Source organism: Schistocerca gregaria, chromosome 5, assembly GCF_023897955.1.
Source record: "Schistocerca gregaria isolate iqSchGreg1 chromosome 5, iqSchGreg1.2, whole genome shotgun sequence".
Classification (NCBI taxonomy): Eukaryota; Metazoa; Arthropoda; class Insecta; order Orthoptera; family Acrididae; genus Schistocerca; species Schistocerca gregaria.
In genome coordinates this window covers 658,175,342-659,050,341 of record NC_064924.1, presented here as the reverse complement: position 1 = coordinate 659,050,341, position 875,000 = coordinate 658,175,342, and the positions used below count along the sequence as shown (strand labels likewise).

General features: G+C 44.2%; 1 protein-coding gene and 1 non-coding gene across 2 annotated transcripts; one reads left to right on the top strand and one right to left on the bottom strand.

Annotated features, from left to right (window-relative positions):
- Positions 1-74,074: 74,074 nt before the first annotated feature.
- LOC126273435 (protein prickle-like) lies at positions 74,075-641,017 on the bottom strand. The gene is made up of 8 exons (XM_049976988.1): positions 640,065-641,017; positions 415,086-415,329; positions 229,450-229,692; positions 108,222-108,425; positions 99,343-99,541; positions 94,539-94,846; positions 85,306-85,615; positions 74,075-75,418 (listed from the first exon to the last, which is right to left on the bottom strand). Exons 1-8 carry the CDS (start codon positions 640,292-640,294, stop codon positions 74,412-74,414), a joined length of 2,745 nt encoding a protein of 914 aa, XP_049832945.1. The 5' UTR covers positions 640,295-641,017; the 3' UTR covers positions 74,075-74,411.
- Trnaa-cgc (transfer RNA alanine (anticodon CGC)) lies at positions 591,127-591,199 on the top strand. The gene has a single exon. It is a non-coding gene; the product is annotated as a tRNA-Ala (tRNA).
- Positions 641,018-875,000: the final 233,983 nt, after the last annotated feature.

The following is an 875,000-nucleotide window of genomic DNA, read 5'->3' as shown; positions in this document are numbered from 1 at the left end:
GTGGGAGGTTCTGAGTCTGAGGGGATGAGGATGTGGCTCTGGTTATTTGCTGCTGTACCAGGTCGGGAGGCTTGTTGCGGGATGCGAAAGCTATTTTCAGGTTCACAGAAGAGCTTCTGTAAAGTTTGGAAGGTAGGAGACGAGATAATGGTGGAAGTAAAGCTGTGAGTACCGGGCGTGAGTCGTGCTTCGGTAGCTCAGATGGTAGAGCACTTGCCCGCGAAAAGCAAAGGTCCCGAGTTCGAGTCTCGGTCGGGCACACAGTTTTAATCTGCCAGGAAGTTTCATATCAGCGCACACTCCGCTGCAGAGTGAAAATCTCATTCTGGATATTTTCAGGTTGTTGGTGTAATGGTTCAAGGATTCCGGACTGGAGCAGATTCGTTTACCACGAAGACCTAGGCTGTAGGGAAGGGACCGTTTGATGTGGAATGGGTGGCAGCTGTCATAATGGAGGTACTGTTGCTTGTTGGTGGGTTTGATGTGGACGGACGTGTGTAGCTGGCCATTGGACAGATGGAGGTAGATGTCAAGGAAAGTGGCATGGGTTTTGGAGTAGGACCAGGTGAATCTGATGGAACCAAAGGAGATGAGGTTGGAGAGGAAATTCTGGAGTTGTTCTTCACTGTGAGTCCAGATCATGAAGATGTCATCAATAAATCTGTACCAAACTTTGGGTTGGCAGGCTTGGGTAACCAAGAAGGCTTCCTCTAAGCGACCCATGAATAGGTTGGCGTACGAGGGGGCCATCCTGGTACCCATGACTGTTCCTTTAATTGTTGGTATGTCTGGCCTTCAAAAGTGAAGTAGTTGTGGGTCAGGATGAAGCTGGCTAAGGTAATGAGGAAAGAGGTTTTAGGTAGGGTGGCAGGTGATCGGCGTGAAAGGAAGTGCTCCATTGCAGCGAGGCCCTGGACGTGCGGGATATTCGTGTATAGGGAAGTGGCATCAATGGTTACAAGGATGGTTTCCGGGGGTAACAGACTGGGTACGGATTCCAGGCGTTCGAGAAAGTGGTTGGTGTCTTTGATGAAGGATGGGAGACTGCATGTAATGGGTTGAAGGTGTTGATCTACGTAGGCAGAGATACGTTCTGTGGGGCTTGGTAACCAGCTACAATGGGGCGGCCAGGATGTTTGGGTTTGTGAATTTTAGGAAGTAGGTAGAAGGTAGGAGTGCAAGGTGTCGGTGGGGTGAGGAGTTTGATGGAGTCAGGTGAAAGGTTTTGTAGGGGGCCTAAGGTTCTGAGGATTCCTTGAAGCTCTGCCTGGACATTGGGAATGGGATTACCTTGGCAAACTTTGTATGTGGTGTTGTCTGAAAGCTGACGCAGTCCCTCAGCCACATACTCCCAAAGATCAAGTACCACGGTCGTGGAACCCTTGTCCGCCGGAAGAATGACGATGGATCGGTCAGTCTTCAGATCGCGGATAGCTTGGGCTTCAGCAGTGGTGATGTTGGGAGTAGGAATAAGGTTTTTTAAGAAAGATTGAGAGGCAAGGCTGGAAGTCAGAAACTCGTGGAAGGTTTGGAGAGGGTGATTTTGAGGAAGAGGAGGTGGGTCCCGCTGTGATGGAGGACGGAACTGTTCCAGCCAGGGTTCAATCTGGGTAGTGTCTTGGGGAGTTGGATCATTAGGAGTAGGATTAGGATCATTTCTCTTCGTGGCAAAGTGATATTTCCAGCAGAGAGTACGAGTGTAGGACAGTAAATCTTTGACGAGGGCTGTTTGGTTGAATCTGGGAGTGGGGCTGAAGGTGAGGTCTTTGGATAAGACAGAGGTTTCGGAGTGCGCATACAGAGCAGATGTGACACAAGGAAATAGCTGCTTCTTATGAACAACGTCACTATGAAATGATGTTGTTTTACTCAGCAAGAACACAGTGGAAATTGTGATGATACAAACTTCTTGCAAAGATCATGCTCTTAGTAAAAACTCAAGTGTACAAATGGTTTTCTTGGTTTAAAAAGGGACAAATGGCCACCAAAGATCAACCTCAGCTAGTCACCCCTTAATTGCTCGAAGAGAGAGCATCGGCAAAAATCTGTGATCTAGTCAATGCAGGACAGTCAACCAAATTGAGTACTTATCAAGGGTGTCCTGAGCTCAATTCAGTGCATTTTGACCGTTGGTTTTGGGATGCGAAGAGGGGCACCAAAGTCTGTGCTGAGACTTCTCACTGGAGATCAGACAGATCATCGTGCTCGAGACTGTCATGAAATGAAGGACCATTCAAAGACAACAAAATTATCACAGACGATGATTCATGATACTGTGGGTATGATCCAGAAAGTAAACAACAGTCATTCCCATGGAAGTCAACTGGACCGTCTTGTCCAGAAAAAAGTCGGTATGTGAAATTGAATGTGAAAATATTGATCAGGTTTTTTTACATCAAAGGTATCATGTGCTCGGAATTTGGCACGAAAACGTTCGACTTGGTGGAATTCAGGTGAGCAGTTCCTGCATCATGACAACACACATGAGCACACAGCTCTCAGTATTTGTCAGTTTCAGGCATCAGCAATGATGACCCACAGACCCTATTAGGCAGATTTGGCACCCTTTGACTTATTCCTGTTCCCAAGAATAAAAAGACTTGAATGAAAAGGGTTTGCCTATGTTGAAGACGTAAATCCAGTGTCACGAAGATGCTAGCAGGTATCAAAGTGGACAAATTTAAAAGATGCTTCTGACACTGGAATGAACATTTTGACAAGTGAAGTAATGCTAATGGAGAGTACTTTGAAGTATATTAAAGCTGTATTTGAAAAACAACAAAGTAATTGATTTCTACAAAGAAATTCCAGTTACTTTTAGGTTCCACTTTGAACAGTAGTTTACAGTTGTTTTGCAACACTACTTATAAGTCAATGTGCTCAGCTGGAAGTGACATATAATCATTTTAGAAAATGTTCATTGATAGTGAAATAGCCAAAAGAATGGAACAGCAGTGAACTAAAATTGTGTACTCAATTCTCTATGGGATTGCTCCCATATAAAGATAGACTGGTGGCATCTATTACTTCTCATAATTGTTTTGTTATAGAATTTGATATGTCATTCGTTGAAGTTTGTCAAGAAACTCAGATGGATATAAGTTCAAAATTCTGGAACAATTTTGGGGGGAAGGGTGAAATGAAGTTTGTAAATGATGATTAACATTTACTTTTCTTCATTGTTCATTGTTGATATGCTTCTGTCGTTCAAGGGAATGCTTCTACCTCTTACTACCTTAATAAAATTTTACAAATCTCAATGGATAGATCAAATATTATCATAAATTTTCAGAGATCTGACATCTGAGCTGCAGTCTACTAAAGAAATCAATGCTCCAATGTTACTTGATTTGTGCAGTTGTGCTTTCCTTATTATGCATGGTACATTTAAATGTGGATCTGAAGCCACTATTTGAATATTGTCAATTGTTAAGGTCAACTTATCATCTGTTTAAGGATGTACTAGCTTGTTGCACTCAGTTAACAGAGTATTCAGGATCAAATATTTATCTTCAAAAGTTTTGTGCAGTCAGTTGGGTAGAAAATGAAAGTGTTGCTGCTCGGGCTATTGAAGTTATTTGGAATATTAAAAAATGGAGGCAGGTTTACAGCATACTAATAAACTGAGTAGCACGAGCTTCAAGATTGTAACTGGGGCTCTTTCAGATCCTTTTAAGTAGAATTCTGACTGTCATTAGCAGCTGAGTCACAACTATTCCTAAAAGAATATCAAATGAATGTTCCTGTGGCATCATATCTGCATAGCTCTTTAGTAACACTTATTCAAAATATAATGTGAAGATGTGTCAAAACAGATGTACTGAAGTGTGTTGACTCCTTATTAAGTATAGACTTAAGTGATAAAAACAATCAAATTGACTTAGGATCTGGTATTTTTTTACAGTTTCGAAAAGTTGCTGCAACTGCTTTCACGTTTTTATCCTAAAGTCAGATGCTTAGTTGAGAATATGAAAAATGAGACTTTAATTGCTCAAAGATTAATATGTGAATCTGTCATAAATGAAACAAATTAAGATGTTGCAAATCCTGATGTTCCAAAATCATTAATTCAGTCTTACCGGAACTCTCGTTCAGAATTATCAGAAGAAGTTGAATGTAAAAAAAAAAAAATAAAAAAAATAAAAAAAAAGTGCAATAACTGAATCAGAAGATTTGAAAAGAAAACATGGAAAGGGGGGGGGGGCTAGCTCATACTAAGCTTATTTTTGTGGTATTCATTTTAAATTATATGCATCTTATAAGATTTTTAAATTACTTATATATTATCAACTGTAGCAATGTACTAAAAATTAATAAGATAAAAAAATAAGTTATTTAAATAAACATAGTTAAAAGTTTTTCTTAAATTTTTGTGCCAGATTTAATTATTGGCAGAAAACAGTTAAAACTTCAATTTCTTTGATAATGTGAATAAAATCTGAGAATTAGGGAAAAATATAACAAACTGTACTGGAAAACCTGGAAATATTAGGGAATTTCTGAATCTTTTCTTTGAGGCCACCATGGCAGTAAAACTTGATGGTGACTTGTGACGTGACTTGGGAGGTGGTGATAGGGCAGAGGAGGAGGAAACTGTTGGGTGGAGGGTGTGGAGATAATGGGTTAATGGAGATTGGAGTTAGAAGGGGCTAATGATGACTTGCAAGGACAACTCCCATCTGTCTAGCCAGAAAATCTGTTGGTAGAGGGAATAATCCATATGGTCCAGGTTGAGAAACATACATTGAAATCGAACGTGTTGTGCTTGGTATCATGTTGTACCACTGGGTGGTCAACATCAGTTTTGGTCATAGTTTGGTGATGGCTATTTATTTTGGTGAACAACTGGTTGGTTGTCATATCAACATAAAATTCTGAGCAGTGGTTGCAGCAAAGTTGGTATATGACATGACTGCTTTCACATGTGGCCCTGTCTCTGATGGGATAGGACAAAGCTTGACCGAACTGGGGTAGGAAGTGTGCGGTGGGTTGATTTATGCAGGTTCTGCACCTGGCCCTTCCCTGTGAGAAGGGCTTGGGGGTGGAAGTGACATAGCGATGGACTAGAATGTTGTGGAGGTTGGATGGATGATGGAATACCACTTTAGGAGGGGTGGGAAGGATCTTAGATAGGATATCCCTCATTTCAGGACCTGATGATAGATAATAAAAGCCCAGGATTTGGTTCAGTTGTTGCAGTCCAGGGTGATGAGAGGGGTTGGTCCTTTGCAGCTGATTCCTAGGGGTTATGAGAGGTTTAGGGATGAATGAGAATATGCCATGGGAAATCTGTTTGTGGACTAGTTCTAGGGATTAGCGCTGTCGTGAAGGCTCTTATAAGGCCTCCAGTATACTGGACAAGGAGTTCTTACACTGCAGATACGCTGTCCACGAGTGACTGGGTTGTATGGGAATGATTTTTCGTTGTAGAAGGGTCAAAAGCTATCAAAACGTAGATTCCATAGATGGATAGTGGGCTGATATGGATAGATACATGAATGGAATCATCAGAAGGATGATCTACATCCAGAATGGTGGTAAACTGGACTGAGGAGGACCAGGTGAAGTGGATGCGAGAGAAGATGTTAAGAATGTGGAGGATTGGGGTATGGCGCCTCATCCAAATGATGAAGATATCATCAGTGAACCTGAGCCAGACAAAACGTTTAGGATTCTGGGAGACAAGGGAGGTTTCCTCTACATGACCCATAAACAGCTTGGCATAGACATCCTCCTATACCAAGTTGTTTATGAAACATCCAGAGGATGCTTACCTAGCCACCTAAAACCCTGAATCCCTAATCTAATTCAGGTTTGTTGATGACATCTTAATGACATGGATGCACGGTCAAGACACTATCCTCATTCCTCCAAAACATCAAGACCTTCTCTCATATCTCACCTCATCCTCCTCAAACCAAGACACCACTTTGTTGGATGTTGACTCCTACCTCTCTGATTGACTTGTCCATATCAAGTGTACTAACCATCAACAGTACTTACATTTTAACAGCTATCATCCATTCCACACCAAGAAAATACCATATAGCCTGGCCACTTATTGATGTCATATCTGCAGTGATGAGAATTCCCTTGCCCAATGTGCGGAAGGTCTCATGAGAGCTTGTACAGACAGACACTACCTCACAAACCTGTCCTGCAAACAGATTTACTGGAACTAACACTCACATGCCTCATCACCCTGTTTCACTCCCTGCTCCAATGGCATCTTCTCTTTCATGTCCTTCAGCTCTTATGACTACAGTCTGGTTTCTGTAAAAGTTGTAAATAACCTTTTGTTCCCTATATTTTATCCCTGATACCTACAAAATTTCAAGTAGTGTAGTTGTCATTGTCAAAATCTTTCTCTAAATCTGCAAATGCTATTAACATAGGATTTCCTTTCCTTGACATATCTCCTAGGATAAATTATAGGGTCACTATTGCTTTGCATGTTCCCACATTTCTCCAGAACCCTAACTGATCTTCCCCAAGGACAGCTTCTACCTGTTTTCTCTTTCTTCTGTGTATGATTCATGTCAATATTTTGCCACTTGACTTATTGATGTGATGGTTCAATAGTATTCACACCTCTCAGCACTTACCTTCTTTGGAACTGGAATGATTATATTTATCATGAAGTCTGAGGGTATTTCACTTGTCTCATATATCTTGCACACGAGGTAGTATAGTTTTGTCGTGCCTGACTCTTGAAATCATCTCAATGATTCTTAAGAGAATGTTGTCTACTCCAGGGGCCCTGTTTTCAGCATAATGTCTTACAGTGCTATGTCAAATTCTTCTTGAAGGGTGACATTTCCAATCTCATCTTCACCTACTTCTCTTTTCTTTCTATAGTATTGTTCTCAAGTTTGTTTCCCAATTATAGACCCTCTATATATTACTTCCACCTTTTCTTTCCTGCTTAGTACTTGCTTGCCATCTGAGTTATTGATATTTATACAGCTAATTCTGTATTCTCCAAAGGTCTCTCTAATTTTCCTACGCTTGACATTTGTCTTTCCCCTAGGTATGCATGCTTTTACAGCCTAGTATTTGGCCTGTAGCCATCCTTGTGTAACCATTTTCGATTTTCCTTCAGTCTCATTTTTTAGATGTCTGTATTTCCTTTCACCTTCTTTGTTTCCTGCATTTTATATTTACTCCTTTCATCAAATTCCACATTTCCTGTGTTATGCAAGGATATGATCCTCTGTTGTCCTCCATATTTAATCTATCAAACCCACCCATTTGTCTTTTATTGTATTCCTTTCTCCTGTTTCAGTCCACTGTTGCTAAATCTTCCTCAGAAACTCTCAAAGGCACTTCAGTCCTTCAATATATTCAGGTCTCATCATCTTAACTTCTTACCTTTTTGTATTTTTTTTAAATCTCATAGCCAATTAATTATAGACTCCACATCAGTTCCTGGATGTGTATTACAGTTTAAAATCTGGTTTCAACATCTCTAACGTACCTTTAATAAGCAATCACAAACCTCCCAGTGTCCCTAGGTTCCTTCCACTAATAAAACGTTATTTCTGAAATCTTAAACCAAATGTTAGCGATTATTAAATTATGCTCTGTGCAAAATTCTACCGTGTGCCGGCCGGGGTGGCCGAGCAGTTGTAGGTGCTACAGTCTGGAACCGTGCTACCGCTATGGTCGCAGGTTGGAATCCTGCCTCGGGCATGGATGTGTGTGATGTCCTTAGGTTAGTTAGGTTTAAGTAGTTCTAAGTTCTAGGGGACTGATCACCTCGCGCCATTTTTTTTCTACCATGTAACTATCTCTTTCATTCCTGTCCCCCAGTACATATTACCCTCGTGTTTTTCCTCCTCTTCCTTTTCATACTACAGAGTTCCAATCATCCATTACAAATTTCCATCTCCATTAACTAATTTCCTTTATCTCATCATACATTCTTTCAATCTCATCATCATCATCATCATCATCATCATCATCATCTGTGGAGCTAGTTGGGATATGAATTTGTGCTACTGTGATGGGTGTAGGGCTTCCATGTCGCTCTTGGTTATGATAATGATTCACTATGTTGCATATAAGGGTGAAACGAGTGGTGTTTAGCCAAGATGTGTTCCACTCCACACATGGCCTTTATGGTATTTAATCTCCTGATAAGTATGCCAACTTTTACCATATAAATATCTTGGGGTCGCCACTCGTGATGTTATTCACTATAGTGGACCTGCTATACAGTGCCGCTAGACTATGACATGTCTGATGCTGAAAGAGACCTCCAACCTGGTCAGGCTACTAAAATAATGTAGTCAGTTTTGTGATAACTCTTCTGCATTGTAAACCTAATTCTTCCACCATACAATTTCATTTACAATTGCGGATGAAGAGATATCTCAACCTGTAACTCCAAATAGATCACAACATGTATACTTATACTACACAACATTCTCTTAAGAATCATTGAGATCGTTTCAAGAGTCAGGCATGACAAAATTATAACACCTCGTGTGCAAGATATATGAGACAAGTGAAATACCCTCATATATAATCTTCATTTGTCCTGGTGTTGACATTATTGCCCATGCTTTTGGCTTCGTAACTTCCAAGGCACCACCAAGCTGTGATATCAAAGCATAAGTGGCCCTTTACAGCAGGTGGAGGAGCTCACTTGCCCCATGTTGAAGTTCTGAGCTAACGTCATGTACAGCCCATCTGCACATGCACCAAACCAGAGTGCACTCAGTGGGATGTTCCACATTTAAACACTACCTAAACAATGTTTCTAGTTTCCATGAACACCTTTTGTCAGCTTGAGTGGTCAGCAGTGGATCATGATATTCCCCAGAATTGACATCGTACACCGCAGCATCTTAGCTTACCCACATTTCATTTTCTTACTAATTATTAGGCCATATTTTATTTTATGTTGATAACCATGTACTGATGTGATGGGGAGTCCTGTTCTTCCTTCCACCCCCCTTCACTAAGTCCCACTATATCTAATTTCAACGTTTCTACCCAATTAAAGGATCTAATGTTCTATGCACTGACCTGTAGATCACCAGTTTGCTTCTTCTGATGATGACATCCTCACGAGGAGTCCCCTTTCTGGAGATCAAAAATGGGGCTATTTTATCTCCAGAATAATTTACCCAAGAGGATCCCATCATCATTTAGGCATACAGTACAGCTGCATGCTGTTGGGGGAAAAACATATGCTTTAGTTTCTGTTTGCTTTCAGGTGTTTGCAGTGCCAGCACTGCAAAGCCATATTGGGTAATATTAAAAGACCAAAACAGTCATCCACCCTGTGCCCCTCCAACTACTGAAAATGTTACTGCCCCTCTTCAGGAACAATGGGTTAGCCCACTCAAGCTCTATACAGCCCTCATTCCACCATTGCACACAGTCTTTTTGCTTCTTTCCTTTTCCGCTACCCCCACCCCCTCCCCATCTCACCCCTGCCGTCCGCCCAACCTCCCAGCTGCACATAGCTTAGTTGAATCCTGGCTAACTCAGTTCACCCCTCCATCCAACCATGATCCACCCCCACTGCCCCCATATCACCCTCTGTAAGCTTTCCGTAATTTCTTATCCTCGAACCTTGCCTCACCATCATTCCCCAAAGCCCTCAACATGCAAACTAACCTTACATCCGCAGTCCACTATCCAAAAACTGATCCCGACCTTGTGAAGCTACCTGCGGACAAAGGCTCCTCTACTGTTGTTTTGAACTGCAAGGATTGCCTGGTAGAATTACCCTGCAAGCTGTCAAGCACATACACCTAAAAACCTTGCCACAGTGACAACATTCCAGAAATACAGCAGGATTAGATTAGATTAGATTAATACTTGTTCCATAGATCATGAATACGATCTCCAGTCACTCCTCAAATCCTTAGGCCCATCCTAGGAACCTCTCCGTGGAGTCCGCCTCTCTGCTCATTCTTACCACTCCCTGCACTCCTACCTTCTAAATGCTTCCTAAAGTCTATAAACTGAACCACCCAGGATAATCCATTGTGGCCAGTTACTGTGCTCCCACTGAGAGAATCTCTGCTCTCGTAGACCAACACCTACAACCTATTACCCGGAACCTACTCTCTTAAATAAAAGATACCAACCATTTCCTCCACTGACTCTCCACAGTTCCTGTCCCTTTACCACACAGTACCCTGCATGTCACTGTTGATACGACCTCCCTTTACACTAACAGGGTGTATACGACCCGGGAGATCCGGGAAAAACGCGGGAATTTTTTCATGCGGGAGAAAACCGGGAAAAACCCGGGATATTTTTAGAATTCTGGGAATTTTTCATTGTTTCAGTTTCCAGTTAAATTTTTGTAATTTTGACTGGTAAGAACCGATACTCTAACAAAGGATATTACTGTACCCCGCTACTGCAGAATAATACTTCAACAACAAAACACAAATGAGAGAAAAAAACGAAAATAACTTAAATTGCAAAGGAAATGCGCCATATACAACAACGACACACAGTGTTCATGCAAGCGTCTGCCAATTGAGAATGTGTCAAAGGCTTTAGGAAGACTATGCAGTGCTTCATAACAACAAATTGCCTCCAATGAGCGTGAAGTCGCAACTGTTTACATTCGATTTGTTTTTAGCAGTTACGCACGGGCTCGTGCGCATGCGCAGTTAGGTCACGTTTGAGTAATAGATCCTCCGGCTTCTGGCTATAGGAATGTGGCTGTTGGCTGTGCAAGCCGCTATAGATGCTACCGGGAAAAGAGGGCGCAAAATTCATATTCTTGAGGAAAACAAACTTGTTTCACAAAGCGCCTAGCATCCGGCGCACGCTTTTCTATCGATTATTCATATGATCTTGAAACGCTTCCCTGTTGGTTTTTGAACACGTTTTAAGTTGATTTCTGAATGAATCATAAGTTGACTTTTGAATGCATGCATAGTGTAAGTGATGTCTCTGTCAGGAGAATCCTCGTCGCATCTAGAAATAAACTTTCCGTAGACAAAAGGGGGCTGGGCAATACAAGCTGAGGGAGTAAAGCCGAACGGATGATGCCAACACTGGTAAGGACCAGTTTTACAGTTCCCGGCTAGCAGACGCATAAGTTCTATTCTGGAAGTAACGTGGAAAACGTGTTGTTCGAACACGTAATAACACCTAACCGGAAAATAATCGAAATAGACGTAATCAGATCGAAAAACCACACCAGTCTTGGGTATTATTTGTATTAACAGCTTTTTTCAGTATTAGATAACGACATTTCGATTTTTCATGTAGCAAAACGTTTGACGAACTTTGATGAGGTAATAGAGTCTTTCGCAAAAAGGAAAGCACGCCATGTAAAGCTGTAGCAAGATCGGAGAGAAAAAAATGCTAGGAGCTAAGGTTTGAAGAAATGCGTAATTTCTTGCTTATCTCTTATCAGTACTGATTTTATACATCCCATATTTAATTTTATGTCACACAAAACAGCAAGTTATTAACTAATAGGCAATAAAGAGTTCAGATTTTCTGAAGAGTTCTTGTTCTCTCGATTACAAATAATTCCATCCGCTATTAATTGCGAGATTTTTTAAGAGGGGCAGACTGTCAAACCGGTGGACTGGGAGCAGGAGACGCATCACAGGACATTTCAGTTTCCACTCTCCTGAATATAGTTTGGACGTGCGGTAGAGAAATGCTTTATGAAGAGGCGTGGCACTGCACTTTGGCATACTTAAGACCAAATAATATGTCTTACAGTTCCTCGAATCCGTATGTTTTATGTTTCAGACTTTTCAGAAAGATGAGCACTACAAGCTTAACATATTTTGAAAATTCAATTTTTTTTTTTTTGGTATTGACTCGGTTCGCAAATGTCGTATATCCGGAGCTGATGCGCAGAGCAGTCTGAGTTATAGTGGGTAGTCTCCACGTGACCCTTGTTTACATTTAGTGATTTTGCAGTTTCCCCTTCGTTTACTCTCATGTCAAATGAAAACAAAACATATATCTGTGGCCGGGAGCTATCAAGTGAATTAAAACACATTCACATAATTACGGAAGGCTAAAATATGTCATTAGTTTCAGATTTTATTTTATTTCCACCTTTCTGACAGCCAAGCATTAATCGACTTGTGCAGCAATGAAGTTATTTTTGTCTGTTTGCTAAAGAAATTTAACTTCTGTTAACCTTTTCCGCAGAGGCAGTCAATGTATTTGAAACGAAATGTTTAATTCCACAGTACTGGCTAGTTTCAACTGTTCGCTGCATTTCAAGTGCACGCTTTCATTTTCTAGCACGTATGGCATTATGTCATAATAAAGAACCAAACATGATATAATACAGTACTGGTACTCCAAGAAAATTTACATCCCGAAAACTACACTGAAAAGCTCATTTTTAGGTCGAGGTCTACTTCATTGGGAATCCGAACATACAAATGTGCACTTTAAGTGTCACATTTTAATATTGTTCACGAAATTCCGATGCTCTTGCCGTATCCTTTGATGTCTTGCTTCTTTTATGACATAATGTATGATCTTTCAATGTTTTACACGTACGTGCATATGGGCTTCGTACGTCATGATAGCTACCCAAGTGCGGTGTCGCCTGTTATCTGCGCTTTCTGGCAACTGTTGAAACGAACCTATTTCTAACAGGTCGCGGGAAAATATTGCGAATATTGCTTTGAAAAGCGTCACTTTCACAGTAAATATCATTTTACATAAGTTGAACTATGTGCAAGAATGTACTATGAATTTATTAAATCACAGAGAGTTTGACTCTCATTCAAAAATCAACTCTTTGATGACGCACCATGTAGAAGAATTTCGAACCCTGGAGATCAGACATTTATGTCATTATTAAAAATTTTACTGGCACAACTGTGTGATATATCTTAAAGTATAACACGCGCAAAAAGATCAACAGTATATGCGAAAGCTGAGCTTCTCTCGCAGGTTGAGAACAATGTTATATGTGAAAACTTTGCTTTTCTTGTAGCAACACTATGTATATTAATTTAAACTATTAACTTTCCCTGTTTGTGTGTTCGTGTTACTTAACAGTGATGATGCTGTTGGCTGACTACATGACGTGTCCTATGCTCTGAATATCCGCTGTCATCGGCTAGCGAGATCACGTGACATGAGCTACGAACGGCCTACAAAAGTGCATCGAAATCTCGATTTCAATGATTCGGAAAGTAACATGCGGTGTTTGGTGGAATTCCAGTGTATACTTTCGTAATACGAAAATACCCAGCGTACATGTTGCTGCACATCAAAGATTTTTCGAAAACGTGTCTTTTCCCCTGAGTTTCGTTTTCTAAAGTGCAGGGGAATTGAACGCCGGCGTATAAAACCATAACCATTCAAAGGATTGATAAAGGAAAATATACTGTCACCCGGGAGGAAGTGTATTTGCAACCGGGAAATCCGGGGAAAATCCGGGATTTTTTTTTTCCTTGTCCACGTATACACCCCGACTAACATCCCTCATGCCCATTGCCTTACTGCTGTTGAACAGTACCTTTTCCAACGCCCGACGGATTCCAAACCAACAACCTCCTTCCTAGGCGCTATATCCTCACCCACAAATACTTCTCCTTTGAAGGTATTACCTACAAACAAATCTGAGGTACAGCTATGGGCACCCGCATGACACCATCCTATGTCAATCTATTCGTGGGCCATCAAGAGGAATCCTTCCTATACACCTTGAATCCTAAGCCCCTCACCTGGTTCAGATTCACTGAAGACATCTTGCGATCTGGATCGAGGGTGAAGACACCCTATCCACATTCTTCCAGAACCTCAACAGCTTCTCCCATATTTGCTTCACGTGGTCCTACTCAACCCAACAAACCACCTCCTATAATCTGTTCATCGTAAGAATAAACATGATTTAAACATTGCACTGTGTATTCATCCGCATTTGCTGGACCCTCGCTTGGATTTCAGTACCATGTGGAACTGCAGCCAAGCTACCTCGAGTAATGTCAAGTGCGATAATAAGTAATAAGGGTATTGTTTTGCTGTACGTTTTCAGCGCACATCGACTTAGCAATAATACGGAACAACAGCCTTACTGGCGCATTTAACTTGGACACCACTGGCTGGGCAGCTGGTACAGCTAGCCTGCTGGACATGGCCAGCCGCAGTTCACGCGTAAAAAGAGATGAGCAGAGTAGCAATACAGCTTCAAATTCATTTAATTTTTAAACAGAATGAAATAATATACTGCAGATCTCCCACAATATACTCCTTAGACGAAAACCGCAACATGTTAATCGTTTTTAGCTAACGTACTATTGTAAATAAAAACAAGACTGATGAAAATTCCTGACTCACCACAGGGTATTTTTCTGCATAAGCTGTCTGCAACAAAGAGAGTATTGACGGATTTCAACGTATAGTTAAATACTGAAGCCACTCATGGTATTACTTACAGCCACTCATCTGGTAATTCTTAGCTCCTTCCTTAACCGAGTCCGATAAATACATTTCAGTTCTGGAATTGTCACCTGCTACATTGATAATGAGCATATCAACAACAGAATCCACAAAGCCAACCAGACGCAGCATTTTCTCTTCTCCTTTTTTGACGAGCTGTTCTATATCCCAGAGGCATTCGCCAGTGGCTTATGAAAAAGCAGCGTGCGTTAGTTCCAGTTCGTCTTGTTACTTCTCGGGTCATATACCGCAGCTTGTCTCTAAATCAGCTCTGTTGGGTTCATATTGTAATGGTACAGTAGCAAACGTAAAAATACAACATTTGTTTGATATGCTCGATGCTGCGAAAATAGTGTTTCTCATGTTTTCTACGATACTTATCTACCTCTGTGGTATAAAATGATGGACATTTTTGTCTTAAAAAATTAAATTGTTATGATTTCTTAATTTAAACAACCTGTATGAACAGTCTTTCATAAAAATCGATAATTAAGAATTTGTGTTTGAAATGGAAACTGGAATTTCGCATCCAGTATGTAATTAGAAACAAGAAGACGTGCATTATTCATGAAAAATGATGATGAGTTTTATAATTACGAGATGTAGGTATTTTAAATAGAACAACAAAAAAACTAATTCTGCGGAGATTTGAACCAACGCACGAATTACCGCATTGTATTCACTATGCAGGGTTAAATCTGACTTTGGCACAGAAGGGGGTAAATTATGCTGCCACAAAAGTCTTTGGTCACCTACCAAACAGCATCAAAAGCCTGACAGATAGTCAACCAACATTTAAAAATAAATTAGAAGAATTTCTAGATGACAACTCCTTCTACTCATTGGCTGAATTTTTAGATATAAATTAAGGGAGGGAAAAAAACTAACTTAAGCATTAGTGTCATGCAATATTTTATGTAATGTAATATCTTGTAGAGACATCTTTCATTAACCTGACACGTTCCACATCATTACGAAGTGTCGTATTCATGATCTATGGAACAAGTATTAATCTAATCTAATCTCTAATCATTATGCTACCGACTGCTCTACATATTCAACTTCATGTAGTTACTCAACTGCATTGTATACAATAGAGAAAACTTTAAAGCCAATTGCCTCTGTAAATTTATCAAAAACATTAAGAACAGTCTATTTCTCGGCACTTTTTAACCGTGTTCCACGTGTGTATTTCACTACGGAACAGAAAGCAGCCTCAGCCCTTTTCATACTGCGCATTAACAGTGCGACAGTCAAGAGCACAACACTGCAGAGGCTGTGACTGCTTACGATTTTTGAAATAAAAAATTACGTAGCTAAAGCGTGATTAAGGAAAACATTGTTATGGCTGTTAATACATTTTAATATATTTAAGTTTCATTTAACGTAACTTAGTAATCAGATATCTAATGCATAAGTAGGACCTACTTCCAAGAGTGTAACAACACCAGTGTACGTGTGCTGCAGCTTCTGACCAATCATCACGTTTGTGTTTGTTTACATCTGGTTTATTCTTATGATGAACGGGTTGTAGATGTCCATATCAAAACTACTAACCACCGGCAATACCTCCACTTCGACAACTGCCACCCATTACGTACCACGAAGTCCCTTCTATACAGCCTAACCACCCGTGGTCGTTGCCTCTGCATTGACGAGCTGCCCCTGGCAGTGGTAGAGCACTTGCCCGCAAAAGGACAAGATTCCGAGTTCGAGTCTTGGTCCGGCACACAGTTTTAATCTTCCAGTAAGTTTTATAAATTTCTTGACCATCCCATGTTGAAATATCGTTCAAGTGTGTGGGTCCCATACCAGGTATGACTAAGAAGGGTAATTGAACATACACCAAGAAAGGCAGCATGAATGTTCACAGTCAAGTGAGAGCGTCATGGAAATATGGAGAAACCTCAACTGGCAGACGCTAATCATCCAACTGGCAGATGTTAATCATCCCACGAAAGGCTGTTTACAAAGTTTCAGAAACTAAGTTTAACTGAAGAATCTAGGAATAGACTACAACTCGCTTTGCACCATTCCTGTATGGATTGCATGCACATTAGGCTAATTGTAGTGTGCACTTTAAGCATATAAGTAGATCACTTGTGATGAAGCAAGCTGGGATAGTTTTACTTCCCATCCTGTCTTGCCATCTGCCTCGTTAAAATTAATTTTTTCACTTTTAAGATCCACGTGTATAATCTGCATTTCCATAAGAGAGAAAGGTTGGCCATCAGTTTTAAAGAATATAACAGCAGATCTCATTTTGTGCTTAGTTTTATGTATCTAATTGATTTTATAATTTATTTTGACTATTACTTGTTAGTATCTTTCATTATAGAGCGAAATCAGCAATTGTTTTGTAACTTAAATGCTATTCTTAATGTATAAACAAACATAAATTCTATTTTAATTATAAACATTTGTAAGATAAAATAATAGTAATCTTAAAGTATCTATTTAGCTCTATTCGAAAACATGTTAGAAAGTTCTTTTCAGTTTTGTCAAAAGTATTGTTTGTGTAACTATATTTGTTTGTTTCATGATTTAAACAAATAATTCGGCTGAAACTTCATAGTAAAAGAAACTTAAAAAGACGGAATTGTTCGATGTATTCAGTTAATTTTATGAGTTAAGTTTTAATTGTAATTTCTATAAGTTTAACTTCGAAAAATGTGTAGTTTAGGCCCCTATTGTTTTGAGGATATATATAAGGGCCCAATTTTTTGTCACGAGACAGTCGGTCCACAGCCGAATTTCAGATGAGAATCCTGTGTCGTTGAGAATGACGACAATGCAACTTAACATTGAAATAAGTGTTACATTAATATGCCGTGTGTTAAAGCAATGACAGTGTCTGTTCCATAAGTACCTGATTATTCCGAAAGAACTGTGAATTATGTGTTTATGTTTTTAGTGCTCATAGATGTTCAACAATAAACTATTGAAGCAGATTAGATTAGATTAGATTAATACTTGTTCCATAGATCATGAATACGACACTTCATAATGATGTGGAACGTGTCAGGTTAATGAAAGATGTCTCTACAAGATATTACATTACACAAAATATTGCATGACACTAATGCTTAAGTTGGTTTTTTTTCCCTCCCTTAATTTATATCTAAAAATTCAGCCAATGAGTAGAAGGAGTTGTCATCTAGAAATTCTTTTAATTTATCTTTAAATGTTGGTTGACTATCTGTCAGGCTTTTGATGCTGTTTGGTAGGTGACCAAAGACTTTTGTGGCAGCATAATTTACCCCCTTCTGGGCCAAAGTCAGATTTACCCTGCATAGTGAAGATCATCCTTTCTCCCGGTGTTATAGCTATGCACACTGCTATTACTTTTGAACTGGGCTGGATTATTAACAACAAATTTCATAAGTGAATATATATACTGTGAGGTTACTGTGAGGATCCCTAGATCCTTAAATAGATGTCTGCAAGATGACCGTGGGTGGGCTCCAGCAATTATTCTGATTACACGTTTTTGAGCAATGAATACTTTTCCACTCAACGATGAATTGCCCCAGAATATGAAACCATACGAAAGCAGTGAATGAAAGTAGGCATAGTAAGCTAATTTACTGAGATTCTTATCACCAAAATTTGCAATACCCCTAATAGCGTACGTAGCCGAACTCAGACGTTTCAGCAGACCATCAATGTGTTGCTTCCAGTTTAACCTCTCATCAATGGACACACCTAAAAATTTTGAAAATTCTACCTTAGCTACAGACTTCTGTTCAAAGTCTATATTTATTACTGGAGTTGTGCCATTTACTGTACGGAACTGTATATACTGTGTTTTATCAAAATTTAAAGAGAGTCCGTTTGCTGAGAACCACTTAATAATTTTGTGAAAAACATCATTTACAATTACATCACTTAGTACTTGGTTTTTGGATGTTATTACTATACTTGTATCATTAGCGAAAAGAACTAACTTTGCATCTTCATCAATATGGAATGGTAAGTCATTAATGTATATCAAGAACAGTAAAGGACCTAAGACCGAACCCTGTGGGACCCCGTGCTTGATAGCCCCCCCCCCCCCCCCCGTTTGAGGAATCAGCTGTTGTATTAACATTACATGAACCACTTATTTCAACTTTCTGCATTCTTCCAGTTAAGTATGAATTAAACCATTTGTGCACTGCCACCCTCAAACCATAATGATTTAGCTTATCTAAAAGATTTCCATGATTTACACAGTCAAAGGCCTTTGAGAGATCACAAAAAATACCAATGGGTGATGTCCGGTTATTCAGAACATTTAATATTTGATCAGTGAAAGCGTATATAGCATTTTCTGTTGAAAAGCCTTTCTGAAAACGAAACTGACAGTTTGTTAGTACTTTATTTTTACATATATGGGAGGCTACTCTTGAATACATTACTTTCTCAAAAATGTTTGATAGAGCTGTCAGAAGAGAGACTGGGTGATAGTTGTTGACATCCGACGTATCCCCCTTTTTATGCAATGGTTTTACAATGGCATATTTCAGTCTACCGGGGAAAACACCCTGCTCCAAAGAGGTATTACATACATCGCTGAGAATCCTACTTATCTGTGGGGAACAAGCTTTAAGTATCTTGCTGGAAATGCCATCAATTCCGTAAGAGCTTTTACTTTTCAGTGAGTTTATTATTTTATTGATTTCAGAGGGAGAGGTTAGTGGAAATACAGTTGTTTCAAACTGCACAGGTATGGCCTCTTCTATTAGAAGCCTTGCCTCTTCTAGTGAAGATCTAGATCCTACTTTCTCCACAACATTTAAAAAATGATTATTGAAAATATTTCCAATTTCAGATTGTTTGTTAGTACACTTGTCATTCAGTTTTATGGCACTAAAGTCTTCCTGTGCTCTTGGTTGCCCTGTTTCCCTTTCAATAATATTCCAAATTGTTTTAATTTTATTATCAGAGTTACTGATCTCAGACATGATACACTTGCTTCTGGACTTTTTAATAACTTTTCTTAGTACCGCACAATAGTTTTTATAATATTGAACAATTTCGGGGTCAGTACTCCCTCTTGCTGTTAGATACAGTTCTCTTTTACAGTTGCAAGATATTCTTATTCCTTTAGTTAGCCAACGTTTTTTATATGTTTTCTTGGAATTATGTTTCACTGTTTCCATGGGAAAACAATTTTCAAATACCCTTAAAAATGTATTGTGAAATAAGTTATATTTCAAGTTTGCATCGGGTTCCATATACACTTCATCCCAGTCAGTATGTGGATGTTCGCCTGGAAACTATTAATGAGGCTTATGGAAAGTTAAACAATAGTGCACTGGCCATATTAAATGTGTATTTGGGTGGGGGGTTGTGCAAAGTGAAAGTAAACATCTGTGAAACGCAACTGTGCACCTGTTGGCTACATTATTTACCGTAGTCAGTGCCCAAATTACAAAACCCATTTTTCAGCCAGTGTAGCAATGTAGTTTTGTCAACACTGAGGACAACAAATGTAGAAAATGAAAAAGGCGAACTGCTACATGTGGTTCCCCGATCTCATGAATATTGTACATAGCCACAATAAACAATGACTCGCCAATTTTGAGCAGTGAACTCAACAGTGGTATATAGTGTAGTGGTGCAAGAGCTAATCAACGCATAGGTTTCATGGCCACAGTATGACAGCAGCCAATCAGCAAGCGGGTTCTATGGAAGCAGCCATTCAGTACAGGAGCAGCCAATCAGAAGATAGCTGACTGGAGATAAACAAGACTCATTGCCGAGAGAATTACAACTTGCAGCAGACAGTTAATCGAGATAACAACTCCAGCAGCTGTGCAGACGAGTGACAATGAACTGAGATGGCAACTGCAACAACAGCAGCAGCAACAGAGAATAAGGTAATTTCATAGCAAAAGCTGTTTTGCATTAAGTGATGCATAATGAGTGGCCTTAACGAACACGACAGTGTGACAGGACAAACGTGTAGAGGTTAAGTTGTTAAGTGAACAGGACGTAAGTGCGACTTGTTCTGTAGACATGAATGTAACTTCGAAGGAGGGGGACGAAAGTCCTGTTGTAAAGAGCGAAATGGACAAAACCAGTACTGAAGTGGGTAATAATAATAATAATAATAATAATAATAATAATAATAATAATAATAGCTTTATTCAACATCGAATGGTACACTGCACATGTACAAAGAAACAGTAATGATTAAAATTATTTCTACAATATGCAAGACACATTCTTCTGAATACATCATTAATTTACAACAAAATTACAATAAGATGTTTACTGATTTCTATTCACATTATTTCACAAAGCATTTTTTGTTCTTCATATAAATATGGTACTCTTCTAATGAGTAGAAAGGGTGTTTTAGTAAAACTTTCTTAAGTTGATGTTTCAGTTTAATTGTAGGAAGAGCCATGACTGCACAAGGCAGTGCATTAGCTAATTTTATACCTGCGTAGTGAGGCCCCTTTAGGTAAAGTGCTATTCTGTGGCTGCCAATGTAAAATCTTTCTTTATTTCTAGAATTGTACTGGTGAAAATCTGAATAAGTGTTTGGGTGCAGTCTTTTCACAAGCAATATGGCTTTTAGAATGTATGTGTTTATAACAGTTAACACCTCTGTTTTTGGACACAAGTTGCGACAAGATTCGCTATATTTTGCTCCACAGATTATTCTCACACCCCTTTTTTGAAGAATGAGTAGCTTATCTACATTAGCTTTGGTTGTTGCCCCCCAAATTTCAATACCGTAGTTCAAGTGGGAGGAAAAAAGAGCACGGTGTGCAGTCTTTAGGACTACGGTGTCTCTACAGAACTTGCTAATAGTACTGATTGCAAATATATTTTTTGACAACTTAGTTGCTAGGGAGTCAATATGTGTGTCCCATTTCAGGTTGCTTTGGATTGTTATGCCAAGGAATTTTACGCTATACTCTTTCTTTACCAATTTGTTGCCCATGTATAATTTAATTTCAGTATTCAAACTACTTTTGTTAAATTCCATCAAACATGTTTTACTGGTGCTTACATTTAAATGGCTTTCATTAAAAACCTTAAGATTCTTAAGGTTAGTGAGGTGGAATCTAGTAGCGAAAATCAGCAAGAGCAAAAGTTTATGGCAAACGGAAAAGTGGAAGCGATGTTAAGGCAAATTACAAGTAGTTTGAGTGTTTTGAGTAATATGAGTACGAAAGAAGACATTAGTAGGGTGGAAAATAAAATCAGTAGAATGAAAAAAGACACGAGCATGGTGAAAAAGAAAACTGATAGCATTAGAACTGACATGGTTAGCTTAAAGGATGAACTGAAGAAATAAATTAAAAAGGAAATTAAGCTAGTTAGCACTAATATTTCAGAATTAAATAAGACGTTTGAGGCAGTAATTAAAGACAGTGATAATACTAATGAGAAATTAACATAGAGTAGTAAATGTGTAGAAGAGAGAGAGAAACTTTGTGATGACAATAGTAGGAAGGTGGAGGCTTTTGAGAAATAATGTGCTGAAAATAGAGTTAAACTTGAGAACCAAATCGATCACAGTAGAAATGATCTAGAAAAAGAGGTAGAAACCAAGAGTGCAGTAGTGGTAGAGAAAATAACTGACAAAATTAAATGAATCAAAATGGACGGAAAGGCAGATAAACATGGAAGAGGTTCAAAATCCAAAGAATACAGAAAATAACAAGCAATTACAGTAGTGTCAAATTCCACCCATCTGCTTTGACCAATGACATCATCAATATGGTAGAAACGACCATTCACGACGACTCCAGTAGGGCGCATATGACGTCATCATGAAAACGTGACAACAGCACCGCGAAAATAAATTAAAAAAACAACACACAGCATCTACCTCCAAAAATATAATTAATCTAAAAGGTCCAGTATGGGACATTGGGGGTTTTTGGTGGGGACAAACTTAACATAAAAACACACCACCATCGCAAACCACACAAAATGACGACGCAACACGACAACGCAAAATTCCACTACACTCGCAATATCTTCCCTTAGCTCAAAAACAACTGTTGTTGTGGTCTTCAGTCTTGAGACTGGTTTGACGCTGCTCTCCATGCTACTCTATCCTGTGGAAGCTTCTTCATCTCCCAGTACGTACTGCAGCCTACATCCTTCTGAATATGCTTAGTGTATTCATTTCTTGGCCTCCCTCTACGATTTTTACCCTCCACACTGCCCTCCAATACTAAATTGGTGATCCCTTGATGCTTCAGAAAGTGTCCTACCAACCGTCCCTTCTTCTGGTCAAGTTGTCCCACAAACTCCTCTTCTCCCCAATCCTATGCAATATCTCCTCATTAGTTGTGTGATCAACCCATATAATCTTCAGCATTCTTCTGTAGCACCACATTTCGAAAGCTTCTATTCTCTTCTTGCCCAAACTATTTATCGTCCACGTTTCACTTCCATGCATAGCTACACTCCATACAAATACTTTCAGAAACGACTTCCTGACACTTAAATCTATACTTGATGTTAACAAAGTTCTCTTCTTCAGAAACGCTTTCCTTGCCATTGCCAATCTACATTTTATATCCTCTCTACTTCGACCGTCATCAGTTATTTTGCTCCCCAAATAGCAAAACTCCTTTACTACTTTAAGTGTCTCAATTCCTAATCTAATTCCCTCAGCGTCACCCGACAGAATTTGACTACTTTCCATTATCCTCGTTTTATATCCTCCCTTCAAGACATGGTCCATTCCGTTCAACTGCTCTTCCAAGTCCTTTGCTGCCTCTGACAGAATTACAATGTCATCGGCGAACCTCAAAGTTTTTATTTCTTCTCCATGGATTTTAATACCTACTCCGAATTTTTCTTTTGTTTCCTTTACTGCTTGCTCAATATACAGATTGGATAACATCGGGGAGAGGCTACAAAGCTGTCTCACTCCCTTCCCAACCACTGCTTCCCTTTCATGTCCCTCGACTCTTATAACTGCCATCTGATTTCTGTACAAATTGTAAATAGCCTTTCGCTCCCTGTATTTTACCCCTGCCACCTTCAGAATTTGAAAGAGAGTATTCCAGTCAACAGTGTCAAAAGCTTTCTCCAAGTTTACAGTGCTACAAATGTAGGTTTGCCTTTCTAAGATAAGTCGTATTGCCTCACGTGTTCCATCATTTCTACAGAATCCAAACTGATCTTCCCTAAGGTCGGCTTCTACCAGTTTTTCCATTCGTCTGTAAAGAAATCGCGTTAGTATTTTGCAGCTGTGACTTACTAAACTGATAGTTCGGTTATTTTCACATCTGTCAACACCTGCTTTCTTTGAGATTGGAATTATTATATTCTTCTTGAAGTCCGACGGTATTTCGCCTGTCTCATACATTTTGCTCACAATATGGTAGAGTTTTGTCAGGACTGGCTCTCCCAATGTTGTCAGTAGTTCTAATGGAATGTTGTCTACTCCCGGGGCCCTTTTTCGACTCGGGTCTTTCAGTGCTCTGTCAAACTCTTCACGCAGTATCGTACCTCCCATTTCATCTTCATCTACATTCTCTTCCATTTCCATAATATTGTCCTCAAGTACATCGCCCTTGTATAGACCCTCTATATACTCCTTCCATCTTTCTGCTTTCCCTTCTGTGGTAGGAACTTTGTTTCCATGTGAGCTCTTGGTATTCATACAAGTGGTTCTCTTTTCTCCTAAGGTCCCTTTAATTTTCCTGTAGGCAGTATCTATCTTACCCCTAGTGAGGTATGCCTCTACATCCTTACATTTGTTCTCTAGCCATGCCTGTTTAGCCATTTTGCACTTCCTGTCGATCTCATTTTTGAGACGTTTGTATTCCTTTCTGCCTGCTTCATGTACTGCATTTTTATATTTTCTCCTTTCATCAATTAAATTCAGTATTTCTTCTGTCACCCAAGGATTTCTACGAGACCTCGTTTTTTTACCTACTTGATCCTCTGCTGCCTTCACTACTTCATCCCTCAAAGCTACCCATTCTTCTTCTACTGTATTTCTTTCCCCCATTCTTGCCAGTTGTTCCCTTATGCTCTCCATGAAACTCTATACAACCTCTGGTTCTTTTAGTTTATCCAGGTCCCACCTCCTTAAATTCCCACCTTTTTAAGTTTTTTAAGTTTTAATCTACAGTTCATAACCAATAGATTGTGTTCAGAGTCCACGTCTGCCACTGGAATGTCTTACAATTTAAAACCTGGTTCCTAAATCTCTGTCTTACCATTATGTAATCTATCTGAAACCTATCAGTATCTCCAGGCTTTTTCCATGTATACAGCCTTCTTTTATGATTCTTGAACCAAGTGTTAGCTATGATTAAGTTGTGCTCTGTGCAAAATTCTACCAGGCAGCTTCCTCGTTCATTTCTTATCCCCAATTCATATTCACCTACTACGTTTCCTTCTCTTCCTTTTCCTACTATCGATTTCCAGTCACCCATGACTATTACATTTTTGTCTCCCTTCACTATCTGAATAATTTCTTTTATCTCCTCATACATTTCTTCAATTTCTTTGTCATCTGCAGAGCTAGTTGGCATATAAACTTGCACTAATGTAGTAGGCATGGGTTTCGTGTCTCTCTTGGCCACAATAATGCATTCAGTATGCTGTTTGTAGTAGCTTACCCGAACTCCTATTTTTTAAATTCATTATTAAACCTACCACTGCATTACCCTATTTGATTTTGTATTTATAACCTTGTATTTACCTGACGAAAAGTCGTGTTCCTCCTGCTACTGAACGTCACTAATTCCCACTATATCTAACTTTAAGCTGTCCATTTCCCTTTTTAAATTTTCTAATCTACCTTCCCGATTAAGGGATCTGACATTCCACACTCTGCTCCGTAGAATGCCAGTTTTCTTTCTCCTGATAACGACGTCCTCTTGAGTAGTCCCCGCCCAGAGATCCGAAGGGGGCTATTTTACCTCCGGAATATTTTATCCAAGAGGACGCCATCATCATTAACCATACAGTAAAGCTGTAGTTTCCCCTTGCTTTCAGCCGTTCACAGTACCAGCATAACGAGGCTGTTTTGGTTAGTGCTACAAGGCCAGATCAGTCAATCATCCAGACTGTTGCCCCTGCAACTACTGAAAAGGCTGCTGCCCCTCTTCAGGAACCATACTTTTTTCTGGCTTCTCAACAGATACCCCTCCGTCGTGATTGCACCTACGGTACGGCTATCTGTATTGCTGAGGTATGCAAGCCTCCCCACCAACGGCAAGGGCTATGGTTCATGGGGGGAGGCGAAAACAATTAACAATATATATATATATATATATATATATATATATATATATATATATATATATATATATGTGTGTGTGTGTGTGTGTGTGTGTGTGTGTGTGTGTATAAAACGCAACCAAAACAATCTCCCAACCCCCAAAATCAAACATCCATCAACAAATAAATACCAAAAAATTATCAAATCTCAATCACACACTGCAGCTCAAAAACAACTGCAACAAGGCAGATCCTCCACAACATAATTATAAAACCAGCACCACCACCCACCCACCCACATCCACAAACAACTCCCCCCCCCCACACTTGAGCTGCAGCCCCCCACTCTTTAATCAGCCACCTTTGGTCTATACATTTTACTACCAGCCCCTAAAAAAAATCGAAAAACGCAATAGTACACAGGGACACTCTTCCGCCAACAATACTCATCTAAATAAGACTGAAGGTTAGAAAAGCGCCTCTTCCCCCTCCCAATAATTGACTTAACCGCCCCCCCCCCCCAAAATCCCCTCTATCGTATTTGTGCATGCCCCAATTTCATAATTCTTGATTTCTGAACTATGGTTAACAACTAAATGGTCACACGCCATCTGGCCCAAAACCCCAATAAGATGAAAAGAATTGAAAACTATTGTACTACCCTCCTCTATATACTCCCCACCATATTATTATATTAATCCCACCAATTCCCTCTTTGTTCATCCCTCCAAAATCCTAAACACACACACTAAATAACCACCCCCAGCAACAACAGCTCCCTTCCCCCCCCCCCCCCCCCACACACCCATAAACCAACCAGAGACTTACCCCTCCCATACTACATCTTCCCAAACTGCAACTTGTCAACCTCCATCACGACCCCAGGCCAACCCAACTTACCCTGTAGTTAATATATTCAGAACAAACTTCCCTACAATTCGAAAACAAGTCAAAAACAGTCCTCTCACTTACACCAGTCTCATGTGCACAAAAACTATGAGATGATCTATAACAAAAATAACACGTCATCAAAACTACCTCTCTCGTGCCCAACCTAGACCTCTCGAACCAGGTACCACGCCTTATGTAGCGCCAATGGTAGTCCCTTTGGCATCACCACATGTAGCAGTCCCTCATCCGAGACGCCCGAACTTTAGCCAACCTCATGTTCTGCCGATACACACCGCATTTCACGATCTCAGCCAGCAGCCTGAATAATGGCAAGAATTTAATGAGGGAGAGATTATCATCCCCCATTTCAGCCTGCAAATGAGCACTATTGTATTTATCAGTCATATCCATACCTAACAAAAGCAGCCACATATTCAATTAAACGACTTACCACACGACATACAGCAAACATCTCTACAATAACTTAAACATAATTCTTAACTCACTGGAAGCAATTTCTGTAGAAAAATTTCTATTGAAGAACAGTCGCAACCGACAACTGAACAGTTGGCAAGCAGCGATACAAAAATTAACCAAATACACAACACAACCTACACCACCTACAGCAACAAAACGACGTCTACAAACACAACACACTCATAAGCTAAACTCTGCACTCTCGTGACGTCACGGGTCAAAGGTGAGTGGGATCGGACGCCCCCATTGACCCAGTGACAATATGTATGATGATCATTTTGGTAAGCAGGATGATATTTTTTCCAGGAAATAGATTGAGTATTTGTTGTATGAAGAGGATCACATGGTAAGTAAAAAGGAAGTGTGTCAACCTGTAATAGCACCAAGTGTACAAGGTGTATGTGTTGTTTGCTGGGCAGTGGTAGTCATTTGAATGGCATTTCAAAGGCATTTTTTGAGTCTATTAAGAACACAGAGGGTATAGTGATGATGCGTGTTTCTGGAATAAAATTATTGTAATTACAATTAATTCAATACCATTAGCTGCTGATGTGCGTTGATATACATCAATGGGGACAGTTGAAAATGTGTGACTCGACCGGGACTCCAACCTGGGATCTCCTACTTACATGGCAGACACTCTATCCATCTGAGCCACCGAGGGCCACTTTTGGACATGTCCGAAAGAACAGATGCCATCTTCACATCGTTTAAGGCTAACCAGCTGATGACTGCTTTCAGTGCGGATGCACATTATTTGCCTGAACTCTTAGGGGAATCGGTGGATTGTCTGCTGTGAGTAATGGGTATAATGGCAGGGGCACTACGAAAGTAGGGTGTGGACTATAAGTTGAGAATGTGGGTCTCACGGGGAGCGTGCCGGTGATAAATCCCTGCAGTCGCGCACTATCCTCTGTAACCTCTGTGGATGTAAGCAGGAGGTCCTGGGTTCGAGTCCTGGTCAGGGCACACATTTTCAACTGTCCCCGTTGATGTTCACGGTGCATGAAAAGAATGTATACACACTTTGAAGTGTCATAGAAAATTTATTTCCTGTTCTACAATGTTAAATTTCTGGAAATGGAAAGCTTAAAGTGCAATTGGAAAAAATAATGTACTTTGCAAATGTGACTAATGTTCAAATTGGTGGCCTTCAGCATCAATACATTTCTGACTACGAGTCACCACTGATTCTGTACACATTACCAAAGTGTCCAATGAGATTTTTGCGCACACCACCTGAATCTCATTCGAAAGTGTGTCCAGGTTTCGTGGTTTATGTATGTACACCTCATCTTTTACTGTGCCGTATAAGAAGAAATCCAGCTGCGTGAGGTCTGAGAGTGTGCAGGAAACTCGATTTGTCCCCTGCGTCCTATCCACTGGCCTGGCACATTGTGATCCAGGTATGCTCGTACGTCCCTATGATAGTGCGGCAGGGCTCCATCTTATTGGAAATAAAACTCATCACTACTGTATAATGCACGAATGGCAGGGAATATGGAGTCAGCAAGCATTGTTAGGTACGTTTCTCCAGTAACAGTACCTTCAAAGGGGAAAGGCCCAATGAGTCCCCTTGCAGACAAACCACACCACACATTTACATCAGGCAAATACACAGCCTTTTCAACTGTAATGTGAGGATTATCTTCAGCCCAGTACACACAATTGTGCCTATTGACAGTTCCATTGAGTTTGAATTGGGCTTCATCTGACCAAAGTATGCTACCCATAAATCCCAGTTCATGTCACACTATCTCCTGAACCCATTCACAATTCTAACCTTTGATCTGGATTGTCATCACTTATCTGTTGCACCAGCCTTGGAATGTACACACGAAACTTGCCTTTCTTCATAATGCGTAGCACACTATTAGCACTTACATTACTCTCACTTGCTGCTTGCCTTGAAGATTTTTGAGGCGAACGCTGAAACAGTTCCAAGACCGCAGTTGTGGAATCATCAGTTGTAGCTGTACGAGGTCGCCCTAATCGACCTTTATGCACATCACACACTGTTCCAAGAATTTCGAATTTGTCTCGTAGACGTGTAATTGTTACTCACTTCTCCACTGTCTTCGAATCGCAGCTACATTCTCAAACTTCCAGTACCACTTAATTGACTGCTTCCACGCTTAAAAGCTCAAACGCATGTCCGCCATGTTCCTTTCTACTGCTGCCACCTGTTGAAGAAACATAACATTACTTTCTCACAGATATTTAACCTTATAGAACTGGAAATAAATTGTCTATGACAGTTTATGACAGTTCAAAGTGTCTATACATTTTTTTGACGCACCCTGTATATCAACGCCCATCAGCAGCTAATGGTATTGATTTAATTGTAATTTCATTCTTGAGAGCTGCACGGTCACCAATGGCATCTGTTCTTTCGGACATGTCCAAAAGAACAGATGCCATCCTTATGAAATTGTTGGTGCTACTGGTAAGCTATTGTGAGGTAACGGGCGAGTTGTGGGGCCCTGAAAATATTCTGAGATCGGAGTTGGCGTAGCAAGGTGGGGATCTCTCCGCGGGCCGGGCGTGGCTAGTCGGCGGCCATGTCGTGCCGAACGTTAGCCAGGGTCCACCGGCTGCGTGTCTGGGAATTCCATGGTGAGGCTGCGCCGATGAAGGAGACATGCAGTGGGTGCCAAAGATATCGGAATTTGTGAAACCTTAATGACAGGCATTTCACAGTTCACATAGAAATTATTAGTAGCCAGAGGAATCATGATACCTAAAAAAGAAACATGTACATTACGATTATTTGCACGACAATTCTGATGGTGTACACAGACTTTCAATATCTTTACTGGTTTAAAGTTTAGTATGGGCGATAAATTTATACAAGTAACACCCAGCAACGAATTTACAAAATGTAAACGGTTCATCTAATTTTGTCGATCGATGTATCTTCAGAAAGCTACTAGTGTAAACCTAAATTGGTATACATTACAGGCATGTATTTATTTATTTATTTATTTATTTATTTATTTATTTATTTAACCTGGCAAGATTAGGGCCATCAGGCCCTCTCTTACATCTAACCAGGCATTCTACTTATTTTACAGTCATATGTTTCAGTAGGCATGTTAAACTACATCTAATACAAAAAGTGAGATAAACAATTAGAAAGGTACACCTCGAAAAATACATTATTGAAGAGAAAGATTTAAGATAGGAGTGCTGGCAGCAGGGAGTATGAGGGACACTCATGGTGAAGCGAGGAGAAGAATAGAGAGACATGATGAAACATAATTAAGGAAAATATAAAGGAAAAGGAGACTGCGTGTCTAATAGAGATAGATGAAGAGGAAGGCATCTCAGGAGCAAGATAGGAGACACTAGCTTTGCTATTTGACAGATGAGAGGATTTGCCTTGCACATTAATTTTGTGGAGAATTTTATGCGGATGATAGTAGGAAATGCTTCAACTTCTTCTTAAAAGCAACAGGAGATTGAATTTTCCTCAAGGTAAGGGGCAGTTTGTTCCAGAGGCGGACAGCGGCAACTGAGAAGGAGTTTGCAAAAGTTTTTGTTTTGTGAGTGGGCACAGTTAGGATACCAGATAAGAGTGACCTCGTGTTTCGATTATGATGGCATGACAGGATTTTAATCTCTGAAGCTAGGTACTGGGGTGCTTGCGCGATGAGGAGTCGGTGAAGTAGACATAGAGTGTGGTAGTCACGCAGTTTGTCCGGCCGCAGCCACCCTAGCTCGGAGTATGAAGAACTAACATGATCATATCGGCGAATGTTGCAGGTGTAACGCACACAGACATTCATGGTTAGCTCTAGCCGTCTTTTGTTTTCACTACTCATGCCTTGTTGAATCACATCACAATAGTGGAGGTTCGGTAGAACGAGTGCTTGCACGAGATGGCGTTTCAAGTCCTGTGGGAATATGTTCCGAAACTTTTTGAGAGCATAAAGACAAGCAGACGTTTTTCGGCACACTGCGACTGTATTCTCCGCCCAGTTGAGGTGCTCGTCCAAAGTTACACCCAAGTTCTTCACTGTTTTCTGATATGGTATTGGAGTACCTTCGAGCAGAATAGGAGGTAGCCGTTCGCGGAAATCTGAACTTATTAATTTCTGATGGGCTATTAAGATTACTTGCGTCTTTTTTGCATTTAATTTAAGCCCCAGGTTTTTCGCCCATGTCACTACTGAAGACAGATCATCATTCATCAGAGCGATTGCAGTGTTTACGTCTTCAGGTCTGACGCTGAGGTAGAGCTGGAGGTCGTCGGCATAGAAATGATGTTTACAGGAGGACAAAACCGACGAAATATCGTTGACATATAAAGAAAACAAGAGTGGTCCTAAGACTGATCCTTGTGGCACTCCCGAAGAAACATGTTTCCAGGAAGATTTTTCATTTGCGCAGACAACACATTGCTGTCTGTCTTTTAAGTAGCTTTCAAACCATCTCATTGCACTATCAGAGAAATTAAGCTGTTGCATTTTTCTGAGTAATATGTCAAAGTTAACAGTGTCAAAAGCTTTGCTGAAGTCCAGTAGCGTCAATATTGTTGCCTTTCGATTGTCGATGGCATATTTCAGGTCATCAGTTACTTTAATTAGAGCAGTGTTTGTGCTGTGATGTTTACGGAAACCGGATTGAAATTTGTCATATAGACTGAATTCATGCAAGTGTTCAGTGATTTGGTCATGAACAATATATTCCAGTGCTTTGGAAACAGCAGGCAGTATGCTAATTGGTCGGTAATCACTAGGCAGTTGCGGGTTTTCGACCTTAGGGATGGGTCGAATTATGCTTCTTTTCCATGCAGTGGGGTATATTCCGTTCACGAGGGAAAAATTAAATATGTCAGTTAAGACAGGTACTAAGATATCGGCAACATTCTTAATCATGGTTATACCGATACTGTCGTTGCCTATTGCATCAGAAGAGATTCTCATTATTGCTTTTCTTGCCGTATTTGTTGTTACATGTTTTAGATGAAAGGTATCGTTGTTAGTTATCCTGTTTGGGGATTCTTGTGGACGGAAATCATCAGCCGTGCTGGTATTCAGAGGTGCAGAGAAGAATTCATTTAATTCGTTAGCTGACACATGAAAAGTAGTTTCCGATTTTGCCTTTCCGACCCCCAAGCTACGGAGATTCTTCCATAGAGTCGTGGGTGTCAGATCGCTGCATACGAGGGAGCGAGCGTGCCTGATTTTGGCATTGCGAATGCATTGTTTCACTCTGTTCCGTAGCTTTCTATCTTCTTCAAAACGTTCGGGTTTCGGATCTGCCTTGAAACGCCTATGGGCAGCATCCCAATTAGTCATCATTTGACGTAATTCAGCTGTCAGCCATGGAACAAGAGATTTTCTTACACGGACTGTGCGCACAGGTGCATGTTTGTCATAGAGGGCAGTGAGTTTATCACCAAGTTCATTAATTTTGCCGCCGATTGTAGGTTCTCTGATTATTTGATGCCATGAGATTTCTGAGCATTCGGCTGTTAGAGTGTCAAGGTCAATACGTTTCATGTTCCTACAAGTTATGTAACGCGATTTGATCCTTGGGGGCTGCACAGAGTAGGCCAGGAATATTACATCATGTGCTGAGAGGCCAGGGGCCGATGATTGACCAACATCTCTTACTTTGTCAGTCTGTTTCGTTGCGATCACGTCTATAAGAGTATGACTGTGCGCCGTATGGTGTGTAGGTTGTAATGGAAGAATGTTCATGCTATTGCAACTAAACAATCTTCTTAGGTTTATTGCGGAGGGAGTGTCTCTTAGCAGGTCTATGTTCAAGTCACCCATTACGATGACATGTTCGTATTGACACTGAAGTGAATGTAATTCCGACTGGAAGGAACTCATTGAGCTTATTTTTGGCGGCTTGTACACGACGCCGGTCAAGAATTTCCGACTTTGTATATTTATTTCAATGAACATGAATTCAGCCTCTTTTTCTTCAGCAGGATTTGACGTACATAAGACTTTCGCTTTGAGATCTGTTCGTATATATGCGCCGACCCCGCCACCTCGCTTTTTTGATCTGTCTGCCCTAAGAAATGTGTACCCTGGGAGATGAATAGATGCAGAGGATATGTGTGGTTTCAACCACGTTTCGGATAAGAGGATTACGTGGTAGTTTAGTTGGTGGAAGAGGAGGCTAAGTTCCTCGTAATGCGCAGGTAAAGACTGAATGTTGCAGTGAGCTGCTAAAAGCTCGGACGCGTTCCGCTGAGCAGCCTGGAGTAGGGTGGCAGACTGGTTTGTCCCTTTGTTAGGCACTACCTGCCGCGAGGGGCACTGACCGGTGTTTCCGCCAAGTGACATATTCCAGGGGTGTCCGAGATTTTGCGCGGCCTGCTTGTGACTCCGCGAGAGCCGAAAGAAAAGCGACTGCAAGAGATTTCCTGAGGTTGCGGGAGTATAGAAAATGGATTAGTGGTATTCGGTGCAGGGAGAATATGACCCAAATGGTGACAGCTGTGTGTCACTGAGTGTCCTATGTCGTAAGAGGAAAAGTGTAATTAGAGTATTTGAAACAGCTTAGGGTGGAAATAAGGGAAAGAGGAGTGATTTAAGAGGCCGATGCTGCCAGCAGAGAGAAGAAAGCTTAATATTTAATAGAGTATCGTAGGAAGCTAGAATTAAATTGAAATTTGCTAAAGTGATACTGATAGTAATTTTTGTTATGAACAATTTAAACCGAAGAGATGGTTGACTAATGAACTAAAGGAGAGACAAATAATTGCAATAGAACTATTACAGAATGGAAGAGAATAAACTGAGAAAATGAAAAAAGTATTAGCAGTAACTAAAACTAAGCAATGGCTACAGCTAAAGACACAAAAATAGTAAAAAGTTAATACAGTTACAAAAACAATTAGTTGAAGGTACAAATAATTGAAAAGTTAATAAGTTACAAAAACAATTAGTTGAAGGTACAAATAATTAAAAAGTTAATACAATTACAAGACTATATCTGAGTATAGGACTGTTAAAATTTGAAAATGGTGTTAAGTTTGACTTTTGGCTCGAGTAGGTTCACTTAATACTATTTAGTTCTGTCATGTTTGTGACTGTCTTCTTTCCAGCTGCAGTCTTAATGATTACTCTGCCATCCTGAGTCCACACATTCTGAAGACCGAAATGGGATATGGCACTGTTTAAAATCTTTAGCCGCTCGTGTGTCAGATCTTCCCTTATTGTAATCCCTGTCCTTGCTAACTTCTTCTTCTGGGTAAAGATCTCAGCCCTTTTTCGGTACGACACAAATTTAATAATTATTGGACGAGGTTTGGTAGCACCTGGTAGTTTTCGTCCCACCCGGTGGCTCCTGTCAATGTCTGCCTTGGTCACTTCGACGCCTAATTTTTCACGCGCAACCTGTATAAGCAGGTTGTCCGTGTCTTCTTCTTTATTTTCTGCTACTCCAAACAGTCGTAGACTATTTCGCCTTTGGTACTGTTCTAGCTCGTCTGTGGCGGCAGATAGTTTCACTTCCAACTCTCGTGCCTTTTTCTCGTATTCAGACACAGACTTTTTTAGTGCTGTAATTTCGGCAGTATTGGCCTCAACAGTTTCACGCATTTTGGCCAATACTGCTGCCGTTACAGTATCTGATATGGTGCCTGCTATCAGATCGAGATTGTTTTTATCGCGAAGCGCAGCGTTTACCTCAGAGCGAACCAACTCCGCTATACCGGGAGCCGCGGCCGCACCTTCCGCCAGGAGCAGGCCCGCCGCACCTGCTGCTTCCCCGCTGCTGGACGCGCTGCTGTTGATTCTTCTGTTTACCATTTTCTCGCAGATATTGGCGGAGCACAGAAAAAAATAGCACTACTGCACAGAACACTGTTGTTTACACGATTTCCACTTGTACTAGACAACACCACCTGCGAGAACACCTTCGAATTCGACTAAATTTCGCGAGCCGAACTTAACACGTGTTACACTGCAGCCGCCATATTACATGAGTTATTGGAGGTCAAAGTGGCCGATTACTATGAATTGCGTCGGGGCCGTAAGAAATTGGTCAATGATTTACTGTGTTTCACAAAGCACAGTGACATTAGGCTACTGGCTTACTTCTGTTCTATTCTTTTGATATATATTTATTTAAATGCTTATGTATTTAATAATGTGTGTTAGAGGGTGTTTATGGACCAGCGGTAGCAATATTTATTTAATTTTAAGTTATTTAATTGTAAATCCATTATTTCGAATGTGTTTCAAAATGTTTGTGGGTGTGCATTGGCTTGGAGACATGACGGAAGCACTATCGCCAATTACAGCGCTCGTTACTAACTAACGGAGGCGGCTACCAAAGGGAATAGAGGAGGAGGTCACACAGGACAGGAGCGCTGGATGTGACGGCGCGACGGACGCGGCAGAGACTTGGGAGAGTGTGAAGCGGCAGATAGAAATACTTTGGAGTGCCGACTTGTGCACTTGTGAGATTTCCGTGGTTTCTACAGTGAAGACGTAGTGTGCGTTTGGAAGTGAATATCCCGCGTGCTATGTTGTTGTTCATAACTAATTACGTGAATAAGTGTTTTACAGAAATATACCACATTCTCAAAAGTGCTTTTACTATCGTACTCATCATTTAAAATCATTAAGATAGTACCTGCAGATTTTATCTAATTGCAATCTTTCATTTATAAATTTCGCAATTGCCGAGTGATAGGAACCTTCGACCATCTGATTCATGTGTATATTTATAGTTTATACTGTAAACTCAGCAGTATTTGGCTGTAATGTGGCAACTACGTATTCCAGACCCTAGACAACGACATCAGCCAAAACTTTTAATACTTCAACTCTGAGTCTGTGGGTACATACACTCCTGGAAATGGAAAAAAGAACACATTGACACCGGTGTGTCAGACCCACCATACTTGCTCCGGACACTGCGAGAGGGCTGTACAAGCAATGATCACACGCACGGCACAGCGGACACACCAGGAACCGCGGTGTTGGCTGTCGAATGGCGCTAGCTGCGCAGCATTTGTGCACCGCCGCCGTCAGTGTCAGCCAGTTTGCCGTGGCATACGGAGCTCCATCGCAGTCTTTAACACTGGTAGCATGCCGCGACAGCGTGGACGTGATCCGTATGTGCAGTTGACGGACTTTGAGCGAGGGCGTATAGTGGGCATGCGGGAGGCCGGGTGGACGTACCGCCGAATTGCTCAACACGTGGGGCGTGAGGTCTCCACAGTACATCGATGTTGTCGCCAGTGGTCGGCGGAAGGTGCACGTGCCCGTCGACCTGGGACCGGACCGCAGCGACGCACGGATGCACGCCAAGACCGTAGGGTCCTACGCAGTGCCGTAGGGGACCGCACCGCCACGTCCCAGCAAATTAGGGACACTGTTGCTCCTGGGGTATCGGCGAGGACCATTCGCAACCGTCTCCATGAAGCTGGGCTACGGTCCCGCACACCGTTAGGCCGTCTTCCGCTCACGCCCCAACATCGTGCAGCCCGCCTCCAGTGGTGTCGCGACAGGCGTGAATGGAGGGACGAATGGAGACGTGTCGTCTTCACCGATGAGAGTCGCTTCTGCCTTGGTGCCAATGATGGTCGTATGCGTGTTTGGCGCCGTGCAGGTGAGCGCCACAATCAGGACTGCATACGACCGAGGCACACAGGGCCAACACCCGGCATCATGGTGTGGGGAGCGATCTCCTACACTGGCCGTACACCTCTGGTGATCGTCGAGGGGACACTGAATAGTGCACGGTACATCCAAACCGTCATCGAACCCATCGTTCTACCATTCCTAGACCGGCAAGGGAACTTGCTGTTCCAACAGGACAATGCACGTCCGCATGTATCCCGTGCCACCCAACGTGCTCTAGAAGGTGTAAGTCAACTACCCTGGCCAGCAAGATCTCCGGATCTGTCCCCCATTGAGCATGTTTGGGACTGGATGAAGCGTCGTCTCACGCGGTCTGCACGTCCAGAACGAACGCTGGTCCAACTGAGGCGCCAGGTGGAAATGGCATGGCAAGCCGTTCCACAGGACTACATCCAGCATCTCTACGATCGTCTCCATGGGAGAATAGCAGCCTGCATTGCTGCGAAAGGTGGATATACACTGTACTAGTGCCGACATTGTGCATGCTCTGTTGCCTGTGTCTATGTGCCTGTGGTTCTGTCAGTGTGATCATGTGATGTATCTGACCCCAGGAATGTGTCAATAAAGTTTCCTCTTCCTGGGACAATGAATTCACGGTGTTCTTATTTCAATTTCCAGGAGTGTAGTTGAGGGCCACAACACCTAATTTATTAATTGAAATCCCGCATTTGGGGGCTCGTCCAAGATTTGTGTCCTGCAAAGTGGTAATTCCTTCGCTCACTGTTATTCAACGTACTGTGCGAAGTGTAAAAACCTTTGCAAAACCAGTAGAGATTTCTGTAGAGTTAACCTCTCACAAAACACAGTGTGAGATGGGTTTTTACCGCAAGTAGGTTTCTGAAAATAGTGAAATTACGCAGTAATTTTCACAACTAACACATGTTATCAATAGAGGTCCTAATCTATTACATTAGAGGCTATTTGGGTGGGGGCGCAGAGTCTAAATAAGTTGAGTGCAGGGATCAGTAGCGGTTAGCGCATTTAATGGACAGCGGCATCGGATACGGTTGCATCATGCGGTAACCGGCAGCAGCTACATTTACATCAGGTGACTTCTCCAGTGGTGAACGCAGATCCAACAGCAGTACAACGGTAGCACATCCGACTACGCCATGGCAGTCTTCAATGACGACTGAGGCAACCATCTCAGATCAGTGTCTGTGCAAATAGTGAGATAGTGTTTGACTGTGAAGTTCAAGCCCCACTTTAGATCTCGCAGATATAAAACAGTCACCTAGTATGAGTAATTCTGAAAACAGAAGTGAACCGGTTAGTCCGAAATCAGAGCGCGAAAGAGTAACTATTAGGAATTCAGACCAGGGGAATGAATGTGGGAGAGATGTGATGTCTGAGCTGATGCAGATGATTCAGGGAATGGCAATTAATATCAGTACGATTCGAACAGAAGAAGCTGCAAAAAGGTGGGAATTCAAGGAGATGGGACCTGGATAAACTGACTAAACCAGAGGTTGTACTGAGTTTCAGGGAGAGCATAAGGGAAAAATTGACAGGAATGGGGGAAAGAAATACAGTAGGAGAAGAATGGGTAGCTTTGAGGAATGTAGTAGTGAAGGCAGCAGAGGATCAAGTAGGTAAAAAGACGAGAGCTAGTAGAAACCCTTGGGTAACAGAAGAAATATTAAATTTAATTGATGAAAGGAGAAAATATAAAAATGCAGTAAATGAAGCAGGCAAAAAGGAATACAAACTTCTCAAAAATGATATCGACAGGAAGTGCAAAATGGCTAAGCAGGCATGGCTAGAGGACAAATGTAAGGATGTAGAGGCTTATCTCACTAGGGGTAAGATCGATACTGCCTACAGGAAAATTAAAGAGACCTTTGGAGAAAGGAGAACCACTTGCATGAATATCAAGAGCTTTGATGGAGTCCCAGTTCTAAGCAAAGAAGGGAAAGCAGAAAGGTGGAAGGAGTATATAGAGGGTCTATACAAGGGCGATGTACTTGAGGACAATATTATGGAAATGGAAGAGGATGTAGATGAAGAGTTTGACAGAGCACTGAAAGACCTGAGTCGAAACGAGCCCCCCTGTGTAGACAACATCCCATTAGAACTACTGACAACCTTGGGAGAGCCAGTTCTGACAAAACCCTACCATCTGGTGAGCAAGATGTATGACACAGGCGAAACACTCTCAGACTTCAAGAAGAATATAATAATCCCAATCCCAAAGAAAGTAGGTGTTGACAGATGTAAAAATTACCGAATATCAGTTTTTTAAGTCACAGCTGCAAAATACTAACGCGAATTCTTTACAGACGAATGGAAAAGCTGATAGAAGTCGACTTCGGGGAAGATCAGTTTGGATTCCGTAGAAATGTTGGAACACGTGAGGCAATACTGACCCTACGACTTATCTTAAAAGAAAGATTAAGGAAACGCAAACCTACGTTTCTAGCATTTGTAGACTTAGAGAAAGCTTTTGACAATGTTGATTGGAATACTCTCTTTCCAATTCTGAAGGTGGCAGGGGTAAAATACAGAGAGCGAAAGGCTATTTACAATTTGTATAGAAACCAGATGGCAGTTATAATAGTCAAGGGGCATGAAAGGGAAGCCGTGGTTGGGAACGGAGTGAGACAGGGTTGTAGCCTATCCCCGATGTTTTTCAATTTGTATATTGAGCAAGCAATAAAGGAAACAAAAGAAAAGTTCGGAGTAGGTATTAAAATCCATGGAGAAGAAATAAAAACTTTAAGGTTCGCCGATGACATTGTAATTCTATCAGAGACAGCAAAGGACTTCCAAGAGCAGTTGAACGGAATGGACAGTGACTTGAAGGGTGGGGGGGGTTAAGATGAACATCAACAAAAGCAAAACGAGGATAATGGAATGTAGTCGAATTAAATCGGGTGATGCTGAGGGAATTAGATTAGGAAATGAGACGCTTAAAGTAGTAAAGGGTTTTGCTATTTGGGGAGCAAAATAACTGATGACGGTCGAAGTAGAGAGGATATAAAATGTAGATTGGCAATGGCAAGGAAAGCGTTTCTGAAGAAGAAAAAATTGTTAGCATAGGGTATAGATTTAAATGTCAGGAAGTCGTTTCTGAAAGTATTTGTATGGAGTGTAGCCATGTATGGAAGTGAAACGTGGACGATAAATAGCTTAGACAAGAAGAGAATAGAAGCTTTCGAAATGTGGTGCTACAGAAGAATACTGAAGATTAGATGGGTTGATCACATAACTAATGAGGAGCTATTGAATAGAATTGGGGAGAAGAGGAGTTTGTGGCACAATTTGGCTAGAAGAAGGGATCTGTTGGTAGGACATGTTCTGAGAAATCGAGGGATCACAAATTTAGTGTTGGACGGCAGCGTGGGGGGTAAAAATCGTAGACGGAGACCAACAGATGAATACACTAAGCAGATTCAGAAGGATGTAGGCTCCAGTAGGTACTGGGAGATGAAGAAGCTTGCACAGGGTAGAGTAGCATGGAGAGCTGCATCAAACCAGTCTCAGGACTGAAGACCACAACAACAACAACAACAACAACAACAAGGGTACAATGCGAACTGAAATAGGTTCCGCTGTGAAAGAGGAAGTTGACAAAATTATGGATAACCTTGGAAAAGTAATTGATGATAAATTTAAATGAGTCCGATTGAATATGGGGAAAATTACAGACGAACTTGTACTAATAAAATCTAAAATCGAATCAGAGGAAAAAAATGCATAAGATACAGACGGAGCTTAGGGGTAGGGTAAGCGACTGTATAAAAGCGCAAGATGCTCATAAAAGCGATATGTATTTAGTAATTACTGACATTGCCAATCGTGTAGGTGAGGGGGAGAAAGAAACTGGCAATATTATAGTTAAAGTAGAGTCCAATATCACTAGAGAAAATGAATTTAAAAAACAAATGCAATAGATAAACAGTGATTTAAATTCGGTAGCCTCTCAACAGGCCACGGCAGCTATAAATATCCCTTGGGCAAATACTAGATCTGTGAAGTTTTACACAGATGAACAGAAGATATCACACAGTAAATTTCTTGGCTGCGTGTAGGGACGCTTTTTGTTCACTGCATGTCGGACGGAGCGAAATAAAATACGTTAAACGGCATTTGGAGGGAGAACCACAGTCTTGGACAAATGTTAAATGTAGTTCGTGCGAGTCGTATGAAGTGTTCGAAAAGCTTTTTTTAATAAATTTTGGAGCGATGCAAAACAAATGCAGATCCAAAATGAATTCTTAAACGGGCCGAGATACAGGTATGGTAATGGGACGATGAGAGATTTTTCTAAGCTCGAACTTGGCTAGCTTATGCATGTGAAAGGTGCGTTGGCAGTTTTAACGGAAATCACTACGTTAAACAGGCGATTACCCGAAAATTTGCTGTGGGATCTAGTCCATAGTCTATGTGATTCCGTGGACGACTTTCTAGAATTTGTAGTAAAATTAGAGAGGGCTTTGAAGTTCAAACCTCAGAGCAAACCGGGTGGTAGTTATCAAAACGGGAATCCAAATAATGGTCATCAAAATAATAATTGTGAGAGAAATCAGAGGAATTCTCAGGGAGATAGTAGCTGGAAAGAGCAGAGTGGTCGGAAAACGTACAGGAGTGATAACTTCTGTGATCGGGACCCAAGTAAAGAAGGCAGATTTGACGGGAAAAATTCGTGCAAAGTGCAGTCGTGTAACATCTGGTTGGGAAACTGATGTTCGCCACATCTTGGGTCCAGGGATGGCGATCCGAACACGGGATGAAAAGGACTGGAATAATGGTAATGGTAGAAATGTTGATAGGTTTGGAGAAAGGCAACAAATATGTAATATGGAGTATGTTAAAGACAAAGGCTTTATAGGTGGCTCTTTGAATAAAGCAAGCGCTAACGGCGGAAGCATAGATTTGTGAGAGATTTGAGTAAAAGTAATGGGAATAACTTTGAGGGGAATGATGTAAGTTATGAATGTGTAACGAATGAGCGTGTGAATGGTGATGAATGGAAAGATTCAGTGGTTCAAAAGCAGCACAGATGAGTTTTGTGAAAGCGAATTGTGTGGAGAGTTCTGAAGAGGTATTAGCAAATAGTAGCAATTGCACTAAGGAAGGTGTTGTAGTAGCAAGTGTTTGTGAGTCGGCAAAAAGCGTCGATGTTAGCGAAGGTTGTGTAGCATTGGTCTCGCCAGCTGCAAGTGAGTGTGACTGTGTTTCGGCAGAAAGAGTCAGTGTTACTAAGGGAGGCTTCGCCAGCAGTTGAATGGCTCCTGTAGCCACCTTTCATTAGTCCGGTAGCCCACTTTCACTAGAGCTTCTCGTTCTTATCCTTGTTTCTCTTTTATCATAACTGATTGAATGAATGTGGTTGTGTGTCACGTTGCTAGACGGTGGCGTAGTCTGCTGCAGAAAGTCTGCGATAATCATACAGATTCAGCAGCAATTGTACAGAATAGCCAACTCTCGTAGTGGTCAAGTAGGCAAAGAGAATTGCGCTACTTGTGAGAAATCTACCTGCGTTAGGTTGGTGGCGGAAATGGCATCTGTGGGTCTTCCGGGCCACGTGGAGCGTGGAAGAGGCTGGAGAAGAAAAGGGGAGGCAGTCTGCCGCCGGCACGGGAAACGTCCACAGCTGTGCTCCAGTCGAAGAAGGGTGAGTTAAACTGACCGCGTGGCGCGATGTTACTTGGCGAGAGGAGAGCTGTGAGCTTTTGGGTCTCGCTTTTCAACTCCGAAAGATTGCTTTACCTTGTCGCAGTAAGGAATGCATAACTTTGGCAGATTATTCTTTTTTCTCAATATTAATAGCTTTGCCTTCTCGTAAATTTTCCTTGCTTTATGTACCTTTCATCCGTGGGGAGCCAACCACGTGGTTGAACATTAGAGTTTGTTGGGCTACCGTCATCACTAACTGTCGGATCTCGTGTGTGTTTTAAAGAATGTTAACTGTTCATGATTGCTTGTTGTGATATTGTTGCAAACTTGGCCACGATACCTAGAAATTGCGTCTCTCCATTAATAACGTAATAACCGGTAGAAACAGGTTAGTTACACAGTTGAAGTTAAAAATGTATCGGCAGAGGTAGATGATTTCTGTTTAAAGGAACTGAGTAATAGTAATTTATGTAATGATGTAAAAGCTACTGGTATTGATACTTTGGAGGAAGGAATTTACGCGTTTCTAGTCTCAAATGAAGGCTAAACGAAACTTATTGATGAATGTGTGGATCTAAAATGTTTGTCGTAGGTTGAATGTGAGAATGTATGCAAAGTAGCATCGGGGTTTAATCTGGATGAAAAGTGTATAGAAATGCCAGTGTGTTTTGATTTTGGTCTGATCACAGCTGAATGTAGCAAGTCTGGAAATCCCAAAATTGTATGACAAAATATCAGCAATCTGCGTAATGTAGTTGCAGAGCATAAAGCTATGCACGACTTACGTAAAGTTAATTTGTCGGCTGAGGAAAGAAAGGTTTCTGAGGGGAATTTTTGTAGTGATTTAAATGGTGTATAAGCAGATAAGGTTGCTGGGATGAATTTTTATGGTGGTGATGGCTTAGCCATCGATGAATTATTGCAGGAAGATAAAGGGTTTAACGGTGAATTGATGTGTAATTTTGTTGAAACTGCAAGTGTCGATATTTTGGAGGGGAAATACAGAAAAGTTGTGCATGCTATATGTATTGGAAAAAAGTTCATTCTGGCACACCCTGCATTGTTCCCAGATGTATCCAAGATCGCGGTGAAGACGTCATCCAAGATGGTGGTGTGTAGACTTGCAACAGTGCATGATGTCATCTAAGATTGCGGCTGTGACGTCATTGAAGATGGCGGATTTTGACGGGAAGTTTGAATTTTGGCGGGAGCAAGCTCAATTGTGCTACCTCCACTAACCTAACCCTCTTCCCCCAGAAAAATGGCGGGAAGTTCAATTCCAACACAATAATGCATCACATCACAGTTATCTCTACTAAGCTAAGAAAATTGAGGGAAGATAGGTCATTTGGGCTATCCACAGTAACCTAAGTCACCCGACCGCCACTTCTTCCTATGAACTGGCGCCAATTTTGAATTTTGGCAGTAAACAAAGGAAATTTGCATATCTCTACTAAGCTAAGAGAATGGCGCGAAATAAAAGACTAACTTCAGTCACCCGACCGCCACCTCTTCCTAAGGAGTGGTAGGAAAAAGATGGCTACTGTGACATCAGGTGATGACGCAAGTACCATTATTCAAGATGGTGGCAAACAGTGTGTTCACCACAAGGCCTAGTACATATTGACACCGCCAGAGAGCCTTACTGTGGACTCATCATCTGTGCCATGACCGCCTGGACTTTGAAGGAGATAGTTAACAACTCCACCACGATCCTCAGCCGACCGCCACGTCCCCTTACCACCCCATGTTGTTGGGCTACTGTGCACTAACGTGTACAGAGCACGACGTCATCCAAAATAGCTGCTGTGACGTCAGTTGATGATGCAAGTGCCACACACCCGTGGCGGGAAGATTGAATTTTGGCGGTAAGATAGGTCAATTGGGCTACCTCTGCTAGCCTAAGAACATGACTTGAAAGAAAGGACACATGGACTACCTCCACTAACCTAAGCCACCCGACCACCACCTCCTCCTAGGGATTCGTTGGAGGAGGACTCAGCCTGCACTGGTCTTGTGGAGAAAGGAAGGAGTGTACTTTATTTATTTTGGAACAATTTATTTAGGGATGGAATGTATTTATTACGCTGATACAAAATACACACTCTGACATGCTTGGGCTCACGTCACACAGCCCACATACATGTGAAACACTAAAAGACTGCAAACATGCTTGCTAATCGTCAACTATGAAAATCATGCACCAGTCTTTATTTAAACAACTTGAGCCACTACTGCAATCAAGTGTGTTCGCCATGAGGTCCAGAGCCCAACTGACCTAGAGCATAACACCACCACCAGAGTGCTTTAACATCCCTCTCATCTGTTTGACTGTTTTCTCTCTGTCGTCACTCTAACAGGACATCTCTGACATGCGGATACTGACATCACAGATCGTGCTGGTCCACTGCTCGTGACGTGTGTGTTTGTGTGTGACGCGCATATGGATGTCACAGATTGTGCTATACAAAAACTGTTCCACTGCTCCTAAATAATTCAGTACACTGATGTGCAGACACGAAATCGTAAACTGTCCACATAATGCATAGCACAGACTACATACCTGCTCGCAAAATAATCCAACAGACTCGTGCAAGCACCCTCCTCCAACCCCTGTCCCCTAGACCACACAGGAGGTTAACGGCAGCCCCCATGAAGTGATGTGGCCATCAGCTGTCAAACCACACATGCCCGTTAAGGTCCCGCAAGCATGAGGTGGAGGCGCCCCTTTCATACTTGACACCTGAGTAATTCCTCGAGAAACACATGATCACCTATTCGCAGGACGCCGGTGAAAGTTGCTTCTATTTTCGAGTATACAGTCACTGTTATACTGATGTCACAGAACTCCAAGGCGTGCTCACACAGCCCCCATATGCGAGACACCTGCGAGCAGCACGTGTCTTTACCATTGATGACAGAGTAGCTACAAACCTTTGCAAATGCATCTAACAAGGTTCTCAATCTTATACTCACGTCACGTGACTATGTAAAAAATAGGAACCAAGTCAACACCACGGAAATTGTATAGTGTCCCAGAAATAATTAACTCCCGCTTTCTTGATGTCTCAGCTTGTATGCACAAAAATTCTTGACCTAACAGAACCTGTTTATAAACATAACGCAGAATAACGTGGAATGCAGTCTTCCTCACGGACCTAACATGGTACCCACTTCATCATGTCTTACCCTTCCTTCTTTCAACACACAGAAACATTCCCTCCGCTGTGTAGAGGCTCCTATATCCCAGCACAAAGAATGTGAATGAATCGAGCATTATGATTGGCTCTTATCGAATTTACCTGCCAAATTACTGATGCTGCCATTATCGAAGAACCATCCAACTTTTCTTTCTTTCTGCAGATAGGACTTCAGTGGTAAAATTATTTTGCACAGATCGCTAAATTGCATTCACAGTTAAATCTGCAAAGTTGTCTACAGGTCATCTAATACATACAAGAATCACAAGAATATTGGAAGCCAGGAACATATTTACCAGTTTAACTACAATTAAATATTATTGCCAAAACAGTCTGACACCGATCGATGTACACGTAATTTCTGCTCTTGACGGTTGTGTTTCTGGAACCCATCTGAGTGTCTATAACACACATGATTTTCCACTTTAAAAATCTATTGCGGTTATCGATGTGCTGAATGCATACATCTCTCACGATAGGACACGCATTCATCCTCTCTAGGCATGCCACAACATAAAGCATACTAACTTTACAATGTATTATATACACACATTTTACACAATGTAAGCCACAGTAACATTACAATACAATATATACTTTTACAAAAACAGCGCAGTTATCTTGTATATCTGTAGGGCACCCGAAAAAATTATGGTATGCCTACACTCACACCGGCTATATGTCACGATGCTCCTCTATCCTACGAAACCACCGTCAGCCTTTCTTTCTTTCTTTTTGCAAACATGACATTCAGCGGCAATAAAGTATTTTACACGGATCACCATCTTGCACTGACAACTAAACCTCGCAAAGTGCGTTACATATCGTCAAATATGGAAAGACACTTACTCAATTACACTGTTTTCCCACTGAGGACAGTAGCTTGAATATTACAGCTGAAACCGATATCCAGCCCAGCAACATATCACCACGTACCGTGTCGATGTAGTAAACATACAATTCATATCCACCATCATACAAAATCATCCCTTTTACATCAGAGCACCCTCAGCAATCTGAAGTTGCTCTCAGAACTGTTCTGCAAATTATTGATTGTTTCCCCTCGGCACAAACGCATTACTGTTTCTGCACCGAACCTTCTTCCTTGCTCGCTTGCTTTTCTATGCCCATCTTCAGACTCGGGGATTACAAGAACACACGTATTTTCACATGTTTCGCAATAATATTAGATCACTTTCGCAGTACTTCTCGATATCAAGCACTAGGCAGCATCCTACTGATCGCTAGCGCTACATAATTCCCAAGATATAGACTGGAAATTATTTTTCTACAAACACCAAACTTTTGCGAGCGTGCAGCGTGTTGTAAACCGCAAAGTAACTAGAAACAAATAGAGAAAACTGTTATTTCCACTCTCGAACACCAATGTCAGTGATGCAACAGGTTCAAAATCATCCCTGTAATTTAAAAGCTAACTAAGTTTGGTTCAAATGGCTTTGAGCACTATGCGACTTAGCTTCTTAGGTCATCAGTCGCCTAGAACTTAGAACTAATTAGACCTAACTAACCTACGGAGATCACACACATCCATGCTCGAGGCAGTATTCGAACCTGCGGCCGTAGTTGTCGCTCGGTTCCAGACTGTAGCGCCTGGAACCACACGGCCACTCTGGCCGGCAGTTAACTAAGAACTTTGCCATGTCTAGAGAACAGGCAAACGTGTCTTCCACCTGCTAGATGCACATATCACAATCCATCTTTTCTCAACTAAATAAAGGCGCCAAATGTGCAGAAGCAGTCAACTGAACAATTTACATGGGAGGGAATAACAGTCTAGCAGAAACGCACCTTCATACACAATTTCTCATATTTCCACTTGATCAAGAAAGCCGTCCAAAACATACTAAGTGTTAGTTCGCTATTCGGTTGTCTAGATAACGGCAAAGTTAACTCAGATACATTCCAACACTCCACCAGGCCTCTGCTTTCAGACGGCTGTTACCATGAACAGGAATCATTCCCACCACAGGCCATGCATACATGGAATCAATCTAGAAAACCGGTCACATATGTGTTATATCATTATACTTACAATTAAACGTCATCGACATTGAGTGAATTATCGTAAATACACCCTGCTGAAGGCTGTGGCTCTGAAAATGGAAATATCTGTACCTTCCTTACGGCTGGACATAGTCAACTCCTTTACACATATCTGGACACTATAACGTCCCAGCTTCCTCAACCAAATTATAACGTCCCAGGACTTTCAGCACCAAATTATAACATTTCAGCTCCTCAACACCAAATTAAAACGTTGCATTAGGAGGTGTCTGCTTCGTGCAAAAGGTCTTGAGTTCATATTGACGACAACAAGTAATTCTTCATTACAGACGTTTATTTACAAACAGAACTGACAGACCTCACAGACTCAACAACTGACTCTCCGAGCTAACCGCACTGCATATCCGAACTGCCCACTGACAACTCCTAGGTGTATTAATATCTTTCCAAACAATGAGAGTCTCTGCCAATGTTTTGTTTATAATACGATAGCAATTCACGACTTAAAACTAAATTAGACATTACAGAATTTTAGTACAGATTAAAGTAAGTAAAAGGATCAGTACATATAAATTCTTACAAGCATAATTTCCAAATAGATTTTATAACATTTTTCTACCAGCTTCTGGATAACCTTCACCAGATTTGTACCGATGTTTCCAGAAATATCTTGACATTTGATTCTGGATATTTCTTGAGTGATTTAGAACAACTATTTATATGTAAAATGATTTAAATCGTGTTTCAAAACGTAAATAAATCTTTTTAGCAATATTTCTTGATACAAATCGTCTTTCGAAATTAGGTTATGAAACAGTTTTCACAAGTTTTCGTATTTTTGCGATCATAATATAGAATTTCTCCATAGAAAGTTCCAGAAGTGTGCATTAAACGTTCATTTACAGACTTTCTCTTTAGCTGGTGAGTTTTTAAAAGTATCTTGTCCATATTATACGAAATAATCTAGCTCAAAACTGATAATTTATACAATTAATCAGAGCTACAGCAAACAGTGAGTCTTTCTTTTACAAAATGAAATATAATTACAAAATTGAATGAAAATAGGTTAGTAACACTAATATATATTTACATTAATTCTATTTTTGTTCTTTCTGTGCAAAATGTCCTAATATTGACACAGTACGATATTTAAAAATCACCAAAGTTTCCCTTTACATTTTGCAAATCTGTATCGACATCCCCTAAAAGTCTACAGTATCGAATACTTCAATATGTCCCAATATGTCCTGTAATGTTACAACACAAACACTTATATTATAAGCTTGATGCTCAAATGCGAACACATCATGAACCCCCACTACTACTAAGTATAATAATACTAGACCAATAAATGATTCCACACGATGCAAAATAATACTGACTGAAAATCAACGATGGGTTGGCATGTCTATTAGATTTTTCTTGCGAGTGCTACCACTGTGTCTTAGAAAGAGAGATGTAATCGGCGAGATGTTAAAAAAACCGCTCGCAACAACTACTGTCTGTTACCGTCAAGCATTGTTGGTTCTACAGCTGCACGCAAGTATCCATGTTAAAAGCTAACCCGCTTTACAAATCGAAGTACGACATTACCTCTGAATGAGGTGGTTTTTTGCAGAGTAATACGGAACGATGATCATAGGAATGTGTATTATCAGACCAACACATAGGCCACGATGCAAGCTCATGATAAAATTAACGCATTTTGAAATTCATTCGGCTAAGAAACGTGGAATGTAAGTGGTATTTGCTACACCCCCACACCACCCCAGCTAGTTAATTCTACACTATTTGTAGCACATTCTGTCTTGATATCATATCACAGGTTCTGCGATATATCCACTGAGTTATACGCGATGACTGAGAAGGAACACAAACAATAGTAGTAGATGACGTGCTGACTGAGTTCATTAGAAACTGTACACTAGCTTCTCAGGTCTCTAGCGTTACGCTATCTGCTAGAAATGATGTCCATGATTTCGAGTCAGGTCTTTCCATTCAAGCACATACCAGCATCGGATCACATCCACAAGTGAATCATATTTCTGGCACACTCATATCTGGCAACAAGTCACCTTCCTCGAACCTGCCTGATACAGTAAAATTACAAGTTGGTTTTAGACATTCCGTACGCGTCTTGTAGCTGAACCCCATTTCCACAGCTTTGCGCATGTGATCATTCCATTTTAAGTCGGAACTGAGCAGAAGTTGGAGATAACCATATCTACCACCATCTGCAGCCCGTGTAGAAACAGAGCGACCTGAATTAGTGCGACAGGATCTTGTTTCGTCCATTCGTTGGAAATGTGCGCATTGTGTTGCATCCCCAAACTACATACATCCATTCAAATGTATCACCCCAACATGCTATCATCTTTATTCTCTACCCCCTAACAGAGAAAACTTAAGAACTATAGAAATTCCACTAACTTCATATGATATAGAACTCATCTAGGAACCATTGCTCACTTAATGACGCAGAGCTGCGATGCGGCTCCAGCGCAGAGAGGGAGATTTCGCAATGCTTCCTCAGAATATCACAGCGTGCAGCCCTCCAATCATTCCTAACGGTATACCCGTCCCTCACCAAATTTACACCTCAAACTGCTGCTACTACTACCGCCTGTGTGGCATGATCCTATTAAATATACAGGCACTGCAGATGCCAGTTTACAGTTTAATCATCTATACTGGTGAATGGTCATAACCCACAGAACATACTAAATTGCATGAGATGCTCCCTTCTGGTCCTGTTTAGTTGTTTGAAACACAGTTTCCTAACACACTTTTGTACAATACCAAACATTTAATTTTTCTTCCACAACCTGGTTCTAAACTGACATTAAGAAGTTCTGATTCACAGCATTTCACAGGAAACTATACGTTGCACGGTGTAAATCATGTTCTTACAGTGGATGGCATAACATGCCACTCATCATCTGATGGGGTAGGTTTCCAAACTACAGATGAAAGGTGATTCACAAGCTCTACATTTTGACTCGTCTCTCACACAGACGGAATAGCTTGTGACCCTTCGTTCCCTTTTGGCTGATTCCTCATGTACGCGATCAGTGTTTTGGTGCTATCCATCCCAGACAGTGCTGACCAACCAGCAAAACTCTTTCCTCATCTAAAACAAGCGATAACAGTCAATCGTTATGTGGTAACCAAAAGCATGCCAGTGCACGGATGGGATGGAAAAGACACCATTGATGTACACTAATGATAACCATCATAGTTGATAGCACGGACAGTTTTGGCGATTTTACAGCAACGTCACCACAGGCCAATGATGAGACAGCATGTTTCCCCAATTTCAATATCACAGCTAAACCACCCCTGCTCCACTCTGCGAGTATCATTGCGAACATGGAAAGGTGACTGCACAGTACATCCATTCCAAGTCCTCACCCATCTCGAGATGTGGCCATGTCGAGGAGCCTAACACTCCTTATCGATGTATAGTAACAGATTTCAAAGTGCTATGATGTTATAGCAGACAGTTAAGAAGAACAAGAAACGAATGGTTTGTATGCGCGATGGAATCCAGATGGATGGAATTCGACTTATTTTTACATAAATCAACCAAGCTATTAACTCTAAAGTATTGTTCTAGAGTCTAGGATCGGTACCTGGAAGGTAGTGGCAAGAGAGAACATAAACACACGCACTACTAAGGCTACAACATTTTGCACTTAAAACTAGCTATAATGTTGATCACCTGCATTTCCGACCTATCAGTCGAATGGAATGTAGCGATCTTAATATTTCATTGTGAGAAATATATTTCAAGCGCATGACGTACATCCTTCTTCCCAGTTTCTCTATGATAAACTATGTTATCGAACCGTAATACAAAAAAAAAAAACCTTGCTCAGCGAGATACGAGCACAATATAGCTTTCCAGAGACTTATAGTGTCCACTGTTCACATCTGATCAGGGTTCAGTAATTATACGATGTCTGTATCAGGACTACATGAAATGATCATTCGTAGTGGCGGATACCTCCTACAAGGAAACAGATAAACGCATAGCAGCAGGGTCCGACATGTGAAAATTACAAGTCATTCCTTTCACTAACTCTGTAAACAGCACATCTGTCGGGCAAACGTCGTGCGGTAGCGTTCTCGCTTCCCACGCGCGGGTTCCCGGCTTCGATTCCCGGCGGGGTCAGGGATTTTCTCTGCCTCGTGATGGCTGGGTGTTGTGTGCTGTCCTTAGGTTTAAGTAGTTCTAAGTTCTAGGGGACTGATGACCATAGATGTTAAGTCCCATAGTTCTCAGAGCCATTTGAACCATTTTTGTCGGGCAAATGTGTACACGGGCAATACAGCACCTCACAAGCACCTATCGCTAACTTAGTTATGACGCTGAAATCTCGATTGTACACATGAGATGTGACGGGGGATGGAGTACATAAATCAAAGTTCATTTCGAGAAATGTGTCAAGTTTCATCACACATGAGATGGAAGTCCTCTGATGATCGTTAATAATCACAAGTAGACAGTGCTTTAAACCACACCATGACTAGAATGCAAGCTATGTCTGGTGACTGATGCGTCCACACAGAACACTGGAAAAATTGACCTGCAGCAACTTCTCCTTCTCTAGAACGCACCAGTCAACCATTAAATCGTACCTCATTACATCTCCATCTCAATCGATCACCATGTCCACTCTCTGTTATCCATAAAGGCAGATGCAAGTAAGTTTAGAGGTACATGGTTCTCTGTCCTCCTGAAAATCATCAAATACAGTTGTCAATTCACGTGTATCACTGGTACCTCAATAGACATACAGTATAATGCTGCCTCGGCGGAAAAAAACAACCCTGCCTTCCTGATTCCCTTCATTTTGATGTTGACGTTTTCTTGGCTTCCTCTTGTTGCCATATACTTGTTCCCATGTACAAGTTGTTCAGCACGAACAAGAAGATACGCAAGTGCTTACTCAATTTCCCCTTATTTTGGTGTATAGTTGGTCAATTTATGCCTATTCACTCATCATTTTTCACAATTCTAACGATTTCATGAAAGATCTATCCATGCGATAATGACATAACCTTTCATTCTGTGTTCTAAAATTGCCTGTAAGTGTAGCACAGCTGCCAACACCTAGCCCAAATGCACTGATGTGGAGGCGTAATGTAGCACTGTATTTGACTGTATCCAGTCATCCCCACATTCGAAGAGCATTTGCTCTGTTTTCTGTATGCCTGTGTATATGCATGCCATGCGTAGGCTCCCAGGACATGCAGTAGACCCGAGTTAGCACTCGAATGTGGATCCACCGCACATTATGTCCGGACAGATGTTGAGATGTGGATACACAATATGCCGCGCACGGGATAGGGTTTCAAGGTGGATCCGCCACGCGCAATGTACGAAGCGGTGTTGGGATGCACATCCACAATATACCAAATCCAAGTTAGCGTTCGAGTGTGATTCTGCCGCGGACTATATATCCGGATCTATGTTCGGAGGCGGATCCACCACACGTCATATCTGCGATACTGCTTGCGGGTGGACCAACGATGCATTACGGCTGGATACGTATTCTCTGTTCGAAGTTTGGTCCACCAGCTGAGAGGACGGGGTCCTGGGAGCCTTCCGCAAGGCATGCATATACACAGACATGCAAAAAACAGAGCAAATGCTCTCCGAATGTGGGGCTGACTGTATACAGTCAAATACAGTGCTATATTGCACTTCCCGATCAGTGCATTTGGGCTAGGTGTTGGCAGCTGTGATACATTTACAGTCAGTTGTAGAACACAGAATGAGAGGGTATGTCATGGTCACATGGATAGATCTGACATGAAATCAATAGAGCTGCGAAAAATGACGAGTGAATAGGTATAAATTGGCCAACTATACACCAAAATAAGGGGAAATTGAGTAAGTACTTGCGTATCTTCTTGATCAAGCAGTACAGTTTGTACATGGGAACAAATATGCGGCAACAAGAAGAATCCAAGAAAATGACGACATCAGGAAGGTAGTTATTTTATTCCATCGAGGCAACATTATACTATATATCTATTGAGGTACCATTGATACACATGAGTTGACAACTGTATTTGATGCTTTTCAGGAGGACAGAGAACCATTTCCCTCTAAACTTACTTGCATCCGCGTTGAAGGATAACAGAGAGTGATCGGGATGATCGATTGACATCATTCACCTAGAGTAGGAAATGAGACACTTAAAGTAGTAAAGGAGTTTTGCTATTTGGGGAGAAAAGTAACTGATGATGGTAGAAGTAGAGAGGATATAAAAATGTAGACTGGCAAAAGCAAGAAAAGCTTTTCTGAAGAAGAGAAATGTGTTAACATCGAGTATAGATTTAAGTATCAGGAAGTCGTTTCTGAAAGTATTTGTATGGAGTGTAGCCATGTATGGAAGTGAAACTTGGACAATAAATAGTTTGGACAAGAAGAGAATAGAAGTTTTCGAAATGTGGTGCTACAGAAGAAAGCTGAAGATAAGATGGGTAAATCACATAACTAATGATGAAGTATTGAATAGAATTGGGGAGAAGAGGAGTTAGTGGCACAACTTGACAAAAAGAAGGGACCGGTTGGTAGGACATGTTCTGAGGCATCAAGGGAGCACAAATTTAGCGTTGGAAGGCAGCATGGAGGGTAAAATCGTAGAGGGAAACCAAGAGATGAATACACTAAACAGATTCAGGAGGATGTAGGCTGCAGTAGGTACGGGGAGATGAAGAAGCTTGCACAGGATAGAGTAGCATTGAGAGGTGCATCAAACCAGTCTCAGGACTGAATACCACAACAACAACATAGGTGATCAAACATTGAAGTGGCCTGTGCAGTGCCTGTATATTTAATACGATCATGCCACACAGGCAGTAGTACTAGCTGCAGTTTGAGGTGTAAATTTGGTGAGGGATGCTTGGAGGGCTGCACGTTGTGATATTCTGGGGAAGCATTGCGAAATCTCCCTCTCTGCGCTGGAGCCTCACCGAAGCAATGCGTCATTGCGTGAGCAATGGTGCCTAGGAGTGTTCTATATCAGATGAAGTTAGTGGAATTTCTATAGTTCTTAAGTTTTCTCTGTTAGGGGGTAGAGAATAAAGATGATAGCATGTTGGAGTGATAGATTTGAATGGATGCGGATCTATAGTACTTGTATAGTTTGGGGATGCACCATAATGTGCGCATTTCCATCGAATGGTCGAAACATCATCCTTTCGAACTAATTCAGGTAGCTCTGTTTCTACGCGGGCTGCAGAAGGTGGTGGATATGGTTTTCTCCAACTTCTGATCAGCTCCGACTTAAAATGGGATGATCACATGCGTAAAGCTGTAGAAATGGGTGCAGCTGCAAGATCCGTATGGACTGGCTAAAACCAGGTTGTAATTTTACTGTATCAGGCAGGTTCGAGGAAGGTGACCCATTGCGAGATATGAGAGTGCCAGAAATATGATTTACTTGTGGATGTGATCCGATGCTGGTATGTGCTTGAATGGAAAGACCTGACTCGAAATCATGAACATCATTTCTAGCAGATAGCTTAACGCTAGAGACCTGAGAAGCTAGTGTACAGTTTCTAATGAACTCAATCAACACATCATTTACTACTATTGTTTGTGTTCCTTCTCAGTCATCGCGTATAACTCAGTGGATATATCGCAGAACCTGTGATATGATATCAAGACAGAATGTGCTACAAATAGTGTAGAATTAACTAGCTGGGGTGGTGTGGGGGTGTAGCAATTACCACTTACATTCCACGTTTCTTAGCCGAATGAATTTCAAAATGCGTTAATTTTATCATGAGGTTGCATCATGGGCTATGTGTTGGTTTGATAATACACATTCCTATGATCACCGTTCGGTATTAGTCTCCAAAAAACCACCTCATTCAGAGGTAATGTCGTACTTCGATTTGTAAAGCGGGTATAGCTTTTAACATGGATGCTTGCGTGCAGCTGTAGAACCAACAATGCTTGACGGTAACAGACAGTAGTTGTTGCGATCGGTTTTTTTAGCATCTCGCCGATTACATCTCTCTTTCTAAGACACAGTGGTAGCACTCCCAAGAAAAACCTAATAGACATGCCCACCCATCGATGATATTCAGTCAGTATTATTTTACATCGTGTGGAATCATTTATTGGTCAAGTATTATTATACTTAGTAAGAGTGAGGGTACATGATGTGTTCGCATTTGAGCATCAAGCTTATAATATAAGTGTTTGTGTCCAGATATGTGTAAAGGAGATGACTGTGTCCTGTCGTAAGGAAGGTACAGATATTTCCATTTCCGGAGCCACAGCCTGCAGCAGGGTGTATTTACGATAATTCACTCAATTGAGACTGCGATCGTAACATATAATTGTAACTGTAATGGTAAAACATATATGTGACCAGTTTTCTAGAATGATTCCGTGTATGCTTGGCCTGTGGTAGGAATGATTCTCGTTTCCCGCTAACGGTAACAGCCATACGAATGCAGAGGCCTGGTGGAGTGTTGGAATGTATCTGAGTTAACTTTGCCATCGTCTAGACGACCGAGTAGCGAACTAATACTTAGTATGTGTTGGGCGACTTTTGGGATCAAGTGGAAGTTTGAGAAGTTGTGTATGAAGGGTGCTTTCCGCTGGACTGTTATTCCCTCCCATGTAAATTGTTCGGTTGACTGCTTCTGCACATTTCGCGCCTTTATTTAGTTGAGAGAAGATCGATTGTGGTATGTGCATCTAGCATGTGGAAGACACGGTTGCCTGTTCTCTAGACCTGGGAAAGACCTTAGTTTGCTTGTAAATTATATGGATGATTTGGAACCTATTATATCACTGGCATCGGTATTCGAGAGTGTAAATAACAGTTTCTTCTATTTGTTTCTAGTTACTTTGTGGTTTACAGCATGTTGCACGCTCGCAAAAGTTTGGTGTTTGTAGAAAAATAATTTCCAATCTATATCTTGGGAATTATGTTGCGCTAGCGATTGCTAGGATGCTGCCTAGTGCCTGATATCGAGAAGTACGGCAAAAATGCTCTCATATTATTGTTATCCATGTGAAAATACGTGTGTTCTTGTAATCCCCGTGTCTGGAGATGTGCATAGAAAAGCGAGCAAGCAAGGAAGCAGGTTCAGTGCAGAAACAATAACTCGTTTGTGCGACTTCGGGTCGCTGAGGGTGTTCTGACGTAAAAGGGATGATTTTGTGAGATGGAGGATATGAATTGTTTGTTTACTACATCGATAACCGTGAGAGATTTCTTACGTCGAAAATTATGTGTGTTATAGACACTCAGATGGGTTCCAGAAACACAACCGTCAAGAGCAGAAATTACGTGTACGTCGATCGGTGTCAGACTGTTTTGGCAATTGTAATAATATTTAATTGTAGTTAAACTGGTAAATATGTTCTTGGCTTCCAATATTCTTGTGAGTCTGGTATGTATTAGACGATCTGTAGACAACTTCGCAGATTTAACTGTGAGTGCAGTTTAGCGATCTGTGCAAAATAATTTTACCACTGAAGTCCCATCTGCAGAAAGAAAGAAAGAAAAGGTGGATGGTTTCTCGATACTGGCGCATCAGTAATTTGGCAGGTAAATTCGATAAGAGCCAATCATAATGCTCGATTCATTCACATCCTTTGTGCTGGGATATAGGAGCCTCTACACAGCGGAGGGAATGTTTCTGTGTGTTGAAAGCAGGAACGGTAACACGTGATGGAGTGGGTACCACGTTAGGTCCACGAGGAAGACTGCATTCGACGTTATTCTGCGTTATTTACATAAACTGGTTCTGTTTGGTCAAATTTTTTTGTGCATACAAGCTGAGACATCAAGAAAGCGGGATTTAATTACAGGGTGATTCAAAAAGAATACCACAACTTTAGGAATTTAAAACTCTGCAACGACAAAAGGCAAAGCTAAGCACTATCTGTCGGCGAATTAAGGGAGCTATAAAGTTTCAGTTAGTTGTACATTTGTTCGCTTGAGGCGCTGTTGACTAGGCGTCAGCGTCAGTTGATGCTAAGATGGCGACCGCCCAACAGAAAGCTTTTTGTGTTATTGAATACGGCAGAAGTTAATCGACGACAGTTGTTCAGCGTGCATTTCGAACGAAGTATGGTGTTAAACCTCCTGATAGGTGGTGTATTAAACGTTGGTATAAACAGTTTACAGAGAATGGGTGTTTGTGCAAAGGGAAAAGTTCTGGACAGCCAAGAACGAGTGATGAAAATGTAGCACGCATCCAGCAAGCATTTGTTCGCAGCCCAGGAAAATCGACTCGCAGAGCTAGCAGAGAGCTGCAAATTCCACAATCAACTGTATGGAGAGTCCTACGAAAAAGGTTTGTTATGAAACCTTACCGTCTGAAATTGGTTCAAGCACTGTCTGCAGCTGATAAGATTAAAAGAATCGATTTCTGTGATTTTATCCTTGCTCAAATGGAAACAGATGAATCTTTCGTTTCAAAAATTGTGTTTAGTGATGAAGCAACTTTCCACACTAACGGGAAAGTCAACCGTCACAATGTCTGTATATGGGGCACTGAGAACCCGCGGGAAACAACTCAGTATGAACGTGACTCGCCTAAGGTGAACGTTTTCTGTGCCATTTCAGCCAATAAAGTTTTCTTCGAAGGTGCTACTGTAACTGGACTACAGTATCTGGAGATGTTAGAGAATTGGCTGTTCCCTCAGCTCGAACAAGAAGCACAACAATTCATATTTCAGCAGGATGGAGCGCCACCACGTTGGCACTTATCTGTCCGTAACTACCTGAACATCAACTACCCGAGGCGATGGATCGGCCGCCAGGCAGCCCGTGACAGAGCACTTCATCACTGGCCTCCAAGAAGCCCTGATCTTACCCCCTGCGATTTTTTTCTTATGGGGGTAAGGATATGGTGTTTTGGCCACCTCTCCCAGCCACCATTGATGATTTGAAACGAGAAATAACAACAGCTATCCAAACTGTTACGCTTGATATGCTACAGAAAGTGTGGAACGAGGTGGAGTATTGGGTTGATATTGCTCGAGTGTCTGGAGGGGGCCATATTGAACATCTCTGAACTTGTTTGTGAGTGAAAAAAAAACTTTTTAAATACTCTTTGTAATGATGTATAACAGAAGGTTCTATTATGTTTCTTTCATTAAATACACATTTTTAAAGTTGTGGTATTCTTTTTGAATCACCCTGTATTTCTGGGACACTATATTATTTCCGCAATGTCGACTTGATTCCTATTTTTTACAGCGTCACGTGACATGAGTATAAGATTGAGTACCTTGTTAGATGCATTTGCAAAGGTTTGTAGCTACTCTGTCATCAACGGCAAAGACACATGCTGCTGAGAGCTGCCTCGCATATGGGGGCTGTGTGAGTGCACCTTGGAGTTCTGTGACATCAGTATAACAGTGACTGTATACTCTGGAATAGAAGCATCTTTCACCTGTGTCCTGCATGTACGTGATCGTGTATTTCTCGAGGAATTTCTCCCGTGTCAAGTATAAGAGGGGCGCCTCCACCTCATGCATGCGGGACCTTAACGGGCATGTGTGTGTGGTTTGACAGCTGAGGGCCACATCACTTCATGGGGGCTGCCGTTAACCTCCTGTGTGGTCTAGTGGACAGGTGTTGGCGGAGGGTGCTTGCACGAGTCTGTTGGATTATTTTGCGAGCAGATCTGTACTTTGTGCTATGCATTATTTGGACAGTTTACGATTTCGTGTCTGCACATCAGTGTACTGAATTATTTAGGAGTGCATATCACGAGCAGTGGACCAGCACGATCTGTGATGTCAGTATCCGCATGTTAGAGGTGTCCTGTCACAGTGACGATAGAGAGAAACAGGTCAACATGATGAGAGGGCTGATGAAGCGCTCTGGCGGTGGTGTTGTGCACTAGGTCAGTTGGGCTCTGGACCTCGTGGAGAACACACTTGATGGTGGTAGTGGCTCAAATTCTTTAAGTTAAGACTGGCGCATGGTTTCGACACTTAACTATTAGCAAGCATGTTCGCAGAGTCCTTTCTTTCGCGCTATTTTCTTTGGCTAGCAGAGGTAGTCCAATTGACCTATCTTCCCGCCAAAATGCAATCTTCTGACCAGGGGGAGGGGGGGCATTTGCACCATTAACTGATGTCACTGCCGCCATCTTCAATGACGTCATGCTCTGTGTACTTTAGTACGTGTTAGTGCATGTTAGCGCATGTTAGTACACGGGAGCCCAACAACATGGGTTGGTAAGGGGATGTGATGGTTGGTTGAGGATTGTGGTGGAGTTTTTAACTATCTCCATCAAAGTCCAGATGGGCGTGGCACTCATTAAATATCAAACCAATTCCACGGTAGGGCTCTCTGGCGGTGTCAATATGTACTATGCCTTGTGGTGAGCACACTGTTTGCCGCCATCTTGGATAACGGTACTTGCGTCATCACCTGATAGTAATTATGTTATGTGATGGTGACTCTATTCTTTTTTCATAATGTAATGATTAGCTAATCTGTGCTACTGCTCATCTTGAGTTTTTACTGGAGGTAACGCACATCTTGAGTGTTTACTATTTTGCAAATGGAAAAGAAACCAAAATCTTTCAGGTTTAACCATTTTCAGACAGTTATGACTTAGAGTAATGTTTTGTAGTGCAATGTACATTTGATTTTAAAAATTTTTCTGGTCCACACCTTTTGTAGTATAGTCAAATTTAGTGCTAGTTATTGTAATGTTATGAAAACTATGTTTTTATTTATGATGTAATTTTCCATTAGTGTTAAATGTATCTTTTCTTAGTTAGAAGTAAAAGTAAGTGTACTAAAGTAGGGTATTTTGTCTCTCTCTCTCTTTTTTCTTCTTGTACTGTGGCAGAGGAGAACCATCTCCAAGGAAACAGATAGCAGTGCATTTCCTTATTAACTGCCTCTTGGATCTGTTGAAGGCAGGGACAACTTGGTGATAAAATGTGTAAAAGCTCATTGAGAAAGTGAAAGTGCTTGTGAAAATTACTAAACATTGAGCAAGTAAAATTTTTTGTCCAAACCTGAAATGCAATGTACAGTTTCTACTTATGAGGATTAATTTTTTGTTAAGCAAGACAGGAATTGTCTAAAATTATATGTATCTTTAAAGTAATCTTCACTTAACCAAAAAATGACATCACTACTTATGACAATGCATGATGATGATGTATGATTAAAAGTATAAATTATGTACTTTTGTGCAAATGTACAATATGCTGTTTGTAAATATTCTGTATGGAGATTTTTGTATGGCCAGTTCATGTAAGTATAGATATGAAAAGTATATGTACTATGCTTTCTGATAGGATTTCTTATGTAATATTTTTTTGTAGATTTTAAACCCAATTTCTGGTGTCACTTGTGGGCATTGAATTGCCCAGTTAGCCATTTTCATTATCTATCTGGTCAATCCAATGGGAGGAGGATGTGACAATGCATGCTGGGATATTTTTACCTCCCCTCTTGTTTTGCCATCTGCTTCCTTAAAATTCATTTTTTATCTTTTAAGATCCATGTGTATAATCTGCATTTCCATAAAAGGTTGGCCCTCAGTTTTAAATAATATAACAGCAGATCTGATTTTGTGCTTAGTTTTATGTATGTAATTGATTTTATAATTTATTTTGACTTTACTTGTTAGTATCTTTCATTATAGGGTGAAATCAATAATTGTTTCGTAACTCAATTCTATTGTTGATGTATAAACAAATATAAACTCTATACTAATTATAAACATTTGGAACACGAAATAATAGTAATCTTAAATTATCTATTTAGCTCTATTCGAAAACATGTTAGCAAGTTCTTTTCAGTTTTGTCAAAAGTATTATTTGTATAACTGTATTTGCTTATTTCATGATTTAAACAAATAATTCGGCTTAACCCTCACAGTAGAAGAAACTGTTAAAAAGATGGAATTGTTCAATGTATTCAGTTAATTTTAAGAGTTAAGTTTTAATTGTAATTTCTGTAAATTTAACTTCGAACAGTGTGTAGTTTAGGCCCCTATTATCTTGAGGATATATAAGGGCCCAATTTTTGGTCATGAGACAGTCATTCCACAGCCAAGTTTCAGACGAGAAACCTATGTTGTTTAGAAAGACGACAATGCATCAACGTAACAGTGAAATAAGTGTTACTCCAATAGGCTGTGTATTAAAGCAATGGCAGTGTCTGTTCCATAAGTACCTGATTATTCTGAAAGAACTGTGAATCATGTGGTTATGTTTTTTCTGCTTGTAGATGTTCAACAGCAAACTATTGAAGCAGTATGTGTTTGTTTGGCTGGAGACTATTGATGAGGCCTATGGAAAGTTAAACAATAGTGTGTTGGCCATATTAACTGTGTATTTGGGGAGGGGGGAGGTGAAAGTAAACCTGTGAAACGCAACTGTGCAAGTGTAGGCTTCACTATTTACCATAGTCAGTGCACAAAATACAAACCCCATTTTTCAGCCACTGTAGCAATGCAGTACGTCAATCTGAGGACAATAAATGAAGAAAATAAAGCAGGCGAACTGCTACACACTCCATATGTGATTGAAGTGGGAGAAATATCACTTGCCATGTGTATCACAGCTGTTTCTAGAGTGTGACCGTCAATGTCGATTTAGATCAGATGCCCCCAGGGGCTCACTATTCATTTGCTGGGTACGGGCTTGGCGACCCCAGGGTTCCTGAGCTGGGGACTGGAAAGCGCCGTTAGTCCTCTGTCACCATAAGCTCTGGGCATACTTCAACGACCACCGTGCGGCGCGGCAGTGGATCGCGAGGATGGAATAAACCTCTATAAACAACCCCTCAATCTCAAGGTGTGCTGCGCGCCGATGAGATGCATGGCTGTTGAGGTGGAACAGTCGTTAGCGGGCAACCTCTGGGGAACCTGCCGCACCTCAGTTGTATAAGGCTTACCTAGGCACGCGGGGCTCTGTCTAGGTGGACTCTTAGTTCCCTAGCTGCTCGTGGGACCGAGATGGAAGCCTCGAACTTTTCTTCTTCTCCCAGCAGAAAGGGTGGGCCTCTGGTAGGTTCTAACACCCAATCTAACAAGAGGGCTCGTGTAGCCAGTCCTCCTGATTCAGGTAGTCGTAACAGAACGCATGCTGCTTCGGAGAATATGTTTCTTGTAATTAAAAGAAAATATGGGAGTTTCGCAAAAGTTTCACCATTTTATATCCAGAAGGGCTTATAACGTATTGCTGGCACACTAAAATCTATAAAGCGCTTGTGAAATGGCACCTTGTTGGTTGAAATATCTAGCTTCCAGTAAGACCAGAACCTTCAGAAGGCACAATTTCTTGGGGAGTTTGTGATAGAGACTGAGTTTCACAACACCTTGAACTACAGCAAGGGTGTTGTGACTTGGACAGATCTCGTTGACATTCCCCAAGACGAACTGAAGGCTGAATGGTCCCGAGAAGAAATTGTCAACGTGCAACACGTTATGAAACGGGTGGATGGTGCTCTCATAAAGACTAACACTCTTATCCTTACATTTAACAGCACCAAATTGCCAGAGCATGTGAAGGCAGGTTTCCTCCGTCTCAGTGTACGGCCTTATTACCCCAACCCCATGCGGTGTTTTAAATGCCAACACTTTGGACACACTACTCTCGGCTGTAGAGGGGAAGCCACTTGCGGGAATTGTGGAAAAACCGCCCATGAGGGAGTTGGTTGCTCTTCTCCTCCCAAGTGTGTCAACTGCTCTGGGGATCACCCTGTGTGGAGTAGGGAATGCAGAGTTTTCCTTGAGGAACGGAAGATCCAGGAACTTAAAACTACAAAACGCATCCCGTATGGTGAGGCGAAGAAAATTTACAAGTCCATGCAGCCGCCCACGTTCGCTGCTTCCTTTTCTTCCGTTCTCAAACAGCCAGTGTTGAAAACCGATGCCGCTACACAAACGGAGGTTGCTACTGTCAGCACTAGCACCTGCGTTTGTCAATGTACGTGTGCTGCTGCCGTTCCTGTGAAGCCTGCTGCTCCCCTCCCCCCCCCCCCCCCCCCCCCCGGCCTTCTGACCAGGCCGTGGTAGCTGACGTCATGGAACTTCCTGCCCCTTCCCAGGTCCAGTCTTGTGCACTGCCCAGCGCTGCTACACCCCCTACTGCTTCTGAGGTTTTGGCTCCAATGCCACCTCAGGCCAGAAAATCGAAGCCAAAGACAAAGGTGAAGACTCACCTGCTAAAGGAGACCGAAGTTATACAGTCTGCTGATTGGATGTCATTCTATCTGACGTCTCTCTCGACTCCTCTTCTGAGGCGATGGAGGTTGATGTCAGACTGGGGCAATCGTCTCGCCCCAAAACTGAGCCTCCATCTGTTGTGGGCTCTCCTCCCGACAGAAAGTGAGAATGAAGGTACTGCCACCCTGATAAATGTCTCCCATTATACAGTGCAACATGAATGGATTCTGGGCACGTGTGGAGGAACTGAACCTCCTAGCACGAGAATGCCCCCTGTGCTTGTGTTTACAGGAAATGTATTTAAAACCGTCTGATGCTCCTGTACTAAGGGGCTATACAAATATCGCAAAGATGACCTGACTGGAGAAAGGGCCAAAGGTGGAGTCGCCGTGTTTGTCAATAACGGGCACTACTCCTCTGCTCTTCCCCTGGATACTGACCTGCAAGCAGTTGCAGTTGAAATTCATTCACATCGGAGGCTTACTGTTTGCTCCCTTTATTTACCCCCTCTGGATGCATTGACCTTAGATGCTCTCACAGATCTTATCGACCAACTCCCCCGCCCATTTCTCCTCCTGGGAGACTTCAATGCCCATTATGTCCTGTGGGGCTCCACTTCTTTTTGCGCTCGAGGTCGAATTTTGGAGAGCCTCCTAACATCTCAAGTGTTGTGCATCCTCAACACTGATACTCCGACTCATTTCTCTGATGCTACTGTGTCATTCTCAGCCATTGACCTATCTTTCTGCTCTCCAACCCTCACCGACTCTGTTCACTGGAACTGTCATTGACGACCTTCATTCCAGTGATAACTTCCCTATCCGCATTCATCTCCTGGATGGTGTACTGCTGGAGCAACGGCCACCATTGTAGATGATTGGCGGGGCTGTCCATACCACAGTCTTCTGGCACTCTTAAGCAGCGCCTTGTGCCTTGGTGGACAGAAGAGTGCCGTTCAGCCATCCCGGACAGGCGTGCGGCTCTTCGCCAATTTAAATGCCGTCCAACAGTGGACAGTCTTACTGCCTTTCGAATCGCGAGAGCCAGGGCACGCCGTGTCATTAAAGAGAGCAAGAAAAGGTCATGGCATGGGTTCCTGGACTCCATCAACCGTTCCACTTCTTCCACAAAAGTATGGGAAGCCATCCAGAGGATTTCTGGTAAACATAGCCGTTTACCAATAGCTGCAGTCCTGAACCAGGGATGCCTCCAAACGACACCCAGAGCCATTGCCCAGACGCTGGCAGAGCATTTTGCACAAAGTACTGCCACTGCAAACCAGAATCCAGCGTTTCGTCGCTACCGTGCGACTGTCGAAAGAACGAACCTGGACTTTCGGTCGAACAGTTCTGAGGCCTACAACTCCCCCTTCTCCATGTGGGAACTTGAATAGGCACTTACTGAGTGAGACTACTGACACTGCACCAGGTCACGACCGCATCCGGTACTCCATGCTTCGCCATCTGCCAGCGGCGTCAAAGGAAATCCTCCTCGAAAGTTTTAATCTCATATGGCAGACAGGAGTGTTCCCCACCTCGTGGAGGGAGGCAATCCTCATCCCTCTCCTCAAACCAGGAAAGGACCGCGCATGTCCCGGTAGTTATCGTAGTATCGCCTTGACAAGCTGTGTCGGGAAGACCCTGGAATGGATGGTTAATCGCCGTCTGGTGTGGCTGGTAGAGACCAGACAGCTCCTTAGCCGCTTTCAGTGTGGATTCCGAAAATTTCGGTCCACGGTCGGCAACCTGACCCTCCTAGAGGCGGCTATTCAGCAGGCTTTCCTCTGTCAGCATCACTGTATTGTTATCTTCTTTGATATCAGTAAGGCATATGATACTACTTGGAGACACTGTATTCTTGCACAACTGCATCAAAGGGGCTTTCGTGGCCGCCTCCCCGTTTTCATTCGGTCTTTTCTATCTCAGAGGTTTTTTCGGACCCGCGTTGGCAACACACTGTCTGATCACTTTGAGCAAGAGAACGGTGTCCCCTAGGGCAGTGTTTTAAGCGTTACCCTCTTTGCCATAGCCATTAACAGTATAACGTCTACAGTGAGGAATCCAGTACAGTACAGTGGACGACTTTGCTGTTTTCTGTTCCTCCTCCAATGTTGCAACCGCGAGCCGTCAGTTGCAGCTAACAGTGCGGCGGTTAGAGGAGTGGGCTGCAAAGACGGGTTTTCGGTTTTCTGCCGATAAATGTGTTTGTGTTCATTTTAATCGTTCTCGTCGTCTTTTTACTTTGCCTGCCTTGCATATGGGGGATACTGTCCTACATTTTAGAGACACAGTGCGGTTTCTGGGACTATTTTTGACTCCAGGTTGTCATGGCTGCCACACCTACGTGACTTGAACGCCAGAACCCTGAAGGCACTCAACATGCTCAAGTGCCTCAGCCACAGGTCTTGGGGAGCGGACAGGGCGCGTCTCCTTCAGTTTTACCGAGCTTTCGTGCGTTCACGGTTGGACTATGGGTGCACAGTATATGGGTCAGCGAGACCGTCTTATTTGCGGATCGTTGACGCTGTTCACCATGCTGGGATTCGACTGGCCACGGGTGCTTATCGGACCAGTCCCGTACCCAGCCTCTGTGCTGAGGCTGGGGAACCGCCACTTACCATCCGGCGGCAGCTCCTGCTGGTGCGCCAGGCTTGTAAGTTTCTTGCAGCTCCAAGCTCGCCTGCTCACCATCTTGTTGCCCATCCACCTCTGGACCGCCTTTTTTCCCGCCGCCCACGGGCTACGTTGCTGTTTGGGATCCGTGTGCAACGTGTGCTGGAGTCACTTGGTGTTGAGTCTGTACAACCCCAAATCCAGGGTTTTAACCGCCTGGCCCCCTGATTACTGATGCGGCCCGAAGTGATTTTAGATTTATTGCAGTACAAGAGAGATTGCACTCCTGACACCGTTTTTAATGCAGCGTGTTCTGCCATCTTATCTGAGCACCATGACTATGTAGCTGTTTTTACAGATGGGTCAAAACAAGGGGATTCCGTTGGTTGCTCAGTTGTTTTTCCTGTCGTGTCCTCAAGGTCCCACTGCCTCCTACTTTTACTGTCTTTGATGCAGAATTGTCTGCGGTCTTGCAGGCTGTGGAGCAGATGAGACATTCTTCCACTCCTAAATTTCTTGTCTGTTCCGATTCACTCAGTGCCCTTCACTCATTGCACCGTTTGTGTCCGGCAGATAAAATCGTCCAGACCATCCAGGATGCCCTCCTCCGACTACAGCGACTGGGGAAGGTTGTAACATTCTGCTGGGTTCCGGGGCATGTCGGCATTGCTGGGAATGAAAGGGCAGATCTCGCAGCCAAGGAGGCGTGTCTCGCCCCACAAATATCTCAGTGTGCTATCTTCCTGCACGCACTCACCTCACTGTTGAGCTCACGGGTCATGCATCGGTGGGAGGATGAGTGGCTGGAAGTGACTGACAATAAGCTCCGTATAGTCAAGCCCACAAAGCGTGTGTGGTGTACTTCCTTTGAGCCCCATCGACGGGACGAGGTTCTCCTGACTCGGTTTCGAATAGGCCACAGCCCTATGACGCATGGCTTCCTGCTCCGGCGGGAGGACCCTCCAATTTGTGGTGCTTGTGGCGTCCAGGTCACTGTGCGCCACGTTTTATTGGATTGTGTTTTATTTTCTGACCAGCGGGCCGCGGCTGAATTGCCAGCGGACCTGCCATCTCTTTTAGGCAACACTCGGACAAATGTGGTTAAAGTTTTAAAGTTCTGTGCCATGTCAAATGTTTTTACAAAGATTTTAGGGAGAGGATCTTAATTTTCTCACTGTGTGACGAGCTCGCCCAAATTTTATGTAAGTGGATAGCCAATGACAACTTTGTGTGACATTCTTGTTGCTATGTTTTCACTTTCCTTCGGTTTTACTTTCGTATGTAGTATTTTCCTTCTTTACCTGCTTTCTTTAAGTGTGTTTGTCAGTTTTCTTCAGTCTGTCCACACTCGTTCCTTTTAATGTGTGTCAGGGCACTGATGACCTCGATGTTGAGCGCCCATAAGCCCCAACACACTCTCTCTCTCTCTCACACACACACACAGATCAGATTGTGCTTCAGAGAAATTTACTTGCATGCAAGACAGTCTTTGAAGGTAGACCAAAGAAAGACATTCACATTTTTAATATTTGTAAATTTAGCAAAATCTCTCGACTCTGTAGGATGGGATACTCTGGAAGTAGAAGGGATAAAATGTAGGAAGTGAAAGCTTATCCACAACTTCTGCAGAAACCATACTGCAGTCATAGGAACTGAGAGAGATGTGAAATGGACTGTAATAGTATTGTAGTCGATCCCCCATGTTATTCAATCTGTACTCTGAGCAAGCAGTGAATGAATCCATAAGAAAAATTCAGTATGGAAATTATAGAGAAGAGATAAACACTTTAACTATTACCAATGACATTATCTATTTTGGCTCCAAAATAAATGAGTGTAGCAGATATTAAATTAAGTCTTACAGCACCAAAGAAAATATTTTGAGTATAATTTTAAATGTTAGGAAGTTCTTTCTGGAAGTATTTATCTGGGGCATATATTTCTGAAAAAAAGTGTGGACTACAAATTGTAAACTGTACAGACAAGCAGAGAATAAATGCATTTGTAATGTACTGCTACAGAAGAATAGATAAGATAACAAATGAACAGGTACTGAATTGAACTGCAGGGAAAAGAACTTTATGAAATTACTTGATGCTAAGAATGGAACATTTGGTGTAGCAAGAGAGAGATATGTACCAGTCAGATTAACTTGAAAAACAGCATTAAACCAGTCTTCAGCCTTAGCGTAACAACAACAACAACAATTATTAAAGTACCACCTTCTATTTGTGCTTTCACATGCCATAAATTATCGTAAGGAAATTAGCAGAAAACACACTACTTTGAAATAAGCAGCTGCTCAATCGAATTATACTATGTAGTTGCTGTTTCTCTATTACAGTTGCTTAGTCTTAAATTATTTGATGAAACTGATAATTGACAGAGAGTAATAGTTACTTGCATGCTGTAAAAACAGATGCCTCATATTGGTCACAAAAATCTGTAGCCTTTAATGTAGATAATCAGGTAATTTGTAGGTGGTGTAGATTTTCTGTTGAATTTGCATCATTCTCAATGTCTTATTTTATCCTCTAGTAGTTTAAACAGAACACCCACTCAGAACTCTGGGCTGAGAGTCAAATATTTAATATTAGACTATTTTTGTTGTTATTTTCTCTCTATATTTCTCAGAAACGTGTAGCAGTCCTTAACTCTGAAATCTGGTTTGAGCCTAGACCTTCCATTATAAGGGTTTTATATAACGGCGATGATTGTTGTACGAACAAATACTAATAGTAATATGGTGAGTTTATAAGCAGATATTTTATAGTGTTGTAGCTACATGTTTTCTTTGTAAACCACTATAAATAAATCCTCAGCATAGGTGGAACAGTGTGCTTTAATTAAATTGCTCTACTTATTACAGTTTTCAAGTACAGAAATCCATGTTGTCCCTCCAGGTTCTCTAATGCTACCTATATTTCTTTCATTTCTTCATCATCTTAATCTTTTCTGGCCTTTGGCAATCTGATTCACATCTATAGCACGAAGAGAGGACAAAAAGTAAATCTGTTAAAATAGTAGATGCTGTAGTTTCAGATGCAAAATAAGGTGTTATGCCAAAAATAAATAAAATGTACTCATACTTTACAACTTTATTTTGATTACAAATCCCAAATCCAAATTATGGTTACTATACAGATTGTACACAAGCATCAACGAAGCTAGTAAATAACTATATTATAAAATGGTTCACATTCAAGAAAAAAATTCTTAAAAAAATATCTTTGGGACAGAACACTTTCCTGGGCTAAAATCTGAAAAATAAAGTGATATATTATTCTATTTTGTATTGCTCCTCTTCTTGTACTGGATTTGTCGAAGCACTACAAATGGAATTGTGTAATATATTAAAATATATTCCAAACATGCATAACACATTTGTTGCATTTTAACTTTGGCAGCTACACCAATAAGGTACAGAGGAGATCTTCTCACAACTAATTTCTTAAGCACCTCTTATAGTATTATGCCTATTAAAATTCTTCATATATGTATATATACTTTTTCAGGAGACTAACCTAATATGTTGAGTCAACATACAAAGACTGGATTGTAATGAAAAATCAACAGATATTTATCAGAGCATAAAAAATAATTCTGTTAATACTTGACAGGAAGAACAGCAACTTTATAAGAATGCCCATACTTTACAATCTAGGATGAAATTTACGAATTAGTTAACATTTAGGAAATTTCTGGTAGACAGATGGCCTACGTAAACAATATTAATCAAATGCATATAGGCCTACTTTTCAATAACTTACATGCATAATGACTGTAGTGCCACAAGTTTTTCATGTACAGTTTTATAGCCTACCTCGAGAAGCGTGAGTTGTGTAACTGGATGTCACTTTTTAGTACTGTGTGTTGTATATATGTGAACTGGGCACAATGATAGTGTTACAATAAAAGGTTATTGTCAGTTTCCTGATAGATCAGTAGTACCAGTAATGGAAGACAGCCTATCTTTTGTTACTGTATTATGCTATGAACAGCAAGAATTTATTGTATGCGAGGTGATGAGCAGAGTTGATAGGAAGGAAATTTAATAACACAAGACCAGCAGGATGTAACACTAATCATAAAGGTTTGAGTATTACACATAATTTGCCAGTTCATATATGTACACTGGGTACCGTAGAAGAATTCTAAACTGCAAACACTTATAATATTTTCTGTTGTGGGATGTTTTGTGACTTTCACATTTTAAAGTGTAGGTATGCTACAGATTTCCAGGAACTATCATTTGAACAAAAGTAAATTCACGAAAATCATTAGATGCTCTTTCTTTTCTTTGTTCAGTCTCTTTTTTGCATACAAAAAAGTACATCACATAAAAATAGCTATATGACATTCAATGTTTGCTGGATACCTATAAATTGCATAAAATATTGTCTGAAAGCCACCACTTTTATTCATAGTCACTTCAGACACACAGAACAGGGATAGTTTGTAAGAGAGAGACATATTTCAGTCTTAATTTAATCTGTTACTGGTAAATTTCTTTATAATTACAATCAGATGATATTAAAACATGAAGCACTATTATAATAGTCTTGTCTTTCACACAACCAAAATGGATTTAAAAATTTAAACTGGTGACATGTGTAACTTGTTTTCAGTCACAGAAGAATTAAATTTTTGAAAGGTTACATAGGCAGCACATATTACCATTGCCAAAATTTGTTTAAGCACAGTGAAATGGTATGTAAAGACTTTCTGCTCACTTGCAAGCATGAAGGTAATACTCTGTTTCTGTCTTGTATTATCCTGGAGAAACTCCTCGCTATGAATCAATTGGAATGAAAGTAAATCTAATCTAAACAGTTTACTAAGAAAGAAGCCTCCATCCTCTGGTGTGGGAGAGGATGTGGGTATTAAAATGAATAATAAAAAACAACTTATTACATTCTCTGACAGAAATATCTGTCATAGGTTTTCAGTGTTTACATATAAAGAATGTATTTCAGTGGTTGAAGATAGAATATTAAACTTACCATTATAAAAAGCAGCACCTTGTGACAACAGAAATTTGCTTTCAGTGAAGAACAGAACAACATGGGCATTCTAATATGTACTTCCAAAGACACCTGCACAAATGGAGTCTTTCATGTGATGCTGTCAGTGCTGAGTGTCTATTAAAAATAATTATGCATAAATAGCTAAATTATGTATAATATCATTACTGTATTGTTGAACATTCTGATTGTTTGTTGGGAGTAGATTAATACTTATCGTGTCACGTTCAGGTGCATCTAAGGAAATGTAAAGAGAGAAACAGCAAGAGCCATAACAGCGTAATGAAATGTCATACTGTCTTTGTCAGACACCTTTGGTGAAGTTATTATAGTTTTGTGGGACTTACTTCATAATAATAAAAATAATAATAATAATAAGAGACAGTACCAACAGCTGTTCAATTTATTCCATGTTTCAGTCTTAGTTGGAGACAATCTGCAGACTTTTTATAAAAAACTTGAGTATGGACTTTGTCTGCAACACAGATTTTCTTTCCTCATTTTCACATTCAAAAGCAGATCTGTAACTGGCATAGTTAAATAGAATTTATACCTACAGAAGTGTATGTTACTGCTTGATAATTTTATTAACGTTTCAGACAGTATTGTTCATTGCTTGCTGTGTGTATTGGGACTAATGGCCAGTTTGGGACACAATTGTCTGTTTATAAAATCTGAAAAAAAGTGCCACAAAGTGCTTTGATCATTTTTGTAACATTAACATTCATGATTTTTACATGCTGAATAATGATACTTCTGAGGCGTGATAAATTATTTACAAGTTAGTAACATATTTATATCATAGCTCTTAATTGTGAAATGTTCATCTGTCTTGTTGCTATACATTTTATTAACCAGAGAATTCAGAATACAATATGATCTGGAAGCATACAGTCACAAATGAGCGATACCAAAGGGGGCAGGGAGGGGGGAAGGGGTGGGGGGGGGGGGGGTGAAGTGCCAACCCAATAAAATCTTGTACTTTCAGAGTTTGCTAATTAATATTAGTTAAAGCCAATTATTGCTATTAATTTATTGTAGCTGAGATTTGTTAGAGTGGCTATTTTCTGCCCACTATAAAACATTTGTTCGTCCTTAGAAAGCAAAAAACTTTTCATGCCGCAGTGTGTAGAAACCTTATTGACAAGAGGCATTTCTGAGAGCAGACTGATAGTTTGAATGTTTTTCCAAAACAAGGTCCCAAAAATTATAACGTTGCAGTAGAAACTAACAAAAATTGAGGGCTATATTATTAATAGAAATGTTATTTGTTACAGTGTACAGAAAATAATATCTAGTGAGCCAGAAAACTGACACATGCAGTATGAATGTTGGCAAAATGTTCAAAAACTGCAGTGCAACTGTAATTTTTTAATAAATGCAAAAACAGTGACAGGAATGGAAAATGAAAATTTATATAGGAACCAAGAGAGACACAAATAAAGATCCATAAATCAAAGTTTCTCTAATAATTCATAATTGCCTTAACACATTGACTGCCATAAGGCTTCTGGTGGCGCAGCAGAACTGCCTGCTGTGGCCACTGGCAGCAACACATCTTATGATGCTTTTTAAATTAAAGCAAAATGTATCTGGGTTAACAAACATCTACAACATTCCAATCCTAAAAAAGCTTGTCTGTTGCATATACAGGAACATACAACATAACATTCATATTTTAAAGAAAATTGTAATGTCTTTGAGTTGCATGAAAAAGAAACAGAGGACATAAGGACAAGCCCTGTCTAACGTGGAATTACGAACATATGTATCCCCAGCAAGCAGAAGCGTGATAAGAATGTCAGGAAAAATAACCAATTGGAAAAATGTAATTAGAATAGATTATGTTGTCAACTGCACATAGTGCACTGTGGTTATTTTCCGGAGAAAATTTGTAGATATCTTATGTGAAAAGGCAGATTGTGGATAAACACCTGAACATTTTTTTGGGATACTACCTGTAGATGGTGCTGATCGACCTCACGTAGGTTTCTAATCAAGACTAAATCTTTCATTGTGCTTCGGTGTATAAGTGGCATTGAAATGTTCTGAACTATTAAAAAGTATATTAGACTAGAACTTGGATGTGGAGTTATACCTTTCACAAATAATACTCTTATCAACTTTACTGCCACAAAAGCCTCATTGTTTAGTCAAAGCTTCAACCGACAAAACAGGCCTGGAAACACCCTCCACCCCACCCCCAACCCATCTGCTCTTTCGTTTCACAAAAAGTGCAATCTAAAGGCCTAGTCTGGCATGCATTTTTAAACTGTCAGAAAGCTTCATTTCCACCAATTTTTGTCACTGTATTTTTATTTACATGTGGTGCTCTAACTATCACTCCAGCTCCTTCTACAGTATGGATGACAGCCAGGTCACTATGACATAATGAGACAGGGGATTCACAGGAAGAATATTTTATTTGCCATACAAAACTAGATGGGTGAAGCTTATGAAAATGTACCGTAATCTCAAACCTTTATGACAATAAAACTGCATATTTCATCAAGTTTTGACATAAACCTGGCCATAATTAATTTTTCTTCCAATCTCAGTTAGAACTTTGCAGTAAGTAATTGATTTCTGAGTGTAAATTTTTGCTTGTTTATTGTGATTCTATTTTTTCCTTCTACTTTTTTTTGTAGTTGTATCATCTGAATTTCATGTCTCATGGATCACATCACAGCCTATTTTTTTTTTTTTTTTTTGAGGCTCAATCAGCAGTGTGACACAAATTTTTTACTCATTAAGCTTCACTTCAGTGGTTCACCCAAAGCCAAGTGAGAGATTCATTCTATAGTAAATATCAGCATCACAAATCATATTTCTAGCTGCCTTGTCACTGAATTTGAATTACTTCTTTGCTCGGAGATCATGTGGGTGAGAGTAAAACAATGAGCGCAAACCGTAGAATTATTGGACCATAAGAAAGAGGAGCTACTATAGTTTGCGTAGTTCTTATTCTGTCTGCGAGTACATGTCACACTTCAAAACATTTCACACAGTCTTCACAGTTCTCTAATAGAAGAGCCACCATCCATATAGTGTCAGAGGAGCAGCCATAGAACCAGGAACTGTACTCGCTGCCAGGTACGATCAGCGCCGCTGGGATTCCACAGGCGGTGGAGGACACCGGGATCAGGAGATGGTGCAGTTCTTGTCCTTGTCATCGGTGGCACCACTCTTCTTTGTAGGTGACTTGGGGGCTGCAGATGCAGCTTGCTGCTGACGGCGGGCGCATGCTAGTGCATCGTTGGGCACGTACGAGATGCGGACACCACCGTAGGCGCGCCTCGGCGGCAGCTCATAGGCGTATTCGTCGCTGCTGGAGCTAGAGGAGCAGGTGGAGCAGTAACTGTCTGCATCATCGCGGTCCGCTGCCGACGACGGCGGAAGTGGGAAGCGCGCAGCGCTGCCACTGGGCACGTGGCTCTCAGAGTTGGTCTTGCGCGGCCCGCGCGCCCTCCGTGAGTCTTCGTAGCCGTAGCTGTAGTCACGATCCCGGTCACGGTCACGGTAGCGCGACCTGCCCGAGTAGCTCCTGCTGCGTGGGAATGTTGTCCGGTGCCGGCTCGGAGACGATGACAGTGTTGCCGACGCCGACACGCTGCAACCTGCAGCAGCGCCCTCTTCTGCATCGTCAATGTCGCGATCGATATCATCGTGCCTGTCACCCTGGAAACGCACGCTCAGCTGCCCCTTGCTTGCCTTGCCCTGCCGCCGTGAGGGTGAAGCCGGTTGATGTGGCAGTGGTGATTGCTGCTGCTGGGGTACTGGGAAGTGGTGATGGTGAGGTGGGGGCGGTGTGGGCCTACGTGGCAGAATGTCAGGCGTAGCCTCGGGGAGTGGGGTGGTCGGCACGGGTGAGCTCTGCTGCGGTGCAGATGCGGGCGGGGGTGGAGGAGGCGGTGCTGGGGGCGGTGGTGGCTTCCATGCGTCCAGGCTCAGACTGAGTTCGGCCAAGTGCAGTGGCTCGCGGCTACGGTCACGTGCGTGCAACAGCCTCTCCAGATCGGGGTTGCAGCCAGCGGGCTGTGCATCCATTGGACCTGCTGTCATGCTGCCAGGCCCCGAGGATCCGCCACCGTGCTCCGAAAGCAGTCGCTCGAGGTTACGCTCCAGTAACACACGGTCCAGCCCCTTCCCTGCACAAAAGGCGATGTGTTTCTTCATTCAGCTTTCGATATGGAATAGAGGCGGCACAGTTAAACATTACAATACACTTACCAAACATAATGTTGGTCACACACTGGGCCCTTTGGAGCATCGTATATGGCTAAATTCATGGACTCATCGAAACAATTCACGTGAAAAACTGCTTGCTTTATTCATTTGTGACATCTTAGAAATAATAGATGGGGGTGAACAGGTAAATTCTGCCAGCCAGGATTTAAAAAATACATTTAAAGCTGCACTGCGTCATCAATTGCTAATCAATACATGATTATACTGAGTAGCTTTATAAATACGACTGACTGTGGACTGTTTGACTAATAGAACCCAATATACGATACCAGGCAATGAATGTCCCACACAAATGAAAATAACTTGTGGTGCCCCAAAGACATGTAATAGGACATCTAATGTTTTTAGAGTATGCAAACAATTTATCAGACAGGATCAGCAGCACCGTGAGATTATTCGCTGACGCTGCTGCTATCTACAAGCAAATACAAGGGCAATCCCAAAAGTAAAGTCTCCTATTTTTTTATAAGTGCGTAGACCTATTTATTTCTACAATGGTTTACATCAGCTTGCAGCTTGAACATTTAGCTATTTCTCAACACAATTGCCATTTCTGTCTATGCGTTTTTGTAGACGCTGTGGCAGATTTTGTATGCCCATGTCATACCAGCTCGCTGCAATGTTCACCTCGTCGTTGGAGCTGAATTGCTTTCCCGCCAAACGTTCTTTTCACTTATGGAACAGATTATAGTCACTGGCCACCAAGTCAGGACTATAGGGTGGGTGGGTTATTATGTTCCACTGAAGCTGTTCCAGGAGAGCAAAGGTTTGCTGAGTGACGTGTGGGCGAGTGTTGTCATGGAAATGTGTACACCCTTGCTCAACATTCCTCTTGTCCAGTTCTGAATTGCCCGTTTGAGTTTTTTCAGAGTCTCACAGTACTTCTCAGCGTTAATTGTGGTCCCAGTGGGCATAAAATCGACCAACATACCCCTTTCTGATCCCAAAAAACCGTTGTCATGACTTTACCAGCAGACTGTGTTTGTTTGAATTTCCACGGCTTTGGCGAAGAATGATGCCGCCACTGGTGTGACTGTTTCTTAGCCCAGAAAGTTGTCCTGTTCGGCTGGTAGGTGGTGAAGTGGCACGCGCATGTTTACATACAGCGTGTGAAGCATTCTTCATTACAGTATGACTAACTGCCACACAAACAGCGCCAGCCGTTGTGGCCGTTGTACCACGCTGAGTCGTTCAGTCTTGGCTTGGCAGCCGTTGAGAATGGAGCTCCTGTTGGATGTTACCGCCAAGTGCGACTGTGCGCAGTTATTCGGTTTTTGAATGCAAAGGGCACTGCACCACTTGAAATCCATTGACAATTGACCAGAGAGTATGGTGACTCATGCATGGATGTCAGAAATGTTCCTAAGTGGTGTAGAGAGTTTGCAGATGGTAGCAGCGGGAGACCATCAATTTCTGAGGAGATAGTGTTGAAGGTTGAGCAAAGCATGCATCAAGATCTCTGCATGTTGGTTCCTAAGGTTTCCCAAAACACCGCTCACAGAATTATAAAGGAAACATTGAACTATCGAAAGGTGTGCGCAAGATGGGTGCCACACATGCTGACTGAGGACCACATGCGGCAATAAGTTTATGTTGTTGTGGTCTTTAGTCCTGAGACTGGTTTGATGCAGCTCTCCATGCTACTCTATCCTGTGCAAGCTTCTTCATCTCCCAATACCTACTGCAACCTACATCCTTTTGAAACTGCTTAGTGTATTCATCTCTTGGTCTCCCTATACGATTTTTACTCTCCACGCTGCCCACCAATACTAAACTGGTGATCCCTCGATGCCTCAGAACATGTCCTACCAACCGATCCCTTCTTCTAGCCAAGTTGTGCCACAAGCCCCTCTTCTCCCCAGTTCTATTCAACACTTCCTTGTTAGTTATGAGATCTAACCATCTAATCTTCAGCATTCTTCTGTACCACCACATTTCGAAAGTTTCTATTCTCTTCTTGTCTAAACTATTTATCGTTCACGTTTCACTTCCATACATGGCTACACACTACACAAATACTTTCAGAAACGACTTCCTGACATTTAAATCTATACTCGATGTTAACAAATTTCTCTTCTTCAGAAACGCTTTCCTTATCATTGCCAGTCTACATTTTATATCCTCTCTACTTCGACCATCATCAGTTATTTTGCTCCCCAAATAGCAAAACTCCTTTACTACTTTAAGTGTCTCATTTCCTAATCTAATTCCCTCAGCACCACCCGATTTAATTCGACTACATTCCATTATCCTCGGTTTGCTTTTGTTGATGTTCATCTTATATCCTCCTTTCAAGACACTATCCATTCCATTCAACTGCTCTTCCAAGTCCTTTGCTGTCTCTGACACAATTACAATGTCATCGGCGAACCTCAAAGTTTTTATTTCTTCTCCATGGATTTTAATACCTACTCCAAATTTTTCTTTTGTTTCCTTTACTGCTTGCTCAATATACAGATTGAATAACTTCGGGGAGAGGCTACAACCCTGTCTCACTCCCTTCCAACCACTGCTTCCCTTTCATGTCCCTCGACTCTTATAACTGCCATCTGGTTTCTGTACAAATTGTAAATAGCCTTTCGCTCCCTGTATTTTACCCCTGCCACCCTTAGAATTTGAAATAGAGTACTCCAGTCAACATTGTCAAAAGCTTTCTCTAAGTCTACAAATGCTAGAAACGTAGGTTTGCCTTTCCTTAATCTTTCTTCTAAGATAAGTCGTAGTGTCAGTATTGCCTCATGAATTCCAACATTTCTACGGAATCCAAACTGATCTTCCCCGAGTTCGGCTTCTACCAGTTTTTCCATAGGACAACAAAATGTGTAAGCACTAGCGCGTACTTCTCAAGTGTCACTGAGAAAATCGCAAGATAATTTCGGTCGTCAAATAAATACCTGTGCGTGGCCATTTTTACAATGAAGCATCGGCAGCCGAGTGGTTCTGCTCTCTGTAATAAAAAAACTGAGTTCATGGATCAACGACGAACTGAAACTGGTGTCTTGCGACGTCCGCCCCGAGCAGATACAACGAACGAAAACGAACAAAATGAGATTTAAGAGAGCAAAAAAAGAAGTGGTTAACGTTCAAGCCCAGTAATCGTTGGGTCGCTGGATCGAGTCCTGCTCGTCAGTTTTGTTATTTTTTTATTTCTAGCTTAGTCAATTTCTTTACTATTTATATTACAATTGATGTAATGGTAAAAATACGTGTAATCAGATGAACTTTTGTTAAATTTACAACGTTATTTGGCAGTCTACCAATTTTTAATACCACATAATATAATATTCATAAGTACCGACTAGTAAACTACCAAACGCACAAAGTGATACTGAAAATGTATGCTTGTCCAAACATGTCTTCAAATTTGTTCGTATTTAATCGAAGGAGAACGAGAAATTGCTTCTCGTGAAGACGCTATTAAAATACACTCGATACTGCATGACCAATGATCAGCGCCGATATTTAAGGAAATGCTGCGTTATGCATCGTTTGTTTCCATATTATCGGCTGAAAGAGAGGTTTTTGAAAATGTTAACGAGATTTGTTTTTCCCCGGAAAACCTCAAAAGACCTTGCGTGTGCGGAAACATATAATTTATTCAATGCAGCTGGTGCCGTTTAACTTTGTTTTTCCATGTTTTTACGGAAAATACCATCCTGCAACTTGTACTCGCCCGTTTCGGGCTCCTTCCAGGTACAAGGGATTTCTCAAATCACGACAAGCATACATTTACGTATTTTCCCCATTACATCAGTTGTAATATAAATAGTAAAAAAATGAATGTGTTAGAAATAAAAAAAAAACTGACTAGCAGGACTCGATCCAGCGACCCACAGATTACAGATCACTGACGTACAGATATCACTGTGAAAAAACCTGCTAAAAAGTTGCTGCCAGGAACAATATTTTAAGAAAACTGACGAATAGTAAATGGGGAGCGACTGTATTACGAACAACTGCTCAAGCACTTTGCTTCTCCACGGCAGAATATGCATGCCCTGTATGGTCTCGATCCACACATGCCAAAAAAGTCATTACAGTCGTTAATGTAACATGTAGGCTAACAACAGGATGCATGAAACCCACTCCACTTGGGAAAATATACAAAGCAGCTGGATTCTCATCTCCTGAATCCCGAAGAACTGCGCACGAACATACAGAAAAATTTAAACAGATTTTCGACGAGCGCCACCCGCTGCATGGTTCTTCATGTGGACGTAGCAGACTGAAATCCCGCAAGAGATTTCTCACTAGTGAATTGAACGATACTCTGAAGGACTACCCTGCCTCACGAGAAATACCCAGCGGCAGTACATCGAGCTGGGAGATTTGGAGAACACTGAACCGCATCAGAACAGGCGTAGCACCACTTAAAGAAAACCTAGTCAAATGGGGCTTCAAGGACGAAGGAGACAACAAATGCGACTGTGGTGAAGTTCAGGATATGGAACACCTCCTACAGTGTTCCATCTGCCCCACAAGGTGTACCCTTGACGAACTATGGCTTGAGAAGAGAGAAACATTGGACTTGGCCCGACATTGGGCTGAGAGGCTTTGAAACAAAGTTCCGGACACGAAAAAGTAAAGAAAGTACAGGGCTTGAACGGTAACCACTTCTTTTTTTTTCGGTGTAGTTCGTTGCGTTTGGTCTGGGAGGACGTCACATGACATGCGTTCAAGTTGATCGTTCATTCCTTGAATCAGCTTTTTATCACAGAGAGCACGCAGCCCTCTGACCGAACACGCTGAGCTACCGTGGCGGCATAACCACTCGGCTGCCGGTGTTCATGGTAACAATAGCCACGCACAGGTATAAATGTGACGACCGAAAATATCTTGCGATTTTTCTCAGTAACGCTTGAGAAGTACGCGCTGCTGCTTACACATTTTGTTGTCCTCGTGGAGTACTACGAGTGTACGAAGTTTTCAGTAAATCGGCGTTCCAAACGCCGTGGCCTCCCCTTGATAGTTGTCAATTCCCCGAAAGGATCGTCCCGCCTCTCGGAAAGCCACAGTTTGACCCCTTTTAAATTCGCTCAGTCAGCTGTAGGAAGCAGGAGTGTGTCTTTGTGGTACGGTTGCCTGCTCGCTTCAAATGTTTGCGCCACACTGACCCTCTGGCTACGAGTATTTCGTATTAAAGGGTAGACACACATTGTTGTAGCTATGCCGCTATGCTATATGTTGGTGGGCGAAACCCAAACCATTATCTGAAGGCTGTAAATTCAGTTAAATACTTAGAGACCACAATTACAAATAACCTAAACTGGAACGATCACATAGATAATATTGTGAGTAGAGCAAACTAAAGATTGCGATTCATTTGCAGAACACTTAGAAGGTGCATCAGGTCTACCAAAGAGACTGCTTACACTACGCTTGTCCGCCCTGTTCTGGAGTACTGCTGTGCGGTGTGGGATCTGCATCAGGTGGGACTGACGGATGACATCGAAAAAGTACAAAGACGGGCAGCTCGTTTTGTATTATCGCGAAATAGGGGAGATAGTGTGACAGACATGATACGTGAATTGGAGTGGCGATCATTTAAACTAAGGCGTTTTTCGTTTGCGACGGGATATTCTCATGAAATTTCAATCACCAGTTTTCTACCCCGATTGCGAAAACATTCTGTTGACACCTACCTACACAGGGAGATATTATCATCACGATAAAATAAGAGAAATCACGGGTCTCACAGAAAAACTTAAGTGCTCGTTTTTATCTCGTGCCGTTAGAGAGTGTAACGGTAGAGAGAGACGGCTTGAAGGTGGTTCCTTTAACTCTCTGCCAAGCACTTTATTGTGAACAGCAGAGTATTCACGTAGATGTAGATGTACAGTAGTGGACAAAACGAACGAGACCCCTCGCCTTTTCGTTACGCTGATCCGCACAGCTTTAAAGTCTGCTACACAGCGTAACAAGCAAGGCGACGAAGTGCTACCAACGTACTATGCACAGGCGTGAAATTGACGAACTATACAAACTTTGTCAGACTGTTTTCAATCATGTGTAAGACTATATTAATGCTGATTAGTGTGTTAAACACAGCACTTAAATACAAGATGTAAATGAAAGAAGAGACGCTAGTTAATATGAACTGTACTAATAAAAATGAATTTCAGTTTATCGAGACAACGTAACTGTTTTAGTAAGACAAAATACCTCAGATCGTCACGAATTAACAAAACTGGTTTTAAGGGTTGGGTAGACAGACAGACGGTCAAGAATGTGAGACTAGTAGGGTTCCATTATTACCGATTTATGTGACTAAATCCTAACAACGAAAATAGCTACCACAGTTACTGAAGATGAGGACCGCATAATAATTTCCCCAACTCTTTATTCGAAATGTACGATTTTCAGACGATAGAGCAGCATATTACTCGTAGCTATGCTTTCGATCCAAATCACGTTTAGAGGAATGCAAGCCGGCCGCGGTGGTCTCGCGGTTCTAGACGCGCAGTCCGGAACCGTGCGACTGCTACGGTCGCAGGTTCGAATCCTGCCTCGGGCATGGGTGTGTGTGATGTCCTTAGGTTAGTTAGGTTTAAGTAGTTCTAAGTTCTAGGGGACTGATGACCACAGCAGTTGAGTCCCATAGTGCTCAGAGCCATTTGCACCATTTTTAAGGAATGCAAATAAAATCCATTTGCCTAAACACGTGGTAATTCAGATCCCAGTATTAATGCCACCGCGTTTTACAAGTGCGGGCATTCCCATTGCCAGGCAGCTTAAGAAACACTTCGGCTAATGAACGTTTTCTAGCTGTGGCTTAATAGAGAATTCGAAACATTGTACACTCCTGGAAATTGAAATAAGAACACCGTGAATTCATTGTCCCAGGAAGGGGAAACTTTATTTACACATTCCTGGGGTCAGATACATCACATGATCACACTGACAGAACCACAGGCACATAGACACAGGCAACAGAGCATGCACAATGTCGGCACTAGTACAGTGTATATCCACCTTTCGCAGCAATGCAGGCTGCTATTCTCCCATGGAGACGATCGTAGAGATGCTGGATGTAGTCCTGTGAAACGGCTTGCCATGCCATTTCCACCTGGCGCCTCAGTTGGACCAGCGTTCGTGCTGGACGTGCAGACCGCGTGAGACGACGCTTCTTCCAGTCACAAACATGCTCAATGGGGGGCAGAATCGGAGATCTTGCTGGCCAGGGTAGTTGACTTACACCTTCTAGAGCACGTTGGGTGGCACGGGATACATGCGGACGTGTATTGTCCTGTTGGAACAGCAAGTTCTCTTGCCGGTCTAGGAATGGTAGAACGATGGACTCGATGACGGTTTGGATGTACCGTGCACTATTCAGTGTCCCCTCGACGATCACCAGAGGTGTACGGCCAGTGTAGGAGATCGCTCCCCATACCATGATGCCGGGTGTTGGCCCTGTGTGCCTCGGTCGTATGCAGTCCTGATTGTGGCGCTCACCTGCACGGGGCCAAACACGCATACGACCATCATTGGCACCAAGGCAGAAGCGACTCTCATCGCTGAAGACGACACGTCTCCATTCGTCCCTCCATTCACGCCTGTCGCCACACCACTGGAGGCGGGCTGCACGATGTTGCGGCGTGCGCGGAAGACGGCCTAACGGTGTGCAGGACCGTAGTCCAGCTTCATGGAGACGGTTGCGAATGGTCTTCGCCGATACACCAGGAGCAACAGTGTCCCTAATTTGCTGGGAAGTGGCGGTGCGATCCCCTACGGCACTGCGTAGGATCCTACGGTCTTGGCGTGCATCCGTCCGTCGCTGCGGTCCGGTCCCTGGTCGACGGGCACGTGCACCTTCCGCCGTCCACTGGCGACAACATCGATGTACTGTGGAGACCTCACGCCCCACGTGTTGAGCAATTCGGCGGTACGTCCACCCGGCCTCCCGCATGCCCACTATACGCCCTCGCTCAAAGTCCGTCAACTGCACATACGGTTCACGTCCACGCTGTCGCGGCATGCTACCAGTGTTAAAGACTGCGATGGAGCTCCGTATGCCACGGCAAACTGGCTGACACTGACGGCGGCGGTGCACAAATGCTGCGCAGCTAGCGCCATTCGACGGCCAACACCGCGGTTCCTGGTGTGTCCGCTGTGCCGTGCGTGTGATCATTGCTTGTACAGCACTCTCGCAGTGTCCGGAGCAAGTATGGTGGGTCTGACACACCGGTGTCAATGTGTTCTTTTTTCCATTTCCAGGAGTGTAGAATACGTTTGGCAGCTATGTAGCCGTTTATTTCCTGGGGTGGTGCAGAATCGCCCTACTAAATTTACTCGCTAATAACCTTTTTTTGTTATTTCGATAAACATCCCGAATGGTTGTCACATAAGCGGTGACAAAAAGGTAGAAAATTCTTGTTTTTGAGTCCAGAAAGCTCTGTGCAACGGAAACTGCAGATCATTTTGCCATTTTCATTGCGAAATTGCCGGTTTATTCAATTCTGGGGTAATAACAGAGGGCTGTTTGCCTGGGTTATCTGCTAGCGTAGTGAAAAGTGTTTGCTACTGCAAGGGAGGTCTGGTTTGTTTTCGGTTCTAATCTCGATGGAGGCAGATAGACTGGCAGTAACGCAATTTTAAGAAATTATCGCGCCCCCATACGTTTTATTGCTTTGTTTATTCTGTACCGGCGTCCTGTGGATGTAAATATGAAGATCTTGTAGAATTTCATACTCCTTACTGATTACTTTTTCCGCTTCTGTCAATAACTGAATTGACTTACGCGTGGCACTGAATGATTTTTCACTGAAGGGATCTTGACGCATTGCTAAATTTGCACATTTTCATGGTAGGTCAGCAACGGTAATCCAGTACGACTGGTCTGAACGTTGACACACACCGTTTCGCAGCCGAATACGCGTAACATTTTGCTAATTTGTAACGATCTGGGGTACTTTGTCTTACTAAAACAGTTATGTTGTCTCGATAAACTGAAATTCATTTTTATTAGCACAGTTCATACGAACTAGCGTTTCTTCTTTCATTTACATCTTGTATTTAGGTGTTGTGTTTAACACACTAATCAGCACAGTCATACATATGACTGAAAACGGTCTGCCAAAGTTCTGTCAATTTCACTCCTGCACATAGTATGTTGGTATGTTCCCAAGAGTTAGCAGCTTTCACTCAGTTAATACTAGGCAGAAATTCAATCTGCATGTGGAATGCACTTCCTTGATTCTTTCGCAGAAAGGAGTGCAGTATTCTGCTGCATCCATTTTCAATAAGCTACCACAAGAACTCAAAAATCTTAGCAGTAACCCAAACTCCTTTAAGTCTAAACTGAAGAGTTTCCTCATAGCTGACTCCTTCTATTCTGTCGAGGAGCCCCTAGAAGAGCTAAAAAATTAAGCAAATTCCAGTGTTACATAGTTGATTTTCTTTATTTAAACTTACGACCTGTTACCTGAATGTTTTTTTATATTTCATTTGATCTGTTTCTAATATCGTGTTATACTTTCATGTATTGACTTGTTGCATGACCATGGAGATTTGTCCTTAATTTGGTCCCACGCAACAATAAATAAATAAAAAAAAAAATAAATAAATAGCACTCACCTTGCCTGTTATGCTCTGTAGCTGACTCTAGAGCTGTGCAGATTAGCATAACGAAAAGGCGAGGGGTCTCGCTCGTTTTGTCCACGACTGTACATCTACTATCACCCAGGTGGCATATGCCATAACAGGATCAAAATCGATGTCGTCTTTCCAGGTGTACTAATGTTTTTATTACGACAGTGTATCGGGACAAGCTCCGGGCCGTTATACGTACCAGCTGGCGACGGCGAGGGCTGTATGTTGTACTGCGGCGGCTCGCTGGCTGGCGGCGGAGGCGGCGGGTCGGGCGCGGGTGGTGGGGCCGGAGGCGGCGTCGGGGGCGGCGCCTTGCAGGCGGAGGCGGCGCCCGCGCGGTCCCGCTGCAGAGCGCGCCGCCCCATCTTGGGCGAGCGGGAGGGCGGCGGGCTGCGCAGTGGCGACGCCTGCAGGCTGGGCGTCGGCGACTGAGACTGCGAGGAGTGGTGGCTGGCCGTGGGCGACTGGCACGGCGCCGCCCGCGGCGGGGACAGCCGCCGCGGCGACAGCTGCGGGGGCGGCGTCAGCTGCGGCGGCGGCGGCGGCGGCTGCGCCGAGCTGCGCGGAGCGTTACACGACGCCCTGGTTTACTGTCTCTTGTTACGTTCACCCTTTCGTGGAGGATATAAACTACTGGCCACTGAAATTGCTACTCCACAAAGATGACGTGCTACGGACGCGAAATTTAACCGACAGGAAGAAGATGCTGCGATATGCACATGATTAGCTTTTCAGAGCAAGGTTGGCGCCGGTGGCGACACCTACAACGTGCTGACATGAGGAAAGTTTCCAACCAATTTCTCATACACAAACAGCAGTTCACTGGCGTTGCCTCGTGAAACGTTGTTGTGATGCCTCGTGTAAGGAGGAGAAATGCGTACCATCACGTTTCCGACTTTGATAAAGGTCGGATTGTAGCCTGTCGCGATTGCGGTTTATCCTATCGCGACGTTGCTGCTCGCGTTGGTCGAGATCCAATGAGTGTTAGCACAATATGGAATCGGTGGGTTCAGGAGGGTAATACGGAACGCCGTGCTGGATCCCAACGGCCTCGTACCACTAGCAGTCGAGATGACAGGCACATTATCCGCATGGCTGTAACGGGTCGTACAGCCACATCTCGATCCCTGAGTCAACAGCTGGGGACGTTTGCAAGACAACAACCATGTGCACGAACAGTTCGACGACGTTTTTAGCAGCATGGACTATCAGCTCGGAGACTATGGCTGCGGTTACCCCTGACGCTGAATCACAGACAGGAGCGCGTGCGATGGTGTACTCGACGACGAACCTGGATGCACGAATGGCAAAACGTCATTTTTAACGTCATTTTTTCGGATGAATGCAGGTTCTGTTTACAACATCATGATGGTCGCATCCGTGTTTGGCGACATCGCGGTGAACGCACATTGGAAGCGAGTATTCGTCAATCGTGCGCTGAAGACTACACTGTTGAGCGCCCATAACACCATATCCATCCATCCATCAAATTCTGTATCCGTCATCACCATACTGGCGTATCACCGAGCGTGATGGTATGGAGTGCCATTGGTCACACGTCTCGGTCACCTCTTGTTCGCATTGACGGCACTTTGGACAGTGGACGTTACATTTCAGATGTGTTACGACCCGTGGCTCTACCCTTCATTCGATCCCTGCGAAACCCTACATTTCAGCAGGATAATGCACGACCGCATGTTGCACGTCCTGCACGGGCCTTTCTGCATACAGAAAATGTTCGACTGCTGCCCTGGCCAACACATTCTCCAGCTCTCTCACCAATTGAAAACGTCTGGTCAATGGTGGCCGAGCAATTGGCTCATCACAATAAGCTAGTCACTACTTTTGATGAACTGTGGTATCGTGCTGAAGCTGCATGGGCAGCTGTACCTGTACACGCCATTCAAGCTCTGTTTGACTCAATGCCCAGGAGTATCAAGGCCATTATTACGGCCAGAGGTGGTTGATCTGGGTACTGATTTCTCAGGATGTATTGCGTGAAAATGTAATCACATGTCAGTTCTAGTATATTATATTTGTCCAATGAATACCCGTTTATCATCTGCATTTCTTCTTGGTGTAGCAATTTCAATGGCCAGTAGTGTATGTGACCGAAATTAACTGAGGATCGACATACCTGGACCTGTCCCCACGTTTGTGTTAACCAACCACGGTTGCGAACCACCCCATATTCGAGTGTAAAATCCCTTATTTAATATTTTTCTGCCAATTTATTTTATTCTTGTATGTCTTTTTATCGAAATTACATGCCTTCTATTGCTGATCAATATATCAAAGTGAGCATTTAGCAGGGTTAACTACTGGGTGCGAAGGGCTATTTAATAGAAGACATAAAAGCTTTGAGGTTCGCCGATGACATTGTAAGTCTGTTAGAGACAGCAACGGACCTTGAAGAGCAGTTGAACGGACTGTACAATGTCTTGACAGGAGGATGTAAGATGAAGATCAACAGAAGCAAAACGAGGCTAATGGAATGTAGTCGAATTAAGTCGGGTAATGCTGAGGGAATTAGAATAGGAAATGAGAAACTTAAAGTAGTAAAGGAGTTTTGCTATTTGGAAAGCAAAATAACTGATGATGGTCGAAGTAGAGAGGATATAAAATGTAGACTGGCAATGGCAAGTCAAGCGTTTCTGAAGAAGAGAAGTTTGTTAACATCGAGTTTATCTTTAAGTGTCAGGACGTCGTTTCTGAAAGTATTTATGTGGAGTGTAGAAATGTATGGATGTGAAACATGGACGATAAATAGTTTAGACACGAAGAGAATAGAAGCTTTCGAAATGTGGTGCTACAGAAGAATGCTGAAGATTAGATGGGTACATCACATAACTAATGAGGAGGTATTGAATACAATTGGAGATTGGAGAAATTTGTGGCACCACTTAAGTAGAAGAAGGGATCGGTTGGTAGGGCATATTCGGAGGCATCAAGAGATCACAAATTTAGTATTGGAAGGCAGCGTGGAGCGTAAAAATCGTAGAGGGAGACCAAGAGATGAGTCACTAAGCAGATTCAGAAGGATGTAGGTTGAAGTAGGTACTGGGAGATGAAGAAGCTTGCACAGCATAGAGCAGCGCGGAGAGCAGCAACAAACTTGTCTCTGGACTGAAGACAACAACAACAACAACAGGAACCAGAGGGCAGTTATAAGAGTCGAGGGGCGTGAAAGGGAAGCAGTGGTTGGGAAGGGAGTGAGACAGGGTTTTAGACTATCCCCGAAGTATATTCAATCTGTATATTGAAGGAAACAAAAGAAAAAATTAGAGTAGGAATTAAAGCCCAGGGTGAAGAAATAAAAACTTTGAGGTTTGCCAATGACACTGTAATTCTGTCAGTGACGGAGAAGGGTTTGGAAGAGCAGTTGCACGGAATGGACAGTTTATTGAAAGGAAGATATGAGATGAACATCAACAAAAGCAAGACAAGGATAACTGAATGTAGTCGAATTGAATCAGGCAATGCTCAGGGAATTAGCTAAGGAAACAAGATATTACAAATAATAGATGAGTTTTGCCATTTGTGCAGAAAATAACTGATTGTCGCCGAACTGGAGACGATATTAAATGTAGACTGGCAATGGAAAGAAAAGCGTTTCTGAAGAAGAGAAGTGTGTTAACATCGAATACAGATTTAAATGTTAGGAAGTCTTTTGTAAAAGTATTTGTATGGAGTGTAGCCATGTATGGAAGTGAAACATGCAAGATAAACAGTTCACGCAAAAAGAGAATAGATCAGATGCGTATATTATGTAACTAATGAGGAGGTACTGAACAGAATTGAGGTGACAAGTTTAAGGAGCTACAATTTCACTATACGTAGGGACCGATCGTTTGATAGGACACATTCTGAGACATCATGTGATCAAAGTTATCACCAGTTTAGTACTGGAGGGAAGTGCGGGGGATGGAGGTAAAATCGTAGAGGGAGACCAAGAGATTAATATAGTAGCAGATTCAGAAAGTTGCATTAGTTATTGGGAGATGGGGAGACTTGCACAGGATGAAGTGCCGTGGAGAGCTGAATGAAACCAGTTTTCGGACGGAAGACCACCACAACAACAACATATGCTATTCAAGAGTTGGCAATTTACGTAGTTAACTGTAGCCTTCAGTGTCCAGATCAGAGCACGTATGTTTAAATTACGAGCGACTCTCTGAACCTTTTCAGTCGACATGTTACTATAAAACGTATCCAGATAACTGCACCCCATCAGTCCTAAATATTTTCGAGACTGGATTAATAAAGACTAGAGAAGCGCTAAGATGGTTGTTTTAGTGGTTCATGTGTTGTGCATAGTCCTTTTATTAACCTGACACGTTCCACATCATTACGAAGTGTCGTATTCATGATCTATGGAACAAGTATTAAAAAAAAAGTTAAGGACACCACACAAGACGTTCATACAGCCACGTGAAACTGTCAGAAAATTCATTGTGTTGGATGTTGTACGACTCGTGCGTCACACTGGCTTGAATGTTGGTCACGTCGTCAAAGCTCTTATCCTTAACGCGAATTTCTGCACTTTGTGTTTTTCTGTTAGGTTCGCATTGATAACACGAAGTCTCCTACTCGTGATGATTGTTCCGAAAAAGAATTGTCCACATTTTGCATTTCAGCCAAGACGGAGCAGGCGTTCATATGTCGCCATTTTTGTTCTGGAGTCAATATGTCCAGGATAAACTTGGCATACATTCCTCTCTTCTTCAAATTACCGAGTTTTCCAGTAATCTTTCCCCAATTAGAAATTTTCATAAGGCATGAAATATGACACATAGGTGAATAATTTTTACCTACAATTGCATGTGACATATCAAAACTTTTATGGACATACACACACAGATTGTTTGTTAAAGGCCCAGTGATACAACAACAGCGGAAACGGACACCATTTGCGAACAATATGTACCCAAATCAGGAGAAAGCCCAAAGTGTCCTCTGGTATAGCGAGACACAGTCACCAAAAATAGTCCAGAGAGAATTCCAGATGGCACACCATAGGCAGCCACCAGCTGTTAAAGACATTAAGGCGTGGTATGCAAAGTTTAAGGAAACTGGGAGCGTCTGTGATCTCTCTAGATCTCCCTGGCCTGGACCTAGTGTGCAGACAGTTCAAACAGTTAGAGACGTTTTCGTGAGAAGTCCCAAGAAGTCAGTCTGCAGGGCCGCACGTGAGTTGCAGATTCCTAAGACATCAGTGCACCATATCGTACAAATTCACCTTCTTTTCCATGCGTGCAAAATCTAGATCTTGCAGTCCTTCCAAAGAGTGGATTAAGTGCTCGTTGTGACTTTGCTGTTGCCGTGCTGGCTGAGACTGAGAAAGGTAATGACTATCTGAAACGCGTCCTTTTCTCAGATGAGGGCACATTTCAGTTGAACGGTGTTGTCAAATGAAACAATTGGGGGTCTGAGAATCCCAAAGCTGTGTCTGAGAACTACTATACCCATTTTCCTTTTTACATATTTTTGGAAAGATGGATCAGGCATGGTGGTCCCACAAACTGGTCTCTGGTCGCTGGATTTCTTCCTTTAAAGTTTTGTGATGGACCAGGTTTATCAAACACTAGTGAACCACATTGCGACATTACGGCGCAGAATTACTGACGTCATAACATCTATCCCTCACGAAATGCTGGCTAATACATGGGTGGAAATGCAATGTCGTGTGCATATCCTTTGGGCAACGAAATGAGGACACGTCGAAATTTATTAATTGTGTGTGAGAGTGTACACAAAAAATTAGTATGTTACCTGCACTTCAAAATAAAAGACTTGTGTGTGTGTCTCATGTTTTCTGCCTTATGCATGTTGGTAATCAGGGAAAGACTCCTGGGGCACCCTGTATTGTATTGACACCCTACGGCCAGATGTCCACTACTTAACATGACTTGCTTACAACTGACTGGTTCAACGCACGTCTGTTGTTTATTGGTTCAACGCACGTCTGTTGTTTTTAGTTATTAGTTCAAGCGACCATCGTAATAACCGCGCTGATGATGTCGTTACACGTTACGAATAAAATCAGTCTTGGGACATTTTGGACGGGTGGTGTACTTGAGTAAAGAAGCTAGATTGGTAAATTATGCTACTATACCCATTTTCCTTTTTTTCATTAACATGATGCTGGACTACTCAGTTAGTGTAATTTTCAAGATGATTGCAGTGTTTCCCCCAGGTAGTATGCCTCGTCTCTGTGAGATGGGGTACAAATTATGGACGAACACATTTTTTTTAAATATCGGTATATATTGTATTAATTTTTATAAAAAGGGCATTGATATTAGCGAGACAAACGAATGGATGTTTTGAAATATAGATATTTTTGCCTCATCCCTACACGGGAGAAGTCTGTGTAGTGAAACACTACTGACGTAAGTTCTGCACATTAGATGTTGTACTTACCATAAATGTTTGCGACAGCGACAATCCATTTTCCATTAAATACCAGTGCAGTAAAGTGTATGACTTTTGCCCTGAGTCTACGTCACTTTTACAGTGCGTCTGTCTTTTCTTGACCCAGGCAACCAGGGTGTGAGGAGGCGTACATTCTGCCTCATAGTTCAGACCAGGGAGAGGTAATTTCCATCATTCTCAAGAAATGCTGTCACCGAACTTGTTCGTTTTGCACGTCGTACCTGTCATTTTCATTTGCGGAAATGACACACGGAAGTAACGAACTTTCACAAATATGCAGGGCAAATCCATTCGTGTTCAAATCTGGTGCTCAATTGTAGTACTGAATATGAAATTAAATTAAGCCAATTGTAAGACATATACGTTTAGATAGCAAAGATTGGTAATATCTGGAATGGACAAGAAATCTGCCGTCGAGAACTTATAGTGCCTATGAGTCAAGAAAAGATACTCAATGTGTAGTATGGATTAGATCGTACATCGAGCGTTAAATTCTCAGAGTCGTGTATCGACGTGCTTAAGCGAAAGTATGAACATTCCGATGTATATCGATACTTCTTGCGTTACCCTCCGGGGTTTTTTAATAATCTATGTATTTCCATACCGAATTGGCAACATCGAGTGCCGATATTATTATTGTTATATTTTATATATTTTTATATTTTATAACATATTTTTTCGCAATTTTCGATAAATATTTGAAGCTGTTCTTTTAAAATTGTAGTAGAACATAATTTTGCTTTCACTGTGTGAAGGAGTCTTACTACTTTTTGAGCTTTCGTCTCGTTCAGGCTTCCTCTTTGACTGTGTGAAGTAAGTATAGATGGCACAAAGAAGTAGTCCGATTGCGCTGGATCTGGCGGCGTGAATGGGATAAGACATCCGATGTGAAGAAAAACAATTTTTAACGTGGCTAGTGAGCTATTTCATCACATCGGTATTCTTAAAAAAATAGCCGCTGAAAGTCATGAACAAAAATTCTAAATGTTAAGATTGGTCTTTGCGAGTAGGTGGACTCGTGAGAGAGGAAATGCTGACGTAACCGGCGCTCGACGCTACCAGCAGAAACTACAACCTTTAACTTCACCACGCAGTTTTGACACTACAACTGCTAGGTAGCTGGCGTTTACAGGAAAACGCACACACAGGGAAGTCGAGACCAAGGGTTCGAGACATCCGATATGTAAAGAAACCGAACGACGGACCAGTCGGACGCCTTTTATTGTGCCACTTACCTCCAGTTACCATTGTTAGCAAAGTGGTTATTGCCAATCCTGAACGTGCAGCGTTTTCCTTTCAGTTCTTGCTCTGAGGGGGGACAGTTCGGATTTCTGAAAGGTTCTGATATCGAAAAGGCTATTTACACCTGCAGTGAAAATGTACTTAATTCATTAAATAACAAGTTACAAGCAGCAGGTATTTTCTGTGATTTGTCAAAGGCATTCGATTGTGTGAACCACAACATCCTTTTAAATAAATTAGAATTCTATAGTGTCACGGGAAGTGCTGCAAATTGGTTCAAGTCTTACCTAGCTAACAGGAAACAAAGGGTGTCAGTGCAAGGGACTAGTGAATTAAGTCATCAGTCATCATCAGAATGGAAAGAAATTTCATGTGGTGTCCCACAAGGATCCATCTTAGGGCCATTGCTTTTTCTTGTGTACATTAATGATCTCTCATCACATAGACTGCCAGAAGCAGAATTCGTTTTGTTTGCAGATGAAAGAAGTCTTGCAATAAATAGTATGTCGAGTGTAGTTCTAGAAAGAACTGCCAATGATATTTTCATGGATATTAATAAATGGTTCAAAACTAACTCACTGACATTAAACTTCGAAAAGACTCACTATATACAATTCAGAACCTGTAAGAGGTTTCCTGCCAGAATATGCATGAAGTATGAAGAAGAGCAGATGGTAAGGTCGACAGTCTTAAATTCCTGGCATTACAACTTGATAATAAATTAAGTTGGGAGGAGCACAGCACAGAACTGGAGAAACGCCTTAACAAATCTGTATTTGCAATTCGAGTGTTAGCAGACACAGGCGACATAAAAGTGAAAAAGCTTGCATACTTTGTCTACTTTCATTCCATACTGTCATATGGTATAATATTTTGGGGTAACTCTTCAAGTCAAACAAAAGTTTTGAGCGTCCAAAAGCGTGTAATACGTATTATTTGTGGAGTAAATTCACGGACGTGTTGTAGAAACCTCTTCAAAGAACTGGGTATACTAAATAGTGCCTCTCAGTATATTTACTCCTTAATGAAATTAGTCCTAAATAATATATCTCTTTTTCTAACAAACAGCTCAGTTCATACATACAGTACCAGGAACAAAAATGATCTGCACAAGCACTCAAAAGCACTTACTTTAGTTCAAAAAGGGGTCCACTACTCAGGAACTCTCATCTTCAATAATTTGCCAGCTGATATAAAAAATTTAGTTACAAATAAAGATCAGTTTAAAATGAGCCTGAAAGACTTACTAGTGGCCAACTCCTTCTATTCCATTGGCGAATTTTTTAATGGAAACAAATGATGTTTTGTATATATTCTTACTATTAGTATTGTTATTTCAGGTTTAAAAAAATTGACGTGTTCCACAACCTCGAGAATCTCCTCAGCACGGATCTGTGGAACGAAAAACTAATCTAATCTAATTTAATCTAATCTAATCATAAGCAGGCTACTAGCTTTTTGATGTGTAAAATATCTAATAAAAATCAGTACTGAAATATACAGCTCTAAAAGTGGGAGTTTAATTACAATGCGCGGCCGATATTCTTTTGGCTTTTACGTCGATTTTTTTACCGTCGATATACCGATTATTCCTGTTCGATATAGGTATGTCGATATCGCCAGACTTTAAGTATCGATACACCGGACACTCGATATCAACAGTCCGGCAGCGTACCTGTTGGCGTGTCGCGGCTGGTGGCGCCGCAGGCCGGGCGGCGAGGCGGCGGCGGCGGCGGCGGCGGCGGGGGCGGCGACGGGCGGCGGCGGCTGCGGCCGGTGTTGGGGGCGGCGCAGCCTGGAGGCGGCGTCGGGCGACCCCGGAGGCGTGAGGCTGGCGCTGGCGCTGGACTCGGAGGGCGCGCGCCGCCGCGGGCCGCCGCCGCCCGCCGGGCCCGCCGAGCTGTCGGAGGGCGTGGGCGGCTCGCCCTTGCTGCACGCGATGCTGCAGTAGATGGCGCCGCGACGCGGCAGGAAGGGCCGGCCCAAAAGCGAGGCGCGGCACGTGTGGCAGCAGAAGCACTGCTCCGTGGCGTGCCAGTGCTGGCCCTCGTGGCTCATCTGGCCTGCAACAGCGCGCCGCCGCCTCCGTCACTCTGCGCTCCCGGGAGGCACGGCAGACTCAACAGCATACGTCGTGTTTACGAGGGAACCTCCCCATCGCACCCCCCTCAGATTTAGTTATAAGTTGGCACAGTGGATAGGCCTCGAAAAACCGAACACAGATCACTCGAGAAAACAGGAAGAAGTTGTGTGGAACTATGAAAAAAATAAGCAAAATATACAAACTGAGTAGTCCATGTTCAAGATGGCAACATCAAGGAGAGTGTGGGCTCAGAAGTGCCGTGGTCCCGTGGTTAGCGTGAGCAGCTGCGGAACGAAAGGTCCTTGGTCAGGTCTACCCGCGAGTGAAAAGTTTACTTTTTTTATTTTTCGCCAAGTTATGATATGTCCGTTCGTTCATTAACATCTCTGTTCACCGTAAGTGTGGAACTATGAAAAAAATAAGCAAAATATACAAACTGAGTAGTCCATGCGCAAGATAGGCAAAGCAAGGATAGTGTGAGCTCAGGAGTGCCGTGGTCCCGTGGTTAGCGTGAGCACCTCCGGAACGAAATGTCCTTGGTTCAGGTCTTCCCTCGGGTGAAAAGTTTACTTTTTTTATTTTCGCAAAGTTATGATCTGTCCGTTCGTTCATTGACGTCTCTGTTCACTGCAATAAGTTTAGTGTCTGTGTTTTGCGACCGCACCGCAAAACCGTGCGATTAGTAGACGAAAGGACGTGCCTCTCCAATGGGAACCGAAAACATTTGATCGCAAGGTCATAGGTCAACCGATTCCTCCACAGGAAAACACGTCTGATATATTCTATATGACACTGGTGACGGCATGTGCGTCACATGACAGGAATATGTTGTAAACCCACGTAACTTGTACACTTGCCGAACGGGTAAAAAGATTCTTCTATCTTGTCCGATTTAGATTTTCTTGTAGATGTGATAATCACTCCCAAAAAAGTGATGAAAACATAAGAGTTTGTCAGATAATAATTGTCTAAAAATAAAAACTTGAACTTTTCATTTGAGGGAAGACTTGAACTAAGGACTTCTCGTTCCGCAGCTTCTCACGCTAACCACGGGACCACGGCGCTCCTGAGCATACACTATCCGTACCTGATTGGGTTGACGGTGGAGATAGAGAAGATCCAAAGAAGAGCGGCGCGTTTCGTCACATGGTTATTTGGTAACCGTGATAGCGTTACGGAGATGTTTAGCAAACTATAGTGGCAGACTGTAAGAGAGGCCATACCGGACGCCCAGCAGAAGTTAAGCAGCCTTGCGTTTCTTTTAAAGAAAAGGAGCAAATGCATAAGACCTTTTGTAACCAATTTTGGTAGCCTCTTAAGTGTGGCCTTAGCGTTTAACTGACTTTGGCGAGAGCTAATTCTTTTAAATTTAAATATTTGGGGTTCCCTGTCCTTTATAATCTTTTGGGGATTTTATTTGAATTTTCTCTTTGGGGTTTGTTCCTTGTGCTTGGTTAAATGTTTACTTGTATAGCGGGAAGTGACTCCTGGTTAAAACTCGGAGAAGGTGTTTGATGTTACTGCCGCCTCCAGCATTCGTCTTGTCAATTAAGTGTTTTCATCGCTTCGAGCGACCTGGTGTCACTCCTCGTTAATTAATGCTGGTTTATGTGTACTTAATTTTGAATTGGCCATTTGAATTAATATTCAGCCTCATTGTATACCACCTTGTGCCCCGGTCTGTTGTTGTGGTCATCAGTCCTGAGACTGGTTTGATGCAGCTCTCCAAGCTACTCTATCCTGTGCAAGCTTCTTCATCTCCCAGTAGCTACTGCAATCTACATCCTTCTGAATCTGTTTAATGTATTCATCTCTTGGTCTCCCTCTACGATTTTTACCTTCCACGCTGCTCTGCAGTACTAAATTGGTGATCCCTTGATGCCTCAGAATATGCCCTACCAACTGATCCCTTCTTCTACTCAAGTTGTGCCACAAACTTCTTTTCTCCCCAATTCTATTCAATACCTCCTCATTAGTTATATGATCTACCCATCTAATCTTCAGCATACTTCTGTAGCACCACATTTCGAAAGCTTCTATTCGCTTCTTGTCCAACTGGTTATCGTCCATGTTTCACGTCCGTACATGGCTACGCTCCATACAAATACTTTCAGAAACGATTTCCTTACACTTAAACCTACACTAGATGTTAACAAATTTCTCTTCTTGAGAAACGCTTTCCTTCCCATTGCCAGTCTACGTTTGATATCCTCTCTACTTCGACCGTCATAAGTTATTTTGCTCCCCAAATAACAAAACTCCTTTACTACTTTAAGTATCTCATTTCCTAAACTAATTCCCTCAGTATCAATCGACTTAATTCGACGACATTTAAAGACTGTTTTATTAACTCCCCTAGTTGCTGGGTGTTGCTAATTCGTTCCAAATGGGCTACTACTTATTCAATGGCAAGGCTGTTGATTAGTTGGTTACTGTGAGTACAAATTCACGCTATCTACACTCCTGGAAATTGAAATAAGAACACCGTGAATTCATTGTCCCAGGAAGGGGAAACTTTATTGACACATTCCTGGGGTCAGATACATCACATGATCACACTGACAGAACCACAGGCACATAGACACAGCCAACAGATCATGCACAATGTCGGCACTAGTACAGTTTATATCCACCTTTCGCAGCAATGCAGGCTGCTATTCTCCCATGGAGACGATCGTAGAGATGCTGGATGTAGTCCTGTGGAACGGCTTGTCATGCCATTTCCACCTGGCACCTCAGCTGGACCAGCGTTCGTGCTGCACGTGCAGACCGCGTGAGACGACGCTTCATCCAGTCCCAAACATGCTCAATGGGGGACAGATCCGGAGATCTTGCTGGCCAGGGTAGTTGACTTACACCTTCTAGAGCACGTTGGGTGGCACGGGATACATGCGGACGTGCATTGTCCTGTTGGAACAGCAAGCTCCCTTGCCGGTCTAGGAATGGTAGAACGATGGGTTCGATGACGGTTTGGATGTACGGTGCACTATTCAGTGTCCCCTCGACGATCACCAGAGGTGAACGGCCAGTGTAGGAGATCGCTCCCCACACCATGATGCCGGGTGTTGGCCCTGTGTGCCTCGGTCGTATGCAGTCCTGATTGTGGCGCTCACCTGCACGGCGCCACACACGCATACGACCATCATTGGCACCAAGGCAGAAGCGACTCTCATCGCTGAAGACGACACGTCTCCATTCGTCCCTCCATTCACGCCTGTCGCGACACCACTGGAGGCGGGCTGCACGATGTTGGGGCGTGAGCGGAAGACGGCCTAACGGTGTGCGGGACCGTAGCCCAGCTTCATGGAGACGGTTGCGAATGGTCCTCGCCGATACTCCAGGAGCAACAGTGTCCCTAATTTGCTGGGAAGTTGCGGTGCGGTCCCGTACGGCACTGCGTAGGACCCTACGGTCTTGGCGTGCATCCGTGCGTCGCTGCGGTCCGGTCCCAGGTCGACGGGCATGTGCACCTTCCGCCGATCACTGGCGACAACATCGATGTATTGTGGAGAGCTCACGTCCCACGTGTTGAGCAATTCGGCGGTACGTCCACCCGGCCTTCCGCATGCCCACTATACGCCCTCGCTCAAAGTCCGTCAACTGCACATACGGTTCACGTCCACGCTGTCGCGGCATGCTACCAGTGTTCAAGACTGCGATGGAGCTCCGTATGCCACGGCGAACTGGCTGACACTGACGGCGGCGGTGCACAAATGCTGCGCAGCTAGCGCCATTCGACGGCCAACACCGCGGTTCCTGGTGTGTCCGCTGTGCCGTGCGTGTGATCATTGCTTGTACAGCCCTCTCGCAGTGTCCGGAGCAAGTATGGTGGGTCTGACACACCGGTGTCAATGTGTTCTTTTTTCCATTTCCAGGAGTGTATTTGTTGCCGAAATTGTTAAAGTGTCTGTGTCGTGATTCAATCACTAGCTACGTGTTTGAGCTAAATTGATATAAACCTTACATTGCCTCCTTAAAATTTGTTGCTAGCAGAAACTCTAAAGAGAACTAGGTTTTGTCACTGCTGATGTTGTTAACCTTTACTGGCAGCAATATTTCATGTAGTTAAATTTTGTCTTAAAATGTGTATTTCTGTGGTGTAATAAACGAGCGATACAAGAATAAAGCTTAGGGGCCGGTCCTTCCTATTGTGTCCGGTTTGCAACACGTATCAGGGATCACACCTAATACTGATACTGACAGTGGACTCCAGTTCCGAATGGAATGAAAATTTAATAATGTAATACCCTCCATGTGATGAACATGTACATAAAGTTTGATAAATATTGGATCACTGCCTTCGTGTCCTATCACTTTCCATTTTTGTCAGTGAACGAAACTCAAGACAACATTAGTGCGTTAGACACAAGTCGAAAGTTAGCTGCAGGTGTGAAATCTCGGCACATATTTTGTCCCTGTTTTTTCTCGGTGTGACGATGCGCTGCTGTTTGCCACTGAGGGGCAGAGAGCACTCACCTTGGTCGACGCCGATCGGCTCCCCGCACGAGTCGCAGTACTCAGCGAACATGGCGTCGAAGCAGTGCAGGCAGTAGGGGCGGCCGTCGCGCATGATGTACCGCTGCCCGCCCAGCTGCCGGTCGCACTCGAAGCACGCGAAGTGGTTCATGTGCCACGCGCGGCCCTCCGCCTCCGTGCATTCGTCCGCCAGGATGATCTGCGGGCACACGCTCACTTCTGGTCCAACCTGCGCTACTGGCCACTACAACTGCTGCGCCGAGAAGGAATGCAGGTCACAAACGGGGATTCACTGGACAAATGTATCATACTAGCACTGACATCTGACTACATTTTCACGCAGTTTGGGTGCATAGATCCTGAGAAATCAGTACGCGGAACAGCCACCTCTGGCCGTAATAACGGCCTTGCTACGCCTGGGCATTGAGTCAAACAGAGCTTGGATGGCTTGTGCAGGTACAGCTGCCCGTGCAGCTTCAACACGATACCACAGTTCATCAAGAGTAGTGACTGGCGTATTGTGACGAGCCAGTTGCTCGGCCACCATTCACCAGACGTTTTCAATTGGAGAGAGATCTGGAGAATGTGCTGGCCAGGGCAGCAGTCGAACATTTTCTGTATCCAGAGAGGCCCGTACAGGACCTGCAACATGCGGTCGTGCGTTATCCTGCTGAAACGTAGGGTTTCGCAGGGATCGAATGAAGGGTAGAGCCACGGGTCGTAACACATCTGAAATGTAACGTCCACTGTTCAAAGTGCCGTCAACGCGAACAAGAGCTGATCGAGGCTTGTAACAATGGCACTATATACCATCACGCCGGGTGATACGCCAGTATGGCGATGACGAATACCCGCTTCCAATGTGCGTTCACCGCGATGTCGCCAAACACGGATGCGACCATCATGATGCTGTAAACAGAACCTGGATTCATCCTAAAAAATTACGTTTTGCCATTCGTGCACTCAGGTTCGTCGTTGAGTACATCATCGCAGGCGCTTTTGTCTGTGATGCAGCGTCAGGGGTAACCGCAGCCACGGTCTCCGAGGTGATAGTCCATGCTGCTGCAAACGTTTTCGAATTGTTCCTGCACATGGTTGTTGTCTTGCAAACGTCCCCAGCTGTTGACTCACGGATCGAGAAGTGGTTGCACGATCCGCTTCAGCCATGCCGATAAGATGGCTGTCATCTCGGCTGCTAATGATACGTGGCCGTTGGGATCCAGAACGGCGTACCGTATTACCCTCCTGAACCCACCGATTCCATATTTTGCTAACAGTTATAGGATCTCGACCAATGCGAGCAGCAATGTCGCGATACGATAAACCGCAATCGCGATAGGCTACAATCCGAAGTTTATCAAAGTCGGAAACGTGATGCTACGCATTTCTCCTCCTTACACGAGGCGTCACAACAACGTTTCACGAGGCAACGCCGGTCAAATGGTGGTTATCTATGAGAAATCGGTTGGCAGCTTTCCTCATGTCAGCACCTTGTAGGTGTCTCCACCGGCGCCAACCTTGTGTGAATGCTCTGAAAAGCTAATCCTTTGCATACCAGAGCATCTTCTTCCTGTCGGTTAAATTTCGCGTCGCGACGCTGCTGCAAACCAAACAAGCAAATGGCCTTGCCTTCGTCTCTTGAAGGTTTTAAGCCAAGTTCATTGCAGATATCGAACGCAAATTACTCACATGCCCATGAAAAGGATATATAAATAAGGCACGGAACTTTTGAATTGGATCTGCAAGTACTCGGGGAGTATCGGGGTTCAGAATCTGCAGAACACTTGCCGGCGAACCGTAGATCGTTCTACAGCCCCATGACTTCGGGGGAACCGTATGTTGTCAGTTGTGTTGTGCGCACATCAGAGCTCGCTCCAGAGGTGCTCCTACTACACTAGGCTCGCCGCCTGTACGCTGGAGCCCACTTTCGATGCGGCGTCCGACCCGACGCCGCGGCGACCTGGCAGTCTTCCAGCGGGGAATGCCAGCGTCTCCGGGCCGCGCCTGCTGCTCGCCGCCTCTCAGAATACGTAATGCCAGGGGCGGCGGGGTCCCCAGCCCGAGTGCAGGGCCGTCTGGCGTCCAGGTGCGATTCGCCGCAGCCGACGAGTTTAACAGCCCTGCTCTCTGGTCTATTAACTCTAGGACGCCCAAGCCTTTTTTTCTAACTTGGATGCCTAAGGGTGGGAGAGAGAGAGGGGAGTTCGGCGAGCCCACAGGTATTAAATAAGTTTACTGACGACAAATTACAACTTTCAAAATGGTTTATGTATTTTAACTAAGGCATCGGTTTATAAATGTTGTTAATTGTTATAAATATTGGATTGAGTGAATAAAAAATTGACACATTGCAATACAAAATTCTGATGTGTTCATATACAATAGACTACTCTGAGTCCTCAACTTCAAGGCAAGAGACACACTTCACAATTTTTTCTGAATGTGTGTTACACACATGTTTATGACACTGTCCACAATACTGTCTTGGTTTACTTAGATTGTTGTACTTCTGCTTCTTTGTTTTAGCTTTTCTTACACAAATATGGCACCGACCTTTCCCTGCAGGAGGCTGACGTGCTTCTGTTGTCACTTCTTTCATTTTATTTTGTAGAATAGTCTCCATTGATTGAACAAGTTGGTTAGATAACCCTCTTGCATTGGCACTTCTTTCAGGAGAAAGAACCTACAATTTAACTAGTTCCATCACAGCTTGCACAAGATAAAGGTTCCATTTGTTGTGTTTCTTTTCATTCCATCTTGGATGTTGCTGGATGAATATGGTGGTTGCATTGATAGCAGAAATGTCGATGAGAGAGTAAAATACAGATAGACGTAACCTCTTTGTTCCCCTCTTGCAGGTGTACATACGCGCCATTTGATCAATGGTAGCAATTCCACCTTTAGTGGAATTATAATATGCATTTATCTCGGTTTTATTCTTCTCTCCTCCAACAGTGCCTTTATCTTGGTGCATTGTTGACAACATCAGTAAGTTTTTACTTGGTTTCGTTTTTGCTGTGTAGGACACCAAAGTTACTGGAGGCCTACGTGTTGGGAACTGCACTGACTCACTGCAAGTTTACAAGATAAATAACAGCTGACTTACATCAACAATCACTTCCTCTGAAAGTAAACCGATTGTTGTGAATATCAAGAATATCAACCAACAAGAAACTAACTTGCATTGTTGTAGAGATGAGAAATACGAAATCCTACTAAGCTAAATTTTCTATAGCATGGAAGCCTAAGGGAGAGGGGGCTGTTGGACCCATAATAAGTTTATTTATTTTTTCTTTCAAAGCAGGAATTTTCTATAAAATATATTGACACTAACGTCTCATAAAATAGCCAACAAACAATAACTCAAAGGGAATATGTAGTATGAAAGTTACTTGGGCAAAGGCAGGGGACATACAAAAATTGAGGGTTCAACGAACCCCCCCCCCCCCCTTAGGCGTCCTAGGGTTAATAGCGGTATGAGGCGCATGGGACTTCTTGCTACTACAGGGTGGTCGAAAAGTTTCACACATCTAAAAGTGTGAGTATGTATAGTATGTAATTTCGCCTCATAGCGTCGCACACATTGCTTGTCACGTATGTTGAAAATGGGTGCTCTCTTTAATAACGCATTCACGAACTCGTTTTACTACGTCTGAGCCCACTTTGCGGAGCACGTTGAGACATGTCAGTCTCCGTTGTTATGGTAATATTTCATTCCAACAGCGTGTGAGGCCTATTTTCATAGGCTCGTAGGTAGGGTGATTCACAGGAACAAGCCTGGAGACGTTCAGTAGGGAAGACGTAGGGGCGCTGTCAGAAAGGTCACAGTTCGTAGTAACAGACGGAAAGTCATTGAGTAAAACAGAAGTAATATCCGGCGTTCTCCAAGGACGTTATACGCCCTCTATTGTTCCTGATCTATATTAACGAGATAGGAGACAATCTGAGTACCCGTCTTAGATGATGCTGTCATTTACCGTCTTGTAAAGTCATCAGATGATCAAAACGACTTGCAAAATGATTTAGATAAGATATCTGTATGGTGCGAAAAGTGACAATTGACCCTGAATGAAGAAAAGTGTGGAGTTATTCACATGAGTACTAAAAGAAATCAGCTGAATTTCGATTACACGATAAGTCACACAAATCTGAATGCTGTAAATTCAACTAAATATTTAGGGATTACAATTACAAATAACCTAAACTCTAACGATCACATAGATAATATTGTCGGTAGAGCAAACCAAAGACTGCGATTCATTGGCAGAACACTGAGAAGGTGCAACAGGTCTACCAAAGAGACTGCTTACACTACGCTTGTCCGCCCTATTCTGGAGTAATGCTGTGCGGTGTGGGATCCGCATCAGGTGGGACTGACTGACAGACGACATCGCAAAAGTACATAGAAGGGCAGCTCGTTTTGTATTATGGCGAAATAGGGGAGATAGTGTCACAGACATGATACGTGAATTGGAGTGGCAATCATTAAAACAAAGGCGTTTTTCGTTGTGACGGGATGTTCTCAGGAAATTTCAATCACCAGTTTTCTCCTCCAATTGCGAAAACATCCTGTTGGCACCCACCTGAATAGGGAGAAATGATCACGATAAAATAAGAGAAATCAGGGCTCGGACGGAAAAATTTAAGCGCTCGTTTTTCCCGCGTGCCGTTCGATAATGGAACGGTAGAGAGACAGCCTGAAGGTGGTTCATTGAACCCTCTGACAGGCACTTTATTGTGAATAGCAGAGTAATCATGTAGATGTAGATCCTTTATAGATGACTAGCTGAGTACCACGCGTTGCCTGGGTATTTATTTATTCTACTCTCCTACCAGTCAATCTCCTCCATCCTCCTCTCACCGTCCATCTCCTCCTGCACCCCCTCTATGTCCATCTCCTATACCCTCTTCCTCCTTCCACGACCTCCATTCCCAACGCGCACGGTCTCTCCACCTCCTCCTGCCTCCCCCCTCCCTCCGCTATCAGTCTCTTCTGTCCACTCTCTCCGTTCATTTGCTCCTCCCTCTCTGTCCATGCGGTCGTCCCTCCTCCTCTCTTCTCGTTATCACGCTCACTCGAGAAGGAGGCTGGTGTTCCTGAAATTAATCTAATATGAAGCCACCCCAAAACTTACGAGATTGAAGTAAAGCACAATTTCCGTTTATTTTGTTATTGATCTGGTGAATCTAATAAAACTTGTCCCAAACGTGTATCTGCATTAGCTTTCCAGAAAATCCAGAAAAGCAAAGATTATTTTAGAAGTAAATTTGTTTACATTCCCTTATGAATGTAGACACGTTTACATCATTGGTCGCAACTGTTAGTGAGTTGTTTCAATCGTTTCGTAACCTTGAAACGAGTTAGTTTTGTGTTTTGTTCAGTGAAAAAACATAACAACAAAATTGTATTTAATTGAAACCACACAGTAACTGTTGTAGTTTGTAGATAATTTATGAAAAAGTCATGTCTTTCGAATTTACAACAGAAGAATATGCCGAAATCTTGTTTCTTTATGGCAAATTTGATGGTAATACTACGGCTGCAGTTAAAACGAATACTGCGTACGTTATCCGGCTCGGAGGATTCCGAATTCACGAACCATTAGCGGAGTCTTTCGAATGTTACGGGAGTCAGGTTCTATAGCTAGCGTTCATAATCAGTACGAGCGCTCGATATGTGAAAACGATGATGAGGATATTATGGATGCTGTTCAGTGTAGCCTGGGCACCAGTACAAAGTAAATTCTCTATAACTACTGTTAAAAACTTCGTGCAATTGTCTAGAATTGAGTCAAGTAGTTAATAAAATTTTTATGAAATTACGTCTTTGCTTCGCTGGATGTTCTGGAAAACTACTGCAGATACACGTCTGAGACCTGGTTTAACGGATTCAACAGATCAATAACAACAAAATATGAGGAAATCGTGCTTTAATTTAATCTCGTACAGTTTTTCGTTGGCTTCATATTTGCAAAGTTGCTAAATTTCAGGCAAAATCATCTATTGGCCGTAACTCCGTAACTAAACATTTGCCCACATATGTTTATATGAACTTTTTTCTCTAGTTTTATTTGTAGAATAACATATTAAGATATTTGCATATCTTCGCGAATCACCCTGTATGTCATACGTGAACATTATGTATTATGCTATGAGACCAAGACGCTGCTGTGTTCGAATACATATTTTGGTTAAAATAAGCCTAATTCGACGTGATTGCCATCTTCAGGTTATTTTAGTTTTACTTGTAGAATAACAACATATTGAAATATTTGCATGAGAACCGTGTATAAAATGAGCTGTAGTGAGAGAGGGAGTCAGATCACCCTTAGCCTGGCTTGTTAACACCTGCTGGAATTTACGACCTTTATGCAGGGTGATATTGCAACCCATCTTGCTTCGCGCGTGAAAGATGTCAGCAGACCTCGTTTGGTGAGGTTCGCCTGCTGAGCCTCCATGCTTGGCCTCCCACGTCCCCAGACCTCAGGCTGTGTGATAATTGGTTGTGGGGTTGCCTGAAGTCGCAAGTCTAGCGCAAATGCCGGAACATTTGCCACGCCGGACATTCGCCACACTTGCCCCTTCGCCAAGTAGGTTGAGTAGCGATCCCTCAGGTAAGGGACGCCCTTCCTCGTACTACTTCTGTCCGCTTTCAAACCGCCGTCTCCACATCTTACTCGATACAACCAGTACCTAAGGGACCTTCTTCTTCGACATCTTGGCAAAATAAAGAGCTTCTTTTCCGAAATCGAAATATTTAAAATTTCTGGGAAACGAAAGCAATACCGACGGATATATCAGTATATAATTAGTTCTTCCAAGTATAAATATAGATCCCTCTGTCTGTACGGTAGCTTCCTTTCACGCCTACTGATTACGATAGAAACAGTCCATCGGCAGGGGAGCAACGAGAAATGAACGATGTAAAGAGAATGCGAATGTACGCTAATAATTTATTTTTGATCACTGCATTTGCTCCTACTTTAATTGCTACAACTGCATGCCCAAAAGACAATAAGGAAAGAATAAATGGGAATGGGAATGTTTGAAAAGAAGAACGACATACTCCATATTAATTTACTCTCTAAAATCTGATATCCCTTACAGAGAAACATTAGTTAATAAAGTGTAGCGGGACACCGTCCAAAACATGACTGAAAATAAGTTCACTGAATAGAGATAAGAACATCTATGATTTAAATGTCATCTAAAGTCAACGTATAATTCTAAAAAGGTTAGAAATAAGGAAATCTTGTAACGTACTTTGTTGTTCTACGTTGTTTAGCTCTGGTTACATAGGAAGCATCCTAGGTTTTGGAGGGATAAGCCGTAACTGTAATGATCTGCACTACAACAGAAACAAGAAGCACAACGTAAGGAAAAATAATGTAATGTGTGTATCAGCACACAATCGACATTGAAGCAGATAGTTCCTGTGACTTAGTATGGGCAGAGGCTATATTCGACAACGGGAATAAATTAACAATTGGCTCCTTTCACCGACCCTCGGTCTCAGATGAAACAGTTGCTGAACAGTTCAAAGAAAACTCGAGTCTCATCACAAATAGGTACCCCACTCATACAATTATAGTTGGCAGTGACTTCAATCTACCTTCCATATGTCGACAAAAATACGTTTTCAGTCCCTATTGTAGATAGAAAACAACTTCCGTAATTGTTCTAAACGCTTTTTTTAAAAAATGATTTTGAACAATTAGTTCACAAGGCCATTCAAATTGTAGATGGTTACGAAAATACACTTGACCTCTTAGCCACAAATAATCTTGAGCATCACGACGGGTACAGGGATTAGTGAACACACAGTCGAGCGAGGCTCAATTCCGTAACAAAGAAATTCACCAAAACTAAATGCGAAATATATCAGTTTATAAAAGCAGCTAAAAATTTGGTTGACGTCTTTCTAAGAGACAGTCTCCAATCCTTCCAAAGTATGTAAGTGAGGCTTGGAATTTGTAGCGGATTTCAATGCGAGATGCATTTAATAGTTTCCACAACGAAAGTCTCTCTAGAAATGTGGCGGAAAATCCAAAGAGATTCTGGTCCTGTCTTAAGTAAATCAGTGGAAAGGCTCAGTAAGTGATGAGAGGAGGAGGGGGAGACAAGGGACCCAACACTTCGAAGCAGGTAAAATCGTGGAAAATGTCCGGCGTGGCGAATGTCGGCTCAGCGTCTAGCGCGATCGTCCGACCTCATTACGGATGCTAAAAGACAAAATCCGACGGCAGTGTCTCACTATACCGACTGACATGCTGTGAAGTGCACTTCATTACATTGTCCCCTGGCTGTAGATACTGCTGCTGAATGACGGCCGACATGAAGAGCACTCTCCATGTTCGTGCCATACCGCCTTCGAGAACCGCCTTGCAGAGGGGTCTCACGAGAGATACAAGCCCCGCAATGAAATCTGTGATGTCACCCTGGTCGGCTTGCCCGCCGTACTTCGTGAACGCTCGGTTCCGTACAGGGCCCGCCGGAAATCAGTATGCCAACGGAAAGGTACCCGCTATAGGTCTTAACTTTGTCGTATGCTATTGACTGCTCGCATGCATTTAAACGCGAAATTGAGAATTATTAAACTCGTCTGAAATACTCGCTACGCACCGGAGACGGCTGCACTCACTCGTAAGACGTGTAGTGTCACGTGATGTGTCATAAACGCCGCGGCCTACCTCTCTCGGAGTCCTCGCCTTAAGGCTGTGACGTCAAACGGCGACAGGACTCCTCAATGGACCGTGAAAGTAACGTTCACAGGAATGTAGCACTGGAGGTTTTACTGCAAAGAAAGCCTAGAAGTCAACGGCGCCTGGTAGGGAGGCGTCGCGCTAGCCGCCAGCTGAGCTCTGTTGGTGTCCACTCACCTCGTCGCAGGCGGAGCAGCGCGGCTTGAGCGTCTCTGCGTGGTGTCGGCCGCAGTAGAGGCGGCCGTCCTTCCAGAAGTAGATGAGATCTACCAGCAGCTCGCGGCAGACGCAGCAGGTGAAGCAGGCGGGGTGCCAGCAGGCGGCGGGGCCAGCCCGCGACGCAAACACCGCCATGTCGCCGCCCGACAGCGGCTCCTCGCACTGCAACACGCCACGGCGCGGCCTCACTCCACTGTCACGCTGCCACTGTACTGCTCCAGGCGGCGCGCCGCAGCAGCAGAGACGTCATTTTGGCTGTCATCACCCGACAGTTGATAGATGTCACACTACCGTCTCGAGCTGCTGGTAAACAGCTTTATTTATACTCGTACAACAGGTTTCAGTTGTTTGACCATCATCAGGTTCCTAAACTGAAGCGCCAAAGAAACTGGTACAGCCATGCGTTTTCAAATATAGAGACATGTAAACAGGCAGAATATGACGCTGTGGTCGACAACGCCTACATAAGACGATAAGTGTCTGGCGCAATTGTTAGATCGGTTACCGCCGCTACAACGGCAGGTTATCAAGATTTAACCCTACGACGCCTAAGCCTTTTTTTCTCACTTGAATGCCTAAGGGGGGAGGGGGGTGGGGTTCGGCGAACCCACAGGTATTAAATAAGTTTACTGACGACAAATTACAACTTTCAAAATGGTTTATGTATTTTAACTAAGGCATCGGTTTATAAATGTTGTTAATTGTTATAAATGTTGGATTGAGAGACTAAAAAATTGACATATTACAATATAAAATACAATTGTGTTCATATACAATAGACTGCTCTGAGTCCACAACTTAAAGGCAAGAGACACACTTCACAATTTTTCTGAATGTGTGTTACACACATGTTTATGACACTGTCCACAATGCTGTTTTGGTTTACTTAGAATGTCGAACTTCTGCTTCTTTGTTTTAGCTTTTCTTACACAAATATGGCACCGACCTTTCCCTGCAGGAGGCTGACGTGCTTCTGTTGTCACTTCTTTCATTTTATTTTGTAGAATAGTCTCCACTGATTGAACAATTTGGTTAGATAACCCTCTTGCATTGGCACTTCTTTCAGGAGAAAGAACCTACAATTTCACTAGTTCCATCACAGCTTGCACAAGATAAAGTTTCCATTTGTTGTGTTTCTTTTCATTCCATCTTGGATGTTGCTGGATGAATATGGTGGTTGCATTGATAGCAGAAATGTCGATGAGAGAGTAAAATACAAATAGACACAATCTCTTTGTTCCCCTCTTGCAGGTGTACATACGCGCCATTTGATCAATGATAGCAATTCCACCTTTAGTGGAATTATAATATGCATTTATCTCGGTTTTATTCTTCTCTCCTCCAACAGTGCCTTTATCTTGGTGCATTGTTGACAACAACAGTAAGTTTTTACTTGGTTTCGTTTTTGCTGTGTAGGACACCAAAGTTACTGGAGGCCTACGTGTTGGGAACTGCACTGACTCACTGCAAGTTTACAAGATAAATAACAGCTGAAAGTAAACCGATTGTTGTGAATATCAAGAATACCAACCAACAAGAAACTAACTTGCATTGTTGTAGAGATGATAAATACGAAATCCTACTAAGGAAAATTTTCTATAGCATAGAAGCCTAAGAAGGAGGGGGGGGGGGGGGGGGTTGTTGGACCCATAATAAGTTTGTTTACTTTTTCTTTCAAACAGGAATTTTCTATAAAATGTATTGACACTAACGTTTCATAAAATAGCCAACAAACAATAACTCAAAGGGAATATGTAGTATGAAAGTTACTTGGGCAAAGGCAGGGGACATAAAAAAATTGTGGGTTCAGCGAACCCCCTCCTTCGGCGTCCTAGGGTTAAGTGAGTTTGAACGTGCTGTTACAGCAACACCGACTCAAAGGAAGCCCTCGGCGCTTTTTGGTGACGTCACGTCAGCTAGGCATGGCGAACGCCAGGTCTGTTGCAGACAGAAACGCCTGGGTGTGCTTATCACTATAAATCTCTTATTTTTGGAGAAAATGTTTGATATTGTTTTGGATTCTGCAGTTTTACTTAGACGAAAAATTTTCTTACTATCGTAAAGCTACAAATGAAGATCATAGTTATGTATTACAGAATCCTGTCGAAACAAACTTAGATCAGTATGAGAAGATGCTTTGCCCCATTGCAAGCTTCGGAAATTTTACATTCAAATAACTGCATTTACTTGATCCATTTTGGTATCCAAACTTACCCCAACCACCTTACAATGAACTCGTTTCTTTCATTTATTTATTTATTTATTTTCGTTCGACATCGTCACTGGAAATGTGAATTAAATTACATGTGTAAATGACCACCTGTTGCCAGTCATTAGATTACAGTCGTTTTCAACGAAAGGAATTCTAAACAGGAAACAAAATAGCTTCATACATCGAAAATACTGCTAAGCTTAAACTGTTTTTAAACATGCGCATTAGAAAAGATAAATATTTCCCTCTTGCAACTCAAAGGTGAAACTTTATAAGATAAAAAAAAATTATTTGATAAAAGAAGTATCTCTCTTTTGCCTCTTCTTCTGTTCCCCACGCCCTCCCCCAACGTGTACAATCGCAAGATATTTCCTTAACATTCAGTGCTCCTCAGTCCATAGTCAACCAAGATACCTAAAGAAGAGCACCAATATGTTCACATTTTCTTGTAAAAGCAACCCAGTACAAACGTAACTTCCTGAGATTTACAAATAAGGTAAAGAAGCACGAATTCTGTTGCTGCTGGACCATAAAGTTGTTTTTGTATGTCAATCCTTAAAACAGGTGGAAATTTAAGTTTAGGAGTACACTATTTGTTAAGAAGTGTAATGAATTGCACAATTAATTGATTGCAGAAAGCTCTCAGAACAATGTGTGTTGGTCAACTACCGCCAATAGTTTCACATTTTCCTGTGTCAGAAAGAGAGACACCCCCATTATGAATATGCCTGCAACAGACCTGGCGTTCGCCGTGCCTAGCTGACGCGGCGTCACGAACAAGCGCCGAGGCCTTCCTTTGAGTCCCTGTTGGTTACAGTCGGCGCACGAGCAGTGGCACACAGCCTCTCCGAGGTACCGGTGAGTGGGGATCTTCCTGTTCGGCCATTTCACGAGTCTACCGTCAATATCAGGAGTCCGGTAATACATCAGATCTCCGACATCGCTGCTGCCGGAAAAAGATCCTGCAAGAACGAGACCAACGACGACTGAAGAGAATCGTTCAGCGTGACAGAAGTGCAACCGTTCCGCATACTGCTGCAGATTTCAATGCTTGGCTACCAACAAGAATCAGCGTGCGAACCATTCAACGAAACATCATCGATATGGGCTTTCGGAGCCTAAGGCCCACTCGTGTACCCTTGATGACTGCACGACACGAAGGCGTACGCCACGCCTGGGCCGTCAACACCGGCATTGGGCTGCTGATGACTGGAAACATGTTGCCTGGTCGGAAGAGTTTCGTTTTAAATTGTATCGAGCGGATGGACGTGTACGGGTAAGGAGACGACCTCATGAATCCATTGACCATGCATTCCACTGTTCAAGCTGGTAGACGCTCTGTAATGGTGTGAGACGTGTGCAGTTGGAGTGATATGGAAACCCAGATGCATCTAGATACGACTCTGACAGGTGACACGTTCGTAAGCATCCTGTCTGATCACCTGCACAAGCCATGTCCATTGTGCATTCCTACGGACTTGGGCAACTCCAGCAGGACGATGCGACACTCCAGACATCGAGAATTGCTACAGAGTGCCTCCAGGAACTCTCTTCTGTGTTTAAAACCTTCTGATTGCCACCAAACTCCCCAGATATGAACATTACGGAGCATGGCTGGGATGCCTTGCAACGTGCTGTTCAGACGACAGCTCCACCCCCTCGTACTCTTACAGATTCATGGTGTCAATTGTCTCCAGCACTACTTCAGACATTAGTCGAGTCCTTGTGGCGCACTTCTAAGTGCAGGAGGAGGCCCTACACGATATTAGGAGATGTACTAGTCTCTCTGGCTCTTCAGTGTGTAGTGCACCAAATAAAATAGTGGTTCTCAATTGAACAGAGTTACCTGTCATTATATAGTAACATGAATTACGTCGTCAATCTATGAATTACGTCGTCAATCTATGAAAACTGTGCTACATTATTGTACACATTCGTGTTAAAACTGTAATAGGCGTTAACGCTGTGAACAGACTCATACCGCGCAGAAGCGACTGAATAGCTGATCACTGTCTACTGGTAGAACCCATGCTCTACGTACGTCGATAGTGGCTAGAATCTTAGGACTACTAAGCTGTTATACTGTATATATTTCCACAGTTCGGCTATGCGTACATTGTTTGTATCTGTACGGCGTGTTCCATTAAATGAAAGCGTAGCCCTTACCTGTATGAAATACAAGACGCTATTATAAATATATGTTAACATGAAAATACATGCACAACTACCTAATAGTTAATCCAATCGCCGCCATATCGATTATAGCCTGGCACTTTTTTGGCATGCTTTTCACGAGATTTTCTGCATATTCTCCTGGTAACGATCTCCATATCGTCCTGATTTTATATGACAGATGCTTCAAAGTATATATTGGCTTTCCTTTAAGCTTCATCTTAATATACGACAAAACATTTGCGATCGGATTTGCACTCGGAGACATTGCAGGCCAATCCGTAGTGGACAGCCCACTGTCTTGACCCACTTCGCAATTAATGTCTTTGACTTCCTAAGAATTTTACCAGCAGCTACATACGAAAGCTATGTTCCCTTTGTATGATTTACAAGGAACACGGCCTCGTGACGCATCGCACTCATTTTAAACTGCAACTGACGAAACAAGAAATACAACTTTCACACTGTTTATCTACATACTGTGCAAAAGCGCAATGAGTACAGGTTCGAGACCAATATCAGAGATTTCGCTGCGGAAATTACATTTAAATTTATGGCGCACACTTTCTTGTGGAACAGACAGTGTCAATGTGACCATAACTCTTTTCTCAGTAGTGAGTACTTGTAAGCCATGACTTCTATGCCTTTTGTTTTCAGTCACCGCAACTGTGATTGTAACTCCCGCAAATTGCCATTACATGCAACGTGCAGAAGAACTGTTATGACTGTCACATGCATTTATCCTAGCAGACGACAGGAACCTTAGTAATAGTAAGATTCTAGTCACTACCGATGTATGTAAAGCTCTTCAATCACACCAGTAGACAGCCGGCCGAAGTGGCCTAGTGGTTTTAGGCGCTTAAGTCTGGAACCGCGCGACCGCTACGGTCGCAGCTTCGAATCCTGCCTCGGGCATGGGTGTGTGTGACGTCCTTGCGTTGGTTAGATTTAAGTAGTTCTTAGTTCTAGGCGACTGATGACGTCAGAAGTTAAGTCCCATAGTGGTCAGAGCCATTTGAACCATTTCCTTCGTTTTTTATACACTACTTAGTACGAGGGTGAGTCAAATGAAAACCTTAATTTTTTAAAAATATTGTTTATTGTGCAGAAGTGGTACAAAGCTGTATCCCTTTTCAACATCATCTCCCCCACGCTCAATGCAAGTCCTCCAGCGCTTACAAAGTGCATTAAATCCTTTAGAAAAAAATTGTTTTGGTAGTCCGTGCAACCACTCATGCACCGCGTGGCGTAGCTCTCCGTCAGAACGGAACGTCTTTCCTCCCATTGCGTCTCTGAACGGTCCAAACATTTAGAAGTCACTTGGGGCAAGATTTGGTGAGTATGGTGGATGAGGAAGACACTCAAAATGCAGGTCTGTGATTGTACGGGTAGTGTGGGAGCTTGCACTGTCATGTTCGAAAAGGACACCTGCTGACAGCAATCCACATCACTTTGATTTGGTTGCAGGCCGCAGATGATTTTTTAGGAGATCTGTGTGTGATGCACTGGTGACAGTGGTCCCTCTAGGCATGTAATGCGCCAAAATGACGCCTTTTTCGTCTCAGAAGAGAGTCAGCATAACCTTCCCTGCTGATGGTTCTGTTCGAAATTTCTTTGGTTTTGGTGATGAGGAATGGCGCCATTCTTTGCTCGCTCTCTTCGTTTCCGGTTGGCGGAAGTGAACCCAGGTTTCGTCCCCAGTAACGATTCTTGCAAGGAAGCCATCACCTTCTCGTTCAAGGCGCCGAAGAAGTTCTTCACAAGCATCAACACGTCGTTCTCTCATTTCAGGACTCAGCTGCCGTGGCACCCATCTTTCAGATACTCTGTGAAACTGGAGAACATCATGCACAATGTGGTGTGCTGACCCATGACTAATCTATAAACATGCTGCAACGTCATTCAGTGTGATTCAGCAGTTTCCCTTCACTGTGGCTTCAACTGCTGCACTGTTCTGTGGAGTCACAACTCGTTGTGCCTGACCTGGACGAGGAGCATCTTCCACTGAATTCACTCCATTTTCGAACTGCCTACCCAATTTTGTAGACTTCCTCCTGTGACAAACATGCATCACCGTACTGAACCTTCATTCGTCGATGAGTTTCACTAGGTTTCACACCTTCACTACGCAAAAACCGAATAACTGTTGTTCCCTGGTGCAAGTCGCAAGTGGGGCGGCCATCTTTATACTGATACTGCGACGATATGTGTGCATGTGCACTGTGCTGCCACCTACAGGCCATTCTGCACTCTGTTTGTAGCACGCTTACCAACTTACAGGATAACGGCGCGAAATTTCGATTTCTTACTACAAATTTAAGGTTTTCATTTGACTCGCCCTCGTATTTCCATATACCTCAACGATGGCGTGTGGAGAGTGTTTTGGTAGAATATCAATTGCGTCGGGCCTTTCCCCTGGGAGTCGACGTTGTGAGAAGCGCCTTCCGTGAGCGTTTAAGCTCAAAAGGGATAAATCTGTTTTCGGCAAACACTATAAAACAACATGATTACCATTAATTTTGCTTTTGCGTGGCTAGTGTTTCGCCTTCCCGTTGAAGGTCGGCGATGGTGAATTACAGGCTTTGGCACCCCGCACTGTATCATTTGCGACTGGGGAAAAAGGGCGCTAACGTAGTTAGGATGACGTGACGTGCACCTCAGGGCACGGCCGGTAACATTAATGTTGCTCCTTTGAAACTATTTTACCCGAACTGCTACAAGGCAGTCTTAATACTCTCATCTGCCGACGGTTGCTTGTGGCTGGCAAAGAGCTGCGCAATTTCATATCGTTGGGGAGTATAAGTGGCGTGATCACTAGTTCGCATAGAAGTGATTTCCGACCGAATTCCCAAAGTGGCTCCCTTGAACCACTTTCGAGACAGGTATTAATAACTTCAGTACGGCGGGCAGCCGCTGGAGATAGTATCGGCAGCTCGCCGTCGGAGCGGTAAGCTCTCCGGATACGGTCTGGCCACGAGTGCTTGGGGCGGGAAGGCGTCGCTAGGCAACAGGTACGCTGTTGCTACGACTACGCTCTCCAGATGACTCGCTCTTCTACCACTGGTTAGCTGCTAGCGTATACTAACCCGTGTACAGGCGTCACCATTAGAATGAAGAAACCGGCAGCCGTCTCATTAATCGATGAGTATTATAAAGGAGGCTTGCAGCTATTAAATGAGTCATGTGTAATTTGATGCGTGAAATGGTGCATGGGTAGAAGTAGAAATTCAGCGGTGAAAAGAAAAAAAAGGATCGGTAATGTTTTTCTTTTATTACAAGGCCATTTCCTCGCCCTGTTTCGGGTTGTTCGAGCCGCGTTTGCGAGTTGTGTAAGACTGACATTACGTGTACGAGCAAGCAGTGTGGTGGTTAACTCTTCAAGGAATCTATGATCTCGGAATTTCAACAGTAAACGAAACCGTAATGTACAACGCCTCTGTTCCAAAGTTTTCCACTGCCGCAATCCGTGCTCTGAGTTGCAACCTACAGGGTGGTCCATTCATCGTGACCGGGCCAAATATCTCACGAAATAAGCGTCAAACCAAAAAACTACAAAGAACGAAACCTGTCTAGCTTGAAGGGGGAAACCAGATAGCGCTATGGTTGGCTCGCTACATGGCGCTGCCATAGGTCAAACGGATATCAACTGCGTTTTTTTTTTTTTTTTTTTTAAATGGGAACCCCCATTTCTTATTACATATTCGTGTAGTCCGTAAAGAAATATGAATGTTTTAGTTGGACCACTTTTTTTCGCTTTGTGATAGATGGCGCTCTAATAGTCACAAACATATGGCTGAAAACTTTAGACGAACAGCTGGTAACAGGTAGGTTTTTTAAATTAAAATACAAAACGTAGCTACGTTCGAACATTTTATTTCGGTTGTTCTAATGTGATACATGTACCTTTGTGAACTTATCATTTCTGAGAACGCATGCTGTTACAGCGTCATTATTTGTGAATACTACATTAATGCAATAAATGCTCAAAGTGATGTCCATCAACCTCAATGCATTTGGCAATACGTGTAACGATATTCCCGTCAACAGCGAAGAGTTCGCCTTCCGTAACGTTCGCACATGCATTGGCAATGCGCTGACGCATGTTGTGAGGCGTTCTCGGTGGATCACGATAGCAAATATCCTTCAACTTTCCCCACAGAAAGAAATCCGGGGACATCAGACCCGGTGAACGTGCGGGCCATGGTATGGTGCTTCGATGACCAATCCACCTGTCATGAAATATGCTATTCAGTACCGCTTCAACCGCACGCGAGTTATGTGCCGGACATCCATCATGTTGGAAGTACATCGCCATTCTGTCATGCAGTGAAACATCTTGTAGTAACATCGGTAGAACATTATGTACTAAATCAGCATACATTGCACCATTTAGATTGCCATCGATAAAATGGGGGCCAATTATCCTTCCTCCCATGATGCCGCACCATACATTAACCCGCCAAGGACACTGACGTTCCACTTGTCGCACCCGTCGTGGATTTTCCGTTGCCCAATAGTGTATATTATGCCGGGTTAAGTTACCGCTGTTGGTCAATGACGCTTCGTCGCTAAATAGAACGCGTGCAAAAAATCTGTCATCGTCCCGTAATTCTCTTGGCCCAGTGGCAGAACTATACACGACGTTCAAAGTCGTCGCCATGCAATTCCTGGTGCATAGAAATATGGTACAGGTGCAACCGATGTTGATGTAGCATTCTCAACACCGACCATTTTGAGATTCCCGATTCTCGCGCAATTTGTCTGCTACTGGTGTGTTCATTAGCCGCGACTGCAGCTAAACCACCTACTTGGGCATCATCATTTGTTGCAGGTCGTGGTTGACGTTTCACACTTGACTGACACTTCCTGTTTCCTTAAATAACGTAACTATCCGGCGAACGGTCCGGATGGCTGGTTCAAATGGCTCTGAGCACTATGGGACTTAACTGCTGAGGCCATCAGTCCCCTAGAACTTAGAACTACTTAAACCTAACTAACCTAAGGACATCACACACATCCGTGCCCGCGGCAGGATTCGAACCTGCGACCGTAGCAGTCGCGCGGTTCCGGACTGAGCGCCTAGAACCGCGAGACCACCGCGGCCGGCTGAAGGGTCCGGACACTTGGATGATGTCGTCCAGGATACCGAGCAAGATACATAGCACACGCCCGTTGGGCATTTTGATCACAATGACCATATATCAACACGATATCGACCTGTTCCGCAATCGGTAAACGGTCCATTTTAACACGGGTAACGTATCACGAAGCACATACCGTCCACACTGGCGGAATGTTACGTGATACCACGTACTAATAAGTTTGTGACTATTACAGCCCCATCTATCACAAAGCGAGTAAAGTGGTCCAACTAAAACATTCACATTTCTTTATGTTCTACACGAATATGTAAAAAAAATGGGGGTTCCTATTTAAAAAAAACGCAGTTGATGTCCGTTTGACCTATGGCAGCGACATCTAGCGGGCCAACCATAGCGCCATCTGGTTTCCCCCTTCGAGCTAGACGAGTTTTGTTCTTTATAGTTTTTTCGTTTCATACTTATTTCGTGAGATATTTGGCGCGGTCACTATTAATGAACCACCCTGTATATTCTAAGCAGAAAAACACAGACGCTCGACAAAGGCATCACCCGAATGGAATGGAAGTCGGTAAATGTGAGGTACATCTACAGGCAAATAAGTGATTACAGTTTCAGAAAAGCTGGATGATTTATCCAAGAGAGAGAGCTCCACAAATTGAGCCAGCCAATAAAGCTCTCGTCGTCCTACGACCGTTATGAAACCAGTTTCTTGGCTTGTCATTGATTGATAGAGTTGCTGGATGGCCTCGTAAGGGATGTTGTGCCAAATTCTGTCCAATTGGCGCGCTTACAGTGTTAAAATCCCAATCTTGTTGGAGGGCCCTACCCAAAATGCTGCAAACGTTCTCAACTGGGAAGCGATCCCGCGGTATTGCTGGCCGAGACAGGCTTTGGCAAGCACTCAGAAAAGCAGTAGAAACTCTCGCCGTGTGCGGGCGAGCGTTATCTTGCCGAAATTTAAGCCCAGGATGGCTTCCCATGAAGGGCAACAAAACGGGGTGCAGAATATCGACGCAGTACTGCTGTGTTGTAAGGGTGTCGCGGATGACAAAGAAAGGTTCCTGCTATCAATAAAATGGTAGGCTAGACCATCCCTCCCGGTTGTCAGGTGGCGGGCGACAGTCAGGTTCGTGTCCCACCAGGTCCGGCACCTCTCCAGACACGTCTTCGCCTGGAATCTCATTGGCTGGAGTAGAACTGTCTTCAGTGATAAGTTCCGCTTCGAACTGGGCTCCGATTCGAGAGGCGGCAGTGCGGAACTGTATAGAGCGCCTTGTGTTAAGGAATACGGCATCAACTTGGGCCTCGGAACGTACAGTGTGTAAACTTTTCGATGGCAGACCTCTCCCTAGTCCTGAATCGGTAGAAGTCGGTAAACGTCGGGAGGCTTCGGTAAGCACGCAGTTTCGACTGCTGCTAACATTACGTAGCTGACTGTGTTGTAAAAGGTAGCCATTGTTGTCTGCTTCGTTATTGTTTTGCGCTGTACTGTTCTGCGTGTTTTTATTGTGCAGTTGAGTGAAGAGGCAGTTGCTGGACCATCTGCAGTACGCCCGTGCTTCGTAACGCAAGAAATCTCGGAAATTTAAAATTTAAAATTTTGCACAACGTTTTGTAGGAATACGCACGTGGTTTTATGCACTTTTTTTAACACGTTTGCGAAACGTGTTGCGAATAGTGATAGTAGTGAAGAAATAGTAGAACCAAAGGTCATGCCTGACGCGGCACTTTTTCACGCAACTCGATGTTTACCACGTCATTTTTCCTGAATTATATCTCGTAAAAGAGACATGTTTACCGGCGCATTTACTGATATATGTGGATACTGTATGCGAAATATTTTGCGATTACATTTAATAGTAACGAAATAATACATTAAAACGTCATCCTACTGCGGCAGATTTGCGGTATGTACTGAGGAAATGTACTAAGCGACAACCTTTTATCCTTTCATTATTTAGTGGGGGGTGTCAGAGAGAAAAATTTTCGTCAGGTTTGAAATTGTATGTAACGGCTGTTGCTAGTCGCTAAGTGCTCTCACTCTCAAACAGTGGATGCATAATCTGGGTATTTTCCGGCGGTGGCATCTCATTGTTTATGACGTCATATCTGCTCAAGAATGTGTCTTATTTCTTTTTTTCCGGCTAGGAACCTTCGTGGGCGTTCGGAGAACAAATCGCCAAAATTTCATCGCAATCGGATGAATGGTTTGGGAACGCACAGAGAGCATATATACATACATTCATTTATATATAGAGAGATTGACAGTTATGTAATACTATATGACCTGTTTAAGTATATTTAAATTTTATAATAACTAGTTTAACATTGAGAGGAATGAAGTAAAAAATTGCGAGCAGTGTGAATCGAACCCGGGCCCGCTGCATGATAAGCCCATACCTAATAATTTTTTTTAATTATTTTTTTTTTTAAGTCTCATTTCGTTCGTTGCATCTGTTGGGGGCGGACGTCGTAATACATCCGTTTAAGTTCGTTTTTGATCGATTAACTCAGTTTTTTTTTATTAGAGAGGGCTGCTAACCCTCTGACCGAACACGCTGAGCTACCGTGCCGGCATCAATTGAGCTACGTATGTTAAGAGTGACCATACTCTCGAAACATTGTCCATTACTCTTTTCGGGCGTTCGGAGAGCAAACTCACTAAAGTTTCATTGCAATCGGATGAATGGTTTGTGAGCGCATAGTAGACAAACATACATACAATCATTTATATATATATGGATTTTAATGTACATGACAATTTCAGTTTCGTTTACGAACAACATTTAAAGCGAGTTTTGCTTGCAAGCCTTTCGTCTGCTTTCGTGTAAGCATGACGCGCAATTTGTAGTGCCAGCACTTCAACTGGTAGGCGTGCCTTGCCTCCCCCCCCCCCCCCCCCCCCCTCGGGCTCCACTCCCCTCGCCGGCCAATGCTTGCTTCCTCCTCACCCCACACTCCCCTCCCAACACTGCCGTCTTACAGTTAACACACTGTACTGCTTCCTCGGTGACGTAGAGGGCTGTGTTTCAGGCGGTGAAGCCTCAGCGCAGACAGGAAGTGCGCGTCGCGACAGAGGCGGCATCGGTGAGCGTCGCGGCGCAGCTGCGGCCGTGTCTCTGGTAGAGTGTAGGCGGGCGCCTTAGCGCGGAGCGTCGCCTGCAAGGACGCGTCCTCGACGGACCGTCCGTGCCCGGAAAGCGCGATGGCCGGGCCTCCCGGACTCTGGTCAGCCTCCCGTCTCTTTCGCTGTCGTCCTCTCTTCTGCGCCGCCAGCTGTAGCCCCTCCCGAGTAACTCGCGACCGGACTGTCGAGCGGTAACAAAGTGGTTCTCTCGTCACAACAGAGATATCGCTAAAAACGGACAATTTTCGCTACTTGTTCGTAATCCCACCATAATGACTCGAGTGCAATCCTCATTAAAATACCAGGAGCACGCTAGTAACTGTCATCATCTTATACTCTACGTCTACGTCTATACTCCGCAAGCCACTCAACGGTGTGTGGCAGAGGGCACTTTACGTGCCACTGTCATTATCTCCCTTTCCCGTTCCAGTCGCGTATGGTTCGCGGGAAGAACGACTCACGGAAAGCCTCCGTGCGCGCTCGAATCTCTTTAATTTTACATTCGTGATCTCCTTGGGGGGTATAAGAAGGGGGAAGGAATATATTCAATACCTCATCCAGAAACGCACCCTCTCCAAACCTGGACAGCAAGCTACACCGCGATGCAGAGCGCCTCTCTTGCAGAGTCTGCCACTTGAGTATGCTAAACATCTCCGTAGCGCTATCACGCTTACCAAATAACCCTGTGACGAAACGCGCCGCTCTTCTTTGGATCTTCTCTATCTCCTCTGTCAACCAGATCTGGTACGGATCCCACACTGATGAGCAATACTCGGGTATAGGTTGAACGAGTGTTTTGTAAGCCACCTCCTTTGTTGATGAACTACATTTTCTAAGGATTCTCTCAATGAATCTCAAGCTGGCACCCGCCTTACCAACAACTAATTTTATATCATCATTCCACTTCAAGTCGTTCCGTGCGCATAGTCCCAGACATTTTACAGAAGTAACTGCTACCAGTGTTTGTACCCCCATTATATAATCGTACAGTAAAGGATCCTTCTTTCTATGTATTCGCAATACATTACATTTGTTTATGTTAAGGGTCAGTTGCCACTCCCTGCACCAAGTGCCTATCCGCTGCAGATCTTCCTGCATTTCGCTGCAATTTTCTAATGCTGCAACTTCTCTGTATACTACAGCATCATCCCCGAAAAGCCGCATGGAACTTCCAACACTATCTACTAGGTCATTTATATATATTGTGAAAAGCAATGGTCTCATAACACTCCCCTGCGGCACGCCAGAGGTTACTTAAACGTCTGTAGACGTCTCTCCATTGAGAACAACATGCTATGTTCTGTTTGCTAAAAATTCTTCAATCCTGCCACACAGCTGGTCTGATATTCCGTAGGCTCTTACTTTGTTTATCAGGCGACAGTGCGGAACTGTATCGAACGCCTTCCGGAAGACAAGGAAAACAGCATCTACCTGGGACCCTGTATCTAATATTTTCTGGGTCTCATGAACAAATAAAGCGAGTTGGGTCTCACACGATCATTGTTTCCGGAATCAATGTTGATTCCTACAGAGTAGTTTCTTGGTTGCCAGAAACGCCATGACACGCGACCAAAAAACATGTTCTACAATTCTACAACAGATCGATGTCAGAGATATAGGCCTATAGTTTTCTGCATCTGCTCGACGACCCTTCTTGAAGACTGGGACTACCTGTGCTCTTTTCCAATCATTTGGAACCTTCCGATCCTCTAGAGACTTGCGGTACACGGCTGTTAGAAGGGGAGCAAGTTCTTTCGCGTACTCTGTGTAGAATGATTCCAGTTGCTTTTCTATTCCTTGGACACTTATTTCGATGTCAGCCATTTTTTTCGTTTGTGCGAGGATTTAGAGAAGGAACCGCAGTGCGGTCTTCTTCTGTGAAACAGTTATGCGGCCATCCACGTTACGTCGTATGCGACTGTACTTGAGCGAAGTACGACTTGAAGTTGCCAGGAAGGCGCGGTGGCAGAAGTGGTCCTGGAAGAACGGTTCGCCAAGCGCCGCGCTGTAAAGCAATAGCGAGCTGCCGCACGGCTATCTGAGCAAACAATCTGAGTTCGTGCCGGCGATATTGAATACGGGCGAGCGCTTAGCGGGCCACGCCGCTCAGCAAGTGGAACGTCATTTGGGCCGAGATGCGCGATAAAGGCGCGCCACCCCGCCAACGACTCCGAATCAACAGGTGAGGCGGCGGTCGCTCGGTGCCAAGTGGCGATAAAGCCGTGCCCAGCTGCGGGCCCGCTCCCTCCTGCCGTCAATTCGGACTGTGTCAGAGCGGTGAGAGCGCGCGCTGTTTTACGGTGTCTTTCCGAACATGCAGACTGTTTCAAGCGTGTCAATTATTCTGAACGCGCTCTCTAAAGTGGACCACTATAATGGGACAACGTTACCCACCTATTTTTCCGTATTGTAATTTCGCCCTCCTCGCCCCATATGGGCGCAGAATGGACTTCCAGAAACTCCTCTTCACCCAAATCCTTAAAATGTACAAGAAGACGAAAGAAAGTGATTAAAAGGTGAAATATTTTACAAATGTTTTAAAAATCTATAAAACGATTTTTAACAATATTTACATACAACTGTTAATTACATTCTTTTTTTCTTTTTTTATAATCAAATCGAAATACTAAACCACCAAGATTAAAGGGAAAAATATTCGAAACAAGTGGCAGAAACGGTGAACTGTAGGGCGCAGTTTTTCTTCGAAAAATTGTCTACAAAATTCAGGTACGTCTTGTAATGGTACTTGAATTACGTCACCATTACGGCACCTCACCTGAACCTCTCGATACCAGCCATATTCTAGTGTGTTTCTTCAAAATAGTTGACATATTTCTGGGACAACATTCACATTTGATTTCGTTAATGTACAGGTACTTTGATACACCGATGATATTATTCTTATGTGTATTCTTTCTTTTGTCACTATGATCTTTGACGTACTTGTAACTCTGATTTTTGGGCGCGTAAGCGATTATTAGTTAGTTAGAGAGTCCGACCTTGAGAAATTCAAGTCTTGGACGTCATGTTGGAAAGACGCATAACGTAGTCATCTTATGAAATGTGAACTTTAACAGTGAGGAAGATGTTTTCAAGTATGTTTTGCATTGTGAAGTGATGTTTTGTGTGTTACGTGATATTGCAGCAAAAGCAATAAAAAAAGTGTAACTTAAATTCGGAGTGCTGATTACTTTTTTTACATCTTGTGCTAACATTCAAAGGTTTAATCTTCAAGAATGGTTTGTGAAAAACATCTATAAGACTTTTGAATATCGCAGAATAACACCTAGGCCTCTTTGCATCCGAGCTTGGAATCATCACCACCTAGATTTTCGACGATTGAGCCATGATATTACAACGCGACCAGCGTGGTAAACACGAAAAGATGAGTGCCTAGTTTATTCATTATTACATGAAATGACTTTATTAACTGTGCTCTAATGACACCTGCCACATAATTTAACTTTGTTGTTGCTCGAAAATGCAGTATTTAAGAGCGTGTGCAACACCACAATCATTATTAAATTTTGACCTTTGTTGTGGCACGGTTGTTAGAGTCTTACACTCGAAATCAATATAAAAATGTCGAGTGTTTGATACAAATTCCCGCCAGTCTTAAAAATCGCCATATATTCGATGCCGCGGAAAACTATCTGGCACCGAGCGAGGTGGCGTAGTGGTTAGCACACTGGACTCGCATTCGGGAGGACGACGGTTCAATCCCGCGTCCAGCCATTATGATTTAGGTTTTCCGTGATTTCCCTAAATCACTTCAGGCAAATGCTCGGATGGTTCCTTTGAAAGGCACGGCCGATTTCCTTCCCTAATCTAATGAGACCGAGGACCCCGCTGTTTGGTCTCTTTCACCAAATCAACCCAACCCAACTGTCTGGCAACTTTGGATTCAACTAGCAGCAGCAGTGCACCGAAGCGACGAACATGAGTTGCGGGGATTCGCAAGCTTGCCAACACTGTCTCCCTCCCTCTCCACAAGCACAAACCCAGGGCACTGTCTAGCCTATGATGCATCTTTGCAGTCTACTGGGCCACTGAACTTAAACTGGAAGTTGTTTTTTGTGTTATGGATAACAGTGCAATATTTTTGTTAGTAGCTAGTTTCATACTGGAAAAAGTAAAAGGTATTCACATGAAGGGGACTATAAATTGAAAGTAACAGCACTTGCAGAAGAACATGGAAACAGGGCAGCTGAGCGGCATTTCGGGCCCCCACCAACATAAACAAACCATTCGCGATTGGCGGCTACTAAAGAAGAACCTAAAAAAAAAAATGGCCGCGCGGTTAGAGGCTCCATGTCACTAATCGTGAAGCCCCTCCCAACGAAAGTTCTTAGCATAAGTTAGTTTAAGTAGTGTCTAAGTCTACGGACCGATGACCTCAGCAGTTTGGTCCCTTAGGAATTCACACACATTTTGAAAAATATAAGGAAGACAAAATGTGGAAATAGAGGACTGAGTGCAAAATAACCAAAATTAGAAGATGACTTATTGAAAAGGATTCAAGGACACTGTCAAAATGGCATTGGAATTAATACAACAATGATTCGTATACACGGTCATAAGCTAGAGCTACAGTGGAACTTAACAGTCTTTAAGGGTGCAGTTGTTTAGTGTTAAAGGTTTATGAACCGTCATGGCCTCAGCGTGCGAGCCAAACTCAAAATATCTCAGAAAATGCCACAAGAGTATGAAGGGAAAATATTATCTGCCCGTCACTTTATTATTCAACATCAAAAGAAAACCAGTGTGGGTTGCATGTGAACCAAACGCAAAATATCTCAGAAAATGCCACAGGAGTATGAAGGAAAATATTATCTGTCCATCACTTTATTATTCAACATCAAAAGAAAACCAGTGTGGAATTAAGCCAAATAGAGAATATGGACGAAACTCCTCTGACATTTGATGTGCCGAGTAAAAGAACTGTTGCCATGAAAGATGCCAAAACTGTAATTATAAAAGCAAGTGTGCATGAAACTATGCACTATACTGTTGTCCTTTAATGTTGTGCTGACAGTGAACTTCCCGAACGAGATTTTCACTCTGCAGTGGAGTGTGCGCTGATATGAAACTACTGGCAGACCAAAACTGTGTGCCGGGTAGGGACTCGAACTCTGGACCCTTGCCTCTCGCGGGCAAGTGCTCTACCGTCTGAGCTACGCAAGCACGACTAGGCACCCCGTTCTCACAGCTTCACTTCTGCCAGTACCTCGTCTCCTGCCTTCCAGACTTCACAGAAGCTCTCCTGCGAACCTTGCAGAACTAGCACTCCTGAAAGAAAGGATATTGCGGAGACATGGCTTAGCCACTGCCTGGGGGATGTTTCCAGAATGCTTAATAAGCCACTGTTTCAGAATTATCTTGAAATGGCGTCTGCACAGTATGTTAGTGAGAAGACATTGTCTAAACTCTGCTGTGTTTTGGGAAAATAAGCAAATTCTTACATAGCAACAACAAAAATCTAAGTTTTACTCTCTAACAAATGGTTAACCAGGCGAAAATAAATTGCAACTTTCACTGAACTTCAGTGGAATTCTTTCTAGATCATAACCAAAGCAGAGACGACAATAGATCTTTCTGGATGGTCACCACGCCAGTGTGGGCATGGAGGAGCTCCACTTAATATTTACAGAAAAAAACGAGTGTAGGCATCAGTTTGGAACAGCGCTTCCCCTCCGGCACTCAGTATTTCCCCTACAGCGCACTTACCACCTGCCTGCAACCCCCAATCTGTCCGACCTTTACCGCCTTCTACCGATTCAGGACCAGGGAGCGGTCTGCCAACTTAAAGTTAACACACTGCACTCACTACTTCAGAAATACACGACAAAAACACCACCTCCACTCCAGAGGGCACCTGACTTCTAATCCCTACAAGTGCTTCAGACCGAGTCCTCGATTTCGCCAAACCCCACACTACTTGCAACCACTCAAAATTAGGATCGGGACGTAAGCATTATCACTGGCCATTTCCTGCTCCTACTTACAGAGTTTCTGTAAGGTGCTGCCTGCTGGCTGAAACTTTAAGAACTTCTGCTGCTACAGCCCTCGAGGTGAAATTAAGAGGCTCCATGACACGCTTACAGCGCACGACGTTATACGACCCGAACAATTCGGTTTCAAGGAGAAGTTATCTGCCGAACTTCAACTTATACGGACCACCGAACGGATACAAGAAGCAGCACTTCACGATTGGTGTATTCCTTGACGTCGAAAAGGCTTAAGATAAAGTGTGGCGGCCCAACCTTATCGTCAAACTGCATCGCACTACCCCTGTTGCGGATCGTTACATTGGACTCATAGACAGCATTCTGCAGGGCAGGAAATTGTATGTCCGAGTCGACAATAAAAACTCCGAAGTGACACTGATTTCCGTAGGAATTCCGCAGGGCTCTGTCATTTCGCCTCTGTTTTTCACCTTATGTATAAATGACATCCCGACAGTCCCCCTTGTTACGGCGAGATTTTGTGCGGACGATACGGGCTTTCTGACAACTGGACGACACTTGGACCAGCTAATCGCTAGGATGCAACGGCAACTTGCTGTAATGGAACGCTGGACGCTGCAAAATAAGATAACGATCAACCCGACGAAGACGACAGCCATTCAGTTCACACGAAGGAAACCAGCTCTCAACGACAGACTCCAAATAGCTGATCAATTTATCCCATGGTCGCTGGGAGTGAAGGACCTCGGTGTCTACCTTGACAAAACATTACTCTTTACGCAGCATATTGACGACAAGAAGACGGCAGCCCAGAAGATGGCCAGATCAATTGATTCCGTTCCTAAAGAATAAGGATCTCAACCCTAAGACTAAACTCCAGTTGTATAAGGCAACGGTGGAACCCACAATATTATATGGCTCCACATCGTGGGGAACCAAGTGCGTCTCCAGCTACAACAAACTCCAAGCGCTGCAAAACATTTGCTATCGATGGATCACAGGAGCTCCGTGGTGGACAAGAAACGGCGACATCCGCACAGCACTCCACGAGACCACTATACAAGAGAAGGTCCATGACAAGGCGCTAAGAGTTTTTGACAAAATCGATGCCCCCCCCCCCCCTTGGAAATCCGTCATAACACGAGGAAGCAGTCACACATAACAGCCTAGACACATTTCACCCTCCACAGCAGACAGACGTCACCAAAGACAGCAGGCTAAAGGTCCCGTTGAGTGGCCAAGCCTAACTGAAAGTGCAATAAATAAAGTGTTTTCCTTTTATCCTTACATCCCATTCTAGAAGAATAAGTCATCAAGGATGATTTATTCAGCCCGCACTACAAACACACACACACACACACACACACACACACACACACACACACACACACACACACACACACAAAGGTGAAATTACTGTCCCTGTAAGCCAGTCATGCAGGCTCCAGCCACAACCCATTTAGGAGAATTAGTCGAAAACTCGGACCATCAGCTCCTTAAAGCCGACCCTATCGTTGGCAATAGCTGAAGGTAAGACACACAGGCAACAGCCAGGGAATAAGATGCTACAGAGTAGGAGAACGTAGGAGTGTGTCGCTCTAGTATGCAGATGTCAATAGAGAGCCTGTATACAGAGAAAGTGGCCATAGGAGAAGTTGCCCGTGATTGGTTGATTAGCTCTGGCAGAAAAATGGCGCCAAACGTCTCTCGCGCTTGCTATGTTCGCCGTGCTTTTGAGTTGAATTGAAGTTCAGAGGACTTTTAGAAAGGATTAAACGGTATTTGAATTATTGAGAGACTTGTTATGCGTTGTGCATGTATGTTAGATTTAGTTGTATATCGTTTTTAGTACGTAATTAGCGTTTGCGATCTTAAATACGAGTCGAAATAATGAAGCGTTTTGTGATGATGTCGGTAGGCCTACATGTTTGAAGTAAACACGTTAGTAATTGTACGGTATTGTTTTGGACATCTTTAATTCGTTGTGCAGACGTTCGTAAACGATGTCAGGTTGTGCTGCATTTGGTTGTTCCAATAGAGGCGGAGGTGGATTTCGCATGTTAGCATTTCCACGCAGTGAAGAAAGACGAAAGCAGTGGGCAGTCGCAGTCAACAGGGCTCACATAAACCAAACAGGAGCCTTGTGGAAACCAACCAAGTGCCCTTATCTATGCGAAGTAAGTCGTTTTTGCTTTTTACTACATATAAAACAACTTCTAATATACATAGTTAAATTTGAAAACAGACCTGTGAATTGGCTGTGTGAAAATTATTATAACACATTATTCTTATAAACAAAGGCATTTTGCGAATGATTTCGCCATATTTTGATTCGGTGAGTGTGCACTCCACTACTCCACTACTGGCCATTCAAAAGTCCCGCCCGCAGTTTGGCAGAAAAATGGCCGACGTATCGTCCGTTTGGCCACTCTCTCCCTATACAGGCTCTCTAGATGTCAAGCAGGCACCCACAACCGCACAAGTGGTCGACTGCGAAGAGCGGACAAATTGAATAGCTGGCCGGTGGCCATTAGAGTGGTAAACTGACGCCTGAGGTTCGAATGTCTATACATCGCTTTTGGTTATAAAATGCCTTCCCTTGAGTTAGGTCACAAACATAATGCGTCATTGAAATACGTTACTACAATATACTTTTTAATTTATGAACAAACAGGAACTAGTCCACTGTTTATGTATTTATCTTACGTACTACATGGAATCTGGCGTAGCTAAAAGTTATGTACTGGACCCCTAGCATTTTTCGTAGTTCATTTACGATAGATGTAAGCAAAATACATCAAAATACTCTAAGATTTGCCCACAATATTAATAGATATTTTCTGACTCTACCTTGCTTTAGATTGTAGAGGAGTGCGTTATTTTTGGCATAGTGCTTTGGCAACTCACGACCAAATTATCAAGTTTCAACCTAACCTAGACCATGAAAACAGTACCGATCAGCCAACTTTCTTCAAAATGATCAGAAAATATAAAATGGTATTCTGTCGGTCGGAAATCTTGCATCCTGACAGCGTGTAACCATTTTTGTAACAGCTGTGGTTTTGAGAAGGGAAACCTGCAAATAGATGCACAGACATTATGCTAATACCTTGTTACAAAAAGATTTATTAAGCAAGTGCACTGACATACAAAACAACTTAAAATATCCACATATCTGTGAAATGTAATATTCGTTCATTTCTCGAATTTATTTGTACAATTAATCGCTGCGCAACTCTTCACCATTGTACTTCTTTTGATTGGAACGTACAGACAGTAGAGTTACGAGCAACAAATACTGTATGTACGTCCCAAGAAATATACAATGTTGAATCAGGGTCTTCATAAACAACAATACTACACAACGCATCAGACTACAACCACTATAATGGCGTCCAGCGGAAGGTTCAAATTATCCCGCGACTGCAGCGCCATCAGTGAGTCTAGTTATTTTTTACAAGTTCTTTGATGTGAAGAGACGGCAGCGCCGCGCGCGGCGGCCGCTGGCAGTGTGTGAGTAGCAGTAGGAGGAGTTCGTGCGTTGGCCGTTGCCGTTGCCGCTGCCGCTGCGGGCCGTTGCGGGCTCCGCCGCTCGTTAGTGGCGCCTTCTTCACATCCACACATGAGGCGCTGCACGCAAATAAATCCCTCCCGCGAGAGGCCCGCCGCGTTTTCTGGAGGCTTATCCCAGCAATCTGGCGCGTAAGCAGCTGCGAGCCAATAAAGGCGTGCGGGGCACGCGCCGACACGGCTTGCCGTGGCCGGCAGCCTGCAGATACCATCTGCGCAGTCCGTCCGTACGTCCATCCGTCCGTCTGCAGCCGCTGACTAGCCGCAGCTGTGGGACCAGCACTGCGAGATAACGCTGTTACTGGGCGCACACTCGGAAAACTGTCAACATGGTACAACAGTGGGGACGCAGTTTCCCAATTATCAGGTTGATATCGTGTTTCTTGACTTACGGGAGGCATTCGATGAAGTCCCGCACTGCCCTTTACTAGGCGAAATACCAGCTTGCCAATCCTCGGATCAGATTTCTGACTACACTAGTGGCCATTAAAATTGCTGCACCAAGAAGAAATGCAGATGATAAACGGGTACTATTTGGACAAGTATAATATACTAGAACTGACATTTGATTACATTTTCACGCAATTTGGTTGCTTACATCATGAGAAATCAGTACCCAGAACAACCACCTCTGGCTGTGATAACGGCCTTGACACGCCTGGGCATTGAGTCAAACAGAGCTTGGATGGCGTGTACAGGTACAGCTGCCCATGCAGCTTCAACACAATACCACAGTTCATCGGGAGTAGTGACTGGCATATTGTATCGAGCCAGTTGCTCGGCCACCGTTGACCAGACGTTTTCAATTGGTGAGAGATCTGGAGAATGTGCTGGCCAGGGCAGCAGTCGAACGTTTTCTGTATCCAGAAAGGCCCGTAGAGGACCTCTAACATGCGGTCGTGCATTATCCTGCTGAAACGTAGGGTTTCGCAGAGATCTAATGAAGGTAGAGCCACGGGTCGTAACACATCTGAAATGTAACGTCCAGTGTTCAAAGTGCCGTCAATGCGAACAGGAGGTGACCGAGACATGTAACCAATGGCACCCCATGCCATCACGCTGGGTGATACGCCAGTATGGCGATGACGAATACACGCTTCCAATGTGCGTTCAATGCGATGTCGCCAAACACGGATGCGACCATCATGCTGCTGTAAACAGAACCTGGATTCATCCGAAAAAATGACGTTTTGCCATTCTTACACCCAGGTTCGTCGTTGAGTACACCATCGCAGGCGCTCCTGTCTGTGATGCAGCGTCAACGGTAACCGCAGCCATGGTCTCCGAGCTGATAGTCCATGCTGCTGCAAACGTCGTCGAACTGTTCGTGCAGATGGTTGTTGTCTTGCAAACGTCCCCATCTGTTGACTCAGGGATCAAGACGTGGCTGCACGATCCGTTACAGCCATGCGGATAAGATGCCTGTCATCTCGACTGCTAGTGGTACGAGGCCGTTGGGATCAAGCACGGCGAGCAGCAGTGTCGCGATACGATAAACTGCAATCGCGGTAGGCTACAATCCGACCTTTATCAAAGTCGGAAACGTGATTCTACGCATTTCTCCTGCTTACACGAGGCATCACAACAACGTTTGACCAGGCAAGGCCGGTCAACTGCTGTTTGTGTATGAGAAATCAGTTGGAAACTTTCCTCATGTCAGCACGTTGTAGGTGTCGCCACCGGCGCCAACCTTGTGTGAATGCTCTGAAAAGCTAATCATTTTCATGTCACAGCATCTTCTTCCTGTCGGTTATATTTCACGTCTATAGCACGCCATCTTTGTGGTGTAGCAATTTTAATGGCCAGTAGTGTATTACCAGGTGCAGCCAACAAGATGCTTTTTCTCTTCAGCGACTGTATTTTGTCATTCACTGTGAACGTCCCTTTAACATTTGCCTCTTCTCTGTTACTTGTGGCGAAACCTGCATGGCAATATTAATGTCTTCTGTTACTTAGTAGACATGTTAAAAGCAACCTCTCATTTCTGTTCCTATAGTGCTTTCTACTATTACCGAAGTTAAAACAACACGTAGAGGGGTCTGTCGGAAAGTGTCATGCAAATGCGAAGGAGACAAAGACGAGAGGTCGATGTGAGTAACCCTCGACTGTTCGTCATTCTGGTCAGGTCGAGCTGAAGGAAAAGGTTTAGGGGCAAATGAGTAACTAGTTCTGCAGACGTCCGTTTCAGTTCATCCAAGAGTGTTACTCAAATGATGATCATTATAAGAAGAATGAAGTTTATGGATTGGGTATTTTGGGCAGGGAAAAGACCTACTGACTGAGACGAAAAGAAATTCGACTGTGAGACTGAAACGTACTGAGTGCAATTGTTCGTCTGTGAGGAGGAGTGAAACATGAAAATCTGTGGCGGACCTTTGGATTTGCTCCCTAATTTCTCCGAATGAGACTAGCCTCTGATTGGAAGGTCTATTCCAGCATTCGGACCAAATTAACTGGAACAATTACACGAGAGACTTCACATTGGATCGTGACAGATGAGAGAATTCTGCACGATTGTGCTAGACCTCCATTAAGAAAATGATCGACAGAGTTTCTGGTCTTTCGTCTAGCGTCTGCAAAGATTTTGCAAGTTTCTTTCCTCTCGTCTGGCCAGCTCAACAGCTTATTATCCGGAACAGAGTCGAAAGACAAAGCCCAGTGCCAATGCTGTAATAATGTGACTCGCTACCGACAGGCATTTTGTGTACTGGGATAGGATATTTAATCATGATTACTAATAGTTCGTGATTGACGTTGTAGCTCTTGGTCATACAATAGTCTATTAAAACAACGAGGGAGCGACTCTTTCCTTTCCTCCTCGAAATTCTAGTGTGTCTATGTCAAGTGGATGCCCGTGATATATATATATCTCCCTCCCTTCCCTTCCTCTCCGTCTCCCCCCCCCCCTCCCCAAATGACTACAGGTAAGTGTGTATGCATACTTACGATAACTCCGAGGAGCAGAACACTGTGTCTGCAGTGCACATTTCAGCTTACGTTGAATTAAAGTTTAGACGTGATTTAGGCCTGAACCTTATTTATCATTGCCCTCAGAGAAGATGCGGGAAAGCGTATACGGTACAAAATAACTTAATGTGTTTTAGTTATATGTGAATGTGTGTTATGTCCAGTGTTTACCGGTATACAGAAGGATTTGCCTAATGGAATACATCGCTAAGGCAAAAACATTAGCTAGCGAACTTTACACACTTCGTCTGCATCAACCGAAAAATAAAAACTATTATAAATGACCAAACTTGAAAGAAAAAAGGAAACACCTCTCATGAGAACATGCACACATTGGTTAAAAGTAAGAAACAGAAAAGAGGACCATTTTGCTCAGCTCATTTGGTGTACGTCATTCATGAGATGATTCTCTGATCTATTTCTCACTTTTAGACAAATCATTTCATAAAGTACTTGATCATTTTTAAATTTTTTTTATTTGCCTGTTTTGTTCGGAGAGCACGCTCTTACTGACACCTCATTCGATTTCCAAGTGTCCTCTGTTCTCAAAATGTCCTGAATTTAGTACGTGAGTCGAAGGAAACCTTTCTTATAGTTGAATATTACCCGAAAGCAACTCTTTTATGCAAGATAACTACGCCGTGAAGAGATGAACGTCTTGACACTTCATTTAATCCCTAGCAGTTCGTGAAATACACTCCTGGAAATGGAAAAAAGAACACATTGACACCGCTGTGTCAGACCCACCATACTTGCTCCGGACACTGCGAGAGGGCTGTGCAAGCCATGATCACACGCACGGCACAGCGGACACACCAGGAACCGCGGTGTTGGCCGTCGAATGGCGCTAGCTGCGCAGCATTTGTGCACCGCCGTCGTCAGTGTCAGCCAGTTTGCCGTGGCATACGGAGCTCCATCGCAGTCTTTAACACTGGTAGCATGCCGCGACAGCGTGGACGTGAACCGTATGTGCAGTTGACGGACTTTGAGCGAGGGCGTATAGTGGGCATGCGGGAGGCCGGGTGGACGTAGCGCCGAATTGCTCAACACGTGGGGCGTGAGGTCTCCACAGTACATCGATGTTGTCGCCAGTGGTCGGCGGAAGGTGCACGTGCCTGTCGACCTGGGACCGGACCGCAGCGACGCACAGATGCACGCCAAGACCGTAGGATCCTACGCAGTGCCGTAGGGGACCGCACCGCCACTTCCCAGCAAATTAGGGACACTGTCGCTTCTGGGGTATCGGCGAGGACCATTCACAACCGTCTCCATGAAGCTGGGCTACGGTCCCGCACACCGTTAGGCCGTCTTCCGCTCACGCCCCAACATCGTGCAGCCCGCCTCCAGTGGTGTCGCGACAGGCGTGAATGGAGGGACGAATGGACACGTGTCGTCTTCAGCGATGAGAGTCGCTTCTGCCTTTGGTGCCAATGATGGTCGTTTGCGTGTTTGGCGCCGTGCAGGTGACCGCCACAATCAGGACTGCATACGACCGTGGCACACAGGGCCAACACCCGGCATCATGGTGTTTAGAGCGATATCCTACACTGGCCGTACACCTCTGGTGATCGTCGAGGGGACACTGAATAGTGCACGGTACATCCAAACCGTCATCGAACCCATCGTGCTACCATTCCTAGACCGGCAAGGGAACTTGCTGTTCCAACAGGACAATGCACGTCCGCATGTATCCCGTGCCACCCAACGTGCTCTAGAAGGTGTAAGTCAACTACCCTGGCCAGCAAGATCTCCGGATCTGTCCCCCATTGAGCATGTTTGGGACTGGATGAAGCGTCGTCTCACGCGGTCTGCACGTCCAGCACGAACGCTGGTCCAGCTGAGGCGCCAGGTGGAAATGGCATGGCAAACCGTTCCACAGGACTACATCCAGCCTCTCTACGATCGTCTCCATGGGAGAATAGCAGCCTGCATTGCTGCGAAAGGTGGATATAAACTGTACTAGTGCCGACATTGTGCATGCTCTGTTGCCTGTGTCTATGTGCCTGTGGTTCTGTCAGTGTGATCATGTGATGTATCTGACCCCAGGAATGTGTCAATAAAGTTTCCCCTTCCTGGGACAATGAATTCACGGTGTTCTTATTTCAATTTCCAGGAGTGTATTTCTAGTTCCCTCACAGAAAAATTAAGTTTTCTTGATTACCATCACTGCATTCGACCAATTTTTTTTTTCAAAACTAGACCTCACGATGGCCAATTTGATACCCCGTTTGTCCATTTTCCTCTCCTAGTTTGGCTATGAAAATTCGGAGAAGAACCCATTGTGTAATTTATAGCGAGACCTGTTTGCGTTCCGCTCAAACATTTGACAGAAAAATAAGTACGTGACTCAAGCTTCAACTGAGAAAGAATATGCACACATTAGTAAAGGGAAAAATGAAAGAGCCAGCCCTTGTGTCCGAGCGGTTCTAGGCGCTTCAGTCTGGAACCGCGCTGCTGCTACGGTCGCAAGTTCGAATCCTGCTTCGGGAATGGGTGTGTGTGATGCCCTTAGGTTAGTTAGGTTTAAGCAGTTCTAAGTCTAGGGGATGATGTCCTCAGGTATTAAGTCCCATAGTCCTTAGAGCCATTTAAACCATTTTTGAGAAATGAAAGATTGGAAGTTAAAATTGCAGACCCAGCCACCGTGACTCCTCCATCTCTTACTAAAATGTAGACTTTCACGGCCGGAAATGTCATGTCCATTATAATTATACGGGCTGTTATGCCGTGGTCGGTTAATGAATTCTGTGTCAATTCCCAACTATTCGTCCCTGTCTGCAGAGGACATCTTCAAGGGAGTCTGTAGCTCGATGGAAGATCCAACACACCCACTGGCTCGCTACTGACTGCCGCTAAATTCCGTGTCCGCGCGCTCCCGCGCCGAGACGTGACGTCACGTGTTTTGAAAACGTCAGTGCAATTGGCCGCTGTCCGCTGCCGTCGATCGCCGTTGCCATCACCCACTGGCGGGCGGGTGATACACATCTTCGTCAACACCGGCATCCATATACCGTTTAATTTTACGCCCTTCTCCTTTCGATTGAAATTATTAGGGTGTTTGGCGATTTCTATTACCTCCCTGTAGAGCCTTTCGTAATATCCGCTTGTGGCCGCTAGTACTTGCGTCTCCTCGAAAAGAATGTGGTGGTTACCTGGGTGGAAAGCATGCTCCGCAACAGCTGATCGTTCCGTTTCTCCTCTTCTACCATTGCCCTTGTGCTCTTCTAAACGTTTTGAAACAGTTTTTTTAGTGGTACCCACATATACATCTCCAGAGCTGCATGGGATCCTATACACTCCAGCTTTTTCCAATGGTTAGCGAGCGCCCATGGCATAACACCCCGGATAATTATGATGGACATCCTCCATCTCTGGTATCAAAAGTGGCTCCAAAACGTTTTGAGACCAATAACGAAGCTAGCTATAATTGGATTTTTTGTAGACTTGCTACACGGTATTCACGGATGGAATCTGTTCATTATAAAAACGTTAGATCGAAACAAAATATCTAATACTTCGTGGACTTTGGACGTCCATGTCACACCTGTTGTGTGTGAGTGTGCGGTGCTGCCTCGGTTTGGAGCAGACTAAAGAGCGCTGACGTCATTAATGCCATCGACAATCCGGTGGCCGGCAGAAGGCGCGGGCGGTCAGACAGCGGACAATGTGCGGTTAACGAGGCGGCCACAAGGGGCGCTAACGACCGCCCCAGCTGGCAGCTGGGCAGCCCGCAGGCCCCGCCTCCTGGCGCTACACGGAAACCGCACAATAGCGCCATTCACACCGACTGCACCAGTGCCAACACCACGGCAGAATCTGATGCGGCGGAAAAGTGGCGCTGCCCACTGCTCTTCTTCCTTCCGCGTCCGGTGAAGCGAATGACGGCACTATCTGGGACGACGAGCGGGAACGTGAACGCAGTACTGGTCGGCAACTAAGTTGGTGGTGTGTATTAGTAGTACCAATACCTCGGGTTTCGTGACTTCACGTCAAATAGGTATTTTTCGACGCTAAAATCTAGGTCTCCAGTTGGCTAGAGGGACCGGTTTTCATGTCGGAGAAGACGAAGGGTATACCGAATGCAAAATTATCGGTGTGGTATTCACGCCATTATCTAAGCTGACAGCTGCTGTTCTTGACCTCAGCGAGGCCAGCGCTACATCATTACACAGGAGTTGTCCCGTGTGGTTCAAATGGCTCTGAGCACTATGGGACTTAACTTCTGAGGTCATCAGTCCCCTAGAACTTAGAACTACTTAAACCTAACTAACCTCAGTACATCACACACATCCATGCCCGAGGCAGGATTCGAACCTGCGACCGCAGCGGTCGCGCGGTTCCAGATTGTAGCGCCTAGAACCGCTCGACCACCCCGGCTGGCGTTCCCGTGAGGTCCGGCTTTATGAGAGAGCTACGGCGGATTTCCTTCGCCTGTGTTTTATTCCCAAGACTGCCTTCCAACACTACTTACCCTACAGCTGTCGACCCGTAGCACGAGGGGGACCTCTTTTTTCGTCAACAGACTATCCTAGTCGTTTTTATAAGGAAAGTAGAGAGTTCATTCATTTCTTCAGGTACGCCACTTCCAACTGAAACCTCACATTGATGGACGCTAAAGAACTTGCCCCCCTTTTAACAGACATGTACCGCAAGTCTCTAGAGGAACGGAAGGTTCCAAATGATTGGAAAAGAGCACAGGTAGTCCCAGTCTTCATGAAGGGTCGTCGAGCAGATGCAGAAAACTATAGGCCTATATCTCTGACATCGAATTTTAGAACACGTTTTTTGCTCTCGTATCATTTCATTTCTGGAAACCCAGAATCTACTCTGTGGGAATCAACATGGATTCCGGGAGCAGCGATCGTGTGAGACCCAACTCGCTTTATTTGTTCATGAGACCCAGAAAATATTAGATACAGGCTCCTCGGTAGATGCCATTTTCCTAGACTTCCGGAAGGTGATCGATACAGTTCCGCACCGTCGCCTGATAAACAAAGTAACAGCCTACGGAATATCATACCAGCTGTGTGGCTGGATTGAAGAGTTTTTAGCAAACAGAACATAGCATGTTGTTATCAATGGAGAGACGTCTACAGACGTTGAAGTAACCTCTGGCGTGCCACAGGGGAGTGTTATGGGACCATTGCTTTTCACAATGTATATAAATGACCTGGTAGATAGTATCGGAAGTTCCATGCGGCTTTTCGCGGATGATGCTGTAGTATACCGAGAAGTTGCAGATTAGACAATTGCAGCGAAATGCAGGAAGATCTGCAGCGGATAGGCACTTGGTGCAGGGAGTGGCAACTGACCCTTAACATAGACAAATGTAATGTATTGCGAATACATAGGAAGAAGGATCCTTTATTATATGATTATATGATAACGGAACAAACACTAGTGGCAGTTACTTCTGTAAAATGTCTGGGAGTATGCACACGGAACGATTTGAAGTGGAATGATCATATAAAATTAGTTGTTGGTAAGGCGGGTGCCAGGTTGAGATTCATTGGGAGAGTCCTTAGAAAATGTAATCGATCAACAAAGGAGGTGGCTTACAAAACACTCGTTCGACCTATACCCGAGTATTGCTCATCAGTGTGGGATCCGTACCAGATCTGGTTGACAGAGGAGATAGAGAAGATCCAAAGAAGAGCGGCGCATCTCGTCACAGGGTTATTTGGTAAGCGTGATAGCGTTACGGACATGTTTAGCAAACTCAAGTGGCTGACTCTGCAAGAGAGGCGCTCTGCATCGCGCTGTAGCTTGCTGTCCAGGTTTCGAGAGGGTGCGTTTCTGGATGAGGTGTCGAATATATTGCTTCCTCCTACTTATACCTCCCGAGGAGATCACGAATGTAAAATCAGAGAGATTCGAGCGCGCACGGAGGCTTTCCGGCAATCGTTCTTTCCGTGAACGATACGCGACTGAAACAGGGGAGGGAGGTAATGACAGTGGCACGCAAAGTGCCCTCCGCCACACACCGTTGGGTGGCTTGCGGAGTATAAATGTAGATGTAGATGCAGATGATTAGGTGACGAAGGGCTACCAAATTATGGGGATGTTGATTGCTACTTTTTACTCGCGCTTCCAAATAGTCTCATCCGTGTACATTTATACTTCGTAACCCACCTTATAGTATAGGGCGGAGGTTACTTTGCGTGCCGGCCTTGGTGGCCGAGCGGTTCTAGGCGCTTCAGTCTGGAACCACGCGGATGCTGCGGTCGTAGGTTCGAATCCTGCCTCGGGCATGGATGTGTGTAATGTCCTTAGGTTAGTTAGGTTTAAGTAGTTCTAAGTCTAGGGAACTGATGACCTCAGATGGTAAGTTCCATAGTGCTTAGAGCCATTTGAACCGTTTGGTACTTTGTGTACCAAAGTCAGTGCCCCCTCCCCCATTTTCCTGTTCCAGTCGCGAGTGGTTCGCTCAAAGAGCGATTGCCGGTAAGCCTTCGTGAACACTCGAATCTCTATAATTTTACGTTCGTGTGCTTTTCGCTAGATGTATGTAGGAGGAAGAAATATATTGGTTGATTCTTCTTGGTACATAACGCTCTCGCAAATATAGCAGTAAACCAGCCGTGATTCAGAACGCCTCTTTTGCAGCTTCTGCCAATGGAGCTGGGTGAGCATGTCCGTGACGCTTTCGCACCATCTAACAAAAAGCGCTCCTCTTCTTTGGATCTCATCTATTTCTTGTACCAACCTATCTTGAATAGATCCCATACTGATGAAGAATATTAAGTATTGGTAGAACGAGGATGTTGTAAGCTACCTTCTTTCTGAGAGGACTAAACTCCCTGAACATTTTTTTTTTTTATTGTAATGGACCTCAAAGTGTATTCAAATAGGATTACTGTTGGGTGATTTAAATGGTTAGGGGACCTCAGTGATACTCAAACCAGGAACGAATGCGTGCAGTTCTGTGAACCGGGCTGCTGTTACCTTGGAAAACTTGAGTGTTCACTGCTTACTCATCGTCCTGATGTAAAAGAAAGGGGAATATTTCGGCACCGAGAACGTTAAAATAAGAACCGTGATTCACGTTCACCGTAACATGAACGGTTGTGCCCAAGCCATGCCACAATAAACGCCCTCAAAACATCACAGAACCACCTCCGGCCTGTAGTAGACCCTTCATATACTGGCCTCACAGGGCCATCGGTACACTCGACACTTAGCATCATCTGAAGAGCCAAAATTGCAGCTCGTCAGACGAGATGGAATGTACGCCCGAAAGCTGGTTGAAATGGACCGCTATTTACTGGCATCAGGAATTTCTGTCGGGCTCGAATCCGATTGCCAAGGACAAAGCATCCAGCCGCGGTAGCCCCATCCTGTCGTTCTGTAACGTCTCCATGTTGACTCACTTTAGTGAGCTCATACCGTGCAACCCACTGGCTCACACAGACCACTTCACTGCTCTAACTTGTAAGATGGCAAGAACTACGCCCCTTACATGAAGTCATTAAAGATCACCGAACTCACGTTGGGCGAACAGTAGGGCTGAACAAAAATGACTGACAAGGCACAATGCATCTTGTAGAGGGTATAGTATGGACATATTGGAATAATTAATGTTGGGTGATGGTTTTAAAGTAATTTACGCGACATGAAAACTTTGTGGAAATGCGTCGATTTACTAGAGGCTAGTTTATCCCAGGGAAGTATTCAAAGTTGACCGCGGCCGGGTGAGAAGGGAAGCGACAATAGGCAGCTTAGGGCAGCTCAAACTCTGAGAAAGCGGTAATGGGGCACGGCCTTCAGCTGCCTCAAGATGAGTGACAGTGATGGGGTGGTTGACCCCATGCTTGTGTACTGGGTAGCAGACGGAGAACTTGTATGCCTGTTCATAAATGTCCGTCGTCCTGTTTTCAGTGAAACGTGCGAGAAAGCCACACAAAGCTACAGTGGAGCGGTCAACAGAGGCCGAAATATGCATGTTAGTGAATATAGCAACTTCACACTGAATTCACGGTCTGCAGAGTCTGAAGTAAATCAGGTGAAGAGCGACAGAATGAAATACGTCAGTCTCCAATGGCAACGTAGGACCAAGGAATTTGAAGTACTGGGAGGAACTAAAGAGCAGAAGTTGCGGCAGTTTTGCACTCTCTGTTGATCTGTTAGTCAATTAGCTGTGGTGAACACACGCCAGAACCAGATAAGTGACGGGTGGGGTGTTGCAAACTTGCTTCAGCGCTGCACAGTCACATACCCATCTGGTACCAGCTCTACACCACCTAAAGCGCTCCAAAGCGCTCAGTATTGCTCTTTAAGGGAGTAGCTGATACTTTTTCCGATGACCTTACTCGGCTGTAGAGGTTTGGCCACCTGTCGGCGGGCAGCTGCGCAGAGTCTGGGCGAGCAGCTGGCAGCTCCGGGCAGGCGTTCCCTGGCGAGCGTAGCTGCAGCCACACCTCGGCTCACCTCGCCTCACACGAACCGGCGAGCGCCCATTCGTCTGCAGGCACAGGCAGCGGTGCACCGCGCCGCCGCCCACGCAGCCGCGTCGCCACCAGAGGGGCATATCTCGGCACGCCATCAATAACGAATAACTCATCCTAATGTCCGGCCGGCTGTCGGCGCGTTTTACAGCCACCCCGCCGGCCCTAACTCATGCGGCGAGACAGCGGCGGCGCTGGAAGACCCTCGCTTCCTTCCCAGGGTCCGACTAAAGGCCTGCCGAGAGGCAGAATGTGCTTGGCAGGTTTACACTTGCACGAGAATAACGTCGCCTCTTAACATCCACTGCTCCGCAGTAGATGCGTCCTTTAGTGTCAACCCGAGGGTTGCTTGGCAGTTGTCTGGTTGGTAGTACTTCATGACTCCAGGCTACGGCCACTGGTAGGAAAGTCAGAATGTGTCTGACAGGTTTACAGTTCCACGAGAATAACTTCGACTCTTAATATCCATTACTATGCAATTGGTCCATCCTATAGTGTGAGTCCGAGGACTGTCTGGGAGCTGTCTGGTTAGTAGCACCTCCTGACTGAAGGCTACGGCTGCTGGCAGAAGAGAGAGAATTACTTGGCATGTTTATGTATGCACGATAATAACGTCTCCTGTTAACATTCTTTACTCAGCATTTCTTTTCTTTTCTTTCTTTTGCTACCGCCTTTATCCCGCATTGTGCGCAGGGACGGCAGGGTTAAGGACGGAGTTGGCACGGATGCCCTTCCTGCCGCCACCCCGTACCCCCCAGGACGGAATTAGTGTACCCCAGCTACCTGCGTCCAGTGTAAATCGTGAAATAGTGTGAATGTGTTTCAAATGTCTGCGAGTCGTCTAACTGAGGCGGGATGTGGGGACCAGCCCGGTATTCACCTAGTAGGATGTGGAAAACCGCCTAAAAACCACATCTAGGCTGGCCGGCACACCGGCTGTCGTCGTTAATCCGCCGGGGGCATTCGATACGGGGCCGGCGCGCCTACCCGAGTCCAGGAAGCAGCGCGTTAGCGCTCTCGGCTACCATGGCGGGTAACATTCTTTACTCAGCTGTAGATCTGTCTTTTATTAGTGTCACCTAGGATTGGTTGCCAGTAGTCTGGTAGACGGCAGGGAGTTAGCAATCTTCACTTTCTTGTACCTTATCATTCCTTTCTTTTCAGATCTTAAGCCAGATACTTTTCCTAGGTTCACCCAGGTACATCAATGCTCGTCTTCCTGTAGTTTTTTTTCAGTTGCATACCTTTCCATTTATGGCAAATTTAGCGTTGGAAATATTTTATGAAAGTATTTGTTCTGAGCGTGTGAATGTAGAGGTTCAGCCAGAAAGAACCACCCTTTTCAACTGTTTACAAAAAAAAAAAAAAAAAAAAAATTATTAACACAGGTCTTCATGATTTACAGATGCAGACGTGTTAGCGAGACTTTGGAGTTTAAAGAGGTATATATCACTGCCTTCTTAAAGATCACATCACTCAGGAAAGCTCCGTCTTTATCGGAGCACTCATGTAGGCGAGCTATGAAGCTGCTACGCAAAGTGTTCTCCAGTATGGCAACAGGAATACAGGCGACTTCTCCACGGATGTTGGCCTCCAGCGCTTGAAAAATTGGAGGGCGTGTTTCGAATGCTCTGGTCTTAAGATACTCCCAGAGAAAGAAATCGGGACCCATGAGGTCGGGTGAAACCGCCAGCCAAGTCACATCACCACACCGGGAGATGAGACTTCCAAAACCGTTCACGCGTTGGCAAACGAGCGGTGAGGGCAGTTGCGCCGCCCTGTTGATACCACTTCACCAATACCAACAGTGAAGAAGTAAATACAGTGCATTACGAAAGGAAATTCAAACGACGATGCACGAGCATAACAACGACAACATCTAATTGTTTTCGCATTCGGGAGGGCGACGGTTCAATCCCGTCTCCAGCCATCCTGATTTAGGTTTTCCTTAATTTCCCTAAATCGTTTCAGGCAAATGCCGGGATGGTTCCTTTGAAAGGGCACGGCCGATTTCCTTCCCAATCCTTCCCTAACCCGAGCTTGCGCTCCGTCTCTAATGAACTCGTTGTCGACGGGACGTTAAACACTAATTGTTTCCGGAGAAAAAAAAAATTGGATACGCCCTTCAAGGAAGGATGATCAGGGGTTAAACATTCCATCAACGACGAGAAACTGAGCACAAAATCTGAGTCAGGAAGGTTTTGGGATTGAAACAGGCGACGTTCTTCTCAAATGAAGCATAGTAACTGCCTTAATCGAATTACGAGAACCACTTAAAACCTACATAATTATGGCCGGAGAGGGATTTCAACACTATACATTATTTGGTTACATGCCCTCGAGATGATCCAAGACGTTTCTAAGCAAGGGAGAAAGCATGACAGCCTGTAGCGTTCTCAGGAATAAGGGTAACACGCAATATGGACAAGAATCAGCATGGAACAATAAGAATGGCAGAACAAGAGAGAAGAGCTCGCATTAATCCTTTATATGGCAATGTTGCTCTCAAGAAACATGAAAATTGCTTGCTGTTTTCTGCAACATGTTTCAAGCTGAACGGGCAATACTGCTTTGCAAGCAACGTTTAAGATATCACATACGGCGCTATTTCGTCGTCTCTGATGAAAAGTTTCTCAATAGTACGCATCTTAGCAGACATCATGCGAGGTTTCGTGAGCATCAGTTATCGGTGAAACAGTTTCTTTCGATTTTTTTACTGCGTTTTCTTTTCCTTATGCAGTGAAAACTGCTTATAAACGATAAGATGAAATCTCGAAACTGAGGTATTATACAAACGTGTTAGCGATTGATTACCTGGAGCAATGCAAATATACCGATGTTTTCTAGGAGATGGAACCTGGCTTTGGTTATAGGATGGACAAGTCCAGAAGAATAAGAAAACTTCAGCTCCAGTGCCAGTGAATTGTGTTTTGCACACTGGCCAGACTATCTTGTGGAAAAGGAAGAGGTAAACTTGGCCTCCGGGGGTAATCAACTACAAACAGTGGAAAACGTGGAATTGTTCTGTGGTTTGTACCAAAATGAATTGTTCTAAGACATTTCAAATGAAACAGTGCAGAATCCGACCAGTTTTTTAGCCACAGCAACAACGTTGTAGTATTTATAATGTAGCATCCGTGCACCTTTAGTAGACAACGATACTTAGCCGGCCGCGGTGGTCTCGCGGTTCTAGGCGCGCAGTCCGGAACCGTGCGACTGCTACGGTCTCAGGTTCGAATCCTGCCTCGGGCATGGATGTGTGTAATGTCGTTAGGTTTAAGTAGTTCTAAGTTCTAGGGGACTAATGACCACAGCAGTTGAGTCCCATAGTGCTCAGAACCATTTGAACCATTTGAACAACGATACTTAAAGCCAACGTACTGCATTTTTTTAAAAATGGATGTAAAAGTGTTCATATGACCATATACATCTAATTTAAGTAACTTCGTATTTTTTATTCACAATATTTCTGTGTGTGACAAACAAAGGGTTAATAAGGGCGTAAGGCAGGGAAACAGTCTTTGTCCCCTACTGCCCAACCTGTACATCTAAAAAAGTCACGACTAAAATAAAAGAATGGATCAGAAGTGCGATGTCAATGATAAGATTCGATGATGACATTGCTATCCTCAGTGCAAGTGAAGAAGAATCACAAGAACTATTGATGGAATGAACAATCTAATGAGTACAATGTATGGGCTGAGTGTTAACCAAAGAAAGACGAACTTGATGAGAAGTAGCAGGAATGAGATTAGCGATAAAATCAACATCAGAACTGGATACCACATCTCAGGCTAAGGAATTCTGCCAACTGCAAAGCAAAATAACGCTTGACAGACGAACCAAGAAGATACAAAAAGCAGTCTAGCACATGTAAAAAGGTCATTTCTCGCTATAAAGAACTCTATTCCCGAAGTATCAAACGCAAGCCTTCATCTCATGCAGAAATTTCTGAGATTGTGCGTCTGGAGCACAGCTGCGTATGAAAGAGAATCGTGGACTGTGAGGAAGCTGGCAAAGAAGAGAATCGAAGCGTTTGAGATGTGGTGCTATAGAAGGATGTTGAAAATTAGGTGTACTGAAAAGGTAAGAAGTGAGGTAGTTTTCGGCAGAGCTGGCATGCAAAGAAACACGTGGGGAACGTTAACTGAAAGAAAGGTTATGATAAGACGTGTGTTATTACAGGGGCAAAAGCTGTAGGTGGTGGATACAGAGACGCGTACGTCCAATAGATAATGGAACATGTTTGGTGTACGTGGTGCTCTGAGATGAAGAGGTTGGCGCAAGAGGAAGTCGTGGTGGGGTCCGTTATACCAGTCACAAGACTGGTGGCACAAAAAAGCGGATTACAAAGACTGAAAACCAGCTCTGCTGATGGAGGATGGAATCTGCTGAGGCCTTTTGAAAGAAAGATCCGTACATTCACAAGGAAAGATGTATGGTAAGTGTGAAGAATCTAAGTCTAAAAAGCCGGACAGGTATTTGAACAATAATCCTCCCAATACGACTCGAGCGTTTGAGCCCGTGAGGATTCCCATTCGGTCACAGGATTGGGATCAGCGCCCATTCAGTAAATTCTATAGAAGCGTCTCAGTGCTGTCCGCATTTCTCAAGATGTATCGAGGTTGCTATAAAAGAAGCTACTACTAGCAGGTAGCTCCGCAACTTGGAGACTATTATTCAACGTTTGCGGACAAGACGATCGTGCGTCAGCTAAATCTTCAACTAGAAGCGTGTCATTACATACAAGTTTCCGAAGGGGAAAGAATGTAGCTCATCACTGACATGGGTATGCAACAAGCACACGCGAACGCCCCATAAAAATCTGATTGAGTAGATTTTGTAGTTTCAAGAAGTCAAACGCGGACCATCTGCAATTGTAGCATACCTATAAAATGCAGTGGTACCCAAAGCAATATTCAGATTGCCGACCGCTTTATTTATTTGTTTATTTATCGCCCCAGGCACTTGCTACTCATTTGTAACTGTTCCTGTGCCATGTAGAGGTGCAAAATTCGATTACGTTACGCATGCCGGGTTTAGAATTTGTTTGCGTATGGCAGACTTATCAGTAATGTGGATATCAGGCAGCTGTCAGTCAGAGTGCAATTCGGTGTCACGTAGTGTTAATCTCAATATCGGGGACTGGCGTCATGTAACATCTCATTAACTTAATTATTTAAATCCTCCCACGTATAATTTAGCATTATTACAGATATGTTGTTATTTTAAATTCGGTTTTACGTGTTCCTCTTCTCGTCAGCGAGACCACCAAAAACAGAAAATATGATCAATGTTGCCAATCGCAGTGTTCCTCCGTCACTTCAGGCCCTTGGGCAACGCCACCGTCACGTCTACTCGTTTATCGCATGAATTATCTGCAGAAAGACTGTTTCATACTTCGTAGTGTCAGATTTATACGTTCAGGCCACTAAATCTGCAGTCCGATCAAATTCGATAGAGAAAGTATAGTTAGTAACAAATATATCCATTTAGTACACTTGGCGTGGCGTTGAGGAAGTTATTACAGTCTTTTCGAAATTTTGGGATGCGAAAATCGATGGCCGAATTTCTGCGACAGTCGGTCATTGTCTGAGTAGATCTGACTCATCTTCTTTTTGGATTCAATATTTTACTGGCAATCTGGAGTTAACTTTGTTGTCAATGTCAATTCTTCATGTATTTCTGTTTCCATGGAGTGTACATGGTGTAATGGTATCGTTTTCATCTATATTGACATACGAGGTGCGACAATAAAGTAATGAAACTGATTTTCTTTGCAAGATGTGGCAAGCCTGCAGGCTTGCGTAGGCACAATATCTTTGACCTTGGTCTATAAGCTGCTTCTAGTCCAAGCAGCACATCGATGCAACAGCTCAGTCGTGAGTTGTGCTGTAATAAGTTAACACGTGTTTGTGTCTCTCGTCACGGAAATGGAACCACATAATATTGCGCAACTGTATGCCATTTCTTTTTGCGTTAAATTGGGTGAAAACGAGACGATAACTTACGGTAAGCTTCATAAGGCTTTTGGAGAGGAGGTTATGTCAAGAGCTCAAGTTTTACGTTGGCGTAAAATGTTAGTGAAGGCAGAAGATAAAGACCGCAGTGGACGACCATCAACCTCACGGACGGATGTCAACTTGGCCAGGGTGCGTGCACTCGTACGATCTGATCGAAGATTATCCGTGAAAATGATTGCAGAAGAACTGAACATCAATCGAGAAACGGTTCGTCTAATAATAACAGAAGATCTTGGTACGAGAAAGATTTGTGCAAAAATGGTCCTCAAAAATCTCACACCACAACAGCGAGAAACACGGAAAAACCTGGCAGCCGATCTGTTAGAGCAAACGGAAATCAATCCAGAATTGTTGAGTCGTGTTATCACTGGTGATGAAAGTTGTTTTTTATTCCAGTAAAATCTAGAGTCAAAACGCCAAAGTTCGCAATGGTGCTCAAAGGGATCGCCCAGACCAAAAAAAGCTCGCATGTCAAAGTCAAAAGTGAAATTCCTGCTTGTGTGCTTCTTTCATTCCAAGGGAATTGTTCATAAAGAGTGGGTGCCTCCTGGGCAAACAGTTAACCAATATTACTACAAAAAGTTTTTTAGAAAGACTTCGTAAAATAGCTCTACTAGTCTGTGCCAACATTGCTCATAACTGGATTCTACATCACGATAGTGCGCCATCCCATACTGCTCTGTCATTACAGCAATTTGTAACCTCAAAACAAATTCAGTACTACCACAGCCATCTTATTCACCAGATATAGCTCTGTGCGACATTTTTCTATTTCCAAGAGTCAAAACGGCGGTCAAGGGACACCACTTTGCACGCCAAGACCGTAGGATCCTACGCAGTGCCGTAGGGGACCGCACCGCCACTTCCCAGCAAATTAGGGACACTGTTGCTCCTGGGGTATCGGCGAGGACCATTCGCAACCGTCTCCATGAAGCTGGGCTACGGTCCCGCACACCGTTAGGCCGTCTTCCGCTCACGGCCCAACATCGTGCAGCCCGCCTCCAGTGGTGTCGCGACAGGCGTGAATGGAGGGACGAATGGACACGTGTCGTCTTCAGCGATGAGAGTCGCTTCTGCCTTGGTGCCAATGATGGTCGTATGCGTGTTTGGCGCCGTGCTGGTGAGCGCCACAATCAGGACTGCATACGACCGAGGCACACAGGGCCAACACCCGGCATCATGGTGTGGGGAGCGATCTCCTACACTGGCCGTACACCTCTGGTGATCGTCGAGGGGACACTGAATAGTGCACGGTACATCCAAACCGTCATCGAAGCCATCGTTCTACCATTCCTAGACCGGCAAGGGAACTTGCTGTTCCAACAGGACAATTCACGTCCGCATGTATCCCGTGCCACCCAACGTGCTCTAGAAGGTGTAAGTCAACTACCCTGGCCAGCAAGATCTCCGGATCTGTCCCCCATTGAGCATGTTTGGGACTGGATGAAGCGTCGTCTCACGCGGTCTGCACGTCCAGCACGAACGCTGGTCCAACTGAGGCGCCAGGTGGAAATGGCATGGCAAGCCGTTCCACAGGACTACATCCAGCATCTCTACGATCGTCTCCATGGGAGAATAGCAGCCTACATTGCTGCGAAAGGTGGATATACACTGTACTAGTGCCGACATTGTGCATGCTCTGTTGCCTGTGTCTATGTGCCTGTGGTTCTGTCAGTGTGATCATGTGATGTATCTGACCCCAGGAATGTGTCAATAAAGTTTCCCCTTCCTGGGACAATGAATTCACGGTGTTCTTATTTCAATTTCCAGGAGTGTATTTCTAGTTCCCCCACAGAAAAATTAAGTTTTCTTGATTACCATCACTGCTTTCGACCAATTTTTTTTTCAAAACTAGACCTCACGATGGCCAATTTGATACCCCGTTTGTCCATTTTCCTCTCCTAGTTTGGCTATGAAAATTCGGAGAAGAACCCATTGTGTAATTTATAGCGAGACCTGTTTGCGTTCCGCTCAAACATTTGACAGAAAAATAAGTACGTGACTCAAGCTTCAACAGAGAAAGAATATGCACACATTAGTAAAGGGAAAAATGAAAGAGCCAGCCCCTGTGTTCGAGCGGTTCTAGGCGCTTCAGTCTGGAACTGCGCTGCTGCTACGGTCGCAAGTTCGAATCCTGCTTCGGGAATGGGTGTGTGTGATGCCCTTAGGTTAGTTAGGTTTAAGCAGTTCTAAGTCTAGGGGACTGGTGTCCTCAGGTATTAAGTCCCATAGTCCTTAGAGCCATTTAAACCATTTTTGAGAAATGAAAGATTGGAAGTTAAAATTGCAGACCCAGCCACCGTGACTCCTCCATCTCTTACTAAAATGTAGACTTTCACGGCCGGAAATGTCATGTCCATTATAATTATACGGGCTGTTATGCCGTGGTCGGTTAATGAATTCTGTGTCAATTCCCAACTATTCGTCCCTGTCTGCAGAGGACATCTTCAAGGGAGTCTGTAGCTCGATGGAAGATCTAACACACCCACTGGCTCGCTACTGACTGCCGCTACATTCCGTGTCCGCGCGCTCCCGCGCCGAGACGTGACGTCACGTGTTTTGAAAACGTCAGTGCAATTGGCCGCTGTCCGCTGCCGTCGATCGCCGTTGCCATCACCCACTGGCGGGCGGGTGATACACAGCTTCGTCAACACCGGCATCCATATACCGTTTAATTTTACGCCCTTCTCCTTTCGATTGAAATTATTAGGGTGTTTGGCGATTTCGATTACCTCCCTGTAGAGCATTTCGTAATATCCGCTTGTGGCCGCTAGTACTTGCGTCTCCTCGAAAAGAATGTGGTGGTTACCTGGCTGGAAAGCATGCTCCGCAACAGCTGATCGTTCCGTTTCTCCTCTTCTACCATTGCCCTTGTGCTCTTCCAAACGTTTTGAAACAGTTTTTTTAGTGGTACCCACATATACATCTCCAGAGCTTCATGGGATCCTATACACATTTTTCTATTTCCAAGAGTCAAAACGGCCGTCAAGGGACACCACTTTCAAACAACACAAGATGTCCAAAAAGCTGTGACGAGGGTCTTGGAAGATACTACAGAAGATGAGGTCCAGATATGTTACCATCAATGGCAGAAGCGCTGGAAAAAGAGTGTGCAATCAGAAGGGAACTACTTTGAAGGAGACAACACTAAACTTGACTAAAACAGTAAGCAACATTTTTTTTCACATCGGTCTCATTACTATATTGTCGCGCCTCGTACTCCGGGGATCACAAATTTAGCTTTGGAGGGCAGCGTGGAGGGTAAAAATCGTAGAGGGAGACCAAGAGATGAATACACTAAGCAGATTCAGAAGGATGTAGGTTGCAGTAGGTACTGGGAGATGATGAGGCTTGCACAGGATAGAGTAGCATGGAGAGCTGCATCAAACCACTCTCAGGAATGAAGATCACAACAACAACAACAACAACAACCACAACGTACTCCGCAAGCCACCATACGGTGCATGGTGGAGAGGACCTTGTACCACCGCTAGCCATTCGCAAATGGAGAGGGGGAAACGCCTCCGTACAAGTCCTGATTTTTCTTATTTTGTCTTCGTGGCCCTCACGCAAAACATACAGTGATTGCAGTAGAATCATCCTGCAGTCAGCTTCAATCGCCGGGTCTCTAAATTTTCTCGACAGCGTTTCGTGAAAACAACGTCCTCTTCCTTCTAGGGATTCCGATTTGAGTTCACGAAGCATCTCTGTAATATTAGCGTGCCGATCGAACCTACCTGTGATAAATCTTTCAGCACGCCACTGAGTTACTTCGACTTCTTCCTTTAATCCGACCTGGTTCTGGTGGGGATCCCAGACAATCGAGTGGTACACAAAAATGAGTCGTACCAGTGCTCCATACGCGGTCTCCTTTCCAGATGAGTTACACTTTTCACCAACCTTACGTGTTCCTTCCATTTCATATCGTTTTGCAACGTTAAGCGTAGATATTTAATCGATGTGAATGTGTCGAGCCACACACTACTAATGGTATATTCGAACGTGACAGGATTGTTTTTCCTACTCAATCGCATTAACGCACATTTTTCTACATTTATAGTAAGCTCCAATTCACCATACCAAATAAGATGTTTTGTCTAACTCATCCCGTGTCCTTGTAAGTCACTCGACGAGAACAGTTTCCCATACGCTACAGCGTTATCAGCAAATAGTTGAAGATTGATACTCAACCTCTGATTCAGGTCGATCATGAATATAGAGACCAAGAGTAGTCCTGTCATACTTCCCTGAAACGCTCCTCACGATAATCATGTCTCTGATGAACATTCACCGTCCAGGACAACGTACTGCATTCTATTACTTACAGAGTCTTCGAGCTACTCACCTACCTAGGAACCTAACACGTATGCTCGTGACAGTGTACAGTTGGGCACCGTTTCGGATGCTTACTTTCCGTTCCTTCTTCTCCGATCGTCGAATGATGGACAGGGAGAAGGATCTTCGTCAAGCCTAGGAGGAAACTCTTAACGCCTCTCATTTTTAAGGTTGCGTACGGGAGGGACCAATATGTTTCTTAAATCGTGTTGAAACCAGCAAGCACTAATGTGCCACATAAAATCTTTTCTTCAGCGACTCCCACTGGAGAATTAAGCTCTCTCAATGAATGAAGAAACACGTCAAGAATGGCAGTGTTGATGATATCCTCTAATATTTTTTTCTGCTCATCTGTAATGTCAAGTTTCTCTCGTGAAGTTGTGATCTTATCTTACTACATCAGTCTTTTAGATTAGAGCCGTGTAGCCAGCAGGTGGGGTGTTGTGATGCATAATGGTTTTCTGCAGTGAGAGGAGAATGGATCATAAATTGTCTTCCTCTTTGACAGCTGCCTCTGCCGCCCGGGGCACAGCAATGGTTTGCTGTCTAATACATGTAGGCGTGGGAAAGGTATTGAGATGATATCTACTTCCTTGAGACAGCGGCTGTTAGTACCCAGGCGGGACCGAATACTCTGTCAAGGAATACACGGTGAACATTAATAAAACCAACAAACTGAAGGGACGAGTTCCTGATGGAAACTGAGGGAAAAAGGTGCTATGAACATATGTCCGGAAATGGATGGTGTGTGTGCAACGACAACAAATTGTTCCAGAACACAATGCATGCACGTTACGACAGATGTTCAGAGTGGCATCTGTGAGATTGCACTTAACAGGGACAGTAGCGGTTGTCATGCAGGAGAGACAAACTCGTACTTTGGCTTACACCGTGTTGGCGGGTCACTTGTCTGGAGCTGGTACTATAGTGCGCTTCATTTACGATGGCGGCCGAGTTTAGGTTCGTTCTGCGCATCTGACGCCACAAAACACAGTCAACCAATGAACAGAGAACGACGTTGCGAGATCTCGACTGCAGTGCAGAGGACGGACGAGTGTCTTCAGTTATAGAAATGTTCAGTCATAAATAAAGTAATTGAACAAAAGCAAAGTCTTAATAGCAGACTTCCTTTTATAGAAAGTTTGGAAAAAGCATTCTTTATGCCAGTAGCTTCATATTCTATTAATTAATAAAACCAAACAAGCGATGAACCTCCTAATTCAGGCGATAGCAAGAAAAGGCCTTTCTATCATTCTCACGAACTGCTTTTTCGCAATAAAGAACAGCGGTAATTGTTTATTTCCTAATGTACTTCGATGAAACGTGAGCATTTCGTAGACATACCAACAGTGTTTGTCGGTATTTTGCGTGATATTTTAGAGTACTCCAGGACTTTCGTTACATGACGAGCTGCATTAGCGTAATGGTTAAGGTGCTCGCCGGCACGGTAGCTCAGCGTGTTCGGTCAGAGGGTTAGCTGCCCTCTGTAATAAAAAACTGAGTTAATCGATCAACAACGAACTTAAAAAGGATGTCTTACAACGTCCGCCCCGAGCAGATTCAACGAATAAAAGCGAACAAAATGAGATAAAAAAAAAAAAAAAAAGGTGTTTGGCTGCTAAGCAAGAGGCTCAGGATTTACCCCTTGTTCGGTGCGTAATATTTTCTTATATTTAGAAACAATATCGAAGTGTCTTACTTCACGAATTTTATTCGTTTGAATGTATTTTTTTGAAATTTCTAGTGCTTTGTCTCTTCATTATAATCATAATAAGTTTTCGGTTTTTCTAATTTTGTCCTCCTATATTTCTTTTCACAGCAATGTTTTTGCAAGTCCACAGTTTTGTGTAATGTATTTTGTTTACTTCCTTTTGATTGACTGAAGTGCCTTAAAATGAAGCCAAACGCGCCCTGTGTAAATAAAACTTTTATTACAGACGCGAAAGACAGAATATTTCTCAACATTACGTACGGCACCTATCTCGTACTTCAATTAAATGAGATATTGTTATACAGCAAATTTTATATGAAATTTAGGTATCTTGTCCACATTTCATTCTCAACATTGTGGCAACTAAAATCGACTTTTACCTCTTCAAAATGTCGTGCAATTTAATGCTACACAATAACTGCGTTGAACATCGAAACAAAATAAGTCATTTATAGGGGGAAGGTATCAGTCAAGAAGATGTGTAAAAATCAATTTTTTCGGCCACATAGTTTTTGTGAAATAGAATGATACGTGTGTCAAAGCAGTCGGAACACCATGTGTCTGTTCAGGCGAGCAGTGCAGTGATGACAAAATCGCGCACAGCGCGGAACACGTCTCTTAGCAGCGAAAGGGTTAATGCGACCGTGGGTGCTTTACTTCATAAACTGCGCGCTCCACCCTAAACGTAAGTTTGCGAACTATAGTATACTATGGCGCTACTACTCTTGGCGCGTGCGTCGTTTGCAACTGGCAACGCAGCAATCTCCCTCGTCTGGGCGGGCATGCGCGAACCGCCAAGATAAAAGAATTGAACTGTATATAGGATTCGTCTCAATATCCTGTAGACTCCGGTCCTCCAAATCTGGTGCACGCACACTCAGCCGCCTCCCAGGGTCTTCGTCTGTCTGAAAGGACCCGTGATGATACACACACGCCCAGAAAGGGCTTGAAGTGTTGTGTGATGTGGTTGGTGTCTGTGATGGTTCATGTTTTGGTACAGCCGTGCTGCCTCTTGGCCGTACTCAAGACACCATCTCGGCTTGTTCGCGACGCGAATACCGGGCCATTCTGCTGCTTGCAGTACGCTGCGTCACTCCCACAGCCTGCAAAACACAAGGAACAGACGGCACGTGGTCAGAGGAACTGTCATTCGTCAGCGCCCTCTATCGTGGCAACGACGCATTTCTGGACATACCTTCATAGGACATTTTCTCCTCCTTTTCCAGTCTGGAATCCGTCCCTCCAGTTTGTTGTTTTTATTATTGTTCACCCTGTACACAAGTGGCTGAAAGAGATGCTCAGAAGATACATCTTATGGTTATGACACATTCATCATTTCACTTTAATTTTTTAGCCCACTGCTCTAATGCGTTCTCACAGCTTAAAGAAACCGTTGTTAACAAACTTCATGTGAAGAACGATATTAATCACGCCACGACTGTTACTCTGGAAGTGCACGCGGATCCACCTGAATACGAGTCCAATTTCTTCCCCTCACCGCCGCAATAGATGGGAGAGACATGTTTGCCGTTATGTATACGTCGCATGTTCCTCACCTCTACAAACCGATTTTCCCGTGTTAATTTTGTCTTAAATATGTATACAGGGTTGTCCGTTGATCGTGACCGGGCCAAATATCTCACGAAATAATCATCAAACGAAAAAACTACAAAGAGCGAAACTTGTCTAGCTTGAAGGGGGCAACCAGATGGCGTCATGGTCGGACCACTAGATGGCGCTGCCATAGGTCAAACGGAAATCAACTGCGTTTTTTAAAATAGGAACCCCAATTTTTTTATTACATATTCGTGTAGTACGTAAAGAAATATGAATGTTTTAGTTGGACCACTTTTTTCGATTTGTGGTACATGGCACAGTAATAGTCACAAACGTATAAGTACGTGGTATCACGTAACATTCCGCCAATGCGGACGGTATTTGCTTCGTGATACATTACTCGTGTTAAAATGGACCGTTACCAATTGCGGAAAACGTCGATATCGTGTTGATGTATGGCTATTGTGATCAACATGCCCAACGGGCGTGTGCTATGTATCTTGCTCGGTATCCTGGACGACATCATCCAAGTGTCCGAACCGTTCGCCGGATAGTTACGTTATTTAAGAAAACAGGAAGTGTCAGCCAAGTGTGAAACGTCAACCACGACCTGCAACAAATGATGATGCCCAAGTAGGTGTTTTAGCTGCTGCCGAGGCTAATCCGCACATCAGTAGCAGACAAATTGCGCGAGAATCGAGAATCTCAAAAACGTCGGTGTTGAGAATGCTCCAACAACATCGATTGCACTCGTACCATATTTCTATGCACCAGGAATTGCATGGTGACGACTGTGAACGTCGTGTACAGTGCTGCCACTGGGCCAAGAGAATTACGGGACGATGAGAGATTTTTTGCACGCGTTCTATTTAGCGACGAAGCGTCATTCACCAACAGCGGTAACGTAAACCGGCACAACATGCACTATTGGGCAACGGAAAATCCACGATGGCTGCGAAAAGTGGAACATCAGCCACCTTGGCGGGTTAATCTATGGTGCGGCAATGTGGGAGGAAGGATAATTGCCCCCAATTATATCGATGGCAATCTAAATGATGCAATGTATGCTGATTTCCTACGTAACGTTCTACCGATGTTACTACAAGATGTTTCACTGCATGACAGAATGGCGATGTACTTCCAACATGATGGATGTTGGGCACATAGCTCGCGTGCGGTTGAAGCGGTATTGAATAGCATATTTCACGACAGATGGATTCGTCGTCGAAGCAACATACCATGGCCCGCACGTTCACCGTATCTGACGTCCCAGAATTTCTTTCTGTGGGGAATGTAGAAGGATATTTGCTATCGTGATCCACCTGCAACGCCTGGCAACTTGCATCAGCGCAATGTTCAATGCATCTGCGAACATTACGGAAGGCGAACTGTTCGGTATCGAGAGGAATGTCGTTACACGTATTGCCAAATGCAGTGAGGTTGACGGACATCATTTTGAGCATTTGTTGCATTAATGTGGTATTTACTGGTAAACACGGTGTAAGAGCATGAGTTCTTAGAAATGATAAGTTCACAAGCGTACATGTATCACATTGGAACAACCGAAATAAAATGTTCAAACGTACCTACGTTCTGTGGGCTAGTTCAAATGACTCTGAGCACTATGGGACTCAACTGCTGAGGTCGTAAGTTCCCTACAACTTACAACTACTTAAACCTAAGTAACCTAAGGACATCACACACATCCATGCCCGAAGCAGGATTCGACCCTGCGACCGTAGCGGTCGCGCTGTTCCAGACTGTAGCGCCTAGAACTGTTCTGCCACTCTGACGGGCCTACGTTCTGTATTTTAATTTAAAAAAAACCTACCTCTTACCAACTGTTGGTCTAAAATTGTGAGCCATATGTTTGTGACTATTAAAGCGCCATCTATCACAAAGCGAGAAAAGTGGTCCAGCTAAAACTTTCATATTTTTTTACGTAATACGCGAATATGTAATAAAAAATGGAGGTTCATATTTAAAAAAACGCATTTGATATCCGTTTGAGCTATGGCAGCGCCATCTAGCGGACTAACCATAGCGCTATCTGGTTTGCCCCTTCAATCTAGACGAGTTTCGTTCCCTGTAGTTGTTTCGTTTGACGCTTATTTCGTGAGATATTTGGCCCGGGCGCTATCGATGGACCACCCAGTATACGTTTTTTAATTGTGAGTACGGAGAATAAGGAGCAGGCTGAAGCTTGCAGGTCGGCAGGCGCCCACCCTTTCGAAGCACGGGGACGGAATCGCCGAGCGCTCCCGAGGAGAGTGCGTGTCTCGGCCGGTGCCACGTTATTTTGCGCGAGCTCCAGGCGCTTGTTGACGGGGTGGTCGGGTGACGCACGCGGCGATAGCGCGTCATGTCTTCGCGCCCGCGCCTTCCCGACCACTTTGCGACTGCGTGACGCGCTGGAGGCGGCGTTTATCCTCCGGCGGCGTGTCCGCCAGCCGTGCTCTTAAAACCGACGCCGCTGCACCGGTCGTAAAGGCGTCGCTGCGGGCTTCTCTGAAAGGGATTCCTGGCCGCGCTCCATAAACAAGGCCGGCGGTAATTACCGTAATAAAGGCGCCACCGCCGGCGCCACGCCCAATGCTCTGCGTGAGCATGCGTGCGGGCGGGTGCGTGCTGCGCGATATTAGCCGCCGGCGTCGCCTGCGGGGGCGGAGGGCCCTCCACCCTGAAACAAAGCCCGGCCGGGCCGCGCCGGGTCGATGCGGCGCTCTTATCGGGCGTTCTTCACGGACAATTGGTGCCCGCCTCCAGGCTGGAGATTACCCACCCCTCCAGAGGGCGACGTCTCGCCGAGATTCCGCTACCTGTCCTGCGCGTCTCGCCTGGACACAAACCCCGCGTACGGCTTCTCTACAGAAGGCTCCAGCTTTTTAGTTATCATCCGTCAACTTGTTCCATTTTTGCCTTTCATACACGGTGACAATTACTGAACTGTATGAAATACAATCGTCATAACTTCTAAACCAGGTATCCCCGAACTATTTTGGACAAGTGACCCCTTTTCCAAAATGAACTGTTACCTCAGACCCCCATGGCCAAATTACCTACTTTTAAGATCAAGCCCCTTATTCATAATGGTCCGCTAACTTAAAACAGCTGCTACAGAGTGTTATTTTTCATTCTAACATATGAGTTATTATTGTTCACGCTCCAACTAATTTCAATACGCAAATGAACTTTCAACCCAAGTCCAATCTCGTTAAATAGTAAAATATCAGGAACATGTTTGGACTTGATCATGAATTCGTTCGTGTTAAATCGCATAAGCGTCAAATAGAGAGCAAGTAAAAGCACGCCTGAAAGACGTACTCTCGAACTCATTATCTTGCACAAACTTCTCCACACAGACTTGCCGAGTTTTCATCTTGTACGAACTTGAGACTTTACATTACTACAACAATGCTATTTCCTACAAAAATATTAATTATTCTTAGTACACGTAACACAACATAAACAATGCAGTACCTACCTAAATAAGAACTTGTGTTAATTTAATAGGGGACGATTTTTAGACCTCGTCGACCCCCAAAATCAGTTTTTGTTTATGTCGACCTCTAGGAAACCGATATCGACCACTTTGGGAATCCCTGTTCTAAACGGTTTGCGTTAGGACGTTCAGACTGCACGGGCATGATAGCAATTAGTATGTGCACGCGACTTGTTTTGTTTAGCACATTTTATTTGGATGGGTTCGTCAATAAGCAAAATTGGTGCATTTGGGGAACTGAGAATTCGCATTTCGCAATAAAGAAGTCCCTTCACCCTCAATTTTCCTTGACTTCCGAAAGGCGTTCGATACATTTCCGCACTGCCGCCTGATAAACAAAATAAGAGCCTACAGAATATCAGACCAGCTGTGTTGCTGGATTGAAGAGTTTTTAGCAAACAGAACACAGCATGTTGCTCTCAATGGAGAGACGTCTACAGACGTTAAATTAACCTCTGGCGTGCCACAGGGGAGTGTTATGGGACCATTGCTTTTCACAATATATATAAATGACCTAGTAGATAGTGTAGGAAGTTCCATGCGGCTTTTCGCGGATGATGCTGTAGTATACAGAGAAGTTGCAGCATTACAAAATTGCAGCGAAATGCAGGAAGATCTGCAGCGGATAGGCAATTGCTGCAGGGAGTGGCAACTGACCCTTAACATAGACAAATGTAATGTACTGCGAATACATAGAAAGGAGGATCCTTTATTGTATGATTATATGGTAGCGGAACAAACACTGGTAGCAGTTACTTCTGTAAAATATCTGGGGGTATGCGTACGGAACGATTTGAAGTCGAATGATCATATAAAATTAATTGTTGGTAAGGCGGGTATGTGTGTGAAATCTTATGGGGCTTAACTGCTAAGGTGATCAGTCCCTAAGCTTACACACTATGTAACCTAAATTATCCTAAGGACAAACACACACACTCATGCCCGAGGGAGGACTCGAACCTGTGCCAGAAGCAGCCGCGTAAGGCGGGTGCCAGGTTGAGATTCATCGGGAGAGTGCTGTTTCTTTTTTACGCAAATGCGTCGCCACCATTCTCTCTCTTCAATGGGTAGTCCTAATTCAGTTCTTAATTACTTTACATTATTGAGTTATGCAGGTCCCCATATATAGGACTGTGCATTGATAGTCTAGATTCGAAATATTCGTTCTCATCAGTTGTTGAAATGCACACACTGACACAACAAATGTTTTTTGAAGAACTTCGCTCGCAACTAACTCGCGGAGCTTCAATCGCAACTAACACTTTGTTACTTAAATAAATCGCATTGCTGAGATTGCTACTGTCCGTCCACTTTGTTCATGTTTACTCGTTCCTGCACCAGTGAACATCAACAGGGACTGGACATCTACCAGCAACAATATCAGTGTGTTTAGAGAAGCGAACAAGTGTTACTTCCGAGTTTAGTTCTCCAAAACATGCGTTGTGTTTGTGCGTAAATTTCAATAACAGATGAGAATGCTGATGGAAATGGATATGTCTAATCTATGAAAAGCTACCGACACACAGTAATGCACAGAATGTCGTACATAGCCGAATAACGAAGAAAAATTAATAAGTGAATACAAATGGTTCAAATGGCTCTGAGCACTATGCGACTTAACTTCTGAGGTCATCAGTCACCTAGAACTTAGAACTAATTAAACCTAACTAACCTAAGGACATAACACACATCCATGCCCGAGACAGGATTAGAACCTGCGACTGTAGCGGTCGCTTGGCTCCAGACTGTAGCGCCTAGAACCGCAAGGCCACTCCGGCCGGCTACGTGAATACAGGGTATTCACTGACGAGGGACGAGGGACACCTGTGCTGATACATGTTTGGGTTTATGTAAAAAAAAAAAAAAACTACGTAACAGGCGGACATGAAATTAAGATATTTTTGTCTGCAAACAGGGCTGCGGCAAGAGTTTCAAAACCAAATGATGATTGATGGGAGCACTGACCGAGATTAATTACCTGTTGTATAAGAACATGATCTGTTACTGGAACAACGACAAATTTACACTTATGGTAGGCGGCCAATCCGAATTGATGTGCGGGGCATTTCTCTAGATTCCAGAAAAATCGCTTCCGAATCTGTCAGGGCCGTTACTGCGCGCGAAAGGACAACATGCACGTAGCTGGGAGGGAAAGCGTCTCCCACAAGGGTCGGACCTCTTCAAGGTGCGTGCCTCGTCGCGCGAGAGGAAGGCGGGGTAATTTATAACGGCCGTCAAGAGATACATGACGGGGGAGCGCAATATGGAGGCGGCAATTTGGGAAGGCGCAGCGCGCCGCACCTGTTCCCCTGTCCGCCGCGCAATCTTTTTAACTTTTCGCCCCCGCGCCGGGTGCGCCGAGGTCGTGAAGCACTGGGCGCTGCAGTTATTGGGGCCCGCGCCAGCTGCGCCGTCGTCACGTTGCAGGGCAACGGGATTTACGTCTGGCGTGCCGCCGTATACCACCGGCTTTCATGCACTCCGTGCGGATAATGGCACGATAACTCCTCGAGTCTACATAAGGTTCACCCAAAAGACACTGTATTCAGTTCGCATTAAGCGGTCCAAAAATCGGATCAGGTACCCATGTTCGTTTAGTCTGAGGCGTAGCGCCGTATAACAATCCTTCCTTGGAGGCGTTAAGTGGGAGATGTGTCTCAAAGCTGGATAGTGACAGATGGTGACGCGAGACTGGACGCGCAAGTAGTTTATGTATTAGCCGATTGAGGACACTATTGGATAGGGAGACTGTGATTTTAGTTTCGATTGTGCCCACTAGAGTGAACTAAAAGAATGTTTTCCATAAACTGATCTAATATTTTCATGAAGTGTTATTATGTCTTTTTGTGTATGTAAAATGTTATAAATGAGTTTTCTAGCAGTACGAATGATGCGTGAGTGTGGTTTAAAGTTAATATGAAGATAATTGTTTAACGAGTTATGTAGTAGCATTTAGTGTGGGAACATTTCGAAGAAGTATGGATATGGACAAAAGGGATTTTTGTAGAATAATTTTGTAAAGTAAGTTTACGATAAAGGGCAAGTTAATTCAGGTATAAATAACAATAGTAAATAACTTTATGCATAAGCAAAACTTCAGCATATTAGATAATTACGTCGGTAAAAACTGCAGTCGTTAGGTTTACTATTTTGCAATTGGTTATTGAGCAAAAGCGCGGATTGACGTGGGAGAATGTTGTTTTGCTATTGGCTGTTGAGTAAACTGACCAATGGTAAAGCAACATTCTTCGCGCGCCTTCCTCTGCTGGTAGAGAATACCTAGAGTATTCTAAAGAAGAGTCGAAGCCTAGCCATGAAACAGATCGGACGTGTGCAGTAGTAGTTCCGATGGAAATGATAAGTTGCCGGATCTAGCAGTGTTTCATACATCAAAAGTGTTGGAAAGTGACGGCATAATTATTCCGACGTGTGTGTAGAAATTTCTGAGTTTTAAAGTGAATTTTGTGACGAGATAAGACATACATTCCGCGTGGCGTATTGAGCAGGTCGGTGGCTAAAAACTGTGACTGCATTTGGTACCGACAGACTTAATATTTGGAGAGCATTCTCAATCAAAAACAATCAGTATTTTTGTAGCTATTACGTTTTCGGGAAATGCAACACCATAAACTTGCAAACGTGAGTGAAAGGGATTGTGGGTGAATGTGTTAAGACTAGCACGGGCTTGGCGATGATACTTGTTTACCTAAGTTTCAGAATATATTAATTGAGGACAAAATATACAACCTTTCATTTGTGTGAAAACTTCCTCCCGAAACGTAGATTAGTGACTTAAATTGCAGCTTGGTTCACGTCGAAGTACAGTAGGTTTCGCTCGACTTCCCTACTGATGATCTGCTGAAACAATGTTCACAGGTAGGTGCAGGTTCGTCGTAAAGGGACGGAAAGAACCGCGCCACCACAAGGTCTCCTTGATAAAAAGGAGCTACTCTACACTCTGATTACATTGCTGTTGTTATTGTGGTCGTCAGTCTGAAGACTGGCTTGATGCAGCTCTCCACGCTACTCCGTCCCGTGCAAGCCTTTTCATCTCCGAATAACTACTGCAACCTACATCCTTCTGAATCTGCTTACTGTACTGCTTGGTCTCTCACTACAATTTTTACCCCTCACGCTTCCCTCCAATAATAAACTGTAGATAGTGTCTGAAGTTCCATGCGGCTTTTCGCGGACGATGCTGCAGTATACAGAGAAGTTGCAGCATTAGAAAATTGCAGCGAAATGCAGGAAGATCTGCAGCGGATAGGCACTTGGTGCAGGGAGTGGCAACTGACTCTTAACATAGAAAAATGTAAAGTATTGCGACTACATAGAAAGAAGGATCCTTTATTGTATGATTATATGATAGTGGAACAAACACTGGTAGCAGTTACTTCTGTAAAATATCTGGGAAATGCGTACGGAACGATTTGAAATGGAATGATCATATAAAATTAATTCTTGGTAAGGCGGGTGCCAGGTTGAGTAGCAGACTCTGCAAGAGAGGCGCTCTGCATCGCGATGTAGCTTGCTGTCCAGGTTTCGAGAGGGTGCGTTTTTGGATGAGGTATCGAATATCTTGCTTCCCCCTACTTATACCTCCAGAGGAGATCACGAATGTATAATAAGAGAGATTCGAGCGCGCACGGAGGCTTTCCGGCAGTTGTTCTTCCCGCGAACCATACGTGACTGGAAGAGGAAAGGGAGGTAATGACAGTGGCACGTAAAGTGCCCTCCGCCACACACCGTTGGGTGGCTTGCGGAGTATAAATGTAGATGTAGAACTGGTGAGACCTTGATGCCTAAGAATGTGTCCTAACAATTGATCCCATCTTCTAGTCAGTTTGTGCCATAAAATTCTCTTCTCCCCAATTCTGTTCAGTACCTCCTCACTAGTTAAATAATTTACTCATTTAATATTCGGCATTCTTGTGTAGCACCACATTTCAAAAGCTTCTATTCTCTTTTTGTCTCAACTATTTCTCGCCAATGTTCCATTTCCATATATGCCTACACACCCTGCAAATACACTCCTGGAAATTGAAATAAGAACACCGTGAATTCATTGTCCCAGGAAGGGGAAACTTTATTGACACATTCCTGGGGTCAGATACATCACATGATCACACTGACAAAACCACAGGCACATAGACACAGGCAACAGAGCATGCACAATGTCGGCACTAGTACAGTGTATATCCACCTTTCGCAGCAATGCAGGCTGCTATTCTCCCATGGAGACGATCGTAGAGATGCTGGATGTAGTCCAGTGGAACGGCTTGCCATGCCATTTCCACCTGGCGCCTCAGTTGGACCAGCGTTCGTGCTGGACGTGCAGACCGCGTGAGACGACGCTTCATCCAGTCCCAAACATGCTCAATGGGGGACAGATCCGGAGATCTTGCTGGCCAGGGTAGTTGACTTACACCTTCTAGAGCACGTTGGGTGGCACGCGATACATGCGGACGTGCATTGTCCTGTTGGAACAGCAAGTTCCCTTGCCGGTCTAGGAATGGTAGACCGATGGGTTTGCACTATTCAGTGTCCCCTCGACGATCACCAGAGGTGTACGGCCAGTGTAGGAGATCGCTCCCCACACGATGATGCCGGGTGTTGGCCCTGTGTGCCACGGTCGTATGCAGTCCTGATTGTGGCGGTCACCTGCACGGCGCCAAACACGAATACGACCATCATTGGCACCAAGGCAGAAGCGACTCTCATCGCTGAAAACGACACGTCTCCATTCGTCCCTCCATTCACGCCTGTCGCGACACCACTGGAGGCGGGCTGCACGATGTCGGGGCGTGAGCGGAAGACGGCCCAACGGTGTGCGGGACCGTAGCCCAGCTTCATGGAGACAGTTGCGAATGGTCCTCGCCTATACCCCAGGAGCAACAGTGTCCCTAATTTGCTGGGAAGTGGCGGTGCGGTCCCCTACGGCACTGCGTAGGGTCCTACGGTCTTGGCGTTCATCCGTGCGTCGCTGCGGTCCGGTCCCAGGTCGACGGGCACGTGCACCTTCCGCCGACCCTGGCGACAACATCGATGTACTGTGGAGACCTCACGCCCCACGTGTTGAGCAATTCGGCTGTACGTCCACCCGGCCTCCCGCATGCCCACTATACGCCCTCGCTCAAAGTCCGTCAACTGCACATACGCTTCAAGTCCACGCTGTCGCGGCATGCTACCAGTGTTAAAGACTGCGATGGAGCTCCGTATGTCACGGCAAACTGGCTGACACTGACGGCGGCGGTGCACAAATGCTGCGCAGCTAGCGCCATTCGACGGCCAACACCGCGGTTCCTGGTGTGTCCGCTGTGCCGTGCGTGTGATCATTGCTTGTACAGCCCTCTAGCAGTGTCCGGAGCAAGTATGGTGGGTCTGACACACCGGTGTCAATGTGTTCTTTTTTCCATTTCCAGGAGTGTAGTTTCAGGAAAGACTTTCTAACATTTAAATCTGTATTGATCAGCCAGAACATTACGACTACCGACCTACCATCGACAGAAACCCATCCTGGCGATAGCAGCGTCACCTCGCGTGGACTGACTGCTAGTCAGACACATGCGCGGTGCGTGTATTATTATCAGTGAGCGTGTCGTCTGTGTGTAGGAAAGGGAAGGCGCGCGTTGTATCTGCGTTTGACCGAGGGCAGACTGTGATGGCCCGAGTGTTTCTGAAACTGCTCGGGTGCTCGTGGAGTGCTGTGGTGAGTGTCTTCGACACGTGGAGAAACGAAGGTGAAACCACGTCCAGACTTCGTGGGGTTTGGCGGCCACTCCTCATTACAGATGTCGGATGTCGTAACCTGGCCAGACTGTTAAAACAGGACGTGGCGGAACTAAAATCAGACTTTAATGCTCGGCAGTGTACAAGTGTCTCTGAATACAGTGTGCGGAACACCTGCAACGACGGGCCTCCGCAGCCGACGACTCATGCATGTGCCAATGTAAACAGTACGGCATGGGCAACTACGACTGAAATGGGCACGTGATCAACGGCACACGACGTTGGCGCAGTGGCAGAGCGTTGCATGACCTGATTAATCCAGATACTTTCTTCATCATGCGGATGGGAGGGCGCGAATCCGTCGTCTTCCAAGGTTGGGTTGGTTGGGTTGGGTTATTTGGGGGAGGAGACCAAACTGCGAGACCATCCATCTCATCGGATTAGGGAAGGAAGTCGGCCGTGCCCTTTCGAAGGAACCATCCCGGCATCTGGCTGAAGCGATTTAGGGAAATCACGGAAAACCTAAATCAGGATGGCCGGACGCAGGATTGAACTGTTGTCCTCCCGAATTCGTCTTCCAGGGAAACAGCTCCTTGACGTCTGTAATGCTGGCGTCTCACGTGGGTCCAGTGGAGCTCGTACAAGGCACCATGAGGGCCAAGGAGTATTGTGGACTGGTTGCGGACCACGTACAGCCCTTCATGACGCTCATGTTTCCCGACGGCAGTGATATTTTTCAACAAGATAATGAGTGTAATGGAGTGGTTCGAGGGGCACAGTGGCGAGTTCCAGTTGATGTGGAGCCCCCCCCCCCCCCCCCCATCTCGCCAGGTCCGAACCTGATCGATCACATCTGGGATGTGGCGTCAGAGCTCATCGCCCCCCCCCTCCCCCTACACGGAATTTAAGGGAATTTATGTGACTTGTGTGTGCAGATGTGGTATTAACTCCCTCCAGCGACCTATCAAGGCCTCATTGCTTGAGCGCCATGCCGCTGTTCTCTGTGCCAAAGATGGACATACCAGCCATTATATAGGTAGTCATTATGTTGTTTCTGATCAGCGATTAATCGATGTTAACAAATTTCTCTTCCTGATAAACGTTTTTCTTCCCATTGGCAGGGTCTACATCTTACATCCTACCTAGCTCGGCTATCACCAATTATATTGCTGCGTGAATAGCAAAACTCCTCTATTGTTTTAAGTGTCTCATTTTCTAATCTTATTTATCTTATATTACTGCCAGTAAAACTCCCATCCTCGTTTCTTTAAAGAATATAGCTCCACATCTTGCAAGACCTACTGGGTTCTGCTACGGTCGCAGGTTCGAATCCTGCCTCGGGCGTGGATGTGTGTGATGTCCTTAGGTTAGTTAGGTTTAAGTAGTTCTAAGTTCTAGGGGACTGATGACCACAGATGTTAAGTCCCATAGTGCTCAGAGCCATTTGAACCAACCTACTGGGTTCCGGGACTGCTTACACCATTTCAAAAGGCCCACCGATCCATCGCAGTAGCGGAAATGTTGTAACTGTGTCACAGCAGTTCGGATAGCGTCTTTAGCCAGCTACAAACCACGGACGAGTGCTGGGTGCATCACTATGACCCAACAGCCATATGAGCAAAGCTAGCTGCGGAAACAATGGGGTTCACCACCGACGAAAAAGGCGAAGACCCAACCATCATCAACTAAGGTATTGCTGGGTGTTTTCCGGATTGCCATGCTGTCGTTCTAACATATTATACACTGGAGAACACGATTAAAAACTCCTGACGAGGTAACCGGGAAGCTTTCCAGGGGGTGTTTTTGCTCTACGACAATGCCTCAGCTCATTCTACCCAGAACACAGTTAGGCACACATGCCGCTTCCTTTGCTATCAAATTTATCCTCATCTCCTTTATTCTCCTGACATGTCACCAGTGACTTCTTCTTTTGTCGTTACACGAAGAAATCACTGCAGGTCTAGATCAGGGCTACTATACACAGGGCCCATCGTAAAGCTCATAAAAAGGTAGCCATCCTGCAGAAGCTTGACAACGCTTACTTCACGAAAAGCCACACCCGAGCCGGAGTCCCACAAGGATCCATCATAGGGCCCATATTACACAACTTGCACAGGGCTGACATGCCAACAGAACGAAAGCAAAATACGCTGATGGCACGGCGTTCTCCGCCAGCAGTAGCAGCAGAGATTTGGCGATGAGGGGCTGCAAAACGTGTTATCCATGGGCCAATAGATGGCGCTTAACTCCGAACGGTGACAAGACGCAGGGATTCACGTTCACTAAAAGGAGAGGGAAGAGATCTCCCCCTTCACCCCCCCCCCCCCCCACTTTGTAACTACGGACCGCTCACACGGCGAAGGAATATACAAGACCTGAGAGTGAAGGCAAGCCTCAGGCTCCATGTGCTATACCAACGCAATCTAATATCAGCCAGAGTAGGGGTTATTCTCGACAGGAGATCAGCACGCTGCCGTTGATATACAGCAGTGACTCCCAATTCCCGACCTGGGAGTAATTACGTACTGAGGAGTAAAATGAAATTTTCTGAGGGGTTAAAATAAAAAAGTTGAATTGTATTACGATCACGAAACAAAATAATCTTTAAAAGATAGCTATTCGATGAGACTGTGATGCTGATTACGTAAGTTAACAATTATTACATTTTTTTGAAGACTAGCATTAACGCTTACCACAGTGTGGTGAAGGTTACAGCGTGTGAAACGAATGAATGAAGTCTTCCCCACATAGTCCACCCGCTACACACATATTTTGTATTTTGCACCATGCATCTACGCCATTAAATTCATTAAAATATCGGCATATGCATCACATATGCTTAGAAGTCTATGTCTCATAATGTCTCCTGGAAATGCCTTCGCCGGCCAGTGTGGCCGAGTGGTTCTAGGCGCTTCAGTCTGGAATTGCGCGACCACTACGATCGCAGGTTCGAATCCTGCCTCGGGCATGGATGTGTGTGATGTCCTTAGGTTAGTTAGGTTTAAGTAGTTCTAAGTTCTAGGGGACTGATGACCTCAGAAGTTAAGTCCCATAGTGCTCAGAGCCATTAGGACCATTTTTGATATGCCTTCTGCGATTTTTTTTAACGTAGATCCCACAATAGACCGGAAACTGCTTCATCCCTCGCTTTGCAAGAATAAAGGCTCTAACTGAAACCACAATAGTAACTGTGCAATAGTTACTACACTGCTGAAGGAGCTATTAAGTATTATATCATTATTATTATTATTATTGACGGCAGTGGTGAGACACAAAGCAGTGGCAGTGTGAAGTTTTTCAATTTCTGTCACTTCAGAAGTAACGAGTCCAGCAACCAACTGAATTACAAGTAGTAAATACAGGACACATTTTTTACTTGGTTGATTTTGAATGGGGCTGTAAGGATGTTACAGAGGAAGCATGTTTTGTAAGAAGTATCTACGCTCAATGTCAATGATTAGCTTTCTTTTCTGAGAGTAGTTATAGGTAGCACTCGCAATGTACTGAGAATTGCTGCATTATTCTACAAAAAAAAAAAGAAAAAATAAGTTTGTTAGAAGTAAATAGTAAATAACTGTCAACCATCGACTAACCAAACACAAGAAGTCAGTAGCTGTCTCATAATAGAGGGAACACATGAAAGGCAGGACTCATAATCATTTCAACGCCCTAGTCAGTCCGTAGAAACGTTGGAACACGTGAGGCAATACTGACCATACGACTTATCTTAGAAGAAAGATTAAGGAAAGGCAAACCTACGTTTCTAGCATTTGTAGACTTAGAGAAAGCTTTTGACAATGTTGACTGGAATACTCTCTTTCAAATTCTAAAGGTGGCAGGGGTAAAATACAGGGAGCAAAAGGCTATTTACAATTTGTACAGAAACCAGATGGCAGTTATAAGAGTCGAGGGACATGAAAGGGAAGCAGTGGTTGGGAAGGGAGTAAGACAGGGTTGTAGCCTCTCCCCAATGTTATTCAATCTGTATATTGAGCAAGCAGTAAAGGAAACAAAAGAAAAATTCGGAGTAGGTATTAAAATCCATGGAGAAGAAATAAAAACTTTGAGGTTCGCCGATGACATTATAATTGTGTCAGAGACAGCAAAGACTTGGAAGAGCAGTTGAACGGAATGGACAGTGTCTTGAAAGGAGGATATAAGATGAACATCAACAAAAGCAAAACGAGGATAATGGAATTTAGTCGAATTAAGTCGGGTGATGCTGAGGGAATTAGATTAGGAAATGAGACACTTGAAGTAGTAAAGGAGTTTTGCTATTTGAGGAGCAAAATAATTGATGATGGTCGAAATAGAGAGGATATAGAATGTAGACTGGCATTGGCAAGGAAAGCGTTTCTAAAGAAGAGAAATTTGTTAACATCGAGTATTGATTTAAGTGTCAGGAAGTCGTTTCTGAAGGTATTTGTACGGAGTGTAGTCATGTACGGAAGTGAAACATGGACGATAAATAGTTTGGACAAGAAGAGAATAGAAGCTTTCGAAATGTGGTGCTACAGAAGAATGCCTAAGAGTAGATGGGTAGATCACATAACTAATGAGGAGGTATTGAATATAACTGGGGAGAAAAGGAGTTTGTGGCACAACTTGACCAGAAGAAGGGATCGGTTGGTAGGACATGTTCTGAGGCATCAAAGGGTCACCAATTTAGTATTGGAGGGCAGCGTGGAGGGTAAAAGTCGTAGAGGGAGACCAAGAGACGAATACACTAAGCAGATTCAGAAGGATGTAGGTTGCGCTAGGTACTGGGAGATGAAGAAGCCTGCACAGCAGAGAGTAGCATGGAGAACTGCATCAAACCAGTATTGGGACTGAAGACCACAACAACAACAAGTCAGGAGTAAATGTCACCATAAGCCTGTCATCAGAAACATGCAGTAAGGTATGCATTTGTGAGAGAGGGACAGTGAGAGATTATCCCAAGCGTATTTGAAAAAGGACTGGTCGTATTACGCTTTCTTATGCTAGTCAACAGAAGGCATCACTGCTCCGTACTTTAGAATACGCGGACCCGCGTGGTGGCGACGCCGGGGTTATAAGGCGCGATGCCGCCGTCTTTCCTTATCCGGACCGACGCCCTCGGCGCCCCTACGAGCGGGGAGCCGCCATTTTCGGCGTCGCTTCATTACCCTGGGTTAGTTTTCCAGCCCGCTGACCGTGCTCGTGGCTTGACAACTTCTTCTTCGGAAAGGAAAAAAAAAAAAAAAAAGAAAAAGAAAAAGATCCTCGAAGGTGCCGTCGTGAAACTCGCCCAGGGCTTCCCGACTGAGAAAGCGGGTACTGCAAGAAGGAACTAAAACGGAGAGGAAAGAAATAAAGGAAGGGGGGAGGGGAGCACGGGTGTGGCCAGGGATGCATCCGCCGGTTCGGTTAGCGCCCTTGTCTGCGCTCGCGGGGAAGAATCCGGGATTTCTCTCCCCCTGCTCTCCGGAGGGGAGGGGGCCAACTTTGTTTCGCGACGGGCCGGGTGGCGGCGCTAATGTCGCCCCAACAGCTCTCCCCTGAGATTTCGCCGCGTCGCTATCCGGATCGTCCATCAGCGCTGTCGGGGAAGGAACGCCCCACCGAGGCGCCGGCTAACCTCGCTCTCCTTTTTAACTGTTCCGTTTCTAATTAAAATCTCAAAAAGAACACTCGCTAATTAGAAAGGTTCGAACTTGGGAGAGTTCCCACCCCCACGCTGTAAGGGGCTTGGCCTGGCTTTGCAGCAAGGGCGCCGCTGTGTAAAAAGGATTTTACGAAATAAACTTCCTTTGCTCGTCGCATTATTTTGCACATACTTTCACCCTCCATCAGCATCAGAGACTACCTTTGACGTCGTTTCTAAATTATTTATTTACCCGTCAAGTTCCGTAGGACCAAAGTGAGGAGCAAATCTCCAAGGTCATGGAACGTGTCAGTACGTGAAATTACGACATAAAAGTAATAACAGATAAAAATAAATGTTCATGAACCCGAAAAAAGTCACTCCATAAGTTTAAATAAACGCGATCAACAGTGCAATAAGAGCCAGCTTAATTTTTCACGGAACTACTCGACAGAATGGAAGGAGTGACCCATGAGGAAACTCTTCAGTTTCGATTTGAAAGCGCGTGGATTACTGCTAAGATATTTGAATTCGAGTGGCAGCTAACTGAAAATTAATGCAGCAGCATACAGCACACGTTTTTGTAAAAGAGTTAAGGAAGTCCGATCCAAATGCAGGTTTGATTTCTGCCGAGTGTTAACCGAGTGAAAGCTGTTTATTCTTGGGAATCAGCTAATATTCTTAACAAGAAATGACAGTAAGGAATATATATATTGAGAGACCAATGTCAAAATACCCAGACTAGTGAACAGGGGTTGACAAGAGGTTCTTGAACTTACATCACCTATTGCCCGAACCACCCGTTTCTGAGCCAAAACTATCATTTTAGAATGGGAAGAGTTACCCCAAAATATAACACCATACGACATAAGCGAATGGGAATAGGCAAAGAGACTGATTTTCGTGTCAAACAATCACTCACTTCTGATACCGTTCGAATACTAAAAATGGCAACATTAAGTCTTTGAACAAGATCCTGAACGTGGGGTTTCCACGACAGCTTACAATGTTTCTGAACACCTAGAAATTTGAACTGTCCAGTTTCACTAATCATATGAAATTGAAACGTCAGGGCCGGCCTTTGTGGCCGAGCGGTTCTAGGCGCTTCAGTCTGGAACCCCGCGACCGCTACGGTCGCAGGTTCGAATCCTGCCTCGGGCATGGATGTGTGCGATGTCCTTACGTTAGTTAGGTTTAAGTAGTTCTAAGTTCTAGGGGACTGATGACATCAGAAGTTAAGTCCCATAGTTCTCAGAGCCATTTGAAACGTCGGGTTTTGTTGAATTGTGTGTTAGAAACTGTAAAAACTGAGTCTTACTGTGATTTAGCGTTAGTTTATTTTCTTCAAGCCATGAACTGCATTATATGAAACCGAGCCAACGTTGCACACAACGTCCTTTATTACCAAGCTAGTGTCATCAGCACACAGAAATATTTTAGAGTTACCCGTAATACTAGAGGGCATATCATTTATATAAATGAGGAACAGGAGCGGCCCCAACACTGATCCCTGGGGCACCCCCCAGTTGACAGTACCCCACTCACACCCCACATCACAGTCGTTATCAACTTTGTGAGTAATGACCTTTTGCTGCCTGTTGCTAAATAAGAGGCGAACCAATTGTGACCTACTCCCCGTATTTCGTAATGGTCCAACTTCTGGGGCAATATTTTGTGATCAACACAATCAAATGCTTAGTTAAATAAAAAAATGTGCCAAGCGTTGTAACCTTTTGTTTAGCACATCCAGTACCTCACAGAGAAAAGAGAATTTAGCATTTTTAGTTGTTAAACTAAAGCCGAACTGTACATTTGATAGCAAATCGTGTGATTTAAAATGGTCAATTATCCTTACATATACAGTCTTTTCAATGACTTTCGCAAACACAAACTTCACTAACTTACGTTATTCCAACCGTTACTGATATTCTGAACAGAAAGCTTATCTTTTTAAGAAATGCTTGTAGCATGAATCACTGAGGCTTCTTGTTGGAGAATGTGGGACCAGAATGATCTTCTTCGCTCGCAATCATCTATTGCGGTGAAGCAAAACTGTTTCAAATAGCACTGCCTAGCGAGATGACACACCAGTAAGACACTTAACGGCTAATCGGGTTATAAATCCTTGACGACCATCCAGATACAGGCGTTACGCGGTTACATTCTTGGAGGCCAATTATATAATGGTTCGTCTCAGAAGGCGTATGATGCACATTAGTTTTTGATACTAAAGGTGGTAGTTTAATCTTATGTAATTTGTTTAATGAAGGTAATTTTATTCACTTCATTTACGCTCAATTTCATTCCCTGCCCTTCTTAAATCGGAGCTTTTGCTATATCTCTAAAGACATCATCGTTTGCAGGACACTGCTCGCTAATTTATTTCCCTGCAATAGCATTATACTGTTGTCACTTTTCTCAGTTGTTTCAAGTTTTTCTTTTTTAAATTTTTTTTGAACTAAACTGAGTGATGTAACAGCCAGTCATATCTGACTAAATGCCTTACGTAGTGACACATAATTAAAACATTTAAGGAAAAAACAACAACTTGAAGTCAGTTTTACTTGGAGTTCTACTTCATAGGTTCATTTCTGGATGGAACCAACCACTAAATGTAAATGTAGATGACAATTACTGTTAAAGTCGATCATATAAAAGTCAGTACGTGATGTGTCCACACGAAGCTACGTTTGTTTGGGCGCAACTGTGGTTTTTTAGAGTGCTGGGTAAGGTGGCACATAGGAATTTAACTCGTGAAATACTAGTCCACTTTATTACGTGGCTGAATAAATGATTTACTTAACTTTAACGCAGTTCTTTGCCACAGAATTGCTTGATAATTTACAACTGTCGTTGACTAATAAAGCATCAGGAAGAAGATGGTGTGATATGCAAATGATTAGCTTTTCAGAAAATTGACGCAAGGCTGGCGCCGGTGGCGACACCTACAACGTGCTGACATGAGAAAATTTTCCAACTGATTTCTCATACACAAACAGCAGTTGACCGGCGTTGCCTGGTGAAACGTTGTTGTGATGCCTCGTGTAAGGAGGAGAAATGCGTACCATCACGTTTCCGACTTTGATAAAGGTCCGATTGTAGCCTATCGCGATTGCGGTTTACCCAGACATGTATATTATTGAGGATATCTGGCATTCCTTGCAACTTGCTGTGAAGAAGAGATCTCCATCCCTCTATTTATAGACAGCCATGCAGGATTGATGATGTCAATTCCGTCCAGCGCTATTTCTGATATTTGTCGAGTCCATGCCACGTCGTCTTGCGGCACTTGTGCGTGCTCGCGGGGGCCCTACATGATATTAGGCAGGTGTACCAGTTTGTCTGGCTCTTCAGTATGTGTTGACGCCAAAGGTAAGAGCGGAGGGGCTTCCTATTCCTTCCGGACGTCTACCTCCCCCAACTTCCCATCGGGGTGTGCTTCCACGCAACCCTCTTCCCGCTCCCCTCTTAACTCGGCCAAGGAAAAGCGTGTGCACTGTAAATGCAAATGTCATGCGGCATTGTCAGTCCGGAAGTGCTGCGAGGGTCGTTTTCTGTGTCGTTAACGACGATAAAGCGAGAACGAAAAGCTGACACCGGCGCTGGCTGAGGGCCTACGCTTTCGAACAACATCAAAGGCACTGAGGTTAACATCCTCATCTAATGGATGGATCACCTACCGACGGTGTCACACGCGCTCACTCCATAAGACACGGCGACAGGTTTGGAATTTAACTCACTCAACATTTCAAAAGTTGAACGATACTTAAACTACGATTTGAAACTTCCTGCTACATTAGAACTGTGTAGCGGATTGAGAATCAAACCCAGGCTGTGACTAAGCCATGGCTCGGCAATATAATTTCTTCCAGAAGTGCTAGTCCCGCAAACCACGCAGAAGAATTTCTGTGAAATTTGGAAAGTGGGAGACGAAGTAGTGGTGGAAGTAAAGGTGTGAGGGCGGGTAATGAGTCATGCTTGGATAGCTCGGTCGATAAAGCAATTGTCCTTTTTAGGCAAATGTCCCAGCTTCGAGTCTCGTTCTGGTTTGATGTGAGGTTTCAAATCAACGCACAAACCGCTGCAAAGTGAAACTTTATTTTGGAAGTAACGCATTTGTTTCTCCAGCAACGTTGGTGATTCAGAGGTAAGAGGTAATTACTGGATCAGTAAATACGGCTGTAATTTATATACTAGCAATGTTTGCGCAGCGGAAAGGTTTTGCAGCTATCGGCGCCTTTTCAGACTGAACAAAATAGCAGATAGCCCAAACTTCGCTAGCCAGGCAAGCTGACATTTCATCTAAGGAAAAAAATTATAAATTCGTGAACGCTGCCAACGGGTAATACTTGTTACAACACCAAACATAACATGAAATCAAATACGCAGACATAGAACAGCGGAGTGTACAAAGTATCATGACCCAGTTGTCCTACCTACTACGTAGGGAAAACAGGCAGAAACTTCAAAACCCGTTTTCAAGAACACGTAAATGCTTTCAGGCTGTACCACTTCGAAAAATCAGTCATTGCACAACATATGCTGGAAACGAAACATATCATCAGCAGTCTAAAAACAATTTGGCTGAAGTTTTTTTTTTAAATTCATGCCTCCATTGATTGAATTAGCATGACAGTTCACCCTACATGAAGCAGCATCTGTGAGACAATGATATATGGACAACAACATTCCTGAAATGGACCGGCCTGCCCAGAGTTGCGATCTGAATGGAATGGAACACCTTTGGATTGATTTAGAATGTCGACTTCGCTCCAGACCCCAGCGCCCAACATCATCATCTCTGGTTTCGGCTGTTTGGAAATAATGGGCTACCATTCCTCCACAGACATTCTCACACCTCGTTGAAACTGCCCCCAGCAGAATTCAAGCCATAACGGCGAAACGTGAACATATCCTGCATTACTGTCCACTAGAAGGTGTACGCCTGCAAACGGTCTTGCAGCGGCAGTAACACCGGTTCCCGTCAGATCACCGCAGTTAAGTGCTGTCGGGTTTGGTCAGCATTTGGATGGGTGACTGTCCAGGTCTGCCGAATGTTGTTGGCAAGTGGGGTGCACACAGCCCTTGTTAGGCCAACTGATGAGATACTTGATGGAGAAGTAGCGGCTCCGGTCACGAAAACTGGTAACAAACGGGAGAGCGGTGTGCTTGCCATACACCCCTCCATATCCGCATCCAGTGGCGCCTATGTTCTAAGGATGACACGGCAGTCGGTCGGTACCGTTAAGCCTTCGAGGCCTGATCGTAGCTTAGAGTGGGTGCCCGATTGCTTTTGAACACATGGTGTTACACTGATTCGGCAGGTGAGAAGACGTAAGGTGCATGCAACCGAGTACGTTTCTTCACAGAACTAATAGAAAAGAATTAAATGTAATAGACGGGTGATGGAGTAGTTTGTGTAGAGCAGCTGTGCCCTTGCAGACCTTTTGCAAGTTAGAAAAAGTCTTCTACTTCCTCTGCATGACCGAAACAGTCCTCGAAACCCAGCATATCTAAATTAGAATGTGTTCACAATGACAAATGGTGCTACACGATTAAATTACCTATCACTTGAAATGATCTTTCTTCCCTTGAAATTGATAGCTCACGGGAAATTTGCATCTGAACTGCAGGAGAACGGAAAGGCTAGCAGTCTAATTGTGGCTCTGCATTTCACACGTGCCCCCCTGAAATCAGATCGAGAGGATGAGTCCACAATAAATGGCAGCTCATAAGTTGCTTTCATCGAGTGCGTTACACCACACTTCGGAATATGGTCGCTATTAGTCAGCAGATGTTGGGGAGGCAGCTAACTTATCACACGGCTGCTGCTGTGCATAGAGAAAACAGATATCGCGTAGGAATTAACTAGCGGCAATGAATCCAGGTGATAAACCTCGGGGAACAGGCGACGAGCCTCGTGGGAAGGTGCGCCCGAGAAGATCCACCCGACTGATAATCGTGAGCCGCTATTACTAAAAGCATTAAGATCTGTGGCGTCGATACAAATAGAGACGCTCATTCGCGTGCTTTGGTAGAAGTTGTTCTTATTTTCTACGGATCGCATGTTCCATAGAAGGAAGATGATATTGATTAGCTGTGTGCGCTGAGAAAGGGCAAAGCTGCTCTCAATGCAAAACAGGAGTTCGAATTAATTCACCGCTTTCACGAAAATTATTAGCAGCTCCCTGCATTTTATACCTACCAGTACCCTTGTGATCTTGTTCGACAACTTGTTGCGGCAAGTGAATTTTGCTGCAGAACTTGTTGTCGTTTCTCACTAAAAATAGAAAATGTCTTGTTTTCATCTTTATTTTATTAATCTGTACCAACAGTCCTTGAGTCTACCTATATGAGACCCTTTAAGAATATGCACGTTAATGCCATGCTGCTGCTGCTGCTGCTGTTGTCTTCAGTCCTGAGACTGGTTTGATGCTAAATTTGTGATCCCTTGATGCCTCAGAACATGTCCTACCAACCGACCCCTTCTTCTTGTCAAGTTGTACCACAAACTCCCCAGTTCTATTCAATACCTCCTCATTAGTTATGTGATCTACCCATCTAATGTTCAGCATTCTTCTGTAGAACTACATTTCGAAAGCTTCTATTCTCTTCTTGTCCAAACTATTTATCGTCCATGTTTCACTTCCACACATGGCTACACTCCATACAAATACTTTCAGAAACGACTTCCTGACACTTAAATCTATACTCGATTTTAACAACTTTCTCTTCTTTAGAAACGCTTTCCTTGCCGTTGCTCGTCTACATTTTATATCCTCTCTACTTCGACCATCATCAGTTATTTTGCTCCCCAAATAGCAAAACTCCTTTACAACTTTAAGTGTCTAAGTGTCTCATTTCCTAATCTAATTCCTCAGCATCACCCGACTTAATTCGACTACATTCCATTATCCTCGTTTTGCTTTTGTTGATGTTCATCTTATATCCTCCTTTCAAGATACTATCCACTACCGAGTCTCGGTCGGGCACACAGTTTTAATCTGCCAGGAACTTTCATATCAGCGCACACTCCGCTGCAGAGTGAAAATCTCCTTCTGGACTATCCATTCCGTTCAACTGCTCTTCCAAGTCCTTTGCTGTCTCTGACGGAATTACAATGTCATCGGGGAACCTCAAAGTCTTTACTTCTCCTCCATGGATTTCAATACCTATTCCGAATTTTTCTTTTGTTTCCTTTACTGCTTGCTCAATATACAGATTTAATAACATCTGGGAGAGGCTACAACCCTGTCTCACTTCCCTCCCAACCACTGCTTCCCTTTCATACCCCTTGACTCTTCTAACTGCCATCTGCTTTCGGTACAAATTGTAAATAGCCTTTCGCTCCCTGTATTTTACCCCTGCCATCTTTAGAATTTGAAAGAGAGTATTCCAGTCAACATTGTGAAAAGCTTTCTCTAAGTCTATAAATGCTAGAAACGTAGGTTTGCCCTTCCTTAATCTAGCTTCGAAGATAAGTCGTAGGGTCAGTATTGCCTCACGTGTTCCAACATTTCTGCGGAATCTAAACTGATCTTCCCCGAGGTCTGCTTCAACCAGTTTTTCCATTCGTCTGTAAAGAATTCGCGTTAGTATTTTGCAGCTGTGACTTATTAAACTGATAGTTCGGTAATTTTCACATCTGTCAACACCGGCTTTCTTTGGGATCGGAATTATTATATTCTTCTTGAAGTCTGAGGGTATTTCGCCTGCCATAGCAGTCATTAATTGTCTCCGGACAGAGCAAAATTCATAACTGAAAGAGGAGACAGGAATGTTGATTTCCCACGTCCCTCACTGTTCCCAGCAATCAGTGAGGGCCCACTTCGTTGGTAATTGCTCATCTCCTTGTCGATTATGGGTTGTTTCACCATTATCATTATTTGATAATCGAGTGAGTGGAGTTCATTAATCATAATGGATTGACATGTCACTGTTACGAGGGTTGCTTAGAAAGTAATGCATCGCATGTTTTTCCTCAACAATTCGTTATTGAACATAATGAGAATTACACACACAAAAGAATGGTGTTTTATCTACACACCCTATTCTTCCACGTAATCTCCATTCCGTTCTATGGCCTTCCTCCAGCGCGAAACAAGGGCGTTTACGCCCATCGGTGACAGTCCTTGTTCTGGTGGTGGAACCAGTCACTTCCACATCGTCCTCGAAATGATGATGATGATGATGATGATGAAGTCCCATACTCCGTGACAGAGTGTAGGCGAACGACACGGGAGACCCGCACCGTCGTATAGGCAAGGTCCTAGTGGAGGTGGTTTGCCATCGCCTTCCTCCGACAGTAATGGGGATCAATGATGATGAAGACAATACACCAACACCCAGTCATTTCGAGGATGGGAAAATCCCTGGCCCCACCGGGAATCGAACCCGGGACCCCTTACTCAGGAAGCGAGAACGCTACCGCGAGACCACGAGCAGCAGACGTCCTCAAAATGTCTTCCACGAAAGCGTCTGTCCTCGCGAATGACATCATCATCTCGCTGCAACATGTCAGGTGTGGCAGCCGTGGTCCCACCTACAGCTGCAAATCGTGGAGCTCCGCCAGACCGCCTTCTGATGACCTCAACCTCCGTGCCCAGCGACTAACTAGACATCTGTCGACAGAAGATGCTCCATAGACTTCGCACAAGCGTTTGTGAATATACGCAACAGTTTCTTTCTCTGCAGTGAGAATTTCAATAACGTCACGTTGCTTGTAACGTACATCATCTACAGACGCCATTTTGAAACTGCCGTGCAGCTACGCTATCTGTCGCAAGTGAAGGAAACTTCGTATATCCATAATTGAAACGGACGACTTGGGACGTCAGCTACTATAATATATGTTAAAAAATGACGAAATTCCTCCAGCTGTATTAGAGTGTTGGTTTTATTGGCAACTAGTTTCGATATTGTTACGTCATATTCAGGCCCTTACTTGATGACAGCAAGCGTATGTGTCTGACACTAGTAGTGAGTGGTGAGATAGGCGTGTTCAATGCGGAAGACAGGTAGTAACTTGGCGAGCTCACTCAGGAGGCTTCAAGTAATACATTCGTAGCATTATTTTCGGCTGAGAAAAAAATGCGCTGCATAACTTTCTGGACAACCCTCGTAAGATAAAAGTTGTTACTGAATTATAGTAACAAAATCATGCCACGAGATTCAAATAAAACTTCAATTTCCATCAATGTTCCAATCTTGTCGACTTCCCCATTTGCGAATTATTGCTCAGTATTTTTCCGTCATGCGACGGTAAAATTCAGTTCACTGCTTGAATTTCTTTCGAATAATTCGTCCGACCGAGTGTTCGAGACCGACCACATCTGTAGATTACACATTAACGACCCCAATGTTGGCTAAACTGGAAATAAGGAGAAAGAATACGCGTTAATGGAGCATATCTAAACCACCTTAATTTTATTGATGAAATTGTACAGGACGTCTCTGGCTCTAAAGAAAGCAACCGTAAAACTGATTGTTGAGTCCAGAGATGCTTTAGCCATACATTGTCGCAGATAACAGAGGTTGTACTCGTTTTCGTATCAATCGAAAAGCAGCAGAGGTTAGCTCACAAGTTACAAGCCCTAGAAGAAGTTTTCAAACCGCAAAACTGGAAATAAGGTGTACGAATACCTGTTATTGGAACATATATGAACCATCTTCATTTTGTTGACGAAATTTTACTCCGTCTCTAGCGAAGATAAACGCCAGAAGTTAATGGGGAAAGTCTGAAAGCAGATCTAAAAATTCGGTTACAATAAATCTTGGATGGAGTACACACTATTCATTGACAATAATTATAATTTAACAATGGAACCACGGACTTTTTACGTTGTTTGTATGTAGGACAGCTGAAGACGACGGCTGGATGGGCAGCAAAAGAATTAAACAGAAGTGTGAAAATGGCATTCCGTGTCGGTAAACTGAATAGTGTTTTCAAAACGAAATTTCCTATTTATCTGATATGGAATGTTTACGATAACTGTGTATCAGTTTTCACGTATGGCAGTTAGACATGGACTTTTAATGCGAAAAGCAATTAAAACTGAAGGGGAAACACACAAAGTTGATTTCATATTAGCTTTCTTCTGTAACTTATAAAATAATAAGTGAAAGGATTATTGATTTACATAGGTAAACAATCTTCCGGCAGAGTTATGAACATAATTGTTTTATTTATGATCTAGAAAGTTACACCAATTTATTGAATAGAAAATTATTTTTCCTATTATTTAGCTGCTTTGTATTTAAACCAAATGTGCACATATCAAAATTTCTATCAATTTTGGTTTGCGAACCAGAAACGTTCAAAGTTTTAGGGGTGAATCCGACATGCTGTACACAACTGGCTGTGTTCAGATGGATGTTCTGGTGGCGTAATGTTCATTTAAGAGAAGTTTTCAAACGAGTGCGTATTTTCCTGAATGCACAACTCAGTGCAGCTTCAAACGACGTGCTGACGAGATGATAATTTGCTGGTGCCATGGAGAGAAAAAGCTTCTCTTCACAAAAGAAAGGCTGCACATGTTGTACTTCATTCAGTTAAGCACGTGCATGTTAAAAAAAGATCTGAAATTAAAAGGATAGACATCGATGTTTGTGAATCAATTACCAGACAACGACACGGAGCTGTAAATGGCAGTCTGTCGTGCTTTGTTGGCAGAATTTTCAAATGCATGTCTCGCTCAGAACTGTGATATTCTATGTAATTTGCGGTACATCGCACTTCACATAGGAATAATGGGGTTTTAGGATCTAAGGAAACTCATTATGTGCAAAGGTTTCAAAGGAACACGATTTATATCATATGGGCCGCTATGTCATTGAGATAGCTGTTCGGGCAGTATTTTTCTTAGAGGTACGTGATCGGAAATTTTTATTCGGACATGTTGCAAACGCGATTAGTATGAGGGATTCATAGACCATGTGTCGTTGCAGCCTGACAGAACTACCGCGTGAGTTCCTTAATGAGCGATTTAGAGGTTGCTGGATTGGGCGTGGTTCAGAAACATCTCCAGCCACATTAGAAAGGTCGTCACGAAAGAAGAACCTGACTGTAATATCACGGAAATAACTGTGTCAGATGCTGTGGCATGTGTAGGAATCAAAGATGTTACTCCTTGCATAAAAAAAGCAAACATTATCATTGCATTATCTCTGATTTTTATTAGCTCTTTCGTTGAATGTAATGTTAATTTCTTCGATTTTGTTCTTGCTCCGATAAAGACGAAGGGAAGTTATAACTGTGAATATAATGTATTAAAACTCTATAGTGAGGGCAAAAGCTGTATTCATAGAAGAATTAAATGTGTGCTCACCTTTGATAAATAATTAGGTGAGACTCAAACGTAAATCTTGCTCTTTCTAGCCACTCTAATTACTATGGAAAGTTTCAGCTACAGTACGTTGACGTGGGTTTGGAGAGGTCCTTGGGAGATCGGCGAACGAATCTGCAAGTAAACACGGCTACTTTCAATGGACTCAAGAGCACGCAACAAAAAATCTGTCACAGCTCTTTACCAACATATTACCACACGACGAAACACACACATAAGGCGAGTTTAGTTTCAATGAAGATTTCAGTACACCATTTGAAGGTCACGAATACATGCTAAACGGTTCTATCAAACAATAAAATACTATAAAAATAACAATACCACGACAAACAACTCACTATGGGGAATAATAAAGACCCATACGGCTCATCGTCTGTAGGAACCTAATGAAGAATTGCGAGGAAGTGTTAAGGATGCCTTTCGAGAATTAACTCCCGAGATGCTCTGTAAGATGTGGCGGTAGACATGAAGAAGAATAGATATCTCTGAAAAGCACGGTGGTGCACGTACAGATCCGCTGGATACGTAGTTTTAATATTTCGTAAGTGTTGCAACATAAAACAACATACACTACACTATTCTGATCTCGGGGTACGGTGATTTCTCGGGCACATTGCCCAACTCCAGAACAAGAAGTTTAGAGACTGGATTAATAAAAAATAGAGAAACGTTAAGATTCTTGTTTTAATGATTCACATGTCCTTCACAGCCTTCCTCAACTTGAGTACAATGCACAGAACCTCCACACAACCATGTGAAGAAAAGTCCTTTTTTGGGATTCTGTTCACCTCGTGCGTCATACTGGTTTAAATTTCGGATATATCGGCAAAGAGTTGATCCTTCGGATTAATTTCCGCACTTTGTCCTTTTGTGGTAAGTTCATATTGAAAACACCAAATCTCGCCACCTGTGATGATTTTTTCCAGAAGGGAATTGTCCACGTTTTGTCGGGCGTCCGTACATTATTGTTCTTCTCCGGGAGACAAAGTGTGCTTCACAAACATTGTACCAACTTTTCCCTTCCTCAAAACATTCTGGAAAATGCCTCTAAAACCTGATTTAGAGACGTTGCTTGTGACAGAACTTCGTTCACGCTCTACGACCGCAAGTCCACTACCGAATACTGCCTGCTCACAACTACCTGGTCGCATGCACTTCTGTTGTTTTCAGCTGTTACTCGTAGTTCAAGCTGCTGCCGTCGTTACTGAGCGGACGTCGCTTATACGCCAGGTATAAAAGCAGTCTCGGAACTTTTTGGACGGAAAGTGTACGTACCATCCTCCACGCAGCATATTTATTGCCACACACGGTTGGACGTTTGCGGAGTACAGATGTAAAAATGGCTTATCAAATATTGTAGCACACAGTAAGCAAGGTTTATAACTACAGTAAGGTGTAACATAATTCATATGGTTTCGATGCAAGACATTTTCACATGATACGCAAAGATCAGAGATATGCCATGTTACTGGCACAATATCTTAGCGAGGACTGCAACAACGGTAACACACACACACACACACACACACACACACACACACACACACACACACACACGCACGCACGCACGCACGCAGCACGAAGGAATTATCCGAATGGGAGGGAAATCGATAAATATGATAACACATACAAACAATGATTAGATGTAACCATCATTTTGATTTCCATCTCCGTGTATTGGCTGTGTTTGCAGTTAAAACTGGCGGATGTGAGGTCCGCCAGTTATGCAAAACACCGTTTTTATCAGTACCCAAACATGTTTCGGCACCACTGTGCTATCATCAGTGGGTTTTCGTTTTTATTTATTCTGCAATGTGAACATTTTTGTTAAATGGTTACAAAATTATGTGCATGTTTAGTTCAGACAACAGCCTATACAGCAAACTGACCATTGAGGAAAACTTCCATATACAGAAGTCAATAGCAGAAAGAAAACAGGTCTTAAACGAATACACTACACTCTACAAGGACACACTATTTAACACATTAAAGGAACTTTACAAATAAAAACAGCACAAACGGATAAAGTCTACACACACACACACACACACACACACACACACACACACACACACACGAAAAATAGATAAACTAAAATCTGCAAAGACACACCATTTACACATAAAAGGAATACCATATAAAAGTCAACACACACACACAGCTGAGAAGCGCCAGCGCGCACACACACAGACACAGACACACACACACACATACACACACACACAAACACACACACACACGAAGATAAAATGCAAACAAAATTCAAATTTGGCGCCGAACTCTCTGGTGAACAAATGAACATTGACTAGGCTTGGACACATAACAAACCACAATCAGACTGTGTTCTGGTGAAGTGAAAAGTGTTTTACTACCTTATTTGTGAAAAATACTTGTTATAGTTACGTGTGCATGACAACACCTCATTATGCGGAGAATGGAAGTACTTGCCACACGAAAACGTAAGTAAAAACGAATACAGGCGCGAAAATATCGCGAAAAACTGAATTACATCCTAGAAAATAGGTTAACTACCAGCAAAAAAAAAAAAAAAAACACAACATTATTTGGTTGCAGATGACATGCTCCCTGTAGTAATTAACTCACAAGTGATCCAGACAATTCATGCACACTAAAAGTAAAGGTATCTACAAAAAGAAACGATCTGTAGTTTGAACTAAAATGCACATAATTTTGTAATCGTTTAACAAAATGTTCACATTGCAGAATAAATAATAACGAAGACCTACTGATGATGGCACAGTGGTGCCGAAAAATGTTTGTGTACTGAGAAAAACGGTGTTTTGCAAAACTGGCGGACCTCTCATCCAAGAATGATTAGATGGATGATTTATTCAAGAGAAAGAACTTCACAAATTGAGCAACTCAACAACAACACGTTGGTCCACTTTTGGCCCTTATGCAAGCAGTTTTAGTCTTGGCATTGATTGCATTTTCTCCTGAGGGGTATCGCGTCAAATTCTGTCCAATTAACGCGATACATCGTCAAAATCTCGAGATGGTAAAAGGGCCCTGCCCATAATGCTCCAAATGTTCTCACCTGGAGAGTGATCCGGAGACCTTGATGTCCAAGACAGGGTTTGGCAAGCACGAAGACAAGGAAAGCTCACGCAGTGTGCTGGCGGATAGTCTCTTGCTGTAGGGAAAGCGCAGGATGACTTGCCACGGAAGGAAAAAAAAGAAAAAAAAACGGGGCGTACAATATCGTCGACTAATCGACGTGCTGTAAGGGTGACGTGGATGACAATCAAAGCGGTCTTGCTATGAAAAGAAATGGCGACCCAGACCATCGCTCCAGGTAAAGCGTTCTCGCTTCCCGCGCCCGGGTTCCCGGTTCGATTCCCGGCGGGGTCAGGGATTTTCTCTGCCTCGTGATGACTGGGTGTTGCGTGATGTCCTTAGGTTAGTAAGGTTTAAGTAGTTCTAAGTTCTAGGGGACTGATGACCATAGATGTTAAGTCCAATAGTGCTCAGAGCCATCTGAACCATTTTTGAATGCTGAGCCAAATAACTACTTGCATAGCTGCACCACAGCGTTGCTGACTTACTCGATCTGCGAAGCTCTATCTCTTGAACAAATCATCAAATTTTTCTAAAGTTGTAACCATTTCTTTGTCTGTACGAGGGTCACTGCAAATAAATGCATACTATTTTTGTAAAAATACAGTTTTCATTCTGCATGTGTGAAAGTTTTACAGTGTGTAGATACATCCTTCCCGCTTGTCTTCAAACTTAGTTCAATCAGTTACCGTGAGTGGCGCCGTCACAGCATGTCTTCAAGATGGCTGCTACACTTGACGTTCCTCAGAAGCAACGTGCTGTCATAGAATTCCTGTGCTGTGAAAACGAGACAGTGAGAAACATCCACAAGAGGTTGAAAAACGTGTATGGAGATGCTGCTGTCGATCGCAGTTCAGTTAGTCTGTGGGCAAGAAGGTTACGTGATGAAAGTGGGCACGACACACTCCACACAATGTGCAGAGAGTTAACGAATTGGTGACTGCTGACAGACGCATCACAGTGGACGAAATGTCACGCTACGTTGGGATAGGGGAAGGGAGTGTTTGTAGAATACCGAAAGCGTTGGCGTTAAAAAAGGTTTGTGCCAGGTGGGTTCCCAGGATGTTGACAGTGGCTAACAAAGAAACAAGAGAAACGGTATGCAGCGAACTTTTGGAACAGTACGAGAATGGTGGAAATGAATTTCTTGGAAGAATTTTGACAGGTGATGAAGCATGGCTCCATCATTTTTCACCAGAGACGAAGAGGCAAATCAATGGAGTGGCATCATGCAAATTCACCCAAGGAAAAAAAAAATAATTTCGAAACCACACCTTCTGCTGGAAAAGTGGAACCACCATAAATTCTGATGCATATGTGACGACTCTGAAGAAACATCAATCTCGACTGAGTCGTGTTCGACCACATTGGCAAATGCAGGATGTTTTGCTGTTGCACGACAATGCACGGCCTGATGTCAGTCAAGAAACCATGGAAGTGATCACAAAACTCGGATGGACAACACTGAAACACCCGCTTTACAGTAGTGACCTGGCTCCATGTGACTATCATCTCTCTGGGAAACTGAAAGACTCTCTTCATTAAACAAGGTTTGGAGATGATGACTCCCTTGTGCACGCTGCCAAACAGTGGGTCCAAAAGATTGGTCCAGAATTTTACTGTGCGGGTATACGGGCGCTGGTTCCAAGATGGCGTAAGGCAGTTGAGAGGGATGGAAATTATGTGCAGAAATGAAAATATTGATGTTGTTGGGGCAGCAACCAGCCACAAATTTACTTTCAGTTCCTTTATTCAAAGGGTATGGTTATCGATTTCGAATCGTTGTCATTCATCCTCAGACGGTTTACACTCTTTCTTTATGACATGTGGTGTGTTTTTTTACAGATTAATTGTCGTGAAACGTCGGTTTTGAGTGTCTGTTTTCATAACATTCGTCCAACAGATGCGAATACATTCGCTCTGCATTCTTATTGTTGCTGCCCCAACACCATCAACATTTGTCTTCAAACTAAAGCCACAGTCTCCATCATGTCATCATATGACAAAATTGCAATGAAAATATTGCTCCTAAAAGATGTATCTACACACTGTAAAACTTTCAAGCATGTAGAATAAAAGATGGATATTTGAAAAAAAAAATAGTGTGCATTTCTCTTGGAGTCTCCCTCGTACATCAACCGATTTCCATCGCGTTCGGATAATTCCTCCGTGACGCGCCGTTTCTTTTCGTGTTAGAGTGTATTACGGGCACGGCATTCTTACCAACATTGAAGACAGCGTAAGCCTACGGGTTGTTGTTGTTGTTTTGTTGTTGTTGTTGTTGTCTTCAGTCCTGAGACTGGTTTGATGCAGCGCTCCATGCTACTCTATCCTGTGCAAGCTTCTTCATCTCCCAGTACTTACTGCAACCTACATCCTTCTGAATCTGCTTGGTGTATTCATCTCTTGGTCTCCCTCTACGATTTTTACCCTCCACGCTGCCCTACAATGCTAAATTTGTGATTCCTTGAAGCCTCAGAACATGTCGTACCAACCGGTCCCTTCTTCCCGTCAAGTTGTGCCACAAACTCCTCTTCCTTCCAATTATATTCAATACCTCCTAATTAGTTATGTGATCTACCCATCTAATCTTCAGCATTCTTGTGTAGCACCACATTTCGAAAGCTTCTATTCTCTTCTTGTCCAACCTATTTATCGTCTATGTTTCACTTCCATACATGGCTACACTCCATACAAATACTTTCAGAAATGACTTCCTGACACATAAATCTATACTCGATGTTGACAAATTTCTCTTCTTCAGAAACGCTTTCCTTGCCATTGCCAGTGTACAGGTATGGCACTCAAAAGTTTTAGGGGGAAGACACAATGTCCCAACAGATGCACTTGTACTCGTTTTACAATGCGGCTGAGAAGGGCGGCGCAGAGAGAAAGACTCAAAACGGCGGCACGCTCTGCACCTGCGCTGGAGCGGCGCTCCTCCGCTCTTTTGACTCTTTGAGACGACGTTTCGGAGTGGAGCGAGGAGACATCCTCAGCAGTGCGTTCGCCCGCGTCGCGACGCCCCGAGTGTCCTCTTGCGCACATTGACGGCCGCCCCTCCGCGCCAGACGTAAAGGGCCTTTTTCCCCCCCGTGTAAATAATACGTTTTGCATGTTTGTATTCAATTAATCTGGGGCGGCGTAAGTCAGCGCGGAGGAGGTACTGCGACGTCCGAGGGGAGCGGCGACGGGGAGAGCGGGTAGAGGGGGGAGGGGAAGGGGGAAGCGTCGCAGCCGCCGCCATAAATCCTGTGGCGACAAGTGGCGCTCGGCGCCGCGACGCTGAAAGATGGCCGCCGGCGATCGATGCCGCCCTGAGTTACGGCCGGCGGTTATAAAGGAGCAGGCCGCGCTGACAGACGGGGGAATTACTTTATAAGGCGCCAGCACGGCCGGCGCGGCGCGGCGACTGCCCCGGTCCTCACCTTCGCCCCGTAGGCCGCGGGATTACCACTGTTAGGTTAGCGCCCGGGTCCCCTCCTCGGGACGGTTCTTGCTCGCCGAGACGCACCCAGATATATTGCACCGAGGACGCTCGCCCACATCATATATCAAACTAATACGACGTTAGCCCTGCCGGAGCGTTCGAAGACTGACGAGAATACTTCCACGACACCTGACGCGGAGGTGAGACCAATCTCATTTGCACACACTTTAGTCTGCGAGGAATAGAAGTACAGCTCTCATCAAGCAGAAGACACACAGGTCGAAATAAATGTTGTGTATGGCCGAAATTGTGATACTGGGCGTTGTGATCCAGATATAGGTTGTGTTATCAGTACATTGGTTTGAAACTTCCTGGCATATTAAAACTGTGTGGCGGACCGAGACTCGAACTTGGGACCTTTGCCTTCCGCGGGCAAGTGCTGTACCAACTGAGCTACCCAAGCACGACTTCCGACCCGTCCTCACTGCTTTAATTCCGCTAGTACCTCGCCTCCTACCATCCAAACCTTACAGAAGCTCTACTGCGAACCTTGCAGAACTAGTACTCCTGAAAGGTTGGATATTGTGGAGACATGGCTTAGCCACAGCCAGGGGGAGGTTCCCAGAATGAGATTTTCACTCTGCAGCGGAGTGTGCGCTGATATGAAACTTCCTGGCAGATTAAAACTGTGTGTCGGATCGAGACTCGAGCTCGGGACCTTTGCCTTTCGCAGGCAAGTGCTCTACCAACTCAGCTACCGAAGCACGACTAACGCCCGGTACTCACAGCTTTACTTCTGCCAGTACCTCGTCTCTTTCCTTCCGCAGGAGATCTTCTGTAAAGTTCGGAAGGTAGGAGACGAGGTACTGGCGCAATTAAAGCTGTGAGGACGGGTCAGAACTCGTGCTTGGGTAGCTCAGTTGGTAGAGCACTTGCCCGCGAAAGGCAAAGGTCCCGAGTTCGAGTCTTCAGTTTTAATCTGCCAGGAAGTTTCATATCAGCGCACACTCCGCTGCAGAGTGAAAATTTCATTCTGGAAGCTGTCATTTCCACTCAGGTGATTCGCGTGAAAAGGTTTCCGACGTAACAATGTCCACCAGACGGGAATTAACAGCCTTTGAACACGAATTTGGAGTTGGCCCTACACGCATGGGATATTCCATTTCGGAAATCTGTAGGGCATTCAATATTCCCAGATTCACACTGTGAAGAGTGTGCTGGGAATACCACATTTCACCACGGGCCACGCAGTGACCGACGGCCTTCACTTAACGACCGAGAGCAGCGGCGCTTGGGTAGAGCTGTCAGTGATAGCAGACAAGCAACACCGAGCGACGAAACCACAGCGATCCGTGTGAGACGTTCGAGGAACGTACCCATTAGGGCAATGTGGCGCCGGCTACTGTGGCCTAGCGGTACTGGGCGCTTCAGTCCGGAACGGCGCTGCTGCTACGGTCGCAGGTTCGAATCCTGCCTCGGGCATGGATGTGTGTGATATCCTTAGGTTAGTTAGGTTTAAGTAGTTCTAAGTCTAGGGGACTGGTGATCTCAGATGTTAAGTATAGTAGTGCTTAGAGCCATTTGACAGTGCGGCGAAATGTGAGGTTAATGGGCTGTGGCAGCACACGACTGATGCGAGCGCCTTTGCTATCAGCACGACATCGCCTTCAGCGCCTTTCTGAGGTTTGTGACCTTACCCGTTATCGGTTGGACTCCAGACGACTGGAAAACTGTTGGCTGATCAGACGAGTTCGAATTTCAGCTGGTAAGAGCTGATGGTAGGCTACGAGTGTGGCGCAGATCCCGAAGGCTTGGACTCAAGTTGTCAACGAGGCACTGTCCGAGCTTATTGCGGCCCATAATGACGGCCCTGCGTTTATATAGAACGGAGTGAGTCCTCTGGATGTCCGGCAACTTGGAGACTATTTCTAGCCGTTCCTGGACGTCATGTTCCCAAACAACGATGGAATTTTTAGGGATGACAATGCGACATGTCCACGGGGCACAATTGTTCGCGATTGGTTTGAAGAACATTCTGTACACTTCGAGCTAATGATTTGGCCACCCAGACCGCCAGATATGAATTCTCTTGAACATTTATGGGACATAATCGACAGGTCAATTAATGTAGAAACGTTTTTACCAGCAACACTTTCGCAATTATGGACGGCTGTAGAGGCAGCATGGCTCAGAATTTGTGCAGGGACTTCCAGCGACTTTCTGACTCCGTGCCACGTCGAACTACTGCACTGCGCCGGGTTAAAGCAGGTCCGACACGATATTAGTGGGTATCTCATTACTTTTGTCACCTGAGGGTATTCCAGGACGAAACAAAGTAAAGCTGCCATCAACCCAATCCGAAGATACAGCGGTCAAAATAAACGTTGCATATTGCTGAAACATTAATACTGAACGTTATGATCCAGAAATACATCATGATATCAGTGTATTGATTTGTTTGCATTGTAATTCTTGTACAAACAATCCAAGTTCCTCCCGTGGGGAGACTGTATGTGCAGTCTGAGGCAATCGCGTCACCTGTAGCAGTACCTATACTGTGTGGTATTGTGACTGTTGTGTTGTTTCAGGGTGGTCCAGACAACAACAATGTACTGCGAGAGGCTCAGCATAGTCACTGTAATGCAACCGGGAGTGAGAGAGGTGGACGCCGCAGCAAATGTCGTTGTGAGTCAGAGTCATGTCTCTAGAATCTGGGACAAGTTTCTAGCGACTGCATCAGTTGGGAATCGTCACAAAAGTCGCTGCGAAAGAATAACAAAAGGTGTGCAGGACCGATATCTGCCTCTGCCTATGACAGCGAGCGGAAAACCTCAGCACAACGCTGCACGTCTTCGGCGGCACTTTCAAGCAGCTACAGGAGTGTAGGTGTCAACACAAACGATACCAAATGGGCTTCACAAGCAGGGACTGTGTGCCAGAAGATTTCTCATTGACCCTCCTCTAAATCATGTTCAGAGAGGGGCTCGTCTCGCATTGGCATGAAACCAAACTTTATGCACTAGACAGCAGTGGGACATAACGCTCTTATCTTGAGACCCGTACCAGTTTACATACTGATGGAGTCACAGGTTCCTTTCCCTGTCATAACACATCACATGTATACACCGAAAGAAACCTGTGACTACATTTTCATCCAAAAAATCGTAACGCAAAACACACACACAAACGTCATACTAACAAATGTAAATCCACCTGATGATGGAGGTTAAAACCTTTGAAACGCGTCGTGGAGATAAATAACCTGTGGCTGGTAACTGTCAGTAACATTCACGGTAAAGCCTGACCTAAAATGTTCGCATTTAAAGTTACCAAAAACATTCAAAACGTGTTTTTCGAAAATTCAGGAAAACAGTTATTTTCATTTTCTGTTAGGACCCCTTACGAAACTGTGACCGTCAATATATACAGGGTGATCCAAAAGTCCGTCAACTTTTGAAATTTCAGTACTTCGCGAAATAATAAAAGTGGAGGGGTAAAAAGTGACACACATTCTTGAAATGATGTCAAGTTTTAGTGATATATGCGATTGCAGTCTTTCTCGGCGTATTCCACTGATGAATTCTTGTCGGGTTATCAGCCGAGTGGTGGCGTCGTTGTCGCAACGTTTCAGTGAGTTTCGTACCCATCATCTTCGCCAGGGATGATCTTCGCCAAAATATGATGGGTACGAAACTCATTGAAACGTTGCGACAAGACGACGCCACCACTCGGCTGATAACCCGACAAGAATTCACCAAGTTTTATTGAAACCAAAGAAAGTGCACCAAATGACCGACAGGCGCTTCACGGGGTAGAAAAGCAATAATGAGCATAAAAATTGGTTCTTAGCAACGGTGATGCTTTTTATAACAAATCCGCAACAAGTCGGCCGTTATTAATGAATCCTCTAACTGAGAGAGAGTGTTGTGAATAGCACTGTACAGGTGAGAAACTGCCATCGGATGCTGTCTTTCAGTATGCCAAATGAGGTCGGACTATTGTGATAAACGTGCGACGTCAGGTAACCCCACAACGAATAATCACACAGACTGAGGTCTGGGGAACTGGGAGACCAAGCATGACGGACATGGCGGCTCAGTATGCGATCCTCGCCAAACGATGTGCGCAGAAGAACTTTCACACGGGCTGCAATATGGGGTGGAGCGCCATCTTGCACAGATATCGTACCTTCCAGCCGGCGTCTATCAGACAAGACAGGGATGATCTGACTCCCTCTCTGACTACAGCTCATTTTAAGCACGATTCCCAGGCGGCATCATTGACGTATTGCTGTCCAGCGCCATCTGTTGGCCAGTTTTTGCACTCATTTTTGGTTTCAATAAAACCCCATGTCGTTTCAGGCGTCTTTGTCAATTTTTGCCCCTCAACCTACATTATGCCGTGAAGTACCGAATTTTCAAATGTTAATCAACTTCTGGATGATGATGATGTTCGGTTAGTGGGGCGCTCAACTGAGCGGGTATCAGCGTCCGTACAAATTCCCAATCTTGACTCAGTCCAATCTCGCCACTTTCATGAATGATGATGAAACGATGACGACAATACAACCACCCAGTCTCCGAGTGGAGAAAATTCTCAACCCGGGACCCCTGATCCAGAGGCAGCAACGCAGGCCACTACACCACGGGCTACGGACAATGTACTTTTGGGTCACCCTGTACATCTCCACCCTTGCTGCAGTTCCTCAATAGCTTTCACACTTGTACTCACAGAAATTCTGCTTAAATTTCTCTACTTCTACTCACTCCCCAAACCGCTCTGCGTGCATGTCGCATTGTCCCAGCTCATTCAAGAATGGAAATAGGGGGAAATGATTTATGTGGATGCCTCCGTACGTGCCATAATTCCTCTTATTTCATTTTCCCCACACGTGATATATTATAAGAGTGGGTAGAATTAATTGTCGAACACACTGCACAATTTTGGTACTCCAAACTTACACGCCAAGGTTTGGCGAGGAAAGCTTCGCTTTTCCATATTCTCTTTTTACTTCCCTGAATATCTCTGTTAACTTTTGTATGGGATGTATGGATCTGCTACATCCTCAGCAGCTCATCTCTTGATCTGTTCAACGTCTGTTGACGTGACTATCTGGTAAGAGCTTTGCAACGCTACTCTCAGGGTGGTGGTAAGAGGACATGAAGACGATATGCTTCATACATAACTGTATTTTCCCCTCCTTCAAATAAATCTGTCATTCATTCCCTTTCCCTACTAGTAATTTCAAGTGTTCATTCCACTTCACAACATTATTTTTTTTATTTTAGTAATACTCCCATGTTCAAAGTCTGAGACAAATATTAGAAACTGAGTGTTTTTCTTGAGGCAGCGTAACTGACGGCGTGCAAGTACATGGAATTCATTCACCCAGGTTTTGGGAATGAGAGCACTTAGAGATTTCCAACAAACTTCAATCATAATTTCAAACCTTTTCTAAAATTTCTTTCGCTTACATGCTTAAAGGTAAATATTTAACACATTAACTGATTTGTAAGGTAATCACACATTTGAAACTGCTTTACACATGGAAGTTGGAATCTCTAAAGTTTGTGTCTGGGGGGAGGGGGGTGGGGGTTGCTAGTTAATGACTGATCCTGTAACTGCGAAAGAGCTCGGTTTGTTATTCTTAAAAGGTATTAACTGTACGAGTATTTTACTGTTAATAAGTCTTATAAAAATGTTTACTTATTTTTATAAAAAACTGAACCCAAATAGATAGCGTCTGGCCATCATAAGAACGACATAAATTTGATTGTCGAAACGAGGCCTACAGCACGTCAGAAGCATCGGAACTCATTTCCTATTTTATGATGTGGTTTGCAAAGAGCCATTGTGCTCTTCGTCTCGTTACAAAGACACACAGTGTGAACAGAACAATGTATCTCAGAGGAAAATAAATGAGGTTCGTAACAGAGGAGGATAAGGGGCGGTAGGGTGGTGGTGGGGGGAGAGAGAAAGCCTAGCTGACCGCGCGGGGAGATTTGTTATTATGAGTGCGGAGGCGATATGAATTACAAAGTGATGGTGCCGGCAGCAGAATAAGGGCGAACGTGTCACGGGGAAACCTGGTAATAATGCCAGTCACGAAGATGGCTGCTGCAGGGGGCGGAGACTGATCGATGAGGTGTCAAACCACGCGGATGACTCCCCCACCCCCAAAGACACTGGGGCACAACAACGGGTTTGCGTTCAGTGCATGTTTCTTCTAAAATTAGTTTTATTAATGTGGATTTAAGGTGAGACTATCAGCAACCTTGAAATTAGTTTGCAAGCCCCAGTGCTTTACTGGAAACGGTCAACGGTCGTACTGGATGTGATATTCTCTTGCCGCCTTGTGACCTTTGAACAAGTTAATCCAACCAGTTATAGGGGGACTTACAGTTTAACTTGGACTCCGAAACACTGTACCAAATAGCACTTTTCACGTCTAAAAACATCTTTATTAATGTTCTTAAAATCATTTTGAGGTTTAGGAGGGATAGTTCGCACAATATGATCGATTCCTGCTCAGTGAGCTTTGGGCTACATCCCCTTTCTAATTATCTCACAAATACTGAAGTGAAAGACAATAATGAAACCTAAACAGAAAAGAAAAACAGGCAATGTTTAAGTTTCTTTAAAATTAGCTAGCTGAGGCTCTACTATTTTATCACTATTCTTCACCGTAAAAGTAAACCAACATCTGATAAATGTACGGCCAAACCGAATAAACACCCAGCAGAAATAAACTAAACTAGAATATAAAAAATTCTATATTACAAATTGGAACATAATTATCTGATGAGTAAAGAAATGATGTCCAGATAATGAGCTACGAAGAACAAAGAAACAAAAGGTGCTTTATTCTCTGACGGTGTTGACGTTGATGATGACACTGACAATGACGACGACGTTCTTTGTTTTAAATCGTTACATTGAAAATTATTTCGAGCAGTTAGTCCACGAACCCACGCCAATTGTAAATGGTTGTGAAAACACACTTGACCTCTTGGCCACAAACAATCCAGAGCTGATAGAGAGCATCATGACTGATACAGGGATTAGTGATCACAAGGTCATTGTAGCTAGGCTCAATACCATTTCTTCCAAATCCATCAGAAACAAACGCAAAATAATTTTATTTAAAAAAGCGGATAAAGTGCCACTAGAAGCCTTCCTAAAAGACAATTTCCATTCCTTCCGAACTGACTATGCGAATGTAGACGAGATGTGGCTCAAATTCAAAGATATAGTAGCAACAGCAATTGAGATATTCATACCTCATAAATTGGTAAGAGATGGAACGGATCCCCCGTGGTACACAAAAAAGGTCCGAACGCTGTTGCAGAGGCAACGGAAAAGGCATGCGAAGTTCAGAAGAACGCGAAATCCCGAAGATGGGCTAAAATTTACAGACGCGCGAAATTTGGCACGTACTTCGATGCGAGATGCCTTTAATAGGTTCCACAACGAAACATTGTCTCGAAATTTGGTAGAAAATCCGAAGAAATTCTGGTCGTATGTAAAGTACACAAACGGCAAGACGCAGTCAATACCTTCGCTGCGCAGTGCCGATGGTACTGTTATCGACGACTGTGCCGCTAAAGCGGAGTTATTGAACGCAGTTTTCCGAAATTCCTTCACCAGGGAAGACGAATTGAATATTCCAGAATTTCAAACACGAACATCTGCTAGCATGAGTTTCTTAGAAGTAGATACCTTAGGGGTTGCAAAGCAACTCAAATCGCTTGATACGGGCAAGTCTTCAGGTCCAGATTGTATACCGATTAGGTTCCATTCAGATTACGCTGATACTATAGCTCCCTACTTAGCACTCATATACAACCGCTCGCTCACCGATAGATCTGTACCTACAGATTGGAAAATTGCGCAGGTCGCACCAGTGTTCAAGAAGGGTAGTAGGAGTAATCCATTTAACTACAGACCTATATCATTGACGTCGGTTTGCAGTAGGGTTTTGGAGCATATACTGTATTCAGACATTATGAATCACCTCGAAGGGAACGATCTATTGACACGTATTCAGCATGGCTTCAGAAAACATCGCTCTTGTGCAACGCAGCTATCTCTTTATTCGCACGAAGTAATGGCCGCTATCGAGAGGGGATCTCAAGTTGATTCCGTATTTCTAGATTTCCGGAAAGCTTTTGACACCGTTCCTCAAAAGCGACTTCTAATCAAGCTGCGGAGCTATGGGGTATCGTCTCAGTTGTGCGACTGGATTCGTGATTTCCTGTCAGGAAGGTCGCAGTTCGTAGTAATAGACGGCAAATCATCGAGTAAAACTGAAGTGATATCAGGTGTTCCCCAGGGAAGCGTCCTGGGACCTCTACTGTTCCTGATCTATATAAATGACCTGGGTACAATCTGAGCAGTTCTCTTAGACTGTTCGCAGATGATGTTGTAATTTACCGTCTAGTAAGGTCATCCGAAGACCAGTATCAGCTGCAAAGCGATTTAGAAAAGATTGCTGTATGGTTTGTCAGGTGGCAGTTGACGCTAAATAACGAAAAGTGTGAGATGATCCACATGAGTTCCAAAAGAAATCCGTTGGAATTCGATTACTCGATAAATAGTACAATTCTCAAGGCTGTCAATTCAACTAAGTACCTGGGTGTTAAAATTACGAACAACTTCAGTTGGAAGGACCACATAGATAATATTGTCGGGAAGGCGAGCCAAAGGTTGCGTTTCATTGGCAGGACACTTAGAAGATGCAACAAGTCCACTAAAGAGACAGCTTACACTACACTCGTTCGTCCACTGTTACAATATTGCTGCGTGGTGTGGGATCCTTACCAGGTGGGATTGACGGAGGATATAGAAAGGGTGGAAAAAAGGGCAGCTCGTCTTGTATTATCGCGTTATAGGAGAGAGAGTGTGGCAGATATGATACACGAGTTGGGATGAAAGTCATTACAGCATAGACGTTTTTCGTCGCGGCGAGACCTTTTTACGAAATTTCAGTCACCAACTTTCTCTTCCGAATGCGAAAATATTTTGTTGAGCCCAACCTACATAGGTAGGAATGATCATCAAAATAAAATAAGAGAAATCAGAGCTCGAACAGAAAGGTTTAGGTGTTCGTTTTTCCCGCGCGCTGTTCTGGAGTGGAATAGTAGAGAGATAGTATGATTGTGGTTCGATGAACCCTCTGCCAAGCACTTAAATGTGAATTGCAGAGTAGTCATGTAGATGTAGATGAAGTTCATCTCCTTGTTCGTAATCACATTATCTTTTCATCTACAAATTTCTAGACGGAATAAAATGCGTGTCTTATAGGAATTTTGTGGGTACCAATGAATGAAAATTTCCGTATAAAAAGAAGCAACATTAAGAGTGCATATCACAGCATCTTCTTCCTGTCGGCTAAATTTCGCGGCTGTAGCACGTCATCTTCGTGGTGTAGCAATTTTAATGGGCAGTAGTGTAATTTCTTGATTACAAACAACTGCTTTTTACTAGGTGTATTAGTTGTGTGCGAAGTTGGTCAAAGGCAAATTAAGTCTTCCTTAAGCTAGAGACAAGAGAGTGTCGCTTTGAATATAAAAACATAAGCGCTTAATTGTTGAACGGTAAAAAACAGAACCATGTTTTAGAGTACTATTAGAGTCGTGATATTGAGTAGGCGCCCGTGCTTTGGACCTATTGGCAGCACTGGCGGTATTCCCCGGCTTGCTGACAGGTAGGGAGCGGTGGGGGTAGTTAGGGATGCGCCCGACCGCCCGACGCCGCCTGCTCTAGCTGACGTCACGCCTCGCTGCGCAGCCAGCGTGGGGGGGGGGGGGGGGGGGGGGGGGCGGCAACTTCTTCGAGTTATGAGTTACGTCGGGACTTGGTGAACAATGCGATATGAGTTCCCAACTTGCTCGTCCTCGGCTGTGCGACCGCGGCCGGAGTGCGGGGAGGGCCGCGAATCTAACGGAGAGCGTACTCAGGCAGGATTCGCGGCCCGTCGCCTGCTCGAGGCGGGATCGGTTCTCGCGTATTCCAGGTGGTCTAAGAGCGTGCCTAGCAGAGCATTGCGGCGTCGAGACCTCGGCAAGTATCGCACAGAACAAGGCAGAAAGTAACAGAGCTGGGAACCTCCCCATCGCACCCCCGTCAGATTTAGTTATAAGTTGGCACAGTGGATAGGCCTTGAAAAACTGAACACAGATCAATCGAGAAAACAGGAAGAAGTTGTGTGGAACTATGAAAAGAATAAGCAAAATATACAAACTGAGTAGTCCATGTGCAAGATATGCAACATCAAGGAAAGTACGAGCTCAGGAGCGCCGTGGTCCCGTGGTTAGCATGAGCAACTGCGGGACGACAGGTCCTTGGTTCAAGTTTTCCCTCGAGTGGAAAGTTTACTTTCTTTGTTTTCGCCAAGTTATTATATGTCCGTTCGTTCATTGACGTCTCTGTTCACTGTAATAAGTTTAGTGTCTGTGTTTTGCGACCGCAGCACAAAACCGTGCGATTAGTACACGAAAGAACGTGCCTCCCCAATGGGAACCGAAAACATTTGATCGTAAGGTCATAGATCAGCCGATTCCTCCACAGGAAAACACGTCTGATGTATTCTATACGACACTGGTGAAGGCATGTGCGTCACATGACAGGAATATATTGTCGACCCACCTAACTTGTACACTTGGCGAATGGGTAAAAAGATTCTTCTACCTTGCCCGACTTACGTTTTCTTGTGGATGTCATAATCACTCCCAAAAAAGTGATCGCATCGAACGGACGGACGGACAGATAATAATTGTCTGAAAATAAAAAATTAAACTTTTCACTCGAGGGCAGATTTGAACCAAGGACCTCTAGTTCCACATCTGATCACACTAACCACGGGGCCACGGCACTCCTGAACTCACGTTATCCTTGATGTTACCTATGTTGCGCATGGACTACACAGTTTGTGTATTTTTCTTACTTTTTCATAGTTCCAAACATCTTCTTCCTGTTTTCTCGATTGATCTGTGTCCAGTTCTTTAAGGCCTATCCACTGTGCCAACTTATAACTAAATCTGAGGGGGGTGCGGTGGGGAGGTTCCCTTGAAAGAAATACGTGGTTCACAGAAAAATGTCGATAACAGTTAGTAGGTTGCGCAGCAAGGCAAACAGTTCATTTCCCGGAAATACAGAGTTTCGGCGGTGTGGGGCGTCGAAGTTTGAGAACGGTAGCGTTGTGCCGGACTGTCCGGTTTGACATACGGTCGCTGCGCTTCCATCACCATGTTGTGGAGCCGCCTGCTGTCTCTAAGACACCTCAGCCACTGGAACATCACGAGACTGCATTCGGAGCACGAGAAGAGTGACACATAGCCGAGGGCGGCGGTTGAGCAGTTAGGCAGGTAGAACGGCTCGAAATATCAGGATGCTGCATAAGTTCGTAGCTTTTTTTCCATAAGTTTAATAAACACGTAACAGAGACTTAAGTCTTCGACAATATATCGTCCACAACTATTTAGGACAGCCTCCCAACGCTGGCGTAACTTCTCGATTCCGCAGCTGTAGAAATCACGAGGTTTTGAGGCGAGGAACTCGTCGAGCTACGTTCGGAGTGCATTTTCTTCCTGAAAGGAAGTTCCTTGATGGTTATTAGATAGAGAGCGGAAAAGATGAAAATGTGAGGGTGCATGATCAGGGGAATAAGGTGGTTGCGGAATTATTTCCCAGCCCAACACCGATATGGTGTTTTTTGTTCAAATGGTTCTGAGTGCTATGAACTTATCATCTGAGGTCATCAGTCTCCTAGAACCTAGAACTGCTTAAACCTAACTAATCTCAGGACAACACACACACCCATGCCCGACGCAGGAATCGAACCTGCGACCGTAGCGGTCACGAGGTTCCAGACTGAAGCGCCTAGAACCGCTCGGTCACAGCGGCCGGCAGTGTTTTTAGTCAGTCTAGCAGAATACGGGCAGGCGTAACTGTGGCGTAGTATGACTTGACACAGTCTTCTGCGTCCTTTTACTTGGATTGCTTCTGCAAGAGATCTCGATTGTTGACAATGAATGTCAGCAGTGATGGTTAAACCTCGGGCAAGCAATTAGTAGTATACCACACCGCCGCTATTACACCAGATGCATAACGTATCTGTTGGGGATGTCGGCATGTCTTTATACGGGGAGTTTCTCCTTTGTTTCGGCTCAATCATTCCTTTCTTTTCCTCATGTTAGCATAAATACAACATTTCTTGTCACCAGTAATTATACAGGATAGCAATGGTCGGTGTTGTTCACAAGCCAATTGATGACGAGCAAGCAGAGGCGGACATGCCAGTTTTTGTGATTTTGGCTCAGAGCATACGGTACACATACACCACATTTTTGAATCTTCCTCATTGTACGTAAGTGTTACAAGTGGTGGAATTATCACAATTCATCACATTTGCCAGTTCTCGAGTACAATGATGCAGATGATTGCGGATTAATGCGTGTAAACGATCTACATCAAGCCTCGGATATCTACCAGAACATGAAGAAACACTAATGTCAAAACGATCCTCCTGTAAACGAGAAACACATATTTTTCCCGTGCTCTGTCCAGTGGTATGATTCCCATACGCGGCGCAAACTCAAACAGAAGAATACGTTTGAAATGATCCGATTTGTCCACTTGGCACTCCATTTTCTAGCGTCCACAGCTTCACTATATAAAAATTATAAAATGACAACATTTAATCTCAAAGAGAAACAGTGAACTACAAATAAAAAATTACAATCGATAAATAAACCTGTAGCGACAGGAACACCAACATGTAAAATAAAAACGCCACGAACTTAGGCACCAAACTAATACTTGTTCAACTTTTGCACTAGTCCAGCCGGAGCATGCACTGGTGCGCAAAACCTAAAGATGAAAGTAACTTTCAGATAATGCTCACTTCCACTTAACATAGCTCGATGGAACTTCGGCCGTACGTAAAAGAAACTGCAACAGTGTAGCAGAGAAGATAAGTGAACCAAATGTACAATGAGACGAACAGAAGTGACGCTTTTGTTCGGAGACAATATGTTGCAGTCACTGCGATTAATGAAGGTCTTCTGGAAATTAAAAAGGATGGGGAACGGTTAGTAATAGGGCGCGAGATCACTGCGAGCGGCTTTGCACGCTCTGCAAAGTGCTTCCATGCCGATCAAATAGTTGGTAACGAGTTCTTATGGTAGGGCGTTTCATACTTTCACCAGCGTGTTTGAAAACTGTTGGACGATCATTAGTGCATGTGTATGTGCTGCGTTATGTCTGCTCAGCGCATCTCGCAAGTCCTCGATGGCGTTTAAGTCGGGGGACGGGCCGAATATCCCCTCGTTCCAAGAGCTGCTCCACTTGTGATGTTCGATGCGATCCCGCATTATCATCTATAAAGCTCTGGAAGGTTGCACATGGGAAAGTACAGAGTCACAGTAACGTTGACTCCTGTGTGCACTGTGTTCTACAATTTGGAAGTCAGTACGAACATGCAACATTACTCTCCGCACATCATTAGAGGTGGACCAGCATAACGATCATGTTCGACAATGTTACTGGGTTGACACTACATGTTCCCACAACTACTCATGTGAAGGTACGTCCAGAATTGTCGAACATGATCATTTTGCTGGTCCAAGTGTAAAGTGTGGGAAGGCATAATGTTGTATGGGCGTGCTGCTCTCCAAATCCTTGAGCACGGTACACTCACTGGTCACGTTATTGTGACACTGTACCCCTTCCACACGTGCGGCTTTTCAGGGGTGCATTCGGCCCTGACTTTATTTTTGTGAATGATAATGTGCGACCGCATCGAACAAGGCAGGTGAAGAGCTCTTGGAACGAGGTGATGTTCGGCGAATGGACTGGCTTGCCCGTTCGCCCGACTAAATCCCGTCGAGAGTATTTGGGATGCGGTGAGGAGACGAATTCCTGGACGCTCGCACGCACCAACCACCATCCGGAGTTTCAGCCGTGTCGATGGAGGGCTGGAACGCCCCAAGAACTCTCTCCAGCCTACTGGCCAGCGTGAGAACACGGTTTAGAATGTGCGTCCGTGCTGATCACACACTCTAAAATGGTTCAAATGGCTCTGAGCAGTGTGGGCCTTGACATATGAGGTCATCAGTCCCCTAGAACTTAGAACTACTTAAACCTAACTAACCTAAGGGCATCACACACATCCATGCCCGAGGCAGAATTCGAACCTGCGACCGCAGCTGTCGCGCGGTTCCAAACTGAAGGGCCTAGAACCTCTCGGTCACCACGGCCGGCCGGCGCTAGGGCAGCCAAAACAAAACGGCGCTACCCACTGATAGAAGAGTGATGCACTGTCCACGTCTCTGCACGATCGTGATTGTTTCATTACAACAGGCGATCGTGAAGATGGTGAATTGGTGTTGCAGGCTTAGCCACACGGCGTGAAAGCTCGCCGTGGGTTATCGCCTGCATTTCTACCTACCGACAAAGTACCGTCGGTTGTTACAGATGAGGTGATTCGTTGATCTCTGTGGCAACTGATATGATGCATTTCCCTGGGGGCACAGGAAACAGGAGGTTATTGTTCCAAATCTCCCATTTCTCTATCGTGTTTAGCCGACCATTTCCTATCACATTATACAGGTTTAATAACTGCGTCCACTTGGGCGGTTGAATATTTAAAGATCGCAGGCGCGGACTCTTACGTCTGCTTTGACGCCTGAGTTAGTAACTACTTTCGCTCGCTTTATTTCTGTCACGTCAGCGTTTCCCATTCGCTAGAACTCTAGTTGGAAGTATAATACGTGGGATACCTATGGTTAGTACAGTTTTTGGTATGAGGCGCAGCCACAGGCAACCACCCCCTGTGCTGTGCCAGACTACCGAAACCGCGCTGGCGCCTGCAAGGCACGCCACCCGCGACGCTCATCAGAGGGCGGCTTCGTTTGCATCCAAATTGGTTCCTCGGTTGGCTGTCCTCTTACCGCAGTGCCAACCGACGTCGGAGCATGTCTCCTGCGACACGTGCTCCTTACCCGATCATTAGACAGGTACCAATCCTTCGCATGAAGACCGCACTGTATTTATGGACTGTGAACACTATTCGCATTTGTTTAATCAACGTGTATAATCTTTGAGAGATTGTGGGGTTGATTCACAGATCATCATGTTGCCCCCTTAGGCGCAACTAGCACCTTCATCGCAGTATGAAAGAAGACTGATATTACTCGCAAGACATTACACATATTGGCACATAAACTATACATTCATCATCATTGTGCAGAATTAGCGCAACAGGTAGATGTATTGACACAGAACAAGCAGTAACATATTATATAATGGGTTACTGCGTATTCTCTGTTAGAAAATATACTGTTATGATGAAGATGCAGTATGGTTATGAATGTATAGTTCACATGGATCTCCAAGTTAAAATATGTAATTACATTTGAGTAATATTAGTTTTCTTTCAGTCTACGATGATGGTATTTTACCGAAATCGATTGTGATAAGATTAATTCAGCTTCGTGTCACGCATTTTCTGGAATATATAACCGCTCGCCCACATTCCGCTGTTGTAACCCAACATACTCTACAGTGTGTCGGAATGTTGCCTTCACCTGCTCGGTCAACAGATCTGTCTCCGGTCGAGCACATAGGGGGCACCATCGGACGACAATTCCAGCGTCAACCAAAAGAAGCATTAAGGGCCCATATACTGACCGATCAAGAGCAAAAGAAGCATTAAGGGCCCATATACTGACCGATCAAGAGCAAAAGAAGCATTAAGGGCCCATATACTGACCGATCAAGAGCAAAAGATACGAAACTCCATCCCACAAACTGATATCCGGCGCCTGTACGACACAATGCTTGCCTTCAACACTCTGGCGGTTACACCGGTTTTTAATGTACCACCATTTCACATTTGCAAATGGCTTATCTGGCGCTTAAATTAACCTGTAGTCTTGCAATGTTAATCACTTAAATATATTACCTGGACAAATGTGTTCCAGAAACGGTGTCATTCTGTATTAATTATTTTTTGGTGTAGCGATGTTTTTCCGTCAGTGTAGAATCAGATTGTTATTCAAATACACTCCTGGAAATTGAAATAAGAACACCGTGAATTCATTGTCCCAGGAAGGGGAAACTTTATTGACACATTCCTGGGGTCAGATACATCACATGATCACACTGACAGAACCACAGGCACATAGACACAGGCAACAGAGCATGCACAATGTCGGCACTAGTACAGTGTATATCCACCTTTCGCAGCAATGCAGGCTGCTACTCTTCCACGGAGACGATCGTAGAGATGCTGGATGTAGTCCTGTGGAACGGCTTGCCATGCCATTTCCATCTGGCGCCTCAGTTGGACCAGCGTTCGTGCTGGACGTGCAGACCGCGTGAGATGACGCTTCATCCAGTCCCAAACATGCTCAATGGGGGACAGATCCGGAGATCTTGCTGGCCAGGGTAGTTGACTTACACCTTCTAGAACACGTTGGATGGCACGGGATACATGCGGACGTGCACTGTCCTGTTGGAACAGCAAGTTCCCTTGCCGGTCTAGGAATGGTAGAACGACGGTTCGATGACGGTTTGGATGTACCGTGCACTATTCAGTGTCCCCTCGACGATCACCAGAGGTGTACGGCCAGTGTAGGAGATCGCTCCCCACACCACGATGACGGGTGTTGGCCCTGTGTGCCTCGGTCGTATGCAGTCCTGATTGTGGCGCTCACCTGCACGGCGCCAAACACGCATACGACCATCATTGGCACCAAGGCAGAAGCGACTCTCATCGCTGAAGACGACACGTCTCCATACGTCCCTCCATTCAAGCCTGTCGCGACACCACTGGAGGCGGGCTGCAAGATTTTGGGGCGTGAGCGGAAGACGGCCTAACGGTGTGCGGGACCGTAGCCCAGCTTCATGGAGACGGCTGCGAATGGTCCTCGCCGATACCCCAGGAGCAACAGTGTCCCTAATTTGCTGGGAAGTGGCGGTGCGGTCCCCTACGGCACTGCGTAGGATCCTACGGTCTTGGCGTGCATCCGTGCGTCGCTGCGGTCCGGTCCCAGGTCGACGGGCACGTGCACCTTCCGCCGACCACTGGCGACAACATCGATCTACTGTGGAGACCTCACGCCCCACGTGTTGAGCAATTCGGCGCACGGCCACCAGGCCTCCCGCATGCCCACTATACGCCCTCGCTCAAAGTCCGTCAACTGCACATACGGTTCACGTCCACGCTGTCGCGGCATGCTACCAGTGTTAAAGACTGCGATGGAGCTCCGTATGCCACGGCAAACTGGCTGACACTGACGGCGGCGGTGCACAAATGCTGCGCAGCTAGCGCCATTCGACGGCCAACACCGCGGTTCCTGGTGTGTCCGCTGTGCCGTGCGTGTGATCATTGCTTGTACAGCCCTCTCGCAGTGTCCGGAGCAAGTATAGTGGGTCTGACACACCGGTGTCAATGTGTTCTTTTTTCCATTTCCAGGAGTGTATATTAAAAGTAAGTATTAAAACTTCTTTAAAAACAACCATTTTCCGAAAAAGACCCTCAATTTTCTCTTATTAGTATTATACATCCAAAAGACTAATTCGATAGAGTTTTGTTTTACGAGTTTCGACCAGTACGAGTGAGTACTGAAATGTGCTGCCTCCGAACTTTTTATCCTCTTCTCCACATCGGTTGGGATATAACGTGTCACCCGTATTCCTCAACCGACTTTCTCCCTTCGCTGACACAAGTTGCGTCTCTTTGCCGCTAGAGGGTTCAGATGGCTAAAAAACATCTATGGTCATCAGTCCCCTAGAACTCAGAACTACTTAAACCTAACTAACCTAAGGACATCACACAACACCCAGTCATCACGGAGGGTTCAGAATTGTAGGGAGTAACGTGACTGTGTGTAATTTAACTATGTCGGTGTGTGAGAAACAGTGTGTTGTAGCCGAGTGTCTAGTGGCAGAAGATTTCGTCCACTTATGGAGAACGACAGCATGACAATGTCACACCACACTCGGGCGCCGCAACAATTCGATGCCTTGTGTTCACCCTCATCCATCATCCTTACTACAGTCCCGTCTTTGCCCCATCCGACTTTCATCTGTTTCCAAAACTTAAAGAGCACCTTCGGGGGACTTCACTTTGAGAGTAATGAAGCGGTGCAAACAGGAATGAGGCTGTGCTTCCGTCAACATTGTCAAACATTCCACAGTGAAGGAATCAACAAACTGGTCCCTAGTTGTGAGAAATGTGTTTGTAGCTAGGGTGACTATGTTGAGAAATAAATGTGTAGATATGAAGAATAAAGATGTAGAATGTTAACTGTGTTTGTTTTATTTAAAAAGCTTTACAACATTTCAGATAAAAGATTTGGAAGCATTACTTTGCAGCATGTCGTCATAGTTTCGGAGAAATTGTAATTATTAGAACTTAGTATTTAACCGCTTCAAAATCAAACTCAGACTGATAGTTGTCTAATGCACTAGTTGGTGTCATCATACGGATCTGTCGCTCCCGGTTTTTGCGGCAGTCCAGCTAGTCATAGCTAAAAGAGCCTAAATACATGTTTGTAGAAGCTGAGAAATAAATGCAGATGCAAGATACGAACTCCTTAGTTGAGACTACGCGCATCGGGGGCCATGTCATAAAGTGTACATCACGGACTTATTAAAAATATTACTTTCTCGTTACGAGTAGATCATCGTCACTTCGTGTGCTACATATTTGTAACATACGACTTGCGAGTAATATTTTACCTTGCTTCGTAATCGAACAGTTATTGAGTTTTATCACGGTGTACACACTGAGGTGAGAGAAGCCATGAGATAGCGAATTGCACACGTACAGATAACTGTAGTATCTCGTACGTAAGGAATAAAAGGTCAGCGCATTGGCGGAGCTGTGATTTGTTCTCAGGCGAGTCATGTGAGGAGGTTTCCGACGTGATTCTGGCCACACGACGGGATTTAATAGACTTTGAACGCGGGAGCTAGACGCGTGGGACATTCCATGGGAGTAGAGTTGTCAGTGTAAACAGACAAGCAACACTGGGTGAAAGGAAACTCAGAAATCAATGTGGGACGTACGACGAACGTATCCGTTAGCAGCTGCGGTGAAATCTCGCTTTAACGGGCTATGGCAGCTGACGACCGATGCGATTACCTTCACTAAAGGCACGAATTGCCCTTCATCGCCTTTCCTGGACTCGTGACCATATCGGTTAGACCGTATGCGAGTGGAAAACCGTGACCTGGTCAGATAAGTCCCGATTTCAGTTGGTGAGAGCTAATGGTAGGGTTCGATAGTGATGCAGACCCCACGAAGCCTTGTCAACAAGGCACTGTGCAGGCTGGTGATTGTGGTTCCATAATGGTGTGGGCTGTGTTTACGTGGAATGGACTGGCTTCTGTAGTATGACTGAACCGATCATTGACTGGAAGTGCTTATGTTCGGCTACTTGGAGACAATTTTCAGCCATTCATCCACATCATGTTCCCAAACAACGATGGAATTTTTATGGATGACACTGTGCCATGTCACCGGATTGGTGTGGATCCCATCGAACATTTATGGGACATAATCGAGAGGTACGTTCGTGTACAAAACCCTGCACAGGCAACGTTTTATCAATTATGGACGGGTATAGAGGCAGCATGGCTCAATATTTCTGCAGGGGACTTCCGACGTCTTGTTGAGTCCATGCCATGACGAGTTCCTGCACTAAGCCGGGCAATAGGAGTTCCAACACGATTCTAGGAGGCATCCCATGACTTTTGTCACCTCAGTGTATGACCACGTCACTAATCGCTACACCGTGGTGTGCCCGAATTCCTACCCGACGATGCGACTTTGACAAGACTTTTTCCGAGAGTTGTTCTTTTGATATACTTTTATTTTAGCTGGAAGACATTTGGCATTAATAACATTAATCTCCCCCGTCAGTTTTAGGACTAAGTAATTGTATTTCGCATACTTTTATGAAATATTTTTTATTCTTGTTGTGCTCACCTGGTGCAGTGAGCTCCCGAATTTGATTCAAATGCTGCCTTTCTGGCAGGCAGTACACAGAGATGGAAGCTACATCAAACAGTCGACACTAATTCCGTGGTAAGCACTTTTACAGCATACTAAAATACGGTAGGCAGCAGACTGTGGAAGAAGAGCAAAAAAACCTCCAGGGTTGACACAGTGCAATTTCTCAACGTATGATAGATTTAAAAGGAAAGCTTTTTTGCAGCATAAAATCCCTTGGGACGAGAGTGTAATGAAAAATTTATTTGCAACTTCATCTCGACAAACAGCTTTTGCGAGAGTGGTACAGATTATTTTCCAGACAACTACTTTTAGCTAATAGCAGCTAGAGTACGAGGCTGAGATTGTCATTAAATAATGATGACATGAAAAAGAAAATTACGGGACTCGGTACAAGTAAATAGCGGCTATTCGTTTGGCATTCGCCAATTAGAGCGATAATATACGAGCTACCGCAGCACAAGAAACCTGTCTTTTTCTGCAACATCGTATATATCTTTCTCACTTGATCCATCACACAAGAAGCATTCCTATAGTCTCATTCGTCGTCAAGTTTTTACCTTGGTCTCCTTGTGTATTACACCCAATATATAAATGAGATTTCTTACGCTTGTTCTTATGGTTTTACCGTTGCTATAAGGTGTTAAGGGGATAAGATTCAAAAACCTTGTCAGTAACGTTTTGTACATTTTGGTTCCTTTAGTCATCACGTTCTGACGTCACTGTCTGAGTCTAGTTGTTTTTGCCAGCACACGGTAACAATTTCCATGTGTTTCCTCAACACAGGCGACTGCAACCGAGGTATGGTTTTTAGGTGAGTTCAACGTATCGTCCTTTACTTGGTCTTTAGAAACCGGACACTAAGTTAGTGGAGAAGGAAGGGAGAGGGAAAAGACTTTGGTTTAGGTAAAGTACTCATCTCAATATTTGGGGAAAGTATGGAAGACCAGAGCATGGATGGCGGGACAAGGTTTCGAATGATTCCCAAAGTGTGTCTAGTGTCTCATCATTGCGTCATCTCTGATATCGATCGTTTTAGGGCAGTATTGATATCACATTTATATGAAAAACATTCTTAGGGGCATCTACATCCACATACATACTTCGCAATCCACCATACGGTGCGTGGCGGAGGGTACCTCGTACCACAACTAGCGTCTCTCCCTGTTCCACTCCCAAACAGAACGAGGGAAAAATGACTGCCTATATGCCTCTGTATGAGACTCCCACCAGAGTTCCTGAAGCATTTCCGTAACACTCGCGTGATGATCAAACCTACCAGTAACAAATCTAGCAGCCCGCCTCTAAATTCCTTCTATGTCCTCCCTCAATCCGACCTGATGGGCATCCCAAACTCTCGATCAGTACTCAAGAATAGGTAGCACCAGCGTTCCGAAAGCGGTCTCCTTTACAGATGAACCACATCTTCCCAAAATTCTGCCAATGAACCGAAGACGACTATCCTCTTTCCCCACAACTGACATTACATGCTTGTTCCACTTCATACCGCTCTGCAATGTTACGCCCAAATATTTAATCGACGTGACTGTGTCAAGCGCTACACTACTAATGGAGTATTCAAACATTACAGGATTCTTTTTCCTATTGATCTGCATTAATTTACATTTATCTATATTTAGAGATAGCTGCCATTCTTTACACCAATGACAAATCCTGTCCAAGTCATCTTGTATACTCCTACAGTTACTCAACGACGACACCTTCCCGTACACCACAGCATCATCAGCAAACACCCGCACATTGCTATCCATCCTATCCAAAATATCATTTACGTAGATAGAAAACAACAGCGGACCTTGAACCGCTACAGATGCACGTGTCTCTGCCAGAAACATTTCACGGCGATTAAATCAGGATGGTTTGTACGTTTGGAAACCTGTTAAGTGTTTTCCACTTCAATCATGCCATAGTCGATAAAGAATTCGTTGATGTAAGGAGCATGTTGGTTAGGGCCAGAGACAGTGGTCCAGAGCGATGTCCTCCGAGGAATCCTGCTTCAGTTTGGCATCTGATTCTGGTGACCAGTTCATGTAGAGAGAGAGGGAAACGCGTTACACAACACAGAATGTTCATGAACTTGATCCGTATGGCCTAGACGTTATGATGTGAGCAGGAAATATACACAGAGACCGTTGCAGATCTTTGCGCGAGCTGTCGTTAGAGAATAGCAGAATTGCAGGGATATTATTCTGGACATGTCCGTCTGTTTAGGAGCGCAGTGTGTCGGGACTTCCCGTTTATCAACGACAATGCGCATCCACAAATGACCACTGAGGTGTCGGGCACATTGGAATGCGAAGACACTGAAGGTGTGGAGTTGCCTGCGTACTCCCCAGACCTAAACCGTATACAGCATGCCTGGGATGCTCTTAGCAAACGTGTTTCTCAATTAATACCCCCTTCGCGAAGAATGCAAGAGCTGAAAACCTCGTTGAGAGACCAGTGAGAGAGTATCCCCTAAGGACTCCTCAACAGTTTGGTAGCCAGTATTATAAACAGGTGCAAAATGTGCATTAGTGATCGAGAAGGGCATATTCCATATTGAACGTCCGATATCCACCTGTATGTTGGGAGTCTGACATGTGTCAAGCTTGGAAGTTGTTTATGTCTGTTATCCTGCTTTCCCATGTAGTGAAACCTGTACCATTTTTCGTTATAAATATACTACCCCACCTCTATTACGATTGTGCTGTGTTTCATGTCGTCCGTTACTGCCTGTGATTGTTTCTGTCCAACAATGTTTCTGCCCTTTAGCAAACGTCAAGCACTTACTTCTGAAATAATCCAACATACATCATTACGGTAGTCGGATGCTTACACAATCCAAAGATTAGTGCTTTACAGAATTAGATTCTTCAAAAGACGGTCGATTCTTGCAAGCAGACCCGTTGTAATAAGGCAGTCTCTATGCACGCTACTACGGCCAGATACTACACTGCCCAGCGAGACGAATTATTACGTATTGGCGCGTTACTTTTAGTACAATATTTTTCAGAAGGATTAATACAAGGGGTAGCCCCCATTGTAGCTTACGTTTGCCACTCAGAAATACAGTTCTTCATATCGTCTTAGTCTCATTGCAGTACTTATAGGAAATAAAATAGGCGTATGGACAGCCGATTCAAGCGGACACTCACATCTGTCCTCTCGTGCGCTAGTCACGTGGATCCGGTGAGAGCCTCCATGGCGTTATGGCTCTCCTGGAACCTACCGATTCCATATTCACGTGCCACTCGTGGGATCCTGGACGTCGTCAGCATTAATATCACAGAATAATAAACTCCGCTATCGACAGACCACGCAAGATCCCCTCGCGGTACCGAACACCCTCAAATGTTTCTCAGTTTATCGACGAGTCCGTAGAAAGTGGTGTTGACGTACAGTGTAACTGGTCAAGCCTTCCCGCCCGAGGCTATGCTACTTAAGCTAACTCTTTCCTAGATTATCTTAATAAATCGCGGCGTAGATTTCCTCCTACCTGTTTTCTGTGACTCCCACGTTGATGCTGTCCCTGAAACAGTTCTTGCAGAACACTGGATTCCGTGGAAGATTGAAGTAAGCGACCTGTGATTATAGGCTGACGTGCGGGTACCTAATTTACTTGAAATAAGTCCCGTGATGCGATTACGACACACTTATTAACGAAGACCGCGAAACACTTACAATTAAATCGTTTGAAAAGATTCATCTCAAAAAGTCGAGAGCATGGAAAAACCGACTATCACAAAGACAACTTCTGAGTCCGCTCTATCGCCGCCTATTACAAAAGAATAGGGTTCCAATACATCCTATAGCTGAGTGGCAAGAAATCCCTTGTATACTTCGTAAAACTTCGTAGCTAATCGTGCATTGTGTATGTGCATGTGTGTGTTCCTCATCTCGTCCTAAACCACTGTAGCGATTTCAACCAGACCTGCTACACACATCCTTTACTATCAGGCAAGAATCGCTGTGAGGGTGATAATCATCTCCCTAACTTAGTTCAGCAGATACAATGTTGGAAGCAATGAGATTCGTGAAAAACTGCCACATCATGCTTTGCGTTTAAATTTATTACTCCTTTGCTCTATTCGCAACGTATTTCGCAGGCAAAATCCGCATATGCCGCTGAATGTACCTACACAAGTACATCACTGTACAACACCTATTTCAAGAGCTATGACGTCAAACACAAGATGCGTGAAAATTTGTTGCATCATGCATGAAGTCTTAATACATTCACGCTTTACTACTAAGGCACTCCTACAGACGAGTCAGCTGACACTGGCAGCAGTTTTGACAGCTTTCAAACGCGAGGCGCAAACGTCTGTAAGCGATAACCGTAGCAATCTGCACAGTTATGAAGAGGTGTTTTCATGGAGATGTTTACAAAATAGGGTTGTAGACACGCGAAGCAGCTTTACCCGGCGTGCAAAAACTGTCCGGGATCATGTTTCTTACTATGGATACTGCAAAAAAGTGGTTCAAATGGCTCTGAGCACTATGGGACTTAACATCTGAGGTCATCAGTCCCCTACATCTACATCTACATGACTACTCTGCAATTCACATTTAAGTGCTTGGCAGAGGGTTCATCGAACCACAATCATACTATCTCTCTACTATTCCACTCCCGAACAGCGAGCGGGAAAAACGAACACCTAAACCTTTCTGTTCGAGCTCTGATTTCTCTTATTTTATTTTGATGATCATTCCTACCTATGTAGGTTGGGCTCAACAAAATATTTTCGCATTCGGAAGAGAAAGTTGGTGACTGAAATTTCGTAAGAAGGTCTCGCCGCGACGAAAAACGTGTATGCTGTAATGACTTCCATCCCAACTCGCTTACCATATCTGCCACACTCTCTCCCCTATAACGCGATAATACAAAACGAGCTGCCCTTTTTTTTGCACCCTTTCGATGTCCTCCGTCAATCCCACCTGGTAAGGATCCCACACCGCGCAGCAATATTCTAACAGAGGACGAACGAGTGTAGTGTAAGCTGTCTCTTTAGTGGACTTGTTGCATCTGCTAAGTGTCCTGCCAATGAAACGCAACCTTTGGCTCGCCTTCCCGACAATATTATCTATGTGGTCCTTCCAACTGAAGTTGTTCGTAATTTTAACACCCAGGTACTTAGTTGAATTGACAGCCTTGAGAATTGTACTATTTATCGAGTAATCGAATTCCAACGGATTTCTTTTGGAACTCATGTGGATCATCTCACACTTTTCGTTATTTAGCGTGAACTGCCACCTGACACACCATACAGCAATCTTTTCTAAATCGCTTTGCAGCTGATACTGGTCTTCGGATGACCTTACTAGACGGTAAATTACAGCATCATCTGCGAACAGTCTAAGAGAACTGCTCAGATTGTCACCCAGGTCATTTATATAGATCAGGAACAGTAGAGGTCCCAGGACGCTTCCCTGGGGAAGACTTAGAACTACTTAAACCTAACTAACCTAAAGACATCACACACATCCATGCCCGAGGCAGGATTCGAACCTGCGAGCGTAGCAGCAGCATGGTTCTGGACTGTAGCGCCTAGAACCGCTCGGTCACAGCGGCCGGCTATGGATACTGCAGTTATTCATTTGTCCATTATGCGTATTTATTTATACGATTGTTTCATAATTTCAAAGGCGTTTTCACGAAAACATGGAAATGAATGTGGAACTTCACAACAAACACAGTTCATTTTTTGTTTTCATTTCTAATAGAAATGTGGCAAGATGAATAGCCGGGCAATGTCTTGTTTGCCAGCTAGTATATGACAAAAAAAAAATCTGGGTTGCGGGTCGGAACCCCTATGCGTCTTACACGATCCATAACACTGTCTTCTAACAAAGAGCCACTATTAAACCGCAGTTTCTTCACGTCATCTTTTTTTTTTTTTGTCATCAGTCTTCTGACTGCGTTGATGCAGCCCTCCACGAATTCCTCTCCTGTGTCAATCTCTTCATCTCAGAGTAGGACTTCCAACATACATCCTCAATTATTTGCTGGAACCATTGCAATGTCTGTTTTCCTCTACAGTTTTTACCCTCTACAGCTCCCCCTAGTGCCATGGAAGTATTTCCCTCATTTCTGAACAGATGACCTATTATCCTGTCCCTTCTTCATCTTCTTCATATCAGTGTTTTCCATACATTTCTTTCCTCTGCAATTTTGCGGAGAACCTCCTGACTCCTTATATTATCATTCCATCTAATTTTCAAAATTCTCCTGTAGCACCACATCTCAAATCCTTCGATTCACTTCGCACAGTCCATGTTTCACTACTATACAATGCTGTGACCCAAACGTACATTCTCAGAAATTTCTTTCTCAAATTTGGCCCATGTTTGATACTAGCAGACTTCTCTTGACTAGAAATGTCCTATTTGTCAGTACTAACTGCTTTCGATGTCCTTCTTGCTCAATCCGTCATTGGTTATTTTGCTGCCTAGGCAGCAGAATTCCGTAGCTTCTTCTACTTCGTGACATCATTCTTGATATTTAATTTCTCGCTGTTGTCATTGCTGCTACTTCTCATTACCTTTGTTTTTCTTCGATTTACTCTCAATCCATATTCTGTACTCATTAGACTGTTCATTCCATTCAGCAGATCCTATAATTCCTCTTCACTTTCTCTTTCATAGCGAATCGTATCATTGATATCCTGTCACCTTGAATTTTAATCCCACTCTTGAACCTTTCTTTTATTTCAGTTACTGCTTCTTTGATGTACAGATTGAACAGCAGGGACGAAAGCATACATCCCTGTCTTACACCCTTCGTTCTTCGTCTCCCACTCTCCTTGTTGCCATTAGGTTCCTGTACAAATTGTATATTACCTGCCTTTCCGTATGGCTTACTCCTATTTTTCTCAGAATGTCGAACATCTTGCACCATTTTACACTTTTGGACGTTGTTTCCACGTTGACAAATCCTACGGACGTGCCTCGATTTTTCTTTCGTCTTGCTTCCATTATCAACCGCAATGCCGGAATCGCCTCTCTGGCTCCTTTACCTTTCCTAAAGCCAAACTGGTCGTCATTCAATAGATCCTTAATTTTCTTTTCCATTCGTCTGTATATTACACTTGCCAGCGCTTTGGATGCATAAGCTGTTAAGCTGATTATCCAATAATTGTCGGCTCTTGCAGTCTTCGGAATTGTGTAGATGATATTTTTTTCCGAAAGTCAGATGGTTTGTTGCCAGACTCATAAATTCCACTCACCAACGTGAATGGTCGTTTTGTTGCCACTTCCCCAATGATTTTAGAAATTCTGATGGAACTTTATCTATCCCTTCTGTCTTATTTGATCGTAAGTCATCCAAAGCTCTCTCAAATTCTGATTCTAATACTGGATGCCCAGTCTCTTCGCCATCGACTGTATCACTCTATCTGTTTTCACGCCATCTGACAAGTCCTGCCCCCTCATAGAAGCCTTCAATGTACCATTTTCCACCTATCCGCTCTGCGGTCTGCATTTAACAGTGCAATGGGAATTGCGCTGAGGCCGCCCTTGCTTTTTATTTCACCGAAAAATGTCAACGGAAGTTGCACTTAAATGTTAGTCATTTGAATACTGGAGCATGCTGTACACTTAATGCCAGTTTGAGGTTTACTGCATGTCGTCCTCACACTGTTACAATTTTAACATCCAGCAGAGAGACGACATAGAGGTACACGATGTGATCAGTTCTAGACTGAGTGATATTCTGTCTTTCCATATTGAAACCACGTAGTCAACGGCTCTTGGGAGAGCCAGATTCCACTCGCTTGAAAGCTTCCGCGATGGCCTCTTGGCACGGGAATGGGCAAACAGAGCGGCATCGGAGGCGCAGCTTTTACAGCGGCCGTTATCCGACGCACGCGGCCCTCCTCGCTCTGGGAATCGTATGGCGTGCGTTCTGCGCCTATCTGTGCCTGCGATCGCTGCTGTGTCAACAGAGCCGGGCGCCGCCGGAACGGTCCTAGCCGCAGAAGGGCGGGGGGTGGGGGGGGGGGGGGGAGGAGGGACAAGAGGGGGGGGGGGGACGGCGGCGGGGGCGCGGTCCTGCAGCCGGCACTTGTTTTATATGGGGCATAAAGCGGCGACTTAGCATTCTGCCGGCGCCAATAAACGGACGGCTGTAAAACACACGCTCGCCCGGTCCGGTCCCGCGAGGATGCGATTCTCCCACCGACCACCAGCCACCCTCGTCTCCAAGACCCTCCACTTGCTTCCGAATCGGACTGTTCGATTTCTTGACGTTCCACTGGTTTCAACTCAGATATTTCACAACTCCAGCGATGTGGGGACAGAAGCAGAAAGCGGTGGCGAGAATACCGTAGTGAGCGCATGTGCGCTACGTGGGCAAAAGTATTCGTACACGGTGTGCGGACATTTGCCACTTCACCTGCTCCGAAGCGTTGGCTCCCTCGTCTCCCCCCCCTCCTCCTCCTCCTCGCACGCCTCCGTTCAGCAGTAGAGGTACTTACTGAGCCTTTCCGCTGGTGTTCTTAACATACGACCAGAATCTCTATGGATTTTCCGCCACATTTCTAGAGAGAGTTTCGTTGTGGAAACTATTAAATGCATCTCGCATTGAAATCCGCATCAATTTTCGTGCCTCAGTAGAAAAACTTCGCCAGTCTTGGAGATTTTGCGTCGTCTAAATTATACGTGCCTTTCTCGGTGCTCTTGCAGCAGATTTCTGTCGTGTTTTCTGTACCAAGGTGAATCAGTTCCGTCTCTTATTAATTTATTTGGTATTAATCTCTCGAGTGCTGTTGATAGTATTTCTTTGAACTTAAGCCATATATGGTCTTCACTTACATAGTTTGAAAGAACTGGAGACTGTCTCTTAGAAAGTAGTCAACCGAATTTTCAGTTGCTTTTATAAATAGATATATTTCGCATTTTGTTTTGGTGAATTTCTCTGTTACGGAATCGAGCCTCGCTACGACTGTGTGTTCACTAATCCCTGTATCCGTCGTGATGCTCGGGATTATTTGTGGCTAAGAGGTCAAGTGTGTTTTCGTAACAATTTACAATTTAAATAGCCTCGTGAACTAATTGTTCAAAATCATTTTTAAAAAAGCATTTAGAACAATTACGGAAGTTGTTTTCTATCTACAATAGGCTCTGAAAATGTATTTTTGTCAACATACAGAAGGTAGATTCAAGTCACTGCCAACTATAATTGTACGAGTAGAGTACTTATTTGCGATGAGTCTCGAGTTTTCTTTGAACTGTTCAGCAACTGTTTTATCTGAGACCGGGGGTCGGTAAAAGGAACCAATTATTAATTTATTCCGATTCTCTAATATAACCTCTGCCCATACTAAGTCACAGGAATTACCTGCTTCAATGTCGCTTGTGAGCTGGGACACACATTCCATTATTTTTCCTTAAGTTGTGCTTTTTGTTTCTGTTGTTGTGGAGATCATTACAATTATGGCTTTTCCCTCCAAAACCTATAATGCTTTCTCTGTGGCCCTGTAAATAGCAGAGATAGACAATGTAGAACAACAACGTATGTTACAAGCACAGTATTCCGTATGACTTCATTTCCTTATTTCTAACATTTTAAAACTGTACGTCGAATTTAGATGACATGTCAATCATAGATGTTCTTATCTCAATTTATGGACGTACTTTCAGTCATGTTTTGAACATTGTCCCGCTACACTTTAGTAACTAATGTTTCGCCGAAAGGGATATCGGATTTTAGAGAGCAAATTAATATGGAGTATGTCGTTCTTCTTTTCGAACATTCACATACCCATTTCTTCTTTCCTTGTCTTTTGGGCATGCAGTTGTAGCAATTAAAGTAGGCACAAATGCAGTGATCAAAAATAAATGATTAGCGTACATTCGCATTCTCTTTACATCGTTCCTTTCTTTTTGCTCCCATGCCGATGGACTGTTTCTATCGCAATCAGTAAGCGGGAAAGGAAACTACCGTAAAGACAGAGGGATCTATATTTATACTTGGCAGAACTAATTACTTACTGACATAATCGTCTGAATTGCTTTCCTTTCCGAAAAGTTATAAGTATTTCGATTTCGGAACAGAAGTTCTGTATTTCACCAAGAAGGTCCCTTACGTACTGATTGTATAGAGTAAGATGTGGAGACGGCGGTTTGAAAGCGGACACAAGGAATACGAGGAACGGCTCCCCTTCCTGAGGGATCGCTACCTGGCGAAGGGGCAAGTGTGGCAAATGACCGGCATTCTTCGTACATTCCCACGTAATGCGGTATTAAACCCTAAATGTCACGAGACGCTGATTCATGGGTATAAGAGGACGTAGGGAATATTGGGGTGTCACTAGAGAAGCGTTACAGCTAAATGGGTCGGCCAGGAGATGGTTCAAATTGCTGTGTGCACTATGGGACTCAACTGCTGTGGTTATCAGTCCCCTAGAACTTAGAACTACTTAAACCTAACTAACCTAAGGACATCACACACATCCATGCCCGAAGCAGGATCCGAACCTGCGACCGTAGCAGTCGCATGGTTCCGGACTGCGGCCAGGAGAGCTTAGTGACTTCAGATGTGGACTTGTCATTGGATGTCACCTGACTAACAATCCATCAAAGACGCTGCAACCCTTCTAAAGCTCCAAAATGTAAAATAGTCTGCTGAGTATGTCACAGTTAGTAAAATACTCCGGGCTGTTATGCTGTGGTCGAACGGATTTCACATTGAAACCGAACGTATCGTCCCCATCTGCGGAGGACATTTTCGATGGTGGATCGTAGCTTCTTTGAGCGTCCGAGTCACACCCTAGCTCGCTAATCACTGCATGCGCCCGCCATTACTCGCTACTGACTAAAGCCGTCGGCACACGGTCCGTGCATCCGAACATTAGCCGTGCCGAGTTTCTGACGTCATAGCGTGGAATAGCACGTTCGTGAGTCTTTCCGAACGTGCAGAGCAATATCTGGCATGTCAGATATTCTGAGCGTTGACCAATGAGATGGCACAACGCCACCTACGTCACACGCACGCCGTCTCCCTTCAGTACAGAGTTGTGAGGCGCCATATTGGCATTCATTTCAGGCTTATATGTATATATGCTGTTTCTGAGCACCAGCAAATTCAGAATCACTGGAAAACCCGTTGTTAAATGTGTGATTCGTTCCAATAAAATAACGAGAAACATCATATTCGTGGCAAAATAATTATTGTAACTTGCGTATTATGAGAGTAGGCTATTTGAAGGCAGTGACACACGGAAGATGCACTAAAACGCGTTGTTCTTGGTACAAGTTGTTATGATTAAATTTCAATTAGTAACATATCTACCATAAAGGTTTTCTGAAATGGTTAACATACTTTGATTACTTACACAATGTGTAATGTTTGGTTTAGCGTAGTGAATAACATCACTGTTTTGTATTGATTTGGTAGTTGGGGCGGAGGTTCGCAGCTTGACACTACTAAATTTTATTTCCTAACATTTGCGTTTTTTTAGGTTCTGATACTGTATTATTAGTTTAATATACGCTCACCGGTTGAGTAAACAGTTTGATTTACGAACTAGAAACATCCCTCAACTGGCGCTGGAGTGCGTTGCGATCGCTTATACCACGTTGGACCCACGCACCGTGTGCACAAGTTGCATCGTTCCTGAGCGTTCAGCAGCACGTCGAACTTGGCACGCTCAACGTTGACGTTCGACTGCACGGTCTGTGTGCCGACGGCTTAAAGTACAATTCGTTTACGCGAGCTCCCGTGCAGTGGCGTGACGTCATGTGGTATGACTACCCGGGCTCAGTTGGCCATTGCCGGTTGCCGTCGTCGACTGTTGGTATCAGCCCACGGTGGAAGACTGGCACACATCTTCTTCAGCAGCAATGTTACAAGCGATGAAACATGGGTTCGCCACTTAGAACCGAAAAAAAACGGTAATTCAAAGAGTGCTGCCACATCACCTCTCCTGCGAAGAAAAAGCTCAAAGCCGGGAAAGTCATAACGACCGTCTTCTGGGACTCTGAAGGAGTTATTCTGTTTGATGTCCTCCCTCATGGCGCAACGATCAACTCTTAAGTGTACTGTGCTGCCCTCAGAAAACTGAAGAAACTACTTCAATGTGTTCGTCGCCACAAAATTGCAAACGAACCGCCCCTCCTCCATGACAATGCAAGGCTTCAAAAAAATCTGCGCGCCCGAGAGGAGCTCACAAAACTTCACTGGACTGTTTTTCCTCATGCTCCCTAGAGCCCGGATCTCGCACCTTCCGACTTTCATCTGTTTGGCCCAATGAAGGCTGCAGTTTGTGGGAGGCAGTACGTGGATGATTGGGGGGGGGGGGGGGTTATTCATGCAGCAGGACGTTGGCTCCGACGTCTCACTGAACAGGGACTATGTTGAGAAAGAGGGTTTTGTAGAAAAAAAATTGTTCAAATGGCTCTGAGCATTATGGGACTTAATAGCTGAGGTCATCAGTCCCCTAGAACTGAGAACTACTTAACTAACCTAAGGACATCACAAACATCCAAGCATCCATACCGGAGGCAGAATTCGAACCTGCAACCGTATCGGTCGCACGGTTCCAGACTGAAGCGCCTAGAACCGCTCGGCCACACCAGCCTGTAGCCAAAAGAGTGGGAATAATGTGATGTACTGGAATCCTGAATCAAACAAACCAGCTTTCAGAAAAAAGTGTGTTGTATTATTTGTCGAACGCTCCTCGTATTACAGATGGAGAGGCTGTAGACTAATGGTTAATACTGTAGCCTAAAAACAACTGTCGCAAGAGTCCCATTGACTATGGTGCCAACTGTTGGAGAAGAACATATTTAGCGGACAACACAGAGGAGAGTTTACTGCTGCTGTCTTGGAAGCTTTCACTGCCTCATTGTTATTCTTGGCGGAGGAAGAGAAATCTTAGCGGCAGGGAGTGGTGCTTCCGGCATCAGACAAACGCTACTTTCGGCAAGTTACAGGCGGCCGCAGGGACAGTGCTGTCTGCATCCCCCCCCCCCCACGGAGCGCCGCCCAACTTGTGATAAAACCGGCGCCGAAGTTGCGCCGTTTCCCCGGCCCGGCCCGGCTCGGAGCAGCAAACAAATCAATAGCGCGGCTACAATCAGCGAGCTGTGCGCAATCCGCCCCTTGAGGTTTTGTGTACAGCCAGTCTGCGCCGCCGAACATTAACCCCGGGCCGGGCGTCCCTCGCAGGCAGTTTTCTTTATTGCTTTTAAATGAAACGGCGTCAAAGTAATTAAGGGTCCCCCTGCCGGCCTAGGAGCTCCTCTTCCAGTTACAGAAATGAAGCCTGCTGGAAGGAAACTTTTTTAAATGGCTAAATGGCGACGGGCGGAAGCGAATTAAGACGGAGTTGCCCGAGACGCTGATAACCCCCTGGAGGCCGAGTCGCTTCCTCCGCTGTGTTCCGTTCTGCCCCAGGCCCGGCCTTTTCTCGTCCGGTCTCCATTAGCGTAATGCGGACTGTTATGCACCGGCGTCTTTAGCTTTCGTACGCGAGTGAGCTCGTTGCTAGTGGAGACCATTCTGCTTTCTTCGGGCGCAGTTACGACCGTTGCTGCGTTCCGCTTACCGGATGGGAAGACGCCTCCACAGAATTCCTGAAGCATCCGGGTTTTTCTTTGTGCGCCTCCGCGGACGACTTTCCAACAACATTCGATCACACAGAATATTTGCTTTTAAATTAGCACTCTGGACAAAAAATTAGTCACCCCTCGCTCCCAGAAGACTTCATGCTGATACGTATAACGTGGATTCAGTTCGGATAGTAAAAGAGTCCACAAGTTTTTCAGGTCTGCCATATCCAGCCGAAACCATTCACTGATCATCAGATACCGTAGAGCTACGGAAGGTCTGATTAGAAAGGCCTTGTCAAAAGGAATTGAACTCAGTATCAAAAACATGTATAGCAAATGTCGGAATTGCGTTATAACATATGGTAAGAAATCAGAACATTTTAGAACTGACAGAGGGGTTCGACGAGGAAGAGCGACGTGGAAGAGTGCTCTCTCCGGCGCTCTTTAATATAACAATGGACAATATCATAAGAATGGACAATATCACAAGAAAAGTTCGTCAAGTATGAACAGCAGCTAATATGAAAATCGTAGCATATTTGATGATTTGAGAAGAAAACGAGTAGAAATTGGAAGAATAATACTATACCTGACACTAACTGAAGAAATTTAACACACAGTGAAGTAGTGAAAATGAACAGGAAAAATGAAAAAAAATGAAGTTTGAATTTTTTAAAGAAGAAAGTATTGAAGAAAGAGATTCTTCAAATACCTAGGAAGTAAGATAACTAAGAAAGGAAACCTGAAGGGTAAAATCCCTCAGAGGATAGAAAATAGTTCAAAACTTTAATAATGTGTCCGGACATAATTGAAAATTGGAAAATCCCTGCCAAAGCAAAGACACACCCAAGTGGACACAAGTCACATTATCCACCAATTTTTAGGTATGAATCAGAGTGTTGAACTTGGACAAAAGAAAAAGATCTGAGCAGAATACAAGCGTCAGGGGTGCGTTTCTTATGAGGTATTCTAAATAAGACGAGAAGGGGCAGGATGAAGAACGAGACAATACGAAACACCCTTTCAGATCAATCCCCTAAAAAGAAACTTTGGAAATAAATAGTCTTGAATTGTTTGGCCACATCAGACGAATGGGACACGGAAGACTTCAAGAAGAGCTCTAGAATGGACAGAATCAGGAAGGAGACCAATTGGAAGACCACGAACAATATGGAGAGACCAGATGAAGGATTATTCGTAAGTAGAGGTGTTTCAGGAAGAGGAAGAAGAAGAAGGAGGAGAATCAGAATGAGAGATACGAGATTGCTCGTATTGATTACTAAGTTTCACTCACTGTTCCCAGTAGTTCCCGACATCTTGAGGTTGAAACTCACTCTTGTGGGTGTCTTTGCTAACAAATAAACACAGGTTTTGTCCTTCTTGCCCCGACATGTTTCGGTGAAGTTACACCACCATCAGTTGGCATTTTGTTAAATGTGCTGACTCAAGGCGGATCCTATCCAAAAATAGATTAATTTATGAGCGAGCACCGACACAAGCGTGAGGTTCAACCAAAAGATAAATATTTTAAAGTCAAGCTAGGCATATTCGAAAACAAAATAAAACTCACTTATAATGTAACTTCAGCGACACATGTCTTGGTAAACAGAAAAAAATAAAATGTGTTTGCTTAAGGCCGATCCTATGCAAAAATCAAATTTCGTCCCAGTGATTTTATACGGGGCCGAGACCCGGGCGACTGAGGGGGCAGTCGGGGTCTGTAGGGTGCCCGACGGTTCGTCCAACCAAGAACATTTGCGAGTGGCCCATGAACACGGCTATTATCACCTTGTAAGGTGTGTGCACAGCATATTCATCATCAAGATGTAGAAGAAAGGACAACAACTGGTCAGAGAGAATGCTGAAATGAAGATCCTGGTTCATGTTGGCGCTAACTTCAATGACACAGTTCGAAAAGTGCTCCCACAACGTCACAGAGCCACATCGTCTTAGAGCTTCCGGGCGGTTCTAATTAAAGTGCAGCTACTTATAAATATCCAGCGTGGGCTGTAATTGTCGCATAGCACCGAAACTTGGTAGATATCCTAATGTGGTAACGAGGAAGCGATTTATTTCGCGGACAAAATAGTTCCAATTTTAACGACCAGCTGCAAATCTGACGCTGAGAATGCAAGACTGAAGTAAAAATGTTTCCATGTGGAATGTATTAGGAGCGGAACGTGGGCAGGAAAGGTCAGACAAGTGAGACACGCATTATGTTGACTTTACTATGAATCACAGCTTACACGATTTGTTCAGTATGAACACTGGAGGCGTCGCTGAGATGCTGTACAGCGCCAGATTTGTACCTGGTGGCCACAACTGGAACTAATGTTTTTGCACAGTAAATTGGTTCCGCATTAACGATTTAGTATATCTACCATGTTTCGCTGCCACACGATAATTACAGCCCACATCAGACATCTGTGAGTGGCTGCACTTTGATTATAACCACGAGGTATATCATCCCCAAGTTGCGGGTTAAAAGTCTCATTAAGTCTCTACAAACAGCAGCTGCTCGGCTCCTGTGTTGTTTACTACACTGAAGGCGTGCAGCTTTATGTGACGTTGTGATTAATGGCTTTTTAAGAGGTACTCGACTTCAAATGAGCAATGCACGCAATTTCCTTCGGAATGTTGACTGAGAGTCTGGTAGAGATGGCTCTGCATTCACTGACAGCGTCAGTTTCCGTTCGGTTCAAAGCGATTGTCACTGACGGGGCTCGGTGTTCGCTTCAAATCCCCGACGATTAGAAGCTTTTTATGGCCACTGTTCTAACGCCGTGCTACAAGGCTCTGAACTGGACAGTTCGCGTTGATCTACCACAAATCGGGCACTTTAATTCACATTGCGCTAATGGGCACATCAAAATACGATAGCTCTTTTCTGTCCTCTCTCCACGTAAACCAGTCTTACTTCTCAGATCCGTAAGAACCAACTGGCACAAACGCATCACTACACTGCCATGACTTGTGTCAGGGGCGGATCCGCTGATACCAGGTGACGTGAAGCTTAGACACAGGTTTTATTGCGACTGACACTTTGTTCACGATATCTTAGGTTTGGTCTAATGACGGCAGTAATCGAAACGTCGTAATACATGTAAAACAACGCTGTAGACCTTTTGGAGAAAAAGCGCTTTCAACCCACGGAAGACTCGACAGCTATAAAACGATTCACAGAGCCCAGATACCAGAACTTCATTTTTTATTCTTTTGCGTACACTGTTTGTAGTATTGGTGTACAATGTTTCTGATTTATCTTGACCACATCAAATAACATTTCGTCACCATCATCATCATCATCACAATCCTCATCATTTTCTTGTGCTTTTGTCCGGCATCAGCGCAGGGGCGGTTAAATGTAAGGGTGGCCGGATGCTCTTTCGTATCGCCATCCTGTTAGCCCCCGGGACGGAATACGTGTACCCAACTGTTGTCGTGTAGTGTTACACACGTGGAGGAGCATGAAAGTTTTCTAAAAGTTTTAGAATCGTGTAACTGAGGCGGTACTGAGGTACCAGCACGGTATTCACGTACTGGGATGCGGAAAACCGCCTAAAAGCTACATCCAGGGTGGCTGGCGCACCGACTCTCGGTGTTAATCCGGCGGGTGAATTCGGTCCGGGCCCGCCGAAACTCGCAGTACCAGATATGACGCTTTAACACCCACTTCTGTCCTGTCGGGTACCGAACACCTTTCTTATTAAGCAAACGTTGATGAGCTACCAGAGAGCATTAACACCGGCTTCGTTACGAAGATACGAACAGCAGTACATATTTTTTAAACGCACCATCTATTTGTTATTCGAAAATCTACATCCTCTCCTAGAGATCTTTTCAGAAACGTGTGGCAGAGTGTACCGGTCGCTCGGTCAATCGTCTTCAGTTTGTAAGACGTGTATATTTCTATTGTCTATTGTCAAATCACAATTTATGAAAGATATTTTATTAATAGGATTTAGTAGGAATAATTAATGTTTGTCATGTTGGAAATAATTGTGGTATCAGGGAATGTCTGCACCAAAGTATTGATGGCAGTAGAGTCCGGACATTGATGTAATTTTAAAAAGGGCAGCAGAGACCGCGTATGGATACATTTTAAGAAAGCAGCGGGAAGGACCGCGCATTGATACATTTTGTAATGGTAGCAGGGATTGTCTTCAGCAGAAAGCATTGTTGGCGGGAGAGACCGCACTTTAGCGTTCGTAGTAAGTAAGTAGTAAGCGAGAAGTGAAGCGAGCCGGTAGCAGGCCTGAAGCGAGAGGTTGAGAGGAGGGGTGTGCCTGCCAGCCTCCAGCTATGGTTTACAAGATATTATACACGGATGCGCAGAGACATCAGCTAAGTATTACCATAAGAGGAACTAATATTACTGGATTATTTTTTTGAGAAACTCAAAACTACTGAAGGTATGTTTGCTCAATGCTAGGTGTAAGATTATTGTAAAAGGTAAGTCCCATTTGAACCTATGTAAAATCATTTCATTCAGAATATAATTAATTTTTGCCAGCAATATTGCATTACTGATTATAATCCATCCCAAAAACCTTACACGTAAAACTTTGCAAAATTTTATGGTTGTCAAGAAAAAGTTTAACCGTGAATTACGTAACTTCAGTAGAATTAATTAAAGAATAACGTCAGCTTAAAGAAAAACGTGAGCCTTGGTAATAAATACAGCCACTTATTATCACAGCCCACCAGCAGCTAATAGAGTATTGTAAAACAGATTAAGTATATTCATGTCGCAGTTCGATGTGGCAGTCAGATGGCGATCCAGTAACAGTAAAAAAGGTAAGGAACAGTTTTGGGTTATTGCACGTAACGACTGAGGGCCACGACGACGACACATTCTATGTTTCGTCGAAATAATCAGAAAATCACTTTTAATAAGCAGCAATTAAATTTGTATGCGAAGATTGTACTTATTGTTATTGAGAAAGAGAATTAATTTCAAAGGGAAGATTTCATTTGTTATTATTAAGCAAGAGATAGAAATCCTAAGGGAAGGTTTCATAGGTTATTGTAGAAGGGAAGGTTGCGTAACAAAAGAGATATAGAGGAGACGGGAAGGTTTCAAGTTGAAAGTGAGAACAGCGTATACCAACGAATAGAAGGTGGAAACGCTAACCATTTCCGGAGAATGAAAGTTACGAGAATACTATCTGCAATATTGTTGTATTATTTGTATTATAGTACTGTACAGCCGCGCATTTCTCTGAGTTACCCTCTGTACTACACTGAAATAGTACAGTCTACGTTTCATGCGTCAGTTTTGGCAGTGAGACATCGTGCGAATGTTGCTCTCATTAGGTTTGGCAACTGTTTCTATGTTTCGATACAGTGTATCGATACGTGGAACTGTTTCAGTGTTGCGGAACGTCTGTGGTTCACCGTTTCGAAAACAGTGGTGTTTCATTCCGCCCCTGTCTCGAATAACCGGACCAGATTCGATCTCGAGCCAGACACAGAAACTGTATCGTTGTTTCAAAATAATGCTGTTTCAATCCACCTGTGCTTGGAACGGACTAATTGTATCGAAACACTGATGTTTCATTCCGCTCTGTGTCGGACGAGGTTCGGACTCGGTACAGGTACTGAAACACAGCATACCACTTCATGCAACACTTTCAAGAGTGTCGAAATCTTTTTGGCAAGAAATAGCACGAAGCTTAACATATCCGAAAATAAAGCTTCGTTTCTAGCTCACTGTCCTATTCCGAAATGGCGTAACATCTGATTTATAAGCACTAACCAAACAATAAAACAACGCATACTATTCACATTCAAAGTAATAAATATGTGAAAATCATTCAGTTAAATTACACTTTTTTATAACATACGCTTCACTGTTCACGTACAGTAATCATATTAAGAAACGCAAGTAAGCCTTCAACATTTCCAATAAAAAAAAGGCGTAGAGTGACAGTTATTAGACACATACATAAATTTGATGTACCTATAATTGGAAGCAATCTGACATATCACTTATAGTGTAATGGTGAACGGGAAGGGCTGGAAAGCATGGTGAATTTATAGTAACGGTTCGAAAACCCTGAAAGACAAAAATTTTTTCTGTTATATTTTGTTATTTATTCGAATTATTTGGCGTTATTTGTGAGTCTATAGGCACTGTGCTTATTATCCACAATGGTTCCCTTTGTGTGCATGGAAATTAGCAGGATAGGTATATTACCCATACTAACGGAATGTGGGAATCCCAGTAGCATATCTTTTGTTTCTGCAGTTTGCTACCACCTCCGTTCGTGGTGGTTCTTCTGTCTTCAGCTATGGGTGTCCTCAGCCAATTGAAAAGTATGAAAGTCACACGACACGAAAGCAGCGCATTTGCTGCAGGAAATACGAAACTGCAAAGACGCCCAAGTGATAGTTTCATACTTTCTGCGATATGATTAGCGCTCTCGCACCTCATTTGTGTTTATATGGACATACTTATAGAGTGAACATTCAAGACGACAAAATGTGTAGGGTTATTAGATTACAAAACACAAACTGTTTCACTGTTTCGAAACATCGTATCGAAACATTACATTGTACAGTTACGTGTTTCAGTTTGCCCATCTCTAGGTCTCATGAATGAAGCGGGTTGTTACTGGGGCAGCGGCGCGACCAGCGGTAGCTGTAGCAGGCAGACTGGCCGGCTCGGCTCGGCTCGGCTCCGCTCTGCTCGGCTCGGCTCGGCTCGGCTCGGCTCGGCTCGGCGTACTCACCCCGTCGCAGGCCATGGGCGCGCTGAGCTGTCGCACGGCGCCGCGACCAAGCGCCTCGCGCTTGCGCTGCGCCGAGAAGAGGCGCAGCTCCTTGCGCTCCTCGTCGCTCAGGCCGTGGCAGTAGCGCACCTCGTTGTCGTGCGGCGGCAGCTGCTGCAGCAGCTGGCGCACCCGGTACCGCTCGCCCGCGCTGTTCACGTACGGCACCTTGTCCTCGGGCAGCGCCGAGAAGTACACGTGCACCTGCCGACAACAACGTCACGTTTCACTTTGCACTCGCACAGCCTCTCCTCTAGACTTTAAAACAGCCATACTACGCTCTAATCCAGTGATTCCCAGGCTGGGATACTGTTGTGTACATAGCTCCTCGTAGTCAGCGCGTACACAACTTTCCCACTAGAGAGCGCCCCGATAAGCACAACAGCGCAGGCGCAGCGCTCGTCCGTCTCCGCTCTACGAGATGGCGCTGCCATAAAGACGGACCAAATTCTGCTTCCGCCGATCCGCGTATTAACATGTAACGCAGCCAAAGAGACTGCTGCTAACGTAGAACCTTTTCTCCTCGCGGATCACACTCGATCAGTGATACCTGAACGCTCGAGGTCTTATAACGAGTGTACACACCTCCGATTAGTCAGTCTGCATTAGTCTGTACCAGTCTGCATTAGTCTGTACCAGTCTATAGTCAAGTTTCAGTCTGCGCCTAATAAGATTCTCATATTCCTGTACATAGCCATAAAGAGAAATGAATAGACACTTTGTCAAGTATCAGAGATATGTGAGAATAAGATTAACGTACCAAGACCAAAGGAACTTCAGATTGTCAATTGTAAATAGCATCCAGAACCAAGTTATTTTTATGCTTCTTATCATTTTAATAAATGTGTGTGAAAATTAATCACGTTCTGTTTAAAGTCGGTCACCGTCAAACCGTCAATCTGCTACTCTAAGCGTGCAAGTGGCATTTCTATCGTCTGACCTAACGGCAGAAGATAACCACGCCACGATAAGACCACGAGACATATTGCTGACACTCGCCTACTTCGTTAGAGCGACAAGTCAAATAATCTGATGGTGTGTGTATCGAAGGTCTTACAGTACGCACACCACAGATACTTACCCCCTGGCAGGGTAAAATGTACATTTTTGAACGGTAAAAACAAAAACTTCCAGTTATGAAACTACCTGGCAGATAAAAAGTGTGTGCCGGACCGAGACTCGAACTTGTCCGCCAAAGGCAAAGGTCTCGAGTTCGAGTCTCGGTCCGGCACACAGTTTTAATCTGCCAGGAAGCTTCATATCAGCGCACACTCCGCTGCAGAGTGAAAATCTCATTCTGGATGCTTCCAGTTATGTTTCGGTTACGAAACTAAATTATTTTTAAAAGATCATCGTTACTGAGAAAAAGTTTTCCAAGGATTGTATCGCGTCATAACGTAAAACGACTATTCTGGAGAAACCAGCGTTTCGGCTACGGTTACAGTGGCCTTCTTCTGCGTCTACTGATGGGTTTTAGCTGTGTGGAGTAGCCTATAGATTTTGTCACTGCTGCTCACCGAGCACGACGTTACGTCACAATTTGAAAAAGGTCGTTGTTGTAAATGGTCTCTGGAGAGGGAAGGAGTAGAACTTTATTATGAGGGCAGTACCGAAAGTTGTTGCTATTCATGACAAGCCATCTGGGCTTACATTTCAACAAGATTCTGCCCGCCCGCAAATGGTAACAGTTTGTTTTGCTTGTCTCCACGTTACAGACTTGCTCAATTTGTGAAGGCCTCTCTCTCTCTCGAATAAATGACCAATTTTTTTAAAACTGTAATCATTTGTTTGTACGTGGATGTACATCAAATCTGCCCATTCCCATCCCATTCGTATAATTTCTTCGTGGTGCGTACTCTTTTGTGTCAAAGTGTATATTGTGTCACACAAATGTTCAGCTTTTTTGCAACGTTGGTTTCCGTCAAATGTGTAAGGTTGGTTGGGTTGTTTTGGGGCAAGAGACCAAAGAGCTACGTCATCGGTCACATTGCATTAGGAAAGGACGGGGAAGGAAGTCGGCCATGCCCTCTCAAAGGAACCATCCCGGCATTTGCCTGGAGCGATTTACGGAAATTACGGAAAACCTAATACAGGATGGCCGGACGGGGGATTGAACCGTCGTCCTCCCGAATGCGAGTCCAGTGTGCTAACCATTGCGCCACCTCGCTCGGTGTAAGGCGAATGATGAGATAGTTCCTTTGAAGAGCACACGGGATTTCGTTCCCCATTTTTTGTGGTACCCGAGATTGTGCTCCACCTCTCATGGCCTCGTCGCCGATAGGACGTTAAACTTCTTGCAGTTTCAGTATTCTCCTGAAACCCCTGACATTCATTTGCATTTCAGAATTTAACTGAACCAGCTTCATACAAAGTCTGGTATTCTATTGGCGCCATTGTCACAGAGTACGCTACAACAGTAGTAAGATGCGATATGAAACTAGTACTTTACGAGAGATAATGACAGAAAATGGGTATTGAAATGTGCAACACTGCTAATGCTACTGATTATGCTTCCATGGTAGTAACGGGATTTATCTTCACTAATGCGAAGTGAGCGAAATATTTTTGTGACTGTCAAATAGGAAATGTTTTTGTAACTGCTAGCATGGGGCAAACTCGTTACGAAGTCTTCATGTCGCAACGTCTGCACCAGAGATTTAACAACTGACGTCAGGGAAATCTGAACGTGCAGTTGATGATGCGTATTAATGCTATTCCCTAGAAAATACCTCAAAATCTGTCGTTATAAACCTGTTCAAGCATCATAAACTTCGCAGAGGATGTCGTGAGTAGCAGCAGTTAAATAGCTTGGCAGCTTACCAACTATTTTTTTTAACTGCATCACTGCGTCGCTTGCTCGTCGTGTTCCAAAAGAAACATCTTGCTGAGAAGGCCGTTCGCTTGCCTTACTAAGCTTTTTGCGGGATTTCCAAGTGCACCTCAGCCCATATGTGGGAAGAGATTAAGTTCTCTCTCGTATCTTCACAACAAAAATCCTTTAAAGTAGTGTATGTTACTTTCTCTAAATGAATATACTTTTGTCTAATTTTATCGTCTTATTTTCTTGTAAACGTCTCTACCCTGAAACGGATTGATGAGCAATTGCTTGACTCGAGCAATTGCTTGACTGCAACAAAACTTAGAGTCTAGAAATTCTATTTGAACTGCGAAACCTCATTCGTCTTAGAATTACATCACTATAATTTATCGCTGCAGGTACGAAAAAAACGTTGTTTTGCTATTTCCCTCAATCGTTCACTTTCTCCTCGTTGGATGGACTCTCTCCCTTCAGTGTTTAGGATTTCAACAACACAGCACGGACTCCCACCACAATAGTCATGGATCCTAATTCATTCAGTTGTGGAGGGAGCTAGATCGAATCCCTATGGTGGAAGCAATCCAGAAATTGGCCAGCGGCAGGGAAGAGATGGCGTCGTACAGGTGCTGGTTTTCAGAGTAGCCACCTTGTAATACCAGTTCACAGGTGCTCCACATGCTTGAAACAAGACAGTCTCGGTTGCAAAATCTTTTTTTTTATTTTCAGGAAATGACGCGTTTCGCACTTTTGGGGTATCATCAGATTCTCACAAATTTTAATGTGGAAAACAAACATGTGTATGTTCCACATACATTAATTTTATATGATCATTTGCCTGTGTAAATATAATATCACTGAGAGAAATGTTTTCGGGGTAATATTTGTAAAAGTACGTCAAAATTATTGCGTATGTCCCTTAATTTCTATGAAAGCTGGTATGTATCTGTAAATCACCTAGCTGGACTTACGGCATAGTGGGTATATTTGCAACTGTCATAAGCCCCAACGCAAGCTGAGGAGTTGAGATTGACAAGGTAAGAGAACTTGAACCACATGGACGAACATCCACAATAATTTTAAGATGCATAAGTAATACGTAATAAACCCACCCACAACAGCTTCCTGGTATGAAACAATCCAGAAATAAGTATGGCGTAGTTATTGTTGCAGGGTCTTTCAATAACTACACTGAGTACCACATGCACAGACCATGAAAAATACGAGGAGCGTTCAATAAGTAATGCAACATAGTTTTTTCTTTGCCAGTTTCGGTTGAAACAATGCGGAATTTGTTGTAGGATATTGTGGAAAATTCTCGTTTCATATCGTATAGCTTCATGAAATTCCGATAGTCTATGCGTAGCATTCAAAATGGCGTCTGTAACCGAAGTGTGTTTAAAATAGAGAGCTGTTATTGAGACAGGTCACTAAGAGGCGGAAAACAAGAGTATATTAGATATTCATATGTGCTTGCAGAATGTCTACGCAAAACTGGCAGAGAACAAAAACACGGTGAGTCGTTGAGCAACGAATCTGTCATTACCGCAACATGGTCTCGCAAACATGTCCGATCACCAGTGGGCATGCCAGCCGCACACAGCTGTGGTTCATGCAGTGTTGGATTTTCTCATTCGAAGTGGTGCCCGCCCCGACAGCTGAGAGGTCAGCGTGACGGACTGCCGTCCTACCGGCCCGGGTTCGATTCCCGGCTGGGTCGGGGATTTTCTCCGCTCAGCGACTGGGTGTTGTGCTGTCTTCATCATCATTTCATCCCCATCCGGCGCGCAGAGCGCCCAGTGTGGCGTCGAATGCAATAAGACCTGCCCCAAGGCGGCCGGACGTGCCCCGCAACGGGCCTCCCGGCCAACGACGCCAAACGCTCATTTCCATTTCCATTCGAGGTGATCGACGGATCACAAACAAACACCTCGCTGCTCAACTGGACGTCTCTGTTGGTGGTGATGACAAATGCGTCCACCAGTTGGGGAGTTCAAAGATGAGTGCCCGCTGAGTTTCTCATCCACACTACAGCCCGGTTCTCGCACGTTTCATCTGTTTGGCCCAATGAAAGATGTACTCCGTGGATGATGGGCAGTTTATCGATGCAGCAAGACATTGTCTCTGACGTTGACTAGTAGAGTGGTACCATGCGGGCATTCAGGCCCTCACAATAAGATAGCGTAAGCCTTGTTGCAACCCTTGTTCACTAAAGTACAAGCAGCCCTTAGCGGCTCGCCATCTTACTTGCAACTATTCATGACGTCGCCTTTCCGGCTTAGATCTTTTTTAATATGTAACCTGTAAGTACTGCATCTTTTTCCAGTTAGTACAAACTTTGATTTTATTAATGTATTATATACTTAATTTGTTTTAGAACAGTTAGTCTAATTCTGAAGACGACGCTCATAGTAGCGTCGAAACCGGGTCAATTTTGGCTTAATATTTGTGACCGAGGGCTTATTTGTTATAATATAATTGTGTCACGGTCACTGAACCTTGGCAGCATGTTCAAAGATTTTTTTTTTTTTGCGTAAGTCCATGGCCCTGAACGGTTAATACATTGAAAACTAGGGTTTTGTAGCCGAAAGAGTGAAGCATAATATGGCGTATTGCAATTCTGAATAAAACAAACTTGCTTTCATAAAAAAGTGTTGCATTACTTCTTGCCGCCCTCGGTGGCCGAGCGGTTCTAGGCGCTTCAGTCCGGAACCGCGCGACTGCTTCGGTCGCGGGTTCGAATCCTGCCTCGGGAATGGATGTGCGTGATGTCCTTAGATTAGATACGTTTAAGTATTTCTAAGTTCTAGGGGATTGATGACCTCCGATGTTAAGTCCCACAGTGCTCAGAGCCATTTGAACCATTCCTTATTGGATGCCAGTGCTAAAAAACCTCTTTAATAAGATCCTCGTTGTTGTGGAAATTATCGATATCCGGAGACAGTGAAGTAATCAAGAACTGTATGAAATTATGTGATAATCATTGTCCAAGAAATGAATGCGAAAAGGCTTTAGTGCGCAAGTCGTGGACAAGCTGTGACGGTGGAAAGGCTCAAGGGAATGCGGCCTTCAGGCGGACCTCTCAAGCGAGGACGGAATGTTGTTATTAACGATTCGATATGAGTTCGATATAAGCGGTGATAAGGCTCACAAAAGCAGATTGTGACATCTACGCACGATGCTCAAAGCTGATTAACCAGATCGTCTTTTTGTTACCGGAGCTTATACCTGTTGTTGTTGTGGTCTTCAGTCCTGGTTTTATGCAGCTCTCCATGCTACTCTACCCTGTGCAAGTGTCTTCTTCTCCCAGTACCTACTAAAACTTACATCCTTCTGAATCTGCTCAGTGTATTCATCTCTTGGTCTCCCTCTACGATATTTACCCTCCACGCTGCCCTCCAATACTAAATTGGTGATCCCTTGATGCCTCAGAACATGTCCTACCAACCGATCCCTTCTTTTGGTCAAGTTGTGCCACAAACGTCTCTTCTCCCCAATCCTATTCAATACCTCCTCAGTAGTTATGCGATCTACCCATCTAATCTTCAGCATTCTTCTGTAGCACCACATTTCTAAAGCTTCTATTCTCTTCTTGTCTAAACTATTTATCGCCCATGTTTCACTTCCAACATGGCTACACTCCATACAAATACTTTCAGAAACGATTTCCTGGCACTTAAATCTATACTCGATGTTAACAAATTTCTCTTCTTCAGAAACGCTTTCCTTGCCATTGCCAGTCTACATTTTATATCCTCTCTACTTCGACCATCATTAGTTATTTTGATCCCCAAATAACAAAACTCCTTTACTACTTTAAGTGTCTCATCTCCTAATCTAATTCCCTCAGCGTCACCCGACTTAATTCGACTCCATTCCATTATCCTCGTTTTGTTTTTGTTGACGTTCATCTTGTACCCTCTTTTCAAGACACTATCCATTCCGTTCAACTGCTCTTCCAAGTCCTTTGCTGTCTCTGACAGAATTACAATGTCATCGGCGAACCTCAAAGTTTTTTTTTTTTATTTCTTCTCCATAGATTTTAATACCTACTCCGAATTTTTCTTTTGTTTCCTTCACTGCTTGCTCAATATACAGATTGAATATCATCGGGGATAGCCTACAACCCTGTCTCACTCCCTTCCCAACCGCTGCTTCCCTTTCATGCCCCTCGACCCTTATAACTGCCATCTGGTTTATGTACAAATTATAAATAGTCTTTCGCCCCCTGTATTTTATCCCTGTCACCTTTAGAATTTGAAAGAGAATATTCCATCGTCAAAAGCTTTCTCTAAGTGTACAAATGCTAGAAACGAAGGTTTGCCTTTCCTTAATCTTTCTTCTAAAATAAGTCGTATGGTCAGTATTACCTCACGTGTTCCGATATTTCTACGGAATCCAAACTGATCATCCCCGAGGTCGGCTTCTACTAGTTTTTCCATTCGTCTGTAAAGAATTCGCGTTAGTGTTTTGCAGCCGTGACTTATTAAACTGATAGGTAATTTTCACATCTGTCAGCACCTGCTTATACCTACAAACGGCAATAGGTGGTCTTCATTATCTAAGACGTGGGACTGTTTCAACTGCGGCATGCAACACACAGAATACGCTGATCAGCGTGGGAAGAAATCCGCTACCGGTTGGGTGCGTGCCATGTCGTAAAATATTCCTCCATAGAGCACTGTCAGCGTGCGTAGATGTTTTGTAATCGGCTGTTCTGTAGCCTTATACGCCACACGTATGATTTACATTTTACGTCAATATTCTTTCGTGTTCTGCAGTCGCGCTGCCACTGTGAACGGGTTGCAGGTATGAGACAAAAGAGTAACGGGGAGCCTGACCTCTCGCCACAGCAGTGGTGCCGGTAGCGTCTCCGCAGAGCCTGACGAGACGGACCACCTGCTGGGCAGAATGCAAATTGTGAGGCGCGCACCTCCCGCAGCGCGTGGGCCCAGGCACCGCCTCCAGATTGGGCAGCGGGTAACGCGCATTCGCCTTCCGGCTCTCGTACGTCGCCGTCAGCTGCGGCAGGCATCTCGGACCAGCTCCTTATTCACTGTCCTCCAGCTGCTAGCTACCTTCAGGTGTGTGCGCACACCTCTCCATAAGAAGGCAAGCAACGTGAATACACAATCATAAAAACAGCAAATTTAAGCCCAACAGGTGACAGTCATTGCTTTCGTAATATTTCTGACAGAAAGGAAAAAAAAATGACTCCACATTTTCCCGAGAGAGGTACACTTCGACTGCGTAGATTCTAGGCAGATTCATGGCAGAGGTTTTCAGTATTAAATACAGCTGCAGTCGCAAAAAGGTAAAACTAAATACTGGACCTTGAAAACATAATTACAGATATACAGGGTGTTACCAATAGGTACGGCCAAACTTTCAGGAAACATTCCTCACACACAAATAAAGAAAATATGTTATGTGGACATGTGTCTGGAAACGCTTACTTTCCATGTTAGAGCTCATTTTATTACTTCTCTTCAAATCACAATAATCATGGAATGGAAACACACAGCAACAGAACGTACCAGCGTGACTTCAAACACTTTGTTACAGTAAATGTTCAAAATGTCCTCCGTTAGCGAGGATACATGCATCCACCCTCCGTCGCATGGAATCCCTGATGCGCTGATGCAGCCCTGGAGAATGGCGTATTGTATCATAGCCGTCCACAATACGAGCACGAAGAGTCTCTACATTTGGTACCGGAGTTGCGTAGACAAGAGCTTTCAAATGTCCCCATAAATGAAAGTCAAGAGAGTTGAGGTCAGGAGAGCGTTGAGGCCATGGAATTGGTCCGCCTCTACCAATCCATCGGTCACCGAATCTGTTGTTGAGAAGCGTACGAACACTTCGACTGAAATGTGCAGGAGCTCCATCGTGCATGAACCACATGTTGTGTCGTACTTGTAAAGGCACATGTTCTAGCAGCACAGGTAGAGTATCCCGTATGAAATTATGATAACGTGCTCCATTGAGCGTAGGTGGACGAAAAAAATGAGCTCTAACATGGAAATTAAGCGTTTCCGGGCACATGTCAACATAACATATTTTCTTTATTTGTGTGTGAGGAATGTTTCCTGAAAGTTTGGCCGTACCTTTTTGTAACACCCCGTATTTAATCCAGAGTGGATGCAGCTGAAACCCGAGACTGTTCTTCCGTAAGGTGTAGAATAATAACAGCTACCACTCACAACAGAAGGTGATTATATTTAACATACGACAGGTTTCAGGCTTGTGCCAATCTTCAGATGGTTTACATTCACTTGCACGTTTCCATCCTCAGTGTTGGAGATCACTGTTCAAACCAAAAACAGATAATGTGATGATGACTAAATAGACACAAATGAAACTTCTGCAAGTGGCTAAGCGACAGGTGTTGCAAAATATTACTGTACATACGTAAACTGGTGTATCCATATCGTTTTAATATTAAATTTATCACCTGCCTGTTCAAAAATAATTGGTGTTTTACATGTTAACTGCATATCAGTCACCATGTTAATTATTCGTTCTTCCATATTACGTTTTTGATAAAGTAATGGCACTTTAGAAGATGATAACTTCAGACACACGTGCACTCAACAGTGTGTTTGCATTTGAGAAACAGAGGTTGTGGTCGAAGAGCTTACATCAAAGATAGTCAGAGATATTACGCACGCAGACGCATAAGATGTATTACAAACTATGAAAATTAAATTGTTACATGATTGTGGAACCATACTGTGTTTTTCAAATGTGAACACCTTGTGAGTACATGTGTGTCTTGAGGACATCAACATCTAAAATGACCCAACTTTATCAAAGACATGATATGGAAGAAACTAATAATTAGCTGTTAAGATGTAATAAACGAAGTATTTTTGTACAAACATGTGATAAATGTAATGTGGGAACGATATGGATACACTAGTTTTATCTAAGTGCTACAATATTTTGCAACGCCTGTTGTGTAGCCACTTTCAGATGTTTCATTTGTGTCTATTTAGTCATCGTTACATTATCTGTTTTTGATTTTAACAGTTATTTCCGAGTATGGAAACATGCACCTGAATGTAAATCAAGCCCAAAACCGGTCGTTTGTTAAATAAAATCACCTTCTGTTGTGACTAGTAGCGGTTATTATTCTATCAGCATAGACCTTTATGCGGGTCTTTGGCAACTCGTAACTTTGATTTAGACTCTCGAGCCTGAACAAGTTTTTATTGATAATGAGGTGCTAGTCCACTGACCAGATCTACAACATGTGAGACTAGGATTCGACACCATGATATCCCCTCTAGGAGGGTTGGCTCCAATCTACCTCAAGAGGGCGATTTGTCTGGTTCCCCTGCTGAGCCCTTTGCTACTTGGATGGTCCTACTGATCGCTATAATACCGCTGACATAGCCCCCAGCTTCACTGAAGTAAGGTAAAATACAATAGAGGATTGAAAGAAAAATCATTAAACTTGTCTGGACACTTGTTGAGAATGTAAGTTAATTGGTGGCCAAAGACAGTTCTTAAGTGGAAACCTCCTGATAGACGGAAACCCAGCAAACCGTGTCATTCTGAAAAAACACATCAGCGAAATAGTGGAGTGTCGCGATGTATGCAAGGAGGATGCTCTAAGTAGAGATGCTTGGCAGAAGGTAACATGAATGCAGTGAAACGATATTATTAATTTACCTTTGTATTAATTAACCCTGAATAATCAAAATAAAATAATTTCGTAACTTTTCGTAAAATAATTTGTGAAAAGGGAGCACTGAGGGTGCCAGTGAAGTGATGGGTCTGTTGCTCATTTTCTGGCGACGGTGAAAAGTTGGAACTACAAACGGTTTTTGGCAATTTTCATTTGTAATTAGTTCCACACAGTCGGGAATAAAGTTGTACGACGCATCTGCCTAAAAGGTGTCTCGTATCATTCACGAGAGGAAACTTTAAGTCCAGTAATTGTCTATCAATCTGTCTAAATTAATAAGTTCAGTTTCATAAATAATCACTGCAAGTGACTGATTATCTAAAGAGATTATTTGTTTGCACGTTTGATCGTCGATTCCTCTCGTCCTGAGCCACAAAGCTTCCAGCTTAACCCTATATTTCGAACCGCTTTAAAGTTATGAAAAAAATTTCATAGCTTTTTCATCGAGTAAATGGCGCATGTAAGCTAAAATACTTTTATTTATATACACCTCGTCAGTCCATAAAGTTTCGAGATTGGACTACTAAAAAAATAATACAGTTAAGACTGTGATCTTAATGCTTCATCAATATTCCCCCACTTGAGTACAACACCCAGATCTTTTATATAACCTTGTGTAGCTGTTAGAAAAGTCCATCTTTGGAATGTTATTCAACTCGCACATCACATTAGCACCTTCTCTGGTCTTGGCGAACTATCAGAGGACCATGTTAAATGGTTACACATTTGCTGTTGAATGCAAACCTAATGTGGTTGCTTATACAAAGTCGTATATTAATAAACAGCTGGAAGTTTGGAGAATATCAGCCAAAGGTAGGTAGTAATTTGTATGATTCGAACTCCAGAAACTGTGTGTAACAAGGAAAGATGAACGAAGGAAATGAATAGACGTGAGTTTATACTGAAATGTTCCTTTCGTCTGTATCTCGGAGCTTCCGTGACGTCGTACGAGACAAATGACAGGGCGTTCTGCTCCACTGATTTATTCGGAGACGTTTATAGGCGTTCTCACTTCTCCAATGTTGATAATCGAAGCCCTGTAGCAATACAACTGCTTCCCAGATCCGACCGGTTAGTGGAATACGTTCACTACTGACAGATCATACCTCGCCTCCAACTAGACCCTACCTCCTTCCGAGCGTGTTCTCATAACAAAGCTGAAATGCAGTTCTATGCCAACAAAGGTCACAAAACTGAAATTACCAGGCAAAGAAGTATAATTTATTGGCTTCTATTAAACGTCACCAAGTCCGTCTCGTTCACGAATGCCCCAACGTTCTGGTAGTTATTGGTTCCGCCATGAGATGTAAGAGCTGCGCCTACCGAGCCCGTTCACGCTCACTCAGAGGCACCGCCCATCCTGTAAACCGGAAAGCCTCTAAGAAGAGTTCTACGCTGGCTCACAGGAATGCACTTTTAACTCGTTTAGATTATCCACATTGGAAAAATAGCTTGGTTGATCATTCAGTATCTCCATACTTCAGTGTTGCCTTTCAGATCAGCCTCATCGACTCCGACCACCACCCATTTAGGAGGATTAGGGAAAGACCGAGCCCATCATCTCCACACTGAACAAAAGACCCCTTCCCTCTGCAACCGAAAACTGGCCCCTTGTCACCATGGTTGCGCACAGGACTACCACACATTTGCGGACAGGATATGATATGTTACAATGCCTTTGACTAACAATTGCGCAGCAAAGGACAATTCCCCATACGGCAGACCTTGCATTTATAATCTTTGGTCCCCGCCGCCATATTGGATGTGCCAAATGTGTGCCATTGGTTTTGGTTCATCTCCATTGCGCGTCCTATCTCATCAGCACCAAATCCGCATCCATTCTTGAACAAGTCTCGTAAAATGTCGCCTCATTTGTAGCACATTTACGGTGCCTACACTCGCTGCAATTGCTTGTGTGTTCGAACTCGTCATTTACAATGTCATTTTCTCCGACAGATTATGCTATATGCACCAATGCCCTACTCGTAATACCAGGTTTATTTTCCGCGTAAGTGTGGCGTCTTTTCTAGAAAAACGGGAGATTTTGAAACTTATTCAAATTTACGCCGTCGTATATTTTTGCGCATTTGGAGACCACGTAAAGTGATGTCATATAGAGGCCCTTTCAATGGAAAACTTGGCTCCTTCGGAATGAGTGATTAGTCACCGATTTATCGACAACGCACCAAATTTGTGAAGTCGAAAATCGTGGATTCTCTTTGCATTGTCCTCTGGGTGTAACCCGTGGTTCCTGAGGATTCACCCCTCCAACACACAATTATAGGACGAACCACTGGTAATCTCCGCATCCATGGACTCATCCTTACCTATCCCATTCCACATCAGCCCCCCTTTCCAACTCTCTCCTCTCTATCTTTCCGCATTCCTTCTCCGCTTGATTTTAAGACTCTACCCACATAACAGACTCCTCCGTTTCTCTCTTCCCACTATCTACCCTAACACCTACCTTCATCAGCACAGATACTACCAACCATATTTATACCCACACCTTTCAACACTACAGAACACTTAACATTTTGCCCTCCACAAAACCATTTTCCCGGAAAGAGCCTTCAACATTTTTAAAGAACATCACTAAACACGTTTTAAATTTACGTACTTGTACTTACCTTTACCTTCTGATTCTTCAAATGGTTCAAATGGCTCTGAGCACTGTGGGACTTAACATCTATGGTCATCAGTCCCCTAGAACTTAGAACTACTTAAACCTAAGTAACCTAAGGACATCAAACAACACCCAGTCATCACGAGGCAGAGAAAATCCCTGACCCCGCCGGGAATCGAACCTGGGAACTCGGGCGCGGGAAGCGAGAACGCTACCGCACGACCACGAGCTGCGGACTCTGATCCTTCACTTTTAGTTTAAAAAAAAAAAAATCAAGAGTTTAATGTATGTAAATATCATAAAAAATCCATCCTTTGACAGATTTTAGAACACTCGTAAAACTTTTACCATTTAATCTTATTTGTTCCGATTTTATGTACTTTTTAAGGCTTTTGGTTGATGTACCGCTGCCAGCCTATTCTCCGCCCAAAAGTCGCGAGGTATATGAAATAACAATACAGAAAAAAATCACTTTGTATGTGAGGAGGTCAAGATATCTGACCGCTACGAATCCTAAGCTTTAGAGGCACAACCCGTCCTCTTTAAATGGAAAACAGGATGACGGCGCTACGTCTATTTTCAGCAAATGGCTTTTGGAATTACTTCGCAAAAGCTACCACTTACTCGTGAGCGTTTGCTTCCTCACACCAGCGTAATTTAAACGTGTTTTCAAGTAAAAAATACTCCGTAACTGGTTCGTTCGGATCTTTACACGCGCCACATTTCAAGTTTCTTGTGCTATCGCCTGACTGAATTTTTGTTTACACATCGACATGGTCGAGGGTTTCAAAGTTACGGCTGAAAAATGCAGGAAGTCGTTGTACCGGCAATACATTTGCAGCAAGTAATGACCGCTTCCTTTTGCATCCTGGCAGCCGGTTCTGCAGGGAAGCGGGGAAGTCACCACGGCCGCCCCAGGCGCTGTATTCGGTCTTCTCGCCCGCCCCGACTGTTTTTATCGGTAGCTGTTCGGCGGGAGGGTATTTTACGATCGCGAAGGGGCACATCGGAAGCTGCCTTGCCCCAAGACCTCCCTTATCCGAGCCGTGATTTATGGCCGTCGGAAGGGGATGGTGCAGCCTGCTAACGGCTTAAGCGCCACCCCGTGTGTTCGCTCCCGTCTTCGAACCGTGCGCAACGCGAATGTCAATGACGATGTCAGGTAGATAATGTCCCCCCCCCCCCCCCCCCCCCCCACGCAAGAACGCACATGGGGGTCTGGTCCGAAAATAAGCTGTTATATCAAGGACGTTTGTTGACAAAAGCAAGAGAAATCTCTCTTCTTTCATGTAATTTCCATTAACAAAGAAACAACTATACTAGTTCTGGATGTGTTCAAACGTCCCGCTCAAGGAACTCTGTGTTATGCGACCCGACTAAAGGGGAATCCGCTTCATCGGCGTTGCACCTGTACTGGCTAATTGCACTGTCGTGTCGGATACCGGAGGCATTATGCTTGTACTCACTGAATACGCAGAACATATTATCTGCTTTGGTTCTTCGTCTAGTGGGTGGACGTTGATACGCCTCACGTTTAATATCAAGGAATTGCAAGTAAGGAATTCGTACCTCGCTGTCCAGTAATAGGCGAAGGTCCGAGGTCCCAGGTCCGATAACTATAGGGGTCTGAAAGTAGAAGAAGATCGCTTACTGTGCATTCTGGGATCAGTTTAGTAAGTATGAACAATACGTAATATTCGTTGAACAGAAAATGGCACAGAGCGGGGGAAGCTGTAAGTAGGCTGTTTAGGTTTTTATGATGGTAACGCCACGTAGCGCTCTGTACGAAAATCACTGGCTGTGCTGTGTGCTGTCTGTGGCTGGTTTGCATTGTTGAAAAATTCTCTGTCGTAGTGGGCAGTTGGCTGTTAACAGCGCGTAGCGTTGCGCAGTTGTAGGTGAGCCGCCAGCAGTGGTGGATGTGGGGTGAGGAGAGATGGCGGAGTTTTGAGAGCGGATGATCTGGACGTGTGTCCATCAGAGACGGTAATTTTGTATGACTGCATGTCATGAACTGATATATATTATGACTTCTGAACACTATTAAGGTAAATACATTGTTTGTTCTCTATCAGAATCTTTCATTTGCTAACTATGCCTATCAGTAGTTAGTGCCTTCCGTAATTAGAATCTTTTATTTAGCTCGCAGTAGTGGCGCTCGCTGTATTGCAGTAGTTGGAGTAACGAAGATTTTTGTGAGGTAAGTAATTCATGAAAGGTGTAGGTTATTGTTAGTCAGGGCCATTCTTTTGTAGGGATTTTTGAAAGTCAGATTGCGTTGCGCTAAAAATATTGTATGTCAGTTTAGTGTTGATCAGAATAAGTAAAGAGAGTAATGTCTGAGTACATTCAGTTTTGCTCAGCTGTTTGAAAAGCAAATAATGTAAGAGGTTTATCAGCACAGTAATTCATTAATTTTTCTAAGGGGACGTTTCAAAGCATCCAGCTTTTATCATCTTTTCTAATAATCGGAGACAAATGCGATGAGTTGAAATTTGCCGGCGACCTTACGAAATAATGCAGGATTCGTTCATTACGGCATAAAACGCTACAACACATATCTAATCTGCACACCTCGACGTCTTACACTTCCTCCTGATTCCCATTGGTGGAGGACAGTTAATTCCTGAGGCTGGTTGAAACTCAATTCGACTTCTCGAAATAACGTTATCGACGATGATCATGTATGATTTGTGGGGCGCTCAATTGCGTGGTTACCAGCACCCTTACAAAGTCCCAATCTTCACACAGTCCACTCTTGCCACGTTCAAGAATGATGATAAAACGATGAGGACAACACAAACACCCAGTCTCCGGACGGAGAAATCCCCAACCCGGCCGGGAATCGAACCCGGGACCCCGAGACGCAGCAACGCTAGCCACTAGACCACGAGCTGGGGACACATACCACCGAATAACAATCCTTGTGATACTAATCGATACCGAGCTCAATCTGTCTTTCTCTCAAATCAGGATACGCCCTTTGATGACTTGGACCCTCCCTCCTACAGGCGTGACGTACAGCCTAATGACATGCTAAAACAGAAAAATTCCCTCCTAGACCTTCTTGTAAACAATTCTGTGTCACCTGTGACTGGTAGTTTCATAGACTGTGACCGATTTCAGAGAGGCTATTCCCTCATCAAGCTGCCCATTACGTGATAGGTCTGTTTCGATAGCCCGCTTTTAATCCGCCAGGCGTATGCCACGTGGTACTGACTCAACTTAAAAGACTTTTGTGAATCTATAGAAATTCATATACTTTAATATTCTAAATGACTCTCGTTATTCAGTCTGGAACCGCGCTGTTGCTACGGTCGCAGGTTAGAATCCTGCGTCGGGCATGGATGTGTGTGATGTCCGTAGTTAGTTAGGTTTAAGTAGTCCTAAGTTTAGGAGACTGATGACCTCCGATGTTAGGTGCCATTTGACATCATTCCATCTTTGTGGCATTGTTGTGGAAATCCTACAAAACACTCGACAACAGCTGTAGTCGGCTCTTGGATGAAAAACGATGACCAACAAGGACGATTTTGAGTTTAGGGAAGGAATGGAAGACTGAGGGCGTCAAATTTTGGTAATGTGGCCGATGCACCAGCAATTCATAACGGAAATTTTCAGAGTACCAAAACCCCTTTGTGACCAGACGCATGTTGACCGGACGCATGTCTTGGTCAGATATGATTTGCTTTCTTCTACAAATCAGATCATCATCACTGTCATCATCATCCATAACGGGCATACTAGGAAAGATATGAGTTAGTTGTCTCTCTCGCCGCGCGGGATTAGCCGAGCGGTCTGAGGTGCTGCAGTCATCGACTGTGTGGCTGGTCCCGGCGGAGGTTCGAGTCCCCCCTCGGGTATGGGTGTATGTATTTGTCCTTAGGATAATTTAGGTTAAGTAGTGTGTAAGCTTAGGGACTGATCACCGTCGCAGTTACGTCCCATAAGAATTCACATACATTTGAACATTTCTGTCTCTCTCTTCCCGGAATAACTTACGGGTAAAGGCAGCAATAAGTCTCTCCACATTTTACGTAGCTTTTTCCGATGCCGAGCCTTTGTGCTCGTCATTGGCACACATACGTATGTTTTAATAAATTTGTTTGTGGAGAAGGGGAGGGGGTGGTGCTGACAGCATTGTGCTTTCTTCTCTGAGTGTTTTGCTCTGAATTTTGTATGACAACAAATGGTGCTTTCATTGATTTTCGCAGCATTAAAATGAAAATTGTAATGATATATGCTAATGCAATGCTTCGTGTACACATTAAATGTATAACTTTGTCGCTGTGTTCTGCTGCACTGACACAGGACAACGCATTGAACGAATTGTTACGTCATTTTTTCGGTGTCATTGAAGCCGAAAACAACAACAAAATTAAACGATTAAGTGCTCACATACATTTGTGCTTAAATTATTTCGTTGCGTAACTTAGTGATATGAAATATGAATAAAACGCAGTGTATCGTAAAAAAAATTACATCTTTCCACAGGGAGAAAGAAATTTCACTTCTCCCAGAGCTTGAAAACAATAAAAAAGAAACCGGTCATGAGATAATAAAAGAACTTTACAACTGAAGCGGTATTTTCAACCTCTGGTATAATGCTCAGTTGCGGATGTTCCTCCAACAGGATTGTTTGTAATTTTACTGCTGTCAACGGGACGCCCAATGCATAACTAACCACACGTAAATTAAAAGATCGAGTGTATGCTGCTTTATGATGAGCATACAAAACTGAAACAGGGACAGAGGAGATAATAAAATCGCAACAATATCTGTATTATTCACAAATCATTTTATTTAGAATAGTCACTGAGTTTCGTGTAATATTCACTGTGAACTAAATGAAAAATGTTCTTTTCATGGCAGAATCAAAGCTCGATAAAAATCGGCAAACCCTCTGATGTCTTAAAATAGTAACAGCACACATACGATAGTATGAAGGGATTGGCAGAGAACAAAATTACAGTCACAGACTCACGAATGAAGTTACTTCCGATATTTTAAATCAGTCTATGTAATCAGTGTTAATTTAAAAATAGTCAGTGGTCTAAAATCAAAGCAAAACGGTAAATGTGTTTAAATCCAGGCCAGAGACGATGTTTGAAAGCAATAAAATGAAACGCGTGTGGTAAATAAAGACGGATCTTTTTTACCTGCGCAGACAAATATAAAAGTTCATACGTAATTGTACAGCAACTAGGGACACCATAATCATGCAAATGAAGAACTTGAGGTAAAAAAAATCAAGATGCAGTCATAATGTTTATATTATCAGACCCAGAATCAATGGAAGTTTCGATTTTTTTAATGAACATTCACACTTCGCAAAAAAATGGTTCAAATGGCTCTGAGCACTATGGGAGTTAACATCTGTGGTCATGAGTGCCCTAGAACTTAGAACTACTTAAACCTAACTAACCTAAGGACATCACACACATCCATGATCGAGGCAGGATTCGAACCTGCGACCGTAGCAGTCACGCGGCTCCGGACTGAGCGCCTAGAACCGCGAGACCACTCACACTTCGCAGTGTTTGCCGAAAGTACCGGGAGATCGAAAAGTCAGTACAAATTTGAAAACAATAAATCACGGAATAATGTAGATAGAGAGGTACAAACTGACACAGATGCTTGGAATGACATGGGGTTTCATTAGAACAAAAAAAAACATAAAAGTTCAAAAAATGTCCGACAGATGGCGCTTCATCTGATCAGAATAGCAATAATTAGCATAGCAAAGTAAAACAAATCAAAGATGATGTTCTTTACAGGATATGCTCAATATGTCCACCATCATTCCTCAACAATAGCTGTAGTCGAGGAATAATGTTGTGAACAGCACTGTAATGCATGTCCGGAGTTATGGTGAGGCACTGGCGTCGGATGTTGTCTTTCAGCATCCCTAGAGATGTCGTCGATCACGATACACTTGCGACTTCAGGTAACCCCAAAGCCAATAATCGCACGGACTGAGGTCTGGGGAGCTGCGAGGCCAAGAATGACGAAAGTGGCGGCTGAGCACACGATCTTCACCAAACGACGCGCGCAAGAGATCTTTCACGCGTCTAGCAATATGGGGTGGAGCGCCATCCTACATAAATATCGTACGTTCCAGCAGGTGTTCATCAGCCAGACTGGAGATGATGCGATCCTGTAAGATATCGGCGTACCTCTCACCCGTCACGGTAGCAATTTTGCTGTTCAGCGCCATCTGTCGGGCATTTTGTGAACTTTATTTATTTATTTTGTTCTAATAAAACCCCATGTCATTGCAAGCATGTGTGTCAATTTTTACATCTCTATCTACATTATTCCGTGGTTTATTAAGTTTTCAAATTTATACTGACTTTTTGATCACCCAGTATACATAAATGAACAGACAAAAGTAGTCAAGATAATGCAGCTTCATCCTCTCATACTCAGAAATTAGTTTGTGTTACTGCTATGTGACAGCGAACAGCGACCATGGACATTGCTGCGTTGTTACTCTACCGGCACGAGGCTTACTGCTTGTAACATTTTCTTCGGTATAACAACAAAATACTCTTTGTTTCTGAGCTACCAATGAAACACTATAGTCACTGATTAACAGGAAAAGTTGACATTATGAGAATGGTAAATATTTCAATGATTTTAGCAGTGCTTTAGACTCATACTCCTCAGCCTGACACTAGTATAAGACAGCATCACACTGAAAGCGGGGTGAGTATCGAATATAGGCTCGATCTTGCTGATTTCTGAAGGACGAAGACGAAACACGAATGCGTGATTTTGCAGATGCTTGAAACATTAAAATGCATTTCATTGCGGCAAGGTCCAAGTTAGTATAGGGTGGGGTTCTCGAGTGTAAAGATTTTATTCTTGGATCAGATCTGCCATATTCTCTTTTTCCCATCAGTGGTAGTCCTTGATACTTAATAGGAGAGTCACTGTGACATTTAGTGGAATGAATTACAGCTAGCGCGCGGCTTCAGCATGACTCATTTAACTGTCGGGTGGCAGTTCTGATCAGCTGCAACGCTTTAAACTGGCTCAGTCGTACGTAGCAAGGGTGTCTCCAAAAATCTTAAGGGCCATCTGCTTTAGCTTCTACCTGATTTGGCGAACAGTGATGGGCAGTTACGTCAATAACTTCTGTCCAGACGAAAGTCATTGACCCCAATCAGTTTCACCACCTGCGGAAAATACGCACCACAGAACCAGTGTTACATGTATTGTAGTGCATTAAAAATTCTCCATTCTGTTATGTTCAGGAGTGAACTACTGTTTCAAAAATGTTCAAATGTGTGTGAAGTCTTATGGGACTTAACTGCTAAGGTCATCATTCCCTAAGCTTACACACTACTTAACCTAAATTATCCTAAGGATAAACACACACACCCATGCCGGAGGGAGGACTCGAACCTTCGCCGGGACCAGCCGCACAGTCCATGACTGCAGCGCTTAGAACTACTGTTTCCGGTTAAATTATGTCGTACTAGCTCGTAGCGTATCAGAAACGTTTGCGCCAGTAATTTTGCACCAAGTGACGGGGTGCAATCGATAGAGCATTTAATTCCTATTCATGGGAAGCAGGATGCACATCTCTGTCATGCCACCCGCCGTTTCGTATGTTTCCCTAAATTAGTTCATTCGAATGCCCGAATAGTTCTCAATGAAAGAAATACACCGGGCTATTTTGTCGTGGTCGAATTGATTTCACATTAAAACACAACGTTTCGTGACCATCTATGGAGGACATTTACAAGGGGGATCGTAGCTACGATGTATACTCTATGCTCCTGCTCTTTGTTGTTTATATTATCTCGCTTTTTTTAAAAACTACAGTTAAAGAGAGATGTTATTCATTACACCAAGAGGGAGTCTGGTGAAAATATTTCTGCGAGTCAGAAGATGTATCGGTTGGCGCAGTGGAGAACAGTCACTAAGCAAAGAACGAAGCTAAAAGGAAGGAATTAAGCATAGATTTTAACGTCCCATCTACGGTAACGTCATTACAGAAGGAACAACAATTTAAAAGAAATGCAAGAAAATTCTGTTTGTGTTTCATGTTAGTACCTAACTGTAAATGCAAGCAAAATAACTTACATCCTCTTGTAATGGTACTTGAATTACGTAACCATTACGGCACCTCACCTCAATCTCTCGATACCAGCAATATTCTGCTGTCTTTCTGTACAAAAGTTAACATATTTATGTGACAACATTCAGATTTTATTTCATTAATGTAGAGGTACCTCGATACATCGATATGTATATATTGCAATGATATTATTTTATGTGTATTCTTTCTTTTGTCACTATGATCTTTGACGTACTTGTAACTCTGATTTTTGGGCGCGTAAGCGGTTATTGGAGGGCCAAGCTTTGGTCGTCATGTTAAAAAGACGCAAATTGTAGTCAGTTTAAGAAATGTGAACTTTAACAGTGAGGAAAATATTTTCAAGTATGTTTTATATTGTGAAGTGATGTTTTGGAACGAGTTACGTGACATTACAACAAAAGTAATAAAAAAGAAGTGCAACTTGAATTCGGAGTGCTGATTACTTTTTTACATCACCGTTGTCCTAACTTGCAAAAGTTTAATCTTCAAGAATGGTTTATGAAACACATCTATAAAACTTTTGAATATCGCAGAATAACACCTAAGCCTCTTTGCATCCGAGCTTGGAATCATCACTATCTAGATTTTCGACGATTGAGCCACGAGTTCACAACGAGACTAGCGTGGGAAACACGAAAAGATGAGTGCCTAATTTACCTATTACTTCAAGAAATAACTTTATTAACTGTGCTCTAACGACACCTGTCACATAATAAAACTTTGTTGTTGCCCGAAAATGCAATATTTAGCAGCGTGAGCAACACTACAATCATTATTAATTTTTGGCTTTTGTTGTGGTAGGGTTGTTAGACTCTGTGTAGAAATGGGGAAATCAGGTCAAATACCACAGTACGAGCAAGCTACAAAAACTCTGTCGTAGTTCCTTGGGATTTCACAGAGATAAATGCCTGGAATGGCGAGCATCAGTCAGTCTCTCAGATTGGCTTGCAATCACTCACTGGCCCTTTGACCGACGTAGAGGTAGCTTCAACTTAATTATTAATACATCTCGCAGCACGAGCTTTGTGCTCTAGCAGCGACGGCAACTTATCTTCTATTTCAGATTTTTACTCCTCCCTTTCCCTGTCTATGCTGCTTCTCCTCTTTCATTCCACCCGTCCCCCTCCCCTCCCCCCTCTCTCTCACTGACACACACACACACACACACACACACACACACACACAAGGGAGAAAGTTGCTTAGGCGGGCCGGAGCGTAACCCCTATAAGAACAAACTTAAAAGGCGGACAAAGCGCTTTTATATATCACTGCGGTGTTGTTAATAGCTGGCTTTAATAGGGGACGCGCGCGGACGACGTAGAGGGATAGGTGGCCAGACGAGCGCATGACGCTCGGAGATGCGTGCACATTAATCAACATTAATCCGTCGTTACGTTGCGGCTGGCCACGGGCGGGCCGAATGTCGGCTGGACGGCCAGTAGCGCGGCCGCGTGGTGGGGGAAGTGGTCCTGCCCTCCCTCCTGCGCCCCCTCCACCGGTCGCCCCTGCGGCCGCGACTCTCACGTGGACAGCTGAGTCAGGCGGTGAGCACTGAGCACTCTGGCTGTCTAAGGAACAGGTGGTCGACGCGACTGCCCGCATCCTGTGCGAGCTTTGATGCCACTCTTGCCGGCTTGCGGACTAGTCTTATTTGGAAGTGAGATTGGCATCACGATAAGTGAGATTAGGTTTTGCTATTCAGGTCCCGTCCGTTTGCGGACCATTAGATCGAAGGCTGTGCACGAAGGCAAACTTTCAATCGGGAAGAACTGAACTGGGGCTCTGAATTCACTTTCTATCACCGTACAGGGAGGCGGGTGTACTGCTACGATCTCACGCAGCGCCAAAGAGCCAGGCTGGGAAACAACGTCGCTTTCAGACTGCTTGCTATTTGTGGCCCGTAGTCTGACGACAAAGCAATGACGAAGCATAATCTTGACAGTATGTTAGGGGGCAAGAAGTCTGCCATGTCAAGGACAACATTGACAAAATGGACAAGGAAAATAAATTAAAAGCAAACATGAGACTGTTAAATGAATTCCAAACAGCCAGTTGCTTTAATACTGGGTGATCAAAAAGTCAGTATAAATTTGAAAATTTAATAAGCCACCGAATAATGTAGATAGAGAGGTAAAAATTGACACACATGCTTGGAATGACATGGGGTTTTATTAGAATCACCTTATATTGCTAGACGCTTGAAAGATCTCTTGCGCGCGTCGTTTGGCGATGATCGTGTACTCAGCCGTCACTTTCGTCATTCTTGGCCTCCCAGCTCCCCAGACCTCAGTCCGTGCGATTATTGGCTTTGGGGTTACCTGAAGTTTCAAGTGTATAGTGATCGACCGACATCTCTCGGGATGCTGGAAGACAACATCCGACGCCAGTGCCTCACCATAACTCCGGCCATGCATTACAGTGCTGTTCACAACATTATTCCTCGACTACAGCTATTGTTGAGGAATGATGGTGGACATATTGAGCATATCCTGTAAAGAACATCATCTTTGCTTTGTCTTACTTTGTTTCGCTAATTATTGCTATTCTGATCAGATGAAGCGCCATCTGTCGGACATTTCTGAACTTTTGTATTTTTTTGGTTCTAATAAAACTCCATGTCATTCCAAGAATGTGTGTCAATTTGTACCTCTCTATCTACATTATTCCGTGATTTATTGTTTTCAAATTTGTACTGACTTTTTGATCACCCGGTAGATCCGTCTACAAAACAGCGTAACCAGCCAGTTATGTTTAAAAACATACTATTTTAAGTTCTGGGCATACGCAACTGTTGAAACTCATGATATTAGGAATAATTCCGTAACAACTGTAAAATTTTTTGTTTATCGAAATCGTTCCGCGGCCTAAGGCCGCATCATGAGGTGCAGCCTACATGGTAAACAGCAGTGTGCAGTGTCACCACTCTGTGGATATTAAAATTAACAATGGGATGGCTAAAATATACTCAGAACGTTACAGGTACATAGACATATCCTTCGCTCCTGGTCAAAATTTACTATTCAGTGACTATTGTCAGCCGGCCACTGTGGCCGAGCGGTTGCAGGCACTTCAGTCCGGAACCTTGCTGCTGCTACGGTAGCAGGTTCGAATCCTGTGTCGGGCATGGATACGTGTGATGTCCTTAGGTTACTTAGGTTTAAGTAGTTCTAAGTCTAGAGGACTGATGCCTTCAGATGTTAAGTCCCATAGAGGTCAGAGCCATTTGAAAGTCTACATTTAAGTATCATCTGAATAATTTCATTCAATTCTTTGGTACTTGTAAGTAGGCTGTTTAGGTTTTTATCTTGGTAACGTCACGTAGCGCTCTGTATGAAAATCACTTGCTCCGCTGTGTGCAGTCTATGGCTGGTTGGCATTGTTGGAATATTCGCTATCGTAGTGTTGGGCAGCTGGATGTGAACAGCGCGTAGCGTTGCGCAGTTGGAGGTGAGCCGCCAGCAGTGGTGGATGTGGGGTGAGAGATCGCAGAATTTTGAGAGCGGACGATCTGGACATGTGTCCATCAGAAAGAGTAAATTTGTAATACTGTATATTATGAACTCATATATATATATATATATATATATATATATATATATATATATATATATATATATATATTAAGATAAATACATAGTTTGTTCTCTATCAAAATCTTTCATTTGCTGACTATGCCTATCAGTAGTTAGTGCCTTCAGTAGTTAGAATCTTTTATTTAGCTGGCAGTATTGGCGCTCGCAGTATTGCAGTAGTTCGAGTAACGGAGATTTTTGTGAGGTAAGTGATTCATGAAAGGTACAGGTTATTGTTAGTCGGGGCCATAATTTTGTTGGGATTTTTGAAAGTCAGATTGCGTTGCGCTAAAAATATTGTGTGTCAGTTTAGTGTTGATCAGAATAAGTAAAGAGAGAAATGTCTGAGTACGTTCAGTTCTGCTCAGCTGTTTGAAAATCAAATAACATAAGGGTGTTTACAAGCACAGTAATTCATAAATTTTTCAAAGGAGATGTTTCATACTTTAATAATTGTTGTTAGTAAACTCCAATAATTTACATTGATGGAAACTTTGTGGGTCAAGAACAGGACCCTAAAAGTGGTTACGTGTCGTATGTCAGTGAAGTTCCCATTACACATACACAATAAATTTCACAAATATATTAAAGCAATGCAATGATTAAAGTCTGAATAATCTGTTCATTGATTGGATGTGTCGAAATGATAATCCGCTGCGACGATGGCGCTGGAAAGTATTACGCAATCTCGCCTCCTAATAGGAACTGCTCCATTGAATTCCTTCTTCTCACTGCCAGTCATCTAAGAGCATTCACATCACGCCACGTTGCAACATTGTGATACTGCTTCCATCTGAGGCCCTTTAAGAATAATCCTGAAGCATTTTTGTCTCACTGTTCACTCCACGATGTTCACGCTTCGGCAATAAACTTCTGATTGACTCAAGTCCTTTCGACGCGATAACTTCGCGTCTTCACAGCTTTTCCTTTGGTGCGTTGCCGCATCCCAGGCACAGAGGGACTTCCCACAACATCTTCTTTCCTGACCATTAAAATTCTAACCAACGATTCACTATTAGAATGTCAACGAAATGACGATTATTTTTACATTTGAATTACAAAACAAACATAATTCTTCACTACATTCACCGAAAGGAATAGACACATTTGAGAACATATAATAATAACAATAATAATACATCAATATTTACTTCAATATATTCATGTACATATTCGACAACCCACTTACGGTGCTTGGTGGAAGGTACCCTGTACCACTACTAGTAGCCTATTTTCCAGTTCAACTGGCAGCAGATTGAGCGAGGGAGACGCGACTATCCACAGGCCTCGGTAGGAGCCCTACTTTCTCATATCTTACGTTCGTGTTTCTTACGCGAAATGTTCGTTGGCGGCAGTAGAATCGTTCAGCAGTCGGCTTCGAATGATGGTTCTCTAAATTTTTCAATAGTCTCCCACGATGTTCCCCAAAAATCACGTCGCCTTTTCTCCAGCGATTACCATTTGAGTTTCCAAAGTACCTCCGTAACACTTGTGTTTTTCGAACCTAGCGGTAATAAACCTAGCAGCCGGCCTCTGAATTGCTTCGAAGTCTTCCTGACATCCGACCTGGTGCGGCTCCCATACACTCCAACAGCACTAAAGAACAGGTCGCACCAGCGTCTTATACGCTGTCTCTTTTACAGATGAAACACGGTTTCTAAAATTCTCGCAGTAAGCTGAAGTCGACCCTTTGCCTTTCCTACCACAACCCACACACTCTCGTCCCATTTCATATCGCTTTGCAACGTTGCGCGCTGATACTTAAACGACGTGACTGTGTCCAGCAGGACACTATTAATGCTGTATCCAAATACTACGCAGGCAACGGCCTTGTCGCAGTGGATACACCGGTTACCGTGGGATCACCGAAATCAAGCGCTGTCGGGCGTGGCCGGCACTTGGATGGGTGACCATCCACGCCGCCATGTGCTGTTGCCATTTTTCGGGGTGCACTCGGCCTCGTGATGCCAACTGAGGAGCTACTCGACCAATTAGTAGCGGCTCCGGTAGAAGAAAACCATCGTAACGACTGGGAGAGCGGTGTGCTGACCACACGCCCCTCCTATCCGCATCCTCAACTGAGGATGACACGGCGGTCAGATGGTCACGATGGGCCACTTGCGGCCTGAAGACGGAGTGCAAGCACTACGTGTCTGTTTTTCCTATTCGTGCGCATTAACTTACATTAACATCTTCAACGTTTATAGTCCTGTCTTCCTCAGTTGCGTGTAATATTACGGTATATTGATAATTTTTACTTATGAACCGTCTGACAGCAACGGTTTGCTGTTAGACGGTCCATAAGTAAAAAATTATCAATATACCGTAACTTACATTAGTCCACATTTAGAGCTACCTGCCATTCATCACAAAGCTAGAATTTTTTTCTGAGTCATCATTTATCATCCCTCAATCACATGTCTTCGACACCCAGCATCATGAGCAAATAGATTGTTGCTCACCCTGCCCGCCAGGTCATTTTTTATACAGAAAATGATAGCGCTCGTGTCACACTTCCTACGGACACAAGAGTCAGTGTTAAAACATCCATAACGTGCAGTATTCGCATTACAAGGTAAACGTCCAACTCTACTCCAACGCCGAGGTCCGTGAAGAGCGACAATTCAAGCACTGTTGGGACAGAAACCCATCCGCGTTTCAAGCTACAAAAATGGTTCAAATGGCTCTGAGCACTATGTGACTTAACATCTATGGTCATCAGTCCCCTAGAACTTAGAACTACTTAAACCTAACTAACCTAAGGACAGCACACAACACCCAGCCATCATGAGGCAGAGAAAATCCCTGACCCCGCTGGAAATCGAACCCGGGAACCCGGGCGTGGGAAGTGAGAACGCTGCCGCACGACCACGAGATGCGGGCTTCAAGCTACATTTGTAATCTGTACACACTACGTTTTGTGTGGTGTGTACCAGTATCGCTGGTGCATATGATCAACAGCTTGGCTCCTTGCAAGGCCGAATTTGCCACTATTACCTTCAAGACATTTCCGCAACAGATTTAACTTACTTGTTTAATTTTTAAGTACGTTTTTTTAAAATATCCATTCCATTACCATTCCGCGTTTCTCGGCCGCTCTATTACTTCCCACTTGCTCTACGATAAAAGTGTATTTACTCAAATTATTTAATTTTTTTTAGTTTTTTTTTTTTGCGGCGTCGTGGAACTATTTTGATTCGTGGGCACTGAACAGTCATTTAGCTCAGAGTAACTGTTCGTAGGTTTCTGATGGCTCTATTGCAAATACTATTTTTCTCATGTGATGATGTCATGAAATCGCTTAATACCCTCTTCCTGAAACAAAATGTTGACAAACTTCGTGGCAGATTAAAATTGTGTACCAGACCGAGATACGATCTAAGGACATTTACCTTCCGCGAGCAAGTGCTCTATCAGCTTCTTTTAACTTTTTCCGCTTTAATAATAAATGAAAAGCACCAGTTTGCTTTTGTTCTACAATGTTACTTTTATTGTAAACCGGTTTTCGGCTTACAAGGCCATCTTCAGACATTTACTGAGTATTATCACCAAAGAAGTTAAATTTTCGGAGACAACATTGGAAGAGAAGTAACACACCTAGACTGGTGTATAAACATACAGTAAGTAACATCTTTGCAGTGAAAAAGTAAAAACTGAACTGTACATGAACAACAATGCAGTAGACAGGAAAACCTTTCGCACAAAATAGGAGTAGCATGCCTACACAACAGTTTCTATTAATAAACAAAACTAATAAAATAAAATGAAATTAGTACTAGACAAGGCTTCATCAAGAGGTATGAAACATGGAGAGTGATACACAACAAATTAAAAGAAGAGACAGTTATCATTGTAAATACAGAATACATAAGGAACTTAAAAAATATCAATAGGATAAACAGAAATAAATAAATGAAGGAAAATGGAGGTGTTTGAGGAAACCTACACTCTAAGAGTGTTGCTGCATTTTAACATTAACATTATAATCAAAGCAGTGGCTGTGTAACAGTTTTCATTAAATAAATGGGCAAAGTAAAATATGAACAGCATTTGAAACAACTACAAGGGGTGTTAAACATGGACAGTAATACAAGTGCCAGTTAAAAGAAAGCCTTAACTATTGAAACTACAGTCTATGTGGAATACAAAGACAACTTCAACAAAACCAAACAACTTAATGAATACAGGAAAATGGGAATATGTTGAAGAGAGAGTGTGGGAAGTAATGAACAACAAAGATGATTATATGAACTGTAGGAGTAGGGAAGTGTTGAGCTGTGTCTGGTCATTTAGAATTAGATCTAGATTGTGAGCTAGGTGTTTATTAATTTCCAGGGCTTCGAGCAGGTTGAGTTTATGGCCTTTGTTTTCTAAGTGAAGTACATGGGACACTGGGTGGTAGTTGTGACCCTCACTCAGTACATGCTCAGCAAATGCAGAGTCCGAATTCTGCAACCTCCAGCTGCGTTTATGTTCAGTCAGCCTAGTTGATATGTCTCTGCCTGACTGACCAATGTAAAATTTGGTTTCCGCTTTATTTATTTACAATTTCTGAGTGCTTGAAATAAGGAAAATATCTTTCTTTTTATTTTTTATTTTTGTATTTTCAGTTTATTATGGTCGCACTCAGCTACAAGGTGGGCAGGTGCTCCCCCTTCCCGCCGCCGTGCTCCACCCTCACACTGCTCATATTAATTTTACTTATTAATTTATGTCATTTTTTGCGCACGTATATACGAGCAAAAACAAATTAAAACATTACATCACGCAGTGTACCGTAAACCAACACACACAGACTTACACTTACAGTCCACCAGCTGTCACCATGCTTCGCAACGAAGTGGCGTACCTAGGACGTTGGTTCACAGAGCACGAGCCACATCAGACTTAGCTTATCCAATGAGTTACTCCATCTGCGTACCACTTTCCAACAAAATGGATACTCTGAACGGGAGATTCGCCGTGCCTTACACCCGAAGCGGGTTACCCAGCGCCCGCATCTCGTGGTCGTGAGGTAGCGTTCTCGCTTCCCACGCCCCGGTTCCCGGGTTCGATTCCCGGCGGGGTCAGGGATTTTCTCTGCCTCGTGATGGCTGGGTCTTGTGTGAACTCCTTAGGTTTAAGTAGTTCTAAGTTCTAGGGGACTGATGACCATAGATGTTAAGTCGCATAGTGCTCAGAGCCATTCGAATCATTTGGTTACCCAGCGTGAGGAACTAGAACTAGGCGAAGAACAAAGGTGTCATCTTGCCATACATCTGCGGTGTCTCTTCAAAAATAGGAAGATTATTGAAAAGGCATAAAGTAATGTGTCTTTCGTCCGCCGGCAAAACTCAGAGCTCTCTTGGGCTCATCTAAGATGACCCAGTGTTTACGAGATTCCTTGTAGCTGCGGCGTGTCGTACATCGGACAAACTTGTTGTCACACTGTAGAAGAGAGATGTACTGAACACCGACGCTACACTCGTCTGGAGCAACCAGAGAAGTCTGCAGTGCCCGAGCATTGTCTCAGTACAAGCCATTCTATGAATTATCAACACACCAAAATTTTCGCATCGACGAGTCCGCACTGGGACAGTGTTATTAAGGAAGCAGTGGAAATACGTAGTTGGACGAATCTTGTAAACAGGCGCACGGGCTTTCAGCTCAGTACAGCTTGGGATCCAGCAGTGGCCATATTGAAGCGCATCGAGCAGAGAGGAGTACTATTGGTCATATGACGGATGACAGTTCGTCAGCGACACAAATATTCTGTTGACAACGGGAGGGTGGTCACGCGCCTTCGCGGACGCGGACGCCGAAGTGTTTGGTTCTTCATCTGCACCCGCACGACTACCCTGCAATTCACTTTTAAGTGCTGGGCAGAGGGTTCATCGAACCACAATCACACTACCTCTCTACCCTCCCACTCCCGAACAGCGAGCGGGAAAAACGAACACCTAAATCTTTCTGTTGGAGCTCTGATTTCTCTTATTTTATTTTGATGCTCATTCCTACCTATGTAGGTTGGGCTCAACAAAATATTTTCGCATTCGGAAGAGAAAGTTGGTGACTGAAATTTCGTAAATCGATCTCGCCGCGACGAAGAACGTCTTTGCTTTAATGACTTCCATCCCAACTCGCGTATCATATCTGCCACACTCTCTGCCCTATTACGTGATAATACAAAACGAGCTGCCCTTTTTTTGCACCCTTTCGATGTCCTCCGTCAATCCCACCTGGTAACGATCGCACACCGCGCAGCGTTATTCCAACAGAGGACGAACGAGTGTAGTGTAAGCTGTCTCTTTAGTGGACTTGTTGCATCTTCTAAGTGTCCTGCCACTCAAACGCAACCTTTGGCTTGCCTTCCCCACAATATTATCTATGTGGTCTTTCCAACTGAAGTTGTTCGTAATTTTAACACCCAGGTACTTAGTTGAATTGACAGCCTTAAGAATTGTACTATTTATCGAGTAATCGAATTCCAACGGATTTCTTTTGGAACTCACCCTTTTCGTTATTTAGCGTCAACTGCCACCTGCCACACCATACAGCAACCTTTTCTAAATCGCTTTGCAACTGATACTGGTCTTCGGATGACCTTACTAGACAGTAAATTACAGCATCATCTGCGAACAACCTGAAACAACTGCTCAGATTGTCACCCAGGTCATTTATATAGACCAGGAACAGCAGAGGTCCCAGGACGCTTCCCTGGGGAACACCTGATATCACTTCAGCTTTACTCGATGATTTGCCGTCTATTACTACGAACTGCGACCTTCCTGACAGGAAATCACGCATCCAGTCGCACAACTGAGACGATACCCCATAGGCCGGCAGCTTGATTAGAAGTCGCTTCTGAGGAACGGTGTCAAAAGCTTTCCTGAAATGTAGAAATACGGAATCAACTTGAGATCCCCTGCCGATAGCGGCCATCCTGTAGGTGGCGTTGCCGTTCTTCCAGCTATAGGTTGATATCGTCGCTATTGGCCATCGAATTTGGCGCCTCCACGCATGCGCATTTCCTGCCTAAGACTGGCACAAATAGGGAGCTCAGGTCCTGCCTTAGCAGTGTGTTCGTCGCACCTGAAGATGTTGGCTAGTTGCCCTGATGAAATATTGTGGAGTTTTCGCTATGACATCCGACGTCTCGCCCGAGTCCACCCATCCTGAATCCTGGAAATCCCGCAAGGTGACACAGGATCCCAGGCGGGCGAATCCAAGGTGTAGGCGCGTGATGCTTCATTCCGAATCGGGCGGGCTCTGCCCAACTGAGCACGACTCACGACCCGTTGCCACAGCTTTACTCCCAGTAGTACCTCGTCTCCCATCCTCTACACTTCACAGAAACTCTCCTACGAAACTTCCAGGACTAACACTTCCGGAAGAAAACATTGCGATACAGCACTTGCCCAACAGAGGCAAAGTTCCCGAATTCGAGTCTCGGTACTGCACACAGTTTTCATCTGCCAGGAAGTTTCATATCAGCGCACACTCCGCTGCAGAGCGAACATTTCATTCTGAAGTATGTTGCCTGGCTTGTTTCGGAGAAACCGCCTCGGAGTTCTGTTGCTGCGGCAGCGTTTATTCCTCATCCAGCAGTGCTGGCAAAGTTTGTCACCGTCAGAGGCGTGTTTGTCCACAGCGTCGTTCCGCACTGATTCGATTGCTTATCTGCGATCAAAGCAAATGGGGTGGAAAGCGGCGGCGGTATTAAAAGGCGCGCCGCCAGAGTGTGTTATCTTTGCCATTAGGGCGCCGCCGCCGCCCCCCGCCCCTGCTGGCCGGTAATTGCAAATCCGGCTGCCCGCCCCCAGCCCCCCGCCTCGGCGCGGCGCCTTAATTAATCTGATTAACTCTTGGAGAGCGCGCGGCACGGCCGCTCCGCGCCCTGATAATCGCCGACCCGATGGTGCTAATTACTCAGCGTCTCGTCTGTCGCCGACGGAGCGCGCCCGGCGAAGGTGGGCGTGCGGGCGATACTCGGAATTCGGATCCTCTTCGACCTAATTCACGGCCACCGAGTTACGGTATCGACAGCTCCTCGCAGCACAGCTGACGGCGGTACACCAGCTCACACCTCCTTGTGCTCTTAATCGACGCAACAGTCCTATATACACGGTGTTACAAAAAGGAACGGCCAAACTTTCAGGAAACATTCCTCAAACACAAATAAAGCTTCAATGGTTCAACACTACAATAGTGAATATTCCAACAATGTCAACCAGCCACAGACTTCACACAGAACACTCAGTGATTTTCATACAGAGCGCTACGTGACGTTCAAATGGTTCAAATGGCTCTGAGCACTATGGGACTTAACATCTGTGGTCATCAGTCCCCTAGAACTTAGAACTACTTAAACCTAACTAACCTAAGGACATCACACACATCCACGGTCGCAGGTTCGAATCCTGCCTCGGGCATGGATGTGTGTGATGTCCTTAGGTTAGTTAGGTTTAAGTAGTTCTAAGTTCTCGGAGACTGATGACCACAGATGTTAAGTCCCATAGTGCTCAGAGCCATTTTTTGACTCAGTCCATCGGCTCTCGCAATGTCTCGTGTACTCATGTGTGGGTTCATGGCAACAGCAGCTAACACACCAACTGCATCCGCTTCTCCAGTGACGGGCCTGTTACGAACCCGTTTGCGTGCTACGACCATACCTGTTGCATACAGTTGGCGGTAGATGTTTTGCAATGTGCGGCACGTTGGATGCTCTCTGTCCGGGTACCGTTCTGCATACACCCTGCAGGCTTCACCTGCATTTCGTCGACACTCGCCATAGATGAGTATCATCTCCGTCCTTTCAGGTCACAGTTCCTACAACACTACACTATCACAGACGTCTGGTAACACGGTGTACTACAGTTGGTCTGCGTGCGGAGACGAATGCAGAATAACAATAGCAGCAAGTGCTACATGCGGGCACTGCGACAGCTAGAGCAAACCACAACAGTGGACTACAGCCACTCTCGTAAACACGGTCGTCATCGTAAACATGTCCCTGGAGATGCTGCTCGCCGACCGTGGCCTGTGTTTGTTACAACACGCAACTGAACGTCAGAGGTTTCAAGCGTCAACTTTAGATCACAATATCCTCGGATGTAATTAACATTTTACAATGCAACAAACGGCACTGATTACGCATTTGTTTATATGTTCAGATGTGCTAACAAAACTAACGTGGTTCCATTTAAAAAAACGTAGGTTTGTGTTAAAAAACATACTTCCGTGAATTTTTGTATGGTTTGTATTAAACAATTAAACTAGAACCTCTCCTCACGTTCGGTCTGTGGAATCGATTCGTCAGTATTTGATGTGGTTTACGAAATATATCCAGCGGTAACGTTAGGTGACTCACCCTGTATACAGACTGGTCCATTCATCGTGACTAGGCCAAATATCTCACGAAATAAGCGTCAAACGAGAAAACTACACAGAACGAAACTCGTCTGGCTTGAAGGGGGAAACCAGAGGCGCTATGGTTGGCCCGCTAGATGGCGCTGCTATAGTTTAAACGGATATCAACTGCGCTTTTTAAAAAATAGAAACTCCCATTTTTTATTACATATTCGTGTAGTACGTGAAGGAATATGAATGTTTTAGTTGGACCACTTTTTTCGCTTTGTGATAGATGGCGCTGTAACAGTCACAAACGTATAAGTACGTGGCATCACGTAACATTCCGCCAGTGCGGACGGTATTTGCTTCGTGATACATTACCCGTGTTCAAATGGACCATTTACCAATTGCGGAAAAGGTCGACATCGTGTTGGTGTATGGCTATTGTGATCAAAATGCCCAACGCGCGTGTGCTATGTTGTTGTTGTTGTTGTTGTCTTCAGTCCTGAGACTGGTTTGATGCAGCTCTCCATGCTACTCTATCCTGTGCAAGCTGCTTCATCTCCCAGTACCTACTGCAACCTACATCCTTCTGAATCTGCTTAGTGTACTCATCTCTCGGTCTCCCTCTACGATTTTTACCCTCCACGCTGCCCTCCAATGCTAAATTTGTGATCCCTTGATGCCTCAAAACATGTCCTACGAACCGATCCCTTCTTCTAGTCAAGTTGTGCCACAAACTTCTCTTCTCCCCAATCCTATTCAATACCTCCTCATTAGTTACGTGATCTATCCACCTTATCTTCAGTATTCTTCTGTAGCACCACATTTCGAAAGCTTCTATTCTCTTCTTGTCCAAACTAGTTATCGTCCATGTTTCACTTCCATACATGGCTACACTCCAAACAAATACTTTCAGAAACGACTTCCTGATACATAAATCTATATTCGATGTTAACAAATTTCTCTTCTTCAGAAACGCTTTCCTTGCCATTGCCAGTCTACATTTTATATCCTCTCTACTTCGACCATCATCAGTTATTTTACTTCCTAAATAGCAAAACTCCTTTACTACTTTAAGTGTCTCATTTCCTAATCTAATTCCCTCAGCATCACCCGATTTAATTTGACTACATTCCATTATCCTCGTTTTGCTCGTGTGCTATGTATGCTACTCGAAATCCTGGACATCGTCATCCAAGTTTCCGGATCGTTCGCCGGATAGTTACGTTATTTAAAGAAACAGGACGTGTCCAGTCACATGTCAAACGTCAACCACGACCTGCAACAAATGATGATGTCCAAGTAGGTGTTTTAGCTGTTGTCGCGGCTAATCCGCACATCAGTAGCAGACAAAATGCGCGAGAATCGGGAATCTCAAAAACGTCGGTGTTTAGAATGCTACATCAACATCGATTGCACCCGTACTATATTTCTATGCACCCGGAATTGCAGGGCGATGACTTTGAACATCGTGTACAGTTCTCCCATTGGGCACAAGAGAAATTACGGGACGATCACAGATTTTCTGCATGCTTTCTATTTAGGGACGAAGCGTCATTCACCAATAGCGGTAACGTAAACAGGCATAACATGCACTATTGGACAACGGAAAATCCACGATGGCTGCGACAAGTGGAACATGAGCGACCTTGATGTGTTAATGGTTGGTGCGTTATTATCGGAGGAAGGATAATTGGCCCCCATTTTATCGATGGCAATCTAAATGGAGCAATGTATGCTGATTTCCTGTGTAATGTTCTACCGATGTTACTACAAGATGTTTCACTGCATGACAGAATGGCGATGTACTTCCTACATGATTGATGTCCGGCACATAGCTCGCGTGTGGTTAAAGCAGTATTGAATAGCATAATTCACGACAGGAGGATTGGTCGTCGAAGCGCCATACCATGGCCCTCACGTGCACCGAATCTGACGTCCCCGGATTTCTTTCTGTGGGGAAAGTTGAAGGATATTTGCGATCGTGATCGACCGACAACGCCTGACAACATGCATCAGCGCATTGTCGATGCATGTGCGAACGTTACGGAAGGCGAACTACTCGCTGTTGAGAGGAATGTCGTTACACGTATTGCCAAATGCACTGGTGTTGACGGACATCATTTTGAGCACTTATTGCATTAATGTTGTATTTACAGGTAATCACGCTGTAACAGCATGCGTTCTCAGAAATGATAACTTCACAAAGGTACGTGTATCACTTTAGAACAACCGAAATGAAATGTCAAACGTACCTACGTTCTATATTTTAATTTAAAAAACCTACCTGTTACCAACTGTTCGTCTGAAATTGTGAGCCATATGTTTGTGACTATTAGAGCGCCATCTATCACAAAGCGAAAAAAGTGGTCCAACTAAAACATTCATATTTCTTTACGTACTACACAAATATGTAATAAAAAACGGGGGTTCCTATTTTTTTTAAAAAACGCAGTTTATATTCGTTTGACCTATGGCAGCGCCATCTAGCGGGCCAACCATAGCGCCATCTGGTTTCCCCCTTCAAACTAGACAAGTTCTGTATGCCAGTTTACGAGACCGCGGCTGTTGCGTATTATTTTGAAATACGTCTGAGGACAGCGGGCCGCAGTTTGACGAGCAGTGATGTCGAGACAGAACGAATACCCGATACGAGACATCCTCAATTAATACGAGAGTTCCATCTACGACACAGACTGCACTAGAGCACAAGAGGCTGGCAGGGCACGGGAGGGAGGCAGGGAGGCTTCCTCCCCCATACGTCGCAGCCCATGAGCGCTCGCTGTGTGCAGAGGGGGGTGGGGGGGGGGGGGGAGGGGAGAGGAGGAGGGATCGCAGATTCCGGTCACAGGCAGTCGCTCACGGCGCGGGACGCCGGCGGCCATTTCGGGCACTTAGCGCGCTCCGCTAATAAAATATATAACTGGGACGGGCGCCCCGCGATGAAGGCAATAACCAGATAGAAATAAAGTGCGGTCGGGGGCGGCCATCCTCCTTATGGGCGCCATTACTCTTCCGGCCACGTCCTCGCGGTTATCACGGGGCCCTGCGCTGCTGCCAGGGAAGTGCTCTCTCTGCTGGACCCGCAGAGTGCACGCCGGGTGCCGATAAACATGTCGCGGGCACGAGCGCCGGTCGTCTCGGTCGCATTCAGATCCAGTAAAAGTCTGCTGGGAGTGCGACCGCGTCCGCATGTACCATGAAAAACAAGGCTTTTGGCTACCGCCCAAAAGCCGAGGTTTTTTAAAACCAGAGTTTATCTCTTGTTAGCTGCTGTTGTTGTTATGGTCTGAAGAATTGTCTGAAGGAACTCTCCACGTTAGTCTACTCTGCGTTACGCCGTCGTCACGCGGAACGTGAAACCGCACGCGGACGAGGAGTTGGTGAAAAAAAAAAAAAAAAGGTCGTGTGGCTGGGGCCTAGACCGCTCGCCTGGTGCAAGTCTTCAGAGCTGACGCCACTTGGGCGACTGGCGCGTCGATGGCGATGAAATGAGTAGGACACCACGACACCCAGTCCCACAGCGGAGAAAATCTCCAACCCAGCCGGGAATCGAACCCGGGCTCTTAGGATTCACAGTCTGCTGAGCTGACCACTGCACTACCGGGGGCTGGCGAGGAGTTGATGACATCACAGAGTGAAATTCGCGGTGCGGGAGCTTGAAATGAAGAACTTGGCAAGTCAGATTTTTGCCTCCTAGAGAGAAGCGTGACCACCTAACGACCCGGACGACCTCAGAAGATGTCTCCCGCAGGTAGAGACGAAACGTAAAGTGGAAATTTTACACATCGACCAGGGCCTCTCAGCCCGGAAGTTTCAACTGAAGACAACACCGGCCGTGAAAGCCTACATTGTATGACTACTGTTTACTTAGTTTATACTACTTTTATATCGCGTTCATATTGAAAAAAATGGAAATGAGCGTATGGCATCGTTGACCGGGAGGCCCCTATCCGGGTAAGTTCAGCAGCCAAGTGCAAGTCTAATTTCATTCGACGCCACATTAGGCAGTTCACTCGCCGGTAATAAGGATCAAAAGATAAAGAGCACAACACAACACCCAGTCCCAGAGCGGAGAAAATCTCCGGTAATCGAACCCGGGCCCACTTGCATGGCCGGCAGAGTGGCCGTGTGGTTCTAGGCGCTACAGTCTGGAGGCGTGACTGCTACGGTCGCAGGTTCGAATCCTGCCTCGGGCATGGATGTGTGTGATGTCCTTAGGTTAGTTAGGTTAAAGTAGTTCTAAGGTCTGGGGGACTGATGACCTCAGAAGTTAAGTCCTATAGTGCTCAAAGCCATTTGAACCTCTTGCATGGGAGGCGAGCACATTACCACCCAGCTAAGCAGGCGGACGGCATTTATATTATTGGATTTACAATGATGTGTTCGTTGATATTACTATTTGACAATGGCGTGTACGGGTTCAAGGTGGACTCTAGAACAATATTTATCCACGGGCTTCTACTTCTAATTACATTCAGGCGTAATGAGATACAATACGCCATCTTTCATTGACGTTCATGTTACATCTACATCTACATTTATACTCTGCAAGCCACCCAACGGTGTGTGGTGGAGGGCACTTTACGTGCTACTCTCATAACCTCCCTTTTTTGATCCAGTCGCGTATGGTTCGCGGGAAGAACGACTGCCGGAAAGCCTCTATGCGCGCTCGAATCTCTCTAATTTTACATTCGTCATCTCCTCGGGAGGTATAAGTAGGGGGAAGCAATATATTCGATACTTCATCCAGAAACGCACCCTCTCGAAACCTGGACAGCAAGCTACACCGCGATGCAGAGCACCTCTCTTTCAGAGTCTGCCACTTGGCTTTGCTAAACATCTCCGTAACGCCATCACGCTTAACAAATAACCCTGTGACGACACGCGCCGCTCTTCTTTGGATCTTCTCTATCTTCTCCGTCAACCCGATCTGATACGGATCCCACACTGATGAGCAATACTGAAGTATAGGTCGAACGAGTGTTTTGTAAGCCACCTCCTTTGTTGATGCACTACATCTAAGGACTCTCCCAATGAATCTCAACCTTGCACCCGCCTTACCAAGAATTAATTTTATATGATCATTCCACTTCAAATCGTTCCGCACGCATATTCCCAGATATTTTACAGAAGTAACTGCTACCAGTGTTTGTTCCGCTATCATATAATCATACAATAAAGGATCCCTCTTTCTATGTATTCGCAATACATTACGTTTGTCTATGTTAAGGGTCAGTTGCCACTCCCTGCACCAAGTGCCTATCCGTTGCAGATCTTCCTGCATTTCGCTGCAACTTTCTAATGCTGCAGCTTCCCTGTATACTACAGCAACATCCGCGAAAACCCGCATGGAACTTCCGACATGACCTAACAGATCATGCCCTGAACAGATCTTTAACCTTAAAGCTATTTTAAAAATGAAAGCAATCCGGTCTAAACCAATAGTGTGCACATTCGTTGATTTTAAAAAAGCATATGACTCTATAGACAGACAGTCTCTATTTAATATTCTCGAAGAACGTGGACTAGACACCAAAACCCGAAAACTAATCGAACAAACACTGACAGAAACCAAATAAAAAATTAAATTCATAGACGAAATCTCGGAACCATTCTTAATTAAAACAGGAGTAAGACAAGGAGATGGGATCTCGCCACTATTACTCAACATAGTTTTAGACAAAGTAATGGAAGAATGGGAAATCGAACTAAGGAAACAAAACTTCTGGAAACCAATTGAACTAGGAAGAGGTAAAGGAAAATTGAACATCCCATATTTAGCGTTTGCAGATGACCTAGCAATTATAACTGACAGTGAAGAAACTGCAATAAAACAAATTGAGATCCTTAAAGAATGTGCAGAGAAGGTTGGCCTGCAAATCTCCTTTGAGAAGACTGAGTTTATGTGCTCCAAATTAGATATTCCGAAACTGGAAACAAATTTTGGTGAAATCAACAGAGTCAAACACTTTAAGTATCTCGGCGAAGTTATTGAACCAACAGGACTCGAGAAAATAGCACAAAACAACCGAGTACAGAAATTCAAGAAAGCATTCGGACTTGTTCAAAGCATATATAACAAAAAATGCCTGTCAAAAGGAACTAAAATCAGACACTACAACACAGTTATCAAACCTACAGTCACATATGCAAGTGAAACGCTCTCACTGAATAGAAAACTAGATTTACAAGATATTAAGAAAATAGAGAGAAAAATTATTAGGAAAATTCTGGGACCACGATACACACAAGATGGATACAGACTGCAGACCATCGAAACAACTGAAAAACTATCAAATATCGAAAGTGACATCAGAAAGAGACGAATGAAATTTTATGGACATCTACACAGATTACCCGGAAACAGGTTAACTAAACGTCTATTGGACTATGTGACATCACTTAAAGCAACAATACCCTGGGTAACTGAAGTTAAGAAGGATTTGACAAAAGCAAAAATTGACATAACAGACGCATCAGACAGGGATACATTCAGAAGAAAAATTGACAAGTGGAAGTTTACTTCAGAGACGGCACCAAAACCATACCGACCAAAGTGGACTGAAGAAAGAAAGAAGGCCTTTGGGGAGAAAATGAAGAAATATAGGCAAAACAAGAAGAACCTAAAGAAATATTGATAAATCACCTGCTTATCGTTCTCCTATGGGGACATTCGCTAATTATATATAATATATATATATATATATATATATATATATATATATATATATATATATATATATATATATTGTGAAATGCAATGATCCCATAAGACTCCCCTGTGGCACGCCAGAGGTTACTTTAACGTCTGTAGACGTCTCTCCATTGAGAACAACATTCTGTTTTCTGTTTGCTAAAAACTCTTCAATCCAGCCACACAGCTGGTCTGATATTCCGTAGGCTCTTGCTTTGTTTATCAGGCGACAGTGCGGAACTGTATCGAACGCCTTCCGGAAGCCAAGGAAAATAGCATCTACCTGGTAGCCTGTATCTAGTATTTTCTGGGTCTCATGAAAAAATAAAGCGAGTTGGGTCTCACACGATCGGTGCTCCCGTGTTGTGTGTGTATATGTTATGCCCGTAGTGGCACTGCCACTCGTTTCATCGCCAGTACTGGACGTACTCTAACTATCTACGTCGGCACGTCTTTGTCTGTTGCACCTTCTGTATTGCCAAGCCTGCTTACATACGTTATGTCCTGCTTTTGAAATGCTGTTAGCGATTGCGTCCAACTGTGTCCATGTATCTGGGTTTCTCAGTGCCTCTTATAACGTAATTTCAGTTATGTGTTCCGTGTCGTTACGTTAAGTGCCTGTATCTAATGCACTCCCCAGTGATCGCCAACACTCTCTCAGGTTTACTCATCTTGAGCACTATGTTGCAGCCCTGTATCTGACGGTTGTACACAAACAGACTTGCACATGAAAACTGTGTGAGGCTTAACGCATAAGCGTCATATCAGCTAATGGTGCCGCTGGCGGAGGGTTACGTGGCGGCGGATCTGATGGCAGTCTGTCGGCACGAGACTGATTGGCTGCCGTGACAACGCTTCTGTAAACCTTGGCGTGCATTAATTACGGCGCTCGCCGTAGACCGTGTTTATCGCGCGGATAATGTTCTCAGCCCAATAGGGCGAACCCTGCTTACGGTCTACTTAATTCCCGGTGCATCGCTTACGGCAGCTGCGGGATTACACGCGCTGCAGCAGCAGCAGATCGCAGCGCGGATAAGCGCCAGAGCGCCAACACGGAGGAACAGGTTCCACTGTAATTCCTGCCGGGATACGGGCCCCGGGTAATCTATCGTTCCATAAATTCTTACACTCGTAACAACGCCTGCCGCATTTTCGTAGACCGGCTGCAATCAAATTTACACCTGTGTGTGTTATTGCCTGGGAAATCGCAGAGCGTAAGTATATTGCGTGTCGCTTGGACCGCGGACGGCTGCTCGTGTCCATTTGCACATTACAAAAGAATTAATGGGTCCCAGTCGCTTAGCCGTTAGCATCCCGGCGTTGAAGTAATTATTGCCGAGCGGAATGGTGCGAAGGGACACTGCTGCGAAGATACGTACAACAAGACGTCATGCAGTTAAATAATAAATTTAAACATCACTATGGAAACACTGTCCTGCTAAGTGTGCAAGCATTCACGTAGGGCAGCAGAACGAAGTGAAGTTACAGCCAATCAAGGTGTAGCACTTAGGGACACAACTGTCACGTTAGCAGCCTGTGTGGCCTACATCCGTAAAGCACACTCATCTCAGTGGTTGCTGGTTCGAATCCTGAAAACAATTTTAATCCCCAATATCTGCTAGATGATAAGCAGTTTTATATATGCGATTGCAGTCTTTCTCGGCGTCTTGCACTGATGAATTCTTCTCGAGTTATCAGCCGAGTGGTCGCGTCTTCTGCCGCAACGTTTCGATGAGTTTCGTACCCACCATTTTCGGCCGAAGAAGAGAAGAATTCATAAGCAGTTTGATTTTAGGAAAGGCAATGCCTCGTGATGACTGGGTGTTGTGTGATGTCCTCGGGTTAGTTAGGTTCAAGTAGTTCTAAGTTCTAGGGGACTGACGACCTCAGATGTTAAGTCCCATAGTGCTCAGAACCATTTGAACCATTTGAACGTCACGTAGCGCTCTGTATGAAAATCACTGAGTGTTCTGTGTGAAGTCTGTGGCTGGTTGACATTGTTGGAATATTCGCTATTGTAGTGTTGGGCAGTTGGATGTGAACCGCGTGTAGCGTTGTGCAGTTGGAGTGAGCCGCCAGCATTGGTGGATGCGGGGAGAGAGATGGCAGAATTTTGAGAGCGGACGATCTGAACGTGTGTCCATCAGAAAGAGAAAATTTATAATACCGGATACCATGAACTGGTAAATATATGATGACTTTTGAACACTGTTAAGGTAAATACATTGTTTGTTCTCTATCAAAATCTTACATTTGCTAACGATGTAAATCAGTAGTCAGTGCCTTCAGTAGTTAGAATCTTTTATTTAGCTGGCAGTACTGGCGCTCGCAATATTGCAGTAGTTCGAGTAACGAAGATTTTTGTGAGTTAAGTGATTCATGAAAGGTATAGGTTATTGTTAATCAGGACCATTCTTTTGTAGGGATTGTTGAAAGTCAGATTCCGTTGCGCTAAAAAATATTGTGTGTCAGTTTAGTCAATGTCCGAATACGATCAGTTTTGCTCAGCTGTTTGAAAATGAAATAACGTAGAGGTTTTCCAGCACTGAAATTTATAAAATTTTTCTAACGGGATGTTTCATTTTACGCTGCCAGCGTAGTTACTGCGCTTAAATCGTTTATCCGCCAGGAATGATCAGTCTCGGAAATTCTTGGCCGGGTGGTGTACGCATGAAGATTTCTCTTCTTTAAGAATGACATACTGCGCTCTATTTGTTAGGAACTCTCCAGTTCTACTACACATCTGTTGCGTACGCTTATATTTTCTTCATTAGGCGGCAGTGTGCAAGTGTATCGAAGGAATTCTGCAAGTCCAAGAACAACGCATCAACCTGGGAGGCGGTACCTACTGCTATCCGGGTCTCGTGGGCGAAAAGAGCGAGGAGAAGCTCCATTCAGAGTCCAGTATGGTTCAAATGCCTCTGAGCACAATGGGACTTAACTTCTGAGGCCATAAGTCCCCTAGAACTTAGAACTACACTCCTGGAAATTGAAATAAGAACACCGTGAATTCATTGTCCCAGGAAGGGGAAACTTTATTGACACATTCCTGGGGTCAGATACATCACATGATCACACTGACAGAACCACAGGCACATAGACACAGGCAACAGAGCATGCACAATGTCGGCACTAGTACAGTGTATATCCACCTTTCGCAGCAATGCAGGCTGCTATTCTCCCATGGAGACGATCGTAGAGATGCTGGATGTAGTCCTGTGGAACGGCTTGCCATGCCATTTCCACCTGGCGCCTCAGTTGGACCAGCGTTCGTGCTGGACGTGCAGACCGCGTGAGACGACGCTTCATCCAGTCACAAACATGCTCAATGGGGGACAGATCCGGAGATCTTGCTGGCCAGGGTAGTTGACTTACACCTTGTAGAGCACGTTGGGTGGCACGGGATACATGCGGACGTGCAATGTCCTGTTGGAACAGCAAGTTCCCTTGCCGGTCTAGGAATGGTAGAACGATGGGTTCGATGACGGTTTGGATGTACCGTGCACTATTCAGTGTCCCCTCGACGATCACCAGAGGTGTACGGCCAGTGTAGGAGATCGCTCCCCACACCATGATGCCGGGTGTTGGGCCTGTGTGCCTCGGTCGTATGCAGTCCTGATTGTGGCGCTCACCTGCACGGCGCCAAACACGCATACGACCATCATTGGCACCAAGGCAGAAGCGACTCCCATCGCTGAAGACGATACGTCTCCATTCGTCCCTCCATTCACGCCTGTCGCGACACCACTGGAGGCGGGCTGCACGATGTTGGGGCGTGAGCGGAAGACGGCCTAACGGTGTGCGGGACCGTAGCCCAACTGCATGGAGACGGTTGCGAATGGTCCTCGCCTATACCCCAGGAGCAACAGTGTCCCTACTTTGCTGGGAAGTGGCGGTGCGGTCCCCTACGGCACTGCGTAGGATCCTACGGTCTTGGCGTGCATACGTGCGTCGTTGCGGTCCGGTCCCAGGTCGACGGGCACGTGCACCTTCAGCCGACCACTGGCGACAACATCGATGTACTGTGGAGACCTCACGCCCCACGTGTTGAGCAATTCGGCGGTACGTCCACCCGGCCTCCCGCATGCCCACTATACGCCCTCGCTCAAAGTCCGTCAACTGCACATACGGTTCACGTCCACGCTGTCGCGGCATGCTACCAGTGTTAAAGACTGCGATGGAGCTCCGTATGCCACGGCAAACTGGCTGACACTGACGGCGACGGTGCACAAATGCTGCGCAGCTAGCGCCATTCGACGGCCAACACCGCGGTTCCTGGTGTGTCCGCTGTGCCGTGCGTGTGATCATTGCTTGTACAGCCCTCTCGCAGTGTCCGGAGCAAGTATGGTGGGTCTGACACACCGGTGTCAATGTGTTCTTTTTTCCATTTCCAGGAGTGTAGTTAAACCTAACTAACCTAAGGACATCACACACATCCATGCCCGAGGAAGGATTCCAACCTGCGACCGTAGCGGTCGCTCGGCTCTAGACTGTAGCGCCTAGAACCGCACGGCCACTCCTGCCGGCTTCCAATATAATATAGTTGAGATTTACCAAGTGAGACGAAGAAAAGCAACACCGTTCCTTTAATCTTGTGGTTTATTTGTCAAAATGAGAACGTGGTGAATGTCCCTCGTATACGGTGTTCGCCAGAAGGCCGTGATCCAGTGGCCAGTTTGTGGCAGCGCCTTATTCAGATCCCTGGCTAGACCGCCGCCTGCTGCGGCCACATCCCGCTACGCGCGCAACTCGCCCAGGAAACTCGGCCGCCTCTTGGAAATGCAGCGACAACCGCGCTACACGGAATTACAGCCCCGGCCCTGATTCAGCATGCGTTTCCAGCTAATTTGGTTCCCCGGAACCGGTTGCCGGCAACTGAGTTACTGCTTCAGCGAAGGGGCCGGATCTGTGAGCGGGAGGACGACCAACGAGAACGTAGGTTTAGAAGCGCACGGAGAAGGACTCGCCGAGATGTTATCACAGGATACGTCTATCACTCGCTGCCGTACTGCCGTTTACGGAGACGTCTTTTGTCTGCGGAACAATTTCACAGTCGTATGCATCGTGCAGAGCAGTGCAGGGAAGCAGCTCTGCTGTTTGACTCTCCCCCCCCCCCTCCCCCCACCTCTTTTGCTGATGGTTGGGACACTTTCGTACACACGAGTTCCACGAAACTTAGCATCACTAATACCTCAAACGGCTCAACATGTAGAAGTACGTCTAATGGTAGCATTCACTGTAACATGTACCTTGACACACTCTTAATTCTCTTTAAAGTTTCGGTCAGCTATTGTATTAAGAGGGGGTAGGACGTCAAACGGGCCGACTTGGAGCAGGAGAGGCGCCGCAGGACATTTTAATTTCCACTGTCTATACTTTTACAAGTAAATTTATAAAACTTTGTCAGCATGACCAGGAAGGATTCAAGATTCACACTCGTAGCAGCGGAAGTTCAAAAACATAACAAAATAATTTTTTTTTATATGTGAAACTTCATCATTTTTTTACTTACTATTGACTGCATTTGTTGCTATAGGTACACATTTCTTCAAAAGTAAGAGAGACTGGTCGATGAATTTTGCACAGCATGCAAACCATACTAACAGGTGTCTGAAACTCTAGAATCTATTTAATTTATGAAAAAATGAATGAGCTGTTACTTTTTGAACTTTATGTTTAGAAAAGTCAAATTTTGTAGTTAATTATCTCAATTTTTACCACAGTTTTTAATAGATTTGGAAAATTCTAGAGTTTCACACACCTGTAAGTATGGTTTGTAAGCTGTACAAAATTTATCAAAGAATCTCTCTTACTTGTGAAGAAAAATGTACCTATAGCAACAAATGCAGCCAACAGTAAGGGAAAAAATGATGAAATTTCATATTAAAAAAAATTATTTTGTTATGTTTTTGCACTTCCGCTGCTATGAGTGTGAATCCTGAATCCTTCCTGGTCATGCTGACAAACTTTTATGAATTTATTTATAAAAGTATAGACAGCAGAAATTAAAATGTCCTGTGGTGCCTCTCCTGCTCCAAGTCGGCCTGTATGACGTCCTACCCTCCATAAACGATGTTGGTGATGTTTGGTTTGTGGGGCGCTCAACTGCGCGGTTATCAGCTCCCGTACAAATTCCCAACCTTTTCTCGGTCCTGTCTCGCCACTTTCATGAATGATGATGAAATGATGAGGACAACACAAACACCCAGTCATCTCGAGACAGGTAAAAATCCCTGACCCCGCCGGGAATCGAAACCGGGACCCCGTAGTCGGGAAGCGAGAACGCGACCGCCAGACCACAAGCTGCAGACTTTTGTATTAAAGCAACTATCGCATTCTTTCTAAACGATGTTACTGAGTGCTTGTAAAGAGGACTATATTAGTAGAGCTTGTTAATATTCGAACTGCAATTTTCGCAAAATTAGCCGCGGAAGCTGTTAAATGACGGATATCATGTGGTCTGCAGTTGTTACTTTCATCTCTATTGCTCCGTATACACGATTTGGAAGGTAAAAGAGCAGATGCTGACATCTGACTGTTGCAGGTCCTAATGCATATTCAAAGCTCAAAGGTAATGACGTTCCTGGAGGTCAAGAAATTACTTTCGAACAGGAGGGATTCAGACAACTAATTGTGTGACAGCTTGCTTTATTCATACGCGATAGATGCAGATGAACGCGTAGATTATACCTTGCTAGCTTTCCGAAACGGTTGAGGGTGTACCCCAACGTCAAGTAATAAAAGAGATACGCAAGTTATGCTGGACAGCGAATGTTGAACAGAAGCATGGGAAGTGCCCAAAGGAAGTACACTAGGACCTCTCATGTTCTTACTAAACCGGGTGTCCAAGCAGAAATGGCCAATATTCAGGAATATGACAGCAATGCTCATCTGAAGCAAAAACATCAAATGGACATATGCCCTCTTCTGGATGGTTTCGAGATACAAAGCGTCTAATATACACTTGCCTTTAGGCTAGTGGCGCACACTTATGTTTCTTACCCCCCAACCTCTTTTATTCTGTCCCAATCCACATTGTTGCTTTCAACGTCTTTGGTCTGGATGTCTTTCTGCCATTAAACTAGCCGACTCAACGCGCAGATTTCCGTAGTGAGTTGTGAGTGAAGTAATGTTAGGGACTGAGAGTGTCTCAAAGAGAAGCATCTATTAATTGTGTTTGTACACACGCTGGCTAAAACGCCAAACTTCTACGCTGCAGGGTAATGTGCAGAAATGGTGTACACTGAAGTTGCAAAAGTCATCGGATGCCTCCTAATTTCGTGTCGGACCGCCTTTAGTCCGGCACAGAGCAGCAACACGACATTTCATGGGCTCAATAAGTCGTTAGAAATCCCCAGTAGAAGTACTGGGACATCTTGCCTTTACAGGCATCCATAACTGCGAAAGTGTTGCCGGTGCAGGATTTTCTGCATGTACTGATATCTAGATAATGTCCCATAAATGCTCGATGGGATTCATGCCGGCCGATCTAAGCGACCAGATTATTCGCTCGAATTGTACAGAATGTTCTTCAAACCAATTGTGGTCCGGTGACATGGCGCACTTTCATATAAACTCCATCGTTATGTGGAAACAAATGAGCTCCAGGTAGCCGAACATAACAATTTCCAGTCAATGATCGCTTTATCTGTGCCAGAGGACCCAGTTCATTCGATGTAAGCACAGACCACAATATTATGGAGCCATCACCGACTGGCACAGTGCCTGTTGACAACTTGGGGCCGGGCGGTGTGGCCGAGCGGTTCTAGGTGCTTCAGTCTGGAACCGCGCGACTGCTACGGTCGCAGGTTCGAAACTTGCCTCGGGCTTAGATGTATGTGATGTCCTTAGGTTAGTTAGGTTTAAGTAGTTCTAAGTTCTAGCGGCCTGATGACCTCAGCAGTTAAGTCCCATAGTGCTCAGAGCCATTTGAACCATTTTTTGTGAAGGTGGTTCGATGAACCCTCTGCCAGGCACTTAAATGTGATTCGAAGAGTATGCATGTAGATGTAGATGTAGACGGTCGGTGTTTAATTTGACATCCCGTATCGAACAGCCGAGTCCCGCAACTATCTATGGAAAGATGGACGTACAAACATCTACTCAGCTTGGTCGGAAAGGGGGGATTCGCGCAGTGTCCGTAGACCGCGCATTACGTGAACCAGTCGCTCAGCAAAAGACGTCGATATTACAAATTACGGAATTCGCGGTCGTAAAGCAATGTTCACCCGAGCTGACAGGACGGTAACAGCTACTCGTTACCGATGTGGCCGTACGCGAGAAGCGGAGAGCTGCGACAGTAATGAGAACCAACCGAGGCGACTGCGGACCGCAAGAAGCAAACGAGGCCCTTGGTACGAGTCGGGAATGCAATGCCTGCCGCGGACGGATCGGCAGCGGACGAAGAACACGCCTTCGACTGCGGCAGCGGTCCGCACAGCAGCAAGTGCGGCTCTGCGGGAAGCCGCCTATCAGGAATGCAGGCCGTGAGCCGAGACATCTGGTTAGCCTGAAGACCGCCTCGGCAGAGGGAAACGCTATAACGCGACGGAAAATCAGACGCATCCGCCGGGAAAGAAGAGTACGGAAAAAGAGTGAGAAACTGGGCGACTGTGGCGCCAGAGCGGGCCGCCTTTTGCTTTCCTTTTTTTACTGGAGACTGGCTTGTTTGAGGAACACCGTGTAGACTGGCAATTACCGTATTCGGGCCGCGGCGCAGCGCTCATGCATTTATGTATTAATAGAGCGGCCGTGGATCACGGACGGTGTGTGTGTCCCGAGCCCTACATGCACCACGTCGTACGTGGGACGGCGGAGGCTGCCGTGCGCGGGGGCACGATTCACGTGTTCACCAGGAGCCACGCATGAAAACCTCGGGCCCTTGTATGCTGATGGGCGGAGACCGCGGCTCATTTCTTTTCCAGCGGCTCTGTATGAAATCGACAGTGTCCGTTCCTTCTGTACGGAATATGATTCCGAGCTCAGCCGTAGAAACTAGCACCAGACCGGGGTGCGCCTTTTCTCGACAAAGACAGCACCGGAATTGACGTACGTTAGTACAGAAGTCACTAGCATTAGAAGTAGGTACTAAATTAGGAACGTGCAGCGACAAGCAATTGTGGCCTGAACGCAGTCAGGGTCACGCTCATCTGGATTAGCTCGATCATCAGGGCCTTAAGTAGTAGGTTTATATTTAGGCTGACACACCTGTAACGCTAAAGGCAGTTAGGAATTAACAAGTAGTAGGAAAATTAACAACTAGGCAGTAGCGTATAGACTAATCTGCCTATTAACATGCACTGTGTCATACTGTCTGTAGCTCATAAATAAATATTGTAACACTGTAATAACAATAATAGCTGCTGATAACATACGAGGTGCATTCAAGTTCTAAGGCCTCCGATTTTTTTTTCTCCGGACTGGAAAGAGATAAAAACATGCGCATTGTTTTAAAATGAGGCCGCGGTCATTGTCAATACGTCCCAGAGATGGCAGAACTTTACGGCAGATGGAATTTTACTCCCAGCGGCGAGAATGAGAACTGTTTTAAATACTTAAAATGGCGACGTTTTCCTTACTTGAACAGCGTGCAATCATTCGTTTTCTGAATTTGCGTGTTTTGAAACCAATTGAAATTCATCGACAGTTGAAGGAGACACGTGGTGATGGAGTTATGGATGTGTCGAAAGTGCGTTCGTGGGTGCAACAGTTTAATGAAGGCAGAACATCGTGTAACAACAAACCAAAACAACATCGGGCTCGCACAAGCCGGTCTGACGACACGATCGAGAAAGTGGAGAGAATAGTTTCAGGGGATCGCCGAATGACTGTTGGACAGATCGCCTCCAGAGTTGGAATTTGTGTGGTTTCTGTGCACACAATCCTGCATGACGACCTGAAAATGCGAAAAGTGTCATCCAGGTGGGTGCCACGAATGCTGACGGACGACCACATGGCTGCCCGCGTGGCATGTTGCCAAGCAATGTTGACGCGCAACGACAGCATGAATGGGACTTTCTTTTCGTCGGTTGTGACAACGGATGAGACGTGGATGCCATTTTTAAATCCAGAAACAAAGCGCCAGTCAGCTCAATGGAAGCACACAGATTAACCGCCACCAAAAAAGTTTCAGGTAACCGCCAGTGCTGAAAAAATGATGGTGTCCATGTTCTGGGACAGCGAGGGCGCAATTCTTACCCATTGCGTTCCAAAGGGCACTACGGTAACAGGTGCATCCTACGAAAATGTTTTGAAGAACAAATTCCTTCCTGCACTGCAACAAAAACGTCCGGGAAGGGCTGCGCGTGTGCTGTTTCACCAAGACAACGCACCCGCACATCGAGCTAACGTTACGCATCAGTTTCTTCGTGATAACAACTTTGAAGTGATTCCTCATGCTCCCTACTCACCTGACCTGGCTCCTAGTGACTTTTGGCTTTTTCCAACAATGAAAGACACTCTCCGTGGCCGCACATTCACCAGCCGTGCTGCTATTGCCTCAGCGATTTTCCAGTGGTCAAAACAGACTCCTAAAGAAGCCTTCGCCGTTGCCATGGAATCATGGCGTCAGCGTTTTGAAAAATGTGTACGTCTGCAGGGCGATTACGTCGAGAAGTAACGCCAGTTTCATCGATTTCGGATGAGTAGTTAATTAGAAAAAAAATCGGAGGCCTTAGAACTTGAATGCACCTCGTATAATATTGTATTAACATTAGGACCCACTAATCACTAAGGTGGTGGGTTAGTTGGAATAACTATTATAGATGTTATTGAAATAAAAAATTAAAAAAAGAAACTAGCACCAGAAGTAATTATTTTTCTGGAGAATATGTATATATATGTATACGATCCACATAAAATCTCGCTTTTAACGAAAAGGTGTCTAATGAGAATCATTCATACAACGTCGTGCAAAACTTTAGGGCAAAGTATCTTTCGCATGGTGCATCGCTGCCTGGTAATATAGCACGAGGGAACTTGGTACATACACTACTGGCCATTAAAATTGCTACACCAAGAAGAAATGCAGATGATAAACGGGTATTCATTGGACATATATATTATAGTAGAACTGACATGTGATCATATTTTCACGCAATTGCCGGACCTAGTAGCCAACCGGTTCTAGGCGCTACAGTCTGGAGCCGCGCGACCGCTACGGCCGCAGGTTCGAATCCTGCCTCGGGAATGGATGTGTGTGATGTCCTTAGGTTAGTTAGGTTTAAGTAGTTCTAAGTTCTAGGGGACTGATGATCAAAGCAGTTAAGTCCCATAGTGCTCAGAGCCAATTGAACCATTTCACGCAATTTGGGTGCATAGATCCTGAGAAATCAATACCCAGAACAACTACCTCTGGCCGTAATAACGGCCTCGATACGCCTGGGCATTGAGTCAAACAGAGCTTGGATGGCGTGTACAGGTACAGCTGCCCATGCAGCTTCAACACAATACCACAGTTCATCGGGAGTAGTGACTGGCGTATTGTGAAAGAGCCAGTTGCTCGGCCACCATTGACCAGACGATTTCAGTTGGTGAGAGATCTGTAGAATGTGCTGGCCAGGGCAGCAGTGGAACATTTTCTGTATCCAGAAAGGCCCGTACAGGACCTGCAACATGCGGTCGTGTATTATCATGCTGAAATGTAGGGTTTCGCAGGGATGGAGTGAAGGGGTGTCAAGAGGTGACCGAGACGTGTAACCGATGGCACCCCATGCCATCAAAATGGCTGGTTCAAATGGCTCTCAGCACTATGGGACTGCCCGAGGCAGGATTCGAACCTGCGACCGTAGCGGTTGCGCGGCTCCAGACTGTAGCGCCTAGAACCGCTTGGTCACACGGACCGGCTCCATACCATCACGCCGGGTGATAGACCAGTATGTCGATGGCGAATACACGCTTCCAATGTGCGTTCACCGCGATGTCGCCAAACACGGATGCGACCATCATGATGCTGTAAACAGAACCTGGATTCATCCAAAAAAAATGACGTTTTGTCATTCGTGCACCCAGCTTCATCGTTGAGTACACCATCGCAGGCGCTCCTGTCTGTGATGCAGCGTCAAATGTAACCGCATCCACGGTCTCCGAGGTGATAGTCCATGCTGCTGCAAACGTCGTCGAACTGTTCGTGCAGATGGTTGTTGTCTTGCAAACGTCCCCATCTGTTGACTCAGGGATCGAGACGTGGCTGCACGATCCGTTACAGCCATGCGGATAAGATGCTTGTCATCTCGATTGCTAATGATACGAGGCCGTTGGGATCCAGCACGGCGTTCCGTATTACCCTCCTGAACCCACCGATTCCACATTCTGCTAACAGTCATTGGATCTCGACCAGCGCGAGAAGCAGTGTCGCGATACGACCTATCGCAATCGCGATAGGCTACAATCCGGCCTTCATCAAAGTCGGAAACGTGATGGTACCCATTTCTCATCCTTAAACGAGGCATCACAACAACGTTTCACCAGGCAATGCCGGTCAACTGCTGTTTGTGTATGAGAAATCGGGTGGAAACTTTTCTTATGTCAGCACGTTGCAGGTGTCGCCACCGGCGCCAACCTTGTGTGAAAGCTCTGAAAAGCTAATCATTAGCATGTTCTTCCTATCGGTTAAATTTTGCGTCTGTAGCACATCTTCGTGGTGTACCAATTTTAATGGTCAGTAGTGTACACAGAAATAAGTGCTACGGTCTAGCAGAGAAGATAAGTGAAAGAAATACCACCATCCAGCAGTAGTCGATGGCACTGATAGAGAGATGGAACGCCCCACCACAAGAACTGCTTTGCCAACCTTGTGTTCAGCCTGGGAGAACGTCGCGGAGTGTGTACTGCGCCCGTTATGACCAGACACCGTATTAAGAATGATGTAACACCTTTTGTTATGTCAAGGTGTGGTAATTCTTATACTGTCGTTAACTGTTTAGGTAGTTTAAGCTTTTTCTTTAAAGTTAGGCAGGGTAATTCTGGGAGAGATCGACCGCTTGCTTTAATGTGTGTGAGAGAGAGATGAAGCGCAATTAAATTGAGCTTCGAGGCTTGTGTAATAATCCCATTGAAGGTGGCCGTTGTCTAAAACTATACTTATTTGTGGGAAGATATGTCTGTGTCAAGAAATGCAGGAGCAGAATCTTACACGCAGGCCAGCCAACCACTTGAAAGCTCATGTAGAGACCTAGTCCTCGCAAGCACATCGAATGAACAGAGTTATCTGCGCAGGTCAGATTCCTCACTGACTCCACTCCTACCAGACTTACATCTTTCAAGATTATCGCCTCACAACTGACTACTTCTAAGCCAACAAAGAGAAAACTTTTGGAAGGAAAATCACCTGTTCTTCTACCGATAAAAACTTGAACTTTTAAAGGAAGGCAGCAACGGTGTCGAAAGGACTAAATTCTGTGTGTGCAAGCGTAATGAAGAAAAAAGGGGAAAAGAAAAGGAAGAAGGCACAAGAAGACCACGAAAGGGAAATAAATACTAGCGAAGAGGAAAAAAGACCGAAGAAATTGAATGAGCAAAATTATGTAGACAGCCCACTGTGTTCGTCAAGTGAACGCATTGTAGAAGATTACGAAAATAACTTTGGTGAACGAGATAAAGGATGAATGTGTTGACTGTGGTCAAATATATTACGAAACTGATAAAAATGACGACTGGATGCAGTGTGTTGTCTGTTCACGATTATGAATCTTTGGTAGTAAGTGTACGTGCCGAGATGAGAGAAAGACAGAGTACTGCTCGAACAAAACCAACAACTCATCAGAAGAGCCAGTGTTCCCTCAAGACGCAGCAGAATATTTCATGTCCTCCAGGAGCACTTTCGGGACGACATTCTGGCTCTGGGGTACCACGGGCCTCGGTCGGCCGTCACATTCTACAGATCTGAACACAGGCGACTCCTTTTTGTGAGGCCACGGTACAGACAATGTGTACAGCAATAACCCGAAAACATTTCCTGAGATGAAAACAGCCGTGCAGCAGGTCATAGAGAGCATCGATGTTCCGACCCTTCAGCGGGTCATGAATAATTTCACTATTCGTCTACGCCACATCTTCGTCAATGATGGAAGGCACATGAACACGTCATAACCTAAATCCGAATATCCGTAGTGACGCTTACATGTCGAGTAAAGTGTGTGCTCTCTGTAGTCTGTAACTAATTTATATTTTTTTATATAGATCAACAATCGTCGCCCTGTACTTTTGCCTTGCAAAGTCATAATGTTACGTTAAAACACAAGAAATCGCGTCAGACTTTTCGCCAGGTAATGGTTCTTCTCGCTCTACGACGGTGTCCTGGAGAACACCTCTTGACCGTGAGAGTCTTGGTCGGCGCACGCAACTAAAAATATTCGGCGTTGTAATTCTCGAGGGTAGTTGCATGGTACCTCGAAGGAGAAATCAAGGGCGAATGTGTTCATAAAGACCCAACCTTCGGTGTGCATCCAATATATCTACACCTTTGGAAACGCCTCACATTTCAGTATAACTTACTTCGGCAAAAAAAGCTGCATGTCTAGGGCTTTCTATCGACTCGTCGAAAGCCTGCGCTGTACTTATTGACGAATGACTGGAAATCCTGCCGTAATTTTCTACCTGTCTGGATGAAGGAACAGAGAACCCGCTACTAAAAATACGGAGCGCAACTTGCGGCACACGTCGGGGTTCCGCCCTCTTTTGAATTAGGGTCTTGTTTGCCGGAGGTACTTCTAATTGTCGGCTGTTGTCAGCCAGAGACTCACTGCCCATCCACCACTCAGCTTGCTCCTAATTGGCTCTCTGAGAATACACCGCGCCGGCCTTAGCACGGTACTTGAACCTTATTCGTGCGTGTTGTGCTTTTTCAATAGTGCCACGACATAACTAAGAGTACAAATCTATACCTCCTCATTAAGAGATTTTCAGCGAACTTCAGAGAACGTTACAATGAACCGACATAGAAATGAATTATTCTATCGTTTTTCCGCAGAACAATTTAATATTTAAGAACGTAAGCATCGAACTGAAAATGTATCTCTGTTCTTTACTTATATTAGAAAAACTTACGGTTTATGCTGCCAATACAGGACAGCTTTGATTTGAAATATAGATGTAAGAACGGGACCTGGGTGGAATATTGTCCAGTGCCATTTCGTTTGCCCTCACTTCAACGTCGCAGGACTAAAGAACGCTCTATGTTCAGGGAATAGACAGTAGTATCCATTATAATTATACTGAAATTGCACGAATTTCAAAAGAAATACTAACCCACATACCCTGATTCGAAAACTTACAATTGAATAGGAAGATTATAAAGTCAAGTACATTACAATACGAAAATTTACAAGCATATATTTTCAGAATATCACGAGTGTTTAGTTTTCAATCGTGTAATTTCTCTGTTTATAGGCATAATCCCGAGAGCGATATTGGTGTGAGCTGCAGACATAAATGCAAAACATACATCAAATTTATCCTCATTTAGACAACAAGCAAAAATGAACCGTCACGTACGTAGCATTAATTTAGATTCGACGGATTGAACATGGCCCAATGTCTTAAAAATGATATCAAAGTAACCGGTATAAGTTTTCGGTGTAATACCACAGAAAAATTCATTACAGTTAGACTGCAAATATGATGTTGTATTAGCCACTGTTAATGAAGAGAAATTCATGCGGATTTTCGCAGTTATTCCTGCATTAATGATGCATTAGAGGAGGATGATAAAAATCTACGTTGAAAAGAAATAGCTGCTGAAAGTGAAGAGGAATAATTTTTTAATATGAAGCGACAGGCGATACGCAAACACTAGTCTGGGAGATACGATCCTATACAGAGGTGAGCGTAACATTACCGACAAAAGTCAGAGCCTATATAGTAAAATGCATTTTTTTTTAAAGAAAGCATCTAGCATTTCGTGCAACCGGCATCCTGTATCTTGGCAAGAATGTTGACAATAAAAGTGTATCGTCACTCTACGAAGGGGGAAATGACACTTTTTGGTTATCATTTTGCAGCGACCACTAGAAAGCATTAATATCGAGCGTGAGTGCTGGCGACGGAATATTGAAAGGTGACGTAACAAAGAAAGTAAAGGAGAGAGATGGGAAACGAAACCGGGTGTGTTGTTTCGAACTGAACAATCTGGACATGCTCCTTTATAGCTTTCGGAAAACTACGAGAAACCGAAATCTGGAGGGCTGGATGGAGATTGGAACCCGGCTTCTCCTGAATGTACAGCTGAGGCGTTCTTTCATTTATTTCGAAAATAAAGAGGACTCATTGTCTATATCGATTACATTGGAAACGGTCAGCTTGTTTTGCGTAACAAGATTTTTCTATCCTTTTTTCTGAAAAAAAGGTTACGTAAATTGTTGCCGAACCTTTTCCATAAATATTCAAGTTCATTTCAGTTATCATAAGCAACCCAAATGAATTTCGGTTGTGCCTTGATGTTAGCTTCAGTATTGATCTTGCAGCTGAAAAAATGCTTGAAGCACGAAAGAAGCGAACATCCGATATATTCATCATTTTGATCTGCAGCTTCTTGTATTGGTCGTGTTAGTAGTTAAAAATTGTTGGATGTGAGGTCCGCCAGTTAGGCAGAACACCGTTTTTCTCAGTACTCAAACATGTTTCGGCCCCACTGTGCCATCAGCAGAGGGTTTTCGTTTCTATTTTTCCTGCAATATGAACAGTTTTGTTGAATGGTTATAAAATTATGAGCATTTTTAGTTCAAACAACAGATCATATCTTTTTGTAAATACCTTTACATTTGGTGTGCATGAATTTTCTGGATCACTTGTGTGTCAGTTACTACAGGTAGTTTGTCATATGCAACCAAACGATGTCGATAAGATTTTTATTTATTTATTTATTTATTTTTTGCTGGGAGGTAGTCTATTTTCTAGAATGTAATTTGCGAAAAACTGAATTACATTCTAGAAGATAGGTTAACTCCCAGCAAAAATAAATAGAAACGAATACCCACTGATTATGGCACAGAGGTGCCGAAAAATGTTTGGGTACTGAAAAAACAGTGTTTTGCATAACTGGCGGACCTCAAGACCAACAATCCGATATATCACCCTTACCACCAGCACCGTATAAGAAAGTAAATGCAAACACTTGCAAATAGTTCGCATTAACATAGCCTGCCTAAACTACGTGAGACAATTCATGAACGTGACTGAAGCAACGTGGAATAATTTGAAAGGTCAAGGAGCACGAATCGCGCATGACTGAGACTTCGTAAAGGAAGACGTTGTCGCTATTGAGAATGCTCTATAAAGGGTCCAGTGTAGCAGATACACACAGTTAAAGCATATGTGCTGAATGCGCTATTCTGAAATTGTGTCCTATATGTGTAATTTAATTCGTTGTCTTCTAATTCATTTTTCAGAAATAATACTGAACCATTCGTGTTTTAGACATTCTGTTATCGCTGAAGCTACAGGACACACAGATCAAGTTGTTGTATGCGTAACTGCCTGATACCATAAGCGCTGAGAGGAACTGAGGCAAATTAGAAGCTGTATGCTGTTTGCCAATGTTTCAACAGATATTGAATTTGAGCAAGAGGATACATTGTTTTTACTGTTTGATTTATGCTCATTACTTGGACTATTAAAAGTCATGTCATGCTAGTCCTCACGTGAGGAAAAATTCAATAATTTGTAGTATAAATCTGTCCGCGGCTCGTGGTCTTGTGGTAGCGTTCTCACTTCCCGCGCACGGAGTCGCTGGTTCGATTCCCGGCGGGGTCAGTGATTTTCCCTGCCTCGAGATGACTGGGTGTTGTTGTGTCGTCTTCATCATCATCATTCATCCCATTTACGGTTGGAGGAAGGCGTCGCAAACCACCTCCACTAAGACATCGCCTAGTAAGGCGGCGCGGGTCTCCCGCATCATCCCCTACGCTTCTCGGAGTATGGGACTTCATCACCATCAGTATGTATTTACCCTTTGCCTCCTCCTACGTGATGATGTCGGTTCATTCACGGGAAGAGCAGTTAATCGAAACCAAAAAATTTCTGTAAGTATGGAACTTGTAATACTATGGTCGTATCGAGATTTAATATATTTGATTGCCGGCCAGTGTGGCCGAGTGGTTCTAGGCGCTTCAGTCTGGTACCGCGAGACCGCTACTGCCCCGGGTTCTAATCCTGCCTCGGGCATGGATGTGTGTGATGTCCTTAGGTTAGTTAGGTTTAAGTAGTTATAAGTTCTAGGGGACGATGACCTCAGACGTTAAGTGCCACAGTGCTTAGAGCCATTTGAACCATTTTATATTTGATTCTTCAGAAACAATTCTTAACGACAAGGTAGTTCAACCTGATCCAGCCTGGATAAACAATATTTGATAATATGAAGAAATATCATAGTCCATTTAAGAGATTAAGCCAACATGCGTGAAGTGATTAATATGATACAACAGAGCACGTAGCCACTTTTTATGCTGTTCTTCGTACGACAAACCAGACGGAATGAGATTATCTTCCTGCAAGAATAAATACGTTATAGTTATGAACGTTACACTATTATCAACTTACTTCATACATTGTGCTGTTAATGCCCTCTTGTACATTAGGCTTATTCGAGATCTATGGGACATCTTAAAGCAAGGCGAAGACGTTTGTGTTGAAAGCACCGTGGCAAAATTGACACGCGACAAGGTGATAACTGATAAGATGTATCCGAGAAAACCGGCCTTGAACCAGCAGTGTTACTTTCAGTGTGATGTGCTCATCCGCTTGTGACATTCAAAAAGGTCAGTGCGGACTGCGATACTTTAACATGCCAGTACGTGATACATAAAGTCCCCCAAATTGTGGATCAGGTGAACCAGCAAGGCTAGCGGTATCTCATATACTGCAATAGAATTGCAGTTCTTGCAGGTACTCGTCCTTCAGATCAGGCTTATGCAGTCGAACATCATCACTCCTCAGGTGGAACCTAGCTCCAAGCACGAAACACACACGTGCCAGTGGATGATACCGTCTCTATAGACCTCAGCCGACACACTACTCCTAGAGACACGCAGTGACGTATTAGTTCCGGATGTAAGACCGCCCCAGGTGAGAGTATTGGCACCAATACAACGGCCCTGTTCTCTAGTGTTGGCGAGACTATAAAGTGTTTCAGGGGCGTTTGAGACGAACAGGTGGCAAGAACTACTGTGGATGCCAAACGGCGTGGCGTTCAGGGAGCCGTGTGTGTGTGTGTGTGTGTGTGTGTGTGTGTGTGTGTGTGTGTGTGTTGACGAGGGGTATCACGCACCCCCTGGGTCACTGGGCATGGACCGCAAGCTCTCGAGGACGATGACATACAGCTCGATGAAAGATCCGGACTCAACTGCGCGTTACGGAACGCAAAGTGCAGAGTCACCCAAAAGTTAATTAACATTTGTAAATCCAATACTTCACGGAATAAAGTAGGTAGAGAGGTAAAAATTGACGCACGTCCTTGAAATTTGGGATTTTACTGAAGAAAATAAAAGTCTACAGAATGACTAACAGACGGCAACAATTAGCACAATAACTGATTTTTAGCAAGACAAATGCTCAGCATGTCGGACCTCATTCATCAACAATACCTGTAGTCCAGGGGCAACATTGTGAACAGCATTGTACAGCATATCATCAGGTATGGCCAGAAATTGCCGTCGGATTTTGTCTTTCCGCAACCCTAATGAGGTCTGACGATCGCGGTAGAATTGCGACTTCTGATAATCATACATCCGATGATCTCACGGATTGAGGTCTGGGGACCTGGGAGGCCAAGCGTGACGGAAGTGGTAGCTCCGCACGCGATCCTCACTAAACGATGTGCGCTTGGAGATCTTTCACACCTGTAGCGATGCGGGGCGGAGCGCCATCCTGCATAAGAGTCGTACATTCCAGCAGGTGTTTATCAGCCAGGCTGGGGATGATGCAATTCTGTAGCATATCGGCGTACCTCTCACCTGTCACGCTGAGAGTTTCATTAAATGAAACAACAAGTTTACTGTTACCAGTCACCGTTTTATTTATTTCCACGACGCGTTTCGCAGGTGTAAACCTCCATCATCGGGTGGATTTACATTAGTTAGTATTACATGTGTGTGTGTGTGTGTGTGTGTGTGTGTGTGTGTGTGTGTGTGTGTGTGTGTGTTGTGTTACGATTTTTGGAGGACCTTGTGGCACTGCCTAGTGGAGAAACAAGACACTATTTCAGAATATGGTTTAGGATTACTTTTGACAAAAATTAAACTGATATCTAATGGTAAACATTAAATACGTAAACTGGAGTACCTCCAGTGGTCACAGGTTCCTTTTGCTATCGTAACACATTACATGTATACTGCCACATTTGTATGCAAATATGGCGTCTGGAATCAGCTGGGTGCAAGGTTCGTATAGCAGAAGAGAAGACATAATCTCAAAGTGCAAAGAATATATATCGTAACAATATTATTACAGAATAATTGTTTAAAGTATTTGGAGGTGTTTGTTTTGAAGTGTCGAATATAAGTGTGTGTACTTCAGGTGGTATATAAATCCAATTTTGACAAGTTATAACAGCTAAACATTCGTACTCGTTTATACAATCAGGAGAAATGTTAAAATGGCTTAAACTTCATCCTTGTTAATATCAGTTAGGTGAAATGTTACAGACTTGAATTACAATGATCATATTGGTTACAGCAGTAAAATAATACATAGATGACACTCTTTGAAGAGAGAGGGAGAGAGAGAGAGAGATGAAGGAAAGAGTTCTTCCAAAAATCGTAACACAACACAGACACAAATGTAATACTAACTAATGTAAATCCACCCGATGATGGAGGTTTAAACCCTCGAAACGCATCGTGGAAATAAATAAAACGGTAACTGGCAACAGGAAACTTGTTATTTCATTTAATGTCAGTAACAGTCACGGTAAAGCCTAACCTAAATATGTTCGCATTTAAACCCTTCATTTCCTCGAAGAAAAAGAGTCCGATCACGGTTTTTGTGATAAATCTACACCACACCTTGACTTTTTCGTCTTGCAATGGGGTTTCCACGACAGTTCTAGGATTTTCGGTAGTTTATATTATGCAGCTGTGGGTGTTGACGGTTCCTCGGAGTGTGGAGTGGGCTTCGCTGGTTTAGGCAACTAATTTGAAATTGCGGCACAGCGAATGCTGTCAGAGTCACAAAATAGGTGACCCTCTCTCTATCTCTGTACCGCTCATTTTATACTGACGTGTGCTATCCAGTTCGATCTGTTGGCATGTTTTTGCACTCGTGTTTGGTTTCATTAAGACCTCACGTTATTTCAGGGACATTTATCAAGTTTTACCTCGCTACCCACATTATTCCGTGAATTGGTGCATTTTCAAATGTTAACATACTTTTGGTCACCCTTTATATTTATCTGTCTACCTCAGACAAATTGTTTCTTGTACTGATGTTTGGCCGGCCGGAATGGCCGAGCTGTTCTAGGACCTACAATCTGGAACCGCGCGACCGCTACGGTCGCAGGTTCGAATCCTGTCTCGGGCATGGATGTGTGTCATGTCCTTAGGTTAGCTAGGTTTGAGTAGGTGAAAGTTCTAGGGGACTGATGACCTCAGAAGTTAAGACCCATAGTGCTCAAAGACATTTCAACCATTTTTTTTTTCATCGATGTTAGTAGTGAGCGAAGTGCATAGACAGCGCATCGGCCCTCAAATATATGTAGCTCAGCCGTGGACGACGGGTGGCGTACTGTGCGTCACGGGTTACGTCAGAAAGACTACGAGGCCTGTCTAAACAGTCACTCAGTGACCGACAGGCAGCGACTGACGCGCTGGAAGGCGGGGACAAAATTCACGGATGCGCATAAAGGTCTCTTCCTTTACTGTGTACAGTGGCGCCGCGTTATCGCTTCTATTTTGCGCGGGAAAATCAAAGGTCGGATACTTTTTAGACAGACCTCGTACACATGTACACAGCAAAGTGATTGGCGTACGTGTATATAGCTTCATTAGATATACGATATCAAAAGAATGATACGACGCCAACAAATTGGTCAGAAATACTTGTTCTTTAGTCGCAGAAAGTGGTAACATCCTGCAGGTGGCACCGATCAAACGTAACGGCCATCCCGCAGTATAATATAACAGGATTGAGACTGCAACGCAACTTATTGAAGCTGTCGATGTTTTTCTCATTACTATCCTGTAACGTGCAGCTTTACAAATGTAAATGCGTGATTTTTTTCTTAATCCGAGGGCTGCAGCGCAAAACCCTCCGTCAAGTGAAGTTAATCTGCATTTATACGCCGGGATTATTTGCTCTCGGAAGTGCCGCCTGGAGAGTTTTTAGCGCGGGGTTAAATTTGCGCCGAGCCCGAAGTGCTAAGACTGCGACGCGCATTCCGCCTTTCCCAGAGAGGTCGTAAAATGTTTATCAGAGGCTAATTCAGCGCAGCCAGTCCGGGCTCGGCTAACTGCCAGCGAACCGCGCCCCGGGGCTGCAAGCCTTCTGGCGCGCCAGCTTATCTGCCACTTTAATGCCTTCCACGTAGAACATCTGTCGCCGAGAGTCCGGTAAGCTATCTGATCAACAGTGCCTCCATGCTGCTTCAGAGTCTGGAAGGAAAGCGTCTTAATTACTGTGTTACTCATTGCCTGGAAACCCACAGCACGAGGACGGCGCCGAGGAATGTTTACAGACTGCATTTGCTACGAGCACTTCGATCTAAACACTGCCAGTATTGGACGGTCGCTCATGCGCGTCGTAATATACCTTGAATTGCCACCGAATCGATTACTGTTAGTGAAAGCGACGAGCAGCATCGCGTGCTTTAATCGAACTAAGGAGATGACGCACGGTACAGGGTCGCACAGGTTGTTCGGATTAAGGACGTGGAAAATGAAGTACCGTGCGGATCAATGGCAGAGCTAGGTGCGTGGAGAAATTACTAGTGCTAAAATTCGTCACAATCTAAGGAAATATTCCTTCAGGAATACACTAGCGACAGCGTGAAGTACGATGCCTTAAGACGACAAATATTGGGACCATGCAATTTCTGAAGGCGTGGAAATGTGAGTTACGGTGAAAGGGAAAAGGATCGCTAATAATATATATGCCCTCAAAGGAAAATGGTTAGCATAAATCAATGGACTTAAACATTAATATCAAGAAGACGAAATTCATAATCATCTCAAAGAAACTTCAGTATTTCAAAGCTCTAGCAAATGACCAATAGTCGTACAGGATACTGTCCGGCATGCAACGTCGGTAGCTTGCGGGTTAAGTATGTAGATGTAGGTAATATATAGAAAGATTCGTCATATTTTAATATCTAATCACTTGGCTTTTCGAAGAGTGGACATCGGACAAAGTACGAGAAAATACTACAATACACAACTCTGACAGGTGTCTTAAAATTTTTAAAATGTGCTTACGTGTCTTACCTTGATCTGGACTTCAAGCTCAGGTTTGCAAAATGTTACGTTTAGTCGATAATTTGAAACGGTGTAGAAGATAGGAAATTAAAAGTGAACACTCTGGAAAAACCTAATGGCTATACCGTAGAGTGCTTAAGACATTGTGTACGATGAGAGTGGCACATAAGGAAAGATAAAGAAGTAACGAGTATAATGATGCTTTATTTAGAATACTGCCTGAGAAGCAAAAAATATGATTCTTTTACAGCTGAGAACTGAAGAAAGAAGAGGAATTGAAGGAAAGGGGGGGTTTTGGCTTTGTATTGTCAGGAAAAGAAAAAATGGTTCAAATGGCTCTGAGCACTATGGGACTTAACATCTGTGGCCATGATTCCCCTAGAACTTAGAACTACTTAAACGTAACTAACCTAAGGACATCACACACATCCATGCCCGAGGCAGGATTCGAACCTGCGACCGTAGCGGTCGCGCGGTTCCAGACTGTAGCGCCTAGAACCGCTCGGTCAACCCGGCCGGCCATCTAGGCAGTGTCAGTAGCTAAGGAATTTCTCTTTCAGAGCGGTTTGCGGTTAGAGTCTCATAGATTATATGCAGATAGCGTTAGATGAGTGTGAGATATTGCTTCAAAAACTGGTTAGTAAATAGCAGGAAATTAAGGAGGACTTATCATCCTCATTTTCCAGTACTATTACTGCAGTGCGAGCAGCTTGCATCGTAAATGTTGGAGAGCATATTCGAAGATCGATAATTCTGTCGTCATTTTAACTTAGGTTTATCACACTGAGATCGACGGTGCACTCGGGAGAGAATTTAAATCCTTACGGGCTTGCATTACGGAGCGTGACTGGCGGGAAATATGCATTAGATATCGGTTTCTAATCACAGCGTCGACAAGACTGCTTGCCTCGAATGAAACCAATTACCGGCGACCGTACACTCCATTACTTACGCAGACAGAAAAAAAAGTTGGGCAGTACACATAAGCGTTCACAGCGTAACTAAACGCAAGACGTTGCGTTCTTTCATAGCTGTCAGTTACTCCGCATATAGGCTGTGAAATCGGTCTCCCTCTGTTATTACTCTTGCCGGGCAACGATGGTGGTCTACTTACACAGATCGTAATGTGACAGATACGGACCAAAAAGATCACAGATTATGCACTTTTGGACGTTTAGGAGGAGTGGTGCAGGGTGAATTTTAAAAAAAAGGGACTGAGTTCAAATGGCTCTGAGCACTATGGGACTTCTGAGGTCATCAGAACGTAGAACTACTTAAACCAGACTAACCTAAGGACATGCCCGAGGCAGGATTCGAACCTGCGACCGTAGCGGTCACGCGGTTCCAGACTGAAGCGCCTAGAACAGCACGGCCACACCGGCCGGCAAACGAGACTGAATAGACGATTTTGTAGATAAGAGGGCTTTAAACTATGGCTTTCACGTCAATTTTGGGGCCAATAAACCTGTAGTACGCGACGATACTATTCGGGCGTCATAGCATAAAGGTCAAGTCCCGTCGTCGATTGATAGTGTGACTAAGAAGCGCTTAACGACGGCTGCGATACCACCGGCTGCCTACGCGGTTACCGGCAGACGAACCGTGAAAATTTTATGCTCGCCGAGAAGCAGCATCGATTACTGTAATACCTGTTATAGTTACAGAGAAATGTGAAAGCTTCCAGTGAACCGTAAAATAACATGGCCGTCAGTTTAAAAAAAAATCGATTTCGCCGCCCGGACTCGAACGGCCGCTTAATATGCTGCTTAAGCGAGCGTCCTCTCGGGCGGTCACAAAGACGGGAAAACAGAAAAAGAAGGGCGAGATCTCGCCGACCGGAAAGGTCCACGGGAAGAGGACGTTCTCGGGGCAGGGCAGCAATTACGGTCCATCAGGGTGCAGGGTCGTCGACGGCGCGGTAGCGGCCCCAGCGCCTTAATAACAATGATCACGACGGAGGATTTAGAGCGCGGGGGGGGGGGGGGGGGGGGGGGGAGGGGAGCGGTGCACCACGCGCATGCGTACAGAGCGGGCGCCTTCCCGGCACATTACAGCTCCGAAAACCCTCCGCCTTTAAGCTGCTCTCGCACAAAAATACTCGTGCCTCGCGCAAAATGACGCAGTTCCGCTCTACCGACGAAAGCGCCTCCATTTTTATTCCTTTCTTTCTCGTCGCTTTTCACAGCAGTCGGAGCAGAACGAATAAAAAAAAAGAAGGGGATGTCGTTCCTATTCAGTATCTCTCGCAGTCACACAGACGTCTCGCAGCGTCCCCCACCACAACCCCTCTGGTGTGAGATGATGACGAGCAGAACTTATTACCGTGCGCTCTGCGAGAGTTCGTAAAGTGCGCCAGATCCCTCTGAAAGGAACAACGGCGCACTGTAAACATGTCAGGAGGTAAAGCGAACACAGATGCGTAACAAGGGCCAGTCTTCAGGGAGCACAAAGTGAATGTGGAGAGCAGAAAGCAATAACGCACGGGGACACGGAATCGTGAAATGAGCGTGCCCACGAAAGAGAGAATACCGTAGCGCTGCTATGAAACACTTCGTATCTCAAAAGAAAAAAGCTTTAAACAAATAACTAGGCTCTTTATAGAAGAAGTGTATCATAACCACAGCAAAGGGCGCAGATCTCCTTTGTTTATGGTTTTTTTCTTTTATTTTACTAGCGGTTTCGACCTATATGATGATCATTAGTTATGTCTGTGTTGCTAAACCAGTATATACTCTATAAAGCACAAAAAAATTACAGCCATGATAGGTACTGTGAAAAGTTGTAAAACGTAATGAATCTCTATGGAAATGGAAATGCCGTGTGGCTATGGCCTCCCGTCGGTAGATCGGTTGCCAAGTGCAAGTCTTTTTAGTTGATCGGCGATTTGCATGTCGATGGGGATGACATGGTGATCAAGACTAAACAACACCCAGTCCCTGAGCAGAGAAAATCCCAGCCGGGCATCAAATCCGGGCTTTTTGGCATGGTATTCTGCCGCGCCTGACAATTTTTTTAAATCCCATTTTGTTCGTCGTCATTCGTTGCATTTGTTCGAGGCGGACTTCTGGTGACACCCATTCAAGTTAATCGTTGACCCGTTTACTCTTTTTTTTAATTTTTTTTTTAAATTAGAGAGGGTACCTTACCCTTTGACCGAACACGCTGCGCTACCGTGCCGGCACCACTCATCTATTGAGGCGGACATAAAACTCTTTGATGTTGTTGTTGTTGTTGTGGTCTTCAGTCCAGAGACTGGTTTGATGCAGCTCTCCATGCTACTATATACTACTCTTCTTCATCTCCCAGTACGTACTGCAACCTACATCCTTCTGAATCTGTTTAGTGTATTCATCTCTTGGTCTCCCTCTACGATTTTTACTCTCCACGCTGCCCTCCATTACTAAATTGCTGATCCCTTGGTACCTCAGAACATGTCCTACCAACCGGTCCCTTCTTCTACTCAAGTTGTGCTACAAATTTCTCTTCTCCCCAATTCTATTCAGTACCTCCTCGTTAGTTGTGTGATCTACCCATCTAATTCTCAGCATTCTTCTGTAGCACCACATTTCGAAAGCTTCTATTCTCTTTTTGTCTAAATTATTTAACGTCCACGTTTCACTTCCATACATAGCTACACTCCATACAAATACCTTCAGAAAAGACATCCTGACACCTACATCTGTACTCGATGTTAACGAATTTCTCTTCTTCGGAAACGCCTTCCTTGCGATTGCCAGTCTACATTTTATATCCTCTCTACTTCGACCGTCGTCAGTTATTTTCCTCCCCAAATAGCAAAACTCATTTACTACTATAAGCGTCTCATTTCCTAATCTAATACCCTCAGCATCACCCGATTTAATTCGACTACATTCCATTATCCTTGTTCTGCTTTTGTTGATGATGACAAACAAATATAAATGACGCACTGTGTATGGTCACCATAGTTTGCTGACTACGATCCCACACTAAGCGTCAACAAACCAGTATTAACGAAAGAAGGCAAAGACTAAAATATGGAAGTAATGTGAAGACAGTCTATATAAGAGAAGCAAACTTGAGGACCAGAAGAGAAAGTAGCAGGGATTGAGACGGCAGATACGATACTGTGAGAAAAATTTGAGAGAGCACCGAATGACATAAGTTGAAACAAGGTACCTGGAGTAGAACACATCCCCCAAAGCCCGTGGAAGAGCGAACCACTACAAAATTATGCCACATCAAGTCGAAGATATACGAGACAGGTGAAAGACCCTGGAACTTCAACAAGAGGGTAATAACTCTGATTCCACAGAAGGCAGATGCTAATAGGTATGAATGCTACCAAACTACCAGTTTAATGTGTCATGGTAGCTAAATATGGACACGAATTATTTAAAGAACAGTGGAAACAACTGTAGAAGTCCACCTCAAGGAAGAAATAAATATTGACTCACCACCATCTTGACAGTATTGACTGGACCACACTCGTCGATATTTTGAAACTAGAGATGATAAGGTGTAAGGAGCGAAAGGTTTTTACAGTTTATACAGAAACAGACTGCAGTTACAAAAGTCGACGGCTATGAAAGGGAAGCAGAAGGGAGTGGGGTTATAGCCTATCTCTCATGTTTTTCAACCTGTACATCAAGCAGCACTAAAAGTAACAACTGGAAATTTAGAGAAGAGATTAAATTTCAGGAAGAGCAAATAAAAACTTCGAGATTTGTCAATGACGTTCTTATTCTGTCAGAGACGGCACAGGATTTGGAAGAACAATTGAACGGTATGGAGAATATCTCGATAAGAGATTATAAGATGAATATCAACGACAGTAAAACAAGAGTTATAAAATGTAGTCGAATTAAATCAGGCAGTGCCGAGGAATTAGATTAGGAAATTCTCCAACCCCTTCCAAGATAAACCGTCCTATAACGTCAACACTTTGTTCCATGTTTCGGCTGAAAGCGGTTTATTTCAGAAACGTGGATTACTTCAGCTGCGGTTGTTCTCAAAAGAAAACTATTTTCGAACTGAATAATTCCGTTAAACAACACGATATTTATTACAGTATCCTTATTTTTGTTGACGTGTATTTTTCTCTTACTCAGTCGATCAGGAAGCTCACTTGACTCTTAATCTCTTCTGCAAAGATCAGTTTCAAATTCACGCTAAGAAAAAGAGGAAGTCAGTGGAATGATCCTGATAGATTTCTGTCTTTCTTGCGTACAGATACCCTTTATGTTTGATCAGTCATTAATTACAAACATTGTACTTATCGAGACGAATTATATATGGGCAAGGAATTGTGAAACATTTACTTGTAAGGAATATGGCGAGTGCAAAAAATTAATTACTGTGCGCGCCAAGTCATTTGTATCGGCAGGTTCAAATTCCTATAGCATCAAAGAAGCTATAAATATTAAATGAAAGCAGCAGATTAATTCACAGGTACTAGGATGGATACGTTTTCTTGTGAAAGGGCAGGTTTGTAAAATAGATATAGATACCAGGATGTTTTTCGATGGAGTACAATATCCAATCCCTTCAAGATTAAGATGGGTGTCTCGACAAAAAAGTTTGTGAATGTCACAGAATGCGTAAGCTCTTATTTGGAGAGGCTACTCCCACTGTATGTTGTAACGGTTTTGTGGTCCTGCGTCAGACATGTATTTACATGGTGACAAATATGTGAGCTGATCTGATACGCAGATGATTCAATTTACATGTGAAGTGATTCAGTTTGAATGTGATGTAATTCCATATGCTGTGTACGACTCAGTTTATAACTGTAATGCCTGGGAAAGATAGTCATACCACCGCCACAAAAAGTCGTTTGTCAGCAGATGGTCTGGTATGCCTAATCCGTAGCTGGCCCACTTGGACACATGACTTTTCATGTCTGTCCTCGAAGAGGGACTGCAGCAGTGCCGAACGACTACACCGAAGATGCGAGTCGATGGAAACGTCGGTGTGGTAGGAACTTCACTGTGGCCAGAAAGTGGAAGCCACGAGTTTGTAACGCCACATGCCACTGGTGGGAGGGCAGACAACGGATGAACCAACGAGAATAATCCGTGACAATGAGGAGCAGGCAGAACGCTTTGGGGAAGACAGTTAGGTTGGAGACATGGAAGGCACACACAAGCTGTTCAGTTGAAGTAGCCAGGATGCTTGATAAGTCACTGCTGCTTCGAGATGGCAGCTTTACCAGTGTCTGGCACTGTGTGAGGTCCACATATCGCTGCTGGCAGCATCGCACGTCCTCCCACCCCAATGGTCGGAGACACTCGAAGGCTGTCCTGGTAACTGTGGTCGGACTGGCAGCACAGGAGCTCACCACTACGAGTTCCTGTTAGCTGCGAGGCGGTTGCCCTTTGTTTTTCTCAAGACTAGACGAGCCGCACACCAGAATTGAAAGAAATATGTCTCAGATCTCTGCTCTGACAAACAAATTTTGAGAGAACCTTGCTCTCGCAGAGCAGCTAGCCAACGTTCGTCTCCTGTTCGTTCAAATGGTTCAAATGGCTCTGAGCACTTTGGGACTTAACATCCTTGGTCATCAGTCTCCTAGAACTTTGAACTACTTAAACCTAACTAGCCTGGTGCCTAGCTTAGTGAATCCACCTACTCCTTTATACACATACTAAGTCCATTCATATTAACTGTTTTAAAAATTAAAGTGTCAGTGTGAATTTAATGAAATCAGAATTGTACTACGGGAAACCAGGCCTAAATTCATTGAAATAAATCAATGGTGAAGGTTGGAAAATTGTGCCCGACCGGGACTCGAATCCGGATGCTCTGCTTCTCTCGAACGGTTGCCCTGACCACCTTGGGCATCCGGACACGCGTCCCATCGTCGAACCCACAACCTCCACCTCTCACGCGCATGTAGCGCCCCATGTATTAGCCCTACTGCTCTCTGAGTACGCAGAGTCCCGCGGGATTCCGACGAGGTGGTGCATACGGGGCCGTCCCCGAATATATACCGGAACTGCGTGTATAACAGTTTAGAGTACAAAGCTTAGACCGAGATATTACAGTCTTAAAATGTGTCTGGTACCTGTGTGTTGCCAGTGAAGCGAGTGACTCCTGCATTCTTGAGGCAATATTTACTAACAGAGATGTCTACGCTGTCACTGTAAGCCTGCTTTCATAGATTTCATTCGAATCTCTACTGTACTACACTTTTCTGGTTACTGTGCAGGCTCTCCAACCACTGGGTGACAGTAGGAAACTTCCTTGCTGCTAAACCAACTAGACTTTTATTTGTGAGGGCATAATATCGTTTATCCAGGCTGGATCACGTTGACCTACCTTGTCGTTAAGAATTGTTTGTGAAGAATCGTATGTACTAAATCTCAAGTTCCATACTTACAGAAATTTTATGGTTTCGATTAACTGCTTTTCCCATGAATGAACCGACATCATCACGTAGGAGGAGGCAAAGGGTAGATACATACTGATGATGACGAAGTCCCATACTCCGAGGAGCATAGGGGATGATGCGGGAAGCGCGCACAGCCATACTAGACAAGATCCTAGCGGAGGTGGTTTGCCATTGTCTTCCTCCGACCGTAATGGGGATGAATGATGATGATGATGATGATGATGAAGACGACACAACAACACACAGTCATCTCGAGGCAGGGAAAATCCCTGACCCCGTCGTTTAGCATTTACCGGCGTAATGTGTGGCTTATGAGCAGCCACTCGTCCATGAAATCCAATTTTTCTCACCTACCACGTAACTGTCACAGTACTTGCAGTGGATCCTGATGCGGTTCTTAATTCCTGTGTGATGGTCTCGATCGATGTCTGCCTATTATACATTACGACCCTCTGCAACTGTCGGCAGTCTGTCAGTCAACAGACGGGGTCAGTCTGTATGTATCCCTTCATGTTACCACGTCACTATCACATCGTAAACAGTGGACCTACGGATGTTTAGGAGTGTGGAAATCTCGTGTACAGACGTATGACACAAGTGACACCCAGTCAGTTGACCACGATCGAAGTCCGTGAGTTCCGCGGAGCGCCCCATTCTGCTCTCTCACGATGTCTAATGACTACTGAGGTCGCTGATATGGAGTACTTGGCAGTAGGTCGCAGCACAATGCACCTAATATCAAAAACGTACGTTTGTGGGGGTGTCCGGATACTTTTGATTGCGTACTGTACAAAGAAGGTAGTTGCTGCGCTATGTTGTTGTTGTTGTGGTCTTCAGTCCTGAGACTGGTTTGATGGAGCTCTCCATGCTACTCTATCATGTGCAAGCTTCTTCATATCCCAGTACCTACTGCTCCTACATCCTTCTGAATCTGTTTAGTGTATTCATCTCTTGGTATCCCTCTACGATTTTTACCCTCGACGCTGCCCTCCAATACTAAATTGGTGATCCCTTGATGCCTCAGAACATGTCCTACCAACCGATCCCTTCTTCTAGTCAAGTTGTGCCACAAACTTCTCCCCAATTCTATTCAATACCTCCTCATTAGTTATGTGATCTACCCATCTAATCTTTAGCATTTTTCTGTAACACCACATTTCGAAAGCTTCTACTCTCTTCTTGTCTAAACTATTTATCGTCCACGTTTCATTTCCATACATAGCAACACTCCATACAAATACTTTCAGAAACGACTAGCTGACACTTAAATCTATACTCGATGTTAAAATATGTTTCTTCTTCAGAAACGCTTTCCTTGCCATTGCCAGTCTACATTTTATATCCTCTCTACTTCGACCATCATCAGTTATTTTGCTCCCCAAATAGCAAAACTGCTTTACTACTTTAAGTGTCTCATTTCCTAATCTAATTCCCTCAGCATCACTCAACTTAATTCGGCTACATTCCATTATCCTCGTTTTGCGTTTGTTGATGTTCATCTTATACCCTCCTTTCAAGACACTGTCCATTCCGTTCGACAGCTCTTCCAAGTCCTTTGCTGTCTCTGACAGAATTACAATGTCATCGGCGAACCTCAAAGTTTTTATTTCTTCTCCATGGATTTTAATACCTACCCCGAATTTTTCATTTGTTTCCTTCACTGCTTGCTGTACGTGTCTCTTTCGACTTCACTATCACATCGGAAGCGGTGGAACTAGGATGTTTAGATGTGTGGAAATCTCGCGTACAGACGTATGACACAAGTGATACCAGCTGACAACATTCGAAGTCCGTGAGTTCCGCGAAGCGCCCCATTCCGCTCTCTCACGATGTCTAATGACAACTGAGGACGCTGATATGGAGCACCTGCCAGTAGGTGGCAGCCCAGTGCACCTAATATGAAAAACGTATGTTTGTGGGGGGTGTTGGGGTTGGGTTGTTTTGAGGAAGGAGACCAGACAGCGAGGTCATCGGTCTCATCGGATTAATGAAGGACGGGGAAGGAAGTCGGCCGTGCCCTCTCAAAGGAACCATCCCTGCATTTGGCTGGAGCCATTTAGGGAAATCACGGAAAACCTAAATGAGGATGACCGGACGCGGGATTGAACCGTCGTCCTCCCGAATGCGAGTCCAGTGTCTAACCACTGCGCCACCTCGCTCGCTTTCTGGGGGTGTCCGGATACTTTTGATCACGTAGTGTACAAAGAAGGCAGCTACTGCGGAATACGCGTATCGCTTTGTCATTCACAGAGGTGACGGATTAGGAGGCCTGCTCTGGTTTGACTCCAGGAGCCCGGTACGGGCGGCGTCCTCGGGATGAGGCAGAGGGCCCGGGATATGCAGATGAGGGCCCGCAGGGGCGGGCAGCGGCAGCGGGGCAATTAGGCCTCTGCGGCCGGGACCGAGGCTCGCCGCGGGCGAGTCCGCCCCACCTGCCTCCAACTCTCGCCTCGCCTCGCCTCGCCTGGCCCGCATTCCTCGCCACTTGCTTCCCTCTTCCACTCTCTCTACTCCTGTAATCACAGCCACAGCGCCGCCGCACTCGGCAGCCACGACGCTTTTCTCCGTGTCCGGCCTTCTTTCAGCTCCACTGACTACCCAGCTACGTCTCATTAGTTTAACAGATCCTTCTTGCAACCATTGTTGGATGGTCGAAACTCGGACTGAAGTGTAAATGCTTGAATTATGGGGGATAAGAAAATAGAATATGTAAATTTCTGCTAAAACTGCCAGAACCACATAGTCACCATTAACATGAAGGTAGGTTTCAACACATCTCCTCATCGTTGCCTGTACACACTTAGAAAACCCATGAGTGTTCCGAATGCAATGGCATCCAGTCATAATATATTCCTATAGTATGTTGACACTATCAACACGGCTGGAATACAACGAAGCTTTTAAACATCTCAACAAATCACCATCTTCGTATATCCATATTTAAATTGGATGATGGTAGGACACAGCTGGTATAACTTTTATTACAAATGAAACTCCTCCGCCAGTACTTAAAATTTTATATTTATTTGGATACTAGTTTCAACGTTGCGTCAACGCCATCTTCAGGCCCGTACACTTTGATGAAATCAGTTGTGTGTGGCTGAGCACTAGAGGTCCGCGGAGAGACAAACACCTGAAGATAGAGTTGGCAGTAACTAGTTACTGCCCGCCAGCCATGTGTAGCAGGTGTTGGTGTCTCCGCGGACCTCTAGTACTCAGCCACACACAACTGATTTCATCAAAGTGTACGGGCCTGAAGATGGCGTTGACGCAACGTCGAAACTAGTAGCCAAATAAATATAAAATCTTAAGTAAAAAAAAAAAATGTCAGTTGACATGGGAGGCCACAGTATTTGCGAGCCACAAATCGTCCACTTGCTGTCGAAGATTTGTGCTGTTACATATTCCCAAATAGCCACATGAAAGTGTGCAAGTGTCCAAAAAAATGGTTCAAATGGCTCTGAGCACTATGGGACTTACCATCTGAGGTCATCAGTCCCCTAGAACTTAGAACTACTTAAACCTAACTAACCTACGGGCAGCACACACATCCATGCCCGAGGTTGGATTCGAACCTGTGACCATACCAGTCACCCGGTTCCAAATTGAAGTGCCTAGAACCGCTCTGCCACTGCGGCTGGCGTGCAGGTGTCCATCGTGCATGTACAACGTACACATTCTTTCCCCATAAGAATCCCCATTAGGATAGTCTGCTATAAAATGTTCATGTAATCAGTCACAATACATTGAATGGTTTCTGGAACTATGTTTGTTAGATTTGTTTGGTTTTCCATTCTTCTCTACTTGGCCCCTTTCTTGTATCTATAACACTCTGTAGAATTATTGCCATACTGACAGAGTTTAATTCACATGACCGATTTGTAAATTGTACTATTTCATCTTCAAATGTGCTTAATCTGAAAATAAATTGTATAACAACGAAACCGACCATTTGAATTCAGTACATCAACAAAACAAATGAATAGATTATCCACTAAGAGTAACTCAAACAGAGTGAATATGTGTATGGTCAGGATCTCAACTCAAACCCCTGGGCCTATTTGAACCACATTTGGCACAGAAACAGCAGGTTTCCTGAGTATCAGCACTGGTCTTTATAATTTCCTAGCTGCCGTGGGAGCAGAGATACAGACAAAAACCTGTTTTCGCAGCCCTTGATATATATACTGCCCCCCATGACAGCCATGTTGTGTGGGATCAGGATCATCATGTCAAATCAACCTGCCTTGCTGGGGAGCCTACATATCAGGAGCATGAAACTGTTTTCTGAGCCCTGACATGGATCCTGCCCTACAAGACAAGCGTATTGTGAGAATAGCAATTGCTCTGAGCACTATGTGACTCAACTTCTGAGGTCATCAGTCCCCTAGAACTCAGAACTACTTAAACCTAACTAACATAAGGACATCAAACACATCCATGCCCAAGGCAGGATTCGAACCTGCGACCGTAGCGTTCGCGCGGTCCAGACTGTAGCGCCTAGAAGCGCTCGGCCACTTCGGCCGGATGGGAATAATATTGGCCTGTTTTGTTGAACTGTATTGTAGAGGCTACATGTGCCAATGAGTACAGCTGTGAGCAAGCTGAACTGGGTAGAATATGGGATGGAGAGAGTAAGGTGGAGGGGGAAATGGACAGGAGGAGATGCATGAGACAGGGGGAAAGTGTAGAGTCATAGTGATTAGGTGTAAAAGGAAGAGGGGGAGGCAGAGATGGATAGATAGTGTGGGAGCAGGATATGGTCGGGGGGGGGGGGGGGGAGGGGCGGGTAGGAAGACATGGCAAGAGACAGAGATGTGGAGGAAATGGACAAAGAGAGCGGGAGAGGATATAGGCAGACTTGGTAGAACGATGTAGACAGATAAGAGGAAGGAAGAGGTGGAAACAGAGAGTATATGGTGGTGCTTCAGAAACGTCACCACATGGCGCTTAATCTAAAAAAATAACAATTCATGGTGTAGTGATAAAGCTGCTTACCGTACGACTGAAAGCGAAAATTTTTAGTGTTCTTCACAGTTGCTTGTAAGCGTTCCATTCACGTCATGTTCACACGAGGAGATCAACATTCATGAATTTGTTAAGTTTTTCTTCAGTGGAATTTGTCGAAGTGGGCTAGTATCGAAGAACTTGGAGCAGGTCGAGGAGATTTTTTCTGGACAGAAGCGACAGGACTTTTTGTTTTATTGTGTATTCTGTTCATACGAGGAGGAAGAACATTTACATAACAGCGAAGACTGTAGGTTTAATTGATGGATTAGGTACCCTCAACTTAAGATGTAACTTACGTTAATTCATTTCTAACGACTTTGTTGTCAACAGGTCATTAAACCATTAAACATGCAGCAGTAACAAAACAAGTGTAGGACCTAATTGACTGATGTCAGCATCCTTGCCATTTGTCATCGGAGAAAGAGCATTAACTGAGGATTAATGTTAAGCGAGAACTGTCGTCCTTTTATTTTGTTGTAATGCGGCTTGTTACCTAGAAGATAGCGTGGTCCTGTAGCATACCGCCGAAAAAAATTAACAGTTTGTAATTTCTTAAATCTGTAATTCTCTCACGTTAGAGGGTAAGGTTTAGATGGATCTGATTTATGTTTTTAGGTTACTCAGGGTTTCCTTCTAAAGACTTACCGCTCACTCAGACCAAACTAAAAGCGAACTTTCCGTCACCAGTAGCTACTGGGCAAGATAAGAGTGGTCGTAGCGTAAGTTTCCTGAACAAAAGAGCCCTGGTTTCAATAACAAACTTTCAACGGTGACTGATGAGTTGTGTATAGTGACTCCATACTCGGCATCTTCTTTAATGCTATTCAAGGTGAGCATATACCTTACACATAAGAATGCTTTTTAAACTATAGTACAAAAGCACTGATCATGAGCAGCCACATCATCGGGCTACAAAATTCATAAAATCTTAGCGAAAGCAACAAGAAATAAAAGAACTAGAATTACATGACGGCAGGAACGGCTTGTCTTACTGTTGCCAGCCGCTGTGACCGAGTGGTTCTAGGCCCTTCAGTCCGGAACCGCACTGCTGCTACGGTCTCAGGTTCGAATCCTGCCTCGGGCATGGATGTGTGTGATGTCCTTAGGTTAGACAGGTTTAAGTAGTTCTAAGTCTAGGGGACTGATGGCCTCAGATGTTAAGTCCCATAGTGCTCAGAGCCATATGAACCATCTTACTGTTATCGTATTGTCACCAATGTTGCTGAAGAGTATGCTCTTCCCAGAATGAGATTTTCGCTCTGCAGCGGAGTGTGCGCTGATATGAAACTTCCTGGTAGATTAAAACTGTGTGCCGGACCGAGACCCGAACTCGGGACCTTTGCCTTTCGCGGGCAAGTGCTCTACCAACTGAGCTATCCAGGCACGACTCACGCCCTCTCCTCACAGCTTTACTTCTGCCAGTACATCGTCTCCTACCTTCCATACTTTACAGAAGCTCTCCTGCGAAACTAGCAGAACTAGCACTCCGAAAGAAAGGATATTGTGGAGACATGGCTTAGCCACAGCCTATGGGTTGTTTCCAGTATGCTGTATGCTGCAGTAATCTGTTGTCTGAAGGTTTTATGCACCTCTATAGATCATTGATACACCTACATTCCAGCTCACACTTTTTGCCTTTTATGACGATGTATATATGATACTAATAGGAAACATCCAAACGGATTATTTTGTCTTGCTGTAGCTTATATTTCCAATCAGTAACTCGAGACAAAATATTTATCATGTGGTAGAATTTTTTTTAAAAAGGGTGGGGAGAGTTAATGGAGATAGGTTTTTCATGATTTATTTAAACAGCTCATTTGATGTGGAAATTATGTACTTTGTTGATTCTGGGCTCTGTTACCACCACATATTGTAAGAAGGATATGTCCATTGATCCACATCAGTTGCATAACACAGTCTTTAATGTATGCACCCACCAAATAGTTTCATGCGTTAACCATATTGAAGATGTATATGTGAGTAAGCACACTGTAGAGACATAAGTTTTATTAGTATATTAGGATACCATACACAACTAGTATGTACACATTGTTTCATGGAGCGACAGTTGCTCGGAGACGTACAGCAACTATTGACCACGGTTGCACACACCATTTACAAGACGGATTGGCTTCAGCGTAGAATGTCCTTCTTCAGAGACTCTGTCATCACAAAGTAATTAGTTACAGCAGAAATATGATGCTGTTTTATCATACAACGGATCATTTTGTGATGACAAAAGTTCTCAAAATTGCTTCGTAACTGAAAGTAGTCATAAATAACATGTGTAACATGACTGGAAATAAAATGTGATCAACAGTGTTTAGACCTCCGTGTTGACATTAGAACCATAAACATTTGGTGGGGTCAACATAACATACCGTCCAAATAAACACGAGTCGTTATATGGATCTTACGTTTACATGCAGGTTGAAACATTGTATTTGTTCCAAACGCTTGAGATGGAAAGGAAGGAGGTATACGAAGGTTACCCAGAACGTAATGCACCGCATTTTTTTGAACAATTATTTATTGAACGTAATGAGAATTACAACCACGAAAGAACGGTGTTTTATCTAGACACCCCATGTTTGCACGTAATCTCCATCCCGTTCTATGGCCTTCACCAGCGCGAAACGAGGGCATGTATGCCCTGTTGGTACCAATCCTTGTCCTTTGTGAATCACCTCCTCGTCGTCCTCGAAATATCCTCCACGAATGGCATCCTTTAATGGCCCAAACAAGTGCAAGACGAGGGGGAGCATTGGATGGTCTCCCCGACCTCTGCAAATCGACGAGTTCCGCCGAACCGCCTTCTGGCGACCTCGCTCTCCGTGTCCAACGACTAACTGTACTTCTGTCGAAAGCACATGCTCCATGCACTTTGCACAAGCGTTTGTGAGTATTCCCAGCAGTTTCTTTCTCTGTAGTGACACATTCAATGACGGCACGTTGCTTATAATGTACGTCACCTGCAGATGCCATTTTGAAACTGTCATGCAGCTACGCTATCTGTTGGCAGTGACGGAAACTTGGTGCGCTCACTTTAAATAATACACATGTGACGTTTCGCATTCGTAGCATTGTCTTCTGCTGAGAGAGAGAGAGAGAAAAAAAAAGAAAACTGCGGTGCATTACTTTCTGCGCAACCCTCGTAAATGACACGTGCTTGATTATGCATGGCTACAATAGCCTAAGAACTTTCATATACACCTCAGTGTATTGAACATTTACATGTTCTGTGACAAGTTTACTGTTACCTTTTAAATGAGAGTATGTTTAATACTGTTTTTGCTTGTTCCACATTGTGGTGAGCGTACTGTAAGACCTTCGGTACACACACCATCAGATTATTTGACTTGTCGCTCTAACGAAGTAGGCGAGTGTCAGCAATATTTCTCGTGGTCTTATCGCGGCGTGGTTATCTTCTGCCGTTAGGTCAGGCGATAGAAATGCCACTTGCACGGTTAGAGAAGCAGACTAATGGTAACCAACTTTAAACAGAACTTGATTAATTTGGACACACATTTATTAAAATAATAACAAGCATAAAAATTACTTTACTTGGTTCTGGATGCTATTTACAATTGACAATCTGAAGTTCCTTTGGTATTGGTAGGTTAATCTTATTCTCACATATATCTCTGATACTTGACAAAAGTGTCTATACATTTATCTTCATGGCTATGTACAGGAATATGGTAATCTTATTAGGAGCAGAATGAAACTTGACTATAGACTGGTACAGGCAAATGCAGACTGGTACAGACTGGTGCAGACAAATGCAGACTGACTCATCGGAAGTCTGTACAATCGTTATAATACCTCGCGCGTTCATGTATCACTGCGCGAGTGTGATCTGCGAGGAGAAAAGGTTCTACATTAGCAGCAATCTCATTGGCTGCGTTACATATTAATACGCGGATCGCCGGAAGCAGAATTTGGTCCTTCTCTAAGGCAGCACCATCTCGTAGTGTGGAGACGGACGAGCGCTGCGCCTGCGCTGTTGTGCTTAGCGGGGCGCGCTCTAGTGGGAAAGTTGTGTACGCGCTGACTACGCGGAACTATGTACACGACACACATCCATGAGGACCATTTCGTTTGGGATTCGTGGATGTTACATCAGCATATTTGTTTTCCTTTGTAAATACTTATCGTATATTTTTGTTTACCTGAAATGTTGTATATTCTGGAGTATTTCCTCATTATATAATCTAAACTAGAAATTATCAATAGTGCCTTTATGCGTCTACTACACCATTCTGAAACCATTTCATAAGCATCGAATGCTCTCGTGTGGAGGAACTGCAGAAACTGGTGGAAATACCTAATCGGAGAGGATAATCTTTAGGTATAGGCCTAATTGCACTTTAAGCTTTCCAAAAGTTAAGATATTATCTCTAAAATAAGTTTTATCTACCATTCATCATGTGTCGCTGTCAAAGTTCCCGAGGGGATTGAGACACGTCTTCATCCACGCAAGGGGCGAACTGCCTCCGCAGCGTATCTGCGTCGATCGGGAAGTAAGAAAGGAAGGAAAGAAAGAAGGGCCGGGCTAAGTGCTCCCGAGCAGGGCGCTATGACCCTCTTAATGCCCAACACTTCGTGGGATTTTGTGAGGGGAGGTTATCAAAAGCCGCGCCGTCATACATATTTCCCGTGAAGCTTAAATTCAGGGTACCGCGATGAGACGTCGGGTTTTATGCATTCTCGAGTTAACACACAGTAAGGAAACATCAGCCGAAGCGTAATGCGGCCCTCTGCGAGCGCTGGAACACTCACGGAAGTGGCTTTATAAAGCCATAAACTGGTCGTTTATCTGACTGCACAGCGCGCGAGCTCGAAATGGCCCTCCGACTTAAGATGCAAATGCCTCCTTTTTTATGGCAGCGTTCCTTGTAGGGCGGTCGGAGGCGGCCACGGGGTGAGCAGCAAGCCACGCTGGGGGCGGCGGGGGTGGCGGGGGCGGTGGGGGCGGCGGAAACAGGTCACTACTCCACTGGGCTCCACACCTCCGCCTTGACTCCACGCTTCGTAAGTACGCGCTCGTGGGTGCCAGTCCCCATCTCGCAGAAACAGGAGAAGCACGAATGACGACACCAAACAATCCGTAGCACCTAGTAACTTGTTTACCGTAACGCAAAGTGTCTGAATTCATTACTGCCTATGGTACTCCGCGAAGTAGCTTCGAGGACGTCACGTCAGCGAGCAGCGATATGGAGTTGATTAGTCGGCTGGACGGCGGACAGAGCATGGAAAAGGTGCGACTTGGATGGGAAATCTCTTTGGTGTCTCCCCAGCTTTAAGTGTGGACCGCTTCCGGGAAAGCAGTTGGCATACCGTACACGAAGCAATCCATTTCAGTACACCTACATCTATACTCCGCCAGCCACCCAACGGTGTGTGGTGGAGGGCACTTTACGTGCCACTGTCATTACCTCCCTTTCCCGTTCCAGTCGCGTATGGTTCGCGGGAAGAACGACAGCCGGAAAGCCTCCGTGCGCGCTCGAATCCTTCTAATTTTACATTCGTGATCTCCTCGGGAGGTATAAGTAGGGGGAAGCAATATATTCGATTCCTCATCCAGAAACGCACCCTCTCGAAACCTGGCGAGCAAGCTACACCGCGATGCAGAGCGCCTCTCTTGCAGAGTCTGCCACTTGAGTCTGCTAAACATCTCCGTAACGCTAGCACGGTTACCAAATAACCCTGTGACGAAACGCGCCGCTCTTCTTTGGATCTTTCTGTCTCCTCCGTCAACCCGATCTGGTACGGATCCCACACTGATGAGCACTCCTAATTTAAGTTACCTTCTTTTTTATTATTTTTGTTGCAATATCACTTCACAATATAAAACATACTTGAAAATAGTTTCCTTACTGTTAAAGTTCACATTTCATAAACTGACTACAATTGGCGTCTCTTCAACATGGCGACCAAGACTTGATTCTCTAATAACCGCTGTGTTAATTACCTCGCTGTGAAATTCGATTTCGATTTGGATACAACTGGACTGTTTGTATGAGGATTACACACACGAAAGAACGGTGTTTTACCCACACAATCTATTTTTCCCGTAATCCCCATCCCGTTTATGGCCTTCCTCCAGCCCGAAACACGGTCGTGTATGCCCTGTCGGTACCAAACATTGTACTGGTGGCGGAGACCGTGCTTCACTGTGTGATTCACCTCCACGTCGTCCTCTAAATGTCTTCCACGAATGGCATCCTTTAATGGCCCAAACCGGTGGATGCCCTAGAGGGCTAGGTCACTATTGACAATTTCTAGATTAGATAATGAGTAGATACTCCAGGATGTACAACATGCCAGACAAGCAAAAATGTACGGTAAGTGTTTACAAAGGAAAACAAATATGCTGATGTATGTATTCTCGGGATCCGCTCGTGAATTTATGGGCTTGCTAATTCCAGGGTGAACTCGTGCATCGCCGCTTCCAAGCTTGTATCGTAAGCGATCGTGTTCAGCACCAATTTGAATTTTACGCCTGACACTTCTAACAACCCTACCACAACAAAGGTCAAAAATCAATTATGATTGCAGTGTTCCTCACGCTGCTAAATATTGCATTTTCGGACAATAACAAAGTTATATTATGTTGCAGCAGGTATCATTAGAGCACAGTTAATAAAGTCGTTTCTTGAAATAATGGATAAACTAGGCACTCATCTCTTCGTCTTCCCCACGCTGGTCTCGTTGTGAACTCATGGCTGAATCATCGAAAATCTAGGTGGTGATGATTCCAAGCTCGGATGCAAAGAGGCCTAGGTGTTATTCTGCGACATTAAAAAGTTTTATAGATGTGTTTCATAAACCATTCCTGAAGATTAAACTTTTGCAAGTTAGGACGATGGTGATGTAAAAAATTAATCAGCACTCCGAATTTAAGTTAACTTCTTTTTTATTATTTTTGTTGCAATATCACTTCACGATATAAAACATACTTGAAAATATCTTCCTCACTGTTAAAGTTCACATTTCATAAACTGACAAGAATTTGCGTCTTTCCAACATGACGACCAAGACTTGACTCTCTCATAAGTGCTTACGCGCCCAAAAATCAGAGTTACAAGTACGTCAAAGATCATAGTGACAAAAGAAAGAACACACATAAAAATAATATCATTGCAATATAAACATATCGATGTATCAAAGCACCTCTACACCAATGAAATCAAATGCGAACGCTGTCACAGAAATATGCCAACTATTTTACAGAAACACAGGAGAATATTGCTGATATAGAGAGGTTGAGGTGAGGTGCCGTTATGGTCATGTGATTCAAGTACCGTTACACACTGCACAGCGGCAATCGCCTATTGTGCCTGTAAGACAGTCTTTGTTTGCATCCACTGTAAAACCTAACTACCCTATAATGGGGTTGAAAACTCTCCTTTGCAAATTTGGTATTGTACACGTTCCTCTAACTGGTAGTGAAGACTACAAAGTGATGCCTTGCGTTAACTTCCTACGCAGTGAAGTTTAGGTACCGCGAGTTGCGTTCAATAAGTAAAATATTTTTTTTTTCTCTCGCCAGTTTCGTTGAAGAATTGTGGATTTCGTTGTGGGACACCGTGAAATATTACCGTTTCAGGCCCTATAGCTTCATAAGGTTACGATATGTGGTGGTGGTAACCTTCAAAATGGCGTTTGTAATGGAGATGCGTTCGAAGCAGAGAGCTGTCATTGAGTTTCTTTTGGCGGAGAACCAGAGCATCGCAGTTATTCATAGGTAGTTGCAGAATGTCAACGGAGTCCTGGCAGTGAAAAAAAGCACGGTGAGTCGTTGGGTGAGCCGTCTGCCACTATTGGAACAAGGTCGCGCAAACCTCTCCGATCTCCATATGTCGGTCGACCGTACACAGCTGTGACTCCTGCAATAATGGAACTACTCGTACTTCATCGTGTCCGTCTTGACGACAACGCAAGGCCTCACACAAATCTACGAAACAGAGAGAAGCTCAGAAAACTTCACTGGATTGTTCTTCCCATTCAAAATACAGCCAGCATCCCACAGCTTCCGACTTCATCTGTTCGACCTAAAGCAGAACTTGGATAACGGGGAGGTTATTGATACAGCAAGACGTTGGCACCGATTTCGACCAGTAGAGTGGAACCATGCGGGCTTACAGGCCTTCCTTGTAACGTGGCGTAGGGCCGTTGCGTTGACCGGAGATTATGTTGAAAAATAGGCCTTTGTAACCAAAAGAGCGTGGCATAATTTTGTGTATAGGAATCCTGAATAAAACCAACCCGCTTTCAGAAGAAAAAAATGTGCGTGCGTTGCTTACTGAATCCTCCTCGTACTTCTAGGAACGGTACACATAACAGAAGCATGGTCACTCTGCACCTATTTAAGTCAATGTGGAAAGTCTGTTTTACTTCTACACTTCAGATTCCATTTGAGAATGGAGTGCAGAACAAAACTACTACTCGACGTTGCTGCCATACAAACACTAATCTCTCTTGTCTTAAAGAGAAATGCTAGAACACCTAGTGTCTTCACTGTATCTGTAGTGTCCTATCCCCACAACAGTACGACACCTGTGTCGAACATGTCATTAGGAAATCTCTTTATGGTCAGACTAAAGCTATCTCAATTGGTGGAAGTACTATTAACAACAGATGGTGAGATTCCAGGTGTTCTGCCGAGTTCTTCTTTCCATTTTACGCACAGACTGTTTGGAGCCGAGGCAGTGATTACACATAACAGAAAAGCTCGCAGTAACTGAAATATACGCCTCTGTCGGAGTCAAAAGATTGCTCATTAAATGGCAACAACAACTCAGCAGAACACACGGGAGCTCACCATTAATTAATTACTCTTAGAAAACCTGAGAGATCACAACTACTAACAACTTCCCACTTACTGATGACATCGGGCTTTTGGCAGGCAGCAAATATGAACATGCTGAGCAACTAATGAAAGTAAAGGAAATTAGTCTAAAATGTTCATCACATGAATTAGACGTCTATCTCAGCGAGTCCTAATTGATGATAACTCATCGACGAGTACATGTCCTATGCACAGGTTGATTAAACTAACTGGAAGTTAAAAAAAAATGGCTCTGAGCACTATGGTACTTAACATCTTACGTCATCGGTCCCCTGGACTTGAAACTTCTTAAACCTAACTAACCTAAGGACGTCACACACATCCATGACCGAGGAAGGATTCGAACCGGCGACCGTAGCGGTCGCCAGACTGTAGCGCCCAGAACCGCTCGGCCACACCGGCCGGCCTAACTGGAAGTCGTGGATTCTTTCACCCATCTCGGGTCAACCATCTGCGACACGGAAAGTTGTGAAGATGAGATAAAAAGGTTGAGTGGCTACGAAGATGCTTTCCCAGATCTCGCAGGAAAGACCTATAAAGAAGAGTACAAAGATTCAGCTCTTTGACACACTCATGTTTCCGGTGCTCTTTTACAGCTGCGAAACATGGACCGTCAAGGCAAGTGTATTGACGCATCTGAGCTTTCGTGCTGACGCGGGATGCTGCGCGTAAAATGGGCCGACAGAAGAAATATTGTGTCCATTATTAAGCAACTTAATATCTTCACCTTTTCCCCCGTGTCAGAGTAAATAATCATGAAGGGAAAGGTTGAAGTCTAGAGATGGGAGGAGGGAGAAGCAAGCAGATGGTTGGATAAAATCACGACGATCTCCAGTGTACATGTTCAGTCGGCTCTAAGAGAATCTGTTTTCTGTGTACAAATCTAGTAAATTAATGCTATTGTTTTTTGGTAAATCGTGAATGCCTCGGGCATGGATGTGTGTGATGACCTTAGGTTAGTTAGGTTTAAGTAGTTCTAAGTTCTAGGGGACTGATGAACTTAGAAGTTAAGTCCCATAGTGCGCAGAGCCATTTGAACCAACCAAGCTTCCACGAGTCACCTAATATGATGAACGAAATTACGTTAGACGATGTCTTTTACTTACTTACCATTAAGCAATCGTCGGAATGGTTTGAAACAAAGCATAAGGGTAAAGCAGTCGCTAAAACTACATTTGCGCTTCGTCATCACAGCAAGATGATGTCTGATGACTCGGCAGGTGATTCACCCTCTACCAGGGCTGTCACTGTATAGTGTATCGAAGGACAGGGGGTCAGCAGACCGCTCTTCCGGCCGACAATGTTATCTCGAAATCGAACCTACATTCCGAACTTCAGCTGTCTTACAATATTAATTTGGATGCGCATGCAATTCGATATGGTTCTTATGTGCATCCTGTCCAGCAGAAGATAGAGTAGCGTTATTATTCAGCCTTGAACCGTTCGTAGATCTCTAGCAGTTATGAAATAAAATGTTTATGATGTGTGAGCGAGCGCCGTGTGAGGGAGTTAGGGAAGCGGCCGGCAGCGCGTGAGGCCGCATAATTAGCAGCGGTGCGTGATATCCGGAGGACACGGCAGTCTCGGCCATCGGGCAATTACGTGGCGCGGCCGGCAGCGGCAGTTACTACGACTGCTCGGGCGGTACGGCGGCAACGTGGGCTGCCCCCAGGCGGCAGCAGCAGCGGGCCCCCGCGTGCCGCAGAACTCAGCTAACGCGCACGTCTCACCTGCCTCTTATGTATGCAGCGAAAATGTGTGGGCGCCAACTGAATGATGCGCTGGATGCAGACTCGGGGGGAAAGGTTCTAGAGGAGACACCTTCCGCATATCTACACTACTGGCCATTAAAATTGCTACACCACGATGATGACGTGCTACTGACGCGAAATTTAACCGACAGGAAGAAGATGCTGTGATATGCAAATGATTAGCTTTTCAGAGCATTCACACGAGGTTGGCGCCGGTGGCGACGCCTGCAACGTGCTGACATGAGGAAAGTTTCCAACCGATTTCTCATACACAAACAGCAGTTGACCGGCGTAGCCTGGTGAAACGTTGTTTCGCGGAAGGAGGAGAATTGCCTACCATCACATTTCCGACTTTGATAAAGGTCAGATTGTAGCCTATCGCGATTGCGGTTTATCGTATCGTGACATTGCTGCTCGCGTTGGTCGAGATCCAATGACTGTTAGCAGAATATGGAATCGGTGGGTTCAGGAGGGTAATACGGAACGCCGTGCTGGATCCCAATGGCCTCGTATCACTAGCAGTCGAGATGACAGGCATCTTATCCGCATGGCTGTAACGGATCGTGCAGCCACGTCTCAGATGGGGACGTTTGCAAGCCAACAACCATCTGCACGAACAGTTCGACAACGTTTGCAGTAGCATGGACTATCAGCTCGGAGACCATGGCTGCGGTTACATTTGACACTGCATCACAGACAGGAGCGCCTGCGACGGTGTATTCAACGACGAAGCTGAGTCCAAGAATGGCAAAAGGTCATTTATTCGGATGAATTCAGGTTCTGTTTACAGCATCATGATGGTCTCATCCGTGTTTGGCGACATCGCGGTGAATGCACGTTGGAAGCGTGTATTCGTCATCGCCATATTGGCGTATAACCCGGCGTGATGGTATGGGGTGGCATTGGTTACACGTCTCGGTCACCTCTTGTTCTCACTGACGGCACTTTGAACAGTGGACGCTACATTTCAGATGTGTTACGACTCGTGGCTCTACCCTTCATTTGATGCCTGTGAAACGCTACATTTCTGGAACATATTGCACGACCGCATGTTGCAGGTCCTGTACGGGCCTTTCTGGATACAGAAAATGTTCGACTGCTGCCCTGGCCAGCACATTCTCCAGATGTCTCACCAATTGAAAACGCCTGGTCTATGGTGGCCGAGCGACTGGCTCGTCACAATACGCTAGTCACTACTGTGGTATCGTGTTGAAGCTGCATGGGCAGCTGTACCTGTACACGCCATCCAAGCTCTGTTTGACACAGTGACCAGGCGTATCAAGGCCGTTATTACGACCAGAGGTAGTTGTTCTGGGTACTGGTTTCTCAGGATCTATGCACCCAAATTTCGTGAACATGTAATCACATGTCAGTTGTAGTATAATATATTTGTCCAATGAATATCCGTTTATCATGTGCATTAGTTTTTGGTGTAGCCTCGTATCACTAGCAGTCGAGATGACAGGCATCTTATCCGCATGGCTGTAGCGGATCGTGGAGCCACGTCTCGATCCCTGAGTCAACAGATGGGGACGTCTGCAAAACAACAACCACCTGCACGAACAGTTCGACGACGTTTGCAGTAGCATGGACTATCAGCTCGGAGACCATGGCTGCGGTTACCCTTGACGCTGCATCACAGACAGGAGCGCCTGCGACGGTGTATTCAACGACGAACCTGAGTGCAAGAATGGTAAAACGTCATTTTCTCGGATGAACCCAGGTTCTGTTTACAGCATCGTGGCGGCCGCATGCGTGTTTGGCGACATCGCGGTGAACGCAACATCGGAAGCGTGTATTCGTCATCGCCATACTGGCGTATCACCCGCTGTGATGGTATGGGGTGGCATTGGTTACACGTCTTGGTCACCTCTTGTTCACAATGACGGCACTTTGAACAGCGGACGTTACATTTCAGATGTGTTACGACCCGTGGCTCTACCCTTCATTCGATCCCTGCGACACCCTACATTTCTGCAACATATTGCACGACCGCATGTTGCAGGTCCTGTACAGGCCTTTCTGGACTGCTGCCCTGGCCAGCACTTTCTCCAGATCTCTGACCAATCGAAAACGTCTGGTCAATGGTGGCTGAGCAACTGGCTCGTCACAATACACCCGTCACTACTCTGGATGAACTGTGGTATCGTGTTGAAGCTGCATGGGCAGCTGTACCTATACACGCCATCCAAACTCTGTATGACTCAATACGCAGGCGTATCAAGGCCATTATTACGGCCAGAGTTGGTTGTTCTGGGTACTGATTTCTCTGGATCTATGCACCAAAAATTCTTGAAAATGTAATCACATGTCATTTCTAGTATAATATATTTGTCCATTGAACACCCGTTTATCATCTGCTTTTCTTCTTGGTGTAGCAATTCGAATGGCCACTAGTGTAAGTTATCCGACGTCTAATGAGTTACTGTACTGTATAGACGCGTGCATCTTGGGAGAAATGTTATAGTATGTTATCGTGAAAAAGTGCGAAAGTCAATCAGAAAGGAGAGATGAATTCCGAGATCTGGTTTCATCTAGATACATCAAAACTCTCAACGAGTATAATTTCACTATTCAGAGAAAAAATTGTTGTCAATAGACAGTGAAAATTTAAATCTCTCCATCGTTGTTAACCATAGCATCACGAAGGTGCGCTACCCCAATGGCTTTTACTGTATGAAACGTTACAGAGTTCACCGGGCTTCACTGTAGAAGATACCTGAACGATTTTGGAATATAAATTCCATCGTCAGACGTTTCTGGGGAATCAGTCATTTCTATATCGATTCAGGGAAGTACATATTCGTGTAATGCCTTCCCCTCGAAAGCCCCCGGGATCTAATTCGCCGCGGGACAAACCCAACTACAGCCATAGTGTTTGCACCGCTACGTAGGTGACGCGTTCGTTATATGGCTGCCTGGACGGGACGGCTTAGGTGAACTTCTGCATCACCTTATCTCGCTTCACCTTAACATAGTTCGCCCCCGGTAGCTGAGTGGTCAGCGCGACAGACTGTCAATCCAAAGGGCCCGGTTTCGATTCCCGGTTGGGTGTTGTGTTGTCCTACTCATCATCATTTCATCCCCATCGACGCGCAAGTCGCCGAAGTGGCGTCAAATTGAAAGACTTGCACCAGGCGAATGGTCTACCCGACGGGAGGCCCTCGTCACACGACATTTCATTTCATTCCATTACCTCAACATACATTTTACCATGTTGTTGGAATAGGACGGCGTCCTTCCATTTCTTGACGTCATGGTGAAACGGAAACTAGATGGCGAACTGCGACACATATAATATCAACACGAAACCTTACGGATAGTAAATTAAGCAAAAGAATCCACAAAGACATATTTTCTATGGTCATAGCAGAAGAGAGGAATTGAATTAGTTCAAAATTGTGGAACGGCTAGTTACCATCTACTTGTATAGAGACTGCCTCTCATTTCAAATTGTTTACGAGGATATATCCGCTGTTCTTTCAGCTGTCTGTTGCTGGTCTGTAATCCTTCCCTGTTATTTTCATTAACCAACTAATTTCAATCAGCAATCGATATCCCTGCAGTACGTGAAGAAAAATCCGACGACATCACAGTGGGAGAGCAACAGATCATCTAATATGATGGTAGGGAAGATGGTGACTCGCAGAATCATTTATTTCTTTCATTTGGATCCCTCAGAAACCGAAAGAAACGTTCAATCTACATACTAACAGCTTGAAAAATAGAGGGAAAGAAACAAAAACTCACAATTCTCTCTTATAATGTTACAATAAAGTTGCAATTCTACAATAGCAACATTAAATGATTTGCAAACATAAGGTTTTGACAATGTTAACCTACGTCTATTTCTTATGAGATTTTGTTCCATCAGAAGATTATTTTTTGCTTCACTCTTACTTTTTTTTTAAAAAAAAGGTATGGAATCAAATAATAGGCAACTTACCGCACGTGCAAAGAAGAACAGTACGTATGCAGTTTAGCTAGGAAGCTTTTATATTGACGTACCTGAAAAAGAATAAAACTTTATTAAGAGAGTATCATTTGTATGAAATAACGGACAATTAACTATGTTAATTTCTACCAACATTTGGTTGCATTCTCTTTCACATACACAAAAAAAAGAGTCAGGAAAGTTGTCCAGTTATTTGCACATTACAGACGATGAGTTCGACGTGAAATTTAGTTTTTATAACACAAGGACTTACATAACGAATGCGTGTGAGACAATGTTTGCAAACAGTTCGTGTTTTATAATAAACTGCCTTCCGCAATGAGATTGGTATTACTGTGCACCCGACGGTAACGCAAAATAACTACAGCAGCTGCCCACACAAAGTCATAGTTAGAGTAACGCCCGATGTTATTTGATAGTGAAAGCTTGCTGTTAACGACATTAAATTTATTGGCGATGAGAAGGAGTAAAGAGTGACAATGCAGAGCGGAGAAGGTGACGCAACATGCAAGCAAAATGTTGAAGACGAGCCACTCCATGATGTACAAAATTACGGCAGGAAGGACACGATGCTAAGATGAGTGGAATTGAAGTATCTAACCCAAAGGAAAGAGAAAAGAAACGTCAAAGTGCACACAATAAATAAGTCATTTACGATATGGAGAAATGCGTTATTATATAGAAATTACTGCAAGAAAATCACAGCTAAACTTCAAATTCTAGTTATTCTGAAGATCACATAAAAATATAAGGCTAAGGGCATTCTTGGACACACAGTATGACTGCACAAAACGATTCAGGTTACGGAAAAACACGTGCGCTCTAGGTTGATCACAAGGATTATAGACAATATGGAAACTGGTAAACGTACAAACCTCGACAAAGACACGGAAACTCGGAACCTTTATCCTATATCAGTGGCAGCATTAGACTCAGTACGAACCATCGACCGCTGGACTCAGTTACCTGCATAGTCCCAACTGGAAGTCGATTCAGGTTTCAAGTGGAAAACATCGATATTCTCTGTTACAGTACAACTAAAAATGCCTTCGATACAATCAATATAAGTTCCAATTTGTTCATGTGTATACTGATGACTCTCGATGTCAAGAGAACAAAGAGGTACGATATCTCCTTTCTATGGGCCCCAGCTCATGTAGGATTGGTTTACAATGAAAAGGTTGACCAGCTGGCGAAGGAGGTTTCTGTTTCTGGGCCGGTAGTGAACGAGTGACGTGGCGCAGTGCTTAGCACATCGGACTCGCATTCGGGAGGACGAGGGTTCAAATCCCCGTCCAGCTGTCGAGATTTAGGCTTTCCGTGATTTCTCGTTCATATCCCCCTACAAAGGAAAGGAAAACAGCTTATTGCTTACTATTCGCAGTTATACAGATGTGCCACTGAATGTATCTGCAAACTTATATTATTGTACAACACTGAGTTCAGGAGATAAGAAATCATAAACACTGACATGTGTGAAAAATTAGGTTTTCTTAAAACGCAGCGCAAATTACCCAGACTATACTCGTCCAGTGATTAATAATGAGAAAGCACTTAGTGACTTCCAACAAACAAATATTATTTCATGTACTTTCTAAACTTTTCATCGTTTACATAGTTAAATACGAATATTTAATTCATTAACTCATTAGTTAAGTAAACAAAAGTTTCAAGCTCTTTTATACAGGGGGCTAGATTATTGAATGAATAGGGGTTTTACTGGTCACTTAATTCCTGGAAAGAAGCACTATGGGGCCACATGGATTCCACAGAGGTTGGAGTGAAAGGGGTGACACTTTGAAGCATAGATCAGGAACATCTGGAGCAATTTTAATCAAATTTGTTAGTTACATGACTGACTATATGTATAAAAATAGTGTTGGAGTAAGATTGCCCACTACCACTAGCGGCGGGATGTGGATGAGAAGGGGTGACGTAAAAGTTTTCGAAAACGACCTATTGGTAACTGTTTTCTGTATTTTGTTGACTTGGAATACTTTTAAAAGTATGAAGCGCGATTTGTCTTTTATTTGTACTGGTCGCAAGAACGAGCGTTTTTGGGAGAATGAGCACTGCATCTAGCCAATATTTTGTCATTGTGTTTTGAGACCTAAGATCAAGCCACACAGTTGAACACCACAGATAAATTAAACACCCTCTCTGAAGTCGTGTGGTGTAAAACAATAGAGACTCAGAAAAATATGAGTGCAAAATATATCACATATGCATATGTTCAACATATCCTCCTAAGACCATGCATAGATTTAAACTGAAAATGGTACACACATTATTTAGTGTCTGGCAAGAAATACAATGTGGGTGTGATAATACCTGGATCTTTAACAGAGAAGGGGGAAGTGGATGGAGGAGGATGGACAGATGGGGGAGCAGCAGTCGGCAGAGAGGCAGAGTATGAGATGAACAGAGAGAGTGGCAGAGTTGGAAGTGGACAGAGATAGGGGTTGAGGAGGAGATGGACAGAGAAAGTGGTGGAGGAAGAGATGGACAGAGGGAGGGGTGGAGGAGGAGATGGAAGGAGAGAGGGGTGGAGGAGAAAGTGATGGACAGAGAGCTGGGGGGAGATAGACTAATAGAAGACTGGCATAAATAAATACCTCGGCAATGCTGGGTTTCTCAGCTAGTTTATAATGTGTATGGAGGAGGAAGATACGTATACATTCTGATAATAATAATTTCCTGTGGCTCAATGGCCTGGTGCAAGTATTCATGATCGAATCAGGATACGATCCCGCGATTTTACGGTTGCCAGGCACGCGCTTTATCATATCTTATTAAGTGAAAATAACTTTTTCTTGAAAACTTATTTAAATTTCTTAAATTGACTGATGAAATTATTTTCTTTTACGCTTTGGCACTATTACATTAATTCATTACATTTGATTGATTACTATTGTAAGCTCATTCTTTCAGAAACCAAGTTTCCTTGCAGTTTTTTGTGGACAGAGTACTTCATAATTCTACAAGGTTTGCACTCCACGAGTATGTGTAATTCAGGCGTGTAGGTCACATAGTTTCCCATCAACCAGTGGATGGTATTGTTTGTTCTTTTCGGATAGTTTCGAGTCTTGTTATCCTAAGCTCATTCTTTCAGAAACCAAGTTTCCTTGCAGTTTTTTGTGGACAGAGTACTTCATAATTCTACAAGGTTTGCACTCCACGTGTATGTGTAATTCAGGCGTGTAGGTCACATAGTTTCCCATCAACCAGTGGATGGTATTGTTTGTTCTTTTCGGATAGTTTCGAGTCTGTGGCCTGTAGAATACTGTTGGGACGATATGATCTGTCGAATATCTTGTAAGAAAAGCTAAGTGATCTCTGGGCCACTTCCAGTTTTGTACACAGCCAGTGACTGTAAATCTACGTATTACTACATCGATGAAATTACATCTCAGACAGAAGATTGTTTGGCTGATCCCTTCTGCGTTCAGCCTTTCGTTAATGTTGACTGTGTTATTCACAGTTTTATATCACGCTGTTACTGCGTCAAATAAAAGTTCATCCATGCTGATATTCTTCCATAAAGCATCCCATTAGATATTTGGATACCTCCTTTTGTATTTTGTTTCTTTCTCCTACGTATAATGTCTCTGCCGCGAAGTAGTTATCTCGTTGCTGAGGTAACTCATCAGCAGTCTACCAGGCCTGAAATACATTCTGGTCAAGCTTGGCTGCTCTCTGTATTTATGGCGGCTGTTACGTTACTGCTTTCCCCGCCAGATATCGCCTCTTCTCGTAATTTCCATGCATTCAATACGTCAATTATATTTGGATCAGATTACAATACGTACATTACACAGTCCACTACTGTCAACAAGAACCTATTAGCGAAAACTGCATCAAACTCCCTAGCGGTAACATACATATAACCGCGGTGGGAAACTTTATATGTACTACGAATTGACAAACATGCCATTCCCGGGGAACTATTTTGCAACTTTTCTTTTAGAAACGAAAACAAAAATTGAACTGAATTTGTTGTGAAGTATCGAAAAAATTTCATTTCATTGTTTTCGTGAAAACGTCTTTGAAAGTAAGAACCAGTCGTACAAAAAATATACATAATGCACGAATGCGTAAGTACGGGGTTGAAATTAAGCATTATGATCGTGGACAGTTCCGTACGCTGTGGGCAGCTGATTCTCGTGTCTCCAACGTCTCTGTGGAATCGCCTCTTTATATTTCTATGGGCGACTATCGTTTTCAGCTACAGACGTTCGCGCCTCGAAGGTGAAAGCTGTCAAAAGCGCTGTCAAGTGTCAGTGACTTCTGTAACTTGACTCGGCTATAGGAGTGCCTTAGAAGTAAATAATTAATGGTTTAAAGTGTAATGCATGATGTGCCCATTTTTGACGCATCTCAATGTTTATGACATATCTCTTCAACTATGTGTCGTACAATGATATACTTGTGTACTGGTACGTTTAGCGGCATATGTGGATGCTGTCCGCAAAATGTGTTGCGAAAAGAGATAGTAGCAAAGAAGTACTTAAATTTAAATGTCATGCATAACCCGCAGAGTGGTCGCGCGGTTTGAGTCCTTCCTCCGGCATGAGTGTGTGTGTGTGTGTGTGTGTGTGTGTGTGTGTGTGTGTGTGTGCGTGTATTGTTCTTAGCATAAGTTTGTTTAAGTAGTGTGTAAGTCTAGGGACCGAGAACCTAAGCAGTTTGGTCCCTTAGGAATCCATACACATTTTGTCATACATGAAGCGAAAGATTTTCACGCATCTCAGCGTTTATACGTCGTATCTCGTAAACTATGTTAGGTACCATGGTATAATTTTGTAGGTGCATTCAGCTGTATATGTGGGTACTGCCTGCAAAATATGTTGCCAATAGAGTTTTTAGCAAATAAATTATAAATTTAAACGCCACGCACAATGCGGCAGTTTTTCACGCATCTAAGTGTTTATGACATAATATCCGCTGAACTATATGCGGTGTCATAATATTTTTTCGGTGCATTTAGTGGCTTATTTGGATAATGTTTGCGAAATTTATTGCGAATAGATTTTGTAGCACGTAAGTAATAAATCTAAACGCCATGGATGATGCGCAATGTTCGCACGAATCTCACTGTTTATGGATTCATATCTCCTGAACTATGATGGGCAGTTGGTTCTTAACCCCACATCGATTGTTGCCTGATAGTGAGGGACAGGCGAACAGACTTTGCTTGAAATCAGTCCCGTGCTTGAGGAGGAAATGTGAAACACACACACTCACGCACACTTATACACACCTGGCCATTAAAATTGCTACACCACGAAGATGACGTGCTACAGACGCGAAATTTAACCAACAGGAAGAAGGTGCTGTGTTATGCAAATGATTAGCTTTTGAGAACATTCACGCAAGGTTGGCGCCAGTGGCGACACCTACAACGTGCTGACACGAGGAAAGTTACCAACCGATTTGTCAACACAGACAGCAGTTGACGGGCGTTGCCTGGTGAAACATTGTTGTGATGCCTCGTGTAAGGAGGAGAAACGCGTACTACCACGTTTACGACTTAGCTAAAGGTCGGATTGTAGCCTATCGCGATTGCGGTTTATCGCATTGCGACATTGCTGCTCGCGTTGGTCGAGATCCAATGACTGTTAGGAGAACATGGAATCGCTGGGTTCGGGAGGGTAATACGGAACGCCGTGCTGGCTCCCAACGGCCTCGTATCACTAGCAGTCGAGATGACAGGCATCTTATCCGCATGGCTGTAACGGATCGTGAAGTCACGTCTCGATCGCTGAGACAACAGATCGGGACGATTGCAAGACAACAACCATCTACACGAACAGTTTGACGACGTTTGCAGCGGCATGGACTATCAGCTCGGAGGCCGTGGCTGCGGTTACCCTTGACGCTGCATCACAGACAGGAGCGACTCCAATGGTATACTCAACGACGAACCTGGGTGCACGAATGGCAAAACGTAATTTATTCGGATGAATCCAGGTTCTGTTTACAGCATTATGATGGTCGCATCTTTGTTTGGCGATATCGCGGTGAACGCACATTGGAAGCGTGTATTCGTCATCGCCATACTGGCGTATCACCCGGCGTAATGGTATAGGGTGGTATTGGTTACAAGTCTCGGTCACCTCTTGTTCGCATTGACGGCACTTTGAACAGTGGACGTTACATTTCAGACGTGTTACGACCCGTGGCTCTACCCTTCATTCGATCCCTGCGAAACCCTGCGTTTCAGCAGGATAGTGCACGACCGCATGTTTCAGGTCCTGTATGGGCCTTTCCGGATCCAGAAAATGTTCAACTGCTGCCCTGGCCAGCACATTCTCCAGATCTTTCACCAATTGAAAGCGTATGCTCAATGGTGGGCGAGCAACTGGCTCGTCACAATACGTCAGTCACTACTCTTGATGAACTGTGGTATCGTGCTGAAGCTGTACGTGGAATCCAAGCTCTGTTCGACTCAATGCTCAGGCGTATCAAGGACGTTATTACGGCCAGAGGTCGTTGTTCTGGGTAGTGGTTTCTCAGGATCTATGCACCCAAATTGCGTGAAAATGTAATCACATGTCAGTTCTAGTATAATATATATGTCCAATGAATTCCCGGTGTAGCAATTTTAATGGCCAGTATTGCACATAGATTCATTTTTTTTATAACGCGTGTGGATTAGAGACAACTGAAAGAACTATTCGGAGAGTGAATTGCGGGGGAGCAGTCGACCCTAGAGGGATTAAAGGCGACTAAATTTTCCAGCGACACACGCTGGCTAACTGATCACAGCAGGCGCTCCCGAGCACAACACGAATGTGAGCTGGGAGTTCGGTGCGGCACGCGGGCGGCTTTAGGGGCCGGAAATGTAGACATCAGCGGCGCGTTTTACGCCGGGCGGCATCGCCGTAAACGCGATATGGATTTAACACGGGGGTGGCGAGCAGCGGATGATCACGCCATTACTGCCACCAGAGGGCGCGCCGAGCCGAGCGGTCGGCGGGTGCGTAAAACGACGCAAAGTGGCGCTCGTAAAGCCGCCAGCCAGACGGTACGGTACAGGGTGGGTGTGGGGTGGGGGGGGGAGGGGGCAGAGTGGGGGGGGGCTTCGTGCCAACCGCAACGTGTCTCTGCCAGGCACCGCGACGTCGACGCACGCTCGCCGCTTTGTCTTGCGGCGCAGCGATGGCTTACAGGGTCCTCCGGAGGCAGCTACCTGGTCAGAATTGCAGGTAGGGGTGAGAAAATCCGATCGCTTAAACCCGGTATGTTAGTTCTCAATAACCGGTACTTTTCGGTATTTGTTTGGTATCGATCACAACAGGTTTCCTTTTCATTTTTAAGGTTCCGTATCTCAGCCGGTAAAAACAAAACCCTTCTACGTTATCAGGCTGTGTGTTTGTGTCTGTGCGGACGACTGCTAAAAATCCTTTTTTCTCAGGAACGAGTAGACGTATCACTTTTAGACGTGTAGACAGTCAATGGCAGGAAAAGCGTTTCTGAACAATTGTCTGAAAATTGTTAACATCGAGTACTGATCTAAGTGCCACGAAGTCCTTTCTGCCAGTATTTGTATAGATTGTAGCCTTGTACAGAAGTGAAACATGAACAATAAACAGTTTAGACAAGACGAGAATTGAAGATTTTGAAATGTGATGCTATAGAAAAATGCTGAAGATTAAATGCGTAGATCATGCGACTAATGGGGAGGTATTGAAAAGAATTTGGGAGAAAAGAAATTTGTGGAGCAACTTGACTAGAAGAAGGGATCAGTTGGTAGCACATATTCTGAGTTATCAAGGTTCAAATGGTTCAAATGACTCTGAGCACTATGGGACTTAACATCTGAGGTCATCAGTCCCCTAGAACTTAGAACTACTTAAACCTAACTAATCTAAGGACATCACACATATCCATGCCTGAGGCAGGATTCGAACCTGCGACCGTAGCGATCGCGCGGTTCCAGACTGAAGCGCCTAGAACCGCTCGGCCACCAAGGGCCGGCAGTTATCAAGGGATCACCAATTTAGTTTAGTTTAGATTAGATTAGATTAGGTTAGATTAATATTAGTTCCATGGATCATGAATACGATATTTCGTAATGGTGTGCAACGAGTCAAATTTTCCAATACATGCCATAATTAAATTAATTTAACAACATAATTAAGTTACTATAACAACTTCTTTATTTTTTAAATTTTTTATAATTTTTATTTGTTTTTTTCCCTTTTTTCTTAATTTACATCTAAAAATTCCTCTATGGGGTAGCGTACTGAAAATAACAGCAATTTTAAAAAAAACGAAAATAAGTTTGTGGTGGGCATGCTGTAAGACCTTCGGTACACACACCATCAGATTATTTGACTTGTCGCTCTAACGAAGTAGGCTAGTGTCAGCAATAAGTCTCGTGGTCTTATCGTGGCGTGGTTATCTTCTGCCGTTAGGTCAGACGATAGAAATGCCACTTGCACGCTTAGAGTAGCAGATTGGCGGTGCCCAACTTTAAACAGAACTTGATTAATTTTCACACCATTTATTAAAATAATAAAAAGCATAGACATTACGTAACTTGATTCTGGATGCTATTTACAATTGACAATATGAAGTTCCTTTGGACTGGGTACGTAATCTTATTCTGACATATCCCTGATACTTGACAAAGTGTCTATACATTTATCTTCATGGCTATGTACAGGAATATGATAATCGTATTAGGCGCAGACTGAAACTTGACTATAGACTGGTACAGACTAATGCAGACTGGTACAGACTGGTGCAGACAAATACAGACTGACTAATCGGAGGTCTGTACACTCGTTATAATACCTTGCACATTAAGGTACCAGTGCGCGAGTGTGATCCGTGAGGAGAAAAGGTTCTACGTTAGGAGCAATCTCTTTCGGAGTGTTACATATTAATACGCGGATTGGCGGGAGCAGAATTTGGTCTGTCTCTAAGGCAGCGCCACCTCGTAGTACGGAGACGGACGAGCGCTGCGCCTGCGCTGTTGTGCTTAGTGGGGCGCTGTCTAGTGGGAAAGTTGTGTACATGCTGACTACGCGGAACTATGTACATAACACAGTTATATCAGAAACATTGGCAAATGCATGGGTCGTCGGCTGCAGAGGCCAGACGTTAGGAATGTTTGGTGCACTGTGTGTTGAGAAGAGACACTTGTACTCCGCATAGCATTACAGTCTGACATTAGTTCCGCCGAAGTTCGCCACCTGTCCTATTTTACCAATCTGCCCAGCCTACGAAGTCCGACGTCTATAATGAGAGGTGGCCGCCCAACCCCACGACGTCTGGACGTGGTTTCATCTTGGTTCCGCCACGCGTTGAAGACACTCACCACAGAACACCTCGAACACCCGACAAGTCGTGCATTTTCCGAAATGCTCTTGCCGAGTCTCCGGGCCATCACAATCTGCCCTCACTCACACTCAGACAGATCGCGCGCCTTCCCCATTGGACACATGGACAGCACGCATGATACTACATGCAGCGTGCATGTGTTTGACCAGCACTCTTTCCTCGACAGATGACGCTGTTACCGCCTTGATGGATTTATATCGATAGCAGGTCAGCGGTCATAATGTTCGGCCTGATCAGTGTACGTCCATCTTCTTCTTCCTCTTCTTCTTCTTCTTCTTCTTTTGCTACAATCTTTTTTCTGCACCACGCGCAGTGTCGGCAGGCTTAAGTACAGATTTGGCATGGCTAACTGAGGCGGGACTTGGGAACCAGCCCGGTATTCACCTAGTGGGATGTGGAAAACCGCCTAAATACCACATACAGGCAGGCCGGCACACCGGCCCTCGTCGGTAATGCGCCGGGCGGATTCGATACAAGGCGGGCGCGCCTACCCGAGTCCAGGAAGCAGCGCAGTAGCGCTCTCGGCTAATCTGGCAGGTGATGAGTGTACGTCCATATTACTAATATAATCGACGTCCTCTTCGGTCACACTGAGGAAACAGCAATCTAGTCGTGGTCCCTTCTAATAAGGCATACCCCGACGGTGTATCGATTCGCTTGTGTTTTAGTACCGCAGTCACACTCGGGAGAAGTAACCATGTGTCATTTATACATGGAGTCCATACGTCTTCTCCGGTTCATTGTTATCCTATTTAGCGAGGTCCACACTCTCCTGGGCCGGCCTAAGTGGCCGAGCGGTTCTAGGCGCCACACTCTGGAGCCGCGCAATCGCTACGGTCGCAGGTTCGAATCCTGCCTCGGCCATGGATATGTGTGATGTCCATAGGTTAGTAAGGTTTAAGTAATTCTAAGTTCTAGGGGACTGATGACCTCAGAAGTTAAGTCCCATAGTGCTCAGAGCCACACTTTCCTGGTAAGATCAGACTCTGGCGGTTTTTCGCATATGCACTGGATCTTTCAGGGATATGTCAGTAACGCAATTTCCAAGTCTGTATGCCAACGTTCTGTCATCTCGAAGTCATCTCGTTGCAGGTCTACAGCACGAACAAGTGGAGGGTTTCTTGACCGAAGTCTGTTGATATTTACATTTTTAGAGAGTTCATGAATAGGGAGTCGGGGTTTGTTTTGTATTTTTCTGTACTCTCTGAGTAACGCTTTAAGTTGCTCAAGTCAGGGCGTGGAGTATGACTAAGTATCGGAAGCCAATGGGGGCGGGGTGTACTTTGGATTGTCCCATATACCATTCTCGTGACGAAATAAATCTCGGGTGCACAGCCTGGTATGAGTGTGCATAGGACACAATAATTAGGCAATCGACCACGTCGCCATCATCATCATAGAATACGCCTGGGGAAACTGAAGAATCACACCATTCTCATGGTTCTGTTTAATTCGACGTCCATTCTTTTCGTTGTTGTTGTTGGTTCGATGCAGCTCTCCATGCTACTGTATCCTGTGCAAGCCTCTTCATCTCCGAGAACCTACTGCAACCTACATCATTCTGAATCTGCTTAGTGTATTCATCTCTTGGTCTCCCTCTACGATTATTACCCTCCATGCTGCCCTCCAGTACTAAATTGGTGATCCCTTGATGCCTCAGAGCATGTCCTACCAACCGATCCCTTCTTCTAGTCAAGTTGTGCCGTGAGCACTATTTAGCCCTGCTTCTGAACAATATTCTGCTCCCGAGTAGACCAGTTCCAAGGCAGGCGCACGTAGAATATTTAATTCCTTTTGTTCGAATGCAAGAACACTCATCGTGTCACCATTGGCCCGGGTGTTGACCAGGCTGTATCGGCTGCCGCCTTCTCGTCGCTAAGCTCTTCCAGTGGTGTGTGGCCGCGGAGTTTCAGCTCCTTACAAAGCCTACTTTCGGTGGCTGACGCACCCCGATGCCGGACGTGACGGAATTGCTCTTAAAGCCGGGTTCACACACGCAACGAAAGTATCGCCACAAGTCAAGTCATTCTGGAGTGGCGCTGTGAGCTACCGTTCACACAGGACGCCACAAACTCTTCGTATTTGAGCACTTTACAAAATGGCGTCACCTGTCACAGCTGATTAATCGGCTGCACTTATTACTAAATAAGATGTTTTGGAAACATAATAAATGTAAAATGTTACTTACCAAAGTGTTTCTCGTCTTTCTTCTCTCGACTACATATTTTAAGAACCGGTCTGCAGCTTCAAACCAATCAAGGCTCGGTTTATAAATACCGCCTGTAGACGCACCACTCTTAAGTGATTTCAGTGCTTTTTTATGTTCATTCATGTAACCATTTCGAACGCTTAGAATTTTTAATTTTGTTGTAGCTACATCAATACCAGGTACATATTCACGCATACTGTTTACTATTTCAATTAATGCAGCATCTCTCAAATTTATGTCTTTGTATGATTCGCTTTTGAGGTTCCAAATGCAATTCTCGTTCTTGGTACATCTCCAAGAATATCACAATTGTCGCTGTTGACCACTTTTTCGACATATTAACAGCAAATGCACAAACAGGAGCAGTATCTGCGAACGAATACGCACTACATCTACATCTGCATCTACATCTACATGACTACTCTGCAACTCACATGTAAGTGCTTGGCAGAGGGTTCATCGTACCACAATCATACTATCTCTGTATCATTCCACTCCCGAACAGCGCGCGGGAAAAACGAACACCTAAATCTCTCTCTTCGAGCTCTGATTTCTCTTATTTTATTTTGGTGATCATTCCTACCTATGTAGGTTGGGCTCAACAAAATATTTTCTCAGTCGGAAGAGAAAGTTGGTGACTGAAATTTCGTAAAAAGATCTCGCCGCGACGAAAAACATCTTTGCTTTAATGACTTCCATCCCAATTCGCGTATCATATCTGCCTCACTCTCTCCCCTATTACGTGATAATACAAAACGAGCTGCCCTTTTTTGCACCCTTTCGATGTCCTCCGTCAATCCCACCTGGTATGGATTCTAACAGGGGACGAACGAGTGTAGTGTAAGCTGTCTCTTTAGTGGACTTGTTGCATCTTCTAAGTGTCCTGCCAATGAAACGCAACCTGTGGCTCGCCTTCCCCACAATATTATCTATGTGGTCTTTCCAACTGAAGTTATTCGTAATTTTAACACCCAGGTACTTAGTTGAATTGACAGCCTTGAGTACTGTACTACTTATCGAGTAATCGAATTCCAACGGATTTCTTTTGGAACTCATGTGGATCAATCACCTCACACGTTTCGTTATTTAGCGTCAACTGCCACCTGCCACACCATACAGTAATCTTTTCTAAATCGCTTTGCAACTGATACTGGTCTTCGGATGACCTTACTAGACGGTAAATTACAGCATCATCTGCGAACAACCTAAAAGAACTGCTCAGATTGTCAGCCAGGTCATTTACATAGATCAGTAACAGCAGAGATCCCAGGACGCTTCCCTGGGGAACACCTGATATCACTTTAGTTGTACTCGATTATTTGCCGTCTATTACAACGAACTGCGACCTTCCTGACAGGAAATCACGAAAACAGTCGCACAACTGAGACGATACCCCATAGGCCCGCAGCTTGATTAGAAGTCGCTTGTGAGGAACAGTGTCAAAATCTTTCCTGAAGTCTAGAAATACGGAATCAACTTGAGATCCCCTGTCGATAGCGGACATTACTTCGTGCGAAAAGAGGTTTGAATCCAGCCGCGACGTTATTCGATTGTGGAGAAGGCAAAATGGCGCAAGAAAGTAGAACCAAGTTCAACTTTTTGTGGCGTGATTGAAGTTGCGCTTCTTAAATGGCGCCACCGCGAAACTAGGAGTTCACACATGCAACTACAAAGCAACTGCAGTTCGCCATAAGCAGCGGCGACACTTTTGTTGCCTGTGTGAAGCCGGCTTAAGAAGGGCGACGGCGACGGGGCGGGTGTGCGGGCCCGCCGACGCCCACGCATGCGCAGTGGCAGCCGCCGACCTGGGGCAGAGGCAGGCAAGAGGTGGCCAATCCATTAGTCTCGCTGACACGGCGATAGGCGTCGCGAGGCGAGGGCGACGACAGCGGCCGACAAAGACGTCACTCCGGCCGCCGTACTCGCCAGCGCCCACGAACTGGCGCGCTGCACGGTGACCGGACGCGGTTTGCCCACTAGCGCAGGCTACGGACCACGCGTTGGAGGAGGCCACGCAGCCGCACTGTCCAGTTTCATACAGGGGATGGAACTTTAATAGTGGCACTATTTATTTACAGCTACTGGCCATTAAAATTGCTACACCAAGAACAAATGCAGATGATACACGGATATTCATTGGACAAATATATTATACTACAACTGACATCTGATTACATTTTCACTCAATTTGGGTGCATAGATCCTGAGAAATCAGTACCCAAAACAACCACCTCTGGCCGTAATAACGGCCTTGATACGCCTGGTCACTGTGTCAAACAGAGCTTGGATGGCGTGTACAGGTACAGCTGAGCATGCAGCTTCAACACGATACCACAGTTCATCAAGAGTAGTGACTAGCGTATTGTGACGAGCCAGTTGCTCGGCCACCATTGACCAGGCGTTTTCAATTGCTGAAACATCTGGAGAATGTGCTGGCCAGGGCAGCAGCCGAACATTTTCTGTATCCAGAAAGGCCCGTACAGGACCTGCAACATGCGGTCGTGCATTATCCTGCTGAAATGTAGGGTTTCGCAGGCATCAAATGAAGGGTAGAGCCACGGGTCGTAACACATCTGAAATGTAGCGTCTACTGTTCAATGTGCCGTCAGTGAGAACAAGAGGTGACCGAGACGTGTAACCAATGCCACACCATACCATCACGCCGGGTGATACGATGATGACTACACGCTTCCAACGTGCATTCACCGCGATGTCACCAAACAGGGATGAGACCATCATGATGCTGTAAACAGAACCTGAATTCATCCGAATAAATGACCTTTTGCCATTCTTGCACTCAGGTTCGTCGTTGAGTACACCAACGGAGGCACTCGTGTCTGTGATACAGCGCCAAGGGTAACCGCAGCTTCGAGCTGATAGGCCATGCTGCTGCAAACGTTGTCGAACTGTTCGTGCAGATGGTTGTTGGCTTGCAAACGTCCCCATCTGAGACGTGGCTGCACGATCCGTTACAGCCATGCGGATAAGATGCCTGTCATCTCGACTGCTAGTGATACGAGGCCGTTGGGATCCAGCACGGCGTTCCGTATTACCCTCCTGAACCCACCGATTCCATATTCTGCTATCAGTCATTGGATCTCGACCAACGCGAGCAGCAATGTCACGATACGCAATCGCGATAGGCTACAATCTGACCTTTATCAAAGTCGGAAATGTGATGGTAGGCATTTCTCCTCCTTCCGCGAAACAACGTTTCACCAGGCTACGCCGGTCAACTGCTGTTTGTGTATGAGAAATCGGTTGGAAACTCTCCGCATGCCAGCACGTTGTAGATGTCGCCACCGGTGCCAACCTTGTGTGAATGCTCTGAAAAACTGATCATTTGCGTATCACAGTATCTTCTTCCTGTCGGTGTAATTTCGCGTCTGTAGCACGTCATCTTCGTGGTGTAGCAATTTTAATGGCCAGTTGTGTAAATTTATTTTTAAATGAATCAACAATTACTTTTTTTATTGATTTAAATTTATCGAAGTTGTGTCTCTTCCTACTTGTGTGCACCTATCGCCAACCCGCTTTCTCTAAAAATCACTTGCATCTAAGCATAAACGGACACTTGTCGGAAGTATTTTTTTGAGAGAAATATTTGTCATCATTCGTTAATTTTCTTTGAATTTTTTAAATTAATCTAGTTTCATAATATGTTTTACCATTGCAGGTATTGTATATCACACCGAGTTTATTTTGAGGATCACTTTTTCTCCAATGATATGATTTCTTTCGTTCTGACGCTACTGCTGGTTCAGCATTCTGATCTAAACACGAAGTTCACCATTAGGAAAACGCCTGTTCATAAACGTAGACGGAAAACGGAACTAAAAGTTAGTCACTGGCACTCTATAAAAAGCAAATATCGGACAGGCAATGACTGCGACAACAGGTGATAACTGAGTGCACTCAGCAATGGGAAAAAGGTCGGAATGGTTGCGCTCAGAACTAAGAGCGTCGGACTGAGTCGACAGTTTTCATTCAGACGTTCCCGTCACTGCCCGCGCCTGCTGCCGAAACAGCGGGTTTGTGTTATGCTGGGCTGCACAACCACAGTTCTGCGTGGAAAAACTACGTCGGTCAAAGAATGTGCACTGTGGGGCAACGTGGGAAGGAGCGCGATAAATGCTATCACTAGGCTGCCTCGGAAAAAAAACCTACTGCAGCTGAGCATGTTATGCCGACGCGCAGTATGAGACTACGGACACATTGGTGTCGGCAACGATCGCCAGACTCCGTCGTCGTCGGGCGACAGCTCCTGATCAGGAAAGAGGAGTGAACCAACTGGTACCCCACTTTTCCGTCAGAACCTTTTAAATAAACATGATCATACTCGCAATTTTTGTGCTCCGACAGAAATATTTTTTCCGCTGATTCCTTTTTACCCGCCTCCCTACTCACCACACAGTTTTGTCGATGAGCTTGTGTATTTAGATCATTCTGCGTATGGGCCGTTTGTGTCCACAGCAGTCAGATTTTATGGACCCAAATGGAGGCAGCATGAAATCCAGTATTCCTGGAACACACCCAACACTGTCGATACGTTCTTGTCATGCTGCCATTAGGTACTGAAATTCTCTTTCCAGAATGTGATAGCATAGCAGTGTACTGACATTGAGCCATTAACGTAACTAAGCTAAAAGCTATATGGTTTTTGACGGTAAGCCAGTGACGTAATTGGATTAAATGCCATACGCTTTTCTTATAACACACTGTTTATGACGATTCTATTATGTAATTTCTCTTCTTGTAATTGCCTCTCGGGAATAACGGAGCCAACTATTATTATGATAATCATTTCTGTGTGATTTTTTAGATGTCATAATACATCTGAGCCCACATTCCCTTACAAATGAGACATATTCGCTATAATTCCTCGAAGAGTAATTTTTTGTTTCTCCATGAAAAGTAGAAAAGCAGACAGTAATTGCAACAAATGCAATAAGTAAGCTGGCCGTTGTGGCCGAGCGATTCAGTCTGGAACCGCGTGACTGCTACGGTCGCAGGTTCGAATTCTGCCTCGGGCATGGATGTGTGTGATGTCCTTAGGTTAGTTAGGATTAAGTAGTTCTAAGTTCTAGGGGACTGATGACCTCAGATATTAAGTCCCATGGTGCTCAGAGCCATTTTTTTGCAATAAGTAAATTTTCATAACTTTTATAGAGATAATAGTTGAAAAATATTGATCCAAAACGCCGAGTGTAGAATATGTGATTAGAGAGTTAATTTAACGCTTCGGCGTTCTTTATTACGACTCCCTCTCGTTGTAAGGGTGTTTGTGACTAAGTTCGACGACATCTTTGGACTAACAAGTAACAATTATGGGAAAGGAACAATTTTATCGCAGAGATTGTACCCATTCATTGTCACGTCTGCAAGTAACCGTTCATGATTTCTCTTTCCCTTATTCATACCACTAGTCAGTGAAAGCAGACGCAAATGCCTCTAAAACGGGGAATAAAACCGGTTGCAGAGGTTCCCTGTCACTCATTCGTTTTCTTTTGTGGAATAAAACGGAAATCATCTTTGTTGGACTGAAGTAAAACTGTTGTAAGTTTTCATTTTATCGCACAACTCCCGAATACGAGTACATTAACCGCTGCATCACCTCTCTTGATTTTATGCCCAGGAATAGCCTGTCTTGAACTTAGTGGCTTCTTTAGTACTACTCTAAATTATTTTAGTATGTGTCCAGTGTCCGAGGAAAACATCATTCACTGCTTATGGATGTATTCTACGTTGGGGAAATCGTCGTCACGGACAAATGTGACGCTGCCTTCTAGAATCAAAGTGACGTTATGTAACTGAATGTGAGTTGCCTTAATGAAACCTTGAATAATAAATCCACCATGCTTGTATACAGTCCTCAGATCATTAGACACGATGAACGATGCTGGATGTTTTAGTTTAATCATTCTGAACTTGCAATTAAGAATTCAGGTTCGTATATGAGAAATTAAGTAGCTGTGAGGAATGTTTTGCAAAGTTCTCACGCAAGCAGAGTACACTGTTCGCGGGCCGCACAGCCTTATTCGGCAACTGGTCTGCCTTCTGAGTTAATCTTGTCAGACAAGTGTCTCATTTGCCAGAGCGTGAAAGAGTGTGAAAGAACACGGTAAACGTATGTTCTCCCAAAGTGGAAAATGTCCCATCAGACCGCAAAAAGAAGACACACACACACATAGTTCGAAAAGATAAATCATTCGGAAAAGGCTTTATGTTGTTCCACTAAAAAGACTCCTCTACAAGCACGCACATCGAACACAAATGGACAAACAAGTGCTTCGTCACGACAGCGGGTATATTTAGAAGTTCTAGCACACGCCACTATAAAATAAAGAGGAGTATCGTAAAGTAAGTCATTGTAATGCGATAGTGATGTCTCCACAATCATTTGGTTCTTTTTGTTTTTATAAATGTTTGTTAAAGGACATAATCACAATTACTGCATTGTATTAATGAGTGCTGTGACAACCTTAACAAGTAACGCAGTATAATAACTGTGTTTTTGTCCGCTGAATTAACATCTACTATTAAAGGAACTGACACGCAGTCTAAGGCTGGGAGCAAACCTCAACAACATGTACGAGAAACGACTTCAGACTTATTTCAGTTTCATCTGTCATATAAGTTAGCGTTGCCGCTTATTAGTTTTGAACGATGTTTTCTGATCAACAGCTTATTTAGACCGAATTTCTATTCTCCTACACACGTTGTTACACTCTATTCTTCGTGATAAGTGGCCACCATGTTAGTCAGAGCAGTTTCTGAAATCTAAAACACTTTTGGCAACAATCTTCGACCCTAGAAAACTCATAATACCTGCTCAGCTTATCTTTAATTAAATATTCATGTCTTCGCTTTCGTATTTGGACATAGTCTGAAAAAATGCAGTAGTGGACTGGATAATACTAAAGAAATACGACATACTTCAATTTCATGCGCTATAAACTATGTCGAGGGGACTTTGACCGTGAATTAAAATGTAACTGTGTGTGTTACGAAGTTTTTATTGCATCCGCTACGCGACGATCGTTATCAGGTTGAAGTCATCTTTTACATCACTGTTTTTAATGGAAGCGTCGACGGCACAAAAGATGCTTTCTGCCTGATGATGATGGATTAACCGTCAAAATGCACAATGGATGAAACAAAAACTTTGTAAGTCATTTTGACAGCCTACACTGTGAGCTACCTGCGGAAAGGTTCACCAACTTTTTATTGCTAAGCATCCTTTATCGACAGTGAAATACGAGTACTATAATAAGGTTTTCCGTGAAAACTTCTCACTTGCTTTCGGAGGACCTAAAATAGACACCCACTGCATGTTCTAAGAGCTGACGTTAAAGATTAAGTCAAACAATCGGTGAAGTCGCAAAGTCAGCAGCAATAGCAAAGATGATTTTCAATCTCCGCTGATCTAAGAAGTTTTATGATGCTCTACGAAACCGAAAAAGTCAGTTGGAGGCTGATTCTTAAATTATTGTTTTACGTTTCGACTACATGCAAACTGTTCAACTTCCTCGTGTCCGTGTGCAAGAGCTCTTCTACCTGCGCCAGATGACTGTTGCAGTATTGTGTACACGTAATCTACAAACAAGGTCAGCTTTTTTTATATTTCCATCATGAAGGAAATGCGAAGAAAGGATCCAATGATGTTTGAACTTTTCTATTAAGTTACATCACTGAATATATGGCCGAAGAGGTGGAAAGGCTACTTCTGTTTTGCGATAACTGCCCGGGACAGGACAAACACAACACACTGCTCTGCCTGCAATTAGCTCTGTTGGAGTCAGACCGGTTTGAAATGACAGAACATTTTTATCCCATCCGCGGTCGTTCATTCCTGCGGTGTGACAGGGTACCTGGGGTAATAAAAAGAGCTCTCAAGAAAGTAGGGAGAATTTACACAATCCAAAAATTAATGGAGCTCCCAGTAATTGCAAACTGTAATTTCATTATGCACTTGAAGGATGGAAATGAAATAGTAGACTTCAAGAAATGGTGGCCATCAATTTATAAGACGACTTACTTTTCTGTTGAGACATCGAATCGACATATTCCAAGGGCTGACAAGATACCACAAAATATTTCAAAACATAAATCATCAACGCCAGGAGTTCTGAAAGCAATGGATTTCATTAATGGGCTTCAGACCAACAACTTCATCTTGAAATTTGATCAGAGGAAGAGACACAGTTATCAGATGAAAAATGTTACAAGATGCTAAAGTATATACGAATACATGGGTGAAGAAAATGGAAGACGATGTGTTCCTAATATTGGAAGTATGTCATTCTTCGGGAATGAAATATTAACTTGGCGTATTGCAGATGTGCAAGAACATAAGAAGGTCTTCTGTACTGTAAACATGGAGTACTATTTTGTTTTGCTGTATGTTTTTCCTTCAGTAAACAGTATTAATTTACAAATCCAGTCAAACATGTCGTATTGCAGTCCTGAAGGAAACATACAAGCGGTGTACGTTTAATAATTTTGGCATGATGTGGGGCCACACTCATAATATATTTCTTTAAAATCTGTACCGCCATTAGACTGTTGTTTATTTGCAGTGTTACATTTGCACGATCATGATATCGGCTTTAAAGTGCCATTATCAAGTGTTCTAATGTTATACAGTGCCTAAGATGGCATACTGTGGCATTTAAAATACACTATTATTTTAAATACGACAGTATGCCATCTTAGGCAGTGTATAACATTAAAACACTTGATAATGGCACTTTAGAGCCGCAATAATGATCGTACAAATGTAACACTGCAAATAAAAAACAGTCTAATGGCGGTACTGACTTTAAAGTGACAGTGTACTGTTTTCTAAATTAACATAGTTGGTTTGTTTTTGTATTTCTTGAACTTTTTAATCGACAAATGGATTAATTGCAAAAACAACACACCATACCATATACCGTACGATATATGTGGATCATCAATGAATGGAACAAGTCAAGCTAACGTAAACAGAAGTAATAATGTGCATTTTGCTGTGTATTGTGGTTTTTAAGACTTAACAATAATCCCTGTGAGCGCAACATATACGTACATCGTCATATGCTCAAGGTGCTTTTTGACTGTAAATGTTTTATTTTTTACAAAACTTTGTGTAATGTGCAACATTTTATCCACTAATATGGTAACATAGCCTGAGGTTCCGATTGAAAATGGACATGTTTTGTAATAAAAAAACTTTGGAGACCAGACGATGACAGCAAAGTCTGCCGAAATCGATTGTCAGGAAGAAAGATGTATTTATGCAATCTTCGCTATAGATAGTAAGTTTTTTTAATCATTTTGTATCCTCAGTCATATCAGAAAGCGTCTCAATTCTCCGTGCGGTACGTCCGCCATCCAAGTTCCTCATTCAGCTATGACAACAAAAATGGCTCTGAGCACTATGGGACTTAACATCTGAGGTCATCGGTCCCCTAGAACTTAGAACTACTTAAACCTAACCAACCTAAGGACATCACACACATCCATGCCCGAGGCAGCATTCGAACCTGCGACCGTAGCGGTCTCGCGGTTCCGGACTGAAGCGCACAGAACCGCTCGGTCACCGCGGCTCCTTCACTCACCCGAGCTCTGCTCAATAATACAATCTCTGGTAGCCAAAGAATACATCTCTCTCATGTGTTCAGCGATGCAATGATACTCATAGTGGTACCAAACAGACTGTCAGATATACCAAATGATCTGACATTTCTCATGACAAATACATCTTTCATAATCATTTCTCCTAATATGTAAACCTTTCAATGTGGTCGCTCTACCCGGCGTCTCCACCAAACAATGTCACGCCTGAACCACATTAAAGTCCACACCCGAAGGCAGGGTCGTCAATGAAGTTTAACACTTAGAACGGAAAGCACGTTTATTGCGGATATCAATGTACAGGCAGAACAGAACTGCCCTTCTGGGCGGAGAGTGCAGCTTTTTATGCAAACACAAATTATTTCAGAACAGACAGACATTACAAATATAAGATATTTCAAGATCCTTCCAGAAATGAGCAATTGTATGTAACAAATAACTGCTGGCGATCGGGTTTGAACTGGCGACCCTCAGCGTGTAACGCAGCGATGCAAACCACTACGTGACACTGCACGCTCACGACAGTGTTAATCAGGATTATCTGACAAGGGAAGGCCTCAGACACGGCCAACCGATTCGGCTAAAAATTTGGCAGGTCGCTTGTGTACAACTTAAAATGAAGGGCTCTAAGATATTTTGGGTCAACACCCCCGCAATTTTGAGGTTATCACCCCTAAAGGTTATGGCGAGGAATCGACTCAAAATTGGAGGGATCGATAGATAATTGTAAATAGAGCATTTTTCAATATCAGGTATGGGGTCCGCAAACGCAAACTTTTTCAGAAATCGAGGAAAGAAACTTTTACAACTGCCTATTCTGTACCAACATGGTAATCGCTTTTCGCCGACTCTTCGGAAGCAGTGTGCCTGTCGAAAGATTGCATTCATTAGATGTTCTTGGTGCCGTGAATTTATTTGTTTCGAATGTTTACATGACTAGTCCCATCCATCTAGTTGTTCGAAGAAAAGTGAGGACACGCAACAGTGACAGGAAGAACCATTTTAAAGTGACCTGGAGTAACATTTTAGTTGTTGACTATCTCAAGAGATTTGAGAAGTTTATTTTACCTACCTTATTATTATCATTCCTTATTGATTTACTTGCCTTATTGACCCCCCTATTCCAATCAATTGAGATATGGAGAAATACAAACGAAAAGAAGAAGATCTGCTAGGTTTCTTCGAGATTCGAGCGCGGGTTCTCCAATTCCCAGCCACTTACCTTGACTGTTGCGCTATCTTTTTTTTTAAATCTCATGTTGTTCGCTTTCGATCTTTGCATCTGCTCGGGGCGGACGTCGTAAGACATCCGTTTATTTATTGCAGAGGGTAGCTAACCCTCTGACCAAACACGCTGAGCTACCGTTCCGGCGATATCGGTACTGTCGACGAGAAGCGTTTACCATGTGGTTACAGAACGGAAGTTGTAAAAGTTTCTTACTTCGATTTCAGGAAAAGTAGGCGTTTGCGGACCCGTACCTGATGATGAAAAATGCTCTATTTACAATTATCTATCGATCCCGCCAATTTTGAGTCGATTGCTCGTCGTAACAAAAATTGGTTCAAATGGCTCTGAGCACTATGGGACTTAACATCTTAGGTCATCAGTCCCCTAGAACTTAGAACTACTTAAACCTAACTAACCTAAGGACATCACACAACACCCAGCCATCACGAGGCAGAGAAAATCCCCGACCCCGCCGGGAATCGAACCCGGGAACCCGGGCGTGGGAAGCGAGAACGCTACCGCACGACCACGAGATGCGGGCTCGTGGTAACCTTTAGGGGTAATTTTCTCAAAAACGCGGGGGTGCTAAACCAAAATATCTTAGATTCCTTCGTTTTACGTTGTACACAAGCGACCTGCCAAATTTGAGCCGAATCGGTTGGCCGTGTCAGAAGCCTTTCCCTTGTCAGTCTTGTACCAGCCTAAAGTTTGATACAGCAATGTCGATGCTATCTGCCCAACTGCCGACAGAAGACGGCGTAAATAATGTCGGAACTTACACATTCTGTAACATTATTTCGCACTATTATGGTCACAAAGTTAAAAGAACGGCGCTTGCCGTTTAATACTACGGCAGCCTCTCCTCAAATTCTTTCGGTGTAAATTTCGGATGTAATAAAACGAGGAACACGCCGTAATAAAAACTTGAGGGTTACGGCGCCGGTCGCAGGAAGGCAGTCCCGGACTTTTGCCGTAATTCCTCGGGAGAACGCGCGAACGGAGCTGCGCAACACGCAGGCGACGTGTGTTGGAAGCGCGCGCCGCCTCAGTCCCTGAGTAATGACCTTCCTCTTGGCAGCCGCTGATGCATCGACGTGCTGGGGTTGCGGTCGCCTCGTAAACCGGTTGGGGGCACAGTGTAATAACTGCAGCGAACCGTGTTTAATCCCGGTACCGGAGGATGAGAAATGGCCCAAAACAAATTCAAATCGTTCCGGCGTCCCGCTACGAACCCAAGAATTCTGTACAAGGGATGTACCTGCAACGTTAATCGTTATTTACCTTCCCCCACTTTGTCGTAAATACTTCCAGCCTGCGCGGGCTACGACAGTTTGGTCACGGCTCAAGAGGAATGAAAATTCTACCCTCGCCCATGTGGGCGAGCGAGTTCCGTATGTCTCGCGCTGAGATCTTAAGCGCGCTGGCTGAAAAACAGGCGTGGAGATCAATAATATTCTTCTCCCAACCATTATTTGTGAAGTTTATCCCATTATTCCTGAACAGTGCCTTTCTTATCAACGTGCTGGAGCCGGTGACCGAATAATCTCTTTCTTATGCTAATGATACCTACACGCTCCCATACGGTATCGTGAGTGTCTTAGTTCTGCTGCCTGTTCATAATTTGAAGAGCGTTGCCACTTTGGAAAATGGTAAGAATCATGCGCCAAAACACTTACGAAAGATGAGCTTATAGGAAGTTACTTGCGATACGCCAGTGTGGGAAAGTGTGTAGCCGGCCGGAGTAGCCGAGCGGTTCTAGACGCTATAGTCTGAAACCACGCGACCGCTACGGTCGCAGGTTCGAATCCTGCCTCGGGCATGGATGTGTGTGATGTCCTTAGGTTAGTTAGGTTTAAGTAGTTCTAAGTTCTAGGGGACTGATGACCACAGCAGTTAAGTCCCATAGTGCTCAGAGCCATTTGAACCATTTCAAAGTGTATATTTATTTTACTGTCATTGTTTTAACAACAAATATCTTATGTATCTGGACGAACTTGAGGTCCACCTGGTAATGACTCTTGATGGCTGGAACGGGACAGCCGTTTCTTTCTTTCTGCTACTAAAATAACGAATTCCAACGGGAGTGAACTGTAAGATCATCAAGATTTTGGGGATACGAAGCAGATGTAACTTCGAGTTATGTTTCAAGAAGTGAGTTTGGTAGGGTCTCGGGGCTATAAAGTGGCCTTTTCTGAAAAAGAACACCATTGACTACTGTTACTGATCCCGAACCGAATCATAACGCGGCTTCCATCAGAGTGACTTCTTTACACGGGCCACGGAATGCCGTTCAAGCAAACAACGAGAAACAAGGACGTTCACCTTTTCCATGGTCGTGTTGAAATCTAAAGCCGACCGCCGCCCTGTGGTTTGCTCTCAGCGGTTGTCCACCGCAATGTATCTCAGCACCTGTAGCTAGCTGTGGCTCCGCTTCTTCTGATGCCGGTAAATTTTTTTCTCAAACAACGACGAACTCTCACGCCGCCAAAATATCCCTGTACGTTCCTGCCGTGTCCCTTGATGACTGTATGGGAGTATGACTACTAATACAGGAAGCCAGGTTTCGATATTCGTTTTGACCTAGCTTTTTTTTGTAGTCTGTTAACGTAACTGTCAGGTCTGAAAATGTTTTGTTTACTGCATCCCCGTATTTTGGGGAGCAAAATAACTGATGATTATCGAAGTAGTGAGGATATAAAATGTAGACTGGCAATGGCAAGGAAAGCATTCCTGAAAAAGAGGAATTTGTTAACATCGAGTATAGATTTAAGTGTCAGGAAGTCGTTTCTGGAAGTATTTGTATGGAGTGTAGCCATGGATGGAAGTGAAACATAGACGATAAATAGTTTGGACAAGAAGAGAATAGAAGCTTTCGAAATGTGACGCTACAGAAGAATGCTTAAGATTAGATGGGTAGATCACATAACTAATGAGGAAGTACTGAATAGGATTGGGGAGAAGAGAAGTTTGTGGCACAACTTGACCAGAAGAAGGGATCGGTTGATAGGACATGTTCTGAGGCATCAAGGGTAAAAATCGTAGAGGGAGACCAAGAGATGAATACACTAAGCAGATTCAGAAGGATGTAGGTTGCAGTAGGTACTGGGAGATGAAGAAGCTTGCACAGGATAGAGTAGCATGGAGGGCTGCATCAAACCAGCCTCAGGACTGAAGACCACAACTACAACAACAACAACTACAACAACAACAACAACAACATGGTGTAATAAAGAATATAGGTTAGGATTTTGCTTTTCACTGGACGGTACACTTTAACACACGCACTCAAAAGGATATCTATAAATTTCCTCCAAGTATTATTGCCCGTGAGAGGTTTCTCCCGACTTGATGCAGCCCACACAACATAACTGTCCTGCATTTCGTTCTTCATTACTGTTCTCGATCGCACTATGCAGGGGCAATGAGGACGGCCGTCCAGCATTTTCGATGGGAAGTGTTTGCTCGCCCTCCACACATCGCGGACTTTCATCCCTCTGAGTTTCCTCTCTGCTGACATGAACATGAACCGCTGGCTATGAAGTCAACGTTTTGGCACATGCAACTGCAGATCAGTGTACAGAACAGGCGAAAAGTGCACGTGGCTGCCTTCTATGACGAGGGTATTGGAAAGTTGGTACAACGCTACGACAAATGTATCAGACGGACGGCAGCTATGTAGCGTCGTTGCTGTAAGGTGTGGCTAACTATTGTAAATAAAACACTCTTGATTTTTCACTGTGGTTTCTATTTCGTGACCGATCGGATCTTACTTTCGCAACACGCCTCGTGCAACGCTGCGCCTACATCCCGCTTGTTTCAGTAACGTACGGCTTACACTCACGTACTTGATATATAATACAATAATGGGAAGGCAGAATTAGGAGCAATTCAGCTACCTAAAGATTGTTCTTGTTATTGTACTAGAGAAGAATTTGCTGTACGTTGTATCTCACAAAAGCATAGGCGGAATCATGCACTGAGCATTTAGAAATACGAGCGGTCCTTCAAGACTAAATTCAAGTGGCTCTGAGCACTATGCGACTTAACTGCTGAGGTCATGAGTCCCCTAGACTTAGAACTACTGAAACCTAACTAACCTAAGGACATCACAAACAGCCATGCCCGAGGCAGGATTCGAACCTGCGATCGTAGCGGTCGGGCGGTTCCAGACTGTAGCGCCTAGAACCGCTTGGCCACTTCGGCCGGCTTCAAGACTAAGAATGAATACTGTTAACGAAAGTAGTTCATGTATTTCCTGCTAGTTTACATGAGCATATATGAAAATACTTTCACCAGCTACTATTTTCTGGTTTCATTGTGTACTTTTACGAAAGCGAAAGCGAAAAAGGTGCCATATCTCCATGTGTATTTACATCTGTTTACTGTTCCATTAGGCGACGCTATACGGGACTTGTATCTTTATAAATCACCAGGAAACAGGTTTACCTCAAATAATGAAGCTATTATTGTGACTGGCTGCCACTTACTACAACGATACTATCAAGTCCGTGAGTTATGATTGCGGAACGAAATTATCATGCTGACGTCCGACTTGAGGATAGCTGTCGCATCTCGCCTTGCTTGCAGTTTATAAAAGCACTCAGAAGCGGCTTCTAAGCCTGAAATGCATAACGAATGGCTACTCTTATAAACAAGATTTCCTGCTAGAGGCAGAAGCCAGCGGTAGGAATACCTGTTCGCATAAGCTACCGTCAACAGAGTGGCCTGTCCACACCTAGCACTAAGAATTGTGCAACTCTGGCAAACTCCTCGCAATATGTAGTTGTTAAATTTCTAAACTGAATTCGTTGTTGCCACCTAGATACCTGCGGTCAGCTACTTGGCAAGTTCGGGGACTCTTATAATTATGGAAATCTTTAGGCGACAACGGCCAGAAATGTAAGTTTATTTAATCCAATGCATCCCACTTAATACTACCGACAGTCTGCCTGCTTAGCTGGGTGGTAACGTGCTTGCCTTCCATGCCTGTGTTCGATTCCCGGCCGGGTTGGAGATTTTCTCCGCCCAGGGACTGGTTGTTGTGTTGTTCTCATCATCATTTCTTCTAATCACAGGCGCGCAAGTCGCCCAATGTGGCGTCGACTGAAATAAGGCTTGCTTAACTTCCCCTCATGGGGCTTCCCGGCCAACGATGCCATACTGTCATTTGTAGAGAAACTGATTCTACGTTCAGTGTTAATACTGTCATTTCATTTCAATACTCTTGACAACTGGGGCTCCTATAATTACCACACAGCAAGTTGGCGAGGCGTTGCGTTCTACTAGAAATCAGTGTTTTGTCCACGCAAATCATATGTAAACAATTCTCAAGAATCAAAATACATAGGCAAGTATTTACTCTCTCAGTCAGATCACTTATTCGCCAGCATACTACACTTCACTGTTTCCATCATGTTGTTCAGTTTCGGAAATCTGTCACTAATACCTTCGATACTCGACGAGGAGCAATCTCGTCCTTAACAGAACTGCTTGAAAAGTGGTCGAAACGTCATTTTAACAATGGTTTTAGTTTTAAAATCACTTGGCGTAATGCACAGAAAGATTTTATTCAAAAAAAGGAATAGCCTTATTGGAAGTTGGTCCAGCAACAAAATTTCTACCTCGCGAAAATTACAGATCTACCTTTAAGGACTGAATGATTGAATAAAAACGTAATCAACATTGAACGTAGAATCAGTTTCTCTACAAATACCGGCAAAAGCAGCGGACATTACTCATAATTTGGAGAAAAGTGATTGCTCATACCAAATTCATAAACGTTTCGCTTAAGTTACCGCAGTAAATGCTCCTTTGCAAACAGAACCAATTTCACAACTTCACGTCTTGAAAATGATAATACAAAGATGCATTTACAGTACAGAAGAAAATCTCCTCAGTAAAAGTATACATTTAAAATCGAATTCGTGTGTCTTTAGAAAAGCGTGATAAATACAAAATATAACGAGGAATATTTTTCCTACTCAGAAGACAGTTTTCAATTTCTTGTTTTCAGTTTGTCACTGAACACTACTACTTCCCTAAATAAGTGTTTTAGGCTATGGATATCATTTCCAGAGAAGGACTGGCATTACGTTTTCTTGTCACTTAGGAGCAAGTCCTGCGTCACCTTTTAATGTGGACAAATAGAGCGCTGTAAAACTGCACTGAAGATTTGAACAATGGAAAATTAAAAAGCTCGTGTTGGGACAGCAATACGCACATTGTGTCAGGGATAAACGCACAAATCGCGTAAAGGCCGTGATTTTATACATCGGAAAGACAGTTGAGAATCGTTTCCCAAACTGACACAGAAGTATACTGTTAAATGCTAGTTCCCACAAACAGATGTAACATCCACGTGCACTCCCGACACACACTAGAACAATTTCGTTCAAATGGCTCTGAGCACTATGGGACTTAACATCTGAGGTCATCAGTCCCCTAGAACTTAGAACTAGTTAAACCTAACCTAACCTAAGGACATCACACACATCCATGTCCGAGGCTGGATTCGAACCTGCGACCGTAGCAGTCGCGCGGTTCCGGACTGAGCGCCTAGAACCGCTAGGCCACCGCGGCCGGCTAGACCAATATGTTCAGTGTTATAAAGTCGTACAGACGATGAGAATCAGCTGTACATGCTAGAGATGCGCTGATTGTAATACATCGAAAATACCGAAAATCTTTTGAGTTCAGAAAAAAAAACGATGGAAGATTAGGATTTAACGTTTCGATTCCACGTTCATGAGAGACGGGGAGCAATCTCACACTGGTGTATGACGGTAAAGGAAATCGGCCGCGTCCTTTCAAGGAAACCGTCCAGGCATTTTCCTTAGGCGATTCACTGAAATCACGGAAAACCCTCATCTTATAGCTGACCGGAAGGTTATTTTAACCGCCGCCTTCCCGAATACAACTCCAGTGTCTTAGCAGCTCATTATCTTGCGTGGTTTCAGTTCAGAGGAAAAATGGCGTAGTAGGAGACAAGGTACCAAAGAGTATTACTTAGCCGGCCGGAGTGGCCGAACTGTTCTAGGCGCTACAGTCTGGATCCGCGAGACCGCTACGGTCGCAGGTTAGAATCCTGCCTCGGGCATGGATGTGTGTGACGTCCTTAAGTTAGTTAGGTTTAAGTAGTTCTAAGTTCTAGGGGACTGATGACCTCAGAAGTTAAGTCCCATAGTGCTCAGAGGCATTTGAATAATTTTTTTTGTGAGTATTACTGAATATACGGCCCTAAAAAGACCTGACGGGTAAATTAGTAAGCACAAACAACTATGAATATTGTATTCACTATATGGATGCTTTTTTAATTATTCGTGTTACGACGTTTTCATCAAACGCGCTTCATGGATCTGACCCGTTTCCAGCACGTTTATTTGTTCTGTGTCGATAAAATTCTGCATCACCAATCCTCCCTCCGTGCCTCCCTCCCTCACTTCCTCTGCCCTTCCCCACTCTCCCTCTTGGTCTCTCTGTATACGAAATGCTCGAAACATACATCATTCTTCAAAGAGATGTAACATGTTTAGAAGAGATCATAAATTACTTATGCAAAATTGGGCGACGCTATCAGAAGCTAAATGGTTCCATCCGTCGAGGATGACAGGTACGTATGTGTCAACGTTCTTCCGTTTGACATGTCATTTCCTCCGCCACGAAAGTGTTTCGTAATCATAATAGCGAAATCACAGAGCTGATAACAGGATTTTTCAAAAGGATGATGTCCTATCTATAAGCCATTTATCGATGGTCGGCAGACTTGCACACGTTTCGCAGCGAGAGAGCAACTTTTATTTTGCTCCGACTTAAAAAGTTGCCGGACCAGTCTGACCGGAGGCCTTTAAGTTTTGGGAAGAAAAAGCGGGTATGTAAATCTGAGTTTCCGTAGGCTGCCTGCGTGCCCGCAGGTGGGAAGCTAATGTGATGATAAATAGCTGATAGCTTCTCACAACGAACAGTCTTCGCTGTTGATAGTTTCTCTTAAAATGATACCTCGTCTGACTAAGACAGCTCTGACTTGCTGCAGTTCCTTCAGAACGGTTTCTGTAAGGAGTGAATGACACGTGGAACCTTAAGAAGACTTCTTTTCTTTCGTAAACCAACACAAACCGATCCGTACTTACTAGCTATGAGATGTCATAACCCATCCCAATGTACCAGTGTTTTACGATGTATTGTCCAGGAAGAATACTGCGATAAGTAGATTCGTAGTTCATTTCGACCAGCAGGCCTCATTAATAGCCGGAATTCCACTAGGCTTGTTTACATACATTATATCGGCGGTTTGTCCTTCACGATCGGTATGTATACAAAAAATACCGAATTAAATGTTGCTTCCATCCTCCGACGGGATTGCAAACGATGCTGGATTTCGTAAAAGGCGATCTAGGTATCTAAGGAGACCAGCAATACACGAGATCTTGCGTCACTGTGGAAAATCATACACCGGCGAGGTGCGTGGCACTGTTAAAGACAGATGGTATGAACACAGAAGCCACACACGACTAGGTTCCATGATGCTACTCCAGGCAGGTGAAAAATTAATGTGCGCAACGGAAAATAATACACGCTAAAAGGAAGATTTGGTCCTGTCTGACTACCCCCTGAAACAGATCTTAGGCTCTCTTAATTCTATAAATTACAATCTAAACATAAAAGAATGATGAAGGCAACTAATCCTACTAAATGATAAGCGTTGTTCCTGCTTGTATATTTATTATAGACTAAAAAAACCTTGATGTTACAAAGTTTACACGTTCCTATGTAAAATTGCTAATCAACTGCCCAACTGTGCCCCTTATGACTGCGCCATCTAATATCAATAACGCGAAATGACTGACGTCATCTACATAACAACCAATAGAAGACACTACTTTCGAAGATGATCTACGGTGGCGTGGAACCTCAGTGGAAATAAACTGACGTGACCACACTTGTTTAGCTTTATAGCCCTAATAGGCAGAAGCAATTTGCGATATCACCGTATGTACTGCGTCTGGTGCTTCGGCGTGCTGGTTCTCGTACTCGTCTGCGACGATGGAAGAACTCCAGCCGCAAAATAAAACTCTTTCAAACACTAAGACGGCAGAAGGCGGTCCTCTGACTAACATGCTCTAATCCTGTCTTCTCCTCTCTGTGTTCTACAGACGAGAAACGCGAACTCCCAGTCGCAAGGACGGGGTTCAGATAACGTCTCAACGTAAGTATAGGCAGAAGGAGTGCCCTCAATTACGGAACGCTGCGTCTTTTGTCTTATCGACAGTTACTCTTCCCACGTGCCATTTCCGAATCTTCGCAGAGGAGAGATGCAGCTGCAGCTATGCAAAATATTCGCCTACCGCGCGTTTATTTTTATACACCTACATATAATGGATACTCTGCAAATCGCATTCAAGTGCCTGGGCAGAGGGTTCATCGAACAACCTTCACAATAATTCTCTATTATCCCACTCTCGACCAGCGCGTGAAAGAAACGAACACCTACATCTTTCCGTGCGAGCTCTATTTTCCTTCATTTTTGTGATGATAGTTTCTCCCTATGCAGGTCGGCGTCAATAAAATATTTTCACAGTCGGAGGAGAAAGTTGGTGAACGAAATTTCGTGAGAAGATCCCGCCTCAACGAGAAACGGTTTTGTTTTAATGGTGTCATCCCAAATACTGTATCATATCCATGGCAGTGTCTCCCCTACTTCCCAATAACACAAAACGTGCTGCTCTTCTTTGCAGTTTCTCGATGTACTCCATTAATCTTATCCTAGACCACGCAGCAGAACTCCAGAAGAGGACGGACAAGTGTACTGTAGGCAATCTCGTTAGTAGATCTGACACATTTTCTAAATGTTCTGCCAATAAAACGCAGTCTTTGGTTTGCCTTCCCCACAACATATTCTATGTGTTCTTTCCAGTTTAAAATGTTCGTAATAGTAATTCTTAACTATTTAGTTGATTTTAAACTGATTAATTCTGTAACCGAAATTTAACGTCCCTTTAGCACTCATGAGGATGACCTCACACTTTTCATTATTTAGAGTCAATGGCTAATTATCGCATCATTCACATATATTTCCTAAATCATTTTGCAATTTGTTTTCGTCTTCTGATGAATTTACTAGACTCTAAGCGACAGCATCAACTGCAAACATCCTAAGGCTACTGCTGAGATTGTCTCCTAAATCGTGTGTATAGATACCGAACTGCAGAGGACCTACAACACTACCTTAGGGAACGCCACAAATCACTTCCGTTTTACTCCATGACTTTCAGTCAATTACTACGGAAGTTAAGCTGTGAGGGCGGAGTGTGAGTCGTGCTTGGCTAGCTCAGATGGTAGAACACTTGCCCGCGAAAGGCAAAGGTCTCGAGTTCGAGTCTCGGTCCGGCACACAGTTTTAATCTGCCAGGAAGTTTCATATCAGCGCACACTCCGCTGCAGAGTGAAAATCTCATTCTGTATTACTACGAACAGTGAACTCTCCGACAGGAAATCACGGGTCCAGTTACATAAGTGACTTGGTTTTCCTTAAGCACGCAATTTCACTACAAGACGCTTGTGTGGTACTGTGTCCTTCCGAAATCAGCAGCTTGTTGAGTATCTTCGTAGATATACACACATCAAAAACAGTTTTGCATCACCACGGTTACCAAAACTCCTGAAGATACACATTCATTGACTGTGGATACTGTATCACAGACACAGTCCCTTTAACTGTTCATAGATGTCACTAAACCAGCCCAAAGATGTAAGCAACCATGATGAGCAGCGCCTATTAGACGGAGGCGGTCCGACAGCCGTTCAGTTCTAGGCGCTCTACCAGGAATGAGGTACACGGCTCGTGTTGTCTGTAGTTCAACCATGCCTAGACGGTCAATACCGCGGTTGGATAGCGTCCACATTTTTACTTCGTGCCAGGAAGGGCTCTCGACAAAGGAAGTGTCCAGGCTGAGTGAGCCAGAAACTGTCGATGACATGCCTCGCTCAGGCCGCCCAAGGCCTACTACTGCAGTGGATGACCGCTACGTATGGATTATGGTTCGGAGGAATCCGGACAGCAACGGCACCATGTTGAATAATGCTTTTCGTGCAGCCACAGGACGTCTTGCTACGACTCAAAGTGTGTGCAATAGGCTGCATGATGCGCAACTTCACTCCCGACGTCCATGGCGAGGTCGATATGGTCCAAATGGCTCTGAGCACTATGGGACTTAGCATCTGAGGTCATCAGTCCCCAAGAACTTAGAACTACTTAAACTTAACTAACCTAAGGACATCACACAAATCCATGCCCGAGGCAGGATTCGAACCTGCGACCGTAGTGGTCGCGGGATTCCAGACTGAAGCGGCTACAACCGCTTGGCCACAGGCGTGGTCCATCTTTGCAACCATGACACCATGCAGCGCGGTACAGACGGGCCCAACAACATGCCGAATGGACTGCTCAGGATTAGCATCACGTTCTCTTCACCGATGTGTGTAGCATATGCCTTCAACCAGACAATCGTCGGAGACGTGTTTGGAGGCAACCCGGCCAGGCTGAACACCATACAGACACTGTCCAGTAAGCGCAGCAATGTGGAGGTTCCCTGCTGTTTTGGGGTGGCGTTATGTGGGGCCAGCGTACGACGCTGGTGGTCATGGAAGGCGCCGTAACGGCTGTACGATACGTGAATGCCATCCTCTGATGGACAGTGCAACCGAATCGGCAGAATACTGGCGAGGCATTCGTCTTCACGGATGACAATTTGCGCCCCCATCGTGCACGTCTTCTGAATGACTTCCTTCAGGTTAACTCGATTAGAGTGACCAGTATGTTCTCCAGACATGAACCCTATCGAACATGCCTGGGATAGATTGAAAAGGGCTGTTTATGGACGACGTTGCCCACCAACCACTCTGAGGGATCTACGCCGAATCGCCGTTCAGGAGTGGGACAATCTGGACCAACAGTGCCTTGATGAACTCGTGGATAGTATGCCACGACGAATACGGTCATGCATAAATGTAAGAGGATGTGCTACTCGGTATTAGAGGTACCGGTGTGTACAGATATCTGCACCACCACCTCTGAAGGTCTCGCTGTATGGTGATACAACATGCAATGTGTGGTTTTCATGAGCAATAGGAAGGGCGGAAATGATGTTTATGTTGATCTCTATTCCAATTTTCTGTACAGGTTCCGGAACTCTCAGAATCGAGGTGATGCGCAACTTTTTTTGATGTGTTGTAAGAGGTCCATGATTAAGGAATTTGTTTGCTAGCACACTCGAGCAGATGTAATTTCGATGGATTGCTCACTCGCTGGCTGCGATATGTAAGCTGTAAGAGAATCTCAGACCACAGAGCAGTGTTGACTGCAGCAGGAACTGTGTAGCATTTGTAGTAGTAGTAGCCGAGGAGTCGTGTGTATCGAGTTGGCTGGGCCGGTCGTGGGGAGCGATGGCGGTGCCTGAGCGATGTAGTATAAGGTAAAAGCAGCCTCACGCGTATTTACTATTGTTATATCAAGTCCTATGTAAACGTTTTAAATAAATCTCTTATTATTAATCTTTCTGATACAAAAAAAAGTGTAACCTCCCAACAGCAAAAAAAGAATGTATATAATACTGACAGTATAACCTGCCAAGTGATAAAATAATTATATAACATTCACATTTAGCATAACCTGCCAGCAGATAAATTCCGTAACCTACCAATAATGAAAATGTGACTAATCTCCTAATAAAAAATGTGACTCACATATAACCTTTCAATAACTGACTGTGAATTTAAACTGGTAAATTTTGGACGTCAGCAGTGGTGCGTCAAGGCTCTGAAAATTCATTCTGAATAAACTGAAAAATCTTACCTCAATAAAGTCACCGGATAACGCGTTTATATCTGCTCCTATAAGAATTTTTCTGGCACAGCCCAGTGCAATGCTGGCCGATAGATTTGTCATGTATAAAAGGAAACAACTGATTTTTCTTTACAATTATGGGGATGACCATGGATTGGAGTAATTAGTAAATTCTTTAAATAGAGATGAATGATTATCAAAGGTTTATTTTTATAAGAAAGATTACTATTGAGAGAGTTTTTTAAAACGTTTACATGGGACTTGATATAACAATAGTACATATGCGTGAGGCTGCTTTTACCTTATACTACATCGCTCATACACCGTCCTCGCTCCCCACGACCGGCCCAGCCAACTCGATACATCAGACTGCTAACTACAACTACTACAACTACAACACAGTTCCTACTGCTGACAGCACTGCTCTCTGGTCTGAGATTCTCTTATAGCTTACATATCGCAGCCAGTGCGTGAGCAATCCATCGAAATTACATCTGCTCGAGTGCGCTAGCAACAAATTCCTTAATCATGGACCTCTTACAGTGTGCATATGTTGATGTGAGTATAGAGATATGTGAATATTAGAAAATCGTGCCGCTTTTCCTTCAGCCAGCAGCGTGTCGGGGTTTCTCGGCGGTCACAAAACTGCAGGTCTGGGTACTAGCTGGAAGATGGCGAAGCCGGGCGTCGAACCCAGTAGGGCATCGCGGCCGCCTGGCGGACTGCGCGTGCGCTATCGACACGATCGCATCTGAATACAATCGTCTGTGGCGAGCTGCCCCTGAATGGGGCGAACCGTGGGACCTGCCGCTCCCCGGCCTTGCGGGTTTGCGAGGGGTCTGTGGCGCTCAGCAGGTGCGGCGGCAGGTCCGCTATCAATGGACAAAAGAGCAGCGCGCAGCTCGTCTGTCGCAAGGGAGGGGCGACGCCGCCCCGCCTCTCCCACGACTCGCGACAATTCGTTACGACAGCGTTCCTGGTGGCCTATGAATAATGTAACGCGCCGTCTCGATTCTGCCGCACTTGTTCTAGCAGCATTAACATTTGGCTAGGCATTCAGGGCCTCTAATGTGAGAACGCCATTCAAGTCAATCAGTCTTCTGGCTGTGGAGGGAAATGACTAACGCACTTCATTACTCTCGGATTGTAGAGAGAGAATTTCTATCCCGTACTGCTGGGACTTTTTCACGTCCTCCACGGTTAAAACTCAGAATCCTTGTCGCTGTTGTGGTGTACGTATTTTCTTTTGCTGAGAAAGTGATTAGATTTGCGATTGCAGCTGAACTGATTCGGATTTTGAAATCACAAACTTCTAACATAATTTCTGGCATACATCATTCGTGATCCTGGCATAGAATGTATCTGTAACTTTCGAACATTTTAGTGGCAGTGAATAACAAGAATATATAAGCGCGGATACAAGAGGCCAAAACACAATTTGAAAAAAAAATTACTTTTTTACTACGTCAGTTTCCAATCTCTTTACATTCCTTTTCGTACTGGGACTTAATACATAGTTATAGTTGGTTTTTGCATCCTATCTTCCGAAATTCTTCTATCTTTCCAACCTCACGCCTGAAAATTTCTCTCTGACAAAGCACTTGTGACTCCCTCTTGGCGAGTTGTTTTCTGGTGTTCTCCTCTTCTATTAGTTGGAATCAATTCCATCATCTTCGTAGGTCATCTGCTGCCCTCACCAAAACGGTACATATGCTCGTGCAGTCTCGACTGCATCCTTTACAATAATGCCCAGGTTCAGTCTCTCACATACCTCTTCATTTTTAACTTTACCCCGTAGTGTAAAGCTACCGCAACACCTCCAAAATCCCAACACCATTGACAATGACTTCCTCTTTATTCTTTCAGTTTATTCTCATGTTTCTGCTCCGTACGTTGGTATACTTTCTGCAATAGCTTTCAGTATCCTAATCTTCGTTTCTAATCCAACATGTCTGCTCCATTGTTCCATAAAACTCACTTCAGTTGTTTCGTTGCTTGTCTAGCTTGTCTAATACGGTTCTCAATTTCGATTTTAATGGCTCCATCTTTGTTAATAATGATTCCAAAATATTTATAAGAGGGAGGTGCAATTGAAGATCATTTTTGTACGTTATTCTTGAATAAGTCAAAAACCACGGCGCCAGCGAACACGCATCCCAGTACAAAATTTAACTACTTTAAATTTCCTGCAAAAATGTCCTGTTCACTTTTTTCGATTGACTGGTAATTTGCACATAGCAAGCTAGAGAATATGAAAATTGAAACTTCCTGGCAGATTGAAACTGTGTGCCGGACCGAGGCTCGGTCTCGGGACCTTTGCCTTTCGCGGGCAAGTGCTCTACCATTTGAGCTACCCAAGCACGACTCGCCCCGTCCTCACAGCTTTACTTCTGCCAGTACCTCATCTCCTACCTTCCAAACTTTACAGAATCTTTCCTGCGAACCTTGCATGACGGGGCGTGAGTCGTGCTTGGGTAGCTTGGGTAGCTCAGCTGGTGGAGCACTTGCCCGCGAAAGGCACACAGTTTTAATGAGCCAGGAAGTTTCATATCAGCGCACACTCCGCTGCACAGTGAAAATCTCATTCTGTAATATGAAAATTGCCGGCGTGGTTTTGGAAGGATTTGCGGGTTGCATAAAACCTACCGGTAGGGGCAACTGACACAGTCTGTATATTTTCCACTTTGCAAAATACGGGCGAGACGATTTGTCTACGATCTTGGTTTCTGTCTTCGCCAATCGCATGGGAAAATAGTGGGACACCTAGTGCAATGTACGCACTCTTTGACGCGCACACTACGCCCACCTTTCACAGACGAGAGACTTGGCTGTATTACGGTACACCGCTGGATGCCCCCATTTGTGTAGCGGCACAATGGCCGCCACCCACACACGGCCGTGGGATGTCGGTGCAGCCCGCGCGCAGTCGCGTCCGCACGGCGCCGGTAGCGACTAATTAGCGGAGCGATGGCAGCCCGCGGCGGTCACGTCGCCCGTAATGAGGCCTCACAATGGCGCCAATTACGCGCCAGCAGCGCGCTGCCTGATGGACGGCGCCAGTCGGCCAGTAAACAGCCCGTCGCTGACGTCGCAGTGTCCGCTTCCGGGGCGGCAGCAGCCGGCGTGTTCGTTCCGCCCCAGAGTCAGTCAGCCAGCCGGTCGGCGCGTTTTGAAGGGGCCTGTCCGAGTCTTCGACAAGACTTCGACAACTCCCCGATCTTACTCGTTAAAGCTCTCGGCCAACTTTCAGCACTCGCGAGGCTTGCCGTCGGCATCTGAAGAACGCTGTGAATGCTGATCGTTAGGATTCCTCTCGAACTTCGAGCTAGTATCTCTCCGCCCCTTGCAATCAATCCGTCCGAGCGAAACGAGGCTCAGCATCGGCCATTGTTTCTCTGCTACTGTCCTAACTGGTATACACGACGCCTAAAACAAGGAGAAAGAGCCGAACAGGATCGTGGACCTCTTAAGCACTGTAAGACGTCGTGGTCTCCTGACCTTCATTGCTTACGTATTCCGCCCTCACAATCATATTCCGCACATCAAGACGCTTCATTCGAACCCAAACTCTGTAAGATAAAGCCAGTGTTGTATGAATTCATGTAAACGATATGCAAATAACAAGTAAGCGCACCGGGGTTGAAATACTTGAGGCTGGGGTACACACATACATTCCAGACACGACGGTCACAAGAGCTTTTAGTTCAAGAGAGACAGACCACTCACCGAGAGGTCGGTCCCTTCAGAGGACGAGTCAACCTCGGCTGCCCGTAGAGCAGACAGCGTTCGCCCGAGTGAAAGGGGAGAACGACCCCATGTTTGGTTTAAAAGCAAATTCCGCTACATTGTATGGGAGCGGACCGCCTACGCATTCTTTACACATAGCACGGAGTTTCAGAGATTTTCACAGGGAGACAGCAAACGCCAAACGCCGATGCTACAGATTTCCGGATTGGTCGCCTTAAACGAAACGTCATTCTCTCGTTTTAGGAGAGCAATGCTGATTGACAGACGATATTCCTGACGCGTTGAGCTGAAGGAGTAATGGAAGAGACCGAAAGATATACCCCTTCACGTCTGGCGTGGAGAGAGGCCGTTCGTTGTCGCTCTTGGAGCGAGAGCACGTAACGAGAGCGTGCGCGCTTGTACGTGTACTCAAAGAGCGAGCAACAAGTCTCTCCTCAGTACCTCACTGGGAGAGCACATCTGTCGAGGGCGAATAGGAGTGCGACTTTATAATGAGTCCTTGCGATTAAGCGTTGTTCACTGTGTTGGCCGACACACTTATTGTGCTGTCTGAATGGACAAAGTTATAGTTAAACGCCTGCGAATGAATTTTTGACTGGCATCACGGTGAACTGGTTATCTGACCGGTGTACCAAGCCAATAGTTAGACTAGGGGCGAAATGGAGTCCTTGACTTCATCAAGGCGTAGGGAGAGTCTGATTGGCGAAGGTCAATCCAGATAGAACGAGAGTTATCTTATTTGTCAGCAGCGAGGGGCGCAGACAGCAGTCATCGCAGATTACGGTATTGTGCGCTACAGCTCTTGCGAGCCCCATATTTCCTCCACAACAGTACACTTCACTGCATTTCACACGCGACAGCCTCGAACGTACCTAGCTCATTCTAATGGATAATTATTCAAGTTGAGCAGGAGCGGATCTCAGCCATTCTGCCAAGTCAATAACAATCTTAAAGTTTGTATAGAAATTTCACTAGCGAATTAAGAGCTAACTCCATATTCCGAAAAGAACCTGGAAATAACGCATTCAGTTCATAACTAAAAGTGCCATTGTGATTTCTCAGAATTTTTGCAAAATAAATAATAATTTTCGTTAGTTTCATGTTTTTCTTACACTAACTAGCACTACTCCAGTACCCAAGTATCTCACAAGTAATGTAAGAAATTTTGTGAATTTTTGTGTCATTTCCTTATAGTGGACGACTCCAGAAGATATTTATTGCTGAAAGCTTTTCAGGCATTTCTCTTTAGAACGTTAGGAGCGTCTGTCTGACTTCTGTAGCAGTGTGGGACTGGAAATTGCATCTTGCAGGAGCCACAGGGTAAAGGGTACATCTCAGATTAATCCGTTGCGCAGAATGACAGAATAGCATGCACACGCTCACAGCACGTCACATCGTACACATACATTCTAAGACGAAAAACGACGCACCACAAAGGAATTATCCGAAATCGTTAGAAATGATGTACATGAACAGACAGACAAATTATCAAAATTTCAGAAAAGTTGGATGATTTACTCAAGAGAAAGAGCTTGACAAATTGAACAAGTCAATAATGTATTTGTCCACCTCTGGCCATGATGCAAGCAGTTATTCCCCCTGTTCTGAGTGACAGAGTTGTTGGGTGTCATCCTGAGAGAGATTGTCCCAAATACTGTCCAATTGGCGTATTAGTAGTGAAAATCCCGAGATGGTTGGACGGCACTGGCCATAACGCTCCAAACTTTGTCAAATTGGGTTTCGGCGACTTTGATGGCCAAGTTAAGGTTAGGGTTTGGGGGTGGCTTGGGTTGGGTTGTTTTGGGGGAAGAGACCAAACAGCGAGGTCATCGGTCTCATCGGATCAGGGAAGGACGGGGAAGGAAGTCGGCCGTGCCCTTCCAAAGGAACTATCCCGGCATTTGCCTGAAGCGATTTAGGAAAATCACGGAAAACTCAAATCAAGATGGCCGGACGCGGGATGTTAGAGTTTGACAAGCACAAAGACAAGCAGTGCAAAAGCGTCGCGGACGTCACCTTGCTGAAATGTGAGCTCAGGATGGCTTGCCACGAACCGCATCAAAACAGGGCTTACCGCTGTGCTTTAAGGATGCCGCAGATGCCTAGCAAAGGAGTGCTGCTGAGAAGTGAAACTTCTGGTTGTTGGGCCGTATGGCAGGTGACATTTCTGGCTGGTATCCACCTGCTGTCCGGGACGTCTCCAGGCACGTCATCGAGACTCGTCACTGTACAGATGTACTCCAGTCACTGAGATTCCAGCCCGAAGACGTGTGCGGAGACAGCGGTGGGATACCAACATGACTGTCGCCTGCTATTCAGCCCGATAACCGGAAGTGGAGGTCTGGCGCGCAATTTCTTTTGATATCTCGGCCTCTTGGTTGTCATGCGCGACATCCTTACAACGCAGTGGTCCGTTGGCGATGTTCTACGAATCATTTTGTAGTCTCTCACGCAACCCATCGTAAGGCTGCATCTCAGGAAGGTAATGTTCGCCCGCACAGGGCGAGAGTTTACACTAGCTTGTCTTCTAGTTTGTCAGACGCTGCCTTGGCCAGCAAGTTTGCCTTGTCTCTCCCCAATTGAGAACTTTTGGAGCATTATGGTTCTACGCGCTTCAGTCCGGAACCGTGCGACTGCTACGGTCGCAGGTTCGTATCCTGCCTCAGACATGGATGTGTGTCATGTCCTTAGGTTACTTAGGTTTAAACAGTTCTAAGTTCTAGGGGACTGATGGCCTCAGAAGTTAAGTCCCATAGTGCTTAGAGCCATTGAACCATTTTTGAGTATTATGGTTCAAATGGCTCTGAGCACTATGGGACTTAACATCTGAGGTCATCACTCCCCTAGGACTTAGAACTGTTTAAACCTAACTAATCTAAGGACATGACACACATCCATGCCCGAAGCAGGATTAGAACCTGCGACCGTAGCAGTCACGCGGTTCCGGACTGAGGCGCCTAGAACCGCTCGGCCACACCGGCCGGCGAGCATTATGCGCAGGGCCCTCCAACCAGTCTGACAGAATCTCGCACGATATCCTTCACCAATACCCTCAGTACACCGAAGGCGTTCGATACAGTTCCGCACTGTCGCCTGATAAACGAAGTAAGAGCCTACGGAATATCAGACCAGCTGTGTGGCTGGACTGAAGAGTTTTTAGCAAACAGAACACAGCATGTTGTTATCAATGGAGAGACGTCTACAGACGTTAAAGTAGCTTCTGGCGTGCCACAGGGGAGTGTTATGGGACCATTGCTTTTCACAATATATATAAATGACCTAGTAGATAGTGTCGGAAGTTCCATGCAGCTTTTCGCGGATGATGCTGTAGTATATAGAGAAGTTGCAGCATTAGAAAACTGCAGCGAAATGCAGGAAGATCTGCAGCGGATAGGAACTTGGTGCAGGGAGTGGCAACTGACACTTAATATAGACAAATGTAATGTATTGCGAATACATAGAAAGAAGGATCCTTTATTGTATGACAGCAGAACAAACACTGGTAGCAGTTACTTCTGTAAAGTATTTGTGAATATGCGTACGGAACGATTTTAAGTGGAATGATCATATAAAATTAATTGTTGGTAAGGTGGGTGCCAGGTTGAGATTCATTGGGAGAGTCCTTAGAAAATGTAGTCCATCAGCAAGGGAGGCGGCTTACAAAGTACTCGTTCGACCTATACTTGAGTATTGCTCATCAGTGTGGGATCCGTACCAGATCGGGTTGACGGAGGAGATAGAGAAGATCCAAAGAAGACCGGCGCGTTTCACCACAGGGTTATTTGGTAAGCGCGATAGCGTTACGGAGGTGTTTAGCAAACTCAAGTGGCAGGCTCTGCAAGAGAGGCGCTCTGCATCGCGGTGTAGCTTCTTGTCCAGGTTTCGAGAGGGTGTGTTTCTGGATGAGGTATCGAATATATTGTTTCCCCCTACTTATACCTCCCGGGAAGATCACGAATGTAAAATTAGAGAGATTCGAGCGCGCACGGAGGCTTTCCGGCAGGCGTTCTTCCCGCGAACCACATGCGACTGGAACAGGAAAGGGAGATAATGACAGTTGCACGTAAAGTGCTCTCCGCCACACTCCGTTGGGTGGCTTACGGAGCATAAATGTAGATGTAGAATAACACTGTCAATCAATGCTAATTCAAATAACTGCTTGCGTAAGGGCCATAGGTGGACCAGCGTGGGTTGACTTGCTCAGTTTGTCAACCTCTGTCTTCTGAATAAATCATCCAATTTTTCTGGAATAGAAGTCATTTGTTTGTCTGTGCAAGTACTTCGTATCCATCGATTTCCGTCTCATTCGGATGGTTCCTTCGTGGTAGGTTGTTTTTTGTTTTATCTTAGAGTGTATTTAGGTGTAATACTACGCAGCGATATGAAATGGGTGAGTTATGTCTAACCAATGTTCTGTAGGGCCAACGGCCTTGCCGTAGTGGTAACACAGGTTACCGTCAGATCACCAAAGTTAAGCACTGTCGGGATGGGCTAGCACTAGGATGGGTGACCATCCGGTCTGCCGAGCGTTGTTGGCAAGCGGGGTGCACTCAGCGGGAGGAGTTTACTTTTTTAATGTTATGTAGACAAATAGAAGACTTGGATTTGTTGGAAGCGTCGAGGGGGAATATTGTGTACAAGACGGTAGTGCAACCAACTTCAGTGTATTTCCAGTATTTGGAGTCCTTGTCAACAAACAACGAACGAATTGAAGGATACAGGTAAAGAAACATTATTTCTCAACACAACAACTCTACTGCTATCAGTATTTACATGGGATTGAGAAAAGAAAATTCTGAGCCATATGATTGGATTACTAATTTTGTGTACCAGTGAAAGTGGCAATGTAGAGAAACTTGAGAATAGGCAACTGCAATTTGTTGCTACAGAGATATGTCAAGGAACGTAAGGCGACTGATGAGTTTTTAGAGAGGGCTCAAAGCCCATAACCTGTTAAGAATAATGGAGTCGGAAAATAAATACATGCATATTACGCGGGTGAAAACTGTTGTTTGTTATAATACCACATTTACATCTTCAAATTTTAAATGACTGTAACAGAAAATGTAGACAAGCTGAAAGACTTTTTTATTAACTTTATATTATTTTTGCTTTCCTATGCTCAATGTGAAGCAGTAGATATTTAGACCGAAAGTAGGAAAGAGGTTTAAGGAATCATGGGATAAACATGAGGGAAAGGGAATCATTGTCAATCAGTTACGCCATCTGGTGTACCGCATCATAATCACGCATAATGTCCATACTAAGCGGTCCAGAGATAAGCTGAGAAGAGAAAGGAAGGGAAGGTTTAAATAATATTTTCGAATTCAATTTTACACTCGTAGCGTGTTAGCATGTCCAACCCTTTATGACGCATAAGGCGCATGCAGCAGAATGACGCATGAAAAGATCTTACACAGCAGAAAATTATTTGCTTGGGTGCCAATTATGCAGTAAATAACGTACCGACAACGAAGCCTCATTAAATTTCCAGTCGGCTCCCCTCTCCTCGTGCAGGAAATGCACTTGTTATGTTCCAGATCATGTCGCTGATTGACCGACGATAATATTCTCGAATTCATACCGCTATTACTGAGTTAATCAAGCTGTTCGGCAAACATGCCTCGGGAAATTATTTCCGTGATTGCACAGCAATCGGAAAGGAAGGCCGTCTCAAGCTGTTGCAGGGTGAAATCTCACATAGACAGCAATCTGGTCGAAGGCTGAAATTTCTTTCGCCTGTTGCTCGTTCTTAGGAAACAACGATAGAAACGTGTATGAGGACCAGCAGATATCAAATTGAATTTCTAATACTTATCCTTTTTATCCATCTCGTCAATTAGGACACCATTTGAATAAAAAAAAAGGCGCGTGGATTATTGTTTTATAAAATCTGTATACAACTAAAAGAAATTAAATCATCTGCTTTCGACACCGTTCAGAGACAGAGTACCTGTTAGTAAGAGGCCAATTCACGCAACCAAGCTATGCATTTCAAAATAATTTAACAGCGTTTAGCTACAGAAAATTAAAAATCAGTGAAAATGACAAACGTTAAAGAAACAGAGACGTATTGTATCCTTTGAGCAATTGTACATCTGTAGTAAAGAGATAACAGAACCCCTCCTTTGTTTACTCTTGGTACCTACAGAGAACTGAATAAAAACTAGTAAGAGGCATTACGTTATTATTTGTAATAGGCATTACACAGGATGTTATTTTGTCTAAAACCGACATGGTGAGACCGTGGCTGCGTACAATTAATGTAGGTTGATTTTTACAAAGAAGAAGACACCAACCAGCCACTATTAATACAGCAAAAAAGAAGAAAAAGAAAGAAAGAAAGTGGTGTGCCATACTACATCAATATCATTTCTAATGTCCCGTTATTCACGTATCTCAAGTATATGCTGCTGCCTGTTTATGGCATAGTACTTACACAATACCATAAAAGGAACATTCATAAAAACTGGTCACCACATTTTCCCAATTTATTTGTAATTAATGCTCACTGAATATGGCATGCTCACAATTTAACGTTTATTCTGTGTAATATAAATAGTTGTAATGTTACCTTGATTCTTTGGGGAAAAAAAAAGATTTCACTGTCAATGCATATATGGTAATACAAGAACTTATTTGGCACTGCTTTACATCAAAATATAGCTGTCTGCTTAGTCAAGCTTTATTGCAACTACACTTAATTCAAAATTTCAGTGCGGCATATGATGTTAATATAATTGTTACTGCCATATTATTCATTTTTTCTCATCTCTATGTTGCTCCCTGTATATAGCACAGTATTTACATAATACCATGCAACTAGCATTCACACAAGCTGGTTACTACATCTGTTACCTTCATCTGTACTATTATATGCTCACAATGTAAGGTTTATCTTTATGTTTTAATTTTCATTATGTCATTTCTATTCTTTAAAAACAGTCATACTGTGAGATCAAAGCAATCTGCATATTGCAATATCTCTGAGAGAGAACATCTCTGGCACTGTTGTATTTGTAAAACTGCAATCTTTGTTTACATGTGGCAAATACTTTTTGGTGTGTGTGTGTGTGTGTGTGTTGTGTTTTGCACAATATGGTAATGTGCAAATCATATAAGAGCTGCAAATATTTTGCAATATTTGAAAAATACAATCCTGCAACTTCGCAACAAATTTTCGACGTAAGTACTATAACGACTTAACCTCACATATTTATCTACGCTGTATTTCATGGTTTGGAGGTTAGTTATGGTCACATAGGGCGCTTCTAACAGTGTTTTCTACCGTAGAGCACCAACACACCAAGAATATTTCGCTACAGTGGAAGAATAAAAATCGAAAACTGACGATTATGTAAAATGCATCTTGTAAATCTTGTGAACAGTTGTCTGACGATGAACGTCTCAGTTTGAAACCGGTTACAGCGCTATTTACTTAAATAAATATCAGTATTAATAGTGGCTGGTTGCTGTCTTCTTCTTTGTAAGAATCAACCTACATTCATTACACAGGACAGACCATAATTAATGGTACGAGGTGACGTAGTTGAAAGTACATAGTTCAGAAAAATTACTGAACACTTGGGATAAAATTGAAGTTGCTTGTACTGAACGAGAATACAGTCTTACCTTACTGCGTTAAAAGTACATGGTACACTAATGACGAAGCACCGGCAGTAGCTCTCCGATGTACTTAACGAGAAACAGTTCGAAACGGACCTACACGTTTGCCTTCTAGACCACATGACTCCTGTCCTTTCAGTAATTGTTCATCTAGGGTCACTTTAAAAGCGCCATTCCAGTCACCATGGTTGAAGAGCTAGAGCGGAGAATTGTAAATACCTGCCAAAGATATGGAAATGATACGCTATTCGAAGGAATTCGAAATTCAATGCGGAGACGGGTACATTCATCATATGGACGACATTTGGAACACTTCTCGCAACAGTTAAGAGCGTACAGTAACTGTAGTGTGGAACTGAAGATACAAACGTATTCCTTGTTCATCAGAAACAAGTATTTAAGTATATAATACTTCTTCTTAAAGATTACCACTTTCCTAAATAGGATGATGACAGACCAATATCTCTAACATCGCTTTGGTGCAGAACCGTTGAACATACTGTCAGTCCGAATATAATGAATTTTCTTGACAACTAGACGCTTATGTTCACGAGTCAGCATGGTTTTAACGAGTGTTGCTAGTGCGAAACTCAGCTCACAATTTTCTCAGGTGATATATTGCGAACTGTGGACGAAGGACAGCACACAGATCCCATACTTCTTGATTTCCGAAAAGCATTTGACAAGGTGTCTCACTGCAGATTAAGGAACAAGCATATGGAACAGGTTTCCAGGTATGTGAGTGGCTCGAAGACATCTTATGTAACAGAATCCAGTATGTCGTTCTCGACGGCGAGTGTTCACCAGAGACAAGGGTATCGTCAGGAGTGGCCCAGCGAGGGCGATGAGTCCGCTGTTAGCTTGCGTACACATAAACGATCTGGTGGACACGGTGTGCAGCAGTCTGCGGTTGTTTGGTGATGATGCTGTGACGTACAGTAAGGAGTCGAAATTGAGTGACTTTAAGAGGATACAAGATGAGTTAGACAAAATTTCCCTAGTTAGTGTCATAAATGGCAGCTAGCTGTAAATCTATAAAAATGTGAGTTAATGGGGAGAAGTAAGAGGAACAAACCGGCAATGTTCGGAAATATCATTAGCAGTGTCCTGTTTGACGTAGTCACAAAGCTTACATACCTGTGCGTAACGTCGGAAAGCGATGTGAAATGGACCGAGCTTGTGAGGATTGGGTTAGGGAAGGCGCTTGGTCGACTTCCGTTTATTGGGAGAATTTTGGAATATGCGGTTCTTCTGTAAAGGAGACCACATGTAGGACGTTAGTGCGACCTATTCTTGAGTACCGCTCAAGTGTTTGTAATCCGTAGTAGGTCGGATTAAAGGAAGGCGTCGAAGTAATTCAGAGGCGGGCTGCTAGATTTGTTACCGGTAGGTTCGAACAACAAGCAAGTGTTACGAGACGCTTCCCTGGAGGGATGGCGATGTTCTTTTCGAGGAACACTACTGAAAAAATTTAGTGACCCAGCACTTGAAACTGACTGCAACTCTGCTATATTGCAACAAACATACATTTCTCGTAAGGAATACGACGATAAGATACGAGAAATTAGGCTCAAATGGCACTGAGCACTATGCGACTTAACTTCTGAGGTCATTAGTCGCCTAGAACTTAGAACTAATTCAACCTAACTAACCTAAGGACATCACACACATCTATACCCGATGCAGGATTCCAACCAACGACCGTAGCGGTCGCTCGGTTCCAGACTGTAGCGCCTAGAACCGCACGGCCACTGCGGCCGGCCGAGAAATTAGGTCTCATACGGAGCCATATAGACAGTCGATTTCCCTCACGCTATTTGCAAGTGGATCAGGACAGGGAATGACTACTAGTGGTACAGAGTACCCTCTGCGACGCACCATGTGAATTACGAAGTATTTATGTAGATGTTTACTAACAGCGAAGTCTGTACAGGTACGTAAAAATAGGTTCGCTTTTATCCCACGAAAGGTTGAGACATTATTTCTTCTAGTATCATGTTCATTCGACTGTGACAATTTGCGCCATTGTTTATGACAGACCCTGTGTGTATAGATTGTCTGAGTACCTGACTGCACCTTTAGTGCCCTTCTGTGAATTGCAAGGGAAACAGAGATTGAGCTAGCGATTCGTACGCGAGCTGTGTAAAAAGATAAGTGTAAGTATAGGTCGACAACGACCACGGCGACCGCACTAATTGACTCGTCCGTAGCTCTCCGCCGGCTAGCTGGTTCGTGGACAGGAATCCCTGTCTCAGGAATGCGGACAAGGAATGAGCAGATGACCAGGACGGTCGGCATTCCAGGGCAATTACACTTTATGAGAACCGGCATATTTATGACTAACAGATCTGCGGTAGGCTGTTGCACTGATGACGTAGCGGTTTCTCCGTGTTTTCACCGTGCATCGTTACCTGCAGTTTTAACTGTCCAGAATCCTATTAAATAATCTACTTAATTTTTACGAAGAATCTGCTCACTTTTCAAACATTTTATTCTCCTAAAACCAGAATCGTATTAAAAAATCTACTAATTGTTTACCAAGAATCTGGTCACTTTTCAGATATTTTATTAACATCAAACTTCATCTACATAAATGCATCATCAATCCGTGGTGGAAAGTACTTAGTTATTTTCTCCTTTTCTTGTTGCACACGAGAATTGAGCACGAAAATGTTACTTAACTTGTCAGTCTGAAAGACCCTTAATCTTGCTTAAGTTGTTCTCATAGTCCTTTGAACTGTGTCGAAAGCAGATGATTTAATTTATTTTAGTCAGGACTATGAGAACAAAATTTTTTCACAGACTCATACACGCTCAACACTATTTGGTGAAAAGAACCCAAAGAGTCCTTGTGACTCTCCGTAACACTCTAGCACCGCCTGAACCAGCCTGCACGAAGTCTATTTGCATGCTTCTCGGTTCTTTCGATACGGTCGTCCTTTAATCCGATATAACAAACGTTGTTAGTATTCGAGCATTAGTCCAGGACACGTCACAAATAGATCCTGCACGCGGTTCCCATTGCAGCTGCAGCACACTTTTCTATAATTCTTCAAAAAAATCAGCGACGTCCTTTTGCGTTCTGCTGAATACATTATACAGGGTGTCCCTAAAGTCCCTCTATCGAATCAAAATATCATAAATTGGAAATACACCAAAATAGCAGCAGACCAGGAAAAGGTGACATGCGTCATCACGTATGCAGACTCAAAGTCTATGGCAATGCGACTACAGAATTGTAGACGCCATTATAGGAGGGCACCACCGGAAAAGACAAACATGATGATGTGGTTCAGGAACTTCAGAGAGACAGAAAGTGTCAAAGACCTTCTTCGAAGTGGACGTCCCCCTGTGTCTGAGCCACGGTTTGATAGACAGAAAGGTGCGTTTCAACGGATACCGCATCGTGCGAATTACAGGAATCAAGATCAACTGCTAATAAGGTGTTACGTAGGCTGCTACACTTTGTTGCGTACAAAGTGCAAATGGTCCAAGCGTTGCATCCAGATGATCGTTCTCTGCAGTAAGCATTCGCGTGTTTGATGCTGTCGTCCGTAGACGCTAATAGTGATTGTCTAAAAAAATTATTACTTTCAGATGAAGAAACGTTCCACATTTCTGGACAGGTGGATCACCACAAAATTAGTATTTGGGGCTCCGAAGCCCCACACAACACACGTGAACACATCAGCGAAGCTTGGTGTTTGGTCTGGCCTAATGTATGAAAGCGAGATGTGCTCATTTTTCTTCACTATAACGACAAATATTTACCCGACATTCACCAGCAATTTCTCCTCCCACAGACGGCAGCCGCCCCTCATCTACCAGCGTGAAGGTGCTCCCCGAGTATTGAAGTTCGAACACGTGGGATGTGCTGAATCACACGTTTCCTGAACGGTGGTTGGATCGTGATGGCCGCATCGCTTGGCTCCCGCAAGCTTTCGGTGACACGCCGTTAGACTTTTTTTTTTTTTTGTAGTTTTACGTCGATAATCGAGTTATACAACAGCAGTTAGTGACACTACTACCCTTCGTGCACGGATCACCGAAGGAATCAGAACCTTTGATGCTGCAGCGCTGAGCTGTACATGGGAAGACACAAACATCGTCTTGATGTTGTTCAAACGACGAGTGGGGAACACAATGAAATTCTTGTACAGCAGGAGAAGTCTGAAAGTTTATAAAAGTTTTTACAACGAACCACCACGTTCTATCGGCAATAGTTTCCAAGTTATTGACTTTTTTGAAATGACAGCGAGAGTTACGGACACCCTGTACGTTAGGCTCACTTCTTAAATTTACGCCTTTGTATTTATTCTATGCGAATTAGAATAGTAGCAGACCAGTAATGCCAAATTCAAAAATTAAATGATTCTTGTTCTTAGCTAAAAGCATTACCCTTTTTTCTATATTTGAAGAAAGCTGTCGTTCGCTTCTCTAGAGTGGGCTTGGAAAGAAGTCCGCGAATTCGTTGTTCCGTATAGTAGTCAGTGGAATCCGCACACAGAGCTATAAATAGAAACAAACTTTCCGAAGCGATGACAGTGCATCGGCTGATCAATTCAAATGTAGCTGGCAACTGCAGTCTGTGCCTCATGGAGAGACTGATAGTGAGACTTTCTTTTTTTTCTGATGTAGCGTGGCTGTAGTCTTTAGGGTAGATGAAAGCTTCTAACACTTGGCGTTGGAGCTGCGGAAGTGTGATGCACAGTTAGCGAACTGTGTGTGGACAATATGTTGCAACATTTCTTCAGAGAACTGGCAATTAATGAGAAGAGCAAACCAAGACAACGCAAGAGCACACGCCACCAATACGTCCACGATCGAGTTAATAATATGTTTTGACAGGAATTACCCTACCCCATCGTCGACTGTTCTGCGAGTTTACGTATCCAATAAACGCAACCACGTTTCATCAGCAAAAAGAACGTTTCAGTATCTATTTCTCAGTAATACACAGATTGTTACACCCAGCTGGAGCACTGACGGGGAACAACAGAATCTAAACTACATACTTTAAGGATAACACGATAAGCTGTATTTACTGATTTTTATTCATACACAGGTGGTTTCGGTCATATAGTACACCGTTTAGAGGACACTTTTTTGGGGGCTGACGGTGATACCAGGAATCATACTTAGAGTTTTTTTAGAAGGTGCAAAACATCTACGTCGGCCAAATTGAATCTTCTTGTCGCCTATGGTGTGTACGGTGCCAGGATATCAAGTCAGTTGCTGGCAGGAAGTAGCTACTTCTTCAACCTGCTTATCGCCGATGGTGTGTACAGTGACAGTATACTAGCTACTGCCACTAACACCTCACCTGATGTGCTGGCACTGTACATACCGTAGATGGTAAGAAGACTGAGTACAACGGACGCCGAAGTTTTGTATCTTTTACAAAAAATATACATCTTCTAGGTTCGAATATGATCAATTTCCTTGAGACGGAAAAGCTTCTCTCCACAGATTACCGCGGATTTAGAAAGCATCGCTCGAGCGAAACTCAGCTTGCCGTTATCTCACATGATACACGGCGAACTGTGGATGAACGGCAACAGGCAGACTCTATATTCCTAGATTTCTGGAAAGTGTTTGACACGGTGCCCAAATGCAAACTGTTAATTTAGTTTCGAGCGTACGGTAATGGGCACCAAATGTGTGGCTCGAATACTTCTTAAGTAACAGAACCCCGTACGTTGTCCTTGTTGGTAACTGTTCGTCAGAGACAAGCGTGTCGTCAGGATTGCGGCAGGGAATTGCTGTTGCTCCCTTTATACACAAAGGATCTGACAGACAGGGTGAGCAGCAATCTTCGACTCTTTCCTGACGACGCTGCAGTACGGGAAAGTATCATAATCGAGAGGTGTTAGAAGGATACAGGGAGACTTGCACAGAATTCCTTTTTGGTTTGATGAAAGACAGCTTGTTCTGAAAGTAGAAAAATGTAAGTTAATGCAGATGAGTAGCAAAAATAATCCTGTGATGTTCCTATCAGAGGTGCGTAGCTTGACAAAATCACGTCGATTAAACATCTAGGAGTAACGTTACAAAGGTATATGGAATGAAACTAGCATGTAGGGATGAGATTAGGGATTGCGAATGATCGACTGCAGTTTATTACGAGACTTTTAGGAAAGCGTAGGTCATCTACAAAACAGATTTCGTGTAGAACACTCGAACAGATCGTTCTTCAGTAGTGCTCGAGTGTCCGGGATCCCAACTAGGTCGGATTAAAACGTGACTTCGAAGCAGTTCACAAGCGCGCTGCTGAATTTGCCACCGGTATATTCGACCAACACGCGAGAGTTACGGACATGCTTCGCGAACTCGAATTGACACCGCTGGAGGCAAGACGATGTTCTATCCGCGAAACGCTATTGAGAAAATTTAAAGAATAGGCTTTCTCAGCTGACTATAGAACGGTTCTACTGCCGTCAAAGTACAGTTGTCGTAAGAGTTGCGAGGACAAGATAAGAGAAATTAGGACTCACATGGAGGTGTCTAGACAGTCGTCTTTCCCTTGCTCCATTTGCGAGTGGAATGTGGTACAGGCTGCAGGGTACGGTGGCTTGCGGAGTATGTATGCAGATGTGGTAAGTACACCGTGGTCACCCAGAGTCTTACAGAGGCCTGAAGTTGGTTTATCGTAACGAAAAAACCGCTTGCGCATGGAAAAAAAAACAGTGAATACAGTTGATGGTGTCATTCTTAATTCATATAAGATACAATAACAGCTGTCGTCCCAATATCCACCAGAAGATGAAACTTGGGAGTATCTGGATTGGTCAGTCGTTGCTCTAGTGTTGCTTTGAAATATTGCAGGTTGTGTACAGCTCTTGGACCAGATGCCACTGACACTACACTCTGAACTGCTGCATGGCGCAACGATGTCCTCGGATTTCTTTCTGAAGCCGATCCGAAGTAAGCTGTAACAAGTAAAATCGATACGGAAGGGGAAAAAAGGGAGGAAGATTAGTGGTTAATGTCCCGTCGACAACGACGACATTAGAGATGGAGCACAAGCTTCGATTACGGAAGGATGGGCAAGGAAATCGGCCGCGGCATTTGCCTTAAGCGATTCAAGAAAGTCACGGAAAATCTAAATCTGGATGGCCGGATGGGAATTTGAAGCTCCCGAATGCTAGTCCAAACCGACACGCCACATGCTGAAGCCCGAAGAATTGGCGTAAGTTTCTTCGGTAACTGGAGCCCGCTTCCCCCGCATCGGTTATCCCGTAACGCCGGACACAGTGGCTGCGTCGTAATTGGAATAGGCTTTGTTTCTACATTCATGGTTATTCGTAAGTATCTCTTGCGTTTCAGACGACGACTCGCGAAAACGGCGGAAGAAGGGTAGAGGATCTCTGCAATGGGCTGTCGAGTAGTTGCACTAGGGAGCAGGCACGTCAGAACATGCAGACAATTCAGTCATGTCAGAACACGCATACAAATCAGTCATGTCAGAACATGCAGACAATTCAGTCATGTCAGAACACGCATACAAATCAGTTATGTCAGAACACACATACAAATCAGTCATGTCAGAACATGTAGACAAATCAGTCATGTCAGAACATGCAGACAAATCAGTCATGTCAGAACATAGAGACAAATCAGTCATGTCAGAACATGCAGACAAATCAGTCATGTCAGAACATGCAGACAAATCAGTCATGCATCGAATCAGTTCGCCCCTGGAGGTCGACAACCCGACGAACTGATTTGTAAAGCGGGCTGCGTGACGACGCCTTCCCGGACAATTCGTGTCAAATGAACTGCAAGGCCGTATTGATGTTTGCAGCGTCACAAACGGTGTCCATATGGAGCACCTGCAATATGAGTTGAAAACTCGAACAGATGACGTGTGTCTATTTCTGTGTGTCTTGAAGTTTTCGTGCAGTCGACTTATGAAATCCCAGAGGTACTTATGAATAACGATGCACTATTTCTTTAGCCTGGTTTACACCAGAGCGAACACAAGCTATCGAACGTGTGGTGTAGAAAGCAAGCGAGCACAAGTGAACTAATTCGTTCGTGTTCAGTTCGCTTTCGCTGGTTTTCGCTGGCTGTCAGTCTTGAACCGAACCATAAAAGAAGTCCATATCATCTCCACTTCGGCGTTAGCTATGAAGAAAGTTTTTTTCTTGTTATCTTGTATACTTTTGTTGTTGACATGAGTTTCGTGAGTGATGGATTGGGTTGAAGAGAATTCATTGTTGCTCTCAGAAAGATATTATAGACGATTCTGGAATTCGAGAGATCGACAGTACAAATGGCAAAGGAGAAGAAATATGACTAGTAGAATATTACCAAAGCACTCAAAGGTCCAACTGGGGAATCGAGAAACACGACAAACTCATTATATCTTTACACCATGCGGGAATGGAGTAACCGCCGGCCAGGGTGGCCGAGCGGTTCTACGCGCTACAGTCTGGAACCGCGCGACCGCTACGGTCGCAGGTTCGAATCCTGCCTCGGACATGGATGTGTTTGATGTCCTTAGGTTAGTTAGGTTTAAATAGTTCTTAGTTCTAGGGGACTGATGACCTCAGAAGTTACGTCTCATAGTGCTCAGAGCCATTTGAATGGAGTAAGCAAGCAAAAGATTAGTATCTCTTTTCATTAAAAAGAAAAGACAGTATAAATTTCCTTGAAAGTGAACAAATACGAAAAATATTTGTATGACGCTGTTTAAAATTAAAAGAATACGAGAAACATGATCACATTCGTTCCCTAATTCAAAGTATTTATAGTTACATTACGTTCGAGAGATCTGATGACAAATAAAAATGATTTATTCGGAATATGCTATCTGCCATCTGGCGAACTATACATCAGATTTTATACAGTAACCAATGTAACAGGTCGTCATTTCATTAATCATATTTTATAGACGTTATCTTCTTTCTACTTGGATTGCTTCGCATATGCGACTGCAGACGTCAAAAACTATATAAGATACAGCAGCGATTACATCACTAACATAAATGTCTCCAATTGCCAGAGCGTAAATGCTAGCTTTTCTTCAGTTTATGTTGGTCACCTGTAATCAGTGTTCTGCTTTTAAATTTACTCCTCAGTTGTAATGAGAAGCTAGCGAAAGCGGACAGCCGACAGACGTGCAAAGTCCTGGACTAACTCCAAGGAAACCTGGAGCTGCTTATCAGTGCTAAGTGCGCTACCTCTACGCAGCTACCCTTACTTATAAATTCAGACACTTAAATTCTTGTTTTACCACGCAATTTTGCTTACTTCGCAAAAAAAAGAAGTACTCGCGCCGTAGAAAACAAAAACGCAGTGCTCATGGGCTATGCTTGTTGCCTCGTGTTGCGTTTCGTTTTCCCTAGTGTAGGCGCTTGCTCACAGATACAAGAAGTTGGCAGGGAACACCGGCGAATTGTCTGCGACTGCTAATTCGCATGCGTTAGCGTAAACTCGCTCCGGGTTTTATAGACAACTAGTGGATATCTCGCGTAAGCTGACGGCCTCAGTAACTGTTTAAAAATGTTAGACGCTGTTTTAGGCGTAGAATTCTTAGCATACAACCACAGCCATGATAAGAGTACTTTAACAACACACACACACACACACACACACACACACACACACACACACACACACACTAGCTAATTTAAACCCTTCTGCTTGGACAACACGATGGCTGCTGGCTCCGATATCGCATAGCAGGCATGGGCAACGTATGGTGACACGCGCACCTGACTCAGGCACGTATATAAACCCGCGGTCCGCTTCCTCACTTGACGTGATTTGACAGCAGCGCTCCTAGCACGTAAAGTGAAAACTACAGCGCCTGTAACGTTAATGTTTATAGGAGAACGCACTGGTATGAATGGCAATCCTTTCCCTGACACGTCACGCCAACAATTTCTGCTTCAAAACTCGTGAGTTTGAGAGTACATTCATTTATGTACACCGCGTCACCTCATGTTTACATTTATACTACTGGCCATTAACATTGCTACACCAAAAAGAATGCAGATGATAAACGGGTATTCATTGCAGAAATATATTACACTAGAACTGACATGTGATTACATTTTCACGCAATTTTGGTGCATAGATCCTGAGAAATCAGTACCCAGAACAACCTCCTCTGGCCATAATAACGGCCTTGATACGCCTAGGCATTGATTCGAACAGAGCTTGGATGGCGTGTACAGGTACAGCTGCCCATGCAGCTTCAACACCATACCAGAGTTCATGAAGAGTAGTGACTAGTGTATTGTGACGAGCCAGTTGCTCGGCCACCATTGACCAGACGTTTCCAATTGGTGAGAGATCTGGAGAATGTACTGGCCAGCTCAGCAGTCGAACATTTTCTGTATCCAGAAAGGCGCGTACAGGACCTACAACATGCGGTCGTGCATTATCCTGCTGAAATGTAGGGTTTCGCAGGGATCGAATTAAGGATAGAGCCACGGGTCGTAACACATCTGAAACGTAACGTCCACTGTTCAAAGTGCCGTCAATGCGAACAAGAGATGATCGAGACGTGTAACCACTGGCACCCGATACCATCACGCCGGGTGATACGCCAGTGTGGCAATGACGAATACACGCTTCCAATGTGCGTTCACCGCGATGTGCCAAACACGGATGTGACCATCATGATTCTGTAAACAGAACCTGGATTCATCCGAAAAAATGACGTTTTGCCATTCGTGCACCCAGGTTCGTCGTTGAGTACACCAACGGAGGCACTCGTGTCTGTGATACAGCGCCAAGGGTAACCGCAGCCGTGGTCTTCGAGCTGATAGTCCATGCTGCTGCAAACGTCGTCGAACTGTTCGTCCAGATGGTTGTTGGCTTGCAAACGTCCCCATCTGTTGACTCAGGGATCGAGACGTGGCTGCACGATCCGTTACAGCCACGCGGATAAGTTGCCTATCATCTTGACTGCTAGTGATACGAGGCCGTTGGTATCCAGCACGGCGTTCCGTATTACCCTTCTGAACCCACCGATTCCATATTCTGCTAACAGTCATTGGATCTCGACCAACGCGAGAAGCAATGTCGCGATACGATAAACCGCAATCGCGATAGGCTACAATCCGACCTTTATCAAACTCGGAAACGAGAAGATACGGATTTCTCCTCCTTACCCGAGGCATCACAACAACGTTTCACCAGGCAACGCCGGTCAACAGCTGTTTGTGTATGAGAAATCGGTTGGGAACTTTTATGTCAGGACGTTGTAGGTGTCGCCACCGGCGCCAACCTTGTGTGAATGGTCTGCAAAGCTAATCATTTGCATATCACAGTTCTTCCTGTCGGTTAAATTTCGCGTCTGTAGCACGTCGTTTTCGTGGTGTAGCAATTTTAATGGCCAGTAGTGTACTTCCGGTAATTGCCCACCCTTGTAGAGTACTACACCCAAAGCTTTTGGACAAATCTTTTGACTAATGTTGTACTAGAGTGATACTGTGTGAACAATTGCTGCGGCCACCACTTTGCATTCCAGTGTCGCGGGACAGCCGGCCGTGGGAGCGTGTTCCCGCGTCTGTGTGTGTGTCTGTCTGTCTGCGGCGCCGGTAATGGCCGCTGATTGCCAGGACGAAACAGAAAACGCGTCCGTCAGTGGGCCCGGGGTCCCGGCTGGCGCTGCCCGTGCACGGCCAGGCATCCGGCTGCGGCGTCATTACCGCTCGTTTTGGTCGGACCACAAAAACCGCCGCCTGGCCGCTCAGCCCGTCCGTTCCGACTGCAGCGCTTTAGGTTCACTCCGACAAAGCCCCCGCCTCAGACGGATACCTGCAATATCTCGTAGTCGGTCTGAGATATGTCGAAACATTGCACTCGACAGGTTGGTAGTACATGAGTGGGTACAAAGTGTGGTATATTGTTAATTCTCGTAACTAAGGACTAAGGAAAAGGACTTGGCAAATGTTTTGTCTGGAGTGTGGCACTGCATGGGGCAGAAACATGGACACTGAGACGAGAGGATGAAAAAATGTTAGAAGCATTTGAGATGTGGATGTGGAGGAGAATGGAGAGAATAAGCTGGATGGAAAGAGTGAGTAAGGAAATTGGAAAGGGTTGGTGAGAGAAGATGTCTACTGAAGGTTGTAAGAGAAAGGAAAAAGAACTGGTTGGGACACTCGTTGATAAGGGAGTGCTTGCTAGTAGATGCTTTGGAAGGATTGTTTGTGGGAGAAGACTGAGAGGAAGAAGGAGATACAACGTGATAGACGACATAAAGGGAAGAGGAAATGATGCAGACCTAAAGAGGATGGCAGAAGACCGGACAGCCTGGAGAACTACCACGTGAAAACCTGCCTTTAGGCAGAACTCTGATGAATGAATGAACTCGTAACATCTCGTCTACCGAGATGCTAGTGTAACAATGTATAAAATTTCATTTCATCACGATGCAAATGCTAAGATGATAAATGTTAATGAATAGTAATAATAATAATAATAATAATAATAATAATAATAATGGTGGTGATGGTGGTGGTGGTAATGATGTTAAACATTTCTTTATAAGCCGGCCAGTGTGGCCGAGCGGTTCTAAGCGCTACAGTCTGGAACCACGCGACAGCTACGGTTGCAGTTTCGAATCCTGCCTCGGGCATGGGTGTGTGTGATGTCCTTAGGTTAGTTAGGTTTAAGTAGTTCTAAGTTCTAGGGGACTGATGACCTCAGTCCTATAGTGCTCAGAGCCATTTGAACCATTTCTTTAAATCATAATACGTTATTTCTCTAATGTAAGATACACAATCGTTAGATAGATTATCACATGTAACTTAACCACAAAGTGAATATAATACAACATGAACGTCGTCAAAGGGCTCATCTCGGAGAGGAGAGGTGAATATAGTTTTGGATCAGATCCTTGCAGTTGGCCCTTTTCTTTGTGCCACAGTGGTCCTCTCTTATACACCGAACATATTGCTGCAATGTAGCTTTCTTATTAGTGAGGGCAAAAAATTCATACTGCCCTATGAGCCATATCGCACTGTTGTTCTTTAGTGCTTGACAGCCATTCCAAGCTGGTTGTATGGCTTCTTTTAAATTTGCTGCGTTCATTTGTCCATAATGGCCAGTTTTTTACGTGTCCATTTCCATATGTAAATTTTCTCACAACATATTACCCTGTGAGCTACACTATCCGTCAGTTGACGATAGTTACAGTACGGGGTGTGACTCCGCTAAAACGACGAGTCTAGTCTTCTTCACGATTTCCTCCGTTCTTCTTCGACAGTCGCTAACAGAGTTAACGCAACTGTTTTACGCTAGTCGATTTTCGTATAGAAACTGTTTGGTTTACGCTCCAGGTACCGCAGACTGGCGCCGGAGAGCGCTGCGGTCGCAAATCACAATGAGGAGCACGTTCCGTGTGATATAGCAGGTAGTTATGGAGCGTAAAGCAAGCACGACGCGACCACGAGTAGCGCGCTTCGCGATGAGAAACACGTACCGTGTGAAGACGGCTTAAGGGTCCGAGCGTAACGAGCAACACTCAAGAATCGGCAGAACAAGTTTCTTGCAAGCCACTCCTTCCGTGTATCAATTGCATTTCCTTGAGATTCTTCCAGTGAATCTGGGTCTGGCTTCTGCGTCTTCTACAACTAGTTTTCTGTCGTCATTCCATTCCTGGTCGCTGCGGACTGTTACTCGCTGGTATTTGACGGATGTCACTGTTTCCAACGATTTAACGCCTGTAGTACAACCGAACAGCAATGACTCTGTTGGACTATTTAAGCGCCATATGTAAAATTTACACATTTTTTCCCCAGTTTCGTAAGGAATGGTTGTGTGAAATTCCAAACTGCTGTCTCGTGGCGAGTTGTGGCGTTACGGTTCTTGAAGTTTCAACATCAGCTGTGTAGAGTATCTTCCAGCCAGGACACCTGCAGCAGGTGTCTGGCCGCGAATGTAACAGCACGTGTCTGACACTCGTCGGAAAATGGCGGTGGAGCAGTGGTGCAGCATCAAGCTGTTGGAGTCCTCCATCGTTTGTGGGTGAGAACTCATCGAATTCGATCCGAACACCAAGAGGCAGGTTCCTTGTCGCTCCCTCCACGACAATATCACAGCCCACAAATGGGTCACAGTGCTGGATCATCCCTATACGTACGACGAACGTGTCCGCTAACACAGTGCGGCGAAATTTGCCGTTAATGGGCTGTGACTAACAGAAAGACATCGCCTGCAGCGCCTGTCCTGAGCTCGTGACCCCACCCACTGGACCCTAGACACTGGGAAACCGTGTCCCGGTGATGTGAGTCTCGACTTCAGTTGGTAAGAGCTGATGGAAGGGTCCCAGTGTGGCGCAAACCCCATGACCCTACGGATCCAAGTTGTCGTCAGGGCACTGCGCAAACTGATAGTGGTTCCATTATGGCGTGGGTTGTGTCAAAATGGAATGGACTGGGCACTACGGTCCAAATGGACCTTGTAATTGTCCTGAAATGGTAGTGTTTAGCTATCTGGAGATCATCTGCAGCCATTCAAGTGTTTCATGTTCCCAAATATCGATGGAATTTTTATGGGTGACAATGCGCCATGACTCCGGGCCGCAAGTTTCTGCAATTGGTTTGAAAAACACTCTGGGGAGTTAGAGCGAATCATTTGGCCACCCAGATCACCCGACGTGAATCCTATCGAAGATTTATGGGTCATAATTGAGAGCCAGTTCGTGCACAGAACCCTGCAGTGGCATCCGTTCTGATAGTGTGGACGGCTATAGAGGCAGCATGGCAATATACATGCAGGGGAGCTGCTACTCTACACGGGGCGAAAGGGAGTCTGACACGACATTAGGAGGCATCCCATGACTTATGTATTGCGAACCACTTGCATTCCTCCGTGCTTAATGTCTTCTCCGACGACGATTGCATCTCGCAGCAGCACACCAGTCACCATCACGAGGGCAGAAACGTGTTACAGTGTTTTGAGCAGCACAGTAGGGAACTCACCTTGATGTCATAGCCACCAAGTACGCCCAATAGGAACCAGATGGAATACATTTGGGACGCCATAGTGTCCCAGCTTCGCGTTCACAAATCACCGGTCCATAATTTACGGGAATTGGGTGACCTCTACGTAAGGAATCTGATGTCACGTACCTCCAGAAACCTATAATGGACTTGTCGAATCTATGCCATGCGGTAACCAAGTAACTATTAAGCAGATTGTCATACTGTTATGGCTCGGCAGGGTATATTGATTCAGTCAAAGTCAATAAACAGACACATTTAGAAGCAGAAATCGCGAGGTCATTTTGCGCAGGAATGAATTAGACGGATGAACAATCTTTCACGATGCTTATGTCAAGCTATCAGTCCTATTTTACAGTCCCGGGAGCTTCCAGAAATTGTTAATCTGTTCTCTGCAGAGCATTACTATCTACAATCACTACAGCAACTGTATGAGCATCTTGAGATTCTGAATTTATTTACCAAACTTTAGGGCTGAAAATAGGACTCTCGGGATCACTCTCCGAAGATTTTGTAAGAGCAGCCAAAGTATTGTCAACGTTTAATTAGTACGTACAAGGAAGTTCTCCTGGAGTCAAGGGTTAGTGGTTAATTTCTGCTGCTAATGGTTTCCTTAATTACGCGGAAAAAGACGAATTTTATGAGGCCGGGTCACAATTTGAAGGGAGACCACGGGCCGTTGCGAATAATTCAACTCCAGAGACCGGGGGCGAACTTAAACAGACTGCAATTAAAGTATAATGCTGGGCGCAGTAACTCGAGACGCCGGGGGTTTCCGGCCTGGGGTCCTCGCGGCCAGTCATTAAAGTGTGATATTCGAGGCGGCCGCGGCGGTGCCGGTCGGTGCCCTCCCCAGCCGCTGGCGACTCGCGATTGGTCGGCCGGCCGGTGCAGAGGGGAGATAAAGAAATTAACCGGCGCGGTGCGGCAGCTGCGGGCTCGCAGATACCGTCTAATTGATACGCCGTGATTTAGGGCCGATATACGAGCGCTTGCGGTGGCCGCTGCAGCGGCTGGACTGCGCCCTGCCCTAACACGCCGTCGAGTAGGACAACTGAACACCAGGTTTGTTTAGCTCGACTTCTTTTGACTGCCAAGGTTGCGTTACGGAAAGAACGACCGAAACGGCATGGTTCTTTACTTCAGCTAAGGCGCTAGCTCTCTCTCTCTCTCTCTCTCTCTCTCTCTCTCTCTCTCACACACACACACACACACACACACACACACACACACACACACACACCAAATCAACAAGTTTTACGTCACTACGGTACGTCGTGCAGGAGCGTTGTTTACTTTGCTGGCCGGTGTCGCCGAGTGGTTCTAGGCGTTTCAGTCTGGAACATCGCGACCGCTACGGTCTCAGGTTCGAATCCTGCCTCGGGCAAGGATGTGTGTGATGTCCTTAGGTTAGTTAGTAAAGTAGAAGGGGACTGATGACCTCAGATGGTAAGTCCCATAGTGCTCAGAGCCATTTTTGCCATTTGTTGTTTACTTTTGTCCGTCGGAAGATCATCCCTGACGTTGAAACTTCCTGGCAGATTAAAACTGTGTGCCGGACCGAGACTCGAACTCGGGACCTTTGCCTTTCGCGGGCAAGTGATCTTCCAACTGAGCTACCCAAGCACGACTCACGCTGCATCCTCACAGCTTTACTTCTGTCAGTACCTCGTCTCCTACTTTCCAAACTTTACAGAAGCTCTCCTGCGAACCTTGCAGAACTAGCACTCCTGGAAGAAAGGATATTGCGGAGTCATGACTTAGCCATAGCTTGGGGGATGTTTCTAGAATTAGATTTTCACTCTGCAGCGGAGTGTGCGCTGATATGAAACATTCTGCCAGATTAAAACTGTGTTCCGGACCGAGACTCGAACGCGGGACCTTTGCCTTTCGCGGGCCAAGTGCTCTGAGTTCGAGTCTCGGTCCGGCACACAGTTTTAATCTGCCAGGAAGTTTCATATCAGCGCACACTCCGCTGCACAGTCAAAATCTCATCCCTGACGTTGTTTGTATATATACACACAGTTAGCATGAGCGCTACCGTCGAGTCGAATACCGCACTCGAATGGACTGCAACATTTCAGTTGAAAGTACAACACCAGCAAAGAGCTCTGTGAAACACAGTGAATATCCATCCTACCACAAAAGACAGTTGCGACCAATAGCCAGGTCTGCATCATCACGTTACGCGCCGAAGGCTCGTCAATCCGGTAAGTTTCAACCGTGTGCACGGGAGTCAAAGTGATGTGGTGTGGACACAGAGTCGGTTTTAACTGAAACTGCAATTAATAGGTAGTGTTGAGGATTTACAACACACAGGCCGTCTTTTGAATCAAAGGAACTGTGGGCTGAGTGCTCCAGAACTGAATTTGGAGTTCGAAGGGGTTGCAGGACGTCATATATCGCGTCATGCAGGCAGGAGACGACTGCGTGATGTGAATCTCCATTCCCGACGACATCATACGCCACAACACCATGGACTCCGCTACAGGTAGGCAAGGAACCACGCAGTACTAACGCCCCAGGATGGTGTCGGTGGTTGCTCAAAAGGTTCCACTGCCTCTGAGCACTATGGGACTTAACATCTGAGGTCTTCAGTCCCCTAGAACTTAGAACTACTTAAACTTAACTAACCTAAGGACATCACACACATCCATGCCCGAGGCAGGATTCGAACCTGCGACCGCAGCGGTCGCGCGGTTCCAGACTGAAGCGCCTAGAACCGCTCGGCCACACTGGCCGGCTCGGTGGTTGTCAACTGACGAAACTCGTATCTGTTTCCACCTCGGTAACCGCAGACAATGTGTTTGGTGATAACTCAGTAATATCGAACAGCCGCGCGGGATTAGCCGAGCGGTCTGAAGCGCTGCAGTCACGGACTGTGCAGTTGGTCCCGGCGGAGGTTCGAATCCTCCCTCGGGCATGGGTGTGTGTGTTTCTCCTTAGGATAATTTAGGTTAAGTAGTGTGTAAGCTTAGGGACTGATGACCTTAGCACTTAAGTCCCATAAGATTTCACACACAATATCGAACATCTCCAACACTTTGTCCTACAGGTACAGCGAAGTGGTAATGGAGTGACGTTCTGGGGGCATTACATGGAGCCACTTTACACCTCTTGCGATTGTTGCTCTATGATACAGGGACGAGATTCTGCAGCCAACAGTGGAACCATATCGTTAGCATTTTGATGATAATTTCATCTTGATTGATGATAACTCCTATGGTGTTCTCGTGGACACGTGAATGGAGTGACGTGCCTGTTTCCGGACAGGAACTGAACCGTACATGTGTGGTCTCGACTGAAAGCAGTTGTTTTTGGACGTCGAAAAAACAACGCACTCTACACGACTTAGGCAGAATCATCACTGAGGAGCGGGACAATTTGGACCCCGGTTGGCTTCATTGTCTCATCGATGTTATGTAATGATGGATTCAGGCCTGCATCCGAGCAAGGGGACTTCGCACCAAGTACTGACGTTGCATAGTAGTGCTGTGAAGTCCCCCACCCCCCACCGGAAATAGACGGTTTTGTTGTTACACATTTTTTGGTCATTTGGACTCACTGAAAATGGATACATATCAAGACTTGTACTCAATTTTTGTCTTCTGTGCCTTGAATTTCGAAGTAAATGGGCGATGCAAAACTTTTGTGTTTGTATGTATGATGTACCGTAAATGAAATTTTAGTGTTTAGAGTAGATAAATGGAAAAACATATTCTATGCGACAAAAATGTCGGAGGTGTGTCGTTTTCCTGCAAGGGGTTCATGAGGGTTTTCGAGCTAGTGATGTTCAGAGACTGTGTTCAAACTACCTGCAATGTCGCGAGTCAATACGCAATAGCATTTTATTGCAGTAAGACACTCTGAAGTACGGGCTTGTAGCTTTGGAGCCGTTGGCGGTGGCAATATACAGTCACTAGTGTCTTAGCGTGACTCACTCGCACCTGTCGTTAGCCTAGCCGTGGGAAGCGCAACCTGCGTTAGTTAGAGCGTCAGAATATTCAAGATCCTAAGAATCTAAATAAAAAGTATTAAATATTATTCAGTTTTGTTAAAAGTCAATATACAGCCCTTTATCATTAAAAGGAAGGTTGTGTTAAAATCTCAGCTATCTAGCTGAGATACTTTCAGATTTAGAGACAATTATCTAAAACACTAAGAACCGACACTTATAAGATTAAAATCAGTTAGGATTCATAGCAGTTCGTCTTTTAGTATCATTTAGAATTATTACTGAAGCTCACTAAATGGCAGAACAATTTATTTATATTTATTATAATTAAAAACTTTCACTATTTTTCATTTTCGTAACAGAATTAAGAAAGAATTAATATTTATTTAATAACTATTTGCTTTGTTGTATGAATAAATGAGAGTGAGTGATAGTGTGTATGTGGGACATACGTAAAGATTCAGTATTATCTGATGTTAAACATTACGTAACTGTGTCATGGGAATGTGTGAAGCAAGCAGTTGCAATGAAAGCTGTAATTTTCCTTCCTTGCTGATGACGTATGTCCAAGGGTACTTGCTTTTGTAAGAAGGCAGCCAGAATAGCCATTTGCAGAGTAATGATTTTCTAAAGTCATTCCGAGATTTGTTTTCTTTTCGTTTGGTTTTGTTAAACATTTTTTTAAGATTTGCATGATGAAGTTACGTAAATGCATCTGTGAATATTGATTGGCGTAGGACAGATTTGGTGCGAGAAAGAACTCGAAGAATTGTTTTGATTGGCTGCTCTTTTTGAACAACCAATCATAGTTAAGCATTTTCCGCGCTCTCTCAAGTAGTTATAGGCGCAGGAAGGAACGGCAGGGAGTCAGTCATTGGGTAAGTATCGGACGTACAGGTTATGTTGGACGTGTCCGTCTACATTATAAGTAAAATGAAGAAGTTACTGGTATTCCGCATCCACGTGGTATTTGCGTTTACGGACAGATTGTGGAAATTTGAGCTTTGTGAAGTGTTTAGTTAGAAAGATAAACGCGTGTGATCTTTCGGCCTTAGAATTCCGCGTCGCATGTTTCATATTCATCTATGGAATAGCTGGCGAGCAGTTTCTTTATTAGAAATGCACCGAAATAAAAACAGAATTTGAAACTCATATATTGTAGCAGAACATCGACTGTAGATCACGTAATAATTCGGGTCGGACTTAAGTGCGTGTCTGGCTGTCTTTCGTGTATACTGGGTTGTAGGAACTGTGAGCTGAGGACATTGATATTAGTTGTTTAAATAAATACGGTCTGGTGGCTAATTCTTTAATTTTGAACCTAAAGAAATAAAGAACTTGTTGCGGAATTTTGACATTTTTTTTATAAAAGAATGAAGCAATCGCCCTCCACCCTAAAATCGTTATAAGACATTACAGTATAGCTTGCTACCAGCGTTCAGTCGGACTTTGCAAACATAAGTATTGACGACGTTTTTCTTCAACGCTTCTTTTAACATCGTCTGAACAGTACCTACGTATGCAGAGAATCGGGCTGGTGACCAGACGCCGTACTGAGGCAGGTGGAACTTTTTGTAGTGCACAGTACGACGAAAGACAGTGATCAAACAATTACGCAACGCAACGCGACTTTTAAACTGCCTCGCCGCATACCGTGTGATGAATATCGTTTTAGAAATGTCTCATCTATAGATTGGGAGGGGAGGGTTGGGAAAGATAAAGAGTTTGGTGTAGGACACACTGATACACGTTACTGAAGAGCTTGTTATTTGTTGGACTGAAGCTGCAGCCATTATCCTTGAAACACCTGCTCCGAGAGCGTTAGAAAGTCATTAGCACGCAGACTCAGGTTGTGCTTGAATAAAAAAAATTTGTTGTTAGTTTGTCTAATATATCCATCTCCTACTGTTCCCCTTCGTTCTTAATCATCACCAACTCGGTATTCAAACGCTAATGCTGGAGTTGCTCTCAGTTCTCCAGATGGGAGGTTGGAATCCAGCCAGTGAAGACAGTGTAGCATCGTCCTCAATACTTTACAAAGACGACTAATTCGATCGTTGGATTTCATGGAAGTGCGGGCATAGTGATGGATAGCTGAAATTATACCGTAGGAATGAGAAGTCGTGTGCCCTCTAGGGTGGCTTTGGTGTTTCCGAAGTGTATTTCGGGAGTCGGGAGAAGGTCATTGTTTATGGCCAACCTAGTTATTTCTTGCACTACGGAAGACATAGAGAATTCTAAATACGTTCCCAGGCGCGGGCCCGTTGCTGGGAGAGTGTTGAGGATTTGTAGGCGTGGACTGTTCGGTAAAAAGAGAGACCTGAGAGCAGAGCTTGGAGCCATTGGATAGCTGGAGGTGGTACTGGATAAAACTGACATACTTGGCTAGCAATAATTCATGGCAGTAAATTTAATTTGTTTCCGTGTAAATTTTAGCGTTGTGTCCTTATGTGATCCTTTCCCTATAGAGCTTCAACCATATTCATGTTTTGTTGTTGTGGTGGTGTTTACCTGCGGGACGGTGTACTGAACTGCTAGCGATCGAATCTCGGTACCATTTCCAAGAAGGGAGACAGGCACTGCACTTTTAATTATTGGCTTTGGAGTTGGGAGAAGTGTAATTCTCTCTCACGGGTGACAGGCCATTGCCTAGGTGGAGGTGGTACTGGATGAAAGTGACGGGCTTGGCTAGCGTTAATTCATGGCAATAAATTTCATTTGTTTCCGTGTAAGTGTGAGGGTTGTGTTCTTGTGCGATCCTTTCCCTATAGAGCTTCAATTCTGTTCCCGTTTTGTTGTTGTGGTGATGTTTACCTACGAGACGGTGTACTAAACTGCTAGCGATCGAATCTCGGTACCATCTCTAAAAGGGAGACAGGTACTGGGCTTTTAATTATTGCCTTTGGAGTTGGGAGAAGTTTAACCCTCTCTCATGGGTCAAAGCGAAGCTGGCGATCCTTATTTAGGCAGAGAATTACTAACCGACTGATTTTACGGACCAGTATGTCGTATAAGTTTTGTCTCGCCTAGACTGCATGGATTCTGTCGGCCACTGCTAGTGTAATTTTGCACGACTGCACGTAAGCTTCGGGCCACGGACGCAGGAACATTTCCGTGTGAAATGTCAATCAGTCCCACAGTTCAACTTCTACATTAATGCGTACGTAAACACACTATTTACGTCGCAAAAAAAGGTTTACACTTTTAACGGGATGGGAAAGACCAGTCTCATAACGCGCAGCAGCTAAGTCACCCTCAGTGGCGACAACGTTCGGCTCGCAGTGAAACAATCTGAGAAGGAGGTCACAGATAGTGATCGGTGTCTGGGCGACCGCAGTGGCACGAACAACTGGAGCGGCGGCGGGCGGCTCGCCGAGATGACAGCCGCCCGAGTCTCGGTGCTCCTTTTGCGCGACGGCCCCGTTTGTTATCTATTAAAATTCCTGCAGTACGCCCCGTGGCGTGTGACAGGCGGTGCCAGCAAAGACTCGGCTCGGCGATGCTATCGCCTGATTGGGCGTCGGGTTGCAAGTCAGCTACACACTCGGGCCCTTCACAGCCAGTGCACTGACACATCACGCGTTCATGCGCTCGTCTCCCGCTGTAGTAACGGTGGTACAACAATTTGTGAAGTATGAAACGTGACACGTCAGTTCAACGCCTCCGAATGTTATGATACGTACACTGCAATACCGCTCAGCGGGTAGAACAGAGAAGCGGTGAATAACGGCGAGGACGTTGAAAATACATAAATTACGAGAAAAAAAAAAGAGTAGTACGCAGAAGGGGAGGAGAAAACGAAACGAAAGTTAACTGGTGAAGAGGGCACGTGATGTTATTTCAGTGGTTACAAAATCGAGTCAAACTTACAAAGGCTTCTACAGTATGAGCCCATTTATCAGTACGACGTTGCATACTGCATTCATGCTCAAGAACTGTCCTTCGTCAGCAAACATTCAGACACCGCGCTAAGAGAGTCCCCAAGAGATTTCAAGCCGTCATAGAGACGAAGAATGGACACAATCCGTATTACAGTAGTAAGTGCCCGAATACTGCCGCGTGGGATTAGCCGAGCGGTCTATGGCGCTGCAGTCATGGACTGTGTGGCTGGTCCCGGCGGAGGTTCGAGTCCTCCCTCGGGCATGCGTGTGTGTGTTTGTCCTTAGGATAATTTAGATTAAATACTGTGTAAGCTTAAGGACTGATGACCTTAGCAGTTAAGTCCCATAAGATTTCACACACATCTGAACATTTGCCCGAATACCCGCCCGGATAGCCGTGCTTGTTGGAAGAGCCGCTTCAGGGATGGGGAGGCACGCTGGCTGCGGATGGGATCCGGCCACCGGGGTTAGAGTGTCGGTCAGTCCTGATGGGGTTTTTAGGTGGTTTCCCACATACCACTAGGTGAATTCTGGGCTGGTACCGAAGTCCCCCCCCCCCTCCCCTCAGTTACAAGATTCGCGAGTATTTAGAAAATCTTGTTTCACGTGTAATAACACTAGACGGAGACAGGCGGCTTACAAAAAATTCCGTCCCGACGGAGGAAAAGGGTGGTGACAGGAAGGGTATCCAGCCACCGGGTAAAGCAACAATGCTAAATCTGTTAAGAAGAACGCCGACTGAGTGCCGATGCTGGATAGAGGTACAAGAAAAAGAAGAACACGTGCCCGAATACTTCTGATCAGATACTGTACCAATTTTGCGCTGAAAGACTGACTTCCATACACGGAAATGTAAATTTATTTATTGCCAAATTATAGACCTGTTACCTGATGTGTAAAACAGGTCGTACATCTTTCGATTTTAGTTTTTAATCTTTTTACAGTTTTTTCTTTCTTTATCTACAGAATGTACAAAGAATTATATTTCTCAAAATAACAATAATTTAAGGTTTAAATATAAATAAAATTTTGTTTTTTTTTTAAGGAGAACATAAAAAGATGATAGGATGTAAGAGAGATTTGTTAGTACCATCACCTGATGTGACTGATGGTGAATACCTCGGAATGGTTTCTTCGAGCCATTGACCGCCAGTCGCACACACACACACACACACACACACACACACACACACACACACACACACACACACACACAAATGGTTATTAGTAGAGAAATAATATTGCTTATCCTATTCCTTACTGATTCTATGTATTAACTACTTTAGGTGCCCATCCACGTACAGCATTTGGTGTATTCTTGGCCGGATCGCCAGCACGTTATGCTTATTTCTTGTCACATCTCAGCTTCCCCCTCCTGTTCCTCCTCCTTGTCACTGTTTTCGCTGTCACTGTGGGTATCGGTGTCCATCCTCTGGATATTGTTGTTACGTTGCACATAGGCATGTCTGTGATGTCGTGTCCGCATATACTCTTCACGTGTTGTTTTTGAAATACTGTTTGTCAGTGCGTTATATTGTGCCCATTGTTCTTCGTCTCTTATTTCTGCGTATATATCTACGTCTGTATCTGAGTGGTCTGAGTGTAGGGTATGTATACTGTTCGCGTACTGCCCACAGAAAAAGACAGTGTGTTCTGGGGAACCTTCTTCCCCGCATGTGCATGTACAGGGCGTTTCAAAAATGACCGGTATATTTGAAACGGCAGTACAAACTAAACGAGCAGCGATAGTAATACACCGTTTCTTGCAATATGCTTGGGACAACAGTACGTTTTCAGGCAGACAAACTTCGAAATTACAGTAGTTACAATTGTGAACAACAGATGGCGCTGCGGTCTGCGAAACTATAGTACGATATTTTCCACATATCCACCATGCGTAGCTATAATATGGCGTAGTCTTTGAATGAAATTACCCGAAACCTTTGACAACGCGTCTGGCGGAATGGCTTCACATGCAGATGAGATGTACTGCTTCAGCTGTTCAATTGTTTCTGGATTCTGGCTGTACACCTGGTCTTTCAAGTGTCCCCACAGAAAGAAGTCACAGGGGTTCATGTCTGTATGTTTCGGATAGCCCAAAGCAATCACACGATCATCGAAATATTCATTCAGGAAATTAAAGACGTCGGCCGTGCGATGTGGCCGGGCACCATCTTGCATAAACCACGAGGTGTTCGCATTGTCGTCTAAGGCAGTTTGTACCGCCACAAATTCACGAAGAATGTCTAGATAGCGTGATGCAGTAATCGTTTCGGATCTGAAAAATGGGCCAATGATTCATTTGGAAGAAATGGCGGCCCAGACCAGTACTTTTGAGGATGCAGGGACGATGGGACTGCAACATGGGGCTTTTTGGTTCCCCATATGCGCCAGTTCTGTTTACTGACGAAGCCGTCCAGGTAAAAATAAGCTTCGTCAGTAAACCAAATGCTGTCCACATGCATATCGCCGTCACCAATCCTGTGCACTATATCGTTAGCGAATGTCTCTCGTGCAGCAATGGTAGCGGCGCTGAGGGGTTGCCGCGTTTGAATTTTGTATGGATAGAGGTGTAAACTCTGGCGCATGAGACGATACGTGGACGTTGGCGTCATTTGGAGCGCAGCTGCAACACGGCGAACGGAAACCCGAGGCCGCTGTTGGATCACCTGCTGCACTAGCTGCGCGTTGCCCTCTGTGGTTGCCGTACGCGGTCGCCCTACTTTTCCAGCATGTTCATCCGTCACGTTCCCAGTTCGTTGAAATTTTTCAAACAGATCCTTTATTGTATCGCTTTTCGGTCCTTTGGTTACATTAAACCTCCGTTGAAAACTTCGTCTTGTTGCGACAACACTGTTTTCTAGGCGGCGGAATTCCAACACCAGAAAAATCCTCTGTTCTAAGGAATAAACCATGTTGTCCACAGCACACTTGCACGTTGTGAACAGCACACGCTTACAGCAGAAAGACGACGTACAGAATGGCGCACCCACAGACTGCGTTGTCTTCTATATCTTTCACATCACTTGCAGCGCCATCTGTTGTTGAAAATTGTAACTACTGTAATTTCGAAAGTTTGTCCGCCTGAAAATGTAATGTTGTCCCAAGCATATTCCAACAAACGGTGTATTTCTATCGCTGCTCGTTTAGTTTTTATTTCCGTTTCAAATATACCGGTCATTTTTGAAACACACTGTAGTTGTCAGCCTCAGACTCACGCGGTTTAAGTGCGTGGGATAAGGTCCGTGTCCCGTTAAGAAATGTACCATACCGCGGCTGGGATCGATATGTCTCATTCTCAACCGCTCCCTTATGTCAGGGAGAAAGTCGGGCAGTCTACGTCCCTTATCACTTACATCCCACTGACCTTGCCACGTATCCAAACGGCAACTTTTAAGGTGACGTATCGTCTCTGTCAGCACACCCGGTTATTGTGTGTACCTTATGTAGTCTCCCCACCTTTAACCAGTACCTTGCAGCTCTGTATTTGATCGTGGTATCTACAGGGTGTTACAAAATGGTACGGCCAAACATTCAGGAAACATTCCTCACACACAAAGAAAGAAAATATGTTATGTGGACATGTGTCCCGAAACGCTTACTTCCCTTGTTAGAGCTCATTTTATTACTTCTTTTCAAATCACATTAATCATGGAATGGAAACACACAGCAACAGAACGTACCGGCGTGACTTCAAACACTTTGTTAGAGGATATGTTCAAAATGTGCTCTGTTAGCGAGGAGACATGCGTCCACCCTCCGTCGCATGGAATCCCTGATGCGCTGATGCAGCCCTGGAGAATGGCGTATTGTATCACAGCCGTCTACAATACGAACACGAAGAGTCTCTACATTTGGTACCGGGGTTGCGTAGACAAGAGCTTTCAAATGCCCCCATAAATGAAACTCAAGAGGGTTGAGGTCAGGAGAGCATGGAGGCAGTGGAATTGGTCCGCCTCTACCAATCCATCGGTCACCGAATCTGTTGTTGAGAAGCGTACGAAGACTTCGACTGAAATGTGCAGGAGCTCCATCGTGCATGAACCACAAGTTGTGTCGTACTTGTAAAGGCACATGTTCTAGCAGCACAGGTAGAGTATCCCGTATGAAATCATGATAACGTGCTCCATTGAGCGTAGGTGGAAGAACGTGGGGCCCAATCAAGACATCACCAACAATGCCTGCCCAAACGTTCACAGAAAATCTGTGTCGATGACGTGATTGCACAATTGCGTGCGGATTCTCGTCAGCCCGCACCTGTTGATTGTGAAAATTTACAATTTGATCACGTTGGAATGAGGCCTCATCCGTAAAGAGAACATTTGCACTGAAATTAGGATTGACACATTGTTGGATGAACCATTCGCAGAAGTGTACCCGTGGAGGTCAAACAGCTGCTGATAGTGCCTGCACAATCTGTACATGGTACGGAAACAACTGGTTCTCCCGTAGCACTCTCCGTTCAGTGACGCGGTCAACGATACCTTGTACAGGAGCGACTTCTCTGACGCTGACATTAGGGTTATCCTGAACTGCACGAAGAATTGCCTCGTCCATTGCAGGTGTCCTCGTCGTTCTAGGTCTTCCCCAGTCGCGAGTCATGGGCTGGAATGTTCCGTGGTCCCTAAGACGCCGATCAATTGCTTCGAACGTCTTTCTGTCGGGACACTTTCGTTCTGGAAATCTGTCTCGATACAAACGTACCGCGCCACGGCTATCGCCCCGTGCTAATCCATACATCAAATGAGCATCTGACAACTCCGCATTTTTAAACATTGCACTGACTGCAGAACCACGTTCGTGATGAATACTAACCTGTTGATGCTACGTACGGATGTGCTTAGTGTTAGTACTGTAGAGGAATGAGTTGCATGTCAACACAAGCACCGAAGTCAACATTACCTTCCTATAATAAGGCCAACTGGCGGTGAGTCGATGAAGTACAGCACATACTGACGAAACTAAAATGAGCTCTAACGAGGAAATGAAGCGTTTTTCTGGACACATGTCCACATAACATCTTTTCTTTATTTGTGTGTGAGGAATATTTCCTGAAAGTTTGGCCGTACCTTTTTGTAACACCCTGTATAGGGCATACTCCGAGGACCACGCACAGTGCATCCGCTGAGGTGGTACCCAAGGCTCCAGACGGAAATGTAAAGTAAAGAGTCCGTGCATGACCCGTGCTACTGTGGAAATGGGACAGCCTCGTCACCCCGCTTGTCACCCGGCGATGTCATACCTCGCACCCCCCCCCCCCCCCCCCCCCCCCCCCCCCGGCACGGCGCTTCGCATCGGCCGCCCGCATTACTCGCGGCTGTCAACGCTGTTTTAATCGCCCCTCGGACAGCGGGCGGCCACCTGCGCAGCTGTGGCCACGCCCTCCGCGCGCTCGCGACCTGCCACGGGTCCCTTCCCCTGCCCCGCTCTCCGCTCCGCTCCTCCCGGAATGGCGCTGTCAGGCCGCTCAGCCGCGGGCGTCAGCACAGGCGCTCCGAGCCGACACGCCATCCGCATTACTGAGCCCTGCACACGCGGCAGCCGCGGGCTCAGCTGCCAGCCGGGCGTCGGATGTCTCTCCGCGGCGCTTCTCTGGCAACCGGGCTCCCTTCCAGCGCTCCGGGGCCCGTCCCTCAGCGAGAAAACTTCCTCAACTTCAGTCATCCGCAGCGACGTGAAGGGGAGAGGCTCAATCTTCGTATCTTATCAAAGTGGAAGCTCCAGAGTGGAATCGATAGAATATTCACGTGCTTGTCCCACATGCTATGTTTTTGAAAATGTCGTTTGTCACCGTCCTTACGGACACAAATTCGAGCAGGGAGCTTTCCTGTCATTTCAATTTTATATACAGGGTAGTCCATTGATCGTGACCGGACCAAATATCTCACGAAATAAGCGTCAAACGTAAAAACTACAAAGAACAAAACTTGTCTAGTTTGAAGGAGGAATCTAGATGGCGCTATGGTTGACCCGCTAGATGGCGCTGCCATAGCTCAAACGGATATCAACTGCGTATTTTTAAATAGGAACCCCATTTTTTATTACATATTCGTGTAGTACGAAAAGAAATATGAATGTTTTAGTTGGACCACTTTTTTCGCTTTGTGATAGATGGCGCTCTAATAGTCACAAACATATGGCTCACAATTTTGGACGACCAGTTGGTAACAGGTAGGTTTTTTAAATTAAAGTACAGAACGTAGGTACCTTTGAACATTTTCTTTCGGTTGTTCCAATGTGATACATGTACCTTTGTGGACTTATTTCTGAGAACGCATGATGTTACAGCGTCATTACCTGTAAATACCACATTAATGCAACAAATGATCCAAATGATGTCCGTCAACCTCAATGCATTTGGCAATACGTGTAACGACATTCCTCTCAACAGCGAGTAGTTCACCTTCCGTAACGTTCGCACATACATTGACAATGCGCTGACATATGTTGTCAGGCGTTGTTGGTGGATGACGATAACAAATATCCTTCAACTTTCCCCACAGAAAAAAATCTGGGGACGTCAGATCCGGTGAACGTGCGAGCCATGGTATGGTGCTTCGACGACCAATCCACCTGTCGTGAAATATGCTATTCAATACCGCTTCAACCGCACGCGAGCTATGTGCCCAACATCCATCATGTTGGAAGTACATCGCCATTCTGTCATGCAGTGAAACATCTTGTAGTAACATCGGTAGAACGTTACGTAGGAAATCAGCATACATTGCACCATTTAGATTGCCATCGATATAATTGGGGGCAATTATCCTTCCTCCCATATTGCCGCACCATAGATTAACCCGCCAAGGTGGCTGATGTTCCACTTTTCGCAGCCATCGTGGATTTTCCGTTGCCCAATAGTGCATATTATGCCGGTTTACGTTACCGCTGTTGGTGAATGCCGCTTCATCGTTAAATAGAACGCGTGCAAAAAATCTGTCATCGTCCCGTAATTTCTCTTCTGCCCAGTGGCTGAACAGTACACGACGTTCAATGTCGTCGCCATGCAATTCCTGGTGCACACAAATAAGGTACGAGTACAATCGATATTGATGTAGCATTCTCAACACAGATGTTTTTGAGATTCTCGATTCTCGCGCAATTCGTCTGCTACTGATGTGCGGATTAGCCACGACAGCAGCTAAAACACCTACTTGGGCATCATCATTTGTTGCAGGTCGTGGCTGACGTTTCACATGTGGCTGAACACTTCCTGTTTCCTTTAATAACGTAACTATCCGGCGAGCGGTCCGGACACTTGTATGATGTCGTCCAGGATACCGAGCAGCATACACAGCACACGCCCGTTGGACATTTTGATCACAGTAGCCGTACATCAACACGATGTCGACCTTTTGCGCAATTGGTAAACGGTCCATTTTAACACGGGTGATGTATCACGAACCAAATACCGTCCGCACTGGCGGAATGTTACGTGATACCACGTACTTATACGTTTGTCACTATTACAGCGCCTTCTATCACAAAACGAAAAAAGTGGTCCAACTAAAACATTATATTTCTTTACGAACTACACGAATATGTAATAAAAATGGAGGTTCCTATTTTAAAAAAACGCAGTTCATATCCGTTAGACCTATGGCAGTGCCATCTAGCTGGCCAAACATAGCGCCATCTGGTTTCCCCCTTCAAGCTAGACAAGTTTCGTTCTTTGTACTTTTTTCGTTTGATGCTTATTTCGTGAGATATTTGGCCCGGTCACTATCAATGGACCACCCTGTATAGCCATATTTACATAAATACTGAACACGAATATACTACGTGATGAAAGGCATCCGTGCACCTATTGGCGGACATCTCCTTCGTAACGTTATGGACTGTGCTCGGGACAGTTTCAGTGAGGTGCCTGAATGACTGAGGATTGGAAGTCCATTTTTCCTCAGTGGTCCAAACCAGAGAAGGTAGTCATGTTGGACGCTGGGGTCTGCAGGGAAGTCGACCGTCTAACTGATCCCAAAGTTCATTGCACAAAAAAAAGGTTCAAATGGCTCTGAGCACTATGGGGCTTAACATCTGAGGTCATCAGTCCCCTAGAACTTAGAACTACTTAAACCGAACTAACCTAAGGACATCACACAACACCCAGCCATCACGAGGCAGAGAAAATCCCTGACCCCGCCGGGAATCGAACCCGGGAACCCGGGCGTGGGAAGCGAGAACGCTACACGACCACGAGATGCGGGCGGGACTTAACATCTGAGGTCATCCGTCCCCTAGAACTTAGAACTGCTTAAACCTAACTAACCTAAGGACATCACGCACACCCATGCCCGAGGCATGATTCGAACCTGCGACCGTAGCGGTCACGTGGTTCCAGGCTGTAGCCCCTAGAACCGCTCGGCCACTCCGGCCGGCGCAGTTCAGTGCATGCAGATCCGAACTCTGGGTAGGGTAGCCCATTTCAGAAGTGTTAAACCCCACAGACCACTGTCTCACAGATGCTGCTTTATGATAGCGTAAACTGTCACGCTGATGATGGTGTTTGGTGTGTGGGGCGCTCAACTGCGCGGTCGTCAGCGCCAGTACAAATTCCCAACCTGTACACACTCCAATCGAGCCACTTTCACGAATGGTAATGGAATGACGAGGACAGCGCAAATACCCAGTTCCCGGGCAGAGAATATCTCCAACCCGGCCGGGAATCGAACCCGGGACCCCGTGATCCAGAGGAAGCAACGCTAGCCACTAGAGCACGAGCTGCGGACAACCTTCACGTTGATAAAAACAGTGATCCTCCCCATACTACTCATCGACTGCACGCAGTACGCATGCTGTAAAACGTGTGCATATCTTTCCGTGTTCGTCGTTTTACTGAAGCACAAAATGGGTCCGCAGTGTCACCACAGAGGCCGATTCTGATGTTACTGCTTCTCTATTGACAACACATCACTCCCCGCATCCTCTTATACTGGTGGCTCCGCCTTTCGTGATATCTAGTGGTCAATTGCGCATTGCATAGGAGTATCTGGATATCTTTCCGAAGATAACTGTCATGAATGCCTGTAATAGGCCATACACGAAGGATAACTATATAGTTAAATAATCGCCTCAGTGATACGGGGATGAGGCAACGCTATTGGTGGTTGGTCCGTCTGTAGTTTCTGGTACACATTTAAGACCCGGCGCCACAGCACTGTAGCAGGACGGTGGAAGATCCCAGAAAAACTTGCGGAGCCTGTTGATGTAGTAGAGAATCGTCTGGTAATTCGATATATTTAAAGGAGGGTAGCGATGCAACGAACCAGGAAAGAAGGAATATTAGGGCTTAACGTCCCGTCGAAACGCCCCATCGATATCGAGATCATTAGGGACAGAGCTCAAGCTCCGGTTGGTAAGGATGGGGAAGGAAATCAGCCGTGCCCTTTCAAAGGAACCAATCCGGCATTTATGAAGATAGTAACTGCTCTCGAAAGAACAAATACTATTGATAACCGTGCAGCTTCTCTACAATAAAAAATAATTAACTGAAACCTTCAGGCGAGATGTAAAGCTTTGTGTCGTGCGGTCATCAAGGGTAAACTAGTGGGGTTTCAGCTCTGAAAGCCCATATCGATGATGTTTCGTCGTATGGCTCGCAGGCTGACACTTCTTGATGGCCCAGCATTAAAATCTGCAGCATTTTGGGGAAGGGTTGCACTTCTGTCACGTTGAACGACTTTCGTCAGCGTCGTGGGTCGCGGCCTTGAACGATCTTCCGGCCGCAACGATGTCGGAGATTAGATGTTTCACAGGATTCCTGATATGCACGGTACACTCGTGGGAAGGTGGTACGCGAAAATCCCCACTTCATCGCTACCTCGGAGACGCTGTGTCCCATTGCTCGTGCGCCGACTACAACACCACGTTGAAACTCACTCAAATCTCAGACAGCTCAAAATGTGTAAGCAGGAGATTCCGGGTTTGAGTCCCGGTCGGGGCACACCCATCGAGGTATATCAACGACACCTGTCGGCAGCTCAGGGTGTCAATTAATGTTAGAGGTGTACAATGTCCTAAAGAGCCAGATTGCAGGATTCTACACCGAAAGTCTCCTCACAGTCTTCCATCTCCTTCAAAAAGTTTTAAGTATGCAGTTTAATTCTTCCAAAAATGACTAAATACGAGTGGTAGTTGTAAAGTTTTAATCGCTTTCAGAGGACAACTTTCTGGACAGAGTATGCTATGGTTAGACACTTCCTTAGTAAGTGTAGTAGGACAGATATTAACAACTACCGGCCCGTTTTTTTATTTTTTTATCAAAACTTCTGGAAATGGTAATGCACTTAGGATACATATCTGCAAATGCTGAATAAGATACTGAGTCAGTTACAATTTGGATTCCAAAGAGCCTCTACACTGGAGCTGGTCAGGGTGGCCGAGTGGTTCTAGGCGCTACAGTATGGAACCGCGCGACCGCTACTGTCGCAGGTTCGAATCCTGCCTCGGGCATGGATGTATGTGATGCCTTTAGGTTAGTTAGGTTTAAGTAGTTCTAAGTTCTAGCGCACTCATGACCTCAGCAGTTAAGTCCCATAGTGCTAAGAGCCATTTCAACCATTTTCTACACTGAACATGCCCATCTACCATTTCACTGGCCGTATATCAAATTATCTGACTGGAAGATCTCATCTACAGTTTTTTTTTTATCTGTCTAAGGCATTTGATTGTACCAGTCAAAACAATCTTTTGGAGAAGCTTAAAGTCTTTGGATTACGCAGTACACTGACTACTGGAGAAAAGGTCCGTGCTACGAACAGATAGTTCTTGCATGTTTCAGAATGAATCTGCGTGTAAAAAGTTATTGCTGCTGTTCCACAAGGTTCAATTCTGAGACAACACTTGTTCTTAGTTTACATAAACGACCTTTCATCTTACTACGACAAGCAAAAATAATTTTGAAACTTCCTGGCAGATTAAAACTGTGTGCCCGACCGAGACTCGAACTCGGGACCTTTGCCTTTCGCGGGCAAGTGCTCTACCAATAATTTTCTTTGCTGCTGATCCAAACATCACAATCAAGTCCAGCAGCTGTACAAACAGAAGAAGGCATACATGAAATATTCAAAAGTATTGTTGATTGGTTCTCGGTAAATCGTCTAGCAGAGAAAAACACAATTCATTCAGTTCTGTGCATATGCAAGTATTAAAGTCGACATCAGTAACAATTCAGTGCGGCGGAAAGAACAAATGTAAAACCAATGTCTGGGTGTCAAATCGGTCAGAACTTGAATTGAAAACCACATATTGTACATCTGAAAGGATAATTGGTTCGAATGAACCCGGAAAGACTGACTGACGAAACATTTGACCATTCCGAGAAAAATCCAAAAACGCCAATCACTTAGTTCAGGGAAGTGAAAAAGGAGTTAGCAGAAATGAACGTTACGAAACCAGAAATATCCTTCCGATAATATCAATGAAATCATCTGCTTAAGACGTGATACAGTCCTGTAACACTCCGTGGGAATACTCCCGATTTTAATTTTACGTCTGAGAGTTCCGCTCCGTAAAAAATGACACGTGCGTTCTATTAGTAAGGCAGTTCTGAATCCAATAAAAATATCTGTCTTGTATTCCGTAAGTTCATGTTTTGTTTACTAGGTGCCGAAGCAGAAATGTATCGAATACCTCCCAGAAGTCAAAAAACACATTTCCATGCGATAATCACATTCTTGTCAAGCCGCCAAAACAAGCCTGGAATTTTTTTTGTAGTTGCTGTGGTTTTTAATTCAATAAATTCTGGCATCAGTGCTGTAAATGGAGGTTTGAGAGCTTTGCAACTGACGAATGCTCACAGGAAGGAAACATTTACCGAGATCCAACGAATTGCCGAGGATAAAAGTTGCGATAGTCCATCGGCATGTAATGTATCTGGTTAGGTTAAATTCCATTATCGCACTCTGAGTACTTCTGTTTCAAAAGCTATAAGAAAGTGTCTCCCCTTAAGTATGAATCAACCAACTACAAGACACGTTCCTTATTAATGGGAAGTTGGGACTGCTGAAAACATCATTTCAGTACAGTGGAGAAAAATAACACATGAGTTTGCTAGTAAATTTACAGACTTCCTTGGGTGGCGCGTTTTGCCTTATTCGCTACACTAAGACAAAAAGCGAAAATATAATGGAACCTTAAACACAATATCCTCCATTTTAAGTTGTTAAAAAGTAACAAGTATTATTGTGTTACGGTGTTTTTTTTTTCCTTTAGAATGAGACTTCATTTTCCACGAATAAACAAAACAGTGGCTATAGCTATTGACTCAATGTTTGGTATTTTTAGTAAGACAAACTTTTAACGCATTTCAGGTACTCAAGAAATAGCCGTACAATCTTTTGTTATCCAAAGTTATCTTTTAAATTAAAAGACCATTGAAATGTATTAGTTACAACAAAAGACTGATCGACACATTTTGAAATTGACGAGCTATTGGATGATACTGGTTTTGACTTGCAGAGAGATATAACAACGTCACATTTCTGACTCTATGCATGAGACTGGAAAAGTAATTTAAAAAAATAAACTGCAGGATATCGTCGTGGCACTTGTGAACCTAGATGAAGGTTGATGAGTATCTACACAAAAACCAACCAGAAAAAAAGAAGAGGAAAGTCGAGGAAAACGATAAATATTAGTCAGAAATAAACAGAGCTGCAGTTTATGACTGTGTATAGAGGAAACAACAAAAAAAGTGGCATTTACATACAGTTACAAGTCACAGATCAAATCGACAAGATAGTAATATATAGTCATCGATGGATGCTGCAGTTCTGGTCCAAAAAGCTGAAAGCTTAGAGTAGTTAAATTAAAGGAATCTTATTTCCGGAAAAAGCAATGGTGTGTGTCATTATAGTAAAGTCAGTGACTGCCTGGTGGGCGAAGAAGATACCTGTGTTCCGCTGTGTTACGGTATCTGGAGGGTTTAAAGAAACCTGATTATAGAATGTACTGAGACCCGCGCCACGTTGCTCCTTTAAGCGTCTAAATTTGCCCCAAGTGGAGGGTGTCGAGAGGCACTCCCGATGACACTAGAGAATCGGCGACCTCGTTAAGCGAAGAGAGCTTCGATTTTTGGCCTCGAGTTATGCGCTGCCTATCGAGATTTTCGAGTGGTACTCAAATTATGCCTCACTTAATGTACAGCGCAACAAGGAAATATTCGCTTTCCGTTGCCGACGATGCGTTTCGAACACAACTTTGCACTGCTTCCTCATTCGCAAACTTGTCATCAAACTTGCGGCTACAACGAAGTCTTTCAGTAGGCAACTAAAGGATGATTCCGCAGTTGGCAACATGCCTTGTTTGCGTTATGTGGTACGTAAAATTATGTGTATAATACGGCTTGTTTGTACCTCTCGTAAACTGTTATGTGGACATTCACACTAGTCGTATATCCTTATAAAATAGCCAATTGTGTAATCGTGTACAAGCTCAGTTGCTAAATTTAATATCGTGCTACGTACGTAAAACTATAGCTAGTGTCCCCAGGTTTCAGCTCCCGTGTAAAAATAAACCAAATGCTAAGCGCTTTATACATTATGTGGAAACAAGAAGTCATTTCTTAACAGTTACGTTGATTTCTTACAGCAACGACGAATACGTAAGCAACAGAAAGATTATTGGAAAAATATTTGAGCAAGAAGGAAATGTTTTCAAACAACTCTTTATACACTATAGAAAATTCTAATTGATAGATGAAGGTTGGAGAAAAGAAATTACAGAAACTATAACGCTTTTTGCTGTTAAAATCACTAGTTACTGTGCTTCTAGTTTTGGTTGCCAATGTCTCTGATTTGTTCAGGGCAATCCGCATCGTTTCCTTCAACGCCTTATGTGGATACTAGATGTCAGCAGTTTCGTTCTTTCTTCTCTTCATTTACACAGAGAAGCGACATAAACGAGTCCAAGCCAGTGCGCGATGGCTGTCATCCGATTACTTTTTTTTTCTTTTTCCTTTTTCCTTTTTTTTTTTTTAAAGAAAAATTTTAAGAATCAGTAACAAAACTCCATGGAGGACAGGCATAAATTCTGACACTATGTTACTTCTCGGTGAGGATATGTAAGGCCTGCAGGAATTCGTGACTGAAATGGACGGCCTGCTCAAAGAAGAATTTGGGTTAAAGATACACGAAACAAAGAAGAAAAACGAAAGATAAAAGATGAGACTTTAACGCCCCGTCAACGACGAGATGACCGGAAATGGAGATCTACATTGATACTCTGCCAGCCATCTTACGGTGTGTGGCGAAGGGTACTTCTGACATCGCTACCTCATTTTTTTTTTTTAACCTTGCCAGTCACGAATGGTGCCCGAAAAGAGTGTCGGCAAAGCTACGAATGGGCTCTAATTGAATCAATATCATAGTCGCGATCATTTCACGACACGTACGTAGGAAAAAGTAAAATGTTGTGTGACTCTCTTTGCCACGTACGCTCTATAAATTTGAACTGTTAACCTCTCCGCGATGCACAACTTTCTCCTACAGCGTCCGCCGCTGGGGTTTGTCGACCTTCTCTGTAACTCTATCGTGCCGAGTAAACGAGCCCCTGACGAGCCGGTCTTCGTTGGATGTTCTTTGTCTGTTCCATTGTCCAACTTCGTAAGGGTCCGTGACCGAGTAATAGTTCTCAAGATTCTATCGAAAGGGTGTTTTGCAAGCCACTTCTTTCGTGGATGAACTACGTTTCCTTAGGGTTTAAACACAAAATCTCAGTCTGGCATCTGCTTACCCTACTATTTGTTTTATGGGGTCGTTCCACTACGGATGGTCGCTACAGATGGATATTCTATGGGTTTACAGTTTATAGTGATGTGGAACCAACAGTGTAATCGAACAGTAGTGGATTTCTTCGACTATTTACAAGGGGTGAACAAAAATGTGGAAAGAAAACACCGCGAGAAATGTATGCTGGAAGATAAATGTAGATGGTATTCAAGCCTGCAGTTTGATTTCATTGTTGTATGTGACCAGGATTGGCACCTGTGCAGTTTCCTAAATGACATTGCAAGTGTCATCGTGGTCAGAATGGCGTGTAGTTGTGAGTGCATTATGTCAGATCTAAGTGAATCCTAACGTTCGGAAATTGTTGGTGGTTGTGTGGTGGGTGCTACCGCAACTTAAGTACAAGAAGTGTTTGGTATTCGAAGAGGCGCCACATTGAAGATTTATACCGCTTACAGGGAAAGTGGGAAAACGTCATTCGCTAGGTCACAACGTGGACAAAACTGTGTCTTGACTGATCATCAGAGAAGGCCATTGAAGATGATGTTGACGAAAAATAAAAGGACGAAAGCTGTACAAGTCACGGTAGAACTGAAAGTTGCACTCGCGAACACTGCAACACCAAAACAACACGACGAGACCTCCACAAGCAGGATACTGCAGGACGAGATAGAATTCCAGTGATGCAAACGCTCTTAACAGGAAATTGTAGCGCCGAGCCCATAAAGTCTGGACTACGGAGCAATTAAAAAATGTAGCTTGGCCGGTTAAGTCTCGTTTCACACTGTTTCCAACTCCTGATTTTACGCCCCAAGGGTGTTGCGCGACGGGAGTTGCGATATTGGCAGCCATAGCGGGGTATTACATGGGCCCCATGGTTACTCTGCAAGGTCCGCATTGCTGTCAAGGATTAAGTGGCCATTTTGTCTGATCAGATACATCCCATGGTACAGTATCTGTTCTCCAACGGTGATGCCGCATTGCAAGAAGTTAGGGCACTATTCACACAGCTAGCATCATCAAGGGCTGGTTTGTTGGCACGAGGATGATTTGTTGCTTCTCCCCTGGTCATCACACTCGCCATATCTCAATATTATTGAGCCTTTGTTGTCTACTTTGGAGAGAAGGGTGCAAAATAGATACCCTCCTCCATCATCGTTACTATTTTAACGGAAGAATGGTATAAGATTCCATTGAAAACCATACATGACCTGTATTTAGACATTCCGAGACGACTGGAAGGTGTTTTGAATGCATATGGTTTACCCACACCGTTTTAGGCAGAATAACGTGTTGTGTATTTTGGTGCTCCGATGTTTTTGTCCACCTCTGTGTGTGCGTGCAATACACGTTACATTTATTTTTGTTTAGAGTCATTTTCCAGTGGCTGTCTCAATAGTCTATCTTCCGCAGATCATCCAGTATTTCGCTTCCGGCTTCTGGCTTTGCAGTCGTCCTATAAGCAACACCATCGACCGAATAAAATCACCAAGTTTCCATGTTATCCACTAGCTAATTACAATAAACTGTAGATAGTAGTGACTTTGTAGCACTTCCGTGGGATACCCTCGAAATTCGAAATTACCTTACACTGGTACATTTTTCATGGAGAACCACTTGTTGATTTCTACAGGCAACGAAGTTCTGTATCCAGTAACATATCTAATCCGATATTCGGCAAGATGGTATTTTGTTCACCGAACAGTGGGGGACTGTATCGATTGCCCTTCCTGAAGTAAAGCAACAAGGCATCAACCCGAGCGCCTATGTCTGCGGTGCCCTGGATCTCGTGGACGAACAGAGCGATTTGAGTTTCGCACGGCCTCTGCTTGCAGAATCCATGCATCTCTTCACAGAGGTGGTCTTCGTTTACCGAAAACATTACACAGCTCGGACTGCGCAAGAACAGCGAAGGAAATCAGCCTTATGCTTTTCAAACGGATTTTCCCGGCATCCACCTTAGCCGATTTAGGGAACGCACTGAGAATCTAAATCTGGATAGCCGAATCAAGATTTGAAGCGAGTTCCTGTCAGAGGCAAGTTGAGTGCCTTAACCTCTGTACAACTATTTTCGCCTGCTGCATTCAGCTAACCATTGGTGTCCTTGTTTCAGTTGATCAATAAACTGGTTCCAAGCAAGGAACACAGCGCATTCTCGAGAATAGGAGAAGTAGTTTTCTTCACTAAAGGACCTCTACACTGGCATCAAATACTTGTAATTAATTTTTTTTTAAAATGAAACTTCCTGGCAGATTAAAACTGTGTGCCGGAACGAGAGTCGAACTCGGGGCCTTTGCCTTTCGCGGGCAAGTGCTCTACCAACTGAGCTACCCAAGCACGACTCACGCTCCGTGGAGCACTTGCCCGCGAAAGGCAAAGGTCCCGAGTTCGTGTCTCGGTCCGGCACACAGTTTTAATCTTCCAGGAAGTTTCATATCAGCGCACACTCCGCTGTAGAGTGAAAATCTCATTCTGGAATTTAAAAAAATATGTTCCTGAAACTGAATGTTTAGAGTTCATCGGGAAACGTCGAGAAGAAATTGGACTAATTCAAAATTTTCTGCTACAGGAGGAAGATATACAATTTAGTGGACAACTGTAGAGAGTAGGTGAAGAAAAAAGTTCACTAATAATCAAAAAAATCTCTAGGTTAGTGAGATATCGCACAAGGCAACAGGGAACAGGTTTCGTGCTACTGGAAGGAGAGCAGGAAAAGTGGCAGGGATGTTCAAAGGATGGAATGTGCGAATAGATTTTCCAAGAGCGCTGAGTGTGATGGATATTTTCTGACGACAACTTGGCGCATGATACCAGGAGATGTTAAGATGGAAACCAACAAATCAAAGGAGTGTTTTACTGAAAAAGTTTTTCTACAGTCTCACGTTGGACTCTTCCCAGCCCAGACTGGAAATGATTTTGAAGCCACGTGTCGGAACCGTGGGACAGCGGGCTAATTGGGATGCTAACAAGTCGAAAGAACAAAGCAGCAGCATACAAAAGCGTCCGCCACACATAACATAACTCTGGAACACGTGGCAGCGAGGTACGGCAGCCGAATGGCTAACAGTACCACACGAGCGAGGCGGGACCTCATTACCCTCGGTGTAAGAGCCCCCGATAAGTGAGCTGCGGCCTTTTCAATCTGCATATTCATGCCACGCCCAATCCATAACTGTGACGGTTCACTAGTACGCGCCCGCCGCGTGGGCATCAACTAGCTAACCATTTTGAAATTTAAATTCGCCATCAAGATAACTCCAGATCGCGGCAATTAGCAGCCCTAAATTGCAGACTCAGAAGGCTTCCAGGCTGGAGCACCTGCCCACGGCGGACACGTGACCGCACCACAAAGTTGCGAGTAGTTCCGCTAAAAAAGGAAGGCGGTGCTAGATTGCCTGGCGTTCCATAAGGCGGAGCTGGGTGGCTTCTGGGAGCTGACGTCAAACCGTTCCAGTGACAGGTTGCGCACATAAAGCTGTATGGGCTGCGCTGCCACCGCGTGTAAGAAGACAGGTCATCAGGACTGCCTCCTCTGAAATGGCGCCGTACATTCTCCGTGATGGAGGCTCTACCGTGCATAAGGGAATGACGTACATTGAGCGCGCTTTTAATTAACAGTGAAAAGTCGCAAGTGGCTATGAAAGAAGTACGGGTTACTCTACAGGAAAATTCTCACAATAAAGTAATAACAGCAACCAGCTACTGTTAATAACGCTAGTCATTAAGAAAAATAGCGCAGCTACCGGTTCGAAGCTAACACTCTCATCATCAGACGACCATCCACGATTACAGCTTATGCTGTAAATGCAATACTGGAAAATATTCATTGTGGCGGAAGTTCTTTAGAATGGTGGCGCCCTACATAAAAATAACGATGTAAGAACATGACTGTAATTCAGCCTAGCAATTAATTAAAACAACTTTCTAAGAAAAGAGTCGAGCTACTGTTGTGTTACATGGAAAATCAAACGTCATTTTAACTCACTGTTAGCGATTCTGAAGAAGCAGACCTAACTTTCCTCTTATCTTAGAAAGTTGTTCATATTGTTTTAATTCACTGGCAGAACCAACTACACTGAAGTTTTCCTTGCCTTAGATCGTTTTTGCTGTAGGGCGCTACTAACCCACTGAACTTTGGTCACAGTCAGTACTGCATATGCACATAAAATATATACAGGGTCCGAGGAGGGATGGTCAGTGTTTAGGGGTATGACAGGAAGCACACTTGCCTTTAAATCGACCACGGTCCGGTAGTATACGTCGGACCCGCGTGTCGCCACTATCAGTGATTGCACACCGAGCGCCGCCACACGGCAGGTCTAGAGAGACTTCCTAGCACTCGCCCCAGTTGTACAGCCGACTTGGCTAGCGGTGGTTCACTATCTACAGACGCTCTCAATTGCTACAGTTTAGCATACCCTTCAGCTACGTCATTTGCTACGACCTATCCAGGCACCATATTCAGTTACTATAATATCTTCAAGAATGTATTCTGAACAGATAATATTGTGAATCATGTACAGTAAAGAGCGACGTTCGTCATTAATGGATTAAAATTAAGTATCAAACTAATTACGTCCGTTTTCTGAATTCTCATTCCGTGTCATGTTCCAGACCTTACGTCAGTATAGTTCTTCCCTCCTCACGCTAGGCTGCTTGAGCTAAAACGCGTGCGTTTTGGCCTCCACTCCTAACACGGTGTTGGCTCTTCTGCTAACACAAAAAAAGAGTCTACTAAACACGGCCTTTAAGATGCATACCTTAAGCTCTATCACTTCTTCCTCTCCGATACAGTGAAATATAGCTCTTCCACTGTAAGCTTTTTTTGCTTTCCACATACGGAGACGTTGTAGTATGGGCAAAAAAAAAAAAACATAGCTCTTACGGTATGCATGTCAGAGTCCATGTTTACAAAACCTTATGGAGTTACAGAATATTGGGTGAATTGTAGAGAAAAGCGGCTTTATAATTTTTGTGAACCAAAAAAAACATGATAATAAAAGAAGTGCCAGAAACCACTCAGTGCAGACAAATTAAGGAGATCCCTCTCTGTACTGATCACATAAAGAACACCAAATAAGGAGAAAACAATTTCCAACTAAGTACTAGAAAAGAATAAAAATGTGACAGCAACGAGATAGACCGGAAAAAATATTGTCAGCGTTTTGTATTGCAGACGTAAGTAGTCACCTCTTGCAATGTCATAAAGTTTACATGAAAGTGGGTTTCATGAAACGGCAGGGTCTCGGTTGACTATTATGTACTAAACAATAAGCAGCGCTAAAAAGAAAGGGTTACTTTTCATATTTTGAATTGTGTCGTCATGTTCAGCGTTGTACTTGTAAGTAGAAAAAAGTTATTAAAGTATATTACATCAGGTGTATGGTTTACTATCTACCTTTGGCAAACTGAGGGGAAAACAATTCTCTCTCCCTATGCGAGAATCACATGAACGGTGTGCAAGCACTATGGGAGGTAGGCCCTATGACATAAGGAAGGCGTGTACGGATAGCCGAAACGATGAAGGCGATCGCTCGTGCTAAGCGGGTAAACTGTGTTCGAGTCGCGGTTCGGCACAAATTTTCATGTGTCCACAGTAAACCATACAAATGATGTGATATCGTATTCGTAATTTGTGAATACATTTCATAATTTAATACGGCTGTAAATCATCACCAGTGTCTGTTCCTCGAGTCATGCATGTCTAAAGGACATTTTCGCCGAACTATACAGACACTGTCAAATACAGTAACTGCACTAACGATAAAATAAGAAAAACGTATTATCATAGCAAATAGCCCACTAAAGTTGAAGTACTTTTTGTTGGTGAGCATAGCTACAGACTGGGAGGATGCGAGTTCCTCACGGATTCTCTAACACGCTCTTCAAACGTACTACGGGATGACTGTACTGCATATTTGTATTTCGTGTGAGATTAATGGCACCTGTCAAGGTGTGAGTCCTGTAACAGAAAGTCCACGCTTCTGCGTGGCGTTGAGAAAGACAAATCGTATGTACTGTGTGTGCTGCGAGGCGTGGAAAGGAAGCCCATTACTATGAAAACCAAAACACCGCTACGTCTCCGTGTTTAAAGAGCCTGTTTGAATAACACACCTGCGAAGGACGTCCACACTGACAATTTACTGAACTTACCTCATGCAGAGGTTACATTTTAACCCGGGACAAGTTAGCTTTTACGTACTGTAACAACAAACTATTTCGTAGTCACCTTGTGACTTAAAAAAATATGTAATTTTTACTGGTCTGTGTTAAGAGTTTGTATTTCATCCCTAGTACTGAGATACAGCCATGAAGTGTATTTGTAACGAACACAGACAAGCATATGACTGGACTTTTCATTTTGGGAGTAGTAGGTGTGTTTATTACAAAATGGTTCAAATGGCTTTGAGCACTATGCGACTTAATTTCTGAGGTCATCAGTCGCCTAGAACTTAGAACTAATTAAACCTAACTAACCTAAGGACATCACACACATCCATGCCCGAGACAGGATTCGAACCTGCGGCCGGAGCGGTCCTCGGTTCCAGACTGTAGAGCCTAGAACCGCACGGCCACTCCGACCGGCTTGTTTATTACACACGGCAAGTTGATACTGTGTGTAGATTACAATATTCAGTCGCGTCTGATGGACCGTGGAGAAGTTTAAAAGTTGCACACGTACTTCCCTTCATCCTTTTACGATCCACAGATGCTCTTCCACGAGGCACAGGGGGTAGTACATCCGTGGAAAAGGGAGTGAAGGGAAATTTGGCTCCTCCAAAGCCTTAATGCTTGAACATATTCTCAGTTCGAATATAATAAACTTTGTGGGACTGAGAAGCGTATGTCCACGAATCAGCATGGCTTTAGAAAGCCTCGTTCGTGCGAAACTCAGCTTGTCCTTTTCTCATATGATATATTGAGAACTGTGGATGAAGGGCAACAGGCAGATTCTATATTCCTAGATTTCCGGAATCACTGTACACAATGAGGTGATCCGATCCGATGGCAGGGTGTGGCTACGGCGAATACCCGGCGAACGTCAGTACCAACAGTAATATTCGGAGACGGTGGTGCTATGGTGTGGTCGTGTTTTCTGTGGAGGGGGCTTGCACCCCTTGTTGTTTTGCTTGGCACTATCACAGCACAGGCCTTCATTGATATTCTAAGCACCTTATTGATCCCATTGTTGAAAAACAATCCGGGGATGGCGGTTGCATCTTTCAATACGATCGAGCACCTGTCCATAATGCACAGTCTGTAGTGGACTGGTTACACGACAATAACATCCCTATAGTGGACTGGCCTACACAGAGTCCTGACCTGAATCCTATGGAACACCTTTTGGATGTTTTGGAACGCCGACTTCGTGCCAGGTTTCACCGACCGACATCGATACCTCTCCTCAGTGAAGGACTACGTGAGGGAAGGGCTGCGGGTTCCCAAGAAACCTGCCAGTATCTGATTAGAAGCATGACTACAAGAGTGGAAGCTGTCATCAAGGCTAACGGAGGGCCAGCACTACGTTGAATGCCACCATTACCAATGGACGGCACCACGGAGTCATTTTCAGCCAGGTGTCCGGATACTTTTGGCCACGTACTGTACGTTGTGGTGGTCCGTTAGCGATCACCGGCATGCTTACACATAGCTTATCTTCCTTCAGATCCCAAGATGACACTTTTGTACACACTCGTGTCTGTGGTCACAGTAGGGACTTCTTGACCAGCTGTTCGTCCACGATCCTAAGCATTGAAATGACATCTTGCAGACATGTTGCCGTACCACAGGGAACAAAGTTCTTCAAACACCGTGCTGAAATGCAGGAGGATCTGCAACGAACGCATGGTGCAGGGAATAGCAATTGAATCTCAATGTAGACAAGTATAATGTGCTGCGAATACACAGAAAGAAAGATCCCTTGTCATTTAGCTACAATATAGCAGGTCAGCAACTGAAAGCAGTTAATCCCATAAATTATCTGGGAGTAGGCATTAGGAGTGATTTAAAATGGAATGACCATATAAAATTAATCGTCGGTAAAGCAGATGCCAGAGTGAGATTCATTGGAAGAATCCTAAGGAAATGCAATACGAAAGCAAAGAAACTAGGTTCGAGTACACTTGTTCGCCCACTGCTTGAATACTGTTCACCGGTGTGGGATTCGTACCAGATAGGGTTGATAGAAGAGATAGAGAAGATCCAACGGAGAACAGGGCGGTTCGTTACAGGATCATTTAGTAATCGCGAAAGCGTTAGGGAGATGATAGATAAACTCCAGTGGAAGACTCTGCCAGAGAGAGACGCTCACTAGCTCGGTATGGTCTTTTGTTGAAGTTTCGAGAACATACCTTCACCGAGAAATCAAACAGTATATTGCTCCCTCGTACGTATATCTCGCGAAGAGACCAAGAGGATAAAATCAGAGAGATTAGAGCCCACACAGATGCATACCGACAATCTTTCTTTCCACGAACAATACGAGACTGGAATAGAAGGAAGAACCGATAGAGGTACTTAAAGTAACCTCCGCCACATACCGTAAGGTGGCTTGCGGAGTATGGATGTAGATGTAGATGTTGCACGAACTGTCGAATGCATACAGAGCGTTATTGCACAGGCTCTACATTTCCTTTTTCTATCGTTGGTTGGGTGTTCCGAAGAAATTTTCTGGTTTCGAAGTAAATGCCAGTTGTTCCTTATCAGCTTTCAAGCAGTGTAGATATTGTGGTTTCGCTACTGTTTTCATTTTTTTCAAATCGTTGAACTATGCACTGATACACATTTCATCAGTTTGTACGATTAAGGGGGGTAGGATGTCAAACGGGCCGACTTGGAGCAGGAGAGGCACCACAGGACATTTTAATTCCCACTGTTTATACTTTTACAAATAAATTCATAAAACTTTGTCAGCATGACCAGGAAGGATTCTGAATTCACACGCATAGGAGTGGAAGTTCGAAATCATAACGAAATAATTTTCTTTACATGTGAAATTTCATCTTTTTTTCACTTACTAATGGCAGCATTTGTTGCTATAGGTACACTTTTCTTCATAAGTAAGAGAGATTTTAAGATGAATTTTGCACAGCATACAAACCATACTTAAAGGTGTATGAAACTCTAGAATTTCCCACATCTATTGAAAATTGTGGTAAAAATTGAGCTAATTTACTGTAAAATTTGTGTTTTTTCTAAACATGAAGTTTAAAATATAACAGCTCAATCGTTTTTCCATAAATTAAATAAATTCTAGAGTTTTATACACCTGTAAGTATGGTGTGTATGCTGTGCAAAATTTATCGAGGAATCTATCTAACTTATGAAGAAAAGTGTACCCATAGCAACAAAGGCAGCCGTAAGTAAGTGGAAAAAATGATGAAATTTCACATCATCATCATGATTTAAGACTAATTATGTTTTTCAGCGTTCAGTCTGGAGCACAGTCCATTATAAAATTCGTCCATGATCCCCTATTCAGTGCTAACATTGGTGCCTCTTCTGATGTTAAGCCTATAAAAATCATTCTTAACCGAATCCGGGTACCTTCTCCTTTGTCTACCCCGACTCCTCCTACCCTCTACCGCTGAACCCATGAGTCTCTTGGGTAACCTTGCTTTCCCAAGCGTGTAACATAACCCCACCATCTAAGCCTGTTCGCCCTGACTGCTACATCTATAGAGTTCATTCCCAGTTTTTATTTGATTTCCTGATTGTGGACACCCTCCTGCCATTGTTCCCATCTACTAGTACCTGCAATCATCCTAGCTACTTTCATATCCCTAACCTCAACCTTATTGATAAGGTAACCTGAATGCACCCAGCTTTCACTCCCATACAACAAAGTTGGTCGAAAGATTGAACTGCGCACAGATAACTCAGTCATGGTACTGAAATTGCACATGTAAAAAAAAAAATTGTTATGTTTTCGACCTTCCACTGAAATGAGTGTGATTCCTGAATCCTTCCTGATGATGCTGTGAAAGTATAGACACTGGAAATTAAAATGTTCTGTGATGCCTCTCCTGCTCCAAGTCGGCCCGTTTGACGTCTTACCCCCCTTAACAGGAAAAATTTTTGGAGAAGGATTATGAGTTAGTTACGTTTATTGCCGAGTGGTTGGCGGGACTGGGGAGGCCGTACAAGAGAGAATGGGGAAAGAAAGGAGACCAGCGGTTCAGTCTTCTGCCGCTTCTTTTTGCCTTTGTTGCTCCACCCGTGCTACAGTCGTGTAGGGTGGCGCGGCGTGTCGCAGAGTTGCCTACCTGGTCGGGGCGGAGTCCAGGCGGCACCCAGGTGTACTCCTCCAGCGCGCAGCCCGAGTCGTCGTCGGATTGCGACTGTCGGTGCGGGTCGCCGGCGGCGGCGGCTGGCGGCGGCCCGGGGGCGGCGGCCGCCTTGTGGGGCGGCAGCTGCAGCAGCTTGTCCGGCTCGGGGCTGACCGCGCCCGCCATGGCGCCGCCCACGCAGTGCTCCTGCCGCGCGCACCGGCAGTTGCGGCACACCTTCCTGCAACACGGCCCGCCGGCGCACCGTTACCCACTGCCAGGACACACCGTAGCGCAGCTGCCGGCCGCCCCAGGCGCGGCGAGAGCGTTGGCGAGGCGCTGCTCTAACGCCTGAAGGATGGAAATGAAGGAGCTAACTCTGAATATGGATAAAGGTAAGTTAATGCACATTAATAGGGAAAAGAATCCCGTAATGTTTGAATACTCCATTAGTAGTGTAGCGCTTGACACAGTCACGTCGATTAAATATTTGGGCGATATGAAGTGGGACAGGCGTGTAATGGCAGTTGTGGGGAAGACGGATACTCGTCTTCGGTTCATTGGTAGAATTTTGGGAAGATGTGGTTCATCTGTAAAGGAACATCTGATGGGATATCATACACTATTGGCCATTAAAATTGCTACACCACGAAGATGACGTGATACAGACGCGAAATTTAACCAACAGGAAGAAGATACTGTGATATGCAATGATTAGCTTTTCAGAGAATTCACACAAGGTTGGCGCCGGTGGCGACACCTACAACGTGCTGACACGAGGAAAGTTTCCAACCGATTTCTCATACACAAACAGCAGTTGACAGGCGTTGCCTGGTGAAACGTTGTTGTGATGCCTCGTGTAAGGAGGAGAAAAGCGTACCATCACGTTTCCGACTTTGATAAAGGTCGAATTGTAGCCTATCGCGATTGTGGTTCATCGTATCGCGTCACTGCTGCTCGCGTTCGTCGAGATCCAATGACTGTTAGCGGAATATGGAATCGGTGGGTTCAGGACGGTAATACGGAACGCCGTGCTGGATCCCAACGGCCTCGTATCACTAGCAGTCAAGATGACAGACATCTTATCCGCATGCCTGTAACGGATCGTGCAGCCACGTCTCGATCCTTGAGTCAACAGATGGGGACGTATGCAAGACAACAACCATCTCCAAGAACAGTTGGACGACGTTTGCAGCAGCATGGATTATCAGCTCGGAACCATGGAACCCTTGACACTGCCTCACAGACAGGAGCGCCAGCGATGGTGTTCTCTACGACGAACCTGGGTGCACGAATGGGAAAACGTCATTTTTTCGGATGAATCCGGGTTCTGTTTACAGCATCATGATGGCCCTAACCGTGTTTGGCGACATCGCGGTGAACGCACATTGGAAGCGTGTATGCGTCTTCCTCATACTGGCGTATCACCCGGGGTGATGGTATGGGGTGCCAGTGGTTACACGTCTCGGTCACCTCTTGTTCGCATTGACGGCACATTGAACAGTGGACGTTACATTTCAGATGTGTTACGACCCGAGGCTCTACCCTTCATTCGACCCGTGCGAAACCCTGCGTTTCAGCAGGATAATGCACGACCGCATGTTGCAGGTTTTGTACGGGCCTTTCTGGATACAGAAAATGTTCGACTGCTGCTCTGGCCAGCACATTCTCCAGGTCTCTCACCAACTGAAAACGTCTGGTCAATCGTGGTCGAGCTACTGGCTCGTCAGAATACGCCAGTCATTACTCTTGATGAACTGTGGTATCGTGTTGAAGCTGCATGGGCAGCTGTACCTGTACACGCCTTCCAAGCTCTGTTTGACTCAATGCCCAGGCGTATCAAGGCCGTTATTACGGCCGGAGGTAGTTGTTCTGGGTACTGATTTCTCAGGATCTATGCACCCAAATTGCGTGAAAATGTAATCACATGTCAGTTCTAGTATAATATATTTGTCGAATGAATACCCGTTTATCATCTGCATTTCTTCTTGGTGTAGCAATTCCGATGGCCAGTAGTGTCCGTGTTAAGTCACCAACAGAAATATCTGCAGTATACCCGTCACACCCCACATTATTAAGCGAATGCGAGCCTAACATCAACAACAACAAGAGAAACTGTACAAAACAGGGAGAACTACTTATGGTGGTCTATAGTGCACTTTTCTTCTTGTGATTCTAAAATTAGTCATTGGGTGACAAAAGTACCGACCAAAAAGCATCCCATGTTCCTACGTGCGCTACCCTCTACGTACAACACTCTACCCTGCGTTATAAGGATTAGACGGGAAGAACTTGTGGAAATATCCGACTTTGAGATGAAAGTCATATTGGGTGAAAGACCTGAATGTCAAACTTTTTCGGAAGTTGCTTGGAACTCGGGAAACCGGGAGAGTCGGTTGCGGGCTCTCGCTAAGTGAAGAAGACGAGTTGCGGCGCCCGCCGGTCACGGCCCGGAGCTCTTCATTTTCTGACCTTTAATTGCTTTCTGGAGATGAAAGTTGTGATCTAGAGCGAGCCGCAAAGTTATCCTCGAGGACGGAGAGTTAGCGCGGAATTGCAGTTATGTTCCCTTTTCTCAGGCGAAGATTTTTTCCGGCAGGTCATACAGCTTTGTTATGGTAAAGTGTAGGTCCGCGGTTATTGTACGGTGGCTGTTTTATGATACCTCATAACCCAAACAGATAGCTAGACGAGCTGTTGGTCAAAGGAATCGTAATTGACGGAATTGATTATTGTCAAATTGATACTGAAATATTTAATTTTGTATGTCTGTTTTAATCCAGTACTCATCCCAATATTTTTGTTCCGGTAAGAGTCCGAGGAAACTGCGAAGAAATTATTTGGAGGATGAGAAGAAGGCAATTTATTGTACAGATTTTACGATAAAGTGGTTGGAGTTCATCTGAGTGGAATCAAAATACTACAGGAGCATGAGATCGCCGACCCCTATAAAAAATATTTCGCAAACACAGGAGTGTAGAAAACTGATGTTGATCTTCCGGTAATGTTATTATTTCTCATACTGCAATGCCCACATTAAATTATATGGTATCATGGAAGTCGTGTGTGATGCTGTTTGGTAACACACTCAATTTTACATCTGTGACGTGCACCCAAATTAATGGAGCTGGCTTTTCTAGATTTTTTTTTTTTTTTTATTAGAGTCATGACATTTATACTCACAGGTGCAACGGCTGTGGCCGCGCTTAAAACATAACACATCCAAGAGACTAGTATTTCAATATTCTCCACTCCCAGGTCAAGAACTTAACCCCTAAATATACCCCTTCTTCCAATTATTGCCTTCTCTACCCATCCCAATAAATCCTCCAATCCATCCTTTTTCTTGCCCTATGCGAAGACCTGCGTAATTATTATCAGTTCCTTCTTCATCCATTCACCATCTTCCCTAACAGCTCCCAGATCCCAGTCTTCACTCACATTTTCCAGGAGCCCACATACCATCATATCACAACAATTTAGAATATACATCGCATCACCACATTTCTTTTTATAAACATCATAGTCTTTTTTAACTTGATGAAGTGTTTGTTATTTGAATATGCAATATTTTATAAAAAAATAACTGCCTGAAGAGCAGCCACACATTGGTTCTGTAGGGATGTCTACATAACACCTAAATTTAAAAAAAGAAAGACTACTGAGGTAAAATGTACCATCGCTGGTTTGTGAAAAATGTATTGTATATAAATATCCAGGCATCTGAAACTTGCCTGAGGCCAAAATTCGAACAATATTTCAGCAAGTGAAGTAAACCTGATAGTTTCAGGTGGAATGTAATTATTTAAACAATTTATCACTTACATTTTACAATGTATTTTTAGCTCGTTATTTAGAATTTGCAAGCAGTGTTTGTTAAATTTGGATTCTTGTTCTATACTCTTATGGAAATTTGGGTTCCGAGAGAAAAGACGTTGCTGAAAATTATTACTTTATGATAAGCTTTCGGAACAGTGGAACCGTAACACAGTGAAAGTATTGATACTTACAAATGCAGTAAACATATACAATTACCATGTCAAATGTGAAATCTGTTTATGAACTTGGACCCTCGATTTTCATGCGATTAGTAATTAAAAATAAACAGATGTAGCTTTTATTGAAGAATATGACTCAGTAATTCTTAATTAAGATTGTAGTATGGTAATAAATACAAATTAAAGATAAAGAGATGTTACTTTTTGGAAAATTACGATTAAATACACAGAGTACCTACAACGAAATGGTTTATTTTTTAGGCGGTTTAAAAGTAGCAAATCTCTCTCTGTTTCAGGTCTGAGTCGTCCGCTGGGTGCAGAAGGAGCTAAAGTAGCTGCCTAATGTTGGTCAACGTTTGGCGAATTTTCATTTTTTCGTTGTTGTCCGCCCGAATGAAAATGGCTTCAGGTCAGGAGGAGACACAAACTGTGCTTTGTTACGCAAATTTAACTATATTGTTAGGGTGCAAAGAAAATTTCGTTCCGTTAGCAAGAAAATAGCACACGACGCGAAGAGGACAGCACACGCAGTGCCTGGAGCATACGCAGTGTCTGGACACAGGTAGCATTCCAAAGCGGTATGCAGCGAGTCGGCGTGGCCTTGAAGGAAAGGTTGAGGACGTCCGCCAAACGTTCCAACCAAGTCCACGCAAGTCAATTCGTCAGGTGTCGCAGGAACTTTGGATGCCACGCGTAGTTATTCAAAAGGTCCTCAAAAAACGGCTGCTTCTGTAGTCATACAAGGTGAAGATCCTACACGCGATGACAAGCAACAGCGATAGGGATTGCGTGTGGAAGATTAACCGAATCGACCGGAATCCTCCTTTCTTGTCAAGTGTCAAGCGTAATGTGTTTTGGTTAGGCACCTTCCATTCCTCTAGATCTGTGAACAAGTATAATCTTCGTACCTGGAGCTCACAGAAACCATGCAGCATCATGGGAAAGGTGCGAGGTGGGCAACAAGATAATATGCTGGGGAGACTAGCACAAGAACGATGTACTTAGACACGTTGTAGATGGTTGTTTTCTCGTCCGACGAAGATCTAAAACCAAACCTTCGGTTTCAACAAGATGGTGTTCATCTTCACTGGTCGTTTGATATTCGGAAAACTCTGAATCGAACACCTCCAGCACGCTGGACTGGACGCGACAGACCCTCGAGTTGGCTTTCACGATCTCCTGAGATCACATCACTGGATTTTTTTTTCTTTGTGGGCAACGAGGAGGACAGGATTTTTGCCACTGCAATGCGGAACCTTGAAGCTCTGCGAGTCATCGATACTGCGGTGTCATCAACCATCGATGACATCACACCAGCAGCCACCACCTCTGAGATGCTGCACTTCTACGCAGCGCCACCGACGACGCCATTCCGGGTAGGCAAGAGCCACGCCTCCCGAGAATTGCGAGACGATTACGAAATACGGCCGCACGGGGAAAGCGCCGCAGTTTCGGCTTGAGTTCCGTTTAGGGTCGAAATTCTCCTTCCTGCTCCAGTGGACGGAGTAGCTGCGTCATCGCTATGCCAAGCGTATGTCAGTCCAGTGTATTTAGAGGGTTCAGTGATGTCAAACCGATAAGTGATACAGTAACGGCGCTTAGGAAATTCTGAATTTAATCAAGATTCGCTTTCACGCGTACTTAACTCACGCACAGCAGTGGAGAGCTACAAAGACTGATTGATTTTTTCAATGCTAAATCAAGAGTTCTGCTACCAGTCTGCGTCTGTAGCTTCTTAGACTATCTCTTCGTCCATCTGCTTATACAAAAGAAGAATACAGCAGGTGCCATCCCTCCAGATATGTTGTAACGGGCCTTGATGGAAATTGAATGCAGGCGTCTATTCTTCGCGTCACCGCAAGAGTTCAGTTGGAGTGTTTTGATTTGATGTATTTTTTTTTTCTTTTTGAAATCGTAGGTTGACGTACAGCTTATTTTTGAGAAGAAAATAAATTTATTTTATTTTATTTTATGTTGGTAGCAAATTGACAGTAAGGAATTCCGGTGTAGACGCCTTGTATGTTAACTGTTTAATTTTGAAAAATGAAGAAATCACAGAACAGTTGCTTAATCCATAACGTATCATTATGTACGCAACCGGTTTCAGAGCACTTAAAGATCAGTCATTTATACACATAAAAAAAATTATGCATCACCTCGGTTCCGAGAGTTCCGGAAGCTGTAAAGAAAATTGGAAGAGAGATCAACATAATTTTCGCCCTTTTTGTTGCACATGAAAACCACACATTGCATGTCGTACCACCGTACAGCGAGACCTTCAGAGGTGGTGGCCCCGATTGCTGTACACACCGGTACCTCTAATACCCAGTAGCACGTCCTCTGGCATTGATGCATGCCTGTATTCGTCGTGGCATACTATCCACAAGTTCATTAAGGCACTGTTGGTCCAAATTGTCCCACTCCTCAACGGTAATTCGGCGTAGATCCCTCAGAGTGGTTGGTGAGTCACATCGTCCATAAAGAGCCCTTTTCAATCTATCGCAGCCATGTTCGATAGGGTTCGTGTCTGGAGAATATGCTGGCCACCCTATTCGAGCTATGTCGTTACCCAGAAGTAAGTCATTCATAAGATGTGCATCATGGAGGCGACGAATGTCTCGCCATTGTGCTGCCGATATGTTTGCACTGTCTCTCGTAGGATGGCACTCACATATCGTACAGCCGTTACGGCGCCTTACATGACCACCAGAGGAGTACGTTGGTCCCACATAATGCTAACCCCAAAACAGCTGGGAACCTCCACCTTGCTGCATTCACTAGACAGTGTGTCTCAGGCGTTCAGTCTGACCGGGTTGCCTCCAAACACGTCTCTGACGACTGCCTTATTGAAGGCGAAGAGAACGTGATGCCAATCCTGAGCGGTCCATTCGGCATGTTGTTGGGCCCATCTGTACGCCATTGCATGGTGTCGTGGTTGCAAAGATGGATCTCAGATGGATGTCGGGATTGAAGTTGCGCATCTTGCAGCCTATTGGGTACAGTTTGAGTCGTAACACGACGTCCTGTGGCTGCACGAAAAGTATTATTCTACATGGTGGTGTTGCTGTCAGGGTTCCTCTGACCCATAACCCGTAGGTAGCGGTCACCCACGGCAATAGTAGCCCTTGGGCGGCCTGAGAGAGGCATGTCATCTACAGTTCTTGTCTCTTCGTATCTCCTCCATGTCCGAACAACATCGCTTTGGTTCATTCCGAGACACCTGGACACTTCCCTTGTAGAGAGCCCTTCCCGACACAAAGTAACAATATGAAAGCTATCGAACTGCGGTATTGACCGTCTAGGCATGGTTGAACTACAGACAACACGAGCCATGTACCTTCTTCCTGGTGGAATGACTGTAACTGATCGGCTGTCTGAACGCCCTCCGTCTAATAGGCGCTGCATGGTTGTTTACATCTCTGGGCGGGTTTACTGACATCCTGAACAGTCAAAGGGACTACGCCTGTGGTACAATATCCACAGTCAACGTGTATCTTCAGGAGTTCTGGCAACCGGGCTGATGCAAAACTTTGTTTGATGTGTGCAGTATAAAAAATAAAATAACTTAATCGTATGAGTTCATCCTCACTCTCGTGGAGCCAAAGGTTCGGGTCGAAAGGGTAAAAAGGACATAAATTGTGTAACAACCGTTCCCTAGTGCTGCACGACCGGGGGATCAGTTGTTAGGGAAATTTACCTTGGACGCGGAACCTACGGTTCCACGACAATATTGGAAAGAGGATGACCTCAGATGATTGAGTGATTATTTCTTACATCAGATGATATTTCGAAATCAGTCGTGTACACAATAAAAGATTGAGAATTAAGAAGCTGTCCTGCGGCTTCTTCATCTTTCAAAATGGACATGTGCAGTTGCGGAAACCCCATAAAAAGAAATCTAACTTTTTGATTAGGTATTTAATATTAAATTCAATTTAGTGTAAAAATAAGTGGGTATGTCTAGGGAAAATCGGAAAAGGGACTTTGCAAATAAAAGACTAGAAGGCCACGCACTCAACTAAGGACAGCTTTGCTAACAAATCTTAAAATTTTCTATACTTAGCAGCGCTCGGAAATCTTCAGTCTGTTTTTTTCTACTGTTTTTGAGAAGAACGTCGTACTGTTTGAGCAAAATAGCGTCCAGTGACTGAGCTTGAAGATCTATAAGTATGAACAAACTCTTAGATGATCAATCCGTTATGGTCTCCTCGTCAGAAACGATCGGAAATGTGGGCCACAACAGCACTGGAAGTACGTTTTTGCCAAAAGATGAATATGTCATGGGTTTATCTACCATCACCTATTTGAAAGCGAAACTCTGCTCTGTTGTAATGGAAGGCAGCTGCAGAGGGGGCCTTTCTGTTGCCGCTGCTTTCACGGTCGCCTTTCATTGAGTTATCACCCCACACGTCGATCGTCTTGTTCCAGCAGACAAAAGGACGCAACGCGGTCGCCGTTAAAGGAGAATAATACGGACCGAGAGACGCGCCGCGAGACGGGAGATAAACCAGCAAAGTAGTTAAACAGAACACACTCTGCTTGAGATGGCTGTTAGCGTTAATGTAGCGGCTTCAACCTGACGGCTGCAGTTGCTTGCTCCGGCGGCTCTGAACGTTTTGTTAGATTAATCGCCTTCGGTAATGGAGGCAGAAGCAGATACGGAGGCGACTCTCCGGAAAGGAAACCAAATTACTCAACCGTATCTTGAAGGGGCGTGTCACGTGCAACAGACAGACCACACACTAAGGACACGCCCACCTACACCTCCCAGGTGTCAAGTATGACGTCAGACTGGTTACTCGTCTGAACACAAAGAAGTATTTCATATCTTGAATATCGAGACTAGTGATGAAGTACAACGAGGAGTAAAAGGCGGGCCGCCTTATTCAGCACATACGAGATAGATGGTTGTCATCATAAGATGCTCGTCAAGTGATTGTTCTCGTGCCATCTAAAGACTTCATCTTAATGGAAAAACAACTGCTCGCCACATTTATCAGGACAAAGATGTAAAATATCTTACGGAGTCAAATGTGCAGACATATAAGCCATATGTTGGTACCAGAAAAAAGAAGTACGTACATATTTTACAAGGTATGTAAAGTAAAGACATCGAGTTACTTGAAGGTTTGATTTGAATTACACAACCATAGTTGTTTAGTATGTGGTATGATGATGACTCTCTTAAACCCATTAACCAGTTGACCTAGACAGTAATGGGCGAACTTACATTTAAACGTAGAACCCGAACCATGGTTCAACCTGCAGTTTTTCCGAAAAAATCATTGCCAACTATGAAACTCTAGCTAAATGCCAGAAAAATATTCTATGAACGACCGGTGATGTAACCCCAATCTCCGGATTAATAGGCGGAGGCGCAGATACGGTAACCAGAGTTGCTGAAACATACGCAAGATTTTTTCAAGAGTAACAACAACATCGTCAAATGACAATTTCGAACGACGACTACTTTCCTGGTAAAATCCAAGACTACTTCAACGAGAAAGTCTCCGCCCATTAGAGTTTTCAGGCTAATGGATGGCTACAGTGGGCGCACTGGGACAGAGGCTTTACGGTTGCTGATGGTTGACGATGACTCTGCAGAAGTACGAGGTGTGGCTGGGTGAACGTAAAGCAGTTTCCAACTGTACAACACAACCGTCTTTCCAGTGAAAACGGTAGCTCAGCTTAACAGCGGGCTACGCTTGAAACAGGAGTACACGCTTCAGGCTTCAGAGATACATAGGTGTGACGTCACTCAGCAGGTTGCATTCACATTTTTGGCGGATGAAGAAGATGTGGTATTCTCTTTGGACAGAAATAACAATGACATGTATCCCCTTTCAGAACAGATTAAGTAACTGTGAGATGGGTACCAGTGAAACGTATGCTTCGCTGTGCAACGACTAACAGTTAATCACGGGCCATTTATAAAATAGTGGGTGCGTTACCATTCTTTGGATGTGGAAGAAAGAAGTGTTTATCAGTTTGCAAAAATGTGGTGTAGAGGAAATATTTGATGGAGTGGTGGCGCTACTAACCAAGCAGTTTGGATACTTTGAGCTGGACGGCGATACAGAAGAATAAATAATGAGTCGCTTGCAGAGAATAGCCAACACAAATAAAAATAGTTGCCTGACGAGTGACGCGTAGGCGAGAATTGAGCTGACGAAGAGGATGTGGCAGGGTACTATGAAATTCTGTCTGATGTGCATGACTGAGGAAAGTAAAGTGTGACAAAGTACCACAGGTGTCAGAGGACTGGATTGGTAAGCTACGATCATGTGAAAAGCAAGAATGATGAACACGTAAGAAGGGAGATACTAAAGATACTATCACATAGACCGAAAATCGCTGGTAAGGTCATCGACACAACTTTATCATGTAAAGTGAATTGCTAAAAATAACGGGAAGGATTGTCCCGTTTTAAGTCGTGTCGTGTGCGACTTTCGAAAGTTGTGCTCGTATGACGCGAGTGTACATACGATATGTGAGCGGTCTGTCACACCCGGTTTCCCGGGTTCGATTCCCGGCGGGGTCAGGGATTTTCTCTGTCTCGTGATGGCTGCGTGTTGTGTGTTGTCCTTAGGTTAGTTAGGTTTAAGCAGTTCAAAGTTCTAGGGGACTGATGACCATAGATGTTAAGTCCCATAGTGCTCAGAGCCATTTGAACCATTTTTTTGGTCTGTCACACGCAGGTGTGTAGTGAATATGGAAGCGAGTCACGAATTAACTGACTTAACGTGGTATGATACTCAACACGCCATTCTGTAAGGTGGATCCTCAGTATAGCAGAAACGATGTTTTCATATGCGTAAACCGCCGTATGGAATAACCAGCGGTTGTTTAACGGACTAGACACGTCACATACGCAGAGCCGTATTGGACGATCGACGGCATGGTGTGAGGTACAGGGATTGTAGCCTCCGATTTGCAAATGGAGCATCAGCAAGCTGATACTATCAGCATGTACGGTGAAGAAAGTAAAGCGTATGCTTCAGCAGCCGACGACTGACGTGTACTGCAGTGCCTTCCCATGGCTTTTGGCTACTCATTGAATATCAGCATAAATGAAAATACGTAACACGTTTTTAAGTTGGACTAAAAAGCATAAAATATTTTCTCACAACCCCACACAGATTCCCCAACCTGTACAGATGATTTTGAAAATTTGTGCATGTGAAATTTTTAATAGCTATGAAAATACGTGTGTAAAATGTATAACGAAAAAGGAGGCCACATGCAATTGATAACTGATGTATGGATAATTCACCTCCTATTGCGTACTGCATGCATCCAAAGTTTTTGTTTATAGATCTTACACATATTTTCATGGCTATTAAAAATTCACCATCACAGGTTTTCAGGACCTTTGTATGCGCTTAAGAATCCGTAAGGAGCTAGGAGGAATAATTTTATTCTTTTTGATCCAATTTAAAAAATAAAGACGTGTTATATCAAAAACTTAATGTTGTTTAAAAAACTATTTTCTGCTTTTAAACACTGGTTTACTGTTGCAAACTATTGTGAGCGGAATCTGACAAGGATCAAGAATGACTCAAAGAACCAGCAGAGACTAGCCGACTGGCCACAGCCATCGGCAGCAGTCAGTTGAGTGTGAAGAGGAGGACAACAAGATGAGGAAAACCCGCAATAGGGACGACACGGCAGACTAGCGAAGTTCTAGCTAGTAACCCAACAGAGGAAACTTAAGGCCTACCGAAATCTGACAAGCAGAGGCGATTCTAGCACTTGAAGAGTAGCTGCGCATCTAGCAGCCGTCCCTGAGTTCCGGACATATTGCCTGATACGCCTTCTGATACTACCCGCACAACACACTGGTCCTGCATGGTAGCCTATATGCCACCATTAGCAACTCTTTTTCACGCTGCCCCTATCCCTAAGGGAGCTAGATGGATCAGACAGATAAGAAAGTGAGTTAATATTCCATTGTCGTCCAGTTATCAGCTATGTTTAAATTTTCAAATCTCTAACTTATTGTGAAGTTAGTTTAAATGTATTTCAAAATGTACACCAAATAAAGAAACAGACGAGAAAGTGACTAGTTAAAAAAATGCAGTGGTGTCAACATCTGGAGTATGTCATGTATTTTATGTCTGTGTAATAAGGTCTAGTCAGCTGCAGGGGGGGGTGGGGTGGGAGGGCAGTGTTCACTTCAGATGTTACGTAGAGAGGCAGATTGATAGCTGCATGAAGAGAGACGGAAAAGAGAACACTGGGGGTGACAAAAGGAGGAAAATGGACAGAACCATTGCAGGGCAAGAGTTGACAGAGAGAGGCAGGTACCTTCACTTGCATCAAAATTTGTCTGATGGAAGGCGTGAGTACAGTAGCCACATAAGATGAAATTTGGACATTCAGTATTTCAGCATAGTCTGTACAACAGGCTAGCAATCAGTCTGCGTTGTAGACAAATTAGAATTTTTCAGTAGCCTATTAATAAACTGAAGTCTAGCATCCCCTTTAAGAAAGTGATACTGTAGAGCCGTTCAGGCCACCTTCTCTAATATCGTTACATCCATTTGTACATCGCAGATCATGGTTCGGTTCTAGAGTTGAGGCAGATTGTTACTGTCTACACTCCCTCCACATCGCCTTCCCACCTCTCAAATATAACATGCCGTAACTCCCATTTTTATCATGCGACAGATGGGTATGATTTTAATAATAACAACAGTAAAAAATAGAATATTGTTTAATACAGTAAAAATAATTAGTGTTTTTTCCATTGATGCTTACCACTTCGCTATTCTGTAACGTTCAAGAAATAACAATTCAAATAACTACAGCGTCTGAAAGGCATGGATCCGAAAATTTGAAAACATGTGTACGATGCTACTGATTTAAGAACTATGATTGCAACAAACTCTCACAATTCTGATAACGTCATAATATACACAGTATAACATTGAAGTTTTCACTCATCATTACTATTATGAACACAGGTCTGCAGACAATGGTTATGTGAACACGTACGGGAAGGGAAGACTGTTTCTTTGGCCTAAGTCCAGAAAATTAGTTTTTCTGTTATTTTTAGGAATTTGTACATCTAGCGGTAAAAACGGAAACCTTATCGGATTACTTTGTGGTTTGTCTGTCGATCGGTTCGACTGTTAAAAACCATATCAAGATGGAATTTATGTCACACACCAGGGACGTTGTAAGAGCTTTAACTTCTAACTCAATATGGTCAAAAGATACGGCGACTTGTGTCAAAATATGTGACACTCGCAAACTTACTCATCGAAACCTGACAAGAAGTAAGGTTCTACAACAAAACTAAATGCAAAAAAAAAAAAAACAGGAAATTTTTAATTAGTAAGTGCATCACAAAAAAATTTCTTTTGTCACTTGTTACCCGGCTTCAAACTTAAACCATTCTCAAGAGTTTGGATATTCCAGGACACATATTTTTCCAGTACAAATGTCGATCCAAAGGATGGGAGTCCTGTTCACATCTGGTCAATTTATTTTTCTTCTCGGAATGTCTCTCTCTGTTTTGCCTCACTCAGCTCCCTGTGGTTTGACGGTTCTGTCAGTGGACTCACGAATCATGGCGGAATTGCTTTTGACAGCAATGGACGCTTTTTCCTGGCTCGAACATTCTCTGCGGCTGTTCAACCAGCAACCGCATTCATGCAGCAGATCCTCACGTAAATAACTGAAAATTATCCTGCGTTAAACAAAGTTTGTAATCTCCAGAACTGATTGACTTTTCCGAGACTCTTAGTTTTCATTCTTATTTGTTCAATGAGAAATTTGGAAAATGATACACCCAAAAATATCACCGCTTTTAATAAAATAATTTGTGGTGGTGATAGAGTGGGGATGATGACTCTCATGAATGCACACTCCCGTTCCCCCTTAGATCTGCACCGTTTGCATCACGCGACTGGCTGCTGTCGTGCCGCTACATCTTTATGTTCGAGAGGGACACAGCTTTAAAATTCTCTGCCTTTTACACTACTGGCCATTAAAATTGCTACACCACGAAGATGACGTGCTACAGACGCGAAATTTAACCGACAGGAAGAAGATGCTGTGATATGCAAATGATTAGCTTTTCAGAGCATTCACACAAGGTTGGCGCCGGTGGCGACACCTACAACGTGCTGACATGAGGAAAGTTTCCAGCCGATTTCTCATACATAAACAGCAGTTCACCGGCGTCGCCTGGTGAAACGTTGTTGTGATGCCTCGCGTAAGGAGGTGAAATGCGTACCATCATGTTTCCGACTTTGATAAAGGTAGGATTGCAGCCTATCGCGATTGCGGTTTATCGTATCGCGACATTGCTGCTCGCGTTACTCCAGATCCAATGACTGTTAGCAGAATATTGAATCGGTGGGTTCAGGGGGGTAATACGGAACGCCGTGCTGGATCCCAACGGCCCAGTATCACTAGCAGTCAAGATGAAAGGCATCTCATCCGCATGGCTGTAACGGATCGTGCAACCACGTCTCGATCCCTGAGTCAACAGATGGGGTCGTTTGCAAGACAACAACCATCTGCACGAACACTTTGACGACGTTTGCAGCACCATGGACTATCAGCTCGGAGACAATGGCTGTGGTTACCCTTGACGCTGAATCACAGACGGGAGCGCCTACGAGGGTGTACTCGACGACGAATGGCAAAACGTCATGTACTCGCATGAATCCAGCTTCTGTTTACAGCATCATGATAGTCGCACCCGTGTTTGGCGATATCGCGGTGAACGCACATTGGAAGCGTGCATGCGTCATCGCCATACTGGCGTACCACCGGGGGTGATGTTATGGGGTGACATTGGTTACACGTCTCAGTCACCTCTTGTTCGCACTGACGGCACTTTGAACAGTGGACGTTACATTTCGGATGTGTTACGACCCGTGGCTGTACCCTTCATTCGATCGCTGTGAAACCCTACATTTCAGCACGATAATGCATGACCGCATGTTGCAGGTCCTGTACGGGCCTTTCTGGATACAGAAAATGTTTTCCTGCTGTCCTGGCCAACACATCCTCCAGATATCGCAGCAATTGAAAACGTCTGGTCAATGTTGGCCGAGCAACTAGCTCGTCATAATACGCCACTCTTGATGAACTGTGGTATCGTGTTGAAACTGCATGGGCATCTGTACCTGTATACGCCATCCAAGCTCTGTTTGACTCAATGCCCAGGCGTATCAAGGCCGTTATTACGGCCAGAGTTAGTTGTTCTGGGTACTGATTTCTCAGGATCTATGCACCCAAATTGCGTGAAAATGGAATCAGATGTCAGTTCTAGTATTATATATTTGTCCAATGAATACCCGTTTATCATATGCATTTCTTCTTGGTGTAGCATTTTTAATGGCTACCAGTGTAAGAGCTAGTTGTCAGCTTTCTGCACCAGACCGATAGTCTGGCTACACTCGGCTGTATACCACTGTGAACGGGTTGGTTAATGGGGACGCATTTCGTCAGTGAGGGGACGTGAGCCGACTAGCTACTCAGTCTGCTCATGGCGAGAGTCAGCAGCGCTGCGGATGGCGCCGCCAAGCGGCGACAGCCGGCATTTCCGTGACAAACGAACAGCGGCCGCTGCTGTCGTGCCACGCCTCTGTGCCGCGACACAGCTGCTCTGCTCGCGAGGAGGCGCTGTTTCTCAATTAGGCGGCGTACCCGTCCCAGATCCATCATCGTTAAGGCAGCCACGCAGCGGCCGTAATGACGCGACACACAGACTAAGCGGCCCGCCGTGACGCATTGTGTCGCTCAGTTTCGCAGCAGCCTGCGGCCGAGAAGCAACGGCATTATGGGTGCCAACCCAGCTCTCACTGCCGCTTTCTGTGCTGTCCCTTTGTTCTGAAGGAAGCAATATGATAAGCTACGTCTCGTCGACAAAGATGTCTTTAGAAATGGAGCACAAACCCCATTTCATTTGGACTTTTTACATATAATACTCTTCATTTTCGAAGCGCCTCCATTACCATTATAAGTAAATGTAGCTCCAGCCTGGATTCAGGAGCATGGAACTGCGACTTGTCGATGGTATGTAATAATAATGTACCAACAGCCGCTATTTTGATATTGGTTTATTAGGCCACCAGTTTCGACGTTGCAATCACGTCATCTTCAGGCCTATACAATGAAGTTACGAGATAGCAGATAAACGCGTAATAGGATATCACACATAGTATTACATAAACAAAACAAATGGCAAATATTAATGAATAAAAGTAAAAGAAACCAGTAGTGAAGTAAAATATTCAGGGTATGATTAAACATACTATGAACATACAACACGATATGCCTCCTTAAAACAAACACATCAGTCATCTAACAGAAATAACAAAAAAACAATAGTGACAACTTGATGCAAATATCAGTCTTATACATTCATTGTCCTCAAATACGTGATAGTAGAAGCGACAAGGACCTATTTTTTATGAGTACAGTGAACATCAAGAATAGCGCCAGATATCTAACGTACAATTCTAAGAAACGATAAACGAGGTAGAATAACATGACCAATTACACTAAAAAGCCAAAAAAAAAAAAATAGAACACCTGCCGAATATTGTGTAGGGCCCCCGCGATCACGCATTACTGCCGCAAAAAGACGTAGTATGGCCTCAACACCATGAATCCTGTAGGTCTCTCCAAAAATCCGTAAGACTACTAGGGGGTGGAGATCTATTCTCAATAGGACGTTGCAAGGCATCTCAGACATGCTGAACAATGTTCATGTCTGGGGAGTTTGGTGGCCAACTGAGGTGTTTAACCTCAGAAGAGTGTTCCTAGAGCCACTCTGCAACAATTATGGACGTGTGGGGTGCCGCATTGTCATGCTGGAATTGTCCAAGACCGGAGGAATGCATAGTGGACACGAATGGATGCAGGTGGTCAGACAGGATGCTTACTTACGTACGTGTCCCCGTCAGAGTAGTATCGGGGGAACCACATACCTCAACTGCACACGCCCCACACCAGCCTCCACCAGCTTGAACAGTTCCCTGCTGACATGGAGGTCCATGGATTCATGAGGTTGTCTCCATACCCACACACGTCCATCCGCTTGATACAATTTGAAACGAGACTCGTCCGATCAGGCAACATGTTTCCAGTCATTGACAGTCCAATGTCCGTGTTGATATGTCCAGGCGAGGCGTGTAGCTTTCTGTCGTGTAGTCATGAAGGGTACACGAGTGGACCTTCGGTTCCGAAAGCCCATGTCGACGACGTTTCATTGAATGGTTCACACGCTGACACTTCTTGATGTCGCAGCATTGAATTCTACAGCAATTTTCGGTAGGTTTGCACTTCTGTCACGATGAATGATTCTCTTCAATCGTCGTTGGTCCCGTTCTTGCAGGATCTTTTCCGGCCGCAGCGATGTTGAAGATTTGATGTTTTACCAGATTACTCACATTCACGGTACACTCGAGAAATGGTCGTACGGGAAAATCCCCACTTCATCGCTACCTCGCACATACTGTGTCCCATCGCTTGTGCGCCGACTATATCACCACGTTCAGACTCACTTAAATCTTGATAATCTGTCATTGTAGCAGCAGTAACCAATCTAACAACTGCCCCAGACATTTGTCGTCTTACATAGACGTTGCCGACTGCAGCACTGTATTCTACCTGTTTGCATTTCTTTGTATTTGAATATGCATGCCTATACCAGTTTCTTTGCCGCTTCAGTGTAAAAACCATATTGAAAAAATAACCATACGGTTAACAACCGATAAAGGTCGTATAGCAAAGCTGTCTTACTATATAATACGAATAATACACTCAAATATGCATTAATACAATAAACCATCGGAATAGAAGCAAAGTAAGGAAGTGTAAAAACGTGAACAAGCTACAAGTAAAAGAGAAGCATGTCATATATTGTTGTTGTTGTTGTTGTCTTCAGTCCTGAGACTGGTTTGATGCAGCTCTCCATGCTACTCTATCCTGTGCAAGCTGCTTCATCTCCCAGTACCTACTGCAACCTACATCCTTCTGAATTTGCTTAGTGTACTCATCTCTCGGTCTCCCTCTACGATTTTTACCCTCCACGCTGCCCTCCAATGCTAAATTTGTGATCCCTTGATGCCTCAAAACATGTCCTACCAAACGATCCCTTCTTCTAGTCAAGTTGTGCCACAAACTTCTCTTCTCCCCTATCCTATTCAATACCTCCTCATTAGTTACGTGATCTATCCACCTTATCTTCAGTATTCTTCTGTAGCACCACATTTCGAAAGCTTCTATTCTCTTCTTGTCCAAACTAGTTATCGTCCATGTTTCACTTCCATACATGGCTACACTCCAAACAAATACTTTCAGAAACGACTTCCTGATACATAAATCTATATTCGATGTTAACAAATTTCTCTTCTTCAGAAACGCTTTCCTTGCCATTGCCAGTCTACATTTTATATCCTCTCTACTTCGACCATCATCAGTTATTTTACTTCCTAAATAGCAAAACTCCTTTACTACTTGAAGTGTCTCATTTCCTAATCTAATTCCATCAGCATCACCCGATTTAATTTGACTACATTCCATTATCCTCGTTTTGCTTTTGTTAATGTTCATCTTATATCCTTCTTTCAAGACACTGTCCATTCCGTTCAACTGCTCTTCCAAGTCCTTTGCCGTCTCTGACAGAATTACAATGTCATCGGCGAACCTCAAAGTTTTTACTTCGTCTCCATGAATTTTAATACCTACTCCAAATTTTTCTTTTGTTTCCTTTACTGCTTGCTCAATATACAGATTGAATAACATTGGGGAGAGGCTACAACCCTGTCTCACTCCTTTCCCAACCACTGCTTCCCTTTCATGCCCCTCGACTCTTATTACTGCCATCTGGTTTCTGTACAAATTATAAATAGCCTTTCGCTCCCTGTATTTTACCCCTGCCACCTTTAGAATTTGAAAAAGAGTATTCCAGTCAACATTGTCAAAAGCTTTCTCTAAGTCTACAAATGCTAGAAACGTAGGTTTGCCTTTTCTTAATCTTTCTTCTAAGATAAGTCGTAAGGTCAGTATTGCCTCACGTGTTCCAACATTTCGACGGAATCCAAACTGATCCTCCCCGAGGTCTGCATCTACTAGTTTTTCCATTCGTCTGTAAAGAATTCGCGTTAGTATTTTGCAGCCGTGGCTTATTAAACTGATAGTTCGGTAATTTTCACATCTGTCAGCACCTGCTTTCTTTGGGATTGGAATTATTACATTCTTCTTGAAGTCTGAGGGCATTTCGCCTGTCTCATACATCTTGCTCACCAGCTGGTAGAGTTTTGTCATGACTGGCTCTCCCAAGGCCGTCAGTAGTTCTAATGGAATGTTGTCTACTCCGGGGGCCTTGTTTCGACTCAGGTCTTTCAGTGCTCTGTCAAACTCTTCACGCAGTATCGTATCTCCCATTTCGTCTTCATCTACATCCTCTTCTATTTCCATAATATTGTCCTCAAGTACATCGCCCTTGTATAAGCCTTCTATATACACCTTCCACCTTTCTGCCTTCCCTTCTTTGCTTAGAACTGGGTTGCCATCTGAGCTCTTGATATTCATACACGTGGTTCTCCTCTCTCCAAAGGTCTCTTTAATTTTCCTGTAGGCAGTATCTATCTTACCCCTAGTGAGATAAGCTTCTACATCCTTACATTTGTCCTCTAGCCATCCCTGTTTAGCCATTTTGCACTTCCTGTCGATCTCATTTTTGAGACGTTTGTATTCCTTTTTGCCTGCTTCATTTACTGCATTTTTATATTTTCTCCTTTCATCAATTAAATTCAATATTTCTTCTGTTACCCAAGGATTTCTAGCAGCCCTCGTCTTTTTACCTACTTTATCCTCTGCTGCCTTCACTACTACATCCCTCAGAGCTACCCATTCTTCTTCTACTGTATTTCTTTCCCCTATTCCTGTCAATTGTTGCCTTATGCTCTCTCTGAAACTCTGTACAACCTCTGGTTCTTTCAGTTTATCCAGGTCCCATCTCCTTAATTTCTCACATTTTTGCAGTTTCTTCAGTTTTAATCTACAGGTCATAACCAATAGATTGTGGTCAGAGTCCACATCTGCCCCTGGAAATGTCTTACAACTTAAAACCTGGTTCCTAAATCTCTGTCTTACCATTATATAATCTATCTGATACCTTTTAGTATCTCCAGGATTCTTCCACGTATACAACCTTCTTTCATGATTCTTAAACCAAGTGTTAGCTATGCTATGATTAAGTTGTGCTGTCATATATTATGCATGTAAATATCTTGTATCCTGTAGGTGAATCCACTAACCGAAGATACAAGTGGCAACTTGAAACAGCGTCACCAAGATAACCATATTCATTCGTTAACGCTCCATGGTCAATCACAAGATGGAAGTAAGAAATACGGACGTATAGGAAATATTCGAGTAGAACTGTGTACAGACAAAGTATCCCACACAACTGAATCGGCAGTAAGGCTAAAGAATTAATGCTGTAGACTACCAAGTCATCAAGCGAAGAAAGACTTGGGCCAAATAAGTGATTGTAAATAGTGAGCAGCTTCGCCATAAGTAACGGTAATCTGCATTAACCAGATTTCTTAAAAGATGACATTAGGTAAAAATGAATTACTATAAAACAATGTAAAAATAACGGCTGCTGGTACAGCATTATTACACCCCTTAGAAAAAGTGATAGAGCAAAGAATCGTAGGAACTATCCGTTTTTCTTCACCTTTTATCCTTTCAGTGACCAAACAACGATCGAAAAACAGTGATGACGGTGATGTACACATTGAGACTTTTCTTATCATCAGCGGCAACAGTAACCACCATTTCACATGGTGATGGGTAAAGGCTTCCTGTAGAATTTTTCCATGCAATATGGTCTTCATCTTTATGAATCCATTTTGCTCCTACACGTTTTGCAATGTCATCTATCCACTTGACATTAGTTCGTCGTCCAAGTCCTTCTTGTCCCTTGGACTTCAGTAAAGATCATGCTTGTCATGTGTCATTCATCCGTCTGCCTACACGTCTACATCTACATTTATACTCCGCAAGCCACCCAACGACGTGTGGCGGAGGGCACTTTACGTGCCACTGTCATTACCTCCCTTTCCTGTTCCAGTCGCGTATGGTTCGCGGGAAGAACGACTGTCTGAAAGCCTCCGTGCGCGCTCTAATCTCTCTAATTTGACATTCGTGATCTCCTCGGGAGGTATAAGCAGGGGGAAGCAATATATTCGATACCTCATCCAGAAACGCACCCTCTCGAAACCTGGCGAGCGCCTCTCTTGTTGAGTTTGCCACTTGAGTTTGTTAAACATCTCCGTAACGCTATCACGGTTACCAAATAACCCTGTGACGAAACGCGTCGCTCTTCTTTGGATCTTCTCTATCTCCTCCGTCAACCCGATCTGGTATGGATCCCACACTGATGAGAAATACTCAAGTACAGGTCGAACGAGTGTTTTGTAAGCCACCTCCTTTGTTGATGGGCTACATTTTCTAAGGACTCTCCCAATGAATCTTAACCTATGCCGGATAAGCAGTACAGTTTTTCCACAGGTGTGGCTCTTAGACAACCCGTAGTGATACGACATGTCTCATTCAGAGCAACATCAACATTCTTCGTATGTGTAAATCTGCACCCTACTGGGCAAGCGTACTCAGCTGCAGAGTAGCAGAGGGCTAATGCAGATGTGCGCACTGTGTCTGGCTGTGCTCCCCATGTTGTTCCAGTCAGATTCCTAACCACATTGTTCCTGGCAGCCACTTTTTGCTTTGTTTTTAAGCAATGTTCCTTATATGTAAGAGCACGGTCCAGAGTGACTTCGAGGTATTTTGGAGTCTTTCAGTGTTCTAAATAGGTTCCTTCCCAATCTATCTGCAAGGTTCTACTAGCCTGTCTGTTTCGGAGATGAAAAGCACAGGTCTGGGACTTAGAAGGATTTGGTTTCAATGGATTGTCCCTGTAATAGGCAGTTAATCCTTTGAGAGCACAGTTAGCTTCCGCTCCACCCTCTCAAAGCTGTGATCTTGTGCTGTGATTGCTCGGTCATCTGCATATATGAAGCTTTGTGTTCCTTCTGGTAACGGCTAGTCGTTAGTGTATATATTGAAGAGGGTGGGTGCCAGTACACTGCCCTGTGGCAACCCAAAGTAACTGTCAAACCCCGAGTTTTAAATGGACTAAAACACCGAACTGCAAAGTGGCACATATAGATATGATCAGTTACTTTGAGTTCTCTCAGAAAATGCCGAGGACACTTTCTGTTGACAAAATTATTTCGCTGTATTTCTGTGTAATATTTAGCATATGTAAACCGCCTACCTTTAACGTATCGAAGACGGAGTAAAGCTTAAGGATTCCAAAAACACTTTGTGCAAACTCGCTGACCTCAGGCAAAATGTCGTGCCTCACTCTTCCCTCCGTTACAACGAATCATCTAAATGTTACAGAATCGCTGTAATCACTTGAAATGAGTGTCAATGCCAATTTTTATTACGTTTAAGACGTTGCTGAGAAAGAGTAAATGATTGATTGGCATTGTGGATTTTACTCGAAATTCTCTTCAACAGCGTCAAGTAAAAGTTCACTGCGCTGTTTCATAATCAACAGTCCATAAGATTAGGGCGAAGTCAACATCCCGGGACCCTTCCGCCGAGCCAGGTGGCACAGTAGTCGTGAGACTGAACGTGGCGCAGGATCTCGGTACTTTTCTTGTACTGGTCCAGGATAAAATGACTGTCAGTGTGTGCAAGATTGAGATTACTACCTCACCTTCCTTTTTCAGGAGTTCGATGGTCATGTAAATGCCAAGATTCTATTATAAACACAACAAAAGTCGGCTTCGTTAATCATTCTCGTCCAATGCAGCTTCTGCTGCGTCTACAGGGCGTAGCAAAATGATGCAAACTGCGACGGATTCCAGGAGGGCGTGTTGAACATGTCGGGGAACGGAACGCGTGTTTCGAAACATCATAACGTTCAAATGGTTCAAACGGCTCTGAGCACTATGGGACTTAACATCTGTGGTCATCAGTCCCCTAGAACTTAGAACTACTTAAACCTGTCTAACCTAAGGACATCACACACATCCATGCCCGAGGCAGGACTCGAACCTGCGACCGTAGCAGTCGCGCGGTTCGAAACATCTTAAGACGACGCTATGTGGTGCCGAAGTTACACGGGATAAAATTGACCGCTAGCCCGCCCGTTCAAACTTGAGTCTTTAAGCGGCCCTGCCTGTTCCTAACGGTCGCTGTAGTGGTGCTTTGACTCCCTGGACTTACGGTCCTTTGCACAAGGTCAGAATTATTAGCCGCCTCTTTGTATGGCAATGTCCTCGGATGACTTTTCACATTTGCTGACCTTTGTTGTACTCAAAATTTGTTTCAAAGCACGCTAGTTTCCACCCCTGGGTATCTGACAGTATACACTATGTGATCAAAAAAACTGGATACCTGGCTGAAAATGACTTACTAGTTCGTGGTGGCCTCCATCGGTAATGCTGAAATTCAGTATGGTGTTGGCCCACCCTTAGCCTTGATGGCAGCTTCCACTCTCGCAGGCATATCAGGAGCTGCAAGGTTGTTTCCGGAATGGCAGCCCATTCTTCAAGGAGTGCTGCACTGAGGAGAGGTATCGATATCGGTCGGTGAGGCCTGGCACGAAATCGGCGTTCCAAAACATCCCAAAGGCGTTTTGTAGGATTCAGGTCAGGACTCTGTACAAGCCAGTCCATGTTATTGTAGTGTAACCACTCCGCCACAGACCGTGCATTATGAACATGTGCTCGATCGTGTTGAGAGATGCAATCGCCATCCCCGAATTATTCTTCAACAGTGGGAAGCAAGAAGGTGCTTAAAACTTCCATGTAGGCCTGTGCTGTGATAGTGCCACGCAAAACAACAAGTGTGCAAGACCCCTAATGAAAAACACGACAACACCATAACACCACCGCCTTCGAGTTTTACTGTTGGCACTACACACGCTGGCAGATGACGTTCACCGGGCATTAGCCATACCCACACCCTGCCATCGGATCGCCACATTGTGTACCGCGATTTGTCACTCCACACAACGTTTTTCCATTGTTGAATCATCCAACGTTTACGCTCCTTAGACCAAGTGAGGCGTCGTTTGGCATTCACCATCGTGTGTGTGGCTTATGAGCAGCTGCTCGACCATGAAATCCAAGATTTCTCACCTAACGCCTAACTGTCATAATACTTGCAGTGGACCCTGATGCAGTTTGTAATTCTCGTGTGATGGTCTGGATAGATGTCTGTACTTTGAGGTTCGCCGATGACATTGTAATTCTATCAGAGACAGCAAAGGACTTGGAAGAGCAGTTGAACGGAATGGACAGTGTCTTGAAAGGAGGATACAAGATGAACATCAACAAAAGCAAAACGAGGATAATGGAATGTAGTCGAATTAAGTCGGGTGATGCTGAGGGAATTAGATTAGGAAATGAGACACATAAAGTAGTAAAGGAGTTTTGCTATTTGGGGAGCAAAATAACTGATGATGGTCGAAGTAGAGACGATATAAAATGTAGACTGGCAATGCCAAGGAAAGCGTTTCTGAAGACGGCAAATTTGTTAACGTCGAGTATAGATTAATGTATCAGGAAGTCGTTTCTGAAAGTATTTGTATGGAGTGTAGCCACGTATGGAAGTGAAACATGGACGATACCTAGTTCGGACAAGAAGAGAATAGAAGCTTTCGAAATGTAGTGCTACAGAAGAATGCTGAAGATAAGGTGGATAGATCACGTAACTAATGAGGCGGTGTTGAATAGGATTAGGGAGAAGAGAAATTTGTGGCACAACTTGACTAGAAGAAGGGATCGGTTGTTAGGACATGTTCTGAGGCATCAAGGGATCACAAATGTAGCATTGGAGGGCACCGTGGAGGGTAAAAATAGTAGAGGGAGACCAAAAGATAAATACACTAAGTAGATTCAGAAGGATGTGGGTTGCAGTAAGTACTGGGAGATGAAGAAGCTTGCACAGGATAGGGTAGCATGGAGAGCTGCATCAAACCAGTCTCAGGACTGAAGACCACAACAACAACTGAGCAGTTGTATCGAGGAGTTTATTTAGTTGATATACAAGGATTAATGAGAAGAGAAGAACTCGAGAGGTTTTCGTGTTGATTCGAAGTGTGCGGAACCAGATACGAACTTACGCGACACACATTGATACCCATTGTTAGTGTGGACACAGGCACGCAGATTAATTTATAGGTTAATACACCTATAACCAGATTCGCACAGAATTTGCTTGTACTGGCTGTGGTTTCTTCGGAATGAATGGACTGATTTGTGAATCATACCGACGTGAATGAGCACCTAGTCAGACCATTTTCTTGCTTGAAAATCAGTAAACGAAGTAAATTGACATCTTCCTTTGTTGTGCATGATCCTTATCATTATTTTTTAAAAATTTTGTGTGGCAGTTCACTGCAGCCACGTTACGAACAATTAGGCACACAGTTATTTTCGATGTCGGACGTGTTCTGTAGTAACTCATCACTCGTGAAGATCCTACCAAACATTAGAACACACACACACACACGCAACACACACACACACACACACACACACACACACACACACACACACACACACACTTCACATTATGAATATGCATGCAAATATTGTGCAAACATTCCAGACATACGACGATCCTAAATACTTTCTGGTGACATGATCGAGTGAACGTATGAACAGGAAATACGTTTGTATGAGTAAGACGTGGGGAATGTCGCCGTCAGTGTAAATTCAAGTGTATGCTGTGAGACACAGAGTTACTGCAGTCACTCCATTCCACGAAGTGACTCAGTACAGCGCGTCGACCAACGGATCGTACACCGCGTCTGAATCAGACATTACCTGCTTGAGTAGCACGATGTGTATTCTGCTACACGTAAAACGGTTTTTGCGAGGCAGTGATTTTCTAATCTGATGAAACAATAAGGATCACGAAGTAACTCGAAAGCGTGGTCGAATTAACGCTTTGAGGGAAAAGCGGCTGGCGGAGCTGACATCCCTGTATGTCATTGGCCAGGACATAGTTCTTCCCCCGTTCCTCTCGGTCTCAGAGACCGTATTAGTTTGACCTTGTAGCAATTCGACGAACAGCCCTCTCAATAACGGATGTCGAACACTCGGAAGGCCCCCGGGGTAAAGTAACTGTTCTGGTCATAGGGTTTCTGGTGTTTTTGGTTGTGAACCATATCAACGACCAGATTCACTGAAACTATTGCTACAGTTTTGAATGGAACTGAAACATACATTAGATTATGGATATGAAAGGGGATAATCACACAGTCTCAGCGGTACAGCGGTACGCGAAGTAGGTGACACACTTCGGCTCGTTAGTAGGGTACTGGGAAAATGAAATAACACTACAAAGGAGACTGCTTGAAAACACTCTGTTCAAGTGTTTGGGAGACATAACAAACATGACTAGTAAGTGGATTTAATGCTTACGTTTTGGAAGAAACACATTGATGATCTGCTGAAACGCTGAGTTCAGCTACTTATGCAATAAGGGTCATTGCAAATTTTGGTGATAAATATCTTAGTAAATTAGCTTACTACGCCTATTTTCACTCATTACTTGCATATGGCGTCATATTTCGGGGTAATTCATCACTGAGGAATAAAGTATTTACTTCACAAAAGCGCGTAATTAGAATAATAGCTGGAGTCCACCCAAGATCATCCAGCAGACATTTATTTAAGGATCAGTAGCTTCTCAGTATATATACTCTCTTATGAAATTTGTTATTAACAACAAAACCCAATTCAAGAGTAATAGCAGTGTGCATAACTACAATACTAGGAGACAGGATGATCTTCACTATTCAAGATTAAATCTAACTTTGGCACAGAAAGGGGTGAATTATACTGCCACTGAAGTCTTTGGTCACTTACCAAATAGTATCAAAAGTCTAACAGATAACCTACAAGTATTTAATAAGAAATTAAAAGAATTTCTGAATGGCAACTCCTTCTACTCCATAGAGAAATTTTTAGATAGAAATTAAGAAAAAAAATATATTTAAAAAAATAAAAAAAAACAAAAGTAAAAAAGTTGTTATATTAACTTAATTATGTTGTTAAATTAACTTAATTATGTCATGTATTGGAAAATTTGACTCGTTCCACATCATTACGAAATATCGTATTGATGATCCATGGAACTAGTATTAATCTAATCTAATCTCTAATCTAATCTAATCTAATCTGTCCAGCTCCATCTGTCGGACATTTTTTGAACTTTTGCATTTTTTTTGGTTCTAATAAAACCCCACGTCATTCCAAGCATGTGTGTCAATTTTTACCTCTGTATCTACATTATTACGTGGTTTATTAAGTTTTCAAATTTATACTGACTTTTTTGATCACGCGGTATATTCTCCGACTCGAGCGAACCTGAGAATGTCCCCCCGAAATTTGAAGTATATTCTCCGTTTTATTCATACGGCCCAATGTATAAAGTACCTTGCGAGAAAAGTTTCTCCAGAAGATGAAGATTGTGACGTGTCGAAACGTCGTCGTACGTCAAGACTGACACGAGCTTTCCACCAACCCGTATAACCATTCGTTACCTAGACTGCACTCCAGTGGATACTCTGTACTGCTGAAAGAGTGGCGAACTCGAGTCAGTTTGTGACGTGTCCTGAACGCGACGGCCGGCCTCGCCGCGGTGTTTGACATTGACGGGGAACGGCTGCGACGTCGCTGTCGGGCGGCGCGCCAGCAGGCCGAGACAAAGGCGGCCCGTGGGCAGCGCCGCGCCCCGAGGACGCGCAAGGCCGCTGCCGGAGACTTGCGTGAGTCTCCAGGAACGCCGGCCAGCTGTGGCGTCGCGTGGGACACGCCAGCCGCCGTGCTTCCGCGAACCAGCGCCGCCCCCTCCACTTCCCGCAGCAGTCGCCGGCGTCCGGGAACCGCCGCCGCAGGCGACATCGCCGCTCACTGTTTTTGCTCCCTAGTTTATTCTGACAGTAGGCTGCTGTCTTACTCGCGTCGGTATGCACATTTGTACTCCGCTGGTCAACGTTACACGCGCACTATTGGCCACCTCAAATGCACACGTCCAGATCGCATACCGATTAGGTTCCTTTCAGATTACGCTGATACAATAGCTCCCTACTTACAAGGGAACCTCCCCATCGCACCCCCCTCAGATTTAGTGATAAGTTGGAACAGTGGATAGGCCTTGAAAACTGAACACACATCAATCGAGAAAACAGGAAAAAGTTCTGTGGAACTATGAAAAAAATAAGCAAAATATACAAACTGAGTAGTCCATGCGAAAGATATGCAACATCAAGGAAACTCCAATAATTAAAACTTCCGGGCTAAGAGGCCGTGGTCCGATAATAGAAATACTTCTCCCTGACGTTTCGTTGCCAGCTGCGGGCAACATCATCTGAGGTGAGTCTACGACTGGCTGCTAGGCCGTGGAGGTCCTGTTTATATAGAGCGCGTAGAGGGCGCCACCACTCGCCACGTGTTGTCAACAGTAAAACTGTCTCTGGCTGGCGTCATTACTCTCGATCAAAGGTAATCGATTGTCACATCTTTGGTACAAAGTCGATCGCCATATCTTATCCAACTTCAAGCCTTCTTCTTTCCTGTTAAAATTACTGTGGTGTTTAAAAATCTCTACAGCCTCTCTATACATACGTGCATAATAATGCGATGTCTTAGCTAGCACGCTCGTCTCACTAAATTTTATTTCATGGTCACCCGTTTCAAAAACATGTTCCGCTACAGCCGATTTGTCCGTGTGTCCCAGTCGACAGTTCCTTTTATGTTCAGTTAGGCGAGTATTGATACTTCTTTTTGTGGTTCCAATATAAACATTCCCACAACTGCACGGAATCTTATACACACCAGTAGTAGCTAAAGGGTGTCGTGCATCTTTCGACGATCTTAAGCATTCACTAATCTTCTTGGTGGGTCTCAAGATTGTTTCAACTCTGAACTTGGCTAGCACTTTCCCCATACGGTCCGTAATATTGTGGATGAATGGAATAAAAACTTTCCCCACCGACGGTTGTTGTTGTTGCATGTTTTCGGACATTCTTCTTCTGGGATGGAGTGCTCGATCTATCTCCTTTCCAGCGTACCCATTTTTCTGAAAAGCGGTTCGCAACTGATTTAGTTCCTCTTGCAAATAAGCTGGCTCACAGATTTTATTATCCCTGTCCACCAATGTCTTGATAATATCTCTCTTCTACCTGGGATGATGGTATGAATCCTTATGAAGATAACGATCGATATCCGTGTCTTTTCTGTAGACTTTGTGACCCAGAATCCCATCTGCTCGTTTAATTACTGAGACGTTCAAAAAATTAATCTAGCAGCCAATCGTAGACTCACCTCAGATGATGTTGCCCGCCGCTGGCAACGAAACGTCAGGGAGTAGTATTTCTACTATTGTACCACGTCATCTTAGCCCGGAAGTTTTAATTACTGAAGACACCGGCCGTGAAAGCCTGCACACTATGATCAAGGCAACTGTTCGCCCGGGAGCGCCGTGGTCGCGTGGTTAGCGTGACCAACTGCGATACGAAAAGTCCTTGGTTCAAGTCTTCACTCGGGAGAAAAGCTTTATTTTTTATTTTCAGACAATTATTATCTGTCCGTCCGTCCGTCCGATGCGAGGTAACTGCGCCGTAGTATGGGGACGCTACACCTAAACGGAAAAATTTGAAAACGTTAGAAACATGTTTTGACAGAGCACAGGGAAAACTGTGCGACTGTGAAACTTGTTGCATTCATTTATTGTAGTTTATGTGACAAACTCTTATGTTTGCATCACTTTTTCGGGAGTGATTATCACATCCACAAGAAAACCTAAATCGCACAAGGTAGAAGAATGTTTTTACCCATTCGCCAAGTGTACACGTTAGGTGGGTCGACAACATATTCCTGTTATGTGACGCACATGGCGTCACCAGTGTCGTATATAATGTATCAGAAGTATTTTCCTGTGGAGGAATCGGTGGACCTATGACCTTGCCATCAAATATTTTCAGTTCCCATTGAAGAGGCACATCCTTTCGTCTACTAATCGCACGGTTTTGCGGTGCGGTCGCAAAGCACAGACACTAAACTTATTACGGTGAACAGAGATGTCAATGAACGAACGGACAGATCATAAATTTGCGAAAATAAAAAAGTAAATTTTTCACTCGAGGGAAGATTTGAACAAAGAACCCTTCTTACCACAGTTGCTCACGCCAACCACGTGACCACGGCGCCCCTGGGCTGATAGTATCCTTCTTGTTGCCTACCTTGCGCATTGACTACTCAGTTTGTATCTTTTGCTTATGTTTTTTCATAGTTCCACACAACTTCTTCAGTTTTTAAAGGCCTATCCACTGTGCCAACTTATTAAATCCGAGCGGGGTGCGATGTGGAGGCTCCCTTGTTGGCAATCGTTTACAACCGCTCGCTCACCGATTGATCTGTACCTACACATTGGAAAATAGCGCAGGTCGCACCAGTGATTAAGAAAGGTAGTAGGAGTAATCCATCGAACTACAGACCTATATCATTGACGTCGGTTTGCAGTGCGGTTTTGGAGCATGTACTGTATTCAAACATTATGAATCACCTCAAAGGGAACGATCTATTGATACGTAATCAGCATGGCTTCAGAAAACATCGCTCTTGTGCAACGCAGCCAGCTCTTTATTCGCACGAAGTAATGGCCGCTATCGACAGGGAATCTCAAGTTGATTCTGTATTTCTACATTTCCGGAAAGCTTTTGACACCGTTCCTCACAAGCAACTTCTAATCAAGCTGCGGGCCTATGGGGTATCGTCTCAGTTGTGCGACTGGATTCGTGATTTCCTGCCAGGAAGGTCGCAGTTCGTAGTAATAGACGGCAAATCATCGAGTAAAACTGAAGTGATATCAGGTGTTCCCCAGGGAAGCGTCCTGGGACCTCTGCTGTTGCTGATCTATATAAATGACCTGGGTGACAATCTGAGCAGTTCTCTTAGGTTGTTCGCAGATGATGCTGTAATTTACCGTCTAGTAAGGTCATCCGAAGACCAGTATCAGTTGCAAAGCGATTTAGAAAAGACTGCTGTATGGTGTGGCTTGTGGCTGTTGACGCTAAATAACGAAAAGTGTGAGGTGATCCACATGAGTTCCAAAAGAAATCCGTTGGAATTCGATTACTCGATAAATAGTACAATTCTCAAGGCTGTCAATTCAACTAAGTACCTGGGTGTTAAAATTACGTACGACTTCAGTTGGAAATTCCATATAGATAATATTGTGGGGAAGGCGAGCCAAAGGTTGCGTTTCATTGGCAGGACCCTTAGAAGATGCAACAAGTCCACTAAAGAGACAGCTTACGCTACACTCGTTCGTCCTCTGTTAGAATATTGCTGTGCGGTGTGGGATCCTTACCAGGTGGGATTGACGGAGGACATCGAAAGGGTGCAAAAAAAGGGCAGCTCGTTTTGTATTATCACGTAATAGCGGAGAGAGTGTGGCAGATATGATACGCGAGTTGGGACGGAAGTCATTAAAGCAAAGACGTTTTTCGTCGCGGCGAGATCGATTTACGAAATTTGTCACCAACTTTCTCTTCCGAATGCGAAAATATTTTGTTAAGCCCAACCTACACAGGTAGGAATGATCATTAAAATAAAATAAGAGCTCGAACAGAAATGTTTAGGTGTTCGTTTTTCCCGCGCGCTGTTGGGGAGTGGAATGGTAGAGAGATAGTATGATTGCGGTTCGATGAACCCTCTGCCAAGCACTTAAATGTGAATTGCAGAGTAATCATGTAGATGTAGATGCAGATGTAGATGTAGAACAGCAGAAGCGGGCTGTTAGATTTGTTACCGGTAGGTTCGAATAATACGCAGATTTACGGAGATTCTTGGGGAGCGCAAATGGTAATCCTTCTAGGGAAGGCGACGTTCTCTTCGAGGAGCATTACTGAGAAAAGTTAGAGGCGCGGCATCTGAAGCTGACTGCAGAATGATTCATCTGAAGCCAAGATACAATTGGCGTGAGGACCACGAAGTTAGGGCACGAGAGATTAGGAATCATTTGTTGTCATATAGGCAGTAGTTATACATCAGTTCTGCACTGAGGTGAGAAAACGCATGGGATAGCGATATTCACATGTAAAGAAGGCGGTCGTATCGCGTAGGTAGTGCCTTGCGGAACTGTCATTTGTCCTCTGGTGATTCGTATGGAGAGGCTTGTGACGGGACTATGGCCGAACGGCGAGAATTAACAGACGTTGAAGGCGGATTGGTTGTTGGAGCTAGAAGCATGTGACATTCCATTTCGGAAATTGTTAAGGAATTTAATATTCTGTGATCCAAAATGTATAGAGTTTCAGGCATTACCTCTCACCACGGACAAGGCAGTGGCCGACGGCCGTCACTTACGACCCAGAGATAGTATACCACTCACGTTCCTCTCAGAGTATGCTGATAAAATAGCTCCATATTTAGCAATTATATACAAGCACTCGCTCACACAAAGATCCGTACCTAAAGACTGCAAAATTGCTCAAGTCACACCAATACCGAAAGGGAAGTAGGAGTAATCCGCTGAATTACAGCCCTATATCACTAACGTCGATTTGCAGTAGAGTTTTGGAACATATACCGTATTCGAACATTATGAAGTACCTCGAAGAAAACGATTTATTGACACACAGCCAACACGGTTTCAGAAAATATCGTTCTTGTGAAACACAACTAGCTCTTTATACTCATCAAGTAATAAGTGCTGTTGACAGGGGATGTCCAATTGATTCCATATTTTTAGACTTCCAGAATGCTTTCGACATTGTTCTTTACAAGCGTCTTCTAACCAAACTGCGCGCCTACGGAGTATCGCCTCAGTTGTGCGACTGGATTCGTGATTTACTGTCAGGAAGGTCACAGTTCGTAGTAATAGAAGGAAAGTCATCGAATAAAACGGAAATAATACCCGGCGTTCCACAAGGAAGTGTTATAGGCCTTCTACTGTTCCTGATCTATGTTAACGACACAGGAGACTATCTGAGTAGCCGTCTCAGATTGTTTGCAGATGATTCTGTTGTTTACCGTTTTGTAAAGTCATCAAATGATCAAAACGACTTGCAAGATGATTTAGATAAGATATCTGTATGGTGTGAAAAGTGGCAATTGGCCCTGAATAAGGAAAAGTGTGAAGTTATTCAAATTAGTACTGAAAGAAATCAGCTAAATTTGAGGATTACACGATAAGTCACACAGATCTGAAGGCTGTAAATTCAACTAAATACATAGGGATTACGATTACAAATAACCTAAGTTGGAACGATCACATCGATAATATTGTGGGTAGAGCAAACCAAAGACTGCGATTCACTGGCAGAACACTAAGAAGTTGCAACAGGTCTACTAAAGAGACTGCTTATACCATGCTTGTCCGCCCTATTCTGGAGTATTGCTTTGTGGTGTGGGATCCGCATCAGGTGGGACTGACGGATGACATCGAAAAAGTACAAAGAAGGGCAGCTCGTTTTGTATTATCGTGAATAGGGGAGATAGTGCCACAGACATGATACGTGAATTGGAGTGGCAATCATTAAAACAAAGGCGTTTTTCGGTGCGACGGGATATTTTCATGAAATTTCAATCACCAGTTTTCTCCTCCAATTGCGATAACATTCTGTTGGCACCCAACTACACACGGCGAAATGATCATCACGATAAAATAATAGAAATCAGGGCTCACACAGAAAAAATTAAGTGCTCGTTTTTCCCGCGTGCCGTTCGAGAGTGGAACGGTACCTTGAATGTGGTTCATTGAACCCTCTGGCAGGCACTTTATCGTGAATAGCAGAGTAATCACGTGGATATAGAGTGGCGGCATTTGCATAGAGTTGCCAGTTCTAACAGACGAGCAACACTGTCCGAAATAACCACAGAAATTAATGTGGGACGTGCGACGTATGTGTCTGTTGGGACGATGCTACGGTAGCAGACGACCGAAGCGAGCGTCTGCTAAGAGCGCGCCATCGCCTTCATCTCGCCTCCCCTGGGCTCGTCACAGTACCGGTTGGACCCTATACGACTGCAGAAGCGCCGGCTGCGGTGGCCGAGCGGTTCTAGGCGCTACAGTCTGGAACCGCGCCACCGCTACCGTCGCAGGTTCGAATCCTGCCTGGGCCATGGATGTGTGTGGTGTCCTTAGGTTAGTTAGGTTTAATTAGTTCTAAGTTCTAGGGGACTGATGACCACAGCAGTTAAGTCCCATAGTGCTCAGAGCCATTTGAACCATTTTGACTGGAGAACCGTGACCTGTTCGGATGAGCCTCAGTTTCAATTGGTAAGAGCTGATGGTAGGCTTCGAGTTTGGAGCAGATCCCACAAATTCTTGGGCCCCAGTTGTCAACAAGGCACTTCACTACGCATGGAAAAATGTGTTTCCGAGTGGAACAGGAAAGGAAATGGCTAGTAGTTGTACAGTGTACCCTCCGCCACGCACCATATGGTTGCTTGCGGAGTATGTATGTAGACGTACAGAATGGTAGGTGCCACATCTGTTGGCTGTGCAAATGGAAAGGGGTGGTGCGGAAGATTTGTAAGTCGTTTCGCCTTAAGTACTTCGTCAGAAAACAGAAAGAAAACAATCACAGCCAATTATCGCGAATAGCGCAACTGTGTGGTGCGCGAAGGAAACAAAGTTCGAAGAATGCTAACGAGGCGTCGGAGGAGCTGAAGCGAAGATTGGCTCGTGGACGTGACTGCGGCAATGAGGCGTGACTGTGTGCCGTTATGCGGCGGCCATAAAAAGGCGCGAGCGTCGGCGCCCGGCGGAATACGCGGCTGTGTCTGTGGCTGGTCGCTGGGCTACGGAATCTGCGGCGCCCACCTGCTAGTCAGCGACTGCGATGGCGACGGGCTGCGGTCGCCACGACCAGAGAGCAACTGGCGCGCCGAGCCGAGCCGGGCCGGGCCGGGCTCCTCGTCACGAGCTCGCCTTCCTGCGGTTTTAATTTTCTTGCAGCGGGACGGCGGCGGCGCGGCTGGATGTTCACGGTTGCGTAGCGAGAGAGCCTGCCGGGTCGTCCCGGCTTCCGGAAGGCGCCGTGTTTTGCTCCTTGCCTCGGTTCAACTGCTGCAGGAAACTGCGTGCTGGAAGGCCTCCTCTCACAACCTTATGGGAACCCTCTGTGCCGGACAAGCCACGGGCCTGGGGAGCTGACACAAATACTTCGTATGGTATCCTAAACTATTATCTCTAACTCATTTCCATGTCTTTTTAGGATTCCGTACCTGTCTGTAAGAAAGGGAACCCTTATAGGCCTACTTTGTTGTCCGCATGTCTATCTGTCTCTCTGCCTGTCCAACTGTGGAAAAGACTATTTCTCACGAACAAAAAAAAAAAATGGCTCTGAGCACTATGGGACTCAACTGCTGTGGTCATTAGTCCCCTAGAACTTAGAACTACTTAAACCTAACTAACCTAAGGACATCACACACATCCATGCCCGAGGCAGGATTCGAACCTGCGACCATAGCAGTCGCACGGTTCCGGACTGCGCGCCTAGAACCGCGAGACCACCGCGGCCGGCATTTCTCACGAACAGATAGGCGTGTCAAGATACACTACTGGCCATTAAAATTGCTACACCACGAAGATGACGTGCTACAGACGCGAAATTTAACCGACAGGAAGAAGATGCTGTGATATGCAAATGATTACCTTTTCAGAGCATTGGCACAAGGTTGGCGCCGGTGGCGACACCTACAACGTGCTGAAATGAGGACAGTTTCCAACCGATTTCTCATACACAAACAGTAGTTCACCGGCGTTGATTGCTGAAACGTTGTTGTGATGCCTCGTGTAAGGAGGAGAAATGAGTACCATCACTTTTCCGACTTTGATAAAGGTCGGATTGTGGCCTATCGCGATTGCGGTTTATTGTATCGCGACGTTGTTGCTCTCGTTGGTCGAGATCCAAAGACTGTTAGCAGAATATGGAATCGGTGGGTTCAGGAGGGTGATACGGAACGCGGTGCTGCATCCCAACGGCCTCGTATCACTAGCAGTCGAGATGACAGGCATCTTATCAGCATGGCTGTAACGAATCGTACAGCCACCTCTCGATCCCTGAGTCAACTGATGGGCACGTTTCCAAGACAACAACCATCTGCAGGAACAGTTCGACGACGTTTGCAGTAGCATGGACTATCAGCTCGGAGACCATGGCTGCGGTTACTCTTGACGCATCACAGACAGGAGAGCCTGCGATGGTATACTCAACGACGAACCTGTGTGCACGAATGGCAAAACGTCATTTTTTCGGATGAATCCTGGTTCTGTTTACAGCATCATGATGGTCGCATCCGTGTTTGGCGACATCGCGGTGAACGCACATTGGAAGCGTGTATTCGTCATAGCCATACTGGCATATAACCCGGCGTGTTGGTATGGGGTGCCATTGGTTACACGTCTCGGTCACTTCTTGTTCGCATTGACGGCACTTTGAACATTGGACGTCACATTTCAGATGTGTTGCGACCCGTGGGTGGCCGAGCAACTGGCACGTCACAATACATCAGCCACTACTCTTGATGAACTGTGGTATCGTGTTGAAGCTGCATGGGCAGCTGTGTCTTTACACGCCATCCAACCTCTGTTTGACTCAATGTCCAGGTGTATTAAGGCTGTTATTACCGCCAGAGGTGGTTGTTTTGTACTGACTTCTCAAGATCTATGCACCCAAATTGCGTGAATATGTAATCACATGTCAGTTCTAGTATAATATATTTGTCCAATGATACACGTTTACCATCTGCATCTCTTCTTGGTGTAGCAATTTTAATGGCTAGTAGTGTACATTTAGGCCTCGCATTACGGTCTACTTTCTCTCGGCGATTTAAAAATTATGAAGGTTCTAAGTCAGTGCTATCAAAATATATGGCCATTTATGTCAAGTATTTTGATACAAAGCCACTCATCAAAACCCACAGGGTACTCTCCGTCGACGAGAACCATGAAACTTGTCAAGCAGCAAGGTTTCACAAGACAACCAAAGAAAATCTGAAAATTGTTAATTTATAAATACATATCACGTGAAAAAACTTTTTTGTCATTTGTTATCAGACACTCTGTCTGTTTGTTGGGCTGTTAAGCTTCATTTTTCCTCAAGAAGGCGTAGGCGTATCAAGTCGAAATTTAAGTCACCTACTAAGGTCTATAGTCACTTGATGGTGTTGGGAATTTGTACGGGTGCTGATAACCGCGCAGTTGAGCTCCCCACAAACCAAAACATCATCATCATCATCATCATCAAGACTGATAACCAATAGTAACGAATTTTAAGAGCTACTGTGGAAGATGGCCATGCAAACGAACGTATTAGAAAATTATTATCACGTAAAGTGGTGTTTCTTTTTTCCGTTTGTTATCGGACTTCAAAGTTGAAATTAAATCAGTCTCGAAAGTCTTGCAATCCCTGGGACCGATATCTTGCCAGTGTCAATATCAAAAACAGACAAAAACCTTGGGGATCGTGGATGAACTGTCTGTATACATAATTTAGTTGGTACAGAACCGCCAGGGCGCGGATTCATCTCGCACCTGGCTATATTTTTTTTAAATCCATAATCATAAATTCTAACAGTACACTGTCTGACAAAAAAAAAATCATTAAGCCCCCAAAGGCGAGGAGGAAACGCACTTACACTTCAGGGGTTGAGAGGGTATGTGATGTTGCTGCAGTGATCACAAAAGCGAGTCGACAGGATAAAGAAGTTTGTAGCAGGATCCCATTTCTCAGGACTGGATGCATGCACTGATTGATTTGGGGAGGTGGGGGTCATAAAAGCTATTGTATCCTCTCCTGAGGCAAGATGGCCAGCAGCCGTTGTAGCTGGCCCTTGAGCTTAGGGCCAAAGGGGGTACCTCAACATCACACAGATAGTTCATGCCGACTTCATCCGGCTGCAACCCCAAAATCCCGCGAGGTACATAACTGGCTAATTTTAAGCATTCCAATTTCCTAATCATTTTCATGTTTCCAAGTACATATCGCTCCAACTTTGGTAAAACACTACGAAACTAAAGAGGCTCAGTTTTAAGTGAAGGCACAGTCTAATATTGTGAGAACACGAGCTGTCGTAATCACTAGAGTGAGTGGACCTAGCAGACGTCTTCTACTTGGTTTATCTACAGCTTACAACAAACGATGCATCTGAAGTACTGATCGACGTTTACAGTCCGAATTCATCCAATAGCAAATCCAAACGATGGTACTCCAGACAAATGCGCATACATAAAGAATTCCAGAAGAGTGATGGGGGGCTGTAGATAAAAGAAAATAGCTATAGCGATACTAGAAATTTAAAGCAGTAAATAAATAATTTCAATTAAAGTTGCGTTTTAAGTCATACGAAGCTTGCAAATTACTGAAGTTATTCGTTCCGTTTCCAACGTTACAATTTGAGGGGTTGGGATTATCCTACGACCCGATGGTTAGTTGAAGGTTGTAATAGTTTAGAATATGACAATACTCGTTCGTGCCGGAGCTTTACCCGGCTGAAGAGGAGACACAGGTAAGTTCAGTGGCTAGGCAAACTAATGTTTCTCGTTACGTACACTTCAGAAGTCGTTTGGAATGGTATGTTCCAATGTGAGTCACTCTGTCCATGCTGAAAGTTAGCGTCTGTTCTGACGACCAGTATCAGCACCAATGTAAATAAATAGGGTGCACTTTATGAACAAATACTTTCAGACAGCATCGAAGCGTTGCAACAATGTGTTTAACATATCAGTAACCATCAAGAAAAAATAGAGAAATGTTAACGTATTAGAAGCACTTTAACCAGCGTAGTGGAAGTACACTGTTCCCTTTCCACTACATCATCGCCAATTACAGCCGTTACTCTCCTTTGCCAAATCAACAGAAAAAATTCAGTGGCGCAAAGAGAGCACGACGTTAGCAGGAAAGAAAAACCACCGTTACCTCCGGTAGTAACAAATTACCGACATGCACGGAGCGAATCGCTCATCGTGTCCAGTTAAAAATTAATGCAAGAAACTTGTCCGGAGCCGACAGCCGCAACATCTGTGCGTAAAAATAATCGGCAAAAGCGCACACAGGCTAATTCCGCAATTAATCGCCGTGCTTCTGCCTACGATTGCAGGCTACAGTGGTTAATAAGTGCCACATAACTGTCTTCACCACTTACTGAGGCGCAAGTTGTGCAGAAACTTAGGTAACATCAATATCATAAAAACTATAATAAGTGCCTAAACATGATAAGTGGACAGCCAATGAGTATCTGTCACATTTCTCCGAATTATGCCCATCTGTAAAATTTATTATCGTACGGTGTTTGACAGGTGATCATCAGTACTTTCATTCAAGCGCATAAATTATTTACGTCAAAACCTATGTTCAGCAAATACAGTGTTCAAAAGAATTACGGGACCACGTGCAGTTTAAATCTATTTTGACAGAGGCTGTACCTGTGTTCTTATTGTGTGGCTAGAGACCTTCGCTTTTCAGTGCAGGCAATAATTAATATCATTTACCATCTATTTGCTGTGCTATGCATTACAGTGTCGAGTGACCCCTCATAAGGAAGTGATTCCTCTAGTCAGGTACAAAGAGGGCAGGTATCATTCATACACACTGTAGTTTATCCAGCACATGCAATGTGACTTCTTAATGCAGTGCAACTTGATGGGGTGGCATCTTTGTTCAAAAAAGAGGATGGACTTTCGGTTGCGTTGCTGCAGATATTAATACCTCTCGATGTACGATCCATATGTTGTGGACACGTTACAAGGAGACAGGTCAGTACACAAGGAGAGTTGGACAAGTACCGACGCATTACAGACACCACGCGAATACCGGTAAATGGCGCCCCTGTATTGCAGCGTCATACGCGTACCGCCAGAATACTGCAAGACGATCTCAGAAGAGGCGCTGTATTCGGGAAAGGACCTTACGACCCAGACATCGTGCTCGAGTAACCTACTAGAGACGACATCTTTCAGCTCGCCTGTAGTTCTGCCGTTCCCATGTCAACTGGCAACTTCGTCACTGGCCAACGTGTTATTCACAGACGAGTCCGGATATCCTATGATACAAGGTGATGGGGGTGTTCGTGTCCGTAGGCCTCCGGTGCGCAGTATCTGCCAAACGTTGTCCAGGAAGTAGACAGATTTCCGCCGGGCGGATTCGTGCCAGGTACCAGGAGCTCCTTCCCACTCCAGAAAGCCGTGCGTTACACCGCTCGGCTAACTGGGCGGCGTTGTCTATAACTTCTCTGTTATCTCACATTCTGCAACTCCGTCGCTCGTGGTTCCCAGTGGCAGAAAATGGGAATCGCTCCCTTCAATAGTGACATTCCGTCCACTGTTACCGACGCTCTTGTCTGAATATCTTGTACTGATGAAACAGCAAGTCACCTGCTCAATACGCTAGCAATTCTTTAAATTGGTAACAGATGAAAGTTAGGAACAACTGTTTTCTATGACACTATTTTTACACTGAAGCGCCAAAGAAATTGGTACAGGCATGCGTATGCAAATACAAACATATGTAAGCAGGCAGAATACGGCGCTGCCGTCGGCAACTCCTATGTATGACAACAAGTGTCTGGCGCAGTTGTTAGATCGTTTACTACTGCTACAATGGCACGTTATCAAGAGTTAACTGAGTTTGAACATGGTGTTATAGTCGGTGCTCGAGTGATGGGACACAGTACCTCCGAGGCAGCGAGTGGGGGATTTCCCCGTACGACCATTTCACGAGTGTACCGTGAATATCAGGGATACGGTGAAACTTCAGATCTCCGACATCGCTGCGGTCGGAAAAAGATCCTGCAAGAACTATACTGACGACGACTGAAGAGAATCGCTCAACGTGACAGAAGTGCAACCCTTCCGCAAAGTGTTGCAGGTTTCAGTGCTGCGTCATCAATAAGTGTCAGCGTGCGAAACATAAAACGAAACATCATCGATATGGGCTTTCGGAGCCGAAGACCCACTGGTTTACCCTTGATGACTGCACGACACAAAGCTTTACGCCTCGTCTGGGACCGTCGACACCGAAACTGGACTATTGATTACTGGAAATAAGTTGTCTGGTAGGACGAGTCTCGTCTCACATTCTAACGAGCGGATGGATGTGTACGGGTGAGGCGACAACCTTATGCATCCGTGGACACTTCATGTCAGCAGGGGACTGTTCAAGATGGCGAAGATTCTGTAATGGTGTGGGGCATGTGCAGTTGGAGGGATATGGGACCCATGATACATGTAGATACGCCTCTGACAGGTGACACCTACGTAAGCCTGATCATTTGCACCCATTCATGTCCACTGTGCATTCTGAAGTATTTGGGCAATTCCAGCAGGACAATGCGGCACTATACACGTCCAGAATTGCTACAGAGTGGATCCAGGAACATTCTTGTGAGTTTAAACACTTCCGCTGGCCACCAAACTCCTCAGACATGAGCATTATTGAACATATCTGGGATGCCTTGCAACGTGCTGTTGAGAAGAGATCTTCACCCACTCGTACTCTTAAGGATTTATGGACAGCCCTACAGGATTTATGGCGTCAGTTCCTTCCAGCACTACTTCAGACATTAGTTGAGTCCTTGCCACGTCGCGCTGGGGCACTTCTGCTTGCTCGCGGGAGCCTTACATTATATTAGGCAGGTGTACCACTTTCTTTGGCTCTTCAGTGTACGTGAATATCAGGTTCGATCGAAGTGACTGCAATACTCAGGGCGTTCTCAATGTGTTTATCTGAGATTTTGCTTCTATTTTTAATCCTTGTATGCTTCACTCTTGAAAATAACTGTTCACAAGCGCATATGCTTCCACCAAACATGACATACCTAACACATCAATGAGCTATACCCTCTGGGGAGGTATGATTTGTAAAACTCCACAGAAGTACATGACAAAATTTTTCTTTTAGTTGAATGTCAGACTGTAACTCCATGCATTCCATCTGAAATTCTTGTGGCGACGTATCTACATTATTTGTGGAAGGTGTCGTAATTTTTTTAAAAAAATTGATTATTTTTTCGAAAATCCTGAAATCGATTGTCAAATTCTTCATAGGTTGAAAGGCTCCGTTGCATATTTCATCCCCTCTTTAGCACCATGTCTGTCTCGTAAACTGACATAAGGTGGGGAGAGCGGTGTGCGGACCACATGCCCTTCCATATCCGCATCCAGTGACGCCTGTGGGCTGAGGATGACGCGGCAGCCGGTGAGTACCGTTGGGCCTTCATAGCTTGTTCAGGCAGAGTATAGTTTTAGGATTATGTCTGTAAATCATTACTGAAGATGCAGTAGATAACGGAACAGTGCGTGTGACGGAATGCCCGGTTAAAGGAGCGAGAGTCTTAGGGGTTCAAGTACAGGGCGGGCGGCAATGTTACGAACGGGATGGGCCAACAAGAGAGCAGCATCGGATGGCGAATGTTTCAAGTTTGAATATTTTCAGTTTATCGTAGCCTTACAAAACGGAATTGTATGACATTTTTTTAACCTATCGTGTGATAGATGCTCACTCCTTGGGCCACTCTGATACCTGCTTTGGCCCATATGCGGCCCGCGAATTGGACGCCCTGGTCTAGGGCACATTTCACGTTTCAGTTTCGGAAGCTAACTTTTATTGGTCTTGTCGGTATCACTCACGTTTAGGTGTTCTGCTGCCGATAAAAAGACCCACATTTCGCACATTTTTACTGCTAATACTTGAAGGTGACAAACGGGAACGTCAGTGGATGCGTTTTAGTAAACTCTGTGTAAGACGTCGTGCTCTCCTCACCTTCATTGCTTACGTATTCCGCCCTCACAATCATATTCCGCACATCAAGACGCTTCATTCGAACCAAAACTCGGTAAGATAAAGTCAATGTTGAATGAATTCATGTAAACTATACGCAAATAACTAATAATCGCAAATGCGCACCGAAATTTAAGTACTCGAGGCTGGCGTACACACACACATTCAAGACATGACGGTCACAGGGGCTTTTAGTTCGGGAGATGCAAACTGCACGCCGGGGGACCCAGTCCCTTCAGAGGAAGACTCAGCCTATATGTCGACGGTGACCGCCCATAGAGCAGACAATGTTTTCCCGAGTGAAAGGAAGAATGACCCCGTGTTCAGCTTAAAAGCAAATTCCGCCAAATTCCGCTACATTGTGTGGGAGCGCGCAGCCTATGCATTCTTTACAAACAGAGCACGCAGTTTCAGAGGTTTTCACAGGGAGACAGCAAACGTCAAACGCTGATGCTACAGATTTCCGGATTGGTCGCCTTAAACGAAATGTCATTCTCCCGTTTTAGAAGAGCAATGCTGATTGCCAGACGATATACCTGACGCCTTGAGCTGAAGGAGTAATGAAAGAGACCGAAAGATATACCCCTTAACGTCTGGCGTGGAGAGGGGCCGTTCTATTGTCGCTCTTGGAGCGAGTACACGTAACGAGAGCCTGCGCGCTTGTACGTGTCCTCAAAGAGCGAGGAACAAGTCTCTCCTCAGTACTTCAATGGGAGAGCGCCTCTGTCAAGAGCGAATCGGAGTGCGACTCTACAATGAGTCCTTGCGATTAAGCGTTGTTCACTGTGTTGGGCACCACACTTATTGTGCGGTGTGAACGGACAGAGTTATAGTTAAACGCCTGCGAACGAATTTTTGACTGGCATCGCGGTGGACTGGTTATCTGACCGGTGTACCACGCCAATAGTTAGACTAGGGGCGAATAGGAATCCTTGACTCCATCAAGGGGTAGGGAAAGTTTGATTGGCGAAGGTCAATCCAGATAGAACGAGAGTTACCTCATTTGTCAGCAGCGATCAGCGCAGACAGCAGTCATCGCAACTTACGGTATTGTGCGCTGCAGCTCTTGCGAGCCCCATATTTCCTCCACAACAGTACACTACACTGCATTTCACACGCGACAGCCTCGTCCTTACCTAGCAACATTCTAACGGATAATTTTTCAAGTTGAGTAGGCGAGGCTCTCAGCTATTCTGCCAAGTCAGTAACAATCTTAAACTTTCTATAGAAATTTCATTAGTGAATCCTATCCTTGAGAGGTAACTTCACATCCCGCTAAGAACCCTGAAATAAATTGTTCAGTTCATAACTAAGAGTGCCATTGTGATTTCTCAGAATTTTTGCAAAATAAAATAATAATTTTCGTTAGTTTCATGTTTTTCTTACACTAACTAGCACTACTCCAGTACCCAACTATCTCACAAGTTATGCAAGAAATTTGGCGAATTTTTGTGTCATTTCCTTACAGTGGACGACTCTAGAAGATATTTATTGCTGAAAGCGTTTCAGGCATTTCTCTTTAGAACGTTAGGAGCGTCTGTCTGACTTCTGTAGCAGTGTGGGAGTGGAAATTGCATCTTGCAGGAGCCACAGGGTAAAGGGTACAGCTCAGATTAATCCGTTGCGCCCAATGACAGAATAGCACCCACACGCTCACAACTGTAACTTTAAAAACAAAGTATTTTCGAATCACATGCAGTTATTAATTTGTTTTGTGAACAGGACAGATGGGTAAAGTATCTTTACACTGACCTCTCAGTTAACAGCTTTTTTTGTCAAAATCACGCATCGTTTTTGTTATGTGTGGAATTTAAATTCATTCGACTCGTCCCTCGCGACTTCCATCGAGACCCACTCGCCGAAAACAACCGGTCTCGAATGCCCATTCAGCCGCATACGTAGCCAGATGGCTTCCAGCCCGGCTTTTCACGGCGCTTAAGAAAGGCATCTCCGAAAGAGATACGCAGACACTAAAAAGCATTTCCGCCATTGGCGGGCTGCCATCGAACAGCCGGTGGGTCCTCGCAGCACTTCTGCAATCAAAGGACGCGCACAATAGGAGTCGCCTCGACAAAAGAGATACAAGTCATCGCCGCAGAGCCGCCTGGCGAGTACTTAGTCCGCGCGGAGCCGCTCTATGGATATTACAGAGACGCTAATGAAATAATCGTCTCATTGTGCGGCGAAGCGCTTCCCACGGCGGCGTAACGGAGTTTCCCGCAGTTCCCAGCACTCGCAGGCGGCCCCTCCACAACGCTAAATTCTTTCCGGAGCCGAAGCGAGGCTTGAATAATAAGTAGTCGCTACTATCAGCTGAAATACTAATCGACGGTGCAGCTACAAGTAGATCGATCTCTACGGCGAGCGCATGTTCCTGGCTACGCATCGCCACAGTTGGATATGAATTTACGAACAAGGAAGTACGTGTACGAATTTAGCGTGTAATACATATCATTTCGTGGTTGCACTCTGCGGACATCTTTCTACAGAACGGTAGAAGATATGTTGCGTCAATGAGCGTTTACTGAGATAAAAGGAAGACTTAAGTGCATGGGCCAACGGCCTTGTCGCAGTGGTAACACCTCCCTCTCTCTCTCTCTCTCTCTCTCTCTCTCTCTCTCTCTCTCTCTATCTTCTCCTCAACCACCATCTCGTGGACACCTCGCTATATATTCATTCATACATATTTGTCATTGTCCATTGTTTCCTAGATGTAAGCCTCAGCCAATAAGACAATTCTATAAATAGTTGTGACATGCCACACAATGGCACCAGACCAATAACTCTACCTAAACTCAAGAACTTAGAAGTGACTGAATCAACAACCCATAAAAATAACAAAAATGCGAACAAACTGGAAAGAATGAAAATATTATTGTCCACCTGACTTACACACCTAAAGAACTATAACTAAAATAAATTCTGGGAGGGCAACATTGTAAATCAATCTGCAAACAAACAACATATAACGAAACAGAAAATTACAACAAATTTACACATCAGAAAAGAAAAGAAAAAGACTCAATAACTAACAGAAATAGAAATTGAAAGTACCTTCTAAACTCAATACTGTATTTGTTATTCGTAAATAAAAGTTTATTACGTTACAAAAAGTTCCCGTCAGATCACGAAGTTAAGCGCTGTCGGGCTGGGCTAGCGCTTGGATGGGTGACCATTCGGTGTGCCGAGCGCTGTTGGCAAGCGGGGTGCACTCAGCCCTTGTGAGGCAAACTGAGAAGCAGCGGCTCCGATCTCGGAAACTGACATATGGCCGGGAGAGCGGTGTGCTGATCACATGCCCCTCCATCTCCGCATCCAGTGACGCCTGTGGGCTGAGGATGACACGGCGGCCGGTCGGTCCCTTTGGGCCTTCATGGCCTGTACGGGAGGAGTTTAGTTTACTTTTTAGTTTAAGTGCAGAGGCTTCCGCGGTCAGAGTCAGCTTTTTAGGCTACTATCAAAAATATCGCGCCTCCTATTACCCGAATATAGCAACAGGATAATCAATGAAAAACGCTTTGTGGATCATTATTTCTTGATTAATGATGGCTGGTTCCGACATGACTAGTGGATCATCTCCAGATCCAAGTTTGCAAATTTCACTCTTACGAAATGTATAAACACACACGAAAATGCACAGGGTATTATTTACTGTGAGGTTGTTTCGAGCGGCGTTTCTCATTCATTCTACCAACAGAGATCACAATCTTCTGAGACACACGTCAATTATAAGATACCAACAAGAAATAATAAACAGCGTGGAACGTTCTAATTCGGGTGGGTATATTAGTGAAAACTTAAAGAGAGAGAGAAAAAACATATAGTAGACCTGCTAAAAGGTTTAGGAAAGACTGCTTTTAAAAAACAATTATCGCCTACTTTGGACATACAGAAGTCAGTATGTTAACCTACGATGGCTATTCGGAAAATAAGTTCCGATTGTTGGCGAAATTCAAACTACTGTGAAAATCCGATGACGTTTTGCATGGATGTGATGGGCAGTGTCTGTAGGAGCATGTCGATTGCAGCATGTTGCTCTTTTCAATTCTGAGCACACAGTGAACACGTAAAGATGTCTAGAAAATAGTGACTTGGGCCTGGTGAGGGGTTTCGCCTGATGTCGCGCATCCCACTTAACATAACTGTCTTGCGTTTCGTTCTTCATGACAATGCTCGCCTGCACTCTGCTGGGGCAGTGAAGATGCTCCTGCAGCGTTTTCGATGGGAAGTGTTTGATCACCCACAACACAGCCGGTAATTGGCTCGTCCTGAGCTTCATCTCTGCTCACATCAACCGCTGATTAAGACAGCATTTCGGCACAGACAACGAGCGTAGAGAATTGGTGGAAAGCACTGCCGACTACCTTCTAGAGAAGTAGCTGAAAGGTGTAGCTTACTGTTGCAAATGAAACATTTTTGATTTTCACAGTGGTCTCCATTTCGCGACCGCTCGGAACTTGCTTCCCGAATAGCCCTCGTACTTTAAATATTTTCGTTCTCTGACGTCTTTTGGGATACTATCCTGGGGTACTCCTCGTTCGGCAAAAAGTATTCATTGGACAGAAGAACTTAATGAGAATTAGATGGGTGGTTCACACTCATGCATCTTGTAGGCGTGTGGTGAAATACGCAGCTGTAAAATTCTTTGTCAATCTACCCGTGGAAATAAAACGTCTGACAGATAGCAAACGTACTTTCAAACGTAGGTTAAAGATATTTCTCATTTAACAACTCCTTCTGTACCACAAATGAACTCTTGAATAGAAATAATTAGTTATTTGTACAAAAAATAACCTGTACATGGTCAACATGTAGCCACATAAATATTGTGTGTGAGTGTTTGCTGTGTCTGTTCTACCGACACATTCGGAATGATAAAGTTTATCGTAACTAATTAACATTTTCTGAGTACGAGAAACTGTCTTCTTGTGAAAAACAAATTACTGTGACTCAATAAAACGACGTTTTCCTCTGGGTCTTAGGCGTACAAATAGCGACGGTTTCATTGAGTGAACCAAGTACTATGTTATTATACAGAGGACGTTGGTGTCTTGCTGTTTAGATACAACGTTTCTTCCGTTCATTCATCGGTTCCTTTGAGAAATAACACTACAAACGTACTACGTTTCGTGAGGATCGTGACCAGGTGCAAGCCTTTTCGTCGACGCCATTTCGGAAGGATGATACGTGAAATAGTTTAGCTGCTGTCTTCGGAAACGACACCGAATGTTCTCAATCTATCAGTGAACATTCATTTTTAGTAAAACAATGCAATTACTTTTTCGCGTTGGATCATTTTAAGTGAACACAATTTATTCAAAGCTTTTCCACAGAGCAGATTCTATATATAGTTGTTAAGGTGTTAATTCAAGAGATAACAAAATTAAAACTAAAAATAAATACCAAGAGCAGCAAAGCCATTATTTTAGACGAGAAGGGAGGTGGAGTTCGACATAAGTAAAGACAGTGAGCAACTCGAGGAATTTTACAACCTCTGTTGCATTGTGGGGCAAAACAATACATGTCTCAACGAAATCAACAGAAGAATAGCACCGGACAAGAGCGCCTTCCAAAGTAAGGAAAAACCTTCCGCTGAGCGAATACATCAGCTTCCACACGAAGGAAAGATCTGTAAAGATCTTTGTGCGGAATGACCAACAATACGGATGTGAAAGCTGGTCAGTTAGCAAAGCACGAGAAAACTCGCCTCAAAGTTACGGAAATGTGGTACTGGAGGAGAATTACAAGAACTAGCTAGAGTGACTGAAAAACGAATGAGATGGTTTTGTGAGAAAAATAGGAGATATTAAGGAGCTATTGAAAATTGTAGTCAGTGCAAAGTCAAGCTCACTGGACCCTTAATTAGACATGTTCTTTAACAAAACATTTTCTAAAGCAAAATCGTACGGAAGAAAACAAGAGGACGACCGAGAACACCAAGTTTGAAAATTGGATTGTTCCTCACACAGGGAGATGAAAAGGACTGCTGAGGATAAGAAGCTGTGGCTGCAGATACAAGGCTTAGCCCTTTGAAAGCAGAAAAAGGAGATTCTGTCCAGGAATCAGACTTCTGAATGTCTGCAAAATATGCTCTTACAGCTGTTATAACCACTTTCCTGACACATGCTTTGTATGTGGTAAGAGGTGTAAGACACATTGTGTTAAATCTGAAGAACGGGTTGAGCCTTCCAACAAATCACTCTTCATACTTCTCCGTTACTCCATTTGCAACGCACCTTTCATTGCCCAGACGAAAATTAACTTCTTTTGCTTATGCAGTCCTTACCTCTTCTCAAGCCATTAATCACCCAATTGGTCTAGATGACTTGCGCCCTGGTTTCTGCTACTGTTCTAACATTGTAAAGACATTCTCTCTCTCTCTCTCTCTCTCTCTCTCTCACACACACACACACACACACACACACACACACAGGGACGGCGAGGGGGATGGGGAGGGAGAGCAACCATATTAACAAAACTATTCTGCCGATCAAGGTTAAATTTCACTTACGTTATTTGAAAAAAAAAGAAACTTGCCACTTTTGAACTTCGTTTAGAATTTTTCGCCTTGCCACCGTATGTGCAACATGTTTTTGTGAACACGTCTAACGAACAGCTTTAACGGCAAGCCTGACTTTTCTTAAGTGACTGTGGATGAATATCTACACAACGCTGCAATGTTAACACGATTAGTACATTTGTAAATCACACCAACTGAAACTCAATGATACGATCTCAACAACGAAATATGGCGTTACATTAAGAGACAGCCTATTTTGTTTCGCACAGACCATTTTCAATGCAATATAAAGAACAAAAAGAATGCTGCGCTAAGGTAGTTATCTGATACAAGTTGAACCTGATCTCTGTAAGAGTGTCTGTGTGTATGTGGGTGAGTTGGAATAGGGGGGGGGGGGGGGTGAGGGAGGAGGTGTAAAGAATTACGACTGAATTAATATGAAAGCTGAGTTACGTGTATCGTTTTCACTTAAGATGTGCAAAAAAGATAGAGATTGCACGGACCTTAATAATTCATTACAAACTGCCTTAGTAGATACTGTTCAGTTTCATTACGGACAATGCACTCTGCAAAGAGTTAACAGTTATGGCAGCTTGAAACATAGTCCCGAAGATTATGTGCCGGTGGCTCTTAAATAAAACTGTTGGAGGTGAGAGTTCAGATCTGACCTATTCAACTTTGTGGCTAGAGACAAACGTTCGCAATTTGAAATGAGCGCGAGTCGATTACCTAAGAGTGGTATCTATAATAACTAAAGAGATATCTGCAATTATATAAACGCGCGCATGTTTATAAATGTCAGCAGATCTAAACTGTAAATCTTATCGCAACATACAATGCAAACTAAAGAAAATGAAACAAATACGAACCAAATTCACCTCCAATTAATTAAATTAATCTTATTCGGTAACTTTCGGTTCTCGCTTCATGATAATGATGAGCTTGCCTTAAGTGCCATCAACAAATCCAAATTTAACTTTCTGTTAAAAGCCTCTGAATGTTTCAGTGCCGTTAAAATATCTTTAGTGGTAAATTTTTATTGGAACAAAAAATTATTAGTTTCAAACGCCTGATTGACAAACTGTAATAAGCAATCTACACAGGGAAAAAAGATTTTTTATTATATTTTTCTGGAACGCGTTTAATACAATCTCTCTCTCTCTCTCTCTCTCTTTCTTTGCCTTTTTTTTAATTTCACCAGACTCAGCCTACTCCAAATTCCGTAAAAACATTAGAAAATCTATCAAATCCCCTGAAGAGAAAGCGAAAAATTCCACTGCCGGCTACTCCTACGTTAAATCAGAACTCGGCTGTTTATAGGTAGACCCGACTACCAACCTCTTTTCAGCAAATACGAGATGTCACGTTAGAACTGAGTGAGTGCACACAAAGCCACACGACCTTTCCCACTTTTAAGTAGATATCACTGTATAGTGTTGTAGTTCCACAAGCCGATGTTCGCTAGAACAACTTAACCAGGTTAAATGAAATAGTGTCCCAAACGTAAGTTGCCTGATATTATTGCTCACTTCGGTGTTGAGAAACGTTTTGTATAGCCTTCCGCTACTTTTTCGTCTTGCGCAGTTTGACCTCTGTTTTACAGAGCTAAGACTTCTGACATGAATAACGTGTTTTTGTGTCACATAGATCAAGGATATTTACTAAAATGAAACAGCGAGTGTCATCTAAAATTGTTTCTTAAGTGTCTATTAGAGCAAGCAAGCTTTTAACTCTCACCGACACGGTCTGCTCTTCATCATCTGATTTACGGATTATGTAAAACTGGCCATTTCCCGTGTCATCGGGTTTGCTTCTGTCGGAGTCTGCTGTTTCATGATTTGTCATTCTTTTGCTTTAACTTTGTGGCCAGATACATTTTCTGCAGTCTCGGTCGTTAGTTAAGCAATGGGAGGAAACTTCCTGGCAGATAAAAACTGTGTGCTGGACCGAGAATCGAACTCGGGACCTTTGCCTATCGCGGGCAAGTGCTCTACCATCTGAGCTACCCTACAGGCCGAAGTGACCGTGCGGTTCTAGGCGCTGCAGTCTGGAACCGCGAGACCGCTGCGGTCGCAGGTTCGAATCCTGCCTCGGGCATGGATGTGTGTGCTGTCCTTAGGTTAGTTAGGTTTAACTAGTTCTACGTTCTGGGGGACTAATGACCTCAGAAGTTGAGTCCCATAGCGCTCAGAGCCATTTGAACCATTTGAGCTACCCAAGCACGACTCACGACCCGTCCTCACAGCTTTACTTCCTTCAGTACCTCGTCACCAACCTTCCAAATTTCGCAAAAGCTCTCCGGCAAAACGTGCAGAACTAGCACACCTGAAACAAAGGATATTGCGGAGACAAGGCTTTGCAACAACCTGGAGGATGTTTCCAGAATGAAACATTCACTCTGCAGCGGAGTGTGCGCTGAACTTCCTAGCAGATCAATACTGTGTGCCGGACCGAGATTCGAACTCGGGACCTTTGCCTATCGCGGGCAAGTGCTCTACCATCTGAGCTACCCAAGCACGACTCACGACCCGTCCTGACAGCTTTACTTCCGGTAGTACCTCGACCCGGTCCGGCACACAGTTTTGATTTGCCAGGAAGTTTCATATCAGCGCACACTCCAAGGTAGAGTGTAAGTTTCTTTCATAATGGGAGGAAAACCGTGTGCACCACCTGTCGTCGAACTGTGTGAATTATTGTATTTTAGCTGTTTGTGTATGGTGTTTTCTGAGGCAGAGATTGGGCTATACCGTGGAATTTGAGTAAAAGAACGGGGAAAATTGGTTCAAATGGTTCTGAGCACTATGGGACTAAACTGATGTGGCTGTCAGTCCCCTAGAACTTAAAACTACTTAAACCTAACTAACCTAAGGACATCACACACATCCATGCCCGAGGCAGGATTCGAACCTGCGACCGTAGCAGTAGCACGGTTCCGAACTGCGCGCCTAGAACCGCGAGGCCACCGCGGCCGGCAAAGAATCGCTTCAAAAGTGCACTGTGCCTGGCCGGTGTACCAGACCAGTCAATATTTTATTACGTGGTAGCCAACGGCTTTGCCGAAGTGGTAACACCGGTTCCCGCCCGATCACTGAAGTTAAGCGGTGTCGGGCTGGGCTAGCACTTGGATGGCTGACCATCCGGTCTGCCGAGTGCTGTTTACAAGCGGGATGCACCCAGCCCTTGTGAAGCAAACTGAGGAGCTACTTGAGTCAGAAGTAGCGGATCCGATCTCGGAAACTGACTTACGGCACAGAGAGAGCGGTGTGCTGACCACATGCCCTTCCATATCTACATCCAGTGACGCCTGTGGGCTGAGGATGACACGGCGGCGGGTCGGTACCGTCCGTTGGGCCTTCATGGGGTGTTCGGGAGAGGTTTTTTTTTTTTTTTTTGTGGCCGCAAGCTAGCTGTCTGCAAATGAAGTAATACGATCAGGTCTTACTGATTCCGAACAGAATCCTGACAAAGCGTGACGTCTTTCCTCGGCTTAATACTTTCGAAATAGGTAATTAATTCCACGTCTCTTTGTAATGTTAGCCAGAATGAAACAGGAAATTCCTCTTGTTGATTTTATTCGCGTTTTGGCACCGATCCAGATGCACCATTCGAGGAGTGCCGCATGTTGTTGTTCTATACAAATATTTTCGCTCTTTATTCTGTCAGATTCGCATATGATACCTGTCCTCTTGATTACTGACAGTCGCAAGACCGTTCCATAATGGACTTCAACGTTGAGCGATCGTCTCAGATGACGAGTCGCAAAATTATAAATGTTGCCTCTGGATCAATTTGTGTTTCATAGCAATTGTGAGAGTGTGGGGCGTGTAGAGGGTTGCCCCAAGTGGTCCTGTAGGCTTGTCGAAATATGCTGCATTACCGGTAACGATCGCGTAGAATGCCGTCTTCCTTTGCGCTACCTACGTATCATGACGTAACGTTACGTCTTTATTAACGAAATTGCGACTGTCGTATCTGTACTGCCAGCAGAGATATAAAATGTTGCCAAGCCGAACGCGGCCAGACACACCAAGAAAAGGAAAGAAGAAGAAGAAAGCTGTCGTGGGGAAGGAGATGCCGCCATCGGCACCTCGTATACCGTAATTTCGTGACCACCACAGGCAACGGCAGCCGACTCCGTTCGCGGACCGGCGGGATCAGCCGGCCGGTTTGCGGTCTGGAACGCCAATTACAGATGGAGATCTCGAGATACGCTGTTATTAAAGCTTTTTTTTTGTTTGCTCCTTCGGCACTTCCTCTTTTTTTAATATCTCAAAATGTCTCAGCATATTTCGTTCGAATAATGGCCGATGTCACGAGCCCGAACATTCCGACATGCCGCTGCCGTTGTTTATTCTCAGCTAGTGACAAGAAAGGTGCGACATAAAAACGTAAAAGGAAGAGGGGGGAGAGGTAGAGAACGAGTGGGAGCGAAGTGGCAGGCAAAACAAGCCGAGGAACGCAACCAACCTACGTCTGCTGCGGACCGAGACGCAGTGACCCCTCTGCCAGACCAATATGTATGTAAATGATTGCGACGCAGTCTGCAGGGGACAGAGGCAATTCAATCAGTCGAGACTACGCGCCCAATCAGATGTCTGAGCCTCCATTTATAGCTTGTTTGCACACAAGCAGAGATACGAAGAGTCCTCTCCTACAAACACGTGTTGCAATGAGTTAAATTTTCGCAGTCTAATTTTTTTTTCACTACTGAATGAAAATAACAGTTCGTTTAAGACGAGATTTGACTTCTTAAAAGTCTTAGGAAGAAAGATGTCCCGGTTTAATTTGATCTTTTTCACTCTGCAGTACAGAATTCCCTCAATTCACTTGAAGCAGTAAAGTATTGATCGATGCTATTAAAAAAACCTAATGTGCGTGACATTTATCAAACGTAACAATGCTACAGGGAATTTATGGTTCAAATGGCTCTAATCGCTATGGGACTTAACATCTGAGGTCATCAGTCCCCTAGACTGCTTAAACCTAACTAACCTAAGGATATCACCCACATCCATGCCCGAGGCACGATTCGAACTAGCGACCGTAGCAGCGGCGCGGTTCCGGACTGAAGCGCCCAGAACCTCTCGGCCACAGCGGCCGGCGGGAATTTATGCATCGTCTTTACTTCTACGAGGGCTGTTTGATAAGTCTCCTAAAATTATAAAATTTTTGTTGTGCCTTCATGCTTGGTAACATCGATTATTTCAATGAAAAAGAATTTTAACAACTTACAGTGTGTAGTTCTTTCTTGGCAGCCGTCTGTGTGTCGGCTGCGATTGGAAATGGAGAAAATCGAGTTCCTGTTGTTCTTAAACATTTTCATTTGAAGAGTTGCACTGCCGCACAAATCAAAACAGAATTGGGGGAAGTTCACGTGGACTCCGCATCAGCATTGAAGATCATTTACTTTAGGATTAATGAGTTTCAAAGCGATCGGAGAAGCACCGAAGACGAAAGGAGCTCAGCCGTCGAATTGTGGTCATCAGAAAGGAAACCATTGACTAAATCCACGATATGCTTATGCGAGACCGCCGAACAAAAAGCTGGAGATTACTGAGATGCAGGATCTTAAGTGAACGGGTGCATAATATCCTGCACTGAGAAATGGTTACGAAGAAGATATGTGCTAGGTGAATGATACGATTGCTCGCAGTCGACCAAAAGCGCATCCGGCACAGCGCTTCAACAAAATGTCGGGCGGTACTTAATCGCAACCCTCAAGACCTTTTGCACCAATTCGTGGCTGATGACGAAACCTGAAACCATCGTTACACTCCAAATCAAAACAATGGACAAAGGCCGGTGAAAGTGCACCAAATGAGGCAAAGCCTATTTTGTCGGCTGCTAAGGTGAAGGCAGTTGTTTTTTGGTATTTCCAAGGAATAATTCTCTTAGATTTCATGGAATAAGGCAGATCCATAACAGCACCCTATTACGCTTATTATTGGATCGTTTCAAACTTGGATTTGCTGATAGAAGACCAAGGTTAGAACTCAATAAAGTGATCATTCATCATGATAATGCACCATCCCAAATATGAGCGATAACAACGATGAAAGTGCATGAATTGTGCTTTGAATTAGTTCCTCATCGACCGTCTTCACTATGCTTAGCCCCAAGTTACTTCTTGCTGTGCCATAACTTGAAACTTTGCCTTACTGCGAAGAAATCTTCGTCAAATGGGGAAGTGATTGATGCAGTCAACGATTATTTCCAGAGTTTGGAGGATCGCTGGACCAACTGTATATTCTTCAAAGGACACAATGTTGACAAGTAACTTTTTTTTTTACTTTCTTTACCACACTTATCAATCCACTCTCGTATTTGTAAGGTTATTAACTTTGATGTAGTTTCCATATCAGTATTTGGGTATGGTAGAGTGGTTCTTTGCAGACAGTCGCAAGTGATAGCATTTCGAAGTGTTTTGGATATAATTACCTACAGCGCTCCTTCTGTCGACGAGAGCTCAGTAAGTTTCCATTTTATCAAGGCATTATTTGATGACACACTAGCTGCCATCAACTATAAAGTGAAATACATTGCTTACTTAAGTAGTGCTGGTGTTCTAAGCAGTTCGCAGAATTTAGTTTAACGATTTGACTTGTTCGAAGTACTGGTCTCATATGACGCCATAAAGTACTTATGTTTATAACGTAATTGTCTGTTTCGCTTTTTAGTGCTGGCTTTCAAGTTCACTTCGATACACAAACCCCAAGCTTCATGTCTTGATGATAGTTTACTTTGTATGCTGCTCATATATATACTGGTACACCCAATTCATCTCCAGTGTTTTTACATCCCCTTCTCAAGCTATTTACCAGTCTACAGCCGGGTGTACAGTGTAATGAGAGGTTGTGACTCACTGAATCCGTATACCGTACGATAATCCACAGGATGAAGTTGTGCGACTGGACCCGAGGAGTGGTTCGTCTAGATTTCTGAGTAAACAGAGCGCCCAATTTCGAATCCCCTTCCGGCACATCGTTTCACCCACCAGATACCTTCAAACTCACGTGTCTCGTGCCCTGTTGCAGACCATTCCAACTGAAACTTCTTGGATGTGTTACTCCCTCACGCACGCATGAAGAGTTCGTCTGTAATGTAGCGTCGTGTTTGTGGTTTGTGGTCGTTATCGAGACTAGAAAAACGGCTCTGAGCACTATGGGACTCAACTGCTGTGGTCATCAGTCCCTTAGAACTACTTAAACCTAACTAACCTAAGAACATCACACACATCCATGCCCGAGGCAGGATTCGAACCTGCGACCGTAACAGTCGCGCGGTTCCTGACTGCGCGCCTAGAACCGCGAGACCACCGCGGCCGGCTCGAGACTAGAGAACGAAGAGGATGAAACTTGGTGCCCAGCACATAGCATAGTCCTTTCATGAAGCACTTAGGCAGCTTTCGTGCTTAACGTCTCTGTCGGACGAACGGATCATCGATGTCATAGTCTTCGCCACGCAACACCAGAGAGTTGACTGAGGTCGCACTTAGGACGTTGTCGAAAAGTCTGGTGAGCAGGGTATTAACCCCGGAATCTCCAGCTCCTCTCTGCCCAAAATACTATTGGTGAAGCCGATACCACAGAATCGAGCACTACGGCAGAAGCATGCGTTAGAATCCTAGACGACGGGAGTGATCTATGCTTTCAAAAACATTTATTCTCCAACACAGTTACCAATTCATTATTTCACACTGCCTTTTCTATCGTATCACTGTCCTTAGAATTTACAAGAAGGGGAGAGAGGGAGAGAGGGGGAGGGGGAGGGAGGGAGAGAGAGAGAGAGAGAGAGAGAGAGAGAGAGAGAGAGAGAGAGAGAGAGAGAGAGAGTGTGAAGAATTTCAATGTGGATCGGATATATAAAACTGCCCGACATCTCTTCCGAATTAATTTCGTCACTTATAATTTCAGTCTTTATTTTTAAGAGATATAAAATATCAAGGTAAGAATAGTATTTCTTTTCAAATTTCCAAGGTTTGCTTCGAAGCTGATTTAGCACGGCAGGTTTTAGGTCTTTAGCGAGAGGTAATGGGTGCAACCAAGATACTGTAGTTTATTGCCACGTAATGCTACCAGGATACTGTAGTTTACTGCCACGTAATGCTAACTGATATTTATTGTGTAATTCTAATTTCAGAGTCACACAAGTCGTTGTGCCAACCAAACAGGCGCAGTTACCTTGTGTTGTCAGCTCGTTAGGCACTTCATCATTCGTATTTTCCATCGGGCGGTGTCAGTCTCCAGAGTAAAAATTAATTAATTACGAAAGTGTAAACTATTTACGGCCTGTCAAGATTTCACCAACATCTACTGTTTAAACATATCCTTAATTGTCATTGTGGATCCAGGATACAGTCTCATTCGGGGCGCCCTGTTTTAAGTACTTTAAATATTGTCTCTCGCCGCGTCTCACGAGTCTGTCTCATTTTTAATGCTTCCTGTCTTTTGTTATGCGTAATCAACCTTCGTTGGGTTGCTTTCTGATAGCACGCCTCGAGTTGCAGTCTTTACAGACTCCGGAAGGCAATATTGTCTGAAATCCAGAACTGTAGCCCTCGGAGAGGGACCCCTTTGCAGCCATTCCGAGTAAACGTTCTGGCCTCCTCTGCTGCAGCTCCGTGCCCTGTGTCATCCGGGCCTCATTCAGTGATCCCAGTAATTAACTGCACATTCAGTCTCATTGCACGTGAGACTGACAGTGCCATATAGTTTTCGATAATGTGATCTTTGATGACTGTATCGAGAATGATTTTTCACTATGTGTTTGTGTTTACGCTGATTTGAAGCTGTGATGCCGCGTCGTGAGTCGTACTTGGATAGTTCAGTCGGTAGAGGTCCCAGTTTCGAGCCCCGGTCAAAAAAATGGTTCAAATGGCTCTGAGCGCTATGGCACTTAACATCTGTGCTCATTAGTCCCCTAGAACTCAGAACTAATTAAACCTAACTAACCTAAGGATACCACACACATCCACGCCCGAGGCAGGATTCGAACCTGCGACCGTAGCGATCACGCGGTTGGTTCCAGACTGAAGCGCCTAGAACCGCTCGGCCACACCGGCCGGCTCGAGTCCCGATCAGGCACGAAGCTTTAAACGGCCAGGAAGTTCTGTCAAGTGTGTATGTGAATGTAAGTAACGGAAAGTCAAGTGGACATCAACACGAAAAATTTATTTCAACAACACGATCCTTTATTAAATATAGTCCTATTGGATGTTACGTGCCCTAGCCTTTCTCTTAGCCTTGCTCTCACTTATTAAAACGACTCACTCAGCAGGTTGCAGCTGTTCTACAGTTTCAAGCAGAATCCAAAGTCGATAAAAGTTAGCGGTTGCTCATAAAAAAAAGGCATGGCTTGAGGTGAAAGTCATGTGGATTGGCACAAAAATTTGTTTGACCACGTGCAGATCGATTCTAATGGAGTCTGTAAAGAGGCATCTTCCTCTAGCATTACTTTTCCTCAACAGTAGCAGTCGATATCAGAAATATTTTTCAAATTTTGGAAAAGGTCAGTATTATCTAAGCTGCTTTTCCGAAAAGTTTCATATAATTTTATACACAATATGTTATATTTCAAGCTAAAATGTATGAAAAGGAAATACTTTATTTACATTGTTACAGTCGATATGTACTAGCTCTGAATCTACAGTTAAAATTTTTTTATAGAAAAATTTGACATTACGAAATATTTGGCACACTTAACATTTTTGTTATTAATTACGCAATCTACTACTGTTTTGCCGGCCGCGGTGGTCTCGCGGTTCTAGGCGCGCAGTCCGGAACCGTGCGACTGCTACGGTCGCAGGTTCGAATCCTGCCTCGGGTATGGATGTGTGTGATGTCCTTAGGTTAGTTAGGTTTAAGTAGTTCTAAGTTCTAGGGGACTAATGACCACAGCAGTGCTCAGAGCCATTTTTTTTTTACTACTGTTTATTATGTTTACTTCTGGATTCAGTTATGAAATTATAATCGAATTAACAAAAATTCATTTGTCAAGAAAAACTGTAAACCCTTTGGGATATTTTTATTACCGCAGAGTGAAGTAGTAGAAAGCATGCATCTCATGTGATCGAGCGTATTTTTGTGTTTCTGGACGAACAATGTAAGACAGTGTGATATTAAAATGTGAGACAGTAAATTATCGTAAAAAAAGTATTCTGCAACGACATTCTTCAAAATTATTTAGATCAATTTAACCACGAGAACTTAAATATGAGAATTTCAGCTTCGAGAATCACGCTCCTAGACATGAGGAAATGGAGCCAACTGTGCGAGAAAAGATAAGTAAATCTTATTCCTCACGAATCTTCTGAAAAGACTTTACGACAGTGGGCAGTAGCAACAACAAAGAATGGAGGGTTAGATTAGAAGTCATAGTCGTACGTCTAAACACTAAGCTGCCGAGTTAAACTCAACGCCATCTTGATGTACTAAAGAGAGTAGGCTAAGTACGCTACCCTCTCCGTTCACTCTCTTCCAAATCAATAACGCAAAACTCTACATGAATTCTTCACAGTCCAATGTCATATGAATTTAAATTTTTTTGCTATGAAGTAAAAACTTATTGTTTTTAGATTTATTACACAATTTTTTTTTAAATTGTCAGGATCGCAGATAATATACAATTTTGAAACTGGTAACTAGTTTCGGTTGTACATACAACCATCTTGTATTGGGTCAGAGTATAGAATACGGATGGACCGCATCATCTGTGTAACTGGATCATGCTCACGTAAAAGACATCTGCAATGAAATGTTGGGTGTACCAACATGGTAAAAGGCTGTTTCTAAACCGCGCTTATTGAAAGTGCTCTGAGCACTATGGGACTTAACTTCTGAGGTCATCAGTCGCCTAGAACTTAGAACTACTTAAACCTAACTAACCTAAGGACATCACACACATCCATGCCAGAGGCATGGCGGTCGCTCGGTTCCAGACACTAGCGCCTAGAACCGCACGGTCACTCCGGCAGGCGCAGTCGAGAGTACACGATGAGGTACAGTTTACTTCAATTTTATTAAGCACTGTTTAGTATCAGCCTTTTCTCACGTTGGCATAACCAGCTTTTCACTGAATTTGTCTCTTATATGAACAAGTACCATTTACACAGACGATGCAGTCTATCCCAATTCTGTTCACTAGCGTAACACATTTCCATGAGCGATCTGAAGATGGGTGTACGAACAACCGAAACTAGATATCAAATTTTAATATTGTACATTATTTGAGATCTAGACAATGTTTGAAAAAATTGTAACAAATTAAAATTTTGTTCAAAGAATCTGTAAGATCGCTTGTTTCAATTCCCAGTAATGTTAGGTATTATTATGATGTAGAAAGTCGAGATGTAGAATTGCTTATTGAGGACAAAGGATTTCCACATGCTGCCGGACATACTTCGTGGTCGATTCTTTCCTAAGAATAGAAGACCCCCACGTCTCCTCTCTAGTATTACCACATGTCCGAACTTTTGGGGAATGTCCCGATTTCTAGCGATGTCATGACCAGTCCTCCGTAAACCTTATTCGTGACGCCAAGTTTTACAACTTTTGGGGACTGCTAAAAATTAAAATTACAATGCGTAAATACATAAAAAATGCTCGAGCACATGATATATCCTAAATGAGTGTCTGCATGTGTCGACGGCGGTAAAGAAGAAAGAATACGGTGCGCCAGCAGATCGTAATCAGCCGATGCGACACCTCAGTGCAAGCCTGAACTGACGTTTCGAAAATACTCAGCCGCAAAGTCTCTTGGTACTTATCTACTTGTGTTACATGGCGGTGACCGCAGCTCGCGCATGCTCACTTTTTCGTTTCATAATGTCATTTGTAGTGATAAACAAAACGGGGGGGAGGGGGAGGGCTATATAAAGTTACTTTCAGATGTGTGCACAGCACCCAACGGCGTTCTAATTTCATTCAGTGAGTGGAAATACAAACAGTAAATAATTTATAGATTGTGTATCTACTTCGAAACACAGTAAATACAAAAATTTGAATGGAGCTACATGCTAGTTAGATATATTAAACAAATACAGTAATAAACTTAAACTTCGAAAATTTTTACGCTTTAAAGTTTCACTAACATTTCTCAGAAACTCAAAGAATGCAATTCTTTGTTGTATATGTGTTTCTACATATTTAACCCCTTGATGCGCCGTTTTCGTATCGAGGATTTTTCTAGGTGGCTTATGAGTCATAGAAGTCAGTAAAATTACTAAAAAATCTGACTTCATTTTTGCAAAATATTTTTTATTATCTGCCTAAAGTTAGTGCTTTTGATGAACAGAATAGTTATTTTGAGTACATCTGTACTAAATTTTCTTCATACTGTACATAAGAAGATATTTATCTAATTCTTTTGGGTCCTTGTTCTGTCGATTTATTAAAGCAAGAGTCCCTAAGTCCCGATTTTCTGCAAACTGGCTCTGACAATGCTAACTTCCCCCCTCTCATCTGTCTCTCTCTCTTTCTTTCTTTCCGAAAACACTAAATTTCTAGCAGAGCAATTATGATTTACTAACTACATCTCACGAAATGATTTCCGTCTCACAGCTTCCAGGAGTGGTTGAAATTACAGACATATGTAAATATTTAGAAAAAGTTATACCTAGATACCGCCAGGAACTCCTGACAAAACAGACCACAATTTACTATTGATCACCAGGCAATATCAATCCTGTTGCGGCGACAGTAATTGAACTACAAAACGCTTTCCTGCGTCACTGATGTCAAGGGTAAGTGCATTAATATAAATGAGTAATTTTAGCATACTGTTCAGTTCTACGTTCCTTGTTGCCATGTGAAGTGCACGTTATACAGTGACGAACTCAGCAGTTGATTTCGGTATGGATAGTCCTTGCGGAATAATTGTAATTTTGTTGAAAAAAAGGCATAATTGTGCAAAACTCAAAATACATTTCTGATCTACATCTTTTGTGATTTGTTCTGTCCAAACAGCCGGTTTTCACTTCAACTGCAACTCTCATGATTAAGTCGCTGGTGATCATTAATTTTCTGTCACTCGAATGTTGTGGTATACGAAATTATTCTCTAATGTCCGTATAGCCTTACTTAAGCTGTCTTAAACTCTGCCGCGCGGGATTAGCCGAGCGGTGTAAGGCGCTGCAGTCATGGACTGTGCGGCTGGTCCCGGCGAAGGTTCGAGTCCTCCCTCGGGCATGTGTGTGTGTGTGTGTGTGTGTGTGTGTGTGTGTGTGTGTGTGTGTGTGTGTGTGTGTGTTTGTCCTTAAGATAATTTAGGTTAAGTAGTGTGTAAGCTTAGGGACTGATGACCTTAGCAGTGAAGTCCAATAAGATTTCACACACATTTGAATATTTTTTTCTTGAACTCTACCAAGGAGTGTAAAATATATAAGAGAAAAAATTAATATCTACCTCGCATCGTCAATTTAGTGTTGGTACAAAAAAGGACACATATGTTCTGCAATGCTAACCGAGTTGGAAGACTGCACAGTCAATTTTGTGTGCACAAATGAATATTGGATGAAGTACTCTGTGGCACACTGCCGTTTCCACGGGAGACGAGTTGGCTGATTTATTACCTTGATCGCTAAACATTCAAAATATTTCATTTCTGTTCTAGGAGGAGCAAAAAAAAGTTGATTACTGATAGCTACACGGCCAAGGCGGAACCTGGACAAGCTTTCCGCACAGAAAGCTTTCAGAGACAGGATAAGATGCCGACCAGTCCAGTTGCCCAAAGGAGATGCACGCGACGCGAATATCCATCATCCTCGCGCTGACAGGTGTTTCAGCGAAACTAATTAACGAATATCCCCGTCCGGAACGATCCGTTTCTCTCACTTTACACGCCTAGTCACTCAGGTGCATCGTCGAACGATGCCGTCACGCGCACGGCGTCCAGAGGGCAAGACACTGATGGCCCCTTCCTGAGCTTTCAGGAGCTACCAGCTCATTATGGCGGGCTGCCTTTCGCGTACGTAGATCAATAGCTTGAGAGCTGCAACATAACGGTTTTAATGATCTTTTTGCTCGTTCCTTCTCCCTTCAACTTCGTTAAACAGAGGAAATACAGCAAGCCTTTGCTTGAAATCCTGTTGCCTTATTAGTGTGGTATTGTGCAACAACCTAACTATATGTAAATGGAATATAATGGAAGTATGTTTACGCGGGTTTTACGTGCTTTGTGACAATAAAATAAGAAAAATATCTTTTCAATTCTATTTGGGTATTTTTGAATTTAAAATGCGTCCAGAGTGTAGCAAAGTATGGAGAAATCTGTCTACAGTCGCAGTTTACTTATCTTGCCCACTGGCTACTAGTTTCGGTTCACAGTACCATCCTCACGCCGTTCTATTGTCAAAAAATACAATTACACAGAGCAGTAGTGCAATATCAATTTAAAAAGAATATTATCTTTTATGACAGAAAACGTGAAGAACATAGCGCACCATAAAATTTATAGGTCACCTCTTATCCCCTACCCAAGAAAGAGTGTCGAAAACTAAAATAAAAAGTCAATGTTGAGCTTTAAATACATGTAAATTACAGCCAGCAGTGATAAGAGTGGCCCTATGCACAGAGTTTATTATATTTATTATTATTATTACTATTATTATTATTGTTATTATTATTACGTACCTCTTTAAAAAGTCACACTGTAAAAGATATCTAAAAATACCACAAAATTTGAACATAAGAAAATACATAACACAATAAGTTCTACTGCACCAAAAAATCAAAAGCAAAATGGCCAAGTATTCATTTTATCATTATATGCAGTTTATACCACTATAATAGAACGATCGGATCATGAATCTTTAAACGAAAGAAGTGTCGACGCCATAAAAGCGTTATATAACAAAAGTACAAAATTAATTTCTATTGCGTATAAATCAAACGTCCAGGGGGAATAGTGACATACTTTGCTGATACATTAAATGAATACGCAACTACGAATAAGGGCAACCATGAGGTGTAGAATGGAATGACGACATTGAAAATTTGTGCCGGACCGAGACTCGAACCAGGATTTATCGCTTATCACGACCTGTCGCCTTACCATGTAGCTATCCATGAACGACGGCCAGACCCATACTTTCTCTTGTCGTCAACCATGCATCTACGACCTGTACTCATACATACATTGTGTATATTTCCGTACAAGTAGACATTGTACTTGAAAGTTGCTTCCACGGTATCGGCAGATAATTACAATATTGCAATGCCTGTATTATTCTGATAACGATTCAAAGTTCCTGCGGACATGCATGCATGTCCAAAAGATCATTGCATCGTTGTCAGAATAACATAGGCACTGCAATATTGTACTTTCGTTCAAATGGCTCTGAGCACTATGGGACTCAACATCTGAGGTCATCAGTCCCCTAGAACATAGAACTACACTACTGGCCATTAAAATTGCTACACCTCGAAGATGACATGCTCCAGACATGAAATTTAACCGACAGGAAGAAGATGCTGTGATATGCAAATTATTAGCTTTTCAGAGCATCCACACAAGGTTGTTGCCAGTGGCGACACCTACAACGTGCTGACATGAGAAAGTTTCCAACCGATTTCTCATACACAAGCAGCAGTTCACCGGCGTTGCGTGGTGAAACGTTGTTGTGATGCCTTGTGTAAGGAGGAGAAATGCGTACCATCACGTTTCCTACTTTGATAAAGGTCGGATTGTAGCCTATCACGATTGCTGCTCACGTTGGTCGAGATCCAAAGACTCTTAGCAGAACATGGAATCGGTGGGTTCAGGAGGGTAATACAGAACGCCGTGCTAGATCCCAACGGCCTCGTATCACTAGCAGTCGAGATGACAGGCATCTTATCAGAACGGTTGTAACGGATCGTGCTGCCACGTCTCGATGCCTGAGGCAACAGATGGGGACGTTTGCACGACAACAACCATCTGCACGAACAGTTCGACGACGTTTGCAGCAGCATGGACTATCAGCTCGGAGACCATTGCTGCGGTTACCCTTGACGCTGCATCACAGACAGGAGCGCCTGCGATGGTGTACTCAACGACGAACCTCGGTGCGCGAATGGCAAAATGTCATTTTTTTGGATGAATCCAGGTTCTGTTTACAGCATCATGATGGTCGCATCCGTGTTTGGCGACATCGTGGTGAACGCACATTGGAAGCGTGTATCCGTCATCGCCATACTGGCGTATCACCTGGCGTGATGGTATGAGGTGCCATTGTTTACACGTCTCGGTCACCTCTTGTTCGCATTGACGGCACTTTGAACAGTGGACGTTACATTTCAGACGTGTTAAGACTCGTGGCTCTGACCTTCATTCGATCCCTGCGGAAAACTACATTTCAGCAGGATAATGCACGACCGCATGTTGCAGGTCCTGTATGGGCCTTTCTGGATACAGAAAATGTTCGACTGCTACCCTGGCCAGCACATTCTCCAGATCTTTCACCAGTTGAAAACGTCTGGTCAATGGTGGCCGAGCAACTGACTCGTCACAATACGCCAGTCACTACTCTCGATGAACTGTGGTACTGTGTTGAAGCTGCATGGGCAGCTGTACCTGTACACGCCATCCAAGCTCTGTTTGACTCAATGCTCAGGCGTATCAAGGCCGTTATTACGGCCAGAGTTGGTTGTTTTGCGTACTGATTTCTCAGGATCTATGCACCAAAATTGCGTGAAAATCTAATCACATGTCAGTTTTAGTATAATATATTTGCCCAATGAATACACGTTCATCGTCTGCATTTCTTCTTGGTGTACCAATTTTAATGTCCAGTAATGTACTTAAACCTAACTAACCTAAGGACACCACACACATCCATGACCGAGAGAGGATTCGAGTCTGCGACCGTAGCGGTCGCTCGGTTTCAGACTGAAGCACCTAGAACCGCTCGGACACCCAAGCCGGCCTATCGTACTTTGGCTAGGTATTACTTTGCAACCGTCAGTTGATGATCTTTGGCCGGATCTGTAATTTCGTGTCCAATCAGTTGCCATGTGAACGCTGGGTCACTCAGCTGCGCTATACGATGACCTGTGCTGAGTGACCAAATCCGTCCTATGAAAGAGTTAAGAAAGGCAGAACTCTTTTAGAATGAATTGAAGATGACCACAGGTTACAACGAAGATATGGTTGACTAGTTTAAGTGCGGGAGCGATGGAAGATTCAACAAATTGAAAATGAAAGAATTTTCGTCAGGAAGCTAAAGGAGGCATGTGCACCACCTATTGGAGTGCGGGAACAGTGCAGTAGGCCTGTTTGCTGATATTAGGCGGAGTGTTCTCCAGTATCGTAACGTCGCCATGTTAGGCAACAAGGCCGGCCGCAACGACCCTCGAGGGACGATAAGCGGGGCTCCAGTTTCGTTGCCGGCTGCCCCTGCCGACGAGTTAACGAGCTGGCTTAATTATGGGGTTACACAGCCGACGCGGCTGCGTGCGGCCGCATAAGGTTGCGGGGGCGGAGGAACCATCGCTGCGAGAGCGCCTCCTGCTGAGGTCGGCCACCTGTGGTCTCCCTGGAAACAGCTGTCCTCCGACGTCCGTGTTACAGGATAAAACCTCACGAAACTCAGAGGCGTAAAAAGTTTAGTGGCAGTAGCTCATGGATCTATTTCGACGAATAAAAAGGAAGATAGAAAAGAAACAACTATGAGACTTAAAAGTGCACTTGTTTTAAACAAAAGGGAAATATTACATACTGGGCCAAATCGACCATGCTAAATACTTGAGAAGAAACTGAAACCTTTTCACTTCACAAAAGTAATCCATTGTCAGTTTTAAACGAAGAACTTCAAATCAAAGACAAACATTTCTTTGAACTTTTCGATGATCTGCTTTAGAATGTTTACTCTTCTGACCTTTGCTTTTTAAAATTATTAAGACTTTTAGGAAATATCTTATCTTTACATTGTAACTTAATTTCACCAAACATTATTTTATGACTGACTATCTATAGACTTAGAGAAAGCTTTTGACAATGTTGACTGGAATACTCTCTTTCAAATTCTAAAGGTGGCAGGGGTAAAATACAGGGAGCGAAAGGCTATTTACCATTTGTACAGAAACCAGATGGCAGTTATAAAGAGTCGAGGGACATGAAAGGGAAGCAGTGGTTGGGAACGGAGTAAGACAGGGTTGTAGCCTCTCCCCGATGTTATTCAATCTGTATATTGAGCAAGCAGTAAAGGAAACAAAAGGAAAAATTTGGAGTAGGTATTAAAATCCATGGAGAAGAAATAAGAACTTGAGGTTCGCCGATGACATTGTAATTATGTCAGAGACAGCAAAGGACTTGGAAGAGCAGTTGAACGGAATGGATAGCGTCTTGAAAGGAGGATATAAGATGAACATCAACAAAAGCAAAACGAGGATAATGGAATGTAGTCTAATTAAGTCGGGTGATGCTGAGGGAATTAGATTAGGAAATGAGACACTTAAAGTAGTAAAGGAGTTTTGTTATTTGGGGAGCAAAATAACTAATGATGGTCGAAGTAGAGAGGATATAAAATGTAGACTGGCAATGGCAAGGAAAGCGTTTCTGAAGAAGAGAAATTTGTTAACATCGAGTATAGATTTCAGTGTCAGGAATTCGTTTCTGAAAGTATTTGTAAGGAGTGTAGCCATGTATGGAAGTGAAACATGAACGATAAAAAGTTTGGACAAGAAGAGAATAGAAGCTTTCGAAATGTGGTGCTACAGAAGAATGCTGAAGATTAGATGGGTAGATCACATAACCAATGAGGAGGTATTGAGTTTGTGGAACAACTTGACAAGAAAAAGGGACCGGTTGGTAGGACATGCTATGAGGCATGAAGGGATCACAAATTTAGCATTGGAGGGCAGCGTGGAGGGTAAAAATCGTAGAAGGAGACGAAGAGATGAATACACTAAGCAGATTCAGAAGGATGTAGGTTGCAGTAGGTACTGGGAGATGATGAGGCTTGCACAGGATAGAGTAGCATGGAGAGCTGCATCAAACCAGTCTCAGGACTGAAGACAACAACAACAACATCTGTTCAAGAATTTTTCCTTATATGCTTTTAGACTGCATATTGCAAATTCACGTCTTTTTATTTTTGACACTATGGCTCATAGTATTGTAATTTTAAATTCCTTCCATTTTCATTGTTTTTATTTGTTCATAAGACTGGCATATAACATAAGGAATAGCAATGCCTTTTAAAAATTGTCACATGTAATTTACATACGAACTTCATCGACAATATTTCATATATATATGGACAACTACTTCCTATCGTACTTGTGCAGCATGTAGTATACACGTCAGCTTACTCATTGAAAATCGTTTCAATAAAGACATGTTGCTGCTCACTAATACATCGTCTGACGCGACAGTCTTCGCCATTCCACTTTCACAACAACTTCGTTAGAAAGAAGCCTGCTGCCACATCTTTGCACTGGCGTTTGTCTTCACCATGGCAACCACTAGTTCGCCTATCGACTTTACGACTTCAGTGGAAAGAAGCCTGCGGCCTCATCTTTGGAACGGCGTCCAGCTTCACCATGGCAACCAATGGTTCCAAATGGTTCACTAACAGGCGTTGAGAGGGCAACCCATGTACTGCCAAACCGAAGTTCATTTATCCTACATATTTAAAGATTTTTTACGCTTCTTAATTGACAATAGCTGTTTAATAATCTATGTTTTATGTGTATTTATTTTTAATTCTTGACAATGTTCTTTTAACTAAGAAATTTTAAATTGTTATTCGACTTCTCTCATTGGTTAGTAATGACACCATGCCGTCAGAAGTGGGCGGAGCCTCCACTATATATAGTAAGACGCGCACCGGTTTCTCCAATAGTGATTCTCCAACAGAAAGAGGTTCATACTCAATGGTAATTCACCGTTTTATAGCTTTATAACTTTATGTATTTTCTTTAATGTGTGTAGCCCTCTAATTAAAGCTTTGTACACAACTTGTAGGTCTGAAGATGACCACAGTAGTGGTCGAAACCGGTCACCTTCATAAATAAATAGTGATCAAGACTGTTTTTAAAAGTAAATAAAAGGGAATCACTGATGGTGGCTTCAAAGGACATCGTTTCAGAAATGTCATCTGGCTTAACTACCTGATGGTTATAATTAAAGTAGAGCTGCTCATGGAGGTGGACTGTGGACTGCATTTATCTTATGGCAGCGAAACTTGGTAGATACGTTAATGCGTCAATATAGAGCTCGTTTACCGCTGGAAAAATTAGTTCCAATTTTGGCCACCAGGTGCAAATCTGGCGCTGTATAGCATCTCGTCAATGTCTCCGGTGCTCATATTGAACAAACTGTGCAGGTGGCGGTTTATAATAAAATGAACGTTATGCCTTTCTCATCTGTTTGACCCTTCCTGCCCACGTAGCGTTCCTAACCCATTACATATGGAAACATTTCAATACGTCTGCCCTTGCTTTCACGGCGCCACATTTGCACTTGGTGGCCAAACAAATTTTTTCCCAACGTAATCTGATTCTGCAGTAACTCAGTAGAATCTTTATTAAGTTTTACTGCTATACGATAATTACAGCCCACACTGGATCTCTGTAAGTAGCTGCACTTGAGCTATAGATTGACGGCGTAATATATATAACGAAATGATAACAGGGTATTATTCACAGTTTTATCATCTGAAGATAACGATTTTATATTTCCCTTAACACGACGCTGTGAATAGTTCTCTGAACTGAATGAAATGAATACCCTTAGCACCATACAGGCGCTGATATAAGTCAACGGGGGCAGTTGAAAATGTGTGCCTCGACCGGGACTCGAACCCAGGATCTCCTGCTTACATGGCAGACGCTCTATCCTCTCTTAATTTTTTTTAGTGATCTCATTTTGTTCGTTACAGTTTGTTCTATTTGTTCGGGGCAGACGTCCTATGACGTCCATTTACGTTCTTCATTGATCCATTCACTCAGTTTTTCTATTGCTGAGGGCAGCTAACCCTCTCACCGAGCACGATGAGCTACCGCACCACCATCCATGTCAGCTACCGAGGTCACAGAGGATAGTGCCACAGCAGGGACCTATCTCTGGCACGCCTCCAGTGAGACCCACATTCGCAACTTATTGTCCCGCACCATATTCATAGTGCCCCTGCCAATCAAACTCATTACTCGCGGCTTTACTGCCGATTACCGTAAGAGTTCGGACACTGTTTGTGCATCCGCACAGAAGAAGATGGTGAATGGCCGATGAGCCTTAACTATATATACACAGAAAGAAGTCACAGGGGTTCATGTCTGTCGAATAGGAAGGCCAATCCACGCCGCCTCCTGTATGTTTCGGATAGCCCAAAGCAATCACACGATCATCGAAATATTCGTTCAGGAAATTAGAGATGTCGGCCGTGCGATGTGGCCGGGCACCATCTTGCATAAACCACGAGGTGTTCGCAGTGTCGTCTAAGGCAGTTTGTACTTCCACAAATTCACGAAGAATGTCCAGATAGCGTGATGCAGTAATCGTTTCGGATCTGAAAAATGGGCCAATGATTCCTTTGGAAGAAATGACGGCCCAGACCAGTACTTTTTGAGGATGCAGGGACGATGGGACTGCAACATGGGGCTTTTCGGTTCCCCATATGCGCCAGTTCTGTTTATTGACGAAGCCGTCCAGGTAAAAATAAGCTTCGCCAGTAAACCAAATGCTGCCCACATGCATATCGCCGTCATCAATCCTGTGCACTATATCGTTAGCGAATGTCTCTCGTGCAGCAATGGTAGCGACGCTGAGGGGTTGCCGCGTTTGAATTTTGTATGGATAGAGGTGTAAACTCTGGCGCATGAGACGATACGTGGACGTTGGCGTCATTTGGAGCGCAGCTGCAACACGGCGAACGGAAACCCGAGGCCGCTGTTGGATCACCTGCTGCACTAGCTGCGCGTTGCCCTCTGTGGTTGCCGTACGCGGTCGCCCTACCTTTCCAGCACGTTCATCCGTCACGTTCCCAGTCCGTTGAAATTTTTCAAACAGATCCTTTATTTTATCGCTTTTCGGTCCTTTGGTTACATTAAACCTCCGTTGAAAACTTCGTCTTGTTCCAACAACACTGTGTTCAACACCAGAAAAATCCTCTGTTCTAAGGAATAAACCATGTTGTGCACAGCACACTTGCACGTTGTGAACAGCACACGCTTACAGCAGAAAGACGACGTACAGAATGGCGCACCCACAGACTGCGTTGTCTTCTATATCTTTCACATCACTTGCAGCGCCATGTGTTGTTGAAAATTGTAACTACTGTGATTTCGAAAGTTTGTCCGCCTGAAAATGTACTGTTGTCCCAAGCATATTGCAACAAACGGTGTATTTCTATCGCTGCTCGTTTAGTTTTTATTGCTGTTTCAAATATACCGGTCATTTTTGAAACACCCTATATATATATATATATATATATATATATATATATATATATATATATATATATATATATATATATGAAGATGGTACCTGTTCTCTCAGACATGGTCGAAAGAACAGATAGCATCTTACACACACACACATTATATATTACTTTTATGAACCTCATGATGGTGAGACGACTGAAAATGATTGTATACATGAAAGGAGCATTCGGAAAGTAAGTTCCGATCGCTCGCGATATGGAAACCGCTGTGAAAATCAAAAATATTTTATTTGTAACTGCTAGCTACAGCTTCCAGCTACTTATTAACGTAGTCACCGCACCGACTTGGACACTTGTCGTGGCGTTGTACCAACTGTCCAATATCCTTGCCATACAAGGCAGCCGCCTGTGCTTTCTTCCAATTCCCTACGTTGGTATACAGGTCGTTGTCTCTGCGAAAATGTTGTCTTTATAGTCAGTCGTTCATGTGAGCAGAGATGAACATCGGATGGAGCGGTGTCGAGGCTATGTGGTGGCTGATCAAACACTTCCCGTCGAAAACCCTGCAGGAGCATCTTCATTGCCCCTGCTAAATGCGGCAGAGAATTGTCTTGAAGAAGGAAACGCGTGGAAGTTACGTTGTGTGGACTGCTTAGCTTCAGGCGAAATTTCTCAACAGGCCCTCGTATTTTGCGGGATACACTATGTTCCAGGCATCCTTGCGTGCTCACTGTGCGCTCAGAACTGAGAAGAGCGATGTGATGCGATCAACAGGCTTATTAGACACACTCTCCTACACAATTGTGCAAAAGCTTTATTGGATTTTCACTGTGGTTTTCAATCACGACCGACTGTAACTTACTTTCCGAACAGCCCTCGTGTTTTATCAGCAGCTCAAGGCGATAATATTACAATTTTGAAAATTTAATTACAGTCGCCCGGTATTACAGAGAGCATCTACAACAGAAGTCTTTCAGTACTACACGTGGTGTAACCGAAGTCCTAGACTAGGGAACCCGACACTTTATCTACAGAACAGAAGAAGCACTTTAGAACATGCCAAAAACCATAACGACTAAGCGAAAATATGGGTCTGACATACTAAGCCACAACATTCAACAGATTAGATCAGCTGGACAAATGTTCGGAAAAAAGAGAGCCATGGCCTTCCTGAAGGATACATTCAAAGTTCTCCACAAGACATCTAGGGTCTCCACTGAAACCCAACACAGGGAGAACACAGGGACTTGAACTGACGTTCGTGAAAGAGTCGGGAGAATTCAGAGTAAACAGGCGGACAAAATTTCATGGAATCAGCTTTCGCATATAATCCAACACTGGGATCAGAAAATAAACGAGCGACTCCAAAAGGCTCACAAAGCAACAACATATCACACAGGAAAAAGACTAAACTGTCTTCGTAAAAATATTACTCGTTACCAAGGGATGATGATGGCAGACTAATAAATAAAAATGCAAGGAAAAATTTAACGTCGTTAATTGGATTCACGTGCAACGGGCTTTCTATGACTAGAACTACATCTATAACGTGAGAATAGGTATGACAGGAGGGTGACCTCCCACAGAGCAAATACGGGAGAACAAAATTGTCGAACAAAAACCATTTAATAGCTCAGAGTGTCCATTAGTCAACAACAAAGTAAGAACGGAAGAGCTAGAGAAGGAAAAAAGAAAAATAGTAAGGTAGCGTGCAGGACCGGAAAAGAGAATACCTAGTGTAAGAAAGAGGAATTAAAGGATGAAAATATGGTGTAAAGAATAGTCACGATTCGCAAGAGAAGACAAAGTTTTGTAGTCGCGGTGTACAAATGAGCTAGAATAACAGGACGAACAGAAGCTTCAAATGGTTCAAATTCAAATGGCTCTGAGCACTATGGGACTTAACATCTGAGGCCATCAGTCCCCTAGAACTTAGAACTAACCTAACTAACCTAAGGACATCATACATATCCATGCCCGAGGCAGTTTTCGAACCTGCGACCGCAGCAGTCGCGCGGTTCCGGACTGCAGCGTCTAGAACCACTCGGCCACATCGACCGGCACAGAAGCTTCAAATACATCATCAAGGTACATATGATCAGAAAATGGAACGAATCGAGATCGATTTAAAAGTGATCGCGGATGGAGATGTGTTCTGGAAAAGGCTGATTAACGCACTAAGTTCCAGGGAATAGTATAAAAAGTTCAAGAGTTCATGAAAAAAGACAAACACAAAAATCACAATAATGAATTAAAAAATACTGAATAACAAGAAAAACCAATGAACGAATAAACTATACAAAAATATGAATAAAATTAAGCAAACAAGCGGGGTCCACAGTAGTCGAAAGAGAAAGATATAGTTACATTCTTGGATCGAAATGGAATTCTGTTCATCCGCTAAAAACTTCAATAAGAGTTGCTACGACGCATATCCGAATCTAAGATGCATCAGAATGATTTGGGTAGTAATAGTAGGCACAGAAGAAAAGCAAACCCTACGTGATTTTGATCACAAGAGACTGGTGTTACAATATATAACAAAAACAATAAACGTAATAGCAGTCCTTTATACAGGGTGCGGCGCTTAAATCCGGACAAATGAAACTTTTTTTAAAAGCAAATTTATAACAACAATTTACAAATGAAAATGAATATCGTTTTACGTGTAAGTAGTGGTATCTTTCAAACGTAACATTACCCGATGTAACCCCCTTCAGCCACAATGACCGCCTCCACTCTTGCCCTGAAGCGATCGCACGCACTCTTTAATACAGCGCTGTCTATATTCACAGATGCTGCTTAGATACCTGTGCTTAGAGATGCGTCAGTAGGGTTCCCCTTATTATTGGTAACTCTTTTAACTATGCTTCAAACTTAGTAGACGAGGGATTCAAATCCGAGCTATTAGAGGGCCGGAACTCCTTTGACCAGAACATGTCAAAGTTATCCGAGAGCCAGTTTTAGACTAAATGGCTCTTATGAGGCCTCCTCTGCTAAACGATGCATTGTTCACTCGCTTAAATTCGATACTGACGCCAGTTTCCTCAGCAACTGCCCCGGGTCCTCCGAAATCAGTGTCTGAGCCTTTTGGATGACAACTGTAGTTAAAAAATGTTCAAATGTGTGTGAATTCCTTAGGGACCAAACTGCTGAGGTCATCGGTCGCTAGACTGACACACTACTTAAACTAATTTAATCTAGGTATTATATACACGACATAAAATCCCGTCTGCGGCCTGCGATCATTTTTTTCTGCTTCAAGACTGCTTGTGTCGCAGTTATATGGTACTCGACAGTTTCTTTGAGTTGTCAAGGCTGTACGCCTGGTTGGTTAGGAAGGAGTTGAAGTTTGTGATGTCTGAAAATGCTGTCATCCCGAAGCGCGTAACATGTTCTAATCAAAGAGTCAATTGAACATCTCATGACTTTATTGCGATTGTACAGCATTGGTTGCCAATTACTAACTAAATCTAGCTTATGCTAAGAACAACACACGCACCCATGCTCAAGGGAGAACTCAAACCTCTAGCGGGAGGGGCCGCGCAAACCGTGACATGGCGCCTCAAACCACACAGCTGCCGTAGTTCGTGACATGCGTTTCCCCGAAAGAGTTTTCCTCGCCGGGTTAGCGAAACCTTCGCCAGACTTCTCCAAGACATTATAATTGGCCAAAATATCGAAAACAGTTGTCCCTGAAGACTCTATTTTGTTGGGAGAAAGCCAAGCGCGAAGTCTTTCGATAATCGCGGCTCTTCGGTTGTTTTCTGCTCTTATCCGTAACATTTCGGTCACTATGAGGTTCTGACTGTTTACTAGATGTCTATGGCTTTCAAGAACGCCAGTCGCGACCTCCGGTGAATCTACGATATGGCGCGACATTCAAATTGAAATTGGTCCGGATTTAAACGCCGCACACTCTACGTGAGAACCTACGTACCTCATGTAGATGCAACAATGGTTAGCCATGGTGTCTACAGATCCTCGTCATATTTTTTTATGGTTTCTAGCCACTCTTGCGTGAAATACGTCGACAGAGATTGTAGTACTAGTGACGACGTCTACACACTGTACATCGTCTGAGTCTTAGTTTAACATATTAGGGTCATTCAAAAAGAAACAAGCCAGAGGTTGTAAAATGCAAATCACTGAAGGGACGTAACGCGACTGCCTACGAAAGAAGGTGCGGTCCCTAAAAGAGCGCAGAGGCTCCGAACTCGCGGCTAGAGGGACATAGGCGCACACACACGTGGCGAAAGATACGGCACGTGCACGCCACCGCCGCCCACTACACTCAGTCGAGCTGCAGAGACACGGAGGCTTCACAAGAAGAGGAAGGAGTGCAAAAGAATGGCACAAGTGTGAGAGGAACACTGCAGGCTCAAGGTGTGACACAAGCGACTGCAGGAAAGACGGATGTCATTGTTCGACGATGGACCGCGTTACCGATATCATTACCCAGCAGGTAAAAACGTAAATGTCTCGTGACTAGGGTCTCCCGTTGGGTAGACCGTTCGCCGGATGCAAGTCTTTCGATTTGATGCCACTTCGGCGACTTCCGCGTCGATGGGGATGAAATGATGATGATGATGATGATGCTTAGGACAACACAACACCCAGTCCCTGAGCGGAAAAAAATCTCCGACTCATCCGCAAATCGAACCCGGGCCCTTAGGCTTGACATTCTGTCGCGCTGACCGCTCAGCTACCGGGGGCGGACACCCAGCAGGTGAGAGCCCAAAGAACTGAAGACGGTCGGATGGCGGGGGACCACCACCCCAGAGGTCGGACTGAGCATCGGAATTGCAACGGATATGCAGTGTTCTCTGTATACATGTGCCACTCTTTGACGAATTTCCGTTCCCCGCACATCTCCCATTAGCATGAAACTCACTACACCCCTTTTGTCTTCTTTTGATGCCTAAATTTCTCTGTTTTCAGCACTACTGACAAGTAAACCTACCCAAAGGATACATTTCGATTTTTATTGGCTTTGAATGTGTTGTTATGTAGAACAAGATAAGAGACAACCATTTTTTACCCTCTCTTACGCGTGTTAAGAGGCTGAAACAAATTAATTTAATATTTCTCATTGAAATTGTTGGGTTGGCTGAAGAGCCAACACTGTGTTACGAGAGGAGGCCGAAATGCACGTGTTTAGCTCACGCAGGCTGGCGTGAGGAGGGAAGGACTACACTGACGTGAGGTCTGGAACATGACAAGGAATTAGAATTCAGAAAGCGGACGTAATTAGTTTGATACTTAACTTTAATACATTAATGATGAACGGCGCTCTTGACGGTACATGAGTCACAATATTACCTGTTCAGAAGACATAGCAACTGAATATGGCGCCTTGCTAGGTCGTAGCAAATGACGTAGCTGAAGGGTATGCTAAACTGTGGTCTCTGCAATTGAGAGCGTCTGTAGATAGTGAACCACCGCTAGCAAACTCGGCTGTGCAACTGGGGCGAGTGCTAGGAAGTCTCTCTAGACCTGCCGTATGGCGGCGCTCGGTCTGCAATCACTGATAGTGGCGACACGCGGGTCCGACGTATACTAACGGACCACGGCCGATTTAAAGCCTACCACTTAGCAAGTGTGATGTATGGCGGTGACACCCCAGAAATAAAAAGAGATATGAAAAAAACTTTAAATAAAAGTTCCATGGTTTTTAATGTACGTTATATCGGTGCACCCAGATTTGTCAAAACAGCCTTTTTTTTCGAGATTCCCGCGTCCTCCCCCCCCCCCCCCCCCCTCCCCGCCCAAGCAATATTGTTTCTCATTTCGACATTTGACAAATAGAAAAAAGCATAGCATTGTCTATACGAAATTCAGTCATATATAATGAAGTGGTATTCCACAGACGCATTTATCAGACATCAGCTAGAAATATCTCCGCATCGCTGTACGCGTGCTTGATGTGTGCCTCTTTAGTGCCTATTGTCATGTTGGGTTGTTTAATAAATATTTTCCAGATAAATATACTCTAAATGTACAGCCTTTTATTCAAATGGCTCTGAGCACTATGGGACTTAACATCTGAGGTCATCAATCCCCTAGAACTTTGAACTACTTAAATTTAACTAACCTAAGGATATCACACACATCCATGTCCGAGACAGGATTCGAACCTGCGACTGTAGCAGCACCGCGGTTCCGGACTGACGCGCCTAGAACCGCTCGGCCACAGCGGCCGGCGTATAGCCTTTTAATTATAATTATTTTTTAATCTCGTGATGAATTTGTGTTTTCTTTTTACATTTGTCATACATTTATCATCTCGTAACATTTTCAAATTTAATTATTTTATATTTTAAAACGTTCGTACATTAGTTAGGTTTACTTGTAAATGCAGTGGATGGTCGACGCATGAGTGTGCGCCCTTCGTCTCCCTAGCGGCGACCTTGGGGCCTCAGCGCCATTATAAGGAGCACACCTTCTTCCGTAGGCAATGGCGTTACGATCCTTCTAGCAGTTTCATTTTTCAGCCTCCGGCTCGTTTGCATTTGAATGACACTTATACAAAGAAGCACAACGTCATTGTTCTTTATCGAAATGTCCTTTATCACGACAGCTACAGAATCCTGAAGAGGACAGCAAATTAACAGGAGCATATGAATTGTTTATAAGGGGCAGCGAAGTGTAATGCTATAGCCATTAGTAAACGAAAGCCGTGGATGTATTTACCCCGGCCCTCGCCTGACGCATCCCCAGCTGTGTTGGTCAGGGAGTGGCGCGAGTCCTGTTTACCCACAGCACGCACGGGACGGGTTTCTGACAAAAATGTCTGTGTTTGCCTCGACAAATGGCTGGCTCTCCCAACTGTCCACACCGAGATGGTGGAACCTAACTCGACAGCAGCCGTCGTTGCCCCACCCGTCTACTGTACGGACACTCTCATACTGCCGTAGGACATGGACGAATGCCACAAGTCTTAAAATACGCATATATCTACACTATTGTGTAAATTAACTTTTCCGCCTATTACAACTTCTCATTTGCTGTCGTAGGTAGTAATACAAATCTACCGCTTTACTCTTTGAAATCAGAGATGGTAGATGATATTTTGCCACAGTCCCAATTTGACATTAAAAAAATTAGTTTCGAATCTGAATTTTATGAAAATATTTTTATGTCGCCTAACGGGTCGTAACCCTCCAATAATAGTAAGCAGCTGCAAAAAATTTACGGTTCATATGTAGTGTATGCGGTCCTATGGCTTAGGGTAAAACGGGAATAGATACCCGTAGGGAAGAAATGGCGAATGGCTATGGTTCTGCAACTATCCGCTTTACAACACTACCAGTCAGTTGATGGTGATTCTCTGTCGAGAGTGAGACTTCGATGCTTCCCATGACTCTATATTGCGACAAAAATCGCATATTTTTCATGACTTTAGTATTTAATACACCTTAATATTATACAGCATATCAATACTTTTTTTCATTTTCCCGTAAGTTAGACATTGAGTAGTTATCGAAACTTACATTTCATGGCAGTATAGGTCTAAACATTTTGTACATGGCTGCACGCTCAGAGACTGTGAATAGTTACAATTGAAAGAAAACAGCCCTCGGTCACTATTTTTAACGAATTAATCGGGTTTCCCAACACTGCTAGGTGTGTCTATAGGCCATTCTTTGATTTAAATTCTGAAGACGACACTCGTAGCTGTTTTCTTTCAATTGTTGCTGTATAGGTCTAGTTGCATGCCACCATGTAGCTTCTCCCTGCGTTCTCGTCCACCATATTTGAGGACGCGCTAAGGCCATCTCTCCCTGCCGATTGGGAGAGATACCCGTATCATCTTTGGGATAGTTAGCCACTCCGTAAAATTTTATCTTTTAGTTTTGACGGGAATTCTTTTTTATTTTTTTTTGTTTTTACAGGTGACAACTAAGTACGATCGCAATATTGGTCCTACTATAGGCAGATGGACAGAAGGAGACTTGAAATTGTTATTAATAAGGTAAATAATGATAGTTTTTCATCCATAAAAGGTTTTTAATATTCGAAGGAAAACCCTATAGCGAACTATATAAACTGGTTGTGAGTCAAGAACTGCAGAGGGGCCAGCTTCCCTCTTGCGTTTAGCCAATGAGGAACGACTTGCGTCATTTCCAATAATTTTCTCTAGAAGTAGCACAATAAAAATATGTTAAGAATATTGGACACTCTTTTAATATGATTCAGAGTGCTTTGCCATTGATCGCCTCTCTCTTGAGTGCCTGGCCACCTAACTTTGATGGACGTTTGAGATGGTCAAGTGTTACATAGTTAAAAAAGAATTCATATTTAGTTTGAGTCTCGGTTTGAATCCATGAACGAAGTCTTGCTTTGTTTTTTATGAATATGTAAAGCCAATATACGTAAATTCCCCAATGTTTTTTGAGTATTAGGATTTGATATTTGCATTTGATAAATATTATGGGCATCTATTCTCGTTTTACCCTAATTTTCGCATTATCAGGAAATTATTTACCTGAATCACCTTCCTCCATAGCAGAAGGAATTAGAAACAAAGATGGCCCGTTAAAATAGGTATCCCAGCGCTCACAAATGGGTTATCCATGATTTCACTAAATTACTTAACACAGGACAGTTGAGGGGAGACTTGGACCCCGCCCCTTGCGAATACGCGTCGGGTGTCTCAACCACTGGTCCACTCTGCTCGGTATTGCTGCATTAGGAAGGAAGGAAGATACGAATTTAATGTCCTGTCGACGACTAAGTCATTAGAGGCGGAGCTCAGACTCTGATTAGGGATGGAAAGGGGAGGAAATCTGTCACGTTCTTGAAAGCAACCAGTCCAAGACTGGAACAATGTGCTTGAGAAAAACATGTAAATGTGCCTGGACGGACCGTGATTTTTTTTTAAAAAAAAAACACTTACGGCTAGCGAGTCGACGTAATTCTGCAGACTGTAGGCTGTTATTCGGCCAGAGATGCTGACGTCACTTGACAGTCATACACATTCCGAATTACAGGCCAGAATGGCTCAACTGAAAAAAGAAGAATACTCAAAGAAACACGTCGAAATACTAAACAAATAGGTGCCTTAACTTTGATGACCAAAATTGTCAAGTTTCAACTATCGTTGCCATAAATTCACAAAAAAGTAAGAATTGTTAGTTTTGAAATCCTCCAATTTTTCACGATTAATTCGTCAGTTATAAATCCTACGAAAATTGTTATTTTGGAGACAAGAATTAAAGAAACTAATTGAAGCATCAAAGTGCCGTGAATTTCGGTTCCAAAGCAGTCCTGTTTTATGGTCACATGAAGCTACAAGAAGTATATGGAGCCAGAATCAAATCATATAAACCACATTATTATGGAGAAAAGGAGACACGTTAGAATTTCTGGTGTTTCCCCGAAGTAGTACTAAGGTATCATAAATGAAACTGTAACGAGACACATTCCACTCACTTCATGAGAAATATCGGTGTAGGAGGAATAGTTAGCCTTCTGCTAGTAAAACGAGTAAAATGCATTATAATATTAATCATAGTATTCAAGCAGGCATTTACCACGGTAAAAATTATAATGTACCAAATCTAAAGGAATACTACCAAGGCACTAATAACTCGAAGTTTGCATTCACTTCCGCAAGGACTGGCTTATCCTTCGCACCTATTATTGGGGTGGCACAGCTCAACTTTAGAATTTAAAACCGGAAATACAAATTTCCATTTATATTACATGTTATGATTGCATTCTACAAATAAATTAACTTTTCTCTGAAATATTGTTTTTCAACTGCCGCATAAATTAAAAGTTACAAATGGTGAAGCTTTTGAAATACTGTGCCGTGTCTTCGACAAAGAGACTTATTTCTTAACGAAAACAGATAAGGCGCCAGATAAGGCTGCAGAGTGAAAATCTCATTCTGGAAACATCCCCCAGGCTGTGGCTAAGCCATGTCTCCGCAATATCCTTTCTTTCAGGAGTGCTAGTTCTGCAAGGTTCGCAGGTGAGCTTCTGTAAAGTTTGGAAGGTAGGAGACGGATACTGGCAGAAGTAAAGCTGTGAGTACCGGGCGTGAGTCGTGCTTCGGTAGCTCAGATGGTAGAGCACTTGCCCGCGAAAGGCAAAGGTCCCAAGTTCGAGTCTCGGTCGGGCACACAGTTTTAATCTGCCAGGAAGTTTCAATTTTACTTGTGCTCAGTCGTACATAAACGAATTTTTGCCACTGACTGATATAAATTATTTTCTGTATTGTACCACACAAAATCAACAGGTCATCATTCTTGAGATGACATGTTGCTACAGAATCTGTGTTGGGCAAGCGGCTGTCACTATAGTGTCTAATTGGTATAAACCTATTAACTGAGGCACCTGGCGACGAAGTATCATGCTGAAATCACATGTTTATTTCATTGTCAAACAGAACAATTTGAGACATTCACGCTTTGTAATGTTTCGCACCATTTCTTTAAACTCCAGTGAGCGCACATGAAACATAATCAATCCAAGAAGGTGACTGCTTTAGGTTTGCCACGTAATACAGAGGAGGCAATAAGACTCGACATGACGTTGAAAGCGCCGCATTATTTATTTGCAAAAATCGCCGCCCAGAGACCAACGAAAAGGCCAAGACAATTACGAAAAATTTTTGTTATTTAAACATCCACAATTGTGAAAAATTATCCAGTTGTTGAAACTTGGTTTGGATAAAAAATATTTTTCAGCCTTGCCATGACATCAGATTATTGCGTCGTGCCTTATGTATGGAATAGCTCACGTTTGCATGGCTTGTGGCATTGAACCAATACGATTATTAATCACATATGGGCGGCCTCTAAACACTTCTGTCTATATGATTTGTTTAAAACCTCTGGCAATCTGCGGCCTACCAGATATAACTCAATGAAGTGGTGATGATTTTAGGAAATTAAAGAATCGAGGGAGAAGAACATGAAACATATTGCAGGAGACATCTACATTGTATGTGTTTTGGCAAAAAAATAGCCGAAAACATAGAAATCGCTTCATTTCTACTTCGAGAAAGAAAATTGTTTCTAAGACTAATGTTCCGAGGTATACACTGTACATTTACAAAGAAGCGATAATGAGATGTCAGATATTTTACGCTGAAGAACCAAAGAAACTGGTACACCTGCCTAATATTGTGTAGGACCCCTACGAGCATGCTTAGGTCCACAACACGAGATAGCATGGACTCGAGTAATGTCTGAGGTAGTGCTGGAGGCAAATGACACCATGAATCCTGCTGGGCTGTCCATAAATCCGTAAAAGTACGAGGGGGTGGAGATCTCTTCGGAATAACAAGTTGCAAGGCATCCCAGGTATGCTGAATAATGTTCATTTCTGGGAGGTCTGGTGTCCAGCGGAACCGTTTAAACCCAGAAGAATATTCCTGGACCCACTATGTAGCAATTTTGGACGTGTGGGGTGTCGCGTTGTCCTGCTGAAATTGCGCAAGTCCGTCGAAAAGCACAATGGAGATGAATGGATGCAAGTGATCAAATAGCATGCTTACGTACGTGTTACCTCTCAGAGTCGTATCTAGAGGTATCAGGGGTCCCATATCACTGCAACTGCACACGCCCCACACCATTACAGAGCCTCCACCAGCTTCAACAGTCCCCTGTTGACATGCAGGGTTCATGAACTCATGAGGTTGTTCAAATGGTTCAAACGGCTCTGAGCACTATGGGACTTAATTGCTGAGGTCATCAGTCCCCTAGGACTTAGAACTACTTAAACCTAAGTAACCTAAGGACATCACACACATTCATGCCCGAGGGAGGATTCGAACCTGCAACCGTGGATGTGAGGAGAGAAATGGAAGAGTTTTGAGAGCGGACGATCTGGACGTGTGTCCGTGAGAATATATATAGACTTTTGAACACTATTAAGGTAAGTACATTGTTTGTTCTCCATCAAAATCTTTCATTTGCTAACTATGCCAATCAGTAGTTAGTGCCTTCAGTAGTTAGAATCTTTTATTTAGCTGGCAGTATTGGCGCTCACTGTATTGCAGTAGTTTGAGTAAGCAAGATTTTTGTGAGGAAAGTGATTCATGTAAGGTATAGGTTATTGTTAGTCATGGCCATTCTTTCGTAGGGATTATTGAAAGTCAGACTGTGTTGCACTAAAAAAAAAAAAAAAAAAAAAAAAAAAAAAAATTGTGTGTCAGTTTAGTGTTGATAAGAATAAGTAAAGAGAGAAATGTCTGAGTACGTTTTCCAGCACTGTCATTTATAAATTTTTCTAAGGAGATGTTTCAATTTCAGATTAAGAATCGCTAGATATGGTGTTATTTATAATATTACTTACGGTTTTGCCGCGCGGGGGTTAGCCTTTGCCACGGTTCGCGAGGCTCCTCCCGTCGGAAGTTCGAGTCCTTCCTCGAGCATATATATGTGTGTGTGTGTGTGTGTGTGTTCCACCAATCACGGCTTATTGATGTTGTGGTCTTGCTTCCCTTATTTACGACGTATTAAAGCGCTCATTTCATTTACTGTTCTTATTTATTGCTGCTGTACATGCATTTTATGTAATTTATCGGCAGAGCACAAGATGTCGGCCGCCAGGTCGTGTGATGTTATAGGTATGTGATATTCACATGTTTTCCTTCGTGTTCGTTCAGCGAATGGCTCTGAGCACTTTGGGACTCAACATCTGACTGAGGTCATCAGTCCCCTAGAACTTAGATCTAACCTAACTAACCTATGGACATCACACACATCCATGCCCGAGGCAGGATTCGAACTTGGGACCGTAGCATTCACACGGTTCCCCACTGAAGCGCCTAGAACCGATCGGCCACCCTGGCCGGCTTTCGTTCAGCGAGCGGCGCGCAATTTCAAAGTGTTGTTGACGTTTGAGATGTTTAGTGTGTGTGTGTGTGTGTCTGTGTGTGTGTGAGAGAGAGAGAGAGAGAGAGAGAGAGAGAGAGAGAGAGAGAGAGAGAGAGAAGAGAGAGAAAGAGAGAGAGAGAGAAAGAGAGAGAGAGAAAGCGAGGAAGTAAGAGGAGCTGCAGCAACCAAAAGATAATTGAAATCAGCATAGCCGGCCGATGTGGCCGAGCAGTTCTGGGCACTACAGTTTGGAACCGCGCGACCGCTACGGTCGCAGGTTCCAATCCTGTCTCGGGCATGGATGTGTGTGATGTCCTTATGTTAGTTAGGTTTAAGTAGTTCTAAGTTCTAAGGGACTGATGACCTCATAAGTTAAGTCCCATAGTGCTCAGAGCCATGTGAACCATTTTCAAATCAGTATTGTTTGCATATCTACCGCAGTACCCGTTCTGCATCTGAAGACAATGCGAGAGATAATGACGTCCATCTCAGTCGTAGACAAAAACGTCGGCAAGTTCTGCGGCCCGTACACTACTCTCATAAAGGCCGAGTAATTCGCTCTCCACGGAGATGAACATTACCTGCCACTAGGGCTCACACGAGAATGTTTATCTCCGCTGAGCACGTCCGGGCCGATGCATTGCGAGCCGTCAGCGGCGTAACTGATGGAGGCAGCGGCTGCAGTTATCCTGACAGCGGACGTCAATCGAGTCGCAAACGAGCGGATTAAACGTCAGAGGCAGGCAGGCAGAAGCGGAAGCGGCGCGTGGCTGTTCCGCCCGAACGCAGAGCAGAACGCTCGCTGCCGCTGACGTTCGTACCTCTGAACGTAACGGACAGGTCCCAACAACTTTCACAGCTCTACAGTTCCTAATTAACAGGGCACCGGGATGCTACTTCCTCCTATCTCACCGTAAATTAGTACAGCCAGACATTTACGAGGTGTGTGAGAGAAGTAATGAGACTGATATTACTGCGAGCAATCTGGCAACACTTTGTTGTTCTGCTCGAGTAAACCGGTGTGTTAATCCCTTCCAGATGCTCAATCAGAGTTTCAGCTCTGTAAAGCCACCAAGTGGCGCTGTTAGTGAAGCTGTGTTTTCGTTGTCTGTTACGAGAACGGAAAACCGGAATTTTGAGAAACGTTATGCCTTTAAGTTTTCTGTTGAACTTGGAGAATCCCAAAGCGTGACCTGTGAAAAGTTGAAACTGGGCTATGGGGGACATTAATTACCAAGAACACAGGTTTTATGCTGGCACAAGTCATTTTTGGAAGACCGAGAATCTCTGGCGTGCCACATGGGAGTGTTATGGGACTACTGCCTTTCACAATATATATAAATAACCTAGTAGATAGTGTCGGAAGTTTCATTTGGCTTTTCGCGGATGATGCTGTAGTATACAGGGAAGTTGCAGCCTTACACAATTGCAGCGAAATGCAGGAAGATCTGCAGCGGATAGGCACTTGGTGCAGGGAGTGGCAACTGACCCTTAACCTAGGTGCGCAGTCCGGAACCGTGCGACTGCTACGGTCGCAGGTTCGAATTCTGCCTCGGGCATGGATGTGTGTGATGTCCTTAGGTTAGTTAGGTTTAAGTAGTTCTAAGTTCTAGGGGACTAATGATCACAGCAGTTGAGTCCCATAGGGCTCAGAGCCATTTGAACCATTTTTTTGACCCTTAACATAGACAAATGTAATGTATTGTGAATACATAGGAAGAAGGATCCTTTATTGTATGATTATATGATAGCGGAACAAACACTGGTAGCAGTTACTTCTGTAAAATATCTGGGAGTATGTGTATGGAACGATTTGAAGTGGAATGATCATATAAAATTAATTGTTGGTAAGGCGGGTGACAGGTTGAGATTCATTAACAGAGTCCTTAGAAAATGTAGTCCAAACACTCGTACGACCTATACTTGAGTATTCCTCATCGGTGTGGGATCCGTACGAGATCGGGTTGACAGAGAAGATCCAAAGAAGAGCGGCGCGTTTCGTCACAGGGCTATTTGGTAAGGGTGATAGCGTTACGGAGATGTTTAGCAAACTGAGTGGCAGACTATGCAAGAGAGGCGCTCTGCAACGCGTTTATGCCAAAGTCTCACAGCTGAGCAGATGCACAATCGATGAAACGAATGTGTTGATATTCTTGAAAGGAATACCAATGATCATTCTTTGCTCCAGACGTGTGTCACAGGTGATGAGTCCTGGATTTTTAGCACGATTCTGAGCTGCAAAGTGTGGAGAGGCATACTGAGATATTTCCGTGACCGAAAAAAAGCTCGAACGAGCAAATCAAAGCCATTTCTGCATGAGAAATACGGCAGCTGTGTAATTTGCTACCGTCTGAACATGGAACCAGGTATAAAACCATAAACACGAAAAACAGATCATTAACTTGATACAACTTTGACGGGTAAACGTTTGGAAGTATAACTTCTACTTACGACATGTTGGGCACGAGACCTTGAAATAACCTGCCTAAGAACTACACATTGTACGGAAACACAAAAGGCTGTAGTAATGATACAAAATAATATTCTTCTTCTTGACTTTTCCTGTTTCTCCTAGAGGGTGGGCAGTGTTGTACGGGATCTGACAATCTTAGTGACAGTTGCTGGCCAGATGGCCTTCCTCATGCCACCACTACGCCCCCCTCCGCCAGGACGGAATTCGTGCACACCACCTGTCTACGCCTAGTGTAAATTTAGTGTGAGGACGTTTCCTGAATGTATGTGTAGGAGATGGGAAATGGGTACCAGACGGCAATTCACATAGCTAGATGTGGGAAACCACCTAAAAACCATATCCAGGCTCACTCGCTTACCAGCTCTCGTCATTGTGAGGCGGATTCGATCTGCGGCATGTTCACCTCCCCGGATCCCCGTAGCGACGCTTTAACGCGCTCTGTTATCTGGGCGAATTTGATGATACAAATTATAGCAGTGGAACTAAGCGGGTAGAAGCAGTCTTCCTAATACACTACTGGCCATTAAAATTGCTACACCACGAAGAAATGCAGATGATAAACGGGTATTCATTGGACAAATATATTATACTTGAACAGACATGTGATTAGATTTTCACGCAGTTTAGGTGCATAGATCCCGAGAAATCAGTAACCAGAACAACCACCTCTGGCCGTAATAACGGCCTTGATACGCCTGGCCATTGAGTCAAACAGAGCTTGGATGGCGTGTACAGATACAGCTGCCCATGCAGCTTCAACACGATACCACAGTTCATCAAGAGTAGTGACTGGCGTATTGTGACGAGCCAGTTGCTCGGCCATCATTGACCAGACGTTTTCAATTGGTGAGAGATCTGGAGAATGTGCTGGCCAGGGTAGCAGTCGAACATTTCATTTATCCAGAAAGGCCCGGACAGGACCTGCAACATGCTGTAGTGCATTATCCTGCTGAAATGTAGCGTTTCGGAGGAATCGAATGAAGGGTAGAACCACGGGTCATAACACATCTGAAATGTAACGCCCACTGTTCAAAGTGCCGTCAATGCGAACAAGAGGTGAGTAAGACGTGTAACCAATGGCACCCCATACCATCACGCCTGGTGATACGCCAGTGCGGTGATGACGAATACACGCTTCCAATGTGCGTTCACCGCGATGTCGCCAAACACGGATGCGACCATCATGATGCTGTAAACAGAACCTGGATTCATCCGAAAAAATGACATTTTGCCATTCGTGCACCCAGGTTCGTCGTTCAGTACACCATCTCAGGCGCTCCTGTCTGTGATGCAGCGTCAAAGGTAACCGCAGCTGATAGTCCATGCTGCTGCAAACGTCGTCGAACTGTTCGTGCAGATGGTTGTTGTCTTGCAAGAGTCCCCATATGTTGACTCAGGGATCGAGACATGGCTGCACGATCCGTTACAGCCACGAGGATAAGATGCCTGTCATCGCGACTGCTAGTGATACCAGGACGTTGGGATCCAGCACGGCGTTCCGTATTACCCTCCTGGCCCCACCGATTCCATATTCTGCTAACAGTCATTGGATATAGACCAACGCGAGCAGCAATGTCGCGATACGATAAACTGCAATCGCGATAGGCTACAATCCGACCTTTATCAAAGTCGGAAACGTGATGGTACGCATTTCTCCTCCTTACACGAGGCATCACAACAACGTTTCACCAGGCAACGCCGGTCAAGTGCTGTTTCTCTATGAGAAATCGGTTGGAAATTTTCCTCATGTCAGCACGCTGCAGGTGTCGCCACCGGCGCCAACCTTGTGTGAATGCTCTGACAAGCTAATCATTTGCATATCACAGCATATTCCTCTTGTCGGTTAAATTTCGCGTCTGTAGCACGTCATCTTCGTGGTGTATTAATTTGAATGGCCAATAGTGCAGAATGGTGTCTGCTACATTTTCTTACCGTTGCAGATTCTTCCTCCTTCACAAGATTGTCCTCTTTTTTTCCTCCTCCTGCTACATGCCTTGGAGGTGCTGCTGCTGACGACAACGTGGGACGTAATAACGAGGAGGCTGGCGGCGACGACCGTCCATTAGACGTGGCCCTGCCGAGTGCATTAGGTCGGAGGCGTGGCGACCATAGAGTGCCCCGGAGATGGCCCGCGCCATCCTACTCGCCATCGCCGGTCGTGAATGCTTCGCAGTGTGAGGAAGAAGATATACACTGGTAGTTAGAGCGACTGAAAGGGCTGGCTGGACGTGTGAGTGAAGGATACAGCAATGAAGATTTCGGGTTTCTTCGGTTCGAGACGAGAAGCGGAGAGGCTGGAGCGAGATGTGTGTGTGTGTGTGTGTGTGTGTGTGTGTGTGTGTGTGTGTGTGTGTGTATGTGTCCTCAACATCGCGGTATCCGCCATAACTAACAAGTGATTTAGGGAAAACACAGCAAACCTTAATAGCGATCTCCAGGCAAAGATTAGAATCTAATGATGTCTTAACCACTCCACAATCTCCCTCGCTTGAAATATAAAGAAGAGACTGTGTTGCATGAGTCTCAATACTACTTTAGTAAAGGTATTTCGATAGTCTTATTGAGAACGTTCCGCAATAGGCTTTCTAAAGAAAAAAGAAAAAAATACTCTATTCTACGTACAGGGTGAAAAGTATTTAAACCGACAAAACTTTGGGAGACATGAAAACATTTATTTTTCCCTAATGTTATTTTTTCCTATGAGGATTATTTAAACCGGTGGAGGCCGTATTACGCTCTTCAGTTGTTAGAGGCCGTATTACGATTTTCAGTTGTTAGAGTGTAGTAGTGCATTGTCTCCGTTTACTAACGGAGCGATACACCTGGAGTGAGTACACTGACATGCTTGGTGCGTACTACGTAGCGCACCACATAGGACGAGCTGCACAGCGGGTTTATCAACAACAATATCCTAATCGCCGTATCCCGCATCATGCGACGTTTGGTGCTGTCTACCAACGTCTGCGTGAGACCGGTTCATTTAGCAGATTACCTGGACAGCTACGCCGTCGCACGGTAAGAACGCTGCAATTTGAGGAAGCTGTCTTGCAGCATGTGGGGCGGGATCCTTCAATGAGCAATCGTGCAATAGCACGTAACATGGGGACGAATCAGACGAATGTAAGAACAGTCCTTCGAGAGCAATTGTTACGTCCATTTCACTTACAGCGTGTCCACAACCTGGAACCAGTTGATCGTCCACCGAGAGCACAGTTTTCGCAGTGGTACCTGGAACAGTGAGAAATGCGTCCTACATTTCCATCCACTGTGCTGTTTACCGATGAAGCAACGTTCGGACGTGGTGGAGCCTTCAACATGCACAATTTCTATGTTTGGAGTGAGGATAACCAAATGTTCACATGTGTGTGAAATCTTATGGGACTTAACTGCTAAGGTCATCAGTCCCTAAGCTTGCACACTACTTAACCTAAATTATCCTAAGGACAAACACACACACCCATGCCCGAGGGAAGACTCGAACCTCCGCCGGGACCAGCCACACAGTCCACGACTGCTGCGCCTTAGACCGCTCGGCTAATCCCGCGCGGCTGAGGATAACCCACATGCCACAGTTACTAGCGCTCATCAAGTGCGGTTCTTCATTAATATGTGCGTCGGTGTCGTTGGGGACTGTTTAATTGGGCCGTATCTGCTACCTAGGCCTTTAAATGGCAGGCACTATTACAATTTTCCCGCCAGAGCATTGCTAGAATTGATGGAAAATGTCCCGCTCCCTACAAGACACCACATGTGGTTCCAACACGACGGGGCGCCGGCACATTTCAGTCGTCGTGTGCGTCGAATCCTGGACCGACGGTTCCCAGAGACGTGGATTGGCAGAGGTGGTCCTGTACCATGGCCTGCTCGATCCCCAGGACGTTTTATTGGTTTAATTAATTTGTCGCAAGAGAAATCTTCCTCTACCGGTTTAAATAGTCCTCATAGGAAAAAATGACATTAGGGAAAAATATTTGTTTTGATGCCCCCTACAACCTCCCAGTGGTTGTCGGTTTAAATACTTTTCACCCTATACGCAGGCACTCTACGGTGCAGCTCACTTGTTTCCCCGGAAACTATCCGTGAGGACGAGAGTAGCAGAAAGGCCGTATAATGCCTTAAGTGTACAAGTTACTCGAGTAAAATGTCAAATTATGGTGAAACTGGTGATTAGAGACTGAACAACTTGATTGTAATGAGGGGAAATAATTGATTGCTCGAGCTAGCTTATCTTCAATAGTAGACAATAAAATTATTCATCATAATTGATGACTATCAATCTGTTTTAGAATGAGTTGCCTAGCCGGGACATTCACAAAACCTCAACGATTTTCTAAATACAAAGGCACCCACACTCACACACACACAGTTTTCAGTTCCGATTATTGATGTTGAGTGACTGAATATCATGGTATGAAACTTGTTAACGGTAAATACGGCTAACAGTTTTTTTATCATAAAGCGGGAGTTTTAAAAATTACGCTTACAGCAATTTTCTCCGCAAGTGAGAAAGTGCAGTTTTGTAATTTGACGTTTAGGCTTCTTCTGGTACGACGACAACATTGAAAGATTCTTTTTTTTAGTAGCCCAGTTGCGACAGAATTGCGGCATCACCACCACACTGCACCTGTAGTTGTACTTTTCAACAGGCTCAGTACTCGACTGCTAATGCAAGAGTTCTTTTATGAGCTACAAATCGTACCTCCGTGAAAGTTGACCTACCATACCAGGACGTTTCGCTTCGCGCTGGACCGAATGGGTAGTTTAATGAAACGTGTATGTGTTTCACAGTAGCCATAAAACTTTATCGTCTGCTATAGGACGATTGCACCTTGAAAGACAAGTCGCAAGTTCAAACCTGTTCAGTATATGTGGTTAGATCTCATATGTTTCCCTTCCTTAACTTCCGTCGTACACTACAACACATTGTACCGACATGCTAGTAACCGCCATTCCCTACACAAACAGCAGCCAGATGAACTGGAAGTCACTGACAGACCTACTCAAATGTCTCCAAAAAGTATCTGGAGCAGAACAGTCTACAGTGTTTTTCTCATCTGCTGAAGGGTGCGTAGCGGAGAATATTCACAGCGAACACGACGATAGCGGTGTTTCCAGAGAGGTGCGACTGGATTCAGATCCCAGGAATTTCAGGATCAGGGGAGATATTTGAATTCCCCATATTTGTCGATAAGAAGCACTTATGAGTTTCCTATAACTTAACTGCAAAGGCTAAGAAATAGGTATTAAAGGCGAAGATCTTGTATTACTAATGGTAGTAAGAATGAATGAAACAGATCTAGCTCTAAATTTCATAGAAGAATTAAAAGACATTCTACTTTCAAAAGACACAGTAGTAACATATATATTGGAAATCAGCAAAGATCAGAATGAGAAATTTATTACCAGCACGACATGATGTTCGACGTTTGCAGTTCCTGTAGTCGACAGAGGCTGCAAACTTCGCGCAGCTGTTTGCAAACGTCAGCTTTCGTTCGCATAAGCGAATCTGTTCGTTTCGGTCTTCAACCTAGAGTGTCGTTGAGATAGTGTTCACGCAGAATAATACGCTTAGAAACTAGTATACCGGTTGTGTGTTCTTAAGCCTTCCAGGGGAATCAACAGTTTGTGTTGCTCTGCGGTGTACAGCCGAGTGGTATCGTTTACGAAACGCGATATTTCGACAGCTTGGCGTGCCGTGACACATGCAGAAGGACCACCTTTGCTACTTTGCACCTGCTTCGTATTCTCTTCGCTCCTCAACCCTCCCCTCTCAACCCAGCCGAACGCCGTATCGGGTGAAGTCGTGAGGGTCCGCGATCGCCGAATGCTGGACGCGACAGCAGGAGCACAGAGAGTCCCGAGTTGGCACCCAGCATTCGGCGATCGCGTACCTCCACTTTAACCGACGTGACGTGCAGATAGGTAGAGGTGGAAGGAGTGGGAGCTATAGAGTACACATCAGGTGCAAAGTAACAAACAGCTCGTTCTACAGGTGTCACATTGAGGTGACGGCAAGTTACGCTGTCGAAATGTCGTGTTTCGCAAACGACTAAACCTGGCTGGACAGTCGAGAGCAATACAAATTGTATATCGGTTGTCTGTATGTGCTACTAGTATTTACACTGAAGAGCGAAAGAAACTGGTACACCTGCCTAATATCGAGCAGGACCCCCGCGAGCACGCAGAAATCCCGCAACACGACGTGGCACGGACCCGACTAATGTCTGAACTGGTGCTGGAGGGAACTGACACCATGAATCCTGCGGGGCTCTCCATAAATCCGTTCGAAGGGGTGGAGATCTCTTCTGAATAGCACTTTGCAAGGCATCCTAGATATGCCCAATAATGTTCAGGTCTGAGGAGTTTGGTGGCCAGCGGAAATGTTAAAACTCAGAAGAATGTTCCTGGAGCCACTCTGTAGCAATTCTGGATGTGTACGGCGTCGCATTATCCTGCTGGAATTGTCCAAGTCCGTCGGAATGCACAATGGATATAATGGAAGCAGGTGATTAGACAGGATGCTTACGCACGAGTCGCCTGTCAGAGTCGTACCTAGACGCATCAGAGGTCCCATATCACTCCAACTGCACGTGCCCCACAACACTAGAGAGCCTCCACCAGCAGGAACAGCCCTGTTGATGTGCAGGGTCACGGATTGATGGAGTTGTCTCCATACTTGTACAAATCCATTTGCTCGACGAGACTCGTCCGACCAGGCAACATGTTTCCAGTCATCAGCAGTCCAATGTCCGTGTTGATGGACCCAGACTAGGCGTATAGCTTTGTGTCGTGCAGTCATCAAGGGTACACGAGTGGACCTTGGGCTCCGAAAGCCCATATCGATAATGTTTCGTTTAATGGTTCACAAGTTGGCAATTATTGATGTATTAGGGAAGACGACGGTTCAATCCCGCGACCGGCCCTTCTGAATTAGGTTTTCAGTGATTTCCCTAGATCACTCCAGGCAAATGCCGAGATGTCTCCTTTGAAAGGGCACGGCCGGCTTCCTTCCCCGTTCTTCCCTAATCCGATGAGACGGATGGCCGCGCTATCTGGTCTTCTCCCTCCAAACACCCTCCCCCCCCCCCCCCCAACTTCTTGACAGCCCAGCACTGAAACTTGCATCAATTTGCGGAAGGGTTGCACTTCTGTCCTGTTGAACGATTCTGTACAGTGATCGTTGGTCCCGTTCTTGCAGGATCTTCTTACGGCAGCAGCGACATCGGAGATCGTGGTATGATCATACGGGAAAATCACCACTTCATCGCTAGCACGGTGATGCTGAGTCTTATCGCTCGATCGCCGACTATAACACTACGTTCAAATTCACTCCAACCTTGATAACCTACCATTGTAGCAGCAGTAACCTATCTAACAACTGCGTCAGAGACTTGTTGCCGATCGCAGCGCTAATCTGCCTGTCTACATATCTCTGTATTTGAATATATTTGTGTGTACCGAGCAAGCAGTAAAAGAAACAAAAGAAAAATTCGGAGTAGGTATTAATATCCATGGAGAAGATATAAAAACTTTGAGGTCCGTCGATGGCATTGTAATTCTGTCAGAGACAGCAAAGGACTTGGAAGAGCAGTTGAACGGAATTGATAGTGTCTTGAAAGGAGCATATAAGATGAATATCAACAAAAGCAAAAAGGGATAATGGAATATAGCCTAATTAAGTCGGGTGATGCTGCGGGAATTAGATTAGGAAATGAGACACTTAAAGTAGTAAAGGAGTTTTGCTATTTGGGGAGCAAAATAACGATGGTCGAAGTAGAGATATAAAATGTAGACTGGCTATGGCAAGGAAAGCGTTTCTGAAGAAGAGAAATTTATTAACATCGAATATAGATTTAAGTGTCAGGAAGTCGTTTCTGAAAGTATTTGTATGGAGCGTAGCCATGTATGGAAATATGGACGATAAATAGTTTGGACAAGAAGAGAATAGAAGCTTTCGAAATGTGGTGCTACAGAAGAATGCTGAAGATTAGATGTGTAGATGACATAACTAATGAGCCGGTACTGAATAGGATTGGGGAGAAGTGGAGTTTGTGGCACAACTTGACTAGAAGAAGGGATCACCAATTTAGTACTGGACGGCAGCGTGGAGGGTAAAAATCGTAGAGGGAGACCAAGAGATGAATACACTAAGCAGATTCAGAAGGATGTAGGCTGCAGTAGGTACTGGGAGATGAAGGAGCTTGCACAGGATAGAGTAGCATGGAGAGCTGCATCAAACCAGTCTCAGGACTGAAGAAGACCACAACAACAACGACAATATGTGTATACCAGTTTCTTTGGTATTTCAGTGCGTAACAGTGAATGGAAAGGAAGGTTGTGAAGAAATGTGCCTGTACGACAAAAAAGTATCTGCCGAATCGTAAGGGAAGTCTATCGTATGGTTCATGTTAATTTTACATTTCGGAGATGAAACTTTCGAAAGAAAATTCTTCCGACTGTGACAAAAGTTTCGACTGCGGGCGGCCAAATGCACGAGTCTTACTCGCTGGAGAGCGTGTCCCGTTTGGGAGACAATGCCCTGTGTAGGAGCGGCGACGCAGAAAGTCGCTATCAGCGGCGCCCGTGTCGCCGCACACATAAAGCGCGCCCAGGCACCCAGCCGTTGCTGTTGGTCGAATGCCAAACCCGCAACGCACCGCGCCGTACGCACCCACTGTGCAACGGACACGCCTCTCGTTTCGAAACCCGCGGCTGCAGCAGCCGTATCGTCCAGGCCGGAGGACCAGCTAATTTATTGTTTTGTAAGATTTAACTGTCCGCAGTTAATTACGCACTACGGCCGGCGAGGAAATTAACGTTTATGTCACCGGGGATAAGGGACTGCTGTTACTAAATGTTAATGTCATCCGCGGTCCCAGTGTCTCTAAATTTCTCCTCGCCCCGTGTTCTCTGCTGTAACAACCGGGATGCGCCGCTGGCCCGTTTTAGTTTTCAGCCTTTATTGCGTTAGCTGCACTATGATGCCACTCGGGCCGAAATTAAGAATCAATAGGAGCCGTGTAATGACGAGCAATTTACACGCACAGAATTCACGGACGCTAATGGACAGACAGATGGAGGTTATTACGTTGACAATGCCAGATAAGGCACACAATTATTTTCGTTGGAACAGTTGTCTGCGTGCCTTCCCATCTCACATCGAATGAATATGGTAAGTGACTGTAAGATGCCAAACTCGAGTACGTCTGTACGTGTTTTGTACATGCTATCGACTTAATCGTTGCACACACACACACACACACACACACACACACACACACACACACATACACACACGCACGCACACGCCAGTCGTTCACGTTTTTGTCTGGGACAAATTATTCTAGAAACAAATTCAAATTAAAAACTGCCCCAACCCTCTGATTACGACTAAAGTAATCCATTAACGTACATTCCCAGTGAAGAACACCTCTGCGGCACTCTCTCAGGCCGTTGAGTTTTGGGTGATCTCTACAACCGATTGCATCTCAAATAATCTACTCTTCTATTTTCCGAGTAGAGAAAATACGTATTTTAAAAAATAAGACAGCAATGAAGTTATCAGAGCAAACTAACAATAAATATTGTTTACCACTGAAATTCTCGACTTTCCTTGAATATCATAGTTTCTTAAACGATTAATAATGGGGTTTCCTGATGTGTTTTTGTTTCTCTGGTCAGTATCATCTTATAGACTCAGGAGGTGCTGTGCCTGAAATCCACATGCTACCATCCTGATCTAAGTTTTTTTGTAGTTAATAAAATCAATTGAGATAAAAGATGGGATGATAAGCGTTTGTTCTCCAGAGTCATCGAGAAGACAACCTAAGGTAACGCCCCCACTCAGTGAACGGATTTCTGTCAACACCAACCTTAATAATTACTGTTTAAGATCCAAAGGAAACACAATTTACCTCGTCAGGCATTAAAGTCGTGGGTAAATATGTAGTTCTCCGCTTTATCCACAGATACGGATCGTTCAACAAATTTTAGCGAGAAATGAGATTCTCCCCTGCGCAATTTGTATCCACGAGAATCGTTTACCTGGAAGATATCTCAGTAATGCCCTATCAATCGATAATTACGAGACAATGATGGGCTATGGATTATACACTATTAACTACAGATTATATACTACCTTCGGTCAGTGAATATTTGGAAAAGGAAGACTTACGAATGATGGTTTTATTTACATTTATGCACGGTCTCCTGTTACCGATCACATAGTATTTATGTAATCAACGACGGCGAACGTATAAGATGAGCACCTGGATTTGGATCGAGGTTGAGACCGAAGAGAAAGTCGGTTGCAGCATGCACGTGAAGACTGGTAAGTCACATTAGATTTAGCAATGCCCTTATAGGTGTATTATTCCGTCTTATAGGTTTAAGTTCCTTAAGGCATCATTGAATGCGGATTGGACCTTATCCCGTATATTCTTCACTTGATCGGCATGTTAATCCGCATTTGTGAGTGTTAGTGATACGTGGTGTCCGGGTGCTCTTCTTGTCGCCGTCCGACACGACATCACAGACGTGCCTGTGTGCAGCGTAACAACAATCTGGAGCGAGTTGACAGCGATGCCCACAGTGACAGCGAAGACAGTGACAATGAAGAGGAACGGGAGGAGGAAGTCGAGATGTGACATTAAATAAGCATAAGGTGGTGGCGATCTAGCCAAGAAATCACCAAATGCTGTGCACGGATGGGCACCCAGAGTTAATACACAGGATTAGTAATAAACAGGGTAAGCAATACCATTTATCTACTAATAATCATTTGTGTTTGGGTGTGTGTGTGGGTGTGTGTGTGTGTGTGTGACTGGCAGTCAACGGCTCGAAGAAACCATTCAAAGGTATTTACCATCAGTCACATTCGGTGAAGGTACTAACAAATCTCTCCTCTGTCCAATCATCTCTATCTATTTTTTCTTAGAAACAACAAAATTATTTATATTTCAACCTTAAGTTATTGTTATTTTGAAAAGTTTCATTCTTTGTAAATGTTGTAGATAAAAGAAAAGAAAACTGTAAAAAGCTGAAAAACGAAAATTGTAACATGTACGACCTATTTCAAAACATCAGGTAACAGGTCTATAACTTGGCAATAGATAAATAAATAATAAAAAATAAAGTCTCCACCGCTCCCTCCCCCCTCCCGGGACTCAATTTGTATACCCCAACTTTCAGCGTTTAGTGTTATACCATGTGAAAGTACGAGAATGTTTTCGAAATGTGAGTGAATCGTGTAACTGGGGGAGGGGGGGGGGGGGGTTATTAGGTACCAGGCCGATATTCAGCTAGTGGAATGTGGAAAACCGCTTAAAACCCGCATCTAAGCTTGTCGGCGCATCGGCCTACATCGGAAATCCGCCGGTAGGATTCGATCCGGGGCTAGCTCGCTTCCCCGAATCCCAGAAGCGATGTACTAACACTCGCTGCTCCCCGAGCGGTTTGGAGTGAGCTATAACTGCTTCGTTTATTCCATTTACCGCCTAGATGGAAAGGAGCAGACTGTTGTACAACTCAGTTATTTTCAGCCAAAAACAAGTGATAAAAAACGAGGGGCATGGCTAATTCCCAGTTCTGAACCAGTGGAAGAACACATCTAGCTCAAGCATTTGCCTTACAGCCAAGGAAAAATTTTCGAAAATCTCGGCCGAAAGAGAGACACATACGAAATTTTATAATTACTCGGGTGGACTCCTTCAGACAAAATGGCGTAATCTTTGATGCGCCTCCCTCTGGGCGTATTCCATATACGTTGTCAGACCCAGTGACCTTCAGCCACATCTCAGTGAGACGAGAGTGACGTAACGCTGTTATCAATTAGATATTTTTGGGATGAGGTTAGTAGTTTAGGGTCTTGCCGAACAACCAATACACACTTCACAAAAACGTTGATCGATGCTGATGAACTGAGGGAAACATCCCAGTACAAAAATTAATTGGTTTAGGGAAATCACAGGAAGCGCATCTGAACTGCAAGACGATGAGCCGACCCCGCTCTTCGGAATAAGACTTCAGTGCCCTCACTAAACCGCGCCACATCGCTCGGCTACAAGGATTCTCTGGCTCGTACTTGAGATTCTTTTCTTGGAACCTAAGAAGAAGCCATTCTCATGGTACGATTCATATTATAATCCACTCTCGTGCTTGTTTCAAACAAATGCAGCGGAAATTATATACTTTGTTTTCTCTCTCTCTCTTTCCAGTCATTCCTGTTCAGAGGGCGACTTGGACCGACCACCAGTTTTTCCAAAATTAGTCGGTCGCTCTTAAAAACGAAACCTCCATCCGTTACAAGTTGAAACTTCCCAGAATCTGCCAATGAACTATTCCAGCCTCGTATTAGTACTTTCAATTTTATCGTTGCGTCTTACCGTATCTCTTCCAAAATGCGAGCGATTTGATTGGCTCTGGTGATTTACCCATGATGTTAAACGAAGTCTTCCATTACCTTACGTGGATTACATTCCATTACATTCGGGACTAAAAAAGTGCCAACCGGAGTGGCCGAGCGGTTCTAGGCCCTACAGTCTGGAACCGCGCGACCGCTACGGTCGCAGGTTCGAATCCTGCCTCGGGCATGGATGTGTGTGACGTCCTTAGGTTAGTTAGGTTTAAGTAGTTCTAAGTTCTAGGGGACTGATGACCTCAGAAGTTAAGTCCCATAGTGCTCAGAGCCATTTGAACCATTTCAACTAAAAAAGAGTTTCAAACATCGTTATTTTTACATATCTGTCTTGATCTCACAACCACATCTCCACAACCGGATGCCTGGTTAACTGCCATAGAGATGGCTGATGGCTCTGAGCACTCTGCGACTTAACATCTGAGGTCATCAGTCCCCCAGAACTTAGAACTACTTAAAGCTAACTAACCTAAGGACATCACACACATCCATGCCGAGGCAGGATTGGAACCTGCGACCGTAGCGGTCGCGCGGTTCCAGACTGAAGCGCCTATAATCGCTCGGCCACACCGACCGGCTGCCGTAGAGAGTTATGGATGTTATTTGAGTAGGGATTGAATTGCAACGGTCTCATTGTGCTTCCATGGAGCTTGGTCAGGCATCTGTCTAATTGTATTACACCCACGGGCCCCGTAAATCGCAATAAAACAGGCACGTGTGTTTGTTATACACGCGGCTTATTACTTCTTGTTTCGAACTTTATGACCACTAAAAATTTCACGACGCATTTCTTTGTCAATAGTGTGTTCCTGTTACCAAATGCACTCGTTATATGGAACCTTTAATAACCTGAGCAGAAATACAAAATTACTTCTGATATTGAGTATTAACCAAATAATATTACTGCAGGATGTTCTCTACATCTACTCCTACACTCCACTGGCTACTCGACAGTGGACGACGGGGATACTTCACAGATACCACTACCTGAACACCCCTTTCTCCTGTTCCATTCGTGAAAGGCGCGTGGGAAAAATGATTGCCAGTAAACTTCTGTACAAGCTCTAATTTCTAGGCTTCTCACGTTGTGATCATTTAACGAGACGTATGACTGAGGAAGATGTGTGCTGTTGGCTCAGCATGATAAAATCAGCAGTCTAACTCTTGATCATGACAGTGACAGTTCAGCATTTTTCTAGCTACCTATAGTAGCAACTTAAAAATATCCAAAATATTTTTAAAAATACTTTCTCATTAGTATAAAGAAATGTTCACACCGAGTAAGAACAGATGCTGTCAAGTACTACACTGTTTCTGGTAGTAATACCGGTTACATTGTACATTAGTGAGACGCTGGAAGACTCGTTATTTGCTCACACGTTTTTTTGCAAACTCGTTAATTTTTTTCGCACATATTTTGCTTTACTGGGACGACATCTGTATTTTACCGACCTACGTGTGGTCTGGACATGGTCTGGTGCTTTGTTTCAAACGATAACTGATCACCCAGGACGAAAAATAAACCTCTGTTGCACTTCCAGTTTGTAACGCCCTTCAAAGAAGTGTCTTCTTCCAAATCAGCGAACTTAAGCGTGCTTGAGTTACCCATGCAGTAACAAAGCAAACTTTACAACTACGTCGTTGAGGTGAGCAACATGATGGGAAACGCCTGTCGGTCGTAGGGCGTTGTCAAAGAACTGCGTGCTCAGGAATGGAGCCGGGACAGAGCCTTGAGGGACCCACAGCCCGTGTGGAATGCGCTGTCCAAACAGCCGCAAGAGATTGGGTTTCTCCGGCAGCTGCGTTAAATTTTACGGCACGGCGCGTTGTCCGATGAGCTCCTTATCTGCTCGAATCGATGCTCCTCTGCATACGTGATGGATGAATTAACGTTGTTATACGTCATTTCAGACCTTATCGTGTGGACTCGGCGATAAAATAACCTGTCTTCCCAGGAAGCGTAAATATTCAGCTGGTCGTAGTCTTTGCTCAAATGAAATTGATGGAAATCTATTTAGTGGATAGCAAGAGAGCTCAAAACGAATTCTGAACAATGCAAAATCGACACTGGCACATATTAAAAGTCTAAAACCGTCACTTTTAATGATTATGTAACTGTAAAATCTGTGTGACCGACGGTTGGAGTGTTTTTCAAATAGCAGTGCCGCGTTTAAGGTGCATACTAAAATTAAGTATTTTCTTAAAAAAAATTGCTTCATAAACCATAACGGTCCGTTAGTTGCATAAGGAGCGCTTCCTGTTATTTATTTCTTTACTTCAAGCTGATCATTTAGGACAATGAATAAAAATTTCTCCTTTCTTCCCAATACCTTTCATTCTCCCCGTTTTTATGGTTTTCTCTCCTTTTGGGATCTTAATTTTGCTACTGGTATGTGTCCATCTAAAACTTTCCAATATTTTCCTGTGCCTTTGCCTATCCTGAACTTGTGAGAGTCGACCTTTCACTTAGTATAAATGTTTTCCAATCATTCCTGGCTTGTTTCATTCAGTCTTTACCTATTTAATACGATGCGTTTCATAACTTCTCGGTCAAAAAATTGCTGTCCGTCCACGCCATGCTCCCCATAAATCTCAGCCTTCTAAAGTATCATGCTTTAAATTGGTTCTCCACTCTCGAAGCTCGTACGTGCAGCTAGTATTCAAACACTTTTTGCGTGTCACAGATGTCTCACAGAATTTTTCCTTCTTTCTCCTCCGATCGGATTCTTGCCCAAGTTGTTGATCTCTGTTGGGCAACATGTCACACTGTCTGTCGCATTTGGGACATGTCTATTAAGTTGTGGCCATCACTGGGAGACAATACTGTGACAATAAATTCACGCTCTCTGAGTCCAAATGATAGCTTTAGTCGGCCATTACGTCTCTTCCACTCTTTCTAGGTGTCCACAGATGCTGGCTTGTAAACTTCTCTGGGTCTAGACTCCAGTTAAAATGGGAATGGTACAGCCAAAGTCTGCAGAGCCTATCAAGAATAAATCATGCACGTTACAACATAGTAATTCCTGATAGGTTAATCTGTTTATCGGAAGGACTCGAAACCGTGATTTGTAAACTGTTCGCAACGTGCTTACCAAGTGGCTCTTGGTAATATTTGTAGCCATATAGTGAGAAGATTGTCGCTGTGCTAATGCTTTTATTGTCATGTAGCATATTTTCATTTTTGTTTGTTGCCTTCTGTACGAAATATTCTTCCGATAAAGTGAATCTTTTCCTTATTTTGCTGTTACGGTATGAGGGTGTCATGCCAGTTCAAGCTTATCCATAACAGATGTTTTAGAAAAAAATGGTTCCAATGGCTCTGAGCACTATGGGACTTAACATCTGTGGTCATCAGTCCCCTAGACTTAGAACTACTTAAACCTAACCAACCTAAGGACATCACACACAGCCATGCCCGAGGCAGGATTCGAACCTGCGACCGTAGCGGTCACGCGGTTCCAAACTGAAGCGCATAGAACCGCACGGCCAGAACGGCCGGCGATGTTTTAGACCAATGACTGTTTATTCAATGTAAATACATAAAATACAAGGCGGGAGTTTTTTTTTCCTTTTTTGAAATAGTTATTTATTATTCCATGCACCGGTTTTCAAACCTTTTGAGCCTTTCTGGTAGTTACGTATCTATTTCAGGCATAATGCAGGGTGCTGGCTTGTGACAGTAGGGGCGTTTTCTTGGTACTCATCTGTCTGCTTCCGTTGTGAAGCCAGATGGTACTACATCACACACTTTTGCACAATATGTGACATTCGTATAGCACAGGCTGGATGCTGGCTAAGTCTCGCTATCACATTATAAATGCATACAGATTGTGTAAAAGTGTGTGAAATGACGTGCCAACTGGCCATACAGATGGACACTAAAGGAAAAAAGCCGCTGGTACTGCTCGCAAGCCAGCACCCAGCATTACGCTAGAAATAGTGATGTAAGTTCCAGAAAATCATCTAAAGATGAGCCTGGAAAGGTGCGAAAACCTGTTCATGGAACAATAAATATTTCAGAAAAAGTGACTGGTTGAATTTTATGTATTTACATTGTTGAGTATAGATTTAAGTGTCAGGAAGTCGTTTCTTAAAGTATTTGTATGGAGTGTAGCCATGTATCGAAGTGAATCATGGACGATAAATAGTTTGGAGAAGAAGAGAATAGAAGCTTTCGAAATGTGGTGCTACAGAAAAATGCTAAAGATTAGATGGGTAGATCACATAACTATTGAGGAGGTATTGAATAGAATTCGGGAGGAGTTTGTGGCACAACTTGACTAGAAGAAGGGATCGGTTGGTAGGACATGTTCTGAGGCATCGAGGGATCACCAATTTAGTATTGGAGGGCAGCGTGGAGGGTAAAAATCGTAGAGTGAGACCAAGAGAATACACTAAGCAGCTTCAGAAGGATGTACGCTGCAGTACGTACTGGGAGATGAAGCTTGCACAGGATAGAATAGCATGGAGAGATGCATCAAACCAGTCTCAGGACTGATGACCACAACAACAACAACAACAACAACAACAAAACTGCAGTGAAAGTGTAGTAGTGGTTTCCTTTTATCAGACTTTATGCATACCCAGAATGGGTACTGTCACTCTTCAATGTCCTTATATGTTCTTCGTATCTGATATTAAAATTTCTTGCCATTACCAATATTATTATATGTTCTCCGTATCTGATATTAAAATTTCTTGCCATTACCAATATTAAGGTAAATGAGTAATAAGCCAAACTCAAGGTGAATATCATTAGTTGGGAACAAGCTGAGTCCTTTAGTAACGGACAAGGCGAGTGCTTATCTGCAACTCGGACGTGGCAGGAGTCGTGCTCCCTCGGCACATGGAATTTGCTGGCCGAGTACTTGCCGGGCTCAGTGAGAGTAGTCTGCCGTGCGTACGGGCGCGCGTGCTTGTAGAGAAGTTGTCAAAGGCAGAGCCGGTCGTGTCTCGCGGCGCGCTGTGTCCACAGGCCGTGCCCTCCCTGCTGCCTGCAGACTCACGGTTCGAGTCGAGTTCTGAGCAAACACAGCGCAGAGCCGGCGGCCACTCGCGCCCGCCTGTTCCCTGGCTGCTGGCGATTAGCATGCGTGCCCGCCCTGCCCTGGACGGTCTCATAAGCCCCAGACGGTATACCGGGCTGGAGAGCGGAGGGGGGAGGGCAAATGGGGTGCTGAGAGGACCCTTACATTGCAGGCTCCACAGCCCTTCGCTATCTCCATTCCAGTACGCAAAAGTGCCGCCAAATTTTAACGCTGGAAACTTTCTGATTGAAGTATTGGCGCAGCAGATGTACTATCTACACTCATGCTCATAAATTAAGGATAATTGCAGAATGTGGTGCCACACACGACACAGATCTGTAAGTCCACGGAATTGGTAATAGGTTGCGAAAGCCGTCCCGAAACACATGTGCTACAGAACGCCACTGTTTCCTGCCCATGTACCCCGACATCAATATGGGATATGATCACCATGCACACGTACTCTGGATCAGGCGGTCGAGCAGCTGCTGGGGCATAGCCTCAATTCTTGCACCAGTGCCTGTTGGAGCTCCTGAAATGTCGTAGGGGTTTGAAGACGTGTAGCGATACGTCGACCGAGAGCATCTTTTCCCAATAGGTTCGTACTTTTTTTTTAATTTTTTATTTATTTATTTATTTATTTATTTATTTATTTTTTGCACGTGGTGAGAGAGCAATTGGGTCATATTTCTGGAGTTCAGTTAACAACTTGAGAGATGTAAACATGAAATGGGGAAGTTAAGGGAAAGGAATTGGTGCGAAATATTGACGGCTTTCGTGGTGCGGCACCAATTTTCAAGTTTCGCCATTGCAATACCACAGTTCCTCTCGCGGCTAGCAGTCATGATTTCCCACCCATACTTTTCCCTGTCCTTCCACTTTTTACATTTCATGTTTACATGTACACTCCTGGAAATGGAAAAAAAGGACACATTGACACCGGTGTGTCAGACCCACCATACTTGCTCCGGACACTGCGAGAGGGCTGTACAAGCAATGATCACACGCACGGCACAGCGGACACACCAGGCACCGCGGTGTTGGCCGTCGAATGGCGCTAGCTGCGCAGCATTTGTGCACCGCCGCCGTCAGTGTCAGCCAGTTTGCCGTGGCATACGGAGCTCCATCGCAGTCTTTAACACTGGTAGCATGCCGCGACAGCGTGGACGTGAACCGTATGTGCAGTTGACGGACTTTGAGCGAGGGCGTATAGTGGGAATGCGGGAGGCCGGGTGGACGTACCGCCGAATTGCTCAACACGTGGGGCGTGAGGTCTCCACAGTACATCGATGTTGTCGCCAGTGGTCGGCGGAAGGTGCACGTGCCCGTCGACATGGGACCGGACCGCAGCGACGCACTGATGCATGCCAAGACCGTAGGATCCTACGCAGTGCCGTAGGGGACGGCACCGCCACTTCCCAGCAAATTAGGGACACTGTTGCTCCTGGGGTATCGGCGAGGACCATTCGCAACCGTCTCCATGAAGCTGGGCTACGGTCCCGTACACCGTTAGGCCGTCTTCCGCTCACGCCCCAACATCGTGCAGCCCGCCTCCAGTGGTGTCGCGACAGGCGTGAATGGAGGGACGAATGGAGACGTGTCGTCTTCAGCGATGAGAGTCGCTTCTGCCTTGGTGCCAATGATGGTCGTATGCGTGTTTGGCGCCGTGCAGGTGAGCGCCACAATCAGGACTGCATACGACCGAGGCACACAGGGCCAACACCCGGCATCATGGTGTGGGGAGCGATCTCCTACACTGGCCGTACACCTCTGGTGATCGTCGAGGGGACACTGAATAGTGCACGGTACATCCAAACCGTCATCGAACCCATCGTTCTACCATTCCTAGACCGGCAAGGGAACTTGCTGTTTCAACAGGACAATGCACGTCCGCATGTATCCCGTGCCACCTAACGTGCTCTAGAAGGTGTAAGTCAACTACCCTGGCCAGCAAGATCTCCGGATCTGTCCCCCATTGAGCATGTTTGGGACTGGATGAAGTGTCGTCTCACGCGGTCTGCACGTCCAGCACGAACGCTGGTCCAGCTGAGGCGCCAGGTGGAAATGGCATGGCAAGCCGTTCCACAGGACTACATACAGCATCTCTACAATCGTCTCCATGGGAGAACAGCAGCCTGCATTGCTGCGAAAGGTGGATATACACTGTACTAGTGCCGACATTGTGCATGCTCTGTTGCCTGTGTCTATGTGCCTGTGGTTCTATCAGTGTGATCATGTGATGTATCTGACCCCAGGAATGTGTCAATAAAGTTTCCGCTTCCTGGGACAATGGATTCACGGTGTTCTTATTTCAATTTCCAGGAGTGTATGTACCAGCCGTGTCGTCATGAGTGATTTCTGCTCTGTCGGACATGTCCGACAAGCAGACACCACTTAGATGTATACAGTTTGAGATACTTTCGACGTATCAATGAGTAACCGAGAACCTGCTAGGTGCTGTTGAACAGTGTGGTATTCAGGAGTAAATTCAAGCACAATTTAGTGAGTATCGCTTTCTCAATTCGATCCAGCGAGAGGTCATCAGCTGCTGACTCTCCCCTCTCTTTCTCTTTTCATCTGTCCATTCTCCCGCTTTTCTTCTGCTACCTTTCAGTAGAGTTCGCAATGCATTTGTGACACTCGAAAGTGAAAGTAATTTTCTTCAGATTTTGCTAATTTACGATATACTGAAAGAAGTGTTCATTAGAACGTATGCTACGAGAGCAAGGTGAAAGGCCTACAAAAGAATGTTACGAGAGAAAGGGAAGGAATTTCATTTTTATAAGTAACACCATTTTTCTGCATAGCTCCCTTTGAGACTCGTGTGCTTGTTTCAGTGTATTTGCAACTAGTAGCTTCCACGCTTTACGTGTTATTAAAGAGGAGCTCTAAACTATCCACATACGATTGCCACAAATCTTCAAAGTGACGATTTCAGGATTGGCCCTAAATCATTTTGTGAAACAAAATCTGTACTTGGATGGTATGATGGAGATTTGAATTGGATAAGAGACCAGTGCTTTAACCTTTGCGCGAATTCACTTGATGAACCGAGGGAATTCTGTAGGCACCAAATTTGGTGAAGAGGATGGATGTTCTGAAACTTCAGATTTGTGTACCGTATCTTAATTTTCTCGCAATGAAAAGAGCTTCGTGGGCAGGTGCTGCGTCCTGATCAAATAGAACTGTTGTTCTTTTGCAATTTAGGCAGTCTCTTAAAAGCCAGTACTTTCTTTCCATTCAACTGATTCAGTCTGCAACTACCTTACCCCTCTCGACATCCTAGGTAACCAACACACGCCTCTGCCGTGGCTCTAGACTCTGAAGCAGCCGGCTCGTATCCTCGTGGTGGAAGAAATGTTCATAGCCAGTATCTGGTCTGCGAGGAGAGGAGAGACGTTTCAGAACATCCATTCTCTTCACCTGATTTGGTACGAACAGATTTCCCTCTGTTCACCAAGTGAATCGGTGTAAAGGCTTAAGCATTGGCTTCTAATCCAAAAGGATTGATATACAAATTTCCGTCATACCATCTAAGTGCAGATTTTTCATTATTTCAAAAAAATATTCAGGGCCAATCCTGGAAACGTTACGTTGAATATGTTATGGCAATAATATGTGGATAGCTTAGATTTCCTCTGCAATAACGCGCAAAGCATGAAAGCTACTAATTGCAAAGACGCTGAACAAAGTACACTAGTCTCAAAGGGAGCTATGCATAAAAATGGTTTTACCTAAACAAATGAAATTCCTTCCCTTTCTCTCGCAACATACTTTTGTAGACCTATTAGAACACTTCTTTCAATATATCATTTGATATTAGCAACATTTGAAGAAAGTTAGTTTCACTTCCGAGTGTTCCGAAATGCAGCGCGATCTCTCAAATGTAGCTTATCAAAAGAGAGAGAAGGGAAGATGAAAAAAGAAAGAGTGGATGGAGTCAGTGGCCCGCATCTCGTGGTCGTGCGGTAGCGTTCTCGCTTCCCACGCCCGGGTTCCCGGGTTCGATTCCCGGCGGGGTCAGGAATTTTCTCTGCCTCGTGATGGCTGGGTGTTGTGTGATGCCCTTAGGTTAGTTAGGTTTAAGTAGTTCTAAGTTCTAGGGGACTGATGACTATAGATGTTAAGTCCCATAGTGCTCAGAGACATTTGAACCATTTTTTTGATGGAGTCAGTGGTTGACAGCCTCTCGCTGGATCGAATTGAGAAAGCGATGCTCACTGAATTGTGCTTTAATTTACTCGTGAATATCACACTGTTTACGAACACCTAGTAGGTCCTTGGTTACTCGTAGATACGTCGAGAGTTTCTCAAACTGTATATATCTAAGTGGTATCTGCTTGTCGAACATGTCCGTCAGTGCAGAAATCACTCGTGATGCCGCGGCTGGTACATACATGTAAACATAAAATGTAAGATGAGGAAGGACAGGTAAAGGAATGGGTGGGAAATCTTGACTGCTGGCCGCAAGAGGAACTGTGGTAATGCAATGGCGAAAGTTGAAAATTCGTGCAGGACTGCGGAAGCCGTCAAGATCCCCCCCTCCTTCTCTTACCTTCTCTTTCCTACGTTTCATGTTTACATCTCTCGGAGTGTTGCTTGAACTCCAGAAATCTGTCCGAACTACTGTCTCATCGGAAACCGAAAAAAATATGAACCTAGTGCGCAAAGAATGAAATCTACTCTGCCCATGGATACTAAAGGTCCTGATGATAGTTTTCGCTAATACCGCGGATTACATTCGAAACCTCTTCGCAACATCTCGTGGAGTGTGTGACACTGTTGATGATGACTCGGGGGCTGTCGGATTGTGGACGTCATGCTCGTTGGTTCGCTGGGACACCACGCTGCACACACAACCATTAAATTCTCATACACTTAAGACAACTTCCACATCCTGCGAGGAGAGAGGCTGTGTTGCGCGAGAGAAGGAAATACCCTTTCCCATCACGCGGTTGAACCTGCACCTCGGGGCCTCCCAGGTAATAATGACATCCATACTCTCTGTCTTTCGTCCTTTCTTTACGACTACTTTAAAAATCCACAAAATCATTCTTCGGTACTAATTGACCCGTGATTTTAGCTACTGCACAAGACAACAAAAATAAATTGCCATTGGTACGAAACACCTTTGTGTGTCGCACCGAGAAGTTCGCACCTTGCCCTCGTAGACACGAAGTAGCGCCGTTGACAAGGCGGGTACTGTTATTCTGATGAGGGAAGCGCGTCCTCGGAGGGTCTGTGTGCTAATTACGCCGCGGTCCGTGGCCAGAAATGGCCGTGCGCGGGCTTCATTACGTAGCCAGCCGTATAATTGTCGTAATCAAGCGGTAATAGCCGCCGCCGCCCGACTCTGATCCTGGAGAGAAGTGCTCACGCTTTCCTTTCGCGTGGAATCCGCGTGTTCTAATGAGCTGCAACACTTCTTCTGGGGCACTCCGCCGGAGCAGCGTGGTGAGAAGAGCTCGGCGCGATGGACCACTTCACAATATCACGTGAAGTGTATTACGGTCTAGCGCTTCCGAGAAACCAAGTACCTCGCTGAAAACAGGTCGCTGGTGAAAGACGACCTGCAGCTGGCTAAGTTAAGCAATCAGTATTGTTACCGTGAGTTGAAAGAATTCAACATCTACATCTACATACATACTCTGCAATCCACCATACGGTGCGTGGCGGAGGGTACCTCGTTCCACAACTAGCATATTCTCTCCCTATTCCACTCCTACACAGGACGAGGGAAAAATGACTGCCTATGTGCCTCTGTACGAGCCCTAGTCTCTCTTATCTTTGTAGTCTTTCCGCGAAATGTAAGTTGGCGGCAGTAAAATTGTACTGCAGTCAGCCTCAAATGCTGGTTCTCTAAATTTCCTCAGTAGCGATTCACGAAAAGAACGCCTCCTTTCCTCTAGAGAGTCCCACCCGAGTTCCTGAAGCATTTCCGTAACACTCGCGTGATGATCAAACCTACCAGTAACAAATCTAGCAGCCCGCCTCTGAATTGCTTCTACGTCCCCTCTCAATCCGACCTGATAGGGATCCCTAACGCTCGATCAGTACTCAAGAATATGTCGTATTAGTGTTTTATAAGCGGTCTCCTTTACAGATGAACCACATCTTCCCAAAATTCTACCACTGAACCGAAGACGACCATCCGCCTTCCCCACAATTGCCATTACATGCTTGTCCCACTTCATATCGCTCTGCTATGTTACGCTCAAATATTTAATCGGCGCGACTGTGTCAAGCGCTACACTACTAATGGAGTATTCGAACAATACAGGATTCTTTTTCCTATGCATCTGCATTAATTTACATTTATCTACATTTAGAGTTAGCTGCCATTCTTTACACCAATCACAAATCCTATCCAAGTCATCTTGTATCCTCCTACAGTCACTCAAAGACGACACCTTCCCGTACACCACACCATCATCAGTAAAAAGCCGCACATTGCTATCCACCCTATCCAAAAGATCATTTATGTAGATAGAAAACAACAGCGGACCTACCACACTTCCCTGGGGCACTCCAGATGATACCCATACCTCCGATGAACACTCACCATCGAGGACAACGTACTTAAGAAGTCTTCGAGCCACTCACATACTTGGGAACCAATTCCTTTATGCTCGTACCTTAGTTAGGAGTCTGCAGTGGGGCACCGAGTGAAACGCTTTCCGGCAGTCAAGGAACTATCTGGAATGACAGGAGAGCCGAAGAAAAACTCACACTGGCTTGCTTGGGCCAACTTTTGTACTGTTGTACTTTTACATCACAATGTTCAGGGTTGTGAACCCAGCTGCCTACTGCACCGGCCCTAAATGCGCAGTAACATTCGACTATCGAACGATAACAGTAAGTAACCTGAACTGCCACTTGGCTTGGACACACGCAAATTTTACAATCGTGTAATACAGGATATCGAAATAAGGAAACCTAATGGACGACTACTTGCAGCGTAAGAACATCACGCATGTACAGTACCTAGATCGCTGCACGCAATTAAAATTGTCCAGACATCTTTGGGGCTCTGTGTTTCGAAGGACTGCCGGCGAAGCCGCTCAGGCTGAGCTACTCACAGTACTGGAGACGTCGTGTATCCCTTACTGGCATGAGATGCCATGGAACCTTCTAATGCCGTTCCGTGTGTCATCAGCAAAGGGGTATCACGCACGGAAAGCACCATCTACGACCCGTCGAACATATCGTGTGTTAAGATCGCTGTGTCGTGTGCCACGGCGTGGCGATGATGGGTTGTATTGCACACATGTCTCATGTTGTCCGCGGATTTCGGAAATGCGTCAACTCATGGACGTGAGTATACAAATATAATGGTCGGAATTGCTCCACCAAAGGCCTCTAGAATTTTTTCTGCTGCTTGTAATTTTTACGTCAAGAAATCCTTCGTGTGAACGGGTAGCATCAAGCTGCACCGAGCGCATGATCCCGGAGTGAAGCGCTGCGATATTCAAACTCTGTGGCTTCAGGTAGGGTAACAAGGCGCCCAGGTCACATCTTGACATGAATCTGCGAAGTGGAAGAGCGAAGTTTAAGGCCCCGTGTCACGGATTACGCGGCCTCCCCGCCCGAAGCTTCAATCCTCTCTAGCACATGTGTGTGTGTGTGTGTGTGTGTGTTGTTCTTAGAATAAGTTAGATTAAATTAGGTTAAGTAGTGTGTCAGTCTCGGGACCGATAACTTCAGCAGTTTGGTGGTCCCTTAAGAATTCACACACATCTGAACAGTTTTGAAGAGGAAGAAGAAAATACAGGGCGAGAGAAATTGATTTTCGATGTTTCGACTTCTACCAACTGAACGAATGTGAGTTCACATTGTTTATACGTATCTACGAGCGTCTCAACAGAGAGATGTCGTAACACCTCGTGTGTGGGGACAGTAATGCATGCGTCGACCTCGCCCCGACGTTAACTAATAGCCGCTCATTGTGCACAATGGCCCATTAGCTCTTCCATGTTCTGGTCGGATGCTGTGTCAACAACCACTTAATATTCTTCGCTCAGGCTCTCTGCCTACACGACACGATGGGCAAACGCTTTCGTCGTTTCTCGCATTTTGTTTTAATGCTTGATCGTTTCAGACTAATGGCACAGTGAAAATGTGGTGATATAAGGATATCTACATTTGTCCTGATCGGGCTTACTTATAGAGTATATCCAGTGCTCCAATACACTTGTAACCTCCTGTTGCACTCGCGAATCTTGTGTGGGGAGAATTAATACGTGTACGCCCCACACGAGCCCAGATTTGTCTAATTGTACTCTCCTTATATTTAAGTATATGTGCCTGGGAAACAGTAATATTTTTTCTATATGAGACCAATTTTTTTTTTCGTGATGAGGCCTTTTTCCTATAGCTTACCGGGTTTGCGGCGCACTCTTCCAGCTACAGACACTCATCACGAATAGTGCCGGGCTTTCAATGTTTTCTGTTTCTTGCGTTCATCCTGCTTAGAAAAGTATCCCATGTTGAAATACTATATTCAAGAATGAATCGAAAATTAAAAAATAAGATATTGCATGAGAGGCCTCTTTTGTACAGGAGTCGGTGTTCCTCGAAAAAACTTTAGCCTGGAACGCACTTTTCCGATAGCGAAATTAATTTAATTGTCTCATTTTCTCTCGCCGCGGACGATCATGTAAATAAATATAAATATTGGCCTGCTGCGACTGAGTCCAATCATTTGATTAGTAACAGTACAATACTTCTCGTCAGTTCACTCGTATTGCAATCCATTTGCTTTTACTCGGAGTCCATTGCCGATCCTTGCACCAAGTTGTTATAATCTAAAATCCTCCCACGAACAGTCAAAGGTTGCCATCAGTCCACATCTCTGCCAGTACCTCCCCCCAACTTTCCAAACTTCAGACAAGCTGTCCTACTTATCTGACTGTGAAGAGCACCGCGAACCTGATTAATGTTCCGTAAAAACCTATTTTCCCAATAATTTAGAAACTTATTCTTTAAATAACCGACAGACATGACATTAACCTGTTAAAAGATGGTGGATCTTCTACGTTCGATGATTCCTTTTTTGTTAGGTTTATAAAGCAAATTATTTGCTTAGCCATTTTTAAGTAATATGTTCGTTTGTGTGATCAGCTTTATGACGTAGACAAAAACATATTCAAATTTCGTTTGCTTGCAGCATAAGCGGTTCGCTTCATTACAATAAAACAGCATTGGTGGTGGTCCATTTGTAGTTGTATTTCTTGGATTTCTACGCCAATAGTTCTAGTCTGTTGTTTTTCTATCACTTGCAAGCACTTCGGTAGCATGCAGAGATTACATATCATCATAAATTTGGCACTCTAGCTACTTTTTTCAGGCAGCGAGAATCAGTCATTATATCTAGAATCAAAATGATAACAGAAACCGAAGTGATTTGTTGTGTCCATATGTAATCATACGAGTGACTAAAATTAATAATATGGCAAAACTGTCCACGAAGTTTCTACGGGGGGTTTCAAAAACTGAGTTACACGTTATTATGGCAGCCTTGATAACTTTTATTGGATGCTGCACTATTCTTCAAAGTCACACAGATACATGACACCATTTTTCATCCTAGTCAGTATGTCTACGGAGACAACGGACGTATTGGTCTACCAGGTGTTCAATTTCTTGAAGAGAGAAACTGAGCCAATCGAGGATCTCTGTGTGACGAACATCCTTATCGCTGGAAAATATCTTTCCTTTCACATGTCCTTTCAGCTTGCAGAAAAAAATGGGAATGGCATGGTGCAAGATCCGGACCACTCGATCAGCATAACCGACGTCTGTGCGGCCCTGGTCAAATTTGACATTATTCAGAACGGCTTAGCGCGACATTAGATTTGGTTCTTTTTTCCGCCAGTATTTCCTGTGAATTTGTGTGCAATTCGACGTTTTCTCACAACATTCGCATTGACCCGCGTATGTCAACTTTGGAATGCGTTTCCAGTTGGCTTGCCGTTTCACTCCCACAGTGTGATTGATGTACCTGTTGTCCGTCCGCAGCAGAACTGTCTCTGCATAAAACCCAGAACATGCATTCTCTTATGACAATGCGCCAGTCCTCTTGCACTATGGTCTTAGTGTAGGACGACAGGTGTAACTTACATTCTAGAATCCAATGTAATTAACATTGGTAGTAAGAAAACAACTGTTATTTCTCAATAATGAGAAATGTGTAACTCTCCCGCGTATTGTGGGATTCCTGTCCGCGTACCAAGGTTAATCCTGAAATGAAGATAAAGACACTACGCTACAGTAATTGTTGTATCTATTTAGCTTTAGTAGTGAAGCGGCAGTTACGAAATGGCCTGAGAATTATTTCTAAAGGAAGGAGCATTGGGATTTAAAATCCCACTGGTGACGAGCTCATTAGAAACGTAACATAAGCTTTAATTAGTCAAGGATGGGGAAGGAAACACAACTTGCTGAGGATCCACCTAAGAAAATTTTGGGAAACTTAAATCTGGATGGCCAGAACTAGATTTGAACAGTGGGACGCCCGAGTCCAATATCTCACTACTGCCACAAATCACGTCAAAAAATTATTTCGACATTAAAAGAACGCCTACTCTAATTCTAATACTAATTAGCAACAGACGAAGGTATTCGTGATTTATATAGCTTCATCACATTACCGTAAATGAGAGCAGTGTCCATACGAACCATAGGAGCTTTTCTGTGCTCCATAATAATCTGAGTTAAGGAACCTTATTACAAATCAGAAGCGGCTGAAGTCATGTAACGGACAATCATATTTTATAGCAACCTGTCTCTGTAACAAAATCCTACGAAATGTCTGACACTAACGGTAACGGACGCTGAATGAAGTTGAAAGCAGAATTTAGTAGAGAACATAAATATACGTAGATGACAAACTAATTTCTACCTGAAGCGATAAAAAGCGTTATTTGATCTCCGCTTGCCGCGAGCCAACACTTGTGTAGGTGTGAAGTGAGAGCGTACTTTGCTGACGTCGCAAAAAAGCTTTTAGCTGCACAAACAAAGGCCGCGTCTCCTCGAGATATCGGGCGCCGGCGGCTTCTGGCTGCGCTGCCAGCTCGACACTTTGCATCCGAAACCGCCGCTTGCTCTCCAGATTTCCACTGTGCCGTAGTTCTCAGGTTGCTGCCCGGAGGCCGCGTGGGTAAGTGCCAGGCTATAAATCCAGAGCGCCTCTGGCTCCACCTCTCGTAGCTCAGCACCTTTGTTTCTTATCGAACTTTCCGAGACTTCCCCATTCGGTAACGCTCTGTGTACTCGAAAAGTGCTACCGCGGTTCAGTCTGTTTTACTATCCTGCAGATCCCTCTGTTTCGTGTTGCGTTAGTCGTTTCACATGTCAGAGAAAAGAAAAGAAAAGAAAAGAAGGGAAAACCTGGGTTTAACATCCCGTTGGTGAAGCCATTCGTGACAGCGCTGAAAATTTCAGCGGGGAAGGCAACTTTTTTTAAAACAACCGTCCCGTCATTTAGAGGAAACATTATCAATTCTAACCAGGAAGACGTGAAGAGGATGTAAGTCGCCATCCTTTCTGTGTCTTGAAACGAGGATATACGATGAACATCAACAAAAGCAAATCGAGGATCATGGAATGTAGTCGAATTAAATCGGGTGATGCTAAGGGAATTAGATTAGGAAATGAGACACTTAAATTAGTGAAGGAGTTTTTCTATTTGGGGAGCAAAATAACTGATGATGGTCGAAGTAGAGAGCATATAAAATGTAGACTGGCAGTGGCAAGGAAAGCGTTTCTGAAGAAGAGGAATTTGTTAACATCGAGTATAGATTTAACTGTCAGGAAGTCGTTTCTGAAAGTGTTTGAATGGAGTGTAGCCATGTATGGAAGTGAAACATGGACGATAAATAGTTTGAACAAGAAGAGAATAGAAGCTTTCGAAATGTGGTGCTACAGAAGAATGCTGAAGATTAAATGGGTAGATCACATAACTAATGAGGAGGTACTGAATAGGATTGGGGAGAAGAGACGTTTGTGGCACAACTTGACTAGAAAAAGGGATCGGTTGCTAGGACATGTTCTGAGGCATCAAGGGATCCCCAATTTAGTATTGGAGGGCAGCGTGGAGGGTAAAAATCGTAGAGGGAGACCAAGAGATGAATACATTCAGCAGATTCAGAAGGATGTAGGTTGCAGTAGTTGCTGGGAGATGAAGAAGCTTGCAGAAGATAGAGTAGCGTGGAGAGCTGCATCAAACCAGTCTCAGGACTGAAGACCACTACAACAACAACCTTTTGGTTGCGATTCCATCGATTCCATTGTGTTAATGTGGCCAGGCACGTTACTGCAACTTTAAAACACACGCACGTGCGAGCGTTTCACGCAACTACACTTGTGTGGAAAGTTTGCGCAAGTCTCAAATTCTCCAATCAAAGTCGTGGCGGACCACATAAAAAAAGCGCAAACGTCACAGTGCGACGTCGTCGTCTTCTGAGCTCAACTAATTTACTGCGGAGAGTGTACTAAAGCATGAAATGGAAGTTTTCCGCTGCGGCATCTTTGTATAAAGTCTTCTCAGTGTTTAGACCACGTCAAAGTGGGATTAAAACTTGAGCTTTCGAAGGTGTCACCATCTTCTTCATCGGGAAATGACTGTCTGCTGGAAGAGAAGTGAGCTTCCTTTGTAATGCCGTTCAAGCTTGTCACTGGTCGTGTGACTACACTTGGGATTCTAGCTCCTGTTGACGGAAATCACATATAGAACTGCATTCGCTGGCAAACGTAAGCGCAAACGCATCCGGCGAATGCAAGAAGGCAAGCCTACAGCGTTCCCTGCATTCCGCGAAGCGACCTCCACAAAATTGGGCGTATATTACATACATATGGTACGAGACCAAAATTCCCGCGTCCATGGAGAATTAAGGATTTGCTGTGGGCAGTGAAAGACAGCATGGGTTTGAGAGGACAGTCCGCACTTTAGCTGAGTGCTGCACTGAACATAGAAGGCGAATAGAAAACTTGAGCAGAACAGAGGCTACCGGAAGGGCGCAAGATCAACTTTGAGAAAACGAAGCTCCTCTCCCACGCATCAACCCAACTGGGATTTCGTAATAAAAGAAGCTGTAGAAATTCACGTCTGCGGTAATAATTTGAATAGAGACAGAGGTTAGTTCTAAACTGGGTGGTGCCTGAAGATGATCACTTTAGACATCCACACATTTCCGAAGGAATATGGAATCGTGTTTATTAATAAGACAGGGACCGCTGTTTCGTATTTATTTGCCAATAACAGACCTTTGAATCTCAATAAATGCGCCGTTCCTAAATGGTTCAAATGGGTCTGAGCACTATGGGACTCAACTTCTGAGGTCACCAGTCCCCTAGAATGTAGAATTACTTAAACCTAACTAACCTAAGGACATCACACACATCCATGCCTGAGGCAGGATTCGAACCTGCGACCGTAGCATCCGCGTGGTTCCGGACTGAAGCGCCGAGAGCCGCTCGGCCAGCCCGGCCGGTATAGAAGAAGACCTCTCTTCCAGCAGACAATCGATTCCTGATGAAGAAGGTGGTGACAAACTTCGAAAGGTATAATTTTAATTCCAATTTGACGTGGCCTGAACACTGAGAAGCTCTTATAATCATACAGCAGCAGTATCGAGCTGTGTGAGGACGAGGACGATTTGGGCACGCTTGTGCAAAAACATTTGCAGATGCACGCTTGTTAGAGTTTGTAGTAGCACGCGTGGCGAACAATACCACTGCACCAACTAGCTCAGTGGCGTGAAGACGAGTGCCGCAGAGCAGGATAGAGGCGCAGCTGGGCGGTGCAATTAGGAGAGTACGAATCGCCCAGGGAGTGGGCCCGCGCGCGATACGTTCCAGTTGCTCGGAGGCGACCCCGGAAGGCCCCGCCGCCGGCCATTGTTTACTGCTCGACCGATCGCTGGCAAACCAGTTTGGGCCGCGCCGGCCGCTTTCTGCTCAGCCGCCCCTGGCCGCTCTCGCCGCCCGCGGCGCAACTCTAGCGTGACGTCTGCGCGCCGAGATATTAATTCCAGACCCGGTGCGGTATCGGCGCGCACGGCAGGTGCCGGCTGGCTCCTTCCCGGGCAGCCGGCAGCGGGCGCTGTAATTAAACGGTTCCGCTTTCCCAGGTGCTCGACCGTAAACAACGCGGCTCGCAGTTGCAATGTATAGCAACCTGCCGCGTTGCAGGCCGCCCTTTGCTATCGGATGAAACGTTTATACCGCAATTATATGCGATAGCGCGGAAGACTCGAATTTACTGTTGAAAGCGCCGTAAACAAGACTCTTGTTTACGGCCCGTCGTGCTGCTATAACTGTAAGGAATGCAGCTGCACTTTCCTCACTCTTCCATACGCTTGCTTCCAGGAAGAGTGCTTCATAATACAGTGCCGTAAAGATCGAGGAGGTTCATCGCCAAAGGAGAGGCAGGTTTCATTCTGACGTACAGATATTGTGATTTCCATTCTGATTTCTCTGAATCGTGTCAATCCCAAGCTGTCAATTTTTTTCTAAAAAGCCACCATCAATATTTTTTTGTTGTTGCTAGAAACGAATGAACTACTGTGATTTTTTAGATTTCCCGGACGTGATGTTTAGAACAAATATTTTAGAGCGTACAGTACTTTTATGTACAATGGTAGGCCATATTCCTCAGGATATGTTCCCAGGCATCAAGGGATCACCAATTTAGTATTGGAGGGCAGCGCGGAGGGTAAAAATCGTAGAGGGAGACCAAGAGATGAATACACTAAGCAGATTCAGGAGGATGTGGGTTGCAGTAGATACTGGGAGATGAAGCACCTTGCACAGGATAGAGTAGAGTGGAGAGCTGCATCAAACCAGCCTCTGGACTGAAGACCACCACCACAACAACAACAACAACAGCTGCTCCAATCCCCGGCGTTGCCCGGTATGTTTAATATCTGCCACGGACAGCGGTTGGCCCTGTATGGCACTTTGGATTTCACTTAATTACAAAAACAACGGTGAACCGCTGACTAAAATATCTCCTACGAGCTATGTAATATGTAATAACGGCAACTAATCGATAAATAAGAGTGGAAAATCACGTTTCTGTCAATGTCTCGATCTAGTAATGTCTGATGATACTATCTACAAGACGGATTCTGTTTCTGTAATTTATTCTCGCGGTAGGAATTACAGTCAGTTTATCACGACATGTTTCGTTGCATAAGTATTTAATTTTTCGTTAATTATCTTCATTGTTTGATCTGAATATGGGAACTAGAAGTAAATTATAGTGATGTTTGGTAAAACTCTCATTTTGCGCATATATATATACGGCGGTGCAGGTCTCCCGCATGGGACTTCATCATCATCTTGCCCTAACGTTAATTATGGGATCGTGCAGAAATTTGAAGTAAGTCGGCCAAGAACTTTTAGAGATTTTTGGTAACAATCTTTCCCTTTATCATGTTACATACATATACAGAGTCCGCCAGGAAAATGTACACACTCTTTTGTCAGGCTCTATCGAGAGATCGATATTGTCGTTCGATTTGAGTTGCAAGTGTGTTTTAGTATGCTCTTTGTTTCAACAGATGTTAGTACTTTCATCTTTGTATTGAGAAAACAAGATAGATGGAGCACGCTTGACATTAGAACAACGGCTACGGTCGCGGGTTCGAATCCTGCCTCGGGCATGGATGTGTGTGATGTCCTTAGGTTAGTTAGGTTTAAGTAGTTCTAAGTCTAGGGGTCTGATGGCCTCAGATGTTAAGTCCCATAGTGCTTAGAGCCACTTGAACCGTTTTACGTCCATGGTTCTGGAGAGAGCTGAAGAGGGCAAAAACTGTAGAGGAAGACAGAGATAGGAATACATCCAGGAAATAATTGAGAACGTATATTGCAAGTGTTACTCTTAGATGGAGAGGTTGGCACAGGAGGGGAATTCGTGGTGGGCCGATCAAACTAGTCGGAAGACTGATGACTCAAAAAATTCCTGTATTTCCCCTATGACAAATAATTATGAGGAAAATCGGCCGACATGAGGAACTTTGCTACGCTACCTCACATGGCGCTGAGTGCAGATGCTTCATTCCCTGCACGTCTGCAATGCAGTGTGGAGACCGGCAGTTCCTGGGGGCTACGCATCACGCCTGACCTCGACGTATCCACTTCCCCGGGTCTAAATAACGCCTAACTACCGGCTTGGGGCAACTGGTAGCCGGACACGCGCGAGGCCAAAAGGAAGAGCGACTGCTGCAGTCTGGGGAGTCGGCCGTCTCCACCGGCGCACGTGTAGCGGTCCGGATTTCTCTCTCTCTCTCTCTCTCTCTTTCGGCTCCGCTGGAGGTATTCCTCCCGGGAGGGTAACGCCCATCCCATCCTGCGAGTAATCGTCCCCCGTGGCCGCTCTCGCGGTCTCCGTTGGTGTTCAGCCCAATTTCCACTCTGACGTGCTGCAGCCGGCGACTCAGCCAGTGATACTATTTACCCGCTCGCACGACCGGCGAGCGATACATACGTGCAGCATCTAGCCAGCCAGCACACCGAAACGGGCCGGAGACACGCCATCCTCCGCCGCATCACGCCAGGTCACGTGATCTCGTGGTCTCCGGAGAGGGATATAGCTGCTCACACAATGGCAAAAAGCCAGCGTCCTATCCAGTCTGCATGCTTGACACATACGCGCTGGTACCTTCTTGCTGACGACCTGCGCTGCGAGTTTTCTTAGTAGAACGACGGACTTAATTCACCGCAGTATTAATTCTATCCGTAAGCACAGCCAGCTAGAAATTTGTGTTTTGCGAGGAACGCTCAGCCTGTACCAAATTTGTGACCGTTTGCGGCGCGGCACGTTTCTATTTACCACCCTGCCAGTGTCCAGCAATGTTCATTTGTCTAGCTAAAAGCTGTAGTAGAAAATACTAGACCACTACTGTCTACTGCAGGTCGCAACATACATAGATTTGTCTGGTAAACGGGATGTGGCTAGTACTGAAATAAAAGTTTTAACTTGGCAGTGTAAATTTCCTGGTGTATTTTTACGATAAAGATAACAGTTAATACTGCTAAGTCCGTACTAAGTGCCTACACAATGTAAAGTTCCCACGCACACCACAATCACACACGTAGCCAGTTTATGGTATTTACACCCGTTACCTAAGTTCACTAGATCTTTTAGTTATGAAAATGCTCGCTCAAATGTTGTGCACTCTCCTCCACATATAATACCTGTCCCAGTCTTAGATCACTCAACACGCCACGCGGTTTTAACTAACAGACAAAAGCAATAATTTTGATATTCCTTCCGAAATTCCACACGACTTCCACTATATCGTTCACTTAAATACGCTTTGTACTACTTCGCGAACTCATAATTAGCAATTTTCCCGCGATTTTATGTTCCCAGCATAGAATGGCGCGAGACTGCATTCTTATGATTGGCTGATATCACAAACAGCAAATCATATTGCAGTATTATCCCGCGCTAACCCGCGCTTTACTTCAATGACCAATCATAGTAAAACATTTCTTTCTATGGCAATTGCTAAATGAATAAATTTAGAAAAGAATCAAATATAAAATTACTCCTTCCGAAATTACCGATTACTTTGTGTTCTACTCAAGATTTATTTGTACCATAAACTGACTGCACATTTAATTATAGTAAATCCCCTGTATGGTTTAACTGGTACTTCGTGAATAAACAAAACAATTTTCATTTACTTCTGTTCTTCTTCACTCACACAACACTCACACTGCTAATTACTACACATATAAAACAATTATAATTATGCAAATACATTAAATATTAGTCAAACATAACTTTACAGCATTGTTTTGACTACGACTGCTGACCTCTGCCGCCTACTAGAACAACTACGTGCACCTCTGTAACTCAGGTCCATGTCAGCTGGTGACATCTGTCGATGACTCATGCCTATAACGATATCGTCCTAACAAGCGACAGGAGCCATGCGAAGGCGCTGCGCCTCGCAGTGTTTTTCTTTTTTCAGATAAACACAAGGGAAGCACCGTTCCAACATGAGAACGGTACCTAATGCGTCGCTGTTAAGTCCCACTGGAAACTGTCACACGAAGCACTCTACTGAAGATCCACTAGATTTCTGAACAAGCAATAACAGTACTTCTCAGTACAATTTAACATATACGTCATTCTTGTTGTGTTGGCCTTCAGTCGAAGACTGGTTTGAAGCGGCTCTCCATGCTGCTCTATCCCTGAGAGTTTCTTCAACTCCGAGTAACTACTGCATCCTACAGGCTTCTGTATCTGCTTACTGTATTCATCTCTTGGTCTCCCTCCACAATTTTTGTACTTCCTACACTTTCCTCCAGTACTTGGTGATTCCTTGAAGTCTCAGAGTGTGTCATATCAACCGTCAAGTTGTGCCACAAATTTCTTGTCTCCCCAATTCTATTCAGTACCTTCCCATTAGTTATGTGATCTACCCATCTAATCTTGAACATTCCTCTATACAACACATTTCGAAAGCTTTTACTCTCTTCAGACTTCCTAAAACTTAAATCTACATTCGATGTTAAGAAATTTCCCTCCTTCAGATATGCTTTACTTGCCATTGCCAGTCTACATTTTATATCCTCTCTGCTTCCGCCAGCATCAGTTATTTTGCTGCCCATTTAGCAAAACTCATCTACTACTTGATGTGCTGCGATTCCTAAGCTAATTCCCTCAGCATCACCCGACTTAATTCGATTACATTCCATTATCCATGTTTTGCTTTTGTTGATGTTCATCTAATACCCTCCTTTCAAGACAATCTCCATTCCGTTCAACTGCTCATCCAAGTCCTTCACTGCCTCTGACAGAATAACAATGTCAAAGTTTTTATTCCTTTTCCCTGAAGTTTAATTCCTATCCCAAATTTTTAATCCGGTCTTACTCCCGTACCAACCATTGCTTTCCTTTCGTGCCCCTCCATTCTTATTTCTGGCGTCTGGTTTCTGTACAGGTTATAAATAGCCTTTTGCTCCTTGTATTTTATCCATGCTACCTTCAGAATTATATAAATTAACGTATATATGAAACAAATTCATAAATTTTGATCGGTAAGGGGGGAGATTACCTTCCACTACGAGACTTCCTGAATCCATTGCCCTCTGAGTGGGCGATGATGTGCACAAACGGGCTATCTACATTAGACAACAGCACGATGGATGACGACGTTCGTACTTACGAAATAAGTAAGAACCAAAATATTAGTTACCCCACATCATTAGTATTCATGAAGGCAGTGTACTGAACCCAGTTCTTTTCTTTCCTGTTTCAAAAATTTCTCCAGATTCCTTGCAGGACGCGATGGCAGATGTTTTCCGCAAATGGACTAGGGCTAATGTCAAATGTGTCTATAGAATGCCAATCTCTTACCCTTATTTTAAAGGTAAACGCGTGTTTTTTCTTGTCTTCGGTGTATAATAACTTCGCAACTGAAAGAACACTCAGCTCAAAAACATTATACAAATTGCAATAAAAATTTCAAATGCTGGAGGAAAGTTTAATCTTTTGACTTTATGGACATTCCCTTTGCTCGAGACTGGGATGAGAAAATTTGGAAAAGACATTCCGATGGAAAAGTAAGACGCGTATTGTGAGCAGTATACGGTAAGAACTTGTGTTACCAGATTACACTGTTTCTAGTATCGTTCATTTAAAGACTCAACGATAGTATAAAGACGTCTGGAGTCACAAGTATAATTCCTACGCTCCTTCGTACTGCAGCCATAGACACTTGCAAAGAGAGGTAAATAATTTTTTTTTTGTAAAACACTGTCTTTAATACGCACGGGAGTAATTCTGACAACACTGATTTCTTACCCCCCCCCCCCCCCCCACACACACACACACATAAACACACAAATGGACATAGAGAGGGAGAGAGAGAGAGAGAGAGAGAGAGAGAGAGAGAGAGAGAGAGAGATGTATTCCATTCTACTATAAAGCCTCTAACGACGAATAATGGACAATTCTCCTATACGCGTGGCAATAATGTTTCTCCATTTGCATCTGCTCACAAATATTTATCTGGCTAGTACTGCAGTAAAATTGTAAGACTTGTTAATGTCTGATATTTCGACATGTGTCAGACATGCAGAACTTAAAAGAGAGGTGATGTCTGCACGCTGTACACAGGTTCGCAGCAAGTCCAACTGTATACTTTCCACGGTGATAGCAAACTGTTTTATGAGATGTGCACTCCGTGTGTACACAGCCGAAGCAGTCGGCCGTTAATCAGCGACCCTAGGGCGGAGCGGTTTGCCTGTAACGGAGTGTTTGTATCTGTGGTCACAGGTTGCAGGCGTGACGCACGAACGATTAATGTGTCGATGTTTAGAGCGGGGGCTATAATTTACTCGTCTCTAAAGCGCGTACATCGAATAATTAATTGACGCAATATCAGCAACGCGTAACCCTAACAGCAACCTACTAATTTGTACAAATATTGCCATTTGTTTTAAAGTCAGAGTGTGTACAGAACAACAACACAGAGCGATTCTCGGTTGTAGCTTCTTATTAACGGACTGTGTTCTACTTCCGTCCATTCCAGTTTCCCAGCATCTACTCTTATTGGGAGCATAAATATAGAGTGTGTCCCATTTTATAGCCGGAAGTTTCTTTTATCGTACACGGTACAATCCTTCGGATGTGACTGTGTCCTTTCGAAGTTTCTTCGTAGAAATATTCATGTTAAGATAAAACGGACCCCTGTAGAAATAGAAGAAAGTAGGACATGTACATATTTTACATCTACGCCTATGTAAATACACCACAAGCTACGGTACAGTGCTTGACGGAGGGTACATTCTAGCAGACGTTACAATCCCTACTTAAGACCACTCACAACATATAGTATTAGATATGGGTCCAAGTCCACGTCTGGGTTTGCAACCTCGTTGTATGTTGCACACATATTTTACTACATTTACGTCCTTCTTGCTCAGTGTCTCGTTCACATTAGTTAGCACGAATTTTTACCTCTTCCTAGATTGCCAGAAAAAAAAAAATTGAACACCGTCTAGGACAAGGTCATTTTATTGTCAAATGTGGTGACCTTTAGTTCATCATTGTACTAGTATATGATAAATTCATATACACACATCAAAAAAGTTTTGCATCACCTCGATTCCGAGAGTTACGGAACCTGTACAGCAAACTGGAATAGATATCAACATTATCATTTCCGCCGTTTTTATTGCTCATGTTGTACCACCTGTTGTATCACCATGAAGCGAGAACCTTCAGAGGTGGTGGTCCAGATTGCTGTAGACACCGGTACCTCTAATACCTAGTAGCACATCCTCTTGCATTGATGCATGCCTGTATTCGTCGTGGCACACTATCCACAAGTTCATCAAGGTACTGTCCGGATTAGCCCACTCCTCAACGGCATTTCGGCGTATATCCCTCAGAGTGGTTGGTGGGTCACGTCATCCATAAACAGCCCTTTTCAGTCTATCCCAGGCATGTTCGATAGGGTTCATGCGTGGAGAACATGTCGTTATCTGAAGGAAATCATTCACAAGATGTGCACGATGGGGGCGCGAATTGTCGTCCATGAAGACGAATGCCTCGCGAATATGCTGCAATATGGTTGCACTATCGGTCGGAGGGTGGCATTCACGTATCGTACAGCCGTCATGGCGCCTTCCATGACCACCAACGGCGTACGTCGGCCCCACATCATGCCACCCCAAAAGAGCAGGGAACCTCCACCTTGCTGCTCTCGCTGGACAGTGGGTCTAAGGCGTTCAGCTTGACCGGGTTGCGTCACAACACTTCTCCGACGATTGTCTGGTTGAAGGCATATGCCACACTCATAAGTAAAGAGAACGCGATGCCAATTCTGAGCTGTCCATTCGGCGTGTTATCAGGCCCATCTGTACCGCGCTGCATGGTGTCGTGGTTGCAAAGATGGACCTCGCCATGGACGTCGGGAGAGATCTCATCATGCAGCCAATTCCACACAGTTTGAGTCGTAACACGACGTCCTGTCGCTGCACGAAAAGCATTATTCAACATTGTGGCGTTGCTGTCAGGGTTCCTCCGAGCCATAATCCGCATGTAGCGGTCATCCACTGAAGTAGTAGCCCTTGGGAAGCCTGAGCGAAGCATGTCATCGACAGTTCCTGTCTCTCTGTTCCTCTTCCGTGTCCGAACAACATCGCTTTCCGAAACGCCTGGACACTTCCCTTGCCGAGCGCCCTTTCTGGCACAAATTAATAATGCGGACGCAATAGAACCGCGGTATTGACCGTCTAGGCATGGTTGAACTACAGACAACACGAGCCATGTACATCTACATCTACATTTATACTCCGCAAGCCATCCAACGGTGTGTGGCGGAGGGCACTATACGTGCCACTGTCATTACCTCCCTTTCCTGTTCCACTCACGTATGGTTCGCGGGAAGAACGACTGCCGAAAAGACCTTGACAAACAAATCGCTTACTCTGTAACCCATGAGGACGCACAAACTATGCCCTGCGGCTTCTGAATACAGTCCATGAGGGTGCTGCATTTTTTCCGATAGTGTATCTTCTATCATACGTGATACTCAATGTACGTAGCGAGTGCCTGCCACAGATCTATTGAGGTACGTTCTCAGACGTAACACGGGACCTGTATCTTCGGCGTGACTGGTAGTTGCATGTCTTCTTACTACGACATATGTGTCCGATACGACCAGCAAAAGTGGCTGAGACTAGCGACATTGCACTTCACGTAAATCTTACATGAGAAATTTTCAGATAATCGTGTTTACATGAATTTAAAGAGATGGTTCATTCTTATTCCGTTTAGCGTTTCACAGTTTGTAGCACATAAGTGCGACAATCTGTCTACTGCAGAAAGAAATAGACATTTTGTTCTTACCGAGGCCTTGTGCGTATGACTACATATAGCGCTATAATTACAGTTTAATTACTGATGGGATCCTATATCTTCTATAGTGATGTTCTTTTTTAATCGTAACTATTTTATGGTTGGCAAACAATTCGTTTGATGTAGTGATGCACAGCATGTAAGAAATCTTATGTTTCTAATTTAGTGGATGCATTCATGTGTAAGGGACATAGGTGCACACACACTTGTCTGTTTGTGCTCTGTATCCGATACCACTGATGATGGGCTGTGTGATCAAAAACTGGTCTGGCAAATAAATTATTTTGAAGAGCAGTTTATGGTGTACAACAAAATATCTTTTAAATGTTTATATGTTTCGCTATTTCTGTGGTGGGTAAACAGTACTGAATTTTGTAAGAAAGTGAGGAGAACCATCTAAATTTCATACCCCAACTGGGCACTGCAGTGGCCGAGATCAACAATCGTCGAGCTAGTGTGCAGATTCGATGCTGGTCTGGTTCAACTCCCTGCTTCAGAAGGCGGGGATCTACCACGTTAAACTACGCGTGCAGGTCGAAATATTATTATGATCCCTTTAAGTTGTAGAACGTGGGAGATGTCAGACCGGCCGTGCGATAGAGCCACAAAAGGTTAGATTCAAAGTAACTGAATTTGGCAGTAATTTTGATAGCACATGGAGGCCGGGCTCACAATGTGTAACAGACAGACACGTGACTGCGGGCACGATGCGTTTTTGAGTTGTAATCCAGCCCCGAAACCAGCCAGGGGCCACTCAGCGCCGCCAGCTGAGTGTTCCATCATTAGGCGTGCAGACGGCCATCCCGACCACCATTAGGCTCGGGACAAAGGCGCCGCCCTGCCACAAAGCGTTCGCCGCCGCCGGGCCATCTGGAATGTCCTAAACGCGGCTCCGCGGTCTAGAGAGCTCCGGTACAGTACTGCGCCGAGCTCAGCTGACTCGCGAGGAAAAATGATCAAATGTGTGTGAAATCTTATGGGACTTAACTGCTAAGGTCATCAGTCCCTAAGCTTACACACTACTTAACCTAAATTATCCTAAGGACAAACACACACACCCAAGCCCGAGGGAGGACTCGAACCTCCGCCGGAACCAGCCGCACAACCCATGACTGCAGCGCCCCAGACCGCTCGGCTAAGCCCGCGCGGTGACTCGTGAGGAGTCAGGTCCATACAATGAGGTAACAAACGTAGTAGGACACCTTCAAATATCCCGCCGGACCGCCTTTTCCCGGCATAGTGCAACAACTCAACGTGCCATGGACACAAGTCGTTGAAAGTCACCTGCAAAAATACTGAGGCATGCTGCGTTTATAGCCATCCATGACTGCGAAATAAGGCCGGTGTCGGATTTGTGCACCAACTGTCCTCTCGATTATGTCCCACAAATGTGCGATGGGGTTCACGTCCACCTATTTGGGTGGCCAGCTTGAACTGTCCAGATTGTTGCTCGAACAGTCCACGGGTATACTGCCGGTTCATAGTGTCCAACGGGCACAATATTTCGGCGATCAGACATGTCACCATCGTCAGGTGCGCTGACGAGCTGACGAACTGAGCTCCTGAGGGCGGGAGGCCGATTTAAATCCCCCCCACCCCTGCGGGCCGACCGCCCTCAGGAGCTCAGTTCGTCAGCTCGTCAGCGCACCTGACGATGGTGACATTTCTGATCGCCGAAATACTGTGCCCGTTGGACATTATGAACAGGCAGTATACCCGTGGACTGTTTGAGCAACAAATACGCCAGGAGAAAATGAAGAATCACACCTGTCCAGATTGTTCTTCAAACCAACTGCGACCAGCTATGACCTCGTGAAATAGCGCCTTGTTTTCCATAAAATTGCAATCGTTGTTTACGAACATGACGTCCGTGAATGGCTACAAACGGTCTCCAAGTAGACGGACATCCAGAAGACACATAGCACTTCATGTACACATAACCAACAGAACTATGGAGCCAGCTTGCACAGTGCCTGTTGACAAATAGGTTTCGAGGTTTCTTGTAGTCTGCGCCACATTCGAACCCTGCCATCAGCTGTTATCTACTGAAACAGGGGGCTCATCTGGCCAGACCACGGTTTGCCATTCTTCTAGGGTCTAACCCACGTGGTTACGATCCCAGCAGAGGCGTTGAAGGCGATTTCGGTCGTCTCCTGCCATAGACCAATAACGCCAAATTTCACTACATTGTCCTAACGGATACGTTCGTTGTACGTCCCACATTTATTTCTGCGGTTATTTCACGCAGTGTTGCTTATCTGTCTGTACTGACAACTGTACGAAAACGCCGCTGTTCTCGATCGTTAATCGAAAGCCGTCGGCCACTGCGTTGTCCGTGGTGATAGGTAATGCGTGAAATCTGCTATTCTCAGCACACTCTAGACACCGTGGATCTCGGAATACTGTTTTCCCTAACGATTCCCGAAACAGAACGTCCCATGCGTCTAGCTCCAACCGGCCGCTGTGGTCGAGTGGTTCTAGGCGCTTCAGTCGGGAACCACGCGGCTGCTACGGTCGCAGGTTCGAATCCTGCCTCGGGCATGGATGTGTATGATGTCATTAGGTTAGTTAGGTTTAAGTAGTTCTAAGTCTAGGTGACTGATGACCTCAGATGTTAAGTCCCATAGTGCTTAGAGCCATTTTATAGCCGTCTAGCTCCAACTAACATTTCACCTTGGTAGTCTATTAATTCCCGCCGTCGGAAACCTGTTCAAGCGAGTCACCTAAATACACCTTGTGTACACGATACTATCGCCATCTGTAAACGTGCTATCTCACATGTTTTGTGATCTTAGTGTAAAAAAAAATGGTTCAAATAGCTCTGGCCACTATGAGACTTAATTTCTGAGGTCATCAGTCCGCTAGAACTTAGAACTACTTAAACGTAACTAACCTAAGGACATCCCACACATCCATGCCCGAGGCAAGATTCGAACCTGCGACCGTAGCGGTCGTGCGGTTCCAGACTGTAGCGCCTAGAACCGCTCATCCACTCCGGCCGGTCGATTGCATTTAGAAGCTCCAGTTTTTTACACCGCCAACGCACTCTAACCCTTTACGTGTGACATAAATTTCAACTTCATCCGCCTATCGGTTCCTGAGAAAAACTGCTTTTAATAGGCAGGCAGACAGCAAAGTGATCCTGTAAAGGTTCCGTTTTTTACCGACTGAGCTAGGGAATCGTAAAACCAATCGACTGGCCAATCGTTTGTGAAAACAGGTCGCTTGTCCCATCAGTAAGACGGTGTGCACCACCTTACGCCTGCAGAATAGTTATGTCTATTTCGTATTGCTCTAAGCTTTTTCCGCCCGCTTCGCCACCGGTCGTCCGTCCAGGGGCACGAGTTACTGAGTGCAGGAACTACCAGTGCCCAGCGCAGGCAGGAAGGCGAGCGACCGCCTGCTCACGAGCGCGGCGCGCCGGCTCTCTGTGTATGGAGACGGCCGCGTCTGGTGCAGGTTGTCGCAGGGGCCCCCCGTGGCGACGCGAGCAGGCAGGCGCGGATAGCGGGCAGGTGCGCTGCCCACCGCTGGCAGTGCGTGAGTGCGTGTCGCGCCGAGTGCGGGCCCCCGCCGGGTGACGCATGCCGCCTGTCCCGGCCAGAGACGTCGCCCTGGCATGTGGCCGCGTCAGCGGACGCGCTCCTCCCTTCTGCGATTGCGCCGGCGCCAGTTCTAGCGACTCCACGTGGAGGACTACGGTGACGTCATGTAGTGTGACAACAGCATTCCGTGACGTCGAAAAACTCGTCATCACCTCGAGATCAGAGAAAGTCACTCTTTGCTTAGCATGGCGCACTAAAATTTAGTATCATCTGGGAGACATCACTCTGGTACAACGTCTTTCCTTGATGTTGTTGTTGTTGTGGTCTTCAGTCCTGAGACTGGTTTGATACAGCTCTCCACGCTACTCTATCCTGTGCAAGCTTCTTCATCTCCCAGTACCTACTGCAACCTACATCCTTCTGAATCTGCTTAGTGTATCCATCTCTTGGTCTCCCTCTACGATTTTTACCCTCCCCGCTGCCCTCCAATACTAAATTGGTGATCCCTTGATGCGTCAGAATGTGTCCTACCAACCGATCCCTTCTGCTAGTCAAGTTGTGCCACAAACTTCTCTTCTCCCAATCCTATTCAGTACCTCCTCATTAGTTATGTGATCTACCCATTTAATCTTCAGCATTCTTCTGTAGCACCACATTTCCAAAACCTTCTAGTCTCTTCTTGTCGAAACCATTTATCGTCCAGGTTTCACTTCCATACATGGCTACACTCCATACAAATACTTTCAGAAACGACTCCCTGACACTTAAATCTCTACTCGATGTTAACAAATTCCTCTTCTTCAGAAACGCTTTCCTTGCCATTGCCAGTCTACATTTTATATCCTCTCTACTTCGACCGTCGTCAGTTATTTTGCTTCCCAAATAGCAAAACTCCATTACTACTTTAAGTGTCTCATTTCCTAATCTAATTCCCTCAGCATCACCCGACTTAATTCGACTACATTTCATTATCCCCGTTTTGCTCTTGTAGATGTTCATCTTACATCCTCCTTTCAAGACTCTGTCCATTCAGTTCAACTGCTCTTCCAAGTCCTTTGCTGCCTCTGACAGAATTACAATGTCATCGGCAAACCTCAAAGTTTTTCTTTCTTCTCCATGGATTTTAATACCTACAACAAATTTTTCTTTTGTTTCCTTTCCTTGATGGAAATGGAAATGAAGTCCCATGCTTCTTTACAGAGCCTAGGGGAACGATGCGGGAGACCCGCACCACCTTACTAGGCAAGGTCCTAGTGGAGGTGGTTTGCCATTGCCTTCCTCCCACCGTAATGGGGACGAATGATGATGATGAAGACGACACAACTCTCAGTCATCTCGAGGCAGGGAAAATCCCTGACCCCACCGGGAATCGAACCCGGGACCCCATGCTCGGGAAGCGAGAACGCTACCGCGAGACCACGAGAAGCGGACTTGATAATGGTCTCAATTCGGTGAGCGTTGTGACGTCACATATTTCGACCAGCACCTCGTCCTCAAACGCTTTCAGGTCCCGAGGGAGGACGGCTATATACACTGACGGAAAAAAAAAATAGTCGCGAAACCAAAAACAGTCAATGTAAAGCAATTAAATTTTGGGAATACATTTGTCTAGGTAGCATATTTAAATGATTAACATCGCAGGATCACAGGTTAAAGGAAGCGCGAGATAACATACAGAAAATGAGAACGCAGGTACATTAATAACTTGTGTTAACACCAGAACGTTGAATGGACTATGTTGCACAGGTGTCGGATGTCGGTGTGGGATTTAGTTCCACGCCTGTTGCACTTGGTCGGTCAATACAAGGGCAGTTAAAGCTGTTTGTGGATCACGCTGGAGATCTCGTCCCATGTTGTCCCATATGTACTCGATTGGAGATACAAGTGATGATCCAGCAGATCGAAGCAACATATCGACGATCTGTAGAGCATGTTGGGTTACAACAACGGTATGTGAGCCAGCCTTATGCAGTTGGAAAACGCCCTCTGGAGTGCCGTTTATAAATTTCAGCACAACAGGACTTATCACCTGACTGATGTACAGATTCGCAGTCAGGGTGCGCGGGATGACCAAGAGAGTGCTCCTGGTCTCATTCGAAATCGCATCACAGACCATAACTCCAGGTGTAAGTCCAGTGTGTCTAGCAAGCAGAGGGGTTGGTTGCAGAGCCTCAACTGGTCCCCTTCTAACCAAGAGATCACTATCACTGGCACCGCGGCAGAACCAGGTTTCATCAGCAAACGCAACAGAGCTCTCCCTCGAAACGAGCCGCAAATGACGGTGGGTAGAGGTCACTGGAATACACGCTACAGGGCATCTGGCTCGGAGCTTTCCTTGAAGTAGGCTGTTTGTAACAGCTCGCTGCGTCACTGTGATGGCAAATGCTGTTAAAATTGCTGCTGCAGATGCAGTACGACGCATCCAGAGCTATACGCCTAAACATCATTGTCTTCCCTCTCTGTAGTGCCACGTGGCTGTCTGGAGCTCGGTCTTTTTGCGACTCTATGTTCTCGTGACCACTGCTGCCAGCAATCATTATTACCAAGTCTGCAGTAACGCAGAAGGAACATCCAGCTCTCGTACCCCTATTACACGACCCCACTGAACCTCACAGATGTGTTGACAATGACTTCTTTGTCGCCTTAATTGCGTTCTTGAGTGACATTAAACTCACCACGTTCAGTATCGACCGTTACACAGCGTGTATAAAGCAATCCTGATTTGCATCCTCACAGTGGCGCTCCTAGCGCCTCTCATGCGACTGGCGCAAAATTTGAACAGACATCATAGTTCAGATGTACACTTCTGGACATTAAACTTGCTATACCACGAAGATGACGTGCTACAGACGCGAAATTTAACCGACAGGAAGAAGAAGCTGTGATATGCAAATGATTAGCTTTTCAGAGCATTCACACAAGGTTGGCCGCGGTGGCGACAGCTACAACGTACTGACACGAGGAAAGTTTCCAACCGATTTGTCATACACAAACAGCAGTTGACCAGTGTTACCTGGTGAAACGTTGTTCTGATGCCTCATGTAAGGAGGAGAAATGTCCACTATCACGTTTCCGAGTTTCATAAAGGTCGGATTGTAGTCTATTGCGATTGCAGTTTATCGTATCGCGACATTGCTGCTCGCGTTGGTCGATATCCAATGACTGTTAGCAGAGTATGGAATCGGTGGGTTCAGGAGGGTAATACGGAACGCCGTGCTGGATCCCAACGGCGTCGTATCACTAGCAGTCGAAATGACAGGCATCTTATCCGCATGGCTGTAACACATCTTGCAGCGAGATCTCGATCCCTGAGTCAACAGATGTGGACGTTTGCAAGACAACAGCCATCTGCACGAACATTTCGACGACGTTTGCAGCAGCATGGAGTCTCAGCTCGGAGACTGTGGCTGCGCTTACCCTTGACGCTGCATCACAGACAGAAGCGCCTGCGATGGTGTACTCAACGACGAACCTGGGTGCACGAATGGCAAAATGTCATTTTTTCGGATGAATCCAGGTTCTGTTTACAGCATCATGATGGTCGCATCCGTGTTTGCCGACATGGCGGTGAACGCACATAGGAACCGAATATTCGTGATCGCCATACTGGCGTATCACCCAACGTGATGGTATGGGATGCCATTGGTTTCTCGTCTCGGTCATCTCTTGTTCGCATTGACGGCACTTTGAACAGTGGACGTTACATTTGAGATGTGTTACGACCCGTAGCTCTACCCGTCATTCTATCCCTCCGAAAACCTACATTCCAGCAGGATATTGCACGATCCAGGTCCTGTATGTGTCTTCCTGGATACAGAAAAGGTTCGATTGCTGCCCTGGCCAGCACATTCTCCAGATCTCTCACCAATTGAGAACGTATGGTCAATGGTGGCCGAGCAACTGGCTCGTCACAGTACGCCAGTCACTACTCTTGATGAACTGCGGTATCGTATTGAAGCTACATGGGTAGTTGTACCTGTACACGCCATCCAAGCTCTGTGTGACTCAATGCCCAGGCGTATCAAGGCCGTTATTACGGCCAGAGGTGGTTGTTCTGGGTACTGATTTCTCAGGATCTATGCACCCAAATTGCGTGTAAATGTAATCACATGTCAGTTCTAGTATAATATATTTGTCCGATGAATACCCGTTTATCATCTGCGTTTCTTCTTGGTGTAGCTATTTTAATGGCTAAGTAATGTAGAAACACGCTTACCAACTTTTGTTTATGTCGCACAATTCCTTCAAGTTACTGCGATTTTTTTCACGTACTTGTGGTTGACTTCTTTAGATAGATACGTACGTCCCGCTGGTGTGATACAGCGATACGGCTTTACGCAGTTCTAAGCTCTCTCCGTCTCTCGCTGTGTGTATGTACCGAGCGGCAGGGCGGAGTTCGCCGCTGGCAGCCTTTGGCTAGCTGTCTGTGAGCCTACCTGGGGGCAGCAGAAGCCCTTTCTGCTGCCCCCAGGTAGGCTCCCAGACAGCTAGCCAAGGGCTGCTCATGCTGCCTCATGCTGCGCGGCTGGAACCCTCGCTGAGCTTCCGACGGCGCGCTGGCCGCTCTTGACGGCTCAATGATGGAGCGCCTGTCCGCACCACGAATGCTTACTCCCCCTACCCGCCGCGCACATCCTACCAGCCTGCCACACTGATACCACCTGCACGCCTGTTCTCATCGACAGGCGGACAAAGAACAAATCGTGTCGTGTAGTAGGAGGCCCTCGCAGATGGCGCAGGAAGTAACTTGTAAACCGTGCAGCTAAAGCCATCGGCAACCGGACCGCGCTGTCGAACGTTAATGTTGAGCGTGCCAAGTTCGACGTGCTGCTGAATGCTCAGGAACGATGCGACTTGTGCACACGGTGCGTGGGACCCAACGTGGTATACGCGATCGCAACGCACACCAGCGTCTGTTGAGGGATGTTTTTAGTTCGTACATCACAGTGTTTACTCAACGGGCGCGCGTAAAATTCCCACGTTAGCTCTATTAAAACGCACATTTCCCCCATCGTCCACGGAAAGAAAAGTGCCATGTCCAAACAATAAGGACACAGCCTTATAAAAGTTCCATTACAAACAGTGCGTTACAAATTTGGAATACTTCTCCATATAACATAAACATTATTTCATCATTCCCACATTTTAGTAAAACCCCAAGGTCAGTCTTACTTGATCACTGTTCCTACCCAATAGCAGAATCTTTGCTACATGTAAATTACGAAGCGTAAAAGAAAAAGGAACAAAATATCTTTATACAAGTAGCGCAAGCTGTCCTTTAGATTAAGCCAATGGAAGAAAGTCACCCCTCAAAAAAAGGTAAACTTGTATTTACATAACATCAAATATTATAGTCTATACTTATATTAAACTAATAATAAAGTATCAGAACCCAATAAAAACGCCAATGTTAGGAAAAATAAATTGGTTGTGTCTGGAGGCGAACCACTGCCCAACACGAAAACTCAGTTTGGGACAGTAATCCTATTCATTACGCTTTTTTTAAATTCATTTTGTTCGGTATTGTACGTTGCGTTTGGTCTGGGCGGACGTCAGAAGATATCGGTTCAAGTTCATCGCTAATTCTTTGACTCAGTTTTTTTATTGCAAAGAGCACGTAGCCCTCTGAACGAACACGCTTTTTTTTGTTCGCTGCATCTGCTCGGGGCGGACGTCGTAATACATCCGTTTAAGTTCGTTGTTGATCGAGTAACTCAGTTTTTTTATTAATGAGGGCAGCTAACCCTCTGACCGAACACGCTGAGCTACTGTGCCGGCAGGCTGAGCTAGCGTGCCGGCCGCCAAACCAACATCACAACTTTTCTCTCTAAACATACTATTTTACCGCTCGCTAAAATTGTCTATTGTCTATATAAGTAATGAATCTGGTAAGAAGGCGTCAGTTTTCGTGCAGCCGCGCGAGCAACAACATTGGACCGCTCACACGGAAGATGCCACAATACTATGCCAGTGTGGCGCCTTACAATGTATAAAGCACGATAAAGTTCCAGGGCTTGAAAGTCATAGAAAGCAACCGCCTGTGCTTTCTGCCACTTATTTACGCTGGTCTTTAGTTCGTTTTCTATACCAGAACGATGTTTTTCTAGCCAGTGGTCGATATGAGCAGAGATGACCATTACAGAGAGCCTGTCCGGGCTGTCCAGTGGGTGATCAAACACTTCCAACGAAAACGCTGCAGAGGCACCCTAATTTCCCCTTCACCTGCGGCCGTGATTTCAAAAAATGGTTCAAATGGCTGTGAGCACTATGGGACTTAACATCTGAGGTCATCAGTCCCCTAGAACTTAGAATTACTTAAACCTAAATAACCTAAGGACATGACACACATCCATGCCCGAGGCAGGATTCGAACCTGCAGCTGTAGCGGTCATGCGGTTCCAGACTGTAGCGCCTAGAACCTCTCGGCCACTTCGCCCTTCGAAGGAGGAGACATATCGCAGGTATGTTACGTGGGGTTGTATGAAATCGGGCGAAACATCGCTTGGCGGGAGGCGCTATTGTTCTAGGCCATCTTTAAGTGCTCATCGTGTGCTCCGAACTGAAAAGAGCGACGTAACGCGAGCGGTAGGCATACTAGAGACCCTGTTCGACACACGTATGCAAAACATCAACTTTTTCATTGTCGTTTCCATCTCAAGGCCTACCGGACCTTGCTTTCCGAATAGCCCTCGTACGTATCTGTTAAACAACGCGCATTCCGACCGCTCTCCAGAGAGTTATGCGCGGATAAGGAAAATGGTGTCAGCAGCAGCCGCCACTGAAATATTGTAAACCACCTTAACCCGTTCGGTACACTGGAATTCTGATGGCCTGAAATTCCGTCAGCTGAAGTCGGACCTCGTAATTCATATCCCGTTGTCTAAGAAATCAGAGACCGATCACGACCACATTTTGATATAACATACTGTCTCATATTTTTGGTACGTTCTTATGTAAAAACTTCCTGTCGTAATTATTGAAATAGATTCTGAGAATGTAGTATATTTCCTTAACATTGGAAAGACAAGTGAAGTCATGTTACATTTTATCACCACATCTTGCATGTTGTTAAACTTTTAATCCTTTATTTTGTTTATGAAATGTAAGTTAATTCACCATAATATTAAATCATTATAACGAGTTACACTTCTCAGTGTAACAGGCACTGTACTGCGTCCTTGTAAAGGTTTTTTTTTTTTTTTTTTTTTTTTTTTTTTTTTTTTTTTTTAAGTGTAACGCTGATAGCATCACTGCCTAACATTATTTATATAGTACGTGATACACAAACAGGAGTAAAGTCATGCAGTAAAGATGCCAACAAACTAAGAATCCTAGAAAAACCTATAATTCGTTTTTGGCAGTTTTTGGGAATTACGTAAGTCAGCTCTGTTAATGTAAAACGAAATAGGAATGTCTCAGACGAATATGGACGTCGCTACATTTCTGTCGTGTTTAGTCCAAGAAATGTGCGATTATGGTCTTCAAGTAAAGAAAGTGATAACGTAACGTGTACATCAACTCTTCTAAAGAGTGAGAGACGAAGTAACTACGCTGAAGTATGTTTCAGATGGGCCAGCTACCGTATGTAACGTGAGAGAAATACAGGATTTTATGGTTTGGGATGGAAACAGAGAGGAAACTGCGGATACCGCAAACTATTCTCTCTCTCCCTCTTTGCATGTGTGTGTGTGTGTGTGTGTGTGTGTGTGTGAGAGAGAGAGAGAGAGAGAGAGAGAGAGAGAGAGAGAGCGAGAGAGAGAGAATGAAACTAATTGCTTTGCAGCTCATTATGCACTGTCGAAAATCTCGAGAGATGGAACGAGAGTTGTTAAGTTTGCTCTGCGTAGCCTTTTATCCACTAGTAATAAACTAATAATTACGAAAATTGGGCAGCGCTCATTTCCGTAATAATATTAGTCTTTCCCGTTAAACACACTATGTTCCTGGATAGAAATTCCAGTTTAATCGCAGTTTTTTTTTTTGTCTTCTTGGTTGGCAACAGTGACGCCAATTACGTCGTGCTCCAAGAAATTTGTTAACATGCATCTGGAAATGAACAGCGGACACTAGTCTATGTTTATGTCATTTATGGTTTTCTTGTTGGAGTCAGAAGCACTGTAGAAGGCCATTAAACACGAAAATAAATTAGTTTTATGATACTCAAATTTCTTCGCCGATTTTTATACGAGAAATAAACGAGAAAGGAGAAGAGGGGTAAGAGGAGGAAGGATATTTGTGTTTTATGTCTCGTTGGGATCGATGGCATTATTCAGTCGTCTGAAGACACCACTTCAGCAATAATCTGAAGAGATTTCGGGACACGACGGAAAGCTAAACCATGATAACCGGAATTTGTTTGAACCCCAACCCTCTCGAATACAAATTCAAAATGTGGACTTAGTTAAACAGGAAAAAAGACCTACTGGTACCGACCATCCAAATGTTAGCTTAAAGTCATGTTAAGTGCAGTCAACTCACGCACAGTCTCTGCTTTATTTTGATATTCACCTCGCGCGAAGCTTTGTTTATTTAAGTGGTGCCATACCAAACGTAAGGCTGTGGTAAGTAAAATGAGAAGTTAAAGAGAGGCTCAGGCAGATCAATGTAAGTCGCATTTTATAGATGCCAGAAATAGAACGGATGTCAAAATACGTGCAAGATAAACAACGGAAACATCCTTTTATTGCATAGATCCGTTACTAGTCGCGGTTCTAGTTACATCCAACCAAAGTGTACCAATCGGATATACTGGCACATACGGTAGGTACAACAAAAACTAAGCAGTGACAGTAATATTAAATAAAAATATATTTATTTAAATTAATCACACGCAGTTGTAACTAAACAATCAGTAACCCTTTCGATAAGTTTAAACACTTACTTTGAGTTTGCCGATAGTTTCACAAAACACTAAAGAATTGTATTCTTATATTTTTCCCACTATTCTGCCCTGAGGGGCAGTGAACGAGTTTTAAGTTCCACCTCCGAAAAATAAAGAAAAGTTCCAGTGTTAAGTTTTTGTAAACGTTGAAACCCCACGTCACAGTCTTTAACTGCTTAACACGCTCGTGCTACGAGCATTTTGCTCACCGAAATTTTAAAAGACTCGGCATTTTGTGAAAAATACCTACAGGGTTGTCATTCGCACCATACCTGGGTTTTATACCTTGGTCGTCGTGTCAACACGCAGACGTCGCTCGCAGAGGTCAGTTGGTTGCAACTGGTTGGACTCGGCATGGCCGTGCGGCGATTTGCTCATTGCGCGAGTCTCATCCAATTTAAAAAAAAAAAATCATTTTTTGTGTATTTCTCTTGTTTTATTGCGCTTTTCTTAATTATTTATGATGGCAAAGTATTTATGAAGTGAGGAAACTTACGTTATTTTTTATTTTTATAGCTAGACAGACAAGAAGAAAGAATTCAGTTCTGACATGGCTGGAAGATGATGTGCGCAAGAGTACAATGCAATATCCGTCTTTCCTCTACGGCGAGTTATGAAAAAATTTACCAACAAAACAAGTTTCAAATGGTTCAAATATCTCGAAGCGTTATGTGACTTATCATCTGAGGTCATCAGTCCCCTGGACTTAGAACTACTTAAAACTGACACACCCACGCCCGAGGCAGGATTCGAACCTGCGAGCGTAGCAGCAGCGCGGTTCCGGACTGAAGCGCCTAGAACCGCTCGGCCACCGCGGCCGGCAACTGAAGTTACAGACGCTGAAAAACCCAGCGGTATAAGTCAAGTATGTGCAAGACGAAAAAATGAGAAGACAAAATAGGCATGTATTCCGTAAAAAAAAGGGCTGTGTAATCAACATGCTGGAAAATTGTGTGGTATTCGCAAAGCTCAGCTATATGACGAAGACTAAGCCACAGAAGTTGAATAACAAGAAAAACTTGATTTTCTTAAATTTTTTTACGAGGACGTTAGAAGACTGGTGATTTTATTTGTCCTAGGATTGTCATCAACAATAGAGATACGCTGACTGTTTTGTATTGCAAATAAATATTTTAAATAGTCATACTAGGTATATTTCAGACTGTCTGTTGAGCGTGAGCAAAATGTTCGACGCGCGACGATCGCGTAACTTTAAAACACGCGAATTCTCGGTGGTTAATCACGATGGACGAGAGCTGGGTACTTCATTACGAGCGCGGGACAAACGAGCAAAGCAAGCAGAGGAAATGAGACTTGATCACCGACGAAGGAGGTCAACATTAAAACAACATCGGTGCAAGGTGAAACTGAGTGCTTTTTAGGCCTGTCGTAGTTGCTGCTAGGAGATTAATCTCGTAAGGGGAATACTGTTAAAGGAGTATACTACCGAAATTTCATGACAAGGTTACGGGAGACTGTGAAGCTGTCAAAGGGGGTGTTTTTGCTCCACGACCATATCCCAGATCGTGCTCCTTTGGGGTATGTTACCTTCCTCCTTCTCCCCCCCCCCCCCCCCACCCCCGCCCCCCGACAGTGCAACTGAAGACTTCTTCCTCTTTCCTCGGAGGAAGAAAACTTTGCGTGGCGGTCATTTCTAGAATGAAGACGAGGTGAGTTTCGAGGTGGAAAGTTTTCTGAAAAACATTATGCGGTTTTGTACACCCGTGGTGTTCGCCAAGTCATCCATCATGGTGAAAACTTTGTTGCGTGGCCGTACCTTGATTCTTTCGATGTTAGAAATTTGTTATTACTCCTCGTAACATGAAGGACGTCAAATACTTTAAAGTTCCCGTAAAAAGGCTAGCTGTAATCAACAGTATCACATGGTGTTGAGCTGTGTGTGTCAAGCAGTCGCCCTCCGTTTCTGGCGGTGGCGCCGCTGTGGCAATCGCAGCTTCGGTGTCCCCCTCTGGTGGGAAAGGGGGAAGGTTGCCAGTTCACGTGCATTTAAGGGGCGCCATGAGCTCGCCAGTCGGGCATTCTTCGGCGGACCTCGGAAGAGTTCCGCCCTTCGATACCTTGCAGAGTACTGCTACGTATCGAAGTGCTAGGGCTTCGCAGAAGTCGCAGTCGCAGTCGCAGTCGCAGTCGCAGTCGCAGTTCCGGAACCGCCAGCAGCAGCGGCAGCAGCAGCAGCAGTTTCCAGTGCCGCCAGTTTTGCAGTAGCAGTCGTCGCCGGACCCAGCCGCAGCTTCCGGACCCAGCCGCCGCCGCCGCCGCCGCCGCCGCAGCTTCCGGCCCCCGCCGCCGCCGCCGCCGCCGCCGCCGCCGCAGCTTCCGGCCCCCGCCGCCGCCGCCGCCAGGACCCAGTGCTTCGTCTTCCTCTCCTGCTTTCGTTGTCGTCGCTATTCTCGTCTTCGTCTTTGCCTTCATCCTTTCGCTCCTCGACGTCTCTCATCTGTCATCTGTAACCTGTTCCTGACTTTGTCCCTTGTCTGTCCCCATTCTTCTTTTCTGTGTTTCCAGTTTTCCTTACTGCCATCATGACCACCCCCACCACCACCGCCACTACCACCGCCATCGTCTATACGACGCCCTCCCTCGCTGCCACTACTCTTACTTGGTGTGCTCAGTCGCCCCCGTCCTACTATATCCCGCCCCTCCTCACCCTTCCCACCCCAGCTCCCTTTGTCGCCCCATCCCCTGCTCCTTCTCCCCAAGCCTCCACACACGACCCCTTTCCCCCACTCCCCCACACCACTCATGCGGCCCCTGCCAGGGTTGTGTCTCGTCGGGCTACGACCCATGCCGCACCATCGCCGGCGCCAGCACCACCACCTGCAGCAGCGCCACAACCAGCAGCAGCACCAACAGCAGCACCAACAGCAGCACCAGCACCAGCACCGACACCGGGACCTGCCGCTTCCCGTCATCTCCCCGTCACTCCTGTGCCCCACGCCTCCTCCCATCCTGTCCCCGCTGTTAAGCGTCCCAGTGGCACCCCCGCCTCCTCTGCACCCAAGAAGTCCCAGCATCTTCCCCCTCCCCCACCCCTAGATGCCATGGATGTCTCCCCTCCAGCCCCCTCTACTTCCTCTTCTAACTCCCCCTCCTACAAGTATCTCCTCTCCCGTCCTGATCCCTCTCTCCTGGAGGCCCGCAACCTGACCTTGCTCCTCCGCCAATACTTCCCTGCAGCCCCCATCTCCCTTCTTACCCCCCGTAGGGACTCTGTCTTGATCACCTCCCCAAGCCCTACCCTACACTCCGACATCCTCTCCCGAATTCCTCTCACCCGATTTGGACCTAATGCCTCCCTTGCCCCTGCTCCTTCCCCTTCCTCCCCCCGTCAACCCCAACCCCCACGTCGCCCGCCGACCCTCACCGCCGTGATCACTCGGCTTAGCCCGACGATCACGGAGGAAGAGGTGCTGGCGGAGTTGAAGGCCCACCCGTACCTGGAGGTGCGAGCTGTTCGCCGCATTTTCAACTCTGCGGGCCCCACTCGCCTTATGCGAGTTTTCTCCGAACACGCTCCCTCCATCGACCATCTCCTTAAGGAGGGTGCCCTCCTCTTCCACCGCCGGTATAAGGTTGACCCCTCCCGCTCCCCACCACAATCCATTCGCTGCCAGAGGTGTCTGCGTTATAACGCACACCCAACATCAGAGTGCCGCGAGGCCCCAGTCTGCCCGCATTGTAAGCAAGCGCACTTCCTCCGGCAGTGCCCCAACCTTCAGTCTCCTCCCTCCTGCAATACCTGCAACCTCCAACACCCTACCTACTCCCAGAAATGCAAGGCTCGACCTCCTCCATCCGCTCCTGAACTCACTGTTCCTCTCCGCCCTTTGGATGACCCCACCCCTCCTGGCAATTCCCTCCGTCCTCCCCCCACCGCAGAGGACATCATCAGGTTCGTCACAATAGTGCTCCAGAACGTCCATCCCTTTCAGCGTCCCCACACCCTCCACCAGATTTCCCTCGCTGCCCGTTCCGTGTTCCACCTCAACACCTACGCCACCTATTCCCACAACCGGGCCCATTTCACCTTCTCCCGTCTCGACACCCTCGTTTAAATTCCCATTATGGCACGACAGCACCGTATCCTGTTCAATAACATCCGCTCCCTTCCCACCAACAAGCACCTCCTTATGCATACCCTTACGACCCACCGTGTGGATGCCTTCCTTCTGAACGAAACCTTTCTTCAGCCCCACCACACCGTCCACACCTCGCCCTACCTCCTTCACCGGTCTGACAATCCACTCCAGATAGCGCGTGGCGGAGTTGCCATTGGCCACCACCGCCAGATCCCTGTCCGGCTCCAACCCCTCCTTCCTGACCCCACAGAACACTTGATCCTTAGTCTCTTCTTCCCCGGCCTTACCCTTACCTGTGCCACCATCTATGTCCGCCCCGCTGCACCTATTCCTTTCGACTTCCTTTCCCACATCGACCGTACCTTCTCCTCCTACGTGATCGCCGCCGACCTTAACATCCATAGTCGTTCTGCCGCCCAGTTACGGCGGTGGCATCGGTTCCTTGCCACCCTCCAAGGCGACGTCCTTCCAATTCCCCAACACACCCGCCCTGAATCCAATACCACTCCCGATGTCGTCCTAGCCTCCCCCACCCTGCTTGGCCGCATAGTGGTGGACGTCCTTGATCCCATTGGCAGTGACCATCTCCCTGTCCTCCTCACTGTATCAGACGGTCGTCGCCCCCGTCCCGACCCGCGCCATGACCCTCCCCCGAAATATGTCCATGACTACTCCCGTGCCAACTGGAATGCCTACCGGGACTCCCTTGCTCTCCAGGTCGATAGCCACCCCCTCACCTACCACCAACCTGATGACGTTACCCGTGCTGCCTCCTTTCTCCAGCAGACCTTGTCTGAGGCCGTGGAGGCCCACGTCCCTACCATTGCCATCCATCCGCACCGCCCCACCTTACCCCCACAGGCCGTCCTTCTCCTGCGTGAATCCCGCCGGCTCTACCGTGCCTTCCTTCACACACGTGACCAGGACACACTACGACGCCACCGGCAACTACAGCGACACATCAGGAACTTACTCACGGCAAAGAAACGCCGGGACTGGCGACAGACATGCACCCGTCTTAATGCCACCTTACCTATCAACTCGTCCAAGTACTGGTCAGCCTTCCGCCGCCTTACCGGATCTAAACCCTCTCCCTACTACCCTCTCCTTCATGATGACCACCCCTTCCCTGATGCCCTTAGTAAGGCCAACCATTTCGCCTCCTACCTCTCCGATATCCTTACCATCCCTGACGATCCCCAGTTCGATTATTCCCTCTTTCCTGATGTCCGTGATCGAACTGATACCTCTGTCCCCCCGCTTGCTCCTGGCTTCCAGTACTTGGACAACATCACACACACAGACCTAAATACCCCAATCACCACTCAAGATATCATTGCTACACTTCGCCCTAAACGCAACACTGCTCCCGGTCACGATCGTGTTACTTACCGTCACCTCCGTGAAGCTCCTGCCTCCTTCCTCTCCACATTGGCCAGGCTCTACAATGTGGTCCTGTCCACCGGCTACTACCCCGACCTGTGGAAAACCTCCCGGATCCTGATGTTCCTCAAGCCCGACAAACCGCCTTCCGCTGTCTCCTCCTACCGTCCCATCAGCCTTACCTCGGTCTTCAGCAAGGTCCTGGAATCCATTCTTACCCGCCGCCTACACAAGCACCTTCACCAACACCGCCTCCTCCCCCCTACCCAATGTGGCTTTCGGCCGTCCTTCTCAGCCGATGACCTCCTCCTTCACCTCACTCACCTCCTCTCCGAACAACTCAATTCCCGTCGTTCCGCCATCTTCCTTTCCCTCGACCTCGAACGCGCATATGACCGTGTGTGGCATTCCGGTCTCCTTTTCAAGCTCCAAACCTTTGCTCTTCCTCTCAACTATGTCCGTCTGGTCGCTTCCTTCCTTTCCCACCGTCCTTCCTATGTCACCATCCACAACACTGATTCCTACACCTTCTACCCCTCCGCCGGTGTGCCCCAAGGTTCCGTCCTTTCCCCTCTTCTCTACCTCCTTTACACGGCAGACATGCCTCCACCTGCACCTCCCCTACACCTTCTCCAGTACGCCGATGACACTGCCTTCCTTGCCCTCGCTCCCACCCTGCAACGCTCCCAGCACCTTCTCCAATCCTATCTTGACCGGTTCACCACTTGGTGTAACCAGTGGTTGCTCAAGGTCAATCCTTCCAAGACCCAGGCGATCATTGTAGGCAAAACCACTCGTTCCTTCCGTCTCCTTGATTTCTATCTTACTATTTATGGCCGTCCCATCACCCTCACACCTACTCTCAAGTACCTTGGTGTCACCCTCGACCGTCGCCTCTCCTGGAACCCACATCTCCGGACGATCCAAGCCAAGGCACGCTCCCGCCTCCGCCTCCTTAAGCTCCTTTCTGGCCGTTCATGGGGTCTGGACCCTTCCACCATCCTCTACACCTACAAGTCCCTCATCCGTCCTATCCTTTGCTATGCTCATCCCGCCTGGATCTCTGCCCCTCCTACCTTCTACAAGTCCATTCAGATCCTAGAACGCCATGCGCTCCGCCTCGCCTATCGCATCCGTCTCCCTTCCCCCACGCGGATCCTCTATGACCTGATTCCCTTCCCGCACCTCCTCCTTTTCCTCGAACGGTTACGGATCCTCTACACCTCCCGCAAGCTTGATCCTCCACACCCTCTTGTCTCTCCCATCCTCTCCCACCCCAACCCGCTGCCGCGCCTGCATTCCTATATCCCACCTGCTCTCCATCTTCACACCCTCCACACCCTCTCCCTCGGTGGCTTCCGTCAACTCCCCCTCCCTGATGATGCCCTCCTCCCCTCCATCTACCCCTCCTACCAACTTTGAGCCTTCCCTTCCCTCTCCTCTCCTTTTCCTGTGGGCACCCTCTCTCCCTTCTCTCCCTCCCTCCCCTCCCCTTTCTCCTTGGGCTTCCACTCCCCCTACCCTCCCCCTTCTCCTCCATCCCTCTCCTCCACTGGCATCTTCCCTCTTCCCCACACCTTTTCCCCTTGGCAGGCCACGACTCTGCTGTCTTCCATCAGTTACTTTCATCGTCCTACGCCGAAGACCATCGCATGTGTTTGTGCCTCGACTCTCCTGCAGTGTGTTTGTGTTTCGTCGTTTGTGCTCCGCTGGTTCACGTGTGGCCATCTGCCATCTGCGTTTGTGCACCGTGTTTCTCCGCTTTTATCCATTGTGCTACGCACGTGACCGACTCCGTTTTAACTCTGTTTTGTCTACTGTTTGTACCCCGCCGTTTTGATTGTTTTTATATCTCACTCATCTCTGTTCTGTGTATACTCTGAGGCCGAAGAGCGGCATACTTGGTCCGCTGCCGGCCTACCTGTTTGTCACAGGTATTAAAATCACAATAAAGGAAAAAAAAAAAAAAAAAAAAAGCTCGCCAGTCAGTCACTCTGGGTCAGTCTCTCGTCTCCCAGCTTGCTGGTCTGTCTCTCGTCCGCATTTGTTAGGCAGTTAGTGTCTGTCTGTCGTCCGGAGTGCTAGTATGTCTGTCGGTCGGATCAGTCTTCAAAGCCGGCAAAATGGGAGTCTTTCCACTCCGCCACTAATAGAACTCAGCGAGTGGTCGCCCGGTCGGGGCTTATTTCCTGCATCTGAGTCTGCGCGTTAGGCCGCCAGTCTGCTCGAGTTTGCTCAGGCAATGGTCATTGCCGGTTGGTCGGTCGCGCACTGAGATACAAGATGGCGGATGTGAGGTCGCCACGTAAGTCCAGTGGGCCGCGACGTATAGCGAGGGGTAGTGGCTTCGCGGCCGACACGAGAACAACAGGAGTCAACCCACGACATCGGTCTGGCGGGTGCGAGCTACGGCGCCATGAGACGGAAGATCGGCGCGCCTTCCTGCGTCCGTTGAAGCGGTTGGCAGCGGAAGGTTCGGGAGAGCGATTTGGGGGTGCTGCGCCAGTTCTTCTCGAGAAATCGCAGTTTGTTAGAAGTTAAGTGATTGGTGATATCTTGTTTGATTTACTCTTGTATTAAATTCTACTTGTTTTGTTGGTGAGGTCACCAGCCGCTTTGCTTTCGGGTTGTCCCACCATTCTTCTCCGTTTGCCCACCCGCGGGAAGGTGGTTGTTTATAAATTGGGTGGTCTGTTTTTCCCTTGTAGAGTAGGGGCGGGTTAGAGCAACCTGCGGTTCGGGTTGTTCGGTAATCGCCCTATCAATCTACCGTACTTTTGTAGCTGCCTCTGTCATGTGTGTCGGATTTGGTGTGTAACGAATTTATTGCTTGGAGTGTAACGGCCTTATACCTGAAATATGTTTTGATCATTTTAGTACATAAAGTTGCCACCCTTTCACCGTAAGAATTTTCTTAGGAGTTAAAAAAGTTGCACCTTCGGTGGCAATTGTTAGTGGTTTGTACCATTTCCATCCCTGCTATGGGGGGGGGGGGGGAGGGGTTGCATAGTTTGTGTGCTTGTGTAAATTTTTAACGCTCTTAGTTTAAAGTTATCTGGTGTGTTGCGGATTTGCACCAGTGTAGTCTTTCAGAGGCTGCTGTGAGCGGTCGTAACTACGGCCGTGTCGAAAGGGAGCGGCAGAGTTCTCTGCCCAAAAGCTCATACAGTCAAAACTTGTTTCTTTCTGCCTCTGAATAAATTGTAACTTTGATATTCAGAGGCAGCTTGCTGATTATAATTTTATATCTGTTTCTTTTAAAAAAAATGCTTTTAGGCACTATTAAAATGAATAAATAGTGTGATTAAATGTGTTAATGTTCTTGATGAATCGCTCGTAAATAAAATAAATTCTTAAGAATATTCTTTGAAAATAAATCCCGATTCAGGCGTCACTTCACGTGATGCTGTGAAAACGACTGTAATTTTCCCCGGCGACTTGGGCTCGCAGTCCGGTGATGAGGAACTGTACCCCCTGACAGCTCCACTTGTTGCTCTCGTCCGGTCGAACACCGACACTCGTGCGTCAGCCGCCTCAGCTGCGGACGCTGGCGATGACAACGCACTCAAACCTGTCAGCTTCACGGAGATAAATACGGGATGTCGGCTTGAGAGATGACCTCTTGCAAATCGATGCGATTGACATTTAGCGACGGAGTTCTGTACCGCCCGATACGGAGTGCATACGTCAGCGTGATGAACGCGGGAACGGCGCAGGCGAGGCGTGCCTCGTACTATGGCCGCTACCTCAGCGGGCCGGCGGGCTGCGTCCTCCGTGACGTATGTATGCTCTTTAGCGGCAGGAATGCGGTGCGGTGCGGGGCGGGGCGGGGCGCACACCCAGCTGTCCAGGGGTCGTGTCCGAGACACAGCTGCACCACTCGGCTTCCACCGACCTTTCTTAAGCGACTCCACAATGCGATACCAACATCCGACATAAGGATTTCTACATAATTCTTCTTAGCTTATCTCTAAAGCCGTCGGAACACGGACCGTCCATCCGAACGTTGAGCGTGCTGAGTTTCTGACGTCATAGCGTGGAATAGCACTCTCGGGAGTCTTTCCGAACGCGCAGAGCAGTATCTGGCATGTCAGATATTCTGAGAGTGCGTCTGAGCGTTGACCAATGAGATGGCACAACGCCACCTACGTCACACTCATGCCCACTCCCTTCAGTACAGAGTTGTGAGGCGCCATATTGGCATTCATTTCAAGCTTATATGTGTATAGGCCGTTTCTAAGCACCAGCAAATTCAGAATCATTGGAAAACCCGTTGTTAACTGTGTGATTCGTTCCAACAAAATAACGAGAAACATAACATTTGTGGCAAAAGAATTATTGTAATTTGCGTCTTATGAGGGTAGCCTATTTGAAAGCAGTGACACACGGAAGATCCACCAAAACGCATTGTTCTTGGTACAATTTGTTATAATTAAATTTCAATTAGTAACATATCTACAATAAGGTTTTCTGCAACGGGTAACATTCTTTGATTACTTGCGACGTTTGTCTGTGTGTTGTTGGATTAGCGTAATGAGTAAGTTCACTCTCTCGGATTGAGACTCCTAAATTTTATTTCCTAGCATTAGCGTTTTTATTAGGTTTTGAGACTTTATTAAGAGTTTAATATAAGTATATACTATGATATTTGATGTTATGTAAATATAAGCTCACCTTTTTTTCAGGGGTGACTTCGTTCGGTTGGCTTAATCTAAAGGACAGCTTGCGCTACTTGTATAAAGATATTTTGTTCCTTTTTCTTTTACGCTTCGTAATTTACATGTAGCAAAGATTCTGCTATTGGGTAGGAACAGTGATTAAGTAAGACTGACCTTGGAGTATTAATAAAATGTGGGAATGATGAAATAATGTTTATCTTATGCGGATAAGTATTCCAAATGTGTACCGCACTGTTTGTAATGGAACTTTTATAAGGCTGTGTCCTTATTGATTGGACTTGGTACTTTCCTTTTCGTGGACGATGGAGGAAATGTACGTTTTAATGGAGCTAACGTCGGAATTTTACGCGCACCCGTTGAGTAAACAGTGTGATTTACGAACTAGAAACATCCCTTAACTGCCGCTGGAGTGCGTTGCGATCGCGTATACCACTTTGGGGCCCACGTACCGTGTGCACAAGTCACATCTTTCCTGAGCTTTCAGCAGCACGTTGAACTTGGCACGCTCAACGTTAACGTTCGACAGAACGATCCGTGTGCCGACGGCTTAAGGCAGTGACGTCTTAAGTCCGGATAATACACGGTGGCGCACGAAATGTGCTACCAATTGTTTCTTTCACAATTTACGACGCACATTTGGTATCCCGCTGGGATCCTTACAGCAGTACCAGCAGAGCTTGGAAAAACAAAGTAGTTACGAAATGACATGTAATTCACTTTACTGCCGCAAGGAGATAAGTAAGCAGGAATGGCTGACAATGGAAGAGTGACGACACAGCAACGATCGGTAATTGTGTTACTTTTTCGTGAAGCGAAAAGGCCTGTTGTGACTCAGAAGCGTTTTCGACAACAGTTTAACACACAATGGGTCCCTTACTAGAAGACCATCCACAGGTTGTACGAAAAATGTGTACAGGAAGGAACAGTATTGGAAGCGAAGCGACCTCGGCCTAAGCCTGTTTGTTCGCCGGAGAATATTGAAGCGGTACGAGTTGCTGTACAGAAAAGTCCCGGGAAATCATGTAGAAAGGCACCAGTGCAACTGGGAATATCCAGACGCTCCGTTCAACGCATTCTTAAAAGTGACCTCCATATGCAGCCAAACAAGATGGCCTGTGCACAGAGACTACTGTTTGCTCAGTGGGCACAGGATAGGGAAGAAACTCTCAACAACGTTTGATTTTCAGACGAGGGGCATTTTCATTTAGACCGTGTGGTTAACAAACAAAATGTACGTTTTTGGGCCACTGAAAACCCACAAGTGATTCATGAACGACAACATTATGCTCCGATGATTACAGTGTGCGCAGGAATTTCCAGTCACGGACTTATTGGACCCATTTTCTTTAAAGAAACTGTGAACAGCGATCGTTATTCGAACAAGCTCCGCAATAGTTTCATTCCACAGCTTCTTGCTACTGCCTTGCCCTTCAACACGCAGTGGTTCATGCAAGATGGAGCAAGGCCACATACTGCAAACACTGTGTTGGAGTTTTTACACGAGCATTTCGACATGCAGATCATTTCACTCAGGTTTACGGGTCACTTCAGTGACGGAAATAATTGCCCCCCCCCCCCCCCCCCCCCCCCAGTAGTCCAGACCTCAATACATGTGACTTTTTTCTTTGGGGGTAGCTAAAGGAAAATAATTTTCCGTAACGTCCACGTGATTTAATGGAGGTCAGAAGACTTATTCTTCAAGCTTGCAGTGAAATTACGAAAGACATGTGCCGTAGGGAAATCACTAGCTTCAGTGTTCCTTTGAAGGAAGTTAGTAAATGAAATGGTGAATACACTGAGCATGAGCATGAGCTGAGTTGGAACAAATCTCCATGGACGGCTCTTCATTGTCGTATATGTTTTTTTCAGATTCTATTGACAATAAAGTTTATATTCAAAAACAAAATGGTAACATATTTCGTGCACCACCCTGTATATAATTGGTGGTTTGCGCGATGGCTCCCAACTAGAGATCAAAAAACGGGACCGAACGAGATGGCGCAGTGATTAGCACACTGGACTGGCATTTGGGAGGACGACGCCTTAACCCCGCGTCCGGCCATCCTGATCCAGGTTTTCCGTGGTTTCCGTAAACCGCTTCAGGCGACTGCCGAGATGGTTCCTTGGACAGGGCACGGTCGACTTCCTTTCCAATCCTTCCACGATCCGGTGGGAACGATGACCTCGCTGTTTGGTCCCCTCCCCCCATATCAACCAACCAACTAACCAACCAATCACAAAAGTATTGAGTGTGACTCCTGTGTCGAGAGTTTTATACATTAGAAATCAAGGCGCCACTGTGACACCAGTGCTGTACTGGCCGAGGTCCAGAGAAAGACAGTCCCTGGCGGTTGCCTCACAGCAAGTGACACTACAGTTCTCTCGACGGCCAGCACCCGTTTCCGGCAGGAAGCGAGTGACTATTTCAGAAGAGTTTAATAAATCTTGACAGCGTTGCATGTTTCAATGCCTGCAAGTTCTCGATAGCACACGACAAAATTAAACCTTTCGTGGGTACTTTTTCAATTACATACTGATTTCCTAGGGGTCCTGCACGGAGTCGAGCGTTCGCGAAGTGTGGCAGACAAGCAGACCAGTGTGTGACGTCACGTATATCTCACTGGCCCCGTATACGGCTTTCTTCCTCCACGCTGTAGTTCCGCGAGTACGACGAGTTTGAGAGCGATGGCGTTGCGGTCGGTCGTTTCCTATTACGAGGAAGATTGAATCTAGAGTCGACACTGTCTAATGCCAAAATTTATGTTGTTATTTAATAAATTTACAGCTTTCTTCGAAATCTTTTTATTCCTGTACCTGCCATGAAACAGAGAGCACACCTCTCCTCGGTTTCTCGTTTTCATGTAAGCTCTTGACCACGCTTTCATCGTTTTATGTATTAATCTCAGTCACGCGCCACTAGAATAGGTAATAAGGTTAATGTCATCTGAACTTCAAGCCTTGAAATAGACATTTAGCCATAAAATAAATGGCCGTGGGAATGCTTAGGAAGAGATATAGGGCTGGGGGTTGCTTCCTGGGAAGCCATGAACTATGCGTGTCTTTAAGCAAACTTACAACGAAACTTGCTCCTCGTGACACGGGCTTTAGGTGTGGAGTACAAGAAATACCACGAACCGCTGATACCTTTGTGATCTCTGCAGTGTTGTTCGGTCTATTCGAACGACGGCCCTTTTATATTCACCTCGAGAGAAAAGAAAGCTGGAGACCTTAATTGCGAGATAAGTTTCAATAATTTCCATTCTATTAAAATTGTTTGGAAGTACTTGTCACTGCAGCATAAAGAGCACACATGGAAATGTCATCTTCTGCACACAATAGTGGAAGAACTGCTGAAATTACTAACAATAAGGAAACTGATGGCTCCAATAAGAAAAATGGTTCAAATGGGTCTGAGCACTATGGGACTTAAAGCCTGAGGTCATCAGTCCCCTAGACCTTAGAACTACTTAAACCTAACTAACCTAAGGACGTCACACACATCCATGCCCGAGGCAGGATTTGAACCTGCCACAGCCGTAGCGGTCGCGCGGTTCCAGAATGAAGCGCCTAGAACCGGTCGGCCACTGCAGCCGGCAGGCTCCAATAAGAAGATTATGTGCTCTCTAAGATTTTCTAGGCGTCATTGACTAATCGTAAATTTTGATAACACAGCCCACGGAGAGAAGCAATCTGATTCTGTATTAATAAATGAACAGGCGAGACCGCAGTAACATTTCTTTTTACAAGCCATCTTCAGAATTTTTTCTCCCGCTATGGCTGGTGTTCTCGGATTTTTCGTGATACTACGATGGTACAGTCGTGGTATCACGTGGTATGGCGTGGTATCACGAAAAATCCGAGAAGCCGCCAACACCAGCCATAGAGGGAGAAAAAATTCTGAAGATGGCTTGTACATAAGCCGAAACCGGTTAATAGAGAAATATTATTGCGATCTCGGCTGTTCCTTTTTTTAAAAGTTATTGGCTAATGACGTGTTTACTGTTTTTCTTCCGAGTTACTTCTGTTTTTCTGCACGACATTTCGATAACCGTTGCAACGCTCATTGCAAACCGTAGTTGCCTAGGACTGAAGAAACACTGAAGAGTTACCACAGAATCGTTAACAAAATCGTGTAAGGCGCGTTTAGCCGCGCCAAGGCAACTTCAACAGTCACGAGTCTTCTATGACCTAACGAGCTACTGTACTCGTTTCATTAAAAACTGCGGCTCCGACGAGATCTCCAGCCCCTTCCTTCCAGTAACCACTCTTTCCCATGGCATGTGCACGATCTATGAGGTCTAAATGAAATGAAGTAAATGAGAGCTCGAAACTGCACAAACTAGACTAAGTACTGCATCAGCTACACAGTCGCAGAAAACATTACGATAACAATGTTCGATGAGGATATCAGCTGGCATTACTTGTTGCGACTCAGTGCATGCGGTCTGCACGAAGAACAACATCTGAGACGGTTTACGTCGGAGACCGTTACAATATAGGCTTCACGAGTGTACAGTTCTGCCGTTTACGACCTTTTGAGCTCTAGGCGAAATAATGAAACGTGCACCACGTGCCATAAATCAAAGCCCTTAATGCAGAGCGTTATTCCTGGCCTGAGTGAGTCGAGCACCATTGCCTACCTGCTGACTCGCCACAGTAATTACACTGGACGCAGAGAACGCAAGTGTGTGCCACGCGAGAGAACACAAGCGGCCTGCGCGCACACGCGTAGCCATAGGCTCCAGGCGTCCTCGCCAGACTCGTTAGCGCAGGTAAGCAGCCCGTGGGCGCCCGCAACACGCTGCAGCTGCCTACCTGCACCCCTGCCACAGGGGAGGCGTAACTGGAGCACGGCGGCCAGTGTCATGCAAACTGCGCACAGTGAAGTTAGGGCCGGGGAAGGGTCGAGGAAAGGGCCACTAGTGCCCTCGCTTGATTTACTCATCTTGTCAGGCATATACATCTGCTTACATACTCCGCAAGCCCCCGCACGGTGCATGGCGGAGGGTACCACGTACCACTACTTTAGTCATTTCCTTTCCGGTTCAACTCGAAAATACAGCGAGGGAAAAACTACTGCCTACAAGCCAGCGTACGATCCCTAATTTCTCTCATTTTATCTTCGTAGTCTTTAAGCTAAACGTACCTACGTTCCTTAAATTTCCGCAATAGTACCTCGCGCAAACTGCGTCGTCTTCCCTCTAGGCATTTCCGTAGTACCTGCGTGCTGATCGAACCTACCGGTAACAAATCTAGCCTCTACATTTCTTCAATGTCTGCCTTTAATCCGACCTGGTGGGGATCCCAATCATCAGAGCAGTACAGCTACATCTACATCCATACTCCGCAAGCCACCCGACGGTGTGTGGCGGAGGGTACCTTGAGTACCTCTATCGTTTCTCCCTTATATTCCAGTCATATTCCAGTCTCGTATTGTTCGTGGAAAGGATTGTCGCTATGCTTCTTTGTGGGCTCTAATATCTCTGATTTTATCCTCATGATCTCTTCGAGAGATATACGTAGAAGGGAGCAATATACTGCTTGACTCCTCGGTGAAGGTATGTTCTCGAAACTTCAACGAAAGCCCGTACCGACTTACTGAGCCTCTCTCCTGCAGAGTCTTCCACTGGAGTTTATCTATCATCTCCGTAACGCTTTCGCGATTACTAAATGACCCTGTAACGAAGCGCGCTGCTCTCCGTTGGATCTTCTCTCTCTCTTCTATCAGCCCTATCTGGTACAGATACCACACCGGTGAGCAGTATTCAAGCAGTGGGCGAACAAATGTACTGTAACCTACTTCCTTTGATTTCGGACAGCATTTGCTTAGGATTCTTCCAATGAATCTCCGTCTAGCATCTGCTTTACCGACGATTAATTTTATATGGTCATTTCATTTTAAATCACTCCTAACGCCTACTCCTAGATAATTTATGGAATTAACTGCTTCGAGTTACTGACCTGCTATACTGTAGCTAAATGATAAGGGATCTTTCTTTCTATGTATGCGCAGCACATTACACTTGTCTACATCGAGATTCAATTGCCATTCTCTGCACCATGCATCAATTCGTAGCAGGTCCTCCTGCATTTCATTACAATTTTCCATTGTTACAACCTCTCCATATACTACAGCATCATCCGCAAAAAGCCTCAGTGAACTTCCGATGTCATCCACCAGGTCATTTATGTATATTGTGAATAGCAAGGGTCCTACGACACTCCCCTGCGGCACACCTGAAATCACTCTTACTTCGGAAGACTTCTCTCCATTGAGAATAACATGCTGCGTTTTGCTATCTAGGAATTCTTCAATCCAATCACACAATTGGTCTGATAGTCTATATGCTCTTACTTTGTCCATTAAACGACTGTGGGGAACTGTATCAAACGCCTTGCGGAAGTCAAGAAGCACGGCATCTACCTGTGAACCCGTGTCTATGGCTCTCTAAGTCTCGTGGACAAATAGCGCGAGCTGGGTTTCACCCGATCGTCTTTTTCGAAACCCTTGCTGATTCCTACAGAGTAGTTTTCTAGTGTCCAGAAAAGTCATTACACTCGAACATAATACGTGTCCAAAATTGTAAATTCATCTACGTTAGAGATATAGGTCTATGGTTCTGCACATCTGTTCGACATCCCTTCTTGAAATCGGGAATGACCTGTGCTCTTTTCTAATCTTTTGGAACGCTACGCTCTTCTATAGACCTACGGTACACCGCTGCAAGAAGGGGGAGGGGGGGGGGTGGAGCAAGATCCTTCGCGTACTCTGTGTAAAATACAGCGAAGGAAAAACTACTGTCCAGGAGCCAGCGTACGATCCCTAATTTCTCTCATTTTATCTTCGTGGTCTTTAAGCTAAATGTACGTGTTGGCAGCGGAATCGATCTGCAGTCGGCCTCAAACGCCGGCTCCTTGAATTTCCGCAATAACACCTCGCTAAAAGAGCGTCCTCTTCCGTCTAGGCGTTTTCAACTGAGTTAAAGAAGCATTCCCGTAGTCTGTCTCCAATGTCTGTCTTTAATGCGACCTGGTGGGGATCCCATTCAATATAGCAGTACTCAGGAGTAGATCGCACTACCGTTTCACACGCTATCTCATTTACAGATGAGGTACACTTCCCCGAAATTATCTCGAGAAATGCCATATCACTTTCCAACGTCAGCGTAAATATTTGATTGACGTGACTGTGTGAACCAGCACACTACTAATGCTGTTCTCTAACGTTACCGGATTGTTTTTGCTACTCATCAGCCTTAACTTACATTTTCCACTTTTAGAGCAAACTGCACACCAAGTAGAAATTCTGCCCAAGTCATTTTGTATCCTCCTACAGTCACTTAATGACAACACCTTCCCGTACCTCTGCGTAAATTGCTCTTCGCCCAGTCCGTCGGATCATTGATGTCTACAGAGGATAAGAGCGAACCTGTTACACTTTCCGAGAGCGCTCCTGACGATGTTCTTGTCTCTGATGGACATTCTCCGTCGAGGACAACCTACTGGGTTATATTACTCAGAAGTCTTCCAACCACTCACGTGTCTTGGAACCTAATCCGTATGCTGGGACTTTCGTCAACAGTCTGATGTGGGGCACCGTGTCAAATGTTTTCCGGAAACCTAGCAGTATGGAATCTACCTGTTGCCCTCCATCCGTGGTTTGTAGGATATCAAGTGAGAAAAGGGCAAGCTGAGTTTCGCACGAGAGATACTTTCTAAATCTGTGCTGATTTCTGGACAAAAGCTTTTCTGTCTCGATCTCAAACCGATGTTAAGGATATTGGTTTATAATTATGGAGGTTCGTTCTTTTGACTTTATACAGGGTCGCCTGCTCTTTATTCCAGTCGCTTGGGGCCTTGCGCTGGGAAAGAGATGCGCGGTAAATGCAAGCTAAATAAGTGACCAATGCCGCAGTGTACTCTTTGTAAAACCGAATTGCGATTCCATCTGGGCCTGGCGACTTACTTTTGTTTTAACTCTTTCAGTTGTTTCCCTACGCCAGGGATGCGTGTTTCTATGACTAGGCAGAAGGGTCGTGGCTCCTCACGTAGTGTGACGATGAAGTGGACTGGAGATGAACTGTAATGCCAAAATTTTGGATATCCGAAATAATTGTAACTTATTTATTTTCTGTTGGACGTAATTGCAAAGTTTTTGCTTATGACTAGAGCTTCATAAAATAAAATAGAAAACATGAAAAACCAAATAACAAACATGGAATTTAAAAATCGTTTCTCTTCCACTTGACGAAGCATACTTAAATATAAAATATACCCGTGGATCAGCATGTGATGCAAGTAAAGTACTTTAGATGCAGTTTCGTACTAACTGAAAAGCCCGAAGTGTGCAGGTATACAGGAGACATTCGCTATACATAGTTTCTCCTCACAGTTCCAGTTCGATCTCCATAATATATACTGCTCCCTGATGTACAGGCCCGGTTTCTTGTTTCTAGCTGGAGCCCCTCATTTTGCCACGTAAGCCAGCGCAACGCAAGTGTAACGAGTATATTTTGATGTCCTTGCTTATTTGTTACAATTTGCATTGATTGGCAATAAAAATTAAAAAGATCGCATTGTTACAAGTAATGCGACTTTGGAACGTGTGTTTTCCATATTTTATATAGTATCATGTGATAAATAATTATTGAATTGTGAACATTTTACTTCATAGTAAAGGACGTGTTGATGTCAATGAAAGGATAAACAGACTAAGCAGCGACGAGCATTAAACAAAAAAAAAAAAAAGGAAGATGTTGGATGAGGAAAGAGGCAAAGTTGAAATTTGTCCTGAGCGTAAAAGCAATGGTTAAATGCACTACTGGGGAAAAAATCAAATATATTACTAGCTTCTTCAATGGATTCCATAAATTACGACAATACTAAAAATCAGCAATAACTAGAGAACTTCTGTAAACGAAAAGTATCTACATCTACACACTACCGTTGAGTGCAGAGAAATACACTGCCTGACAAAAAAGGTCAAGCATCCAAAAGAGCTGGAGGAAACGAAATGAAACTTCACAGGTTGAGAGGGTATGTGATGTTATAGCAAAAAATAGATTCAAAATTGTAAAGATCTTGGCAGTATGCCTTGCCTCTGGCCTGGATGAGTCCACTGGTTTGGCTGGAGTGTTACAGCGGTTGCTCCCTTTCCTGCGGCAAGTTGGTCCTCAACTCCTGTAACTCGTCCTTGAATTTCTGGATACTGACAGAGGGACCGAGCAGACGTCCGACCTGGTTCCACAGATGTTCTGTCGGAGACAGATGCGGGGATCTAGATGGCGACGTAAATAATAGGAAGGACAGAAGACTAGAGTTTAAGGTCCCGTGGACATCGAGGTTGTTAGAGACGGAGAACAAGCGCGGATTCGTTTAAGGATGGGGAAGGAAATCGACCGTGCCCATTTCAAAGCAACCCTCCCAGCATTTACCTGGAGCGATTTAGGGAAAACACGGAAACCCTAAATCAGGATGGCCGGATGCGGATTTGAGCCCATGTCCTCCCGAATGCGAGTCCAGAGTGCTAACCACTGTGCCACGTCACTCTGTAGTCCCGCGACAACACGCAGCCTCTGCACGATTCGACCCGCCAGCCAAATGGACACCGACAATGAGGCCCCTTGCAAACACTGTCAGGTGCTGATAACGCTCTCTCACACAAGTACCCGACATCTGCGTATCTTTCACAATGATCGCACAATGCCTGACGTCCTTCACGCCCATTGTATACCCTGCCAGGCCTTGTAATAACAATAAACACGAACAACAATAATGTACTATGGTGGCCGTTCTACAAGTCAGAGAGAACTGCAACTTCCGTCATTTACATACAAGCCGATGGTGTTTAAGCGTACGAAGTTACATTGACATTCGACCTTACCTTCTGGTTGTTTCACTTTTTCTGATACCATTATGATACGTTCACATCGCGAACGGTGCGCGAGGAAAGCGGCAATCAACGATAAGCCACCGCATGAGCTCGGATTCATCAGATTCTCCCGTCGCGATCACGCCGCGAGATGTAAGTGAAAGGAAGTAATATGTTGTCCGGCTCTTCCTGGAACGTACGCTCTCGGACTTTAAACAGTAAACCCCTCCAAGGAGCACAACGCCCCTGTTGCTACATCTGCCGCGTGAGTTCGTCGAGTACCACCTTAACGCTTCGCACTTACTAAGCGACCACATGACTAACTGCATTTCTCTTCTGCTATTCTTCTCTACGTCTGCGTAGTAAGGATTCCAGACTGACGGATAACAACCAAGAACCAGTCCAACTAGTCTTTTCTTAACTAGTGAATTACATTTCGTAGCATGATTCTACTGGCACCAACTTTCCACAATTATTTCTATACGTATGTTGTACTTGAGGTCTGACCGGACACAAATTCCTATGTATATTATCGTTATTAATGTGTGCAATGATTTACCACTCATCGAGTAATGAGACAATAATGTGTCTATCCGCCTAATCATGCACAATTCATCTATTTTCCTACACAGGGTCAACTACCAGTCCTTCCACTAAGCTTCGACATCTTTTAGGACGTCCTGCCACCTCACTACAATTTTCTGGCGTTGCGACGTTCTCGCTTGTAACAGCGCCATCCGATAACAGCCTCACGCAGATTACGACGTTACGCACCAGATCATTGATGTATGTTATATAGGTTCTGTAACACTCCCTTGGGATACTCCTGAAATTATTTTTCCTTCGAACAGGAAAAGAGTCACGAAATTTGGATATGTTGCTCCTCTAGGACTGCTGCTGAGAACCACTGGATGCAAATCACCGGTGACGTTGTTTGTCCGCCACCTTTTGCAAACACAAGGCACCGCGCAGGCAGAAGTGAAATCACCACACCGTCAGGTGGCTTGCGGAGTATGGATGTAGATGTACAGCTAGTATCTCTTTTTGGAACGAAAAATGCAAATGCAAGTCTTTTCCTGTGCGGTTTTAAATATAGTTTTTTCCTCAATGAACACAGATTCCGTAAATAAAAATATGAGTTCTTACAAGAACCACAAAGTTGACTGTAAAACCTGTTTTCACTTCATAGATTAGGGAATTGCAAATAGATTGATTCTGCACAGAGTTGACCAAATTAAGAATGACGAGCCAGAGAAGAGTATCCCGCAGTATCTTGATTTCAAACTAAGAATTGCGGAGTATTTGTTAAGTAGCCAATAGGAACAACGTTCTGAAGAAGCCGAGGACTAAAACCCTAAAAGGCAAAGAATATTATCCTCACTATCATAATGACCTACTGTCGCCCATTTGCCAGGAATGACTGACTTATAAATAACAACATTGGCTGCATGAAGAATGAAGGATGAAAATTTGTAATTGAAAAGGTACCCTGTAAAGTCTTCAATTCCTCGTGCGCTGTCGAGCGGTTACACACATTTAAGCGAGCAGTCAGTAATTATCAAACTCGCCTGAATCAGTCACTCGCTTCCCGTGGAACACGACTGCTGACCATCGTAAGACCTCCGGCATCACGTCGAAGCCCACGAGAAAGACAGGCCGCGGCGCGTACGTCACGGAGGCAGGCCTGAACTCGCTCGCTCGCTCAGCTCAGCAGACAAAATGCGTTTCTGAACCTGTTAAGTCGCAGCTGGGCGTGTAAGTACTAACGATAGTTGCATCTTCCGCTGGAATCTGCTACTATGAAGTCTTACTGATTAACAGTACTACAGCAAAATTTAATTTCAGATCAACACTCGATATAAATGGTATGACGGCTCGATTACAGCATGCAGTCTCTGCTGCTTAGAATTACTCATCACATGCTGGCAGTCGTGCCTTATGCAACTGATCATCATTTTCGCAGGATTTTATTTTATTGTACGCCAGTACAGCCGTAACAAATTATAAGTAGCCCTGTGGACTTCCTATCATTATAGGGCTAATGACAGTAAGATTCCATAATTGCAGTTTCCAGTAGAAGATTCAGTTTTCGTTTGTACTGGCACGCCTGGTTACGAGTTAACAGGTGGAGAAACGTAGTTTGTCTGCTGATTTTGGCGAGCGAGCGCAGGACTACCTTCGTGACGTACGCACCGCGGCCTGTCTTCCTCGTGGGCGTCGCGCTCGCAGCCTGGGAAGCGAGCGCTCGCGACGTAATGGGACGACCGGACGTCATTATGTACCACTGGGGAAGCCTTGTGCGCTGTCTTTAGTGTAGCGACCGTGTGTAAAGGTCGCTGTAGCCCTAGACGCAAAGCTGTATACACTACTGGCCATTAAAGTTGCTGCACCAAGAAGAAATGCAGATGATAAACGGGTATTCATTGGACAAATATACTAGAACTGACATGTGATTACATTTTCACGCAATGTGGGTGCACAGATCCTGAAAAATCAGTACCCAGAACAAGCACCTCTGGCCGTAATAACGACATGATGCGCCTGCGCATTGAGTCAAACAGAGCTAGGATGGCGTGTACAGGTACAGCTGCCCATGCAGCTTCAACACGATACCACAGTTCATCAAGGGTAGTGACTGGCGTATTGTGACGAGCCAGTTGCTCGGCCACCGTTGAGCAGACGTTTGCAATTGGTGAGAGATCTGGAGAATGTGCTGGCCAGGGCAGCAGTCGAACATCTTCTGTATCCAGAAAGGCCCGTACAGGACCTGCAACATGCGGTCGTGCATTATCCTGCTGAAATGTAGGGTCTCGCAGGGGTCGAATGAATGGTAGAGCCACAGGTCGTAACATATCTGAAATTTAACGTTGACTGTTGAAAGTGCCGTCAGTGCGAACAAGAGGTGACCGAGACGTGTAACCAATGGCACCCCAACTCATCACGTCGGGTGATACGCCAGTATGGCGATGACGGATACACGCTTCCAATGTCGACAAACACGGATGGAACCATCGTGATGCTGTAAACAGAACCTGGATTCATCCGAAAAAATGACGTTTTGCCATTCGTGCACCCAGGTTCGTCGTCGAGTACACCATCGCAGGCGCTCCTGTCTGTGATGCAGCGTCAAAGGTAACCGCAGCTATGGTCTCCGAGCTTACAGTCCATGCTGCTGCAAACGTCGTCGAACTGTTCGTGGAGATGGTTGTTGTCCTGCAAACGTCCCCATCTGTTGACTCAGGGATCAAGACGTGGCTGCACGATCCGTTACAGCCATGCGGATAAGATGCCTGTCATCTCGACTGCTAGTGATACGAGGCCGTTGGGATCCAGCACGCCGTCGGAAACGTCCAGCACGACGTCAAAGTAGGAAACGTGATGGTACGCATTTTTCCTCCTTACACGAGGCATCACAACAACGTTTCACCAGGCAACGCCGGTCAACTGCTGTTTGTGTATGAGATATCGGTTGGAAACTTTTCTCATGTCAGCACGTTGTAGGTGTCGCCACCGACGCCAACTTTGTGTGAATGCTCTGAAAAGCTAATCATTTGCATATCACAGCATCTTCTTCCTGTCTGTTAAATTTCGCGTCTGTAGCGTGTCATATTCGTGCTGTAGCAGTTTTAATGGCCAGTAGCGTAATAGAGGTTTGCTGGAACGGGGATGTTACATAAGACGAGCCGTGCGTCAACACGCACATGTGCCGAGCTCGGTGCACGGCACGAGGATAGTCATCGGCGAGGTTGTGCAGCGGCTGCGCTGGCGGAAGGCAGAAACAAGTGCGTAGCGGCGGCCGGCAGGTATATAGTGCGTGCGCCCCCGTGGTGTTTGCGCCGGCAGGACTTGTTAACACGGCGCTGGTAGCCGCCCGGCCGGCCGGCCGCCTTGTTAGCGCGCCGCCGCGATGTATTCCGCCGCACGCTCTGCACACCCATAAATTACCCAGACTTATGGACACAGCCGGCCGCCACCGGACTCTGTCCCCGCCATGGCCCCGCCCCTGCAGCAGGCCGCTCTCCATCGGCGCGGAACGGGCTCCGCCACGCAGCCGCTCTGGGTCAGGGGCCAGCCGCACTGCGCCGCACGGAGCCGCTTCACTGCAGCGCCGCACGACCCATGTCCCGCTGGCCTCTCAGCTGACGCTACGACGTTATTGACTGGGAGAACCCGGCCGGCGTTGTTCGACTGTCTGCTGCAAATCTACTGGACGCCACTGCGGAGACTTGTACGTCTCCGTAATGAGGACGAAATGAAGTGATTGGGGCAACACAAAACATCGAGTCTCCGAGCGAAGGTAATCTTCGACCCGTCCGGGAATCAAACGCGGAGACTCTGCGATCTAGAGGCAATGAAGCTAATCACTAGAACCTTCCACATTTCAGCGCGTCAGCAATCGTTGGTTAATACACTCCTGGAAATTGAAATAAGAACACCGTGAATTCATTGTCCCAGGAAGAGGAAACTTTATTGACACAATCCTGGGGTCAGATACATCACATGATCACAATGACAGAACCACAGGCACATAGACACAGGTAACAGAGCATGCACAATGTCGGCACTAGTACAGTGTATATCGACCTTTCGCAGCAATGCAGGCTGCTATTCTCCCATGGACACGATCGTAGAGATGCTGGATGTAGTCCTGTGGAACGCCTTGCCATGCCATTTCCACCTGGCGCCTCAGTTGGACCAGCGTTCGTGCTGGACGTGCAGACCGCGTGAGACGACGCTTCATCCAGTCCCAAACATGCTCAATGGGGGACAGATCCGGAGATCTTGCTGGCCAGGGTAGTTGACTTACACCTTCTAGAGCACGTTAGGTGGCACAGGATACATGCGGACGTGCATTGTCCTGTTGGAACAGCAAATTCCCTTCCGGTCTAGGAATGGTAGAACGATGGGTTCGATGACGGTTTGGATGTACCGTGCACTATTCAGTGTCCCCTCGACGATCACCAGAGGTGTACGGCCAGTGTAGGAGATCGCTCCCCACACCATGAGGCCGGGTGTTGGCCCTGTGTGCCTCGGTCGTATGCAGTGCTAATTGTGGCGCTCACATGCACGGCGCCAAACACGCATACGACCATCATTGGCACCAAGGCAGAAGCGACTCTCATCGCTGAAGACGACACGTCTCCATTCGTCCCTCCATTCACGCCTGTCGCGACACCACTGGAGGCGGGCTGCACGATGTTGGGGCGTGAGCGGAAGACGGCCTAACGGTGTGCGGGACCGTAGCCCAGCTTCATGGAGACGGTTGCGAATGGTCCTCGCCGATACCCCAGGAGCAACAGTGTCCCTAATTTTCTGGGAAGTGGCGGTGCGGTCCCCTACGGCACTGCGTAGGATGCTACGGTCTTGGCGTGCATCCGTGCGTCGCTGCGGTCCGGTCCCAGCTCGACGGGCACGTGCACCTTCCGCCGACCACTGGCGACAACATCGATGTACTGTGGAGACCTCACGCCCCACGTGTTGAGCAATTCGGCGGTACGTCCACCCGGCCTCCCGCTTGCCCACTATACGCCCTCGCTCAAAGTCCGTCAACTGCACATACGGTTCACGTCCACGCTGTCGCGGCATGCTACCAGTGTTAAAGACTGCGATGGAGCTCCGTATGCCACGGCAAACTGGCTGACACTGACGGCGGCGGTGCACAAATGCTGCGCAGCTAGCGCCATTCGACGGCCAACACCGCGGTTCCTGGTGTATCCGCTGTGCCGTCCGTGTGATCATTGCTTGTACAGCCCTCTCGCAGTGTCTGGAGCAAGTATGGTGGGTCTGACACACTGGTGACAATGTGTTCTTTTTACCATTTCCAGGAGTGTATAATAAAAAACTAAACACCTGCCTCGATTGCCAAAAAAGCTCCTAGTGTTAAGTGTTAACCCAGGTTTCGGCGTAGATAACTACACCTTCTTCAGAAGAACAATAAAACCCACAAGTGCCTAAGAAGACCTTTCTCAGTGATTAAAAGTACACCATAGCTATACATTTATAAACGAAAAAAGGAAAACACAAACAGTACTTATGTAAAAAGTCAAAACCACTACCTAACGTAATGGTGCAGTTTAAGGCGGGTCATGGCCCATCGAACATAGGCTGGAGTGAGGTGGAGCGTACACCTGTTAGTTAAGTAGTGGTTTTGCCTTTGTGCACATGTACTGTTTATGTTTTCCTTTTCTTTTTCGTTTATAAACGCATAGCTATGGTGTTCTTTTAATCATTGACAAATGTCTTCTTAGGCACTTGAGGGTTTTATTGTTGTTCTGAAGAAGGTGTAGTTATCTACACGGAAACCTGGGTTAACATTTAACACTAGGTGCTTTTTTGGCAATCGAGGCGGGTTTTTAGTTTTTTTAATATACTAATCACTAGACCACTAGCTGCGGACGCTTGGGTCCCTTTCACATACCGGTCGCGCTTCTGGGTGCAGCGAACAATTTCTGCCGCTCGTATTCGGAGCAAAGAATCGGAGAACCCGTCGGCGCGTTGTTTTTAGAACTTAGCACTTACAAAATGTTTCCCTCAACGCGCATTATAACTTGATGCTTTTCATCGAAAATCCTATGTCAACACCCGCAACAACCATTCCCCTTCTTCTTCGCTATCTAGACTCGCTTTCGGGAGGACGACGGTTCAGGTCCCCGTCTGGTCGTCTATATTTTGATTTTCAGCGATTTTCCTAAATCATTGAAGGGGGGCGTTTATGAAAAGCTGTTTAAAAGACGCACCAAATCTATAATTTTGAAGACGTAAGGTATTTTCGATGAAACGAAATTTTGAACCATGCTTTATACTAACGCGTTCACTTTTAAGTTTTACGTTTTTTATGGAATTTAAAAATTTTATTTTCAAAAAATAATATATGTATCTTTTCCACAGAAACTATTCCAGAGATTTCTACAAAACTTTCTCTGTTAAATCTCTTTGCAAATAGTATATTTCTCTCATGAGGTTTTCTGAATATATCAAATAGGAGAAGTATAATATAAAATTCATGAAGAATTCCAAGCTCTTTCCCCGATATCTCAGCTTAGAATTTCAAAGTTTACTCTTGAAGCAATATTTATTGGGTTTATAGAAATAAGTGTGCAAAGTTTCGCGATTCTGGCCTTCATCGATGCAAGGGATAAGGGTACATAAAACTAAAAGAAAAACGTAATTTTCAGGAAATACAATTTTAATCACCTTTCTCTACAAGGCTTCTCTTCTCGTTTTTTGTCCGCCACAGGTACCTGAGTGGTCAACGCGGCAGAATGTCAATCCTAAGAGCCCGGGTTTTGATTCCCGGCTGGGTCGCAGATTTTCTCCCGTCAGTGACTGGGTGTTGTGTTCTCCCAATCATTATCATTTCATCCCCATCGACGCGCAAATCGCCGTAGTGGCGTCAAATCGAAAGACTGGCACCCGGCGAACGGTCTACCCGACGGAAGGCCCTAGTCACACGACATTTGCATTTATTTCTCGTTTCTTGTTTTCTGCCTTCTTTCCTTTACCAAATCTTTAACTGACTTTTGAGCTGCAGAGAGGCGCTGTAAATCTATTGTTCTCAAGATGTCCAGAGTGAAATGCCCATTCTCTCTAATACCTTCGTCCTCTCTATGTTCTCATAATTAAACTCAAGAACTGCGTCATAAGTTGCAAATCTGACAACTGTAGCAGATAAAAATGTTGTTTTAGGGCCTCGTTTCCATATAAGTTTAGAGACTCATTTGGATTCTGGGTTTTACCACGAACACACATTTTTACGAGTTCAGAATCGGTCACAAACGTCCTGGTTACATTTTGGAAGCCTCTCCTTGTGAATATAAAGTTTGTTATCCTTCTCAGCCCGTAGACATATATACCAGCTCTTGTGGCACAGGTGACAATGGGATGTTCAACTGTTGACACCATATGGTAATGTGTACTCCATACTGCACTTTGTGACAGTGGCGTTATTGAATGATGAAAGAATCGAACACCTGCCTAAATCTCCGTTAGTAGCGTAAGGCAAAACAAGAACCGGTTCTTTATAAACAAACCACCTAGTTTGTAATTGTTTCTAAGATACGGAACATAGCGATGATCTATAAAACCAAAGAGTATATATCATAGCCTTCTAGAAGTATCCCGTGCAAGTTTGCTCGAAAGTAATGCGCAGAATCGTTGTTCACTGAGTAAGTAAAAGTTTGTGGTAAGGTAGTATGGGACCAAACTGCTGAGGTCATACGGTCCCTAGGCCTACACACTACTTAATCTAACTTAAAATAACGTCACATCATACATTTAATTATTTCTGAGGCTTTCGGATGCGATTTTATCATTGAAACTTGTTGGAACTTATTGTCCACGAGTTCTACTAATAAGCAAGAAATAAAGTGGAAATCGACATTTTCGGTCCATTTCATGAACTTACACCGTAATCTGACCTTGTGCTCCATCTCCAGTAGCGGCCCAATTACATTCGCCACACATTCGTTTTTTTTATTCCCCGGAAAAGTCTTAGCTCAAAACTTAGTATTGACATGGTATGTCAAAAATGTTTGCTGAGTGATGGAATAAGGACTGCAAGTGGAGGACGATATTGTTGCCGATTGTTTTTGGAAAATTTGTTACATATTTTTGATGACTAAAGGTTCCGAAGCGCCACTCAGCTGCACCGACCTGTGGACTTAGTAACTGTACGAAGGAGTGGAGACGGAGTAACAACGAACTGACAGCACAGAACCTTACAGAGGCTGTTGCTGTGCCAGAAGAAAATTTGTTCAAACCTTGTACAACGCCGCTCTTGGTTCTGTATTCATTCCCAACTGACGTAAGTATTTTATTGCGTTAGGCCAGATTAACTGAACTTAATATTGCTTGATTTTCATTAAAACATAGCAATTGCGACACAATGCATCGACTGTACTGTCACTGGAAGAACGTATTGGTCCATTAGTGTTCAGCAGTCCTTAGGTTTTCTTTCGCACGGTGAGGGCATGCAAGGTGATTCAGCTGCCCATATCTACCAGTTTTATGCATCCTGCACGTGCGAGATTTTCATATTTTCTCGCTCACTATGCGCAAGCTATTGCACATACAGAACAAAAATGAACAGGACTTTTTTTAAATAAGAAACATAATGTATTTAAATTTTGTACTTTGGGATGTGTTTTCGCTGGAGACCAAGGTTTTCGAGTTATGGAAGTGACACTTGTTTGAAGGCCAATTTTGTATATTTTTCTTGAACAATCCGAAAACTATAGTCTCCAGCGAAAACGTATCCAGTACGAAACTACACTACATTAAATCTCCTACGAAAGGTCTTTTTCATTTTTTCTGTAGTACTAATAGTTTCCATCTATCGAGCGAAGGAATACGAGAGTCATTCCTGTGGTATCTGAAGGTATTGCGGGTTGCATAAAATCTACAGCTAGCGGCAGCTCTCTCATTCCGTGTGAGTCACAATGTGATGACGTAAGTACTATTAGTTGCAATGCAGTGCATTTTCCTTTTTATTTAATGAATGTTGCGCAGAGTGAGGAAAGTTATTTATTAATTGATTATGGCGGACTACTATTTCGAACTGTTTCACACGTGGAAAGGCGGAATCATATTGTCGTCGGAAGTTGAAACTGTCAGATCACTAATTTTAGGGCCCCGATAGTATAGTGAAAATACTAGGGGATTTTTTTTTAGATTGCTAATACGGTCTGTTCACCTGAGCTAAAGCACCAGGACTGATATTATAACGGGACTTTAGAGCTTGTAACGACACAGGTAAGTCAAGGCAGTACCACACATTAAAAGACACTCACTTTTGAAACATAAAGGCAGAGCATAATTTTCATTCGTGTACTCGTTAATTTCAAATAACAATCTAGTTTCAGGTATATGCGTCAATGTTCTGTAAATATAACAAGTAATACCATATGTTGGTAGGGTAAATAACTGTTTATAGCTATTTGCATAAATTTGTCATATTTATGACTCAGCTCCTCAATATTTGCAGGTATTATTATTTTTGTAATCTACTGATTTCTAGGATTCTGAAAGGCATGCCGTCAACAACTGCATGGTTTGTCAAATTACGAAATAAATTGCAGAAAACCATCCAAGTGGCAATGTTAGTGTTCTTTATTACTTGACACTGTAACTATTTTAGTGCCCAAGCTCTTCACCAAATTATCCACTAAACTATGCAACAATTTAAATTACGACAGGCACATGCCTATATACTCGACTTAAATACATCTTGTAAATTAGTGTTGGTATGAATTCTTTCATCTTCAATTCCTTCAAAAGTTAAACCACACAGAAAATTGGAATATGTAATGAAGTGAAACAAAGAATATAAATAATTTTATTACGCACTAGTTAGGCAGAGACTTTACTCATCGCAACAGCATCGAGAGTGGTAGTCTGTAACAGTTTATCGTCTTTGTGACGTGTGCTGCCGGCCGGGGTGGCCGAGCGGTTCTAGGCGCTACAGTCTGGAGCGGCGAGACCGCTACGGTCGCAGTTTCGAGTCCTGCCTCGGGCATGGATGTGTGTAATCTCCTTAGGTTAGTTAGGTTTAAGTGGCTCTAAGTTCTAGGGGACTGATGGCCTCAGATTTTAAGTCCCATAGTGCTCAGAGCCATTTGAACCATTTTGATGTGTGCTCTGAGTGTAGCTGTGTGCGTTTGTGATGATCAACGAAAAGCACCTATAATGTGACTATATATACGGAGAAGCCAGAAGAAGACACTGGCCACTATGAAGTAATTAACATAACACTGCAACGGAAAGAATGATGGACAATATGAAAATGGTTTATCTGCCATTGAAGCGCGAAATCTACAGCAACAATGGAGCCAAGTCGCATTTGTTCGTAAATTGCAGTTTCTCGATAACCTTTTTTGTTTACGTTCTGCAATTCAAGAATGAAATACGGGGCAGACAACCTGTTCGTTTTATTAGCTATTTTTACGATCCATCATCAAAAAACATTTATGGCACTAAAGTACAACGTTCCTTTGCGAATTTAATTTAGTTTGCATGCGTGATGGTGTCAGTGGTTACCATATTTATTACGACTCTATGTAACTATGCGATTCAGTGCTATAGCATGTTACATCATTAGTGAGCCCACGTCAGCTTTCGAATATCGTAAAAGTTTCCTTTCTTCCGAATTTAAAATTATCAGTACGCGCTCCTAAAAGTGAAGCATTTTTGCCTAGTGTACTTGAGTCATATTTTTAATAAAGCAGGATAATTATATAGGAAATCTTGACTGCCTGGTTATAAGCTCGGCAACTGAAAGTTGGAATTCTATGAATTCTATCGGTTAAACCAAATCATTCAGTACAAATATGACAACCTCCGCATTCTAATGACTTCATTGTCAACGGGGCTTTAAATTCTAAGTTCCCTTCCTTCTTCTTCTCTCTCTCTCTCTCTCTCTCTCTCTCTCTCTCTCTCTCTCTCTCTCTCTCTCCATCCGCTACGAACTCTATTTGCGCTAACAGCCTCCCAACGGGACGTATGTGTACTCCGGTGGCATACAGAAAAAACTGCACTATTTTTCTTGTGAACAATTTTTGCTAACAGAATTCTATGGTTTGTGACAATAGGAATAATCTCATTGTGATCTTTATACACAAAAAACTTTTAGCAGAAATTATGCAAAATGTTAAGGTCGAAATCTACTTGACAGCTAAGACGGTGGCTGTGTGAGGAGTTTTGCGCAAAGAAAGAGAAATCCATGCATATTTATAAATTGAAGTCCCCTGCTACGTTTTTCTTCTCCCTGTATGTGAAGGATAATCTCATTAACTACTGTAGCGATTTTGATAGAGTTTTCACTAATAGGTAGACTGATTCACGTGCACAGTGATTTACATAATTTACTACCGTTACACCAGATATATCGTCCGTCTGTACAGGGTCTCCATAAACTCCGCTATCATTTCAAAAAATCGTGGCTGGGACACTATTAGAGGCAGAGTATAGCGGTTTGTCATAAAACGTTTCGCAGCTCTCAAAGTCTTTTTTTTCCCTTTCTCCTATGTGGCAGATATGAATGGCGACAGACCAGGAAAAGGCGCAATGTGTCTTCTGGTATGTAGAATCCGAATCTGTGACGTCAGTACTGCGATATTATCAACGACATACGGGAGGGCACAAACGGCAAAAAGAAGCATAATAAGGTAATTCAAAAACGTTTAAGAGACATGTAGTGTCAAGGACCTTCCTTTCACCTACATCTTCAAGCACGTGTTAACAGACAGTGAGTTGCATTTTAATTCAGCCCTCATGAGGTCAATTTGCTGTGCGTCACGCGAATTGCACGAAGCAAGATCAACTATTGATAAAATGGATAGATCGTAAAGGCCTTGGGGCTCTCCCAATGTTTAGACTTCTTTTTATGATGTTACTACTAGAAATACACGCACACATGCACACACCGGTAGTCAATGATATTGCTCCCCTTATGCAGGAATCAATGAGGTAATTAGAACTATTGACACTCCACTGCTGATCCTGCACTGGTAGAAATAGAATGTAAATTTTCTGTTCTACTAGCGACGTGTGGAGCACCAATGTAAGCCTGGCACAACAGAAAAAATGAATTGTGACAGCTGCTAGACACTTTCCAACAAACGACTATGCTCTGTCTCTAATAGTTTCAACCTCGCGTTATTTTGAAATGGTAGAAGGGCTCTGTGGATTGCCTTCAGATACTTAGCGCTGCGAAGCCAGGGCATGTCATTAGTACAGAATATTTTCTTTTAAAGGACCTCATATTCACCGTTGACTGTAGAAATTATTTATTTTAATATTGCAGTTTCGGCCTTTGGGCTATTTTCAAGTTATACTGCAAAAGATTTTGCTTCAGTAAATGTCAGACTTTAAAATCCTCTGACGTGTATTCATGTCATCGTCAAAAAATACACGTTTTCACAGTGTCAACCTCATTCACGTAAATCGTTACAAATCGATGTTCTAGTTCACTGTTTCCATGTGAAATAAGGTCGTTCGCGTGTGCGACTTCGCCGTTGTTTACCCTGCAACAGACTACGCGCTGGAGTTGTTTGTCTCCCAAGAATTCGCCCAGCTTTCAACTCTGTTCCGAACACTGCGACTACTGCTTTCCTTACGTCTGTCATGAAGACAGCGCACTAACAGGAAAATCAACGTTAAACATTGAACAAGCACCTCGAAGCGCGCAGTACAGAGAGACGTGACAGTGGTTCTCGTGTTACGTGGTTCACTTTTTATCTCTCTCCTGCTACAACTTCCCGCCCTCATTCTTCCGGTACAATACTGTAGCACAGTAGTGTTTTAATTCCACTTGCGAACATGGCCTAATAGAAATGCACCTACGCTATGCCTGTACACTTCACTCACATCTGTACCTCACCTTCCTTTCGTTTTTGCAAACGTGTCAAACATTGACATCCGCGATATTACTGTATTCCTCATTTTTATAAGTCACCAAATGTCGTTAAAATACGGCGTTTAATATAAATACAACATAGCTGCTTCTGTGCAAAGTTTCTCAAACACTTATAACCAAAATTGTACTATAATAACTTCGTGTGACTCAATGGGCGGGCGCAAGTCTTTCGATTGGACGCTTCTTCGGCTACTTCCGTATCCATAAGCTACACCAGTTATCCAACCGGGTAAAAGGGGCCTACAATTTAATGTGGAATCCAATTACATGTTGTTCATGGTGACTGCTCGCATTGTTGAGAAGTGAAGGCTGAATTAAAGGCCGACTGCAAATTTCAATGGCCCGACCGGGATTCGATCCCATGAGCTCTCTGTTTCTACGCACGCAATTCACCGCTAGACGATCACGCCAGAATTTTATGATCTGAAGGTGACTGCTAACAAAAATCGAAAGCGATCACATCGTTCTATAAACTCGCGCCTGGAAAATAAATGTTATATAAAACATTAAGACCTTATGCCATACTCTCAACCGTATCAAGCCTTATAATGCTTAAGATTCATAAAAAAAACAACAGCTGACACAGAACGGGCGACGCTATCTTGAAAAACAGTACAGCAACGTCTGTGATATGTCAGCGGTGACTTTCCCTCTGTTTACGGTCTGTAACTGGTTATAGACGTAGGACTATTACTCGTTAGAAGAACTTACATACATCAATTTAATGTACGGTGCAGCACGATGTATCCGTAAAGCTGAACGGACGTAAACAGAGGGAAAGAAACGGCAACAGGCGACATCCTAAATGGCGGAGATTTCTCGCTGTGGGTAGAAACTTAAGAGAAAGTGGGTCGTTGAAAGCACACAGAGCTGGCCGAAGTTCCCATAAAAGAACTGCTTGCACAGCGATGACTTGATGAGATGGTGTTGGATGATGCAGAGCAATATTCGTCGATAATCGCCCGTCAAATTACCTGTGAAATGCACAACTGAAAGAATATATTCCCAGCAATAATAAACGACGTGTACAAGCAATGCCGTCAAATAATTTTGAATTCATTGAGTTCAGTTTTGTCAGTGGATTATCCATCGCTGAACTGCAATGCTGAACTTCGATTGTTTTTCTCTGAACAGTTGTTATGTCACTTTTTTATCGATATGTATACCGGAAGGCGAGCTTTCTCGGTGGTTATCACTGATGAAATCTTTTCGAGTTATCAAAAAGAATTGAAATGGCTCTAAGCACTATGGGACTTAACATCTGAGGTCATCAGTCCCCTAGACTTAGAATTTACTTAAACCTAACTAACCTAAGGACATCACACACACCCACGCCCGAGATAGGATTCGAACCTGTGACCGTAGCAGCAGCGCGGTTCCAGGCTGCAGCGCCTAGAACCGCTCGGCCACAATGGCCGGCCTCGATTTATCAGTCGAGTCGTGTTGTCGCTACGTTTGGACGAATTTCCTATTCGTCATCTTCAGGCGAAGTCGGCTGATAACCCGAGAAGAGCTCAGAAATTGTTGCTACGTAGTTCATGTCAATAAAAATACCTGTTCATTTGTCACCACTAATTCATTATGTCAATGTACTTAGTTTAGGATATTTCGTCTGTATAATTTGGTAATTTTGACTCTTGTACACAAATACATATAACAAAAGTAAGTAAGTAAGTAAGTGTGTGTGTGTGTGTGTGTGTGTGTGTGTGTGTGTGTCCCACATCTTGTCCTATATCACTGGGCCGATTTCCCCCAAACTTGGTACATGTGTAATTTACTGTCTGGAAAGAACTGCTGTTCGGGCAAGAACCAGCAACCTCCTATTGGGATAGAAACATAGGGAGCACGAGATGCAAATGACACGAACATGTCTGCGAATGTGTGGCGAAGAATTGCTCGTATTCAGATGTAAAATGTAGAGAATACTCATATGATGTACCGGATCAAAAACATTGAATAATCAGTGATTCTTCAGATGGAGAGTCGAGAGAGAGAGAGAGAGAGAGAGAGAGAGAGAGAGAGAGAGAGAGAGAGAGATGGGGCAGAGGGGGGATAGGGAAGGAGAGAGAACTGCTTTACATGTTTGACGGGAAGCACAGTCTAACAAGTTTGCAGCAATGTAGCAAAAAGCTGCCCAGCGCCACATAACTGCTTCCACAAAACGGCACTGCCCGAGTCGCCGGCTGCCTGTTGCGTCCTGCTGGTATTAGCTGGAGCGAGGCGTCTCCATCAGCGGACACGTGGAATCCAAAGCACTCGACACGTAGAGGTGAGCAGACCGGCTCCGCTTAGCGCATTCCTCGCCGCTTAATTTATTTGGGAGGCAGCCTCAGGTTGCTCCCTCCACTTGCCACATCGCCTGCCGCATTTGCCGCGCTGCAGACTCGAGGAGGGTCGCGTAAATTACGAGGTGTGGCGCCATCATCTAAGTAGCAAAGGCGACCGCGTCTGTATTACTCTATCACCGCGTCTTCGAACCCTCCCGAGTCATGAATACATTTGCAGTTACCAGACTGGTTCTACAAATCAGAAACTTGTGTTACACGCAGTAGCGAGTGTGATGATCAGTTGCAGCCGACGAAGCTTTAATAAACCCTGGATTCTCTCTCGACGCCTGAAGACGGGGTAAGACCGACTGGACTCGTCGTAAAATACCGGATACTGGCCTTCTGATCCGACAGAATATTAATTTTTCCGCTACGCTGTTTTTATATCGAGGAAGAGCCGTCAAGAGCTTCATTGCCACCCGTGTCTACTGCCATCGCAAGCGTGAGAAGCTTGGATGATTTACAACATCGTACCGAGCGAGGTGGCGCAGTGGTTAGCGCACTGGACTCGCATTCGGGAGGACGACGGTTCAATCCCGTCTCTGGCCATCCTGATTTAGGTTTTCCGTTATTTCCCTAAATCGTTTCAGGCAAATTCTGGGATGGTTCCTTTGAAAGGGCAAGGCCGATTTCCTTCCCAATCCTTCCCTACACCGAGCTTGCGCTCCGTCTCTAATGACCTCGTTGTCGACGGGACGTTAAACACTAACCACCACCATTTACAACATACGGAGCGAGGTAACAGGGTGGATAAGACACTGAATGCGAATCACGCAACAACGAGCCTCAACTCCTTCACCAGCCATCTACAATGTAGGCTCCTGTCATTTACGTAAATCGCATCATAAGATATTTGGTAAAGTTTAACAACAAACACCTACACACTCCTTGTCAACCGATGGCAAGTATACGTAGCCCCTCAAATCGATTTCGACAAGATTTTGTAGTCCCCCTTTCTGTTTTATGCCCCTAAAACTAGTTTCAGGTTAGTATTCCCCGCTTAAAACTATTTTCAATTGTACTCGCTCGTCTTGGATACGGGAAGCAGAATTCAGTTGCACGTTAGAAGATAATGCATTTCTACCAAGTTCCCTATTCTCATATTTATTTGTTGTAGCACTGAAAGAACAGCTCCAAGTGGTGCTGCACCAGTAGATGATTCTTCGGGAGTTTGCTCTATTTAGTCTATAGGAGAACAAACTCATTCGGCAAGAAGATGGTTAAACAGCCTTTCTGGCCATCCACATTTAGTGAACGTGTATAGTTAAAAATGACTAAAAATCAATCTAGTGTGGTTTAGCTCTGTCTGCGACATCCAAATTGATCGAATATTCCTGGCCGGCCAGGGTGGCCGAGCGGTTCTAGGCGCTACAGTCTGGAACCGCGCGACCGCTACGGTCGCAGGTTCGAATTCTGCCTCGGGCGTGGGTGTGTGTGATGTCCTTACGTTAGTTAGGTTGAAGTAGTTCTACGTTCTAGGGGACTGATGACCTCAGATGTTAACTCCCATAGTGGTCAGAGCCATTTTTTTAAATATTCCTGAGAATCGATACACATAAATCATACATGGTGGTCAATAGGGTTGTTAACAATTATACGAGGACAAATTTTTTCAGTAAATTGAGGGAGGCTAAAGGATTGTAAAACATCCATAATTATTTCGCGCCAATAAGATCTACTTCATGGTTGAGGAGCTCAAGGAAGAAATGTTATTTCAATGTCGTGCTCATCAAAGAAGCATGCACACTGTGAGTTGGGCTGTTATCGTGAAAGATGAACTTCCTCGTTGCTGGGTATGTTTTCTAAAGAACACCATCTCAACAATCGTGAAATAAAATTTTGTTAGTTCTTGTGAAACGGAATTTGGTCTTAGTTCGTACGAATTAATGAGTGCCATCGACAGGTAATGTCAAACAGATCCATATTTCTGGATTTTGACACCGTTCATCACAACAGACTTCTAATCACATAACGTGCCTGTGGAGTATTGTCTCATTTGTACAACTGAATCCGTGGTTTCCTCTCAGATAGGTCACAGTACGTGGTAATCGACGTAAAGTTATGTAGTAAAACAGAAGTGATATCTGGCGTTCCCCAAAGTAATTTTACAGGCCCTCTACTGCTCTTAATCTCTATAAACAATTTTGGAGACAATTGGAGCTTCCTCAGTGTGTTTGAAAAATGGAACTGTCATTTGCCGTTTAGTAAAGTCATCAAACGATCAAAACCAACTGGAAAATGATTTAAACGGAATATCTGTGTGGTGCGAGAAATGTAAGATAACGCTGAATACGAAAAAGTGTGGCTCATTCACCTGAGTACTAAAAGCAATCCTTTAAATATCGTTTATTGGATGAATCACACAAATCTAAAGGCTGTCACTTCAACTAAATACCTAGGAATTACAATTACCAACAACTTAAATTGAAACATTCAAACAGATAATGTTGTGGGGAAGGCAAACCAAAGACTGTATGTTACTGACAGAACACTTAGGAGATGCAACAGGATTACTAAAGAAACTGCCTACAGTACACTTGTCCGTCCTCTGCTAGAATATTTCTGCGCGGTGGGGGATCTTTACCAGATAGGACTGACGCAGAACGCCAAATAAATGTAAAGAAGGTAGCAGTCATCCGCTGCAGTAGTAACCCTTGGGCGGCCTGAGCGAGGCATGTCTTCGACAGTTTCTGTCTCTCTGTATCTCCTCCATGTGCGAACAACATCGCTTTGGTTCACTCTGAGACGCCTGGACACTTCCCCTGTTGACAGCCCTTCCTGGCACAATGTGGACGCGATCGAACGCCGGTATTGACTGTCCAGCCATGGTTGAACTACAGATAACACGAGCCGTGTACCTGCTTCCTGGTGGAATGTCTGGAACTGATAGGCTATCGGACCCCCTCCGTCTAAAAGGCGCTGCTCATGCATGGTTGTTTACATCTTTGGGCCGGTTTAGTGACATCTCTGAACAGTCAAAGGGTCTGTGTCTGTGATACAATATCCACAGTCTATGTCTATCTTCAGAAGTTCTGGGAACTGGGGTGCTGCAAAACTTTTTTTGATGTGTGTGTTTTTTGTAATGTTTTCAGTATAAATATTGAGAACATCTTAGCAACACAAGTAGATCTCATCTGATGAGTATTTTATGAAATCTCTTCAAGCTGTGAAAGAGCTAGGGGCAGTTAAAAAAATACAGATTTTGGAAAATCGGTGGAAAAAGAACTACGACCAAACCACACAGAAAAGTTCTCTGTGCTTCATTATTATCATTTGTGGGTATCCGTGCTTAATATCTTGGTAAGTTCATGGTATCTTAGGCGAGTCCAGGTTACATGACTATTCGGTATGTGCTACAGGGAGAGTGATTTCGCGTGCCAGCACCAAAGTACACTGTCAGTGGAGAAATCTCATCTGGAATTACACAGGCTATTGTACCTGAACATTAAATGCAAAACCTTTGGTTGCAGCGTTCCGAATGCATAGATGGAAATATCAGTGACAATAAGAATTTGAGTGACGCCTGCTAGTGTGCTGTGATAGCTTAATGATTAAGGTGAAATTCGTATTCGAGTCTGGGTATGGCACAGATTTTAGCTGTCACTGCTCACTCATCACACTGCAGGTTCAGGGTATTCATCGGTTGACACAGATATAATTTCATGTCGTTCATTTATTATATTTCAATACATTTATTATTTATACTTCAGTACATAGATTATTATAATTATTATTATTACTATTATTGTTAGTGAGTTTAACTCCTTTCTTATAAACAGAATATATCTCTTGACAAAATGGTCCTATCGTTTCTCAACATTTGCCAGTGAAATGATAAAAATCCATCCATGTGATGTCTTGAAGTTGACGTTTACTCTCCCCGAGACAGACAAGTCATCTTTTATTTTATTAATTTTTTTGTGTACACTCTACTCGTAATGGCACAGCAGTGCAGAAACAGGTTTGAGTCATAAACATCAGACCTTTTCTTGCGAGCAGACGGGCCACCAGCAATTATTAATTCTATTGGCACGGGTGTAGCAGGATTTACATTTGCCTGATGATTGAGACGAGTTTTTGTGTTAACTGGTGGTCCACGTTTTATACTCCATGCAGTATCTTTACTGCCGCAGTGCGCTGTCTTCGGTAATAGAGGGTTTGGGCACTGCAGCTCGAGCCCAGATGTTGACTTTATGAACACGTTGTTGGACTGCTCTTGTTGTTCAACGTGTTCACTGAACTCCGCAATTCAACAGCGTCAGTTTTCGACGAGAAATGTCACTTAAGTCTGATTGTCTGTCTTCATTCATGGTAGCTTGTTTGGCTGTGTTGAGTACTGTAATGTAACGAATGAGATGGCAAAAACTCGAGATTTTCTTGCAATAAACACGAGAACCCAGTACGCGTAAATTCCGTACCTCTCTGGTTCACTTGTTTCCGTGTAGCCCTACATGCTTACACAGCAATAAATGTAAGATATGAGGCTGGATAACTTACTATTTAACCAAATATGTAAGGTTTTTCCAGTTCGGTCCACAAGGGTAGAATTTTTTTTTAATGCTGCTACGCGAGCTCTTAGAAATTTAACCTTATTCTTCAGTCACTAAGGAAGCAGTATTTACTGGCGTGAAGAATATTCGTAGATCTAGCTTAGTGAAATTTTACCAGTAGAGTGGTGCAGAACACAGACACCTTTTCTCTGAACGTCCACCTGCTGAGAGTTTTCACCATTTTCGCTAATCTTTCCTCCGGGCGAAACTCTTTCCTTAACGTTCATGCTGACATTCTGTGTAGCTTCAGATTACGAAATGCACAACTAACCACGGTTTTTGACTTTATTTTACCAGCTCAAGGCGCGGACATTCACCAAGCACAAATTCATTTCATGCAGTTACCTGTTTATAACCATTTCGGTGTCAGTCGGATACTGACGACGGCGCAGCTTATCCGCTTAAAGCGCAACAACATAAACAGAATTCTTTTACAGTAACTTGAATACTGCAACTGCTTTCAGCCTAATAATAGCTTATTTAGTCAGCCTATTTTTCGAGTTGTATTTGAAGTTTGAGATTTATTGTTTATCGAGAAGCCGAGACAGGAGGAAGGACAGCGTTGGTCGTGAATTTTTAATGTCTTTATGGCAACGAATATTTTTTACGAGCGATGCCACCCCGCCCCCTAACCTGGATCTCATTAATACGGTCGTGGAGCACCCTGTTCGTGAAAGAAAGAAACCTGAAGTTTATCGAGAGTGGTACAGAAACCGCAAATTTAAGGTGTATCTTCCAATGAACTAAAGTGAGCATTTGGTCTAGGTGCAGCGATCCAACGCCTCTTTGCACTTCGTATAACGACGCGTTGTTACAATCAGTTTTTCACATGAAATGAATGGTTGTAATAGTGCTTAATTGAAACCGAGCGAGATGGCGCAGTCGTTAGTACAGTGGACTCACAATCGAGAGGATGACGGTTCAAACCCGCGTCCGGCCATCCTGATTTACGTTTTCCTGGATTTCCGTAAATGGCTTCAAACAAATGCCGGGACGGTTCTTTTAAAGGGCACACCCGACTTCCTTCCCCATCCTTCGTTAATCCGATGGGACCGATGACCTCGCCGTTTGGTTCCCTCCCCCCCCCCCCCCCAAATGAACCAATCAACCAACCAACCAACTTAATTAAACATGTAGTCCAAAGCGACTGTTGTTATGGTTCATGCAGTGCAGAGCGGTACGTTATCCACACCAAGAGTGCGACACACGAGTTCTAAACAAACTTTTCTGATGTTTAATAGCGTAGGAAAACATCATAATAAGAAACAAAATATTGCAAAGCACCGTGGTTCAGAAGGAGCGACAGGGAAAGTGCTCTCGCCTCTGTGGCACAGTGCTTCCATTATTTCGTCCGCCTTCCGCAGCTGTGTCCAGCACGGCCGAGTCCACTTCAGCGCAGCGACTGTATCAGGGAGTGTCGGAGAAAGGTAATATCTCCAAATGTAACACACAGCATATGTTTCATACAAAAGAATCCGGTCTTGCTGGCCAGCCATAAATAAGAGAGTTCTTATTTTTCCTCGCCGGCCGACCGCGAACACAACGAGAGATGCCGGTCCCTCCTAATTGGACTAACATAAATTACAGGCGCAGCCGCGGCCACAAGCCCCGAAGGGTGAACCTCTCCTCGAGCAGCGACCTCCGCGGGCGAAGTGGCAAGTGGGCACCGCGACGCACTCGCCAGTGCGATCCTCCGCAGAGATAACACGCGTCGATGACGACCCTTTCGGGGCGCATCGCTCGGGTACGGCCCGCAAATCGAATAACAACGCGAGCTGACCCGAGCCACACGGAGTAACGTGTTACTCCGCTATCGGAGGAAAAACGAGAACGACACTGGCCGATGATTTACGGGTGAGGAGCTACATATTTCTACGGGGACGCCGCGGCCGTATTGGTCCGGTATTACTGTAACTAATTAGATCTTCATTTAGAACGAAAAGCCCGGCGGCCACTATATATCAAGGAGGCTGGCGCGCCCCTTTTTCGTGGCCGCTGCAGCTGGTCTTTATACTCGCTGCATGCATTATGCTAATGGCCTGGCACACCGGAGGAATTCCGTCGGACCGCGGGCCAACTCGAGCGCTGATTACAAACAAGCTCTAAATTATTGTGAAAATATCGTGGGATGCGGCGCCGCGTCGTATAAAGTCCGCCAGAGGTGTGACGAGGACGGCCGAAGAGACCGAGGCGATTGTCCGGAACCGCGCTCTGGCTGGCCGCCGGCTCGCAGACACACAGCACACAACAACCGCACACCACTTCATGGGCGTCATTAATCCAAGGGAGATAGCGACTTATTTCTTGAATGACACGATCCTTGCAATATGAGTGTTTCGCTCTTCAACGGCATGTGCGCCGTTTTGAAACTTGCAGGTCGACCAGAACAGTTTTAATCTGCCGGAGAGTCCGCCTGCTTAGCTACGAGGTGCGGCCAGGAAACTGATCACGCTGCGTAACAGGAAAGCGAATGAAGTTTTCATCGATGCAATTTCACAAATGTCATACGACATCCGCACAAACATGGTGGCTAAAAAAAAAAAACGAAGAAACGGATATGAAAGCCTTTCTGCATTCCTGCTGCTGTTGTTGTTGTTGTGGTCTTCAGTCCTCAGACTGGTTTGATGCAGCTCTCCATGCTACTCTATCCTATCCAAGATTCTTCATCTCCCAGTACCTACCGCAACCTACATCCTTCTGAATCTGCTTAGTGCATTCATCTCTTTGTCTCCCTGTACGATTTTTACCCTCCAAGCTGCCCTCCAATACTAAACTGGTGACTCCTTGATGCCTCAGAACATATCCTACCAACCGATCCCTTCTTCTAATCAAGATGTGCAACAAAACTCCTCTTCTCCCCAGTTCTATTCAATACCTCCTCATCAGTTATCTGATCTACCAATTTAATCTTCAGCATTCTTCTGTAGCACCACATTTCGAAAGCTTCTATTCTCTTCTTCTCCAAACTATTTATCGTCCATGTTTCACTTCCATACATGGCTACACTCCAAATACACTCCTGGAAATTGAAATAAGAACACCGTGAATTCATTGTCCCAGGAAGGGGAAACTTTATTGACACATTCCTGGGGTCAGATACATCACATGATCACACTGACAGAACCACAGGCACATAGACACAGGCAACAGAGCATGCACAATGTCGCCACTAGTACAGTGTATATCCACCTTTCGCAGCAATGCAGGCTGCTATTCTCCCATGGAGACGATCGTAGAGATGCCGGATGTAGTCCTGTGGAACGGCTTGCCATGCCATTTCCACCTGGAGCCTCAGTTGGACCAGCGTTCGTGCTGGACGTGCAGACCGCGTGAGACGACGCTTCATCCAGTCCCAAACATGCTCAATGGGGGACAGATCCGGAGATCTTGCTGGCTAGGGTAGTTGACTTACACCTTCTAGAGCACGTTGGGTGGAACGGGATACATGTGGACGTGCATTGTCCTGTTGGAACAGCAAGTTCCCTTGCCGGTCTAGGAATGGTAGAACGATGGGTTCGATGACGGTTTGGATGTACCGTGCACTATTCAGTGTCCCCTCGACGATCACCAGAGGTGTACGGCCAGTGTAGGAGATCGCTCCCCACACCATGATGCCGGGTGTTGGCCCTGTGTGCCTCAGTCGTATGCAGGCCTGATTGTGGCGCTCACCTGCACGGCGCCAAACACGCATACGACCATCATTGGCACCAAGGCAAAAGCGACTCTCATCGCTGAAGACGACACGTCTCCATTCGTCCCTCCATTCACGCCTGTCGCGACACCACTGGAGGCGGGCTGCATGATGTTGGGGCGTGAGCGGAAGACGGCCTAACGGTGTGCGGGACCGTAGCCCAGCTTCATGGAGACGGTTGCGAATGGTCCTCGCCGATACCCCAGGAGCAACAGTGTCCCTAATTTGCTGGGAAGTGGCGGTGCGGTCCCCTACGGCACTGCGTAGGATCCTACGGTCTTGGCGTGCATCCGTGCGTCGCTGCGGTCAGGTCCCAGGTCGATGGGCACGTGCACCTTCCGCCGACCACTGGCGGCAATATCGATGTACTGTGGAGACCTCACGCCCCACGTGTTGAGCAATTCGGCGGTACGTCCACCCGGCCTCCCGCATGCCCACTATACGCCCTCGCTCAAAGTTCGTCAACTGCACATACGGTTCACGTCCACGCTGTCGCGTCATGCTTCCAGTGTTAAAGACTGCGATGGAGCTCCGTATGCCACGGCAAACGGGCTGACACTGACGGCGGTGATGCACAAATGCTGCGCAGCTAGCGCCATTCGAAGGCCAACACCGCGGTTCCTGGTGTGTCCGCTGTGCCGTGCGTGTGATCATTGCTTGTACAGCCCTCTCGCAGTGTCCGGAGCAAGTATGGTGGGTCTGACACACCGGTGTCAATGTGTTCTTTTTTCCATTTCCAGGAGTGTACTTTCAGCAACGACTTCCTGACACTTAAATCTATCCTCGATGTTAACAAACTTCTCTTGTTCAGAAACGCTGTCCTTGCCATTGCCAGTCTACATTTTATATTCTCTCTACTTCGACCATCGTCAGTTATTTTGCACCCCAAATAGCAAACCTCCTTTACTACTTCAAGTGTCTCATTTCCTAATCTAATTCCTCAGCATCACCCGACTTAATTCGACTACATTCCATTATCCTCGTTTTGCTTTTGTTGACGGTCATCTTATATCCTCCCTTCAAGACATTGTCCATTCCGTTCAATTGCTCTTCCAAGTCCTTTGCTGTCTCTGACAGAATTACAATGTCATCGGCGAACCTCGAAGTTTTTATTTCTTCTCCGTGGATTTTAATACCTACTCCGAACTTTTCTTTTGTTTCCTTTATTGCTTGGTCAATGTACAGATTGAATAACATTGGGGAGAGGCTACAAACCTGTCTGACTTCCTTCCCAACCACTGCTTCCCTTTCATGTCCCTCGACTATGAAACTCCCATATGGTTTCTGTACAAATTGTAAATAGCCCTTTGCTCCCTGTATTTTACCCCTGCCACTTTCAGAATTTGAAAGAGAGTATTCCAATCAACATTGTCAAAAGCTTTCTCTAGGTCTACAAATGCTAGAAACTTAAGTTTGTCTTTCCTTAATCTATTTTCTAAGATAAGTCGTAGGGTCAGTATTGCCTCACGTGTTCCAACATTTCTATGGAATCCAAACTGATTTTACCACAGGTCGGCTACTTCCAGTTTTTCCATTCGTCTGTAAAGAATACCACGTTAGTATTTTGCAGCCGTGGTTTATTAAACTGGTAGTTCGGTAATTTTCACATCTGTCAACACCTGCAACACACAAATCCAATGTATGCGGACACTTATTAGCGAAATTCATTATTATGCTGGTGTATCCACCCTTCGCATTTATGGTGGCTCGATCTGCTAGGAACACTTTCAGTTAGGTGCCTGAACTTCTGTGAACAGAAGGAAGCCATTTCTTCCCTACCAGCCGAAACAAGAGGACTCTGGGGACTGGGGACTGGCGCCATCATTCTAATTCATCCCAAACGCGTTCCACAGGGTTCAGGTCGGGAGTCTGCACACGCCGGTCCATTTCAACACTGTTACTATCCACATACCATTGCCTCACAGATACTCCTATGTGACAATATGCGCTGTCATTTCGATACAGTCATCGAACTGTTCAGATACCGTATGCATTACGAAGTGCTGTGGAATGTTTTCATATTCAACCTCGTTTAGGGTTTTCTTAAGCGCAATAAAAGGGCCACACACTAATCACGAAAAACAGTCCCATGCAGTAACACCACCTCCTCTGTACTATATTGGTGGCACTACACTTGATGGCAGGTAATATTCTCCAGTCAATCGCCACACCGATACCCTCCCATAGGCTGCCACAGTGTAAAGGGTGATTCATCATTCCAAATCACTGGTTTCCAGTACATTGTTCAGTGACGTTGCTCTTTATGCCACTTCAACCGTCGGTTAGCACTGCCTACACAAATGTGAAGCTCAAGAGCAGCTGCTCTATGGTGGTGCCTCATGCTACTCCCTAAGCACAGTCATTGTGTTAGCTGGATTGTTGTCAGCACTTTGGGACTCTCCACTGATTCATTCCGCTGATTTCGTACGATTTATTACAACCGCCCTCTGCAATGTTCAGAGCCAACGGCCTTGCCGCAGTGGTAACACCCTGTTCCCGTCAGATCACCGAAGTTAAGCGCTGTCGGGCTGGGTTAGCACTTGGATGGATGACCATCCGGTCTACGGAACGCTGTTGGTAAGCGGGGTGCACACAGCTCTTGTGACGCAAACGGAGGAGCTACTTGATTGAAAAGTAGCGGCTCTGGCCTCAGAAACTGATATACGGCGGGGAGAGCGGCGTGCTGGCCACATGCCCCTCCATGTCCGCATCCAGTGACACCGGTGGCCTGAGGATGACACGGCGGCCGGTTGGTACCTTTGGGCTTTCACGGCCTGTTCGGAAGGGATTCTGCAAAGTTCAATGGTCCCTGCCCGCCACTACATCAGGTCTGCCTGGCCTCGGTTAAGCTGTTGTTGTTCCTTCGCGTTTCCACAGTCACACCACCAACAGCCGACTTGGGTAGCTTTAGAAAGGTTGAAGTGTCCCTGATGGCTTTGTTACTCATGTGACATAAATTCTCCTGTCCTACACATTCTGCTGTTACTGCATCCCTACTGACAACACAATACTCCTTCCCTCCTTTTATAGCGCAAGCTCCTGCCTGTCGTTACTCCTAGTCGACAATTTCGTATTACATACGGATGTCCGGATACTTCCGATCAGGTAGTGTACAGGGTGGTCCATTGATAGTGACCGGACCAAATATCTCACGAAATAAGCGTCAAACGAAAAAACTACAAAGAACGAAACTTGTCTAGCTTGAAGGGGGAAACCAGATGGCGCTATGATTGACCCGCTAGATGGCGCTGCCAAAGGTCAAACGGTGCGAACTGCTTTTTTTTTTTTATACATGGGAACCCCCATTTTTTATTACATATTCGTGTAGTATGCAAAGAAATATGAATGTTCTAGTTGGACCACTTTTTTCGCTTTGTGGTGGATGGCGCTGTAATAGTCACAATTTAAGACGAACAGTTGGTAACAGGTAGGTTTTTTAAATTAAAATACAGAACGTAGGTACGTTTGAACATTTTGTTCCGGTTGTTTCAATGTGATACATGTACCCTTGTGATCTTATCATTTCTGAAGGCATGCTGATCCAGCGTGATTAACTGTAAATACCACATGAATGCAATAAATGCTCAAAATGATGTCTGTCAACCTCTATGCATTTTTCAAAACGTGTAACGACATTCCTCTCAACAGCGAGTAGTTCGCCTTCCGTAATGTTCGTACATGCATTGACAATGCGCTGACGCATGTTGTCAGGCGTTGTCGGTGGATCACGATAGCAAATATCCTTCAACTTTCCCCACAGAAAGAAATCCGGGGACGTCAGATCCGGTGAACGTGTGGGCCATGGTATGGTGCTTCGACGACCAATCAACCTATCATGAAATATGCTATTCAATACCGCTTCAACCGCACGCGATCTATGTGCCAGACATCAATCATGTTGGAAGTACATCGCCATTCTGTCATGCAGTGAAAAATCTTGTAGTAAAATCGGTACATTACGTAGGAAATCAGCATACATTGCACCATTTACATTTCCATCTATAAAATGGGGGTCCATAATGCCGCACCATACATTATCCCGCCAATAGCCATACATAAACACGATATCGAAATTTTCCGCAATTGGTAAACTGTATATTTTAACATGGGTAATGTATCACGAAGCAAATACCGTCCGCACTGGCGGAATGTTACGTGATACCGCGTACTTATACGTTTGTGACTATTACAGTGCCATCTATCACAAAGAGAAAAGAGTGGTCGAACTAAAACATTCATATTTCTTTACGTACTACACGAATGTGTAATAAAAAATGGGGGTTCCTATTTTAAAAAACGCAGTTGATATCTGTTTGATCTATGGCAGCGCCATCTAGCGGGCCGACCATAGCGCCATCTGGTTTCTCCCTTCAAGCTAGACGAGTTTCGATCTTTTAAGTTTTTTCGTTTGATGCTTATTTTGTGAGATATTTGGCTCGGTCACTATCAATGGATCTCCGCGTGTATGAAACAGCTTTCAGAATGTGAGACGACAACCACCTAAAACTAAAGAGAATCAGAATACATAATGCCTGTTTATTTCTTGGATGTATTACTTTTCCGCGTCTTGCTTTGCAGCTTTCCCCGCGCGATACGAAGAAGTTCCTGTTGCTGCGTTGCTTGGTGTTTCGGCTTTAATTGCTACCCGCGGCTCTTCGTTTCAGCATCATGTGCCGCTGTATGAGGAAAGTAATGACACATCATTACGGAAGCTGTAATTACACAGCATTATTCGTTGGAGGTTGCCTGTTCCCACGGAAACTCTAATCGTTTGCGATATAAGAGGGACAAAATAGCATGATACTACTCACTTGCAGCGGCCTTCCAGAATGTATAACTGTTAGTTTTCTTTTATAAACACTTGCAAATACGATGGATAAACCTAGAAAATAAATGTTCTTCGTTTGTTTGTTATTTGCCTTTGCGCGGCGCGCAAGAGAAATGCGCAGACATTTACAACGCTAAAAGCTACTGGTATCAGGAATGAGTAGATAATTGGCCATAAGGACATGCGTAATAATTCTCGGAACGATACCGTCATTTCAATAAAGTGATGACTTGAAGGAACTAAAAAGTTTTATTGGATGTGTTTAAAAGCTTTATGTCAATGTGAACTGACGCAAGCCTTCAACCAAAGCCTAGTAAATTTTTTTTTAAAGATGATTCGTCTCCCACTTTCGGTCAGTAGTTACCTAACTACTTAAACTACACAACCGTATCACAAACTAAGATAGTTACAGGTGAGCAGTTATAAGCAGTTGCTTTGTGCTTTAACGTATTTACAAAAGCCCAACTTCCATGCCACAGGTAGAAAATATTGCAATGAAAGAGCAAATATGAATTTGGCATGCGGAAAAACAGCAATCTTAGTACCGATGTACGAAATGACATTTAAATGCAACCAGTGGGACTAAGTTGCAGAATATACGATGATGGGCGGCCGTGATAGTCAAGAATATTACAGTAATCTACGCCGTGAGTCTCATCGATAAAAGATCTTGAAATATGAGCCAACTACTTAGCCTTGAGAGACATGCCGTAGAGATGTCCTACGACGTATCTGAAGGAACGGTATTCATCTAAAGTCCGAAAAAATGTGGAAAGTGCATGGAAAAGGTGGGAAACATGGCGTAGAGACCTGCCACGACATAGCACAACGAACCATACTCATCTTTAGACTGAAAAAAACCCACTGTTAATTGTTTGCAAAAGGGTACGCTTTTCTTTCTCACTGTACCATAAATTGCGGTTTCTTGCAATTCCAGTCAAGGATTGGCGCAGGAGAAATGATTGTTTACAAATGTGTGTGCGAGCTTCTATTCTAAGTAATGGTGTGCCATTGTTGGGTAAGCAATTTATTTCGGACGCAAACTCCATATTCCCAGTATCTTACTATTAAATTTGCCATACAAGACTAATATACAATCGTTTACTTCATATCTCCAAACTGTGTTACCAAATTGATTGTGTGACAGGACTGCCGGCCGTTGTGGCCGAGCGGTTCTAGGCGCTTCAGTCCGGAACCAGGCTGCTGCTACGGTCGCAGGTTCGAATCCTGCCTCAGGCATGGATGTGTGTCATGTCCTTAAATTAGTTACGTTTAAGTAGTTCTAAGTCTACGATCTGATGACCTCAGATGTTAAGTCCCATTGTGCTCAGAGCCATTTGAACCATTTGTGACAGGACTGATTAAAGTGGAGCTACTGAAACGCCCCTTAGAAAAATTATACAAGACTGTGCTTAAGCTGACACACAATATTTTTAGCGCAACGCAATCTGACTTTCAAAAATCTCTACAAAATAATGGCCCTGACTAACATTAACCTATACGTTTCACAAATCGCTTACCTCGCAAAAATCTTGGTTACTCGAACTACTGAAATACAGCGAGCGCCACTACTGCCAGCTAAATAAAAGATTCAAACTACTGAAGGCATTAACTACTGATAGGCATAGTTAGCAAATGAAAGATTTTGAAAGAGAACAAACAATGTATTTACCTTAATAGTCATAATATATATAGCAGTTCATGACATCCAGTCTTACAAATTACATAACTCCGCCATCTCTCTCCCCACATCCACCACTGCTGGCGGCTCACCTCCAACTGCGCAACGCTACGCGCAGTTAACATCCAGTCGCCCAACACTACAATGGCACACAACAATGCAAACCAGCCACAGACTGCACACGGCACAGCCAGTGATTTTCATACAGAGCGCTACGTGGCGGAGGCGTTACCAATAAAAAAATCCTAAACATCCTACTTACAATACATTACTGCAGTTTCCAGAGGCTTGTTTATGTACTCTAAGTTTTTTATTCTCATCTCTCACAAGCACGCAACTTTACCCTCTACATTAAGAGCTAATTCTGCTCTTTACTCTAATCTGAGATGTTGTCAGTACGTGGATGTTAGTACAACTTTCTTGTGGCTAGTTCTTTTTCAAAGATACACGCGTATTTGTCATAAGTCTGTTTACACCTACAGGTACTCGCGAAAACATTAATGCATTATGTGAAAAGTAATAATACTGACTCACATCCGATAATTCGTATACGTCTACCAGTGTCTCCCTGTCCCTAAATAAATGGTCATTCTAGACTCAGTTGTGAGTGGACATATCATGTTGAGATGTACTGTGTAAGAAGGGTCAGCGTTGTACAGCATTAAAAGTTTTTTGAAAGAGAAAATGAGTAAATACAGAATACAGCTGGTTGCCGCAATTCGCACTAAAGAGAAATGTGTCTTCTGTCGAAGTCTGCTTACGTCAATACTGAAACGCATCTCGTTGAGAATTTGTTTGTAGAGTGATAACTTAGTTATAGACTAATTTTTATTTGAGCTTGGAAGGTGAACATACCACAAAATTTGCAACCTTGGCAACGCGATGTAAATGATACGACAGTCGTTAGACATTGGACGCAATTCAGCCTTGCGACGAAAGTGGAGAGAAATGAAGCAATAGACGAGTACATGCCTGCGGCTGACCATTACCGTTTGGGTTTCCATGAATATCACCTCACGCGAATGTCGCGGTAATTCTGTCGAGAACCTATCCCCGTTCCTTACCGAATCCAAGACAATGTTCTGTCTAAAGCCATCGTTGTCAGCGGGGAAAGGTGTAATACATTTCGAACACACCACTCGCCACTGTGCATCTGCTACAAGAATGTGTCTGAATAGTGGTGTCACTACACGTATGTCTGCAATACTCAAACCTAGATCTTGAAAACCGTTCTCCTGCTCCCTCTAGATGGTACTTTTAGATCTGTGTAAATATTCGATTCCTTATCCGCAGCTTTTGAAACAATTCTCGCAGGACATACCGAAGAATATTTTATTGTTAACTTAGATGTATAGTCACTAATATGGATTGCGTTGGGGATAGCCCACATATGTCAACGGCGATTTATCGTTTCTTATTGAAGATGTTTGATGGTGATGCAGCACCTACATCTGATCCTATATTGCAGACCGATGGTCACGGAAGACATAGGTACCAAATGGTTTTTCTGATGTATATTGCCGTGCCCCAGAGAGTTTTTTCCTCTGTGCCCCAAGAGATGTCTTCAGACATAATTCAACACAATGCACAGTCGCATATGGAGCATAGGCAGAATGTAAAAGGCTCTTGATCACAGACGATGCTAATTGAATTCGACAAAGAATTTCTAATGAAATACATTTTTTTTCGTATATGCATTCCACTGAAGTTGCAATAAGTTCTTTGTTCCTCTTTTATATTTTTTTCTGTGCTACTAGGCTCGAGCAGTGCTCATTTTCATGTGGTACGCAATTTGTTCTTTGTTCATTTTTTTAAATTTTTTCTTTGCTACTAGGCTCGAGCAGTGCTCATTTTCATGTGGTACACGTATAAAACCACACTACATCGTGTTTAGTTAATGATAAGAACACTACACAATACTGATTAGCGCAGAGACTGTAGTAATGGACGTCAATTATGCAGCTAATAAAAACTACAAGAAAGGGATACGAAGAACGCTATAGGACATGCCGTTCTCTGGACACTTCGCTTCATAGTTATGTATAACATACGTCCTAAATAACGCATTCTGAGACATCAAGCGATCACCAATTTAGTATTAGAGGGGAATATGTGTGTGTGTGTGTGTGTGTGTGTGTGTGTGTGTGTGTGTGTGTGTGTGCATCATTCATACTGCTAAAACACATTTATAATATTTTACATACACAAAAAGACATAATAACGCTTTATGAAAATACTGGAACAGTATATGAAAAACGTTCTATTACTTTAGTGCACTCTAGTGGGCACAATCGAAACTAAAATCACAGTCCCCCTATCCAATACTGCCCTCTATCGGCTGATAAATAAACTACGTGCGCGTCCAGTCTCGCGTCACCATCTGTCACTATCCACCTCTGAGACACATCTCCCACTTAACCGTCTCCAAGGCAGGATCGTTATATGGCGCTGCGCCTCGATACGTTACACATTATTCGCTGTTGCGAATTCATCTGATGTGTACATTGAAATGTGTTGAGAATATGATTCGCAGGAAAGCTTCAGAGTCGAATGAGGACTTCGGCAGACGAAAATTCAGGCCACGTCGCAGAGCTGTGGCCTACCGAAGGGTTTCATTTCGCTTCACGAAACTTTAAGATCGACCGATGCGGATCGCGAATTAGCGGATGAGAAGCGGGCGCGGACACCGTTTCTCTCATCCTCTGCCGTGTACTGGCGATGCTCGTGTGTTCGCGGCGACCGGATGCCGCCTGGACGAGGGAAACGGCCCTGCCGCCATCAGCGTCCGGGACGCGACGCGTGCGTCGGGCGCTGCGGGTAACGGTCTGCCGGACTTGTTTCATAGCCGGGGAATGTTGATCACGTGTAGCGTAATTGGCCCGGGCCGATCATAAACAATTTGCCTCGACGATTTACAGTGGGAGAGTGTCCTTCCCGGGCCGTAAATTCCCGCGAGCCCCCATCGAGCCGAAGGTAATGGTCGCAGGCGGCGTGGTGTGGTGCGGGGCGTCGTGCCCTCTGTCCCCAGAGCGCAGGGGCGGCCGTTTCCTACGGAAATCGTGCACCCCCAACTGCCGGCCTACACGGCGACAGGTGCTCGCTCCGTCAACTCCACTTCCTTTCACAACCTGCTAGGGTTGTGAGCCAGGCACTGGTATCGTCAGTGCGGAAATATTTTGATTAATGCTGTCCCTCTCCTTTGTCTTCACCATTAAGAAACGTTATCTACTACTCATCTGGGGGTTGAAGCTCTTTTCTTCAGTGTTTGCTTTAACAATACGTATGTTTTTGGACAGGGTCCGCCTTTAGGATTGTACGATGTATCGGATTTCCATCCTTGTGGGGCTTTAGTAGGCTGTTCAGTGTGGGTGCTTGGAGGTTCTTTTGTTTCAACCATTCTGCTTTCTGCTAAAGGCGGACCCTATCCAAAAACATACGTTATCTAATACACTGTTTGCCTCCTAAGAGACGTCAGACGCCTTTTCTCTGGTGATTCGGCAGATATCTGCAATCTCTCTCTTTTTTTTTTTTGTGTCGCTGGTGTCAGCCCAAACAAATACTGCTCATTACGTCTTTCACGAGACTCCCAGTGTCGACCAAAAGCGTAAAGCGTGGGTTTGTTTCCCGGTAAAAATTAGTCTAATCCGATATTTATTTTATCGGTAAATATTAACATGGACAGTTGTAAGTAGGCTGTTTAGGATTTTTTATTTGTAACGCCGCCGCCATGTAGCGCTCTGTATGAAAATCACTGGCTGTGCTGTGCGCAGTCTGTGTTTAGTTTGCATTGTTGTCTGCCATTGTAGTGTTGAGCAGCGGCAGCTGGATGTGAACAGTGCGTAGCGTTGCGCAGTTGGAGGTGAGCCGCCAGCAGTGGTGGACGTGGAGAGAGAGATGGCGGAGTTTTGAAATTTGTAAGAATGGATGTCATGAACTGATATATATATTACGACTATTAAGGTAAATATATTGCTTGTTCTCTATTAAAATCTATCATTTGCTAACTGTGCCTATCAGTAGTTAGTGACTTCCGTAGTTTGAATCTTTTATTTAGCTGACAGTAGTGGCGCTCGCTGTATTGCAGTAGTTCGAGTAACGAAGATTTTTGGTGAGGTAAGTGATTTGTGAAACGTATAGGTTAATGTTAGTCAGGGCCATTCTTTCGTAGGGATTTTTGAAAGTCAGTGCTGCACGTCGGTACCAGTCACTGCAGGCCAGGGCGGCACTCGAGAAACCTCTCGAGCACTTGTTATTCTTCGTGTTTTACCGTCCCTGTTAATACGACAGGCGTTCAATAAGTAACACAACACATTATTCCCGCCTCACCCTCTGTAGTTTCATGGAGTTCCGATAAGAGACTGTGCTATACGCTGCCTTCAAAATGACGTCTGGAACGCAGGTGCGTTCTAAGCAGAATTTATTTTGACGGAAACTCGATCATCCAAACTTGTTGGGCGAGTCGTAACAAAGTCGCGCAAACCGGCCGCCCTCATACACCTGTGACTTCTGCAATGTTGGAAGTGAGGACACTCTCAATCCAAGTCACAAACGCCTCGCGCGTCTCTGTTGGTAGCGCTCACACATGTCCGCCAACTGGCTTACTCAAAGGTGTGTGCTCCGCAGCCATGGTCTCCGAGCTGACAGTCCATACTGCTGCAAACGTCGTCGAACCGTTCGTGCAGATGGTTGTTATCTTGCAAACGTCCCCATCTGTTGACTCAGTGATGGAGACGTGGTTGCACGATCCGTTACAGCCATGCCTGTCATCTCGACTGCTAGTGATACGAGGCCGTTCGGATCGTTCGGATCCAGCACGGCGTTCCGTATTACCCTCCTGAATACACAAATTTCCTTTTCTGATAGCAGTCGTTGGATCTAGACCAGCGCGAGCAGTAATGTCGCGATAAGATAAATAGCAATCGCGATAGGCTACAATCCGACCTTTATCAGAGTCGGGAACGTGATGGTCCGCATTTCTTCTCCTTACACGGGGCATCACAGCAACGTTTCACAAGGCAACGCCGGTCAACTGCGGTTTGTGTATGAGAATAGATTGGAAACTTTCCTCATGTCAGCGCGTTGCAAGTGTCGCCACCGGCGCCAACCTTGTGTGAATGCTGTGAAAAGCTAATCATTTGCATATCACAGCATCTTCTTCCTCTCGGTTAAATTTCGCGTCTGTAGCACGTCATCTTCGTGATGTAGCTATTTTAATGGACAGTAGTGTAACATTATCTGTATCGGGGTAGGTCATGACAAAACAGGAAATATGTAGTCTTGCGTTATCTTGTAACGGCACTTAGACGTCGAAGATAAGACGTATCCAACGGCCTTAATATGTCAGAAATTTAATCTAACCGAAGGTGAGCGCATTGTGCACCGAATGGAAACTCATGTCATCACGTCAGGTGATGTATACGTATGCCACACAGGAATGCAATCTGGCAACGTACCTTCTCCTCAGGCCCTCAAAAATAGGGTATATGTTCCTGGCGACGCTGTACGTGGAAAGTATTTAAAAATCTCGGACAAGGGCGTGACCACCGGCATAACTGCTGAGTCTGCGAGCCTTCGTCGCCGGTACCCACGCAAGGTGACATTCCGATCACGCTTTCCATTGTGGCACCTCCCGCGGCTTGCGTCATCGCCGGGATGTTGCATGCAACACCGACACTGTGCGTTACGAGTGATCGGAGAATGTCAGCGAGCAAACTTTGCCGACTAGCCATCTTCCATGCAAAACTGGCAGTGCACGGTTACATGCAAACACGAAATGACTCGCGGAATGCCACTTGTTGCTCACGGGTGGTCCTACGTACTACTTAGTAACTGCTACAGCATGCCCTCTTTTGCCAGTGACCCAAGTCTGACATCATCTACAAGAAATTTATTGACGTAGAGTACTAAACATCTGGCATCTTGAACGCAAGGAGAGGTACCTTCCGCAACACTCCGACAGGTAACTTTCTGAGTGTTGATGACCGGCCGGTGTGGCCGAGAGGTTCTGGGCGCTTCAGCCTGGAACCGCGCGACCGCTGCGGTCGCAGGTTCGAATCCTGCCTCGGGCATGGATGTGTGTTATGTCCTTACGTTAGTTGGATTTAAGTAGTTCTAAGTTCTAGAAGACTGATGACCTCAGATGTTAAGTCCCAAAGTGCTCAGAGCCATTTGAACCATTTTTTGAGTGCTGATATAAATGTCGACAACGATGTCATTAGAGACGAAGCAAAATCTCGGATTGGAGAAGGATGGGGAAGAAAATCGGCCGTGGCCTTTCAAAGGATCTATCCCAGCAGTTGCCTTAAGCTATTTAGAGAAATCATGCAAACTTAATCCTGGATATCCGAACAGAGAATTGAGCCACGAGCTTCCCGAAAACGAGTTGAGTGTCTTTCCATTGTGGCACCTCGCTCTGTTTTGTGAACGAAACTAAAAGCGATGTAATTAGTTATAGGTACCAAATTTTCGAGTTCCCTTCCAGATGAAAATCCTTTCACAGGCCTAGAAGGTATTGCAGACAACAGTGGATTTAATACTAACACAAACATTTAAAAAGTGGATATGCAAACAATATCCCCGGCTGAAAACGTATACAATTATCGGTCGAGAAACACAAATATCTGTAACCATTTTTCATTTTAAAATTCTACGGCACTGTTTAGCGCAGAATACCACCATTATCTGATGAATTCAGTTCCTGTAAAACAAACGACGGCTTTGGGCGGCATTTAGTGGGCAACCCGTGCCACAATTCTTCAGTGGTTCGAAGCAATTTTACAAAATCGTGAACACATTACAAGCTGCGCTTTAGTATGAGGCATCGAGGAACGTGACAGAGTGATCAAGAGAGTGGAGTCTTCTTCTTCTTTTATAACGCGTGCATTAAGCACGGAAGTCCAGTAAGTTATCATTAGGCGAAATGAGCTCATATCAACCACTTAACGATGACAATGGTCGCCGCCAGCAACAGAGGAAGCGCATTCGAGAGAAACAGTATTCAGTCATCCACGCGGCCACTTTGAATTAGGTTTCCCGTGGCTTCTCGCAAACAATCGAAAAAATAATTGGCTTCTTTATGTTTGCTTTTCGCAGATTTTTAGAGTAGCCTCCTCTAAATATTTCGAACTGAACATGCAATATCAGAACTCCTGTACGTCTTGCTGAACAGTTTTCGCAGATGAGCTACACATGGTAGTGTAGGAGGTCTGATAATCTATGATTTACTATCAGGATGTAATGATTAAGAAGGGATGTTACGACCTCGTTCCTTTCCTCTGTCCGTCCGTATTTCTCTGTGCCGTCTCCCCCCCCCCTCTCTCTCTCTCTCCACACACACACACACACACACACACACACACACTATACTACTCTGCAGAATTCCAGCATTGAATTCAGTAGTAATAACTACAGAAATATTCTACACACACACACACACACACACACACACACACACACACACACACACTATACTACTCTGCAGAATTCCAGCATTCAATACAGTAGTAATAACTACAGAAATATTAAATGTCATCCCTAGGCCGAAAGAAAAAAATAATGGCTTATAGTGTACCATGATAACAGTGTGGGATCTACTATTAAACTACTGTATGGTAACATTCAGAAACGGCACATTAAGTCACCCCCAACGAAATAAGCTCGGTGGAGCATCGATACAACATTGCATGATACCTTCGCCACCTGTACAAGTTTCCTTGTGTACCGGGCCGCTGATCCAGTCGCAATCAGAAGCTCTATATATCCTGCCGTACCAAAAACAAAAAAAAACTAGCACCTACATTTAATTAATTACTCAAAGGACTAGACTACACTCTGTGTAGATACTGACTATCAATTGTTTCTAGCAATTAACAAAGCAGACCTACCTTCATTTACCTTACTCCTAAGTGAAATGTATGAATGAAACAGTAGGAACAGTGTGTTACCCAAACAATTTACGCCATGACTTGAAGGACGATTTGCAGATGGACGAAGCAATCGTAGCCATGCACACTGCAGAGACGGACGGACAAGCTGGACTGCCTTCAGGGCAGCGGCTGGCTAGGCCGCGCAGGAAGCGGCCAGGGCAGCCCCGGCAACCAGCAGGTGTTCCGGATACGCCGTTCCGTTCCCGCTCACCGGACACCTCTGGGAAACGGCCGCAGCACCTGCTGCGTCAGGCCAAATTCGCCCTTAGTGCTAAGGTAGCTCTCTCAAAGCGCGGAAACATAAAGGCTGGACTTACCAGAACGGAACGGAACGTCCTGTCAGATCGTGGTGTTTACAGTAGGCGTAACGTCAATGTGACGTCGCTTTTCTCAGCCGAGAACCGAACGGTGAGAATAAAGTGACTAGCTCTCCAATTTCCTGGAATCTACCGTATATAAGTCGGAGAGGGAGCCCAAGAGATGAATACACTAAGGAGATTCAGAGGGATGTAGGTTGCAGTAGGTTCTGGGAGATGAAGAAGCTTGCACAGGATAGAGTAGCATGGAGAGCTGCATCAAATCAGTCTCAGGACTGCAGACCACAGCAACAACCGTACTACAACAATATTTTTAATCCGCCTGGTTCCCTTATTGACCACTTGCCTCCCCGCATATTTCGTCAGTGATCACTGTTATGAGTATTAACCCCGCGACGTAATATCGACAGTTCAGATTCCCTGACTGACAGATCTCGAAAAGTTTTGGTATAATAATCGACAGTCCTGTTGGCATAAAGTCTACTTCCTGTTCGTACTCCTATGGAAGGAAGACGTTTTGCCTCAAGGGAATCCGAGGAGTGGAGACTCACATGGCCTGCACGTGTAGAGGGCGGTTTGAGAGGTGGGGTGGGGTGGGGGGGATCTTTAGTTGTTTCACGGGCATTACTGGCACCCCCCACAAATGCGATCGCCTCCTACGGATGGGTGCCTGTGGTCTAAGTAACACACGGAAGTAGCAAGGACTCGCAACAGTGGATTATAGAGACGTTGATGTTTAGCAAGCAAACTGTGCCAGTATTTTTGTACGTGTATGACTCTGACCACAATCTATTGGTTATGACCTGTAGATGAAAACTGAAGAAACTGCAAAAATGTGGGAAATTAAGGAGATGGGACCTGGATAAACTGAAAGACCCAGAGGTTGTAGAGAGTTTCAGGGAGAGCATAAGGGAACAATTGACAGGAATAGGGGAAAGAAATACAGTAGAAGAAGAATGGGTAGCTCTGAGGGATGAAGTAGTGAAGGCAGCAGAGGACAAAGTAGGCAAAAAGACGAGAGCTGCTAGAAATCCTTGGGTAACAGAAGAAATATTGAATTTAATTGATGAAAGGAGAAAATATAAAAATGCAGTAAATGAAGCAGGCAAAAAGGAATACAAACGTCTAAAAAATGAGATCGACAGGAAGTGCAAAATGGCTAAACAGGGATGGATAGAGGACAAATGTAAGGATGTAGAAGCTTATCTCACTAGGGGTAACATAGATACTGCCTACAGGAAAATTAAAGAGACCTTTGGAGAGAAGATAACCGCGTGTATGAATATCAAGAGCTCAGATGGCAACCCAGTTCTAAGCAAAGAAGGGAAGGCAGAAAGATGGAAGGAGTATATAGAAGGTTTATACAAGGCCGATGTACTTGAGGACAATATTATGGAACAGGAAGAGGATGTAGATGAAGACGAAATGGGAGATACGATTCTGCGTGAAGAGTTTGACAGAGCACTGAAAGAACTGAGTCGAAAGAAGGCCCCCGGAGTAGACAACATTCCATTAGAACTACTGACGGCCTTGGGAGAGCCAGTCATGACAAAACTCTACCAGCTGGTGAGCAAGATGTATGAGACAGGCGAAATACCCTCAGACTTCAAGAAGAATATAATAATTCCAATCCCAAAGAAAGCAGGTGCCGACAGATGTGAAAACTACCGAACTATCAGTTTAATAAGTCACAGCTGCAAAATACTAACGCGAATTCTTTACAGACGAATGGAAAAACTGGTAGATGCAGACCTCGGGGAGGATCAGTTTGGATTCCGTCGAAATGTTGGAACACGTGAGGCAATACTGACCTTACGACTTATCTTAGAAGAAAGATTAAGGAAAGGCAAACCTACGTTTCTAGCATTTGTAGACTTAGAGAAAGCTTTTGACAATGTTGATTGGAATACTCTTTTTCAAAGGTGGCAGGGGTAAAATACAGGGAGCGAAAGGCTATTTACAATTTGTACAGAAACCAGATGGCAGTCATAAGAGTCGAGGGGCATGAAAGGGAAGCAGTGGTTGGGAAAGTAGTGAGACAGGGTTGTAGCCTCTCCCCGATGTTATTCAATCTGTATATTGAGCAAGCAGTAAAGGAAACAAAAGAAAAATTCGGAGTAGGTATTAAAATTCATGGAGACGAAGTAAAAACTTTGAGGTTCGCCGATGACATTGTAATTCTGTCAGAGACGGCAAAGGACTTGGAAGAGCAGTTGAACGGAATGGACAGTGTCTTGAAAGGAGGATACAAGATGAACATCAACAAAAGCAAAACGAGGATAATGGAATGTAGTCAAATTAAATCGGGTGATGCTGAGGGAATTAGATTAGGAAATGAGACACCTAAAGTAGTAAAGCAGTTTTGCTATTTAGGAAGTAAAATAACTGATGATGGTCGAAGTAGAGAGGATATAAAATGTAGACTGGCAATGGCAAGGAAAGCGTTTCTGAAGAAGAGAAATTTGTTAACATCGAATATAGATTTATGTATCAGGAAGTCGTTTCTGAAAGTATTTGTTTGGAGTGTAGCCATGTATGGAAGTGAAACATGGACGATAACTAGTTTGGACAAGAAGAGAATAGAAGCTTTTGAAATGTGGTGCTACAGAAGAATAGTGAAGATAAGGTGGATAGATCACGTAACTAACGAGGAGGTATTGAATAGGATTGGGGAGAAGAGAAGTTTGTGGCACAACTTGACTAGAAGGAGGGATCAGTTGGTAGGACATGTTTTGAGGCATCAAGGGATCACAAATTTAGCATTGGAGGGCAGCGTGGAGGGTAAAAATCGTAGAGGGAGACCGAGAGATGAGTACACTAAGCAGATTCAGAAGGATGTAGGTTGCAGTAGGTACTGGGATATGAAGAAACTTGCACAGGATAGAGTAGCATGGAGAGATGCATCAAACCAGTCTCAGGACTGAAGACAACAACAACAACATATTCCACTGTTACCCATTCTAAAAACATGCCATGAAGCTGTGCAGTCGAAATTTATTACAACTAAATCTTCCCTAAATGTCCCTTAAAATCATTGTTAGACGTCGATCACCGCCCGTAAAATCAAGATGAAATGCTCCTCGCCCTAGATTAGAATGAGGCAGTCTTCCGTGAGGATAAAAACGAAATATTGATATTACTATGAGGCTAAACGCCGGCCGCGGTGGTCTCGCGGTTCTAGGCGCGTAGTCCGGAACCGTGCGGCTGCTGCGGTCGCAGGTTCGAATCCTGCCTCGGGCATGGGTGCGTGTGATGTCCTTAGGTTAGTTAGGTTTAAGTAGTTCTAAGTTCTAGGGGACTGATGACCACAGCAGTTGAGTCCCATAGTGCTCAGAGCCATTTGAACCATTTTGAGGCTAAACCGATGCACCGTCTAACTTGCGTGTTGCCTACCTAACAGCTTCTAGGGACAACAAAACATTTGATTTTCAGCATTTCATATAATTATTGAACTAATTTAAAAATTTATAAAATGCTGTTAGAATCAACTGATTAACAGGTACAATCTAATGTTAAAGGTTTAATACAAGACATCAGTTATTCAAGTTAGAAACTGTTTATATGTCTTGAGCCACCGTTAACTCATAGCGCGCAAATTACCAAGACTATATTCATCCAGTATCTGAGAAGAGGGTACACAGTATCTACATTCACCACCGAATGTACCTCGGAAATTAATTAATTCTGCAGTTCAGGAGATAACTTTCTTAAAACAGAATTCGGTTATTTACCAAATCGAGGGTGGGGTTACTAGTAGTATTAGAATTAAGGGGCTATCACTGACGAAGTTTATTAAAGCCAAAAGTAAAATTAATAACAGATGTCCTACACAAATTTTATTGTAAACTGCTGAGAAGTGAACGAACAGGAAATGTACCGTCCAAACATTCTAACACATCAACATTTAAAACTTCCTGGCAGATTAAAACTGTATGCCGAACAGAGACTCGAACTCGGGACCGAGTTCCAGTCTCGGTCTTACACACAGTTTTAATCTGCCAGGAAGTTTGATATCAGCGCACACTCCACTGCAGAGTGAAAATCTCATTCTTACACCAACAATTATTTGCCAGAGAAAATTATCTGGAAAAATTCATCAATACGTTTGTACAAGGCAATACATAACGCCTTTTTTATTACCCATTGTATAGGGCAGTATGTATTTTTCTAGCTTCTTCTGCGCACTGATTTTATTAGTTTGTTATTTACATTCGACGAGTCTCGTTTTACCTATTATGTCATTTTCGAGTGATCGTTTTAAGTGTCGCAATATAGAATCCTGGAGTACTTTTCTGAGGTTATTTCTCAGTTGTCGTGATATTGAGGTTTGTTATAAATTTTCATTTGCACCTGTAATTCACTGGTATACGCCAGCCAGTGGAAGACGTTTTGTTGCCGAACAACATAGGTGCGAATAAAAAGTGAGCATCATACTTAAGGGTATGGCGAACTTCAAGAGCACAAAAACTGAGAAATAATCTCAGAAAAACTCTTCAAGATGCTACATTGTGACACTCAGATCGATCACTTGAAAATGGCATAGTAGCCGAAACGAGAGCCGTCGCTTGTAAATAACGAGCCATTAAAATTAGTGTGCAGCAGATACCTGAAAAATAAACATACTTCGTCATTCAATAACTTAACGTATGCTATGGGCCCACCAAAAATGAAAATTTTGAAATTACTTATCCTTTGTGTTTTTTTATCTTTCTAAGTGCCAAATAATGTCAAAAGCAGTACATTATTCTCCTCCAACAAATCCGACTTTTTCACTTAAATAAAAATCATTTAATGAGAACAATTTATGTCCTCATTTACCTACTACGTAAGCTTCTTCGTCCAAGTTTTTTGAAACCCAAATAATTTTTTTTTACATTTCTACACATCTGAATTCTTTTGTGAAAGATGACTCACGGAAAAAATATGCAAGACGGTATGGAACTTTTAGAATGTGTTACGAAACAAATCAAACAAAAAAGACTTGGAACGCACAAAGACGCGAAACGCAAAACAATAACAGATCTGATGTTAGTAGAAGAACAGATCTGATGTTAGTAGAAGAAGCCACGCCCCCCTTTCTCATTCCCACCCCCCACCCCACCCCACCAGCGTCAAGGACAAAATTTTCGTCCAGGGAAACCTTGAAGTAGAAGACGCTGGTCTTTCCGCCCCGTTGACGGCCACTATTTGAGATGCATTGTGGACTTCTGTTCTGTTCCCTTCTGTGAAGTATGAGTCAACCTCAACAGTCCTTCACCGCTTCCGTTATAGGCAATGCCAACTGCACTGCCCGGGGACGTTTCCTGTATACGGACGAGTCTGCTGCTGCGCGGCAACGATTCACCCAGCACGGAATACTAAATGTGAATGAGAGAGACCCTGCCCTGTAAGTCAGCCAGGCACAACACAGATGCCACAGCTTGCAAAGAGGCTTGGGAGCCTCAACATCATCTGAATCAAAACGATGCCATTGCACTACAGGAACAGCAGTGCTTCCGAAGTGTTCGTTTGCGCACACAGGGAATCAGAGATAACGCAGAGAGGCGCTAGTTGTCACGCGGCTACAGTCGATATCAAATGCTGCAGCGCGCCATAGGAACCAGGGATGTGCCCTGCAACCATGAAGCACAAGGGAAGAGACTGCTATGTCAGTTGATTTAGACGAAGAATTCAGACTGCTTCATAATTTCCTCTGCAATGCCAACGGAGCTGCCAGTGATCCTTTGGGCAGGGGTGCCACAGAGGTACCGTGGGGTTTCCGATGCGAAAACTTAAATAAATAGAGTGTTTTCTGTCGTTATACTTCATAACAGTAACAGAGATAGTATAACGGGCAGTCAGATGAAAACGAGACGGATGGAAAAGGCATAAGTACACTGTTCGTATTTCAAAAGTAATCTCCGTAACCGATAATACATTTATCCCATTGTTTATTAAGACAGTCAATGCCTTCATGGAAAAATTTATGCAGTTGCCAATGATGATTACACCGAGGTGTGGGCCTCTACATCTACATCTACATCCATACTCCGCGAGCCACCTGGCGGTGTGTGGCGGACGGTACCTTGAGTACCTCTATCGGTTCTGCCTTCTATTCCAGTCTCGTATTGTTCGTGGAAAGAAAGATTGTCGGTATGCCTCTGTGTGGGCTCTAATCTCTCTGATTTTATCCTCGTGGTCTCTTCGGGAGATGTACGGAGGAGGGAGCAATATACTGCTTAACTTCTCGGTGAAGGTATGTTACCGAAACTTCAATAAAAGCCCGTACCGAGCTATTGAGCGTCTCTCTTGCAGAGTCTTCCACTGGAGTTTATCTATCATCTCTGTAACGCTTTCGCGATTACTAAATGATCCTGTAACGAAGTGCGCTGCTCTCCGTTGGATCCTCTCTTTCTCATCTATCCACCCTATCTGGTACGGATCCAACACCGGTGAGCAGTATTCAACCAGTAGGCGCACAAGTGTACTGTAACCTACTTCCTTTGTTTTCGGATTGCATTTCCTTAGGATTCTTCTAATGAACCTCAGTCTGGCACCTGCTTTACCGACGATTAATTTTATATGGTCATTTCATTTTAAATCACTCCTAATGCCTACTCTCAGATAATTTATGGAATTAACTGCTTCCAGTTACTGACGTGCTATATTCTAGCTAAATGATAAAGGATCTTTTTTTCTATTTATTCACAGCACATTACACTCGTCTACATCGAGATTCAATTGCCATTGCCTGCGCCATGCGTCAATTCGTTGCAGATTCTCCTGCATTTCAGTACAATTCTCCATTGGTACAACCTCTCGATATACTACAGCATCATCCGCAAAAAGTCTCAGTGAACTTCCGATGTTATCCACAAGATCATTTATGTATATTGTGAATAGCAACGGTCCTACGACACTCCCCTGCGGCCTACCTGAAATCACTCTTAGTTCAGAAGACTCCTGTCCATTGAGGATGACATGCTGCGTTCTGTTATCTAGGAACTCTTCAATCCATTCACACAGCTGGTCTGATAGTCCATATCCTCTTACTTTATTCATTAAACGGCTGTGGGGAACTGTATAAAATGTCTTGCGGAAGTCAAGAAACACGGCATCTACTTGGGAACCCGTGTTTATTGCCGTCTTGGTCTCGTGGAGGAATAGCGCGAGCTGTGTTTCACACGATCGTCTTTTTCTAAACCCATGCTCATTCCTACAGAGTAGATTTTTAGTCGATTTTTAGTCTCCAGAAAAGTCACAATACTCGTCATCCGAAGCAACTTGACGTCCACGAATGTCTCCTTCAGCGTTATAAAAACACAGAAATCGCGTGGGCAGATATAGGGACTGGTTGGAGGATATGTAAGGGTTTCCCAGCGAAAGTTCTGCAGGATTGTCAAAACAACATTATATTCATGTGGACGGGCATCATGCTGCAAGATAATGATAGCCCCACGAACATTCTTGGGCTTTTGGACCTGATAACGCGCTTCAGTTTTTGCAAAGTGTCCACGTATCACTCTGCGTTAACTGTGCCGCTGTGTTCCACAAATTCAATGAGCAGAGGGTGCTAGCAGTCAAAGAAAAAGGTTACCATGGCTTTCCTGGAGCTAACGCATCTGTTGTTTTGATTACGCTGCGGAAGTTCCGCTGGGAAGCCCTTACAAATCCTCCACACGTCCCTGGTCTCTCGCCTTATGTTTTCCGTATTTTTGGAGCCTTGAAAAAAGATATTTGTGGCCGAGGATTTGCTTCGGACGAAGAGGCACACCCCTGGCTACAATAGTGGTGCCGTAGGCAACCGTAAACATTTTTCCATGAAGGTACTGACCATGTTTGTCACAGTGGAATAAGTGTGTTGACTGCTATCGCGATTGCTTTCGAAATAATAAATCGTTTACTTCCTCCCATTCCATCTGTCTCCTTTTTATTTGACTGTCCCTTCTAATTTTGGTAGCATTAGCAGTAGTAATAGAGAAAATAACAACAGTTTCTGTTGTATTTTTAACCATGGAATTATTATTTTAATTAAAATGAATGTAGAAATGTATAAAACACGGCACATTGTAGAATAGTGTGTACGTTGCTACAATATAACTTAAATAAGTAAATTCTATTTTAAGAAAAATGATTTTGAATTTTTCGCAGTGTTTCGGCTCTTCCACGAGTAAATATCTACATGTACATCTACATGTACATCCATATTTCGCAAGCCAGCAGACGGTGTGTGGCGGAGGGTACTTTGAGTAACTCTATCGGTTCTCCCTTCTATTCCAGTATCGTATTGTTCGTGGAAAGAAAGATTGAGTGGGCTCTAATCTCTCTGATTTTATTCTCATGATCCCTTCGTGAGTAATACGTAGGAGGGAGCAATATACTGCTTGACTCCTCGATGAAGGCATGTTCTTGAAACCAACAAAAGCCCGCACCGAGCTACTGATCGTCTCTCCTGCAGAGTCTTCCACTGGAGAATAATATAAAACAGTAATAATCACACAACAGGACGATCATAAGAAACATGAAGCCAAAAGACGATAATGTTATCGCGAGAAAAGTTGCAGAGTAGTGTTTTGCAATGCTGATGGAAGATGTATCCCGATCAGGGTCCGGAAAAATTTCTAGGCTCTGAACAGGGGAGACCTCATGTAGTTTGCTTGGAGAGGTCGAAATGGGGCTCTTTTTTTTATTTATCCATCCTTCGGTCTACGATTCAGGCGTGAGCTGTGTATGATGTTGTTCTTACGTTTGTGTAATGCACAGTAGCGTTTTGTTTGCAAGCATATTACATAACATTTTAACGTAGATATCGCGAACATTGAACACGGAACATAAGCGCAGTCGGGCAGGGATAGAATGTTAGATGGATAAAGAGAATATTATGGGTGATTCTGGAAGACGAAGGAAAGTTAGGGGTTCAATACATCATCGACAACGAAATAGCTAGAGACGGAGCATAAGATTGGAATGGTGAAGGATGGGAAATACAAAGCGGCTGTGCCAACGCGATTTTCCCTACGCGAATAAGGGAAACCGCGGAAATCTTAAGTCTGTCTAACGGACAGGATGGTAATTTTAGCTGTCGTCCTTCCGAACGCGACTCAGACATCTTTACTTGTGGCACGTAAGCCTGCTCCTCTTCTGCAACACGACGGGCACTGTGAAACTCCGTCTCTTCACCCTGACCTTCACCAACGACACTGTGGCTCTCACTCCGCGAGACACTGTGCAGAGGTCAGGAATGTGTCTCAGGACCCACACTCGCAAACATGTGATCAGAAATCGTACGCCACCAGCACTGATCAAAAGCCACCACTGTAGTAGGTGTAATTATTTATTACGACAAGGTCGCTGAGTTACTGCTGTAGTCACATTATGGGTTCCGGAAATTTATTGCCGTCCTCAGATGCGATGATTAATCAAACAGTTAGGTCATGACACATAAATTTAAGTTCTATGCATTCCGAAGATCATGAAATGGTATAAAATATATCACTGAAATATGGCGGGTTTTACCAAGTGACATGTTGTATATTTCGTTGACATATTTTATAACATTTCATGACGCTCAGAACGGATTTAACTTGAGTTTATGTATGACACAACTGTTTGTGATTTAATTATCACATGTGAAGATGACAAATTACCGAAACCGGTCTCGAAACCGGTCTAGTGAATAATATAGTAATTAGGCAATCTTGACGTAATAAATTTTTTCTATGAACATTTATAAGGCAGGATGCTTCCGTTTGATAATAAGGCAATTCTTTTTTTTTAAAAAAAAAAAAAAGAAATAAAAAAAGGCCCATGGTGGTAACGTGTGCTAAAAACTCACATACGAAGACATCTCAGCATCTCATGTAAGAACCCCAGAATTGCTCTAATAATTAGAAATGATTAAAGGGTACAAAGATGAGGAACTGTAAAAGCGCCAAGGATGGTCATGTTGAAGCGTTGTGTCGCTTGCTGCGATGTATTGATAGTCGTTTTCTTTCTTTAATTGTACTAACAACAGGAGTGAAACAAAAACCTCTTGTAGTCAGCGCGCGATAACTTTTAGTAAGTTGATAGCAATCTACTCTCTATTGTAGATACTGTTTTCTTACTTGTAAGGTAATACACGCACGCCAAGAATTCAACCGACCGAACGACCGACTTCCAGCAACTGCCAATATTTGCATTAAAGAGTTTTTCATTTTTCTTTACGTCCGTGTAGAGAAGAAATACTTTCAATGTCCGTAACAGGCACAACAAGCGACAATGCCGCACGTATAACAGGAATGAGAAGTAACGAAAGCATTCGGTGGAAGGGTGAATTTCACTTTAATGTTTTGATGTAAAAGGAACCTCTCTCTCTCTATTCGTTTAGTCGGTTCCGACACTTCGTGACCCCATGAACCAAATCACGTCACTTTTTCCTGTTTTTCTCTTTCTCTCGTCGGTCTTCCAGGTTGGAACACATTGCTTCTGTGACGCCATCGATCCCTCTCATCCTCTGACGTCCTCTTCTTCTAGTTCCTTCAATCGCCCCCAGCATTAATGTTTTTTTTTTTTTTTTTTTTTTTTTTTTTTTTTTTTTTTTTTTCCAGCGAGGCATGCTTTCGCATTGTGTGTCCAAAGTAGGAACCACAGAGACCTTAACACCTGGTTTTTCGAAGCCCGTTACTCCCGACTACGGGCCCAAAATCCTAAGCATTGCACCTCCACGTTCTGTGCTTCATACTAAATTTGTTGCACATTAAAATAAGTTGAGCTGCCGAACGCTCAATGGACATTTAAATAAAGTAAGATGAATAAAAAACAACACCTGCCGACTGTGTTCCATATTTCTACGTCATAGCAGAGGTCTTAAATCTAATAATATGGCTTCGCATGATACCACCACGGCTGGAATCGTCTGCAGCCAGTCATTCCGCACAGTCATTCCACGCACATGAGAAACAATAAAAAAGAAGAGAGCCGCCGGCCTGTGTCCCCCGGAGCGCAGGTATGCTCGGCATCTGCGCGGAGCGGGTTCGCTATGATGGGCGATTTTCCGCGCGTACCTCTTCACGACCTGCGAGCGTCGCCGTGCCTTCAGCGTGCATTGTTCGTCACAGGCGCCCCGATCGCACGGCCGATACAGTGACACTCTTAACAGCGCGATTCATTCTCTTTATCTGCGGTCGTATCTGGAGCAGTCGGGAGCGGAGGAGGGGTGGGGATGTAGAGATAGAGAGAAGGGAAAAAAAAAGCAAGACCCAGCAGGCGTGTATAAGTAAGCGCTCCCGCAGGTCGCGGCGCGGCTGGGCTCGGCTCGGCGCAGCGTCCCTTGGAACAACACGGCCCGCGGATCCTTATTAGGCGAGTGTGTTACAATTACTGCCGCTGATCGTGTAGCACAATCACCTGACGAGAGCGAGCGCCGGACAATGCTGCCGGGGTCTCTGCAAACAGGTCTCCGCGCCGAGTGTTAAAGACCGCTCGACAGCAACGCGGGCCTGAGACCTAACTTTGACGATTCTGAATACAAGGGGGCTTCTTTGGTACCTGATCTGCAAACAAGAATGCTCAGCTATGATTTTCGTCGGCCTATGCTGGACTGGTAGACAACATTCCATTAGAACTACTGACGGCCTTGGGACAGCCAGTACTGACAAAACTCTACCATCTGGTGAGCAAGATGTATGAGACAGGCGAAATACCCTCAGACTTCAAGAAGAATATAATAGCTCCAATTCCAAAGACAGCAGGTGTTGACAGATATGAAAATTACCGAACTATCAGTTTAATAAGTAACAGCTGCAAAATACTAACGCGAATTCTTTACAGACGAGTGGAAAAACTGGTAGTAGCCGACCTCGGGGAAAATCAGTTTGGATTCCATAGAAATTCTGGAACACGTGAGGCAATACTGACCCTATGGCTTATCTTAGAAGATAGATTAAGGAAAGGCAAACCTATGTTTCTAGCATTTGTAGACTTATAGAAAGATTTGACAGTGTTGTGTTATAAAGGTGGCAGGGATAAAATACAGGGAGCGAAAGGCTATTTACAATTTGTACAGAAGCAGATGGCAGTTATAAGAGTCGAGGGACATGAAAGGGAAGCAGTGGTTGGGAAGGGAATGAGACAGGGTTGTAGCCTCTACCCGATGCTATTCAATCTCTATATTGAGCAAGCAGTAAAGGAAACAAAAGAAAAGTTCGGAGTAGGTATTAAAATCCGTGGAGAAGAAATAAAAACTTGAGGTTCGCCGATGACATTGTAATTCTGTCAGAGACAGGCACCAGTTGGCCAAATGTTTTATTTCATTGGACATCTGATGCGTCATAAATTCAGTTCTGGTACCACAAGACAGACAAGAGTGCAAAATAGTCGAGGCAAGTAGTAGCCGAAATCAACTCTAGAGAATTTTTGTATGTGGCACTCAAGAGAATTAATTAGATGACTTTCGTTTCACGTGGTACCGCTATGTGCATTGAGTGTCACAAGTAAGTTTGTAGTGCACGAAAATTACTGCAACCACTTGTTAAGTACACGTACAATGCCACAATTGTTTGAAATATCCAAAAAGTCGTTATAGAGTGCAGCAATATCATGAAGTGCTTCCGATCGAACTTGGTCGTGAGGAGACAATAGAAGTTTCTTCCGAAGCATTCGTGGCTGCACGGAGTTTCTTTCCACAAATCATTCATTCGAAATCAGCCACGGACGTCTGGCCTGAGAGCAACTGCTAACACTTTTGTTTCTGATGTCACGCCGACATTACGAGTGTGTAAGGAATCAGCCAAGGGCTTTTTTTTCCCTTGACTGAGTACAGTGTGTATATACGACGTGACGGATAGACAGCCAAATTAGTAATGCTATAATGCAGAGTTTGATTAAAAGACTATGGTGCAAATTTTCGTTTGTTCATAGAAAATTATTGCCTGCCTTGATTACATTAAGCCACGCTACGGACAATAAAAAAGTCGGAATTGTTTCAGAGCGTGCAGACCATCTCGAGACCGTGGATGCGGCACGAATCCACACAGTTCCACAGTGTTGCGAGGCGTTTCGGTTTTCCCGCAGACCGAGGAGGAGAAGGAGAAGAAAAATTGCTTTCACACAGCTAGGATGACTCTCAAACCTAGAATTACCATTTCTTCTCAATTCAAAACTGATTACTGCAGTTACCAATTACGCAGACTGGCATCAGCCACAAACAGATTTCGGACAATGCGAGCATTCCTGAACGTAAAGGAGTTCCACAAAAGGTTTCATTTATATGATACGCAGTTCGTGGAAAATGACTGCAATTTCATTTCCGCGCGCATGTGTGTGTGTGTGTGTGTGTGTGTGTGTGTGTGTGTGGGTGTGTGTGCACGCGCACGTGGAGAAAGAAAGAAAAATAGAGAGACAGAAAAGTGGCAATAAATTTTTCAATATGCTGCCACTGTTAGATCGATGCCATTACGAGGAGCAACTAGTAATGACTACCAATCAGTTATGTTGACAGTAACACTTCGTAGTCATTTTATTTGGGAATGTTATGTAAAATTACTAAGCTAGCATGACAATATTTTCTTTTGCTACAATACTGAATGCTTATGGCTGCGTATAAGAAATCCGCTAGTAGGACTTTTGTAAAAGCACTGCTTTTGCGACAATATTCACAAAATTAATTTTGACATCGAAACTGGTGAAAAAATATCGAAGAATCACGTGAAAAACTAACATTATTGTAGGAGATGCAGATAATTGTAGAAAACTTGCGTGCTGTTCGCTACAGTCGAGTTTTGAAGGTGCTGGAGAAGGCGCCTACTGTATCGAAAGGTACAGGATATTTCAGAATGACGTTTTAAAAATTTGGGGACATGTCCCTTACATCAAAACAAGAAAAAATGTCCAGTAAATTTGGATTCTAAAATGCGTACCTTAACAGCTATGAACACTTGTTCATCCTCGATGCTGTGAGCTACAGCTCTTCTACTGCAAGCTCTTTGCCTTCCATGTTTTCGGATGAGGTAGTATGGACAAAAACAAGAAAAAGAAAGTTTAGTGAACATGTCATCTAAACCGCAGACCTTAAGGGATCTTTGCTACAGTGAAACATCTCTTCTATTGAACAAGTTCCTTTTAGGTATGCATTTTACCCTGTCTTGTTTTGATCCATACTACAACATCTGAAAGTTTGTCGGAGTTCTGGTGTAACCTGTATTACACAGTGAATCAATCATTCACACTGGTATTAGCTGCATATTCTATGATGAGCTAGCATTTACTGATGCTTGAAAAGATACTTTAAAAAAGAGAGGAAGCATTCGACGAGTGTATAGAACCATTTCAGCGCAGTGTTCAAAATGGTTCAAATGGGTCTGAGCACAATGGAGCTCAACTTCTGAGGTCATCAGTCCCCTAGAACTTAGAACTACTTAAACCTAACTACCCTAAGGACATCACACACTTCCATTCCCGAGGCAGGATTCGAACCTGCGGCCGTAGCGGTCGCGCGGTTCCAGACTGTAGCGCCTAGAACCGCTCGGCCACTCCGTCAGCGCAGTGTCTACAGTTCAGAGTTGACGAATCCAGAGTATAATATATAGTTAACTCTATGGCGCTGAATGTAAATAAAAGTAACGTGCAGCGTCTAAATAGGCGAAGAGCTCCGTTACTACTCGCTTTCGTTACTGGCGACTTATCAACGGAAACATTAATAACGAAATAATACCTGGGAATTCCTGTCGCCCAAAAACGATACAAAAATGACGGAGTAACGGTGTGGCAAGGCGCTGAACCCCTATTCTGGAAGCCAGTGGTTCAAAGTCCCCTCTATCCACTCAGATTTGGGTATTACACTGCTGTTTTGGGACGACCGTGGTCTTCAGTCCGAAGACAGGTCTGATGCAGCTCTCCACGCTGATCACGTCCTTAAATCGGTAGAGGCAGACGAATGGCTGGTTACTTTCAGAAGGACACGGCTAACTTCCTATCCTTTACTTCTAAAATCCAGCATGATCTCCAGGAACTTCTCCATCGACGAGACGTTGTATCCCAAGTTTACTTCTGCACCACGAGAGACGGAGTTTCCTTCATTTGTCGCGAAAGTTATCAACAGTGTTTCCTCGAAAGCAAATTAGATGTTTCTTATTTTTATTTATTCGTCGTAAAACTAAATGCATGTCACATGTACAAATATAAACACAATAAAATGGAAATGCCGCGTGGCTAGGGCCTCTCGTCGGGTAGACCGTTCGCCTGGTGCAGGTCTTTCGAGTTGACGCCACTTCGGAAACTTGCGTGTCGAGGGGGATGAAATGATGATGAGAAGGACAACACGACACCCAGTCCCTAAGCGGAGAAAATCTTCGACCCAGCAGGGAACCGAACCCGGGCCATTAGGTATGACATTCCGTCGCGCTGACAACTACCAGGGGCGGACATAACACAATAATAAGGAAGAATAGGTACGTGCAATAAAAGAGGGCATAAACAACGTTATAACATAAGAAACACACAAGATTAAGATATGTAGCATGTGACGCTGTTGACAACACATCGACGTACTGATCTTGTATCCCCTTAAGTGTGGCTTCTATAAAGTCATCAGGCTTTTCGTCAGTGATATTGACGAAAGCGGCGATAATGTTCTCAAACCATCATGGATAACATAATGACGTTATGAACAATTTTCTTCCCGCGTACCATTTGAAAGTTGAAGAGGTAATGGGAAAGTAGCAGTGGTATACGACGGCTATTTGGAAATAAGGACCAATTGGTCGCGAAATTAAAAAAAAAAACGTTTTATGTTCAACAGTAGGTACACCTTCTAGCTACTTCTCTACATTAAATTCTTTAGTTATGTGGCCATATTGTCTGTCGTTGCTTTACAGTTCTTGAGGGTATTTTTGTTCTGTCGCTGTAACTACAAAAATGTGTGACTTTTTTTCACCAGACGCGTTTCGCTTCATCGAGATAAAGCATCATCAGTAATGATTTTCGCTTGATTTCTCGCTTTCATCGGTAAATGTCGTCTGCTAGCACATCGTTGTTTTTCTGCATTAGACACACAGTTTTGGTCTAATTTTTAGTTGTTATGCAGCAATATGCATTTCTTATATTTTTCACACCACATTTTGACGCACACCGCTTTATTCTGTAAATAGTCGCCGCTCCGACTGGGACATTTGTCGCAGCATCTACATCTATGTGGATACTCTGCAAATCACATTTAAGTGCCTGGCAGAAGGTTCATCGAACCACACCTTCAGTATCGTGTAGTGCGCGGAAAGAACGATCATCTACATCTTTCGATGCGATCTCTGATTTCCCTTATTTTATCATGGTGATCGTTTCCTCCTATGTAGGTCAGCATCAACAAAATTTTCGCAATCGGAAGAGAAAGTTAGTGATTGGAATTTCATGAGAAGATTCTTCCGCAACGAAAAACGCCTTTGTTTTAATGATGTCCATTCCAAATCCTCTATCTCTTCAGTGACACTCTCTCCCCTATTTCGTGATAATACAAAATGTGCTACCCTTAACTATTATGATGTACTAAGTCAATCCTATCTGCTAAGGATTCTACACGCAGCAGTATTGTACCACATTTGTAGTACCCTCGTCATAGATGGCAGCCACCTGTGTTTCAGCCAGTTCTCTACGCTGATCTGCAGCTCGTCGCCTATGCCAAAATGTTATCTTCGTAGCCAGTAGTTAACGTGAGCACATGAAAAGAAGAGGAAGCCAAGTCCGGGCTCTATGGTATGTGATCAAACACTTCCCATCGAAAACGCTGCAGGAGCGTCCTCATTGCACGTGTAGGGTGCGGCCGAGAACTGAAGAACGAAACGCCTGACTGTTATGTCATGCGGGCAGCGTGACATCAGGCGACACGTTGCAATGGGAACCCATACTTGGAAGATCACACTATTTTCTAGGCATATTTATGTACTCAGTGTGCTCTCAGAAATGAAAAGAGAGATGTGATGCCTATCGACATGCATACTAGAGACAGTCCTCAACACACCCGTGTAAAGGATGACTGGGTTTGCAACTTCACTCGGGCTTGTACACAACCTTTTATCAAGACTAGTCTGCAAATGGGGTTTGGTTGTGCACAGCTGCATTCGCGGCCTATATTATTGAGTAAATAGCCAGCCTAAGTACAGCAGTGAATGAATTCTATTATTTGTCTAAGTCACGATCGTTCACAAATGACTTACACCTACAACAGTTTAAAATGAAAACGTTTTTATTTTACTAAATCACATCCACAAAACAAACTGATGGCGAAATGATACTATGTTGGCGGCTCTTAGCTGCACCGACCTTACCGCACCGACAGACCGTGATCAAAACACCACCATCTTTGTCCCCTATCCTCTGACCTGCTACACCACAACTGTTCTTCCACAGTAAACATTACCACATCCAGCAAATTAGTTATACTATTACAGTATCCTTTGTAACTTCACACGGTTTCCACCATCGTTTCCATTTCGCGGTAGATCGGACCTTGTTGTTTTTGTTGTGGTCTTCAGTCCTGAGACTGGTTTGATGCAGCTCTCCATGCTACTCTATCCTGTGCAAACTTCTTCATCTCCCAGTACATACTGCAACCTACACCCTTCTGAATCTGCTTAGTGTATTCATATCTTGGTCTACGATTTTTACCCTCCACGCTGCGCTCCAATGCTAAATTTGTGGTCCGTTGATGCTTCAGAATATCTCCTACCAACCGATCCCTTCTTCTAGTCAAGTTGTACCACAAGCTCCTCTTCTCCCCTATTCTATTCAATATCTCCTCATCAGTTATGTGATCTACCCATCTCATCTTCAGCATTCTTCTGTAGCACCACATTTCGAAAGCTTCAATTCTCTTCTTGCCCAAACTATTTATCGTCCATGTTTCACTTCCATAAATGGCTACACTCCATACAAATACTTTCAGAAATGACTTCCTGACACTTAAATCTGTACTCGATGTTAACAAATTTCTCTTCTTCAGAAACGCTTTCCTTGCCATTGCCAGTCTACATTTTATATCCTCTCTACTTCGACCATCATCAGTTATTTTGCTCCCCAAATAGCAAAACTCCTTTACTACTTTAAGTGTCTCAGTTCCTAATCTAATTCCCTCACCATCACCCGACTTAATTCGACAACATTGCATTATCCTCGTTTTGCTTTTCTTGATGCTCATCTTATATCATCCTTTCAAGACACTATGCATTCCGTTCAACTGCTCTTCCAAGTCCTTTGCTGTCTCTGACAGAATTACAATGTCATCGGGGAACCTTAAAGTTTTTATTTCTTCTCCATGGGTTTTAATACATATTCCAAATTTTTCTTTTGTTTCCTTTACTGCTTGCTCAATATACAGATTGAATAACATCTGGGAGAGACTATAAGCCTGTCTCACTTCCTTCCCAACTACTGCTTCCCTTTCGTGCCCCTTGATTCTTATAATTGCCATCTGGTTTCTGTACAAATTGTAAATAGCCTTTCGCTCACTGTATTTTACCCCTGCCACCTTCAGAATTTGAAAGAGGGTATTCCAGTCAACATTGTCAAAAGCTTTCTCTAAGTCTACAAATACTAGAAACATAGGTTTGCCTTTCCTTAAAAGTCGTAAGGTCAGTATTGCCTCACGTGTTCCAATATTTGTACGGAATCCAAACTGATCTTCCCCGAGTTCGGCTTCTACTACTTTTTCCATTCGTCTGTAAATAATTCGCGTTAGTATTTTGCAGCTGTCGCTTATTAGACTGATTGTTCGGTAATTTTCACATCTGTCAACACATGCTTTCTTTGGGATTGGAATTACTATATTGTTCTTGAAGTCTGAGGGTATTTCGCCTGTTTCATACATGTTGCTCACCAGAGGGTAGAGTTTTGTCAGGACTGGCTCTCCCAAGGCCGTCAGTAGTTCTAATGGAATATTGTCTACTCCCGGGGCCTTGTTCCGACTCAGGTATTTCAGCGCTTTGTCAAACTCTTGGCGCAGTACTGTATCTCCCATTTCGTCTTCATCTACATTTCGAGAATATTGTCCTAAAGTACGTCGCCCTTACTTACCTTAGTTTCTGAATAACCCACGTATCCGCCAGACACAGTAATGTGGCTTGCAATGTATGGAGGTATATTTAGTAGAGTGATATTTCTCGGCTGAAAGTCACGTCTTGGGCTGCCGGCTGCAGTCTTTAACATTTTTCGACGGCGGCTGTACGGAAGTCCCGTGACGGCGGTGCTCTGGAGACCTTTCCAGACCTCCGCACTGGAGACGAGGGCGCCACCTGTTGCCCCCGGCGTCCCCGCCTGCCGCTGCTGCGCCGGCGTCGTGTCACAGCGCGGCGGAGAGCGGCCAGCGCCGTGTCGCCGCGCCAAAACTAATTGCTCGCGAGCGAGCGAGCATAATGGGTAATGGGTGCTCGGGACGCGGGCCCGCAAATCAGCCGGCGTGCGCGACAGCCGGCCATTACTGCGGTGCGCGCCGCGGCGGCAGCGGTGCAGGCCGGCACCGGCGTCCGTGTCAGCGCTGAGCGGCCGCCGGCCCACGTGTAATTACACGTGCGTACGCGCGGCCGCCTAATGATCGCCTTGCCGCGGCTCCAGTTTAATATTTATGAATGCGCGGCCCACGCGCGCAGACTCTTGCGAATCGCTGCGCCAGCCTCGGATCTGCGAGACACAGTTCGCGTCGGAGGCTACCGAGTGTTTCGGGGTGTCCGGTACACCTGGAGACAAACGGGTCACGGAAATGATTCGCTGGCAGATTACCACCTATTTCTGCACCTTGTTTTCGTTCCGAATTAGAGAATCCATTGCTGTGCATTATTCGAGACTTTCGACACCGTTCGTCACAAGCGTCTTCTAATCAAACTCCGTGCCTACGGAGTATCGCCTCAGTTTGTAAGCACCTTTTTAGGTTTTTTTATTGGCAACGCCACGTAGAGCTCTGTATGAAAATCACTGCTGTGTGCAGTCTGTGGCTGGGTGGCATTGTTGTTTGCTATTGTAGTGTTTGGCAGCTGGATGTGAACAGCGCGTAGCGTTGCGCAGTTGGAGGTGAGCCGCCAGCAGTGATGGATGTGGGGAGAGAGATGGCGGAATTTTGAGAGCGGACGATCTGGACATGTGTCCACCAGAAAGAGTAAATTTGTAAATTTGGATATCATGAACTGCTATATATATTATCACCTTTGAACACTATTAATGTAAATACATTGTTTTTTCTCTATCCAAATCTTTCATTTGCTAACTATGCCTATCAGTAGTTAGTGCCTTCAGTAGTTTGAATCTTTTATTTAGCTGGCAGTAGTGGCGCTCGCTGTATTGCAGTAGTTCGAGTAACGAAGATTTTTGCGAGGTAAGTGATTTGTGAAAGGTATAGGTTAATGTTAGTCAGGGCGATTCTTTTGTATGAATTATTGAAAGTCAGATTGCGTTGCGCTAAAAATATTGTGTGTCACTTTAGTGTTGATCAGTATAGGTAAAGAGCGAAATGTCTGAGTACGTTCAGTTTTGCTCAGCTGTTTGAAAAGCAAATTACGTAAGAAATTTATCAGCACAGTAAGTCATTAATTTTTCTAATGGGACGTTACAAGTCGTGCGACTGGATTCGTGATTTCCAGTCAGAAAGGTCACAGTTCGTAGTAATAGATGGAAAGTTATCGAGTAAAACCGAAGTTCAAATGGTTCAAATGGCTCTGAGCACTACGGGACTTAACATCTGAGGTCATCAGTCCGCTAGAACTTAGAACTACTTAAACCTAACTAACCTAAGGACATCACACACATGTCTCAGGCAGTATTCGAACCTGTGACCGTAGCGGTCACGCGGTTCCAGACTGAAGCGCCTAGAACCGCACGGCCACATCGGCCGGCAAAACAGAAGTAATATCTGGCGTTCCCCAAGGAGGTGTTATAGGCCCTCTATTGTCCCTGACCTATATTAACGACATAGGAGACAATCTGAGTAGCCGTCTTAAATTGTTTGCAGATGATGCTGTCATTTACCTTCTTCTAAAGTCATCAGATGATCAAAACGACATGCAAAACGATTTAGATAAGACATCCGTATGGTGCGAATAGTGGCAATTGACCCTGAATATAGAAAAGTGCGAAGCACATGCGTACTAAAAGAAATCAGCTAAATTTCGATTACGCGATAAGTCACACACGTCTGAGGGCTGTCAATTAAACTAATTATTTAGGGATTATAATTACAAATAACCTAAATTGGAACGATCACACAGATAATATTGTGGATAGAGCAAACTAAATACTGCGATTCATTGGCAGAACACTTAGTTGGTGCAACAGGTCTGCTAAAGGGACTTCTTACACGACGCTTGTCCGTCCTATTCTGGAGTAGTGCTGTGAGGTGTGGGATCCGCATCAGGTGTGACTGACGGATGACATCGAAAAAGTACAAAGAAGGGCAGCTCGTTTTGTATTATCGCGAAATAGGGGAGATAGTGTCACAGACAAACGTGAATTGGACTGGCAATCATTAAAACAAAGGCGTTTTTCGTTGCGACGGGATCTTCTCATGAAATTTCAATCACCAGTTTTCTCCTCCGATTGCGAAAACATTCTGTTGGCGCCCACGTAAATAGGGAGAAATGATCATCACGATAAAATAAGAGAAATCAGGGCTCCAACGGAAAAATTTAACTGCTCGTTTTTCCGCGTGCCGTTCGAGAGTGGAACGGTACAGAGACAGCATGAAGGTGGTTAATTGAACCCTCTGCCAGGCACTTTATTTAGAATAGCAGAGTAATCACGTAGATGTAGATGTAGATGAAAATAGGTGTGGACTTGGTCGATAAAACGTGTTCTGCGTACAATGTTCCTGAGATAATTAGTCGAATAAAGAAAAGTAATTCAAAAAATTTATTCACCAATAAATTTGAAGATAAGAGGGTCATTCCTATCTGCGAGTGTAGATGATCAGTAACCGTAATTAATTACAATGTCAAAAATTTCCAGCTGTTACTCGTGTCCTATACCACTGTAGTGCCCTTAGTGGCATATTTGTATATTGTTTTAAAATTTTGACTATACCTGTTATGTATTCAGGTGTAAAATGTTTTTAATGTGTTTTTAATGTTTTGACTAGAGCGATGTCGCTCAAAGTCCCTTTTAACCAAATGTAAGGTAACAGTTTCTTCTGAAGAAGGCGCCCCTAGTTGGCGTTGAAAACTAGTTAAAGAATTTTAATTCTATTTTCAAACGGTTGGCTGGAAATTAGTGACCTTGTATATGTTATTAATTATTAGTAACGTTAGTAACGAGTAACATACTGTGCCACCACAATTTTTGTTTGCCTCTCAATCAGCTCTCTATCACGTACAACTCGCGTTCGTTTCTGCGACTCTGCTCGGTTTCAGTTGCACAAGTGACTTATTAACGCTTTACACAGAAACACAAAAATGCTTTGTAGGTGTATGAAAATTGCGTTACCAAATAAATAGGGAAAGATCCAGTCAGATGAGAAACTAGTCTAGACAACGTTTTAGAGCAATCATCAAATTTAAAATCTCATCACATAATAGGAGTAAAATAATAAATCATATACAGAGTTGGACCGATCGCCTACAAAGAATCGAAAGTACCAGGTTTCTCAGTGCAGGCCTGGATTACATGCCGAAGGGAAGTAGAGGTTGAGGAAGACTCCAGGACGCGGTGGAAACAACTGAGAAGTCGGAACGAGCAAGAATATCCAACCCATGAACTGGAGAAGACGAAGAAGAGATGCATGGAAGCACCCTAGCAGTTAACGTAAAGACGCGTCAAAATTCAACTGATTGTGAACTTGCCAGGGGTGGTAACAATACCTATCGACAGATTTGCTAGAGACGATTTCGAAACTTTTTTCGACTTTCAACCTTAAAAACAGGATACACGAACTGCAGCATTTACTGCCAACTATAGCTCTTGAGAGCGTTCCGAGAGAGGATTTGAAGACTTTGTTCGACTCCCTAATCCAAAAGAGAATTTACAACAGCCGCAGAACTTTCTTCTCCACGATAACGGTTCAGCTGTATTTGCTCTCCGTGATCAAGGTAGCCAAAGTAGCCAAAGAAATGACGAAGAAACCGAGTGTTGAGTCTGGAAGTAAAGTTGTGATATAAACGCGAAATTCATTCTTCGTGTTTGAATGAGATGCGTTAGATTCATAGAATTTGGATTAGACGCTCCTTGTGTTTTTCGTGTTTGCAGTTAAAATTTTTGGGTATAAGGTCCGCCAGTTATGCAACACACTGTTTTTTCCAAGTTCCCAAACATATTTCAGCACCTCTGTTCCATCGTCAGTGGCTTTCTGTTTTATTTATTCTTTACATTCGGTTTGCATGGTTTTGCAGAACCGCTTGCGTTTTGTTTCTTATAGGTAGCTTGTCATGTTTTGTGTGGCAAGCCCTTTTTTGTCAGTATCCTAATGAGGTGTTGCGAAGCACACGTAACTATAACACGTGTTTTCGGAGATACGTGTTATATTTACGTGTGATTTTGCGCACAGGAACGTCTTCAAATCTTCCCTCGATAGGCAGTTCCCAGATATGACAAGTACGTAGTCAGCTACCTGCTGATGCCAATGATCTAACAAGCATTTCTATGGCGTATTTCACAGAACTGTGTAAAGCGTTATTAATTTGCTTAAGAAACAGAAACAGCGCTGAGACACAGAACCAAAACATACTGATTATACGTGAGAGTGAACAGATTGACAAGTAAAAATGAAAGGTGGCACAGTACAATTAGTACTGGTAAGTTAGGAATGAATTATGTCACTTTCTTGGTGCAACTGAGAGGTATTTCGAAATCTTTCATTGAACACGAGAAATTGAAGACATGCATACACAATATATCCTTCAACAGGACGTTTGAAATTTTAACAAAAAATAATGGTTTACTTCGAAATTATGTTTTTATCAGGTTTAAATGCTTTATTTACAGTTATTTATCGCCTCTTCGTCGTATGAAAAATTGTGCAATCGTTGAAATTGTTGTATTATAGCAAAGCCGTGCTTTCGAGGTAGCACTGATTTCTTACAGACTATTTTATCAGAAACCAAGGACCGAGCCGGATCTATATGCTGCCTGTCCACACCTACCTGTTTCTTCAACGGGATGTTTACTTCATGACAAGATAACGTAAATGAGAGAACCACACAGTTATATGGCTCGGGGCACCACAGTTACCTCTGGTGGCTCTACGTCGAATAACATCAACCAGCTGTATCATAGAACCCTAAGAAACTCGGTGCGCAAGTATCGTGGGTTCTCTCATCGTTTTCGACAGCGCCTTATGATTACCCTGTTTGTTGTGTTGACTTCAGTCGTGACTCAGTAGTAAATGTTGATGCACAGTTGGCTGCCGGAACGGTGTATGAATTGGTTTCACGTTGTAACTGTACACAACATAATGGAACGCTCGTGTAGGTCAAACGTAGGAAGAAACAGATTAGTTCTGGTCACGCGCATGTTTTCCTGCGTGCATGCGATGTTCAATTAACCACTCTGTCTCATGACCACTGTCTCCCTCCACTGTCTTCGCTTCAACCCTCCCGTCTTCGTGCTCTGTCACTGCAGCAATATGCTCTGTATCACGTGCGATCTTGTCTAACAGGTTATCTCACGCTATTAAGTTCCAGAAAGGATATTAGTTATTAACTTGACAGCGGTGTCACGAGCAGAAATAAAACGATCACATAACTCACGCGCTCTAATTACTAACTTTCTGGGTATTGTGTAACACTGCACAACTGGTTCACAAGGGCGGGCAGGTTAGATAAATATGGGGTCTGTTCATGCAGAGATTACAATAGTCCATGTTCCACGGTCGACTGTCGCACAAAGGGGCGAATAAGACGATAGCAAAGCCTTTTCTCTTTTCCGTCACTGATATTTGAAAGAAACATATTTAGCGTTTGTGTGTCTACACTACTGAAACGGCTTGGTACAGGAGAGTAGCGCGCTAAAGAATGTCTGCTGAGATCGCCGACCTGTTCAGCAGTGTTCAGCTAAAATCTCTGAAAATCATACACAAGGACGGTTTATCGACGGAAATCGACGAATTCTATCGATTACACGTGAGATTAGTGCACTTTCAAGTTCACAACAAATTTACTCACGGATGTATACCATATGAAAAATAATTTTAGTTGAGCTTCCAGCATAGCATTCAGCGTGATTTAAAGTGTATTTCCATCCCGAGCACGAAACGTTTAAGGCTTAGCACTATATCAACAGAGTGTTGTAACAATACTGGGAGTAAAACGCAGGGGCATATAAATCTCTGCGAACGGTTTTGGACCTTGCAAAGGGAAAGTAGCGCGAGCTCAGCAGCAACCGAGCGCAACGTTTACCGCCACGAGCGAAATTGCATGTCTGCCACAGATATATCTCAAGTCATGCGCAACGCTCCCGGAATGGCTAACACAGCGGTGACTGCGCTCCCCGCTAAGCTGGCCTCTGTGGAAACCGGAAGCGTGACTACTCGCTGGGATCTAGGAGGAGTTATGAAGCGGTATTCGTTCACGTTTATTTACTTCGGGTGCATGATGATGCCGCGAAATGCATGAAAACGTTACTTACAGCCTTTCAAATGTGTGTGCGTGAGTGTGTTTATATTTCATGCCCCACGACGTCGTATCGCGTGGATTATTGCTTGTTAAACAGAATGTCTTAATAAGCAAGTTGCTCTAACAGAGAACTCATTCACCCGGGAAAATATTTTCGCGAAGGTGGAGAGTGTGTCAGGTATATCAGATCAATGAACATGATTACAGTCATCAGCTCCCATGATTGCATTTAATTTTGTCCAAATTTAAATGTAAGTACGCTGAACACACAGCAAGATTCCAAAAACAAAGTGCCATCCAGTGCTGTAATGGTACTGTACTATGAATTCGAACAGAAAGAGTTCATCTTTTGCTGGCTTTATTTCTTCGGTACGTACTCTGTTGACATTAAGAGACCGTGTACTGGATCTTGAAAACCGCGCACCAAAAACTGCGAAAAAAATGGTAAATGAGGGAAATAACAAAACATGCGAGAATTATGTAACTTTTAATGCTTGTTGTAGCGCTATACCGTATTAAAAACTCTGCAATAATAGTACAGAGTATATTCTTGACATCGACTATGAAGCTTCGTTGTTGCCAAACTCAATAGTGTTCCACAGCAGTGAAATGCTGTAGTTGTATTAATACATCTGTGCACCTTGAGCAAAATGCAGTGCATATTTTCACGAGTTCGTCTCGCTCAAGAGAAAGGGAGTCTACACGCAAGTAGATGGGACTACAGGCATCAAAAATCATAATGCAGCGCAATGAAACGTATTTCTGACTGAAGGTGAATTTCTGAGTAGTTGTGACTGTCATCCTACTGACACTTACATAAACTTCTAGAACTGACGAGACAGAGAAGACACCTTTCTTTCAGTTTTTGTATCAGAAATTTATAGACTTACTGATGGTCGTGCGAGCTGCCGGGCAGAGTGACGTCACCATGATCGCGCTCTGTGTCCGGTGAGCCATCCTCCAGTTGGTGGCGCGCTTGCGGTCGCGTTGTGACGACCGCTGCCCTCCGCCCATACAGCTGGCGGTAGTACTTTGATTGGTCGCCGTGCAACCAACACACTTTCCACCAGTGACGGCACATCAGCAAGCCACCACCACTCCCACTGTTGTCTGCAGCCATCGCCAGAAAGCATTACTGGCAGCTTACAACACTACACTTAACGATTTTCTGATTGCTCAGAGGTCACTGACACACGGTAGGCATTAGAACACGTCGTCGAGAATTACACTTCCTACGTTACACACAATGGGTACACGGTCTTCGATAAATGCTCGATCGTGTTAAGAACACAATCTGAACCGATCATACCTCAACTGAAACACTTCACGTTACTCACCAACCAAACTGAAAAACAACAGCACAAACGAAATAATCACCGATCGATTACGGTATACTCAGTGGCACTATTTCGTTGTGAATGGTGCACAGAAATAGTATTAACGCTTGTCATTAATCACGAAAGAAACTACAAACTGGAATATGCACTGACACATTTCACTTGTAATAATAAATAATGTAAAACAGCTTCGATTCTCTATCACTGACACACAGAAATAGTAACACTTCTCACTGCGTTTATCAACTCCATGTTAAAGAAAAATTAAACAGAGGTACGAAACTTGTTCCCTTCTGTTCCGGCTTTAAAGGTACACAGAATTACTGTACACAACAATGTTGTGACAGAGCCAGTTATTTTGCTAAATCTTCCGCGGAACGCTGCACCACCGCGGAAGCTAACTACCCGTTGACTTTTACTGCCAAGGACGGGTACACTTTAAATCACGGGGCACGACGAGTTCGTCGCCTAACCGCGCGTCGAAGTCTCCGCTCAAGGTAGGCGGCGCAGCGCAGCGCGGGCACACGACCACGCTCACCGGGAGCGCGCTTCAAACTGACTTCACTTGTCGCTGAAGTGACGAGCTCTCCGGCGCTGGCGGCCGGTGGGCCGGGCTACCAGCGCGAGGCGAGCTAGTAGCCGTCCTGAAAATACCAGCTTCGCCGGGCGCGGCGGCGCGCCGCAGCGCTGCGCACCGCGTACTCTGCGACCGGAGCCTCGCACGACGCCGGCGGATTCCAGTTAAAGCTGCAGCAGTGTTAAAGGGTATCGGAATAAATAGAAGCTATCGTCGTATAGTTTGTAAGCTGAAGGGCGAGCTATGTTTGTGGTGCGGGAAGCGACCTTCATCGAAAGAACGTTGAAACTGCCATACGGCATGCAGTGATCTAGGTAGATGCAAGTCGTATGCGTTTCTTCCGTTTGTTATCTTAGTTAATATTTCTGATATTGTGCTAACACATACAATGGAAGGTAAAACACTCCACCGGCGTGTCTGGGCACTGCTTCGCCATTTATTTAAGGAAGGGTTGGTATAATTCTGTGAAACTACCTGTAGGTGCTCCTTGTGTTACGATGGGGCAGAGAGAGTGGAGATTCGCCTGCTCGTTCTTCAGTGTGCAAACAGACTATACCTGTCCTTTTAAAGATTTTGGGCTGTAGCATGAGAACAGTTCATTCCTTCGCTGCTTCTTCTTGTCACTCACTCCGTTTTTCATGATTCGACAGCTTCAGTCAACCAACACTCACAGATTATGACATTCGTCTTGAAGTTGTCTTGTTTTTCATTCTACATATTCTAAGCTGCGCATTCGTTGCTTTGACACTGCTGGAAACATAGACACTTTTTTTTCCTTACTAAGTTCTTGAACTCCTTATAACTTGTAGATAAAACTGATATTTGACAGCTCAAGACGAACCCGAACAAATTTAAAGGTATTGATCACACATTATTTTAAATTTTAGCTGCTCAATGATACGATGGTCAAGTGCAAACGCATCAGTTAGGGGTAGCGCTGAATTACCATATTCATGTGTGATTTCTGAAGTTTTTTCATCATGATTCATAGAAAATTTTTATGGCATCCAGAAGAGCTGATGGTTGCATTTTGTATGCAGAATACATCACAAATTCGGGTAGCTAGTCTGGACTATGCCGTTTGTACCACAGAAAGACTTCATTGTTTGGTTTTGAAAATGTAATAACAGATTATTTACAGACAAAACTACAGGAACTGTGGACCGTCTGATATGCAAGCAACTATTCATTGGTATGCCTAAACATGCTGACACTTTACAGAATTGAATAGAAGTTCCCATTCATGAGGGAATAAGTGTGCTGAAACGTGTTTGGACAAGAAAATTAATAGCTCTCTGTACAATAGTCGGATCTAAACTTCTATACAGAAAATGTGCCTACGCCCTTTTATGCACAGAACTATTGCATACCTGGGTGTGTGTTTATTTCAGTCTCTTATTAGAGCATCTCCTCCTGCCCCCTCCTTCTGTCCATCTACTCCTCCCCCTCTCTGTCCGTCTCCTTCTCTTTCCTATCTCTGTCCATCTCCGTCACCCTTCTCTCTCCATGTTATTACACGCACCCAAGTAGAAGGTTGCTGGTTCTTATCCTCGCACTACTTATTTCCAAGAAATCTTTGATCAGGATCAAACAGGATAAGTAACATTTTAAAGGCAAAGGGTTTCTCTGTACATTTTTGTGTCTCTCTGAAAATAGGTAGTTGCTTGTTCAATGCAAAAGACAAACAACCAGCCATCACAAAAGTGCGGTTTATAAGATCATATGCCAAGAGTGTCCATCTTGTCCATCTTGCTACAATGGACAGACTGGGAGGTCAATCTGAACCAGGCTTAAAGACGATCGTAGGACGCGGAGACTGAGGAAGCTTGATTCACTCTTTCCAGGATATTGCCTTAACAAAAGTCACAAGTACTTAAGAGATGTAGAAGTCTTAGACAAAGAGAAAAAATCGACAAAACTCAGCAGTTAGAAATTCTAGAAAGAAAAAAAAACAGTAGTGTACGTTCCCACAGAAAAAATTAAAAAAGCAAACCTAGTTCAATTATTCGCCTCTCTTAGATGATATCACAACTAAACAGCAGTAAAACTTTGAGCCTCAGTCCACGAGTACATTAAAATTTATAGGCTGATGCATAAGTTTATTCCTAGGTATGTTTTTTCATGTTAGTGTAACTGCGGAATTGTATAATTCAAGATATAATTTGTGAAAAACTGGTATTGAAACAATTTTATATTAAGCCAAGGACCGATACATTAAGAAGCAGAGCTGTTTATCTTTGCTTATCATCATGTTTATCTTTGCCTCATCACCTTTGGAATTAGTAATGTACTTGAAAATAGGCTTATGATCCGAATCTCGGTTGTACAGTCACCAAGATAAACTTTGTGAAACAAGGCAAATAAACAATGGTTCTTTAATTAATTTACTCTGTTTCACCAAGAATCTACAGTTAATCCAGTCAGGATGATTTTGAATATGTTTTAATTCTTTAGAAATAATTAATTATCATTAGGACTAAGATTAAACATAAAAGCAACTCATATACAGTGCTGAAATTTTGTAAGGTAACTTCACATTAGTTGGCAGTTTCCTTTCTAGGACGTATTGGTGGAGTTGCATTCAAACAATATGCGCGAAAGCTAACGAAAAAAATAGCAGAGTCTGACATGTGAAATAAATAATTTCATTATGAGATGAGTTCAGGTTTTTCATCGTAGATGTTCTTTCTTTCCTTCTCATTTCTTCCGTGAATTACAGATGTCCACGTTTTAATATGAAAATTATGAGAGTTAGATAATGGAAAAATAAAGTAACGATGAAGTTTTCTTAATGTGAGAGGTCTCAAACTTCATTCCAAACACGTGAAGACCGATGTAACCGTAGGCTTCCGTGGCCGTTGTCAATGTCAATAAAATTCTTCTGGGTTAGAGACCGCATTGTCATTTATAAAATTCCAACGTTTCGGCGTCTGTTGCAAGACGCCTTCCTCAGGGCGATGTCCTTGAGGACAATATTATGGAAATGGAAGAGGATGTAGATGAAGATCAAATTGGAGATACGATACTGCGTGCAGAGTTTGACAGAGCACTGAAAGACCTGAGTCTAAACAAGGCCCCAGGAGTAGACAACATTCCATTGGAACTACTGACGGCCTTGGGAGAGCCAGTCCTGACAAAACTCTACCATCTGGTGAGCAAGATGTATGAAACAGGCGAAATACCCTCAGACTTCAAGAAGAATATAATAATTCCAATACCAAAGAAAGCAGGTGTTGACAGATGTGAGAATTACCGTACTATCAGTTTAATAAGTCACAGCTGCAAAATACTAACGCGAATTCTTTACAGACGAATGGAAAAACTAGTAGAAGCCGACCTCGGGGAAGATCAGTTTGGTTCAAATGGTTCAAATGGCTCTGAGCACCATGGGACTTAACATCTATGGTCATCAGTCCCCTAGAACTTAGAACTACTTAAACCTAACTAACCTAAGGACATCACACAACACCCAGCCATCACGAGGCAGAGAAAATCCCTGACTCCACCAGGAATCGAACCCGGGAACCCGGGCGTGGGAAGCGAGAACGCTACCGCACGACCACGAGATGCGAGCAAGATCAGTTTGGATTCTGTAGAAATGTTGGAACACGTGAGGCAATACTGACCCTACGACTTATCTTAGAAGCTAGATTAAGGAAGGGCAAACCTACGTTTCTAGTATTTATAGACTTAGAGAAAGCTTTTGACAATGTTGACTGGAACACTCTCTTTCAAATTCTGAAGGTGGCAGGGGTAAAATACAGGGAGCGAAAGGCCATTTACGATTTCTACAGAAACCAGATGGCAGGTATAAGAGTCAAGGGGCATGAAAGGGAAGCAGTGGTTGGGAAGGGAGTGAGACAGGGTTATAGTCTCTGCCCGATGTTATTCAATCTGTATATTGAACAAGCAGTGAAGAAAAGAAAAGAAAAATTCGCAGTAGGTATTAAAATCCATGGAGATTAAATAAAAACTTTGAGGTTCGCCGATGACATTGTAATTCTGTCAGAGACAGCAAAGGACTTGGAAGAGCAGTTGAACGGAATGGACAGTGTCTTGAAAGGGGGGTACAAGATGAACATCAACAAAAGCAAAACGAGGATAATGGGATGTAGTCGTATTAAGTCGGGTGATGCTGAGGGAATTAGATTAGGACGAGAGACAAAGTGGTAAAGGAGTTTTGGTATTTGTGGAGCAAATTAACTGATGATGGTCAAAGTACACAGGATATAAAATGTAGACTGGCAATGGCAAGGAAAGCGTTTCTGAAGAAGAGAAATTTGTTAACATCGAGTACAGATTTAAATGTCAGGAAGTCATTTCTGAAAGTATTTGTACGGAGTGTAGCCATTTATGGAAGTGAAACATGGACGATAAATAGTTTGGACGAGAAGAGGATAGAAGCTTTCGAAATGTGGTGCTACAGAAGAATGCTGAAAATTATATGGGTAGTTCACATAACTAATGAGGAAGTATTGAATAGGACTGGGGAGAAGAGAAGTTTGTGGCACAACTTGACCAGAAGAAGGGATCGGTTGGTAGGACATGTTCTGAGGCATCAAGGGATCACAAATTTAGTATTGGAGGGCATCGTGGAGGGTAAAAATCGTAGAGGGAGACCAAAAGATGAATACACCAAGCAGGTTCAGAAGGATGTAGGCTGCAGTAGGTACTGGGAGATGAAGAAGCTTGCACAAGATAGAGTAGCATGAAGACCTGCATCAAACCAGTCTCAGGACTGAAGACCACAACAACAACAGTTTTTCCTGGGCTGCTTTATTTATTTATTTTTTTCAAACTAACCAGCATTCGACTTACGTGAACGACACAGACAGTGCACCTTTCCCACCACCATTGCGGCAGTGCAACACACTGTTTCCTCCTTACCCGACCTGACGTATTTCCTTATGTGGGTAGGAGATCACGAACACCAGCTGAAGACCTTTCTTGCTTTCATACACAGGGATATCCCAAGTTCTACGTATGTTAGTTTCGGATTTTTCTCCTTTAGAACTATGAAACTAACAGCAAAAATGATACGTTCCTTTTCAAACAGCTAAGTTAATACCGATATCTCTGTGATTATGAGGAGAGAGTATGTATCACCCAGTGAGAAGTTTCTCTCAATTCATCTGAGTGATGACAGAATTACGTTATCTTAAACTAGTGAAAAAATAGATGAGTAAACAACTTAGTTGAATTATCTTATAAACAGGTGGATTCAAAAGGATGCGCACAAATTGAAGAGTTCATGCAGGAGTCAAAATACAACTGCGGGGTAAGAACCTAAGTTCTTGGAAGTAACCCTGAAGCAGCAAAGGTTTTGGTATGCCAGCAACAACAATTGGTATCTCGAATCCTCTGTCAACTCTTTGAAGTTTTGTGCAACCATTTGGATCACCCTATAAATTCTTTTGAAACTAGATCTGTAAAAATTTGTTTACTTTTAACAAAGTTTTATTCCAAACTTTTAATTACATTTTATTGTTCTATTAAGTTTAAATGTCTAAAACACTTGAACTGATCTGTATATGCGTGAATAAGTTATTAATTACCTAGGTGCCAGACTACGTGAAATTTACAGAGGGACTGTTCTTCAGAATATCAGATACTTTCTGTAAACAGTGACCCAGAAGTATGCTGGACGCTGCAATGGACTGTCGGGTTTTGGACTAGGTGGCTAATGAAAAATATTATAAAACAACAGATGCATGTATATGCGTGATAGATGCTGCAACTGGAAACATTGTTATCTATTTCACCAGAAGTAACATTCCGTTAATGTGATGTAGTAATCTGATGTAATGTTAATCCGAAACTTGAAGATTGTCACGTTCACAAACACTTCATTTTATCTGTTATTAGTTTTATGTCGTAATTTCATTTACTGACACGTTCCATGCCCTTGGAGATTCGCTCCTGAATTTGGTCCCAGGGAACCAGACGTGTAAATAAGTAAATAAAATGAACTACGAACAGGGAAGTAATGAATGTTACCGAGAATTAAAACGTTTCATTACCGTCAGTATATCGAATGGTCTCGCCAGTAAATTCAACGGTAAATTGCGTGACAAATAGTAAAATAGTACAAAAATGCCATTTCTGCTATGTATATCATCTTTAACATATTTCTCTTAATTACATGCAAACGTTAAGATGAATTTATCACTTCTTTCTTTAATGTACTTACAGGTAAAGCTTTTAAGTACATTACCTCACAGGTGAAGCTATTAAATAAGCCATTTTGAATCGCAAAGAACCAGTACGTTTTCTTTTTTTGTTTTTAGTTTTTATACTACTAGGCGTATGATGGAAGGTTTGAGATTTAGATCTTACAATGAACTTTGCGGTTAAAGGTAAAGAACCCGTTGGTATGATTTTAAATGTATCAAGGCTTTACTTCTGTTAGAAAACATTACACAGTTACTTGTTTCAGGAAAAATGACTTCCGAGAACGAACGTTATTGAACACCGTTCTTATATAAAGGCGCCCACTTCATGTCAATTTTCTCCAGTCATTTCTCACCACAGGAAAACACTCCAGTGGTTTCTTAAGGAAGTCAATGAATTTGAAATTCATGTTCGTGTAGACCACGCGGTGTCCGTTACTTTAGAATTGCGTGAGTGGAGAACCACTGTGTGTGAGTAGCATTTCGTTGCAATGTACGGCAAAGACAAAAAACCGTTAAAATAACAAATAATCGGTTAGTTTAAAAATAAATTTTTGACGACATTGGTGATTGTTAACTGAGAAAAGTAGGTGTTGATCCCTACTTTACGATAACTGCATGAAATAATCGCAGATATACAGTTCTACTACAGGTAAATAAAATAGAGATGAAGTGCAGAGTAAAATGGACAACAATGAATATCAATGGTTCGTATGACTCTGAGCACTATGAGACCATCTGAAGTCATCAATCCCCTAGAACTTAGAACTACATAAACTAACTAAACTAAGGACATCACATACATCCATGCCCGAGGCAGGATTCGAACCTGCGTCCGTAGCGGTCGCGCGGTTCCAGACTGGTCAGTATCAATAACAGAGATCTGGACGTTAGGATATTAGACTTTACATACCAATTCGTACAAAAGAATCTGGTAGACTACTTGAATAACGTGTAATATCCAGAAGGATCCTGCCAGAAACTCAAAACGACTGTTTTTTTTCAGGTTGTTTACATATGTCCAACTAACCTGAAAAGAAGCAAATCTGCATTGCCTGTTTTCCAGCAGAGAGAGAGAGAGAGAGAGAGAGAGAGAGAGAGAGAGAGAGAATAATTGTTCAAAATAAACGCTTAGAGCCAAAATTTTTTTAAGAATGATAAAGGAGAGCCATATTTAGGTGTTTACTTATAATACATAAAAGGCTACTGTAGTTTGCGTCTTACTTGCGCTAGTCTGAAGCCGTTCACTACAACGAAGGTTTGAAATTTAGATCATAGAGTCAACTTTTTGGTTACTGAGACACATATCAGCTGGAATTATGAGTGTATGGGCCACTAACCATATATTAGCAGTATTTTCCTCTATCATTTTCAGAACAGGTACATTAACTGCTGATACTGCAAAATTGGCATCTCGTTAGACATACTCGTAGCAGTCTTGGCAGTAAAGTTTACGCAATGTTCGATATCTTCTTATAGTACAAATTTTCGCTTCCCTTATCGATACTGCAAACGTCTAATCACGATCCGTCATCCCTACGCAGTCTGCGGCCACGTTGTAAACGTACTATTTACTTGCCACAAGTGATCTGTATACAACCTGGATGTAGAAGTCTGGTCTCTGAATACAGAACTGCAGCGTGTCTGCAAATACACGTGCTTTGCATTGTCCGCCATATTGTAGTTTGGCAAGCAAATTTCCATCGGTGTGCATGTGACAAAGAATTGCAGACTGATTTCTTGTTTTGAGCTTTATGTCACCATATGAAGTAAAAGGCTGATGTGGGAGCAGAATCTAGAAGTATTTTCTTCTCGTGTTCTAGTGACATTCTGTAGCAGCCATGTTGTAGTTTGGCAAGAAACGAAAAATCAGCATCTATGGCTAGCACGATATAATGGCTGAAGTTCAACATCCAGGTAGCATAGAGATCACTGCTTTCCACTCACTTGGCGCAGAGTTTAATGGTTAGTAATAGTGACTTTATCCTGTTGGTTTGGTCGTTAAGCCGCTGTCGATGACTGGCTTAATGCAGCTCCCTGGGAGTTGTAATAGGTCTAACTCAAGTGAATTGCATCTTCTACGAGGTGCAATAATTTCACAGTACTTAAGGAACGATTCGTGGCATTATTTAATGACAAATAATTTTTGTATTTAAAACGAAAGAATGTTACGGCAAGCCCTCCATTATGTTTAGCATCATTTTGTCTCCTCGTAGATTCACCATACTTCACTAAAGCTGATAATGTTTGTTATGCTTTCAGCACAAATCGAAAACGAGTCAGTAAAGATGAATATACCGCGTAGACAAGGAAGGCGAAACCCGTGCGCCGGTGTAAGGTCTGCGGAAGGGCATTTATAACGCGAGTTATCGCGGGGGCAGGTTATGGACATTCCGCCGCGCAGCAACAGGTGGCCTGCGCGGCCACTGCTGTAACGACGTTCGCAGAAAGCGCTGCACTGCGCTGGCAGCAGATAACAGGTAAGGGGGCGAGGCGCGTGGAGTTCGCGCTACCCAGCTACTGCTGCCCTGCCGTTACTCACCAGAGGTGTATCCGATACTGGCTATCAGCCAACAGATCGCTCAACTATAATTTGCGGTATCTCGTTTTGTTTTTTCATTTCTACTTTTTTTTTGTAAAATAAGGTTAAACGTGTATCAAACGTGGTCTTTAGTTCTCGGAAATATTAATGAGGTGCAAGTCGAGTACACGTGCGAACGTTTTATCAAAATGGCCTTTAGTTCTAGGAAATATTAAAAATTTATATGTCAAATACAAACACTAACGAAAAACGTCGCAGCGTCAAAGAATAATTAATGTAGAGTAATGAAAACTTGGGAATACATTTGTCTAGGTAATACTGGCCATTAAAATTGCGACACCAAGAAGAAATGCAGATGATAAACGGGTATTCATTGGACAAATATATTATACTACAACCGACATGTTATTAAATTTTCACGCAATTTGGGTGCATAGATCTTGAGAAATCAGTACCCAGGACAGCCTCATCTGGCCGTAATAACGGCCTTGATACGCCTTGGCATTGAGTCAAACAGATCTTGGATGGCGTGTACAGGTACAGCTCCCCATGCAGCTTCAACACGATACCACAGTTCATCAAGAGTAGTGACTGGCGTACTGTGACGAGCCAGTTGCTCGGCCACCATTGACCAGACGTTTTCAACTGGTGAGAGATTTGGAGAATGTGCTGGCCAGGGCAGCAGTCGAACATTTTCTGTATCCAGAAAGACCCATACAGGACCTGCAACATGCGGTACTGCATTATCCTGCTGAAATGTAGAGTTTCGCAGGGATTGAATGAAGGGTAAAGCCACGGGCCGTAACACATCTGAAATGTAACGTCCACTGTTCAAAATGCCGTCAATGCGAACAAGAGGTGACCGAGACGTGTAACCAATGGCACCCCATACCATAACGCCAGGGGATACACCAGTATGGCGATGATGAATACACGCTTCCAATGTGCGTTCACCGCGATATCGCCAAACACGGTTGCGACCATCATGATGCTGTAAACAGAAACTGGATTCATCCGAAAAAAATGACGTTTTGCCATTCCTGCACCCAGGTTCGTCGTTGAGTAAACCCTCGCAGGCACTCCTGTCTGTGATGCAGCGTCAAGGGTAACGGCAGCCATGGTCTCAGAACTGATAGTCCATGCTGCTGCAAAGGTCGTCGAACGTTTCGTGCAGATGGTTGTTGTCTTGCAAACGTCCCCATCTGTTGACTCAGGGATCGAGACGTGGCTGCAAGATCCGTTAAAGCTATGCGGATAAGATGCCTGTCATCTCGACTGCTAGTGATACGAGGCCGTTGGGACCCATCACGGCGTTCCGCATAACCCTCCTGAACCCACCGCTTCCATATTCTGCTAACAGTCATTGGAGCTAGACCAACGCGAGCAGCAATGTCGCGTTACGATAAACCGCAATCGCGATAGGCTACAATCCGACCTTTATCAAAATCGGAAACGTGATGGTTTCCACTTCTCCTCCTTACACGAGGCATCACAACAACGTTTCACCAGCCAACGCCGGTCAACTGCTATTTGTGTATGAGAAATCGGTTGGTAACTTTCCTCATGTCAGCACGTTGTAGGTGTCGCCACCGGCGCCAACCTTGTGTCAATGCTCTGAAAAGCTAATCATTTGCATATCACAGCATCTTCTTCCTGTCGATTAAATTTCGCCTTGTAGCACGTCATCTTCGTGGTGTAGCAATTTTACTGGCCAGTAGAGTACTTTCTGAAATAAATTTACTTGTTTGAAATAACCTTTCGTTGCGTACCTATTTTCAAATGTACCTTACTTAAAAAACACGTATCGTTCAACAGCTTCATTCGTGAACAAACAAGTTTGGATTCTGCCGCTATCCACCAGATGATGTATAAATCCCACTATTTGAAAAAATTCCAGACTGGGTCATTGAATTAATAAAAAAATAGAGAAAATTTAAGTTAGTGGTTTTAGTGCATATCCTATTCGACAGAGTCTTTCTAGCTACACCCCTCCCCCTCCCTCGAGTATAACGCACGGAAAGTGCACACAATTTTGTGAACCACTCCTTCTTTGGGATGACGTTCAACTCCCACGATTCTGTGGCTTCAGTGTCAGTTAGGCAATCAAACTGTTCATCCTCAATGCCAATTTCTGCAGTTTTGTGGTAGGCTAGTATCGATAACACAAGGTTTCGTCACTCTCTCCGTGTTTTGCATTTTAATCAAGTCGCGGCAGACGTCCACGCGTATTTGTTTTTCTTCTGGGGTCAATATATGCAGTCGAAATTTGTCACACCTTTGCTCTTCTTCAAAAATTTCTAGACAATACTTTCAACACAGTTGACTTAGAGATGTTACTCCAAAAAATGGTTCAACTGGCTCTGAGCACTATGGAACTTAACTTCTGTGGTCACCAGTCCCCTGGAACTTAGACCTACTTAAACCTAACTAACCTAAGGACATCACACACATCCATGCCCGAGGCAGGATTCGAACCTGCGACCGTAGTAGTTGCGTAGTTCCGGACTGAAACGTCTAGAACCGCTTGGTCACCGCGGCCGGCAGTCTGGTATATATTTGAGTTCGTGGAGTTAATGGTTTTGTTCAATTTTTACATCTGCAAGCAAACAGACACAGTCAGTTACACGTATTAAGATTATGTAGAGAAGTACCAGAACTGAGATACTAACAAATTGCAAAACGTTTGTGTTACGGATTTAGCTACGGCGTGCTGAGCAATAAATCTCTCATTCTAAGCCCCTGGGTCGGAAAGAGCCATACCGTAGCATAGAAACGATTATATAACACAGGCCCAGAGAAGAGGAGAAGGCACAGGTCGGTGGAAAAAAGCAACAAGGGACAGCGAGTGCCACGCTCGATTGATTTCATCTCCGTAACTCTTTAACAAGCGAGGAGGAACTCGCGGAGGACCGTGTTTTGTTTTACGAAGTTGCCTTCCAGCAACAGCGAGGCGAGTTTAGCGGTGACAAGCGTGCGAAGGCATTCACGAAATCTCGCAGGTAGAGCTCTAAACGCACTGGGGGTCAGAAGGTTGCGGAGGAGAGCGTTCGGTTTCGAAAGCCGTGAAGAGGTCGTAAAGCCGAATGTGGCGCAGGTCCTACACATCCCGCCTGCACGCAACAAGCCATTCGTCTTCATTCGGTCGACCTGAGTGACGCGGCTCCAAGGGTATACAACTAAACGGAGGAGGACCCTGACTTACTACGGACAGAGTCCTCGGCGACAATGGTGGGCGCCGTGGCCGTACGTGGCGACCGGCGTAGGGTGGGGGGGGGGGGGGGGCTACGTTAGTGCCGGGCGTAAAACCAACTGGCGGACAGTCTGGCCTTTCAGGATCTACGGTTCGGTCGCGACTGTAAAGCTTACTGTGTACGTCGAGACCTCACGTGGTCTGATTATCAAAATGACGATAATCAGCACGTCTTCTGTTAATCTCACAAATTTCCCACTTCTATTTCGAGTTTCGTTACTCATAATTTCATCTGCATTTGTTTTCTTTCCTGACTATTAGTAACTCCAAACATATCTGTCATCTACATCTATATTTATACTCCGCAAGCCACCCAACAGTGTGTGGCGGAGGGCACTTTACTTGCCACTGTCATTATCCCTTTCCTGTTCCAGTCGCGTGTGGTTCGCGGGAAGAACGACTGCCGGAAAGCATCCGAGCGCGCTCGAGTATCTCTGATTTTACATTCGTGATCTCACCGGGAGGTATAAGTAGGGGGAAGCAACATATACGATACCTCATCCAGAAACGCACCCTCTCGAAACGTGGACAGCAAGCTACACCGCGGTGCAGAGCGCCTCTCTTGCAGAGTCTGCCACTTGAATTTGCTAAACATCTCCGTAACGCTATCACTCTTACCAAATAACCCTGTGACGAAACGCGCCGCTCTTCTTTGGATATTCTCTATCTCTTCTGTCAACCCGATCTCGTACGGATCCCACACCGATGAGCAATACTCAAGTATAGGTCGTACGAGTGTTTTGTAAGCCACCTCCTTTGTTGATGGACTACATTTTCTAAGGGCTCTCCCAATGAATCTAAACCTGGCACCCGCCTTACCAACAATTAATTTTATATAATCATTCCACTTCAATTCGTTCCGTACGCATACCCCCAGATATTTTACAGAAGTAACTGCTAGCAGTGTGTTCTGCTATCATATAATCATACAATAAAGGATCCTTCTTTCTATGTATTCGCAATACATTACATTTGTCTATGTTAAGGGTCACTTGCCACTCCCTGCACCAAGTGCCTATCCTCTGCAGATCTTCCTGCATTTCGCTCCAAATTTCTAATGCTGCAACTTCTCTGTTTACTGCAGCATCATCCGCGAAAAGCCGCATGGAACTTCCGACACTATCTACTAGGTCATTTATATATATTGTGAAAAACAATGGTCCCATAACACTCCCCTGCGGCACGCCAGAGGTTACTTTATCTTCTGTAGACGTCTCTCCATTGAGAACAACATGCTCTGTTCTGTTTGCTAAAAACTCCTCAATCCAGCCACACGGCTCGTCTGATATTCCGTAGGCTCTTACTTTGTTTATCAGGCGACAGAATTGTATCGAACGCCTTCCGGAAGGCAAGGAAAACAGCATCTACCTGGGAGCCTCTATCTAATATTTTCTGGGTCTCATGAACAAATAAAGCGAGTTGGGTCTCACACGATCGCTGTTTCCAGAATCCATGTTGATTCTTACAGAGTAGATTCTGGGTTTCTACAAATGACATGAAACTCGAGCAAAATACATGTTCTAAAATTCTACAATAGATCGACTTCATAGATATAGGTCTATAGTTTTGCGCATCTGCTCGACGACCGTTCTTGAAGACTGGATCTACCTGTGCTCTTTTCCAATCATTTGGAACCTTCCGTCCCTCTAGAGACTTGCAGTACACGGCTATTAGTAGGGGGCCAAGTTCTTTCGCGTAGTCTGTGTAGAATCGCATTTGGATTCCGTTAGGTCCAGTGGACTTTCCTCTGTTGAATGATTTCAGTTGCTTTTGTATTCCTTGGACACTTATTTCTATGTCAGCCAGTTTTTCGTTCGTGCGAGGATTTAGAGAAGTAACTGCAGTGCGGCCTTCCTCTGTGAATCAACTTTGGAAAAAGGTGTTTAGTATTTCAGCTTTACGCATGTCATCCTCTGCTACAATGCCATTATCATCCCAGAGCGTCTGGCTATGCTATTTCGATCCACTTACTGATTTAACATAAGACCAGAACTTCCTAGGATTTTCTATCAAGTCGGTTCATAGGATTTTACTTTCGAATTCACTGAACGCTTCACGCATAGCCCTCCTTACGCTAACTCTGACATCGTTTAGCTTCTGCTTGTCTGAGAGGTTTTGGCTGCGTTTAAATTTGCAGTGAAGCTCTCTTTCCTTTGGATTCGTTTAATTACAACAGAATCAAACAAGATTTTCGTGCCATACGCATTTCGCGTTTATTATCTGAAAGGTATCATCAGTGCCAGAACTATTTACAATCTCACTGCCCAATCCGTAACAGTGTAGCCACTGGTGATGCGTTTCAGATAGTAAGGCGAAACACTTATGGTACCAGAACCTCGTTTCATTCTTCTGTACTTAACGAACCCAAAGCGATAATTCTGAGCGAAATATTACACTTAACGGAGGACGACAGGACAACGGAACTTGAATATACTAGGGCCATCTTGAAGGCCGTGAGCAACCCGCTGTTAAAATTCCAATTCCAGCAATGTAATAAAAGTGACTGCAGGTTCGTAATCTACACCACCTGTTGCCAGACTGTGACGTCATTAGCGTCTATCACGAGACCACAGTCCGACATAAGTGTTCCATTTAGACAGCATGCTGCCATTGAACTCATTGTTTAAAAAAGGAAAATGTGCTGCTGAAATTCATGTCAGGTTTCAATGTGCCTATGGAGATGACAGCATGGGCGCCAGCAGTGTTAGGAGGTGAGTGAAACATTTTTGAAGATTCAAACACGAGTGACGCTGGCTTGCCTAGTACCGACCGCACTCAAACTGCTCCAACAGAACGCAACAAGAAAAGATCATTATTAATTTTCTTGAATGTGGAATAAACCACAAATGCTGCCCACTACATACAGACGCGTTTGAAGTTTCGTCGTACATTTTACGATAAACGTAGTGGGAAGATCATCCCGAAACAAGATAACGCGCGTCCTCAGACTGTTCGTATAACTGTGCAGATAATCGTGACATTCCGGTGGGGTAAACTCTCCCACATCCTGCCTACAGTCCGGATGTAGCACCCTCCGCCTACCATCTTTCCGGTTCTGTTAAGGAGCAAGTACGATCTCAACGGTACAACACGATAGAGGGTGCCTCGCAAGTGGTGCTTCAGTGTCTTCGGGAAGCTACAACGGAGTTCTATCGTAAGGGTATTTTACAACTTGCAGGACGATGGTAAAAATGTATGCAAAGAGATGCACACTGTGTTGAAGAGCGACAGAAAGTATGTAGATTAAGAAGATGTACTCGCCATGTCTAAAAAATAAAGGTTAATTATTTTAAATTATTGCTCATTAGTTTCAGTATGGCCCTTCTACGTTTCCATTGTTCGCTAGGGCAGACATCAGTTTTCAGTAGAGTTCGAATTAGTTGTCCATACCTCACTGCCATATCTCAAAACCGATAATATACACTCTATACTTCCCTTTTTAGTCTATTCAGCTGGTTAGCTTTGAAAACCGTTCACAGTTTACAAACAGAAGTTTAGTCAGTTTTCGCCCTTCCGTTAATCTATTTTCCTTTCAGTCGTCTCCAACTGCCTTAAATACAAAAACTCACCTAGAATTTTGCTGATGCCCACCTACATAAAGATAAATCATAATAAAATAAGTGAGATGAGAGCTCATACGGAAAGATATAAGAGTTCGTTTTTTCCCGCGTGCTGTTCGATAATGGAATGGTCGAGAAATAGTCTGGAGGTGGTTGGTAAACGCTCCGCCAGGCACTTGAGAGTGAATTGTAGAGTAATCAGACAGATGTAGGTGTAGATGTAAGTTTCAATACTGCATTGTTAATTTGAACTATTTTCTTGTCCATTTGTTCATTATGAACTACTTTGGTCTAAAAGGTCTGATTTTAAGGCTTGTTTATGGACTTGCTATATACTGTGTGTTGTTTCATTCGTTGGAGATCGTGTACATTAGAGGCAAATGGGACTCGCCTATTGCCAAACTGCAATAAAGTCTTATTTTGATCAGAAGTTAGGTTAGGTTAGGTTAGTGTTTAACGTCCCGTCGTGATCAGAAGTCTTTCGGTTTAATCACGTTTAGTGATTACTCTAACAACTGTAGTTTCCTAACGAATTGAAACACATACCTTAACAGCTATGAGCATCTTCACTACTTCGAAATACAACTCTTCACGCGAAGCAGTATATGTAACACACACTACATACTTGCGCCACAGATGGGCTACAATCTGCCACCTTTCGGTGGCATAACTAGAATTATAAATGGATCCTAGCATCGCCAGGAAACTGTTTAACATTTTGATTCACCACAAGTTGTTTCTCATGTCACGGTGTATTACTCTTGAACGTTTGATGCTAAGACTTGGCAGACAGGATACCCACCTCTACTCCAAAATGGACTTCCTCTGACAGCGCATTCAGCACGCATCTCTCCAGGACAGGCGTGGAGCTGACCTGATGCAGCGCATGGGATGATTTCTGAACCGTGGACGTCCTATAGTCCTCAGGACTGCCTTTTCAACATAGACTCCTGCCATCTTCCTCACAATGGCCTCCCAGTCCCTTGGATTAAAGAAGTGCACAACGAATACGACGTATTAGCAAAATTTTCCTGGTTGCATTACGTGTTTCCACTTCTTCCTGTACTGTCAAACATGATGGTTTAGGTGGTACAGGTCTTATAGAATGGGGAAGCATAACGTTGTACAGACGTACCGACCTTCGAATTCTTGAACACAGTGTACTCAACGGTCAACGTTATTGTGACACTGTACTTCGTTCCGATTTGCGTGTTTTTCAGGGCGCTTACTGCCGCGACTTCATTTTTGTGGATGACAGTGAGCGACCGCTTCCAACAGCTCAGATGAAGGAGCTCTTGGAACGAGAGGATATTCGGCGAATGAACTGGCCTGCCCATTCCTCAGTCTTTAATCTCGTTTAGTACGTGTGGGGTGCATAGGGCAGACGTATTGCAATACGTACACATGTACCAAACACCATCCACCGACGATCATTCAGCAGTTGTTGGACTGGAACGCCCTACCGTGAGAACTCTCCACAAATCTTTTAGTGAGAATTGGAGCACGTTGCAGACCGTGTTTTGCCATCTAATGTCCAGGGGACCATCATATATCTCCGTGACTTTTGTGTAATTATTCTTTTTGAATAAATGTCCCATCTCTACTGATTTCACTATTTCTTTCAATTACCGTCTGTACTTTTGCGTAGCAGTTCTTTACTTTTAAGGTGCACGAGTGATCGAACTATGTTACACGGCAGTGACACTTCATGCAACAGTTACTTTCGTTCTTCAGTTTTGCACACCAGTGTACATCAAACGATGTAAGGAGTGAGCAAGTCAATACATTTGCAGTAGGCGGAATAATGGCTGTGTTGAGGACTCAAATGTGACGTGGACTCTGCTCGACGCAGGTATCTGCTGCCTCACAGACGTTTCCTAACGCGTTATCACGGCAACCGAGTTATTCTTAGCGTAGAGGCGATAGTCACCGCGCGCAGAAGAAACGTCTCACCTCGGGACTGAGATTCACAGCAGATTTCGTTCCCAATTGTTTGCTAGCGGAAGCAGGAGTGTTCTTTTTACCCGCACACACTCGCCTCGCCCGTCACGGTAGGCCGTGAGCGCCACATTCGACAGCTGAAAGAGGGGCGATGTACGGCGCTAGATAACACGTGTCAGGATGTCTGAGTCCCTTCTTCGTGGCCGACGGCGCTGGGAGCTTTATCTCCTTATGGGAGCTGCTGCAGCTGCCCAGTTGAAAGAGTCGACAGTCCGAACAGCCTGTGTGCCGTACGGAACGAGCGTGCGTGAGCGACATGTGAAAGCGACGCAGTACCATCCCAGGATTGGCCGCCTCATTATTATTTACGTATGACGACTGGGCACGAAAATTACAAACTGTGTTGCCATTGAATTCCGTATTAGCATTTTTTTTTCGCCTGCGCTAGGAAACTTGATAACTCTGCTTCTTTCGAAATTCTGCAACGCATAACCCAATCTGAGACCAGGCTGACACATCCAGTCTTTAAGCAGGGCAGACACAGCCAAAATATTGAACATACTGAAAGGAACACTCAGTCTTGTCGTCAAACGCGTACTCAGCCAGTCTACAGTGTTTAGTGTTCTGCTGGACTCCGCATGTTTGTCAAGCAGGCCATGTCGTACTTCAACCCACGAAGCCAATTCTGACGGCTTTACTACCGTGCGGAATGAACGTTTATTCCGAACACACATGTGTAGGCATCACTTTCTGATAAGTTCTGTCCCCAGATCCTGTTTCCTTTTTATTGCTTAGGACGGTGGGCAATTTGGCGTCACACAGACTTTCGTTTTAGTAACAGACCTACCGCTTTTGATGGTATAGCTGGTCCGAAAGTGGAAGCGGTAGACACTGATGTATTCCCAAAATGGTTCAAATGGTTCTGAGCACTATGGGACTTAACTTTCGAAGTCATCAGTCCCCTAGAACTTAGAACTACTTAAACCTAACTAACCTAAGGACATTACACACACCAATGCCCGAGGAAGGATACGAACCTGCGACCGTAGCGGTCCCGCGGTTCCAGACTGTAGGGCCTAGAACCGCTCGGTCACCCCGGCCGGCCGATGTATTCTCCGCTGTCATATGAATGTTGAGATGTTCCACAGTCTAGACAGTTCTTCGTTACCACATTATTGCTTTAATTGTAGTTCATTTCGATCGACTTATATCCCCTGTTGGACCTTCCTCACCATTACTTTTCTAACATTTTAAGGTGGTCTGGCGCTCTCCGAACGCGAACTATTAATGACAATTGGCTGTGTTAAGTTCGACTTACATTGATGGCTGCGTCGGCACTGCTCCTCATTGCACCTTGGTACACGCATTAAGCCATTTAGATTGCATGGGGTATTTGACCTTGTAAGTAATTTAAGACTGAGGCTCATGCCTCTTGTTGTAAATTCGCAATCCATGATTTCAATTTTTTAGTCTTAGGAATTCTGAACTTAACAGGTCAACAGTACAATTGGTATAAAAACGTTTTTTTACGCAGTATACACCAGAGAATGTACCTGTGTGGTACCAAACCGGTTGCACCAGTCTCTGAGCGACTACAATAAAACAGCTGACGCGGCAAATTGGACTCTCAATCAATTTTATTAGCACTGCAACGTCTCAGTTAATTCGTTTGAGTGTTCTTTTTAGTATGACACATTCAGCTTGGCTCCTGCTGACCTCTTTCTGAATGTAAAAATGGGTAGTGTTACTCAGTCACAAAAACGTACTCAGACACAAAAAAACGACACACGTGTAGGTAATTTCAGGAATACCCGAGGTACCCGATAGGTGTTTTTTGCAATTTACAATACACACACCTCAAGAAAAGTTTGGAATATATAAGAGTCTACTACAATGGCTTCTTATAGTACATCCACTGACGTTTGTACAATACCTTATTACCAAAATAAACATAGTTTCTTCCGAAAAGAAAAATAGATTTTGGTTAGCTACAAAAAATTACTACAAAACAAAGTAGGCTCTAAGTGCACATATCGAAAATAAAAAAGGGAAAATCTTTATATCATGATGATGATTATCAGTTTTTAGTGGTGAGTACGTTCTCTCCGCACACGGATGAGTTCTCCCACTCCGAGAGGCACGCTCTGGATGAGTTTATCTTGGGGTATGAGGTTCCACCCCTCAGTGGCAGCTGAAGAGTGGCAGGTGGATTCGGACGCTGTGCAATGGCCACCTCCAACAGGCGCCGTGCATGCTCAATTGAATTCATGTCTGGGGACTGTGCTGCTCAGTACATTCGGTTGGTGTTGCAGCTTTGAAGATACCGAGACCTTGGCTACTCATCGACTCGGATGAATTTATCACTGACTTCACGTCTGTAGGGCCTTACAATCGTTTGTAGGATCTCTTGGAGGTATCGAGGACTAGTCAAATTTCATAGATAGGAATTAGAGGGATCTGCGGTCCCATCATTATTGTTGCTCACAACATTACACTTCCATTTGCAGACGGATGGACATCCTGAACGTATGGGTGTTCCAGGTGTCGTCTTGCACATCTCAAAGTCCTAACAGGTCTAGTTGCAAAACAATCCTGGTCTCGTCAGCAAACCTGACATGACTCCATTCTGCAATGGTCCAATGTTGATGTACAACAGCCCAGGTCCTTCGACTGCGTTAGTTTCATTGGTTCAGTGCAAAACTTCTCAATAGTCTTCTGGAATGAATACCACTCGCATGCAATCTTCTACGGACTCTTTGGTCTGAAATACGGATCCCTGTTGCCCGGGAGAAGTCATTTCCAATATTTCTGGCAACTGATGTTGGGCAACTGCGAGACGACTCTTGGACAAAACTATCCTGCATTAGTGTTGTCATACGAGGATGACCACCGGGAGGCTTATCGTTCACATTTCAAGTGTCTGTGTACGTTCTCCACACCTTAGACACACCACTTCGAGTGACATGTAACCGATCGGCAACACCTTGCTGTCTATGACCTGTTGAAAGTTAAGCCACTATCCTAACTCTGTCGTAGTACAGTATGCCTCTACGTGGCATGTTACTGTAGTGTTGAACACAAAATAAATGAAGATGTTATTCATGCTGGACTGCCCGCGGTGTGCTGCTGCGGCACACAAAGTAGACCAGTATTAAAAACCATCCAGTGCATGGGCTTTAACTGAATAATGCATGGAGTGCCTAGGTCAGTGAGACCTCTAGTATCGTAGACTACATTTTACGATAGTATTCCAAACTTTTGTTGAGCAGTGTATGTTAATATCGACGGATAACGTTCGAGGCTACGTGATGCTATTCGCGATCGATGCTGTCGTCTGCAAGAAAGTTTCAACGGCAAAAGACTATAACGAAATGCAAAAACACGCTAAAAAGGTAAAAAACTGGTACAGAAACCGACGGTTGACTATGAGGGCAAATAATCGTAACATACTGAGAATAAATAGGCAATGACCTAATTACAGCGGGCCAAAGGGCAAGGATGTTACACAGCAATGGAAGAACACGGTGTCTTTACCTTTCATTAGTAAGGTTATTGATCGAATCGGCAAAATCTTGCTGAAACATAAAGTGAAACCGGTATTCAAATCTACCAGAAAAATAGGACAAGTACTTCGTTCTGTTAAAGAAGGCCACCATTATCATCTAGCGGCGTGTATAAAGTTCCGTGTACCTGTGGCAAAGTCTATATTGGTACTACGAAAAGAAGTGTGAATACGAGGGTAAAGGAACATAAAAGTCTTTGCCGACTGGGAAAAATAGATAAATCGGCCGTTGCGGTACATACACTTCAGTCAGGTGACCATGAAGTTAAGTTTTCTGAAACTACAATTTTAAGTGCTACCACGAATTATTATCCACGGTTGTATAGGGAGGCTATTGAAATTTATAATCATGAAGATAATTTTAATAGAAAAGAAGAGGCTTTGAAATTAACCTAGATATGGACAGTGGCGTTACAGAATCGATAAGTGATTTTTATCTATGACGGACTATTACCGACAGTTACATTTTATCTTTGACTAGTTTTCTCTCTGCTACTATGTGCTAGCTAGACCACTCCCGCTTTCCTCGGTATTAAGGCCGCTCTCCGACGCCCGACTCGTCAGTCGGCAGGACTCAGCAGCACTAGCCATAGCTCTGAAGATGTCCAACGTAGTATTGGATGAAACGTTAGGAATAGAAGAATTCCATGGACCACGGCCATATAACCCGGAAGAATTATCAACAACAAAAGACACACTGCTCACTAGATGTATATATTTTAGATCTGAGGATGGTCAATACAGACTGAAGAATTCATATTGTGATCAGAGACTGAAATAAAAAAGCATTTTACAGTATTGGATCACTGTTTGTATATGCGATTATGTCGCAGTTGGTGAAAATAAATATTAGCGCGCTCACAGTTTGTGTGGAGACATACTACCCACGCTGTATACAGGGTGTTACGAAAAGGTACGGCGAAACTTCCAGGAAACATTTCTCCCACACAAAGAAAGAAAATATGTTATGTGGACATGTATCCGGAAACGCTTACTTTCCATGTTAGAACTCATTTTATTACTTCTCTTCAAATCACATTAATCATGGAATGGAAACACACAGCAACAGAACGTACCAGCGTGACTTCAAACATTTTGTTACAGGAAATGTTCCAAATGTCCTCCGTTAGCGAGGATACATGCATCCACCTTCCGTCGCATGGAATCCCTGATACGCTGATGCAGCCCTGGAGAATGGCGTATTGTATCGCAGCCGTCCACAATACGAGCACGAAGAGTCTCTACGTTTGGTACCGGGGTTGCGTAGACAAGAGCTTTCAAATGGCCCCATAAATGAAAGTCAAGAGGGTTGAGGTCAGGAGAGCTTGGAGGCCATGGAATTGGTCCGCCTCTACCAATCCATCGGTCACCGAATCGGTTGTTTAGATGCGTACGAACACTTCGACTGAAATGTGCAGGAGCAACATCGTGCATGAACTACATGTTGTGTCGTACTTGTAAAGGCACATGTTCTAGCAGCACAGGTAGAGTATCCCGTATGAAATCATGATAACGTGCTCCACGAGCGTAGGCGGAAGAACATGGGGCGCAATCAAGATATCACCAACAATGCCTGCACAAACGTTCACAGAAAAACTGTGTTGATGACGTGATTGCACAATTGCGTGCGGATTCTCGTCAGCCCACAGATGTTGATTGTGAAAATTTACAATTTGATCACGTTTGAATGAAGCCTCATCCGTAAAGAGAACATTTGCACTGAAATGAGGATTGACACATTGTCGGATGAACCAATCGCAGAAGTGTACCCGTGGTGGTCAATCAGCTGCTGATAGAGCCTGCACACGGTGTACACGATACGGAAACAACTGGTTCTCCCGTAGCACTCTCCATACAGTGACGCGGTCAACGTAACCTTGTACAGCAGCAACTTCTCTGACGCTGACATAAGGGTTATCGTCAACTGGACGAAGAACTGCCTCGTCCATTGCAGGTGTCCTCGTCGTTCTAGGTCTTCCGCAGTCGCGAGTCATAGGCTGGAACGTTCCGTGCTCCCTAAGACGCCGATCAATTGCTTCGAACGTCTTCCTGTCGGGACACATTCGTTCTGGAAATCTGTCTCGACACAAACGTACTGCGCCACGGCTATTGCCCCGTGCTAATCCATACATCAAATGGGAATCTGCTAACACCGTATTTGTTAACATTGCACTGACTGCAAAACCACGTTCGTGATGAACACTAACCTGTCGATGCTACGTACTGATGTGCTCGATGCTAGTACTGTAGAGCAATGAGTCGCATGTCAACACAAGCACCGAAGTCAACATTACCTTCCTTCAGTTGGGCCAGCTGGCGGTGAATCGAGGAAGTACAGTACATACTGATGAAACTAAAATGAGCTCTAACGTGGAAATGAAGTGTTTCCGGACACATGTCCACATAACATCTTTTCTTTATTTGTGTGTGAGGAATATGTCCTGAAAGTTTGGCCGTACCTTGGGTCAGAGAGCAGAGCCGTGCCCGGCCTCCCGGGTCCGCGGGCACTTTTGAATGGGAGCGCAGCCCATCTGCCCCGGCAACGTCGGCGGCCGCTGTTCGCCCGGCTCGGCGATGTTCCGGCGGGTCGTGCGGCCAGATCATGTCGCAGATAGCCCGCGCTCCCCAGATACCCGAACACGAAATCTCCGTGACTCGGCGCGTCCGTCCGCACATTGGCCGGCTAGGAATTAAAAAGAGCCACACCGCACTCATTGTGCTGCCGCCGCCGCTGCTGTGGCGCCCCTCCACCAGCTGGCCGAAGCGCCAGAGATTGCATCTGCGTTTCTCAATTACCGCGGCCCGCGCTGCAGATAACCTCCGCCGATCGTGTCTTATTCCGCATGCTGGGCTGCGCGTCGCCGGTGATTCACGGAGCTGCTTTCCGGAACTGGCGGACCGCACTTCCATAGGTTACGAGCGCCTGCAGACAGGACTTTACGGCGCATTATCCGCCAAGTCTCTTTCGCCAAGTTTCGAAGCCGTTTTACGCCATTGTACACCGACTGCTTTTGAAAAGGCGAGAACAACGACAGTCACGATTAATCCATTAGTATTATACTGGATGCTAATGTCGCAAAGGAGAATCATATAAGCCAGAACACTAAACGCATTCGATAAATGAGACGACATGAAAAATTGTTAATTTTTTATGGCAGTCACAGTGGCTTTTCTTGACAACCCGAAACAATAATACAAATGCAACCGTATGGGACTTCGATATTTTTCTTCCATCCGTCATAATATTACATTTTTATGTGTGGAATTCCAATGTATCGTTGGTGAAAGGATGCGCTACAATATTCATTCTTATTACTTATTTTTCCCTTTCAGTTGCACTGATTATTTAGCTTACAGCTGACTAGTTCCGAACGAGTCCGTTCAAATTTTCAAATGTGTGTGAAATCTTAAGGGACTTAAATGCTAAGGTCGTAAGTCCCTAAGCTCACACACTATTTAACCTAAATTATCCTAAGGACAAACACACTCACCCATGCCCACGAGTCCGTTCATTTTCGAACAATTTCCTACGTTGGACGTGTCATTAGACAAAATGTAAAATACAACTATAAAAGTAGAGAAAAAGTTTTCTAGCACCGTTAGAGCTACACAAATAGCTACATGTGAGATAAAAATTCAAACTAAAAAAAAAACAGTTCTCTGGAATTTTGTGTTTTTAAATCACGATTGTTCTGTACAATGTTATGTTTACAAAATATCACAGTGGTTCTAAATAATTAATGAAACAACGTTTGTGCATTTTGAACTGTTCACAGCTGTTCAACTTCGGACATTGTATGTCCCTTAAAGTATGTGAAATACGAACACATGTACACTGAGTCATCTGTTAGCAGAATGTGGCAGGAGTATTTGACACGCGTCAACTGCTTTGATTGTGTATTCTTTCACGCTACCTTCTCATCACAGAATTAGCATACTTCCGCTAATTTTCCATGAGCACCACATTTCTTTAGCACAACATTCGATATTTCACATTGACATCTGTACACATTCTTTAGATATGTCTTGCACCAATTTCTGACAGTGTGACAGAAAATATTAATGTTTTACGCAATATCCATTATGTTCTTTTACTACTTCCAAAATTCATGAAAAACCAAACCAAACTGCGTTCGAACAGACCTCACAAGGCCCAACGATACCAATGGAGCCTCGTGTCACCCGCAGCCGAAAGGCGTCACTGGATGCGGATTTGGATGGGCACGTGGTCAGCACGCCGCTCTCCATGCCGTTGTGTTTTCGTGACAATTTAAAATTCGTAAAAGTGGTTCTGAAATCACAAAATTCTTAACCGTGGTGTCAAATCTCTCAAAACTTTTAGTCAGTTTCTCCTTGCAGCTATCATCTTATCTGAATGAATATTATCTACACGAGTGCGACAAAGCGCTTGTAAGTGTTTATAATAACTAGGTCAACACTGTAAACTAGGGAGTCTTATTTCCTGAGATCAGGAGGGGAAACCGTCTCGGAGGAAACAAGAGCGTTAACCACATAACTAAAGGATGATTTCTTTTCTCTTACACTACAGGTACATATTTCGAACTCAACGGTATGCTTTTGTATCGGGGCTAGAATACAGGATAAGCCAACACCAGTTTGTAAATATTGGACTATTTTTTAAGCTTTTACTCTGTATGATACAAAACAGCATAAACACAATTACAACAAAGCGGTACGTCGACGATATTCTATGCCCGTTATGTTTTCCTTCATAATAAGCCATCTTATTCTGGGCTTAAATTTCAGCAGGATAATGCCCGTCTCCACACGGCGAGAGTCTGTACCGCTTGTGCTCGCGCTTGTCAAACCCTATTTTGTCCAGCAAGATTGCCGGATCTCTCTCCAATTAAGAACCTTTGGTGAATTTTGGGCAGGTGCCTCCAACCAGCTCGGAATTTTGACGATATAATGCGCCACTTGGACAGAATTTGGCACGATATCCCTCCTAAGGACATCTAACAACTCTGTCAGTCAATGCCAAACCGAGCACCTGCTTCCATAAAGCCCAGGGGTGGACCAACGCGTAATTGACTTGCTTAATTTGTGAAACTCTTTCTCTCGAATAAACCATCCAATGTTTGTGAAACTGTAATTATTTGTTTTTTTTGTACGCGTATATCACATTTACCGATTTCCGTCCCATTCTGATAATTCCTTCGTGTTGCGTCGCTCTTTTGTTTTTTGTCTTATGGAGCGCATTGTCACTGGGAGACCTGGGAGAATTTACTCCTTCCCTCCGAAGTTTAAATCTCTTTCTAAATTTCTCCTTAGTTTCCTTTACAGCTTGCTCAATGCAATGACTGAAAAAGATCGTACGTCGGCTATAGCCTAATCTCTCTCACTTCACAACCACTGCTTTCCTTTTCATGTCGTTCTAATCATATAACAGCAGTCTGGCTTCTGTATAAGTTGCAAATAATCATTCGGTCTCTACATTTTATACCTGCTATCTTTAGAATATCAACAATTTTACTGTATCTACGGCGAACATTGTCAAACGCTTTCTCTTAATATGCAAATGCTATAAACATAGGTTTGTCTTTCTTCAGTCTAAGGTAAGTCATTGGGTCAGTGTGGTGTCACCGCCAGACACCACACTTGCCAGGTGGTAGCCTTTAAATCGGCCGCGGTCCTTTAGTATACGTCGGACCCGCGTGTCGCCGCTATCAGTGATTGCAGACCGAGCGCCGCCACACGGCAGGTCTAGAGAGACTCCCTAGCACTCGCTCCAGTTGTACAGCCGACTTTGCTAGCGATGGTTCACTGACTTCTACGCTCTCATTTGCAGAGACGACAGTTTAGCATAGCCTTCAGCTACGTCATTTGCTACGACCTAGCAAGGCGCCATATTCAGTTACTATAACTACTTTGTATTCTGAACAGATAATATTGTGAATCATGTACCGTCAAGAGCGATGTTCATCATTAACGGATTAAAGTTAAGTATCAAAGTAATTACGTCCGCTTTCTGTATTCTCATTCCTTGTCATGTGCCAGACCTCACGTCAGTATAGTTCTTCCCTCGTCACACTAGCCTGCTTGAACTAAAACGCATGCATTTCGGCCTCCACTCGTAACACGGTGTTGGCTCTTCTGCTAACACAAAAGTCAGTATAGCTTCACATGTTCCTAGATTTCTCCGGAACCGAATGTGATCTTCCGCGACGTCGGCATCTACCAATTTTTCAATTTTTCTGTGAATAGTTCCAGTCTGTATTTCGGAAGTAGGACTTCTGAAGCTGATGGTTTGGTAGTATTTACACGTATCAGTACTTTCCTTCTTTCGAACTGGAACTACTACATTTCACCTCTCTCTCATATCCTTGCACTCTTGGTGGAATGGTTTAGCCATGACTGGCTCTCCGAAGGAGCTGTCTAATTGATATACTGAACGAAAAATGCGAGCGCTTTTATAAAAACCGCGTGGCTCTCTCAGCTGAAACCTGCGCCCCGCTCGCGAGCTCCAGACGAGTTGCTGGAGCTGGACGGACGCCGGTCGCGTGACTGCACCCCCAGGAATTCCTGCCCGCCGCGCCGGCGCCCGCCGGATGGATACAAACGACGGACCCGCTGGTGGTGGTAGGCCGCGAGCGGAATAAGCCGCGCCGCTCTAACAGCCGGACCACTGCCGCGGCCCGCACGATGACGTCTGCCGCTTCTAATTTTCCCTTCGCGGGTTTTTGTGTAGGCGCACGGCGCGCTGGCGTCTCAGGAAATGCTGCTAAACACCACACCACTCGCGTTTCTGGTGTCACTGTATCCAGGTCACGTCCGGAACAGTTATACGGCAAAGCGGTGAAGAAACTGAAACAGTGTAGCTACTGTTGGCCTCCATTTCCACTGGGTGCACTTGCAAGAAGCTGAAAGGTTCATGTAAGGGCAAAGCCATCTACCTTGCTTGATAGAAGAACATTTTACTGGTCAATTTGACTTATCCTACGGAAGAATCTTAGAGAAACACATTGTCTGCCACTTACATCATGAATTTTTTATTTATTTATAATAATAATATGCCCGCATCTCGTGGTCGTGCGGTAGCGTTCTCGCTTCCCACGCCATAGTTCCCGGGTTCGATTCCCAGCGCGGTAAGGGATTTTCTCTGCCTCGTGATGGCTGGGTGTTGTGTGATGCCCTTAGGTTAGTTCGGTTTAAGTAGTTCTAAGTTCTAGGGGACTGATGACCATAGATGTTAAGTCCCATAGTGCTCAGAGCCATTTGAGCCATTTATAATAATAAGTTTGAAGACTGTATATTTAATGTATAGATTTACTGAGACATAACTTTTATTCCCCTGTAAGTAGGCTGTTTAGGTTTTTATGTCGGTAACGCCACGTAGCTCTCTATATGAAAATCACTGACTGTGCTGAGTGAATTCTGTGGTTGGTTGGTTGGTATTGTTGGAATATTCGCTATTGTAGTGTTGGGCAGTTGGATGTGAACAGCGCGTAGTGTTGGGCAGTTGGAGGTGAGCCGCCAGCAGTGGTGGATGTGGGGAGAGAGATGGCGCAGTTTTGAGAGCGGATGATCTGGACGTGTGTCCATCACAGACAGTAAATTTGTAGGACTGGATGTCATCAAGTGATATATATATTATGACTTTTGAACACTATTAAGGTAAATATATTGTTTGTTTTCTATCAAAATCTTTCATTTGGTAACTTCAGTAGTTAGAATCTTTTGTTTAGTTGGCAGTAGTGGCGCTCGCTGTAGTGCAGTAGTTCGAGTAACGAAGATTTTTGTAAGTGATTCATGAAAGGTATAGGTTATTGTTACTCAGGGCCATCCTTTTGTAGGGATTATTGAAAGTCAGATTGCGTTGTGCTAAAAAATATTGTCACGTTATTGATGATCTGAATAAGTAAAGAGAGACATGTCTGTGCACGTTCAGGTTTGCTCAGCTGTTTGAAAATCCATTGACGTAAGGGGTTTATCAGCACAATCATTCATAAATTTTTCTAAGGGGAGGTTTCAACAGGATTTACCAGTTGCTCTTGTGCAACGCAGCTAGCTCTTTATTCGCACGAAGTAATGGCCGCTATCGACAGTGGATCTCAAGTTGATTCCGTATTTCTAGATTTCCGGAAAGCTTTTGACACCGTTCCTCATAAGCGACTTCTAATCAAGCTGCGGAGCTATGGGGTATCGTCTCAGTTGTGCGACTGGATTCGTGATTTCCTATCAGGAAGGTCGCAGTTCGTAGTAATAGACGGCAAATCATCGAGTAAAACTGAAGTGATAGCAGGTGTTCCCCAGGGAAGCGTCCTGGGACCTCTACTGTTCCTGATCTATATAAATGACCTGGGTGACAATCTGAGCAGTTCTCTTAGACTGTTCGCAGATGATGCTGTAATTTACCGTCTAGTAAGGTCATCCGAAGACCTGTATCAGTTGCAAAGCGATTTAGAAAAGATTGCTGTATGGTGTGTCAGGTGGCAGTTGACGCTAAGTAACGAAAAGTGTGAGATGATCCACATGAGTTCCAAAAGAAATCCGTTGGAATTCGATTACTCGATAAATAGTACAATTCTCAAGGGTGTCAATTCAACTAAGTACCTGGGTGTTAAAATTACGAACAACTTCAGTTGGAAGGACCACACAGATAATATTGTCGGGAAGGTGAGCCAAAGGTTGCGTTTCATTGACAGGATACTTAGAAGATGCAACAAGTCCACTAAAGAGACAGCTTACACTAAACTCGTTCGTCCTCTGTTAGAATATTGCTGCGCGGTGTGGGATCCTTACAAGGTGGGATTGACGGAGGACATCGAAAGGGTGCAAAAAAGGGCAGTTCGTTTTGTATTATCACGTTACAGGGGAGAGAGTGTGGCAGATATGATACACGAGTTGGGATGGAAGTCATTAAAGCATAGACGTTTTTCGTCGCGGCGAGACCTTTTTACGAAATTTCAGTCACCAACTTTCTCTTCCGAATGCGAAAATATTTTGTTGAGCCCAACCTACATAGGTAGGAATGATCATCAAAATAAAATAAGAGAAATCAGAGCTCGAACAGAAAGGTTTAGGTGTTCGTTTTTCCCGCTCGCTGTTCGGGAGTGGAATAGTAGAGAGATAGTATGATTGCGGTTCGATGAACCCTCTGCCAAGCACTTAAATGTGAATTGCAGAGTAGTCATGTAGATGTAGATATAGATGTTATTTGTGTAACAGATCGATTGCAAAGGGTTTAACTTCCACTGATAAGTCTGTAAAATTTGAAAGCATGAAAGGATGCATTGTCTCTGAGTATGAAGAGAAACACTGTTGAGCAAAATATCGCGTGGCAGGCACAACAGCAGCAGCGGGGAGAATCATCGTAGTCAAGTATTAGGCGAGAGGCGTTCCGTTGGCTTAGCTGTGGACCTCCGCGTAAGAGCAAGTGGATCCCTTTTGAAGACGAGAAATTTTGAGAAGTGGAGAATAGCTAAGAACTGAGTATTACTGGAGGAAAAATTTTTTGGAAATTTGTTTTGTCTCATAAATGACTCGGCAGAGGAAGGTGTCTGTCGCATTGCTTTGCGTGCATTTGGCAATTATTTCAGTTTGTTAATTTTCATTGTTCAGTGATTTAGAATGTTAAGTAAAGGAGACGATTTATCAGTCAAATGTCAAAGGTGTCAGCAACATCTATCCACTTCTGTTAGTTAAAAGGAGATCTGAAAGTAAAACTGATAGCAATTTTTTGCTTCAATGATGCTTTGTGTCTGTTACAGGGTCAAAAAATGTCAGTAGTTTTATGAAAAGGAGTTTAAATGTTAGAGCATTTAATTTTGAGAAAAGTAAATAAGTTCTGATTTCATTTTATTTTTCATTTATAGTAATCCTCTCTCTTTTCTGAAACGGCGTGCGTTTTGAATACATTTTGAACGCAATGGGTACCACGAGCACTGTTAGTAAATGGGCAGAAAGGCGAGTCGACAGGGCGGTGACTTTCTTTACAAGAGGTAAATTACAGCACGCAGTGCGTCACTTTTCTCTTCCAGCTTGTTATACCATGACAGTAGTGTCATTGGCAGCAACATTGATACCGTACAGAACTGAGAGACATTGGAGGCACTACGTTACAGAACTCATTTGAAAGGAGATTTCGTTGTTGCGTGCAGTGAAATAAATTAGACTTGAATACATTCTCGACACGTAGTGTATAGCTGCTGTGAGTGAGCATTTTCGCGACAAGGTTAGTTTCATTTAGTACTGACAATGTTCAGAGTTTCTTCCCTTACAGATTTCCAAATTAAATAATTTTATTGTATTAGATGCTTTCCGCAATTTTCCATCATTAAATATTTTTCATTAAAGTAGTTCAGTTGTTTAGGGCCGTTTCTTCAGTCATAGATGGCACTCCATATTTCATGGTTCTACATTATCCTTTATTCCAGGAGGCATTTTTCAGAACAGATTTCCTTCTGATGTTGTAGAATCAACATAATAACGACTCTTCGGAGTTAATATGGCCAGTTACCAGCCATAAATAATCTTTTCCCGGCATTGCCACTGTTAGTAACATCAGTAAAAAAGCTCGCCTTTTTCATTCTGTTCAGCGTATATCGGCGAGTTTCTCCTCAACTTTTGTTTCTCTTTCCCTTCGTTGATCTACATGAATGACCGCTCTTGGTTGAAGAGCTAAAGTCCTGCTTCCATTGTTTCGAATCGCCACAAACGCATCACTCAGAACGTTAACACACGATTCCTTCACATTCCTTTTTTCTCATGTCATTAAAGTAAAACATTTAAGACAGCGACCAAAATAAGGATGCTACTAACGCCAAAAGTTACAAATAAACGACAATAATGTATTTACAACGTGACAGATAAATTAGCTGTGATTTTTAACACCGTAAGTGTCAAAGCCTCTTTTAAAATTTCCAGCAATGTTAGAAAAAAAATTGTACACGTCTTCAACCAACCAACTGAGAAGTTAGCCAAGTACAGTGTTTGAATTATATATACAATCAGAAATTATTAAATCCACTGATTGCTATAGACCTATCACTCCTTCCAAAACTACAACAATGCATCATAATGACACTTGTCACAGCGCCTTGTTACATAGAAAATACATAAATGCAACAATGAAATAGCAAAGAAAGTTAAGAGACAGAGTACTACTGACTTAAAGCCAGTACTATTGCAGCAAAACGCCGCCGATATTTCAGTTATAAATAGACTTTGCACATATGAGGAAACCAATGGTTCAGTAATAAGTGATAAGTGATAAAGTACAATAACTAAATATTGCGATTACGCGTTATTAATACTTTGCATTATTAACTGTCGCTCCCAGCGAAGTACCTATGGAAAACCGCACTATCTACTTTCCGAGACCGATTGGAATTTCTTAGAAGTTATGAACTGCTGTAGTCCACAGTGCCTCGAAGTGTGTCTAGTGTAAATGCCATCCTGAAAATATTTCTGACAAATAACATGTTCAGTGAAATCTCCAAGCTAACGAGGTGTGAGGTGCAAGTTCCTTTGTAGCAGTGAAGTATTCGAAGTGTTCGTCAATGACAACAAAATTTAAACAGATTTCTTCGCAACCTCTGACTATGTCGCCCAGATCAGGAGATAGCAAACCAGGAAGAAAAAGGTGTCACTGACGACGAATAACCTTTGTCGGAAACGTTGGCGTATATGATAAGATACACAGTAAGGTAAAATGTTCACGCCTACTGCCACAGTACATGTATTATGAGCAAAGATGGCTCAAAATAGAATTAATGTTCGGGGAGAAGAAATCAGAATATTAAATTGTGCCGACGACATCGTAATTCTATCAGAGAAGTCAAAGGACTTGCAAGAGCAGTTGAATGGAATGGACAGTGTGTTGGAAAGAGTTCATAAGACGAACATCAACAAAAGTACAAGGATAATGGAATGCAATCGGATTGCATCAGACGATGCTGATGGAATTAAATTAGGAAATGAGATACTATAAGCGGTAGATGAGTTTTGTTATTTTGGTAGCAAAATAATTTATGATGGCCAAAATAGGGGAGTGCAGATTGGCTATAGCAAAGAAAACATTTGTGGGAAAGAGGAATCTGTTAATGACCAATATCAGTTTAAGTACTAGGAAATCTTCTTGAAATTATTTGTCTCGAGTGTAGCCTCGTACGGAAGTCAGGACCGGAAAATAAACTGTTCGGACAGATAGAGAATAAAAGGTTTTGTTGAAATGTTCTGCTACAGAAGAATGCTGAAGATTAGGTAGGTAGACCGAGTAGTGAGGAGAAACTGAACAGATTGGAGAAAAAATAAGTTTATATAGCATCTTGACTAAAAGAAGGGATCGGTTGATAGTACACATTCTGATACATAAAGAAATCGTTAATTTGGTGGTGGAGAGATAGATGAATACAGTAAGGAAGTTAAAATGGATGTAGTTATTCAGAGATTAAGAGGCTTGCACAGGATATGGTAGCGTGGAGGGCCGAATTAAACCATTTTCGGATTGAAGCCAACAACAACAACAACAAAAATGGCGGCAAGGAAGTGTCGGAAGTGTTTTCCATTCGCGTTAACGTAGAGGAAGGAGAGGCAACTGCACCGTCTGAAGGACCCTTTGTCGGGTCTCCTGGAAGGTCTGGGATGCGCTGACCATCTCCGGGAGGGGGAAGAAAGCCGCTCCATCCAGCCTTCAGCCGTAACCTTCCATTAGCTGTCTCTCATTTGCATCCAATTACACGAGCACAATTACGATTGCTTCCTGCTCGCGCTACCTGTGGACACCTCTACACCTCTTCCCTCACTGACTGGACATTCTTCGTGTGGTTTCCACTCGGTGTGCTGTTTGTCGGAACTATGAAGCTCACGCGATAGTGCTGTGCAACCTGCTAGTGAGACCGTTCTGACTATTACTGCTCCCCTTTCAGGCATATCTACATTGCATTTTTTACGATGAAACTTCCTGCAGTAGGAGAAGTGTAGCTACACGACAGACTCGAACCATCCTGGTGTGTGTGGTAATTCAGTGGAAGACGACAATTAAAGTGAAATTAAGTGTTTTATGAATACAATCTACTGAATTCTATTCTACTGTAAGGAGACCGAGGGCAGATATGAAATACATACTTCAGGGAGTATACAAAGAAATGAAAGCAGTTGCTTCTGGCGCTCTTTGTGGAGTTACGGAGATTCCCAGTGGCAGGGTATAGTGCGTTTCTCTCTTCGAATATTCGCTACAGAGAAGCAATTGCTACGGTGGACTGTCACAAGGTACATCATGAAGGGTTATGTAAATTAACACAGTGCTATAAGCAATGATGAGTCTCAGATGCTATCAGGTCTAATTGTTTTTATAAATGTAGTGATTCACCGGTAATGGAAATAGGCATAAGATAAAGGTCAACTTCATGTCTACAATTCATCTCTTTAGAAGCTGTTTTTATTGTCGAAGTATGTACCACACTTTCGTTCCTAAACTATTACTGCAAAAATTATCGCAGTGCAATATAGATTCTAATCAAAGCGACACCATAAGAACGGTGTATCTGTCTGAAGAGTTCGAATAATACAGTTTTTACTTGTAGGAGATAACTAAATGTGATGGTTCTGACTTGAGTTTCACAGATATTCTACTAGCGTTTTAGTGGTTTCATTTATTTTTATTCTTTCACGTCCTTATGCTTTAGTATCGCGTTTCGGGGTTGTAGCTGCAGATGCCGTTGTTCTCAACAACTGCTTATCACAAAATTATTCGTCATAAACGTTTCAAAAAAATGGTCGAAGCAATGGTTACAAGAAATCCAGAAATAAGTAAGAAGCAAAAATAAAATTATTTGTACTGAACAATATGTCAGAATCTGAATGTGTGATATTACGATGTTGTAGTATTGGTGTTGTGATCAACAAAACATTTTCGCCAGTTCAGTGCCGAACATAAATGTTTTTAGCTTTCAGGGGTTCGACCCTACGTACGCACAGGAAAGCTCAGGGTCCAGCAAACTTCGGCAGACAATTCTTTATTGGGCTTGTTCTTTTAGCGTCCGTAAACGACGTCTTCTTCAGCTATAGCTGTATCCTGTCGTGAATGCTAATGTGTGCCAGGACTAGATGTGCTTTCAATTTAGATTTTAACGTGTCATTTCCGGTCGTTTCACTAACCCTCTGCAAAGTACTTACTCATCGATTAGGGTATTGTGGAAATCCGATACAAAAGTTAATCAAGAGATCTTCTGTGACGGCTTCACACAAACTGGACTTTGCATACCACTACTTCCACTCACACTCCTTCGAAACGTCTTTTTAAAAAAAGGAAAAAAAAAGAGTTAAAGCATACAGGGTAATCACCTGCAGCATTTCACTGTACCGATAAGTTTCAACATCCGAAAAATTATAGGCTGGCAGCTATTGTTGGTCAACACAAGGAGAAGTCTACTTAGCTCCTTCGATTTTGTGGACCGTGTTGCAACCACGGGAGCCATTAATACTGAAATCACTATAGCGGTTTGTAGCGTTCTGGATGTTAGGCAGGCCTTTTGAGTTGTTTAAGAGATTCCAATGTCGATACAACTGTTAGAGCAAGGGGAGAATGAGAACGAGAGAGGTAGCGTGTGCGTGTGCGTGTCAGAGAGAGAGAGAGAGTGAGAGAGAGAGAGAGAGAGAGAGAGAGAGAGAGAGAAGATGGGGGGGGGAGAGGGGTACTCAGAGCTTTGGCTCGCATTGCTATTTGTTCGCTCCTACATCAGAGCTTTTGTTACCCTTGTGTTCCTAAGATCATGGCGGAAAGACAGTGTTATTTGCCTGTCACTAAGAATAGTAAGTATTCGTCACATATCTTTAGGTCTAGTCGTTTCCTGTAATGAGAGAAGAACTGGAATATCGTATTTGCTATTCTGAATATTGGAACATTCGTTTAAATGGTCGAAAACATTGTGTAAGACCTGTCCAATTTATGGGTGAATAAACCTGTGAAGAATTGCTCATTTCTTGCAGAACGCGAACCAAATTGTTCGCATATTATGATCTTATAAATATGGAGCAAAGGTGTTCCGGGATAACACACGAAGCTCCTAAAACTAGCTACTATTTCCAGTTTAGAAGTCGTTTTATTACTTATGCTTTTAAAATAATTCTTCTGAAATTTGAATACATATTTCTTCGTCCTGTTCGTACAGGGCGTCTGAGAAGAACTGTGTGTATATGATCGATGATGTTCATACGGTAATGTATGGTGCAATTAGGCATCTGATCATACAATGAGTGGTCATAAAATTTTAAACATCACATCGACACATAAAGTTAAGTAATTTTTTATTGTTTGCAAATAATTTTCCACAGTTCTGATAGATTCCGAAAATCCCTCGCCACAGTAGCGTAGCACACTGATATAAGAGCCGAAGCGAAGTGGCTCAGCCTATTCATATAGTGCGGCCAGTGGCTTTCGGCATCAATAGAAATGTTGCAGGTGTTAGGTCAATCTAAAGTTATAAAGAAGTCATCTGAATTTCAGTGTGTTCCAGGGCTGCTGCAATGTTCCCGAAAACAAAACGAAAATTAATTACGCAGCTTTATTTTTTCGATGTTATAGTCAAAGTTTTGTGATTACCCATTGTAATCCCCCTTAACCCTTAACTAGGGTCATAAAATTTTCTAACGTAACTGGTATCACAGACGTAGCTGATTTATTGTTAGTAATGAATTTCACAATATTGTCTTGCCTCTTTGGTCGGTTATTAAACTTGACGAGTTACACCGTATGAAATGAAACATAGAAACATTAACAGTCAAGAAAATACGCAAGTGATATTCTAAAAAAGTAGACATTCCTAAGTTTTTCAAAAATCTAGAAATAAAAGTATTAATTACTAATGCTATCCTGTGTCAGTCCTCCATAAACAACCAAAAATCAAAAAAATGGTTCAAATGGCTCTGAGCACTCTGGGACTTAACATCTGAGGTCATCAGTCCCCTAGAACTTTTTTACCTAACTAACCTAAGGACATCACACACATCCACGCCCGAGGCAGGATTCGAACCTGCGACCGTAGCATTTGTTTATACGAGGGTTGGAACTTAAATAGTAGCAACTATTTATTCACAACAGATACGAAAGAGTTAGTTACATCTTTGCACCTGTTACTGCCCTTCAAGGTAGTCACCAGCGTTGTGTACAACCCGTCGGCAGCCATGTGGAAGGCGCAGTATACCGTTAGCAGAGCCTGTTCTGTTGATGGTGCGAATGGAGCGGTCTGATTCTCGTGTACGACCGTGATGGTATTATCCTAACGCATTACATTCCTCCACCACAGACCGTCAGTGCACAGTAGTACTGTTCGTTTTTGGAGCAACACCTGCGACCAGCTTTGCGAAAGACACGGCAACACTTTCAGCGCAACAATCGACCTCTGTTCGGTCGATGGGACTGGGAAGTATTGTACCACTCACCATATTCCCCGGACTTGGGTCCTTGTGACTTAGATTTGATTCCGAAGATGAAGGAACCACTTCATGGCACTCGCTTCAGAACTATTCCAGAGATTCGACAGGGAGTAAACCGCTCCAGTCGAACCATCAACAGAACAGCTCTGCTAACGGTAAACTACGCCTTTGGCATCGCTAGTGACTACCTTGAAGGACAGTAACAAGTACAAAAATGTAACTCTTTTCTATCTGTTGTGAATAAATAGTTGCCACTATTTCAGTTAAAACCCTCGTATGTCGTCCACTCCATCATCGTCATCATAGTTATCATCATTATAAAAAAAATTGTTTCAAATGGCTCTGAGCACTATGGGACTTAACTGCTGGGGTCATCGGTCCCCTAGAACGTAGAACTACTTAAACTTAACTAACCTAAGGACATCACACACACCCATGCCCGAGGCAGGATTCGAACCTGCGAAGTAGCGGTCGCGTGGTTCCAGACTGTAGCGCCTACAACCGCTCGGCCACTCCGGCCGGCTATCATCATTATCATCATCCACTTCGTGTTTTGATTGCATAGCCTCAGCGCTTCCTATCTCGTAATTTGCATCGACATGGCTGGCGTCCAAAAACTTGGTTAATAATTTCTTCCAAATGCATCTCGAAGTTTGGCTCACATACTCTCAGGACTCGTTCGGAATAATCAATCTGTTCAAGCTGTTTTAAATGGTAAGAAAGACCTGGTAGAGGCCGCATGGTGTGCAAATTAATTACGGGACACAATCATTAATAATCTTAGTACTTTACACCACAGTTAACGTAATAAGGACGACATCCTGATAAACATGTCTGTTGTTGTTGTTGTGGTCTTCCGTCCAGAGACTGGTTTGATGCAGCTCTCAATGCTACTCTACCCTGTGCAAGCTTCTTCATCTCCCAGTACCTACTGCAGCCTACATCCTTCTGAATCTGCTTAGTGTATTCATCTCTCGGTCTCCCTCTACGATTTTTACCCTCCACGTGGCCCTCCAGTACTAAATTAGTCATTCCTCTATGCCTCAGAACATGTCCTACCAACCGATCCCTTCTTCTAGTCAAGCTGTGCCACAAACTCTTCTTCTCCCCAATTCTGTTCAGCACCTCCTCATTAGTTATGTGACCTACCCATCTAATCTTCAGCATTTTTCTGTAGCACCACATTTCGGAAGCGTCTATTCTCTTCTTGTCTAAATTATTTATCGTCCACGTTTCACTTCCATACATGGCTACACTCCATACAAATACTTTCAGAAAGGGATTCCTGACACTTCAATCTATACTCGATATTAACAAATTTCTCTTCTTCAGAAACGCTTTCCTTGCCATTGCCAGTCTACATTTTATATCCTCTCTGCTTCGACCATCGTCAGTTATTTTGCTCCCCAAATAGCAAAACTCCTTTACTACTTTAAGTGTCTCATTTCCTAATCTAATTCCCTCAGCATCACCCGACTTAATTCGACTACATTCCATTATCCTCGTTTTGCTTTTGTTGATGTTCATCTTACATCCTCCTTTCAAGAAACTGTCGATTCCGTTCAGCTGCTCTTCCAAGTCCTTTGCTGTCTCTGACAGAATTACAATGTCATCAACGCACCTCAAAGTTTTTATTTCTTCTCCATGGATTTTAATACCTACTCCGAGCTTTTCTTTTGTTTCCTTTATTGCTTGCTCAATATACAGATTGAATAACATCGGGGAGAGACTACGACCCTGTCTTACTCCCTTCCCAACAACTGCTTCCCTTTCATGTCCCTCGTCTCTTATAACTGCCATCTGGTTTCTGTACAAATTGTAAATAGCCTTTCGCTCTCTGTATTTTACCACTGCCACCTTCAGAATTTGAAAGAGAGTATTCCAATCAACATTATCAAAAGCTTTCTCTAAGTCTACAAATGCTAGGAACGTAGGTTTGCCTTTCCTTAATTTTTCTTCTAGTGTAAGTCGTAGGGTCAGTATTGCCTGACGTGTTCGAATATTTCTACGCAATCCAAACTGATCTTCCCCGAGGTCGGCTTCTATCAGTCTAACGAATAATAATCTCACGTCTGGTATCACACATCAACGAGAGGACAAGGTGACTTTATTGCGCATTCGCTGCGTGTTGCCAGCAGTCCAACTGAAAGGTACATGGAGGGAAATAGCGAAACCACCCCGGGGGGAAGTTGAGCGGCCGTTTCACAGCCATATGATACCAGTTAACGGTCAATTAGTGTTTTCCACAGCTTGTCCCACATGTGTACCCTCCTCAGTCATTATATCCGAAGAGAGCTCACTGTAACACAATGTGTTGTTCCCCAGCGGAGCGGTTGGGCTCTAAAATTCTCTACACTCGCCCGAGGGCCCCCACGCCGAACGACAGCAGTTGTGGAGTTGTGGCCGCGTTCCCCGAAACCCGGGGCAGTGCAGTCCGCCACCGAGGCGCCTCCCGCTATTAGGGAACCGACCGCCTTGGGCGATCCCCAGCCTAACGACGCGTCGTCCTGTGGGCTAATTGCCGTCCTGGCGAAGGCGCAGTTATTACCAAAAAATGCTGCGTTTTGCTCGCTCCACGGGAAAGCAGCAGTCAGACGCACGAGCGGACCACCACGTTCGCGACACTGCCGAGCAAGGCTACTACTCCAATTTTTTATTTATTTTATTGCCAATTATAGACCTGTTACCTGACGTTTAAACAGGTCGTACATCTTACAGTTTTCGTCTTTCATCTTTTTACAATTTTCTTTCCTTTTGTTTTATCTACAACATTTACAAAAAAGAATGATAATTTTCAAAATAACAATAATTTAGGGTTGAAATATAGATAATTTTTTTTTTTTTTTTAGAAGAATATATAAAGAAGATAGGATACATGAGAGATTTGTTAGTACCATCACTGAGTATGACTGACGGTGAATACCTCGGAATGGTTTCTTCGAGCCGTTGACCGCCAGTTATTAGTAGAGAAATAATGTTGCGTATGCTATTTGTTACTAATCCTATGTATTAACTACTTTAGGTGCCCATCCATGTACAGCATTTGATGATTTCTTGGCTAGATCGTCAGCGCCTTCGCTTATTTCCTGTCACATCTCAGCTTCCTCCTCCTCTTCCTCCCCATTGTCACCGTTTTCGCTGTCACTGTGGGTATCGCTGTCCACCCTCTGGAGATTTCTGTTACGCTGCACATTGTCATGTCTGTTATGTCGTGTCCGCATGTACTCTTCATGTGTTGTTTTTGAAATACTGTTTGTCAGTGCGTTTAATTGTGCCCATTGTTCTTCGTCTCTTATTGCTATATATATATGTGTAATCTAAGTGTAGTGTATATCTATTGTTCGCGTATTACCCGCAGAAAAAGACAGTGTGTTCTGGGGAACCTTCTTCCCCGCATGTGCATGTAGGTGTCTGCCTCAGACTCACGCGGTTTAAGTGCGTCAGATAAGGTCCGTGCCCGGTTAAGAAATGTACCATACCGCGGCTAGGATCGATATGTCCAATCCAAGGTAAGTTTTTACGTGCTTTAAATTAGCAGAGCCAGAGTCTCTTAACGCGTTTAGGTGTAACTTCCAAGTAACGAATTTGAGCCCGACTTGCACACAGATTGCATAGCGGATGCGCAACATGTAACGTCTCATTCCCTAGTCGTGACTATGCGTCTTTTATTTGACCACTGTCTAGGAGATCGCTGAGTTGTAGGGAAAGGAAGCTTTTTTCATCTTGGAGTCGCTTGGCCGATCTCTCCGTAACTCTCCTACATGGTCACATACAACTTTATAATATGGGCAGTCACAGCCGTTGAAATACTTGATAAATTGAACTTAAATATAGCCGTATACAGCTACTGATTGATGACTTGTTCACGACAGGTTTCGCTGCATTAAAGCAGCATTTTCAGGTTCAACATAAAAAGAAAAGTATCCTTGTAATCTATATACCGGGTGATCAAAAAGTCAGTATAAATTTGAAAACTTAGTAAACCACGGAATTATGTAGATAGAGAGGTAAAAATTGACACGCATGCTTGGAATGACATGGGGTTTTATTAGAACTAAAAAAATACCCCATATTGCTAGACGCGTGAAAGATCTCTTGCGCGCGTCGTTTGGTGATGATCGTGTGCTCAGGCCCCACTTTCGTCATGCTTGGCCTCCCGGGTCCCCAGACCTCAGTCCGTGCGATTATTGGCTTTGGGGTTACCTGAAGTCGCAAATGTATAGTGATCGACCGACATCTCTAGGGATGCTGAAAGACAACATCCAATGCCAATGCCTCACCACATCTCCGGACAAGCTTTGCAGTGCTGTTCACAACATTATTCCTCGACTACAGTTATTGTTGAGAAATGATGGTGGCATGTTGAGAATTTCCTGTAAAGAACATAAACTTTGCTTTGTCTTACTGAATACACTAAGCAGATTCAGAAGCATGTAGGTTGCAGTAAGTACTGGGAGATGAAGAAGTTTGCACAGAATAGAGTAGCATGGAGAGCTGCATCAAACCAGTCTCAGGACTGAAGACCACAACAACTTTGTTATGCTAATTATTGTTATTCTGATCAGATGGGGCGCCATCTGTCGGACATTTTTTGAACGTTTGTATTTTTTTGGTCATTCCAAGCATGTGTGTCAATTTGTACCTCTCTACTACATTATTCCGTGATTTATTCAGTTTTCAAATTTATATTGGGTTTTTGATCAGCCAGTATTTAAAAAATGAATTAAGGGCAGCCAATAAAAATAAACCCAAATGATAAGTACTTACAGTAGTGTCACACTGATTGACCCACGGAGACACCCCCAACGTTCGAAGACACAGAATCAAACCCCATAAAGAGGGGAAGTGGTCAACAAATAATAGCCGGGAGAGCATTGGGGCGAACAGTGCAGGGGTCGAGGCAATATGGTAAAAAGGACCGTAGTTACTGCAAACAATATGATTAAAAAGCTTAAAATTAGATACTGTCAACAGAACGTCTGTCTGAGAAACGGAACCCAATAACCAGCCCGATAGCTACGAAGATAAAACCCCTAGAAGGAAAAGGTTATGCAAGATTAAACATCGGGAAGTAAGAAGTTAATTAAGCTGTTGGAGCTACATGTGCAAATTGGATGAAAATGAAGCACGCAAAACATTAAAAAAGATTATACGATTACGATACTTATGTAAGACAACTTTCCAATAACAAACAAATCTGAACCTAGAGTGAAAATCAGTTAACAGAAGAACCCATTTATAATGGCAAAGACAACTTTCCAAATTTCTCCGAAATTGATGAGTCGCCCTAAAGTCGTCATGTTAAATAGTGGCCCCTTTGGGGCAGAGTTTATGTTTTAAAGTGCTTGGCATTTCGGAAATCACGAGTTGGTGATCCTTCGTGATCAACGACGTCACTTTGCCGGTACGGAAAACCTACAAAGCATTCGGAAACAAATTGTACTTAGGTGCTTCCCTGTCTATCTCGGCGAGTGTTGCAGTTTTCGGCAAATAAAAAAAAAAGTCTCAGATCAGAGTGTGAATCTGCCAGCTAGCAGTTGGTGGTGTTTGGATAAATGTTTTGGACTTGGATGGTGTTAATTCGTGCAAATAAATGTTATCGGATTTCTTGCAAACTGGAGGGTGAATTTTTGTGTGACTTTTTCTCTATTGGCTTTGAACTGTGTTCCTGTTTGTTGGTTTGGCGATTATTGACGGGAGTTGTAAGTGGCCAGTTGAAGGCATACTACAGAACTGTCAGCGGTGAATATATTCCAGTCCAGTTATCGGGAGCTGGAATCTTTCCCTAAAGTAACTAGAAGGCTACAGGGCTGTAATTAATGACAATGGAGTTGTAAACTTTAGCCCTGCCTCCCGGGTCAAATTATTGTTGGCGCCCTTATTCAAACTAATTTTACGTAACAATGTAAAGAAGTAATTTGGGTGCCCCAATAAACAGGAATGATGAGAATCATGAGGACAACACAAACATCCAGTCCCCGGGCAGAGAAAAAGCCTCAACACGGCCGGGAATCGAACCCGGGACCCCGTGATCCAGAGGTAGCAAAGCTAGCCACCTTTTTTTTTGTTCTCATATTGTTTTATATTGTTCGTTGAATTTGTTCGTGGCGGACGTCCGAGGACACCCGTTCAGGATGTTCTTTGATCCGTTCACTCAGTTTCTTTTTTTTTTTTTTAATTTTTGTTACAGAGGGTAGCTAAACCCTCTGACCGAACACGCTGAGCTACCGTGCCGACAAACACCTAGACCATGAGCTGCGAACGGCCGTGGGGTGTGACTTAGTATGGCGCCACGGATGTTGGGCGAAAAGAACGTTACAAGCAGACCCTCCCCCTACCCCCTGCCACGGCGATCAGTTGGATGGTAAGAAAGATATGCAGTGTCTGGTTTCGGTAACCCCAAGTAACACGTAAACATACCAGTCTCCGTTCCCCAAGATCACACTCGTGGCTGCTTTGTCATACAGTTTTCTCATAAGTCAGTTCATACTACTACAAGAGACGTGGAACAGTAGGTTAAACAACCAGTCATGTTTTTGGGGAGGGGAAACTGTATACAGGTTTTCTCCGTCGGTTATTGTGTGATCCGTTTATGAGAAAGGGAGTAAACATTGAGGGTTTAGGAAGAGCGTTTGGGCCAAAAGTTTAAAATCAGCCCATTGCATTGCAACGAGGTAGTCTAAGTTTCCTAAGAAAATAGGTGTTATTATTTTATTGCTGGTTTTTTTTGGTTCACACATTTGCTGACAAGTGAAAACCTACTAACCAAAAAGTTGTCGGTGCAATTTTGAGTCGATCACAGGGTATATCTTATGTTGCAAACAAAACGAGTTCCACTTCTACCGTTGGGCAGTGAGGAGTGACCGCGCGGTTAGAGGCGCCATGTCGTGGATTGCGCGCGGCCCCTCCAACCGGAGGTTCGATTCCTCCCTCGGGCATGGGTCTGTGTATTATTCTCAGTATAAGTTAGTTTAAGCAGTATGTAAGTCTAGCGACCGATGATCTCAGCAGCTTAGTCCCTCACGAATTCATAGACATTTGAACTCTACCGATGTTACTTGAATGTGGGAAAATACGGAGTCGTAATGTGTTTACAATTCTAGGGTAAACTCCAGCTTACCTACAAATGGCAGAGTGAGATGGTTCTTACATCGTAGAAAGTCACGTTATTTGTTCCGTATTAGAAACATACCTAGTAAATTACTGTAGCGTTAAAAAAAGTCTGGTTCATCGTAATTTTTAAGCACTATAATGAACAATATAGGAAGTACTGAATCTAGGGGCAGGTTAATATAACTGTTTCTCCGACATTCTATTCATAAATGTGAAGGAAACTGAAACGCATATTGTTAGTTCGAGGCACTTACTGCGACTTACAGAATGACACATCCAGTCAGCAGTAACAGTAGGTGAACAATGGTTAATTGCTGAATTGATCCGTTTTGTTGGGTGTACGAACTCAGGCGAATATAAAAGAGAATCATAGATTTCGGGAGTGCGAGTACATGTTAAAGCGCTTGGAATTAATCATTACGAATACGTTTTTACCACATTAAAATAGCAGTATTATTAATTTTTATTCAAGTACTTGAAGAGTACAGCAGTGTGTAAATAAAATCCGGGAGCTGAAGAGATATCATTCTTATTTTTTGTTTGTAGTAGAAAAAATGCAGTGCGTTAACAACCAGACATCGTGTGCTAAACATAAAGTGCAAGAACTATGGTACTAAGGCTGAAGCTGATCCTCAAATATGACGGATGTAAATCTCTCTTGATTGGCTGGTTCAAATGGCTCTGAGCACTATGCGACTTAACGTAAAAAAATGGTTCAAATGTCTCTGAACACTATGGGACTTAACATCTGTGGTCGTCAGTCCCCTAGAACTTAGAACTACTTAAACCTAACTAACCTAAGGACATCACACACATCCATGCCCGAGGCAGGATTCGAACTTGCGACCGTAGTGGTCAGCGGTTCCAGACTGAAGCGCCTAGAACCGCACGGTCACACCGGCCGGCTGCGACTTAACTCCTGAGGTCATCAATCGCCTAGAACTTAGAACTAATTAAACCTAACTAACCTAAGGACATCATACACATCCATGCCCGAGCCCGGACTCGAACCTGCGACCGTAGCAGTCGCTCGACTCCTCTCTTGATTGCTTTCGACAAGCCATAAGTTATCACTACTGAGTAAATTTTTGTTTATTATTAGACTGCGGCGGAATCAATGAGAATAGGCCACTCGTTTCCCATCATTTAATTTCAGGTGGTATAAAATACATTGGTATAAAATACATCACTGTATCGCCCCCTCTCTCTCTCTCTCTCTGTCAAAGACTCTCACTGTACTCTTGAGCCATTTCGTTAACTGGAATTTATGAATACGTAAATTCAAGAGTTATATCAAAAATAATCAGTTCCCTTTGTATGAAATGTAATTAACTATATGCAAAATTTTATTCGCAGAATACCGATTTCGTTCTGCCGCTTCACAGGAAAGTTCCTACTATTTCTGCAACAGATAGCACACCTTTGGAATGAAGTTATTGCCTTAACGCTTGCACAGTCTATGCTTAAATTCTGCAATAACCTCGCATATACAAGTTAAAATACTGGAACTTTTTTTACTTCACTTTCATCAGAACCGATCTGTCAGATTCCTGTTCGCAAGTTGTATCTCAGTTTTGATTACAGGAAGCATATATTTGCGATTGATAATGGCAGTCAGTCATCGAAATCAGCGAAGTGGTTCTTCTTATTCGATGCAACGACGGGTCAGATACCGCAGACTGAAAAAATACATCGCTGATGTGGATAGATTCTTACTAATGACTGTTAAGACCTGCTCGCTGAACAATATTAAAACAAACTGGGCGCAAAATTTATTAGTCTGTAACTGGTTGAGGAGGAAATCTCCACATTCTCATATGCATACATTTAAATCTGCTCATCTGAATAATGCCCACATTCTTAGGCATTATTACTCGATGTAAAAGGCAAGAAGAGCGAGGCGAGTCTCAGACAGGTGGGGACACCCACACGCCCACTGCGAGAGGGCAAGAGCGTTACTCTGCTTTAATAACGCCGGCGGGCGATAAATTTCTGCTCAGACACAGTGCTATCGGGAGACTGCTGAAATCAGCGAACCACAGTCGGCAGAGCCTCCCACGAAGCTGTCTGTGCGGAATGGTTTGCCTCTGAGCTCACGATGTCTTTATTTCACTTTGTTACTTCTCTAGAAAGTAAATGTGTTAGAATGTGGCTCTGTGGTACATGCGCGTAGCACTAACTGTCTGAGAGGGCTCCTTATGCTTATATGAAATGCAACATATTATTACGAAGACGGACATTTTAGGCAGTAGAAACAATAATTTTTAGCCTGTAGGTTAACTTTATCCCCTTCTCTTAGGGTTTTTCGCGATTCTAGCAACAAAGCATTATTTATTTCTATGTGACAAGATCTGAGGTGCAAACACAGGGTGACAATTATTGAACTATATGAAAAAAAAACGTAAATTAGATACAAACTATGGCGTGCACTTGTACGAATTTGAATCCGTTGCACAGGAACTCGTCAAATGAGCAGCCCAAGAGAGGTGCCCATAGTGTGAACGTATCTGCGCTCTAGTTACTGGAACTGGAGTCTACAGTTAACTACCTAATACGATAAAGTCGCTAACTCTATAACCGCAAATAAATATGCACGTACTGTACAACCGATTGTGGGAGGAAGCGTTCTCAAAAGTGGAAACTAGTACAACAGTACGTATCTAATGGTGCAGCTACATTAGAGAGTAAACTAGGACAGATGACGCCCATATTGAAGGGCGTACTGTAGTGTGGAAGTTAGTTTGGTTTGTAATTTAGTTTCATCTTCATCTACATCTACATTTATACCCCGCAAGCCAACCAACGGCGTGTGGCGGAGGGCACTTTACATGCCACTGTCATTACCTCCCTTTCCTGTTCCAGTCACGTATGGTTCGCGGGAAGAACGACTGTCTGAAAGCCTCCGCGCGCGCTCGAATCTCTCTAATTTTACATTCGTGATCTCCTCGGGAGGTGTAAGTAGGGGGAAGCAATATATTAAATACCTCATCCAGAAACGCACTCTCCCGAAACCTGGCGAGCAAGCTACACCGCGATACGTAGCGCCTCTCTTGCAGAGTCTGCCACTTAAGTTTGCTAAACATCTCCGTAACGCTATCACGCTTACCAAATAACCATGTGACGAGACGCGCCGCTCTTCTTTGGATCTTCTCTATGTCCTCTGTCAACCCGACCTGGTACGGAACCCACACCGATGAGCAATACTCAAGTATAGGTCGAACGAGTGTTTTGTAAGCCACCTCCTTTGTTGATGGACTACATTTTCTAAGGACTCTCCCAATGAATCTCAACTTGGTACCCGCCTTACCAACAATTAATTTTATATGATCATTCCACTTTAAATCGTTCCGTACGCATAGTCCCAGGTATTTTACACAAGTAACTGCTACCAGTGTGTTCTGCTATCATATAATCATACAATAAAGAATCCTTCTTTCTATGTATTGGCAATACATTACATTTGTCTATGTTAAGGGTCAGTTGCCACTCCCTGCACCAAGTGCCTATCCGCTGCAGATCTTCCTGCATTTCGCTCCAAATTTCTAATGCTGCAACTTCTCTGTATACTACAGCATCACCCGCGAAAAGCCGCATGGAACTTCCGACGCTATCTACTAGGTCATTTATATATATTGTGAAAAGCAATGGTCCCATAACACTTCCCTGTGGCACACCAGAAGTTACTTTAACGTCTGTAGACGTCTCTCCATTGAGAACAATATGCTGTGTTCTTTTGCTAAAAACTCTTCAATACAGCCACACGGCTCGTCTGATATTCCGTTGGTTATTACTTTGTTTATCAGGCGACAGTGCGGAACTGTATCGAACGCCTTCCGGAAGTCAAGGAAAATGGCATCCACCTGGGAGCCTGAATCTAATCTTTTCTGGGTCTCATGAACAAATAAAGCGAGTCGGGTCTCACACGATCGCTGTTTCCGGAAACCATGTTGATTCCTACAGAGTAGAGTCTGGGTTTGCAGAAATAACATGATATGCGAGCAAAAAAAAAAAAAAATTCTAAAATTTCAAGTGGAAGACACATGCGCTCGTGAATGCATATTGTAGAGATGGTCTTTTTCAAACGCGGTACACTCGTACATTCGAAGCAAGGAATATAGAGTTAAATTAAGGCTCTTGTAATACAATCCAGTGATCAAAATAAAAAATGATATTGAAAACACTTAGTGAACATTTGTCATCGTGTCTCGTGTTGCACAATGCATTTAAATACTAAGTACAGTTACTGTTACCAATCAGTTAATCACCTGCTCACACAAACAACACTTCATCATGCAATTACAGCGCCACAATCTTGGAACCGCTGAGAGTGACAGCAATCTGGAATACGGAACACTCGACCGAAGTGTTCCGAATAGTACCGACTTTTAACGATCAGTACTTTGTCGGCGGGCCAACTTATAGCGCCCTTCGAGTATCTAGTCTACTGGGGGCTCAACACGTACTAATTTAGGTAGCTTACCAATTAATAATAAGATCGGTACATATCCGATCCGAGGTGCCGGCCCACAATGTCAGTATTAGTTCTTCAGGAAAGAAGTTTGGCGACCACTGGTTTAATTGCTTTAACCTCAGATGTCTCTGCATACATTGTTGTTGTTCTTGTGGTCTTCAGTCCTGAGATTGATTTGATGCAGCTCTCCATGCTACCCTATCCTGTGCAAGCTTCTTCATCTCCCAGTACTTACTGCAACCCACATCCTGAATCTACTTAGTGTTTTCATCTCTTGGTCTCCCTCTACGATTTTTACCCTCCACGCTGCCCTCCAATACTAAATTTGTGATCCCTTGATGCCTCAGAACATGTCCTACTAACCGGTCCCTTCTTTTTGTCAAGTTGTGCCACATACTCCTCTTCTTCCCAATTCTATTCAATACTTCATCATTAGTTACGTGATCTACCCATCTAATCTTCAGCATTCTTCTGTAGCACCACATTTCGAAAGCTTCTATCCTCTTCTTGTCCAAACTATTTATCGTCCATGTTTCACTCGCATGCAATATATCTATGAAAGTGGACGTCCTCTCGTGTCCTGCAGAGTGTTATGTGATAGAGTAGATCCCGCCTGCAGCACAGTATTCGCGCCACCCCAGCAGGTCCCTTTTTGTGGAGGGCACGCAGAAAGGCCTAAGGGCAGCCGCCTATATATATATCTCAGTCCCTCAGGCCTTCGGCTGATAAGGCAGAGAGACGAACACGAAATTTGTCAGGCGGTGACTGGCGAGCGGCCACGAGAAGAAAGCGAGGCGAGGCCCATCCCACCACTCTGCCGCCAGTTCCCCCACAGGCCGCTGCGACCCACGCGGAAAAACTGTGACGTTAATAGCCGCCTGACTTAGCGTGCCGGCGACAGCGCCCATAGCCGCCCTAACGGACCGGGACATTCCGAATGCTCGGGTAATTTATTCTGGTTTAGGCCATCCACACGGGAACAAAAATGTCCACGATATACGGTCGTGTTTCCCTTGAAGCACTGCGCGGCCCGTAAATTATCCCAGCAGAGATGATATTCGAGATAGCCTACTGCCCCCGCTGTTTTCCGCGCCACAGGGCGCATAGCTGTTGGGCACAGCTTCTCTGGAGAGACCGGTGGTGTTGTTTGTCTTCCGACACCGCTGCCATACGATCTGTGGATTTCTAGTATCACGCGCGAAGTCTTAATTCTGGGATTATTTCTGCAACTTTATACAGCTTTCCTACCTGGAGGTTGTCTGTATGGGGGTGGATCCCCTCTTAAACTGTAGGTCTCCTTGACTATCGGCAAAGACAGGAAAAGCCATACCACCACCTACAAGAACTCTGGTAGTAGGACACCGTTCTGTTAAAACCAACCCCCAGGCTGTGTTAGAAATGTCACCTTCAATTGTACGCGTTCACGCAATGGAATATGTCGCGGTTGCTTTTGGTTATCTTTAACTTGTTAGTGTAAACCATAGAGCAGTGGTTCCCAACAGGTGGTCCGCTATGCCAGAGGGGTCCACAAGATACTATTAGAATAAAAAATATATTAAATATATTTCGTATGATAACAGATTTTTAGTTTTGGCCGCTTCCTGCATGAGCAGAGCTTTAGCGAACGCTAACTTCTGCGTCTAGCGTCTTCCTAGAGCCAACTGACACTAGAAAATATAACTCTGATTACCTGGAAATCGGTTTTACGTCCACTGGACCTGAGCAACAGCCTAAAACTCAATGTGTAATTTGCTATGAAAGCCTTTCGAATGAATGTCTACTCAATGCAATCTCAAGTGTAGTACACTTAAAAGACCAATACACTCAGTTTTAATTTTTTCCTGTCTTTTCAGTTAATACTCAATTTTTATTTTTTAAGGAGTTTCTTCTACTAAACACTCAGATTTGAAGACAAAGATTTTGAGCAATAATCAAAAATTTAACAATAACAATGATGGCTAAATTGAAAACGTTTTAAGCTCAAAATATTTTCAACAATGAATATGTCAATGTTTTTTCTAAGTACCAAAAACAGAAAACTTATAAAAAGACTCTTAATTTGGTATTTTTAGGCACTTGATGCTGTGATATGACAAGTTATTAATTATGCTCGATGAGGGGGTCCTCGAGAAAATTTTGTTCGGAACCCCTGACAGAGAGAGTTGTACACAAGAGTTATAGCTTAAGGGATGTTCGAGATCCACGAAAAAGTACTCCATCTTGGCAACACTATGCAGACTAAACTCCGAGTTAGTTATTCAAGAACATAGATTTTTTCACATTTATCTGTAACAACGCTATATGATAAAATCATAGACAACTTACCGAACGTGCAAGGAAGGACAGTAAGTATGTGGCTTAGTGAGAGAGCCGTCAATTCGACGTACCTGTAAAAGAGGAACACTTTGTTATTAATGCTTCATTTATGTGAAGCAAAGCAAAATGCATCACGACAGTGAACACTATCTGAATTTAAGTGAATTGTGTCTTTAGCACGTAAAAGAGGAGAAGATTTAAAGATTACAGGTAGACTGTACACCTAAAATGTTAGTTCCTGCTGTACCACAAATTAAGGTTTATTCCCACTGCATTCACCGATGAAATGCTTCTGAGTGCTTATGTGACTAAGAATGAACAATGAACTGCCGTGCGGGATTAGCCGAGCGGTCTGATGCGCTGCAGTCAGGGACTGTGCGGCTGGTCCCGGCGGAGGTGTGTGTGTGTGTGTGTGTGTGTGTGTGTGTGTGTGTGTGTGTGTGTGTGTGTGTGTTTGTCCTTAGGATAATTTAGGTTAAGTAGTGTGTAAGCTTAGGGACTGATGACCTTAGCAGTTAAGCCCCATAAGGTTTCACACACATCTGAACATTTTTTTTTTTTTTGAGCAGTGAACACTTAATAGTACTGGCAGAGAAAATTATTTGTTTCTGTCTAGAAAGTGGTTCCTGGAAGTTTTGAAGTACGCTTTCTCGAGATATTAGGTTCCGTCGTTTGACTAGCTCGTTAAATGTTCCACAATCACAGCATTGTAACTGTAATTGCAACTCTTCTACGTATGCACCAGATGTCCCCCTGCCAATCTAACATGACACAGATCCTATGCAATTGAGAAATATTCTATAAAATGTTGTGTATGCATTGCGACTACGGTAGTCTCCGGGTTGTGTCATTCCTTTGCAAAACCGAGGTGCTGAGTTCCATTTCTGCCTCCTGCATGTACTACATCGTTACTATAGTATGCTACGTACGCAGGTAATAGACTGACACAGATACGTACACCTGTTAACTAGTCAGAGGCTATTAATGAAACCAGCTGCAATAAATAACAAATGGATGATGAGCATATCTCAAATAAGTACGAGATTCTAAACTGATGGCGAAGCTGTCAAACGATTTTTTTTTACGGAAGCGTATGATATGTAATATCTTTTATAATGAAATATCACAATAGTCTATCGAAGTCCAGAATCTGCTTTACCTAAGACTTGATCTTTGTGCCTGCACCTGGTAAACAACAACCTCTCAGTTCAGGGGACCCATATGGTGAATAGGGGATCAACTGTTCCCAGCAATGGTATAATGTCTGACAGTCTAGTCAGGGAACAGGAAAATAAAGCAGTACTGTCTCTTAATATCAGACCTTCATATGATAAGCCTGCAGAAAATTGTATAGCGTATACATTTCATTTTTAGCATAAATTTATCCTTGCTCTACTAATAGAATCGCAGAACGAGTATCTACATTTATGTACATTCTCCGCAGCACAAATACAGTGCTCGGCGGAGGGTACTTTGTAGCACTGCTAGTCATTCCCTATCCTGTTCCTCCCGTAAATGGAGCGAAGGAAAACGATTATTTCCTTCAGTACGAGCCCTGACTTCTCTTATCCTTTCTTCGTGGTTCTTACGCCAGATGTATGTTGGTGCCGATAGGATCGTTTTGCAATACAGCCCGATTGCCGGTCGTCTAAACTTTCTCAATGCTATTTCGTGGAAAGAACGTCTTATTTCCTCTAGACATTCCCGTTCTTTTCCGTGGAGAATTTCTTTTATAATCTCCATGGAAACTAATGATAACAAATCTAGCACCACGCTTGTTAAATGCTTCGATGGCGCCATTTAATCATATCTGATGGGGATCCCAGTCACTCGAGCATTACTCAAGAGTGGGTCGCACATGTGTTCTATATGCGTTTGCCTTTGTAGATGACCTGTGCTTTCCTAGAATTCTCCCAATAATCCGCAGTCGACCATTTGCCTTTCCTACGACAACACTGTGCTCGTTCCATTTTACATCGCTTTGGAACTTTACGCCTAGATATTTAATTGACGTGAATGTATTAAGCAGGAGCTGTATTCGAAATATACAGATTTGTCTTTCCTACTCATCTGCAGTAATGTGAAATTTCCACCTTTATAATAAACTGGCATTCATCACAGCAAATAGAAATTCTGTCGAAGTCACCCTGTATTCTCTAACGATCTCTTAAAGATAACATTTTCCCGTACGCTGTGGCGTCATTACCGAACAGTCGCAGACTGCTGCTCACTCTGTTCGTAATATCATCTCCGTATGTAGAGGCCGAGGGACTCCTGATGGTGCTTTGTCTCCGATACTCACCGTCCAGGAAAGCGCACTGGACTGTATAACTCAAAAAGTGTACGAAGTGCTAATATAACTGAGAACCTGTTCTACATGCTCGGACCTTTGTGTCAATTGTTTTCTGGAAACATGGTTGTTAAAAGACTATCAGTTGTCTATGAAACATTTAAATGTGAGTCTGGTATTCTGGCATAGAGCTCATCGTCAAAGGCATCTGATAGAAAGCCAAAGAAACGCAAAAATACATAGCGATATCTATTACATTTTTGTACGGGTATTTTTATGGAAACAGTCAAGTAATGTATGGTAATTCATGTTGAAAGACCCATTTGATGGTAATCTTTAAATGACGCTGAGGAATTTGATAATCAATAGTACTAGTGATTGCCAGTGAATAATGCAACCTTACTTTCCTTTAGTTTTGATTTGGATTTGCATGCCTTATAGAAGCGAGAGAACATTGAAAGCATCCTGAACGATGGAAAAAGCATGTTTATTGCCAGGGAAGTGCATTCGGCTACCTCACTTAGAGCCAGTCTGCGAAAGACCTGCTGAGGGACAGGCTAGGGTCAATAGCTCGCTGGCCAACGGCAATGCATTTTCAGTACGGCGCCGGGGTGTCCAACTTTATTCCGAATGAACACAGATAGGATCTCCCACTGCGCAGACTCCTGGTGAAAACATTTTACAACGTGTGAGTGGGTTGAGAAGGTTCATTTTTTTACAGAGGGCGCTATTGTGCTCAAAAGTAGAAAGTTGACTGTTTCTTCTGACGCCAGAGATAAACATCTTGAAGAAATTACTGAGCCGTAGTTTAGGGTCTCTCGAAACGTGAGACACCGCTGAATGTAAACTGCTAGTATTGGTTAAAACAAATAAACAACAGGTTAGAGAGAGAAACGAGACAATGTGGATGAAGTCCACCTCATTGGTCACACACACACACACACACACACACACACACACACACTCTCTCTCTCTCACACACACACACACGAGAGAGAGACAGAGAGAGAGGGAGAGAGAGAAAGGCGACTTTTTTCTGTGGAAGATGGGAGGATGAAAGTTATAAGGTAACCAGCTAGACGACAGGGGCTAGTGTTTTCTAAGGAGCAATTTTATTGGTTGGCACTTGGAAAAAATGGAGCCCAGTCAATCTTAGTAAGAGATGTAATATGCAGCAATGCGATGTTTCGTCTTAATTAACATCTGATCAGAAATCATTCATTCAATGTTCGGGAGCCTCGGCCGCCAGAGTTCCACGCTGAGAGCCGCAATCGCCACTGACCTGCCACGACACCTGAGCCGATGTACTAACGATTCAGAAAAATTTCGGGCTGAAGTCCACTTAGCCATTGGTGAGTGTCATAGGTCCTACCAATGACTGATTCTGCAGCTGCTTCAGCCTCCACCTCTAACACTATGATGAGATAGAGCCGCAACCGCGAGACGTGTTGGAACATTAAAGTCATTTTATAGTAATTCAGTTACATCAAGCTTCACTCTGAAGACTGGTACTTCAACGGCAGTGAATATTCTACTGTCATCTCCAACGCAGGTGTGACATATTCCTTTATTTAGTTCTTTCCCCTTTTCTTTTTCAGTTAACATCACAACAGTCACATGGTACTTTGTGGTTACTATTAATTCATATGCACAATTTTTAGCATATTTCCCCCCAACTCCTATGTCAGATATGCCAAGGACTTATTATATTAACGGTGCCACTGTTTCTAATTTATTTGGTCAAAAATTGCAAAGGTTGTATTGAAATAAAACGAAGTATTTGTGACTTGTGCTTCATGTAGTAGCCGTAAGTTTATTATTATCGAGGGACCTTAGTGTTGTTGTTATTGTTGTGGTCTTCAGTCATGAGACTGGTTTGATGCAGCTCTCCATGCTACCCTATCCTGTGCAAGCTTACTCATCTCCCAGTACCTACTGGAGCGTACATCCTTCTGAATCTGCTTAGTATATTCATCTCTTGGTCTCCCTCTACGATATTTACCCTCCACGTGGCCCTCCAGTACTAAATTGGTCATCCCTCTATGTCTCAGAACATGTCCTACCAACCGATCCCTTCTTCTAGTCAAGCTGTGCCACAAACTCTTCTTCTCCCTAATTCTATTCAATAACTCCTCATTAGTTATGTGATCTACTCATCTAATCTTCCGCATTCTTCTGTAGCACCACATTTCGAAAGCGTCTATTCTCTTCTTGTCTAAGCTATTTATCGTCCATACATGGCTACACTCCATACAAATACTTTCAGAAACGACTTCCTGACATTTATATCTATACTCGATGTTAACAAATTTATCTTCTTCAGAAACGCTTTCCTTACCATTACCAGTCTACATTTTTATCCTCTCCACTTCGACCATCATCAGTTATTTTGCTCCCCAAACAGCAAAACTCCTTTACTACTTTAAGTGTCTCATTTCCTAATCTAATTCCCTCAGCATCACCCGACTTAATTCGACTACATTCCATTATCCTCGTTTTGCTTTTGTTGATGTTCATCTCATATCCTCCTTTCAAGACACTGTCCATTCCGTTCAACTGCTCTTCCAGGTCCTTTGCTGTCTCTGACAGAATTACAATGTAATCGGCGAACCTCAAAGTTTTATTTCTTCTCCATGGATTTTAATACCTACTCCGAACTTTTCTTTTGTTTCCTTTATTTCTTGCTCTATATACAGATTGACTAACATCGGGGAGAGGCTACAACCCTGCCTCACTCCCTCCCCAACCACTGCTTCCCTTTCATGCCCTTCGACTCTTATAACTGCCATATGCTTTCTGTACAAATTGTAAATAGCCTTTCGCTCTCTGTATTTTACCCCTGCCACCTTCAGAATTTGAAAGAGAGTATTCCAATCAACATTATCAAAAGCTTTCTCTAAGTCTACAAATGCTAGAAACGTAGGTTTACCTTTCCTTAATCTTACTTCTAGTACACGTCGTAGGGTCAGTATTGCCTCACATGTTCCAACATTTCTACGGAATCCAAACTGACCTTCCCCGAGGTCGGCTTCTATCAGTTTTTCCATTCGTCTGTAAAGAATTCGCGTTAGTATTTTGCAGCTGTGACTTATTAAACTGATAGTTCGGTAATTTTCACATCTGTCAACACCTGCTTTCTTTGGTATTGGGATTATTATATTCTTCTTGAAGTCTGAGGGTATTTCGCCTGTCTCATACATCTTGCTCACCAGATGGTAGAGTCTTGTCAGGACTGGCTCTCCCAAGACTGTCAGTAGTTCCAATGGAATGTTGTCTACTCCCGGGGCCTTGTTTCGACTCAGGTCTTTCAGTGCTCTGTCAAACTCTTCACGCCGTATCGTATCTCCCATTTCACCTTACCTACATCCTCTTCCATTTCCATAATATTGTCCTCAAGCACATCGCCCTTGTATAGAGCCTCTATATACTCCATCCACCTTTCTGCCTTCCCCTTCTTTGTTTAGAACTGGGTTTCCATCAATGCTCTTGATATTCATGCAAGTGATTTTCTTTTCTCCAAAGGTCTCTCTAATTTTCCTGTAGGCAGTATCTATGTTACCCCTAGTGAGATAAGCCGCTACATCCCTACATTTGTCCTCCAGCCAACCCTGCTTAGCCATTTTGCATTTCCTGTCGATCTCATTTTTGAGACGTTTGTGTTCCTTTTTGCCTGCTTCATTTACTGCATTTTTATATTTTCTCCTTTTATAAATCAAATTCAATATTTCTTCTGTTACCCAAGAATTTCTACTATCCCTCGTCTTTTTACCTATTTGATCCTCTGCTGCCTTCACTATTCCATCCCTCAAAGCTACCTATTCTTCTTTTGTTATATTTCTTTCCCCCCTGTCAATTGTTCCCTTACGCTCTCCCTGAAACTCTGTACAACCTCTGGTTCTTTCAGTTTATCCGGGTCCCATCTCCTTAAATTCCCACTTTTTTTGTAGTTTCTTCAGTTTTAATCTACAGTTCATAACCAATAGATTGTGGTCAGAGTCCACATCTGCCCCTGGAAATGTCTTACAGTTTACAACCTGGTTCCTAAATATCTGTCTTAGCATTATATAATCTACCTGATACCTCTTAGTATCTCCAGGGTTCTTCCATGTGTACAACCTTAATAGTACTGCGAAACCTGCTAGGCTTACCTTCCAGTTTTAAAACCAAGACACCTTGCAAAAATTAAAACGCTAGGTTACATACACATTACGCACATCTATATCAAATGACCTGTGTGGCAATTACAAAATATGTATGACGTCAAAACTGATGTCTATCTAGAAATCAGAGGGCTTCGTGAATATTTAAAATCTAATTATACCCATGTGTTTGTGATCGCGATAGGATCCAACATATGTCGCACCTCACAGCACACAGCCCGTCGTGCGTATATGATACAGTTAGGAAATGTTGAATGGCCATAATCCCTGGCCGGACTGGCCACTGGTGTCACCGAATGAAAACATGCAACTGGTGGGCAGGACAAAAAGTCTAAATTACAGATCTCTTGTTGTCTCTGAGACCACATTCAGATACGCATGTGATATGCTCTCACATGTGTATTGAATAACGTGCTTGGAAAATTAACATACAGGGTAGAACGTATAGACTATTCAGGGTGTTTCAGAAAAGTTGCAACGAACTTCGAGGGGTTCTAGAGGTGTCTTTAAGACCAAATGAAAGACAGGAAACAGTGCCCAAAAACGTTATTCATGACGCTACACGCTACACAGAATCGGAGGTGAGCGTGCCAGCGCCTGCCAACAGGCAACCCTTTCGGCAGCAAACGTGACTTTGCACTTAGGCGGAACGTCTCGCAATATTGTTTGTTACTCAGTGAACACGACTGATTGCTACTATTGCCAGTGAAGAACTTGGAGCCCTAGTCTCCTACAAATGCGATGTTCTGCTTCATTGGTGGATGATAGTTTTGGAGATAGGTTTCCATCTGCAGTTTATTTTCTCTTGTACACCGAAAAACGTTGGGGATCTCAGAGGTTTCAAGGAGAAAAGTAAAATGTGGATGGAAACCCGTATTCGAAACCGTCATTTACTAAGGCATTAGAGCATCGCATCAATAGGAGACAAGGCTTTTTCTAAACGGCAGCTAGCGCCATCTTCTCCAGTGGCGAGCGTGGCAGTCTGTCACGATCACTGAATTCAGCCTATGGTCCAATAGCGTACAAAGCCACGTTTGCTGCCAAAGGCGTGGTCTCGTGGCAGGCGCCAGCGCTTATAACTTCGTCACTTTGCAGCGTCTCTGGATAATATTTCTAGATACGGGGCCATATACTCGATTTCCTCCTCAAGACATCCACTACAACCCTTCGAAGTTTGACGCATAATTTCTAGGAAATAATGTATAAGAACAGAATATATGTTTCACCCTTAGAGCCATGTACGAGGTGACAACCACGTTATATGGTGGACACAGATTTTGTTGCATTACATCGGAATCGCTCGATGTATAATACGTAACAGTTAACTTCAGTGTTCTCTCTCTCTACATATAAATACTGTACTTACAAGCTGAAAGCACCATGTATAAAAGATTCTTTCATACATAGATCGCAGGATATCGTGCGAGAAAAAGGCAAGTCAAAATGGATAAGAGAGGTACTTTCTAAATCTGTGTTCATGTGTTTAACATGTTGAATATACACTACTGGCCATTACAATTGCTACACCAAGAAGAAACGCAGATGATAAACAGGTATTCGTTGGACAAATATATTATACTAGAACTGACATGTGATTACGTTTTCACGCAATTTGGGTGCATAAATCCTGAGAAATCAGTGCCCAGAACAACCACCTCTGGCCGTAATAACGGCCATGATATGCCTGGGCATTGAGTCAGAGGTTGGATGGCGTGTACATGTACAGCTGTCCATGCAGCTTCAACACGATACCAATGTTCATCAAGAGTAGTGACTGGCGTATTGTGACGAGCCAGTTGCTCAGCCATTATTGACCAGACGTTTTCAATTAGCGAGAGAACTGGAGAATGTGCTGGCCAGGGCAGCAGTCGAACATTTTCTGTATCCAGATTGGCTCGTACAGGACCAGCAGCATGCGGTTCTGCTTCGTCTTGCTAAAATGTAGGGTTTAGCAGGGATCGAATGAAGGGTAGAGGCAAGGGTCGTAACACATCTGAAATGTAACGTCCACTGTTCAAAGTGCCATCAATGCGAGCAAGAGGTGACCGAGACGTGAAACCAATGACACCCCGTACCATCACGCCGGGTGTTACGCCAATATGGCGATGACGAATACACGCTTCCAATGTGAGTTCACCGTGATGTCGCCAAACACGGATGCGACCATCATGATGCTGTAAACAGAACCTGGATTCATCCGAAAAAATGACGTTCTGCCATTCGTGCACCCACGTTCGTCGTAGCGTACACCATCGCAGGCGCTCCTGTCTGTGATGCAGCGTCAAGAGTAACCACAGCCATGGTCTCCGCCGCTCAGCTGCTGTTTGTGTATGAGAAATCGGGTGGAAACTTTCCTCATGTCAGTACGTTGTAGGTGTCGCCACCGGCGCCAACCTTGTGTGAATGCTCTAAAAAGCTAATCATTTGCATATCGGAGCACCTTCTTCCTATCGGTTAAATTTCGCGTCTGTAGCAATTTTAATGGCCAGTAGTGCATTTGTTTAAACTACCCTATACAGAGCAGCAGAGTGAATCGCCGCCAGGGAACAATCGCAGGTGAACTGCTGTCAAACTATGTACACGAGGCTCTGCTCCGCAGAATCCTCGACAAGGTCTGGCCGCAGGCGGAGAAAGACTAAGTGCTGACGAGATTAGACGCAGTGCCTCACCGCGGTTTCAAGGAGGGTTTCGAAGCTCAAAGAACACACGGACGCACAAAAATTAGGAGCCGGACGGCGCCGAGGGCAATATCGGCGGCGAGTTATGCGGCGCGCGGGAGGCGGCTATTACGAACGAGATTTACCGCGGCGCGCCACCCGACCCCGCTCGGACCAGTATGGCGTCCCCGACACGTGGACGTACGGCGCGTTATCACGGCGGGGACGCCGTAAACAACGGCCCCCACGCAGCCGCAGCCGCAGCCGCAGACGCGCTTCCGGCGCCGGGGACCGAGTCGCTCGCCGACGCCCACCGGGCGCCAGCCGCTACCTTTCCGCCTACCGAGGGCCGGCAACTGGCCGGGCCCGCACCGCACACCGAGCAATACAGAAAGCATACACAGAGAGGTACGTCTGAGGCTTGTTACTTACTTGGCGAATCGCGCTCCTGATATTACACTACTGGCCATTGAAATTGCTACACCACGAAGATGACGTGCTACAGACGCGAAATTTAACCGACCGGAAAAAGATGCTGCGATATGCAAATGATTAGCTTTTCACAGCATTCACACAAAGTTGGCGCCGGTGGCGAACCCTACAACGTGCTGACATGAGGACACTTTCCAACAGATTTTTCATACACAAACAGCAGTTGACCGGCGTTGCCTGGGGAAACGTTGTTGTGATGCGTCGTCTAAGGAGGGGAAATGCGTACCATCACGTTTCCGACTTTGATAAAGGTCGGATTGTAGTCGGATTGTAGCCTATCACGACTTATCGTATTGTGATATTTCTGCTCGCGTTGGTCGAGATCCAATGACTCTTAGCAGAATATGGAATCGGTGGGTTCCGGAGCGTAATACGGAACACCGTGCTGGATCCCAACGGCCTCGCATCACTAGCAGTCGAGATGACAGGTATCTTGTACGCACGGCTGTAATGGATCGTGTAGCCACGTCTCGATCCCTGAGTCAACACATGGGGACGTTTGCAAGACAACAACCATCTGCGCGAACAGTTCGATGACGTTTGCAGCAGCATGCACTATCAGCTCGGAGACCGTGACTGCGCTTACCCTAGACGCTGTGCGCCTGAGATGGTATACTCAACGACGAACCTGGGTGCGCAAATGGCAAAACGCCATTTTTTCGGATGAATCCACGTTCTGTTTACAGCATCAAGATGGTCGCATCCGTGTTTGGCGACAACGCGGTGAACGCACATTGGAAGCGTGTATTCGTTATCGCCATACTGGCGTATCACCCGGTGTGATGGTACGGGGTGCCATTGGTTACACGTCTCGGTCACCTCTTCTTCGCATTGACGGCACTTTCAACAGTGGACGTTACATTTCAGATGTGTGACGACCCTTGGGTCTACCCTTCATTCGATCCCTGCGAAACCCTACATTTCAGCAGGATAATGCACGACCGCATGTTACAGGTCCTGTACGTGCGTTTATGGACACAGAAAATGTTCGACTGCTGCCCTGGCCAGCATATTCTCCAGATCTGTCACCAACTGATAACGTCTGGTCAATGGTGGCCGAGCAACTGGCTCGTCACAATACGCCAGTCACTACTCTTGATGAACTGTGGTATCGTGTTGAAGCTGCATGGGTAGCTGTACCTGCACACGCAATTCAAGCTCAGTTTGACTCAATGCCGAGGTGTATCAAGGCCGTAATTACGGACAAAGGTGGTTGTTTTGCGTACTGATTTCTCAGGGTCTATGCACCCAAATTGGGTGAAAAATCTAATAACATGTCAGTTCTAGTATAATATATTTGTCCACTGAATACCCGTTTATCATCTGCGTTTCTTCTTGGTTTAGCAATTTTAATTGTCAGTAGAGTACAAAATACACAAAGAAAAAAAAGTAAGTTTGAAGTGTAGCAGCCATAAGTGAAATAGCGCCAGTTGCAGAATGGTTTTACTTTTTATCGTCATCTCATCATCATCATCACTTATTGCATTAGTGGGCTTCAAAGGCCTACAGCAGAAAACAAAAGAAATAACCACACAACAAAAGGACAAAAAACAATAATAAAGGAACATATTACAAGAAGCACAGTAGAAAGGAAGTCATGCAGTCACAACAGAGAACGTGTGTAATGCAGAGAGTAGTCCATCGAGGCCGGTCCACACTTTTTTTTTAAAAAAAAAACGTTCAAATGGCTCTGAGCACTGTAGGACGTAACTTCTGAGGTCATCAGTCACCTAGAAGGTAGGACTACTTAAACCTAACTAACCTAAGGACAACACACACACATCCATACCCGAGGCAGGATTCGAAACAGTGACCGTAGCAGTCGCTCGTGTGAAACTTCATGGATGAACACTTGGTCCACAAGAGACGCCATTATGAGCACTGCGACTGCTGATAAACACAAATAAAACAGTTTCTGCGTCAGTCACTTGCTTCTTTTGCAGCTAAGCGTTTCGATGGTTTCCACCATCATCTTCAGGTGGAGAACTGTCAATTTACATGGCTAATGTTGTCGAACAGTACAGACGGCTTCTCACAATCGAAGTCCGAGGGCAGTGTAGGCTACTTTGCGTCTCTTGTTAACGATAACGTCAGAGGTTAAAAAGCGTGAACCTCTAAAGTGACTGTTCTTAATCAACAATTTTTTATCATTACCAAAATACGCAAAACAACCTACACATTCCTTGGTCTGTGAATGTGAAAAGACATCTGTGCTCTACAGCAACACCAGACATGTTAATAAGCAATTCTGCACCTGAAGATATGGTGTGCACCATCGAAACGCTAGCTACCAAATAGACAAGTGACTGGCGCAGCACCTGTTTTATTTGTAATCTTCATGGGTTCAGGAGGGCACCTGCAGTTGTTTCAGTGACCACAAATCTACAAAGACTTTGGCGGTGCGAGCCTAGGTGTGGGGATGACGCTGCTCGCCATCTGGCCTCAACGCGACAACTGATTCGCGTGGGAAGGGTATCACAGAGCTCTTGTATCCGCTCCTGAGGTAAGGTGGCCCACAACCGGTAGCTATTTCTTGACATCCTATACACACTGCCACTGGGTTGAAATTTACGTTTGAGCTTGTCCCACACACGTTCTATCGTGGACAGATCTTGGGCTCTTGCTGGCCACGTGGGTACCCCGACATCACGCAGACAGTTCATAGTGACATGTGTGGACGAGAATTGTCTTGTTGTAGAATGCCACCACGATACTGTCGTATGAAAGGTAACACATGATGGCGCAGGATGTCCCCGATGCGCAGTTGTGCCGTAGAGGTCTCCCATTCTACACCAGGAATAATCTGAAGGTATTCCCGACGGTTCCCCACACCACGAGCCGCAGAGTAACAAAGCTCTGGCTCTCCAAAGTATTGGAAGAATGGGACGTCTTCGCAGGTCGCCGACGTACTCGTCGACGATGGTCATTTGCGGTAGTGCATAACCACGATTTATCACTGAACACGGTGTGACACCCTTCATCAGGAGACAATCTTCCCGGTCACGCCACCACTCCATTGTGTTGTGGTGTGAATGGCATGGCATGGTAATCCCGAGGTCCGGTTGCTGCTAGCCTCCGATAAATGATGAATGTTATTATTTGTTCACAGGAGGCAGTCACAGAATGTGAAAGGGTTAAGATATTTTTGGTGCACAATACGGCGATCCTCGCTATAGGTCATGAGACGTGATCACTCAGAACCATGACGACGAACACACCTAGTCTCCCACGTAGTGTAACATCGGTCCACTGTCACGTCCGCATGCCGCACAGGTCTGTATATTGCACGATTCGACCAGTCAAACGGGGATCCCATTTACGAAATTTCAGTCACCAACTTTCTCTTCCGAATGCGAAAATATTTTGTTGAGCCCAACCTACATAGGTAGGAATGATCATCAAAATAAAATAAGAGAAATCAGAGCTCGAACAGAAAGGTTTAGGTGTTCGTTTTTCCCGCTCGCTGTTCGGGAGTGGAATAGTAGAGATGTAGTATGATTGTGGTTCGATGAACCCTCTGCCAAGCACTTAAATGTGAATTGCAGAGTAGTCATGTAGATGTAGATGTAAACTCCGTCAGGTGCTAATAGCGCCCTCTCTCACACGAGTTCGCGGACTCTCTCATTTCGCGAACATCTGAATGTGGGGGTAGTGCATACTATGTTGAAAATACGTATCGACGTGTACGATTATTACTTCCCCTATGAGCCAATGTTCTTAACGAACAGAACTCATGGCCTTAGTCCAAAGACTTAATCCAATGTGCTGGTAAAAAAGAGAACTACAAACCTGTCAGACATACGTTCCGTGTTAATGCCACTAAAGAACCGTATAGGCAAAAACACCGACAAGTTCTTAGTACATAAGATCTCAAAGTACGTCTATGTGTTATACCACCGTAATAAAAAGACTCTTACGCCGCGGATGAAGGCACACTCCGGAGTAAGAAAGAATGAAGCTGTTGGTATCCTAGCAGAGGAGGCAGTGCGCACTGTGACAAAGAAATAAGACCTTCTCCTGGAAGTGAAGCTTCAACACACAGCCAATTCGAACAGCAAACTGTAGCTCTCCTACTAATGCAATCACGAAAATTGTTCCGATCACTGTAGAATGTCCATATTGCGTTTGGCGATAATTTTGTACCCGCACATTAAAAAACTTAACAAATTAAAATTTTAAAAATCATCCTTGCAAGATGGCGGCGGTTTTCTCCGAGAAGAATGAACAACTCGTTTACTATAGTGTCTAATGAAGTGTGGACTATTGTTCACCAGCGCTAACAATTTGTTAGCAACACATGTGACACTGTATAAACCAATGTTCATACCTCTGCTCCAGGAAAATAACGATATAATGTATTAAATCGTGTATTATAGTCTGTTTTAATGTCCAGAGACTATAAATAATATACAATAAGCAAAGAATTGAGGTAGGAGACTCACAAGGATGGATCAAGATTTACCCGAATTACTAATCTATTTTCTTATGCACTACGGGAAATACCTTGGATAATCTATTCTGGTGCAAATCAAAGACTGACTCTCAATCGGCTTTCGTCTTTTTAGACATTTGCCTTGGGTGCAAGTGAAGAGCTTTAGGGATATCAAGAGGTTAAAATAGTCGGATCAGGATTGATGTTAAGCCAGTCCTGAACAAGGATCCAATGTCTTACCTAATGCAAGACTCCGCTTGTTCAAATTCCTTCTGTCCCAGCGCGCGTCGGTAAAGGGTTTGGTTCGAAGAGGGAGCCATCATAGGGTTTTTACTAATCTCTCCCCCGCCCCCTCTCAAAAAGAAAGAAATATTAAAACCCCGACCCCCACTTTTAACGTCCCACAGATGGCTCTGAGCACTATGGGACTTAACATCTGTGGTCATCAGTCCCCTAGAACTTACAACTACTTAAACCTAACTAACCTAAGGACATTATACACATCCATGCCCGAGGCAGGATTTGAAGCTGCGACCGTAGCAGTTGCGCGGTTCCGGACTGAGCGCCTAAAACCGCTAGACCACGTCCCACAGATGCATGAAATTTTAATAATAATATTAATAACAAAGTTATAAAATTTTTAATAAATGTTATTTACAGAATAAGAAGTTGAAGAATAATAAGAAAAATAATAGGTAGATAAGGACATATAATAAAAATGTCAACAATAACAAGAAAAATAAGAATAGAAGAATAACATAATGAATTCATGGAGAGAGTTTTAAAGGCTAAGAAGGCTGAAATCGTCAAATAAAGTACCACTTTCGAATATGATCCTTAAGTGAACACAACCAAGAACGAAAATGATTGTTCACATCAGTGATGAGCTCATAGCTTTAGCATGACTTTCAAGAATACGCAATTCAGAGAAATACAGCATTTGAAAAATATTTGTCTGAAAACTTGAGAAGTACGTGTGTCATGCAATTGATACAATTTTAATAGCAGTAGGCTTTAACTCGAGTTATACCAACATAAAAACATAGCGGTCAGTCACCAAAATCGACATTTCACTCGGCCCCTCCAGCCGGAGGTTCGAGTTCTCCCTCGGGAATGAGTGTGTGTGTTGTTCTTAGCATAAGTTAATTTAAGTAGTGCGTAAGTCTAGGGACCAATAACCTCAGCAGTTTAGTCCCTTAGGAATTCACACACATTTGAATTTGACATTTCACTTCTTTGTAGCCGGTCGGGCATGAAGCCCATCCAAATCGACAAGAATCCACCCAAGCAACTGAACCGTATCCTGTGTTAACCGTAGCTTGTAATTTCCTAAATCGCTAGTAATTTTTGAAACTCGTAGTTTTCATGATGCTTTCTCTCCGTAAATAGCTGAGAAATTTATAAATTTATATGAATAAAAATATGGAAATAAGAAAGAGATGGAAAAAACTATTATTTCCCTGCAATTTTTTCAAAGAACAGCTAAACAATTTACTATAAAATTTAAAGTGCCCCTTCCAACAAGCGCTGATGGTTTATTGTGCCATGAAACTACTCAAATATACAAATCCACATTTCAAAAATTGTTGTTCCAATGTGTGTGAAATCTTATGGGACTTAACTGCTACGGTCAGCAGTCCCTAAGCTTACACACTATTTAACCTAAATTATCCTAAGGACAAACACACACACACACACACCCATGCCCGAGGGAGGACTCGAACCTCCGCCGGGACCAGCCGCACAGTCCATGACTGCAGATGGACCGTGTGCCTCGTCGTCAGATGAATTATACTTCTTGTTACACCAGGCCGACGCCTGTGCCCGCACACGCTGTCACCCGGCTGAACGGCTGTTCGAAATAACTTCCGCCCCACGGGCGCAGCCCCCTGCAGGCAGTGTTATTCTACGGGGACATTCACCTGGCCACCAAGACCGCTGTGAACTACGTCAGTATTTTTGCGGACCACCTGCACCGTACATATTTGATATCTTTCCTGACGGCGACGACATCTTCCAGCAGGATTACTACCCGTTTCAATGGGGCACAACTGTGCTACAATGGTTTTGAGGGGCATGACAGTGAAACCACGTTGATGTCTTGGTTACCAAGTTCGCCTGATCTGAATTCGATGGAACACACCTGGTAGGCTATAAGGCGTCAGCTCCGCGCCAACATACCATCGACCAGTAATTTACTGGAATTGCGTTCCCGGTGCGTACACACCTGGTGCCACATACCTCCGGAAACCTATCGAGGGCTTCAGAATCGCAGAATCGCTGCTGTCCTTCATTCCAAAGATGGAACAACGCATTGTTAACCCCAGCAATATCAACGCATTACCAAGGAGGTACTTTACGCTCACATTTATAAAATCTAATTGTTGTTAACTTACATTACCAACATAATTTTTAAAGAGGTACTCATGTATTTGTAGAGCCCAGAACATGAAAATATCTTTTAGAAAACTCTTAGCAATATCACGCGAGGTGGAATGGGGAGGGGGGGGGGTACTTTATGCCCACCCTAAAAAAAGTATAAAAATGCGAAATTAGTTAATTGTTGTTGACTTTTTTCTCACAACACACTTCTGAAAGATGTATTTATATGTAATTAAGGTCCTGAACATGAAAATATTGAGTGTGATATTCATCGGGGAAAGTGACTTCTATTAATCAGACCTAAATTCATTTAAGATTAATTTACAGTATTGAACACAGTACTTAGAGCTAAATAAACGTGGCAAGATACAAACTGTGAACAAAGTATGACATTAGATGTACATGATTAGAGTGCACATGTAACCCAGAGATAGACCATCAAATTTCATAACCACACATTGCTCTGTGATATAAAATGAAGTGTGGATGTGTGGCTGGTCCCGGCGGAGGTTCGAGTCCTCCCTCGGGCATGGGTGTGTGTGTTGGTCCTCAGGATAATTTACGTTAAGTAGTGTGTAAGCTTAGGGACTGATGACCTTAGCAGTTAAGTCCCAAAAGGTTTCACACACATTTGAAGGACAGGTGTACACTCGCACACACACACACACACACACGCACACACACACACACACACACACACACACACACACACACACACACACACGCACATATCCATCCGCAACACCTGTCCTTTTTTCCCCTAAGGGAAGTCTTTCCGCTCCCGGGATTGGAATGACTCCTTACCCTCTCCCTTAAAACCCACATCCTTTCATTTTTCCCTCTCCTTCCCTCTTTCCTGACGAAGCAACTGCCAGTTGCGAAAGCTCGTAATTCTGTGTGTGTGTTTGTGTGTTTTGTTCATGTGCCTGTCTGCCGGCGCTTTCCCGCTTGGTAAGTCTTGGAATCTTTATTTTTAATATATATATATATATATATATATATATATATATATATATATATATATATATTCACTTATGACATTTGTTATTAACAACCCGAACGAATTCAAAAGTAATAGCAGTGTACATGGCTACAACACTAGGAGCAAGGATGATCTTCACTACTGAAGGTTAAATCTAACTTTGGCTCACAAGGGGGTAAATTATGCTGCCACAAAAGCCTTCGGTCACTTACCTAATAGCATAAGAAAGTCTGACAGATAGCCATATAGCATTCAAAAGGAAATTAAAAGGATTTCTTAATGGCAACTCCTTCTACTCATCAGATGAATTTTTGGATATAGTAAGTGGGTAATTTCCCAACCTAAAAAAAAAATATTTAAAAAATGAGTGTCATGTAATATTTTGTCTAATGTAATATCTTGTATAGACACCTTTTGTTAACCTGACACGTTCCACATCGTTACAAAGTGTCGTATTCATGATCTATGGAACAAGTACTAATCTAATCTGTTTGGTTGAGAAGTAGCGGCTCCTGCTTCGTAAACTGACATACGGTCGGGAGAGCGTTGTGCTGACCGCATGACCCTCCACAACCGCACCGAGTGACGCCGTGGGCTGAGGACAGCACGGCGGTTGATCGGTACCGTTGGGTCTTTATGGCTTGTTCGGGATGTGGTTATTACAACAGTCACAAAAGGATTGTAGATTTTCAACAGTAAGTCAGCGTTTAAGACGAAGGGAGACGGTGTTGTGTGATGTCCTTAGGTTAGTTAGGTTTAAGTAGTTCTAAGATCTAGGGGACTGATGACCATAGATGTTGAGTCCCATAGTGCTCAGAGCCATTTGAACCATTTCGAAGGGATGGGTGTGACTGAAACAGATTTAAAGAAGCAGGTGAGTACAGCTACTAGGGATTTGTAACCACGCTCTAAATAGCCGCAGAAGCCAGGAATAATATTTAGCTCCTCTTCTTAACGCGAGAGAGAACCCACAGAAATACGAAAGAGAGAGAAAAAAAATTGAGTTACACGAGAAGTCATAACGCGTGCCGTAAATAAGGAAGGACGGCCGGTGCTTATTTTTCGGAAGAGCTCTAAACAGCAATTTGGGAGATTGTTTTATGGATTCCCGTGCTAATGAAGGCGCGGAGAGCGCACGACCCCGCGGCCGGCAGCCGTAAACACGGCCGCCACGGGCCAATCACGGCTGTAATTGCGTAACAGCCGGCGGCCGCGATCCGAAGCTCCCGCAATCACGACAGCGGAGCCACAGGTAGAGAGAGGCCGAGGCCGGGGCAGGGGCAGAGGCAGAGGTATCCGGCGAGGCGACAGCGCCCGAGGACTGGATTCCAGCCGCACCGCAGCACACCGACGCCGGCGTCGCGGCGCCGACGCTTCCCGTGGTCAGACGCCCACTGGGGTCGCCGCCAGGCTCCGAAATGGAACCAAAGTCATGGCTTCCCTTAGGGAGCGAAAGTCTGTCCCCGCTGCGACCCCAATGTTTTGGCACGTCCAATAAAGGAAGGAAGGAATTATTAATATTACACTACTGGCCATTAAAACTGCCACACCAAGAAGAATTGCAGATGATAAACGGGTATTCATTGGACAAATATATTATACTGGAAAAGACATTACATTTTCACCCAATTTGGGTGAACAGGTTCTGAGAAATCAGTACCCAGAACAACCACCTCTGGCCGTAATAACGGCCTGGGCATTCAGTCAAATAGAGCTTGGATGGCGTGTACAGGTAGAGCTGACCATGCAGCTTCAACACGATACCACAGTTCATCAAGAGTAGTGACTGGCGTATTGTGACGAGCCAGTAGCTCGGCCACCATTGACCAACGTTTTCAGTTGGTGAGAGACCTAGAGAATGATCTGGCCAGGGCATGAGTCGAACATTTTCTGTATCCAGAAAGGCCCGTACAGGACCTGCAACATGCCTTCGTGCATTGTCCTGCTGAAATGTAGGGTTTCGCAGGGATCGAATGAAGGGTAGAGCCACGGGTTGTAACACATTTGAAATGTAACATCCACTGTTCCAAGTGCCGCCAATGCGAACAAGAGGTGACCGAGACGTGTAACCAATGGCAACCCATACCATCACGCCGGGTGATACGCCAGTATGCCGATGACGAATACACGCTTCCAATGTGCGTCCACCGCGATGTCGCCAGACACGGATACGACCATCATGATGCTGTAAACAGAACCTGGATTCATCAGAGAAATGACGTTTTGCCATTCGCGCACCCAGGTTCGTCGCTGAGTACACCATCGCAGGCGCTCCTGTCTGTGATGCGGTGTCAAGAGTAACTGCAGCCATGGTCTCCGAGCTGACAGTCCATGCTGCTGCAAACGTCGTCGAACTGTTCGTGCAGATGGTTGTTGTCTTGCAAACGTCCCCATCTGTTGACTCAGGGATCGAGACGTGGCTGCACGATCCATTATAGCCATGTGGATAAGATGCCTGTCATCTCGACTGCTAGTGATACGAGGCCGTTGGGATCCAGCACGGCGTTCCGTATTACAGCTGCTCCTAATCGGTGGGAACAGTAGAACAGACACACACAACTATGGGCCTATAACGTTGACGTCTGTACGTTGTATAATTCTGGACACGATATATTCGCTTTTTATGACATTTCTGGAGACCGGGAGCTCTCCTCTGTAGGAATCAAAATGATTTCTACAAACAACGATCGTTTGAATCCCAGCTCAGCCTGCAGTGTTCACGAGACCCAGTACGTTGTGATGCTGGCGCCCAAGGTGATGCTGAGTTTCTCAGCTTCTGAAGGACGTTCGATAAGGTTCAACACTGTCTTTTAATGAGAAAAAAGCCCAGAACGAAATATTAGATCAGCTTTTTGAACGCTCTGAAGTGTTGCAAATGAATAGACTTCAGATGTAAATGTAAGACCGGGCGAATCCCAAGCGTGCCTTTTCGTTCCACGAAACTAGACAATAACGCGGGAAGTGCCTAAGGCTACTTGAGGATCACGTTGTTTTATGTAGGAAAGTCGCGACGCTAGAAAATTGTACTGAGATCAAGAAAGGCCTGCAGAGGATGGACGCTTGGTGCAGTAATCTTTTCTAGATGGACGCGAGAGGCACCAAGATCTGCATAACGCGTTCCCGTTCACAGGAGCGCCTTATGCAGATCTTGGTGCCTCTCGCGTCCATCTAGAAAAGATAACCTGAAGATTTCTAAATAAGGCGAAACGCATCGTTGAAAAATAAAAAAAACTAAAATTGCAACCAAGATTGTTTTTAACCAATACTGTTAAGCACTGGTTTGCTGTATGCCACTTATGGATTGGAAGAATTTCTTAGTAAAAAGGAATTGCTGAAGAATTACTGGGTCACATCTAGTAAATATCTCGTAGTAACTGCAGGGATCGATTTTCAAATGGAACGTCACAGGAAACTAATTGTAGGTAAGGCAGACCACAGACTGACATTCACTGGAAGAAACCTCACGAAGAGTAATCCAATCACGAAGGAGATAGCTCACAAAACCCTCTTTCGACCGATATGAACACTATCGTCAATCTCGGACCCTTACCAGATAGGACTGAAAGATGAAACAGAGAAGATCCAAAGAAGAGCAGAGCGTTTCGTCACAGATACGTTTAGTGTTACGGTGTCGCTTCAGTGTCAGACGTTACGAGAGATGTGTGGTTTACTGACAGAATCCCGAGAGCGCACGTTCCTAGAACAGTGAACAAATATATTGCTTCTTCTCACATATATCTCGTCGAAAGACCATGATGGAGGCAATAGACAGATTTTAGCGCACATAAAGGCCTTCCCAAAAGCTTTCTTCCTATGAAGCTTCCGTAAATGTAAGAGGAAAATTGGAAGTACAAAGTACGCTCCGCCTCTCACCGTAAGTTGCGTGTACAAGATGGTCGAGCAAGAGGGTCAGTGTCTGCAGCGCTTATTTTTTCGAACTGGCAGAGCGTCAATACATCACCAATATACTAGTTACACACAACTATGGATGTCATCGAATGAAAATATACGAATTGTAGGGGGACAGCACTCGCCAAAGGCAGTGTGTCGATGATTTTCTTGGTCGAGACATAGAAGATTTACAGTGTCGCGATTGGTTTTCCCCTCTTCCAAACTTGGTCAGGCAGCAGATTATTAATATTCCCTTCATCTTTCGACGCGCAGAACCGAACGGAATATTTTAGTGGCTAGAGTTGGAAACACGTTACGGAAACCAGTTTTCAGCTTATTTGAATATCGGCTCCATCTTTTACAATAATGGATGCGCAGCACATTGCCTCAGATGAGCGTCAGGACGGAAAGAAAAATCTGTCGCTCTTTAGATCAGAACTTTGAGAAAGAGATCGTTCAGCTCTAAATGTAAACAACCGACACTTACAACAGAAATCTGTCGTCTGTTAACACCAGTTATGTCTTTCAGAAACGGCAGCACAAGAACTCTGGGAGCGTGTAAGATGGGTTCGTTTGGTGTTGTCGACTTTCCTTCCCGTACCACTATGTTGCTCTCGAATTATCACTCATTATTGGCCATTACGCAAATGTGTAATAGATTTCAGGAAATTGGTACATGCTTTCAACTTACGCTTCACGCTGACATTAGTTGTTTCAGCTATTACGTTTTTCTTTTTCGTTCATTAGAGACAGAGTAATACAGTATGTGCGTATCAGGACAGGGTATGGGCAAATAGTATGACACGTTTCCGTATGGAACTGAAAGCCGACGGCTGTAACTATAAACAGCTCTTGTATAGCGAATGTATTAGCATTTCGTCCAATCTGGAGCACAAACATTACTATAAAAAGTGTCCAAATATCCAAAGGATGTACCAAAATTTGAAACACTGGTCACTCCCAGACCTACACCTCGTAATTTTAACTTTCGACTTGAATTTGATGACGCAGCTTTCCAGTTGCGGATATGTTGGTTGCTAAGTTTCATCTACTGTTCGAAAGTGGTCGTCAAACCAGAAACGTGTATGTGCAATCCTATAAACGCAGTAGATACCAGCACCCAGGTATCCATGCTAGATGCAGTTTCCCACTAATGAACAAAATACAAGCCTACGGAATATCAGACCAACAGTGAGATTGGATCCGAAGAGTTTCTATCAAACAGAACACTGCATGTTTTTCTGATCGGAAAGAAGTCTAGAGGAGAAAAAGCAGCTTCGGGCGTGCCCCAATGGAGTGTCACAGTACCGTTCATTTCTTCAATATATACAAATGACTAGGTAGGTAACATCAGAAGTTGCATGAGGCTTTTCGCAGATGATGCTGTTGTATACAGACAAGTCGCAAAGGTGGAAAACTGTAGCGAAATACAGGGAGACGTCCATAGGATCGACGCTTGGTGCAGGAAACGGCAATTGGCTCACAAGATAAACAAATGTAACGTGTTACGAATACACAGACAGAAAGATCCTTTACTGTATGATTTCATGATTGCAAAACAATCACTGGAAGCAATTACTGCCATAAAATATCTATAAATATGAAGTAAAACGACCACGTAAAATTAATTACAGGAAAGGCAGATGCCAAACTGAGATTCACTGGAAGAATCGTCAGGCAATTCAGACCATCAACAAAGTAAATGGATTATAAAACACTCGCTCGACCAGTAGTTGAATACCGCTCGTTAGTATGGGATCCGCATCTATATGATTGTTGGAGGAAACAGCGAACCTCCAAAGAAGAGCTGCACGTTTCGTTACATGCTCATGTAGTGGGCGCTCAAGCCTCACGGAGATGCTCAGCCAACTCTAGGGACAAGCGCTGCAAGAGAGGCGTTCTGCATCACGGTGTGGTCTATTGTTTCGAGAGCGTATGCCCCTAGAACAGTCAACCAATACATTACTTGCTCATAAGCATCTCTCTCGAGAAGACCATGAGCATCAAATTAGAGAGATTGGAGGCCACACGGAACCTTACCAGTAATTGTTCTTCCCACGAACCATAAGCGACTGGAACAGGAAATCGTGGAAATGACACTGGTACACAAAATACACTGCAGTCTTTCTTGACGTCAGACTAAAACACACCTTTCGGAGTCTGGCGGAATTTGGATGTTGTTGTATTTGTTGTCGTCAAGGTAGGCGGCAGTGTTCACAGCAAAATCATCATGACGATGTAGGAGAAGGAGAACACCTCATCACCTAGAAAGTCTAAATAGGCTACATTCAAGGTAACCAGGTTGAGTGGATCCAAGTCATGATTCCAAAAATATCCCCAAAGCATCAAGGAACCAGCTGTGGCCTTAGCTATACATTCCACACAGTGCCGACTAAACGCCTCATTGGGCCGTTGACACGTTCAAAGCCATGCACGTTTTGAAAGAAAGGTAAAATCGCTAGTCATTGGACTACACTATACGTCTGCAGTTTCTGTGTGGTTTGGTCACCTAAAGAAGTGCAACTTCATGTGCCGCTATACTCAATGGCCCTTTTAAAGGTACTAAAACAGTCCTAATTTCTTCTTAATATTGTTGTTTGTTTGCCCGCCGTGGCGGCCGAGCGGTTCTAGGCGCTTCAGTCCGAAACCGCGCGACTTCTACGGTCGCAGGTTCGAATCCTGCCTCGGGCATGAATGTGTGTGATGTCCTTAGGTTAGTTAGGTTTAAGTAATTCTAAGTTCTAGGGGACTGGTGACCTCAGAAGTTAAGTCCCATAGTGCTCAGAGCCATTTGAACCAGTTACCGGATTTTCCCAGTGGTTTCCATTTCGCGACGATATGAACTTACTTTCTGGACCATCCTCGTATGCCGCACACTAGAGCTGGGAGCTTGTAGCGGTGTTACTCATCTGTAATTGCATTACTCTAATGTCAGGCCAGGAAACTATTTACACTAACGATGAAACATTAGGCTACTTTTGAAGACACCCCTTCGTTCGTATTCCGCAGCGTCCGCTCCGTGGCGACGTACCAGCGTAGAAAACGAACCGTCTTCCGCGTTTTCCTTCTCCGCACGAGAATGGAGGTCCGCTTAAAATTCCTAACATCTGGACATAAATTGCACTAATGATGGCCTACAACGTCGGGCTTCTGCGGCGATGCTACGGCGCTGGAATAATACGGTCGTAAAGCGAAATGCAATAACTTGTCTCGTGCGTCCGCCGTGCGCTGCTGGTTTGCTTGTTCCTCGGCACTAATCAGCGGTACTGCAAATTGTGGCTGACGCACTCAATGGAACTCAATTACTCCGTAAAAGCAGGGATCCGAGCGACGTCAGTCAGTAAATACAAGTTTAGTATGAGCTTGAACGGAAAACTGCAATCACTTGTACGTAAATCTCCAGACAGAAAAACAATCCGAAGGCAATGAAAAAAGTTTCGAAATGAACGGTTCGTTCAACATGTATAGCGAGTGTAGTATGTGAACACACACACACACACACACACACACACACACACACACACACACACACACACACACACACACAGATCTAAGTACGTCATTGTTGGTTATATAGATTTTCGAGGGAATATTTCAACTAATGTCGTGGTGTATACATGCTCCAGTTGCTGTGTACTACAGTTAACTAATCAATGTACAAAGGAATAAATAAATATATAATACCGTCCAAAGAAAGAAGTTACGTACATAACATTCTTTTGTTATCCTCTTTCACGCTTATAATGGTAAGCATGCTCGTATTAGAAATAGAATGTACGTCTTGACCACTTATAACTCTTGTAAATGACAATGTGCTGCTGCAACATGCTGCATCAGTTTCATTTGGTAATGAAAACATGAATCCATTTATTTTTCGGCCGATCGGTTCTAGGCGCTACAGTCTGGAGCCGCGCGACCGCTGCGGTCGCGGGTTCGAATCCTGCCTCGGGCATGGATGTGTGTGATGTCCTTAGGTTAGTCAAGTTTACGTAGTTCTAAGTTCTAGGGGACTGATGACCTCAGATGTTAAGTCCCATAGTGCTCACAGCCATTTGAACCATTTGAACCAAATTTTCGGCCGTTGCTGCTATCGTACACGTGTGAACCAGATTGGACGATTTGTTTACCTGATGCCGTGTCTGTTTTGTTTTATTTGATAATGGGAACTTCCTGAAACCGCAGGTGGAATTAAATAATTTCATGTATACACTTATCTAGTCCCGTAACCTTGCTTACATATGTAGAATTCGCGAAATTCGTTGTTCACCTGTTTGTCCACTTCTACACTCCTGCAGACAACAAACAAATCGAGAGCCTCGAGGTGCGTTTGTTCACTTGCACATTCCTTCCCTTGCGTTTGGTATAATCTCCGGTACGATGCCTCTTGAAACACTGTACACGGCTACCTTGGTTACCAGAAGAGCACGAAAAAGTTGCCTGCTTTCGAATTGACTTAGCTCTGACATAATGCACTCGCATCTACAGAGAACACTAGGGACTTTGCTAGGTAGCAACTGCATTTATTTTCAAGCATGCACTCGTCGCGGTGTTTGCATGTTTTTGACCAAGTTACCTAATAACTAACACACACAAGATTTAAGAAGGCAATGCAAAACGAATTTTGATATTAGACCAGCTTACGTATCTCAAGAGAAGGAAACGCAGTTTGTAAACGTTAATATATATGTGTGAACTATGCGTAAGGGGGCATGTTTTAGTTTGTTATGTCGACAATTAGTGGGGCTCCTGCTCTTCTTCCGGCAACAGCGTGTTTCGTCTACGTTGCTGGTTATTTGCAAGGCAATGCCACCTTAGCCCGCACAGGGCGGCACAGCACGTCACTGTGGTCACACGAAGCGTTTTCAGCGACCGAGGACTCTCGGGTTGCAGATTTCACACATTTCTGTATGGCCGCAAATTTCACTGAGCGCAGTTTTCATTTATCCATACGAAACAGGTAGATAACACCGGCAACACCAGAGCAATTAAGTGCAACAGTCTACCGCATCAGCCACATTGCCGGGCCACACACCAATATTGCATGCACCGAGGCCACATTGCAGCAATGTTGACAATATCTCATGTGAGACCACACATTGGCGCAAATAATGATCTTGTGAAACCAAGCTCGCTCTGTTCATAACGAGGCGCTGAAGCCATTAAGTGCCGGCGTCCAAGCTAGTGCCGTGTTCCTTGACTTCAAAAATAGTTCAAATGGCTCTGAGCACTATGGGACTTTACATCTGTCGTCATCAGTCCCCTAGAACTTAGAACTACTTAAACCTAACTAACCTAAGAACATCAAACACATCCATGCCCGAGGCAGGATTCGAACATGCGACAGTAGCAGCCACGCGGTTCCAGACTGAAGCGCCTAGAACCGCACGTCCACACCGGCCAGCTCCTTGACTTCCAGAAAGCATTCAATACAGTTCCCCAGTGTCGTTTAATGAAAAAAGTACGAGCATGCCGTCAGTTCCGTGTATGTCAGACTTAAGTGAGAGAAATTTTAATACTTAAACGTAACTTCGTCCGCAGCTCGTGGTCTGGTGGTACCGTTCTCGCATTCCGAGCACGGGGTCCCGGGTTCGATTCCCGGCGGGGTCAGGAAATTCCACGTGCTCCGAGATGACTGGGTGTTGTTGTGTCGTCTTTATCATCATCATTCAGCCTCATTACGGTCGGAGGAAGGCAACGGCAAACCACCTCCATTAGGACCTTACCTAGTGGGGCGGTGCGTGTCTCCCGGATCGTTCCCCTACTCTCTGGTGTGTGCGTGTGTAGTAAACAGGGGACCTAGCAACGATGGAGAGGCTTCGACCCACCATAGCCCTCCGTGGTTCACGAGCCCACAACAGACCACAGCAGTCCACCCACCCCACCGCCGCCCCACACCGAACCCAGCGTTATCGTGCGGTTCGGCTCCTAGGGGAAACCCCCGAAACGTCTCATAACAGACGAGTGTAGCCCCAAATGTTCGCGTGGTAGAATAATTATGGTGTACACGTACGTGGAAAGGGTGTTCGCGCAGCAATCGCCTACACAGTGTAAGTGAGGCGGAATAAGAGGAACCAGCCCGCATTCGCCGAGGTAAATGGAAAACCGCCTTAAAGAGCATCTACAGGCTGTCCGTCAAATCGGACGTCGGCACTGATCAGCCGGGCAGATTCGTGCCTGGGACCGGCACGCCTTCCCGTTGGGGAAACAGCTCGTTAGACCGCTCGGCTAGCCGGGCGGTCTCTCTCTCTCTCTCTCTCTCTCTCTCTCTCTCTCTCTCTCTCTGTGTGTGTGTGTGTGTGTGAGTGTGTGTGTGTGTGTGTGTGTGTGTGGTGTGGTGTGTATGTGTGTGTGTGTAAACATAGCTCACATTTTTCTCTACTGTTAAATTTGTTGAGCGTACGTTCTATTATGCCCTGATGAAGTTTCAATTGTTCAGTTCTAACTGTGTGTTCTTTGATTGCTCTAGGACATGGCTGGCCGGAACTACAACATAAGAAACGTTAGTTCACTTTATTACATGAATGATAAGAACATTAACTAAATTTATACAGTTCATTGCCAGAGGAATGTGTCAAATACTTACAACCCGTCTTTGAACAATAAAGCATCACACAAACTTTTCTTTTTAAGTACAAGTTCGACTTTTAGAGAAGTACAGGTCCATCTGAGACCTGAATAGCATGGTTGTCCTACATAGAGGATAAATGGAAATTGCGTGTGGCTAGGGCCTCCTGACGGGTAGACCGTTCGCTAGGTGCAAATCTTTCGAGTTGACGCCATTTCGGCGACTTGCGTGTCGAGGGACAACACGACACCCAGTACCTGAGCGGAGAAAATCTCCGGCCCAGCCGGGAATCGCACCCGGGCCGTTAGGTATGACATCCCGCCGCTGTGACCACTCAGCTACCAGGGCCGGACAGAAGAGGATGTTGACTGCTTTATTAGAGGTCACGGACAGAGCGAGTCCATGCTCGGCTCTTTATTGACCTCCATGCGATAACGAGGCGGTGTTGAGAGAGAGAGAGAGAGAGAGAGAGAGAGAGAGAGAGAGGGAGGGAGGGGGGGGGAGCGTGTCTTCAGGAGCGCCTTGCATTCGCCGTTGGGGACTGATAATGTCTGTGGTATCGATGAACGTTGCCGACTTTGGTGTGGCACCGCGATCTTTGGACGATACGACATTTTCCTAGAAGAGTCAACCAATATTTTGTTTTTCCTTACATATATCTCATAAAAAGATCATTAGGGTAGACACAAGGAATAAAGTTCCCACGGAGGCTTGCCAATAATCATTTTTCCCGCCCAATATCCGCGACTGGAACACGAAAGGCGCCGATCCAGTGTAAGATTCTTGGGGGCAGGGGGGAGGGGTGTCACTGTCTTTTACTGTCTCCCCACCCTTCGTTCCCAATATAACTTATCTTCACACCCACATTTAACGTCTCACAGACACCGAGGATTTCAGTAATTAAAAATAAAATATATAAACTGGTTGTGCCCTTCTGGATGAAGCGATGTACAACAAGAGGCATTTTCAGTGTTTCCTCGTAGGTTTTCACTTTCCCTCTCGACTGCCCAGTATGGCATTTTCTGCTCAAAATTTTTTCTATCTGGTATATCGAGTTGTAATTCGTGTGCTGTCTTCTTTTCTGAACCGATCCATTTCATTGTTTCAGTTTCAGCTTTACAGAGAGTTTCGTCAAATCCACAACTTGTCTACTTAATCTGATTAGGTACATTCTTTTAATATGCCCTTGGGAATTAGTATGCATTTTTTTCATATCAAAATAAATGTTGATATATTTTTCAATTTTTTTTTTCATCTTAGTCTGTATGTTCCTTCTTCAGGATTAAATGGACCTAAAAATTTCCGGATTATTTTTGTTCTCCCGAGTCAGGTTGTCGCCGTAAGTGTTGCTATGTTCTCCAGAAGATACTGTACGTAGCCTACAAAGACGCGTACCCTGCTGCCTACGACTCAGAAGCAGTTTAGTTAAAATCTCATTCTACAGCGGGTGCACACAAAATCGGCTACATTACGCTTCTGCCATAAGAAGCACAAATAGTTCCCAAGTGGACAACTATCCGCAAACCGCAGACATATGCAACACAGGACTGTGTCTCAGCGAGCGTCTAAGGACTCGTCTGCAGTCGCGGCTAAGACGAGGCCAAATGGACACTATGCAGTTGATGTCAGTCGCCATCCACTGCATCTAGGACTATTCCCGCTCAGTGCTCAACGTAAAGCCGTCGGCACACGGTCCGTGCCTCCGAACATTGAGCTTGCCGAGTTTCTGACGTCATAGCGTGGAATAGCACGTTCTGGAGTCTTTCCGAACGTGCATAGCAATATCTGGCATGTCAGATATTCTGAGCGTGCGTCTGAGCTTTGATCAATGAGATGGCTCAACGCCACCTACGTCACAAGCACGCCTTCTCCCTTCAGTACAGAGTTTTGAGGCGCCATATTGGCATTCATTTCAAGCTTATGTGTATATATGCAGTTTCAGAGGACCAACAAATTCAGAATCACTGGAAAACCCGATGTTAACTGTGTGATTCGTTCCAATAAAATATCATATTCATGGCAAAGGAATGATTGTAGTTTGCGTATTATGCGAGTAGGCTATTTGAAGGCAGCGACGCACTGAAGATGCACCCAAAACGCATTGTTCTTGGTACAATTTGTTATAATTAAATTTCAATTAGTAACATATCTACGATTAAGGTTTTCAGCAAGTGGTAACAAAATATGATTACATGAAGAGTGTGTGTTGTTGGTTTACTGTGGTGAGTCAGTGATTTGTTTGTTGGGGCGGTGGTTCGCATCTTGACAATCCCAAATTTTTTTCCCTAACATTCGCGTTTTTTTAGGTTCTGATACTTTATTAGTTTAATATAAGTATATATTATAGTATTTGATGTTATGTAAATTATAAGTTTACCTTTTTTTGAGGGGTGGCTTTGTTAGATTGCCTTAATCTACAGGACAACTTGTGCTACTTGTATATTTTGCTTCTTTTTCTTTTACGCTTTCGTAATTCACATGTTGCAATGATTCTGCTACTGGGTAGGAACAGTGATCAAGTAAGACTGACGTTGGGGTTTTACTAAAATGTGGGAATGATGAAATAATGTTTATGTTATGCGGAGAAGTATTCCAAATTTGTACCGCACTGTTTGTAATGGTACTTTCATTTTCGTGGACGATGGGGGAAACGTGCGTTTTAATAGAGCTAATGTGGGAATTTTACGCGCGCCCGTTGAGTGGACAATGTGATTTACGAACTAGAAACATCCCTCAACTGGCGCTGGAGTGCGTTGCGATCGCGTATACGACGTTGGGGCCCACGTACCGTCTGCACAAGTCGCATCGTTCCTGAGCGTCCAGCGGCACGTTGAACGTGGCTCGCTCGACGTTAAAGTTGGACAGCACGGGCCGTGTGCCGACGGCTTTAGTGACCACTCAGTACGCCGCGGCCGTTGGCGGCAGGACGAGGTATGTAGCGGGAGGTGGAAGGGTGGTCAGCCGGGCAGCTGCGTCATTAGTGAGTCACGCGCGTCTTTTTAAAAACCCGCGCTTCGCCGCCCTCTTGCTTGTTTTTTCGCCGGATGAATGGCGCGGGTTGAGGCGTCGCGTCGCGTCGCGTCGCAGCAGAGACGCGACCGGCAGCGACAGTTAATCAGCCGCGGGCCCGAGACGCGCCTTTGTCTCGCTCCTTTTATTAACGTACCGGGTGCGCTCTCGGCGCCGGGGTCGCAGCAGCAGCAAGCAGCCGACGGGCTAGTAGAGCTTTCCCCGCAAAAACAGTGACGTATCTGCGGCCGGATAATCTGCGAGGCAGCCCGCTTAGCCGCCGGCCCGGGGCGGTAAATCAGGTAATCCCCTCGCTATCTGGACGACTCGCCTTCCTCCCCCACTGCAGCGAGGGCAATCGGCTGGCGCGACGCGGCGCCGAGCTGCACCCCCCCCCCCTCCCCCCCCCCCCCCCAGCCACCACCACCAGGCGGAGAGCACCTGCCCGCCACAGTCGCTGTCGGCAGAATAAGGGCCACCGTCCTTGTCTGTGGTGGAGCTCTCGCGCGATATTGCGAGCGCCGTAAGAGCCGAGCTGCCCTGAGCGGTCGCCTTATCTGCTTGACGTGCGGCGAGGGTGAGCTGGTGGGTGGAGGGAGGCCCTTTTCACGGCACAAACCCTAATCCCGCATCGTCGGCCGTCTCTCCACACTGCATGTTTCCTCCGCAAGATTTTCGTACTCTTTTGTAGCTCTTGTTCTATTGTTCTTCCTACCGACTTCGGGCGAACTCGTCTTCATCTCTCGGCAGCCCGCTCGATCTGCCTACTCGTCCTTTTCACAGTCTTCGTTCTCGTCTCAGCTACACTACATCAGCATCCATAATCCGCAAACCACTCTGAAGTGCATGGCAGTGGGTACTTCTCACTGAGTCATTCATTAGGATTTCTTCCCATTCGAATCGCGTTTGGAGGATGATTGCTGAGGTGATTCGGAGAGCGCGGTAAGTGCTATGTTTTGCCTTCATTGTCCCAAAAGAAACGGTATTTACAAGACTGTAATATTAAAACGTCCCCTTAGAAAAATTGTAAATCACTCTGCTTAAACTGACACACAATATTTTTAGCGCAACGCAAATGGAATGATCATATAAAGTTGATCGTCGGTAAAGCGGATGCCAGACTGAGATTCATTGGAAGAATCCTAAGGAAATGCAATCCGAAAACAAAGAAAGTAGGTTACAGTACGCTTGTTCGCCCACTGCTTGAATACTGCTCAGCAGTGTGGGATCCGCACCAGATAGGGTTGATAGAAGAGATAGAGAAGATCCAACGGAGAGCAGCGCGCTTCTTTACAGGATCATTTAGTAATCGCGAAAGCGTTACGGAGATGATAGATAAACTCCAGTGGAAGAGTCTGCAGGAGAGACGCTCAGTAGCTCGGTACGGGCTTTTGTTAAAGTTTCGAGAACATACCTTCACCGAAGAGTCAAGCACTATATTGCTGCCTCCTACGTATATCTCGCGAAGACACCATGAGGATAAAATCAGAGAGATTAGAGACCACACAGAAGCATACCGACAATCCTTTCCACGTATAATACGAGACTGGAATAGAAGGGATTACCGATAGAGGTACTCAGGGTACCCTCCGCCACACACCGTCAGGTGGCTTGCGGAGTATGGATGTAGATGTAGATCTGTGTTTCAAAAATCCTTACAAAGAAATGGCCCTGACTAACAATAACGTATACCTTTCATGAATGGCTTACCTCACAAAGCCGGCCGGAGTGGCCGTGCGGTTCTAGGCGCTACAGTCGGCAGCCTACGGTCGCAGGTTCGAATCCTGCCTGGGGCATTGATATGTGTGATGCCCTAGGTTACTTAGGTTTAATTAGTTCTAAGTTGTAGGAGACTGGTCTCAGATGTTAAGTCCCATAGTGCTCAGAGCCATTTGAACCATTTTTTTACCTCACAAAAATCTCCGTTACTCAAACTACTGCAATACAGCGTGCAGCAATACTGCCAGCTGAATAAAACATTATAGCTACGGATAGGAATAGTTAGCAAATGAAAGATTTTCATGAAGAACAAACAATGTATTTACCTTAATAGTGTTGGGAAGAAGACGAGACGGCGAGGTCATCGGTCTCATCGGATTAGGGAAGGATGGGGAAAAAAGTCGGCAGTGCCCTTTCAGAGGAACCATCCCGACATTTGCCTGGAGCGATTTAGGGAAATCACGGAAAACCTAAATCAGGACGGCCGGACGCTGGATTGAACCGTCGTCCTCCCGAATGCGAGTCCAGTTTCTAACCACTGCGCCACCTCGCTCGGTTTAATAGTGTTCAAAAGTCATAATATATATATCAGTTCATGATATCCAGTATTACAAATTTATTCTTTCTGGCGCACACACGTCCAGATCGTCCGCTCCTAAAATTCTGCCATCTCTCTCCTCACATCCACCACTGCTGGCGGCTCACCTCCAACTGCGCAACGCTACGCGCTGTTAACAGCCAACTGCCCAACACTACAATAGCAAATTCCAACAATTCAAACCAGCCACAGGCTGCACACAGCACAGTCAGTGATTTTCATATAGAGCTCTACACGGCGTTACCAACAAAAAAACCTAAACACGCTACTTACAATACATTCCTATGTTCCTCACTTAATACCATTTCTTGGGGATTTCTAAGTAGCCTTTCACGCGCTAGCTTTCGGGCTTGGTGGTCTAGTGTCAATGCGAATGCCTGCTTTTAACCTAGCCTTCACCTCTTAATGACGTGTAGAGTCAATGCGAATCGTTCCGATTCCTGTATAGCCTCTGTGTCGTACTGGATAATTCGGGTAATTATGGCTGCGCAAGTCGCTAAAACGGCGTTCAATTGAAAGAATTACTCTCGGCGACTAATCTGATCTGACGGGATACTTGGCGTATATCTTCAAGCGTCTGCCAGTTCAATTTTTTCAGCATATCCATGACACTCTCTCGTTGGTCAAACCAGATGGTGACCATTCACGCTGCCCTTCTCTATATACGTTTAACATCTCATGTAGTATTATGTGATATGGGTCCTACTCACTGGCAATATTCTAAGCTGGGTAGCAAGACAGTTTTGTATGAGTAGGCCGGCCGGAGTGGCCGAGTGGTTCTAGGCGCTACAGTCTGGAATCGCGCGACCGCTACAGCCGCAGGTTCGAATCCTTCCTCGGGCGTGGATGTGTGTGATGTCCTTAGCTTAGTTAGGTTTAAGTAGTTCTAAGTTCTGGGGGACTAATGACCTCAGAAGTTAAGTCCCATAGTGCTCAGAGCCATTTGAACTATTTGTATGAGTAGACTTGCGCATTACTAAAACTACGCTTCGCTGATTTTGGTACACTACATAAGTGTAGTAAATGGTCTAAGTGACGTAGTAAATGGACTATAAAACTACGTTCAGACGCACCTAAATCTTGATAACTTACCATTGTAGCTGCAGTAAACGATCTGACAACTGTCCCAGACACTTTGTTATCTTATATAGGCGTTGCCGACCGTAGCGCCATATTCCGCCTGTTTACATATCTCTGTATTGGAATACGTATGCCTATTCCAGTTTCGTTGGCACTCCAGTGTATGTAGCGCGGAGTAACACCAAGGTTATATTCAGCAACAGAAGGCCAACAGAAAACTATTATGGTGCGATACTGATTTTGCTTTTACTTATACTGAGAGTGCTTTTGAATGAGTGAAAGAAGACGTGTATGTCTATATCTAGAAGACTTTCTTGAACTCAGTTTGAGAAAGATTACATGAAAACACAAGGCAGGTGTCGTACAGTAAAAAAGCTTTCAATGTGCCAGTAATTACCCTTGAGAGCTGTCTGAACACCGCGGTGTAGTGCTGTAAAGATCGAATCGTGGTGCAAGGGAACATGTACGAGCATTCGAATCGTAAGACATTAATGAAGGTGAACAGATTAGGCGAAAGAGGAGTTGGATTCCGTGTGGCGCCAAGCGGTGCGAAGTGCGACCTCGTAAACCTCAGCAGACTGCGGCGAAAGGGCTTTTCGTGTCACGAGGACTGGCTTGCAGTTAAAAACCACCTTGGGTAGCCTTTCTGCTGTCAGAAAAACACCGGCGTCTTAGATAAGTGCCTGAATACTACTCGAAAGCTCCTCTTCTTATATGCTCCCGTTGGATACAGTTCTGATCGTCCTCTCAGCGTACACGCTGCATGGGGAATAAGCTCACAAATTTCAGTTTGACGCAGTGTTGTATTCTGCCACGTTCAGAATGGTACGTGACGGTCACGACTTAACAAAGAATTCGGAATAAAGGCTCTGTTGTATTACCGGTTCTGTCTAATTCCTCCCACAAACCATTAGTAGTGTCAGTTATACATTTCTTTACAGACCGTATGCCATTAACGTACTGACAGTCTTACACGTAATACAAATCATACTGGAACATTGTACACAATAAACGCATCAGTCCAGTGTTGCTTGTCTGTTACCAAGCGCGAACAACCTCTCAGGTACTCGAGTACACATCCACACAGGGACTCTGTATCAACCCTCGGCTCCGCTCCGTTCCATATTGTTGAACTAAATTAGTTCGCACCTGCGGATAGCCAAGCCAATGAACATATCTGCAAAGCAGGTTGCTGTCGCATTTTTCCAGACAATTCGTGTCAATGAGCTGCACGCACATATAGGCATTTGCCGTGACACAAACGATGTCCACATCTGCCGTCTGCAATGTGAGTTAAATACATGGATAGTTGCTGTATCGACTAATTTGTGTCTGTTTTCTGTACGTCCTCTAGTTTCTGCGCAGTTGCCTTCCAAAACTCTGGAGGTACTACTCAGTAATCTTCTTTGGCTTTTGGATAAAGGTGAAAAGTACTGAAATGACAAAGCTTTTGTGTTACTTGGCAGTCTGAGGGGTGAAAATGACTTGGGAAGGGGAGAAATGGAAGCTACTAATCTTCGTGTGCATTGCAATATGAATGTACTCTGTGCAGTAGCATGACATGGAAATTTTAACACAACTGTGTCACCCACATACAAGAACACTTGATTGACTTGAAGTGTAAATTTTATTTAATGAATCAGATATTAGTCAAATGGTACTAAATTTTGCATAACAGTTTTCTTTGTGTCTCCGAGACAGAAGTAAGATAATGTCATTCATTAGGTACAGAAGAATTTTAGAGGATTGCAATTTTGATGCAACATCTTCCAAACAATAATTTTTAATTTTCACCAATACGGCAGCGCCCGTTACTTAGAGTCCTTTGTATGAAGGAGGCCACCACGAACATAAGGATACCTCCGTATGAAGGTAGGTGTCAGTTATGAGCTAGCAGGTAACAATCTAACAGGTATGTTGGGTTTCCTCAGAACTGGCTTGTAAAAGTGATTCTTTGTTTTCATATTCCCTGTTTAAGATGACAATGGAAAATAGTGTCAACACCAATAGTCCTTTCTTTAAGCTGGGCTGAGTCTTTAAGTAGAACTCAATCAAGATGACTCAGCCTCACGTTTATTAGGTTCCTGGAGCAGCCTGCGAGAACCACCTGTCATTTTTATTCCTTATTGTCGCACTGAGCAACTAGGATCATGTAACAACTTCAATTCCTTTTCTTTATTTGCTGTTCCCTGTTTTACCAACACTCCATCTTTCACCCATGTTTTTTCCCCTTTCCTCTATCCATGATGTTCCCGGTTTCTCATTTCTTCTGTCCTGAAGCCTTCTAAATTTAGTACTTTATTCTTCAAAAGGTTTTTTCTGTTATTTTCAATTCTTTAATTTTTTCCTAGTCCTTTTCTCACTTCTAAAATCCATGATAAAGTCGATTGTTTTGTTCCAGAAATACAGGAAGATTTGCTTCGTTAACCTGTTCTCATTTCTTCGGTAGATATATCCAATGAAGAGCAATCTTCGCTGTGCGATTACTTCTGATATTTTTTCTATATTTTCATAGACCTCTTCACTAGTTCTCATTTTTCAATCATCGATAACTGATATTGCACCCAATATTTTCCTAAGAATCTGCCTTTTACATATCTCTACTTTGTCCAGCTTGTAGTTCATCGTTAAGCATTCACATGCATTTAATCTTTGCATCTTCCAGTTTTTTTAACTTTTCATTACCCACTTTAAGTAGTAGAGCACGTGGTTATAGGTCTAGCTCATTACGAAGTAGCGGTTCTCTTCAGCTACAGACCAGACAAGATAGTTGTGGGTTAATGGAGACTTCCAACTGATAATAAACCGGAGGGGCTTACTAGTTCTGGTATTTACCTAGAAAACAAGGGAAATCTCACTATAATGTTGGACAGAAGTAAGGAACTGAACCTATTCTGATTGGTTTCTGGGACAATGTCATTCATTGTCCCAGATAAAAGTTAAAAATCTGTGTGTATATTACCTCATTCTTCAATTGGAACGCTTCGCCGTCGCATCTATGTTTTCTTACGTCCGTGTGTGTTACTGAAAGTAGCTAAATTAAAAAAAAGCGTTTTTACACGAGTTTCTTGGTGGCGGACTGCACTTGGGACGAAGAGGTCGTGTCAGGGCATGATTTTGAGATAGGAGTTAAACGGGAAAGCCATTGGTTCAAATGGCTCTGAGCACTGTGGGACTTAACATCTGTGGTCTTCAGTCCCCTAGAACTTAGAACTACTTAAACCTAACTAACCTAAGGACATCACACACATCCATGCCCGAGGCAGGATTCGAACCTGCGACCGTAGCAGTCCCGCGGTTCCGGACTGAGCGCCTGAACCGCTAGACCACCGCGACCGGCGGGAAAGCCATTGAAAAGACGCAATTGTTCAGCTGTATATACACTAAAGAATTTATTATTTAATCAAATGGTGCAATTCGTTGTTGAATCACCATATTTTGAAAAAGAAATAAATGTGTCATTTCTTGAATGTGAACAGTAGTGCGAAGGCTGGTAACAAGATATTCTAGGAACAGCTGGTGAAGCGCCTTGAACTCTACGGCTGAAGCAGCGAAGTGCTGACAATCTCTCGCTTCCTCAATAAAACCGGCTCTGCTCGACGTTGAGGGCCTATAAAGTAGGAACGCAGAAGGGTGCTGTGTTCACGTTTTCCGTGCGGGGCTTCGTACACCAACAACAGTGTACACTACCGTAGTTGCTTAGTGCTGCTGTCTACTGCGGTAGGTAATTTCGTTCGTTACTGTTTATCTGAACTGAATAGCTGAAACACATGCAGCATCTGAAATTTGGACGTCCTCGACATGTGTTTGAGACTTTGGTCCGCTCTTACGTAGGCTGTCACTTCGGGCTGTATTACAGACGGAGCAAACGCAAGCAGAACTGTTGAAGTAATGCGACGGCGAAACGTTCCAATTGTAGATGGAGGTAATTTAAAGTTCAGTGTGGAAGTCGATTTCTTTAGGGATGGAGCAATACCTCGGCTGTTTCCAGCTGCTGGAAGGAACCGGACTTTTCAAACAAACCTTTCCCTCATCCACCTGAAGAAATTCTGGGAACCACCGGTAAACAAACCTGGATGCTTAGATGAGAATGCGAAACCCGATCCTCCGGATTACAAGTCCATCGTCTTGTGCAGCGGCGTGGCGCCGCTCATTCGTTCCGCTGAAGCCCCTACTTGCAAAGACTCCAGTGAGTGACCAAAAATCTGACGGACACGGTGACCAGTAGTTTACAGTTGTTTGCTGATGACACCGCAGTGTACGGGAATGTGTCTTCGTAAAAATATAAAATAATGAAGATGAGTAGAAGGGAAAAGAAAACAGTCATGTTAAGTTTAAGTACAGGATTAGTACGGTGCAGCTTGACACAGCCACATCGGTTAAATACTCGTATCTCAGGTTGCAGATCGATATGAAATGGAATGAGCACCTCACGTTGTTAGTAGTGAAGGTAAATGCTCAACTTTTGTTTTATTGGGAGAAATTTGGGAAAATGTAGCTCATCCATAAGGCTGGGGGAGTGTGGAACGCCAGTGTGATCCATTCCTGAGTATTGTTCGAGTTGTGTGATACGCCTCAGGTCGGATTGAAGGAAGACATCGACGCATCTCAAATGCATGCCGCTAGATTTGTTCCCCGTGCTGACAGATTGGCTCCCTAAAGGTCCGATCAGCACTCTTCGTGAACTCGAAGGGAAATCCACGGAGGGAAGACGACGCTCTTTCCGCAGGGCGTTATTACGCATATATAGAGAACCAGCATTTGAGGCCGGCTGGAGAACGATTCTACTGCTGCCAACGTATATTTCACGTAAGGACCATGCAGACAAGAGGCGCGGAATTAGGGCCCGTATGAAGGCTTTCAGACAGACGTTTTTCGCTCGCTGTATTTGCGAGAGGGACAGGGAAGGAAATGGCTAGTAGAGGGACAAGGTACCCTGCACCACGCACCGTATGGCTGTTTGCAGGGAATATCTGTACATGTAGAAATCCACCAACTGTTCGCACGAAGTGGAGCTTAAAACCTCTGGTTGTCGTGTAATGACTTCTTTACACTGTGCAACAAAATTGAAGGAGCACATTTTCGGAACCCCGTAATTGTGCTCAATTCCGATGCATACATTTGTAATTTGGCTCAACGGTGTCTACAATGTTCCACTGTAGTGGTGCAAAAGTGTGGCGCGCTGCAATTTCACCCTCGGGTTCAGCGACGCTTCAAACAGATCATAAGTTGATGCGAGCGCTGAGGTGGGTTAAGGACGAGACACTGGCATCAGATTTCTCCACAATTCTGCCGTACATCACCGTGGACGTATCACACGATGGGAAACTCGTCACACCCCTACTTAGTCACGTTTCACCCCTTCTTTTACCGTCTCTGCTATGGAGGTCGGAACGCGACATTCAGCGGTGAAATCACGCTGTTTTTCTATGGCTGGCTGATGGAAACATTTCAGACACACTACCGCTCGACACAAACAGATCTGAGGGGGTGACATAAAGGAAACCACTTCATCCCTTTGGAGTTGATTCTCATCCATTTTGCAATCGAGAAGGACAGTTTGCAGAGCGATGAACAATAGGCTGACGTTCTTACCAACGTTCGACACTGCTACCAATCTCAGGGAGTTTCAGCCCACCTCTAAGGACATCGTTGGGCTGCAACCCTATTGAACGCAATCTGGCCACATTGTCATGCAATGCGTTCGTAGTGTTTACTCTGGTTTACAGGGCAGAGCCACTAGGGGCCCTTCAATAGCATTCGACGAAATTTGAATGTTGTCGGAAGTAGCAAATGGTTTTTACGCTTTTTCAGCGATCTGATTCCTGCCCTCATGCAGCGTTATCATGGAGGGATGCTTAATTAACATAAACCAGAATAAAATGCTTCCCACTAAGCTCTGGAGTTCGGCATTACCCTCGGTGCCAATCACGCGCCTTTGTTGGGCACGTTAAAAATGTACCTGTGAGAGACTTGGACACCGATTCACGTTGCAGTCTTAACGTCTGAGGATTAGGCAGCCCCTTCGACAGCCATCAGGTACGGTTTGCCTTCCTTCAGGCGGTAGAGCAGCCGCGACACTACACTGGTGTCGAAGTTTCCGACAGGAACATTTCAAAAGTGCTCAGCTAAGATGCCTGGGTGGCACCAAACTGAGGGGTCTTAGAGGGACCCTTCGCCGTTTTCTACATGCACATGATAATGATGTACCCCCCGCGATAAAACCACAGGAAGACGCGAAACAGGAGTGTTGAAAAAATATAAATCCTTTTGCTGCTTCGGCTCGCGTTCAAATTTTGTCGAATGGTTTTGAACGTCCTTAGTGGTCCAACCCTGCTTTATAAACCACCATATGGTTTCTGTACAAATAGTAAATAACCTTTAGCTCCCTGTATTTGATTCCTGCCACCTTCAGAGTTTGAAAGAGAGAGAGATTTGACAGTGTTGACTGAAATACTCTAAGTCTACAAATGCTAGAAACATAGGTTTGCCTTTCCTTAATCTATCTTCTAAGATAAACCGTAGGTTCAGTATTGCCTCACGTGTTCCAAAATTTCTACGGAATCCAAACTGATCTTCCCCGAGGTCGGCTTCTGCAAGTTTTTCCATTCGTCTGTAAAGAATTCGTGTTAGTACTTTGCACCCGTGACTTACTAAACTGATAGTTCGGTAATTTTCACACCTGTCAACACTTGCTTTCTTTGGGATTGGAATTATCATATTATTCTTGAAGTCTCACGGTATGTCGCCTGTCTCATACATCTTGCTTAACAGATGGTAGAGTCTTGTCAGAGCTGGTTCTCCCAAGGCTCTCAGTAGTTGTAATGGAATGATGTCTACAGCCGGAGCCCTGTTTCGACTTAGTTCTTTCAGTGCTCTTACAAACTCTTCAAGCAGTATCGTATTTCCCATTTCATCTTCATCTAAATCCTCTTCCATTTCCGTAATATTGGCCTCAAGTACATCGCCCTTGTATAGACCCTCTATATACTCCTTCCACCTTTCTGCTTTCCCTTCTTTGTGTGGGATTGATTTTTCATCTGAGCTCTTGATATTCATTAAACTGGTTCTCTTTTCTCCAAAGTTCTCTTTAATTGTCCTGTAGGCAGTGTCTATCTTACCCCAGGTGATATATGCCTCTGCATCCTTACATTTGTCCTGTAGTCATCCATGCTTAGCTATTTTGCAATTGCTGTCGATTTCATTTTTGAGACGTTTGTATTCCTTTCTGCTTGCTTCATTTACTACATTTTTAATTTCCCCTTTCAGCAATTAAATTCGACAGACTATTTACGGCACCTAAAAATGTGTTTACGTAATCATTATTCTCGGGCTTCATATCTTAAATGAATGACAAAAAGCTCTAATAACAGGTGCAACGGGGAGTACACTCTGTCATGCAGTTTACAGTAGTTTGCGAAGTATGCTTGTAGATGTATAAAACGCGAACTGTCAAGGAATAGTGTGGTTCTATGACGAAACAGCGTGTTCCGGAAAAAAACCTGGAAAATCAAATCAAATAGCGAAGCTTTAGCAGTGGGTCTCTGTTCCCTCAGAGGACTCGTCGCATTACTAAGTAATGCTTTTGCCCGCATTTTGTGTCATCCTTTCCAGAAATAAGAAGAAAAAGCCGCACAGGAGCCCTCACGGTGTCATGCTTTTGCGTCAAAAGCACTCTGAGACTTTCAAGTATCGCAGGAGCCTAGATGTAATCTTTTTAAGAATTCTTCTGCACCGTTAAATCCTTAAGTCGCCATAAGCCGATGTCGCAACCGGAATGTTTTCTCTATGTATGTCTTCAATTCGTTGCAGGAGCGTCTCGACGTACAAAGGAGACAGCTTACTTTCAGCTTAACAGAAGTGGGCCACAGAAGCAGGAATAAGCACCCAGAAATGTAATGAGATGTCATTTGCTTTGAAATTTGTCCAAGCCGCGTGTTGATAGAAGGGCTTCCGAGAGACATTTTTACTTCCACGTACAGCTTTTGTGATGTACTAGAATGAATAAATGAGAGCTCTTAGGTGACATTAAGCGCTTGTGATTACTGCATAGCGAAACTGTAACATAATGCAGCCGCATGATGTTCGCTATTAAATCATAGTTCATCGACGATTCCTTATTTTACCATGGGTTCAATGCCAGCTCGTCCAGACATTATTCCTAGTCTAGAATATCTTCAAAACACTGTAGTCTGAATTTCTTTCTTGCAGCACTTATTCGTACTTTGACCTATGTCAGTAGACTTAAATCCAGACAATCGCCCTGGCCAACGCAAGATGTGCCCCTTGTTTATGATGAATGCAACAGTGGAAACATGTTTGGCAGAAGTTTCCTGCAGTACACACTTGCCTTATTACTTATTCCACAGAACCTGAGAGTGGATATGGTCTTCGCAGGACATTAAGGGCAGCTCTGAATCGATTCCTTACAGGACATGGAAAGCTGTAACGTTCTTCATAAAAATAAACTCTACGATTACTTTGAATGAATGTCTCAACTGTAGAATGGATATAAAACTCGAATTATCGTGTAGCTTGTTGTTACTGCAAGTGGTGTACTTTCTCTGTGTTGTTGCTAGCAAAACTTAATACGAATCCTAATATCAAATGGTTCAAATGGCTCTGAGCGCTATTGAACTTAACTTCTGAGGTCATCAGTCCCCTGAAACTTAGAACTACTTAAACCTAACATCACACACTCCCCCACGCCCGAGGCAGGATTCGAACCTGCGACCGTAGCGGTCGCGCGGTTCCAGACTGTAGCGTCTAGAACCGCTCGGTCACCCCGGCCGGCTCCCAACATCAATAAAGAAATACAGTCACTGCAAAATACATTGAGCCCCTCAGGCACTAAATCCTCTGACCCTGTTCAATACTGATACCTTTGGCCCCTAAAGAAGCAACGGTAGAAAACGATATATTCTGGTCTCTCACAGTGCTCAGTAGTGTGCAATGCTGGCCATAATACTTGAAACACACATTAATTCCTTTTGACGGGCAAACGAGAAGATTTAACAAGATCGAACTTCTTTGAAAAATGTATGGAACGGACAGGGAGGCGGTGCTGATTATGGTGAATTACTAACACTGAGTTCTTTTAGCAGAATTATACTTCAAGTTAAGTTTGTATTTTCAAATTATTTGACAACTGACTTTGGTCAGAAAAATACATCATGTATAATAATTGATTCACGAACAATGAGATTTATACAGCAAGTATTATCTAACCTCACTAACCCAGCTTAAACGCAAATCTTCAAATTACATATAGCTCTGTTAACAAATCTTAGAAGCATTCAGAAAGTGAAATATCTAACTAGCCTTTTCATCAAGCAGTTTACGTACATTCTGGGGTTTCTCAACAATTACAAATTATCAGCCAACTCATCTATACTAACGCGCTGGCAAAACAAAAATCATAATTATTTACGAGCTTTACCTTGCTTGCATGAAGACTTCTGCTTCCACGTTCAACAATACTGGCATACCTACTCTAATCTAATACACTGGTTGGCTTCACAGAGCACACCACAATAACTGCCCACTAACACTGTGTGCCCAGCGCTCTCTTACGCCAAAACTACTAACTCGGACCAGAAGCTGTATCTTTGGCTCTGCGGTCGTGCTCAGTCAGCAATCCGCTTTATAAAGCTTATCAGACACATACGTCGTTTATAGTATCACAGTTTCGTTTTAGTTTACATTAATATTATCATCGTATTCGGGTGCCAGATACAAGTGTAGCCCGTAGACTCCTTTCAAAGTGTGGTGCCTGTTTATATGAAAGGGGGTTCAAGAATACCCACGTGGTACTGCGGGGGTGCCGTAAAAACTACGCAGGACTCAGCTGAAGAGTGTTTAACACTAAAATTCTTGGTTGCATTTAGTAACACTAAGATCTGTGCGCTGGTAGCGATATCTAGATATTCAGTTATCAACCTTTTATGTTTTTTGATATCATGAATTTTTGTGTGTATTTAACCATTTATAAATGGAGTCCTTAAATAATAACGTAAAATGACCACGAAAGCTTTGCAAATAATAATAATAATAATAATAATAATAATAATAATAATAATAATAATAATAATAGCAATAGCAATAGCAATAGTAATAGCAACATTAATAGCAGCAATACTAACAGTAAGAGTAGTAATAGACTGAATGTTATCATTTTGAGAGCACTGAAAGAGAGATCTGTCGAAACCTGTTGTCCTAAGGACAAATAAAACATTGTATTGTATTGTATGTTAAACGGGGTCCTGGAAACGCCGGAGAGGCTCCGTCACCGCCACAGCCGCAGTGATCCACAACCCCACGACGACTGCCGCAGTCCACTTCACCCCTCCACCGCCCCACACCGAATCCAGGGTTATTGTGCGGTTCGGACCTCGGTGGACCTCCCCCCCCCCCCCCCCCCCCCCTCTTTCAGGGTACGTCTCACACCAGACCAGTGTAACCCCTATGGCTCTGAGCACTATGCGACTTAACTTCTGAGGTCATCAGTCGCCTAGAACTAGAACTTAGAACTAATTAATCCAAACTAACCTAAGGACATCACACACATCCATGCCCGAGGCAGTATTTGAACCTGCGACCATAGCGGTTGCTCTGCTCCAGACTGTAGCGCCTAGAACCGCACGGCCACTCCGGCCGGCTGTAAACCATATGTTTGCGTGATAGAGTAATGGCAGTGTACGCGTACGTGGAGAACTTGTTTGAGCAGCAATCGCCGACATAGTGCAGCTGAGGCGGAATAAGGGGAACGAGCCCGCAATTCACCGAGGCACATGGAAAACCGCCTAAAAACCACCAACAGACTGGCTGGTTCACCGAACCTCGACGGAAGTCCGCCAGGCGAATTCGTGCCGGGGTCCAGGCGCTCCTTCCTACTTCGGAAAGCCGTGCGTTAGACCGCTCGGGTAACCGAGCGGCCGTAGGTTTCGACATACTTTGCTGTCATCTTCAAGTCTCAAAAATGGTTTTGTTGTGAAACGTGTTCATTTTACGTTGAACCGCACGGCAAGTTGTCAGGTGGATAAAGAGACATCTACTTGATCATATCCCTGCATCCCAGAGTGGTCTTTGATCTATACCATCACGATGTAGCGATTGTTTTCGCTACACACGGAACACAACATCCGCAATTGCTGCATTAATTCGTTGTGAATTTAAAGCAACGCGGGTCGTGAGCTCTCAACTAAGTGAACGGGAGGATAACACTCTCTTGTGAGGTTGCAGTAACGGTCGTCAGCTGAGAAGGGGCCACCGCTACATTAGTGTCGCGCTCCAACTACAGATGGCCCGGAGCAGTGCTGAGTGCTAGCGGCTGTCGGTATGTGGAGACTCCAGCTTGACCCCGCCGTCCCCCTGGAGTGCTGCTGCTTTACAGATAAGGGACCACCCAGTTGCTGGGACTGAGCTCCCACACTGTTCGTGCCACCGTGTGAACACAATCGGAACTTCCTACGAACGTCTGCGACAGTCAAACAGGGGCCAAGGTTTCAAAAACAAAGGCACAAGTGTCGGCTGACACGATTTGGGTTACTGTCGCCAATGTTTTGATGTTAACAGCCCACGAAAGAGGTAATACTTTGGAGAACGTGCACATTAAGTAACTCCTGCTGTTGTCTCTTACCACATTACAACGATTATTAAACAAATGAGTTATTTATAAGCTGTGATTGAAATGTACACTACTGGCCATTAAAATTGCTAAACCACGAAGATGACGTACTACAGACGCGAAATTTAACCGACAGGAAGAAGATGCTGTGATATGCAAATGATTAGCTTTTCAGAGCATTCACACGAGGTTAGCGCCGGTGGCGAAAACCTACAACGTGCTGACATGAGCAAAGTTTCCAGTCGATTTCTCATACACAAACAGCACTTGACCGTCGTTACCAGGTGAAACGTTGTTGTGGTGCCTCGTGTAAGGAGGAGAAATGCGTACCATCACGTTTCCGACTTGGATAAAGGTCGGATTGCAGCCTATCGCGATTACGGGTTATCGTATCGCGACATTGTTGCTGGCGTTGGTCGCGATCCAATGACTGTTAACAGAATATGGATTCGGTGGGTTCAGGAGGGTAATACGGAACGCCGTGCTGGATCCCAACGGCCTCGTATCACTAGCAGTCGAGATGACAGGCATCTTATCCGCATGGCTGTAACGGATCGTACAGCCACGTCTCGATCCCTGAGTCAACAGATAAGGACTTTTGCAAAATAACAACCATCTGCACGAATAATTCGACAACGTTTGCAGCAGCATGGACGATCAGCTCGGAGACCATGGCTGCGGTTACCCTTGACGCTGCATCACAGACAGGAGCGCCTGCGATGGCGTACTCAGCGACGAACTTGGGTGTACGAGTGGCATAACGTCATTTTTTCGGATGAATCCAGGTTCTGTTTACAGCATCATGGTGGTCGCATCCGTGTTTGGCGACATCGCAGTGAACGCACATTGCAAGCGTATATTCGTCATCGACATACTGGCGTATCACCCGGCGTGATGGTATGGGGTGCCATTGGTTACACGTCTCGGTCACCTCTTGTTCGCAGTGACGGCACTTTGAACAGTGGACGTTACATTCCAGATGTGTTACGACCCGTGGCTCTACCCTTCAATCGATCCCTGCGAAACCCTACATTTCAGCAGGATAATGCACGCTCGCATGTTGCAGGACCTGTGCGGGTCTTTCTGGATACTGAAAATCTTCGTTTGCTGCCCTGGCCAGCACATTCTCCAGATTTCCCACCAATCGAAAAAGTCTGGTCAATGTTGGCCAAGCAACTGGCTTGTCACAATACGCCAGTCACTACTCTTGCTGAACTGTGGTATCGTGTTGAAGCTGCATGGGCAGCTGTATCTGTACACGCCATCCAAGCTCTGTTTGACTCAATGGCCAGGCGTATCAAGGCCGTTATTATGGCCAGAGGTGATTGTTCTGGGTACTGATTTCTCAGGATCTATGCACCCAAATTGCGTGAAAAGTAATCACTGCGTGAATAAGTAATCACGTGTCAGTTCTAGTATAATATATTTGTCCAACGAATACCCGGTCACCATCTGCATTTCTTCTTGGTGTAGCAATTTTAATGGCCAGTAGTGTAAGTATGTTCTATATCTGCAAAAGCTTTCTTAGAGTGGTAAGCATCGCAGTAAAAACAACATGGCAATAGGCAGTTTCAAGGGCGCAGGATATATCCTATATAGTGAAAGGTAAATGAAATGTCTGTTAATGTCAACTGTTGAGTAACTGCAAAATAAAATTTTTTAGTAGGTTGCACCGGCTTAACATCTAATGAGTAATTTATCTGAAATTTCGTCAGCAAAAAATTTTTGATTCTCTCCTTTTGATGTTGTTGTTGTGGTCTTGAGACCGTAGACTGGCTTGATGCGGCTCTCCACGCTACTCTATCCTAGTCCAGCCTCTTCATCTCAGTGTAACTACTGCAACCTACGTCCGTTTGAATTGCATACTGCATTCAGCTCTTGGTCTCCCTCTGGAATGTTTACCCCCTCCACTTCCCGAGCACACTAACCTGATGAAATCTTGCTGTCTGAAAATTCGTCCCACTAACCGATCCTCCTTTTGCTAACATGTACAGATATTTCCGATGCGTTTAATTATGTAAACCGTGTAACTCTTCCTGTTATTCAGCTCTGTAGCTGTGTAGCATTTTGTAGTGTAATGTTGTTGATTTATTTTGTTATGAAAGCGGTGCTGATAGACAATAAAAGCAGGTTAAAACTGTGAGCTGTCTGGGGAAGTTAACTTTGCATTACTGAGAAACTGTTTCACCAGGTATCCAGTCTAGCTTACCAAATTCCCAACCAGACTAACATTAATTATAATCTTGTAATCGTCATACGACAACCGGTGATATAAAGAGAATGTAAATAAAAAGAAATAAATCAGTATATAATTGGAAATTTATTTTAACATTGATCATTGAAATTTCAGCATATTAGACTTGATTCATAACTAGACTGGTGCCTTATTTAGGATTGTGAAAATGTGATTTTGTAATCTTACAGAACACATCAAATATGGAGCCAAGATTGAGAGACTGCATACAACACTGCATTCATAAAATAACACACGAAGAACGTTGAAACATATGCAAGAGAAAATTAACCACAACCAACCGCTTCAATTTTCACCCAAAAAAGTTACGTTCGTAGCGCAATTCTGTCCGTCATGTAATTACCACACACTGGTATACTAAATTCATACTAACTCTCTGTGAAATGTTCCCGAAAAGAATAGCTGAGGGCTACTTTGATGATTACACCACACGCTTCACGTGGTCAACTTAGTTTACACAAAGAGTGTAACTCAACAATAATTTTTATAATTAAACTAAAATAGATCTAAAAGCAATTTACAAAAGAAAATCCTCGAACTGGTTACTATCGTCTTACTATTAACCTGATGGGTCAAACAATTGTATAAGCACGTGGTACTGGTCTCACAAAGTACACCCCACGTGGGTTGAACATAAAGAAAAGTTGCTATATTGAAAAATATTGTCAAGACGAGACATTATAATCTCACGCACATTCGCATTTAAGATTGATTATCTTAGTTAGAGTTACTGCTCGACACGTGGTTCCACTTTACTCACAAAATAGTGACAAATCAACTACTGGAAGATATTCTGAACTTCACACTCGAAATACACTGCGTTACAATTTAAGATAACATTAGATATTTTAGAGCTAAATCTGAAATAAAGGTGATTAAATTTTCAGTTAGGCTGAACTTAAGAAATCCATTGTCCTACGGACTTAGCAGACACGCGCTTAGCCGGAGATCTTACCACTTCAGACGCTCGCCACGGACAGACTGACCTGCGGGGCTCCTACCGTGCCTGCTTCACAAATAGAAACGGAAGTGACCAGAGAGGCAGCTCCCTATACAAACATGACAAGGGACGGACAGGACCACACTAAGAATAGAAACCTCCATGCTTTTAGGAAGCGTAGCTACCTGTTCTGACGTTGGTCCTACTGTTCTCTAGCAGACAGGCTTGTCTACTACCATCAAGCATGCAACTAGAAACACATTTGCTCATTCATCCTCTCACACAGAAGGGAAAGGGGATGACAGTATCTTATCATACACAGTATATAAAAGAAAGCGGATGTAGGTTCCGTATGAGACTGTGTGACATGAATGACATATAAACTGTGTTTCAAAGTGTAGTAGTGTGACAGATCGTTCTTGTTTATGTGTAAAAGTAACACATTCCACTGCTCAGTCTCCTCCCAGATAGTCAGAAACACCACAGAAAATTTAGAAGAGGAATTTATGCCGTAAATGACAACACATTTAAGAAATTAATATGAAAGGAATCCAACAGAGACCTTTCAGTAGTTCACAATAGTGATCCATTATTGCACTAACAGCCTTCCAGATACGTCGTCGTATTTTGAATCACTTCTCATGACGATAATGCTTTCATAATTCGTTATTTTAAAAGTATCGGTGACAATCTTATATATCTAGTGAGGTGGTACAATGGTTAGGACACTGGACTCGCACTCCTGAGAACGACAGCTCAAACCCGCGTCCGGCCATTCTGATTTCGATTTTCCGCGATTTCCCTAAATGGCTTCAGGCAATTGCCATGGTGATTCCTTTGAAAGGGCACCGACATCTTCCTTCCCCGACCTTCTCTAATCCGAGCTCATACTCCGTCTCTAACGGCCTCGTTGTCGACGGGACGTTAAACACTAATCTCTTGTACAGTTTTACTTGTCGACGGAGTCTCACAACGTCATAATTCCAAACAGACTGTATGCTTGTCTGATGGTTTTAAAATGTCTCACATTTAAGGACGTTGTGAAGTCATAAAACTGTAACCGCAATGCAGCTCACAGAAATCTTTTGCATTCATCAACTCTTTTACAAAAGGATATGAGGTAGGTAGACTGAATGATCAGAAACCACTCCTTTTCTGCCTCTGGTTGTGCGCCATTATGCTTGTAGCAAAAGCTCGGGAATGAAACACTACACAGAAAAAGACCAGTAAGTTCCGCCCAAAATACCTTTTGTGCTTGTATGAAGCAGATGACAAATTTCAGCCTAGTTCGGAATTGGCAGCGCAGCTTCTTCTGACACGGAAAACTGTAGAGCTTCAGCTTATCTTAGAAGCGGGTTCATTTTAGAACTCCCGCGAGGCATACACTGGTGCACCAGAATGATAAAAGCATTGAAACTGTCGAAGATTAGCAGATTTAGGGACTCAAGCAGTAACTGGAGTGTATTTAATAAAATATAAAGCTTTTCAACAGCTAGCGCCCACAGCAGGATTGGGCAACCGACCATTCAAAATGAGCTGTGCAACAAATGCTAGTGCCTGTTGCTTATAACGCCCCGTGCTACCCCGGAGACAATAAAGTAGAAATTCTCCATCGAACATAAAACAGTCACTTTTTACGCTGATTAGGTAAAACCTGCGCCAACATACTTCAGTCCGTACCTCTTTCTTTATGTAGGTTTTCTGTACCGAGATAGAGCACTCTATATGCATATTTCATAGTTTCGAAAGCAATTAACTTTAAAGACTTGCGAGTTCCCTCTGAGATTGCGCTCCATTCATAGCTATCTGTACTTCATCTACATCTACATACATACTCTGTAAGCCACTATACGATGCGTGAAGGAGGGTACCTTGTACCGTTACTAGTCATTTACTTTCATGTTCCACTCGCAAATAGAGTGAAGAAAAGACGCCTATCTATATGCCTCCGTATCTTATCTTCGTGCTCTTTACGTGAAATGTGTGTTGGCAGCCGTAAAATCGTTCTGCAGTTGGCCTCAAATGCCGGTTATGTAAATTTCCCCCAGAGTTCGCCAAGCATTTGGGTAACACTTTTGTGCTGATCGAACCTACTGGTAACAAATCTAGCAGCCCGCATTTGAGTTGCTTCGACGTCTTCCTTTAACCGACCTGGTGCGACTCCCAAAAACTCCATCAGTACTCAAGAAGAGGTCACACTACCGTCCTGTGGTTCAAATGGCTCTGAGCACTATGGGACTTAACTTCTGAGGTCATCAGTCCCCTAGAACTTATAACTACTTAAACCTAACTAACCTAAGGACATCACAAACATACATGTCCGAGGCAGGATTCGAACATGTGACATCAGCGGTCGCGCGGTTCCAGACTGTAGCGCCTAGTACCACTCGGCCACCCCGGCCGGCCTACCGTCCTATATGCAGTCTCCTTTACAGATGTACCAGAGTTTCCCAAAATTCTCTCAATAACCCGAAGTCGACGCTTTGTCTTCCCTACCACATTCCCCACATGCTTGTTCTATTTCATATCGCTTTGCAACATTACTCCCAAATATTTACACGCCGTAACTTTTTCGAGCAGGACACTATTACTGCTGTATCCGAACATTACGGGTTTGTTTTTCCTACTCATCCTCGTTAACTTACATTTTCCTACCTTTAGAGGTATCTGCCACTCATGACACCAACGAGAAATTTTGTGTAAATCATCTTGCATCCTCCTACAGCCATTCATCATCGACACCTTACCGTACACCAACGCATCATCAACAAACCACAGCAGATCGCTGCCCACCCGCTCCGCCAGATCATTTATCTATATACAAAATAATAGCGACCGTATCACACTCCCCTGGGGCACTCCTCACAACAACCTTGGCACTGATGGACACTTACAGTCGAGGGCAACATACTGAGTTATATTATTTAAGAAGTCTTCGAGCTACTCACCTATTCCGTACGCTCCTATCTTCCTTAACAGTCTGCAGTGTGGCACCGTATGAAATGCTTTTCGCAATTTGGAATCTACCTGTTGCACTACCTCCATAGTTCGCAGTATATAATGTGAGAAAAGGGCAAGCTGAGTTTCGCAGCCGGCCGGAGTGACCGAGCGGTTCCGCCGGTTCAGTAACTCAGCGTGTTCGGTCAGAGGGTTAGCTGCCCTCTGTAATAAAAAAAAACTGAGTTAATGGATAAACGACGATCTGAAACAGGTGTCTTGCGACGTCCGCTCCGAGCAGATACAACGAACAAAACCGAACAAAATCAGATCAATTTAAAAAAAAAAGCCGGTTCTAGGCGCTACAGTCTGGAACCGCGCTACCGCTACGGTCGCAGGTTCGAATCCCGCCTCGGGCATGTATGTGTGTGATGTCCTTATGTTAGTTAGGTTTAAGTAGTTCTAAGTTTTAGGGGAGTGATGACCTCATCAGTTAAGTCCCATAGTGCTCAGAGCCATTTGAACGATTTTTGAGTTTCGCATGGGTGATATTTCCTAAGACCGTGATGACTCGTGAACATTAGCATTTCGGTATCAAGTAAATATATTCGAAATTGTGCAGCAAACCGATGTTTAGGATATTGGTCTGTAAGTTTGTGGGTTCGTTTTGATAAGCCTCTTATGCACAAGAGTCACTCCTTACTCAAAAATATTTTGCTGAACTATTTCGTACAATCCTTTTTTATTGATACGAATTCACTGTCAGACATTAAAAAGTATGTAACAGAAACATGAAGTTTTGCAGGTGTCAGTCATTAACTAACTCATTAGATGGTAAGCCGAAAGCCACGTCGTAATATAAATAAAAATAGTAGAGCATTCACAATTGAGGGGTTTGAGTTAAGCTGCAATTATAGAAAATATCACGTTATCGTAAGTGTGTGATCCGATACAGAGTCTTACTATTTTCTTGTGCCAATGACATATATTCAATAAGCAATGTACGCTGTTTATTTCAAAATCATAACTGGAATTATCTACACACCATATTTCATTCTTCGCACTACTCTTGTTAAAAACTACGGTTGTCATGTTTCGATTCCTACCAGGTCAAAAAACTGACGCATATTTGTTGTTAAAAACCAGAATGTTGTTCAAATGGTACAAATGGCTCTAAGCACTATGGGACTTAACATCTGAGGTCATCAGTCCCCTAGAACTTATAACTACTTAAACCTAACTAACCTAAGGACATCACACACATCCATGCCCGAGTCAGGATTCGAACCTGCGACCGTAGCGATCGTGTGGTTTCGGACTTAAGCGCCTAGAACCACTCGGCGACTCCGGCCGGCTCTGAGTGTTGTCCTCGTGAATGGAATTATAGCTTCGAAACCCGAAGGTCATGGAAAAAACTTAACAAACATACAAGTCGTAACCTGATATTCCACACACACCAGAATGAGGTCCTGGGGAAGTGGCACTATGGATAGAGGCGAGTGTTTTTCTGTATGGTAGGTGACTGTAAATGCCTCAGCTACAGCGATCTTAAAGCAACTTTATTTCTAATGGGAATATTTATTTTTTAACAACACTCGGCAGGGCTTCACAGTTTGAATATATGTGTTAGTCAAGTCTGTTTGCTCTACTCAGTTTTCACCCGGTATGGCTCCGAATGGGTAATAAGGAGTCGAAAACTGCACTATAAACTTTAGCAAGTGTTATGCGACTACGCTTTTGTTTGGACGATATTCACTATCTCGGTAGAAAAAAAAAAAAAGATATAGTAGCTGGTGTCTACTTACCCTTTTACGTGTTATTACTTTTAGAAAAAAAAGTTCAAATGTGTGTGAAATCTGCTAATGTCATTAGTCCCTAAGCTGAAACACTATTAACCTAAATTATCCTAAGGACAAACACACACACACCGATGCCCGAGGGAGGGCTCGCACCACCGTTGGGATGAGCCGCTCAGTCCAAGACTGCAGCGCCTTACACAGCTCGGCTAATCCCGCACGGCTACTTTTAGAAAAGTCTGTATTTCATATCTTAGATCATAGGAAGTAACGGGGTATCCTCGTTCCGTGAGGCGTGCATCAACAGAGCTGGAAACGGGTTTTAGCTTATTATTAAATACTTAAATTGTGTCATTAAGGTTCAGGGAACTATGCACCATGACTGAAATGAAAAATGTAGCTATTAAAGCATCGTATTATGGACAGGATTATTCCCTTCTTCAAGGAGTTACCTGATGAAAGTACTTCGGCGAAGAAGTAAGCGAGCACGCCTCGTGCGACTGAGTGTCCTGTTCATTTTGCTACCAGTGTTTAGCGCTACCGTCCTCTGCACATTTACGATGCGGCCTCTCCACATGAATCGAAGACAACACGAAGAAGAGCGTCCAAACACATGCAGCGCGTCTCAGCGCAGAACAATAGACAATGCGCGCCGTGTTTACAGCACATGCACTGCGGTTCCGCGCAGCTGTAGAATTACTTGCCGCACCATACAACACTTGCACTGCGAGACACTTTAAGCGCTGTCTGAACCCGCATATCACACTGGGCTTATGTGTCATGGATCACATTCTTGTAATGCTGTAACAAGTGGAAGGCTGTGCCTTGGTCGTTCTGTGCAACAACTATAAATCCGTGATAAGCCGACAGAACATTTCTTTTAACCTGTGTTAAGAGTATAGAAGAAGAAACGGTACAGTGAATTACATATGTTAATGAACCAACAAACTGTCCTAAGTCTACTGGTCTTGGGATCCAGTGCTATTTTCTATGCAAACAGTCTTATACAAGTTTGAGTGTTGGAACTTTTCACAATATGATATCTCATAAACGACTCTCACTAATAAAGTGTATGTTTGTGCATAAAATACACTTTGTAATATTATTACAATCTGATAATTCCCTAACAATACGAGCCAGTGACTACCAATCCATTCTGTGAGAACAGCCCATCAGTAGTACTTTCCTTTTCTGCAGTAGTTGCAGTGCAAGTTTTAGGTAATTCGCCCTGTATTCCCCCATCTGTGGCCGAGATCAGTAATGTATGCTTGTGATGTGGTGCTTGAGATGGGGGTAAGTCAGTTCGAATCTTGATGGTGGAAAATATTTTCATTGTCTGTATTTGGCGAGCAAAGGGAGGAGAGTTGTTGGCATGAAGTTTCTGACCAGACTTTGCACCAATGTCCTGGGTTAAACACCAAACCTCTCTGCAGCGTCTCGTCAAGTGAGGGAATGTGACACCATTGATGCTGATCCATCTGTCAGATGGGAATGTTAAGTGTAGCGGCCCTCGTGAGGAGCAGGCTATGTGCTGGCACCTGGTTTCACTCTCTTTGCTTGCCTCATCATGTAGTGGATATTATTTTTCTCTCGTTCTTTTCCTTTTTTATACATATATTTTGTGGCAAAGATGATATTTTCAAAGAGTAGAGATACGCTCTTCACTTGATTAATTTCCGTATCTTCACCTGTTTGTCTCTATGAGTGATAGCGGGTGTACATATGACGAGTTCCGCCGAGTTAGTATTGTTCAAAAATGTGTATTCTAACCATACGTTAAAGAAGTGCTATAAAAGTTATTAGGGAGACGACGTTTATAAATGAATAGTTATATTAATAATCCCATCTGTTCATCATTTCTCCCACGCCGAGAATTCTGCAAGAGGGTCGAAGCAGACATGAGGAATTAGCGTGAGCTGCGGAGGGGCGATCCGGAAAAAGCGTTTTCATAACCAGCTCTATGCACAATGGAACTATTTAAAAGAAGTACATAAATTTAAATGACCAATGTTGATCAAAAAATGTGTTCACTTCGAAGGTCTTTTGATATTTGTGCCAGTTAAAGTTCACGCAGGTTGTGTGTACCTTCCAATTTCTTTCAATTATTATTTACAATTAAGATTTTTTAATTATTCAAGCAGCAACTACTGATTAGTTTCCATTATATTATTTTGCCTTCCCTCTATACTCTGCCACTATTCAATCATCATCACAAACACTACACTACAAGTGCTTATATTTTAAAACTAAGCTTAACATTTTTCAAAGCCACTTTTATAATTTCAATATCCATCGCTTCTCCTGCAATGTATATTATAGCAGATCAGTTATATTTGATTTAACATCCTTCTTTAATTCCAGACCATGCCTGCCGTGTTTACTGGTAAGAAATTTGAAGATCTGCAATTTCGTTGTTAAACTCGTATCTACATAGGTTTCCTTCTAGGGACGAATGGTAATTCTCAAGTAACTGTAATAAATTTCCCGTTTAAGATCTTTTGACCAACCGAACACACAGTGTGTCATAGCACCACTTTCACCCTGACGACAATGGTAAACCGTCATGGCATGGGCTCCAGAAGTCAGCAAAATGTAAGAATTCTTCCGCGGGTTCACTGCTGGATCCTAAAATGAAGATGATACGACATTTCGGCGGTTCATATGCCCGCACCTTCAAGAGAACATTGATGCTGCTGCATCCTGCTGAAAATTGATGCTAAAGCTGCAAATCAACACAGTTGCTGTTCCCTAAGGCTGAACTGGGGGCGCCGCCCCTAGCACAATACAGGCGCCAACGATGTATCACAATCAAAGACTATTTTCATACACTCGGAATGTTCGCACCAAGGAACGTTGTATTTTGATGTGAGATAGTACAGGTTCCCATGTCGGGCTAAAAGGAAAACCTTTATCTTTATTGGTTAAATTATTTGCAATCTAATTTCAGTTGCCTCTTAAAAAAAACACTTTTCCAAAAACGGGAAATACTAGAAACTAGCAGAGTTTCGACAAATTTCATCCCGCGCCCCTTGTTTAAGCAATGATCCGCTACCGTCGAGCCGGCGGCTGTGGCCGAACGGTTCTAGGCGCTTCAATCCGGAACCGAGCTGGTGCTACCGTCGTAGGTTCGAATCGTGCCTTGGGCACGGGTGTGTGTCATGTCCTTAGGTTAGTCAGATTTAAGTAGTTCTAAGTCTAGGGGACTGATGACAGATGTTAAGTCGTATAGTGCTTAGATGCATTTGAAGCATTTGTATGCTACCGTCGAATTTTCAAGCTGTTGGAGCCTTGTGTGACGTCGATGTTTCACGCACTTCTCCTGTGCGAACCAAACAGCCTCGGTAAGTATTCCCACATTGACATGGAGTTTTGCCAATGCCAGGCTTCCTAAATCATAAATCATCTTTAACAGAGCCGAGTAGTTTTCTAATCTTGGAAAGGGAACACACTGCTTAACGTTAAAATTGCTTGAAATCCTTCCAGAATTAAATGATATGCCTCCAGCATAGGATATAAACGCCACAGATCTATTTTCCTCTTGGACAGACCGTTCTCCAAAGTATCAGATCGTGTTGATTTAAGGACCCGACAGCAAATCCGAGGAGACTACATTTCTGTCATTTTCTTTTCTTTGTGGTGGGACTTAGCTTTTCTGTTTTATCTTACACTACTTCGTATCGTTTACCAGTCCTACATGTGGACTCACGAACTGTGTTCGGATTTTTTTCTGTCGGCAGCTACTGACAGATTGCGGAGCACACCTTTTCCCAGCTAAGATTTCTCTGCAGGCGATCTGGTCTAAATCCCGGACATGTGGAGTAGGCCATTGTGAGCAACTGAAAAGTATATTCTGTTAAACATAGCTTGAAATTTTCTACAATTCCTTATGATTTTTAAGACTTTACGGAAGGGGAACTACTTGCTGTTGAGAGGAATGTCGTTACACGTATTGCCAAATGCGTTGAGGTTGACGGACATCACTCTGAGCATTTATTGCATTAATGTGGTATTTACAGGTAATCACGCTGAAACAGCATGCGTTCTCAGAAATGATAAGCTCAAAAATGTACATGTATCACATTGGAACAACCGAAATAAAATGTTCAATTGTACCTTCGTTCTGTATTTTAATTTAACAAACCTACCTGTTACCAACTGTTCGTCTAAAATTGTGAGCCATTTGTTTGTGGCTATTACAGCGCCATCCATCACAAAGCGGAAAAAGTGGTCCAAGGAAAACATTCATATTTCTTTACGTACTACACGAATATGTAATAAAAAATGGGGGTTCCTATTTTAAAAAACGCAGTTGATATCCGTTTTGACCTATGGCAGCGCCATCTAGCGGGCCAACCATAGCGCAATCTGGTTTCCCCCTTCATACTAGACAAGTTTCGTTCTCTGTAGTTTTTTCTTTTGACGCTTTTTTCGTGAGATATTTGGCCCGGTCACGATCAACGCACCACTCTGTATGTGCATATCGCTACCCATGACTTCTCGGTGTTTTGCACCTCAGCTGGGTGTAAAAATCACCCGTGTGGCTCTCTAAGAAAATAATTTATTCACGTTCAGTCTTGATGGGAGCATACTCTTACGAAATCGTCGTGTATATTGTAATCCGTTGAGCTGGTGATGTCGCAGCGCAGCGCAGGTGTCGGCAGCGACGGACGCAGGAGCAGGCACGGGGTGGGTTATAATTAAGGGCGCCGGCGACTGCGCATGCGCCAGCGTCGGCCGAGGCCCTAATATCGGGCCGGCAATAAATCCTCGGGAGACGTGCGCCGCATCGCGCGAAGGAAGGCTGCGAGCACGAAGGAGGCGGGCCGTGACTCAAGCAACGTCGGCGGCGCCTCTCTGGTCCGGCGGAGACCGCGCCTTCTCTGTCCGCCTCTGCCTGCACAGTGCGTCAGAGAGCGCATTGTTTCACAGTGGCTGGCTTCCAGTTACGACCGGAACTCGTAGCTCCCTTTGCTGGAGCGTTTCTTGGAGACGATAAATTAGTGATATTAAAGAGAATCTCTTGCCCAACGTGAAGTCCCGAGCGACTGGAAAGAAGCGCAGATGACGCCTGTGCATAAGAAGGGTAGAAGGACGGATCCTCAAAATTACAGACCAACATAATTAACATCGGTTTGTTGCAGGATTCTCGAACACATTATCAGTTCGAATATAAAGAATTTGCTTGAGACAGAGAAGTTGCTGGCCATGTATCAGCACGGCATTAGAAAGCACCGCTCCTGCGAAGAGCAAGTCGCCATTTTTTCACATGATATCTTGCGAACCATGGATGAAGGGTATCAGAAGGATGCCATATTCTTTGACTTACGGAAAGCGTTTGACTCGGTGCCCTACTGCAGACTCCTAACTAAGGTACGAGCATATGGGATTGGTTCCCAAATATGTGAGTGGCTCGGAGACTTCTTAAGTAATAGAACCCACAGTAAGTTGTCCTCGATGGTGAGTGTTCATCGGAGGTTAGGGTAACATCTGGAGTGCCCCAGGGAAGTGTGGTTGGTCCGCTGTTGTTTTCTATCTACATAAATGATGTTTTGGATAGGGTGGATAGCAATGTGTGGCTGTTCGCTGATGATGCTGTGGTGTACAGGAAGGTATCGTCGTTGAGTTACTGTAGGAGGATACAAGATGACTTGGACAGGATTTGTGATTGGTGTAAAGAACGTCAGAACTCTAAATATAGATAAATGTAAACTAACGCAGATGAATAAGTAAAACAATCCCGTAATGTTTGAATACTCCATTAGTAGTGTAGCGCTTGACACAGTCACGTCGACTAAATATTTTGGCGTAACATTGCAGAGCGATATGAAGTGGGACAAGCATGTAATGGCAGTTGTGGGGAGGCGCATAGTAGTCTTCGGTTCGTTGGTAGAATTTTGCGAAGATGTGTTTCATCTGTAAAGGAGACCGCTTGTAAAATACTAATACGACCTGTTCTTGAGTAACTGCTCGAGCGTTCGGGATCCCTATCAGATTGGATTGAGGGAGGACATAGAAGCAATTAAGAGGCGGTCTGCTAGATTTGTTACTGGTAGGTTTGAACATCACGCGAGTGCTACGGAAATGCTTCAGGAACTCATGTGGGAGTCTCTGGAGGAAAGGAGGCGTTCTTTTCGTGAATCGCTACTGATGAAATTTAGAGAACCAGCATTTGAGGCTGACTGCAGTACAATTTACTGCCGCCAACTTATATTCCGTGGAAAGACCACAAAGATAAGATAAGAGAGATTAGGGCTCGTACGGAGCCATATAGGGAGTCATTTTTCCCTCGTTCTGTTTGGAAGTGGAACAGGGAGAGAAGATGCTAGTTGGGGAACGAGGTACCCTCCACCACGCACCGTATGGTGGATTGCGGAGTATGTGTGTAGATGTAGATGTAGACGGAAGATAATCTACGGTTCACAAGACTTTGCGGAAGAGTAACGTCATTTTGACGGCGTCACTCACACTGTTCGAAGACCGCAGGAACTGAGTAGTCTCCCCCCTCCTTCCTTCTTCCGCCTATTGTCCACATTAAACAATGCCCAGTCCAAGTAATTAATATGCAAAGACTTTTACGAAGATTTGAGAGGAGCGAATATTACAATAAACTTTCAAGTTTACTTAGCCTGTTATGTTGAGGTGGTCCAGTTCTTCTTGTCTGGCGGTCTGATTCTTGAAGCTGAAAATCTAACATCGGGTCCGCACGGTTGGTACGAACTAAATGAATTGGAATATTGTTATTGAAATTTTTTTATGTAAACATATTTTCCACTGATTTTCTCACATCTTAGTGTGTTATACAGTATTTTGATTTTTCACATTAACAAAGCCGAAGTTACATTGTTCGCACAAAAATACGTCCGATCACATCAGAGGCAAGCTCACGATTCCCCCACGCTGCGTAAATAACATATTCCAAAAGGTTTACAATTTTTCTTAACAAATGAATTCCTACTTGTTTTCGTTACATTATTAATTTCGATTATTATTTCATAAATGAATCCAGAAACAAACACACCGAACAGTACAGGATAGCGTAATTAATAATAAAAATATTAAGGGAGCAAATAATTCGTAATTTCAAATGTTTCTAAGAAAAAATAATTTCAACTGTACATTCAGAACTAGTACTTATCGATTATACACATATAAAAAAAAGTTTTCCCTCACCCCGGTTTCCAGAACTCCTGTGGATATTGTATCACAGACACAGTCCCTTTGACTGTTCAGTAATGTCAGTAAACCCGCCCAAAGATGTAAACAACCATGCATGAGCAGCGCCTATTAGACGAAGGGGGGCAGACAGTCGATCAGTTCCAATCATTCCACCAGGATGGAGGTACACGGCTCGTGTTGCCAGTAGTTCAGCCATGCCTAGGTGGTCAATACCTCGGTTTGATCGCGTCCACATTGTTACTTTGTGACAGGAAGGGCTCTCAACAAGGGAAGTATCCAGGCGTCTCGGAGTGAACCAAAGCGACGTTGTTCGGACATGGAGGAGATACAGAGAGACAGGAACTGTAGATGACATGCCTCGCTCAGGCCGCCCAAGGGATACTACTGCGGTGAATGACCGCTACCTACGGATTATGGCTCGGAGGAACCCTGACAGCGACGCCACCGTGTTGAATAATGCTTTTCGTGCAGCCACAGGACGTCGTGTTACGACTCAAAACTGTACGCTGCATGATGCGCAACTTTACTCCCGACGTCCACAGCGAGGTCCATCTTTGCAACCACGACACCACGCAGCGCGGTACAGATCGGCCCAACAATATGCCGAATGGACCGCTCAGGATTGGATTTACGTTCTCTTAACCGACGAGGGTCGCTCATGCCTCCAATAAGGCAGTCGTCTGAGACGTGTTTGGAGGCAACCCAGTCAGACTGAACGCCTGAGACACACTGTCTAGTGAGTGCAGCAAGGTGGAGGTTCCCTGCTGTTTTGGGGTTAGCATTATGTGGGACCAACGTACGCCGCTGGTGGTCAAGTAAGGCGCCGTAATGGCTGTACGATATGTGAATGCCATCCTACCAGAGACAGTGCAACCATATCGGCAGCATAGTGGAGAGGAATTCGTCTTCATGGAGGACAATTCGCGCCCCCATCGTGCACGTATTGTGAATGACTTCTTTCAGGATAACGACATCGCTCGATCAGAGTGTCCAGCATGTTCTCCCGAGGTGGCCCCTATGGAACATGCCTGGGATCGATTGGAAGGGGCTATTTACGGACGACGTGACGCACCAACCACTCTGAGAGATCTACGCCGAATCCCCGTTGATGACCAATCTGGACCAACAGCGCTGTGATGAACTTGTGGATAGTATGCCGCGACGAATACAGGCATGCACCAGTGCAAGAGGGCGTGTTACTGGGTAGTAGAGGTACCGGTGTGTACAGCAATCTGGCCACCACCTCTGATGGTCTCGCGGTATGGTGGTTCAACATGCTATGAGTGTTGTTTTCATGCGCAATAAAAAGGACGGTTATGATATTTATGTTGATCTCTGTTCCAGTTTTCGGTACAGGTTCCGCAACTCGCGGAACCGAGGCGATGCAAAACTTTTTGTGATGTGTGTAACATCGAAACTAAAATTCCACTGCTATAAGTGTGAATCCTGAATCCTTCCTGGTCATGCTGACAAAGTTTTATGAATTTACATGTAAAAGTGTAGACAGTGGAAATTAAAATGTCCTGTGGTGCCTCTCCTGCTCCACGTTGGCCCGTTTGACGTACTATCCCCCGTAAGAGACTAAGTGAATACGTGAATAATGGACAGTGAAGAGTGATTAGTGATTAGTTTAAACCAGTATCACGGCGTTAAAAAAATACTCCAACATAAGTTATCTCTGGAGTTACGTAGGACAGTTGTTAAAAACTGGACGTAGCAACGGCATAGCAACGGAATAGTAAACAGAAAAATCTCATCATATGATGTGAAATACGACCGTAATGATGAAATCAAGAATCAAGATTTTATTTCATCACGGAACTAACCGGGGCCGGCAGGGTGGCTTCGCGGTTCCATCGCTAAAGTCTGGAACCGCGCAACCGCTATGATCGCAGGTACGAATCCTGCCTCGGGCATGGATGTGTGTGATGTCCTTAGGTTAGTTAGATTTAAGTAGTTGTAAGTTCTAGGGGACTGATGACCTTAGAAGTTAACTCCCATAGTGCTCAGAGACATTTGAACCATTTGGTAAACTGCAGTCGTTTATTTTTATTTTATGCCCGGTTAGTTCAAAAAACTGAGGTCATCAGTCCCCTAGAACTTAGAACTACTTAAACCTAACTAATCTAAGGACATCACACATATCCATGCCTGAGGCAGGATTCGAACCTGCGACCGTAGCGGTCTCGCGGTTCCAGACTGAAGCGCCTAGAACCGCTCGGCCACTCCGGCCGGCTCAGTTTACCAGTTCGCAGAAACAGAGAAGATTGTTGCGGACAGATAATAGAATATTTCTAAACCACGCGAGGAGTTGTGTTCTTAGGAAAGTTACAAATGCTGTTCCACGTCACACCGACGTGGACGAACACCGTTACCAGTCGCGTATCTTCCCGGCGAGTGGAGAAGGAGGGAAGTTACGTCACAAAGTCGGTCGCCACCAGCTCGGCGCGGCGCTTATGTCTCTTTACGTAGGGGCCGCTGCTGCCGCGTTGTCGTCCTGGAAGGGAGGTCGCTCAGCGTCGTTCCCGACTGGCGTGCCGGCGACTGATATCACGCCGTAACAGTAGGCGCGTTAAAGTTAAGCGTTTCTACTGTTTCCATATTTTTGACCACCCCCTCTATTCTGACCACGACCGCGAATAGCACATCGTACGGTGCCACGGAAGCTCCAATGACGGGCGAAAGAAATATTTGACAGCTTAAATTTGTACTCAGTCAAGAGAAGGCGAAGAAGAGTATCAATACGTGCCGAACAATGACTTCTCGTTTCCTAGCGGAAGTACCGGATCCCGTGGGCAGGGAGGGCGCACGAGACGAGTTTTGCAGCAGCCGGCGGCCTGGTCGCCCCTCTTCTTGGGGAGCGAGATTAGGCCCACAGCGCCGGCCAGCCAGGGGTGGGGGGGGGGGGGGGGGGGGAGAGGGGGGAGACCTGCCCGGCGCCACACGGCCCACCGCATCCCAATTCCCCGACCTATTATTCACGTAATAACGGAAACCGCGCACTGCACCAATCCTTTCCTGCGGAGAGGAAGAAGTTATACTCAGGCCGCTCCGCTCCTCTCGGCGACAGTTCCTCCCTAAATATTGGATGACAGCGCGCACAAAAACCGCTCTGAAAGGACCTAACACAACGGAATTGGGGGGGGGGGGGGGGGATGGCGCGCGTCTCCCGGCGGAAATGAATGTAAAGAGGATGGATGCTCTCTTCTGGGCGAGGCCCGGGAAACTGCAGGTCTCTCACCCTTTCTTTCGTCGTGGCGGAGAAAGGGCGCTCCACCGGCGGACACAGCAACAATCGATAGACGACGGCGGTTCAGGACGACTACCCTTCCGTGAATTGAAAGGGCCTCCTCAGGCGCTGTCTTTTGTCTGCTTTTTTATACCTCATATTTCAAATAATAAGATAATAACGCGGACAGAAATTAACGTCACACAGTCCATATTTCACAATTTCTGAGATGTAAGTGCCTACTGACAAGGGAAACTACCTTTCTCACCGGCCTCAGTTTTCGTCGTAAGATGGCCCAATGGATAGCCCGGCAAAAACTGAACACAGATCGAGAGCATGACAACAGGAAGAAGGTACAATAAACTGTGAAAAAAGAAGTGGAATCGAAACAGTGAAAGGTTGAAGCTAAAGATGTGCAACATCGTGCAAATGTGAATAGCAGTGGGGTGGTGGTTATGTGGTCACCGGACTGGACTGCTGGACTCTGTGTTCGAATCTCCCAAGCGCCCCATTCCTGCCTTTTTTTCCCTCACAGACTTACGAACTGCCCGTCCGATCAGTGACGTGGCCGTTCGCTATATTCAAATTTGTGTCTGTGTTGTGGTATAACGTCGGTTTGCAATTGACACACAGTCAACATGGGTTTAGAAAACGTCGTTCCTGTGAAACACAACTAGTTCTTTATTCACATGCAATGCTGAGTGCTATTGACAAGGGATTTAAGATCGATACCGTATTTCTGGATTTCCGGAAAGCTTTTCACACTGTACCACACAAGCGACTCGTATCCAAATTGCTTGCCTCTGGAATTTTGTCTCAGTTTGTGACTGGATCTGTGATTTCCTGTCAGAGAGATCATAGTTCGTAGTAATTGACGGAAAGTCATCGAGTAAAACAGAAGTGATTTCCGGCGTTCCCCGTGGTAATGTTATAGGTCCTTTGCTCTTCCTTATCTATATAAACGATTCCGGAGACAATCTGAGCAGCCGTCTTCGGTTGTTTGCAGATGACGCTGTCGTTTATCGACTAATAAAGTCATCAGAAGACCAAAACAAACTGCAAAACGACTTAGGAAAGATATATGAATGGTGCTAAAAGTGGCAGTTGACCCTAAATAACGAACAGTCTGAGGTCATCCACATGAGTGCTAAAAGGAACTCGTTAAACTTCGGTTACACGATAAATCAGTCTAATCTAAAAGCCGTAAATTCAACTAAATTCCTACGTATTACAATTACGAACAACTTAAATTGGAAGGAACACTTAGAAAATGTTGTGGGGGAGGCTAAGCAAGGACTGCGTTTCATTGGCAGGACACTTATCTACTAAGGAGACTGCCTACACTACACTTGTCCGTCCTCTTCTAGAATACTGCTGCGCGGTGTGGGATCCTTAACTGAGAGGACTCACGGAGTGCACAGAAAAAGTTCAAAGAAAGGCAGCACGTTTTGTATTATCGCGAAATATGGGAGAGAGTGTCACAGAAATGATACAGGATTTGGATGGACATCATTAAAAGAAAGGCGTTTTTTGTTGTGGCGGAATCTTCTCACGAAATTCTAATCACCAACTTTCTCCTCCGAATTCGAAAATATTTTGACACTGACCTACATAGGGAGGAACTATCACCACGATAAAATAAGGGAAATCAGACCTCGTACGGAAAGATATAGGAGTTCATTCTTTCCACGTGCTACAGGAGATTGGAATAATAGAGAATTGTGAACGTCGTTCGATGAACTCTCTGCCAGGCACTTAAATGTGATTTGCAGAGTATCCATGTAGATGTAGGTGTAGATGCAACAGCGAAGTGTAAGGAAGGGACCATCAGACGTACGTATCTCCTATTTGTTCTATACAAAGCCGGTCGGTGTGGCCGTGCGGTTCTAGGCGTTTCAGTCTGGAACCGCGTGACCTCTACGGTCGCAGGTTCGAATCCTGACTCGGGCATGGATGTGTGTAATGTCCTTAGGTTAGTTAGGTTTAATAAGTTCTAAGTTCTAGGGGACTGATGATCACTGAAGTTAAGTCCCATAGTGCTCAGAGCTACGTTTTTGTTCTATACAAGTACTACACGTTATGAATCTTGCATTCCGTTTTGGACATTTTGACTCTTGAATTCCTTTGTTGTAGCATAGTTTACACCCGTTTATTTGCCGTTTTAATTTCTGTAAGAGGTCTATGTTACATCTCGCCTGCTCTCACTACTCATCACTTTCACTTGCGAAGGTAAAATTTTCTTTCCACATGACTCATATTCTATGACGAGAATATAGTCGAGAATACCAAGACTACAGAAGGAGAACAGATACGTCAATGATCGGACGCAATGTTCACAAATTTCTGAAGGCGAAAAAGAGGCTCGCCGGATATTTGAACACGGGTCTCCCGTTAGTTGTCCACAACCATGAACACACAACCACGGCGGCAGTGTCCTTTGATCTCGCTCGATGTTGCACACTTTGGGTTCCGACCATTCACTATTTCTATTTTGCTTCTTTTTTCACAGTTCAGTGTAGGTTCTTTCTTGTTTTGAAGCCTGATCTGTTTCAGTATCCACTGGGCCATTTTACCACTAAATCTCAGCGGGGTGTTTCCCTTGTGAGTGGAAACGGACTGTGTACATAGGCGGTCAAATGTTATTCAGTGATGTTAGGCCACTATCCAGGTAAAAAGATAATTGCTCTGCTGATCGTCATCTACATCTACATGTATACTCTGCAAGCCACCTTGCGATGTGTGGCGTAGAGTACGTTGTACCTACTGTTAGTCCCCTCTTTCCTGTTCTAGTCGCGAATGGTTTGCGGGAACAACGATTTCACGTAAGCCTCCGTATGAGATCGTCTCTAATTTTATCTTCTTGGCTTTGACGTGAGAGGTACGTCGGAGGAATGACAATGTACTAGTTGAATATTCTGAACACGATCGTCCATTAACCGTAGAGCGTCGCACAAATATGCAACAGAAAGAGAGAAAAGAAATTATGTAATACATGGTTAGTGACGCAAAATTATACAAGATAATGAACAAATAATGAGTCAACCCAAGAATTAAAACCACACCTCAGGGACGGAAAGAAAATACTTGTTTTTTAAGGCGGCAACCCAAGAGATGCACAAGAACAACAGCTCTGATCAAGAACTCAGATACGCGTCGTAAGGAAAGTTAGTGTAGTCCCAGAATAGGGAACTGAAATGGATCTACAACAAACAGGAGCAAAGTAAGCGCAAAACATCTACAATCGTCCTTGCAAGAGTGTCTACACTTCGTAATGTTACACTGTTGTTGTTGTTGTTTTTGTTGTCTTCAGTCCTGAGACTGGTTTGATGCAGCTCTCCATGCTACTCTACCCTTTGCAAGCTTCTTCACCTCTCAGTAGTTACTGCAACCTACATCCTTCTGAATCTGCTTAGTGTATTCATCTGTTTGTCTCCCTCTACACTTTTTACCCTCCACGATGCCCTCCAATGCTAAATTTGTGATCCCTTGATGCCTCAGAACATGTCCGACCAACCGGTCCCTTCTTCTTGTCAAATTGTGCCACAAACTCCTCTTCTCCCCAATTCTATTCAATGTGATCTACCCATCTAATCTTCAGCATTCTTCTGGAGCACCACATTTCGAAAGCTTCTATTCTCTTCTTGTCCAAACTATTTATCGTCCATGTTTCACTCTTGGCTCTCCCAAGGCCGTCAGTAGTTCTAATGAAATGTCGTCTACTCCCGGGGCCTTGTTTCGGCTCAGGTCTTTCACTGCTCTGTCAAACTCTTCATGCAGTATCGTATCTCCCATTTAATCTTCATCTACATCCTCTTCCATTTCCATAATACTGTCCTCAAGTACCTCGCCCCTGTATAGACCCTCTAAATTTTTATCACTTCCGATTGCAAAAATGTTGGCACTTCAGTCCTTGTTCGTCCGTCTTCAGTCCTCCTCGGCAGCATAAAGTAAAACGCTGAGTAAGATCTCTCGGCTCTTCTACCTGAGGGCGAGTTGCGCTGTTAGTGGATCTTTCGTTCTCCTTTTCTGGGCGCAAATTTCAGTGAGTGCGGTTTACACGGCAGCAGAGGCACCGCAGCGCCGCGCTACAGAACTGCGGCCGCAGCCGGCCGGGGTCGGCCGTGATGGGCGCAGGTGCCCAGGCTGGCCAGGTAGTCCGCGCCGCCTACCTGCGCCGCTGCGGAAAAGCCAAGAATGCGGGCTGCCGGCTCGGCCATTACGCCCCGGCATTCCGCGGCCTCCCAGACACGCCGGGACGGGCCGCAGCTGTGATTTACTTGCTGCTGCGGCGTTCTTCCGCGATGTGCGCAACTGTGCGCAGTCAACGGTTTACAGCTCTGCACGTCTGTACGGGCAGAAGGAACTGCTTACTGGTTCTCCGCTGTTACCGAGAACTCCACTATTGCAAGTATGTTACTGTTCTGGTCTTTAATCTGGATTTTTTTTTTCAGCTCTCCGCTCAAGTCAACCTCCCTCCGTGGCCAAAGTCACTAAAGTCGTCAGCAAACGGACTGTGCTTTTGAACGTTAACGTTGAGCGTGCAGTTTTTAACGTGCTACTGAACGTTCAGAAATGGTTCAAATGGCTCTGAGCACTATGGGACTTAACATCTGAGGTCCTCAGTCCCCTAGAACTTAGAACTACTTAAACCTAACTAACCTAAGGTCATCACACACCTCCATTCCAGAGACAGGATCCAGACCGAAGTGCCTAGAACCGCTCGGCCACTACGGACGGCTATTCACAAGGGAACCTCCCCATCGCACCACCCTCAGATTTAGTTATAAGTCGGCACAGTGGATAGGCCTTGAAAAACTGAACACAGATCAGTCGAGAAAACAGGAAGATGTTGTGTGGAACTATGAAAAAATAAGTAAAATATGCAAACTGAGTAGTCCATGCATAAGATAGGCAACATCAAGGATAGTGTAGGCTCAGGAGCGCTGTGGTCCCGTGGTTAGTGTGAGCTGCTGCGCAACGAGAGGTACTTGGTTCGAGTCTTCCCTCGAGTGAAAAGTTCACTTTCTTTATTCTCGCAAAGTTACGATCTGTCCGTTCGTTCATTGACGTCTCTGTTCACTGTAATACGTTTAGTGTCTGTGTTTTGCGACCGCACCGCAAAACCGTGCGATTAGTAGACGAAAGGTCGCGCCTCTCCAATGGGAACCGAAAACATTTGATCGCAATGTCACGGGTCAACCGACTCCTCCACCGGAAAACACGTCTGATATATTCTATACGACACTGGTGACGGCATGTGCGTCACATGACAGGAATATATTGTCGACCCACCTAACTTAAACACTTTGTGAATGCGTAAAAAGATTCTTCTACCTTTTGATGTTTGTTTAGGTGTAGCGTCCCCATACTAGGGTGCAGTTACCTCGCATCGGACGGTCGGACGGACAGATAATTATTGTCCGAAAATAAAAAATTACACTCGAGGGAATACTCGAACCAAGGACCTCTCGCTCCGCAGCTGCTCACGCTAACCACGGTACCACGGCGCTCCTGAGCTCAAACTATCCTTGATGTTGCCTATCCTATGCATGGACTACTCAGTTTGTATATTTTGCATATCTTTTTCATAGTTCCACACAACTTATTCCAGTTTTCTCTATTGATCTAAGTTCAGTTTCTCAAGACCTATCCACTGTGCCCACTTATAATTAAATCTGAGGGGGGTGCGATGGGGAGGTTCCCTTGTCAGAAACGATACGAGATGTGCATGCGGTACGAGAGCCTCAACATCGCATATGCGACCGCTGCGCACTCCAGCGGCAGTGGTCGGCTGTATCTGGCTCGAATATCACGCTGGTTATTAATGGACAGGACCAAACCTCCAGTGTTAGTGCAATTAAGACGCACTTTCCTCCCTTGTCCATAAGCTAGTCCGTCTGTAGTATACATAAATAAAAACTCTAATACCCATGAAGATATTACAAGATAGAAACGAAAGTACCATGTCCAGTAAATAACAATTTCCGCTTACGAAGTTTCTGCTACAAACAGTGCGATACAAATTTGCTATAGGTTTCCACATAAGTTAAATATTTTTTTATCACTCTCACTTTTTACACTACTGGCCATTCAAACTGCTACACCACGAAGATGACGTGCTACAGACGTGAAATTTAATCTACAGGAAGACGATGCTGTGATATGCAATTCATTACCTTTTCAGAGCATTCACACAAGGTGGGCGCCGGAGGCGACACATACAACGTGCTGACATGAGGAAAGGTTCCAACCGATTTCTCATACACAAACAGCAGTTGACAGGCGTTGCCTGGTGAAACATTGTTGTGATGCCTCGTGTAAGGAGGAGTAATGCGTACCGTCACGTTTCCGTCTTTGATAAAAGGTCGGATTGTAGCCTATTGCGTTTGCGGTTTATCGTATCACGACACTGCTGCTCGCGTTGCTTGATATTCAATGACTGTCAGCAGAATATGGAATCGGTGGGTTCAGGAGGGTGATACGGAACGCCGTGCTGGATCCCAACGGCCTCGTATAACTAGCAGTCGATATGACAGGCATCTTATCCGCATGGCTGTAACGGATCGTGCAGCCACGTCTCGATCCCTGAGTCATCAGATGGGGACGTTTGCAAGACAACAACCATCTGCACGAACAGTTCGACGAAGTTTGCAGCAGCATGGACTATCAGCTCGGAGACCATGGCTGCGGTTACCTTTGACGCTGCATCACAGACAGGAGCGCCTGTGATGGTGTACTCAACGACGAACTTGGGTGCACGAATGGCAAAACGTCATTTTTTCGGATGAGTTTACAGCATCATGATGGTCGCATCCGTGTTTGCCGACACCGCGGTGAACGCAGATTGGAAGCGTGTATTCGTATGGTCATACTGGCGTATCACCCGGCGTGATGGTATGGGGTGCCATTGGTTACACGTCCCGATCACCTCTTGTTCGCACTGATGGCACTTTGAACAGTGGACGTTACATTTCAGATGTGTGACGACCCGTGGCTCTACCCTTCATTCGACCCCTGCGAAACCCTACATTTCAGCAGGATAATTCACGACCGTATGTTTCAGGTCGTAAACAGGCCTTTCTGGATGCAGAAAATGTTCGATTGCTGCCCTGGCCAGCACATTCTTCAGATCTCTCACCAATTGAAAACGTCTAGTCAATGGTGGCCTAGCAACTGGCTCTTACAATACACCAGTCACTACTCTTGATGAACTGTGGTATCGTGTTGAAACTGCATGGGCTGCTGTAACTGTGGACCCAGTCCAAGCTCTGTTTGACTCAATGCCCAGGCGTATCAAGGCCGTTATTACGGCCAGAGGTGGTTGTTCTGGGTACTGATTTCTCACTATCTATGCACCCAAATTGCTTGAAAATGTAATCACATCTACATCTACATCTACATCCATACTCCGCAAGCCACCTGACGGTGTGTGGCGGAGGGTACCCTGAGTACCTCTACGGTTCTCCCTTCTATTCCAGTCTGGGATTGTCGTGGAAAGAAGGATTGTCGGTATGCTTTTGTGTGAGCTTTAATCTCTCTGATTTTATCCTCATGGTCTCTTCGCCAGATATACGTAGGAGGGAGCAATATACTGCTTGACTCTTCGGTGAAGGTATGTTCTCGAAACTTTAACAAAAGCCTGTATCGAGCTAATGAGCGTCTCTCCTGCAGAGTCTTCCACTGGAGTTTATCTATGATCTCCGTAACGCTTTCGCGATTACTAAATGATCCTGTAACGGAGCGCGCTGCTCTCCGTTGGATCTTCTCTATCTCTTCTATCAACCCTACCTGGTACGGATCACACACTGCTGAGCAGTATTCAAGCAGTGGGCGAACAAGCGTACTGTAACCAACTTCCTTTGTTTACGGATTGCATTTCCTTAGTATTCTTCCAATGAATCTGTCTGGCATCTGCTTTACCGACGATCAACTTTATATGATCATTCCATTTTAAATCACTCCTAATGCGTACTCCCAGATAATTTATGGAATGAACTGCTTCCAGTTGCTGACCTGCTATTTTGTAGCTAAGTGATAAGGGATCTATCTTTCTATGTATTTGCAGCACATTACACTTGTCTACATTGAGATTCAATTGCCATTCCCTGCACCATGCGTCAATTCGCTGCAGATCCTCCTGCATTTCAGTACAATTTTCCATTGTTACAACCTCTCGATACACCACAGCATCATCACCAGAAGGTCTAACATGTTATCTCCACGAATCGGTTCTCTGTTTAACTCCTCAAGGTAGTTTTCAGATAAAGCACTTAAAAAAATTTCACTGGATTCTTTGTCCCTGCCACCCGTTATGAACGTCTGAGTCTCCCAGTCTATATCCGGCAAATTAAAATCTCCACCCAGAACTATAACATGGTGGGGAAATCTACTCGAAATATTTTCCAACATGTCAGTTCTAGTATAATATATTTGTCCAATGAATACCCGTTTATCATCTCCATTTCTTCTTGGTGTAGCAATTTTAATGGCCAGTAGTGTAGTAGAACTATGAGATCATTCTTACTTGGTCATTGTTCCTATTTCGACGCGCAGGTCGCCGAAGTGGCGTCAAATCGAAAGACTTTCACCAGGCGAGCAGTCTACCCGACGGGAGGCCCTCGTCACACGACATTTCATTTCATTTCATTGTTCCAATTCAGTAGAAGAATATTTGCTACATATTAAATTAAAAGCTTAAAAAAAGGAAGTGCAAAACATCTTACTGCAAGTAGTGCAAGCTGTCTTTTAGATCAAGCAAATCGAACGACTCCACTCCTCAGAAAGAGCGCACTTACATTTACATAGCATCGAATATTAAGGAATAGGAGAACGTATTAGAAACTATTAGAAAAAGCGATGATAAGTAAAAAGGTATGGGGAATCAGAGATACGCGAACCAGCAACACATCACGTGAGCCGCCATCATAACTCTGGACGCTACTCATTGAGCAACACCGACAATGCTCTATTTTCGACGGAACTTTCCTGTTACTATCTCGAGAAACCTTTAACATTTGATATGGTACTGACATTTAAATGTAATAAATTGTATAAAGGACAATGAGTTTTCGATGGATCGTCAAAGTGCTGTTGCCTTGAAATGGCATATTCTCATAATAGACAAACGATAATAATTCTTTAAGCACGAATATGACGCTTTCCGCCTTTTTTGTACAACGAATCATACGTTTCACTTCCCTATAAGGCTACACTCCAGAAAATACTCTGTAACAAATACTTTTAAATTCGATGGCGAAGAAATTGCTCTTTACCAGATACGCTTTCCTTGTTATTGCCATTCTGCATTTTATATCCTCCCTACTTCGGCTCTCATCAGATACTTTGCTGCCCACATAGCAAAACCCATCTACAACTTGAGACCTGAGTTTCTCCTAGCGTATACAACTTTCAAATAACTTTTGTGAATTCAGCCAGGTAACACTTTCAGCGACCGCGTTTCATTCGCAGAACACTGAAAAGATGCTACAGGTCTACTGAAGAGACTACCTACGCTACGCTTGTCCGTCCTCTTCTGCAGTCCTGCTGCGCAATATGAGATCTTTGCCCGACAGGATTGACAGAGAACATTGAAGACGATCAGAAGCGGGCATCTCGTGTTGTATTGTAGTGAAACATCTGAGAGAGTATCACGTATATGATACGCGTGCTGGGGTGGCAGTCATTAAAACAAACAGGTTTTTCATTTGGGCGAAAACTATTCACAAAATTTCAAACACCAACTTTCTCCTCCGAATGCCAAAATACCTTGCTGACTTACACCTACTTTTGGAGAAATGACCATCGCGAAAAAATAACATAGACCAGAGCTCACAGATTTAAGTGTTTTTATTTCCCACGCGTTATTTGAGACTGGAACGCTCGAGCAATAATCTGGAAGTGGTTCTATGAATCCTGTGCCAAACACTTATGTCTGAATTGCATAGTAATCGGTAGATGTAGATGTCACAAGTCGAAGCTGATGACTGGTATCGCAAACTTCTCTTGGCCATAAAACTGATTCCAACTACCTCCAAGCTATTCTAGCATATTCAGACCATAGCTAACGCTCTGAGTACACATTTTTCTGGTAGCCTGAGAAAAACGGAAGAGTTGCTTACGATACGATGAACTGAACGTGTAAGACAGCCGGCTGTGACGGGCCAGAAGCCTCAGGTCAGATGAGGCGGGCAGCCGCTTTGTTTCCACAGAAGGTGGGCCAGTCCAGTCTCTGTGGCAGCGCTCATCACGTATGTAGATTAACCAGCGCGCTTAGCGGCAGACCACAAATCATAAATAACGCATGTACTTAATGACACGGCGGACATTCAAAAACGCTACCTCGGAACTGGCGGTACAGTCGCTGCCGGCAACTATAGTCTGCCTTCGGCAGCGGGGGTACCAAGTAAATCGAATATGAGAGGAAGACAAATGTGTTTGGTGTTCAGCATGCATGCCTTATTGCGTAGTCGGTGGTGAGAGAGCAGTTAGGCTGACGAATGATTTATTTAGCACGACAAATACTCCAGGTAGCGCATTAGCGAGAAATCCTTTGCACCAGACGAGCACTTCTCAGTGTAGCTCGACTGTCTCTTGATTGAAGAAAACACAGGCACTGGAGAGTTCTACTTCTCGTCCCGTAAAAAAGAGAAGTAACTTACTTCGCGTGGACTGACGTGACAAGAAAACGGTGTCGTTTTCATGCCCGCTATCATTCGACTACTATCGCTACAGAGGTAATAAAAATATGGGAAGGTTAGAGTTTAACATCTTGTAAACATTAATGTGGTTAGAGAACAGACACTTACTCAATTGGAGGCGGGTGTGTGAAGAAATTGGTCGTGACCTTTCGACGCAATAAAAGTGGTTCGTAGGGAAATCACGGAATACCAGCGGGGGCTCAAATGCAAGCACCCCGCCACTTAAGCCACTACAGAACTAGTGCTCTTCTTCAAAGTTACAGTAACTTTCCTTACGCCTTTACACCGTAAGGCGAAAGACACTCCTGGTGGCTGGCAATCTTGTCGCCAACTCTCAACCGAGAAGTACAAATGGCTGACACACGTAGTCGCATACAACGGCAGCAACACTGAGGCGTTGCCACGGAAACGTAAATAAAATCACAACGCGCATTTGGCCGTGACAGGCGTACGAAGCAGCGGGCCCAAGTCGCCCTTACCTGTTAGGGATCTTCTTGCGCCGTAAAGACAGTAGCCAGTTGTAAACATTACCAGAATGTAGGTATTCGGCCTGAAACAAAATTGCCCTCAAAGAGGTGGCGTCATTGCTAAAAGTACTTCCGGTACTCATGTGCATATTTAAGTAGATGTACAAAGAAGTGGAGCAATGGAATCATATATTTCTCTAAATGGTAAATGCATACATTTCTACACTACTGGCCATTAAAATTGCTACACCAAGAAGAAATGCAGATGATAAACGGGTATTCATTGGACAAATATATTATACTAGAACTGACATGTGATTACATTTTCACGCAATGTGGGTGCACAGATCCTGAGAAATCAGTACCCAGCACAACCACATCTGACTGTAATAACGGCCTTGATGCGCCTGGGCATTGAGTCAACCAGAGCTTGGATGGCGTGTTCAGGTGCAGCTGCCCATGCAGCTTCAACACGATACCACAGTTCACCAAGAGTAGTGACTGGCGTATTGTAAGAGCCAGTTGCTTGGCCACCATTGACAGACATTTTCAATTGGTGAGAGATCTGGAGAATATGCTGGCCAGGGCAGCAGTCGAATATGTTCTGTATCCAGAGAGGCCCGTACAGGACCTGCAACATTCGGTCGTGCATTATCCTGCTGAAATGTAGAGTTTCGAAGGGATCGAATGAAGGGTAGAGGCACTGGTCGTAACACATCTGAAATGTAACGTCCACTGTTCAAAGTGCCGTCAATGAGAACAAGAGGTGACCGAGACGTGTAAACAATGGCACCCCACACCATCACGTCGGGTGATACGCCAGTATGGCGATGATAAATACACGTCATCTGCGTGGTGCAGGACTTCACCGCGATGTCGCCAAACACGGACGTGACCATCATGATGCTGTAAACAGATCCTGGATTCATCCGAAAAAATGACGTTTTGCCATTCGCGCACCTAGGTTCATCGTTTAGTACACCATTGCAGGCGCTCCTGTCTGTGATGCAGCGTCAAGGGTAACCGCAGCCATTGCCTCCGAGCTGATAGTTCATGCTGCTGCAAACATCGTCGAACTGTCCGTGCAGATGGTTGTTGTCTTCCAAACGTCCCCATCTGTTGACTCAGGGATCGAGACGTGGCTGCACGATCCGTTACAGCCATGCGGATAAGATGCGTGTCATCTCGACTGTTAGTGATACGAGGCCGTTGGGACCCAGCACGGCGTTCCGTATTACCCTCCTGAACCCACCGATTCCATATTCTGCTAACAGTCATTGTATTTCGACCAACGCGAGCAGCAAAATCGCGATACGATAAACCGCAATCGCGATAGGCTGCAATCCCGGGTTTATCAAAGTCGTAAACATGATGGTACGCATTTATCCTTTTTACACGTTGCATCACAACAACATTTCACGAGGCAACCCCGGTCAACTGCTGTTTGTGTATGAGAAATTGGTTGGAAACCTTCCTCATGTCATCCTCGAAGTAGGTGTCGCCACCGGCGCTAACCTTGTGTGAATGCTCTGAAAAGCTGATCATCTGCATAACACAGTATCTTCTTCCTGTTGGTTAAATTTCGCGTCTGTAGCACGTCATCTGCGTGGTGCAGCAGTTTTAATGGCCAGTAGTGTACATTAAGAAACTCTTGACTGAATAGCTGAGGGAATAAATATCAAGGTTCAATCCCAAATGTTTCTGGTTGAGTTTTCAGTTATATGTACATTTCTTCAGACACTTACCGTTTTTTTCACATTCGGTAAAGCGCTGTGTAAATGAAAAATTTCAAGCTGCACCACAGTTTAGAGTCCATTCCATACTATAGGTCGCCTATAACTGATTTTACAAGTTACTTCAAAGAAGCTGCTAAGGCCACATCATTCTCAACAGGACCATGCCTCACAAAGCACTACGGTGTTCATATTGCTATTCGGCTTCAGAACAGCTTTACCTTTACACAAGGACCCCCCAGGACAATTGGTCTATATTCAGGGATATGCCAGGAACGATCACCCGAAGCAAAAAGGTACATAAAATGCTGGTACCTGAAGAGGTACGAGGACTTTTCCGTCTTCGTCACTATTTAAAAAAATCTCTTCTACTACAAGCTCTTTGTTTTCCATATTTTGGGAGCAGGCAGTATGGATCAAAACATGAAAAAATGTCCAGTTGAAGTGGGTTCTAAATAGCATACGTTAAGAGCTACGATCATTTGCTCACTGCAACAGATGTGTTTCACAGTAGCGAGGAGGACAAGTGCTCGTATCTCCTAACGTGTGCACTTCAGAGTCCACGCTTACTGGGTGTTGTTTCTTTGCATACTACCATCTCTCAAAATTCTGAAAAGCAAAGAGCTTGCAGTAGATTTGTTTTCACAGTGTCGAAGACAAAGAAGTGTCCATAGTTCTCAGGGAATACATTTTAGAGTCCATGTTTACCACTCTTATTTGCTACGAATGATCACTGATGTCATACTCCTCAATATTGACCACTCCTCCTGGGACACCCTATATTGAGAGAGGGTGGCAGCTAACTGCACCAGTGCCCAGTTTCTCTTCCTACACGTTTTTTTTTCTAGTAGTAGGTACAAGTTCGTATTTATTGGACATTCTCACTACCGCTACCTACGATATTTCCTCACTTAAGACATCACTGACATATTATCATCTGCCCTCCCTGGATTCTCTCTCATCCCTATACTGTTTCTATCATAAACGTTCCTTGCTCACACCGAGTGAGATGGCGCAGTCGTAAGGAGCTTGCTCGAATTTAGGAGTGCGGCGCTTCGAACATCCGTCCAGCAATCCAGATTTCCGTTTTCCGAGATTTTCCTAAATCGCATAAGCCGATTGCCGGAATGGTTCCTTTGAGAGGACACTGCCGATTTCCTTTCGCTTGTTCAATCTTCTGCTAGAAGCGATTCTAAACTTTCTCCATTTGGCATGGATTCCACAGAAAATAAATTGGTAATATACAGTCTGAGATGTTCCACAAAGGGTCTCTTTGAGTTTCTTAAAATCCCTGTTGGGTCAAGTAATATCTCTGAAAGAGAATCTGAACATTGTCTCATTCGTGGAGGTGTAAGAAGGGGGGTTGTCGTGACGTCACTGGCTTGAAACAGTCATCCGCCATGTTAATAACCCGAAGCATTAGCTTCTGGTGGAGTGTTTTGGTCAAAAATGCCAGCTTGCGTCATTTACGAGTCTACTAACCATTCTCATTATCGTCTAAGGTGTAAAGGAATCACATTTTATTTGTAAGTGGACTCGTTCAAGCGATATTTTATTTTGTATCATAATTTTTGGTTATGCTGTTTACTTTTACTGCAGCGGTTTTATTTCGGTCATTTAACTTTAAGATTCCTATCATTCCAATTCGAAAAGTCCTCCGGGTGAACGCTGTGAGAGGGAAACGTTGGATACTAACAGAACATAGTAAAACACGTTCTCAGCCGGAATTTTCGGGAAAACGAACATACAGAAAATCCTGTGGGGAAGGCTAACCAAAGACTGCGTTTTCTTGGCAGGACACTTAAAAAATGCAACAGACCTACTAAGGAGACTTCCTACAATACGCTTGTCCGTCCTGTTTTAGAATACAGCCGCGCCATATGGGATTCTTAGCAGATAGGACTGATGGAGTACATCCAAAAAGTACAAAGAAAGGCAGCGCGTTTTGTATTATCGCGAAATATGGGAGAGAGTGTCACAGAAATGATACAGGATTTGGGCTGGACATCATTAAAAGAAAGTCGTTTTTCGTTGCGACGGAGTCTTCTCACTGAATTCCAATCACCAACTTTCTACTCCAAACGCGAAAATATTTTGTTGGCACCGACCAACATAGGGAGGAACGTTCATCACGATAAAATAAGGGAAATCAGAGCTTGTACGGAAAGATATAGGTCTTCATTCTTTCCGCGTGCTATACGAGATTGGCCAGGCACTTAAATGTGAATTGCAGAGTATCCATGTAGATGTAGGACACGGACGGAACATGTCTCTCCAGTCCGCATTAAGAGAAGTGCTGGATTACGAAAGTAGCCTTTTCACATACCACACTTCTCTTCTTGGTTATTCGAAACGCATAACAAAAAGGAAGTTGCATCTACGAGGTGAAATGCTTTATATTACTGAATCAAATAGGCAGTTATGAAGAGGAAAACATCTGAAAACGCTCTCCTGACGCCCTGTTATTCAAGAACCCAGTGTAACATTTTCTATTTAAAACAACTATTGCGTGCACATGACAGAAATTAGGAACAAGAAGAAACCGTACGCAGATGTCTGGTAATGTGTTGCGTCATCGGGCTTGACGGCGCAGACATCAAAGCAACGTACAGTGTTTAGTCTGTAGCGCCGTTTCCCTTTATTATACCTCCCTTGTTACATTCCATGCACGGAAAAAACATAGGTAAAATAGTTCAAATGGCTCTGAGCAGCATGGGACTTAACTGCTGAGGTCATCAGTCCCCTAGAACTTAGAACTACTTAAACCTAACCAATCTCAGGACATCACACACATCCATTCCCGAGGCAGGATTCTAACCTGCGACCGTAGCGGTCGCGCGGCTCCAGACTGTAGCGCCTAGAACCTCTCGGTCACTCCGGCAGGCAAAAACATACGTATTCTCCACAGATGGAGAGTGTAATAGTACCATATTTTTATTACGCAAGGCTACATATTCTGCAAGTGCACAGAATTATCTTTCAACATCCATCATAACTGTACGGAGATTTATAACATATACGTCATCCAGATGCTAGTAAACCTGACAAGTGCTTTCTACCAAAATCATTTCACGATGAAGCTGTGATTGCCAAGAGGTTGTAGTTGCATCGGAAGTGAAAATGAACATTCCATCGTTTTGTTCGTGCTTTGCTAAATCAGTTGCATGTCCCTTATAGCAGGCCATTACGTGCTGAGTAATAATTAGACCCTCTTCTTTAATAACAGCTGACACGCTGTTCAGACACTAACTACCGCCTGTTTCAGCTTTACGCGCCATCTGCAGACCATTGTCTATTCTATATGGCGACCATTATCTATTCTACATGGCGCTTCAGACCTGCTTGTTGCCCCGCCTCCATGGCAGAGGTCGCTAAAATCCAGTTACAGTGTGGTTCTCAACGCGGGAGTAGCTCGCTGAACTCCCTATAACGGAATAGCTAGTTTTCACTAATTGTTTCCTAAATTTACAACCCTGTGACTCTGTTTGGGTGAAAGAGCAAGCATTACCACAGCGTCCTCTATACATAAGGAATGTGACACTCTGGTGGCCATGTGTACTTTGAATTAGTGTCTAACGCTGGGTAGTTCAATTTTGCTCTTCGTCAGCTGCAAGTGTTGTGTCCTGCACCATCTTTCTACGACGTTTTCACGGGTGCAATATCAGCGTTCCTACACTGCCACCGCATTCGCTGAGCTAGGTTCACCGTACCTTTTGTTGGTATCGTTGTTGTTACTGATGTTGGAAATGAAACTGTTTTCTTTCAAGAAAATTCTCATTTTGCAGTTTTTCGTTGCCACTTCCTCCAATATTCAATCGACAAGTCACTTACTCTGTTCTCGAGCCAATGAAATTTGTAAGGAAATGGAAAACTATGTTTTGAAAAAAGAAAGTCGTGGCTGTTAAAGTTTTCTGCGCTGCCCATAATGTAATAACAAATGGCTCTGAGCACTATGGGACTTAACATCTGAGGCCATCAGTCCCCCAGACTTAGAACTACTTAAACCTGAGTAACCTAAGGGCATTACACACATTCATGCCCGAGGTAGTATTCGAATCTGCGACCAGATCAACAGTGCGCTACCGGATTGAAGCGCCTAGAACCGCTCGGCCACAACGGGTGGCTTGTAATAACAGACACTGACCTTTATTATGTCATGCCCGTCGAATTAATGGGGGTTCTTCCCTTGCTTCTAATGACGCCAGTGTTCAAGGGAAAGTCACCATTACAACCGACGATTAATTCTTAATTACTTGTGCCTTTGCAACATGATCACTGAATTCATTACCATGTCGGGACACAAAATCATTGCCGCCTTGCTGACTAGACAGCTTCTGATGTAAGATTATTAAACGAGATACAGTGGATACTAGCAGGCGTTTGTATTCATTTTGATCACAGCAGCTTGGGCACAAAAAGCAATTTACCAGAAGTGCAAGAATTATGCCCATTTTTAAAAACTGTTGACGTGACTGCTCTGAAAGCTTCTCGTGAGTCTACAAATGATATCAGCGGGGTGAACTGTGATGTAAATGGCTAAACGCCATTTATCTTTGACTTTTGAGGTATATGTCGAATATGACGTTATTCGAAGGACAAAAAACACGCCCAAGCCAACCGTCCAAATTAACGACGGAGGAATTAAACCCCTTCAGTGAATGAAATGAAATGTGTGGCTAGGGCTTCCCGTCGAGTAGACCGGTCGTCTGGTGCAAGTCTTTTTAGTTGACGCTGCTTCGGCGACTTGGGCGTCGATGAGGATGAAATGATGATGAGGACAACACACCACCCAGTCCCTGAGCGGAGAAAATCTCCGGCCCAGCCGGAAATGGAACCCGGGCCCCAGTGCATGGCACTTTGTCGCACTGACCACTTTTTTTTATCTCATTTTGTTCGTTACTGGTCGTTGTATGTCTTCGGGGCGGATGTCCCATGACACTCGTTAAGTTCGTCATTGATACATTAACTCAGTTGTTTTTTTTTTTTTTTTTTTTTTTTTTTTTTTTTTTTTTTTTTTTGTTACAGAAGGCAGCTAACACTCTGACCAAACAAGCTGAGCTACTTTGCGGACGTCCACTCAGCTATCAAGGCCGACACCCCTTCAGTGAACCATGGCGTATCTAGGGCTCTGGAGCAAACTGATTATATCTGACATTTAATATTGACTTTGAATCGAAAATGGCCTGCTGCTGGTTGATGGCAGATAGCTTTCACAAATTAGTCTCTTTTTCCCGCATCATAAAAAAAATGTTCAAATGGCTCCAATCACTATGGGAATCCTTCGCTATAATGCAAAATTTCAGACGGTACGGTTCGAAATGTAACCGACGTCGCAAAATCTCTCACACTTTTTGCCGCGTACTAAACTTTCCCTGGCTCCCTCTACGGTTGTCTCTGACACACTTGTTCTGCTTACAGAGATAATCAATGTCCCTAAATGTCGATACCAACACACAGTGCGCTGTTTGCATGGCAGTTCTTTTCCGTGAGTCCTTCTGAATGCACGCTGCACTGTTGTAACAGATAAAATCTCGCGTATTCCAACACACGCAAAATCCCGTTTATTGCTGTGTCAGCATTTTGTCAAGGCACTGCACCCGTAATGCCAACTGGTTGTACAATGTACAGTCGGTGAGTTTATGATTCCGTGCGTACGTCAGTCATGTTTGTACACGTGATACTTCGAAAGACATACAACTTTGAAAACGAATGTATCATTTATGATAGCCCTATATTGGTTTTCACGAAAAAAGATAACATTTCGACGTATTTCAGCTTTGTGTTATTTGATTTCCTGAACTCGTCAAAAAGTCTTTGACTGTTCCAATTGTCCTTGTGTTGTGCACGTGGGTACGGTCGGCGTCGGCTACAACTCGATTCCGGGTACGCACAGCTTTATACTGCGTAGAATGAGCATTTCACTTCAACATTTGGGTGTGTTTGACGTGGCTAAACATACCAATCCTGGAATGAAACATGCGTAGACGCAAATCGCACTAAATGGTTGGACGAGGGTGAGGTTGTAAATGACGGAGCTTTCTTGCTTGTCGTTTGGCGTATTCGTGTCTGCCGCGTTCTCCTTCAAACAAGTTGACAGCGGAGAAGATAGTGTTCCTCCACAGTAAGCGACCGACAGCACAATCTTCTCATGTTTGTATGTTTACGCCAGTCGTCTTCATGATGTGTTTTAGCTGATCCTTGAAGCGCTTGGAAGGGGCTCCGTGGGGCCTACTGCCAGAGCAGATTTCTCCATAAAGAATTTGGCGGAGAAGCCTCGTACCTCTCATGCGGCGAGCATGGCCTAAGCATCTCAGTTGATGAACGATGACGGTTGCCTCAATGGTGCTTGGATGCGCTTTCTCGAGAACTGCTGTGTGCGTCGTACAATACTCCCATTTAACGTTCAAGATATACCTGGTTGTTTGTTGGTGGAAGCACCCAACTTTCTTGATATCGCAACGATAGTGTCATAGTTTCATAGCCATACAGGAGCCTACACCATGATTCTGGTGTGCAGTTAAGGTCTTTATTCTTGAAGACTTCGTGTATTAATCGTTCAGATGCTGCGTTACTTTATCAGCAACTTGTTCGCAGGTACGCAATTTAGAAACGATGCTTCCAAGATATGGAAAGTGCTTACCCGGATGCAATGCTCTGTCTAGGAACGAGGTATTGAACTCAGAGGGAGTTAATCCAGGAACAGGCTGTGCAAATACCTTCGTTTTTCCTGTATCGCTGATAAGACCAAATCGATCACATGCAGTTTTAAAGCTGTTGATTGACATGTAATTATTCCGGTGGCAGAGCAGGAGATGCAGTGTCATCGGCATACTGTAGTTCTGTCACCCGGGTAACCTGTGTACATCTTCGCGAACGAAGTCTTGCCATATTAAAGAGATGTCCGTAAAATCGAAATTTTATCTCCATGCCCGGTTTGTTTGCAGATGAGTCATACAGCATGGCGGCCAAGTACAGTGCAAAGAGTGCTGGAGCATGTACGTAGTATTGTTTAAAACCCTGAGTGATTGGAAACGAATCCGATGCAGAGTTACCGCGTACTGTGAAAAACCTGCCCGGACATGCCATCATGTAGAGCTTGAACCAGTTGCATATAAGGGTTCAGGACAGTACATCAAAAACTTCGGTGTAGACAAATCAGTGAAAGCACACTACTGGCCATTAAAATTGCTACATCAAGAAGAAATGCAGATAATAAACGGGTATTCAGTGGACAAATACACTCCTGGAAATTGAAATAAGAACACCGTGAATTCATTGTCCCAGGAAGGGGAAACTTTATTGACACATTCCTGGGGTCAGATACATCACATGACCACACTGACAGAACCACAGGCACATAGACACAGGCAACAGAGCATGCACAATGTCGGCACTAGTACAGTGTGTATCCACCTTTCGCAGCAATGCAGGCTGCTATTCTCCCATGGAGACGATCGTAGAGATGCTGGATGTAGTCCTGTGGAACGGCTTGCCATGCCATTTCCACCTGGCGCCTCAGTTGGACCAGCGTACGTGCTGGACGTGCAGACCGCGTGAGACGACGCTTCATCCAGTCCCAAACATGCTCAATGGGGGACAGATCCGGAGATCTTGCTGGCCAGGGTAGTTGACTTACACTTTCTAGAGCACGTTGGGTGGCACGGGATACATGCGGACGTGCATTGTCCTGTTGGAACAGCAAGTTCCCTTGCCGCTCTAGGAACGGTAGAACGATGAGTTCGATGACGGTTTGGATGTACCGTGCACTATTCAGTGTCCCCTCGACGATCACCAGAGGTGTACGGCCAGTGTAGGAGATCGCTCCCCACACCATGATGCCGGGTGTTGGCCCTGTGTGCCTCGGTCGTATGCAGTCCTGATTGTGGCGCTCAACTGCACGGCGCCAAACACGCATACGATCATCATTGGCACCAAGGCAGAAGCGACTCTCATCGCTGAAGACGACACGTCTCCATTCGTCCCTCCATTCACGCCTGTCGCGACACTACTGGAGGCGGGCTGCACGATGTTGGGGCGTGAGCGGAAGACGGCCTAACGGTGTGCGGGACCGTAGCCCAGCTTCATGGAGACGGTTGCGAATGGTCCTCGCCGATACCCCAGGAGCAACAGTGTCCCTAATTTGCTGGGAAGTGGCGGTGCGGTCCCCTACGGCACTGCGTAGGACCCTATGGTCTTGGCGTGCATCCGTGCGTCGCTGCGGTCCGGTCCCAAGTCGACGGGCACGTGCACCTTCCGCCGACGCTGGAGACAATATCGATGTACTGTGGAGACCTCTCGCCCCACGTGTTGAGCAATTCGACGGTACGTCCACCCGGCCTCCCGCATGCCCACTATACGCCCTCGCTCAAAGTCCGTCAACTGCACATACGGTTCACATCCACGCTGTCGCGGCATGCTACCAGTGTTAAAGACTGCGATGGAGCTCCGTATGCCACGGCAAACTGGCTGACACTGACAGCGGCGGTGCACAAATGCTGCGCAGCTAGCGCCATTCGACGGCCAACACCGCGGTTCCTGATGTGTCCGCAGTGCCGTGCGTGTGATCATTGCTTGTACAGCCCTCTCGCAGTGTCCGGAGCAAGTATGGTCGGTCTGACACACCGGTGTCAATGTGTTCTTTTTTCCATTTCCAGGAGTGTATATTATACTAGAACTGACATCTGATTAGATTTTCCCGCGATTTGGCTGCATAGATCCTGAGAAATCAGTACCCAGAACAACCTCCTCTGGCCATAATAACGGCCTTGATACGCCTGGGCATTGAGGCAAACAGACCTTGGATGGCGTGTACAGGTACAGCTGCCCATACAGCTTCAACACGATACCACAGTTTATCGAGAGTAGTGACTGGCGTATTGTGAGGAGCCAGTTGCTCGGCCACCATTGACGAGACGTTTTCAATTGGTGAGAGATTTGGAGAATGTGCTGGCCAGGGCAGCACTCGAACATTTTCTGTATCCAGAAAGGTCCGTAGAGGACCTACAACATGCGGTTGTGCATTATCCTGCTGAAACGTAGGGTTAACAGGGATCGAATGAAGGGTAGAGCCACGGGTCGTAAGACATCTGAAATGTAACGTCCACTGTTCAAAGTGCCGTCAATGCGAACAAGAGGTGACCGAGGTGTAACCAATGGCACCCCATACCGCCACACCGAGTGATACGCCAGCATGGCGACGACGAATACACGCTTTCAATGTGCATTCTCCGCGATGTCGCCAAACAAGGAAGCGACCATCATGATGCTGTAAACAGAACCTGGATTCATCCGAAAAAATGACGTTTTGCCGTTCGTGCACGCAGGTTCGTCGTTGAGTACACCATCGCAGGCGCCCCTGTCTGTGATGCAGCGTCAATGGTAACCGCAGCCATGGTCTCCGAGCTGATAGTCCATGCTGCTGCAAACGTCATCGAATTGTTTGAGCAGATAATTGTTGTTTTGCAAAAGTCCTCATCTGTTGACTCAAGGATCGAGACGTGGCTACACGATCCGTTACAGCCATGCGGATAAGATGTCTGTCACCTCGACTCCTAGTCTTACGTCTCCGTTGGGATCCAGCACGGCGTTCCGTATTACCCCCATGAACACACCGATTCCATATACTGCTAACTGTCATTGGATCTCGACCAACGCGAGCAGCAATGTCGCGGTACGATAAACCGCACTCGCGATAGGGTACAATCCGACCTTTATCAAAGCCGGAAACGTGATGGTACGCATTTCTCCTCCTTACACGAGGCATCACAACAACGTTTCACCAGGCAACGCCGGTCAAGTGCTGTTTGTGTATGAGAAATCGGTTGGAAACTTTCCTCATGTCAGCACGTTGGAGGTTTCGCCACCGGTGCCAACCTTGTGTGAATGCTCTGAAAAGCTAATCATATGCATATCACAGCATCTTCTTCCTGTCGGTTAAATTTCGCGTCTGTAGCACGTCGTCTTCGTGGTGTACCAATTTTAATGGCCAGTAGTGTAGGTGTCCTGTGAGCGCTACTGCAGTGGCTAGTTGGAGAGCCGTGCAGTAAGCCGTTCTCTCTGTAGAGTGCTCAACGCATCGACGCAAGTCACTGCGTCCTCCAGAGCGTTCGACAATGGGACTTGTCCAATCGGATATTGGACAGATGTAGGATCGAACACAGGACACCTGTCTAGAGAGGAGATTACGGGCGCCAGTAAATTGTGTCGGCGCAAACACAAATCACCGCAATTACTGGCTGCGGATGCTGTAGGAGATAGCGTCCCGCGAGGCGGCGGCTGCGGCTGCGGCTGCAGCACGGGAGCAGCTCGCCACGCCTGTTCCTGTCACGCGATATCTCGGCCAGCTGCTGGTGGTGGGCTCCGCAGTAAATTTACGCCGCGTTACCCTTAAGGCGGCCACACGTGACTTACCTCCCCGGCCGGCGCTACATTTCTTCGGGGCTGCCAATATGTTGCAGCTGCTCGCCTTGCTATCTCGAGAGCTTCTGCCCCCACTCTGCGGAACGCTGTATATTTCATTGTCCGCGCACCTTGCACGTTCCTTACGACGTGTAAGAAGGGCTGTTTCTCCCCCCTCGCAGGGCCCACGTGCTCTAGGCCTCGCTGTTCTCCCAGCAGATTTGTCTCAGTAACAACGGTTCTGCAATGCGAGAGTGCTTCAAAGAGCACACAAAGAGTGTTATAAGAAGCACTCCATATTCTAAGGTGTGGTAGTATGGACCGAATCAAGTAAAAAATTGTCCAGGTGCTAGTAGGAATCGTGCACTGAGGGTTCCGAACCAACTTAATTACACTACCGGCCATTAAAATTGCTACACCACGAAGATGACGTGCTACAGATGCGAAGTTTAATCGACAGGAAGAAGATGCTGTGGTATGCAAATGATTTGATTTTCAGACCATTCACACAACAGCAGTTGACCGGCGTCGCCTGGTGAAACGTTGTTGTGATGCCTCGTGTGAGGAGGAGAAACACGTACCATCACGTTTCCGACTTAGATAAAGGTCGGCTTGTAGCCTATCGCGATTGCGGTTTATCGTATCGCGACATTGCTGCTCGCGTTGGCCGAGATCCAATGACTGTTAGCAGAATACGAAATCGGTGGGTTGAGGGGGGTAATACGGAATGTCTCGATCCCTGAGTCAACAGATGGGGACGTCTGGTCAATGTTGGCAGAGCATCTGGCTCGGCGCAATACGTTACTCACTACTCTTGATGGTATCGTGTTGAAGCTGCATGGGCAACTGAAACCGTAAATGCCATCAAAGCTCTGTTTCACTCAATGCCCAGGCGTATCGAGGCCGTTATTACGGCCAGAGGTGGTTGTTCTGGGTACTGATTTCTCAGGATCTATGCACCCAAATTGGGTGAAAATGTAATCACATGTCAGTTCTAGTATAATATATTTGTCCAATGAATACCCGTTTATCATCTGCATTTCTTTTTGGTGTCGCAAATTTAATGAGCAGTAGTGTACGAGTACAGACAGTTCACCCATTCCGGGAAACGAGGAATCCGACGAGTTTTGCTTGCTATGGACATCGATACTGGTAAGATATCGGTCCCAGATATTCCAACACTCTTCAAAATATTTTAATTTTGAACTTGAAGTCGGACAACAAACGACAAAAGAAAACATTTGTTTCGTGTGATGTATAATTACAGATTAACAATTTTCTGATTTTTCCTGTACTTGTACCGTGAAACCGTTCTTATTGCCAAATTTCAGGAGTCTAAGTCAATACGAAGTACCGTGCCGGTTTGAATGAGTGACTTTGCGAGCATCTAAATGTGTGCCATAAATGGCAGGATCTTTTGATTGCACTGATTGAGAAGCTAACATTTATTACACCACCACGAGACTATAGGGCAACGGCGTTGCAGCAGTGCATAAACCCGTTCCCGTCAGATCACCGAAGTTAAGCGCTGTCGGGCGTGGCCGGCTCTTGGATGGGTGACCACTCGCTGTTGCTATTTTTCGGGATGCCAATTCACGAGCTACCTGACCGAATCGTAGCGGCTCCGGCCAAAGAAAACCATCACAACGACCGCGAGAGCGCTTTTCCCCGTATTTCGATCTCATGGGGGCCGTGAAGATGCGATTAGTTTTGGATGTGAACATTAATTCTTCCAATGACCCATGTGTGAGCGGAATACACGCCACCGATGTTACATTAAGTGCTAACAACAGCGGCTCACCTTAATTGGGATCTTCAAAACACGCGATGCTATCTTGTCACAGTACCAAGAAACAGTACGATAAAAGGAACAGCCGGCCGCGGTGGTCTCGCGGTTCTAGGCGCGCAGTCCGGAACCGTGCGACTGCTACGGTCGCAGGTTCGAATCCTGCCTCGGACATGGATGTGTGTGATGTCCTTAGGTTAGTTAGGTTTAAGTAGTTCTAAGTTCTAGGGGACTAATGACCACAGCAGTTGAGTCCCATAGTGCTCAGAGCCATTTGAACCATTTACGATTAATTGGATGGTAGCTGTACGAGCAAGATACCACTTATGTCGACAAAAAACTCTTACCACCCGTAATAAATTATCGCCCTTGCAGTATGAGTTTTGGTCGTATTGGTATTGTGAATTCCAACAATCTGTCGATATACATTGCTAAATACTTTCAGCTGTAACTAATATTTGTCTTGAGACTCATGACAACAGACATTTTTTCTAAAAGAAAAATTGTTGCCACATTATGTTATTCATTCCACGATGAAATGCAATTTACACAAAAAACAGACCTTCCAATAGAATTTCACTTCCAAATGTGCAAAATGTGGTTTTGTTATTATTGATTAATTCAAGATCATGTACTACGTGAGTCGCTTTTTACAATAATGACTTTCTTATTTATTGAGTAAGGATTGAAAGTGGAAAGTGCTTCACGCTGTGGGCTGTGTATTGTAAAATCTATAGAATAACTGTCTAGGAAGAGTACAACGACATTCTGGTGCTCTCGGTAACATTATATGATGAAGTCCTGATAACGAAGCAGTTATTTTACAAACGAATACCAACTGTTTACATGGTCATTCAGTCATATTGCAATCCACGGCTTGTAGACTAATGAAGTGCTGCTGATTTTCTTTTTCATGACAGAATAATTCGCGACAGAGAGCCTTAATCACTCCTACACCCACCAGTGAACGAGTACCGTGAATGTTATGTATTGCTAATGTTACCTCTTCTTCATTCCGATCACAATTCGCTGAAAATAAAAAGCGTTTAGATAGTCAGAGGGATTAGTATTTCATGGTCCTTCAGCTGGGAATGAATGAACTGGAAACTGTGTTAAACTCCTGCTAAGGCGTTTGGGACTCGGTTGTCTTGTGGTTGGCAGCTTACACCCGCACAAACGTAACGCAGCTTTTTCCGACCACGAGATGTGAGCGTGGGACATCTCCGATATCTTCGCTCAATCCACTTCCCTTCCTCTGCGGAAACTCGATAAAGCTGTAGTTCTTGCCACAATGGGTATCGTAAATTTAGATGTAAAGTACTTCACATGCAATGACGTAACCCGCATGACCTGAAAGACATTAACATAGGATGGAGGTGCAGATGAATAAAGAAAAATCACGAGGCTATTCGAAATGGACTTCTTTGAGCAGCAGTCGCGTATGATCTACCTTTCCGCAGTACAGAAAACGATTGTTTCTCATTTTCGGATACGAGACGGAGCCACTTCCGTTGAACCAAGTAAACAAACATAAAGAGTATATTGTGAGTCTGCTGTTTTGTTTTTCGCGGGTTTGTATTAACCGACAGTTAATCTATAAAACAGGAATTTAGTTATTGTTGCAAGGAGTGTGGCTTGGGTATGTGTTTTGCATGTTTTGAACTGACCTTGTGCTTAACTATTCCTAATACTTTAATCAACGGCTTATTGCTTTTTCCTAACAACTCGCAAGTCTAGACGGTTTGCTTGGCTTGGAGTTTGGAATAGGGGAGCTTGGTGGTTTCTAGTAGAAACAGGTAAGAAAAGGATTCCTAATTTAACAAGGATCTTGCTTAAAATATTCAAAAGTTAATGGAAATCACGTACATTTCTTTACTGGCGCATTGAAATGTAGCAAAATAACAAGGGTGGAGCGGGTCGGGTGAAGATTAAGCAACAAGTGATAGTAAATCAGTGGTAGGGCAGGAACGAAAAAAGTTTGCCCAAGTTGCCATTGGCATTAGGCAAGTCACTGTTCATACGCAGTGCGAAACTTGATCTAGTGCCAATGTTAGGAAAACTTGAGCTTGCCTAGTACCATGTTACCGAGAGAGAATGTCAAGCAGCGGACTACTTACTGCAGCGGTAAACACAGCAGGTGAAAGCTGGTGAGGTCGCCGCGCAGCATTCTCACGCAGGTCTCACATCCCACCTGTCCTCGTCTTCCAACCACCTATCGACGCAAAGTTTATTCCTAATCAGTGGTACAGGACATTCAAAAAGCAAATAACTTACAAAACCTTATGAGGGTGGCTTCCGTCTGCGATTCACATTGCTAAGTACGACACTGTACGTTATTGTGGCGTTTATTGAGGAATTTCAGTCATATACCTGCGAATTTCTTTCAGGAGTTCGGAAATAGTGTGAGGTTGAGATCTGTAAGTTGTATCCTTAAGTTATTCCGACGAAAAATATTAGGTGGGAATAAAACGGGATACCGAGGGCCCACGACCGCTCGAAATCACTTTTCGATGGAAACTCTGATCCAAGAAAGTCATCGTGTTGGCTGCATAAACAGTAACACTGTCCTGTTGAAACCACCTCTAGTGTAAATGGTCTTTAGATGCAGGGTTTACAAATTATTGCACCAACAGTCTGCACCGCGTCACTGACCTATAAAAGAATGTGTTAAAGATTCACTTCTGTGACACTGAACACCAAAAACCTACTTTTTTTGTGTATGCAAAGGGAACCCGTATAGGTTCATATGGATTTTAGATAGCCCAAATGCGTGGATTCTGTGGATACATATTTATGTCGAAGTCGAACCGTACCTTGGCAGACCAAAATGCACCATCGACTCCTACCCCACCTGGCGTTACAGATGATGTAAACCAGTGACAGAACGCTGCATGTATTCCATTGTCTTCCATTAACAACACATAAACAGTACGAATCCTATGGAAATGTGTCTTTTAATGTTTACGAGTGGCCATCTGGGAACTATCAACGGAAATGTCGGACTGGCTACACATGAGTCGAATTGACGGCGTCGGGCTCAAAGAATAAGCAGCATGATCTTTTATGTTGTCTGCATTTTCGGTCGACCAGTTCTGGCTGCATCTGCTACATTCCCTGTCATCTGATACCTTTTGTACTACCGCTTGATGATGGACATGTTTGGTGTATCCTTAGCATGTTTTCCTATGTAGATATTTTGAGTACGACGTAAGGAGTAACGCATCTAAGGGGTTATGTAAGAATGAATATAACCTGTTGAAATTTGTAACAAATGAGTTGAAGAAGTATATCATAAAAGCATGTACAAGATTTCACACCTTTTTAAACACCCAGTATTCATTCGTTTACGTTTATGCAGCCTTTTCTATGCGAATGAGTGTTCTATTAATTTTATACCATTGCTTCCTCTCGTCTTTTGGTTAAGTAATAACAAAAGTTCAATGATGTTGTTCACCAAGACCAAGCAGTGTGCGATCCACTGTGTCTAGATACGCTACGAGCGGTGAAGGAAACATGTGATATGTGGGCCTAGATCAACCTCCCATGGTGCTACAGTTGGGAAACTGTTTGGAATGGGTTACCAGCATTGCTTTGATCGACCTACCAAAATCTCACATCTGGATAACTCCGTCATTCAGCCAGTTAGTACTACGTTTGCAACCGGATTGGATTTTTGCTACCACCTTAGTTGGTACGCGTTGTAAGTTCTGTTCAACTTTTTGTTAAATTCGCTCCTTTGCTACGTACTGTCACATGAAAAGATTTCTCACTACTAATATTAGCTTGACCGTCTAGTTTGGCTTCTGTACCATAATATAACATAACTATCTTGAAAGTAACTTTTAAAGATTACACAAGTTTACATACACAAATGGAATTGTGATGTAATTTGCCAAATACATTCAAGAATGATTGCTAAATAGAGGATCACTGACATTTCCATTATCTGGCAGTGGGTACGTGCGTCTGGCTCAGACAGGACAATGCCGACGAAACGGAAGTATTATGACCTTACTGAAGGAAACATTCCGACATTCTTCTCAAATCTATGTCGAGCGTGCAACGAACTGATTATATCTAAGCTGTTCTACCAATACCACCACTTGCAAAGTAGGTTAGAAATCAGATTAATAATGTTGCTCACGCAGCATATGTTCGCTTTCTCGGGCACCAACAAAGTTATTGACTGTGGATGTAATCATCAGAATGGAAATAATGAAGTCACTGTAAAAAAAAATCATTAATTTTGGCACTTATCTTGAATGGATTCCCACGTAGATTTCGTCGAAGTTGTTATGGCTCATATTGTTGATTCTAGGGTGATTCTACTTTGACTGCTAGAAGGTCCAGATCTGTATTTTAGCAATATTTGAAGACCTAACAAATGCGTTTTTCAGGAAATTCTTAATGATCAAACAATCCCAGATGAGAACAATGGTATGGCAGAAATTTTTGACTTGGTGTTTACGATCCACATTTTTATTAATTGTCACATCATCAAGAAAACAATTTTGTATCAATCTCCATATATTTAATTTCCACTTTATCCAAACACAATATATGAGTGTTCTTTTACAAAGCGAATAACAACTCAACTTCTCCAAAGTGAAACGAAGACTGCTCTGTGAGCATTCGCGCCAAAACGGTTACAAGTAAGTCAAAGGTTATGACAGTCTCACAGAATTGAATACACACAACAATCATATCACTATTATATATCGGTACATGGGAGTACCTATACATTAATAAAACCAAATGTGAATATTTTCAGAAAAATATGTCTGTTAATCGCAGAAAAGTAGTACGATATTACTGGTATCGAGAACTGGAGTTGGAGTGCCGTAGTGGTCACGTAAATAAAGAGCCATTACACTGTGTGGAGATGGAGGATATAAATTAAAAAAATGAGAGTGAAGTTGGAGGGCTTGGGCGGTGAGACTAGGAAAACAGAGAGGAGTTGCAAAGCGTTGTACAGTGGCCGGCCTGCAGAGCCGGCGAGACGCCGCGTCGACGCCAGACGCCGTCTGCGGCGGGCAGACTGCAGCCCATAAACAAAGTCGCATCAGCAGCCGCGATCGCCATCGTAAATATGTCGCCGACTGAGGTACAGGATGTGTAACAAATACCTGGACTTAATGGCGCTCCCCCGGTGGTGTTCGGCCCAGGTGCTCATAAACCTGTTGCACAGTTCCGCAGTCACGTGTACTGAGACGGAAATAGCTGCGAGGGTGACGCATGTACTCTCAGATCAGCAGAATATGCACTACAACATCTACTACTACTTCGTGAAAAGCCTATACGACAAAATAAATAAATCTTTATATATATTAAAATGTATGTATGTATGTACGTGTGTGTGTGTTTCACATCTCCTCTTAAATTAGTGGATCGATTTGGATCAAACTTGGTACACATATCACTTACTGACTGGAAAAAGTGATGTGGAACTAAGAACCACCTGCCCATCAAAAGGGTGGGAGTGAGGTGAAAAAGAAGTGTAGCCCACGATGCGCAAATACCAAGACTCTATTCATCCTGTCATTGAGAGTGAGAGCACTAAGTACTTGCAACGAATTTTGTACATAATTTCAAACCTTTACGATATTTTTTACTGCTGTTACATGTGGCATGACGTTTTAATTTATTAGCATTTTAATGCTACCTCCATTCGCGTCTGCCGGTCCATGTGGCCGTGCGGTTCTAGGGGCTTCAGTCTGGAACCACGTGACCGCTACGATCGCAGGTTCGAATCCTGCCTCGGTCATGGATGTGTGTGATGTCCTTAGGTTAGTTAGGTTTAAGTAGTTCTACGTTCTAGGGGACTGATGACCACAGATGTTAAGTCCCATAGTGCTCAGAGCCATTTGAATCTATTCGCGACACATTTTGCTGACAGCATTTACAAATACCACTGAGTGTGCCTGCAAAATTAGATCATTGTCCAACACGTATTTAGCAGACATGACGTCATAAACACTGAGATATACTTACTATATTGCCAACATATTTCGTAGGCAATGTCCACACATACCGCAACACTGTGTCTTTCTTAATACAGTTCTCTCCATTTACTTACATATGCTGCATACTGGGGTTTGCAGTACCCATATATTTAAGGAATGGATTATATCTGTCGCTTTGCCATCTACTAGGCGTTTCATCGCGACTGATCAGTTTTAAATACGGAACAATGGGAGAACTGACAGATATTTCCATTTATATTGTATTCATCGTCGGGCTACAACCCATTACAGCCTTTCGTGTGTCGAAGTAGTTTGGATAGGTAACTTTACCCAAAATCTGTACATGGAGTAAATCGAATGAGTTCACTTCGTCCCTGACACTTCTAACTTATGTCTTTTTCAACTAGAGAGTTAGATCTACACTCACACTGCTGAACACAAGGAGATTGGTAGTGGCAGTAATATACCTGAATTCCTTTGGTACTTGCTGTTTCACAAAAGACACAATCGAATATGTTGCAATATTTCTGTGTTTCAGCATTCGTATCCCTTTATGGTTCACGTGTTCGTTATAGACCATAGGATTTTACAATCGGGCAACGTGCGTGCCACGAACACAAAATCTTGAAAAATTGGAGCGATTAATTACAATTACAGACAAGCTCAATATTCGACGGATACCTCTTATCCATCACATAAGATTTCGTACAACGTCTACTGGACATTAATTTTTCTAATCTACGAGTGCCAGAACTGTGTGACTTGCGCAAGAATATTGATATGCCATCTGACAGAGGCGACGTACCACACAATTTGTGGAATCTATGCCACGAAAAAATGGTTCAAATGGCTCTGAGCGCTATGGGATTTAGCTTCTGAGGTCATCAGTCCCCTAGAACTTAGAACTACTTAGACCTAACTAACCGAAGAACATCACACACATCCATGGCCGAGGCAGGATTCGAACCTGCGACCATACCCGTCGCTCGGTTCCAGACTGTAGCGCCTAGAACCGCTCGGCCACTACAGCCGGCACACTGTGAGACATTTTTGAATAGGTCTTTAGGAGCAAAATCAATTACTGAATAAAAAATACAGGGTGCCATTTAAAAAAGTCTTACCGTTATTCATATCTTTGTAAAAAAAAACAACGAAGCTGTTTGTGTTGCCTGCCAAATGGGGACCAGTTCGCTATTAAATGTGTTATCTGAATGTTCCTATCGACAAGTGTATACTCGACCGTGACACTTGAATGGGATGCCCCCCCCCTCTCTCTCTCTCTCTCACACACACACACACACACACACACACACACACACACACACACACACACGCCCAAAATTTCACTCCCCACAATCTTATTTAAAGTCTCCAGCTCAGGCCATTGTACCACACTCTGATCTCTGCATCCTAATACAAGTGTGTGAACATGCTTACTTAAAAGCGATCGTACAAATTCATATTCTCGTTTGGTTTTTCTGCTCTTGCGTTGGCCGTGTTTGCAGATAAAAAAATCCGGTTATAAGTTCAGCCAGTCATGCAGAACACTGTTTTTCGTATAGGCCCAAACATGTTTCAACATCTTTGTAGTATTTCCAGTCGGTTTTCTGTATTCAAATTTGTAAATCGTGAACATATTTTACTTAACTTGATTCTTGACTGGACTTCTACAGAGTGTTACGGAATGAGTAATACAAAAGCTTAGTTAAAATTACGTGTGTAAACTCTGCAACAGATATCTCTTTTTCTGGGTGGGTGGGACTAGAATGCACTGCAGAATTTACTGCTCACTGGAAGTAACCCGTGACAGTATTTAGAACAGATACAAACAGCCACTGATTTAGACGACAGTGGGCAATGGAGACACAACTAACGACCTCCACCACCCGTGCCCTCCGACACAAAGCCAATCCCTTTCGGGCTATCGCAGTTACACTGGAAGCACGGCATTAATCGTTGTTGATTATACGGAGTTCCAATCGGATGGAGACGATAAGGATACAGTTCCAACAGCATGGCGAAAGCCGTGCTGCAGACTGATTAGGGAATTTAGCACGGAGGCAGGATTCGAACCTGCGACCGTAGCAGTCGCGCGGTTCCGGACTGAGCGCCTGAACCGCTAGACCACCGCGGCCGGCTATTTTTCCCTATGTCATTTTTTCCTATGAGGATTATTTAAACCGGTGGAGGCCGTATTGCGCTCATCAGTTGTTAGAAGCCGTATTACGGTCTTCAGTTGTTAGAGGGCGTATTACGTTCTTCAGTTGTAGGCAACTGCTGTCCACCAGTGTAGTAGTGCATTGTCTCTGTTTACTAATGGAGCGATGCCTATGGAATGAGGACACTGATATGGTTTGTGCGTACTACGTAGCGCACCACAACGGACGGGCTGCATAACGGGTTTATCAACAACGATATCGTAATCGACGTATCCCGTATCATACGACCTTTGCTGCTGTGTACGAACGTCAGCGTGAGACGGGTCATTTAGCAGATTACCTGGACAGGGACGCCGTCGCACGGTAAGAACGCTGCAATTTGACGAAGCTGTCTTGCAGCATGTGGAGCGGGATCCTTCAATCAGCATTCGTGCAATTGCACGTAACATGGGGGCGAATCAGACGAATGTAAGAACAGTCCTTGGAAAGCAGTTGTTACATCCATTTCACTTACAGCGTATCCACAACCCGGAACCAGCTGATTATCCACCCAGAGCACAGTTTTCGCAGTTGTACATGGGACAGCGTGAAATGAAACCTACTTTTCCATCCTCTGTGTTGTTTACCGATGAAGCAACGTTCGGGCGTGATGGAGTCTTCAACATGCACAATTCGCATGTTTGGAGCGAGGATAACCCACATGCCACAGTTACTAGCGCTCATCAAGTGCGGTTCTTTGTTAATGTATGGGTCGGTGTTGTTGGGGACTGTTTAATGGGGCCGTATCTGCTACCTAGACCTTTAAATGGCAGGCACTATTACAATTTTCTCGCCAGAGCATTGGCAGAATTGCTGGAAGACGTCCCGCTCCCTACAAGACAACGCATGTGGTTCCAACATGACGGGTTGCCGCCACATTTCAGTCGCCGTGTGCGTCGATTCCTGGACCGACGGTTCCCAGAAGCGTGGATTGGCAGAGGTGGTCCTGTACCAAGGCCTGCTCGATCCCCAGACATGTCCCCTCTGGACTTCTTTGTGTGGGGAGAGATGCTCAGTCTTGTTTACGCAACTCCTGTTGCATAAGAAGAGGATCTGGTTGCCCGGATTGTAGCAGCAGCAGAAACAATTCAGGATACTCGTCGGGTTTCTGTCCGTGTCAGACAGAACATGATCCGACAGTGTAACCTTCGTTTACGTTTCAATGGAGGCATTTTTGAAAATCTGCTGTAATTGAAATTGGGTTGTGTTAATGTGTTGTCTGTTGGTCATTAAAAATGGAAAAGTGTTTCTTAGTTTAATTAATTTGCCACCAGAGAAATATTGCTCTACCGGTTTAAATACTCCTCATAGGAAAAACTGACATCAGGGAAAAATATTTGTTTTCATGTCCCCTACAACCTCCCAGAGTTTGTCGGTTAAAATACTTTTCACCCCGTATGCATCAGTAACTCGGCGCAACCAATCGCCCTATACCAGAAGCGCCTCGCGCTGTTGTCACCTACAGTTGTAACACAGCCGGCGACCTGTGTGCGATAAAACACGGGCGGCCCATCTGTCCCACGGCGGTCGCATCGGTAACACGGCTCGGCGGCAGTTTGATTACGCGGAGCAGCGACGGCAGCGGTGCGATAACAGAGCGCGGGGGTGGTGGGGCGACGAACGGCCGTTCGGCGGGCAGCGGCTCGGCTTTACAGGGATTTTGGACAGTGCGCGGCGCAATTACAAGCGCAGCGGCGAGCCGGCCGCCGGTGCCGGATCACCCGTCACCGCTCAGGCGGGTTGCCTGCGGGCTCTTATCTCGACACTGGGCCCCCCTCCCCTCCCCTCCCCAGACCGGCGCCGATTGGCTGTCAGTGGCGCCGCGCGCGGTCACACGTGTCCCCAGCCGGGTCTTCCCCCAATGATGGACGTGGGGCTGCGGCCTGGTTTTAGTGCCGGCAGCCCGCGTGGGGTGACCGTCGTAAAAAGCGCTCGACGGCGAAAAATGGATCGTTAAAACGGACGCTTTGAAATTAGCGGAAACGGATGTACCATTAAAAGTTTCCACCTCATCTATTTCTGCCTGGGGCTTTTGATAAAAGGGACGGCCGATGCAGTGAACGGAGTCCGAATAAATGGCCGTAGCAGCGGTGCTGTCTGAAGCCCCCTGTTTGTTTTACCCACCATCGAAGAATATTTGAACCTTCGGAAGACGAACTGTTTGTTTTTCTGTCATAATCACCTCGACGTATTCTTGTCTTTTCTGAAGTCACAGGTTCCCTTTAAAACGTCGTACTAATCATCTCATTCTGGCGAAGTGCATTTCGTAACTAAGGAAGATTGCTCAACAGTGCTACTGCAACCACCGTATATCTCACTTCGTGCGAACACGATACGAGATACGAGGGTCACTCCAAAAGTAATGCACACTATTTTTGTAAAAATACAGATTTCATTCTGTATGCGTGTTAGTTTTACAGTGTGTAGATACATCATTGCCGCTTGTTTTCAAACTTAGTTCAACGTGTTCCCGTGAGTGGAAGATGGGTGCTACACTAGACGTGCGTCAGAAGCAACGTGTTGTCATAGAATTCCTGTGTTGTGAAAACGAGACAGTGGGAAACATCCACAAGAGGTTGAAAAAGCTGTATGGAGATGCTGCAGTCGATCGCAGTACAGTTGGTCGGTGGGCAAGCAGGTTACGTGATGAAGGCGGGCACGGCAATATTGAGGATTGTCCTCGCAGCGGCAGGCCTCGTACTGCACACACTCCAGACAATGTGCAGAGAGTTAACGAATTGGTGACTCCTGCAGACGGATCACAGTGAATGAATTGCGAAATGTTATGCTACGTTGGGATAGGGGAAGGAAGTGTTTGCAGAATACTGAAAGTGTTGGTGTCAAAAAAGGTTTGTGCCACGTGGATTCCCAGGATGTTGAAAGTTGCTCACAAAGAAACAAGAAAAACGGTATGCAGCGAACTTTTGGAACAGTACGAGAATGGTGCAGATCAATTTCTTGGAAGAACTGTGACAGGTGATGAAACGTGGCTCCAATATTTTTCACCAGAGACGAAGAGGCAATCAATGGAGTGGCATCATGAAAATCCACCCAAGAAAAAAAAAATTCAAAACCAGACCCTCTGCTAGAAAAGTTATGGCAGCGGCGTTTTTCGATTCCGAAGGACTCTTGCTTGTGGACATCAGGCCAAGTGGAACCACCACAAATTCTGATGCATTTTTGACGACACGAAAGAAACTTCAAGCTCAACTGAGTCGTGTTCGACCACATCGGCAAAAACAGGATGTTTTGTTGTTGCACGACAATGCACGGCCACATGTCAGTCAAAAACCATGGAAGCAATCACAAAACTCGAATGGACAACACTGAAACACCCGCCTTACAGTCTGACCTGGCTCCATGTGACTATCATCTCTTTGGAAAACTGAAAGACTCTTTTCGTGGAACAATGTTTGAAGATGATGACTCCCTTGTGCACGCTGCCAAACAGTAGGTCCAACAAGTTGGTCCAGAATTTTACCGTGGTTCCAAGATGGCGGAAGGCAGTTGAGAGGGATGGAAATTATGTGGAGAAATGAATATATTGTTCCTAAAGAATGTATCTACACTCTTTAAAACTTTCAAACATGTAGAACAAAAGATGGATTAAAAAAAATAGTGTGCATTTCTTTTGGAGTGACCCTCGTATTATAACATGGGCAGTTGTTTAGTGACATACACTTTCCTCCCGCTTTAGATGCTAATGGAAGAGGACAAAAAATCACGAATAATTGTACGAAGTACCACACAGTGCGCAGAGGGTTGCGCGCATATATACTGACGTGGCAAAAGGCGTGGACTGGCGATATGCACAAATACATATGGCGGTAGTATCGAGTAAACAAAGTATAAACCGATAGTGCACTGACGGAGTTGCCACTTGTACTCAAGAGATTCGAGTGATACGGTTTCCTAGTGACTATGGCCCCACGACTGGGATTGACAGACGCTGAATGTGGAGTGACACTTGTAGCTAGACGCATGGGACAATTCATTTCGGAAATCATTAGGGATTTCAATATTCCGAGATCCACAATGTCAAGAGTGTGCCGAGAATATCAAATTTCTGGCATTACCTCTCGCCACGGACAACGCAGTGGCCGACAGACTTCACTTAACGGCAGACAGCAGCGGCGCTTGGGTGGAGTTGTCAGTGCTAACAGACAAGCAGCATTGCGTGAAATAACAGCAGAAATCAGTGTGGGACGTACGACGAGCGTATCGGTTAGGACAGTGTGGCGAAATCTGGTGTGAAGGGGCTACGGCAGCAGACGACTGACGCCAGTGGCTTTGCTAACAGCACGACATCGCCTGCTGCACCCCTCCTGGGCTCGTGACCATGTCGGTTGGACCATAGAGGACTGGAAAACCGTGGTCCGGTCAGATGAGTCCCAATTTCAGTTGGTGAGAGCCGATGGTGAGTTCGAGTGTCGCGCAGATCCCACGAAGTCATGGACACAATTTACAGTGCAAGATGGTGCTGAGTCCATAAGCGTGTGGGCTGTGTTCACATGTAATGAATTGCGTGCTCTGGTTCAGCTCAACCGATATTGACTGAAATGGTTATGTTCGGCTACCTGGAGACCACTTTCAGGCATTCATGGACATCATGCTTCCAAAGCTAATTACACTCCTGGAAATTGAAATAAGAACACCGTGAATTCATTGTCCCAGGAAAGGGAAACTTTATTGACACATTCCTGGGGTCAGATACATCACATGATCACACTGACAGAAACATGGAACATAGACACAGGCAACAGAGCATGCACAATGTCGGCACTAGTACAGTGTATATCGACCTTTCGCAGCAAGGCAGGCTGCTATTCTCCCATGGAGACGATCGTAGAGATGCTCGATGTAGTCCTGTGGAACGGCTTGCCATGCCTTTTCCACCTGGCGCCTCAGTTGGACCAGCGTTCGTGCTGGACGTGCAGACCGCGTGAGACGACGCTTCATCCAGTCCCAAACATGCTCAATGGGGGACAGGTCCGGAGATCTTGCTGGCCAGGGTAGTTGACTTACACCTTCTAGAGCACGTTGGGTGGCACGGGATACATGCGGAAGTGCATTGTCCTGTTGGAACAGCAAGTTCCCTTGCCGGTCTAGGAATGGTAGAACGATGGGTTCGATGACGGTTCGGATGTACCGTGCACTATTCAGTGTCCCCTCGACGATCACCAGAGGTATACGGCCAGTGTAGGAGATCGCTCCCCACACCATGATGCCGGGTGTTGGTCCTATGTGCCTCGGTCGTATGCAGTCCTGATTGTGGCGCTCACCTGCACGGCGCCAAACACGCATACGACCATCATTGGCACCAAGGCAGAAGCGACTCTCATCGCTGAAGACGACACGTCTCCATTCGTCCCTCCATTCACGCCTGTCGCGACACCACTGGAGGCGGGCTGCACGATGTTGGGGCGTGAGCGGAAGACGGCCTAACGGTGTGCGGGACCGTAGCCCAGCTTCATGGAGACGGTTGCGAATGGTCCTCGCCGATACCCCAGGAGCAACAGTGTCCCTAATTTGCTGGGAAGTGGCGGTGCGGTCCCCTACGGCACTGCGTAGGATCCTACGGTCTTGGCATGCATCCGTGCGTCGCTGCGGTCCGGTCCCAAGTCGACGGGCACGTGCACCTTCCGCCGACCACTGGCGACAACATCGATGTACTGTGGAGACCTCACGCCCCACGTGTTGAGCAATTCGGCGGTACGTCCACCCGGCCTCCCGCATGCCCACTATACGCCCTCGCTCAAAGTCCGTCAACTGCACATACGGTTCACGTCCACGCTGTCGCGGCATGCTACCAGTGTTAAAGACTGCGATGGAGCTGCGTATGCCACGGCAAACTGGCTGAAACTGACGGCGGCGGTGCACAAATGCTGCGCAGCTAGCGCCATTCGACGGCCAACACCGCGGTTCCTGGTGTGTCCGCTGTGCCGTGCGTGTGATCATTGCTTGTACAGCCCTCTCGCAGTGTCCGGAGCAAGTATGGTGGGTCTGACACACCGGTGTCAATGTGTTCTTTTTTCCATTTCCAGGAGTGTATGTAAGTGTAGACTTGATATGGCACAGATTCAAAGAGACAGTATCGACAGCAATAGATAGATTCATACTGCATAAGTTAATAAGAGACAGGACTGAGCCACCATGGTACACAAAACACATCAGAACACTGTTGCAGAAGAAACGAGAAAAGCGTGCCAAATTCAGAAGAACGATAAATCTCCAAGGCTTTACGGAAACTCCAAATTTAGTGCGGACGTCAATGCGAGATGCTTTTCATAGTTTCCACATTGAAACATTGTCTCAAAATATGGTATGAAAACCCAAAGAGATTCTGGTCGTATGTAAAGTACACCACATGCAAAAAACAGTCAATACCGTCACTGCGCGATAGCGATGGAAATGTTACCGATGATGGTGCCACTAAAGCGGAGTTACTAAATACAGTTTTCCGTAATTCCTTCACGAAAGAAGATGAAGTAAATATTCGGGAATTCCAAACCAGAACAGCTGTTAGCATGAGTGACATAAAAGTAGATATCTTTCAAGGGGAGGCCACGATTTACTGCAAACTTCGTACACTCGTAGTACTCCATGAGGACAACAAAATGTGTAAGCAGCAGCGCGTACTTTCAAGCGTTACTGAGAAAATCGCAAGATAATTTCGCTCGTCGAATATATATCTGTGCGTGGCCGTTTTAACCATGAAGCGACTGCAGCCGAGTGGTGATGGCACGGTAGCTCAGCGTGTTCGCTCAGAGCATTAGCTTCCCTTTCTAATAAAATAACTGAGCGAACAGATGAACGAACAAACTGAACGGGTGTCATCGGACGTCCGCCCTGAACCGTCTACTAAATCATCAGAAAATGATCTACAGAGAATTTCTGTATGGTGCAAAAAGTGGCAACGGGCACTAAACAAAGAAAGGTGTGAGGTCACCCACATGGGTGCTAAAAGAAATCCGATAAATTTTGGGTAAACGATAAATCACACAAATGTACCAAGGGCTGTCAATTCGACTAAATACCTATGAATTACAATTACGAGCAACTTAAATTGGAAACACCACATAGATAATATTGTGGGGAAGGCGAAACAAAGACTGCGCTTTGTTGGCAGAACGCTTAGATGATGCGACAAACGCACTAAAGAGACAGCCTACATTACACTTGTTCGTCCTCTGCTGGAATATTGCTGCGCGGTGTGGGATCAGGTAGGATTGACGGAGGGCATCGAAAAAGTGCAAAAGAAGGGCAGCCCGTTTCGTGTTATGGCGCAATAGGGGTGTCACTGAAACGATACGCAAGTTGGGGTGGCAGTCACTGAAACAGAGGCGGTTTTCTTTGCGGTGAGATATATTTACGAAATTTCGATCACCAACTTTCTCTTCCGAATGCGAAAATATTTTGCTGACACCCACCTACGTAGGGAGAAATGATCATCATAATAAAATAAGAGAAATCAGAGTTCGAACGGAAAGATTTACGTGTTCCTTTTTCCCACGCCCCCTTCGAGAGTGAAATGGTAAGTATGGAAAATAGTATGAAAATGGTTCGATGAAATCTCTGCCAGGGGCTTAAGTGTGAATTGCAGGGTAACCATGTAAATGTAGATAACGATGGAATTTTTATGGACGGCAATGAACCATGTGACTGGGCTACGTTTGTCCGTGATTGGTATGACGAAATTCTGGACAGTTCGAGGCAATAATATGACCACCCAGACATGAATCCGATCGTACATTGATGAGACATAATCGAGAGGTCAGTTTGTGCACAAAATCCTGCGCAGGCAGTACTTTCGCAATTACCGATGGTTGCAGAATCATCGCGGATCTATGTTTCTGCAGTTGACTGCCAGCGACTTGTTGAGTCGATGCCACATCGAGATGTTGCACTACGCCTGGCAAGAGGAGGTCCGAACAATATTAGAGATATGCCATGACTTTTCTTGTTGAGTCCTGTCCAGTCATCTAATATGGTGTGCCTAGGAAACCTACTTTCTCGGATCGCTGGACAACAATTCAAGCAAATAGGATTAACGAAGTTTACTATAGAAATGACAATACTTTACTTTGAGCATTTACAATGACGTGCCGCAAACAAATGACGACAGACAAATAAAAAGTCCCATCAATACAGACAGTAAAAGTGACAGAAGACAATTCATAAGCCACTGCTGCAGAGCTCGTAGAGCGGCTGGATTTCCATTGGGCCGCGGCCAGGCTTCGCGGCTCTTATGCCCTCTTCGCATGTGGGCTGCTGCTGCCGCCTCGTTGTCGTCCTGCAGAGGGGTCGGTCAGTGTACTGACGTCTGCTCACAGCCCTCTCTGCTCCAATGTTCTTGACCGACGTGCCGCCGCTTGATGTTACGCCGGAACGTCACCTCACTGGATGCACACACCGGGTGTATCTCCTAACACTAATCGGGCGCATCTTCTCTAGTGTTTCTCCAGATACTTGCAGTTTTACTTTTGCAATGTATAGCTGATGGCATCCCAAAGAAATACTGCTGATCATGTCTCTCGTGCGACGCCAATAGCCACGGGGGAGCGTCGGAGATGGTAGAGGACTTACCCCCAAAAAGCAAAGGTCCCGAGTTCGAGTCTCGGTCCGGCACAAAGTTTTAATCTGCCAGGAAGTTTCTTATCAGGACATACTCCGCTGCAGAGTAAAAATCTCATTCAAGAAACAAAATAGTTTTTAAAATTGGAACTTTACTTGTCTGACAGAAAGCTCTCAAATTAGTCTTGTGCGGTATCTGTTTTGTCGATATGTGACCCTTAATACTCAAATACCGGGTGATCAAAAAGTCAGCATAAATTTGAAAACCACGAAATAATGTGGATAGAGACGTAAAAATTGACACACGTACTTGGAATGACATGGGGTTTTATAAGAAACATACAAAAAACAACATCCATATTGCTAGACGCGTGAAAGATCTCTTGCGCACGTCGTTTGATGATGATCGTGTGCTCAGCCGCCACTTTCGTCATGCTTGGCCTCCCAGGTCTCCAGATCTCAGTCCGTGCGATTATTGGCTTTGGGGTTACCTGCAGTCGCAAGTGTATATTGATCGACCGACATCTCTAGGGATGCTGAAAGGCAACATCCGACTCCAATGTCTCACCATAGCTCCGGACATGCTTTACAGTGCTGTTCACAGCATCATTCTTCGACTACAGCCATTGTTGAGGAATGATGGTGGACGTATTGAGCATTTCCTGTAAAGAACATCATCTTTGCTTTGTCTTACTTTGTTATGCTAATTGTTGCTATTCTGATCAGATGAAGCGTCATCTGTCGGACATTTTTTGAACGTTTGTGTTTTTTTGGTTCTAATAAAACCCCATGTAATTCCAAGCATGTGTGTCAATTTGTACCTCTCTATCTAGATTATTCCGTGATTTATTCAGTTTTCAAATTTATACTGATTTTTTGATCACCCGGTATCTTCGTGCAGGGTGGGAGCAGACGACATACCGTTGGTCAAAACATCTGTGTAACCAAAAATATTACCCATCTGATGATGGAAATGGTAGCCCGAAACATTTAAAAAGTGTTTGTAGCTGGTTGCGTTAACTAGAAGAATTTAAGCCTGTCACATCATGTAGCGTAATTCCTTTAAAGTCCGACAACGACTTACGTTACGCTACTGAAGCAGCCTTTGTCGAATATTCGAAAGTTATTACAGCGGCCTCATATCATATTCGCAGTAGTCACTATCATATATCGATAATTTGGACAGTTTTAAAAGAGAAATTCTAACCATACAACGTGAGACACAATGTACATTACAAATTTTCGTAACGTTGGACTCAGTGTACATACCAAAATTTCTAACTGTTTTGTTAAAGTGAGGACAGTTACTTTGTGTGCATTTCTCATCAGTAAGATCATAAATTTTAAATGGATAGCAGGAAGACCTAATTAGGAATTTTTCGGTACAAACAATTTATTGAACAATTCACAGATGATTATAATACGAGGATGCAATGAATGAAAACACAGATTTGAAGCTTAATTCTTAGTAGTTTTTAGAGCGGGTTCTTGGGGTGCCTGAAGTTTTAGTTCTAAGTAACTTTTGGCCACACCTTTGCGATATTTCGTTACTTATTAACTTCAGTTACTAGTTTTTACGATCAATACGTCGCCTGAGTTCAACTGGATTTATTCGTAAGGTTGTGACCGATACACTTTACTGAGACGGCGTAGATTTGCATGTACATGTTCGTTAAGTTATATGCAACTCCCTCATAAGTCATCGTCTATTTCCTGATTACGCACAAATCAGAAATGTTGTAAAACATCACTGTCCGACACCTACCATATTTTGTATGCCTTGGTTTGTCGAAATGTGCAATTCATTTCTCTTTTGTTTGCCATATGGATAAATTGTATACACGTGTGTGTGTGTGTGTGTGTGTGTGTGTGTGTGTGTGTGTGTGTGAGGACGGTACCAGAGGGCAGGATTGACTTTTATTGGTTTTTGTTGTAAGCTTTTATTGTGTGTGTGTGTGTGTGTGTGTGTGTGTGTGTGTGTGTTTGTGTTTGTGTGAGGAGGGAGCACGGAGAATGTGGCATTGCTTTATCAGAAAGGATCCGATTGCAGGTGTTGTATCCTAGCTTTCCTACAAGCTTTCAAATGACGCATCCATCCAGTTACAGGCTTTAACGAAAACAGGATTACAAGATTGCAGATCCGAAACCCTACTTGGATAACACCTTCAGGTTGGTTTCCAGTTGTGCCGACTATTTATTTATTCCTCTTCTCATCAGTGCTTCTGGTATTATCGTGAATCGAACACAAAAGTGGCGACCTGTAGAGAAAGTAACGACAGAAACTAAATGTTCTTGACCGACGTCTACTCTCTTATAAACTAAGATCACACGAACAATGCTCATAATTTAATTGACTCCTCTGAATCACCAGATATCAGATGGTAGTCAGATAGGTGGGTAACTTAAGGGTTAATGATTACTCAACTTATTATCGCATGGAGACACGAATAATGGAAGGATCTCCGTGTTATATAGTCATTGCAAACAAACTTCTAAAGAAACCGAGCCTACCGCTTACTGAGTGTAAAACAAAGCGTAGGGCTATAGATAGAGAACGCTAAATGAAACGCGCTTGGCTGTCAAGAGAGCAATGCATGAAGACTTCAGTGACTACTGTAGCAGCACGCTGTGAAACGATCTTTCACAAAACGCAAAGAAATTGTGGTCGTATTTAAAGCTGACAGAGGCACCAATGATAGCATCCAGTTACTCGTGGGTGAGACATGAACTGAAGCCGAGGGTAGCAAAGCAAACGCAAAAATGCTTAAGTTATAGCGGCGTCGAGAAACAGCTGCAGTCGTTAAAACTGTACAAAGCTTCAGGTTCCGATCGAATCCGTGTCAGATTCTATACTGAATCAGCGACTCAGTTACTTCCTTTGTTAACTATAATGTATCGTCAATTTGTCCAACAAAAAGCTTTGCTCAGTTGTTGGAAGAAAGCACAGGTCACACTCATTTGCAAGAGGCGTAACAGAAGCGATCCACAAAACTGGCGTCCAATATCGATCTCTTGCAAAATCTTATAATGTATTCTCAGCCCAAAAGTTATGATGTATCTCAGAGAGAATGACTTCCTCCATGCCAACCAGCTGGATTCGAAAACATCGATCATGTGAAACCCAACTCGCATGTTTTTCTCAAGACATACTGAAAGCTTTGGATCAAGGCAGTAAAATAGATACAGTAGTTCTCGATTTCCGATAAGCATTTGACTCAATACCACACCTACGCTTGTTATCAAAAGTAGGGTCGTATGGGGTTTCAAGCGAAATTGGAGACTGGATTGAAGATTTCATGGTAGAGAGAACGCAGAACGATGAGTTGGATGGAGTGATCAACAGATGCAGAAGTAACTTCGAGTGTGCCCCAGGGAGGTGTGTGGGGACCCTTGCAGTTCGTGTTGTATATTAATGACCTCGCGGACGATATTAAAAGTAACCTCAAACTTTTTGCAGATGATGCATTTATCTGTAATGAAGTACTATCTGAAAGGAACTGCATAAATATTCAGTCAGATCTTGATAAGATTTCAAAGTGGTGCAAATGCTGGTAACTTGCTTTAAATGTTCATAAATGTAAAACTGTGCACTTTACAAAAAGAAAAATTTAGTTATCTTACGACTATAATATCAGTGAGTCACAACTGGAATCGGTTAACTCATACAAATACCTCGGTGTAATATTTTGTAGGCTATGAAATGGAATGATCACACAGGTTCAGTCGTGAGTGAAACAGGTGGTACACTTCGGTTTGTTGGTAGACTATTGGGGAAACGTAATTAACATACAAAGGAGATTGCTTACAAAACACTTCTTCAACCGGTTCTAGAAAATTCCGAAGTGTGTGGAACCTGTAGCATATACACTGAAGAGCCAAATAAACTGGTACACCTGCTTAAAGTTGTGTAGGGTTCCCGCGAGCACGCAGGAGTGCCGCAACACGACGTGACATGGACTCGACTAATGTCTGAAGTAGTGCTGGAGGGAACTGACACCATGAATCCTGCAGCGCTGTCCATAAATCCGGAAGAGTGCGAGGAAGTGAAGATCTCTTCTGAACAGCACGTTGCAAGGCATCCCAGATATGCACAATAATGTTCATGTCTGGGGAGTTTGGTGGCCAGCGGAAGTGTTTAAAGTCAGAAGAGTTTTCCTGGAGCCACTCTGTACCATTTCTGGTTCAAATGGTTCTGAGCGCTATGGGACTTCACATTTGAGGTCATTAGTCCCCTAGACTTAGAACTACTTAAACCTAACTAACCTGAGGACATCACACACATCCATGCCCCAGGCAGGATTCGAACCTGCGACCGTAGCAGTCGCGTGGTTCCGGACTGAAGCGCCTAGAACCGCTCGGCCGCAGCGGCCGGCAGCAATTCTGGACGTGTGTGGTGTCGCATTGTCCTGTTGGAATTTCCGAAGTCCTTCGGGATGCTTAATGGACATGCAGGTGATCGGACAGGATGCTCAGGTACGTGTCACCTGTCAGAGTCGTATCTAGATGTATCGGAAGTCCCATCTCACTCTGTACACGCCCTACACCATTACGGAGTCTCCACCAGCTTGAACATTCCTCTGCTGAGATGCAGGGTCGATGGATTCATTAGGTTGTCTCCATACTCTTACACGACCAGGCAACATGCTTCCAGTCACTAATAGTCCAATGTCAGTGTTGAAGGGCTTAGGCGAGGCGTAAAGCTTTTTGTCGTGCAGTCATCAACGGTACACGAGTGGGCCTTCGGCTCCGAAAGCCCATAACGATGATATTTTGTTGAATAGTTCGCACTCTGCCACTTGTTGATGGGCCAGCATTGAAATCTGCAGCGAACTGACGAAGAGTTGAACTTCTGTCACGCTGAACGATTCTCTTCAGTCGTCGTTGGTCCCGTTCTTGCAGGATCTTTCTCCTACTGTAGCGACGTTGGAGATTTGATATTTTGCCAGATTCCTGATATTCGCGGCACTGTCGTAAACTGGTCGCACGCAAAAATCCCCACTTCATCGCTACCTCGGAGATGCTGTGTCCCATAGGTCGTGCGCCGACTATAACCCCATGTTCAGAGTCACTTGAACCTTGATAACCTGCATTGTAACAGCAGTAACCTGTCTAAAAACTGCGCCACATTTGTTGTCTCGTATAGGCGTTACCGAGCGCAGCGCCGTATTCTGCCTGTTTATATAGCTCTGTATTTGAATACGCATGCCAATACCAGTTTCTTTATCGCTTCAGCTGAGGAGTAAAAGGGAATATTGAACGTACACAAAGCGGGGCAGCTAGAATGGTCACAAGTTTGTTTGATCAGAGCGAAAATGTCAAAGACATACTGCAGAAACTGTACTGGCAGAAACTTGAGGAAGGTCTACTTACAAAGTTTCACGGACTGGCTTTAAATAACGATTCTATGGATTTACTTCAGTCCCTTACAAACGGTCCCGTATGGATCGTGAGGACAAGATTAGAGTAAGTGCACGGATGTGTTTAAACAATAATTTTTTCCGCAATCCATACGTGAATGGAGCGAGGCAAAAACCCTAATAACTGCCACAACAGTACAACTCCTTTGCTATACACTTCACAACGGTATGCATAGTATAGATGTAGATGCGGATATAGAATACCGCTTCGAAAGAATCATCCTGCTGTTCAACTGATGTGGTTCTGCAGTGAACAGGGAATATCCAAAGTAATCACAGCTACTACAGAATTTTAGCTGTTTTAGCTTGTTACTTCTCAATTCATTAGTTTCTGCCTTGGTCGCGTTGTCTGAAACGGCTCTACAATCAAGAAAACACTTACGATCAAAAATGGTTCAAATGGCTGTAAGCACTGTGCGACTTAACATCTGAGGTCATCAGTCCCCTAGAACTTAGAACTACTTAAACCTAACTAACCTAAGGACATTACACACATCCGTCCCCGAGGCAGGATTCGAACTTGCGACCATAACAGCAGCGCGGTCCCAGACTAAAGCCTCTAGAACACTTGCGTAACCGTTTCTTCTGCTGTGGTCCTGTTTTATCCTCCGCTCTGTTTACAGCTTTTTACAACATGTGAGACCTCAGATCGTTAAAAATTTAAAACGTGGGGCAAATGAGGATGTATGAAATATTAAAGGATCAACTGAAAGAATTGACTGACAGAGGTTACATGCATGAAAAGGACCTTTATTTTCGGCGTAAGCCATTTCTAATTAATGTCATTTTAGTTCCCTTTTCATATCGGTTTAAACTAAGTGGCGTACACACATTAATGGTCGTAATTCCATTTTACAAATTCTGAAAATTGTGATGTATAATTATTGGGTAATCCTTCCAGAACCATATTAATTTCACACATTTATTCATGGCTATCCTGTTATTCCTCTCCCCCCCCCCCTTCTCTCATCCCGTCTCTGTTCTCCCTCCCCCCAGTCCCTCGCTCTCTCTCTCAAAACAACCTCTTCCCCCTCCCCCTACACACACACACACACACACACACACACGCAAACCAGTGCCTACGTCCCACTGTTCACTGTATCCGCCTATCACTTTTTTTTCCTTTCTGCACATGCTGCAAAATTTTGGGGTAGGGGCGGCAGAGTAGGTGTGATACATCAAAGACCTGCAGCCAAACAATGTAAATGATTCTCGTAGATGGGACGATTAAGACACCCGCTCAGATTGATCTACATAAAAGGCAGCAAATCTACCCGAAAATAACTAGAAATCTTCTGAACATAGCCTGTTCCAATGTCTATCTCTTCTCATAGCACTTCGCTTGCTCCTTTGACCAGTATAACATTCATATTAAATTGCACTTACATACTCCGTCCGAACACGCCTTGGAGGCCCCAAAGGTACTGACCGACCGCCGTGTCATCCTCAGCCCACAGGCATCACTGGATGCGGGTATGGAGGGGCTTTTGGTCAGCATTTCGCTGTCCCGACCGTATGTCAGTTTATGAGACCAGAGCCGCTACTTCCCAATCAAGTAGCACCTCATCAGTTTACCTCACAAAGGGCTGAGTACACCCCTCTTGCCAACAGCTCTCGGCAGACTGGATATTCACCCACCCAAGTGCTAGCCCAGCCCGAAAGCGCTTAGCTTCGGTGATCTGACGGGAACCGGTGTTACCACAGAGGCAAGGCCGTTGGCATGTTAAATTATACTGAGTAGTAAAGTGTCTGCTACCGAAAAGGAAATGTTTATGTTGATTCACTTAGAAGAAAGCTGTGGTGCAAGACCCGTACTGATCGGAGCAGAAATCATCTCTCTTAAAATCATTCAGGAAACTGTGCTATCGCTTCTGCAGTACCTAGAATCACCCCTAGCCTTAAGCTTGGACGATTTATGTTTCCGATCTGTAATTTAATTCCCTTGTTAAGGAACAAATAATTCCGATACCTCTATAAAATACATTATTATGATGATTCTATTTGTTCGGTTATTCCACTCTGACCTTGTTGGTATTATGGTTCCTGAATAACTGAAACACCCTACGTAATGTAGAACAACTTCTGAACCTACTATACGACATTACAGTCCATGCATGTTCTTAGGAACATTACATAGCACCTCTTAACAATACAGGCACTGGAGTATCGAATTTATCCGCGATACTGGGCAAGCGACTTTCAGTTAAAATGTCTGTAAGCGAATATACATAATGGATATACGAGTGCGGGCTGGAGACACGTGGTTGGCGACATATGGAAGTTTAAGTCTGGCAGTGAAGCGTGCTACGATAGTCTAATTGTAAGGGGATCGCTCGCAGAAATCGGTGAATCAGGCGCCTTTACCTTGTGGCTACATTACAGCAAAATTTCTCTGTACGCAGCAAAGGAACGATGTATAAAGCAACTGCGTTCTTCGTTAAGTCATCGGTTTGATACAAACTCGGAGAGGCGCCACAGAAAATATCAAAGACCGCGCAGATATAGAGTGAATCGAAAGAGGATTTAACGAAATCAAGCCTTTGGCAAGAAGTTTTTATGTGACGTGACATGTGGAAGCAAAGAGAATGTCAGGAAAGTCAATTTACGTTTCACCGCGCATATGAAGGCGACGCATAGTGTTCTGTGCCCTCCTTTGACGTCGCTCGCGCGGGGAGGTGGGAACAGGAATTTCATTAACGATCAGATTTAGGTCCATATTAGCCTGCCGCGTGTCGTGGTCGGCAGCTACGTGCCTTTGTAGGCTCTCTCATTAACGGAGAAAGCCACGCGCACCTGCACCACACGAAATTCATTACAGGGACTCCCACCGCTAGAGCGTACACACGCCGTTCGTTGCAAGGAAGAGACGACAAAAGCCGTGTCAGAGTTTGTACAAGCAATTCACTGCCTGCCCCCGTGGCTCATATGAACGGAAAGGATAGGGAGAGGGGTAAGAGGTTCATGGTGTTCAAGCTGCTCGCCACCTCCGTGATCTCTCGCTCACCTGGATCTTAAGCACTGTTTGAAAGAGACAAACCTAACAAGTATACCGCGTTTGCCTCACACCCTATTTTCTGCAATTTCCAGTCAGTTGCAAGGCCTGAAGTAATAAACTTTGATTGCACCAGTTTACAACTACATGTTCCCTACATCTACTTACAAGGGAACCTCCCCATCGCACCCTCCTCAGATTTAGTTATAAGTTGGCACAGTAGAAAGGCCTTGAAAAATTGTACACAGATCAATCGAGAAAACAGGAAGAAGTTGTGTGGAACTATGAAAAAAATAAGCAAAATATACAAACTGATTAGTCCATGCGCAAGATATGCAACATCAAGGATAATGGAGGCTCAGGAGGGCCGTGGTCCCGTGGTTAGCGTGAGCAGCTGCGCAACGAGAGGTACTTGGTTCGAGTCTTCCTTCGAGCGAAAAAAAATATTTTTTATTTTCAGACAATTATTATCTGTCATGTGGAGCACATGCCGTGACCACTGTTGTATAGAATATATCAGACGTGTTTTACTGTGGAGGAATCGGTTGACCTACGACCTTGCGTTTTCGGTTTCCATTGTAGAGGCGCGTCCTTTCGTCTACTATCGCACAGTTTTGCGTTCCGGTCGCAAAAACACGACACTAAACTTATTACAGTGAACGTCAATGAACGAACGGACTTTGTGGAAATAATAAAAGTGAGTTTTTCACTCGAGGGAAGACTTGAACCAAGGACCTCTCGTTTCGCAGCTGCTCACGCTAACCACGGGACCACGGCGCTCCTAAGCTCAGACTATCCTTGATGTTGCCTATCTTGCGCATGAACTACTCAGTTTCTATATTTTGCTTATTTTTTTCATAGTTCCACACAACTTCTTCCTGTTTTCTCGATTGATCTGTGTTCAGTTTTTCAAGGCCTATCCACTGTGCCAACATATAACTAAATATGAGGGGGGTGCGATGGGGAGGTTCCCTTGTTAGTGTATCACTGCTACTTCCCTCCTGTCCCAAATGCGGACGTTGCGCGGGAAGAAAGATTTGTGGTAAGCCTCCATGTGAGCTCTAATTTCTCAAATTTCAACTTAGCAGTCTTTTAATGAGCCGGCCGCTGTGCACGAGCGGTTCTAGGCGCTTCAGTCCTGAGCCACGCTGCTGCTACTTTCGCTGGTTCGAATCCTGCCTCTGGCATGGTTGTGTGTGATGTTCTTAGGTTAGTTAGGTTTAAGTAGTTCTTAGTCTAGGGGACTGATGACCTCAGATGTTAAGTCCCATAGTGCTCAGAGCCATTTGAACCATTTTCTTTTGGTGAAATGTACACTCCTGGAAATTGAAATAAGAACACCGTGAATTCATTGTCCCAGGAAGGGGAAACTTTATTGACACATTCCTGGGGTCAGATACATCACATGATCACACTGACAGAACCACAGGCACATCGACACAGGCAACAGAGCATGCACAATGTCGGCACTAGTACAGAGTATATCCACCTTTCGCAGCAAGGCAGGCTGCTATTCTCCCATGGAGACGATCGTAGAGATGCTGGATGTAGTCCTGTGGAACGGCTTGCCATGCCATTTCCACCTGGCGCCTCAGTTCGACCAGCGTTCGTGCTGGACGTGCAGACCGCGTGAGACGACGCTTCATCCAGTCCCAAACATGCTCAATGGGGGACAGGTCCGGAGATCTTGCTGGCCAGGGTAGTTGACTTACACCTTCTAGAGCACGTTGGGTGGCACGGGATACATGCGGACGTTCATTGTCCTGTTGGAACAGCAAGTTCCCTTGCCGGTTTAGGAATGGTAGAACGATGGGTTCGATGACGGTTTGGATGTACCGTGCACTATTCAGTGTCCCCTCGACGAACACCAGAGGTGTACGGCCAGTGTAGGAGATCGCTCCCCATACCATGATGCCGGGTGTTAGCCCTGTGTGCCTCGGTCGTATGCAGTCCTGATTGTGGCGCTCACCTGCACGGCGCCAAACACGCATACGACCATCATTGGCACCAAGGCAGAAGCGACTCTCATCGCTGAAGACGACACGTCTCCATTCGTCCCTCCATTCACGCCTGTCGCGACACCACTGGAGGCGGGCTGCACGATGTTGGGGCGTGAGCGGAAGACGGCCTAACGGTGTGCGGGACCGTAGCCCAGCTTCATGGAGACGGTTGCGAATGGTCCTCGCCGATACCCCAGGAGCAACAGTGTCCCTAATTTTCTGGGAAGTGGCGGTGCAGTCCCCTACGGCACTGCGTAGGATCCTACGGTCTTGGCGTGCATCCGTGCGTCGCTGAGGTCCGGTCCCAGGTCGTCGGGCACGTTCACCTTTCGCCGACCACTGGCGACAACATCGATGTACTGTGGAGACCTCACGCCCCACGTGTTGAGCAATTCGGCGGTACGTCCAACCGGCCTCCCGCATGCCCACTATACGCCCTCGCTCAGAGTCCGTCAACTGCACATACGGTTCACGTGCACGCTGTCGCGGCATGCTACCAGTGTTAAAGACTGCGATGGAGCTCCGTATGCCACGGCAAACTGGCTGACACTGACGGCGGCGGTGCACAAATGCTGCGCAGCTAGCGCCATTCGACGGCCAACACCGCGGTTCCTGGTGTGTCCGCTCTGAAGTGCGTGTGATCATTGCTTGTACAGCCCTCTCGCAGTGTCCGGAGCAAGTATGGTGGGTCTGACACACCGGTGTCAATGTGTTCTTTTTTCCATTTCGAGGAGTGTATAAGGGACGGCCAAACATTGTCCTTCTGAAGGTCGTACAGTCCAGAATCGGTATGCCAATCAGGAAAAATCTCCATGAGCGTTGACGCAGTCATTCCAACGAAGCAACACGTTTGGTAACGCAACGTGTCCTGCTATATGAAGGCGTCCATAACTGCCTGCTGCCAATTTTCACCCGACAGGAATTATCCACCCTTCGAGGCCATTTTTAAGGGACCGAAGGAATGAAAATCGCATGGGGAGAGATCAGCACTACAGGGTGGGTGCTCGAGCGTCTTCCACTTTCGTTGGTGTTACTTCTGTGTTACGAGATTTTGCGATGTGAGGACGTGCGTTATGGTGAGGCAGCAGCAGTCATTGGGGCACCATTGCACAACGGTGATTTTCGACGGACATACTGGCCCCCATACGCCGACCGACCGCCGTGTCATCCTCACCCAACAGCCATCACTGGATTCGGAAATGGAGTGGCATGCGTTCAGCACACCACTCTCCCACCCGTCATCAGTTTTTGTGACCGGAGTCGGTACTTCTCCATCAAGTAGCTCCTCAACTGACCTCACAAGGGCCGAGTTCACTCCACTTGCCAACAGTACTCGGCGGATTCGGAAGGTCACCCGTCCAAGACTTAGCGAAGCCCGACAACTTCGGCGATCTCACGGGAACCTGTGTTACCACAGTGGCCAGGCCTTTGGTTACTGCCTCACACGCATTCTTCGTTCTCCGGTGGATGCCTACCGGTGTTTGTCCTTCGGCAGCCAAGAAGAGAATATCAGCACATTGGTCCTGTTTGGACACATTTGGTAATAACATAGTCATAGTCCACGTTTACGCATTTACCGCAAGCATATCAGAAAAACACGAATGCAAGACGAATCCCTTTCTTACATATCGGTGCTTAAACAGGGTGCAACGACTATAAGTACAGATATTTCTATTTATGACTGCGGACGGCGTACTGAACAACATTATACCAGTATTACATGATTTTCAGATTTTAATTATAGCAGGTTGTATGTTTTTACTTTGGTTATTACCTGCAAGTAAGTGTGGCAAGAGCAAGCCATCAATGTTTATTTCCCTCTGGGCAGCAGGTCAGGCGTTGAAGTAGGGACACGTGGAAGCACAACGGTTAGCCTATAGTGACAGGCGCAGTCCAATTAGTGGTACAGTGACGACCACTAGAAAAATTAGGGCATAAAGATTGTGACGTGTTTGTGGGAAAACGGCGCGACTCACACGAGAAGCAATCACAACACTGGTGTGTGGATATGAAGGTACCACAAATAAAAATATCTGCACTTTACCCGTTATACTCTGTATACCGGCATCGGACTCACTCTAAATTTTGTATACGGTGCAGCAACGCCCGCAAACGGAAAATTTAGTTCTCTCCCCTCGTACATAAGAGGAACTAATGTATTGCTTGACTTGTCTAGGAACATACGCTTTTGGAATTTTACTCTACTGGCCATTAAAATTGCTACACCACGAAGATGACATGCTACACACGAGAAATTAAACCGACAGGAAGCAGATGCTGTGATATGCAAATAATTAGCTTTTCAGAGCATCCACACAAGGTTGGCGCCGGTGGCGACACCTAGAACGTGCTGATATGAGGAAAGTTTCCAACCATTTTCGCATACACAAACAGAAGCTGACCGGCGTTGCCTGGTGAAACGTTGTTGTGATGCCTCGTGTAAGGAGGAGAAATGCGTACCATCACGTTTCCGACTTTGATAAAGGTCGGATTGTAGCCTATCGCGATTGCGGTTTATCGTATCGCGACATTGCTGCTCGCGTTGGTCGAGATCCAATGACGGTCAGCAGAATATGGAATCGGTGGGTTCAGAAGCGTAATATGGAACGCCGTTATGGATCCCAACGGCCTCGTATCACTAATAGTCGAGATGACAAGCATCTTATCTGCATGGTTGTAACGGATCGTGCAGCCACGTCTCGATCCCTAAGTCAACAAATGGGGACGTTTGCAAGACAACAACCATCTGCACGAACAGTTCGACGACGTTTGCAGCAGCATGGACAATCAGCTCGGAGGCCATGGCTGCGGTTACCCTTGACGCTCCATCACAGACAGGAGTGCATGCGATGGTGTACTCAACGACGAACCTGGATGCACGAATGGCAAAACGTCATTTTTTCGGATGAATCCAGGTTCTGTTTACAGCATCATGATGGTGGCTTCCGTGTTTGGCGACATCACGCTGAACGCACATTGGAAGCGAGTATTCGTCATTTCCATACTGGCGTATCACCCGGAGTGATGGTATGGGGTGCCATTGGTTACGCGTCTCGGTCACCTCTTGTTCGCATTGACGGCACTTTGACCAGTGGACGATACATTTCAGATATGTTACGACCCGTGGCTCTACCTTTCATTCGATCTCTGCGAACCCTACTTTTCAGGAGGATAATGCACAACCGCATGTTGCAGGTCGTGTACGGGCTTTTCTGGATACAGAAAATGTTCGACTGATGCCCTGGCCAGCACATTCTCCAGATCTCTCACCAACTGAAAACGTCTGGACAATGGTGGCTGAGCATCTGGCTCGTCACAATATGCCAGTCACTACTCTTGATGAACTGTGGTATCGGGTTGAAGCTGAATGGGCAGCTGTACCTGTACACGCCATCGAAGCTCTTGACTCAATGACAAGGCGTATCAAGGCTGTTATTAGGTCCAGGGGTGGTTGTCTGGGTACTGATTTCTCAGGATCTATGCACCCAAATTGCATGAAAATGAAATCACATGTCAGTTCTAGTATAATATATTTGTCCAATGAACACCCGTTTATTACCTGCCTCTCTTCTTGGTGTAGCAGTATTAATGGCCAGTAGTGTAGTACAAAACGAACATTCTTATTCGTATGCAAGCAGTTGTTAGCATGGTGGACGAAAGATTCTTTCCTTTAAGCGTGCTCGAGAAATAATAACGGAACAAAATACGATAACGATCGTCATAACACGAGTCTTATACGATACATGATTGGATTGGTTTGTTTGGGGGAAAGAGACCAAACAGCGAGGTCATCGGTCCCTTTCAAGGGAACCATCCCGGCATTTGCATGGAGAGATTTAGGGAAATCACAGAAAACTCAATTCAGGATAGCCGGACGCGGGATTGAACCGTCGTCCTCCCGAATGCAAGTCCACTGTGTTAACCACTGCGCCACCCGGCTCGGTTGACACATGAGACAACTGTACTCAACTCTATATATTTTTCAGGTCAGTCAGTAAGTAGTTATTCAGCAACTACAGGCTCGACATTAGACGAATACTTTGGCATGAATTCGTGTAAATTGTTACAAATGTAGTAATTTTGGTGCAAACAGAAATAAGTTTCTAAAAAGTGTCATTTCTTTTAATTTGCGCCGTAATAACGGGGAAGAAATACAAAAAACCTTTGACAACTCTAAATGTGTCATAAATTATGGTTAAAATGTCTAGATTCTGAGAAGATACCGATGCAGTTGCCAAACAGTAGCCGAAAAGCACTATGTTCACGTCAGAGATGCTCGAGAATTAAATCTCTGGTTTTCAACGTCACAGATAAGGTAATTAGTAGGCACACTGTTTTAACGAGCTACTCTTGTTGTACTGAAACAATGTTTTTAATGTAGACTTCAAACAAAAAATTAAAATTCAGAGAGGTGATTATTTGTACGCTGACTTTGTAGTGTCATCTCTGTTTTACCGAAGTTCTTTAAAGTACATGGAGAAGCGTAAGGATATTCAAATTTTATGAAGGGTGTATATGCAGTTCTGTTCGTAAAGTCATGACAGAGGATTATTATAATAAAAGATAAAAATATTGAAATAGACTGGAATGCCTAGAGAGAGCACCTCTTGTATTTGTACAAGCAGTCTTGCACAGCAATTCAAGAGCTGAATAAGATGTCATGAATACATATAAATTACTGATTTATTAAACACCTGTGCCAATTGTTCGTATGAACAAAGCTTAGGTTATAACATTCAGAGAAACACATGGACAGAAATTACAGGAGTTCTATTACGTCGGTACGCTGTTACGTACAAAACGCTTAGTCAAAGGGCCATCGCTTTTTGGCAGGTTTTGGAGATTCAGTAATATTTTCAACCACAGGCCGTGACAAAATCTATACAGCAATCACTGCTTTTCAGCTATTAGTAGAGCACACAAAGAAACTGGTAATTGTGTGACGACTTCGTGCCATGCATATGTCTCGTTCAGTGTAACTAATAATTTATTACATAAATTAAATTGCCAAGGAACGGCATGGACAAAGCAAATCATAACTGACTATCGAAATTAGCATTCTCTAATAGCTCAGTATCTGTGTCCATCAGTGACATTGTAGGCGGCTCCCATAAGGTGGCTGTTGGCACAAAACAAAGGAAAGAGGGAGCAAGAAGTGGCTACAGAACCGTAGTCAAGGCACACGAATATGCGCAAACGAACGATTATGTAAATGAAGAAAAATATGTGGAACGAAAGAAATTTCAATCTGTCGTGACGAAGAAGAGAAATGCATACCCGGAGTCTTTCGCAGCGGCATGTCTGAATAAAATACTCTCTGCCTTCAAGCCGTATCAGTTCGAATACAATTTTATTAAATCTGACGCGGCTTGAGAACCGAGAAGATTTTATTAAGAAGAGAAATATAATACAAGCACCAAAGCACCACTGAAAGAGGAGAACTGCAGGTAATAAATGCAAAGTACCAGTGGTAGATAAGTAGTCGAGTGCAATAGGTTGAGAAGGATGTGAAGCTGCTAACGGGGGAACTGCGTGCAGTGTGATGTTTATTTAGAGACGAGGTAGACTGTATACGTAGAATGAAAATAAGATTATAAAAGTAAAGAAAACAATCTTCACCCAGAAGTTGGTATGGAAAAATTTAATTGGAATGCGAAAGGCGCATCGTTATTTTGCACAAATGGGAGGCGCAATAGTCTGTCTCAACAAAAATGTATAATAAGTGTAGTTAACATATAGGAAGTTAGACCTGCATTAATGCAGTATTCATGGAAATGGATTACAACGTGGCAGCGCTCACGGTTATCTCGAAGTTACGGATACAGCAAGTAATTCGTGCTGAACGACTTAGCTTTTGCTATCTGCCACTTGAATACGAGTTTAACATTTCTCTTGGATGTCAAGCAGTATTGCCGACGACTACCTCAGCCGCCAGAGATAAAGAGCTATGCAGCGCGACTGACATAAATAAAGTGTGCCGCTTCACGAGAACGACGTGTTGTCGGCCTGTTCGTCACATGTCGGCGAGTGAGAAGGACCGCTCACCAACATATTTCCTTTTCGCCAGTTATATGGTAATAAAATCACTGTCAAGAAACGATACACTCAAACATAAAGGGATCGATTAAAACATTTTGTCATTTTATATTACAGTGGCTCATGTCTTTTACGTTTGGAGTAGATCCTTAGAGAGAACACCGAACATTAGTGTTCACAAAGTCAGTACTGCGTGTAGCTGTCGCGAGAAATTCTCGCAGGGTGTCAAATAGACAAATCACACACTGAATTTAAATTCACGCATTTTCTTAATGTGGGTCTTGTAATCACTATCTTAGCTGTTCGTATTAGCAGCAATTTCTAAGTGGTTGTCTAAAGATTGCATCCGGCATGTTATTAATTCTGAAATCACTTTAGACAATACTGTGAACTAAATGCACATAAAGTTATGTGCTCTTCCTTCCATCTGCCAAGACGGCAGCTGTCCTTGGATCTGTCAAAATAATTTGCTTTTGCGAAATGCAGGTGTGCATGAAATACCTTGTGAGTGTTGTAAAACGTGCGTAGGATAAACAACACTCACTGTACAATAATGTTGCTTTGAACACCAGTGATACACCCACCTTTGCAGCCCAATAAATCTGCAGTGAGTGAATATTGTATTTCCACTGGCCATTCCATGCTTCTGTAATCACTTCCCTCAAGTGCGATATTTTAATCGTAAGTCAAAGGTTGGAAAGTATGGTATTAAATCAATTTGAAGAGCAAATTGCAGCAATCACTGTTTTAATAATTATTTCGCAGTGCCGTCATTTCACCATGGAAGAGAATTTGTAACAAGAAATTCAAACTTCATTTAAAAATCTTTTCTATGTTTTATTTATCGACGATGGAAGCACCTCGTTCCACTGCTGTACGATTTCATCTCAAGTAAATCCGGTTCTGTAAGAAGTCAGTCTTGTCTAATCAGGAAATTGAGTAACATTTTCTACAAGATGCAAGATACTTAAATTTGCGAAACTTACAATTCTGAGATGCATTAGAATTGCAGTCCATGAACCGAATAAATTTGGTGGGAACCGAGTGAGATGGCGCAGATGTGAGACACTTATAACGTAGCAAATTGTGTGTTATTATGGGTGGAGTAAAATATGGAGACGTGAACGCCTCCTCTCCAGTAGCTGCAGGAGTTCCGTTGGTTTTTTAGTTAGAACCAAACAGACGCACCTGTGTCAGATACAGCCTGTGGTGCCAGTAGAACAATACGAATATTTATAATTCCTATGAATAAAAATAAACTACATTGATTTTCTCCGATTTTGTTCCAACTTTACACACTGCTTTTATTTATTGCTGAAATGATACTGTCCAAAATTCCTTTTTGTTATTGATAGTAGTTTCGAAAATTTTAGCTAAAATCACAAAAAAACATTCTGGTATTTCAAAAATGATCGAGTAACAGAATAGATTAACTTTCAACATCATATGAAGCTATTGTGAAAAGTTCAGAAAGTCTCTTAACTAGAATTTTTCATTTTATAACATGTGTAATTTTTATTTGACGAAATATTGGAACCTTTTAAATTAATATTCAGTTATATTTTGCTAAGTGAGCGTGTGGGAGTGACAGAGCGATTGAGGGAAATATGAAAATTCGAAATGTTTTATTTTTAGAAGAACTCTGTGAAATCCAAACTGTGGGAAAAATTCCTGGGAAGAACCACGAGTCATGTAACACATGTCTGAGTGAGCATGCTTTTGTACAAGACTGCCAGAATAGAAGTTACGAACGGAGTAAGTTTGTTATTTAATTTTAGAATTTGGTTTCTAATTAAATCTAATGTAGTGAACTGGAGTTTTGTTTACGTAAAATTACTTTCTAAATTGTGACTGGATAAGATAGGATTTTGTCGCTAGAATGATCTGTTCAGATACTGTCAACAGCCTCATTCTACTGGGATTTCCAGCTCCACGGCTTCTGGAAACCTCTAATTTCACGTCTGCGCTCTCGGCGGAGATATTATGCTAAGTCTTCACTGCGTGGCATTCCAACGTATGTCATCCATAACAACGGCTGTACAGTTGTCAGCCAAAATATCAAAACACCAATTAATGCTATGCCAGATGCATGCCCGATGGAACACACATAGAAAATGCTACAGTGTACTCCAAATAAGTGATAGATAAATTTTGTTCTTGTCTATTTAAGAGGAAATGGCTTTTGAAAAGAGAATTTTAACTTCATACACTGAGTACAATAAACCTCGTTTAGATAGGTCCTATACTTTCAAGAATAATCTTGAGAAATATCTCATTTTTAGGTAAATTTACTTTTACAGCAGGAATGGATCTTTGCAAGCACTAGATTTACGATGTTACCAGCAGCACATTTTCTTGAAGATCTAGAAAGTCAAGGGGCTTACCTTATGGCATATGGTCCTTGGTTATCACTCGATTATACAGACGCAGTGGACGAAGACAGATTAGCAACGTACCTTAACATACTTGTATATTTAGGACAACAGAGGATCAGCTGCAGCAGCGTACCATATTTTCATCCATCATGGCTCTTTCCGTTACTCACCTGGAATAAAAGAATAATAATAAATAGTAAAACTCTTTTAAGTCATGATCGTTTTGTGTTTACTGTTGTAGGACATAAAAGATAAATAACAGTTGTGCGATAACGTTTGCAGCCTCGTCACTAAAATATCACTATAGATATTGGCAGCTGTAGGTTTAATTGGTTTCATGACTTTCCTGATCGCCGGCCGCGGTGGCCGAGCGGTTCTAGGCGCTTCAGTCCGGAACCGCGCGACTGCTAAGGTCGCACGTTCGAATCCTAACTCGGGCCTGGATGTGTGTGATGTCCTTAGGTTAGTTAGGTTTAAGTAGTTCTATGTCTAGGGGACTGATGACCTCAGAAGTTAAGTCCCATAGTGTGCAGACCCATTTGAACCATTTTGAACTTTCCTGGTCCACCTGTCAAACACAAGCCGCAACACAACCTGTGCCAGAGGGGTACTTCCTGTTATTTGTTGATTGTCTTGTACCACCAAGAATGCAGAGAGGTGAAAATTACTTTCTGTATTTCTCTTATGCCTGCAGCTCGTGGTCTCGGGGTAGCGTTCTCGCTTTCCGAGCACGGGGTCCCAGGTTCGATTCCCGGCGGCGTCAGGGATTTTCACCTGCCCCGAGATGACTTGGGATTGTTGTGTCGTCTTCATCATCATCATGATCATTCATCCCCGTTATGGTCGGAGGAAGGCAACGGCAAACCACCTCCAATGGCACCTTACCTAGTACCGCGGTGGGGGTCTCCCCCATCGTTCCCCAACGCTCTCTCAAGAAGCATGGGACTTCTTTTCCATTTCTGTTACAGTGATCATGAAGTGCCTGTACAAAGTGAAAGACAGAGATAGCGGAATTGTTTCACCCTTAATTAAGAATCAATTTTCCCTAATTTCCCGTGTGAAGTTTCATTAAGACGAACATAGTCTTTATTCGCTGAGCATGTCTCGTATGCCGTGAGTAGCCATTAAGAGCCTTGTGGGCATACGTCTGAATCAATTTCGATTTCTGCCGTCAGTTCGATGCAAGGGTTATCACAACAAGCACTGGTACTCTATTAGTTCTCAAAATACGACACGTCGGAGTAGAGCACATTGTGAGTTTTACAGATGGCAAGCATTTTATCAACTCTGACAATAAATATTCAGGCCTTCCTTTTTCCTTCCCTAAAAATGGATGACTGTGTGTATTCATTTCATTCGATGTTCAACGTAATTAATCCATGCGCAGTGCAGCGGTTGTCCATTGGTACAATCCAGTACAGAGGAGTTTTTGTACTTATTACAGTGTATAAAGTGCAATGAAACTGAGTTGGAGTTGATTACACCCAGTAGTTGCATCTTCATCTGGTTTCAGTATTTCCTTAGTCGTTTCATTTCGCTCACTGCATTTTTCGCCTTTATCGCATTTTGGGGGTCATGGATTCCGAGTATAAATTTATATACATATGACAATACATAGCCAATTTCACCAATACAGTTGTTTTGCAAGGCGCCACCGCAGCAGAAGAATGTGGACAGAACAGCATCGAATTTCGTAATGCAGTAGGTACATCAAAATGGTACATTTTGCTGTTAGCAAAGTACATTTTGCCTAATACTGTGTCGAAAAATCTGTCACTGCTGACAAGTAGAGACAGAGTGACAGCGTAGAAACAGACTTCCAGATGCTTGAGGCTACATCAAGGGTGGCATTATAATGTTTTTACTGAGAAGTACATTTATTAGGAATATATCATGTACATATATTTACTATCCTTGCCTGTGGTTACCTTTTTATATATTCATTTTTAATTTATCTTGCAGTAAAATTTAAAACCCTGTTATGATGAGGTGTGTAACTTCACATATCGATGCAGAAAAAAGTACTTCACACTGAGTGGTATGCAACACTATTGCTGTGCAGTCTGTTTTCTTATATGTATATTTCAGTTGAGTAGTGGACTGTAACCTGCTTCTTTTTTCAGATCTGAAGGCTGCAACTTAATTTGCTGCAACTAGTTATTAATGTACAAATATCTATTTTGGCTAATAAGGTGTTCCCACAAGAACACTACAAAATTGAACCTAAATTGTTTAATGGGCTTACAGATTCAGAATGTAAAAACACAATTTTTTATGATTTCGACATTGTATGTACAGGAAACTACTTAGAACAATGAACTGTACTGAAATGGTTGGGGTATTCCTCAGAAGCCATGTATAAAAATATATACACTGTCACACACAAAATGGCAGAACCAACGAGAAGAAGCAATATTTAGTGGGTCGTGAAGTGCAGTTTTAAGTTATTGCAGATAAAAATAACTGATTTTCCGAGGACGGTCTCAGCAAATAATTTATAGTATCAATTTACGAATTGAATTCGTATTTCTGTGTACATTACATTTAATTATGATTCTGTATCAGAACAGATTGATAAATAACATAAAGCATTAGGTGTTTAATGGGCATTCACTGAACGTACTAGCAGTAGGAAAACTTCTTGAAGGCAATCTTTTGGTTGCCTAACAGAATATTGCCTAACAACATACCACCGTTCATTTTTTTCCATCCAGAATCATTAGGCATCATCATTATTACCACCATTATTTATTTTATTCCTCTTTCACTCTGCCTAACACCCATATTATCACTGTCCTTGTGAATTCCTCTTTATATATGAGTGCAAAGTGACAAGGTTATTTATATCACACGATCTTCTTTCCATAATCCATTAAACAGCACAGATTCGACTACGAATTTCTACAGTATTCGTTTCCTGTCGCCTCTGATCCTACACAACGTATGGCTGAAACAGTGACTATTATAATGAAATTAAGTTAAATGTGAAGAATTACATGTACAGTAATCAACATTTGGTGCGCAATGTTGATCTCGCCAAAGAGGGTCCGACCGTGCTTCGGATATGGGTGAGTGCGGGACGGATTGGATGCTGGGCTACGGCCATCACGCCGGTGCCCGTTTTGCATACCGGTAAAATATGTGGACCCTGGGCGACCTTGGTAGGCGGTTTAACTACGGCTTCCGTCGGCTGCCCGTGATGGACACCCCCTAATGGGCCACTCGCCGTCTTTTTATTTCTTACTTACAGGTTCCGCGACGATAAAGCGATGCTCTCGCGAGTGAATTGTTCCGCTCGCATATGGGACAGTGTTGCTGATATACAGGGCAGGCAGCAGGTAATACTCAGTAATCCTCGAAGAGCCATTAACATCAATCAGTTGCTCCCACCTCGATTAGCCATCAAGTGGCTTCGATATTTACTCACACAAAGGTTTCAGAGACGCACAAAAACGCAGAAAATTAAACCTAAGGAACTAATACATCATGCATGTTCGAATCACATTTTTACCACTCTCCCAAACGGGACATACATGATACGTAGCTTACAGTGAATGTCGTATGATGCACAGTGGCAAAGTACATTTGCAAGGCTACAGTACAACTGTCTGTACAGTTTCACTCGTTGCTGCCTTGGATGGAAGAAACAATTTATCGAAGTTCCAAAACTCACGAACTTTCAGATCAAGAGTGAAGAAATGTAGGCCTGTTTATGAAATGGCAGAGTCTGAGAACGCTTCGGGGCCTCAGTGTTGAAAAGGAACTGTGAATAAGGTTTCCTGCTTCCGCTAACGATATTTCGACATTTTTACTTTATCTACTTGCTTTTGAAAACACTGCAGTGCAATGTACGAAGAATTCAAGCTTCTGTTAATATGGGCGGTATATCAATATTTACATTAACACAACAAAGTCTACAATCAACTTAGCTTTTGGAGTAAGAATTTCCTTCTGTATCATACCTATTATCAACTTCGTTTTTGGTATAAAAATTTCCTTCTGTATCATATTGTAATATACTGATTATTCCTTGCTTTACCTTGAAGCTGTGAGAAAGGAGGACAGGCGCTCCAAGGCGCGGAAGCAGAGACGATGCTGAGGGCAGACGAAACTAGAAGAGATATTTTGTTACATGAAGTAAACCGTAAGGGGAGAGATCAAGGAATTAACATGTCGTTTAGACGGTGTGGTAGGTTGTCACCGTAGAACTTTGTAAGCAACAGGCACGTATGAGCGTATAAAGCCAGCTTGATACCAGCCCTAAGAAGAGCAACGTCAGTAGGTTCACAAGGGTTAGAAAGAGAGCGAAAACTCCAAAAAACTGTCAGCCTAGCAATCCCGGGGAGTCCGAGAGGCGGGGCTAAATGACGTATAACAATAATGTAATAAGCCTTATTTGGCAGAGCAGTTACGTTTAGCTTTCAGCTGAAGAATGTTGATACCAAATACGGACTTAGTGCAACTTCATTTACATACACGCCTTAGGGTCAGTAGAGGGGACCTAACTAAACCGTGATCGGCAGGCGCCTGCATGACACCTGCGGGATTGGCTGGGTGGCTTTAAGTGGGAAAAACAGTGCCCCCACGCGACTCTTTCAAACCCCCAGATTCCGCATTTTGGCGGAGTTCTCAGTCAGACGATCTGGGCGCCGAATCCGCGTCCGTCGACTCCAGCCTCGGTCCAGCTCCCCGTAAGTCTACTCTCTCACTTGAAGTGCCCCAGTGAACAGTGTCACATTCAGTATGTTTTGTTTTGCAACTAAATTGTTGCCTTAAAATGCTGCTAGTGTCTGCTAATGTGGTTAGCATGCACTCGTGGGACTTCTACGCTGGCTTCTGTTGTAACAGTGTTATTCATGCTTTTTCTAACCCCAGAACTAGCCTGCAGTGTATTAGTTTGTCATGTCTGGGCCGGACGGTGTAGACGAGCGGTTCTAGGCGCTTCAGTCTGGAACCGTGCGACCACTACGCTCGCAGGTTCGAATCCTGCCTCGGCCATGGATGTGTGTGATGTCCTTAGGTTAGCTACGTTTAAGTAGTTCTGAGTTCTAGGGGACTGATGACCACAGATGTTAAGTCCCATAGTGCTAAGAGCCATTTGAAACATTTTTGAGTCATGTCTGGACTAAACAACTATTTCAAAACCCTGAGTCTCCACAACGAGTTCCCTACCAAGTCTCGCCACCTCCATTTCTAGTTAATGCCTGTACCAGTGTAGGAGAAAACAATCAAATGCCTTCACTGTGAATTGTCCTTCTGCCTTTTGCTCTGTACCGCTCGGGAGCGCAGACTTACCAGCAACCCCTTTTCTCCCTCTCCCACCTATGCCAGGACACGACAATATCTCTCTAGTTGTTTGGTTGGTTTGCTTGGGGTATAAAGGGACCAACGTACAGGGTCATGAGTTCCACCATCTCTGGATGTAAAATAAACTTGACACAGTATAAACAGGCTTATTCAAAAATATGGAACCAACTTAATTTTCAGTTTATGAAATATAAACGGGTAAAGAAGAATTTATATGCAAGTGGGGGCTGGATTGTTGAATGTTTACAAATACTATTTCTAAATTTTCAATGCGTCCCCGTCGTGCTGAACGGCCAAACACCTAAACGGCAATCGAACTCATGGCACGCTGTAGAATCACCTCTTGTCTCACTGAGTCTGCCGCAGTTGAGGCACGGCTCCACAGGTCGACCAGCGTTGGTGCTGGAGGTGGAATGTAAACTCTCAGTTTTACAAGAAAAAACCGTTTCGTGTAGACAGGGACTGACTAAACACTCCAGTGTTCGGTTATTCAACTATCAGCGCTCTAGCGGCAGTAATCGAAAATTTAGATCCTATTGTTTCCAACAGTGTGTACATTATTCATATCCAACTTATATTTCACGAAATAAAGGATGATTAAATTGGCCCCTTGATTTTGCTAACACTGTATAAGGTCTCTTTCTTTAGTTAATCCTCTAAGATAATGAATTTAGTCATACCTTCCTAGTAATACTCTCTTCGCTCCCCTCCACCCATAGAAAGCAATGACCCGTCTTTAAATGGAAACCAGGAGATACTGCCAGCATTGGGGACTAGAGAGGGGCAAACTCGTTCATCCTTAGGAACTAGTTCACTGCTGATCGTTCTTTTTTGGGAACCGTTCATTTTTACTCGTTCGCCGTTCATTTGTGCTCGGTATGTGGTTCTTATGAAAAACTGAAAACTAGTAGTGTAGGTGACTGAAGGATGGAGGGCACCAAGAGGGGGCACTTGCCTCCCCCCTGGAGTATAGAGTTTTTATTCATTACAGAATTCTTACACACTTTTAGAAGTAATTTCTGTGATTCTGCAGAACCACTCGTTTAGCCAACTGTAGCGTTGTGTGGCTGATCGCAGGGGAATAATATAGGGTGGCGCACGGAAAACAGGCCCCGGGTACAGACTGCTCGCCAATTACGGACGATGTGTTGCCCGTAACGAGCAGATACAACAAACAGACAAACATGTAATAATTAGGCAGTGAAGAAATAACAAGCTAATGCAAGCAACAATGGTGAAACAATCGATGACGATGTGTAGAGAGCTGGAGAAGAGAACATGAAAATCTCACTGGACGAGCATGACTACAGCACATGTAGTCTTGTAAACCTGTTGGTGGCTGTTTCCGAACTTAATATACCACAAGTGTCTTGTATAAAATTCTTCGTTTCGACTTCCACTACATAGCTATGCTACGTTGTGAACAATAATCGTTTACACCCTATATATACTTCACGTCGTCTCTGAGTTCGTAGGCGACATAGACTTTATGAAAGCATAAAAATAAAATATGGTTTTCCCATCATACTTGCGTCACATGCTTAGTAAAAATTAGGTTTTTATGTTGCATTATTAAAGTTAATGCAGCAATAATAATAATAATTAAGTTCGCGGTAGTAAAGTTTTTGGTTTGAAAGCTCCTTCTGAACAAATGTTTTTGAGATAATAAGTAAATACGATTTTATGGCAATCTATGTCTTTTCAAATGGAGAGGCACAGCTTTTCCTACTGAGCCAAAATGTCCCACAACCCCCTTTTTTTTCAAAGAAACCAAACTAGCAGGTAATGCAAACTGGAAACAAACAAACCTAAAAATAATTAGAGCCTTCCTAAATGTAATGTTTTGTATATGAAAGATACACGAAAATTGTTTTGTATGAATTTTCTTACACAAAAAATTAAGCAAATTATTGAAAGTTAGTTGCTAAATCAAGTCGATGAAACCAAAAAAAACATATGAATGACAAAAAACATGCCTTATTATAAGTATGTCTTCTGCTGTTCATCGATATAATGAAGTGAGCTGATATGCCCTTTTGTTACCTGAAAAGACGTACGTATTACATACAACGTAATTTTTATGTAATTTACGTAACTGTAAAATACTTTTTGATTACCGGTCGTGGACGCTGAATAGCCAGACCCAAGTGCAAGAACAGTTTGGAATACATGTAAAATTGGCGAGCGCAGTGAACGAAACGAGCAACCTTTACTTTGCACCCGTTCGTTCGCGAACTACCCATCTCTATGTGGGACCCCTCCTGACCGACAACGGAACAACCTCCCTCCAGAAGAGGCTGATCCGAGCGTTCCAGACGTGTGCAGCAGGGCTGAAGAGAGATGAAGTCATTTGAAAAACAAAGGCACTATCATGCCCATATGTCCATGCTCATGTCATACCAACAAATTCTGGGAATGATGATATAGCGTATTATTTTACTAGCAGAAAGGAAGGAAGGAAGGAGAGTTTACTGTCCCGTCGACGACGACGTCAGCAGACGCGGAGAGCAAGCTCGGACTGGGGAATGATGAGGAAGGAGTTTCAAGAGAACCAGACCGGCATTTGTCTTAAGCGATGTAGTTAAACCATGCAAAACCTCTTTCTGGTTCGCCTGACGGGAATTTGAACAGCTGTCTTTTCGTGATCTAGTAGAAGGTCCCTATATCGTTTATCATTGCGAGATGGTGGCAAACGTATCAAGGGCCCTATTGAATCCTACGTGAATCTTACCTTCTATCCCACACACGTGCCTACCTCCACTGTCTTTCTGAGAGATACGCTATTAGCATGCGATATGCAACGCATCGTATGGTTTTCGAAATACTCGAACCCTTCCATTGGCAAGTACCAGAGTACGCTAGAACTTACTTGTTCGTGAGATCTATTTCCATGCTTAAAGCGTCCGATAGCATTGTTCTGCGTGAGCAGAGAGAAAGATGTGGGCTGATGTTGTATTTACTCTAAACTGATGCGATAGTTGAAATAATACGTCTGAGAAAGAGAGAAAGGTCACAGGTTGTAGCAAATGTTGGAAAGTTAACGAGCAAAACGGAAGTGTTATCTGACGTTCCCCAAGGAAGTGATATAGGCCCTCTGCTGTTCCTAATTTATATAAACGACTTAGGAGACACTCTCAAAGGCCCTCTTAGATTTTTAGCAAATCAAGCTGTCTTTTACCGCCTAGTAAAATTACTAGAAGATCAAATCAATTGGAAAATAATTTAGAAAAATATCTGTACGGCGCGAAAAGTGGCATTTGGCCCTCCCTAAATAATGAAAAGTGTGAGGTATCCCACACGAGTACTAAAAGGAATCCGTTAAATTTGGGTTGCACGATAAATTACACAAACATAAAGGCTGTAAATTCAATTAAGTACCTAGGGATGACATTTACGAATAAATTAAATTGGAACGATCACGAAGAAAATTCTGTGGGAACGGCGAACCGAAAAGTGTCTTACTGGTAAAACAATTAGAAGGTGTAACAGGTCTATTAAAGACACTATCTACACTACTCTTATTCGTCAGCTTCTGGAGTATATCTGTACGACATGGTGTCCTTGCCAGGTAGGACTGACGGAGGACATCGAGAAATTTGAAATAAGGGCAGCTCCTTTTGTATTATTACGAATTAGGGGAGATAGAGTCACTGATATGACACTCGAATTGGAGTGGAAACCATTAAAATAAACGTTTTTCGTTGCGGCGAGATATTTTCACAAGATTTAGATCACTAACTTTCTCCTCCGATTGCGAAAATGTTTTTCGGACGCTCACCTACAGAGGGAGAAATGTTGATCGTAATAAAACGACAGAAAGCAGAGCGCGTTGCCGCGCAGGGTTAGCCGAGCGGTCTGAGGCACTGAAGTCATGGACTACGCGGCTGGTCCCGGCGGAGGTTCGAGTTCTCCCTCGGGCATGGGTGTGTGTTTGTCCTTAGGATAATTTAGGTTAAGTAGTGTGTAAGCGTAGGGACTGATGACCTTAGCAGTTAAGTCCCATAAGATTTCACACATATTTGCATATTTTTTGAACAGAGCGCGTTTTCCGAGAGTGGTACTGTACAGAAATAATTTGAAGATGGTTCGATGAACCCTCTGCCAAGCACTTAAGTGTGAATTGCAGAGTAGTCGTGTTCATGTCAGGTGGATGTAGATTTGATGCACTGTGGCCCATCTATCCAAAAATACAATTTAAAATTGTCGACGGCCACCGCTGTTAGCAACAGATTCCTGCACACGAGAACTGATTCAAGTGGCATCGGTTTTCCCTAAAACGGTAATTGTGGCTCAATCACGACGCTATGTTATGCGCTAAAAGTCGTTCTCGCATAAAACGGAAATGGGCCGAGCGGTTCTAGGCGCTACAGTCTGGACCCGCCCGACCGCTGCGGTCAAAGGTTCGAATCCTGCCTCGGGCATGGATGTGTGTGATGTCCTTAGGTTAGTTAGATTTAAGTAGTTTTACGTTCTAGGGGACTGATGACCGCAGCAGTAAAGTCCCATAGTGCTCAGAGCCATAACACGGTGATGGCTTAGAACTAGCGCTGGGTACTCAAGTTCAGGCTGCAATCCAATCTGCTAAAATCGTGCATCTTGCTTGTTTTGCGACGGCCAATACAACGTCTGATGATGATGTTGCGGTCATGTGACATCTAAAACTAACGCATTCTTTCTCTTTGACATAGCAGCTATCTCTAATTCAATGGCTCACCAATATATGTCATCTTCATTTATGAGAATTAATTTTTTATTGAATGAATGCCTGCTGTTCTTGGTAAAGTCTCAGTTCGAAAACTGTTTTGAAGCAGCTCTCTCCGTTACTCTTCTTCGAGTCTCTTCATATCTGCATAACTACCGCAACCTAGAGTTATTTGAACCTGCTATTACTGCATTCATCCCTTGGTCTCCCTCTACAGTTTCTACCCACACCGCACTTCCCTCAGTTTCCAAACTGACTATACCTTGATGCCTCAGAAAGTGTCCTACGAACCGATCCATTATTTTAATAAATTAGTAGTAGTAGTAGTAGTAGCTTGATTCATCCGTAGATCTCTTTTTTACAAGGATATAGGACATCTTAAAGTATTTACAAGTTTAGACCAATTTTAAATAAGCTAATTCGTATACACATACATTTACAGACTTATAGTTAGAGACAATCATTAGATTTACTCCTGGTATACAAAGCATTTTTTTACAAATAACTTATTAAATAATGTAATGCCAGACTGTTCACTCATATCTCACTATCAGTCACTGCATACACTATACACATAATGTTTCATTCACTACACACACACACACATACACACACACACACACACACACACACACACACACACACACACACACACACACACACACCGGTGATCTCTGCGCCATTTTCTGTACCACAACTTTCCATTCGCTATCCTGAAAAACTGAGTCAGCATCCTTCTATAATGAGTGAGATGTTGAGATCAGAAAGTGGACTATAAATTTATTTACATACTTCATCTTAGTTATTCGATCTTCCCATCTAGTCTTCATCTTCCTTCTGTAGCAAAACACTTCAAGAAGTTCTATCCGCTTCTTGTCTGCACTGATCATCGCTAAACTTCGGCTTTCGTACAAATCAAATACCTTTAGAAAGGACCTCGTAACAAATAAATTTATATTCGATGTTAACAAAATTCTCTTTCTTCGGAAACGCTTTCCTTGATATTGGTAGTCGGAGACGCTTTCCTTGCTATTGGTAGTCTTTATTTTATATCGTATCTGCATCGGTGATTGTCAGTTACTTTGCTGCCCAGATAGCAAAATTCATCGACGAATTTAAGTCTCTCATTTGTTAGTCTAAGTCGTTACCTCAGCATCACTTGATTTATTTCGGCTACGTTTCATTACACTTGTTTTACTTATGTTGATATTCATCTTATAATATCTTCTCAAGACACTACCAATTCTATTCAGTCGCTTTTTCAAGTCCTTTGCCGTCTCTGATAAAACTACATTGTGATCGTAAAATCTTAAAATCTTTATAGTTTTCTCGACGAGTTTATTAATTGCTTTCCAAATTGCCTAAGAAGTCAAAAAAGAGGACTGCGAGCAAGTAGTGACACATTTTTGCACATGACCTACAAAAGTACAGGGTGATCATACAGTCTTTCCCAGATAAAAAATAATTTTTAAGGAACTGGTCCAGATACAGCTTGCGGGTTTGCTACAAATGGTTCTTTAACTCGTAAAGTCTTTCATGGGTACACTTCCACATGTCTATGCACTTTTTTGCAAACGGTAACGTCGCTCACATACTTCTTATGGATAAACTTCTACGTATCACCTCAGTTACCAGGATTTCAACCATGGGTAGCGTATCAACAAGATGGTACACCGCCACACTGGAGGCTATTCGTTCACCATTTCGTGAATGAACGTCTTTGGACAGTTGGATCGGTACAGACAGTCCAGAACCACGACAACCACCTTCACCAGATGTAATCCCTCTTGGCTTTTTATGGGAGTTTAAGTTAAGGATAAAGTGTTCAGTTCACCCATTCCTGATGTGCAAACGCAGACAGCGTAAATACGAGATGCTATAGAGGTGGTGATGGAAGAAATGTAGGCAAATACATGGAGAGAAATTGAGGATCACGTAGACGTTCTACAGGTAACACATGGAGCACAACTGCTAGTACATCCGCAAAGAAATTTCGGGAGTGAAGGTAGCATCTGCAACAAAGCGTATAGCTGTTGCTGGCGTAATTCCCTGGAAATAAATTTCTGTAATCATTGAAAGTCTCCATATCCATTCTATACTTTCGTGACACCTACGATGTTCATTCAAGCTTTTATGGATTTTTCAATTACTGTTGTAGGCGTACTGTCATATCGCTAGCCTAGTTGTGGAGTCGAGCGGGGGACACGGGACTGTTATGTTGTGTAGTGTGTAGCTCTGCACGTGAGAGGCACTGTTAGTATGGAAGTTGAAGTGTTGATACAAGTGCTGTTACAGTAAAGTGATGAAATATGGAAATGGTTCAGAGGAAAGTGCGTCAAGAAGTAATTTAAAAATGAGCAGTGGCGTTAATAATGTATTTATGTATCCTCTCGTTGCGTGTCGCATATCATCGATCATCCGCGCCGTGTTCGGTCTCCCAGAATGAACTGATGTGAATCAGTAGAAATTAGTTACCATAAAAGAGTGCAGGCAAGTGCCAGTGTCTTGTAGCGGGCGTGAGGACGTGCGTTCGGTCATCGCGTTTCCGCATCATCAACAATCAGCCGTGCCGCGACGGTTACGCGCACGCTCGTACAAGTGAGAACTGAGAATTGAAAATTTGACTTTACGAACAGTGTTAAATGATTACTAGCGTCATGGAGGACTATCACCAGATACCTGTACGTGTGACGAGCGTAAGAACTTTCTTTCGATCATTCGGCTTCCGCGTCATCAACAATCACCCGCGTCGTGTCGGTTACGCGTAGGCTCGTCTGAGTGATGTTGTGGACTGGTAATGATCTATTAATTGGGATAAACACTTATGAATTAGAATGTAAACAGTGCAGCCTGCGATTTCCTTTAATCGTCTCAGAATATAGTTGTTCATACCAGACGACGAACAGTGTTGTGTCTTAACGTTGAGTGGCTCCCATAAACCAGCTTGCATAGTTCGATAGATACTTTCAGACAAGCCAGCAGCAGTGTGGAGCAGAGCAGTACGACAGCCGCGGGGTTATCAGGTACGTGGCGTGGACAGGGCGCACGGTCAAGAAAAGCAGAAACGACAACCAGTATAAAGGTACCCCCACCCCCATTTGTACACCAGGGCGTGTTACACAGTTCATCGATAAAGCGTAGCTACTTTGGCGTGAACGTAATTGTTTTGGATGTTAGTGCAGGGTAAATTGGTACCTTATCAGTATCGCCCCTACGACAAATAATGCACGCAGCAAACGAGAGTTGTTTTTGCGTCCACACTTTTTTCTAGGGGTACACTGCGCTGTCGGGGTGACGCCTGTCTCTTCATCGAACATCCCCGAGCAGAGAGGTGGGGGACGGACAGAGCTGCGCTGCTGGCGACGCAGCAAACACTGATTTGCGAGCGCAGGGGGGAGGCGGCCGGACCCACGCCGGGGGCGGGTTTTGTTCCAGATAATTAACGGTGTGTGCTCAAAACACTGACAACGTACGTGCCGCGCTTGTCAAGCCCAGCGACAGCTTTTAATGAAATAAATCAACACTTCTCGTGCTCGCACAGGCGGAGGGCGGCATGAAAGCAGGTGGTTTCCCGGATGCCTCACACTGGCGTGCTGTGCCACCACTCAGCCGATCGCCGTGTCCGTGGAAAGCCGCTCGCGTGGACAGCGTGCGGGCAGCAACGGGCAAAACTGAACCCCTGCACTTTTCTCCAACACACCAGCACAACCTGTAACTCCGGTGCAGATATATCCGGGTACTTCTTTCTGTTTCCGAATGAGGAGGTGCATTCCCGTCAAAAACTTACAGCGTTCAGAGGACGAAATGAAAACGGTAAGTATTGCGAATACATAGAAAGAAGGATCCTTTATTGTATGATTATATGATAGCGGAACAAACACTGCTAGCAGGTACTTCTGTAAAATATCTGGGAGTATGCGTACGGAACGATTTGAAGTGGAATGATCATATAAAATTAGTTGTTGGTAAGGCGGGTGCCAGGTTGAGATTCATTGGGAGAGTCCTTAGAAAATGTAGTCCATCAACAAAGGAGGTGGCTTACAAAACACTCGTTCGACCTGTACTTGAGTATTGCTCATCAGTGTGGGATCCGTATCAGGTCGGGTTGACAGAGGAGATAGAGAAAATCCAAAGAAGAGCGGCGCGTTTCGTCACAGGGTTATTTAGTAAGCGTGATAGCGTTACGGAGATCTTTAGCAAACTCAAGTGGCAGACTCTGCAAGAGAGGCGCTCTGCATCGCGGTGTAGCTTGCTGTCCAGGTTCCGAGAGGCTGCATTTCTGGATGAGGTATCGAATATATTACTTCCAACTACTTATACCTCTAAATTTACTGTGGTATTTCTCAATTTATCTGTGATGAGGCTGAGCAGTGGAATATGTTATATTCACATATACACAAGAACAGCTTGTCATACAACACTTTCCAACACATTTTTATATGTAATTCTTATCGTACAGTTTCCTATGAAACTCACATCCGCCTCCTTTACGTAGTGTATATGTTGTCTTAAGATACTGGCATCTCCTTCACTTCTGGTGTGAAAGGATGAATGAGTGTGAGTGTTTGTAGTTGCGTGCTCGGTGGTAGCAGAGAAGTTCTGTCTGCTAAAGAACAGTAGGACCAACGTCTGAGTAGGTAGATACGATTTCTAAGGCAAAGAGGTTTGTCTCCTTGGTAGCGTTCTGTCCGTCCCTTGTCAAGTTGGTACAGGAAGCTACCTCTCTCGACACTTCCTATTGTATCTGTTGGACACCCTCGGACGGGGCCCATGCTAGTCAGTCTGCGGGCAATTTCTCAAGTGGTAACATCTCCGGGTAAGCGCGTGTTTGGTGAGCCCGAAGGACAATGAAATTCTCAAGTTTTCAGCCTAACTAAAATATTAATTACTTTTCTTACAGATCTACATCGAAAATGCTTTTTATGTTACTTTAAATCGCGATGCAATACGATTTCAGTGTTGGTTTCAGAGTGTATTGGCGGTAGTTGCTTTGTTTCCACTCCAATAAAGGAAAGTGGAAGCACGTTGTCATGAGTCGTAATTCTGATGAAAATCATCGCTCTTTAGTGTGAATGTGCGTGTAAGTGTTTTTTCTCGTAGAAATTCTTGAAAATAATTTCGCTTTGTGTTCAACCCACGTGGTGTGTGCTTTGAAGTAGCAGTACCACGTGCTCGTAAAATTGTTTGAGCCATCAGGTCGATACTGTGCCGTTATTAACGCAGTTCGTGTTTGGATTTGATTTCTTCATTAAAATCGTTGTGGAATCAAACATTTTCTGTAAATGTACTTGTGCACTTGGAACATGTGCTGTAGTAACAAAACTAGCCCTCAGCTACGTTTTTGCACAATATTTCGCGTATTCAAACTTAATTAATCGCCATAGCGAGCAGTTTTCCTATTTCACAATTTCTAGAAAGATTTTTGTAGAGCATTTTGGTAAGATTGTGGATATATCGAAACATATGATCTTTGTCTAAACTCCCAATACCAGTCTGTGGTTATCCAACGGGAACACGACTACGCCAGGAGCGGAATTTCTTGGCTTAAATAGAATGGATTGTTGATAGTTCAGTTTCTATTTTTTGTGTGCACTTGAGCTATCTTTGTGTTCTTGTTTGAATGCGGTAACCCATCCTGCTTCCTATTCTTTGTTTCCTATTCTTCGAAAATCACGTTTTATGCTAATCGAATCCCCTCTGAATAATACTTTTCTTAATTTCATCGCAACAGTGAATAAGGCACCAGCTTTGAGGCAGACTTAGTATGTGTTACAAGTTTTATGGAACATTGGTGAATTTTAAAATTAATATCAAAGTTTAAACTTACTTTATTTTTCTTTATTTTAATTTTCTCATCATCTAATTACTTAAAATAATAAAATTATAAAAAAATGGGCTGTTAGTGTGGGTGACTATTCCATAGATTTAAAAATTCATAATAGTAGTAAAAATTTTTCAGTCAGCCACGCATTATTTCCACCCTAGGTTCGGAAAGTTTTAAAAACACTAGACTCATTATAAAATAACCTCTTTTAAAATAAAAGATTAAAAAAGTGATTTATTAAACAGTGTATTTGAATGTAAGTACGCCCACTGTGATAATGAGGCCTACCTATAGAGTAGTTAGGTAACATTTCAGAAGATAGTTAAAAATGAACGGTGTTGGTTAAAGAAGAATTCATCGCAGTACACACACTATTGTAAGCACACGTTCAACAAATACATGAAGGACAGAACAATAAAATTAACAGGAGAGGTAACCAAATTTATCTTCTGTACAAAAACTGTAATTAGTCTTGAACTAAAATTTTACTTATCGAATAGAAGAAATAGTCCAGAAGAATAGATTTAATTTTAGATTAAAAGCTTTCTCCGATAACTGTTTGACATTTTATGTTGTTGGGCAAATGATGAAAGTTTTTGGGCTTCCATAATATTTGTTCTTCTTGCTTCTTGGCTTGCTTCTGAGTTGGTTGCCGCTACTATACCTCAATCAGAGACAGAATTACATGATTAGTTCTTTAAATGATCTAGACAACGGAGATATGAGATAAACTCAGATTTTATTTTTCACTCATATGAAAATACGAACAAGCTTCTAGATTTGTGACCGCTGAGAAAGAGTGCTACGGGAAGAGAGAGTGATTTTTCTGCTTTCGATTATTTCATCCTTCATGGGTGACAAATCAAAATAACCCAGTACCAGAGACATATTTTACTGAAGTGTGTGCCTAATCGATTGCAAAAATATAAACGTAAAAATAATAGTAGCGCGCCACCTTAATCGACAAATCCGATGGTGCACAACCGGAGGAGTGTAATATGACACTACATACTTAACATATTTCTGGGTAATGTGTCATCCAGGAGGATATTAATCAGTAACGATGTAACATTATTGCATTAATTTGATGTGAAAGCGGTGCTGATAGACAATAAAAGCGAGTTAAAAGCTGTGAGCTGTCTGGGGTTAGTTAACCTTGCATTACTGAGCAACAGTTTCACCAGGTATCCAGTCTAGCTTACCAAATTCTCAACCAGATTAACATTAATTATAATCTTTTAATAGTCATACGACAACCGGTGATATATATAAAAGAAAATTTAAATACAAAGAAATAATCAGTTTATATTTGGAAATTTATTTTAACATTGATCATTGAAATGTCAGCATATTAAACTTGAGTCATAACTAAGCTGGTGCCTTATTTAGGACTGTGAAAATGTGAGTTTAATCTTACGGTACACATCAAATATGGAGCCAAGATTGGGAGACTGCATGCAACACTGCATTCATAAAATAACACACGGAGAACGTTGAAACATATGCAAGAGGAAATTAACCACAACCAACCGATTCAATTTTCACCCAAAGAAGTTGCGGTCGTAGCGCAACCCTGTCCGTCATGAAATTACCACACACTGGTATACTAAATTCATACTAATTGTCCGTGAAATCTTCTCGAAAAGAATAGCTGAGGGCTACTTTGATGATTACACCACCTGCTTCACGTGGTCAACTTGGTTTACACAAAGAGTGTAACTCCACAATAATTTTTATAATTAAAATAAATTACATCGAAACGCAATTTACAAAAGAAAAACCTCGAACTGGTTACTATCGTCATATTATTAACCTGAAGGGCCGAACAATTATACCAGCACGTGGTACTGGTCTCACAAAGTACACCCCACGTGGGTTGAACATAAAGAAAAGTTGCTATATTGAAAAATATTGTCAAGACGAGACGTTATAATCTCACGCACATTCACATTTAAGATTGATGATCTTAGTTAGAGTTACTGATAAACACGTGGTTCCACTTTACTCACAAAGGAGTGACAAAGCAACTACCGGAATATATTCTGAACTTCACACTCGAATTTCACTGCGTTGCAATTTAAGATAACATTAGATATTTTAGAGCTAAACCTGAAATAAAGGTGATTAAATTTTCAGTTATGCTGAACTTAAGAAATCCATTGTCCTACGGACTTAGCAGACACGCGCTTAACCGGAGATCTTACGACTTCAGACGCTCGCCACGGACAGACTGACCTGCGCTCCTGCCGAGCGTGCTTCACAAATACAAACGGAAGTGACCAGAGAGGCAGCTCCCTATACCAACATGACAAGAGACGGACAGGACCATACTAAGGATAGAAACCTCTTTGCTTTTAGAAAGCGTAGCTACCTGTTCCGATGTTGATCCCACTGTTCTATAGCAGACAGGCTTGTCTCCTACCATCCAGCGTGCAACTAGAAATACATTTGATCATTCATCCTCTCACACAGAAGGGAAGGTAGATGACAGTATCTTATCATATACAGTATATAAAAGAAAGCGGATGTACGTTCCGTATGAGACTGTGTGACATGAATTACATATAAACTGTGTTTTAAAGTGTAGTAGTGTGACAGATCGTTCTTGTTTATGTGTAAAAGTAACACGTTTCACTGCTCAGTCTCGTCCCAGATAGAAACACCACAGTAAATTTAGAAGAGGAATTTATGCCGTAAATGACAACAGATTTCAGAAATTAACATGAAAGGAATCCAACAGAGACCTTTTAACAAACAATAAACCATCGACAAGGTAAGAAATATGAATATGAAATGAGGACAATGGTGACGAAAATGAACGGGTTATCGTGTACTGGGTTTAATTTAAAACCAAATATTTGTCACAAAGGATCGTCACTGCATGGATGGTTTACGCATACCACCCACTGTTATAACGCCTTGCCAAGGTGAGGAACTAAGCTCAGGAGAATTGAGAACAAGGTGCGTCTACTAGAGATTCTATATATGCAGGCTCATCTTTCGTCGATCTGTATTGTAAGACATGACGTAAAGCCAGTATTACCTCGTGTGTTCCAACATTTCTCCGGAGCCCATACTGTACTTCCCGAGGATTAGCTTCTACGAGTTATATTCTATACTTTGAAACCATAACTTATTAAACGGATGGTTCAGTAGTTTTCGTACCTGTCAGCACCTGACTTCTTTTAAACTGGAGTTATTACATTCTTCCTGACTACTGAGGGTATTTCTCCCACCTCACATGTGTCTTGCACACCATGTGGGAAAGCTTTGTCCCTGCTGGGTCCCGCAAGAACATCAATAATTGTGAGGGAATGTCGTCTACCCCAGAAGCCTTGTTTCCAATTTCAATGTTGCGTCAGATTCTTCTCGTAGTATTATATCTCCCATGTTGTCTTCATTTACTTCTTCTTCGCTTTCTATAATGTTGTCCTCAAGTTTGTTCCCCTTGTACAGATTCTTTATGCATTCCTTCCACATCTCAACCTACCCTTTCTTGCTTAGTTCATACTTGCTATCTGAAGTCTTGATATTCACGTAACTGCTGCTCTTTTCTCCAATGGTCCTTGTTATGCATGTTTCTACTGCTTAGCAACTGCCCTCTAGCCATCCCTGCTTAGCCTATTGCATTTTCTGTTATCGCCACTTTTACAGATCTATATTCCCTTTCGCCTGCTTCATTTGCTCCACTTTCATACTTTCTCCTTTCTTCAGTCAAATACGGCACCTCTTGAGTTATCCAAGGATTTTTACTAGGCCTTGTCGTTTTATTTGTAGGAACCTCTGCTGCGTTCACTACTTCTTCTATAAGCTACCCACTTCTCTTCTGTTGTATTCCTTTCCTCTGTTTCAGTCCGAGGTGATAGCAAAAACAGCTCCTCAAAACGTTATTAAATATATTCGCATGCCATTCATTGGTAAGGGGGCATACCAGACTGCAAACGTATTCCGAGCTATAAATATAAAAATCAATCATTCCATTAACAATAAAATTAAAGAAAAAATAACTTCAATTTAAAGAATCGAGTACACTACAATTCTGACCTTTACAAAACATTTTGTTATGTTTGCCCCAAATTTTAAATTCTCCAAACTGGGAGGAGTTTCAAAGCACGATCCAAGAACAAATGAATGCTCTCAGACTCAACCACCTAAGTGAATCACCTTCTGGTGTTCACTTGGCGCAACACAGTAAACCTGACAGCATCCTGAATGATCAAATGGAATTAAGAAACCAAATGTACCTTCAAAATTTCATACAACGGTTGTAATTTGAAATTATGGAAATAATAATTAATTTACAGAAATAATATTCTTCACTGGCCATTACCAGCAGTTTTCAATCCAAATAATTAAATGTGTAGCTTTAAAATGATTTGTACTACGGAGAAGTATCTTTGCAGTAATTCCATAAGTGTGCAATATCCGTAAATATATCATGTTCTTTGGCACATCAGATTAGCAGCCGATGGAAGCAGATGTAATCACTCTCCCGTATTTAGTATAGATCATGGTTCAGCGTGAATGGAAAAAGAGAATCAAACCTCTTTCTCAAGATATATGAAGGAGAGCTTTTCATGAAGTAAGTGCAATGTGATAAAGCTTATACACAAAGTAAAATAATTTGTAACTACGTAATCACAACCCTTTGTTGTATTTTATGACACAAATGTAGAACTTGCTAAGAAATCGCAGCTACCATCTGACCATAGGCTCAGGCCCGAAACTAGTAACGGTACAATAAAATAATTTCTAAAAGTGTTGTGGCTGATTACAGTATCTCCTATAGTGTAATTTTACTATTCTGGCTAGTGTTGGCTTCGCGTTCACTATATTGTTCACAGCAGCTAACCAGAATTCCTCTTTTTTAATTAGGTTTTGGGCCTGCTCCTACGTGTCCCATCCTTAATTTTGTGTTGATAATTCTGCACTGACCTGGCCAGAGATCCTGTTCTTCCTGCTACCGCGCTTCAGTGATTGTTACTACATCTAACTTTCAACCTAACCATATACTTTTTTTCAAATTCTTTAATCCATTAACCCGATTAAGTAATCTAACATTTCACGCTCCGACTGCAGAATGCCACTTTTGTTTCTCCTAATGACATCCTCCTGAGTAGTCCCCTTGTTTTCAGCCTTTCACCGGTACCAGCACAGCGAGCCCGTGTTGGCTGTTGCAAGGCCAGTCCACTCATCCAGAACGTTGCCCCCGTCTCTACTGAAAACGCTGTTGCGTCTCTTCAGAGACCACCTCGCCAAGGTCCATGGTTCCATAGAATATTAGTTTCGCGTGGCTAACTTAGAAGTAAATTTATTGAACCTGATGATTGGTGCGAACCAACCAAAAAAGAAAATGTATAAGAATGTTCGGCTGTTTAGAAACTGGTAGGTAGTTTAGTTTTGGGAAACGCTTTCCTAGAGCAACTCTTAAGTGTCTAACGAAGACAAGAGCCAGTTGATCATTAGTTCTAACAAGGTCATTAGCCTAGCTAGAAGGTCTGAAACCGAATAAGAATGGTTTTAGAATATACGGTGATTTATTCATTGGTTAGTTGATTTGGTGGAGGGGACCAAACAGCCAGATCTTCGGTCCCGGTGATGTGGCTGACGATTTATCTGCAAATCTCTACATTTCTGTACAACAGATGCTTGAAGGTTGGGTAGGCAAATATCATATAAGCGCAAGTCACTCAAGCAACAATATCGTGAAATGGGGTTCGCGAAACGTGAACTGCCCCTTGGACGCACGCCATTGGGGACAACATATGATATTTGCAAAGTGGTTATACAAAAGGAACTTTTAGTTGTGAAAAGGGCAAATAACTTAGAGAAATGTTCGATGCAGCGCTTTATTACCACCTAACGCTGTTAGTTTCCGAAGTTCCAGCTACGTTGCACGCGCGAATGAGTTATTCCAACAGTCATCAACGACTCGTATAACGCTGCAGAGCACGCGCAGTGTTGTTTATGGTTTCATGAACTGTGTCCGGTGATGATGCCACCTTTCATACCTGCGGAAAACTGAATCGACACCGCATACGGGATGAGCAGAAACCACGTCACGTAATCGAACACGTACGGGACTCGTCTACAGTAAATGCTTTTTGCGCTGTAAGCTGTAGCAAGATTTGTGGTCCTTTCTTTTCTGCCGTGTCAACCGTAACTGGAATATGTCCGTAGAATGTGTCGTCTTGTGTTGGACGTTTAGTAGGACAATTCTGGAGACAATGATCCATTTATTTAACCCCAAAGGACTTCTGTCTATTGGGTTACGTCAAAGACAGAGTGTTTGCTCCCCACTTCCAGAAACATCGAGTAGTTGCGACTACGGATACCACAAGCAGTTGCCACCATACATAAAGACTTGCCTGATTTGGCAGGAAACTGGTTATACCTGGGACATTTGCAGTGTTACAGATGGTAGCTACACTGAACATTTGTAAATAAAACTTCAAGATATACTGCAGTCAGTGCTGCGTCAAGAAATTCCGTAAATTACAAAGCGGCGTACGTTCACCTGGACTTCCATAGTACGTGCGGTATTAATCGGAGGAACCGTGACAATGTGGACTACGTGAAAGTTATTGCGGATCATCTGCATACCTTCACGCCTGATACCTTCCCCGACGGCTACGGCATCTTCCAACAGGATAACTGACCGTATCAACTCCTACAGCGATTTGAGGGGTGTGATAGTGGACTTGGCCACCAGATTCGCCTGATCAGAACCCAGTGGTACACTTCTGGCGTCAGCTTTATGCCTACAAACCACCAGCCTGTGATCAAAAAGTCAGTATAAATTTGAAAACTGAATAAATCACGGAATAATGTAGATAGAGAGGTACAAATTGAGACATATGCTTGGAATGACATGGTGTTTTATTAGAACAAAAAAATACAATAGTTCAAAAACGTCCGACAGATGGCACTTCATCTGATCAGATTAGAAATAATCAGCATAACAAAGTAAGACAAAGCAAAGATGATGTTCTTTACAGGAAATGCTCAATATGTCCACCATCAATCCTCAACAATAGCTGTAGTCGAGGATTAATGTTGTGAACAGCACTATAAAGCATGTCCGGAGTTTATGGTGAGGCATTGGCGTCGGATGTTGTCTTTCCGCATCCCTAGAGATGTCGGTCGATAACGATACACTTGCGACTTCAGGTAACCCTAAAGCCAATAATCGCACGGACTGAGGTCTGGGGTCCTGGGAGGCCAAGCATCACGAAAGTGGCGGCTGAGTACACGATCATCACCAAACGACGCGTGCAAGAGATCTTTCGCGCGTCTAGCAATATGGGGTGGAGCGCCATCCTGCATAAACATCGTACGTCCCAGCAGGTGTTTATCAGCCAAGCTGGGAATGATGCGATTCTGTAACACATCGGGGTACCTCTCACCCGTCACGGTAGCAGTCCAGCGCCATCCGTCGGACATTTTGTGAACTTTTCTTTTTACTTCTAAAAAAACCCCATGTCATTCCAAGCATGTGTGTCAATTTTTACCTCTCTACATCCACATCTACATCTACATGATTACTCTGAAATTCACATTTAAGTGCTTGGCAGAGGGTTCATCGAACCACAATCATACTATCTCTCTACCATTCCACTCCCGAAGAGCGCGAGGGAAAAACGAACATCTAAACCCCTCTGTTCGAGCCCTCATTTCTACCTATGTAGGTTGGACTCAACAAAACATTTTTGCATTCGGAAGAGAAAGTTGGTGACTGAAATTTCGTAAATAGATCTCGCCGTGACGAAAAACGTCTTTGCTTTAATGACTTCCATCCCAACTCGCGTATCATATCTGCCACCCTCTCCCCCTATTACGTGATAATACAAAACGAGGTGCCCTTTTTGCACCCTTTCGATGTCTTCCGTCAGTTCCACCTGGTAAGGATTCCACACCGCACAGCAATATTCTAGCAAAGGACGAATGAGTGTAGTGTAAGCTGTCTCTTTAGTGGACTTGTTGCATCTTCTAAGTGTCCTGCCAATGAAACGCAACCTTTGGCTCGCCTTCCCCACAATATTATCTATGTGGTCTTTCCAACTGAAGTTGTTCGTAATTTTAACACCCAGGTACTTAGTTGAATTGACAGCCTTGAGAATTGTACTATTTATCGAGTAATCGAATTCCAGCGGATTTCTTTTGGAACTCATGTGGATCACCTCACACTTTTCGTTATTTAGCGTGAACTGCCACCTGCCACACCATACAGCAATCTTTTCTAAATCGCTTTGTAATTGATACTGGTCTTTGGATGACCTTACTAGACGGTAAATTACAGCAGCATCTGCGAACAACGTAAGAGAACTGCTCAGATTGCCACCCAGGTCATTTATATAGATCAGGAACAGCAGAGGTCCCAGGACGTTTCCCTGGGGAACACCTGATATCAGTTTTACTCGATGATTTGCCTTCTATTACTACGAACTGCGACCTTCCTGACAGGAAATCACGAATCTAGTCGCACAACTGAGACGATACCCCATAGGCCCGCAGCTTGATTAGAAGTCGCTTGTGAGGAACGGTGTCAAAAGCTTTCCGGAAATCTAGAAATACGGAATCTACATTATTCCTTGGTTTATTAAGTTTTCCAATTTTTGCTGAGTTTTTGATCACCCGGTATTGTGTCGCAGACGTGTGGATACCTACCAAGGACTTGCCGAATCCGTGTCACCCACAATTGTTGTTGTACTGCGGTCCGAAGGTGGACCAATGCGCTGTCAAGCAGATGGCCATAATGTTTTGCCTGACTAATGTATGCAGTTACTTTTCTTTTCACGTGTGTGTCGTGTGGCAAAATCTAACTCGAGGAAGGCACCGCAGTAGGTTAGTGCTCGCTTGAGGTGAGGAGTGGACAAAGTGGTGGCTATGTTAGAGTCCCACTCACTGGAAACAGGTACTTCTCGCCGCCGAGGAACAGGTAAAGGCGATGTCCTAGCGCGCCGGTCTACACAAGCCGATGTGCGTTAAAGCGTCTCTGACTCAGCACGGGACGGCGGAGCCCAGGGAGAGAGTTATTGATGTGTTTGCCGAGAGATGAGCGGGCAGGCGAGCGCCGCGGACCGCGGGCCGCTGCTATTGACTGAAGCCGGCAGCGTAGGCGCTCGCAAACACCGTGCGTGCCACGCCGCCTCACTTCCCCCCCCCCCCCCCCCCCCCCCTCCCTCCCTAGTGTCTCGTTGCTCTCCGTGAGCGACCCACACACGGCAACAGTTAACAGACGGATGAGGCCACAGGTAGCGCCCAGGCGGAAACCCGAGTAGCCGGCGGGAGGGAAATGAAACAAAGGAGGACAAAAAGAGGGAAAGAAAGTCTTTCCCTCACGAGCTCTCACGCATCGTCGAATACTCATTTTGAAAGCTTGCACAAAAACTGCTCTGCCCTCCCCCACTCCCACCCTTGCCTCGCCCACGAAATCGGAAGGGAACAAAAAATCTGAGCACCGTCACTGTCAAGAAGATTTGGTTCAAATGGCTCTGAGCACTATGGGGCTTCTGAGGTCATCAGTCCCCTAGAACTTAGAACTACTTAAATCTAATTACCTAAGGACATCATGTGGTGTCACCGCCAGACACCACACTTCCTAGTTGGTAGCCTTGAAATCGGCCGTGGTCCGTTAGTATACGTCGGACCCGCGTGTCGCCACTATCAGTGATTGCAGACCGAGCGCCGCCACATGGCAGGTCTAGTCTAGAGAGTCAGTTGACAGCCGACTTTGCTAGCGATGGTTCACTGTCTACATACGCTCTCATTTGCAGAGAGGACAGTTTAGTATAGCCATCGTCCGTAACTGTAAGAAATATCTTCAAGAATGTATTCTGAACAGATAATATTGTGAATCATGTACCGTCAAGAGCAACGTTCATCATTAATGGAATAAAGCTAAGCATCAAACTAATTACGTCCGCTTTCTGAATTCTCATTCCTTGTCATGTTCCAGACGTCACGTCAGTATAGTTCTTCCCTCCTCACGCCAGCTTACGTTAGCTAAAACGCGTGCATTTCGGCCTCCATTCGTAACACGGTATTGCCTCTTCTGCTAACCGTAGAAGTCGCGCGGTTCCGGACTGAAGCGCCTATAACCGCTCGGCCACCACAGCGGGCAGCTGAAACTATCCAGATACTTAGACAAGAGTGCCCGATACCACCTACCCTCTTTAAATTATATGTTGACTTTGTAAGTAAGTTGTAAAAATTATTATCAAAGCACTTCAAAATAAATAACGCTACTCTAAGAGACAATGCTCTTTGCAAACAAACAAAGATTTTAACTGCAATACACGACGATCTAAAACCTACGCTTTACCTGCTTGTGAGAGCAGCAAATGAATATACACACATCAAAAAAGGTTTTCATCACCCCTGTTCTCAGAACTCCTGAAGACAGACGTTGACTGTGATATTGTATCGCAGACACAGTCCCTGTGACTGTTCAGAGATGTCACTACACCCGCCCAAAGATGTAAACAACCATGCACGAGCAGCGCCAATTAGACGGAGGGGGTCCGACAGCCTATCATTTCCCGTCATTCCACGAGAAAGGAGGTACACGACTCTTGTTGCCTGTAACTCAACCATGCGTAGACGGTCAATAACGCTGCTCGATGGCGTCCGCATTGTTACTTTGTGACCGGTAGGGCTCTCAACTAGGGAAGTGTCCAGGCATCTCGGAGTGAACCAAAGCGATGTCGCTCGGACATGGAAGAGATACAGAGAGACAGGAACTGTCGATGACATGCTTCTCTCAGGCCGCCCAGGGGCTACTAATGCAGTGGATGACCGCCACCAAAGGATTATGGCTCGGAGGAACCCTGACAGCAACGACACCTTGTTGAATAATGCTTTTCGTGCAGCCACAGGACGTCGTGTTACGACTCAAACTGTGCGCAATAGGCTGCATGATGCGCAACCTCACTCCCGACGCCCATGGCGAGGTCCATCTTTGCAACCACAACATCATGCAACACGGTACAAATTGGTTCTACAACATGCCGAATGGACCGCTCAGGATTGGCATCACGTTTTCTTCACCGATGAGTGTCGCTTATGCCGCTCTCTAGACAATAGTCGGAGACGTGTTTGGAGGTAACCCGGTCAGGCTGAACACCATACAGACACTGTCCAGGGGTGTGCAGCAAGTGCAGCAGTGTGGAGGTTCCGCGATGTTTTGGGGTGGCGATATGTGGGACCGATGTAGGAAGCCGCCGTAGCGGCTGTACGGTACGTGAATGCCATCCTCCAACCGATAGTCCAACCATATCGACAGTATATTGGTGAGGCATTCGTCTACATGGACGATAATTCGCACCCCCATCGAGCACGTCTTGTGAATGACGTCCTTCAGGATAACGACGTCGCTCGACTACAGTGGCCAGCATGTTCTCCAGACATGAACCCTATTTAACATACCTGGGATAGATTGAAAAGGGCTGTTTATGGACGACATGACCCACCAACCACTCTGAGGGATCTACGCCGAATCGCCGTTGAGGAGTGGGACAATCTGGACCATCAGTGCCTTGATGAACCTGTGGATAGTATGCTACGACGAATAAAGGCACGCGTCAATGCAAGAGGGCATGCTACTGGGTATTAGAGGTACCGGAGTGTACAGCAATCTAGACCACCTTCTGTGAAGGTATCTCTGTATGGTGGTACAATATGCAATGCGTGGTTTTCAAGAGCAATAAAAATGGCGAAAATGGCGGATACGATGTTTATGTCGATCTGTATTCCAATTTTCTGTACAGGTTCCGGAACTCTCGGAACCGAGGTGACGCAAAACTTCTTTGATGTGTGTAATTTAAATGCCTTCACAGAAAAAATGGAATTTGTAAGATATGAACCAGCAAAGGGTAAAAAGAGCTTTCATAACAAAGCAATACAGTAAATTCTTTTGTCTTTTGATATTACTTACATATCAAATAATCATGTCGAAATAAAGCTACAGAGATTTCAGTATCTAGGTAACAGAATCGAACGGTATTTTAAAACAGGAGAAGAGATTTTTTAAAATTACGTAAAGTAACGGTGGTGGTGTGGACGAGAAGGTTGGAGGCGTACTAAACGAGAAATGAAAAGGATATAAAGCCCGTAGATGAGTATTTTGAGAGCACTGACTGGGTACGTAAATCGCGACAGGGCGAAAAATGAAAGTGTCGAAAAACAATTAAATACAGTAAATACGGCAGTATGCCTGCCCTTATAGTATTAAGAAATTGTACGTATTTTCTGCAGAGCATCGAAGAAAGAAGGTTACGGAATGGAACTTCGCTGTGGGCAGTCTACTCTAATACCGCAAGGGGCAACTTAAACAAAAAGAATTTTGTAATCTCATTCTGTAACGTCGGAAAAAGCAAGTACCGTAGGTCATGCATTATCGAAGTCTGAAAATTGGACGGTACTTACCAAAACAGCGTACTGAGAGGCCAAACTACGCAGTTCTGAGAATGCACTCCGGAGGCGGCGAGTGTGAACAAAAAGACATCTAAATTTCGACCTCGCGCAGCTGCGACGGATTTAATTAGCCGGTTTTCAGGAGGGCGATGGAGATTCCTGCACGAATGGCGATTCGTCGCGTCACTCACAGGTCTCGTGGACTGCTTAAGAGTTCGCTAGTTCCATTTGGCCTGTTACGCCTTGACTGTTTGGTGGTATGCCACTGCTCGAGTGCTTGCAGTGCCACGAATTCACAAGAATTGTTTGAAACGCTCTATCTCTCTCTCCCCCTTTCCCTCCTCCTCTCGCATTCACACACACACACACACACACACACACACACACACACACACACACACACACACACAAACATGCAGTTTTTTTAATCAGAATGGTTGTCATGACGTACATGATCAGCAAATTTAAAACAGAAGTGCAGACTTTTCTTGGACTGCCAACAAAGTCTGCCACCAATCGCCACTGCGGAATGGTCGAGCTCAGTGACAAAGGGAGGGTTCACTAAGTAAATGTAATCAATACCTGTGATCAGATTTGGGCTTGTCAGAGAATTGCCTTTCGTTTGTTATGAATCTTGACTTGATTAAATAGTTATTTCAAGAGTGATCGCAAGTAATCTTTAATTATTCGCTATCAGACTACTTTTCCCCGACGATTTCAGACCACCATCGGCTTACCTAACGAGCAGACTATAGACTGTGTCCAAATTTGATTAATCTGCAATATAACAAGATGGCGAGTACTGGCAGAAGCTAGACAGTCGATAGTTTCCAATTCAGGGCACGCCTACTTACTGTGGAAAGACACGAAAGGACACTCTCATTTGAAGTGATGGAGGGATGACAATCAAACACCTTGGTGCACAACTTGACATCTATGATGGTACTGCTGACACACTCGTCCACCTGTTGGGGTACTAAGATGTGCGAGCCTGCTGGTTTCCTCGACGCGTAACAGAAGGCCATAAAGAGCAGCAAAGGACCATCTGTGCGGAATTTCTTACGAGGCCAAACGTGACAATTTTTTGTCAAACATTGTCACAGTTGATGAAACGTGGGACTAATTGTTTCCACTGACTGTTCTTCAATTGTGTAACAATGCATTAAGTATTTCTTCAAAAAGCGCACTGCAGTTGATTCTTTCAAATTTGCAGCATATTTAACAATTCCTTACTAAAGAAAAATCTGTATCCAGGCACCCTTCTGAGTTAATGATTTATTTTACCATAACTAGTTCCGGTCCTAGGACACCCACCAGACGGCAGCGAGGATTTCTCGAACAAATTTCACAGTTTTGAACTCAGGGAAAGTTTGACTTAACACGTTAGAGTATAGATGTCGCCTTCATTGGTACATAATGTGCGGAAATATGAGCTAGACTAAGTTCAGACCAAAATTCGTCATAAATTATTTGGTGTTGTTGTTGTTGTTGATGTTGTGGTCTTCAGTCCTGAGACTGGTTTGGTGCAGCTCTCCATGCTACTCTATCCTGTGCAAGCCTCTTCATCTCCCAGTACCTACTGCAACCTACATCCTTCTGAATCTGCATGGTGTATTCATCTCTTGGTCTCCCTCTACGATTTTTACCCTCCACGTTGCCCTCCAGTATTAAATTGGTGATCCCTTGATGCCCCAGAACATGTCCTACCAACGATTCCTTCTTCTAGTCAAGTTGTGCCACAAACTCCTTTTGTCCCAAATTCTATTCCTTACTTCCTCTTGCCGGCCGCGGTGGTCTCGCGGTTCTAGGCGCGCAGTCCGGAACCGTGCGATTGCTACGGTCGCAGGTTCGAATCCTGCCTCGGGCATGGATGTGTGTGATGTCCTTAGGTTAGTTCGGTTTAAGTAGTTCTAAGTTCTAGGGGACTAATGACCACAGCAGTTGAGTCCCATAGTGCTCAGAGCCATTTGAACCATTTCTTACTTCCTCGTTAGTTATGTGATCTACCCATCTAATCTTCAGCATTCTTCTGTAACACCACATTTCGAAAGCTTCTATTCTCTTCTTGTCTAAGCTATTTATCGTCCACGTTTCACTTCCATACATGGCTACACTCCATACAAATACTTACAGAAACGGCTTCCTGACACTTAAATCTATACTCGATGTTATCAATCTTCTCTTCTTCAGAAACGCTTTCCTTGCCATAGTCAGTCTACATTTTATATCCTTTCTACTTCGACTATCAATAGTTATTTTTCTCCCCAAATAGTAGAACTCCTTTACTACTTTAAGTGTCTCATTTCCTAGTCTAATTCCCTCAGCATCATCAGACTTCATTCGACTACATTCCATTACCCTCGTTTTGCTTTTGTTGATGTTCATCTTATATTTTCCTTTCAAGACACTGTCCATTCCGTTCCACTGCTCTTCCAAGCCCTTTGCTGTCTCTGACAGAATTACAGTGTCATCGGCAAACCTAAAAGCTTTTGTCTCTTCTCCATGGATTTTAATACCTACTCCGAAGTTTTCTTTTATTTCCTTTACTGCTTGCTCAATATACAGATTGAATAACACCGAGGATAGACTACAACCCTCGACTGCCATCTGGTTTCTGTACAAATTGTAAATAGCCTTTCGCTCCCTGTATTTTACCCCTGGCACCTTTAGAATTTGAAAAAGAGTATTCCAGTCAACATTAACAAAAGCTTTCTCTAAGTCTACAAATGCTAGGAACGTAGGTTTGCCTTTTCTTGATCTCTCTTCTAAGCTGAGTCGTAGGGTCAGTATTGCCTCACGTGTTCCAATATTTCTACGGAATCCAAACTGATATTCCCCGAGGTGCGCTTCTACCAGTTTTTCCATTCGTCTGTAAGGAATTCGCGTTAGTATTTTGCAGGTATAAATTATTTATGGAAACCATAAAAATCTGAAATTTGTACGCGAAATCCTTGCTGCCATCTGACGATGTTCCTGGGGCCAAAATCAGTGACTGTGAAATAAAACATTTATTTAGTATTTTCGGCTTGTTGCAATTATCTTCTTCATTGACGTTTTCATCATGACGAAGAACTTAAATATGGACAAGATTTTCGTTCCTTACCGAACATTCTACAATATTCTGATTCTGTACGTTTCTATCCACATTCATCTTTGTTTTCTTTCTATATACCTCCCTAAAGATGCTAATTATTGAGGTATCTCTAACATAGTGCAAGGTATGTACCTTTTTGGGAACGTAGTCCTAATTGTGGAAATAAACTTGTTAAGCAAGACAAGGTAGCAAAGAACACTAACTCCTTCGATACAAACACATTACAGCAGTGCTACCAAACAAGCTTCTCGAACGTATTGTCTCCACGGTCCAGTTCTAATGCTGGCCGACCATTCCGAACTTCTACGCTCGAGTCAATTAGTCGATGACACAGCAAGCAAATTCCGTGTTTCCCACGAGTTTATATAAGGAGCTACTGTCCTGGGAAAGTTAACCAACCAAAGACAGGACGCCGCCATTACAGCTGCTGTTCGGGAGCGGCTCCGTTGCGTTTGGTTGGCTGCAGAGAAGAGCGCAGCGTCACACTCAGAATGCTGCAGTGTGGAGCGAGGCGTCTTGCCGGAGGAAAGGAAGAACTCAGGAGATACGCTCCAGTGGCGTCCAGGGGCATCGATGCAACCCGCGTAACTCTCTATGCGGCGTCGCGGGAGCTACCACCACCCACTGTCAGCAAACTAACAAGATGTTTGCAGAGTGAGCAGGTGACTAACTATTCCCAAGTCTTCGAACTAATAGGACCAGTCATCAACGGCAAAAATAACCTGTTAACGGACCCCATATTGCTTGCAGCTAAGCCTCTATGTTATTAAATACGATGAAAACTAATTTCTGTAATAATTTATTTGGTAGTCCCAACTGACACAGAACATTTCGAGCACTGGTGGCAATCAGATTTTGTCACTGATACGTAAGTCATCGTAATGATATCAGCAATTATATCCAGTCACCTGCTTAAGACACTCATGTTGTAATACGTCTGGCTTAGTCAGCCATCATATTAGGCTCCAAGAAGCTGTTCCCTGACCAGCAGAGATGCAAGAAGTATATAGATGACGAAATGTGGTGTGAGGTACCTATGACAGATGTTAGATTCGGTACCATTCCCGTGAGAAAGACCGCCTGCATAATGCTACTGCTCTGTGACTGGCTGCTGTGTACGGAGCAAGGGCACCAAAACGTTAAAGTATAGTTATTATTATTAGTTAAACTACTCATTGGATTTACTTCACTTTTTAATATAAATATCTCTCAACAGCTGATTATCAATCAGTCATTCTAGAATTATTAAAAACAAGTTAAATAAAAAACAAAAGACTGACGAAATTTGCAGACGAAACACTTCGGAAGCGATTGGAAGCGCCATACCTTTTCTGATATGGCGCGCGAAGTATTTCCGGCAGTTCTTCACTCTGGATTAGGCAGTCGAGAAGAACAGACATGTTGTCTGTCGTAGGATGAGTTTCCAATTTTTATTTAAGTTCCTGGTCGTCACTCTGGATTAGGCAGTCGAGAAGAACAGACATGTTGTCTGTCGTAGGATGTGTTTCCAGTTTGTATGCAAGGTTCGGTTCGTCACACTGGATTAGGCAGTCTGTTGTCTGTGGCAGGATGTGTTTGCCAGTATTCAGTATTAAAAGATTCACTCCGGTAGTCAAAAGGCACAGACACGTGCCACAAATAGTGTAAAGATACATTTTCGTAAACATTGCGTTTGATCATGTACTTTGCTGTATCAGAAGGTGTTGTATTAAATTATGTAGTCTTCTCGTGTGGCTATATTAAAATACTCGAGTGGCATCGCAAAGAAGTGATACATTTTTTCAGAAAATAACCTCGCTAAAAGTCAGTTTCAGCCTCAAGATACAGAACCTACGACCTGCGTGCTGTTTTCTGCGCTCGGGGTATCAACTTGAAGACAGCAGGTTAGTGAACTGTAACAGAACCTTCGTATTCCACACAGCGCAGTGGAAACAACTAGGCGCCTCACGTGTACTGCGTGCACAGAACAAATGTGCTCAGTTACACGTCAACAGCAGTAATGCAGAGAAGGTAAAGGAGGACGATCGGTATTAACACCAGCAATCAATTCATTCTTCCTTTCTTGCCGTAATGTTCAGAACATCTTGAACGACTCGAGATAGGTCGTTAATATTTACAGGACATGTACATTAGTATATTCTGCAGAGAGGATTAGCATTTCAGTCACCTCGGTTCAGCACGGGTCCTGTTGCCTAAATACGCACAGGATCCGCCATGGGTCCTGATAACATGTTCCATGGCATCGACGCGTATAAGGCGCGAATGGATTTCTGTGGCATAGACATCCATGCTGCATTCACATGTTTGTGGTGGTTAGCATTGGGTGACAGTGCTGCACCCGTAGTTCCACCACATCCCACAAATTTTCGATTGGCGACGGGTGTGGTGGTCTGGCGGGCTAGGCCACAACTCTGACATCCCGTGACACCAAGAAGGCACGTGTTCGTGCAGAAACATGTGGTCGTGAATTGTGTTGCTGAAAAATGGCGTTTGGGATACTGTGAAGAAAGGCTATGGCTACGGATCCCTTGAAGTCATTCACGAAGATCACACTGGTCACAGTGCCCTGAACACCCACCAACTGTCATTTGTGATTGTACCCAACAGCACCCCACACCATAAAGCCTTGAAGCCTCGTGCGCATACAGTCACTGTGACGCTGCTTCCGCTTTCTGCGGCGAACCGAACTGCGGCCGTCATTTTCAAACGTACAGAACTTTGATTCGTCCGAAAACATTACCTGATGCCATTCCTGTCCCCACTGACGTCGTTCCATACATCATTGCCGTCTAGCATGTTTCTGTACATTGGTCAAAGGTAGGCTGAGAAATAGACGATGCACACGTAACCCATTCAGTAATAAACGGTAACACACTGTCACTCCTGATAGCGTAATATGTGTTACACTGTTCCACGGTTTCGCCAGAACGACGAGAACGCAGATCTGTCCTGCAGTGCCATTTGGATGAGGTGTCGAACTTCTCGGATGTTGGTGTTGGTGGTGGAACCTGAGCCATCTCGTCGTGCTCTACGGCATTCCGTGAACTGCTCTGCACACACCCGTTACTACGCTGAAACGCTTCGTCCCGCAGCACATTTTCTCATGCCAATAGTGCGGCCTCTTTCAGACTCACTGATTTGACGGTACGGGTCATGAAAAAGTCTGTGAGGCATCCTGCGCGTCTGCTAAAGTCACACTGATCCATCACGTTCGGTTTATAGCAAACAATGAAAGCTGAAGGCACATTTTACTGGAAGGTGGGGTTCCGCCACGACGTCGATTTGACCTTGAATCCGCGGTCCGATATGGTCAAAACGCTAATCATTTCTGCAGAACATACTAATGTACATGTCCTGTGAATATAAAGGCCCTATCTCTAGTCGTTCGAAGAGTTCTGTTTTATTTTTTTATGAACGGGAGTGTACTTGCGCCCATCAGAACGAACTGTATACATAATAACAAAAAGCTACATAAATAGTATAATGTGCAGTACTATACCCTCATAACTACAAAATTAAATAAATGTACAAATAAAATTCAGTTTACTGTGAAAGAATAAAGTATTAAGTAAGTGACCAGGTTATCACAAACTGTAGTGTGAATAACAATGTCTGATGGCGAGTGTAATTGTTCAGATCTAGGCATAAGATTGAGTACTGCATGCGTCTGGAGTTGCTAAATAAGTTGGTATTGTAACTGCCCACAGTGAAGGTAACATTAAAATTTACTCTTGCAGGTATAACCAATTCACCTCATCTCACATGCGTAACTGACAGTTGTATTTTACTTACTCGTCGGTAAAGTACGTGTTTCGTCCGTACATGCATACGGAGTGTCGGTCATCAAAATCACTTCTGAAACAGTAACAGCCGGGTATATAGAACGACAATAATACGAAATCTAAAAATAATCAACCCAAGGGAAATTTTTTCTTCAAATGAGTAACTATTTCGCAGCATGATTTGTTTTCAGCTCACCACAATTAATCAGTTACATTCCACCTTTTTGATAAATCGTGAATAATGACCGCTGTTAAAGTCTAAAAAATACTCGTAAATGGAGACAATAAATTCCTCGTTCATTATGTCTTTTACGGAAGGGGGTAACACGTATGGAAGATGAAAAGGTGCCGCAGTCATTGTACAGGGTGTTTATAAATGAATATCTGGGTTTTAACGATTTATAATATTTATTACATTAAACTTACAGTTATAAATGATTTGTCAAATGAAAGAGCAACTCAGACAGTTCGAACAAGAACCTTATAAATGTTCACTGGCATAGCGAAGTACGTGATTGGTTGAACTTCCCAGTACCCAAGCGCTGGATAGACCGCAAGGGGCCCAATGACAGGGCTTGCTTTGCATGGCCTCCACGTTCACCCGACCTAACGCCATACGATGTTTTCCTTTGTGTCTTCATCAAGGATCGTGTGTACGTACCTCCGCTACCAGCAGACCTCCCTGAATTAAGAAACCGGATTGAAGCAGCTGTTGCTACAATCACTGAAGACACATTTATCAACGTTTGGGAAGAACTCGGCTATAGATTTGATGCGTGACGTGTGACAAATAGTGCTCACATTGAACCGTAAATTTAATATAATAAATATTATAAAGCGTTAGAACCGGGATATTCATTTATAAACACCCTGTAATTATAATTGCCTTGGTTTGTAATAAATCGATCCAACGGCTAATCGAATACCGATCCGTGTCCGACAGTATACATGTCCACTTTACCAGAACTGAAAGAGAAGCTTCCGAAATTATTCCACTTGTTCTCAACCCTGCGTCACTGGGTTAAATGTCTCAAATTTCAGTATTCTCATCAAAGTAGCGCACATGCCAAATGTGAGTTCTAAACCGTTACCGGCGCCACCAAAACCATTACCGGGATGTCGTAGAAATCAGCTCAAACGTGTAAGTACTACACTGTTGTAGATTATAACAGACTAGTCTTAGAAGCATATTTCAGAATCCGATAGAGACAGGTTTGCCTGCATTGTCTGCAAATGGTCATATTGAAGAAATAGTAAGCTCTCACGCTTACTTACGTACGCAGATAAAGTTCCTTATAGTCAAAGCTCGAGTAAATATTTACGTGGCTGTAAGGATTTCGACTGAAGACTACGAACAGGTGCTTTCTGATTATGACACTTTATGCCAAATCCTACGAATACGATATTGCAGTCCCTATGTTGTTCAGAAGTATAATGTAAAGCTCCTTCGGGCACTGATGCGACTACAGCCATTACGAAATACATGTAATGTATTCGCAGTTGCGAAAATGGACAACAGTCATTTGTATAATGAAATAAAGACATTTAAATTTTTTGCCGCACTAGGATTCGAACTCGGATTTGAGCTTACTGCGAACGGATTCCACACTTGCCCTGCACATAGATAAATATGACGCATAATGACATTGAAGTACACGAAACAATTTGTGGACACAGTCGTCGATTAGTCTGCGCGGTCATTTACAACAGTCAAAGATTTACAGATTCGTCAAGAACGACCACACAAATATATTTCTGGGAAGGCAAATACTAGGCTGGGATTCATTTAAAGAAAGAAGAAATGATCATGATTATTCAACGTTCCTTCTACGACGAGATGGTTACGTTCGTGACACAAGGTCAAATTGAACGAGGACCCTAAGTAACCGACCGTGGCGTTTAGAAGTGATTTAAGGAAAGTAAGGAAAACCTAAATTCGAATGCCCAAAGAGAGTTTGAACATCTGTCGTCACGAATGCGTATCCAATGTCTTCTTCCCAGTGTCTAACAGTTCGGTACGTTTGACAAATATTATGAAGTGTAGTTGGTCTACGATGGGGATCGATTACAAAACTTTGTTGAGCAATTACTGATTATTATTCGACAGCCGTGGACCATTATCACCTTGAATTAAGAGCAGAGAAGATTCGTAGAAGAGCTGTGCGACTGTTCAAGTAGTCCCAGGGAATCAGAGACACGCCTAATATAATCCAGTCCACGGAAATTATTATTGTAAAATCTACAGAGCGGAAGTTACAGTACTCGCCAGGAACATATCCCCCCCCCCCCTGCCCTCCTACATAAATCTCCTGTGACGGCCATGGTGATAAAATGAGAAGTCGTTAAGCTTTTATGGAGACATGCCGACAGTAAATCTTGCAACGGACCTTACACGAATGGAGATGTAATAAAAAACATGAAAACTTTTAATGGCGCAACACATTTTCTTCATCACACATACACTATGTGATCAAAAGTATCCGGACACCTGGTTGAAAATGACCTACAAGTTGATGGCGTCATCCATTAGTAATGCTGGAATTCAGTATGGTGTTGTCCCACCCTTAACCTTGATGATAGCTTCCACTCGTACAGGCATATGATCAGACAGGTGCTGGAAGGTTTCTTTGGTAATGGCAATTCATTCTTCACGCAATGCTGCACTGAGGAGTGATATCGATGTCGGTCGGTGAGGCCTGGCACGATGTCGGCGTTTAAAAACATCTCAAAGGTGTTCTACAGGATTCCGGTCAGGACTCTGTGCAGGCCAGTCCATTACAGGGATGTTATTGTCTTGTAATCAGTGCTCCACAGGCCGTGCATTATAATAAACAGGTGCTCGATCGTGTTGAAAAATGCAATCGCCGTCCCCGAATTGCTCTTCAACAGTCGGAAGCAAGAAGGTGCTTAAAACATCAATGTACAACTGTGCTCTGGTAGTGCCACCCAAAACAACAAGGGGTGCAAGCCCCCTCCATGAAAAACACGACCACACCGTAGCACCACGGTGTGCGGTGTAGCCGTGCGGTCGAGGCGTCTTGTCATGGTTCGTGAGGCTCCCCTCGTCGGAGGTTCGAGTCCTCTCTCGCGCATGGGTGTGCGTGTTGTCCTTAGCGCAAGTTAGTTTAATTAGTGTGTAAGCCTAGGGACCGATAACCTCAGCAGTTTGGCCCCACAGTCCTTTCCACAAATTTCCTTTCCATAACACCACTGCCTCCGAATTTTACTGTTGGCATTACACACGCTGGCAGATGACTTTCGCCATACCCACACCCTGCCATCGGGTCGCCACACGCCGGCCGTTGTGAAAGGCGTTGTGAAAGTTGTTCTAGGCGCTTCAGTCTGGAACTGGACGACCGCTACGGTGGTAGGTTCGAATCCTGCATCGGGCATTGATATGTGTGATCTCCTTAGGTTAGTTAGGTTTAAGTAGTTCTAAGTTCTAGGGGACTGATGACCTCAGATGTTAAGTCACATAGTGCTCAGAGTCATTTGAACCATTTGATAGCCACATTGTGTACCGTGATTCGTCACTCCACACAACGCTTTTCCACCGTTCAATCGTCCAAAGTTTAGACTCCTTACACCAAGCTAGTCGTCGTTTGGCATTTACCGACGTGATGTGTGGCTTATGAACATCCGCTCTATCATGAAATCAAAGTTTTCTCACCTCCCGCCTAACTGCCATAGCACTTGCAGGGGATCCTGATGCAGTTTGGAATTCCTGTGTAATGGTCTGGATAGATGTCTGCGTATCACACATTACGACCCTCTTCAACTGTCGGCGGTCTCTGTCCTAGGGATGTTTAGGAGTGTGGAAATCTCGCGTACAGACGTATCATACAAGTGAAACCAAATCACGTGACCACGTTCGAAGTCCGTGATTTCCGCGGAACGCCCCATTCTGCTCTAATGACTACTGAGGTTGCTGATAGGAAGTAACTGGCAGTAGCGCAATGCACCTAATATATATATAAAAAAATGTTTTTCGGGGTGTCCGGATACTTTTGATCACACAGCGTAGAACGATTTCATTTGGAATATATGTTAATAAAGAATTGCCTCTACGTTCTCAAGCTTGGTAGATAGATTTGTAATTATATATTACTACAGGAGCTGGGGATAAAATTGGAGAGAGTCAGAATGAATTTTCAAATGAAGCGGATTGTCTGCTGATTTGAAACTTTCTGGCAGATTAATACCATGTATCGGACCGGTATTCGAATTAGCCCTTTGGCTTTCCTGTGTCGTAGATCTCCAGACTGAGTTATCCTCGCATGACTCACGACCCGTCCAAACAGCTTTTCTTCCGCCTGTACCTTGCAAACTTCAAAGAAGTTCTCTCGCATACCTCGCGGGGCTATCTCTTCTGGAAGAAAGGATATTGCGGAGGAGTGGCTCAGACACAGTCTAGGGAACTATTTACGAAATGAATATTCACTCCACAGTGGAGTGTGCTCTGTTCTGAAACTTTCTCGCAGATTAAAACTGTGTGTCGGGCCGGAATTCGAACTTGTGACCATTGCCTTTCCCGAGAAAGTGCCTTTACGACTGAGCTATCCAAGCACTATTCACGACCCTCCCTCACAGTCTCACTTAGAGTCACTTTGCTATTTAGCGACATTAGAATGATACTGCCAAGCCAGGAGTGCAAATGGCACCAGCTACAGAGGGATTGTTCGTTACGCGCAAGACAGGAGAGAGACCGCATACCTGTTTAAGTAGTTGCTGCTGTTTACAAATTCTTCACGGCTTCGGATTTTGCACGCTTCCACACCTCGCTTTCGAGTTAACGTACGAAATCTGTTGGAACTCTGCTACCAATTTAAGCCGTACGCGAGGGAACTACTAATTTGCGCCGTCACTGTGTACATCCTCTCCATGCGTGGACTGAGTCACACAACGCGATTTCAACGGCACACCTGCCCCCCATCATTAACCTGCAACTTTTTTTGCCTTCCTAAGCTATGAATGTAAATCCATCCAGCGCGAGAGTCCGTTGCAATCTATTTCTTCTGGCTGCGTTTTCAATGTATTTTCTGCGTATTTTCATAGCATTACGAATATATGTATGGTTAAAAATTTAAAGCCGTATCATTTAACATTTAAATAAATGAACTGTTTATGATTCGTGTTTTACGCTTTGAGAAGGTAAAATTGATTAAAGTTAGATACCTACAATCGAACTTGGTTGTTTTGTTTCATATGTAATGCCGACCCGGAACGCTGATGCGTCACTCCCCGCAATTACCAGGGATACTTTTGAATCAAGGTGTTAGCTCGCTTTATCCAAGGTAACTTCAGCTGTTTTATTCGCTTAGTCCCGAAAATAAATGTATAGATTTAAGTTTATTAACAGAGGTCAGAATATTCAATAGTTTAGTTTCGTGGTATGTATCACAGTATTCAGCAAAGTATGAACTACAGTTATTGGTCTTGCTTGTAGAAACAGGTTTAAGCGTTATTTGTATGACCTACCTTCAAAAGCGTCTATCGTTTTACAATTTTTCAGATAAAATGAATGAATAAATAGATATTACAAATTCACTCACTACGGTAATACTACACTGAAACATGTACAAGTGCAAGAAAAGCAGAACAGTAGTGCATTGCACGAGGCTGACTTTTGATACTAATTCCTGTAATGTTTCTTTTAAAGCTCGCGAATCGAGATCTAAAATATCCAAAAGACGACAGAATATCATTCTCACTTATTCTGAGAGCACCAGTTTACCTTTAAAGTTAGAGAAACTTCGTTCCATTCTTTTTTTTTAGATCTTGATGTTGGTGAAACACTAAATTTCGTCAGTGGTGAGTAGGTTTTATCCGCAACGCCAAGAAATCTGATTAACGAGTGAAGCAGTTCTGATAACATAATAACATAAGACACCAAATATTTAATAGTTTAATAGAAGTGAGGAATAGCACTAGAAAGTTAAGCATTTATGTCGAAGAGAAATGCATAAACGAGGAAACACATCACTGTAGAAATTTGGAAATCCTTCTCAGAACCATTTGCGTGCAGTATAAAAAGTATATATGTCCGTGGATACGAAAGCCAGACAACAGGAGCAAGAGAAGACCCTACAGGACGCAAAAGAAATGTAGATACGAAGAAAAATGACGACAACAAGGTAGTTGGGAACGAATTAGAAACTAGATATACTACAGTAAGACGCCTAAAAAGCTAAATACAAAGAAAGAAGACGAAATTAATAAGATATGTCTTTAGGCATAGCACCTGTCTCATAAATGTACCTCGCTAGCCATCGAAATTGCAACGTCAAAATGATAGAAAACTACAAAACTTTTCTTGGCAGTATAGAAGGAAGAACAATTTATTAAATACGAAGGTCATTTGGGGTAAACAGTATTTTTGGCGGCAACAATGGCGCTTAGATAGGTGGGCATCGTGTTGAACTGAACTTGAATGACAGATACATCATTTCCTGTTGCCCCAACACCTTGGCAGAGTTCATCAATTGTGGCTGGCGAGTGCCAGCGTGCCAGACACACAGAAACCCAGCAGGATGTTTTCAGCGCGTCAGGAATGGAGAGAGTGTGCTGGCCAGACAAACAATGTAACAGTTCTGCATCGATGTCTGCCAGAACAGCACAGGAAACATGCGGACTGGCGTTATCTTGTTGAAAGATAATGTCCCAGATATGTGAGTGACTCGAAGACTTCTGCAGTAATAGAACCCAGTAAGCGGTCCTCGACAAGGGTATCATCATGAGTGCCCCCAAAAGTTGTTATAGGACCGTTTTTGTTCTGTATATAAACAAATTACCTGACGGCCAGGGTAAGCAGCAGTCTGTGTCTGTTTCCTGATACTGCTTTGGTGTATGGGAAGGTGTCGTCGTTTTAAATGCATGTAGCAATATACAAGATGACTTGAACAGAATTCCTAGTTGGTAAGTTGAATGGCAGCTTGCCCTAAATGTAGAAAAAAGGAAGTTAAAAATGCGAATTTATAGGAAAAACAGTCCTGTAACGTTCGAATACAGCATTAATAGGGTGTAGCTTGACACAACCATATCGATTAAATATCTAAGCTATATGGTATGGAATAAGCACGTCAGGTTGCTAGCAGGAAAGGCGAACGCTAGACTCCGTTTTATTGGCAGAATGTTGGGAAAGTGTAGCCTATCCTTAAAGGAGACGGCGTACTGAGCGCTTGTGCGACCTATTCTTGAGTAGTATTCGAGTGTTTGGGATCACAAAGAGGTCGGAGTAAAGGGAGACATACAATTCAGAGGCGTGCTGCTAGATTTGTTATCGGGAGGTCCGTTAAGCAAGTATTACGGAGACACTTGGCAGACTCAAACGGGAACCCTGGAAGAATGATGACGTTCTTTTCACGGAACACTACTAAGAAAGTTAGAAAACCGACATTTGCGGCCGACTGCAGAACGAGTCTATTGCCGCCAACGTACGTTTCGCGCAACGACCATGAAGATAAGATGTGACAAATTAGGGCCCGTATGGAGGCTTTTAGACAGTCATTTATCCCTCGCTCTATTTGCGAGTGAAACAGTTGAGGATATGAGTAGGTACCCTCCGCCACGCACTGTATGGTTGTTTGCAGGCTATGTATGTGGATGCAGATAAAAACGATAAACTGTAACCTAAATTAGACACAATGGTGCCCCTCTCTGGAATTACAACAAGTGCTGGTAGCCGTTTCTCAGTTTTACACGAGGCATGACGCGTTCTTTTTTAAAACAACGAAACGCGGTAATTTGGTGCGTAATTTTTTTTTTTTGTATACAGACTGCAGACGGGGGTAATCGTGCCTTCTTCGTGCGTTTGCGCTGAATTGCTAATCATTTGCGTATCAAAGCGCGTAATAGCCTTTAAGTCAATTTGCTTGTGCTGTTGCAGTTCAAATGGAGAGCAACGTCTTTGATAACACACACGCCCCAGAAAGCACTGTTAGGATATGACGACAACAAAAACACGCCAAAACTAGTTGAGGATTACTCTGAGGTGAAAAAAGTCATGAGATACCGCCTAATATCATGTCAGACTTTCTTTTGGCAAGCAGCGACTCGACATTTCACAAATCGTTAGAATTCCGCAGAAGAAATATTGTGCCATGCTGCCTCCATAGCCGTCCATAATTGCGAAAGGGTTGCCGGCTCACACTGTTGGACAGAAACTCAACTCCCCACTATGTCTCATAAATGTTCGATGGGACTCATGTCGGACAATCTTGGCGGACAATCATTTGCTCGAATTGTCCAGAATGTCCTTCAAACCAACCGCAAACAATTGTGGCCCGGTGATATGACATCGTTGTTTGGGAACGTGTAGTCCATGAGTGGCTGCAAGTAGCCGAATGCAACCATTTCCGATCAGTGATCGATTCAGCTGGAGCATAGGACCCAGTCCATTCCATGTAAACACAGCATTGCGTATTATGGAGCCTCCACCTTCTAACAATACCACCACTTGCAAAGTAGGTTAGAAATGAGATTAATAATATTGCTCACGCAGCATATGTTCGCTTTATCGGGCAACAACAAAGTTATTGACTGTGGATGGTATCGTCAGAATGGAAATAATGAAGTCACTTTAAAAAGTCATTAATTTTGGCACTTATCTTGAATGGATTCCCACGTAGATTTCGTCGAAGTTGTTATGGCTCATCTTGTTGATTCTAGGGTGATTCCACTTCGACTGCTAGAAGGTCTAGATCTGTATTTTAGCAATATTTGAAGACCTAACAACTGCGTTTTTCAGGAAATTCTTAATGATCAAACAATCCCAGATCAGAACAATTTCTGACTCGGTGTTCACGATCCACATTTTTATTAAAGTTCTTGTAAATTCACATATACTTGTTCTTAATTGTCACATCATCAAGAAAACAGTTTTGTGTCAATCGCCATATATTTAATTTCCACTTTAACCAAACACAAGACTTGACAGTTCTTTTACAAAGCGAAATAACAATTTAGCTCTGCAAAGTGAAACAAAGACTGCTCTGTTGGCATTCGGGCTGAAACGGTTACAAGTAAGTCAAAGATTATGACAGTCTCACAGAAATGAATACACACCAGAACCAGATCATTGTAATATATCGATACATCGGAGTACTTATACAATAATAGAACCAAATGTGAATATTGACACAAAAATATGTCTGTTACTTCGCAGAAAAGTAGAATGATATTACTGGTATCGAGAACTGGGGTTGGAGTGCCGTAATAGTCACGTAAACAAAGAACCATTACAACCTGCAGTCGTGGACTGTGCGGCTGATCCCGTAGGAGGTTCGAGTCCTTCGCCGGGCATGGGAGTGTCTGTTTGTCCTTGGGATAACTTAGATTAAGGAGTGTGTAAGCTTAGGGACTGATGACCTTAGCAGTTAAGTCCCATAAAATTTCACACACATTTGAATATTTTTGAGCCTCCATCGGCTTGCACAGTGCCTTGTTGACAACGTGGGCCCACGATTTTGTGGTGTCTGTGCCACACTCGAATCTTCATATCGTCTCTTACCAGCTAACATCGGGATTCATCTGACCAGTCTACTGTTTCCCAGTCGTCTAGTTTAGAATTCAACCGATATGGTCACGAGCCCAGGAGAGGCGCTGCAGGCGAAGTCGCGCTGTTAGCATAGACACTCGCGTCCGTCGTATGCTGTCATAGACCATTACCGCCAGACGTCGTGGCACTCTCCTAACGGTTACGTTCGTCGTGTGCCCACAGTTATTTATGAAGATATTTCACGCAGCGTCGCTTGTCTATTAGCACTGACAACTCTACGCAGACGCTGCTACTCTCGGTCGTTAAGGGAATTCCGTCGGCCACCGCGGTGACCGTGGTGAGTGGTAATTCCTGAAATGTGGCATCTTCGGCACATTCATCACATTGAGGATCTCGGAATATTGCATTCGCTAACGCATTCCGAAATGGAATGTCCCGAGCATGTAGTAGTTGTTTGTTCATTCCCGTCGTTCGGCCACAATCACGTCGGAAAGCTTTTCTCACCAGTCATCTGAGGACAAATGACAGCTCCACCGAGGAATTGTCCTTTTATACCTTGTGTATAATAAAGTACCGGCGTTGTATCATTACACATCGTTGTCTCATGACTTCTGTTGCCAGCCGCTGTGGTCGAGCGGTTCTAGGCGCTTCAGTCCGGAACCACTCGGCTGCTACGGTCGCAGGTTCGAATCCTGCCTCGGGCATGGATGTGTGTGACGTCCTTATGTTAGTTAGGTTTACGTAGTTCTAATTCTAGGGGACTGATGACCTCAGATGTTAAGTCCCATAATGCTTAGAGCCATTTGAATCGACTTAAGTCACGTTAGTGTAAAAGAGTATCCAACGAGTTATTACTGCCACAAAATATGGTGTTTAGGAAACGATAAGTATGCCTAGAGCAACCAACCACAGTGATAGCGGCAGTAACCTAGCCGCGCTCCTCCAAACTGCCATACCTGCCTCTAGAGTGCTACTTCAAGGGCGCCGCTGAAAATTAATATTCGTTCCCCTTTCGCGACATACAGAAGGTAGCGCGCCCCGCTCAGCGATCCACACAGACATAAAAATTCATTTGCCACGGCGAACAGTCTGCGGCAGCATAAATGGAAGTCGGTAATTACTTTTACGACGGCCGCAACCGCTACGTCGTTAGCAAACACAGTCGTACTGGAGGCAGGCTGCAATGTTGACAAGGTGGTGGCGGCTGGCGGTAAAGCCCTTTTACAAGCCAACTGGGCCCCCGGTCCATCCCGTCGGCTAATTCCAGCGATCCCTGACCGCTCCCTGCCTACCGCTTTTACTAACGATTATTTTTGTGGGAATTACCTCTAATTCCGGCTTTGAAGAAAGAGGGAAGCCCACAAGACTGTAGTACGCATAAAACGTGGTGGGACTGGGCAGTGGTTAATTTGCGCGGACGCCGTCACCAGAGGAATCTGCGGGTGGCACGCCGTCCTTTGTGACAGCACTAATGGATGACTTTCCATTTGCAGATGGAGCGCGATGACCGGAAGCTTTGTCTCACTGAAATGAGAGCTGCGCGGTACGTCAAGAAAGTTTTCCAATCCTCATTAAATCCCACATCACCTGACACTTTCACGATGTGTCCGTACCAGGCACAGTAATGCTACAACAGAGTACTGTTTCAGGGCAATAGTCACACTGGACAATTCAAATGGCTGTCAACAATGAACTTTACGCTGTGTATTGCTGAAATGCTCTATACAATCCTGGGAGTAATAAAGCTTACAACCACGAAGACCCAACAAAAATATTCCATTCTTTCATGGAAATTTGCCAAACTTCTCAAACCACCCTAGTAAATGACATTATAATATACAGTGAGTTCGTAAAGATCATGGCGAAGTCCAGAGACAGTGATCATAGATTTATCGCGTGAGTAAGTGCACGAGCAAGAACAAATCGTTTCATTTTATGTATTTTAGATATGTGCCATAAATACGTGGACCTGGTAAAGTGAAATGGGTAATTTAATTATTATCTTTAACAAATGTTCAATGCAAATATGAAGACATCGTTGAGAACTTTCTCATTATTTTCTACATTTATTTCCAAAGCGTGAAGAATGGAACACAAAAACTAACCGAACAGTCAGGGAGCATAAAAATAAAATAAAACAATGTCCAATACAAATTTCAATAAGTATTGTAGTAGTTCTATTATATGTTTATTACCTTATAAATAAATAAATTAATTTTAAATTCACTGCATTGATGCTATCTTAATAAATGAGTGTTTGTAAAATGATTCTTTCATATAGTGTTCATTTAAAAAAATGACCATCATTCCACTTCGGACCAGTGGAAAGTACATTAGCTTATTTGTTTCAGTTGTAAATATTTGTTATGTATTATTGATTTTCTGACATGTTCTACATCCTGGAGGACCTCCTCACTAGGAATCAATTGGAATGAAAGTAAATCTATATATATCTATCTCTACATCTGTGCCCAAATTTGTAAACACAGTATATGTGCGTAGTAACTAAAACGAGAGATTGGCTAATCTGGAATAGTAGGTTACTGCCACCAGTTGAGATTCGGCCTACTCGTTCCACCGAGTCACAGTTTAAACCGATGCAGAGAAATTTGGAGCTGCCTACACCCGACTGAGCGCCACTAGAGAACAGATGATGTCCCTGTTAAAGAAGTAATCATTTAAATAACAGTGTTCAGTTGGAACAGAAGGATAATAGCGAGACTTCCAACTCTCCAGGCAACAGGTGGTAATTGCATAAGACAAACTGAAAGCTTCCTCTAAGTCACTCTGTGCCATTGTCATATATAATAATTAGTAATTGCTATGAATTTTCCTTCTGTTTTTCTTGAAAAATCTGATCAATTTTTCTGTATAAAATAACTGTTTTACTGTCTAAAATCAAACAGTTAGTCTCGAATCATACGGAATGATACTGTTTCATTATGCTGTTACTATGAGCCCAAAGTTACGATATTTTCTTCGAAATCCTCTATTGAAAAATGAATTTCCGAATGTTTTGGAAATATTTTGCAAGGAAAGCCATATTTCGTTTTCAAGACTGCACGTCTTGCCCATTTACAAGATACTCCAATTTTGTTTAAATAACCCCATTACTGCACGCGTTTGTTTCGCTTTAATCTATTTGCTCTCTTTCATGTTTCATCTACAGAACTGATGCACTTTGGAACAATATTCACTAATAACTAAATCTAATGCTTAACGACTTATGGTGAACACTGTTGTAGATACTCAGCGATTTTTATAAATTTTGTCTATTTATTAATACTCTCTTTTTCATTATCGAAATCTGGTGCCCCATGCGGATTTCTGCATGTGTTAAAGCGCCACCTATGGGCCGGGGTGATCCGCTTCGCGGATTAATGATGAAGGTCGATGTGGCGGCCAGTTTGGATATGGTTTTTAGGCGGTTTTCCACATCCCACCATGTGAATACCGGGCTGGTACCCAAGTCCCGCCGGTACACGATTCGCAAACATTTAGAAAAGACGCAGCAATTGGCGTACACATATTCCGTATATACTTTTTATTCCATTTTCAAATAATGTCATTCAATTTTTATATGAAGCAGTCATTTCCCGAAACTACAAAAATTACTCTGGAAAGTTAATGTTTTTCCAAATGTGAGAACATCGACAGCAGTTCAGTCTGGTGATTCGACCTCTTATGCTGCCGCTCTTGAAAAGCTTTCCAGAGCGTGCCTTCCAACAGGAGACGTTCTACTACGTACTGCTTTTGTAAGCCAACATGCTCTGCAGCGCGTCAACTTGTTCCTTGGCCTCCTGGACCAACAGATCTGTCTGCAGTCGAGCACGTATGGGATAACATCGGACGACAACTCTGGTGTCATCTGCAACCAGCATCAACTCTCCCTGTGTTGACCGACAAAGTGTAACCGGCATGAAACTGTACCACACAAACTGGTATCTGGTACCTGTACGACAATATGCATGCACGGCTGCATGCTTGCATTCAACAACCAGGCAGTTACACCGGTTATTAGTGTTCCAGCATTTCATATTTCCAATGGCTTATCTCGCAGTTACATTAACTTATGAACTTGCAATCTTAATCACTTAATCATGTTACCTAGACAAAAGTACTCCTGAAATTTCATTACTCTACGTTAATTATTTCTTGCTGTTTGCATTTTTCCGTTAGTGTTTTCCACATACCATTAACACGTAATAGGGAATTTTAATATGTAGAATTTGAAATATTTACAAAACGCAACGTAATGTATAACAGCATAAGCTGTAGAAAGTGACAGAATCTTCTTATAGCGGTCGGTCCCAAGTGCGCATATCTCCATAAGAGTCTAAAATAAAGCACTAGATTGAAATACCGACAAAAACCCGCCAGGGTAGCCGAGAGCGCTAATGCGCTGCTTCCTGGATTCGGGTACGCGTGCTGGCCCCAGACAGAATCCGCCTGGGGGAATAACGACGAGGGCCAGTATGCTGGTCACCACGGATGTGGTTTTTAGGCGGTTTTCTACATCCCGATAGGTGAATACTGGGCTGGTCCCCACGTTCCGCCTCAGTTACACGACTCACAGACTTTTGAAAACGTTCGTAGTATTTCATGGCTGACTCTAGACGCAGACAGCTGGGGTACACTACTTACGTACCACGGGGTTCGAGATGGCTGCAGGAATGGCATCTGGCCACCCTGTGCCACTAACACTGCCGAATCCGTAATAACAAGGTCGATCCCACGTTGAAGCGGGACAAAGGCTCCAAGAAAGAAAGAAAACAAATACAGACAAAGAAAACCACATATGTTTCTCGAGAAATACACTATGCTTTAGGTACAACTCTCCACCCTAATTTTGTTCGTAATGCTTTTTCCGTGTCATTTTTGGATCCCTCTTTTAGTTAACAAAATGTGACGGGCGTTCGAGAAGTTTCCGTTTGAAGGCGCTGCTGCAGTGTGTACATGACGCACCGTGATTTCCCTGCGAGTTTATAAGCACCGAAACGTAGACAAGGAATTAGTTGGGAATTTGTGTCTTTCGACGCGCGTGAGTAAAATGCGGAACCGTGCATTATGTGGACAACATTACCAAAACGCCTAAAGAGGATCAACGTTCTGTTATTCTTTTCTTGGTTGCCGAAAGCCAAACACCGGTAGACGTACACCGGAGAACGAAGGAAGTCTGTGTGGTAACATGTCTGCCAAAAACACCGTTGTGGAAGGGTGAGCCAATTTCCATTCTCGTCGTGGTTCGACGTGAGACATAAATGTTGTAACGCAAAAATTACGCCAGCTCAAGTGCAGATACTCGAGGGCCAGCACTATAAACCTGGTGGTGGAAGGGTGAGCCAATTTCCATTCTCGTCGTGGTTCGACGTGAGACATAAATGTTGTAACGCAAAAATTACGCCAGCTCAAGTGCAGATACTCGAGGGCCAGCACTATAAACCTTGTTTCTTCCCCTTACAAAAGGCCTTGAAGGGTCGACGATTCATCTCGAACGAAGATCATCGAGTAAAACTGAAGTGATATCAGGTGTTCCCCAGGGAAGCGTCCTGGGACCTCTGCTGTTCCTGATCTATATAAATGACCTGGGTGACAATCTGAGAAGTTCTCTTAGGTTGTTCGCAGATGATGCTGTAATTTACCGTCTAGTAAGGTCATCTGAAGAGCAGTATCAGTTGCAAAGCGATTTAGAAAAGATTGCTGTATGGTATGGCAGGGGGCAGTTGACGCTAAATAACGAAAAGTGTGAGGTGATCCATATGAGTTCCAAAAGAAATCCGTTGGAATTCGATTACTCGATAAATAGTACAATTCTCAAGGCTGTCAATTCAACTAAGTACCTGGGTGTTAAAATTACGAACAACTTCAGTTGCAAAGACCACACGGATAATATTGTGGGGAAGGCGAGCCAAAGGTTGCGTTTCATTGGCACGACACTTAGGAGATGCAACAAGTCCACTAAAGAGACAGCTTACACTACACTCGTTCGTCCTCTGTTAGAATATTGCAGCGAGGTGTGGGATCCTTACCAGGTGGAATTGACGGAGGACATCAAAAGGGTGCAAAAAAGGGCAGCTCGTTTTGTATTATCACGTAATAGGGGAGAGAGTCTGGCAGATATGATATGCGAGTTGGGTTGGAAGTCATTAAAGCATAGACGTTTTTCGTCGCGGCGAGATGTATTTACGAAATTTCAGTCACCAATTTTCTCTTCAGAATGCGAAAATATTTTGCTGAGTCCAACCTACACAGGTAGGAATGATCATCAAAATAAAATAAGAGAAATCAGAGCTCGAGCAAAAAGGTTTAGGTGTTGGTTTTTCCCGCGCGCTATTTGGGAGTGGAATGGTAGAGAGACAGAAGCACTTAAATGTGAATTGCAGAGTAATCATGTAGATGTAGATGTAGATGTAGAAGATGCCGTGCGCAGCAGGCAGTTACTGACCTTTTCAAGCAGTATGTCACTGGTTTTTAGCAAACGGGTATCTTCAACGTGGTGAATCGGTGCGATGATTGCCTCGTTGTTCACAGCGATTTTGCCTGGCTGGCGTATCGATTCTGCGCTGTACGCCCTTCGAACGGAATGTTTTCGTTTGCCTCTTAAGCGCCCTATCCTTTTACGGGTGTGTAACGTGCGTATTGCGTCCCACGCTCAGGGAGTGCAGCAGTTTCCCTGGAGGCAAGAAACACGACACGAGGCACCGCGCTAAGTCGGGCCATCGATTGCTGCGTCACTCTTCTCCTCCCCCAGCCTCCATTACGATCCCCCGAGCGTCGGGGTTAATTACCGGGGGATCTCGAGCGCTAAGTAAATATGATAATAATAATTATTATAATACTCGAAGTAATTAAAACATGCTGCGCGGGGAAGTGAGGAGGTCGTTGGGATTAAGGGGTGGCCGTGTGGACGGGCATTGTGTCGGCGGTCGTAACCTGGGGCTGCGTGGCGTGGCGCAGTGTGCTTCATTAGAGGCGACGTCGCACAGCGGCGGCGATTAGCAGCAGTGCTGGGCCGCTGCACGCTGCCAGGGGTTGGGGGAGGCGCGGGGGCAGGCACCTGAATTCGTTAAGTGCTAAACTACCGCTGTAGGGCGCCGAAATGGCAGGTAACACCCATAGACGAGGATCACCGAGCTTCGCACAATGTGGGAAGTTCAACCACCGAATCTGAGCCAGTAGCTGGAGAATTTCTGCGCAGGAGTGCGGAACTAACGGGAACATCGAGAAGGGCTAAATGAAACGCGGGTGACTTCAGTATGAAATATCGTCCAAGTTACTACAAATGTGTCTGAAACCTAAACTTTGCGATCAAGTTCCCGTCTGCACTGCCTTACAACAAAGGTGTCAGTGTAACATCGTCACTTACACACCATCGACAAGTACGTGATCGGACTTGCCGTTCTCTGTGCCAGGTTGCTGCCTCTGGATCACGGAGTCCCGGGTTCGACTCCCGGCCGGATAGGGGTTTCCTCCGCTCGGGGTTGGGTTGGGTTGTTTGGGGGGAGAGACCAGACAGCTAGGTCATCGGTCTCATCGGATTAGGGGAGGACGGGGAAGGAAGTCGGCCGTGCCCTTTCAAAGGAACCATCCCGCCATTTGCCTGGAGCGATTTAGGGAAATCACGGTAAAATGGTTCAAATGACTCTGAGCACTATTGGACTTAACTTCTGAGGTCATCAGTCCCCTAGAACGTAGAATTACTTAAACCTAACTAACCTATGGGCATCACACACATCCATGCCCCAGGCAGGATTCGAACCTGCGACCGTAGCGGTCGCGTGGTTCCAGACTGTAGCACCTACAACCGCTTGCTCACCCCTGCCGGCAATCACGGAAAACCTAAGTCAGGATGGCCAGAAGCGGGATTGAACCGTCGTCATCCAGTCCGCTCGCGGACTCGCTGTTTGTGTTGTCCTCATCATTTCATCATAATTCCGGAATGTGGAGAGAATAGACAGAGACAACATTGCCAATTTGTACTGGCGCTGATAACCGCGCAGTCGACCGTCCCACGAGCTAAATATCATCATCATCATCATAATCACCATCATCATCATCAACAACATCAAAAACAACATCTGTGAAAGGTAGGACGGCCACCAGTCTGAACTGCTGTTGTTCGTGTTTAGTTCTGTTACCAGGCTTGGTACTATACTTACGGGGCGTGAACAGTGTCATACGTTGAGTGATGACAGGGAAGGACACGAAGATGTCACGTACCGGTGCGAGACAGCGTTATCAGCGCCTGACTGTTTTTGAAACTGGCATCAATAAAGCACAGGTGGTCGAATAGAACAATATCCACATTTTTAGGGCATTCGTTTGTGACAAAGGATTGATGATGTGGAGTTGACATAATCGTCGTCAGTGTTCTGCTCCACCACGTCTATACCATGTCACAAGGGAGAATCGCCATACTGTGCACCAGGCAAACCGTAGCTTGGTCACATGTGCACATGCCATCCAGGAAGAAGTGATGGACTCTCTGCATCATTCTGTGTCATCCTACGCCGTAAGTCGTAGACTAGCAGCAACTGGATTAGGATATTACCCTGCAATGTGAAGGCTGCAGTGAACAACACAACACAAACGTCTACAGAATGAGATTACCACTCTGCAGCGGAGTGTGCAGTGATATGAAACTACCTGGCAGATAAAAACTGTGTGCCAATCCGAGACTCGAACTCGGGACCTTTGCCTTTCGGGCGCAAGTGCTCTACCATCTGAGCTACCCAAGTACGACTCACAGCCCCTCCTCACAGCCTTACTAGACGAGGTTCTGGTAGAAGTAAGGCTGTGAGGATGGGCTGTGAGTCGTGCTTGGGTAGCTCAGATGGTAGAAACTTGCCTGCGAAAGGCAAATGTCCCAAATTCGAGTCTCGATCCAGCACACAGTTTTAATCTGCCAGGAAGTGGCACAAACGTCTATGTATGGAGGGGTTCAATCACTGACAAGTATGGACTCCTGACGAGTGGCATCGAACAGTCTTCAGTAATTAATTACGTTTCAGACCTAACATCGATAATCATGGTCGGCGAGTGTTGTGGCGCCTGGAGAGTGGTTACAGTCTTTCAATATTTTGGAGAGACACTTCTGAGTTACACCTGGCGTCATGGTGTGGGGAGACAACGGGTAGGAATTCAGGTCATGGCTACTAGTTATTGAGGGAACTCTGACAAGATAATGATACATCACGGTGCTCACGTGTTATTTCTCAAGTGACTTGAGCCAGTACCACAGTGCTATTTTTCAGCAAGACAAGTTCCTCCAAACATGGTGTATGTCGCTATGAACTGTATGCACGATTTCGACATTCTCCCATGTCCAGTGGCCAGCTCGGACGGCACGCTGTCCAGTACAACAGGGACCAGATGCAACATTCTGGGTCACTTTACCCCTTGAGAGTATATAAAGGCTTTATGACAGCCTTCCCAACAGAATCACTACATGTATCCAGGCCACACAGGATGCAACGTCATACTGTAAGCGGGCTCATACAGCCAAGTTCTTTGCAAATTTGACTCGTTATCATAATCAGTAAAGAAGCGTAACTTACACTGTTGACCCTTGGAGTTTCGTTTCGTTTTTTCATCTCCTTCTGGGTGCTTCACTTTTTTTGTCAAACACTGTGATTGGGATTAAATATCGGCAATGGCCTATGTTTATGTGATAGATGAAAGATGAAGGATGAAGCACTGACAAATTTTGCGGCCAATATAAAACGAATTGTAACGCGTCAATGTGGTCCAAGATAGACAGGTAGAGAAGTGCGTGTATAAAACGAAATATAACGCGTCAATATGGTACACGATGACAGCTCGGGATGTGCGTGTACTTCGACCTGCAAGATCTTCTGACTTTAGACGTCTGGAATTTTCTGTCTGGGGCATCTCAGAAGTTACTTGTACAGCAATACCGTTGACATCGCTGCAGTACTGGACAGATTATTCGTATCAAGATTTACAGTATGTTACTGGCATTTATGAAGGATTTCCTAAGTCACTGGAGCGAAGAATATAGTATAGCATCGAAATGCGAGGGGGCAAGTGGAATTCCACCTTCAGGCGGAAACAGTGAACAAACATGTAACTTGCTGAAGTAGAATTGTATGTCTTCTTATGGTAGGCCGTGAGTGAAATTAGAAACCAATTAAATGGGAATTTAATCGAAAAGCTTACATTTCAAATACGCCCTTACTAACTAGTACAATACTTCATATAAAGTCAGCGGCGGTTTATAACCACAGCTTTACAATTATCTCTCAAACGTCTCGCGTGCCAACCCGTATTTACTGGAACGATTCTGCCTCTATTATCTTCTACATTAACTCCGCCTCAGATTTCGTTCTTAACTATGACACATCCTGCAGGTGTGTGTGTGTGTGTGTGTCTATATACCTAATAAACCGACGATCGCGAAAATGTGACCTAGCAGTGTTCTGCTTTGATGGCACACTGGAGTTTTCAGAAGGTGGAGCAGTACCCTGATCATTAAAATCTCCCTGTTATAGCGGCTGCTGTTCAGATTGTGTATACACAGGAGAAGAAAATTTACACTGTATGAATGGCTTCCGAAATCATCACCATTAACGTTTGTTGACATGCCGCTCAACAAAGCGGAGCGCTAGACTGCGGTCACTAAAGTGACAGCGCGGTCTTGTGTTTTTGCGTCATTTATTGTAGGACAGCTTGAAAGCGAGATTCGTTCGAAGATACTACATTCAGCTTAGCACCACAGCATCATTGATAATGTCCACACAGCAGTCTAAGGCGTCGGGGCTTTTACAAGAAAAACTCATAAAATGGCAAGCGTGCTATCAATGAAGCTTGAAGCAGACAGCGTCGAATCAGACAAGGTTATACGCGATGTAGGGTTTCAGTGTCAAGGTAATGATATGGAAGAAGCTGGAAGGTACATTACTGTTGTTCATATGGGATTTTGGTTATTAAGTTCAGTGGACTTCGTTTGCATGGACCCTGGTCAAGTTTCCTATAAATCGATCCCCAAAATTGCTTATGATTAGTCGTCTAAAAATGCCGATACAGATTCTGGGAATGCAGATCTGAGTGCCGGATTTTAGCTCCGAAAGCCAGTTTTAGCGTCAGGTAAACGCCCTACCACATTTGAGCCTTGATTAAGTTACGAGGTTGCTACAAGCTTTTTTAAAACGCTGGCGAATGTGAACGAAGCAATTTTTCGCGGAGTGAAGGGAAAGAAAAAGCATTGGTCTGTCCAAATTAACTGACGTAAATCTCATTTACTTAGCTGTGAGAAGGAAATGCCGACATACTAACTGAGTTAGCAAAGTCGAACTTCCCGGTAACAACGCCATGCTGTGTAGCTGGCTGGTTTGTGAACTGCTATTCGTCCTCTTGCTTTTAGTAGTCGAAGCTCCAGTAAAGTGAGAACGAGTGATGACAGAACATTTGACAACCCTGTGCGCAAGATTAGGAATGTGTCTTTATTCATTCAGCAGTTCTCTCTTCATTCAAAGTCCCTAAAATATCTACTACAAAAAGTTCAACCAGTGATCACTTCTCAATTATTTCCAAAACGCACGTTGTGTATGTGGTTGTAATAACACAGTTCCGTATTAATTAGCATCAGTAGCATTTTATACATTCTTTTTCTCCTCCTCCCCTTAATAGCTTACTGACATCCATAAGAAAACAGTACCTTACACTTACTAAAAATTTTTCGATGATACCGATAAAATCACTTTATCGTGCAGAGTAAATCGGAGCAGCTAATTTACAGACAATATTGTTGTAAAACAACCAACGCTGGTAAAGATCATATTTGAAACGCTAGCAAATTCCATTTTGGCGAAACGTGTCTATGACAGCGATAATCGGTTTCCGAAATTCGACTTTGCTCTTTTGGAAGTAGTTTCACATTTAAATGTGGTGGCTGTCCTGTTACGCGGTCCGGTAGATGTGCTTTGCTGCGTACGGTGCTCATCTACCCACTGCTTCGCATCACTGAGACAACAGCGCCGTTCTCGTAACGACACGCATCTTATTAAACGTAATGCCCTGAAGCGACCCAACCAAATCCTGAGGACGACTTGTTGGGTGCGTTCCACCTCTCTCAAACGCTGTTATGCTCTTTATTGTCGATGAGACATACTGGCAGTTCTTCACACTCAAGTGGCTGGTCAACCAGAGTTTAAGCCACCTCTTCGTTGTCTTAATCAGTCATGTTTGTACTACACTTCCTCATTTGTCTGGTCTCAATCGAGCCTTCATTCAACATATTGTAACTGTGGCAAGTGTTAGGTTACGTCCGCTCTGTAAGGTTTGTCCAAGAACCGCCTCAAAGCTCTTAACCTGCTACTGGCACCTCTCCAGTGCTTCCAAATGGTTCAAATGTCTCTGAGCACTATGGGACTTAACATGCTGAGCTAATCAGTCACCTAGAACTTAGAACTACTTAAACCTAGCTAACTTAACGACATCACACACATCCATGCCCGAGGCAGGATTCGAACCTGCGACCGTAGCGGTCGCGCGGTTCCAGACTGAAGCGCCTAGAACCGCTCAGCCACAAAGGTCGGCCATTGCTTCCAAACTCTTTATATACTCTCATACCATGGTGTGGAACGAAATACTCTGTAGTTACAAGATGAAACCGTTTAAATGATGTCATGTCGGATTACGGCTTGAAACAATGCTTTCGATCGCGCCTGGAATGTTCCGTGGCGAAGTCACACGCTCGCGGATGCACTCCTGGCGATTTGCGGCGCTAGAGACAAATTACGTGGCTTACTGCTCCGCTGGTTTAACTGGAAATGTTGCTGGCGGACCCGGATTAATTCTCTGCTCTGATTCACTTTCAATTCAATCTAAAGAACGCGAGCCTTGCTTCGATCCGCTAGACAAGATTAAACGTCTCACTACTCGAATGCTAATAACAAAAGCTCTGTAGGAATCGTACTGCTTTCCGAAAGGTATCGAGAGCCTATTACTGGACTGGAAAATGTACCTCCTTACAGTTTATACGCAGCCTCCAACTGGCTCCTAGCTACTACCGTCAACTATCTCCTCGTAACAGGACAGCAATATAAATCAACCGTAATGAAGGTTCAAATGGCTCTGAGCACTATGGGACTTAACATG

Excerpts from the sequence above, each read along its gene's own strand:
- LOC126273435 (XM_049976988.1), bottom strand. The coding sequence starts at position 640,294 with ATGGCTGCAGACAACAGTGGGAGTGGTGGTGGCTTGCTGATGTGCCGT. Across the intron at positions 108,426-229,449 it reads CGCCCATGGCCTGCGACGGG|TGCGAGGAGCCGCTGTCGGG; the intron begins GTGAGTACGCCG and ends GGCGTGTTGCAG. Across the intron at positions 94,847-99,342 it reads GCCGATCGGCGTCGACCAAG|GCCAGATGAGCCACGAGGGC; the intron begins GTGAGTGCTCTC and ends GCGCTGTTGCAG.